Here is a 1,153,433-nt window from a genome sequence, read left to right on the forward strand (position 1 = left end):
GCGTCTCCTTAGTTTCAACCTGGTGGTTTTTCTAACTCGAGTTGCATCATTAAAACTCGATAAATACATTTTATTGTAAGGAGTTTAGAAAAGTGTTAATCGGTTGTTATAGAAAATGTCATCACACTGGGATAGGCTTGTTCAGTATACCTGTACTAAACTGGTACCAGGGTACTGAGGCATTTTTTTTTTTAATTACAACTGGTCAAAATAACAAAAAAGATGCAGTGTTTTCAGACCTCAAAGAGCAACAATGCAAAGAAAACAAGTTGATATTCATTTTTAAACAAGAGAACACTAATGTTTTAACTTAGGAAGAGTTCAGAAATTAATATCGATGGGAATTTCAGTTTTAAACCTGCAGCAGCAGTGATTGTTTACTGATTTACAGATTATTTATGGATGTATATCTTATAGTTCTAAGATTTTCCATTAAAATAAAGTCAATAATGACATTTTTTGGTTCTCTTTTTATTTGGAAAAGTATCGAAAAGTATCAAAATACTTGTTGGTACCAGTATCGATACCAAACTGTTGGTATCGTGACAACACTACACTGGGACCAGCTCTCCCTAATTGTCTTAAATAGAAGTGTAAAAACCATCTACCATCTATCTGTGTTTTTTAGTGTTTTCCCACTCTTTACTTATTATAATTTTACTTCTACGTGCTTTACAGATAAATATCCCCAAACAGTCCGTGTCATAAGTCTGTAAACGTAATCTGAAGAAGCATAACAGGTATTATATATATATATATATTTAACTGTTTACGTTCTTTGGTCATTCAATGTCAGGGCCAAACTATTTTGTAATGAGAGATTTGTCAGCATCAAGTGTCAGATCTTATGTTAGCCAACTAATGTTAGTTTTACCTGTTGGTTCAGTTGGTTGTAAGTTAAATCTACACTGGTTACAGTTTGAACCTCAGAGAGTTTATAAATAACCAGTTATTTTAGTGCTAATTAGTCTGTAAGACAAACTGTGCAGGGACATGAAGACAGAGAATCATGAAAGGAGATTTCCCTGTGTGTGTGTTTTTTTTTCTTTAGGGCCTTTGCTCTGCAGACTTTGCAGCTGGATTTGACCTGGATGGAGGTTTGACCCCGGCCTCCAGACGTGATCAGGTCACTTCCCACCGTGGTGATGAGTCCAGACTTCACCGTGAGATAAATCTGACCCCAGCGCCTGGAGGTGAGTGAGTGTGGTGATTTGAGAAGGAAAAAAAAACACCCAGAGGCATCATCAGCTCAGTAAACCCTCTGAAATAACAAACCAGTCACACAATATTGTTGGTTTTTTAATTTATCATGAAATAACATCCATTGTATTTATAATCAGAAAAACTCAAAATCTTTCCAAGAGTATTTGTCGTATTTCTTGTCAAAATGTCTTATTTCTAGTCAGAACTAATCCCTTTCCACTTAAAATAAGACTCATCGCCTAAAAATGAACTTGTTTTTAGATAATTTCACTTGTTTCAAACTAATTTTCACTTGAAATAAGAAAAAAAAATCTGCCAGTGAAAGCAAGTTTTTTGTGGTTGTAATAAGAAAGAAAAACTTGACCCACTATCAGATTTTTCTACTTATTCCAAGTAAAAATATGCTTGAAAGAAGTAAAAAGTGTCTAAAAACAAGCTACTTTTTATGTGATGAGTCTTATTTTAAGTATAATGAGATTTGTTTTGACTAGAAATGACATTTTTTACTAGAGTTAAAACAAATATTCTTGGTAAGATATTTGAGTTTTTGCAGTGTGGATTTAATGCACAACAAACACTAATATTCTCCCATTTCATGCACACACACACACGCACACACACACACACACACACACATACACACACACACACAGTAGCAGTAGCGATGGTCGTATCCGACGCTACTTCAGTCAGCGCAGATAAGACAAGTTGTGAAATGAACTATGCAAATCTTTCCACTTCAGCTCAAACTCAGTCTCATATCAAAGCTGTGCAGCGATAACAGCTCTGCCGCTCACACACACGGTTTGAGATAGACCTGGTAACTATGTTGGTGGTCCCATCCCCCCCTCTACCCCCTCCACCGTCTGCCTTTCTCTTAGATTAGCCTACTGACTGACTGGTATGTACAACTTAATTCCCAGACATTAAAGTCAGACGACGAGGAGCTGAAACAACAGATGCCACTGTTTTTGGACAAATCCCTGTTTTGTTTTGTGTAATTTAGTTTTTCTTTTCGCTGATTGTGTTCATAAACATCTTCCATGGTGAATTAAACACACGCACACGCACTTACATCTAGATTTATACATTAAATCAATTTGATTATGGCATGTACTTATAAATTAAAAGATAATTTTGATTTTAAAAAAGTGTTCATGTCACATTTTAACAACTTTTGATACAAAATACTTTCAGTCTTACACTGTTTAAAGTATTTAAAAGTATATTAAATGTGCTTTTATTGAACAGTAATGCAGATAAATCACTGCGTGCTGCTGCAGCTGAGCCACGTTCAAGATCACAATCACCGCCTCTGATGATAAAATAACTACTTCTGCACAAACAGGATGTATTAAATACTTCTACTTTTCCATGCACCAACCAACCAACCAACCAACCCCCTTTGGGTTCTGTATGTGTGTGTGTGTGTGTGTTAGGCTGCAGGTGTGCCGTAAGTGTGTGTGTGGGACATTCTCTTCTGGTGCTGGAGCAGAACAAACATGGATTAGAGCCACACCACCATGCAGGTATCAACAACTCCCTCTTCATCCACACACACACACACACACTCACACTCACACTCACACACCCAAACAGCCAGCTGCTACGGCTTACATGATGTCAGGGCCATTAAAGTCGTGTAGCTGGAGAGGGCCGACAGACAGATGAAAGGCCTGTCATTTAAACAGAGTGAACTATTAGACGGCTTAAAGTCGCTGATGGACAGACGGGTTCTCTGCCTCGGGCTCCGGCGCTGTAAAGGCCACGGAGGATGTCGGAGATACGAGTCTACGCACGGTCGTACTGTAGTACTGTGGGTTTACCGTGTAACAAAACAAAACAAAACACTGTTTTTCCATGCACTGTTCAATTTTGAGATTTTGGGCTAGTTTTCTTCCTTAAAGCAGAAGTAAGCGATCCGGTGGTTTTGGCTAACTTCTTGTCAGCAGATGGAGTTAGCAGTCCCCGCCCTCGTCCCTACGTCACCACAATCACGCACATCCCTTGGCTGCACACACAGAGAGGACCGCCCCCTTTATGCCGTTCTCTCTCCTCATTGGATAAAGGTTGTAGGATACGAGGAAAGTTTTCTCCTCGGCTCAGAGCAGAGTGACTGACAGACCCGTGTTTCAGACCAAACACTCTATATAAGTGATTGCTGTCAGAAGATAGAACTATTTAAGACATATATTAACACAAATATTCCGCTTACTTCTGCTTTAACATGTATTCTTTCAGAAAAATCAAAAGAAATGGTAGAAAATCCACATTAAGTTTTTTATTTTACTTCATTTTGTCTCTTTCGTCAGTAGATTTCTCCTAAATTCACCAAAAGTTAGCATGCTACTGTGACATAATGTGCTGTGCCTGTTGTCTGACCAATGTCATGTCAGGTATCATTGTAAAGCTCTCTCTCTCCTGAACAATGATGTAGGCTCCAAAAATGGTAATTTCCTCTGTATCCCCAACCAATCATAAAAGTACGATTTACATTAACATTCTATGGAATTTTACAGTACAAGTCTTTAAAGGCCATTTTCTCAAAATGAGTTTTTCCACAGACTCTGAGCTAGAAATCTCCACTTCAGCAGCACTTACAGACACCAAACCTTCCAGTTTCATTCCTGTCTATATTCTGAAGGTTTTTTAACAGAGGGGATTGTTGATATATCATTCACAGCCTCATTTATACAACATTTTATTCCTAAAAACATGGCAAAATTAAAAAAATTTTAAAAGGCTGGTGACAGTATTTTCTCATTTACAGAGTAATAAAAAGAGATATCTCCTCTGTAAAAACTTCTGACTCTAACATGTCAACAAGATAAAACAAGAAACAAGAAAGGTGCTTTATCCATTGTTCAGATTTTCGGTTCTGGAAATGTATGCAAATTAGTGCATATTTCATCAGATATTGCCTCATTTATGTATTTAAACATACAATTTGACCTAACTTGTAATACAAAAAATATTTGTCTTAATGTAAGTGATAATCTTGGGAAGTTTCATGGTGATATGTGTTAGTTCAAATTTTTACCCTATTCACCTGCAGTGTCTCTCCGGCGCACATGTGGAGAAGACAGAAAAAGCACGACAAGGGTCGCTTAGCAGGTGTTGATTGATGACTCTGGTGTTGGATTATAGGCCGTTACACGCACACACACACATACTGTACACACATGCAGTCACACACTCACGCGCTTGTCTGGTTGGTCTGCATGAGACTGTGCAAGCAATCCATCCAGAGTTCAACCAGAGGTTTTCCTGATAACATTCACACCCCATACGTAACTGTTGCACATGAAACACCTGTGACCTGGCTGCCCACGGCTTCACACACACACACATACACACACCAACACACACCAACACACACACACACACACACACACAGGGAGAAAAATGTTCCAGGACAATACACAAACATATATTAAACATGATTGCATAGATCAACACAGTTTTTAAAGAGGAAGAGACTGCACTTGGAAACAATCTTGAACTATTTTTTTTTACCAATTTCATTGTACTTCATAGTTAATTTCAAAGGAAAATTTGACTTTTTGTTGAATTTTCTACTCTGTTTCATCTGTTTAAGCAACTATAGCAACCTTTTCAGATTAAGATTTTGCATCTAAATACATCTTATATCACAATTCCTTATTTGGTAACACTTTACTTGACGCCTATCTCTATAACGCATTATAGGGTTATATTAATGCTTTAACAATAAGCATAACACATCATAGAGCATTTTATAATGGCTTATACGGTCAAGTATTATAATAGAGTTATAATGCTCTGTTATCTGTTATGCTATGTTATGCTTATTGTTATAAAGCCTTATGATAATTTATGAATGATAGTTATACATGTTTACAAGACAATTATAATACATTATAACTATAGGCCTATTTATAATGTATTATCAATGTGGGCATTGTCAGCGAGTTACAAACAATTATAACGTATTATAATACCTGACCTTATAAGTCATGATAAAATGCTTTATAATGTGTTATGATTATTGTTATAAAGCATTATGATCATTTATGAGTGTTTATAACTATAGTTATACAGTGCTATAACTGCATTATAACTCATTATAAGTATGGTTATAATGTGTTATAGAGATAAGTGTCAAATAAAGTGTTACCCATCATTTTTTAGAACTAATAATACGTCCATTTGGTAAAACCAGGTCCAGATGCAACAGTAAAGTGCTGCTGTCCATCATCAACAACATTTCCTTATCATAACATGTATAATAAACATTTTCCACATTTGAGGTCCCTTTAAAAAAAAAAAAAAAAATTAAAGTTTTTCTTGCTGTGTGTTTTTGCCTCCGTCTCTGGTGAGGGGGAGAATTTTTGCCACCGCAGGATAAGCAGAGACGACTTATCGCTGAGCTCGCCGCCCGCTAAAACAAACTGAGCGTGTCTGAACTCATGTAGACGCACACACACACACACACACACACATATATACACACCAGTCCAAACCAGCTGCCGCTCAGTCACAATCCCACAAGCCGGGGAGCGGAGAGAGGGGATAGGGGCTCCTAAAGGCCAAGGTCAGCAGGGGCCGAGGTTGCTACAGCAACGTCAAACAACCACACACACACACACACATACTGTAGACACACAATAATACATTTACACAGGCAGATGCATGTTGTGAGCTGGGGTTACCACAGCAACTTCCTCCAAAAAACACGCACACACACACACACACGTCATGAAGAAGAGGATGAGTGCACTGCAAAGTCAAAACTAATCTCTTTCCACTTAAAATAAGACTCATCACCTAAAAATTTACTTGTTTTTAGTTCATTATCACTTCTTTCAAACAAATTTTTAATTGAAGTAAGTAGAAAAATCTGCCAGTGAAAGCAAGTTTTTTGTGCTTGTAATAAGCAAATCTATCAGATTTTTCTACTTATTTCAAGTGAAAATATGTTTGAAAGAAGTAAAAAGTGTCTAAAAACAAGCTACTTTTTAATGTGGTAAATCTTATTTTATGTAGCCTATAATTAGATTAGTTTTGACTAGAAATGACATTTTGACTAGAAATAAGACAAATATTCTTGGTAAGATTTTGAACCAGAACCAGAACTGGTACCAGGACCAGAACCAAAACCGGTACCATGGACCAGAGCACCAACTATAAGTGTGAATCAAAGATCCTCCTGATTTGTCTGAAATGTGTCTATTTTCGTGTCAAAATAGATGTGTCTTGTGAGAAATGAGTCCAATATTTACTTCAGTGACTCTGGAGCGAAAGAATCGACCAGAATCTGAGCTCATGTTCACTTCTCCCACTGGAGTCAATAGACTCAAGACCTGCTGCTGCTGCTGCTGCTGCTGCTGCTGCTGCTGCTGCTGCCGCTGCTGTGTGGTCGAGGTTGTGGTCGAGGTTGGAGGCGTCACCACAGTTCATTATAGACACTATATACACGATGCAGGGTCTTCCTCTCCTCACTGTGTCCTGGTTATGCTGTGTTGTCTCTAATTTACATTTTAAATAGAAAATAAAGAGGTCAGAACACACACAGTAGAGTTTGTCCAACCTTTCACATCACATGACAATAACTGAAGCAAAAGTCATTCAAACACTTTAGATAAAAGTTAAAATCTCGCCCTCAAGCCCTGAAATCAATGTTTTCTGTGTTTCATTATACACATTTTTTAACATAAATGTCTGTATTTGTGCAGACAAGGCAGTGAACTAACATCTCAGGCAGGATTTTTTTTTTTTATCAACCACGTCTTTAACCAAACCACTCAGTCTGTTTGTGTGTGTCAGAGTGATGGAGGGGAGAGGGTTTGCATTTTCAAGCAGCTGCTTGTCCTGGTAGAAATGAAGCAGATCAGAAAAGCAGCAAAGCATAGACTTCCCCTTCCCACACACACACACACACACACACACACACACACACACACACACACACACACACACACACACACACACACACACACACACACACACACACACACACACACACACACACACACCATCAGCATCTTACTCAACCTTTTGACAAGAGATTCAGAGGCGGTGCACCGTGGGTGGCTCGGGCTCGGCTGCAGCAGCTGCCACATGGCACCGTATCTGACAAGTGCATCGCCAAAAAAAAAAAAAAAAAACATGAGTCATGTCTGAGATTCAGTTTCTGTTTGGTGAATATAAATGCTGCAACGGAGTAAACCTGAGGATGTGAGCTGAGATATCAGATTATCAGATGTAAACTACTGAATCAAAGGTTGTTTGTGCCAAAAAAAAGAAAAAGAAAAAGAAAAACAGTCACATTCAGAGTTACAAAGTGATTATGACTGACATGAATGACCTCACCCTCAACACACAGGGAGGAGGAGGAGGAGGAGGAGGAAAAATACACATTATTGATAGAACAGATGATGAATTGTTTCCTCTTCATTCCCACACACTTTACACAACAGATCAATATCAATATAACAGGACAAGTAATTCTTTTACAGGAAAAGGACATCTTCATTTATTTTGAAGACAATTTGGACGATTATACAGTTTTTTTTTTGGTACAATTAACCCTGATATGTGTATGTATGCTCTGTAACTGATCAATCTTTTGTTGATGTAATTAAAAGAAGAAAACTACATCGTCCTTATCGCACATTTCTTGATGGTATTACAAAACCGGGGAGGAGGCCAAAACAAAAACCATGGCTACATCCTGCTGGAGTCGCACAAACAGGGAAGCTTTAATTTAATTTAATTTAGCAGACATCCCCTTTAAATGTCACTGTGCATCTGCAAACCAGTGATTTCCTAGATGCTCCACAGGACACAACTTCCCGAAGCCGCTCCTCGATTTAAATAGTTGAGTTGGAAATAAATCTGTTTTTAATTAAAGCAGATATCAGCTTCACGGCCGTTTCGGCTAATGCTGCGTTCAAGGCAGGCTTTTGAAACCGTAAGTTACAGCTTCAAGTCACAACTACGACTTGGTAGCGTTCCAGGTAACCCGTAGCTCGTGTTTTTACCATCCTGTTGTCTGTGAAAGTTCCCTATAACGGCCACTCGTAACTTCCGACCCGTGAACTCGTACCAGATCGAACTGGTATGACTTCACAGGAAGGAAAAACAAAAAGTACGAGTTTCTTTGAACGCACCATGAGTTAGCAGCCCCCGCCCTTGTCAGGCATCAATTGGTCCTCGTGCTACGTCACCACATTCACACGCATCCCTTGGCTGCACACACAGCCCTTCATGCCGTTCTCTCTCCTCATTGGATAACACTTGTATCCCACAAGGAAAATTTTCTCCTCGGGTTACAGCAGAGCAGAGTGACGGAGAGACTCGTGTTTAGGCTGAAATACTTCATGTAAGTGATTGCTGACGGAAAATAGGACTATTTAGGACTTATATTAACAAAAACATTCCACTGATATCTGCTTTAATAACCTTAATCAAGACATTAAAAAAATCCTATTAGAGTTTCATTTGCAAAGACAAACAGTGCAGTGAAAGGAAAAACCTTTCACCAGCGCTGTTTGTGGATTATTTATAAAGATCCAGGTTCATTCAGCAGTGATCCATCAGTCACACACACACACATGCATACGCACACAAAGGTATACACACACAATTTGTCATCCGTGACCAGGTCCAGTGAAGTGGATGAAGAGCTGCCCTCCCTCCGTCTCTCTGGGTCACAGAGTAAGGAGGTCAGGGTGTTAGGTGAAGAATTAGTAGCTCTTTAGGAAACCCAATACCACCCACCTGGCCTCGGGCACACACACACACACACACACACACAGACACACACACATATACACACTAATACACACTCATAGACATATACCTTGACAGTTAGTGTCGTGCACACCCACACACACAGTGGAGCTGCAGTGATTCACCCAGTTGTGACAAACTGCCTTCAGGAATTTAAAGCAGCCGATTAGAAACTAAAGTCTCACACATGTAAACACACACACACAGACACACACACACAGTGGAAAACGTGTATAATAAGAATTAGTGTTTTGCATATGCAGTGTTGTAACTCTTACATTTTACAGTAATAATCTGCGTTGCAGTGAGAAGATTGACCTGCAGGTGTAACACCACAGCGTGTCCACAAGAGGGAGACTCACACCACACATCAGCTCTCAAACATGCAGCTTTCACCTGGTGAGAATTATTAACCCTCGAATTTACTAACACCTTTTATCCTTGGGGTCAATTTGACCCCAGCAATTTAAACCTCCAGAAATGTATTATAATTAAAATTTGTTGTCCATATGTGTCAAGAACCTTATGTTTGTTTGAGCCCTTTAAATACAAATAATGTCCCCCTTTTACATCCAAAACACCTGTTATGTGAGTGACTATGGAGAGATATGCAGATCACAATGAAATCTCATTGATTGACCTAAAACTGAAAAGAGAGAGTTGAGAGACACCGGAGGGCCAACATGGAGAGTCTCATTCTCATCAGAGGAGAATGTCTCATAATCAACCTCTATTTCACTTTCATGGTCAAAAATATGACAACACTTTACACACAGAAATATTGTCGAAGAAGTCGAGACAGAGCACAGAGCACCAAGAGAAATGGTTTAGAAGGCTAAAAAAAAAAACTGTTTCAGTTGAACTGCTTTGGTGCTTTCATCCTCCAAATGCAAAACTGCATTACAAAGCAGAAAGAAAAGAAATAGTAGAAATTTAGACAGTGCCATGGAGGGTACAGCCACGATCTGATCTCTGTCAACATGGGAATTGAACCAACAACCCTCACATAAGGAGTCACACATTGTACAGACAGAGCTAATCCAACAGGAACATGATCATCTCATCTCATCTCTCTCTCTCTGAACACTGACATGTAGGAGCTGTCAACCTGTCTGTGTGCAGGTGTGTGAGTGTGTGTGGACAGTCAGAGGAGTGAGTCCCTAATCAACACATCCAGCTGGACAGCTCAGTGGGTAAAGCCACTGATCATGAGCTTTTTCAGTTTGCTTTTTTATTTCAGTTTAGTTTTAGTTAGTTCAACAAGTGATAAAGCAGTTTTAATTTAGTTTAAAATTTTGAGGAATTGACTAGTTTTTACTTAGTCGTAGTCTTAGTTGTTTCTCAGGTTGTAGGAGAAAGCCTCTGTGAGACCTTTGAAGATGAACTTCCAAATTTGTGGGATTTTTCCCTTTTAGTTGCATCCCATAAATGTTAATTCCCATCAGTCCTCATAATGTTGCGTTCACTCTTATCTACCTGTGGGTCGTACTCGAAGTCGTCCTATATGGAGCTGTGCAGCTTCCTGCAACTTTAGCCATGAAAACTAAAATTAAGCTGATGTTATCTGTAATTCAGCTTAGTTTTAGTTAGTTTTGCATTGTTCATTTTTATTTACCGTAGTTGTGGTTTTTGGAGAAATTGTCATTTTTATTTTAATTTACTAAATTATTTTTTCACTGCTAGTTTTAGTTTTAGTCTTAGTTTTAGTTAACTATAATGATCAGGGTTTGAATCCCAGTCATTGCAGGTACATTGCAAATGTGGCAAGGAATAAGCAGCAGCTTTTCTTTACCGTGACGCGAGGACAAGGGGTTAAAATTGGGACACACCTGGTCACCCTAATTCATAAAGACCAACAAATTTACAATCAACATGACTGCAACATCAAGAATATAGCCCACCCATTATAGCCACTGACTTTCTACTGACGCCTCTTGTTTTTGCCTTTAACACTTGTCCTGGCTTCAAAAAAGCAGCGTATTATTTATAAATTTTTCAAGATTAATTGTCCGTTCTTATTTTATTGATCCAGCCAATCACTTTAAAAGCCAATTCATTTATTCTCTATTTCCGTAAGTGGTGTGTCGACGATTCCAGCCTGGCTCCTGGGAGTCCTGGTCCACCACTGTAAGACAGATATTCATGCTAATGCAACAAGACAGACACTAATATGCCCACATAGTGGAAGCTGGAGTCTGTGTAAGCACCCGTATCACACAGAGAGAGAGGGGGGGGGCTACTCAGGGAGGGAGGGGGGAACTTGTCCTAAGCCTATTAGTACTATTAGGGATACTTGGTGGTAATGATTGAAAGCCACTTAGTGCTGGTGTATTTACCAAGAGGATCAGCCACAGTATGGTTAAACAGGCCTGATGGATTAACTCAGTCCAACACTGACACATGCACACTGACCAGCAGCAGCACGAGAGCAGGCGAGTCACTGGGAGTCTAAATCTATAGAAAAAGAGACAAACTGATGGACAAGAAACACTTTCCTCTACGTGACCCAAGTCCGTGGATACTATCATTTTGAAAGCAGGAGTAATATTGATTTTTTTTCTTCTACATGTATATGGCAGCCATATTTCAAAATTACATCAGGCGCCTCTGTAGTTTCTTCTTTTCACACACCCATGTAAGGCGGCTGACCTATATTCAATAATCCATCAGTAATAATATCTTACCGGTCATCAGTCACTGCTCCTCCACTTTATACAGTGCACACAGTTATGAGTGTTTGGATGCTGATGAGTAAAGTGTTAATTTCCAAAGCATAGACGTCAGTAAGTTGATGCTTAACTGTTATTAATAAGTCAATAAGTCAGATTTAATGCTGCATATGCACAATAAATCAGTGTAATATATACAATATATTAAAATAAATAGCATATGAGCTTGGTTTTTTACAACAGTGATATGTGTTGCATAACTTGCTTCTTTCCTCAAAGAAAACCCCCCCAACATGTTTCTAAATTTGATTGTTAAAGATGAATTAAATTCACGTTAAATGCCTTTGCTTTGATGTATATTTCATTTTATACTACTTTTTTATTTGCAAACCACTACATTTCATACCTACCTGTGTATATGTTCATCTATCAGTAATAATAATGCAGTTATGCAATTAACAGCTCTTAATATATATAATCAAGGCCTATGCATCCTTACTCTTCCTACTTCCCTGTTTTTACTTGTTAAATAAGTGACAAAAAATTGAATTATACTGTTGCATGTTCACAAAACATGAGCCAGAATAATTTGCATTGTACCAAATTATCCTGTAGCCACATCAGTGTACGGACAAATATGATGCCAGATCTTGTTTTGTCAATATGCGACCGCACCCACAATTGAAATTAGGCAAATCTTTACATCCTGCATGAATTATACAAATAATGCTCAACCCTTCAGGCACACACAGACATACAGACACACACACACACAAACTTCTTCTTATAACCAGGCAGCGTGGTAAGTAATTCCACCCTGATTGCCTACAACATGACAAGCACTTGTAAGATTGCAGTATAGCTGAAGCTAAATTCAATAGCAAGCTGGGAAGACAGCCAGACATTATCAATCTATATGGCCATTCACTTCCATGACAGACATCAAGGGCATTATGGATCACTGGGCAGCGCTCCTCTGTCTGAGGCACGCAGCCTTGTATTAAGCATGCAGCATTTCAAGTGGCAGCAACTGTGCGTGGCCACAGCACACGATATGTTCTGACTTATGCTTCATGAAGCCTAAAGTATATGGAATTACTTCAGCTAATATAATGTGTGTGTTACTTGGTTTCAAGACATAAACACAAGGGACGTGTTCTGTGGAGTAAACACAAGAATATGGTCCAAGAGAAACTCTGTCTTAGTATTTAAATTAAATTAATAAGTTATCTTATAATCTTGTAACTGGAAAGTTCTTCTTTGTTGACATTTAGAGATCTGGGGTTTGTACATTAAAGGGATAGTTCAACATTTTGGCAAATTGGCCCATTGCCATAATCCCTATAGTTTTCGGAGTAGGTTCGTTACCTTTAATTGTCGGTGCAAGCTACTTTTAGAACGGCGGAGCAGAGCAGCGAGCTACTCAGAGCTACGCTACGGAGGCTAATGGGATTTCTTGGTTTCCCTCATCAAACTCATCAAATACACAATCCAACAATTCCAAAACGCTCTGGTGGACAAGTTGTGACCTGCACATTCACCACGCTATGAGATAATAACGGAACTTTTCGAGGTAAATGCAGAGACTGCTTGCCGAAAAACTGCTCCCGACGGGAACGCGCATCAGCGGTTTTGCATGAATTTACCTCGAAAACAACTCTGTCTTGTAACGTTCTGTTATTATCTCATAGCGTGGTGAATGTGCAGGTCACAACTTGTCCACCAGAGCGTTTCGGAGTTAGCCTCCATAGCGTAGCTCTGAGCAGCTTGCGGTTCTGCTCCGCCGTTCTAAAAATAGTTTGCACCGACAATTAAAGGTAACGAACCTACTCCTGAAACTATAGCGATCATGGAAATGGGCCAATTCGCCAAAAAGTTGAACTATCCCTTTAACACCAACAGCATGCACTTCCCCGCTGACCTCTCACATAAACTACTAACAAACTGTATCCACTCCAGCTGTGAGGTGGGAGCTCCCAGATGTTGCTGCTGCCGCTGCTGCAGTGGTATTATGTAAGTCAGTGCAACCTAGAGATTATACCCTGACGGTCACATGGGCAGAACCGCTGGGCTCTGGGCTCACATACAAACACAGACAGATAGCGGATTAGACACAGGATTTGCAGAGTAAAGCTGTCTTTCTTTTGACATTTTTGACATTTTCTGCTTTTTACTGGATGCACGGGAGAGAAAACATCACAATGAGGCACGTGACGATGGCTATTGTAAATGATAGATGAGTGGGGCCTTGATCCCAAGATGTTGCAAGCACTGTGGCACAGTCAGAGCCTTAGTCTGCTGACTCACAGAGTGGCCTAAAGCTGTTTTAATCCTGGAGATAAATGCGTGTTGGTGGCGTTTGGCTTAGCTTCACTGTTTTTTCTTCTTCTGATCTTTAAAAGGGCTTTCACGATGGAGAGGCCAGTAGGAGGGGGTTTTGTGCGGCGGGAGGGTTGAGTCACATAAGCACCTTAAGGCACAAACGTGAGGGTATTGAGAACGATGCAAAACCATGCAAATGCATTTATATGTTTTTATTTTTTCATTAAGGAGACCAGAAAGACTGGGAGGAAAAACTGCTGGGCAGCAGCTATTCTGTCTAAATATAGCTCCTGGAACACATTGATTACACAGGATGATTATCGTTTGCCATTTGCTTCTCTGGCCATTGATGGGAACATCACTTTAGTGTCCTCAATCATGTACACCATATTGAATCAATTTGGAAAACGAGCAGTGCAGCCAAACCCTGCAGATATTCTCAAAAAGTATGAGCGTTTCCCATCCTCCCTGTGTGGTATCATTTGTTGTCTATACATTATTGACTGATTATGTGCAGCGGCCAAGTCTCCAAGGAGGGAGTGAGGGAGGTAGAGAGGGAGGGAGGGTAACAGCAGTGGATTCATTACTGGGAGAGAGCCACATATACAAGGATGACCTCACTTTATGTGAGATGCCTCACAAGAGAAATCCTGGGACAAGTGGAGGAGGACTGGAGAACACTACAGAGATGTTTATAGAAGAAAGCAATCAAAGGCAAATGCATGCTGTATTCACCTAACACCTTCCCTTTGTAGGAGTCCCATTTTATATCTCACTCTAAATCAAACCAACCACGGTATCGATCTAAGAAAACTAGAGGACTTGGATGAGAAAGGGCTCATCTGTGAATATGAAAGGAGACACACATCTCAAACTTAATATAAACTTAAGATACCTATAGGCTAAACACACTGTGAATAAGCACACACAGTCTCTCTCTGCTCTCTGCTGGCTCTATATCAAATATTCACCAAGATTAAAAAAAAAAAAAAAAAGTGTCCAGTAAGCAATCCAGATTTGTCTCAAGGCCCTGCATTATTGCAACTTGGTATATTCAGTAATAGCAGTTTGCCATGCAATGAAAACACCACTGCAACATGTCTAACCTATACAGTCAGTGGCATGCAAAAGTTTGGGCACCACTGGTCAAAATTTCTGTTAATGTGAACAGTTATGCAAGTGGAAGATTAAATGATCACCAGAAGGCATAAAGTTAAACATGAAACACTCCTTTGCAATATTTTAAGCAATATCAGTGTATACTTTTTCCCCCTACAATTTTGGAGTGAAAAGGGGAAACAAAGCATCAGCATGCATAAGAGTGGGAAACCCAGGAGACTTGTGCTCTGACATAACTTTGATCATCTATCTATCTATCTATCTATCTATCTATCTATCTATCTATCTATCTATCTATCTATCTATCTATCTATCTATCTATCTATCTATCTATCTATCTATCTATCTATCTATCTATCTATCTATCTATCTATCTATCTATCTATCTATCTATCTATCCGTGGTGAGCAGCAGGCAGGGGGCGTTCCGAGGCCGCTAAAGAGCACTCACGCTGCATTCGAGACAACTCGGAACTCGCAGTTTTCGGACCTCCTGCTTGAAAAAGTGCAATCGAACCACCATCAACGGTAAAACGTCAATTAGGCTACTGTAAAACGTTAAAATGTACTTTAGAAAAAGTTTTTGTGCACTTTGTAATGTTTTAATGCTTTACGTGAAGCACTTTGAATGAAAAGTTTGTCCCGGTCCGTCCGCCATGTTTTTGGTTACTCTGGCGTGAACGCTTTGAAGTCGGAACTCGGAGTTTTCACCTGGGAGACTCCGAGTTGCGAGTTGTCTTGAACGCAGCACCAGTGTCCGCACAGAGCAGTGTGTGCGCCTCCTGGCAGCAGCAGCAGCAGCAGCTCAGCAGTAGGAGCAGGGGGGGGAAGCTGCTGATCGTGGCAGCAGAGCAGAGCAGAGCAGAGTAGAGAGATGGTGCGCAGCAGCAGCAGCTCGCTGGGACTCCGTGGCCAGCCGACTGTCACTTTTACCGGGGCTCGTTTCTCTGACATTACCGCCGCGGAATGGGAAGTCGAAGTGGATCTGTTTTGTTTTGTTGCACGGTTAACGACGCATGAATGTGTCGCGTAATAATGCGACCGAGGAGAGCTGCCTTTATTATTATTAGGGGGAAATATATATGGTCCGGGACGGTTTTGTTGGAGTAGCTAGTTGCTAACGACTGTGCTCGCGACTTGGAACGGTTTTTTCTTTTCTTTTCTTTTTTTTTTTTTTTGCAAGGATGCTTCGCTGGATCCGACAACAGCTGGTAAGTAACTGCCCCCCCCCCCCTCCTAACCCTTTCTCATTACGTTAGCCTCTTCTTTAGCCTACACAGCAACAGTCGTGTAAAACACATAGCACATAACTAAAAAAAAAAAAAGCTGTATGAACTTTATTTGAATCAATTTTTAGCAAGAAAGCTTAGCCTAGCCATTTAGCTTAGCTGTTCTGTTGCCACGGTGTCTGTTCTAAAACACGGTTGTTGTTGTTATGGCAGCCAGGTGTAGCCGTTAAAAAAAAGAACGTTAACGTTAGCCACCTAGCCGTCGTTGTTTAATTAGCCACCAACGGTTATCAGCGGTTACCAACGGTTGGCTCTGCTGAGTTAGTAGTTCACATCGAGGTTTTTTAGACTTTAAATGTAAGTTGAGGTGAAGTTTATCAACAACTGAACCGTTTCCCATTGAAAGAGACCAAGGAGAGCAACTAAGTTCATGTTAGCTAGCAGGCTAACGTTGTATACAATGTAAACATATATAAAAAAGTTAAACGGCTTTTCTTCCTTGATTTCATTTAGCTGGTATTAACCATAGACTGTAAAAAGAAGGTATTAACTCTTAATGTTTGCTATCACACACCGCTCTGAGTTGGGATTTACTTTATTAGAGCCACACGAGTCAATAAACCAACTTTGCTGGTTAGATATTAGCATCAAATCTCGAGTGTAAACAAAGCCCACTATGTTGCATCTAATGGGATTTTATTTTAGCATCACTTAAATGCTGTTTTCTTTTTTTTGCTGTGTAGAGTATTTCTCCTAAATTAGACATTAACAACGGTCCTCGATTGATTACAAGACGTTTCCGGTGCATCCTGTATTTGCAGTGCTCACCTGTTGTTTGCCCACAAACATACGTGGTGACTGACACATCGACAGGCACACTGGCATCAGTAGAGCAGTAAACCAACAATAATGGGCCATGTCAAGTAAATGAGTCCTACCTGACTCTGATAATAACTAATGCTGTCATTGGGAATGGGAATAACTGGGGCGTAGATAAAATTGAGTTATGAGTTATACTTGAGGGATGTGTGTGATTGGTGTTTCAATCATGCTGCAATGTGACACAATGGGTCATATGATGGTGGGTTTATGATAAGATTGTCTGTAAGGCAAAGTACAGTTCAAGTTTGAATAAGATCCTGCATTGATATCATAAAGTATAAATAAGAGCGGTGTGACTAGTGGAGGAGGCTGTGTGAGCACGTGAGATGTTGAGGCCCATGGGAATGTATGAACCATGAACGAAAGAATGAATTGAATGAGGCACACAATGACCAAACTGTTGATGTCACCATCGCCAGCCTGTGAGGTTAATCAGTGTTAACTTCCTGGATTTCTTTGACAGTTTGTTCACTTTTTAAGGAGCACCGTAGGGAGTTTGTGTCCACAGAAAATGTAAATGTAGCGTCCTCTTAATTTGAGATAGCTCCATTCATTTGACCCATCCCATACAGCAACTGACCTGCCCAGCTAATTAGAAATGTGGCTTAATGAAAAAAGTTTGTCAGGGGCATTTGTCTGACCTCGATATCAGCTGGAAGGTAAATGCACAGATGTTTATTCGTTCACATTGTGCTTATCAGCTTCTTTCTGGTGACATTGGTCCAACATGAGGAGGGAGAGGGGAGGTGCTACTGTAACTCACAGTCTGAGAGAGGCTTTAAAGTCAGTTATTATTCTCCATCAGTAAGACTGACATCATGCTGGTAATGCAGCATTTACATCACAAAAGACTTACTATAATTACATTACGTATAACAGTCACAACTGGGAAAACCCTTTGACATCTTGTTCTAGAAACCTTTATGCGTGATTTAAAATGAGAGATTACGTGATTCTGACAATTTTCAAAGCATATCACAAGGTTTTATGTATGGTAGATCATTTCAGCTCTCACAATCAGGATGTCTGAGAAGTGTTGTAAAACAGCAGCTCTTTCAATGTTATGTAAGAATCCACCCCATGCACATGTCCTTTTCATAACTTTAATAATATATTATTACTGTTTGTGTTGTATTGTTTGTGCTTGGAGTTTATTTCCCAAAGGCATACTTCATAGATGTAAAGCTTTTGATATTGCTTCAAATTCATTAAGTCAGAAAGGAAAACTTCAAGACTATCGTCGCCTCCAAGTGATGTAATTTTGTAAGAAAACAAATGCCAAAACAAAAGCATAGGTTAATCATTGCTCACTTTGATTCACTGCTCTTATCTCCAACAAAATCCAGCCCCTGCAGGCAAATTCATATGAGAGAAAAGAAACTTCTAAGAAGTGAAAATTGACATTTGGTATTTATAAAATGATGAATACATACATTATATCCTGCTGAGTGAACAACAGGATGTCGTACGCCTTTTAGAGTCTCGTTCATGATCACTGTTGGACATCATATGATAAAGCAGTAAAACATCTGACAATTAATAAGTCTTTGCCAGTTCCTTATCCTGTGTGGCAGTGCCTCTGGTTATCTATTTCATGCCACATGTTATTAGATATATGTTTGGCATGCCTTTGGTCATGTTAGTATTGTTGATGTCATCTGTAATACCATCAAAAGTACCTCCCACAGCATCTGACCACAGTCTTGTTGCTCTCCGTCTTCCTCTTTGTGTTGCAGGCGTTCTGTCTTTACCATTACCCTCTATATGACTTCATCTCTCTGTCCCCTCTTCCCCTCCCTAGTTAGCTCATCCCATTTGATTAAATGCTCTTAGCCTTTAATGCGACTCGGTGCATTGCCTTGGTTCTGATGCCTTCGGCAGTCTCCGGGCCATTGTTCAGGGGCAGTGATTCCTCCAAGGCAGTGTGGGACTTGTAGGCTTTATGCAGGGGAGTAATTACCTGTCGGTCTCTCCCAAATTGATGGAGGCACGAGAGCCTGCAGGCAAAATAAAAAGTATGATTTCGGTGCGAGTGTTTACAAGAAAGCCCATTGCCATTGTTGCTATACTGACAGCAGTATTTGTTCTTATTGCTGCCAGTAAAAAGCAAGAACAAGGCCTGTTATTTTCTTTGTAATATTCAGCATCATCCGTTTAGATTTTTTCTGACAGGCGAAATAAAAAAAGAAAAACGCCCATAATAGTTAGTTAGTTAGTTCAATTCAAGTTAAAGTCATAATAACCTAGGTGTACCTGTGTCTATGCTTCTACACTAGCTATCTGGTAAGTCACACCCTGCAATGGAGTAATTTAGGGATTAAAATCAGTTAATATTACTACATGTTTGTCACTGTAGAGCAGCAGAGTTAAGAAATCTGGATCAAGTTTCCATTTGAAGTTCTTTATTTTGGTTGTATACATCTTTTCTTCCTCCAATATTGAAGGCTGAAATGGAAGAGCAGTTTGTTTACCTCTTTATGTGAGACTTATCTACTTGACATAACTGAGATATTGAGGACTGTTATTGTCATTTAATATATGATGCCTCAAGATGACAATACAGGTTTTTGTAGTGTCATTGAAGGGATAATCCGTGTGAGCATATTGCATTATTTACTGTGCAATGTAGAAATCAGTTGTTCCTCTCATTGTGACGGAGAATTGCAGCATTGACTGCATTAAAGCTGCATCGTGGTGCTTTTACAGAAACATTGTGAGGTGTTTCCCTTCCCATTTCTCAAGGCCACATCTGTTACAGTTACACTTTGCAGTTAAGCAGTTAAGCCGCCGTGTGGAAAGATATCAATAGTTGAGCAACTGACGTCTTATTGATGCGGTCGTGAGTTAGATCCTCTGACTCCTCAGACTGTCTGAGAAACTGGGTGGAGAAAATGGAATGAGAGATGTTCTCCTCCAACAACAACCACCACCACCACCGAGGTCTCTATTGTAATCATGTAAAAGTGCCTAAAGTAAGATGTTAATAGTCCTAAAGTGTAATGCATTACCATAATCCATCTGCAGCTCATTGCCTAATGTCTCTGACTCAGCAATTACTTTGCTAGAGAGAAGGATTCATGGTTTACAAATATCCCCTCCTGGGTGTGTCAGGAAGTGTCATACTGGTTGAATTAAAACCATCTATTACTTAAAGTTAGGGTTGGCGATCTTATTCTGTGGCATTTTTTTAAACTGAATTGCTTAGAAGTAATTTAATGCTTTTTCACAAAAATGAAACAAGTCAATCACCCGTGGAACGAACAAGCCTGGAAGAACAGCATCCCATCATCTTGAACGCCACGTTCTAATTGCGCACTAATCGCGTGCGTGCTCTTAGTCTCCTACGAGTTACGCCGCAGAAAAGACGACTTCTATGATACAATGTACCACACTGAAATCTGGCAGGTGGCATCGTAGCTCTTAGCTGGATGCTGGATGGTTTATTATTAGCTATTAAGCTGTTTTCTTTCACGTGAATGAGCCGTGAGAAAACGTTGGCGGAAAGTTACTAGCGATGCTGTGCAGTGTCGGGCCGTGAAGGCGATACTACTCCATTGTAATCCCAATGTGAGCTACACGGCTTTCTGCGGTACCGTTGTGTGTAGCGGGGATTCACCTTGATGTGAACCCAGCGCTGAACAAGCGTTGTGCGTGGCTCTGGAGGCGTGGCTTCAGAGAGTCTGAGGAAAGGGGCTCGGACTTTTGTCTGTGTATTTCCAAAATGTGGCCTGCTGGAACCGTTTTTCCAGGATCTTACAACCCTACCTTAAAGCCTGTATTTCATGTTGGTGCATCATGCAGCCAGTGTTAACAAACAGTGGCAGCATTGTGTGTGGGCCTGTTATTCACAGAAGGTGTGGTTATAAAGGGCAACTCTTCACCGCTGCTTATACAGCGTTGTATGTCAGCCCTGATTGAATCTGATGCAGCATGTTGCTTTAAAAGATCTTTCATGCTTTATAGGCTCGGTTGACCTTCCTCCGTAAAATGTTTTAACAAGAAAGGTCAGAGTTGTGTTGGAAGGCTCATAAAAAAAGAAAAAGAAAAGTAAACAGTATTCTGTGAGCTGGTAGAGGCGTTTTTCCAGCTGGTAGTTACCTGTGAGTGTCCAGAACATTTAATTAAATAGCCTAGTGTTTATCACAGCTGAACACAGCAGGGATACACAGAGAGGTTTTTAACTAGGGTTCATTCATGCACTTGAAATGTGTGAGAAGTTCTTTTTGTTGGCTGCGTTTCTCCTGGTCAGGAATTCACATGCAGTTGAGAAACGCTGCTGCTGTTTGCCACGATTGAGTCTGGGTTGGTGCAACAGTGAGAGAGTACTACTGACTGACTGTGGATCCAGTATAGAAACTGGATATTTGACTAGGTAGATTGTGTGCATGCCATTTTTTGTGCCTATAGGGGAACCATGTAATTCAGGACAAACAGGACAGACGCATAGAGTTGAACTTGTTCTGCATATTTTCATTTCTTTTTGCAATGAATTCATGGAGTCAGTGCTCTTATGTCATGCTGCAACCCAGCTAGATTAATTATGCATTACACTCGCAAGATTTTAGAGCCTGGAAGTTGTTATGAATGTACATTCAGCCACTTTTTTTTCTCCTTTTGTGACCTCGGTTCGACCCCTCTCTTCCATTTCCATCTGAAAACTGACCGTCTGACTAAAAACTGAACATAAAGCCAGAGAAAAGTCTTTTACAAGCTTTGACCAAAGTGGAAAATGAACAGAAGAGCAACAGTGGAAAATCCTTCTCATGTTGTTTTCATTCCTAAAAGTGAATCAGTTGATTTTTCTTCCAGGTGATGACAGAAACTGCACTGTTTGGGCAAAGTTTTACAAAGAGCACTCACGGCACCCTGAGGGTTAAAAAGTGATTTATTCATGAGAATTTTTTTTGTAAAAGAGATCGACACTATCATTAAGAGGAAATAATGAGACCTCCGAGCTATAGCTACTTTGCGCTGGTAATAAGATGCTGTTGTTATAACCCAAGTGGTTGATTTCCTCAGAAAAACAGTGAGAAAAGCAGCAGCAGATGTGGAGCACGGAGAGTGAAAGGAACTAATGGCTTACATGTGTCCCTGGAACGAGGTGAATCAGTGCGGGAGTGAGTGACGTGGCCCGGATACATTCCTCTGTGTGTGTGCGTATGGGTGTGTGTGTGTGTGAATGTGAGTGTGTGTTACACCCTACGTCATTTGCACATAATTGTAAACCCTTCCATGAACCGTCTTTATGTAGTTGACTTGAGTGTGATAGAAACGACTACTAGAAAAATTAGAGTTATGCAACAGTAATGTGGATGTAACGTATGTGAAAATTAATTGCATCAGCTGATAACATTAGATATTGACAACTCCACTGTTAAGCTGTGCTTAAGGAGATTGTATCTCCGTTTAAAGGATGTAATGGGAGTTTCAGTGTATAACAGTTACAATCGCCATGGTTGCTCTAAATGCCAAATTAACCACAGCTCACTACAGTTAGCCAGCTACTCTTGGATCTAAATGTCATCTCATTTGGAGCAATAAAGTGTGACATGGCTGTTGCCTAGATGCCTAAAATGTTATTATATTGTGATGTTATTGTACTAACATCATGTACACTTCATCTAATAGTTGAGAAATGCGTTGCGCTCAGAAATTAACCACCATGTTCTGCCACTTGTTGGTTGGTGGTTGGTTTGGTTTAATTCGGTCTTCGGTTTAACACAACACATCATTGTGCAATGAAAACTATAACTCAATATATATACAGTAGTTAGATAAGGTTTAAGAAAACAAGACAAAACAAAACACATCGATACATGAATAACTAACTAAAGAAGGTATAGCCAACCTCTACACTTGTAGTAATAATAATAATTTCATTTGTAGAGCACCTTTCAAAACAAGGTTGCAAGGTGCTTAACAATAAAATGATTAGTGCAAATAAAATACATAACATTAAAATACAGGAGTTATACAGAATAAAAACTAAAAGAGTCACAGCAAAAAAGAAATCAGAATCAGTTTAAGAAGGCCAGACGATAGTGTAGTTTCTGGTATTGTTTTTCTAGGATGCCTGAGCCTCCGCTGCACAAGGCAAAATAATAAACCCACAGAGAAAAGTCTTTACGATACAGAAACTGAAACCCTGTTGAATAGGAGCAGAAAAACGTTGCCCCGAGTGGTTTTAAGTGTGGTGTAGACTTACAGGGATTAGTCGTGCTTTTCTTCAGTACCAACAATATAAAATAACTTGCATTAAAATAAGGTCACAATGGCCCCTGCTCAGACTTGGCATTAACATCTGTTTTGCACACACGACATACGCACACAAACACAAACACACTGACGATGTGGCAGTAGTTTGTCATGAACTGGCTTAAAACAACCACATGTTATTTGCATATAGAGTGGGGGAAGTGAGATCTCATCACAAGTGGTCACTCGATACGCATGTTAATGCCAGGTGGGGGCTCGCTGGGCCCATGATGCATTGTCAGTCAGTCAGTTATCTATAATGCTAATGTCTTTGATTTATTTTAAATCCAGTGAAAATGAACCAGTGTTTACTAGGCAATTATTTGTTGTTGTTGTTTGCATATGTTGGGCAGAGGTATGTGATGACAATCTTGCGTGTTACTGTTTGAAAACTTGATGTAAACAATGAATAGATCATCAAAATAGTTTTTACATTCAGTGCATATGTAAAGAATGAATTGCTGTAGCTACTTCTACCACAAGTGTAAGCCAGAGTTGTGTTTAAAGGAATATTCATAACGAAATAAATAAGTGAGATGTTTTCTGTGAGTAACCTGCTGTCTGCTTCTTTCCTCTGTTTGCACCTTTCCTTCCCCCCTCCTCTCTCCTCCATATTTCCTCCCTTCCCTCAGGGCTTCGACCCCCCTCATCAGAGCGACACCAGGACGGTTTACATAGCGAACCGCTTCCCCCAGCATGGCCACTACGTCCCGCAACGCTTTGCAGACAACAGAATCATCTCATCCAAGGTACCAAATGTTGCGATTTCTCTCTCCCCGTGTTATCACCACAAGATGGTTGTCAGTCAGCAATTACCATACGTAGTATAATTTTATCGTCTCGTATAAGAAAATGTAAAAGTTCTCCTCTGGAAAATGTTTTGACTTTTATCATGAATCTTTAGAGCTGCGCTTCATTTTTCCACATGAGTGCAAGAAGCCCATTTTCAAACCTTGTGTCATCAACCACAAAAATCACACTGTTGTAATTTAAGCATCTTTAGCCACAAATGCAAAACAGACTGAGTGATAGAAGCAGATAGAAGTGTTGGTTTGTTTTATTCATGGGTTTCGCTAGTTTGAGGCAGTTGTTGTTTGTTTCAGTTGAGAGATATGGATCATGACATTTTGCATGAGCTTGAGACGACACCCGTGCCTGAAGAAAACAAAAGAATGTCGCCAACGGAAACACTTGAACTTATTTTTGGCACCAACTTGACCAGTGTTACCAAAAAGAAAAAGAAAACGCTCTAGTACGTTTGGCAGAGAGACAGAGAGATAGGAGGTGAAGCACGATTTGTTGATAACAGGATCAACTTGCACAAAAAAAAAAAAAAGTTTGTGTTGTTGAGAGGATTAAAGGGTCAGCTGGAAGACGACGGAACAAAAGGATAATAATCCAAAGAGGCTGCTGCCGCCTGCCTGCCTCCAGCAGCCATCACTTTGATTGATTAAGCAGTTGATTACGTGATCGACAGTATCTTTAAGTTACCTCAGGATTAAATTGATTTTAAGAAACAGAAACATCCGTGAGACCTCTGTGGATCCGTGGACTTTGACCTTGATGCATGAAACTCCACATTTACTGAAGAGTAAATGCAGCTGCAGTTGTTGTTGTTTTTTTCCTCTTCCATCTGTTATTCTTTTAAGGGCATGCTGCACAGGAAGTGATGAACTGAAACTTAAGAGTAACAAAAGCAGTCGCAATAACTAACACAGTGTGCTTAGTCCAACTGGCTCAAGTATTTCACCACATAGCAGAAGACCAATTCTTATTAATCTACTAATTGTATGAAAAGATTTGAAGGGACATCTGTTATGTTTGGCAGCCCACATATGATACTATGCCAAACACTGGTTTTGTCTCATACTACACAATTAAACCTAATATCATTTAAAAAGTAATAAATTACATTCATTGTTTAAATGCCAGTGTAAAATAGGCTGCTTTTACTTCCTCATGCATTTGTTTAGACTGTATGTAAACACTAATTTCAGTTTTTACTTTACTCTTTCTCTTTCAGTACACAATTTGGAATTTCGTCCCCAAGAATTTGTTTGAGCAGTTCAGAAGAATAGCCAACTTCTACTTTCTCATTATCTTCCTTGTACAGGTAATAACACTCTGCCAACACGCACACAAGTACACACAGACACTCGCTATTCCTTACTGCAGGTGCATGTTCTCCTCCGTTAGACAGTGACAGTTCATATGTGACCCAAATACAAATGTGTGTGTGTGTGTGTGTGTGTTCAGGCGCGAGTGAGTGACTCATTTACTTGTACGGCCCAGCAGAGAGACAGGTCTGCTGCTGTATTAACACGTCCCACCCACACATTAAGGAGGACGTGTGACTTTAAAGCCTGCCCTAAGCATTAGGCCTTCACTTTGCATCACTCAGCCCGTGCTAAAGTCAGATTTGGCTTTCAAATTTTCTGACTTTCTGATTTATTCGGGGCCTGTGTAGTGAAGCCCAAGCAATCGACTTGACTCTAAAAAAGGCTCTCCTTCCACCCACTCAACTTGTCGGTGAAGCTGAAGTCAGCTTCCCCTGATATCACTGAAAGCCCTCACTTTATCTTGACACTATGAGCACGACATTTTCTTGGATGACCCATTTGATCATGTTTTACATGGCCTGAGATGAATTCCTAGATAACTGGTGAGAACCGCTGTGTCCTTTAACATGCTGAGTAAAGAACAGGGATGCAAACAGCGCGCCGAAAAGCGAAACTCGCTTTTTTCATGACCAATTAGGTGACTTGTGTGAATCGTTCAGATCCGAAGAGTTTTTGTTTTTGGGAGGGGGGGGGGGGTCTCAGCTGGGGTCAGTAAAATGTTTTTCTAACAGGCTGACAGTGACAATCACGTGAAACTGAGGCGAACTCATTCATGGTTGTCTCTGGTTATACTGATAACTGCCGACCTCCAATGTTGACGCGCGACGTATCCGCGTGGTATCCGCGTGCATTCGGTCGTTTTTCCCCGTGCATGTCCGTTGCTGTGTCAGGCAGGTGTTTCCCACGGAGCTCTGCCCCGTTTCAGAGGTGAAGGAGAGAAGTCGCCTCCGCGATGTAGAATGTGTTCAATTAAAGTGAAACTAACACATTATATAGGCCTATATGTCCATTACACACTTTTAGGCCTTAAAATGTCTTAAATTTGTTGAATTATTGTGTTCAAGACTTAAATAAGACAGCTCTTAAATTTTCGTATGCCCACCATGGGCGAGCATTTCGCTCGCATTTGCCCCTAAAAAAACAAAAACATGTGTGAACCAGGAAAATCACAAAAAAGAAAGAGCACAACCTGCGATTGGTCAAAAACTACAAATCCCACAATTCTCTGGCCTCAACAATAACAGTAGTTAGTGTAAGTAAGGGAGAGTGGAGCTGTCGGTGAAAAGAGGAAACAACGCCACGTCTGGTCCTGTTCTATGTTGTCCGTTCACACCGTCACCGTTTATTCGTTACGTCCGCGGTGTAAAAGGCCGTGACGCAAAGACGCGATTAGGCGCGAGACGCGGTAGACGCGACTTTTTTTTTTTGCGACGCAATACACCCGATTCTTTTATGGCGACGGGACCCTCGCGTCTTCGTCTATTTCATCGTGTTTGGTGGGAAGACCCAAAGGGGCTTCCCACTCAAACACGAGGAACGCTTTTTTTTCGCGCGAGCTTTTACGCGCAACCAAACGCGAGATACGCGAGATACGCGAATTAGCGCTCGTTTTCACTCGTTTCAAAAAAAAATTTCACTACAACAATTTTTTTTTTTTTTTCTTTTTCAAAGGAGGTTAAATCGAAAGCAACTGGACTTAGTTATTTACTTATTATAACTAAGTCCAGTTGCTTTCGATTTAACCTCCTTTGAAAAAAAAAGTATAGGAAGACGTTTCACCTCTCATCCAAGAGGCTTCATCAGTTCATGTAGCATCTGACCAGGCTGGGACTGGTCCAACTATCTGGTGTGGAGACTCAGTATAAGTCCAGTTGCTTTCGATTTAACCTCCTTTGAAATACTATGACCTGGACAAATGAGAATATGCACCGGCCTACAACAACATTTCTGCTCTCACCAACCATGGTTGAGGCGATAACGTGACGCACAGTATACTGTTATGAGACACATTATGCATCCCAACTGTCTTTTTTTTTAGAGGATTTTTTTTTTTTACCAAGAATGCGCCCAAAAAAAATCATGATCCAGGGGCCAAAATTCGAAACAAATATATATATTTTTTTAATCATAATTCTCATTATTCTCCTGATGTCGGTTTAATGTAAACAGATTGCGCTGATATGCGTCATGTGACAGCGGGGCAGAGCTGCAGCTGCTGTGCTGTGATGGACCTGATCAGACTGGTGGTGGTCCACACAGTCAATCAGTCCCAGAGCCTTCCTATTCACCTCCAATGTAGACGCGACGTGCGCGCTCGTTACCCAAAGCGGCGCGTATCCGCGTGCATTCGGTGCGACGGCGCCGCCGTCCCCCCCCCCCCCCCCCCCCGTGCATGTCCGTTGCTGTGTCAGGCAGGTGTCTCCCACGGAGCTCTGCCCCGTTTCAGAGGTGAAGGAGAGACGTCGCCTCCGCGATGTAGAATGTGTTCAATTAAAGTGAAACTAACACATTATATAGGCCTATATGTCCATTACACACTGAATGGGATGTTAAATCCCATGTCTTTATTTCTTCAGTTCATTTTAATAGTAATAATTATGACTAACATTCAGTGAAGACCTAAAAATCAGTATCTCCAAAATGGAAATATTGCAATGGTTTTTATTTTTTTAAAGCATTTTTAATATAGAAATGTTGGCCTTCTGAAAACTGTCCATCTATATGCACTCAATACTTGGTTGGGGTTGAACTACTGGAAATAGACTTTTCTGTGATATTGTTAATGGTGAGCCCCCCCCCCCACGACAATTCCTCTCTTTTTTGGTCCTGACCCGTTTGCATCCCTGAAAGAAAGAGTACTTGTGGTTTCACTGTAGTAAATTCTCTTTAGATCTTGATGGTTGATTTTCCATGTTCAAATTTGTCTTGGGTGTGTCTTCTTTAAGGTATCCTGAGGGGTTTTCTTGTAAACAAACAAAGTTTCAATTTACAATCAGTCTGTCTGGCCTACCTCCATTGTGTGTATCCTTGAGGGCTAACAGTCATGTAGATTGTGTTTTCTCTATTTCTTTCGCTTTCTTTCTCACAAAACACTTGCACAACAATTTTTTTGTTTATTTGTAACCCACTTTGTTTACATCCACATTTACCTTGTAGCACTCTTCTTCTTTTCTTCCTTTTCTGGACCATTGCTGCTTTTCATGGCTCTTTTTCTCTGCCACCTGTTTAGTAGTCTGGTAGTGTGAAACAGTTGCCTAGAAAAGTGCACCGCATCACCTACAATCAAAGAACTGAAACAGAGACCCATCTCTCCAGTAGTGGTAAATTACACCACAGGGTTAACTTTCACTTCTACCTTCATAACTTGAAGCTGACTTATTTTTGTCAGACTCAAAGTGGACTAACAGGAGGCAGATGACTAGTTTCACTCTTGGTGGATAATCAACCAGATTTTAAAATGTGATCCAGAGGGTAATGATTGAAACACTAAGAGGGCAGTGTGCACCAGTGTTGTTCTCTTCTCTACGCTATTACAGTTCTGGTAAATCTGCACATAAATGTTTTATATCCAGTCCAGTCAGGACTTTAGCTTCATGTCCCCTCTCTCCTCTCATTTCCTGTCTACACACAACTGTTCATTAAAGGCTCATTTGCATAAAATACACATTTATTTAAAAATGTATTTGCAAATCAATGCATGAATAGAAGTAAAATAGTATTTAAGCATGTCTTAAACTTTGTAGAGATTGTTTGTTGATGGATTTAGTTTTTTGTATCAGAACCGTTTTTTGGGGAAAATGTGTTAAACTGTAAGAAATGCTTCATCATTGATTCAAGTGTGTTTATACACTGTTGTGTGTCTTTTGTGTTTGACTGGCCCTGATCTGACAGTTAACCTTTGAGGGAAGTTAAAGGAGTTTCCTGTTTGACACATCAGCCACCACTTCTCTCTGTTGTCTTTTTAGGTTTCTCTTTGACAGGGCACACCCCCTCTTACTCAGTCTCTGGTGTGATTGTTCTTTTTTCACCATTGTTTGTTCAATTTATTAACATCATTGCATCCCCTATTCTTTATTTATCTTTCCAGTTAATGATAGACACTCCAACTTCCCCAGTCACCAGCGGTCTGCCTCTTTTCTTTGTGATCACAGTAACTGCTATAAAACAGGTGAGGACATAAACACATGATGACTTCCTCTTTGTGTTGTGTTGTGTTGTGTTGTGTTGTGTTGTGTTGTGTTGTGTTGTGTTGTGTTGTGTTGTGTTGTGTTGTGTCTGAAAATAGGGAGTAAGGTACTTGCAGTATGATTGTTGTTTGTATAATTGTTGTCAACATCTTAGTTTAGTTGAAATCAAGTTCTTGAAACCTGTTTTAGGTTGTTTATAATGAAATATTCGCTTATGATAATGAACTAGACACTGATACAAGTCTGCATCGTAGTAGCTATGGGTCAGGTCAGTCGATGTGTGACTTGCTGTCCTTTTGTTGTCCCCAGTCATTAGCCGTAATGCTGTATTGTATTGTGAAGCTGTGAACTGAATCTGTTAATTACTGACCGCGTGTTTTCACAGGGCTATGAGGACTGGCTGAGACACAAAGCCGACAACGAGGTGAATGGAGCTCCGGTGTTTGTGGTTCGCAGTGGAAGTCTGGTCCAGACGAGATCTAAGAACATCAGGGTAAGATGTCCGACACCTGCACCTTACATGAACTAAAAATAGTTGCTTTTTTGACACTTCATAGCCAATAGCCACAGCTAACTTTAGCCTTGCTGTCAAATTCCTGTTGGTAGTGGTGTTTCTGTAGAACCAGACTGTATAGAAACGTAATTATTACATGTTGCATGTTGTTTCTCATGTGTCAGGAATGCAAATACTGAGGCATCAACATAAATATCTCAGGAATGCTCTGTAACTGATGCATCTGCTGCAGTAACATGAGTTTCTCGTCATGCACATACTGTATTCCTGATCTGTATTGAATCGGGCTTGTCCATACTGTCCATGAACCAGAGTGACTTATTTTGGAGTAATAAGACCAGTCAGGCTTTTCACGACACCAGAATTTCAGTAGTCGATACCAATACCAGTAAATTTCCACGATTCTTGAAACTTATGCGATAGCACGATTTAAAAAACAAGACGAAACAGAACCCGTTGTATATCCGGTACTCACAATACTGAAAAAAAGCAGGTACCGACGTTTTTTTTGCGTGTTGGCATCAACTTGGTACCAAAGTGTCGGTTTTCGTGACAGTACTAAGTCCTTCTCTCTCTTACCTGGCCATGTCTGTAACTCTGGACACCAGTGCTCACAAATCCTCTGAGGTCCAGCGGCGCCTCAGAGACACTGTAACTAGTGTGTCTGGAGCCAACGCAATGCTGCCTAAGTGGTTTAGTCAAACAGTAAATCAGCCTTGCTTGAAGCCTGAAGCTACTGTTTACCCAGTTGCAGCCAGATGTCTGCCGTCACCTGCAGTCACACAGTTCATTTAACACAAAGAAGACACAAAGGTGTGCAGAGTTACTGGGGGTTTAGAAGTCTGAGAGTTGAATATTGGCGGCTAACTTTTTACTCACAGACAACGATTTCATTAATAACAAATAAAAGTTTTGTTCTGACTCAGGAAGTATTAAGTAGAACACATGGAAAACCTTATAAGCTGCCACATTGTCTAACTGTGCCTATAATTTGAGGTTTCTGTGACTCATGAACTAGTCTGAAGTCATACTGTAATCGGCAAAAAGAGATTATTTCATGCATTTCCTCTTTTACAAAAGGAAATGTACTCAACACAAACAAATAAACAGCTTTTAAAGATACATAACTTGAAACAATCCGCCTGTGTCTGTGTGTCCTGCTGCTCTTGGTTTATATGTGACTGTCTTTGCTTCTCCATCCAGGTAGGGGACATTGTTCGCGTGGCAAAAGATGAAACGTTCCCTGTCGACCTGGTGTTGCTGTCCTCAGATCGGGCAGATGGCACCTGTCACATCACCACAGCCAGCCTCGACGGAGAGACCAACCTTAAGGTCTGTGTGTGTGTGTGAGGGTGGGTGGTGAGAGTGTGTTAGCTTTGGCTTAGCTTTCATCCACGGCGTGGTTTTGGACGAATACTAAAGTAGCCCTGTTTTCCTTCCTTATGCAAAAAGTGTTGGTTTTTGCACAAGCAACCTGTTGATTGAATGAAAAAGATACACATCTACAACCAGTCCCAGGATTCAAACCTGCAAACACCACAAGCCCTGTGGAGTGTAAACAAATAAAGTAAAAGTTCATTCAGAGCTGCTTTGTGCTGTGAATGAAGTGCAGCTACTTTGGTTTCTAATGGACTCTCCAGACTGATGCATGAGAAAAGAGGGTTGACGTGCTGCAGCATAAGGCTGATGGAGCTCACATTGAAGCTCTGTGTCTCTCTAACAGAGAGGGAGAGACTCATTCATGAGCTTTTTAATGAGACGTGTTTGCATATAATGGGAATTAGTCTTTAATTGGTTGGAGTGTAGGGTTTAGTTGGCAGACCTCCTGTGTATCCGTCACATGGCTGATGCCAGCTTGTATGTTTGCCTGCCAGGTGTCTGCATATCATCAAAACGTCTTAAAATGACTTGGATATGATGATATAATTTTACTATCTCTTGTTTTATTTTTAGAAAATCCACCCCTTTCTCCTTTTTTTCCTTTCTCCTCTCCTGCCGTATCCTCTGTCGGTTAATTGTCTCTCTTACAACGCTCTGCTGCGTCTGTTACAGTTCATTTATACAGCATGATGGGTTTTGTGTTGGTCTAGAGAGACATATTGATATATTGAGAAATTGGTGCCAACCGCAGCTGTTTACATATTGTGTCGTACAGCGATACTGCAGAGCTTCACTGTCTTCTTGCTGTTGGGTTTTGTTGTGTATGTCTGGTGAGACAAGTGCACATGACAATATTATTTTGTATTGTGAGCATATTTTTACTATTTTAACATGGATTTCCAGTCTTAAGTGAGAATTAAAATCCATTGTGATGTGACAAGCTGTCTAAGACATGAAAGTGTGACTCCACATGAACTTGGCAGATTATATCTCATTCTATCTCCATGCATTAAACAATGCCCTTCCATCTCCACTATGTTTTACTATCTCATACATAATTGACCTGAGGAAACTCTGAGTGATTATCTACTTTCAGATCTGTCTGAATAGCTGCTCGGAGGATTTCACTTTGGTTCAAATATGATGCAAATAAAATCGTAATTCCTCAAATCTATCAGTCTGTGTCGCAGACGGACCTGACATTCTTCCACCGACACATTGGCCATGTTGACACTTTAGGTGGTTCCTCTCCCGCAGAGCTGCACTAACTGACTAAACCGGTTGTTTCATAAATAGGAACCAGTGTGGTGAAGCAGTCTACCTGTGTGATGTGTGTGTGTTCATGAGTTCTCAGTATCCTTGGTGTAAAAACCTGTCCCTCATAAACTGAAAAAAGTATCTCTGTGTTGTGTTTCGTGTGTGTGTGTGTCTTTAGACGCACTTCTCTGTGGCAGAGACATCAGTGTGTCAGTCGGTGTCCCAGCTGGAAGCTCTGCAGGCCGTGGTGGAGTGTCAACAACCGGAAGCTGACCTTTACAGGTAATCAGCACCTTGGTGAAAACACGCCTTCAGGGCCAGAACATGAAAAGTCCAGTGTGTGAAGTCACTTAAGACAGACAAAAGATCCTCCCATCTGAACCCATATCAGAGCATTAGACATAAAGATTCCTGTATTTTTTATTATTTTTAATCATTGTTTCTGTTTTTGAATATCTGGTGCACTCTAAATACAGTAACAGTATCATTTCATCTGATCCCTGGGAGTCTCTAGACCCCATTTGAAAATCCACCATGATTAATACATGGTAGAAATATCCTGCCTGTGATGTGTTATTAAATGGATGATGGTGTGAGATGACTTCATCACCACGTCAACCACCGGTCTTCCTCTTGTCTGTTTCAGCTGGCTACTTAACGATCGATCAGTGTCTATTTTTAGATCAGGTGGTTTGTTTCGACGGCAGTTTTCTCCCCTCCCCCGCCTCTGAGTTGCTGTGTCTGTTTTTACGCTCGCAGAGTTAAACTAACCCAGCTATTGGCAGCTTTCTGCAGTAATCTGATTTCTTCATAATCGTGTTATCAAGAAACCTAGTTTTGTCAATCAGGTTAAAGTGTTAACAAAAAACCTGGTTATGTTTCCTATGAGGCTTTTACACGTGAGCATGTGCATGAAGAGTAATCCATACAGGGAGAGTATTGCTGTGGCAGCATTACAGCAGGATGAAATGGAAGATCTGTGCTTGTCAAGATGCATCTTTCTTTTCACAATGATTTAATCCAAAATCCAGAAAGCTGAAATTTAATAGGTCTAAATCTGTCAGAGTCTTTTTTGTTACTGTGGAGACACTTTCTCACAGTTTGAAGAAAAGCTGCTCACCATAGAGCTTATTCTCTGAGCTCTGTCAGTGCAGATGCTCAAAGGAAAACTTGTACAGGCTGCAGAGACATCAATCTAATGCACTTAGAATATCAAGAGTATAGAGGAGAGATGTGATTACTGACCAGCTGCGTGTAAGTACAATCTGCACAGTAACCTGGTTATTGGAGTGCATCTAAAAGCCTTTCCAATATTTTCAGGCATTTATGTGATTTCTTGAAGAAGCCCCTTTCACCGTGTGTGTGTGTGTGTTGTATGAATGTTGTTACTGTCTCAATCCATCCACTCAGCTTTAATGGCTTTGCTTTCTTTCCCAGGTATGTTGGTCGGATCACGGTGACTCAGCATGGGGAGGAGATCGTCAGGTGAGATCAGATTTATCCCTCTGGTTTGACTAATAATTATATTTGTGCAAGATGAACTGAACAGGTTTATACAATCGGGACAGAATATTGCTTCATATACTTCCCAGTGGCTGGATAGAGATGTTCAAGAGTGGTGTAAGAGGAAACACTTGCATTGCACCTGCGACCAAATTCAATTTTACAGTCTGTGTGCATTTTCTTACACTTTGTAAGATTTTAAAGATTTCTGCTCAAAATAGATTTAAAGCTATTTAAGATATTTAATCAGCAGTGTGCAGCTACTTCACAAGACAATGTATAGCCACATGGAAATGCAAAATGACATACTCAAAAGATGTGCTAATCCCATTGACTTTAAACAGTTAAATACATTAAAAACAATTTCATAGTGTTTATGTTAATTGTGTTTGTGTTTATGTCAGACCGCTGGGTCCGGAGAATTTGCTGCTACGAGGGGCCAGGCTGAAAAATACCAAAGAGATTTTCGGTGAGTCAATACGACGAGAAACAGCAGACATGGTTCTGGAAACTCAAACACACGCCTGAGAGGGGAGCAGCTAGAGGGGAGAATTATTTCTTGTAATGGAAACTTTCCAGTTGAGATGAGAGAGAGAGAGAGAAAGAAGGAAACAAGTTTCCTCTGAATCGCGTCCAGGGGATATTGGAAGGAAGATAGAGAGGTGACACAGGCACATTGCAGCTGTTGCAGAGAGAAGCTCCCTGGAGCCGCTCCTCATCATATGGCCAGGCTCTGATTAAATTAACTAAATGCTTCAAATCTCCTTTTAATCTGCATGTGTATGCTGTTGTAATTGTTTGGCATGGAGAACTAGAGCCACTGATCTGCCATGGACATATGGATAATTGGCGCTTTATGTTCTTATGATGACTTTATGTACAGTGTGATCAATGGCCTGCTGGCCTCACAAGCCTGATTTAATGCCTTAACCAACTGTGATGTTGCAGGTGTGGCAGTTTACACAGGGATGGAGTCCAAGATGGCCCTGAACTACAAGTGCAAGTCCCAGAAACGCTCTGCAGTGGAGAAGTACGCACTCAAACTTTTGCCTTTCGTTTCTGGTCTCAGATATGCATCATTAAAGATTAAACGTAAAAAATATTTCCCCTTCTCAGGTCCATGAATACCTTCCTAATCATCTACCTGGTCATCCTCCTGTTCGAGGCCATCCTCAGCACCATCCTGAAGTACGCCTGGCAGGCTGAGGAGAAATGGGACGAGCCCTTCTACAACCAAAAGACTGAACAGGAGAGAAACAGCAGTCCGGTTAGTTCGCTTGTATTAGAGCCAAGAGGAATACATTCCTATTGATTTGTCTTTTGTAAGTAGTACACGCTATCGGCCCCTAGAGATAAGATGAGGTGAGATTTTAGTCGACATTCCAGCTCTGTCTCACTCCTGTGAAATCTATGCAACACCGTCTTTCTTCCATTTTCATCTCTCCCCTCTTTTGTGAATAAATAAGTGAAGATTAAGATGAGTTTGAATCCGCACAGACACGTCTCAACCACACAGGATCTTTGAATGGTGCTGGGAGGGGAGTTTAATGTCTCTAGATTTTGTGACAAGGCATTACGGCGGAAGTGCCAGTCACCGGGCCCGCCTGCTGCCAGCCTATCAGCCGACCTGTCAGCACTAATCAGTCAGTTGTAAACTGGCCATCCGGCTCTCTGGAGACAGAGAGGAATACCACAAAACCATGGCTGTGTTAGATGTAGTATAACAGGTGCTCCTGTTACAGTCTCTATACACCTAAACTGTGACAGCATCTCTCGACAACTGAGGAGTTCTCCAGTCCTTTAAAGGGCTGGAAATTGTGTAAGTTTAGAGTTTCACGATTATAATATCCAAGTTTAAAAAGGACAAATTGTAAGAGCACTGTACTGTGACAGGTGCAGTATTTTCTTTGCATATCCTATCAACTTCTAGACCCCCCAATTTATTATTGCTTTATTAAATGTATGGCTTTTAATTCGTGTTACTATTTATTCTTTTTGTATGCAAGTTGGCCAGAGCTCGTTTTCAGGTCTAACATGTTGCAAACATGGCTTTTGCATATCTGCTGAGAGTCTCTCTCTTCACTCTCCTTTCCTGTCACGTAAAGTAATTAACTCCTTTATGGGAATGGATTACACTGCCTACTTTGATTTAAAAGGATCAGTACTGAAGCACCAACCTTCTGTGTGCAGTTTAGATGTGCATGAAGCACATTTGTTTTGCAGTCTTTACCATTACGCCTAACATTTTAAGACAATGCAACCTGTTTACGTCTGTTTTACCTTAGACTAGTTCAAGTTTTCCTGGTTTCTCTTCCTATTTCTCATTGTGTTGCATCCTCATAAAACTGTGCTCTGTCCTGCCCACTTTAGATCTTGAAGTTCATCTCAGACTTCTTGGCATTTCTGGTCCTCTATAACTTCATCATCCCCATCTCGCTGTACGTTACTGTGGAGATGCAGAAATTCCTGGGATCCTTTTTCATTGGCTGGGATTTGGACCTTTACCACGAGGAAAGTGATCAGAAAGCTCAGGTCAACACCTCTGACCTCAACGAGGAGCTGGGGCAGGTATGGATGAGGAGTAGATTCACACACACAAGGGAATACATTAACATGTATTCACTCACACCTACAACATTTACACTCAATATTTACATAAACATCTGTGTATATTCATTTACATATTGTTTTATAGATAAAAGATAGTGGAAATGAATATTGCCTTAAAAATAAATATAAGTATATTTTCACATGGCAAAAGCCTGAAAGTAGATCATTTAAATAAATTGATAAAAAAAGGGGAAACTTCTCCACCTCACTTGTATTAATCCTTGATTTACATCTGCATGTTTGTGTATTTCTGTTTTCTAGGTGGAATATGTTTTTACAGATAAGACGGGTACGCTAACGGAAAACGAGATGCATTTCCGCGAATGTTCAATTAACGGCACCAAGTACCGGGAAGTCAACGGCAAACTGGTACCGGAGGGAATGACGGACGATTCACCAGACGGTTCCATGCCTCACCTGGTAACTCCCACATATATACGTATACACATTACTTCACGCTGTACATCTGCACTGCTTCCACTGCTGCCAGCAAATAAGCAAAGCATTTGTGTTTTGCCTCCGGTCATTCATGTGCTCAACAATTGATCATTTGATTAATATATTTCTGCAGCTAAGACATAGAAATGTGATCACAGTGCTTAAATCAGAGTCCACTACATCATCACACATGTTTATCATCACAAACAGTCACTCTGTAGAAGCTATGGTAATAACTCTTTGAGGTTTCTTTCCTCTCTCATCCGTCTCTGTCGTCTTCCCCTCCAGATTGGTGAGGAGTTGCTTTTTCTCAAGGCGGTGTCATTGTGTCACACGGTTCAGATCAGCTACGACCAGCCAGACTGCCTGGCTGGGGGAGGAGACCCATTCTCCCACGCAAACGGCTTCTCCTCCAATCACATGGAGTACTATGCCTCTTCACCAGACGAGAAAGCTTTAGTAGAGGCAACAAAGAGGTGAGGTCACATCAGAGCTTTCCATTAGCGAGTCGTCTAAATTAAAATAGTGCATGTGTTAGAAGCAGGGATTGATAAAAAAAAAAAAAAAAAGACAAATGACTCCAATATGTTTACTGTGCTGTGATTGTTCCGTAAGAGCTAAGAGCTTCTAGTTTCACCAGATTGCATTGGTGGTGCATTGTGCATATCACAGCCTTTTATTTATTTTATTTTCTGACTGTAAGAGAAGAGTTTGGGCTTTGATGAAATCAAGGTCATAATAAACACACCTTTTCTCATTTGTTTAATAGAAACCCTGGCTGTTGACATGAGGCTAAATTCTACCTGCTGTTCTTATTCTTCTCATTGTCAGCTGCTAAGGAACATTAAGATACTCCTGGAAGTTTTACCGCTGGACAAATAGAAAGTGCCACTTTTTCTCACTCCTGTTCATTTTACTGTCAGAGACGTATAGCACTGGGAAAAATGTATTCTCTATAGAGCGGTTTAAGAAAACCCTCAAGCAGGTCTGTGTGGAAACTGGCTCAAATGGCTCATTATTAAAAAGATGACCACATTCTACTATAGACCCTTTCAGAGAGTATAAACAAATACAGGTGTTACCAAGGATACTAATTAAGGCTCCATTCAATTTAGTGTACCAGAGCGTTTTCTAATGAGCCACACCTGTCTTTGTTTATACTCTCTGAAAGGGTCTATACCAGTTTCGAATAGGGGAAACTAAATGCGCTGAAGCTAGAAAACGTCGTCCAGTTGTACATGAAAACAAGGGAGCATTGACAGTTAAGAGATGTGGCTGTTTAACACAAGTCTAATTTGTCAGACTGTCCTTTTACAGAATCGTTCAGGATTCACGGTGCATGAAGCCAGTGAGTCTAGTCAATGTAGTTTTAGAAACCATCAAGTTAAATTATGCTGAGCAGTGAGCGGCCGCACCCGTGACCCGGAGTCTCCCTGCTCCATTGAGCCGCAAAAACTCAGAATATCTGTGTTGATTTAAACCAAAAGGCGACACAGTTGCACTCTGACCTCGAAAATCACTGGTGGATATAACACTCAGTTAATATTTTAGCACCACTATAGGTAAAACCTTGATCTTAACTGTCAACCAGCACTGTGCATTGAGTCCAAAGGGACACTGGAATTGAAATAAATTGTATTTCTCACTTCTAGTGATTTTCTCGATTTGATTCTGCAGTTCAGTCACTTCACATTAAGAAGGTCCTAGATTTCATCACCTTGTTTAGAGGCTTGGTTTCATTAGGATTTCCCTCGTTTTGCCTGCAGGCATCAACTTTCCTTGACCCCTCCCCAGAAAAATTAATAACTGTGTGAATGAACGCTTGAATGGGTTGAGTTGAGCACGGTGGCTAAAAGTTACCGTTTTTGCGCTCTTAAAAGCCCAATTACCTTCAAAACTTCTAAACTCCAAATTGGATTTCCACCTCATATTTAAAGGTCATAATCCTCATTCTCCCAGGCATTCAGGCTATTAACGTCTGTCTTTATTTCCTCAGAATCGGAGTGGCCTTCACTGGCAGCAACGGAGATACCATGGAAATCAAAACATTTGGCGCGATGGAGAAGTATGTCTCAGCCCATGTGCACCTCTTGCATTACAGATACTATAGAAATGATCAGCCAGTTATTGACTGAGGTTTAAAGCCGTCTAAGTTCAAAGTTCTCGTGTGATGAATGCAACATTGAGCCTGTATTAAAGCAGTTCAGTCCAAAGTGAAGTTAATCCTCTCTTTGCTCACTCAGGTATAAACTGCTCCATGTGTTAGAGTTTGATGCTGACCGAAGGAGGATGAGCGTCATCCTACAGACTCCCTCAGGTAACACAATGTCCTCAGCCTCCTCAGTTTTGGTGAATGGCTAATGGAGTGTATTCATATTTCTCCTTTATCCAAAGCACTTTGCAGTTTCTTGATTATAATACAAAGCATGTAGCAAATGCAATTCAGTGATTCGGTTAGAGAGAATGGATATACCGGTACGTATATTAATGTTTTCCATTACATAAAGATAGAGAATGTAATTATATGGTTTCATAAGCCTCATTTAATGTTCATATGTCTGACTAATAATTTCTCCTTGGTGTTTCTTACTATCTTGACTTTGAAGGAGGCCAGGTTTTGTTCACCAAAGGAGCAGAGTCGGCCATCTTGCCTTTCAGCACCAGTGGCGAGATTGAGAAGACGAGATTGCACGTTGATGAGTTTGCACTGGTGAGGATTTATTTGTTTTACAAAAATGTACATCTTGTGCGTCAAAGTTTTCTACAGACTTATACCATCATTTACACGAACATTCAGCAAAAATGTTAACTTGAACAACATGATGGCATCCACTACAAACACTATGAGGGAGTCCAAAAGCTGTGGCATAGATTGAATTAACTCCATTTAGCCTTTAAGACAAAAAAAAAAAAAATTCAGATATCTGGCTGAGATGCTTCTTGTATGTGTGCGTGTGCTCAGCTGGACGTTTCCCGGTGTAGTCATGATTACTTTTGACTCCCTTGCTTTCTGTTCCCGTTAGACGATAAATTTTTCACCACCACAGCCACATACGCACACACAAGCACAGACACGCATATCTGGCTCCCACATCATGTCATCGGACGCCAGTACCCAGGAGTCAGTGCTGTGGACTGGGTTGATTTGTGGTCGTCTGCCCCTCGGGCTGGTTCCCTGATTTAAAGCCAAGCTTTGATAATTTGTTTTTCTGTCTTTTCTCTCTCTTTTCTTTCATTCGTCTCTCTTTGCGTCTCTTCTCCTCCCCACATAAATCACATTTGTACCCACACAAACTTGTTTTTTTTCATTTGGCTGTTTATTTTTACTGTTATCTAATATCATTATCTTTTTCTTACACGCTCTCTGCTTTTTTCTTGTTTGTCTCTCCCCATTGTAGAAAGGTTTGCGGACCCTGGTGGTAGCATGTCGCCACTTCAGCCCAGAGGAGTACATCGATGTGGACAGGCGTCTGAACAGTGCCCGCACCGCGCTGCAGCAGAGGGAGGAGAGACTGCAGGAGGCCTTCAGCTACATCGAGAGAGACCTGCAGCTCCTGGGAGCGACGGGGGTGGAGGACAAGTATGGACGTTTAAAGAATAAATTGGAATATATTACGTCACCCTGAAAATACAATGAATCAGCTTGTCAGAGCTTTCCAAACAAGCAGCAGTAGTGTAGGACAAACTGGGCAAAAATATGTCAGCATGAGTGTCAGCTAAGCTTACGTTCTCTTCTTGCCTCTAACACAGATGTAGGATTTATTTAAATTGAGGAAGAGGATGATTCTGAATCATGACTTTGGGACTTTTCGAAATGGTTACAGGCCTTAAAATGAAGTTCCACTTTTTGGGAAATAGGCATGAATAGGCATGATTCTCCAGCATGAAGGATGTAGTCAGAGTAAAAGATCTAACTTGGTTCTGTCCAAAGGCAACCATGACTGCTTACCGTACAACGTCAGACATTATGTGTTAGGTAACAAGAAGCTTTTCGTTTAGTGTTTTCTCTTTTCTTATTCCTTTGGACAGAGCCAGGCGTGCTGTTCCTTCTCCTTCAAGTCTTTATGTTAAACTAATCACCTCCTAGCTTTCATTTCTTATTTCGCCTACAGATGTGAGAGTGGCAGCGATCTCATCGTTTAACATAATTTCCTAAAACTACTCCTTTTGAAGTAAATCCATTTAATGAGAGAGGTTATTGGCCTTCATCTGAAAGCTGCTTAAACTGCCCAACATACACTATATATATATACATATACATGTAGTGCTGTGAGTAAATAACATATTGCTACTGACATATGTTTAATTTCCACATGGTTAGTTTTACAGTATGGCACTAAGTTAATGTTTCACTGTTTCATGCTCAATGTGCATTTTTTAATGCTCTGTAGTTGGAGGATCCAGCAGTACAGTCAGTTTTATGATGAGAGTTGAAAGGAGCTGTTCATAGAGAGACCTACAGCTGCTGGGAGCTGATTATAATCTAATAATCACTGTTTTAAATAGAAGAAGCATGGGGTTATAACAGTGTATACTAAATATATATACGTACTAAAAACAGTAGAAAACATATTGGCAAAAAGAGACGGATAAACTCAGCGGGAGGGAGAATCTCAAACCAACAAACAAAATGTATAGTCAGCAGGGAGATGGAGACGTCACCTCACTGAGCCTCTCTGGAAATGAATGTTGATATGTGTTTGCATCCACTCACCATCTGCTCCTCACATAAGCCTCTCGCTTCTCCCACTCTGTTTATCTCTTCACGTTCACTTTATCTCTTCACGTTCACTCTCTCTCTGTTCTCGCCACTGCTCTGTTCCTGTATCTGGAAAGATTTGTCCCTGAGGCACAATCAGAGGGTCTCCTCTATTACTGAAGACAAGACTAAGAAGAATTTCTTCCTTTTTTTCCAGTCCAGTATGAATAAAGTAAATCTGATAGCTGTGGTAATATTACATGTTATTCGTTGTCTCATAACCTCTTTAGAAATATTAACCGTGGCCAGAAATAGGACAAATATCCTTAAAAGTGCTGCAGAGGTTCAGAGGCAGTTTTCACCCTCCTGCTCTCATTAAATATAGATAACATTAAAGCACCATGGAAGTCAGCAGCCTTTAGTTTCATCTTTTCCTGATGAAGAAAAATGTTTAAACTACAACAACTTATTGATCTAACTATATATTTTCTTTTAAATTATTTGTCGCTTCGCTTGTATTCTTTTAAGCATATTTATCCAACTCACAAACTTAACCTGTTTGATAAATGGAGCTTTAGGAAGTGTAAAGAGTTGCACGGTACATTCTTCTAATCTTATTGAACTGTAGGCACTAGTGGTTAAGTAACAAGCCTCCAAGACATGACCACATTAAAAACAGGTTTAAATGCCAGCTAGCTGTAATTATATTGAGGAATCACTGAGAGCTTCACAGTAAATGGGATGTGACCACGGTGTTTATTCTCTCTCTCCTCCTTGTCTCCTCTCAGACTCCAAGACAAAGTCCAGGAGACCATTGAGGCTTTACGGCTGGCAGGAATCAAAGTATGGGTGCTGACGGGGGACAAACATGAAACGGCGGTCAGTGTCAGCTTGTCCTGTGGCCACTTCCACAGAACCATGAACATCCTGGAGCTCCTGCAGCAGCGCTCTGACAACGAGTGTGCCGAGCAGCTCCGCATACTGGCCCGGAGGTGAGTGTCTCATTCTCCCTTAGACACAGACACAGTTTATTATCATTTTTAAAATGCGGCTTGTAGTCTTGAAATGTGTTCTTTTCATTCTTCAAATATTAGATTGTGAGTTTGGTTGAGTTTTCATCATCAACAGTCTAAACCTTGACTTTTTCTTGTGTTTTTAAGGAAGAAAACAGGTTAAATATATATTTTTTATAGAGCAAAATAAGCATCTACAAGAGAATGAAGAAGTTGCCTGGCTGACAGTGCTGCAGCTGATTAGGGTGTGGTTACACTGATAAAAGGAAGAGACACTGTGTGTTTGCTTCCTGTTACGTTCTAGCTCAAAAACTGAACCTGCATATCTAATTTCCACATTTGGTTACTACAACATAATTTGCACCAATAAAATCACATGAGACTGACAACTCAGAAGGGCTGCTAAATAATCATTACAGCATCTAACAGGATGTTAGTTATTAGTTAATATCTCTGTAGCTCTTTCCACTCCTTCTGTCTGTCCCTTCCATCCTGTTTCTGACTTGTTCTCTCCGTCTGTTCCCAGGATAAAGGAGGACCATGTCATACAGCACGGGTTAGTGGTGGATGGGGCCAGCCTGTCTTTAGCGCTGAGGGAACACGAGAAGCTCTTCATGGAAGTGTGTAAAAACTGTTCAGCTGTGCTGTGCTGCCGCATGGCCCCACTGCAGAAGGCCAAGGTACCAGAGCTCTGTACTCACCCCTATACACTGCTCTTTTGGAGACTCATGTAGATTTTTTTACATTAGCTAAATGCTGTGTTATTAGTATTAATGTTATTACAGCCCCATGTTTGTTATCATTTATTAAACTCAACCTACTTGTCTGGGTTTCTGTTTTCTGTCCAGGTGGTTCGTCTTTTGAAAACATCTCCAGAGAAACCCATCACCTTAGCTATTGGGGATGGAGCCAATGATGTCAGTATGATACAGGAAGCCCATGTGGGCATAGGTAAACATTTAGCACGCACACACACACCCAGACACTGGAGCAGTGATGGGAATAACGGCGTTACTAATGGCACTCCTTTTTTCAGTAAAGACTAATCGAAAAAGTTACTGTTTCCCCCATTATAACGCTGTTACCGTTACTGACAATAAAGTGCCGTTACTCGCCATTACTTGACTCAAGAAGTCCCGTCACAAAATAATACACCCATTAACGTGTACATTATATAGCCTACACTTTTTCCTTTTTTTTTCAGTTCATCAACTAGTCGGAAAAAAGCCGTTTTTCTGGAACTAACCAACTCAGTATTCCTCCATACAGGCGTGATGTGCTGCCTGTCTGTGTGGAGGAAAACTTTAGGTCCAGATAAATGGTCGGTTAGGGTTATATTTGAGCATTTTGTGAAAAAAAGTAATGCAGTAGTTACTTTTCCTGGTAATTAGTTACTTTTATAATGTAGTAATTCAGTTACTAACTCAGTTGACGTTTTGGGGAGGGTAACTAGTAGTCTGACCTGACGGAAGTGTGTTGCTGCGATTAGCCTCTGTTTAGCCGGAACGAGCCACCCGGCGGAAGTCCCGCCTCCGTGTTGCAGCTTTCACAGTCCGCCTGGCAAAGCGAAACATCAACAAACTACAACAGGAACCGAACATGAACTGAACAGAAGACGAAATATCCGTCAGCGGTTGCCAACCGCCGTTAAACCGAACAAAAGAATAAAATCCGTCAACGGTTGCCGACCGTCGTTACACCACAGACCCAAATCCAGTTTCCAACCATCAATATTTTGCAAGCGCACTGTCTTCAACGACCTCAACGATTGTGACTGGTTAAAATAATTCCAAACGGCCGGAGCGTTTTTTTCTCCGATTTCTTTTTTTTTTCACCTCTAACGTGCTTTGTGCTTGTGGTTGCAGGTATCATGGGGAAGGAGGGTCGTCAGGCCGTGAGAAACAGTGACTATGCAATTGCCAGGTTTAAGTTCCTGGCTAAACTACTGCTGGTCCACGGTCACTTCTACTACATTCGAATAGCTACCCTTGTACAGTACTTTTTCTACAAGGTAAGACACAGCGGTGGTCAAAGTCCTGATCTGAAAACATACAGAGAGAATAAGATGCTGTGAGCTCTAAATGAGGTTTTCAGTGATACACATTGTTTGTTTTGGAGATTTCTGCTATTGAAGTTTCCCTTTCATACCAAAGAGCTCATTGTAATTTATATAAATGGGCTTTTACCTCAGCTTCTGTCATGTATCCTCGCTCTGCAGTGTTCGTAACCGTTCTCTCCTTCACTGTCTTTTCTAGAATGTGTGTTTTATCACGCCCCAGTTTTTATACCAGTTCTTCTGTTTGTTTTCACAACAAGTAAGTCTCTTTATCTCTCTCATCTCTTTCACTGGTTCTTGTCATTTGTTTAATCCCAGTTTTGATGTTGCACAGTCGTCCATGTTGGCCATTTTACAGCATTATTTGATTGAGAGTGTTTTTGGGGATATGTGTGTTCAATATCAAGATTGATTCCCATTTTTAATTTGATATGTGTGAGGGTCAAAAGAACTTTATTGGGATTCAATCAGTCTTAACAGTATGTGATATTCATCTGTAACTTGGGAAATGCTTCATCAAACATCAAAGTGAATGTGAAAGCTTCAATCTGTTTACAAGGATCAGTCCTGAGAAACAATTTTAAGATATCAGGGATACAGAGGGACTTAATAAACCCTGCAATGTGTCAGTTATACACCACATGCACAGTGCATATGTCCCCACTGTTTTTTACTTGTATATCAGACTCTTTTCAAACTCACTGCTTGTTATGTACGAGTTCGGTGGGATGAGCTGGGATTATCAGTTGTAGCTGATAAATTTTGTGTTGAGTGAATCGTGTTTCTGTCCATCCCAGACTCTGTACGACAGTGTTTATCTGACACTGTACAACATCTGCTTCACCTCGCTTCCCATCCTGGTGTACAGTCTGTTTGAACAGCTGGTCCATCCACACGTCCTGCAGAGTAAACCCGGCCTGTACAGGTGAGGCTTCTGTTTGCTTATGTGTGGGGAACCTGCTTTGGTCGGTTTCCATATCTTTCAAAAGAAGTCTGTCGAACTGCCATAAAATAACACATAGAGAACTAATTTATTGTATGCACCATGTAACCTGCACAATTTTCTTGCTGTTACCTCTGGCAAACATGGCCTCAGTGAGTCTTGATAAAGCAACTTTTTTTTTTCATCCTTCAGGGACATCAGTAAGAACTCTCTGCTGTCTTTCCGGACGTTCCTGTACTGGACTCTGCTGGGCTTCTGTCACGCCTTTGTCTTCTTTTTCGGGTCGTACATCCTGATGGGAGAAGACACCACACTTATGGGCAATGGACAGGTGTGTGTGTGTGTGTATGTGCATAGTGTATTACTTGTTTTACTGTCTAGTAGAGTCCCTGCTGAGAGGATTTGCAAAAACCATTTTAGGAAAGTGTTGCCTCCGGGCGCAAACGTTTGGCCATAAACAAATGCAGGACGACTGACAATGTTATGATGATTTATAGTTATTGATTACACTGGTTGCCTGCTGGTTTTTCTGCAGTCTCCTCTTCCCTCAGTCTGGCTCTTCTCTCCCTCATACTGTCTCTGTTTTAACAGCCTCTCAAAGGCCTGGTTGTCTTTATTACAGTTACAGCATGTTTCTCATTCACTTGTTAATAAGTAATTTCTGGTTATCTTACCTTTTCCTCTTATTATATCTTCTCTCTTCACAAATTCAGTTTCCTTCTCTTTCTCATACTGCTGCATAGTCTTGCTGTCTTTCAGTCTGTCTTGAGTTTGGTATTTCAGAAAACTCTCTCTCTCTTTCGTTCGTGTTTTTCCTCTATCGTTTGTTCATTACTCTTTTTTTTCCTTCTGCCTTCACGCTGTGCATGTCTTCAGATCTTGCGAGCTAACAGGCAGCTGGTAAGAGTCTGCTCCACAGATGAATGCATGTCTCCTTTGGGGGTTAATGAGAGGACTATCAGGACGGTTCTTCCTCATGTTTTTGTGGTTTAAAGGTGGTGATGGACACAGCAGACAGAGTAGAGTTGTAAATTAACTTGTATAACCTTGGTTGGTTTTTTAATCATGATATGATCAAACTAAAATTCAAACAAAAATATATTTTAAGGATCCCAGTGTTGTTGTTTGCTCCCCTGAGTGTCTCTGTGGATGCACCATATGCCACTCACCATTAGTTTTCAGTGCTCAGACTCCAGCAGTCTTGAATTGGTTGGCAACAAAACTGTGTCCCCCCCCACAGCTCTCAAACTCTAAGTAGAGTGATTCTCATAACAAGCGGTGGAGCCACCGAGGCTAGTCACACAGTCGGAGGGCAAGGCCTCATTATCTGCACCTTACAACTTGATAACTCAGGCTGGTGTCTTGTATAACTTCACTGCTCTCTTCACTACACAACTCTAAACGGCCCTGAATCCCAACTTTCATGCAGATTTTGGGTTTGATTTTGTAATAGTTAATAGTTTTAAATGTAATCAGTAAAATATAAAGTATTTCCTTTGTTCATTGTAGTGAAATTCTAACAAAATGTCCTATATTTTAGCACTAATAATACAAACAAAGAAGCAATGGTAGCAAAATATGAAGGTGCCACATTACAGTACCTGTGATACCATATATAATTGTGATCAGTTGGGTCCTTGTATGTACAGTATGTAAACTATTTCCCTGTTTTAACTTGACCGTGTCACTAAATTTTATGTTTGTTTTATAGATGTTTGGAAACTGGACATTTGGCACGTTGGTCTTTACTGTCATGGTCATCACAGTCACTTTAAAGGTAAGTTACACCGATCACAACATGGGAACCTGTGAAAGTGAAACCCAAAGTAATCAAATCAAATACGTAACAAACTGAATAATAATAATAAACTCTGTATTTTCATCTTATTAAGGAGGCCTGTCTTCTTCCACAGTTTAAGCCAATTTAGCCCTAGAGGTTTTTAATATTTCATGAATCTTTAAGATGATGATGGTCAGTGTGTGCTGTAGCTGGAAGCTGGGTAACATGTTCAAGTCCTCAGGGACAAACTGTTCCCACTGTCCCAATATGAAGTGCAGTGTGTGAGGTATTAGGATGATGTCAGTGGTCATTAATAAGAGAGAAGTATTTATCACAGGTTGAGGTCAAGGTCTCTTTTACAGCACTGAGGCAGATGGATGTAGTTTATTGGAGCCTCACCTGCCCCTGTCTCAGTGTTTTACACCTAGTAGCTTTTACTGTCCCTCCCTCTCATGTGTGTCTGTGTGGTTGTGTGTGTGTCTGTGTTTTTGTTGTCTGGGTGTGTGTGTAATTGCAGCTTGCTTTAGAGACTCATTTCTGGACGTGGATGAACCATTTTGTGACGTGGGGTTCGATCGCCTTCTACTTCATCTTCTCTCTCTTCTATGGCGGCATCATCTGGTAAGAACCATACGAACTCTACAGAAGATGTTACAGAGCTGCATAAACACCGGTTGTATATAATAAAACACAATTAGGGCTGTTAAATCATTGTATTTACAGCAGCACAGTCTGCCTTTGATCTGCCAAGCATCTCTGAGCTGATAAGTTGCCTGCAGTATCACATGACTTTAAATTACGATATGGTGAGACAACAGAGAAATTGGAAATCTTTGCATTAAAGGCACCATGAGACTCCCACTGAGTGAATGCCATGCTTTTGTCAACAGTCTTTGGTAAAGACGTTGCTCCTCACTTAAAGAGCAGCATGTTGAAGTGACTTGATTATCCATAATTCACCAATTTTCTACTCACTGTTATGCCAAGGAAGGGTTTGGAGAGTCGAGTCATCAAAACGCTTTTGGAGTTTCAGGGGGGGTCCATTTTCATTGTGTCAAGAGTCACTTTGAAAAATAAATCCTCAACATGTTGCTCACTGAAATTGAGTGGAGTCCATATTTACTTTAGAACAATCATCAATGTTTTGTGAAAGATTGAAAGTGATTGATTTGATTGATCTTGCAGTAAAACAAGTCTGCACAGTGTGCACTGTTTGATCCAAAGATGAGACTTCAGATGAAAAAAAGGCTGATACACACCAGATTCACCAGTCTTGTCACTTGTTTTTTCAAACAAGGAGGTTTTTCAGAAATTATTATGTGATTATCTGAGAGTGCATTGGATTGATCAGATCAATCTTAAGCACTTTACCCAGTGCCGTTAAATCACAGACCGATCGGAGCCACCCTGACAGAACTGGACTATAACTGATATTTGTGATCAGACATCGCCACAGAGTCTTTCGTTCTGTGTTTTCTTTGAATAATAAAATCAGTGAAGGAGCACAGCAGCTCCAACGTCCAGTGACACTTGAATTTACTGTGTGTGTATTTTTTGGCTGCAGCCCCTGTTAAAGTTGTTTTGAAAGGTTGTGGTCAGCTTTGGCACCAACTTGGCCCAAATGTTACCGCCACTTTTCAGACAAACCAACCTGCAGATGCTTGCCAATATTTAAAGTTGACATGAAATATCTCCTCCTTCTGCTGCGTTATGTAACCTCTGTTTACTTCTGCCTCCCTCCAGGCCGTTCCTCCACACCCAGGACATGTACTTTGTCTTCGTCCAGCTGCTGTCCAGCGGCTCAGCATGGTTCGCCATCATCATCATTGTTATCACTTGCCTCTTTCCCGATATGGTGAAGAAGGTTTTCTACCGACATCTGCAGCCCACCAGCACGCAGAAGAGTCAGGTAACAGTGAGTGGGAGAAACCGAAAGTCAAATTAATTTTACAAACGTGCAGGTTGTAGTTTGTATTGGCTGGAGGAGTCTTGTCCAAACAGATGTTTCCATGCTGCTGGTCTGACTCCAGTGCATCGTGTTGTTATTTGTGGTCACAGCAGTTGGTCAGATCACTGTTTTAGTTTCGGTTTTCTGTAGAAAGCTGCACTTTTTTCTAATTAGTCACTCTGCTGTAGCTACTCTGGTATCATCAGATGTTTTGTTTGTCCCATAGCTCTACAGAAAGTCAGAAATAATTCATCTAAATGTTGCTGTGGAATCAGGAAATATCTCTGCAGCAGCATCTTTAGAAATGTTAATTTTATGTCAATTTTGTTAATTATTTACCTTCAAATTAAAAAGGACCAGCTGGACATTAACTAGCCTAACTATCGATATTTAAAAATGCTGAATAGCCATTTCCATGGACTTTGGTTTTCTTTGGTCTGCAGACTGAGCCCCAAAAGTAAAACTCATCAGAAGTAATGAAATGGCACAGCAAGGGAAGGCCAAACACACTGCAGTCGTTAAACTGTCCTCTCTGTATTGTGATAGATTTAATACGTATTCCTGCTTGTACGACAAAAATGGAAATTACACGTCCTGTTTGGTGACGAGAGGCCAGAGGCAGAAAGTAATCTGAACTGTCAATATATCTCAGATGTCGGACAAAGAGAGAGAAAATGTGCCACTTTTGTTGAAATAGTTCATTATTTCCTCAGCATCCGTGGTCAGAAGTAACCCACTTCTTTTCACAAACACAAACAGCATGGTGTTAAGTTGCTCACACAGACACACACACACCGCATGACTCCCCTCTGATCTAGTGTGCACAGCCACATGCGCACGTAGACAAACACACAGTGTGCATGCTCACCTTTCAGCACACCCACACTGTTATTGTACTGATTTGTCCAGATGGAGATTTTGTTTATGTTTTTAGCTTCTCTCCTCTCGTTTCTCAGAAGGGGAAAAAAAAAAGAAGTGAGCTGTCGTTTCCATTCCTCTGTGGTGTTTGTTGTTTCTGCTCTAACCTTTGTCCAGTTTTGTCTTTCTGTGTGTGTGTGTGAGAGAGTGGATTCAGCACGAATGCTGTGTTGGACTCTGTGTGTGTATGTGTGTGTATGAGAGTTTGATTTCTAACCTGACTCTGTCTCTGTGTGTGTTCTTCCCCTCTGTCTTCTCTGTGTGTGCGCTCCGGGTGTAGATGTATTCCAACCGTGTGGCAATAGGTGATGACTTCATCGCTCTGCAGCCTCTGTCCAGAGCCAAGAGCCAGCTGGGCAAAATTAGGTAGAGGAGCTGAGACTGATTCAGCCCTGGGCTTAAAATCCATCCAGAATCAATTAAAATGAAACAAGTATCCCGGGAGTGTTTTCTTCAAGAGCAATTTGTCTATATTAACAGATTTTGGCAGGAAATTGTCGCCAGTTTTCTGAATAGTCAGCTGTCGTCAGCCCTGGACTGGTCTATTTCCCTGCATTGATGATACAGTACCATCTCTAAATTTAGTTTCTCCTCCATTAGTTTGGAAATATTCATTTTATGGCAGTAAGTATATAGTAAAAGCCAATTATCTGAAATCGTTCCCAGGTAATTAAAAATTAAAAAATACTTACTTTTCATCTTTTCATAAAACAGCAATCCAAGTCTTACTCTGCTTTAAAATTCATAAAATCTCTCTCTTTTGATTTTTACTCACCATTGATATGTTTTAATTTTTGGAACTGGCTCTTTACACTTATAATATACACTGCCTGTCCAAAAGGAAAGTCACACACTCTAATATTTCGTTGGACCGCCTTTAGCTTTAATTTTGGAATGGATTTGCTGTGGCATCGTTTCAATAAGCTTCTGCAATGTCACAACATTTATTTCCATCCAAAAGATTTATTTTTTCAAATATTCTCAATGGGTTTAAGGTCTGGACTCTGTGATCACATTGGACCACATTTCTTCCTTGAAGAAGATGGTTCACCACTATCCTTCCAGTTTTTTAAAGTATATTTTTTGGGGGGCAGGAACTGAGGCACTCAGAGCTGAAAAATGATCAAAAAGCCTTTATTTCAGACAAAGAGACTAACTAACAAACAATTATTACCCATGCAGCACTCCAGGCATGTTTGTTGATTGAACAACTTTGTCAACACTCGATTCTTCCTCATAAGCTTATTCCAGATGTGATTGTGTTTGGCCAAACATTCACTTGCTTTTATAGCAGGTCATGAACAGATACCATTTCTAAGAAGTCTGAGGATATCGTAAAGATTTATTTTATTCAGAGGTTAAGTTACCTGTCAAAACAGAACTATTGCTCTATGGAAAAAGCACTCCTGTTTATGATAATTCATACAGCACTGAGATGTTGTTTCCTCCCAGGTCTGGACTTTGATTTAGTTGTGCTCCGGCCTGTTTCGAACACTGGCAACGTGCTCACTGTTTGTGACGCTGCCGGTGTTGGAACTCGGCCGTTTGTTTCATGTCTTCATGTGACTGCATGCCCCCGGACAAGCCAATCTGCATTCTCTGTGATTGGAGGGAGGGGAGGGGGGGTGTTCAACTTAATTTTGTGCCTTTTGTTGTCTGAGACGATGCAGAAGAATGTGACATAAATCATTTCAGCTGCTGCATGTGTTTCATTTAGGCCGATAAAGTGTCCTCTGATCTCCACCTGTCGTGCCTGCTACAGCATGGGCCCACCATTACCCCACATCCCCCCACCCCCCTCTGCATGAACAAACAGATGAATGGATGAGTGAGTGAGTGGATGTCAAATCACCTGGGAATCTTCATTGATTTAATTTTGACAGTTCCCCTCTCACTCATTATGCTGCGATAGCTCTGTTGTCATGCAGGGACCCCGTTTCCTTGTCTTGAGTTGTGATTTTTCAAAAGGACGCTCCCAGACTGCGACGTCCTGCATCTGCATTAGTGGTCAGACCCGTCTCCTGACTATCGGACAGTGGTCTCGTTACACAGCCACAGTCTGGCATGTTCAAGTGACTTATCGATCAGCCGCATGGTGCAGCCCATCACACCTGTAGCATGGCCCATTTTCTTGACTTAACGCCCTCAGACCGGTCTCACCACTCTGGACCACCCTGCTCAGCTGCATGGTTTCAGCAGACACACACAACCAGACTTGACAACACACACAGACACAGCTGCATGACGGACTCTTGGACTGGCCTGACCTGCCTTGCACAGCAGCATGATGCTGTCTCGTTACACGCATGAAGGACAGCTGTGTTATTATCGCAGCTATTTTAGAAGGATGACTTTAAGATCTTGACCCGTCAGAGCAGATATCACTACAAACAGCCTGCAAGGGGAATATGAACAATAGCGTGAGCTCTCTTTGGTTAAGGGGGAAGACCAAAAGCCAAAAATAAATCCTTGGTCTTGGACAACGCTGGGTTAACAAGTGCATATAAGCTAATATGTTTATAGAATAACAAGTAAATTGTATTTTAAGTTAATTTAAAAGCTTTATATATCTCCTTATTATATACCGTATGTGTATATACAGTGTATATATATATATATATATACACAGCAAGCTAGTGTATGGTTATGAAGCACTCACTGGGAAATATTACCACCGTAGTCATAAAAATAACAGGCTGTGTTTACTGTTTGTTGTGGTGTACATTACACTTAGTTGCCAGTTTACACACACCCAACAAAAACCAATACAGCTACTAAATCTGACCTTCAACCCGATGCAACCTCTGTGGTCATGCAGCCTGTAGATGTGTAAACTTTTTATATAAGCTTCAAAATGACCATGAAGTTGAATCAGCATGTTTCAACAAAAAACTAAACATTTTAACGTTGATTAAGGTTAAGGATTTATACAGGGATGCAAACAGCGCGCCGAAAAGCGAAACTCGCTTTTTTCATGACCAATTAGGTGACTTGTGTGAATCGTTCAGATCCGAAGAGTTTTTGTTTTGGGGGGGGGGGGGGGGGGGGTCTCAGCTGGGGTCAGTAAAATGTTTTTCTAACAGGCTGACAGTGACAATCACGTGAAACTGAGGCGAACTCATTCATGGTTGTCTCTGGTTATAGCCTATATGTCCATTACACACTTTTAGGCCTTAAAATGTCTTAAATTTGTTGAATTATTGTGTTCAAGTCTTAAATAATTTTAGACAGCTCTTAAATTTTCGTATGCCCACCATGGGCGAGCATTTCGCTCGCATTTGCCCCTAAAAAAAAAAAAACATGTGTGAACCAGGAAAATCACAAAAAAGAAAGAGCACAACCTGCGATTGGTCAAAAACTACAAATCCCACAATCCTCTGGCCTCAACAATAACAGTAGTTAGTGTAAGTAAGGGAGAGTGGAGCTGTCGGTGAAAAGAGGAAACAACGCCACGTCTGGTCCTGTTCTATGTTGTTGGTTCACACCGTCACCGTTTATTCGTTACGTCCGCGGTGTAAAAGGCCGTGACGCAAAGACGCGATTAGGCGCGAGACGCGGTAGACGCGACTTTTTTTTTTTGCGACGCAATACACCCGATTCTTTTATGGCTACGGGACCTTCGCGTCTTCGTCTATTTCATCGTGTTTGGACCCAAAGGGGCTTCCCACTCAAACACGAGGAACGCTTTTTTTTCGCGCGAGCTTTTACGCGCAACCAAACGCGAGATACGCGAGATAAGCGAATTAGCGCTCGTTTTCACTCGTTTCAAAAAAAATTCACGAGCCCGCCCATTTTCACTACAACATTTTTTTTTCAAAGGAGGTTAAATCGAAAGCAACTGGACTTAGTTATTTACTTATTATAACTAAGTCCAGTTGCTTTCGATTTAACCTCCTTTGAAAAAAAAGTCTAGGAAGACGTTTCACCTCTCATCCAAGAGGCTTCATCAGTTCATGTAGCATCTGACCAGGCTGGGACTGGTCCAACTATCTGGTGTGGAGACTCAGTATAAGTCCAGTTGCTTTCGATTTAACCTCCTTTGAAATACTATGACCTGGACAAATGAGAATATGCACAGGCCTACAACAACATTTCTGCTCTCACCAACCATGGTAACGACGCACAGTATACTGTTATGAGACACATTATGCATCCCAACTGTCTTTTTTTAGAGGATTTTTTTTTTTTTTTACCAAGAATGCGCCCAAAAAAATCATGATCCAGGGGCCAAAATTCGAAACAAATATATATATTTTTTAATCATAATTCTCATTATTCTCCTGATGTCGGTTTAATGTAAACAGATTGCGCTGATATGCGTCATGTGACAGCGGGGCAGAGCTGCAGCTGCTGTGCTGTGATGGACCTGATCAGACTGGTGGTGGTCCACAGTCAATCAGTCCCAGAGCCTTCCTATTCACCTCCAATGTAGACGCGACGTGCGCGCTCGGTACCCAAAGCGGCGCGTATCCGCGTGCATTCGGTGCGACGGCGCCGCCGTTTTCCCCCCCGTGCATGTCCGTTGCTGTGTCAGGCAGGTGTCTCCCACGGAGCTCTGCCCCGTTTCAGAGGTGAAGGAGAGACGTCGCCTCCGCGATGTAGAATGTGTTCAATTAAAGTGAAACTAACACATTATATCGGCCTATATGTCCATTACACACTGAATGGGATGTTAAATCCCATGTCTTTATTTCTTCAGTTTATTTTAATAGTAATAATTATGACTAACATTCAGTGAAGACCTAAAAATCAGTATCTCCAAAATTGAAATATTGCAATGGTTTTTATTTTTTTAAAGCATTTTTAATATAGAAATGTTGGCCTTCTGAAAACTGTCCATCTATATGCACTCAATACTTGGTTGGGGTTGAACTACTGGAAATAGACTTTTCTGTGATATTGTTAATGGTGAGCCCCCCCCCCACGACAATTCCTCTCTTTTTTGGTCCTGCCCCGTTTGCATCCCTGTTTATAGCAGAGCTGGACCTCATAAACTGGAAACTAAGTGTGTTTTCCAAGCCACAGGTGCCATCCCATGAGCAGAAACAAACTGTAGACCTGTAGATGATAAACGCCTTGTGGAGCTCCCCACGACGCTCTTACCAGGTTGTGGTCATGTTAACGTGCTGTATAATGCTATTTATTCAGCTCTGCAGAAGGAATTCCCGTATCTGTCAATCTTTCCTTCATAATTAGATTAGACAAGAGTTAATCACAGAAGAACCCAGCGGGCTCTTCTGGGTTTCCTGTTGTTTGCCTGCACAGTCGCTCTGATAGATTCAGCAGCAGGTTTATTGGTGCGGATGCTAATAGATTTACTCTTATCTGCGCTGGAAGGATCTTTCTCCCTCGAGACATTTGAGAAGCCTGCAGCTTCTTTCTGCTCAGTTGTTGCTCGATTTTACAGCTTTTTCTGACCTCGGGAGCGTATGCCCCCGTGTTACATTGTCTCGGCTTTCTTTTTTGTGAAACTTTACAGCTCTCACCCAGTGACCTCATCAAACCGCTCAAATTTTCTAAGAGACCTCTTTTCAAGCAGCGATTTATGATTATGTCACAGTCCCAATTAAAAACGAGGTTCAGATCTGCAGCACGGGGGAATAAGAAGCCCAGGCTGCTGCACATTGTAGTCTCATTATCAGGAGTCAGCTGCTTGTTTTCAGCTCCTTTGCTGCGTTAAAGATTGTTTGTTTGTGGGGTCACTTGTGAACAGCGTCACTGTAGAGTCAGGGTCGGAAGTAACGGCCTCCCTACAGTGCAGCCTGGACTGACATTGACAGACCGACCACTTGCTTACTAACTGACTACTTAATCTGCTGGTTGGTAAATAAGCAGCACTGGAAAAAAAAAACCCAAAAAAACATATCCACATTTAATATTGGCTGTTTAGTCTTGTGTTGAGTCTTGAATTCACAATTTGCCCAGAAAAGATCATTAGAAATCTGTATCGAATGACAGCTAACTCAAAATCATTTGTTTTCAGTATCTCACTTAAAAGAATAGTTCACCCAAAATTCAAATTGCACTCATTATCTACTCACCCTCATGTCGACTAAGGGCTGGGAGAAGTTTCAGAGTTATCCGTGGCTTCTCTGAGTTACAGGGGGTCTCGGCGTAGCAGTGCATGTCCATATAACGGTTGCAAATGGATACCAACTGTCTTCGTAACAAAAAGACACACCAAAAAACATCCAAATACCTCTATGCTGCAAGACGGACATTACATACGAATACTATAGAGGTATTTGGATGTTTTTTGGTGTGTCTTTTTGTTACGAAGAAAAGTGGTATCCATTTGCAACCGTCATATGGACATGCAGTGCTGCACGGAGCCCTGCTGTAACTCAGAGAAGGCACGGAGGACTCTGAAACTTCTCCCAGCCCTTAGTCGACATGAGAGTGAGTAGATAATGAGTGAAATTTCAATTTTGAGTGAACTATCCCTTTAAATAATTAATTATTTGACCCCATAATCCAAATGAAGACTGAATATGAGACTGAAGTGGATATATTTTTAATTTTTTTTGCAGTGTGGTTGTTGAATTAACAGGCTGGCTTCACTGGTTATGTTGCTTCGTTTTGGTGTCTGACCTACCACACAGTCAGTCAGTCAGTCTACCTACCGACCGACCTACCGACCCGGCCGCCGGCTGACTGATGGTTGAGCAGTGTGACCGGCGGCCTGCGGGGCTCACTCACTCTGAGCATCTTGTGTCCTTCAGATGGAAGAGGGTGAGGGTTCAGTCGGCCCAGAATATGACCCTGTTAAAGCCCAGCGGAGCCCAGGGGAGGACAATTGGCACCTGCTAGCTGCTTATCCTCCCCCTGCTACCCCCCGGCCAAGACCCCTGCTCCCCTAGGTAGTAACCACACATGTATTTCACTCCCATCGCGCCCCCTCTGCTCGCCCTTCCCTCCCTCCTCCTTTGTACATTATATTATGGCCAACCTCCCCCCTCCCCAAACAGCTGCAGTCAAACAACCTGTATGTTTGGTTAAAACAACCTGCAGCTTGGTCATTCTCCCATGGCTGTATGTCGCAACTGCCCCCCCCCCTGCCTTTTTATTTCATATATACAAATACTGCCCCCCTCCTCCCCTGTATGTCTCTCTGTCAGTCTCACTTCCTGTATGAATGACACAACTGTCTCCCCACACACCATCATCCTCATCATCAGCTCCATCCACCCCTGCTGCCCTGGCATGAATGACCTCGTCCCTCTCTATCCAGAAACGATCAAGAGGACCCGTCTGCTGGGAAGACGGTGGACACGAGCGCCACCATAGGTCCAATCCACACCGGAAATCCCAACCGGAAGTTGTTCTCCATACCAGAAATCTGATCTACTAAAGTTTGCAATCCACCATAAAATGATCCTTTTTAAAAAGTAGATACAGGTGCATCTCAATAAATTAGAATATCATGGAAAAGTCAATTTCCAGTAGTTCAAGTCAGACAGCCATAACCAAGTATTGAGTGCATATAGATACATACTTTTCAAAAGGCCATTAGATGTAAGCCATAATCATTACAATTAAAATAAATTAAATTAGAAAAAGACATGAAATGTTTAATTATGTGTGTAATGGATCTATATAATTGATTAGTTTCACTTTTTGAATTGAATTACTGACATAAATAAACTTTTCCATGATATTATAATTCATTGAGATACACCTGTATATTAAACTAAGTGGATCACGGAGATAAAACTGAATAAGTATAAAAGAAGACAGGAGGACGTTTCCACACGACTTTACAGTATGTAAAACTGAGAAGTTATTATTTAGAAGAAAATAATAATAATCACAGACTAGTTACAATGTTAATGTTTCATCGATTTGCAATTAATTTATTATATAATGTAAATAATATGTATGAATAATATAATATAATGAATAAGATGCACGAAAAAACTCCAACTTCCAGTGTGGATTGGACCTATGATGCCACCCGTGTCCGCCATCTTCCCCGCAGGCAGGTCCCTCTCTAACGATCAACCCCCTCCCTCCCTCCTCCACCATGATCGCTCCCATCCATTAAACTATTTTAAATTCAGCCCTCACTGTTACTGGTTAGATCTGGGTTCAGAGCTAATGGAGAGAGAGAGCGAGAATGCTGTTGGCATGCTGCGTTCATCGTCTTTGCTGTGTGTTTACATCCCCCCATGTTCAGTAATGTTACCTCATAGTGATGGCTGAATGATGTTTCATTGTCAGCTTGTAAGTATTTGATTACTCATTATCTCATTCATGTTTCAGTTTCACTGCTTTTCTATAAGTTCTTGTGTCGTTTCCTCTTTAAGTTAAAACTCAGTGTTTTATTTTCTCGAGACACAGAGTGTGCTTTCAGTGCCGTATATATATCATACCGTAAAACCCCTAGACTTATCACAATCTATCATACCACTGCCACTGAGATGATATTGCCAAACTCTTTAGCTGTGTGAAGCAGCATCATGTGTTAAAATAAGACGACAGCGAACATGAACTGCAGCTGAACTCTGAAGCCTCTCGAGTAAATCAGCCTCGGTTTGATGTCATCGTTTCTCAGAAAAACCTCTGTGTGATAAAGAGCTGTTAATCACATGGTTTGGCCTGGTTTTTGCTCTGCAACTGAAAAAAAGTTATAGCTCCATAGAGTTCCTGCAGAAACTGCAGTGGTGTAACTTTTATTTTATCATCATGACTGTTGCTGCTCTCTGTTGTGTGTGTGTGACCGATCGCTGCTTCAGTGGTTGATCCAATGATTTGTTGGTTAGACCAGGGTAAATCAGTCTTCACGGAGTTAATGAAAAACCTAGTGTTCATCGCCCATGTGGTCATACCAACATAAAGAAACACCAAGGACACTTCACCAACAAATAAACAGTAGTCTCTAGGATATATTACACATATGTGGCTGCAGCTGTGTCTGTTGTTGTTGCTGCTTTTTCTCTGTGGTTTGGAATAATCACAACGTGCAACCTCAACTTTTCTCAATGGCAGAGTTTAAGTGGAGTTTTATTGTGTTTCAGTAACAAGGATAAATGTCTATTTCTTTGTTTCTTTTCTTTTTCAAATAGAATAAAACAGTATGTTCTGATAGAGGCACAGCAACAACACCCTGCATTTATACCCCCGGGGACACATGACACTGTCAGCGTAATCCATATTCACTTTTGTCTCCGTCTGTATTTTCTTGTTTTTTGGCACAAGAGGCAGAAGTTTGGTTCGATGCCAACAAAGTCTCCGATTTCTGCTGCAGAGAAACGGCCACATCACAAGCCAGACACCATGTGAGGAGCTGGAGCACACGGGTCACACATTTAGGCACAAAAGATAGTTCAGTCAACAAGCAATAAAATACAAGAGTTTGGAAATTGTTTATAATAGAAGCACATTTTGCTTAAACCTAGATCATGAAGAAGCTTCTTACTTCTGAGAGGAAGTCGGATGGGGAGTTTACTTATCTCCCCAAATGCTGAAAGAAACTGGAGGGTTTAAAAACTAAACATAGTTCAAACTAAATTGTCAGTGGCTCAGAGAAATATTGTGAGAATTATGCCTTACGTTAAAGTTTTGACCTTACCTGTAATTTTTATTAATGTTAAAGATGATTTATGAACAGAAAGAACCTCTGTATATTTACTTTATCCAGGTTAATCTGAAATAACACTGTCCTGGTAAAGCTGCAGACACAAAGGGTTCAGGATGCAAATTACATGGGTGTAACCTTACTCTCTCTCCCTCTCTCTCTCTCTTTGTCTTTCTGGTCTTTACTTTCTCCTTCCTCTCTCCCTCTCTCCCTCGGCTGCTGACTCAGATCAGCTGAGCCACCTGATCCCACAGGTTTCTAGGCAGCGACTTCATTCACATTTGACAAACAGTGTCAGTCTTTTTATTGAAGCAGACTCAGAGAGTTTTCTTTATAAAAGCTCAAACAGCATCTTTTGTTTTATGCACATCAAAGGAAAAAGAAACAGATGATAGAAGATGACAGCTCTGACTTGTTTCTTTGACACACATTCTTATGATCACAAAAATGAAAAGTACAAAACAGAAGAGGCAAAATACACCATGTTTTATTCAAGACATGAAGTTATACAGTTTGTGCAAAGAGTAGATTATTAAACACAACATAAAACCCAACACAACATCATTTTCAGGATGAGAAAGTGAAGCTTGTCTTGTCTTGTATTAGTCTGATGGACCGGCCTCAGATCACATCTAGTTTGTGCTACGGGATGTGGATTGATCCATCACAGATATTACAGTCAGAGGTTTGGAGAAAATTGCAACAGAGAGGCGGCAGGTCGTCCTGCTCCGAAGCAGCGCTGACATTACAACTCAGACTGCGCAGGTTCGTCCTGACCCGTGGCAGAGAAATCACTGCTCCAGCCAGAGGTTTATAGCTCTATATGAGCACAGAGGCAATCGTGTATTCTTGTAGGCAGCGAGATGTCGAAAAGAAAAAGAAAAACTCCCAACTTTCCTTAGAAATTACAAGATGTTTTTTTTCTTTTTCTTCTTTTGGTTATTTCTTTGTTCACTTGTTTTATGATTTATGTATTTATTTGCAACATTTCAGCCCCTCGTGTAGCATGGTTGAAATATTTTCCCTATACATCATTGTTCCTGTGACAGCATGCAATATGTCATCCTCCTCCAGTCGCCCTTATCATCCTGCCAGTGTGACAGTCAAACTATGTTGTGTTGTGTATTAATTTCCTCTATTTTCTCCTCTTTTGTTCCCCTACTTCTCCCCTTTTTTTCCCACTTTTTCCACCTCCAGTCTCTATCAGCCCCCCAGGCGCAGGCCCTCAGCTGTGTGGAGTCCCTGTGCTGCTACCAACATGGGCAGAGCGGCTGTTCCCGCCTGGCCCGCTTCCTGGAGCAAATGACCGGGCAGTGCCAGGCCGACGCCAATTGCAACAGGTGGGGAGGACGACCACGACAGCAAACAATGATTTTGAATCCCGATGAACCGTCGCCGCATCACGGTTTCAAAAATTTGGGCTGCAGTACCGACTGCTATAGCCCATAATGTGGCTACGACTCTACTGTAAGTCTTCTCTTGTTCCGATTCATAACGGGGGATGGTGGTGTTGTGCACATACTGTAGCCGAGGGGGGGGGGGGGCGGGTTTCGGGCGGTGATAGAGACTGGTGTGAGGGTGTGTGGCTCAGCGGGACGTTGGGAGAGCAACTGACGGAGAGGGGATCAAGCCATCGTTGGACTGCACTATGAGTTTCTTATATCCTGTTGGGTTTTTTTTTTTTTTGAGGGGGGGGAGAAGTCTGGACTGACAGATGTAAGATGTGCTTAACCTCATATCCACAGTAGTGTACTGAAAGTATATCGATATCGGTACAACAACCTTGTAACCAAAAACTACAGAGACCAATGCCTGAATAGATTGCGATGGCCGCGCCGTCTACATAGCAGCATGCAGATGTGGATGTTTGGCGTGGCGGCCTGAAGCCTGAGAGCAGCTGGGTCCCAGGTTGGTTGACTTAAGGCTTCGTCCCAGGTTGGTTGACTTAAGGCTTCGTAGAGCAGAGGAGGCCTGCCGTGATATACAGGCCTCAGTATTACACGCAGTATAAGTATGTAACCTGTCTTGTCTGTGTAGCCCCTACATGAGGGTGGGTCTGTGCCCTCATCATCTGTTTCTCTGTCTGTCTCCTCTGTTTCTGTTCAATACTACCTAAAAATCAAAGGGTCGGTGTCCAAATGAGAGTTTGGAGCCAGTTTTCAGCGGAGAACTGTGTAATCTGTAATGCACTTTAACAAAAAGGACACCGATGTCTATATGTGGGTTATTTAGTTGACTCATTTGCTTTTAGTTTGACTTCTGTATGTTGTCGTTCTTTGGAGGGCTTCTCCCTTCAATCCAAAATCACACGTGATCCAAACCCCCACTGTGGGGGTGATCGCAGAGATGTGAGAGGGACAAGGAGTTTGTTGCCACTTCGCTTTGAAGCTGCACTCGGCAGTTATATGCTGCATCTTTGTGGCTCTAAACGGCAGCGAATGAAACACGATGTCCACTTAGTGCACACTGTGAGCTCTCAGTAAGTGCAGATAAAATACCATCTGTGCTGCCGTTCAACTTCATGATAAAAGGAAGATAAAGAATCAACAACTGGATATTTCTCCCCTTCCCCACCGTCATAAAATATTTTGCCGAGTGCAGCTTTAAAGACGAGTGAGCTGAGTTCACAGTTTCCTGCTCTGCTCAGTCTGCAGTTTCAGTCTCAGTGTCTTTGTTTTTTTTTTTTTTGTTTTTTTTACCTGAACCCCAGTGACACTGCGGGGTCATTGATTAATTGACCTGATCGGCTCTTTCTGCTGAGCAATCAATATTCCCCAAAACAGCTTGGGGTCTCTAAGTATTGATCAGATCAGTAATGAAGATGTAGCATTCTTGTTTTCTTTGTGTGTGTGTGTGTGTGTGTGTGTGCTTGTGTGTGAGTGTGGGAGTCGTTGGCTTTGCACAGTGGGTTGGTGTGGCCACGCATGTCGTTTCATTCATGACTTTGTGTGTCTGTGTGTGTGTTTGCAAAGGTAATGACAGCATGCAGGTCAAAGAAGAGATGCACTTACTGTCCCTCCCCCACTCTTTCTCTCTCTCTCTCTAAACGCTGGTTGAGTGGAGGAGGACTGTGTAATCTCAGTCAGTCAGCTCTGAGGGATCTTATTGGAGAGACATAAAATTGTGACTGGCTCTAATTTTATTACTCGGCCGTATCATCTGATGATTTAAGCTCCGGTTCATCCAGTCGAGAGCATAAATTCCTTCCTACAGTTTGATATTCACGCCGTTCAGACGTTGCTGGGTGGTGGGATATAATGCAACAACACAAAAATGATCCATTTCCAAATGTAGGAAACTGTTCCCGTCGCTTCAGGGTCATATTACCACTAAATGCATGATTCAGTTTAGATGAACTTCTTCCTGTGGGAATGACTGATTTGTTTTCTGACCTTGGCGCGAAGCAGCCAATTAGATTCTTCCAGCTGAGCAAACAGAGCTGCTAGAAGGATAAACATAAACAAAGAACATACGGAAACTGCTTTGCTTAGGTGTGCGTTATACTGTGTGTATGCTTTTTTTTTAAACTGAGGTGAAATCTGCAGGTTTAGGTTTTATCCCTCCTCTCCTCAACTCCTGCTTTCCACAAACCTTCGTCCGTTCCCTCCTCTCCCTCTTCTTCATCCTGTGGATTTAAGGAAATGAAGCAGAAAACCACAGAGCCACTGAGCGACTAGTGAGACTCAGCCCACGTTTGGCCTTAATGCTAGGATACTGCCATAGGGATAAGGGAATATAACCACCTGGTCCTATATGCTTAGTGACTGGAAGGGACATTTAGCGAGCGTATTTATTATATAATATAATATACATGAATATACAGTATGATACTCCCAAAGTATTTATCTGATATTTATTGGAAGCCCAACTGTAGCTTGCTGCTTGACTTGACTTAGCCTGTTGACTTGGTGTTGAATGCCACAGTTGAATGATGTCAAAGGGGGGGCGGGCGACGGAGCAGCAACAGACACGGATGTCAGGAGTCAAAGATGTTTTCCTTTAGAAAAAAACAAAACAAGATGGACGCCTGTGTGTACTTGTCACATCCCGGCAGCTCAGTCTCCGTCCAAATGTCAGGCTGATTTTACTCAGACCTTTCGAAATGTGGGAGAGAAACAAAGTTGCAGATTAAAGGTCTTTGCACACCGAGCCCTTTATTTTTTTCGTATGTGTTTTTCTAATCCATCACCCGACAAAAACCGTTACACCCAGACGCCTTACATACTGAGTCCGATGCGTTTTACTACGATGCGTTTTTATTTACTGTTCCAAACTTTGGAAAGGGAGACAGAAGTTGCCTCGCACGCAGTGAGGATTATTTTGTGGTCGTCTCACTTATCGTAAAATAAAAAGAGAAAAAGGGAAATATTGTGTCCATCCAATCTTGCTTGTAAATGAGCTGCGGATTTATCATGATCACTTCAACTGTTTATTTTAGGATGTCAGTGATCCAGTTTGATAGATTATTGATTTTTAGCCCTAGTGGAGCCACACATAAAAAAGAAGACAACCAATTTCCATGATCCTGAACAGCAACAGCACCAGCAGCTGGCAGTATGTCCAGGACACACACACACACACACTGATGTGAGTGGTCAGTAAGGCTTCTTAGAGATGCAAAAAAACGCAGAAAATCAAACCTTTTATGAAAACGGTGCAGCAATTTCAGAAGAAAAAACGTACTTTGTGTGCAGTGACCTTAAAAAAAGACATTAAAACGTTTATGTTAAAGTTTTTTATTTGCACCAATCAGGAGCCACACACACACATGAGAAATGTAAACACCCTAAACCACAAAGCCGAACCAGCCTCCGACATTATTTTGTCATATGCAGCCGCTGTTTCTTGGACGGAGACTCGGCTCCTGTCTGACATCTGCTCCTCCTCCTCCCCCAGAACTTGGGGACCACACCCTAAAAACCAGAGAGGCTGCTGGGAAGTGTAGTCTCAGAGAGTTATTGTTGTATGTTTGTTTGTTTGTTTTTTGTTTGCTTTGTCTTTTCAAACTTCTATTGTATCTATTTGTCTTTTTCTACTGGATCCTGAAGCCTTATATGAGCTTCTGAGAAGAGGCCGACTTTGAGGGCATGCTCGTTTTAACAACCTGGGGTGAACCGGGCGGGTGGAGTCAACTCTTCTCCACCTCGGCCCTGGATCACCCCGGAGCGCCCAGACTCTTGTCTTGTTGCATGGGGGCTGCTGTTGCCTTTGGTATTTTGTACACAATGTAAACCTGTATGTATTAGTGCCCCCCTACCCCCACCCCTCCTCTCACCTCCACCCACTCACTCCTCTTGCACTTTTTCTCTCTCTCTCTCTCTCTCTCTCTCTCTCTCTCTGTCTCTCGTCTCTTTCTGTGTCCTTCTCCTTCTGTGTCTGAAATCTGCATAATGTTGTCTGACCTTCCAGATTAATTATTCCTGTGCCGTTGATGTCCCCTGTGAACTCCGTCTTGTCAGAAATCTGCCTGTTCTGTTCTGTTCTGTTCTGTTCTGTTCTGTTCTGTTCTGTCCTCTTCGTGGGTTCATGTTCCCGCCGGCTTTATCCCCCAAAGTGTTACGGTGCCAACGTCCTCTTTGTTCTGCCGTAACCCGGGGAGCAAAGATGGTTTTTAGCACCAAGATGTGTCCGAGAGACCCTTCAGTCAAACCTCCATTTGAGCCATCGGCCTGTTTAAGGGGATGGTTCAACATATTGGCAAATTCTCCTAATGCCATAATCCCTATAGTCATAGCAGTAGGTTCATTACCGTTAATTATCGGTGCAGGTTGTTTTGAGATTGGCGGGGCAGAGACGTGAGCTGCTCAGTGAACACAGTGGAGGTGAACGGTACAGGACCCCTGTCCCTCATCAAACTCATCAAATACACAATCCAACAACTCCACAACGCTCTGGTGGACAAGTTGTGACCTGCACATTCACCACACTATGAGATAATCATGTAACATTACGAGACAGAGTTGTTTTAGAGGCAAATGCAGCCGGAACTACATTCCAGACACGGCTGCTGGGCGGAGTGATTTAAAAAGCAAAAGTAGTTCAAAGTATTTACTTCATCAGTCATAATGTTACATGATTATTTCATAGCGTGGTGAATGTGCAGGTCACAACTTGTCCACCAGAGCGTTTTGGAGTTGTTGGATTGTGTATTTGATGAGTTTGATGAGGGACAGGGGGACCTGTACCCTTCACCTCCATTGTGTTCACTGAGCAGCTCACGTCTCTGCCCCGCCGATCTCAAAACAACATGCACCGATAATTAAAGGTAATGAACCTACTGCTATGACTATAGGGATTACGGCATTAGGAGAGTTTGCCAAAATGTTGAACTGTCCCTTTAAAAGTCCCTGGGTTTTCCTATTACGCAGGTCTTAAAACGGTTGTCTTCATCTCAGAGAGCTGCGTGGAGCTAAGAAGGTCAAGAGAATTAATAAGAGAAATCTAAAAAAAAAATCCTCTGCAGACATGGTGCAGAAATGAGAAAATCTCCAAGTCTGTGTGTGTGTGTGTGTGTGTGTGTGTGTGTGTGTGTGTGTGTGTGTGTCGGAGCTGCTGCACATACGTCAGAGCTTCACAGGTGGAGATGAGGTGTACAGTAGCAGCAGACAGACAGAGCGGAGGTTCTGTTTGAACGCCGCTCATGTCGATCCACAGTCTCTCTGCTGCAGCTTTGAGGCAGCAGCTCTGATCATCGACTCTGGTTCGACTTTGATGTGAGTCGGTGCCGTTGTGGAGGTTTCGGTTGTAGATGTGACCTTTAACAGTGGCAAGCTGTGGCTTTCATGATGGAGCCATGTTGGATTTATATTTTTCCCCCTTGTAGTTTGAAACGTAATAATACGGAAGAGCCTTAGGGCCAACAATGGAGATTTTTTTTTAAAGATTCTGAGGTAAAAGTCAGAAATCATTTCGGAGATAAAAACTCTCAGGATTTCTGACTTTATCTCAGAATCTTAAAGGAAAGAAAGGATTTCCGCACACTTAAATCTGTGCAGTACTTCACTTTAATGTGAGCGTTCTGTCTACAAGGCCTTCATCAGAGGATACAGGTGAAGGTTTTGTAGACCCAAAGCTCACATTAAAGTGAAGTATCGCACAGAATCAAGTGCGTGGAAATCTTTTTCTCTCCTTTTGGACCCTTATGTTTCCAGCACCTGAACAGAGACTGATCCAGGTTGAGCGATTAGTCCTGCTGCAGTTAACTCAGAATCTTAAAATAAAATAAAAAATCTCCGCTGTTGGCGCTACGCTTCTCGTATGAAAATGTTTTGAGCCGTTTACGGAAAGGAGCGATGTTGTCGACTTACAGTATGTGTGTTTTTGTCAGATATTTCCAAAGGAGACCCAGCGTGCTAAGCTAACAGAGGTGGTTTTATACATAATATAAAGAATATATCATAGATTTTATACTATATAGATATATTTACTGCTGTGGAATGAGATACTAATCCTGTTTATCTTGAGAGTGGATATGAGGCAAGAATGTTGTTGGTGCTTGATGGTCATTGATTTATTTCTCTTTATGGTGATTACGTTTGACTTTAATCCATTATTAAAGAAGCTCATGTCTCCTCTCATCTCCTCCCTCCTCCAAGAACAAACTAGAGACTAAAAACAACACAGGTCATTTATAACTAATCAGCAATAACTTAAGAGTATTGATTATAGAGAAATTGAACTGGATTGATTTGTATTTTTAAAGAGGCACCAACCCACAAACGACCGTCACCATCGTTTGTGACATTACAGCACTGATTATTGATTTATCAGTTCCTAAACCAATTAGCAGCAAAGATTGGCTTCATTTGCATCTTACAAGCCTGAGTCTGAGCGACGCTGCTGCAGCTTGTTCCACTAACGAAGGAAATAATCAGCAGGTAACAGCACTGACATGCTTTAATTCATTCTTTTAATTTAATTTAGAGTCAAATTCGATGTACAGTGTCAAGTCGTCCTTGGGCCTGAGTGATTAAACACAGATAAGCTCATGATCCTCAATTATTCATCTCCTCTCTTTAAAGGGATACTTCACCCAAAATCGATAATTCACCAATTTTCTACTCACCGTCATGCCAAGGAAAGGTTTGGAGAACTTTCAGAGTCATCAAAACGCTTTAGGAGTTCCAGGGGGGGTCCGGCTGGCAACGGATTTTCATATAATGGCGGCGGATAGAGTTCACTTTTGAATCATCCAAAACACACACTATGAAACATCCAGATACCTCCATACTGCTCGTCCGTACTGACCCAAGTGTCCTGAAGCCGCAAAATGAAAAAGTAGTTTGGAAAAAATGAATTTGATCTCTGTTTTTATCCTTGTTGTAGCACTAGCTCCCAGTGGCTCTGTTGATGTTTGTGCGAATGCGCAAGATTTGCTGCGAGATGTTGGTTCGTAGTTGTAAACCATTGGATGTGTGATGTAAACACGGAAGAACATCTCACGCAGCCACTGGGAGCTACTGCTACTGTACAACAAGGCTAAAAACAGAGATCAAATACATTTTTTCCAAACAACTTTTTCATGTGGCGGCTTCAGGACACTTGGGTCAGTACAGACGAGCAGTATGGAGGTATCTGGATGTTTCATAGTGTGCGTTTTGGACGATTCAAAAGTGAACTCGTTCCACCGCCATTATATGAAAACCCGTTGCCAGCCGGACCTCGCCTGGAACTCCTAAAGCGTTTTGATGACTCTGAAAGTTCTCCAAACCCTTCCTTGGCATGACGGTGAGTAGAAAATTTGTGAATTATCAATTTTGGGTGAAGTATCCCTTTAACATAAAAAAAAAACACTATAAATCAAGATATTAAACAACTTTAGCTCTGTGCGCAGTATGTCTCATCTAGAGGTGTTGTAGTTGATGTTAAAATTTAAACCTTCAACTCCAGTGAGATCTCTTGGTGTAAATCATCTTTTTTATCAATGAAACTCAGTTCTCTGGTGCGATGAGACGAGATGAGGGAGAGACTTGATAATCATCCACTAACACCATCAACACCCATTACTAACCCTCACTCCTCTCTGCTGCTTCTTCCTTCACTAGATTCTTATCACACAAACCTGTGTTAGCCAGTGACACACACACACACACTCACACACTCTCATGTATACACACACTCAGTCGGTGCGTCAGCCTCCTAACCCTCGGTCACTGCTGCCTGTTTTCAGGTCTTGGAGTGACACGGACAACTTCTACTCCAACGATCGCAGCATCCTGACGCTGTCGCCCATCGAGGCCACCCACTGCTGACTGACTGACTCCCCGGGCCGCTGACTGTACACAGCACAGAGCTGGGGGGGGAGGAGGGGGGAAGGGTGGGGGAAGAGGGGGGGGGCTACCACTCCGCTATGAGTCATAATTACACCCCCACACTCCTGCCACCATTTTATAAACCTACTCCAGTTTAAACTCGATGCAGCTGGATGCAGTTGGACTCAAACTGCTGCTGCTGCTGCTTCGTGTGAAACCAAAAGGACCGTTGCTCATCATAGCAGCAGCAGCGGCAGCGGCTCTGTCATCTATCAACTCTTGGGAGAAAAGGATGTGAAGCGGATAGAAAAAGATGAAGTCGACATCTCAGCAGCAACAGTTTATATCAGAAACCTGCTGCAAAAAAACACAACACAAAACATATTTAACTTCACTACACAGTGAAACATGTCGAGTCTGACTCGTAGTTGATGGATCAGACCGGTTTAATGATCATGCAACTATTTATTTTTCATTTTCTATACAGTTGCCAAACTTTTTTTTTTCTTCTCTTGCTTGCAACTGTCATTAAAACGACCTTTAAAGTCTTAATAACATAACGTTCATGGATGCAGAGCGGCGAGGACTCAATGATGCTGCTGCTGCCGCTTCTGCTGCTGCAGCTCAACCCACGACGCCGCCTTCAATCATGATGTAGGAACTCATCTCAGAGGTGTTGACTCGCTTCATCATCGTCTTATTTTTTTTAAATTCTCACTCGGACTGGAAAAAGGAAAAAGCTTCGCCGCCACCGCAGCATCGATCCTGTAGCATCCAGAGATTCAGATAAGATCTACGCACGGTGGTTCCCCTCGATCCTTCATCATCATTATCATCATCATTATCATCATCATCTCTACTGTGGTACCAAAGAGCAAAAAAAAAAGAAAAGAAAGAAAGGATTCAGACAGAAAAAAGGAAAAAGTGTTTATTTTTGTGCCTGACTGTACAGAAGCTTCTATTGTTGTTGAGAAGAACTTATTATTGTTCGTTGCTGCTTTCTCTCTCTCTCTCTCGTCGTGACTCTCCGGGCCTCCGTCTTCCTGGTGCGCCGCTCTAGAAATGAAATAAAAAAAGGAGGAGGAGGAGGAGGAGGGGGCCGGATCATGGGGTCCGTTCAGATAATAATAACAATAATAATAAAAAAGCCATACATTTTTCACGAGGTTATAGCTACTATGGGTAGATTATTGTAGACGGTGGTACTGCAGACAGAGAAGCTGCTTGAGCCCGTTGTTACTTTGTACTTGTTCCCCCTTGATGCCTTGTTCTCTCTTCATTCAGCCTTGGTTTAGGAAAAGACGTCTCAGCATCAAACGCCACGATGTCAGGGAAAAAAAAAAAAAAGTTTTTTGAGCTCATGAAAGAATTCGTGGCTGCAGCGTCGATTTTTTTTTTTTTTTTTTACTTTCAGCAGGATGAAAATGTGCTTTAATAGTGAGATGTTTTTTTTGTTTTTGTTTTCTTCCAAATCACGGCTAATGCATGTTGACCCAGACGGCAGAATGTCTCTATCTTCAGAGAGGTAGATTTATCAGATAAATATGACTCAGCTTCAACAGAGATATTACTATACAATAAAAGAAAAAAGATAAAGAAAAGCAGAGCGTTTGCACAAGTCACATATCAAATCCCTTTTTTTTTTCTTTGTTGTTCCTCTGTTTCATCATCGCCCGTCTGTCACCAATCGAAACCATATCTGAATCATGTTTTTTTTTTTTTTGCTGTTACGTTGATCTTGCCATGTGTGTTTCTATCACCTGTCAATGAAGTGTGTGTGTGTGTGTGTGTTGGTGTGTTCCTCTGTGTGGCGGCCATGTTGTATCTGAAGGAAATACAGTACGGTACTTAGCTTTGTTGTTGATGACGACATGTCGCCGCCAGGTTAAAGGTCAAAATGTTTCTCTCTTGTGTTTTCTTCTCTGTAAGATGAAAAAAAGTGAAAGTTAGGACATGTGAGTGTGTGTGTGTGTGTGTGTAAGAGAGTGTGTGTGAAGGCGACAAGACAACCGTTTTAAACTTGACATCAAGAACCACACTGCAAAAACTCAAAATCTTTCCAAGAATATTTGTCTTATTTATTGTCAAAATGTCTCATTTCTAGTCAAAACTAATCTCTTTCCACTTAAAATAAGACTCATCACCTAAAAATGAACTTGTTTTTAGATCATTTTCACTTGTTTCAAACTAATTTTCACTTGAAATAAGTAGAAAAATCTGCCAGTGAAAGCAAGTTTTTTTATGCTTGTAATGAGAAAGAAAAACTATCAGATTTTTCTACTTATTTCAAGTGAAAATCTGCTTGAAAGAAGTAAAAAGTGTCTAAAAACAAGCTACTTTTTAATGTGATGAGTCTTATTTTCAGTAGAATGAGAATTATTTTGACTAGAAATTAAATTTTGACTAGAAGTAAGACAAATATTCTTGGTAAGATTTTGAGTTTTTGCAGTGCACACAGTAGACGCCTCAGCTCACACAGGGAAACGCACTCGCTCTGTCGTAGGATGTTCTGACTTTGACTGTGTGAAGATCAGTGTCTTCTTCTTCCTCTTCTTCTTCCTGTCGACTCATTTGAATATTCGTGATGTTTCATTTCTCCACGGTTACACATTGTTTGTTCGATGCCTGTTGTATCCTCCTCAGCTGACAATGAAAGTGTCTATTTATTCTTGCAAGTTTGTTTTCCTGTGTTTTGTGTCGCACCTTTTTCTTCTTACACATCGATTTTGGTTTTGTTTTTTCCTTCTCCACCTGAGCAGAAATGAGCAGGATGTTGGTACGTCACACGATCTCTCCATCCCACACCACACAGTTCCTCCAATAAGCACCTTAAAGGCCACATTTACACAGGAAGTAGCTTTTTTTTAAAACCATTTGACCTCACATTTTGGATGTACGTCGTGTATCGTGTATCCTGGATTAGGAAACACACACACACACATGCAGCTGTTTAAAAAGGAGCTCTCTCTCCACTTCTCCACTGATTTTACACTGAGGTTGTTTCATTTTTAAACTTAAATGCAACCTCTCTGTAAAGTCTGATGTCAACACAACAGGTTTATTATTATAAACTAGAAGTGTGGAGAGCGTTCAACAGTTTAATGTAACAAGCCAGGAAGAGGCTGCAGTTGCATTATATTATGGGAGATGGAGTCAGTACCAGTGGGAACTAAAAGTCTCATCTGCTTGTTTTTAGTGTTGAAGAAAAATGACTTCTACCAGAGACTATTGGTCAAATGTGATGCAGCAAAGTTCATTATATCCTAAAATCTCTGATATGTTGATCTTCAGATCTTTATTTAAACGCTCCACAGTCCACACTCCTACTGTCAAAGTAAAGACTCACATGTGTTCATTCATTTTTATCTTAAAACAACATCCACATCTCTGTGTGAACTTTTGTACAACAGTTATTGGTCGCTGTGATCGCTCCTCTCTCAACAACCGAGGGACAAACTAACTCCACCGTCCGTGTTGTCTGTGCTGCAGCTGCTCCGTCCAGGCGTCTTCCAGCAGCGTTTTAGTGTGAAAATCCCTCGGTGCTTCCTGCTGAGCCTCAGTCAGGGAGCAGTGATGTAGAGTGTGTTTTTATTTTGTGACTGGACTGATTCACTCACTTCCACTGGAAACGTGTGAGGAAGAGAAAATCTGTTAATAAGGAGGTGGAGGAGTGGTTTTACAGTGACACACAGGAACCTGAATGTTGTTTTAGGATAAAATGTGAACTTTTCACGTGTAAAATCACACATACGACCAATCAAAAAATCTCAAATCAGACCAGTTTAAACTAGTTTAATGTTCATATCGATACAGAAAGTTGATCGTTCGGGACAGAACCAGGAAGAAGGAACCAGAACAGGACGACTACAACTCCTCCTCATCATCATCTTCTTCTTCATCATCATCTCTGTCTCTGCTGCACTGTGTCGGTCGGCCGGCCGGATGCAGGAGGAGGGAGATGAAGCTGAGCTGTGCACAAACACCTGCAGTGTCAAGTCACTTCTGACGCCCCCTGGTGCTCAACTACGGAAGCCCAGAGTGTTCAATAAAACCATTATGACAGAAGTTAAGACTTAATATTCCAATATAATGATGTTGTTTTAAAAAAAAAAATCAATGAAAAGTTGTTAGTTTGGGGGGAAATGGAGTGAAGATTTGAAAATAGTGGGCCTAAAGTAACATTTAATCATTTTAATGTATTAGTTTCAGTTCAGTTTAGTTTATTTACAGAGCAAAATCACCATAGTGTAGTAGCAACATGGTCCCAATACACTTTACAGAATCAAGTGCAATTTTAAAGAAAACACAGTAGATAAGACAGATTAGAAACTCAAATTTCACCAAAACATTGGGTGAATACTGTAGGTGTCTTTTAAAAGTTGCAGTGGAGGTGGATTCTTTAATATTAAAGCTATAGAAATCCTGTTTTGGGGGAAAAGGCAGGAAAAAAAACATTTAAACAGTGATATTATTATGAAAATAAGGCTGCTAGAGTTGTTTTGAACACTTTTGGTTTCGATCAGTCGATCATGTTAATGTTAATTTTTTAACATTTCAAATATAATTGTGTCCCAGGAGGCATTTGTGTGATACTGTATATGTGCCTCTGCTGTTTTATTTTCCTGAGACGAGATGTGAGATTGAAAACAGCACTGACGTCACCAGGACGAGGTTTCTGGGGTATTTCAAGAAGCACGAGATTAACCTACTCAACCACATAATTGGAAAAGAAAAGAAAAAACAAGGATCATTTAATATTTTATCACACTGAGATGATGATCGTTCATCAGCAGCTCACTCCCACTTTAATTGGATCTTTGTATTGAGACACAGGTGCTTCTGTAAAAAAAAAAAAAAAAAAAAAAATTGGCCACATAGTGAAACGGAGCAGTGACGTCATCTTTGTCCTCTGATCGAGACCCGTAAAAATGGAAATGAAGACTTTTATATGTCTACTGTGATATGTGATGGATGTGAGGGTCAAACCGAGCTGCTGCTGCTGCTGCTGCTGCTTCTGGCACCGTTACAGGTGACGTCACGTCGGCGCGCTCACGGTCGTTTGCTCCTGGAGCCACAGTTAAGGAGTTTCGCAGCAGCCAGACTTGAATCAAATTAAGGCTCCTCTGATCAAATCAGCTGAAAAGAAAGAGAAAAAAAAGGAAAAGAAACAGGAATCTAAATTAAAATGTCAAGTGATCGGTTTGTGTAGCAGCTTCAGTGACTCAGCAGCAGCTTCACACAGCCGGGTAGTGGCTGCTGCTGCTGCATCTCCCTCCTCTTCATCACCTCATCACTTCTCATCGGAGGATTAATAAACCACCATCATCATCATCATCATCATCACTCTTCAGTTGACTGACACCTGTCTGTCTGTTCGTCTGTCTGTCTGTCGTCCTCCTGTCAGTAAATCTGTCTTATAGCTCATGTTTATGAAGATGCAGTTCTATTTACTAAATAAAGACATTTTTAAGAAACAAAAGAGTTTCATCTGTGACTTTGTTGAAGTGGAATCAGTGGTGGACAGTAACGGAGTAAATGTACTTGAGTACTGTACTTACTTTACTATTAGATTTCTTTGGTACTTATTGCGCTTTACTTGAATACATTTCCAAGAGAAATATTTTTACTTTTACTCAAGTTAATTTCTAGGAAGGCTGAAAAGTACTCGTTACTTTCAGGTCTGCTCTTTTTTTTTTTCTAAAATCCTATTGGACACAAGCTGTGTTTGTCAAAGAAGGAAACCCTAACCCCTAAAAGCAGCACATCAGTGCAGCTGGTTTCAAAGAGTTAATTCTCAGAAACAGGAGTTAAAAGCTCCTTAAATTAATTTAGAAAAAAAATATAGTAATTCATTGATGTGAAAAATTAGTCATTTACTCCTACTCTTACTTAAAGTACCTTTAAAAGCAAGTACTTTTTTACTCTTACTCGAGTAACATGTCGACTGAGCTACTTTTACTTGTAACAGAGTAAATTTTGAGCAGTAGTATTTGTACTCTTACTGTAGTACTGGGGTTGAGTACTCTGTCTATCTGTGAAATGATCAAAACTAAACAAAACAACAGGAAGAAAAAGAAACAGCTCAGGACTGATAAATAAATAAATGAATGAATGAATGAATCTCCATGTGGTTAATGAGGGAGAGAAAACAATTAGGACTTTATATCAGTGAGAGCAGGAAGTAATCAACTGATCCAATTAACTTGTGTAACGACCATGTTAAATCTGCAGAGTTCATGTGATGGGAACTCAGCTATTTTAAGCTTTGTTCAAACAAAGGGTAAGAAAAATAACTTACACGAGTTAAGTTTGTCTGGACTGTGATAAAAAAGTGGAATAAATTCATTAATTAAACAAACATGAAGTAATCTGATTTATAAAAAGCAGCAAAGTAAGCAGCTTTGTTTGTTTTTTATATACTATTTCATCTTTGAAGGTTTTTTTTATTTTGTTAGAATGAAAAACAACTGTGATGCACATTTTTATGAATGAAACACTGGAAACTATGGAAGTCTGTTTCCACCAGTGGAAGAAAATAAAAATATTGCTAAGGCAAGTCATCAAAAATTAGATAAAAACTCATTATTAGACATAAAAAGTCAAATTCATGAAATAAAGTCCCAATTATGAGGGGTTTTTTTAGTCCGAATTATGATTTAAAAAAAACTCTGTAATAACTATGATATAAAAAGTCATAATTATTTCACACAGCTCTGAATAATTTGATAAAAGACGTTTCTCTGGTCATTTACTTCAGATGAATATGACGACCTCACAGTCTGACCTGCTGTTTACGTCTCTAAAACACACATTGATTTGAACAACTTGTTTCAGTCTGTTTCACCAAAAAAAAAAAGAGAGACGTTCAACAAACACGACATGAGGCTGTTTATACTTTGAACAAAATTTTATTACAGTATCTCCCCGGTCCACTATCATCACCACCATCATCATCATTATCTTTTTTTTTTTTTAATATTTATATATATATAAAAATCATCCGCTACTGTATCTACAAAATAATCCAGGAAATAAACATGAGTTTTAGTCGACAAGGCCTCAGAGCAGCACACGGTTAGTAAAGAACAAGAGGGATCGACAGAAACGGGTCAAGTTCACATGACGGAGGATTTACACACTGACCAACCATCTGTCGGCTGAAAGCTCCCGCTGACCGACTTTTCATCCTCAAAGTGGCGATTTCATTTTGAGCCAAATCTGGTGACTTCAAAAAGTTTTATCATAATAAAGTTGTGGATGAAGTCACATTGGAGTGTTTCTCTAAATAACAACCCTTGTTTTTTTTTTCTTTTACAGAGTCGTGACAGAGTTTTAAACCCAAATACAAAACATTTTCCCCCTGATAAAAATATACCAAATGTACCTTTTTTTTTTCTCTTTCAGCATCACTGCTCAATAAACCCACACAGCTTCAACATGTGTCAGTCTAAACCTTAGTAACGATGCGTGTTTAAATACAAGCAGAGTTTTCCAGTATATACACGTGGTAGGAGAGGGTTCACACCTTCAGCTCATTGGTTAAAGGGATAGTTCAACATTTTGGCAAATTGGCCCATTGCCATAATCCCTATAGTCATAGCAGTAGGTTCGTTACCTTTAATTGACGATGCAAGCTGTTTTTAGAACGGCGGAGCAGAGCCGTGAGCTGCTCAGAGCTACGCTACGGAGGCTCATGGGATTTCTTGGTTTCCCTCATCAAACTCTAACAGAACGTTACCAGACAGAGTTGTTATAGAGGTAAATGCAGAGACTTCTTGCTGAAAAACTGCCCCTGAAGGCAACGCGCATCAGCAGTTTTGCATGAATTTACCTCTAAAACAACTCTGTCTGGTAACGTTCTGTTATTATCTCATAGCGTGGTGAATGTGCAGGTCACAACTTGTCCACCAGAACATTTTGGAGTTGTTGGATTGTGTATTTGATGAGTTTGATGAGGGAAACCAAGAAATCCCATCAACCTCTGTAGTGTAGCTCTGAGCAGCTCACGGCTCTGCTCCGCCTTTCTAAAAATAGCTTGCATCGACAATTAAAGGTAACGAACCTACTGCTATGACTATAGGGATTCTGGCAATGGGCCAATTTGCCAAAATGGTGAACTATCCCTTTAATGCAGGAAATGTAGTGGAAATCTGTTTTGTGTTTTTTTTTTTTCAATGAGCAGTGACAGTGAAGGCAGCACACAGAAATTAATGCAACATGTGAGGAAGAGGATGAACATTTAAAGGTTGTTTAAAGTGAGACATTTATCAGTAACTATTCTTTTATCCACTGACGGTTTAAACTTCTCACCTGCTCGATATCTTGTCTCACGTGTGTTTTTTTTTGACACAGAGACAGTGAAGTTACACACACACACACAGAGTGCAGAGAACAAAACGAAACAAAACATCAGGCAATCGACATCATCCAAGTGCATTTAACTAAACAAACAAAGGGAAAGAAACACGACACCGCGGAGAGAAGAGAAAAGAAAAGTTTGGCGAAAACCCAGAAAAAAAACACAAAAGAAAGAAATAAAAGGTAGATACAGACGTCAACATGAAGGCAACGCTCCGATGTGTGAAAGGCAACAGATACAGTACAGATGTGTGTGACTCAGGTCCGACAGGTCTGACCCCCAGATGCATTCTGGGTAATCAGGTAGAAGGTGTTCGCTCCCAGACACACGATACGATGAGATATCTATCTATCTAATCTGGTTGTCACAGCAACTAGCTCCGCCCCTCTCCGTGTGTGTGTGTGTGTGTGTGTGTGTGTGTGTGTGTGTGTGTGTGTGTGTGTGTGTGTGTGTGTGTGTGGTTGGTGTTGCGTTCACTGGCTGGCGGCGTCCCCGTTCTCCTCTCCGTCCTCCTGCAGCTCCACCAGCGCGGCGTGGCGGTTCGCCTGAGAGCCCTCGCTGAAGAAAACCTTCTTGATGACGCCGGACTTGGGCGCTCGGATCGTGTGCTGCAGGGGAGACGACGGACGGACGAGAGGTCAGAGAGAGAGAGAGAGAGAGTGTGTGTGTGTGTGTGTGTGTGCAGTGGTGGACAGTAATGGAGTAAATGTAATCAAGTACTGTACTTATGAGGATTTGTGCTTTACTTGAGTATTAGATTTCTTTGGTACTTATTATTCTTACTTGAATACATTTCCAAGACAAATATTTTTTACTTTTACTCGAGTTAATTTCTAGGAAGGCTGAAAAGTACTCGTTACTTTCAGGTTTAGGTTTTTTTTCTAAAATCCTATTGGACACAAGCTGTGTTTGTCAAAGAAGGAAACCCTGACCCCTAAAAGCAGCACATCAGTGCAGGTAGTTCCAGGGGTTAAAGCAAAAAAAAAATCTTTTGACTGAGCGTTCCTTCGTCCAGTGTGCATTATTGTCGTCATTTTTGCCTTGTATTTTAAACCTGATGAAGGAACCTTGTTCTAAAAGTGTTGTTTCTTTGATTCTTCAATAAATGATTCTGCATATGCATAAACCTGAAGATGCACACTGCCTGCAAGCTCTGAAGTGGTCAAAAAGGTGAGTCACCAAATCCCTGTAGGGGGGTCTGGGGGCATCCCCCCCCCAGAAAATAAATGAAGCATTCTGGTGTACTCTGTTTCAAAAAAAAACATTGAGTAGGCCTACTGACTAAGGTTCCCCTATCATTGTAAGGCAACAAGGCAAGAATGGCTGGAGTGTATGAAACTTAAACTGACCTCAGAACTGGTCTAGTGGGGAGCAAAAACAAATCTCAAGGCATTAATCTAGGGGTCTGGACCAGCCATTCAAGGGCCCGTTTGCTCTGCTATTTGTCTGTGCAGCGGTGCACCGCGGACATGCACGGTAAAAAAAAAACAAAAAAAACAAAAAGAAACCGAATGCGCGCCGCCACGTCCGCTCGGATTACTTTAACCCCTGTAGTTCCAAAGAGTTCATTCTCAGAAACAAGAGTTAAAAGGTCCTTAAATTCATTTAGAAAAAAATATAGTAATTCATTGATGTGAAAAAAAAATAATTACTCTTACCGTACTCTTATTTTTACTTAAAGTAAATTTAAAAGCATTTACTTTTGGATACTTAAGTACCTTTAAAAGCAAGTACTTTTTTACTCTTACTCGAGTAACATGTTGACTAAGCTACTTTTACTTGTAACGGAGTAAATTTTGACCTGTGTGTGTGTGTGTGTGTGTGTGTGTGTGTGTGTGTGTGTGTGTGTGTGTGTGTGTGTGTGTGTGTGTGTGTGTGTGTGTCTCACCTCCATCTTCATGGCGATCATGACCATCAGTGGATCTCCTGCAGTCACTTTATCTCCGACCTTCACCAGCACCTGAACACAACACACCAGGTTGTTTGTATGTTTGTACTGGAATAAATTCATTAATTAAACAAACATGCAATAATTTTATTTTTTAAACGCTAAAAAGCAGCTGGGTAAAAAAAACAAAAAAAAAAACATTTTGTTTCGATTATTTCAATTTTGAGGGTTTTTTATTATTAATATTATTATTATTTTGTTTGAATGAAAAACAATTGTGGGGAAATTATGGAAGTCCGTTTCCACCAGTGGAAGGAAATAAAAATATCCCAAAAAGGGGCAATGATCATGAACCAAAGTATACGTACATATCATGTTACGCACGTCTCAGCCAATAAGAAGAGTGCAGTTATTATTAAAGGTATAATATGTAGGAATTCCCCCCATCTAGCGGTGCGGTTGCATATCTGAACGTATTCTTGATGTTGCATTCACGTGCAATCGGGCAGACATCAGACAGACAACGGACACTGAACGTAAAAAATGGCGATGCAACATGGCCGCCTCGGTTCGGTGCGCCCCTCCTTGTATATTTGTAACGACTTGTAACAACTCATTCTAAGGTACCAGAAAGCTTTCATTTGTATGCGGGTGTGATTCCACTTCAGTGAAATACGTATTTATGAAAGCAACATTTGATTTTTGCTAATAAAAAGCCAAATAAGTTACATAACGGGGCTTTAACTAATAGGCATATCTTATAACCTCAATATATGAAACCAGGAGAAATACAACAAATCTAAATTATTTATCACCTTATCCGCAACATACGAAATGTCTCTAACATCCAGAAAAAAAACACGTGCGACCACTAATTTGGCAAAAAAACAAAACAGCAGCAGTTCACCTTCTCTATGGTTCCAGTCATGGGGGCCACGGCTCCTCCCTGAGCCCCGGAGCCGCTCACACCGGCCAGGTACTTGGGCACCGGCACCGACACCTCGGCGCTTCCCTCCTGCAGCAGAGGAGGAGAGGAAGAAGGAGAAGAAACAGTTTAATAACTCGTCTCAGTCCTCAGACAGTTTGTGCAGCGACAGGTGGAGACAAACTTCTCTGCAACAACCCGACTGGGAAAAGTGTGAATTTGTAGCTTCCACTTATTCTCTCATTTGGAAAAAAAAAAAAAACAGATTTAAAACCGCTGAGCTTCAAAGACAGAAATAAATATGGACTTTTATCTACAGTCCCATAAATCCAACCAGTTAAGATGTTTAATGTTGAACGTTTGAAATAAATGAATTACTGTAAATCTTTCTAAACTAAAGTGCCAAATATTCTGTGGCTCCAGCCTCTGACGTGTATATTTGCTGTTTTGAGATAATAAAGTGAATATATTTGTGTTTAAGAGGCGATATAAAATAATTTCAGACCTTAAAAATAATGTTTAAAAGCAAAGAACAGATCGTTAGCAGAACATTTACAAAACTTGTTCAAACTGGAGGAAGGGGACAGACAGACTGAAGCTTGATTTTAAACATACATTTGCAAGGCTAAGCTTAAAACAAACGTGTATTTCTGTTGCTGGTGTAAAACTATGGCATTCACAAAGCAAAGAATTGAAAAGTTGTACAAGTATGTCTCAAAATGTTTAAAAAAGAAAAGATAAGCGTCTACAAAAAAAGAAGGAGGAGAAAGAGAAAAAAATAGACGAGTGGTGTCCAATGATATTTTGTTTGTTTTCTTGTCACTACTATGTTTCTTCATCTTTAATATTTTGAAATAGAGTATAATATTGGTGTAAGTAAGCCAATGTAATTATCAGGGATGCAAACGGGTCAGGACCAAAAAAGAGAGGAATTGTCGGGGGGGGGCCTCACCATTAACAATATCACAGAAAAGTCTATTTCCAGTAGTTCAACCCCAACCAAGTATTGAGTGCATATAGATGGACAGTTTTCAGAAGGCCAACATTTCTATATTAAAAATGCTTTAAAAAAAATAAAAAACATTGCAATATTTCAATTTTGGAGATACTGATTTTTAGGTCTTCACTGAATGTTAGTCATAATTATTACTATTAAAATAAACTGAATAAATAAAGACATGGGATTTAACATCCCATTCAGTGTGTAATGGACATATAGGCCTATATAATGTGTTAGTTTCACTTTAATTGAACACATTCTACATCGCGGAGGCGACGTCTCTCCTTCACCTCTGAAACGGGGCAGAGCTCCGTGGGAGACACCTGCCTGACACAGCAACGGACATGCACGGGGGGAAAACGGCGGCACCGTCGCACCGAATGCACGCGGATACGCGCCGCTTTGGGTAACGAGCGCGCACGTCGCGTCTACATTGGAGGTGAATAGGAAGGCTCTGGGACTGATTGACTGTGGACCACCACCAGTCTGATCAGGTCCATCACAGCACAGCAGCTGCAGCTCTGCCCCGCTGTCACATGATGCATATCAGCGCAATCTGTTTACATTAAATTAAATTTATTCTAGGGGTCGGTGGTGTTTTATTCTAGGGGTCGGTGGCGGCTGTGAGACAGCAGCGGCTCCACGGTGAGTCCTCTTTGACTCTAAAGTCTCTGTAGCTCATCAGCCCGGAACTCGCCTCATGGACCAGAAGCGACGGCGGCGTTTGGCCTCAGACGTCTCGGACTTCCAGAGCAGCTACAGCGCAGCGTTGTGACCTCAACCATGGTTGGTGAGAGCAGAAATGTTGTTGTAGGCCTGTGCATATTCTCATTTGTCCAGGTCATAGTATTTCAAAGGAGGTTAAATCGAAAGCAACTGGACTTATACTGAGTCTCCACACCAGATAGTTGGACCAGTCCCAGCCTGGTCAGATGCTACATGAACTGATGAAGCCTCTTGGATGAAGGTGAAACGTCTTCCTAGACTTTTTTTTCAAAGGAGGTTAAATCGAAAGCAACTGGACTTAGTTATAATAAGTAAATAACTAAGTCCAGTTGCTTTCGATTTAACCTCCTTTGAAAAAAAAAAAAAAAAATTGTTGTAGTGAAAATAGGCGGGCTCGTGAATTTTTTTTGAAACGAGTGAAAACGAGCGCTAATTCGCTTATCTCGCGTATCTCGCGTTTGGTTGCGCGTAAAAGCTCGCGCGAAAAAAAAGCGTTCCTCGTGTTTGAGTGGGAAGCCCCTTTGGGTCTTCCCACCAAACACGATGAAATAGACGAAGACGCGAAGGTCCCGTCGCCATAAAACAATCGGGTGTAGCGTCGCAAAAAAAAAAAGTCGCGTCTACCGCGTCTCGCGCCTAATCGCGTCTTTGCGTCACGGCCTTTTACACCGCGGACGTAACGAATAAACGGTGACGGTGTGAACGAACAACATAGAACAGGACCAGACGTGGCATTGTTTCCTCTTTTCACCGACAGCTCCACTCTCCCTTACTTACACTAACTACTGTTATTGTTGAGGCCAGATAATTGTGGGATTTGTAGTTTTTGACCAATCGCAGGTTGTGCTCTTTCTTTTTTGTGATTTTCCTGGTTCACACATGTTGTTGTTTTTTTTTAGGGGCAAATGCGAGCGAAATGCTCGCCCATGGTGGGCATACGAAAATTTAAGAGCTGTCTTATTTAAGTCTTGAACACAATAATTCAACAAATTTAAGACATTTTAAGGCCTAAAAGTGTGTAATGGACATATAGGCTATAACCAGAGACGACCATGAATGAGTTCGCCTCAGTTTCACGTGATTGTCACTGTCAGCCTGTTAGAAAAACATTTTACTGACCCCAGCTGAGACCCCCCCCCCCCCCAGCTGAGACGCTGAGACCCCCCCCCCCCTCCCAAAAACAAAAACTCTTCAGATCTGAACGATTCACACAAGTCACCTAATTGGTCATGAATAAAGCGAGTTTCGCTTTTCGGCGCGCTGTTTGCATCCCTGAATTATAACAACAGAGAGGGGCAGGTACTATAAGTTTTCTTCATCCTGCTCCTTTTCATTCATGGTGACAATGTGTTCATTATGTAAATATGTGCAACCATGTGTAGAATGTATACCATGAATGGAATCAATCAAAATGAATGAATTGATGGAAAAAGAGGAAATTTAAAGTTAATTTCCCACTCACTTAGACACTTAGATGCACATGTTTCTGTATTTAAAGCAGAAGTGAGTGATCCGGTCGTTTTCGCTAATGCTGCGTTCCAGGCAGGCTTTTGAAATCGTAAATTACAGCTTCAAGTCACAACTTACGACTTTGTAGCGTTCCAGGCAACCCACTCGTGTTTTTCCGACCTGTTTTACCGGTGAAAGTCACTATAACGGCCACTCGTAACTTCCGACCGGTGAACTCGTACCAGATCGAACTGGTACCACTTCACGGTCGGAAAAATACGAGTTTCCTTGAACGCACCATAACAGTCCTCGTCGCTACGTCACCACATTCACGGCGTTCCTTGGCTGCACACACAGCCCTGCATGCCGTTCTCTCTCCTCATTGGATAAAAACTGTAGGATACGATAAATGTTTTCTCCTCGGCTCAGAGCAGAGCAGAGGGACTGAGAGACCCGTGTTTCAGTCCAAACACTCTATGTAAGTGATTGCTGTCGGAAGATATAACTATTTAAGACTTATATTAACACAAATATATCACTCACTTCTGCTTTAATGGATCAAACACATCAGTTGCAGCCCAAAGTTCATACTTTAAACAAATCAAATTATTTTTCTTGTTGCTATAAACATTAAACACGGACGTGAGAAGATGATTTCTGCTTCACCGGCTTCATTATCTCTGTGTATATACTGTATATATGTATGTATCAAACCCACCGTGGAGAACAGGTGGACCACGTTGTCCAGGATCACCAGTTTGGGACGAGACTTCACTCCGTTGACCGAACAGTGAAGGAATGAAGCTCCGCCCTCGACCTCCACCTCTCCGGTCACGTGGAACAACTCCTCGCCAACCTGACGGAGAGGAAGCACAGGTTCGCCTGCTCGTTAACTCTTCATTTACACGTTTCAAAGTGATTGGATGGACTTTTGCCTACATATTTGTGTGTACACATGTGCAGAAACCTCAGCCGATATGGCCTGCGTTCTCAGGACATTATACAGATGCAGGTCCCGAGAGTGAGAACGGAACTGGGCAAAAAGGCTTTTACATTTTCAGCCCCGTCGACCTAGAATGATGTGCAGAAGGACTTGAAACTGACACATCTTGTAACTCTGGGTGAATTCAGGTCAATTATAATAGACAGAGAATTGAGCTCAATCGGACTGTGCTATTGCGTTGTTTAATCATGTTTTTCTGAAATGTGTGATTGTATTTTATTTGAGTCTTGTGTGATGTGCAACTGAGCTGTTGTGTGCTGCCGTCTTGGCCAGGTCACTCTTGGAAAAGAGGTTTTAAATCTCAATGAGTTTTTACCTGGTTAAATAAAGGATATTGATTGATTGATATTGATTGATGCAATCAATGTGAAATCAATACTTTGATGCAGTTATCATCATTATCATCATCATCTCGCAGGGGAGACGGGGGACGGTTCTGCTGCTGCTCGTACTGAGACAAACTTGTCTTAGAGGTATGAAAGTTGCTTTTTTTCATGAGCTGTATTTTTGTCATGGCTCAGTGTCATTGGCCCTCATTTATCAAACGTGCGCACACCAAAAAAGATGGGTGTGCGCCAAATCTACCGCAAGAATCTACATTTATCAATATGAACGTGAGCATAGGGTACGCAGCTCTGACCAGGTGTACGCACATTTGAACCAGCGTAGAACATGTGCTGCTGTGTCAGAATGATTATTGAAGCAGAAATAAGTGGAATGTTTGTGTTAATATAAGTCTTAAATAGTTATATCTTCCGACGGAAATCACTTACATAGAATGTTTGGTCTGAAACACGGGTCTGTCAGTCACTCTGCTCTGCTGTAAGCCGAGGAGAAAACTTTCCTTGTATCCTACAACCTTTATCCAATGAGGAGAGAGAACGGCATAAAGGGGAAGTCCTCTCTGTGTGTGCAGCCAAGGGATGCGCGTGAATGTGGTGACGTAGGGACGAGGGCGGGAACTGCTAACTCCATCTGCTGACAGGAAGTTAGCCAAAACCACCGGATCGCTTACTTCTGCTTTAACTCGACACGATTTTGAGCAATGAGGTGAATTAAAAACCACGATGTGACAGATGCTCATGAATCAGCTGTGGAAACAGAAACGGTCACTGACAGATCTGTTACAGTCTTGTTAGATCACAGACAGAAACTTCCGTGATCCTGCAACAGAGTGATGATGAACGGCTGCTCAGCCTCTTTCTCTGCCGGACACCAGAGCCCCGACTGAGGAGGAGACGAGGCGCTCCGGTGTGATAGCTACCGGTCCAGGTTTTTGGGGTTTTTTGTCACCTGTCAGCAGGGATTTGGCCGGTGTTTCACATCCCTCCATCAGCCGAACCGTGTCATCAGTGCTGCTGACGGTTATAGAGTCGCGTTCACGGCAATAATTGTTATTTCTCAAACACTTAGGCTATGTTTAGTAAACTGCAAACACCAGAATCTGCACCAGATTCTACGCAAGTTTGATAAATGAGTTGCCATGTCCAGCTGGCACATGATATCATATTTCGTCACGGCTGGGACGGTTGCAACCATATCAAACCAGACCACGACAGTTTTGTTTCTAAATTTCAAGAATTTATTTTAAATATGCATAATAAGTGCATAAGCAAACATAAATGTATAAAATTAAACATTTTTAGCTCAAAATAGGCACAATTTATTAATGTTATTCAACAGAACAGCCATTTAGACCGTGAGAGAGACTGATGCTAAAGAATCTAGATAAACAAAATGATTCCCAAAAATAACTGAGCAACTATTGTTGTTCTATGGGACAAAAAAAGTTCAATTTATTTCATGTTTAATTAAAATATTTTGTATTGTCTATTGAGTTTTAATATCACCAGGAACATCTGCACATTGACTCAAGACCTATGTACTCCGCTGCAAACCAAACTCCGACTGTTAAATAATACTATTGTATTATTGTAAAACAATGCATATTTTAGCAATAATATGATTATTGAGACAAAAAACTAAAGTTAATGAGTGAAATTTAATGTGTGTTTAATATGTTGCAACATCTGGATTCTTGTGTCACATGTCACCATCTTTAAATGGCTCATTAGCAGACACATGTAAGTTTAATATGTTAAAGTTTGATAGTCCAGATAGTCTCAAGTAAAAAAAAAAACAAAACTGTTGCAACTGTCCCCAGTCTGCCCTGTTTACTTTGCCTTTTAATTGCTACCAAGGAATTACAAAATAAAGTGACGTTGAGCTCATTTTCTTGAACAAACTTGACATAATAAAGTAAATAATGACACAGTACAAAAAGAAAAACCAGCTCACCTGGATACCGTAGCTGCCATCTTTGTTGTACTTGACGACCACGTCGACTTCTACAGACACAAGATGAGAAATGGTTTGCAAACAAGTAAGGAAAGTAAAGAAACACAGATCAGCAGCAGCAGCAGCAGCCATTCGACTTATTTTTGGCCTCTCAGCTACGTTTTTTTAATAGAAACGTTGAATAATGAATACGAGTTCATTAACAAACTGTCGCAGACCCGACCAGCCTCAAACTTAATTATTCAAACTCTCATTAAACGAAACAGATCCACAGTTACGAGCCGAACCCCCGACGCCGCTTCATCTGCTTATTAAAACTAAACTAACTAATGCAACACTAATTAAACGTCGTCGTCCTAGCCCTCACATATACTCAAAACACTCAGAAATCCATGCACATCTGTGTGTGTTACAGATATGTACTGTTTATAAGCCGGTTAGTGCAGCTCTCTGTGTGTGACTGATGTGTTTATATTTTTTATTTTGCATCGTTTTCAAGTTTTAGGGAAGTTTTTTTTCGACAGGACGTCAGACACGCTGAGAGAGACGATGACAAAGCTGCTGAGCTGCAACATGTGTCGTGTGTTCACGTAAAACCAAACACTCGCTGAGGCAGAACAGACTTTCCAGATGATTAATGTCGTTCACCTGTCTGAGTGACGACCACGGAGGAGCGGAGGAGCGGAGTGGCTTCGTCATCATCCTCTCTCAGACACACATTTTTCACTCCTGTCACTTCAATTAGCGCCAAAATGATCACGAGTCAATGATTTGTCTAGTGCATGCAAGATAAATCTGCAACATTTTACTATTTAAATTATTTTATTGTGTAAAAATGTCCAATATTTACTGGTTTGAGTGTTTTAAATGTTTGTTTGTCCAACTGAAAGTCTTTGAAGACGACATTAACAGGGTATATACAGGAATCTTGAAGTTAATTCTAATACCTTTTTAAGACTTTTTCAAGACCTTCTCAATATTTTTCAATACCTCACCGCCACTTCAAGCTGTAACCATTTACATCAGTGACACTTTAAACTTAACAGTTTTAGATTGTGATAAAGACTATATAGACCACTATGATACAACAGAATTCAAAATAGGCTAGGATAATAAATCAAAGGCAAAGTTGATCAAAAAAAAAAAAAAAACATTGCTCCACTCAAAAACAAAACTTCTTTTTCATGTACCGGTTCATCTTTGTTTTTTAATAAAATGAATAAATTCGCACACTTTTACAATGTTTTTTAGGACTCAAACTCTTGGACAGCGAATTCAGGAAAAATACCTTCAAAATTTAAGACTTTAAGACCAAAATTGATTTATCACCTTTTAATACTTTTCAAGACCCCGCGGATACCCTGATTAACATTTTTAAAATTTTATTTATGTATTTTTACAGGGATGGTGCACATTAATCGACACCATTATAAATGTGCCAGGGTTAGCTAAGTGGCTAATTCTCAACTGCGGTCCCTGAGCAAGATGTTAATTGCCAGCCTATGAAACAACAGAGCAGTATTACATTATAAACAATTTACTCGATACTACCTAAAACACATGTGTCTGAAATGGTGCAGCATATATACACTACTCACAAAAAGTTAGGGATATTTGACAAGAATATCCCTATAAAAAGTTAATGCTACAGTGATTCTCTATCATGAAAGCCTTTTAAGGAGAAGGATGCAATGGTAATTTCATCATGAAACAGCCTACTAATACAGGCTTTTTTTTTTTAAAAATTTGTAGAAGAGTGCCTTGGCTTTTTTGTTTAGTTGTCACATTAGGATTTGAAAACCCACCCTGGGCATTTTTCACTTTGTTTCTATCATTTTATGAAAAAAATGCATTTGTTTAGAGCCCTATGACGACGCAACGATGCACCTGTGAGATGTTTTTTTTTTTTTTTAAACTCCCTTTGAGCTGTGAAACCTTGTTTTTTTTTTGTCTCTCCGTCCTCCTTCTCTTCCTGAGCAGCAGGGGGCAGCAGAGGCAAAACACAACAGTGCGACTGGTTCTTACTTTTGTCTCCGAGCTGAAGCGTCAGGTTTCTGTTGAACTCGATGTTGCTCCTCCAGCCGCTGCTCGAGCCAAATGGGGAGAACGGGTCTGAGAAACACACACACACACACACAATATAAGAGACAACTTCAAAATGATCATTCATAGGTTTGTATTTGAGTAAAACGAACACTTTTGTTTCATTCTATAACCTACTGACAAAATTTCTCCCAAATTGGAAATAAAAATATTGTCATTTGGAGCATTTATTTGCAGAAAATGGCAACAGGTCAAAATAACAAAAAGGTTCTGGTGTTTTCAGACCTTGTATAATGCAAAGAAAACAAGTTCATATTCATTTTAAAACAACACAACACTAACTACTTTAAATTTAGGAAGAGTTTAGAAATCAAAATTGGTGGAATAATCCCAATTTTTAATCGCAGCAGTGTTTTTTTTTTATTTCTTTATTTATAATCTTTCTTCCTCATTAAATCTGATTTGGTTCAGGGGATCAGCAAAGTAGAGTGAGGTGTGCTTGTGTTGGAGTCGATGGCTGCCATACATGTAGAGAAGCTGATTTATTAAAAGGGATAGTTCAACATTTTGGCAAATTGGCCCATTGCCATAATCCCTATATATACCATAGCAGTAGGCTCGTTACCTTTAATTGTCGGTGCAAGCTATTTTTAGAACGGCGGAGCAGAGCCGCGAGCTGCTCAGAGCTACGCTACGGAGGCTCATGGGATTTCTTGGTTTCCCTCATCAAACTCATCAAATACACAATCCAACAACTCCACAACGCTCTGGTGGACAAGTTGTGACCTGCACATTCACCACACTATGAGATAATAACACAACGTTACCAGACAGAGTTGTTTTAGAGGCAAATTCATGCAAAACCGCTGATGCACGTTGCCTTCAGGGACAGTTTTTCAGCAAGCAGTCTCTGCATTTACCTCGTAACTCTGTCTCGTTATGTTCTGTTATTATCTCATAGCGTGGTGAATGTGCAGGTCACAACTTGTCCACGACAGCGTTGTGGAGTTGTTGGATTGTGTATTTGATGACTTTGATGAGGGAAACCAAGAAATTCCTTTAGCCTCCATAGTTAAGCTCTGAGCACCTCGCAGCTCTGCCGTTCTAAAAATAGCTTGCACCTACAATTAAAGCAATACTTACCTGTCTGGCATTTGACTCAGCACAGCACAAACATTTGAAAATCAACAGCTCCACCTCCCTCACAAGTCCCACCCACCTCTCCCTCCTCCTGCACCTCCACGAGCCCCCTCCCTCCCTGCTGCATGCGTTGGCATGGCAACGGTAAACAGAACATGAACGCGAGTGAAACGGGAACAACACAAACAAACACAACACCGGAGTTTTAAACCATATAAACGGACTCAGTGATGATGACTGATGAGTTTTATAATAAACTGTTGTTAGCCTACTGCTACTGGAGACGCAGGGGAAGTGATTGTTACAGATTACAGTTCTCAACGAGCCGGGCTGGCGGCCCGGACCAGCGCCACCTGGTTCAGGGCCAAAATAAATCCAGACCGAGCCGAGTCGAGCCGCGCCGGTCCGGAGTTCAACCGGGTCCGGACCGCTGAGAACTCACAGAGCTAACAGTAGCCTAGCCGTTAGCACTGGATGCTTTTGACTTCCTGTGTTTACGTATCACTCTGGGCTGATCACTATCAACGTTACAATATCAGACATGAAACTCCACGACCAGCTGCGGCTGCAGTTATTGGTCTTTTAAAAAACTATTTATTTCCAAAAACCTTCTTTCTAGTGTGTGTTGTGACTCTAGTCTCCTCTGCTCTCTGTGTCCTGCTACTGCTCTGTCAATAAGCGTTCTTCCTGGTCGGGAGGGGGGAGAGGAGGAGAGCGGTGCACAAAGTGATTACATATTAAGTAGGTTCGGTCGCTCGTCAAATCTTATTAATCGGACCGAATAATATTATTGGTCAGACTTTTCTCAGAATTATATGAGAATGAAAACATGATGAGTTTTTAACCCTGTTGGGTTTCTCTTACATTTTAATGTATCATCAGATTATTAATAGCATTTTAACTTAGACAAAGAAATGTGCAAAAGTTCCAGAAAGGTAAGTATTGCTTTAAAGGTAACGAACCTACTGCTATGACTATAGCGATGGCAATGGGCCAATTGCCAAAATGTTGAACTATCCCTTTAAGAACATTTTGGAGTGGTCTCTTCATTATTTCCAGAGCTGTATATACACTCAGTATTGATTATTCTCCAGGTAAAGAAGCTGTAAACTTCCCTAGGGATCAATAAAAGTATCTCTAAGTCTCAATAACTTCCTCTCCTCACCGGTGGAGGCCCGTGTGAACTCCTGCGTGTGCTTCTTCTCCTGCAGCACCAGCCCCAGCGCCGCCTGGCAGACCGTGGCGCCGGACGGGGCGGCGGCGGCCGGGAAGAGGTCGGCGTAGTGCTGCGGGATGAAGCTGGTCGTCACGTTTCCAGCCTCGAACTCCGGGTGGCCGGACAGACTCAGCAGGAAGTCGATGTTGGTGTTGAGTCCCACGATCTGAGGACAGAGAGAGAGAGACAAACTCAGTTCACTTTATAGTTTTTTTCGATTGCTAAGACACATTTCTCGAAAAAGCTGCTCTCCTTTTCTCTAAACTGTGAAAACAAACCCCAATTTTCAAGCTACATTCACAAAACCTCAGACTCTTCTTGCAAAACCAAACTTTCACCTCAAAACAGTTCAATCTGTGCCCAAAACTGAACTACGTATGTTGTCAAAGCCCCGAGTCAATCAAAATTAAATACACTAGTGAGCAGTCACTAAACACTACATAGACAAATAGAAAACACAATGCTCAGGACATGAAGCTGTAGAAATAAATGTTTATCATTCACTGTAGGCTAAATGCATGTTGCAAAACAAAAAACCTGTGCATTAACTGTAGCACTTCTCTCCTTCCCTTTCTTTCACCATCCTCCTTCCCTCCTCACATCCATTCCATCCCCTTTTTCTTCCTTCTTTTTTCTTCCCAGTTCATCCCTGCCTCCCTCCCTCATCCTCTCTTCCTTCACCCTGTCGTCTCTCATCTTCTCCTCTTGCAACAACAAAAAACCTGTGCATTTAGCACTTGTACAAAAAACAGAAATCCTGTGCATTTTACACGTAGCACTTGTACAGTATAAAAACAAACAGAAATCTTGTGCATTTAGCACTTGTATGCAGTAAGCCTACGTAAAAATAAAGTACAAAAATATAGAAATGAGAAGTGCGTAACTCAGCCACAGCATAATTTCTCCGTACTGGGTCAGGCCACAGGACTTCATCCTGAACTGGCTTATATATGTTCCCTCACATCATTGGACACAAGTGTGATCCATTTTGAGTTGTTGTGTTCAACCGGTGAAACCTGTGCTTTAATTGTGTTTGACTTTTGCCACCTGTGCTCAGCATTATGCAACACAGGTGCGTCACAATGAATGAGTGTGTGTGTGTGTGTGTGTGTGTGTGTGTGTGTGTGTGTGTGTGTGTGTGTGTGTGTGCGCCTCTTACATTATACTGTCGTAAGCAGTAGCGCAGTTTCTTCAAGGCAGCTGATCGGTCCTCTCCCCACACCACCAGTTTGGCGATCATTGGGTCGTAATGAGCCGACACCTCGTCCCCTGAAAACACATAAACACACATTATTATTAAAAGGGACAATTCACCCAAAATCGATAATTCACCAGTGTTTTTGCATTGTGGTAACTAACTGACCGTTTGTGGTTTTTTCGGGTGCATCTCAATAAATTAGAAAATCATGGAAAATGTATTTATGTCAGTAATTCAATTCAAAAAGTGAAACTAATACAATATATAGATTCATTTATTTAATTTATTTTAATTGTAACGGCTTCACATTTAATGAAGACACAAAATTCAAACTAAAAAAATTTGAATATTACAAAAGACCAATTTTTTTTTTAAGCATTTTTAATATGGAAATGTTGGCCTTCTGAAAAGTATGTCCATCTATAAGCACTCAATACTTGCTTAGGGCTAGAACTACTGGAAATTGACTTTTCCATGTTATTCTAATTCATTGGGATGCACCTGTGTAGTGGATGCACGTGAATGGGTCAATGACGTGATGCAATCCAATGTCAAGTGGTGTAACTAGTATTTTTCATACAAATCTGACTTTATACAGGAAAATAATTCTGGACTCATAAAATGTGGAATAAATGTAATTCACTTTTGCAATGCAGCACTGTGTTTCTTGAAATTTCACATTATTTAGAAAAAAAAGGGGTGGTTTTAGGATATGTCCTGCTCAGTGTTGCTAAAATGTATTATAGAAACAGCAAAAAAATCTCTTTCAATTGATTTTTTTCCAGAAGAAAGTATACTTTTTATAAGTACACTTAAATCCAGCGTAGGTGGATCAAACATTTATTATATATCATTATTTTGTGGTTACACCATTTGACATTTTCAGAGCATTCAGTCTGACTTTTGTTAAAAAATGGTTCAAATGGATGGGGACTGTGGTGTGCGAGAAGATGTTGGGAAGATTAAATTGTGAAAACGATATGATAAAAGAAAAATGGGATAGTTTTGGTAGACAGATGTGTTTTTTTGCCTGCCTTTGCCTACTTACTTACCTGCCTGTCTTATTTTTAGTTAATTTATTTTCAGATTTTTCATGTTATTTATTTTATTTTTTACTATTATTACTATTTTTGACCTCCATTTTGTCTGTTATGTTTGATGTTCGTTTTGTCTGTTGCAATAATGAAAAAGTAATAAAAACTTTGAATTGTATAAAACATTTTTTTTTTAAATGGTTCAAATGTAGTTTTAAATTACATAAAACCAACACGAATACAAAATGTACATTTTAACAAATCTGATCCATGCTTTTAAAACAACTATAATTTGTTTATTTTCATTTATATAAAAAAAACTGACCCAAATACAAAAACAGAAACAGAAACAGCAGCGAGAACTCACTGTGATTCTGCGCTATATTTGTTTTGTGTGTGATCTGGACTCCTCACCTTCTCTGACTCCCGTCTCTATGCGAGTGTGTTGGTCCGGCGGGGGGGTGGAGAGGTGCAGCAGAGGCCCCGCCCCCGGGAGGAAGTCGTTGTTCGGGTCCTCGGCGTAGATCCGAGCCTCGAACGAGTGGCCCCCTAGGATGATGTCATCCTGGAGGAGAGGCAGCCGCTCCCCTGCTGCCACCTGCAGGACGTTTCACAGAGCAGAATTAAAGTTCCTGGAGAAAAAAAACAGTTTAATCTCGTATGAGTTTCCTTCTTTTCCTCCTCCGCCCCTCCGTCCCGTCTCACCCGGAGCTGCCACTCCACTAGGTCGGTCCCAGTGATCATCTCTGACACGGGATGCTCCACCTGCAGCCGGGTGTTCATCTCCATGAAGTAGAAGTTGTGTTGGGCGTCCATTATGAACTCAACCGTACCTACACAGAGACACAAACAGTGTGTTCATAATCAGGTGTGGAAGGACATGGAGGTGTGGAAGGAGAGGAGAGGAGGTGTGGAAGGAAAGGAGGTGTGGAAGGAGAGGAGGTGTGGAAGGAGAGGAGAGGAGGTGTGGAAGGAGAGGAGAGGAGGTGTGGAAGGAAAGAAGGTGTGGAAGGAGAGGAGAGGAGGTGTGGAAGGAAAGCAGGAGTGGAAGGAGAGGAGGTGTTCATATACTGTGTGTTTTAGATCTGAGGACCAGGGTTATTATAGTTAACTAAAACTAAAACCAGCTGTGATTAAAATAATTTAGTAAACTGAAATAAAAATTAATGAATGAATTATTTGAATTTAAAAATCGATTCAGAATCGTTGCATCAAGAATCTCGATGCATCTTTGAAACAATTATTTTCTGATTTTATGAGCACTGATGGGAACATTTATTGACTTATGCAACTAAAAAGGGAAAAATCCATCAAATCTGGACGTTCATCTTCAGAGGTCTCACAGAGGCTTTCTCCTAAAACTTGAAAAATTAAAACTAAGACTGAATAAAAACTAGTCAATTCCTCAAAAATAAAAACTAAACTAAAACAGCTTATTGTTGAATTAACTAAAACTAAACTGAAATTAAAAAACAGCAAACTGAAAAACTAAATAAAAATAAAAACTAATGAAAATTTTAAATGTGAGTCGTACCTGCTCCGACGTAGTTGACAGCTTTGGCTGCTTTGACCGCCGCTTCTCCCAGTTTCCTGCGAACCTCAGCACTGATGCCAGGCTGGAAAATACAGAGTGAAAACACAGTGTTAACAAGTGATCACAGCTCTAATAGCTACTAGATCTTCTTCAATTAACACAAGTACAATATTAAATTCCACCAACAGAGCTGAACCTTTCCATTTTTAGTCACCTAAGTTTTCACCGACAGCTGAAATAAGAGCTTTAATTTAATGTGCATCATGTCCAATCACCTACAGATTAGTACAGTTCAGGAATATTTGTCCTATACTGTAACTGCCAACACTAAATTATCCCAAATGAGTTTCCGGTTTCCTACATGTGTTTTTGTTTGCAAGAGAAACTAGACTACTTTAAGATAAGATAATAAAAGATAAGGCTATTCCTTTATTCAATTAAGGGTATTACATCAGCCAAAGGACAAATTATAATAAATACAGCAATAAAGTTTATAATATTGGTTTTATACATGTGCAGTTGTCAGACTGTGCAGGTTATGTTATTATGTTGTAAGACTGTGCAACACATGGGAAAAAATAATAACAAACAGTTCTTTGCACAACTACATTTGCACAGTTCTTTCTTCCTTTGCACAGTTTTATAGTTTTATACATTATGCATATTTAAGTTTCCTATCTATTTATTCTATTCTAATATATTTTTCATAACATATGTATACACATAGTTTCATAAGGATGTATATAGTGTATATTTTTTCTTACTTTTATGTGTTATGCATATACTATATTGCTCTTCTATGCCCTTATATATGTATGTCTGCGCTACTGAATACTTGAATTTCCTCTGGGATCAATAAAAGTTGTGGACTGTGGACTTAAAGCTTTGACATCATTGACAACTTTTAAAATAAATTCCTCCTAAGCCAGTTTTAATTCAGCGATGCGTCGTGGTGCTCTCACCCCCGGCGCCTCCTCGATGATCTTCTGGTGTCTCCGCTGGACGCTGCAGTCTCTCTCAAACAGGTAGACGGCGTTACCGTGCATGTCTCCAAACACCTGCACCTCCACGTGTCTGCAGGAGACACACAACAAGAGAGAGAAAGACACACTGGGTGAAAAATAACGAATAAAGAAAAGCAATTACAAAGAAATGGCTTAAAGGGATAGTTCAACATTTTGTTGAAATTGGCCCATTGCCATATTCCCTATAGTTTTGGCAGTAGGTTTGTTACCGGAGTTGTTTTTGAGGTAAACACAGAGACTGCTTTCTGAAAAACTGCCCCCGACAGGAACGCGCATCAGCGGTTTTGCATGAATTTACCTCTAAAATAACTCTGTTCTGTTATTATCTCATAGTGTGGTGAATGTGCAGGTCACAACTTGTCCACCAGAGAGTTTTGGAGTTGTTGGATTGTGTATTTGATGAGTTTGATGAGGGAAACCAAGAAATCCCATTAGCCTCCGTAGCGTAGCTCTGAGCAGCTCGCCGCTCTGCTCCGCCGTTCTAAAAATAGCTTGCACCGACAATTAAAGGTAACGAACCTACTGCTATGACTATAGTGATTATGGCAATGGGCCAATTTGCCAAAATGTTGAACTATCCCTTTAAGCCAGACCTATAGATGAATGGTATGATATCATTTACAATGTATTTGTAATTGATATAATCACTTTTTCAATGAGGCTTCAGCAATCTAAATTCAAAGACATCTGGAAACAATGCGAAAGGTATATTTCTCTGAAACGCACTTCTTTTGATTAAGTTTTTTTTCTTTCTATATCAAGATGTACTTATTTACTTAGCCTATTTACTTTATTGTATTATTATGACAGAAAACACCCCATGTTCACGTGTTATTTTATAAAATGCATTGTAAAAGGAAAAAATAACAGCGACAACATATAAACCAGTGAGTGAGTGTGTGACTGTTACCTGGGATCCTCTACAAACTTCTCAACCAGCATGACGTCGTCGTTGAAGGATTTTCTTGCCTCTCGTCTCGCTGACTCCAACTGCTCCAAGAAGTCTGAGTCTGAGCGTGCGATACGCATCCCCTAAACACACAAACACACACACACACACACACACAAATGCCAACAAACAAGGTCATAATTTGTTTCCTCGAGTTATTAAGTTAAAGGTTGTGTCCGAAATCACTCACTCATTCCCTCCTCCCTACTCACTATATAGTGAATTCAATATAGTGGACTATATAGTGGACTCACTGGTCAAATAAAAAAACACTTTCGGACACTACTCCGCCGCACAGTTAATGACGTATTACGTCGCGTAATTAAAACGTTCCGACCGCGATTGTAACAGCTGGTGCAGGTACCATGGATACAACCATGGCAACGGCCGGTGTAGAGGAGTAAAGCAATATATTAAGCTGTAATATATATATATATATTTAAGCATCAAAGATGTTCAATCAAACCCACATAATTTGAAACAACATTCAAAACACACACAGCCAGTGTCACAACTAAGCATAACGTCCACTAGCTTAATGCTAACGTTAACTCTTTGACTGCCAGCCATTCTCACAGCAGCTTCCTCCAGCTTGCCAGGCATTTTCCAGCTTTTTGACTGATTTCCGTAGACCCACCATATATTATGTACTGTTACTACATACACATTCAACCCATCAAAGGAAAGATGAGGGTCTCTACTTTCCAGCAAAAAAACCTGTTTGTTTCTATCTTGTTCCAGTCTTGTGAAATTGGTGGTTGAATATAAGTTACTTTAGCCCAAAATGCCATTCTGGCACCAAAATCTTGAGAAAAAGAGGTTTTTGTGTCGGGTGTCATTTTCAGGTGGACCAGTACAATTGGCTCCTTTATATTTTGCTTTAGTGATGCCTCAACATCTGTACAGTTGTTCTCTTGTAAACAACAACTAAATCAACACTGACAAATGACTTTTGATGACAAAAAACAAAACATTTAGCTACTGACACACACTACTGCAGCCTCTTTTCTTTCTTTTCTTTGAGTTACAACTTTTTCTTTCCTTTTTTTAGTGTATGTGCGTACGTGACGTGTGTGTGTGTGTGTGTGTGTGTGTGCGTGCGTGTGTGTCTGTCTGTGTGTGTGTGTGCGCGTGTGCGCGGATCAGTTAGACACAGGGATGCAAACGGGTCAGGACCAAAAAAGAGAGGAATTGTCGTGGGGGGGGGGGGGGCTCACCATTAACAATATCACAGAAAAGTCTATTTCCAGTAGTTCAACCCCAACCAAGTATTGAGTGCATATAGATGGACAGTTTTCAGAAGGCCAACATTTCTATATTAAAAATGCTTTAAAAAAATAAAAACCATTGCAATATTTCCATTTTGGAGATACTGATTTTTAGGTCTTCACTGAATGTTAGTCATAATTATTACTATTAAAATGAACTGAAGAAATAAAGACATGGGATTTAACATCCCATTCAGTGTGTAATGGACATATAGGCCGATATAATGTGTTAGTTTCACTTTAATTGAACACATTCTACATCGCGGAGGCGACGTCTCTCCTTCACCTCTGAAACGGGGCAGAGCTCCGTGGGAGACACCTGCCTGACACAGCAACGGACATGCACGGGGGGGGGGGGGGGGGAACGGCGGCGCCGTCGCACCGAATGCACGCGGATACGCGCCGCTTTGGGTAACGAGCGCGCACGTCGCGTCTACATTGGAGGTGAATAGGAAGGCTCTGGGACTGATTGACTGTGGACCACCACCAGTCTGATCAGGTCCATCACAGCACAGCAGCTGCAGCTCTGCCCCGCTGTCACATGACGCATATCAGCGCAATCTGTTTACATTAAACCGACATCAGGAGAATAATGAGAATTATGATTAAAAAAATATATATATTTGTTTCGAATTTTGGCCCCTGGATCATGATTTTTTTTGGGCGCATTCTTGGTAAAAAAAAAAATCCTCTAAAAAAAAAAGACAGTTGGGATGCATAATGTGTCTCATAACAGTATACTGTGCGTCACGTTATCGCCTCAACCATGGTTGGTGAGAGCAGAAATGTTGTTGTAGGCCTGTGCATATTCTCATTTGTCCAGGTCATAGTATTTCAAAGGAGGTTAAATCGAAAGCAACTGGACTTATACTGAGTCTCCACACCAGATAGTTGGACCAGTCCCAGCCTGGTCAGATGCTACATGAACTGATGAAGCCTCTTGGATGAAGGTGAAACGTCTTCCTATACTTTTTTTTTTCAAAGGAGGTTAAATCGAAAGCAACTGGACTTAGTTATAATAAGTAAATAACTAAGTCCAGTTGCTTTCGATTTAACCTCCTTTGAAAAAGAAAAAAAAAAAAAAAAATTGTTGTAGTGAAATTTTTTTTTGAAACGAGTGAAAACGAGCGCTAAATCGCGTATCTCGCGTATCTCGCGTTTGGTTGCGCGTAAAAGCTCGCGCGAAAAAAAAGCGTTCCTCGTGTTTGAGTGGGAAGCCCCTTTGGGTCTTCCCACCAAACACGATGAAATAGACGAAGACGCGAGGGTCCCGTCGCCATAAAAGAATCGGGTGTATTGCGTCGCAAAAAAAAAAAGTCGCGTCTACCGCGTCTCGCGCCTAATCGCGTCTTTGCGTCACGGCCTTTTACACCGCGGACGTAACGAATAAACGGTGACGGTGTGAACGGACAACATAGAACAGGACCAGACGTGGCGTTGTTTCCTCTTTTCACCTACAGCTCCACTCTCCCTTACTTACACTAACTACTGTTATTGTTGAGGCCAGAGGATTGTGGGATTTGTAGTTTTTGACCAATCGCAGGTTGTGCTCTTTCTTTTTTGTGATTTTCCTGGTTAACACATGTTTTTTTTTTTTTAGGGGCAAATGCGAGCGAAATGCTCGCCCATGGTGGGCATACGAAAATTTAAGAGCTGTCTTATTTAAGTCTTGAACACAATAATTCAACAAATTTAAGACATTTTAAGGCCTAAAAGTGTGTAATGGACATATAGGCCTATATAATGTGTTAGTTTCACTTTAATTGAACACATTCTACATCGCGGAGGCGACTTCTCTCCTTCACCTCTGAAACGGGGCAGAGCTCCGTGGGAAACACCTGCCTGACACAGCAACGGACATGCACGGGGAAAAACGACCGAATGCACGCGGATACCACGCGGATACGTCGCGCGTCAACATTGGAGGTCGGCAGTTATCAGTATAACCAGAGACAACCATGAATGAGTTCGCCTCAGTTTCACGTGATTGTCACTGTCAGCCTGTTAGAAAAACATTTTACTGACCCCAGCTGAGACCCCCCCCCCCCTCCCAAAAACAAAAACTCTTCGGATCTGAACGATTCACACAAGTCACCTAATTGGTCATGAAAAAAGCGAGTTTCGCTTTTCGGCGCGCTGTTTGCATCCCTGTAGACAGGTTTTTGTAGCCGAAAACACGGCGCATTAGATCAGATCCAGCTTCCTCTGGTCAGCAGGCAGCGGTCTCTCTCACTCTCTCTGTCTCACACACACATCTACACACACACAGCCTACAGCTCTGACTGACGTCACGTGCCCCCTGAACTCAGCCACAGACAGTACGCTGACGCTCACAACAGACAGACACCATCTTTAGCTCTCCTCCTCGTCTCGTTCGCCGGCGCCGTCCGCTCCGCTCCTCATCCACACTAGATCGCGGGATTTTCAAGCTGCTATCCGAGTGATTTCTCGCAAAATCTGGCGACTTTCCAAACGCCCTTGACGACTAACGACGAGCGATCAACGGGGTTGTTGTTACTAACGTGTGTGCGTTGTATCACGGAGCTGCACGGAGCTTCAACGAGCTGCCGAGCCGCCATGAGCCCCGCCGCCGCCCCCGAAGCTCTCACCGGCGGCCAGAGTGTCGGAGCGGCGCCGCTGCAGGCAGACACCCGCTCCGCTCCGTGAGGTGGGAGAAACACGCTATATTTTTTATATCTCTCAATCCAAATGTGTTTTTCTGCACTTTATTTTGATGATACAAGTCTGATCTTCACAGAGGAGTAGGGCAAGACATTCAACATGGCGTTGCCATTAAAAAAACGCTAAGACGAGTTATCTCGTCTTTGGCAGACTACGCTTGGATCAAGGGGGCAGTTGTGGATCTGAGAAGTGAAGCTCACTTCCGCGTTCAAAAAACTGCAATCCCCCCGGCTTCCTCTGGGGGCTGGTGTCAGAAGGGAGCATTCCCCATAGACCCCCATGTTAAAATCGCCGATTTTACATCCTCAATAAACATGTTAAAAGCCTGGTGTCAGAACGTTTTTTTTTCTCAATCGATAGTTTCTACCCCCGCACACACTCTGAGGGGGGTGAATTTTTTTTAAACTCTACCGTTTTACTGTTATTAGGTTAAAACTCTGGCCAATTAGGGCGCGGAAATGTTGAGTGACAGGCCCGAGCAGCTCCGTGGACAGCTGCTTCGAGGCCAGTGGGCGGGTTCTCGGCGGTTCTCGGCCGGCCAATCCAACATGGCGCTGTCCAGGCCGCCATATTTGAGTCACAAAAACGACTCCCCAAAACCAATGGGTGACGTCACGGACGCTACGTCCATTCTTTTTACAGTCTATGGCTTGGATTCGCTAAGACGAGATAACTCGTCTTTGGCAGTGAAAGAGTTAATGTAAAACACCATAGACGGGCTAACAGAAATTAGCCTCGCTATCCAGTCTGTGTTCAGCTTATAACGCTTGTTAGGAAATTTGCTCCGACGTTTGTTTTGGGAGTCTGTGGAAGCCGCGACCGGTCAACTCTGGCAGCTGGACACATTTATTGAGGCTGCTGCACTACTGCATTTATTTGGTAGCTACACCGGTCGTTCTGGGCCGGTGTGTTAACGGCGTCGATCCGTGACCGCAATGCATGATGGGATATCTTGCTCCGGTTAGTGACCATCGGATGCTCACTACATTTCGCGGTGAATTGTGGGATAGATTCAGTGCACTATGTAGTGAACATTAATAATCACTAAACATTCGGACACCACTACAAAATGGCCTGGTGGTCACTATATAGTGCACTATATAGTGAGTAGGGGGTGATTTCGGACACAGCCAAAGTTATTTAGACTTTTTCCACGTCCTCTCACCTTTCCTCCTCCTCCGCGGACCGCTTTAATCATCACAGGGTATCCGATGCGGGCAGCCTCCGATTGCAGCCTCTCATTTGATTGGTCGTCTCCATGGTAACCTCCAATGATTGGCACGCCAGCAGCTGACATGATGTGTTTGGATGTGCTGAAGATGGACACAAAGCAATGAATGTTTAGTCACCATGCACACTCTTTTATTGAAGTTTCTATACAGCTGTTGGCACAAAGTCCTGACCAGATGTTATAAATATTTTTTAATGTGTGTGTGTGTGTGTGTGTGTGTGTGTGTGTGTGTGTGTGTGTGTGTGTGTGTGTGTGTGTGTGTGTGTGTGTGTGTGTGTGTGTGTGTGTGTGTGTCACCTCTTAATGCCCATGTCGCGAATGGCGGACGACGGAGGCCCAATGAAGATGATGCCTTCCTGTTTACACGCTTCTGCAAACTCTGTGTTCTCAGACAGAAAGCCGTAGCCGGGGTGGACGGCCTTCGCACACAAACACACAGGAAAGCAGGTGTAACAATGATTTTAAAATGTGAATTATTTATGTTAGTGAAGAAATCTGAACATTTAGGGATGTCACGATTACTTGTTTTCGCAATTAATCACAGTATTAAACACCACAATTATTTAATCGTAAAGGTTTTTTAACCTCTATGATTAAATAATTGTCTATTAAACGTCACAGAGACTGCGAGTGGTTAAGTTTGGCAGAGGAAACTTATTCCCTCCAAACAAACATATTAAGTCGATGACGGCTCGCAAAATAGTGGCCATAAGAGGAAATACATCTGATATGAATCACCACCTGCGGGATACCTACTCGGCTTTGAATGGAAAAGTAAAGGTAAATACACAGTAACTGGGTTAATGTTGTTAATGTCAATTACATTAACATAACACTGAATTGGTGGGAATTTAAGCATTAGCGCGGCATTTGTAAGGAAAAAAAATATTTAAAAAAAACTTCAAATTGAATACTTCGAACATTTCCTCTGACGGATTCATAATTGGTCCTATATTGATATACTTTACATATTTTGTTTATATAATTAGTAATGCAACTACATTTCAACTATATTTGATTTTACACATTCATTGTGTTGTAAAATGATTTAATATAATAATCATGATTATTTCTCTGACAATAATCGTACCAAGAAAAACTATAACCGTGACATCCCATTCCCTACTGAACATTATGAAGTATGTACACATTAATCTCCTTTTAGCAGGATAACTCACATGTGATCCAGATTTCTTGGCCACTTCCAACACTTTCTCCATAGAGAGGTAACTCTGCTGGGATGGCGGAGGCCCGATGTGGTACGCTTCATCTGCCTGCGAAACGACACAAAGCAAAAACAGACTGGGTCCTAATGCAAGCTTCAGGAACAAACAATGAACAATAATAATTATGTGTCGATGATTAAACTAAAGCGTAACAACTGCTGCAGAGTGACGATGGAAACAAACAGTGACGACTCTTCTCACCATGGCCACGTGCATCGAGTGTCTGTCTGCGTCGCTGTACACCGCCACGGAGCGGACGCCCATCTTCTTGGCCGTGCGCATCACGCGACACGCAATCTCTCCTCGATTGGCGATCAACACTTTCTCTATCCGTCCCACGCCTGGACAAGAAGACACAGTGTTAACAGCTGTCAGAAATAATGCTCTTTCAATGTTAAACTTTACTACAGACTCAGCTCCATACACAAGACACACGACAATACAGAAACAGACAACACAATACGTATAATAAAAGATGATGAAAGCTAAAAGTTCATATAATAACAATCAAAAATAGAAATTTCTTAAAAGGATTTTTAAAAAAGAGGCATCTGTACTAATGTTGTTCTTTGAGGTGTCAAGTCTAGTCTACACATAAATCTATAACACAGCTTTAAGAGAATTGCGTTTACACTAAACTAAGTCTCTTCAATAATATTCTTAAAGGGATAGTTCAACATTTTGGCAAATTAGCCCATTGCTATAATCCCTATAGTCATAGCAGTAGGTTCGTTACCTTTAATTGTCGGTGCAAGATATTTTTAGAACGGCGGAGCAGAGCCGCGAGCTGCTCAGAGCTACGCTACGGAGGCTAATGGGATTTCTTGGATTCCCTCATCAAACTCATCAAATACACAATCCAACAACTGCAAAACGCTCTGGTGGACAAGTTGTGACCTGCACATTCACCACGCTACGAGATAATAACAGAACGTTACGAGACAGAGTTGTTTTAGAGGTAAAATGCTTGATGAAAAACTGCCCCTGACGGGACCGCGCATCAGTGGTTTTGCATGTGAACTATCCCTTTAATCTTCTGGGTCTCTGCTCTGGTGATATGATTGCTGCTGCTGCTGCTGCTGCTGCTGCTGCTGCTGATGATAGGAGGAATGTCCCCAACTCACCTCCTCCTGACACGAGCCTCACGCCTCTTTTGGTCCATGACAGTTTTCTGGACAGAAGCAGAGGAGAGAGAGAAAGGAGTCAACAACCTCAGCAGCAGACAACTGTGACGTGCAGAACAAACCGTAAATGAACGGAACTGAATTGAAATTAAATGATGAATAAATAATAATAATAACTTTATTCATAGAGCACCTTTAAAAACACAAGTTTATAAAACATATAAGAGACATGTCACAAATTGGATGAACCGCCCAAGCAATACAGCAACACAAGCAATAAGAAAAACCAACAACAAAATGAGACCAGGAGGAGTCAAATTAAAATGCAGGATGCAGTTAGTTAGATAAAATAAATAACAAGGGGGATATACATGATTTTAAAATAAGGAGAGATAAGATGAGATGCAATAAGAAAAGATGGGATAAAAGAATTAAAATAAAAGAAGGTGCAAAGCAACACTAATATAAGAGCATCTGAGTAAAACTGTGGGATAAAAATAGATGATAAAAAGAAGAGGATGACATCACATAAAAGCAAGTCTGTAAAAGTGGGTTTTAAGAAGTAGTTTTGGTAGAAACAGTCACTGTAGATCTAGAATAGATAACTGAGCTGACTGATACTGTAAGTGTCTGCTGCTACAGACTGTGTGCATGTTGTTGCAGCAACATTAGCCACGCTGCTACCTTTATTTAACCTTGTCCTGGTCTGAACCCTCTCTTCTCTGGTGTGTAAAATAAAAAAATCATTCACAAACACATCGACATAGAGTTCAAACATACCGTGTTTTATCCATAATTAGTAATCATGGCCACCGGTGGATAATTTACAATATTATAGCTATGATAGTGCATCTTATCCTGTTAGCTCAGCCGTGGGACAACACCGGTCCGGTTGGGAAAACTTTTAACAACAAGGTAAATATCTCAGCTGTGGAAGATTTTTTTTTTTTAATATATAAAGTGAGAGTTTGTTATGAAAATAACCGAGCAGACATGTCGCTATTGGATGTACTCACTGTGTAAATATCCTCAGACCCTGCAGAGTGGGGAAACTCAGGATGACTGCAGCCATCGCTACCAGCTGCTGCTAACTGAGCTCAGTCACTGACGAGGAAAAGGCGAAGTGGAGAATTTATTTAAGAACTTATTAAATTGTCTGGTTTTACGTTAACTACGGATAACTAATCAACGTCAATTGGAGAACAATATTTGCTGCTTTCAAATATCACACACGCACGATTAAACGCCGAAAAACACGCATTTTAGCGTCTGTATTACTCATTTTGACCCTTCTAAGGACTCGTAGCGGCGACAGCCAATGAGAAAGCGGGATTTATGGAGGCGGGGATGGAGCTGCAGTGACGTCAGACATCCACCAGAGGGAGACATTTAACAGGCGGTGGAGCTGTTTACTATTTTTTATTCTATTCTATTCTATTTTTTTGCTTGCTTTAATATTATGTATTATATATTATGTATTATAATATATACATACAGTACAGGTCAAAAGTTTGGACACACTCAATGCATTTCCTTTATTTTCATGACTATTTACATTGTAGATTCTCACTGAAATTCCACTAATGAACCCTGACAAGACACACCTGTGAAGTGAAAACCATTTTCAGGTCAGGTTAAAGGTTCACCTCTTGAAGCTCATCAAGAGAATGCCCAGTGTGCAAAGCAGTAATCAGAGCAAAGGGTGGCTACTTTGAAGAAACTAGAATTGGTGGGGGCAGAGATAGAGGAGGAGGAAGAAGAAAAGAAGACAACGAAGAAAAGACGTGTTTTCAGTTATTTCACACTTTTTTGTTAATTCCAGTTCATTCATAGTTTTGGTGCCTTCAGTGAGAATTTAATATTATGTATTATATATTATGTATTATAATATATACATACAGTACAGGTCAAAAGTTTGGACACACTCAATGCATTTCCTTTATTTTCATGACTATTTACATTGTAGATTCTCACTGAAATTCCACTAATGAACCCTGACAAGACACACCTGTGAAGTGAAAACCATTTTCAGGTCAGGTTGAAGGTTCACCTCTTGAAGCTCATCAAGAGAATGCCCAGTGTGCAAAGCAGTAATCAGAGCAAAGGGTGGCTACTTTGAAGAAACTAGAATTGGTGGGGGCAGAGATAGAGGAGGAGGAAGAAGAAAAGAAGACAACGAAGAAAAGACGTGTTTTCAGTTATTTCACACTTTTTTGTTAATTCCAGTTCATTCATAGTTTTGGTGCCTTCAGTGAGAATAAAGGAAACACATTGAATGAGAAGGTGTGTCCAAACTTTTGGCCTGTACTGTATATTATGTATAATTTATTATACCATTATATATATATTATACCATTATATCATAATATAATGTATAATAATATATATTATGTATAATATTATGTATTATTATGTATAGTATTATGTATTATGTCTATTTCAAGACATTATGGAAAATATGATGATCTATATTACTAGATAAAATGTTTCTACAGATTTTTTTTTTCTTTTCTCCATTTTAGCACATCTATCTATTTATTTATTTATTGTTTCTTAATTGATCAAATGTATCTTTATGCATCCTGATACATTGTATTTCTTTATTATTTTTGTCAAGCTCTGCTTTTTGTGATTTTTATTATGCACTCCCTGTATGTCACTGCTGTTTCATTAATGTTTGTATAATGTCATGTTTGTTTGTTTAATGTCTTTAATATGATAATAAAGTATATATATATACAGTATATCGACTCTGACATGATTTATTCTAATTTTTATTTGATTATTTAGAAAAATTTAAACAAATAACACAAGAACATTGAAATATATAATAAAAAGTCATCACTGAAAGCAGAATGAAGGACAAATAGTGAAATAAATACATGTATTTTACATAATGCTTTTTTCATTTACTGTTTGGATGTCAGATATTAGGTGTCTATATGTTATAATGGGAGATATGAAATCAATTTATATATAGATATGGAAATATATAGACAGGAAATGGGGAGGCAGAGAAAGAGATGGGCAATGACACGTAGCAAGCGGCCACCAAACTCAGGATTCGATCCAGGGCCGGCTGCAGCAAGGACTATATAGCCTCTGCATCTGGGGCATCTGCTTTACCCACTAGACGTCTAAACGGCACCCCATTACTTTTTTTTTTTTTTTAATCAAGTACCGGTAGGGTAGAGGAAGTTTGAGAAACTCTTTGTAAGTTAACGTCCATTCATTATGAGAGCGAGCTCAGGTCAGATTCTGCTGTAGCCTTGTCTGCGTCGGTCTTTGATGAACAGGTGGATGAGCAGAGCGGTCAGGACGAGACCCACCACGACGGCTCCGATGATGATGGGAACAACTTCTTTGATGAAGTCAGCCCAGCACTCCTCCTCTGAAACATGAGAGAGAGGGAGAGAGAGAGGGAGAGAGAGAGAGAGAGAGAGAGAGAGAGAGAGAGAGAGAGAGAGAGAGAGAGGTGGATGAGTAAAGATCCTTCTCAAATCTGGGGAGATAAATCCAGAAAGACCCGCATTTTATCTTTTCACTCATTACACAGTGACAAATCAGGATTTCCGTCTACTTGGTTTTTATTGCTTATCTATAAATTTAATCTTGTACAGCTTCCTGCTTCTGGCCTGGATGTCTGACATTTCTTTAAGACAATAAAAATAAATAAATAAATAGGTTTTAGAAATTAAAATTCATCAAGCCTTTTGACAGCCTAACTGAGCTGAGGCCAAACGGGACAATAAACAGCAATAACTAAAGCTGTCAGTGAGTTTTTAGGTTTTCTAACAGCAACAACGTAACCTGGTCCAACTGCAGACAACACGGCCCAAACAAACGGAGGTTAAAGGGATAGTTCACCCAAAATTCAAATTTCACTCATTATCTACTCACCCACATGTCAACTAAGAGCTGTGAGAGTCCTCCGTGCCTTCTCTGAGTTACGGGGGGTCCGTGCAGCAGTATTTGTCCATATAATGGTTGTGAATGGATACCAACTTTCTTCGTCCAAAAAGACACACCAAAAAACATCAAAATACCTCCATGCTGCTCGTCTGTAATGTCCCTCTTGTATTGAAGCCCCGACATGAGAAATTGTTCCGCCGTTTGCACTGACACAGGAAGAGCAGTGAACCGAGACACTGGGAGCTTCCGCTACAAACAAGCTTAAAACTTATACTTATTTAATTTTTTTCGGAACAATTTCTCATGTTGGGGCTTCATTACAAGACGGACATTACAGACGAGCAGTATGGAGGTATATGGATGTTTTTTGGTGTGTCTTTTTGGACGAAGAAAAGTGGTATCCATTCACAACCATTATATGGACAAATACTGCTGCGCGGACCCCCCCGTAACTCAGAGAAATTTGAATTTTGGATCCCTTTAAGACAATAAAAAAATAAAAAAAACTAATCCATCTTTTCATAGGTTTTAGAAATTAAAATGCATCAAACCTTTTGACAGCCTAACTGAGCTGAGGCCAAACGGGACAATAAACAGCAATAACTAAAGCTCTCAGTGAGTTTTTAGGTTTTCTAACAGCAACAACGTAACCTGGTCCAACTGCAGACAACACAGCCCAAACAAACGGAGGTTAACAAATATGAAAATGTTTGTTTTTATACATTAAAAAAAGGTAAAAGTGGTGTTCGCATTTGTTCACTTGATGACGCAAACCATTGGAAAAGAGAGTCACATTAGTTATGAATGAATCAGTGGTTTGTGAGTTGATTAACTTGTACCTGAGCAGTGTAAATCTTGTACTTAGAGTCAAAAAACAACAAAATCTGTAGAAGGTAGTTTAACATGACCACTCAGGTTTTTCTTTAAGCATCTTGGTTCTGATCCAGTTGTGAAACCCAAACCAATCGGCTTCACTCACCTTCTCCATAGAGTCCGTTGAGCAGAGTGAACGCCTGGACCTGCAGAGGCACCAGCTTCACCTGCAGCTCGGACGACAGCAGCAGCAGATTCTCGGATTTGCATTTGAAGCTGTGGCCGTCGGTCGCTGTGAACAACTTTTCGTGGTCCAACACACCGGAGTACGTCTTATCTGGAGGGAACAGGATGTAAAAACAGAGTTTACAGTTTGTTCCTGAGAATTTAGAAATGAAAAAGGAGATATTTTCTTTTCTTTTACCGGCGCATCTCTGGCAGACCGGCTGAGGAGACACATGAGCAGTCACCGTGGAGACGTAGAAAACCTCCTTCTCCTGGAGACAGAGACAGAGACATGTACTGTAAATAAAACATTGTTTCATGAATTACTGTGAACAGTTTGATCTAGAAGTAATGCATTATATTCATACAGTAGGCTACATTAGTTTAACTGAAATTAACATGTATGCTTAAAGGGAGTTCAACATTTTGGCAAATAATCCCTATATAGTTTTAGGAGTATTAGGTTCATTACCTTTAATTGTCGGTGCAAGCTATTTTTAGATCGGCGGAGCAGAGCCGCGAGCTGCTCAGAGCTACGCTACGGAGGCTCATGGGATTTTGGTTTCCCTCATCAAATACACAATCCAACAACTCCAAAACGCACTGGTGGACAAGTTGTGACCTGCACATTCACCACGCTATGAGATAATAACAGAACGGAGTTGTTTTCGAGGCAAAGGCAGAGACTGCTTGCCGATATTGCATGAATTTACCTCTAAAACAACTCCGTCTCGTAACGTTCTGTTATTATCTCATAGCGTGGTGAAGGTGCAGGTCACAACTTGTCCACCATAGCGTTTTGGAGTTGTTGGATTGTGTATTTGATGAGGGAAACCAAAATCCCATGAGCCTCCGTAGCGTAGCTGAGCAGCTCACGGCTCTGCTCAGCCGTTCTAAAAATAGCTTGCACCGACAATTAAAGGTAACGAACCTACTGCTATGACTATAGGGATTATGGCAATGGGCCAATTTGCCAAAAATGTTAAACTATATATATATATACCTTTCTGAAGGTGAAGTGCAGACTGGTTGTGTTGCCCTGCAGCATCAGAGACAGACCAGCAGCGTCTCTGCCACAGTAACCACTGGTCTGGACCATGGAGGGGTCCAGGTTGAAATACCAGGTCTTCTGAGGGAATAAAGGACAAAAGTATTGTGTAACATCACTGGACGGTGAAATACTACACACACACACACACACACACACACACACACACACACACACACACACACACACACACACACACACACACACACACACACACACACACACACACACACACACACACACACACACACACACACACACACACACACACACACACACACACACACACACACACATACCTTCTTTTCAGTGATGATGAACTCTGCTCCCATCGTGGCTTTGATGCAGGGTTTCCCAGTGCTGTTAGTCACCATGTAGATCCCTGTGCACAAAACACACACAAACATTAACAAATACATCCATAGATACAGTTACATAATATCGTCTAAAACTTCAAAATGTTTTATCATGTAAATTTCATTGTTCATTATCAACTAGACTTAAAGTTGTTGAGAATATTAGAGAAAATTAATATGTGCTTCATATGCACAGATTTTCTTATTGCCACCCAATGGTGCAGATACTTAATACAACAAGCTCTCTGACAAATCTCTCTGATCTCAAACAAAGCAAAAACAGTTTAAAAAGAAATGAAAATATATAATGATAGAAAACTATAAACAAGATTGATCATTTAGGATTTGACTGAAACTTTATTTTGGCTTCCTCTGTTGATTATAAGATTTATTTATACTTACTTTATGTTACACTGAAACCATAAAAAGCTCCAAAGGTTTAACTGAAATGAAGAATTAAAGGGTCGGCACTTGTTGATTGATGCCTGACTATAACGATTTGTGCACAAGATCGAATAAACTACAACTACACACATCTGTCAGGGCTCATAATCCAGTGATGCCAGCAATAGTAACTTGCATTAGATGCATAAAAAAGATTAATGTTTCATTATACCTGCCAGTACAACTCTGTTTAACTCAATATCATTGTGTTATTTGATTTATAACATACAGTAATTAAAGCTACAAAGGAAATCATTTTATTCATGCTTTATATTAAAATTCATACAGCATTTGAACTCAGCTCTTGTTAAGAATTCAGGATCATCTCAGATTTCGCTGCTCTCACTGCTCAAACCTGCCTCAGCCTCCAATAACAGCTTTCACAGCCCTTTTAAGTTTTAAAGCACATGAATGAGCCTCACAAAACCATTCACAGACTTTTAAATTTCATCTGTTACATCTCACTTTTACTGCAGCAGCTTGCCCTGGTAGTGGTTCCTTCTGCAAGTGGCTGCAGAAAGTGGTGATAAATCTCGTCCTGCGTTTGTGTTTGTACCTATTTTAGGAGCGGCTTCAGAGGGCTGCAGGACCGGTTGGTCGATTCGAACCTCGGGGTCATTTCTCAGAAGGTGGACACCTAGTGGAGGAATCCATAAGGTTACGGTTACCCACAAAAACGTGAACACAGTTTTCATCTGTCAAAACATTTCAAACAAGGAGAAATAAATCACATTGAACACATTTTTGTTGTATACACAATAGTATACAACAAAAAGCTGCTGAAGAAGGTTTCCACCTTTTTATCTTAATCAGCCTGGGACTCAAAAATGAAAGCAATGCCATGTCATATGGAAACTGTAGCTATGTGATCTTCATTTTATCATCAAGTGGATGGTTAAACCACAGAGTGAGGAAGACAAGTGTGGGACCACTGAGACCACACGGCAAACGATGACAGGAAACCAGACCTTTTCAGTTGAAGAGCAGTGAACAATAAAGGTTAAAAACAGCATTATGAAATGTAGCCTACGTCCCAACATTATTCACTTCAATGCATGATGACTACAGAATGGGATGAGTGATAAAGCAGTGGTTCATGCTCATTTATTCATTGATATATTGTGTAAAAGACTCGGTTTAGAGGTCAATAAATGAAAAAAACAAAACTGTGCATGGGTGAAGGTCTGAGGTTGAAATGGCATATAAATATAATCAAACTTACCTGGAGTAACAGCAGCCAGGAGGAAAAGACACCATGATGCACCTGTGTGGCTTCTTAACATTATTGTCAGAAAAAAAAGGAGAGAATAGAAAAGTGTAGAATAATTATGAGTAGCTATTTGGGTCAGAGGTGCAGCCGCCTCGGTCTGGCTGCTGAGTGTGTGAAAGCTGCTGAACACCTACACACCAACATAAGACGACTCCTGCAGAGGAAGTGAACGAAGGGCCACGGGAGGAGGGGCAGACCTCACACCCCTGATGATGGTGAATTCGTGTCAGTTAAACAAGTGTGAGAAACACAGCTGAATCATATGGCAAGCCATTTTAACAGTTTTGCCGAGTCAAAAAGATCTGCAACTGCATTCTTCCTATCCACAATTGTCATTTCAGATATCCACAACTACGTTCTTCCTAGGACAAATGACGTCACTTTTGCCATTCATGTGTATGGGGTTTGTCAATACAGATAACTACAATTCAGTTGCAGATATCCGCTTTGTGAATTACAGATATCTGTTACTGAATAACGACTAGTAGTAATTCCAGTTTGAGATATCTACAATTTGATTCTTACTAGTCATAATTCCAGTTCAAGATATCTTTAATTCACCTCAATTAAAAATATCTACATGTCCCTTTTCAGATATCTTAAATAAAAGTTTTAAAGTTTTGACTAGGCAAAATGACGTTGTAGATATCTGTAAATGGAATTATGACTAGTCAAAATGACGTTGTAGATATCTGTAAATGGAATTATGACTAGTCAAAATGACGTTGAAGATATCTCAAACTGGAATTAGGAATAGTAGTAATTCAGTTGCAGATATCTGTAATTCACAAAGCGGATATCTGCAACTGAATTGTAGATATCTGTAATGACAAACTCCATACACATGAATGGCAAAAGTGACGTCACTTGTCCTAGGAAGAACGTTGTTGCAGATATCTGAAATGTTCTTTTTGACTCGGCAAAACTGAATTACAGATATCTTGAATCAAAAATCCAACTAGGCTACTCCATATGTAATTACGACTAGTCAGAAAGACGTTGTTGATATCTACAATGTTAATTCCGGATAGTCAAACTTAGCTTTTAAATGTTAAATCCGCTTGTCATAGAATCACATAACTCTACCTTTATGTGTGATCTGTATGTGAAACACACAGCAACAATAGCACAGAAGTCACGTTTCTTTATGTTGTGAGTGATAGTGAAAGGCAAACTGGGATGTTTTAAACAGTTCCTCTTTGGGCTATGAATTGTTGTTTTTCTTTTTTATATATATATATTCTAAGGCCTTAAGAACATAAATATAAACCCCATTTTGCATTTACTAGGAGAAAGAAAATTAGGCTTGTACAATAAAATACCTCCTAGACAATAAAACTGTCATATCAGTGATGAGGTTCCTGTCACACTAAAGCCGTGTCCCAGTTCTCATACATACTGTACCTACAGTACCCCACCTCTTACCCTCTTACCCCCCCTCACTCAGAGTCACATGACTGGGCCGGTCCTGGGTCCAGGGAGAGGAGTCGGGGTCTCTCAGCCAATCAGAGCGGAGGACCACCCACCTCCTCTCTGACCTCTGGAGTTTCTGACCGCGTGTCCTCCTGCACGTTGGGACGTTGTCATGGTGACGGCAGCATCTGGTCCACACACAGCAGCAGCCCTAAAGAACAAGGATGGGATGTAGGAGCTCAGTGCATCATGGGAGTTTGGTGAAAGAAGCTAAAATGAGTCGTAGCAACAAGTAATAAATATTTGACACATGAAGTAAATAAATTGGCCTTTGGTCAGCCCTATATATTATGGTATTAAACTACATCTTTTTATTTAACTAGGCTAGTTAAGTCACAGTAGCATATACTGATTTGTTGAACTTACAGGCTTGTTACTAAGTATGTATTACAGTTTTTCTCAGTCGCTTTGGTGCTTTTCTCACATCACTCTTAACATTTGCACAACAGTTAGTGCATTTCTCAGAACAATTATTGCAAACTGCAAAACCTAGTGGATGACCTGCAAAAGCGCGTCACTTGCTCAAAATGGATTGTCCATCCCTCAAAAGCAAGTACTCATGTCAATGAAACTGTCAGTGTCGTCAAAATGAGAAGTCCTGACACCATCGTTTATGAACAAGATGGTCAAATGGCTTTGTCATGTTTTCATTAGGACACTTTATTCTCTAAGCGTTTTCCAATGCAAAAAGTGATGATACTACCTGAAAATGCTCAAGACAGCACTATACACTACTTGTACAGCCATGTGAAAACTACAGTAAAGTTACACATTACTGTATTTAGTGGAGATACTGAATATGTATGTTTCACATTTCTACTGCATATGCTCTTTGCAATTCTGATTTGTTCACAGCGTTGTGCAAAGGAAAAATACACTACAGTCATCTACAACAAACATAAGAAACACTCTTTGGGTACAACTTTACATAAACAATGTTGCAGTACATATAGTAACTGAACCTACAGAGTACTGTAAATCATTCCTGCACATCCAGACGTTCCAGTCACATTTTCATCTACATCACTGTAGCGATTGAAACAGATTCAATATTCCCAAAGATACAGTAATGTCATCCTTACATTGTATCTCTTTCAACCTTATGTCATTGTTTGTAATGGGCTCAGTCTCTTCCACCTCTGTGAGGTTGTCTTGTAATCCTATGTGATGCAGAGTAAAATTACAGTAATGTATAGTACATGCACTGCATCAACCATTATTACTGTAGTGTACAATACTGTCAAAGTGCTTCCTACTTATAAAATGCTGTAGTGCAGTACCGTGTAAGTCTAAATGTAAATGTAAAAAGTTCTTGTCCCACTGTATCTTACAGTAAGGCCTGACACAATGACAGCAGTGCAGATTGTTTAGTGCTGAATTACTGTCCAATACCATACATACCTGTTGTTCCTTACTGTAAATGTTTGAATAATTGAATTCACAGTGCTTCTCCCAACATTTAAAATTAGTTTGACAGATTTTGAAAACTAGTTCAACAATTTTGTATGTAATGACTCAAGCAATGAAATGAGGACTATTAGTTTTATAGGGAAAGACTATTCAGCGTTCAAAAGTATAGTTCATTTTGACTGACATGACATAAACAAATGATAATGTTGTAAAACAGCAGAGAATTGTATGAGAGCAACTGATACATGTCCAAAAGCATTTGCAATTTGTTCAGAGGAAGGAGAAACTGCTACTATGATGTGGACAAATGACTACATGTTGTGGAGGTTGAATTAATAGTTATGAGAACTTTCATTCTGATCTGAGAATAGCACCAAAGCGATTGAGAAAAACTGTAATTATCATGATAAATAAAACTCAACCTGCGTGGGTTTCCTCCGGGTGCTCCGGTTTCCCCCACCACTAAAAACATGTCGGCTAGGTTAATCCTCCAGTCAGCGCCACTGACCAAAGGCACTGGCTCATGATCTGGAGTTGGTCCCCGGGCGCTGCACCGTGGCTGCCCACTGCTCCTCAGGGATGGGTTAAATGCAGAGAAAGAATTTCACTGTACTAGCTGTATATGTGACAAATAAAGTACCTTTACCTTTACCTGTCACACAGCTCCATGTTGTCTCTGTGTCTGTGCCGCTACAGCAGCGGTTCCACGGTGGGGTGCAGCTTCTTAAATCCAAACAGTCCGACACAGCGACGCACTGCTCCTCTTTGGCCTCAGTGTCTCGGACTTCCAGAGCAGCTACAGCAGCGTTGTGACCTCAACCATGGTTGGTGAGAGCAGAAATGTTGTTGTAGGCCTGTGCATATTCTCATTTGTCCAGGTCACAGTATTTCAAAGGAGGTTAAATCGAAAGCAACTGGACTTATACTGAGTCTCCACACCAGTTAGTTGGACCAGTCCCAGCCTGGTCAGATGCTACATGAACTGATGAAGCCTCATGGATGAGAGGTGAAACGTCTTCCTAGACAAATAACTAAGTCCAGTTGCTTCCGATTTAACCTCCTTTAAAAAAAAAAAAAAAAAAAATTGTTGTAGTGAAAATGGGCGGGCTCGTGAATTTTTTTTGAAACGAGTGAAAACGAGCGTTAACTCGCGTATCTCGCGTTTGGTTGCGCGTAAAAGCTCGCGCGAAAAAAAATCGTTCCTCGTGTTTGGCGGGAAGCCCCTTGTGGGTCTTCCCGCCAAACACGATGAAATAGACGAAGACGCGAGGGTCCCGTCGCCATAAAAGAATCGCGTGTAGCGTCGCAAAAAAAAAAAAGTCGCGTATACCGCGTCTCGCGCCTAATCGCGTCTTTGCGTCACGGCCTTTTACACCGCGGACGTAACGAATAAACGGTGACGGTGTGAACGAACAACATAGAACAGGACCAGACGTGGTGTTGTTTCCTCTTTTCACCTACAGCTCCACTCTCCCTTACTTACACTAACTACTGATATTGTTGAGGCAGAGAATTGTGGGATTTGTAGTTTTTGACCAATCGCAGGTTGTGATCTTTCTGTTTTTGTGATTTTCCCGGTTCACACTCGCCCATGGAGGGCATAAGAACATTTAAGACCTGTCTAAAATGATTTAAGACTTGAACACAATAATTCAACAAATTTAAGACATTTTAAGGCCTAAAATTTAGATTTTCACATTTTTGACTTTTTAAGACCCCACGGATACCCTGTAACTATTACCCCTGGAGGACAGTCTGAAGATGCTCTGTAGCAAGTTTGGTGACAATTGAGCAAAAATTGTGGGAGGAGATAGTTTTTTAGTTTTTGAAAAAAACTGAGTGATGGACTTAAAATAATTTGTAACGAGTTTAAGTGGACAAAAGTTTCAGCAGTATTGGGGCTACAGTTTGATGAAAGTTTCAAAACTGTAGCATGTACTGTTGATTTTGTAGGTATTTTTTAAAGTTTTTAAATTTAAATGCTTATTGTAATGTCCCCTCAGTTGCCGCCATGTCAGTAAGATGAAATAATATGACTGTGCTCCATAATGTTATATATTGTGTAGCTACTTCTTGTCTCATTTGTGATGCAATAAACAGTAAACTGATCAAACTCGGTGTCCTCTATTGCTATTTTCCAACTGTAGCTGTTTATTTCTCTAACCTAGTGAACAGGAAGCAACCGTTAATGTTAATGTTAGCTATGCAGCACTATCAGATACTTTCATACATCTCCTTTGACAGAAAAAAAAACAAAAAATAACCGACGTTAAAGCTTGTAGCAACTGATCTGACACCAAGTGCCAACTAATCAGTCAAAAAAAATTACACTGCTCATTTAATCTTGGTGAAAGATGTTAGATCTGTCGTCGTTGATACTGTTCTTTTGTAATTAGCAGAAATGAATGACACTAATATGATGCTGTCACATTATTTGGGATCGTTCATCCACAGTTTATTATCTATAGTTTCAGTCCATTCAGATGAATATTTGATCACATCTTGACTAAAGGCCTAAAATCTACCATCAAGAATGAAACATTTCAAAATAAAATGACTCAGTTTCTGCAACACAGGCAGGGACAATAACAAAAAAAAGGAAAAAACATCTTGGGACATTAAATCCTCGGCACATTTGAGAGCGATATAAAATGGTACAATCATCCATTTCAAAGTCTCTGTGTATCTGGCAAATTCTGGGCTTTTATTGTGAAGTCATTTTTTTGGCCTGCCGCCGCCGCCGCCCTTCTCCTTCTCAAACTGAGAGATCTGATTGAAAATATTTAGCAGATTAGCAGGAAGATCTTTTTGCGGCGTTGCCGAGGTCACGCCACGAGGGTTTCCACCAGCTGTTTCCGATCTCTCTCTGATCTCGTCCTCCTCTCTCCTCTTTCTAGTTTCCTTCTCTCTTTTCTCTCCTCCTCCAACCTCAGACAGTTCCTCCCTCCCTCTGCTCTCATACCTACCGCCGTCAAAGGAGTTCCTCTTTGAGCGTTTGGACACAGAAGCAGAGTCGGCTGACGAGCAGGACACTCTGCGCCTCCTGTTCTCGTCTACTGAGCTCCTTCTCCTCTTAGAGTCACTGTGACTCCTCTTCTCTTCCTTCCCTCTCTCCCTGTTTTTCTCCCTCCTCTCCTCTCGGTCTGGACTCACGGACAGAGAGTAAAGCTGACAGATCCTCCTCTCCTCCTCCGCGTCCTCCTCCTCATCCCTCTCTCCGAGCCCCGGGCCTCCCTTCTGGTTCAGGAAGGTGGCAGAGGTGTTGGGAGGCGCTGGGTACCACTCCACCTCCTCCCCCTCCTCCTCGTCCTCCTTCTCCTTCCTGTCTCTCTCGCTCTTACCCTCCTCGCTCCTCCTGCGCTGGTGTTTACCTCCACGCTCGGACCTCCGACGCTGCTTCTTCTGCTTCTTCTTCTTCTTGGACCTCCTGCGAGAGGAAGATGAAGATGAGGAAGCAGAGGAGCTGCTGGTGGAAGTGGAGGAGGACGAGGAGGAGGAGGAGGATGCTGATCTCTTTCGTTTTTTCTTCATCCTGAGGAGAAGAGAGATTCACTGATGATGTCAATCTCGATCCAAACAGCTGCTTTTCCTTATTATAATTAATTATTATTATTATTAATATGATTATGTGAGACTGGTGCCCCATATACAGTCTATGGTAGTGCCACATTATATAATAATGTAAGAAAGTTTCACCTCATGATGTAATAACGCCGCATTTTGTATCTGTATTCTCATTCAAAATATAGAAAAAGCACGCACATCCCAAAATCTGAACGCTGGGACACAAAAAGTCAATGATGAAAAAGAAAAAATCCGCACACCAGCAAAAGCTCCAGAGCAATAATTTATTATCACCCAAGGGGGGAGTGTAACGTTTCGGGCCCAAGGACCCTTCCTCAGTCTGAAGAAGGGTCCTTGAGCCCGAAACGTTACACATGGGGCGGCCGCTTTACCCACTGCGCCACGCACCGCCCCGTTTTTTACAATGTACATTGCCCCTTTTCAAATAAACTAAACTGAAACTGAATGTGATAAAATTCTTGAACGCAATATGTAATAAACTTAACCGCATTTTGTAATAAGTTGTTACATAATGCTACAAATTATTATATTTTCTTCAGAAAAAAAGTGCAACACTCACATTTTGTAAATACTGATGCAATATGTAATTATTATAAAATGCGGCAAAGTTTATTACATACTGCGTTCAAGAATTTTGTTACAAAATGCGGCGTTATTACATAATGTGGTGCTACAAGATGCTTTACATGCCTTTTCCCAGCAGTAGACTATATTTACCTGCCGTACCTTTAAGCCATCACAGCCAACTCACCTCTTCTCCGCTTTTAAGATCTTACGCAATTTCTGGGCGCTGCTCTGGCTGCTGTTTGCTGTCACCTGCTGCTCCTTCGCCAGCGCTTCTTCTCGCAGGCGAATCGATTTCTTCACAGTCGCCGAACGAGGCAACGTAAAAGGCGTCACAAAGTCCACAGAGACAAAAATCCAAAAACACATACCACACACACCACCACGATCCGAGAGCATAAAACAAAGATTCATCCATTTATTCGTCATTTGTTGGAGAAGAGTTGAAAGAAAAAGGTCACAGTCGACAACAACCACAGGAATAAACAGAGTCACATATTTACCAGAGAAAAAGAGTCGTGGTCCGAGAGCAGAAGGATGGACGGAGGTGCAGAGAGAGATGTGCAGATAAAAACAAACAGCATTTGTTCCAGATTGAGACAGAGAAGGTTTCAACGTTACCGTGTTGGACCAGAGACGCAGCGTCACACCCACAGTCCACAGGAAACAGCGTCGTTGTTTGTTTTGTTGTTTTTTTCATCCCCAGAAAGGCAGGCGTCAAGGCCGTGACAGTCGGAGGGTCAAAGGTTAAGAGTCCCAGGGTTGGAGACACACACACACACACACCAAAACACTTGATCAGTATTACAAACCACAGCATCAGGAGTGTGTCTGTCCTAAGACGCATGAGATAAACGCCGATCTCAACTGTTTTTTTATAAACCTGGCAACAAAAACACTCAGTGATGTTCATTTGTTTACATCGCCTGCTTTTATTTGTATATATGTATGTGTGTATCTATGTGTGTGTGTGTGTGTGTGTGTGTGTGTGTGTGTGTGTGTGTGTGTGTGTGTTGCCCACTCACCTGTATAGCGTCTGTGATCTTGTGCAGCGCCGCCTGTGCCTCAGGGTTGGAGTCGTCTAGAGACAAAGCTCTCCTGTACATTCCCTCTGCTGTGACTAGTTTCTCTTGTTCTTGAAGCCTACACACACACACACACACACACACACACAAAGGCCTATGAGTTAATGAGGCTTGTACCGCGAAGCAAGTTTAGTGGGTTAGCGAGGTATGTTGAGTCTAAAGGTGGCTCTCGCCTACAGATGTTCAGATGAGGGAAAACGCTCCTCACCTGTTGAGCCGACTCGCATCAGGAGCTCATTATATATTTGCCTTTATATATTTTACTTGTATATAGCTTACAGTCAATGGAGGCCACTGAAAAAAGTTGTGCGCTCCAGCAGCAAGACAGATAATCAGATGGATAATTGGTAAAGTTAATACAGCAATTTCATTTTGATGTGGCCAAGAATAAACTATTTTCAATGTTTCACCTGTTATATGTGTTGCCCAAACGCAAATCTTGAATAGGTCTACTTTAAAAATGTCTTTGTACAGAGAGAATATGGGATTTGCTTGTACAGCAGCTAAAAAAAAACACTGAGTTTCATATGCGCACACAGCCTGCTTTCAATAAAACACACTTGCAAATGACGGTTGTTTATTTTGTTTAAATGGATAAAGTTTCATAATTAAAAGCAGTGCAATGTTCAGCTGTCAGAAATTAAGAGCAGCCTCCTCTCGTCATATTTGCAGCAACACTGAGGCTTCAGGCTGCGATGCGACGCTATCTTGTAACGCTCATACTCTCTCCATTAAAACAACCTGCTGCTCTTGGCTGAAATCAGCCCGTTGTCGCTCCATTTTGTGTAGAAGTAGAATCATATGATGCCAAACGCCTCCTTAGTCCTGAACGTGCACAGAGTATAAAGCTGAGAGCCGGACTTAACCGTGTTAACTCTGAGGTTTTGTTGAGCTGCATCATGAACACAAAGCCTGGCTACGTTGAGCCTCCTTCGCAGTATCCTTTTAATCAGTAACAATAAAGTGTTTCCTGTCGCTCTTCTCTGCTTTTCATTCTGCAAACAAACCACCTGTCTCCTCTGAACTTGACCTGCTGTGAACTCAACGTGAAGCTGAGCTCCGGTCACGAGTCATTTAACTCTTCAGCTGAACCGTTAACGGGTGAAGGTGCTTACTGTCGTCCTCTCTCCACCAGCGTCTGGCAGAGGTACTTCTTGGCGTTGCGGTGATCTGGACAGCTCTCCAGAGCCACTTCAAAGTCTGTTATGGCCTTTACGATGCTGCCTTTGTTGGCGTACCTGAGCCGGGGTGGAAACAAAAAGGGAGAACTACATCAGTGACAATGAGACTAATTTATGTAAAACTGCTTAAACTGACAAGATATTCAACATATTATTAATGTACACGGAGGGAATACAAAGTCTAAGCTGCAGTTTAAAGGAGTAAAACAGGCAATTATGATGAATGTGTTTACAAATATGCACCATTATGCATTATTCATTTATTATGTTACTAAAAATGAGTTTCCTTTCTCTTCTCTTAGACATTGAGCTCTGATAATAACACATGTGACTGTTCTATATATAGGAGAGCGTTTTGGAGTTGTTGGATTGCCCCGCCGATCTAAAAACAGCTTGCACCGACAATTAAAGGTAACGAACTTACTGCTATGGGGATTATGGCAATCGGAGAATTTGCCAAAATGTTGAAATATCCCTTTAAGATACACCAGACATTACAATGTAGGTTGGATGTTTGAAGCTAAGACTGGACTCACAGAGCTCCTCGTGCCACCAGAGCTTCTACGTTGTTGGTGTCAATCTCCAGGGCCTTGTTGTACTCGTTCATGGCGTCCACGTGGCGGCCATGTTTGAAGTGGCCCACACCTGCACGGACACTGGAGAGACACAAACACAAAGAAAACAAAAACATGGAGGACTGAAATTAAATATTACATTTAAATCAACTAAAAAATCAAGTGACAGGACAAAGGAGAGAGAGTGAATTAAAAAAATGTAGTTCATCAGTGTCACAGTTAGCGGCGCCACTCCGTCTATTCACTGTGGTCAGAATGAAAACGTTGAGCGTTACCACTTCAAGGCCCAGGAGGCCGACTGCTTCTTCCGGATCGCAGAAGCAAAATCCTCCTGGTGGAAAAGTTTACTGCAGAGAAAAGAGGCACAGGTTCAAGACTCTTAAAAGGAAAAACTATCTACTTCCTACAAGGTGAATATTTCTCATGTCGACACGTCAACACTTAGAGGTTTTTGGTTTCTCATCATAACGCAACAGGAAGTACAGACACCAGAATCATCTGTGTATCACTCACATGATAGATAATATCCAGTTAAATATCCAAGTTTAATGGTATGTAACTGACATTACGTGGTTTTCACATAAGAATGATTCAAATATGAATTAAAAACGTGTTTGACAAACAGTGAAACACATTCGATTTGAACTTGTATCTGTCTTGTGGTTATTAGTCTGATCATTAGCCAGGTTTACATGGACACAATCGGAATAAAATAGGAATAAATGCCGATCTGAATAAAACTGTGTCTTGTCAACACGTCGACTGAAAACATTTAGGGAAGAAATTTCTTTCCGATCAGGATGGGTGGTTTATGCCGGTCGATTTTCACATCAAGATCCATGTAAACAGCATAAAATGAACCGTTGCTGTTATGTGAGAGTCCTGCTGTAGCCAACCCCCTCGCATCTACCGTAGGAGAAGTAGAAACTGCTGTGCTTGCAGCTTAATTAAAGAGACAACCAGAAACAAAAGTAACGTTTGCACACTGTGTATTGTAGATTATTGACCCCCTTGGTTCAGGCTACAAACTTGTTCAATGTTCATATGTTTATTTGTTATGTCTATATCTATCTATCTATCTATCTATCTATCTATCTATCTATCTATCTATCTATCTATCTATCTATCTATCTATCTATCTATCTATCTATCCATCCATCCATCTATCTATCCATCTATCCATCCACAATCTATGTCTCTGCTCCCCGGTGGAGAAATATAGGAATGTTTTATACTGTTGAAAAACTGTATATGTAAAATGTTGATATGTGGAATCAATATAAAAAAATGTTAATTAGAAAAAAAAAGAAGTAATGTTTGCAGCACACGATATAGATCCATTTTGATCGGAGAAGGCAACAGGCACATACTATGAGAGAGTTTCAACAGTTATGACCGGAAAAACTTCACTACACATGTCACTGTGAATTTATTCAGATTGAAAAAAAACACAACGTTTCGAAACGTTGTCCTAATACATTTTTGGGAGCTTGATTATAGCAGTGTGTGGACATTCTGTTTTGTTTTTCCTTCTTGTTGTTTTTTGTCCTGCACCTGCTCACTGTCTTGGATGTGCATGCACTGTCCTCCCTTGCTAATTTATTCAGATTAACTGCTTGATGCATGTACACGCACGTTTCAATCAGATCAATTTATTTCATGTCCATGTAAACACTGAAGTGCACATGTAATCGAGGCTTCTGATGTTGCTACGACTTTCTTCTTTGTTCTGTTCTGGGTTTATTTTTGTGTTGATGTTTAAAATGAGGAGCTGTTTACCTCTGCAGTCCTCTCATCATCGAGGGCGGGTGGGTGTCGCTGATCCCCACCTTCTCCAGCAGATGCTCCACCACAGAGGGGTTGTGGTAGCCGTGGCAACTCTTCAGTATACACTCGTACGTCTCGCTGGAGTCGCTGACGGCACGGAGGCTACGGCTGAGAGGAGAGAACGGTGACGGTCAGAGTTTGGTTTTGTCCAGAGCGCTCCAGTGTTTTTTCTTATGTGTGTGGTGTGGTGTTACCTGTAGTGCACGGGCAGCTGCTCCCTGGTGACGACTCCCAGTTTGATGTGCTGTAAGCTGGGGGAGAGAGAGGCCGGGTGCAGGGACACGGTGATCTTCTCCTCGTAGCGGTCGATGTCTTTGACTCCAGCTGCAAAAAAATAAACCACACAGAGGAAATCAACTTTTTTTGCAGCTCTTTTCAGTCATAGTATGTTCAGTGTGTCTGAATGAAACATGGAGCATTTCAAAATAAAGTACAAACACATAACTCTGAAGTACCTCATGCATTTTTCATTTTCTCTTGGAATGAAGGGCAATGAAGGAAGTTGGACAAGTGATCGATTTATTTATGATTTGGGGAAAAGGAGTGGGATTCAATAAGCACGGCTTTTTCTCTCACTCCTTTTCGAAAATGTGTGATTATGTTTTTTTCCCCAAAATTTTGGGATACTTCACCCAAAATTGACAATTCACCAATTTCCTACTCACCGTCATGCCAAGGAAGGGTTTGGAGAACTTTCTGAGTCATCAAAACGCTTTAGGAGTTCCAGGGGGGTCCGGCTGGCAATGGATTTTCATATAATGGCGGCTGATAGAGTTCACTTTTGAATTGTCCAAAACACACACTATGAAACATCCAGATACCTCCATACTGCTCGTCTGTACTGACCCAAGTGTCCTGAAGCCGCCACATGAAAAAGTTGTTCGGAAAAAATTAATGTGATCTCTGTTTTTATCCTTGTTGTAGCAGTAGCTCCCAGTGGCTCTGTTGATGTTTGTGCGCATGCGTGAGATTTGCTGCGAGATGTTCGTTCGTCGTTGAAAACCATTGGATGTGTGATGTAAACACAGAAGAACATCTCGCGCATCTCACAAGCTACTACTACAACAAGGCTAAAAACAGAGATCAAATTACTTTTTCCAAACAACTTTTTCATGTGGAGGCTTCAGGACACTTGGGTCAGTACAGACGAGCAGTACGGAGGTATCTGGATGTTTCATAGTGTGTGTTTTGGACGATTCAAAAGTGAACTCTATCCACCGCCATTATATGAAAATCCGCTGCCAGCCGGACCCCCCCTGGAACTCCTAAAGCGTTTTGATGACTCTGAAAGTTCTCCAAACCCTTCCTTGGCATGACGGTGAGTAGAAAATTGGTTAATTATCCCTTTAACTTGTTTATGTTATTTACATACGAAGGAACAAACTGAAATTGTGCCTTATTTTAAGAAAAAAAATAAATGAATGAATGAGGGAGCTGCATTTTCCAGCATTGTGCTCTTATGTACAGAGCTGTTACTAACCTCTGATGAAGTCCCCAGTCTGGTAGTAGGACAGAGGATCGTCATGGTTCCCAGTGGAGGGGATTTCTTTGATGTGACATAAAGCCTGAAAGTAAAGAAGAAAACATATTTTGTTAAAGAAGAAATTTGGGGAGAGATTAAACTATAATAGCACAGAGTCTGTAAATGTCTTGGGAGCAGAAGGAGGAGGATATCAGCTGTTGGACACGATGAGAAGAGGAAACAAGACGATTATGTTGTGCATTCACTGTTTTTTTTAGCTTGTTAACCCACAGAAAGCTCCAGGTCTTCTATGTCCCTCTTCAGGCCTCCTGCCATGCAGAGCAGCGTGAGGAAGAAGCCGTATTCTCTGATGTTGTTGATCCTCCCCACCACGATGTCGCCTCGCTCCAAGTCCCTGTACAACGTGGATCTCCTCTCCTCGTACGACACGTCCATGAACAACTCCGCCGGTGGCATGATGGCATACGGCTCTGGGGAGACAAGACACAGACAGACAACTGACTCACTCAGTACGTTTACATGCAGAGCTTAATCGAGCTATGCTCAAAATTCGATTTTGGCATCTAATCTGACTTCTGTCCTTGTCTCAATATACATGCAACTGAGAAAATCGAATAACTGACGGGGTCCGCCCCCTCATGCGGCGTCACCCGTCGTTTCAGTGGGTTAATACGCCCCCTGTCCTGTTGATTTTTCTGTCACCTCGTAAAAACTATAATATAATAAGAATATAAACAACTTATAAGCTTAATAATAAATTCTCAACTGCAGTTCCTGACCAGACGCGCCAGTCTGGGCTGGATACGCGCTGAGAATAGGATACGGGCTTCCTCTCTCTCTCTCTCTCTCTCTCTCTCTCTCTCTCTCTCTCTCTCTCTCTCTCTCTTTTTTTTTTAATAAAACACTGGTTGCGCTGTGTGAAATGCATTGAATCGGCGCTGTTGTTGGGTTTTTTTCTTTACTTTGCGGGATTCAGGCGGCTTCTCTGCTCCACTTTGTGCCGTCTCTACTGTTGTGGAGCATGCGCACACGCATTGTCCAGTTATACTCCGACTAAGGTGTATACATGACGGAGAAAATCGAATTCCAATCGCATTATCTGGGTGTCTTAATCGGAGTTCTCAACTCCGATTTCAGTCGGACTAAGGTGTTTACATGCACTTCAGTTGTCCAGTTATAGTCGGATTAAGGCAATAATTCGGTTTTTTCAAGTGTCATGTAAACGTACTGACTCACCAGGGATGCAAACGGGTCAGGACCAAAAAAGAGAGGAATTGTCGTGGGGGGGGGGGGGGGGGGGGGGGGGGGGGGGGGGGGGGGGGGGGGGGCTCACCATTAACAATATCACAGAAAAGTCTATTTCCAGTAGTTCAACCCCAACCAAGTATTGAGTGCATATAGATGGACAGTTTTCAGAAGGCCAACATTTCTATATTAAAAATGCTTTAAAAAAATAAAAACCATTGCAATATTTCAATTTTGGAGATACTGATTTTTAGGTCTTCACTGAATGTTAGTCATAATTATTACTATTAAAATAAACTGAAGAAATAAAGACATGGGATTTAACATCCCATTCAGTGTGTAATGGACATATAGGCCGATATAATGTGTTAGTTTCACTTTAATTGAACACATTCTACATCGCGGAGGCGACGTCTCTCCTTCACCTCTGAAACGGGGCAGAGCTCCGTGGGAGACACCTGCCTGACACAGCAACGGACATGCACGGGGGGGGAAACGGCGGCGCCGTCGCACCGAATGCACGCGGATACGCGCCGCTTTGGGTAACGAGCGCGCACGTCGCGTCTACATTGGAGGTGAATAGGAAGGCTCTGGGACTGATTGACTGTGGACCACCACCAGTCTGATCAGGTCCATCACAGCACAGCAGCTGCAGCTCTGCCCCGCTGTCACATGACGCATATCAGCGCAATCTGTTTACATTAAACCGACATCAGGAGAATAATGAGAATTATGATTAAAAAAAATATATATTTGTTTCGAATTTTGGCCCCTGGATCATGATTTTTTTGGGCGCATTCTTGGTAAAAAAAAAAAAAAATCCTCTAAAAAAAAAGACAGTTGGGATGCATAATGTGTCTCATAACAGTATATGAGACATGTCTCATATACCCCCCCCCTCTGTACTGAGCTGGCCGGTACTGGGTAGGCTGCGTCCTGCTGATCACCGCGCTGAGGCACCGGCCGGTCTGAGCTGCGTTCATGTGCCGACTTTAAAACTCTCCAGTCAGTGACCTGGTGGCGGCTGTTTTGGTCGTCAGCATTTTATCCACACAGCGACCGTCCACGGCTTAGTGGTGTTTTATTCTAGGGGTCGGTGGTGTTTTATTCTAGGGGTCGGTGGCGGCTGTGAGACAGCAGCGGCTCCACGGTGTGTGTGTGGGGGGGGGGGGGGGGGGGGGGGCAGCTTCTGCTCACCTGACTCTGTGCAGCTTCTTCATTAAATCCAAACAGTCCGACACAGCGACGCACTGCTCCTCTTTGACTCTAAAGTCTCTGTAGCTCATCAGCCCGGAACTCGCCTCATGGACCAGAAGCGACGGCGGCGTTTGGCCTCAGTGTCTCGGACTTCCAGAGCAGCTACAGCAGCGTTGTGACCTCAACCATGGTTGGTGAGAGCAGAAATGTTGTTGTAGGCCTGTGCATATTCTCATTTGTCCAGGTCATAGTATTTCAAAGGAGGTTAAATCGAAAGCAACTGGACTTATACTGAGTCTCCACACCAGATAGTTGGACCAGTCCCAGCCTGGTCAGATGCTACATGAACTGATGAAGCCTCTTGGATGAGAGGTGAAACGTCTTCCTAGACTTTTTTTTCAAAGGAGGTTAAATCGAAAGCAACTGGACTTAGTTATAATAAGTAAATAACTAAGTCCAGTTGCTTTCGATTTAACCTCCTTTGAAAAAAAAAAAAAAAAAAATTGTTGTAGTGAAAATAGGCGGGCTCGTGAATTTTTTTTGAAACGAGTGAAAACGAGCGCTAATTCGCTTATCTCGCGTATCTCGCGTTTGGTTGCGCGTAAAAGCTCGCGCGAAAAAAAAGCGTTCCTCGTGTTTGAGTGGGAAGCCCCTTTGGGTCTTCCCACCAAACACGATGAAAAGGACGAAGACGCGAAGGTCCCGTCGCCATAAAACAATCGGGTGTAGCGTCGCAAAAAAAAAAAGTCGCGTCTACCGCGTCTCGCGCCTAATCGCGTCTTTGCGTCACGGCCTTTTACACCGCGGACGTAACGAATAAACGGTGACGGTGTGAACGAACAACATAGAACAGGACCAGACGTGGCGTTGTTTCCTCTTTTCACCGACAGCTCCACTCTCCCTTACTTACACTAACTACTGTTATTGTTGAGGCCAGATAATTGTGGGATTTGTAGTTTTTGACCAATCGCAGGTTGTGCTCTTTCTTTTTTGTGATTTTCCTGGTTCACACATGTTGTTGTTTTTTTTTAGGGGCAAATGCGAGCGAAATGCTCGCCCATGGTGGGCATACGAAAATTTAAGAGCTGTCTTATTTAAGTCTTGAACACAATAATTCAACAAATTTAAGACATTTTAAGGCCTAAAAGTGTGTAATGGACATATAGGCCTATATAATGTGCTATAACCAGAGACAACCATGAATGAGTTCGCCTCAGTTTCACGTGATTGTCACTGTCAGCCTGTTAGAAAAACATTTTACTGACCCCAGCTGAGACCCCCCCCCCCCCCAGCTGAGACGCTGAGACCCCCCCCCCTCCCAAAAACAAAAACTCTTCAGATCTGAACGATTCACACAAGTCACCTAATTGGTCATGAATAAAGCGAGTTTCGCTTTTCGGCGCGCTGTTTGCATCCCTGAATTATAACAACAGAGAGGGGCAGGTACTATAAGTTTTCTTCATCCTGCTCCTTTTCATTCATGGTGACAATGTGTTCATTATGTAAATATGTGCAACCATGTGTAGAATGTATACCATGAATGGAATCAATCAAAATGAATGAATTGATGGAAAAAGAGGAAATTTAAAGTTAATTTCCCACTCACTTAGACACTTAGATGCACATTTTTCTGTATTTAAAGCAGAAGTGAGTGATCCGGTCGTTTTCGCTAATGCTGCGTTCCAGGCAGGCTTTTGAAATCGTAAATTACAGCTTCAAGTCACAACTTACGACTTTGTAGCGTTCCAGGCAACCCACTCGTGTTTTTCCGACCTGTTTTACCGGTGAAAGTCACTATAACGGCCACTCGTAACTTCCGACCGGTGAACTCGTACCAGATCGAACTGGTACGACTTCACGGTCGGAAAAATACGAGTTTCCTTGAACGCACCATAACAGTCCTCGTCGCTACGTCACCACATTCACGGCGTTCCTTGGCTGCACACACAGCCCTGCATGCCGTTCTCTCTCCTCATTGGATAAAAACTGTAGGATACGATAAATGTTTTCTCTTCGGCTCAGAGCAGAGCAGAGGGACTGAGAGACCCGTGTTTCAGTCCAAACACTCTATGTAAGTGATTGCTGTCGGAAGATATAACTATTTAAGACTTATATTAACACAAATATATCACTCACTTCTGCTTTAATGGATCAAACACATCAGTTGCAGCCCAAAGTTCATACTTTAAACAAATCAAATTATTTTTCTTGTTGCTATAAACATTAAACACGGACGTGAGAAGATGATTTCTGCTTCACCGGCTTCATTATCTCTGTGTATATACTGTATATATGTATGTATCAAACCCACCGTGGAGAACAGGTGGACCACGTTGTCCAGGATCACCAGTTTGGGACGAGACTTCACTCCGTTGACCGAACAGTGAAGGAACGAAGCTCCGCCCTCCACCTCCACCTCTCCGGTCACGTGGAACAACTCCTCTGCAACCTGACGGAGAGGAAGCACAGGTTCGCCTGCTCGTTAACTCTTCATTTACACGTTTCAAAGTGATTGGATGGACTTTTGCCTACATATTTGTGTGTACACATGAGTAGAAACCTCAGCCGATATGGCCTCAGCGTTCTCAGGACATTATACAGATGCAGGTCCCGAGAGTCAGAACGGAACTGGGCAAAAAGGCTTTTACATTTTCAGCCCCGTCGACCTGGAATGATGTGCAGAAGGACTTGAAACTGACACATCTTGTAACTCTGGGTGAATTCAGGTCAATTATAAAAGACAGAGAATTGAGCTCAATCGGACTGTGCGATTGCGTTGTTTAATCATGTTTTTCTGAAATGTGTGATTGTATTTTATTTGAGTCTTGTGTGATGTGCAACTGAGCTGTTGTGTGCTGCCGTCTTGGCCAGGTCACTCTTGGAAAAGAGGTTTTAAATCTCAATGAGTTTTTACCTGGTTAAATAAAGGATATTGATTGATTGATTGATATTGATTGATGCAATCAATGTGAAATCAATACTTTGATGCAGTTATCATCATCATCATCATCATCATCTCGCAGGGGAGACGGGGGACGGTTCTGCTGCTGCTCGTACTGAGACAAACTTGTCTTAGAGGTATGAAAGTAGCTTTTTTCATGAGCTGTATTTTTGTCATGGCTCAGTGTCATTGGCTCTCATTTATCAAACATGCGTAGCCAAATCTACCGCAAGAATCGACATTTATCAATATGAACGTGAGCGTAGGGTACGCAGCTCTGACCAGGTGTACGCACATTTGAACCAGCGTAGAACATGCAGGAACGAGTGCTGCTGTGTCAGAATGATTATTAAACCATAGCATTAAAGGGATAGTTCACCCAAAATTGAAATTTCACTCATTATCTACTCACTGTCATGTCGACTAAGGGCTGGGAGAAGTTTCAGAGTCCTCTGTGGCTTCCCTGAGTTACAGGGGGTCTCGGCGTAGCAGTGCATGTCCATATGACGGTTGCAAATGGATACCAACTGTCTTCGTAACAAAAAGACACACCAAAAAACATCCAAATACCTCCATGCTGCTCGTATGTAATGTGTGTCTTGTATTGAAGCCCCGAAATGCGAAATTGTCCCGAAAAAAATTAAATAAGTCTATATTTCAAGCTTGTTTGTAGCAGAAGCTCCTCTTCCCAGTTCGTCCAAATTTGACGAACCGGGAAGAGGAGCTTCGCGAAGCTTCCACTACAAAACAAGCTTGAAATATAGACTTATTTAATTAATTTTTTTCGGGACGATTTTGCATTTCGGGGATTCAATACAAGACGGACATTACATACGAGCAGCATAGAGGTATTTGGATGTTCTTTGGTGTGTCTTTTTGTTACGAAGACAGTTGGTATCCATTTGCAACCGTCATATGGACATGCACTGCTACGCCGAGACCCCCTGTAACTCAGAGAAGCCACGGAGGACTCTGAAACTTCTCCCAGCCCTTAGTCGACATGAGGGTGAGTAGATAATGAGTGAAATTTCAATTTTGGGTGAACTATCCCTTTAATGCAGCGATGCGGACTTAATGTTGTTGTGGTTTTTATTGGTGAAATAAAAAAATGATATCAAGTCCGTGTCGAAAACTTAACTCGACACGATTTTGAGCAATGAGGTGAATTAAAAACCACGATGTGACAGATGCTCCTGAATCAGCTGTGTAAACAGAAACAGTGAATGACAGATCTGTTACAGTGTTGTTAGATCACAGACAGAAACTTATGTGATCCTGCAACAGAGTGATGATGAACGGCTGCTCAGCCTCTTTCTCTGCCGGACACCAGAGCCCCGACTGAGGAGGGAGACGAGCCGCTCCGGTGTGATAGCTACCGGTCCAGGTGCAGCTCATCTCCACAGCGACAGAGGTTTTTTTTTTGTTTTTTTTGTCACCTGTCAGCAGGGATTTGGCCAGTGTTTCACATCCCTCCATCAGCCGAACCGTGTCATCAGTGCTGACGGTTATAAAGTCGCGTTCACGGCAATAATTGTTATTTCTCAAACACTTAGGCTATGTTTAGTAAACTGCAAACACCAGAATCTGCTCCAGATTCTACGCAAGTTTGATAAATGAGTTGCCATGTCCAGCTGGCACATGATATCATATTCTGTCATGGCTGGGACGGTTGCAACCATATCAAACCAGACCGCGACAGTTTTGTTTCTGAATTTCAAGAATTTATTTTAAATATGCAAGTGCATAAGCAAACATAAATGTATAAAATTAAACATTATTAGCTCAAAATAGGCACAATTTATTAATATTATTCAACAGAACAGCCAATTAGACCGTGAGAGATGATTCCCAAAAATAACTGAGCAACTATTGTTGTTCTATGGGACAAAAAAAGTTCAATTTATTTCATGTCATATAGTGAATAACTCATCTAATAGTAGAATACCTGTTTAATTAAAATATTTTGTATTGCAAAATTGTTCCATTTGTCTCACACTGAGCTATTGAGTTTTAATACCACCAGTAACATCTGCACATTGATTCAAGACCTATGTTCTACGCTGCAAACCAAACTCCGACCAAACTTGTATTATTGTAAAACAATGCATATTTTAGCAATAATATGATTATTGAGACAAAAAACAAAAGTTAATGAGTGAAATTTTATGTGTTTAATATGTTAGATAGATATACTTTATTGATCCCAATCTGGGAAATTACAGAACTGTTGCAACTGTCCCTGATCTGTGTTGCAACTGTCTCCAGGTTTGGGGTCAGTTGCAACGTCTGGATTCTTCCGTCCAAATGAATATTGTGATTGATGTGTCACATGTAACCATCTTTAAATGGCTCATTAGCAGACACGTGTAAGTTTAATATGTTTAAGTTTGATAGTCCAAATAGTCTCAAGTAAAAAAAAAAAACTGTTGCAACTGTCCCCAGTCTGCCCTGTTTACTTTGCCTTTTAATTGCTACCAAGGAATTACAAAATAAAGTGACGTTGAGCTCATTTTCTTGAACAAACTTGACATAATAAAGTAAATAATGACACAGTACAAAAAGAAAAACCAGCTCACCTGGATACCGTAGCTGCCATCTTTGTTGTACTTGACGACCACGTCGACTTCTACAGACACAAGATGAGAAACGGTTTGCAAACAAGGGAAGTAAAGTAAAGAAACACAGATCAGCAGCAGCAGCAGCAGCAGCCACTCGACTTATTTTTGGCCTCTCAGCTGCGTTTTTTTAATAGAAACGTTGAATAATGAATACGAGTTCATTAACAAACTGTCGCAGACCCGACCAGCCTCAAACTTAATTATTCAAACTCTCATTAAACGAAACAGATCCACAGTTACGAGCCGAACCCCCGACGCCGCTTCATCTGCTTATTAAAACTAAACTAACTAATGCAACACTAATTAAACGTCGTCGTCCTAGCCCTCACATACACTCAAAACACTCAGAAATCCATGTACATCTGTGTGTGTTACAGATATGTACTGTTTATAAGCCGGTTAGTGCAGCTCTCTAGGTGTGTGACTGATGTGTTTATATTTTTTATTTTGCATCGTTTTCAGGTTTTAGGGAAGTTTTTTTTCGACAGGAAGTCAGACACGCTGAGAGAGACGATGACAAAGCTGCTGAGCTGCAACATGTGTCGTCTGTTCACGTAAAACCAAACACTCGCTGAGGCAGAACAGACTTTCCAGATGATTAATGTTGTTCACCTGTCTGAGTGACGACCACGGAGGAGCGGAGGAGCGGAGGGGCTTCGTCATCATCCTCTCTCAGACACACATTTTTCACTCCTGTCACTTCAATTAGCGCCAAAATGATCACGAGTCAATGATTTGTCTAGTGCATGCAAGATCAATCAGCCACATTTTACTGATTAGTTAACTATTTAAATTATTTTATTGTGTAAAAATGTCCAATATTTACTGGTTTGAGTGTTTTCAATGTTTGTTTGTCCAACTGAAAGTCTTTGAAGACGACATTAACAGGGTATATACAGGAATCTTGAAGTTAATTCTAATACCTTTTTAAGACCTTCTCAATATTTTTCAATACCTCACCGCCACTTCAAGCTGTTACCATTTACATCAGTGACACTTTAAACTTAACAGTTTTAGTTTGTGATAAAGACTATAGACCACTATGATACAACAGAATTCAAAATAGGCTAGGATAATAAATCAAAAGCAAAGTTTATCAAAAACAAAAAACATTGCTCCACTCAAAAACAAAAACGATAATCTTCTTTTCTAAAAAAATAAAATAAATTCACATACTTTTACAATGTTTTTTAGGACTCAAACTCTTGGACAGCGAATTAAAAAAAAATACCTTCAAAATTTAAGACTTTAAAAAGTCATGAAAAGACTTTTCAATACTTTTTAAGGGACTTAATTTTCCCAAAATTGATTTATCACCTTTTAATACTTTTTTTACAGGGACGGTGCACATTAAATCGACACCATTATAAATGTGCCAGTGTTAGCCAAGTGGCTAATTCTCAACTGCGGTCCCTGAGCAAGATGTTAATTGCCAGCCTATAAAACAACACAGCAGTATTACATTATAAACAATTTACTCGATACTACCTAAAACACATGTGTCTGAAATGGTGCAGCATATACTGTATACACTACTCACAAAAAGTTAGGGATATTTGACAAGAATATCCCTATAAAAGGTTCATGCTACAGTGATTCTCTATCATGAAAGCCTTTTAAGGAGAAGGATGCAATGGTAATTTCATCATGAAACAGCCTACTAATACAGGCTTTTTTTATTTTATTTTGTAGAAGAGTGCCTTGGCTTTTTTGTTTAGTTGTCACATTAGGATTTGAAAACCCACCCTGGGCATTTTTCACTTTGTTTCTATCATTTTATGAAAAAAATGCATTTGTTTAGAGCCCTACTACGACGCAACGATGCACCTGTGAGATGTTTTTTTCTTTTTTTTTTAACTCCCTTTGAGCTGTGAAACCTTGTTTTTTTTTTTTTGTCTCTCCGTCCTCCTTCTCTTCCTGAGCAGCAGGGGGCAGCAGAGACAAAACACAACAGTGCGACTGGTTCTTACTTTTGTCTCCGAGCTGAAGCGTCAGGTTTCTGTTGAACTCGATGTTGCTCCTCCATCCGCTGCTCGAGCCAAATGGGGAGAACGGGTCTGAAACACACACACACACACAATATAAGAGACAACTTCAAAATGATCATTCATAGGTTTGTGTTTGAGTAAAACGAACACTTTTGTTTCATTCTATAACCTACTGACAAAATTTCTCCCAAATTGGAAATAAAAATATTGTCATTTAGAGCATTTATTTGCAGAAAATGGCAACAAGGCAAAATAACAAAAAGGTTCTGGTGTTTTCAGACCTTGTATAATGCAAAGAAAACAAGTTCATATTCGTTTTAAAACAACACTAACTACTTTAAACTTAGGAAGAGTTTAGAAATCAAAATTGGTGGAATAATTCAAATTTTTAATCGCAGTTTTTTTTTTATTTATAATCTATCTTCCTCATTAAATATGATTTGGTTCAGGTGATCAGCTAAGTAGAGTGTTGTAGTTCAATAGACACTGGAATCGATGGCTGCCATACATGTAGAGATAAGGCTGATTTATTAAAGGGATAGTTCAACATTTTGGCAAATTGGCCCATTGCCATAATCCCTATAGTCATAGCAGTAGGTTCGTTACCTTTAATTGTCGGTGCAGGCTATTTTTAGAACGGCGGAGCAGAGCCGCGAGCTGCTCAGAGCTACGCTACGGAGGCTCATGGGATTTCTTGGTTTCCCTCATCAAACTCATCAAATACACAATCCAACAACTCCACAACGCTCTGGTGGACAAGTTGTGACCTGCACATTCACCACGCTATGAGATAATAACAGAACGTTACCAGACAGAGTTGTTTTAGAGGCAAATTCATGCAAAACCGCTGATGCGCGTTGCCTTCAGGGACAGTTTTTCAGCAAGCAGTCTCTGCATTTACCTCGTAACTCTGTCTCGTAACGTTCTGTTATTATCTCATAGCGTGGTGAATGTGCAGGTCACAACTTGTCCACGACAGCGTTGTGGAGTTGTTGGATTGTGTATTTGATGAGTTTGATGAGGGAAACCAAGAAATTCCTTTAGCCTCCATAGTTTAGCTCTGAGCACCTCGCAGCTCTGCCGTTCTAAAAATAGCTTGCACCTACAATTAAAGGTAACGAACCTACTCCTAAAACTATAGCGATGGCAATGGGCCAATTGCCAAAATGTTGAACTATCCCTTTAAGAACATTTTGGAGTGGTCTCTTCATTATTTCCAGAGCTGTATATACACTCAGTATTGATTATTCTCCAGGTAAAGAAGCTGTAAACTTCCCTAGGGATCAATAAAGTATCTCTAAGTCTTTCCTCTCCTCACCGGTGGAGGCCCGTGTGAACTCCTGCGTGTGCTTCTTCTCCTGCAGCACCAGCCCCAGCGCCGCCTGGCAGACCGTGGCGCCGGACGGGGCGGCGGCGGCCGGGAAGAGGTCGGCGTAGTGCTGCGGGATGAAGCTGGTCGTCACGTTTCCAGCCTCGAACTCCGGGTGGCCGGACAGACTCAGCAGGAAGTCGATGTTGGTGTTGAGTCCCACGATCTGAGGACAGAGAGAGAGAGAGACAAACTCAGTTCACTTTACAGTTTTTCTCGATTGCTAAGACACATTTCTCGAAAAAGCTGCTCTCCTTTTCTCTAAACTGTGAAAACAAACCCCAATTTTCAAGCTACATTCACAAAACCTCAGACTCTTCTTGCAAAACCAAACTTTCACCTCAAAACAGTTCAATCTGTGCCCAAAACTGAACTACGTATGTTGTCAAAGCCCCGAGTCAATCAAAATTAAATACACTACTGAGCAGCCACTAAACACTACATAGACAAATAGAAAACACAAAGCTCAGGACATGAAGCTGTAGAAATAAATGTTTATCGTTCACTGTAGGCAAAATGCATGTTGCAAAACAAAAAACCTGTGCATTAACTGTAGCACTTCTCTCCTTCCCTTTCTTTCACCCTCCTCCTTCCCTCTCCACATCCATTCCATCCCCTTTTTCTTCCTTCTTTTTTCTTCCCAGTTCATCCCTTCCTCCCTCCCTCATCCTCTCTTCCTTCACCCTGTCGTCTCTCATCTTCTCCTCTTGCAACAACAAAAAACCTGTGCATTTAGCACTTGTACAAAAAACAGAAATCCTGTGCATTTTACACGTAGCACTTGTACAGTATAAAAACAAACAGAAATCTTGTGCATTTAGCACTTGTATGCAGTAAGCCTACGTAAAAATTAAGTACAAAAATATACAAATGAGAAGTGCGTAACTCAGCCACAGCATAATTTCTCCGTACAGGACTTCATCCTGAACTGGCTTATATATGTTCCCTCACATCATTGGACACAAGTGTGATCCATTTTGAGTTGTTGTGTTCAACCGGTGAAACCTGTGCTTTAATTGTGTTTGACTTTTGCCACCTGTGCTCAGCATTATGCAACACAGGTGCGTCACAATGAATGAGAGTGTACGTGTGTGTGTGTGTGTGTGTGTGTGTGTGTGTGTGTGTGTGTGTGTGTGTGTGTGTGTGTGTGTGTGTGTGTGTGTGTGTGTGTGTGTGTGTGTGTGTGTGTGCGTCTTACATTATACTGTCTTAAGCAGTAGCGCAGTTTCTTCAAGGCAGCTGATCGGTCCTCTCCCCACACCACCAGTTTGGCGATCATTGGGTCGTAATGAGCCGACACCTCGTCCCCTGAAAACACATAAACACACATTATTATTAAAAGGGACAATTCACCAGTGTTTTTGCATTGTGGTAACTAACTGACCGTTTGTGGTTTTTACAGATGCGTCTCAATAAATTAGAAAATCATGTAAAAGTTTATTTATGTCAGTAATTCAATCCAAAAAGTGAAACTAATACAATATATAGATTCATTACATTTCATTTATTTAATTTATTTTAATTGTAATGATTATGGCTTCACATTTAATGAAGACACAAAATTCAAACAAAAAAAATTTGAATATATTTATATATATTATATATAATATATTTTTTAAGCATTTTTAATATGGAAATGTTGGCCTTCTGAAAAGTATGTCCATCTATAAGCACTCAATACTTGCTTAGGGCTGTTTGGCTAGAACTACTGGAAACTGACTTTTCCATGTTATTCTAATTTATTGGGATGCACCTGTATAGTGGATGGGGGTCATAAATAGATAGCACGTGAATGGGTCAATGACGTGATGCAATCCAGTGTCAAGTGGTGTAACTAGTATTTTTTCATACAAATCTGACTTTATACAGGACAATAATTCTGGACTCATAAAATGTGGAATAAATGTAATTCCCTTTTGAAATGCAGCACTGTGTTTCTTGACAAATTTCACATAAACTGTCACATTATTTAGAAAAAAAGGGGGGTTAAAGGGTAAAAGGGTTTTAGGGTTTTGTCCTGCTCAGTGTTGCTAAAATGTATTAAAATTCAAATATAGAAACAGCAAAAAAAAATCTCTTTCAATTGATTTTTTTCCAGAAGAAAGTATAGTTTTTATAAGTACACTTAAATCCAGCGTAGGTGGATCAAACATTTATTATTTCTCATTCTTTTGTGGTTACACCATTTGACATTTTCAGAGCATTCAGTCTGACTTTTGTTAAAAAAAATGGTTCAAATGTAGTTTTAAAGCAGAAGTAAGTGATCCGGTGGTTTTGGCTAACTTTCTGTCAGCAGATGGAGTTAGCAGTCCCCGCCCTCGTCCCTACGTCACCACATTCACGCGCATCCCTTGGCTGCACACACAGAGAGGACCGCCCCTTTATGCCGTTCTCTCTCCTCATTGGATAAAGGTTGTAGGATACAAGGAAAGTTTTCTCCTCGGCTTACAGCAGAGCAGAGTGACTGACAGACCCGTGTTTCGGACCAAACACTCTGTCAGAGAAAACTGCTGTCAGAAGATATAACTATTTAAGACTTATATTAACACAAACATTCCGCTTACTTCTGCTTTAAATTAGATAAAACCAACATGAATCTGATCCATGCTTTTAAAACAATTATAATTAGTTTATTTTCATTTACAAAAAAAAAAAAGTATTTGTCACTCTGACCCAAATACAAAAACAGACAGTGTTTATTTTGTGTGTGATCTGGACTCCTCACCTTCTCTGACTCCCGTCTCTATGCGAGTGTGTTGGTCCGGTGGGGGGGTGGAGAGGTGCAGCAGAGGCCCCGCCCCCGGGAGGAAGTCGTTGTTCGGGTCCTCGGCGTAGATCCGAGCCTCGAACGAGTGGCCCCCGAGGATGATGTCATCCTGGAGGAGAGGCAGCCGCTCCCCTGCTGCCACCTGCAGGACGTTTCACAGAGCAGAATTAAGTTCCTGGAGAAAAAAAACTGTTTAATCTCGTATGAGTTTCCTTCTTTTCCTCCTCCGCCCGCTCTCTCCCGTCTCACCCGGAGCTGCCACTCCACCAGGTCGGTCCCAGTGATCATCTCTGACACGGGATGCTCCACCTGCAGCCGGGTGTTCATCTCCATGAAGTAGAAGTTGTGTTGGGCGTCCATTATAAACTCAACCGTACCTACACAGAGACACAAACAGTGTGTTCATAATCAGGTGTGGAAGGACATGGAGGTGTGGAAGGAGAGGAGAGGAGGTGTGGAAGGAAAGGAGGTGTGGAAGGAGAGGAGAGGAGGTGTGGAAGGAGAGGAGGTGTGGAAGGAGAGGAGAGGAGAGGAGGTGTGGAAGGAAAGCAGGAGTGGAAGGAGAGGAGGTGTTCATATACTGTGTGTTTTAGATCTGAGGACCAGGGTTATTATAGTTAACTAAAACTAAAACCAGCTGTGATTAAAATAATTTAGTAAACTGAAATAAAAATTAATGAATGAATTATTTGAATTTAAAAATCGATTCAGAATCGTTGCATCAAGAATCTCGATGCATCTTTGAAACAATTATTTTCTGATTTTATGAGCACTGATGGGAACATTTATTGACTTATGCAACTAAAAAGGGAAAAATCCATCAAATCTGGAAGTTCATCTTCAGAGGTCTCAAAGAGGCTTTCTCCTAAAACTTGAAAAATTAAAACTAAGACTGAATAAAAACTAGTCAATTCCTCAAAAATAAAAACTAAACTAAAACAGCTTATTGTTGAATTAACTAAAACTAAACTGAAATTTAAAAAAAAGCAAACTGAAAAACTGAATAAAAATAAAACTAATGAAAATTTTAAAACTATAACATGAGGCTGATGCTGAGGACAGCGAGTCGGATCGGATGCGAGTCGTACCTGCTCCGACGTAGTTGACAGCTTTGGCTGCTTTCACCGCCGCTTCTCCCAGTTTCCTGCGAACCTCAGCACTGATGCCAGGCTGGAAAACACAGAGTGAAAACACAGTGTTAACACTATTAACAAGTGATCACAGCTCTAATAGATACTAGATCTTCTTCAATTAACACAAGTGCAGTATTAAATTCCACCAACAGAGCTGAACCTTTCCATTTGTAGTCACCTAAGTTTTCACCGACAGCTGAACTAAGAGCTTTAATTTAATGTGCATCAAGTCCAATCACCTACAGATTAGTACAGTTCAGGAATATTTGTCCTACACTGTAACTGCCAAAGCTAAATTATCCCAAACTTAAACTCTGAGTGTTTTTGTTTGCAAGAGAAACTAGACTACTTTAAGATAAGATAATAAAAGATAAGGCTATTCCTTTATTCAATTAAGGGTATTACATCAGCCAAAGGAATTTAGAGCACAAATTATAATAAATACAGCAATAAAGTTTATAATATTGGTTTTATACACGTGCAGTTGTCAGACTGTGCAGGTTATGTTATTATGTTGTAAGACTGTGCAACACATGGGAAAAAATAATAACAAACAATTCTTTGCACAGCTACATTGGCACAATTCTTTCCTCCTTTGCACAGTTTTATACATGATGCATATTTAAGTTTCCTCTCTATTTATTCTATTTTAATATATTTTTCATAACATATGTATACACATAGTTTCATAAGGATGTATATAGTGTATATTTTTTCTTACTTTTATGTGTTATGCATATACTATATTGCTTATATGTAAGCAAATATGTCTGCGCTACTGAATACTTAGATTTCCTCTGGGATCAATAAAAGTTGTGGACTGTGGACTTAAAGCAGATATCAGCTTCACGGCCGTTTCGGCTAATGCTGCGTTCAAGGCAGGCTTTTGAAACCGTAAGTTACAGCTTCAAGTCACAACTACGACTTGGTAGCGTTCCAGGTAACCCGTAGCTCGTGTTTTTACCATCCTGTTGTCTGTGAAAGTTCCCTATAACGGCCACTCGTAACTTCCGACCCGTGAACTCGTACCAGATCGAACTGGTATGACTTCACAGGAAGGAAAAACACAAAGTACGAGTTTCTTTGAACGCACCATGAGTTAGCAGCCCCCGCCCTTGTCAGGCATCAATTGGTCCTCGTGCTACGTCACCACATTCACGTGCATCCCTTGGCTGCACACACAGCCCTTCATGCCGTTCTCTCTCCTCATTGGATAACACTTGTATCCCACAAGGAAAATTTTCTCCTCGGGTTACAGCAGAGCAGAGTGACGGAGAGACTCGTGTTTAGGCTGAAACACTTCATGTAAGTGATTGCTGACGGAAAATAGGACTATTTAGGACTTATATTAACAAAAACATTCCACTGATATCTGCTTTAAAGCTTTGACATCATTGACAACTTTTAAAATAAATTCCTCCTAAGCCAGTTTTAATTCAGCGATGCGTCTCTGTGGCGGTCGTCGTGGTGCTCTCACCCCCGGCGCCTCCTCGATGATCTTCTGGTGTCTCCGCTGGACGCTGCAGTCTCTCTCAAACAGGTAGACGGCGTTACCGTGCATGTCCCCAAACACCTGCACCTCCACGTGTCTGCAGCAGACGCACAACAAGAGAGAGAAAGACACACTGGGTGAAAAATAACGAATAAAGAAAAGCAATTACAAAGAAATGGCTTAAAGGGATAGTTCAACATTTTGGCAAATTGGCCCATTGCCATATTCCCTATAGTTTTGGCAGTAGGTTTGTTACCGGAGTTGTTTTTGAGGTAAACACAGAGACTGCTTTCTGAAAAACTGCCCCCGACAGGAACGCGCATCAGCGGTTTTGCATGAATTTACCTCTAAAACAACTCTGTCTGGTAACGTTCTGTTATTATCTCATAGCGTGGTGAATGTGCAGGTCACAACTTGTCCACCAGAGCGTTTTGGAGTTGTTGGATTGTGTATTTGATGAGTTTGATGAGGGAAACCAAGAAATCCCATTAGCCTCCGTAGCGTAGCTCTGAGCAGCTCGCCGCTCTGCTCCGCCGTTCTAAAAATAGCTTGCACCGACAATTAAAGGTAATGAACCTACTGCTATGACTATAGGGATTATGGCAATGGGCCAATTTGCCAAAATGTTGAACTATCCCTTTAAGCCAGACCTATAGATGAATGGTATGATATAATGTACAATGTATTTGTAATTAATATAATCACTTTTTCAATGAGGCTTCAGCAATCTAAATTCAAAGACATCTGGAAACAATGCAAAAGGTATATTTCTCTGAAACGCACTTCTTTTGATTAAGTTTTTTTTCTTTCTATATCAAGATGTACTTATTTACTTACCGTATTTACTTTATTGTATTATTATGACAGAAAACACCCCATGTTCACGTGTTATTTTATAAAATGCATTGTAAAAGGAAAAAATAACAGCGACAACATATAAACCAGTGAGTGAGTGTGTGACTGTTACCTGGGATCCTCTACAAACTTCTCAACCAGCATGACGTCGTCGTTGAAGGATTTTCTTGCCTCTCGTCTCGCTGACTCCAACTGCTCCAAGAAGTCTGAGTCTGAGCGTGCGATACGCATCCCCTAAACACACAAACACACACACACACACACACAAATGCCAACAAACAAGGTCATAATTTGTTTCCTCGAGTTATTAAGTTAAAGGTTGTGTCCGAAATCACTCACTCATTCCCTCCTCCCTACTCACTATATAGTGAATTCAATATAGTGGACTATATAGTGGACTCACTGGTCAAATAAAAAAACACTTTCGGACACTACTCCGCCGCACAGTTAATGACGTATTACGTCGCGTAATTAAAACGTTCCGACCGCGATTGTAACAGCTGGTGCAGGTACCATGGATACAACCATGGCAACGGCCGGTGTAGAGGAGTAAAGCAATATATTAAGCTGTAATATATATATATATATTTAAGCATCAAAGATGTTCAATCAAACCCACATAATTTGAAACAACATTCAAAACACACACACAGCCAGTGTCACAACTAAGCATAACGTCCACTAGCTTAATGCTAACGTTAACTCTTTGACTGCCAGCCATTCTCACAGCAGCTTCCTCCAGCTTGCCAGGCATTTTCCAGCTTTTTGACTGATTTCCGTAGACCCACCATATATTATGTACTGTTACTACATACACATTCAACCGATCAAAGGAAAGATGAGGGTCTCTACTTTCCAGCAAAAAAACCTGTTTGTTTCTATCTTGTTCCAGTCTTGTGAAATTGGTGGTTGAATATAAGTTACTTTAGCCCAAAATGCCATTCTGGCACCAAAATCTTGAGAAAAAGAGGTTTTTGTGTCGGCTGTCATTTTCAGGTGGACCAGTACAATTGGCTCCTTTATATTTTGCTTTAGTGATGCCTCAACATCTGTACAGTTGTTCTCTTGTAAACAACAACTAAATCAACACTGACAAATGACTTTTGATGACAAAAAACAAAACATTTAGCTACTGACACACACTACTGCAGCCTCTTTTCTTTCTTTTCTTTGAGTTACAACTTTTTCTTTCCTTTTTTTAGTGTATGTGCGTACGTGACGTGTGTGTGTGTGTGTGTGTGTGTGTGTGTGTGTGTGCGTGCGTGTGTGTCTGTCTGTGTGTGTGTGTGCGCGTGTGCGCGGATCAGTTAGACACAGGGATGCAAACGGGTCAGGACCAAAAAAGAGAGGAATTGTCGTGGGGGGGGGGGGGGGGGGGGGGGGCTCACCATTAACAATATCACAGAAAAGTCTATTTCCAGTAGTTCAACCCCAACCAAGTATTGAGTGCATATAGATGGACAGTTTTCAGAAGGCCAACATTTCTATATTAAAAATGCTTTAAAAAAATAAAAACCATTGCAATATTTCCATTTTGGAGATACTGATTTTTAGGTCTTCACTGAATGTTAAGCACAATTATTACTATTAAAATGAACTGAAGAAATAAAGACATGGGATTTAACATCCCATTCAGTGTGTAATGGACATATAGGCCTATATAATGTGTTAGTTTCACTTTAATTGAACACATTCTACATCGCGGAGGCGACGTCTCTCCTTCACCTCTGAAACGGGGCAGAGCTCCGTGGGAGACACCTGCCTGACACAGCAACGGACATGCACGGGGGGGGAAACGGCGGCGCCGTCGCACCGAATGCACGCGGATACGCGCCGCTTTGGGTAACGAGCGCGCACGTCGCGTCTACATTGGAGGTGAATAGGAAGGCTCTGGGACTGATTGACTGTGTGGACCACCACCAGTCTGATCAGGTCCATCACAGCACAGCAGCTGCAGCTCTGCCCCGCTGTCACATGACGCATATCAGCGCAATCTGTTTACATTAAACCGACATCAGGAGAATAATGAGAATTATGATTAAAAAAATATATATATTTGTTTCGAATTTTGGCCCCTGGATCATGATTTTTTTTGGGCGCATTCTTGGTAAAAAAAAAAAAATCCTCTAAAAAAAAAGACAGTTGGGATGCATAATGTGTCTCATAACAGTATACTGTGCGTCACGTTATCGCCTCAACCATGGTTGGTGAGAGCAGAAATGTTGTTGTAGGCCTGTGCATATTCTCATTTGTCCAGGTCATAGTATTTCAAAGGAGGTTAAATCGAAAGCAACTGGACTTATACTGAGTCTCCACACCAGATAGTTGGACCAGTCCCAGCCTGGTCAGATGCTACATGAACTGATGAAGCCTCTTGGATGAGAGGTGAAACGTCTTCCTATACTTTTTTTTTTCAAAGGAGGTTAAATCGAAAGCAACTGGACTTAGTTATAATAAGTAAATAACTAAGTCCAGTTGCTTTCGATTTAACCTCCTTTGAAAAAGAAAAAAAAAAAAAAATTGTTGTAGTGAAATTTTTTTTTGAAACGAGTGAAAACGAGCGCTAATTCGCGTATCTCGCGTATCTCGCGTTTGGTTGCGCGTAAAAGCTCGCGCGAAAAAAAAGCGTTCCTCGTGTTTGAGACACGATGAAATAGACGAAGACGCGAGGGTCCCGTCGCCATAAAAGAATCGGGTGTATTGCGTCGCAAAAAAAAAAAGTCGCGTCTACCGCGTCTCGCGCCTAATCGCGTCTTTGCGTCACGGCCTTTTACACCGCGGACGTAACGAATAAACGGTGACGGTGTGAACGGACAACATAGAACAGGACCAGACGTGGCGTTGTTTCCTCTTTTCACCGACAGCTCCACTCTCCCTTACTTACACTAACTACTGTTATTGTTGAGGCCAGAGAATTGTGGGATTTGTAGTTTTTGACCAATCGCAGGTTGTGCTCTTTCTTTTTTGTGATTTTCCTGGTTAACACATGTTTTTTTTTTTTTTAGGGGCAAATGCGAGCGAAATGCTCGCCCATGGTGGGCATACGAAAATTTAAGAGCTGTCTTATTTAAGTCTTGAACACAATAATTCAACAAATTTAAGACATTTTAAGGCCTAAAAGTGTGTAATGGACATATAGGCCTATATAATGTGTTAGTTTCACTTTAATTGAACACATTCTACATCGCGGAGGCGACTTCTCTCCTTCACCTCTGAAACGGGGCAGAGCTCCGTGGGAAACACCTGCCTGACACAGCAACGGACATGCACGGGGAAAAACGACCGAATGCACGCGGATACCACGCGGATACGTCGCGCGTCAACATTGGAGGTCGGCAGTTATCAGTATAACCCAGTGGTTCTCAAACTTTTTTCGTCATTCCCCACTTTTAACAAGTGGGGATTTTCAAGCCCCACTTCCCCCCGTCGCCCCAACAAAAATGACTTAAAATTTATTGAACTTACTAGCACCAAGTATATCAGTCATATTTCATGTCAAAATCAAAAACATGAAATAACACAAAGTTCAAAAAGAGAAAATAAAAGTGCAGATCAAAAACGAAAAGTAAAAGTAGGCTACAGTAGTCAAATAATGAAACACTGTTTCATTTGCAATCTGTGCAAAAAACAAAAACATGAACAAGTGAACTTTCCCTGCATTAGTGGCTGCAATGTGCCTGTGTTGCACTGCACATCCTCGGGGTTGCAGGCTTGAAACTGCCTCAAGTCATGCTCAGTGTTGAGCTGAGATGTGTGTGTGTGTGCGTGCGTGCGTGCGTGTTTTCATCTCTCTCGAGTCTGACATAAGAGCTATAAAACGCACACAATGATCGCATTTGTCAAACGCTGTGTTTTATTTTGAAAAGTGCTTTATTTTGACAATTGACCGGATTCTCTCGTTGTTTCATGTGTGACTTCCTGCCAAGATTGACGCGTTCGCTCGCGGCTCTGAACTACACAACCGGTACTTGAGCACTGAAGGGAAGCGGTCTCTGCTCCGCGCTATTCGCGGTGCTTCGGCGTCCGGTGTGAACCCAGCAGCCTGCTACCAGAGCCAGTCTCTATTAGAAATTCTCTGCTGCTGCTGCTGCTGCTGCTGCCTTGTTGTCCCACTGCAAATGTTAGCCCGCTGCAATTAACATCCCGATGTCAATCATTGTTTTTGCACTTTAGTTCCAGGTTACATTTTTTCTCCCGGTCTCCTAATGCTTTTTAATAATTTTAGCTATTCATTATTACTTTGTTTGTGTGTGGCTGTTTTGTTTAGAGTGAATTATCTTTGTTGTCAATAGCATTTACAGTAAGATAGGCATGAAATTGAAAATTTCCTCCCGTTTGTCGCGCCCCACCTGTCATGTCTCCGTTCCCCACCAGTGGGGCGCGCCCCACACTTTGAGAAGCACTGGTATAACCAGAGACAACCATGAATGAGTTCGCCTCAGTTTCACGTGATTGTCACTGTCAGCCTGTTAGAAAAACATTTTACTGACCCCAGCTGAGACGCTGAGACCCCCCCCCCCCCCCCCCCCCCCCTCCCAAAAACAAAAACTCTTCGGATCTGAACGATTCACACAAGTCACCTAATTGGTCATGAAAAAAGCGAGTTTCGCTTTTCGGCGCGCTGTTTGCATCCCTGTAGACAGGTTTTTGTAGCCGAAAACACGGCGCATTAGATCAGATCCAGCTTCCTCTGGTCAGCAGGCAGCGGTCTCTCTCACTCTCTCTGTCTCACACACACATCTACACACAGCCTACAGCTCTGACTGACGTCACGTGCCCCCTGAACTCAGCCACAGACAGTCTGCTCACAACAGACACTCCCACCATCTTTAGCTCTCCTCCTCGTCTCGTTCGCCGGTGTTGTGGCCCTACTGGTTTCAAGTTAACTGGTTACAGCTGCAGATGTTTTGCGCTCCCTGAGCAGATTCGTCACAAATTCACAAACATACACAACATATTACCAGCGAGTTTCAAGCCACAATTCACATCTACCGCGGCGAATATGCTGCTGTGAGTGAGCACTAACAGTTACGTACCAGCCACATGGGAAAAAAAATAAAGTGGAGAAAAAATAATCTTCACACATTTGCGTGGGTCGGGACTCGATCTCGCTTCAGCAAAACCAATTACACCACTAATCACCTGTCTAGCTCTGTGAGCCACTCAAGCTCACAGGTGCCAGCCGCTTCACTGGATATCAGTCAATTACGTCACTACAGGTAACGTTTTGACTCGAGCTGACCTGAAACAACTGGTTACCATCGGTTTGCCTTTGAAATACACGGACAATGCCTCGGTGTATTGTTCTTTTTCCTCCAGTCTAATCAACACATTCAGCGCTACACTTCTCTCCGCACAACGCTACGCACCACAACAAAGCCTGTCGTGTTGAGAAAGTGATGAACTAGCTCGGAAATACTGTCAAAATACGCTCAACAATATGTAAACAAAAGCGAAACACTTGAGCCACTGCATGTGTACATGGTTGAAAAGTACTACTTGCATTTAATCACATTACTGTATTGCGAATGTTTTGTGTACTTACATTTCTTTACACTTCTCTACAGATCTTATAAAACGCCCAACGTATTTATTGGCGTGCATTAAAATAAATGTTCACTTCAAGTCGCCGTGGTCGAGGAGGAGGTGAAGTTAGCTCTGAGTCTACCTGTTTCTGCCTGATGCGTTCAAGGGAACAGGGCAGCGTCGGACGTGAGTCGATTGTTTGAAATTTAGATTTCGTGTGTCGACATATTTTATCATTGCCCTTTGTAAAGGTATACTTTTCATTAAAACTAGTTTGACATTCACAAAAAAAACTGACATATCTATGACAGAAAATCATTCTGGACTAATGTTCAAATAGAGATTGATAATTTTCTTGCCATTTAGATCGCCATCGACCCAAAACTGTTTAGTTTGTCAGTTTTTTCTGTGAATCCGTCCGACGCTGCCCTGTTCCCTTGAACGCATCATAGCCACAAGGCAGAAACAGCAGAGGTTAACATCACCTCTTCCGCGAACCACGGCGACTTCAAGTGAACATTTCTTTTAATGCACGCCAATAAATACGTTGTGCGTTTTATAAGATCTGTAGAGAAGTGTAAAGAAATGTAAGTACACAAAACATTCGCAATACAGTAATGTGATTAAATGCAAGTCGTACGTTTTTCACCCATGTACACATGCAGTGGCTCAAGTGTTTCGCTTTTGTTTACATATTGTTGAGCGTATTTTGACAGTATTTCCGAGCTAGTTCATCACTTTCTCAACACGACAGGCTTTGTTGTGGTGCGTTGTGCGGAGAGAAGTGTAGCGCTGAATATGTTGATTAGACTGGAGGAAAGAGAACAATAAACACCGAGGCATTGTCTGTGTATTTTCAATGGTAACCAGTTGTCTCAGATCAGCTCGAGTCAAAACGTTACCTGTAGTGACGTAATTGACTGATATGCAGTGAAGCGGCTGTCACCTGTGAGCTTGAGTGGCTCACAGAGCTAGACAGGTGATTAGTGGTGTAATTGGTTTTGCTGAAGCGAGATCGAGTCCCGACCCACGCAAATATGTGAAGATTATTTTTTCTCCACTTTATTTTTTTTCCCATGTGGCTGGTACGTAACTGTTAGTGCTCACTCACAGCAGCATATTCGCCGCGGTAGATGTGAATTGTGGCTTGAAACTCGCTGGTAATATGTTGTGTATGTTTGTGAATTTGTGACGAATCTGCTCAGGGAGCGCAAAACATCTGCAGCTGTAACCAGTTAACTTGAAACCAGTAGGGCCACAACACCGGCGCCGTCCGTTCCTCATCCACACTAGATCGCGGGATTTTCAAGCTGCTATCCGAGTGATTTCTCGCAAAATCTGGCGACTTTCCAAACGCCCTTGACGACTAACGACGAGCGATCAACGGGGTTGTTGTTACTAACGTTTGTGCTTTGTATCACGGAGCTGCACGGAGCTTCGCCGAGCTGCCGAGCCGCCATGAGCCCCGCCGCCGCCCCCGAAGCTCTCACCGGCGGCCACAGTGTCACGGAGCGGCGCCGCTGCAGTCAGACACCCGCTCCGCTCCGTGAGGGGGGAGAAACACGCTATATTTTTTATATCTCTCAATCCAAATGTGTTTTTCTGCACTTTATTTTGATGATACAAGTCTGATCTTCACAGAGGAGTAGGGCAAGACATTCAACATGGCGTTGCCATTAAAAAAACGCTAAGACGAGTTATCTCGTCTTTGGCAGACTACGCTTGGATCAAGGGGGCAGTTGTGGATCTGAGAAGTGAAGCTCACTTCCGCGTTCAAAAAACTGCAATCCCCCCGGCTTCCTCTGGGGGCTGGTGTCAGAAGGGAGCATTCCCCATAGACCCCCATGTTAAAATCGCCGATTTTACATCCTCAGTAAACATGTTAAAAGCCTGGTGTCAGAACGTTTTTTTTTCTCAATCGATAGTTTCTACCCCCGCACACACTCTGAGGGGGGTGAATTTTTTTTAAACTCTACCGTTTTACTGTTATTAGGTTAAAACTCTGGCCAATTAGGGCGCGGAAATGTTGAGTGACAGGCCCGAGCAGCTCCGTGGACAGCTGCTTCGAGGCCAGTGGGCGGGTTCTCGGCGGTTCTCGGCCGGCCAATCCAACATGGCGCTGTCCAGGCCGCCATATTTGAGTCACAAAAACGACTCCCCAAAACCAATGGGTGACGTCACGGACGCTACGTCCATTCTTTTTACAGTCTATGGCTGTGTTCGAAACCGCATACTTCTCCTACTACTCGTACTACTCATACTAACGATTTGAGTATGCAGTATGTTCACACTGCGCAGTATGCGATTTGCAGTAGGCGAGAAGTTCCCGGATGCATACTAGATTCGGCCGAAATGTTGAGTATACATCATGAGGTCACTACTCATACTCAAACTACCCAAGATGCAACGCAACGTGACGTCAAGGACCGCCTCTTCCTTGCTGCGAAAAAAAAAAAAAAAAAAAAAGAACGGAGAAGGAGGAGCCGAGCGGACGAGAGGAAAAATGGAGGGGCAGCAATACAAATGTGAGCAAGCTAGCCACAGTGGGGACAGGTTCACTTCCTGTTTATAAAGTAAGAGCACTGACGTCATTGTAACGGCTTTCTTTATGGTCAATTGCAACGGGTGCTTTATTTTGACACAGAAACCGGAAGTACAGTGCTCACTACGGCTGGTTTTACTAACGCCAGAGAAGTCCGACTTCGTCCGACTAAAATTGTAAATAGGTGTTATTTTGTCATTTTTTCAACACCATGGGGATACGAAGTAGTACTTTCTCGCCTGAAAATGTTTCAAATGTTGCTGAAGTTATATATTTACACAGTTTAGAGCTTAAGTGAAATCAGCTTCAGGGCGGCTGATTTCGGCTCGGGCAGGAGCGAAATGCATTGTGGGTTATCATAGTACGCAGCAGTGTGAACGCTCTGCATACTGTATGATCGATTAGTATGTAGTATGGAGTATGGAAGTATGCAGTATGGAAGTATGTAGTATGGAGTATGTGGTTTCGAACACAGCCTATGGCTTGGATTCGCTAAGACGAGATAACTCGTCTTTGGCAGTGAAAGAGTTAATGTAAAACACCATAGACGGGCTAACAGAAATTAGCCTCGCTATCCAGTCTGTGTTCAGCTTATAACGCTTGTTAGGAAATTTGCTCCGACGTTTGTTTTGGGAGTCTGTGGAAGCCGCGACCGGTCAACTCTGGCAGCTGGACACATTTATTGAGGCTGCTGCACTACTGCATTTATTTGGTAGCTACACCGGTCGTTCTGGGCCGGTGTGTTAACGGCGTCGATCCGTGACCGCAATGCATGATGGGATATCTTGCTCCGGTTAGTGACCATCGGATGCTCACTACATTTCGCGGTGAATTGTGGGATAGATTCAGTGCACTATGTAGTGAACATTAATAATCACTAAACATTCGGACACCACTACAAAATGGCGTGGTCACTATATAGTGCACTATATAGTGAGTAGGGGGTGATTTCGGACACAGCCAAAGTTATTTAGACTTTTTCCACGTCCTCTCACCTTTCCTCCTCCTCCGCGGACCGCTTTAATCATCACAGGGTATCCGATGCGGGCAGCCTCCGATTGCAGCCTCTCATTTGATTGGTCGTCTCCATGGTAACCTCCAATGATTGGCACGCCAGCAGCTGACATGATGTGTTTGGATGTGCTGAAGATGGACACAAAGCAATGAATGTTTAGTCACCATGCACACTCTTTTATTGAAGTTTCTATACAGCTGTTGGCACAAAGTCTTGACCAGATGTTATAAATATTTTTTTAATGTGTGTGTGTGTGTGTCACCTCTTAATGCCCATGTCGCGAATGGCGGACGACGGAGGCCCAATGAAGATGATGCCTTCCTGTTTACACGCTTCTGCAAACTCTGTGTTCTCAGACAGAAAGCCGTAGCCGGGGTGGACGGCCTTCACACACAAACACACAGGAAACCAGGTGTAATAATGATTTTAAAATGTGAATTATTTATGTTAGTGAAGAAATCTGAACATTTAGGGATGTCACGATTACTTGTTTTCGCAATTAATCACAGTATTAAACACCACAATTATTTAATCGTAAAGGTTTTTTAACCTCTATGATTAAATAATTGTCTATTAAACGTCACAGAGACGTGTGCGAGTGGTTAAGTTTGGCAGAGGAAACTTATTCCCTCCAAACAAACATATTAAGTCGATGACGGCTCGCAAAATAGTGGCCATAAGAGGAAATACATCTGATATGAATCACCACCTGCGGGATACCTACTCGGCTTTGAATGGAAAAGTAAAGGTAAATACAAAGTAACTGGGTTAATGTTGTTAATGTCAATAAGTCAACGTAACACTGAAGTAGGAAAAGAGCGTAAGGAAATTTTTTTTTTTTTTTTTAACTTCAAATTTAATACTTCAAACATTTCCTCTGACGGATTCATAATTGGTCCTATATTAATATACTTTACATATTTTGCTTATATAATTAGTAATGCAACTATATTTCAACTATATTTGATTTTACACATTCATTGTGTTGTAAAATGATTTAATATAATAATCATAATTATTTCTCTGACAATAATCGTACCAAGAAAAACTATAACCGTGACATCCCATTCCCTAATGAACATTATTAAGTATGTACACATTAATCTCCTTTTAGCAGGATAACTCACATGTGATCCAGATTTCTTGGCCACTTCCAACACTTTCTCCATAGAGAGGTAACTCTGCTGGGATGGCGGAGGCCCGATGTGGTACGCTTCATCTGCCTGCAAAACGACACAAAACAAAAACAGACTGGGTCCTAATGCAAGCTCCAGGAACAAACAGTGAAGAATAATAATAATTATGTGTCGATAATTAAAATAAGCGTAACAACTGCTGCAGAGTGACGATGGAAACAAACAGTGACGACTCTTCTCACCATGGCCACGTGCATCGAGTGTCTGTCTGCGTCGCTGTACACCGCCACGGAGCGGACGCCCATCTTCTTGGCCGTGCGCATCACGCGGCACGCGATCTCTCCTCGATTGGCGATCAACACTTTCTCTATCCGTCCCACGCCTGGACAAGAAGACACAGTGTTAACAGCTGTCAGAAATAATGCTCTTTCAATGTTAAACTTTACTACAGACTCAGCTCCATACACAAGACACACGACAATACAGAAACAGACAACACAATACGTATAATAAAAGATGATGAAAGCTAAAAGTTCATATAATAACAATCAAAAATAGAAATTTCTAAAAAGGATAAAAAAGAGGCATCTGTACTAATGTTGTTCTTTGAGGTGTCAAGTCTACACATAAATCTATAACACAGCTTCAAGAGAATTACGTTTGCACTAAACTATCTAAGTCTCTTCAGTAATATTCTTAAAGGGATAGTTCAACATTTTGGCAAATTGGCCCATTGCCATAATCCCTATAGTTTTAGGAGTAGGTTCGTTACCTTTAATTGTCAGTGCAAGATATTTTTAGAACGGCGGAGCAGAGCCGTGAGCTGCTCAGAGCTACGCTACAGAGGCTCATGGGATTTCTTGGTTTCCCTCATCAAACTCATCAAATACACAATCCAACAACTGCAAAACGCTCTGGTGGACGAGTTGTGACCTGCACATTCACCACGCTACGAGATAATAACAGAACGTTACGAGACAGAGTTGTTTTAGAGGTAAAATGCTTGATGAAAAACTGCCCCTGACGGGACCGCGCATCAGTGGTTTTGCATGTGAACTATCCCTTTAATCTTCTGGGTCTCTGCTCTGGTGATATGATTGCTGCTGCTGCTGCTGCTGCTGCTGCTGCTGCTGATGATGATGATAGGAGGAATGTCCCCAACTCACCTCCTCCTGACACGAGCCTCACGCCTCTTTTGGTCCATGACAGTTTTCTGGACAGAAGCAGAGGAGAGAGAGAAGAGTCAACAATCTCAGCAGCACACAACTGTGACGTGCAGAACAAACAGTAAATAAACAGAATTGAATTGAAATGAAATGATGAATAAATAATAATAACAACTTTATTTATAGAGCACCTTTAAAAATGCAAGTTTATAAAATATATAAGAGACATGTCACAAATTGGATGAACCGCCCAAGCAATACAGCAACAAAATGAGACCAGGAGGAGTCAAATTAAAATGCAGGATGCAGTTAATTAGATAAAATAAATAACAAGGGGGATATACATGATTTAAAAAAGAGAGATAAGATGAGATGCAATAAGAAAAGATGGGATAAAAGAATTAAAATAAAAGAAGGTGCAAAGAGCATCTGAGTAAAACTGTGGGATAAAAATAGATGATAAAAAGAAGAGGATGACATCACATAAAAGCAAGTCTGTAAAAGTGGGTTTTAAGAAGTAGTTTTGGTAGAAACAGTCACTGTAGATCTAGAATAGATAACTGAGCTGACTGATACTGTAAGTGTCTGCTGCTACTGTAAGTGTCTGCTGCTACAGACTGTGTGCATGTTGTTGCAGCAACATTAGCCACGCTGCTACCTTTATTTAACCTTGTCCTGGTCTGAACCCTCTCTTCTCTGGTGTGTAAAATAAAAAAATCATTCACAAACACATCGACATAGAGTTCAAACATACCGTGTTTTATCCATAGTTAGTAATCATGGCCACCGGTGGATAATTTACAATATTATAGCTATGATAGTGCATCTTATGCTGTTAGCTCAGCCGTGGGACAACACCGGTCCGGCTGGGAAAACTTTTAAAAACAAGGTAAATATCTCAGTGGTGGAAGATTTCTTTTTAATATATGAAGTGAGAGTTTGTTATGAAAATAACCGAGCAGACATGTTGCTATTTGGTATACTCACTGTGTAAATATCCTCAGACCCTGCAGAGTGGGGAAACTCAGGATGACTGCAGCCATCGCTACCAGCTGCTGCTAACTGAGCTCAGTCACTGACGAGGAAAAGGCGAAGTGGAGAATTTATTTAAGAACTTATTAAATGGTTTGGTTTTACTTTAACTACGGATAACTAACCAACGTCAATTGGAGAACAATATTTGCTGCTTTCAAATATCACACACGTACGATTAAACGCCGAAAAACACGCATTTTAACGTCTGTATTACTAATTTTGACCCTTCCAAGGACTCGTAGCGGCGACAGCCAATGAGAAAGCGGGATTTATGGAGGCGGGGATGGGGCTGCAGTGACGTCAGACATCCACCAGAGGGCGACATTTAACAGGCGGTGGAGCTGTTTACTATTTTTTGCTTGCTTTACAGTTGCTTGAACCCACTGTTTGAACCAGTCACTCTTTTGACAAAACCATCAGCACTTTTCACCTGTTTAGACACAACTTACCAACACATTTTCATTGTGATGCACCTGTGTTGCATAATGCTGAGCACAGGTGGCAAAAGTCAAACACAACTAAAGCACAGGTTTCACCGGTTGAACACAACAACTCAAAATTGATCACACTTGTGTCCAATGATGTGAGGGCACATATACTGTAAGCTAGTTCAGGATGAAGTCCTGTGGCCTGACCCAGTAGCTACAGAGAAATGATGCTGTAGCTGAGTTGTGCACTTCTCATTTCTATATTTTTGTACTTTATTTTTACATATACTTACTGCATACAAGTGCTAAATGCACAAGATTTCTGTTTGCTTTTTGTACTGTACAAGTGCTAAATGCACAGGTTTTTTGTTTTGCAACATGCATTTAGCCTACAGTGAACAATAAACATTTATTTCTACAGCTTCATGTGCTGAGCATTGTGTTTTCTATTTTTCTATGTAGTGTTTAGTGACTGCTCACTAGTGTTTTTAATTTTGATTGACTCGGGGCACGATTTGACAACAGAGTTCAGTTCTGAGCACAGATTGAACTGTTTTGAGGTGAAAGTTTGGTTTTGCAAGAAGAGTCTGAGGTTTTGTGAATGTAGCTTGAAAATTGGGGGTTGTGTTCACAGTTTAGAGAAAAGGAGAGCAGCTTTCAAGAAATGTGTCTTAGCAATCGAGAAAAACTGTAATATTATGTATTATAACTTATGTATAATAATATATATTATAACATACAGTACAGGTCAAAAGTTTGGACACACTCAATGCATTTCCTTTATTTTCATGACTATTTACATTGTAGATTCTCACTGAAATTCCACTAATGAACCCTGACAAGGCACACCACCTGTGAAGTGAAAACCATTTTCAGGTCAGGTTCACCTCTTGAAGCTCATCAAGAGAATGCCAAGAGTGTGCAAAGCTCAGAGCAAAGGGTGGCTACTTTGAAGAAACTAGAATTGGTGGGGGCAGAGATAGAGGAGGAGGAAGAAGAAAAGAAGACAACGAAGAAAAGACGTGTTTTCAGTTATTTCACACTTTTTTGTTAATTCCAGTTCATTCATAGTTTTGGTGCCTTCAGTGAGAATAAAGGAAACACATTGAATGAGAAGGTGTGTCCAAACTTTTGGCCTGTACTGTATATTATGTATAATTTATTATACCATTATATATATATTATACCATTATATCATAACATAATGTATAATAATAATATAAAAATAATATATTATGTATAATATTATGTATTATTATGTATAGTATTATGTATTATGTATTATGTCTATTTCAAGACATTATGGAAAATATGATGATCTATACTAGATAAAATGTTTCTACAGATTTTTCTTTTCTTTTCTCCATTTTAGCACATCTATTTTTTTATTTATTGTTTCTTAATTGATCAAATGTATCTTTATGCATCCTGATACATTGTATTTCTTTATTATTTTTGTCAAGCTCTGCTTTTTGTGATATTTATTATGCACTCCCTGTATGTCACTGCTGTTTCATTAATGTTTGTATAATGTCATGTTTGTTTGTTTGTCTGTTTAATGTGTATGGGTGGGTAATGTAATGTATGTATTTATGTATCTTGAGGTTGTGTGTGGCGTACGGGGTGAAAATAAGATTCCTTGCAAAGGACAAATAAAGCTGAATCTGAATCTGAATGTCTTTAATATGATAATAAAGTATATATATATACAGTATATCGACTCTGACACGATTTATTCTATTTTTTATTTCATTATTTAAAAAATTTAAACAAATAACACAAGAACATTAAAATATTAAAGCAGATATCAGCTTCACGGCCGTTTCGGCTAATGCTGCGTTCAAGGCAGGCTTTTGAAACCGTAAGTTACAGCTTCAAGTCACAACTACGACTTGGTAGCGTTCCAGGTAACCCGTAGCTCGTGTTTTTACCATCCTGTTGTCTGTGAAAGTTCCCTATAACGGCCACCCGTAACTTCCGACCCGTGAACTCGTACCAGATCGAACTGGTATGACTTCACAGGAAGGAAAAACACAAAGTACGAGTTTCTTTGAACGCACCATGAGTTAGCAGCCCCCGCCCTTGTCAGGCATCAATTGGTCCTCGTGCTACGTCACCACATTCACGCGCATCCCTTGGCTGCACACACAGCCCTTCATGCCGTTCTCTCTCCTCATTGGATAACACTTGTATCCCACAAGGAAAATTTTCTCCTCGGGTTACAGCAGAGCAGAGTGACGGAGAGACTCGTGTTTAGGCTGAAATACTTCATGTAAGTGATTGCTGACGGAAAATAGGACTATTTAGGACTTATATTAACAAAAACATTCCACTGATATCTGCTTTAAAACAAACAACAGTGAATAAAAAGTCATCACTGAAAGCAGAATGAAGGACAAATAGTGAAATAAATACATTTATTTTACATAATGCTTTTTTCATTTACTGTTTGCGTGTCAGATATTAGGCTTCTATATGTTATAATGGGAGATATGAAATAAATGTATATATTTTTGGGGGGGTTTTGCATTTAATTGATAGTGGAGAGAGACAGGAAATGGGGAGGCAGAGAAAGAGATGGGCAATGACACATAGAAAGCGGCCACCAAACTCAGGATTCGATCCAGGGCCGGCTGCAGCAAAGACTATATAGCCTCTGCATCTGGGGCATCTGCCTTACCCACTAACTAGACATCTAAACGGCACCCCATGACTTTTCTTTTTCTTTTCTTTTGTTTTTTAAATCAAGTACAGGTAGGGTAGAGGAAGTTTGAGAAACTCTTTGTAAGTTAACGTCCATTCATTATGAGAGCGAGCTCAGGTCAGATTCTGCTGTAGCCTTGTCTGCGTCGGTCTTTGATGAACAGGTGGATGAGCAGAGCGGTCAGGACGAGACCCACCACGACGGCTCCGATGATGATGGGAACAACTTCTTTGATGAAGTCAGCCCAGCACTCCTCCTCTGAAACATGAGAGAGAGGGAGAGAGAGACAGAGAGAGAGAGAGAGAGAGAGAGAGAGAGAGAGAGAGACAGAGAGAGAGAGAGAGAGAGGTGGATGAGTAAAGATCCTTCTCAAATCTGGGGAGATAAATCCAGAAAGACCCGCATTTTATCTTTTCACTCATTACACAGTGACAAATCAGGATTTCCGTCTACTTGGTTTTTATTGCTTATCTATAAATTTAATCTTGTACAGCTTCCTGCTTCTGGCCTGGATGTCTGGCATTTCTTTAAGACAATAAAAATAAATAAATAAATAAATAGGTTTTAGAAATTAAAATTCATCAAGCCTTTTGAAAGCCTAACTGAGGCCAAACGGGACAATAAACAGCAATAACTAAAGCTGTCAGTGAGTTTTTAGGTTTTCTAACAGCAACAACGTAACCTGGTCCAACTGCAGACAACACGGCCCAAACAAACGGAGGTTAAAGGGATAGTTCACCCAAAATTCAAATTTCACTCATTATCTACTCACCCACATGTCAACTAAGAGCTGTGAGAGTCCTCCGTGCCTTCTCTGAGTTACGGGGGGTCCGTGCAGCAGTATTTGTCCATATAATGGTTGTGAATGGATACCAACTTTCTTCGTAACAAAAAGACACACCAAAAAACATCAAAATACCTCCATGCTGCTCGTCTGTAATGTCCCTCTTGTATTGAAGCCCCGACATGAGAAATTGCTCCGCCGGTCAGTGCACTGACACAGGAAGAGCAGTGAACTGAGACACTGGGAGCTTCCGCTACAAACAAGCTTAAAACTTATACTTATTTAATTTTTTTCGGAACAATTTCTCATGTCGGGGCTTCAATACAAGAGGGACATTACAGACAAGCAGCATGGAGGTATTTGGATGTTTTTTGGTGTGTCTTTTTGGACGAAGGAAAGTGGTATCCATTCACAACCATTATATGGACAAATACTGCTGCGCGGACCCCCAACCCGTAACTCAGAGAAATTTGAATTTTGGGTCCCTTTAAGACAATTAAAAAAAAAAAAAAACGAATCCATCTTTTCATAGGTTTTAGAAATTAAAATGCATCAAACCTTTTGACAGCCTAACTGAGCAATAACTAAAGCTGTCAGTGAGTTTTTAGGTTTTCTAACAGCAACAACATAACCTGGTCCAACTGCAGACAACACAGCCCAAACAAACAGAGGTGTTAACAAATATGAAAATGTTTGTTTTTATGCATTAAAAAAAGGTAAAAGTGGTGTTCACATTTGTTCACTTGATGACGCAAACCATTGGAAAAGAGAGTCACATTAGTTATGAATGAATCAGTGGTTTGGGAGTTGATTAACTTGTACCTGAGCAGTGTAAATCTTGTACTTAGAGTCAAAAAACAACAAAATCTGTAGAAGAGACTCAGTAAGTTTAAGTTTAACATGACCACTCAGGTTTTTCTTTAAGCATCTTGGTTCTGATCCAGTTGTGAAACCCAAACCAATCGGCTTCACTCACCTTCTCCATAGAGTCCGTTGAGCAGAGTGAAGGCCTGGACCTGCAGAGGCACCAGCTTCACCCGCAGCTCGGACGACAGCTGCAGCAGATTCTCAGATTTGCATTTGAAGCTGTGGCCGTCGGTCGTTGTGAACAACTTTTCGTGGTCCAACACACCGGAGTACGTCGTATCTGGAGGGAACAGGATGTAAAAACAGAGTTTGCAGTTAGTTCCTGAGCATTTAGAAATGAAAAAGGAGATATTTTCTTTTCTTTTACCGGCGCATCTCTGGCAGACCGGCCGAGGAGACACATGAGCAGTCACCGTGGAGACGTAGAAAACCTCCTTCTCCTGGAGACAGAGACAGAGACATGTACTGTAAATAAAACATTGTTTCATGAATTACTGTGAACAGTTTGATCTAGAAGTAATGCATTATATTCATACAGTACATTAGTTTAACTGAAATTAACATGTATGCTTAAAGCAGAAGTGAGTGATATATTTGTGTTAATATAAGTCTTAAATAGTTATATCTTCCGACAGCAATCACTTACATAGAGTGTTTGGACTGAAACACGGGTCTGTCAGTCACTCTGCTCTGCTCTGAGCCGAAGAGAAAACATTTATCGTATCCTACAGTTTTTATCCAATGAGGAGAGAGAACGGCATGCAGGGCTGTGTGTGCAGCCAAGGAACGCCGTGAATGTGGTGACGTAGGGACGAGGACTGTTATGGTGCGTTCAAGGAAACTCGTATTTTTCCGACCGTGAAGTGGTACCAGTTCGATCTGGTACGAGTTCACCGGTCGGAAGTTACGAGTGGCCGTTATAGTGACTTTCACCGGTAAAACAGGTCGGAAAAACACGAGTGGGTTGCCTGAAACGCTACAAAGTCGTAAGTTGTGACTTGAAGCTGTAATTTACGATTTCAAAAGCCTGCCTGGAACGCAGCATTAGCCAAAACGACCGGACCACTTACTTCTGCTTTAAAGGGAGTTCAACATTTTGGCAAATAATCCCTATAGTTTTAGGAGTATTAGGTTCATTACCTTTAATTGTCGGTGCAAGCTATTTTTAGATCGGCGGAGCAGAGCTGTGAGCTGCTCAGAGCTAAGCTATGGAGGCTAATGGGATTTCTTGGTTTCCCTCATCAAACTCATCAAATACACAATCCAACAACTCCACAACGCTCTGGTGTGAGCTGCGCATTCACCATGTATGAGATAATAAAGAAACGTTATGCGACGGAGTTGTTTTCGAGACAAATGCAGAGACTGCTTGCCGGTTTTGCATGAATTTACCTCTAAAACAACTCCGTCTCGTAGCGTAGCTCTGAGCAGCTCACGGCTCTGCTCCGCCGTTCTAAAAATAGCTTGCACCAACATTTAAAGGTAACGAACCTACTGCTAAAACTATAGGGATTATGGCAATGGGCCAGTTTGCCAAAAATGTTGAACTACTGTATATACCTTTCTGAAGGTGAAGTGCAGACTGGTTGTGTTGCCCTGCAGCATCAGAGACAGACCAGCAGCGTCTCTGCCACAGTAACCACTGGTCTGGACCATGGAGGGGTCCAGGTTGAAATACCAGGTCTTCTGAGGGAATAAAGGACAAAAGTATTGTGTAACATCACTGGACGGTGAAATACTACACACACACACACACACACACACACACACACACACACACACACACACACACACACACACACACACACACACACACACACACACACACACACACACACACACACACACACACACACACACACACACACACACACACATACCTTCTTTTCAGTGATGATGAACTCTGCTCCCATCGTGGCTTTGATGCAGGGTTTCCCAGTGCTGTTAGTCACCATGTAGATCCCTGTGCACAAAACACACACAAACATTAACAAATACATCCATAGATACAGTTACATAATATCGTCTAAAACTTCAAAATGTTTTATCATGTAAATTTCATTGTTCATTATCAACTAGACTTAAAGTTGTTGAGAATATTAGAGAAAATTGATATGTGCTTTATATGCACTGATTTTCTACCTAATGGTGCAGATACTTAAAGGATACAACAAGCTCTCTGACAAATCTTTCTGATCTCAAACAAAGCAAAAACAGTTTAAAAAGAAATGAAAATATATAATGATAGAAAACTATAAACAAGATTGATCATTTAGGATTTGACTGAAACTTTATTTTGGCTTCCTCTGTTGATTATAAGATTTATTTATACTTACTTTATGTTACACTGAAACCATAAAAAGCTCCAAAGGGTTAACTGAAATGAAGAATTAAAGGGTCGGCACTTGTTGATTGATGCCTGACTATAACGATTTGTGCACAAGATCGAATAAACTACAACTACACACATCTGTCAGGGCTCATAATCCAGTGATGCCGGCATTCTTAACACAATAGTATCCATCCATCCATCCATCCATTGTCCGCCGCTTATCCGGAATCGGGTCGCGGGGGCAGCAGTCGGAGCAGGGATGCCCAGACTTCCCTCTCCCCGGACACTTCCTCCAGCTCTTCCGGGGGGACCCCAAGGCGTTCCCAGGCCAGCCGAGTGACGTAGTCACTCCAGCGTGTCCTGGGTCTTCCTCGGGGCCTCCTCCCGGTGGGACATGCCCGGAACACCTCACGAGGGAGGCGTCCAGGGGGCATCCTATACAGGTGCCCGAGCCACCTCAGCTGACTCCTCTCGATGTGGAGGAGCAGCGGCTCTACTCCGAGCTCCTCCCGGGTGACAGAGCTCCTCACCCTATCTCTAAGGGAGCGCCCCGCCACCCTGCGGAGGAAACTCATTTCGGCCGCTTGTATCCGGGACCCCGTTCTTTCGGTCATGACCCAGAGTTCATGACCATAGGTGAGGGTGGGAACGTAGATCGACCGGTAAATTGAGAGCTTTGCCTTTCGGCTCAGCTCCTTCTTCACCACGACGGACCGATACAAAGACCGCATTACTGCGGCCGCCGCACCGATCCGCCTGTCGATCTCGCGCTCCATTCTCCCCTCACTCGTGAACAAGACCCCAAGATACTTAAACTCCTCCACCTGAGGCAGGAACTCTCCCCCGGCCTGGAGGGTGCAAGCCACCTTTTTCCGGTCGAGAACCATGGCCTCGGACTTAGAGGTGCTGATTCTCATCCCAGCTGCTTCACACTCGGCTGCAAACCGCCCCAGTGCATGCTGAAGGTCCTGGCTCGAGGGAGCCAACAAGACCACATCATCCGCAAAAAGCAGAGATGAAATCAAGTGGCTCCCGAACCGTACCCCCTCCGGCCCTTGGCTGCACCTAGAAATTCTGTCCATAAAAATAATGAACAGAACCGGTGACAAAGGGCAGCCCTGCCGGAGTCCAACACGCACCGGGAACAGGTCTGACTTACTGCCGGCAATGCGAACCAAGCTCCTGCTCCGGTCATACAGGGACCGTACAGCCCTCAGCAGAGGGCCTCCGACCCCATACTCTCGGAGCACCTCCCACAGGATGCCACGTGGGACACGGTCGAAAGCCTTCTCCAAGTCCACAAAACACATGTGGACTGGTTGGGCAAACTCCCATGCGCCCTCGAGCACCCTGCGGAGGGTGTAGAGCTGGTCCAGCGTTCCACGGCCAGGACGAAAACCGCATTGTTCCTCCTGGATCCGAGGTTCGACTATCGGCCGAATTCTCCTCTCCAGCACCCTGGAATAGACTTTCCCCGGGAGGCTGAGGAGTGTGATCCCCCGGTAGTTGGGACACACCCTCCGGTCCCCCTTTTTGAAGAGAGGGACCACCACCCCGGTCTGCCAGTCCAGAGGCACTGTCCCCGACTGCCACGCGATGCTGCAGAGGCGTGTCAGCCACGACAGCCCCGCAACATCCAGAGACTTGAGGTACTCAGGGCGGATTTCATCCACCCCCGGCGACTTGCCACTGAGGAGCTTCCGGACTACCTCAGTGACTTCAGCTTGGGTGATGAATGAATCAACCTCTGAGTCCTCAGACTCTGTTTCCTCGACGGAAGGCGTGTCAGTGGGATACACCCCGGACAACGACTCTGGCTTTAGGGACACAATAGTAACTTGCATTAAATGCATAAAAAAGATTCATGTTTCATTATACCTGCCAGTACAACTCTGTTTAACTCAATATCATTGTGTTATTTGATTTATAACATCATTAAAGCTACAAAGGAATCATTTTATTCATGCTTTATATTAAAATTCATACAGCATTTGAACTCAGCACTTGTTAAGAATTCAGGATCATCTCAGATTTCGCTGCTCTCACTGCTAAACCTGCCTCAGCCTCCAATAACAGCTTTCACAGCCCTTTTAAGTTTTAAAGCACATGAATGAGCCTCACAAAACCATTCACAGACTTTTAAATTTCATCTGTTACATCTCACTTTTACTGCAGCAGCTTGCCCCGATAGTGGTTCCTTCTGCAAGTGGCTGCAGAAAGTGGTGATAAATCTCGTCCTGCGTTTGTGTTTTTACCTATTTTAGGAGCGGCTTCAGAGGGCTGCAGGACCGGTTGGTCGATCCGAACCTCGGGGTCATTTCTCAGAAGGTGGACACCTAGTGGAGGAATCCATAAGGTTACGGTTACCCACAAAAACGTGAACACAGTTTTCATCTGTCAAAACATTTCAAACAAGGAGAAATAAATCACATCGAACACATTTTTGTTGTATACACAGTAGTATACAACAAAAAGCTGCTGAAGAAGGTTTCCACCTTTTTATCTTAATCAGCCTGGGACTCAAAAATGAAAGCAATGCCATGTCATATGGAAACTGTAGCTATGTGATCTTCATTTTATCATCAAGTGGATGGTTAAACCACAGAGTGAGGAAGACAAGTGTGGGACCACTGAGACCACACGGCAAACGATGACAGGAAACCAGACCTTTTCAGTTGAAGAGCAGTGAACAATAAAGGTTAAAAACAGCATTATGAAATGTAGCCTACGGTAAAAAATAGTTAGAAATCGCTCCCAACATTATTCACTTCAGTGCATGATGACTACAGAATGGGATGAGTGATAAAACAGTGGTTCCTGCTCATTTATTCATTGATATATTGTGTAAAAGACTCGGTTTAGAGCTCAATAAATGAAAAAACAAAACTGTGGGTGAAGGTCTGAGGTTGAAATGGCATATAAATATCATCAAACTTACCTGGAGTAACAGCAGCCAGGAGGAAAAGACACCATGATGCACCTGTGTGGCTTCTTAACATTATTGTCAGAAAAAAAGAGGAGAGAATAGAAAAGTGTAGAATAAGTATGAGTAGCTATTTGGGTCAGAGGTGCAGCCGCCTCGGTCTGGCTGCTGAGTGTGTGAAAGCTGCTGAACACCTACACACCAACATAAAGACGACTCCTGCAGAGGAAGTGAACGAAGGGCCACGGGAGGAGGGGCAGACCTCACACCCCTGATGATGGTGAATTCGTGTCAGTTAAACAAGTGTGAGAAACACAGCTGAATCATATGGCAAGCCATTTTAACAGTTTTGCCGAGTCAAAAAGATCTGCAACTGCATTCTTCCTATCCACAATTGTCATTTCAGATATCCACAACTACGTTCTTCCTAGGACAAATGACGTCACTTTTGCCATTCATGTGTATGGGGTTTGTCAATACAGATAACTACAATTCAGTTGCAGATATCCGCTTTGTGAATTACAGATATCTGTTACTGAATAACGACTAGTAGTAATTCCAGTTTGAGATATCTACAATTTGATTCTTACTAGTCATAATTCCAGTTCAAGATATCTTTAATTCACCTCAATTAAAAATATCTACATGTCCCTTTTCAGATATCTTAAATAAAAGTTTTAAAGTTTTGACTAGGCAAAATGACGTTGTAGATATCTGTAAATGGAATTATGACTAGTCAAAATGACGTTGAAGATATCTCAAACTGGAATTAGGAATAGTAGTAATTCAGTTGCAGATATCTGTAATTCACAAAGCGGATATCTGCAACTGAATTGTAGATATCTGTAATGACAAACTCCATACACATGAATGGCAAAAGTGACGTCACTTGTCCTAGGAAGAACGTAGTTGTGGATATCTGAAATGACAATTGTGGATAGGAAGAATGTTGTTGCAGATATCTGAAATGTTCTTTTTGACTCGGCAAAACTGAATTACAGATATCTTGAATCAAAAATCCAACTAGGCTACTCCATTACGACTAGTCAGAAAGACGTTGTTGATATCTACAATGTTAATTCCGGATAGTCAAACTTAGCTTTTAAATGTTAAATCCGCTTGTCATAGAATCACATAACTCTACCTTTATGTGTGATCTGTATGTGAAACACACAGCAACAATAGCACAGAAGTCACGTTTCTTTATGTTGTGAGTGATAGTGAAAGGCAAACTGGGATGTTTTAAACAGTTCCTCTTTGGGCTATGAATTGTTGTTTTTCTTTTTTATATATATATATTCTAAGGCCTTAAAGCAGATATCAGCTTCGCGGCCGTTTCGGCTAATGCTGCGTTCAAGGCAGGCTTTTGAAACCGTAAGTTACAGCTTCAAGTCACAACTACGACTTGGTAGCGTTCCAGGTAACCCGTAGCTCGTGTTTTTACCATCCTGTTGTCTGTGAAAGTTCCCTATAACGGCCACTCGTAACTTCCGACCCGTGAACTCGTACCAGATCGAACTGGTATGACTTCACAGGAAGGAAAAACACAAAGTACGAGTTTCTTTGAACGCACCATGAGTTAGCAGCCCCCGCCCTTGTCAGGCATCAATTGGTCCTCGTGCTACGTCACCACATTCACGCGCATCCCTTGGCTGCACACACAGCCCTTCATGCCGTTCTCTCTCCTCATTGGATAACACTTGTATCCCAGAAGAAATGTTTTCTCCTCGGGTTACAGCAGAGCAGAGTGACGGAGAGACTCGTGTTCCGGTCGAAACACTCTATGTAAGTGATTGCTGACGGAAAATATGACTAATTAGGACTTATATTAACAAAAACATTTCACTGATATCTCCTTTAAGAACATAAATTTAAACCCCATTTTGCATTTACTAGGAGAAAGAAAATTAGGCTTGTACAATAAAAGACCTCCTAGACAATAAAACTGTCATATCAGTGATGAGGTTCCTGTCACACTAAAGCCGTGTCCCAGTTCTCATACTGTACATACTGTACCTATATATTCATTTACTGTCATGAAATACAAATTCAACAGATTAACCTTGCTTAAAAATAAAACTGTTGACACTCAGCCAGTGTGATGTGACCACAGCCATAGCGGGCGAGCTTTATCTGGTCGCGTGCTTCCTTCACCATTTGTTCTGGGTCCTGTGGAGCCACGTGGTTTCTGTCAGACAGACAGTGAAACTATTGAACATCTTTTTTTTTACCATTGGTCCAGTAGTCACACAATTTTGGAAGACTTTGTTCGATTGGTTAAAAAAAATCAAATATAAAATGTCACACCCTTTAACAAAGAACAAAGTCTTTTATTCAAAGATGCCTCCCAAAAAATGTCAAATATGATAATTTAAAAAAAAGTAGAGCTGAGGCTGCAGGAAACCTCATTGGTTTTGCAGATCAATTAATTTGATTATTAGAAAGTTTGACCCAAAGACGGTGTTGCATAAAAAGTTCAGAGGGTCAAACAAAGGTATCATCCTCATTAGTTGTTACCTTGGCAACAGTAATATGAATTTTATGAATTTGAAGGCTACAGTGTTCCAAAGTGTGATGATGACACAAAAAACTATTTTTGTCTGTTTTTCATGACAGCAACAGGAGCAACTTTAAAAATCGACATCTGTTCTGGTGAGTGGCCCTGCTTTTCTCATGTTTTTCAATTATCCAGGTGAAACAGAGAAAATATAAATGTCATTTTACCCCAAAATGTCACTTACGCCCCTTGTGCTCCAAACCCTCGAAATGTACCATGATGTTCAGTTAAAGCAGAAGTGAGTGATCCGGTCGTTTTCACTAATGCTGCGTTCCAGGCAGGCTTTTGAAATCGTAAATTACAGCTTCAAGTCACAACTTACGACTTTGTAGCGTTCCAGGCAACCCACTCGTGTTTTTCCGACCTGTTTTACCGGTGAAAGTCACTATAACGGCCACTCGTAACTTCCGACCGGTGAACTCGTACCAGATCGAACTGGTACCACTCTACGGTCGGAAAAATACGAGTTTCCTTGAACGCACCATAACAGTCCTCGTCCCTACGTCACCACATTCACGGCGTCCCTTGGCTGCACACACAGCCCTGCATGCCGTTCTCTCTCCTCATTGGATAAAAACTGTAGGATACGATAAATGTTTTCTCCTCGGCTCAGAGCAGAGCAGAGTGACTGAGAGACCCGTGTTTCAGTCCAAACACTCTATGTAAGTGATTGCTGTCGGAAGATATAACTATTTAAGACTTATATTAACACAAATATATCACTCACTTCTGCTTTAACTAATGTGACTTCTATCGGCGCTACTTTTTTCAGCAGTGAGTAGGCTACGGTATGTTATGAAAAAAAAGTCCAGGGATAAGAATTTAACAGTAGGCTACTACTTTTTTTAATGCAGTTAAAGATATTTTTCATAATAATTTAGAGACAGCAACATCCCAGTGACACTGGTGATCCACCAACTGTCTGTCTCATGTCCTCTCACGTCCTCCCTCCAGATGGAAGAAGGAGGAAAGGAGGGGAAAGAGCAGAAGGGAGAGCGGCTGCTCTACCCGGACGTGGTCCCGGTGGTCTGGGGTCTTAAACAGACCACAGAACCCCGGAGGTTGTGCCTGAGACTGACGTGTGGCCCATATCCTTACACTTGTCTAATTCAAGGTTCAGTGTTTATCTGTTGTCATTCTAGACATGCTCTCACATGTAGAGAATATAATGTGTGTTATACAGATGATGATTGTTATTATGCTATTGATTATTGCTCCATCTCCTCATAAACCATATGATGGAATTAATATGTGACCTTTGACCTTAACCTCTTCTTAATCCACGTGGCTGAGGAGCTCGTCGGTGCTGGTCATTGTGCTCCATGCTGTGCTGATGTACATGTACCCACCACATCTGCACATGCCCGCCCACTTACAGGTCAAAAACTTGCATTAATTGTTGGAACAACACTTTCACTTCTGCCACTTAAACACCATTAAACACAGTTCACACCAGTGTCTGTTCGCCAGACGCCTGATGTGAGTCTGTCAAAGTCTCCATCTGTATTGTTGCATTTTGCCATTAAAAAGCATGTCATGATTTTATATTTTTGTTTCCAGCTTATGCAGCAATTGAGCCGAATCAGTTTGGCCTTCTTCCTGCTGGAGATGACCATCAAGCTGCTGGCCCTGGGACTCTCCGGCCCCAACAGTTTCAGCAGCAACGACTGGAACTTGATGGACGTCGTGATATACTGTTTAGAGTCAGTACCACACTGCTGTTGTCTGCTAATGGACAACAGCAGTACATTGTATCTATTCCTCATATATTTATTTATTAACTTTGCCTTCTACTATTTCACTATACAGGTGCATCTCAATAAATTAGAATATCATGGAAAAGTTAAATTTCCAGTAGTTCTAGTCAGACAGCCTTAACCAAGTATTGAGTGCATATGGACATACTTTTCAGAAGGCTACATTTCCGTGTTAAAAATGCTTTTTTTAATTCGTCTTTTGTAATATTTAAATTTTTTGAGACACTGAATTTTAGGTCACGAAATGTTTCATTCCGTGTGTAATGGATCTATATAATGTATTAGTTTCACTTTTTGAATTGAATTACTGATATGAACTTTTCCATGATATTCTAATCTAATTTATTGAGATGCACCTGTATTTAGCGTTTTTAGGACTTCGTACTCACTCTGAAAACTGCGTATTCACATATTTTGGTGATGTCTTCCCTCTTTCCTGGCTGCAACTGTCCCTGCAGGTTCATCAGTTACCTTACAACTGACGTTCTTCCTGGTGTCAACACTCCTCTCTATTGGATGTTCTGGACGTTTCGACTGTTGGCGAGAATACCAAGTATCGGTAAGTGAACTCAATAACTTGCATTTTACTTCTCTTCCTCTTAAGATGAAGATTGTACAACTATTTGAAACAACTGCTTAGAAGTTGATCTGTATTTTCGGGTCCAGGCTATTTTTTTTTGGCAAATTTAGGCAAATTCTGAGCAACAAACAGGAGAATAGGAAGACAAGATAGTTGACCTTATAATGTTTATTTTGCACCAGTTGAGGCTTCAACCCACAATTTCTGGAACCAAAGACCGTTGTCTATCGCACTGAGCTAATTGGCAAGTGGCAGTTCAGCAGTGGCTTCACAAATTGAGTCGCGCAGGCAGATTTGAAACTGTAAAAAAAAAAAAAAAAAAAAAAATCAGTTTTTGAGGTAAAATTCTGATATGTATTTGTCAAACATCATCTGAGTTTTCGCCCATGGGAAGTATGATTTCCTCGGAAGAAGAAAGAAGAAGATGAGACTGGACCTTTGTGCAAAATTTCGTAAGCTTTCGCCCATGGTCCCGTCCAAGCTATTTGTTTTATTTTGTTTTTATTTAGATGATTGCTGTGATGCCACCATCAGGATGATTGTCTTGTATTTCATGTTGAGGACATCTGACATTTTGATCTGTCATCATCATCATCACCCTGGCTGGGTCTTATTCCCAGAACCTCTGACACCAAGATCCATTGAGCTAATTGGCTGGTAGTGAGACCTGCTGTGTAGCTTCATTTATCGACTCAGGGAGTCACTGTCCGGGCAGCTGTTGTCAAGGCAGATTTCAAAAATGGTCAAAATGTCGGAAATTCTGTTATCTAAACAAAAATCTGATAATACAAAAATTGCATCTGGACAGCATGGACACGTTGGTGATTTGTTTTTAATGATAAGTGTTTTGCTTCATAAGAGAAAATCTGATGTTTAAAAATGCCACTCTCACATTGACTCCAGTTGTTCTCATGAGAGCAGAATTCAAAATGTTCTAGAAAATTCAGTTTTTGAGATAAAATTCTGATATTTGCCAAACTTCATCAACCATGACTCCAAAATATTCTCAATTATTTTCAGGGAAATTGAAAATGTATTTAGCAAGAACTTAATAGTATATGTTTACAGTACTGTTTACAGTCATACATTTTGATGCACTGTAGGCTCATTTTTTTGATAAATCAAAAATCAGAGAAACAGGTTTTGTGGAGGACAGTCTGAAGATGCTCTGTAGCAAGTTTGGTGACAATTGAGCAAAAATTGTGGGAGGAGATAGGTTTTATAAGTTTTACAGTTTTTGAAAAAAAACTGAGTGATGGACTTAAAATAATTTGTAATGAGTTCAAGTGGACAAAAGTTTCAGCAGTATTGGGGCACCAGTTTGATGAAAGTTTCAAAACTTCAGCATGTACTGTTGATTTTGTAGGTATTTTTAAAGTTTTAAAATTTAAATGCTTAATGTCCCCTCAGTTGCCGTCATGTCAATAAGTTAATGAATAATATACCCGACTGCGCTCCATAATGTTATATATTGTGTAGCTACTTCTTGTCTCATTTGTGATGCAATAAACAGTAAACTGATCAAACTCGGTGTCCTCTATCGCTATTTTCCAACTGTAGCTGTTTATTTCTCTAACCTAGTGAACAGTAAGCAACCGTTAATGTTAATGTTAGCTATGCAGCACTAGCAGATACTTTCATACATCTCCTTTGACAGAAAAACAAAACAAAAAATAACCGACGTTAAAGCTTGTAGCAACTGATCTGACACCAAAGTGCCAACTAATCAGTCAAAAAAATTACACTGCTCATTTAATCTTGGTGAAAGATGTTAGATCCGTAGTCGTTGATACTGTTCTTTTGTAATTAGCAGAAATGAATGACACTAATATGATGCCGTCACATTATTTGGGATCGTTCATCCACAGTTTATTATCATTTATTGTTTATTATCTATAGTTTCAGTCCATTCAGATGAATATTTTATCACATCTTGACTAAAGGCCTAAAATCTACCATCAAGAATGAAACATTTCAAAATAAAATGACTCAGTTTCTGCAACACAGGCAGGGACAATAACAAAAAAAAGGAAAAAACATCTTGGGACATTAAATCCTCGGCACATTTGAGAGTGATATAAAATGGTACAATCATCCATTTCAAAGTCTCTGTGTATCTGGCAAATTCTGGGCTTTTATTGTGAAGTCATTTTTTTGGCCTGCCGCCGCCGCCGCCCTTCTCCTTCTCAAACTGAGAGATCTGATTGAAAATATTTAGCAGATTAGCAGGAAGATCTTTTTGAGGCGTTGCCGAGGTCACGCCACGAGGGTTTCCACCAGCTGTTTCCGATCTCTCTCTGATCTGGTCCTCCTCTCTCCTCTTTCTACCTTCCTTCTCTCTTTTCTCTCCTCCTCCAACCTCAGACAGTTCCTCCCTCCCTCTGCTCTCATACCTACCGCCGTCAAAGGAGTTCCTCTTTGAGCGTTTGGACACAGAAGCAGAGTCGGCTGACGAGCAGGACACTCTACGCCTCCTGTTCTCGTCTACTGAGCTCCTTCTCCTCTTAGAGTCACTGTGACTCCTCTTATCTTCCTTCCCTCTCTCCCTGTTTTTCTCCCTCCTCTCCTCTCGGTCTGGACTCACGGACAGAGAGTAAAGCTGACAGATCCTCCTCTCCTCCTCCTCATCCCTCTCTCCGAACCCCGGGCCTCCCTTCTGGTTCAGGAAGGTGGCAGAGGTGTTGGGAGGCGCGGGGTACCACTCCACCTCCTCCCCCTCCTCCTCGTCCTCCTTCTCCTTCCTGTCTCTCTCGCTCTTACCCTCCTCGCTCCTCCTGCGCTGGTGTTTACCTCCACGCTCGGACCTCCGACGCTGCTTCTTCTGCTTCTTCTTCTTCTTGGACCTCCTGCGAGAGGAAGATGAAGATGAGGAAGCAGAGGAGCTGCTGGTGGAAGTGGAGGATGACGAGGAGGAGGAGGAGGATGCTGATCTCTTTCGTTTTTTCTTCATCCTGAGGAGAAGAGAGATTCACTGATGATGTCAATCTCGATCCAAACATCCTTATTATAATTAATTATTATTATTAATATGATTATGTGAGACTGGTGCCCCATATACAGTCTATGGTAGTGCCACATTATATAATAATGTAAGAAAGTTTCACCTCATGATGTAATAACGCCGCATTTTGTATCTGTATTCTCATTCAAAATATAGAAAAAGCACGCACATCCCAAAATCTGAACGCTGGGTGCCGGACACAAAAAGTCAATGATGAAAAAGAAAAAATCCGCACACCAGCAAAAGCTCCAGAGCAATAATTTATTATCACCCAAGGGGGGAGTGTAACGTTTCGGGCCCAAGGACCCTTCCTCAGTCTGAAGAAGGGTCCTTGAGCCCGAAACGTTACACATGGGGCGCGCCGCTTTACCCACTGCGCCACGCACCGCCCCGTTTTTTTTACAATGTTTATTAATGTACATTGCCCCTTTTCAAATAAACTAAACTGAAACTTAATGTGATAAAATTCTTGAACGCAATATGTAATAAACTTAACCGCATTTTGTAATAAGTTGTTACATAATGCTACAAATTATTATATTTTCTTCAGAAAAAAAGTGCAACACTCGCAATTTGTAATAAATGATGCAATATGTAATTATTATAAAATGCAGCAAAGTTTATTACATACTGGGTTCAAGAATTTTGTTACAAAATGTGGCGTTATTACATAATGTGGTGCTACAAGATGCTTTACATGCCTTTTCCCAGCAGTAGACTATATTTACCTGCCGTAGCTTTAAGCCATCACAGCCAACTCACCTCTTTTCCGCTTTTAAGATCTTACGCAATTTCTGGGCGCTGCTCTGGCTGCTGTTTGCCGTCACCTGCTGCTCCTTCGCCAGCGCTTCTTCTCGCAGGCGAATCGATTTCTTCACAGTCGCCGAACGAGGCAACGTAAAAGGCGTCACAAAGCCCACAGAGACAAAAATCCAAAAACACATACCACACACCACACACCACGATCCGAGAGCATAAAACAAAGATTCATCCATTTATTCGTCATTTGTTGGAGAAGTGTTTAAAGAAAAAGGTCACAGTCGACAACAACCACAGGCGACAGGATGACGGAGGAATAAACAGAGTCACATATTTACCAGAGAAAAAGAGTCATGGTCCAAGAGCAGGAGGATGGACGGAGGTGCAGAGAGAGATGTGCAGATAAAAACAATCAGCATTTGTTCAACGTTACCGTGTTGGACCAGAGACGCAGCGTCACACCCACAGTCCACAGGAAACAGCGTCGTTGTTTGTTTTGTTGTTTTTTTCATCCCCAGAAAGGCAGGCGTCAAGGCCGTGAGAGTCGGAGGGTCAAAGGTTAAGAGTCCCAGGGTTGGAGACACACACACACACACACCAAAACACTTGATCAGTATTACACACTACAGCATCAGGAGTGTGTCTGTCCTAAGAAGCATGAGATAAACGCCGATCTCAACTGTTTTTTTTATAAACCTGGCAACAAAAACACTCAGTGATGTTCATGTGTTTGCATTGCCTGCTTTTATTTGTATATATGTATGTGTATCTATGTATGTGTGTGTGTGAGAATGTGTGTGTGTTGCCCACTCACCTGTATAGCGTCTGTGATCTTGTGCAGCGCCGCCTGTGCCTCAGGGTTGGAGTCGTCTAGAGACAAAGCTCTCCTGTACATTCCCTCTGCTGTGACTAGTTTCTCTTGTTCTTGAAGCCTACAAACACAAACACAAACACACAAAGGCCTCTGAGTTAATGAGGCCTGTACCGCGAAGCAAGTTTAGTGGGTTTGTGAGGTATGTTGAGTCTGTTGAATCTCCTGTACTACAAAGGTGGGGGGAATACGCTCCGCAGCTGTTGAGCCGACTCGCGTCAGGAGCTCTTTATATATTAGGCTATATATATTTTACTTTTCTATACAGTCTATGGAGGCCACTGAAAAAAGTTGTGCGCTCCAGCAGCAAGACAGATAATCAGATGGATAATCGGTAAAGTTAATACAGCAATTTCACTTTGATGTGGCCAAGAATAAACTATTTCCAATGTTTCACCTGTTATATGTGTTGCCCAAACGCAAATCTTGAATAGGTCTACTTTAAAAATGTCTTTGTACAGAGAGAATATGAGATTTGCTTGTACAGCAGCTAAAAAAACCCACTGAGTTTCATATGCGCACACAGCCTGCTTTCAATAAAACACACTTGCAAATCAATATAAAACACAATTTAAAAATGACTGTTGTTTATTTTGTTTAAATGGTTAAAGTTTCATATTTAAAAGCAGTGCAATGTTCAGCTGTCAGAAATTAAGAGCAGCCTCCTCTTGTCATATTTGCAGCAATATTGTTGCTTCAGGCTGCGATCGCGTATCTTGTATCGCTTGTACTCTCTCCATTAAAACAACCTGCTGCTCTTGGCTGAAATCAGCCCGTTGTCGCTCCATTTTGTGTAGAAGTAGAATCATATGATGCCAAACGCCTCCTTAGTCGTGAACGTACACAGAGCACAAAGCTGAGAGACGGATTTAACAAACCAAGTTGATAACCAGCGTCGTAGTACTGTGTAAACTCATCATGAACACAAAGCCTGGCTATGTTGAGCCTCCTTCGCAGTATCCTTTTAACCAGTAACAATAAAGTGATTCCTGTCGCTCTTCTCTGCTTTTCATTCTGCAAACAAACCACCTGTCTCCTCTGAACTTGACCTGCTGTGAACTCGACGTGAAGCTGAGCTCCAGTCAAGACTCATTTAACTCTTCAGCTGAACCGTTAACGGTGTCGAACACACAGAGTGAACAACGCGCTTACTGTCGTCCTCTCTCCACCAGCGTCTGGCAGAGGTACTTCTTGGCGTTGCGGTGATCTGGACAACTCTCCAGAGCCACTTCAAAGTCTGTTATGGCCTTTACGATGCTGCCTTTGTTGGCGTACCTGAGCCGGGGTGGAAACAAAAAGGAAGAACTACATCAGTGACAATGAGACTAATTTATGTAAAACTGAGTAAACTGACAAGATATTCAACATATTATTAATGTACACAGAGGGAATACAAAGTCTAAGCTGCAGTTTAAAGGAGTAAAACAGGCAATTATGATGAATGTGTTTACAAATATGCACCATTATGCATTATTCATTTATTATGTTACTAAAAATGAGTTTCCTTTCTCTTCTCTTAGACATTGAGCTCTGATATCAACACGCATGACTGTTAGACTATATATTCTAACTGATCTGTGTGTGGAAATCAATATAAAGTACAAAATAAGTTTCAAACCAAGTTTCAACCTGACAGGAACTGTTCAGATTATTGTTCCTCATATTTTCTTTCCATATGATGAACCCACACTCTGTATCGAGGGCGTTCTCTCTCTCAGTTTTATAAATGAGGTAGAAGATCTTGTGCGTATACAATGAATGTTTAATAATTAAAATAACATAGATGATAGTTATATATAATGAATTAAAGAGATATTTCATCAATTTGCCTATTGCCATAATCCCTATAGTCATAGCAGTAGGTTCATTACCTTTAATTGTCGGTGCATGTTGTTTTGAGATTGGTGGGGGAAAGACAGTGGCGTGCGGTATTTCCACGTTTCCCTCATTAAACTCATCAAATACACAATCCAACAACTCCAAAACGCTCTGGTGGACAAGTTGTGACGTGCACATTCACCACACTATGAGATAATAACAAAACGTTACGAGACAGAGTTGTTTTTGAGGCAAATGTGTAACCAGAACTACATTCCAGAAGCGGCTGCTGGGCGGAGTGACTTCAAAAGTGCAAGTAGTCCTGAGTATTTGCTTCATGTGTCGTAATGTTACATAATTAGCCCAGCTATTATTTCATAGCGTGGTCAATGTGCAGGTCACAACTTGTCCACCAGAGCATTTTAGAGTTGAACCTACTGCTATGACTATAGGGATTATGGCAATAGGCGAATTTGCCAAAATGTTGAAATATCCCTTTAAAATACATCAGAAAATGTAGGTTGGATGTTTTAAGCTAAGACTGGACTCACAGAGCTCCTCGTGCCACCAGAGCTTCTACGTTGTTGGTGTCGATCTCCAGGGCCTTGTTGTACTCGTTCATGGCGTCCACGTGGCGGCCATGTTTGAAGTGGCCTACACCTGCACGGACACTGGAGAGACACAAACACAAAGAAACAAAAACATGGAGGACTGAAATTAAATATTACATTTAAATCAACTAAAAAATCAAGTGACAGGACGAGGGAGAGAGAGTGAATTAAAAAATGTAGTTCATCAGTGGCACAGTTAGCGGCACCACTCTAATGAAAACGTTGAGCGTTACCACTTCAAGGCCCAGGAGGCCGACTGCTTCTTCCGAATCGCAGACGCAAAATCCTCCGCGTGGAACAGTTTACTGCAGAGAAAAGAAGCACAGGTTCAAGACTCTTAAAAAGAAAAACTATCTACTTCCTACAAGGTGAATATTTCTCATGTCGACACGTAAACACTTAGAGGTTTTTGGTTTCTCATCATAACGCAACAGGAAGTACAGACACCAGAATCATCTGTGTATCTCACATGATAGATAATATCCAGTTAAATATCCAAGTTTAATGGTATGTAACTGACATTATGTGGAGAAAACTTGTTGTTTTCACATAAAAATGATTCAAATATGAATTAAAAACGTGTTTGACAAACAGTGAAACACATTCGATTTGAACTTGTATCTGTCTTGTGGTGATTAGTTTGATCACTCACTAGGTTTACATGGACACAATCGGAATAAGTAATAGGAATAAATGCCGATCTGAATAAAACTGCGTCATGTTAGCACGTCGAGTAGTAGTTAAAAATTTAGGGAAGAAATTTCTTTCCAATCAGGATGGGTGGTTTATGCCGGTCGATTTTCACATCAAGATCCATGTAAACAGCATAAAATGTTGCTGTTATGTGAGAGTCCTGCTGTAGCCGACCCCCTCGCATCTACCGTAGGAGAAGTAGAAACTGCTGTGCTTGCAGCTTAATTAAAGAGACAACCAGAAACAAAAGTAATGTTTGCACACTGTGTATTGTAGATTATTGACCGCGTTGGTTCAGGCTACAAACTTGTTCATTGTTCATATGTTTATTTGTTATGTTTACCCTCCAACAGGGGAAAGGGGACAATGCAAGAGAGGTGTGAAGATAAGGACAGGAGTGTGTTTCATTTTACTTGACATCTATCTATCTATCTATCTATCTATCTATCTATCTATCTATCTATCTATCTATCTATCTATCTATCTATCTATCTATCTATCTATCTATCTATCTATCTATCTATCTATCTATCTATCCATCTATCCATCTATCCCCTGGTGGAGAAGTATAGGAATGTAATTAGAAAAAAAAAAGTAATGTTTGCAGCACACGATATAGATCCATTTCGATCGGAGAAGGCAACAGGCACGTACTAATGAGAGAGAAGGTAAACGTAGGGAGAGCTGCGAGCAAAGGAGCAATTTGACAGCGTTTGTTTACAGAAGGAAAAGCTTCTTCTACTGTTTTCAACAGTTATGACCGGAAAAACTTCACTACACATGTCACTGTGAATTTATTCAGATTGAAAAAAACCACAACGTTTCGAAACGTTGTCCTAATACATTTTTGGGAGCTTGATTATAGCAGTGTGTGGACATTCTGTTTGTTTTTCCTTCTTGTTGTTTTTCGTCCTGCACCTGCTCACTGTCTTGGATGTGCATGCACTGTCCTCCCTTGCTAATTTATTCTGATTAATTGCTTGATGCATGTACACGCACGTTTCAATCAGATCAATTTATTTCATGTCCATGTAAACACTGAAGTGCACATGTAAACGAGGCTTCTGATGTTGCTACGACTTTCTTCTTTGTTCTGTTCTGGGTTTATTTTTGTGTTGATGTTTAAAATGAGGAGCTGTTTACCTCTGCAGTCCTCTCATCATCGAGGGCGGGTGGGTGTCGCTGATCCCCACCTTCTCCAGCAGGTGCTCCACCACAGAGGGGTTGTGGTAGCCGTGGCAACTCTTCAGTATACACTCGTACGTCTCGCTGGAGTCGCTGACGGCACGGAGGCTACGGCTGACAGGAGAGAACGGTGACGGTCAGAGTTTGGTTTTGTCCAGAGCGCTCCAGTGTTTTTTCTTATGTGTGTGGTGTGGTGTTACCTGTAGTGCACGGGCAGCTGCTCCCTGGTGACGACTCCCAGTTTGATGTGCTGTAAGCTGGGGGAGAGAGAGGCCGGGTGCAGGGACACGGTGATCTTCTCCTCGTAGCGGTCGATGTCTTTGACTCCAGCTGCAAAAAAATAAACCACACAGAGGAAATCAACTTTTTTTGCAGCTCTTTTCAGTCATAGTATGTCCAGTGTGTCTGAATGAAACATGGAGCATTTCAAAATAAAGTACAAACACATAACTCTGAAGTACCTCATGCATTTTTCATTTTCTCTTGGAATGAAGGGCAATGAAGGAAGTTGGACAAGTGATCGATTTATTTATGATTTGGGGAAAAGGAGTGGGATTCAATAAGCACGGCTTTTTCTCTCACTCCTTTTCGAAAATGTGTGATTATGTTTTTTTCCCCAAAATTTTGGGATACTTCACCCAAAATTGACAATTCACCAATTTCCTACTCACCGTCATGCCAAGGAAGGGTTTGGAGAACTTTCAGAGTCATCAAAACGCTTTAGGAGTTCCAGGGGGGTCCGGCTGGCAATGGATTTTCATATAATGGCGGCTGATAGAGTTCACTTTTGAATCGTCCAAAACACACACTATGAAACATCCAGATACCTCCATACTGCTCGTCTGTACTGACCCAAGTGTCCTGAAGCCGCCACATGAAAAAGTTGTATGGAAAAAAATAATCTCTCTGTTTTTAGTCTTGTTGTAGCAGTAGCTCCCAGTGGCTCTGTTGATGTTTGTGCGCATGCGCAAGATTTGCTGCGAGATATTGGTTCGTCATTGTAAACCATTGGATGTATGATGTAAACACGGAAGAACATCTCACGCATCTCACACAGCCATTGGGAGCTACTGCTACAGCAAGACTAAAAACCAGTGGGAGCTGCTGCTACAACAAGGCTAAAAACAGAGAGCAAATTAGTTTTTTCCAAACAACTTTTTCATGTGGCGGCTTCAGGACACTTGGGTCAGTACAGACGAGCAGTATGGAGGTATCTGGATGTTTCATAGTGTGTGTTTTGGACGATTCAAAAGTGAACTCTATCCACCGCCATTATATGAAAATCCGCTGCCAGCCGGACCCCCCCCTGGAACTCCAAAAGCGTTTTGATGACTCTGAAAGTTCTCCAAACCCTTCCTTGGCATGACGGTGAGTAGAAAATTGGTGAATTATCCCTTTAACTTGTTTATGTTATTTACATACGAAGGAACAAACTGAAATTGTGCCTTATTTTAAGAAAAAAAATAAATGAATGAATGAGGGAGCTGCATTTTCTAGCATTGTGCTCTTATGTACAGAGCTGTTACTAACCTCTGATGAAGTCCCCAGTCTGGTAGTAGGACAGAGGATCGTCATGGTTCCCAGTGGAGGGGATTTCTTTGATGTGACATAAAGCCTGAAAGTAAAGAAGAAAACATATTTTGTTAAAGAAGAAATTTGGGGAGAGATTAAACTATAATAGAACAGAGTCTGTAAATGTCTGGGGAGCAGGAGGAGGATATCAGCTGTTGGTCACGGTGAGAAGAGGAAACAAGACGATTATGTTGTGCATTCACTGTTTTTTTAGTTTGTTAACCTACAGACAGCTCCAGGTCCTCTATGTCCCTCTTCAGGCCTCCTGCCATGCAGAGCAGCGTGAGGAAGAAGCCGTATTCTCTGATGTTGTTGATCCTCCCCACCACGATGTCGCCTCGCTCCAAGTCCCTGTACAACGTGGATCTCCTCTCCTCGTACGACACGTCCATGAACAACTCCGCCGGTGGCATGATGGCATAGGGCTCTGGGGAGACAAGACACAGACAGACAACTGACTCACTCAGTACGTTTACATGCAGAGCTTAATCGAGCTATGCTCAAAATTCGATTTTGGCATCTAATCTGACTTCTGTCCTTGTCTCAATATACATGCAACTGAGAAAATCGAATAACTGACGGGGTCCGCCCCCTCATGCGGCGTCACCCGTCGTTTCAGTGGGTTAATACGCCCCCTGTCCTGTTGATTTTTCTGTCACCTCGTAAAAACTATAATATAATAAGAATATAAACAACTTATAAGCTTAATAATAAATTCTCAACTGCAGTTCCTGACCAGACGCGCCAGTCTGGGCTGGATACGCGCTGAGAATAGGATACGGGCTTCCTCTCTCTCTCTCTCTCTCTCTCTCTCTCTCTCTCTCTCTCTCTCTCTCTCTCTCTCTCTCTCTCTCTCTCTCTCTCTCTTTTTAATAAAACACTGGTTGCGCTGTGTGAAATGCATTGAATCGGCGCTGTTGTTGGTTTTTTTTCTTTACTTTGCGGGATTCAGGCGGCTTCTCTGCTCCACTTTGTGCCGTCTCTACTGTTGTGGAGCATGCGCACACGCATTGTCCAGTTATACTCCGACTAAGGTGTATACATGACGGAGAAAATCGAATTCCAATCGCATTATCTGGGTGTCTTAATCGGAGTTCTCAACTCCGATTTCAGTCGGACTAAGGTGTTTACATGCACTTCAGTTGTCCAGTTATAGTCGGATTAAGGCAATAATTCGGTTTTTTCAAGTGTCATGTAAACGTACTGACTCACCAGGGATGCAAACGGGTCAGGACCAAAAAAGAGAGGAATTGTCGTGGGGGGGGGGGGGGGGGCTCACCATTAACAATATCACAGAAAAGTCTATTTCCAGTAGTTCAACCCCAACCAAGTATTGAGTGCATATAGATGGACAGTTTTCAGAAGGCCAACATTTCTATATTAAAAATGCTTTAAAAAAATAAAAACCATTGCAATATTTCAATTTTGGAGATACTGATTTTTAGGTCTTCACTGAATGTTAGTCATAATTATTACTATTAAAATAAACTGAAGAAATAAAGACATGGGATTTAACATCCCATTCAGTGTGTAATGGACATATAGGCCGATATAATGTGTTAGTTTCACTTTAATTGAACACATTCTACATCGCGGAGGCGACGTCTCTCCTTCACCTCTGAAACGGGGCAGAGCTCCGTGGGAGACACCTGCCTGACACAGCAACGGACATGCACGGGGGGGAAAACGGCGGCGCCGTCGCACCGAATGCACGCGGATACGCGCCGCTTTGGGTAACGAGCGCGCACGTCGCGTCTACATTGGAGGTGAATAGGAAGGCTCTGGGACTGATTGACTGTGGACCACCACCAGTCTGATCAGGTCCATCACAGCACAGCAGCTGCAGCTCTGCCCCGCTGTCACATGACGCATATCAGCGCAATCTGTTTACATTAAACCGACATCAGGAGAATAATGAGAATTATGATTAAAAAAAATATATATTTGTTTCGAATTTTGGCCCCTGGATCATGATTTTTTTGGGCGCATTCTTGGTAAAAAAAAAAAAAAAAAATCCTCTAAAAAAAAAAGACAGTTGGGATGCATAATGTGTCTCATAACAGTATATGAGACATGTCTCATATACCCCCCCCCCCCCCCCCCCTCTGTACTGAGCTGGCCGGTACTAGGTAGGCTATAGCGTCCTGCTGATCACCGCGCTGAGGCACCGGCCGGTCTGAGCTGCGTTCATGTGCCTACTTTAAAACTCTCCAGTCAGTGACCTGGTGGCGGCTGTTTTGGTCGTCAGCATTTTATCCACGCAGCGACCGTCCACGGCTTAGTGGTGTTTTATTCTAGGGGTCGGTGGCGGCTGTGAGACAGCAGCGGCTCCACGGTGTGTGTGTGGGGGGGGGGGGGGGCAGCTTCTGCTCACCTGACTCTGTGCAGCTTCTTCATTAAATCCAAACAGTCCGACACAGCGACGCACTGCTCCTCTTTGACTCTAAAGTCTCTGTAGCTCATCAGCCCGGAACTCGCCTCATGGATCAGAAGCGACGGCGGCGTTTGGCCTCAGACGTCTCGGACTTCCAGAGCAGCTACAGCAGCGTTGTGACCTCAACCATGGTTGGTGAGAGCAGAAATGTTGTTGTAGGCCTGTGCATATTCTCATTTGTCCAGGTCATAGTATTTCAAAGGAGGTTAAATCGAAAGCAACTGGACTTATACTGAGTCTCCACACCAGATAGTTGGACCAGTCCCAGCCTGGTCAGATGCTACATGAACTGATGAAGCCTCTTGGATGAGAGGTGAAACGTCTTCCTAGACTTTTTTTTCAAAGGAGGTTAAATCGAAAGCAACTGGACTTAGTTATAATAAGTAAATAACTAAGTCCAGTTGCTTTCGATTTAACCTCCTTTGAAAAAAAAAAAAAAAAAATTGTTGTAGTGAAAATAGGCGGGCTCGTGAATTTTTTTTGAAACGAGTGAAAACGAGCGCTAATTCGCTTATCTCGCGTATCTCGCGTTTGGTTGCGCGTAAAAGCTCGCGCGAAAAAAAAGCGTTCCTCGTGTTTGAGTGGGAAGCCCCTTTGGGTCTTCCCACCAAACACGATGAAAAGGACGAAGACGCGAAGGTCCCGTCGCCATAAAACAATCGGGTGTAGCGTCGCAAAAAAAAAAAAGTCGCGTCTACCGCGTCTCGCGCCTAATCGCGTCTTTGCGTCACGGCCTTTTACACCGCGGACGTAACGAATAAACGGTGACGGTGTGAACGAACAACATAGAACAGGACCAGACGTGGTGTTGTTTCCTCTTTTCACCTACAGCTCCACTCTCCCTTACTTACACTAACTACTGTTATTGTTGAGGCCAGAGGATTGTGGGATTTGTAGTTTTTGACCAATCGCAGGTTGTGCTCTTTCTTTTTTGTGATTTTCCTGGTTCACACATGTTTTTTTTTTTTTAGGGGCAAATGCGAGCGAAATGCTCGCCCATGGTGGGCATACGAAAATTTAAGAGCTGTCTTATTTAAGTCTTGAACACAATAATTCAACAAATTTAAGACATTTTAAGGCCTAAAAGTGTGTAATGGACATATAGGCCTATATAATGTGCTATAACCAGAGACGACCATGAATGAGTTCGCCTCAGTTTCACGTGATTGTCACTGTCAGCCTGTTAGAAAAACATTTTACTGACCCCAGCTGAGACCCCCCCCCCCCCCCCCTCCCAAAAACAAAAACTCTTCGGATCTGAACGATTCACACAAGTCACCTAATTGGTCATGAAAAAAGCGAGTTTCGCTTTTCGGCGCGCTGTTTGCATCCCTGCTCACACACACAGTCTCTACGTCTTCTGAGAGTTTGTCCACATGAAAAGGCCTGAATTTAAAGGGATAGTCCAACATTTTGGCAAATTGGCCCATTGCCATAATCCCTATAGTTTTAGGAGTTGATTTGTTACCTTTAATTGTCGGTGCAAGCTATTTTAAGAACAGAGGAGCAGAGCAAATGGGATTTCTTGTTTTCTCTCATCAACTACACAATCCAACAACTCCAAAACACTCTCGTGGACAAGTTGTGACCTGCACATTCACCACGCTATGAGATAATAACAGAAAATCACGAGACAGAGTTGTTTTCGAGGTAAATACATGCAAAACCGCTGATGCGCGTTCCCGTCAGGGGCAGTTTTTCAGCAAGTAGTCTCTGCATTTGTCTTGAAAACAACTCTGTCTCATAACGTTTAGTTATTGAAGTGTTTTGGAGTTGTTGGATTGTGTATTTGATGAGTTTGATGAGGGAAACCAAGAAATCCCATGAGCCTCCGTAGCGTAGCTCTGAGCAGCTCGCGGCTCTGCTCTGCCGTTCTAAAAATAGCTTGCACCGACAATTAAAGGTAACGAACCTACTGCTATGACTATAGGGATTATGGCAACAGGCCAATTTGCCAAAATGTTGAACTATCCCTTTAAAAGCTCATGCTAGGTTTACTAAAAGTGGATGAGAGTGGATACACATTATCATCTTCAGTCACAGATCATATTCTGAACATTTGACAGTTAAACATGGATGGGGTTTCAGACTTGTGGTGGTCAAACTCTCACTGACCTGCAGCGTCCTCCTCCTGCTCGTGCTCCTCGTCTTGAAGAGTGGCCGTCCTCCATGCTGGACAGAACAGGATGTCAGCTTTCCTGGCGATGAACTGCTCCACAAGGGGGTTGCTCTGCTCTTCGCCCTTGCTGCACGGAAAAGAAAAATCTATATTCAACAACAGCTTTAAAGAAAAAACTTTTTGGCAAAGTTTTAGCGGACGAATTCAAAACTGCTTCAACCTAGTTTAAGCAGAAGCAATCGGATAAGAAACATTAATGATTATAGTAGGGAAAACTAAGACTTTAAAACTGAATTCACTGAGAGTTGTTTGTTAAAACTGAATTTACTAAGAGACTTTTCAAAACCCACAGAGAGATACCACTGAAATACTACAGCTGCAGCCTGCAGCCTCTCTATGTGAGGGAGCTTACATAAACCTATAAATACAAACCAAACAAAAGCTCTGAGGGGTGATGCACGATATTTTTAATCTACAAAAGACCTTAAAATAGAAGCACTTCATACAATAATAAGAATCAGATTTATTGGCCAGATATATTTGTGCATATGAGGACTTCAGTGGCTCACCACATAATAACAATGTCAGGGTTGACAAGTTTATTCAGTTGTAAACAAAACAAGTGGTGCAAGTGTGTAGGAGTAGCTGCTAAAAGGAAACACAGGGACACTGCAATGCAAGCTACATTATATACATACAAACCATAGGTTGGTATGTTACATTTCGATTTAGTATCATTCCCACTATTTTCTTGAAATCATTTTCCAGAACTTTTCCAGGACATTTTTAGCTGCTACAGACAGTCTGACAGACATGTTTTTACACCACACACTACTACTAATACATCCCCCGTCTCATTCATGCTTTGGAGAAATGTTTTTGACAGTTGTACCTTATTTAGTACACTGAACCAGTCTGTTTCTATGTTTATTCCTCTCTCATCCCCAGAAGTCTGATTTAAAGATGTGCAGTCTATGGCTCTAACTTATCTACTGTATGAAACCATATCTTATATAGGCTATGCTTAGAAATTATGACAAACAAATGAGAACAAAGCAAACATTAAACCACACTGCAGGAGAGAAAACCATCAAATACTAGAAACACTCATCAACTCAAACAAGTCTCTAGTTTTCTCACTAGTCACTTCTTTGGAGAAAAAAAAAATCCTTGGTGGGGTCTGAAAAACTCAAATAGAGCTCTGGTAGCTGACGTCACGATGTGATAAATAATTTTCCAGGACATTAGTCTAGTTTTTTTTTTCTCCTCTCATTTTCCTGGACTGGAAAAATTGTCAACCATTTTCCAGGAACCGTGAGTATGTTTGTATGTATTTTGCATGAGTTTTTAGGCTGATATGATATGTGATTGGTAGGAACAGTGAATGTTTTTGCACAGGGTTATAACCATAACACAGCAGATTGTAAATATCTTCTTCATGAAACAGCTGTGGGAGCTTCAGTGGATCTCTATAAGATCTATAAAAGCCACACGTGGAGCTAAAGAAGGGTGGAGAGGGTGTAACTGCGTGTCTCACCTTTCTCCCGTGGCCTTGCACAGGTCGGACACCACAGCCTGGAAGTCTGGGTTCTCCGTCTGTTCACATTTCAGCTTGTTGAACAACGACTCTCCGTGATACGTGAGACACTGTCTCAACAAGTCTCTGTCCATCCTGACTGAGCTGAGTGAGCTCCTTCCTGCTGCTGCAGCGCCGCGGTCACATTATCAAACAGGTAGTAGTGGATGTTTTGTTTTTCTTTTCTTTTCTATTCTTATCGTCATAAAATGTCTAAGTGTTTCGATAGTTTCACATCTCATAAAGCCCCACCCGGTCCCAGTGAGACAACACACAGAAACTGGTTCATATTTACTCAGTTTAGCCTGAGTTTAGCCCAAACAGCGTCGCTAGCAGCCACGGAGCAGAGATAGTGTGTTGCACTGAAACTGTCCGGAGAAAACAAGCTCCACGCCCGGAACCATTGATTCTCATGTGCACGGGTGAAATAAATATAAGAAAGGTAGACCAGCTCACAAATATTAAGTGTAATATAATATAAAGATTTGTATTTATTTGTGGGATTTGTAATGTATCTGTGGGAGATCCCTCTTCTTTTTTTCCTTTTCTTTTAGTTAGTTTAGTTTAGTTTAGTTTTTACGTTTTTACAGATTTATGTTCAGTTCAGTTCAGAGCTTATTCTCTCTACGGAAAATTTGATTTGCAGTGACAGACAGTAGGCTACAACTAACACCACAACATAATAATGAATACATAAATAAACACTGTCGTCAATTTAAAAGGCCAACATTTGAATTAAAAAATAAATAAATTTCGTGTATTTCTGTAGCTATAGCCTAAAGTGTTTTGTCACAAATACACAAATAATAGTGGGACAGATCTAATCTCCATTCACCTCCGTTTTGAAAAGTAAAATAAGAGCTCGAGCTGATGTTCTGTCCATATGGTCCATGCGATCGTGACAATCAGTCGCACGTGCGTCACCAGGCCGAGGCATAGCTCGCCGTGATCGTATAGTGGTTAGTACTCTGCGTTGTGGCCGCAGCAACCCCGGTTCGAATCCGGGTCACGGCAGATTTTTGAGGAACATCTGGCAAAATCATTACAAAAAAAAAAAGGACAGGACAGACAATAATGAACAACATACGACATATTAAATTCTCTGCTCAACAAGAATACACTAACTGTAAAACAAGCATATAGGCTATTGAAATCTCTTTAATGAAGTTGATGCCATACTTTTTGGATTTCCATATGAATAGGCTATAAATACAGGAAATCCCAAAGTATGCCATTTCCTGTATTTATATGAATATAAATACAGGAACTCCAAAAAGTATGGCATTAACTTTATTGTGTATTATGAAAAAATATAATTGGAATTCCAATTATAATTTTTTTCCCCCAATGATAGACAGCAAAAAAACATTCAACTTCCCAAAATATGGCATGTTAGCTTGACCCTTTTACAAGTAGCCTAATTTTATTTAGGCTATATGTATGGTTTGCGATGGTAACTTATAGTTAAAGACTGTAACGTACTTCCTCCAATTATTTTTAATTTCCTTGATTGTCATATGGACTATATGTCTGAAGTAAAGAATTATATGATACTGAGGCTATAGGACGGTGGTTATGTAACAGAGTCCAAAGGTTTCCAATGAATCAGACATTTTTATCTTGTGTTGAACAGTTGCCAGGCTACACTTCTACCGTCTGTCAGGTGGAGACAAGGCGTAATCTCAGCTTTGTAAATTATAGCAACAGGACGGACACACCTGTTCCACTGAGTAACCATTTATCAGCTCTTATACCCACAAGCCCACAGTGTCTGAGTCTCTGTGCTAAGGTTCATTCACCGTCTCAAAGTGAGCAGTCTAAAGGGGTCACAGGAAACATCTGCAACTCTGAAAAATACTGAAATAATGAGACAAAAATATAGTTTTGATTAAAAATGGAAAATGATCTAGTCTATCTATCTATCTATCTTTGAGTTTTTCTAATATAGAGACACCCGGTGGTTCTTTTCCACTTGACTCAGAAGTGAAGGCTCCCGTTTAGAGCAAAATCTTTTGTTTATAAGGGGGAAAAAAGCACAAAGTAAACATGACATTCCTCAGCACTTCAAAACCAAATACTCCTTTTCTTTTTTTTTCTTCAGTGAAATAGTCATAATAACAGCAGCATTTCCACGGCTGCTATCAACTCCTCCACGTTAACTACACTGACGAGATATTTGAAGTGACATTATTCTCAAACAGACACAGTGATTCACATCTGGATTTTTTTTTTTTTTTAATGATTTAATTTACCAGTGCACCTGTCTGCCTGGTACTTAGTTAGCTAGTTTATTAATGCTAATTTCATAAACCTATGGTGAAAATGATTTCTCTCTTTATCAGAAATCATTGTAGGGGAGGAAATATCTAGAGACATTAAACAATATCTCCCCAATACGTGTCTTGTCTTTCCGGTGTTAAAATGACGTTTTCAAAATAAAGTAAAGTAAATACTCGTTTATTGACTCTGACTCCATTTAAAAATAACTTTACTCTTAAATATTGGTGGAATTAAAAGTGAATCACTCATTTACAATATAAACACTTTAAGAATTAATTCTATTGTTAAGAAATCTGGAATCAGTCTTAGTTCAGTGATGGTATAGATTATTAAAACCACTCAGTGACCTTCTTAACGCTAGAATAGCCCTGATGCCTGGGTTGAAGTATTCAGAGGTATAAGAACATGATACTCAATCTTATCTGTCCAACTCAGAGGTTAAGGGTATGAATAGCGTCCAGTGAAACTAACCATATAACTAAGATCTTTTAGGCTAACTTAGTTCAGGGATGGCAGATATAGACTTAAACTATTCAGTGACCTTCTTAACATAGAAGAATAGCCCTGACACCGAGGTTGAGATATTCAGAGGTCATACAATATAACTCAATGGTTAAAGGACATGATACTCAATCTTTTCTATTCAACTCACAGGTTAAGGGTATGAATGTTACCAAATGAAACTTAACATATAACTAAAGATAAAATAAATATCCAATAACAGATTCTTAACTATTTAGAACAAAATCTCAATAAGGCAATATTAGAAATGAAGGGTTGACATTCCAGTTTATTGTGATGTACAAAATGAACAAACTATAGTAACAATACTTAAGAAACAGATAATGCAACACACTCGATGTGTGGGAGCTCTGCTAAGCAGATCAACTCAAAGTGAGGTTCTTGCTCTTTCCCTTAAGTATCCAACCAGAACAGAGACACTTCTAATAACTTATATAATAATAATTATACACATAACAATCAGGACTTTGCATGGAGACACTATTCGCATCTGGAGACCTTTGATCATCAGGGGGACTTTTCATATGACAATTAATCACCTACACCTTTATGCTTTTTGCACTGAGACACTTCAGAGTGATTAGAGACAGTCATCAAATGGTAAAAACTCTAACAAAGATAATTGATTAAATCACTAATAACCAAAGGGTGTAAAGACACAAAGTGGTTAAATCCAGTCTGGGGTAAAACTTCCATTGTTTCAGAGACAACATTTCATTTCAGGGTGGGGGTCTGACTGACTGTCTGACTACATCATCAACGCCGCTGATCTACGCTATTATTTCTATAAATCAGATTTTTGTTGCACGGTGTACTTTTACTATTTTCTCACCCTCATTTATGTAGTAGCCTACCTATCACACAATGTTAAACCATAACCACAGTCTGTCCTTATAACCTTAATTTTTAACCATTGGCATTTCATAAAATAAATTAAATGTATTTCTCCTGCACCTGGTTATGTAGAGAGACAATTTACCATGTGCACAACATTTTTAGGGAAATAAGAAGGCATGAATAAGCAGGGCCGTTGCTAGGAATTCTGGGCCCCCTTAAAGAATACTAAAGTGGGCCCATCCCCCTAACTTTTCCTTTTTTTTTCTTAGACTACGTATGTATTATCGTTTTTTATTTAGCCTTCTTTGTTTTGATGCTAATGCAGCATTACACTGCAAAAACTCAAGTATCTTAGCAAGAATATTTGTCTTATTTCTAGTCAAAATGTAATTTCTAGTCAAAACAAATCTCATTATACTTAAAATAAGACACATCATATTTAAAGTACCTTGTTTTTAGACACTTTTTACTTGTTTCAAGCATATTTTCACTTGGAATAAGTAGAAAAAATCTGATAGTGGAGCAAGTTTTTCTTCCTTATTACAAGCTCAAAAAACTTACTTTCACTGGCAGATTTTTCTATTTATTGTGAATTTAAGTGAAAATGATCTAAAAACAAGTTAATTTTTAGGTAATGCGTCTTATTTTAAGTGGAAAGAGATTAGTTTTGACTAGAAATGAGACATTTGGACAAGAAATAAGACAAATATTCTTGGAAAGATGTTGAGTTTTTACAGTGTACTATGAGTATTAGTCAAGGTCTGTGCTGCTGATGGGACATGGGTGGGGTCCTGCAGGACAGGAGGAGGAGGGATGTGGACAAGCTCAGAAATAATCTCATCATTGCATTTGCATGATGATGAAGTCATCATGTCACCGGCCTGTGTTAAACAATGTGTAAACGCATGTTTTTTAAAGGCCTCAGTATAATGGGAGGTTTTTTTCTCTGTTGTCGTTGAGTTATCGCGCAGTCACGCGTCCCCACCCACCAACACACACACACTCTGTGCTCAGTATAAACGAGGTAAATCACTACCGAAGCGCAGTCTCTCTCTCACACACACACACACCGAGAGGTCCCACTTTGTCGGGTGTTTTAGGGATTTTTTTATTTTATTCTTTACTTTCACTTATCAGCCTCTGCCTGTTTTCTAACTTTCAGTTTCAGCAGTGCAGTTGAGCCGCAGCAGCAGGACGAACACCAGGTAAACAAATCATTTATTCTGATATAATATGGGCTACGATGTTATTTCTCACCAGCGTGTGTGTTATGTAAGGTTTAAAGGCGTGTACAGGTTTGTAGTGGATGTTTATATTTCCGGGTGTCGACCACCGCCTGGACGCTGTTTTTGCACAAAACGACGCTCGGTGCTTTAAAAAAAAAACGCGTTAAATGAAAGTGTTTACAAACCAACGTGATCTGCTAACACCGTGCAGTGTTAGGCTGTAGCCTCCCTTCACTGAAATGAATGGATTTAACGAAACCAGCTGGTGAACTGGTACTGGTGGTAGGCTACTGACCTGTGTGGAGACCCCTCACTGCCGAGTCATGGCATGTTCACGCAAACCGGATGCAAACTCAAATTTACCTTTTTTTCCTCTACATGTTACGCACATTAGGTTTTTGCAGGTAGTGAATGATTGTGTTGTATGTGTCAAAGCTTTTTATCCCAATGTTTGTTTGTGTTTGCATTTTTGATACTCAACAGCTGATAAATTGTGTGAAGACAGCTACAGAGATGAAACTCAACTACAGTTAGTTAAAGGGATAGTTCACCCAAAATTCAAATTTCACTCATTATCTGCTCACCCTCACACTAAGGGCTGGGAGAAGTTTCAGAGTCCTCCGTGCCTTCTCTGAGTTACAGCGGGGGTCCGTGCAGCACTGCGTGTCCATATGACGGTTGCGAACGGAGCTCACTTTTCTTTGTCCAAAAAGACATACCAAAAAACATCCAAATAGTGCTCGTCTGTAATGTCCCTCTTGTAATGAAGCCCCAACATGAGAAATTGTTCCGAAAAAAATTAAATGAGTATATATTTTAAGCTTGTTTGTAGCGGAAGCTCCTCTTCCTGGTCCGTCCAAATCTCGTGAGATTTGCGCCGGCGTCAGTAATCGCACTGACAAGACCCAAAGAGATGCGTTTAATGTGACATTTTCTTTCATATAAACACCATTACATGGGCTCATTTGTGTTTAGATTGAAGTCTGTTTTGACATGCATGGGATTTCAAATGTTTTGCTTTTTTTGTTTTTATTAATCTCAGGACAACCAAGCAGTAACCACACCACGTAGTCAGCCATGGCCGCCATCAGCAGCTCAAACACAAGTTTTGCCTTGGACCTTTTCCGGACTCTGAGCCAAGCAAACCCCAAGGGGAATCTGTTCATCTCCCCGTTCAGCATCAGCTCAGCTCTGGCCATGGTTTACCTGGGAGCCAAAGGAGACACGGCTGCTCAGATGGCACAGGTGAGTCATCGGCGTCGCACACGCACGCAGCACCTCCTCCATTCATGACACCGTGTCATTTTAGTGTGATTTGTAGCCCAGTTGTAAAGAATGAAGTCTAGTCATCCGGGCTTCCGTAGCCATAAAACAAGTTCAACGCTTCAAGTTCAGGTGTGTCTCTACAATAGGCACAGACCTAAAGGTGTGGCACAGCTGCACTTTGGCCTCAATAAACTCCTCTGGAACAACGTACTGTATGCCCTGTTCTCTGAAAACCAGAGGGCTGTAGTTCCACATTCAGGTCAAGTTTCTGCGGTTTCATGACATCTGTTTGGGGAAATCCCTACTTCTATATTATAAATGTGCCATATTTATACAAATGGTGCGGATAGAGTTCACACACTATGAAACATCCAGATACCTCCATACTGCTCGTCTGTACTGACCCAAGTGTCCTGAAGCCGCCACATGAAAAAGTTGTTAAAATATCAATTTGATGTTTGTTCGTTGTAAACCATTGGATGTATGATGTAAACATGGAAGAACATCTCACAGCAAATCTTGCGCAGCCACTGGAAGCTACTGGGTACTAACTATGCCCCCTGCATATAGTACCTAGTCCCCCCTTCGGAAACAATCACAGCGTGTAAATATCTTGTCTGACACCTTGGTCAAAGTTATCTGAGAGCTCGAGTCTCCTGGGTTTCCCATTCTTTTGCAGGCTGCTACTTTGTTTCCCTTTTTCACTCTAAAGTTGTTGAAAACAAAAATAATACACTAATATTACTTAAAATATTGTAAAAGAGTGTTTCATGTTTAACTTTATGCTTTTTGGAGATCGTTTCAACTTCCACATTAACAGAAATTTTGACCAGAGGTGCCCAAACTTTTGAATGACCCTGTATAGTATATAGAGAGCACGTACAGGCACATATGAAAAATTAAATACATTAAAACTACAAACTAATCATTACAACTACAGTAAACATAATGGAGTCAGATGTAAACCTCCAGCATAACGAGGGAAAGAATCACACCGGACTGACGTAGTAATGTAATATGATAATTAGTGTATTTATTGTAATTTCTTCTTCCTCTAACGTCGTGTGTTACTCCATCCTCCGACAACAGGCGCTGTCCTTCGGCTCGGGTGAGGGCGTCCACGCAGACTTTGAGACCCTGAACGCCGACGTCAACTCACCGTCTGCGTCGTACATCCTGAAAACAGCCAACCGTCTCTACGGAGATAAGACGGCCAACTTCCTCACGGTGAGTTTTCACAGAAGGCGTAATAGGTGAACATGAGCGAGTCAATGACCCGAACTGACGAGACGTCGCGCCTCCTCTGCCTCCTCTCCTCTCCTCTCCACTTCTCTCCTCGCAGAAATTCCTCGACGCCACACAGAAGCACTACCAGGCAGACCTGAGGGCGGTGGATTTCATCGGGGCTGCAGAGGCGTGCCGAGGGGAGATCAACAGCTGGGTCGAGGAGCAGACAGAGAGTGAGCATTTACATCTTAACTGAACCATGAAATTCACTCGTTCAGCTCGTGCAGCGATAAACCATTACAACTGTCTTCTGTGAGTCTGTGTTCAGTGGTTGCATTGTCTTTACTTCTTTTCCAGATAAGATTAAAGATCTCCTGAAGCCAGGAACAGTCAACTCGATGACGAGACTGGCTCTGGTCAACGCCATCTACTTCAAGGGAAGCTGGAAGCATCGCTTTGATGAAGCAAACACCAAGGAGATGGACTTTAAAGTCACCAAGGTGAAAACAAATGCTCACATTTAAAGGGATGGTTCAACATTTTGGTAAATTGGCCCATTGCCATAATCCCTATAGTTTTAGGAGTAGGTTTGTTACCTTTATTTAAAGGTGCAAGCTATTTGTAGAACGGCGGAGCAGAGCCGCGAGCTGCTCAGAGCTACGCTACGTTTCCCTCATCAAGCTCATCAAATGTACAATCCAACAACTCCAAAACGCTGTTGTGGACAAGTTGTGACCTGCACATTCACCACGCTATGAGATAATAACAGAACGTTACGAGACAGAGTTGTTTTAGAGGGAAATTCATGTAAAACTGCTGATGCGCGTTGCCTTCAGGGACAGTTTTTCATCAAGCAGTCTCTGAATTTACCTCTAAAACGACTCTGTCCCGTAACGTTCTGTTATTATCTCATAGCGTGGTGAATGTGCAGGTCACAACTTGTCCACCAGAGCGTTTTGGAGTTGTTGGATTGTGTATTTGATGAGTTTGATGAGGGAAACCAAGAAATCCCATGAGCCTCCGTAGCGTAGCTCTGAGCAGCTCACGGCTCTGCTCCGCCGTTCTAAAAATAGCTTGCACCGACAATTAAAGGTAACGAACCTACTGCTATGAATATAGAGATTATGGCAATGGGCCAATTTAAACACAGAAAACATAATTTTACTTGAAAACAGACATCCTGATAACTTGTCTGTGTGTCCTGTGTGTGTTAGCTCGAGACCAAGCCGGTCCAGATGATGCACCAGATGAGGAAGCTGCCGTACAACTACATTCCCGAACATGATCTCCAGATCCTGGAGCTGCCGTATGTGAAGGAGGAGCTCAGCATGTTCATCCTGTTGCCTGGAGACAAGTCACTCTCTAAGGTTGTTGAGATGATGATAACGTTTTATATCCAAATGTGACATCGCAATGTTTTTATGTTGTTGTTTTTTTTCCCCGTTCCCAATTCTTACTGTTAAAGGGACAACGAGGAGTTTTGGAAAAGTGAAGCGTTTTCACACTACATTTATGAGCCTCCGCGCACCGTGAAATTCTTTGAGCGGCGCAAGACAGACTCATGTTTTCATTCATCAATAATTAAAGTCAGAGGTTGGAAGACGATCACATACCGTCGTAGTTCCGACCATAAACGGCGATTCGGCGGCGTTGTTCTCATGACTCGCCACGAAACCGAAAGTAAAGAAACGCAGGTCAGCTCGACCAGCATTTTCGCCACCACTAATAATAACAAAATAACGATAGAGACAAAACGATATATTTATCGAAAATGGGCCCAATAACAAGTGTGGGTAGCGTAGATTCATCCACATTAACGTGAGACTTTTTTATAACCAAATAGAAACTCCTCGTTGTCCCTTTAAATGTTTTTATGTAAAGCACATTGAGTTGCCCCTTGGTAAGAAATCCACTATATAAATAAAGCTGCCTTGCCTAATAAACATGGGTTTGAGATAGTCAATAACATGTATGTGTCGTGTTGCAGGTGGAGAAAGCGCTAACCCTAGAGAGGCTGGATGAATGGACCAACAGGGAGATGATGGACGTCCACTCAGAGGTCATCGTTCACCTGCCGAAGTTCAAGCTGGAGGAAGACTACGAGCTGAACGAGCCTCTGGCCAAACTGGGCATGACGGACGTGTTCTGCTCGGCAAAGGCTGACCTGTCCGACATGAACGGGGAAGGAGGACTCTTCCTGTCCACGGTGGCCCACAAAACCTTCGTGGAGGTGAACGAGGAGGGCACGGAGGCGGCCGCGGCCACCGCCGGCATGGTGTCGTTCTGTATGTTGAGGGAGGAGCACTTCATGGCGGACCACCCCTTCCTCTTCTTCATCAGGCACAACAAGACCAAGTCCATCCTCTTCTTCGGCAGGTTCTCGTCTCCTCAGTAGACAGAACCAGAGGATGTCGGGCCACCACAAATTAAAGAAAATATAATTGTGATTATGATGTTTTTGCTAATGAAAGTATTTATATCTTCTTTTGCACATTGTAGATTTAGCTTATAATTACTGAAGAGGTTTGATTACTTTTGATTAATTAATGGATTGTAATATTGGTTTTGATATTGGGATCTCTGTAGTCTAAAGGATGAGCCACTTACAGTATATCATAGATATAAAACATATAGATAATGTAAAGTGGCGCACTCCAATGAAATGTGTTCAGTTGCTTTAGACTTTTTCACCTGCTGTTTTCAGTGTGTAAAATGAAATAAAATCCTATTCACCTGTTATGTTTGAGTGTCAGCAAGAATCTCAGAAGACAAAATAACATTTGATGAGAGTCAAGATTTCACATAGTTTGTCAAATCAGTTATCTCAAAGCCTCTTGAAATGGAATATAGAAAACTTAATTTGCTAAATTGATCCTAAAAAGTTGTTCCCCCCCCCCCCCCCCCCCCCCACAAACAAGCTTTGATTCATTCAATCAACCAAAAGGCCACTGGTGTAGCATGCACATGTGGCACACAGGCAAAAAAATAAATAAATGTCCAAACAATGCCATTGCACTTTCTCTGATTTATATATCCACGAAAAAAGAAAGAAAATCATGCTCCCTGCTAAAACAACAATGTGCCCACATAAGTGCATACTGGTCCTAAATCAATACCTTTATTAAACAAAATACTAGTTTAACAAACTAACTTTGCTAGACATGCCAACACTATAAAGAGACTATAGACTAACAAAAGAGGGTATTAAAAAAAGACAAATAAATTAATCCAAACTCAAACAGACGAGTAAATAGCTCCTAGAAAGGTAAAATGTTCACTTTTATAATATTTCATGCTTTGTGTTTTGACCCACAGTGGCTTTTTAGTTTTTAATTTGTGTTTTAAATGTGCCAACTCTCCTTCTCTCCACTAAGGGGCAGTGTCAGTTAAAAAATAATACACAACAGTAGGCCTATGTGGGCGATTCCACCAAAAGAGTGCCATTTCTGTCCCCAGCATATTAAATGTATAAAAACATGTAATATTATAATATAAATTGCATTTGATTAATAAACAAAGCACCATACACATGAATCACTGTAGAAATTAAAGATATACAATTTTTAATTACTATAAAAAGGCTTTCAAAACACTGAAACATAGCTTTTGTTGCATGTCCCCAGAGCCAAACGCTATAGTTTACCACAATGCATAATGAATAAAATCCTTCTAAAATCTAATTTTTTTTTGCATATTAGTGTGACTTTATATTATATCTACACTTATATAACATTTTTTAAATTAAAACTCACATTTCTTTCCACCAGTGACATGTTCTGCTGGAAGTGACATCATTTGGGTCTTTTGAAAGTCATGGGAAGACCAAAATTAAATTTTGTAATTTATTTTTCCTGAAATTGAATGATATATGACCCTGACATATAGCTATGTCAGGGTCGGTCACTCTTAAAACTCATTCCTGTTACCTAAATTATCTCTAGACAGTGTTTGTTGATATCAAAAGTAAAATATTCAGTTAAATCCTAAGAATGTGCTCTGTGTGCTCAAGCTATTAGTATAGATGCTATTTGGCTGGATTTCACACAATTGCTGATTTTATGCTAAAAACTCATTGCTGTTACCCTCATTGCTGTTACTCATTCTTCAAAAATGCAATGATAAAAGCAGCAATAAATTAAATAAAGTAGCCTGGGATTGACCAGTACTCATTTTGAATGAGTAATGTGTATATTAAAAAATTCTATACTGAAATGAAATGAAAAATGAAGTTTAATTTTTAAGAGTTACAATGAGCAAATGGCACTCTTTTGGCGGAATGACCCATGTTACAATCTCTTTAGATTCTGTTATAAACCCATAAAATCTAATGAAAAACATGTCAACATTTCCTCAAGCGCAAAATAAACAAAAATAATCTAAATCTGTAACATTTTTTTTAAAATCACTAAAATCATCTATAAATATAAATTAAATTAATATTTAGTTTCATTCATGTGCAAAGAAATATTCGTTAATAGACCTTTATTTTGAAGGTTGAAGACCGGATGTGGAGTATTTACATTGACAACGCTTTCCTCTCGTGCATGTGTGAGAGAGTGAGGGTGTGTGTGCGCGTGCAGTCTACAGCTAACTGGTGAGTAACAGTTACTTTACATATGTTATTTACGTTACTCTTTGCACCGGCGCGAGGTAGTACTATACATTCTGTCTGAAATTATGAATGAACGTGACCGTTGCCTAACAACAACTTTGGCTAATGGCGTTAGCTTGTGTGGCTAACAGCTAAGTACATGACAGCATCTAGTGTCTGTGCAGAGGAGCTACTTAGTTAGTTAGTTAGTTACCCACGGAGACAAGCAGGTAACAAGTTACAGGTGGACTTGGGGGTATCGTATCAATTTAAACTGTGTCTAAAAACAGAGCAGCTAGTTGGCAAAAATAAGCTACAGCTAGTTAGCTGCTTCAGGTTGGACTCAGGTATGATACCGTTAGCTGTCCAACTTCCTTTGTGGTTGCCCTCACATGCACATCTAACACATATGTACATGCAAAAAAATTCATTATGTACGTGAGGTTTACCTGAGCTTTCAGGCAAATGACGTGGCATTTAAATATTAGGACCATTCCCAGTAAAAAAGCATTTAAGAAACATGTAAAGTCACTTTTTAGACTTAAGAGTTAATCTTTCATGTTATCATTTTGAGAACTTTCTCTTTCTTTCCCTTTTTCTTTCTTTTTATTGTAACTGGATCTGTGTATTGTTATTTTATTTTATTATTTTGAGAACTATCTTTTTCTTTTCCTTTATCCTTTCTTTTATTGTAACTGGATCTGTGTATGTTTTGTAACTGGATCTGTGTATTATTATTTTATTTTGTACTTTTGAAAAGGACCCCAGGAAGACTAGCCTGGCGTTTGTTCGTCTGCTAATGGGGATCCTCAATAAACATAAACATAAACATAAACATTCAGCTCTGCAAACAGCTGAGTGGTTACTTTACAGCTTTATGATACACACCTGTCCTGTACACACAACAGCTGCACTGTTAACTATGAGTATCCGGGGCGAGGAAGACATGAATAAAGCATGTTTATAAAGCTAAATTCAGATTCAGGATTACTTTATTTATTCCCTTCTTCAACTTCAACTTCAAACTTCAAACAACTTTATTAATCCCACCAGGGGCAATTGATTTCAGCAGCTTGCACAGTCCAAAAAGAAACACAGTACACACAATAAATACATATAAAAGATAAGGTAAATAAATAGAATAGGATGCCAAGGAAACATTGTTGTCAAAGATCAGTTGAATAAGAGAATAATACATAAGTTGCTCTGAATTTATTGTATGTAAAGTGTCTTTGAGCTTCTGGAAAAGCGCTTATAAATAAAATGTATTATTATTATTATTATGTTTGACCAATAAAATGTGCATGGTAAGAGGAATAAAATCATTATAAAGAATTTAAGAGGCGAATAGCAGAGGGGATAAAGGATTTTAAAAAACAGTTTGTCTTGCAGACAGGTGAGACATAGCGATGACCTGAGGGCAACAGAGATAATTCACTTGACAGCACGTGACCAGGAGAAGCCAAAATATTATTTACTTTCCTCAAAGTTTGTCGGTCACAAAAACTGTTCAGGTCCCTGAGTTTCACTCCGGTGATCTTGGAACAGGTTTTTATAATGCTGTACAAGCTGTTTTTATCTTTCACTCTGAGGCTGGGAAACCAGCAGATACAAACTTCTTTGTTACAAACTCCGGAATAGTTGGATAAATCAACACAAAGTGAGATAGTTGAATGAAATATTTTAAGATTAAGATATAATAATAAGATAAAATAGAGTAAGAATAAATAAAAAATCACATAGCCTATGTAGGCTACATGTACAATGGTGTTTAGTCTACTCAGACTGTTAGAGTTCAGAGTTAAGACATTATATCACTTGGCTCATAATGGACAACTTTTGAGTGTATCAGAAAACTTCAATTCACATTTTATCAATACATTTGTTTTTTTTGTTTTTATCAGTTTATCAGTTCTAATCTGGGTCCAGGCATAGACAGATTAATAAAAAAACTGAGCACAGATAAGTAAAAATCCCCCTCACCTCCTATACCGGACCGGTCTCCCAGGCCAAAAGAGAGACATTTTTACTACAGTCATGGCTATGGTTGTGTAGGTAGCAACTAAAACCTGTACTTTAGCACTACTGGCTGCGAACTGTTGGTATGTACTAATTGTTTTGACGTGTACATTTACTTATCACAAAATTTAACTTATTATAACCGAGCACGGTCGAAAACTGTTTGTCTCTTTCTCTCACAATCAGCAGCACCTGAGCAAACTGACAACAATCACCTCAGATAACCTGACACCGTGACCGCAGGCCGGGCCAGCCTCAGCCTCAGGTCTTATCAATTAAAAAAAACAAGAACGAAATACAGCACCCTCGCTGTTTTGAAAAATGAAATCTGGCTCCTCCAGGTTTCGATGTCAGTTATTGTCTTGTTTGTGCTTGTTTTGCATCTTTTCATTGTTAGTATTTTGTTTCTCTCCCCGCTTTTGTGGTCTTCTAATGGGACTCTGTGACTGTCATACAAAAAATATTAGATTACTTTGCAACCCAAGGAATCAGGCGGTCCCTGGATCTTTTAGGTCGTTCCAATACAACCCAATTTGAAACAGTTTCTTCTATTTATTCTAATTTTAGTAGTTTATCTCAATAACATATGGACATACCTAATTTATATGAATGTATATGTATTTTTCTTACTGGATACTTGAATTTCCTCTGGGATCAATAAAGTATCTCTAAGTCTATGTCTATGTGTGTTTCTGGGTTATATTTACTGATTAATCACGTAGCTAAGAATTATTAGGGAATCACTGTCACAGCTCCGATATAAATTAATTAATTGTTTGGATGAATTAGGCTGATCATTTGTTGTCCAACATTCAAGTTATCACATTGCACGTGGTATTGAAAAGGTATTACATTTGATTCGGTCCATCCTGTAATTGTTCCTGTGTAATGAAAGCTTCTTCAAGGTCTTTACTTATTGTTCTAAATTACAGATCAATAACAGAACCTTTGTGTGCCTGTTTTTTTTTTGTAGATGAACGGTCAGGATAATAATCACACCAGCCCAATGAGGGTGTTGGTGACAGGAGGCTCTGGCTTGGTGGGCAGGGCCATACAGCACGTGGTCAAGGAGGAGGGGGGGGCCAAGGAGGGGGAAGAGTGGATATTCCTCTCCTCCAAAGATGCCGACCTCATGTGAGAGCCGCCTACACCTGTTTTTAATTATTGAGGTGTTGGTTATGTACAAACTCACCATGACTCAGAGAGACTGTTTTCATGTTGTGTCTGACCTCGCTGCAGGAAAATGGAGGAGACACGAGCGGTGTTCGAGAAACATCGGCCGACCCACGTCATCCACCTGGCGGCGATGGTTGGAGGGCTTTTCAAGAACATGAAGTACAACCTGGACTTCTGGGTACGGGGAAGTTGTTCTTCTGCTATCACACACTGCTTATAACTTTGAACAGTTGTATTGACGGTAAAAAAAAATCGAATTGAAAGACCTTTTGCAGATTATTCCATGTACGGTATGTTGCATTATAAAAGAAAGGTTTTTAATTTTCTATTTCCTCCAGAGGAACAACATCTACATAAATGACAACGTGCTGCAGGCGGCACATGAGATGAACGTCGTCAGGGTGGTGTCATGCTTATCCACCTGCATCTTTCCAGATAAGACCACCTATCCTATCGATGAGACCATGGTGAGTGTCTCTTAAAGGGATAGTTCAACATTTTGGCAAATTGGCCCATTGCCATAATCCATGTAGTTTTAGGAGTAGGTTCGTTACCCTTAATTGTCGGTGCAAGCTATTTTTAGAACGGTGGAGCAGAGCCGCGAGATGCTCAGAGCTACGCTACGGAGGCTAATGGGATTTCTTGGTTTCCCTCATCAAACTCATCAAATACACAATCCAACAGCTCCAAAGAGTGGTTTTCGAGGCAAATGCAGACAAACAGCCTCCGACGGGAACGCACATAAGGGGTTTTGCATGAATTTACCTCAAAAACAACTCTGTCTCCGTTATTATCTCATAGCGTGGTGAATGTGCAGGTCACAACTTGTCCACCAGAGCGTTTTGGAGTTGTTGGATTGTGTATTTGATGAGTTTGATGAGGGAAACCAAGGAATCCCATGAGCCTCCATAGCGTAGCTCTGAGCAGCTCTCGGCTCTGCTCCGCCGTTCTAAAAACAGCTTGGGCCAATTTGCCAAAATGTTGAACTATCCCTTTAAATTCACACCTTTGCAGCTTTGATGTGTCTTTTTTTTTTTTTTTTTTTTTTCGTAAATGCCCACTAACTTCCCTTTATCAACTTTGCACCAGATCCACAACGGTCCGCCTCATAAGTCAAACTTTGGCTATGCCTATGCAAAGAGAATGATTGATGTTTACAACAGGTATGTCAACTGAATCTGCTGTTTTTATAATCTGTCCAGTTGAATTTATCCAAATCTAGTCGCATGAATTAGAGGTGTGGGTTTGTTTGTGTTTGTTCCACAGGGGGTATCAGGAGCAGTACGGGAGGTGCTACACAGCCGTGATTCCCACCAATGTGTTCGGTCCTCATGACAACTTCAGCATCGAGGACGGTCACGTGCTGCCCGGCCTCATCCACAAAGCCTACATCGCTCACAGTGAGGCTCATTCTTTCTCATACATGGTGCCGATACTCAGTAGAAAGTGAATTTATTTTCTTGGCGTGAATTGAATTATAATGAGTGTTTGAATTATAGCGACTTCAACCAAGATGAGTCGCTGAGAGGCTAAGACTGGACCTGGATATGCGAAGAATAATAATGTACTTTCTGTGTGTTGTTAGAGGAGGAGAAGTCCTTGGTGGTGTGGGGCTCCGGCACTCCCAGAAGACAGTTCATCTACTCTTTGGACTTGGCTCGACTCTTCCTGTGGGTGCTGAGGGAGTATCCGGAGGTTGATCCGATCATTCTCTCTGGTGAGTCATCAAACACTTTACTTTGCTTTTTTAAAATGTTTTCATTAACCTTTGTGTATTGTTGGAGCTATTTATTTATTGTTAGTATTTAGTGCTGTTTAGTTTAGTATTTTGTTTAGTGAGTATTTCGTTTTGATTATTCTGAATCAATTTATTTCACCAACACTTGTGGGTGAAAACAACAGAAGCACACAGCAGACAGAGACACAACACAAGGGTGTGGCACGCAAGAGCAAACATTTAAGCAGCAAATATTGGCACACACAGCAGGAAATCAGGTACTGAAGCTGAATTTTAACCGTGGTGTAATAATTACTGTGTTTTGTCTGTTGGTTGCAGTTGGAGAGGAGGATGAAGTGTCCATCAAAGAAGCAGCAGAATCTGTCGTCACGGCGATAGGCTTCAAAGGAGAAGTTATTGTATCCTTTCAATCATGGAAACTATCAGTAACTGATGAAGTGTTATGAGCTGTTGAAGCCGTATCAGTGATTTATAGTTGTAGTCGTTGTTCTGCTCAGCAAAGGTTTTCCAAATCATTCACTTAAAGCAGAAGTAAGCGATCCGGTCGTTTTGGCTAACTTCCTGTCAGCCGATGGAGTTAGCAGTCCCCGCCCTCGTCCCTACGTCACCACATTCACGCGCATCCCTTGGCTGCACACACAGAGAGGACTGCCCCTTTATGCCGTTCTCTCTCCTCATTGGATAAAGGTTGTAGGATACAAGGAAAGTTTTCTCCTCGGCTTACAGCAGAGCAGAGTGACTGACAGACCCGTGTTTCAGACCAAACACTCTATATAAGTGATTGCTGTCGGAAGATATAACTATTTAAAGGGACAACGAGGAGTTTTGGGAAAGTGAAGCGTTTATGAGCCTCCGCGCGCACCGTAAAATTCTTCGACCGGCCCAAGACAGACTCATGTTTTCATTCATCAAGAATTAAAGTCAGAGGTTCAAAGAGGTTCAGTTACCGCCGTAGTTCCGACCATAAACAGCGATTCGGCGGCGTTATTCTCATAACTCGCTGTGAAAGGAAATGCTGGTCGGCTCGCCCAGCATTTCCGCCACCACTAATAATAACAAAATAACGATAGAGACAGAACGATATATTTATCGAAAATGGGCCCATTAACAAGTGTGGGTAGCGTAGATTCATCCACATTAACGTGAGACTTTTTTATAACCAAATAGAAACTCCTCGTTGTCCCTTTAAGACTTATATTAACACTAACATTCCGCTTACTTCTGCTTTAACTTTGAAAAAATTGGCCGATGCACTCTTCTTTTTTTTTAAAGAAGGATTTATAACCCTACAGGCAGCCAGTGCGTTCAGCCAGCTTCAGTCTACTTACAAAACTCAATCTGCTGAGACTTTAAAATTATCCACGGGTGATAAAAGTGCCAAATGTGTGATATTAAATTACGTTACTCACATAAAATGCATAAATTGCGGAACAAAATCTTGTTCACTGTGATTGATCACCCTCTCAACCAAGATACAAATCTGAAATTGAATATCAGACGCTACTGAACTGAATCATAAGTAACAGCTGTTTTCCTGACAGGTATGAAGTCACATGACTACATATGTAAAATATGCAAAATGTATTACTCTTGTTGTGTGTTTCATGTGGTTTTCCTTGACCTCAGACCTGTAGTATGACACAAGTAAAGCAGACGGTCAGTTCAAAAAGACGGCGAGCAATGCAAAGCTGCGGCGCTACCGTCCAGACTTCACCTTCACGCCCTTCAACCAAGGTGAGGATTGTCTTAAAATTAAATTCCTGCATGAGTGTGTGCAAGCAAACGACTATTTGGATGATTCATGAGTTATGCAAAGTACAGCTGGCACAGTGGTTACATCTTCTGTTTGTCCTTACTGGCTCTTCTTGTTTTACCACTTGCAGCCTTAAAGGAAACCTGTGACTGGTTTGTTGCCCATTATGATGAAGCCCGCAAATGAAAACCCCCCCAAAAAAACTCAGCTTCACAAAGTCGGCACAAAATCTCTGTGGATCTGTGACCTGTTCTGAAGGAAGAGAAGATGAATGAAGGAGACGGAGGGAACGACCTGCTTCTGTTACTTCCCATCTTTGCACTCTTGACTGAAGGGACTGAATGTCTCTCACCTTAAACCCACATTTCAGCACCATAGTGAATTATGTTTGCTGAAGACTTGTTTCTCTTTCTATATAATAACCAATCTCTTGTACTTGTAGTCACCATATTCCACTTCTACCGGTTTGTAGTATTTCCAGGGTCTTATTCACTGTTATCATTTTGTTAATCTTTGGAATCCAGGTGCTGGCACAATATTTCATTTCAGCAAGTCTTATTCCGTAAAAATCAGTAATACAGAAAAACACGATTACTTTTACTGTAGGAGAGTTTGGGGATTTTATATTTTATTTTATAGAAGAGCGTTTGGGATGTTAAATAACTCTGCCTTGACCAGAATGGAGGTTAATGGTGTGCTGCTGTTAGACTGGTGACTAGGATTTATTTTCTCCTCCTCCGTATACTGGCATTGAGCAAATAAATATTTTATACCAATTTCACTTTCACTGGCTCAGTTTTCTTATGTGATTTAGATTTTTGGACGAGTCATTAAAACATTTCTCTAGACAGAATCACAGATATACACAGATAATTTATTCACTTTAAAATGGTCATTTAAAAGACAACAACAACATTGAAATAAAAATATAAAAGTGTATTTAAAAATATCTGAACGCCACAGTATCTGTTAAGCAAAGCAGGCAGAATTTAACAACAAAGACACAGTAACAGTTTGTATTTGCATAAAAGTCTCTCTAATAAAGAAAACACAGTTTAAAAAAAAAAAGAGGTAAAGAAGTGAAGTTGTTTCAGGAGTGGATGTAGGAGGTGTGACCCCCCTCATGCACTCTGCAGTACTCCTGTCCCAGCACGGCTCTCTTCTTACAGGCCTTCCCCGTTTTTGTGGTTCCATTGCACAGCTGGCGACCAGACAGGGAGCTGCCGCAGTAAAACGGGAGCAGATAAAAAGGAGACATTCAGTTTATTGGGGACAAATTCAAATTTGGAGAAAGAATAAAAAGTGTTGTAAGTAACCATCAGAAGAGTGAACACCGACCTGTTGCTAACCACCGAAGCGGTCGGACTCGCACTTCGTGAGTCATTCACAAAATCACGCGAGTCGTTCACTGCATCAAAAACTCCTCCGAGGTTTCTGGGGGGTATGTCGTCAATCAGAGCCTGGGGAAAAAAAACAAAAAAAACACAGGACTTATGATGATGTGAATGGATGATTCATTAAGAGTTATGTTTCCTGTGACACTGATGGATTTGCTCACCGCTGGCAGACTTGGCTGTGGTACGAGCCTCGGAGTGGAGTGACCGGGTGTGCCGCAGATTATTGGTAAAAACCTGGACTCAAGCTTCGGCTTCCTCGGAGGGGGAGACACGGCTGATATGCCGAGGTCGCCTACACACACACACACACACACACAGAGACATAAATGTGAGCAAACTTTTAGTCTAACTTTAATGGAATCATCATGTCATTTTTCTATAAACAACAATTTATAATTCACACCTGATATGAAGCTGTCCTGATTCAACAGGTCCTCATGCTCAACGAAGCCGTCAATTTCGTCCCTGAGGGTGAAAAAATAACAGACTGCATCAAATAAACTAAGTACAAAGCAATAGAGTTTCTCTCCCGCACCATGATGCATTATCAGGGGACTCATGTAAACTAATTGTCGGCCTCTGCCACTCAGACTAGCTGCAGGTTAAATCCTTGTTTCTCCAGAATCATAAAACATCAACTATGTGTGAAGTTTTGTCATAAATTACTGTGTGAAGTTAGGTTATTGCTTTGACTGACTCCCAAAATCTAATCAGTTGATTTTTGGTTCCAAGTAAATATTTTGGCCAAGTATGAAGAAGCTCCATCAAGACATTACTGATTATATGGTGTTCACCATGATGGGATGGATTAAAAAAACAACAACTGAAAACAATCCATCTCTGGCTCTGATTGTCATCAGCACAGAGACATACAAATGTTTAAAAATATTTTAAAAAGGGAAAATATTAAAACTTTCTAATCTTTTGTTCACTTAATGTTAACATTAAACTTTGATTAATAGCCTGAGTCTATACAAGTGTTATTGCCAGTGTCTTAAATGTACATTTCTATTTATATCACTTTTCTAGATCAGGCAGATTAAAGACAGATGGGGAAAATTATTGTTAGGTTTATTATTAAAGGGGATACTTCATCCATAATTAAACTCCAAAAGCGTTTTGATAACACCCGAAAGTTCTCCAAACTCTTCCTTGGCATGACAGTGATTAGAAAATTGGTGAATTGATTAATCGATTTTGGGTGAAGTATCCCTTTAAAACCAGTCCTGAGCTGCAGCCTTGTCTGTGGACTCACTTCTGAGGTGTAGAGGACGGAGGATATGAGTGACAGGACGAAACGTGCTGCTTCTGCGGCTTCACGATGTCACATGGAGGCAGCGGCGCCGGGGCGGCCGGCTTTCCTCTCATCTGGAAGCACGACACCAGCTGACTGAGAAACCAGTGAGCTGCACACAGGGAAGAAAAACACTGTGAGCAATGCATGTAAATTAACAGTGGCGTCTCATTTGCCTCGTTGTGAGAGCAGCAGTTTCAGGTCGGTACCCAGAGACAGAGCGAGCAGCAGCAGGCTGAGGCTGCAGAGGTCCAGCGCCGGCTGCTGGTTGACCTCGGCCACTGCGTTCAGAGGGACGGTGAGCAGCAGCATCGCCCGGGAGAAACCGGGACAGCGCAGGAAGGTGAGCAGGACGGCACACAGCACGAAGTAGCCGCTGTGTGAAACGCACGTCCACATGGCCGACAGACTCAAACCTGTGAGCACGACAAGCACGAGGGAAACGGTCAGTGACCCATGATGAGGATGATGAGTTCATGACTGGAGATACAGAACATACACTTCTTAGTTTATTCTTGTGAAAGAATAAAGTTTATTCTTGTGAAACAAATTCATCATGTCCGATACAGTGTACTCTTTGAGTGCTGTGACCCATTTATTCACACAAATGCTCACTTTATGCACAGGTTGGAAAAAAACAAAACAGGTAAGATTTCATACATGATAATAGTTTCTGTTCATGGGAAAAACGCTTCAACATTCAAAACACTCACACGGTCAGAAAACTATTTGCTTCTCCACATCTATACACCTGTAGCTATTCACATGCTAGCGTTCATACTGCCCCACCTAGTGGCTAAACTGACAATTACATAATGGCTCTAAGAATACTACTACATATCGTTTTGTTGGTAACAATTTTATGAATCACCCTAAAACTTCTTCTCCTTCTCCTAAAAAGATCTTGCATTTCTAAAAAGAACCAAGATAACAGACAATGTGACTTGTCTTGTGTCACGTAAATGTTTTTATTCAAATTTGTTTAATAACTGCGGAAGCATATTGCATAAAAATTTTTTTTTTTTAAAAAGCCTGTTTTTCTGAGATTCTGAGATTTTTTTTTCAGTTTTTTGGAGTTATTTTTTTGGTTTCTCTATTTCTTTTGGTAGCAGAAAAATCAAAACAAAGCCATGAAAAGTGTGGGCCTACAGTCAGTCGGTGTGTGTGGCCTCACCTGCCCAGCCCAGGTATCCCTGGATCATGCGAAGCCGCTCCTCCATGCGGCTCTGCATGTTGTCGATGTAGTGCAGCATCACTCCCAGCGTGCTGTTCATGCGCTCCAGCTTGTTCATCAGGTCGGTGTAGTACTGGGAGGTCTGGTCCTGGTACTGCAGAAACTCCATCATGCTGTGATCTGAGCAGAGGGAAGGAGACGACACCGACGTCAGCTATAAATTCAGAAAACGTGCGACGACGATGACGACTTCATTCTGTGATGCTCTGGTCTGGTTTTCTTACCAATTTTCTGGTAGATGTCTTGGGCTTGGTGTCTGACGTCCGAGAGGTCTTTCACAATGGCCTTGTGGTTGTCCTGCACCTCCGAGCCTTGAATCTGCAGATTCTCGCTCACGTTCTCTAGGAGGAGGACAGAAGACAAATGCGATTTCAGATTAAAGGAATAGTTCAACATTAATAATCCCTATAGTCATAGCAGTAGGTTCGTTACCTTTTAATTGTCGAAGCAAGCTATTTTTAGAACGGCGTAGCAGAGCCGCAAGCTGCTCAGAGCTACGCTACGGAGGCTCATGGGATTTCTTGGTTTCCCTCATAATACTCATCAAATACACAATCAAACAACTCCAAAACTCTCTGGTGGACAAGTTGTGACCTGCACATTCACCACGCTATGAGATAATAACACAACGTTATGAGTTGTTTTAGAGGTAAATTCATGCAAAACCGCTGATGCGCATTCCCGTCAGGGGCAGTTTTTTGGCAAACAACTCTGTCTGGTAACGTTCTGTTATTATCTCATAGCGTGGTGAATGTGCAGGTCACAACTTGTTCACCAGAGCGTTTTTGAGTTGTTGGATTGTGTATTTGATGAGTTTGATGAGGAAAACCAAGAAATCCCATGAGCCTCCGTAGTGTAGCTCTGAGGAGCTCACGGCTCTGCTCCGCCGTTCTAAAAATAGCTTGCACCGACCATTAAAAGGTAAGGAACCTAAATGCCAAAACGTCGAACCATCTCTTTAAGTGACTGAGACATCATGGAGCGTTTCTAGTCCAACAGTGTGAATTCACTCACCCATTTTCTTAGTGATGCCCTGGATGAGCTGAGCTACGAGCTCCTGTCCCGAGGCAATGAGCGCCTTCTCCTGACCCAGACGCTCCAGGTTGTCCGTCAGTGAAATCTCCATTTGGCCCTGGCCTTCAGACAGTTTACCCTGCTGGGCCTGCAGAGCACTGTGGCCCTCCAGCAGCTTGTCCAGGGAGGCTGCAGTCAGCTCCCTCAGCTCCAGCTGGCCCTCCTGTGTTTGGAACAAACAAACATCCCCTATTGGTGATGGGCCCATTTCAGCTCTGCAGAAGACATCGGAAAGGGATCTGGGCTTGACTTTCAGTGATGAGGATTGGAATAGAATTTGTAAAAAGTTGCATCAAGGGGTGCGAGAGTACGCCTCATTCAATTCAATTCAAATTATACATCGTTTTTTACTGAACTCCTTCCAGATTATTTAGACTACAATTATTGCCCACATCAAATTGTTAGCAATGCAAATCTGACGTAAGTAATTTAGTTCATTTTATATGGTCCTGTGACAAAGTGCAACAATTCTGGACCAATATTTATATTAATCCGTGTGAGATGACAGAGATGCAAATCCCATTTAGCCTTAGATTATTCGTTTTGGGTGATGATTCAGTTCTGACAGGACAGGGTTAAAACATTAAAAGCTATGTCCAAACCAGTATTATGATTGGTGGACAAATACTTGTCAGGGAGTGGAAGACGAAGGGGCTGCCCTCTCTGAAAGAGGCGGCACGAGTGGCAGCATTCGAAAAAATGTCATATAAACAACTGGGTAGACTGGCTCTATAAGAAGCAAAGTGGGGCAAATACTTACATTTCTTCAAGGGCTCCTGAAAGGGGTTATATAGTGCTTTTGGTTATTGTGGTCATTATTGTTACCATTGAAGTAATGAAAAAAAAAAAAACAATCACAAAAACAAACATCCAGATCAGAAGGCGAATACTCAGACGACAAACTGTGCATGTGAAGTAGGAGGAGCAAAAAGGAGGAGGAGCCGACTCTACCTTCAGGTCCTTCATGGCGTCCAGCTGGCTGGTGGCTGTGGAGATGAGGGCGTTGACCGTGTGCTCCGCTCTGCGCCGAAAGAGCTGCTGACGAGTTGCGTAGCAGACGGAGCGAGCTCGGTTGCTCACTATGTGGTAGGCGTTCCACGTGTCCGAGTCCATGTCTGCTGTGCACTCTTTAATAGACTGAAACATCACATCAACACATCATTATTCATATGACCTTTTGTTTTAATTGTCTTTATAGTACAGTTTCTTCTGTGTGGGTTTACCATCTCGTCTGTACACGTGTAGGTCTGCCGCCCCTCGCTCTCCGACTGGCAGTTGAACAGAACCACTCCGAGCTTCGCCAGCTGCTCCTCCGAGAGGCTTTCACAGCTCGCCTTCAGCCGGGCAACAACCTATCACAGGACATAACGTCGCTGTTTTTCAAAAAGGTGTAATCTGGATCAAAATTATCCGAAGGTAGAGCAGCAGCATGGGGCCACTCAAGGTGTATTTATTTGAAAATGGGATGTATGTATTGTTTTCTGTGCTGTTTTTTGTTTCTTCAATGTCTTTTAAACTGCCAGACCTTATCTGACCCACAACAAACAAATAAAAAACCCAAATTTTACAGTACATTAGTATGTGCATACATACATACAGTATGTGTTTCAAATTCGAACTTCAAATTTCATTTAAATATCCAGTAGTTGGGGGAAAGTTCTTTATTTGTGGAATAATCAAAAGTTTACTTTATCACCATAATGGTTTATAAACAGTGATGGGAATAACGGCGTTAAAATAAACGGCGTTACTAACGGCGTTATCTTTTTCAGTAACGAGTAATCTAACTAATTACTATTTCCACCGTTACAACGCCGTTACCGTTACCGACAATTAAATGAGGCGCGTTACAAACTACTTTGAAGCCGTTGTCCTCCGACTTGGCTCATCTCATCTCAGACACAGAAGCTGCTAAACTGTTGTTGTTTTTTCCTCCTCTCCTTTGGTGAGGGGAGGGGGGAGGAGGGAGGGACGAGACAACCGCATAAGTGATGATGATTGGTTGAGGCAGAGTAAGGTTTCATGCTAAGCCAATCAGAGGCAGTGTTCAGTTTGTACACAAACCACACACGCACGCAGTTTAGCCTCACACACACAGACTAGCAGAGGGAAGCTGCCGAGATCGGAGGGAAAGTGGAAACAGACACTACTTTAATCTCCCTGAGGTAAAAGACAAGAACATGTGAGGTGTAGCTACATTATGTCCCGGAGCGAAGTGTTTGTCCTGAGCTTCTGCTCACCTGACTCTGTGCAGCTTCTTCATTAAATCCAAACAGTCCGACACAGCGACGCACTGCTCCTTTAGACTCTAAAGTCTCTGTAGCTCATCAGCTGGAACTCTTCCAGAGCAGCTACAGCAGCGTTGTGACCTCAACCATGGTTGGTGAGAGCAGAAATGTTGTTGTTGTAGTGAAAATGGGCGGGCTCGTGAAGACGCGAATTTACACAAAGTCAAAACGAGCGATAAATCGCATATCTCGCGTATCTCGCGTTTGGTCGCGCGTATAAACTCGAGCGAAAAAAAAGCGTTCCTCGTGTTTGGCGGGAAGCCCCTTGCGGGTCTTCCCGCCAAACACGATGAAAAGGACGAAGACGCGAAGGTCCCGTCGCCATAAAACAATCGGGTGTAGCGTCGCAAAAAAAAAAAAGTCGCGTCTACCGCGTCTCGCGCCTAATCGCGTCTTTGCGTCACGGCCTTTTACACCGCGGACGTAACGAATAAACGGTGACGGTGTGAACGAACAACATAGAACAGGACGAGACGTGGTGTTGTTTCCTCTTTTCACCTACAGCTCCACTCTCCCTTACTTACACTAACTACTGTTATTGTTGAGGCCAGATAATTGTGGGATTTGTAGTTTTTGACCAATCGTGTGCTCTTTCTTTTTGTGATTTTTCCGGTTCACACATGTTTGTTTTTTTTAGGGGCAAATGCGAGTGAAATGCTCGCCCATGGTGGGCATAAGAAAATGTAAGACCTGTCTAAAATTATTTAAGACTTGAACACAATAATTCAACAAATTTAAGACATTTTAAGACCTAAAATTTAGATTTTCACATTTTAGACTTTTTAAGACCCCGCGCGCATACCCTGTTATTTCATATAAAAGTTTAAGTGCATACATATTTTATGATGCTGTGTATTATATATTTAAGACCATCTTAGAATTTTCTAATAAATTTAATACTTTTTAAGGCCTTAATTTTAGATTCATGAATTTAAGACTTTTTAAGGATCCGCAGATACCCTGTTGTGCGCTCGCAGCAGGACAGATAATCAGATGGATAATCGGTAAAGTTAATAATTTCACTTAATGTGGCCATGAATAAATTAATTTCGATGTTTCGCCTGTTATTAAACGCAAATCTTGAATAGGTCTCCGCTGTTTTCACATTTAAAAAGGTCTTTGTTGTCTTTGTACAGAGACAATATGAGATTTGCTTGTAGCCACAGCACTTAAAAAACCCACTGTAACCTATTTTCATAGGCACACCAGCCTCGCTTTCAATAAAACACACACTCGCATTCCATAATTGCGATCAGTGAAATATATGAAAACAATAAAATACAATTTAAAAATGAGAGAAAAAAAATCCAAATTCTTCGACATATTTAAACTTAAAAAAAAAGAAAGAAAAAGTAACGCAATAGTTACTTTCCCTGGTAACTAGTTACTATTATAGTGAAGTAGTGGAGTTACTAACTCAGTTACTTTTTGGGAGAAGTAATTAGTAACTATAACTAATTACTTTTTAAAAGTAACGTTCCCAACACTGTTTATAAATCAGGTGCAAAATATAAATGTATATATACTAGATTATAAATGATGTTTATTTGACCAGTTTGAATTTAATTTAAATAACATTTTGTCTCTTTGGATCAAAGTTATCCCAATCCTACTACGGATTACGTGATCTAATCCGATCTCGAAATCCGTTTTTAGTTTTGAACAACTCATTTTCAAGATTTGATCCAATCCATTATCCAAAATCCGATCAGATTACTTTTGAACAACTGGGCCCAGATGTGACAAGAAGAAAATGGGACTGTACTGACACTATTCTGACCCTCTGAATGAATGAACAAATTTCTGGCCTCTTCCATTTCTAGTTTGCTCTCAAAAGACACTGAAAATGCATTTGGTCAGTAAATTAATTCATCAGGATATTTATTTGTTAAGTTTTACTTTCTGATTCTTGCCAAATGAACAAATATTGACCAGATTAATCAGTAATAAAAAAGACCCGAGTGTCGTGTGAGGGACATGTTTACCCTGTGATGACAGCTGTCCAGTGGGCTGAGCTCCATGTGCTTCGCCTCAGCCAGAAACTTCTCATCTACAGTAGCCATCTCAAACTTAGCATCCTTTGCTAGAACAGATGGAGGTACAGTTGCTGCTGGTGGTGCTGGTGGTGGTAGAGCTGGAGGAGCCTCGGCCTGCCTCAGCCATTCAAACAGCCCAGTGACTGGAGGATGCTGACAGGCCAGAGTGATGAGCAGCAGGAGAAACTGGTGACGGCGGATCAAGAGACGACTCATGTCTGGGAGAGGACGATCAATTCAAGATTAATGATAGGGATACATTTTCCTTAAAGCAAACTTTTTCCTTACATGTAATGATCAACACTCTTAATACCATCTTCCCCGAATAATATAAATTGCTCATCTACTATCACGTTAACAAAATGTCGAAAGTGCTTTGTAAGCAAAAAGCAAGACGACTTCTCTGTATCTAAATTCTTAATGTTTGGAAAAAATACTATGCATGTTTTTCTTATAAGTAAACCCACTTATCTGTAACTGTAAAAAAGAATAATATATATTTTTTGTATGTTTACCTGCTACACACCAGATTTCTCTTATATTTCAAATTTAATTGGTCACTAGATGGCGACATCAACCCGATTCAATGCGTTTGGATGATTATTTCAAAATGTGTGATGCATTTTTTAAATCACGTAGATTATTTTTTTTGGTGTTTTATAAACTCAGGAGAGTTGGGCATTGATTATCTTCATGTATTCATTCATTCATTCATGTCTGACTGACTGGGTATCCCATTTGCAGACTTGCCCAGGCATGTCTGCTGCTGCAGCTCCAGCCTGCAGACAATGCATCCATAGAAAAGCATGGAAAGCAATACAATTTAGATTTAACCAAACCAAACGCACAGAAACGTCGCCTCTGGAAAGTGATAAACATGAAAAAAAAACAAAAAAAAACACCTCATGTTTCCAACTTTACATTTCACCACAATCAGCACCCACTTTCTTTTTTTATACAGAAACCTGTGAGTAAAACACCTGAAAACAAGTGAACGTATCTTTTGCAAAAGGCTGGATTAAATGCACAAAATTAAAATATTCTATTCTCCTACCTGTTGTTGAAGTTGCAGGATGGTCGTTTGCAGAGCAGAAGGAGCTGATCCCGAGTTTCCCTCACACAGCTGATTGGAATGACAGCTAATTTTTTCTCCACCCACCATCTCTCCGCCCTAAACGAGGAGCAAGCAGCCAATGGGATCGCTTGTAGGCATCGGTGCATTCGATTTATATCGCGGCGTAGCGCTGAAGGGGCGGTGTCTACGTAAAAACCATAGATGTGAACAGCGTGACTGCTCCGCCCACCCGGCGCAGCGGGCACGGCAGTAAAATCAAAACAAACACCCATATACTCCACTTCTGACAGTCAGCCGGTTGGTCTTTTTTTCTGGATGTTGCAACTGAATCTCTCACAGTTAGTATTAAAACTGCACTTTGAGCTTTTACAAATCGACGGGCATCTGCAAATCTGAAAAAGAAAACACCCAGGTGATTAAAATATTAGCCGGTTTTTATTCACGGCGTCCTCGTCCCGGGGCACCGTGTTTATTATATGTCACTCCGTGTTAGTTTATGGTTGTCCAGTCAACAAGAAACACGTGCATTGTATTTCTAATCTAATCTGCTCTGGATTATTTTCCTCGCTGTCCGATACCAACAACAATAGCAGGGCTAGTTTTTTTGGTGCTAACGAGGGGACTTTAACGTTTTTATCGGCACGGTTTGCACGGGCCACGTCGGTTAAAAAACACGGCAACGGTTGCTAGGTAGCTACCTAGCAGCGGCCACTGCCACATCAGGCATGCTAATTAGAATTAGCCGCCTAGCCGTTTGAGGATTCTATATTCTACCGTTGGATTTAAACGGGCTCGTAGCCGTTGGTACAACCACAACAACAATGGACGACTCAGGTATCAAGAAGCAGAACTGGGACGTGAAGGAGACTGAGTTGTTTCTGGAAATCCTCAAGGAGCTGGATATGAAGAAATGCTTAGACGGGAGGAAAGTGAGGAATAACAAACTCTTCAAGGTGGCGCACCGGAGGATGACGGCGGCCGGGTACCACCGGTCCGTGGACCAGCTCAAGTTTCGCTGGAAACTTCTCAAAAGCGCGTATTACAAGTGCAAGAGGGAGCCGCACTCCCCGGCCCCGACCAAGATACAGGGCTGGTGGCGGTACGAGAAGACTATGGTGGCTATCATGGAGTCCAGACACCCGCTGGTCGGGGCCGTCGTGAACTCTGACAGGAACGATGAAGTGACTGAAGACTCGGAGGGAGAAGAAGCGTCGATGATGCTGCACTGGCCGCAGCAGCAGCAACAGCAGCAGCAGCAACAAGAGCAGCAGCCGCAGCCCTGCCCGGACAATACCACTCAGAACCTGGATTTAATTGTAGGGGATGATGCGGTGTCGTCTGTCATTAGATTATATAGTTGTGATTTTATTTATTTATTTATTTATTGTTGTCTAGATGCATGCATTCGTGCGCCAGCTGCAATGTGTCGTATTGTGCAGTCTAATAATGCAACAGGCACTACACTTCTGTAGAGTTGATTGATTCAACTCTGTCTACACACCTTGCAGGCTGCAGGCTGTGCTGCTGGATGAGCTGCCTCTGTCAGCTAACAGAGTAGTAGTGAATAGTGTTAGCAATGCGAGACCAGTACCAGTGCTCCTGATTGATATTAACCTTATTCCTCAGCTAAAAAGAAAAGATAATTCTATGTAAAATATATATCATATTTAATAGAAACAACATTTGGATTGAACAGAATAACACTCCCACTTTTGACCGATCGTGAGAATAAGACCAGTCTCACTCTCTAGTACCACAACACTAGTAGTGAACAATGTCCATCACAGCTTCATAGCTTCATGTTGATCTACAAAAAATCTTTCTCTATTTTGCACCTCAAACTTGAACATATTTGTGCTTTTGCATTTGAAAAAAGACTGAAATAATAAATCAATCATCCCTCAGAAGCTGATAATCCAATTAAGTGTCGCAACTCTGCATCATAGACAAAAACTAGCTCTTAATCAGATTTAAGAAGCTGAAACCTGTCAACACAAAACAAATCTAATTAGATGGTGATTAATTTCCCAGACTTAATAGTTGTGATTTAATTTCTGTTCCTTTTATACAGTACAGTTCAAACTGCATCACAAGCTGCAGCCTTGGGAATATGAGCCTGTCTATGAAACATATACAAACCTTATATAAAGAGGACAGGCTTTAATAGACTGTAATAAACTGTATTAGTTTGACCAAGCTGTTCAAAAATGCAGCTTAATGTAAAAAACTAATTGCTACAGCAGCGTATAACCACATAATCTAATAGTACTAATATCTAAATACATTTGATTACCATATCTTTAGGTGTGTAGCCTCGGAGGTGTATGTGTTTTCTGTTGTTCACTGCCAATTAGGAAGGTTTGAGAAAGATGCCGGTGTTGTCAGGTTTCTGTGACAACCAGCAGCTGAAAACCCAAAGGCTCTGCTCAGACCTGGTATTAACATGCACGTCTATACCTCCAAGGATGTCGGTCCTCACCTGGCATTAAAATGCATCTCGAGTGACCACTTGTGATTAGATCTCACTTCCCCGCTCTGTATGCAGAATTGCATATACACACGCGTTCGTATTGGTTCTTAGCCAGTCAGTAACAGATGGGTCTGTTGAGTTTGTGTGTGGAGGAAGGAGGGCTGGGCACGACAATGATTTATGAAGTTAAACCATTTGAGATTCACAGTGAATCTGCGAGTGCTGAGTCCTCTTGAGTTCGCCCTGAGGACCGGTTCAGACCTGACGTTAACATGCAGTGATCAGCTCTCAGCACATCAGTCCACACCTGCCATCAAACCACTTGTGATCAGATCCCACTTCCTCACTCGACATTCAAATGAACTCTTGGGTGTTGTTGTTTCCTGCCAGTCAGTGACAGACGGGTCAGTCATCAGTGTGTTGGGAGAAAGTGACAGACGGAGAGAGGGAGGTGTACCTCAGGTTGTATTTGTGTTCACACTGTGGCCACCTGTGGTCAGAACAGAGGTGTGTTCACACCTGTCCACTTACATGTGGATCTCCCGAGACTCCAGGTCTGAACAAGATGTTGAATATGTGCTCATGTGAAATGAAGAAAAGCTGTAAATCCACGTGTTAGAGATAAGTAATTTACTTATCAGAATAGATCTTGATACGTTTTTGGTGTATGATTATGATGATTTGTTCCGTTCAGTGGACTGGATGCATTTCACAAGTCTGACTACCACCAGCTTTTTTACTGGTGCCCTGCTTTCTGAAACGCCACCGGGCTGTGAGAGCGAGGGAGAGAGATGTGATCTACAGTCAGACTGACCGGCCTTTGTGCTGGTTTCTTGGCCCTGTGAACTCGTAACTGGGTTAAAGATGCAGTTGCATGACAAAATAAAAAATAAAAAAGACCCAAGCACAGGGAGACGGCTCGGCTGTGGCAACATTCGGAAGGGGGAGGAGAGAAAATCTGATTACTGACAAACTGTCAAGCCGGATTTATCCATGTTATCAGATTTTTTGCCTTATCCCGATTTCTCACATGATCGGGTTTCGCGCGTGCATGTAAACAACCACAATGCATCTCTCTGTTGCCATACAGTGTTGGTGCATTGGCACCAGTTGTGTCTGGGCACGTGGGCTCCCACACTGTAACTTTTTGTCACAATACTTTATGAAAGTGTTGTGATACCTACTGTAGCACTGTGAAAATATGGATTTACCTCAGTGGAGTTTCGTCATTTGGAGATGCCTTGGTCATGATTAATTGATCGTCTGGACGGTTATCAGTTATCATTTAGTCTATAATATGTCAATAAAAATAGTGAAAATGTTCAATACCTAAATATATCCTGTTCATTATTGTGTATGATAAGGTCAAAGATCAAATCCTTAGGTTTGATGCTTTTCCTTTTTAGCATCCTTGCTTAAAACATAATTAAAAATGACTATAAATTAACTAATCAACTAATTGTTGCAGCTTTAACAGTTAATGGAGAGATTTATTGTTGCCGTGGGAAATGTATGGTGTTGTGGGTTCAGACACTTTATTATTATGGAATTGAGAAACTCTGTCATAATCTATTGATCTAACCTCTCCTCTGGCTTTTTCTCCTCCAGATCAAAATGGACCCTGAGATGGACACACAGCTGAAGCTCGGTTTCATCGGTGCTGGGAACATGGCCTTTGGCATCACAAAGGGCATCTTAGCCGGTGAGTCAAAAAGAAAAAAAAATGTCAGTAATGCAAACGGGTATTTCAAAAGAAGGGGTTCAGGATCTAACTGTGTGTTTCCTCTGCAGGAAATGTTCTTCCTGTAAATATCAAAGTGAGTGCACCGTCCTCCAGGAACCTGGGGCGCTTCCAGGTAAATTTCCCTCTTTTTCTGCTTTTCTGGTCAGTTTGGAGGCAAGTGAGCAGTTGTGGCTACGATCATGGTTCCTGTGTGTACGATCAGATGTAATATACAGGGATGCAAACAGCGCGCCGAAAAGCGAAACTCGCTTTTTTCATGACCAATTAGGTGACTTGTGTGAATCGTTCAGATCCGAAGAGTTTTTGTTTTTGGGAGGGGGGGGGGTCTCAGCTGGGGTCAGTAAAATGTTTTTCTAACAGGCTGACAGTGACAATCACGTGAAACTGAGGCGAACTCATTCATGGTTGTCTCTGGTTATAGCCTATATGTCCATTACACACTTTTAGGCCTTAAAATGTCTTAAATTTGTTGAATTATTGTGTTCAAGACTTAAATAAGACAGCTCTTAAATTTTCGTATGCCCACCATGGGCGAGCATTTCGCTCGCATTTGCCCCTAAAAAAAAAAAAACATGTGTGAACCAGGAAAATCACAAAAAAGAAAGAGCACAACCTGCGATTGGTCAAAAACTACAAATCCCACAATCCTCTGGCCTCAACAATAACAGTTAGTGTAAGTAAGGGAGAGTGGAGCTGTCGGTGAAAAGAGGAAACAACGCCACGTCTGGTCCTGTTCTATGTTGTTGGTTCACACCGTCACCGTTTATTCGTTACGTCCGCGGTGTAAAAGGCCGTGACGCAAAGACGCGATTAGGCGCGAGACGCGGTAGACGCGACTTTTTTTTTTTGCGACGCAATACACCCGATTCTTTTATGGCGACGGGACCTTCGCGTCTTCGTCTATTTCATCGTGTTTGGTGGGAAGACCCAAAGGGGCTTCCCACTCAAACACGAGGAACGCTTTTTTTTCGCGCGAGCTTTTACGCGCAACCAAACGCGAGATACGCGAGATAAGCGAATTAGCGCTCGTTTTCACTCGTTTCAAAAAAAATTCACGAGCCCGCCCATTTTCACTACAACATTTTTTTTTTTTTTTTTTTCAAAGGAGGTTAAATCGAAAGCAACTGGACTTAGTTATTTACTTATTATAACTAAGTCCAGTTGCTTTCGATTTAACCTCCTTTGAAAAAAAAGTCTAGGAAGACGTTTCACCTCTCATCCAAGAGGCTTCATCAGTTCATGTAGCATCTGACCAGGCTGGGACTGGTCCAACTATCTGGTGTGGAGACTCAGTATAAGTCCAGTTGCTTTCGATTTAACCTCCTTTGAAATACTATGACCTGGACAAATGAGAATATGCACAGGCCTACAACAACATTTCTGCTCTCACCAACCATGGTAACGACGCACAGTATACTGTTATGAGACACATTATGCATCCCAACTGTCTTTTTTTAGAGGATTTTTTTTTTTTTTTTTACCAAGAATGCGCCCAAAAAAATCATGATCCAGGGGCCAAAATTCGAAACAAATATATATATTTTTTAATCATAATTCTCATTATTCTCCTGATGTCGGTTTAATGTAAACAGATTGCGCTGATATGCGTCATGTGACAGCGGGGCAGAGCTGCAGCTGCTGTGCTGTGATGGACCTGATCAGACTGGTGGTGGTCCACAGTCAATCAGTCCCAGAGCCTTCCTATTCACCTCCAATGTAGACGCGACGTGCGCGCTCGGTACCCAAAGCGGCGCGTATCCGCGTGCATTCGGTGCGACGGCGCCGCCGTTTTCCCCCCGTGCATGTCCGTTGCTGTGTCAGGCAGGTGTCTCCCACGGAGCTCTGCCCCGTTTCTACGGTGAAGGAGAGACGTCGCCTCCGCGATGTAGAATGTGTTCAATTAAAGTGAAACTAACACATTATATCGGCCTATATGTCCATTACACACTGAATGGGATGTTAAATCCCATGTCTTTATTTCTTCAGTTTATTTTAATAGTAATAATTATGACTAACATTCAGTGAAGACCTAAAAATCAGTATCTCCAAAATTGAAATATTGCAATGGTTTTTATTTTTTTAAAGCATTTTTAATATAGAAATGTTGGCCTTCTGAAAACTGTCCATCTATATGCACTCAATACTTGGTTGGGGTTGAACTACTGGAAATAGACTTTTCTGTGATATTGTTAATGGTGAGCCCCCCCCCACGACAATTCCTCTCTTTTTTGGTCCTGCCCCGTTTGCATCCCTGAATATAAAACAGCCTCTTTGGTGTTTACATAGAGGGTCAGGCCTGGTATTAACATCTGTCTCTGGTGATCTGAACACAAGTGGAACAGCTCTAAATAGGTGTGAGCGCACCCAAGATGCTGTTAGGATGCATTTGAGATCCGGTCACTCAGACCACACGTGTCCTCATTCCTTTAGCAGCATGAACACAAATGCATCCTGTCCACATTTAAGGACCAACAACTCTACTGGCACGGTTTCATTTGTCCCAATGTTTTGTGACGAACCACAGATATTCTTTCAAATGGATAAATCTTTATGTCATTATAAGAGCTGTTGACAGTACTATATTCATTTGTACAACTTCTCTCACTCTCTTTCACCCTCTCACTATAAACAAACACATTGACAACAAAATGTCTTGAAAACCTTTTGTGCTAAAAACAATAACACATGAAACCAGGTTGCAGCTGGAGTCCTGCAAGTGTAATTTTTTTTATCCGTTATTTAAATGTGTGCATGTAATATATTCTAAGTATTGAAATAATGCACAGAGTGAATCATGTTTTAATACCGTACACTCATCACCCCTAGTCGAAGATTCAAACAATTAAGACTTCACACAGTTTTACAAAGTATCTGTAAATTGAGCCACAACAGCATCAGAGCTCCATGGTTGTCACATAGTTGGGTGCAGTGATTTATCTTGTGTGTGTGTGTGTGTGTGTGTGTATTTGGGTCATTTTGCATGAGACTGTTTCTACACATGAGTCAGTAACATCTCCTCCTTTTGCCTTCAGGAGCTGGGGGTTGCTGTCACTCACTCCAACGTGGAGGTGGTGTGTGGCTCAGATGTCGTCTTCGTGGCGGTCAAACCTCACCTGATGCCAGTTGTCCTCAATGAGATCTCACAGCACGTCACCGACAGACACACGATTGTGTCTGTTGCAGCAGGAATAACGCTGGCGACGTTGGAGGAGGTGAGGGCCACAGTGTTTAAAACAGACGTCAGCTCTGTGGCTGTGAGTCGCCCTCTCAACTCTTTCTCTCTTTTCTCAATGTGAAGCTGCTTCCAGAGAGTTCAGCCGTCATCCGGCTGATGCCAAATCTGCCGTGCATGGTTCAGGAAGGAGCTCTTCTGTTCGCACGAGGAACACATGCAAAGTCGGAGGACGGAGCTCTGCTTCGCTCCTTGTTGCATCGCTGTGGTTTGGTGGAGGAGGGACCTGAGACCTGGATCGACATCCATACGGGACTGAGCGGGAGCGGAGTCGCTTTTGTGAGTGAGCTGGGATTAAACGTTTTTTTGTATCACAATAGGACATCAGAACTGATTATAATTCAGGGCAGGATCTTATTCAATACATCATTTATACACACCGCCGCAAATCTCAGATCATTTACGTTCAAACCGTTTTTTAAAGCAAACTTGTTTGAACTCATTTCACTGTTCACTGGGAATCATCTTGCAGAGACTTGAATGCTGATTGTGTTATAGAATTTCATTGATCCCAGATCTGCTGTTTGGTGTCCGTGCTCTGTTGAGCACATCAATATGAAAAACCTAAATCACATTAGGATACAAATAAGTATGAATGGAGCTTTGATAAGAACATGTTGATGTGTATGTGGTTTTTCAACAACAGTTGGCATTGACCCATTCACAGTAACTGCTCCATGTTGTGTATTTTTATGAAACGTTCTTTCTGATGCATGTGTCTCTTCTCTGCAGGTTTATCTTTTTGCCGAGGCGCTGGCAGAAGGAGCTGTTAAAATGGGCATGCCAAGCGCTCTGGCCCAAAGCATCGCGTCTCAGACGGTTCTAGTGAGTTTTATAGTCTTACTATTAATATTATGGTTTTCAAGTATGATAACAGATGTATTAGTGGAAGAGGAAACATTACCTGGAAAAGTAAACTTGGCTGCCATGTGTTGCAGGGTGCTGGGAGATTGTTACGCGACTCGGGGAAGCATCCTGCCCAGCTCCGCTCTGAGGTCTGCACCCCGGGTGGAACGACCATTTACGGGCTTCACACCCTGGAGCAGGGCGGCCTGAGGGCGACGACCATGAGCGCCGTGGAGTCGGCCACGGAGCGGGCCAGGGAGCTCGGCCGAAAGTCGGCAGCTGGAAGCAGAAAGTGAAGACTGCTGGTTGCCTTTTAGATGCTGCTCATCGGACTGAAGTGAAGCCGAACAACAAACAGTTTTTTTTTTTTTTTTGGGACCTCATCATGGATCAAAGAAACAAACCAGGACTTCTTGTTTGTTTCTCCATCATCATTTCTCTTAAACAAGTGCATTTCATACCTCTCTCCGAAGGATTTGTTACGAACAAAAAATGAATAATGGCTTCATCTTAACATTGACACTGACAAGTAAATTGTTTACTCATGACCCTGTGATCTTCTTTTTTTTTTCTTTTTTTGGGGGGGAGAGGGGCAGCCAACATTTCCATGCACAGTAATAATTCAGTTATCGAATTATGGCAGTAATTAAATTCCCAAACCTGAATTTGATTATTTCCATAGCTGTGGATTTATATCATCACAATTAAATTCAGTTTTAGTCAAATTTTACTGAACACTGGCCTGTGTGTTTGAGCACAGAAGGAATCTAATATCACATGAGCAGTAGCATCAATGAGTACAACAAAACAACGATGTACACTTTAAAGGCCTTACGAGCCTTGACTGCATTATTCTGTGTATGTAATAAGGTCTATTGCAGAACAGAAGCGAAATGTATGGATGTATTTGATTATATATATATAAAAAAAGAAATTAGTGTTTAATACTTGGCCAAGTGGAGCATACTTTTTTTTTTTAATCTCTGGGATCATGTTGAGAGTGGTCGTGGTTGTACAGTTCAGGTGCGTTCCAGTGATAGTTTCTGTCCCAAGCGTTGCTTCCATCTAGTTTCTGGGTTTCCGTGGCACAATGTGTAGAAAAATATTCATGATCTACAATTCCACGTGTATAGAAAATCGACTTTCATAAAGTGTACTGTGAACTGGATCACTGTGCATTGCCTTATTCATTTATTTATTTTTGGTGCTCTTGAAAGATACAATAATATAATAATAAATACAACACAATACTTGGATAAAATTGTAAAATTCATAAAGGTCGGGCAACAGTAGATACAACAGTAGAAGCTGTAAAACAGTTTGAACATCTCTTTATATTTAAGGCTGATTCTTGACCTATGAAACAGCAGAGAAATCAAATTATTCCACCTTAAGCACTTAGATTTAGAGTTATCGTCAATCAACTGAGTATTTTTTTAAGCAAAGGGGCATTTTAAATTTAATATTTCTGGGTTGCTGATTGGACATTGATGTGTATTTTACTTTTTTTCATTTTTTGTTTAGTTTTTTTGGACAGATGGTTAATTGATTTATCCAGAAATAATCAGATCAATTTATGATGAATCCCCTGCATGGTGCATTCAGTAGCCGCTGTTGAGCTTTTAATCATATCACATGATTTCGACCCATGGTATATGGGCCCAGCTGTCAATCATGAACTTTTGCAGATGAATATCATCATCAAAGTTATGATGGAGATTTCACTTTCACTTCTTCTATTTCAGCTTTGGTCAGTGGGTCAGATTTTATGTGTAGGCCTACGGTAGTTTATTAGGTAGTTTATGTGAGATAAAGACAAATGCTTTTAAGGTTTAAGGATACAATTTCTAAGAAAAACAAAACATATTTCCATTTCTATTTTAAAAGAATAAATGACATGCATTTTAAGTCTCTAGCCTATTACTTCACCTAGTCTGTCACTTCATTACCAGGTTTATGATGTGCAGGAAATGATTATACAGCAATAGACTAGTAAAAAAAAAAAAGGACAAAGGTTGAAAATGCAGGAATAGTTAAATTAAAATGTGATTTGATTTGTAAATACATTCCAGTTTATCCACATTTCCCCACCTCAGCGGGTGTCCGTCAACAATACCGGAGCTCCAACATGAAGCATGTGGAAATATTAATGATTCATGCTGCCTCCTCCTCCCTCCCCCACCCACCACATCCTCCTCCACCTCCATCTCCCCCTCCTCCCTCCCCCCTCCAGGATCACACAGTCACCGCTGCTCTTTGCTTCCTCCTCCTTCTCTTCCTCCTTCCCGTTGTCACTCACCCACGGCTGGAGAAACACGCGTTTCATCCACCACCACCACCACCGGCCTGGTCTCTCTCACTCACTCCGACAAGACAAAACCAAAACAGTAAGTAACAGCGGGATTAGTGTTGACAGACATTTTAGGGGAAATTAATGAACAGACACTCGGTAGTTTTTATTTTTTATTTTTTAGACGCAGCGGGTACTCGGCTTGTGTGTTAGCCGGGGCTAGCGAGCAAGGAAGCGGCTAGTTGAATGGGGCAGCTCGCTAGCGCTAACGGTGCTAACGCCGCTGCCGCTGCTATCGCCGCTGACGTTCTTGACGCTGCTAACAGTGCTAACGCTCCTAACGTTGCTACGCTACTGCCGCTGCTACGCTACCGCTGCTAACGCTTCGAGCGCTCCTAACGTTGCTACGCTACCGCTGCCGCTGCTAACGGTGCTAGGTGCTAACTGCTGCCCCGGAGAAGCGGTAGGCAGCCAGTCAGTCAGTCACGCCGCCGCCAGGCAGGGCAGACACCGGCAGCTCCAGCAGGCAGCCGCGGGTGTGTGTGACATTTTACATTAATGTTTAAATTGAAAACGAACAATTTAGTGTCGTATTTTAAGAAGCCGTAGTCATTTTAGGTGTCGTGTTAAAGGTTCGCCACCAACTCATGAGGGCATCTCACGTTAGCTAACGTTAGGTCCCCCACTTGGAGATGATGAAAGACTGCTAACGTTAAAGGTTAGCCGGGTAGGTGATGGGTGACAGCTCCGTGGAGGCAATTAACTGACTCTTCCTGTTCAACATCTCACTCTACAAGCTTTTTCCTAATGTTATCACAAGTTTATGACCTAAAATATCTTGATTTGTAGCCTAATGGCCTCTATACATCACCTATTTTATCTCACTAACTCATCTTCATCCACTGTGTCTGCATGCTTTGAGAGGTCTTGATAAAAATATTGGTTTGATATAAAGTTTACAAATATCTGGTACTCTTGTATCCTGGGTTGGGGTTTGAAAACTGGTTGGAAAACCTCCAGATTATTTTGCACTAGGCCTCTCATTCATGACACATGTCTTTTTTTTTATTACTTAATAAATCCATCCGTCCATTAGTCAATTCATGATCTGCTGCTTCAGTGATGCTTGTATTTCCAGCTAGTATTATTATGTACAGGTAGGGAGGAGGGACATAGTAAATATCAGCATATTCATTCACTCCAAGCCAATGCATTGCTGCATGTATGATTGTGTGCAGTTGAACTTGGTGAATTCCTGCAGAGACCTTTTTCACATTTGGGTAGTATAATTTCTTATTGCTGTGAAACAATGTAGTGTATTTATATAAACAACATAAAAGATGAAATATTGAAAGTATCAGATTAAATACTGATCATATTATGTATTTTCCATAAATTACATCACAAAAACCAGATCCAACATTGAATTGATCTCGATAAGTCCTGTGAGTGTATCCATCCACAGCCCAATATAGCTCCTGTTTCTGCAACACAGAGCTCTGTTGTGGCCCATTGATTATTAAAAACACATCAATGAGTCTTTCTGTTGCACTGGATCACATGTTAGTTTATTAGCAAACACACACACAAGTTTATTTTGGGTCGATCACTGTCCTGCTGCCAGAGAAACTCAGTCTGCAACTTTGTGGCTAAAAATAGTACCCAACAAATACACTATCAACAACATATGTTTAAGGAGTGATTGCTAAAAACTGACTGCAGTGACCAGCTGCTCCAGGGAATTGATCCATGTTCTTTTAAAGTCAAATGACTATTGATATCCTTAAAATGTCAATAGAAAGTGGCATGTGATGTCATGGCGTATGCAGTTGCCAGCATGGCTTAAAATCTGCACAGTTGTAACATCTAATTAAACTACTAGATCTGCTACTAATTTACTTTATTGCGTCATTGGACTGAGGAGATTTGATCAGACTGCTTTTACAGCAGAAGTCAGTTTTGTTGGAGAGAAATTAACCGTCCCCTGAGCTTTCAGGAGGAAAATGGATGAAGGGAGAAGAAGGGGGGGGGGGCTTTGGCTTTGTCCAAATTTAGTTTGTTAGATTTTTAGAAAATGACACTGAAAGCTTTTCTCACATTCATCATCACGTACGACTAAAAAGAGGGATGTTAAATCCTGTGTAACAAGGCTGACTCTCATGTTGTGGTTTTGTTTTAGAGAAATCTTTAACATGTCACTTCTTTCCTCTCATGTTGCATTCAGAATTTGACAAGTGAGTATTCCTTAAAAACTTGTTGTTTCTGTCTTGTCTTGCTGTTTTTTGTACATATGTATCCCCCTGTATATTAGTGTCATTGTATTGCAAGGTGGTGATTGTTAAATTTCTTTTCCCAATGGCTTGCGGTAAACTGGATGAAAAGAACGTGTTGAGCATTTGACTTTGATACTAGTTTGAGCTCAGCAGCTTGACAACAGAAGGTGAGCTAAGAGCTTGAAAAAAATATTTTATTTTTTTAAATAAATAAACATTAAGTAGGAAATGACTTCCCAAAACGGTGTTCAAATGAATTTCAGTGGTAAATGAGTGGAAATCGGATTAAAAAAAAAAAAAGAACTAATGTTCATATGATGAAACGTTAAGGGAATACATTTCCTGTTTTGCAACTCAATACTTCAAGCTCATTAAAACTGCATGGCCTGCTCTTTGTGATTTGTTAACAGAGAAGCCCAGTGCCTCGTGAAATAGTTGGTTTGCATGCTGGAGCATATCAGTCTGCAGTTATTGTGATTTATTTTATTTCATTATCTTTATTTTGCCTGTAGACTCATCACACCCTTTGCTTTTATTGGCATGCGTTCATGCTATTGTGTCAAGATCGGTCTTGTCTTGTGGCTCAGTTTTTGATATTCAAAATGAGTCTGTTTTTACTGTGGATAATTTATTGTACACTTTGTTATAGTTGTAGGTTGGGCAAGCCAATTTTTTTAGAGACGTTTTCAAGCCCTTTATGATGCAATCAAAGGTTCAGACCTGGAGTTAAAGTGGCTCTTGGATGGTCCAGTCCTCAATAGACACATGCGTGTCTAGTTATCGAATTGAACATCAGCACTTTTTATGCATATAAACTACAACTAACGATTATTTTCATTATCGATTAAGCGATTAGTTGTTTGGTCAATAAAATGTTCAAAAATGTCAATCAGTGTTTCCCAAACCACAAGATGACGTCCTTAAATGTCTTGTTTTGTCCACAAACCAAAGAGATGCTCAGTATATTGTCATAAAGGAACAAAGAAACCAGAAATATTCACATTTAAGGAGCTTAAATCAGAGAATTTTGGGTTTTTTTCTTTAAAAAAACTACTCAAACCGATTATTCGATTGTCAAAATAGTTGACGATTAATTTAAAAATCGATTAGGCCTATTGTTTGATTAATCGATTATTTGTTGCAGCTCTAATATAAACATGTATGTGTTGTTTCGATAATGGGTCAAAGAGGAGTTTAATCAGTGCAAGAAGTTTAAATAACACTCGAAATTCTCAACGAAAACGAAACACCAATACAGACCATACTCATATTGTAGTGGGTCACTAGTACAAACTAATCATTGCATGAGAGACGGTGTAGAAATACTTTTGGCCCCAATTTGATCAAACTGGGACAGGACTGATGAGACGGTGGTGGAGGATGTCCTTACTCGTGGCTCAGGTTGCCTCACATCCTGGTCGTCTTTGATACGTCTGTATTTCGAGCTGAGCTGTGATCGGATCACATTAGATGCATGTTAATGTCGGGTCGGAGACCTGGTGAGGCCTGGTTACCATGACGCTAAAGATCTTCTCTGTAGGGGATCACAGTGCTACTGTATCCACTAAATTGATTCTTGGCATTTAGCTCCCTAAGCGCTCCTAAAAAAGGTTTTTCAGTAGATTGTTGTTGTGGAAACTGATTGTGTTGCAGGAAAAGCTGCGCCTTTGCACCTTTTTTTTTTTTGCTGTTCTAGTCTCCGGATGTCATTTTGGCTACAGCAAGAGTTTTCCCATAGTGCCCTTAAAGGGATAGTTCAGCATTTTGGCAAATTGGCCCATTGTTGGATTGTGTATTTGATGAGTTTGATGAGGGAAACCAAGAAATCCCATGAGCCTCCGTAGCGTAGCTCTGAGCAGCTCGCGGCTCTGCTCCGCCGCTCTAAAAACAGCTTGCACCGACAATTAAAGGTAATGAACCTATACTCCTAAAACTATAGGGATTATGGCAATGGGCCAATTTGCCAAAATGTTGAACTATCCCTTTGAGAGTGAACCACCTAGGCTGTTTTGCTGTAACATTGGAACGACTAATTCTGCTGTGTACGACTGTCTGGATGAGACTGACTCTTGACAATAAGTTTATTCCATCATGCAGTTAACGTTTTAATTCATCTGCACGGTTTTACTTTTATTTCCCTGCATGCCGTTTGTGTTTGTCTGGGACTGGTTTGTGTTGTACATGCAGCTCTCTAAAAAAGCAAACGTTGGTGTCTGTAGTGATGAGTCTCGATAGATCAATCCCTCTGTGTCTGTAAACCTCCCTGCGACTCTCTAAATAATCCAAAAGCCTTGTACTTGTTGTTCTCTTTTTGCTTTCTTCTTCTTTTTTTTCTTTTTTTTTTCTCCCTGCAACGGATCAAAAGATGATGTCTAAGAAGACCTCCCAGTGCTCTGCGGCGGATCAGTCGGAGCACGATCAGCCTCCCAGCCACTGTCAGGTGGACCGGTCCGCGAACGCAGCATCGGGCTGCACTAGGAACAAGTCCGAGTCGGGTCAGAGAAACGGAGAGACGGCGTCCTCCTCCCCGGAGAGCGGCAGCCTGAACGGAGATAACGGGAAACGCAGCGGGAAAAGCCGCCGCCGCAAGAAACGCTCATCCAATCCCGAGAGCCGCCCCGAAGAGAAGGCGGACGCCGGTAAACCCAAGACGGAGGAGAAGCCGGGGAAGAAGGCGGCGGCAGTGGCGGCGGCGGCGTCCAACCGGCCGTCCGACCCCGGCGCCGGTCTGGCGGGGCTGCAGTCCGAGTGCGCCAACGTGTGGTTTGAACGCAGCAGCTACGAGCGAGCCGAGAGCCTCTACCAGTGCTGGTTGGCGAGCTCTTCCAACGGGACCACGCAGCCCAAACGCTCTCCTCCGGCCCGAGGGAAACACTCAAACTCTCAAACATCCACCACAGCCACAGCAGCCGCCACAGCCGCCGCCGCTCCATCGTCCTCCTCGGGGCCGGCCTGCAGCCATGGCGACCAGGTGGCCTGTCACCACGTCGTCCAGTCGGTGTGGGTGAACAAGACGACCTTCGACCAAGCAGAGCGCCGCTTTGTGGAAGCGTCCATGATGCAGCCGCCGTCCATTCCCAACTCTCTGAACCTCCCGGCGCCGTCGAACCGCCGCTCCCTCCCACCCAGAACGCCCGATGAAGGATATCAGTCTCTCGCTCCGACCCCTGCGACCCCTGTGATCCAGCAGGCCGCCACCACGCCCACCACACCCACCACACCCACCGCCACACCCACCGCCGCCAATCGACAGTCGATAAACGGATTGCCTCGCGTCCCGGTGGAGCTGCTCAGGGACGTGTGGCTGGAGAAACCACAGTACGACCGCGCCGAAGCAGCTTTTTATCAGAAACTCTACGGTGGCGGTGGTGGCAACTCGACGTCCAAGCGCCCGACCTGCACCGGCGGCGCCTCCACATCATCGAGAAGCAGCGACCACCACCCTCAAAGCCTCGTAGAGGAAGAAGAAGAGGAGGAGGAGGAAGAGGCGGTGGCACTGGCAGCGGCGGCGGAGGAGAAGCGCGTCGCCCAGCAGGGTAAAGCCGACGTCTTTCACGCTCTGCACCCGATCCAAGAGGAGGAGGAGGAGCCGGCGGCGGCGGTGGCGGTGGAAGTCCTCGCCAAGAAGGAGAAGAAGGAGGAGGAATCGGGAGTGTGTTACTTCCTCCACCCGGACAGCGAGCGGGTGTGGCTGGACAAGTGGCGGTACGACGCTGCGGAGAGCCGTTTCCATGGACACAGTGGTGGGAATAAAGCCGCCGCCGCCACGCTGGTGGTGGCGGCGGCGGTGAAGAAAGGTGGTGGGAGGCCTGAAGCCGAAGCCGAGGCCTCGCCAGCCGTCGCCTCCGCCGCCCCGACCGCCCCGCTGAGGGACAAGTATGAGCAAACTACTGGGAGAGTGGAGCCGCTCCAGATTTTTCAGTTCATCTTTCATTGTTTTTCTCTTTATGCCATCATGTGTTTCCCTTTTTACTGAATGCGTGAGGAGTTGTTTATTTTATTTTGTTTTCATTCCCCGCCTTGTTCATCTTTTTTTTCCTTCTTTCTCCTTTTTTTTCTTTCATTTGTCTTTGTTCATTTGATCTTTGTATGTTTATGGTTTTGTCTGTATGAACCATTGTTGTGTTTTGCCAGCTTTGCTTCATTTAAAGCTTCTTTGGGTTTTTCTTTTGTATAGTTGTGTTGGGACTGTTGTCTGTTTGTGCAGATAAAAGAATACAACAAGCATTTATTTCACATCTAATAAGTGTGATTATTCTATTTTTTTTTTGTTATTATTAGTTGCAGTAACATAGATTTTTCTTTTCTCTTTCCCTGACCTGCTGTGTCCTGTTCATACATCCCTCTCTTGTCCTCCCTCGCTCTCTTCTCCATAGAAAGATGAGTACAGTCGACTTTCTCGCCCAGGAGAAGATCTGGTTCGACAAACCTCGCTACGACGAGGCAGAGAGACGCTTCTATGAGCAAATGAACGGCTCATCGCAACCAACGCAGGTACCAGTTTACCTTCTGCAATGAGGTTGCTCTATTGACTATTATGTTAATGTTCACTATTTTGTGAATGAAGCAGCTGCGTTCTCTTTCTTTCTAACTTTGTGACATCATTAATAATACACATTATAACAATTGATAATGTTAGACCTACATCTTGTTTTTGCACCACATTACATTACCTAACAGTATTTGGGGACAGAAGAAAATTGATATTGAACTTCACTTGAAGTTTTAATGCAGTTAATAAACACACAAAAGCCATGTGATCAAATGAAGGGGATGGGATTAGAAAGATAAAACACTGAAATGATAAACACAACTAATCAAAAGCTGTAGAACTGCACTATTTCCCACTTTTTAATTAATTATAAACAGTTCAAGTTCAGTAAATAACCGTGAATGTTGTGTATCTAGCTGTTAAGCTTTAGATAAATAAAGTAAAACATTTAATGATTCTTTGTCTTCTCTCCAATTCTTTGTTTTATTTTCAGTGTATTGAGACATTAAACGTAATTTCCATAGAAACATAAATATCATAGAAACAACCTTTTGACTTGGTAGTGAAGCTTTAAATTTTCATTGCACATTGACTCTCTTTTATATTGAAACTCAAAATGTGAAGATAAGGACAGATGTTTGTTTTTCTTTCAGGATGTTGGAGCGAACACTATTCTGCAAGACATTGCACGGGCCCGTGAAAACATCCAGAAATCTCTTGCAGGAGTGAGTATGATCACTTTGTCTTGTATCTGAGCTGCAGTTATGAGAAATATCTCATGTTTTCCACCTGGACTGAGCCGTTCGCTGTTGGAAAACATTTAATCCACCGCGCTAAAAAAGTCCTAAATCATGTGAAGCTGCAGAAATGTGGATTACACTTTGAATAGAGAGAGATTAGAGATGCCCTGTAACCAGGGAAACGTCTGTCAGCACCTGTACGCTTCTGCTGTGATACTTATTTATTATTAATAGAATATATCCAGCTGTTAAACCCCCCTCATGGTCATGTGGAAATATTAATGATTACACACTAGAAACACTCCTGTTGCAGCGGTTACCGGCCCTGTCGGTGGTGCTACGTGTCATTTTGACACACTTCAGTCAAACCACTTTTAACTACTTTGACCTTTTGAAGTCAGATAAAGAGCAGATAAGCAGCATTTTTGTGCAGTTGTAGATGTTAACACTCAGAAAACCTTCGTTGCATTCAACACGTAAGCTCAGATAAGCTTCAGAGAATTCATCTTGTTTTACTTTAATAATCCTGTGTCATTCTCTTGTTGCCGATTAAGTGTTTGTTGATTTTCTGATTTAAAGTATAAGCCGTGTGTTCGGCTCAAACCGTACAAACCTGTTCCGCCTGGCGACACATTGAGTGCAATGGATGTTTTCACACAACCTCCCAGTTCGACACTTCCTCTCCTTCAGCTCGTCGAACCTTATTCAGTTCTTGTCCCTTGTCCTGTCACACCTGAGATCCCTTCTTCCTCCTCCTCCTCCTCTTCCTCCCCTCCTCCCCCCAGCTGAAGACAACACTGTCTAAGAGAGGGTCTGATCTACCTCCCATGAGCCAACTCTCCCAGTTTGTAAGTGCCTCCGAAGGCTTGTCGTGTGTGTCACTGGACGCTCCGCTCCGTCAGTGAGGCCTCGCTGACGTCCACGCTCCAGTTTGAGTTGATTAGAGTTCAGCCTGTAGTCGACTCGGCTGTTAGATGATGATGACGATGATGATTATATTTTTGTGTGCAGTAGGGATGTCACGATTATAGATTTTCTTGGTACAATAATTGTCAGAGAAATAATCGCGGTATTGCGATTATCACGATTATTATGCATTACCGAGGAACTAAGTAAGTCCAGTCGCTTTTCCTCTGTTTTGCTAACCCTCCTCCTGGCCATGTGCGTTTGTTTTCAACGAAGCCGTCGCGAAATCAATCCATGGAGCTATGGATAACATACGGGTTACGGGGCGCCATCACAATTACTCTGAAGCTGTTTAATTAAGGTAAAAATGTAGCATAGTTGAGCTACAAATCCTGCATAGTTCCTCTTTAATTAATTTTTACAACACTATGAATGTGTAAAATCAAATATAGTCAAAATATAAAACATTACTAAGTATATACACAAAATATTTAAAGTATCTATTAATACAGGGTGTCCGCGGGGTTTTAAAAAGTATTAAAAAGTGATAAATCAAAAAAGCAAAATTTAATGGCCTTAAAAAGTGATAAATTTGGTCCAAAGGTATTAATTTTAAAGAATAGGTATTATTATTTTTTTTCTTTTGGACAATGACTGGTTTTATTTTGATGAAATAGGCGTAATAAAATAAATAAAGCATTACTTGCTTGCGCCGCTACTTCAAAAAAAAAAGGAATGATATTGACGTCATATCAATTCATTGTATTCATTGGCCGCTAGAAATCTAAAATCGTCTTCGCGCGCATAGTTGTCAGGCGGATAGAAGTGCTAGTGAATCTCTTCGGATTTTAGCGTGTGGCAAAACGTTTCGAATATGGGAAAATGCAAGTTTGCAGAAGACTTAAATTGAGATGACAGGCGCCTTGATGTAGCCTATATGTGTGTCAATGTAGATGCACGTCACGCGCCGCACATCCGATGTGCTCTTTTTTCATGCATTCGCGGCTCACAGCTCCATGAACCTTCTACCGCCAGCCCGGTGTTTAGTCGGACCGGGTCCGGGTCTGCTCCGTTTGAAAGGGCAGGAAGCCCCGAAGCGCTACAGATACAGACACCTGCAGCAGCTGCAGCTTCTACTGAGAGCTGAGGTCAGATGGAACGCACGTGAGACACAGACCGACGGTGCAGATGTGCGGACATTGTTGAAACTTTTCACACTGATGTAAAAAAAAACATATATATGGCCTACCACTGTGTTCTGTGACGGTAGAGACAGAACCAGGTATTTATTTAAAGAGTTAGTGAGGTGAGTTGGGTGAGGGAGGGAGGTGAGGAAGGAAGACGGAGCGAGGCAAACTGGGTGAGGGAGGGAGGGAGGGAGGTGGAGTGAGGTGAGTGAGTGAGGGGGGGGGGGGGGGGGGGGGGGGGCAGGTGAGGGTGGGATCAGGGGAGAGAGGCTGGTGATTGAGAAAGGCATGATAAGATATTTTATTTTTGATCAAATGTTCCTGATGACTTATGGATGATGCCCTGTTGTGCAACCGAGTCTCCTGGGTAATGGTAATGATGTAAGTAAGTGTTGGATGATAAAATCTATGTACATGTCATAAAATCTTTCTGATTGATACTTGGTGCAACTCGATGTCGTGGTGGTATTAAAAAAAATCTGAAGGTAGTGAAAAAAGGTATTAAATGGTAGTAAATTGACTCAAAGATTTGTGTATATACCCTGTAATAGAGGACCAATTAATCCTCCAGGGGAAATCTAATATTCAAGTCAAAAATTGTCATCAAATGTTTAAAGCAGAAGTAAGTGATATATTTGTGTTAATATAAGTCTTAAATAGTTATATCTTCCGACAGCAATCACTTACATAGAGTGTTTGGACTGAAACACGGGTCTGTCAGTCCCTCTGCTCTGCTCTGAGCCGAGGAGAAAACATTTATCGTATCCTACAGTTTTTATCCAATGAGGAGAGAGAACGGCATGCAGGGCTGTGTGTGCAGCCAAGGAACGCCGTGAATGTGGCGACGTAGGGACGAGGACTGTTATGGTGCGTTCAAGGAAACTCGTATTTTTCCGACCGTGAAGTGGTACCAGTTCGATCTGGTACGAGTTCACCGGTCGGAAGTTACGAGTGGCCGTTATAGTGACTTTCACCGGTAAAACAGGTCGGAAAAACACGAGTGGGTTGCCTGAAACGCTACAAAGTCGTAAGTTGTGACTTGAAGCTGTAATTTACGATTTCAAAAGCCTGCCTGGAACGCAGCATTAGCGAAAACGACCGGACCACTTACTTCTGCTTTAAGTTTATTTGAATCGTTTTTGTTTTCTTTCTTACAAATAACACGCACAAATATTTAAATTCCTACCAATTCAATTTCATTTCGAAACGAGTAATCGTGACATCCCCGGTGTGCGGTGTTGCAGAGCCAGACCAAGTAGCTGCTTCTCACCCTCATATTTCTCTCAGGGTTTAATCTCCAGCTGCTGTGTTTGTGCTGCGGGCGTCAGGGTGTAGATGCTGCTGAGATGGGACACTGGCTGTGTGTTGTGTGCTGTGGTCACATACGTATGAGCTCCTGGGTTTGTCCATTTTAGACGTTAACTCTCACTAAACTTCAGTAATCCCTCTCTTTGTGTCTTCGTCGTGCAGAGCACCAGCAGCAGCGGCGCAGGTGACCAAGGAGAGATCGTCTCTCGCATCAAGAGCCTGGAGCTGGAGAACAACAGTTTACACAAAGGTCCGTTTGTTTGTCAATGCTGATCCACGTATTGGTGCATTTTTTACTTTTTCTTCATCTGCATGGAGGGTATTTTAGTGTGCACTGACTCTGTGTGTGTGTGTGTGTAGCTATTATTAGATCTGCTGCTAGCAAATACATCGATGACACGATGATAGTTATAAATAACTGCAAACATTTGTCGACTCCAGCTTCTCTATTTTTGAGGCTTGGCCGCTTTTATCTGTCAGATCAAGACACATAACACATTTTCAAACAGTCCAAGTAGTGCAGGGGTGTCCAAAATGTATTGCAAAGAGGGCCAGATTTGGTGAGGGGGCCGACCATTCAGCCTGGCATCCTTTGAACCATTAACATTAAATGCAAATTAACTATTTAATACTTTATTTTAATTATTGCAAATGGCATTCTTTTCATTTTTTCACATAGAATACAAATAAATCTAAACAAGTTTTTACCAAATTCACTCTGCTTTTCATATTTGAAGACCACATAAAAGTTTGTCTGGAAAAAAAAACTTTCAGGAAGCTTAAACATGTCTAGGTTCATTTGAAACATTGCATATTATATATTTTAGAAATGGGCTGAAAAGGGTCAAGGGTCGCGCAGCTAGAGTGCAGCTAGAGTGCAGCCACAGGTCTGCTGCCATCTTTTGGTGAAATATAAAATAGCGCTTTTTTTGTACGTGCTGGCGGCCGCATATTATTGATTTTATGACAGAGGCTGCAGACCGGTGGGAATTTGATCACGGGCCACAATTGGCCCCCGGGCTGGACTTTGGACATGCCCTGAAGTAGTGGATTTGCTGAAAAAGGCAAATTAATGAAAATATTTGTTGTATAAATGCATGAGGACTCGGTTATTAATGTTTGGTGTGTATGTGGTTCTGTCTATGAAACGTATGGCAAAAGGCTCAAACTGCAGCTTCAAGCGATTTAGCTTAAACTAGGAGATGTTTTGGTTTATGTCACTTAACGATGACTCAACAGGATAATTAATTGATCAGAATTATATCGTCAAAACTTCAGTAATTCACTTGGCGAATCAAATAAGAGCTAACGAATAGGGGTGTGCCAAAAAATCGATTCACATAAGAATCGCAATTCTCATTTAATACGATTCAAAATCGATATAAAATGTCCCAAAATCAATTAAAAAAAATAAAAAACTGAAACAAATCTGCTGGCTGTCGGCCTCCATTTCCTTAGAATTTAAAAGGCAGCATGGTTAACTGCACTATTTCTTTTAATAAAGAGGCACTCATTTTCTTACTTAAGCAATATGTGATATTGCAATATGTGATATTGCTTTTATGCAACAGTTTCAACAATTCCATCTAAGCATGGATGAATGTTTAAAACTCAATAAATGTGAAAAAGACACTTTAGTCATTCTGTCTTGCAAAGCAGACGTGGAGTAGATGATGAGGATCCTTTGTACATCGATAGACCGAGGCAGAAATCATTATGAATCAAATCGTTTTGAATCGAATCGTAGCCCCAAAAATCTGAATCGAATCGAATCATGAGATAAGATTCCCACCCCTACTAACGAGTGTTTATGATGTGACTCTGCTGCTGTTTGTTTAGTGGTGGACGACTTAAGAGCAGCACTTTCCAAACTGGAGTGTCGAGTAGCGGTCCTAGAGAAAACTCCTGCAGCTGTGACCCCGGCGCCGACTCCATCAGTTCCCTACACAAATGTAAGTCTGTGCAGAAAGTTTCCATCGGTTTATTTTGTTTTATAGCAGGAGAAAAACCACTGTAGAGGTTTTATATAAGTGAACAGCAGGATGTTTTCTTCTTCTCCACAGGGCACTACCGTCCAGAAGAAGACCGGCGCCCCGGTTAAAGAGGAGGAGGAGGACGACGAAGACGACGACGATGATATCGACCTGTTCGGCAGCGATGAAGACGACGAAGAGGCAGAAAAACTGAAAGAGCAGCGATTGAAGGAGTACGCAGAGAAGAAGGCCAAGAAGCCCGCGCTCATCGCCAAGTCCTCCATCTTATTGGACGTTAAACCTGTAAGTGTTCTTATCCAGATGTTTAAACTCTGAAGAGACAAAAAAAACGCGAAATCTCTTCATCTCAATGCTCTTTTATCATCATCTCATGTGTGTTTTTTGTTTTTTCTCTCAGTGGGACGACGAGACGGACATGGCGAAGCTGGAGGAGTGCGTGCGCTCGGTTCAGGCCGACGGCCTCTTATGGGGAATGTCGAAGCTGGTTCCCGTGGGTTACGGCATCAAGAAGCTCCAGATCGCGTGCGTGGTGGAGGACGACAAGGTGGGAACAGACCTGCTGGAGGAGGAGATCACCAAGTTTGAAGACTTCGTAAGTGTTGCTCGCTGTTTGTTGAGTTGAGTTTGGTGTAAATCACAGGCAGCTGTTAAGGTGGTTACAGTTAAAGCAGATATCAGCTTCACGGCCGTTTCGGCTAATGCTGCGTTCAAGGCAGGCTTTTGAAACCGTAAGTTACAGCTTCAAGTCACAACTACGACTTGGTAGCGTTCCAGGTAACCCGTAGCTCGTGTTTTTACCATCCTGTTGTCTGTGAAAGTTCCCTATAACGGCCACTCGTAACTTCCGACCCATGAACTCGTACCAGATCGAACTGGTATGACTTCACAGGAAGGAAAAACACAAAGTACGAGTTTCTTTGAACGCACCATGAGTTAGCAGCCCCCGCCCTTGTCAGGCATCAATTGGTCCTCGTGCTACGTCACCACATTCACGCGCATCCCTTGGCTGCACACACAGCCCTTCATGCCGTTCTCTCTCCTCATTGGATAACACTTGTATCCCACAAGGAAAATTTTCTCCTCGGGTTACAGCAGAGCAGAGTGACGGAGAGACTCGTGTTTAGGCTGAAATACTTCATGTAAGTGATTGCTGACGGAAAATAGGACTATTTAGGACTTATATTAACAAAAACATTCCACTGATATCTGCTTTAATTATAGGCTGCAACACAACACAAAATCTAATCTTTAAAGGGATAGTTGAGGTTACAATCAGTTTAGATGCAGGAAAATGACCCACAGAAACAATCCAGTATCTTTTAAAATATTAGCTTTTTGCAGAATATTTTCGGCACATTATGTTCCCATCAAAACAAGGTGAAGTTCAGCTCTTTCTGATTCGAATCGTGCTGTAGATGCAGTTAGAAAAAAATGCAGAACCAAAGGAAAAAGGCTCTAAATGTTGTGAAATAAATGCTGTCATTCTGTTGAACACTTGTTCTTAGTGTGACAGCTTGACTTGAAATAAAATCCCAAACTCAAATGGTCTTTAACCTTTTTATTTAGTGTTTCATTATTTGGTTAGTGTCTTTAAATATCCATCATAGGCACACACAAAAAAGTTAGTCAGTTGCCAGTTTCAGTTACACCCAGCTTTATGGAGTTGAATCATCCTGGTCTTTTATTATGAGGATGTTGCTGAATTGCGTTACAGCCTCCAAAGTAACAAACTGCTGCAGTGGGAGCAGCCGTCTGTGAAATAATGTTTTAGCCACTTTTATGTCCCTGAGAAAAGTTCAAGTTGATTTTGTCACCTTGTACGCTTTTTAAAGCTCAACTTTCTCAAGTGTTGAACTCCAGTGTTCATGCTACTCAGCTCTGACAGCTGAGCTAAAGTGTTTGTGCACTTGTGCGTAGGATTGTACGATACAGCTGAGAGAATGTAGTTGGGTTGATGTTTAAGATAAAAGGTGAAAATATTCAAAACAAAGATTGTTCATGTACTTCACACAACGAGGTGTACCTATTAAACTGGCAGCTGTTATATTACAGTGAATCAGCATTACAGGCACAAAGAGGCATAAAAGAAAAGTTGAAATGTTGCACTACAATACAGAAAAAACAGATTTCACTATAAATACTGTTAATATTTGAAATCTGGTGAACTAATGTAAACGTTTTGATCTGTTTCAGGTCCAGAGCGTCGATGTAGCAGCGTTCAACAAGATCTGATCCCAGTCCCTCTGTCTTTCTGTGTCTTTTCGTCACGCCTTGTTTCTCTGCTGATTGTGTCAACGGTTAATAACAATAAAATCCAACTCTAGCACTGAAGCTAATGCATCTCTCTTTTGTTCTTTAACACAGTGACGTCTCGGCATGCAGATAGTCTGAGTGAAAGGAATTAGGAGTAAATGTTTCAGTTTCTGTTACCTGAGGAAAAAACAACTCTGCTGCATAGATTAAGGTATTTACAGTACAATCGCTAAATGCAGTGATCAGTTAACTTAGACTGACCAACTGAATTGTTCACCACATGCAGAGATACCGAGTAATTAAACAGGCGTGTCGTGAATTTTTATATAGTGTTTGAGAATAAATGTGGTTATACTAGTTTAGGGCCCGAGTCAGTGAAGCCTCATGAATCATTGACAACAGATGTTTGTTTTGTGTCTATTAATAACCACACACTACACATAACAGGAAACTCCTGGTAACAGGCGCAGCAGTGAACGAGGTATCGAGTGTTTTCAGCCTGCACTGAAAATAAAGGCTGATAAGGAAGCCTGTTTCTGCTAGTGAAGGAAAATAGATATCCTTAAGGTGAATCATAATTATGAGATACAGAGTTGAAATGATGAGATAAAAAGTCAAAATTATGAGATCTAAAATCATAATTGTGAGATAAAAAAGTCAAAATTGTGAGACAAAAAGTTGAAATTATTAGATATAAAGTCAAAATTATGAGATCTAAAATCATAATTGTGAGATAAAAATTCAAAATTGTGAGACAAAAAGTTGAAATTATTAGATATAAAGTCAAAATTATGAGGAAAAAGTCCAAACCATGAGATAAAAAATCATCTAAAATCATAATTGTGAGATAAAAAGTGATAATTATGAGATAAAAAGTTGAAATTAGATTTTTTTTAAGTCATAATTGCATTTGTAAATAAGAAATTGTTCTTAATAAAGGTTAAATAAATAAAATCAAATAATGAGATGAAAAGTCATTGTGAGACAAGAAGTCGAAATTATGAGTGTCATGGTTACAGGTGGATGGACCAAAAATGTTGGTTATGAATTCACAAACCATCTCTGTGTCAAATACCAAAGAGCTGCTGGACCCATTGTGCTCCAGTATCTCATAAGTATGACTATTGTATCCCATAATTTCAACTTTTTATCTCATAATTATGACTTACATTGAGGATATTTATTTTCCTTAACTGGTGGAAACAGACTTCCATACAGTAGGCTGAAATCAATATAAAACAAAGCAAGTGAAAGAAATTAGTATAAAGTTGAAAAAACTAGAAAACGTTTCAGCAATATAAAAAGTCAGAGCTACAATAAACTTAAATTTCATCTTCATGCATCACTTTACTGTTTTGCCTCTTGACTCTAACGATGCAGTCTACAGGATTAATACAGCTACAGTTTCATTTGGTCGTCATTTTATCAGTAATAATGTGTTTATTATAGATAACTGATGTATACGTTGTGGTCCAGAGTCAGTTTTTTATAAATAACATCAACATCTGGACAAAGACTTAACTGACCAAACAGCGTCCAGATGTTTCTCCCATCATTCCACGGTGCAGAAGGCGATGGACGACTGCACTCCGAGCCAGGCCGCCGGGTACAGCGGCTGCGTGAAGCTGCTCTCCACGCGGTGCAGCAGGTGGACCCCCGAGGGCGTCACCGTGTAGAAGCAGAGCAGCCCGGCCTCCTGGTCCAGAAACACCCCGATCCTGCGGGACGCCGCGGCCGGGGGGATCACCAGGGCCTGCTCCTCGTTGCCATGGCAGTACACCAGGGAGGAGGCGGAGCTGCAGCGCACGCTCCACGACACGGGGTTGTGCCCCAGCCGGGACTGATTGGACGACCCCTGAGGAGATGGACGCACAAATCAATCACATGGTGGTCACAGATTTAAAAACAAGATCTTATGTAGACTTGATCACACTTACACATTGGCGTGCACGTTCATGCGCTTAGTGTAAGTGCGGCAAGTGTGTCCCATTACTCCAATGACCAAAAGTGCAGTGCGTTTGATTTGCACTTTACATACATTTTGTAGTATAAATCCCACAATGCACCAGCTGGTGAAGTCTGCCATCACTGGGAGCCACAAGCCACATTTGGGAAATAAATTTCAATAAAATAAATGGGATCTATCTCATAACTATGACTTTTTATTCCCATTTTTTAAATATTCTTTTATCTCATATTCTTCTATTTCAATTGTGTTGTTTTATTTAGGTTTAGGTTATTTAAGTTTAGTTTGCAATTCTTTATTGATGTTTTATCAATAGTTTAGATGATGACAGTGTTTTGCACAAAAAATAGTGTTGTTGGACTTACAGCAACCATGCATTATATTATATTAATGATAAACTTAATTAGTTCTTAATTTCTTATCTGATTGTTCCTTTTGAGTCTTTTTTCTTTTTACAGATTGTAGCTGATGTTAATTCCTCTATGCAATTTCTAGGAGCTGCAAATATAAATGTAGGTGTCCAACTGTTTAGCCTGAATGGATAAAATAATGTAAATAAATGAACTGCATTTGTTTGTGCACACAACATTATGAGTCTTTAATGAAATAATTTCCTTTTTCAGAAGTGAAAAACATCAACAGTCCCTCTTCATTATTGACTTCATGATTGTGTGTGTGTTGTTGTTGGCCTGTAAATTAAAGGGTTGCCCAATTTTGTCATCTTTATTTAGGCTGAGTTTAGTTTTTCAGCTCATAATTTTGACCTTTTATCACATAATTATGGCCTTTTATCTACTGATTATAACTAGTTATGTGAATATTTTTCATCACGCTCTGTTTAACCCTGTGCTTTTCTTTTACTTGCGGAGTTGGACTTCCACATTTATGATCTGAATCTTGCACATAGCGACACTTTTGGTTCATTAAAACAGTTTCTTCTGTCATGATTTTGCAAGCATTGAACATTACATTTACTCATAACTCTCTCAGGCGCAGACAGCAGCACCCAATTTCCCAGCATACCTTTCTCCCGATGCCCTCGTAGGCGAGCCCCAGCGCTGCCTGCTGTCCGTCCCACTCGGCCTCCCAGTAGCAGCGGCCCTGGAGCCCCTCGCGACACAACACCTGGCCCCAGCTGTCGAAGCGGTCCGGGTGGTCCGGGTAGTCCTGACACTCTCCGGTTCGACTGACCATGCGGTTCCCCTGAGTCAGAGTCAGCTCCCTGTGCGCCGTGAACGGGTCCAAGGACAGCCAACTGAAGTCTGAGCAGAGGGAAAAGACCATGTGACATGAGGACGAGCCAACTGGGAGCTCTGGTTCAGACTGGTTTGGTTTTACTCACAGTGAAGGAGATCGTATCGCTTGTCTGGAGCAGGGACGGGTCCAGAAGCATAAGACGCCATCGCTGCAGTTAAAAAAAGAGAAATAATGAGTGAGTTAATAAACTACATCATCAGCTATGAATAAAAATGAATCATGGATGAATAAACATGTGAATGTGACTGAAAAGTCAAAATAATAAGGACAGAAAATGTCATAAGGTCACAGATGGATGTAAAGGAGAATTCATATAGACTCAAACAAAACCACAACTCATGTATTTACTCACAAATATAACATGATAGTGCATTTTTTTATTCATTCACATATTGTATTTTTCATATATAGTATATATATATATATATATATATATATATATATATAATATAGTATATGTATATATAGTATAATATAATGATCTTTTTTTTTGCATATTTATCCTGTATTCTTCTACCAATGTGCAATATTCTGAAATTAAAAATGATATGCATAATTCTGTATATAATGTATACATTGTTTATTATCAACATTTCCCCTAGAGGAAATTAGGTTATGTTACAGTTGCTCTGAGATTACACAATATAAAGGTAATACAAATATATATACAGACACATATATTTATTGAACATTAGAAAACTATGTCCTTTATACTATGATATGTATGAGAAAAATAGAGCTTTAAGAGATTGAATTGTCATGTTATTTGTATGAGTACATATCAAATAAACTAATGATCAAATTAATAAATATCTAAAATGTGCTAATGTGTTGCTATAGTGACACAGCAGGTGATGCATTGATGACACACTCACGTTTGTTGGGCTTCTCCATCTGCAGGACGTTCACGTTCTTCACTGTGGAAATAGGACAAAAACAACAACATTCTGATATAAAAAGTCCACATGAAACTAAAGGCAGAGTGAGATGTTACAGCAGCAGACGGACAGAGACACACACACACACACACACACAGTTAGACAGACAGACGGACCTGCGGAGGCGACGCTGGTGAACTGGCTGTGAAACAGAGTCTGCAGCTGCTCCTTCAGCTCTAACACGGCCGTCCTCACCGGCCCAAAGGAGACATGTGGACTGACGGTCAAACAGCTGGATCCAGCTGCAGGGACGGGGCTGCTGTAGGACTGACACACCTGCACAGGAGACACAGGAGACACAGGGGACAGAACCAGAAATCAGCACTGGACTCATATTAACAAGAGCTGTGAGCTGCTCAGAGCTACGCTACGGAGGCTCATGGGATTTCTTGGATTCCCTCATCAAACTCATCAAATACACAATCCAACAACTCCAAAACGCTCTGGTGGACAAGTTGTGACCTGCACATTCAGAGATTCAGAGATAATAACAGAACGTTTTACAGGTAAATTCATGCAAAACTGCTGATGTGTGTTGCAATGGGCCAATTTACCAAAATGTTGAACTATCCCTTTAAATATGAAAGGAGCCCCCCCACATGTTTGAGTTGTATAACATCCATCAGGATATGCTCCCTCTGCTGGACAGGGCAAATATAATCCTACAAGGCTGAAAATGTCAATAGTTTACATGGTGATTTTTGTTGTATTTGAGCCTCTAACTGTAATTTGTGCGCAAAAAAATATTGTTGCTGGACTTGCAGAGACAATATTAATGACAAATTTAATTTCTTAATGTTTATCTGATCCTTATCTGATTGTAGCAGATGTTAATTCCTTTGTGCAACTTATAGGAGCTGCAAAATATAAATGTAGGTCCAACTATACAGTCTGAATGTATAAAACAATGTAAAACAGAACAAACTGTATTTGATTCATGGTTGTGTGTGTGTTGCTCACCTGTGTGATGCGTTGTTGGTCCCGGCTGTGTGTCAGCTTCTCCAGCTCGGCCTCCCTCCTCCTCAGCTCCGAGATCTGCTGCTCCAGACGATGCAGCTGGTTCTCGGCTCTCGTCACCTCGGCCTTCTCCTGAGCTCGGATCAGCTCCTTCATCTCAACGCGGCGCCGCTCCAGGAAGTCCTGCAGCTCGGAGAAGAGCCGGCTGTTGTCCTTCACCGCCGCTTTGGCCAGACGCTGAGGACAGGAACCAGATCAGAGAGTCTGAGTCATCTGTTAATGATGCAACAGTCTTACCCTGATTAATACGACGGAGTATTAGGGCCACATTGAGATTTTTTTTTGTTCACACACTTCAAGAATAAATTCATCATTTTATGAGAATGTAATATTTTAACCTGTTGCTTTAGAGGAGGAAAGTTGTACTGTTAAGTTGTACTTCAGTGTAGGTTTCACAAACAAGGAGATACTTCATCTTTTGGCACATCAGCACCACACTGTCATCAGTATCAGGACTTTGAAAAGAATATGCAAGAAAATGCATCTATTCTGCAGAAAGAACCAGGTGGACTTGGAGGAAAAAACTGCTTTTTACTCATAAAATTGCCACTTTTTTGTAAAATTACGACTTTATACTCATAAAATGCTGCCTTTTTCCTGTAATATGATGACTTTACTCTCATAAAACTATGACTTCATTCTCAAAGTCTGTGAAAAAAAAATTTTTTCTCAGTGTGGCCCTTATACTTTCTTTGTAAACCTATAAGATGCACAGACAAGTTTATGCATTTCTCTGCATGAATCTGTTTTTCAAATATAAACTGAATCTGAAATCTATTAACTGTGATTTGTCAGTTTGTGTCATCTGAGGTCTGTTGAGGTTGAACATGTAAAGTTAGATGCACTGTGACCTGCAGCGTCTCCTCTACTCACAGAGAAGGAGTGAAGAGTTTGTTTGAGCTGCTGATGCTCCTGCTCCCTGTCTTTGATCTGCTGTGAGATGTTCCTCCGCGTGTCCCCCAGAAACCTCTGAAACAGCAGCGTGAACACGACACACACACACGTTGTTAGGATTAAAACAACAGTGAACAATCAGCTCTGAGACAGTGTCAGTATCTCCCCTCCCTCACCTCTGCTCCAGGCCTCTCAGGACGAACCGAGGACACGTCAAAGGTGGCGTGTGCAAAGCCGTGGTCCGTGTCGAGAGGAGGGGCCGAGGGGCCGTCGTCCTGGTCCAGCCGCACGGCGCCGAGGCTCTGCATCATCTCCACCAGCAGGTTGTTCCTGCCGAGCCGCGGCCGGGGGCTGAAGGTGGCTCTGCACTGAGGACAGCTGCAGACCAGCTGCCGGTCCCAGTGGGCCGTCAGGCAGCTCATGCAGTAGCTGTGGCCGCACGGCACCGTGACGGGGTCTCTGAGCAGCTCCAGGCAGATGGAGCAGCTGAACTGGGCCGCGTTCAGACCGGGGGGAGACTGAGCCATCGCAGCTGGAGGAGGCTGAAGAAAGAGACAATGATGAAGAGTCATGATGCTGCCTGAGCTCAGTGTATTACAATACTGTAGATAGATAGATAGATAGATAGATAGATAGATAGATAGATAGATAGATAGATAGATAGATAGATAGATAGATAGATAGATAGATAGATAGATAGATAGATAGATAGAATTGGGGAGGATAAATGAAAGAGAGAGATATACAGAGAGCGGTAGAAAGAAAGAAAGAAATGGGGTAGAAACAAAGAAAGAGAAAAGGAGTAGAAAGAAAGACAGAAAGAAACAAAGAAGTAAAAAGAAATGGGGTAGAAGAAAGAAAGAAAGAAAGAAGAAAAAGAGAGAGGGGGATGATAGATAGATAGAACGAAGTAGATGGATGGATGGATGGATGGATAGAGGGAAAGATAGAAAGAAGTTATGTAAAATACAAATGAAGGAGTAAAAGAAAGAAAGAAAGAAAGAAAAAGAGAAAAAAGAAACAAAGGGTTTGAAAAAAGAAAAAGATAGATAGATAGATAGATAGATAGATAGATAGATAGATAGATAGATAGATAGATAGATAGATAGATAGATAGATAGATAGATAGATAGATAGATAGACAGACTTTAATGATCCCAAGCTGGGAAATTACAGTGCAGCAGCAGCATTACACAGACACACAGTGATGATAACAACATATAGTATAAGAATATAAAGAAGAACAAACTACATAATAAAATAGCAATAGCAAATAAAATAAAATGTACAAAAGTATATACAACATAATTGGCAAGAAGTGTTGATTTTAGTGCAAAGTAAAAGATGTGCGATGTGTGTAACTGTGTGTAGAAAAATAAAGTGCGCAGAGACTGTAAGTTATGACCAGAGTTTTTCAGCTGTTATTAAAAGCTGTGTAATAACATTAGTGATTAGTAGTAGTTTATTTAGGTCATATCAATAGTCAAACAATCATCATCAATCTTCCTTCCAGACTATATTCAATCAAACTTATGAGTTTATAATTATGGCATATGATGAAAAGGAGTAGGCTGAAGCTATCGAGCTGCCTACACTTTAATCCTATTCATGTTTTAAGCCTTAAGCTTTATTTGTAATTCAATAGTGCAAAAAAACAAGAAAGATGCCAAACTGCTTATCAAAGTCAAAACATAGATATATCACAATAAATCCATAATCCATCAACCTTTTGATGGATTGTCGTCAGAGAAGACGAGAGAATGAGAAGATTTGCATTTAAACTAAATATTTTTTCACATAAAAATCTTGAATTATTATTCTTTTAAAACCTACATGAATCTGTTGCACAAACACTCAACACACTTGTTCACACAAATAACCTGGTAAATCATCATGTGCAATAATTTCAAAAATATTTTACAAATACAACTCTACAACTAGCCTACATTGTCTTATTTAGTTTGTATAATTGTACATGTTACATTAATATATAGATCTCTCTGAAGGAACAGATATTGTCATTTCACAGTTTTTTGTCTCGTACTGTCACTGTGCTGCTATAACACTCCTAAAGTTTCCACTGTGGGATTTACAAATTAATATTCTTTTTCCTATTTTAATTTTCATTCATACATTTTTTTTTTCTTCACCACATCTGCACACTGCTATTTTATGAACAGTGGCTAAGACAGTTAATAGACAGAGATGAGGACTTACATATAAGAGTAGCTTCTTATTTACCAGTGATCACAACTAATAGCCTAACAATACTGAGTTTATGCTCAACATGGAGGAAAAGTTTATAGCCTATAATTTAAATTAAACATCTTTAAATCACTTCATCTGCATCATGAAGTGATGAGTGTTTATCAGTAAAAATCTGACATTTCACTTCAGAGCAAAGTCACGTTAAAACCTATAACATAAGAAAACACCGTGTTGCGTTCTGCAAACTTCATTTAACTATCTCTGTTTTAAAAAGAAGATGTGATGGTGTTTACTAACCTGCAGCTGTGTGTCTTGTGCAGGAGCAGCTGGAGGAACAGGAAACAACGACAGAACCGGACGAGAGAGAAAAGAGTGAAAAATAAAGGAGGAAAGTCAGAGTTGAGTTTGTTTGACCGCCCCCTGCCGGTCACACACCGGAACTGCAGCGTGAGTTTGTTAGATTTCACACAGTAAGTTCACACAATAACTGTAAGCTACTCATCTGTGAATTACATTAAATTTGGATCAAATATATCTATTATATATATAAAACATATAAAATACATCATAATGTCAAATATGTAACAAGTTCAAAGTCATACAATTGTTTCATTTAAATCAAAAAGACACCTGTCTCTTATCCTCTATACTTTTGAAAAAAAATGAATAATTAACTAAACTTACTGATACTTTACCATTATGGTGTAAATTACTGTTAATTCACCAACTAAAACGTGTGTTTCTGGGTCATTGGGTCAGTTTGTTTTCTGAGGATGTAACGACTCCATGTGTCCTCTAGATAGAGCTGTTTATCCTGCTACAATCCACCGGGTTCAGATCATACACACAGGCTGCCTGCTGAGACATGGTAGGATATGATATGATATGATATGATATGATATGATATGACACTGAACACTGAACACACACTGAACACTGAACACACTGAACACAAAGAAACTGCAAATGAAAATGCAAACGGGGCTGAGGGCATGCCCATGGCAGTGTGCTTACGTGCTTATAATGACAGTTTTTGCAGGTGTATTACAATGTTCATAGCCTTTTTTCATCATAAACCATGAGTTGGGAAACTAAAAATTGTAATTTGATGATGGAAGGAAAAGATAGAGGATCGTTCAAGTTTCTGCACTTCATCATTAAGTAACTTTCAAAGGCAAAGAGTCTTAAAGTGCAAATCTGAGGACTTCAGAGACCTGCTGGTGACGCAGGCTGCAGAAGAGCTGATGTTCAGTGACGAAGATCTTTAAAAGTGATCACAAGAGTTTCTAAATTTGACTTTCAGGCGTCCTCCTGCAGCTGCATTTTGAACAACTTGTTCAGTTATGTTTTATGTAGGTAAAGGAAACGGAGTTGGTTGAGCTGAGCTGAAATTCACATTTTTTATTTTCTTTGGTTTTTAAAGAAAATAAGTGAGTTATAACATGATTTAACAAACTAACACGCAAAAATAAAATACATTTATCTGACCTTTCTGAAACTTTCTGAGAGAAAGAGCAAAGTTGTTCAAAGATTGAGTTAAAGTGAAACTATTAACAGCTGCACTTAAAGATGAGGGTCAAGAGCCAGTTGTGCAGCATGATTCACTGAGTCTATATCTGTGTTTATGTGTTAGTTTGTGCAGATGATGCATCATGTGTGTGCAACAACAACATCATCTCCTCTTTATCCTGCAACATTGAACATTTGAAATGAAAAGGAAACAGAATCCACTCAGCCAGAGGTGTGTGTGTGCATTTATCTGCTTTTATTTATTTATTTAAGAGGCGCTTGTTTATTTTTAATCTAATCCTGAGGGGAATGCTTATAATGGAAAAAAAAGAAAAAAAGTATTCTCATTCAGGCTTCGTATAAACTTATTTTTCTTTTTAAACAAGCGGAAACTAAACAAGATGCTGATTTGCATCGGAAACAAATGAAACAATTATATCACAGCGACAGTTTTTCCTTTCTCCTTCCCGGCAGAGAAAAATAAGTTTTAAAGACTGGTCTCTTGCGTTTTTAGTGGCTTGTTAAAATAACAGTTTTGCAGTAAAAGTCCCAGAGGCCTGTTTGACTGCTCGGCCACAGCTGCTGTTGCTACAGTTTAACGGGCTGTGTGTCTGATTGTCTATCTGTCTGTCTGTGCATCCCACCACCACTCCCATCCGGTTTTTTAGAGGGCAACCCTTTGACAGCCCCCACCACCCATAAAGGAGGCTCTGTCTGGGCTGTGAGAGGCTGCAGTGGTCCCCATGGATGACAGATGGACGGATGGATGGATGGACAGATGAGGTAAAGACGGAGGAAGCTGTAAAAATCGACTCATTCTCCGTCTTTTTAAGTCAGTCATGGGTGAACAAAGAACAAAAAGTCAAAGTCAAGCCGGAACCAGACACTCGGGCCGCGAGACGGAGGCAATTACTGTCTGAGACGTCATTGGCCCCGAGAGAGGGAGGGAGGGAGGAGGAGGAGGAGGAGGAGGAGGAGGAGGAGGAGGAAGGAGGAGGGAGGACAGGAAGACGAAGAAGAAGAATAAAGGAAAGGAAGTAAAACCACAAGGGACTGGATGTCCTCTGGATCTGAGCAAAGAGAAGGAAGTGAACAAAAACAAAAAACAACACAGAAATAAAAAATATTAACAACAAACTTTCTCTTTTAAATCATGTAACTAACAGGAAGGTCAGTGGCGGCCTCTACGGCCTCAGTCTCAACCATGGATCGATCGATCGATCTATCTATCTATCTATCTATCTATCTATCTATCTATCTATCTATCTATCTATCGGTCTCAACGCACTTCAGCTGAAGAAAACACATGCAAAGACATAAACATGCTACGAATTCAGAAAACAACTTCATCAATTTTGAAAACACACACACACACACACACACACACTCCCAGCACAACAGGAAGCGTTTCTGGGGACACAAAAGAGAGACGGACATTTGTGTAAAGATAAAGTCCGTTTGTTTGGTTCATTATGACGTAATGTAGCGTTCATTAGCCCCAGAATCACTTCCCATCATGTGTTGTCACATTGTTGCAGTTGTTTTCTGAATTCACAGCATGTTTGTGTCTTTGCATGCGTTTTCTTCAGCTCCAGTGTGTTGAGCCTTGCAGGCCACCGTACTTTAAAGAGGACATATTATGGAAATATCACTTTTTGAAGGCTCTTTAACATATTTGGGTGTTTGTCTTGCCTTCCGGACCCCAAAATGTGAGAATTGACAAAAAAAATCTATAATGTTGGTTCCCTAGGTTGAAATCCACGTGGTTTTACGAGCTGTTCCCTCGGTTGTCTTCCAGTGATGTAATAGGTTTTAAATTTGCATAACCCCACCCCTACTGTACCTGGGACCGGTAGGGCGGGACAAGCAGTGGTTCATTTGCATTTAAAGGGACAGACGCTGAAACCAGCCGTTCTGAACAGGGCTGTTTTGAAAGGATGAAAAGAGCTGTGATGTTTGATCCTTGGAGTATTTTGACCAAAGCATGTCACAGACATGTCTTTAAGACACCTGGGAACTATTTTAATATGTGGGAAAGGAGGCAAAATATGTCTCCTTTAAACTGCAGCAGGTGCTTTGTCCCATTGAGTCATAGGTGCAAAGAGCATTTCTCTCTGTTCCCAACCAAAATCTGATAAAGTCTCAGTCTTAGATTTTTTTTCTTCTTCCAGACTTTTCTCGGATTTTTATTTTTTCTTTGAGAGAGTTTCACTTCTCTGAGTCTTGAAACAACTTTGGACTTGTTCTAGTTCTATATTTAAGAAGATGAACTGAAGATTTTTTGTTGGAGATCTCCTCCTGGTGTCTTCTTCATCCTCACAGACACAAACCAGTTAGCAGTGACTGGTCTGACTGGTGCCCTCTGTTCCTCTGGGAGGTTTTTAAGCCTTGAAAAAAAAGAAAGTAGGAATTGAAGCTGAAATAGTTCAAGAGTCACTGATTTACAGCTTGTAGTCACTTGTACTGTTCCTGCTCCACTGACTTACGACACAGTTTAATGAACTAAAGTCGCTGCTTTTAAGTATAAAGTATAAATCTGCCTCGGGTTTGATTTGTGGACAAGATATTCTTCCATCGGTCTCTCCATCCGTTCATCCATCCATAATGTGTGATCAACAGGAAACTCCTGAAAGCTGTGTATAGGATCTCACTGTTGTGTTCAGTGTCTCCCAGCAGCTCAGGTGATTATAGTTTCCTCTCAGGTCGACTCCCTCATGAGCACAAGGAACTGTAAACACCCCCAACACCCCCCACCACCACCATGCCGATCAATAAACCTGATAAGAACTCCATCCTTTCAGCTCCAGCCTGAGCCGGCAAAGACCGAATGCAGCAGCTCTACCTGAGACAGAGAGAGAGGTATGTGGTGTTATTTGATGTTATTTTAAATCTTTACTATTATAACTTTAATTCACATCGACAAAAATCAAACAAACAAACAACAAAAAAGTGAGACTAATAATGAAATCATTAAAGTTTTCTGCGACCTTCAGGTTTTAACAGGATATAAACAAAAGGTAACTTTAATAAAAAAACAAAGAGAAATCCAATCGAATCCAATCCATTTTTATTTATAAGGCACAATTTTTAATAAACACAAAGGTTCCCAAAGTGCTGGATAGTAAAATACAAACAATAAAACATAATAAAAAGACAAAAATACTAAAGATAAATAAAAGACACAATAAAACATAATAAATAGACTGTCCACCGCAGATAAAATATCTGTGTGCACATAAAATCAACAACCTACGTGGTGTGAAAAGCCAAAGAAAAGAGGGAATCTAAATAGAAATGCAGTAGGAACTAATTTAAAGGTGTAGAGAAATGGCTGTTTGTCCTGTTTGTCGCGCCGAGTTCCCACGAGTTGCAGCACTTGTTTACCCGAGTAAGGAAAACTAATTTGATTGGTCGTTATCGAGCGGGCGGGATATTCAAAACTTGGGGCGAGACCGAGCTCGGTGTGTGTGTCTCAGACGTTTGACTGACGGATGACTGATCCAATATCAGTGGCTAATGAATTGTGAGCGTGACGTATAATCTGTGCACCTGCATTACCCAATGTGAAAAAAATAGCACATTTTCATCCCGGATTTACTCGAAAATAGAATTTTGCACCAAGTTTGGGCTACATCGTCTGATAGATGAGTTATTACACTAATGTTAAGACCCACAGTGGGCTCAAATTCAATTTTCTTTTCTGTACAGCTTTAAGAAACTAACACTGAGAAGCCCTTTCAAAATAAAACAGGAAGCGTGACACTTCAGTTTAAGTTTTAATGATGCAGCCTGATCTAGTGTCAAACTCACTTGTAGGTAACTTCCTTCACAAACAACAAACCCAGACTTTTTTTTAAAATCTCTTTCAGTGTTTATCTGCTTCTTACATCCTCACCCGTCCTGTGTGTGTGTGTGTGTGTGTGTGTGTGTGTGTGTGTGTGTGTGTGTGTGTGTGTGCACAGCTCTCGTCTCAACACGTGGCTGTAATCAGCGACACTGCAGCTCTTATCGTTTCCATCACACTTTTGACATTCAGTTCCTCTGGATCTGGTGATTCACGTTGTTCCACCTCTGTGAGCCGAAGCTACTGAAACTCTGGTGGGAGGAGGAGGAAGAGGAGGAGGAGGAGGATGAGGAGGAGGAGGAGGGTGGTAATGATGACGGTGTTTCTCCGTTGGCTGCTATGTCAAACAATAGACCAGATTAAATATACATAGAACTGATATTACAGCCTCTCTCTCAGTGGGGTGTCTACTTTTATTTACAACTGCAGAGCTCATTTGCAGCGACTCTGGAGGCGTTCGCTCTCATTACTCTGTTAATTCTCCTTTCAGATCTCTGAGCTCGAGGCAAACAACAGTCTGACGTAAATGACAACAACACACTGAGAAGATGAAAGAAATGTGAGGGACGACAAAAGGCCGAGTGCTTTTAGGGACGTTTGCTGCGCTGTCCTCTGTGAACCAGGTGGGCGGGGCTTGAGTCTGTATTATCTGCTTTGTTGTGACATCATAAAGTTCAGGAAGTGCTGGCAGCTCGTTTTAAGACTCACTTTCTTAATACAGACTGTGTGCATTTCTCTGTGGACTGAGGATTTGATACTTTAAGGGATAGTTCAACATTTTGGCAAATTGGCCCATTGCCATAATCCCTATATTTTTAGGAGTAGGTTCGTTACCTTTAATTGTCGGTGCAAGCTATTTTTTAGAACGGTGGAGCAGAGTTGCGAGCTGCTGAGAGCTACACTACGGAGGCTCTTGGGATTTCTTGGTTTCCCTCATCAAACTCATCAAATACACAATCCAACAACTCCAAAACGCTCTGGTGGACAAGTTGTGACCTGCACATTCACTACGCTATGAGATAATAACAGAGTGTTACAAGACAGAGTTGTTTTTTAGAGGTAAATTCATGCAAAACCGCTGATGCGTGTTCCCGTCGGGGTCAGTTTTTCGGCAAGCAGTCTCTGCATTTGTCTTGAAAACAACTCTGTCTCGTAATGTTACGTTAAAATAGCTTGCACCGACAATTAAAGATAACGAACCTACTCCTAAATCTGTAGGGATTATGGCAATGGGCCAATTTGCCAAAATCTTGAACTATCCCTTTAACAGTGTTAATCCCAAATCATATTTATATATAAAGCCAATTTAAAACAGCAACCATCAGGAAAACACAATAAAAAAAATATCACAGACAATAAAACTACAGCAGCAGCTGATCGGAGCTAAAACACTAATGAGTATTAAGGCGGAGGCTGCACACCTGGTCACACCTGCACTGATACAAAACTTTAACCTGCTTCATAGCCAGAAAACACATTTTATAAAATGCGAGACCTTGAAAAAAACAACAATATTAAAACTGGGATGAGAACTCGTTAAGATAAACTTTGTCTGCGCTCACAGATGAATCATGCTTTAATCTCTTCGCTCGCTAACCTGTGACGTTCGACGCCTCTCTTTTTCAAAACATGAAACCAGAAGAGATTTTCTAATCCTCCCGGGACCCACGGTGGCTGAGGGGCCGCTTATCTTGTTTAAAGACATACTCCGTTGATTTTACACAAGAAGCTCAGCTCGGTGGAAACTGTTGAGTAATTGCTTCTGGGTTTCAGAGAGAGGAGGAGGGAGGAATTAGTTTAAGTTTGGAAATTGGGGTTAAAATCTGCAAAGGCTGAAAGATGTTTATGAGCATTTACTGATCGATGAGACTGAGAGGAAACGTGTTGTTGAGGTGCAGAGCGATGAATGCAGGGTCCACTGCTTCACTTTTGTGTTTTTTATTTTGTCTCTTAATGTACAAACCTGTAAACTCAGTAGAAACCTCACAGTGATTCTCTGGAGTCTCCTTTTAGGCCTCTGACCTGCTAGAAACCTGTCGAGCACAAAGTTCAGATGAGTCCTGTTGAATCTAAACTGGTTTTAAAAACGTCAGAGAAGCGATAAAAGGATAGATTGAACTGATTTTTAACATGATAATCCTCCAAACACACACACACACACACACACACACACACACACACACACACAGCCGCGACACGAAATCTCACACAAACTCATGTGATCAAACGTGACTTCAGAGGAAAAACAAATATGGAGGATGATTCACAGACATAACAGCAGCTGGCTGTCCTTACTAGAGACATATACACCCTGAGATATTGATATTTAAAATATATAAAGCCATTATGTTGTCTTATATTTTCTTGTTTTTCCTGTACTTTATATTTCAAAGTTCATTTATTATTGTTCTAAACATGCTTTCACATGTAGATATTTTATTTTTTTACTGAAATACAAAGTAAATCTATTGAAATCAGTTTATAAATGTAAATGTTATAGTGCTGCAACACCAACATTTATCCCAGACCAATATGATGGATGTGGAGATGCATCACAGCGACCAATGTGTATACTGTATGGAAATGTCTATGGTGTGTTATGCAGCAAAAAAGAAAAAAGAGAAGAATAAAGGTGACATGGAGGCTGAGGAGACGATGTGCGCGTAGTTTTTACATGTGCTTGCAAGCTGCAGGTGAGTACACAACGTGACACTTCCTGTTTGGCTCGCTCGTGGATCCGGAGCTGTAAAATAATTGTATTGACTCAACACACTTGACTTATTTGCAACACGTCAGTCTTGTATCGAGTCATTAAACTGGGCCAAATATGATCTGGTGTGTGTGTTTGCTCTGAAGTTCAGTTGAGTTTGGTTGAAGTTGATTTTTGCTTCTTCTGCTCAGTTCATGACGTGCAGTAAAGAGAAGTGTTGAAACAGGACGTTTAAGTGTCCCACACACTCAGTGATTCATTATTCATGGGGGCCTAGATTCCTTTGTAAAGAATGAATAAATGCATCACGTTTGAATTATTGATCAAGTGACAAGACCTGAGTGTCTGAGCTGATCGGCTGTTTACTCCACCGATGTGGGAGTTAGGTAAATAAAGTTCGTCTCCATCTCTGGATCTTCCTCCTCCTCCTCGTCCTCGGACGTATTCCTTCAGGGCTTCTTCGACTCGTCTCGACAGAACGAACAAAACAAACACGAGGCCATGCAGTGACACATGGAGACGCCACGAGCAGGACCAGGACTTCCCAGAACTGGGACAGACACGGATGAATTAAACATCAGAGTGACTTCAGCTCCTGAATTTCCTCCATGTTTGACACTCTATCGAACAGACGGAGGACGACGGCGACGCACAAGCAGGGTTCCTACAGCTTAAGCCAAGTTAAATTTAAGACTTTTTAAGACTTTTTTAAAGCCACTTGAAATGAAATTTAAGACCGACTTCATGATAAACACAAATGCAGAAAAAAAAAAAAAAAACACCACATCAATTACATAGGGTTAGGGACAATTTTACCCACTTTCCTATGTGATCCGAGGTAAAGTGACTGCTACATGAACATTGGATTGTGTCTCTTTCCAGCTGTCCTTTCAAAATAAATGCATAAAAAGTCCGGGAAAAAAAAAAAACCGGTGAGAGATGTAGCGTTGATGGCCGCCACTAACTTCTCTATGTCGGAATGTTAATATTTTGAGATTTGAGACTAATTACAACCATAAAATACCACTTATCATGTGTTAACATTTTTAAGACTTTTGAAAAATTGATTTAAGACATTTTAATGCCAATTAAGGCCTTATTTTTAGATTAATGAATTCAATGCCTTTTAAGACTTTTTAAGGATCCGTAAGAACCCTGACAAGGGTCGGTCTGTGCCGAGGAGGACAGACGGACGGACGGACACTGGACAGGGAAACCTCGCCTCCGTCTAAACAGGAAGTGAGAGGCTGGAATGAGACGACGGAAAGTCATAAAGACATAAAAGAGCGGAAATGCCCAGAAAACATGAGAAAATAGTTTTTTTCTACAGGGAGAGAGAGAAAAAAAGTCACACAAGACAAAGGTCAAAGTCACGATCAGGTCTATTTCCAGTTTTTTGTTTACAAGATTACAGGAGTTGTTACATCCCCACTTTATAAAAGATACAATATAGGAAAATAAAAGATAAAAAAAAAAAAAAATCATTGATGCATTTTGATTTTTGTAGCATATTTTCATTACATAAAAAAAAAAAATTAGAGAATTCACTATAATGTGCAGCAGAGTGAAGATATGAGGGATAAAAAGTCCCAGAAATCTTCATGTGCAGCATTTAGCTTCCTTCATCATCATCATCATAATCATCATCATCGCTGATATCGTAAAAAAACATAAAAAAATGTTCTATAGTCTGATTCAGAGGCGGCTACACAACAACAGATCGCCACGACTACTAGATTCTACGGCCAAGTATTAAAATAAATCACTTTCCTTCATTTGTTAGAGCGAGGACCAAATTTGCATATTCACAGATATCGTATAAAAAAGAAAGGGCGACAGAATATTTCCATAAAATATACACAGCTGTTCCTTCATTAGACGATACAACAGAAATCTAGTTTAGTGGTTTTATATAAAGTCAAATTATAACTTTTCTAAAGCTGCTTCAAAAAAGAACAACAACAAAAAAACATTCAACTTTTTTCCATACAATCTGAATCTTAATCAATTAATCAATCAATCAATCAATCAATCAATACGAGCAGCTGTTGCGGGTCTGATAGTGTGTGTGTTTGGTTTATCAGGTTGAAACGTCCTCCCTTCACCCACGTGTGACTGGGTGACATTCTGGCTGAACAGGTTTGATTCGTCTCTGAAAACAAAACAACTTTATCTACATGAGGCAAAATGTAATAAGAGTTAGTGGCTTGTTCGCTAACGTTGCTAAGCTACTGTCAATCAAATGTGATCAAGCCACACCCACAAAGTCCTGATGAAACTCACTGTTTGATTGTTGCACATTTAGCTACAAATATTTAATGCTATAGAGATTTAAAAAAGACTTGATTAAAAAAAAAACACAACTGAGGCGTCAGAAGAAAAAAGTTTTTAAAATTACGTCTCATTTTCAGTTTTCAAACTATAAAAGTCAAAGTGTTGATGTTACTCTGTGTGATCTGTCAGGACAACTCAATCATATTCAATTTTTTTTTTGGTTTATTTTCATAACATTAAATCCATATGTTTTGTGAATTTGCCCTAAAACTGTTGTTTTGATATCCTCAAAAACTGCATTTGAAAAAGCCAAAAGCAGTAGGTGCTTCAACTTTTTTTTTGTAATTTGTCAAGATGATTTAATGCTTTGACTTGTGGGCAACATCAGACGTTAGTGACAGCTTTAAAATAAATCACTCAGTCAGTGAGACAGAGGACGGAGACGAGGAGTCTTTTCTCTACCAAAGTCCAGCTCCACATTCCTGTCATTCTGCTGCCGGCTGACCTACAAGCAGTTACAGTTACAGCTGCAACCACATCTACAACTATAACCACAGCTGCAACCATAGCTACAGCAGCTGCAACCACAGCTACAGCTACAGCTGCAACCACAACTACAGATGCAACCACAGCTACAGCTGCAACCATAGCTACAGCTGCAACCACAACTACAGCTGCAACCACAGCTATAGGTACAGCTGCAACCACAACTACAGCTGCAACCACAGCTATAGGTACAGCTGCAACCACAACTACAGCTGCAACCACAGCTACAGCTACAGCTGCAACCACAACTACAGCTGCAACCATAGCTACAGCAGCTGCAACCACAGCTACAGCTACAGCTGCAACCATAGCTACAGCTGCAACCACATCTACAGCTGCAGCCACAGCTACAGTCACAATTGCAACCACAGCTACAGCTGCAACCACATCTACAGCTGCAACCACAGCTACAGTCACAGTTGCAACCGCAGCTACAGCTACAGCTGCAACCACAGCTACAGTCACAGTTGCAACCACAGCTACAGCTACAACCACATCTACAGTTGCAACCACAGCTACAGCTACAGCTGCAACCACAGCTACAGTCACAGTTGCAACCACAGCTACAGCTGCAACCACAGCTACAGTCACAGTTGCAACCACAGCTACAGCTACAGCTGCAACCACATCTACAGTTGCAACCACAGCTACAGCTACAGTTGCAACCACAGCTACAGTCACAGTTGCAACCACAGCTACAGCTACAGCTACAGCCACAGCCACAGTTACGGCTTCAACCACAGATGCAACCATAGCTACAGCTGCAACCACAGCTACAGTCACAGTTACAGCTGCAACCCCAGCTGCAACTACAGCCACAGCTACAACCACAGATGCAACCATAGCTACAGCTACAGCCACAGCTACAGCTGCAACCACAGCTACAACTACAGCAGCAACCACAGTTACAGCTACAGCTACAGCTTAAGTCACAGCTAAAGCTAAACTTTATTTATTTTATTTTTTTGCTATTTTCTGAGGTCAGGAAATCCCTGCTGGTCACTTATGAAGTCCCACCGTCTGTTTTCAGTTCTGAGACTGGGATCTTAATCCGGTCCCACAGATCAGATCAATGGATAACAGTGTTAGAAAAAACTTCTTTTCGCACTTTGATTGTTCCTCTTTGATCGACCCCTGCAGCTCGATCCTTCTCCTCATGGTGAGCGAGAAGATTTTAAAACTTACAAAAAAAATAAAAAATACGCACAGATATTAAAATGTTAAAAAACACTTTGACTTTGGTTTTGACGCTTTCGTTCACAGATGAAGTGAAGATTAAGGAGAAAATGTCTCTTCTGGGTGAATTATTGCTTCTCCTCTCACTCAGACAGCTCTGTAAAAAATACAATATGACAGAATTTACCTGTCTGACTGAGCCACTAATTTGTGTCTTTGGTCTGTCACTTCACGATCTGCTTCAATAAAACACACCTCTTTCATCTCTCTCTGATGACAACTAATTATCTTTTGCTCCACAACAACTTTCCACCAGCCCGCCCTCCACATGCCGCCTCTCCATCCACTCATCAAGACGCTCTGTCGGGTTTTTTTTTCTTCTTCTTAAATTCACTTTCAGCTCAGCCAGTTCAGAAAAAAATGACTTTTATCAGCAGCCGACAGCTGGACGTCTGCAGCAGCTCAGCTCTGGGATTCATTACGAAATTTTCTGTCTGTACTTGGTGATTGAGGGAAAACTAAATCTTACCAGGTGCACAGGGCAGAAAAAAATCATATTATTAATCAATTAATATATTATTTATATGATCTAGAGTTGATAATAAGTGACTTATGGCAACATATTCCACAATTTCTGGAATAAAAAGAGACAACTGAGCTTGAAAGTTGCTGTTATTTCTGTTTCAGCTCTAGAAAAATACAAAAATATCATTACAATGTTGTTCACAAATGAATTTATCCTTCTAATTGTAATGCTTAAATTACTGAAAATTCATAACTATGATTTGGAAGTTTCCTTAAATCTAAAATAAAACATTACTGATTGATATTTTAATTGCTGATGCTTCAGACCTGCAGCTTTAAAAGGTCGTTCTGCTGGTGCACAAACTTCTTTTGGACCGAAAAAAAAGAAAAAAAAGTGAGAAGATTTAATATGAATGAAGCCAGAAGTAAAAAAGCCTCCAGTTGTGATCGGCCTCTGGCACAAACGGCTTCTTCACATCCTGAACCGACCGACATGAAAGTGAACTTCACCCAAAACTCTTCCCCTCCCTCACTTCCACTCTCGTTCGCGCTCTCCCACTCATTTCCTTCTTCCCCTTCTCCTTCTCCTCCTCTACTCTTCACTCCGTTTGTCATATTAGTTGCAGTTTTAAATGATCTCATTATAGCAGCTTATGGTATTATATGAATTTATGACTAACATGTAATGAAATGTCCCTTTTATATGGATTTAAAACGGGATGATCTTATAATTTATTGCTCAATAACCCTCAAAGAGACACTTCACTAATTACATTCATTATTACCTGATCTCCCTTTAGCAGGTTTGTGTCGTGTTATTACTAAACTGCACTGAAATGAATCCGCATCTTCTCTCCTGCTTCTTTTCCATCATCCAGTGCTGGTCAGTCTTATTGTTATTCATTAAGAAGAAGCTCGTAGTGTCTGATTGACCCCAGATCAGCCAGGCTGGATAGATATAGATATATATACTTTATTATCTGAAGGGCCATGTTTTTTTTTAAATTTCCATGACCTGTGAACCTGTACAAACTTGTAAAAAGCCGCTGAGAAATTAAAAAAGCAACAGATTCGGCCCCTGAAACCACACGTTTCCTTTACCCTACAGCACAGCCTGGAGCAGGGCGAGTTATATATTCAAAAAGTGGCAGTGAATATTTGATCCAAATGACTTATAGCAGTCTGTTTGAGTTTCTGCCGCAGACATCTGAAGCCTCTCGAGTAAAAAAAATGAAGAGAAGAAGTTCCAAACTTTTTCTGAATCATACTGAAATGGCATCTGGACCTCGGCTCGGCTCGTTACTCGAAGGACAGCAGGTCGGGGTGCGGCTCGGGGTCATCGGCGCTGCCTCTAGTGCACGGGGCGCCGTTACCCAGCAGCACCTCCTCGCCCAGGCTGATGCGACAGGGCGTCTTCCCCGAGCGGGGCGTGGAGGCGAGCCGCGAGTCCGGCCCCGGCGCCTTCTCCCAGATGTCGCAGGGTTTGGCGCGGGGCTCCAGCAGAGGAGGAGGAGGATCTTTGTTGATGAGGTCTGGGACAGAGAGCTGGAGCTGAGGCTGACGCTCCTCCACCTCCACCTCCACCTCCTCCTCCTCCTCTTCTCCACCTTTCCCTCCTTCCACCTTACTCTCCGTTGACTCTGGATGAGCTGCGTCTGTGACTTCCTCCTTCTCCCCCGGCTGCTGCTGCTGCTGCTGCTGTGGCTCCTCCTCCTTGGCGATGAGGGGCCTCTTTTCCGGGGAGGAGAGGACTGAGGAGGAGTCTGCAGCGTCCGGAGAGGAGACGACCGGGTCGGAGGAGATCATCATGTCCTGGGTCGTCTTCAGCGCTCGAGGGAGGCGCTTCTTCCCGGACGGCGGAGGCGGGTCGAGCCGAGGGAAGGAGGCGAAGGAGTTGATGTGACTGGAGGAGAGGAGAGGAGAGGAGAGGAGAGGATGTGAGGACGATACAAAGGAATTGATCCATCTCCCAGTCATGTAAAATATGAACCATTATGTGAAATTTTGTCGTAATTGCTCTGTGAACCTGTGAAGGTACAAGTGAATGTTTGTGAGATGTTGCATCGTGAGACTGAGATGAGACAAAAATACAAAAGCAACATCTCTGACATGGCTCTGACTGTCAGTGATGCAGAGGGATGAAAACAGGAAGTAAAGGTGAACTGATGGGGGAACCAAAACAGTAACGTAAAGACCTTTGGTGTGAACATACAACACCAGGTTTGATGCTTTATTAAAGGACAATTCCAGGCAAATTCAACCTGGGGCTCTAGTTTCCTGATATTTTAGGTCTAAAAGAATGAACCTGAAGATTTTCTTTTCATTGTCTCCTGTTTTGCAGTAGTTCTGTCTGTCCCCGCATTGAACGTACACCAAGGGGTTTGCTTACTTCAAGAAAGACGACATGTTTGAAAAATGGAGTTGTAATACAAAGTCTCGCGAAGTCTTGTGCGGCTCACTATGTTTACAGGTCGTCTGAAGCTCCTGTTTGTTTTATCAACACAGGAATATCAACTCAGAGGCACCATGTTTTCGTAGCAGTGAGAGTAAATCTGGCTGTTGTTCTTTCTGCCCGTACTTTGTATTACAGCTCTGTTTACAAACATGTCGGCTTTCTTGAAGTAAATAAACCCCCCGGTGTGTGTTTGAAGCCATTTGACGTTGTCTGTGGTTTTGTGGGATGTAAACAGCCTAAACAGCCTAAGATCTGTCCGCTCCCATTATACGCTAAACATTAAAAAGAAAATCTTCAGATTCATTCTTTTAGACCTAAAATATTAGGAAACTAGAACCACAGGTTGAATTTGCCTGGAATTGTCCTTTAAGAGCAGCAGCAGCAGCAGCAGCTCCTGCAGGCAGTTAAACTTTTGAAACATTTAGTTGCACAAATTCTGCAATTTGTGTTTCAGCCTGCTCTGAACACATGATCTGAGGTGATGGCAAAAAGAAATGAGGGAAAAAGACAAGACACACACAGACACACACACAAAAAAAATATGATGCAACTTCAGTGAGTTGTTGTGAGTGAGCTTGTGTGTTATTACTGCTCTTGTCAAACTGATTCGACTAAACCGGGGCTTTCCACTCTGGTATCATGCTGGGCTGGAAAATGAAAATGAAAACCTACCAGAGATGATTTGTTAACGTCAGTACATTTCTTTTCTTTTTTAAAAGTTACTTTTTCTGACATTTTTTTCTCTCTCCCTTTTATTAAAGCCGCAGTGAGAGAATGAGAGCGGATGGGATGGCTGGACTCAGACCGGTGCTGCTGCATCTCCAGCTTCATCCGTGCAGAACAGACAAGCATGAATAAAAATTCAAAAAGAAAGAAAACAAAAGTAATATTTACAAGCTGCAGGTGAGAAGTGAGTTTCTTTCAGTCTGCAACAACAAACTGGAGCGCGTGCTGCTGCAGGTTTCCATGGTGAACATTACTAAACATCTGGTTCTGCAGCTTCACCTCACTGAACACGTCTCATTTTGCCAAGAATTAATTGGGTGATGGCCGCCGTGATTTTTGGAGAAATACTGTAACTATAATAACCTGTCAGGAGTCGTTGGAGCTTAAAACACAATGAACTGTGTCAAAAAATCAATTTAATTTTTGAGTTTTTAAAAAAAGTTTTTCTGCTGATTCAGGGGGGAGTTGCTCACACTGATGTGACATCCCAGCGATTAAAAAAACAAGGAGACATAAAAATAACTGTGTTGACTTTTCTCCACATAATTCAACTTCATTAAACTCTGATGTGATGAGCGAGAATATAAAGATCATAGAAACCTTTATTTTTAGAACTAGAAATAATTAACTATGTTTGTAGCTTCATTGTAAACAGGAGATATCAATTATGATGTAAATACTATACAAGAAATAAAACCTCATGATAAATAGCACTTTTTATTTCCCTAGCAACAACTGAAGAAAACACTGAACCTCTTGGGCTTCAGTCTCTCCATCCCATCTCATCTCATCCCATCCCATCTCATCTCATCTCATCTCATCTCATCTCATCTCATCTCATCTCATCTCATCTCATCTCATCTCATCTCATGCATCCACGATTCAAACTCCAACCCGTCTGAACCGGTTGGTGGTCGAGTGAAATCTCTGCAGATCATCGCTGGTAAATTAAACCAAATATATTCACAGTCGACTAAACGGACACAAATGTGAGCAGAGCGGCTGAAAAATGACGTTTGCCTGAGTGATCATCAGATGATCAATGCTTCTGGAACGAATCCCCAACCAAACACAACCTGAGTGTGTGTGAGAGGAAATAAGAAATGAGAAATGCAGTACTAGTTAGAAATGCAGCGCAGTTAACTCAGTACCCGAGGATGAAAGACTATGCACATTATGTAATTTAAATGTAATTGAGGATGAACTGCATTTTGTGTTTCATTATATATATATTATATGACGAAGCCAGGCAGTTTTTGTTTCAGAAAATGCAAAATGTGAAACCGGAGTTGTTTTGGGTTGATGATGAGGTAAAGTTGGAATGATTCTTCAGAAAAGAAGTCTTTACTATAGCTACTTTTATAAAAAGTGCCTGGTTGTTACATTGTCCCCCTCTGCTGGCCTGGTCGTAATCTCTCCTGTGCTCTTTTTCCATCCAGGTGTGTGATTGCTGCGGGGCGTATTTAAAGGCAGAGGTTCTGCGCGCTCTCTCTCTCTCTCCTCCCTCTCCGGTCCTGCGCTCAACCCTCGGCCACGCTTCCTCTCGTGGGTCCGGGAGCGTGGTGCTCGCGGCTGGCTGGCAGATCTTTTGATTCGGTTTTGTTTCTGTTACAGGTTTAGGTTCCAGTTCTGTTGGGGGGATAGGGAAGAAGGTCGGTGCCCGGTCTGACGGCCCTGTGTGGGTTGGCTGTGGTGGCCGCCCTTTCCTTTGTTCTTTTTGTTTCAGTTTGCCTGCCAGCCCAGCCGCCTCCGTTGCTCTATTTATTTGATCCATCCTTGTTGTAACAATAAACCTTTTTATGTGCATTTGTAACTCCCGTCTCCACACTTATGTTGCCTCCCGTGAATATACCTAGTGGTCGTTTAGGGTCGTAACATAAATTGGGGGCTCGTCGCTTTGATCTTTCGGGATTGGTTTAGTGAAGTGCTGTGATTGCACTAGGAAGTGTGTGGAGAAGTATCAGCTGTGGCTGTAGGGATGGAGTTTAACTTACGGGAGTTTGTGGCCGATCCGTCATGGGAGGCGGTCTGGCGTTGCACAAAGGATAATTTGTTTTGGATTGCTGACCACTATGGTGTGGAAGTGAACAAACAGGCTAAGAAGGCCGCGCTGTTGCAGGAGGTGAGTGCAGCGCTGATTGGCGGAAGGGTTCTGCCTGCTGTGCAAAGGGCTCCTGGGCAGGCGCATCAGTCTGGTGCCGAGTCGGTGAGACTTAAGGAGCTGGATGTTGAGTTGCAGCGTTTAGCCAGCAGGGAGAGGGAGTTGCAGCTCATGAACGAGCTCGAGATGAGGAAACTCGAGGTTCGTATGAAGGAGTTGGAGGTGGGGTCAATTGTGAGACCAGCAGAGTTTGATGTCGCAAAATACATTCGTTTGGTGCCTCCGTTTAATGAGGATGATGTGGACAAATACTTTGTGCTGTTTGAACGAGTCGCTACAACGTTAAAGTGGCCGAGAAATGTGTGGACATTGATGTTACAGTGCGTCTTGGTGGGGAAAGCGCAGCAGGTGTGCTCGTTGCTTCCCCCGGAGGATAGTGTGGACTTTGACAAAGTGAAAGTGGCGGTGCTTCGGGCTTATGAGCTGGTTCCGGAGGCGTACCGGCAGAGGTTCAGGAGGCTGAGGAAGCAAGGTGGCCAGACTTTCGTTGAGTTTGTCCGGGAAAAAGAAGCCCTGTTTGACCGTTGGTGTTCTTCCAGCGAGGTGACTGAATTCAATGAGTTGAAGCAGTTAGTGCTGATGGAGGATTTTAAAAACTGCCTCCCTGAAGTAGTGGCCACATATTTAAATGAGCACAAAGCTAACGATGTGTTTAAAGCGGCAGTGTTGGTGGAAGAGTATACATTGACTCATAAACCTGTGTTTGTGGATCGTCCCTTTAATAAACCTGTTGGGGGTTTGAACCGTGGGAGTTTTGAGGGCGGTCGGGCCTCAGTGGGGGTCTCGGAAAGTGAGAGGAAACCTGCCTCGTTTAATAGGCCTGCCTTTAAACCTGATAGAGGTGGCCCGTTTGTTAAAGAGGGTGTGAAATGTTTCTACTGTAAAGAAAGGGGGCATATTGTGGCTGATTGCCCCGTGTTGGGAAGAGGAAATGTGAAGCCTGTGTCTTTGGTCAACTCGTTGGAGAAGCCTTTGGACGTGCCGGTGGTGTCTGCTGGCCTCGCTGATTTTGCTCCGTTCATTATGGATGGCTGGGTTTCGTTGTCTGGTGGCGGCCGTGAGGTCCCGGTTAAAATACTGCGTGACACTGCTGCCTCTCAGTCGTTTATTCTGGAGGGAGTGTTGCCGCTGGGTCAGCTGTCAGCGCTGGGCTCAGATGTGCCAGTGGTGGGTTTTGGCATGGAGGACTTAGATGTGCCTTTGCACAGGGTTCATCTAAGTCCTCCATGTGTTGCCGCTGGGTCAGCTGTCAGCGCTGGGCTCAGATGTGCCAGTGGTGGGTTTTGGCATGGAGGACTTAGATGTGCCTTTGCACAGGGTTCATCTCCGGTCAGACCTGCTGTCAGGCGAGGTAACTGTGGGGGTGCGCCCTGCGTTTCCAGTGCAGGGGGTGGCGTTCTTGATGGGGAACGATCTGGCCGGGGGTAAAGTGCTGGTTACCCCGGAGGTGACGCCAGTCCCTGTTAGTCAGTCCCCAGACGAGTTGGCGCGCAAGTTTCCCACTGTGTTTGCTGCCTGTGCTGTCACCCGGTCCAGGTACAAGAGAAGTGAGGAGGAGGTTGATCTGAGTGACAGTTTCCTCTGTGGTAATGATGACCTGCCTCCGTCTGAGGGGGGCACCGAGGCCGGTGTCTCTCCGGAGCTGAAGGACTTGACTTTGTCTCGAGAACAGTTGGGCCGGAGGCAGAAGGCGGACGTGTCACTGTCCTCGCTGTTTGAAGCCGCCGTGGCAGCGGAGTCGGTGGACTCTCTGTCCACGGGTTTCTTTGTGAAGGATGGTGTGTTGATGCGTAAGTTTACGCCGCCGAAAGTGTCTCCGGCCGATGACTGGTGTGTTTCTACTCAGGTTGTTGTGCCCCGCCCGTACCGGTCTGAGATTCTGAGTCTGGCTCATGAGAATCCTCTTTCTGGTCATTTAGGAGTGAGAAAGACCTACGACCGCATTCTGCGTAATTTCTTTTGGCCTGGGTTGAAGGGTGATGTGGCGCGTTTTTGTAAGTCCTGTCATACGTGTCAGGTGGCTGGGAAGCCGAACCAAGTCATTCCGCCGGCTCCCCTGTACCCGATACCTGTGATTTGTGAACCATTTGAAAGAGTGTTGGTGGACTGTGTGGGTCCGCTGCCCCGTACGAAATCCGGCAACAAGTTTCTGCTGACAGTGATGTGTGCGTCAACTCGTTTTCCCGAGGTGTTCCCTCTGCGGAAAATTACTGCTCCTGTGGTTGTGAGAGCGTTGACCAAGTTTTTTTCACTGTTTGGGTTGCCTAAAGTGGTGCAGACGGACCAGGGCTCTAACTTCATGTCTCGTCTGTTCGCGCAGGTCCTGAAGCAGCTCCAGATTAAACACTCGTGTTCCAGTGCGTATCACCCTGAGAGTCAAGGTGCTCTTGAACGCTTTCACCAGACGCTGAAAAGCATGCTGCGCACTTACTGTCTGGATTTTCAGAAAGAGTGGGACGAGGGGGTGCATTTGCAGCTGTTTGCGATCAGGGAGGTGGTGCAGGAGTCCCTGGGGTTTAGTCCGGCTGAGCTGGTGTTTGGTCACGCGGTGCGTGGGCCGTTGAAGCTGTTACGAGAAAAGTGGCTGGATGAGAACACCGAGAAAAATCTGCTTGACTATGTGTGTGACTTTCGGACGAGACTGCGCCGGGCTTGTGAGATTGCCAGGGGGAACTTGGAGTCTGCTCAAGTTAAAATGAAGTGTTGGTTTGATAAAAATGCTAAAAACAGAGTGTTTCGTCCTGGTGACAGGGTCCTGGTGTTGTTGCCGCTTCCTGGATGTAGCCTGCAGGCTCGGTACAGTGGTCCCTACCTGATCAAAGAAAAGGTGGGTGACAGAGATTACATTGTTGCTACTCCAGATCGGCGGCGCAAGCACCGCTTGTGTCACGTTAACATGCTGAAGCTTTATTGTGAGAGAGAAGAGGTGCAGGTACCTGAGACTGACAGGTCTCCCGAGTCGCTGTCCGGTGCTGAAGCTGTGTCGCCGCGCGTCAGCCTGGTGACAGGCGCGACGGGTGGGGAGCTCTCCAGTGCTGAAACTGACAGCTCGCTGTCAGTGGCGTTGACGGAGGGGAAGCTGTCAAACTCTGCGGTGCTGGCAGAGCTGCCTGCCCGGTTGTCTCACCTCACAGAGACGCAGTGTGCTGATGTGGTTGCTTTGATAGGTTCGTATAGTGAGTTGTTCACTGATGTTCCTTCTCAGACTCACCTGATAGCTCACGACATTGATGTGGAGGGTTCCGGTCCTATTAAACAGCATCCGTACCGGGCCAGTCCTGAGAAGCGTGCGCGTCTGAAAAATCAGGTGAGCTATATGTTGCAGCACGGTATTGCTGAGCCTAGTTGTAGTGCGTGGAGCTCTCCGTGTTTGCTTGTTGTTAAGGCAAATGGTGATGATCGGTTCTGCACAGATTTCAGGAAAGTAAACAGTGTGACGAAGCCTGACTGTTACCCGCTTCCACGCATGGAGGATTGCGTTGATCGTGTGGGGGGGGCCCGGTTCGTGACCAAGCTGGACCTGCTGAAGGGGTATTGGCAGGTGCCGCTAACTGAGCGTGCTAAAGAGATCTCTGCCTTTGTGACCCCTGATGACTTTCTCCAATACAGGGTCATGGCGTTTGGGATGCGGAACGCGCCCTCCACGTTCCAGCGCTTGATGAACGTCACTTTGTCTGGTCTGTCGTGTTGTGAAGCGTATCTTGATGATCTGGTTGTGTGCTCGGAGTCGTGGGCTGAACATGTGGAACATTTGGAGAGTGTGTTTTCTCGTCTGAAGGGGGCTGGGTTGACTGTCAACCTGACGAAATGTGAGTTCGCGCAGGCGAAGGTCACATACTTGGGAAAAGTGGTGGGGGGAGGACAGGTCCGTCCTGTCCATGCTAAGGTGGAGAGTATTTTGAACTTTCCGGCTCCAACTAACCGCACTGAGCTGCGCCGTTACCTGGCGATGGTGGGTTATTACCGGGGGTTCTGTAAGAATTTTTCATCTGTTGCCTCTCCCCTAACTGATTTGTTGAGTCCCAAGGTCAGCTTTACGTGGACCGAGGCCTGCCAGACGGCGTTTCAACACACTAAAAGTTTGCTTTCTAATGCTCCTGTCCTTTCAGCACCGCGCTTCGACTGTCCTTTTAAGCTGGCTGTGGATGCCAGTGACACTGGGGTGGGCGGCGTGCTATTGCAGGAGGGTCCTGATGGCGTGGACCATCCCGTGTCGTTTTTTTCGAAGAAGCTGGACTGTCATCAAAAGTGGTATTCAACCATCGAAAAAGAGACCTTGGCTCTCGTGTTGGCGCTCGAGCATTTCGAGGTCTATGTCAGTTCGACGTGCTGGCCACTTACTGTGTTCACGGATCACAATCCGCTTGTTTTTTTGGGTAGGATGCGCAACAAGAATCGCCGCTTAATGTGCTGGAGTTTGCGCCTCCAAGCTTTCAATATCGACATCAAACATGTGCGGGGTCGCGACAATGTGTTGGCCGACGCGTTGTCACGCCAATGATGTTGATCTACTGAACCATGTTAGCTATTGTGTTATTATTATTGCTAATGTTGTGTCTTGGCCCTGGTTCAGTGACTTATGGTGGGGGTGTTACATTGTCCCCCTCTGCTGGCCTGGTCGTAATCTCTCCTGTGCTCTTTTTCCATCCAGGTGTGTGATTGCTGCGGGGCGTATTTAAAGGCAGAGGTTCTGCGCGCTCTCTCTCTCTCTCCTCCCTCTCCGGTCCTGCGCTCAACCCTCGGCCACGCTTCCTCTCGTGGGTCCGGGAGCGTGGTGCTCGCGGCTGGCTGGCAGATCTTTTGATTCGGTTTTGTTTCTGTTACAGGGTTTAGGTTCCAGTTCTGTTGGGGGGATAGGGAAGAAGGTCGGTGCCCGGTCTGACGGCCCTGTGTGGGTTGGCTGTGGTGGCCGCCCTTTCCTTTGTTCTTTTTGTTTCAGTTTGCCTGCCAGCCCAGCCGCCTCCGTTGCTCTATTTATTTGATCCATCCTTGTTGTAACAATAAACCTTTTTATGTGCATTTGTAACTCCCGTCTCCACACTTATGTTGCCTCCCGTGAATATACCTAGTGGTCGTTTAGGGTCGTAACACTGGTCAAAAAGAAAAAGTGAATTATTTATTGTCTAAATATGATGATAATGTGTCTTGTAAGCCCTTATAGGCTGGGCGCCTTAATTGGTGCACGACACGTAAATAAATATAAATTCATTCATTCAATTCATGCAGAATAAAAAAAAAAAGCTCATTTCCATTTTTGGAGGTTACAAAAATCAGTCTTATTCAATTGCAGACCTCTCTCTGGAGCCTTTGATGTATCATCACTAATTCAAATCCACATTTCACAGGAAAAATCTTAAATTATTCACCTTTTCTGACCCGATGCCTAATTTACACTGACAGACACTTCTTTCAGGAGAGCTTATTTAATATTTGGGCCTACAATGAGATAATGTCTTTCAGGGGTTTTTATCATTAAAATGAATGTGAAGCCTTGGAAAGATGATTTTCAGATATTCGTCCTGAAAGCACAAAGGCACTAAAAAAGATAATGAATGTTTAATTAATGAAGATCTTATGCTCAGGATTAGGGTTTAAATTAAGGTGAAGATGAAGTTTGGATGAGGCTCTGTTTGAACTCAGCTTGTATAAGTGCTTTTTCATAGTTCACAGTTGTGTTAATATGACCGAAGTAGCAGCATCTGTCACAAAAACTCACACAACAAAGACACGGCATCACATTGCTTTCCTCTTACCTGTTAGTCTGGTTCAGTTGGTCCATGCAGCTCCACACGGCACCCACGTTTTTGTTGACCTCAGTGACCCCGATGTCTCCGAGGTGACTGGGCTCCTTTCGCCTTAACAAATCATTGACCTAAAGAAGAAAGGAAGAAAGGAAAATTATGTTTAATGGCCTCATATTAAAGAGATAGTTCAACATTTTGGCAAATTCTCCTATTGCCATAATCCCTATAGTCATAGCAGAAGGTTCATTACCTCTAATTATCGGTGCATGTTGTTTTGAGATCAGTGGGGCAGAGACGTGAGCTGCTCAGTGAACACAATGGAGGTGAACGGTACAGGTCCTTTGTCCCTCATCAAACTCATCAAATACACAATCCAACAACTCCAAAACGCTCTGGTGGACAAGTTGTGACCTGCACATTCACCACGCTAGGAAATAATCATGTAACATTACGAGACAAAATTGTTTTCGAGGCAAATGCGTAGCCAGCTACATTCCAGACGCGGCTTCTGGGCGGAGCGATTTCAAAAGCACAAGTAGTTCCTAGTATTTGCTTCATGTGTCGTAATGTTACATAATTGTACATGATTATTTCATAGCGTGGTGAATGTGGAGGTCACAACTTGTCCACCAGAGCGTTTTGGAGTTGTTGGATTGTGTATTTGATGAGGGAAAGGGACATTCTGTACCGTTCACCTCTGAGCAGCTCACATCTCTGCCCTGCAGATCTTAAAACAACATGCATCGATATTTAAAGGTAATGAACCTACTGCTATGGCTATAGGGATTATGGTGAATTTGCCAAAAATGTTGAACTATCCCTTTAAAGTTCAAAGGGATAAATAATAATTATCAGCGTTGTCATGTTCAGGATTTGAGTCTCACAAACCTTGGCTCCGACAGCCTTCCCCAGGTTGATGGCGTTCTTCAGCCTCTGCTGGCCTCCGGAGGATGGAGAGTCCACGGCGCCGGAGCCCAGGTTGGGGTTAGCCGAAGCCGGGGAGCGTCGGGCCGACGGCGGGCCCTGCCTGGAGATCTGGGGACTCTGCTGCTGGGCAACGGAGTTCTCAAACATACTTTGATCAACTGGGGATAAAAGTAAAAGAGAGGGAGAGGAGACAAAGACAGAGAGGTAAACACACAGAAGATGAGGAGGACGTTTCTGTGGTTACAAAGCTGCAGACCCTTTAAGAATTAGACCGAATTGCTGGGATGTTTGCTGCTAGAATGAGATGCAGACTTTCAGTTCTTGAAGGGAAATGAAAGGGATATTTCACTGCAGTGCAACAAAGCTGGATGTTCAACATGTTCAGCTTTTCTAGTACGGCTTTGCCAAATGCACTACTCCTGTTTTATCAGCTGCCATGTCTCTGAAACTAACTCGGCTGGAAACCGCATATTTAGCCACTTTGGGACCGGATTACATAACATACTGAACATATGGAACAATAGCTGGGAGATGCACCGCAATGAAATGTTTCTTGTGTCTCAATTTGCTGTGAACCAAAACTGCCGTCCATGAAGAACTACAAACTAGTCTGAGCCGAATAGTGGAAAGTGTTTGATACTCAAAATACAGTAATCATGCCATGTTCCTTCTGGCACAACTCAGGTTTAGAGGGGACAGGTAGAAAAACATTTCTTCTTGTTCAAGGCCCAGCAGGCAAACAGTGGGCGAGGCGAGGGAGTGCAGCAGCGGGTAGGAACGACAGGAAAAGCAGCCAAATTACAACAGAAAAAAGCAGAAAACAACGAGCGGGAACACACAACAGATGATAAAACAAGGGAAAAATACAGTCTGGGAGTCTGTGAAAAATACAGAGAGGAGATGAGGAAACCGAGAACAGCTGAGAAAGTCAACGAGGATGAATCAAAGGATGAATGAGGGCAGTGAGCAAAATGGAAAAGGCAGGCGGTGAATGAATAAAAGAATTTATGAATGAACTGTGACATTTCCTGTGTTATTCTGCAGATTTATACACTAACACCATCAGAGGAGGATTCAAAGAGGATAAAACAGCCGACATATGGGCTCCACATGGCAGAGCAGTAAGTCACAGGGTAATAAGTAAACCAAAACAGTAAAACAACTCCAACGACACATGCACACAAACAGTAAAAAAGGACCAATGAATCAATGAAAATGAAGCAGGAACAGAGAGACCAGAACTTAAATAAAAGGAGCTCAGATGGTTGTGAATCCACTGAAGACAGATGTTCTTACCTCTTGGAGAGAAACGTCTCTCAGAAGGCATTTAACAAGACATAGAAGAACCAGATTTCAGATTATTTTACGTCTAAAGAAGCAGATTATTGAGCTGTTTTTGCTTTAACACAAAGGGGACGAAGTCAGAGAAGGTAATGGGTTAAAACTGTAAATACTTCTGAAACAGGCCTTGTCAGATGAAGCATCAAAGCAGACAACCTTGAATTCACTTTGCACACGCACTCACACTCGCTTAATGTCCCCAATCATGAGATAGCGATACAGTAGGAGCCAGAAACGGGAGGAAATGTGATCCAATATTATGAATCAGCTCGATACAGAGGACACACACACAGTAGCCTACTGTAAGTTCACGATGGCAGGCAGAGATATGAGAGGAACAGAGGGAGAGAGACACATTTACTTTACAGCAAGTCATCAAATCGCAAATCAATTACCACAGCAGAGTGAAACTGCACCAAGACTCGCTATAAATGTAATTACATAACAGAGATCCGTTAGCCTATGTGTGTGTGTGTGTAGATGTAGATGTAGAAGCTGCATTCAAGGCTGTTCTACGTTGTGTTTGAGTGCATTCAAAATTACTGTGGATAATTATTTTATCGAAATCTGGCCTCTGGTTGTGGTGAATCAATTTGGATAAAGTTAATTGTTTTGGCTTTTTTTTACTTAGTAGCCTAGTCTAACTTCAATTAGGCTAATGAGCATTATAGCACCACAAAAGACTGCACATGTTTTGGGGGTAAAAGATGAAATGTGATGCAGAAATCTATTTACACATAAATACACTGAAGGATAATCAGATTCCACAACAACAACACAAGAAAAAAACTGGAATGAGACATCTGAATGTTTCCCTGCTGCCTTGTTATCTTCTCCTGCCTGAAACAACTTCTTATTAAATAAAAGAGGCCAACTGAACAAGCCTGAGAACAAAATGCCAGAGCAACATAAATGACCCACAACAGAGAAAAAATGTGCGAGAAAAACATGTTGCAGTATTATTGTATACAATGTGTTAGCTGTTAGCTCACTAGATAAACAGCTAATAGCCTAGTTGCCATTGTCGGCAATTCTAAGACTACATATTTTGTAAAAAATTTGTGTGATGAAACATGATATAAAACAAATATTAGGTGCTGTAAAGCAACATAATTACTGTGTTTTTATTTTATTGCAAATTAAATCTCTTAGCCAAGCCTTCCCTGCTGTTAGCCAGCTAGCAACTTTATAGCAAAATGACTCAGCAGCCTAGTTGCCACTGTCGCCACTTCTAAGACCATATATTTTGTGGAAAATGTGTGATGAAACATGATATAAAACAAATATTAGGTGCTGGAAAACAACTTAATTACTGTGTTTTTATTTTATTGCAAATTAAAGCCTAGCTTCCACTGCTGTTAGCCAATTAGCAGCTTTGTTAGCAACATGACTCAGCAGCAGTTTATCGGCACATGTAGCCTATGTTTTGGTCTTTTATGTGCTTTAACCGTCTCCTATAAAGCCTGTGTCCGTTTACCCTTGTCCATTCATAGCTGCGACAGAAAAAGACACATAATTTACATGCATTAAGTCTTTGTTCGATATGCTGCCTGTCTGCCAAGGTCATCCGTGTAGGCTACTGACTGTACATCAAGGTCATCAAGTGATCTCGGGATCGATAGTGTCACATTGCATCGGCTATAAAAACATTCTTATTGATCCCGCCAGACAATGAGGCCACATATTCCTCCCACTTTAACTCCTAATGGAGAAGTAATGGATGGACTTGTAATGTAGTACGCCCTGTGGAGGGCTTCGGTGAAGGGCACTGGAAAGAGAAGCTGTTTGTGCGACCAGACTTACAATGTGCTCTGTGAAAATGTATTTATAAGTCAGCGTTTCATGTTTTTTTCACAGATTTTCTTTCAAAACTATGATGCTGAGGTGAAACCTGCCGTTTTGAAACCAACCCCAAGTGCCTCAGTTTGGGCTCATTTGCACACAGATGTGATTTATCTTCACTGTTTATGAGCATTTCTCGGTCAAACTGTCCCAGTGTCAGCTCTGAACCTCTTTGCCCTCGGGGGCTCCTCTACTCTCTACACAAAGACATTTTGTTAAAGCAGATATCAGCTTCACGGCCGTTTCGGCTAATGCTGCGTTCAAGGCAGGCTTTTGAAACCGTAAGTTACAGCTTCAAGTCACAACTACGACTTGGTAGCGTTCCAGGTAACCCGTAGCTCGTGTTTTTACCATCCTGTTGTCTGTGAAAGTTCCCTATAACGGCCACTCGTAACTTCCGACCCGTGAACTCGTACCAGATCGAACTGGTATGACTTCACAGGAAGGAAAAACACAAAGTACGAGTTTCTTTGAACGCACCATGAGTTAGCAGCCCCCGCCCTTGTCAGGCATCAATTGGTCCTCGTGCTACGTCACCACATTCACGCGCATCCCTTGGCTGCACACACAGCCCTTCATGCCGTTCTCTCTCCTCATTGGATAACACTTGTATCCCACAAGGAAAATTTTCTCCTCGGGTTACAGCAGAGCAGAGTGACGGAGAGACTCGTGTTTAGGCTGAAATACTTCATGTAAGTGATTGCTGACGGAAAATAGGACTATTTAGGACTTATATTAACAAAAACATTCCACTGATATCTGCTTTAAAGGTTGGTGGATAAAGTACACGGTGACGGTGAGAAAAGCAATTGTTGTCCACCGAGACAGAGGTCAATCTGTCCTGACTGAGGAGAGTTACAGTGAAACGAGTCGAGGCCAGAAACAAAACACGTGAGAGAGGCTGGAGCTAAAACTCAGTATCAGATATGACTTTACTGTTTTTATAGCAACAAAACAACAAAATGGATGTGTCAGGTTTTTCTGATTGCCTTCTAAAACAAGACGTCTCCTCCATTACCTAACTACAAATCTTCTTCCTGTGCATGTTCAGAAAGCAACTCATCACCCCGAAGCAATACAAACTTTGTTATTTATTTCATTTCAAGTTAAATTAATTCCAAAAAGCTCAATTTCTTCTTGGTGCGTTGCATGCTTCTGTCTGGATGTTAAGATTGCTGCTGAGTGTAAGAACTGTGGTGCATTCGGGAGCTGTTGCAAAATCCGTCTGCACATTATCAGCCGTGGTCACTGCCAAGTCGAGGTGCGGTGTGTGTGTGTGTGTGTGTGTGTGTGTGTGTGTGTGTTTATGGCACAAGGCCAGGGTGCGTTGTAAGATAAGTTGTCATCATCATGCAGGAGAGTGTCGAGAAATTTGTTACAGAAAAACAATGTGTGGGAGCGTGAACGTGAGACGTGGGCGGTGACAGCGACCTGCAGAAGACGTGCTGTCGTAACAGAAAAACAAGGTCACGTTTGACGTTTTGTGTGTGTGTGTGATGTAACGCTAACGACTATATTTAGTGGCTAATAAATAACAGAGTGATTTATTTGAAGACAGATTCTTCTTCTCTAAGGAGTTCGAACTGGAGCCGAGGCCACAAACGATCCGTCTCTATACTGTATCTGACAGGTGCGTGGCTCTTCCCTCCATCATTACACCAGGTGAAGACCCTCCTCTGTCTCTCTCAGCGGGTCGAATCATAAATAAACGCCGCTGCCGACGCTCTCTGGAGGTTTCAATACCCTCAAATTGAAAGATCTAACGTTAGTGAGAGTTGTTTCCTCCCGACAGGATGCTCGTTCTCCGCTGTTTAAGAGACGCTTTCTTCAATTTGTCACCTCCTGAGCTGAGATTTCCCACGAGCGTCTGTAGCTCACAAGAAACCAATTCAGTTTAGGCCCAAACACTAAATCTATGTCCTTCCAATTAGCGGAGATGGGACAGCCCTCTGCGCTGTGAGTTCTGCCCACTGAGGCGTCACAGGCTGAGAAGTAATTGTTAAATAAGAACAAGAGAGTCGAACTTCGTCAGAGCTCGTGTTTCTGTGAAGACTGGAGCTGTGCGTGTTTCACATTCACTCTCAGACTAAGTCATTATTGTGAATGAAATAAACGTTAAACCCTCAGACAGCACTGTGACCCAGATTCATACTGTACACTGACAGATACAAGTAAAAAGGCAAAACTATAGACTCTGCTACAACAGCTCCACTGGCAGCTCTGAATGTGGAAATAAAATCATGTCAAATATAGAAATGAAAAAACTGAATACAGTATTTTAAAGTTTGATTTGGCTGATGTTGAGGAGGAGTCTGTACGCAGTGTTTGATGTATCGGCAGCTCGTGTTTCTGAATGTCTACTCTTTGTTCATGGCTGAAGCAGAAGAAACTCCCTTCACTTCACTTCACTTCACTTGGAGCACAAGATGTATTGATTAGATATTGGTAGCAAACATCAAAAAGGTCAAGGTCACTACTGTATGACCTCACAAAAACATATTTCTTGCCTCCTGAATGAGATTTCTCAAGAGCACCTGAATGGGATTTATTTATATTTTGCATAAATGTTCATTTAGACTCAGAGATGAACTGCAGCGATGAAAAGCCAGACGATATTTTCAAGAAACAGTGACCATGAAAGTGGGTTTCTGTTTCCATAGAGTGAAGATAAAAGCTTTTACATGTAATCCAAGTTTAATGTGAGATTTCAAGCAGTCTGTCTGAAATACCATGTCAAACCACGTTGTGTACACACTTTTTTGCAAACATTTTCACTGCAAACATTACTCATTTTGCAAGTTTGCATGTTCAAATTGCACACTGAGCAGGTTAAACTCAAGGTCAGGGTCAGGGTGACCTCTTGTTCTGGTTATGTAATAGATTCAGGGTCACAGTGACCTTTGGCCTTTTACCAGCACAGTCAAGTGAGTTCAACCTCGAGTTCAACCCTTGACTGTTTGAACCAAATTTAAAGAAGTTCCCGACAAACGAGATGAAAACATTAAGCCTCCGGCCAAAACCATCGCCAGCTCAGAGGCAAAGAAACACTAGAAGAAGCTTTAATCAAAGTGAACATAAAAGCTGAAGAGACGTTCACAGACTGTTTGTTTCTTACAGCAGGACTGAGCACCAGTGGCAGATTAGTGGGCGAGTGTGGTTTATATTGTCTTTTAATTACAAAACAAGCCTGAAGGAATCCATCTGTAATAATTATCGTTCATTAACAGTGAAATGAGGATTTCCTCTCTTTCTTTCTCCAGGAGCTGCTGTGGATTAACGGCATTAGTCGAACAACAGCCAGATTAGAAACGGAAACAGATCGAGAGTTGGGACGGCTATTTCCAGGGTGTAATTCAACGTGTAATCCCCCTCCTACGCCCCCCTGTGATTTGCTGCTAAATTAAAAATTCCAGCACATGTAATCAGACATTTCTCAAGCGTGTGGAATAAACTGGATTCAGAGCAGGAAGCGAAACAGACACAGTTTATTGCGCACAACAAGACGACACGGTCAAGGAAACCCTGAGCAGAGTGCTGTGACTCCCACTCCTGCAGCAGCAGCAGCAGCAGCAGCAGCAGTGGGCAGCGCCGCTGAATCGACTGAGGCCATAACGCAATCTCCTGCAACACTAACAAAAATTGGAAAATCTACCTCAACCCCAAAGGAAAATTCATGTTAATCTCACAGAGTAATTATAGTTTCATTTAGCACAGTGCGTTTGAACAAGTGACGTCTCAGGAGAACGAGAGTCCAGACAAACTCCAGTGACAGGAAATAAAAGGAGGAAAGGAGAGAAAGAGAGAGAATTTCAAAAGACTTTTAGAGTAAGAGATAAAAACAATAACATGGAGGAGTTTGTGGTTGATTTACAACAGGTTTGATTTCACACATGTGAAAACTATCATGTGTCTGAGTGAGCGGATGTTACGACCGCCACATTAACAACAAAGACGAAGCTACGTTTTAATAACAGATCAATCAATGATTTTTGAATGATCAGTCATTTATTATGTAAAAATATTACTGAAGACCATCTCTCCTTTTTTTTTAAATTTCACATCAAAGCTAACAAACTCTTGTTTTTTTGGGGGACATTTTGAAAACTAATAGATTACTTTCTTGATCCATCTAAAGTGAATGTGGTCATGTGACTCCCTCAGTAATATTTTATACCCTTTAGTTGTTTAGCTTACAGTTTCTTTTGATTGAAATATTACTTCTCCTTCTCATAATGATGCTGCTGCTATTCGCCTGAGTTAAAGGGGAACTATGCAAGTCTGGTCGCTCATCTGCTTGTTTTGCTAACCCTCCTCTCGGCCATGTGCATTTGTTTACAATGAAGCCTGTGAGAAATCAATCAATAGAGCGGTACATGATGTTATACGATGTTACGATGTGTATATTTGTGTAGTCTTATCTGTCATAAACAAGAGATTACAGGTTGCGGGGCATGTTTGTGTCGCGGCGCCGCAGAGACACCGGGTTGGAGGCTCTTACAAGGTTGGTTTTCAGCCAAGAGACGCTAGGTGGAAGACAGAGAGCCTCCATTCTCCCTGGAACAAGTTACAAGTCATTTATTTAACCATCAAAATTACTCTGAAGCTGTTTAATTAAGGTAAAAATGTAGCATAGTTAAGGTAAAAATCCTGCATAGTTCCTCTTTAACAGCACAGCTAGCAGGTGAGCTAACACCTGGGCTTTACTGTGTCTTATCCACTTCAAAACAAACACACACAGTCGCATCTTGTCTGTCTATGGCACCATGATGAATCACACAGTGGTGTAGCAGTCACATATGCACTCAATCAGATGTTGACACACTGTGGATCAACACCTCACCCCTCCCTCCTCCTCCTCCTCCTCCTCCTCCTCCTCCTCCTCCTCCTCCTCCTCCTCCTCTGTGACAACATTTGGTTTTACTCCAGCATGTTTTCCACCACAGGCTCGTTTGTCACGCTCATCCTCTGTTGTAAAAAGGGAATAATTATGAATCATGATGTAATTATGATTAGAATATTTAATTTTTCACGTGGAACTGGTAATTGGTGAAATCAGCTCCCGCCGCCCTCCCAGGCAGCGTGTGTGTGTCCGTGTGTGTGTGTGTGTGTGTGTGTGTGTGTGTGTGTGACTGAGCATCGCCTCTGCCAGACAACCAGCGTGAGGTTGTAATTAGCTTTGCTCGCTTTGCCATCACTGATCAAAGTGCCAAACTCTCCGCTTTGTTCTTAGCTGAGGGTAACCCACTTCTGTCACAGAGCATGAACACACACATACTTAGACACACACACACGCACACACACACTCTTCTCTTAGCAGCATATAGATAAGTCTCTCTCTCATTTTAAAGACTTAATTTAATCTCACTTTGACGTGGATTTAAGTTTTGACTGGAAAAAGTTTCTGTATCTCTACACAGAAGTTTGAAAATTGTTTATTCTTAATCCCTAATGTAAAATAAAAAAGTTGATTATTTCACATATTTACAATGCAAGTCAAGTGGACCATGACTTAAGTTTCAAAACTGATGTTTCCAAGGCCAAAAATCAAATGTTTTATCTTGAATCTTTGATCTAAGGTCAAATCAAACTCAAATGACTTATAAACGATGAGAAACAAGAGGAATCAAAGGTCATTGTCTTGGTGCAGGTGTTTCTGTCTCTGTCTTTTCTGCCAGCACTGACTTAACATTTAAAGGACACATTAAGAAACTAAAACTACAATTATTCCTCGGGTGCACTGAATCCTAACGGAGAAGTTTGCGTGTACAGTAAGAGAAACAGCCACGTAACATCTGCACACATCTGTCTATGTGAGGCACAGAAAAACGCCTCAGGGCTTCAGAGTTGTGTTAGGACAGAAGATCCTGCTTCTGATCTGCCAAAGTGATAATTTATCATCATAATACAGAGTATTTGAGCTATGAATGGTGTTTCACAATTTAATCATCGTGATAATAAATCAAATTTAGCAGTTTTGTGTTTATCTACTAATATTTCACAGTTAAAAACATTGACTTTTGACCACCTTGCAACATCAGTACAGTACCTGGCCGCCGCTCTGCACACCGCGACACAAACGCAATCCGTAACGCGTAATCTTTTGTTTTAGACGGTGAAGACTACACAAACACACACGCCTTAACATCGTATATGTTATGTAACGTTATCCACCACTCCATTTATTGATTTTTCGCCGGCTTTGTTGTAAACAAATGCACATGGGCGAGAGGAGCGTTAGCAAAACAGCGGAAAAGCGAGCGGACTTGCACAGTTCCCCTTTAAGGTTTGTGCCAAATCTAAGAACAGTCCCTCGAGGCGTTCGTGAGAATCAAACAAACACGAAAACAAAACCTAGAGCAGCGGCAGCTCGGGGGCGAAGCTGCATGACTGTGAGAGACGGGTGAGGGGATGAGTGACCTGAAACACACTCGCTCCAACACACAAACACACTAATCCTCAGGCCAGACCGGGTCATTATCACTGATGTATTAAATTAGAGCTCCACACTTGGCTGTGTGCTTCTTGGTGTGTGTGAGAGAGAGTGACACACACACAGAGAAAAGGTAGCGCCACTCATCAATCTTTAACCTGGGTTCATTAAAGCATGAATGATTAAAGTGGGTGGGCTGTGGTGGGGGTCTATCTGAGGCTGACGAGGGAGTTTCTCACTTATCTGACGGTCACATCGTCTCTTTTCCTCTGCTTCAGCCCTTTTCTACTGGATTTTTACTGACAAACTGTAAAACTGCTTAAATTCATTACCACTTTGCAAACATTCAAGCATTTTATCCTAATCTCCATGTTTTAATCCTTAAAGATTTGAACTAAACCAAACTGCACAGATATCAGAACAGGAATAACAACTCTCATATTTCATTTTACACGACTTTGTTTTGTCATGCAGCTAAACCAGTGTTCAAGTTCAGGTTGTAAAGATGTGCAGCTTTTCTCTCTTTAAGACTGATTAAATAGTTTTGGGTTCCACTCCCGTATTTGCAGCTGTAATCGAGTCAGTCCAGTTCAGTTCAGGCAACTAAAACTCTAGTTTAATTGGGGGATGATCATAGTTTTGATAATTGGACGGAGGAGAGATGGAGACCAGAGTGGGGATGAGTCACTCTTCTTTACTCCTCGAGATGTTTTGCTGCAATAACAAAGACCGTTCACCTTCAGGGGACAGACATCATTAGTTTCTTCCACTTCAACATGCTACTCCTGCATTAGTTTGTGTTTTTCTTTCAGTAAAAACTCGTTTCAACAGAAATAAAAAAAGAGAATTAAATAAACCTTGAATAAAAACATCAATTTTTGATCTATTTATTTGCCGTTTCTTGTATCATCTTCAATTTAAGGTTGTTTAAGGTTTTTGCTCTCATCTAATTATCCATGTTTTCTCTCGGTGAAGCATCAGAGGGAGCAGGAAGCCCTGATGACTGAGGCTCCGTACACTCAGCTGACCTCTCTTCCTCCTCTCGTTTTCAGAGCTGACCTTCTCCCTCCTCCTCTCAAACACATCCTCGCTGATTGTGAACACAGCATGGGCAGCAAACTCAGTCAGCATCTGTCTCAGAGCGGTGACGGAGCATCCCGGTCTGACCCGAGCCTCGGGGGGAAAACACAGGCCCCATTAACAAAGCCGACCTGTCTTCCTCCTCCTTTCTCCTCTTTCTCCTCTTTCTCTTCCTCTCCTCTACCTGATGTAACCTCTTCACATAATCTGTCCCCGCCTCTCCCTGTCTGTTTTATTGGCAGGTCCTGTCAGACCATATTAATACTAATGAGACTCAGGAACGAGCCTCTGACGGTGCAGAGCTGAAACTCCCATCATTAACCCTCACGCTCATCATAAACTTTAAAAAAAGAAAATCTGCACCGCTGCAGAATTTAAATCATAATCCTGCAACTAGAATCCACAACAGATTTCTGTAATTAACCGGGTCACGTACGGCACCGGTGTCTGTTTCCTCATCCGACTGAAACACCTGCAGGTTAAACTGGCTCTTAGCTGATCCACATGCAGCGTTTATCCTGCTGACTTGAAAAGAAATACACCTCTTTATCCTGTCACGACCTTATGAACCCGTCAGACTCTCCAGTTGCTCTGCTGCTTTAAATAAAAACGAGACTCAACCACCAAGTTTTAGTCATAAAACTCTTAGAGAGCAGCCTGAATTATTTCCTCATTCCACACTACCAGTGCTCTTCTACTTGACCGAAGTGTCTGTCGATGACACACACCATTTCATTTCACACACTCTCACTCTCTCGCTCTCTTCCCTCTGGGTTGACAAATGGATGACAGGTCGGTGACACTGGTCAGATAAGGACAGAGCAGAAATGTGGGAAAGTAAAAAGTCAAAACACAGCAGCACAGTGGATTTGTGCTGAAAAGTTTTACATTTGCCCATTGAGGAGAGTTTTCTACCAGGTCAGCAGGACGGAGCCGAGACAAATGTTCCTCCGACTATTCAAACACCGTCCTACAGTATGGACTCATTGTCACAAGTGAGGAAACTCTAAAACATGCAGACAGGACGTATTCATCACAGAGAGAGAGAGAGAGAGAGTCGCTCTGCATTGTCTTACTGTAGATTAGTGTGTTTGCATGCAAACGAGCTTATTAGCACCAGAGACAAAGTAGAGCTGAGGCTGATGGGAATAGTAGATTACTTAGCCACAAAATACATAATGTAAAGTTTAATTAAAACCTGATGCTGGTGATCTAACATTCATGTAACAATCAAAAATAACTGTCATGGCAAATTTCATGAGGATCCCTTCAATAGTTAATGAGACAAGTCATTTAAAGGGGAACTATGTGAGATTTGCACTTTAATTAAACAGCTTTGGAGTAATTGTATCATGTTAAAGAGGAAGGATTTTTAGCTTAACTATGCTACATTTTTACCTTAATTAAACAGCTTCAGAGTAATTGTGATGGTTAAATCAATGACTTGTAACTTGTTCCAGGGAGAATGGAGGCTCTCTGTCTTCCACCTAGCGTCTCTTGGCTGAAAACCAACCTTGTAAGATCAGAGCCGCCGACCCGGTGTCCCAGCTCTCGTCTTTGCGGCACCGCAACACAAACGCGCCCCGTAACCCGTAATCTCTTGTTTATGACAGATAAGACTACACAAATATACAAATCGTAACCTGTACATGATAAATAACGTTATCTACCGCTCTACTGATTGATTTCTTGCCGGCTTCGTTGTAAACAAATGCACATGGCCGAGAGGAGGGTTAGCAAAACAGAGGGAAAGTGACCGGACTGACGTAGTTCTTCTTTAAATGACTTGTCTCACTGAAAACCAAAAAGTGAGTTTTTACAAGAGTGAAAATATGCACCGGGAAACTGTAGAGGGAGCTACGTAGAGGAAAAAAGCGACCAAAACAGCTAAAAAAGCAACCAGACTTGCATAGTTCCCCTTTAAAACCACACATGGTGTCACAAAATTAATTATGGGTTCAATAAAGTCATTAGAATTGATCCTCTATAGATACCTGCACTGAATTTGATGGTAAACCAAACAGTAGCTGTTGACCAGTGTGAACTAATGAGCTCGAGCTGCCGACTGACCAAAACCTGGAGCAACGGCTTCGCTAGGAGAAAAACCAAAATGAAGAATGAAATATTTCATATTTGTGAGTCGGACTTTTCTGCAGTGTTTGCGTTTTCCTGACCTGCACTGTGACATCCTGTCTACACGCACTCTTCCACAGCAGCGAGCGAGGCAGCTATAATCAGAACAACGTCGGTGCAACAGCGTCAGACAACAGCAGATGCCAGATTTTTTGACGTTCGTTTCAGATTCACTGTGTTCCGCTGTCTCTCCAAAATAATGACGTACGGGAAGAAACTCGCCCATAAAAAGACGCCGAGATACAACAACCGGGTTTCTCTTCCTCGCTGCAAACCACCACCCTGCAGAGCACACACACACACACACACACACACATACACAGCATGTTTTGTCCTAATTAAAGGGGGAACATGTTTCTGCGCTGGGAAGAGCTCACTCCTCCTGTCAACACTGTCTTGCAGTAATATCATGTTTACACTCTCCTCCGTCCACATGCACGATGCTGAAAGAAAACCACGGCCACACTGGAGGGAGTTCACTCCAACTTACTGGCACTTGTTCCATAAGCATTCTGGGAAATTACTGACCAGATAGGACGCAGCCAAGTGCCGTATATCATGTAAATAAAGTTGAAACACGCAGCTCTACGTAGCTCTGTGGTGGTGGTGTTGAGGAGAGCAGGTTGTTGTTTCTTCCAGACATGTTTGGGTGAACCTCAGTCTCCTCAGTATCAAAGTCATAAAGATCAATAATTCATTCAGCCATTTGCCACATCACTGCCTGTCTGTCTGTCTGACCAGCAGCGAGGGAAACGAGGCTGTAGCACAACAACGTATCTGTCATTCCTGACGTCGACTCTCTCTCTCTCTGATTCTCTTTGTGTCTGTCTGTCTCTGTGCTCTTTCTCTCTCTCTCTCTCTCGGCCTTGGGCTTCCAGCCTTGTGAGGATATCAGTGAGAAGTGAAATCATGTTGCCAGCCCCGGCTTTTCAAAGGAATGAATTAAAGATTTTTAGGATAAGAAGTTGGATTTGGGATGGAATCTGAAATACGTCTACGATGAAGTTTCAGTTAAAGAGGAACTATACAAGATTTTACCTTCATTATTTATTTATTTATCTTTATTTAACCAAGAAGTCCCATTGAGATCAGGAATCTCTTTTACAAAGGAGACCTGACCAAAAATCAGCACAAACAAGATATACAATAAGCAATAAAACAAAATGTCAGCCACTCAGACACAGTGGCCAGTCCAAAAGAACAATGACATCCCTCCTTCTCCCTCACTGCATTCTTTATGATAAACTTAAAATCATTAATAGATATAAATGCTTTTAGTTTAAAGAGACCCCGAGGAGTTTGCTTTTGGTTATAAAAGTCTCATATTAATGTGGATGAATCTATGTTACAGTACACACACTTGTTAATGGGTCCATTTTCGATAAATATATAGTTTTGTCTTTATCGTTATTTTGATATTATTATTTAGTGGTCGACTCGCCCAGCATTTCCTAGTTTCGGTTTCCCGGATGCTGCCCAGTGGGTCATGGGAATGAAGCCGCCGGATCGCTAGTTGGCATCGTTTATGGTCGAAACTACGATGGTATCTGATCGTCTTCGAACCTCCAACTTTCATTCTTGATTAATGAAGCATTCTTGGCAAGTGTTTTCGCTTTCGTCCGTCTTGTGCCGGTCCAAGAATTTCATCGTGCACGTAAGGACTCATGGGAAATGTAGTGTGAAAACACTTTGCTTTCTGAAACTCCTCGTAGTCCCTTTAATTACCTCACTATTTGTCTCTCTAAGAACCTTTTAAAAAATCAAACAGCTTTGTGATAGTTAAATGACTTGTTTCAGGGAGAAATGGAGGCTCTCTGCCTTCCACCCAGCATCTCCTGGCCTGAAAACCAACCTCGCAAGATCTCCGACCCGGTGTCCCAGATCTCATCTAGCAAGACATAATCTCTTGTTAACTTTACCTGCCTTAGACATCGCTTCATGGATTGCCTTCTCACTGGCTTGGTTGAAAACAAATGCACATGGCACGACAAAAAATTGCATTTCAAAACTGTGACCGAAACGGAGAAAAAGCGACCAGATTTGCGTAGTTCCCCTTTAAATGTTATGTAAAGGATTATCTCTTAAGTTTGCTTCGCCACCTGAACATCACACCTACAGTTTATGCGATGAACAGTAGTGAATAGCTCCTGATGAGCTGTACACAGCGAGATCCCTCCACATGCTGCAGCATTAAAATTCCCCTTCAGTGGGAAACAAAGGGTCTAAACAAACAAAAACAAACATCAGACGCGTTCACAAAAACATGCAGTCGGTCGGTGTGTGTGTGTGTGTGTGTGTGTGTCTGTGCCCACACGCTGCAGCAATGAGGCGAGTTGAGACAAACGCTGTTGTCTTTATGCGTTCAACACAATTTGTTAATCTGAGTTTTTCTCCTTAACGAGACGACGCGAACACAGCGGGGATTCTTCATCTCTAAATGTGTCTATTTCAAGTCTTAATATGACACATCAAACACTGTAAAAAAAAAAAAAAAAAAAAAAAAAAGTTTAAAAATTACTGACTGAAAGCTTCACACTATCAAAAGGTGTCTCTTGTCTTTCCCCCTCAGCTGCGTCGGGCCTCAGCGGGAGCCGCTCGCTTTGAGCTCGACGCTGACTTTCACCTCTGGTTTAAATTCAGCGTGTGTGTGTGTGTGTTACATTTGTCAGCTTTCTTTTGTGAGCCAGTATCTGAGAAGAGACACAAAGGAAGGAAGTTATAAGGGGGAAGAAACGGGACAAGACAGATGTGGCTTGACGGACAGATGTGACGGAGACAGCAGCGACTACACTGATTCCTGATCAGTTTTGCTCTTTTTTTCTCCCTTTTTAAATTTTTTTTAGTTCTTTTCACATCTGGAGCCTCCACATGTTCCAGATTACGGGGCCACGCCAAGCTGCTGCCTCTAGCTCTGCATCAACGGGAACATCAAAGCAGATTGCCACCGCATCCAGATGTTGGCGCGCTAGCAGCAGCAACAGCAGCAGCAGCAGCAGCAGCAACATCGAGTTGCTGACATCGAGTCAGAACATGAACACGGCTTTGCCTCCAAAATGTCTATGGTGGTGGATTTTTTTGTGCGACAGCCTGGTGAAGAAAAACGCCTCCACATGGACGGCTAATCTGACTCCGCAGCCGCCGCCAAGAGGCTGTGGAAGGTCGCCAGTTCAAATCCAAGCGACCCGGCGGGAAAATACAACCATGACACTGAGTGAATCTAAAGCTGTGGAGAGAAGCAGCACCCAGTCACAAACTCTGGTCTGCTACTACGATCCCAGTTATTTGTAATTAATCTATTAATTACAAATAATTATTAGATTATTCATAATTAGATTAGATTAGAAATAATTATTAGATTATTATCCCAACATCTTGGGAGTTCAGAGTAATTTACAATCAATCCAGACAATCACTTTTGAGAAGTTGCAACCAGAACCAGCTCGTTTGGCATCATTGATGAATCTATTAAAGGGATAGTTCAACATTTTTGGCAAAAGGTCTTAGGAGTAGGTTCGTTACCTTTAATTGTTGGTGCAAGCTATTTTTAGAACGGCGGAGCAGAGCCACGAGCTGCTCAGAGCTATGCTACGGAGGCTAATGGGATTTCTTGGTTTCCCTCATCTAACTCATCAAATACATAATCCAACAACTCCAAAACGCTCTGGTGGACAAGTTGTGACCTGCACATTCACCACGCTATGAGATAATAACAGAACGTTACCAGACAGAGTTGTTTTAGAGGTAAATGCAGAGACTGCTTGCTGAAAAACTGTCCCTGAAGGCAATGCGCATCAGCGTTTTTGCATGAATTTACATAGAAAACAACTCCGTCTCGTAACTTTCCGTTATTATCTCATAGCGTGGTGAATGTGCAGGTCACAACTTGTCCACCAGAGCGTTTTGGAGTTGTTGAATTGTGTATTTGATGAGTTTGATGAGGGAAACCAAGAAATCCCATTAGCCTCCGTAGCGTAGCTCTGACCAGCTCGCGGCTCTGCTCCACCGCTCTAAAAATAGCTTGCACCGACAATTAAAGGTAACGAACCTACTGCTATGATTATAAGGATTATGGCAATGGGCCAATTTGCCAAAAATGTTGAACTATCCCTTCAATTGTGTCTGGACTAAAAAAGAGCAGCAAAAAGCTCATGAATTAAAGATAATAATAATAACGCACAAGGACAAAACGAGTACACAGATTTAACCCAGCAGCAGCAGGGGTTAGTCTATAAAGAGCAGATAAGTTTGTTATAATCTTAGTGTGAATCTTGTCTGTCTGGCAGAGTCCGTCTTGGCTCTCTGATCATTAACGTTGAGGTCAGGAGGATTAATTGCTCGGCTTTTAAAGTTCTTTATTCCCTCTGCTCTTCTGGTGCAGACACGGTCATTAATTTCGGCACAGTGATGGCTCTGCTGCGAGTGTTTGTTTATACGTGACCCACTAACTCACACGTCTCTGTCAGCGCCGCTCGCACATTAACAAAACACCCTCAGCCTCGGCTACTCACAAGCACAGGGGGCACTTAGTAAATGCTCTGCAGCTCTTTGCCTCTTTGTGTGCGTGAGTGGTGTTTACACAAAGTCAATGAACGTATGTGTGTATGTGTGTGTATGTTTGAGAGTATCTGGAGCTGAAACACATTTATTATGTTCAGGGTTTTATTTATTTTATTTTTTATTTTTTGATGCACCCACATATTTTTTTTTATCTTCTGTCTGATGTTGTTCAGCTCTCACAGTCTGTTCCTGAAGAAACTCGCTGTTATTTGATCTGTTGGATTAAAAAATAAAACGTGTGCTCCAAACACTGACTAGTGACACCGACAGGAAAACCTAAAATAACCTTAGGTATACGTATAGTGTATTATATTTACAATATACTGTAACCTAACCTAACAAATGAAATGAGCACCTGCACGTTAAAGCGATACAGTGGTGGCCAAAATTATTAAAACAGCTGACAGATCTGAAGATACCTGACCTTTATTTGCCTCCAAAACATGATTTCATTTCATAATGTTCCTGAAATATGCAGATGGTTGCTATGAGCACGAGACAACATGCACTTCTTTCCACTTTCTTTCAGAAAAGTGGAAAGAAATGGTAGAAAATCCACATTAAGGAGGTTATTTTCCTTCATTTTGTCTCTTTCGTCAGTAGATTTCTCCTAAATTCACCAAAAGTTAGTCTGACCCATGTCATGTCAGGCATCATTGTGAAGCTCTCTCTCTCTCCTGAACAATGACGAAGACTCCAAATTGTCATTTCCTCCGTATCTGCAACCAATTGTAAAAGTACGATTTACATTAACAATCAATGGAATTTACAGTACAAGTCTTTTTCCTCAGACTCTGAGCTAGAAATCTCCACTTCAGCAGCACTTACTGACACCAAACCTTCCGGTTTTATTCATGTTTATATTCTGAAGGTTTTTACTGAGCGGATCATTCAAAGCCTGATTTATACGACGTTTTATTCCTAAAAACATGGCGAAATTAGATTTTTTTCAGGGCTGGTGACAGTATTTTCTCATTTACAGAGTGATAAAAAGAGATATCCAAAATCCCCTCTGTAAAAACTCCTGACTCTAATATGTCAACAAAATAAAACAAGAATTTTGACTCTATTCTATGGTTTATAGACGAATAATGGCCAGTTCAACAAAGACATCTGAAACCTCTTACTGTAAATATGCCAAGTGTTAAATGCTAATAATTTTGGACACCACTGAATGTAATTATTGAACGGCACAAGTAAACCCATTCAGCCACAAAAGCTTTAAAGGAGCTGTGGGTTATTTTGTTTTTGCTGTTGCTGCAGCGACTCGGTATCAGAAGTTGACAGTGAACTTGTATTGTTTTGGGAAGTAAACAGCTATTAATGCTATCGTTTACGTGTGGCAAAAGAAAAACGACAACGAGCGAAAGGGATGCACTAACTTTTGTTGAAAAAGTTTTGTTCTCCTTTGATGATGCTTTGAGGCCGGCTTGGTTTTATACGTCCCTTTGTGTCAGACCTGCGCTGCCTTTACTTTCTGCTTTGCTGTGATGCTTTTTGCTTCCACACTGAGCTTCACAAGTAAAAAACACAAATGACTGAATTGACCTTAGAAAATCCTCAGCTGCTTTGTCCGTATGTTTAAGATCATTGTTTTGTTTTTTCTCTATGATGTCCAGTCATTACTGGTCCCATCAAACATGGACGTGTACATCAAACAGTTAAAAAAAAAAAAAAAAAAAAAAATATATATATATATATATATATATATAAAGTCAGCACTTTAATCTCATTGTAAAGTTCAAATCCAATTTGTTGGGGAACAGAACTAAAGTAATGAAAAAGTGTCACTGTTCGACTCCCAAAACACTGAACAGCTCGTGTCACAGTGTGTGTGTGTGTGTGTGTGTGTGTCTCGACTTGCTCTGGTGCCGGGATGCGTGTGTGTCGGAGTGTGTCGGAGTGTGTCGCTGCAGGTGACGGACCGAGCTCGTCGTACAGACGCGTATTGATCGGCGCCGCCCCAGCGGTTAACCCCAGTTTCACACAACATGACGGGAGGGAAATTGACACAGGTCACTAAATACTGCTCAGCTTGTTTGGGGCCCGGCTGCCAACACGGACCTCAGATCAGATGGCAACAACAAGCCCCACCGGGTAATTAATTAATGATGAGGAGAGGAGGGGAAACCACAAGAGAGACAGAGGGAGAGAAACTGGGACAGAGATCAGACCAGACTCAGCGACTCAGCACTTTAAAACACAGAGTGTGTGATACCGGCAAATATGAAGATAAATACAGGAACAAAGGCGTTTATTGATCCTTGTTAAATGATTTCAATTTTCTGTTTATGATCTCAAGAGCCTCGTTTAAAAAAAAAGATATTAGAGGAGTCAATATTGAGACTTTAAAAAAACGCAAGAATGGATTTTTTTTTTTTTAAGTCTCCTGCAGGTTAATATAAACGTCGCACTGATTTACAATAAAGATGTAAAAGCTTCAACAGTTTCAAACAATGAAATGACTCCTGAGCCTCATATTGAGTTTGGGATATTGGAACGAATTCAAAAGCTATTTAACTAAATCCATCTGCTGTCAAAGAAACAATTACAATTGATATGTATTCACAGCAGCACATGTGTTTTATAATAGTAACATGTCTGATCAGTTAACTCTGCCCTCTGCTCTGTGCAGCTTGGCAGTGATCAGCACGTGCTCCGGTAACATTACAGTTCCGTTATGTTTGTCATTATTCATGAGGCCGAGGCGACGACCAGCGATGCTCAAACAGACAAACACACCTGGTTCCAGACCAAATGAACGGAGCTGCAGCTGCGTAAACAAATAACTACGTAGGTGTCACCGGGAGCGGGGATATTAGAGGTTTCATGGTCACACAACTTGAAAAATGTTCCAAGTTTTCTTAAAGCAGAAGTAAGCGGAATATTTGTGTTAATATAAGTCTTAAATAGTTATATCTTCCGACAGCAATCACTTATATAGAGTGTTTGGTCTGAAACACGGGTCTGTCAGTCACTCTGCTCTGCTCTGAGCCGAGGAGAAAACTTTCCTTGTATCCTACAACCTTTATCCAATGAGGAGAGAGAACGGCATAAAGGGGCGGTCCTCTCTGTGTGTGCAGCCAAGGGATGCGCGTGAATGTGGTGACGTAGGGACGAGGGCGGGGACTGCTAACTCCATCTGCTGACAGGAAGTTAGCCAAAACGACCGGATCGCTTACTTCTGCTTTAATCTAGTACAGGAGAAATTGTTTATTTTACAATATGAACAGAAAAGACGGATGAAAAGACAAATTATGATATGAGAAAAGCCACAGAGCTGCCTACAGGACTACAGGACTACAGGACTACAAATATGGCCTCCAGACGACATGATGGAGACTCTAATGGCTCATTATTGCGGCTGTCTGCTGACACGGTGGCGTGGTATGATGGATGACCACGACTGACTTCACCCACACACACACATACACACAGAGCAACGAACACACACACACACACACACCGTGTTCTTGCCAGATTTCGACTGTAGCCCATAAATTCATTAGAGGCCGAATCAATAACTATTTGCAAATGTGGGAATTAGTTCAAACTCTCAAACTTTTCTGAACCTCACACACAAATACACACTAACTTCTCTCCTCCAGCTCCCGTGTATATGTGTGTGTATATGTGTGTGATCTCTCCACGAACCCCCCCGAACAGACGGTTAATATTAGTCAAAACGCTGAGAGAAGCTGCTCCTCGTGTCTCCTCCTCCACCGCAGGCCGCTCACGGAGGGATTACTGACCTCCAGCAGTCCTCTCAAGGTAAAAGGCCACGGGCTGTTGTTATTTTCTTACAAGCACTCGACATGAATAACTAATAGAAAAATCAGCGGCGAGAGACCGTTTTTAGAAACACAAGTGCACTTGACGTTCAGGAGAGAAGGTCGGAGGACGGGCGGCGTTCATTCAACGAGCTTACGGCTGAGAACATGTGAGAGAAATAAAGACGACTTCTCCCAGAGGCTAGAATAAAGAAAAGCGTCGAGGTTCCAGCTGGGAACATAAGAGAGGAAAGAAGGTTAAAAAATTAAGGAATGTAAGAAAAGAAAAGATGAGAAAATATTATAAAGCAAAGGAAATGTGACAGGTCCTGACGTCTTTAAATCCATAAGATAAATTACCATTTGACTGATTAAAATTAATCAATTTCAAGAATGGAGTTTTAAATTATTTTCATGATCCATTAATTTTTGGATCAATCGATCTGTCTATTCAAAATAAAAGAAAGTACTGCAAAAAGCTTGTCAAAAGAGTCGTGAGGTGACGTCTCCAAATGTCTTATCGGACCAGCAGTGCAAAACTCGAAGATCCTCAACTCATCAAAAGTAAAAGTAAAAGTAAGAAAACCTGAAAAATATTCAATATTAAGATGCAAGACCGAGGGGATTTATGCATTAAAATCAATCGATTATGAACCTCACAGATGATAAAACCTGCTGTGTTTTCATTTCACACAACTGGTCCACACTCGTCTCTGAAGCAGCAGCAGCAGCAGCAGCAGCAGCAGCAGCAGCAGCAGCAGCACTGAGGATATTTCACTTTTTCACGCCTGTTAATAAAAGAAAAAGAAAGTTTTTTTCTCTCTTGAGGCTACGAGACGACGAGCCGCGTGTCTGAGGTGGAGATAACAGCCGTGGTGTTTGTGTACAAAGGCAAGAAATCTCTGCTTTACACTAAGTGAAAAAGAAAACTCCTGCCTGTTGCTTGTTGTCCTTCACCTCACACAGCAGCTGTCATGAGTGCAGGCGTACTCAGTATTTACAGCAACTCGTACTCGTTCCCTCGATCATATAGAGAAATACACATTTCTCTCTGAATGCATAATGACACGTTTTGTACAGCAGACACAATGTGGCGAGCCACTCAACATAACTGGGAGCCAATTACACAGGTGTTTGTCACAGTTTTAAATGAATGTGTTCGGTATTAAAAGCACAGTGAGTCAGGTCTTAACTACAAACAGCCACATTGTCGTAGCCACTTACTAACTTGTAAAGGTATTTATCATCCTTCCTACAGGAGCTGCTTCGTTCTTATGTGGAAACGGTTTTAGAGTTTATATATTAAAGGGATAGTTCCACATTTTGGCAAATTGGCCCATTGCCATAATCGCTATAGTCATAGCAGTAGGTTCATTACCTTTAATTGACCCTTCGCCAACTCCTCCCACAAACGGCTATTGTCCAATCCTACGTTAGCAACCGTAACTATAGGCCTGGCAAGCTTTCCGCAGTGAGTCATTACGTTTGCTTTTGTGGACACATTTTGAGACTAGGACGAAAAACATTTGTTTGTAGAGAAGGATGTTGTTGTTGCTGCTGCTACTACGGCGGCGGCGGCGGCGGCAGCAGCAATATAGAGATGTTCAGATACGAGCGGACTTTTTTTTCGACTTGAGCAAGTGTAAATGTGGGGATAACCATATGTTCACCTCCGAAATGACAGCTGTACTTTTACCGCGTTTACCTGGGCTTTCAGGCGAGGGATCCTCCAGGCAGGGACTGCTTTCACTGACTGATACAGCGGTGGGAGAAAACAAAACAGCAGCGAAAGCTGTATGTGGTTCACAATCGCCCAAAAACTTGCAGTTTGACAACGTTTCATGACCAGTGAGATGACGTAAGTCTTGGTGGGTTGATAGACGGTAAAATGACCGGTCCTTACTGCTGCTCTGTACATTGTCCAGTCGTGTCGTTGAACAGATGTTTTATCCTCCTGCGCGAGTCACACGTCACTGAAAACTATGAATGATCTTTGTGACTTCTTCTCTCTATTATCTCAGAACAGTTTATCCAGAAATTTGCTGATATTTCCTTTGAAATCGATACCAAATACTGCCAGGAGCATGGCTGGGAGTGAAAGCTTGCCCGCCGTAGCAACAGTAACCAAGGGGGCGGGGCTTACGCGAAGGGTCAATTGTCGGTGCAAGCTATTTTTAGAACGGCGGAGAAGAGCCGTGAGCTGCTCAGAGCTACGCTACGGAGGCTAATGGGATTTCTTGGTTTCCCTCATCAAACTCATCAAATACACAATCCAACAACTCCAAAACGCTCTGGTGGACAAGTTGTGACCTTCACATTCACGACGCTATGAGATAATAACAGAACGTTACCAGTCAGAGTTGTTTTAGAGGTAAATACAAAGACTGCTTGCCGGAAAACTGCCCCCAATGGGAACGCGCATCAACGGTTTTGCATGAATTTACCTCTAAAACAACTCTGTCTTGTAACGTTCTGTTATTATCTCATAGTGTGGTGAATGTGCAGGTCACAACTTGTCCACTAGAGCGTTTTGAAGTTGTTGGATTGTGTATTTGATGAGTTTGATGAGGGAAACCAAGAAATATCTGAATAAAGAGGCGCCTCTGCTACTCTAAAAAGTAATGACATAGAGGATAAAAAATATTGATGATATTCACATTAAACATTCAGGAGCATACTCTAGTGTGCGGACTCTATTTTTCTTTGCGGTCCAGCACCTAGATTTAATTGTTTGGAGGATGTGTGTCGTGTCTTAGGTCTCTAGGTCAGAAGTTACAACAACGTACCGACAGTCTCATAATGCCTGTTCTCCAGGCACGCCCTTGTCTCCAGGCTCCACTCTATGCACATACAAGTCAAAAATGTGATTGAGCTCGATACTGAAGTCATCTCTTATGTGATGCGTTCTCTGATTAAAATCGATCACTGGATCATGAGATGGGGGAGAGGTGGGTGTGACCTCATATCAGTGGTTAACAGGCCTTCTGCTGCAACAGGTCTGGATATAGTATCTCTCTGTCGGTCGATGTCTGTTTTACTCCAGTATAACTCGTCATCACATTATCTGAGGTTGTTGCATCAGCTGCTGAAACATGGTCCTTTTTTTTTTCTTCAGGAAGAGGCGACACTCCTCTCTCTCTCTGTCTGTCTTATCTCTCTCTGTGCCCCGGTGCTGAGCCGTTTCACACATCAGAGCGAGAGCAGAAATCTGACTTTTTAACGCCGTTATTGTCACAGCTGAGATCTATTGAAATAAACATCAGAAGAAAAGAAACCACAGAGAAGAAGAAGAAGAGAGGAGAAGAGATCAGAGGAGAAGACGAGAGGATGTGGAGGAGAGAGGACATCCTTCACACTGTCGCCGCCTCGACTCGTACGTCTGATCCGTCTGTTTCCTGTCGTCTTGGTTAAACACTTTTAGAAGAAATGGAAATAGAGAGAAATGAAGCTATGACACAGAGCGGCAGTTTGGAGATTTTTTCCATATGTGTGTGTGTGTGTTTGAGGTAATGTCTTGTTGTTGTTGTTTTGTTTGCTCTGATGGTTTACAAAATAAAATATTTCCCCCCTTTAGTAGCAGAGCAATGCACATGTAAATATTCACTCTGTTCAGCTTGAGGACTCAGTCTGAATGAAACCACACGAGGACCAGACACTGAGAATGAGCGCACACATTCAGCTTTAAAGGGATAGTTCACCTAAAATTCAAATTCCACTCATTATCTACTCACTCTCATGTCGACTAAGGGCTGGGAGAAGTTTCAGAGTCCTCCGTGCCTTCTCTGAGTTACAGCGGGGCTCCGTGCAGCACTGCATGTCCATATGACGGTAGCGAACGGGGCTCACTTTTCTTCGTCCAAAAAGACACACCAAAAAAACATCCAAATACCTCCATGCTGCTCGTATGTAATGTCCCTCTTGTATTGAAGCCCCGACATGAGAAATTGTTCAGAAAAAAATAAAATAAGTCTATGTTTTAAGCTTATTTGTAGCGGAAGCTCCCAGCACTGCTCTTCCTGGTCCGTCCAAATCTCGCGCGATTTGCACTGACACCCAGTTCACGGCTCCGCAAATCGCACGAGATTCAGGCAGAGCAACACTGGGAGCTTCCACTACAAACAAGCTTAAAACATATACTTATTTAATTTTTTTTCTGAACAATTTCTTATGTTGGGGCTTCAATACAAGAGGGACATTACAGACATTACAGACGAGCAGTATGGAGGTATTTGGATGTTTTTTGGTGTGTCTTTTTGGACGAAGAAAAGTGAGCTCTGGACTCTGAAACTTCTCCCAGCCCTTAGACGACATGAGGGTGAGTAGATAATGAGTGATGAGAAATTTGAATTTTGGGTGAACTATCCCTTTAAAACAACAACAGGTAAATCACCACTTTCAGATTCAGGGCCTGAGTCCAGCTACGTGAGAAAATTATATGATATTATTTGATGTGTGTGTGGGTTTTCCTCTGTTATCGCTGCAGGTCTCAGATCACACGGTGCTTCATCATCGCCAACAGCAGGAAAAGTATCGCTGCTCTCGTTCTTACTCACGGCTGCTCGTTAATTGGTGGCTCAGTGTCTGGACTCAGTCAGCTGAGCCTCTTCACACGTTTGTTTTGGATCGAGAACAAAATTTTGCACCTGTGAAAACCTTCAATTGGAACTGAAAATTGGTCCTTGTCTGAATAGTTTGGAGCTGAACACACAAACGCAGAGAGTAACACACACTCCAGTTCGCTCTGTTTGGCACAAATCTCCACACACAAACTGGCAGCGAAATAACACGTCAGATAGGATCTCTGTTATCCTTTAATACAAACGCTCTCAGAAAGCGAGCGGCTAACTGGGAGTTAGTTGACTGGACTCTCACTGGCTTTGCCTCCATCAGATCAGGCTGCAGCTGTTTGCAAAAGCACATTGAAAATTGGCCTTATTCCCCTTTAAATCTCTGCAGCATCTACCCCCTTTTTTCTTTTCTTTTTTGCCAAAACACTGGATTGCCTGCATTGATTTGACAGGATTTGCTGATCTGATAAGCTGCAGGGCCGTGCACGTTGAAATGAAACTCTGTGGCTCTTTTTTTTTTCCTGGTGAAACAAAATGAAGACTTTAATACTGCATTGTGCCTGGACGGCGCCATACACAGAGCTGGGTTCAAAAACAAAAACAAAAAAAACGAGACCACTCTTGGCTGTCATCTGTGAGCCGCTGCTCTGGCACAACGACGACGACGGGGAGAGAGAGAGAGTTTTTGTTTATGGGGCTGAATAAAAGAAACAAACAGCGTTCCTTGAGGTCCAACTAATCCCAGCTTTACATAAATTAAAAAGGCAGGGGGAAATGTGTGGACTCGTGAAAAGAGTGCAAACATGCTCTGACTACCAAGTCAACAAATTGTGAAGAGACAAAAAAAAGAGAGGGGTTGCCTGCAGAAGTCAAGGACGGGACGGCTCGACAGTTAGGTGTGACGACGACGACGTACTAGAAAACAAAGCTCCGACACAAACAACACATACAGGTTTTTTTTCGTCTAAAAATAGTCTTTTGATCGATTATGAACAGAACGAGAGAGAGAGGACTTCCCTCTGTGACAAAGTTCCTCTCCAGATTTGGCCCGAGTGTCCGTCTCTCCTCGTCAGAAGAAGAGTCACTTCTCACTCCGTTTCAAGGTCACAAGCTCATCAGTCTCTCCGCTGTCCGACCCCGCTCGTCTTGTTTTCCTGCTCAGCGTGACCGACAGCGAACTGACAAATTGAACGCTTGCCCCTGAACTAACCTACGGGAGATGTGTGTGTGTGTGTGTGTGTGTGTGTGTGTGTGTGTGTGTGTGTACATTTAAGGTTTTGGTTTGATTTTCTGTCATACATGCTGACATTGACGAGCAGCACACGCGCGCACAGACTGACGTTTTTACTGGATTTCAATCTGTGCTGAAACTGTTTAGGGTAAATACCTGATTTTATTTATAGAGCTCCTGAATCACAATTTCGATTTTTAGCAGTGAGCCGATGTTGGGAGTGTGTGTGTGTCTGTCTGTGTGTGTGTGTGTGTGTGTGGGTGTGGGGATAGAGGAAAAACAGAGGCAAAAAGGAGGAAAGGAAAGAAAAGCAGGAGACTTTAAGGAGGCGGGGTGTATGCACCGTGATGCATAGAGATAAGAGATTAGCTTCACACTGTTTCACAGCTGTGGTCGTCACAGGATCCTTCAGGTGATGCTAATATCAAAGTGTGATCAGCCTGAACATGAAGCAAATCACCGTCTTGTCTTTATCCACTGAAATCCGACTCATTATAGATAATAACGTTTTTCTGTGCTGCTCAAACACTCGTGTTTCCTCAGGCGTCTCTGCAGATTCACTCCTGTACAGATCCAGGTGAGTCCGGAGAGATTTTTGTGGTAGAATAACATAATAATAAACTATATAATAATTCATAAATAGTAACAAGGAATGTTGATGAAGGATGAATCTCCTTTCTCTCTAAGACCCATGTGTTTTTTGTTGATAATACAACACAAGTTTCTCCTGACAACACATCTACACGTCATCTTCACGTGTCAAACGATCAAGGACGGTAACGTCAGGCGACTCAAACTGATGCGTCTTTCTTCTGCCTTTATTTATTTTGCTACTTATTCATTTCTGTGTCTTTCTGTTCCTCAAACTGAAAACAACACAGGAGGCTCCTGTGTTGTTGCTTAAATGATTTGTGGCGACTGATTTAATTTGCTTCATGTTAAAAACTGGAGCCACTTTAATACTGACGTCACAAATATCTGATATTATTTAGTGTTAAAGGGATACTTCACTCAAATAATTCACGAATTTTCTACTCCCCAACATGCCAAGGAAGGGTTTGGAGAACTTTCTGAGTCATCAAAACGCTTTAGGAGTTCCAGGGGGGGTCCGGCTGGTGAGGGATTTTCATATAATGGCGGTGGAACGAGTTCACTTTTGAATCGTCCAAAACACACACTATGAAACATCCAGATACCTCCATACTGCTCGTCTGTACTGACCCAAGTGTCCTGAAGCCGCCACATGAAAAAGTTGTTTGGAAAAAATGTATGTGATCTCTGTTTTTAGTCTTGTTGTAGCAGTAGCTCCCAGTGGCTGCACGAGATTTGCTGTGAGATGTTCTTCCGTGTTTACATCAGACATCCAATGGTTTACAACGACGAACCAACATCTCGCAGCAAATCTCGCACATGCACACAAACATCAACAGAGGCACTGGGAGCAACTACTACTACTACAAGGATAAAAACAGAGATCAAATACATTTTTTCCCAACAACTTTTCCATGTGGCGGCTTCAGGACACTTGGGTCAGTACAGACGAGCAGTATGGAGGTATCTGGATGTTTCATAGTGTGTGTTTTGGACCATTCAAAAGTGAACTCTATCCGCCGCCATTATATGAAAATGCGTTGCCAGCCGGACCCCCCCTGGAACTCCTAAAGCGTTTTGATGACTCTGAAAGTTCTCCAAACCCTTTCTTGGCATGACGGTGAGTAGAAAATTGGTGAATTACTGATTTTGGGTGAAGTATCCCTTTAATAATCAAACTAAAATGAAAATAAAAATCCGAGGGAGGGGAGGAGGGGGGATTGGCCTGACTATCTGATAATATTCTGGTTTTATCTGTTTGTCTGCTACATGTTGTTTGAAGTGAATGGACAAACACAGGATTCTCCAGGGTGTGTTTGTGTGTGTGTGTGTGTGTGTGTGTGTGTGTGTGTGTTTTGGGGGGGGGCATGTTAGTGTGTTACACCGCTATTTCATCCCCCAGGCAGTCGGGAGTGGCCTGTCTGTTCAGGACATTGAGCAGCCTCAGCGTCTCCTCGTCCGTCCCCCAGCCAAAAATCTCCATCTCCTCCTCCTCCTCCTCCTCGTCTTCCCCCTCGTCCTCGTCGCTGTCGTCCGTGTTCGACTCGTACTCCGAGGCGATACCCGACTCGCGAAACCTGGCGAAGTCCAGGCAGCCCAGAGCTTTGACGTCGCGGGACAGCAGCTCCGCCGAGCCCTCGGACGCCTCGCTGGGGCTTTTGGCCTCTACTAGCCTGTTGGCCTTGAGCGGCGGCGGAGGGGAGGGGAGTCGGGGAGGAGGCCGAGGCCCCGGCGGTCCCGGGAGGAAACGGAAACACTCCAGTTTGAGAAGACACTGGTCCCTACCTAGGGGGCTTCCCAGGGTCCCGTTGGACGACGAGAAGGCGTTGCTGCTCCCGTCGCCGTTGCCGTTGCTGCCCAGCGCGGGGAAGTTGAGCGCCGACACCTCGGGCTTCGGGGTGGTGGGGTCGCAGATCACCGGAGGGACCGTGGACCGGAACGTGATCTCCAACAAACTGTCCTGGGAGCCCACTGGACAGGAGAGAGAGAGAGAGAGAGGAGGATAAAAAGGAGGGAAGTGATGAATAAGCAGATCGGACGGATCAAATATTTATACCACATTCATTCAACTTCCTCTGGGCCTTGATCTGAATTCCTCCTCTATCGCACCTGCTGCCGGATCACAGCAGAATAATGAATGAGATGTGAAGCCGAATCTTCACAGAATCGATCACTCGGCTTCCAATAAATCAATGCATGTGTTTCTACCGGGGCGAGGAAAAGAGAAGAAGAAGAGGAAGAGGAAGAAGAAGAAGAAGAAAAATAAGAAGATGAAGAAGAAGGAAACATGTTTCAAAGCGTTTCATCATCGTCATCACCACCACCACCGGGGCTGCACAGCCAAACACGCTTTGCATTCTTTATAGGAAGTGGGTGCAGACAGATACATTAAAGGAAAAGTCCGTGTGCTCAGGATCAAACACTCACCTCTACTGAGTTACAGTGTTGTCAAAGAAATCAACAAATACATCGGGAAAAACTTCCTGCAACAAAAATCTGTTTCCTCTCTCAGCTGCTCGACTGTCTGACAAAAGCTGGTGTAAAAAGAAAATCTGCAGTGCAGTTTGATGTGGTACAAAGAGCTGGTGAAAGACTATATAGTCAGGTGGAAAACAGTGGAAACCAGATTAAAAGATGTGTAACAAAGTTACAGACGATCAAACACAAAAACAGCCCCGTGTTAGAAGATTAGAGGGAGCTGTGTTGTTGGAGTCGCCGCTGAGACGTGAAACATGATCCACGAGGCTCAGCCGGAGGAACAGATTAAAACATTTAAAGGCTCAAATCAGAAACCAGCAAAGTGCGAGGTTTTACCATAAACCTCCCGCTTTTATTTTGGCGAGTCACTCTGATCTCCGGCAGCAGGAAACACTTTTCTTCTACGCTCAGTTACTGTTCAGACGCGTGCAACCAAAAACCAAACCAGCGTGACATCATCTTATCTCACTGAGAGGAAACTTGTGTGAATCACACTCATTCACATCTTGAGTCTCAGCAAATACGCTGTTAGATGAAACTTTATGATGTGGTTAAAGGCGAAACAGAAAATAGTACTGCACTGAACCTCCCATGCACTTTAAAGGGATAGTTCAACATTTTGTCAAATTCTCCTATCACCATCATCCCTATAGTCATAGCAGTAGGTTCATCACCTTTAATTATCGCTGCATGTTGTTTTGAGATCGGCGGGGCAGAGACGTGAGCTGCTCAGTGAACACAATGAAACGCTCTGGTGGACAAGTTGTTATTTCATAGCGTGGTGAATGTGCAGGTCACAACTTGTCCACCAGAGCGTTGCGGAGTTGTTGGATTGTGTATTTGATGAGTTTGATGAGGGACAGGGGACCTGTACGGTTCACCTCCATTGTGTTCACTGAGCAGCTCACGTCTCTGCCCCGCGGATCTCAAAACAACATGCACCGATAATTAAAGGTAATGAACCTACTGCTATGACTATAGGGGTTATGGCAATAGGAGAATTTGCCAAAATGTTGAACTATCCCTTTAAAGTGGATGGGGGGGTTCAGTACAGTACAAACAATTTTCTCTTTCGCCTTTAACCACATCACAAAGTTTCATCTGTCTAACACTGTACCCCTCCAAAATGTTGAACTATCCCTTTAACCGAGTGCAGCTGCTGCAGGTAACTGACTTTTTAAAACCTGCTGGACTCAGTAGCTGCAGCCTTTCTAATGCTAATGCAGTGAACTGGGTCTAATAAAACCTCCTGTCCACAGACAAACCACCACGCTAACCACCGTGTCACACGCCGTGAAATCTACTTCTCTCACGGTGGACACTCAGGTGGAGCTAATGACATTAAAAAGGAGTGTGTCCGCGCGGTCGATCCCAGGCGACACATCACATTACAGATGAAATGCGGTGGTAATTGATGTTAATTGATTGGCTACGCTCGTGTTTGACAAGTGGAAGTGCGCCTTGAAGAAAGTCTACTGATGTGAATGTGTTTTAGTCATAACGACATGTTTATTGTGCTGTAAAATAAACAAACACTTTCATTATTATATGACATTATTACATTCTCATTGTTATATAAGTTGCTGTGCAGCGACTACGCTGAAGCTTCGGTGCAGCGTGAGACCTTGAGATAAACACTAGGTATTGAATCCGTTCAACAATGTGAGGTAAAAGGAGGTAAATGCACGGTAAAGATGTTATTACATTATACTTAAAATATTATTTGGACTCCATGAGTGTTCACCGAGCAGCTTCTCTGACTCTGACCTTGTGTGAAATGAAGTGTAGGTTTGATTTTCTTTTTTCTTTTTTTTCTTTCACACTGATCTTTTTGAAAACGTTGGCTGATAAAACAAAACGATTGACTCTCACAGGGTGATAATTGCAGGGCAGCGGCACCCAGAAGACTGTCGCTTTCTGACAGTCGATGAACAGAGTTAAAAATGTGCCAACGTGTGAGGATGAGGAGGAGGGAGGTGTTGTGGATGAAAGAGCAGCGGGGGGATAATGTGAAGACTGACAAAGCAGAGCGCTGTGGTCCACTCTCGTACTGATGCTGCTTGGGAATTTCCATTTAGAGGCCTGACGAGGCGTTCAGGGCCCTCGCCCTCTCTCTGCTGTCTGTCTGAGTGTGTCTGCTCCGTCACGGCTCTGAGTGTGTGGCTTCAGTGTTTGAACTGTCACATGCAGCGACAGTGGACCTGGATCCTGAAAACGCTGCATCAAGTGTTTCTGTCCCTTTTTATCCGCTGAACAGATCTGTGTTTTATTAAGTATAAAACCTCTTCACATGCATAGAAACTTAATGCCTGTTTGACTGACAGATTTCAGTGAAGTGTTAAACCGTGGGAGAATAATGAAGGGACAGATTTCTCATGCAGACTCAGGACGACTTCAGTTCAGTTCAGTTCAGTTCAGTTTATTTCATGTCCCCAGAGGGCAATTTGGGTTGCACCTCATAGAATCACATAAAGGTAAAAACATACAACGCAGAGACATATTCAGCGTTGTCTCTAAAGGACTTTTGAACATTTTGACATTATTCCGATGAACTTGAGCCAAAAAAAACTTCTGATCTGCTTGGAAAACATGAAGGTCATGTCCTGTTATCAACTGGAGCCGACTTCCTGATGATGTTCAAGGCTGAAACACCTCCACATTCAAATCTTCATCTAAAAGTGCAGTAGAGGAAACTTTGGAGTGTTTGCACTCTTCATTAGAGCATTTTGGTAACACTTTACTTAAATACGTGTTCACTTTTAATGCAAAGTTGACATTGTTTGAGATGTCCTTGTTATGACACCTTGACATAAAGACAACATAACCTGTCATAGCAGACCTAATTGCCTAATCTTTAAAAATTATGTCAAGTTGTCATAACAAGGACATCTCAAACAATGTCAACTCGTAACTTACCGAATGACAGGTGTCATGTCATGGCTATGGCAGTGTTATCTCAGTCTTATGAACACGTATTCAAGTAAAGTGTTACCGGATGTATTTCTGTATAGTAGTATTGATGCATTTCTTTAACTCTATCTGATATATTTTTTTCTTATTTTTTATTGGTGGAGCTTTTTACATAAAGGAACTGCTTGTGTGTTTGAAACATGCAATATAATAACGCCGCCTTGACTGATGAACTTCTTCTTTATTCCACATAATGACTTTCTGTGTGTGTTTTTGATGCACATGTTGATTCCTGTAGAAAACTGTTCAAACAACACATTCCAAAGACTGAACTGTCTGAGCAGAGCATTTCAGAGCAATTTCCACCTGTACAACATGAACAAAAACGATATTTGTTGTGGGGACTGATGTGTTCATGTAACACCTGCTTAACATGACGACAGTATTGAATTTGCTCTGCTGTAGCTGACCTGTCATTTCTTTATGTTGTGGGAGGGATGAGCTGGAGCTTCGCCACACAGCAGCTGCTGCTGTTTTATTTCCTCCTACCTGCCAGTAGGAGCTGATGGAGTTCACAAATGACAAAATCCCCGTGTCTCCTCTTGGCAAAAGCATCCCCCCACATGTACATCTGTTTCTCTGTAGATGCCTGTGCATATATATATATATATTTTCCCCCATGTGCATAGGCATTCAGCACATAAGCCATGCACACAATCCACTTACTTGAGTTTGGTCCAGACATCTTGGTCTCCAGCTCCTGGATCTGTTTAACCAGCAGGGAGATGTGCTGCAGCAGGTCTTTGTTCTGCAGCAGCAGCTGATGGACTCGAGCCTGGGCCTCCAGCCGAGCCGTGGCCTCCGCGCTCAGCTGGTCCTTCAACAGGTGGACCTGACGAGAGGCAGAGAAACAGATGGTCGGCGCCGTGCACAGTGTACAGTAAAAAAACACCTTTTTTTTTTCAATTCACTTGTGAAAACACACAGATACAACGACGCAGCGCTCCACCTGAAGGCCGGGATCAAACTGCGCCGGCCTCTCTGACATAATTTGCTTTATCAGGGAAATCGGAGCTGACTGCTGTTCGCTACTAATGTATGAATTAAAATAAAAACAGTGGAGCACAGTCAGGTGTTTGAGTCCTGTCTCATATTTCAGACACATAATCATAGTTTTTATGTCTGCAATTGTAGGATAAATGATGAAGCATTAAAAGTTGGTTTACATGCTTGAGGCGGTGCAATGATTGTAGGATCATTCATCATTCTGTAGGAACCACATCAGGTGTTTTATATCTTAAAGGGGACATATTAGGGAAATATCACATTTTGAAGGCTCTTTAACATATATCTGGGTGTTTGTCTTGCCTTCTGGTCCCCAAAATGTGAGAATTTAAAAATTTTCAGGCTCCCTAGGTCGAAATCCATGTGGTTTTACGAGCTGTTCCCTCAGTTTTCTTCCAGTGATGTAACTAGGTTTCAAATTTGCATAATCCCACCCCTACCTGGGACTGGTAGAAGGGGGTGGGGCAAGCAGTGGTTCATTTGCATTTAAAGGGACAGGCACTGAAACCAGCCGTTCTGAAGAGGGCTGTTTTGAGAGGATGAAAAGAGCTGTGATGTTTGATCCTTGGGGTATTTTGACCAAAGCATGTCACAGACACAGACATGTCTTTAAAACACCTGGGAACTATTTTAAATTGTGGAAAGGGGGCATCATATGGCTCCTTTAAACATGGACTGACTCCTCCTGATACAACTCATAATATGTACATTGTATTATCAATAAGTAAAGATCTGGTTCCTCATGACTCTGGGAACAACATTAACACCGAAGGACTGAAAGATGTGATTACATCACAGCACAAATGAAAAAACCCTGTGGCTTCAACTGACATTTATCAGATGAGAAAAACAAAAACAAAACAGCAGGGAAAATGGCCCAAAGTGGCTCAGCACACATCAGAGGCCACACGGTTAATGAGAGCAGCTATTGTTCAGCCCTTCACCTGGAGCCTGAATTGATCAGCAGATGAGAGGCTTCAGGGTGTCGCTGAGTCAGCAGGAGGCGGCCATTGATCAACACATCACACTGAATTTTAGACTGAGAGTTAATTAATCAAAGAAAAGGAATTCCCTCTGAGTGTTTTTCCATCTGAAGGTAAAATGGATCAATCAGCGACAACACGGCGTCGGAGAAAAACTCAACACAACAAACAGCAGCAGCAGCAGCAGCAACGGCTTCATGTGGGACTGAGTTTTGATAAGTCGTGAAGAGCTACGACTCATTAATCTACAAAAACACAAACGTTCTGGGAAATTGTTCAATTAATCAAGATGTAAACCAACTGACTAATCAGTAATTAAAACTAATGATTGGTTTTAACTGAACTTCCTCACACTTCTTGTCTCGCCGTTACGCACATGTGCAAAATATACAGAGTCGGAGTCGGAGAGCAGCGCGGTGCAGAGGAAACATCAGTGACAGATGCCATGTCTTTGTTATCACCACAGCTCTATGATCTTCTATTACACTTTTATTGCGCAGCTCCAGTGGCGGCTCTGATCCTCATGTAACCTTAATGCCACAGCCTGCTGTGGTCTGCAAGATTAAAGCTCCGACTCCATTTCAATTTAAGACAGAAAGGCTAAGACTTCTATTACACTTTGAATCATTTATATATATATAAAAAAAGAGGCAGCGTTCACTCATACGTGGCCAGACACACACACACACACACACACATATCACAAAAGGTTTAGGAGTGACGACTCCCCACTTTTACTTCAAAGTACTCTCCAAATCAAATGTCAGCGGCCCCACCTCCCGCCCTATTTAGCCTCCTCCTATCATGAGCACATAATTGCTTTCAACTATTTCAAAAGAGAAATTCTCAAGGTTTCAAAATCACAAGACCGGGTTCAGAGTGTTGGAGGAAAGCACTCGCTAATGATTTTCTGACAGCAGCAGAGGCGACGAGGCCTTCGGCGGTATGATGAAGCTTAACCCTCGAGTCCAGCACGACTTTAAATATCAGTTATGGAGCTCGCAAAAAGAGGCTGCTGCACTGTGACTTTAACACGTGTGGTGGGACACCGCCGCCAAGACTCAAGCCTGCAAAACTATGCTACAGACAGTATGCACAGTACAAAAAAAAGCAATGAGAATAGTTAATAATGTTGGTTTTTATGATCATACCAATTCATTATTCATAAGGTCAAAAGCACTTAAATTCATGGACTTGGTAGAGCAGAAAACAGCGTTAGTCATGTACAAATCCAGAAATAACCTGCTTCCTTCCAACATACAACCCATGTTCAGAGAACACATAACATATTTTCTTACTTTTATGTAGTTCTTAGTTTTTATATTAGAAATATAACAGATGTTAATGTTAGTATATATATATAAACAAACTCAACATGCAGATCAATAAGTTCAATGCTGTGCTATTGTATATTAGGAAAGGTGATAGCTGAAACAGCAGCAGTGGCAACAGTGTCGTAAACATGTGGCGTTGACTTCATTTAAATGATTTTCAGACTAAATAAAGCAGCGGAGGACTCTCTGGAGATCGTCTCCTCGCCTCGGCGTCTCAGGATGCTGAAGTGTCCTTTGTGTTTCGGTTCCAACGGCAATTACAGTTTCGTTTTTGCCGACTTTTTTTTCCCCTTTGATATTTGTCACCGTCCTCGACGTCTGGAGAGCCGAGAGCCTCCCTGTCACCTCGGTAACGAGTTCTGTATTACCACATCAACCTGGAACGAGGAACCGGGGAGTCATTATGAGTGTCAGCGACTCGCACCTCGTACCTGCGGCTCGGTAATTCACAGCTCTCTGGAAATACGCTGCTGCTGCTGCTCTCTCTTTTCTTTTACAGGCACCTGTTCAGACCCACTCTATTATTGATTAAGCTGTTTATACGAACAGAAACAGACATTATTATACTCAGTGCTTTCCATTGTTTGGTTACCCAGGAGCAAGTCTGTATTTATCTATCATCATGTCTTTGTACCTGTTTTTTAATTTCAATATTAGCACATTCTTACTGTATTTTAATGCATTCCATAACTTCACGCCACAAACAGAATTGCACCTGCTTTTCATAACTGTATTGTACAGTATAAATAAAATGTGATTGATTGATAATATTGCTCTTTGTGCTTTTATTTTGAAGGGTTTTCAGGGTGACTGTGTAAACATCTGTCCAGGTAAAACAGATGACAGCAGTTTTTATTATCATGCACCATCTCTGATAAATAAACCTGTTGTTAAAGGGACAACAAGGAGTTTTAGAAAGCGAAGTGTTTTCATACTACATTTACACATGACGCACGGTGAAATTCTTGGACCGGTGCAAGACGGACGTATTGCCAAGAATGTTTTCATTCATCAAGAATTAAAGTCAGAGGTTCGAAGACGATCAGATACCACCGTAGTTCCGACCATAAACGGCGATTCGGCGGCGTTATTCTCATGACTCGCCACGAAACCGAAAATAAAGAAACGCTGGTCGGCTCGACCAGCATTTCCACCACCACTAATAATAACAAAATAACGATAGAGACAAAACAATATATTTATCGAAAATGGGCCCATTAACAAGTGTGGGTAGCGTAGATTCATCCACATTAACGTGAGACTTTTTTATAACCAAATAGAAACTCCTCATTGTCCCTTTAAAGAGTGAAATCAGGTCCATAAACTTTGATATTGACGTAAATGTCATTCTGATAAAACAACAGCAACAACGTCACTCTGAGCTACGACCTCCTGATGAACCTCTGGAGCAGTTTCTAATTGAGAGATTTAATTTATCGGTCATTTATCGACCTGTAGTCTGTGTGTTTATCGCCTCCTTCCTTTTCCTCTCTCCATCTTTTCAGTGATGAAACCTCATCAGTCAAACAAGACGCCAGTGAAGCCGACGAGACTCAAGATGGAGCCAGAATTCACAGCCTCTGTCCCAAGGCCTCCATCCTCCTCCACCCACTCCTCCTCCTCCTCCTCCGCTCTCACACACCCACTCGTCACCAGAGAGAGAGAGAGAGACAAGACGGGTTTCGAGGAAGGCAGTCATCTTCGTCCATTATCGTCTGCACTTAGCAACAAATAGAGGTGATTCCAGATCGTGTTGAGGGGCCAGGCCGCCGCCGCAGACCTCGTTTGTAAAGACTGACACCGCGATGATGACTTTGGCGGTGTAATTTACGGCCGACAGGACCTCATCTTGATCTATGGACGAGTGGAGCTCGACTCCCAACGCGCGCACCGGCCCTGCTGACAACTCTAATAGCGCATCAGCCCCTCCTCCGTGGTTTATACCGAGGCCTTGGGAGCAAGTGTCACATTCATCCTGATGCCGTCCATATTAAATGTCTCACTGAGCTGAGATGCACCGGCTGGGGAAAAAAAAAGGACACGGGATAATTTCATGCAGAAACAGCAAGAGAGCAAAGTCAAATAAACTTAGAATCTGAGTTTTTCTTCTGGATATGTGATTTAAAAAAGGGACAAAGTTGTTTTTTTTACTCTGCAGCAGCTGCACAAGGTTAAATCAGAGCTGGTACCTATAGAAACAAAACCCCGGCTCTGAAGATAAAACAAAACTATGGAAGGAGAAACAGATAAGATGAGAAATGTTACGCCCTGAATTATAACAGCTGGAACCCTCCATGGAGATTTCCATTTATCCGATCGTGTGTCTGTTTGTCTGGTGACCTGCGAGTCGCCTCGTTTTCTCTCCTTTGTCCCACACGAGCTACAATCTCTCCAACGTTTCATTCACAGAGAAACACAGCACTTAAAGGTCACATCTCTTAGGGCTGAACGGTGATTGTTCTGTAATGTGCTGTCAAACTGATGTGACTCCACTTCAACATCCTTGATCCAAGATAGTTTATTATTGTCATTATGTTGCTTTCACTTCTTCTTAAGGTCGATGTAAAAGACATTGACTTTCACAAAAAATGATCATTTTCTCTTCTTCTCTTGAATGTTTTATTCAGATGAATCAATTTTTCTGAAATAGAATGCATGACATTATGCAACAGGAGCTATTTAAGTTTTGCTCTTGCTACAAAGCCAGCATTAAAGGGATAGTTCAACATTTTTGCAAATTGGGCCATTGCCATAATCCCTATAGTCATAGCAGTAGGTTCGTTACCTTTAATTGTCGGTGCAAGCTATTTTTAGAACGGCGGAGCAGAGCGGCAAGCTGCTCAGAGCTATGCTACGGAGGCTCATGGGATTTCTTGGTTTCCCTCATCAAACTCATCAAATACACAATCCAACAACTCCAAATGTGGACAAGTTGTGACCTGCACATTCACCACGCTATGAGATAATAATGGGACGTTACGAGACAGAGTTGTTTTAGAGGTAAATTCATGCAAAACCACTGATGCGCTGTCGGGGGCAGTTTTTCAGCAAGCAGTCTCTGAATTTACCTCTAAAACAACTCTCAAGTTCCGTTATTATCTCATAGTGTGGTGAATGTGTAGGTCACAACTTGTCCACAAGAGCGTTTAACTCACTAAGAATTGTCTCCAGATGAATGATTTTCTTGATTTGCTTCAATTTCCATAACTTGAAGTTAGGATGCTACTGTAACCGGTTCGACCTCGCTCAATCGTTTTCCGATACCGAGTCACTGTAGCTGCCAGTCATTGTCAGAAGACGCATTTTAACTTCTTGGACAGTCGACTCATTGATTCCTGAAGCTCTTGGCAGCACTGATGAGTCATCAGGCCACGCTAACATTCAATAATGGACACGTGGGTCCCTAATAGGAAGCAGAGTAAATGTTTGCAGGCTAAATAAATACAACACTACAGTATGTTGACACACTGATGTTATCACAATCCAGGAAACTCTGTGCCACTTCTTGTAAGACCATCATCCATATTCTGAAACTAAATATGAGAATATACCAAAGGGAAAATAATAACTTTTTAAAATATTATATATATATATATTTGTATAAACAATTTAAGCTGAAAACAGTCCAGTCTCAAAGTAAAACTGTGTGCCTGACATCGTTGCCATGGTGGCAGTGTATTATATCATAATTTGAGAGGGAGGACATACTGCACGACACATTACTCTATTCTCTAGACTATTATTTCTCTCATTTCCATGGTGATTTTGATTTGCATGTTGAAATTGCTGTTTGGCTCCATTCTCTACATTATGTTTTTCATTACCTATAGCCTACTGTATGTGTACGTCAGTGATGCAGCGGACTGGTATTAGAGCAAATGAAATTTCCGTTTCCTACACGTGTTCAGAGCTAACCCACAGCCTCGTCGTTCGTCTTATTACAGCGTAATCAGGTGCCGAAAAATACCGGATGGATTGGAAATTGGTTTAATCACGGTCAAAACACAAACACAGCAAGAAAAAGAGAGATAAGGCCGACTCTTCTCTTCCCGTCCGTCTGAACTGAAATAAAGCACATTAGAGGATTACAGTATAACTGCACAGAAGGCAGAAAGGACACGACTGTCGCAGCACGACAACCCACTCGTTTAGAGCAGTAATGTCTGTGTTTCTTTTAAAACTTAGACAAGAGAGGAAGAGCTGAACAACTCCGACTAAAAGTAGAACTCAGACAAAGACCCAATTAAAAGGTGCTCCCCTTGTGTTTCTCTGTGGTGGTCCCTTGGTGGTAAACCTGCTGCTACCCCGACGTTTTTTTCCTGCCTCTTATCTGAGCGTCGTGAAATTGAAGGAGCTTCAAGCGACTGAAATGGCTCCTTAAAGCTCTAATTAGGCGGCGGCATCTCTCCGCCTTTTTATTGCTTTCTTTGTTCAAAACTGTTCCCCAGAACAGAGCGGAGCCCAAGGACAATTTTCATCTTTCCAGCTCCCTCTCTCACAACGATTTGACATTTCCCTACCTCCTCTCCTTCCATATTTCATTTCTATGCAATGCAAAACCAGCTCTAAATAATATATATACGTATATAAAAATAACATATAGATTTTTATAATGAATGCCAGGTCTCATCTTTGCCATTATCTTATATGAATCACATGAGCTGAGCTGCTCATCAACGTGATAGTAAAGTTTTCATGGAAATGCCTCAGTTTTATGTCGATTAACATACAAAAATTTTACAGACATCCACTTAAAATAAGCACTATCTTACTCTTAAACTCATTTTATGAACAACATCCACCATAATAGCATCACATATCATTAGTACTTTATTGTTGCCTCTTATAATCTTCTTCTGTAATAATCCTCTATTGAAATATGCATGCGTGGTCCACTGGCTATGAATGTGTCTTAATCATGTGTGCATACAGCTGAAGGCTGGCGTGATGCATTGATTCAGTGCAGAGAGAACATTTAATTTAGCTCAATTTACAACACCTGAGAGTCACTGCAGTGATTTTTAAACATCTATATATAAAGCTTCAAAATCCTACTTTTTAACTAGAAAAGTTTGACTTTGAGTTTATGGTTGGTCTTGAATCTTAATTTCTTAAATAAGTTTTATTCACACTGCCTCTGGGTTGTCATATATCTTGTTTTATATGTTTTTAATTTGTTTGAAGAACCAGGGCTGATTGAATGAAAAGTGAAAACCAACCAAGCTCAACAGGACAAAAAAAAATCAATTTCAGCAAACTTCACTAAATAGAAAGATGAAACATTGATGGTGCGTTATCACTGGAAAGTGCTCTGAAAAAAAACATTTCAGTAAAGAGCACTTGATTTGACAAACAGAGACGAGATCAGAACAAAGGAAAAAAGGAACTGTTCTGTTTGGGGCTGTGGGGGATCCATCGGCCCACTGATGTGCGGCAAAACCACAGTCTTTTCCCCGGAAGACCAAATTAGTCAAAACAACTGTGATGATATGAAAACAAAACAAGACAAACAACTTGATCTTGGTGGTGCTTTATCAAAGTATTACCTTGTCCTGTTTTACTGCCACAAGGGTTTTTATTGACAAAGTCTAAAGTATAGAGTTCCTATTGGGTGTTTCTATTCATATATTCATTGCCACACAGTTAAACATATGCAAGAATGTTTTCCATACACATATAATTACCTATTTTTGGATCTAAAACACCTCTGCAGGGTTTATACACATTTTAACCAACAGATTTCCATGACTTGGCAGCAAGTTTCCGTATAGGTATGCATAACCTCTAAACCATCAATGTATGCATGAAATATAGGAATAATAAGAAAAAAATCATTATCTTGACAGCTATACTTTCAGATATTATCCTACCCTCTATTAAATATAAAAGGAGGCCCCCACAATGAGCTTTACATTGCTGACTTGTATCATCAGAACAGACATGTCCTGTGATTTTCAGCCTTCATCTATTATATTTAGCCTACCCTTTACAGCGAGAGGTGTGCGTGTATACTATTGTCCCCGGATATTTTTATTTTGAGACACAAATTTCATGACTTTTCCAAAATTTGAGCTTTATAATTCACTCGGTGTGAGGATGTGACTGCATAATCGATACCTTTCTCTTTCAGAGACTCAAGACGGTCAAGACTGACAACCTGTGATTCGGTCATGTAAAGCGGATTAGTAATGTTGCTCGTGTGCTGTGACTCCACAGGGTTGAGGATGTACTCTTCACACACGATTATCATCACTGCACTGCCCACGCCAGGTCCCTTTGATGTGGGGGAGTTTCAATCTCCCCTCCAACACTGGTTTGTCTCCCGTTTTAATCTCAGTTTCGGGGTTAAAAGACCGAAGGGGAGAAAAAATATCATTTTGCTGGTGCAACGATAAGGAAACCATTAGAAATGCACTCACACACACACTCCTCGTGACACGTGCCGTGCGAGACGTCGAGCGAGTGCTTGATGAAGTGAGAGAAAACCAAGAAACGTCCGAGCGAGAGGGCGAGGGAGGGAGAAAAGATGGAGGGAGGAAAGAAAAGTGAGCGAATACTGATGAAAATCAGAAAGAAAAGAAAAAACATCAGGAGGAAATGACTGAACGAGGAACAAAGGGATGATGAAAGGAAGGGAAAGAGAGGGAAGTATGGAACAAACAAAACAAGACAGGGAATGCAGTAAGAGAGAGATAGAGATAAGATTTCATTAAGCAGTGCAGAGTCAGTTCCATCGATACACTCCCTCTCCTCCCTGACTTAATTAAACATCTCCACTTCCACTCATCCCTAAGTGAGGGGTGATTAGCGCCGGCCGGTTCGTTAATTTACCTCCATCTACTGTGACCTGCGCTTCAGCTCTGCAGTGGGGTCGACACCGAGAACATCCTCACACTTGTCTGGTGGGGACGTGAACTTGGCAGCAACGATAATGGTAATCGATACCTCAACACATTCCTCTGATAATTAGATGGGATGATAATTTAAATAAAAAAACACACATGACAGATTGCTTTCATGCACCAAAGTAACATGACTTTGAAATGCAGCTGTTGGGACGACTGAAGTGAGATTAGCTAAATACAGGCAGGTGACAAATTACAGCACGATAATGATGCGAGTGATGATTAATAACTTCAGTATTGATTAATCTGCTCATTACCGTGACTATTCGTCTTTTCATATTCATTTGGTCTTTTTACATTTCAGACGCGAGCTTGTGCCGCAGGAGATTTGTCAGAGATACAACGAGAGGGGAAACTGGTGGATGTGTTTGTGCTCGACGTGCAGCCGAAAAAAAAACTTCATGATTCAGTGGCAAGAAAAAAGTATGTGAACCCTTTGGGATTTGCCAGATTTATTTGTTAATTGCTTTCCAAAAAAGTTTGCCAAAGAGCACCTTGTTACTCCACAACGCTATAGTGAAAATGTTTTGTGGACTGATGAAAAAAAGACTTATTTTTTTGGAAAGAACACACAGTGCTACATATGCCTGTAAAAAGACTAGAGCACTGCATGTAAACATCATCCCAACGGTGAAGCCCGGTGGAGGGAGCATCATGGTTTCAGGGCTGATTTGCTGCCTCAGGGCCTGGACAGTTTGCCGTCATCGAGGGCAAAATGAATTCCCAAGTTTATCAAGGCTTCCTTCCTACAGGATAATGTCAGGGTGGTTGTCCGCCAGCTGAAGCTCGGTGGAAGGTGGGTGATGCAGCAACGACAACGACCCTGAAACATCGAAGTAAATCTACAACAGAGGGGCTTCGTAAAAAGAAAATCCGCCTTTTGGCTTTTTGCTGAAGTAGTTCTGTATAACTCGTCTTGAGCGTTGTGCAGGTCTGATCAGCAGCTATCAGAGGAGCTTGGTTCAGGTTATTGCTGCCAAAGGAGCTGCAACCAGATATTAAATCCAAGGATTCACTTCCTTTTTTTCACCAGCACTGTGAATGTTTAATGGATATGTTCAATAAAGACGTGAAATATTGTAACTGTTTGTGTGGTATTACATTAAGCACATTACTTGTCTGTAGATGTAGATCGGATGAGATTTTATGACCAATTAAAGGTCCAGTGTGTAAAATGAGGGGAAAACCGTGACATCCAGCGTTCGGATTCTAGGTCGCAGCGCTCACTAACGGAGGTCCACGGGTATAGTCACAGTCACGAGGTACCAGTAAGGAGAAGTGACAGTGTGTGGTGGTTAGCGGTACTGAAGTTAAACTCTCTCACCCATAAAAGTCGTGCTAATCCACTTGCCAAGTGGCCATTGACCTCTTGGCGAAACGATTAGCATCATCGCCCGCGGTGCAGGAGACTTAGGGCAGGCCAGAACAACATCGGTCACATATGTATATTATATAAAAGAAGAATTGTAAGGCTACAAAAACCAAACAAATTTTATTTTATAGCGATTATACAAATATATTAATGGGTAGTATGTTCAGATTTTGCCAATAAACCATGACAAATATTACACACTGGACCTTTAATGCAGAAAAATAGGTAATTTCAAAAGGTTCACATGCTTTTAATTGTCACTGTAATCATTTTATTTTTCCATCTCTCCATGTCCAACCTGTTAGTGGACAGACTCAGGTGTTGACGGACTGAGGAGGAGGAGGAGGAGGCATCAACTGGTCGCCTGTGGCTCTGCATGTAACAGTTTACTCTCTGGATCTATCACTCATTACTCTGTTTTTAAACCGATCGAAGATTGTCGTTGTTGTTGGTGACAAGATACAGTACGTTTTGCTGCGAAGCCTCAATGTTTCACCAGCTGGAGGCTTTTAAGTGGCAGTAACATGACGCAGGAGATACTGTAGAGCTGGAAACTCTATCAACTAGATGATAAACAGAGACGCTGGATTACATATGGTGTTGTTTCCCACTTGGAAGCAGCTGCTGTGCAGGTAAATTCTGCAGTTCATCACAACAACTGTCTGTTCGCTGTTTATACTGTTTCTGCATCTTCCCCGTCTGCAGAGTAAATTCATGCACTTGTTCAAATGATGTTTGTCTTAAAATGAAGCAGGACTAGTGTTGTGCTAGAAATCTGTGCTCCTTCCTGGTCGTACGTCTTTGTTTATCACTGTTGGCATTGTACAACATTTCTGTGAGGAAGGTGCCCTCGAGCCTCACGACGCTGCCGTTTCAGATAATCAAATCATACGCAACAAGAAAACGTCTACGCTGGGTCACTTAGTGTCGGAAAAAAGAGAAAAATTAACTCTCAGTTTTCTTTTCTGGTGTTACACTGAGACTCCAGGGAAATTTGCTCTACTGGTGTCGGCCATACTGTATGATACGTCTCTTCCTCTGTCCATCATGTGCAGTATCAGTGCAAAACTAATCAGCTTATTATTTCCTATTATTTGACCTTGAGTGGTGGAGTTAGCTGCTCTCCTCATTAGAGCTGGTTAGACGCATGCAGCCTCGGGCCAGTTACGTAACTCTCACCTGAGAGACAGAGACCAGAGATACTGTGATATATTCACACAACACAGATGGAAGAAAGTTTTTCCTTCTCTCTTCTCTGCTCGTAAACACTCAGCGATGGCCGACCCTCCTGAGATTCCCTTCAGCTCATTCCCTCCACACTCATAGACTCGCTCGCTTCTCTGTGCGTGATTGTGCATCTTTTAAAATCACCCACCAGTCAATCATGGTGGGAAAAAAAGAAAAAAAGAAAGAAAAATCCTGTATGTCTTTATGCTTCAGAGTGTGTTTGTGTATGTGGACACACACACACACACTGTTGTGGTGAAAGCCACCATGGAGAAGTGATGTCCATGTGTGTGCAGCCTGAGCAGTGGGGAGAAGTCTCAGTCTAAACTGCAGCTGCTGTAATTTGCATTCATTAAAATAAAGTGGTTTTAATTAATTCTGGTTTGATTAAATTCCAATTTGAGTTGATTATGGAAATATTAAATAATAATAAAAAAAACCTGAGCACATTAAAACAAGAATGCACGATGTGGATGTGAAGCCGAAGTCAAAAAGTTATTTCAACAAACCAATTTCCCGTTACAAATCTGTTCTTAATTAATGTTGATTCTCTTTTATGAATGGGTTCATAATTCAGTCAAGAAGATTTCAACTGAATACAACGAGAATTACTGCCTCACAGTCACCTGTCTAGTTTCAGGTCGCATCTCTGTTTATCCAGAGTTTATTAACCAGATTTTTAATAACTACTTGCTGTGTGAAGTTTTGAGTATTGACTGAAAAGTGTCTTGTCGACCAAAATCTAATTAATTTGTCTTTGTGTTATTGTGTTCCCAAGGCCAAATCATGTTTTGTGAGTGGCCTTGACCTTTGATTAAAATCTAATAAATTCATCCTCGAATCCATGTGAATGTTTGTGCCAAATCTGAAGAAGCTCCACTGAGGCGTTACTGAGATATTGTGTCCACAGGAACGGGACGGACAGACATAAATATATCTACACGTCTGTTTATCTCAGATTGTCTAATTTAAATTTTAAATTTTAAAGTGTGTGAGTCTTAAAAGCCTGAGGAATTTGAACAATCCTGCACTTTTCCTCTTCTTCTTTCCCATCACGTTATTATTCTTCAGATGTGTCCTGTGTGAACACTGCAGGGTCGTTTGTTTCTGTTTTGATTGAGACCCCCAGAGGCAGAAGTTACACACTGTGTGTTTAAGGAGAGAAATAAACAAAAACATCGGGAGCAGACACAGTCAGACTCAAGATGATAAAGAAGTCTTGGAGGAAAACCAGAGGACGAGTCGGTGGAGGCTCATTTAGATGCTGCGTGGGAGCCAAGTTGGGAGCACTGGGGAAACCTCGCTAAATGGCAAAAGAGCCGAAGGTCAGAGAGAAGCTCCTCTGGATGTTGCATGTACTCGTTTGAAATATCCCACATTAGGTACGAAAAAAAAAAATCCTTTCATGTGCAAAAAGCAGTTTAGGCTCATTAAAAAAAAAAAAAAAAAAACATGTACAGCAGCGGACAGTGACCTCTGGCTTTATCGAGGTATAATTGATGGCATTTATGTCTGGGCACGCTCCACCTGAGAGTGTGAGCTGTCAGCTGGAGCAGCAGCCGGCCTGAACGTCGCTCCGGTCGGGACTGGGGGAACAGCTCGGCTCGCTGTGATCTGGCAGTTTAATCAGGACCTCTGCATCTGAGTGTGGAGGCCCAGAGACTTCAGAGTTTAACTGTCCAGGACACTTCTGGGTCAGGAGCCGGTGTGTGTGTGGGAGTGTGTGTGCGTGTGCTGAGCTTCCAAATTCCAAGTTTCAAGTCTTGAGGCCTTTTTGAAAACAGGCTGACACACTGCATGTCTGTGTGTGTGTGTGTGTGTGTGTGTGTGTGTGTGTGTGTGTGTGTGTGTGTGTGTGTGTGTGTGTGTGTGTGTGTTGATCTGGGTCACAAGCCTGAAGCTGCTGCTGGTGACAGTCACTTCCTCACTGCAGCTTCTGATCGGTGACTGATGTCTGGTGCTGGGTGGGCGTCGTAAAGCAGCTAGTAGAAGTGGCACCCATGGGATATTAAGGTCCGACCAAGGGTGTCATGTTCTGATGAAGACTATCTGTATTAATCGTACATTTTGGCAAATTGGCCCATTGCCATAATTTCTATAGTCATAGGAGTAGATTCATTATCTTTAATAATCTGTGCATGTTGTTTTTAGATCAGCGGGGCAGAGACGCAAGCTCTGCACGGCGTGCTGTACTTTCGCCTTTCCCTCATCAAACTCATCAAATACACAATCCAACAACTCCAAAACACTCTGGTGGACAAGTTGTGACCTGCACATTCACCACGCTATGAAATAATCATCATGTAACATTATGAGACAAAGTTGTTTTCAAGGCAAATGCGTAGCCGGAACTACATTCCAGACACGGCTGCTGGGCGGAGGGATTTCAAAAGTGAAAGTAGTTCCGAGTATTTGCTTCATGTGTCGTAATGTTACATAATTATACGTTATTATTTCATAGCGTGGTTAATGTCCAGGTCACAACTTGTCCAAGAGAGTGTTTTGGAGTTGTTGGATTGTGTATTGGATGAGTTTGATGAGGGAAAAGTGAAAGTACTGCGTGCCTCCGTCTCTGCCCCGTGGATCTAAAAATATCTTGCACCGACAATTAAAGGTAATGAACCTACTTCTAAAACTATAGGGATTATGGCAATAGATGAATTTGCCAAAATGTTGAACTATCCCTTTAATATCTGTATATATTATAATTTAATATAGATATATGTGAATGTGACGTCTAATGTTTATTTACAGTCTATATACACAGTGCACATGGGTCTGGACGTGTGTGTGTATCAGCTGTTTATTAATGCACACGTCCTAGAAACTCATTTCTACCTTGAGAACCATAAAAGTCTATTTATCTAATGCAACCAGTGTTCACATTATTCAACAAATGTAAATGAGACGAGGGCGCCGCGCTCTGGCTCTGGAAGATGAGCAGCAGCCGGTGTAGTTCCCACGGCAACAAATACTCAAGGTTAAAGTTCCACTTGTTATGGTAATGACAGTCGCCGCGCTGCGTGTGCAGGTGCTGGTAAAACTGTAAAAAGCTCTCACTGAGACAGAAAAATCAATTAGCAAGTGATGAGGTACAGCTCTTACAAGGCCATACAGGAGGATGTATAGTCGCAGTGAGTTTATTCACGAGCATGAAAACAATCCGTATGAAACACAATAGTCAGAGTTCAATTACAGATCGTCAGCGCTGCCTCGGAGCTGTGTGATGTTTCAATTACTGCACGGTTTAAAAGTTGAGATTGGCCAAATAAAGCTGAGTATTCCTCATGGCCAGGGTCGACCTCATTACTTTATACTCACAAGTGAAGCCTTGAACCCTTTATTTAAAGGAAGAGTTCACCAAAAAATGAAATTCAGTCATTATTGACATCTGGACATCTGGAGACCCGGGAGGCCGGTTCGTAGTCCAATGAAATCCTTATATGAGAGTCAATAGGGTCACTGACACAAAAAGCTCCATAAAACTACACAAAAACCTTGTAATCTGTTCGTCCGCTGCAATCCAAGTGTCCTGAATGGATATAGTCCAGAGTTTACTCGAAACGATGTCATTTAGGACATTTTTACAGCCTCAACAGTCCAGTATTGAATTTGCCTGGGGCGCGCGTGAACGTCAGAGTGCAATACAGGACTGTTTAGGTTGTAAAAATGTCCTAAATGATATAGTTTTGAGTAAACTCTGGACCATATCCCTTCAGGACACTTGGATTGCAGTGGACCAGCAGTATGGAGGAAGATTACAAGGTTTTTCTGTAGTTTTATGGACCTTTTTGTGTTGGGCGCTATTATCTCCAGATGCACATTGAGGAATAAAAAACTACTCCGGAGTATTCATCAGCATGAGGGTGAGTCAATAATGACTGAATTTCATTTTTTGGTGAACTATTCCTTTAAAAATGCACAACACTGTTTGTGTATGAGTGAGAGACATGTACCTGTGCTACGGCCACTTGCGTCTGCTGCTGCTGCTGCTGGAGCTGTTGCTGGAGCAGCTGGATCTGGTGGTGGACAGACAGGGGGGCGCCGGGTGGCAGCGCACCCGATGCCGGGAGCAGCATCCTGGGGCTGGACATCAGCAGAGAGGCCTCATCTGGAGCCTGAGAGCAGGAGGAGAGAGACACGATGTTCATATTTAATGGGCTAGAAAAGACTCGTACGTGACAAATGTTCAAACAAGGCGGAGAAATTAGACACATTTTAAACTTTTAATCCTCAATTATCAAAGTTAGCATTCACACTTGAGCGGTCTTGATACTTAATCCAGGGGGCAAATGAGCAAGAGGGTTATTCAAAGATCAGTCACTACTATTCAGATCAATTTTATCAGTTTTCAAAAGTTTGAGTTCAGAAATAAAAAAGTTGTGAGATTGAGGATGCAAATACACAGAGACTATAAAAAAAAAACTGAAAAGAAATCACTAATGAATATATAATCAGGACAAGCAATAGCATCAATAAAATGCCCTAGAGAACAAGACATCATCAAAACAAGAATCTGAATGTGAAATGTAGAATCGCTGATTAGTTGCACCCGTGTGGAATGAGCGGCGCTGAGAATGCAGATCAGCAGCAGAGAAGCTCCTCGCTCCAACAATAATGAGCTCTGAGACTCAGCTCTCCTTCATCCGACGCCATCGAGCATCCTAATTGGTTCAAGGCTCTGGTAACCAATGACACATTGTTTTCTCTCCATCACTCTACCAGTCAAAAATACATTTTTTTTCGTTGTTTGTTTTGTTTTTTTATCTATTTTTTTGTTATGCAGATACGGTGCATTGATCACTCTGTGGGTAAAATATAGAATCAGCACTGTTTGGTGTTTGGAGGAGGATGATGAGAAATCTGGGAGAACGAGGCTGAAAACCAAACACGAGCAAATGAGGCAGGTGCTGCGGTGTGGACAATTTTTTTTTGTTTGTTTGTTTTTTTACTTCTACTTCCTCTGCCATTCGACTTTCATCCTAAAGGGATAGTTCAACATTTTGGCAAACTAGCCCATTGCCATAATCCCTATAGTTTTAGGAGTAGGTATGCTATTGAGGCTCATGGGATTTCTTGGTTTCCCTCATCAAACTCATCAAATACACAATCCAACAACTCCAAAACGCTCTGGTGGACAAGTTGTGGCACATTCACCACGCTATGAGATAATAACAGAGCGTGATGAGACAGAGTTGTTTTAGAGGTAAATTCATGTACTGTAAAACCGCTGATGTGCGTTCCGGGAAGTTTTTCATCAAGCAGTCTCTGAATTTACCTCTAAAACAACTCTGTCTCGTAACGTTCCGTTATTATCTCATAGCGTGGTGAATGTGCAGGTCACAACTTGTCCACGAGAGCGTTTTGGAGTTGTTGGATTTTTTTATTTGATGAATTTGATGAGGGAAACCAAGAAATCCCATGAGCCTCCGTAGCGTAGCTCTGAGCAGCTTGCGGCTCTGCTCCGCCGTTCTAAAAATAGCTTGCACCGACAATTAAAGTTAACAAACCTACTCCTAAAACTATAGGGATTATGGCAATGAGCCAATTTGCCAAAAATGTTGAACCATCCCTTTAATATTTCCAACTGATTTATGCAACTCTGGTCGCTGTTTCGCTGTTTTGCTAACCCACCTCCGGCCATGTGCATTTGTTTTCAATGACACTGACAAGAAGACAATCCATGGAGCGGGAGGTTATGTTATATATCATGTACTGTATGTGTTATAACTTATAACGTGTGTATGTGTAGTTTTATTTGTCATAAACAAGAGTATAATTTAAATAAAATGAAATCTTGCATAGTTCCTCTTTAAAACAAGTGCACAGAGAAAGAATAAACAAGATTCGAGACCCCTTCCAGCGATGCATCCCTTCTGACCGGTGTCTAATCAAATGCAACAGGTGGTGCAGGACGCAGGACGGGACCTCGTGGGCGAGCATGACCCTCCAGGTTAATGTGAGAAAATACCACCATATGTTTGGGAGGTGAGATGATCGCTTCATTTACACCTTCTCAACATTTGGCTTCAACGAGCTGCAGATTTCTGCCCATTTCTGATTCATTTACACACAGAAAAACACGATATTCAACACATTAAGTAGAAAAAAATCAAGTTTTGCCTGAGTGTGAGTTGGTTTAACTTCTCAGTTCATTGAAATGTTAAATCATGATGCTGTGTGTTTGTATCAGGCACAATGAAAACGAAGCCTTTAATATTAAATGAGATTGTTTCAATTCTCCTTTATAAGTGTTTTCTGACACTTGCCAAACCATCATTGTAAACAAGAGTTTATAGCTTTTTCTCATTATAGTGCTAATGTTGCTAGCTGGTAATTTTCTGCTCTGCTGGAAGTTTATAAGAAAACAATCAAACAGACAAAACATTGGATTGAAGGTGTTTACTGGTCTCTGATGGTGTCACCTCACTGCAAAAACTCAAAACCTTTCTAAGAATATTTGTCTTATTTCTTGTCAGATGTCTCATATCTAGTCAAAACTAATCTCTTTCCACTTAAAATAAGACTCATCACCTAAAAATTAACTTGTTTTTAGATCATTTTCACTTGTTTCAAACAAATTTCTTTTGTGCTTGTAATAAGAAAGAAAAACTTGCTCCATTATCAGATTTTTCTACTTATTTCAAGTGAAGATAGCTTGAAAGAAGTAAAAAAGTGTCTAAAAACAAGCTACTTTTTAAAATGTGATGAGTCTTATTTTAAGTATAATTAGATTTGTTTTGACTAGAAATAAGACAAATATTCTTGGTAAGATTTTGAGTTTTTGCAGTGCTCCACCTCCACAGTAACTTGGTAGTTGGACCTCACACAGATGTGCTGCTGACTGAACTACATCCCATGACTTAACAGGAGGACACACAAGACGGACACTTCAAAGTGACTGCAGGGTGAAGGTGGTGTGTGTGTGTGTGTGTGTGTGTGTGTGTGTGTGGAGGGTGGCAAACAAAGTCGACACCTGATTAAATTGAACCTGAACCTGCCTTAAGGAATCCACGCCAAAACACTTCCCCATCTGTCTCGGCTTAAACACCTTCTGGTGACACACAGACAATGGTTTGTGCACACACACACACACACACACACACACACACACACACACACACACACACACACACACACACACACACACTGAATGACACACACTCTCTATGCGAGGGATGTGTGACTGATGGTCTGTCTGAGGTGGATCTTTTAGGTTAATGACAGGAAATTGTCCAAGTAGACAGGTTGTTTGGTGCCGTAGCATAATAAATGGCAGTGTGTGTGTGTGTGTGTGTGTGTGTATATGTGTGTGTGTGTGTGTGTGTGTATGTGTGTGTGTGTGTGTCATAGAAAAAAGGAGCAAGAGAAAAAATTGTCTCCTCAGAATGAAACAATACAGACCATGTACAGTAAAACAGGCTCCCTCCTGAAACGACTGCGAACTGAAGGGATGTTCGAGCAAACAGTGAAAGTTCAGGGAGTGGAAGAGTGAATACGATGATTCAGCACTCAGACTGACTAACAGAGAGCAGAGACTGTGACATGTTTGGATTTCAAGCACTGTGGACACAGGAGCAATTTTCAATTATACAGAAACTGAGCGGGAGGACGGATGTAAACAGACCGTCAGTGGCAGGAGAGTGAGACAGAGCAGGAGGAGGCCCGGTTGTCTCCAGCAGCATCCTATAAAACTACATCTACTTTACCATTACTGTCCCATCGGTTCTTATAACAATGATAGATTAACCTGTTAGCACAGAAAGGACTTTGGCAGAAGCCTCCACAGTTGAGAGTTGGATATTTGTGGGCAGTTCCTGCAGCACCGTGTATAAAAAAAAGCTGTATTTTTTTTACATTAAGCTCTGAATCAAATGAGTGCTTTTAATGTGAAGGTCTTAATGGAGGACAAGTGGTTGTTATGACATGTTATCACACTGCGCTGGAAAATGAAAGGTGTTTATAGCTCCTCAGAACGGCTGCACTTTGAGGGCGAGGATGAAAAACAGAGCGACACAAAGAGGAGAGAGGTGTGATATTGTTTGTTTGAATCCGTGCTGGTGAATCCTTCTGTGGTAAAACAGGCAGATGAATAGAGAAAGAGAGGGAGAAGTTTAAAGCCTGGGTGCTTTCTCACCTCAGAGCAGCTGACCAGTCACTGCACGAAGAGGGTGTGAATGTCGGATCGTCCGTTTTGATGTTACAAGTTTCATTTTTGACCACAAAGAACCATGAATTTATCTACACCCAATTAAGTCCATGGTCTGGGGCAGTACTTGGGGTGTGTGGTCTGCTGTGCTGGACGTTTCTGATTGGTCGAGTGCTCGCTACGTTTTATTTAAGCTGCCATGTTTAAGACGCTACGGCTGCAGCGGACTGTTTTGTTTTTTTCGTTATGGTTCACGATGACATCAACGTTGCTGTACAACCTTCGTCTTCTTCTTACAGCCACCTGCTGGACTGGAGGTGTATTGCATCACCCTCGATTGCTTTTTCATAAAGAAATGCTTGATGCTATTATACTAGTTCTGAAAATACATTCGAGGTTAGCAACTCTGCAGCTTTTAGCCTGCTGTGGCTCTTTGTTTTGAAGCAAACTTTGCATTTAATTTAGTGGCTTTCATTAAAGGGATATTCTGGTGTAAATGTAACCCATGCTTTAACGCACCGTGCAGCCGAGTAGACTAATAATGCAGAAGCCCTGACAAGTCGATTACCGAGTGCAGTAGAAAAGTGGCGTTCAGTTCCAAAAATGCAGCACGCTTTGTCGACTGTGGTAGTTTGAGTAACTCAACTCAATGTTCATTTCCCTGTCAACTATCACTAGTTATTGTTAGAAACAGAGAGGGAAGACGGAGAGGAACACTGATGCATCCGGTAATCGACTTGTCAGGGCTTTTCCACAACTAGCGAGCGGCTGGAGGAGAGTGGGTGAGTTGTAATTTTGTCTCTTTTAGGTAGACACCAGGCAAAGCTAGCAGGTGTTTGATGCCTCGTATTATGGGCTGGGACCCTGTTTGTACTGTTGATGAGGTTTGGTGCTGTTCTGAGTATTATTTGTGGCTATGAGCGGCTTTTTTGATCACGGATGGCTCCTGGCTCCATAGACAGCAGTGTTTTGCTATCTGGCTGTCTGTGCTGAAGTCGCTACTAGAGAAGTTTGTGATCGGCAAACTTGATCTCTGGAGGGGTGGTTATACTCGGTCTCGCGGTGCGATAAAGCTCGGTTTACATTTACACCGGAATATCCCTTTAACTCTCTTGTGTTACACTGTCAAAACTAAACCTAACATTTTGTTTCATGTTATTAAAATGTTCTGTTGGAGAAGTCTGCAGCACCTAACGCTAACAGGATGCTAACGTAGCTCCGCGCCTGCTGGATGTGGAGGTTGACGACTCGCTACTAACACGTTAGCCGTGAGATCCTAGTGAGCTCAGTCACTTCAAGTGTATCAAGACTTCATTGCTGTGGAATATTTCTGCCCCCTGGTGATCACAAATCCCATCATGCAGCTTTAACAGCACATTAACGAAGCAGCCAAAACATATAAAGAGGCAGTGAAACAGCTAAAAATCAAGCTGTGGATGTTTAATGCTTCCGGGCAAAACAGATTTCTTTTTTTTTTGCTGAGAAATGTCACCTTGCTTTGACCTGTAATTACAGCGTACCCTTTGGCCAATTACTGTAATTTTCAAAAATGCCACGGCGGCGCACCGGGGCCCAAACAGCTATGAAGATTGGGGCGGCAAATTATTCTTGGGAGTCGATGCCTGGAGTGCCTCTTCAAAAATGGCTGCGCGAGTTAGGAGGGGTTTTGGCAGAGTAAAAAAAAAAAAAAAAAAGCCATGAAAGATGATTAACGGGGCATTTGAGGCCTTCAGTGGATGACGACTATTGAGGAAAACACAAATTTGTAATATTATCACAAGGAGGCGGTGAGAAATAAAAAAACGAATTCATCAAAATGCTAAAAAATAAAAGATTAATCATCTTTTCAAAGGCGGTGGAGGCGTCAAGCTACGATGATGGAGGGATGGATGACAATGATGTACAGTGACAAAAACTGTGACAAGCTCTGAATCTATTATGAAGGTTTTATGAACAGATCCCACACACACACACACACACACGGTCTTAGTTGACTGAGTGAAACGCCTGCGTGTTCAAACATTGTTTTTAGCCGCTGTGCACTGTGTTTACTGTACAGAATGAGAAACAACAACCCACCTCTGTACACTGAATCCTGTTGAGCTGTTTAACACATTTAAAGCCAATTACAGACGACGGTGGAGGAGAATATCCAAACAGATCTGGTGGGGGGGGGGGGGGGGTTTAAGAAAAACAGTCTTCATGATAACTGCTCAAATGTGGCCCGCCTGAGGGAAAAACTCGGCTATTACCATCTAATTCCCACCCATATACATGCTAATACAGGTTGTTAGCAGGCAGCGGGAGTCTGCCTTTATCTTTTAGCCTCGTTAAATAAAGAACGTTTAGAAAAAAAAGGGAAAAAAGAGAGAGAGAGAGAGACAGAACTGAAACTAAAGATAGACGACATGGGATAAAGGAAGTCTTTATTTCTACTTCCCCTGGCTGTGATTACACTGGCTGCTCTCTGTCTGTCAAACAGCCCGTCCCCTCCCACACACACACACACACACACAGACACAGACAGGCAATAAAACACTAAAAGGTTAGACAGGGTCTGGCTTCCTTCACTGCAGACACATTTCCAACTTTATCTGGGGCTCTTGTGAAAGAAAGATGGATCTGTAATATCAGATCATGTCGTTATATGGTTGTAGTTTGAGACTACACATCCTCTCGCCAACATACCATCTGTCATTTGATGCAGTTGATTAATTGGGACTGTCCACGCACAATAAACTAATAAACTAAACTAAACACTGAGCATGTGCATAATGCATAATGCAAATCATAATCACAGTCATTTGGTAAAAATGAGACATGCAACAGGTGGTACCAAAAATAATATCCATTAAACTTTACTGTAGAGTTTTAAAACCCACTTCACTTATTGAACTCTTCCACTTTTCCACATTTTGCTCCTGACAAACTCCGGTCAACAGGTCGAAAAGCTTCGTCAGAGCCACAATGAGAAGTTCAGCTGAAGTAAAAAAGTGAAGAGCTGTGCCCTTTAAAAAACACTAAATGTCCTGTGGCTGCTGCCGCTGCTGCTGCTGCAGTTCACTCTGGTCTCTTGAGGATATTATTAAAAGGTAACCTGGGCAGCAGGTTAGAGCAGTTTCTGAGGTGAAATATTGCCGTCTCGCATTGGAAAATCATGTCTCAGTATGAATTGTAAAGTGTAATTCGCTTTTTAAACAATGTGGCACGAAGTGGGAAATCCATCTGAGAGGAGCAAAGACATTTACTAAATGCAAATACAATGTGAAGATGTCATAAATATGCCAATTATCGAAAAAAGATCCTCTGAAAAAAGTTGTTTACAGCTTTTTTCAGCAGTTTTTCCTCATTGATCATACTCATTTTGACGTAGTCCTGTTAGTTTGTCACTTCTTATTTCCCTGGGAGTTGAATCGTCTTATTTCTTGGACATGAGTGACACGATTGTCTAAAATCTTCTGCACTGAAAACTCGGTTCCTGGCGTGAACGTGGCCTAGTTTGGAAAGATAGATATAGATTGAATAGCGGCGCAAAAAAGAAAGCTAATAGAGCAGAAAGTCAAGTGACAGAGACAGAGACAGAGCGCGACAGAGGGAGGAAACAAAGCCTGAGTGGGAGTGTGTGTGTGTGGGCGTGAAAGTGTGTGTGTGATTGTTTGAGACAGTGGAAACTCGAAAAGTAATCCTGATCAATCCCAGACTGACTCCGCTCGGACGAGGATTGATCAGGTCAGTGCTGTTCACCTGTCATCGGGTTTTTCTTGTGGTTTGTCATCAGCTGAAAACTCAAGAGGAAAACATTCCCTGAGAAATCAAATCATCACCGAGTGCGAGGCGATTGAGAAAGAGAAAACAGCAGTGAAAAAAAAAGAAAGAAGAGATTGTGGTCTCTGTTATAAATGGGTCGGCGTATGGGCTGTATTTTTATTGCCTGCTTGTGCGTGAAGTGTATTGAAAAGATAAATCTCTGTCGTGTGAGGATGCTGTGGTTGAGGATGCAACCGGGGGAGAGAAGCCAAGTGTGAGTGTGTGCGGCTGCAACACGGAGGTCAAGAGTTAGTCAAGAGTTTAAGGATGAGGAGAAGTGGCGACTGTTGCCAACAGGATGTAGGGCAGAAGGAGCCTGTGGACAAAGGCCGACACATGAGGAATGAGTATTTTCATTATGGTTCGTAAGATAATAGCCCATGTTTTAGCATTAAAGGAGACATATTATGCTCCTTTTCCACATATTAAAATAGTTCCTAGCTGTCTTAAAGGATCAAACATCACGGCTCTATTCATCCGGTCAAAACAACCCTGTTCAGAATGGCTGGTTTCAGTGCCTGTCCCTTTAAATGCAAATTAACCACTGCTTGCCCCGCCCCCTTTACCAGTATTCACAGGTAAGGGTGGTATTATGCAAATTCAAAAACTAATGATATTATTGCATGTCAACTGAGGGAACCGCTCATAAAACCACATGGATTTCAACCTCAGGAGCCTGAAAATTACTGTTTTTTTGTCAACTCTCACATTTTGGGGGCCGGAAGGCAAGACAAACACCCAAATATGTTAAAGAGCCTTCAAAAAGTGATATTTCCATTATATGTCCCCTTTAAAAGTTGAAATGACTTCCTGTTCAGTTCACTTCTTCTGCAGAGTTAGATTCTACTTGTAAAAACAGGATGTATACGATGCTGCACTGAAAATACTTTGTGACACATAAATAACTGCACAGCTCTATCTGTGTCTGTGTCCTAGCTGGCTCTTTAAAAACAGCACGTCTTCCTCCTCCTCCCTCTTTCCTACATCCCTCTCTTTATTAGTTCCAGCTCTCACTTCCTGACCCTCATTCTTTCTTTCTTTCTGGCTGCTTCAGCTGCCACAGCAGCACTGCAAATATTGGAAACAAATTAATTGGATGTTTAATCACACTGGTCGGACTGTTGAGCTCTCCCACGTCTAGCTTCTAGGTGCAATGTCCTGCCAACAGCTCCGGTCCAGACCGGCTTTAAAGGGCGAGAGAGAGAGAGAGAGAGAGAGAGAGAGAAGGAAAGGAAAGAGAGAGAGAGATGTTGTGTCTTATCTTCTCTTTTAGCTCCGAGTACTGAACCTTCTTGTTTTCTTTATCAGATGAAGTCCACATGCAGAGTGTGACTGGAAATGATTGTGGAGTTACACCATCGTATGCAGATGATAGTTTACTTTAACTATGTGATGTATAGATGGTGTTTATTTACATTTATAACGTTGGTTGATTTATGGCCTTTTATTGATGAAAGAAGTTATAATGTTCTTTGACAAATCTGATAATGAAAAAAACAAAAACAGGATTGATATACGCTACTGTTGATTTTCTGCCAGAGGAACTATTTAACGAGGAACTATGCAGGATTTATATCTTAACTATGCTACATTTTTACCTTAATAAAACAGCTTTGGAGTAATTGTGATGGTTAAATTAATGAATTGTAACTAGTTCCAGGGAGAATGGAGGCTCTCTACCTTCCACCTAGCGTCTCTTGGCTGAAAACCAACCTTGTAAGATCAGAACCTCCAACCCAGTGTCCCAGCTCTCGTCTCTGCGGCACCGCCACACAAACTCGCCCCGTAACCCGTAATCTCTTGTTTATGACAGATTAAACTACACAAATATACACATGGTAACATCGTATAACGTTATGTGCCGCTCTATTGATTGATTTCTCAAAAGCTTCATTGTAAACAAATAGACATGGCCAGAAGGAGGGTTAGCAAAACAGTGGAAGAGCGACCGGACTTGCATAGATCCTCCTAATTGATGGGTCTTCATCACAATAAGTCAAATGCATTTTTGCATCATCATTTATTTAAAAATCAGATCCAGAGCTAGATGCAATAGGGAGTATTTTCTTTTTATGCAACCTTATTATTGTGTTTTAGTTGTGCTAATCTTTTAGTTTATCCCTCTGCATAAAGTCAGTGTAAACCTGAATTTTGCTTTTAGGCACAATTAGTCTCTAATGTTTTCCTTCTACACTCCACATTTACATTCAGCTTAGAATCCTATTGACTGCATTTTAGGAAGTTGTCCCGTCTCTAAGTCGTTGTTAATCCCGGCGGCTCTGCAGCTGCTCTGCTCCAGATCGATGGCTGCATGATGTGCATAGACATATTTCCTTTCCAAGTCACACTGACAGGAAAACTGTGATTTCTACACCTCCTACACACTTCCTACACAAGTCTCCATGTCATCATCACACCACTGTCCCGAGGTCAGGAAAATAATCTTAAGTGTGAAAACACAAAAATTCACGGTGTTTGCAGTCTCACTCGATAAAAGCTTTAAGAGCGAAAAGCAGACATTCCTGCTTCAGAGTTAAACCACATACTGCACTGTGTGTGTGGGTGTTTTATAGTAAAGCTGTACATCCCCAGAGCTGTATAGGGAAATAATGCCAGTTCTCTGCTTTAACACCAACTGTTACAATACTCGCATCATTCATAATAACTAAATTAAAACAATTATTCATAGGAAACTTGAGACATGCAATCACACAAATGTGCTGCAAACTCACACTGATGAAGATGTTTCCTGAATTTATATTTGCATATCTTTTCTTAAATTGCAGTGCGGTCGAAGTGAAAAGGGACTTAAAAGTTCAGCAAAACAAAACAACTCACAAAAATAAAGGGAATAAAAATCATTTACAGCCGCACTTTGCAAATTATGGTGAAAAGCAATTTAGATAAGACAAGTTAATATATGGGACCATCAACATGTCAAGGTTCTGACAGTAAATTACTTCTTCACTGATAATTTCACATCAAAACAAGCCGGGAACGGGCACTCTCATCATGATTAATGTGGAGATATGAGTTAGAAAAACATTCTGTACGTCTGAGATTACATTAGTGACCTGGAGGCGCTGCAGCGGTTGTTGTCCCATTAAACACAAACTTTTGGATAGAACAAACAACTCATTAATAATTTCAAAGCGTTATTTCTAGCAGGGTCAAAGTGTAGGAGACAGACGACATTAGATTAACCTGAACTTTTCAAGTTTAACCCGCAAATAAGGGGAAGCTTCCTGTTATTTACTCTATTTACTGGATTTTCTCATTATTTTCCAACAGGTTTCCTGGAAAGAAACTATGTCATTTAGCACCATGTAATTAAAATAAATGTTAATTTGTTATTTGCTTATGAGTGGAAATTTTCATTCCGCATGTTTGTTTGTAATTCAAATTTCACATTTCTACATGCTCAGCTGTCCTGCTGTGAACTGACTGAATTGCTCCGTACTTCATTTAAATGAATCAATTAGAAATGTGCCGATTTATCACAGCTCCTTTGAAATGTCTTTTACAGTAGTTATTCGTTTGGAAATGATGAAATCTGTGAGTTAAATTAGGGATCGACCGATATGGTTTTTTTCAGGGCTGATACCGATTATTAGTAATCAAGGAAACCGATATCTGACATTTCGAACGATATTCATTTGGTGTCAGAATTTAGAATAACACACCCGGGATTAGACTGAATACAGTAATTTTTGTAGAATAATACTTAAACTCCAACACAGATCTTGGTTCAGTGGGTGGGACGTTGTTGTACAGCTAAGAGCGGTGACTTCAGGTGGATAGACGGCTACATTTGAGCCAAAGGAGTGCGTTTAAATAATACATTTATTATATTGGTTATCGGTGAAAAAACGGCTGATACCGATTATCGAAAAAATGACAAATATCGGCAAATATTATGTCAATAATCGGTCTATCCCTAATTTAAAGCCCCAGTATGTAACTTATTTGGCTTTTTATTAGCAAAAATCAAATATTGCTTTCATAAATACGTATTTCACTGAAGTCGAATCACACCCGCATACAAATGAAAGCTTTCTGGTACCTTAGAATGAGTTGTTACAAGTCGTTACAAATACATAAGTGGGCGACGCACCGAACCGAGGCTGTGACCGTAGGTAACCATGGAAACTCAGCGGAGCTGTCGGCTCGGCCTGTTAAAACTGTCACCACTGTGTAGTGTGAGGAAGGACGGAGGCACTGGTGTTGCCTTCAGGTGCAGTCAGGCAGACGGCCGTCGGCAAACCAACCGGATGTAATTTTACTCCACGAGAGAAAGACGATAAAACGTGGGTCAGGTAAACAATACCACATCACCATGACAACATATTGTCACGCCTGTATTGTTTTGCCTCGTGCTGGCGGACCACTTGTTTATCCCGTTACATGCAGCGTCTGTTGTCTGTCTGACGTCTGCCCGATTTCACGTGAATGCAACATCTAGAATACGTTCAGATATGCAACCGCACCGCTAGATGGGGGGAATTCCTACATAATTATACCTTTAAATGTCAAAAATGAACACTGTGTTGAACAGAGTAGACATTGAACGCATCAGGAGAACTGAGCTCTGTGACTTTACTGCCACTGTCACTTCAAACAGAGGCTCCGGACCAGGGCCCCCTCCCTCCCCCCCTCCCCTCCCTGACCCTTTGGGCCCCTCAGCCTGTTCCCATTAGATACCATCCAATAATAATCCATCCATGTGAGGAAAGTGTTTGTAATTTCAGGTCTGAACCAAGTGAGGCAGACTAATGACGGGATGAGAGAGCAGGAGAGCAGCAGAGAGAGCGGGAGTGTGTCGGAGCGGCGCTGCCTGTAGCGCTACACTCAGAGATCAGAGTGTTTACACCTGCCTGACAGCGTCTGAGAGCAGGCCAGAGGCAAAAACCTCTATCAAAGCATTTGTTGTACAGCCTCACTTTAAAGCACACACACATATACACACACACACTCACTCTCTAATTCACACACAAAAGGAAACAGCAGCTCCGACTTTAACCGCTGCACTGATCTGAAGTTTTTGAACAGCAGCTCATAAACACAGGATCAATGGAAGAGAAAGGAAATCTGGTGGTTGGAGGCTTTGAGATCATGTTGACATTTTGTTTCAGGCACGAAGCGTTTTTTTTTTGTTTTTTTTCCCTCTCCTTTATTCCTTTGTTATGCACAACACTCACACACACACACACACACACACTCACACACACTCCACAGGCTTTGTACTGAAGCATCGATGACCACCTGCTTCCACAACGCAGCCTCTTGAAAAGTGTAGAAACGTATTTATCTCCAGACTGTGACTTCAGTCGTTCCCCTTTTGTCTCGTGTTTAATTCAAGCCCTTTAAAAGTCAACGTCCTGACTCGACCCCCCACCCCTTCGCACGGACGACGACGCACCGAGCCCAAGGTAGGATTGAATTGATGCTCTCTCCCTCTCTTTCTCTCTCTCTCTCGTCCTCGGGGAGCGTTTGAACGCAGAGATTTGTCAGTCTAACGGGAGCTGACAGGGAGAGAATGAACTTTAACACTCGCAGGCTGCTTTCCCTTTCATGAGCTTCCAGAGAAACCCCCGTAGTGCATCAAATCCCCGCGCTGAGCGAACATACGCATGCACACACACACACACACACACATTGACACACACATCTTATTCCGTGGTACCTCTCCTCCTCCTGCTTGTCCCTGCACATTCCCATTTAATCTGTCAAACTGTTAGGAGTGACAAATCTGTCAAAGGGGGAAAAAATTGAAGAGAGCACATACAGCGGAGTGTATATGCGGCTACAAGACTGTCTCACACACTCACACACACACACACACACATGTACACACACACACACACTCCCTCAAATGACCTGAGAATAGAGGTCATTGCTGGGAGCTCGTTGTTTCAGTGATTTCACGCCATGTTGCTTTCAATCAGGGGCTGTAATGAAAGGTTTCATAACTTCACGTTAATGGGACCCAGAGACTGTTAAACAGCTGAACAGCTCTGGGCTTCTTCTTTCTTTTTTCTTCATTTTTCCCGGTAACTCCGTGTCGGGACCCAGAATGAGTCCTAGAGAGACCTGCTCCGCCGAGATCTCGCAGGTTTCTGTGTTTTCGGCGCCTCGGGTGATGATCGCTCTCACCGGGGTCTTGATGAAAAGTTTAAGAAACTGTGTCTGGAGGTGTTGCCTCACAGCTCGTCTGCTTAATTATTCAGCGTTAATGGAGGCTGCCTGAGGAACCACATAATTACCCAGAGTTAACTACTGATCAGGGTTTTTTTTTTTTCCTGCAAACCTTTAATGGCAAAGGTGAAGAACAACATAGAGAAGTGGAAAAACAAAAAACTTTTTTGCTGCAATAAGCTTCAATAATTCATCTCCGGGAACAGAAACAGGACGCGTGTGTTTTCATAGTCGTGTTGGCAGATTTGCCTTTGGATAATTTTGACAAATGCTGCAACGTTCTACCACGAAATTGCTGCTTTTCAGGCCGCAGCTTCTGTATCAAAAGCGCTCGGTGATGAATAGGAACAATCTTTTTTTTGTCCTGGTAAGAAAGCTGCTGCAGCCTTGTTCTTGAATCTATCTTAAGTGGCTGATTTCTATATATTCTTTTTATTCTGTTGATTTAGAAACTTACTTTAGAAACTTTTCTAAAAGCTCGACCGCGCCGCTACACAGCTGGACAGTTGCTGTGTGAAATGTTTTTTTTTTTTTATTGTTGTCAGAACAGTCCAGAAATAGTTGGACGCAGCCCCCGGTTCCCCTACAATGCTCTTCACAAACTGTTAGCTCTCTGATTGAAGCACGGCAAGACCTTTAGGGCACTAAAACGCTTTACTGAGGTTGAGGAGGGGAAAAAAAAAAGTGGATGCGGTTAAATCGGCTTGAAGAAGAAGTCGGTGTCACGACCTCCAGTTCTGTTCGGGATTTTTCCAGCTCTGAAAGTGGAACAGACAAAAAAGAAAAACTCCAGGAAGTGGCTGCGAGCCTCACTTTTACAGGGGTGGGCTGGTTAACCAGACACACATTTACAAAACCAACCAGTTAGTCCTTTTAGTCCGCTCGGTGCACCACAGAGAGGAGGAGGAGGAGGAGTTCTAGTGCATGTGCTGGGACTGGACTCACTGGTCTGCACCATTTTAACAGAAATACACCTGAGTCTGGCTTTCAATGGGAATGGGAGGTGAAGCCCAAAACACTTCTATGAATAATCAGGAGATGAAGTATACAACTATTCTGACCCACGAGCCTGGTGCTGTTAAAATAGCACAATAAATAACACACGGACACGCCCTGAACGCCCTGACGCCTCCGGTCATGTGCTTTGGATCGTTAAAATAGAGCCCTCAGTATTTATTCTATATTTAAGAAGAGAAAATAAGAAAAAAAAAAAATCTTTCTCAGCAGAAAAAGTTAACATGTTAAACAGCTGGAGGTTTATGTGCGTACAACAACGTTTCAGACTCAGACTCAGGGGATGAAATGAAAGTGTTTTTGGAGACAAGGTTGCATCTTTAAAGGGACAACGAGGGGTTTTGGAAAGTGAAGTGTTTTAACTTTTCCCATGAGCCTCCGTGCACACGGTGAAATTCTTGGACCGGTGCAAGACGGATGAAAGCCAAAACATTTGCCAAGAATGTTTTCATTAATCAAGAACGAAAGTCGGAGGTTCGAAGACGATCAGATACCGTCGTAGTTCCGACCATAAATAGCGATTCAGTGGCGTTATTCCCATGACCGAAACTAGGAAATGCTGGGCGAGTCGACCACTAAATAATAATATCAAAATAACTATGAAGACAAAACCATATATTTATCGAAAATGGATCCATTAACAAGTGTGGGTAACAGATTCATCCACATTGATATGAGATTCTTTTATAACCAAAAGCTAACTCCTCGTTGTCTCTTTAAAAAAACTACGAAAAGCATCGATTCTACCAAATTGTTTGAGACAATAAACAATATTTTCCTGTTAACGGCGCGGTGAGGATGGAGCACATGGAGCCGGTCCAGGTGCTCCGAGGCCTGGACCGGTGGGGAAGTGGTGAAAAAAATAAAAATAAAAACATAATAAAATGATTATGATGCAACATCGCTGCCAACTGCACGCAGAGCCGAAGGGCCGGAGCCAAAGAGTAATGTAATAACCCCCCATACCCCCACCACGCCCCCTTCCCCTATCCTCTCTCTGTGCCATCACCCTGCAGTGTCTTCTTCTCCCCACTGCTGCCTCCATCAAAAACACAATTACACCCCTGCATACTGCTGGAAATCCCAGCGACGGCAGCGGAGCCACACGGCCACCGGCCTGCAGCCACACACACACACACACAGCCGGGCCACAGAGCATTTCTCTGGTTATAGATAGACGACTACGCTGCTGCTGCTGCTGCTGCTGGTGGCGGTGGTGGTTTTTTAGTTTAGTTTTATTATGGATCCCCATTAGTCCTCACCTTGGTAAGGACTATTCTTCCTGGGGTCCAGACACTCATATGTGACAATCAAAACATAATACAATAACTAACAGAATTAGATAAATGACAAACAACAAAATAATAAGAATAAAAAATATTTTACAAATACAAACCAACTTTGACTTTTCAAACCTTAAAAGAATATAAGTTCTTTACTAATAATGGCCTCTTTTATTTTCTTTTTGAATCTCCATTCATTTTCAATGTTGGTCATATATGGTGGGAGCCTATTCCAATACGTCACTGTGTTCTGCACATTACAGTTCTCCTAAGTGCCTCAGTTCTTGGTAGAGGCAGGGTAAATGAGCACTCAATGCATGCCTTGTTGCATAGCCATGCCTTTCGTTAGTAGTTTGTAGCTGCAACACCAAATTATTAGGTTTTCCCACATGATAAATATTAAACAAAAATGTGACCAAACTATAAGCAAATCTTTGTTCTACTGTCATCCAAGACAGTGTTTGATGCATCCCCTCTACCCTACTCCTCCCCGAGCAACGGAGAGCGAGTCGTGCTGCTGCTGCTGGTGCTGCTGCTGCTGCTGGTGGTGGTGGTGGTGGTGAGTCTCCACGGGCCAGAGAGCAGGCGCCCGGACCGAGCCGTATCATATCTCTAACACTATGAGGCCGCGCAAACACAAACACGTGAGCTGGATGACTGGCGCTGCGGTCTGAGCGCTCAGCTGCCAACACCCGGCCGGCGGCAGACAGAGAGAGATCATTCCAAGTCTAATAAGAAGTTTCTCGTCCGAGGCCTATAGGAAAGACATAAAACTAAAGAAAAGCTTCTGTAAAGTTTGGATTTCCAGCGTCCAGCCTGGCAGGAGGTGAATGAACAGATTTCTGATTTCCTGCCAAGTTTCCAAACATTAACCTGAGCTGACTCCAGATTCTTTGGTGCATTTTTAAAGCTTTTACCCTGAAACCAAACTCTAACACTGACACACAAACTTTTATTTGCTTTAACTGCATCAACAACTCAACAGCATTTATTATTCAGGTGTTTTTTGTTTTATACTCCTTTAAATTGTGTTTTTTTTTTTTTTGACGATGTATCACTTTATCACAGCTCTGACAGTGAGAGGAGAGAGTTTCTCTGCTGGATGTTTAACAGGTGTGTCAGGGTTCATGGTGAGAAACTCAACCACTTTCAAAAGCCGTCAATCCCCCATAAGCACCTGCAGCAAATCTTCTTTTCACAAAATAGCAGCTTGAGCCTGTTGGAGCATCCTGCCGCTCGCTGAGCTTCTGCCTTTTAGCAACATGTTAGATTTAAAGCACACGAGAGCTATGTAGTGGTTGTGACTAAAACTGTGTATTGACACATGCAGCTACAGAAGAAGTATTTCTATTTATGTTCTGCTGCTTTTACAACTGGGTCTGGATGTAACTCTGCTTTAAAGTTATGGTTGGTAATCATGATCAGAAACACTTTTTGTTGTACTGGGTGAAATGGTCCTTTAATCCTGAGAGTAGTCAATAGTAGTCAATTATGTATTCAGAAAGTCTAAGTGACTAAGAGCAGGAGTGTCCCGATTACTCCCGGATCGGATAGGGCCCTGATCTAGGGCTTTTAAGGTGGATCGGAATCGGCCGATCATACTTAATTTCAAGGCCGATCCATTTAATTTTTTTCCTTCAAAATAAAAGCCTAAATAAAACTAATTAACATAAAATATTAATATTGCACAAATTAAAATAAATATTTTAACCACTTACATTGAATAACCCGCACTAAAATGCTGTGCTTCCCACAAGTTTGTCGTTGTTGTCAGCCGCCATTAGCGAGCTTGGAAAAGTGGAACACGCAAAAATGTCTGCAATGTGGCAACATTTTAAAAATACCGAAAGCCGAGTCTCCAACTGCTACAGTACCTGTAATGTGTGTAGGAGTGAAATTTCACGAGGTGGCAGTAACAGGGCTGGTTTCAACACCACGAATCTCATCAGACACCTTAAAAAACACCACCCTCAAGAACACGCCGCCGCCTTCTGTCAAGCGACATCAACTGCGTCGGATGGGAAAGTCTGAGGGAAGGGGGCTGGGACTTTTGACTTGTGTATTTTCAAAATGTGGCCTGGTAAAACCGTTTTTCCAGGATCTCCAACCCGACCTTTAAGTCACCACAGCTAAACTTGGAAGAAGAACTACAGTAGCTGAAACTAGTAGAAAAAGCCATAATAATAATAATAAAAAAAAAACAGCATATAAACTATATAAAACACGGATTATGTAATATGCAATATTTAATTCAAGTGCAGAGACTGAGATGAAGTAAAATAAGAGCAGAATAGAGACTTTTTAAAGTGCAGTTATGGGTTGGACAGATCTGAGTTTCTAGATGCCACCAGCTGAGCAGCACCAACGTTTCCTGTGAGAAGCCACAGTTTGAATACTGTCGGTGCTTTGGGAAAGGGATGCTTTGAAATCTTTCCTCCTTTCTGAATAAAGTAATGTTAGTAAAGTCGGGGGCCGGTGATACCAGCCCGGGGCGACTGCCGGACCTTCACCTGAGGAGAAGCCAGATTACAAAAGCCAAAGCCAAACATTTTCTCTTTGTCCCTGCTGAGATCGGTTCTCACCTCCGGGTTGTGTTTCCTCCCCAAAAGTCTGAGCAAAGCAAATCCTCAACTCTGCCTGAAGGTTTGAGAGCTCACTAGGGATGTCACGATTATAGATTTTCTTGGTACGATTATTGTCAGAGAAATAATCACGGTGTTACGATTATGATATTACTATGCAATAATCAATTTATTTTAAACACTATGAATGTGTAAAATCAAATATAGCCAAAATATACTTACATAACTTATTGTTTACGCAAAATATTTAAAATATGTATTAATATAGGACCAATTATTAATCCCCCATGGGAAATGTTTCAAATCTATACCAAATGTTTAAGTTTATTATTTTTTTTAAATTACAAATGACACGCTTACATTTAAATTCCTACCAATTCAGTGTTACGTACAGTACATAGGTACATACATGCATGTAAATTCACCAGTATCTGTGCATTTACCTTTACTTTGTCGACATGGTTCTGACATATCATCTTTTTTGGAAAGTGACGGTATTTAGGAATCTTTACGATCAATTAATTGTGGCGTCTAATACCACGATTAATTGTGAAAACAAGTAATCGTGACATCCCTAGAGCTCACTATTACTTTAGACCTCCTATTTCCTTGTGTTTATCGCTGTCAAGACATTTGCTGTCGTCCGTGTTGTCGTTTTACCTTGTTCTCTGTGTGATTCACATCAGTCGTCTTCACCGTGGCGTCCAGGTCCGTCACTCCTCTGTTGATGCTCAACTCCTCCTCCTCCACCTCCGTCGTCGCCACCGTCGCCACCTGGCCAACGTCCTCGGCGTCGATGTCCGTCTCCTCGGCGACGACGATCGGCGTCTTCTCTGCGCCTGTAAGCTCCCGAGCTGAGCCGAGGAAAGTGCACACACATACGGGTGGATGAGCACGCACGCCTGCATACACACATGTGGGCATGAGCATGTACACACGCACACATGGGGCGGACACACACGAACACACTCAGGTGAGAAACATCATCATCATCACACAGTTTCATACACATTATATCACTGAATAAGACTGAAAACTGTTTGTTAAGCTGCTGATAAACAGGAAAAGTTAGTTCACACATCAACGCACAAAGAGCCACAACACAATGCAGATAAATAATAATAACGTATATACATCTCTCTCCTGGAGTTTCCATTTTCAATTATAGTTAATGCATTTTTAATGGGACATATTGGTCGGAACGGGAAACAGTGTGCGGTTTCACCCAAGGAGGCGTAATTAACAATGGAGATCCACAACATTAACAGTATTAAATCAACACACTGGAAAACACTTGAATAATCATAATAAACTTTTTTTTTTAACCCATAAAATCAACACAGAAGTTTAATTTGTTGAGAAACATGTTGATTTTATTATAAACCCGTCTTTTCTTTCAGCATTTTATTATTTGGAGGGTATTTGATTTGCCTCAGCAGAATAAAAACCCTGTAACACTCTTTGTCACAGTTTTCCTTCCCCCTCGACTAAAGTGCCTGAAGTTTCTGGCTGTGCATCACAACTTCTTCACACAAGTATAAACTGACTATACGACGCCACAGCTCTGCTACAATTTCAATTTTAATTTTTCTAGTTTAAAGCAAAGTGATCAACAACTGCCTACCAGACAGAACCGCATTCGGTTTCTGCCAACTAAAAATAACCAGGCGCTGCAGGGACTGTGGTCACTTAAGTGGTGAAACTATTTTCTACACAAAACAGATGGCAGGTACTAATACGTCCTCAACGCTGCTTCCAACAGGCTCCGGTGAACATAAACCAGCTCTCTGCAGGCGAACTGGGACATCTAAAAGGTGAAATGTGTAAGATCTGACCACCTGTTGGATTTCATTCACTCTGAGCAAACAGGAGGAAGAATATTAACTCCATCGATCTACAATCACATCCACAATTTCAACCCACTCACACACAATGTTGCACCTGGTGTTTTCCAGGTAAATTCATGCAAAACCGCTGATGAGCGTTCTTGTCGGGGGCAGTTTTTCAGCAACCAGTCTCTGCATTTACCTCTAAAACAACTCTGTCTGGTAACGTTCTGTTATTATCTCATAGCGTGGTGAATGTGCAGGTCACAACTTGTCCACCAGAGCGTTTTGGAGTTGTTGGATTGTGTATTTGATGAGTTTGATGAGGGAAGCCAAGAAATCCCATGAGCCTCCGTAGCGTAGCTCTGAGCAGCTCACGGATCTGCTCCGCCGTTCTAAAAATAGCTTGCACCGACAATTAAAGGTAACGAACCAACTCCTAAAACTATAGGGATTATGGCAATGGGCCAATTTGTTGAACTATCCCTTTAGGTTAAGAAGTCTAATTAGGATTACAAATGTGAAACTAGTCAGTGAGTTTGATAACATGTTGTTTAAACAGATAATAAATATATATTGGGGAGCAGATGGTGAAAGGTAGAGGGTGATTGGTGTGTGTTAGCCTGGCTCTTAAAAAAAAGATGGAGGTGCTTTGAACAGGAAGTGACATCATTTCCTGATCGCCACAGTGCTCTTCCTCTGTTACACATCTCATATTCTCCTTTTAGCTTCCAGGTCAATACCGACAATCTGATCCTTTTCCTTTATTCCCCCCAAAGAAACTCCACTCTGCTGGAAATGGACAATTAGATTTGATGTTTAACTTCTTACACTTATTTGATTTCAATCAAACTTCATTTCTTATAACTCACACTTCTTTAAAATTGTTCACTTTTTCTTTCCGTGCCCATATTTTGCAGCCGTTTCCCTCACGCTTCGCCTCCTCCTTCCTTCTGGCCTTTCATCATCATCACGGCTTCTCCTTCACCCTCTTGCCGTCCATCCCACATGCTCCTTCAACCTCTTCTTCCATCTCTGCCTGACTTCTTCCTACCCGTCTATTAGCGCCATCCTGCCCCTACACTTAAACCTCATCTCTGACAATCTGGCACCAGCACACACACCACCATCCTCTTCTCCCTCCTCAAAAATCCTCAACAACCTGCTCTGAGCTCCCTCCTCTGCCTCCTACTTTCTCTCCAGATCGGCGCTGTACCGCTCGTCCTCCTGCTTTGTGCTGCTGTCATGTCTTCCCCCTCTCTCCCACTTCCCAGTCAGATTCAACACTGTCAATTAAAGTGACAGAAGAAAAGGATCTTTGTGCAGAGACGGTGTTTTTTCCTCTGCATTACAACATGCAAATAGAGAAACGGTGCAGAAATGAGCTGAGCGCTGTATGAGCTAAATATAAAAGGCTCAAACAGACCAGCATGGAAGCTGAGAGGAGACTGTGAATGTGAATTGAGCGAGATATGGTTTACAAAAAAAGAAAAGAGAAAAAAAAGTGAAACATCAGAGGCGGTTCAATGCCTACCGAACCGAATCAGTTCTCCAGTTTAATGCAAAATGTACCAAACTGAAGGCGTCACGGTGGTGCAGTGGTTCGGACTGATGCCTCACAGCGAGACGGCTCTGTGTGGAGTTTCCTTTCCTGCACTGAGGTACTCCAGGTACCTCAGCTTCCTCCTCTTCAGGCCAAACACATGCGTGAGTTTCTTTATAGTGAATCAATACCAAACTAAAGGAGCTATTTCATGAATTTATCATTGTTTCGGTCATGAATATATTTATTTCTGTTTATTCTTCAACCTCTTGACCTAAATGTGATGTGTCTGACAGCAGGTTTGTTTCAGGAACATTATCTGTGATTGGCTTTTCATTAGTGGATTGTTTTTAAAGGGGAACTATGCAAGTCTGGTCACTTTTTTGCTGTTTTGGTCGTTATTTTCTCTCCACGGAGCTCCCCCTTCAGTTTCGGAGTGCATATTTTCACTGCGGTAAAAACACACAGCTCACGGGCGGTGCGTGGCGCAGTGGTTAAGGCGGCTGTCCCATGTAGAGGCTACAGTCCTCTACGCAGGCGTCCCCGGTTCGAATCCCGTATCGGGCAGACCTTTCCTGCAGGTCATTCCCCCTCTCTCTGCCTTCCCCTTCCTGTCTATCTCACAATGTGCTGTCAAATAAAGGCAATAAACCCCCCAAAAAACATTATAAAAAAATAAAACACACAGCTCACTGCTAACTCTACCTTCCTCCTGCTCTGGCCATGTGCATTTGTTTTCAACGAAGCCGGCGAGAAGGAAATCCATGGAGTGATGTCTACAGAGGTGGATAAAGTTAACAACAGATTACGGTTTGCCGGGTGTGTTTGTGTCGTTGTGCCATAAAGCCGTCCACGTTTCTCGTGAGACGAGATCTGGGACACCGGGTCGGAGGCTCTGATCTTACAAGGAACACTTAGGTGGAAGACAGAGAGCCTCCATTCTCCCTGTAATAAGTAATTTAACCATCACAATTAACTGTTTAATTAAGGTAAAAAATCTTGCATAGTTCCTCTTGAAGTCTTGACTTTGGTATTTTGCTTTAATGTGAAAGGTGGTGAGAAAGAGACGGGGGCAACAGATACAGAAAAATAAAATCTAATTGCTCTTATGTGGTCTATGCATATTACCATGACTACATTGTTTGAAACTTAATGAACTCCTGAGCAACAATACTACAGTACACTGCTGTTTGTGTTTGTATATTACAATGTCTCTAAAGCTTATGTGCAGTACAGAGCAGTTTATCTTATCTATGGTGCGTTGCAAAACTGTGTGATTGGAAAATGATTCGCCTTGTTTGAAAGTGGAACTGCGTCGGAAACACGTCTCAAAAGGCCTCAACGACTTGTTCCGATAAACGTTTTTTTGTTCTGTAGATTTATTCCAGGCGACATTAAACATGAGTGAATATCGCTGACGAGCCGATAAGAAGCTCCTTCGTGTGTCCTGCAGGCTTTAACTCAGTGTTCGGCGCTTAGCGCGCACCGAGCTGCTGAATGGAAGTGCCTGCGGCGCGGTTATGTCTTATGCTAATGTGAACTGTAATGATGGTTTTCCACTGACTGGGCATTATTAGTTCCAGAGATCTAAGCCTTTCTATACATGCTTGTTTGTTTGCTAATGGGATTATATTGTTTATGTTATGTTGCAGAACTTTGTGCGATTGTTGAAGCTGCAGAAACTTTTTTTTTTTCATGAACAAAACATCACTTTCTCCACACTTTTCTTGTCTTTTTGTCATCTTTTCTTGGGACTCCCTGCTGCTCAGCCTCGTCCTCCCTCCTCTAATCCACTTCTACATTTCATCTTTTCTTGCTCCTCCGTTCTTTTTCCTCTAATGTGCCTTTTCTCCACCCCCCTCCCCTCTCCTCTCTCCATGCTATCCAGATTTGCGTTTCTCTAATCCACCATCTCCCACTCTCCTCTCCCTTCTCTCCTTTCATTGCCATGATAATTAGTTCTCCAGATAAGCTCATTGGTTGTGCATGGCAGCTCTTGTGTTGCCAAACACACCATGACAGCGAGTGTGTGTCTGTGTGTGTGTGTGCACATTTGTATGCATGTGCGGTTGTTTCTCTATGTGTGTGTGTGTGGATGTACAGTTATAGCGCGTGGGTGATCTCTGGGCTCATCAGCATGTGAAAGCCAGCTCGTCTCTGGAGGGCTGCAGGGGGCTGTGGAGATAACGCACCCGGCCTGACGCCTGCCTTCACATCAGGGAGGAGGAGGAGGAGGAGGAGGAAGAGGAGGAGGGGGAGGAGGAGGAGGAGGAGGAGGAGGGTGAGCTGACCACTGCCCGGCTGCTGTAATAATGACTGGAGCGGTGCAGTGAAAGAAGACGACTTTTATGGACGCCGACTCTCTCTGTCTGTCATCTCAGACCCCCCTCGGAGCCACGTTTCACCGCTGTCGCTGTCGCCGCCGCACTGAGACCCGTCCCCCCGTCCCCCCGTCCCCCCGTCCGGGCACGAGGCCGCGGATAAAAGTAGCTCATCCCATCAGTGTTGTTGTGCAGCCTTTCTCTGGGTTGACTCATCCGTGACATTCAACCCAAGCATTGCACTCTCCTGCTTGCCAACTTGGGCACAATGCAGGCGGGAATTAGCACGCCCATGTGTGTGTGTGTGTGTGTGCCCATGTGTGTGTGTGTGTGTGTGTGTGTGTGTGTGATACATGTACAGCACAATCTGTTTGTGCAATCTGACGAGACTCGACTGTGAGAATTGTGTAGGTGTTGGTGCGCAACGGGTTGACGAGGCTTCACATTTTGCATTATTTTTGGATTGTATATCCAATTGCCACCGTCTCCAGCGTGTCCTCCATGATGCAGGTTTCACACTTTTTTTTACTTCTATTCGATGACCTAAAAATAAAAATCCACCCAGGTTTGTTTATCTTGTTTTAACCAAACGGGGGGTGAGAGCAGAGCGGCTCCTCTGCTGAGCTGAAACCTCGCGGACGGATCCAGGAACTCCGTCTTCCTTCCTGACCCACTTCCCCTCAGCGCCGCTTCGAGCCTCATACAGAAATAAAAACTGCAGCTTGTTTTGGTTGTGTTGTCGCAGCCCCGATCATCAGCTCTGTCAGGAAATGCAACACGACTCGGGCCGTTTCTCTTGGGCCTCTTAAACCTTTGTGATTATCAAACATGGGCCTTCAGGGAGGGAGGCCATACGTTTAATGAGACAGCTGTTAATGCTGTCACCTGGCAACTAAACAGATTATGACTCAGGCTGCGATATGATCTGTCCCATTAAGCTCGGCAGGCGACAGCATCTGACGGATCTCATTATTACTGAGCTTCACGACAAAAAGGTAAGTTGCACATAAAATGATAATAAATGGTTATTTTTCCACTTAATGTTTATATAGGAGGCTTTATATGCTTTTATTTTGAAGAAAGAAGTAGTGAGATGACAGGAAGTAAGAGAAATGCTGTGCAGAGGAAGGTGGGATAAACGTTGGGATTTTATCAAACATGAACCGTATAACTATTTTAAATGTTCCGTACTGGATAAAGGTGGATGCCCATGTGTAGTTTGATTATAGATCAGGTCTAGATTTCATATCAATACTGTGAATGTATCAAAAACTGAGTCATAAAAACCAGCTGTCAGGACTTCTGTTATTTTGTGATGTCACAGAAATGCTGCCTCCAGCCGTGCCCACCTGGACACAGTGTCCAATTTTGCAGGATTTTAATGTTTCTTTTTATCTGAAATCTGCTTTATTTATTTATTTTATCTAAGGATGCACCGACACCGGTATCGGGTATCGGTCTGATCGTTGTAAACAAATGCACATGGCCAGGCGGACAGCTATAGCAAAACAGCGGAAAAGCGACTGGACTTGCATAGTTCCTCTTTGAGTAAACATTTGAAATCTCAGCACGACGCAGAATATAAGGAGTTCACTTTTGTTTTGTTCAATTTCAGACAGTATGTGTGGCAGTGCCATGTTTATAAAAGCACTAATGTTGAATGTCAGTAGGATTAGGATATATGACAATTTTGTTAAAGTCATGTTTGTACTGCAGTGAAACTTGTGACAGTCACCCATGTACAAGAAAAACATACTGAGGAATGTTGTTCAAATAACAGACTCGGTATCAGTGAGTACTCAAATGCAAGTACTCGTACACAACTCGTTTTGAAAAAAAAAGTGGTATTGTGCACCCCTAATTTTTATAAACAGCCAATCGCAGGCTCTGAGCTGAGAGAGGTGGCAGACACCTGTTGATCACATGATGATCTTTGTTCTGCTGCCTCCTCTCAGACACTTTATGTTTTGTTTTCAATTTTTGGACACATTCTTCATCGTCTGCCTCCTCCTCCATCAGTGAACCCCCGACCCGTTACATCAGCTCCACCCACAGCGTCTGAGTGCCTCTGCATTTTCTCCATTGTTGTGTTGAGAAAACACTCTGGCTGTGTTGAGTTGACTTCTGTTGAATCACCTGCTGTGTTTCATGTAGCAGAACTATGGCACAGAGTCTCTACAGTGTGAAACAATGCCTCTGTCCTCTCTCACAGATTTAGTCCTTGAACGTCTGCAATTTGTTGCTTAATGACACAGTCAAGGAGGCTCCAGAACGGCTACTGATGAAAAGAGAGGCGATGAACAAAGAAAAAGAGAGGGTTGAACAAGATATTCATACGTTTGTTTTTCCTTTCAACACCTCAGATCACAATGCAAACATTCACCCTGACTAATGTCACTTTTGGATTCCTCAGAGCTACTGTATCATTTAGAAACCGGCGGCAGAGCTAAACGTTTACACTAGGGATGCACATTTTGAATTTTTTTTCTGACCGATAACCGACGCTCGTTAACCGATTATTAACCGTTAACCGATAAGATTAAGAATCTTGCGGCGCACGGCCAAAAAAAAAAAAATTTTTTTGGTTTCAATTTTTTTGTTGCCGTTAAATACCCACGTGCGCCGCGACAGCTGATCAGTGCGCTCTGTCTCAGCTGATCGCGCTCTGGAGGTTAGATCGTCCAATGTAGAACTGTTTTTATACAAAGTGCAGCCAAACACCAGGCTGAAGGAGCAGCAGAGCTCCTCTGACAGCTCCTCTGTGGAGCTGCAGGAGAGCTGCAGGTGAACAGGCTGGAGAGCAGCGACGTCCTCTTTTTTTTTTTTTTTTTTTTTTCCAGCGCCGTAGTTACAGGTGATGCACATCTATGTCCGTGTAGGTTACATTTATTGTCTGATCTTCCTTCATGGGGGCTGCTGCACATACTGTCAGTCCTCCTGTGTAACTTTTTGCTGTGAAATATGACTGAAGGCACGTGAACTCTGCACGTGTCGACACGCCCCCATGAGCTGACGACATAAGGAGCTAATAAAAAAAAAAAATAACCGATAGTATTAATCGGTCAAAGTTCTTGTTATCGGTTAAACGGTTAATCATGTGCATCCCTAGTTTACACACAATGCAAAGGCAGAACAAACGTGATACCGACTGTGTTGCAGGTGTTTGTGTGTTTGTGTACCTGAGATGGAGTCGTTGCCGTTCTTCTCGCTGTGGCAGTCCTCCTGTCCGTCTGCGTTCTGCTGCGTGTGCTGCAGACTCAGCTTGTGACAAACCTCGAAGGCCTGGCCGACCGTCCGCACGATGCGCATGGCCTGACTCTGGACGGACGGAGACACAGAAAACACTGTTTTAATTATCAGAAAACACCAATCAGTAACACATTTATGTCGTCATTAGGATGAAAACACTCATCATTAAACCATCTGAGTCTTGTGTTATTGCTTTTTGTCCCTGCAGAGAGGTGAAAACAAAACACATCCCTCCTCATGTAGCTGGGGATTTTTCCAGGAGTCTCCAGCTTTTTTCCCTCCGGTGTCAGGTGCAGACTGGACCCACATGTGTTATTTTATATCAAACACACACAATAGGTACTTCTTATATGTAGGTCACAGAATCAATTACAAATTCAGTGTTATGTGAGCAAATATCCACTGTGCGATTTCTATGGATTTGTGTTTTATACCCCGGGGAGCATCGACTCGGATGCGGCTGCTTATCTCCTCTGCGTCCCCCTCTTCCCGCCACCCCGCTCCGCTCCGAGAAGAGAAGAAGGCAGGTCGAGTGAAAACAGCTTAGGTGACTTCTATCTTGCCATCTGCCCTCTCTTGTCTGGCATGTCAGACGGCAGGGGAGGCGCAGAGGCAGAAAAGATTTCATTTTAAAGCGCTGAGGCCTGGCCTCCAAACACCACTCCTCCACAGCTGAATGAGCAGAACAGATGCACCGCGGCCCGAGAGCCAGAACACAACCAGGACTCTGCCAAAGGACAAAAACCCTCTCTCTGTCTCTCTCTCTCTGTCTCGTCCCCATGGTCAACTCACTCTACAGCACTCTCAAGCCTTGTCCCACATGTGCTCACAAGCTCAATACAATCGAAAAAAAAAAAAAAAAAAGATGCTTTACATTTATTGGTCGCCTCTGGGAGTTTTTAGCTTCTTTGTACTGGGCCCTTGTTACAGATACACATTCTGATCCCATCTGATCCACATCCACTGAGACAACAAATAAGAAACACAGTGAAAGCCTGAAACTTTACACACACTGGCCCTCATTTATCAAACTTGCGCAGGATCTGGTGTAGATTCTGGTGTAAATATCAGTGTAAGGCAAGTGTCACGTGTGATTTACTAAAAGTGTGTACGCTGCTGATTTCGGCGTAGAACCGGCGTGGTGGTGATAAATCCGGCGACTGAAAACGAACGTAATTTAAATGTCACGCCCCGATATATTCCTGCTTTAGAGGCGTCGCCCTGCCCCTTTTACGACATGGAGACACGGAAGACGGCCAAGAAGAGGGACTTTACTGGCGTTACCGCGTTGAACAGGGAGAGGGCGGCCGCGGCAACATTAAATATCTGGACATTGATAGATTTATAGATTTTGTGATTGATAAGCGTCATCCCGGTGGATGGAGGCTGCAGACGCACGTGTCACCGACCACGTCAGGAAACCCAGCGACCTCATGAAATGCTCCTGCAGTTTACTAAACACAAGTGACTGAGGAGAAATCATAGGCATATTACTGCTGCGAACGCGACCTTATGACCATCAGCACCGATGATATGGTTCGGCTGATGGAGGGATGTGAAACACCGGCCCGATCTCCCGCTGACAGGTCCCGGTGACGGAAAAAAAAGAAAAGAAAAACACTCCGCCGAGATCAGCTGCACCTGGACAGGTAGCGGAGCCCCCCCCACCCCGCCGGCTCCGGTGTCCGGCAGAGAGAGAGACTGAGGAGCCGTCCGGTCATGCTCTGGTGCTGCAGATGTTGGAAGTTTGTGTGTGTGATCTACAATAACAGGTCTGTCTGTCATTGACTGTTTCTGTTTACACAGCTGATTAGGCTGGGCCAGATTCACAAAACGTTCTTAAGAAAAAAAATCTTCTTAAGTGTCATTTTTTTCTTAACTTCTGTCTTAAGAAGAAAAAAGAGAAGAAGTCATATTCTCCAAAAAAGTTCTTAAGTATTTTCTCAACTTTGTTCTTAAGTTTCTTCTTAAGAAAAAACTTAAGAACAAATTGTATTCTTGAAATCAAAGTTCTCAAATTTGTTCTTTACTTTTTTCTTAACTTTAAGACAACCTTGACCTGTCTTAAATTCCTACGGTGTATAGGTAAACCTCTAAAATCACCATTTTCAACAAATTTTAGACAAGTTTAGACTAGTAGCTAGGTCATATTTGTGCCCAAAAATAAATGTTAGACTTATACATATGATTGAAATCCGTTTTAATCATCACCTATGGGCTTCTAGTCCTGTGTGGTGTTTTGTTTTGTTGTGCACGGGTCGGGGTCGTTTCTGGGTGGAGAGCGAGAGTTGATGACAGAGCTCAGGTGAAGCTACAGTATGTGGAGCAGAGTAGGAGGCTGAGGGCTGCTAGCTGCACTAACTTAGCTGTCTCTGATGCTGCTGAGTGCTAGCACGTCTCTCTCCCTCAGCAGCAGCAGTCAGGACTGCAAAGAAAAAAAAAGAAATAACAGTTACAGTCTGAGTGAAGCGCTAGAGCCGCGGACCGATTCCCGACCGACACCGACAATTAAAGCCTCGACTGGTAGGGTACTTGTAGTGAGTTAGCTCGATGCTAACTAGCGGTTAGCATCCGCCGCTAACGCCGGAGGCTCCTGTGACGGCCGGTTATCGGCTCACGGCTCCAGAGCTTCACGCAGACTGTATTTCCTTCCCTTTGCAGTCCAGGCAACTGCTGCTGTCAGGGGCAGGAGGCTACACAGCTTAGCCCCAGAGGAAGGACCCAGTTTCAATGTTTTGTTTACAAACTGCAACGAACAAAACTCCAGACTCTACCTGCATGCAATGCAATGACGTATTTTAAGAAGTTCTTAAGTAGGAAAAATAAGAAATTCGTAAGAAATGACTGTTCTTAAGACAGTTCTTAAGAAAATATTGAGGAATTGCACTTAAGAACTTTCTTATGAACTTCTTAATTTTCTTCTTAAGACATTTCTTAAGATCTTTCTTAAGAACATATTGGTGAATCCGGCCCCAGGTCTGTCTGTCATTGACTGTTTCTGTTTACACAGCTGATTAACGAGCATCTGTCACGTCGTGGTTTTTAATTCATCTCAGTTGCTTAAAATAAAACTCGAGTTATATTTTCAACACGGACTTGGTTTTATCGTTTCTTTTTTTTTTTTGGCTACTTTTTTAAAATCTTTTTATCAATATAAACAACAACAACATGTGGTCCACATCGCTGCGTTATTAGACTATGGTTTAATAATCATTCTGACACAGCAGCACTCGTTCCTGCATGTTCTACGCTGGTTCCAAATGTGCGTACACCTGGTCAGAGCTGGCGTGAGATCTGTGCGTACCGTACGCTCACACTCAGATTAATAAATGCCGATCCTTGCGGTGAATTTGGTGTACACCCATTTTTTTGGTGTACGCAAGTTTAATAAATGAGGGCCACTCAAACTGAAGCAAACTAGCTACAAAGCATCTTGTGGAGTTGTGACCTCTGCATAAGGAGCTGCTCACCTGATCTCACCTATATTTGTCTGTGTGTGTGTGTGTTTGTTTGTCGGCAAGATTAGACAAGATACACAAAACCAATTTGCACCAAACTTGGTGGCACCATGTGTCCCGACCCTGGGAGGAATCCATTTAATTTTGGTGTCGGTCCAGTTCAGTTTTACCTCAGTACCTCAGGAAATTAATCATGTTTGCATCTCAGGGATGGATGGATGGATGGATGGATGGATGGATGGATGGATAGATGGATAGATGGATAGATAGATAGATAGAGACAGAGAGAGAGAAAGTGAGAGATACAGTAGAGATAGATAGATAAAGAGATATATAGAGAGAGAAAGAGATAGAGAGAGAAAGAGATGGATGGATGGATGGATGGATGGATGGATGGATGGATGGATGGATGGATGGATGGATGGATGGATGGATGGATGGATGGATGGATAGATAGATAGATAGATAGATAGATAGATAGATAGATAGATAGATAGATAGATAGATAGATAGATTTTTTTTTTAGCCTAAACAACCTTTAGCTCGTTCCTTATTTGTCGACCTGACACCTGTCTTCTTCTTCTCTTTTCCAATTTCTCTGGCTACAAACTTGTATTAATATCCTGGAGCAGATGAGACAGATGGTTCTGACGGCATCGAGGAAAACAAAGATAAACGGTTTGTCAGTTGAAGAGAAAATTGGTTTCCGAGCCAGACAAGACGTCAAGTCAAAAACTAACAGAGTCATATACGAAACAACACAGTGTCACTGTCGGGAGAGTCGTCGTCGTCGTCGTTGTGTCGTTGTTTTGTGTTTTGAGAGTTCTGTAGGAAGCTGCTGCTGATGCATTTGCACTTGTCACATGACGAGATGGGAAATATCCTGTGAGCTTCACTTCAGGAAGCCTCCACCCTTCACTCTCCTCCACAGACCCACTGTGCTGTTCCCTTCTTTTTCATCATCTCCACTCCCCTGCCTCCTCCTCCTCCTCCTCCTCCTCCTTTTCCTTCTCTTCCTCCTCTGTGGACCCTCCATTCATGTCTTTCCACCCCACGCCGGCCCTCAGCTTGACAGTAAACACATGTGTTTTTCCTTTGAAGACGTTTCCAGAGGCGGCTGTACGGGGGACGAGAGCAGACACACAGCGAACACACCAAAGGCTAAAGCTCCCCGACTGTCTGGAAAACACACAAACACAACTCTGTGCACACACACTTTTTTTTTTTTAAGTTTATGTGTACCTTCCTCTCAACTGTAACTTTTCAATGACCTCTTAAAAAAAAAGGAAATGCACCGATAAATTGCATCCAACTTATGTCAATGTCAACATTTTCGTGGCCATGTTTCTGGTCGATGGCGACAAACCCCCTATTTTTAATATTTTAAAACCTGAACTCAGGTCTGCAGGGATGCCGTGTGGCGGTAATAACAGCCTTTGGGGTAAAAGGTGAATCCTGAGCAGGCACTTTGGACCCAAAACAGCAGCATCCGGTCTTTAATCTTCTGCAGGGTGAGCACAGCAGCGGAGAGTCGGAGCATGCGAGGGCGCTGCGGAGGTCATGGACGAATCTTCACAGCATATCAACTACACAGCGCCAGTGTTGTGTGCTACTGTGAGAATGTATGTATATTAAAATACCTCGGAGCCAGTGTAGGAAACTTGGGGAGAGCCGAGATGTGAGCTGTGTTCTTTGCTCCACTTAAACTCTGCCAGCGGCTTTTTATAAGCTGCAATTGTTTTATGGAGTTTTTTTTTTTTTTTTTTTGGGAGGGGGCGAACTAAAGTATTGGGAGTATTTTTTTGCCAAAAATGTAATAAAAATACGCCAACAAGCTTCTGTGTGTCCGACTTAGAAAGGAGGTCGACCAGCGCTGAGTCTGTTGAGGTGATTTATCAGCTTCTTCCACGTGGGACGAGTTTAATACCGTGAGCGTTAAGTACAAATTGTTACATAATTGTTTTAAGCTGCCGGCGTTTTGCTCCTCTCGCTCTCTCCTCTGTGGATGTTTCCCTCTCACAGACCAGACTCCTCCCCCCCATGGGTGCGATGCAGGTGATGCGGAGGCAAATTAAAGTTTGTTATTGGCGCTTTTTCCCGTTGTTGTTGCTTTGTTGAACTCTGTTTTTGTGCAGAGTCAAATCAAACTTGATAATGACTTTCTTCTTTTACATGCAAATTTAAAATAGCTCCAATAGAAAAAGCTAATTAGACCAAGACAATACCGACACTAGGATAACACTGCAGGTTAAATCACACATTTATCAACCGTTTTAGAGGAGTTTTTAAGTAAACGTGTTATATTGTGATTGTTTTCCAGTATTTATAGGCCAAATCATTTGGTCCTAATTAAGGACATTTAATTGGATTCTTTATTAATTAACTTTAACCACAACTATGATCTCTCATTATATAATAACAGAAGCATTTCCATTGGTTTAACTTAATCTCATCTTAAAAAGTTTTAGTTTGAAAAAGTGAGTCAACAAGTTTCTTGTGCAGCAGGTTGTTATGATCTATAGTTACATTTTGTTGCTAGGTGACATCTAGTGGGTGAAGTAATTACAAAGACGTCTGGTTCTTCACACACGAGGTGTTCGACATGGCCGACCACGATGTTATCTCTTGTAACCATGACAACACAGATCATTTAATGTTGATGAACTATAGTACTTATTAGATCAAAGACGGCTCCTGCACACTGTCTTAACTTGCATAGTCGTTTTAATGAAAGCACAAGCACTTGGACCTTCGTCAGGTTATATTATGGTGTGAGAAGAGGAGGAAGTTTAAATACCCTCCAAAGACCATGTGGGCCAATCAGAGCCTGCACCTGCTGTGACATCATAACACAACAATAGTTCATACAGCACAAGCAAATACATATATATCAATGGACAATAGAATAAACAGAGTCCATCAGCACAATACAAAACAGTAATGTGGACTCTATTTATTATATTGTACTGTTTTGTAAGTTTTTAGTGATGAAGTAGCTAGTTATTGAAACAATCTCATCCTCAATCTAAGCTATGGCTGTTGTTGTAACCATGGAAACACTCCCTCCCATCGGTCGTATCCGAGGTAGATAAAAAAAAAAAGACGACATGTATGATTGTTGAAGTTTTCTTTGTGTCATTTCCACCTTTGTTAAATGGACTGTCGTCTTCTCACACACTTATCTTCAAATATTCAACTTTTCTCTCTCTTTTTGACAGGATGGTGTTGCACTAGGCCCCCCCCCTCTCTTTCTCTATTCTTTCTCTTTTTCTTTTCGCCCTGAGCCATCAATATCACTCCAGTGGATCTCCATTCCTGGAGGCTGACAGGACATCCGGGAGATTTGTCACTCAAACGTACTAAAAGACTGTACATCCTGCTGTAAAGATACAGAGTAGCTCTTAAGTTGGACATCTGTCACTATCTCTGTCCCCCCTCCTCCTCCTCCTCCTCCTCCTCCTCTTCTCCCCCATCACTTTCCCTCTCTGAATAAATGCAGCTCTCTCTCTGCATCTCTCTCTCCCTCTCTCTCTCTCCCTCTCTCTCTATACATCAAACTGCCAGGGAGCTGGATCTCAGTAGCTGATAGGACCAACAGCCAGAAAGCCTGATGCATTATTTATCCCAGATTACCCACAGAGCTTCAGCTGTGCTTTCTGTTGCCCTCTCGGTGCTTTTGGCACAAGCAAAAGAGGCAGACGGGGGAATATAACGCAACCCAGGAAAAAGCCGGGTAAACAATGAGAGTTACGACTGATTAAAGCCTTTTCTCTCCGACTCTGTCTCTGTGTCTCTCTCTCCTCTGGTGACGAGCGCATTCATTCGTCTTTTCTCGTGTTTACATATTCACCCCACATCTCCACAACTTACACATCCATCACTCTGCACACAGACAAAAGAGAGATTACAGCATGCAGCGGCCTGGATACCTCGATTTGATTTATTCTGCGCCCTCTGACCCCATCAGGACGCACACTGGACCTGATGCTCACACACACACACACACACACACACACACACACACACACACACACACGGACACACACTTTAGCTTCAAGTGCAGAAGGAAGGAGGAATAATACTGAGCGTGAGTGTGTGAGAGGATGTAATCAGGGTTAAAATTTGTACTAATCAATAGACAGGTTTGTGTGGGAGAAACTGGCGGAGGAGAAATTAGTTTGTGATGCCCCAGTGGCTCAAGACAGCATCATACACACACACACACACACACACACAGACACACATACACAGTCAAACACACTCACGTAGCTCAGACTAGACCTGGTTATGGAGCCGTAAACACAGAAATGAGTTCTGAGCATCAACAACCGTCTCGTCGCTCTCATAGAAAAACCAAGACACGATGACTCCAGCCGAGCAGCAGCAGCAGCAGCAGATGACGCAGGTCTCCTGAACACACGCTGGGCCCATATTTCATACGTAACAGCTGTCACAGGTTAATCTATCGTTGCCACGGCAGCAGAGGCTCATCCAGTCTGCAGCATCACTGCTGAAAAATTACAAAATAAAAGTTTTTGTCTTCTTCTTCTTTTTCTTCTGTCTCCTTTCACCAGAGTTGTTAATGTAGTAGCAGAAGTTTTATCAAAATGTGGTGCGTTCAGAAAACACTTGAATGTTTTACATTTTAGGCGTTATTGAATGTGACGGCCAGGGTTATTATAGTTTTCATTTTCATTAGTTTTTATTTTTATTTAGTTTTTCAGTTTGCTTTTTTATTTCAGTTTAGTTAGTTCAACAAGTGATTAAAGGCCCCATGGCATGAAAAATGTGATTTTGGTTATTTTTTCGTGCTTGGGGAGGTCTCTGGGCCTCGTATATACTGCCCCATGCATCAAACTGGTCATAAACGGAGAGACACACAACCCCCCATTTGTAGGAACATTCTCTTTAAGACAAGCAGATAGCACTTCCTCCTTTCTGTGATGTCACACACAAGGTGACTCCGCCCACCGTGACCAGTTGTTTTTTTTTTCAATTTTTATGAATGCAGCTTAGGTTCCAGTTACTTGCCTGTGATTGGCCCGACCACATGCCATTCTAAAACAGTGAGCCAATCAGAGGAGAGGTTCTCATTCTCTCTTCTGATTGGCCAAATGACCTGTGCCTGCTAGAGCTCCAGAAAGAGGCAACAGAAAGGGGCAGTATAAATGATATTGAGCAAATCACAGGTACTCAAAACCAATGATACATCTTGTTAGGGATATCTGCAGGTAAATAAACCCAGAGAAAAGTGCACAGCATGGGGCCTTTAAGTAGTTTTAGTTTAGTTTTTATTTTTGAGGAATTGACTAGTTAGGGCCCGAGCGACGACAAGCTTCCGGTCATGTAACCTATTGACGCCAAACCACTGCAGGACCATCGTGCTACACATGCTCTGTGACTTGCCTCTTTTTTTTTAATTTTAACGGCCCTCATATTTTAAATTCTTGAGACATTTCATAATGTAAATAATGTAAAAATTAGCGTTTTTGCTCAACAGTGTCCACGTCATGTTGCCCATTGACACCAAACCAGTGCAGGACCATTAGTGCTACAGTACACATGCTCTGTCTGTTCATTGCAGAGATCATTTCATGCCGACTTTGCCAACATAACCAGAAATATTTATATATTTTGGACCTAATGTATAAAACAATTATTTATATACTTAAAAAAAAATCTGTAAAATGAATGCTTTTATTCTGCACCCCTCTGGACGTTCTGTGGCTGTATTATTTTGGAAAAATTAATCGTTTTGATGAAAACGTTGTATAAGCTTTAACTATAATAACCGTGCTGGTGTCCTGTCCAAACTGAGCCCTGCGCAGGAAAAACAGGTAGAGAAGATGAAGAAGATGAAGAAGAAGATGGTGGTTGTGGTGGTTATGATGTATTTTTTATCACGGACACGGTTCAGGTGTAGCTTCAAAGACGACGGAGCAGACAGCGGCGCACTTCAGAGGCTGCGGAATCAATTTGGGCCGATCAATAATATTGAATTATTGAATATAATCTGCTTTTTTTTTCTAGTTTTGCACAGTTTCACAGCTTTATGAAATGTACAGTGACAAATAAAGATAAAATAATAATATCCTACACTGTAATCTCAGTCCTGCAGTTTATCTCTGTCTCAGACTGGACCTGCTGGACGGTTTTGGACTCACACAGAGAGCGTGAGGTGTAAACAATGAAACAGCCAGAGTCTGAGCCGCTGGAGAATAAGTCAGGAAGGTGGTGTACTTTCTGGAAACTTAACTTTATCCTGCCTCATAAAAAAAAGGGGGGAAAAAGTGCACATATGGGGAGATGTATTGATTTCTGCCTGTTTACACCTCAGCACTGACAACTCATGAGCAACACTGTTTCTGGAAAAGTCGTGGTATGACGCAAACACACAGACCAGACCCTGTGTTCACATTGACTTATGATTGAATTCAGACTCTGCTGCTGTAAAATCGAGACAAAGAGGTAAAAAATAAATGAAGTAGAGAAAGTAAGAAAAGGCAGAGAGCTGAAGACGGAGGGATCGTTTCACTGATATATGGATATTCAATAAAAAGTGCTGAAAGGCTATTAAATCCAATTATCTTATACCAAGCTGGTTTGAGTTAAGTAAAAAAAAAAAAAAAAAAAACCTGAGTCTTCACCATCAATTTGTCCAGAAGGAGCCTGATGTCATTTTATATCTGTGCTCTTCACTGACAATGATGAACCCACTGACCCTCGGCTCGAATGTTTACACTTATACTCTGCCCATGTGAACTTACAAATACACTTCAGTTTTATATTTTATATCTTCACATTGAACTTTAACTGCTTTTATTTATCCTGTAGCTCAGATGGAAATAGCCTTGAGCAATTTTTCAAAATAAATGCATCTAAAGCATCTCTTTTCTTACTTTGTAATCATCTTCCAAGGCAAAAGATTCAGTTTGTCGTCATCAAACCATTAGATGACACTGTGGTTGGAGGGCAGAGAGGGAGTTCAATCAGCATTTGATATGATAACTATAATTAGCAAAGGACAAGAGACGAGTCAGACTCGTTATCCAACATAACTGCTGGATGAGTAAATAAATTAAGTTCTAAAAAATGCTCCATTACTTGATGTTTTTATGTTTTTAATCCAGTGGGTGTTAAGTGCTTTTGCAGAACTCCCCCTGTTAAAAAAAACAAAACAGAAAGAATTGTGTGCCTTGTCAGTATAATTTTAACAATAACGGCATAAAACAGTGCAGCTGGCAGCTATACTCTCCACTCAGCGGCGGTGATGGGATGTTTAGTGTTGCAGTCTATTATCAGGTTTAAAGGACCATAACTGGGTTTTTACACCTCGTTGTCTTTAATCACTGTGCACAGCGAAGGCATCAAGCTGAGGATCTGACCGGTGGACGAAGGATCGCACAGAGAGAGAGAGGCTTCGCCCTCTGGCCGTCACGGAGGTGCTGAGTGGATTTTATAGCTCTTTCGATTTCTGTATAAATGTAAAACACTGAGGTGCAGGTGGAGCTGAAGGAAACACAGGATTAATCCCGTGAGCTCCGTGACTGCGGGTAAAGCCAACGGGGTGGAAGGTGGGACTCGGTAGAAGGTCACATTTGTTCAGTGTGCCGCAGCCTTGACCTGGAAATGTGATATTTATTGACCAGTCAGCTGAAATCAGCTCACAAGCTTTAGGGTTTCTGCAGCGTTTTATGAGCAGGGATCCAGTCGCAGGCTCACAAACCAAATCCACCCCCTGGAGCACAAATCTGTAATTAGCACCTCTGTAAAAAATCGTTGTGCGTTGTCCAGATATCACACTCCCAAGGCCAAACACAGTGCTAAAACCACCAGGTCAAAAGGTCAAAAAGTCACTGTGACCTTTTGACCAACAAACAACAAAACTGAATCGATTTGTCCAAGTGAATGTTTGCACCAGATTCAGGGGATTCCCTTCAGATTTCATGAGGTGAACTTTTACCCTTTAACCATCAAAATCAATTCATCCTTGAGTCCAATTGAACCTCTTGAAAACTGTTGCAGGAGCGAGGGCATAAAAAATTCACAGCCTGAAAACTTTGGGGAGAGAAACTATCGAGTCTGGTTGCTTTTCTGCTGTTTTGCTAACCCTCCTCGCTGCCATGTGCATTTGTTTACAACGAAGCTGGTGAGAAATCAATTAATAAAGCCGTAGATAACGTTATATATCATATACGATGTTACGATGTGTATATTTGTGTTGTCTTATCTGCCATAAACAAGAGATTACGGGTGTTTGTGGAGGTTGGTTTTCGGCCAAGAGACGCTACAGTAGGTGGAAGGCAGAGAGCCTCCATTCCCCCTCTTAACAAGTTACAAGTCATTTATTTAAACAGCACTATTATTTTGAAGCTGTTTAATTAAAGTCAAAATGTAGCATAGTTGAGGTAACAATCTTGCATAGCTCCTCTTGAAACTCACACTTTAAGGTTAAAGACATTTCTCTTTTCATGTGCTTATAGCTAAGCTCTTTCAAACAATTTTAAACATTATCTATTTTCTTTTATTCTACTCTGTTGTTTGAAAAAAAAAAAACGTTTGTTTTTATGCTGTTCTTTTCAAATGTTTTGTCTTTATGTAAAGCACATTGAGTTGCCTTGGTATGAAATGCGCTATACAGTATAAATAAAGATGCCTTGCCTAAATACAGTCGTTTGAGTATTGGAGGCGTCTCTCAGCCTGTGAGCTGGTTCATCTCCTGCCTACACACAAACCTCTGGTTCAACAACAAACTCATTTCTGTGTCCGCACTGGGACGTCGTCTGAGAGAGGAGGAGGAGGAGGAGGAGGAGGAGGAGGAGGAGGAGGAGGAAGAGGAGGAGGAGGAGGAAGAGGAAGAGGAAGAGGAGGAGGAGAACTGTGACTATGTGACCTTGTGTTACGTGAGGGGGGCGGTGATGATTCTCCAACAACAAACCAGGAGATCAAACCTGAACTGAGGGACCAGCAGGGTCAACGAGGAGAGAGGAGACGGGGAGGAGCTACGTCAGGTCCGGAGAGAGACTAATGAGGCCGAGGAGCAGGACGGAGGAGGACGGAGGAGGACGGAGGAGGACGGAGGAGGACAGAGGAGGAGGACAGAGGAGGACGGAGGAGGACAGAGGAGGACAGAGGAGGACGGAGGAGGACAGAGGAGGACGGAGGAGGACGGAGGAGGACAGAGGAGGACAGAGGAGGACGGAGGAGGACAGAGGAGGAGGGAGGAGGACGGAGGAGGAGGACGGAGGAGGACGGAGGAGGACAGAGGAGGAGGACGGAGGAGGACGGAGGAGGACGGAGGAGGACGGAGGAGGACAGAGGAGGACGGAGGAGGAGGAGGAGGACGGAGGAGGACGGAGGAGGACAGAGGAGGAGGACGGAGGAGGACGGAGGAGGACGGAGGACGGAGGAGGACGGATGAGGACGGAGGAGGACGGAGGAGGACGGAGGAGGACGGAGGAGGACGGAGGAGCACGGAGGAGGACGGAGGAGGACGGAGGAGCACGGAGGAGGACGGAGGAGGACGGAGGAGGACGGAGGAGGACGGAGGAGGACGGATGAGGACGGATGAGGACGGAGGAGGACGGAGGAGGACGGAGGAGGACGGAGGAGGACGGAGGAGCACGGAGGAGCACGGAGGAGGACGGAGGAGGACGGAGGAGGACGGAGGAGGACGGAGGAGGACGGAGGAGGACAGAGGAGGACGGAGGAGGACGGAGGAGGACGGAGGAGGACGGAGGAGTTCCCACTGACTCAGCCACCGTTATTACCGTTGTTTGAGCTGCAGTGGCTGATTAAAAAACCGATCAGCAGCAGCAGCAGCAGCAGTTTTTCCCCCTGGACTGTGGAGGTGGCGAGTGGGAGGAAGGTGACGCCAGACTTCATGACATCTCCAGCTTCACCCCGCCCCCCCCCTCCTCCTCCCCCTGCAGCAGCTCCACTGAGCCGCCTGTCGCTGAAGGAGCTGCTCCTCCCACGCTGCTCCTCTGTCTGCCCCTGCAGCGGTCGGACTCTCCGACAGCTGCCAGCACAGCCCACATCTGGCTGTCACACTCACATCTGGACTACGATCACCCTGTCATTACTGCGACTACAGTAATTACTATTCTCTGCTATACGTCGTACTGGTGTTTACGCATTCATGCACTTGTCACTTTGTCTTTTGTTCTGCATACAGCACATATAATGTGTGCATCTATATAATTATTCATATCCTTATTGTGTTCATTTTGCTCTTATGTTGTTGTGTACTGTCTGAACTTTTGGGTAACCCCTTTAATTTACAGGGCACCAATTACGTGATAATGTCAAGAAATAGCCTAGAAATAATGGTCAATTTCGTAGTAATATCATGTTTTTCATAAAGGCAAAAGATTAGACATGCTTTTCATGCTTTGAATTTTTTTGTGAAAGGTCAGAATTTTTCTCCACCAAGTCTTGCAATTGATTGTTACTTCTGGGCTATTTCTGCGCAATCAATCGTTATTTCTTGGCTTCATTTAGACAGATTATAGATAGATAGATAGATAGATAGATAGATAGATAGATAGATAGATAGATAGATAGATAGATAGATAGATAGATAGATAGATAGATAGATAGATAGATAGATAGATAGATAGATAGATAGATAGATAGATAGATAGATAGATAGATAGATAGATAACATCCTCTGTACACATAGGCAATTTCATAGTAATGTCGAGAAATTGAAAGGAAACTTAATGTTATTTCCAGGCTATGACGCAATTACTTGTTATTTCTTGGCTAGTTCTTGACATTATCGCATAATAAGTGGCCTGTAAATTAAAGAGTTACCAAATTTTTTGTTTATTTTTGCAGATATCGATCCCCTCCATGGGATCAATAAAGTGTCATCCCATCTCATTCGGTATTCTGATGCACACTCGCTGGTCGGTGCTCACGCCCTCTTCACTTCTACATCACAGAGGGCAGGTCGTTCATTAGCCTCCTTAAAATGTCGATGCGAGGGAGGAAAGGACACACACACACACACACACACACACACACACACACACACACACACACACACACACTACCTGTCCGAGTGCGAGGAGCGAGCCGCCGCCGCCGCTGCTAAGGTCCTTTTTATGCGGCTGTGATTTAAAGCGCGGCCATTCTTTCACTGCTGGTAGTTAAGAGGGAAATAAAGTCGGCTTAATCTTCTACTCAATCTTACACTCGCAACCTTCCACACGTCAAAACACACTCGCACAAAACCACACACTGCCCCCGGATGACACTTTTACTGCACGTTTGATATGTATATCCCCTTTTTCATTACGGCAGAGTGTTTCATTCTCTTTTTGTCTCGCTCAATCAATCTTATGAAACTTTCCCCTCCGTCACTGACTGTGTCACTTTTTTTTTTTTTTTTGGAACTGTCTCTTTACTCTCCTCTTCATCTCCATTCATCCTTTTCTTTCTGATTCACTCTTGAGTGACAACCCCGTTTTGTGACTATGACAGTGGCTGTAACATGTGATGTGATCTATGGGCCGCTGATAATTCAAAACCAAGTGAAAACATTTATCTCCAACATGTCCTAAGATGTTTAAAGACACATTTTTCATTGTATATTTATCAATACTTCTTGGATTTAATGTTTTTTTAATCATCATACAGTGATTCTACTGTAATGTATCTTTGTTTTGTTATATTTAAAGCTTATTTTGGTCTAATATCTGCAGCCTGTTGCAGCTTTTTCACCCCTTTAAAAGACAAATAAATATAAATACGTCAATAAAGATAATATATCATATAATAAATGAATAAATTCAGTTTAAATCTATACAAGTGACAGATGTTTGGAGCTATAAGCAAGCAGGTAAACACTGAGGGGTCAATACTTTGACTTTGTAAACTATATTATAATGTGTTTCTTTCACAGTTGAACCAAATTAACTTTTCTTTACTTTGTTAACTTTGGTGTCGCTGCACCAGTGCAAGTGTTTTCCGCAGCACACGGCGTCCTCCTTCTGTCAATCACCACACAGACACGACAAAAACACTTCACCACCTACAAACAAAAACACTTCTGAACATCACAGTGTCTCATAAAGCTGATTAGAACTGTCTGAGGCGATGACGGCTGAAGTTTGACCACGACACGCGATGATGAGGCTTTTAGTATTAAATCAAAATATTTCCCACAGTGTCTCCATCACCAGAGCACAACACACACACACACACTTTCCAGCCTAATGGCTTAAGGGCCACTGCTGCCCCTGAGAACCTTGGTATGTGTCACTTTCCATTTTGTCTTCCCAGCAGTGTGTGTGTGTGTGTGTGTGTGTGTGTGTGTGTGTGTGTGTGTGTGAGCTCATTTTTCACTGTCGCTCTGTCTCTCACGGATAATGAGGCGGTGGCGTGCTTCACCCAGCTGACCCCTGGACTTAAGCATCAACTTCTAGGAACTGGCAGCAGAAGAGGAAAAAAAAAAATCTGTCTGTGTATCGTTGGTTCTTTCTATTTTCAATTGGCAAAAAAGAATCAAAAAATGAAAAAGTGACGATTATTTGTTTTTTTGTTTTTAAAACTTAAAACTACTAACTAAACTAAAACTATAGGGATTATGCCAAAATGGTCAACTATCCCTTTAACAAACATAGCAACAGTAACCAGGGGGGGGCACACGTAAACCCGACCAATTAAATATCCAAATCAAATTCAATCCTGTGGCCTGTTTTTCCATTTTGTATTTTTGATCCGAGCCTAAAATTGAAATATGAAAAACCAGACTTTTTGTTAATTTTTTGTGACAAAATAATCCGTCACATTTTCATTTTTTGAGTTTTGATTGCCAATTGAAAATAGAAAGAACGAAGATACACGGATTAGGAAAAACAAAAGTCGATTTTCTAACTGACGGCGTCTCACAACTGGACTCTGTTTCCCCAGAAACACAAACTCCAGCAGAAAAAAAAAAGAAAAAACTTGTTCGTCAGACCCTCGGCGCTGACGAGGCCGGAGGTATCGCTGCTGCTCGGTGTCTCCAAACCTACTGTAAGGACGTCAGGATGTGACTCAGACGGGGACATGATTCACGAGAGGAGGAGGAGGAAACGCTTTAAACACAACACGACTGAAAACACACTGAGAGTGACACACACACACACACACACTCTCTGGCTTCTCCCCTGTCGCCACAACACAGGCACAAAGTTTGATGAGTTGGGTTTTTTTGCTACTTGGGCAAAAACACAAGTTCTGTCACTTACACAACAAGAAATAAAAATTATGAGTCCTGTGCTTTCTGAATTAATTTAGTCACATCATGATCTGATCTTTGCTCGTCTCTCTCCTCCTCTGTCACAAATAACAAATAATCAATCCTTCTCTTTTACAACCATAAGAAGCTACAGGAAAGAAACTCAACCGAACAACTCTTTCAACTCTTTCTGTCGATCTCTGCTCTTGAATTAAAGAGCTGCACCCAAACACAACAAGCAGCTCCTGCCATTGACTCTTTAGCGTAGCTCTGAGCAGCTCACGGCTCTGCTCCGCCGTTCTAAAAAATAGCTTGCACCGACAATTAAAGGTAACAAACCTACTCCTATAAAACTATAGGGATTATGGCAATGGGCCAATTTGCCAAAATGTAGAACTATCCCTTTAATAATCAAAGACATCGATTGATCCTGGAGTCACTCTGAGAGTTTCCAGAGTTCGGTCTGTGTGCGTGTCGATCTGTGGCCGTGCGTCCGACCCTCATGCACTCATGTCATGTCAACGTGTAAACCGTCGTACCTTCTTCTTGGACTTGAAGACGTTGCAGCGGAAGACGTTGCTCTGTCCGTCTCTGGCGATGTAGCTGAAGATCTTCAGATCCTGGGAGTCGTGAGACACGTAGAATATCCTGAAACAGAGAATAAAATAAAATAGGTCAGACATTTAAAAAATAAATAAATAAATAAATAAATAAAGATTATGATGCAAAACAGAATCAGAGGCTGGCAACGTTTCTAAATGTATTTTAAGACACAGAATCGGCAGCGAGCCCGTTTCTCCAGGGTTTCAATACGACTTAAATAAATAAAGGCTGAGAAAGTTGTGATTTGACAATGAGGGGAATCAGCTATCAGCTATTTAAACAAGCTGGCGAAGAGCAGGCCTCCTCATAGACTCCATTATTTATCAGGGAATATGGGACAAGAGGCTCAGCGACACACATTGAAAGCCAGGTTAACTTCAATCCCCAGTAAAAAATAATACTACTTCAAATGAAAACAGTGCACAGAGGAGACAGAGGAGGTGATGATACTATTATAACAACAAACATCTTCCTGTGTGAAAGGAGAGAGATGCAGGGGTGGGAACTAAGTTGGAGACAGAAATAGAAGCTCTGCTGGTGAGGAGGGATCGGATGCCACTGACAGTGAAAGGATTTACAACATCCCACAGAGCAGGTAAATGCAAAGAAAGAAGTTTGGGAGCAGAGGAGAGAATCACAATAACCTGCAGGAGGGAGGAGGGAGGGGGAAGAGGGGGAGCGCCGGGCGACTTAAGCTCTGCACATGATCTCATTTATGACGACAAAAGGGACACGGCGGTGCAGATTTATCACGCAAGGCGGTGGAAACTGTCCTGTGTGATACACGTAAACAAACCGTGTTGTGATTTCGATTTCAAGAACTTATACCAAACAAACATCTGGAGAATACAGGATGTATTTGCAGGCTGCTGCTGCGGCGTCTCTCTGCCACGGCAACGCTCCTGCAGTTTGATTGCTTCAACCCTTAGGGGTCTGAGCCTATTTTGTTTTTGAATACTTTTGATTTTGGCTTTTTATACCACATAAAAAAAATGCTTGGTATCTTTTTTTTCAGCACAACTTCATCTACAGTATGTGATCTATTATCTATCTATCTTTTAGTTGCATGCAAAAGTTTGGGCATCCTTGGTAAAAAGGCAAAAAGGCATAAAGTTACAGATGATTCTCTTATATATATTTTTACACTATACTTTTAAATTTCTTTTCAAATGACAGAAAAGGAAAAGGGCCCACAGCATAGTACCTAGTTGTCCCGCCTTTGGAAACTATCACAGTGTGTAAACAGTAAATATCTTGTCTGATACCTTGGTCAAAGTTTTCTGAGAGCTCAAGTCTCCTGGTTTCCTGTTCTTTTGTTTCCCTTTTTCACGCTAAACTTGTAGAAAACAAGAATAATACACTGATATTGCTTAAAATATTGCAAAAGAGATGTTTCATGTTTAACTTTATGTCTTTTGGAGATCGTTTCATCTTCCACTTGCTGAACTGTTCACATTAACAGACATTTTGATCAGGGGTGCCCAAACTTTTGCACGCCACTGTATTATTTTTTCACTTTAACCTACTTTATTAACACATTGAGCCCAAAAATACACAGAAATCATCATGTCAGCGTGATAATAGACGCCTGAGGGTTAATAGTGCAGCTCCAACATACTCAGAGCCATGTAAGCCGTTCCTTCCATCATTTCCACATGAATCCTGGATTACATATTTGGTGAGTCTGTGATGTCATGAAACCAGCAGCGTGTCTGCGTGACTCTTGTAACCCTGTGTTTTACCAATTAGAGCAAAAAGCAGCGTGACATTGCTGCATAAAGCAAATTGCTTGCAGGCCTGAGACCAGAGCTTTGAGCCGGACATGTTGTCCACTGTAGTTAGAGCTGACAGCGCTTTAACAATAATAAAACCTCTGTACAGTCAGACCACATCGCGGTGGAACATGGAAACGAGAGGCAAGCGATTTGCTTCACGACACGAACTGTCGGAAACAACAGCATCATCCATGTTTACATATTGTGACTGTGACCTGAAACCTTCATCGGATGAGGATGTGTGAGCTCATCAACATCAAGACTTTGTCACTATTTTACTTTTTCCAGTCTATGATTATGAAACTGGACAAGAAATTCAAAATAATCTTGAAAAAAAGGCGGCAATCTGTTGCATAATCTTTCTTAAATCGTACTTGTAAAGATCAAAAATGAGAAACTAGTGTCTCCCTCAACAACATGTTTTGCCTGTTCCCTAAAATCCTTCATCAGACTCTTTAACTGTGCCACTTTTTTTTTTTTTTTTACTTTTCAACGATGGTTCAAAAAATCAAATACGATGTTTGACTGTGTATTTGTGAAGGTTAATGAAGGAATCGACGCTCAGTGTTGCTTAATGCTGCGAGCTTGAAAATGTCAAGTGGCGACAGGAAGAAGCAGAAACCTCGGGCAGAGCTGCTTCCTAATGAGAGGACGGAAAGTTGGAGTTAATTCATCACAAAGAGACGACAGACAACAAGAGACAGAGACAAGAAATGACCCGGTCGTCTCCGTCCAGATGTGTGTGTGTCTGTTTTGTGTTCCTGTGCATGCTCCCTTTTCATCAGTGTGCATCTTTCTGTGTGTGTGTGTGTGTGTGTGTGTGTGTGTGTGAAAGTGTGTGTCCTGGTACTAGAAAGCCGGGGTCTCGTTTATACGCTCGATGACATTTCTGTGGTATTTGATTTGGCCTCTTCTCTGGGAGCCAGACTAGCTGAGGTCTTGTGGTATGGATGGTGTCTTTGTCAATCCTGCTTAGCAGACTGTCAAAATACCAGACACAGCTATCTGCAGTGACTCATACAATCTCTCTCACACACAAACACACACACACACACACACACTGAGCTGGATATCTGATCCTGGTGCTGCTGCAAAGATCTACGGTCCATGTGGTCAGCTTATTAAATCTGGATTCATTTTCCCAGAGATGCTTAAGTGTTATTACAGCGTCTCTCAGCGCATTAGCAGCGATTCCTCTTACTCCCAATTACTTAAAAAATATTCACTACACTTAGTTAGTAAAGGCCAGATGTCGGAGCGTGTGGGATCTCAGGATGCTGCTGATAACGGACTTAAAACAACGAGGCGTTCGGTCCTGATTCTCTGAGACGAAATGACACAACAGCCGCCGCTGCTGCAACAAGTACAGGGTGAAAACGTTGCTGTAGTCACTCAGATCTCAGAGCACCGTGTCGTCCCCGAAAAACAGGTCCAAACGAGGACAGTGGGATAATCGGTCGGCTGTAAACAAGTGTTCAGATAGATTACAGCAGGTCCCACTTTGTTTGGAGGCAAAACTAAAAAAAATTGGTGCACATAAAGTGTACGTCGTCCATAATAATCCTTAAATACACAGGAAAAACTGCAGCGCCTGCAACACTGATAAGCTCGTACATAAATCGTGTGCATAACCTGTGACAGGTGTTTACATGGGCGGTTTGAGAGTAATTTCCCTGCGTGTCTTAAACTTTCTTTTGAAATAAGTTTGACTATAAAGCAGTTGTTTGTTTTTACATCCCGTGATTGGCTGACCCACTTTTTTTCTGCTGCTCTATCTCAAGAAATTACCCTGCGAGAGCAAATGTTATTGTAACTGATGACAGAAGCTATGAATGTTAAACCACAGTTGCAGTTTTCCTTTAAGGGGTTTTTTACATAATTTATTCCAACTATAGTGCGTTTCTAAATCTCTGTTATAGTTACACAACCTGACAGTGTTTTTCTCCAGAGGAGGCCGACCACACAGTCAGGAGGATTTACCGCTGATCACAGGCCTCATAAGCTGTGTACGCACCAAAAGCAACTCTTAATTTGTGGCACATTGGAATGACATGCAAAGTCATTGGAGCGATGCCACATTATGTCTGAGGCTGCGACACACCTGTAGTGTGACTTGTCGCTGCAGGAGGCGACTAGGTTGTCGTGTAAGTTTGCATTTCCCACCATCAACAATCGCCGTCTTGGCTACCTAGCACAATATGATAGATAGATAGATAGATAGATAGATAGATAGATAGATAGATAGATAGATAGATAGATAGATAGATAGATAGATAGATAGATAGATAGATAGATAGATAGATAGATAGATAGATAGATAGATAGATAGATAGATAGATAGATAGATAGATAGATAGATAGATAGATAGATAGATAGATGAGTTTATTTGTCCTTTCCAAGGAAAATTGTTTTCACCATTTCGTACAGAACGGCCTCGAGAAGTGCAACTTACATACATTCCCACATTTCATACACCTCAATTACATAGAGACATAAGAACATAAAAAACATGAGACATAGGACCCCGCACCCGCAATATGTAAATCAACATGTTGGTAGGCCAATGTTTTCTGGCAGTAAGAGGAGTCGGCTGACACGGTGGTGGGAGCGCAACAGGTGGCGCACACAAGCAAAATAAATAAATAATGCATTCATGATCACTAATTGAATTTACAAATGAAACGAGCCGGTAGATGTGTGGCCAAAAAAAAAAAAAAAAAAGAAGACGCTGGCAACCGCGATCGTTAGTTCTGGTAAGTGACCAACGACATTTGAGACAACACTCACTACCTGTCCAAATTCTCCACACTACAGAAGTAAGAACATAGTGTAGATAGTGTACTATGTGTTTGAAGCTCAGAGTGAGCTGCTCCACCATCGCCGACTTGGCAGTGAAAACAATGTGCAGTATTGAACAAAACTGACATGCAATATTTTTTTTCTTCTATTGCGATATTAAAAGTTACAGGAAGTTTCACCCGTTGACTTGAATAGCTCTATTTGGAAAGAACTGTTTTCATATAATCCCCTTCTATGGGCTCTATGCACAGCTCCACTACTTCCTGAACTTAATGCTGCTCCTTTATTTCCTGTCTTACATTATTGTGTGTCTGACCATTGTGACTACTCGGACACACCTGGATTAATCAGTTTGTCCAATAATGTAAGACAGGAAATAAAGGAGCAGCATTAAGTTCAGGAAGTAGTGGAGCTGTGCAAAGAGCCCATTGGCCCAGGCTAAGGTCAATGATCTAACATGAGGGGGCTCATCTGAGAATGAAGAAGTCACTCATTTTCAGAGAGTTCAGGCTGAAAATATATACAAACAACTCGGGTCGGGCCTCGGCTTCCTCTTTTTGGGTTAGGGTTAACTAATGTTAGTGAGTCGGGCTGTTTCAGGTCCAGGCATCAACACCCCCGGGTTGGGTTTTAATTTTCAGACCAGTTGAGAACTCTACAGAGGAGCAAGGTGTTGGTTCAGAGATGCTTTTCTGAAGCAAAACAAAGTTAAAATGTTCTAAAAAAAAAACAACCTTGCATGTCCTGCGATGTGACTACTGCACACACCACACACTGTGATGCTGAAACGACAGATCCTGCAGCCAAGCAGCGCAGAGCAGAGCGAGGCGGGCTGGGCAGCCTCAGCTAAATGAGGCCAGAGGAAACATTTCAGTCTCTTTTATCAGTGGGAGTCATCTAGCGGGAGAAAACCGGCCGCTCCCAACTTGACTGATCTTTGCAGGGAAACCCTCACAGCTTTCAACTCCTTCATGGACCCCGAGCCTCCAGCCACCCAGATACAAATCAGTCCCCTAACAGATCTCTTAACTTCAACGTCTTAAGGAGGGGAAGAAGGTCTTGTGCTCTGCCAAACTGTCGCCGGCAGAGAGCTGAATCTTATTTTATAAAAAAAAGCAAAAAAACAGTAGGCCGTGTTAAAAAGAAACATTATGTGCTGCCAGACAAGCGGAGCTCAGCTGAGAGTGAGTGAGAGTGAGCCGAGCTGACTTGGCTTTAGCTGACAAATCCCCACGCAGCTCCGAAATGACAGCTCAGATACACCTCTATCAAGCGCTTCCAACGGCAGCGGCTGCCTCAGATAGATCAGATCTCCGAATGAGAGCGGCAGCCTCGACACGAGAGCAGTCGGAGATGGTTTAGGGGCAAAATGCATCTGACTACAAACACTGCCAACACACAAAAAAAAGCCTCTCATCTTGTGTTTTAAAGCAGAAGGAGGAGGTGGAGAAGAGGTGGTTGCTGCCTCTTCTGTTTAAAGTGACAATCCACAACATTTTACGACCGAGCGGTGGGTCTGTGACAACAGCCGTGATGCAGCTGAACAAGAGAAATGTGTTTCATTTTGTTCAGAGCAGTTTATATTAAAGGCTTTTTATCTTTTTTTTTCAAACCCTCACAGCCGCTGAAATTCAGATGAATCTGTTTGAATCTGCTGGGAGACACGAACCCGTCGGGAGTCCGTGTGTTCGTCAGGGGATTTTAATGTTTGTTTACATGAATATTCATATGATCATGTAGATAAAACCAGATGAAAATGATTTAAAATACACATCAATCCTTAAAAGATAAGTGAATTTATAATAATTATTATTTTCAGTGAGATTTCTGGTGAAAATGTGAAAGAAGGAACAATTATCTGTAACTTTACAGCTTTATTTCTTCTATTTCCTGAGTTTTTTTTGTATACACATGAAAAGAATTGAATTTATAAACAGTTTTGCCTCCTGTCTTATTCTTCTGACAACATAAACGGAGGATTCAGGCAGAAACCACTGACAATCGAGGAGTCACAACTTTTCTGCCCAATAGAAAGTCACTCATTCTGTTTGTGGGTCGACATTAATCAATGTTTTGGAGGACATATCTATAAATGAGATAAGAATCAAATTAAAATCTGCCCTCGCGTCTCTTTGAGGAGTCAACGGTGAATGATTTTACATCAGTAGCAGCACCTGTGGATCCAAAATGAGAAAATCTCTGTGGCTTTTCACTCGGCAGTTGCTTTTTTTTTTTCTTTTAAAATAATTGCACAAGAAGGACAGTGATGAAAATAAAGGTCAAGAGGTCAAGATCTCTTCAACTGGCGGCAGCAGCCAATTGTCTGATGTCTGTGAAGGTGCTGGTGTCACACTCTGTTCATGTTTCTGTTCAGCTTTTCATAAATCAGTTCACTGAGGACACCGAGTTTATTTTTTAGAAATATGATAGAGCGTTAAAACTAACACTCAGTGGAAAACTAATTCCATTCATTTTAAATTTGGCTTCATTTACGCCAATAAAACAAGACTAGGTCATAACTCAGCATGTGTCTGGGCCATCTGCTCCTCTCGTATACTGTGTTTTAATGCAGCCTGTTCGTCTGTTTCTGGTTCAGACGACCGGACGGGTTTGAAACAGTCAGTAGGTTTATAGGCACAGTTCAGTCCAGCTACAGTTACAGCTCCATGAAGAAATGTAATTAGACGACTGTCCTTTTCCTGCTAAAAAAGCACGAAAGGAGTTTAATTGATTTACTGACTGAAGCATGTTCGACTCTACTACAGTAGGTTGCAGTGATTGTGTAGCTACATGCAGGAGAAATCCAGCTTTAACTGGGAGCGTTGTGAATTTGATTTAGTGAGATTTCATTTTAAAAGTCCGGTTTAGTTTGGTTTTAACACAACGTCATGAGTGAATGAAACACGGCCCATAGAGACGACATGTTAACCTGCAGTTGTTACTGTCTGACAAATTTAAGTTTCAAGTTAAAGCACCAACACTTTTGGGTAGCTTTTCCTTGTTAGCCCTGTTTTATTTTATTACAATTGTTGTTTGTATTGCATTTGTATGTAATATTGTACTGTTGGCATGTCTGTAACATTGGTTTTATGTTTTCTTTTATGTCTTGGGACGACTGGGTTGTGCTAATTATGACAATCCTGTATTGTACGTCTATTAATATGCAAAGTCAAATCAAAATAAACAAATAAATGAGATCCCTTGGTGTTTGATAGTCCAAATTGGATCCTAAACTTTGTTCAAGGGTTTAACAAACACATCGCTGGATTGTTAAGCTCTTAAAAGCAGATCTGCAGATTGACTTTATTGTTAACGGCAGAAAATAGTATGGAGGAGAAAAAAAAAAAGGGCTGAAGAGTTTGATGCATGAGTCAGAGACAGAAAGAACAAAAGACTGTGATTGAAAAGTCAGAGTGAGTGAAAGAGAGAGATGGACACTCCAGAGGAAAATGAGAAGATGGAGTGATGCAGAAAATGAGTGTGTGAGGGATTACAAGTGAATGGGTAGATGGAGAGAGAGATGTGGTGGCGGTGGCGGTGGGCGAGGGAGGCTGAGCATGAATAAGAAGCTGAAGAGAGAGAGAGAGAGAAAGACAGCGGCGCAAAGTAGATGATTCATGACTCATCTGGAGAGTTGAGGTTCAGCGGCGCATTAAGAGTTTGACAAAAACACTCATTCATATAGAAACCTGCTGCAGCCACGTCTCCATCACACACACACACACACACACACACACTCAGGTTTTGACTGGCAGAGTAATGCTGCGATAACACGGCTCTCAATGACCACACACACACACACACACACGCTCACTCTCAGCTAACCCTGTTAATAAGCCCTCGTTGTTAACAGGCCGACTCCATCACGCAGGAGGCCGCGATGTGATGTCTGAGTAATGAAGTGGGCTTGTTTTCCACGGCCTCGCTCATTTTTTTCTTCTTGATAAATCGCTGCCTGTGAAACGCAGCTGCTATAAATCAAAAGCTAAGAGGCAAAGCGCCACACACACACACACGTACACACACACACACAGCTTGTCGACAATTGCACACTTTACTGAGAATCAATACCATAACGCACCTGTGCCAGATCAGGCTGTAGATGTACACCAGTGTGTGTGTGTGTGTGTGTGTGTGTGTGTGTGTGTGTGTGTGTGTGTGTGTGTGTGTGTGTGTGTGTGTGTGGGCTCGTTTTAGCATCATGTTGAGCAGTGGAAGCTAAATACATCTGGATTAATATCATCTCTCAGCATTTAACATCCTGTTATTGGAAATCTATGGCGGCTCCGGTATCGGCTCCGGTATCATGAAACATGGAGCAGAGTGAGGCCGCCGCCGCCGACTGTGTGCATCACTGAGCAGATCCATTATCACCCCGCTGCCTCGGCAACGACGCCACCGCCGCCTTTAATCTCAGTTTGGTTCTGGGGCTAAAAAACATTTACAGCGAGTGACAGAATGAAGCCTGAAACTCTGCCCCCCCAGGTAATTATGTTTACAAAACCGATGCATAATTAAAAACTTCGATCAACTCTGCAGCTCTGACGAAGTTTCAGATAAAAACTCCTTGTTAAAGGGATAGTTCAACATTTTGGCAAATTGGCCCATTGCCATAATCCCTATAGATAGCAGTAGGTTCGTTACTTTTAATTGTCGGCGCAAGCTATTTTTAGAACGGCGGAGCAGAGCTGCAGATTTCTTGGTTTCCCTCATCAAACTCATCAAATACACAATCCAACAACTCCAAAACGCTCTGGTGGACAAGTTGTGACCTGCACATTCAACACGCTATGAGATAATAACAGAACGTTACGAGACAGAGTTGTTTTAGAGGGAAATTCATGCAAAACCACTGATGCGCGTTACTGTCAGGGGCAGTTTTTCAGCAAGCAGTCTCTGCATTTGCCTCTAAAACAACTCTGTCTGGTAACGTTCTGTTATTATCTCATAGCGTGGTGAATGTGCAGGTCACAACTGGTCCACCAGAGCGTTTTGGAGTTGTTGGATTGTGTATTTGATGAGTTTGATGAGGGAAACCAAGAAATCCCATCAGCCTCCGTAGCGTAGCTCTGAGCAGCTCGCGGCTCTGCTCCACCGTTCTAAAAATAGCTTACACCGACAATTAAAAGTAACGAACCTACTGCTATGACTATAGGGACTACAGCAATGGGCCAGTTGGAGCTGATAACAGGTGAGTTCAGATTGATGGCATTTCAATGAGTCTGATCTCTGATTAGAGCGACCTAATGAGCGTAATTAGACCTGTTGGTGGAGAGCAGCAGGATTTGACGGACAGGTTTAGTGTCATTTAGCATCACGGGGTAAAGATTTATAGCGTTTAAAAACAAAAAAAACTGTAATTACAGCTTATTCTCCCCATTAGACTAATTAGTGTTACACCGCCGGCGCCGGAGGACGAGGTCAGGACGGGACGTCACTGCAGATTTAGTTAAAATTTCAGATGTGACACTGAGATCATTTAATCAAGTTCCTCCGCCCCCCTCCCCCACCAAAAAACTTTTTTAATATTAAAGGTCAAATTTGTCTCAACTTTTTAATAGAGGTCTGAAATGGTTTCAACATGGAGAAGGAAAACTCATTGCCTCGACTGTGGAAGCTGCAAAAAAAGTGAATTTGATTGATTTTTTGCTGTTTATATGATCCAGTTGTTCAGGTTTTAGTGGAGCTGGAGTTCACATGTTCACCTGGAGTCGTCCTCGTCGCTCCAGTCAACATCTCATCCACACTCCTTCCTCATTTTATTTCCAAGACCCGAGCTCTCACAGATGTCTGATGCTAATCAAACACATGTGCAAACATGTAAAACACACACTTTATAACCTGTTCTTCCTGTATTTACTCTGTGGCTGTATAGTGACACTATGAAGTCGAGTTTCTCTGGTAGCTCAACACTCCCCTCGCCCTTCGCTGCATGTCATCCCCTCTCTCACTGCCCCTGTCACGATGAAGCCAAAAATGACTAAAATAAAAACCAAGTAGTTAAAAATTAACATTAGCTGGAAATGACACATCAAAAAAGTGGCCTAAACCTCAGTTTCAAGTCTAATTGGAGCTGAAACAAGCTTATACAGTAGAAGATATGACATCACTGACAGGTGATCAAATGTTAATCATGATTAAAATCACATACTGATGATGTAAAGATACAACTTATTAAAACAAGTTCCATACAATAGCTCTAAAAGCAGAACATCTCTTGAATGAGCTGCGTAACATTTTCTAATCCTGATTCTTTCTTCCCTGTTTCCATTTTGAGAAACTTTCTCACTGTTTCATTGTATGAATGTTTTTTTTTTTTACAGTGAACACTGAGCCTCCACAGTTGTGTTCAGGACGGCTCCTCGGGTCAATGTGTGAAGCCTCGCAGGTGAGAGTTGCGTTCAAAGGTGTGTGTTGCTTGGAGCAGAGGATCATTTCAAAGGTTTTATACCAGTGGAAGAATAAACTCACAGCAACAAGCCCCAGTTATTTCCCCTCCATGTTTAATCACAGACGAGGCCCTGACCTGAAACTTTCAGCGCAGATCCTGCAGCTCGGAGATAAAAACCAGACGTAATCACAGAGCGTTGGGATCGGGCATTATGCTGATTAAAAATGACGTGAAAAGGTGGAGGTTTGTTATCAGAGAAGCTGCGAGAAGCTCAACCTTCATGCAGCCACATAAAGACAGGCCTCCAGTTTTATAGCACAGACTTGGCAATTCTGAGTAACACAACAAAACAGACTTAATCATCCGGCAGACAGGCAATTTCCTACGGCACTTGTTAAAGTCAAGGTGAGAAGTTCGCAGCTCTCCGGCTCATTTTTATTCCACAATGCATTATTTACTATAAAAAGAAAAGATAAAAACACTGTTCTTCACACATATATGAGAATATTTGAAGAGTTTTTTGGTCGATTGCAAGAAATGAGATCACTTAATCATTACCTAAACAGACGAACCAAATTAAACCTCCCATCACATAAACTCAAACCTCAAAACAAAACAAGACTGAGGTCATGTTCAAATCTGCATGTATCTCCTGGTGGAAAACATCTAAACCTTATTAAAACAAAATAATTTGCATAATCTGTGTGTAAAGTAACTTGACATGAGTTTTTACAAAGTGACTCAGCAGTTTGGATCCAAAACTATGACTCATGAAAACCAACCATCTTGAAGAAGAGAAGCTCTTAGTTTGTGTGTTTGCATCCCACACCGATTTGATGCAAAGCTGACAGCAGAAAAACGCTCTCCCCAAAAAAATTCTTAAGCTGCAATAAAAAAGTAACAAAACATATGAATTTTAAAAAGGTGATACTGTTGTGAAATTGCATCAGTGTGATTTCCTCAGAGGCGGCGGCAGCAGCAGCGATGAAGCCTTTTCAACCACCAGAATATATTCATGGGAGGAACTTTAGTGGCCTGATTGAGCCTCCTCAGGCAGCGAGCCGTGACCTTATTGGAGGAGGGAGGAGGTTGGTTTTCAGCCCGACGAGAACTTTTTAAATTGTTTATTAAAAACTTTTTTTGCTGCACTTCCGGCTCTGAAATCTAAATTTCCTACCAAACAGCTCTGCGCCTCTCTCTCACTCTCTTCATTTGAAGTGATTCTCACTCAGAACCGGTTTCATTTTGACGAGTCTCTGTTTAAACTCCGCGAGCCATTTACTGTCCTCGTTACAGAAACTTTACTTTTACTTCTACTTAAAACAATAGAGGCGTCTCAGAAGGTCGGTGACTGGATCAAGTGCTTTATGACAGTTTTATTAACACAACAATAGATGAACCTCTTTTTTTTTTTACTGGGTCTCCTGAGAACTGCAGAGAGAAGAGAGGGATGAGAGCAGGGCTGGTAAATCATTTCAAGTGCTGAGGAAGAAAATGAAAAGAAAACGAACCAAGTGAAGAAGAAGATGAAGAAGCATCAATATGCACACACACACACACACATACACACATACGAGATTAGAGAGAAGGAGAGACGTTAAATCCGTTGACACTCCCGTTCAAAGTGTTGTGACGTTTCCACCACCGACTGTACAGTTTGACTCATATGATCTCATGTGTAAAAGGGAAAAATCAGCATCTCTGCTCCATTAAATGCAGCATCCAGGGCAAAGTACATCAGGACCAGGTGACCTATACACCGTTTACTGTGTGTTAAAGGGGACATATTATTGAAATATCACTTTTTGAAGGCTCTTTAACATATATTTGGGTGTTTGTCTTGCCTTCCGGCCGCCAAAATGTGAGAATTGACAAAAAAATCTGTAATGTTCAGGCTCCCTAGGTTGAAATCCATGTGGTTTTACGAGCTTTTTCCCTAAATTGTCTTCCAATGATGTAACTAGGATTCGAATTTGCATAATACCATCTACCTGTACCGGTAGACGGGGTGGGGCAAGCAGTGGTTAATTTGCATTTAAAGGGACAGGCACTGAAACCAGCCATTCTGAACAGGGCTGTTTTGAGAGGATGAAAAGAGCTGTGATGTTTGATTCTTGGGGTATTTTGACCAAAGCATGTCACAGACATGTCTTTAAGACACCTGGGAACTATTTTAATATGTGCAAAGGGGGCAGAATATGTCTCCTTTAAACAAAACTCCTGTGCACTGATTAGCCATGGCAGCATTACAGCAGTTGACTGGTTAGGGAATTAATTTTAATTTGGATCCAACACTTTTCTTACTGGGTGTATGACAGTGAAGATCTGACAAATGAAACCACAGCCTGAGGCAATGGACAGAAAGGGTTAAAAAACAAAAAGTTTAAATCAACATTAAAGCTGAGAAAAGACAAGCTCCAATCACCTATTTGTTTTCCCCACCTTTAATTTTTGATTTCCCATGTTTGGTTTAAAGTTATCACAAAGGTTTATTCTCCTCTGTTAGTTTGACAAATCTGTGACTGACAGTGATCGGAGTGTAATAGTGGTATTATCCTTATTGTAATGTATAAGGAATTATGGTATGAATTATGGGGGGATAAGCACAACTCGGATGTAACAACATTAATCAAAACAAGTGGAAGAACTCTACAGAAGTTTCTCCTCTAAGATGCCTGTGTTATACATTCAGTTGCGACTGGCCAGTGTTTTTATGGCCTGTTTTAAAAGTTCATTATGAATCATTGGTCATTTTATTTGAAACTTAATTTATAGTTTCAATTATTTCCCACTGCCTCTATCAAAATAATAACAATAAAACCAGTGGCCTGTTTTAATGCACTGGCTCAAGTTACAGCTGCTGCCTGATAAAGTTTCCTTAACTGTCTTTGCCGCCTTCTCCTCCTTTCCTCACCTTCCTATTTAACTAATAACACTTCAGGAGTTTATGTCCTCCACCTCCACCTGCACCGCCCTAAACCTCAGAGCTCACAGCACAACAGTTATAAACCGAGAAACTCTGCTGTTTGTTTTGAGAACAAACAGGAATCTCTCTTCACTGAGCTAAAATGGTCACATCAGTTTGAAGGATTAACATGACTCAGCAGAAGTCGAGGGAAATGTGTGTGTACCAAATATTAATCCCGTCTGTCCACATGTGCTGCGACGCGTTGCAGGGAAAGTGTAAACTCTGAAAAGTCAGAGAATCACTAAACTCTCTATAATTAATCCACAAAGGATGACTGGTGTTTGGACAGAGGGTCGTCCGTGCGAGATTTGCTGCAAGATGTTCGTTCGTTGTTGTAATCCATTGGATGTTTGACGGAAGAACATCTCGCAGCAAATCTCGCAAATAACTCTGAAAGTTCTCCAAACCCTTCCTTGACATGACGGTGAGTAGATGATTGCTGAATTATCGATTTTGGGTGAATTATCCCTTTAATGTTCCAATTTCTTTTTCTAACGCCCAAACTGCAGCTCCTATCGATCCCCACCCTCTGCTCCTGCAGACTCAGACATTGTTGATATTTTGATCTATTTTAACCTTGCATTACTCAGACATAAGAAACAAAATAAAACAAAACCACTAAACACTATAATCTTACAACCGACTCTGTGATATCCGTCTAAACACCAACCACCTGACAAAGCCACGTCAACTCGGCGCTTCAAGTGAACGCTCACGTATGAATATGCAGAACCAATTAAACGCATTACATCCGCAATCTAACAACAATACACCACAGACGTAACGCGCTCTCTGGTCTAATGTGAATAAACCCCGAGGGGAGCGACGCGCTGCATGCGTCAAGTCAGATTCCAACTTAAGTTTAATGTCTATTCCACTGGGTGTGAATGAATATGAATGAGTGTGTGTGTGAGTTTGTGTGCGTGTGTGTGCGTAGTACTTAAGTGTTGTCATGACTGTTTATGAAAATTAATCACTTGACTGAGTGGGAGGGTAATTCCTCTACAACCTCAGTCAGGTCTGAGCTGAGGCAGCACACACACACACACACACATGACTTATGTAAGCATGCAGTAAAAACGTGCCAAAACACACACACACACATATGACTGCAGCAAGCACCATGGAAACAATACTGCAGTAGGTGCTTGGTGAGAAATGTTGGTGTGCATGTATATTATATTATACATCATACAGTACTGTGCAAAGGTTTTAAGCAGGTGTGGAAAAAAAAGCTGAATGCTTTCAAAGATGGAAGTGTTATTTTTTTTTTTTCATCAATTAACAAAATGCAGTGAATTAAGAGACGAGAATCCTAAATCTAATCAATATTTGGTGTGACCACCCTTTACCTTCAAAACAGCATCAATTCTTCTAGGTAGGTAGGTACACCTGCACACAGCTTTTGAAGGACCTGGGCCGGTGGTTTTTTGCAATGTTTGGGGTTGTTGTGAATAAATTTGGGTCCAATCAGACACCTCACTTATGGTAATGCACGATGGGTAAGCATTCTGACTTAACATTTTTTCACACCTGTCTAAAACTTTTGCACAGTACTAAATATATATATAATGTAGGTAGGTGAACACACACACACAATGAGGACAATAGATGGTTGGCGAAAGTGAAACTGGATGAATGAAATCAATATATAAGTGCTAATAAATCTTGCAATGGGCAACAAGAAACTTCTGCAGCCGTGGGAAAATAAAGTGTGAGAAATCAGATTAAAATGAACGAATACTTTTTAAAATTCTGTAAGTTTTAAAGTGGGGAAAAAAGAAAGAAAAAAAGAAGAAAAGAGGTGAGAAATGAAAACAGCTGTATCTGTACGGTGCAGGGTAGTTGTGTAAAGATCTGACAGCCACAGACAAATCACCCGCTGCTGTTCTGTGTGCTGATCAGCGTCGCTGTGTTCGTGCATGTGTGTGTGTGTGTGTGTGTGTGTGTGTGTGTGTGTGTGTGTGTCATATTCAGTCACCACACCCTCATCCACCCTGGAGAATGTGTTCTGTCATCTAATACAGTCACACCAGCCAAGGTCATGCTCGCATACCTAAACAGTCAACACACACAAACTGAGACAGACACAGCGGCCACAGGCGGTGGAGAGCCAACGTGTGGGCAGAGAGGAGCAGAACAAGAACTGAACCGTCCTCGTCTTCATTTACATTCAATTGAGAGAGGTTTACAGCAGCAGGAGGAGGAAGAGGAGGAGGAGGAGGAAGAGGAGGAGGAGGAACGCCGGAGCCTCTGGAAGAAATAAATAAATGCAGACACACAAACCGAGGCAGTTGCGTTCCCAGAAAATGCAATCTCTTTAAGTGTTAGCAACGGTAATAACACGGTGCTATACCCCCTGAACCCTTTTAATCTAGATGAGGGCTCAGATGATCAATTTACTCAATGAGTGAAAAAAAATAAATAAAAAAATAAATGCCGGACTGCTGCTTTGCATAGCTTTAACACCGCCTGAACAATAAAAGAAAGTCCAATTAAAACGCCAGGCTGTGTTTCTAATGGGAGCAGAGGAAGCGATTAAAAAAGAGTTGCAACACATTTCCAGATATTTGTCTTTTATTTTGAAAGAGAGGGAGAGAGAGCAGCTGCACCGCCGATTCTTTTTCCCCAGTTAGTGTTATTTTGTGTGCAGGAGCGCCGGCGCAGCCACAGTTAAACAGTTAAAGGTCATTTCATACACAATTACAGGCCTGTAGAGCTAATGTGGTGTCATTCTGCTGCTGCTGCTGCTGCTGCTGCTTTTCCCCTCAGCAGCTAATTCAGAGAGTCAGAGGTGATCAATGTTACAGCAGCAACAAAACAAAAGGTAAAACTGTTTAAAAGATGTTGTGGCTCTCAGGGATTCAGGGAGGGAGGGAGGGAGGGAGGGAGGGACGGCTCTGTGACAGAAGAGCAGAGCTAATGAAGGTTGTGTAGCTGTGATGTAGAAAAAAAAAGAAGAGCTAATCATATCTGGATGCAGCATGTGTCCCTACGCGAACTGTGGGATTCAAGACACACAGTTTGAATTAAGAAGGTGCAAATCACACTTTGCAGGAGCGTCATTATCATGGAAATGAAAGCAACAGGTCTGCAGTCGTTTAAGGAGCTGACGTCTGTTCCCTCGAGGGCACAGATGATAAAACTTTCACCACTTTTTCTCCTTTTTTAAGTTAATAATTTGGTGCAGATGTTTCACTGAGGTGCTGCTACCTCCTTTAACTTCTGCATTAGGAGGAGACGAGAGAGAAGCTGAACTGTTAATGTGCTCAGACTGTTAATGATGAAGTCTCACCCATCTTGTTTTTCTCAGATTTGGACGTTGCCCAGAGAACCACAAGTCTATCTGAATGAATCCAGTCTGAGGATCAGTCAGAGATTAAAGGGAAATAATGACCTAATAACATCCTGGTTTCAGTGGGTGCACAAGACCAGATGATGATGAGTTCAATGACACGTTAAAAATGTCACTTTTTGGTATTTTTTTATGAAGAATTAGTTGAAGAATTTGTCTTTTTTTCACCAAACATTGTCCGGTTTCACCCAAAGCTACAAACACAGATACACACACGCACTGACATAATGTATTCAATAACTGATACATCAGTATGGCTGACTCGGTGACCAAAAAAAAAAAAGTAATGAAATATTCTCCCTTTTCAAAATGAAATGTTTCATTCATAAGCAATAAAAAAGAGTTTTACCACTACAGCCTTAATCGGTCTGTTCTGACCCCTCAGCTCCTTATTGTCGGCATGGTTTTTTTGTTTTTTTACCCAACGTAATTTGCACTGTGTTTTAGTATCTTATGTAATTCTTTACTGTCATTTGAGGCCACAGCGTCCCCTCACTTTAAAAAACTACTCTAAAAAATCCACCTCTGGACATTTCTCATGTTTTATTCTCTCCTGCTTTGAAACACACAATCGACGGACCAGGACATTAATGAAAGGACGTTTTATTAAAGCCACATCTGTCTGTGTTTCTACATACAAGATGGTAGCAGTTATAAAATGAAAATCAGTTTAAACTTTAAACTAAACTAGATTGTATATATACTACAAAACAATTCATTCAGATTTTACTGTTTGTGATTTAAAAAAAAGAAATAGCCTAGTCGATTAAAATGTTTAAATAAAACTTAAATTTCATAATCATTCATGTAAGTGAAGCATAAATGGTTGAAATTCGCTGATTGGATCCTTAAATGTGAATATTTCCTTTATTTAATGACACTTTTCATGGCATTTTATATCAAATCATTGATCCTGAGGATATCTTACAACTCCTGGGCTTTCTGATACGTTTAACTACAATAGAAACCATAGCTGCTGATCAGGACTGTGTTGGTCTCAGTCTGGATGTTGCAGCATACAAATGACCAAACAGAAAATCTCTCTCTCTTTCTCTTTCCCCAAGTGGCATCTGGTCATTTAGAGAGTTTCGATTTTATCTGCTAAAGTTTTAAAGCATCCGTGTGTGAGTTTCTACTTCTGCTGCTGCAAAGCCTCAACACAACAGAGCTGAGTGTCATTTAGTTTGTTGTGCTTCCAATCCTTTTAAAAAGAAGAGGCGACGAAGAGGAAAAACACCACCTGTGTTTTCACCGGTTTTCACCAGAAACACTCCTAACTAACCATTAAGGTTTGTGTGTGTGTTTTTTTTATATACTGTAATTTTGAGGGAGATAAAGAAGATTTCATTTCCCTCCATTACTCTGCAGCTGCAGCATACATTTCAGATGAGGATATCTCAACATCTCAGCACAGAAACCCCCTGAATGAGCTCGTCTTTTGTCGTTTCGGTGTACTAACCCTTTACTGTAAATGTTGCCTGGTTACATCTTTGAGAGTGTTTTTGTCAAAGGGAGACGCTACTTTCCATCTCTTCTCCTCTCCATTAGTTGTTTCTCCCTTTGGCAAAGTAAGCTATCAAATTTGACTGGACAGTCCATTAGCTCAGAGCACAGGATGCTGCTGAGACAGAGATTGTATAGGAGGGAATGAGGCTGTGAGAAACTTTATGGACTTGTGTGGATGTGTGTGTGTGTGTGTTTCTGTGTTCGTGGTTTTGTGTGTAATGGGAGTGCTGAAAAATCAAAGCGCGACGTGTCGAGTACGCCTGATATCGCAGGTTGTTTTTTTCCGTATCTGGTAATCAGGGTGTTTCTAGACAAACACACACACACATCAGATTGACTGTAATTGGGTGGGTGTGAACTTCTCACCAGAGGGTTTTTAACTCTGTGCTACTGTGGGAGGTTGGAGGTGGGAGTCAGCGGGGGCAGGCTGCTCCTCGCACAAAGTGACAGCAATTACCACAGCTGAAGGCCGGAGAAGTTATGACCCTAGACCGATCCTGTACAGTATGTGTACACACACACACTAAACAAAGTTTTACCCCCGACGAGGAAAGAGACACAGTTTGAGTTCTTTTTAGACCTGACACCATAACGAAAACAGACGTTTATGTTTTTCTTAACACTTTATCGGGCAAATGACCACATTCAGGCACTTATTTGTGACAAATTAAACAAGTTAAAGGTAGAGTCTGGAGTTTTGTTCGTTGAGTTTTGTAAACAAAACATTCTGGGCCCCTCCTCTCGGGCTCAACTGTGTAGCCTCCTGCCCCAGACAGCAACAGTTGTCAGGACCGCAAAGGAAAAGAAATACAGTCCCAGTGAAGCGCTGCAGCCGTGGGCCGATAGCCGACCGTCACCAACAACGGGAGCCTCCAGTGTTATGTTGTAACGAGCAGGAGCACCGTTGTGGTGAGCTGGGAAGAGGGTGTTAGCGGCGGATGCTAACTGCTACTGCTAGCTGAAGTTAGCATTGAGCTAGCTCACCACAACGGCCCGCATACTTGTTACCAGTCGAGGCTTTAGTTGTCGGTGACTGCATTTCTTTTTCTTTGCGGGCCTGACTGCTGCTGCTGAGAGAGAGACACATGCTAGCACTCGCTAACATCCGGGACAGCTAGTGGGGCTAGCAGCCCTCCTACTTCTAATATACTCCAATCATGGTCGAGAATTGAACATGGTTTTTGGCAACAGTACGATACAACAGATACAGCATCCTATGATACAATACAATTACAGGCTACACAATTTGTCAAATCAACTGAATTCATCTGAACACACCAAACTCTCGCCATAGTGACAGTCTCAGAAGTGTAGATGTGTAGTAATTTGTAATTTCCACAGATGCGCTTTTTTGTGTTAACTTGCCACTCGCTTTATCAGCCTCCTGTTAACAACATACAGTACAGCGGCTAACCATTAGCGGAAATGATTCCACCCGTGAACGCTGTTGCTAGCCAACTCGCCAGGCCGACTGTCCCCAACTGGTGCGGACTAGACCTGACTGTGAATCGCGGGTAAAATTGGGCAAGAAACCGTGTAGTGTGTCCCCAGCTTTGGATGACTTGATACAGTATGATGACTTTTCACTCAGACGTAACACCACTACCACATAAGTAGTCTTAAAATGTTCTTTTGGATCATTGCAGTATTGATATAACATGGATTACTCATGTATTTTGAAGCTTGATTGTCTGTTTGCTCATTCAGTCGCCAATTCACCAACTTGTTGATATCAACTTTCCAACTGGATGATTATGTTTACGGAGAATTTCAAAGCAAATATCTACTGAACTGGTTTTAATGACTCGGATCAAATCACCAACTGACATAATGAGATGGTTATGACTGCACATAGATCAATAATGTGATACGATAAAGACAATGGTGTATGACTAGGAGAAGGAACTGTGGGCGACAGGTTTTTCAGAAAAGGAAAAAGACGATTTAATAGTGTAACAGTTTTTCCACATGTGTGTCGTCAGGTGTAACATGATGATGAAACAGGTGCATCAGCAGCGGAGGTGCATCCTGACTCTCTGAAAAATCTTTTCCGTTATTTATTTATCTGCTGCGATGATCACTGCAGCATCTGTGCCATCTGTTCACCGTGGAACTAAGTGAGTTATAAAAACACCAGGGGAGGAGGGGAATAAAGCCAGTTTTTCTTTCTTTTTTTTTTTTTATAAAAGTTTAGCGAGTGAAACCAACCAACCCCCAGAATAACATCCCAGTGATTTAGAGAAGTTTTATTGACGGTTTAAAGTCGAATTAATTTCAGGGATCGAAGCGAGTGCGTTTACTTCTCCTCTGGCGAGCCTGCCAACACTCAGGCAGGTGATGGGGATACTAACTATGTCTGTCTATAAAGAAATATTTCAGCCTCAGCGTACAGTAAAAATGTCTTTTCAAATTATTGATCAGACCATTTGTAAGGAATAACAACATGTGCATTCCTGAATTTATTTATAACCACCACATCTGGCAAATCTGGAGTGTGTTTTTGACAGAGCAGAGATCAGACACGAGCAGAGATACGAGCACATTTGCTTTCCACATGTAGACGGAGGCTGAGTGGACACACCCCTCCTCCCTCCCTCCCTCCCCCCCCCTCGCCCCCTTTCTTCACAGAGAATAAGAAAAAAGTCAGAGCTTCGGCTGCCAGTCATTCTTTGTGCATGAAATAACTCCAGCCTGAGGTTGTGTTCTGCTCCAAATCGTTGATCTGATCTGCATCGTTTTCTGTTTTTGTTTTTTCTCCACGTAAGCAAACGGGGACACGGCAGAAAGGAGAGGAAACCCACCACACAGCAGTCATCATCATCATCATCATCATCATCATCATCATCATCATCACTACTCTCTCCTTCGTTTCTGCTGTGGAACAAATGTTTGGGAATGGGATGGGAAGTTAAATTTACGTCCGGCCACATTGCGTCGACTTTTTCAACATTAAGTGAAAGACAACTACCTCCATCTTTCTTGGTTTTAGTGAACTAAAAAGGTCATTTTAAAGGGGAATTTCCATTTTTTTTTACAACCTGGACCTTATTTCTAGCATAAAATACAATCATTTACTCACCCAGATAACTTTGCTGTCATTACGAGTCCTTCTGACGAAATTAGATCCCAGATGTTGATAACAGCTAACCCCAGACTCGGAGGGGAATAGCACTAGCGTATCATAACAGAATATTGGTGAAATGAACGAGTTTCACTGCAGATAATGTGTTTTTTAGATGCTGCATTGCGCTGCCCCGTGTTCTCGCATTATATTGATATACGCAGCTCTCGGCTGGATCCAATTTCGTCAGAACGACTTGTAATGACACCAAAGTTATCTGGGTGAGTAAATGATTGTATTTTATGTTAGAAATAAGTTCCAGATTGTACAAAAACGGCAATTCCCCTTTAAGACTCTTGAGTCGTGAGTAGAACAGATTTTATAAATTATTTCAGATAAAGGTATTTAGTACTCTGGACATGGCGTCAGTGTTGTTTTATCCCTCCAAGGTTTTTTGCTCCCAGACCCCTGCAGCTCTGAATTGGTGGGTGGCCTCCAGTCATTGAAGAGAGAGAGAGAGAGAGAGAGAGAGAGAGAGAGAGAGAGAGAGAGAGAGAGAGAGAGAGAGAGAGAGAGAGAGAGTGTGTGTGTGTGTACTATGTGTGTGTATGTGTGTGTGTGCGTATGTGGTTCAGAGAAAAGTCAAGATTGAGTGCGTGCGTGTGTTTTAAATTGGCGATTCCTCATGTGTATATGGACGTTTGTGTCAGCAGTTGACTTTGTGAGCGTGGCTAAAAACTGAAAAAAATGTTCGGGCTGCCAGCTTGGTGTGTGTGTGTGTGTATTATGTGTGTGTGTGTGTGTGTGTGTTCCTCATCCAGGGGATTCTGATACACTCCTGACTGAGTTGGTCTGCTGGTTTTGCCCCGAGGCTGTGGCTCCTCTCTGGCAGGCAGAATGTAAAACGCACGTCCACAAACACAACCACAAACTGTTTGTGTGTAAATGTGTATCTGTGTGTGTGCATGTGTGTGTGTGTGTTAGGAGGCAGAGCAGAGAGACTGACACCTGTAAAATGTCAAGTGACAACAACAGCAGCAGCAAAGTGACTAAGTTTTCCTCCCTGCGGGCGTCGTCCCACCCTCCGTCACCGTCTGCTGCTGCTGTGAAAGGCTGAGACCTGTGTTTACACCGACGCCTCCTGCAGCAGCAGCAGCAGCGTTTAGTTCACACTCTGTTTTCTCACTGTTTGTTCATTTTTTATGTGCAAAATATGGTCAACATGGTTAAAGATAGCTGCTCTCACATTACTTTGTATTGAACTGGTGCTGCCTCAACAAATAGGCCTACTGTTTATTATATCAGACATGCATGTGACAGACATCATGACTGTACGATGATTCAACCAACACCGCCACCCAGGGATATTTTTATTCAAGGAGTATAATTAGCCATATTATTCCCATCAATCATTTTGTTTGTACTATTACTGTAAAAAGGCTTAATTTACCCTCCATTTGAGCTGCAATATTAACCTCCTTTATGCTAATGAGATACGACATCTGAGATATTTTTTTGCTCAAATCCGTCTCTCAGTAATTTGGATTATGCACTGATCTCAGCAAACACCTTCTGAGTGAACTCAGTGCTGCCCACACATCTGCAAAGTTGTAAATGTTCTCACTGACAGTAGCTACAGTTTTTCTTATATGAAGTAAAGTATGATTTACACAATTTATTGGTATGGTTAAAGGGACTATTTATATTTTGCTGTTACTACAGGAGCATTACCATTAAACCAGTGTTGTCAATGTAATGACGTCTGCTGCATTACCTCAGGATGGATGCTACAGTGACTCGGTATCGGAAAAAGTGCACCTAAAGTGTGGGGCTAACTGGTTAGCATCCTAGCTTCAGTAGCAAAACTTAACCCTTGAGCCTATTTTGTTTTTGAATACTTTTGATTTTGTCTTTATATACAAAATCGTAATGATCTTAACATTGTATATTATATATAACATTATCCACCGCTCTATTTATTGATTGTGTTGTTGTACACAAATGCACATAGGAGGATTAACAAAACAAAGGAAAAGCGACCAGACTTGACAGACGCAAAAGGAAGCAAAGGGTTTGTTAGGTTTGGATTTGTAGGAATACCAAAACGGACCAAAACTATAAGCTCCTTTAAGGCAAAAAAAAAAAAAAAAAAAAAAAAAAAAACACCACTGTCTGAATATGAACTGTTCAGTTAATAAAGGTTAAAGAGACAAGCTGTTCTGTTGTTCCCCTTCACACTGATACAACACAGCCCGACGCTGCTCTCCTCCCTCGACAGTACACCAAGGTCCTGTCGGACAAGGACACTTTGAACACTCTGGTGATGATCCAGCGCGGGGCATTGTAATCAGATGGCATCAGATGGGGCCCAATTAACCGAATGTGCAGCTCAATGAGCACAACAGGCCGGCGCTCTGCGGATCCTTCCAGGTCCGACTCGCTCCAACCGAAACACCTGCTGGCTCAGGGGGCTTCGAGAGCAGCCGCACCTGTTCGCTTCATATTGAACTTTCATTTCACGCAGCAACAACAAAAACAAAAAAATGATTTGACGTTTCACAAATGAAGCAGGTTTTAAAGTATGTTTCCCCGCTAACTGCCCAAATGACCAATTACAGTCCAATATTCAATGTGTGTAATGAGAGGAAAACAAACAGATGTCAACACTGGATTGAAACATTAATTTCATAAATTGGTGAATTAGACCATTAGTACAGTATGTGACGGCTTGTGCACATCCGGTGTTTGTGTGAATGCAAAAATAAATAAATAAAAAAAATAAAAAACGAACTGTACCAAACAGATGGTGTTTGCATCCGAGGAGTGGAGAAGGTATTTCCTCTGACACGACTGCATCTCATCCCTCATGCAAATTAAGGCAACATAAACCTCCTGTATGGCCCGATATGCTTTTTAATTGTTGGAGATCGTTTCCCTCGGCCCCTCAGGGGAAAATTACTCACAACAGCACAAAGAGAACAGAGCTCAGCCTTGTGCTTCATCATCTGGGCCGGCATGACGCTCACTAAGTGTGAGTCAGAGCTCCAACTCCATTCAAGAAAATATTTTCCCATTGACGCAAATTCAACCTGGGGCTGTAGTTTCCTAATATTTTAGGTCTAAAAGAATGAATCTGAAGATTTTCTTTTTATTGTCTCCTGTTACGCAGTAGTTCTGTCTGTCCCCGCTACTTACATCCCACAAAACCACAATTTTTTTTACAGACAAGGTCAGATGGCTTCAAACCGAGGGGTTTGTTGACTTCAAGAAAGACGACATGTTTGTAAATGCAGCTGTAATACAAAGTCTCGCAAGAGTCGAGTTGATGGCTCACTATGTTTACAGGTCGTCGGAAGCTCCTGTTTGTTTTATCAGCAAAGGAATATCAACTCAGAGGCACAATGTTTTCGTAGCAGTGAGAGTAAATATTAGGGGTGGGAGAAAAAATCGATTCACATAAATATTGCGATGTCTTTTCTGACGATTTTTTTTAAATATTGTGCAATGTGCATTTGTTAGCCTTTTTTACATACAGAGAGTACAGGTTTTGAAAAGGGTTTAAGTTCACTTTATAATGGAGTATGTTAATTTATAGGCTCCTATAGTATTTGTGTGCAGATAAATGTTAAAAATGCAGACTAAAAATCGAGAGAATCGGTAATATCGTAGAATCGCAATTTAAATCGAATCGCCATCCAAAAAATCGTAGAAGAATCGAATCGGGAGAATCAGAATCAGAATCAGAATGCCTTTATTGTCATTATACCACTGTATAACGAAATTTTAAGCCCTCCCCCCCTTCAGTGCAAACAAGCATACTATAAAAATACAACATAAAAACACTTTCAATAATATAAAAATAAATAGATAAGAATAAATTATATGCACAGTATATAGCACAGCAAATTTGTGTATATTGCACAGTATGTGAGGTAGTTTGGTGTATTGCAATATGTATTGAGGTAGTCCAGGGGGTGTCTGTGTGCGTCAGTGCATGTGTGAGTTCAGCATATCAAAAGCATATCAGCCCTAGTAAATATGGCTGTTGTTTATTCTACCTGAGAGTGTCAACTTGACTCTCGTGCGAGACTTTGTATTACAGCTCCCTTTACAGACATGTCGGCTTTCTTGAAGTAAACAAACCCCTCGGCGTGTGTTTGAAGCCATCCGACGTTGACTGTCAAAAAAAAATGGCAGTTTTATGGCATGTAAACAGCCTAAATTGCGAAAGATCGGTCCGCTCCCATTCATCGCTGCTGTGGCGATGCAGGGGACAGACAGAACTACTGCATGCAAGAAAATCTTCAGATTCATTCTTTTAGACCTGAAATATTAGGAAACGAGAGGTTGAATTTGCCTGGAATGGTCCTTTAAACATGTTCGGTCTGAACATGCACAGGGTTACATCTGTCCTGTTGCTGTGCATCATTAAGTTGATATAAGTGATGGGATCCTGACATGACGTGACAGTTGTAGTCACTGTAAACTTCTGATCTGATGAGATATGATCAATTTAATTGGCCTTTTGCAAACACCCCAGAATTAACACATGAACTCAGTTACAACAACACAAACACCTACAATGGGTCCTCTCTTTAGGAATGACATAATCTGAACACTACAGCTGATTAACCACTCATATGATGCCAGCAATGGATGAAAAGCAGCTGTGAATCAAGCTCTCGTGTGCACAGTGTGGGCACAAAGTCGACAATGCAGCGACACAATGACAAGGATCCTGAATTCAGTCCATATTCAGCGGTGAATAGTCGAGTCAGAAATGAGTGTGAGTGTTTGTCACTTCTGGGAGAGGAACACACAGGTTTCCAATGTGACATCAGTGTCTTCTTTGAAACATCTCTTTTTTCAGTTTTTGCTTTTTTTCCTACCAAGTGGTTTCCTTGCACTTGAGCTTGTTTTGTGAGTTTGTTTCTTTTATTATCGGACGAGTGTTTTTAATAGAACATGTTGCAGCCAACTTGAAGAACGTGCTGTGAAAGTACCGAGTACAAAAACATAATCTAACACTGCCTTTCTGCCTCAGCTTCCTTGTTTGAATAAAGCAGCATCTACTCATCACAGTATAAAAAAAAATCAATCCAACCAACCCAATCAATCGCCAAACGCCGAGCTCAGATTACAACGGTTTCAAGATCCTAATTGCTCTCAGAAATTGAAATGCATGAGGAGAAACCTCACAGATGTTCTCTCTAATCTCAAACACACGCACACACACACACACACACATTACAAGATATGAAAATAATGATGCATCACACACAGGAAAGCAGAGCTAAACACAAAGGAGTCTGTGGTGAGTCTTTCGATGTAACATTAAGAAAACAAAAAGGCCAAATGAAGGTCAAATGCTGCTTAACGTTCGCCTCAATAGCTAGAATATTTACCATTATCTGGGAACCACTGTCATCTGCTCTGCAACTGAGGAAATACCCACACTCATCTTGGTTATTAAGAGGAACAATGTAGGATTTTTAGCTTAACTAGGCTACATATTATTTACCTTAAATAAACAGCTTCAGAGTACTAGTGCTGCTTAAATATGTGACTTGTAGCTTGTTCCAGGGAGAATGGAGGCTCTCTGCCTTCCACCTAGCATCTCTTGGCTGAAAACCAACCTTGTAAGATGATGATCAGAGCCTCCGACCCGGTGTCCCAGCTCTCATCTCAGCGGCACCGTGACACAAACGCACCCCGTAACCCGTAATCTCTTGTTTATGACAGATAAGACTACACAAATATACACGTCTTAACATAGTATATGATATATAACGTTATCCACCGCTGCATGGATTGATTTCTCGCCGGCTTCATTGAAAACAAATGCACATGGCCCAGAGGAGGGTTAGCAAAACAGCGGACTTGCATAGTTCCCCTTTAACTCCTTGTTATCTGTCACTGAACTGAAGTTGTTTGAGCAACTACTTTTCACACTGGTGCATCATGGGACTGTAAGCGGTGTCCAAAAGTTGTCAACTGTCTTCTTGCTTGGCTGCCTGCGTCTCTGTAGTTTGTTCCATAGGACTGTGTATGAATCATTCAAGTGTGTGTGTGTGTGCGCACTTCTGATATATGAGTGTGACTGTGACTGTGTGATAGGGAAAATTTCCAAAGACCCTCGTTTTTCCCCATGTGTCAGTTTTAATACGAGAAACACTCTGCCACTCTGCCATATTTCGTTAAGATTTGGGAAATAAACATCATTGTAATGTGACCTCAGGTGTCTTTAGACATGCTGAAGGTGTAAATGTGCCGGTGCCAGCGCTGATGCGAGGTGGTGGACGGCTTCAGTGGCAGCTGGCCAGCAGAACAGCTCCGCAGCAGCTGTAGATGAAAAGGAAACGCAGAGAAAAACCCAAAGCTCTCAGCTTAAATCCTCCCAAATGATTTAGACACACGCCATTCGGCCTGTGTGCAGCTGTAAAAAATCACATAGGAGCATTTAAAAACAGTCCGGTGCCTTTGATGTGCATTTTTCCTCTGTGTTAAAAAAAGAAAAAAAAGGCGAGATGTGAATATGGATCACATTAGCAGCAACTCAGACAAGCTCAGACCAAAAGGTTTCACTCACACCATGTGTTCTCACAGGAGGATTTCCACCAGCCGAGGAAGGAAAAGTCTTCTAATTTACACTCAGGCGATAGGAGGCTGATGCAAATGTAAAATCCTTCAAACATTTACATTACAGTCTAATCCCTCTTCTACAGCACACTGCATGGGGTCACTTCAAATTAAAATCCTGATATATGATATTCATGCAGAAAGATATGTACAGTATATATACATATATGCTGCACTTTGCATATTGATTACAAATTAATGTCAAAGGAGCAAATTCAAGGACTAAGACGTCACAGCACTGTCTCAACTACATGGCTAGGAATGAACTGTTGATGAGAACTGGACTATTATTAATTCTTCTTGCCATTTAATTTGATTTCATTACTTGAAGCCACCTGGGGCGCCGAAAAGGGGAGAATAAGGAGAAGGATTCGAGGGGCCGATGACTGACAGAGAGATCCCTAATAAATTCCATTACTAATACCAAAAACAATTACACTAAATTATTTATTTATAATCACAAATATATTTTATTTACAATGTAATGGGAACACTAACTTTAGGTTTTTTGGAAACATTGAGTCCTCCTACTAACCACTAAATTTATCAATTTAAACCACAAGAATAACCTACATTATTAATCCCCCAAGGGAAATTCATTTGAGTATGAGTAAGACAGAAAAAAGTTTCCCGCACACTGCCCTTTGACTTGCAAAAAACTTTAATATGGAACAAAGAAACAACATTTCGGTTCTCAGACTTTTGTCAAGCAGAGATTTTAGGACAGTGTGCAGGCAACTTTTTTCTTCCTTACATGGACTCTATGCTCCCACACACCTGTCACAAAGGCTTTTTAAAGTTTGCATCAGTCTCCACATGTTTTTATAGATGATGAAATGCATTGTATTCAGTGCTTCCCCCTACCAAGAACCTGTCATGTTGTTCTTTTCACAAATATGGGAATGATAGTCAAAAATACCATTAAAATGTACAGTTCTATGTAAAACAGAATCAAAACCTTTCACCAGCCTCGCAGCCGGCTCTAAGTGGGCCCACTAACATCCGTTTTCATGGGGCCCAAAATCCCTGCAGGCCTCCAGAGAATCCACCGCCTATATCATCTGGTATGACTCTGCGTTTTTCCCACATGTGTTCGCAGCGGGAGCGGGAAAGCACTACTCAAATAATTCAGTGTCGGTGCTCTGATGTGTGGACAGACAGACGAGGCCGACCCCGGAGGATGACCTCGTCCATCTCCTGGGGTCACAGACGCCTCCGCTGAGCCACAGTGGAGGGAAACATCCTGACAGTCACACTCAGATCCAACACCGTCAATAAGCTCACATGTGAACATCTGGAGGAGGAGAAAACCACTGGATTTGACAAACTGACTGACTGAGAGTCGCAGGTTAGTGACGGCTGAACTCGGGAAACCTGCCATTAATCACGATATTAAACGCCGCAATAAATTTATCGTGAAGATTCCTAAATACTGTCACTTTCCAAAGAAGATTATGTTGGCAGATGTGCGTCAAAGTAAAGATAATGGTCCATTTACCCAACATGACATTGAATTGGTAGGAATTTAAATGTCAGTGTGTCATTTGTAATTAAAAAAAAAAACGATTAAAATAAACATATGCTAGATGATAATTATTGACTTGAATATTTCAAACACTTCCCCTGGGTGATTAATAATTGGTCCTATATGAATATATACTTAAAATATTTTGTGTAAATAATTAGTAATGTAACTATATATTGAGTGTATTTGATTTTACACATTCATAGTGTAAATTAATCAATCGTGATAATCGCAATACCGTGACAATAATCGTACCAGGAAAATCTATAATCATGACATCTCAAGTTGAAATAAGCAGCAGCTCAGTGTGAGTTTCCTCTGACAGCGTGGGATGGTATTGTTCTATAGTTGCGTTTTTGTGTTTAACACCTGCTCATACACATTATTAGTACATAAAGGCCCCACGAGCGGTACATGAGGATATTTAAACCCTCGGATCAATAAAGTATCTAACTCTCAATCCATCTCTCTGTTGGTGAAAAAGATTGAAAAAAAATCCTCTTGAAATAAGTTTCCACTCAATAACTTCATTTTAAAACTTCTCTCTCCGTGGCTTCAGAGCAGTGGGAGCTTTCACCTGCTCAGCGCATTAAGTATCTCTGGCTCATGATGATAATTGAGTTTGGCGGGCTGGCAGCCTTCGCCACAAGTTCGTTAATAGAAAGCAGGTCTCGGCCCGGTCTGAGTCAACGAGTGACTTCCCCATTAAAGACATTAAAGACTCCAGGATGGTTTGGTGCGCTGACGATAATAATAATGCCTGAGTTGATTGAAGAAAACACAGCAACAGCAACATCTCAGAAACTTTAAACAAAGTCTTGATCTACTGCAGTTTTTGATTCTGAACAAAACTTACTATATATCGTTATTTCTTCTTGCTGCAGGGAAACAGAGGTGTGTGCACCCTCATGAAAAAAAGAAAGCGACTCACATCCAGCGAAAACCAAATATTTAAACACTCGGCTTCTGTCTGGATCCGGTTGTTGGAGGGAGAAGATGAGGAGCTGTCAGACTCCACTCAGCCGCTGATGGATGGAGCGGCTCTTACCCATCATACACTGCTCTACTACGCCCCTCCCTCTGCCTGCCACTCTCCCTCCTCCTGTGGGGGAAACTTTGCAACTGTAATATTAAAAAAAAAAAAAAAGAAAAGTGCACGGCGCAGGGCTCAAATGTGCAGGACAAGATAAGGCATCTCCAAGCAAACTAAATCTTTATAAATTCCCATGCTCAGAGACGCTTACACAAACAGCCGGCCAGAATCCATCTTCCTGACAGAATCATTTCCAAAGCCAGAACCCCCAACTGGTTCTCCTGGATGCACTTCTGAGCCGCACACGCCTGGGAGCCAGCGAGCGAGCGTGTGTGTGTGTGTGAAAGTGTGTGAAAGTGTGTTTGTGTGTGCAAAGAGAGGGAGAATGGATAAAGTGTGAGTCATTCAGGAGGGAATATGACCTGTATGTGTGTGTGTCTGCAGTGAAATCAGAAGCACACCCTCGATTGGTGACCAAACTTCTGTCTGTGTGACCGTGTGTGTGGGTGTGTGTGTGTGTGTGTGTGTGTGTGTGTGTGTGTGTGTGTGTGTGTGTGTCGATGAGAGAGAGATTAATGGTGCAGACATCTGAAGGTATTTCTCTCATTTCTCACTGAATCTCTCTGAGCCACCAAATTCACACCGGCTGCCTCTCAGCAGCACTGTGAAGATCTGTGAGTGAGTGTGTGTGTGTGTGTGTGTGTGTGTGTGTGTGTGTGTGTGTGTGTGTGTGTGTGTGTGTGTGTGTGTGTGTGTGTGTGTGTGCAGTGTCTGTTCTGATGACAACAGACTGTGTTACAAGTTCAAATCAAAGAGTTTCAGCCCAGCAGCCGAAGGAGTGGATGAACTGGACCTAAAGGTCACAGTCCACTCTCATCACTCTCATCAGTCGCTCTCTCTCTCTCTCACACACACACACACACACACACACACACACACACACACACACACACACACACACACACACACACACACACACACACACACACACACACACACACACACACACACAAACATCAACACACGGACACACACACATTGTAATTCTGATCTCATGACTGACCCATTCAGTTTTCCTTAAGTCACAAACTGTGACCTCCATTTGATCTACCAATACTTTGCTGTTTAAATAACAAATGAGACGTCCTGTTAATACAGGAACAGATGAATGCAGCTGAAATGAAAAGTTTCAGGAAACAGAAAGACAAAACAACGTAGGGAGGAACCAACCTAATGATTCGTTTGATGAAAAACAAAAATATGAAGCAGTGAAAACTGCCTTCATCTGTCTGTGTCCAGTTACCCATGACAACACTCTCAGCTCTCTCTCAGTGCAGCAAGAAGATGAGGAGATTGATGCACACAGCTGGACTGTGTGATGTGGCTAACGTAGCTTAGCATGAAGACAGGAAGCAGAGAGACAACACATGTGTAGCTTTGTCTCAAATAATGTCATAAAAAGCCTTTTAAAGGGATAGTTCAACATCTTGGCAAATTGGCCCATTGCCATAATCCCTATAGTCATACAGATGTAGCCACCTAGAAGTTCCCCCTGGTCCCTGTCGGGACCTCTGCGGGACCGTGATGGGTCCGTGGCGGGTCCGTGACGGGCTCCCGCTTGGCCCGTGGTGATAATTTAATCCCCCGCGATGACGTAGCGAACGCAGCCACGACTGTTAACGCCCCTCTGCAGCCCGTGTGAAAATCAGCTGCAGTACTCATTTGTCCACGGGGAGGAGCAGTGATTTTGACCCGAGTTAATCTGTCAATCACTTTTCCTCCTCCTTTCTTTTTTCCCTCAGATGAATTGCTATAATTGCCTCCAAAACAGGCGATCTATAAGTAGCTTCAAAGATAAATAAACACCGACAGAGCACAAATAAAAATGTATATCACTCGCAGTTTACCTGTCAGAATTTGCATTCTAGTATATGTTTGCCTTGTGGTGGTTTTAATGTTAACACTGAAGCATAGGCTACGGTGCGCAAATAAACCCTAACCAATAAATAAACAACATGCCAACGTGTCCGTGAATATACACGCATGAGACTGTACGTGTAAAATGAAAGTATGGTCCTAAGTGACCGCCCTTATATTCAAACAAGAGGAAAGAGAAATAATTATGAGGTTCATAAATTAAAACACCATGATTGTGCGTCGTGCGCCCTCGCCATGGCACAGCTGAGACTTAACATAGGCTACTGGATGTGTTTTGTTTGTTTGTGTGAAACCTGTAATATAAACAGTTATTTACAAGCCCCTCTTTCAGTTTTTGCCAGTCGGCAACCATGAAATCTGCTGTGCATCTCTGGCTTGCTCATTCACTCCCGATCCGCAAATACATAAATACATTTCTAGTGACCACAGCGCGTCACGTCTCAGAACCACGGGCTTCATTTGTGTATTTATTAGGGCTGTGCAAGTTGCGTTATGGCAACTCATTAAACTATTAACGCCGGACACCGTAAACATGCGCTGTGCACCTCTGTAAAATTCTCAATAAAATTTCATGAATGAGTGTATTTTTCACCACAGAATAGTAATATCCCTCCCCCTGCGCTATGCTGATCTGACGCGTCTAGAGTGGTTGACAGCTCTCTCTCTTTTTTCTTTTTTCACTTTTAATGATAAAGGCACGTCAAACCAGCCATTCCCATTAGGAGAGCCAAATGCCTGACGCGCGATCTACTGGCACTGACGCACCTGTCTTAATATGGAACTCAACATGAGAGCGAAGGTGCGCTCTGCTCTTATTTCCATCTCACCCCACACACGTCGACCTGTGTCTTGTGAAGACATACAGCGCGATGGAGAGAGGGCGAGAGAGGGAGAGGGAGAGAGAGACCATACAGTAGGCTATACAGCGCGCACTGCACACCAGCGGTTTCGCCGGTCCACTGAGTGAAATAAGCAAGATAATCAGGGCCGTTGCTAGGAATTCTGGGGCCCCTGAAAGAATACTAAAGTGGGCCCCTGACTTTTCCACTTTTTTTCTTAGACTACGTAAATGATAATTTTTTATTTAGCCTACGTTGTTTTGATGCTAATGCAGCATTACTATGAGTATTAGTCAGGGTCTTATGCAGAATAATTCAGTCATACAAAGATTAGACTAGGTGCAGCAGGTGTCTTCAACTTTGTGAAGTTGTGATATCAAATCGGAATGGGGTTTATAGGGGGATTGACAGTATAGGCTTGTGCTATAACTAGTAAATTATAGTGAAAAATCAATACATTTAATTAATAAATTTAATCCAGAGGAAGTACAGAGTTAAATGAAATTCCAGCACTGACTCCATATGCAAAATTACAACATTTTTTGTAAGATAGATAATAATGTAAGATAATCATGAAAATAAAAATGTTTAAAGCAGGACCTTGAGGAAATACCTGCTCATTTTCTAATCAATTCATAGTCAAAGCGGTGGGGGATGCTTGGAGATGGTAATGCTCTGGAGCAGGTGTGAATGTTTGGAGTGTGTTGTTGCTCAGGAGAGAGTCTGGTCCAGCTAGCCTTCCAACATAACATCCCCTCCCCCGGTCCTCCTTCAAAGTTGAACAGCCAGCTCCATCGCAGGCTCTGTGCGATTTGTGTGACAATGGGTGACCAATAGGTGGCCCATTAGGGCAAACAAAAGATTGAGCAATGATAATGCTAATTCCCTGGTCGAAGGCATGCACTGAATACCTGCAACTGCAAACATCTTAAAAAGGCTTTCATCACTCCCTTAGTTTTTTCCTATTTAAATGTAGATTCACAGTAAATAAATTGTGATAAAAAAAATTGACAGTAGGTATTATTAGCTACAACAATTTATTTCCAGATAAAACAGTGGCCAGCGCATCTCCAGTAGCTAGGTCTGTTATAATTTCACTTCTTAAATCAAACATGTACTCGTGGTTCTATGAATTATGTGAATTTCCACTCACCACCAGCGGCGGCACTTTAAATGCCGCCTCTGGCGATATGTACTGTTCTGTGAGAGAAGCGCCATCTCCTGGTCATGTCATGTATTTCATTGAATGGGTGGAGTTCCAGTAAAAACTAGTCACACCCAGGAAAAGGAGGGGGTCACTCCAGCTGCTGGGACTTTGCTGGAGCTCTGCTGGAACTCTCATGGGAACAGCATGGGAACAGCATGGCAGCAGCATGGCAGGGGAATTTCTATGTGGCTCCCACTGTAGCAGTAGGTTCGTTACCTTTAATTGTCGGTGCAAGCTATTTTTAGAACAGCGGAGCAGAGCTGTGAGCTGCTCAGAGCTATGGTACGGAGGCTAATGGGATTTCTTGGTTTCCCTCATCAAACTCATCAAATACACAATCCAACAACTCCAAAACGCTCTGGTGGACAAGTTGTGACCTGCACATTCACCAAGCTACGAGATAATAACAGAACGTTATGAGACGGAGTCGTTTTAGAGGCAAATACAGAGACTGCTTACTGTAGAACTGTCCCTGAACGTGCATCAGCAGTTTTGCATGAATTTACCTCTAAAACGACTACGTCTCGTAAAGTTCTGTTATTATCTCTGCAAAAATCTAAAGCCGACTTTCTGTTGTGACCTTGTCAGAGCAGAAATCTGAGCTCCTTCACAGAAGTGTCCATGAACCACAACCATTGGCCTTGAACCTTTAGAGTGTGAAACTTAAAAGTCAAAAAGTTGATATAAATTCATTATTTATGTCCAGAGTTCATCTAAAAAGAGACAGGAGACCTGTCAGTTACCTCGAGCTGCTTCATAGGAGGAAAAACTTACTTTCCCTTCTGAGATCTCCTGAGGAAAAAGCCTGTAACTCAAGCAGTAACTAACTCTCTCTGTGGACGCAGCTGATGCGAGTGTAAACAGAAGCTACTGCCCCGTCACAAACAACAACGCCCTGGAAAAGTCAGAGACCCGAACCAGCTCTCGCCACCGCCACAGATGATGAGGAAGGGTGGGCTCGCCGCCGTACTTTGATCCAAAAACCATCTGGAGTAAATGAGGCGGCTCGGCTCAAGCTGCCGCTACGAAAACACTCGAGCTGTTGTAAAAATGTGCATAAAACACTGGCACTGTGGTTTGATGGATCTGTTGCTGCCGTAGACTAAATGTATAGACGACTACTGCAGGAGACAGCGACACACCGGCTCATTAAAAAGTACTTTGAAGAACAGAGTTGAGGTGATACTATTACAAAAACGCTGCAATATTAAAATTAAAAAAAAAGAAAGCCTGTTAATTTAATGTTGCTGACAATAACAGTTTCATATTTCAGGGCTTGTTTTCATGGCCTCCTCTTCTCTCATTTATTACATGGATTATTAAAATGAATTTTTCAAAATGCTTTCTTCTAAATTGCATTTTCTCAAAAGGCAATATTAAAAAAGAACTGAATGCAATGTTCAAAAAGCCTTGTTCTCCATGGCCACAAATTTCCGACACATTTGTTTATTCCCCCTGTTATCAACCTCCCTCCACTCTCTCTATGTTTATTAACCAACACTTCAACTTCAGTACCAAATAACTCATCTCTTTTCTCTGTGTGTCGCTCTGCGCTGCAGTCAGTAAAACTTATCAACGCGCCACAATATCTTTCTTTCTTCTAAATGTCAGCGCTCGTGGTGACAGTGACAAAAGAGTCTCATTTCCTCAGCCAACAACAGCGCATGTAATCAGGTTTGGATTAAAATTTTTGTTTGGGGGCCCAAATAAGCTCCGAGTCATTACAATGAGAGTTAGAAACAATTAATTTGCATTTTCAGCCCGAGCTGAAGAAATTCAATGTCGCGACAGGCAGGCAACTCACCTGTAAATTGGATCCTGCATCACCATCATCTTGCTCTCATCCCATGTCCACTCCTTCTTCTGTGGAAACAAAAAAACAAGAAGTGTCAATTCATGAGAAAATATATTTGTTATTTGTGGAAAAAAAAGAAAAGATTTTGGGTAAAACGCTCAGAGAAACCAAATCCTGGAAGTGTTGAATTGTGCATCCAGGTGGGCGGGGCTTAGTTACTGCTTTGTTGTGACATCACAAAGTCACAGGAAGTCCTGACGGCTGGTTTTAAGGCTCAGTTTTTTTTTTTAATACAGGCTGTGTGTGTTTCTCTGTGGACTGAGGCTTTAATACTTTTACAGTGTTACTGTAGGACCTGGAGCTGATTTATAACATAAAGAAGAACTAACTTTATACTATATGAGACCTTTAAATACTCGACATTTAACTTGACAGGTAAAACCAGTGAAGCCTGAAGTTCATCCCTTTGTTAAAGTACGTTCAGTGCTGTGAAACGACACTCGGCTCGTTCTATCAGGAGACCTTAAGATGAACTCTCTGCTGGATGGATGACGACTTAGATTAAAAAGAAAACTTTCACAGTGTTAATATAGAACCTAGAGCTGCTTTATAACCAAACAAAACACAGAATCTACCTTTATAAATAACACATTTGGGCAATATTTATAGTAACATTTCATATCTTGATACAGAGCAGGTGAAATATGATATAGGATGTTATTGCACAGGGGTTAAATTTCACATATGGCAGGAAATATGATCAAATTTCAGCCTGGGCCGAGTGAAAATACAACGTTATGAACAAAGAAAATACATTGCACACAAAAATAATAAAAAATTCTACAAGAAACAAACATTTATGTCGCTTAAATCATCCTCATCTGAAATTACTCTAACGTCTCTATGCTCTCTACGTTTCTTTTTGAATCTTCCTTTTGTGCCTCTGTCTCTCATTTGTATAAATCTAACGTCCAGTTTAATGTCACAATCAAAATGTCAAGACGCGAGCGCGCAGGAATTATTCCTATTGATCTCTATCTCTCCACAGAGCGAGGCTGAGTCAATCATTCGGTCTCTCCTCGTCTGCGGTCTTTCAGCGCCTTCGCCGGGCACTCAGAGATGTAAATAGATCTCCGGCCGTCACACTTGACATTTTACAGCTTTCTGGCCGGGGAGTTAAAGAAGGCAAAGAAAACAGGTGGAGGCGAAACATCCTTCTATCGACTGGCCTTTCAGCGCAGGCCGCCAATTACTTTGACACTGAGCCTTCGATGATGGCTTTAATGTTGTATCGAATCAGAGGCGTTCAGTCGGTCGTATCTCTTCGCCACGTCCTCTCTCTCTGACCCGAGCACAGCAACATAATCCTAATGAACTCCTATTTAATTACATCTGAACTCCACTTTCAAGGTCTCTTCTTTTCACCAATTAACACACAGCTGCACACACGGTGACAACACACGTCCTTTTCACAGTTTAAACGCTCCATTTCACCTCCATCAACACATTTCTTTCCTCTCCTGTGATGATTATGGGATAGTAGACGACATGATCAGAGGTAATGGCAGTCAGCTGATGTCAACACTTCCTGACTGTGACTAAACAAAAAGCTCAAATTACCTGTGACCAATCTCATCTTTCTGTCACAACTCTGCACTATGAGCTTAAAGGGATAGTTCACCCAAAATTCAAATTTCACTCATTATCTACTCACCCTCATGTCGACGAAGAGCTGTGAGAATTTTCAGAGTCCTCCGTGGCTTCTCTGAGTTACGGGGGGGTAAAAAAACAACAACATCCAAATACCTCCATAGTGCTCGTCTGTAATGTCCCTCTTGTATTGAAGACCCGACATGAGAAATTGTTCCGCCGGTGACACAGGAAGAGCAGTGAACTGAGACACTGGGAGCTTCCGCTACAAACAAGCTTAAAGCAGAAGTAAGCGATCCGGTCGTTTCGGCTAATGCTGCGTTCCAGGCAGGCTTTTGAAACCGTAAATTACAGCTTCAAGTCACAACTTACGACTTTGTAGCGTTTCAGGCAACCCACTTGTGTTTTTCCGACTTGTTTTACCTGTGAAAGTCACTATAACGGCCACTCGTAACTTCTGACCCGTGAACTCGTACCAGATCGAACTGGTACCACTTCACAGGTCGGAAAAACACGAGTTACGGGCTGCCTTGAACGCACCATAACAGTCCTCGTCCCTACGTCACCACATTCACGGCGTCCCTTGGCTGCACACACAGCCCTGCATGCCGTTCTCTCTCCTCATTGGATAAAAACTGTAGGATACGATAAATGTTTTCTCTTCGGCTCAGAGCAGAGCAGAGTGACTGAGAGACCCGTGTTTCAGTCCAAACACTCTATGTAAGTGATTGCTGTCGGAAGATATAACTATTTAAGACTTATATTAACACAAATATATCACTTACTTCTGCTTTAAAATATAGACTTATTTAATTTTTTTCGGAACAATTTCTCATATCGGGGCTTCAATACAAGAGGGACATTACAGACGAGCAGTATGGAGGTATTTGGATGTTTTTTGGTGTGTCTTTTTGGACGAAGAAAAGTGGTATCCATTCACAACCCCCCACCCCCCCGTAACTCTGAGAAGGCACGGAGGACTCTGAAACTTCTCCCAGCCCTTAGTCGACATGAGGGGTGAGTAGAAAATGAGTGAAATTTGAATTTTGGGTGAACTATCCCTTTAAAAATAAAAACAAAACAGTCCAGGCCTTTAAATCAGCCAATAAGAGCCTTGACTCTAGACGTCGCTGGCAAAGACTGTGAATGAGAATCGATCACAACCACACAGGGAGACGCAGCACTAATGTGCAACACAAACAGCACAACGACCACTGATCTTTCCTAACTTTTTAACATCAGTGTTATCGATCTCAGGGAAACAACAGGGGCTCGTTAGAAAACACAGATCGTCTAGTTCAAGGAGGAAAGAAGCAGCACGTCTCCAGCTCACAGGGTCACGGTGTAACGATGCTCTAAACGTATTGAGTTATATGTTGTGTTTGACTATTACTTACTATGTAATCCTTGCGGTATCTCCACTGTTCACACACAAAAGAACGTGGACAAGCTCTCAGGTCCACATGCAATTACACGACTCATCATTTATTTTTGCTGCAATGAATTCCTTTGAGGACCATTTACACAACTCAATTAAGCCTCCTTTTCATCAGACATTCATGCACATGTGAATTGTACATCTGGGCTGGAAGAACGACTCAAGGTCAATGCCGCATGCAGTAACTAACTACCGTCTCGCCAGTGGTGTCGCTTTCAGGCCGGGGAGCTGGATACAAAGATTCAATAGTTGTTTGTTCAGGTTTTAATCGATTTTAAATAAGTAAGTGTAACACTTCACAGCTGAATCTATGGGCAGCCTTCGTGCTCTGGTTCCACTTTGTATTCAGTCGATTCAAATCCAAACTTCACACTTTTTATGCGAAAAATGATCTAAAAGTCAATTTCTTTACAAAGCAACCAGAGAAATTTGCCTTTGAGTGAACACACTGACCTTTTCAGATAGCGGCCAATCAGATTTTGTGAAGTTAACAGTAAAACAACTCAATGTGAACCTGTGGATCTGTGCACAACGGAGCAACAGTTCCAACACCAAATGACGACTGGGCTGACAGTCACTAGTAAGTTTCATTAAATATTGAAGGCATTTCAGAGGAGCCGGAGCCCTGAAGTCCGGTTTAATGAATGAAGAGCTAAACGCTGCATGGGAAAAGGCCACTGGACGAAGCCACTGAGTGAGCTTCACTCTGGTTTCCAGCCAGTGGTTTTCCACCTGTCAGACTCCCTGTGATTCTGGGCAGGTGAAGCCGACTGTGCTCCGTCTCTGTGGATTACAGCTGTCAGGCTCACCGCGCCCAGAAACACATCCAGCCCTGCACCTTCTGCAGCCTTTCTCTCTCCATGCTTTTTTTTTTGTTTTTGATCTTATAACTCCCTCCTTTTTTTTATTGCTTCTTGAATCTGTCGCCCTTTTTCGTCATCCATCATACATTCGATCCCTCTCAGGCTCTTTGTCGTCCCTGAGCTGACACCCTCTTTCTTCACTCTCACCTCAGTCTGTCGTCTTATTAAGACCAGGATCGATCATCTCCTTCTGCCACAGACTGTAAACAGGAAATGGATCTTTCTTGGTTCCTTAACACAATGAAAAGTGTCTTGATTACATCTGTTACTCTTATAGGTGTTAGATCAGCTGATAATATGCACCAGTACACTCAGTTTGCTCCTCATTAGGATCAATGCTTAACTAAATCAGGACTTTATCGAACCTTTTTAGGACTTCAATACATCAAAACTAAGACTGTCCAATATCAAACTGGCCTTTTTTTTCATATACATATACATTTATATAACCTATTATAATTGTTTTGAGTAGAAATAGGAGTCAAGCTCAACAGCATAGTCAACAAAAATAGAAACAGAGCAATAAAAGATCTCAACATGTGCAGCAGCAGCAGCAGAACTGAAGAACCACACCATTAATTCTGCATGTTGATAGACAGATCTGGTACTTCCTGTTACTGCTGCACATTTTCTCAACCTTACAACAGAATTTCGTGTTAATTTCGACATAATCAGAGGGAAAATAGCATTTTAATATTTTGTAGTGCCGACTCTTTGGCCCTCATCACTTTGCACAATGGCTTTTTCTTCACTCACTTAAATTACTTAAATTACTGGGGGAAAAGCCAAGAGGCGAGTTCTGCTGCAGAAAAATACACTCAAAAGACTCGACAGAGAAACGTGCTCGGTGGGGGTCGGAGCGCCAACGTCGACTTAAACACATCCTCCTCCGACCTTCTCACTGGATCTGCACTTTGACAAGAAACCAAGACTGATGCAGAGACGTGACAACTGCCCATTAACACCAACATCTACATCATATGTGCTCAGTAATAGACACTAAGGGGAAGATATTGGAACAATATGTCAAGTGAATTTCATTTATGCCAAACTATTGTGTATGTATGTATGTCGGCATAACCGCTTCTTGTAAATACATTTATGTCAGCAACGTAGATCAAACCACATAAAAAACTATAACACACAACATTAAAACTGATTTGCAATGTTAATCTTTTGGATATATATTTTTTTCTACCAGTTTTAAAAACATGTTTTCGAACTTATGGTAAATATCAGACATTGTAAGTGCTCATATTCCAAGCTACCGGCTATATTAAGTGTCAGGCTGAAGGAACAAGACTAATGTTTCACAATATTGACATTTAACATCATATCAAAGAGGTGTAAAGATTTTGATTATATTTAATTAACCTCATTATAACAAAATGTCATCTTATTGATTCAAAAGAAGTTTGTGTAAAAGAGGAAACTGTCATTTGCAGTTATAATGAATGAAAGATCCGATCTGCAGCTTTTATCCCTTGATGCATTGAAATATTCAGATTTTTCTTTATCGCATCAGCAAGAAAAAAAAATTTAACTTTTATTTTGAAATGACACAAACAGACGTAGGCAGATAGACACGAGTTCAAACAAAACGATATAAGGTCACTCACTTTTTTCTTTTTCCTCAGGTTGACCTTGACGCCGTCCACTGACACCACGATGTTGACCTTCTTCTTCTTGATGTTCTTCACCTTGAACTCATACTGCAGAGAGAGAGAGGGAGGAAGGGACAGAGACGTATTAAAATAAAGATATGCTAAAGGAAGACAGTGACATTGTAACATCCTCTCAAATATTTGTCAGGGGAGGTCAAGTCTGATGACTCATGTCTGGAGGCAGACTGAATAGAAAAGGCTCAGAATGAGAATGTGAAGAAAAATAATCCACATTTTTTTATTCTTTAAAATAGTTCAACATTTTCTTTTTAAAAGTAAAAAAAAGATCTCATTAAAGGCAGACTAAGCAACATCCAAGTTGTTTCTTTCTCCTGGCCGAGCTGAGGTAAAGTCAGAGTAGAGTCCCAGCTGCTGAAGCCTGAGATTAGAAAACATGGCCGACCTTCAGCATCACCTGTATGACAACGTGCTGGTGTCCTTCTGCCCATGTCTCCGTAATGAAATACCATCCTAACGTCCCTCCGTGTGTCATCTACTCTATAAATTCTCATTTTCTACACAGTGCTCCCATACAAAGCCACAACAATTTTAATAACACTACATATTTTCCCTCCTATTGACGAGGAGATTAGGTCTGGCCGTCATTCAGGAAGCCTCAATGACAACGGAGCCTTGACGTTCAATTCTTAATGCTCCTTTTTCAATATGAACTTTATGAAAAATATTTTAATGAAAAGAAAATACTGACGCTTCGTTCCAGACTCCATCTCCTCACACAGTCAAGTATGTCTGTGTAAACTCACTGAAGTAAGTAACTCATTTAGTCCTTAGCTATCGAGATCTGATTTTGTATAAAGAGGTATTTATAGATTCTCGATGGAATCAAACCAATCTGGTCAGAAGTTTGACACCCAGTCCAAACTTACTCACACAGTTTAGACCAGTTTGTATTCATGTGCCACAAACAGCTGCAAGTAACAATGTACGAAACGGCCTTGAACTGACACCACGTCCACGAAAAAACTGATACTTTTCTATGCGTTTGGGCCTATCATCCACGATTAAGCAGCGTTTTTGGTCCCTGAAAATGAACATTAGAAAGTGGAATGAACTAGAAAATACATATGCATACTGTATGCACATATATAAGTAGTAATAATAAACATAAGAAGATAAAAACTCAAAAGATCCATATGGACTATACTGTATGCATAATGCAGAGATCACCATTAGAGTTTTAACAAATGGTCGATGCATTTTTAAAAGTTAAAATCAAGTATGCATGCTGGTGTGGCATTCAATGCACAGCGTTTTTATTGGGTATTTGTCTTTACATGTGGACAGATATCTTTTTAAATGTGCTGGTGGTGTGGATGTGGATTTTTCTTGGACTAGGCTTGGTTCATATAAAGCTTTGAGAGATGTGACTTGTATTTTTACTGAATATCAAAAGCTTTGAGGGGGGAAAAAAAAGAAGACATTTCAACATTATTGTCTCAGTTCACCCACTCACATCTCCACATCTCCACATCTGCTTCTGTGCTTTTTGTTGCCGGCTTGTGATTCAGTTTGATTATCAGCTCTGTGACACGACTCGCTCGGTATCTAAAAACAGCTGCTGTTCACTCACTCTCTAGCTGCAGCGCCGAGAGAGAGAGAGAGATTATCAAAGCTTTGTGTGAACGCTGAACGGCCGTGAAGCTCTTTTGTGAAAGGCGACTGGCTCCTGACCCTTGAAGTGAAGCAGCCTCTAACTAAGACTGAGTTGCTGCCGCGTTATGAACAAATCAGCTCCAACAACACTCACATGTAAATAAAAATCCACCTGTTTGTTGTTATTGTGTTGTCAGCTCAACGTTTCACACTTAACCATGAACACGTTTGTCACGGAAGATGACGAACAGCCTGGGTGAATGGATGCAGCGCGGTCTGCAGACCTCTGTCACAGTCTGTTCACACGCCATAGATCAGACCGAGACCGGCGCTCCATCACCTCCACCGCCGCTAATGGAGCGATGAGCGCTGTCAAACAACAGCACAGTCAATACCGGCAGAAAAACACCGTTTGCATATCAAACGCTGCAAAAAAACATAGTGGATCAAGTGGATTTTATGTTGTTGTAGGAATCCTCTCCCACAATCCTCTGCATGCTGATGGTGTTTTAAAAGAGTGGGATGTGATTGAGTTGTAACCCTGAAGCCTGGAGAAGACAGCGGGGCCTCCTAAACTCATTAATACTGCAGCAGGTAGTGATCTGAAGTGCATCATGAGCCCAGAGCCTCCCATCCCAAGACGCTGCAGCAGAACTCAGCCTGTTTGCTCAAATTAAACCCTGAGATGCTCGTGGGAGAAAAAAAAAAAAAACTGCTCAGTGCGAGGAAGTGCGAAATCGAAAGTTAAGCAGTGAGACAGCAGTGACAGAAATACCAAATCCAGATAAAGCCGAGCCGGGCGGACGAGGCTCGACTCACTCCGGCGCCTCCAGCGGACACACCCAAATGATGATTTAGTCGACCGCTGTCACCTGGTGTGTTTTCACTTTTAATGAAATCCTCCGGCGTCTCAAGACGAAACCCGGCCGGCGCTGTCACTCACTTAAAAAAAAAGGAGAAATCTCCACAAAACGCAATCACATCTAAAAGAAACATCTTTGATTGTAAACGTCTGATCCAATCACCTGCTGTGTTTGCTTCCCGTCACCTCCGCATCAAATCTGAGAGGAGTCACTCTGTTGAACCTCTCCGCTCTTCCTGCCAATCAATCTGTCAATATTCCAGCTGCTGCAGCCGTCAGTCTGCTCTGTGTGCTGTCACTCTTCACTGACTGCTGACTGGTGACTTGATTCACTCGACTTTAATTGCATTTCAGCTGAACGGAGGGAAAAAACTAGACTCCAGTCTGAATGAAAACAGGTAAAGTGACACTCAACTGAAGTGTAAAGCAGCATTTTACTAACATCATCCTTCATTTCATCTGGCTTCACTCTACATTCACATCTGGATTTGTGTTATTCTTCCAAAATCTGGAGAAAATGATCCATGTGTTTGTTTCTTCTAGCTTTAGTTATTTTATCCCGTTACTGGCTCATCTACACCGGCTACTCTACAGTACATAGGATTAATTAAATCACCACATGGGTTGGCCCTTCATTTTAATTCTGAATTGTGTCCCTTGCCTTAAGGGAGATCTTTGCAGTCTACTGACAAACGTCCTCTGGCAAAATCTCAAAATCCAGATTAAAAATGTAAGGTGACCAGCGTCTGACCGTCTGCAACAGGACTTTTTTTAATCAATAAAAAAACACAGTCACCTGTTCCTTCAGCAGTTAAATCAACTCTAGTTCTTATGGTCCCAATGCTGGTTTGTCCTTGGTTTAGTTTTTATTCTTTTATTGGTTGTGTTTCAATTGTTTTTTTTACAAAAAGTTTCCTTACTTACTATGAGGCGTTAAAACGATGCATTTGAGACTCGACCAAGGACCGAAGCATGTCACAGACATGTCTTTAAGACACATGAGAACTACTTCAATTTGTGTAAAAGAGGCATGACATGTCTCCTTGAAAACAAAATTTTCCCCTGAATACACACAAGCACGAAAGCAGAGTTTTGCCAAATCTCCACTTTGGCCGGAGTTATAATGGATTTCAGCGGCCGAAAACTGAGTTTTTGTGTGACTGAAAGGCGAAAAAGCGTTAAAAGGGTTATACAGTCCACGGTCTACAAGCTGCACTCACCCGTTCACTCAAAACACACATTTGGCCTCCATTTAAGATGAATACATATTGTGGAGGTGACAAATAAATCTGACCATGGCTCTGACTCCGACACGTGGACTGAAGGAGTCGGAGGTGGAACCAACAACCTCGCAATTAGCGGCCACAATCTGCTCCACCTCGTCCAGAACCAACATAAATTCAACACTTAACAATAGTTCACTTTTTTTTTCTTTTTTTTTCGCAGCCTTCAACATTTACAGTAATTGTGCCCTTGGCTTGTACCAGGCAGCATAAAATAAGTGGAACATTTGAAATGTGTGTGTGGCTGCCTGCTGACAAAGTGTGGATGAAAGGCTGCAGCGTAATGGAAGGTGACAGAACGCACAAGTCAGAGCCTCGTCAGCACAGGAACTCGATCAGCTCCTGAAGCCTGGGTTAACAACTCTGCTGACTATAACACACACAAACACACACTATATGATACCGTATACAACAAGGTGCTTTACTGCTTTAATGTTTCTTCCCTTTTTTATTCCCACCGTATCAACCCCCCCCCTCACCACCACCTCCGGGTCTGTGAAGGTGGATCGTCGTTGGCTGACAGGCGCAGCAGCAGCGAGCGCCGCTTAACACACTGACAGGGACGGTGAAAAAACTTTTTACGGACTCCTCAACGCTCCGGCAGATCGCTCCCGGCGCTGCTGACGGCCAGGCCAACCATGGCCGTGTTTCCAAATAACTGTCAAGACGATTTTGAAGCAAAACTTTGAAAAGTTTGCAAGGAAGAAACGGAAACTAAAGGGCGAGGATAAACTGGGATAAACCGGGCCGTGTGGGGGTGTCGTGTCGCATACTAAGCCAATGGTTCTCAAAGTGGGGTCCGGGGACCCCCAGGGGTCCTTGAGAGGGTTGAAATTTGACCACTTTATTCTTTTTTTTAGATTTTTTATTTGTTTTTTTATTTTTATTTTTATTTTTTTGAGAAATTTTACCACCTTTTTTCTAGGTTTTTCTTTTTTTTTTTTTTTTTTTTAGAAATGTTACCCCTTTTTCTAGAATTTGTCCCACTTTTTTTTCTAGAAATGTTTAATTGGTTTTGGAGAAATTGTACCACGTCTTCCAAGAAATTTCTCTACAATATTTCATGCCAAAAAATGCATGCCATTGGCCCTAATATGAATGTACGTTGACTAAAAAAGAAATATTTGTATATGTCTGGTGTTTGCTTCAAAATTTTGTCCAATTGGGGTCCGTGGTCTAATTTGTGTCAATGTATCTGTCCTTGATATAAAAAAGTTTGAGAACCACTGTACTAAGCTACGTATGGTGGTAAATTAACAGCAGAAGACAGGCGGAAATTAGCAATTGTTGCTATAACCTGGCTCAAAGCATCTCTTCTTGTTTTACAAGATTAATGTTTTTTGTGCATTGTCCCTGTTTTATAATAAATATATAATAAATTCATTCATTCATTCAAGAAGCAGCTCAGGACACAGCAGCACATTTTGTTTACTGAGGAGGAGGAGAAGAGATTCCTCTCCGGTCATAATGATGGTCAGGTTTTCTGTAGGCGTGTGGGTGTGTTTTCTTATTTGTGACAGCTGCCACAGCATCAACAGTGACCAACACATATTGATTTTCTACAGTTTTACTATTTCAGACCCTATTCATTAAAATCTTATTTCACTGTAGAGCAGCACATTGATTCTCTCTGTCTCTGTCATGCCTGGTCGGTCTGGCCGTTGGGAGCAACAGTGAGGAATCACAACAACGCATCGTTGGACCATAAAAAGCCATAAAGTTTTTACCGTCCCTGCTCGTCTCTTTCACAGTTTTGGATTCTCTCTGTTTGTGTGTTTCCAGGTTTATCACATCCCATCTGACACATACACAGACATTTTGGCAAAACAAAACTTTACTGACTTCAAGGTGCCTCCAAGTTTCACACCAGAAGTGAAACCAGAGAATTGAGGCACTGAGCTGGAGTCAGTTTGAACAACACAGGTTTCCAAATCAAATTAAAGGAGAATTCTGGTAATTTTTGACCCCTAAATCGTTTTCTTGATGGTCACCCAGTGTTGGGAGGAGCAAAAAACGCGACTAAAATTGATGCAGGCAAACCGGAGTTACACCATGGCTACCCGGCGCTCGGGATAGCGACAACGCTAACCTATGGAGGCAATTCTTTCAACCACAACAAACACTCAAAAAACAATCAAATATCTATGGTACATTTTTTGCTCCCCCCAACACTGGGTGACCATGAGGAAAACGATTTAGGGACCGGAATTTTCCTTTAAGGCGCTGAGCTGGAGCCGATTTGAACAACACAGGTTTCCAAAGCTTTGCAAATTAATTGAGAATGGATTCAAGCAAAGAAGGTAATTTGCCAAAACAATATAACTCCCCCACCCCCTCCTCCTCCCCTCCCATTCTCTCTGGCCACAATATAAGGCTCAACAGATGAAGTGAAACAAAACTCTCACAGCCGTTGGAAATGTAAAACCATGAATAAAAAGCCAACTCCGTCTCCTTTAATCTGCAGAAATGAGAACATGGCTGTTTTTCCTGCTACAGAACAACAAGGCAGAGAAAAAGCCAACATGTAATTACAACTCCTGAGCTAAAACCACCTGTTGATACCTGCAATAACACACAGGAACTCAAACATACACACACTGCAACACTCAGAATATATTTCCATAGATTAAAACAGAAAGCCTGGAGCCACTTTGACCATTATTTTCAAGTCTCTTAAGTGTGTGAATGTTTCTGTGCGAGGCTTTTTTACGAGTGCTTTTTACTGCTGTGTTGTAATCTGCTGTAACGTCGACTGCTGCACACGCAAGATTTAAACGTTGCCGCTCGCTGATGGATTGCATGATCGACCTCCACGGAGATGATTACAGCAGCAATTTAGCAAATTTCACGCAGGGTTTGACTGGCTAAGTGTATGCAGCATAATATGGCAGAAAGCACTTATCTCTAATAAGCCCTGTCTATTCCTGTCTGATACGGCCGCCGTCATCCAATCCACATCCAGTGCCGCGCCGGCCCCCGCGCCGCGTTTTTAGAGTTTCCGTTCCAAGATACAGCAGCAGTGAGATTTATCATATCACCGCCGCATCTATCTGGATGTGGGGAAATGAATTTGGGTAATTAAAACACTTGTACGGCAGAAGCTGCTCCACTTGAGGAATGAGTGTACAAAAGCTTTCATTTAGCACAACTGGCAATTCATTCGTTCCCTGAATGTAGCACCTCTGCTCCGACGCGATGTGGTGGGAGCGTTTTAATGAGCACAGATAACGGCTCACAACACACTTCAGGTCATCTGGTTTAATCCCTAACGTCTCTGCAGGACGAGGATGAGCTGCCTGGACGCGACGAAGCAGCAGGGAAATAAAAAAATAACAACAAAATTAGTGGAATTTTGATTAACGCAGCACCGAAGGCCTCTGCACTCCGAGTCCATTAATGTCAGGCATGTGGAAATAAATTACAGGAAATTAACACTCGCACACAAACCCAGAGCATGAAAAGCCTGAATTTCCTGGATTTATGAAGGAGCTGTAAGTCAACACGTACTGTAGCTGATTCAGGATCAGCTCGATTTTGTTTAGAATGAGTCCAGATCGTCCACCATGTTTCCTCACAACCTCATGATGCCGTTTTACATTTTTTTAGGGTGTTTTTTCAGACTGGTGGATCGTTTGCTTAGTTCCCATTCTTTTGGGTCGTTTATGTTCACATGGTAACAGTCTCAAGTGGTCTTAAAGGGGACATATTATGGAAATATCACTTTTTAAAGGCTCTTTTCCGGCCCCCAAAAATGTGAGAATTGACAAAAAAATCTGTAATTTCAGGCTCCTTAGATTGAAATCCATGTGGTTTTATGAGCTGTTCCCTCAGTTGTCTTCCAATGATGTAACTAGTTTTCGAATTTGCATAATACCACCCCAACCTGGTACCAGTAGAAGGGGCGGGGCAAGCAGTGGCTCATTTGCATTTAAAGGGACAGGCACTGAAACCAGCCGTTCTGTTTTGAGAGGATGAAAAGATGTTTGATCATTGGGGTATTTTGACGAAAGCTTGTCACAGACATATCTTTAAGACACCTGGGAACTATTTTAATTTGTGGAAAAGGGGCAGAATATGTCTCATTTAAGTTGTTTAATTAATGTAAAAATGTAGCATAGTTTAGCTAAAAAGCCTGCATGGTTCCTCTTTAAAGGCTTTTACTTAACAATCCTTTGCTCGAGCGAGTGAGTGCCTGAAGCAGGCCTAGTGCTTTTTTGTTCTTCTACTTTGTTCACATATTCCTAAAAGAACCGATCTTTGGGGTTAAACGCTCCCTGTTTCAGAGCAACTGCTCCAAACGAGCCAGAATCTGTGATCCGTTGAAATATTCCCATTTAGCATCACACTGGGTTTGGCTCCGACATCACAGAGTAGAAACTGTCTGGATGCCTGAACCTCTCCCTCGCTCTTCACATTTTCTTTGTCATCACACCGAACCAGCCGACTTGTTGAACACGAGCCGACGTCCCAGGTGAACCTGCGCTCGTGCAAACAGCCTCTTTATCCTTGTACCTGGCAGCGCTGGGCTGCGGTGGTAAACAGGATTTGCCTACGTGCAGCGGTTTGGAGTCGGGCCCGTTTCGGTGACCGTGACAGGATATTGGCGTTCACGTCAACCAACGTGAAATGAAATGAATACTTGAGTTTTAAGAATGGGCTCATCCATCATGCAAATAAGTCAGTCTTAACATTTGCAGCCACTACTTCCTGATAAACAGGTCATTATTTCCTAAAGGTCCCTTCCTCCGGTTTCCAGTATAATCCATCATTTTGGCAACAAAGACGCCAACACACACACACACACAATAGTGCCTCAGCCAGCGCTCTTGTTTTCACTCGCTGAAATATCAGCGGGAAGCCAGGAGAGCACAACAAAAGCTGAACGTACAGAGGAAGTGAAATAAAGGATTCAAATGAATATGCAGACACACGCCGACACACACACACACTCACAGATACAGTACACACAGTCTCCACACCGGGTCAAATAACGGCAACCAAGAGTGTGTGTGTGTGTGTCGACGTGTGATCTCAGCAGCTCAGCAGACAGAGGAGGAGGAGGAGGAGGTGAAGCTCTGCTGTTACGCAAACTCTTTATTTAGCTCATTGACCGAGGCCTCTTCCACTGCGCCGCAAGTTTCCCCATCACGAGCACAAGTCAACGACACGACGGATAAAGAATAAAAAGCGCTGTACAGAACAATAGCGGGGGGAAAAGAGAGGAGAGAGAGGTTCAATTAACAGCTCAGTTCATTAAGCTCCTAATTACACAAACCGAGAAGTCAAGGTTTCTTAGACGTGCAGACTGTCGCGCTGTCATTAGGCGCTCGATGAGCTGAGAGCCGTGTGGTTTTATCCCCCCTGCCCCCCCCACAGAGGCACCTGGATGTGCAGCTTAACACTTTCACACTGCAGATGCACTGGGAGATGTTTTTCTGTTTAATCCGAGTCGTCACCCGCTGAGCCGAGAGTTCATCTTAAGGTCCATGATGGAAGGAGCCGTGTCGTTTCACAGCGCTAAGGGATGAACTTCAGGCTTCACTGGTTTTAACTGGGAAGTTAAATGCCTGGAATTTAAAGGTCTCATCGTATAAAGTTAGTTCTTTGAGGTTATAAATGAACTCTAGCTTCTACAATAACACTGTGAAAGTATCAAAGCCTCAGCACACAGAGGACTGCACACAGCCCGTTTTCAGAAACTGAGCCTTTAAATGAGCCGTCAGTACTTCCTGTGACATTGTGATGTCACAACAGAGCAGTTATCGCTCTCAGCTCAGAGCCCAGAGAGATGGTTTTTGATTTTTAGGGTAAAAAAAAAAGTGACCTTTAAATATTTCCTATAATTGGGCAGCTGTGAGATGTAGCGGGTTGTCCACTAACTGGAAGGTCGGTGGTTCGATCCCCGGCTCCTTCTGTCTACTGTACATCTACTGTCGAAGTGATACTGAATTCAATATGCTGCCTGAGTGGCATACAGTGGGTACGGAAAGTATTCAGACCCCCTTCAATTTGTCACCGTTTGTTATCAATCAATCAATCAGACTTTATTTATAGAGCACTTTTCATACAAAAGATATGTAGCACAAAGTGCTTTACACGATAAAAGCAGACAAAACAAAGCAGAGATAAAAACCCAAAGTAACGCAGATACACGCGTGCGCACACACACACACACACACACACACACACACACATGTTAAAGCTTTATGTTAAAATGGGAAAAAAATCATATTTTTCCTCATTTTTCTACACTCACCACCCCATCATGAAAGCACAAACCAAGAATTTTAGGACATTTTGCAAATCAATTACATGACATAAACATAAGTTTTACGACCCTTTGCTGTGACACTCATGTAGGTCATTCAGGTTCAGGTTACTTTTTTTTCATGACCACCTACACTTAAGCAATATCTCCGACCAAACAAAATGTATATCTTTTTTTTTTCTCTATTTAAATAATATTTTGTACATAACAGTCGGCTACATATCTTTGTTTTTATATATATTTTTGTACATAGTAAGTTCTCTTTATTTTTATTCCCTACTACTTTATGTATCCTGTACTCTTTGCTACTGGTAAAGTGGAATTCCCACACATGGGATCAATAAAAAGTCTTATGCCAAATGCTGAGAAATTGAAGGGGGTCTAAATACTTTCACTGTAGGTGGTGATGGAGACACTGGGCTCTTGGACCGCGTGAACGTTCACCTGAGGGCCGTGAACCAATCAGAGAGCAGAGAAAGAAAGCAGACAGGATCTGTGCTGCTGTCCGGGCAGAGGAAGTGCCAGATGAAGAGAGAGAAAACCGACAATCAGAGCTGTTAGAGGACGAGCCGGTCCTCCGTTGGCTCCAGCTCTTTGTTCTCCAGCACTGGAGGAAACTAGAGCACTCCTGCAGCGAGAGGCAGAGGCTCCTCTACTTCACTGAAAACTGTCGACAAGACACATCCTGGGTTTTTTTTGTCAACTACCTCAGTGTGTCTTATTTTTATTCTTTTTTTTTCTTCATTTCAAAACAGGTCCCCTGAGCTGTCGCAGTAAACACAGCAGAGTCACAACTTTTTCTTTTTTTTTAGCCAATTTATCGCTGTATGTTCTTCTATTTTTCCTCCTGCATCCCTTTGTTCAAATCATCTTGAATGGTTGACATCACATCAAGTTGAAAAGATGATGAATGAACATGATAAAGTCAGAGTTTTACCTGTGGAGCGCATCATGTGGAAAACACCATTTCTGAGTTTGCAGCTGTGATGGTCGAGAAAGTGTTTCCAAAAACTGCCGTAGGAAGGAAACAGCTGCATTTTCTATAAATGAAAGCATCTGGTTTCACATCATTTTAACATCACTTTATAGAAATCTAAGCTATTCTGAACTACAAATCCTCTGACAACCCAACATTTGTAGGCTACATTTCAGATATCATTAGTTTAAAACAATAATTTGTCCTTGTTGTAAAATCATTATGATTATTTTGGATGAAAAACATGACTACAGGAAATAAAAGAGAAGATTTTCTCACCGAGCCAAATACCAAGTGGTAATTTGTATTTAATTCAGTCGTTATAATGTCAAAATATATAAGATGACAACTCCTACACTGTTATGGTTTACTATTGTCCTTGAAAATACTTCCTCAAATGTGTTGCCTGTGCAAAATGAGCCAGTTCATATGAGGGCAGCACATAACATCATGGTGTGCTGTAGAAAGCGACCTCCCATGTTTCTTGTCGTATCTATATATGGGAAATTAGATTGCACAAAGTCAGGAAATGAGGACGATGATACGTTCTCATGGCGTTTTCGATTGCTTCTCGGGTGCTTTGCTGTTCCCGTTAGCTGCTGCTGCTCGCTGCTCGCCACGGCTCACCGGTTTGTTCCTCCATTTACCAGTTGTCACAAAGAATAACATTTACTGACAGGGCCAATATGACACTCGACAGCGCCGGCGATGGTTTAGAAGGTGGTGACGGGAGCGAATGAACGCCACCTGCTCCGGGTGGCAAAGCAAAACTAATTCAAACAGATTGTTCGAATAAAGAGGCTGTGAATCATACACTTCTAATGCTTCTTATTTCCACCGTGTTTGAATGACGGTCATTTCAGAAAGTTTTCATGATGCAAAAACACATAAGGAGTTTTTCTACTGCACATAAAGACTGAAAAACACCAGACCCACTGTTGTGTTTCCACTCGAGTGTGAAGAGCTGAACTGCTGCATCTTCTGATTAGACCACTACACAGCTTTCACGTCGACTCCCCAGAGTCTCTCAGCTTCTTCTTCTTCTTCTTCTACCTCCACATACTTGTGTCTTTCGGACCGACCACAAAGCTTTCATCGATTTCTCTCCGCTATACATCAACCCAGCTGGATTCTGCTTTTTTTTCCTTCTCCACTTTCAAGCATCCATCTTAATCTTATTCCTTTACTGCTGGTCGTTCGAGTGTGTCTGTGTACGTTCATTTTCCATCTCTAACCACTCTGTCATTTTTTTTTTTTTACACCCGTTCCCACGGCCATATTCATGGAGCATCAGGCTGCTTCTGTGCCTCTCTCTCTCTCTCGCTGCATCATTTTCTCTCTCTTTTATACTCATGCTCATCTCACTCTCTCCCCCTCTCTTTATATTTTCTTCCACACATAGCCCCCCCCCCCAGCCCCCTCCACCCCCATTTTTCTCCACAGACCGGTGGCTGATTCAATCTCGAGCAATGTTGTTTATGAAAAGGCATTTCATTTTCCAAAACCATTTGTGTTCAAGATGCTACAGGGTCCATCACGTTTCATCAATCTCAGCAACGCTGCAGTGTTTTTTGAATCAAAGCCAAAAATTTGCAATTGAATGTATGTTGGTATGCGCAGAAATGACACACACACACACACACACACACACACACACACACACACACACACACACACACACACACACACACACACACACACACACACACACACACACACACACACACACACACACACACACAAAGGGCTCATGCATTCAGTGTCTACCAAGAAAAAAACTAAATATATTGGGTAACTTAAAGAAAAGTCCATTTAAAGTCACATCAAACTGATTGAAAAAAAAGTTTGTGACTTCATACAACGAGGCGATAAAATAAAAATTGATGAGAAAGTAAAGTGGGAAAAAGCTGAAACAGTATTTTATGCGTCGCTGCTGAAATGAAGAAACGGCTAAAACGATTTCACCACAGGTTCTGCTACCGTGGAAACATCTGGAGCTTTTGATTCTGATTATCTTTTTCAGCAGCTGTTTCATTGTTGACGATGCGTTCCCTGCATGAAAACCTGCAACTTTAACCTCATCCTGCACCTTCAGGACGAACTGGAACACCGACTGTGAGCCAGGTCCCATTAACCGCCAGGAGGTTCACATGCACAGTTAAGTAAAGCTCAACTAGGCCATTCATCAATTGGACCACTGTCCTTGTCTCTGTATGAAAACACAGGACAGGAATCGATCTATTGACCCAAGCACTCTGCTACGTCGGGTGGATTTCAGCTCGTTAGTATTGAACCTTTTCCCAGTAGCAAACTGGTAACACAACGAAGGGGTGAAAACAAGGATGATTTTACAGCTCTGTAAATTTCATAGGAGCTGTAAACTGTATAATCGCTCCTCTTCCTGTTACACGTTTGGTTTGACTTCCTTCCATCCAGCTGAGGTGAACATGCAGGAGTAATTTGAGTCCTGGCATTAGTCGGACTCTGACAAATTCAATTTAGCACAATTTCAGTTGGACGAACATGTAATTTAATTGTCCAGTTTAGGTCGGGCTGACACGATGTCATGTAAATTTAACTGAATGCTGTAGCTTACGGTGAATGTTTACAACCAGGCTCCTAAATCTTGAGGCTTTCTCTTATTAGTTACAGAAAAAAAACATTCAAATAGCACAAATGATTTAATTTTATGTCTTTGTCAATGTGATGCTAACAGTTGATTAAGTGTCTAAAGACCTCGGGGAGCTGTTGCTGCCGGCTCCTCTGAGCCAACTCAATCAGTTATGAGTCTTTTGACTTATGAGTCATTTAGAGCAGCGAGTCGCCGTCCGCTGCTGCATCCTGCACCAACACCTGTTCACCACATTCATGTGCATATTTTGCAGCAGCAGAGTGGGGAAAACAATTATCCATAAAAACAATTGGCAGCCAGTTTTTTTTCTCTTTGACGCTGGTTTGTTCCCACGTGCATTACTAAAACATAAAAAAAGAAATCATCTGCAACCATATCCAATTAACGGGACGTTTCAACATCTGGACCGTCTCCAGTGTGAGAAATTCTACATCTGAGGAGAAGTTAAGTCATCAGGCCTGATGGATGACACTTTCCACGACTGCTGGCAGAGTTTCCCCCGTCGTGTCCTATAGGAAACAAGAAAAGATCTATTTTTCTGTCGACTGTCACGGCGTTAATGCATAGTTAAAGACTTTCTCCTCTGTCACTTTGTCTCTGTCTCATAGATCCAAGCCTCTGGTTTCCAAGTCTTCTGCCTCCCTTCTAACCAATGTCTCTTCTCCTTCTTCTCCTCTCCTACCATCCGTTTCCTCCGAGGTCATACGTCTGTGACTGAAGCTTATCTGTCCGTCTGTACAAATCCATCTAGCACAGAGACAACAGGCGCTTATCACGACACCTACAACATCAGACATATCACTCCACGAGAGGCTGATCGATTCCCTTTAAGACGACGATGTATCTGATTCTTCCATTCGAAGCCTCCACAGCTGCTTAGCTGTTGGATTTAATGTGACACTGATCAATACGTTGCGTGTTTGTGGGAAGTCGGACTGAAGATGAACATATAATATGATGATGAATTACACCAGACTTGTTTTATGATCAAAGATGGAGGAAAACCTCTGAGATCATTTACGAAATTTAATTAATTTGAGTCTTTTCCGACCCCGTTTTCCCTTTGGTTGTTCCTCCACCTGCAGCTTTAAGAGCCGCAGGACAGAGGAGATGAGTTACGGAGGCTTTTCGTTGTTCTTATTGAACCGTGTCAGAAGAGAAATCTCTCTCTTCCCCAAAAGGATAGAGAGAGACAAACTCAATTTAGAGGCAGTTGGTGTATCGACAAGTCATTGCAGCGCACTTTCATTTTCGGGAGGCCTCGCTGTATAAAAAGCTGAAGCGGCTAATGGCCCGTGTTTGGTTGGAGAGATTACAGCTTTCTTTCATTCGTAATAGATTTTATCTGATGATGAACATGTCGAAGGAAAGTGGAGCCGCTGATTATGTCAAAATGAAACCACAGCTTTGATTGTACTCCTCTTATTTAGCGGGGGCACAGAGGGCTGAGAACACTGTGTTTGTTTTAGTGGAATACAATTGGTTGAGTTTAACTACAACTGGACTGTAATCAGAGCCAGTTGAGCCTCTGGTGAGTACCACCAAGCTCTCTGCTCAATGGAAGACTGGAGAAATGAAACAATGGAGGATGGATCTTTTTTTGGTCCCATTCAACTCCTTGAAAGCCGTTCTATTGTGGACTGGATTTCTAATCTACTTCTTATATTTACTTATTACCCCCATATGAAGGGGTGAGATTCACCAGAGGCCCTGTGATATATTATCACAGTACATTGGGAATTTATTTAATCCCTGCTAAAAAAAAAACCACCCCTTTTCCTTGGCTTTTAACACTCCAAGTTGACTGTTTTTATCATGACGGTTCTTATTGTTTCTTATAGATTTTATGTCTATTTTATTGTGCCTTTATTTAAAGGGACAACGAGGAGTTTCTATTCGGTTATAAAAAAGTCTCACGTTAATGTGGATGAATCTCCGCTACCCACACTTGTTAATGGGCCCATTTTCGATAAATATATCGTTCTGTCTCTATCGTTATTTTGTTATTATTAGTGGTGGCGGAAATGCTGGTCGAGCCGACCAGCGTTTTTTACTTTCGGTTTCGCAACGAGTCATGAGAATAACGCAGCTGAATCGCCGTTTATGGTCGGAACTACGACAGTATGTGAACCTCTTTGAACCTCTGACTTTATTTCTTGATGAATGAAAACATGAGTCTGTCTTGCGCCGGTCAAAAGAATTTTACGGTGCGCGCGGAGGCTCATAAATGTAGTGTGAAAATGCTTCGCTTTTCCAAAACTCCTCGTTGTCCCTTTAATGTATTTATTTGCAATTGTGGTTGTTTGTAATTGTAAAGCACCTTGGTTAAAGGTGTATATAAATAAAGCTTGACTTGACTTGACTTGACTATTAAAAAATATTGCAATAGGCCTCAATATGTATTTTGGTTAATTTGCTTTTTTCAACTGCTAAATTATGTTTCCAAATGAAAACTTGAACATCTCTGTTTTTTCTAATAAGATAAACTTCTTAGTCTGTTTATATTGATACTTGGCAAATATTAGGCAAAATATTGCGATACCACTACCCAAATGTGATCTATTTCTTCTCATTTCATAATTTTCTATTTTGCATTTTGCAACCTTGGGTTTTTTGAAAGGCGCTATATAAATTAGAGTTATTATTGTTATGATGATGATGACATGTCACAGGATGTTAGAACCAGAACATGTGGAGACAGCAGGTTTTCCATATCTGCTGCTGTTTCAGACAGGAACAGATGAAATTGACGTAAACTATGAAATGGATAAAAAAAAAAAAAAAAACTACGTCTGCAAATGAAAGATTTGCAGAACAACCCAGTAAAAGCGTCTTAAATGTGGCGTCTGTCTGTGTCCTAATTTATGTTCTTTACCTTTTCAGACAAAGACAAAACAAAAGTTTTATCTCTGCCACACTCAGACAACTGTGACTTAGAGAATTGGAAACCAAATCAGTGCTGCAGCGAAATAAAACAATGTTATTGTCAAACATCGCTGTCACATCAGCACCAGGGAGGTTTTAATTGGATGATGAGACGCTCTTGAATCGGTATCAATGCAACCTGTTGAGTATAAAAAAGCCTGAAGGGCCTGGAAGTAGGTTATGGAAACTTTTCTTTTCTTTTCTTCGGCTCGTTCGACTCTCGCACACAGCGTATTGTCAAGAGATTTACATTTCTTTTATTATCTGCGTCTTATTTATCGCCTGTAAATATGCCAGATCTCAAATCAACAGGGTCGTCTTTTTATCTCTTTGTGCCTTTGAGACAGACTCGTCCCAACAAAAACAACAGTTTGATACCGACTGTTTTAGAAAGTTTTCAAGTTTGCTTCGGAGACCGGGGATTACGCTGAACTGAAACAACTTCAGAAAGTTATTAAAGGTTCAGACGCTTTATTTCTCATGACGACGAAGGTGGTTTGTTATTTCTAAATACCAAAAGAACCAACTTATGAAACCGGAGAGCCGCTCCAACTCTGATATAATAACATGAATGCGGCCATGTTCGGTGAGATGACTGACAGCAGACTCCACTCCTGACCAGCGCTGAGCCAACTGTGTGTGAACATGAGCTGCAATTAAGTCTGATGGGAATGATTGAAATAGTCCACACCGGAGAGACCGAGCAGCGGTGTGCGCCTGGACCGACCGGAGACACGCACTCACTCATTACCATGTCAAAGGCTGCCAGTCAAACCCTAAACTCCTAAGTGACACATGCCAAAAGACACTCGGTGTGTGTTCAGACTACAGTAGCTTTTAATGTGGGTGGCTGCTCCCGAGTCCCGACATACACATCCATTTTTATTTATGTCTGCAGTACGGCAGGGAGGATTGAAGCTTTCACCATGCAGCTAATAAAAGCCTTTTATTCCAGCATCGGGCCCATTTATTACTCAAACTGTGATGGACTCAAGGCACCGTCTGCAGTCTGAATGAATGTGGGAAAGACAGACAATGTGAGGAGGGGAGGGGGGGGCACGACGGTAGCAGGGGGAAATGGAAAAAAGAAATGGGTGCAGACAAAGTACAAGTCTAAAAAAAAAAAAAAAAAAAAAAAAAACACTTTCTTTTATCGTTTGTTGTGTTTCTGCCAAAAAAGTTGAACCTGAAAAAAGAGGACACGCAAAAGGCTGCGACGTTCCTATTTCAGACACCATTGATATTTCACTTTAACTTAATGATAAAGGGAAAAAGTAATACAACAGAAAAGTGCTTATAGCTTCACGGTGTGCTGGGGAATACGGCAGCAGAGATGGAAGAAAACTGTGCAAGTGTAGGACAATGTCCCAAAATGGTACTTGAGGCAACATTATGTTTTGTCTTTTTGCTAGAAACAACCAGACATGAAACGTCCTGCAGCTCCTCTTAAATGAAAAATGACTTGATATGATTCATTTCCAATCAACTTATCCTTATCTGGGGACATTATGGACATGAGCGCAGGACGACTTCAGCTGCAAACGGCCGATTCATATCGGTGTGTTTTATGATCGGCCTTCATGTGTAACATTTGATTAGGAAAATATTGATGTCACAGTTAAACAAGATTCAAGCAGAGAATAGACGGCTCTTTCTGAACCATTTATTATCTGGTGCTTTTTGAACTTTTAACCCTTAGGGGTCTGAGCCGATTTTTTGTTTTTGAATACTTTTGATTTTGCCTTCACGCCACATAAAAATATGTTCAACATGCCCATGCATCTTTTTTTTTTTCAGCAGAACTTCATCTATATGATCTGATAATTATAAAAAATACACAGAAATAATCAAATCTGAATTTAAAAAATTCATCTCTGGTATATTCATCAGCTGATTCAACCACTTTTTCCCGAATATATGGAAAAAAATGCAACACCTGCCCCTCCCATCCCATCCCATCCCCTGGATACATTGTTTTTGTACTATCAAATTAAAACAACAAATCACATCTGCGGTTTTACAGGATCTAGAGAGTTTCAAAACGGCACTTACGACTGACGGCAGAGCTCCAGGTGCTCTAGTTTTGTTTTTTGTTTTGTTTGAAGACGTCATGTGAGCCAATCACAGATCCCAGAGGGTTGAAAATATTCCTGAATGACCTCAGCAGCGGGAAGTGTCACAAAAAAACAATACATACAGCTATTTCAATGCCATTTACATAAAAAGGTTGTTGATGGATTTAAAAAATTTTGTTCTGCAGCTTTGTTTTACAGAACAACCACCACATTTCCACCGTACAACGTTGTGTGTGTGTTGTATTTGAACAAATGGCCGATCCTGTCGTCCTTCTGCTCAGCATCCGGGAGAACAAATGGTGCAGAAGTTGAGAAAAATCCACTGGCACACGGTTTTGCTGCCTCATGGTGTCGTGTGACGGAGCCAAAGCTGTCAGACCGCACCAGCACCACCACCACACACTGGACTGAAAACCTCCACAAAGAGACACAACACAGGCTGAGTCTCACACATGCACACACATTCACGACGAGGCAACCAATCACAGGCAGGGACCCGCTGCTGCCGACAGCCTGGTCCACGGCTGCAATTAAATTACAGCACGGGCCGACTGTCGTGATGAAGCCGCCTTCAGAAGACTACAAGTTAACGATTATCAGCTCTCACAGCTTTAATTGGCAGGTTAATGAAGTCGGCCGACGGCGTCTCTGTCGGGCATTAAAGGCCCACTTCCTGTTTGTTCACATCAATTACAGCTCGGGGTGAAACATTTAGCGCGGGAGAGGAGGATCATTAGCGGGATTCATGTTCGGCACATCAGTCAAAAGCGGATCGTATGAAACATGTAACTTCACTGCAGTATCATCAACAGTGCTTAGCTGTGTTGTACGAGGGTAATTAGCGCTGGATTAGAGGGATGTCTCTGCTTTTTGAGGAGGGAACAACGCAACGATATGTGGTGCAACAAAGAATTAGCCGGGGATTATCAGCAGCGGCACCTGCCAACGAGAGAGGCCCGAGGAGGAGGAGGAGGGGCGGCATTATGAGGAGGTCACGCACTTTAAAGAGGTCCATCAGCTCTTAAGTAAATGCAGCTTTAGAGCCTGAGAGAGGATTTCAATCACATTTATATAAAACACAATTCTCTATTTAAAAGATGTAATGCCTGAAGGTAATGAAACATCTTTTCAGCGCAGCGCGATGCCGCCGCCTGAATTCGAATTCATCTTTTAAAAGGGGCTGAGATGAAGATGAAGTATCTGTTTTAATGCGTATTTAATCTGACGAGTCGGAGCAGCGAGGTGGGATGTTATCCACAGCCTGCAGCTCCAGGTCGGAGCCGCCTGCTTCCAGCTCGCCACATCTGGATTTGGTGGATTTTCGCGCCTTCCTACTTGCGGATTTTCTCAAGTTGTGAGTGTGAGTGTGTGTGTGTGTGTGTGTGTGTGTGTGTGTGTGTGTGTGTGTGTGTGTGTGTGTGTGTGTGTGTGTGTGTGTGTGTGTGTGTGTGTGTGTGTGTGTGTGTGTGTGTGTGTGTGTGTGTGTGTGTGTGTGTGTGTGTGTGTGTGTGTGAGAGGTGATATCTTCTAGTTATTTCACACATTTTCAGGGGGATTGAAGCTACTTACAGAGCAACACAGTCTTTGTGGGTGTCTAGTGTTGATGTGTGGTTCAGGGGCAGACTGAATTTCTGTTCCACTTAAAGGGATAGTTCAACATTTTGGCACATTTGCCTCGAAAACAACTCTGTCTCGTAACATTCTGTTATTATCTCATAGCGTGGTGAATGTGCAGGTCACAACTTGTCCACCAGAGCGTTTTGGAGTTGTTGGATTGTGTATTTGATGAGTTTGATGAGGGAAACCAAGAAATCCCATTAGCCTCCGTAGTGTAGCTCTGAGCAGCTAGCGGCTCTGCTCCGCCGTTCTAAAAATAGCTTGCACCGACAATTAAAGGTAACGAACCTACTGCTATGACTATAGGGATTATGGCAATGAACCAATTTGCCAAAATGTTGAACTATCCCTTTAAAGATCATTTGCATTTTGGAGGAGGTCTGATCAGGAAAAAACAACTTTAATTGCAACTTAATCAAACAAACACATTGTTGTCTTTTCAAACAGGGTAAAATCATGTGAAATTCTACATCTAGTGTTGTATAAAGATGTTTCATATTTATTTATTGTTAATGGTGTTGGTGCAGGATAGTGAAGGACACTCACATTCACACCTACAGGCAATTTTGAGTTGTCAATCAACCTATTGTGCATGTTTTAGGACTGTGGGAGGAGGTTGGAGAACCCAGAGAGATCCAACACAGACACATGGAGAACAGCCAGAAGCCAGACAGTTTATTTATCAGTTTAAATATGAAAGAAAAGAAAAGTAGGACCTCATTGTGTGGGATTTTTGGGGCCAATATTAGGAATAAAGACATAAACACTGATTTTTACAATGATTCCAGTCCAAATATGCAAATAGGAGGCAAAACATATTATTGTTTAGGACATAAATAACTTTTATTATTCAAACTGGCCTCAGTGGAGCACTGCAGCAACAAATAAGTCGGTCCTGCTGTGACATAACCCAAAAAACTGAATCAACACAGCACAATCCTTATTTAGAGGACAACCACTGCAGAGTTTGAAAGTCTGGAGGCACCAAAACATTGTGAACATATTTTTCACATCAGTTCTTCACACTGGCGTTCCTGAGAAATGCTCAAATCGGCCCCGAAGAAAAGCAACAAGGCAAATACATCACCAACCACAGTGAGGTCATGCTCCGGTTGCTGCTGACTAACAACACACAGACCAACAACCAGAGGTCAGAGAGCAGCGAGGGTCAGAACGAGCCACCGCTTCGCCTGTAATCAGGTGTAAAACTCTGCATCACGGTGCCAACACACACACAGATGCTCCAACCATCTTCATGTTCTCTGGTATATTCAGCAAAAACAACCTGAACTTCTTCCTCCAGAACAAACACAAAGTTCTGTTGTGCTTGTTTCACTCCTCGCTGAAGCTGCTGAGAAGAGACAGACAGACAGGCAGAGAAAATAGAGCAGAATCCTCCATTGTTTGCGCTGGCAGAGAACCAGCTGCTCATTATTTGCCATTAGGGTTGTTTGGATGTGACACCGGCTATTATTTACCTCCAGACCACAAGTCTAAAAATGTGAAAATGCCTGTTATGTAACCGGCCATCGCTGCTCCTCCACCGCTGGTTGTGTCTTACAGCTTTTTGCGGTATCATCATCATCATCATCGGACACAGAGTTTCACTCCCACTGGAGCCATTTTTACTGCAAATGTTATTCAGCCAGGCTAATGTGAAGCACTCTGGATGAGAGCCTCCAGGATTAGCGACCGAAGGCGTCTACCTCCAGACATTCCTGTCTCCGTGCAGCTCTTTCCTTTATTTCCCATGATTCCCTGCTACCAGCGGCGGACCACAGAGGTCAGTATTTCTTGCTCCGGCTATAAAAAGGGTCTCGTGCAGTAATGTGGGCATCAGACTGATGACCGCAGCATTCCTGCTCCACACAGAGGAGAGGAAATGGACTTTTTATTGTCTTGGACTGACACTGCTGCCACAAACCTACTTATCACACACAGACACACACCCGCGGTTAAAAAAAAGAAAGAGAAAACTGACTACACAACAACGGATGCTTGCAGGCATGTATATGACACACACACACACACACACACAGGCAGACAAATGCAAACACCCACACAGACCTGGGAAGGACAAGGATTTTCACAGACAAATGTCGGTGACCAGAGGAAACAACAGAAAAACACACACACACACATATAAAGAGGCAGGACGCTCCAGGACACTCTTTTCCCAGCAGCTGCTCTTCTTCCATTGAGATAATTCCTCCCGAATCCAAACAAAGCCTGAAACAACCTGACAAGGAAGGAAGCTCACAGTCCGGGGGAGCTGTGGTATCTGTCACACACACACACACACACAAGAAAACACACACACACACAGAGCAGCGAGCGCACACAACATGCAGAGTGTGTTTTATGTAGCGTTACAGCTCTGTCCACTCTGTTCGGTTCCTGATACTCAGAGCACTCGAGGCCAGAGTGTCCCTCTGTCCTCCGCTGTTATCTTATCTCATGGTGTAGTTGTTACAAGGAGCATAAACAGCCTGTTGTTGCCTCCGTCTGCGCTGCGACTGACTGAGTGAGTGAGTGAGTGAGGAGGAACCTGTGTGATTATCAAACGCGGTGGCGAGCTGCTCTACGGCCGGAGGCTCCATGTTCAACAACCTTATCAGCTCAGACGCCACTTCCCAGCAGGGGAGGAGAGGACGAGCATTCCTCACCTCTGACTTCTTTAACATTTTGAACAATAAAAATTATCCACAGAGAGTGACCAGTGATTATTCTAAACAACTTTTTTCTAACTTTTTTTAATTGTGTTGTCAATTTTCAGTTTAATTTTCCAAAACAACTATTCAACTTATTATTATGTGAGCACTAATCATATAGAAGATCTTTGTACCTACAGCCATCAGGCTTTTTAATTCTTCTGGAAATGGTACAGATGAGCTGACAGGGGATTAACCCTCCCGTTGTCCTCCTGGGTCAAGGAAGAAAGGAAGGACAAAGGGAAAGATGGGAGGAAAGAAGGAAGGGGAAAAGGGAAGGAAAGATAGAAGGAGGGAGGGAACAGATTGGGTCAATTGGGTCAAAAAGGAAGGAAGAAGTAAGGATGAAGGGAAGGAAGGAAAGGAGGGGAAAAGGATTGTGGAAAGAAGGAAGGGAAACAGGAAGGAAAGAAACATGGAGGGAGGGAACAGATTTGTTCAAGGAAGGAAGAAGGGAAAAAAGGAAGGGAAAAGGGAAAGAAAGAAAGATGGAGGGACAGGGAACAGATCAGGTCAATTGGATCAAAAGAGGAAGGAAGAATAAGTAAGGACGAAGGGAAGGAAGGAAGGAAAGAAGGGAAGGGAGAAAGGAAGGAAAGAATAGAGAATAGATTGGGTTAATTTGACCCAGAAGGACAACAGGGGGGGTTTTAATAAAGTATTTCATATTCGTATTCGTAACAACACATAGGTTTTTTTTTTTATCGTATTTATTCTATATTTATTGTGAATGTTGCACACAGGACCATTGATATGTTACCTTCTTTGTGTGTCTTGATAAAGATAAAGAAGAGCAAATATTGAATATGGATACTAATAATGCGCAGAAGCTCTATGAAACACTCACCAAAATAATTAACTACAAGTTGATGTGCATACAGTTTGATATCATTCTCTCCTAGATCTACTTTATTTTCAGGTTTCAAGGCTTTTTGAGTGAAGTTTTGAAGAATGGGTTTGTAAAAAAATAAAATAAAATTGGAAAATGTTTTGCCTCAGTATTTGTCTGCCAGACATGTAACCACCCAAATGGTCTGCACCGGTTTGCCCAATTATGTGATTTCTTCTTCTTTTTGTAAAAATAAAGAATAATCTAACATCATTTTTGGTCAATTTTGAGAGCGGCAACGTGAGCCATTTAAAGTGCTGTTATTTTCTAACTTCTCCGAGTCTGGAGCATTTCCTCTCTCTAACCTCCTGCCACACCTTTTCACTTACAAGCCCATCTCATTCCCAGGGAGCAGCGTTTACGGCCCCGATAGCGTCTTTAAAAACTAACGAGAACCTTTTTGCTTATGTAATATCACTCCTATAAACTGTACCACACCTCCGTTGCCTTCTAATTATTTTGTCCTTTCTCGCTTCTCGTTGGTTTTATTTGGCCAATTTCTCCCTTTAATGGCAATTTCCTGTGTGTCCGCTTCATCCACATTCCTCCGCTGCATCTATTCAATATCCACATCAGAGAAGTCATCAGGGGAATCCGCAGTCTCATCTCCTACATAACTCCCTATTTCCCCTGTGCTCCATGCAAATCTCCTCTCCTCTCCTTTGTTCTTCCACTCCATCACTTGGAGGCCCAACAGTGGATTTCCCTTAAAGCACTTTGCTGGTGAATTTAAATGGATTTTGAGGAGGAGAGGAAAGTCTTTGTCTGAACCAAATGACGAGCCTCGCCAGAGAGTCGGAGCCCGACAGGTACGGCAAGACAGGACTGTGAGAGGTCCGACGCTCATCAGCGAGAGTCTTGAATAATATGTGACGGTTGACAGTAGAGACGTGTAGCGAGAAATTCAGCTGCTGGAGTCGGTAATTGACGGGAGAAGTCGAGAGAGACGGGAGCGGTAAAACCTGAACTCATAACGCCGCTTTTTTTTTCTGTCTGCAAAGTAAAGAGCAGTTTAGGTTTGATGTGGCAGGAAAATGAGAGGAGCATGAGCAGCAGAGAGAAAGAGAGATGGCTGTCCCTCTCCTCCACAGACAGATAATATTAGATATGGAACAGAGAATATTGCATTAGCGATATAGTGATCCCCCCGTGATCCCCTCCATTAGAGCAGAAGCCAGCGCCAGATAAGGCCTGCCCAACATAAGTCATACAAATAGAGGAAAAATGAAAGCTAAACTCTCAGCGTGGCGTTGCCTATCTTGAAAGCTAATTCTGATGTAATTCAGTCAGGCTTCCTTCAGAATATCCCCCCCAATAACACAATCTGGTTATCATTTTCCTCACAAGCACACATCAAACTTTTCCATACAGGCATTTTCCATTAGTAAAGGGCATCGTAAATTTCCCCCATCGATGTTTCTCCTGATAAAACAGCCCCCATGATTAAGGGAGCGATGTCAAAGCGCCTTTTTGCAAATTAAAAATTCCTTTAATGCTGCAACATTATTATTCAACTGCTCCACAGAGAGCGCAGTAATCTAATTTTCTGTTATTCCAAAGGGTTTCGGGGGTTTTTTTAAAACCGTTGCTTGCTCCACATCTCCGGGGTTTCATCACGGGGGGATTCGCGATCGATTCCCTCACATCTGGTGACGCCCAGTGAGCAAACGGAAAGACTCTGGTGCCCGCTGATGATACGAGGAGGTGGTGGTGAGTCAGTCTGCACCGGAGCTGCTGGATGAAAGTTTGCAGAGGCTTTAATCGACACTATCTTGTTTGCCTGATGGTGAAGTTAAGTGGTCGACTGCCCTCAAACACAAAACACCTTTATCTGCATGATGTTCTGCAGCTTCCCTCTCAGGCATCTGCATTGTCATCAGATTAGTGCATATACAGTACGTTTCTTATCTTACTCAGGCTTTTGTTTGACTTTTTATTAGTGTAATTACTGTATTGTGCAAGTTCAGGAACATAAAGTGTGTGTTACTTACATTTTTTACTGTTGAACTGGACAGATTGTTATTTGTGGACAGCTTATTATATCTATCTATATTTACTGTAGCTGAATAGGATTAATATGTTGTTGTTATATAGGTTACATTGCTATTTATATCCACTGTTTTTGAAGGGATTGGATTGGATTTGTGGCTCTAGTGCTTGGTGTTGTGTATTTTCAATGTTTTTGTTCTGTTTTAATTGTTCTGTATTTGCCTGCTCAGGGACGACAGATGCAAATGAGCCGTCAGCTAACTCTGCTGCAGTTGTCAGTTGTGCGATGTCCCTGACACATAAACAATAAACTAAACTAGACTTAAACTAAATGACTCTTTGTGCAAGAATCTCACAACATCCAACAGCAGTGAATGCCTCTACAGGCTCACACTTTGATTTGGGACCTTGGAAAAGAGCTGAAGGCGGAACAGACCGGCTGCCTGCTTTGGCCCTGATATTTGTTTCAGCTTCAGGGAAACTGAAACAACCCAGAGGCTGCAGCGAGGAGGAGGAGGAGGAGGAGGAGGAGGAGGAGGAAGAGGAAGAGGAGGAAGAAAAGGAGAACAATATGCCGCCCAGGTGGGCTCAGCAGCACACCTACACATGACTTACTGACACTGTGGACCGTTGAGTCGTGTCAGTAATCAGAGCATCACGCAGCCGCCCACTGTAAACCTGAAAGGTATGTGTGAGAAAGGTTTAATCCCTCAGAGCGCAGCCACCGTCGTCACCTTGGTTTCCTGTTATTTTCAGCAGCTTTTATCTGAATCCTCAAGCACCAACCTGCAGCTTGTCAGCAAAGATGTGCACATTAAGTCACCGACGGCGACTGTGACTGAGACAAACGTCCAACACAGACGTCTCCCACCGCTTACGAGATATGACTTTCTCCACATTTTTTTTTTACATGTTTGTGATTGGCTCTCGTTCAAACTGCCTGATATAAACAGGCAGCTATTCGACACATCCCCTCGCAGGCTCAGCACTCCCATCTCTGTGTGCGAGCGCTCTGACACGCAGCCAGAGTTAGACGGGGGAGGCCTCGCTCGCGTTTTCTGACACACGTTTTCATTTATGCATGCACTCGCGCAGGTAGAGCCGAGCTCAGACAGCTCTCTTGAACTTATACGGTGCAGGAAAAAAAATAACAGGCCGGGCTGGCAGGGCCTGCGTGGTGATATGGGCTTTGCTTTGCGAGGCGAAGGAGCTGTAATTGGAGTGTCTTTCAAAGCCTCAGCTTCTCCAGAAGAATGGTATCAAAGCTGACAGCGTTTGCTGGATTTCTCTTCGCCGAGCTCACGGGCCGTTGCGCCGCTCTAAGCTACGCAACCGCCGACTCCGGCTTCGGCGCCGCTCTGAACGTTTTCTTTCTCTACCTCCAGCATCACTTGAAGTTATAGAGAAACAGTTTCATGAATGGGGAAGTGGTCTCAGACTCTTGGTGGTGCTAAAAAACGAGTATGGAAGATACTGGTTCAGTGTGATCATCCTCTGTGGCAGTTTATTCTTCCGAAGTCCTTTCAAAATAAAACTTCTATTTCTTACCCATTATAGATAAAGATGTTAGATCAGTGTGTTCAGGTAAAAAGCGGGAAACTAAAACTCAATGTGGTGGAATAAAGGCATTATGTGCTCATTCATCACACCTATGGAATAACCTGCTCAATTTTCATAAAAAGAACTTTGATTCACAACAATGATGACAGCTCTCCGTCACCGACAAACAACGCTGTTCCTCATTATCTGAACCTGTGCTACCGAGTCTTTGAGGCCGAGCCCGAACCGGGGCAGGGGCCAAACCTCTGCTGGGTCACACATGACAGGACTGCTAATATGTCCTAATGAGCTCTGGTCTCAGGATGTGACTTTCTCTCCGTGGACTCAGAGCTGTTGAGGAATTTGCTGGACGCACAAAAATAGGCATGCACGACCGGCTTCGCTCTCTTCTCACTTCTTTTTACGCTTCTTAGACAGACTCTTTTGTTGCGTCGAGCTTTAATGGGAGGAAGGTGACATTCTCTCGCCGTAAAAAGGCGAATGTAGTGACTCTGGAATACCAAGTAAAATCATCTATAATAGAAATTATAAATCAGTGTCAAAAGCACAATAGCAGCTCTGTGCCACAGCTGGGGCTCTCGGCTCTCGCTGCTTGCAACGTGACGCCATCAGGCATCATAATCAAATCCATGCAAGTTGGTACTGTTCACACTGACCTCTCAACTGTCCTGATGGAGAGAGAGAAAACTCCTGGTGGTCGGACTTCAAGCCCATGATTGCACGTGTTTTGGGTCAGAACATCTGTTTACAGACGCCTGGACTGCATGGATCATACATGTACATGTGCATGATTAGAGTCTGAGATTGCTTGTTAGAAACTGAACCATCTTAAAGGGATAGTTCAACATTTTTGGCAAATTGGCCAAAAATGGTGTAATCCTTATAGTAGTAGGTTCGTTACCTTAAATTGTCGGTGCAAGCTATTTTTAGAACGGCGGAGCAGAGCTGCGAGCTGTTCAGAGGCAAATACAGAGACTGCTTGCCGAAAGACTGCCCCCGACGGGAACGCACATCAGAGGTTTTGCATGAATTTACCTCTAAAACAACTCTGTCTCGTAACGTTCTGTTATTATCTCATAGCGTGGTGAATGTGCAGGTCACAACTTGTCCACCAGAGCGTTTTGGAGTTGTTGGATTGTGTATTTGATGAGTTTGATGAGGGAAACCAAGAAATCCCATTAGCCTCCGTAGCGTAGCTCAGAGCAGCTCGTGGCTCTGCTTCGCTGTTCTAAAAATAGCTTGCACCGACCTACCCCTAAAACTATAGGGATTATGGTAATGGGTCAATTTGCCAAAAATGTTGAACCCCCTGAATCCCTTTCATAATAAAAGTTGTCTTGTGTGACAGATGCAGCAGAACTATTTTTTGTCTACCTGCCTTTCATTATCTCTTTCAATCTCCACCTCAGCACCTCGTTTCAATCCCATTCCCCTCAAGCTCCAGATGTTGCCCTTCATGGCCCTTTAGCAAGGTAACCATGGTAACACCGATAATCACCATCGCACTGGATTTTTGCCGTTGCCAACCTCATTATTAACGTGTCCCACCATTGTGGATTGTAGACTGCGGGACCTCTACCAAATCTTCAGATCAGATCCTGATTTGCATAATTGGGAGAATGATTTCCTTAGAAATTGAAAATAGAAAAAGGTGAGAACATGTGTGTGTATGTGTGTGTGTGTGTCTGTGTGTGTGAAAATGTCTCTCTGCACTTCAGTGTGTCTTGTTTACTCCCAGGGCATTCTCATCTCCCCTCTCGACGACCCGCTCCGACAGAGCGCCTGCCTGTGTGCGTCTGCCCTGCATGACCCACAGAAATGTTCCCTCTGCACTTCCTGCTTCATGCTCCACCGTCTCCCAGGGCGACGTTGTTGGCAACAAGAACCAAAAGGGAACAGTTGGTCTTGTAGGAAATAATGCACACCAACTCCTAGGTCTCCAACCTTGAAAGCTAAGACTGAAGAGATCCATACAGCTCAAGATGCATGTATTCTCTTTCTGTTCACATTTCACTCTGTTGCTTCTCTGCTGAGAGATTTCCCAAGGAGAAGAAGCAGCTCAGAGCAAAATTGTCTCAAGTTTCTGCTCTGGACCAACGAGTCATCAGGTGTGATCGATTGAAGAAGACTGGGATTACAAGTGGAAATGCTTGACATGCTGGTCTATACACAGCACACAGTATGCATGCCTCAATCTGATCCTACACATACTGTAAATAGCCTTTACTCCAATGCTAGAGTAATAAACTCAACACTGCCGGCTCCTATTTATAACCGTTTACCTTGGTAGCAGCAAGTCTACATTTTAATAGAGTCACACAAGTCAAGGTGGTTAACAGTGACCCGAGCGAACTGAAACACAAACCATAATATGTGTTTGCTTCACTGCTTATCTGAAGATGGGTGGGTGTAATATGAATCTGAGGAAGTTCACCTTGCTTTTTCAATTTTCCTCTTGTACTCAGCCCATCGCACTGCTAGCATGAGGTCACCCAATGCCCAGCAGGTGTTACCGTATATTATTGGGTATTTTGCTGGCTGAACACTCAGCAGCACACTCCACTCCGCTACAAACTGTGCTGCTGTAGTGGTTTTCTGCAGGTACCAGACGGCAAAATAACAACCCGGTCGGTACAACTTAAAACTGACTTTACGACGCCAATAAAAACCAAAGCTGACAACGCTTCCCTGCAACCGAGAGCAGGAAAAAGTTTTGAAACATAAAATGGGACAGTGTGATAAGAAAAAAATTGGAAAAAAAAGCATAAAACTTTTAAACAAGAAAGCACTGAAAAAGATTGCAGAGCAGTCCAGTTAGATATTGCTTTTTTGTTGCTCTATCAGTCACTGGTTAGACAAGAGAGTAGTCGGCCAGAAATGCGACCCAACTTTGGGAAAAGGTCATTGGTTGATGAAATTGAAAGGTTTGTTCCTGTTGGGAGCAAATGAGGAGTACTGCAACTTCCTGATATAAAGCTCACACTTTTCTTTCTTCATTTTCTTCAAGAATCAACAAAGGCCCACCTTTTGATACAAAGAGTGAAGAGTCCCAATGTATTCCCCACTTGAAATACACTCCACTGGTTTTTCCTAATGAGATTTGCTCATCTCAAAGGACCTGGCCTGATTGTGGCACTGCAGGAAAAAAGGGGGTTGTCAGGGGATCCACAAGTTGCTTTCTCTTGGGAGCATGAAAGTTTTTGTCCAAATGAGTAATGTGCCAAGAGAAAATTAAAGTGTGGACCGATGGTGGTGCTGGATGGGTCTACAGCCACCAAAATCAATACATTTCTTCATTTTGGTGGTGGGGGTAAACGTGCATTTCATGGCAATGGGGTTAAGAAGGGCATGTGGCTTAAAACAGTCTCCTGCCAAATGTTCATTATTTAAGTACATTCAGTCTGAGAAGGCAAAGTCGATACTAGTGGAAAAGGATCTTCTCCAACTGTCTCTGTGTCCGTGACATGGATATATTTCGAGAGCTACTATCTGCTTGGTGTATTGCACAATCACTGAGGACACAGAGCTCTTTATTTCTGTGTCCTTTCAGCCGGCTTTGTGCTACAGGGGCAGCAGCCGCCGTCTTCGTTTATGCCACAGTGCAGCTTTCCTTTTAGCTCAGCCATGTGGAAAAAGTGCGTAGTGCTTTCTTGAGATACAGGATATCTTGTTTTTGGGGGGATGAAGCTCCTCAAATGTTGTTTTAGAGGCCTTTCCAGCTCAGCGAGGAGGGGATCTTGCAGCAGGGGATCTGTTTCCTCGATCCAGTTTGACAGTGAACGCTCATATCCACTCTTTTCCCTTTTTTTCCCTGACATTTAACCTCATTTACTCGGCACTAAACCTCTTTCCCACTCCATCTTCCTCCAACTTCTTCACTTGTCCCTCATGTATTTAAACATGCTATACATTTTAAGTATCTACAAGACAAACTTTGAAATAACCTGACCTTTAATTAACACCCAAGAGGAAAACCCTGCTCACTCATCTTACTTTTCCCATTAGTTTTGCTGCAGCTATCTTGATCATTAGCTGCCTATGGTATGCAGAGTAACCCCCTCCATCGTCCCAGAGGTGCTCCTCTGTCAAAATGGCCTTCGGTTCCTGCAGTGTAAGTGATGTATGAAGTCAGTTAATACCCCAACCTGCGAGGAACATCGCGGCCATCCTATTATAAAGCGCACATCATTTCTGGTACGACTGGCCTGGCTTGCCCTGATGACGCTTCTTCTGATGGATGGACTCTGGCCTACCCAAAGTTTTGGCAATGGGACAGGGGGCGGGGAAACGCATTAGATGTGGACATTGTCATTAGGCAACAGTTAAAAGTACGGTTCAAATCAAACGAGCGCTGAGCGGTGTGGCAGTTAGGGACCCCGTTAGTCATAAATGGGTGTTAATAACAGTCCGAGTGGTTTTCAATCTGGCTTCAGGGCAGTAATTCCTCCGCTGTTTGAGGAAAGGTGCCATCTGCCAGGTTGGACTCTCACAGGACTCGTAAGTCACACAGCTTCAAGACCAACAAACATTGCACCAACATGTTCAGATTAAACATTAGAGGTAAAGCCAGCTCTTAATGTATGATTTTACTCATGCTGTGTCTCAATTCAAATACTTCCATGAGTGCACTATCATGTAGTATACTATGTACTTACTTCTGTAGTGCGCACATTTCAACAGTTAGTGTTGTCTCAAATCAAATACTGTCGTTGTGCACTTACCAGAACTAATCACCGCAATGGTTGCCAACGTCTTCTTTTTTTTAATCACTATTGTCGCCTATCAATAGCCTGGGTATACACATGCTGCCTTGCGCGCAATTTTATTAGCTCTGCAGTCAGCCTGGAAACCATGGACCCAATTTTCCCCTCAACTAGGGAGCCAATCACAGAACGGGGGAGGGGGCAGCAAGATGATGACGACACACCGAAGCGACTTTGTTGATAGCTTGTCGATCCAACATGGCGGCAGACGCTTTACCTTTGAGTGCAGCGTTAGAAAGTGTTTTGAGTAGTTTAGATCGCAAGTTTATTTTGAAAAAAGAGTAACGTTTAGCATTTTTTTCCTCATCTGATTTCTGTCGCTCTACATACGTCATCGGGTATGATTGCTACGATTGGCTATAAGCTACATACAGACGCATTTGATAGACAGTTCAATAAACACCTCTGGGTTTTCGCAAATCACGCCTCAAATACGATAAAATGAACAGGTGGTTCCCAGACCGAATCTCAATCTACATTGAGATGAGGTCTTGTGTTAGCCAGGCTAGCCTATCAACACATCTATGGCCTGTTTTGTGTGTATTTTTTTTTTTTAAATGTTTTGTCTTTATGTAAAGCACATTGAGTTGCCTTGATATAAAATGCACTATATAAATAAAGATGCCTTGCCTTGCCTTGACTAGCCTAATTTCAATTAGCGATCATAAGTGTCCATTGTTCCACACTCAACTTTTTGGCCGTTATGAGTGCACCATCCCGGTAATTACAGTACTCTGCATTTTTACATACTTGTCATTTGAGACACACTTATGGCGCGTTTCCACTACATGGTACCGGCTCGACTCGACTCGACTCGACTCGGCCTTTTTGCGTTTCCACTACGTAAAAGTACCTGGAATCTGGTACCCGGTACTATTTTTTTAGTACCTGCTCAGCCGCGGTTCCAAAACAGCTGAAGCGGTACTAAAATGTGACGTGTAAACATTGCGGACTGCTGATTGGTCAGAGAGTGGTCAGAAAGTCGTCACCGGTGGCCGCGGGTCATCAGATATCACCACATTTCAATAAATAAATGTTTTAAAATGAACAAACTATGCAAGTCTGGTCGCTTTTCCGCTGTCGCTGCCCCCCCCGCCCCTCCCCTCCTCTCCCCGTCTGGCCATGTGGGTTTGTTGACAACGAAGCCGGCGAAAAATCAATACGGAGCGGTGGATAACTTTATATAACACATAGGATGTTACGATGTGTATATGAAGTCTTAACTGTCAAAAACAAAGGCTTACAGTTACGGAGCGTGTTTGTGTGGCGGTGCAGCAGAGAGGAGAGGAGAGCTGGGACACCGGGGGGCTGCGGCCAGGTAACGGATGTTACAAGGTTGGTTTTCAGCCGTGAGAGGCCAGGTGAAGGCAGAGAGCCTCCGCTCTCACTCGTAACAAGTCACAAGTCATGTAGTTAACTATCAAATTACTCCGGAGCTTTTTAATTAAGGTAAAAATGTGGCATAACCACGGGGAAAATCCTGTTTATAGTTTCGTTTTATTTTGTTAAGCGCCGCCGGTCGCTATGACGACCGGCTACTCTAAAGCCGGTACTATCCTGTAATGGAAACGCTCTCTAGAATAGTATCTGGTACCCGAGCCGAGCCGAGTCGAGTCGAGTCGAGCCGGTACCATGTAGTGGAAACGCGCCATTACATACTCAAAATAATTTGTGTACGTATGGAAGTATTCGAATTGAGACACAGCATGAGTGTACATCAATATCTATCACTTCTAGCTGGATCAGACCTGTGGCCATGGCTCCAAGTGAATGTTTTGTGACAAATCTGAAGTACCATTAAGGCCTTAATGGAACAGAAGGACAACACGAAACATTATGGCTCCTCTGGCAGTCGCCAGCACAGAGGGATAAAAACGAGTTGCTGCTGTTTCTGTTCCACAGAGACTTCTGTTCAGCAACAAACCATTACCAAACCAGTATCAAACTTCCACTTCCCTTCTAGTTGGCCTGAGCCCATGGGCACAGTTAACATTTTATTCTAATTTAATTAACTATGCAAATAAAGCCAGATTTTCTAACTATTACTGTGGTGTGATAAACACAAGGGATGAAACAGATTGAAAAACCAAAAAAAAAAAAAAAAAAAGTTCAATTTCAAAACCTCTTTATTCTTTCAGCATCACTGGTGATATCTACTTTAATTAGCATGATCAGAAGCTGTATCAAGAAATCAGTGTCGAGTTGGGGGGGGGTTGCAAATGAAGTGCCTCGCGCCAAAGATTGAGACAAATTTTCTAATTTCTCCTGCTTCATTAGTGTACGCGACGCATGCTTTCATGATTTATAAAATAACAGCAGATAAGAAGAGTCGAGGGGAGAGAGCAACCAATGTTTGAGAGAATCAAAGAAAAGGAGAAGATTATAGATTGGAGTGAGAGTTTCAAGTTAGATTGGAGTGAGGTGGAGGGATACAGCTGCCAAATAATTATATATCACAAAGCACTTACAAGCCTCTTAACTGAGTTGGGCCCTTTTCAATTTCTCTCCAAAATGAGAAAGCCTGTATGGAGGGGTAGGTGTTACAGTCAGAGCCCGGAGGCTCAGACGAGTAGACTGTGTGGTTGCCGTCAGTACATGAGGCCGTCTGGACAGATCCGTCCTAATAAAGTGTTCAAATGTTCAAGAGGCTGCGAGCATCCTGCTGTTGATAAGCTCCACATGGCACTCGCCTGGAGAAGCAGACAACCCGGGCGGGACACTTAGTTTCATTTCTCCAATTGGATTTCATTTAGTCTCCTGTTGAGATAGCGTGGAGCTGAACGAGCTCTGGCAGACATAAAAAATCAAATCATGAGCAACCCCCTGTTCTCAAAAAACCTGTCTGACTTTGCAGTTTATTTCACATCATGTACAATATCTTTCCTCACATCTCTCACAGAGGAGTTGCCAAGCCTCAAGCCAAATACCATTTAACAGAGACTATGGCTTTCAGGCATGCAGAAACACCAGGTATAGGTATAAACACAACAGACAGTGGCTTCAGACTTTTTGGGCACCATTGTATTCAATTTCAGAGTTGATATCTTGTCAGATTTTCTATATTTATGACGGCATTTCTGTAAAGGAGTGTCAGTTTGGTAAAGTGAGAAACGGCTCAGTCCTCAGCTGGTATAATTTAATTGTGTTTCTCAGTATGACAGCAGGACGTGCGCAGCCGACGACAATTGAAGAAGAAAACACCCAAACTTCCCTTTTCTGGCGAGAGGAGTTAATCAATATTACTTCTCTTGTTAGTTCGGGGGGAAGAGGAACGCAACGGTGACAGATTGTTTTTCTGAAAAACACAACAACTTGAGTTTCACACCAGACGAGATGGAAACACGCTGTCGTGGCCTGAACGGCTACAATTCCGACATTTAATTTGAGAAAAATATGACACCAAATCTCATGGAAACATGTCCACAGCCGAGGCCAGACATTTCATACAGTTGTAGATGTGTGACTAGTTGCATATTTAAAGCAGTTAGTGACATATTTCATGGCTTTAATGACATCTGGGTTTCATTTTCACAGCTCGTTGGTATTTGAGGACGAGGGAGGGGGCTGAAAATAGTTGGTGTGGCAGCAGAGGCCATTTCTGAAACTGAAATAAAAAATAAAAAAAGTATCAGAAGAACTTGAATCAAAATGATTTGGAGCAACGTCAGCCGAGGGATGAAAAGAATCCAAGGAAGCATCCAAAGGAACAAGGTTTAAGTGGTCTTAGTTGTCAAGAAACTGCTGCCACTAATAATGTTTCCGATGCTCTGATGTTGACGCCGACTCACCTGCTCGTGTGCAGAAAGGCTGAACCAAACCAAACCAAACTAAACCGAACTCAACTGGAGCGAGAATAAGAGCAGCCAATTGGGTGGGTGAGACCTCTGACACCGCAGGAACGTTCAGACCTGTAATTATTCCTGTGTTCTTCGTTGTTGTTTGCTCTCCTGTGCTGATCCTCACCCGATTATCCATTCATTACAAGGGTTTGTAATTATTTTGATCATTCTAATGGAAACACTTTGCAGGTTATTATCGTGAGTGAACACATTAGAAATGGGCAGCTCTTGCATGAGAATCATCCTAATTAGGCTACTTCGTGCATGCAGGGCACAGATATTACAGCACACCTTCGTTTTACACCGTGTGAATTATAATAACAACAGCAATCTGAAATGTGATTCATATTCATTTTTACAGTTTTACGGCATTGTGTTTTAAATTATGGAAAAGATCTCGTCAATGTGAAAGCTCTGAGGCTTAGCGTAGGAGATGTGAACATGATCCAGCTCATCAGGAGAAAGGTTAATCACAGGGTCATTCAAAATCAGCACAACACTAAATCACAGCAGAAGCCCCATTCAGGCAAATCTGCAACATCAACAAAGGCTGTGATTACAAACACTTATGAAGGCTGTCATGCCATGTAATTAATGGAATGGAATTTTCTTTGATTATATATCAAGTCTACAGGATCTATAGAAATACTGTGGAAGTATCAAAACGCAGTGTAGAGCCTGTAAACTAGCCGTTAGGACTTCTGTAACTTTGTGATGTCACAACAAAGGAGACTCTCAGCCGTATCCCAAGCCCCGCCCACTTGGACCCACCATTCAACAACTTGGATTGGGTTTCGGATTGTTTTATCTAAAATCTATTTTATTTTAACTCTCAGCCAATCAGAGGTGAAGCTAAGAGCCTCCTCTCTTCTGATTGGAGAGGGGAGATGTAAAACGACAACAGCTAAACTAACTCTATGATTCTCAAAGCCGCAAATAAATCATGTTGTGGATTAACACTTCAAATAAAAACACAATAGAAGTGTCAAATATGGGACCTTTAATTATTTTCATTAAGACTTGTGATGACACAAGGCATTTTTTCATTGTTTCCACTTGATGTTTTGTTCAAGTGGATAAATAAAAAGAGGAAAAAGGAAAAATCAAAGAGAAATCCCAGTCAAAGAAAACACTGTATGAACTCCCAACGTCGTCGTCCTCATAATTAATGCAGTGAGCACATCCAACCTGCAGCTCTGATCGTGTTGCCGTCTCCTCTTATATCACAGCAGACTTCATCAGTCATTTCAAAGAGAACAAGCCGATGACAATCTTGGATTTATTTCATGTTGTTTATCAGCGCGGCGCAGCTCCGACAGGCTGGAGAGACGCGCTTTTCTTAATAAAGTAAAATTGAAGGAAGTCAACAGCCACTCCAGCTGCATCGGCTGCACGGCGTGAAGCGCAAATGGAAACCGTTGGTTGATCCTAATTTATGCTTTCGCTCTTTGGTCGTCATTAATGACCACAAGGATACAGGTGTGGCGCGGTGAATAATTATGCCATCACGGCTCACTGCGTCGGGCAATTTATCATCAGTGAGCGGTAGTGGAGGAGGGGAGCCAGTCGTCCGTATCCAATCGCACCCCATATTAGCACACGATCGATGTTTAATAGCACGGGTAAAGAAGAGCTGTATAGTGTTCCAGAGCAGAAAGGCCTTCGCCATGAGCACAGGCCTCCTGCTTCTTTAGCTAACGCCATAATTCATGCTCTGATAAAGAGGGGCAGGTACGACCCGTTACCCAACCGTGCATGAACAAAGGATGGCTGGAGAGGGATTTAAAACTGCTGTTGTGTTTTCTGAGGGTGTGTTCAGACTTCAGAGTCACACCATTGTTTCCAAGGACTCTGAGTCAGACTCGTTTTCCTGTTGAGCAGAGGGGAAGACTGTGCTGCCTGCCGACTGAACAAACTCTGCAAAGACTGAGACAGGGGCTCCAGACTGCCCCGAAAATTTGTAAATTTTTTCATCTACAAGCACATGTACAACCAGTAAGCTGTTTTGATGTTTTTTTTTAACATTCAAAGAATCAGGAAGCTGTCATTATAGGCGATAGGCCAAGGTGTATGAGGATCATGAATGAATGAACATGGAACAAGGAAATTTGAATATTTGCTCTGTAAGTCAATTTACAGTGTGCAAAAGGGGACATAATATGGAAATATCACTTTTTGAAGGCTCTTTAACATATATTTGGGTGTTTGTCTTGCCTTCCAGACCCCAAAATACAAGAATTGACAAAGAAAATCTGTAATTTTCAGGCTCCCTAGGTTGAAATCCATGTGGTTTACAAGCTGTTCCCTCAGTTGCCATGCAATAATGTCACTAGTTTTTGAATTTGCATAATACCACCCTTACCTGTGAGTACCAGTACCGGTAAAGGGGGCGGGGCAAGCAGTGGCTCATTTGCATTTAAAGGGACAGGCGCTGAAACCAGCCGTTCTGAACAGGGCTGTTTTGAGAGGATGAAAAGATGTTTGATCATTGGGGTATTTTGACCAAAGCATGTCACAGAAATGTCTTTAAGACACCTGGGAACTATTTTAAGTTGTGGAAAATGGGCAGAATATGTCTCCTTTAAGTTAGGGGCCACTGTGCTCTTAGTAAAAATGGTTTGTCTGGAGCCCAGGCAAAAAGCTACACAATCATTAAAGCAGAAGTGAGTGATCCGGTCGTTTTCGCTAATGCTGCGTTCCAGGCAGGCTTTTGAAATCGTAAATTACAGCTTCAAGTCACAACTTACGACTTTGTAGCGTTCCAGGCAACCCACTCGTGTTTTTCCGACCTGTTTTACCGGTGAAAGTCACTATAACGGCCACTCGTAACTTCCGACCTGTGAACTCGTACCAGATCGAACTGGTACCACTTCACGGTCGGAAAAATACGAGTTTCCTTGAACGCACCATAACAGTCCTCGTCGCTACGTCACCACATTCACGGCGTCCCTTGGCTGCACACACAGCCCTGCATGCCGTTCTCTCTCCTCATTGGATAAAAACTGTAGGATACGATAAATGTTTTCTCTTCGGCTCAGAGCAGAGCAGAGGGACTGACAGACCCGTGTTTCAGTCCAAACACTCTATGTAAGTGATTACTGTCGGAAGATATAACTATTTAAGACTTATATTAACACAAATATATCACTCACTTCTGCTTTAACCATCCTCTTGTGTTTTTTTCTGCCACATAATGAAACTTGTCCCTTGAGAGCGCTGTGACATCAGCCAGGGACAACACTCATCCACCCCCACGATATGTTTTCAGGAAGACTGGAAATGCCACTGTTGGGGTTTCAAACGGGGGCAGGATATGCGGCGCGCTGTAAGCAGCAGCCCTTTCTTCATAGGAAATTCTGTCACAGGTGCGAGCGCACATCAAAGCTCCGTGATAGAAGGCCTTATGAATATTTTAATAACAGGTTACAATGTTCACTTCTGAGGATGTGCTATCAAAACTTCAAAACTGTACAAGCCCCGGGAGCTCCTGATAATTCCACTGCAGCCAAATTAACGGCGACAACGTGACGCAAGTCGAGCAATTAAACGTGACTGAACTCCGGCGCTCGAACGGTGAGATAGCACGGCTTTTCACTTTGGATAATTTACATAACATCATAGCCTTATTTGGTATCGGGAGCCTTTTCGTAAATTGAATTTTTCTTCTCCTTGACCTCTTGTTTCAAACAGTGTCGACAACACACAGACATTTGAATTGTCACCGTCTCATCATTTATACTGCCGGTCATGAGTTCATCTGTTTTTTGTTGGAGTTTCACAAAGGTGGCCAAGGTAAAAGAGAGAGATCACATACACCTGAATAATAGTAATAGAAAACTGTCCTTTTTCATAAATGACGATACCAATTTCCGGCTTCCTGCAGTACTGGGACTAAGTTAAGCCTTCAAACCTAATGCAAATGATTCCTCCAGGTTGACGACCTCCAAAATCATCCGTCTGTACAACAGCAGCGTTACAACAAACTGTGTTACTAACCCTTCTGATACATTATTAGGACAACAATGTGCTACAGGAAGTGCAGCTCTGACTTCGTTGCTGTCTGAATGATGAGGGAAAAGGCAGTAACCATGGGAGACAGCCTGTTGGTCGGAGCTTCATCCTACAGACAAGACAAGGAGCCAAAACCCCTTGGAGCAACAGAACCAGACGGATGAAGACCAGCACGGTCTCCAGACTTTTCCACGACAGGGAGCCGATGTGGGACGAACTGGACAGACGGTGAACATTTAGTTTCTGCTGTAGAAAGAGTGTGTTCAGCTTTAGGCTCAATATAATTCAATGAGATCGCCGTCTTAATGTGTTCTAGTTTCAGAAACATATTTAATGATTATTTGAAAAAAAAAACAGCTTTAAAGTTGTACTGTATCCTCCATTACATTACTGTGTACAACTGCTGTGCTGCACAGTCACGATTGGGGTTTGTTATGGTTGTAAATACCAGCACTTATGATCCTCTAATGAGCAAAAGATCAATCACTGATCCATCCATCTGTTCTTTAATCTACAGCTGAATTCATTAATGGACTCTAAAACTGTCAGTCCAATATTAATGTAAGTGTCCACACCAGAGGTTAGAGAGACAAGACAAGGACAAATGTCACACTCATAGAGACGCTGGTGCCAGTAAATCATATTATTCAGCGGATTCATCACACTTTTCTGTTGTTTACTGTCACTTTGCCTGTGTAAGCTGTACTGAATTAGATTTAACTTGGAGTATTTATACAGTTTGAATCACACAAACAGTCAAAACTAAACCCTGCTCACATTGACGTTGTGTGAGGAAGCCAGTGTGTCTGCAGGGAACTTGCATCGAGACGAGGAAAAACTGCAGAAAAGCAGCTGAGATTTAAACTCCTGTGGGAGTCAACAGTGATGAATATTCCCATAAAAATTATTAACAAAACACATATATTATTAGCAAAATGTGACTTGGTGTTTTATGCTGAAGCGCATAAATCTCAATTCTCGATCTGATGTGTTATTATTATTCAGAGTTATTTGTCACGCTCGCGGTTATTAATGGTTTCCAGCACTAAATGTTCTGATTAAAAAAGGGGAAGCTGCGGTTCGAATCTTCCAAATGAGTCCATTTTTCTTGTCACAGGTTTTTTGCTGATGTTGTTAGTGCAGCACCTGAGGAAAAAAAAAAAAGTGCTGTCGGCGTAAAACAGAACCGCAAGCCATCACTCGCCTTCCTTAGCATATCGATTTCATTTTTAAGATAAGTCCATGCAAAGGAATATAAATATGTCAATAACCCGGCCGTGGCAGCTGTTTGTGGAGAATATCTCATTAGCTGCTAATTTCCACTTTGGAAATGTGTGCGTGTTCTGTATCCGAGCACAATCAGGCTTCAAGTGTTTACATGCATCTATTGAATTAAAGAGTGTATGCTGAGATATTGAGGCCTCCGAGCTCTGCCTGCAGAACCACTAAGAAACTTCAACTCCAGTGACATATAACCAATAACTCAGCCGGGCCGGCCCATCTTACATAATTAGCTTGTTTAACATTGAACAATTGGCTTCCTGTGTCAGTTACGGCCCAAATACCGAGACATTTTAGATACGAGACAATTAGGATCCTGCAGAGTGTGAGGGAGCTCCACGAGGAAGCTGATAAGACAATCAGTGCAGCTCCGACCCACAGGAAGAAGACGAAGAGCAAGCAAATCAATATACAAATCAACTTTAACGTAAAGTGATCGGCCTGCACTCGCAGATCTGTGGTATTTGGGGTTACGTTGGAGGGGCGGGGAGGGGAGGGGGGTAATTTTGTGTCTGGTTGATCTGTAATGTGCAGTGGCCGGAAGGTAATCCTTCACAGGGACTAAGTATCCTGAGTCTCTGGGGAGAGACAGCGAATTAGTCCAGAGCCGTGGAGCAGCGAGGATCAGACCGGAGTCGCTAACCACATTCCAGCGGCTCATTTCAACGACAGCTCGGCACCATGGGAAGTTTAAAGAGGCGCTTTTTACGTACAGAAGGCATCCAAGAGGAAGCCTGAAATACAGAATCGCTGGAAGAAAAAAAAAAAGTTGCACGTTCAAGAGGTGGACATGACTTAATTCAGAGTTCAAAGAGGTTGTGTGTGTCTCTGTCAGTGTCGGAGCTAAGTTTGGCCTCACAGCTCCTCATCCACTTCCTCCGCTGCTTCCTTTCTCTCTCCCTTCAAGGCCCATCAGTCTTTGTGTGGCGTCTCTTAAATTAGAGCAACCAGGCTTGAAGCACTGCAAAAAAAACAAAAAAAAACAAGGTCTGCCAGGAAGTTAACCCTCTACTGTTACTTTCCAGATGCCAAACCTCAGTCTCAGACGGTGGTGGTGGATAACCTGAGGTCAGGACTTACACTCGTTGTGGGAGGAAACCGTGGGAACATCAGCGAGCTGCTCTCTGTCATGGAAGTTATCGGCTCGACTTGTTTTTGTTTCTGTAACTCCAATACATGTTTTATGTTCTTCTGTGAACTTGTGCTGAATTTTATGCAGATGGAGTCGGATCGAACCAACTATACTCTGTTCTTGTGGAGTTGTAGTAAAAAGCAACTGGACTTCTTTTCTTTCCAGTTGCTTTTTACTACAACTCCACAAGAATAAGATGACCTGGATGACTGAGAACCTTCACGGACGTACATACTCTGTTGTTTAATTTGACTGACGCATCTATTTCCTCAAAGAGTTTCATAGTATGAAATCATATTTTTCTTTTTTAATCTTTGTGCATTAGTCTCCACGTCGTTCTTCTTGTTTCACTTCTTATACTTTTTCAATCAAAATGTGAAGCACTTTGAACGGCATTTATTTGCTTTGAAAGATGCTATAAGATTTGATTGATTGATGAACATTGAACATGTGCACGAATCACATCACAGATTAAAACGTGGTTTTTAAGGTGCAACACATGAACTGGAAAAAAAAACTATGCTGAATGTTTTCCACCATAAGACAGATGGTAGAGCAACTCTATAAACATTATTGTTGCTGGTCCAGAGACTGACTTTGGTTTTTTTTTCTAATACTGTGCTGGATAATTGATGGGATGGGATAAATATATCATTATGTAGCTTCACTGGATGAGAGAACACCCACTGAAACTTTTCATCTACTTGCGCATGTGCAACCAGTTAATTTGCCGGAGCCTTTTTCAGCACTGGTGAAATGTAAAAGGGATGACTCAAATAATCTACAGATGTCAGGCCAATGTGTGTTTGAGGATCGTGAATGAAAAGGAAATGTGAATATATTCTTTGCAAGTCAATTTAAGGTGTGCGCCCCTAAATTTTCTGCTTGCGCTCCTAAGATTTTAAGTTAGGGGGCCACTGGAAGATACGAGTACACCCACCTCTATATTTCATGTATTATAAATCATACAGTCGTTGTAAATACTGAGCTGTGTTATCACAGATTTTCCTCATATCTCACTGGCCTGATTTCTGAGGCTGGACAACAACACGCTGCAGCCTTTGGCGGCTTTCAGTTCCAGGTCTTGTGGCACTGAAATCTTCACAGATTGCAGTGTTACAGTTCGACTCCCTCCCGCCGGGTGAGTCTGGGTTTTTTTGCAGTGCAGTTTGCCAGCTCACAGCCCCACTGACCAGACCGTGCTACTCTGAGGTCAGAGGTATTGTTCTCCCATTTCCTCTCCAGAAAAAAACCTCCTTCCTGAAACCTACATATACTTCCACTACACACACACACACACACACACTGAGTAACTATCTGGTAAACTACTGTATATTAAAGCTATCCCAGAATGCAGCAGGGAAGGGAGGGTGAATGGAAATGTTGACATTACACACATCCTGACTGTGATAAAAACAAGTCTACCTGGCTGCACTACTGTACACATACAACAGCCACCAAAAACCACCCCCAACACACACACACACACACACATATGCACACAATGGGTGCATTCCCACGGGATCTTGTTATGTGTACACTACAGTATGCCCTGCCCATGTGTGTACAGCTTTCCAACATCTTGTTTTATTCATGCTGCACAAATACCACATAACATGGGCCTATTGATCTCTGTTGATTTATGGTAATATTCTGACAAGTTGTTGTTGTGCTGGCTCACTTTCTGCATGTTTTGTTTTCCATCTGTTAATATGGGATGTGCCAAAACAGAGCAGAGCACATTTAGTTTAGTTCAGACTGTTGTTGTTGTTGTTACTCTGCAGCGAGGGCGTTAAGAGAGGCAGCAGTGTGTGTAAAACAGACCAACAGTAAACATAAAAACATCAAACCTCCCTGTGACTTGAATCTCCAGCTGCTTTGAGCTTTACAAAGGAGCAAAGGTCTGAGCTTGGAGACTTTGTGGAGGACGACTGGATAAATGTCGATTTTTTATTTCATTTTAAATGGTAACAAAACACTTCAGATTTTAATTAGAGAATCAAAATCTCTTCAGTATGGTTGGGTTTGTGGTTTCGTGTCTAAAGCGTGATTGGATGTGGCTCGTCTCTTTATATTCTACATTAAAAGAGGTTATATTCTATATTTATATATTATATAACATATTCTGTGGTCTGATAAAAAAAAATAAAACAGAACGTCTGGGCAGAGCTCCAAACACCTACAGTATGTGTCTGCCAAGCAGCGGGCAGCGCTCATCACCTGGATAACACGGTGGTGGCCGCAGCATCACTGGGGAGTCCTGGGACATTTTATAGACAAGGCAATTAGACAACTAATGGATCAAAGCTAAGAAAACAACACTGTCGGCTGGAGCTCAGATGTGATAATCTCTCAGAAAAGTACACAAAGTTGGATTTCTATGTGGACTGGGGCGACTCACAGCTTCTTGAAGCAGGAGATCAAAATCAGTAAAAACGGAGAGCTGCTTTCTGCTGCTGGTAATTGCGAGATATCATTACTCTGCAAGACTCCTCTTTAGTCTCGCCACAATTATTTTTAATAACTGGCCTTCGATCGGTCAACCTCTGACTTCCAGTCAAAATATTCTCTGCTTTACATCCTCACTTATTCACAGGTTCTCCTCCCCTCGTTACTTTCTCTCTCCTGCTGCTTGTTTCTGTTTGTTTTCTTCCCTTTCTCTTTAAGCTTATTCTGCCCCTTGGATTTATTTTATTTGACTTTTTCTGTGACGGCTGTGTAGTCGTGTTCGGCCCTCTACCCCGCTCCGTTTTTCACAACAAGCTAATGAGATAAAAAGAAAAAAAAAGTCCACATGATTGAAACAAGCAGCCTTGATCAGACACACAAACGCAGCAGTCGTGTCTGCTGAATGATTGATCATGCGTGTTGCGTGCACGGGCAACTGCCACGTCTGCTCTCTGATGCTGCCTTATCTGCTCAGCAGCCGGCCTCCGACGACTCAAAACCCAGAGCACAACTTGATTCATTAGATGCAGTTTTGTAAACTTTGCAGAGGTTTAACCGAGTGCAGCCGGGGGTCTGCAGCTGTCCCCCGGAGTTTATTCTGATTCAGCGACAGAACGCGGGCGGGAGAAAGAAATCCTGATGAAATTTCATCACGCTGCTTTTGCGAGGGGTAATTTGTGTGACAAGTCTGAGCTGGAAGAAGTCGCAGCACACCCACCAGAAATGATTTCCACGCAGAGTAGACGGAGTTTGTCTTTCCAAAAAACCTGTGGGATGTTGAGTGCAGCTGGATTTGTGTTTAAAACTTTCCTAACAATGTAGACGGCTAAGAGTCTTTAAGTTAAACCAAACATAAAAGTGTGTTTACTTTGACTTTACATCAGGTCCCGTGACGCATCCGCCTGGAGAACGAAGCTGTATGAAATACTTAGGAGACAATTTCTTCCATTTATTGAGCTTTTATATAACCGGTGAATCATTATCTCTTCTGTATGCTCACCAGTTGGAGTTGAAGACAGTGGGCCGTTGTATGGATGTGAGTGAAAAGTACGATTCATGAAATATTTCTCTCTGCAAATGAAAAACAAATGTGCAGAATGAGGTTTGTTATTATTGATCTGAACGACTCCGATGAATTTCAACTCAACTGCAGGAGCTTGTTAACATGAAATCATCCTGACATCCTGAACTCAGGTAGGAGGAAATACTGCAGAGCAGAAAGATGATAGAGATATTAAAAAATAAAACACAGGGACAGGATATCAATTGCAAATGAATGAGTTGTTGTGAAAAATTACAACTCTGCCTAATCACCTAGGCGGGCTGAGATTCAATGGAGATACAGCAGTGGGAATGAGAGTATATGCTTTTATGATATTTCCACTGAAGAGGTCAGCGCCAGCCAATGAGTTATAAAAGTAATAAACAAGATTTTTTCTCCAAGTTTCAATTAAATTATTGCAATGGAATCTGCAAAGCTGTGTTTCCTCTCCAAATGCATTAGGCCAGAGCTTTACTATCACAGAAACATCCCATCATGCAGCTCAAAAACACAACTTTGCCAACCGTTTCGTGCATTAATGTGAGATAATAACTCCTGGCAGCCGACCAAGGAAGACTGTAGGTTTTAAAAAATCCTGACCGCCGTGAACTTCACTGAAAATGCCAAATCAACCCTTTTAGAGTAAAACAGCATTCAGCAAAGTGTGAAAAGTCCAGTTGATGAAACTCGTCGTCTCTCACGCGCTGAGTTGGGACTGAATGTTACTGGATGAGGGTTTGTGGCTCGCGGCGTTTTCAGCTCAGAGTCTGTGACGTAGAAACGCTCGAGAAAAACTCTGCAGTTGGAAAAAGGTCAAATACCGTTCAGGGATATTTAAAAAACTAGAATGACTGCTTCACACTTCACCTCCAGTTTCAGGTCACATCCCTGTTGATCCACAATCAGATACAGCAGCAACTATTTGTAGTATAATTTTGTAGCCTTATAATTATTCTTTTATATATTAGGGGTTGCACGACTTCAGATTTTTAAAAGTCGACTCTAATGTTATGAAAGTCGAGTCGACGTCGACTAGTCGCTGATGACGTCATTCATATTTTTCCCATCATAAATCACAGGAGGAGGGAAATGCTTGGCAACAATCTGTAGATTATTCACTGACAGACGCTCATGCACAGAAATTAGTCCACAGAACAGCAGCTTTAGCCTATAAACAACAAGCTGTAAATCAGTTTGTTTTTCTGTAACATGCAGCTGCTGTAAGTGCAAAAGATAATACTGTAGCTACTGTCCGTTAAACAATTAGGGAGGAAAACGACACACAGGCCTCGTCACCGTCAGTCCTGCTCAGTCACAGTTTCACTCACAGTTTTTTTCTGGTTGGTTGTTGCTGTTGTTGGTTTTCATTGTGCGCGACGTACAGCTGTCGATATGAGCGGAGTTTTTTTTTTTTTTTAATTGCCGACAGCCCGACACACTGGCCGCGGCAGCGCAGCGCCTCACAGGCGCTTGGCTGGTGTCAGGCAGCAGCTTCTCCTGCTCTCTCCGCTCCGGTCAAACATCGACCCGTCTGTAGGCTACAGGTCTGTCTCTAGCGCTGTGTGTATGGATGTGTGTCTTGTGTGCAGACGCAACTGACAAATATCTAGGCGGACAAGCAAACTTAATCATCATTTATTTTATTTTGAAAATCGACCGGATTCTCTCGCCTTTTCTGTGCCTGACTTCCTGTCTGGTACGCGCTCGTTCCATCCAGCTTGACGGCGCTCGTATTTTTTTCATTCAGCGCACTCAGCTGTTGTTTCAAGCCGCTACTCTTGTAGCCTACTGTTACATGATCAGCGACTAGTCGACGTCAAGCTGAAAACGTCATTGTGGAGCAGTAAAGTCGACTAGTCGATTAGTCGACTAGTCTGTGCAACCCCTATTATATATACATATAGCAAGGGTCTTGCTTTAAAGAGTGTTGCCATCTTGCGCCGCCATGTTTGTACGGCAGTAGTTAGTTAGGTAGGGAATAGTGACAAGATTTTGAGTTATAAACCTGGAAGTCTGTGAATGGATCATCAACGCACACATTTTTTTGTCCTCGGAGGCCACTGTCACTTTGCCTACGGGAGAGGTGAGCGCTGCAATCTAGAATCTGAACGCTGGATGTCACGGTTTTCCCAACATTTCACACACTGGAGGACCTTTAACTATGAAATGTATTAAGTTTGTCCTTGATTCAAGGTCAAAATCTGAACCAAAGCTGAAGAAATTCTCTTACGATGTTACGAGACATTGACGCTCTGTGAGGTCACCATGTCCTTGACCTTAAACCCCCAAAATCTAATCGGGTCATCCTTGAGTCCAGGTCAAAATTTGTGCTAAAGCTGAAGAAGTTCCTCCAAGGTGTTACGGACAAAGAGAGATCCCGAAGCAATATGTCTCCAACTATCCATCCATCTATCTGCTTTCTATCTGCATCAAGAGTCACTGTCACACACTCACATAATTAGTGATGATAGTTAAGCCACTAATGAATCTAATTCACGCTTCACTGCGCTCTAATTTCTTTGTCAACATGCACATGCTTTTGCACAGGGGTGGTGATGTTGATCTCACATCCAAAGGATAAAGACCTGATCCTTGTTTGCAAAAAAAAAAAAAAATGTTTTTATGCAAAGTTAAGCTGCAAATGCTTCTCCATGTAAATTTCTCAAGCTTTACATTTGCTGAGTTTGTCACAGGGTTTGCCACCACATTGGATTTATCCAAGCACCGCAGCACAAGCAACAACAGTTTCTCACCATCCAAAAGCAGGTACTATGTCCACTGTTGTTTTATTATTTTTACCTTTCAGAACTACACATGTGGGCAGAGCTACACATGTAGTAAATTCATTGAGCAGCACCTCGAGTCTCTGTTGTTCAACAATGAGTGATTCAGTGTAAGTGCCATCATTTCAGGCTGGTATGAGTCTGCAGCCGCTGCCCTGCATGTGTTGCATGTGCCACTTTTAATCATTAAGCTAAAACTGTGAGTCATCCTCCACGAGACCGAGTGAATCAGCAGGCGTAAAAAAAAATCAAAGACAATTTCAGCACAAGACTGATGATGTGTTAGAAGGAGGTAAAACGGTGGCTGGGCTGGAGGGAGAGAGGTCGGGCTGAACCACCGTGGTGAGGACAACGTTATAATGGGACCGTTGGGATCCTTCAGATTGAACTGCATGATGTGTGCAAACTAAGATGTTCACAGGAATCAAATATGAGCTGCTGGGCTCGTCTCCAAAAGTCTTCACTCCAAATCTGCTGCACAAACCAGGTAACAGCGAAGTGAATTTATCACTTTGTACTTGTTGCGTCATTGTAAAACAGCAGACGGACGGTCAGAGTGTCAGTGTCTGTAGATTTCAGATGATTAAGTTCAATAAAATTAAATTCAAGATAAATAAAAAAGTAGAGAAATCCAGGAAGCTAACGTAAGCTGGTTGTAGGAATAATAAGGATGAGTGAACATCTACAGAACCTCAGGATGAGAGGAGAGGAGATAAAACACAGTCAAGGATGAGATGGAAAAAAAGTGACACATCTGAGGTGAGACGCTGAGTTTCTCACCTCCTCGCTCTGAGCGTGTACTTGTGTTTTTCAACCTTTCCACCTCCTGCTCTAGAGGGGGGGGTGTGATGGATGATGATGACAGTGATGGATGGCCTCCATGCTGCTTCACCCCCTGAAGACTGAACCAGAATCAATTAAGCACTGCGAGCTGTAAATGAGACAATCAGCGAGATATACATCATCTTCTCCTCGCTCAACGCCTGACATGTATGCAGTGATTTAAAAAATATAAAAATATATAAATGAATGGATAAAAAAATGGCGGGTGCGTTGGGGTGGGTGGAGAAGCACAGCGAAGAGGCGAGAACGGCGACAAAACGGCGTCACAGAGATAAGTGAGCGAGGGCTGATACCAAGACTGACATCAAACCATTCAGTCACCGTCATCACTCTCTGCTGTGGAGATAGAGCTGCACTGATTACTTTTTATTATCTGATAATCTCTTTTTTCATGAATGAATTGATAAAATGGCAGGAAAAAAAAAAAAAAACTTTCCCCAGCAACCAAAGGTCCAGTGAGTGAAAAGGAAAATCTCCTTCTTAAATCTTCATATTCCAGAAGCTTTAATAATTGACTTAAACGATTAATAAATTATGAAAATGCTCGTCAGTGAGCTGGGAAGCTGTTTTGGTGCAGTTACATAAGAGGAAATATTTGTGGTTTTAAGTATCCAAAAGACATCTCAGTGTTGTTTCTCATCTCCTCCCTCTGGCTGGGAAACACTGAGAGAAAACAAAAACCTGTAGGGTGGGTGGGGCCTCACATGGCTTTGTTGTGACATCACAGAGCACAGGAAGTCCTGACGGCTGGTTTTAAGGCTCAGTTTCTGAATACAGGCTGAGTGCATCTCTCTGTGGACTGAGGCTTTGATACTTTCACAGTATTGATACAGAACCTTGAGCTGATCGATAATCACACTACACATGTGGATCTACAGTACCTTTATATAGTGCTGGACCTTTAAAGAAGTGATTACTGACACAAATGGGAAAAATTATTATCATTACTCTTGTATTCATTTTAAATTACTGGTTATAACTTATCAGGCCATTCATGGACTAGCCCCCACTTACATGGCTGAACTTTTTTTTAACTGTTTTTATTGCTGGTTGATTTGTGTCTGTCAATGTGTCGATTCAACTTTGGCTATTCTTGCACTTTACTCTGTAAAGCAGCTTGTGACTGTTGTCTGTGAAAGGTGCTGCTGTATAAATAGACTTTCTTCCTCTTCTTCTACCAGTATTGGTGGCTGTAGTATGTAACATTTAAAATGCTAAAGCAGCTGACTGTATAATTATTTCTAAATGCTGCTATTTATCATGACAAATTCCATTTGATAACAAATTTAATCCTACATTTTTAAAAGAATATTTGGCATGGGTGTATGTTAGATGTTTTCAAAAACACAAAATGAGCTCAATATGTGAGAAGTAAAACTGCAGATTTTTGTTTGTATTGTTGCCAATTAAATAGTTGAAAGAGACAAAATAAGAAGTTAGTGTTAGCGGGGGGTCACCGAGGGAATGGAGACATAAAGGGAGATGGAAATGAGCAACAGAGAGCCACGAAGAAAAAAAAACAAAGAAAGACAATAGACAGGCAAAAATAATAATGGGACGAGGAGTGTTTGCGGGTGTGGGTGTGGGTGGGTGGGTGTATGGGTGGTGGTGGTGGTGGTGTGGGGAGTTTATCCATATGGTGGCTGGCTGTGGGGAAAGCAGGGCTGACAGCAGCAGCCTGCAGCTTTAATGAAAATGTCTGTGGAGGAGAAAAGGTTTCATTAAAACCATATTGGAGGCCAGCATCTTTTCATCCTTGCAGCCCACACACACACACACACACACACACACACACACACACACACACACACACACACACACACACACACACACACACACACACACACACACACACACACACACACACACACACACACACACACACACACACACACACACACACACACACACACACACACACACACACACACACACACACACACACACTCTCACTCTGGACAGCTAACAATCTCTGTAACCTCCCCATCATCCCATTTCCCTCACTCCCTTTCATCTGTGCTGATCTAAAAGGCAGGGGAATCATCTGAAGCAATAGGCGGATGTGCTCCGATACTCCGCTCGGCTTGTCCAATTTTTTTCTCCTTCTTTTCTCTTGTGCATGAGAAGTATTACAGCCCGTCATGTGGCAGCGCCGCAGTTACAGCCCGAGGAGGAAAACCCTCACCGGAGCAGAGCGAGTAAAGAATTCAAGACAGCTGTACGGCGTTTAATATTATTATTGCGCCACAGATGTGAGTAAGGCGATGATGGATCCAATCGCTGTTATTAAAATGGTTGTCAAACAATAACAAAGTTATTCCCAAATCAAAGAAAAGACATCCGGCTCAGAAAAGGAGGTTAATGGACGTGGGATCACTATTTGGCAGACGTGAATTTGACTAGAGGAATGACAGAGGGTCGGAGCAGAGGGGGGTGAGAAGAACTGGGAGCACCTGAACACAACCGAGGTTAGGAGGAGAGGTATGTGGATAGGCAAGCGGCAGCGTTACGATACGGCAGAAGGGAAGCAGATAAGGGCAGGAGGGGGGGGTCGACTCGAGCGCAGGATTGAGACGCAGCCGCAGAAGAGAGGAGATTGGAAGAGGGATGGTTGCGGCGGCCAGATAACGCCGGCGAGGCCCCGGGGCGCTGATAGATGAGGGCAGCTCCAAGGTCAGGCCGGGGAGCAGCAGATGACTGAATAGCATTATGATTCAGCGATGTGTGTGCGTGTTTGTGTGTGTGTGTTTGTGTTTTCATTCACTTCCCCACTGAGATTTTACAGGATGAGCAGGTATAAATCTAAGAGTGGTGCACGTGAACTATGTTGTGTATGAGTGTGTGTGTGGTTTTCAGGGGTTTTTCCACCAAAGACTCAACATAACAAACTAGAAGACAGGAAACTTCCCCTGCCAGGTGAGACTCATCAGTAAGAACAACAACAAACCGCTGGAAACGTCCACGGCCCCGACTACGAAATAACGAAACTACGAAAACATCAGCCGGGATAATCCAAGGACCAAAAAACAAGTGCACTGTGAATAAAAAGTCCCAGTTTGTCCTCCTTTCTGATCAGCCTTCAGTGATTCACTCTGAGTGATAGTCGCCTCTATCTGCTCTTTATAAGCTTCTGCTTCTGGAAACATCTCAGAGATACCGACGTACGCGTTGTTTTGAGAGCCATGCACATGCAGAATGGTATAATAATAATAATTATGTTATATTATGTCATGTTGTGTTGGAATAGAAAGGCTCTGTGCAGCTGCATCAGCTCTGCCTGCCATTTATCATATAGGCGGGTTGACACGGTGGAGGAGTATCACCTCAAATGGGAGCAGCACCACTCTTGTATATTACATTTAATGACATTTCCAGCTCATAAAACTAACGGTTAACTATGACATGATGTGCATATGAATGAGCGACACATCTGCCGGGCAACTCTTTGCATCACTGTCATGTTTTCTTTTCTTTTTTTTCACGTCTCAGTATGTTTTTATCTTAATTTGAAATAATCAAAGTATTAAAAGAACTATCCACTGGTGCGTTTGCGCCAATCGTTGCTTTAAAGTGCCAATTAACTAATTGGTTGCACCTTAGGTTAATATGGAAATTAGCACATGCTCTGTGTGTGTGTGTGTGTCTGTGTGTGTGTGTCTGTGTGTTTGTGTGAAGGGGAAGAGTCACGCTGAGCTATGAAAACCATGCTAAGTATGCAGGAGGTATGCAGGGCCGGCCTGCTCTCCAACAAATGACTGAAACTACACTGAGGAGGGGGAGGAAGGAGAGGGGGAGGAGGCCAGAGGAGCATAATGAAGAGGGAGGAAGGAGGGGAGGCATGAGGAGGGAGGAAGGACAGAAGAAGAATGAAGAGGAGAAGAGATAAATAGAAAAGGGGGAGGAGTAGAGGGGGGAAGGGGAACTGAGGGAATGAAGAGAAAGATGAAATACAAGAGGAGTGGGGAGGGAGGAGGGATTAGGGTTAAAAAAAAAGAGGAGGTAGAAAAGATGAAGAACAAGGAGGAGTTGAGAGAGAATGAGAAAAGATGAGGTGAGGATAAGAAGGAGGCGACGGCGACAGATCCAGGAGGAAAAACCCAGAGCGCTGAGTGAGTAAAGGAAGGAATAAAAAAATAAAAAGGAAGGATGAGAAGACGCTTAAGAGGAGGTAAAGCAGAAAAAGCAGCCGGGGGGAGTGAGAGGTTCCTCCTGCTCATCGCTGCCGTCTCAGTTCTCCACCTGCAGCTGAGGGCCATCATAAATAGTCCACTTTCAAGTGTAAAGTGGATGCTGTGCAGATAATAAAGAGGGCAGGGGAGGTGTAGGGGTGCAGGCCTTAAAGAAGAGAGGAGGGGGGGGGGGGCACTGAGGCTGAGAAAGACACCGATTATGTGTGTGTGTGTGTGTGGTCTGTCGGTGAGCGGTGTGTGTAATCCTGTTGCTGCAGTTGCCAAAACCTCATTTTAATCTGGGTCCGACCGCTTGTTCTGCCTCCACCTCGGCCTCTCAGCCTGGATCGACGTGCAGAAGAAGAACCAGAGTCTGCAGCTTGTAAGTGTGTGTGTAGGTGTGTGTGTAGGTGTGTGTGTGTGTGTAGGTGGGGGTGAAAACATGAAGTAGCAGACAACCGTAAAGACATCCAGACAGCAGCAGCAGCAGCAGCAGCAACAACAAACACAAACACCACCAACTGAACATCTGCACTCTACCACCACCTCAGCAGGGAAAACGATTACTCGAGTAATTCAAGTACAAACAATGATCGAGGCAATTTTTCCTGAATCGAGGCTTCGTTTCATTAATTACACTCGCAATATACAGCTTGTGTTTCATGTGGACTTTCATTGTGACTAGAGTTGCACGATACCCACGGTAGCCACGGTACCCCGCGGTGCCAAAACGTAACGGTTCCTACTATACTAGAAATTCTACACGACGGTACTACCGTGGATTACTACTACCGGTGCCAGTTTCCGCTACATAGCGGCCGCCTCTCCTCTCCTCCCGGCTTCTCCCTGCATGCTACTCCCTTGTAAACAAAACCCACATGCACCCACTGCAACCTAACTACACAGCTGCTGAATGATTGGCTGTTTGCCTGTTACTGGTGATGTCCGGGGATATGATAGGCTGTTTCCGCTCACTGGGTCCGCCCGTCTGTTATCTGATTGGCTGTTCGTGGTTCATGCCGGCAAGAACGGACTCTATGAAGACAGCTGAGACAGCTGAGACAGCTCCGCTTCGATAGAAACTCACTTCAAAACAAACAACGAGCTAAAGTTCTGTCTCGCCCAGACGCGCACATGGCTTACAGTCACAAACATGAGACAACACAGTCACCACGGCTGAAGCATCGGGCGCGAGCAGCGAATCTGCCGCGGCGTCGTCGTCAGTGGCACTTAATTAATTTAGCTCTGTTTATTTTCTCATTGGCTAATATCAGGCTATATGCTCCGTGTACAGGCTGAGGAATAAAGAAAATGCATAAAAATATAGTTTTCACAGGGAATCAGTTCCTGTTCATTGTATTCTGTCCTCTATGATTTATTATGTTGGAGAAGAAGCATTATTGTCAAATAGATTTTTTTTAAGCAGTGGATTTGTTTTTATCCTAAGTTGATTATTTATATTTGTTAAACATAAATTAATGTGCAAGAGACTGAATGGTTATTTATTTTCAACCATATAAATTCTAACTTCATTTATTTGTTTTTTATTGCTTATTTAAAAATATTTGTTTCAGTCTAATTCCTACTTCACCAGTATTATGTTTATCATGCACCAAACAACATTATAAGTAGCCTAATTAATAAGTATTTATAACTTGTACAAATACATTGCAGTTCATAAAAATAATAATAATAAAAAAAGGTTGCAGTATCGTGATATTACCCGGAACCGTGATACTTTGTCTGGTATAGTACCGTGGTTACTCATTTTGGTATCGTGACAACTCTAATTGTGACACACGGCATCGTCGGAGTTCTGTGAAGCGATCTGAGAAAACACTGACTCCAAGTTGCATTCACTGTAGCTCAAGTTTCAGACCGTAACAGAGCGTCCTCGGTGATGCAGCAGTGAAACTGAAAGCGTCCAAAGTCCACTGAGCGGTTCCGACACAATGTAAGGCAACGTAACGTAACGTATTGTTAACATATGCATTTAATGTGTTTGCTCATCAAAATGCATGAACACTGGTGAGAACGTACAGTGTTCAATTATTTGTAACAACTGGTGAAGAACTGATATTGACGGCTGGTTATGAAAAAAGAAAAGATGTTGCTAACATTAGCTCAAGGAAACGAAATAAAACGCTGCTGTGTTCATTTAATTAGTCTTCTGTTTGAGTGATTTGGCCTAAAACACACAAGAGCAAACTCTACTGTACTGTAGATACAAAAATATCAGGTGGTTAATAAGAGTAGATATTGGAGTTTAAGATGCATAAATATTACACAGATATTATATTTAGTAGCTTATCAGTACATCACAATTCATTCTTCATTTGCAAACACGTCCTTTTAATATAGCAATTTAATACGGCAAAATAAACACTGTATTAGATTGCTTGATTAATCGATAAAATAGGTAGAATAATCGATTATAAAAATAATCGATAGCTGCAGCCCTACCACAAACACACACACACACACTCAGACCACCATGGTTACGGACCGACAAGCTGGAACTTGAACCAGTTTTGATAAAGTACAGCTTATATAATTACCCACTTAACATTTGTTGCCAAATCATTTTCCATCGCTCATCTAATCGATTAACTTCACCAATCATCTCAATGGAGGACGTAAAGACACACACACACACACACACACACTTGTTGAAACTGGGATTTCAGTGCATCTCCAACTGTTAACGCCTCAACATGAGCAGTGAGTTCAGAGAGCGAACTGTTAACTGACACAGAGCTAATAAATGATCGTTTTATTTTAGGACTCAGCTCACTGACTGGCTCATTGATCACCGCTCTGTCTGTTCTGCAGGAGAAGCAATAACGTTTGGCCGCCGTCGGCAACCAGACTCTTCATTTCTTCAACTGAACCGTTCACAAACAAAGCTTATATCATATTACATACAAACGCTTGTCACACACACAGACACAATATAACATGAAACTCTAGATAACACACTGACTCAGATCTGAAGGAGCATGGAGATCAACTTTGACCAACACAACTCTCCAGCGTCATGAATGATCTCACCAGCTGAGCAAAGTATCAGGAAGATAATATGACATGAAAAACTACAATGAGGAATAAACACACATTATATCATCATTATCATGTAGAAGTGCACGGCGCAGATGCAAAATAAAATCAAAAAGCAGCTGCTGCATTAATCCACTGCACCACAAATATCCGTTCTTTCTGCAGGCGATGAGGATTGGAGGTTTAACTAGTATTAAAATTATATTACGGTATTTTATGTTGCAGGTGTAAGTGATTCTAACACTAAACAGCAGTTTGATTTGTCACATGCTGAGGTGCAATAAACAACAGGAAAAGAAGTGAAATGAGTGAGGGGCTTGACATGAAGCCAGTCTTTTTAGTGGCATTATAAACACTTGCATACTATGTCAAACGTCATCATGTTTTATATTCTCGACGACCGGCCTGAGCCTGGTTCAGACTGTGAATCACACACACACACATGGGGGGATAAGGACTTTCTAGTCGTCACACAACGAGTGAAACAAAGGCCACTGTTACACAGGTGTGTTCAACTCTTTTCATGTCGCACTTTTCAGTCAAAAATGAAACCCACAGCACCGGGACTCTCACTCTGTCACGTAGTCATCAAGTATTTTCTCTTTATTTTCTCTCTCGGAGAAAATTCTGCCCTCCCCGGGACAAAAAAAAAAAAAAAGTCAGTGAGGATATAACAACTTTTAGCAAATGAAAGCAGCCGCGCTCAGCAGACTGACGTTGGAAGCAGGTAGAGACAGCTGACGGACAGCACAGCGACGTTCCCTCCGAGGCAGATCTCTCCTCCACCTCTGAAAGCTCTCCCCCCTCTGACGGCACAACGACACCTTCCTGTGTTGATGCTGCGGGGCGCTCCGTGTCAAAAGTGGCGCTCTAACATCCCCTCCACCTCACAGCTCTCCTCCATCGCCACCGTCTCGCCTCCTCCTGGCTCAGGGCACAAGCTCCACTCATTCCCCCAATTTATTGCTGACATTTACAGGAGAGAGGTTGAAGGAGGAGGAGGAGGAGGAGGAGAGTCAGGTGATGCTGTGTCGGGGTGGGACAAAGACACTAAGTGAGACACTGGGAGGGACTCCTGCAGCATCTGTGCTCCATTACATTACATTATGTTGTCAGAGAGAGGAGATGAGCAACGGGTCGTGAACGGCATCCGAGGACCGCGAGCAAGAGGACGGAGGGAGGGATCAAAGGAGGTTAAGATGTAATTGGAGTGCAGTTAATACTGCTGACAACTCGGTTTGAGGCCGATTGCCTAGTTTGTCATTTCCAGCTCGTAGGCTGAGGAGGGAGTTTTGTGTGTGTCTGTGTGTGTGCACTCCTCAAACAGGAGGTGTCTTCATCATGCATAAACACTCAAAGTCACTGGATCAGGATTAATACCCGACTAAACCAGCAGCAAATATACAGTGAATCCTCTGTAAACTGGTGTTTTAAGATCTAAGACACCCTCAAGGTTTATGAGATCTAGGGTTTGTCACGAGAACCAAGACTTCGGTAGTCGATGCCGACGAGAAATACGTCAGTACCTATTTTTTTTCCATACCGTGAGTACTGGATATACAACTCTGCCCTTTGCCGTGTCGATTCCTGTCGGGACTGACGCGGATAGTATGTATACGCGCGCAAGTCTTGGTGCGGCTCCAGTCGAGCTCGCGTTCAATTTATGTGAATTTATGCCAAACCTCGAGCCGCTCCAACTGCCCGATTCACGCCACAAGTTTGAGCTCATCCTGTTTAAGCCACACGTTTTTTCCCGGTCATTTGTCATGGAAACATGACGCTCTGACAGTGGAGCGGCGTTTGGACCATAATACATCCCCATGGTTTGGACCAGAGAAAGAACAAATGTGTGTAAACGCAAAACGTACGAGCTGAAAAATTTTTGTGAAAAAAAAAAGTGAATGAATGAGAACAACAGTTCTCTGGTTGAACTACTTGAAGGATTAAAGTAACGTCTACATGACTTTCTGTTTGTGTTGAGCCATATTTATAATTTTGCCATTGTTGAAGCACAGTGGAGATTAAATACAACAAAGTTTGATCTCAAACTGTTTTTTTTTCTAATGAATTTAGAAGCACATTTTCTTTCTTTCTTTTTAATCATGGTATGGAATAAGATCACATTTTATCCCATTACACTTATCTATTTTATCTAATTTTATCTAGTGTTTTCCCCATTGCAAACGATTGAATGTAAGATAGCGTTTCCTCGATGCCTCTAGTGTTTTAAAATTCCTGTGTGAATGCGTATGTGAATGTGAATGTATATGTGTCCCCTATATTCCTTGTTTTTATCATGTAAAGCCCTTTGAGTTGCCGCGGGCATGAAAAGTGCTATACAAATACAGCCTGATTGATTGACTGAAGGTATCGACTACTGAAATTCTGGTATGGTGACAAGCCTAATGAGATCTACTCTCGTTTATCAGTTACATATCCTCAGATGGTTGAAATGAATAAAAAATAAAAACATCTACCCCCTTTTTTTTTTAAATATATTGCTGTGACTTCCTGCCTGCAGCGACATAATCAGAAACCTAATCCTTCCTCCTACGACCAGGAGTGAAGAGGGAGAGAGGGACGAGTCTAGTTCTTGGATATTTATCTCCGGGTTATTCAACGTCCCCGGAATTAAAATGTTAATAAAAAATTCTGCAGGATGAGATATTTTCAGTGGCGTGGCAGACATTAATTATTAGAAGGGAGGGATCAAATTAAGTCGGTGTCTCCATTAGTTAGAGCAGGAGCTCACAAAGGCCCCCGCCGATTCTGAGAAAAGAACCCGTGAATCAGCCAAAGTTTCACTCGGCCTCTGATGAAGGGCAGGACAATGTGACAGGCTTACAGAGATAACTCAGGGGGAAAGGGACAGAGAGAGAGAGAGAGGGAGAGAGGGAGAGAGGGAGGCCAGACACAGAGGATGATACCAAGAGCGAGGGGGTAAAATGAAAAAAGGGGGTATGAGGTGGGGAGGGGGATTGAAGGAAGAGAGAAATATGAGGAAGAGGAAAAAGTTAAAGCGGTGGGAGGCAGAGAGGCAGACGGGTCAGGAGGAAAACTTCTCCATGGTCGATTTACAGCCCTGAGCTTTAGTGGGGAAACCAGCCCGGAGGTGTGTGTGTGTACAGTGCATGTGTGTGTGTGTACAGTACTGAACGTAAGAGAGAGGGAATGGGCTGTCGAGACAGAACACACACAGAGAAGGATTACTGTATATTTAGTTTTTCCAGCCAGGAGCAAACAGTCTGGACTGGTTTTCATTAAGGATACAAGACTGGGAGGTGCTCGCTGGTCGAGTAGGGCCCGATGATTTATACCATCATGGAATCGGGGATGGAATCGCAGACTTGGCCCATAGAGGGTATGCACGTGACGTCACCGTACTCGGAAGTCGCTGTGAAACGCTCACCGAGTGGCAAAAAGACGAGTGGCAGAGCCGCCAAAGTTTAAAATCGACAAAAGTAATTAGTTCTGGTTGGACCTACGACCCCCGGTGAAGACAGAGAGCAGTTCTGACATCACGTTTATCCAATTTGGTCCTGGAAGACCTCAGGATCCTCCGGGTGAAGGCGGAACATGTGGATTTATGAGCGTCCTTGCTCACAACTAGATTTACTGAATTGATTCGATTCTGATTCACAAGGTCCCGATTCAATTCGATATCGATTCATTTAGAGACATTTCAGTTTTGAAAACCAATTTGCTTGGTTATGAAATAGATTTTCACAAAACTAATGTTGCAAATTGCACAAAGATGGAATTCTCTAACCTGGTGCATTAATAAAAATATTCATGTTATTATTAAATTGACCGAAAAGCAGTTATTTAGATTTATTTAACATGACCCACTCCAGAAGTAAACAGTGCAACAGTGCAATGGCATACATTAAAATATTTTTGGATTGGATTGTAAGGATTTTATGATTTCAGATCTTTCAAATGAAGATCGACATCAATCGGAAAATCTATTTTTTAAACCCAGCTCTACTCACGACTACATCTTGCAGCTACTATGCGTTGCTGTATGCTTTATCTTGTTTATGAACCGTTTCCTGGTTAAAAATGTACAACCATGACAGATGACAGCTAGAGAGAACAACATGCAACACTGGTCCCCGGCCGTCCCCCAACGCCTGATGCAAGATTCATTAAATGCTTGATGAATAATGTATGTCAAACATTATATTGCGTGTGCGTGACATTGAAGTATTGCATCTGATTTCCCTATGTTGTGTGTGTTTTTTACTGTGGCTGTATTTTTACTTCCTTTCACCCCGGCTCACTTCCCGCCGTACCTCAACAGTCTTTCAGATGTGCTGGCATGCAAGGTTGCCTCCTGCATGAATCATATTTAATTCACAATTGCGTTACTTAACACTTTTAATTAAGCCTTTGCATACTTGTGCCTTCGGCTATGAGCAATTTCAATTTGCATCTCGTAGCAGGCAGCCGCGGTCTTAAGAAGCGACAACAGACAAGTTTTCAGGGTCTTACAGTTTCCACTTTGACTCACCCTCTATCAGGCTGTGCACATGTCATCTCCCAACAATCGGCAGCTCACCAGCCCATTCACTATCTGGTGCACAATAAAGCTAGTTAAGCATTAACTGCTTTTCAAATGCACCCAGCTTATATAGGATTTAGAGCCTGCCTCCTAAGCACTTTGCTAACAGCCGGCGAGCGCGGGAGAAAGTGACAACAGCGTAGATAAACATGGCAATGCAGCGGCGTGACGAGCAACACATTAATGTGACTCGCACAAATACCCATCATGCACGTCGTCACTTCCAGGACAGGACGAGCCGCAAGCTGCAGAGTAGAGCGGAGTTAGCAGCACCCTCTAATCGGCCTGTGATTAGAGGGTAATCAAGCATGCACGGGGCATTATTAGCTCACTTTTTCACCTTTCAACTGTGACCTTGAGTTGATAATAAAACAGCCCGTGAACAATGTGTTGGAGGTCGGGGCCTGACGGACACAAAGAGATGGGTCGAAAGCTATTAGAAAAGGTTTAGTGAGAATATAGAGACACATAGAGAGAGGAGAAAAAGCATACATTTGTCGTCATAAATCATCATTCCTTAAGACGAAACCTCTCTATCACTGTGTTCTTCAATGCAAGGTTGGATTTGTTTCATTGTACTGAAAAAAAAAATGCACACTTTAAATAACTTTTCTCTGCACAGGTGCAGTTCCTAGAGACTGCAGGTTTTCTGACAGGCCCACGGTGAGTGTGTGTGTCTGTAAAGTGTGTTAATAATGACTCTCTGGCTCTCTGGTTTCTACCGTGAGGCGAATGTGCACGACTGACATCCATGTTTTAATTTCCCTGAGAAGTTAAATGTCTGAATGACTCTCAAATCAGATCAGAGAGGAGAAACCACAACAACAAACAACCTTGTTAGGAGAGAATCGGTTTCAACAGTGTGGTAAACAACAGGCCTAGAAAACAAGAACTAGACCTTTTTAAAAAATTCATCTTTTTTTTTTTTTTTTTTACTCAGTTTCATTTCTTTGGTTTTTCCAGTAAAAGTCACACATGGCTGAAACGATGCCCTTTTTATCTATTTTCTTTCTCTCAAAACCTATAAATGCTCAATGAGCCTGGATTTAAGGCTCCCTCAAAACAAACCACCCCCAGACAAGAAGACCCCACTTTTTTTTTTTTTCCCCACCACTGTCTGTTTCTACATCCACAGCGTTTGGCTCACGGGCTCTGTCACAATGCAGCATGATGCCAAGCTGTAAAACTCCTATTGTTTTAATTAATGAGTACTTTGCTGATTGTTTTCTTTATTCATCCATCAGCTGTTTGGTTTATAGAGGTGACATCTTCAAATGGCTCCGACCAGCTGCACACAACCCCAGATATTCAGTCTGAGTTGATTGATCAGCTGAATAATGGTTTCAGCTTCTCAGTTGTTGTTGTGTTGAGAGTTTCATTGCAAAGTGAGGGAGGGATCACAGTTGAATATAAGTGGATGCCATATTATAGCAGTGGTACAGAAGTAGAGCAAGCCTTCTGCTATAACACCAGAAAGATATGAAATTAAATCTTAAGCCTTGGGAAAAACAAGCAGCAGCTCTGACTGAGTTAACAGTGACATATTTGTTTACACTGTTTTCAAGTGACTCGGCTGATAATGAGACAAGAATCTCTCTAATCTCTAAACTGGGATTGACTGCAGAGCCGAAACATTTAGTCCAATCTCTTTTAATTGATTAACTGTGTAAATTCCTCTTTTTTTTTTTTTTCTTCAATATTTGATGTTGCAGCTTCTGAAATGTGAGGATTTGCGGCTTTTCCTTATCTAACATTTTGCAGTCGATCACATTTATCAGAGCGAGAAGAGAAACTGTTTCATTAAACCAGTCAAACTCTTTTCTGTGTCAGAGTTTTTTCTTCTGTTTCATCCAAACGATGCTGCAACTTGTTTCAGCTCAAACTCACAATGAGAGCCACTTTACTCAGAGCAATTTTAGGCTCCTGATGACTAATGACACCCGGTGCCAGCTCGAGATGGGGTCAGTGAGCAGGATTTAATTCGGGGAAAGAATAACCTCCCCGGTGGTAAGTGAAGGGCACCTCCATTTAAAGCCCCACAGTTAAAGCTACAGAAAGGCAAAAATTACATCAAATACGTGATTTAAAAAAAAACTCAGACACCTCATCTCGTGGTTTGCAGCGATTGGTTGAAACAGGGAGTGCATGTGAGGCAGCTGACAGGTAGAGATAGACGCAAAGTAAGAGGCTCATGAGTGTGTTTCCTGTGTTTAGACAGTGACGGTGTGTGTGTTATGTCTGCTGCTCGGCTCCTCAGAGACCGACTGGGAGCCGCTTGTTGCTCTGATGCGTTCAAACACTCCTCCACTGTTGCTGTGGTGAGAGGGGACAGTACACAAGCATGTACGGAGAATGGCAGCCAAGTTTGCCAAGCTCTTGATAAACTGTGGTTGGCTCGGGTCCCGTTTGGTTTTCGGCCACATGGAAAACATTTCACAGAGAACTCTCCGGTTCGATAAGAGACGGCTTCACACCAGCATCTTATCTCATGGATTACTCCAGGATTGGAGATTTTATGATGATAATATCAAATATCACTACATTTTCCTCAATATAATCCAATATTTTTCATTAATTTATCTATTTATTAAGCTTTTTCTGTGCAGCTAAATCCAGCCGTCATGTCACTGCTTTACTTACTCTACACAGTTCCTCTACAAGAAACATTATATTAGTATCCCTTCTTTTTTTTCTTCCTTTTTTTTAAATTTATTTACATGAAAACTACAAACAAAGAACATGAGATCATCATGGGCGTTAAAATCAAAATATTCTTTTACACATATCATGGTATAATGTCATACTATTCAATACACTATCCACTTTTTTTCTCCAACTCAAGTCTTAAAACAAAACTAAGTTGCTCCATACAGTAAATGTCTTTAATGATCCGGCGCGACTGGTCCAATGTTGGAGGATCTAGTTGCAACTTTTTTCAGGTTATAGCTTTGCTACTACTTGCCAAAAGTATCTTCAATAAGAATTTATCCTTCTGTAGGACTGTTTCTGGTATTCTACCTAGATATAAAGTAACAAAAGAGAAATCTAAATCCCTCCCTATGGCCGCCTCCCTTCAGTACTCGTTCTTCTGAAGTTAGCTAACCAGCTAGCCCCAGCCTGATTTACCGTGGCTGAAGGTCACCAGCTCCCTACAAGAAACCATGAAAACAGGTGCACATGTCTCCTTTTGAAAAATAAAAACCCTATCGCACTTCTCACTATCTGAATGAATTCAAGTCGTTTTCAGTATCCTCAATGTGGTGAATAATTACACACCAACTGAAGCTGCAGAGTGTGACACCGCTGTGTGATGATGAAATGAATTTGAACCGTGGAGTAAAGGCAAATCGGCAGCACAGATAACTGATGGAGGAGAGTGTTTGATGTCTCTTTTTTAATGGCAGACACCTCTGCTGAAGCACTTTTATTAATCCCTGCGGATTAATTGAACAGATGCCGAGCTCCTGAGTCGTGATAACGTCAATCAAAGTCAATCAGCTGCCACTCATTAAAAGTATAGAACATAGACTCCACTCTGCTCCTCTTTTCTTCCATTGTGTCTCCTCTTTAATGTCTCTCTATCCCAGGTTAATGCAGCCGCTGCTCCATAATGAGTGTAAATTCTGAATGAGTGTATTTTCCTGTGTACACGGCAGATTGATGATAATAAGCAAAGTGTAAGTCAAGGGCCCGAACGACCATATAATTACTTCACTGAGTCATTCAGCTTAGCGAGGTAATGGCACTGCCTCACCACAATGACTATAGCTTGTTCGTGCCAATGTGATACTGTATTGATCCCTGTCGGGGCATTAAGCTCCATAATTCCTAAAAGTTTTAAAGTGTTTAAACAAAAAAAAAAAGCTCATATTGGCAGATCCTCTCATTTGTCACATCTTTAACTAATTGGTTATAAATCTGAGGCTTAAGTTTATGGGTTTATGTTCATCCTCCAGTACCACTTATAACTATACCACGATTAGATGAAAACAAGTAAACAATGGAGAAAGTATTTGGCAGATTAATCAAAAACAGCCCTGATCATGATATAAAATTACACTGACATTGATGTTTCCACAACACTGTAGAGGATGTGTAGCGTGCGGCCCTGGGGGCAGATCAGTGTACATCACTGGAGCCATTATGTTAAGTGTTAGATGTCAGTCCCAGGGGCACAACCCGCCGGTCAACACCGCAGAGACCCCGGCTGCTACCACCCACCAAGACACAAACCGTCTTCAAAGACGCTGCTCATGTTATCGCTCTCCAATGATGCATCATTAAAGTGATGTACGGCGTGATCAGACTACCTACTGGACGTCTCCGCGCCCCATGCAGAGCTCAAAAGAGGAGCGTGGGACATTAAAGTGTACAGTGAAATCCTAACTAACTATGTTGATGTTAAATAAGATGCTCGTTAGCCGCCCCGCGGACAGACAGACCGTCCTGGACCACCTCGTCCACGCCGGCAGCTCCAGGGGACGGACAAAGCGTTTCAGTCTCTCTCTTCTTCTTTCCCCCACTCCAGCGCCACCGCTGTGCTGCTTCAGTCCCGCAGACGTCTCCTCAGACACATCTAATCTTCTCATCCCATGCTGTTCAATCTTCCTACAGTCAGTTAACCCAGCAAAGGAAGATTAATGAGAAATTAATCCCTTTAATTCACTGCAAAGGTCTCCCTCCTTTTAACCAGATAAGCTGCGGCCAGACGATGAGAATAATAAATTTAATTTGCAAAGACCTTTATGTTATACTGTACAGCGCGTTCACCTTTGTGTGGACTCCGGCTGACAGCGTGACAAAGGCAGAGACGAGGCAGAAGTCGTCCGTCCTCTCCAAAGCTCCTTTAGCTCCTATCAGATCACTTACAACATTCGTCTGCTTATCTTTTGTAGCTAAAGCCTGGAGAACGACCCAACGAGCTCCGCAGTGATTAGCCCATCCATCGTCAGGCTGTGGACGGAGAATTAATTAACAAATAGTTCATCAGTTCACCTCGAACTCGGGTTTTTATCAAGAAAAAACGTTGCAAATTGCAGATTCTGAGCTAAATTATTCTTCCAAAAACAACACAAATCAATTCCTTTTATACAATTTTCTGAAATGTTGTTGACTAAACCATTAACTGATTCATTTAGAAACAAGCAGGCCGATCAATAATCAAAGTTACAATGAGTTGCAGCGCTGAACACAATGCAGACACACCTGATGCAGGGAAGTTTAAAAACTGTATTTCCATCTTACGTTTCCTCTTTCTTTCCTGGGAACAGTAATAAATCATTCAAGAACAACGTGCACAACAAAAGGTGTGTGTATGTGTGTGTGCGTCAGTGTGTGACTGACATGCGAGAGCAACAACACCACCACCGCAGCGGATCCTGCAGCGCGGCACACATTGCTTCACTGTAGGTGGCTATTTCCTGCTTTGCCATGTCATTAGGTTGTTATCAGCGACCGGCTTTTACAGGTGACTCATGCACACGACGAACAATGACACCATACATCAACCGGGTTGCCTGGCAACCAGCGCAGCTCCGACTGACTTTGCACAATGAGGGAGCCGATAGAAATCTTGGAAAAGACCAGACACTTCGGGGGGAAAGCGTCGTCTTCCCAAACTTTTCTCTCAGAAACTCCACCAGGCATCAAAAGTTACATGAAAGCAGCAGACGCCTCTGCCCCGCGCCGCTCCGTCCCCGAGGTAGAAAACGGTACAAACACTTTTCTTGATGCAAACTAACAGCGTTGTCAGCTTAACTTTGTTTGAAGGGAAGAAGTTTCTTTGGTGACATTAAGCTTCTGCCAGACTACAAGCTTAAATGAATTAACGTCTTCTCTTCCTGCAGTGACAGAACAGGTGTTGTGAGGCGTGGAAAAGCTTTCCAGTCTTAACTCTGACCATCACGGACTGAACACAGTCATGTTTTTGTGCGCTCATTGTTTTGATGTACCTGTATATTCCTGTTCATTCAGCGGATAGAAGTCGAAGCCACTGATTTGTGCCTTTGTCAGCAAACACTACAGCACTTTCTAGCTGCTCCGCGGTGCAAACGTCCAGCAGCTTAGGGGATAAAAACAACCATTTCTGTAGAAGTCAAGAAGACCATGGTATTGATCCACATTATTCCATTAAACGTCAAACTCAAATAGGAACAAACCAAATGTTATTAACAGTATAAAACATGGGAGCACCACAGTGTAGAGTGGGAATGGAGCTGCGTTGATGTCTCTGGGTGACGAGATGCTTCACAAAAACCTAATTTCACAAAACCAATGAGCTACAACACTGTGCACGATAAGATTGTTTTACCTTTAATAGGCACAAACGCTTCAGCATGGATAATGTTTCTCAGTTTAACTCAGAAGGAAATAGAGGTGGTATGTGCTTACAACCCTTCTCTTTCTCCACACTCTTTCTCCAGAAGATGTAAACAATCCATAAGCAGAGCCAGATTCTCTGTGCGTGTCACGACATGAAACTCATATTTCATCACATCAGCACGTTTGGTCATATAATAAAGGTTTTACTTCCTCTTATTCAACATTCAGTTCAGTTTCTCGCAACCCAAGTAAAACAAATGGCTTCGGGGCTCCTCCAGTGGTCCCATGCTTTCCAACGTGACCTCCCTTCCAAGTCGGATACCTGTGGTTTCCCTCGATTGTGTTGTCAGGCCAGTGTCAAACCATTTTCACACTGGAGGAGCCAAACCAAAGCCCAATTCCCTGCCAACGACAACAGCTGCCATGGCAGCACGCTGGGAGGTCCACTTTACAGGAGCAGGTTACGTCTCTGGAAAGGCCAATAAGAACAATTCGCACCTTTGGAGAAACTGTAAGCGTCATGTAGGAATGATCTGCAGCACTTTAACAACTGGCTTTGCTCAAACTACAGTCAGTCAGAAAAGAAATGGCTGCTATTTGAAGGAAAATGTCAGAAAATAGACTATAGTGAGTATCTGTTATTTAAAAGCTGTATTTTTACTCCTTTTCAGTTATTAGATGATAAAATACGTATAGATGGTGTACCAGTCTTGCCCATGTAGCCATATGTGTGTTCTTGCCTGCGTGGTCTGAAGGGGATCAATGATTTAATACAGCACACCTACCACTTCACATCACCATAATCCCCAAATACCCCTACACCACTGGCACAACTTATATTAGGCTGCTAAACCAACTGCTGTCAAACTGGCAGACACACTGATTAAGATTAAGTCTACTCTCAGGAGCAGAAAAAGAGCTGCACATCTTAGGTTTACATAGCAGAAGAGAGGGAGCGAGAGGGAGAGAGCAAGAGAGAGAGAGCGATCATCACACTCCAGTGCATCGCTTCAAAGGGAAACTTCAAAACAGTGACGGAGCACATGGGAAACCAAAAACCTCCCGCCAGGCAGCAGCCCGAGTCTGAGACAGTACAAACTGAGTCTGCTGCACATTCTAACTCCAAGGTGCTTTCGTAACCGGCGCTCACACCATCGGTATGTCTGAAACCATGAGACTGTCCTTTATGCATCCAATCAAAAACAAGCTTATGACTCATTTTGATGATTTGTAATGCAATTCCCAAGGGGGCTTCTATGGGAAAGGTCACTAAGCAGTCCAACCTTTATTCTAATTACCAATTCATGCCTTTCAACACAACAATCAGACCTTTGGACCTCACCTTATATTTCACAATTGAACTGATTAACTGTATCTGACAGGGCCAATTTTCCAACAGAAACGTCTAATTTAAAAGTTAAGGACTTTCTTTTAAGAAAAGTTCAGAATTAGCTAGAAAGAGGGGTTTCACACCGGCAGGGCTCTGTGCCAGTTCCAGTTCCCGGACTCAATTTTTAACTAACCGGCGTGCTCAGACCGAAAACATAACAGGGTCGGAAACTTGTTGGTTGGTTCCCAAGGGAACCAAGAAATAGATGGGTTTTCCTGCAAATCATGACATCATCAGTGGGCATGTGGGATTCAATAGAATTTCATGAAAAGCTAGAAAGCAGTATACAAGAAAGAACAAGTATGAATTTCCCTTCAGGGCTTTATAAAGTAGCCAAATGAAATTCTTATCTCTGAACTTGGGGAAGAGATGGCCAAGGCTGGGTTCACTCCAACGCCAGACAAAATAATATAAACTTTAAAAAAAAACTGAAGAAGGATTACAGAGAATGCAAAAAAGCAAAACATGTTGCCACTGTTGCGTTTACTTTCTCTATATGCAGAATAACATACGCCCACTTTGGTTCCACATAAACTGGTATGAATGGGGGCTGGTTCACCAGAAAGCACCATGGTTCTTCGGAGACTCCAGAACAGACCCAGAACCAGAACCACTGTCTGAAAGCATCCACACTTCACTAACGTTTCAGTCCACACATTCCCTCATTCAGCTCATACTCCCATACAGCCTACCTTCACCTATGGACACAGCTCAGAAAGTTGCCTCTCTCCTCATACAAGTCGATGTTTATTCAATCACACATAAGCCCAATACAGCAGTGGGACACACTGACTTCAACTCCACCTCAGCTCGTACTCTAACCTCTTGTACTTATTGGTTATTAAACGTGTATTTGCCAAAATGCGTGGTGTTTTTTGAATGGCATTGCTTCATGGAGCTTCCACTCACCCGTATTCTCCTCATCGCAGCCACGATCTCCACTCGGCTGCTCGGCCGCGCCACATCCAGGCTGCCGATGTACTGTTGTTGTCAGGAAGCAAATGAAAGAAAAGAAGGGGAAAACATGGCAGGTACGACACATTAATTAACCCATAACACTATTTAGTTTTGACCTAGTTTTAATTCACAGAATCAGTTCAGCTGTCGTCGACCTGAAGTGAATGATTAACTCAATATCTCTCTGGTTGTGTTCACTTAACTTTACGTGCTAGCTAAATCTGGAAGAAGCTTTCAGATAAAGTCGTTACTTCGGTTATTATTTTTAATTTGAACACACTAGCTGAACATATAAGTGTGTTGACGTTGCATGTTTGACATAAAACATACGTTAGCCTACTAATACATTCGAATGAAGACAGTAACGTCTGAGATTTAAAAATTAGACGTTAAAACATGGGGCTTTCAAAAAAAATTAGCCGTTAACGTGTGGAGATTTAAATTTGAACGTTGAATGACATGTTTCATTTGAATGAATGAGACGTTAACGGCTTTTTAGAGACGTTAAGTTAAAAGTTGGTGCCTGTGTGAACTCACCTTTGCCTCGAAGTTGATCCCATGCTGAAACGCTTCCTCGTTGTGCAGTGGGATCCTCAGATCATGTCCATCATCCACCAGGTTATACTTGGTTTTTCCAGGCATTTTTGTCCAAAATAAGTATGTCCTACTAGTACTTCCACACAGCCGGAGAAGGAGGAGGGAGGGGGGGAAACGGAGGAATGTCGAGTCGGTTTAACGGCGGAGGTGTGTAGTAGGTAAATCCAAAAGAATACAATTCCAAAATCCCGTCAGTGCGTGTGCTCCATCGCAGCAGCTCCGCGGGCTTCTTCTCACTACACCGCCTCCCTTGTTATATCAAAAAAACAGCGGCCAAGTGTCGGCAACAACAACTAACTCCTCCAGCGAAGCGCTCCGGCGGGCGCTGCCGTTAACGTTTACCGGGCGGGACAGCTTTTAAAAGCCCGTGCAGACCCGCAGAAACAGCGACATGCTGAGAGCGAAGGGGACCGAGAGAGAGTGAGTGTGGGAGAGGGAGGGAGGGGGGCAGATGTGTTTTCCCGACTTTTCCTGTGGGGAGTGAGTGAGTGTGGAAGTTGGTTGGGTCCTGCCTCCTCCTGCCTCCTCCTGCCCCTGGACTCCCCGCCCCCTCTGCCTCTCGCCGGCCGCCTCTCCGCTCCTCCCGCCCCGCCGCGGCTCTCTGCGCAGGCCGGGTGTGATTGGAGGAGCCCGGGGATCCCACCTGTTTCCATTGGACCACGGGCTCACCGTGGCTCCGTGGGGGAGGGGGCACAAAGTCTGGTACCTGCCCCCTCTCTACCCCCCCTCCTCCTACCCCTACCACCACCACTACTCACACACACATAACCTGAATGTCAGCCATGCAAACTAAGGAGTGGTGCAGGATACTGTATAGGCTACTACTCACATTTCTATTCTGTAAACTTTGGCTTTGTCATTAACAAAAGTGACACATTGACAAACAATGTTTTTTTGTTTTTTATGCACTTGGCTAATGCAAAAAAGTCTTATTACAGTATTATTTTATTTGTTTTATTCAAGCTAGTTGCACCCTGGGCATTACATGAAAAAAAAGAAGAAGAAATGCTTCTATGTCTTTTATAGGTGGGATGGATGTGCTGTATATTAAATCACAAATCTCTGCTTGTGAGTTAAATACAAGGAGCAAGGCTACCAACTAGTGGCCACATCTGCTCACACCTGCCTGGGTGAGTATTAACTCACAGACATCTCTGAGTTAATACTAAAAAGATGAGACTGAAAAGAGTGAGAAATGATACGATCTATCTGTCCCAGTTTCTCTTTCTCTGACAGATACATATAAAATAGACTTTTAAACTTTTAGGTATTAAAGACTTTTATTTTAACTCACTTAATTTGAATGTGAAAAGCTGAAGGGGCATTTAGGTAGAGATAAAGGACAGTGAAAATGACCTGAGACCATATGTTGAAGCATGTATACACATAATCACATAGATTAATAGAAAAGGCAAATAATAAACAAAATACTGATTCAGACTCACAGCACTGATAAAAAGAAAAGAAAAGAAAAGCTACTGGTCAATGCTCATCTGAAATATTAAAACTATACTGACCTAAATACATTCACACTATTCAAACAAAGAGTCTTGACACTGAGCATCCTCCACACATCTTGTTCAAGCATCTGGAATAAAAGCCCCTCAATCTGGAGAGTGCCCTTCATAAAACCGCAGCGATATGTGGTCAGTGGACACGGCAGAGCCCCTGTTTTCATGTTTAATGCAGTTGTCATGTTGTATAATGCACACACAGACCATCTGCGTCACCCTGGGAGTAAAGATGCAGCGCTCTCCCCCCTCAAGGTGGTCCCAGGCGAGAAGGGAAGGGGTAAGTGGGGCAGCAGTAATTCACATTCTCACCCTCTCTTTGGAAATATATAAAGCGCTGCTGCTAATGGTTACCTGAGGGCTTTATAGCAGGATGATGCTGCATATGATTTACTCTCCGTGGGCTCAGAACTGGCATCTGGATACCACGTCTTGTCATGTACCATTCATGTTGCTCAGATTCACTGTGTACAGCCAAATCAAAACAAAAATATAAATTCTATTTGTCTGTCTCCATGCTTTTAATGACTAATGCTCAGTAACAATGAGGCACATCTTTGATGCCACGGTTTATTCTATTGATAGCATATCTCTGTATAACTGCTGTGATGAACGACAGACAGCGAGGCAACGATATGGCAGACGAGAACAGCTGCTGTCTCTGCACAAGGAATTATTGCTGAATACAACCAGTCCCCCTCTCCGGGACCCCTAGTGCTCCTAAGGCTCTTAAAAGGGATAGAGACCCACATAATCCCTGCCTGGTCTTTTAAATACATGTGATCTTTTGATTAAGGGGTTTGGATTTTAAAGCGATAGTTCAACATTTTAGCAAATTGGCCCATTGCCATAATCCCTATAGTCTTAGCAGTAGGTTCGTTACCTTTAATTGTCGGTGCAAGCTATTTTTAGAACGGCAGAGCAGAGCCGTGAGCTGCTCAGAGCTACGCTACGGAGGCTAATGGGATTTCTTGGTTTCCCTCATCAAACTCATCAAATACACAATCCAACAACTCCAAAACGCTGTCGTGGACAAGTTGTGACCTGTACATTCACCACGCTATGAGATAATAACAGAAGGTTATGAGATGGACTTGTTTTAGAGGCAAATACAGAGACTGCTTGCTGAAAAACAGCCCCTGACAGCAACGTGCATCAGCAGTTTTGCATGAATTTACCTCTAAAACAACTCTGTTAATATCTCATAGCGTGGTGAATGTGCAGGTCACAACTTGTCCACCAGAGCATTTTGGAGTTGTTGGATTGTGCATTTGATGAGTTTGATGAGGGAAACCAAGAAATCCCATTAGCCTCCATAACGTAGCTCTGAGCAGCTCGCGGCTCTGCTCTGCCGTTCTAAAAATAGTTTGCACTGACAAATAAAGGTAACGAACCTACTGCTGTGACTATAACAATTATGACAGACAATTTGCCAAAATGTTGAACTAAAGTATCCCTTTAATGTTGTGGATCGAAAACAGGTACAAATAGCACGCACATCCCAAAAAATGTAATACTGGGTGCTGGACCAAAGGGATAATCAGGGTATCCGCGGGGTCTTGAAAAGTATTAAATGGTTATAAATCAATTTTGGGAAAATTAAGACCCTTAAAAAGTATTAAAAAGTCTTTTCACAACATTATAAAGTCTTAAATTTTGACGGTATTTTTTCTGAATTAGCTGTCTAAGAGTTTGAGTCCTAAAAAACATTGTAAAAGTGTGTGAATTTATTCATTTTATTAAAAAACAAAGATGAACCGGTACATAAAAAAGAAAAGAAGATTGTTGTTTTTGTTTTTTGAGAGGGGAGCAATGTTGCTTTTTTTTTCATAAACTTTGCGTTTGATTTAACTGTTAAGTTAAAGTGTCACTAGTGTAAATGGTTACAGTTTGAAGTGGCGGTGAGGTATTGAAAAATATTGAGAAGGTCTTGAAAAAGTCTTAAAAAGGTATTAGAATGAACTTCAAGATTCCTGTATATACCCTGATAATATGAGGTGAAGAATAGTGGCCGCACACCAGAAGCCGCTCCTTTTAATCAAATAAATGTGACGTTAATGTTGTGGATCGACCGTGGTTTAGTTTGGTTTAAAGGGGACATATTATGCTCATCTCTGCTTCTTGACATGGAGTCAAAGTACTTCCTTAAGGTTAGAGGATACGCTGAACTTGTCCCTGTTTGAGATGTAGTGCACACAGCACCTCGTGTCTGGTGCATGCTGGGATAGACTTCAACCTCTGAACAGGAGAAAGGATGGATGGCAGCTGCAGTTTTAAAGCTGTTATTATTGTGTGTGGTTTTCTGAGTTAGCCCGAAATGAGCACCTGCAAATCCTCAGGTTTTGTTTTGTAGTAGTAAATACATCTCTGCCACTTAGAGACGATTTTTAAAGCATTGTTTCAAGTTTTCTGATGAGATACAGTATGTTTCTGTGGGGGGACAAATCTAGCAATTAGATATTACAGAGTATCTAGATACAGTCCATATAGTCTGTCTGCCACAGTGTGTGTTTCACATGGTTCTGCTTACTGATTATTGATGGTAGTAACATGCTGAGGATCAGAGCGATGCATGAATGCGAATTATAGAGCAAACATGTATGTAAACTATGCAGTCTGGAAAGTCAGCTGAATAGGCCTGGAAGAAAAACAGCAAAATGATTAGGAAATAAAATGAAATGAATGTAAATATGATGTTTGCTTACAAGAGAGTTACACAGGGAGATGTTTCAGAGTGAAACTCAGCTGAGATTTCCTCCTGGTGCTAAATCCCCTCAGCGTGAGGTCAGTGTGGCAGCAGGGGCCCTGAACCTCTGGTGCCCTCCCTATGGCATCTATCTCATAAGCACCAGCAAACACACACCACCAACTGTCTGTGCACACACACATACATAGACATACACGCATACACATCTTGAGGGCTTCTTAAACTGAATTAGTAATGGCGATTTGCAAAGAATGTGGGACACACAACACGAGGACTGGATCGAGTTCTCCTCGGAGAGCTGCAGAGACGGAGACAGACGACAAACAACAACCTGAACAATGATTTGTAGAGAACATACACTACAGTAGGTTTGTGTACAAGCCAGTGTTAATCAAGTAATGCACTTTTTGACTTTGTTTTTCTGATGCATGAAGTGTAAAACTATGGCTGCTGTCAAAGTATATAGTGTTTGGATGAGTTATCTTTGTAAAGAGACGATTCATTCATGACGAGATGTTTGATTTAGTTTGACTAAAAACAACTCCAGACTCCTGAAAAGAGAAAGAAAAGATGCAAAAATGCATCATCTATCAAAGGTTCAAGAAATGTGTAACAGAAGAACTAGTATATACTTTGTTATCACTCTCCATACAGTGATAAACACAGTTATAAATGTTTAACTCTGGATTTATAAGCTCGTCTATAATGTGTTTAATAATTGCATTTTCACACTTGACGGACTCAGTATTTATAAATCAAGTATTGTATCAGTTACACACCAGTTTAGGAGACGTCAGTGGGTCACCAGAGTTACTGCAGTTCCTCCTGAGAGGGACATGAATGTCACAACTCTCATTGGCAGAAGGAAAATTACAGGTTTGAAATGGATTTTTTCAACCGTTCACAACAATAAAAACGACCACAGGTCTCCAGCCTCTTTGACTTATGATGCTCTCGTCTTTGTATGGACACGAGCCGTAACTTTCCTACTACAGAGACTTCGCTTAAACAATTTCCAGAAGCCTTGAGCTGGGAAAGTCTCCAGTATTTCTCAAGGAAAATTAAAAGAGCAAAATCTAAAATTATCATCATCATTTAGCATCTGATCAGTATGTTTCTGTTTCAGCTTTGTTTCCTTCTGTTCTCCATATAAGAACACTTCCGAGGTCATGGCAGCCGCGGCTCTAGAGGATACAGCCTTTATTTGTTTAGTAACTTGTGCTGTGGGAGAAGCAGATCGTTTAAGCCGCGGTCCCAGAGAGTTTTTAACTATTTAACTGTGGGTCCAGGGCTTTAGAGTGTGATCCATGTGCCCACTCAAGGACAAAAGGGACAAAGGTAAAGTAAGTTAAACAATGTGAAATAAATACCCCCCTCCCACTCCCACTCACAAAGACTTTCATCTGCCACTTAATACGTCAGAATAACAATGATGTGATTTATTGAAGGACAGGTTTTCTCTTCCTGTCTTCCTGTTGAGTGGAGCACATTCAACATGTCGAACAGAGAAATGTGCCACCATCAAATCCTGGGTCGGTTTAAAGGTCCCGTCAACGATGCAAAAGAAAACCGAAGCCGAACCGCACCAGCAGGACTCGAAATGTGAGACTAGAAAAACTGACACAAGGTGTGTTGTTGAGTAAAAAAACTGTCATTTTCATTGACTGAGAAATGCACAAAATGCTGCACACTACACACTAGACGTGTGAAAACAATCTCTCTCTGTGGCTCTTTGTTAAGGAGCTTTGATAAGTCAAGCAGACAAGCTCGGGACTGTTTCCATATCAACAAAGACAAAAATGCGAGAAAACATGGATTTAGGAGGAAAAAAAAGATTTTGGATGGAGGAAAAAAGCATCAATATGAATATAACTGCTTTTTTCCCATCCAAAATCTTTTTTCTCCTCCTAAATCCTCGCGTTTCTGTCTTTGTTGATATGGAAACAGTTGACTAATAAGGTCTAGTAAACAGAGGTATGTGATAAAAACACACATTAGCACTGCTCTCTCTCTTTTTTTGTGTGCTGTGCTCTTAAAATAAACATAAATATATAAGGAATGTTCAGCTTAAATTTTCCCCTTAAATTTAGGTTCTCAGAAAAATCACCGCTTATCAATCGATCATTGATCGATAAGGTCTATCAACTATCGATTAATGAATTACTCGATAATTTGCATCCCTATTCCAGACAATCCAGAGAGGTTTGAACATTTTTACTCTGTCCTGGGCTCTGAGGGTTTTAACTCAGGGACTCACAGCTGGGATGTCGAGGAGGGGGACGGTACATGGTGGATACTGGGTGTGTTACCAGAGTCTGTGCAGAGGACGAGAGGCAGCAAATGGTTCAATAAAGGCCAATACTTTGCAGTTTCACCATCAGCTTCACTCACTCGTCTCCCAGAAGAGGAGAAGTTCCAGAGGATCAGAGTGAATCTGGACTTGAACGGAGGAAACTGTCGTTCTCTGATCCTGATACTAACACACACATACACACCTTCGCACACACTTTAATTGAGGAGATGTTTCCATTCTTTAGCAGCAGTGTTGGTGGCCTCCCATTGAAACTGTTACCAGTGATGGTGGAGCAGAGCAGATAGAAATAAAGAGGACAATCATGTTTGTAAAACTGTACCTGTCATCCTCCTGCCTCGTTATTCTCTCTTTACTTTTCTCTTCTATTGGACTGGACCAGTGGAGGGGTTTTTTTCTCACCTCTTGCAGCTTTTTCCATAAGCTCCTACAGTCCTCTCCTGCAGTTCAGGCCGACAAACACCAGGTGGCGACGTTTCCTCAGTCAGTCAGAGCTGCTGGCCAGTGGAGCTGAAACACACCAGACTGGAGGAGGGTTAAAACAAGTTGGGTGTCTTATTTGTATTTTTTTTATTTTGTTTGGAAAAGGCATTTTCCATCAGAACCAACAGTAAAAAAATACAAAATTGGTATTTTCCATAGCCCTTTTCCAGTTTCTTTTTTTCCCTCCTATATATACAGGTGAGCAACAAGAGTCTACAAAGGTCACAGTTTGTGTGGTGAAGGACAGTCCTCCTGGTCTTCCATGAGCATCCATCCATCCAGAAAAAAGTCAGGGTTAGGGTTAGGGTGATGAAGTCGTCGTCATCATCATCAATTGTACAGGGGGTGCATCTGAAATGGGACTGAGCCTTTTTTAATATTCAACCTTCTTTTAAAGTCCTAGTTATTTACTGGAGTCACTTATTTTCATTCATCTTTTTGGAAGTGTTTTGCATTAAAAAGTGAACCTGTGCTCATGTGTCTTTTGACTACCAGGTCCCTGGTGGAGAGTAAAAGAGTCGTTATGTATCTGCAGCTCTCCTTTAGTTTGATGAAGCTTTACAGTGAGTCGCAGCTTATTCTTTATTCATTTTTCTGTTCCAGGCACCACTTTACTGGTTTTCTCCACCCTCACTGCTTGTGTAATCGTACCGAGGACCAAATGTAGCACGGGAATGGAGAGACGCACTCTAAAATATCATCTAAATGTATAAGCAATATCTGTTGGCAATGGTGTGGTTTGGTAGCAACTGGCTGTAGAAAACCGACAGCACTCTCGATAAGTGTGCCACTTTCTTTTAATATAAAGCACACAGCAGCAGTCACAAACAAACGGACGCGTTTCGACTTACAACCGTCATCAGCGTGGTTTGGTAGCAATCCAGCAGTTTATATGCAGTATAAAACCTGATCAGAGCAGCAGACTGTTAGTAACAAGTTGATGAATATAGCAGCTGAAGATCCGTGTTTACATCAGGTAAAAGAGGCTGAATCTCTGCGTAGATCTGCAGAACTGTGAGATGTAATTTTGTCCCATGGCTCTTTGGCTGAAATCTTTGTGAACAAGGTTAATGAGTTCAGCTCTGTGTCTGCTTGTACAGGATAAATACTGGTGCCTCTATCTCTGACTAAGTACATGCTGAACACACGCGATTCCACGGTGAACAGATCATGACATATCTCTGACACCATCTTCCACCACATGTCCACAATACTGACCTCCTTTTAACGCGTGACTCCAGACTTCATACTCCACTTTAGTTGCAATTAAATAAGGTGTTAGTACTTGATACTGATTCTGGAGCGATTCAGCTGCCCACTTTGAACCAGCAGAGTTTGGACACCGTGTACCAGCTCTTTCTGGGTTTGCTCAGATTTCCCCGTCTGTTTAGCTAAGCACTTACAAAGAGCCTGTTTGTAATTTCACTCTCTACTCTGCTACATACATTTAACGGTGCAGCTACAGAATATATACCTTAGATGGTAACTTCTGCCATCGGCAGTGGGTGCCAACATGTTAAGAGTTGTGTAATATCTTCACAGGATCGCATAGCAAAGCCTCATTAGCCTCATTAGTTAAAGGAAGTAAAAAATACACTGTGCATCCAAAAAGGGTGAGGCAGAGCAACTCAACATGAGGCCGCATTCAAACACACCATAAAAACCTCACACTTGTAATCCACTGGTAAATTAATAGTAATTTAAAGTAAAAAGAATCTATGTGGTAGCTGTGGTTATACCTATATTTTTCATGGCAACTTGCCAGAAGATCAGAACTGTGTGTTTTGCCTTCGTTATATTGTTAAATCAAGAGCATCAGAAGGAGTTTCTAAATCGTTTAGAAGAACCAATGATACAAAAATATTTGATTGTGAAATACATACATATGAATTGCAAATATTAATATCAATCTGTTGTGTCACTGTGTAGAATTATTTTCTTTTACTATCTGCTGATGTTAATATTCATTAGGCCCTGTACAGAATCTGTAACATCTGGTTATACTGTAAATGTCAGCTGCTGAATTTCTTTACAGTGTAAAATTAGATAAAGCCCAGAAGTTAATTATAGTACTCTTCAGATTGCTTACACAGCATACACACATTTACACAGGGGTAAACGCACAATCAAAACTGAAGTTGTGCACACAGAGGTAAATGCACAATTAAAATTTAAGTTGTACCTGTGTAAGAAAAAACAAAAAACAAAAAAAAACTTATTGCAAATATGCACATCTGCTTGATTATACCCAAAACTAATAGACCTACTCTTTATTTGATCGTGCAAGTTGACCCTTAAGCATGAATATTGTTTTTAAAATAACAATTGTAATACACACGCGCTCTTCAAAGGGCAAGTTCACGACAAAGCTCAGTAACCCGTACAGAGAAACCAGCAGGCGCTGTGTTGTTCTAGCTCTAGGGTTTGATCTCCAACTGGAGTTCCTCCATCATTACTGAGCTTTGATTGGGCAGCAGGATCATAAAAGCGCTGCAGATTTCTGGACATGAGATCATGTTAGCGCATTGCACTGCACTGACCATCCTCCATGAATGCATGTGAGGTCAAGGCAAAACACCCGGTGCCCTCAGAGAAGGAAGAAGCCCACTCACTGTGGTCGGCCCGCTGTGTTGGGCCCGGCGGCATGCCAGTGTCATTGTGTGCCCACGCAGCTGTGACCTTCTCAGGGATCATCAAGGCATCTGCCCCCCTGATTGAGATTCCAGGTAAGATTAAGCGTGGCCCCTGGAAATCTGTGTCAAGTGTACAGAGTGTGTCGGCCGTCGGCGGCCCCTCGTAAAAAAGTTGTGTGTCCCCGTGTGGCTCGCGTGCACTAAGGACCTGAAAGATTTACACTTCTTCTGTGCGATGCTAATGGACCCTTAAAGAAAAAATGTGATACAATATCTCTTTAAATAAAAAAAAATAAAAAAAACTCTTACCGCAACCATACCAGACGCTTTACTCAGCATATTAGTCTGAGAATACCTCACAGTAAACTCAGCTCTTAATTCTGACCCGACTGTGCACACATGTCACTCACCGAGTCAGTTTCATGGCTTCCTGTCTGGGAAACTTACATGACGCCGCCATGACTCAGCTGTGTATGAATGCAGTGTTCTTAATCTGCTTTTTATTCACAGTTTTATCTAAATGTGTGATTGTGAATTATAATAGATGCATACTTTTCACATATATGGATCTTTTGTTGTCTTTTGGATAAATAAAATGAATGAAAAATATTCTTTAAGATCAAGTCAATGAACAGTTAACAACAACTATCATCTGGCAACTTAATTAGAGGAATATTTGCCCTTCACGAGTGTTCTTGTCTGATTCATTTCATTGCTTTCTTACTAAAATGGTATGTGACAAAGGTTTTTTCATAGCTGTACGTGTGAATATTTAACAGGTTTTTATGGTTGTGTGAAGAGGGCTGACGTGCTGGTTCTTGAACGACTCAGTTTAATGCAGAGACAGGTGCTGGTGGTCAGGTCAAGCGGCAGCTGTCCATGTAACTAGGTTATATATTTTTTCTGTGTCATTATTATTAGTCCAATCGAGGTCACAAACTTTAGTTCTGCTCCGTTCATTACTCTCAGGTCTGAATAATTGTGTCTGGAACATTTTTTATCTTATCTCACAGTTAGTTACAGGGCTGTGGATGGAAACGTTCAATGTTTCTCCAGCTGAAACTCATCTTGTTGTTGGTGGTGGTGTTTTTTTTTATTATTACAAACAAAAGGGTCATGATCTGTCAAATACACCACACAGGATGTAACCTCGGGCCGCTCTGTGTTGTGATATTTCCTGTGACAAACACAACTATTGTCCCAAGATAATCCAATAAAGTGCGAACTAAATATAGCAGCAGTGGAAGACAAAACGTTTGGCCCGGGGCGACACTCTAGCACCTACGCAAAGCGCTGTTAAGCCCGACAGCAGCAGACACCAGCCCTGCCAATTAGCACAGACGGAGGAAGGTAGAGGGACAGGAGGGCGACAGAGGAGCGAGGGAGGATTCAATGTCAAGACCGAAGACTAAAAGACTGAGCTCACTAATGGGAAGGTCGGGAGAATAACGCACGGCCGTGATAAATACAACAGACGATAACGAGACAATCCGCCGAAAGCCTGATACACAGCAGAAACCTGAGAGCTGAGACGTCTTGCTCCAAAGTGTTGACGACACAAAGTCTGTTTGGTTTTTGAGGCAGAAACAAAGTTCTTAGTGTAAAAAGATGAATCTTGTCTGTGTCAAACAAGACCTAAAATTACTCAACCAAAGATGTTCTCTGTCCTAACCTGTGTCCTCCACAGCGGTGTATCAGCTGTTGACCTACTGAACAGAACTGATCTTTTATGAACATGAATGTGTTTTATGATAAAAAACAGTTTAGAAGAATTTGGTTCAGGAAATTATAATGGTTTTGATTAAAAGCCAAATCTTTACAATGGGAGCCTCACTAAGAAATGCAGAGAGTCCTTAGTGAGGAGCCTCCTCGAGTTGCTAAATTACGATAAGCTAGCAAGAGCTAACGTTAGGCTACAGGACATGAAACAGCCAGCTGAATAAATACAGTTCATTAAATGGATTCCCAGTGAGGCTACTTAAAAATTGTCAAATCAATACTCGAAATGTAAGCATTAAGGATAAAATTTAAGTTTAGTTTTGCATTTTCCATAGTTTTTTTTAGCTAGGGCGCAGCCATCTTTGTTGGTCGCCAGTGTGTGACATCACTGGATCCGTTGCCTCCGCTGGCAGACAGTGAAAGTGAATGATAGCTACAGACAGACAGTAAAAAATTAAACTGTCAAGGGCACAGAATTAGGGATGACACAGGGGAGACCACAGCTGTATTGCTCCTTCATATAATAATGAGTTACTGTAGAAAAAAACAGTCTGTTTTCATTAACTACCGCTAACGGCTGCGGCTAACAACAGAGACTCCTCTGCTGATCTCGGCTCCAGGGTCTGTGTGATCATTTCTTACAGCATGTTTACATCCAGAAGAAAACTAAGGAAAGTTGATCGTAACGTAGCATTAAGTGACGGACAGTGAAGCTGTTTGACCACTCGGACTCAACTGGAAGGATTTAAAACGTGGCGTTGTTTAACCCTCAGTGTTGCCAGCGGTAGAATATTGCTGTACTTAATATGAAAGGGGGCTCCCGCATGCTTGAGTTTTACACTGCTGACAACACAGTTGTTGCAATGCAACAAAGCACTGCATATTTTTCATGTAATTTCTTTGATTTGTGTCCATTTAAATTTTATGGCCAAATAGCTATAAAAACTGAAAAAACATTTCAGTTTACTCAGACTCAACTAAAGTCAACTCTTGTTTATGTCATTTATCCAGTAAATCGTGTGTTTAAGAAAGCGGAGAGACCGGCAGAGGTCTGCATTCTTCTAGTTGTCCTCATTTGTTGCTTTTTTTGTGGGTGCAGGATATGCAGGCTGAAGAACTGGAGCAGGCAACCATTGCGATCTTTGTCATGGAAAGAGGATCCTTTCCTCCCACCCGAAGGCGTCATTAATGGGACACAGGTCCTGGACAAGGTGCCTTCAGCTGCAACAGCTGTTGCCATGTTCTTCAGACTTGCATATGACACGTGGTTGAGAATTATCAAAGGACTGTTTATCTGTATAGGCCGAAGTACTTTTTAAAAAAATGTACAATGTTAGCTGTTTGGCTAAAAATGTTCATTGAACAATAGTAAGAATGTGATACAAAGGAATGTGTGTTGATGAGTCTTCATCAAAATGTATTTAAAGCCTCAGTATGTAGTATTGGGGTTAAACCGTAACATCCAGTGTTCAGATTCTAGATTGCAGCGCTCACTCACTCACCCCTCCTGTCGGCAAAGTGACAGTGGCCACCGAGGACAAACACATTCGCAAATTAACCGCTAACTGCTAACAATATCTTTGACCAATTACTATCGTTTTTTTTTTTTTTAACACACATGCAATCTTCCACTCGTGCCTGCCTTCAGTCATATATATTACACAGGAAGACTTACAGTATGTGCCAGTTAGGCAGTGCGGCCCCATGAGGGAAGATCAGAGGACAAACATAATTGGACATATATATTTACATTGAGTCAGAGCTAAATGTTCGTTCGTCGTTGTAAGCCATTGGATGCACGATGTAAACACGGAAGAACATCTCACAGCAAATCTCACGCATGCACACAAACATCAACAGAGCCACTAGGAGCTACTGCTACAACAAATTTATTTTTGTTTTCATGTGGCGGCTTCAGGACACTTGGGTCAGTACGGACGAGCAGTATGGAGGTATTTGGATGTTTCATAGTGTGTGTTTTGGACGATTCAATAATGAACTCTATCCGCCGCCATTATATGAAAATCTGTTGCCAGCCGGACCCCCCCTGGAACTCCAAAAGCCTTTTGATGACTCTGAAAGTTCCCCAAACCCTTCCTTGGCATGACGGTGAGTAGAAAATTGGTGAATTATCGATTTTGGGTGAAGTATCCCTTTAAAGGAGTCAAAGTTATTTTGTTTGTAGGTGATGATCTAAAAACCTCCTCAAAGATTCTTAATGTGAAAGTAAAATTTCAACAAACAAACTTTTTCACTCTGTGTGTTCTCACCAGGTGACACCAGACCATCCAGAAGAAGAGCATGAAGGGAGATGATGCAATTTAAACTAATGTAAAAATAAATAAATAAACAAGGCAGACATTTTTAAAACCCCTAATCTGTGTCTTTTTTCCTTGTCCCCTCTTTCCTCTCCCTGCTATCTCTCTCTCTCTCTCTGTCTATCATCCCTCCTCTTGCAGAGACACATGGCACTCAGGCATTCCTGTCGTTCCATTATAACAAGCCACATTCCCTGGAACACTTCCTCCGCTCTGTTCCTGCTTGTGGTCCCTGGGTCCCAGAGCAGACAACCCCCCCCCCCCCCCCCCCCCTTCCTACCACCACCACCAAACCAACCACCCACTCTCCTCCTCCTCCTCTGCACCCCCCACTCCCCACCTCCGTCCCCCCCACTCTAGTGCTGCTTATCCCTGGACATCTGTGGTTCCCACTGCAGAATAGCCACCAGCAGCAGCCACCAACCAGAGCCTCTTCCCCTCTACAGCTTTCTTTCTGTTTCTGCTGACCCCGTCACACTGGATCCACCGCCGGTACCGGGAGGAGACGAGCATCCGAGCGCCGGCACCAGGACCTGAAGACGCCGACCGGAGCACACGGGGGGGCAGGAGGAGGAGGACACCTGGGGAGACGAGCCCCATCACACCTATGAGAGACAACATGGGGGGAAAGGAGAAGAAGATTTTGGTGATTGCAAATGTGCCCAACTACCAGGGGTGAGTTTTTATTATTATTTTTTTTTATCATGCAAACAGTTAAAAAACAGTGTGTGTTGCACCTCTGGCATTAAAGCCGGTTTGACCTGAGTGTTTGTGCGCCTCTTCACAAATGCAAAGCGATCATAAACCTGCATAATTGGGATTTTAACACCTCCTTTCCTCTGGTATCAGTTTCACTCAGGGTGAGGTGCCATTAGTTCAGTTTACCCGGTGCACTGATTCATTTATTTCTGATTTACTGTTGCTGGCCGACTTTGGCTTCAATAATATTTGACAACAAAAACAACAACGGAAAACGTTTTAAAATGTCTTGAATTTTAAATTTTGAACATACCGATACTTGTAAAGATTGAAAAATATACCATGCTGTAATTTTCTCCTACATCACACTCACTGGTTGTGTTCGGCTTCAATAATTTATCAATTTCCCACGTTAATTATAACAATAAGCGGGACAAATCAAGCTGATTTAACGATATTGAGTTAACTGTTGACTCAGACACAATTTTTTGTGCAAAACAAAGTGCAACTCAATCTGCTGGGGGACTAAAATAAGGACTCTGCTTTGTTCTTGGGCGAAATGGAAAAGTACATTGGGTTGAACGTTCTACAGTTACACTCTTCTGCCGAGGCTGCTGAGTTGTTGTCAGTGTGAAGGATTGGAGGGGCTGCGGCCACCGAATATGTCTGGTTGGGGGCACAAATCGGTGTGTATAAGTGTGTGCGTGCTCCCCAACATGTGAGTTACAGCAGCAACAGTGTGTGTGTGTGTGTGGAGGGGGGGCGTAGCAGCGTGATGACTGTGCAGTGTTGGTTCAGTTTCTGGGAACCCACTGGGGAGCTGCTGCTGTTGCTGCTGCTCATGTGCACGCTGCATGTGTGTTTCATGTGTGTGCATTGTATATGGCACTTAAAGCAGGAGGCTCAGGGTCGCCCCCGGCTTTAGTAACAATTTGGCCCCGTCCTAAGAGAGCGGTCCCCCCACTCCCGGTCCAAGTATTTGCACTGGACACTCCAGAGAGCGTAGGTGATGATACGTTGATCAGGACTTGGCTGCAGCGAGCTGGCGGAGCGAGGGAGGGGAGGGAGGGCAGGGAATGTGGAGTTTGACACAGAAAAAAAAAAGAAACCTGTCGAACACTTGATATTAAAACCGCCGCATCGTCGACGTCTTTAATTTGATGCCTATTAATTTGAAAAGTGCCTGCGGTCACGTCAGTATCGTCGCTAATGAAGGAGTGTGGGCAGGGAGTTATGTTCGGCGTGTGAGTTGATGAGTGTGCAGTTGGACCGTCCGGCCTTCAGTAGAGGCTGCTTTATATTTAGTCAGTATTTTCATTGATGTGAAACAAAAGACAGGTTCAGGTGCAGTCCGGTGATAACATTATGTACTTTTCTATTCTCCTCTCTCTCCACACACACACATACACACTACAGACACCTCCCCCACATGCCTATGGTTTATAGGCTTTGTTGGCTGTTTCCATGCGACTACTAAAACCAGGACAGCGGTGGCCCCTCGCAGAGAGATAGCACCCCGTGGTGAAGACTGTCCATTTGAGACCAGATCCTCTGTCCAGGCCTGATCCTTAAAAAAAGGTCCCTTAATCTGCCCTGCTGCTGTTTTTGGACGATGCTCACATGTAACAAGCAAAACCCTAGTAAAGTTAGGCCTGGGATCAGATACGCACCTTTACATAAGTAGCTACGCACCATATACGTAGACGAACGCACACGTGCACGCGTCGGGAACACAGCAGACTCTGTGACTCCCCCTTGCCACTTAATGTTATCTCAGCTGAGAGCGACTACAATGTGTGTTTACCCAGCAGCCGATACACAGAGCAGAAGCTCAGATGCTTCATAGAGGTTCAGCTCAGAAATGAGTATGTAAAGAAATACCCAAAGTAGAATGTGTATGTGAACATATACTTAATCTATATGATGAATTTTTGGATGGTAATATCACTGTCTATCTTATTAACAGGCTTTGGGATTGATGTATACAATATAAGATATACTATTATATATAATGTTTACAGACATATGACAGATATGCCAATAGATGTCATTCTTATCATATACATACACATGAATTTCATATATGGAAATTGAAGATACCGGTATGTGCATATGCGTATGAAAAACTTATTTTACAAAAATTGTCTGAGTTACGTTCGACTCGGAAAACAAGAAATTGAAGAAAGACAAAATCCTCTGACAAAAATAAAAAACAAAAACAAACTCATTTACGTATAAACACGACAGAGATAGTTCGATAGTAACCAACACAAACAAGAGTCATCTGTTTGTTTCCGACTTAGGAAAAATAACACACTCGCTGCAACCAGCTGTTGATAATCAGTTGCGTAAGCTAACGTCTTGCTAAACCACATTTTCTATTTCTACATGTGTTAAATACACAAGAGACAGTGTAAATACACAAGCTTAGGAGCTGTTTGAAGTCACAAGTCGCTTTCTCATGCGTCCAGTTTTTGAGCCAAGCTAGTGCTATACGTCATAAAACACCAATCTCTGTACGAGCTGCACAGATTAAACTGTGTTTCCGTGTGTTAGTTTGAACAAAACTGTCTCATCCTGGTTGAGATTTATACAAAACTTTCAAAACTTTACTACCAGCACCATTTTGTGTCCCTATAAACCACCTGATAGAGATGAGTGACACACAGGAGTGTCGTGTTGTCACCTGCTGCTACCGTCTTTCACCGTGTCTCTGTTTTTAACGCTCCCCATTTGTCCCCCTGCTTGTACCTTGTACAATTAGCCTGCCACAATAAACCCACAGCTATGTATAGACTTTGATTCAGCATTCGATCACAATCCTGAACACAGAGAAATAATTTCACAACAACCCAACTCCCCCTATTAGCATTATTTTCATAATCCTGTTCATGTCTTTATTCCTCTAACCTCTACGGACCGTATGAATAGAGTCTGGCTGATTGAATGCTTGTGGGCAGGTTTGCAGCGGCTGGTTTCGACAGTGATGTTTCCTTTCATCACTGTGCTCTCATGGCACATTTGGCATTTCACAGGGTAGGAGTAGGGTGGGGGGTAGGGGGTGGGGTCTAAATGCTGCCATCCCTCCCTCCTTTTTCCCTCTTGCTCTTTATTCATCTAAACATACATCCATGGACTCACACAGTCCTCCAAGTCTCCATGATTCATTGCTACTTTAAGAGTTATGAGACACATGCGGCTCTTCCTATCGGTTACACGGAAGGATTATGATGGAGAAGACAGATAAGGACCCCCCCTGCCGTTTTATAGAAGGGGATTACCGCGGGCCGCCAAGCAAAGTAAACATACACAAACTACAGCATTGCTTGGACAGTGACCGACTCACTTCTTGCTCGCATACCACACGCAAAACACACTTACATAACAAGCAGTTAAAGTAACAACTGCGAAGACTCAAAGACGACCACAGTGGAAAGTCATTTATTCAGCTTTCATCCCCTGTCTGCTTGGCAACAAGATCTGTGGCACCTCCTGTTTCTTAATGGTTTTTAACCAATGGAGCTTTTCCATTTCTGGTGATAGAGTGACCATTGACCCCCCGGCCCTGTAATACAGCGCACCCAAAATAAAGTCCTTTAAAGTGAGTGCCCCAGAGGTCAGTCGGGTCTCCCAGGAGCATTGGGGTTGTGTAGGTGGGGGTGTGGGGGGTGAGACACCGTCAAAACAGGCATAGGGTTCTTGAAAGGCCATCGGCTGCAAAACACCTAATTTAAAGGAACAGGCCGCAGGTGGTGCTCAGGTCAGACAACTGCTGTGTGACGCAAGTAGCGCTCAGCTTGTTTATGACAGTGAGGGCACATAAAAATAAAAAGATATGTACTCAAGATAACATGTGACCAGAAAAAATATCTTATTGTTGGATAAGTGAGTTTACTGTAAAATGTAAAAGAAATCCTCAGATATAAAATAACTGTGACTTTTATCTCTGTTACACTTGACAACAACTCACTACACTGCACTTCATGCCATGCCGGGTTGGCAAGGGTATTGGCAATATATCCAAATGATAAACTATACCGTAGTAGAGCCTTTTTTGGCTCGTGACCCCATTTTGACATCACAAATTTCTGGCGACCCCGTGTCCGTCAATCAAAATACGCCAACTCAGATGTTTTTATATGCTGCATTTCATTTGAACTCGATTTATATTCAAGAAAGTGAAAGTATAGAATACAGTTGTTTAAGATTGTGTGTGGTGTTTTTAGTCATCATTTTAAAAGAATAATAAGAATATATCATTAGTTTTGTGCAATCTCTCCAGAGGAATAGTCTACCATAATACACAGCTAGACGTCGACCACAGATTCACAGTGGTGGAGAAACTTTTGCTCAGGCCCAATGTTGGAGACAATGGCAGACCATACTCACATTTTTTGGTCCTGCACCGCCTTACAATCTTTCTGGACTCAAGTACAAGCTGCAACAGGGAGGATTCTGGGATACAAACATATCAAAGGATTTACATAACAGGGACATTTTTATATATATATATATATATATATATATATATATATATATATATAGCAAGTAAAAAAAGCAACAACCAGATGCTGGCTTATTAGAGAACCTCCCACCCTGAACCAGTGGATAAGTATAATAAATGACATAATGTACACATCTTTCCCTACTCGCTCTCTTAACTATATTTTCTCTGTCGGTATTCTGCTTTTGTCACATATATTTTGCTGTTAGTTGCTTCAAGTACCTTAACTCCTGCTGCTATTGATTTCTTGTATTTTTCTTTTGTTTAGCTCATGTATGTTGTCTGCTTGTCTTTTGGGGTGGAACTTTGTACAAGTTCATTAGGACTTCATTCCCTCCTTGCGCAGCATTTTACGCATTTTTTGCTAAACTAATAAACCTAAACCTAAAGTATGGAACGTATAACTTTCATTTTGAGATTACAGAAGGAAAAGAGGAAAGATTACTGGGCTAAATGGGTCACATATTTAGCCAATGCAGAGTGTGACGTCTGAAATTGTTGTAAACACAGCTGTGAACGAAAGTGGATCATCCTGTGGCTACTGGCTAGTATTTAAGTGTATCATTCAATGTGACTGAATGTACTGTATGTACCGGAATATGACCTCATGTTTGTGTTATGAAAAGAAAAAAATAAAGTAAAAAAAAAACAAACAATATCATTAGTTTTATCAATGGATGCAGTTGGTGCATCTGCAAACTAATCCCCCAGTTCTTCCACATACTGAGAAGATAAATAAAAGTAAAACCCAATAATAGCAGCGGAGGCTGTGCCAACTGTAAATAAATCACTGAATGTAAAAAGGCCAACGTAAGAAGCAGTGACAGGTGCTCTTCTCTGGCCCACTCTCTTGGTTTCAGCACCGGAGTTGAAATCCAACCCTGAGAACTGAGCCTGTGATGCTGAAGAACGGCCCTGGCTGCTACACACAGCCTGCGTCAAGCTCAAACTACAGCCATTCTCTGACCTCTGTAATTGTCAAGCAAAGGCAGGACATTTACACTGAGGGGGTATAAATATCCCCCCGGTGATCTTCCATGACTCCCCCAGAGGCTCAACAGGTAGAGCGCAGCAGAAAGCCAGCTGTCGCCTGCGGGCGTCAGTCCGGATTTCTCCACCACATCATCAGTCATCCCATTTGGATCTGACACACTGCTGCTCACCGAGGGACCCGGATCAAAGCGTATGGAGCGCGCAGCTATGCCAGCAACGTAGTTAGAGATGGGCAGCAGATTAGACGAGAGATTTCTCCATACTGTTTATAACGAGGGGAGTCATTCCTTTAATTTCACCCGTTGCATCAGGCGAGCGAAAGCAATGGTGCAAATCAGTGAACAGGAATGTTTCATTTCATTATCAGATTTACACGATTTTTCCATCAACTCCATGCACTATACCTTGACTTTTAAGGTGGTAATAATCTATTTATAGACTACTGCATTTTCTCAATTAGAATTGGATTTAGACGTATAATAATCACCTAATTTGTATTACACTGACAGGCTGCAACTACAGATTGTTTTCCAAACCAATTAAAGGTCTTAAAATAGGGAAAAAAGTTTAAGATGATGTCTTTAAATTGCATTAATTCGTCGATAACACACCTTATTAACTTTACAACCATAAAAAGCCAGATGATGTTTGGTACTTATATGCCTCAACATGAGCTTAGATCACACAAATCACTTATTGAGAAATGAATCAGTTAATAGTTTAGTCTATAAAATGCCACATTAACATCAAATTACTTGTTTTATCTGCCTGTTTGAGAGACTTACATCAGAAAAAGCAGCATATTCTGATAATTAAGAGGTCATGAGCTGCTGCTGTTTGGAAAATTTGACTAAGTGTTATTTCCTACCGATTGATTTTTGAAGAATCATCTCAGCAGTAGATTATCCATGGTGACTATGACGGCAAGTTGTTAAGGGGTTAATAAAAAAATACCTGTTGTGATTTCAGGTCAGACAAAAAGACTCTGTGTAACGAGTCTGTTTCTAAGAAGAATGGAAAGCTCTTCACGTCGGCCATGCCACCGCCCATACCCATGTCCCCCATCGTGGAGAAGATGGAGGGGCTGAAGGATATCCGTAACCGCAGCAACAGCCTCCGCCTGGGTCGACTGGCCTTCTACCGCCACCTGGAGAAGGTGGAGACCATGCGCTGTTTCTGGGAGCTCAAGCACGTGGAGCTGGAGGGAGGCAACAACCAGGTACCGTGTCGTGCACCGCTGGTTTCGCATCATCCACACAAAACCATCACACTCACTCCCTGAGAATTAGACCAGATGAAATCACTGATTCCTGGAAACAGAAAACACTTTTAAAACTTGACTTGGGTCCTTGGGGGTCCTTGCCTCTCTGCTGTTGTTTTCAATCTACAAAATCAGATCTGGACTTTCCTATTTATTAAATTACATTAAACGAGGACTTTTAGGAGTTTTAGCCACTTTACAAACACCAGCGGCTGCCTGAAAGGTGGAAAACACAACATACCGGTAAATCAACTCTTTTACAAAAATGGCAAGAAAATAATGACTGTATGTTGTGCCCCTTGATGGAAACACAACCATATACAGTACACAACCTAAACTACACTCAGCAGTATGCAGAGAAGTGGTCAACATACAGTGGTACGACGTGTCCTCAAGTCAACAAGTCAACGAGCTCACTAGAGGGAGCTGCAGATCTTTTAATGTTTTTTTATTGCTTGTTTGAACCTCCTCAACTCAGAGCCCGTCTCACATATAAAAGCTCAGACTGAAATGAATGTTTGGCACTCGGTCAAGGACACAGATACAGTACACAGACACACACACACAAACTCAAATCGATCTCAGACTAGCCACAAGATGGCGCCCTTTGTCAGTCTGCTCAGATGCGTGAGGGTAAACACACAGCAGGGCTGTTGCTGACAGTCAATACCAATATTCATTTAAACTTTCTCAATTCCAATACATAGAAACTGTAAATAACTTTAAAACCACTCAGCTCGGTCTCCAGGTTTAGAATATTATATTATATATAGTATGTATTAGATATATCATTAAAATTGCTTGTACAGTCGGCCTGACACCTGAGCTTTAAGGAACCAGTTATGACACTTCGAGCAGCTACTCATGAGTAAATAGTGGTTTGAAGGAAATATGTACTATACTAAACTATAAAACATGGGCTCTGTATCACCTGCTGTTGTTGTAGCATTGAAGAATGAGTAGTTTTTTAATTTGGTTGCATTTGACTGGCCAGAGATGTGGAGTGGGAGCACTGTGTCCACATAAACAGGTTAATGTTTATGTAAGATGCTAATGAGACATACATCAAAACTTAAGCCTGCATCACTTTCATTTTTTATAGTTCAATTACACTGAGCTTTTTATTTTTGCTTTTCCAACAGCCTGAATTTCAAGTTACTATTACACTGTATATTATTTTAGAATATGAAATGTACAGTTTTAGCAGCACCGACGCTACTCGCCAGATGTTTGACCTCTGAAAAGCTAGACTAAGTGTTTGCATTGTGAGCATTTTTTTTACTTTATGTCGTGTGTGTCTTATTTATTGTTTCTCTTGCCCAACTGTAAATCAGCGACGCCGCACCGTGGCCACCAGGCCGCGCTCAGAGAAATGTTACAGTGATAAACATAGAGGCACCGTATGTAATTCAATCCCCTCGGCCTCTCATAGAGCCCAGTGAAAACTCTATCGCCTCCCTCCATCTCTGAACCCCCCCCACCCGACCTCAGCTGCACCTTCACTCCCCCACCTCTCCTTCTTCTACTCTCTCCTCTTTTTTTGTCTTTCCTCTCTCCATCCTTCATCCAAAACCCTGTTGCACCTGGTTTATCATGAGCACATGATGAGCCCAGCAGGACGTCCGACAGCTTCATTACAAACTTTCCCACTCCGGCTCGGTGCAGAGGTGCTGCTCAGGTTGCCACTAGGGGAATACTTTCCCTCCCACGGGTCCTGCTGCTCCGTGACCCCTGTGACCCTTGCACCCAACCCCAGCTGTTGTCGCTTGTTAAATAAAACTAGCTTTAACCTGTTTAACCCGCTTTGAAGAAGTCATGTTGCAACAACCTGCTAAATCCAGCCACCTGTAAAGATGTTGTTGAAAATGTTCACCTTTGTGTTCATTTTACTTATTTTTGCAGTGCATAAAAAATAAAAAAAAATGTTTCCCTGAAGTTGTGAAAGGGCAGAAATGTCCAAAAAGAAGGACACAATAACGTTTCATTATCTCTTAAAGGAACATCATGTAAAGGCACCAAGGTTAGAAGTCCTTGGGGCTGCAAAGCAACAAGTTTAGCAGGGCACCAGGAAGGGACCTGATCTGCCTGAGCACAGTGGCCACATTCCACTATCCTGTATAAATCATCAGCTGCATCCAGACAGATAGTTGTCGCTCACACAGAGACACTCACAGTCCAAAAAGGAAAGTCTACAGTCCTCTGCTGACACTAATGGAGCAGATCTGTCTCTCTCTCCCTTTACATATATACAGAGCCTATATACAGTATATAGTTTATAGTACAGAGGAGAAACAGATTTTTGTTTTTACTTTCTTTTCTTCCACCTCGTTATTGCTTGGTACAATGAACGGGCTATAAAACTTTACAGTTGCACACAGAGCCGGTCACTTCAGCACCTGTTTTGCATCTGTCCCGTGCAGAGACGAACTTGGCTTCAGCCGCACAGATGCAGGTGTTTGTTTACATGTGTGCGTGCTGGTCCGACCATTTGCCATTGTGTGCATCTGCGCGCAAATGTGGCTGTTTAAGTGACTGCCTGACTGACACATATACTTAGTGCTGTGTCTGAAGTTAAAGGATACTGCAGGGGTCTCGCTGACACGCCGGCGGCCGCAGCACAAGGCATCTGATTCTGCGTATTGCAACGACACCCTGAACCCTACACCACCTGTCCAGCTCTCGTCTCCGAGACGGCATGTTCTCTCCTTTTTGGTCGCGGGGTGGGAGGCACGGAGGAAGCCGGGTGGTGGGTGAATGGGTGGGAGGCCCGGGTGGGCGGGGGTCTTGACGGCACAGGACTCCTGTTCCTGTTTTGAGTCCGTATAGTGAGCGAGAGATTGAGGATTCGGTCCAGAGCTGCGGGAGGCCGACTATTCGATAATCGATGTCGCCACATGTCAACAACTTGCTGCTCGCCGCATGAGACTCCATCGCCGCAGGAGGCAGAGAGGCTGAGATAAGACAGGCACAGTCTGCACAGGTGGACAGGAAGAGGAAGACTTTCATCATGGAGAACTTCCTCAGGGACAAAGACATTTGGATATTAGGGAGCGTGTGTCTGGTGGCCACTTTCCTGTGGCGACGGCTGTGGAAATTATTTTCAGTCAAGAGGAGGGGAGGGACCACGCCGTCAGACGTACAGGTAACACTGTGAGGAAGGAGCTGGTGTTTAATGTGAACAAGTGAATCTGGAGGTGGAACTACAGTATGGATATAAAGAATCAACATATTGTTGTTTATTGTTGTTTATTGTATTCAGCTTCAGATGGATTGATCTGAATAAATAAGTGGTGATGCTTCCACACAGGTTCACTGCAGGTTAATATGTAAGTTAGCATCCAATCAATGCTCTGAAGCTGCAGCCGGTTCTGAGAGTGAGTCAAGATGACAAGAGGAGAAGTGGGTTCATAATTGTTCAACTCAACTTATCAATGTAAGGCTACACTGCCCCTGAATGGAAACATTTTGTCCCTAAAATTTGAGACAGAATCCAGTAAATTTGCTTCTTTTTTTCTTTAACACTGGTGAAACATGGAAGAGGCGACTCAAAGAATCTGTAACATGTCATTACAGGTGTCAGACCAGTGTGTGTGAGGATCACAAATAAAAAGAAAATGTGAATATTTGCTTTGCAAGTCGATTTAGAGTGTGCAACGGTACATTTTCTGCTCGTGCACCTAAAATTTTTAAGTTAGGGGGCCACTGTGCTCCGAGTAAAAACAGTGCAAACAGTGACTTAAGTGGTGTATGCATTGAGATCCATGTGAACGGGTGCAGACATTTTGGCCTGTGGCGCCCAAACATTGGTTTGAGTGCCTCCTCCTCCTCAGGTGCGAGTGTGAACGCAGGACGTGATCATCCAGTGTGACACACAGACGATATATTATAGTAAAAAACCATCAATACGAAAGACGTGGTCAGATGACTCATGAATCTCCAGGCTGTGTGTGACGTGCACCGACCAGGCCTGCGTGTTTGACCCCCCGTATTGAGGGGATCCGGTGGCTCTGGTTCTGCTGTGTGGGGCGTTTCGCTGACACAGTTTGGTTCCACCTGCCCCTGCCCCCTCCATTGGAGAGAGGGTTTGAATTGTAAATCAATACAATGTTGTTTCAAGTGATCACATTAATCCAGTGATGAAACACATCTATGCTGATGAGAGCGGCCTCTTCCAGGGATGACCACGCTCATCGAGCATGAAAGCGATGTGAGTCACATGCTGTGTGGCCTTTTGCAGTCACCAGGTCCAACACCTGTGGAAAAGGTTTTGGGGTGAAGTGTTTGACGGCACCTTTTTGAAGGATGTCGTTCATCCTCCACTAAGTTTTAGAGTCACAGAAGCTGTGTTTGTAGTTGGCGGTTTCTGTCACTTATGTGAATATATATGATGGGGCAAAAAAGCTGCAGGCCTGCATCATTAGCTGTCTGAGTGTAAGAAAGTGAGGAAACTAACCATATGGAGAACAAATACTATGTTCTCAGAGCACTTTCTATTTAATGAGAATGATTGAACATTTAGGATCGAACTGAAAGTGGAGGAAGTTGCGTTTTTATTGAAGGGATTGAGCCGTTAAATGACCATCTGTCTTGCAATTATTCATGTTTCTAACTAGCTATCTATTTAAATTCTCCAGTTTTTGCACTACATGTGATCTTTTAACAAACAATCAGACTGAAAGCAAACAAGTATACGGTATTATGATAAGTTGTACATTTTGCAAAGATCCTTTCATTTTGAAACATTAAAATATCATTAAGATTTTTACGTTTTATTGTTCGATCTGTCAACTTTATACTCTAAAAGACAAATTTTCTGGACTTTTGTTTTTAATTGTTATATCATATACTATAATTGTAATGTTATAAATACATTTTATCATTGCATTTAGGTAAAGCTTTAACTCATGGAGCAGAGTCAAAGCTGGTGTCACTGCATGTAAGCAGATTAATCATCATATCGTAGTTAGGACAGAGGAATGTTGGAGCTCAGTGGTGGATGTTTTTATCTGTGGGACAGCTTTTATTCTGAGGTTTCTGATAATATTGTCCAGAACAGACGCCCTCTGTATGACGGAAAGGTTTATTTTTTGTGTGTGTGTACACGGTGCAGCTGTTTCGCAGAAGTGCACATGACATGTTGCTTTTACAAAACCAGTTACAAAACCAGCACACCGACAATAGTCTTTGGCGAGTGGAGCCGTATTTCATCCATTGCTGTCATGTGTGGTGTGGTCAGTGGAAAAGATAACGTCATCTAATATGCGTCACGCACTTGTCACCAGCAGTGACATCTAAATTCTATCCAACACTACACTACTTAACTCCTCCACCCGATCCAGACGGGCCGGTGCTCTCTACGCTACGCATACCGTGTCCAGTATAAACCAGTTTACTATGTTAACATAATCCATCTGTAGGAAAATGTAATTGACTCCTCATAAAGTGTGAGAGCTGAGGTGCTTTTCAGCACTTAAAGCCTGTCACTGTCAGCTCAATGGTTTCATTACTCTTCTCGTTGTCTCTGCTGGGAGTCGGCTGATTACAACTAGATTCACAGCTACATCTGTTCATCATTTCTACTACCTGAACTGCCATCCGAGGCTCAGGTGGTAGAGCAATGTGTTGATTCCTGGCTCCCCCCAAAACCCAGACTGTGTCAGGAAGGGCGTCGGGTGTAAGATGCATCTGTGGCAGCTGAAAGACAACAACAACAGCAAAAACAATGTCATTTCCATGACCTTTAGTCTAAAACTATCAACATGTCATCAGCTCAGATTTTAAACCTGTGATGAAAATAATACATCAGAACCAATCTGAAGAGATTCAAACATCTGAACTTTGAATGAGTTGAAACTTTTTGAGCAGGTTAATCTGGTTTAAGTGAGATCTGTCCAAGGTGCTGAAACAGTCCTGTCCCTCAGTCGACTGCATTTCCTCACATTAAACTCGATTTTGCTGTGCAGCATGTTCAGCTGAACTGGGAGCATCCTCTCACCTTAGTTTGAGTTGTGCATAAAAACACCAGCTTGCAGCATCCTGTTAATAATATAATGTATCACAAGAAAACAGTAAATGACAGTGCTGTCAGTAAAATGTAACCCTTCAATGTTTGAGAATTTGTGAGCCTAAGATCAGACTAAGATGCTCTTGTTTTTGATTGAATGAAAAGAAATGAAATTATTTTACTGCTGCTACTCTTGTCCTTTCAAAAGCAATCTCCTAATTATTAATATATATCTTAAATATATATGTGTATAATATATATTAGAAGTATATAAAGTATTTTAATACAACTAAATATAGGCAGAGAACTTGTGTAATTGCATCCATTTCAACTAACTAATTAGTAAATCAAGTAAAAACAACCACTAAGTGATGGTCAAGGCGAGTTTAACTTACAAGTTAATGAAGGGAGATACTGTAATCAAACAAATGGTTTTGTATGAGGCTTGAGGAGAGTAAACTGTAGCCTGTGCTAATGCGCGTGAGCATGACTAATGTGAGAAGGGCTTCTCCTGCCTCACATTCTCACACTCACAGAGCTCAGACGAAATTAGCACACAAACAAATGGAGGAGGGGGGGAGAAGAACAAGAGCCAGTGCTGTTCCACGTGACGGTTCAATCATTGAGAAACACAGAGTGGGACACCGGCCAGGTTTTTGTTTTGTTTAATGTCCACTTAAGGCAGAGTTTCTGCAGGTTTCACTGGGTGCAGTTGAGGACTTTTGAATGACATTTCATTTCCTGATTCACAGTCAACTTTAAAAATGTCAACAGAGATCATATTGCTTTCATTCATTACTGTACCAAGTACTTTAATTTACTGACTCAATGGGTCTTGTAAACGATATAACATTTTATTTTGAAACTAAGCTGCATCATTAATTTTTAGTGCATTATTTAGCTAACCGATGATAACTCACCATGTCACAAGGCGAAAGGCGTCTCAGTCTCAAACTGGTCTCGTGAACATGACAGTGAGTTCGGTGAACTTCAGTGGCCTCCTCCTCCCTCTCCAGATGTGGATCCAGTGTAAAACCTCTGGGATGTGGTGGAACGGGAGATTGGCAACTTGAATGTGCAGCTGACAAATCTGCAGAAATGGTGTGATACAACCATATCAACATGGAGCAAAGAGCAGAGGTATTTTTTGAACATTTTGTGGAGTTCAAAACACAAAGACCTGAATGTAGGTTGAGAGCAAACCGATGAAATATCCGGTGTTCAGGGCTGTGTTCCTAATAAAGTGCTTGGAGAGTGTAAGTTTACAGTTGATAGTGGAACCACCATGTTGACCTTCTGCACTTGCACATAATAATAACTGCCTCTACGGACACCATGGAATAAAGTTGTATTGAATTTCAATACAACTGAATTGTCACTATTTTTGCTCACTGCATAGAGTCTGGATGGAAAACTGCCCTACTAATAAAAGTGTAAACTTGTGGCCTATGATAGATATTTTCATTATTCAAATATATCAAATAGCAAAGTGAAATGACGAGTGAAAGGCGTCTCTCATAGTGATGAACTTGCAGAGCATTATCACTTGATCCTGCAGCTCCACCTTGGCTTTACAGAGCTTTAAAGTGGGTTTCACCTCTGCTCCGATCCATTCAGCCTCTCTGACCACTGTCTTACTGCTGTTTTCAGATAAAAGGACCTGAACAACAAGGTATTTATCACAGGTTGCCAGTGCAAATAGTTTGAAAACTGGTTTGACATACTACCAGAATGAAAAAAGGTCATGATTTCACAGTCTCACTTTATCTCCACTGCCCCCAAATGGCCAAATCCATGTACAGTTGAACATCTGCAAGTCTCACTATGTGATCAGACCTTATTACACTGTAAATCTAAATGCTGGAGTGAAACTAAAACAAACCCACTTTGTTGAGTGGTGCCTTGGCCTGAATTCTGGATGGAAAACAGAGGCCTGTATGATTAAAAAACACGAGTTGAAATGTAAGCTTACATGTCACATTCATAAACTTTAATCCTCTGCCATCCTGGCTCCCTGTTTTCTCCCTCTGTCTCGCTCTGGTATGAGGACTCCAGAGGAATGTGCTGTTTTCGCCCGGACTCCTCTGGCCTCCTGGCTGGTGTCCACTTTCAGTACATTTGCATAACTCATTACCAGCACAGTGCTAATACAGAGCGGCGGGGGCCGGCACGGGTGCAAACACACAAGCAAACACGACTCATACGCTCGTACAAGTACAAGTCTTTCTTAACTGGATGTGGTGAGCTGCAGATGTGCATGTACGAGGCGTGATTTATCACTTGTGGTGGAGGCTAAGGCCACTGAAATGCCTCCCTTGGTCCTCCCTCAATCCAGAACTTGTCAGCAGGATGCCGACAGGTAGGGACAGACAGTTAAGTTTAGACTGGTACGTTAAATTTATCGTCTGAGCATGGGTTGGACACCTGCCTCCGTGTGGCTGATTGCCAGTAAAGCGGCGATTACTGTCACCTGCAACTGTAACGATGTTCACGATCATCAAACCCATCAATGCACCTGCCACCTGGCAAACGGCGTCGATGTCATATCACAGCTCATGACTGTGGCTGTGCTGCAGGTGCAGTGTAAGAAGAGCTCAGGTGTTTCAATGTCATTAGATGCGTTGTTGAAATACCTGGAAATATGAATGTGCTGTGAGAGGAGCCAGGCGCTGACGTCTTTAACACAATGAAAAACATGTGAGCAGAAAGAGTTACAGTCGTCTACTAGAGAATAGGTTGACTTCGTTGACTGATCTATTTTTATTGTGACCTGCCAAAGGATGCAAATGAGCTTGTAGCTATAATCTGGTACGGTGCATCAAATGGTGACTTTTATGTTTGAGCTGTAGCCTACACTGTCCCTTTTAAATAAAATAAAACTGAAATTAGGCTATTTATCATTTGATCTATATTTTATATCAGAAATGAATGAAAAATCACACCACACAGTGTCAGAGGCCTAAGAAGAAAGCCTTAGCCTACTTGAATCAATATTCTGTCAGTCAACAAATTAGGCCTAGGCTACTCAAGTTATTGAAGAACAATTAGTCTAAGTGAACTAATTACAGCCAGCAATTCAGTGGCAGGTAAAAAATAATAATGATGAGGGTCTAAATTTTAATGACTGTAAGTTATAGTAAACTACTGTTGTTGTGTATCGGCTACTGTAGTAAAATTAACACGTTGACAAGAGGCTGAATTTTTTTTTTGCAATAACCATAACAATGTATAATATATATATATGATTCGATGTAGGTCATGTATTGATAGATCCTAATAAAATCGTCAATTCATCAGAACCACTTGACAAAACAAAACAAAAAAAATACACAAAATAAACACCTAGGCTAATAAGTAGCTAACAGTAGGGTACTGTGGAGCCGGAAGTAGCTACTCAGAAGCACCACAGCGTAACTTAGTTTGTGACGTCGGAAGAAAATAAAACTGGAGCAAAGACATTCAGTCAAATAAACACGTCGGCACCGGGAACAACACTAACCTTGGTGACGTGAAGCAGTTTTCCCTTGGTGAGTAAATTTCCAGTGAAAAGTTAACTTGTGCTACTGCTAGTAGCTAACCAGCAAGCACGAGAGAAGCTAGGTGAGTTCCGCCATTATCTCTGTCGTCAAGGTAACTGCGTGTTCACTTGTGTTGGTTCCTCGGTCTGTCTGTCTGTCTGTCTGTCTGTCTGTCAACAGGATTACATAAAAACCACTCAGCCGATTTGCACCGAATTTGTTGAAAGGAGGAGAATAAAACAGATTTAAAAAATAAATAAATAATACTACATTTTGAGGCAGATCCATAACGGTAGGCTACCTTTTTTCTTATGAAATCTGGTGTATGTGATCACTGACAACAACACCTGGGATAATGAAATGCAGTTCAGCAGCAGCAATCTCTACATCATACGTTAATATGTTTTAAGTTTAATTAGTGCCTTTCTGGCTGAACATTAGCCTATAAACTGCATAAAATATTTTAATTTGATTTATTTGTTTGTTTTTGCAGTAGGCCTAGCTAGGCTAGGCCTATTAGTCTGCAATAGGCTACCGTAGTTTTAGTTTGGTGAATATGACAGTATAGTAATAATAATATGTGTTGTATGTATAAAAGTGCACACATGTGATACACCTACATCTGCATTTTTAATCCAGATGAGACACAATCGGTATGGGCAAGTGAGGCTGGATAGCTACACCTCCCCATTGGTGCAATAGGTATAGCCTGTATAAAAAATATTTTGTATGTTGCTGTATTGTAGTTTAAGTATGTCATGTGTGGACGTACCTGTGGTTGACAAAGAGGTCGCACAACCACATCTGTTTTCTATCTGATATATCTAAATAATAATAATTGCATGAAACATGGTTTTATGCTGTAAAGGTGTAATACACTGTGATACACCCTACTGAGCATTAAAAACCTCTAACCAGTGACAGGGAGTGTCATTTTTTAGAAAATTAAATGACGCAGGTTTTAAAAAAAAAATCTATATGATATTTAAGGTTTACAGCCTTGTTACGTTGAAAGCGCAGAGATAATGGATGGAAATAGACTGAAAAGACGTTGAACTGAACCCAAGGCCAACATGGAGTCAAAGATATTTGACTGCAGCCTGTGTTTATGATCTGTCATCATGTAGACACAGTAGATCAGACATGGCAAACATTGATGAGTTGGAGTTGTGTGATTATGTGCAACAGTGGAGGGAGGGAGGATGGGAGGTGAGGTGAGGTGGGCAGTAGGTCGTAGTTGAAGGTAACCAGAGAGCAGCTGAGTGTGCTACTCCTGCAAACTGCTGACAAAGGGTGTTCTCCTGTTACCTCCACATTCCCAGGTGGTCATCAGCTGGTTGTGTACAACAGCCCAACAGTCTGTGGTCCTCTACTCACATCTAGTGGCAGCAGGACAGAAGTGCACTGTCCTTAGGGAACAACATGGGCATTGTTTGGCTTCATTAATGCTATTTAAATAGACAATTACAACTTCACTGTGGATTTATTACAAAAAGCACTCAGATCTTTTACTGAAGTAAAAGTAGCAATGCCACAGGACAGAAATACTCTGTTGTGTTGATCAAAATATACTTCCAGGAGGATCTCAATAAATTAGAATATCATGGAAAATTTATTTATGTCAGTAATTCAATTCAAAAAGTGAAACTAATACATTATATAGATCCATTACACACATTTATTTATTTTATTTATTTTAATTAGAATGATTATGGCTTCACATTTAATGAAGACGTAAAATTAAGTATCTCAAAAAACACTGAACATTGCAAAGACCAATTTAAAAAAGCATCTTTAATATAGAAATGTTGGCCTTCTGAAAAGTATGTCCATCTGCACTCAATACTTGGTTGGGGCTATTTCAATCAAACTACTAGAAATTGACTTTTCTAAAATATTCAAATTTATTGAGATGCACCTGTATATTGAAGCACCAAAGGTAAATGTAAACCAAATGATTAAATCATGTCAAAAACATTCATATTTTCAATCCATCTGCCTTATTAAACATTTTTATTTATCAGGCTGCTACACTGTGCTGCTGACACTAAGAAACTGTGAAAAATGAGACTCCCCCTCCCCTCCCCTGTTTAAATTCTCATCTAAGCTCTGCTGGGGGTTTAGTTTATGTGGATGTGTTTTGGTCAGTGTGCTTTGGGGCGCTGGGATTGACAGTCATTTCCTGGGGGTCAGAGGTCGCCCATTTATCCTGAATCCTCTTTCAAACGGCCGCGGTCCCGTCACGCCCAGTTGTCTGCATGTTACATCACAAGCAGCAAACTTATAGTAACCTAGGGAAGCTTGGTTTGCTTCTATTTAGGAGCGCGCACTTGTGTGTGTAGCTTATGTAACATATTTACAGGCCTTATTGCGCTCCCTGGCACGCACACACACACATATATGTAAGCGCACATTTTGCTGACGTCATTCGGCCACTTCTATTCCATGAAAGGAATTTTTTTTAGTGTCTATCCGAGCTCATAACAGAAGGAGCTGGACGAACGTTATCGCTGCAGCTGAACTGTGAAAGAACAGACTGTCATCAGCCGCTGGTGACACAAGTAGGTTTGTCAGATAGAAACGCAGCAGGTGGACCCACAGAGATAATGTGCGGCCTTCTTTCCACTGTCATGTACTCACCATGCAGACACACAGACATTCTCCACCAGCAATAGAAACAGCACCTTGGAATAACAATTGGATCCATCAGTAACAAAGCACCACATTACATTGTTTTGGCTTCTAGTAAGGGTGTTTCCAAAGATTGTGCAGGTTGAAAGTTTCTGTATTTTAAAGTGTGTCCAAGCAAATTTCCGTCGGTAGAAATTGATAGAAGAATACATAATATTATTGAATGGCCTCCTCACTAAACTTATGTACTGGGTCATGGGTAGGCTGTACAGTGTGGGAATAAAGGTTGAATTTAATACAAACTGTCTCAACATTACTCTATATCGTTCTGATTGAAATTTGCTTGGACACACTTTACATAATTCAGCAGCTATTTAAAAAAAACAAAAGAAAAACGTCACTTGTGTAGTGAGAGCATGATTTAAATTATATTTAGGGGTAAATTAGGGTTGAAAAACTTAAGAACCAGAATATACTTCATTGTCCTGGCAGATAAACTAGTTTTGAGGTCAGCTGCAGCACATCACTGCATAAGACAGTATAATAGCAATGTTAAAATCAGGGCATCAAGGCACCTATGGCACACTTATATAACATTAAAAGACCAAAGACCTGCTAAAAAATACACTTAATGACAAAAAAAGCTGTCATGTTTCACATATTTCACCAATTCCACACGTGAATCAGAATAAGAATCAGAAAAGTTTTTATTGCCAAGAGCAGTAAAGGTCACTCAACAGCACACGGACTTGATGTGGTGTCACAAAAGGTACAAAAAATAGTAAAAAGTTGCGATTAAAAAATAAAATACAATAGAATAATTGGAGCAATAGCAGAAAAGTTTTTTTTGCCTTATTTACTGTCAAAGGTCATGTACAATTCATTCATTAATTTGAGAAAAAAGCATTTAAAGGCCTGTTACCTATGAATAAAAGTCTCCATGTGTCTGGTCAGTTGTCTCCAGTTGATACTGTGCAACACATCAATGACAAGTCAGTGTAGGAGGAAAACAGTGAGAGTTGTGTGTAAACTCATTCATGCTTTGAGGTGTTAGTAGCTTGTGTTACTAGCTGCACATTCACAGACACGGTCATTTACAGTGTATTTATAGTGTTTTTAGTGTTCAGTGTTTTGTTATGAAAGTGAAACCTGCTGCTGGAGGTTGTCCGACTTTAGACCTAATGAATACAGTAATTTGAATGAATTTATTTTTGGTGTGTGGGGCAGAGTGGAGAGTCTGTCATGATGATGGTATGGAGAATCCTTTGTGGGCAGGGATGCCAATAGAGAGGGAAACCCTGGATGATTCGGGGGCCCTGCAGAGCTGGACCGGGGCCCCTGGAAGATGCCAGAGATCAGAGAGCTGCCTGCCACAGAGCTGTTGTCAGGTCAGCCAAAAGTTCTGGTCTATTACTGGGCCGCCCCCCCTCTACCCAAACCCCCCTCCCCATGCACCCCCTCCTTATTATATAGTCTGTCTGGTTTGAGAAGCAGGCACAGGTTCAGCTCGTGAGTCTTGAGTTCTCCCAAATCCTCCAGATGAATCAGATTTAGGTCAGAGGATCAGGTTCTGGATGGACTGAATGCCCTTAATATTTCAATATTATATTTTCATATCATATTATGGGATTAAGGGATAGTTCAACATTTTGTCAAATTGGCCCATTGCCACAATCCCTATAGTTTTAGGAGTAGGTTCATTACCTTTAATTGTCGGTGCAAGCTATTTTTAGAACAGAGGAGCTACGGCATCAAACTCATCAAATTCACAATCCAACAACTCCAAAATGCTCTCATGGACAAGTTGTGACCTGCACATTCACCACGCTGTGAGATAATAACAGAACGTTACCAGACAGAGTTGTTTTCTAGGTAAATTTATGCAAAACCACTGATGCGCGTTCCCGTTGGGGGAAGTTTTTCGGCAAGCAGTCTCTGCATTTACCTCAAAAACAACTCGTAACGTTCTGTTATTATCTCATAGCGTGGTGAATGTGCAGGTCACAACTTGTCCACCAGAGCGTTTTGGAGTTGTTGGATTGTGTATGTGATGAGTTTGATGAGGGAAAACAAGAAATACCATTAGCTTCAGTAGCGTAGCTCTGAGCAGCTCGCGGCTCTGCTCCGCCGTTCTAAAAATTGCTTGCACCGATAATTAAAGGTAACGAACTTACTCCTAAAACTATAGGGATTATGACAATGGGCCAATTTGCCAAAATGTTGAACTATCCCTCTAAGATTGTTATAGGTAAATTAATTGCAGTAACTAGTTGGGAATCAGTGGATAAACTCTCAGCTTCCGCCTTCGTTTGATCTTTTTCTTGCCAAGTTACAGTAGTTAAAAGTGGACTCTGTTTCATCACAACAGCAGCCACATGTTTGCTGCATGTCACGCAGTCTATTATTGTGGCTCGGCGGAATAAAGCTTGATGTTTAACCCCGTGATGTCAGATTAATGGAGCGTCTCTGGCGTTTGAATGAGCATTATGCATTGTCTGCATCTTCCTGCTGAGTAACTCTATCCCTGGTGGTGGTGAGAGTGAGGGCGGCTGCATGCATCAGCCTCATTCCTGGGCGCTGCTCCTATACCACACTGGCTCTCATTTTACCATCTAACCTTTTCTGACAGGGAGGGGGGGATTTTAGAGACTGTCCACCGGGGTACAGTTAAACCTCCCTCTGCCCTCCACCCAGCACCCTGCTAAACTGTCAGTCACCTAATCTAGTGGTTATAGTAAACGCTCTAATGCTCATGAATGAGTCCTGATATAAGAAAATAACAACAGTACATGAAGTAGATGATGAGTCCATAATTATCTCTGCCTCACCACCAGCTGTACGACTTTTTTTTATACCTTCACATCAAGCGATGAAGAAGCTGGAGATAAAAATATTTTGGTTTTTGTGAGAATCTGGATCATATCTGTGTGATATAGTTTTTTAATTTTGATCAGAGCATGTCCACAATGTCCACAAATCCTATCATGGTCACACGTCTGCATGTTGTAATATCTGTGCAACATCTACATCTCCAAACTCTCAGGGTTAAAAAGAGATAAATATCCATATTCATATACTGTATGTGTGTGAATGTGACACATCTGTTTGTGATGTTTTAGCAGGACTTTGCATAAGGCTTCAAAACTGTGCACAAACATTTGTGTGGGTATAAAGTGCTCAAAGGACCTTTAACATATTGATCTTTCTTATCAATATTTGTACGACATAAGTGGATCTATGTTTGATCTAAAAGGAGGGCACTTACAGAGATAAGCCCACCCAGATGTGGACAAGGTTTGGTTTGGTGTAGTTTCATCGGTGCTGTGGCATGACTCGGCAGTATTGCTGCTCTAATATTTATTGATAGTCATTTAGAGTAGTTTGAGTCAATCAGAGAGAAATACTTTCCATAGTCATGTGTAATGTTTTGTGTGCAACTGTGCACATAAAAGTGATAAAAAAGGACAGTTCCCTCAAAACACAACGAAAGTCTTATTCATCTTGATCCTATTCTAAGTCTTTCTCTCCAAGTAGAGCATTTGATTTATAACCCACCAATACGTATTTAAATAACATTATATTCTATATAAATAGAATAATATTTTTATTTGAAGTAATCCACAGGGGGAGATGATTGGTTGGCCAATAATAGCTTTCAATCTGTTCTATTTATATTATAGGTTGGCCTATATACATTTATAGATACAGTATATACTTTATTTATCCTCCAGGGGAAATTCATGAACTATATCCTATATACTAAATAACTATTTCCTTTCATTTGCAAGGAATTGTTTCTATGTTGAATGTCTTGTTTTGGGCCACTTTTAGGTGACGTGGCCCTTTAAATCCCTAGAGAGCTGCTGCTGCTGCTGTTATTGCTGCTGCTGTTGTTGCTGTGTCGTGCTGTTTGACGAGCAGTGGAAATCAAAGGCCGTGTAATAATGTTGTTGACCAACCAGGTCAGTGTGGACAGTGATTTCCTGACCAGCGATCTCCTTTGTCCGTTGGCTGAGGAAACATGCGTTTCTATAGTACGTGCTGTTCTCTGTCTGCACTTGCCCAGTGTCCTCTTTCATTCTCACCTTAGCTGGTAAATAGCCACCGGAGAGACGAGTGTTAAACCTGACAGCTGACGAGCTGTCTGTGCTGGGAACAGTGCGAGGCACAAACAGAGTATAGGTCAGGTTTTTCCGGTGCTGACAGATGGGAGCCAGTATATAGACGCTGGCGCTTTGTCGCCCTGCCCACTCCAGATACTGTTGTCCTGAGACATGGGAAAGTTTGGGGTCAGCGTGCACAGCCGGACACGTCCCAATAAGTGTTAATTGTGTGTGTGTGTGTGTGTCACTCTGTTCATGTATATCAATGTTTGTGTCGTGGGAATATCTGTGTCAGAGTCTGTCCTCTTTAATTCTTTGCCACAACACATGTTGTACAGTAAGTTTCCTCTCCCACAATCCCCCTCTCCTCTTGTATCAACAGATCGGAGGTGTCAGTGGTGTCACCTGTTTCCTGTTTTCCTCTGTTGTCTTCTTCTCGCTCGTGTTGCACGGACACACAGAGCCCGTATTAAGAAACGCACCGGATCTTTCCAAACAGTCGAGTCAATTAATATTTATACAGTGCCAACTCAGAGCAGAGGTTATACAGTATGAACGCACTTGTCAAACAGAACAGGGCCAGACTCAGGATGAACAGACAGTCTGCCTTGACCAGTTGGGATGGGATGGATAGAGAGAAAGAGAGAGACAGAGAGCAATAGAGAGCAAAGTGATAGTAGCAGCAGTAACAACAATAATAACGTTAATGGTCACGCTAAGGTTCCTGCCGAATAATTAAAGCTAAATAATACTTTATTATTATTACTGGCTGATTCCCAATTAAACCAAACCGTTGACATTCCAGATAAAAACCAAAGTAAAGCCTCTTGCAACAAAGAAAAAGTTTTAAAGTTATAATCTTTTACTTCGGAATCAATGATCCATGGCTTCTTTTAACAAAAACTTCATTCATTCATTCATTCATTCATTCATTCATTCATTCATTCATTCATTCAAATATATGAGGAAGCTCCCTATAGATACCCTATATGTAATACACTTAAATATAGATATATAAATATAATGTGTATATATAAAGGACAGTGAGCCTACATGAGAAAATGTAGATATGCACAACACAGATAATAATGTTTTCAAACTATAAATGTATTAAATATTCTGCAGAGGGAGCCATTTGGTAGTTTTACACTTAGCTACATAAATTCATCATCAGATATAAAAGATAGTATAGTAAGTCTGCAGTTTCCCTTTATTATGCAACGCTGTGCTGCTGACGCATCTGTTGTGTAAAAACAAGTGAGATATGAGAACAGAGCGGCATTTTACGATGTTCAGAAATACCCACAATGCTTGTGTCTTTAACCGAGGTCCCGCTGGTTAATGGAGCTTCTATGTGGCCTTGCACACACTCGCACCTGTCACCCAACTTCCTATTGTGGGGCAATGTGAAACCCATATAATTACATATAGAAGATGTGTTTTAGAAAAGAAAAAAAACAAAGTACAGTTTAGTTGTTGTAGCTGTTTATATTTTGACAAGCTCTTCATCGTCAGACTTGTGGTTGGATCCTCTGTTCTTGTTTATTGGCCCAGACGTTTTATTTGTCTTACTTCTTGCGGCGTCATGTTTCAGCCCCAGATTCCTGGGATTCTGACACCTGACTGAAGGGGCTTTTGAAGTGTCTCAAATGTCACATAGCGACCCTCCCCAGCATCTCCCTCCCTTCCCTAACCCCCCATCAATCCCCCGGCTGCACACCCGAGCCCTCAGCTCTTATCACTGGCCACTCAGGGCCTGACGTCCAAAGGGGGCTGGGGTTTTAATTTGCAGTATTGCTATTCTTAAAACTCAACTGTATGGTGCTGCACTGAGGGAGACATCTCTGTTCTCCCTCCTCTTCTCTTCTCTTCTTCTTCTTCTTCTTCTGCCGGTGGCTTTTGTTTTTATGATATGATTTTTGTTGTAGTTTCCATCAAACCTGCTTGAACTTAAAGTGACTAGTTGAGGATTTAAAAAAAATTTTTTTTGCTGCTGTTTGTCTGTAAATCAGCCATGAGCTCCAGCTTGGTCAACTCTTTAGCCAAGGTTTATGACCCAAACCCTCTTCACGGTCAGAAACCCGGTGGAAGGAAGTTGTCTCTCAATGGATCGGACAAGTCCCAAGCCTCGCCGCCGCCGTCGTCCCCTTCCTCGGCCCACGACGCCGCCGCGCTGCGCTGCGTCGAGAGCCGCATGGACTCGCTGAGCTCCCAGATGGAGCGCCTGCTCAGCATGCAGCAGGTCGTCCTCACCCGGCTGGACGGCCTGTCCCTGGACGTCAGGGGCATGGGCCGGGACCTGGCCTCCATGCGCGAGGAGGGGGGGGGCAACCACCAAAACCACCACCAGGGAGGGGGGCGACGGGGGTCCGCGGTGGAGGCGGCTTGCAGGGAGCTGCGTGGCGCGGTGGAGAAGGCCGGCGAGCGGCTGGAGAGTCAGGGCCGGCGGCTGGAGGGGGTGGAGAGGCTGGTGGAGGGCACGCAGCAGGTGATCAGCTTCATCGGGGAGGTGGTGAAGAGCTCCAGGCTGGTGGAGCTGCTCTTCAAACCGCCGGGACACAAGGCCAACAAGAAGGTGAGGAGGAGGGCTTTAAAGGGATAGTTCACCCCCAAAATTCAAATTTCACTTATTATTATCTACTCACCCTCATGTCGACTAAGAGCTGTGAGAATTTTCAGAGTCCTCCGTGCCTTCTCTGAGTTACGGGGGGGTCCGCGCAGCAGTATTTGTCCATATAATGGTTGTCAATGGATACCAACTTTCTTCGTCCAAAAAGAGACACAAAAAAACATCCAAATACCTCCATAGTGCTCGTCTGTAATGTCCCTCTTGTATTGAAGCCCCGACATGAGAAATTTTTCCGCCAGTCAGTGCAAATCACGCGAGATTTGCACTGACACAGGAAGAGCAGTGAACTGAGACACTGGGAGCTTCCGCTACAAACAAGCTTAAAATATAGACTTATTTAATTATTTTCGGAACAATTTCTCATGTCGGGGCTTCAATACAAGAGGGACATTACAGACGAGCAGTATGGAGGTATTTGGATGTATTTTGGTGTGTCATTTTGGACGAAGAAAGTTGGTATCCATTGACAACCATTATATGGACAAATACTACTGCGTGGACCCCCCGTAACTCAGAGAAGGGACGGAGAACTCTGAAAATTCTCACAGCTCTTAGTCGACATGAGGGTGAGTAGATAATGAGTGAAATTTGAATTTTGGGTGAACTATCCCTTTAACAAAAAAAAAAAAGAAGAAAGAAGGAAAGAAAAGAAGAGGGGTGCCCCAGAATCAACACTTTTTTTTCTTCCTTCACATAGATGTTTCCATGTGCAGCATGTGAGGAAGCTGTAATGCAATATTTCCATAGCGGTTCTATTACTGTGCGCTGCTATGTGTTGTTAATGGACACATAGGCTACTAGTGAGGGCTCTGATTGCATCGTGATCATTTGCAGCAGTTGTGTTAAGTGCTTTTTGTAAGGAATCCTCCTGGTGGAATAAAATCTGAGCCGTTTGCTATGATGATGACATTATTCAAAAGTTTATAAAATACATTTCAGGTCTTTTTACATGTGCGTAAAAGCTGCTCCTCGCTCCTCTTACTTCTGATACGGCTCCATGTGAAGCTATTATTAGTTCTTCTGCTGCACTGCAACAAGTGCTGTTCTGTTATGTTAAGTAGTTTTCCCTCGTGCTGTGATTGTCTTTTTTGCCTCGGAGGTGTCAGACCGAGTTATCTTATCCAAACCCAAGTCTGTATCAGCTGTGGGCTGGTCTGCAGCTGCACACGGGCTGATTAGTGCATAGCTCAGCCCTGTTCTGAGTAGGTGACATGACTGCAGTGATTGATTGAGACGGGCTGCTGTCCTTGTATGTAACCACCACACATAGTCTGCATCACATTGTGCATGCATGTTATTCTTGATGAGTGGAAAAGTATGGAGAATGTTTTGTAGGTTTTACTGCTGTGTGTGTGTGTGTGTGTGGTTTCTGCTGATTCAGACACTGGGATTGTGGTTCCGTAAACAGATTTATTACATCAGACTGTTTCTGTCAGACATGTTTAAATGGCAGAGAAAGAACCCGTGACAGGGATCATCTGAATCTGTTCTTCATTATTGTATAAAAACACCAAATGTCCACCCCCTCCTCCACTCCCGTGTGTATTATGTCCCTTTAATCACTACAGTATATTATGTGGGAAAGTGTGAATGACACTTCTTCCTGTGCCGGGTGGCGTGTCATCTGCCACAGATGATATGTGACCTTTTCCTCGTTTGCGTGGAGGAGGCATCCGTCCCGTCGACAACATCAGACTTGAGTTACGGGGGCAACCACAGCAACAACACCAAAACATTTTGGCTTGCTGTCTGACTATTGTGTGTGTGCAAATGGAAATAATCAGTGTGTGCAACTCTGCTGCTGTTGCCATCAGAAATCAGACGCCTGGCTCCGTAACCATAGAACTGACTCTGACAAGTGAGACTGAATTGCTCTAAATATGAAACTTTGTTTTTTTTGCCTCCGAGTCACTTGGTGCATCCAACCCGCTTTGTATTTGGATGTAACATATAAATTATATTATGTCTAAAGCTTGATCTCTGTTTGTTCTTCTCTTTCACAAAAAGGCAAAGGATGACAAGGACAAAGCCAAGTTGAGCCTGAAGGGTTTGAAGGCCCAGAAGAAGAGGAAGCCCCAGGACACAGCAGGTTAGTTATGCAACACCTTTCTCTCTGTTAAAGGGATAGTTCAACATTTTGGCAAATTGGCTTATTACCATAATCCCTATAGTCATAGCAGTAGGTTCGTTACCTTTAATTGTCAGTGCAAGCTGTTTTTAGAACGGTGGAGCAGAGCCGCGAGCTACACTACTCCAAAACGCTCTGGTGGACAAGTTGTGACCTGCACATTCACCACGCTATGAGATAATAACAGAACGTTACGAGACAGAGTTGTTTTAGAGGCAAATTCATGCAAAACCACTGATGCACGTTACCTTCAGGGACAGTTTTTCGGCAAGCAGTCTCTGTATTTTTCTCTAAAACAACTCTGTCTCATAATGTTCCAATATTATCTCACAGCGTGGTGAATGTGCAGGTCACAACTCGTCCACGAGAGCGTTTTGGAGTTGTTGGATTGTGTATTTGATGGGTCAAAACATCCATTGTAAAGATGAGAGACTATAGACCATACTGAAGACTAGATGGTGTCCAGCTCATTACACACTCAGACATTTAGACGGTAGCAGCATTCACCACTCCAAACACTCATGCAATGCATTGGGTACATAAACACGGTGGCAGCACTCACATATAAATAGTCCTCTTGTTTATTGTGGAGCATAAATAAACACATTCATCTGGTGTCCCTGAGAGCTCAGTATTGCTGCAGCTGTAAAAAAAAAAAAATAATAATAATAATAATATAATACACACATAAAATTACTTATCATTAGTTTGACAGCACATTTGCTTCAAATAATGTAGGAAAGGAAAAGTTTAATGAATTAATTAAAACGTTTTTAGAAAGTGATGACCCTTGGTAATCAATGCCCAGTTGTTATTTTTGAAGTTAAATAACAACAGTGCTTTAGTTCACTTTTAATGTCCAATAGTTTTGTTGCTATTTATTGCTAATTTTAGCATCCTCACTTTTGCTAAATTGCATGACTTCATGATAGCATGCTAAAATTAGCATAGTAGATCTAAAACTCCAGCTGGTACTGAATCCGAGGGTCATCAAATCATCAGATTACATTCAAATTCACCATTTTCTTTTTACATTTTATATCAGGGAGGAGCATACGAAATTCTAAAATATAAGACAAAATAAGAACATCTGCACAATGGATGTCACACTTCCTAATTTTTCCATGAAGATCTTCTCACAGCAATTTTCATTCCAAATTTCATGTGACGGACTGTGATGTTTTTTGTTTCCCGACTCTAGATTCGTCCTCCCTGAACGAGCCCGTGCTGCAGGAACAAGTGGAAAAGCTCAACAGGCAGAACGCTGAGTATTCCCACGTTAACTCGGAGGCAGAGGCCCAGAGGGGGGAGGACAGAGGACGACAGGAGCCGGCGGAGCTGATCCTAGAAGGTCCGGACGTCTCAGCCACCAAGACCGAGGAGAGGAAGAAGAAAGAGAAAGAGGAGGACGGGGAGGAGGGGGATATCTTCCAGGACTCAGAGCCCGAGGGAGACGAGGAGAAGGGAGAAGATGTCAGCGCAGAAAAAGTGGAGGATGATGGGAAGAAAAGGCATAAAGGAGAGACGTCGGAGTCGGAGAAGTCCCAGAGCGTCATCACAGATATCAACACGACCTCGCTTCTTCCAAAGGAGAGGTAGTTTCTCTACACAATCACTGTCAGACACTGGATTATATTTAACGGTTTTAAGTTCAACCTTTATGAATGTGTGTGCAGCTCCGAGGAGGCCGGTGACGTGGCCACCTGCAGCAAACGTCACGTCACAGAGGAAGAAAGACTAGTGAAGGACGACCTCAAGAAAAGTCGACTGGACAGTAAAGTGGAAACGGCTGACGGGCGGGTGGTGGAGGGGGGCGAGACCACGGCCTTAACGTCTGAAGAAACTCAGAAGACCGAAGCAGAAGAGGAGGAGGGAGAGTCGGCAGTGAAAGAGTTTATCATTGGTAAGACGCTTTTATCACGAGTTGGGCTCAAGTTTGTCAAATCTTGATCTTAAAGGAGAGCTGCCAGCTGCTCAGAGCTACGCTACGGAGGCCCATGGGATTTCTTGGTTTCCCTCATCAAACTCATCAAATACACAATCCAACAACTCCAAAACACTCTGGTGGACAAGTTGTGACCTGCACATTCACCACGCTATGAGATAATAACAGAACGTTACCAGACAGAGTTGTTTTCGAGGCAAATGCAGAGACTGCTTGCTGAAAAACTGCCCCCGATGGGAACGCGCATCAGCGTTTTTACATGAATTTACCTCTACAACAACTCTGTATCATAACGTTCTGTTATTATCTCATAGCGTGGTGAATGTGCAGGTCACAACTTGTCCACCAGAGCATTTTGGAGTTGGTGGATTGTGTATTTGATGAGTTTGATGAGGGAAACCAAGAAATTCCATGAGCCTCCGTAGCGTAGCTCTGAGCAGCTTGCGGCTCTGCTCCGCCGTTCTGAAAATAGCTTGCACCGATAAATAAAGGTAACGAACCTACTCCTAAAACTATAGGGATTATGACAATGGGCCAATTTGCCAAAATGTGGAACTATCCCTTTAACCATTAAAAACCTTTATTTTTGTGGTGCCAGATGACACATTTCTTGTGAAAGACAAAAACAAATCTCCACTAAAACATATTTTTCTCATAAAAGTTGGATGTGAGGGCTTTTGACAGCTGTGGTTGTGTTTGCCATGAGTTCGTGGTGAAGTTCTGTGGTTCTGTGTTTAGACTCAACTTAGTTGTTAGTTGTTGACATTTGACTTTTTGTCCCTTCACAGCAGATCCAATGTCATAACACCAGGCCCTGCTCGAGCGTCACTAACATGACGCTCGGCACAGCTGGCAGAGCAGATAATGAGACGCTGGCATGCTGCTATTTTGATCCTCTTTGTTTCTGGGGCGGGGGTCCGAGGTCCCTGTTTCACTTTCTACATGCATGCAGCAATCCGCCTGTTCTCTCTTACTCATTTTTGCTATGATTTGTTTTCTCATTTCAGACTCCAGCCCTCCTCCGTTAGCGCCGTTCGACCACCGCATCGTGACGCCCAAACCCCATCAGATTGCCACCTACTACACCATCAACAGGGATGAAGTCCTGGGAGGGTGAGTGACAAGGAAACCCAGCTCTCCTCCCGACAGCTCGCAGGAGTTTTATTTCCAACGCAGTTACAGCCACAGACACTTCAACACATCGGCCGTCTCTAATAAAATAACAGAGGATCTCACACCCGGTGAAGTGACGCCTAATAGTTTTTTTTTCCAAGACCTTTTTATTGCCCCCCTGAAGGGCAGATGATTGGGAGCCTCCAGAGGCCCTTGGGAAAGAGCGGGCTTCTCTGATGTAATAGGCCGCTGCTAAATCCTGCCTCTCGAACTGGAGATTACCCCTCAGCACGCAAGTGCATTTCTAAAATTGCTGGCATAATGGCACAGTACAGAGCCCTAATTACTGTGTGACTGCAGGATACCATTATAATGATCTGTGCATGTGTGTGTAAGGACTAACGATTATTCTCAATATCAATGACAGAGTTATTTTTTTTAACGATTTATCGATTGTTTTATGGTTAGTAAAAAATGTCCAAACTGACATAATAAAGCTGGTTTTCTCTTCAGACTAAAAGCCACAATTCAAATATACTTAATTTATAGCGCTATAAAACAGAGAAAAGCAGTCTGAGAGGTTGGAAACAGTTGGAGTTTGATTGATAACGACTTGAAATCTTAATGGTTGTTGATAATTATCTGTTGAATCCTTTCAGCGTTACATAAGTGTCATTTCACTCATTTAAAATACAATTTCAAAGATGTCTCTTCCTCTATTCTGCCACTTGCATCTATGTGTGTCTGTGTGTGTCTGTGTGTGTGACTCATGACTGTGTTTGCTTTTCTTTCATTAGGGGACGTTTTGGTCAAGTCCACAAGTGCATCGAGAACTCATCTGGTCTGACGTTGGCTGCCAAGATCATCAAAGCCAGGAGCCAGAAAGAGAAGGTGCGGTAACGATCGGCCGGTGGATGCTGCTGAATATGAAACAGAATCCACGGCGCTGCGATGCCGGCTTCTCCAGACGCTCTAATGGATGTTTACTTTTATCATTGCTAAGCACCATAACGGATTAGATTTTCTTAAAAATAGCCGCCGGCTCAGCAGCCTCAGAGTGGGTTGGGGGGATGGGGGTGGGCGTGCATGCGGTAATTTGTCTGCCTCATTGTGTGTTTCTTACTGTGGGTCATCATCAGAAAGTGATGGAGAGGGAGAGGTCAGATGTCCGTGCATAGCTCTGTGGTTACATTATCATCTGAGATATCCACAAAGCTCAGAGCCGACAGAAAGCCCACCAAACACACGGCCAAATCCTCGCGGCCGGCTCATGTTGCCGTCACTGATCGACTGTGCGTGTGCGTGTGTGTGTGACAAAACTTCCAGCCAGTCTGTCTACTATTACGTGGGATCGGAAACTATTGTTGCTTATATTTAAATAAGCACCATGTTGTACCTGTACCTCTTTGTTTAGCCCTCCGTCCCCAGCAACAACTGCAAATCTAATCTAATCTTATCTAATGGAGTCATAGGGAGGAGTGGAAACAGAAACCACAGGGATCTGTATGTTTGCGACATGTTGAGCTCATTTTAAGGTGGATCTGAGCTCGTCACAGGGGCGGAGCTATGGGTGGGCCTACCCAGACACAGGCCCACCCAGATTGATAGATGAGAAAATTAAATTTTTATTAAAAATAGCCTATATTTTTTTATATATAATTTAAATATTTTTTTTTTTAACAAAGCATCAACACAGTAGCATACGTCTATGGTTTTGTGTTTATCTATTTTCTGTTATTGCCTGTTTGTCTCAGGACGTTGTGAGGAACGAGATCCAGGTGATGAACCAGCTGAACCACGCCAACCTCATCCAGCTGTACGCCGCCTTCGAGTCCCGCCACGACATCATCCTGGTCATGGAATAGTAAGTCCACCTTAAAGGGATAGTTCAACATTTTGGCAAATTGGCCCATTGCCATAATCCCTATAGTCATAGCAGTAGGTTTGTTACCTTTAATTGTCGGTGCAAGCTATTTTCAGAACGGTGGAGCAGAGCTGAGAGCTGCTCAGAGCTACGCTATGGAGGCTCATGGGATTTCTTGGCTTCCCTCATCAAACTCATCAAATACACAATCCAACAACTCCAAAACGCTCTGGTGGACAAGTTGACTTGCACATTCATCACGCTATAAAATAATAATGTAACGTTACGAGACAGAGTTGTTTTAGAGGTAAATGCAGAGACTGCTTGCCGAAAAAAAAATGCCCCCGACGGGAACGCGCATCAGTGGTTTTGCATGAATTTCCATCGAAAACCATGAGGGAAACCAAGAAATCCCATTAGCCTCCACAGCGTAGCTCTGAGCAGCTCGCGGCTCTGCTCCGCTGTTCTAAAAGTAGCTTGCACTCAACAATTAAAGGTAACGAACCTACTGCAATGATTATAGGGATTATAGCAATAGGCCAATTTTCCAAAATGTTGAACTATCCCTTTAACATCATCACCTGTATATAGTATGTGTGAGTCCCCAGCTCTTCCTTGCCTGGTTAACATGTGTTTTCTCTGCTCTCTGTGACCTCAGTGTGGAGGGAGGGGAGCTGTTTGACCGCATCATCGATGAGAACTACAACCTGACGGAGCTGGACACGGTGCTGTTTATACGGCAGATCTGTGAAGGGCTGCAGTACATGCACAAGATGTACATCCTGCACCTCGACCTCAAGGTAACCCCGAGCGCTCGCTTTCCTTCTTTCAGCACCAAGTTGATGGATCGGACTCTTTATCTGAGATTGTAAATTGTTTCTCTTTTGTTCTGTTTCAGCCTGAGAACATCCTTTGTGTCAGCAGAGCTACTAACAAGATTAAAATCATCGACTTTGGCCTGGCCAGGAGGTAAAAAATCTCTCTGTGAGACTTTCACATGAGGACTCTCTCAGTCCCAGATTTCGTCTCTCATGGCTCTGGTGTCTCTGACAGGTATAAACCCCGGGAGAAGCTGAGGGTCAACTTTGGGACGCCTGAATTTTTAGCTCCTGAGGTCATCAACTATGAGTTTGTTTCATTCCCCACGGACATGTGGAGTCTTGGTGTCATCACTTACATGCTGTACGTTCACAAACACACAAATTCACACATTATAAAGACACAATCAGTCAGTTTTTTTCCTCCTGACCTTTGTTGTTTCTTTCTTTCTTCCTCTTCAGGCTCAGCGGTTTGTCTCCGTTCCTGGGCGACGATGACAACGAGACGCTGAACAACATCCTGGCCTGTCAGTGGAACTTCGAGGAGGAGGAGTTTACGGACATCTCCGACGAGGCCAAAGACTTCATCACTCGTCTGCTGGTGAAGAGCAAAAGCTGGAGGATGAGCGCCGCAGAGTCCCTCAGGCATCCCTGGCTGTCAGACCGGAGTCTGCACTACCAGCTAAACCTGAAGGTAAAACACAGATTCACTTGAAAACAGAGTCACAATTAACAGAGTGAAATGAAGCACTGATTGGTCTGATTCTTTCTCTTTGCTGCAGAAAAACAAGTGCCACTCCACACATGCTCCCTCTCCAGAGAGCTAAACAGGTGAGATCAGTTTTTAAAAAGGATAGTTCAACATTTTTGGAAAATTGGCCCATTGCCATAATCCCTATAGTTTTAGCAGTAGGTTCGTTACCTTTAATTGTCGGTGCAAACTGTTTTTAGAACGGCGGAGCAGAGCCGTGAGCTGCTCAGAGCTACACTACGGAGGCTCATGGGATTTCTTGGTTTCCCTCATGAAACTCATCAAATACACAATCCAACAACTCCAAAACGCTCTAGTGGACAAGTTGTGACCTGCACATTCACCACGCTATGAGATAATAACAGAACGTTATGAGACCGAGTTGTTTTAGAGGCAAATGCAGAGACTGCTTGCTGAAAAACTGCCCCCGACGGGAACCTGCATCAGCGGTTTTGTATGAATTTCCCTGAATTTCTACTCTGTCTCGTAACGTTCTGTTATTATCTCATAGCGTGGTGAATGTGCAGGTCACAACTTGTCCACCAGAGCGTTTCCGGAGTTTTTGGATTGTGTATTTGATGAGTTTGATGAGGGAAACCAAGAAATCCCATTAGCCTCCGTAGCGTAGCTCTGAGCAGCTCACGGCACTGCTCCACCATTCTAAAAACAGCTTGCACCGGCAATTAAAGGTAACGAACCTACTCCTGAAACTATAGGGATTATGGCAATGGGCCAATTTTCCAAAATGTTGAACTATCCCTTTAACCTGTTGATCAATCAATCAGTCAAGCTGAAGCATCTCTCTGCGTCTGTTCCTCGTGCCACCGAGCGACTGACTAATTCCTCTTGTCTGCTTCCCTCCCAGAAACACTGTGAGGCCCCCAGCATGCCTTCTGACAATGTGGGGCCCCGGAGCCCAACACTGGACCAATGCTGCTGTACCTGTATCTGCTACTGGATAACTACTCTCTGCCTCGCAACCTCATGTTAGCTCAGCAACGCAGCTCGTACTGTAGCTCCGATCTGAACAGTGTGTTTGGCACACTGGGGGAAAAACAAAACAAAAACTGACTTTTTTTTTTTTTTTTTTTTTATCGCTGCCATCGATCGAGGCCCAGTTTGGTTTCTGTACCGACCCGGGAGGAGCACCAACCTTCAGACTGAACCAGACTGGACTCAAGGTTTAAAAAAGATAAACTAAAAAAAAAACCCAACTTGTATCAACAATGGTGAATCCAGAATAACAGAGACTAAAAAGACCTGCATCACTTGTCACTTCTACAACCTCTTCTACATGTTGTAACACTGCTGTTCTGTGATCAGTTTGTCATGTCGCCCTGGTTTGTTGCATGCTTTTGCACTTTTTTTTTTTTTTTTTTTTGGCTTATTTCTCCAAGATTCAGCAAACAACTCCACAAAATAACAACATATTTTTAATGGATACATCATTTTTTCTTTCTTGAAATTTACAAGTCTTATAGAAATACACTCAAACATGTAGAACTGAAGTGGATGTCACACCCCATTCATTAATTTATTTTGTATATAAATAGTATATATATATATAACGCATCACTGCTGCACGCCCCCCTCTCCTGTTTCCCTGAAGTGTGAGAATATCTCAATGATCCTTCCTAGTTTGTGCCACGTTCAGTTCAGTTCAGTTCAGCCCCATGTCGTCACCGTAGACCCGGACCGCCTTCTTGTTTGCATTCATGCCGCTTTTTTGCTTCGGCAGTTTGGAGTAGCCCCGTCACCTTCCATGAAGGCACAACGAACAACAGAATACTACCTATGAATGGTTCATGTTTATGACTGAAGTGGATTCTTATTGTTCATTTATTTACTGGTTCAGCACCAGACTGTACTTGAAGTGCAAAGCTTTTATTCAAGATGAGATGTTGTTGTTTCTTTCTTTCTTTCTTTTTTCGTTTTTGTTTCGGGGGTTGGGAGATAAACAGGATTTCACTTAGTTTAAATTAATGCACATTTGTTATGTGTAAATTCACAGTGATGGAGAGCAGCCAGAGTATCAGTCGGTACTTTATTGTCCCAGAGATGGGAAGTTGGATGAATACTCGCATCACTCAGTTGTTGGCTGCTCCATTTTGAAAAAAAAAAAAAAAAAAAAGCTTTTGAAGCATTTTGAATATTTGTTTATTTGAATTTATGATATTTTTTTTTCAAGTTTTCTTGTGTAATGAGACATGAATAAATGTAGGATATAAATATGGAAATAAATAAATAAAGCACTCTATGAAATAATAAGTGTTTCCTGAACATGAATCGTCTTTTTCACGGTTAAGTACAAACTGGACAGTTGCTCCGTCAGGCCACTAGAGAGCAGCATGTCTTTCTTATATCTGAGAGGAGAGTTGACAGACAGGATCGAATTACATTTAATGATTCGCTTTCACTCATGAGAAGTTGTGTTTGTGTCTCTGTGTTAGTGGGTCGACCGTCCGGTGATTAATGCAGCGGCGCCCCGCTGGGTTCGTCATCAGCTGCTGAGAATCCAAACTTCATTTAGCTCCAGCTACATTCCCGTCAGTATCCTTCACCTGAAACAATAAACACCTCTGTGTGCAACGCTGAGGGATTCTTGGCTGCTGGGAAAAAAGACAAGGAGAGAAGATAACTGATCCTGTGGGTTATAAGTGAAAAGAGACGAAGGAAAAAAAAAAAGAGGGTGTTTCTCTCATCACTCCCTCGATGTGCTGAGGCAGCAGAGAGTTTGACTTTGAGTTTCCCAGCTGAAGAGTACAAAATCTTTCCCATAGCACACACACAGAGAGAGAAGACGGACTGTAGTCCTGGGTTTACACTGTCACATGAAACCTCTTTATGACTTTTGAAATTTCTCACAGGGAGCTTTTCACAGCCATCAAAACATTCAGATCCTCATTGGCCTCGTTTATCAGTGGAAATCAAAACTCAGAGGGAAAAGAGAGAGGGAGAGAGAGAGAGAAAATTCATTTAGTTAACATAAATAATTTCACATCCTCATCTCAATTAAAATCTGCGAGGTGTGTTTATTTCTGTCTGAAGCTCCAGTAAAATACACAGACACCAGCTTTACGTTCAGCAGACGAAGGAGGAGGATTATGGGTGAATTTGAGCACATACAGTATACTTAAACATACATGTGACTGATTGAAGGCAGATCTCCCCGTGTCACTCATGTTTTGAAATGCTGTCAGTCTCTCCAGTAAAGAAAATACCAGTTTATAGATGTTGGGATATGGTGAATACGAAGGCCACGTGATTTTCATTTCATACTTATCAAACCCATTCAATGAGCCCTTGTATTGCATCCTGATGAAAGACACCATTCACATATATATCTATCAGTTACTGTACCTATTATATACACTGTTGCCTATTAAGTTGAAATAATGTTGTTTTCAGACCCATTCCTCTTTTTAATCCTATTATTAAGGATAATTGTGATTTAATTTTCACATTGATATGTTTGGAAAAGATTGATCAATAAGATTTTGAGAAGATATTCACTTTATCTATCAAGAATAAATCAGAATTTCATGCGAAGAGGTAAAAAAAAACATATTGTCTTCCAACTTTATGGGCATAATATTCACATTTTAGAACAGAAACTGAAAAAAACAAAACAAAAGACAAAATACCAAACAAATAAAACTAATTAAGGTCAAGGGGTGATGTGTAAGTCTATCAGACAAAATGCCATACACAATACATACAATAAACAAAAACTGTCTCTCACTGGCTAAATAAACGCGTCATTTTTGCCATTGTTTTTCACACTGATCTTTTTGGAGCCTTATTGAACAAATCATTTTCTTTAGGACATGTAGTTGTTTTACAATATTGACATTTTGATGTGGTTTAAAGAGATACATGTAGGCCTACAGAGAGGGAGAAAGGGTACAGTGTGTAGGGAGGTGGTGGGCTGGGCTGGGAGATCATGCATCATGTGTGAAGTGGTTGTGATACAGGTCGACCCTGTTACTGGGGTTTGGTCCACAATAAAGGTCTAACTCTAAGCTGCATCACAAAGAGACCATGTGGACCTGCCAAAAGGAGCTGAAGTACATACTTGTTGAACTTGTCACACTGCTTCTCCACCGCCAGGCCACAGTCCACCACCAAGGATTATCTGGAAGAACTCCCAGTGTCCAAGAGACGGTTAGGCCTAAATCAGGCTAAGCAGGAAAAGCAGGAAACGATGACAATGAAGATAAAGATCTGTTGACACATTGGGATGATTTATAAAAATATTTGGTAATCCTTTAGTTTACAGGCCGTTGATTGCGTGATAATGCCAAGAAACGACAGTTAATTGAGTCATATGTCTAGAAATAGCCCAGAAATAACGAAAAATTCTGGCCTTTCCCAAAAAATTCAAAGCATGAAAAGCATGTGTGATCTTTTGCCTTAATGAAAAATACTATTAAATTACTATGAAAAACATGACATTACTATGAAATTGACCGTTATTTCTAAGCTATTCTTGACATTATCACTTAACAGCCTGTAAATTAAAGGGTTACCAAATATTTTTTACATACAGTATACTGCATAGTCTCTGTTGGAATAAGATTAAAAGACACGTTACCAGTATTTGTTAAATCATAAGGCCAGACATCACCACCTCACTGGTCTGACACAGATTTGAACGATAGACACTGTCTTCATCCAAAATCTTGATCCAAAATCAATATGATCAAGACTCTGCTCTGCTTTGTAAAGGCCTGTTGGCATCTGCATTTGTTGATTCTTCGTTCTTTTATTGAAGTTCTTCTCCTGTGACTAATCTTTCATCTGTTTATTATTTGTATAAAATAAACAGACATTTACAGCACTGTCATCAGGATTTTATCACGACCAGCAGGTTTTTCTCAGGTTGGCCAACAGGCCTGCAGCAGGTGACTTTCTCAGGGTGTGACACTGTTACATCTGTGGAGTTCGGAGCTAAAAGAAGGAGAGGAGACATTTTTCTTTTTGCTCCTCCTGACCTGTTTCTGTTTGGCTCACAGACACTTCACACAAAGTGTAACTACTGAGTGAACTCTGCAAAAAAGAAAAACGAATGAGAGAGAGTGAGACCATCCATCCATCCATCTATCCATCCATCTCTCCTTTCCCTCGGGTTGAACTTAAACCCCCGCGCTCCTCCTTCCTGTTCCCACACACACAAACACGTGTGAAGCTTTCTGCCCAGCAGTCGACACAGTCGGAGGTGAATACCTCGAAACACGCAGCGAGACACCTGCTGCCCAAACAAGAGAAGAGAGGAGAGGAAGAGCCCCGAGCTGTAACAGAGCTGTGTGTTGTTCTCTTTTGATCAGGCAGGGTGGATGAACACACTTGCTGTGCTTCTCAGGACCCCAGGCACTTGTTTTCTTTTCTTTTCTTTTCTTTCTTTCTTTTTTTTTTGGATTCTTTTTATATTATGATGTTTATTTTAAACTGTAATGAAATCGCACCTCTCATCATGCTGGGCTCTCTGGGCAGTCGAGCGGTGAGAGAGAGCTTTCACAAGGGCTACTGACACTCTCAGCTGGAGCAGATGTTGTCATACATGGTCAAATGTACAAGAATAATAAGAGAGTGGGAGCTGCTCGCAGTGTTTGATCGCTCCTGTTAAGATAGTATCTCAAGTGACGTGGGTTCTTCTTCTGAAATGAATCCCTCGGCCGGGGTCAATAGATCCAGTTCTGCTCCTAAAGTTGTGTTGTTGTTGGCCTATGTACCCACAAGCCAGTTCTATGAAAACACAACTTTTTCCACACTTATCTTGTAAAATATATTCTTGTTTGGTTCTTCCCATGTTTTACTGAGGCACCTGGACTTAGATGAGACTTTCTTTTGTGCCGCTACAGTTTTGCAGCAGCAAAAAGAGTCCAAACATCTTTTCTTTCACTACACAAACATTTTCTCTGGTTCAGACTGTTACATTTGGGAGTTTTTTTTGTGTGTGGAAATTTTTAGGATCTTTACTAAAATTAGAAACAAGTCTTTATTGGTTTGAACCGACCATGGATCTTCAAAGGAGATGTCTGGATGGATCTGGTTTGAAACAAAGTGCTGATGCAGTAGCTTAGAGATGAATCGACGACACGTCCATGTCTGCGTTGTTTGATCAGCATGTTTATGGTGTGGTACTGTGGTTATTGGTTATTGGTCCTTTAGTGCACACACACCCACCCACACGCAGGCGTCTTCTTTGTCAAGTGAGACCGATCCCACTGCTCATATTTGCTTTTGTGTTTGCTCCTCATTGTCGCCCAGAATATAACAATAAAAATGGCGTCGAGTTACAGTGTGCTCTTTCATGCACTTGTTAATGATTCTCAGGAAAGTCCGCCTGTGATCCTGTTCCCAAAACTCAGATCCATTTTCCTTGGTGCTAAAAAACGAAAGCTGAAACGTGGCACACATTTTTATTTCTTCATTCGAAGCCCAGAAACAAAGTGGGGAATCTTGGTTATTATTGATCTCTGGTTTCTAATTTGAACTCCCATGTCAACATTTGCCATTTACCTATATATATACATGTCTAAACGAGATCTAGAAATGAACAATTCAGGCTTTCATTTCCAGGATGTTAGACTACAGTAGTCTTTTCTCAGATCTCCCTAAAAAAAAGCAGCTACAGCTCATTCAGAACAACACAGTGCTGTTCTGGCTGGTCAGCTCCAGAGAAGACATGGAGCCCCATCTGCTTGCAGCCAGCCGGCCCCTTACAAAGAGCATGAACTACTAGTTCCCATGAGATTATCTGTTTCTTGTTCCCCACACCAGTGATGAAGTAAGTGTCCTTGCATAACTGATGGTACCGTTAGATTGCAAGAACAAACTCATCTGTGTCGGGGGACTCAGTGCAGAGTTTTGTTTCCCCTGCAGGACTATTTGGGTGTCAGCCTCCTCTTGTGAGCTGTGTTGATGTCGTACTATATACATCCCATGGTTATTATAGTTTAAAAAAGAAAAAAGTTTTTCAGTTTAGTTTTAGTTAGTTCAATAGGTAATTAAGCAGTTTTAGTTTAATTTCTATTTTAGTTTTTTGTTTATTTTTAGTTTTTCAGCCAGGTATTTGGAGAAAGCCTCTGTGAGACCTCTGAAGATGAACTTCCAAATTTATGGGATTTTCCCTTTTAGTTGCATCCCATAAATGTTCCCATCAGTCCTCACTCTTACCTTACCTTACATCTTACATCTTACATCCCATATTGGGCTGTGGCCTTTTCTTCCCGCAACTGTAGCCATCCGCTTTTCAGTTTAGTTTTAGTTAGTTTTGCATTGTTCATTGACCTTTTTGAAAAATGTTTTAAACGTTTTAGTCTCAGTTTTAGTTGACTATCCACAACCGTTTGAGAGGTAATCCTGCTTTGAAGTGACTATGAAAACCTTAGGCCTTCCCTGAAAGTGCTGTAGGGATTTCTCTGCGAGGTAGACGGACCATCGGCTCATGAAGGGGATCTCTTGTCTCCTTCTGACCAAAAAAGCACTGATCTGCCCTGATAACAGCTGCTGCAGAATAGGCGTACCAGGTTTCGCTGGAGGAGCTCGATGGACTTGATTCAGCTGCAGGTTGCAGAAGATGGTCACCCAACACCCACGCTTTTCCTGAAGAACCTGCCTTCTTCACACGCTTTAGGTGCTCAGGGCCATGATGCTTTCTTGTGTTGCAGATCATTTGTAGGGTTTATGTCTATTGCTGATTTGTGGGTGATGGCAATCTCAATAAATTTCACTAAATCCAACAGAAAACCACTAATAGTGCTGTTGGGCCTGAGTGCATCTCCAACTTTCTTCTACACTATGAATTGTCTTCACCCCTCAGGTCATCAAGGGACCAGATCACTCCCGCCTCCTTAACCATCACTCTTATCTTCTTTTTTTTTTCAATTAAGACACAAAACCACAATATCCAGACTGGGAGAGATATTCAAAACACTATATTACATTTGCAAAACCTTTATTCTACTTATTAAAACTCAAAAAGGGGCTTCTTTTTCCATCCAGACCAAATTTCACCAAATGAAAAACCAATAACAGTAATAGTTATAATAGTAATAGTATAGCCATACATATAGGCCTGGTCTTCTTGGGGAAAAGGCAATGGACTCAGCTAATCATCAATTGGAATCTACTTTTTAAAAAAAAGAAAAAGTTTGACATGTTTGCAGGAAATGTTTGGATTTTTCAGATCTTTGCTTTCATAAACAAAATCAAGATTTCGTTCATCTTGAAGTGAGTAATAAACAATCTTTTACTTCTCAGAGTTGATATAGTCCAGATTTTTAAAGTCAATTGTCTTTTGATCTATAGCTGCATCCTTGATGGGGGTTGTCTTTTTATTGTTATTATGTCATTTCATTTATTTGATCATATGTGCAAAATAATACAAGCAGACATATTCTCTACATTCATACTCTGGATTTTCTGTTCGGGCTGCGGCGCAAGATGGTGACATTCTCTAAAGCAAGACCCTTGCTACATATAAAAGAATAATTATAAGGATACAAATACCTTCAGATTTTTATTTTATAGCAATTGCAGGAACACCAAGACTTACGCTGGCATAACTGTGGCACCCGAGGCACATTGCTTCATCTACTGTGGGACTGTCCATCAGTTAAATCTCTCTGTCATCACTTTTCAAGGTCAAGTTCCCCATTTGTCCAACAATCTGCCTACTTGGTATGAGACCAGTCAACACTGCGGGAGCCACAGTAGACCAGCGGACTCTGGGCTGTCTTACCATCAAAAGACTTATTCTTATGAACTGGAAAGTTCGCAAACCGGGATGTTTCACCAGAGAGTCATGGTTGGGAGAATTCTTAGATCTCCTGAATATGGAAAGGGCAGCATGCCTGCTAAAAGACTTTGACAAAAAACTGGATGACCACTGGGACATTATTTATAACAGCCTCATGAATTGATTTGCATATCCTTCTTTATTTCTTTTTCATTTTCTTCTTTATGAACATTGAATGACACTCTTGCAACCCCCCCTTTTTTTTGAGTCTCAGTCTGTCCTGTATGTGTGTGGGATTTGTTTGTTTGTTGTTTTAAGTTGTAAATACTCATAATAAAAACTCTTAGTAGCAAAAAATATTTTATAGCAATTATACACTTATAAAAATATATTCATGGGTAGTAGGCTATATTCAGATTTGCCAAAAAACCTTGACAAATATTACACACTGGACGTTTAACATTAAAACAAAGGGAAGAATTTGGAGTTCTTCTTTATATAGGTTATTATGTTATTATTTTACTGGTCTGGCCCACTTGAGACCAAATGGGCTCTATGCACAGCTCCACTACTTCCTGAATTTAATGCAGCTCCTTTATTTCCTGTTTTACATTATTGGACAAACTGATTAATCCAGGTGTGTCTGAGTAGTCACAATGGTCAGACACACCTGGATTAATCAGTTTGTCCAATAATGTAAGACAGGAAATGAAGGAGCTGCCTTAAATTCAGGAAATGGTGGAGCTGTGCATAGAGCCCATTGCTATGTATGTGGGCCCTTAACTAAAATACGGTAAATTTGACACTTCACTTTCCACATTAAAACCATAGATTAAAACCAATAGAGGCTGCAGTTCTCCCTCCAGCCTGCGGGGGCCGCTGTTCTCAGACACGCCGCCCCTCTCCCCCTCTCGGAGCCCCTCTGCTCTCCTCGGTCAAATCTCCTCCGCCGTCTCCGACTTGCTCTCTTCTCATTGGCTGATGCCGCCGCGCGCTTCCTACTACGTCACCCGCTTTGCTTTGGTGCTGCAGTTTGGATGCTGAGGAAGCTGAAACTCGTCTCTCCTCTCTGTCTCTCCGCCGTAAACACACTCGCACGCCCGGTTTGTGTCGCTTCTTGTGTCGGTTTCTGTTTCTTGTGGCAGCGGACTTCCCCAGACATCCAGCCCCGCAGACATGGCTCAGTGCTCCGGACTAGATACCGCCGGCTCCTCGGTGAAGGGGGAGGAGAGGAAGGTGGCTGTGATCACCGGCATCACTGGACAGGTAAGGTCCCTCAGCCGGTGTGAGTGTGTGTGTGCAACTTGCAACACATGAGCAGCCATGTGGAATCACTTTTTATTTATATTCTTTCCTATTTTTAGTGCTGTTCTGTGAGATATTAGCCTCTCCTGGTTTTGGTTTAACTAGATCCGTTAGTTTACTACAGCTTGTTTGCCTGTGTCAGGTGCAGATATCAGCTGTGTTAAATCTGCAACACTGAAGTGAAATTCCCGATTGTGCATTGAAGAATAAAGTTAGATTCTTTCAAACGAGGTGAAGATTTGGGAAATTTAGACTTGGCCTATAGCAGAGCTGCAGATGTGTGACACCAGACCAAAAATAGGGAACAAGAAGCACTACACACTAAAAAGCTATGGTTTGTCAGATCTGGAGGAGATAAACCCAGTTTCAACCGCAGTGTCAGACACATGTAGGCTTAATACTACTTGTAGAAACACAAAAAAGTGCAGTGTCACTTCCTTTCTCCTCACAACAGACCAGGCCAAGATCATAAAACCATCCCCATCCCCCCATATCTAGATCTAGCATGGATTTGCAAAACCTTTATTCAAAGTCCAACCCAAATGGAGGTGGGGCCGGGGCCAGTTTCCTGGGTTAAAGGTCACACATACTGTCTGTCTTAATGCTCCTTTTAGTAAGAGAATGCAATTTGTCCATACACCATTATTAGGGATGCACACACTCAGTCCCAGTACTGATACCGATACTGAAACCGATACCTGGGCTTAGTGTATTGCCCGATATACCCGATACCGGTCTGAATGTATTTTGCAATCACTGCCCCTTGCAGCATTTGCATTGCAGATATTGCAGGTATAGCCGTCAAACTTGTTAGCGTAGTAAGTGTGAAATACTTCAATCAGTTGACTCTTTGGCGCGCTCCATGTTGTCGCATCCTTCGCGAGTTGTGCAGAACGCCGCGTCATAAACACAGATCAGTGTCTTATCATGGATCAGCCCCATTATCTGACACCTGATTTAGTCAAAATCTGCGCCGATATCTTAATATGAGATCGGTGCATCGGTCCTTTAAGTGAAACCTGGAGCAGGCCGGGTCTCGACCGCCCTGAGCAACGTCCTCTAAACCTTCAGCTTTTTGATATTATTTATGATCAAGTGTTATCTTTGAGTATTTCACTTTTTAAATACGTCAGCATACTTCCATCTACAGACTTTATTCAACCCTTCTCCAATACTTTGTACTCCTGTGCCACATGAACACTGAGCCAAATTTGCCACGCCAACCGCTGAGGGCAACCTGAAGCACTAGTGTTTTAGACAGATGACAGACGTAGCTAGAGGCAAAATTTTGATACATTTGGTGGCATGTGTGGTATGTGAGCTGTGACGAACTAACCTGCTGAACTGGTGGACAGTGCCTTTGTTCCACTTAATAATAGGTAGGCTATTAGACACACCTATGCTCAGCTACAGTTAAGAAATATATGCAACAGATTCCTCCTGTTCTGTCTGTCTATATTATAATTACAAATAGGCCTAGAGGCTACGTTCTTATTTCAATATTGATTTATTATTCAGTTATTTCTGTATTTCCACATTTCTGCCTATGAATGTGTGTCCTGCATCTCTGACACATTAAAATCTGAAAGGTAAAGATACTAAATAGATGCTAAATACATAATATATAGGCTAGGACCTGGCGATAAAACGATCTTCAATCGGGCTATAATTTCCTGGATATCACACCGCAGAATTATTTTTATTCATTTTTTCATGTTATCTTATATCTTGTGCTTTTACATGACATTGTAATATTATTAGGCCTATAAGGTGGAGGCTTAAAATAAGCCCACCATGGTTTTTTTTTTGCCTCTCCCTGCACTGTTTCATTATTATCTATCATTTTTTATGTGTATTCTTTCAAAATTGTGCAAAAAATAAAGAACTAAATAAATATGACAGCAGCCTGTCACTCTGTCATCTGTGGCTGCACGTGTGATGTTGTGAGCGTGTGTAGTTTGAGCTGCAGGAGGAAGAGGAAGGAAATGAGTGAATGTGAAGCTAATGGCAACTAAAGTGAGCGTGGTCCGTGCATGTGTGGAGCGGTTCATGAAATAAGTCCTCGTACGTTGGCTCATCTACGGCGTGAAGAACATGCACTAAGGCTCCTGTAGATGCACCAGTACAGCGTATGTATGTGTCAAAGCGCCTCGTCAAAGTGGTGAAGTGAAACAAAAGCCTGCAGCTGACGACGTGGACTGTGAGTCTGAACAATAAAACTTTAACAGTAAAAAGAGATAATTATTCACCAAGAACCATAAAAGGTGGTATTTAACTATGTAGATGCCTACAGCTGTTTCATCCCTCTCACTGCAGGTATAGACACTAATGCAGTCTAATATTTTACACAGATATGACCATCTTTATTTTTATAATAAAATGTAATAAACAGATTGGTGTTTCTAGAGAGAGAAAGCAACAACAATGGGAATCAAACCATACTGTGGATTAGTGAACTGTCCCAAACTCAGTGAACATGAAAGTGAATCATCCTCCAAACTGAAGCCATGAACTGGTTTCTTCAGGATTCATTCAGGATGCTCCATGAACTGGCAGCATCAGCGTGCCGTGTTAGTGACTGTGGAGCTTCCTGCTACTTTCAGTTCAGTCCTGAATGTTTTAAGAAAACGTATTATTTGGCCTCTGTATTGTTAATGAGGGCGGAGGTGGGCCGCAAACATTTTTGAGATTTTCAAGTTTGCCCTGAGTTGGACACGTTTGTAAACAATTGCTCTAGCAAGTTCTCTTACAAGTTTCACTGTTACTTTTCAGAGTAACGTGCTCTTCAGGAGCGTCTCCTCAGGTGGACACAGCAGTGACTCAGGTGTTGTTGCTGATTGTAGCTGATTTGTCTGATAATTCATCTAGATCAGGGGTCTTCAATGTTTTTCAGGCCAGTACCCCCAAACTGATGGAAAGATGGAGCAGGGACTTCCAACTATAACATTGAGTTTTATATTAAATTGGGCCTAGTTCTATGTATAAATGTAGCTTGATATTGTGCATTAAACACTTGGCTATAATACACAGCTTCATATGTTAATGCTTTTATTTTAAACATTTGCAAAGTACAGTGAGTATAATAATTAAGCAATATCACACAAGAGGGAGTGCTGTTGTACTGTATATCAGCACGGCTGTGATTCGGTCGTAGGCACGAGGCCGCAGGCCGAGTGCCGCAGATAATCACACCGTGCTGATATACAGTACAACAGCACTCCCTCTCGTGTGATATTGCTTTTATACAACAGTGCTACCAGCGCATTTTTAGAACAGTAATAAACTACAAGAGATTATGATTTGTTTGTTTATTTAATCATTTCTTTGGCTCCGCCAACAGAAATAGTTCTGCAACTGGAAGGGAGACAAGGCTGTTGCCAGGCAACACAAACATTTCATACTAGCTTGCTACTAGCTACTAGGTTTTCCACCGAGCTGCTTCTAGTGCTGGTTCTGGTTCTGAGCCCGTGTCTGATCAGCACCGGAGCAACAGGACCAGCGTGAAGACATACAGAGACGTTATCGATACCGTATTACATTTGTTTATCATCTATGTAATCAATATAAACACAGTTGAAGCTAAGTAGCTGAGCTACGTGGCTAACAACAGCTAAAGCTAATATCAAAACACATCACCGTCAAAACGTAGTTGCCCCCGCGGCGATTTTTTCCCCAGCCGGGTTTAGTAGAGATTTATCGCCAATTAGACTGACCAGGTCAGGTCCAGGTTTTAATGTTCAGGTCCGTTTATAACTGTAGCAGCAGCAGCAGCAGCAGCAGCAGCAGTAGCAGCAGAGAGATGGGGCAGCTCCTGTATGGGGAGCGTGGCTCTGACTTAGCTCATATAATACATCCATGCTTAGCTCCTGTCCAGCTGAACAGCGGAGTGATTATGTCTGTGAAAAGTCTGGAATGTGTCGTTGTCCAATCAAATTGCTCGGTTGGGACCGGTCGGAACTAACTGTTGTATAATATAATAATAAACGGACCTCATTAACTGATACCAATGCCAATATCAATCAATTGCATGATAATCATGCATACAAGATATTCAAATTGACATTTTTATTTAAACATAAATGTTGAAATTAATAAAAATATAAAAAAAATTGTCTAATCAACCAAAAGCTTTGCCAGCCTTAGTTAGCATGAAGGTTTTTGAGTGATGGGAGAATGTGTAGGTTTGCTAAATCACAGTACAACTGTGGATGTGCAGCAGCAGCACACTGTGTGATGAATGTGGTGTTCGCAGCTTGAACCAAACTTGAATGAAGAGGGAGTGTGTGTGTGTGTGTGTGGTGGAACGAGCTGTACAGGTGTGTGTTTGTAGGCTGGCTGACACCAGCATGAGTCAGTGGAGTGAAAATAGTTTTTAGACAATGACAGGTAGGATAATGAATGTATCAGGTATGTTTTTCTGTGTAATGACTCGCTCTGTTTAACTTTTGATTAGGGCAGGGAAAAAAAGGGTGAGGGCTTAGACTGAAACCTGCAAGTGAACTGTGACAGACTGAGGATGAACATCGATGTTATCAGCTCTCCACCACCAAACTCACTTTGCAACACATTAAAGCTTTATAGGTTGGATTTCTCTTTGCATATACTGAAATGGCCCAATTGTTTATTCCCTTGTCTTTGTTCGATTACATTTGAATGACTGCGTTTACATGGACTTCATTATCCCGGTTTTGACGGTTATCCCAATTTTGATCAAATTGAGGATATGGTGTTTACATGAACTTAGAGAATCCTGGTTATTCAGTATTTGCCCCTTATACCATATAAAATATGGACCGGCTTCACAAAGTCAAATTCATTCGAATAGTAATATAAAAGGTCAGCATAACTTCTGCAAAAGGAGTGTTTTAAAGGGATACTTCACCCAAAATCAATAACTCACCAATTGTCTACTCATGCCAAGGAAGGGTTTGAAGAACTTTCAGAGTCATCAAAACGCTTTAGGAGTTCCGGGGGGGGGGGGGTCCGGCTGGCAACGTGTTTTCATATAATGGTGGCGGATAGAGTTCACTTTTGAATCGTCCAAAACACACACTATGAAACATCCAGATACCTCCATACTGCTCGTCTGTACTGACCCAAGTGTCCTGAAGCCGCCACATGGAAAAGTTGTAAGGAGAGAATGAATTTGATCTCTGTTTTTAGCCTTGCTGTAGCAGTAGCTCCCAGTGGCTCTGTTGATGTTTGTGCGCATGCGTGAGATTTGCTGTGAGATGTTCGTTTGTCGCTGTTAACCATTGGATGTGTGATGTAAACAGAAGAACATCTCACGCATCTCACACAGCCACTGGGAGCTACTGCTACAACAAGGCTAAAAACAGAGATCAAATTCATTCTCTCCTTACAACTTTTCTATGTGGCGGCTTCAGGACACTTGGGTCAGTACAGACGAGCAGTATGGAGGTATCTGGATGTTTCATAGTGTGTGTTTTGGACGATTCAAAAGTGAACTCTATCCGCCACCATTATATGGTGGGGGGGGGGGGGGGGGGGGGGGCTCAGGTGGTAGAGCGGGTCGTCCAATGATCAGCAAGACACCTTACCCACCTTGCTCCTGATGGGTCGTGGTTTGCGCCTTGCATGGCAGCTTCCGCCATCAGTGTGTGAATGTGTGTGTGAATGGGTGAATGTGATGTACTGTAAAGCGCTTTGGGTATCGTTCAGGTATAGTAAAGCGCTATATAAATACAGACCATTTACCAAATTACCATATGAAAATCCGTTGCCAGCCGGACCCCCCCTGGAACTCCTAAAGTGTTTTGATGACTCTGAAAGTTCTCCAAACCCTTCCTTGGTATTGAAAATTGGTGCATTGTCGATTTTGGGTGATAATTGGGAGTAACAACTGTCTATGTCTGTCTATCTATGTGCACATGATCAACTAAACCAGTGGTTCTCAACTGGTGGGTCGCGGACCCGTTCTGGATGGGTCGCGGACAGCTGGTCAAAAAAGTAAATAATATTTAATGCACATCTGATGTAAGACATGTCTTTTATTTGGAAAAATAACTTATTTTGAAAGGCACACGAGACTCCTGAACACATGCAGTTGTAATGCTCCTCCTCAGCTTCTTATTATTTGCTCCATTTGCTCTGAATGCAAAGATATCAGTTTCTTATTAATGTGGCCTGAATGCAGTGAATCTTGTTTTGTTTTGTGGGTCTTTATTTTGTGCAATTTGATATTTATTAACTTTTGTGAATATGCTCTGAATGCAGAGATGCATTAGAAGTCAAAAATATCGTTTTGTTGGTCTCCATTTTGTGCAGTTTGATATATTTGTATTCACTTCCGTACATGCAGTTGTCATGGTCCTCCTCAGTTTCATTCATGTGCCCTAAATGCACTTTGCTCAATAAAGAGCAAAATAGTTTTGAAGTTTTTAAAGGCTTTAAAAATAATTTCTTGGTTTGAATTCTATAAAATGGGGTTGCGACGTAATGACCATGGGAAAATGTGGGTCCCAGAGTGAGACTAGTTGAGAACCCCTGAACTAAACTATACCTGAGACATAACTGGCTGTGTGTGTGCATGGAAATACAAGTTTGTGTGTGCACGTGTGTGTTTTGTGTGTGTTCCTCTGTGGTATGCAGTAGTATGCGCCCATGCAGACGAACAATATTGTCAGTTTATGATTTGCATCAGAGCAAATAAGCAGCAGGGTTGTAAGCACAGACCTGGGGGAAGGCTTCATGGTCTGAGCCAAGGTGAGAGTTGTCGGCTGACCGTTCCCAGGCTGCAGCTCTGGAGAGACAACCGGCAGCAGCAGCAGCAGGTCTTGGAAAGTCATTTTCAGCATTTCACATTCCTCTGCCAAGCAGCGCTCTGACTCTGAAGCTCCGTCTCTGTACCTTCCCTGCAGCAGAAAAAAAAGAAGAATAACAGTATTAATTCATTTTTATTCCGCCGGTCGTGGCGTTACTGTTGAACACTGAAGAAGACAGGCAGGGCGATCAGGCAGGCGGGCGGTTGGTGGTTTGCGGGCATCTGGATAGACCATCACAGAAGTCAGTCACTATCCGGGGCCGCGGGGTCACAGTGATGCCGTAAATCGCCCGGCTAACTACTGTTCATAAATTTCAGGGCAACACGCTGGTTGCTCGGTCTGAATATCTTTGACTGCTGCCTCAGTGTGAAGTATCGGGGTGAGAGGGTGTGAGTTATGGGAGACCACCTGAGTGCCAAGGCAGAGCTGCACAGAGCCGGGCAGGGGGCTCTGGCTGATACCGCTGTTTTCTTTCTTTCTTTTTTTTTTTTTTTACGACCCGGGGTTATGTAGAGGACAGGTTCAACCACCAAGTGTTCGACAGTGAAGCTTTACTTTGGCTTTGAGCTTCACACTTCTCTCCTCAGCCCCTCTGCTTGGGAAAACAATGCCGCACAGCGATACGACCCTGCAAGTCGTTTGATGTTGGTCCTACAGTACAAGCCTCCTCTTCTTCTTCTTCTTCATCTCCTTCATCTTTTGCTGGCGTTTGATTCACTTCTCTCCTTCTTCTCTCCTCGCCTCGTTCCTCCGGCTCCACTGTGCGAAACAGCGCAGGACAGAGTCTGAGCCAGAGCCAACAATAATAATCATAAAGCTAAGAATGCGTACGCACGTCTCCTCTGTCGCTCATAACGACGGCTGCTGATGGCTCCTCTAAGGCCGATTCCTCCTCTGGATGAAGTCTGGCAGCTCAGAGACAGACAGACAGACAGGAACAGATGGACGCTCAGCTCAGCTGCAGACGAGACAGTTCACAAGTGAAGTGCTGCACATGTTTGGATGTTGGGATGATGCCGTTAATTCAGTAATAAGCCTATTGTCATGTTAGGTACAGCAAGATCTTAACTAACGTGTACCATGTAGGGATGTCACGATTATACATTTTCTTGGTACGATTATTGTCAGAGAAATAATCACGGTACTACGATTACCACGATTATTATACATTAATTAATTTCAAAACACTATGAATGTGTAAAATCAAATATAATCGAAATATAATTATATTACTCATTGTTTACACAAAATATTTCAAGTATCTATTAATATATGACCAATTATTAATCCCCCAGGGGAAATGTTTGAAATATTCAGGTCATAAATTGTCATCTATACCAAATGTTTACGTTTATTTTAATCGTTTTTTGTTTTGTTTTGCTTTTTTGTAAGTTAAAAATGACACGTTAACATTTAAATTCCTACCAATTCAGTGTTACATTAGTTAAATGGACCAGTATCTGTGCATTTACCTTTATTTTTGCGCACATCTGCCAATAAGGTTCCAACATCATCTTTTTGTGAAAGTGACGGTATTTAGGAATCTTTACGATCAATTAATTGTGGCGTTTATTACCACGATTAATTGTGAAAACAAGTAATCGTGACATCCCTAGTACCATGGCATGAAATGTATGTGGTATGTAGATAAAATGTATTATTATTATTTATATGATTTATGATCTCTGTGTAGCTGAGGAGACATATTGCATTTAAACTGATGTAATTTCTGATCCCTGGAGGAACTGTTAGTAGATAGATAGATAGATAGATAGATAGATAGATAGATTATTATATATATTATATATTATTATATATATTGATTATTGTGCACTAAGTAAACTCAACCCACCGTTTACTGTAATTTAACGATAATGTGCGATGACGATGACAGTGTTCAATATTGCGATGACGATATGAGTTGTGATGGACCATACAGAGTCTTTCTGCTTTAATAGATATAAAAGGATAATAGAATAAAATATTTTGAACATTTCTATTCAACAAATTTCACATGAATAACCATTCGATTAGCCAAGGCGTTCATTTAAAGGGATAGTTCAATATTTTGGCAAATTAGCGGAGTTGTTTTCGAGGTAAATGCAGAGACTGCTTGTTGAAAAACTGTCCCCGACAGCAACGCGCATCAGCAGTTTTGCATGAATTTACCTCTAAAACAACTCTGTCTCATAACGTTCTGTTATTATCTCATAGCGTGGTGAATGTGCAGGTCACAACTTGTCCACCAGAGCGTTTTGGAGTTGTTGGATTGTGTATTTGATGAGTTTGATGAGGGAAACCAAGAAATCCCATGAGCCTCCGTAGCGTAGCTCTGAGCAGCTCGTGGCTCTGCTCCGCCGTTCTAAAAATAGCTTGCACCAACAATTAAAGGTAACGAACCTACTCCTATAGGGATATGGCAATGGGCCAATTTGCCGAAATGTTGAACTATCCCTTTAACTCCTCTCCTCACCAACCTCACCTTCTGTGACGTGTTTATTGCGCACGTTCATATCGCGATGACGATGAAAATACGATTAATCGGTCAGCCCTAATTTAAATTGTAAATATAGTTCAGAAGAGAAAAAAGCGAGTCAGCTAATAGGTAAATAATGAGAGATTCTTTAGACGGTTAATGAACATGTGATGTGTGAGTGAAGGTCTTGTGATTAGTTTGTCCTCACTTAATTTTCCACTTAATTAAATGTGTGAGAGATGATTTCATGTCGGTGTGTGTTGTGATCCCTGTCGGTCATATAAGCTGGATCATCGCTGTAACAGAGAGGAGGGGGGAGCCCTAATGCTGTGTGTGTGTGTGTGTGTGTTGTGGTCTGTGATTACAGCTTCATTAAACCATCTCAGGCCTAATTGCAGAGCGCGCGGTGGCGTGCTTGGCAGCTCCCGCCTGCGGTCTAAAGAAAGCACATTAACGTGATTCATTTGTAGCTTATACACAATGACAAATAAACACACGTGTACGAGCATGAACTCCACATTATAAATACATCCCATAATGAACGCCCCGCAGGCGCACACCGGCCCGAGCTCTTTAAATGTTGGACCGGGGTCTTTTTTTCCTCCTCAAACCACCTAATTACAGATCAGAGGTCGCACACAGAGCCGGCCCTGTGATGATGCGTTTAAGGCCCCGGTGCAGGTCAGTTGTCCACTGCTCCGCCAGCAGGGGGTACCAAACCCATGGTGCTGGGGCTTGTCCAACAAATACATCACATCTTCTCACCTCTTCTCTCTCTGGATGAAGGGTTATTTGAGAAAGTTATAAAATTCACTCCTCAAGAATAACTCATCCAGCGCTCTGGGAATCTATGATGGACTTTTTTTTTTTTTGAGCAAATTTATAATCCAGAAAATTATCATCACATCAACCAACAATGGCAGTAATTTCTAATTGCATATTGAGATACAATTAGAAGGTAAAGTAAGGAAGAGAGTAAAAAAAAAAAGGGCATAAATGTGTTAAGGAGGTTGTGCAAAACGGCCTTTTACAATTTAAATGCATCTTAGAGACACAAGTACAAGATCTGATAGCGATGCACAGTGATGCTTGACAATAGACGCAAGGCATCTTTATTTATGTAGCACATTTCATACCAAGGCAACTCAATCTGCTTTACATACAGACAAAACATTTAAAAAGAACAGCATAAATTAAAAAAAAATTGTAAACATTAAACATAAAGTTAAAAGCAGGAGTAAAGAAGAATAAAAAGTAGAAGAAATGAAAATAGATAAAGTTTAAATTTCTTAAAAAGAGATGAAAAGAGAAATGTTTTTAACCTGGATTTAAAAGTACTTCTGCTGGTAGTTTGTTCCAGTTGTGTGCAGCATAGCAGCTACAGTAAATGCTGCTTCACCATGTCTGGTTTGAACTCTGTGCTCCACTATCTGACCTGAGTCAGTAGATCTCAGAGCTCTACTGGGTTTATACTCTACTAACATGTCATTCATGTATTCTGCACCTAAACCATTCAGTGATTTGTAAACCAGTAGCAGAACTTTAAAATCTATTCTGGTAGCTGACTGGGAGCCAATGGAGAGGAGTGTTGTCATACAACAATAAGTTATAAACATGAATAGGAACCAGCTGCCTTTAACTTCCTATGATAGCTTGTTTTTAAAGTGATAGTTTGGATCATTCCACATGGGATTGTGTGACGTATTTATCTACAAGTCAGTGTTTTATGTTGAGTAGATTCAGATCAGTGCTCCTGGTTTAGAGGAGCAGCAGGAGCACCGGCACTGTAGCCTAGTGGATGGACGCCTTCTGAAAAAATGAGCTTTTAGCACGATTTGGTTTGAATATTCATACCACTTTATCTTGTCATCAAACAGCACTTTCCTATGCACAGGTGTTTCCACACTGATCAAAAAGCTGAGTTGTGTGGTTGTAGATAATCTTTTTTATTTTCTGAGCAATGTTACCAACACTTTTTTTTTTAAATTCTACTAAATAAAAAGATATCATCAAAAGATGCTCCTCGCTGGACGCAGCTGAAGCGACTGTAGCGATGAGGTTAAGGGAGTCGAAGTGAGAAGTGACCGCATGCATATGATACAGAAACGTATATGCCGTCTTAATGACACCACACCATGATGATGTGATAATGATGATGACGACGGTAATGTTGATTGGAGCTAATGACGGCGCTCCAGGGGCAGTTCCTCTGACGAGCCACATTATTAACATTTCTTAAGACACATGGACCGATTTAATCCAACATCAACATTATTTAAGCGATGTTCAGTTTTTTCCTGCTTCTTTTCACCTCGTCCTCGTCTCATCTCCTTCAATGACGATGTATTTCTTTTACATTTATTTTCTGTGTAGTTTTGTAAAGTTTCTCACAGGGATTTTAAAGGGATAGTTCAACATTTTGGCAATATGGCCCATTGCCATAATCCTATAGTCATAGCAGTAGGTTTGTTACCTTTAATTGTTGGTGCAAGCTATTTTTAGAACGGCGGAGCAGAGCCGCAAGCTGCTCAGAGGTACGTTGAGGAGGCTCATGGGATTTCTTGGTTTCCCTCATCAAACTCATCAAATACACAATCCAACAACTCCAAAACGCTCTGGTGGACAAGTTGTGACCTGCACATTCACCACGCTATGAGATAATAACAGAACGTTACCAGACAGAGTTGTTTTGGAGGCAAATACAGAGACTGCTTGCCGAAAAACTGCCCCCGACGGGAACGCGCATCAGTGGTTTTGCATGAATTTACCTCTAAAACAACTCTGTCTCTTAACGCTCCATTATTATCTCATAGCGTGGTGAATGTGCAGGTCACAACTTGTCCACCAGAGCGTTGTGGAGTTGTTGGATTGTGTATTTGATGAGTCTGATGAGGGAAACCAAGAAATTCTATTAGCCTCCGTAGCGTAGCTCTGAGCAGCTCGCGGCTCTGCTCCGCCGTTCTAGAAATAGCTTGCACCGACAATTAACCTGCTCCTAAAACTATAGGGTTTATGGCAATGGGCCAATTTGCCAAAATGTTGAACTGTCCCTTTAAATAGTTCCTCCAATAAAAATATAACCTATACACATGAATGTGAATGTGCAGGTTTTGCCCAGTTTAATTCTATTACACAATGTTTCAAGGTTTAGTTCAGTAGGAGATTTAAGTCCCTGTCCCTGTCCTGCTGTGCTCCCCCTGCAGACGATCCTGGCTGCTACAATATCAGAAGAGTTATTCAGGCGTAACAGCAGTATGCAAATATGAAACAATCATTGTCCTGTACTTCAATTAACTTTCACCCTCCTGTTACTGGAGCAGCCTTTTGGCTCTCATTCAGTGCAGCTACAGAGTAGAGAGATCATATTGTGCCAAAGGCCAGAATGAGTCTTCAGGGATTTTGTGGTATGGCATTGACCTGGCAGGTGAACATGTAGGTGTGTGTGTGTGTGTGTGTGTGTGTGTGTGTGTGTGTGTGTCCTTTGCTCCCAGCAAGCGCCCAACTCCCCATAACAGGAAACAGCGAGGTGAGGCCAGGGTTTATGGGCTAACATGCCCTCAAAGGAGCCTCTTGTTTTGAAACAGAGCTGCAGCTCTTCAGGCTTGTTTTCCATATTGGTCTGGCGTGGAACGATTTGACCCTGGCACACGGGCAGGAAAACATGACACCGGCTGGAGCTTTGAACGCCGTGGGGACGGGCGAGGGGCTGCCAGTGCCCCCCCCCACCAACCCCCCACCCCCAATCCAATCCAACACAACCCCCCTCCTTTTTTTTGGGTCAGGCAGAAACAGGTTGGGCATCTAATGCCAACTGACCGCCAGAGAGCTCAACCTGCAGAAGCTGCAAATGATCTCAGCTGTAGATCCAGGGCATAACTATAACTCTGAGTGGGGCATTTGAGTTGTTTAGCATTTTTAAGGCTCATCCAGCTTTGTTTCAGTGCATAAGATAAGATAGCCTTTATTATCCTTGCACAAGGTACAACGAAATTGAGGGTGCTCCCACAGAGCCACCATGCACCACAAGATAAGGTCAGTGATGGAAGTGGTACTTAGAAATATATATGATGAGTTTGATTTAAAAAAGGGTTACAGGGTCTCTGCTAACGTGGGAATCAAACCCACGACCTTAAGGTCAAGAGTCACTCATTGTAAAGACAGAACACATGATCATCTCAATCTGAACACTGGCATAAAGGAGCTGAGACTGATGTATGACACGATGACTGGAAGAATTAATCAGTTAATTAAGAATTAACTGATTAGAGTTAGTGTTTGTGTGTCGTTGTGTGTTGGTGCTGCATTGTGCTGCCAGGTGTGCGAGTTTTACTGCGTTGTTCCAGATTTTAAGATACAGAGATGCAGGATATGCATTTATTTCCACATCCTGAACCATAAATGTGCGTAAATAAATAAATGAATAAATAAATATTAAATTAAAGAAATAAATGTATTTATGTAGCCTAGGTATTTCACAGTGGCGATTTGACATAAATATCTTAATATATCCAGAGGATGTACAACTGTGTCTATATGTGATATTAATATATCTTAACATATATATCTTCATTATGTAGGAGAGTAGGTGTGTCTGGTGTGACCTGCTTCACTACTTGAGCACGTTTACGTTAGTCATCGGTCACATGATGCCATACACATACTGGTTATGCCTGTCAATCAATCTGTCTGTCGTGTGTCAGCCTGCCTTCAGAGGTTGCAGTGGTGATTATACCTGCTTAGTTATCATGTGGCACACAGGGTTACATAGAAATGTATGGGAGAAAGGGTTTTGTAGTTTAAAAACAGAGGACACGTCTGCTTTTCTTAGGAAATCAGCTCCTTATTTTGTATTGGAGTAAATGGGCAGCGGATTGAGAGACTGGCATCACTCTGAGGCTCACAGTTCAGATTCTCTAAGCCTGTCAGCTTTGAGGGCGGAGTATAAGAACTACAACAAGTTTGTCTACAACTGTGGAAAAAAATACGCATGTAGGATTTAATTTGTGGCCAGGAGGACGAACTAAAGAGAAACATTTCTGACAATCTTTAGACCCTCTGTCACTCTAGCGATGATGTCATCTTCTCTAGCCCTGTACATTCTGTGCAATACACACCCATTATAAACTGGAAACTGCCAAAACTGTGAATGAATAACTGTCACTAATCAATAATTGTTGGAGATATCAATAAGTTGAATCTTGCTTGAATAGCTGAAAGTTTTGTGAACAGTTTAAAGGTTTGAGGCAAGTCTGTAAAAGAAAGTGTTCTGATATATTGTACCAGTCGTTGTGTGCAAAGAGTCTCAGGTTTTGAAGAGTTTAAAGGTCGTCTCCATTCATTATAAAGGGAAAAATGCAGGAAAAGTTAAATATAAAGTAATAATAATTTGTATATTGAATCAAATTAAATAGAAAATAGTAATAACTTAACATTGCTCACTGAGATATTTCATTTTTTCTAACAGTTGTGCTTTTCTTACTATGACTAGTGACGAGTAAATAACTGCACCAAATGTCTGTGGTGAAAAAAAGCTTGTTCAACAAATGACTAAATCCACATGACAGGCATGACTTGACAACTGGTCATCGTCTCCAGGAAAACTGAGCAAACTTCATGAGCTGAGACAGGAAAAAAAATTGTTAAAATAATTTGGTTAAATCGCTGTACATGGCTATAGAGTAGATGACACATTTAACAATCCAAGCCAAATGTTTCCTTCAACTATGCTCCCATTGTTTTCTATTCATTTTATTTCAGTATGGTAATCAACTCATGCACAGTTGACATTTCCTCTAATCCATACTTATATATCAAAACATAAAATACCCCGATCATCATCAAAAATCATTAAAAACAAACAAATGCTCATCCTTATATAACACTGATTTGTAGTTCAGTTTCAGTTTCTTAAACAGTAGCCAAACTACAAACATGGCTTCTTGATACCAGCTGCAAGACTTTATAAATAACTGCAAAAAAGTATACCATCACAATTACAGGCCGTGATAGAGCTGCAATAATTAATCGATTATTCGAACAATAATCGATTATTAAATTAACTGTCCACTATTTTGATAATCGAATAATCGGTTTGGGTCGTTTTTTAAGAAAAAAAGTCAAAATTCTCTGATTTCAGCTTCGTGCATATTTATAGTTTCTTTGTTCCTTTATGATAATAAACCGAGTCTCTCTTTGGTTTGTGGACAAAACAAGACACTTGAGGACGTCATCTTGTGGTTTGGGAAACACTGATTGACATTTGTCAACATTTTTTTTTTTTAACATTTTATTGACCAAACAACTAATCGATGAATCGTTTAATGAAAATAATACAGTTGTGATCATACTGTAAACCCACTGTGCACTATACTGTAATGTACCTGCAGAGCTCAGTGTGTGTCTGCTTATTTTCTTCTGCCCCCCTGTGGCCAAACATCAGTATATATGTGTCGTCCTCAGTAGAGAGATGCAGAGTGATGTTTTTCACACTTTATACTTGTAGTTAATCTTGTGTGCAGGCTGTATGTACCTGTACGGTGTCTCTCGTGTCGAGGCCTAGAACATGACCGTCCCCTGCAGCTTCCTGGGTTTCCTCCAACCTGTAGCTCCTCCTCAACCCTCTCTCTCTTCCCCTTCACCTCCACTGTTACCCCCCAGACCTGGAGAGGAAGCATGGGGGGCTGGCTATAGCTGGCAGTGTGAGTGAGCGTACAAGTGTGTGTGTGTGTGTGTGTGTGTGTGCACATGTGAGGGGGATTGAACGATGAATGTCATGACTGGTTCGGAATTTTCCAGAGTGCCCCAGAATGTGCGGTTGGAAAGTCTGAGCAGGGAAAAAAGACGAGGAGTAACATGGGTGAGGGGAACAAGACCTTATTGACAGGGCTCGCTCTCACACACACACACACACACACACACACACACACACACACACACACACACACACACACACACACACACACACACACACACACACACACACACACACACACACACACACACACACACACACACAGCACACACACACACTTTGGCCCCATGTCTGGCAAAAGCTCCTGATTCATGTGGATGTTACACCTAATGATCCCAGGCCGCAGCGTGCAGGTTTTTCAGGAAGGTTGTGTTCCAGCTCCGTGAAAGACTTTTTTTTTTAAAGTTTTTTTTTCATGTCCATTAATGTGTCACGGACTGAACAATATACAGGTTTACTTTCCAGCTAATCACTGCGCCAGCCAGTTTCACACAAGATTTCCCATTTCCCTCTTAAAACAGCTGGTGATATATGACTCTGCAGAGGGTTTAGAAATGAAATGTAAAGCGAGACTGCGCTCAAAAATCCACGTTTTTATTTATTTATTACAAACAAATCAGGTAGTCGGTGTTGTTTTGTGGTGACACATCTGGGTCATATTGAACCTTCTCCTATACTGTTCACATCTGCTTCCACTGCTGCACGGTAACCTGTAAGTGCACGCACACAGCTGTGGCCTGCATGTTCGCTATTCCTGACGTTGCTGTTCCCGTGTTCGTGCCGGAGTCTAATATTGGCCATTTCTTTTAAAGATAATGTGAACAGACACTTGAAAAAAATAAAAGAATAAATCAGATCTAAAATGAAATCTGAAAGGAGCACGAATTAAGGCTGCAGTGTGGATGTTGTCATTCTGTGATATCTTGATGTCTTGCATTAACTTAAATGTGAAATAGTTTGTTTTGGTTGTGTTGCAGCGTTTCGTTTGACATGTCACAATCATAAAAAATTTGACCATTAATTGTGGTAGAAATAATTTATTAATAATTAAATTGTCTTTTTCTAAACATTATATACCAATATTATAGTATAAGCCTGAACATAATAATACATACAACCTATGAAGGACAAGAAGAGTTGTTAAAGTCCCTGAAAGATACAGATATTAGTCCGCGGAGTTTGTCTGTCAGCTCTAATAGAGGAGAAGAGGAAGCTGCTCCAAAAAAGCTTCACTGTAAAACACACAAGAAGCTGAATGAATCAATTCAAACTGGAATAATAAATAATCAATAACATGCTGATTGGATTATTGACATTTAACATTGAAACAGATGAATAAAAATTACATTTCTGTTTGCAACTAAATCTACTGTATGATGCTCATGTCAATAGATGTTCATGCAAAGCGGTCATTGAATATTAGAAATTAAGCTCCTCGAGATAAACGACTCGTGACGATGTCATTTAAAAGAGGACAAAGAGGAAACAGAGATGGAAATATCAGATTTCTGTTTTTATACAGATGATAGAAAACGATGCTATGTGAAATGAATTAAGTTAGAAGAACCTCATACTTGTGAATGTTAAAATACCATGTTACAGGTTTTTCAAGTTTTTTTTTCTCTCTTGTCTCTTTTCAGGACGGCTCCTACCTGGCTGAGTTCCTGATAGCTAAAGGCTACAAGGTGAGAAAAGCCCCGAGCACACACACACACACACACGCACGCACGCACGCACGCACGCACGCACGCACACACACACACACACACACACACACACACACACACACACACACACACACACACACACACACACACACACACACACACACAGAGATCAGTGTCCAGAGTCTGTTCTTAGGAAACACAGACATAAACACCAGTGAATCCAGACACTTGAACATGCCAACACACACATACACACACACATACACACACACACACACACACACACACACACACACACACACACACACACACACACACACACACACACACACACACACACACATAGAGGGACATTCCCCTGATAAGCGGCGTCCAGTCACAGCAGAGTGAGTGGGAGCTGCTTAGGAATCGTGACGTAACGTGACAGTCAGCTCGCTCCATGCGTGGTCCGACCGGCTCACATCACATCTCACCCCGATAAGACCCTTTGTGCCGGTTGGAGCCTGTTAACCCCCTCAACTTTTACCCCCGAGGTCGCGCCATTAACGGGGGAAGGGGTTGTTATTATTATATGGCCGTACATGTGAGGTCGGCAACTTTCAACCTGCAGCTGCGGCGTGTGATGTGATGTCAGAGCGCAGGAAAGTCAACACGCCGGTGGATGGACGCAGAGGTTAACAAGCTGTTTCTGACTGACTGACGACTGCGTTCACGCCACACGCTCACCAACACATGTTACATAAACACACACACGCACACGTTGCACCAGAGCTCATTGTTGTTGTCCTGACAGTAGCTGCATGACTTCATTTCCCCTTTCACACACACACACACACACACACACACACACACACACACACACACACACACACACACACACACACACACACACACACACACACACACACACACACACACACACACACACACATGTTTGTATGGCTATCTTTGTGAGGACATTCATTGACATAATGTATTCCCTAGCTAGCCCCTTACCCTATAACCTTAAAGGTACATTGTGTAGGAATTACTCCCATCTAGCGTTGCGGTTGTATATCACAAGCACCTCAGTAGTAATTTTCATGCTGCATTCACGTGAAATTGGGCAGACGGCAGACGGACGACAGCCGCTGCAGGTAACGGCATAAACAGGCCTCTATGTAAACAAGTGGTCCGTCAGCACGAGGCAAAACAATACACGTGACAATATGTTGTCATGGCGATGTCGTATTGTTTACCAGACCCACGTTTTACCGGCTTTCTCTGGACTTCTGTGACTGAAATGACATCTGGTTTGTTAGCGACGGCCGTCCGCCCGACTGCAGGTGAATGCAGCATCAGTGTAACGCTCCATTCCTCCTCACTGCGTTACCGCGGTGACTTTTCACAGACGCCACCTCGACCTGAGCCGACAGCTCCGGTGTCTCCGCTGAGTTTCCGTGGTTTCCTACCGTCACGCTGCCACTGAACGTTAAAAACATGGCGACACCACATGGCAGCAGCACCGAGCTTACCCGCTCCATGGAGATATGAATGATATGAACGGCTCATTCAGAGCTGAAAGGAACACTTCAGTTTGTTGATGGGGGGGATTACTGATTAATGAAAAACAGACTTTTGAACGAAATAACCAATTTTCGTGATTAGATAACAGGAGAAGTTACACAATGTCACTTTAACCATCCAAAACAAATGCCTATAACCTTAACCATTACTCTTAAGGCCCCAGTATGTAACTTATTTGGCTTTTTATTAGCAAAAATCAAATATTGCTTTCATAAATACGTATTTCACTGAAGTCGAATCACACCCGCATACAAATGAAAGCTTTCTCGTACCTTAGAATGAGTTGTTACAAGTCGTTACAAATATACAAGGGGGGGCGCACCGAACCGAGGCGGCCATGTTGCATCGCCATTTTTTACGTTCAGTGGCAGCGTGACTGTAGGTAACCATAGAAACTCACCGGAGCTGTCGGCTCGGCCTGTTAAAACTGTCACCACTGTGTAGTGTGAGGAAGGACGGAGGCACTGGTGTTGCATTCAGGTGCAGTCAGGCAGACGGCCGTCGGCAAACCAACCGGATGTCATTTTACTCCACGAGAGAAAGACGGTAAAACAATACCACATCACCATGACAACATATTGTCACGCCTGTATTGTTTTGCCTCGTGCTGGCGGACCACTTGTTTACATAGACGCTTGTTTATCCCGTTACATGCAGCGTCTGTTGTCTGTCTGACGTCTGCCCGATTTCACGTGAATGCAACATCAAGAATACGTTCAGATATGCAACCGCACCGCTAGATGGGGGGAATTCCTACATACTGGGGCTTTAACCTAACTTAAACCTAATTATAATAACCTCGTTATTATAAAGTCTTAACCCTCTTGGAAGGGGTCTGAGAAAGTGAGAACTGGCCAAAATGTCCTCACACACACACACACACACACACACACACACACATACACACACATACACAGCTCCATTGCAGCCTGGTCAGAGTCACAGACGGCAGAGAGGAAGTGGACTGGATCCAGGTTGGAGATGCTGATGTGATGTGATGGGGATGAGGAGGGGGGTGGGGGGAGGAGGGGTTGGGGGGGGCATTAAAGAGGAGCGCACATGCAGGCAGGAAGTGCACAGTGAATAAAGGAAGTCAGGTCAGGGCACAGCGTCCTCCCACTAATGGACTCTCCTCGGATCAGGTCCTGTTATCTTCCCTCAGCAGAGCTTCCTCACACACACGCACACACACACACACACACACACACACACACACACACACACACACACCCTCCTCAGAACATGGAGTACAGATCACAAATCACAGATCACACAGGCTGCATTAAAAACACAGCGAGCCGGGGCTGTGACACAGTGTTGTTGTATCAACTTTTTTTTTACAACACAAAACAGACACATTAAAGAAAAACGACAAATAAACGAATGGAGAAACGTCCACACTTTTGCAACTGAGCAAAACCGTACAATTTTTGATAAGCGAAAGAAGAAAAAGGAAAAATAATACTTTATTTAGCACTTCTCTTAACAAGGTTGTAAAGCATTTGCTATGTTATTTTAAAAGAAATAATACAATAAAAACTTGAAAAATGTCAAATTCTAATCTGTTTCCTGTCTTGCTCTGATTTTAACGCTGAAGGTTCGATTGTTACCATTAAACTAAAAAATGCTCTGAGAAGGTTTTATTTGGCCGCTTATATGTGTTTTCAAGATTTTTAAGTTACCATAACAAGTGATATTAAGTAATACTGATCGGCCTTTAGGAACTCGGTATTACAGTTGTTAGTGCATCTGTGTCACTTCTGCTCTGACTGGAGGGTCCCAGTCACCAGGCAGTGACACTGTTGTTGTTGATCTTCTATTTGCATACTCAAACATTTGCATTTGAACAGGTGTTTGTGTGCTCAGCTGTGAATCTGTGTACAAAGTCAGTGGAGAGATTGATTTAAAGTCTGTAGGAAGGGTTTAAGGATCTTTTTAAGATAACAAAACACAAAACAAAACAAAAACATGATCCATAAATCAGAATTAGGTCACTATGTTGATGATATCTATAATCTAACTCTTTGTATAAATCTCCTTTTTCTCTCAGGTTCATGGTATCCTGCGTCGCTCCAGCTCCTTCAACACCGGTCGTATTGAGCATCTGTATTCGAACCCCCAGACTCACAGTGGAGGCAGTAAGTGTCCCGTTTACTCCATCACAGATAGAGGTTTAGATATTCACCAGGCATCAGAGGTCACAGGAAATGAGTTGGTAACAGATGATGACAACTACACATCTATAATCTACTGTAGAACTCCATGATTGATGATGATTAATAACCTCTTGTACAAAAATTGCCGCGTCAGTTCTCAGTTACGCCAAGAAGCTGTTTTATCGTGTTTCTTCTTCTATTTTTTTCCTCCAACTAAGAACACAAGAGCAGCTTATTCTCCAAATATGGCAGCTGCCAATAGTTTCACATGCTGATCTTTTCTTTTTCTTTGTTATCCCTCCCTCTGCAAACCCCTAATCACCAGCCTACAGACCTCAGACACCCTTGACCAAAGTCGCCTCTATTCATGTCCAAAATGTGGGACAACACACTTTATATTGAAAACTTAAGAGTGGAGAATAGATGATAGTGAAGCTTTAGTTACACCAGAGCCCTTTTGACCTATAGTTTCAATCTGTTGTATGTGATATTCTGTCAATGAAATGTCAGTTTTTCAGAGTCTGTGTCTGTTTACACGTTCCTACTCTGATGTTAGACAAAAACAAAACAAAACTTCTCAAAGCATTTGAACATGTGAAGGATCAGGAAGCTTGAATTACTCTAAGGACCTGACTGATATGGGATTTATGTGGCTGATAATAGTATTAGGGAGAAAATAATTCAGACTTGTGACAAATACGTGTTGGAGACTCGACATTTTACTAGATGAATGATTTAGATAGAGATATATAGATAGACAGATAGATAGATATGCATGTATTTGCATGTATTTAGATATAGTAGATAGATAGATAGATAGATAGATAGATAGTGTGCATGTACAGTATTTATTTTATATCCAGCAGCTCATATACATATAACAACATAAAAACGTCATCACAAAAAGGCAGCTTAAAAATAAAGTAGCAATACATTTAAAGTGAAATATAAACTCATTAACTCAGAATTTTTTTAAATGGCTTCAATACAGCACTGCAGTAAACCCTTCGAAATTGTAACTGCAAAGACTTTCAAATGAATAATTACACTTTTTATCGTAACAAGCCCCAGTCAGTCCGATATAAAGGAGAGTATCAAAAACTGAGTGAACATAACACCAACATTATTTTTGCTCTAGTGCAGGGGTGTCAATCTCATTTTAGTTCAGCGCAGTTTGATCTCAAGTGGACCAGACCGGTAAAATAAGAGCATACTGTAAAAACCTATAAATAACAAGAACTCTAAACTTTTCTTTTTGTTTTAGTGCAAACAAGTACATTTTTAAGATATTTACAGTTAAGTATTTATCCTTTGACAAAAAATATTATGAACAAGCACATTTTCTGAGAAAAACATGCAGAGTTTCGACGATATTATGCCCTTTCTGTCTTTTTTTTTTAGTGGATCAAGCAATGCAAGAACATTTTATCTGTTTATTGGTTGTCTATTGTCCTATTGTCTTAAGTGTTCCTGTTTGAGCTCTCGCAAACCCTTTTCCAATGTGGTTTCCTTCCACAAATGGCAAATAAACTGACTCTGTCTCTGACTCCGATTTGAGTGAGGTCTGTGAATTAATGAGTGTGTGTGTGTGTGTTTGCTTTCTGTCAGACATGAAGCTGCATTACGGCGACCTGACTGACAGCACCTGTCTGGTGAAGATCATCAACGAGGTGAAGCCGACTGAGATCTACAACCTCGGCGCCCAGAGTCACGTCAAGGTAGGAAAGAGCGATGTCGTTCAGTCAGGTTCTGTTCCTCTGAACTAAAAACCCAGTTACAACTAAATTTCTATTGAATTTAGTCAAACATTCCTGGGAATTACTTACTGCACCTGTGTTTGTTTAGAAAAGCGAGACAAAGGCCTAAGAGCTGATATACTTCCTGATAACGGTGAACATGCCTTCCTAAAAACATGATGTAATCGTAGTCAATCTGAAACCAAACCAAGGAGACAGTGATAAAGTGTGTGTGTGTGTGTGTCAGCTGCAAAAGGAAAACTGGTTTTTAGACTTACGCCCCAATAAACTTCTAGTTAAATGTGATCTGATGATAGAGAAGAGGAAATAAAATACTGGCAGGTTGCAAACCGTTTTTGTACATCATCACACCACTTCACATTACAATAGATAATTCATTTCCGTTGTTACATGGAAACGCGCTGCCACCGCCTGATGATAATGACGGTTTACTGGTGTTTTCAGGGAGATTTCACATTTTCAAAGTGGGAAATGGCTGATGCTTTTCCATAACAACACACGCTACTGAACAAAATGCATTCATTTTATTCTCCTTTTGGCTCTGTGATCTAAAGATTCACCATCTCACCTAATTTCCACTGAGTGATGCGAGTGCCTTCCAACTACTATTTTGTATATAAATATATTATTCTCTCTTTAAATAATAAAAAAAAAGTGTCAACCACTGGAGCAATTAAAAGTTGATTTTTCATAGTTTAGCTTATAAAAAATTTGCAGCCAGCAGCTTCCTGGAAAGAGAAAAGTTATAAAAATTGACTCATGCTTTTGGAAAGTGATCAGCAGCAGTAATTAGAGGTTTTTAGTGCTTCACAGTTAATGGTCTTACACATGCATGGATGCAACTTGAAGCACCATGAGCAGCAGACTACCTGTTAAATGTAATATTACTCGAGTTTTTTCACCGCTGCTGCATCCAGACATCCAGGAAATGAGCAAAGACTCATCATCTTCTGCAAATCCACCCTGATTTACATCTGTCTTCATGAAGTCATTATGAAACTCTTCAGTCAGACGTTGTGTGTGACATCTGTGCGTGAGTGAGTCTGCTCTACATATGGTCGGTTCGGCGCTGCTGACTTGCTGCTGTTAAACGGTTAACAGGCAGATGATGTTAGAAAAAAGGGGGGACTTTTCAGTTCTGGGAAGTGAGCAGCTTCATGTGCGGAGGATGCTGGAGCTGATGGGACAGGAAGTAATGTTTTCTTGGATGGGTCAGTCTGTGCCACAATGTCCCTTTTGTCTCGGAGCTCCGCGGTGATCCCAGGAGATCCCTCGGCGCCGCCACCACCACCACCACCACCACCACCACCACCCCCTCCTCCGAACCTCCCCGCCCCCTCCAAAAAACTGGGATCTGACACAGAGTCTCCAGGCAGCGCTGATCCTCCTTCGCCATGGTGGTTTGGGTGGGACACGGAGCCAAGAGCTTAGTCAGATCATAGATAATGAGCCTATTTGTAATGCGAACATGAGACAACTGCCTTTCAATGGTAGCACTTTCTTAACAAGCCCCCGTCCATTTTTGGATGCGATTAGCGTGATTATAGCCTATCACTGAGTTTAACTCGGTCTAGACGCCCTGAGTAAAACAGGCAGCTCGTCTCACACATCACTTGGTGATGCTATGGTATCGGATTATACTGCAATTATAAATGAATAGATTACTAAACTAACAAGAAGGTAATCGGTTTATCCTTCATACCAAACAGATGCTGGTCCAGGAAATGTACAGTAAAACCAAAACAATGAGCTAAGAGTCTTAATTGGTTTTCTGTAACCTTTTATATCGTAGTGTTTTAATTTAAGTTTAGTTTTGAAACTTCTGGGTTTGTGAATGTGAGACGGACAGATGCTGTTGTTCCTATAGCTGGAGTATGAATTGCTGAAAAGAAATAGACATAACTTTGCTTATAAGCAACTGTTCGTTAAACGGGTAGTTCAACATTTTGGCAAATTAGCCCATTGCCATAATCCCAGTAGGTTTCTTACCTTTAATTGTCGGTGCAAGCTATTTTTAGAACGGCGGAGCAGAGCCGCGAGCTGCTCAGAGCTACGCTACGGAGGCTAATGGGATTTCTTGGTTTCCCTCATCAAACTCATCAAATACACAATCCAACAACTCCAAAACGCTCTCATGGACAAGTTGTGACCTGCACATTCACCACGTTATGAGATAATAACAGAACGTTATGAGACAGAGTTGTTTTTAGAGGTAAATTCATGCGAAACCGCTGATGCACGTTGCATTTACCTCTAAAACAACTCCATCTTGTAACGTTCTGTTATTATCTCATAGCGTGGTGAATGTGCAGGTCACAACTTGTCCCCCAGAGCGTTTTGGAGTTGTTGGATTGTGTATTTGATGAGTTTGATGAGGGAAACCAAGAAATCCCATTAGCCTCTATAGTGTAGCTCTGAGCAGCTCGCCGCTCTGCTCCGCCGTTCTAAAAATAGCTTGCACCAACAACTAAAGATAACGAACCTACTGCTATGACTATAAGGATTATGGCAATGGGCCAATTTGCCAAAATGTTGAACTATCCCTTTAATGCTAAAGCTAATGTGGGATATGCTTCAAGGAAAATTATAACATCATCAGCTGTAACTAAGAAGATGAAAGTTCAGCGGGTCATCGGTGTTATGACAGAGGAACTTGAATATCTCTATTAATATATCTAATGGTGGTGTTAGAGGGAAAAGTCAGCGGATCAGTTCAGTTTAATGATGAGATGAGATGAGATACACATCGGCGTGGTCGTGCTGCTGCTGGCGTGGCCGAACAGAGCGACTAATAATAATGAAGAGAGGAAGAAAGACAGACGGTGAGAAAAAAAGAAGAGAGTGGGAGAATGAGTGAGAAGAATGATGACTCCTCTCTCTCCACATCCTTTGTGGTCAGAGGCCGTGACTCTGCTCCCACCTCCCATATGGAGGATCATCCACAGGCCACACACACACATACACACACACACTCTCATACTCCAGAGTGACAGAAATTCCCAGTACCTGTACAAGGCTGTCCTGTGTTTATTTGTTTCCACACCAGTAAAACTGACTCTGGCAGCTTCTTCCTCGCCACATGCTGCCCTGCTCCGAACAGCTGAGCCTGCTGGATTTACTGGCAGCGGCGGTGTGGAGCAATTTCCAGTCTGTCCCACCACAGAGGGAAAAGATCACTCACACCGGCTACTCCGCTTTCTCTCGTCTTCTCCTCCTCCTCCTCCTCCTCCTCCTCCTCCTCTGCTCTTGCTGCTGCTGTTGTCGTCGTCTTACAGGGAATCCCATCTGAGTGCAGCGTGTTCACCAGGGGAGCTTGAGTCGTAGTATTGGTTTGAGATGGGGGTCTGTGTGTCTGTGTATGCGTGGGTGTTGGTTTCCGCTTCATCACTACGAACAGAGTAGAGGTTATTTTCTGATTCTGCAGGGGCGGAGGTGGACAGGGAATAGTGGATGGACGCTGGAGGAGCGGGGGATCCAGCTGCAGTATCAAACACAAACAAAACAAAAAGAGACTTTATGTAGGAACGAACGAACAGCCGATCAGTTCTTCAGGTCTTTGTGCTGTGAGGCGTCTTTTCCCCCTAAAGTAAATATTCCAAATACATTATCATAACCCACAGGAAAGACGACCAAAGACTTTATGAATGAGGTTGTAAAAACTTTATTAGTCTGCGGTGGATTGTTTGATATAGTGCTGCTGCTGCTTGCTGCATGCTAACTCATATAGGGCTGTGATTCGATTCGTAGCCAAGCTGCAGCACCTGAAAAGCTTTATTCTGACTTTACCGTTGTTGTTGTTGTTGGAAACTGAAACTGGTGGCAGAGGCTGTAAATTGTTGTGATCAGAAGAACCTGAAGAAGTCATAGAAATTCAAGGCGAAGTATTTGGTTTTGGTTTGCTGGGAAAACACGACGGCATGGACTGAAGATTATGTTAAAATGGAAAAGTTGGCATGTTTGGTCACTCAGAGAATTGTTTAAAAGGTTTAAAGGACACATATGAAGGTGGATAACGATGTCTTTTCTCATTTATAAAGCAGCTCTACGTTTTATATTGATACTATAAAGTATCAAAGCCTCAGTCCACAGAGAAATGCACACAGCCTGTATTCAGAAACCGAGCCTCAAAGATGGCGATGCAACATGACAGCCTCTGGTGGGTACACCGGCCACCAATGTATTTGTAAATAACTTATTCTAAGCTACGAGGCAGCTGTCATTTGTATGCGGTTGTGATTAGACTTCGGTAAATACGTACTATTTATGAAAGCAATATTTGATTTTTGCTAATAAAAAGACAAATAAGCTACATATGGTCCCTTTAAAACCAGCCGTCAAGACTTCCTGTGACTTTATGATGTCACAAGAAAGAAGTCGCCACCCTTGCCCCGCCCACTCTTCAACCGTGCAGGATTTGCAGCCAATCCGATGAGAGACCTTTTTTTTGGTTCTTCAAATAGGAAATGGTATAAAATATGGGACCTTTAATAGTTGTAAAGATTTCATTTGACATTTCTTATTTAGAAGATGCTTTATTTTAATTAAAAGTAGGTGTCATGGTTTGTTTTAAAGCCAAGCAAGGTCTCAGTTTTCAGCAGTGCAAGTTTAAGTTTCACTTTCAGGTTTATTACCACCTGTTATTGTTATTAGAGTTAGTGTTTCTTGTGACCTACAGAAAATAAAGGCCTAATTTTATATATTTAAAGTGGAAAACTGACTGTTTCTGTTACTTTACATAGTGTGTCTTTGTTGTAGCTGCTAAAAATATCAAACGCATAAAAGCACCAGGAGGATTTTAACGTCTTTGTTCTCATTAAACAAAAACCCGAACAAATAGAGAATACACCGACGCTCTGAAAAAAAGGTAGTTATAATTATTCATGAATTATTTATCTTATCAGAATAAGAAGAACTGAATATTATGGAAACTGCGGTCGCAATAAGTTTTTTGTGAACAATGGGCCCAAATGGGGAAGCGCTTTCCAGCCTGCTCACGGTAATCTGCTCCGACACGATCCCATTGTGTTCTCCAACTGAAGTGCTTCACAGGAAAAACCATGAACAAAACCCCTCAGTGTCGCTCTGCGTGTGTGTAAGAGTGTGAATGTGTGTGTGTGTTCGAGTTCTCCCACCTGCAGCTGTCACAGGAGAGACACAGGAGGACCGGCTGAATTATTTACTCACTTCACTGGTGACATGACGAGGAGAGAGAGAGAGAGGGAGGTGGAGGAGGAGGAGACAGAGAAGGTGGAAAGAGTTTGGCGAGTAGTGCGGTGGCATTAGCAGTCGGGCTTCACTTCAACTTCATTGTGTTTAATGGCTTTTGAAGACAAAAGTGCAGATTGCGCTCAGGAGACAGACTTCCCCTTCAACTATATCCTGCGTTATCCGTATCCGAATTCCTCCAGCAAGAAGACATCATCACACCCATTATCTTCTTACAGCTCTCTCTCTCTCTCTCTCTCTCTCTCTCTCTCTCTTGCACTCTTCTTTCTCCCTTTGGTCTCTACCCCATCCGGGTTTGCAGAAGCTCCCACGCCGGAGACACACAAACACACACACACACACACACACACAGGATTTAACACGCCTGTTTCCCCACAAAGCTGCACGCTGTTTGCTCGGTGCGTTGATGCGTTTATGGGCTTAAAGCATCGATTGTGCAGCCTGCCAGCAGTTTACTCTCATACACCCGGCGGTAATACCACTGCTTACTTTACTTACTACAGTTTGTGGGCACGTTATGCAATCAGTGTGTTTTTGGCTTGTTATTAGTAATGTGATTCAGTTGTTTTGCCCCCCCCCCCCCGTGTGTGTGTCATCCACTTGCATGTCAAGTGTGTGGGTAGCTGATAGTGCAGTTTGTGTTTTGGACCCACGACTTCCGGCGTATAATAGATCAACTTAATAGTCCAAGGATCCAATTTTTCTCAGCTCTTTGCCAGCTCTGCTCCAAAAAAAGGCTTCATGCTGCTTTCCAGTGAAACCTCACACACACACATAACCAAGTTTGGGGATTTTTTTATTGTCAGATAAACTAAAAGTATTGAATGCCCCCTTTGGAGTTTATTCTGATTATTCATCTGAGGCTGATAACATTGTTTAACATTTCTTTTGGATTATGTCAAATTGTATCGTCACAAGGCTTAAACTTCATGAGAAACATGTTTTTCACTGGAAAGGCAACGATAAACCTGAAGGCTTCCCCGCTTCTTAGGCCAGTTACACTGTAAAAAAAAACTCACTGGGGTATGTTAAAAAGAAATGCACATCTTAAATTAAGACTGGGTCATGGAAATGTAACATTTGAAAATGCCAAAACTGCTGCTGCACAGGCTAATAACAGCTTTAAAAACATTTAGAAGATGCACAATAAGTCTTTTTTTTCCATAGATACCGATAACATTTTTAATAGTTTATATCCACACCTGAGGTGAAGAAAGGCTAAGATGCAGTGAGTAAAGATGAATTTTTCATTATCGCTCTGCCTCTAACTTAACCATAACCAACAAGAACAGTTATGACTCTTCAAAATTAACATCTATTATTGTTTCAAACCAACTTAGGGTGGAAAAGGGACTGAAAATGTCCAAAATCGAGGCAGCATTGGCCCATTATAACTGACTCTATAATAATCGGCCTTACCTGTGTATTTTGGCCGATAATTATTGGCCAATAATGGGCCGATAATTATCAGTAGTGATAGTTATTGTGCATCCCTATATAACATGTATTGTCACTTAAGTGTTTTTGAACATTTTTCCATTTTAAAGAAACTCTTTAAGGCCTTTTAAGCCCTTAACTAATAGCCCTTAACCAGTTAGATCAGCTCCAATATAAACAAGACTGCTTCTCTTTGTTATGAACAGCTTTAATTTTTGAGTAAAGTTTCTTCTTGTGCATGAAAGTTCATTTTAGACCAAATTTGACATAGTTTTGATGATTTTCAAAAGGCCACATCTTGCAATTTTAAAGCTCAGAAACCTTTAAAACCTCCTTTGCTGATATTAAAATGCACGGCTGCTTGAAACAAGACTTCTCCTTTTATTTTGAAGTGATGAAATGTTGGAGAAATGAAACATTTTGCAAAAAAAATTGCTTCTGTGTGTAAAAAAAAGAAAGAAATTAAAACCCATCATCACAAATCAGTTTTTCCTTCCTTCATGAAAAGTTGAAATATTAGAGGAGACGGCGATAATTCTAGGAAAAAGTCAACTCCTCACGAAGTTCATTAATAAAAACAGGGATTTTTTCCCCCCTCGGTTCGTGAAAAGTGTTGGAGAAAGTGTGCGCTGCGGCGGCTGAATAGCGGTGATGGTTGTGTAAACCCCCGTGTGAGTGATGAGCGGTCTCGTCTCTGTAACAGCCCACTGGCCCGGTTTACTCACTCTCTGATTGGTGTTTACATTACACGCCGTCCAATCAGCCGCCAGTGGCACGCTCGCCTCGCAGCGAGAGTGTGTTTCTCTCGCCGGCGTAAAGTCTTCGGCTGGATCCAAATTAGCACATTCCCCCACTGAAGCGTGTGTTTTCTGTCTCGGAGGACTCATTAGCTGCATGAGTGCGGTTTGTGTGTATTTAAGGTGCCATGTTTTTCCATTGTTTTAAACGACCGTGCTCCTCCAGAACCAGAACCCCGGTTGGTTGGTTGGTTTTGGAGCCGGAGAGATGCGGTATAATCTCTCCCGCCTTATTGAATGAGCAGAAACAGGCCTTGTGCGTTGAGTTGTGTTGTATTGTGCTGTGTTGTGTTGTGCTGTGCCGGTGGTGGCCTGGTATAGTCAGCGGTCACAATAGCTCCCTGACCAGGCCGATCCCTGTTTTTATGAAAAGGTTAGGCCTCCATGCATGGGTCGAAAGTGAACTTTAGCTTAAGAATAGACTTTTCTGTGCCAAGAGAAACAAGTCTGCACTTTTCCTCGTTCGGAGTCAGGGAATGTTTTGCGGTTGTGCTTTTGTGGGTCAGATTTGTTGCTCCACTCATGAGTCAGTTCTTTTTCTGTTTTCCAGCAAGGTTGTAACACATGGAAACATGCAGTTTGGGGAAAAGGAGAAGCAGAGGATGAGAGGGAGAGAGAGTAGAGTAGAGTGGAGTGGAAGGGGGGATGGGGGGACTTCTTGAGGTTTGTTAAGTAAATACTCAGAGCCAATAAATAGTATCAGAAAGCTAAATATGATTGTCTGTAAGTCTGCATCTTAAATCAAACCCCGCAGATATTCCACATCGACTGTCTTTTCTTCTTGTTCTTGTGTGACTCTCAGGAGCCAAAACACAGGGAGCTGGTGCAGTTTCAGCTGCGGTTTGTAGATGGCAGCAGTGAGCCACTGTGGACGGCAGCAGCAGTGAGTCAGGTTTAAACAGCAGAGACACACCTGAGGAAAGAAACCAGCTGAGAGGGATCAGATGTGACCGTTTCTTTAACACATCGTTCATGGTTTTAAAAATCCAAACTAAAACAGACAGTAATATAATCATAAAAAACATTTAAAACAAAGGTGAACTTATAATTAGATAAACTGATTAGTCTATTAATACAACATGACTCAACAGGACACTGATCCAAATATTCAGCGTCTACAGTTTCTTTAAATGTCGATTTGCTTCTTTTTTTCTGTTTTATATGTTGTAAATTTAATATTAAACTAATATTAGCTTGTATTTATTTAATTATAAAGACAACAAAAGAAACAAAAACATGAAAAACTGTTTGTATGATCTTCAGAAAATCATTTACTAAGCATATTCATAGATTAAATATATTTAAAATGTATTTATGACATGTACTGTTGTGAGTCAGATATCTTAAAACCAAAGCTATTCCAGTTCATTAACTATTTTGATCATCTATTACTATTATTAGACCTTTTATTTACACTTTTTTGTCAGAAATGTTTTTATTTCTAGTCTCAGATAAAATAAATGAATAAATAAATAAAAGTAGGCCGTTGATAATGTCACCTCAGGCTCTGTACCAGTTTAAGTCACATCTCTCATAATCCATTTTGACGCTGTTGTAGACAAAATGATAAACTGATGAGTCAAGAAATGAATCATTAATTGTAAACAACAGTAGCAGGCTGAGTGCAGTGCAGAGGGAGGGAGGCCTCAGCAGCGTTCAGCATCTATTATGGTTTATTTAGACTCTTATGGTTTTGAAGGCGGGGGCTCAGGACGGGGCCCCCTGCAGGTCGGAGCGTCACACTGCAGCAGCAGGTGAAGAGGTGAAGAGCTGAGAGGGCGACGGGCCTCCGAGGCCTCCGAGGCCTCCGGTCCCGTCCATCAGCTGATCCGATCTCTGCTGCAGCTTCTCCAGACGAGTCAGAGGAACGTTTACCTCTCGGGAAAGTATTTAAAGAAACCGTTGCATTTCTACTGCATCATCATCATCGCCCTCCCCCCCTTCACCTCCACCTCCTCCCCTGCTAACTGCCTCCAACCCTCCCTCTTGCTTCATGTCATTTATTCCACGTTCACCTCAGCGATGAGTGATTGACAGTAGCCTGTAGCGTGTTTGTTGTAATCACAATAAACACACAAAAGCTGGGATCGCGACTTAATTAGTTTGGTGTAGTTGGTGAGCAAGGGGGAGAGCCGAGGTGAGGAGACGGTAACCAGGGATTACGCTAAATATTTATCAAACTCATCAATCTCCCTGTTGCTATGTCCTCCAGGGAGGCGTTTGGCAATAATAATAATAATCAGCTTTATAGCTCCAGAACTGGCTGCTCTGTAATGATTTATCTGCAGCTCGGCTGGTTTTGTGATCAGCGAACAAGGCCTGTCGTGTCTCAGAGATACTTCTCCAGCCAGTTCCAGGTAATCTGACTTTATGTGAATGTACATGGAAAAGTTTTTTTTATTTATTTTTATCCTCCTGATAATTACACCAAACCGGCAGATAAAGTCGTAACTTTTTATGCCGTTCATCTCATCGTTAAATCTGTAAATATCTGTTACTACACCTGAATAAAAACACTGCAGCGAGGTTTCAACCTCAAACAGCAAATAAAAGCTTTTTTATTTAATTGGAAAACTTGTAAATTGACCAATTAGTTGAAAAACAGTAAAGAAAACCTCGTTTATTTTTTATTTTTATCACCAACTCTATATAATGATCTCCTCATCACATGCACAACATTTCAGACTTTATGATAATGAGTTCCAGTCTTGACAAGAAGAATCATGACTCTTGGATCATTAGTTGTAAAGATGACACAATTATTTTGTTGAATTACACAGAAATAATCATCATTTAAATTAATGGCTGATTTAATTGCAACATAAATTACATTTTTTTTTTTGAAAAAAGTCGAACCTCCTCTTGTCCCACATCTTGTCCCACACATATATGTCTATGGTCCCACATGCATTAAAGCCCACCTGTGTGTAGTCACATGATCTTCTCTTACATTAGATTTATTATTATTATTACGAACCTCTGAGTGTGGGTTAACTGTTGCTGCTGCCAGTGAGGCCATGAGTCATAAGCATAAGCTACTTGTCAAATGATCTCAGATCACTTTGTTAAATTACTTCTGATTCATCATTACAATCAATAAACATCTTCTTACTGTGTTACTTTATATTTGGATTCTTTGGGATATTTCTTCTTCTTCGTTTTTGCCTTGCAGTCTGCTTTCCATTCGTGCATACCGTAATATACGAAGATGAATTGCTTCATGAGTGCAAAATAAATATATAAAATATAATATTCAGTTGCAAGAGTTGTGTTTTGGGGCTTGTGGTAACTTTTTTTTGGCGACCGTTGTTACTGAAGTTGGATTTTTTGAATAAAGAAAATCCATTGATTTTAACAGAGCAGCCGTGAGAGACGTTTCCCCGCACCTTCAGGATGCATACATATAAAAAATGAGCACATTTGTCATAGTTAGACAGAGCAGTTTTTCATGATTTAAATATTCTCTCTGCTGTGCTGTTTTTTTTTTTTCATTCACTGCAGGGTTTGGTTTTGGTTTACTGACATTGTGGCTTCACTGATCTTCTCATGCCTAAGCTGCAGCTGCAACATCCAGCCAACTGCACCCAGAAGTCACATATCTGCAGTTTATGTTGCATTAAAAGGCTGAATGCACATGCAGCTGTGTGCTCTACACACACAGACACGCAGACACACACAGACACAGTCCTGTATCCAGTGCAGTGGCGTCTTCATGTCAAACCTGTAACAAAAAAACAAGCTGAGAAGTTCAATCAAAACAACTTTGCGTAAGAAAAACTCAGCGACACGGAGCTTGACTGACACAGATCTGACTGTGTTTTTCTCCAGCGAGCTGTTGACACAGACATTATATCATGTGTACAAAGGGATTCGTACCTGCAGACTCACTGAATATACATACCCACAAGCAGAAAAAGGGCTTAGCGAAGCTGTATGAAAAGATCTGTGGGTTTATTTGCTCTGTTTTCACTTGTTTGTTTCCAACCTGCACAGAGACTTTGTTATTATTACTATTTCTTATTATTGCACCAATGCAGGCAGGAAATCAGCCGTAGTATCTGCGTCTATTCATCGGCGCGGCCTCTTGATTGCACCGTATCCTTAAAAAACGCCCACAGCGGCGGGCGGGCGGGCGGGCGGGCGGGCGGCTGTGACACGGTGAAAAGACGCAGCCTCGTTCAGACCCTCCATAAAGTGACATAAGCTCATTACTCATAGTAAACACTGCTGCTGCTGCTAATCTGTGAACACAAGTCCTGACTGCTGCTGCTGCCCACTCTGTGCATGTTGTGGTCACACCCTCCTCATGGATACAACACACACACACACACGCACACACACATGCACATGCACACACCCCAACGCTTCCATCTGGTAATGGCGTGTTTGTGAAATTTCTGTTGTTCCCTTTTTTTTTTCCCCCGCCTGCAGTCTGATCTCAGGCGAACATGTTTTCTTTTGTTTCGAACTGTTCCAAAAAGAAAAAGAATGATGTTCAACAATTCATCCCCCCGGCCCCCACCTGGAAATTAAAAGGCAGCTTGATTGTTTTCTGTATTTCACAATCTGTAAATTCCCTTTTTAAGAGTGTCACAACTTGTAATTGTTTCAATAGGTGCTGTTGTCTTCTATTATTTTGGCTCAGACTGCTTGTGGGTGTACGCCGTGTTCTCCGCGTACGAACCTGTGTCTGTTGGGTAATTTGAGGATTGCAATCTATTTACAAAATCCCGCTGTAACGAGCTATGATGATCTCATTTGTTTGGATCCCATCGCGGCAGGCAGTGATGATTTGGGGAAATAAAAACAAGGAGGCGACGAGGCAGAGGTAGAGTTGGAATCAGGCTCACGGACGAGATAAGAGTCTTTAATTGACTTAATGAAATTGTTTTGTTTTTACGTGCAACTGCTTCATATGTGTTGGCTTGGCCTGGGAGTTTTAATTTAAGCTTTAAATCTGGCTGTCATACCTGTGTGGAGGGTTGGGTTATCTCCTGTCAGCCAAACAAGCAGGCCTTTATTCTCAGACACAAGAGCGGGATATTGATGAACAATAACCAATGAGCACAGCTGCTCAGTGACCGTATTCATCAGCAGTGAGCAACGTAAGATCTATTTTTTTCCCCTTAAAGGTACACGTGGACGTTTTTGCATGTCAGATTTCATAGTGAGCACCTACTCGAAAATGAACAGTCATCACAGATGTTTCCTGCTGAGTCAGGGTGGATGGTTCGATGTCTGATCATTGCAAAAACTTCCAAAACAGTTTTTAATCAAATTCTCCCATGAATCACCGACAGCGCTCCACAGACGCTGGCAGTCACGTTCGCACAAGAATATTTTGAAGCTTAGTTGATGCAAATGATAGAAACCAATAGAAAGTGAGGGTGCTAAAGAGCTAATGCTAATTAGCAACTAATCAAACTTGCTTATACTGTCACATTTTTAGAGCTTTGACATCCTTTGAGTTACAAGACAAAGTTACATTACACCCTCTGAACAGCTCTACTTCTTCTGGGCAGTCTGGGAAATACAGTGACTCGGTATCGGAAAATGACGATAGAAATGCTAATAAACTGCTAAACTTGCAATGTTTCTAATATTTTGTTAGCTATGTAGCATTAGCAAAACTTACAAAAAGCTCCTTTTAACCAAATTGAATGACTGCAACTCAACAATCATAAGATACACTGTATTTAACTTTTTATTTTGCTCCTCTCACTAGTAAGGACAATGTAATAATGGTGCACTCATGAAACAGGTACTTTTTCTGGTTTAATTGCATTGGCTGGCAGTGATTGGCTGATATGAGGCGTCCATGTTTGCTTGGTTTTCTTCAGACATATCGAAAGTGACTTTTCCTGTCGTAATTATGACTTTGAATGTGACATGAACTCTATTTACAAGTTCGAAACCCCTCAATTACAATAACCTTTGTTTTGAGACCCTGTTCATCCCGATGGTGTGGGGTTGGACGGGGTTGAGGTCGGAGCTCGGTGCAGGGCCAGCCACCAGACTCTTCTGTGGCCATTGTCATGTTGAAACAGTCGAGGAATTTCTCCCCAACTGATGCCACAGAGTTGGATGCAACGCTATTGTCTGAAATATCACTTCGTGCCGTAGCATTAAGGTTTTCTTTACTTGGAAACCGATGGTCTTCGGCCAAACCCATGCAAAAACAGACCCAAAACCAAAAGTGCACACAAATATGTGGCCGAGGATGTGTCCGCGTACTTCTGGCCACTTCTGGGTTATCACAAGGAAGAGGATAAATAGTGATTTACGGTGTTTATTAAGGTCACATACATGGCTGCCTGCTGTTTGACTGACAAATACAAAAAATGATCATCAATCAAACTATCAGCGCTTTATTCCATTGTTTTCTTCGTTGCCTTCCTGCCTCGTTGTTTTGCTTTTCACTTTTTCCATCCGACCCACGCTGGAAATTTTGGATATACTTCGTTCAAACTAACTCTTTTTTTTGTGAGTGTTTTAGCTTCGTTTCAAAGGTCTTTACGCCTTGATGTGTGTATCATGAGTTGTTTTTTTGGCAAAGAGCTTTAAAAAATGTTGTTTTTTGAGGTTCAAAAGGTGCCTGTACACGCTTCAGCCTCTCTCTCTCTGAAGCTATTATGCAAGTTGAATCCCGGTCACACACTCTTGAGTGCCTGTTGAGAGAGTAACTCTTATGAGAAATTAGTTTTTATCACCACCTCCTTTGTCACACTATATGCCTTAAATACCTGATTCCCTCCGCCACTCCTCGCCCTCGGGGCTGCTGTAGGATCGTAGTTAAGGTCATGATTACTCCACCTCATTATCATCATTAGCGGGGGCATCAACAGCAGCAGCAGCAGCAGCGGCGGTGGTGAGAAACGTCTGCGGCAGTGTGAGAAGCAGCTAGTAAAAGTGTGATAAATGGGCCCTGCGCTCTGCTGTTTGTGAACGTTGATCCTGACAATGGGAAGAATGGTTTTCAGGTTTCCACGGCACCATAAATCATCGGGCGCTGGCGTCGGGTGGTGGCAGTGGCAGGCGGGGTGAAGATGATGGACATGTGAGGCGGATGCGAGCAAAAAAAAAACTGTCAGGACAACGTGGATTTCCAGCTGTTGACTCAAAGCACAAACCCCCCCCTCACCCCCTACCCACCCACCACCACCTCTCTGAGCTCATCCTACAGACACATTTCTATATTTGTTTTTGTTCGAATCCAACGTGGCCTCATCATCATTATCACATTCATCAGCCAAAGGTGGCGTAATTGTTTAACAAAAAGAGAAACTACACCGAGGTTATCTGTGGGGCTGCAGCTAATAATTATTCTTTTTTAGATTTATTTATTCAAATAATTGCAACAGATTCTGCCTGGTACTGGGTTTGTTGAAGCCAACATTGGCTGCAAAGTGGCCAATACTCACTTTTTGAATATAGATTAAATCCCTTGGATTGGAGGGAAAAATTATTGATGACGCAAAATATCATGATATGTCATATTATATATTGTATTGGTAAATGGAGGCCAAGTATTGATCCTTTTTTTTATGAATTGCAAATGCAATTTCAAGTTTTTCTGTGCTTTTTATGATATAATAAAAAATAAGTATAGTTAAGCATTAATAAATACTGAATTCTTCATTTATAACGCATGAACACTCATTAGTATGTAGTTTATAAATACAGTTAGTGCTTATCAATGATGAGTAAAACATTTTTAACTGTGTTTATAAACTACATACTAATGAGTATTCACGTGTTATAAATGATGAATTCAGTGTTTATTAATGCTTAACTAATGCTTAATAGTGTGTACTTATTATAAAGTGTTACCCTTTGTCTTATTGGAGAGCAATAAGACAAAGTTTGCCTTTCAGAACAGAATTAGAAGTTGCATAAATGTCATTAATGCGAATATGTCTGTGTAGTCTAACATTTAGGATATTTCTAAATGTTTAAAATCGCAAAGATATTGTGCAAGTATCATGATAATATCATATTGAGAGGCCTAACACAATTCAAAACGATTGCATTCCCAGTGACATGAATGGGCAGCTGTGGTTCAGGTCGCAGCGTGATCGGAACCAAACAATTGGAGAAATTTTCCTGCGTGATAAATCACCATCAGTTAATTATTTCACCCGTCGTTTCATCTCTGAATATCTGCGTTGTCCATGAACCAGGATGATGCTGCTGAGTCAGGGAGGAGCAGAAAACCATTCTGATAGTTGTTTTCTTTAGGATGAGACCGTGGCGAGCTCTTCCTCGTCGTCGTGGACACGCTCAAGCTGCAGCAAGTGGCCCTGACGTATGACCGATATTTGTGTGTGTGTGTGTATGTGTGTGCTAATGCAACGTGCATCCGTTTGCATCCCTACGTGTGTGTGAGAGATGCTGATGATGAGGATGAAGAGGAGGAGGAGGAAGAGGAGGGGGGTTACCATGGGGTGAGTGGGTGATGATAAGCGACTTCTTAGTGAGAGCAGAACACGATTAGTCACAAGACAATCTCTGTGTGTCTCTGTGTGTCTCTCTGTGTGTGTGTGTGTGTGTCTGAGCAATGTGGGCAAACTCCAAAGAAAACACTCTACTGTTTTCTTTGCCGTTCTCTGCTCTCCACACACAGTTACACACTCGCACACAAAACGATTACTGAGAATTAGGCAAGAAATGACACAGGGAAGAGTGGGTGTTTTTTCTTTTTCTTTTTTTTCTTTCTTCTTTTTTCTTTTCTTTCCTTCCTTGTGCACCACATGTGTGTCTGCGCACAAGTACATCTCTCTCCCCCTCTGTGTGTGTGTCTGTGTGTGTGTCTCTCTGCTGTAGGTGAACTCCTCACATTCGGGGTGTCAGGGTGTAGCCGCGGCTCGAGGGTCGTCTGACGTCCCCCCATGCATTCCTTCCCCACAATTATCAACATAATGACGGAGGGGGGGAAAAAAAAGCAATAAGACACACAAACAGCGGCCAGAGCAGCGTTCACACTTTCCCCTGACCGGCCAGTCAATCTGACAGTGATGACCGTTAAACACGGAGAGAGACAGCCACCTGGGATTCTGATCTTCCCATGCTTAAATCTTTCCTACGCCCGTGTGCCACTGGTATGGTAATATCAGCCCTGGCATGGTGCATGCTGGGTAACCTGAGCTGGGAGTGTTTACACATGTGTGGCCGCCCGGTGCAGGCCACCGCCACAGCTAAAACGTTTACAATAATAAGTCTCCAAGTGATGCCTGTTGTAATAAAAGTCAAGCGACTCGGCCCCGGCTGCAGTGAAACCAATCTGTCGTGCTGATCTTATTATAGTCAAATTAAACTGTCGTGCCTCGGGCGGCCGGGCCGTAAACTGTGGAACTGGAATAATAACACGCTGCCGCCGCCGCCGCTGATGCTGCTGCTCGCCACAACCTCCCGTACCGCCGCCCTGTAGCTGGTACACAGGTGTGTGTCCGGTACACACAGTTACACTGCTGCTGCTTCAACAGCTGCGCGTGCATGTGTGTGTTAATAATCTCTTTGTCAGTTTGCATCAGTTCGGCGTGGTGACGCACAAACAAAGCGCCAGTGTGAGGAGGGAGATTGGCCTGAATTAAAGTTAAACTTACTGTAACTTAAAATTTGTCCTGAGCTGATTTGAGCAGGTTTCTGGTGTTTGATAGTTTCTGAAACAGGATGTTTTATTTTGAAGGAACAGGTTTTGATTCAGGACTAAAAAAGTGTTGAGCCTAAGAAATTGGTCATCTCTGCACAAGTCAGTCTCCATAGAGTTCCATGTTAATTAAAATATCCGTAAACTTTACAGTAGAAATGTACTTGCATAGTTTAATATTACAATAACTTCATGAAGGACATTATTATGAACTTTATTAAATAACATTATACATATTCTAATATAACATTGTTTTAAACAGTTTTTAGAGGAGTGAAAAAGTAATACACTTTTTCTGATACTTCCTTCAGTTTCTGCTACTGGAACTGTTTAAACCTGAGAGATAATTATATTATTCATTAAATGATGATTTAATATAGTATAAATTATTCTTAAAATCACTTTTTTTTGTCTTACAGCCCCAAAAACTTTAAGATATTTATTTTTTCAAATGGAAAAACTTTCTAAGTGTTTATTATCTTTAAACGATTTCTCCCGTCTCTTCTATAACAAATTAGTTGCTTCAATTAATTTGAGGCCCAATTTGGATTTTAAAGTTCGCAGAGTTCAACAAAGTTTATTCTCTAATTCTGACAGTAGCATCATGAATCTGAATATCTAACCCTCCCTCTGTTTGTCTTCTTGTTTGGTACAATATGATAATGAGATTCAGCTTCCAATGAACAAGTCACCTGGTAGCACGATGTATTATTATTTTATTAGTCGACTATAAAAGTTGTCGTGAGCCTCCACAGCTGGTTGATGCCTGATGTTGTGTTGGAGTCTGTTGCCGCGTCTCTTTGTTGCTCTGGAGTTTGTCTTAACTTGTATCGTTTTGGCAGCCGAGGCCTGGGAGAGCGAGGGAGCGAGGGAGCGTCACAGAGCCAGATGTCTCTTTCTCTCTCTCTCCCTCTCTCCCTCTCTCTGTCTCTCTCTATCTCTGACATGTCTTCATTCAATGTGTCTGGACCCTGATCAGGTTGAGGAGATACATCGGCATTACCACAGTGTCAGTCAGCACCTCCCTGCTACACACACACAGAGACACACACGGAGCGTTAGCTGTATTGTTGCAGGCCTGTTTTACGGTTGCACTTGGTTCTTTTCTCATTTATTGACTCTGACTTGTGGGTTAAGTAAGAAAACACGACACATCATAACCACATGTGAAGTCTCAACGCTACTGTTCCTTATTCCTGCAGATTTATGGATCCAGCTCTGGATGTTTGCTTTAATGTAGTTGCTGTAATTTTAAAAGTGCGCTCTAGTCTACAGTTTAGTCGAAGCCCTGCTACAGTATAATACTCAACGTAATTAGCACAGTGACACACACACACACACACGCTCTCTCTCTCTCGACAACACGCAGGAACATCATCATGACCACAGTTTAAAAAGCATGAATGAGGATGTCAGGATTTTGAAACTGTGTTGTTAGTGTGGGCAGGAGTTTCTGGGAAGAGTTTTTTTTTTTACTCCGTGTGCAACGTCAACACAATGGAAGAAAGTGCGTACAATGATTTCATTTTAAAGAGAAGGCGGTGCATATTTAAGAAATTAAAGTTGCAATTCTGTTGTTTTGGGGGGTAAAATTAAACCAAACAAAGGAGCAAACGTAATGACAGAGTCACAGTGTCTTTAAAATATTTCCGTAGTTGCTCCAGCTCCTTTGTTCACTGTGCTGGGTTTTTTTTTAATCTCAAGTGAGGCGTTTCCTTGTTCAATAAAGTTTAAATGACAGATTTAATCAGAATCAAAACCAGGTTTATTCACATATAAGGAAATTAATGTTCCTGCATTACAATGTACAATGGACAGTGCAGCTCAGTCATCCTTCCTTTAGATGTCAGGCTTTATATCTGTCAAATCTAATTGCGTTTTAGTTCACATCATCGTTCCACACAAGCAGCATTTGTATTTTACTCCACCTCTCCTCTCCTGCCACCTGGCGAGTAATTGTTTTTATCTGCCCCAAAACATTTAAGGAATCCAAATTCGTTTTGCGTATACCCAAGGTGGTGAGTGTCATGACATCTCAGGTGAGAGAGGCCGCAGTCCCCGAGAACAAACACGTTGATTCGTATTTTGACGTTTTTCCACGGCAGCAGCAGCGGTTGTTGTTGTGGTAATAGTGGAAAAAAGAAAATGCTGCAACAACCCTCAGCTTCAATGAGCCGGTGATTAACCCGGCGAGGAGCAGCAGCAGCAGCAGCAAGGGCCCGACTTGGCAGAGCACCAGGGAGTGTCATTGTGGTATGTTGTTGTTTGCTTACGAGTGTAACCGCACTGGCAGATTGTCACAGACACAATAGCAGCTCTCATTTCTTCATGTGTGTTGTGTGCCTCTTGTTGACACTTGCTGTCAGATTGAGGTGATCCGTGATGAAGAAGACGTGATGGGCAGGTCTCGGCAGAAATTCCTCGAGTGGCAGTTACAGTTGCAAATTGAACGTTTTCTTTCCACCACAACAACTATTGAATCATGAAACGTGAATCATCATCATCATGGCCTCACGTCCCCGGCTTTAGAAATACCTTATTGTTGTCATTGATCCCTGTATTGAAGTTTACTAAATCCTTACAAGATGGGATAGTTCAACATTTTGGCAAATTGGCCCATTGCCATAATCGCTTTAGTCATAGCAGTAGGTTCATTACCTTACATTGTCGGTGCAAGCTGTTTTTAGAACAGCGGAGCAGAGCCGTGAGCTGCTCAGAGCTACGCTACAGAGGCTAATGGGATTTCTTGGTTTCCCTCATCAAACTCATCAAATACACAATCCAACAACTCCAAAACGCTCTGGTGGACAAGTTGTGACCTGCACATTCACCACGCTATGAGATAATAACAGAACGTTACCAGACAGAGTTGTTTTAGAGGCAAATGCAGAGACTACTTGCTGAAAAACTGCTCCTGAAAGCAACGCACATCAGCGGTTTTGCATGAATTTGCCTCTAAAATGACTCACGTTCCATTATTATCTCATAGCGTGGTGAATGTGCAGGTCACAACTTGTCCACCAGAGCATTTTGGAGTTGTTGGATTGTGTATTTGAAATCCCATTAGCCTCCGTAGCGTAGCTCTGAGCAGCTCACGGCTCTGCTCTGCTGTTCTAAAAACAGCTTGCACCGACAATTAAAGGTAACGAACCTACTGCTATGACTATAGGGATTACGGCAATGGGCCAATTTGCCAAAATGTTGAACTATCCTTTTTAGCCTCAGTGTGACAGACGTCCAGTGCAAATAACTCGACAAAACCCTTTTGAAAATGAATGAAAACACAGCAGCTTCGTCTGTGCCCAGTCGCCCCTCCACCCACCTACCCGTCCCCCTACAATATCTGGCCCAGACAGGAAGTCAACACCGGGTTCTGAATATGTGAATATGCAGATGAAGTGTAAGGTATCACTGCAGAGGAAGGAGATTTCATATGCGAGCCTTTGAATGGGTCTCTGTGAGCCGGCGTCGGTATCCGCTCCCACGCGGTAAACGGGTAAGGCGACCCCGGGGCCTGGACGGGCTGTGGTCAGCACACACAGCGATCGCCGGGGAAGGCGGAGGTCCGGGAGGAGGAGGAGGAGGAGGAGGAGGAGAAGGGTTTTTGTTGGTCTGGCTGCTGCGGTTGGAAGGAGTGGAGTAGAGGTGAGGACAGAGGACTCTGTGAGTAGATAAACAAGGAGGGAGGGGAGAGCACGGGACACCAGATATGAGCGTGGACTCGTGCCTGCATGAACCGGTAGTCGTGCACTCAGGGACCCGGTCTGGGCTGTGAATGTCAGGTATTAGCGATGCCACGCTGTGATGACGACCTTCAACCTTGTGCATGACGTCAAGCCGTTCATTCGTTTGTTAATAAAAGACTTCACGCAGCATCTATGTATATGTCAGTGTGACATTTAGATCTGTCACGTCAGAGTTTCCAGCAGGAAACTGATGAAAGGAATTTGCTCTTGTCAACTCTTCAGGATAATTACCACGGAGCGAACGTGCACCGTGCACCGTCAACCAGTGTCATTTCCTAATCTGGATCAGACAGTTCCTGAATCATGACCCCCATCTCGATCTCATCACTGGGCCTGAAACCATCCACTCACTACTTAAGGGGAGACACTGCAGGTGAATAGGATAACAATTTGAACTAACAGATATCACCATGAAACTTCCCAAGTTCATCACTTAACATTAAGACAAATATTTTTTGTATTACAAGTTGTCAAAGTTCATGTAAATGAGGCAACATCTGATGAAATATGCGCTAATTTGCATACATTTCCAGAACCAAAATCTGAACAATGGATAAAGCCCCTTTCAAAATTCTTGTTTTGTTTTGTTGAAATATTAGAGTCAGACGTTTTTACAGAGGGGATTTTGGATATCTCTTTTTATCACTCTGTAAATGAGAAAATACTGTCATCAGCCCTAAAAAGAGGGGGAAAAGTTGTATAAATCAGGCTGTGAATCCCCTCTGTAAAAACCTTCAGAATATAGACAGTAATAAAACTGGAAGCTCTGAGGAAAAACTAATTTTGAGAAAACAGCCTTTAAAGACTTGTAAATTCCATAGATTGTTAATGTAAATCGTAGTTTTGCGATTGATTGTGGATACGGAGGAAATTATCATTTTTTGGAGCCTACATTATTGTTCAGGGAAGAGAAAGCGCTTTACAATGATACCTGACATGACATGGGTCAGACAACAGGCACAGCACAGTATGTCACAGTAGCTGCTAACTTTTGGCGGATTTAAACATGTGGCTTTATAAAAATGGTGATCATTTCTTTAGATGGTCGTGGAGACACTTTCTCTTTCTGGTGATGTTAGAAGTCCAAACTGTTACTGTATAATAGTTAGATGTGGAGTCTAAAGCTGAGTCTAAAGTCATTATAGCTGATGATGATGTCTGTACAACAACTGGGGGATGATTTCTCAGACCTGGTCGAAGGATAAACGCTCTGAAAGTCACTTAATTTACAACGGACACACACCAGGAGCTGTAGTTTCACATGGTGGACAGACGAGGCAGCGTTGGAGGACATTTCTGCCTTTCGAGTAGTTCCTGCCAAAGTGTGTGTGTGTGTGAATATGGTGATGTTTTCTGCATGCAGCAAACATCTGGATAGCCAGAGGTTGCACTTGTGGTTTAGCCAGGTTGCTGCTGGACCGTGGGATAGTTCGGGTCAGCGTACTTTGTTCCTACATGTTCTCCTGAGGTCTGATCAAGATCTGTCCGTCAGCCGGCGCCTTATCTGATTTTTAGTCACACAACTTTTATTTCACTGTTTCAAGCTTGAATATATTCCACCAGCGCCGTCTTCTCCTCCTTCTCCTCCTTCTCCTTCTTCTCCTTCAGGGATCTGATTGCAGTTGCTCAGGCCCCCGTCCCTCCCTGGAAATATTCCTGCTACGTGTTTCTTTGACATTGTCTTTCCGCTGTGGTGGGATAAGTAGTGGACGATAAAGGAAAGGCTTTCTCTGCTCGCCCTGCGTGGCAGAGACGCAGCCTTTTCCATTGATATTTCAAACTTCCAGCAGAGCATTTCCCCTTCCCGAAAACCCTTCCCCGCCACAGGCCTCCTTCAAAGACCGGCCACTCCGCAACGCTCCGACCCGGCATGCCGACCCCTGCTCCGATGTTCCCTCCCCGGTGAGAGAGGCGGGTGGAGCCGGGCTGGACTTGAACTCAGGCAATTGTCTTCAGCTAACCCCTGTGTGTCTCTCTCTGTGTGTGTGTATTTGTGTTTGTGTGTGTGTGTCCGAGTGTGAATCATGAGTTTCTGCTGATGATACGTTGATGGTATTTGAGGTCATGTGACACGACAGTCGGAGCTCAGCGCTGATGATCTAAACGCCGAGGGCCACACAGTGTGACACGCTCATTGTTAAACTAATGATACATGACTAACATTTAAGGCAGCAGCTTCGGAAAAATTTATGTCCAGCGCAGATGAGTGTCGACATAGAGGTCAAGACACAAGCGTAGGTAGGTAACGGTTGGTGTTGGAGATAAATATTAAGTGTTTTCATTCATTATGAAAGAAAAAAAATCCCAAACAGCAACGACAAAAACAGGAATTTAACCCCGGAAACGCAGCAGATTCTTAGTCCTGTTGATTGTATCTGTGTTGTTGTGTGAGTTTCTGTGTGTTCTTAAAGGGATAGTTCACCCAAAATTCAAATTTAACTCATTATCTACTCGCCCTCATGTCGACTAAGGGCTGGGAGAAGTTTCAGAGTCCTCCGTTCCTTCTCTGAGTTACAGTGGGGCTCCGTGCAGCACTGCATGTCCATATGACGGTTGCGAACGGAGCTCACTTTTCTGCGTCCAAAAAGAGACACCAAAAAACATCCAAATACCTCCATACTGCTCGTCTGTAATATCCCTCTTGTATTGAAGCCCCGACATGAGAAATTGTTCCGAAAAAAATTTAATAAGTATATGTTTTAAGCTTATTTGTAGCGGAAACTCCCGGCACTGCTCTTCCTGGTCCATCCAAATCTTGCGCGATTTGCATTGACACCCAGTTCACGGCTCTGCAAATCGCGCGAGATTCCGGCAGAGCAACACTGGGAGTCGACATGAGGGTGAGTAGATAATGAGTGAAATTTGAATTTTGGGTGAACTATCCCTTTAATTGTTGCAATTTATATGCTGTTGTCTTGGCCATAGGCTTCCCATGGAAAAGAGGTCATTGCATCTCAACAGGACCGACCTGGTTGAATAAAGGCAACAGATTCCAATAAAAAACACAACAAGCTGCACTAGAATTGATAGATTTAACTTTGAAGTATTGTATAAACTTTATATAAGAAGAGAAAGGAATGAAATCAGAAGAAAGAAACTGAGATGCACCAAAGAATGAGGAAATGGCCGTGCCCTGTTCATGTTAGTCTGAGGTGGCAAATAGGAAGTGCATGAGAATCACACATAGAACATTAAATCTAACTTCTGTGTTGATGTATTTATCTTTTGTTTACTTCTTGATTTTTATAGCTGTTGGGAAACAACAATCCATAGGAGTTAGTTGGGTTGGGTTGGTTAGATCACGCAGCTGTCACTCAAAGCCTCCACGCCTTGAATCGAACTTTAACGTTAATCCTTAATAAGACTTAATAACAGGTGATTTATGTACAAATTACATATAAATCCTCTTTTATAAAGGGGAAATTAGCCACAGAAATCTAAACCACCTGTTTTGTACCAGGCTGTAAACATGTTGCCGCCGTAAAGTCGGTCTTCTGGAGTTCAGTGTTTTATTCTAACAGTGTTGGCTTCATTTTGCAGCCTTGGAGGTTGCTGCTCGGTCTTGTCCCTTTTGTCACCGTTGTCCTTTGTCACTTGTGAGTTGTTTGTCCTATCAGGGGAGCTGAGCGATTCCTGATTAGCCCAGATCAGACCGTTGACATATTTTCTCTTGCCTCATCTTCGCCTCGAGGAAGAAGTTGTAAAAGCTGAAGGTTTTTCTGAGGAATTAGGAGTGTGTTGGAATGAAGTCATCATCATCCAGCAGGGCGGTCCACTGTCTTACATGCATTTGTCTCTCCGGTTCGGTTGACTTGACTTTGTCCGCGTACAGTACATTGTGTGGCGCTGTGGCCTCGTCAGACCGGTGTCAAACCCATCTGCTATGTGGAGCCATTTTAATAGAGATAGATGACAGAGATTAAATTCCCATCAGGACTCCGACTCTGCAACACGTACTCCCATTAGGCACGCAGTGATATCTCTTCCCAATAAGGACAGCCTAACATGCCATCATCTCAAGATTGATAGCTGGTATTAATGTGGATTACGCCGGCTGTGTGTGTGCATGCATGTGTGTTTGTTTATAAGTGCGAGGTTAATTTTAGCCTAGTGCTCCTGTAATATGTGTGGGCCTGTTGCACACACACACATGCACACACACAGCTCGGGTTAGATACTGTACTGGGGTCACATATGACTACAATGCACATTTCGTGCTTGTGTGTGTGTATGTGTGTGTTTGTGTGTGTGTACATGCTGTCTCAGGAGTGTGATTGATCAACCCTCTTCCCTGAACTGAGCTGCATACTTTGTGTGTTCTAACAGAGCAGAGTGGACTTGGCTGGTGCTCATATGAAAATATGAGCTTGTGTGCTGATTTATGAGCTTGAACCGGCGCCAGATATTTCTTAATACACATATAATAGTTTAACAGCCGACTCTAATAACAATGCAATACTCCAGGTTGTTCACTCCTTCTTTGTCAACCTCTTAAATTAGCAAAAGTAATTTCTTTTTTTCTCCCTCTTCTTCCCCCCCCCCTGAGCACCTTTTAACAGGGTTTCAAGCATGCACAGGGTTAGGACAGACATGGAGGTATTAAAGGTGGGGGGTGAAAGAGACAGGAACTGGGGGCGGAGAGGGGGCCGATGGTGAAAGACGTGTAGGAAGGCGTAGAGATAAGAAAGTGTTAATGTCTCTAATCCGCTCCAGATGAAAGCTGTTGGGGGGGGCGAGGGGGCGGAGGAGGGGAGGTTGGGAAGGGATGGAAAAAGGTTGGCCGCTCCCTCATCATCATCATCACACCTTTTCTTTTCTCTGTCGTGATGCTGCCTGTCGGACGAGCCCATCGCCATAGAGAAATGAAGACATGCACATACAGTACTACACCTATCTGACTGTGGCAAAGGTGTTGTGACAGTTTCGTCGCGCCCTGCAGCCCACGTCGTGTTGTTCCGCCGAGTGCCAGCGCAGGGAGGCTCCCTGGGTTTCCATGTCATCACCAGACTCAACCTCCATCGCAAAAAAAAAAACGGATTTATGAAGATGTTTGTGTCAGAGGACATGAGCAGGTTTTGTAGTACAGAGTGCAGAGTTTACTGTTTAGCCATGAAAACTGATTTAGAGTCAGAGAAATAGCTACTGAGCCCTTTTGCTGTAGCAGACGGCAGAGGAGGCCAAACCTACAAATTTCCCTTGTATGCAGATGATTTAATTCTGCATCTTTCCCAAGATGACATTTCTATCCCTAAAGCTTGAGACATAATCACTAGTTTTGAGGAAAAAAAAACAACAAAAAGTCAGGTTATAAAATCAAGCTGTCAAAGAGCCCCAGAATTTCCAGTTGCAAGTGGAGCAACGCAATCCTGCATGGGCCTTGACCGGTCTGGTATTTAGAATAGCTTGAAACGCCTTCCCACCTACCTGTGACTCTCAATTCAAAGATTTATATCAATACAATCTGAAACCGAGGTTGAAGAAGGCCAAACAAGATCTAAATCACTTCAACTGTTTGTTTTTATTACAAGATCTTTTCTTTTTAGGAACCGGATAAAAGCATCTCATCTTCTATCTGTAATAAATCCATCCCAAAGATTAGGAAATCATATCTGGAGGAGCTGAGAGTAGATGGAGGCTTGGCATTGCCAAACTTTTTTTTTTTTTTTTTTTTTGCACTGTTATTGCACTTCTCATATTCCCAAGGTGCTTTATTGGGTGTCACAATTTCACCACAATAGTGGACCAGTATGGGCTGAGATCAGGAGCAGGCTTTGTGTAATCCGGTGTCTTTAACAATTACGATCTCCGTGCACCACTACCTCTCAGCAGGAAAAACCAGACAAACCCCATTGTAACACATTGGTCTCAGTTTAGGTCTCACTTCAAGCATAAACAGGCGCTGCCTCTGCCGCCTATTACTGCCAAGCCCCCGTTCCCACGATCTCTCCCAGACTCGGCCCTCCAATTGTGGTTCAGGAAGGGATTAAGATGTGTAAGGGATCTCTATCAAGACGATAATTTCATCCCCACAACAGTATGACATTCCTCGCTCCCATTTCTAAAGCTATTTCCAGGTATGTAATTTTGTTAAGAATATCATTGTTCCCTTTCCATCTCCACCAATATGAGGTTGAATGGAGGGATTTCTTGACAGGGACCCACGGAGAAGTGGGTATAAGACTTCTACACTGCAGAATAACACCAGATTGTCTTTTAATTTAGCAGCGTGGATACCAGTTCCTTTAGTTTAGTTTTGATTTGAAGGTTCAAATTCAACACTTACTGTTGGTCCATAAGAGGATATATCTATCTTCGAGACATATGGATATATGAAGTTTTACATCTTCTCTCTCTCTGAGCCAAGCAGAAGAAAGACTCTTAAACTTCCTCTATTTTGATTTGCTGGTTATTCTCTGAATGATCCAATAGAAAACGAGCAGTGACATCACAAAGTGACAGGAAGTCCTAACGGCCGGTTTTAAGGCTCAGTTTCTGAATACAGGCTCTGTGCATTTCTCTGTGGACTGAGGCTTTGATACTTTCACAGTATTAATATAGAACCTAGATCTGCTTTATAATCACACTACACATGGACATCTACCTTTATACTGTATGGAGCTTTAATACAAACATCTACCTTTATACTGTATGGAGCTTTAACACAAACATCTACCTTTATACTGTATGGAGCTTTAACACAAACATCTACCTTTATACTGTATGGAGCTTTAATACAAACATCTACCTTTATACTGTATGGAGCTTTAACACAAACATCTACCTTTATACTGTATGGAGCTTTAACACAAACATCTACCTTTATACTGTATGGAGCTTTAACACAAACATCTATCTTTATACTGTATGGAGCTTTAACACAAACATCTACCTTTATACTGTATGGAGCTTTAACACAAACATCTACCTTTATAATGTATGGAGCTTTAACACAAACATCTACCTTTATACAACATCACACCTTAAAATCTACCCTGTATATCGTCAATATATCATGTTGCCCCACGCTGCCTCATCTCAACTCTTTAACTTTTTAAAGTAAAAGACGTGAGGACTTGTAATGATGCTGTCACAGTGGAGTCATCTGAAGTCTTTGTCAAGCAGATGCACATGTGTTACAGACGGTGTAGACGATAAAATAAAATAATCCCACATGGACGACTGTGGGATGTGGTTTATAGTTCCAGAAAAAGGCAATAAATTGACATTGAGGTACAGTAAGAAAAGAGCAAGTAGATATCTGGTTATGCGTTTAATCTCCAGGAGAAAATCGAGAAATCATTTTTTTCTAATCCCCTAAAGCCCACTCACCGAAACAGGTTTGTTTTTATATGACACTGAATAAATCACATCACTGAGGTGCATGTAAATACGGTTTATTTCCAGTCGTCATTCTCCTGCTTCACCTCATATTTAGATCCTTCCTGTTTTGTTTTTTTGTTTTTTTTGTCTTTGCTTTTTCTTTTTCTTTTTTTTACCCTGTCATTGAAATAACCTCATGGGCTCCAAACCAAGACAACACGGCCCATAAACAGCGCTAAAGAGACACTTTCAGTGACTCAGCAGGACAGACGAGAAGGTATTTATAACCACACAGGCACCATGTAACTGCTCGGCCGTAACCTGGATCCTGCTCCCGCTCCTCTTGCCACATGTACGACACACACACACACACACACACACACACACACACACACACACACACACACACACACACACACACACACACACACACACACACACACACAGACGGACACACACACAGCTGTGGTGCTGCCACTGTCCAGGCTGGGTGGGGGACAGGCCGACTGAGGTTTGAGGTTTGAGGTGGGGCAGGAGCACAGGGGAAGAGAGAGAGAGAGGGGGGGGGATTGTATAAGCAATATGTATGATGATATATATATTGCTGATATATTGCTTTTATAAAACAGTTACCAATAATGACAATATGAAAGAGGAATACGCAATCAATTTCATGTAGTTTTATTCAACCAGAAATACATATTAGCCAATAAAATAGCCCTACTGTGAAAAAAAATAGTCCCACCTCTCCGGACGTTAGCTCCTAGTTAGCTCTGCATCTCGTCTTTTTTTTTCAGGTGAAAGTCACAGCTCAATCCACTCTACCATTGTTAACCCTCCCCGGAGGTGAAAGTTAACCTTAAACATGTGAATTCAACTACTTTAGTCCATTTTTTAACATTGTAAAAACACCGACTGTCTTTGGCTACCAACTGCAACAGTCCATTGTCATGGATACATGACAACAACTTCCATTCATACTAGTCATACGTGCCTGACGCTGAGTGATAGCCTATGCTGTGATAAGGCTTTGGAATAAATCTGAATAATCGGAATAATCTGTTGCTCACCCTGAGGTTTCTCCGATTTTTCCCTGTTAAAAGGGTTTTCTATGGAGTTTCTCCTCAGTCAATGTGAAGGTCTAAGGACAGAGGATGTTGTTGTGATGCCATGTAAAGCCCTTTGAGACAAACTGTTTGTAAAAACGGGCTATTGCCTTGCCTTGCCTTGGAATAGTAGCGGTATGAGCATATACCACGGTTAACAACCAATCAGATTGCCAGATTTCACCTTTCCGTTTTATAAATTGGGCACAGGCTAATGTTAGATCGTTCTGGTCACATGGCTCCGTGACGGCTCCCAGCGCAGCAGCCAGAGTGTGTGTTGGTGTGCGTTATTGTGGTCGACTGTGGTCTGTGTGTGTATTTATGGAAGTGTGTTTGAACCCATATGTGTGTGTGTGTGTGTGTGTGTGTGTGTGTGTGTGTGTGTGTGTGTTACTGAGGAGAGGTATAGCACCTGCAGGGGCGGTGGTCCCCAAACTTCATTTTCTATTTACAGCTCATGCAAGAAACCCCAAGGCCGGGCTCTGTGTGTGTGTGTGTGTGTGTGTGTGTGTGTGTGTGTGTGTGTGTGTGTGTGTGCGGGTCGGGGTAGAGGGGGTGGGGGTGGTGGTGGTGTGTCGGTGGCTTCCTCCCCCTCACAAGGACAGCATTCATCTAGTGAGTGGTGCAGGGTGGCGTTGGGTGGGGTTCGGGGGGTCGACAGGGGTGCTGCCAGATTTAAGTGGGGTCTGTGGTGGGCGAGTGTGTGTGTGTGTCTGAGAGAGAGGGAGAGAGGGGTGGGGGGGTAAGGGATGGGAAAGAGGGGGAATGGGTGGAAAAGAATGTGCCAATTTGTCAAGTCTTACCTCCCACCCCCCACCCCCACCCCCCCACCACCTTCTCTAATCACAGATGAAGCTGATTGCAGCCAAATGGAGCAGCAACAGCAGCAGGAGCAGCAGCTGGAGCTTGAGGAGGGGGGAGATGGGAGGGGAGGTGGGGGTGTAGGGGAAGTGGTGGGAGAGGATGGAAGTTAGAAGTGTAAAGAGAGAGGGGTGTGGGGGGGATATGAGGGGGTGCTGGCAGGGGGTCTCAAATGCAGGAGGTCCTTCCTCACCTCTCGTCTTCACTTTGAAGTGATGTGGAGCTGGACAGCTGATAGAGAGTGTGAGGAGAGACACCCAGAGGGAGGGGGAGGAGGGGGGAGAGATGTTTATCTCTTGTTTAGGATGCTGCTGTAGGTTCAGTTGTCTCAGCAACAAGAGTTTAATGTTTATTTGATTGGACGACAGAAAGTTTTCTACTATAGTTTCAAGTACAGTTGGGGGGAAAAAAGTAAATTGATCTCCTGCTCCCCCACAAAGAAATGAACGGTCTTTAGTTTTTGTGGTACTGTAAGTTTAACAGAAAGAGACAGAGTATAACGATATATATATTGAAACATCACATATAATATCATCATATACTGTAAAGGTTATAAAATAATTCACATTTGATTAAGTTGATCGAGGAGCAAATACTTATTTTCCCCACTGTGAGGGATTTCGAGTTTCCTGAGATGTGAGATGTTTGGAGTCTTTAACAAGTGAAATGAATCCTTGATAGAAAAGAGATAATACATTATTTATCACAATTCACCACCTGTGTTATAATCAGTGTAGACCATTTAATATAGTAGAAGTCCGTCCGTATGTCAGAACGTATAGAAACGAAGTGTTGATGTTCTGTTGCTACCAAATGATGAATCATCAACAGTGTGATTAGTCAGTCTTCACTATTTCACCTTCTATTGCTTCATTTGCTCTTCTCTCGCTTTTTTTGGATGGCTTGTAAACTTCATTTGCTTTACATTACTGTTGTACACAAACAAATATCATCAAAAAACACGAAAACCAAAAAATGAACCACAGTCAGTTTAGAAACATTTCCATGTCTGTTTGATTCATCAGTAGAAAAGGTGTTGGAGTGGATTCACTGCAGAACGGTTGGTTGCTCTTTGTTGTTTGTTCAGGAATTACTGCAACAGCGATGTTGTGTTCACACGGTCGCTTTGCGGTTCTGTAATGAAGCCAGTTTTCATCTCTCGTTTTCTACCGTGTGTGTGTGTGTCAGCGGAGATCATCAGAGGATCTGACTGGGGCGTCGTTTTCAGGAGCAGAGGGATTTTTACTGTTTGCCTTGGTACGATCAGATCAAATTAGATCAGCTATTTTAGGCCTCCACACGGAAACTGAGCTTTTAGAAATGTCAATGTCAAAAATTTTGAAATGTCTGCGTCCACATGGATCCACTGAAAACGACTCACAGCGCTGTAGTACACATGCCAGGCCTGTGTGGCACTGTAACGCTGTAAATGGGGAAGAAGACCTAAAAAGGATATACAGAGCGGAAGCGGAAGCAGAAGTAACACTCACCATGGGTCCTCAATTTGGAAAAAATCTCCATGTAAGTGAATGGGAGTCAAAATTTTATGTCGTGATCCAATTGAATTGTGTCATGAGAAAAATATATGACCTCTACCTGTTTAAAACATCATGTTTCATGCCAAAAAATCAGCAGTTTGTCGTAAAACGGCAAAGGAAGAATGAATTTTGTGTGACGACCGCTCTATGGACTACAGATCTGGGGTCCCACAAAAATACGTCATCAACTGACACGGGAAAGGGCGGCATGTGCTGTGTAGTCTTTCTGGTTACGGATTTTTCAGAATTCTATTTTATAATAGTTTTACAACAAACTGCTGATTTCTCGGCATGAAACGCAATATTTTAAGTGGGTTAAGGTCAGATATTTTTCTCATGACACAATTCAATTGGATCACGAAATAAAATTTTGACTCCCGTTCACTTACATGGAGATTTTTTCCGAATCGAGGTCTCATGGGGAGCGTTACTTCCTGCTTCTGCTTAGGCTCTCTATACGCGCTGTATTCAAACTCCAAACAAGTCGACTAGTAAATGTTGACTGGGAGTCGCGCCAGTCTTAATATGCCGATCGATGCCAATTTAACGGGCGTGTTTAAGGCGTAGTATCTGTTTTCGTCGGCCGTTGTTGTTGTTAATGTTGTTAGGTCTAGTGGTAGTTACAAGTTGGGTTTCACAACAGATCTGTTTGGGGTGTCTACAGGAAAACGCTGGGGTGGCCTTTTTGAGATTTACCCACTCTGGGACCCTGTTTTGTGGACTTTTGCGACTTCTCCTGAACCCGTATCCATGTTCGCGGCCCCAGTCGACCTCCTCCATCAGTCGGCTCGCTGCAGCTGGTTGCAGTGAGTTGAAGCTCCACTCCTGCATGGTGAAGAGACTCGCTGAAGTGTTTCTACCTGCGTGTTCCTGTGTGTCAGTGTAGGTTTTGGAGGAGTTGATTGCTCTCCCACCGCCACGGGCCATGACCGCAGCCGGCTGCATCAAGACCTGTTGCCATGTTTACACGTGTGTTTATGTGTGTGAGGCAGGAGTGATTGATTGGTGGTGAATGTCTGCAGGGTAGATCAGGCGATCGAGGGAAGGGAGGAATGAAGGGTTTCTTCTTTTCTTGATTGACTTTTCCAAGCAGGCTCTCTTCCAGATGCAGCTCTTATCCAATGCTAAAGGAATGGGGTGTACGGCTGCACCTCCGCCGTCTGCTCTCATAGAAACTCATAGAAACTCCTGCTCTTTTGTGTCTCCTCTCAGGCCTATTGAGTTTTTCCTTCTCTTTTAATGCTTGTTGATTGTAGATAGCAAAAAGCTGACCTAATCTTTTCTGAAATAATGAAGTCGTCCTCCTTTTTATTTATTTTGTGTATCATGTATAATGTCAATTGTCAATCTTTGTGCTTCTGGCGTCTCTTAAGCAATTTTAAAACATCACTTTGGGCCTCGGGGAAGCACGAGGAGCTTTTCTTTGCTATTTTTCAATAGATGAAAAAATGAAAACAATGATTAATTTCAGCGTTTTCAGCACTTCAAGTCGGCTAAGCGGTCAAAACAGAATGAGAAAGTTAGCAGAAACCACGCAGTCAGCTTTTTCACCGCCTCACCATATGATCATTATATCCCAAGTATTTCAGCTTCATGCCAGAGGAGAGTCAGAAGATGCAGCGTACGGCTAAAAAACAGGACGATGTTGGAAGACAGAAGCTGTTTTTTTGTCTCCTGTTTTGGTCAAACTGCTACAGTCTGCAGTGTTTGGGAGGTTTCTGTGGATACATTACTATAATAAAGTTATATCTTCTGTTGAGGCGCATTGCAACGTGATTGATACGTAAGGATGTGAGGCTGGCTGGCGCTGCTGCTCGGAAAAACTATCAGAATGAAATGATGGACTTTTGGACCGCAGACTTGACTGCACATTTTTGGTGTCCAGAGATGGAGGAGATGGACACCACCTGTTCACATCCATGCCTTCTTTGATGCAACAACAAAAAAAGACAGAAGAATAAGAAGACGAAGAAGAGGAAGAAGAAGAAAGAGAGGTAGAGTGGAGAGTGCCAGGAGGCAGACAGGGACTTTCCAGACTCTGTTGCATAATTTCACAGGTTGACAGCCAATCTCCAGCTCTCCGTCTACCTGTCCCGACATACGCCGCTGCAGCACGCATCTCTCCACACATGGCGCTGCCCACTCCTCCTCCTCCCACGTCTCCATCGGTCTCTCTCAGATCCACCTGATCTGTTTGACTTGTATTTGTCCATTGCCATAGCTGCAGCAGCCTCCGCACAAAAACCTGAGCACAACTAAGACGCCTGTAATTAGACAGATCCCAGATTTGAGAAATGCATGTCGTCGACCTTGAAGTTGCTGCTTAAAACGTATGTCTGTTTAGTTTATTAATCTCATCCCTTAAGCCCCTCCTTAGGTTGATCAACATGTCGGTGTTTAGTCTCATCTTCTATGTGTCTGAGCTGCCACAATAAAGGAAACACATGAGGAAACTAAGGGAGAAAATCTTCTCACTGGTGCATTTCAGCTTCTTACTCATGGGGCAAGTTCGTGTGCGTTTTGACTTTTCCTGCTCCCATAACGCCGCTGTTCTTCTCTTATGGCCTTTTCCTGCGTTATGCATGTAAAGAGTGCGGCTACTGCACGCCGTCCCTGCTTGTTTTCTTGCACAAACACGTGACAGTTGGCATTGTCACTGACCAGAGCTTCAGCCGTTGAGCCGACCACGTGTGTTGTCTAGTTTGTTTATGTAGTAAAAAGGTCCCAAGGCACGTAGCATGCGCTTGAAAAGGAAGCTGCAAAGTCTTTCAGGCCTTTGTATCAAAATATGTTTTCGTTAAACCCATATGCAGCGATCCAGCGTGAACCATGTGAACTATGCTGTTGTTGGACAGAGGCACTATTAATAAACTGTTTGGATTTCCTTCAGGTACACTCTGTAATTAAAGCTGTTCAGAGCACCGGTGTTTCAGCCTGTCACTGTCTTTATTTTTAGTCTTCAGGTAACACCTGCTGAACAAAACGCTTTGTTCCCAGGGAATTCCTGGTACGATGAGTAGCGTATGTTATGTATGTGTGGACGTGTGCACTTACTTAATTACTGACATACTTGAGATGTAATGTATCATCATGTTTATGTTCTGTCATAATCGACCTTTGTCTGCCTGCCCACAGACTACAGATGCAACTATCAATTGTGTGACGTCCCTGAGAAATAAACACTAAACTAAACTAAACTAAACTAAACTAAACTAAACACAACTAAACTAAACTAAACTAAACTAAACTGATGAGCTGTTGAAGTAGTGGAGCACAGTACTATACGATGCTTCATAGTCATGATACAACATCATGCATCAACATCTGTTCATCTAATAAGATAAAGTTCTCAGTCTGTTCACACTGCAAAAACCCAAAATCTTACCAAGAATATTTGTCTCATTTCAAGTCAAAAATGTCATTTCTAGTCAAAACAAATCTCATTCTACTTAAAATAAGACTCATCACATAAAAAGCAGCTTGTTTTTAGACACTTTTTACTTCTTTCAAGCATATTTTCACTTGAAATAAGTAGAAACATCTGATAGTGGAGCAAGTTTTTCTTCCTTATTACAAGCATAAAAAAAACCTGCTTTCACTGGCAGATTTTTCTACTTATTTCAAGTGAAAATTAGTTTGAAACAAGTGAAAATTATCTCAAAACAAGTTAATTTTTAGGTGATGAGTCTTAGTTTAAGTGAAAAGAGATAGTTTTGACTAGAAATGAGACATTTTGACAAGAAATAAGACAAATATTCTTAGAAAGATTTTGAGTTTTTGCAGTGCATGTCACTTCAATCATTTTTATTCCTGCAAAATAGGATTGTCAAGCAGACCGACCGACCAACACAGTGATCAAAAGTATTTGTAACTGCCCTTTACATCATAAATATTGATACTTGACTACAAATGCCTCACCAAATCTTGCAATACTATATGCTGTATCTCTTTTCCCCCCGCAGCCCCATAATGTGTTGTGTAGGCCAGGTGATGTTGTGATGATGTAACGTCCACGTCTCTCTCTCCCTGTCACAGCCTCTCACTGTCACACTCGTCGTGTTGTGTCTGCATCTCAGGGAAAATCCTCTTTGACTCGGGAGCGAGGGGGGGAAAAAACACACACACACTTGTTTTTCTAACAGGTGTGTGTGTGTGAACAGATGAGCTCGAGTGACACAACTCCCAACAAGACAGAACTGGAGGTGGAGAGATCCCCCCCCCCTTGAGTTTCATCACAACGCAGCAACACCCGATGATGATGATGATTATGATGGTGATGGTGATGGAGATACAGTTGTGTTTTGAGAGTGGGCTGTTGGTGTCGGCCCACATACGGTACATACGGCAACAGTAGCTTAGGCAGCTTGTGAGAACATGGAAAATTATGGAGCAATTCAAAATCCAGTTCCTGCTACTGAGTTTTCATGTTCACAGAGACTTATGATATATGTTTTCAGAAGCAGAAACATGGTTTGTGTGGTTTTAAAATTGGCGATTGTGTGTTTTTAAAACTTATTTCAAGGCTGCAGCTCACTCTTTTGATTTGATGTTTCTGGTTTAAAGGGATAGTTCAACATTTTTGCAAAATGGCCCATTGCCATAATCGCTATAGTCATAGCAGTAGATTTATTACCTTTAATTGTCGGTACAAGCTATTTTTAGAACGGCGGAGCAGAGCCGCGAGCGGCTCAGAGCTACGCTATGGAGGCTAATGGGATTTCTTGGTTTCCCTCATCAAACTCATCAAAAACACAATCCAACAACTCCACAACGCTCTGGTGGACAAGTTGTGACCTGCACATTCACCACGCTATGAGATAATAACAGAACGTTACCAGACAGAGTTGTTTTAGAGGTAAATTCATGAAAAACAGCTGATGCGCGTTCCCATCGGGGGCAGTTTTTTGGCAAGCAGTCTCTGCATTTGCCTCGGAAACAACTCCGTTTGGTTTCCCTCTGTTTGATGAGGGAAACTAAGAAATCCCATGAGCCTCCGTAGCGTAGCTCTGAGCAGCTCGCGGCTCTGCTCCGCCGTTCTAGAAATAGCTTGCACCGACAATTAAAGGTAACGAACCTACTGCTAAAACTATAGCGATTATTGCAATGGGCCAATTTGCCAAAATGTTGAACTATCCCTTTAACAGGAGCCAGTAAATACCCATGTCTACTAGGGACGGCCCAATTGATCAGCAAGTGATCTTTGCAATGATCAGAATGATGCATAGAGATGACTTATGACTTTAAAACCGATCATCTCTGGTTGAGCTGTGTTGTGCTCACTGCACCTTACCTCATGTAAACTGGGCTTGTGTAGCAGCCAGACTGAGGCAAAAAAAACAAAACAGCTCTATACAATAAATCAAGGAGCAGTCAGGCTTTTCCAGCTGCAGCTGTCGTAGTCTGAATCAGACGGAAAAGGATTATTATCACACAAATTAAGTGCTCGAAACTTGCTTCGCCCACCTCAGTGATGTAAAGAAAGAAAGAAAGAGAGAAAAAAGTGGGGGATAATAATCCAAACACCAAGAGGAGCTGCGTCGTGCAGAGGTTTCGTCTCTGCAGGGGAAAGTGGGGGTCTGTGTGTGTGTGTACAGTATTGACTTCATCACGCAGATGAGTGACACCGTAGTTGAGCTGATGAAAGCAGAGTAATTGATCTGTCTGGCGGTGCGTGGGTTGCCAGGTCGGGTCTGAACCTCTCTCTCTCCTGGAGGGAATTCAGTCTGTTTGTCTTTGCCCTGTTAACACACGACTGCTCTAATTTCAGTTGGCCTGTAATGTGATGAGTAAAGGTGTAATTGACTGTGGTTTCTCTCCACAAACCCCCACCCATGCTCATGCACACGCACTCGCACACACACACACACACACACACACACACACTTTCTGTCTGTTTCTGCTTTTCTTCTTCTCCATACCAACCTCTCTCTCTCTCCCTCTCTCAATCGTCTTCACCTTCAGGGCGTTCTTCTTTATTTGGGTGTTTGTGGTTTTTAGGAATGTGCCGGAGTTTCGATGTTTAAAAAAAAACGAGGCGCACTCTAACAAGAAAGAGAGGGAGAGAGACACTCAGCTCAGAGAGGGGGGCGCCTCGGCTGCTTTCACTTGTTTCCCCTCTAATTTCTCTGGAATCTGCGGCATGATGACACTTTACCTCTGAGGTCATTAATCTGCTGCATCACCGTGTTTTTACGCTGTGGTGACTCCTCTGAACCAACAGCAGCAGGTTGGCGCTCTGCATAACTCACTGTTCTGGCTCATATTATAGGCTAATATATATATATATATATAAAATACAATATTAATCTTAATTATAGTTTGAGCATGAGAAACAGGTGAATTTAGGATTATTATAAATTTATTTACCAATACATTTGCTGAGTAGACGTATGGGACCTAAAAGTTATTGTAGAGAACATCAGTTTACACATATTAAGCCTGTGTAGATTTCATTAACAAATGCACATTAATTAAAAATCTCTAAGCTTTACCTTGGCTGCACAATTTTCAGTAATTATTCATTATCTAAAGTCTATAATTCGATACAGGGACTACGGATAGAAAGTAGCTAGTAAGCTAAATCCGGTACAAAGCATCTTCTCTCATCTCGAGACTAATGTTATTTTGTACATTGTCCCTGATACAAATAAACTTATTAAATTAAGACACAATATAACAAGATGCAATTTTGTGATGGATGGAGATTATTATTAGAATTTAATATAACATGTCCTTGTTATGCAAATTTAAAAAAAAGAAAAAAAGAATAAGCACTTTCTCAAATGAGAATACACAACATTACATTTAAACACACCGTTTACATCTAAATATTTACCTGTAAATGCATCATCAATTAGGATTAGTGACAGATTAGCCAACTAGAATAATTAGATATTGAGTGAGCGACAGGCAATATAAGATGTAGCTATCTTCTCCCTGCTCCCTTCCAACCAAGGAATAAGAAAATGTTGTGATTTGCTATGATATTGTCAAATTGTGAAATTGCCTTGGCTGGAATAAGAAAGAAAGAAAGAAAGAAAGAAAGAAAGAAAGAAAGAAAGAAAGAAAGAAAGAGGACTAAAAAAACTATTAATATTTTCTGCCATTGTGTCCCATATTAACTGTAGACTAGCTATACTATATTTTGTGTGGCCCCATGTAACTGGAAGCTAAACTGAAATGAACCAGTCTGGTCTTAGCTTAGCTTAGCGTGGCTTGTGCCAAGTTTTAAGAGAAACTTTACAATTTCATGTTATTTGAATTAATTTGGCCAATTTTAATATTTATTATTGAATAACTGAGTCATATTTGGTGTGGCCCCATGTAGCTGGAAGCCTTACCGTTATGTTATGTGCTGCTCCTGTCGCCTAGCAACCTTGACAACACTTGGCCCGACTTCTTCTTGAGGTTTTTAGGGCCCTTGCTTTTCGTGTTCGCTGTTGAACCGAGATGAAATCTGATACATGTGCGTCAAAGTGTCACCCTCAGGCCTCTCTGTGGGTGTTTGTCAGCTGCCATTTTATTTCTGGTATGCTATGAATCATGGGATAGGTTGGGCCTCGAAGGAACCATTAGAAGTTTGGCCGGTAAAAATCAATAAGCGGATGATTTGATATTAAAGAAAACATATAGGCCTATTGTAAACATAATAAAGCTGCATTTTCTGTTATTCAATAAAAAATATTGAAATTGGTCAAATTAATTCAAATAACATGCAGTTGTAAAGTTTCTCTTAAAACTTTGCAGAGTCGTCTTTTTTCCTTTAATTTATTTCTTTATTCTTCAATCTTTTTTTCTCGTAACGCACAAAAAAACTTGACGTTCCTCTTCCAGTGTTTATATACAAGTTGATGCCTCCATATTATTCCATAATGGAGGCCATGCGGGTCTGCAGAGAGAGGCCACGGCTGAATAAATGTAGATCATATTTATACATCTGTCAAGACACACACACACACACACACACACATACACACTGACATTCACACACTCCCACACACACACACACATACCCATGCAGAGGGTCACATTCCCCAGTTTCAGGCATGCATTTCAACAGGCCGTGTGTGAGCAGGAAAGAAACGAAACCGCCAAATGCAGCACGTATATCCTGCACATTTAGAACCTTTTTTAAACCAATCGCTTTTTTCGGGGTCGGGATATTTGCTCCACGGCGGCGGAGGAGGAGGAGGAGGAGGAGGAGGTGGTGGTGGTGGTGGACCCCCAATGCTGACAGAGCCTGGCCGGCTTCCCAGAACAGAACAATATCTGCCAGGTCGACCGAGGGGCCCCAGCAGCCAACCCTCGAGACACACACACACATACACACACATACACTGCATATATACAGACAGACACACACACATAGCTGGTGAACACAAACGTCTGGCCTTTAAAACGTCAGCGCTCAGGCCCCGGCCTTACATAATGACAGAGAATGGAGGCATTAAGGCAATTTGTTTGATTTAAGTTGTCAAGGCGTCCTGGAACCTGCCCCTCTCAGCTGGTTTTGATACCCGGAGTCTGTGTCTCTCTGCGTGCCTCGGTGTGTGTGCATGTGTGTGTGTTGTAGACCTTGTTGGTGGAGGAAAAACAAGAGGAATGGGCAGACTCACACACACCAGGAAGAGGAGAAGGTGGGATGGGAGGGAAGGGGAGTGGGTGAGCAGTGACAGAGCAGGCGAAGGTGGACCTGAGGATTACAAGACAGTGGTGTTCGAACTTTCTTTATTTGTGCATAAAAATGACATAAAACACAGTCAGATAAGACACAGATATGATACCCAGGCATTTGTCTACTGGCAAACCTCCAGGATAAACGGTTAATTTGGAGGTTGTGGTAGAGTCAGGTGTTTTTGACCACACTTTTTTGACCACACAGGTGTAGATGCTCATCGGTCTGGGATTATATTTGGATCCTTCTTCAACTAACAAAGATCCTGCCAAGAGCAAGGTGTTCATGGAACACAAACCAACTCGGTGTCACCACAGGCTTCTCTCACAGTGACTGATTATATATAGTCAATGGTTTGCATGTCAGAGTTGTGAGGAGACTCGCCACAGAGAACATTGTTGCTCGTCACGTGAACAAAGCCAGAGGGCCGTTGGAGGAAGAAACGAGAAAAAAAAAAGAAAAGAAAAAGTTTTTTTTGTGGACGCATGAGACCAAAATAGAAGTTTTTCTGGTTTAAATGAGCAGCATTATGTTCGGAAGAGAGGAAAACACTGCATTCCTGCAGGAGAACCTGATCCATCTGGGAGACATGTTGGTGGTCGTGTCGTGGCGTCGGGCCCGTTTTTTTTGCTGCTGCATCTGGGCCCGGACGACTTCCTGACCCCAGAGCTCATTGATGCAACAGGGAAGTCTGAACTGCACAAGTGAAGTCTTAACGGATGAGTGAATAAAATAACTGGTGAAGAGCTCATGATATTAGTTTTTATTTGAAATCCAGATGTTTACTCTCAGCTGCTCTGTGATCAATACTCAGCTCCAGTTGTTGGACCGCGTCCTGTTTTTTTGTGCAGCTGCCGGTGTTGCTGTAACTGTTGTTGTTGTGTCGGACGCGTCATGATGTAACAGTACGGTATCATGGTCGATACGTGTCGGTTTATAAAGCGTCGCTGCACTTTTCTCTTGTAAACGATGTGAATGTAAATGAAAATGCCAGAATGCAAAGTAAAAGCCTGAGTGGAGCGTCACAGGTAATTACACTGAGCTGTGGAGTGTAATCGACCCTGATCAAACCTGCTCCCTGTGTGTGTGTGTGTCGTTGCATACTGTATGTGTGTGTGTGTGTGTATGCACCGTGAGTGGAATAGAGGCCCAGTGTTCTTGGGTCCCAGCCTTAAATAAGGGGTCTTTATCTGGCCGTGCGCTCTGCTCTGGTGTGGAAGCACTAAAGGGCCAAAACGTTTCCTCTGCACAGACGTGGCTCACGCTGCTTGCTCCAGGTGTGGTGACCACTAACCAGCACGGCTTTTAACCGTCACGCCTGATTGGGAGCCCGAGGCCAAGCTGGCGCTCGCACAAGCACACACAGTCCAAGTACACATAGCGCCTCACACGCACACACGCACATCCATTTCTAATTTAAATTGAATTCCCTCCCTACCTCCTTCCCTCCCTTCCTCCTCCTCAAGTGTTCATTAACGTTCCCTCCCCTCTTGGCTCGCAGCAGTGGAAACCGGCATTCTGGGAGTTGGAGTGTTAAAGTTTGAGTTATGGGCTTTGTGATTGGCTCTGATGGACTCCAGAAACAAACCCCCCCCTCCCCTGCCATGCCCCCCCCTCAGGTCAAGTTTGTTGCCTCCCACCTTCTGCCGGAGGAGAGATAGTTTTCCTGTGACCCTGTGACCTCTGTGGAGGAAACAATCCACATCATTCACATGCCGATGATTCAAAAGAGCATCTATGGATTTAGTATGAAAGCTGTTAGCTGATTGACCGATCATGAAAATGTGATCTTGTGTTTCTGTTTTCCGTTATAGATTATGGATTTTACTTATTTTTTTATTGAATAAAGTCATTGCATTTTATAGGAAAACAGAAAAATGATCAAAAGATGATAACTTTAATTACAGCAGACAAAACATTTCGAAAGGTAGACTGTGATTGGCTGATTGTACCCGAACCTGCGCATTTAAGAGGTGAACATGAAGATTGAGGAAACTTGAGGAGCTGATTTTGTTAGTTAAGTCACTATGTGTTAAATAAAATGACAGAACTGGCCTGAGGCAATAAATAAAGTTAGCAATAAGATCAACCATTGAGATCCATGTAAAATTGAACGTAAAAGATCCTCAACATGCAGTTCGCCTGATGCTGATCAATTGGTTTGTTTCTGTTCACCTGCTCAATGTGCGAAATGAACCAGAAAACTGAATGGAAACTGGTGAAATGGAAAAAACAAACTCTCAAATACTGCAAAAATACCCCAGATTGAGGTGGTTTTACAGACATTCAACAAAGCAAAGCTTAACAAAATTAAACCTGAAACACTTTTTCCACATTCAGGTCATTGTGAGACAGGTGATAAAAATCCATCATGACATTTAATTGGACCGATTTAGTTTCAACTTTTCAAAAAAAAAGAAAAGAACGTATATTTTCTGAAAAGAAAAAATAGAAATTAACTTTTTTTTCTGACTAACTTTCTCTGTGGTCTCACCTGATATAAACTTGAGTCTCATTTTTACAGTGCACATTGAATATTATGACTCCTTCCTAGAATCTCTCTTAAAAATTTCTCCATTTTCTTCTCCTCCTCCAACCACAGGTCTCCTTTGATCTGGCCGAGTACACCGCCAACGTGGACGGCGTGGGCACGCTCCGTCTGCTGGACGCCATCAAGACGTGCGGTCTGACCAACTCCGTCAAGTTCTACCAGGCCTCCACCAGCGAGCTGTACGGCAAAGTCCAGGAGATCCCTCAGAAGGAAACCACTCCCTTCTACCCTCGCTCACCTTACGGTAACTAACGACACGCGACCGCCACCACGTCATGGTGACGTAGCAACCGCCGCCGCCGTGGCTGTGGCTCCACATGGAAACGCACTCACAGATTACCTAAGCTTTTCTACCTTGCACCATTTGTCAGGCGAATGTAGGATGGCCTTGTAAGGGTATACAGATTGTTGGATACCTCTGCAGCACTTTTTCTCTGTGTGTGTGTGTGTGTGTGTGTGTGTGTGTGTGTGTGTGTGTGTGTGTGTGTGTGTGTGTGCATTTGCGAATATATGTGTGTGTGTGTGTGTGTGTGAATAGAGGGGGGCTTCAGTACTCAGGCAGCGTTTGAGCTCTCCACACACCCCGAGGCCAAACGTCTGACTGAGGACTGGAGTGGCTCTCGTTTTAACAAAGACACCTTTATATCCACAGCACTCAGCACTCACTTTCAACACACACTTGCACACACACACTCAACTCACACACACACACACACACGTAGGCGATACACGTGTGGGAGCGATCAGGTTTCATGTTCTCTGTTGTCTAAATGCTCTCCTCACTGACACTTTCCCCATCTGTCAGCACTCAATCTGAGGCTGCATGGGAGGCGCACATACCATCATGAGGAGGGCGGCTGCTGCTTCATTAATTAGACTCGGTGAGAAGGAGGTGGAGGAGGAGGTGGAGGTGGAGGCGGCGGCGGCGGCGGCACAGCTCACCCCCTCACCTCCACCGTGTACATCCTGACCTCACAGCTCCATCAATGGGCGCCTCCTCTTTTTGCACGCTCTGGTATTCCCCTCTTCATGGGTGAAGGGAGGAAGATGGTGAAAGGCGAGAGAAAAAAAACTTAGAGCATTTTATAACGGCTTATAAGGTCAAGTATTATTATAGAGTTATAATTGCTCTATGATGTGTTATTCTTATTGTTATAAAGCCTTATGGTAATTTATGAGTGTTTATAATGATAGTTATACACGTCTATAAACCAAGACAATGCTGTGACATATTTTACACCTGTAAGAAAAAGAAAACGCAGCTCCTGAGACTACAATATTTATTTGACGCCTATCTCTATAACGCATTATAACCAAACTTATAATGAGTTATAATGCGGTTATAGCACTGTACAGTATAACTACAGTTATAAACACTCATAAAAGATCACAAGACTTTATAACAATAAGCATAACACACCATAGAGCATTTTATAACATTTATAAGCCAATTATAACACATTATAACTGTATTTATAATGTATTATCGATGTGGGCATTGTCAGGGAGTTACTAACAATTAAGATGTATTATAATACCTGACCTTATAAGTCATGATAAAATGCTTTATAGTGTGTTATGATTATTGATGATAATTTATGAGTGTTTATAACTACAGTTATACAGTGCTATAAGGCAAGGCAATTCTATTTGTATAGCCCGTTTTTACAAACAGTTTGTCTCAAAGGGCTTTACATGGCATCATAACAACATCCTCTGCCCTTAGAGCCTTACATTGACTGAGGAAAAACTCCATAGAAAACCCTTTTAACAGGGAAAAATTTGAGAAACCCCAGGGTGAGCAACAGAGGAGGGATCCCTCACCCAGGACGGGCATATAACTGCATCATAGAGATAGGAGTCAAGTCAAGTGTTACCAAACTTTTTTGTACAAGCCTGCTTATGGTCAATCAGCAGGAGTCTGAGGCTCTCGTTACTGATGGTGAAATATGATCTGTGGTACCACGGTGTGCAGCCGTGACATGGAAAGAGAGGAGCAGTGTGTTTCTGTCTCTGCACCAAACACGGAGAAAGTTGAATGAGTGAAGAATAAAAATCATCATTCTCAGTGAGAAAACTCTTCTTCGATCTTCCCCGTCATGGCCGACACAAGAGCAGGTTTCTGTGTTAAAACAACACAACACAAATACAAACGTTACCAAGATGTTTCCTCCTCTGTCCTCTCTCCTCCCAGGTGCTGCCAAGCTTTACGCCTACTGGATCGTGGTGAACTTTCGAGAGGCCTACAACATGTTCGCCGTCAACGGGATCCTCTTTAACCACGAGAGCCCGAGGAGAGGTGAGCGCACAGCACGACACACACTCTGCCTTTGTTTCTGCTTCGCGCTTTGATCCCATTGTTGTTGTCGCTGCTGCCGCTGTTGTTGTTTTGTCGCAACATCTGACACTAATAGAGGAGAGGAGGAGAGCACGCACCGCTGCATTGTTTCGATTAAATAGATTAGAAAAGGGAATTTTAAATGAACTTCTGATCCAGAAGGAGTCACTCAGATCACTTTACTTTACATGTCATTTAAAGAGGAATTGTGCAGGATTTTGTAGCTAAACTATGCTACATTTTTACCTTAATTAAACAGCTTTGGAGTAATTGTGATGGTTTGATAAATGGCTTAACTTGTTACAAGGGAGAATGGAGGCTCTCTGCCTTCCACCTTGCATCTTTTGGCTGAAAAACAACTTTGCAAAATCCATGCCACCCATCCCAGCTCTCATCTCTGCAGCACCACAACCCAAACGTGCCCCGTAACCTGTAATCTCAGTCTATGACAGATTAAACTACACAAATATACACATCATAACATCCTATATGATATATAATGCCATCTACCGCTCTATTCATTGATTTCTTGCCAGCTTCGTTGTAAACAAATGCACATGGCCAGGATGAGGGTTAGCGAAACAGCGGAAAAGCGACTGGACTTTCATAGTTCTTCTTTAAACAGAACTAATAAAAGTTTAGATTTTTACCAAATACGGCAGATGATTCATCTTCTTCAGGCGTGGAGGCGAAATACTCACCTATGATGACTAGTTCTTTAAAATACACACCTTACTGTATGTGGAACGAATACAAAGCACTTCTGTCAAGAAATCAATATCACTGAGCGTTTTTCAGTTCACAAAGCTCAATTGTGGCCACATAACCTAAACCCAGTTTAAATTACCCAAACACAGGGGAGGAAGGGGGTGGGGGGGGTGAAGGTATGAGACTGAATTTGTCTTGATTTAACATTGTGTCATGTGTCAACAGGCCAAACCCACAATAAAGCACTCGAACAGAAGGTAAACCATTGTTGGGTTGTGTAAAAGTATTCAATTACATGCTCTATATAAAGTCATATTCACTCACCAGCCGGTGCCAGGTTTCTCATAACTACCTGACACACACACACACATACACACACACACATACATAGTCACACGCATTATGACACATAGTGAGAGGGTTGTGGTCACATTTTTAATATGTGCTCTGAGCCCCGAGGGTCGCGGGCGCTGGTTTAACCCGATTTACACGCCACCGCGATCCAAAATGAATACCACATGACTGCAGCCCCGGCGCTTGCACCCAGGTCAGCCGCTCAGGTGTTTATGATTTATCCCCTAATGAAGGAACCCGGCCACGACCCCGGCCAAGGCCAGGGGTCAGCCAGTAAACCCTAATGGGTTACCACAGATAGATAGGTGTGGGAACGGGGAGGGCGCTATAGTCTACAGGCCGTGTGGTCGCCATCGAGACCGAGAGACGACGACGAAGACGTGGGAACGAAGCGTGATGCAGATAAGTGCTGGAGGAGGAGAGATGGAGGAGAGATGGAGGAGAGATGGAGATAAGTGGAGCTGGTAAATTAATCAACAACAGACAAAAATGCCAAACGCGCTCTCCGGCGTCTCCAGCCGCGCAAATATGAAGCCTCGCTGCCTCTGTCAACAGGATATCTTCAAGTTTTATAGGTTTTTACAGACGTTGTAATTGATCAATTAATCAAAAAATAATATTTCTCGTGGGGGCTGATTGTGAGTGTCCCTGTGAAACTGTGAAGCCAGAATGAAGCTTGTGTCCTTTTTTCCCCCAACACGTCGTCCACACAGATGACCGTATAAGGGCAAAGCTCGCTGCCCTACCCGATAACACGTCCGCAGCCCTCTGGTCCTCGGTCAGCTCTTTCTCATCTCTCCCTCTCTCTGACTCGGCTTCTATCTTTCCCTCCTTACCACACACACGCATTCTTTCTCCTCTTTCTTCCTCTTTCTTGCTTCATTTCATGTCTTCCTCCTCCTCCTCCTCCTCCTCCTCCTTCTCCTCCGTTTCTTACTCAGTCAGCGTTTTTCCCGCAGCGGGCCATCGGGTTTACTCCCGCCACTTCTATTCTCAGAGTTACGGCTGTTGTTGCTCATAAAGCAGGAACACTGCGCTGTGATGTGGCCAGATGTCCCACGGCTGCCTTGCACAACCTCAGTGTGGCGCTTGCGTTGGCTGGATTTGGCCAGTTGTTTACCCAGGCCCCCGGGGGCCCCGGCCGTGACCCCGCCGCTGCCACACTGTCAGGGCGTTTTGGCCGCGCACTCCCGTCACCCACAGGAGGGATTTAAAAGGAGGGGAGGAGGTGCTTTGTGCCGCAAAACACTCCCCATGGCACATTTTTTCATTCCTGCAGTGTAAAGGTTGTACAGTAAATCACAGTGTGTGCATTACATAACCGCTGATACGTGTTACTGTACACAGAGAAGGCAACACGGAGCTTTAAAATGTTTTCACATACTCAGTGTCACCCCTGGTGTTGTTAACATGTAGTGTGGGGCTGTTAGAGGCCGGCGGCCGGAGACCAACTCCAGCCACGGAGCACGTTTTGCCGTCACATCATAAAAAAGTACAAAATGATGAATACTTAACCTGCCAGCACGCACACTAAATGTTATTCATTTTCTGGAGCTGGAGTCAGGTTGTAAGCTGCTCTGTGGAGGCTGAGAGGAGGAACACAATAGACTGTGGTGGAAAGTTACAAAACTGGATTTTAAAAGAATCATTGTGAGTTTTTTGTTGTGTCGTTTTATTCCAGGAAACTTCATAAGCGCAACTATTTAAGGTAATAAACACAGATGGATTAACTTTAACCTTCATTCACACTAACTTCCAAACATTCTTCAGTGCAAAACACAATAGAAACAGGGCCACTTATATTCAGTCCTTTATGTAGCCGCCCAGGTTTAAATCCATCCCAGGCCCTTTGCTGCAAATCCTCTTCCTCCTCCAACTTTCCCGTCTCTCTCTCTCGCACTACTGCAAAAAAGAACTTGAATGAATATAATTGAAATGTCAATACGGCCTGGTGTAATATCCAAATTGTATGAGCTGGGACCATTAAATAAAGTTTTGTGGTGCTACAGAGATGCAGCATCCAACAAATCATCATTATTGGAAAGTTACATTTAAAAGTGATGAATCAAATTGAAATTGTGACTCAAACTGCAAAATTACATGATGTTATAATGATAATGAACACATTATACATGCATGTGTTAAAAGCATCAGCTGAATCACAGTTAGTGAATTAATATAATCAGATATATTGTATAAAAACTTGTACCGGCAGAGTTTCAGTAAAAACTACTCAGAGACGCCGCATCCAACAAATCATATTCTCCAGACATAAAGAAACTTGCTTGTTTGTTACAAAACCCAACAAAAGTCACATTATTATTATTTCTTAAGTTTACTCATTTGAAAGTTACATTTAAAAGTAATGAATCAAATTGAAATTGTGACTCAAACTGCAAAATTTGATAGTGTGAAATGATAACACATAATAGATCTATGTGTTAAAAGCATCAACTGAATCACAAATATAATCAGATATATTGTAAGATAAGATAAGATAAGATATACTTTATTGTCCCAGAGGGAAATTCATTGTGGGCGGAAGTGCATGTAGACTGTATCGCCAAACAGGACAAGACCACATCACAAAACAACACATGGTAACACACAACAACCACATGACAACATCACAGTACAAGCACATAACAACGACAGAACACCAATCGTACGATGATGACATACAGTAGCAGCGAAAAGCAAGAAGGATGGACAGCGCCAAATAGGCAATAATCAAACTATTGCACAACCCCGATCCTACTAAAAATATGCAAGAACAACACAGAATACAGGAGTAGGAGCAGATAATTTGATAAACAGTGCTATAATACAGTAAGTATATGTATAAAAACTTGTACCAGCAGAGTTTCAGTAAAAACTACTCACTGGAAAAACCAATAAACCCCCTCTCTCTTTGTAATTACCAAGAGATTTTAGTCAAATTCAAGCACCAACACAGTGACATCATCATATTTCACACATCACCAGAGGCAGATTGAAGTTGTCATCACTCGTCTGCTCTCGGCCACACCCTGAACATCTCTGTGGCGTGTTGTTGGACACTGTCCCTTCCCTACAGTACAGTGTGTGTGTGTGTGAACGAATGAACGCACTCGCGGTCTGGAGAGATAAAGACTCATTCATTACCTGAGCAGCCGCCCTCTTCCTCCTCGGTCCCGTCCGCAGCGCACTTCCGCCCGGGTTATTAGTCACTAATGAGGGAGGAAGTCAGATGATGTCAGTTTCAGTGGCCATGACATCACCACAACTGCCTCCCTCTTTCCCACACACACACACAGGAAAAGCTGTGATGTCATTCTCCCAGGGTGCCTCTGGATGTGTGTGTGTCTGTGTTTGAGAAACAAATAGATGTTTGCTTTTTTATGAGGAAACTTTTCCCCTTAAATAACAAGCCCGCTTTGACTCGCTTGCTCCCTTGCTTTCTCACTCATGGCGTCTGCTGCTGAAGTGACCGGCAGTGGAGCGGTGGTGACCAATCATCTCCGCGGGCGCAGCGTGGCGTGTTGATGGTGTGTCACATAGGACGGTCTGGTGGCAGCGGGGAATGGCTGGAGAGGGAATAGAGGAGCTTGAGCGTCAAGGCTCCGGCCCAGACTCACTGTCCCTCTGTGGGATCATTCAACAAGGAGCTCTGTCTCCTCCAGCGCCCTGGGGATGACTTCATCCCAGCAGGAATGCAGCTTCTGGTTTCTCTTACCGTTCTCGTAAACACCTGACCGGTTCGACCAATAAACAGCCCCTCTCTCCGATCCCCATTGTTCTGCAGCGAAGGGGGTCAGAATCGGACAGTTCGTTGGAGGAAAAATAACCCCGGTTGGAAATCCAGCGTGAAGCAAAAGCAAACAGAAGCTCTGCATCTGCCGGCTGGTTCACACCGCGGCTAGCTGCTTTCCGGTTAGCTTAGTCGTTAGCCATAACAAACAGCCCTCACACTGACTCCGAAGAGGGGGATTAGCGTTAGCAGGGGTGCTAAATAGACTCCATATTGCTGTGACACATGAGACAGTGCAGCGCTGCACAGTATTCTTGGCGGGAGAGAGAAAGAAAGAGAGAAAGAGAGAGCGATCAGCAGTGAAATCTGTGCAAATAACCGGCAAGACGGCGTGTTTATTTGGTCGTCAACGTTCAACAAACACACGGCACCTCGAAAGAAAAAATCTCATTTGGACAACAAAAGACGAAAACCCAGAGTTTAATTTATAAGTTATTAACAGTGTGTTGATCCAAGGCGAGGCGGTAGATCAGTGCCGTAATATGTTTTGTATGTGTGTATCCAGCGTTGCTACTATAACTGACCAGCTCCAGTTGTAGCCTAATCCCCCGGTTTATTTGGGGAAGTCCCATCCATCTCTCCACCCTGAGAGCTCTGTGGTTCACGCTTGGCAGTATAGAATAATATACTGTTATGTTAGGAGAGAAGACCAGTTAGCATTGGGGAAGTTAGAATAGCACTGCCAAAGTCAATGCTGCCCCGTAACACACACACACACACACACTAACACACATGCGGCCTCGGCTTCATCTTTCTGCTTTTGTTGAGGTTGGGCTCCAAAAGGTCAGATCACATGATAGATCTGTAAGAGGAGATGTTATCCATTTATTTGAGAGAGGTTCATTTCAAAGGGAAATCTTCAGATGGGAACGACTCGGTCTCAAGGGGTGAGGGGGGTTGGGGAAGGGGCGCAGATATCTTTTTTTTTTTTTTTTTTTTTTTTAATTTAGGCTACTTTTTATTAGTTTCTTTTAGTAATATACACATGTGCCAACTGGGCACAAAACATACAACATAACAAACATAACATGACAAGCAGAGATGGACAGAGTACTCAAAGTAAAAGTAGCTCAGTCGACATGTTACTCGAGTAAGAGTAAAGAAGTACTTCATTTTAAAGGTACTTAAGTATCCAAAAGTACATGCTTTTAAATTTACTTTAAAGGGATAGTTCACCCTAGAATGATATTTCGCTCATTATCTACTCACCCTCATGTTGACTAAGGGCTGGAAGAATTATCAGAGACCACCGTCCCTTCTCTGAGTTACAGGGGGTCTCGGCGTAGCAGTGCATTTCAATGCAACGGTTGCAAAGGGACACCAGAGCTCTTCGTAAAAAAAACACACACAAAAAAACATCCAAATACCTCCATGATGCTCGTATGTAATGTCCGTCTTGTGCTGAAGCCCCAAATTGCGTAATTGTCCCGAAAAAAAAATAATAAGTCTATATTTTAAGCTTGTTTGTAGCGGAAGCTTCTCGTCGTCTTCTTCTTCTCCTCTTCTCTGGTCCGTCCAAATATCGCGTGATTTGCGCCGGCGTCATTGCGGTTACTGCGAATCACGCGATATTTGGACGGACCAGAGAAGAGGAGAAGAAGAAGAAGACGAGAAGCTTCCGCTACAAACAAGCTTAAAATATAGACTTATTTAATTTTTTTCGGGACAATTAGCAATTTGGGGCTTCAGCACAAGACGGACATTACATACGAGCATCATGGAGGTATTTGGATGTTTTTTTGTGTGTGTTTTTTTTACGAAGAGCTCCGGTGTCCCTTTGCAACCGTTGCATTGAAATGCACTGCTACGCCGAGACCCCCTGTAACTCAGAGAAGGGACGGTGGTCTCTGATAATTCTTCCAGCCCTTAGTCAACATGAGGGTGAGTAGATAATGAGCGAAATATCATTCTAGGGTGAACTATCCCTTTAAGTAAAAGTAAGAGTAAATTTCTTATTTTTCACATCAATGAATTACTATAATTTTTTCTAAATGAATTTAAGGACCTTTTAACTCTTGTTTCTGAGAATTAACTCTTTGAAACCAGCTGCACTGATGTGCTGCTTTTAGGGGTCAGGGTTTCCTTCTTTGACAAACACAGCTTGTGTCCAATAGGATTTTAGAAAAAAAAAGAGCAGACCTGAAAGTAACGAGTACTTTTCAGCCTTCCTAGAAATTAACTTGAGTAAAAGTTGGATATGTACTTAAGTACAGTACTCAAGTAAATTTACTCCGTTACTGTCCACCACTGATGACAAGGGGAGGATTAGTTCATTAAGTGAAACAGTGAAGTCAAACATAAGCACATCATAGGCTACATAAAAAGGATGCTTCTTGAGACTATGCAACAAAACATTTCTTAATAAATGATTTGGCCTTATCTTTGTGATCTATATGAAATCAGGTCTTACAGTTGACACATAGCTGAGCGGGAGGCAGAATAGATATCTCATATGACAGAAATCTGCCTTTTTTTGTTTTCTGGTTCTCCCCCCCCCCCCTGCACCTTGTGTCTCGTGGCCGCAAAAGGTGCTTAACTCGGCCTCCGCCTCAGACGTGTTCACGTGACGCACCGTTCTTCTAACCTTCACTCATCCCCAATCTCCCGCCCCCTCACATCTCTTATTTGTTGTCCCGGATCGTCATGGTAACCAAGAATCCTGTTGACGGAGAGCTCTTCTTGAGTGGCGCTAATTGTTCCTCAAGTGGAGGGCACCTTTCCCCCCCCCGAGCCGTGCCCGAGCCCAGCAAGCGGAGAAGAAAACCCCCACAAAGGTGTCGCTCTGTGGTATTTTGGTTTAATCGAAGCGCGGGGATCCCGTCACGTCTTTTTGTTTTCGAGTACTGGAGCGAAACGCTTTGTGTGTGTGTGTGATTGGCTCTGGGGTTCTGCAGCGTGTGGAGGTGGTGCTGCTGTCAGCGTTCAAGTTCAAGAAAAACATGTATCACCTACTCCCCTCTGTCTGTCTCTCTCTGTCTTTCTCCACTCCCTCCCTTTTTCTTTCCCCACACCTTTTGCACACCCTGCACATGCCGCGTATCCATTTTGTTGCATCACACCCAATTTAAAAAACTCTTCTCTCAGTCTCGGTCTGTGCAAAAAAAAAAAAAAGAAGAAAAAAGAAAACCTTCAGCTCCAACATTCCCTCCTCGTATTCGCATTTCTTTCAGTCTTCTTGGTTCAGTCGGCCCACAGCGAGGACATGCAGCTGTCTGTCAGGTGTGAATGGATGCCGCGTTGGCGGAGCAGAGCGCGTGACCCATCTTGGATATAACGCAAATATTCTTCGCTCCTCGTCAAAGCTCAATCAGAATGTGAATTGTGCAATAACGGCGATGGCAGAAACACTGACAGGTCTTTGGCCTGGGTGGAATTTGGCCAACACCCCCCCCATCCCTCCCCCCGACTCGACCAGGGGAAGATTCCTCCTGCAAAAAAAATGTCCTCCTCTCTCGTTGCTCCTTGTAGGTCAGGTATTTTGTTCATAACTCAAGCTCAGATAAAAGAAAAAGAAGAAAAAAAACAGGGCATGAGATGAGAATGTTTTCCATTTTTTGATGTAAACACTGCCGCGCCGCCACCGCCGCCGTCTAAAAATCTAAATCCTTAAAACGTGTGGGAGTGCAGATGGAAATTAAGGGTTGCATTTTTTTTTTTTTTTTACTTCAAATCCGCCACAAAGCCTTTCACTCCTCAAGGCCATTGCTCAAAAGACAGAGTGGGATTATGGGATTTGCAGTTCTGGTAGGCTTCCAAAACAGGTGTGTAAACTCTTCGTCCAAGGTATAACCTGAGGGTTTCTATGACAACCCCGCCAGCCGTGGCAATCCAAATTATGTCTCGGCGATTTCTTTTTTTCTTCTTCTTTTAACCACCTTCAGAGCGTTGCCAGTCCAGACAGGCTCACAACAAACGTGACTCAACTGCCAGACATTTGGAAAATACTTGGAATGAATCTTTTTGTTGAGCTTTTTTTTTTAAAGAAGAATAAGCAATAACAGTCCTGTTTTGGGAATATGGTTCGTTAGTGACCGAGTCTTTCCACATTTTTTAAACATTTTTTTATTAAGTAAAGACAAAACTTAGTAACATCCCGGAAACCTCTGGACGCAGTGATGAAAAACACGCATCGGATGACGACACTTGGCTCAGGAAGGAAGTCGATGTTCAACTCTTTTTGTAAATGTAACATTAAAGACGGACTTGATAAATGTTCAACATGATTCAGGACTTTTTAACTCAGCTTTTTCAAGTTTTTTTTTTTTTTTTTTCTTTTCCAGAGCTAATGTGCCATTCAGCTGAGCCTTGACCACACAGTATGTCTTCAAAATAAATGTCACAGAAGAGTGATGCAAATAAATCACGCTGCGGTTGACTCTCAATCGGTTAAATGCCCATAAATGCGCTCACAGACGGTCATATAAATGAGCCTGAGTCAGACATCTTGAGGTCTGAGTGTGTCAGGGCTGGGCCGTCACACGGTTTGAAGACAGACTCCATAAGTCACCTTTCTTTAGCTGCGTGCTTCTATCAACAGAGCCTGTTCAGTAACCCGGGCCAGTCCGGCCAAAATCCCCTCAAAAGCCACAGTCCCCCCCTCCCCGACTCCCCCAGACCAGAGCCCCCAGCCGACAGCTCCTGTCCCCGTCCTGTCTGGGCCCACATGGCCTGGCTCTGGCTCTGGATGGATGGGAGGCATCTCTGCACATGTCTCCTCACCCCCTTCCTCCTCCTCCTCCTCCTCCTCCTTTTGCTCCCCGTAACTCCGGCCCAGCTGTGCCAACGAAGCCCGTGTGTGTGTTACGTCTTTCCTGCCTCTTCTCCGGCCAAATACTGGAAAAGGAATGATGGAAAAAAAAAGAAAGAAAAAGGGACGGTTAAGTGCGAATGAGAAAGAGAGAGAGAGAGAGAGAGAGAGAGAGAAAGAGAGTGAGTGTCAGTTTCTGGCACGGGTTTTGCTGCCTGCTCAGTTTTCACGGCCCATGGTTTTATTAGACTTTCCGCCGGGCTGCGGGCAAGGTTAAACGTCCACCGCTGGCCCGCTCGGGTTCGAAACCTCCTGTTAGCCCCCCTGGCTCCTCTCCTCCCTCCTCCCCCCAGCCTCCCTCCCTCCCTCCCTCCTCCTCCTGGTTGTCCTGCGGTGCCGCTGCCAGTAAAGGAAACACATTAACACCCGGGCCAGTAACAGTGTAGGCTTTGTCCACGGCCAGGCCGGGCCGGTCCATTAGGCCCACGCTCTGGTCCACACCGCACCAATTAGAGGAGGCAGGGAGCAGAGCCACTCCAAACAGAGGTGTGAGCTTTACAAGGAGACTACAGGTGTGCTCGGGGGGGAAATAATGGACTTTATTACTGATTTGGGGGGGCGCTGTATCCCTCTGCCACCTTTTTAAGAGCCAAGTCGACTCTGCAGAGTTTTGACAACCTGCGTTTAACCTGCAAACTTAGAGTTTCCCTTGGATGTTGGATCATATCACACCCCGGCCCGTCTAATTTACTGTAGTTACCAATCTGAGCTCTGGTTACAGCTCAGGCCTACTCCCCCTCACCTGGTCCTTATGCACCATATATGAACAAATGATCATCTATTGATTATTTTTCTGACCGATAATTAAATCTGAACATTAGATTAATAGTGTAGATTGTTCCTTTAAGTTTAAAGAGTGAGCCATTTGGCAGCAAAAGTACCTGACTCCGAGATATTTAATAAAAATTGATGTAAAACAGAAAATTAGAGGAGAAGGGAAAATGTTCAGTGCAAAATGTCACTTCCTTCATTTCAAAAAGACTAAACTAGGCAAAAAAAAATAATCTGTTACTTGTTTTAATGTTTGGAAAACAAAAATGAAGAAAGTACACTTCTTTACTTAATAAATGACACAAAATAATTAATAAAGTTGTTAGATGTAAGAATATAATTAAGATTTATTTCCTTGAGGTCAGCAATGTGCCCCCTCCTTTCTGTCTTTATTCAATAAAACAGTCATCAAGTGTTTTCCTAATAATTTACAGAACATTTACCTTTCAAAATAAAAGCAGCTGCCAACAGCCCATGTAGGTGGTATGTGCTAATTGCAGCGGCCTGGGTTTAAATCCAACTCATGGCCCTTTGCTCCATGTCACCCCCATGTCTCTCTCCCCTGATTTTCCATCTCTCACACTGTCCTATCATATTAAAAGCGTTAAAAGCCCAAAAATACAACTTTAAAAAATAAATAAAAGTGTTAAAATCCAGAAGTTTCTGGTCTCAAACTTCACTTTTCATCTTTTCAGTTCCCCACGACTCAATTCAAACTATAGAAACTCCATAGAGAGCTTCCCTCAGAGCTACATACAGAATACCTTACACAGCTGTTTCTGGATGAGTACCACTCCTCACGTCAACCTAAATGATCCTCATGTGTAAAATCGTTGGAATTCCCCTTTAAAATTATTTTCAATTACCTTTCTCTCCATTGATTAATTGCTTAATTGTCCCATCTCTATATGTAGCATGAGTGCGCTGGTGCGTCCATATGTGTGTGTGTGTGTGTGTGCAGCTGTGAGGTGTTGGTAAACCTGCGCGGAGATAAGAGCCCCGATGTGCACGAGAACAAAGCCGACAGTCATGGATGCATCAGTGGCAGATAAATAATTGCTGGTTAACATTTGACTACAGTTGAGGAGGAGCGGTGGTGCCTGTCAGAACAGATGACCTGCCAGGTTAGAGCGAGGGGCCCCCGGGGCCAGATGAGGCGATCATGCAAAGACAGGACAGGTCTGACTTCAGAGGGGGGTTTCCATCCACACTTTATCTCCGCTCTGTAGGCAGACGCTATTTCCTAATAAAACGTGTCAATAATTTTGATTTAAAGAGCTGAGAACAATGGACTCCGACTCCGAGGATTGAACTTTTTTTGTTTTGTTTTCAATCCACACAGAGGAAAAAAAGTCTGAAGGCTGCACAGAGCCTCATTTTTAAAGCTGCAGCAGCTCAACATGGCGACAAAAGCAGCGTTGACGCGAAGGGGGCTCCACGTGACCGACCGCTACCAAACACACACAACATGCTGTATTTTCTCAAATAAGCGTGTCTAACCTCCTCTGGTCTGTTTTCACTCAGCCGGCCCCGGCGCTGTCGCTTTTCTATGAAATAATTACTACAAATTTGGTGCGTTCGCATGATTGGGTTCATGGGATTTTCCTGTGTCTAAATGGAGGCTCTGGTCCATGTCAGGGCAACAGTGATACAGTGTCAAGACAGAACCGCGGTGGCTGGTATACGGTCCCCGGGATGGGCCGCAGCAGCAGCAGCAGCTAAAAGGCAACATTCATCTCAAGCATGATGAGTTTCAAAAGCAGCATGTAGGAGCTCTTAAGAGGTTCCTGAAGAGGTTCACGCAAGGTTGTGGGAGATTTATGCACAGTGGAGATGTTGTGTCAGCTAAAAATAGCAAAACTCTTTGATGCGAGCTTCAAGCTTTCCTTTGAAATTATATTTTTCACATATCCCCGCATATCTTGCCATTTGGCTTTTGAACACAAAGCCCTGCAGCCAGAGTAAAAAAAAAAAAAAACCCTCTCAAGCTCTAATGGGCTGTTTAAAAAAACCAAGATGGTGGCATTATTAGTCACGACACTCGAATATTTAGTGTTGATTTCCATCGGTATAATGCCGTGTTTGGGTTGGAGTGGTCGCCGCGGCATCTTTGCCACCGCTCGCTCTGCAGGAACGGAGAACACGACACCGGGCCTCAGCGCCAGCGCCAAAACACCCAGAGAGGAGAAGAGAGGAGAGGAGAGAGAAGAGAGAGAAAGACTCCTCCAACCAACCAACCAACCAACCAACCGACTGATGCTTAAGTGGCACAGAAACAGTCATTAGGAGCTCATTTGTTTCCCCCGCAGATAAAATCGCCATATGCGTCTCCTCAGGATGAAGAGCTGGCAGATGCACACGCCGCCGCCGCCGCCGCCGCTGCTGCTGCTGTCGGTGCGGTGATCCTGGACTGGACACCGCACCAGCACAGTCAGGGTGGTCCTGTTCGGTTGTCATTTTCGTGTGGAACTTCCCTGTTCCTTTTTTTTTTTTTTTTGGTGTTGACAGACTGATGCTCTGAGATTTGCGTTGGCGTCCGGCCCAGATTTGACACCGAAACATTGAATTAAAGGGGAAAATGAGAGAGAGGGAGAATCTAAAAGGATCCACAGGCTGTAATGTGAGGTGGAAAGGAATTGATTTTACTCAGGGTGGCTTTTTTTTTTTTTTTGCTTTGGCGAAAGAGGACTTGGAGCAGTGGTGGAGGTTTTGGAAGGCCGAGCATGTGTGTGTGTGTGATGGAGCAGTTTGGTAGAGATCTCTAAACTCCCCATTTTCAACAGAGAGGCCTCGATTTCACTTATCTCCTCCATGTTTCTCCGTGTTTCTGCGTTTGTGTGTTGGACCACAGCTGGAAAAACTTGTTGATAAACTCTTAATTGAATTCAGACGACGCCAACGAATCATTTTCTTCTTGTTTTTGTGTTTTAGGTTCGAACTTCGTGACGCGTAAGATCACCCGCTCCGTGGCAAAGATCCACCTGGGCCAACAGGAGATCTTCAGCCTGGGCAACCTGGACTCCAAGAGGGACTGGGGCCACGCCAGAGACTATGTGGAGGTAAAACACACACACACTGCAAACTACACACAAGAAACACTGAGAAACACACACTCATACACACAGTTCGTGCACCGCTTCAGAGTTGAACAGGGTTCAGATGTGCACATAGCATTAACGGCGTGTTTTCCCAGATCATTTGAGGCCGTAATATGCGATCTGCATGAAGCCTCCTATGATTCGCTGCCAAAAGAGAAACAGAGATAGAGAAGGAGAGCGGGGGGAGAGAGAGAGAGAGAAGGCCGCATGCTGTGAGGCCACAGACTGCACTCTGGTTTCCCATAACTCACCCATGTCCCAGATCCCTCCAGGCCCCCAGCGCCATTCCCTGAACGCCGAGCGAGCTCAAGAAGAAAGAAAGAAAGAGAGATATTAAAGGAACGCTGCGTTCTGGGGACGATGACAGAAATACGGTGTTTGTGTTAACGTAGCGGTGCCAGCAGCAAGCAGAGAGAGAGAGAGAGGGAGGGAGGGGGTGAGGAGATACCCCCCCCCCCCCAGGTCAATGGCGTATGTATGTGTGTGTGTGTTTAAGGAAACGCACATTCCTACCCGTGCGTCAAAGTGTGCGATAGGTTAAGGTTGGAACATGTGCGTCCGAGATGAAAGACTCGACGGGGTTGCCATGTCTGACGGCAGAACCCTCACAGCGGACGGTGTTGTTATTAGGAGGTGATGGTGGCGAGTCGAAGTCGAGGGGGTCGTGCTCTCTGAGACGGGAGAGTCGGGGTGAGGAGGTTACAGTCGGGGAAGCACCGTTTGATTTTGATTCCCGATCACAGTCGGTCGGGGGGTATGGGTGGGGCGCGGTGGCGTCAGCGGATCGTCATCTCTTACTTGGAATACGTTTGGAGGAAGGAGCTCAGCCTTTTAGTCAGAACAAGATAACAACGGACGCACAAACGCTCTTTGTTTCTGCAAAAGGATCCGATGTGTTTTTTTTTTTTTTTATTATTATCTCCCACACCCATGAAAACAAGATTCACATCTGACTAAATAAAACACAGAATCATCGTTGTGACGACAATTTAAAGTCGTGAAAGTCTGACTCAGTTTTTCTCAGGGCAGGTGTGACGCTGCTGCTGCTGCACTTTCTAATGAAGCAGTGAAAAAAAAAGGGGGCAGATTCCCATGTGAGTGTGTGTTTCAGCTGCTGTGTCTCTATTTCATGGACTCACAGTCAGAAGAAGATGAAGATGAGAAACTAAAGGGAACAGACAGAATTCCCTTTAGTTCCCTGTGCCAGCGTGATTCTCATCCTCGACAAAAATGCTGCTTGTTGGGCGGCATCCAGCAGGTTTCTTCATTTTCATCCTGCTATGTTCGTTCCGTCTCGCTGACCAGTTGTGTACTCGTGTGTATATGTGTGTGTATGTGTGTGTGTGTGTGTGTGTGTGTACTGGTCTGTCCTGGGCACCCGGGCTTTGAGACGCTCCAGGTTTCCTGTGGGAACCGCCGACATTCCAGTTCTGGTGAATCAGGCACCTCCTCGCTCATGCAGCGCGTCTCCAGTTTCTTTCGGAAAAGGCAGGCAGGCAGTGGATTTCGGGAAGCCAAACAGAAGCTGGAGGTGCTGAGGGGAACTGAGGTGGAGGATGAGGAAGGAGGAAGGAGGAGGAGGAGGAGGAGGAGGGAAACAGACGTGTGTTTGTGTTTGTACATTTTGCATAAATGAGCCATCTCCCCGCCCTGCACTGCAGACCATCAAACGCTGCCGGCCACTGTCACCACCACCACCCTCCTCCTCCCCCCTCCTCCCTCCTCCTCAGCTTCCCTCTGTCTCCCCCTTTGAAACATCCATCCATCCGTCCCGACAGCGTCAGCGTCAGCTCCTGCGTTGCCATGGCAAAGCCAAACAACCGGCCCAAAATGTGTAAACAGAACCATGTGTGTCTGCTTTTTAGGCTGACAACTGCTTCTCCTCCCCCTCTCCCCTCCTCCTCCTCCCCCTCCTCCTCCTCTCCCCCGCCTCACCCACCCCACCTATAGCAGGACAGGGAAATTGCTGGTAATTGGCTGTGGATGGATTGCGGGTGGCAGGAGCGGCGTGCTGTGTGTCTGCTCTAACGACGTCTGAAGGCGTGCGGCTGGCTGGCTGGCTGGCGGTGCTGGGCATCGTCTCGGCCCCCGGTATCGGGTATCGGGTGTCCGTCCCCACCCGCGGGCAGACAACAGGCCTGCCTTCCTCTCAATGGAGCCATTTATTATCATCATCATCATCATTATTATTGTTATTATTATGGCATTAAAGGAATACGAGCCAATTGCTTTGTGATAAAATATAGTAGATTTTAAATGATTTATTTAAACGCTTCTGATCTCATTTTCCTCCAAGTCCAAAGTCCAAAGTGGAGCTTGTTTGGACTTTTTGGTAGTTTTGTGACTTTCGCCGCTGTGATCTGATGACACAGAACACGTTTCTGGATCTGAGCTCGCCGAAGGAGAGAAGGGAACGGCTCCTGTCTGTACTGAGCAGATGAAGACGTACGAGTCGGCTATCTTCTCTCCTCCTCCTTCTTCCTCTCCTCTCTCCTCTCCTTTTCTCCTTTCCTTCTTCTTCCTCTCCTCTCCTCTCCTCTCCTCTCCTCTCCTCTCCTCTCCTCTCCTCCTCTCCACCTTCTTCCTCTCCTCTTCTCTCCTTTCTTCCTCTCCTCCCCTTCTTCCTCTCCTTTCCTCCTTCTTCTCCTCTCCTTTCGTCCTTCTTCCTCCCCTCTCCTCTCCTCCTCTCCTTTCCTCTTCTCCTCTCCTATCCCCCTTCTTCCTCTTTTCTCCTCTTTTCTCCTCTCGTCTCGTCTCCTCCTCTCGTCTCCTCTCGTCTCCCCCCCTCCTTCTTCCTCTCCTCTCCTCTTTTCTCCTCTCCTCTCTTCCTTCTTCCTCTCCTCTCCTCTCCTCTCCTCTCCTCTCCTCTCCTCTCCTCTCCTCTCCTCTCCTCTCCTCTCCTCTCCTCTCCTCTCCTCTCCTCTCCTCTCCTCTCCTCTCTCAGCCTGTGCCCCCACCCTGAGTTGGCCCAGGATGGGTACAGCTGTTTGGAGCTCCCCCTCCTCCCCCCTCCTCCTCCTCCTCTGGCTGCAGAGCGCCATTTCCTGTGTAGAGAAGACGAAGGCTGGCTGGGACGGAGCAGGAGCAGTCGGCCTCGTGGTTTTTGGCCTTTTCTCTCTCCCTCTCTCTCTCTCTCTCCCTCTCTCTCTCTGTTTCTCTCTCTCTTCCCTCGGGCTCCATCCTGCTTCACTTTCTCTCTGTCTTTTTTGTCGGTTTCCTCTCCCGCCTCGCCTCGTGCTCTTTATTCTTTCACATCCCTCTCCCTCCTCTTTAACCTTTTCTCTATTAAGCGACCTGCACCGCCCCGACGACGAGCCAGCTGCGTCACCACCATCAGCACAACTATCGCTTCCCTCTCGTCCGGCGTGCGTTCATCTGTCTGTCTGTCTGGCGAGCAGCAGTTACCACCCAGTTACCAGATATTTCCCTCTGACATCTAATAACCTGGCTTTTATTTTTCCCCTGGCGTTGCTGTTCCTGCAGCAGCAGCAGCAGCAGCCGAACGCCAAACTGTTGCCAGATGAGATGTGGCTGACCCGCTGACACGCAGCACCTCCTCCCTCCCCGCTCTTGTCTTGTCCGTCTATTTATTTTCAAAATATAATTACCTGTGAAATTCAGACCTGTGGAGGTGTCACCTCGCCACTTTCAGGTGTGTGTGTGTGTGTGTGTGTGTGTGTGTGTGTGTCTGTGTGTGTGTGGCTGCCCCTGTGTGTGGCGAAGGCTGTCTGATTCCTGGCATTGTGTGTGGAGGCAGCGAGGTGACAGGACAGCCCAGATGGTGTCATTTTTCACCTCCTTTATTTTTCTTATCCTTTTTTTTCTGTGTGTGTGTGTGTGTCGCAGCTGCCTCTCTGTGCAGTAATGGTTACAGATGAGGCTAATTAGCCAATCACAGCGCAGATCAGGGCCAATCACAGATGATTGATGAGAGCGGAGGGCCATTCATCACATGGTTTTGGCCTGGGAGGTGACAGCAGGGGCAGGCTCATGAACTTGGTACAGTACGTTACCACCACCACCACCACACTGCACAGACAGGAGTTTATTCAAGCGCAGCTCGCTACGTTCAAGGAGCTCATTATCTTTCAGGACGTCAGACTTGACGGACGCAGAGATCAGACACGAGACGTCTCAGTTTTGGGCACGTGTTGTGTTGAAGTCTGACTGCCTTGATGTTTTATGTAGAACAAGACGAGGTATTTCTACCAGATCATGCAGTTTAGATCCAGATTAGTTCAGTTTTCAGTTTGAACATGCAGATTTTTTATAGGGGGGAATATCGTTTCCCTCAGTTGGTTAATGATTAGGCCCAGAAAGTGTCAGGAAAAAAAACTATGTATAAAAAGTCTTTCCTTTAGTGATGACATTCACATAACTCCAAGAAATATTCACTTTATACCTCTGGAGGATTAAAAAGAGAGAGGAAATCAGATCCGTAGATCATTCATCATATTCATACTCAACTCAAACTTTATTTATAGAGCACTTTGAAAACAACTGAACTTGACCAAAGTGCTGTACAGATCAATAAAAACATTATTACAGTATAATACCATAAAATACATAGGCTAAGTAAAGTGCAATAGAAAACAAATGAGCTATAAATGAACAAAGTCAGTGTGTCACAAAGCAAGGAACTGAAAAGTTGTACAAGTATATCTCAGTTTAAGAAAATGTTTAAAAAAGAAAAAATATGCGCCTACAAAAAGAAGAAGGAGTAAGAGAAAAAGAAGGGCAAAAAAGAAAAGATAGATAGATAAGTAAGTTTTTCTTCATCCTGCTCCTTTTCATTTATGGTGATTACATCATGTAAATATGTGCAACCGTGTGAAGTATGTAAACCATGAATGGAATAAATCGAAATGAAAATGAAAAACTCTATATTCATAGAGCAGATATAATATATCAACCGTAAACAGCTGCAGAAGCTGATTTAAAGTGTTTTTCCTGATAAAATCCTCCTCCAGATCAGGATGTTGAGATATTTTCATTTCAGTATTTTGATCAGAGTGATTGATCTTTAGGGATTTGTCTGTTCACTGACATACTGACGGTGTAATTGCTGCATAAAGTGCTTTAAGTTGGTCAGAACTTTGTTATTATCAGTCCAGGACCAGCTGGACCGGTGTCACACCGTGCACTGAAACTGAAGCTCACTAGTTTAACTTTGTTGTGTCATGGAGGGCGCTGTCCCCCCACTACAGTCAGTGGGGGAGATAACTGTCTGTGTGTGTGTCTGTGTGAGTGTGTGTGTGGGAGTGTGTGTGTTGTGTGCGTGTCCAGGTCTTTACAGCAGTGATTCAGGGAGCTGATAAATACCTGAGCCTGCTCTGTAAGGTTTTAATAAACACAGCTGGAGTGGTAAAGAGCTAAAATGGGAACTAATAGGGCAGAGGAGAGGGAGCGTTAGGTTTCATCACCAGACTCTCCCGACTAGATCCAAACCCCCTGACCCCTCAACCCCCGACGGCCCAGCACACACACAGTCATAATGTCATCCTTTGAGAGTTGTATATGTGTGTGTGTTTGTGTGTGTGTGTGTGTGTGTGTGTTCACTCTGCAGGGGGTTAGGCCAAGTGTTGATCATTTAGTGAGAGGGACTGTGACAGAAGCTACTGTCATGTTGACCTGGCATCCCACACACGCTGGATGAGTAAACGACAACAGCTGTGCTCGTGCACCGATTTAAGTGTGTGTGGTTGTGTGTGTGTGTGTGTGTGTGTGTGTGCGTGCATGTTTCGAGCATTAATTGCAGGTGAAATACGACCCGTGGCCTTAACAGCAGCTCAATAAACTGGGGTTTGCCCCCTCCTGTGGCTCAGAGTAATAAAACCTCACTGAACCTCTACCAACCTTATACTACATGAACACACACACACTGGGCTCATTTCACCAACATGTACATTTATAGAGCATGATGACCGAACAAAACAAAAACATTTTCTGCCTTTTTAAGGTCTGATAAGGAAATCTGATCTCAGGTCTGAGCAGTTTAATTGGTTCGTAGGGCCTTTAAAATCTGTCGCCGGGAATCTGGCGAGCGCAGACTTTACTTACAGGTTCTCAAGGGTCAGTGTTTATATGTTGGGGACTCGTAATTAAAATGAATTACAGGCGTATAATGGATCCCAGTGATTATGCTTATCTGTGACTTTTTAGCATGTTCTGCTGAAGAACCTAAACAAGAAATACCTGGATTTTAACTGATCAGTTTGAACCAACTTCTGCACACACAGTAGCCTACTTCACCATGAGTCCAAAGGTTGATGTGTTAATTTCTTGTACAGGAAGTGAAGTGAAAGTGCAGAAAACACTTATGGTGATGAAACAAATCACAAAAAAGCTTATTTTGTTCTTCTTCCATATCTTTGATTTTTTTTAAGTAAGAGTCATAATATTAGCCTCGTAAACCAGCCTCTCGCGGAAATGCATTTCATTTCATTTCTGAGGAAGAGTCTGGCCTCATTCCCGCTGTAAGCGTTTGGCCTGAAACCCTCAGAAGGCCGAGCCAATCAGCGTCGCTGCTGTGATTGACACAGCACGTTGGCCAATCAGGGACCGACTGGTGCAAAGCCCCGTCACGACACCAACTTGCTGATTGGCTGAATGGGGTTGTCTGTCAACGCTACTACTCCCGCCCACCCCAAACGCTTACAGGGGGAATGAGGCCAGACCCTCCGTCGAAATGAAATGAAATGCATTTCCGCGAGAGGCTGGTTTACGAGGCTATCATAATGTGGGATATATTAGCAACTTCATCTCTCTCTTCCGTTGCTTATTCAGAGTATTTAAGGTCAAATTGAGGACTCTCAAGCATTTCGTTTAGTGCTTTTCTCACATGTTTGTGAAGCTGGATCGACTCACGGTGAAAACTCTGCCACGTTTGTGTTGAACTACTGTTTGTGGAGTTCACAGTTTTGTTAAGTGGATGATTCATTTGTGTATTTTTGGCTGGACTGCCACGGCAGAGCCAGACATATTAAAGTGAAAGTTTCTGACTGTCTCAGTGACTGACTGAGTGATCAAGTTACACCGATTGGTCGGCCGGGCCCAGCGCTGGAGTTTCCCCATTGGCTGTTGTTGCTCTCCCAAAAAGGTTCTTTCCTGAAGTGAGTAATGTAGCAACTTTTGGACAAACCTCAGCTGAGACAGACTCACATCCCTGCTCACTGGACGACAGCTAACTTCTTCTTTTGTCTCTAATGAACAAATAAGTCGTTTAAATGCAGCTGTCTGTAACTCAGGTGTTGTGATTCTGTCAGGTGACGTCATGATTATAAAATGCAGCAGCGCAACAAATGGGTTTGAACTTTTATGGGCCACACCTCAAACAAATTGTTATTATAATTATTTATTAGTATATTATTATTATTTATTGTGACTTCAGTTGCATTAAACCATCTGTAGTCATGGTTGATTTTCTCACCTGCTCTTAAATGCCACATGGCATCGTCTCCCTTTTTTCTGCAGAAACTCTGAATCTTCCTTTTGTGCTAACATGAACATAACACAGGAAGCAACAAAAGTTTACAAATCCTTAGTTTTAATCATTGAGAATATGATCAAAGACAAGTTTAAGGTTGTTAAACTTTCGTGTTTATACAAAGAAATACAATAGAAAATGGAAGGAATAAACCTCAAAAGTTATAGTATATTTGACCTTCTTCAACTTTTTAACAAGAAATCTAACTGAAAATATCTATTGATGTTATAAATGTACTATTTTAGCTCATTCTTATAGGAAATAATGAGCATTAGATCCTGTTTTTTTCAGCTTGTCTCTAAATGACCATATATATGAAATAATATCCATGTAAATAAAACATGTCCAGTGAATAGATGGACTCCAGAGGGGTTAAAATAAGTGAAGAGATGGACTGACACCAGCCTACGATCTGGTGTTGACCTCAAGGCCTCATTGTGTGTATTGAAAATTTTGAAAGCAACTGAAACACACACATCGGCTTTGTTGCGCAGCAGGTCCAGGTAGACAGAAGAGCTCTGCACTTGGATAAACACTTGTAGGAGGTGAGATGTGTTGATAAGAGTGTAATGAATTGGGTGAGAGACTTAAAAATAGATTTCCAGGGAGGCACTCTTGCCCCATCTTGCCCCCCATGCGTCCAAATCCTAAATCATCACAAAACATGGGGCGAGTGTTTACTGTGGCATCGTACCAGAGGGACAGAGGAGGATGAGGATGAAGAGGAGGCTCAGAGGGGGAGTCACAGAGCAGAGAAGCGCTGAATATTTTCTCAGTGAACATAAATTAGACCTGAAGGAAGATAAATAGAAGAAGATTGTGTAAAGCCAACTCCCTCTTGCTGCTCTAACAATGGAGGAACAGATAACAGGCACATCCATGATAGGAGAGACTCTGGGGCCACTACAGGGTTACACTGTGTGTGAGTGCGTGAGTGTGGGGTTGTATGTGTGTGTTTTTCAGCATGCATGTGTGTGTATGGGGCCGTGATGTTCCTGCAGTAAACCTCTGCAGCTCTGCAGATAGAAACCTGACCCAGGAGATGTCCTCATCTCTGGGGGTGAGATTCAGGGAACGTCTCATTTCTGTCTCACCCCTCTGTGTCTCTCTCTCTCTCTCTGCCGGTTTGTCTTTGGCAGCGCGACTCCATCTGATTGGCTGAAAAGAGCTGGATCAAAGCTGCAAAACTGGCTTGGAGCGCAGCTGGGAGAGTGGAGAGGCTGGAAGTCCCTCTGTGTTAAATGAGGAGGTTTCTACTACTAAAGTCAGAGCTGCAGCGTTCCTACTGGCACATCCAGCACAGTTGTAACTCCAGAACTGGCTTTGAACCCCGGCACCGCGCACACAGTCCATGATGCAGCTGCAGCTAAAACCTTTTATATAACGATCTCTTTCACTACTCCTTATTGTGCCGTCTTCTCTAATCGGCAAACAGCGTCGTGTGACTAGCTGTGGTTTGTGTGTCTGTGTGTTTTTGCTTCACGATCGCACTGATCGAATTTGAGAGTTCAGCATCTTTTAAGTCGTTTTTTAGCCAGAGAGATGAGAAATGACTGAAAAACAACTTTGACGTGGACGGACCTAACCCTCCTGTTGTACTTCTGGGTCAAAGTGACCCAATCTGTTCCCTTCCTCCATCCTTCCTTCCTTCCTTTCTCTCTTCCTTCTTTCCACAATCATTTTTCCCTTCCTTCCTTCCTTTCTTACTTTCTTCCTTCCCTTCGTCATTACTTCTTCTTCCTTCCTCTTTTGATCCAATTGACCCTCCATTTTTCTTCCTTCCCTTTTCCCTTCCTTATTTCCTCCCTTCTTCCTTTCTTCTTCCTTCCTTGAACAAATCTGTTCCCTCCCTCCATCTATCTTTTCTTCCTTTTTCCCTTCCTTATTTCCTTCCATCTTTCCCTTTGTCCTTCCTTCTTTCCCTTTGTTCTTCCTGCCTTCCTTCCTTCCCTTCCCTTCCCTCCTTCCTTTCTTCTTTCCTTCTTTCTTTTTGTCCTTCCTTCCTTCCTTCCTTCCTTCCTTCTTTCCCTTCGTCCTTCCTCCTTCCTTGACTCAGGTGGACAACAGGAGGGTTAAATCAGACACTCAGACAATTTTGTGACTTATTTATTCTATAATGAAAACTTTTCTCTTTGAACATTGGAAGAGGGATGTTTTTGCTATTTCCAACAACATAATGTCAAATCATGTTATCAATACTGTTCATATATGGCCATTATTCATTTTTAAATCATCTTCCAGCTTCATTATTAGCTTTAATATCATCTTTACTCCCCTTAAGGGTGGTTTTTGCTTTTCCTGCTTTGTTCTCGTTGCTTCTTTGTTGAGGGTTGATGATCTGTTTTGGCCCAGCTCTTACTTTATTTCATCCTCTCCTGACGCCTCCAACACCCCAACATGCACTTATTTTACCTGATCTCTGTGCACTGTTTTGCACTAACAGAATAGATTTAGTTCTTATTTCTTATACTTCAAGGTCTCAAACTGCAGTGAAGCTTGTAAGTCGCCTTGGACGAGCACGTCTTCCAGGGGAGTGAGTGGACTGTAATGTGTTATCCTCCGGTGCAGCGGTCGGCGTTGAGACTGATTCACTTTGACACGTTAACAACTTCTTTTTCTTGTTTCAAGGTTGTTTCATTCAATAAAACGCTGGAAGTCAAGAAACCCAGCAGAAACAAGTTGCACCAAAAACCACCTTCCTCCTCCAGGTTATAGAGACCGCGTTTTGGAAGTTGTAACGCGCTTTTACGTCAAATTTTATAGAGTTTTATTGCAGCATTGATCCCGAGTGCTAATTATTTCTAAATCATTGGAGCTAAAGATTAATAATAAATTTACAGTTGGCATGCCCGTGACTTTTACTGCCTGAAGGAGTCAAAAACGGTGGTGGTTGTCTTTGCCTTTGAGAGTAAATTAGAGCAGCGTGTCCAGCTGGACGCCTGTGACGGCTCTGGTATGAAGATTGTCTTTCTGGAGGTCTTTTTTTTTTTTAAAGGAGAGAAGAAAAGTTGAAAGACCTTCATTTTGGAAAAGTTTTTGGATGCATTACGTTAAAATCTTCACTTTGCTGTATGAGCATTTTCCAGTTATAGCTTAAATATTAAGAATATAACTTTATAATGGTGAGAATAAGAGAAATAATCCCACCAGTGAGCTTTAATGGTACTCTATTTTTCTCCAGTTTATATGAGTGTGTGTGTAGCACCACAGCAGCAGCAGCAGCAGCAGCAGCAGCAGCTGGCCGTCTCTCTCAGACTGACAGGCCTAAGCTCTCCCCTGCTGGGTTGAGGATGAAAGCAGATGCTCTCCTCCTTCTCCTCCCGCTCTGTTTTTCTCTCCTCTCCTCTCTCCTCGCCGCCTTGTGTAACCAGAGTCCTCAGCTTTCATATGGAGCCTGCAGGATAGTTTGCACCCTGGAGTCCTGCAGAAAGCAGAGAGTGACAGGCGTTTCCACAAACACCCGTTGCACAGATGCAGACCTATTTGGACGGAAGTTTTCTTTTTCTTTTTATTTCTTTTTGATCTATTATATTTTTTAATTTATATCACAAATCCATCCATAAAATAACATAGATGTCTCATGATTTGTGTGCCCTTACTTTGAAAATCAAGAAGAGCAGTAGAAGCCAATCACAGTCCATGGTTAAGTTAATCAAAAGTTCCTTAAATGAAAAAATATTTCTGCTTCATGCTGGAAAGTCAAGATTCAATTTGGCAATTTCTACCAAAAAAAAAAATCTTAACCGGTGTGTGGGTGGGGTGAAATCCCACACACACTCGCTCAGGGCAGCACAGAGTCAAACCTCCCACCTGGACAGAGCGAGCAGGGCAGGAGAGGGTGAAGGAGCAGAGGAAAATGGATGAGATGACGTCTCCAGAGGGGGGTGAGGGGTGGGAAGAAGTCTCTGTACCCTGTGGGGGGCGGAGGAGGGGTGAGACAGATGCACTTTTTTTCTAACAGCCTCAAAGTCTTTGTAAACCAATGAAAAGCAGCAGCAGAAAGTGTTTTTAGTTTTGGACCAGTTTGACTTTCAGTTCAGTTCAGTTTTTTGTTTTTTTGCACCGAGTGTGGAGGTGGTTGTCTTGTCGTAGGTGTGTGTGTGGGGGTGGGGAGTGGGGGGAGTCCACAGCTGAGACACTCCCTGATTGGGAAGCACAAGTGTGAGAGGAGCTCCTTAATGCAATAATCCCTCCCAGGCGTTTGTGTGTCTGGTGGTGGTGTGTGTTACTGTAGTTGTGTGTTTTTTGAGTGTTGTTGTCGCACAAAAAAAAAGCCCAGAGTCTCATGTCAAGACATTTTTTGTTAGGGAGTATGAGTGAGTGAGAGTCGGGGAGGGAAGTGGAGCGAAGCCTTCACTGCTCCAGCAGACAGCACTGATGGAGTGGAGTGGATGTTTCAGGGGGTGAGGGAGCAGGGTCATCTTGTTTTAATTGTCTAGAGGAGTCTGGCCCGACTCTTTGGGACTGGAATGTGTGTGTGTGTGTGTGTGTGTGTGTGACCTCCTCTCTCTTGCGTCTTCACACTCCCTCCACTCACCCCAGTGTGTGTGTGTGTGTGTGTCTCTCGCTTCGTCAGACGACCGAGCGGCTCGTGGGAAGATTCTCCGTCCAGACTGCAGAGTGTCGAAACCGAGCCAAATATCACAAGAGCTCAGTCACAGTCTCAGCTCCTCTCACTCTCTCTCTCTCTCTCTCTCTCTCTCCCTATTACATTTCTGCCCGACCGACTGACCCCTTTGATTCTCAGCCCTCTGCTCCTATCTCTTGCTCTGAGAATATAAATAGCTCCTTTGTGCACACAGGGATGGTGATGATATTAGTTTGCATGTGTTTGTATATGTTGTTTTGCTGCTGCCTCCCTCTGTGCATATTAAAACTCCACCTTATATTAGTTTATTAAGTCAGACTAAATGCTGCACAAGTTTAGTTTAATCCCAGAAGTTTTAGCAATGTAATATTTGCACCAGTGAAGTCAGATTAAGACTATAATAAATAAACATGATGTAAGTAAGGGAGGCACATTTTTCTATACGGTTATGACGGAGCAGAGGCTTGAAGATAGCTAGGTTAGCATAAACACTGGAAACAGTGTAAAAACAATTAAGTTATAAGATAAAACATCATCAACAGGACACATAAACAGCCTGAACTGTAGAGGATTTTTTTCAAGTTTTCCTCTTCCTCCCCAGACAGACAGACAGACAGACAGCTCCTGAGCTCCGGCTCCTTTAACCTTTTATAGTTTTTAATTTTCTCCCCCGGCGTACAGTAGGGATCTCAGAGGGATCGTGTGTCAGTGTAAAAGTCTCCTGAGCCGTCAGCTCTTTAAACCACGTGTCGCTTTGGGAGAGGTGATAGATTTTAGTCACCTGAAGACAGAGCTTTCAAAGACACTCTAGCTTTGTTTTTTTTGTTTTTTATATATTTGCATAATGAATAATTGATTTATATAATTTTTTTCATTTTTAAATTCTCCTTTTAGTCACCTTTTGCTGTTGTGGATGCACTCATGCCTAAGTTTCTTGTTAGTGTTACAGTAAGTATTTAGAGGTGCTGTGTTAGAATTTATTTTATGTTTTGTCTTTTTATTTGTTTCTTATATGACAGGGAGAAAGCACATTAATAACATTTGTTGTGCAGTGAGGTTCATTTAAATCAGCAGTTTCTGGGCGAGCAATGGTTAAAAACTAGGCACAAACATTAAAGATACAACCAACAACAACAGAAGTGGGAATATATCCAAAAAAAACAAAGAACCCAGCTGCACTAGATAAAAACAGAAAGGCGAGTTTGCAAGATGGAGAAAATCCATCCATCCATTTTACATCCATCCCATGAACGCTGTCTTTGTCTCCGTTAACAACCTGCCCCTTGTTGCTCTGTGAGTTCAGACATGGCTCCAGGTACAGGCCGAGGACGAGGGGAGCGCTGCGTTTCCAGGCAGCAGCGTTGTTTCCCCGCCAGGCCCCGGCTGAGCGCTGCAGCCCACGTCGTCTATTGAGCGTGGCGGAGGCAGCATCCCAAGCCGGTCCACTTCAAACAGGCCTCATGGCTCTAATGGAATGGAAACATTTGTTGGGTCACAGCACTGAAAGCCCGTCTTCCCTCATCGCATAACAGTCAAATGGCTTCCTCATGTTGTCTGTTTTTTATTAGACTTATAGTGGATCCGCGCTCGCACAGGCTTACAATATTAAACCGGGCGCACGTCCCTGCTCTCGCTCCCACACACAGAGACACTTTACACTTGCTAACATGTTGGCAGGCACAAACACACACACACACACACTTGCAGGCAAATTGGACGGGGTCGGGGGGTCATAATAAACGAGACATTGTCCCTGTGTTAATATTGTTTTACACGTATTGGCGCTCGTGCACAAGCGTGGACAACGGCCGATACCGACTGTGTTCCGAAAAACCTCGGTGCGTAATTGGTGAGGAAACGGCGTGCCGAGGTGTCGGCCTGATGGATGAGGAGAGAAGTGACGGCCGCGTTCGGAGCCTCTCTCTGAACCACAATGAGGCTTTCACTCAGCGTTGCGGCGCGCATTGAACTCTATCCTTATTAAAACAGCCCCGATGGAGAGCTGGGTATTTGCTTTTAGAAGGTGGGACTTTCTTAGGGAGTGCCAGGGATCTCTTTTTTAATTAAGTGGCCTCTGCAATAAGAGTTTGTGTGTGGAAATGTGTGTGTGTGTGTGTGTGTAACCTGAGGGGAGGCCCTGTCTGTGACCTGCAGTGATAGTGGCGGTTTGTTTTCATTCTAAACTTGCCCCACAGTTACTGGTTTTGCACCTTATTCGACCTCGGTGTGACCCCGGCCGTCACCTCTGCCTGACCCCTCTCTCTCTCACTCTCCCTCTCTCTCAACTCAGCTTTTTCTTTTCTTCCCTTTTCTTTTTGTTTTTTTCTTACAGTGACACCTCCATGTTTTCTTTTTTTTCCCCTTTAGTCACATCCTCTCCTTTCATTTTCCTCCTCCTTCTTCTACTTCTATCCCTCACTTTTCTACGCCTCGTGTTCAACAACCATCCCACAAACACAATCCCCCTTAGTCAGCTTCCCGGCAACACTGTGAGCTCGCTGTTGCACGCGCACATGCACGTGCACGCACTCACTCAATCAAAGTGAATGATTGCACATTTGTCTTGACAGTTGCTATAAAAAGAGCCGCCCACTAAACACTGCAGTCCTCTCATTATATCATTACCGACCCACAGCAGGCAGGCAGCTCTCTGACTTCTGTCTCCCTCCTTCCTCCTCTGCTTTCAGATTCTCTCTCTCTCTCTCTTGCTGTTTTCATTTGTGTCTTCTGCAGCACAGCGAAAGAGCAGAATAATAAAAGTGAGAGGGGAAGGAGAAAGACGTGTGGCGCTGTGGTGTGAGCGAGCGGCGGGGACATGCTCCACGGCGAAGGGGGGAATCCCTACTGTAGCTCCTCCATTGTGGAGCAGAGGCTCCGTGGCTCCAGGGGGCAGGCCAGCTGAAGTGTTTGTTTATGTCTGTGGGCCAGAGGGGAGAGACGGTGGCCATGTTCAGCAGCGACATGAAAGGCAGCGAGCGCTCTAATGAGGCGTAATTACCGTGCGCGTGTGTTTACGAGATTGCGAGGGAGCGAGGAGGAAAGAGAAGGAATAAGCACGTTTCAGCCCCGCTGTGTTTACTCCCTCATCTTTACAAATCTTTGCGTTTTTTTCTTTTCTTCACGGCGCAATAGCTTGCCTCGTTGCTCTCCAAACCAGCGCAACCTCTAAGTATAGAGCTCGCCGATTGGTGACTGTCACAGCCTGTCATGCTTGTTTTATTCCCTGAGATGTTGAGCAGCAGGGCCGGTGTGACATGCTGCGAGGTGGGTGAACGTTCGTCTCTGGGGCCACGTGGACGCCGGGGATTCAAAAATACACCAGGGACAAATTTAGAAGAGAATAGATGCGGAGAAAGGTGTGTGATTATGTCCGGAAAAGGCTGGCGAAAGACAATTCACCAGGCCAAGACCGGAGCTCGTTCAGCCCCGAGACAACTTTATTTATCTCTGCCTCCGCTCCGGCGACAGGCCGAGCTGGAGGCATGTCGCCTCCGGGGTTGTTTGTCCATCCGTCTCGTTCCTGTGGAGTCAATATCTCGCTAACTTCTTCAAAGCTGGCACAAATGTCGACTTTGGACTGAAAAGGTTGAAGTGATTAAAGTTAGGGCGTCAAAGGTCAAGATCACAGTGACCTCACAAAACAGGGTTTTATCCAAAACAGGGTTTTTGGATAAAGGTCAAAGCTCACGGGTTGGGGTCTCTGTGACCTCACTGGCATCTCGAGATCTTCTCAAAGGAACTCCTTCAAATTAGGCACATACGTCCACTTTGACTCAAAGATGACGTGGTTAGGTTTTGGAAAGGTCAAAGGTCAAGGTCAGTGAAATGTCAAAAGACACTTTTTAGCACTTTTTTAATTTCCTGTTGACACAGGGATTTCTCTCTGTTCACCAGCGATGGGAATAACAGCGTTATAGAATAACGGCGTTACTAATGCAATCAAAAAAGTTACTGTTTCCCCCGTTACAACGCTGTTACCGTTACTGACAATAAAATGTGCTGTTACACTGCTTCTTGACTCAAGAAGTCCCATCAGAAAATAATACACCCGTTTAAGTGTAGGACGGACAGACAGGCTCTATGACGCCCTGTATCACTCCACCTATTGGCGTATGGAAGAGGCGGAGTGATACAGCGCGTCGCAGAGCCTGTCTGTGTGGAGGGACACTGAGTGAGTTGGTTAGTGCAGTAGTTAGATAAACGGGGGTTAGGGAGGGAAGTCATTTGACGTATTTGAGCATATTATAAATAAGTATCGCAATAGTTACTGTCCTTGTAATTAAATACCTTTATCATATAGTAACTCATTTACTTTTTGGGGAAACTAACAAGTAACTATAACTAATTACTTTTTCCAAAGTGACCTACCCAACACTGCTGTTCACCTGTTGAACCTAAGTCAAGTCTTTTCTCTCCTTTACTCTCTGGTTTGGTCTCCACCAACTGCTTCCTCAGCAGCGAGATGTTCCACTTTCTTCTCCGGCTCATGACTTTATGACTTTATCTGCTGTTTGAATCTGGGCGCACGGCCCACGGAGGGTTTATCTGAGCTGTTAGAAACAATGTTGACAGTGAAACTCAACAGTTTCTGTGGTATTCAACCAAAACAATGACCTAAATTGGAATGTGGGGAGTAAATTAATGAGGTTTGTCTCTGTGAAATACGGAATCAAAGCAGCTTAGTGGGATTTAGACATCAATGCGGTGTCATAGTTTTTATACGATAACAGTTCAAACAAATATATAAACCCGGCGTTAAACCTGAGAAACGAGGGGCTGTAAAGTTTTTGATGTTGCATCTTAGCTGAGCTCATCCCCTCAGGGTGTGCTGTCTGTCATGTCCTGTGCGTGGGCAGAACATGATGAGCTCTTTAATGGCCTGGAACTGGAAATATGACTGTTTGTATTTACAGGCCATTAAGAGCTTTCCACTGGCATTCACACTCTCTAACCAGAGAAAACACAAGCTGCTGCACAGCAAACACACAGCCTACGTGTACTGTACGCCTCCGCCGCTCTGAGCTCCCTCTGTGTTGCCTCAGAGCATGTGTGTGTATGTGTGTGTGTGAGCGCGCGGATGCTGCTCGCCGCCCCAAAATAGCATGCGCCCCTAATTACGGCTGCAAACACAGGTGTGGAAAGCCAGGCCTCCCCTCCGCCCAAAATCCCAGACCCACTGTCCAGCACACAGCACCCTGTGTGTTCCTGTTTGGGAGCACAGGAAGTCCACACTGGGTTTGCGTGCGTGCGTGCGTGCGTGCGTGTGTGCGTGTTCGTGCGTGCATAAATGCAAGTGTGTACAGTTGTGTGGAAAGAGAGCGTGCAAATGTGTTTCTTCATCTCTGCAAGTTGCTGAGACTGAGCCTGTGTGTGTGTGTAGAAGCAGAGTGGCTGAATGTGTGTGTGTGTGGAGGAGAGAGAGAGAGATTTTGTGTTTGCATATGAGCGAGTCCAGACCACACCCTTTGAAGTCGGCAGCGCAGTGTGTTGGGGTTTGGGCACGGACACACAGCCCCTGCACTGCCTGGCTGGAAACCCTACACCCCACATCAATCAGAGCTGCCACTCATGCATTATTCATATCCCAGACACACACACTTAAACATACACTTTCTCATCCTCTGACTCTGTAGTTTTCGCCCCCCCCCCCCCCCCTTATATCTCCAGCTGGCAGCAGAAGTAAAATAGGGTGGGTGGCGCTGCTGTTGGGGGGTCCGCCTCAATCAGGACGGTTAGAAACAAAGGTGAAGTTGTGAAGTCGGGACACGTCGTGAACGAGCCACGTAATAAAATGGATTATTGATAAGATGTATTCATTTTTTTTAAATTATATTTTCGGTTTACTTTACTTGAGACTGAATTTTTAAGAATTAAATTAAGAATATAGTTTATCCAGAGCTCTCAGCCATGTCACACAGCCTTCATCAGTGACTCTGCTCCTCTTTCAACTTCGACCTCCTGCTCTCACTGTGCACTGTGAGTGAAAGATCATAATCTTCACTCTGGATGTGCTCACTTGAAAAGAAAAAAAAAAGTTTGTCAGCGGTTTACATCATCTGATTGAACCAAGCTGCGACGCTTCAGGGATGAATAATAAAACCAGCACAGAAACTGCAGTTCCTCTAATGACCAGTGGAGTGTTGCACCAACACTGAGTCAATCCCCATAGACCCCCATGTTAAAGGTATTCAGAAAAGAAAATTGATTTTGACTCCACTGTGGGTCTTAACATTAGTGTAATAACTCATCTATCAGAGAATGGAGCCCAAACTTTGTGCAAAAATCAATTTTCGAGTAAATCCGGGATGAAAGTGGGGTAGTTGTTTTTCGCATTGGATAATGCAGGCGCACGAATTATGCATCACGTTGCTCACGATTCATCAGCCAATGATATCAGGATCCGTCATCTGTCAATCAAACGTCTGAGAATAGTGAGGAGACTCGTCCACCACCACCGACACAAACTCTCCTCCTCCAGATCCCTGCGGTCCTTCACTTAGCCTAGCTAGCGAAGTTAGCAAGCTATAACGTAGCAAGCCCGGTAGCTAACAGTTAGCTACGTTAGCTAAATACACTCGCACACATACACACACACACCGAGCTCGGTCCCGCCCCAAACATTGAATATAACTCGATAACGACCAATCAAATTCGTTTACCTGTCTCGTGGAAACTCGTAGAAGGAGGCGCAACAAACAGGACAAACGGCCATTTCTTTAAAGTATATTTTTTGGCATTTTTGCCTTTAAATGGTAGCACATAGTGAGATAGACAGGAAAGGGGGAGGCAGAGAGGGGGAATGACATGCAGGAAAGGTCTGCCCGATGCGGGATTCGAACCGGGGATGCCTGCGTTGAGGACAGTAGCCTCTACATGGGGCGGCCGCCTTAACCACTGCGCCACACACCGCCCCACAAATGGCCATTTCCGAACTCTTTTAAACTTCTACAGTAGAAGTGATCAGATTTGGTCTAGACAACTGTTTTCCTCCCTCATAACACATCTTTATGTTTTATTAAGTTGCAAAGTTCTTGTAAAGATGATGAAGCCAGACCTGTTTATACCGTTTTGCATTAGTAGGGGATCAGGGGCGGAGTCAGGTAGAGCCAAGATGGCGATGGCTACGTGCATGTGTACACGCAGTCAGTCGGTACTGCCTGTTGGATCATCCGACAGCTCATTGGTTAAACAAATCAAAACAAATCATTAAAATGAGCTTTAGGTTGTAACAGTAAGATAACTTTACTGTGTGACGCTGTAAGTTTCGTCGCCATGCCTGTTTATAGCCTCTGGAAAATGGACGTCCCCTGTATGGAAAGCGATCCATCATTCGTCTCTCTGTCTCTCTGTCTGTGTATACGTCTCTATTTCTACAGCTTCAGCTGGTATTGTCTCACTCACTCTCCTCGAAAACCCCGAAATGAGCAGTTTCCAGGCCACCGTTTTCTTCTGACGTCCTCGTAGCGTGTCCTCACATTCTCAGACCACAGCCCAATTTTTTTTTGAACTCCTTTTTTTTTTTCATCCTCTTCAGACGTCAGTCCCATGCTCAGGCGGGATCGAAACCAGGCCTCAGAGGACAAGTTGTTATTGACCTCCTGCTGCGCTCCGAGCTGCTTTCTCGCTGCCAGCGGGAGACAGATGTAGACGGAGGCAGAAAGCGACAGAGAGAGAAGTGTTAGCTCTGAGTCTTCCAGGCCAGACGAGCAGACAGGAGCTGTGAGAAAGAGCTCAGTTTGACATGAGAATTAGCTTTTGTAAACACAGAGAACAGTCAGTGTCAGGCTACTGACACCGCGGGGTGTTACGTTCCCACATCTCCACAGACATAAAGCCCGGCGTTAACGCCACAAGATGTTTAATAGGATCTGAACAAACTGCAGACACATGACATCTGTTTGGCCGCGCCGGACAAAGTTGCGCTTATTAAATTTTCAAAGCTTGTTTATATTCATATGAGGTCACTTTTGAATTATTGATTAGGGGAAAAGTGTGAGGTGGGCGTGTTGGTCTATTTGTCACCATGGAAGGGTGTTTTCCTGCTTAAACAGCAGCAGATGCCTGTTCGCCTGCTTTCTTTCTTTCTTTCTGTCTGCGTCCTCTCACTCCGTCTCTCCACGTCTTTCTCGGTTTGAGTCTCGGTGCGCCGAAAGCCAAATGGAAAGTGACCCCTGGCAGGCAGCGGCACATTAAACACAGTGGGTCACTGTCGAAGAAACATGCTGGCAAGCCGCTGGCCCAGACGGAGCTGGCCCGGTATTCAGACGGCGTTTTGAGCTATTTTACCGAGCAGTAGTACAAGCTTTGGCGAGGTCTCAGTTCAAAAGCAGGCCAGGAGTCGTAGCGAGCAGAGGAGGGGTGGGGGGGGAGAAATAGCTTCAGAGCGACGAAAATATAGATTTTGACAAACGAGGCCAGTCGCCATTTTTAAAAATATATCCTGGCTGCAGAAACAAAGGGCATTGTTAGAGGGATTTGACTGGCTCTCACGACTTCTACAGGAATAGTTCAACACTGTTACAGTAGCCGTGGGGGCCCATTTTGGGGTGGGGAATAGTGTGTATATGTGTGTGTGTGTGTGTGTGTGTGTGTGTGTGTGTGTGTGTGTGTGGGCTAGGGCAGGATATGAGGAAACCTCTGAGCAGCTCAGTGGATATTTGTTCGCATTAACTTGGAACGTTTAGTTTAAACAGACACTGATCTGGGTTCAGGTCCAGTTCGCACAGTACGCGCATGCGGTGCACCTTGTTGACACAAACTTTGGGACATTTTTTTTTCTTTTATTATTATTTAATTTTATCTTAAACCGATTGATGAATAGTTATTAAGAAGCAGTAAGCGCATCTAATCTTGTATAATAGAGCGTGTTGTCGGACCACCGCTGCGTTTCAGGCAGGTCTGGATCCTCTTTATGCAGCTGAATCCCCCCCCCCCCCCCCCCACCACCACCACCTTCTCTTCTCCTCTGGGCAGGGCATGGCTCTCACACACACACACACACTCTCACTCTCACAGGAAGCCAATAAGGCATCGATGTCCTTCCAGGGATCCACAGATGGTCCTGTGTTTCGACTGTTAGTGTGTTCAGATGGGTCAGATATGAAAGCCGCGGCTCCCAGGTTGTTGTATATTTACTCACGGAGCAGAGACTCCAAGACTTCATATTACTGGGCATTACTCCGAGTTACAAAGAGATTATGGCCGATTGAGCGCAGATTATGGGCGAAAAAACCCGGCCCTATTGTGTTTCATACATACTCGGTGTGAGCAGACCAGAACTTATTAACATGTTATCCGTGTCTTGTTCTTGTCTATTTTCACAACCGCCGCTTATGAGATCCTTTTTCCAAGCATGAGGGGGATTCTGCCGCTGTTTGTGCAGCTTGACCTGCAGTTCGCCACAAGCACTGGTGTCAGTTTTTAGGTAGTACAACATCCTTACTGCCCGTAAAGTGGCTTGATGATATTAGTTGGGCAAAAATAACAACCTTGAGAGGTCATCGGAGTCGACGGTGATCCTTACGATGCACGGACAGTCGGTCTGTAGATACTGATCCCTAGAGCTGTGTGAACCTCCATAATCTTTAAAGGGATAGTTCAACATTTTGGCAAATTGGCCCACACTCATCAAATACACAATCCAATAACTGGTGGACAAGTTGTGACCTGCACATTCACCACGCTATGAGATAATAACAGAACGTTATGAGACAGAGTTGTTTTCGAGGTAAATTCATGCAAAAACGTTGATGCATGTTGCCTTCAGGGACAGTTTTTCGGCAAGTAGTCTCTGTATTTGCCTCAAAAAAAACTCTGTCTCGTAACGTTCTGTTATTATCTCATAGCGTGGTGAATGTGCAGGTCACAACTTGTCCATGAGAGCGTTTTGGAGTTGTTGGATTGTGTATTTGATGAGTTTGATGAGGGAAACCAAGAAATCTCATGAGCCTCCGTAGCGTAGCTCTGAGCAGCTCGCGGCTCTGCTCCGCTGTTCTAAAAACAGCTTGCACCGACAATTAAAGGTAAGATACCTACTGCTATGACTATAGGGATTATGGCAATGGGCCAATTTGCCAAAATGTTGAACTATCCCTTTAAGTGTGAGTGAAGGATGCTCTGGATCCAGCTACTGAATCATAATCAAAATTATAATCTACCTTAATATAAAATAGACGCTTGTATGTCGTCTACAACTAAATCCAGTTTGTTTGACTCCTCTGTTATCAGCTGAACTCTGAAACCTCTTCTCTCTAAAGTTATTACCGTACGTCAACGTCATGAAAACATCCTGTTGGGCAGAAAAATACACACCGCAAAAAGGTTACGTCTGTTTTCCTGCCACAAAGACGACAATTATGTTTTTAAATGATAATCACGGCCTGGCTGTTGGTTGATTTATTATCATAAATAGTGTTTATTCACCACAAAGTAAATGGACCGCACATATAAAACGCCTGCCGCACCCACACGCTCACACATTCATACATCACGGCGATGAAACGGTCCAATCAGGGGGTCAAGACGAGGGTTCAGTATTTTTCCCCACGTCGACACACACAGAGGCTGGAGAGGCCGGGGGATCAAACCATCGATCTTCTGGTTTGTGGATTAGAAGAACAAAGCACTTATATTTTTGATTCTGTACAAGTCAAGACAAGGAGTCGGTGTCATATCTGTTTATAGACAGAATAAAATCACGTTTTCACATAGTAATGGAGATGAACTCATGGATCAGCAGGTGGATTCATCTGTGGGAGGGACTGGATGTTTCCAAAAATTCCCTTAGGTTTGATTTTTTCACCTGAAAACGTACTGCACGTCAGCACAAGGGCTGCAATCATCTTTCCTTGTGTGTCTTTTTACTATTTCAGTCAAGTTTTTTTCTTCTTCCGTGAATAAAAAGCTACCGATTGTTTGTGTGTTTACCTTCCCTGGGCGGGGTGGCTGGGCGTCCTCCGTTTAGCCCCGTTCACCTGCTTGTATCCTGGCTATTAGCTCGCTGCAGCTCTGAAATACACGCCGCGAATTAGCCCCGGCGATGCGACCCCGCCGCATTTGCCGTTGACCCCATCCATCTTCATTACGCTTCAATTATTGGCTATAATTGTAATTGCCATGCCTCTCAGTCTGCATGAGAAATCCTGGCACGTTGACCGCGTCCCTGCTCGCCTCATAACTCACCACCGCCGGCCGCGGCCTCCTCACCCGGCCCCGGCCCGGCCCGGCCGCCATGCCGGCCCCACCGAGGGCCAGAGAGGAGAGGTCAAAGGGGTCGGGGGCGGCGAGGGGAGGAGGGAGAGGAGGTCACAGCTCCGTCCGGTGAGAAGCAACGCCAGAGTCCACTCCCAGAATGCCGAGCATGGAGTCGGTCTCTGCCGTTCCTTCGCTGAGAATCATGGGAAAAAACACTGTAGACAATTAATCACGGCCAATGAGGTGGAACCAGCGCGGCTGAGACGGGGCTGACAGTGATTATTGATGTGTTGTGTGCGGACGCTTGTGGTGAAACTGTGTGTGATTCTCTCTCTCTAACTCTAACTCTGACTGTAACTCTCTCTCTCTGTGCATGTGAAGCTGTTTGACCGCTGACGTCATGGTGACCGAAGTGTGATTCGCTCTCGTCAGCTCCTTAGTTACAACACACACTGAGGCTGCAAAAACAAAAAAACAACATCTATTAGGCTCAGGGCTGATTATTTTTTTCGCCTGACGTCGAGCATCTCGTTTCTCTCTCTGTGTGTGTGTGTGTGTGTGTGTGTGACCCCGGTGACATCATCCCCCCGTCCCACTGTCTGTTATCATTCCTCCACTCGGCTCCTTTTACAGCAAGAGAGTGGGAACGGAGCAACAGGCCAACACAATATAATACAATACAGTGCACTGCTTATCACTGTGGGGGGTGAGGGGTGGGGTGAAATCTATATATATATATATACATATTTCTGTATGTATGTGTGTGTGTGTGTGTGTGTGTGTGTGTGTGTGTGTGTGTGTGTATACGTTTATAATTCTTGTTTATAAAAGAGAAATTACTGCAGTGATGCTGTGACATTAGATTTGGATTTTAACTGAAGTCTAAAAGTCAAACAGAAATGATCTGTTTAGCTTGAAATGTTTTTTTTTTATTATTATTTTATTTTCTGCCCTGGATTATCTGAGCATCTCGACTTGCCGGGGCCGTTTCCCAGACAGAGGTTAAATCGGGGCCGTGAGCGAGCGAGCAGACCCTAATCTGGAATAGTTAATTACAGTTTGATAATAAATAGCTCTGTGAAACACAGGCGGCTAATTAGAGATTACTAACACCTGTGGACTGTGGAGGCCTGAACTGAAGCGGTGCCGTTCATTGACCTTCATTGACACACTCCATGTAATCCATATGTCTTGTTCAGCAGATGACATTAATCTGAAGTCTGCGTTCAGTCCTGGAGTAGCTCAAATGTTCCTTTCAGGGGAATCAGACCAGTTTATTCAGTGAGTCTGTGTTAAAAAGCTGTTTAAGTGTTGGACTTGCTTGTTCTGTAATGATGTCATTTGTCTCTGCTGCTGCATAATATGAATAATACAAGTTTCTAACGCTGTTTTTTCTCTCTTTCTCTCTCTCCTTCCTCTCTCCGGTTTCCTGCGTGCTTCGCCCCGTCTCTCTTCCATCATCAGGTAAGATGTGGCTCTGCTTTATTCACCTGGAGGCTGCTGTCAGCTTCGTGTTGACTGTGTGTGTGTGTGTGTGATGAATATCAAAGTTCCTCCATTTTTTTTCTCCTCCTTTAAGAACCCTGAGCTTTCTACAGTAGGCTTTTATCATCAGCGTGCATGCTGGTTAAGTGAATACAGGTGTATGTATGCGCCTGCAAAGCAGAGAGACAGAGGGAGCCACTGTCTCCAGCTTTGTGCACAGAAGGACACTCCACACCGTGTGAGTGTGTCTATGTGTATATGTGTGTGTCTATGTGTGTGTGTGTGTGTTGCGTTGTGCTGCAGTGTTGAGTGGCATGTAGAAGCCTCCAGCAGAATCCAGAGTGCTGAAAGCAGAGCAGTGAATTGTGACGGGTTTGCAGCTCATCTCTGACTGAGAGCCTTGTGTCTGTCTGTCTGAGCATTAGCACCTCTCTGTCTGCTCGGCTGCTCTCCACTTTGCCACAGACAGAACCGATGACAAGTCGCCTGCAGCAAAGCGTGTCGACGCACATTCAACAATTACCTGCGAGCGAACGAGCGAGCGCACAAACGAACGTCTCTCCGGCTGTCCTTTTGTATCGCAGCGTCAAATACCCACAAGACACTGCAGTGCACACTGTTGTTTTTTTGTATATATTTCACAGTTTATGAATTGTGAGACAAAAAACCCCCTGATATGAACAAACCGTAGATTATAAATTCCCTCAAAGGTAATAAAGTGCAAGACGTGCACAAGCTCCTCTTTAATCAGAAATAGATCAGTATCAGTATCAGTATCACACCCACGGACTTGGATCAGTTCTTTAGTAGCTGACTCGCTGTTCAAACATTCAACGATCCATCACTTTGACAGGTGATTTGACAACATTCAAGTCTCTTCTCACGAGCCGTATCTGTCAGATTCTTGATTCTCACTCCTGCCTGTCGGGCGCTGACGTACACTACACTCTGCTCCTGAACTATTTTTTATTAATGTAGTTATTTTTCTTTACCTCTTTCTTAGAGGTCGACTTCAGACAACAGACCAACCCTGTCCCTGAAAATATGTTCATACTCGGCCTAAACATGGCAGCTCAAACAAGATATGGTTAGCATTCGTTGCATTGCTGCAGACAGTTCACGAGCAATTACAGGAGAATTTCAGGGCTTTATAGCATGGATGGCTGATTAGATTTCTTATTTTTCATTGTGGAAATCCTGTGTGGACATAAGAAAACAGTGGAGGCGAGCACTTCAGAGGAGATCCTGTATTTGTTTACAGTGAATAAACACATAGTTAATCCAGGGCTGGTTCACCGAGCAGGGTGTGAATCCCTCCTCCCTCCCTCTCTCCCTCCCTCCTTCCTTCTCTCTCTGTCTCTCTCTGAGGATTGACTGTATGGACATTAGGATTTACGTTGAAGATGGCACGAACAACAGGATCGTTGTGGTTACAGGCCTGAGGCGTGACACACGTATGAAGTGCGTCCAGTGTGTTTATTGCTCCCCTGCGGCTCCACAGATTATGAATCATGGATTTGGACCGTGTGTGTGTGTGTGTGTGTGTGTGTGTGCCTTGAGAATGTGTGTTATAGCATGTGTGTGTAACACAAACCACCATCTGTCATCTCTCTTGTTTCTCTCTCTCTGTGCGAGGGGAGGTTGCTCCATACGTGACCCCCTGACCCCTCCTGTCTCCGTCTCTTTACGGACTCACTCCTCCGTCTGTCCGTCGGTCCGAGGTGAAGACGAGCAGGAGACGCCGGTGTCACAGGCCAACATGGCTGACGGCGGCTGCCATTTGTTGTAGCATGTGCTGCCGTGAAATCCTGGCTGCTGGCAGGAGCGTTAGGGTTACGGTGACACCCCACCCCGGTCTGACTCCAAGGTCAAAAGTCACACATATAGCCTATATATTTTTTTAAAGGGACAGTAGTTTGGTCTCGGTGACTCTCTCCTCTCACATGTCAAACAGACAGGTGGTTTCACTTAGATAACAGTTCACACTACTTGTATCACTATTAATGACAGAAATCATCAATAATTGGTTTGTTTGTAAGTTAAATCTCCTTCAAAATAAAAGTAGGAATCGTACAACATGAAAAATGTGTGATTTTTATGCTTGTGTTAACTTAAAGAGACCCAGAGCAGTTTGCTTTTGGTTATAAAAGAGTCTCGTATTAATGTGGATGAATCTACGTTACCCACACTTGTTAATGGGTCCATTTTCCATAAATGTATTGTTTTGTATTTGGAGTTATTTTGATATTATTATTTAGTGGTCGACTCGCCCACCATTTCCTACTTTCGGTTTCCTGGACGCTGATCGCTAGTTGGCATCGTTCATGGTCGGAACTACGACGGTATCTGATCGAACCTCCTACTTTTGTTCTTGATTAATGAAAACATTCTTGGCAAATGCTTTCGCTTTCGTCCATCTTGCACTGGTCCAAGAATTTCACTGTGTGTGAAATTCTCTTTCTTTTAAATGTGCAATATAAATAAAGTTGATTGATTGATTGATACAAAGATACATAGTGTAGGATGGTGCATTTGTTTCTGTCATTTATAGAGGGTCTTGCTTCGTTTATAGTGCAGTTGCGGCACATTTTAAGTTATTGAAATAATGACAGATCCTGTGTATTTGGATATTTCACTGTGGTTGTATTGCAGAGTCAGTTGTCCAGCATCCTTATCTACTTAATAAGAGGTCAGATCGTTTCACAATTAGGCCAAATAAATCTCATTTTATGTGAAATAAATGAGACATTTATTTCCTCAACAACATGATATCTAATCTCATACATAAATAATAATAGCCTTAGCATTTGTGCAATCTTTTTTTTCTTACTGTAGCTCTATTTCTATTTTTTTTTTAAACTACTTTTAATGGAGAGTGAGTCAGTCGCTCGTTTCAGGTATCGTAGCTCAGTTTTGTTTATTCAACACATTTTACTGAAGGTCTTTATGTTCATAACGTATCGACTGGTTGCCCCTGGCACCTGGTTTTAACAGGAGTCATTCATTCTCCATGCAGAGATCAAGAGCAAAAACCCAAAAACCCTCTCACTGAGAGAAATCAGCTGCCAGAATAAATTCCCCCGGTCACTTTCCCATATCAAATGGTTTGACTCATTTCCATTAACTTTACATGAGCAGCGCTGTTTGGCAACTTGTTGCACCGGGTCCAGGCTGAAAGAGGAGTTTGGAAAAGTGGCCAAACACGTCCAGGCAGAGAGAAGGAGAGAGATTCATTATATTATTATATTATATCATTATTGCTATGATATAATATTGTTGTTGTTTTTTTATTTCTTTATTTTATGTATTATTATTATCATCATCATTTAATGTGAACTATGTGTATATATTTTTCATTATATGAATGAATGAATTTTTATTTTCGTGTCATGCCACCACTGTGGCCCATCCCATATGGGATTACAAGACACATTTAATGACAAATACAAAAACAAAGACTAGACCGTCCTTCCTTTTGGTATTACCTGCCACACAGGTGTGACACATAAATAAACAATTTAAGATTACTCTCAGTACTCATCTGTATATCGCTCTTCGTCTCATTGCCCAAGTCTTTTCAAGAAATAAAGAAAATGCAAATATATTCAACTGAAAAAGATGTTTTAGCTTCTCAGCATCGTCTAACCACACAAATTTGTTATTTGGATCTACCTTAATAAACAATTTTTCTCTTATATGGAGTCATAGAAAGGACAGTAGAACACAAAATGAATTTAATTCTCCACCTCTAGGATGTAACATAAATTACAAATTCTATCGTCTTCTACTGTGCCAACATATCAGCCTGTCTCAATATGAAGACCAAGTATACCAACTCTCAATTGTGTTGTTATATATAACAACTTGCAACTGCCTAATGACACCCAAACCGTATATAAGAGAGAGAGAGACAGCCCTTCATCAGCACACACACATGCATAGGATATACAGTACTGTATCAATGTATATATACTTTTTTTTTTTAATTTTATATTATTTTATTCTGTGAGTTGTATTTGTTTTGTTTGAGAGAGAGAGAGAGAGAAAGAGAGCGAGACACCATTTGTAAAGAGGTTTTTCACAGTTGGTCAGGGACAGGTGTGTGTGTGTGTGTGTGTGTGTATGTATGTGTGTGGTGGTGGTGTGTGTGTGTGTCTGTCAGTGTGTGTGAGTGATGTTACCAGCAGGATCTCCTGACCGGGGGTCGAGGTCATAAATCAGGGTCAGTAATCTCCATGGCGATGAAGCTGGTGCCAGGGTCGTGAGGCTGGTATCAACTTTGAAGAGTAATGTTTCTTTTGCTCGGGGGCCAATAGCTCACCTACCCCACCCTACACACACACACACACACACACACACACACACACACACACACACACACACACACACACACACACACACACACACACACACAGACAGCAGGGGATGCAGGAACATGGAATTTAATGCGACATGTTATATGAGATAGGGGTGAGGAGGGAATTCCTCACACAGGTGGGAGAGGAAACAGATAGCGGCCGTCCTCTTCTCGGACCCACTCCTTTTTAACAAGTCGGAGGATTAATAGGAGGAGGGTCCAGCAGCAGCAGCAGCAGAGATGAAGCACATAGCGGCGGACTGGTAATATGTAACGTGAGTGGTCTTTTTGAAGTATCATCCTCAGCAACATGCCACGAGGCTGGAAAAAAGAAAAAAGGGGGAGGGAGGGAGGGCGAGTTCACGGCGGCGATGGCAGCGGTGATTTGTGCCCCGTGTGTCTGGTCCGATTGTGTGTGAAGGGATTCACACAGCTCGTGTAAATCATCTCCCGCTCTCCTCCTCCTTAGGATGAAACAACATACCATTCTCTCCTCTGTCGATTTGTCTTCCGCTTTCTCTCTGAACCCTCCCTTTCTTCTTCTTCTTCTTCTTCACCCCTCTCCTTTTTTTCTTTTATTGTCCCTCCTATAACGATTTCATCTCGGTGATACTCTTATTATAGGTGCCGCTGGTTTCTTTTGCCGTCTGTCCCGTCTGTCAGTGCGCCCTCGTCCCCCTCCCCGAGACGTCTTGTCTGCCGACGAGGCCCCCGCACTCACTGACAGACAGAGAGCACCATGACAGGCTCTGTCACAGGGCCCAGTGGCTCTCAGTGGCCCCGGTTCCCACACTGATGAAGTGATAAATGACTTAATGAGCCCTTTTTTTTTTTTTTTTTTTTTTACACATGAACCAACTGAGAGCTGAGGCGTGGGCCAGTTTCCTGCAGCTGAAGACTTTAACACACAACTTAACAGCTCGTAGCGCTCGGGCTGGGTGTCCAACCTCGACGCTTTCATGCCAAACAAGTTGTTTTTATATCATGGAGGATCAACAGTTATACTGTAGTTGAGCTTAAGCTTAAAGGTCCCACGTAGAATAAAGAGTTATATTTGAGTGTGTGAAGAGCTTAAACTTAAGCTTGTACATTCACCACGCTATGAGATAATAATGTAACGTTACGAGACGGAGTTGTTTTAACGTTCTGTTATTATCTCATAGCGTGGTGAATGTGCAGGTCACAACTTGTCCACCAGAGCGTTTTGGAGTTGTTGGATTGTGTATTTGATGAGTTTGATGAGGGAAACCAAGAAATCACATTTGCCTCCGTAGCGTAGCTCTGAGCAGCTCATGGCTCTGCTCCGCCGTTCTAAAAATATCTTGCACCGACAATTAAAGATATCAAACCTACTGCTAAAACTATAGGGATTATGGCAATAGGCCAATTTGCCAAAATGTTGAACTATTCCTTTAAAGGTCCCATGTTGAATAAGGTGTGCATGTGTTGTTTGATTATAGACCAGGTCTGTGCTCAAGTATCAATGTCTCAGTCCACAGAGAAATGCACACAGCCTGTATTAAAACCTGCCATCAGGACTTCCTGTAACTTTGTGATGTCACAACAAAGCAGTCGCTGCCCCGCCCACATGGACCCACCGTCCAGCGACTGTATTTGCTATATATTTTTTAAAGGCATCACTCAAAATACTATTAGCCAATCAGAAGAGAGGCTGTATTGTCAAGACGTACAACCTCTACTGTATATTTGAATTCTTGAAGAGATTTGCTTAACAGTTTTCTTAATTAATCTGTTGCTTTCGGCTTCTTATATTACTTATATTGATTGTTCGGCACTGAGATGCTGCATTAAAGAAATGCAAAAGCTTTGGTTTAGAAAATGAAACAGGATCAAGTCCAGTTGGAGTTCACTTCACCCTGGAGCTTTTTAAAACTCAGTTGTTAGAATTTAAAAACTTTTGATCTCCATCCCAGTGACTCTATTTACCAGGAGTGCTGTTGCAAAAAAAAAAATTCAACTTATTTAGCAGAAAGTATTTTAGATGAGCCACCTGCATCTTCCTCGTCTTTGAAACAAATGAGGTTGCTGCATTTTTCCATTCGGTGTGAACGCTCTCTCCGTCCCAACACCATTACATGTTGTTTTCCTCTTTCCACCACCTCCCTCTGTCTTCTTCAAACTATATTTATGTGCATCCCCCCCCCTCTGCTCTGTGATGGATTTAGTGTTGCCATGCTCAATTGCACAGCCCGGTCCATCCCCGCAGCTCAGACCCCCTTCTCTCTTCTCTCTGGCTTTATGGCCCGGCCCCTGCCTCACCGGTGTGGCGCGCTGGCGAACCGGCTCCTCCTGAAGCCCAGGCCTATAGGAGCAGAAGAAAGGGCCTGCTGTGTGAGCAGGAAGCTCAGAGGAGGTGGAGCAGAGGGAAGGGGAGGGAAGAAGAGCACGACCTGGGTGTTCCATGAGAGAGGACCTCTCGGCTGTTATGCTTTCTAATTCCCCTCAGCTCAGAGCAGCAGGGGGGAAGAGAGAAGAGAGAAGAGAGGGAGCAGAAGAAGGGGGAGGGAAGGGGGGAGGAGGGGCGGAGGAGGAGGACGAGGGTGAAAGAATCATGTTTTCACACTGAAGGGAAGCAGGCAGGTGGGCCGAGGGAGAGCTGAAGGTTTTTACCTCTGCTCTAAGCCTGTGGAGGAGCCTGAGGTAAACGGCCCCTAAAGAGAAGATGGGGATCCAGTTATATGGGAACAGACTTTAAAGGATAGTTCTGATTTATTTCTAATAACAAAACTTTTACTCATTGTGTTTGGTGTTGAGTTACATTGGAAAAACTTATTTTGAAGGGAAAACAAGAGTTTACTCTCCTCCTATAGTTTGCAACAGCTACATATCGTCTTGTGCACTGATGGATTGTTTCACATATAATGAGTGAATCACCAACTTAAATGATGCTTAACGATGTGCAGCAGTTACTATATAGGGAACAGACTTTAAAGGATAGTTATGATTTATTTCTAATAACAAAACTTTTACTCATTGGTGTTGAGTTACATTGGAAAAACTTATTTTGAAGGGAAAACAAAAGTTTACTCACCTCCTATAGTTTGCACCAGCTACATATTGTCTTGTGCACTTGCACGTATTTATGATGCTTTAAGATGTGCAGCAGTTGTTTCAGTCTTAATAGTTTCCTCTAGAGTTATGGAGCGAATGCAGAAAACAACTTCTGGCGGGAACACAAACTCCTTTGTTAGTGTGCAAAAATCCGCCAAACAACGCGCTGTGTGTGTGATTTTTATCTCCAGACTGTCAACATCAATGGGCCCAGGCTTGTGCAGATCAGTCGTGACGCCCAAATGAGTCACTTAATGTGATATATTCACACAGACTCACACATATCACATATAGATAGATGCACACACACAACCACAGACAGATAGACACACAGACACACACTCTCCTCCTCCTCCTTCTCGTGTCTGGATCCAATATACTGTCATTTAGCCGTGGGTCTGGAACAGATTCACATGAAGGGCCGGGGTCCTTTTCTCCTCTTGCCTCCTTCTCTGCCTCCTCTTGTCCTACCGGCTGTGCCCCCCCTCAACCCCTCCTCACCCTGACCTTTACCTCCTGACACCACCACCTCCCTGACGGCCACTACTACACCCCGTGTTCCCTCCCTGCCCCTGCGGCCTGAGCTCAACCTCCGAACACCCCATCATCATCTGGTTCTGCTTGCCCATCCTGCGCCCGGCCCTCCCCAAGGCCACAGGAAATAGCTGGAGAGTTTGTGGGCCCGCTTCCCTTGGGGGGGAGGAATTAACAGGTGCACCAGTGTTTGTTTCAACTTTTCCCCATTACCACTGGATAATGGTAATAATAAACATGGGGAGGCCAGGTGGGGTGGGTCCGGGTGGGGTGGAGGCTGCAGCTCTTTTGTTTCTACTCAGGTTCTTCTTCTTTCTCATCTTTGATCCCTCACAAACATCATTCCCTCAGTATTTCCCCACCAATTTAATTAAAAATGTTGCTAAAGCTCATCGTTCTTTTTTTTTCTTCCTAGGTTTCTATTTAGATAAATTTGTGGTTTGGATTCAGACTCGTATCCAATCACCTGTACAAACAACTGGGCTCCTTCTAATGGTTTTTACTGAGTCTCTGAGAACAAGAGGCAAAGCGATCTTGTTTCAAAGCGCTTTACAGAGGCACGGAAATACAGTTAGAATAAAAAATAGCCTTAAAAAAACTATGGAAACAAATTTGAAAAGATGAAGAATATATAGATAAGTCATATAAAATGAGGTAGGAACATCAGGACACCTTGGGACAGAAGTTCTGCGAGATAAAAGACACTGAAAACAAGATTAAAAGATGTTAAATATGTGATTTATTGATAAGCAGCAGCAGGTAGAGATGTTTATATCCCTAAGGTGACAGAAGGTGAGCTCTTGCTCCAGATGACTTGAGGGGAGTCGATGTTTCAAATCATATCAAGAAATCTGAGATGTTCTTTGTCCAGAGACCACTCGGTGCTTTATGCACAAAGTAGTAGGGTTTTAAGAACTATAATTTGACACCACACCATAAAAACTAAGGAGAGACCAGAATCCCACACACAGTCGATCACTCATCCTCCCTATACTTAAGTATAAAGACGTCTTTCTCAATATTCCAGTTTAAAATTACCCATTTTTTCATTTGATTTCCCCTCCCCACACATATACACACAGACACACACACAAACTCCCAAAAGTTTTGTACTTTCTGCTGCAAGAATGCCCTGAATGCATCCTACAGTAGATAAGATCCCGATGCTATGGTGGTAGCTCAAACAAAGCGTCCATTCAACAAGTTGTGTGTGTGAGTGTTTGTGCTGCATGTGGCATTGTTAAAAGTGGATTCTTCAGATTTTACATAAACCTGCTGCAGATGTTTTAGCATGCGAGGTGCCACCGGGCGGCGGCGGCGGCGGCGACCCACCCGGGGGGTTGAAAAGCGATAGTTCTGTTTGTTGGCATCCAAGAAAGAGCTCTCCAACTCCGACCGCTCCTCCTGTAATTGGCAGCCATTTTCCCCGGCTGCCATTATAGCAGGTAGATCTTGTAGCCATCTTGTTCTCATGTTACCTGGGGGATCCCCCTTAAGTGAGTCATCAGGTTTGGGTAATAGCGGAGGAGCGGCAGTTTAATGGCGCTCAGGGTCGTCCTGGAGGGTCGGAGGTGGGAGGTCAAATGTTGCCATAATCCCAGGCTCCAGGTTCAGCTCATAAATAAGAGCTGAGCAGCTGGGTGGCTGGGTGGGTGGGAGCAGGGAGGGGAGGGGTAATTGATTTTAGAAGGAGGGAGGAGGGGGGGGTATATTTCACCGTAAGAGGAAACAGAGTTGACAACCATCCCACCGGTTTATAACCATCGGTGGATTAGCACCTCTGGTGTGGGAGTTGGTGGGACGAGGTAATATGGCAGAGTTTAAGGTATTGATGACGTCGGGGAGAAGAAGACGATTCCCACAGGAGATGATTCTGTCCGTCCGTCTTAAACCTGTGATTTCTCTTTTATAAAGACGCACACATACAGTATACGCTCAGGCACCAGGCGCTGATTGCTTGCAGACGCCGGTAGTGGAGTGGAGTTTATCGTTTCATTTTTACGTCGCCTAATGTGTTTGTTACAACAGGTAACTTGAGACTGAGCTTTGGTGGGAAAAATGCACAGATGAAGTTGACTGATTGTGTAAAAAAAAAGAAAGAAAGAAAAGAACAGAAACAATAGAAAAAGAAACTTTAGATCTACGATGTGGAAAAAGCTGCAGAAAAAAAAGGAAGGAAGGAAAGCTGTAAAGAGACTGTGTGAAACTGAGAGTGTGTATGTGTGTGTGTGTGGTGGGAGGGAGGGAGGGAGGGGGGTTAAGATGTCTGATTTGAACTTTGTGTACAAAGTTCAACCTTTTGATGAAGCCACACGCGCTCCCCCAACAACGACTGACAGGTCTGCGGTGGGACAGTTTACGTCTCAGCGGCTCTTGCGCCACATTCATCACACACCAAACATGAGTCAATCTCAGCCGCGCTCGCTCTCCGACAACAAATGACGTAGCGATAAGGTCGCATTCTTGCGCTTGTTTTCATTGATAAACATGTTTTGATTGGCAGAACAATCTCACAGACAGACCCCGAGACCTGCAGGATATCAGGAGCGAGCGAGTGACTGACTGTTTCCTGTATAGACAGGAAGTGAGGGCTTTTATGAGGGCAGTGCATTGATTTCCTAGCATGCCAGGTCTGGGAGTGCAGAGAAAAGAGCTGCTTCCTGCTGAGAAGAATGCCATGCCAGGCTAATCTGACCACTCAGCAAGCTCCCCAACTGTTTAGTGGGAGAGGTTGTGAGAGTGACCTTGGACCGCTGCCCCACGGAGGTAGAAGAGAGAGAGAGGGCATTTGTTCGATTCGGGGCGGCAGAAAGCGTGTGTTGTTGTTTGTTTTTGCAACGTCACCGGTTAAGTAGGAGCTCGAGTAACAAGAGAAATTTGTAAAATAACTGATGAGCTCAGAGCGCTCGGCTCGGCTCGGCTCCGAGACGACAGGGAGGAGCGTAGCAGCCTTTATAAAGTGAGCACAGAGACGTAGGTGGCCTCTCTTTGAGGGATGCTGCACTTCCAGCACAGACATTTCAAAATAAGACTCACATCAGATCACAAAATCTACAAATATACTTAGTTGTGCACTTTGCTATGAATGCAGCTAAACTTATTAGTGCTAAAATCCTTGTTGCATGCTCCAGTGAGTCCTTTTTTCTTATGTCGTTTTATTAGCTTTAAATTCTTCCTTTTCTGTTTCACTGGGGCCTCATGTCATGTCCACTCTGTATTGTATTTGACATACAGACTATAGCTTTTCCTTTAGCTCCTTCCTCTTCGTTAGTTAGGTGGCTGATAATTAACAGTGCGCAAAGGATCTTGGGATAAAGGAGGCCATGAAGGATAGGTGCGGTGTGTCCTTCTAGAACCGGCCTTGTCGCCACTCTGTGACGAAATCGGCCTTCAAATGTGTCCTCTGAAAGATGCAACACACCTCCGCTGTTACCATGGATATGGACAATACCAAGTTTCAACAGTTTTTTTTAATACTTATTGTCTGTGTGCTCTGCAAAGACACTGGGATAGACGCCAGACTGCAATGTAATGGGATGTAATGAGGAGCAGGCTGTGACGGTATACTCTATCTTCATTAGACTGATCCCTCTGCAGATTCATTAGACCCGTGTTTTTCAACCTTGGGGTTGGGACCCCACGTGGGGTCGCCTGAAATTCAAGTGGGGTCGCCTGAAATGTCTAGTAATTGATTAAAAAAAAATATTCATAAAAATATTTCTTAACTAATTATTATTCATCTTAAAATTATGATTAAAAACACAACTGTATTCTATACTTTCACTTTCTTGAATATAAATCGAGTTCAAATAAAATGCAGCATATAAAAATAGTGGTCGTGGGGTCGCCAAATATTTGTGATGTCAAAATGGGCTCACGAGTCAAAAAAGGTTGGGAACCACTGCATTAGATGGACAATGATTTGTGTCACCAACATGGATGTGACAGTTATCAGGATGATACCTTCGACCTGCGCTGAAACATGGCGACTGAAAGGAAAGATAAATGAAGACTCTTCCAGTAACTCGGTCAGTTTCTCACTGAGTTGCGTCTCAGGCAGAGATGAGGAAAAGTAAAGTAGCATTCCACCACATTAGGACGTCCTGTACTAAGTTTGCTCCCTCGAGACTTCCTCCATCCTTCCTTCCCTCCTCCGTCCTTCCTTCCCTCCTCCCTTCTCCTTTTACCTCCGACTCCTCTCTCAACTCTTGTATCCTCCTTTATTTCCTAACACCTCTTGCTTCCATCCCACCCTCCCTTACTTTCTTATCTGCCTGCATCTCTCCCTCCCTCTCTCTCTTTGTTTCTCCACCCATGGTTCAGGGCTCGAACCCATGTCCTCCTCCTCCTCCTCCTCCTCCTCCTCCTCCTCCTCTCCGACAGCTCCTCCATGTTAGCCGGTGGTCTCTCGCAAGGTCCCGGAAGGATTGATGGTATTCTCCTCCTCATCGTCCAGCGGGCTGGAATAGATGGCTGACGCAATTCTTTCAATTACCTCAGGGAGAGAGTGAGGCCAAAATAAAAAAGATAGGAGAGAGAGGAGAGAGAGGAGCAGGCATAGCAGGCAGCCCCTGCAGCGCGTTCACACTGGATATTTATGTATTATGAGCAGATAAAGTGAACGGACACTCGCTGCATCATCTGTTGGGCTTCACTCCAGCACTTAGAAAAAAAACAAAAAAACATTATTACTGTAGAAAGTCACTCTGTATGTGGCTGTTTACATTCTCTGAGCTCTATGCAGCCTCCCTCCTCCTCCTCCTCCTCCTCCTCCTCTTCCTCCCTCCCCATGCCTCCCCATCCCTCAGGTCAGGGCTGAGGGGGCAGAGGTTAAAGGCGAGGTTGCGGGCTGCTTCTCCTGGAGGAGAGGAGCTGGTGTTGGAGGTCCCTCCGCCCAGCCAGCCCCTCAGTTTAGTCTGAGAGGAGAGCAGCCTCCTCCTCCTCCTCCTCCTCCTCCTCCTCCCCTCCTGCACATCTGGCTGCCCCCTGAACGCTCATTTGGAGGGAAAACAAGAATGTTTTTATTTCCCAGGAGAGAAGAAGAACTCCAGAGTGAAACCACAGAGTTAAAACACAGAGAGGCATCCTGGGCCCTCACACAGTCCGTTGCTGCTGCCGCTGCCGCCGCTGCTGCTGCTGCTGAGGCTGTGATGGCGATGGAGTCTCTTCACTCACTCTCATGCATGCTCTCCTTCTCTTTCCTCCACTCCTCTCCTTTGTTTTCCTCCTTTATACATACATCTATCTATCTTTTTTTCCCCTTCTAATTCTTATATCCATAACCAAAGCTGTGACTGAGAGAATAAAGCTCTGTGTAACAAACCTCAGGGCTTTTATTATTACGAGTGAATAAAACCTCTCCGTGACACAGAGCGTTGAGAAGTGTCCAGGTCTGACAGCTGGTATTGCGCAGGTTCATGCATTTATTGTATAGTCACAAATGAACTTTTGCAATAATAATACATTTGTTTGTCTTCATGATTTTTGGCATCAATGACCAAAATCCATGGAACAATATTGTTGCCGTGTCGACGGCTCTCACCTGATACCTGGTTTTATAAACAGTCTCAGTTCGCGTGATTCTGTTTTGTAAAAGACTGAAGTCATGGTGAAATATTTCAAAAGGTCAGTGCTGACGTTCATTATTATTTCTTTTTTTTTCTCCTTTTTTTTCTTTCAGCGCAGAAAGTCGTATTTCCTCCTCAGGAAAGATCATTGCCAGTGACTCTTCCAGAAATTTTTGTGTTTTCTCTAAACTTAATAATAATTTCGCAAAAGAACATTTAATGATGTTTTATAGTCGCAGGTAGAGAAGTGGCTGTTTGGACAGATCGAGAGAGGGGTCGACTGCTTTATGTGTTATGACAGAACAGACAGGCAGATAGTAAGACATCTTGTTTTTCCCCCTCTTTTTTTTTCTTTTTTCTTTTTTTTGGTTCCCATCAAACGGTGATTTGCTTTGTTTCAGCTGCGGCCAAACGCAATCAAAAGCCAATTTCTTAAATTTACAAGCAGCTCGCCAACCTTCTCCCTCCCTCATCTGTTGAACCTCTCTGATGGTCTTAACACACGTGCATACAACACACACACACACACACACACACACACACACACACACACACACACACACACACACACACACACACACACAGTCGCTCATGCACACACAGCTGTGCTCTATTACAGCAATGTACAGTAGCCATCTCTCCACCCCTCGCCTGCAGCCCTCTCTGTGACTGTTATTGGAAATGTAGCGCTGCTACGGGAGCAGGCTCATGGCGGATTTATATGACACAGGTGCACGCTCTGGAAAGCACTCGTGTATGTGCGCGCGTGCACGAGCACACCCACACTCATATCAGGAGGCACGCGAGTGGACCAGCCCGCAAAGACTGGATCTAATGTCAGCCACTTAATGTCTACACCACTCACAAGTCACAACACACTTCAAACCTCCACACACATGCACACACACACACACATGCACATATGTGTCTGAACCGCTTAGAGCTGTATCCAAACCAGGCTGAAAGTATCACCCAGCTCCTCTTGTTTCTGCCGCCTGGATAACCTCATCTGATTCTGATTTTGGACTTTGCGGATTGAATATGACAAAAATGTCTTTAATTTTAACTTAATATATTTTTCCTCTTTGCCCCCGATGTCTAGATCGCCCCTTTTGTTCTGGGAATATGCCAGGCATTTCCTCCGCCGCGCTATCCCAGTTTTCCAATAAGAGGGAGGCCGGAGGTATGTGCCGGCCGGCCGGGCAGGCAGGCTGGGCCGAGTCGGGCTGGGCTGGGCTTTGCTTTCTTTCTCTCTCTCTGGCGTTTCTGCGACGGCCCTAACGGAGGCAGGAATACCGGGGATACGGTTTCCCTCTGGAAAACAGACAAAGACATTCCAAGGAGGAACGGCTCGAGTGCCTACACAGCAATAATGTCTGCTTAAGATTCTAGCCACGTAGACTAAACTGCAGTACCTGGATCTCCGTGGATTTAGAGGCTTTAGAGCAGCAAATGTATATCGGTTAAGATTGCCTAGATGTTAAATGCAGAAACTGCTATAGTACAGTATATATTCTCAGAGCCCCGGCATGTCAGCACTTGATGGAAGAAATGCACGCTTTAATAAATCTCGCTCCCATGGTATCGCTGTTTAGACATAATTTGGATCTCAGGCTGAAAAATTTGAGATCCCTGACCTAAAGAGATTGCTGCTGTACACCCACATGTGGTAATGTAGCGTTAGACATATGTATCTCGTCAGCCCATCCTTTCTGATGTTCATCCCACTATATTGAAGAGCAGAGGGCAGGGAGGCTCCCTTGTGCGCCACATGGTACTGATTTAGCCTGTTAGAGTGTCGATCCCTTATTTAATGAACATGCAGGTCGCTGCGTTTAACACTCGTGCAAGTCTTCTTTTTTTTCTGTGTGGCACAAGGGGTGGGGTTGTGTTGCTCGAGGTTGTTTTCGGGGGTCTACATCTGGATTTATGGGCAGGAATGTGTTGTTTGGACACCTCAGTGTTATATCATATACCATAGATCAGTGGTGAGATGAGATATAGAGGGGATGTGTCTATTTGGAATACATACTGGAAGATTATGCAGTAAATATATTGATCCCTGACAGGAGGAACCAGAAATTATTGTTCAACTTTAAGCTTTAAAACATCAACTTATTATAAGATTTATTCAAAGAATAACCAGATGGAAGTCTAGCTGGAGCAGGGAGGCTTTTACTTTAAAGGAGCTGCAGCCATGTGATACAGAGGTTCACTGCAAAGTTAGCCAATAGCTACTGAGGGCTAATCCCTCAGTAGAGGTTAGTATGAAATAATTGCTTTTTTTTTAGCCTGAAACAGATTTAACAACAGCTCAGAAAGAGAAAAAAAACGGAAAATACAACAAACTAGAACCTGGGAAATGAGAAAAACTTTAGGATAGATATTACAAATGAAGAGATTGTGGTCAGAACACTATGACTCAGGTGATTTGAATTGAATACCAACATGTTGACAAAAAGAGCAGTGGCTATTTCTAGATTATACGGCTCACCCTGTAACAGCCCAGAGTCTGACATATACTTTGACAAATGACCCGCGTCTCCTTCTGAATGAAGAGGTATTTGGAGGTTGCACAAGTTTTGCAAAGACCTGCCCTGGAAACACTTGTTTGTCTCGTTATCAGCTTTGACATTGTGCAGCTGACATTGTTTCCACTTTAAGAATCGTTGTGTGTGTCATTATGACAGAGGGTGTTCCTGTAGACACCTACTACGCTGGGAACAACCGCAGAGGAGGTTGTTTGAGGACTCTGGCAGGTGCTTATGTGTCATGTGTTAATGTACGCGTGATCGTGTCACAACTACGCAAGATGCATTTACAAAAGATTACAGGCGTGTTGCTGATGGTGTCAGACCCAAATAGTCATGGGTTGGGACATCAATAGATTAAAGTAGGCTTTATTTACATTACATTAAAGCTCCATACAGTATAAAGGTAGACGTTTGTGTTAAAGCTCCATACAGTATAAAGGTAGATGTTTGTGTTAAAGCTTCATACGGTATAAAGGTAGATGTTTGTATTAAAGCTCCATACAATATAAAGGTAGATGTTTGTGTTAAAGCTTCATACAGTATAAAGGTAGATGTTTGTGTTAAAGCTTCATACAGTATAAAGGTAGATGTTTGTATTAAAGCTCCATACAATATAAAGGTAGATGTTTGTGTTAAAGCTTCATACAGTATAAAGGTAGATGTTTGTATTAAAGCTCCATACAGTATAAAGGTAGATGTTTGTATTAAAGCTCCATACAGTATAAAGGTAGATGTCCATGTGTAGTGTGATTATAAAGCAGCTCTAGGTTCTATATTAATACTGTGAAAGTATCAAAGCTTCATTTCACAGAGAAATGCACACAGCCTGTATTCAGAAACTGAGCCTTAAAACCGGCCGTCAGGACTTCCTGTCACTTTGTGATGTCACAACAATGCTGTTCATGTCACCAAGCCCCGCCCACCTGTATCCACCATCCACCACTTGTAGGATTTGGTTTCTCTTGAGTATTTTACCTGCAATCTGATACATTTTAATAGGATCAGTCAGACAAATAGTTGTCCAATCAGAGGATGGACTCAGAGCCTCTTCTCTTCTGATTGGCTGAGACTGACCCGCTGTTACTAGAACTCCAGAAAAAAGCTCTGAGATGGTTTTTTTTGTGGTTGTTCTTAAAATCACAAATACATTTTTTGTGGCTCAACACTTCAAATAAAACACGGTAAAAGACAAACATACGTGACCTTTAAGTCACGCTGCTCTTATCCCAAATCAACTGCTCAGTCGTCATCTACAGTACCAACAGAGTTATTGTTTAATGATTTGTTGCTGACATTGTCAGTCATGCTCAGTAATTGTTCATGCTATGAGGCCTCTGTATGGCTGTGTGCACCTTGGGGAACCATCAGTGTTGATACAGGAACAGAAAGTTGTTTATCGAAGCCTTTTAGCATGAAGACAACCTCGCATTTAGCTGTTAGCTCTTACCACACCTGCATGATGTCATGACCACAGGTGTTCCTCAGCTCTTTTTGGTTGTGTGTGTTTATCAGATGCTTATCTGTCCAGGTCTGTTTTGCATCTTTCTCTTTCTTTTCACATAGCTTTGTGGGTGTGCATTTTAGCAAGAGAAAGACAGAGGAACATACTGTAGATGCTTATCGGCGTGGCCTAATCACTACCATGTGCTTTTATGGCCACTTGCTTTTATTCGTTGAGGCTGTTGGAATTCCAACAATTAGCCTCCCTTAAATTTTCAAACATGGCCCCTAGTGTTCGTCACATAAACTGTCCCACTGAAAGAGGACCTGGTCCAGTTCTTGTCTTCTTTGACAGCGCCTGGGGCTTTTACTGCCTCGGAGCTCGACCCGCTCACTCCGGTGGTCCACGAGCCTGGGAACCAGCCTCGCTGCTCAGACACACAGACACATAGACACATGCGCTCTAAAGGAGGAGGGAGGAGGAAAAAAAAAATGTTACTTGAGATCATATTTCCTTTGTTCAAAATGATCTGCTTTCATTTTTATTTTGGTAGAAGTCAGAGCTGCAGATTGTGAGTTTCTGTTTAATTTGGCGTGGATTATTATTTTGCCTAATTGGCTTTTAACGAGGTTTTAACTCAAGTATGTAAAAGAAGCTGCTCTGGTTCTATACCACCCACCCACAAGGTCCACTCAAGGTTAACCCCGTCCAGATCTGTATCTTTGCTCCTCTGTTCTTCATCCGTCTGACCCCCAACAATATATTAACAAAGCAGGTTGCACTTTCATTATGTCCTACTTTTTCTTTCACTTTCTCCTATTTGATATTCACTACCAAACCTTTACATGAAAATACAGTCAACAAACAACATGTAATACAAGATTAATGAACCTAACTGTATAAAAGTTATGTATGTTTCAACATTAAATAGCTGCTTATGTATATTCATCATTAGAGCTACATTTTTCTGATGCTAAACCTACATTATTAGATTTATTTTTACCACTTGGGGGCAGTGGAACCAGCTGTAACCACATCACTGACATATTACCACTCGATAAAGTTGGCATAACGGACGTAGTCATGGAGCACCACCACCACTACCACCTCCACCAGTATTCGCTCAAAATTGTGTGTGTTTTTTTTTGCCAGGCAACGTGACCAGGATTTTCAGTTACATTTTCCTTTTTCAGCTTGAATTTTTTTAATGTCCTGAAATATATAGTTCAACCAACGAATCACTAACTGGCCTGTTTGCAGTCTGGTGCCAGGCCAGCAGCACACAAGTGGGTTTATCTGAGCTCTTCCACTGAAAACGTCTGCCCACTGTGTCCAGGAAGTGGGTTCATGAGAGTCAGTGAATGACTAAAAACCAAAACAATCAACTGATAGACACTAAAACACTCCACAGAACTGAGGAGATAACAGATTCATTAGAAATTGAAGGCTTATCTTGTGGTTACAGTCAGGTATTGGATCTCTCTCCTCTGACCGCAACCACACAACACAAAATGTAATCAAACAAATACTCAAAAGACTCTTTCTTTTTAAAAAGAAATGTCTTAATGTCACCGGTCTAATCTTAAGTTAATGAATTTTCCTCCGTCTCTCCTCCCTTGAGAAGATCCAACAAGCGCAGCCTCCGCGTCGTCTGTTTGGGTCTTTGGCATTTGCATAAATCCCGACCAAACAAAGTCGACAACAGCTGCCACTCGTGGCTCCGTGAAGCAAAACCACATTTTTTTTGTATTTGTCGTCCTCAATAAGAGCAGCAGTTTTGTTTTCTCACAACACTGTCACAAACGGAGCCTGTTTTGACTTGAGCTTTGCTATTGAAATGACAAATTGAGCTCCACTTCCTCCACTTGTACGAGGATTAGAAGAAACATTTGTTGCTTTTGTTGTGGAGTCGTGCCAGTCTGGGGTTCGGATGAAGTTGTCTTTACCATCGCAATGTAAAACGTTAAAGGAGAAACAAAACGTATTGGAGTGTCTGCACGCCTTTGTGTATAATAAACTCAGTGCAACACATGCATACGATGAGAGAGGCTTTTATCACAGTTTACTGATACATAAAGAGCCATTGTTGTTGTTGCATTAGTGCCTCACTCAAGCCGCTGCCTCCCTCCGAGCCTAAACTGTTATCTTATCAAAACAAAGGATTCTTTGAATATTTAGATTCAGGGGAAACACCCTCAGGCAATTGTGTGTGTGATAGGAAGGAAAATATTTCCCACTAAGTCTCTCAGTGAGTGTGCCTGAGGGAAATTCAAAAACACTCCTGTCGTTTGTTCTGCATCGCGCTCGCTGCCAACTGTCGCTCGCTCGCGTACAGAAAGTGCTTTTTGTTTCTTGTGAGTTTTTTTTTTGGAGCTTGTGCGCAGCCACAGTGAGGAGTGTTCCACGTTGAGTTGTATTCTGTGTTGTGAAGCTTTTTTTTTTGGGTACAATAACGTGTGGTGCAGAGACAGAGGAGAGTGTGTGTGTGTTTGTGTGTGTGTATGTTTCATGTTTGGGGAAGAGAAAGTGAATGAGAGTGACAGAATTTTTTTTTTCAGAGTACATACCTCAGATCACACTGGCTCTATTGTTCTGAGACCGGGTGCACAGATGAATTATTTAACCCTGTGTTACTACACTGCTGGAATGGCTTTATAGTGTTGCTCTACGGTGCTTTTTGTGCACGTGTTGATGATGTGCAGTGTGTGTGTGCAGGTGCACGTTTTCATTACTCTGAATGTTTATGCATGCTCATACAGCTGAAATGCTGGAAACTGGCGGCTGTAGATGCCAAGGCCTTCGGCCAGCAGCGGCAGCGGCAGATGAAGTATTAAGTGGTTCCACTGATTTATGCAGCATTACAGAGAGTTTGACAGAAGTTGTACTCGACCATGATGAGGAAACAAAGAGGTCTCTGGATAAAAAAATGTATTAGTACACACATACCCGCATGCATCAAGCACATGACCACCCACCTGTGTGCGTTCACCTTTCTTTTTTAAAGTCATCCACTGAATTTTAAAATCCCGGCTCAATAAGGCGTTTGAGCCTGTTCCCTGTTCCGTATCCATTCCCCCCCTCTTTAACGGAGATTACCCGTTGGTTCGATCCTCCCGGTGTCGCCGTGAGTTACGATCATGTTGAAAGATTCAGCACCACGTGACCGGCCGTCCAGCGCCAACGTTTTGGTGCCAGTGCAGGAAATGTCAGGTTTTTCTTGGGAAACATGTGTGATGGATTTCATGCAAACGATCAAATTTCATGTCCTGTCACACTCCGGTAATTAATGTGCTTTTTCTTATATTCATTTCTTTCTTCTTCTTTTTTTTTTTTTTTTAAAGCCTTTACCACAATTTTTACTAAAAGCGGTTTTGTTGCAGAACTCAAACCAAACCTAAACCGCATCGTATTTGCCAGCTGGGCCTTTGTTCTCCTCAAGCCTGCATGGGGTTTCCCCCAGGTACTCCAGTTTCCTCCCACAGTCCAAAGACAAACAGCCTCTGATTTGTCCTATATAGTTGTGAATCTGAGCTTTAGTGGTTGTTTGTGTCTGTGGTGATTGTTGATTGAAAGATGATAGATAAAGGATGATATTGTATTATAGTTATAGCATCTGAGGTTTAGTATTGCAACAAAGGGCTCACTTAATGTCAAATGTTTGTTATCTAGAATGTATAAAGACATGAAAAACCCCATAAAGTCAGTAACCAAGGCTTCACAAAACTCAACACTTCACAAAAAGATAAACATCCACTTGTGTGATCATCATGCAGTGTTTTGGAGCTACATCAGCAACCAGCTGTTGGTGTTGGTGTCCACCAGTCCAACACTGTGATTTCTTTCACTCTGGCTCCTCGACACCATCCCTCTCTCCCTCTCTCTTTCTCTCTCTGTGTCTCAGAAGGAAGAGGGGCCGTCCTCTGAGATGAAGACTTCCTGTAGCGACTCCCACTGCAGCTCCACAGGAAGGACTGCAGCAGGAGTGTGAGGGCAGAGTTAGTGCACCCTCAGGCACCATCACTGGGATGGATCCGTTTAGGAGCAATGGTAGAAAACTAGAGGAGGGCTGAGTGGAGGAAAAAGTGAGGGGGGAGGTGGTGGGGGTTGACAGACAGAGGAAGAGGAGGAGGAGGAGAGGAAGAGGGAAAAGACAGAGGGATGTGTTTTTATGTACATTTGTAATAGTTAGAAAGAAAGACACTCCCGGTCTGTGCTGTGCTAAGCTTCCCCAGAGTCATGTGACTCTCATTAATTGTAATTTCATGAAATTTTTCATTTTGATTTATTCCATTCATGGTTTACATACTTCACATGGTTGCATATATTTACATAATGTACACATATAGTCACCATAAATGAAAAGGAGCAGGATGAAGACAAACTTATAGTACCTGCCCCTTTCTATTGTTATAATTACATTGGCTTAGTATCAACTCCAATTTTATACATTATTCTGTTTATAATCAATTATAAACACACAGTTTATGCAAAATGATCTATATATTTTATTCACTTCTTACTTTTCTGCAGCCTCACTGTGATCATGACCAGTGGAGGAAAAGTCACAGTTATAACAGAGTTTGGACCTGATGATGATGATGATGAGCTCCTGTCAATCAAAGTGAGTTAGAGCTGCTGCACCAGTCCAGCTGTCCCTCTGTGTGTGTGTGTAAGTGTGTGAGTGGGTAAAAGTTCAGACTGTGAGAACCTTTGACGCCCAGATTGTCGCTGCCATGAGAAGAATTTGCAAAGGTCAGCACGAACTAAGCACTGAAAATGGCCGTCGCTCTTGTGTATGTGTGTGTGTGTGTGTGTGTGTGTGTGTGTGTGTGTGTGTATGTGCGCCCTTCTTGGTGTCTACGCCGTGGAACAATGTGGAGCAACAGCCACAAAACTGCACAAGTCGAGTCGCTCCTGAACAGCTCCAGTACAAACACACAACCCTCTCATAGCCAGGGGTGAGGCATCTGTTTCCTATGCTCAACATGTGGAGGCACTACATTCAATACACACTGTTTACACTACTCCTGTCTTATCTTACACACTGGACACATTACAGGAACTTCTCAAAAACACACACCTCTGATGAGCCGAGAGAACGTATGTGTGTGCGTGTGTGTGTGTGCGTGTGTGTGTGTATGCAGGGCGACCATGTGAAATGTTTTGATGACACATTGGTAATCGCTTGTCCCCTTTCAGTGTCATTTGGCTCTGAGTTTGTGTGTTAATGTCCCGATGCTATCGGCTCAGTATCAACAGCGGACTCCGCTTTCATCTGATCTGGCCTCCCCACTGATAACACAAGTGTGTGTGTGTGTGTGTGTGTAGAGGAGATACTGTATGAGGTAGTGGAGTTTTGTTTATTAAGCTCTAAGCTCGAGTCACTGCCACGAGGCATGAGGCCTCAGCGTTTTAAAGTGGAAATGAGTGTGTGTGTTTATTTTAGTTGACAAACATTATTTAAGGGATAGTTCAACATTTTGGCAAACTGGCCCATTGCCATAATCCCTATAGTCATTGCAGTAGGTTCGTATACCTTTAATTGTCGGTGCAAGCTATTTTTAGATCGGCGGAGCAGAGCCATGAGCTGCTCAGAGCTACGCTACGGAGGCTCATGGGATTTCTTGGTTTCCCTCATCAAACTCATCAAATACACAATCTAACAACTCCAAAACGCTCTGGTGGACAAGTTGTGACCTGCACATTCACCACGCTATGAGATAATGACAGAACGTTACCAGACGGAGTTGTTTTAGAGGTAAATTCATGCAAAACCGCTGATGTGCGTTCCTGTCTGGGGCAGTTTTTCAGCAAGCAGTCTCTGCATTTACCACTAAAACAACTCTGTCTGGTAACATTACGTTATTATCTCATAGCGTGGTGAATGTGCAGGTCACAACTTATCCACCAGAGCGTTTTGGAGTTGTTAGATTGTGTATTTGATGAGTTTGATGAGGGAAACCAAGAAATCCCATGAGCCTCCGTAGCGTAGCTCTGAGCAGCTCACGGCTCTGCTCCGCCGTTCTAAAAACAGCTTGCACCGACAATTAAAGGTAACGAACCTACTGCTATGACTATAGGGATTATGGCAATGGGCCAGTTTGCCAAAATGTTGAACTATCCCTTTAATTTGATGGTTTCTAAGGAGATATAAAGATCCAATATTTATTCTACCAAAAACCAACCTGACTAAGTAATGAAATAAAAAACCCAAATGGAAAATTAAGTGATTATTCAAATGAGGAAAAGAAAACAACAAAAACTCTGGATTAAATTAAAACCATAACGTTGTTAAACTCGTAGTCGTTCGTAGTCCAGTGTTTGTGCGCTTTGCTTGCTTGTCAGTCAACGTTAAGCTCCTCTCACTTTGCAGCTCAGCGTGAAATTTAACTTGAACACAAATATCCTCGTTGGGTTTGGCAGAAGTCGTGGGTTTCCAGCCGCAGCAGCAGCAGCAGCAGCAGCAGCAGCAGTCGTTGGAGAAGAGCAGAAACAATACGTGGACACACACTCGTCAGAGCGGAGCCCGTCGGTGTCACCGTGCAGACTAAATACTGTCGGGATTACAGTTTCTCAACGTTAAAGACATATGTAGTTAGAAATTCAGGCAAAATGATACGATAAATATGACAAAGTAACAAAATTTAGATTCTAAAACCATTTCAGGCCTGAAATATGAACAGAAAATCAAGTTTTTGACGTGACACCAGTTGATAAAAGTTTGTTTAAAGCAGATATCAGTGGAATGTTTTTGTTAATATAAGTCCTAAATAGTCCTATTTTCCGTCAGCAATCACTTACATGAAGTATTTCAGCCTAAACACGAGTCTCTCCGTCACTCTGCTCTGCTGTAACCCGAGGAGAAAATTTTCCTTGTGGGATACAAGTGTTATCCAATGAGGAGAGAGAACGGCATGAAGGGCTGTGTGTGCAGCCAAGGGATGCGCGTGAATGTGGTGACGTAGCACGAGGACCAATTGATGCCTGACAAGGGCGGGGGCTGCTAACTCATGGTGCGTTCAAAGAAACTCGTGCTTTGTGTTTTTCCTTCCTGTGAAGTCATACCAGTTCGATCTGGTACGAGTTCACGGGTCGGAAGTTACGAGTGGCCGTTATAGGGAACTTTCACAGACAACAGGATGGTAAAAACACGAGCTACGGGTTACCTGGAACGCTACCAAGTCGTAGTTGTGACTTGAAGCTGTAACTTACGGTTTCAAAAGCCTGCCTTGAACGCAGCATTAGCCGAAACGGCCGTGAAGCTGATATCTGCTTTAAAGCTGTAACGGTCGTCATGTCAGGCAATAACTGAACCGCTCTCAGGTGTGTGTCAGTTTTCATTACTTCCTCATATCAAATGTTGCTTAATCCCTCTCTCCATAACTGCCTCTACAATCTGTGTGACTCACTCTCTGGTGCGAGAGAAGCTGATGTGTTGATGACGCGGTGAGGCCGGTGGTGGCAGCAGGTGAGAGCAGATAGCTGATGTGAAACTAAATTCCCACAGGAAACTTTAGTGTGTGCCCATGTGTTTCAGGAAACGCTGAGTGTGTGTGTGTGTGTGTGTGTGTGTGTGTGTGTGTGTGTGTGTGTGTGTGTGTGTGTGTGTGTGTGTGTGTGTGTGTGTGTGTGTGTGTGTGTGTGTGTGTGTGTGTGTGTGTGTGTGTGTGTGTGTGTGTGTGTGTGTGTGTGTGTGTTTGGGATTTGTTTGGGATTGTGTGTGTGTGTTTCATGGCTCCCCTCGCTCCTGCTGCAGTGGTCAGATAACGTTAATGAATCAACAGCCACTCTGAGGAGAGATAAAGGGGACGGAGGTTGGAAGGGGAGGGGGTTTTTATCTGTTTTTCAAATATTATGTTGTGCCTGTTTCATGTTTTGCAAAAATGATGAGCGCGCAGTTTCCCAGCTGTCCCCGAAGGCCTCGGACATCTCTCCTGCACAACCTGCACCTCTGTGTGTCCCTTTGCGTGTTTGTGTATGCGTCACCTTGTCCTTTATCAGTGTTGTCTCAGTTTGTGAAGATAACCTGAACTGATTTTTTGAAAATTACACTTATCGTCTTTTTAAACATCCCTCACTCCATCAACATCGACTATCGACTGTTAACTTTATTGAACTAAAACTACCTGGTAATGGTTAAAAAACATATTAATTGTTGCATCTTCAACCCAAACACCCAATGAACAAGAGCCGACGATGCCTGTGGCCTGCGTCCTGCAATGTCTTGTGTTGTGCATGCTGTCGTGCAGTTGTGCTGCAGATGTTTTGACACAGCAGCAAAAGCAATTGCATTAACGATGGCTCAGTTCCACCGAGAGTCCCAGGAAGCCACGATGGTGAGGCGAGCTCACCTCCCTGGAATGCAGTCATATATAATGTTATTTACGGCTCTGGTGTCGTCGTTCCTGCTGTGAGATGAGGCTGAGGCTCGTTGTTGTTGTTGTTGTTGCTGCTGCTGCTGCTGCTGCTGCTGCTGCTGCTGCTGCTGGTGGGTGTGTTTCTGCAGGTGAAACGTGAATGAACAGACATCAAACAGGAAGTAGTGATACTCTGAAACAGGACTGTGCAGATCACTGGTGCAAAGTCAGGACCAGTTATTAACATTACACAATGTCCCACCTGATATAGAACAGTTTTAGATTAACCTGCATTTAAGGGATAGTTCAACATTTTGGCAAATTGGCCCATTGCCATAATCCCTATAGTTTTAGGAGTAGGTTTGTTACCTTTAATTGTCGGTGCAAGCTATTTGTAGAATTGTGGAGCAGAGCCGCGCTACGGAGGCTAATGAGATTTCTTGGTTTCTGTCATCAAACTCATCAAATTCACAATCCAACACCCCCAAACGCTCTGGTGAACAAGTTGTGACCTGCACATTCACCACGCTATGAGATAATAACGGCACGTTACCAGACAGAGTTGTTTTAGAGGCAAATGCAGAGGCTGCTTCCTGAAAAACTGCTCCCAACGGGAACGCGCCTCAGCGGTTTTGCATGAATTTCCCTCTAAAACAACTCTGTCTCGTAACATTACGTTATTATCTCATAGCGTGGTGAATGTGCAGGTCACAATTTGTCCACCAGAGCGTTTTGGAGTGTGTGTGAACCAAGAAATCCCGTTAGCCTCCGTAGCTTGCACTGACAATTAAAGGTAACGAACCTACTGCTATGACTATAGGGATTATGGCAATGGGCCAATTTGCCAAAATGTTGAACTATCCCTTTAACATGGAGGCATCATTTCCTCCTTTAGTGCCTACTGTACCGTTTCTGTTGATTACTGACCTGCAGCCCCTCCCAGTTTTAACCTAATCAGTCCAACATGGCCCTCGTTTCGACGGCAGCTCACGGTGGCCCCCCCCCCCCCCCCACCCTGTGGCCCCCCCACGGCCCCTGCTCTTCCATAAATACACTAACAGCTTTCTTAAATACGTGACAAAATACGTTAAAGTTTACAGGACGGGCATGTGTGTGTGCACGCTGCTTTTCACCAGGGGGAGGGGGTCACTGTTCCACCTGCAGACGAGAGGATGCAGACACACACACACACAGACACTTAAACACACTCACACACATTTGTATTTCATACACACACCTGCTCCTGATTGTCCAATTTGTAAGCACTGTAGTGGCCGCGGGGGGAAAAAGAGAAACGATAAACAGACTGATAGCATCTCACATGAGGTCACTGCGGCTGGAAACATATTCTACGCACAGAGACCGAGCGTAGAAACACACTCTCTTACACACACATACTGTAGTAGCTGTCGGACTGTGAAGAGGAAAGCAGGCATTGTTGCGAGTGACAGACAAAGGGCAGCGGAGCGTTTATGAGCGTGATCCGCGTTCAGGCCAGTTGAGCGTGTAAACGGAGTCTCCGACTAACAGAGCTGCTGCTCCATCCAGGTCAGGGGTCGTTGGTGTCGGGGGTCGGAGTTCAAGCTCAACCTGTGAGGAAGTCTGGAGATTCAATTCACAGAGACAGTTTGAGAGTGACACCCGTACAGTTTACTGTCCACCCCCCTCTCCCTCCCTCGCTCCCCTCCCTCCCTGCCTCTGCTTTCTCACTTAAAGCCTCCAGGAAGTCGGGGTGGGCGATACGGGCAAAGAAAAAAAACATCTCTTTTTTTTCTGATAATGATAATCTGTTGATATCCTTTAAAATAAAAACAATAAATGTAAGCATTCAAGAGACTTCCAATTAAACTCCAGTGTGGAGACATTAAATGAGTAAACATACAGGTCTCAGTTCTGAGTAAATGTAATGTAAATTGTGCAGCATACACGCATGAGCAAATAGATGACACATTACCATTTCTTAATATTATTAAGTGCTTCATACATGTACACAGTAGTGCAGGGTTTTCCCAAGGTGGCACATCCTGACAGCTGAGAATATTAAATATGACAGGAGGCTGCAAATCACAGGACATGTCTGTTCTGATGACACACGTCAGCACTCCTGAAATCCTTGAGTCTATTGACTCCAATGGGAGAAGTGAACATGATCAGATTGTGGTCGATTCTTTCGCCCCATAGTCACTGAAGTAAATATTGGGCTCATTTTTCACAAGCCACACATCTCTTCTGAACATTTTGACACTAAAATGGCAAATTTTAGACGGACAAATCAGAAAAAATGAACTTTGTTAAAGCAGATATCAGTGGAATGTTTTTGTTAATATAAGTCCTAAATAGTCCTATTTTCCGTCAGCAATCACTTACATGAAGTATTTCAGCCTAAACACGAGTCTCTCCGTCACTCTGCTCTGCTGTAACCCGAGGAGAAAATTTTCCTTGTGGGATACAAGTGTTATCCAATGAGGAGAGAGAACGGCATGAAGGGCTGTGTGTGCAGCCAAGGGATGCGCGTGAATGTGGTGACGTAGCACGAGGACCAATTGATGCCTGACAAGGGCGGGGGCTGCTAACTCATGGTGCGTTCAAAGAAACTCGTACTTTGTGTTTTTCCTTCCTGTGAAGTCATACCAGTTTGATCTGGTACGAGTTCACGGGTCGGAAGTTACGAGTGGCCGTTATAGGGAACTTTCACAGACAACAGGATGGTAAAAACACGAGCTACGGGTTACCTGGAACGCTACCAAGTCGTAGTTGTGACTTGAAGCTGTAACTTACGGTTTCAAAAGCCTGCCTTGAACGCAGCATTAGCCGAAACGGCCGTGAAGCTGATATCTGCTTTAAGTACTGCAAGTAGTTAGTATCTTTGAGGATGTTGTGTTACAGTTGCTGGCGAGACTGCTAGTGGGCGATCACGTTATCACTACGTGTCTGAATCCTGCCCGCTGATTAGCTTCTGAGGCATGAATTTGACGAATGACGACTTTCATGCACCTCTCCTTTACCGTCCATGCACCTTCGTCTGTTTTCTTTTTGAGATAGTCTAAGTCCTCGCTTATATGCAAAATTGCACATCGTCAAAACAACATTTACGATACTATCGTAGGCGAGATATATCGCGCACCTCGAGTTAAAAACTATGACTTCTACTGAATTTCACTGCTCATTCTTTCATGTCTCTTTGTTCTACAAACAAACCCTTGTTTATCTCTTCAGCTGCTCAGTCTGATTCTTCGTAAGCATGCCATTATCAGTCTTCAGATTACATGGAAGGACTAACCCACACACTCACAGTAGTCACAGTACTGTGATTGGCTTGATTGGTAACTGATAACAAAACAAAAAGTCAAACTTGCTGTCCGCATCATGTGCCAGTATCTTCTTCTGTGTCCTTCACACATGAGTGGAGATTTTGTTTTGTCTTCCTGCTGAGAAAAACGGGAAATTCTTATAACGTATGAAACAGTAACATATGAAACAGTAAAACTCAGCTTCTAATTTGAAAAGGAAATACTGATCAAAAAACAAAGAAATGACACATGAGAAAAATAAAATCTAACTTCTGGTCTCGTCTGACCAGTTGTGGATTTAAGAAGCTTGAACCAGCGAATGTTTTAACTTTTTCTGTGATAAATGACTTTAGCAGTTGCAATTAATGTTGATGAATTGATTCTTTAATTAGCAGCAATTAAGGGACTGATTACAAATAGATTTTTTTTCCCTCCGTCCCGCCTCACATCACCGGATATTTTCCTCCGGCCCCCTGGACTCGGTCCCTCTGCAGACGTTTCCCTCTATAGGAAGTCGGCGCTCTGATATTACACTCTGCAGGCGAGTTTGTGGTGCATGTTGAAAGAAATATAAGTAAATCTAAACAGTCAGTTGGTCGGTGAAGCCGGGAGGCAGCGTTTGCGTCGCTCTCCTCCTCCTCCTCCTCCTCAGCTGATGTTTGTTTTTCTTCCTGCCTCTTCAAAGAGGGCAAAATAAATAAAGTGCTTTTCTGGCCCAGCATCACTCGTCCCCTCTGCTATCGATACCCCTCTCTCTCTGACAGCCCAGTGTGTGTGTGTCTGTGTGTGTGACTGGGATACAGTGTGTTAAATAAAGCTCCGAAAATCTAAAGAGACTATTTTAAAACACCTTTCACATCCTCTTTAGCCCCCATCACTGTCTATTCATAACCCAGCTATGACAGATTAGCATGTAGCTGCTATATTTAATGTGACTTAAATGGTGTCTGTGGGTATTTGTGTGTGTCCATGTGTGTATGTGTGTGTTCCTGCCCCCACCCCCACCAAAAATGGTAACACACCCACACCAAATGAGAGGGCTCCTTTGAGAAATGTGTTTCACATGTTCTCACGGTGTAAAAATGACGCTATCGCCCCAGCTCCAAGAATCAGCTGCTCTGTCCACATTATATGGAGCCGGGCCCAACCTGTGTGTGTGTGTGTGTGTGTGTGTATGTGTGTGTGTGTGTGCGCTCACATGGACGATGTCGTTTTTCAGTGCGTTTTAGGCTTAAATAGTGAATGACAGTCTTTATGGGACCCCTTCCCTCCCCCTGGTGAAAACATGGAAAGATTGTTTACTGAGGACTAACTGTTCATACAGCCAGAGGTTACGGCCAAGTTCAAGTGTGTGTGTATGTGTATGTGTGTATGTGTGTGTGTGTGTGTGGACTTCCCCGTGTACGTTGCTATGTTCAAACACACTCATCATTTCAAAGGAATGGGTGCAGGCCTGATTGATGGAGATAAATCAGTTGAGCTGGGTCAAGAGATCTCATCTTCCTTCAGTATTACACTACAGTACTTCTGTCTTTTCTTGCTTTATCTGTTTATGTCTGTATCTTCCATCTTCCATATGACACTGTGGCTCGGTGTGGTCCGTCACTAAAGCAGGGTGTAGTTGTAAAGTCTCAGAGCAGAGCTGTGTCATTTTCAGCAGCAGCAGCAGCAGTGGTTTGTTGTGAGAGCAGCAGAGGAGCTTGTGTTCAAAGTCAGCGAGAGGACGGGATGAAATTTAAAACCCAGTCCACAGACAGGACATTTTAGTTGTGTGTCCAGATCCTGGGGCTCCTTCATCCCTCACAGGACTTGTTTTATGAAGGAGTGGCTCTTCATAGCCGTTGTGGACCGTGAAGGCCGAACTGAAACGATACGGAGGATTTCTGCTCTGCTCCCCCAGCTGTGCTCAGCTCACCATTATATCGTCTATATAGCAACATTAACAAATCTTTCTTTGTGTGTAAAGGTTTTAAAGCCTGTTGTTTTAGACGTTGTTTCTGTTGAACTGAAGAAGCTCATTACATGTGTTGCTGTTCAATGAGCCATGTAGGATTCAGCCTCTAAATCAGGACACAGCTTATTAGTCAAAGATATAGTTAAAGGGGACATATTATGGTAATATCACTTTTTGAAGGATCTTTAACATATATTTGGGTGTTTGTCTTGACTTCCGGCCCCCAAAATGTGAGAATTGACTCTGTAATGTTCAGGCTCCCTAGGTTGAAATTGCAGTGGTTCATTTGTATTTAAAGGGACAGGCACTGAAACCAGCCGTTCTGAACAGGGCTGTTTTGAGCGGATGAAAAGAGCTGTGATGTTTGATCCTTGGGGGATTTTGACCAAAGCATGTCACAGACATGTCTTTAAGACACCTGGGAACTATTTGAATGTGTGGAAAGGGGGCAGAATATGTCTCCTTTAATATATTGCAGTAAGTACATGACCATTCATACATGTTGCATTCACTGGTACTTGGTAACTGAGAGGGTCAAAGTAAAACAGCTCTGGAGTTTTCAAAATAAAACAAGGCCACTTTAGATTTTGGTGTGTTTTTGAACCTGTGAGATCTCTGGACTAGCTGCTTCTCCCTGCTCCTACAGTCTTGATGCTAAGCTAAGCTAAGCTAACGGCCTCCGAGCTCTGTGCTTATCAGTCAGAAATATGGTGTCAATTTTATTTTTTCCCTGAATGGTAAACTCCTCAGTCAAACTCCTTGATTTAAACTTGATTAAACACATTTAGCATGAGAAAAGTAATTGAACATTTCTGAGCTGGTCCCGCAAAAGGAGCTTCTTTACTGTAAAACTTAAAAGCAGCATGAACATTTTAATATATCTGCTCCTTCAAAAGAAAGTTGGTATTTCTATAGTGATGACATAAAAACACGAAAGCCTTAAATACTCTCCCTATATCCTATACGCTAAGTGAAAGTGATTTAGTCGTCTAGTGAGAAAAATCCCCTTAAAAAAAACTTGATGTATGCCTTAAGTTCGTCTTTCCCTCGGACAAAGTTGTGATTTAAAACCCACCAGGGGCATTAATTACTGTGCGAGTGAGATGTTTTGGACTCGGTGTGATGGACTGTCAGACTGTGTGACCTCTGCAGGGTAACAGGCTGCTGTCTGTGAAAGAGCATCCTCTGAGGTTAACCACGGCCGAGTGGCCCCGGCCAGCTGAACATGGTCAGAGTGAAACAGACAACGGCGAGGTGTGGTCATCTCTGCGTCATCATCCCCGACCATGCTACAGTACAGCAGGCAGCCCGTGTGTGTGTGTCTATGTGTGTGTGTGTGTGCGTTGAGAGTGAAGTCAGACTGTAAATATAGCCCTGTCTGTCTTCGAGCTCGACGTTCAGACAGTCTGTGTCTGACAAGGAAAAACGCTGCAGTCTCAGACTTTTTTGGTCAAAGCACAACAGGAGAAAGGAGAGAGGGAAAGAGGGTCAGTGGGGGTGAGGAGCAGGAGGGGGGAGGAGGGTGAAGGAGAATGAACTGTGTGTGTATGTGTGTGTGTGTGTGTGTGTGTGGATGTGTGGGGGTAGGAGGAAAGGAGGGAGAGAGGGAGGGAGGGAGGGGGGGTTAATAATTTCAGCCATCTCTAAAAATAGGGGGCTCAGTAAAAGAAAAAGAAAAAAGAGAAAACTGTTCTGCTAAAAATCACAGCTCCATAGCAGCCATTTGGATGATGTGTGCTCCCTGAGGTGGAGCCTGGGAAAGTTAGCTGTGCGCATTAGCATGTGTGTGTGTCACTGCGTGTGTGTGTGTCACTGTGTGTGTTTTATCGTGTGTAGGTTGATCGAAGCTTTTACACAGAAAAGAGCTGGAAACGTCGTGTTTGAACTATAAACTGGCGTGTTTCCCCGTCCTGGTTTTACCTATAAGTTTGGTTTGGCTCGTGTTTGGGGTTTTTTTGGGTTTTGGTTTGATTCGGTTTGGACTTGTTAGGTCTGGTCTAGTTCGCGGTTCAGCCGAATCCACCCCTGCCCTTTTACTGACTCACTACAAGACCATCAGGGATCGTTGGGACGGAGGCAGACAGCTGAGATAAAAAAGAAAAAAAAGAAAAGAGGCCCAGTCCTTATACGAGCAGAGAGGAGCTGGTGGTCAAACATAACAACTGAGTAAAGTCACATAAAATATGTTGGAAAGGAAAACTCATTTGTTGAAAACTTCTCCTCTCAGGAACTCGGGGAATGTTAGCCCACCAGTCTCCATTTCAGCGGTTTTCCAACTCGATATCTCGGTCCCTATGTGGCTGCCTGTGAAGAGGCTGCAGAGCTTCATTGTGCTGCGCTCAGATCTGTTTAAATGTTATTTTTACCAGCTGGTTTATCTGTACTGGTGTATAATGGGTGGCAGGACTTAGTCACTGAGCCTCAGACTGGATGTCTCTGCAGGCCCATTTTGAGAAACATATTTTTCGTGTGTGTGTTTGTGCCTGTGCCTGTGCGTGTGTGTGTGTTGCTGCGTTGTTAAGGGCGATCACCAGAGACCAGTGTGTGCAAACTGATGTCACGGGGAAATATTGTTTCATGCAACAAAATGGCACAAAACACTGTGAACAGTCAGGACTTAATAAACATGATGCATTAGCTTCTTAGCTAACACACTGATCAATGTAAAGTTTAGCCTCATATACTGTATTTATATATAATCTCTTATCAATAATGTACATTATTATATGACATAGTTGGCCTCAGTTATGTTCTTCATTTGACAAGAATCAAATCAATACATTATTGATTAAGACAAAAAAGTACTTTTAGAGTTTGTATTTGTACTCAAACACATTCATTATCACTTATTGGAGAGTATAAAACAGGGCTGCTGTTTGAAATCAGTAAATATCATTATAATGCCTGTAGTGTGTGGGACTGAAACCAAATCAATGTTTCACTGTTTAATCAAGAACAATCAATAATCTATTCATTGATCTGACCTGATCATGATGCAGCTCTCCTACACTAACTTACATGGTGTAGCTGTAGTTTCCCTGTAGATGCCTGTGAAGTGTAGAGATGAGTTTCCTTCCTTGATTTTAAAAAATCAAACAAAAGTTTTTTCTAATACATTTTTGCAAACCTCTTTCTTGAATATCAAAGTTTTTTCTTGTAAATTTGCAAATTTAAAATGTACCCTCCACCCCTGGAAGTTGTAGATACCACTAATCCATATTGCAGTTTTTTCAATTGACAAAATATGACAAATCTATCAATGCATCGTCCTTAAAGCTGTACAGAAAAGAAAATTGAATTTGAGCCCACTGTGGGTCATAAAATTAGTGTAATAACTCATCTATCAGATGATGTAGCGCAAACTTTGTGCAAAATTCTATTTTTGATTAAATCTGGGATGAAAGTGTGGTATTTTTTTCCCGCATTGGATAATGCAGGCGCACGGATTATACGTCAGCCTGTACACGATTCATCAGCCACTGATACTGGATCCGTCATCTGTCAATCAAACGTCTGAGACACACACACACACACGGAGCTCGGGCTCGCCCCAAGCTTTGAATATCCCACCTGCTCGATAACGACCAATCAAATTCGTTTTCCTTACTCAGGTAAACTCGTGCGGCAACTCGTGACAACTCGGCGCGACAAACAGGACAAACGGCCATTTCTGTACACCTTTAAATAAGGAATAAAGAGACACTGAAATATAGAAACACAAAGTTTCAATTGTCAGTTCTAATAAAACCTCCAGACTTGTGTTACCTGGCCCCTCCCCCCTGCACCTCCCACTCCACTGTGTCAAACTGTTTGCACTGAGGCTGATTGTGTGTCTGTGTGTGTGTGTGTGTGATGTGTGTTTTCCTCTGGAGCTGTTATGTGATACGTTGTTTAGAGAAGCAGCAGGGACGCAAATCATCTGCTGTATGAGATGCCACTGTGCAGATTGATAGAGTTACACGCGCCCTGTCAGAGTTTCAGGATGTGTGTATATGTGAAAAGGATGTGCGTGTGTGTGTGTGTGTATTACGTGTGTATATGTGTGTGTTAGAGCGCAGGCAGTTAAAGAACAAAAGGATCCTTTGAGTGCAGAGTTTCAGAGGAAGCTGTCAGACGTGTCTGTTCTTCTCTAATCCGGTGTTTGGGATTATCCTGCACTGTTATGGAATGCTGGTTAACACACACACACACACACACACACACACACACACACACACACACACACACACACACATGCACACACACGTAATTTCATACACTCTCTGTTCTCCCAGGTGACAAACACCCGCTTGTCAATTGCCTGTGAGTGTAAAGTGTCTACGTGATGAAGACGGTATTGGTCCCGCTCCTCGTACATTACATTACATATTGACCCGTAATGACGACGTTACAGACATGAATGACGAACACGTAGCAGCAGCTGTGTGTGTGTGTGTGTGTGTGTCCTCCTCAAAGACATAAGAGCCACATTTAAGAATGAATGGACTGTTTGTTTGTCGCTGTGGAGTTGCAACACATTCATCTCCTGATGATCGAGTCATCGGCACAAACATGTGGATGATGGTGAAACACTCACACTTGCAACAGAGTGAGAATTTCATACAGGACATTTATGCATCACTGTGCACAAGCCTTTTGTTTGTATTTAGTGAAGCCAAACAGTCCTGGTGATGGTTCTCGATTTGACTCATTAGTAAATTCAGTAGTGTTATACTGTGTTTTTCTATTTATAGAGCACTTATCAAACAAATGTACACTTTTATTTCACATTTTAAGCACTTTTACTTCGATGGCCATCATAGTAAAGCTTATATGTTATAACTTTAGAGTTTCCTCATCTAAATAACAACCTTTTGTTGATCATTTGTTCTATATAGTTCTATATTTTACAGCAATGCACAGTCATATAATGTTAATTGGATAAACGGCTGTTTCACAACATTATTAATATTCATACAAAACAATCAGTCTTCTGTATAAGTTTTGACAGTATCCAGAAATTGAAAATTGAATATGTTGACAGACCAGGCCAGATATTATACTCTATCAAGTTAACCCTACAGTAACATAATGTCTTTAATGTATTTTATATTTCTTGTTGTTTTAATGATACATAATTAACATAACACTTTGTCAAACTGCTTGTTTTATTAAAAATAGTCGGTATGTCAGGAAATATCACAATATTTGATATGCAGGCTTACCAGACTGGTGTTGATTTTTCTTCTTCAGAGATTTGTTTTATATTTCAGTACAATATGTATTTTAGGAAACCATGTTCAGCTCAACCACACTGCCTAACAGTAGATGATTAGATTTAGGAAAGAAAATGTTGTGATCTGAATAAAAGTGTAGAGATCTGGTAACATAACCAGCTCAATGTTTGTTGGATCAGATTGGCGTTCGACCACTGGCCTGTTTTTTTTTTTTTTTTAAACTGAAAAGGGGGAGTGTGGAGATTGAGATCTGTGTAGGAGAACGTACTGTAGAGGAAGTTCCCCGTGGTTCTTGTTTTTACTCCGAGTTGTTTCGATGCAAATGCAAAGTCGTATGTAATTAGAAATAAGATTAATTTGCAGTTAAATATAGCCGTATGTAAACATCTGCAGTAGTGAGAGGTTATCTGCCCTCTGGTATCAGCTCCGGGGGCCCTAGGTCATTCTGGAGTATAGTAATTTCAATAGCATTTGCCTAATCTCAGAACAAGATGGCTGCAGATGATTGCCGGCGTATCCGGGAAGTAGCGGCCCTTGATGGATGTGGGTCCCAAAAAGAGCAGCTGATAACGCCGACTTGTGACGTCCATGAGCGAAAGACCCCGTTCGAGCTGAGATGTGACGTCGTTGTCGTTGCGCGGGGCGCCGGGCCCCCCCAGCCCCCTCCCTAACGCACGTGTCCGTGTGCGTCCACGTGAATGTCTTGTATCATAGCTGTAAGTGCAGGTCATTAATCTCAGTATCAGTGGTATGAGGCAGGCGGGCAGGCAGGCAGGCTGGAGCAGCGTCTGCTCCGATTCAGGCCTTTCCCCACTGGCCCACGCCAAAATAAGAACACTTTTCTTCTTATTTTTCAGGCTTTAACATTCTTGTCTGGCAGCTGTGCATGCATGTTGTGGAACAGAGCTGAGAACCTCTTAAGCTACAAATGATCTGGAAAAGCCGACACTGGTCGAGCTCTGCAAGCGACGGGAACCTGCAGCAGCTCCCTTTTCAAATCTCTGCAGCTTCTCTATCAGGGGTCTGGTGTTAAATCTGACGCCAGACCCAATCAGACTAGGTTTAGGGATGAGAAATTAAAGGCAGCGGATTCACATGTGCTATATAATCTATAAAACCCCCTTTGTTTTGAAATATGATATTTATTTAACATGCAGATCTGCTTTTATTTGTGCAGGAATTTGAACAAATCCTCCGCGTATGAGTGCGTTTGCGGTTTCATGTGAAAGTGGCTTTGTCATTTGTTTGCATGTGTTGATGAGGCAGAAAGTTTCTGTGTGTGTTTCTGTGTGTGTATGTGTGTGTGCTTTGTGTATTCACCCACATCTGGTATACCTGTGTGCGCTCGGATTTGTGTGTGAAACCTCGGGGTTAATGGCATTAGCAGGCCGTGATTGGGGCTGATGGCTTTCTGCGGCCGTAATAGCAGCTCCATTAAGTGTTTACTGTGAGCCATTCCACATGTCAGCTGTAGTCAAGCAGCCGGAGACGGAGGACCGCGGGGGCCGCAACAAGGCTGGGGGATACTGGGGAGGGGAGGTGAGACGCAGAGGGGGGAGAGAGAGAGGGAGAAAGAGGGGAGGATGGAGAGGTCAGAGGAGGGAGGTCTTAGATAAGTCATCACTGACTGACATCACGTGCTCTGGAAGTTTGGTTTCTTGTTTTTTATCTCAAACTTTTTTCACGTTTTTGATGAACAGAGAATCAGGATGGCCGTCAGGAAACATCCACCTTGTTCCAAGTGTTCGTTTTTAGAGCAGGGCCGACGACCGCGACCTTTAATCTAGACTCAACTGCACTGCACACAGTCTAACCATGTACTCTACTTTGTTTCAGTTCAGTAGGTGTTGGCGGTGCAGAGGTTAGGACCTGAGCCGTTTGTCTTGTGCGGCGGTGAGAGTGAACCTCCTGACCTCTCCTGTAATATTCGCAGTCAGCAGGCTGCCTTTTGGTTTCTACCAGGGATTTTCCCGCAGCGTAGCTTTGGTTGAAGGTCTGCTGTATCTGTGCTTTATCTGACAGGGGCATATGGAAAGGATTAAATATAAATAACTTTGTGGAAAGAAAAAAAAAAAAAAAGGCAGCCATCATCATACTGTTCTGTAGAAATTACCGCTGAATCATCATTAGTTAATTCATCAGCCATGTGGAAATTTGTTTGTTAGAAGCTTTTGTATAAAGGTGTATTGTTTTTTTTTGTATGATGAATATTTAACAGCCGTGACGGAAACTGTACAGGTCTGTAGTCTGGATCAAAGTGAGGGGTGTGGTCCGACCCAGGACTAATGAGTCATGTAGTAATAATCAGTGTTGGACGTGGGAGCGCGCTGCTGCCAGCACCTCAACCTAAAACTTCACACGCTGTGTCTGGTCCCATCACAAGATAAATTAACTCCAGCTTTTGTTCCTGTCCAGTTGTCCTTCAAGCAAATATAAAATATTATACATAATGATGTTGCTGTGTGTGTCCTCAGCTGACGGCTATGTGAAGGTTTGAGTCTGTCGTTTCCTTCCAGATCTCACCTGAAGCTGTTTAGGTTTTAGTTCTGGTTGTTGAGTCGTATTGTTGTGGTCGGCCGTTACGTGTTTTATGTTGTCGTTCATCATTTTATCCCTTTTGGATTTGTTTCTTTTAGGGCTGAATAGACTGAGGTCATGTAGTAAAATCATATTCTTCTTATTTTTTGACAGATTCTGTGGTTGTGAGTCACAGTAATCAGGACTAATGAGTCATGGTCATTTGTTTTTGCATTTCCCTGGAAAAAAACGGATCTGGAGAATATATCCCACATGCTTCATTTGCAGTTGTTCAGTTGTTTTATATGTCACATATTTTGACCTCACCTGTATATTGAATGAATTGAATTGAATTTATTTGTCATGCACCCATTAAGGCGCCCAGCCTATAAGGGCTTACAAGACACATTTCACATTTAGACAACAAACAAAATCATCAGAGTACAGACAAAACAAAAACCACATGGAATTCACATAAATAATTCACTTTTTCTTAGTGTCCAGGCACTTTTTTTTTTATGAAAGTAGCTATAAAGACTTCTTTTCTGAAGAACCATTCCAACTTTACCTCCTCATCAGCCCAAAACAACTTCGGCTTCACATTTTGCATTTTCTGAAACAAAAACTGCCTGGCTTCGTCATATAACGGACAATGAAACACAAAATGCAGTTCATCATCAATTACATTTAGATTACATAATGTGCATAGTCTTCCCTCCTCAGGTACCGAGTTAAACCACCTAATTCTATGCCTATTGCCCTCAACTGGGCACATAAAGATCTCTTGGATCTAATCTGTATTTCGACAACACAAGTTTCTGTCACAAACCACAAGTAAGACTGAAAAAAATGATAATATCTAAAAAAAGTTTGACTAAAAGAAGAACATTTCGAGGCCTAAAGCCAAATGTATATTTCAACTGTATCTCCTGTCACTATACAGGACATTTTCTATCATGCAAAGTTTAATTGAGAAACAGTTTATAGGTAGAATTTGCCCACATAACAACAGATTGTATCAGATCATCCAACTAACTTCATAAGAAGCAATTTGTTAATGTGTTTACTGACTTGTAACCAGATTTTTTTTTTAAAACGGAACCGACCCAATATTCAAGATAACAGCAGGAACCAAAACACTGATTTCCAAACACTCCCAAAGTGTGTGTGTGTGCGTGTGTGTCTGACGTCACAGTCGCCACACATCCATCCATGTTTTTTCTTTTCTTCACTCTCTGAACAAAAAACCTCAGCATCTGAACTTTAGACACCATGTTCTCCTGTCCCCTTGTGTGCGATGGTGTCAGGATATAATTCAGGTAAAAGGGGTTCGGGGTGGTTGCAGGGGTCGGTGTGTGTGTGTGTGTGTGTGTGTGTGTGTGTGTGTGTGTGTGTGTGTCTCTGAGCCCCGAAGTCGAGTGCAGAGTGTGTGTTAGTGTGTGTGTGATGGGGGTCATCCTGTGGCCATGTGAACAGGAAGGTGCGGGTTCAGTGTGAAGGGCTGAACCTCTGAGCTGTTTATCAGATAGCTAATGAAGCAGAGCAGTCCTCAGAGAGAAAGCGAGGGAGGGAGGGAGAGTGGGGAGGAGGGGTTGGAAGAGCAGAGGAGAGAGAAGGAGAAGGAGAGAGAAGGGGAAAGGGGGCAAAAGGTAAAAGGAGGGAGAGGGAGAGAGAGGAGGAGTTAGAGAAAAAAAAGATGAAGCTGTAAAACATGGGAGTCGTCACACGTCGCCGTTATCGCTGAATCGAACCACAGTCTCCGCCCGGTTTCATTCCCACTGAGGAGAAAATACAAAAATTTAGGTTATTTATTAGGTTTCCTGGTTAAAAATCAGCGGCGGCCGCGTCACTCAGCTCCTGCTGTAAACATTTTCTCTGGCTGCAAAGAGAAGCCGAGCTACACTCCCAAATCCCATCATCACGGCCGCCCAGTTTACTACCGGCTGCACATTCATCAGCAGAGAGAGAGAGAGAGAGAAGGAGAGAGGGAGAGAAGGAGAGAGGGAGCGCTTCATTACAAGTTTAAACAATCAGCCAGTCAGACGATCTAAACAGAGTTACAGTGTTCACCATCATTTCACTCTCTCTCCAGTGACAATAAGGAGTCGAATTGTTTTTTAAATGGAAAAACATTCATTTATTCCCTGTTGGTCTTTCAAGCCAGTGTTTTCAATTTTATTTGTTTCTTTTATTTTTATTTCAATCATTTTTGACAGATTTTATAATATACCGGCTTTGACTAATGATCATATTATGACATGTATTGATTGTTCAATTAAGAAAATGACCGAAATAGCAAAACAAAGACTCTTAAAACCTCATTTTGTAATGATAAATCATACAGGAAAACATCAAGTCATTACATTTTAGTAGCTGGAACCTAAATATTATTGAGTATTTTGCTTTAAAAACTGATACAATCACATATCCAAAGTTGTTGTTTTGCTCTTAGCTTCATGTTTTTTTGTTTTTTTTAGCACTGTCAATGTTGTCATAAGATAAATAGGTGATATGAAACTATATATAATAATATTATAGAAAGCAGTTTATTTTGAAAGAGTGCACTATTAATGTAATACGTTTGAATGTATTCAATTTCAGGCGTGAAATCAAATGTAACTTAAAGCGTCTTTCAGTTGAGTTTCTGTTTTAATATGCTCTTTTACATTTGCTGTGATGTTGATTCTTTGCTCATTTAAAGAAACACAATCACTTCCCTGCGTCTTCATCAGTGTGAGATAAACTGACAGTCGGACAAACGTCGGTCCTGTGAGATAATGAAGTTTGTCTTCTTGTCACAAAACGCAAAATAGCAGAGAGACACATGATTCCAGTGGAGAACGAGGAGGAGAAACGCGGAGCCCCGCTCCGGTCGGGTCCGTCCCACCGTCGGTCATACGTGGAGGTGCCAATATTGGCTCGTGTAGCAGCGTGAGAGTCTGGTTTGTTCATCAGGGGCCAGAGGGTGAGAGGTCAGAGGTCAGGCTCAGGGGAGCCATCAGCCTTGAGCGGTCAGGTGACCCTGAACGATCCTGAGATAGGACGGCCTCGCCTCCCCAAGGAGGAGCATTCCTTCACCACTGGTGTGCGCTGGAGACAGAAAACGACTCGTAGAAAACTTTTTTACACCGGCGCTGACGACACCGACACGAGTGAGAGATGAAATCTGATCTCATTATCCATGCTCCCCAAAAGTGAATTTGTTGACCCCTCCTGACCTTTACTCTGTCTCCATCATCACACATCAGAAAGTTGAGCTTATACACACTAATGAGAGGAATAAATATACTCCTGATGATCCTATTTTCCCCTTTCTGGACACGTATCTCAGCCAATATTTCTATGAAAACATGATTTAGATAAATATTGAAGGTCCCCAGAAGATCATCTCACATGATTTCTGACCGACTGGTTAAAGTTTCCACCTAAAGTTGTGAAAAAAACATCTCAAAAACACATTGGCAGCTGAATACAGTATTCAGCTTCCAGGGCTCTGATATTGTTTATCTTAATATTTTTGGTGACACCCTGACATTTCCTGTAGCGCCACACTATAAAGAATGTAATGGTTTTTTTTTGTTTAGTTTTTTTCCATTGTGTGCTTTTATTTAATTTTGAGTGTAATGATGAACTTTGCTGTTGGGACTTCAGTTTTTTTTTTTTTTCAGTTATTTTTCCTGTGTGCGTGTGCAGAAGACACACCTATATGAGTACTATTGCAGAGGGAACACAGGATCTGCTAAATGTGCAGACTGAGACAGCCAGCTTCTGCTCACCACATAAAACATACTGATGTGGCTGGCTGGAACATACAGACACACACACACACGCACACACAGAGAAAGTTACACTCCATTCAACACAAATCCAAGTAGAGCAAATAAACGGTGCTGATGTGCTCCTCGGAGAGCCAGGCAGAGCGAGTGTTTAAGTCACCTGAGTGCAGGCGGAGGAAGCCAGCTCTGCTCCTTCCTGCTGTCCTGCCTGAATTACAGCTCTGCTCCGCTGGAGACCAGTCGCAGCTTTTTTAATCTGTGTGTGTGTGTGTGTGTGTGTGTGTGTGTGCTGCTGCTGCTGCACGTCCAGGATGTGTGTGGGATAACACACTTGTGTCACACCACCACTACCTGTGTGTAGAGTTATTTTCACCGTGTCCAACACCAACGTAACTTTTTGACTTCTGTGAGCACCTTCAGCGCTTCATCTAATCAGCTCACTTAGGCCGTTTCCTCCTCTGGCATGTTTCCCCGTTGTATTTTAAACAATGGAGGATCAGTCTGTGAAAGGCTTTTATTGTGATGCATTGACAGGAAGTGTTACGCTTTGCAACGAGAGGCTCAGCTTAGAAGAATGGACAAGGAAACAGTGAATTTTCAGTTTCATGCTTATTAATGTTAAAACCATGAGTCTCAGAGTATGTTGACATTCCTGTGGGTTTATGGCAATTTAAAGGGATAGTTCAACATGTTGGCGAATTGGCCCATTGCCATAATCCCTATAGTCATAGCAGTAGGTTTGTTACCTTTAATTGTCGGTGCAAGCTATTTTTAGAACGGCGGAGCAGAGCTGCAACAACTGTGTCTCGTAATTTTATTTTACCTTTATTTAACCAGGAATAATCCGATTGAGATTCAGAATCTCTTTTGCAAGGGGGTCCTGGCCGTAATGTTCCGTTTTTATCTCATTGCGTGGTGAATGCGCAGGTCACAACTTGTCCACCAGAGCGTTTTGGAGTTGTTTGATTGTGTATTTGATTAGTTTAATGAGGGAAACCAAGAAATCCCATTAGCCTCCGTAGCGTAGCTCTGAGCAGCTCACGGCTCTGCTCCACCGTTCTAAAAACAGCTTGCACCAACAATTAAAGGTAACGAACCTACTGCTATGACTATAGGGATTATGGCAATGGGCCAATTCACCACTATCCCTTTAACACTGCTGAGTATAAAGGTGTTCCAGAAAATTTCTTATTAATGTACTGTACCAAGAATGTGAAGAATTTAAGTCAATTATCTCAATCAAATAAACCCAACATTATATAACACTTAAACTTTAAACATCTGTAAAGGTCAGAAATTTAACGTTGATCTTCTCAGACATTCTCAGTCACTTATTTTCTCGTCTGTCCTTCCGTCTCTCTCTCTGTCTGTCCCCTGACGAGTCTCTTCTAATCAGGCTGGACGTGCCAGGGGTCAGCATCTCTGACCCGCTGGCTCTGGCTCACCATAAATATTATGGGACCACGCACAGACGCCCTCGCTGGCTGTTTAATATAGAGCCGGGTCCATTAAGGGACCCAGACTATCGGCTTTCACTGGGATACACAGGCTAATAATAAAGCTGCCTCCACAGTGTGCAGCTAGAAATACTGAAGCCAGGAAGTTAAAACATGTCACGGTTTTATTTCTTCAACTTTATCTTCTCCTTAATTTTACCATGAAGCTGTTGGACCGTGTTAGTGCGCTGCAAATCTACGTGCGTGTACATGTTCATGTGCATTCATGGCCACGTGTGCCAGCAGCTCATTGGGCCTGTGGGAGTGCTCTGTCCTCCTTTCCCACAGTATGCATCCCATGAGCCCCGGCGGTGACGTCAGGACAGAGGTACGGGCGAATGCCCCCCTCAGAGGTCACAGGTTCACTTCCTGTCTATCAGGAGCGAGTTGGGCAGCGTCCAGTGTGAAGCGCCAAACTGTCTTTATGATCTCTCAGTTGTTTAACCTCTGTGTGTGTGTGTGTGTTTGTGTGTGTTTGTGTGTGTCTTTTTCAGGCGATGTGGCTGATGCTGCAGAAGGAGGAGCCAGAGGATTTCGTCATAGCGACAGGGGAGGTGCACAGTGTGAGGGAGTTTGTAGAGAAGGCCTTCAAGCATGTGGGGAAGACTATTGTGTGAGTATACACACGTACACTTGACAGCAAAGTGGCATTGCTTTATCACTGAATCAAATCTGAATGTCATCACATTCATGTAAAGGTTACGACATTAATGAGTTTAGATAAATGTGCAACTTCTTCTACCCTGTGATGAATGTTTCCTTCAATTATAATCAATAAAAAACAGTTATTAAAACAAAAATGATGCAGTTAAGCTCATTTAAAGTTGTGGATGTGTTATATTTTATTATCAGAGCCAAACACAGTTATTCCCCTGCAGAAGTGAAGAGCATTAAAAACCCAAATTTCACCTTAGATCCTTTTTAAACTGTTGAAATGAAATGAACATATCAATTTCTTAATATGTTTCAAGTCAAAACCAAACGTTTCATCATTTTCTAAACTGTTCTGTGTCACTGTAATGTATTTGGGGATCTCCTAATCGGTGTGGACTTTGGTGTTGCACATGCATTGAAAACTCAAACATATTTTGGAAACTCGTGTGAAAGCTTCTGTCACTCACTGGGTCTCACCCCTCGTTCACCTCGCTCTTGTGTCCTGGAAGACACCGCCATATAGGTGAAGGTGTGTGTCAGTGTTCCTGATGCCTGTTGTGTTGAATTATGAAAAAAAAAAAAAGGGGGTTGGGGGGCAGGTGACATGTTTTGTCTGCACGAGACGTTAAAGAAACAAACTGCACAAGGAAAGGAGCAGGGAGACGGAGCGACAGGCAGCTGACTCTTTGAACAGCTGTGGGAAAAAACTGTGTTGTCTGTTTCCAGGTGGGAGGGAAAGGATGAGCAGGAGGTCGGCCGCTGCCAGGAGACGGGGCTGGTGCATGTGAAGGTGGACCCCAAATACTTCCGCCCCACTGAAGTGGTAAGTCAGTGTGTTGTCTACTTTTACCTATACTGGACTTTTAGATCATAGAGATTGATAAGAAGCAAATGTCTCTTTTTTTCTCCACTCCGTATTTGAAGTGTTGGTACATGTGTGATTTTGAGCATTGATAACCGATACAGCGAGAACAGCTTGGTTTCCTCTGATTGGCTGAGTGTTTCCTGGGTGATTTATTAACAATTAGAGCAGATTTTGACTGGAAACACCAAGTCCAGGTGGGCGGGGCTTGGTCACTGCTTGGTGTGACATCATAAAGTCACAGGAAGTCCTGACGGCTGGTTTTAAGGCTCAGTTTCTGAATACAGGCTGTGTGCATTTCTCTGTGGGCTGAGGCTTTTATACTTTCACAGTCTTAATAAAGAACCTAGAGCTGTTTTACAACCACGCTACACATGGACATCCAGTTTTATACAATATGACACTTTAAACTTAAAGGACATGGGTAGTTTTACATTGGTTATACATCATTATTATTATTCCATTGTCCTTGTTTCAGTTTACTTCAGATTTCCGGCAGGACTGTAGACGACATAAATAAATTACAGTTGCTGCCTCAGAAATGAAGCTGGTCGACTATAATGTGTAATTCATATAGTTCCATACAATTCATGACACAGCATGGCATATTTCCTGTTCCATATACCTGACCTTAACATGAATATAACATGCTTTTTGTGCATGTATCTGATTGCCGGTCATTGTGTTTTAGACCATAGACTTATCAGCCTTAACGGGTCCAGTTGACAGCCCCAGGCTGCGTATTGTATGCTTTTAAACAGCTGGACACAGGCCAGTTAGCCTCTTTAAGAGTAATGTAGACTGCATCCTGCCAGTTGGTGCTGAATGGGTGCTCATATTCAGGCAACTGACCTTGAAAAGTTCTCTGTTATCGTGAGGGTACGAGTTGGATCGACTGACTCAGAGCGTTTCGGAGTGAAAAGCTGCACGGGAGACGACCATCTGTGTCGGTTTTCATCGGCTTCTACAGGGACAAGAGTGGACAAGAACAAATCAAAAAATGAGCCGGTGTATTATCCCTCCATCTCTCTTGAGGTGTGAAGTGTCTTTGACATTTGGGAGGTCTTTCTCTCATCGCTCTGCCCCAGGGATATTGTGGCTGCTCCCCGCGGAGGGTGTAGGGTTACCCCGGGATGTTGTGTCCGAGATTAGCTGTCAGTGTTCTCAGTTTAAAGCCAGGAGCAGCCCCTCTGCTGAGCTTTGGCCTGGCACGATTATAGAGCTGAGATCCAGTTGAGTGACGGCGGAGGATTAGCAAGGAGGCCCCGCTGACTGACTGCTGAGGCAATGGAAGCACCCGTCACACACCTGGGCCACTATTCTTTGTGTGTGTCAGCTCATTCATTCAAGGTCCTAACCCTGAATCCCATGTGCTGGAAACTCATCCAGAGAGTTGTCCTGTCAGCCAGCAGAGAAACAATAAAGCTTCTTTTGCACAAAATAAAAATTCCTGTGCAGTTTATCACAGCGATACACACGCAACGTCTTGCGATTGTGATTATGTGAAGTGGCTGCTTATTGTGCCGTGGAGGTGTTTCTGTTTTCCTGGTCACTCAGTGAAGTTCGCCCGTGATGCAGGATACTTGACCTTTTTTTCATTAATTGCAGGGAGGTTACGACAGCGCAGGCGGCTCTAATGAAGTGTTACTCACCAAAACTCATTGTGTGTGTCCTTGAACAAATGTGTTGAATGTATTTCCTTCCTCATAAAAGCCGATTTTTGGCCGCGTCGCAACAGCGGTGCCAGCTCCATAAACAAGTCTGTCACTGACCGACTGAGTGATAAGGTTATACCATTAGTCCCTTGGCCAAGTGTTGCATTTTTACCCTCTGGTCCCCGGCTCCTCCTGGTCCTGACCATTTGTGGCTCCAACAGGTTTCGCACCTTTGTTGCCAAATCACCCGACTTGACAGACCCTGTTAGTGACTGTCACAAACGCAGTGACTTTTAAACTTGGCTTCTTTCTTTAAAGACAATTACAAGTGTTTCCCTGTGAGGTCAGGTTTTCCATCTGTGAACACAGAGTGATAACTACTAGGTTGAAATCAGTTAGTCTCTGACTTAAGTGTTTGGAGATTTTGTCGGACGACTTTGCAGATTTTTTAGCAGCGGTGCCACGGCAGCTCGGAGGTGACGTGCTAATTGACACGCTGTCTTTATGGGCTGCAACCCAGACACTGTTTCATACTTGCACTATGGTCTGAAACTGAAACAGAAAGACATAATAATGAGAACAGCTTTATTGTGAATTAAGCTTTATTAAAAAAGAAGAAAGAAAAGCAGTCCGGCCATATTATAGGTTTTGAACTGGTCTAGTTCTAGTCTTATTCTCTGGCTTTGCTGGTTGTTGCATATCTCTGCATAAGCTATTGGTAGGAATGTGTAACAACTAGTCATGCATGTGTATGCACAACGCTGGTATGAAACAGTACTATACCTGAGTGCGTATGTCAGGCCACATAAGCATCAGGTGTCATTGTGAGATCTACAGTATGATCCTAGAGGGAGTGACTGAGAGTCATTCAGAGTGACAGATGTGGTTTATACACTCATTTGTCTCTGTTTACACCTGCTTCATTCTCTGTGTCTGAGCTAATTCTCCTGTTCACATGTGGCACAGATCTAAACATGTTTACACAAAGACGTAAACTGAAAAGCAGGATCTGATTTCAGATGTGTTTACGTGTAGAAAATGAATCACTGCCACAACTTGAATATCCAGACCGGGCCGACTCTGCCTCACATGACCTCCTCTAATGTAAAGATGTGAATAGATCTGTGCTTCTTGTAGATCAGGAGGCCTCAGAGAAAAGCTTTTACTCTCTTGTGTGTTTCTGCACCCGTTAATAGATTTGCTTTTAATAATTATTTGCAGAGTGTGTTTGTTTTCTCTAATCACGTCAAATTATAGTACAAAGTTACAAGCTCCAGAAGCCTGTGGCGACGACGTCAAGTGTTTCCAAAAAATCCAAGAATATCCCATTGACATTAATACAAAACAGAGAAAATCCTCCATTAAAAGAATCTTGAATTGTGCCCTCAGTTGAAAAAAATTGGTGTTTGTCCCATTTAATGACTTGCAGCTTCTGGTAATGGAGCATGTGGTTTCTACTCTGCTCCGTCTCACTACCTCTTTATTTCTATGGCCGGGCTTAAAGAGACTGAAGAGTGTTTAACCTCTGACCCCTTCAGACAGGAAGTGACTGACACCCAGCTCACAGCTCAGCATTGTGCTTCTCCTCAAGTGGAAATACCTGTCATCAAGTGTGTGTGTGTGTGTGTGTGTGTGTGTGTGTGTGTGTGTGTGTGTGTGTGTGTGTGTGTGTGTGTGTGTGTGTGTGTGTGTGTGTGTGTGTGTGTGTGTGTGTGTGTGTGTGTGTGTGTGCGCATTAAGAATTCAGCTGACTCGGATTCTTTCAGTGTCATATTTTGCTATTTAGCTGCAAGAAGGTTTTGGATCCGTGTGCGGCCTGTTGTGCAAAGTGCATGTGTGTGTGTGTGTGTGTGTGTGTGTGGCAATACGTGAGAGGAGTGTGTCCTCGGGCTGTGTGCTAATATATATGTAATTCATCATTATCCCTGTCAGTGTGTGTGTCTGACATGAGCTCATTTATCTCACCAACCCCGTGGGACAGGAGAGTGCAACCGGGGGAGGAGGGAGGTTAAAGATGCAGGTGTGCTCCACATGTGGTGCAAGTCACTGTGTGTGTATGTGTGTGTCTTTGTGTGTCGACTTGTGCACTTGTGTGTGTTTATCCGTGATCCGACCGCCGGGGCCCCGAGGGCTGCAGGCCGGCTGCAGAGCCGACAGCCACTTTGTGTGTTTTCGCGGACGCTGTTTACTGTGCTGTGAAACATGTTGGTTAAAACAAACATGAAAATAAATGTTGATTGTCGCAGGTGAAAGCGAAAGGTGTGTGGGTCTCGAAGCTGTCAAGTTTGTTTTGAGAAAAAAAAGAAAAAAAAAAGCTGCAGGTAAGTTTCAAACTGCACCAGCTGTCATGGCTGCTGTTTGTTTCCATTGTATGGGCCTCTGCTGGGCTGTCAATCACCTGTCAGCCTGTGGGTTCTTGCCAGCGCTGAGGTTTGGCTCAGGTGAGCGTCCTCTTGCCTGAGCCTTCACAAAGGTGTGTTTGTCTGCATTATGCTCTAATAGTTATGATTAGCGGTGGTGCAACCTGAAATGAGACCTCGGTTCCCTTCAGATTCACCTTAAAACACCACAGACATCCCTCTCTCCTTGGAAACACCTACTTTCATTAGCGGACAACTTCTTTCCAAATGAAACACAGAGGCCGTGCTGAGTCACTTGAGCCAGTCCAATTAAACACGATGTGCTGTTCATCATGTTTCTTTTTGGTTTAGATCCTGCAGCTTCAAGCTTTAAAAGCTTAAAAGTAAAAAAAAAAAACCTCAGTTTGCGACTTTGAGCTTCCTAATTGCCTCATTGAGCCGCTGCTGCTGCTATCGTTGATAAGTCTGTAGCTTTAGAAACCGCCGCTATAAATTAAACGTATGAAATATAATGTTGGAAAAACGTCCTGCCTGGTAAACATCCATCTCTTTGATACTCCATACCTAGAGTTTTCAGCTTTTTTGACATATGTTATAATTCAAAAAGGTTGGATGCTAGTTACTTTGATTTTGAAATTAGAAAAACACCCAGTGTTCGAGTTTGATTTGGCCCAAGATTTATAAAAATAATGGGAAAGTGCAAGTTCGGTGCACGGGAGAGTTACAACTTGTCATGTGAGTGATAATTGATGCAGGGGGTTTTTAACGCACTTTCTCACCTTCGCCTCATTTAAAATTCAACATGAAAAATTTATTGAAGATCCCAGTTTGTCTCAGTTAGCATTGGAAGCTCTGACTGTTGATGCAGACCTAGTTTTGGACGGTGGCCAGTGTGTGTGTGTGTGCGTGTGTGTTTGTGCGGATACGTGCATGCGCAGCGAGTCAGTGTGTGTGTCTGCGTGCATGTACACACTTGTGCGTGTCCGTGCTAATGCAGCCCGGCTGTCATACTTCCAAGTTCATGTGTCGCTGGAGGGTTCAAACTGATGCGAGTTGAGAGACAGCTCTGTGGGTTTTTTTGTCCCACCTCTCCTGCGGAGGAGGAGGAGGAGGAGGAGGAGGAGGAAGAAGAAGAGCAGTGATAAATGGGAAGTTGTCTCTCAATCTGTCTTTATCCTTCTCTATCCTGTCGTCGTTCGCATAACTCTTACTCTGTCATTTTCTCAGCACGCCCTCTTTGCGTCCATGTCTCTGTCTCAATCCCAGTGAAACAACAAGGTTTCTCTGGCAGCTGGGGGGATGCCCCGCCACATGACATTTTGAAAGGTCCTGTGGAGTTTAAAGTTAGATTTCCCTGTCTTTGATTTATTATAGATCAGGTCTAAGGCCCTATATTAAGTACCGTAAAAGTGTCTGTCAAAGCATCAGTACGAAGAGAAATTCACACAACCTGCATTCATAAACTGAGCCTCAAAATAAGCCGTTATGACTTATTGAACTTTGTGATGTCACAACAGAGCAGTCAGCGATCTCGGCCCTGCCCACCTGGATCCACCACCCAACATTGCAGGATTTTATTTCTTTGAGTTTTTACCTGAAATCTACTCTCTTTTTTTTTTTCCTTTATTTTTTTTTTTTTTAATTGATGGCTCACAAAACAACCAGCCAATCAGAAAAGAATCTCAGAGCTTCCTCTCTTCTGATTGGATCACTGACCTATTGTTGCCCCAGAAGCTGAGAGAGGAGACTTACACTGAAAATACACTGAATTGGTTTTTGATTCTTAAAACCATAAAGTCGAAACATTCATTTCATGTCATTTATTGGTTTATTTGAAATGGGACTCTGCATATTCATGAACATACAAAAACAATTATTTGATGTAAATATTCCAGATTTAGCTAGAGAGCTCATTTCCATCTGTAGACAAAGACAAAACAAATGGTAAACATAGTACAGTACATCACATAATGGTTGCATTAATCAGGAGGATGGTCAAAAATGAAATTGAAAAAAAGTGCATTTATCCTACCATAGTTGTCGTAAAGTAAACAAACACAGGAAAAGTGTAAAATATGGGACCCTTTAATTGATAATTAGGTAATCACACAATTATAGAGTTAAAATTAAGGTCTAAAAATAGAAAGAAATGCACATCATAAATTCTCAGAGCCCTAAGTCCCAACTTGAATTTCCAGCCCAGATAAGACGCCGTGATAAGAATCCATGACAGCTTGACAATCGACAGTTTGACTTGATTTATAATTTCAGATTTATCGATTTGTCAAACGTATTGTTGTTGGACTTTCCCCCGGTTAATTAATCTGCTAATACTTCGAGCACAACACAATTGGGCGATCACGGCGCTGACATCACTGCGGTCGACACCAGTGGCATGAGAGGGAGGCTGTTTATCTCTGTGGTGAGTTTTGATTGACAGAAAGGGATCACCATCCGAGGTTCCCATGTGTCAAGATGTACAGATGCAAATTAGGCTTTGTTAGAGTCACGTACCAGCATTCCCTGCAGTTTAGTCATGTACTGTTGCTACATGACCCATTACCTTTTCCTTTTTTTTTCTTTCTTTTTTTTGGTTTTAAAATGTGCAAGTTTATTCTTGCGCCGCACTAACAAGCGCCGAGGAGCAGTAGTGTGCTACATACCTCCGCTGCTGCACGGGCCTGCTGCGCCAGTGTGTTGTCTGTTGGGTGTGTGTGTGCTGCATGCATGTAAACAGACGCACAAACACACACACACACACACACACACACACACACACACACATGATTTGTCATTCCACACTGACATTTATCTTTGTGTTCATGCAAAGAGAGGAAAGACACTGATCAAATAAATCCTGCTCTTATCTTTGCTCTGACCCTGCAACATCCTGCCGCCGCATCAGATCTCCCTCTGACTGGTCGGTCAGTGCCGCCATTGTTTCTTTTATTTATTTGCAACAACAACAGCAGCCCGGACGCAAATGTAAAAATGAAAGAGTTCGTGCTGCATGCCTGAAACTGGTATGAAATGATTCGTGGCATAAAATGAGGGTTGTACTGTGCTCTGAGGATTGACAGAGCAGTTGTTCTGCATGTTTTCTTCTTTTTTTTTTGTATCCAGACTGCAGGTATGAAATGAAAGCTCCCACATCAAGCCCTAAAAATAGCGCTGTCAGCACGCCACGCCTCAGTATCTGTCAACCGCCCGTCTTGTATTGCGTGTGCATGTGCGACTGTCTCAATCAGAAGCTTCTTTCCAGGCTGCAGGTGGCTGCTGTCATTCCACCATATGCGTCACGAATTCAGCAGAACTTCACTCGGCTGCATTTTCTCCCACGTCACCGCCGCCGCTCCTCTCGCCATTGGACGAGCGGCTCAGACAATGGCTCCAGTGATCCGCGGTAACAAAGATGGCGGGTGTTGTGGTAACCTTTTATTACCGTTGGCAAGCAGCGTCAAGCCGCATGTTGAGCTCATCAACGTGACAGAGACACACCTGACTGATGCAGTTACTAAATTATGTCTCGCTATTGTCGAGCTTTATTCAACGTAAAAAAGGAGGTTCCTTCTCTGGGACACTCTGACACAATTAGGAAACTTCACGACGTGATATTGAATGCATTCCTCGCGCCTTTGTGATGAATTGTTGCGACCTGCCTCCACTTCTTCAGTTAGTGATCTCATGAGTCTCACAGAGCGGCTTTTCACTGCTCCCACAAAACACTTGAGCTAAACAAAGAGGCAGCAATGGGAACATCACCTGTTAGATATTAATGAATAGCAGCTATACGAATATACAGCACACGCCTAATACAGAAATATGTGCAGGTCAAAAAGCTCGATGAATGCAGCATTATGCCCATTGTCTCATCATCTCATCACTTGCTGCTATTTATACCAAAGAGGAAAACAACTTTTATTCCAACCGGGTGTCTGCGTTCTTGGTGTGGCTGCAGGAAGGGAAGAAATCTCTTCAAAACTATGCTTGCAATTATACATGTGTATACAGTTGTGCTCAAAAGTTTACATACCCTGGAAGATTTTGTAACTGTGTATCACTCATTACGGAAAACATGAGTGATCAGACAAAACAGATTTCTCTTATTTTTAATGGGATTCAAATTAAACTGTTGAGACATCCAGAAATAACACAATCTTAAAAAAAAAAAAAAGAAGATCATCAGAGAGTCTGACCAACAAATTTTTGATGGTACCTGATATCAACAGAACCCCTCAATTTCCACTTTTATGAGAGTTTGAACACTGCCGATTGGCATTCTCAAGTCTTTGGAAATCTTTTTATATCCTTTTTTATGTTTTATAAAGTTGAACAACCTCCTCCTTCAGGAGTTTTGACAATTCTTTTACTTTCCCCACGGCTCAGAATCCAGCAAAGTGCAGCAATGGATGAAATGTGCAGGTCTTTGTCAAGAGCCCAGAATCTTATTGACTTTTTATACACAGATACTAATTACAAGCTATCAAGTTACAGGCGTGGACAGTTCCCCTGAGTGGTCATTTAAACCTGTCTGTTTATCAGGGTAAAACTTTGAGGGTGTGTAAACTTTTGATCAGGGCCGTTTTGGTGTTTTAACTTATCATTAGGATTTAAAAAGATCAAACAAAATTGTGTGATAATTAATGGCTTTGCCCAGCCACTAACTCTGAATTTAAAAAATGTTTTGTTGCATTATCAATTATATTTTCTGAAATGTAGCCAGTATTTCACAAATTCTGCCAGTAAACTTTTGAGCACAACTGTATAATATTATCATGCTTTTTGTCCCAATTACAATTTTAAATTCTGCATTGTGTGTTTTTATAAGTAGAGGGACCCCTCCTCTTTTGCTCCTGCAGGGGTATCTAACATTATTTTTAAACGCATGTCACTGTGCAGACCTATACAGTGACATGGGTTTAAAAACGCTTTGACCTGAATTTTCTATAAAATATAAACAAATAGAAATATCTTGACTTTTTGGTGTCTTTAAAAGTAATAGATGTGGAACAGCAGCATATTTTAGATCAAACTCTAATCGTTGCAGTGCATGAGATATACTGTATTTCTCCAGGTATTTAGAACACCAAGGAAGAAAAAAACACAATTGAATAACAAAACAGTGTCTCTTTGCTTCACCCTCATAGTTACAAACTCATGTTGTGTCAGCCCAGCTTCGTTCGGACCCACCCAGCTTCATTCTAACTTGTAGCCGAGGTCTTGAGGACTCCTGAGATACGAGAGACGTCAGAGTGAAACTGTGGGAAAAATGTGCGGGAAAAGTGACGAGTGTGTTTAAAATCAACCCCCAACAGTTTCATGTGATGTTATGGTGCGGCCGTGAAAACATGGCGGCTTGAATAATTCACTCAGGGTAAGCATCATATAGTTTAAATGAAGGGTTGGAACAACAAGCAGAGACGTAATATATATACATGCATGGGATGTTGTCATACAATGTGGAAAATAACATTTCTTTCTGGGGGGAAAGTCTTGAGTTCAAGAGTTTAACACTAGGTGATATATTTAGTCGGCGGTGCCAGGTTGAATAAATGGGCAGCGCGGTGGAACCACCATCATTCAGCTCAGTGCATACGTACGTTATATGTAGAGCTTAACTCTCCGAAAAAATAAACCATCACATATTTCAGGGAGCCATTTGGACGCAGAGCCTGCAATGACAATAAAGACTTTCTAATTTATTCTGTCTTAGCTGCTTTATTTAAAGGAATAAGCTGTGTGATTATGCAATATATTCCATAGTAAGGTCTAGAGGAGCAATGTGCACTTGAAATTTGACTTTTTATCATTGAAATAAATGACAAAGAAGGAGAACAGTGATATGTATGTGGCGGTTTTATTAGAGTGACACAGTCCTGCAAGTCCCAGCGCTGACAGAGTATTTAGAAGAAGAGCTGTCAGGTGCTTGTTGGGCCATGCATGAAGCAGACTGACACCTTTAGAGTCGGTGTGCTGAGGTCTTTAGCAGGAGACGGGAGGCAGTTGCTTCTCAGGCGTCGCTGAGGAAGCAGAGCTGGTGTTGGGTTTTTATTTCCCCCCATGCAGCCGGGCCAGACTTCATAAATCCACTCCCAGGGTCCTTGTATCACTGTCTCCACACACACACACATACACACACACAGAATGAGTATTACAGTGTCTGTCGACTTATTGCATAACCCCTCCTCCTCTTTTTGACTCCACCTTAAATCAACTCCAATTTCTATCTGAGGAGTCTATTTCTAATAAACAATAACAGGAGTGATGGACAACTGGCTCTCAGAGACGCAGTGAGGCTGCAGAAAACCACAGTGTCAGGTCGCGCTATGGAGCAAATTCTTCATCCCCTAACAATGAGAAAAACAGGTATGGCCCCACAGACATGTGTGCTGCTGACATAACGGCTGCTGGCAGGCAGTAACTCATACATTTCTGTCCCTGTGCCCCAGAGAAGATTTTTTAACAGCATAACTGCGTAATATCTGCTACTTAATGAAGCCTGAAATATGGTGGCTATTTCAGAGTTTCCCAGTATTAAGTTGGAATTCTCTTTAAGGCATCAAAGCACCAGAGGCTCCTCAACCCATCAGATATTTTATATTCTACTACTTAAAGGAAAATTCAGTCCTTTTTACAATGTGGCTCTTGTTTTCATTCTTGCGCTGATCACTCCTCTGGGTTATTTTGACAGTTTAACCAGCAGGTTGAGCGCAGAGATACGGTGACACGGCCCGAGACGGACGGCGAGCGCTCGGGGTCGAATCATTAGCTGATGAGCCTCCGGTTTCGAATCTGTCAACAGAACAACACAGCCGATAAACTTTTACAGATCTGTCTTGTTTCAAAATAACATATTTCTTAACCTGGCTGTAATAAAAAACAGGGAGATGAGTGATGAGAAACCCTGTAGAAAAGAAGTGTAATGATGCGGAGCTCCCTCTCCTCCTTTTTATTCCAGCTCACTGTGCTGCTCTCTCAGGGGAGTCGCCTATATGAGGCCAAGACCGGGCCAGACTCTGGTACCGTGTCCTGTAGTGGGATTAGCACCTGATCTGCCAAGAACCATGAGGAAGAACCACTGTGTTATTGATCTGTGGTCTGTGAGCATCAGTCAAAACCGCTAAAAAAGATTTAAGATTTTAGTTTCCAAGAAGTTCACTTCAACCCAGCTAGTTTTTTACCAGATGTAAAAAGTAAAGGTGATCCGTCATCGATCATGGATCAGCTTTGCCCTTTTTCGTGCAGCAGAAACATCTGGGCAAACGTTCGTCCATAGGAGCGATTCACCCTGCAGTAATATGTCGTTTCATTGGAGGAGTTATTGATTCCTAGGTTACTGATTCTAAACCCACCTGACAGCTCATGCCGTTCAGCCTCTTGCAACTCGTTTTGCAAAACAACAGACGATTGAAATCGACATTTTTGTGATGCTTTTACTCAAGTTGAATCCTGAAGCTGTTCATATAAATAAAGTGATGAAGTAGCAGTATTATCAAACCAAGAAAGACAAGCGGATACACGCCATTCATGGTCAGGAATAAAGCAGGATTTTTTCCTTTTAAGGGGACTCTTTCATGTTAATGTCACAAAATTCATCAATGACCTGCCAAGATAGCGAGCCACTAAGTGTGTTGAACTGGATTCACAGATCCACAGGCCGAGGTATTCACCTTCATTTGTCAGTTATCATTCAGTTAAATATGGTTTTGGATAACGCGGGCCGGTCTGGTCGGTAGGGACAGGGAGGAATGAGCAGCTATTATTATCCTGCTTTATGTCTCTGGCAGTGCAAGCGGTGTCAGTCAGAGGCCGGCGGTGGAAGCCAGGGGGGCCGGTTAGGACTGCTTGGCTCTCCGAGGTGCTTCATCTCGGGGCCGAGGCAGCGAGACCTCTAACTGAACCGCAGCTGTTTGGATGGAGAAGTGCTGAGGCAGCAGACTCAGCCCGTTTTCACTGGGTGGAGTTCCCCATACTGTACTATAGGTCTTAAAAAGGAGAAGCGGTGGCGGTCGGCGGCGGTCCAGCTCATGTCTTTATTATCATCCCAAACATCATCCCTAAGCTCAGATTCACACATCATTGTCGGCTATTGTGTTTTATTCCACATTTGTTTCCTCAGCGGCAGTAGTTAGCGCCGGCATCTGTGGTCAATTTGCGATTTATGTGTCAGGAATTAGTCTTGTGTTTTAAAAAGCAGCGTGTGTCTGTGTTTTCGCCGTGTTGCGTTTGGGTGTTGGCGAACAGACCGAGAGCTCCAGGATTCCTCAGATTCCTCTAAGTGGAAGCCAGCGATAAGGGGAAACGCGAGGTAAGGAGAGACCTCAGCGCTCTGACAGCAGTTTGCCTCGATGATGGATTGAGGTGAATGTTTGAACACCAGACAGACATAAAGAAGCAAATGGCTTTTATGAGCAGCGTGATTTATCCATCGAACAAGCTTTGTCGAGCTGCGCCGGCTGGATTTATGGCACTTGACACACGAAACGGGCTATCAGCGCGGAGTTTGGATGTTTGGCAGAGGCCCACGGTACTTTCACACAAAGGAAGCATGAAATATTAGCATTATTTTAAAAGGTTTCCGTATATTAGGGAGGAATTGGGTGTCCGTTTCCAAGATGGTTCACAGTAAAGCCATTCACTTTTCCCCCCCGTTACCTGGAATTCTGCTGTCTGGAAACATCGCTGACAGCCAGTTCGCTCTGCTATAGCTCTGGATGGAAAATGATAGAGAGCGATAAAAGACAAGGTTGCAGAAAGTGGTCGCAGTTTAAATTCGTCTGTCGTCCAATGCAACTTATCAGACGGTTTCCATGGAGGCGGATGGCTTTGTCATGAATCCTGACTCAGATACTCAGAAACTTTCTTTTCCTTTTGTCACCACTTCTTTAAAGGTCCCATAATTTACCCATTTCCTGTGTTTTATTTTGAAGTGCTGAACCATTCAAAGATATTTCTGTGGTTTTGAAAACGAAAATCCATCTCAGTGTCTTTTTACATCTCTCTTATTCTTCTCTCTGAGCCTATTTTTGGTTGTTTTCAAAATAATCAAATTAAAATGAAGCAAATTTTGGGTAAAACCAAAAGTGGGCGGGGCTTGGGTGCATGGCTTAGAGTGGTGAGTGCTTAATTGTGACATCACAAAGTCACAAATGTCCTTACGACTAATTTTTAGGCTCAAATTTCTGAATATGACTCAGACTTTTATACTTTTACAGTGTTAAAATAAAACCTAGACCTTCTTCATCATCATACTACACATGCATACTGTATTAAACCACCTTTAATGTTGAGTATCTGCGTATATACTATCTCCAGTCCTGTGATATTTAACATGAATGAATATGATGTTCTTCTTTATAAGTCCCATATTTTATCCATTTCCTGTGTTTTAATTTGAAGTGTTGATCCGTTCAAAGATATGTTTGTGGTTTATAAAACCAAAATCCATCTTAGTATCATTTTACATCTCCTCTCTTATTCTTCTCTTTTTTTGCCTATTTTTGGTTGTTTTCAAAATATTCAAATTAAAATGAAGCTAATTTTAGGTAAAACCAAAAGTGGGCGGGGCTTGGGGGCATGGCTCAGAGTGGTGAGTGCTTAATTGTGACATCACAAAGGCACAAACGTCCTTACGACTCATTTTTAGGCTCAGGTTTCTGAATATGACTGAGACTTTTATACTCTTACAGTGTTAAAATAAAACTTAGACCTTCATCATCATCACACTTGTATGAAACCAGCTTTAATGTTGAGTATCTGCGTATATACTATCTCCAGTCCTGTGATATTTAACGTGAATGAATATGATGTCAGCGGCCCTCAGGCGGTATGTCACCCCTGCAAATGCAGGCTTATCTGCTGATGGCTAATCAGGCCCTTCACTTCCTCTGTGTTCATGTACTACAACTGTGACAGTGTTGATGAAGCCTTTATCTCTCTTTGTATTCATTTAAGTGAGTTTAGCGACATGCTGTTTATATTTCAAAAGTAGAAGAAGAGGAAGAAGAATCGATGCCAACAGTTGTAGTCCATAAATAGAATAAAGTAAGCAATGCCTTACACACAATAAGAGTTTAGAAATCAGTGATGACAAAGAGAGGAGACACTCACACACCCACAGGACGACTGTGTGTGTGTGAGTTGTAAATCCAACAGGGACTAGATTTCAATAAACATCTAAACTTCAAGGGCTTAAATGTTTATATGTGAGAAAATGATCACCTGTCAGTCCCAGTGACATTAAGCTGTTGCTCCCATGTTTGATTGAGACTCATACCATAATTAAAAAGGATTATGTGCTTGAGGAACTAAAAGCATGATCAAAAGCAGATTTGTGCAGAGGGAGAGCACACTTAACCCACACGCACATGTTAGGTTTGGGTGCGGTTTTCTTCACTACGGAGGCTGTGATTTAAGACGCGGCTCCGCTGTCAGCCCTGAGTATATCATACAAAGTGGCTTGTTTGACTCTTATTCGTTTTGCTTGAGCAGCCACATGTAGTTAAGAGTTGGGTTAGGAGTCGTTTGGTTAAAGAGCTGCTGCTTGTTGTGAGTGAGTGTGTGTGTGTGTGTTTTTCTTTTTCTTTTTCTTTTTTCCTACTGTTCGTTCCGTATTCATCAGATCCTCAACGTTTACGTTACGGCCGTGAGTTTAAATCCTTTGAGCGCAAGTTTGAGGAATGAATAAATACTTCAATACCCATGAGTCTTAGCCATCAATGCTGCAGAGTGGAAGCCAATCAGAGACTTGGATCAGAGCTGTGGAAAATCACAACACTTTGTTGTTGCAACTTTAAACAAAAAAAATGACTGAACAGAATTGAAATATAATTTGATTAACTTTCTTTTACTTTTTGCATCTTGAGCTTCTCATCATCACTACTTCTACTAACAGTATTTTAAGGTTTAACTTAGACTTTTGAGCAGACGTAGACTCTCTTTTTTATATGCTCAGGTTTTCACCTTTTACATTTTTTACATTCTAACTTGATTGTTCATCTTTTGCACAAATGATGATTCATTCATAAAGCATCATGTCCTTACTCCGCTGCAGTGTTCAGTAGCTGATACTAAATGCAGCCAGCATGTGTTGCTGGTAGCTGGTAGTCCGACAGAATTTGAATAAAACATGCAGTCAAGCAAGTATTGTCCGTTTGTCCCCGTACCTACAGCACATACAAAATGTAATGTCAGTTCTCCTTTTTGTCTTTTGAATAAAAAGATTTTTATGAAATGTTGAAATGTAAGTACTAAAGGATCTTAAATCTTAGTTCAGATCATGAGAATCCCCAGGTTCCTGCAGCAGAATATATAAGGATTTATACTCCCTCAGAGTCCCAGAATAACTTCTCCTACTTTACAATATCATTGTAAAATGTTTGCTTTTCCTCAGCAGGAGGTCATCACAGCGTTACCTCCCAGTAACCCGACCCGCCGCAGCACTAAAATAAAGCCTTAATCCAGGGTGTAACAGAGACACACCAACACAATGACGTGAAGAGGCCAGCAGTTCTTTAAACATGTTTTTAACCATGTCCAACTCTTTGTGCGAGTGGTCCCTGAGATCAGAGAGCTGCCTGTCAAGGGGACACTAAAACGAGTGCGTGGATGAGGGAGGAGAGGGGGAGAGAGTGTGGGAGAGAAGACGGAGGGTTTCCGACGGATACCACTCCCTCGCCACGCGTGAACTGATGTGAATTTAGATGACAGGAGGCTGTAACCCCTGGGAAAGCATCTGTACGGGCGAGTGGGGGGAAGGAGGGGGGGAGAAAGGGACAGAGAGGGCTGAAAAATGGGATTGACCTTTAACCCTCGGAGTTGGTAACGCGATACTGGTATCTCTATTGTGGAGGGAGAAGAAGGGGTGGGGAGGAGGTCACCAGGGGAAAGGGAAGGTAGCAGCCACGCCACGCTGCTGATTAGAACTTCCTGTGGTCAGCCACAGTGCTGCAGCTCCAACATTACAAACATTAAGCGCACATGCACACACACCCAGGGGCACATTTCAGACAAACAGAACATTGAGACGTGTAAAACAAGAACAAACAGTGCAGTTTTAAAAAACCATAACACACTGCAGTCATCGCACATCACCAACTACTTTGTGATCTCCCCATTAGCACCCGCGGCAGCATCGGCTATTCTTCCTGTGGTCCGACATGCACACAACATACACATAAACATTCACACTTACACAAGAAACATACATTTATACATGACACAACAAGAATAAACAACGACAGCTCCCTAATAATGAACAAACCACAGAACAGAAGAAATCTGACAGACATTTGACAGACACCACAGACACCACCATTTCTCTACACTCAGATTTCATTCTATACTTCAATACCTTAAATAATCTTGTATAATGCACACACAAAAGTAAATTAAAGAATAAAAATAAATAAAAAGCAATCACATTAATAAACATTAACTGTCTGAAGTGACTGCAACCATGCACTTCAACTACCCATACACATAGGGTGCAACCACAACTCCATTCAAACCGTGAACCAGTCCTTATAGACTAAATAGGTTAAATCATAATTCATTAAATTCTAAGAGATACTATTTTAACAGCGTTTTAAACCAATCTTTGTTACTTTCATGAGCAATATGAACTGGTAGAGAGTTCCAGGCAGCCATAGCTCTGTACAGAACTGTTCTTTGTATTATACCTGTTCTCACTCACAGCAGTATGAACCTAAACCTCCTTTCTTCTTGTTCCATAACTATGTTGGCCAAAATGGACACACATTTGCAAATACTGAAACAAAAAAGCCAAGCAAAGGTTAAAAAAAGGCTGAAACAGGCACAAAAGTCCGACCACCTCAACCAACACTGACCTTAAAACTCTAAGTAAGAGGTGCATCATCACTTATTTTTAGAAATAGCTAGAAAAAGAGAGAAGTTCATCAAACTAGACCTAAACTAAACTTCTTTTGCTTCAGCAACTCGTGCAGCAGTGAAATTAACTTCTCTCTCAGTATGTGTTTAGGATATGAGTTTGACATTTGTGCGCTTCACTTTTTTTTTTTGGCAGCTTCAGCAGAAAACCGGGTAAAAGCTCATCAAACAACCTCAGGAAAATGTGGAGCAGCTCCCCTGAAACAATCGTCCAATTCAAACAGAGCTTGACACAGTTATCGACCTTTTTTAATAAGGGAAAATAAAGTATCACAACTCTCCTTTCACACTGCAGCCTCACTGTGTCGACGCGTTGTATCACTCCATCTGAGTTTTGCCGATCACATCAGAGAGATACGTCAAAATCTGGAAGATACGGCGATGGAAATCACTGCCACTTTGTTCTCTTAACCATGTCGCCCCTTCGCTTGGCTGCATCTGCATATAAATCGTTTATTTTGTCTCTTGACCTTTATTGTTTTAGCCCATTAACATTTCAAGAAAATATGAAAACGAGAGGGATCTTATCTACAGAGCGCTCATTGTAAAGAGGAGCCGAGCGTCACAGATATCAACGGTCAAAAAGCATGCAAAACAGCCCAGGTTTGTTGCGTCATCGCTAACCTACAAGGATTTGAATAATGGCAGGGGAGGAAGGAATGATTTATTTTTTTGGAAGCCTTCCGTCTTTCCCAACTCTGCAAAATGTCCTTAGTCCTACTGAAATCCCTTCTTTCTGTCATTAATAGCTATGAGAAAATGAGCTGGGTTTGCAGCTTCCCATGCATTGTGGATTGTCTTAAAATAATAAATCCTGAAATGTGACAGATCATCCAAATAGTGAGAGGCAAAATCTGTCTAGAATTGCATGATTGACAACCTGCTCTGAGGGGAAAAAAGATGTTTACGCTCCTCTAATTATGAGAAGCTGACTGCAGTCCAGCAGCTTTTCTTAATCATCAATTAATAAACCTCACTTTGTCACTCCTCAGGTAGGAAACAACTCAATCAACTTTTACAAGTCTGGGTGGAGAGGTTGGGCTCTCGGGGGCAGAAACTTGACTCCACAGTGATTTATTGTTTAACTGAGCTGACTCGTTAAAGTTACCTCTAACTGATGCCATAAAAAGCCTTTGGCCACCAGCCAAACGCTGGGTTGTGTAACACCTCGGGTTTAGCGTGCAAACTGCCATACCTGAGAGAAGCTAGAAAAGACTAACAGCAAACAGAGCTATATATTTGCTATATTGTTTTCCCCTTGCATGTAGGCATATTTACTGATTCTTAATTGTATTGTAGGCTACAAGTGGTGTATTATGTCTTGTGTTATACGTATGTCTGCATCTACTGTATGATCGTATCTAGCTGTTTTTGTTTTGTTTCTCCCTTGATGGACTTGGAAGAATATAATAGAACGAATCTTGTTGTTTACAACTACTTTGGGTAGAAAACCAGCATGAGAACAATAGTAACAGGCGAGAGTTTGCTATATTTATCAAATTTTTCACATCACTATATCACCGTTTAGACTAATCTGATGTTTGTAAAGTCTATAAACCAAAGATTGGACAAACATTACTATTTCTGTGTGCACGTTTTTGTAATTAGTCATGGTTATCGTAAATTGGCGGGGCTAACCATTACCTGTTTAACATTGTAATAACTCAGTGACTCAATAAATGGTCCATGAAAAAATATTTTTTCCAGCGGACATCTTAGTTACAACATGACTGAGCTAACTGGAGTAGTTTCATGTCGTGTCCGACAACGGGAGGGGTTTTAACAGCTGACGTCCTGATGTTAGCTCAGCTACTGTTGTTAGCTTAGCTACAGTACCGCCGTTAGCTGTCCCTGTCAGCTGCAGCCACTGATGCTTTCTAGACACTGTGATTCCCCCAAACTGAATAAATACCACACGTAGCAACACAAAACACACACACAGAAATATTAATGTTTCTTCAATCATTTCAGATTTGTCTAAATGGTGATAGTGGCGTGAAAAACAGTATCTATATAGCTAAACTCTCGTTCGTTACTACTGTTCTCATTCAAATTACGTGTTGGTTTTCTACCTGGAAGTAGTTGTAAACAACAAGGCGATTCATTCTATAGACAATTTTGACTTTGGACTCCAGGAAGATATGCTAATGTACTGGTGCTAATGGAGATCCAATAAATGAAATAAAATGAAATGAAGAGCCCCTGTTCTCTGATGGGTTTCTCTCCGCTCGGCGCTGAGACGGACTGAACGAGGTCGGCTGGACGTCCAGGCTCCGAGCGGTTTGTGCAGGAGCTTTATTCTGCTTGTAGCAGAAAGAGAAAGGGAGATTGTGGATTGTGAGTGTGTGTGAGAGTGAGTGTGTATGTGTGTGTGCGTCTGGCAGTTTGGTATTTCCTGAAGGAGTTTCCTCCTACCGTCAGAGCGGAACCACCCTGGGCCCCTCAGCAGTCCAACCCACAGACTGACCCGGTACTGCTCCCAGAGAGAAGCAGAAAGCCACGGCAGTAGCTGGGAGCAAAACGCTGGATCCTGAAAGGTGCACAAATATAAAAGAAGCATTGATAAAGATGGTGAGAAACAGCGGCGGAGATTATTATTAACGCAGGAACGCGTGGTCCCGTCAAAGCCAAGCCAATGTCTCCAGTTGTGCTGCTGCAGGCGTGCAGGCAGCCGTCCAGCGGTCTGAGAGTCTGCTTGTTTCTTGTTTTTTTGCCCATATTAGCACACCGCTCTGATATTTAGTGTGTTTGACGGATAGGTGTATCTCCACACCTCGCTGTAATTCACCGGGCACGGTCGGCTCCAGGAGATAGCGTTGGGGTTGTGGGCCAGGATTCCTGTGCTATCAGCCGGCCTCGCTGCTTGTGTGCAGCTAGGGCCTGACGAGAGAAACCTGCCAGACGAGGAGGAAAGAGAAGGAGGGAGAGGGAGAAGGAGAGGGAGAGCCTTGTTGACAGGGCAAGGGAGAGAAGGGTGAGTTATGTCAGCCTGTGTCTTTGCCCCCTGGTCCCAGCTGGGCCTGATTAACCAGACTTTGGGGGGAAACATGGCCGCCGGACCCGACAGATGCTCAGAACCTCCACAGGAGATTGTGGGCAGGTTTTCAGGCCTCGGCGGTCAGGGTCGAACTTGAACTCGCGCTCCCTTCCAACCCGCCGCCGAGACGAGAAAGAGGCCAAAACAAAGCTCCCAACGTTCCTCTTAGCTTGTTTCAACTTTGGACTACATTACCCATAAGCCCTGCAGCTCCTTACCTCTGTCAGAGTCTAATAACGTTCTTGTCCCTCAGATATTACTCTCATATCTCGCCGCTTCCTCCCCCGGTAGCTTTCATAGTTACAGTCAGAGCAGCTGTGCTTTTGTTACAGAGATGGGACAGACTCCATCATCATGTCATGTGTCATATATAAACATATTTAGTTTTATAGATTTGGACGCGGTCCAAGATGTCGTCGTCTGAAGAGGAGCCAGATATTGTTGACACAGAGGAAGTCTCAGTCACATCCCAGACAGACACAGCTGAGGTAAAGATAATAGGAGTCAGGTGGAGGAGATTCACCCTGTGATGCTGAACGCTCTGGATATTATATGGCTGTTTTCTTTGATGACATGTGTCTTGGAGGTCTGTGGAGGAGGAGTGGCTCCTATATTTACTGAGGTCCAGTGGTTGTGTTACTCCCACGGGAAGCTTGTGCCTCCTGAACAACCGTTTGTGACCTTGGTGTGGAGAAGTCGATCAAGTCTTTATAGAAACTTTGGTTCACGCTTTAATTTCCTCCCGATTTAGACTATTGTAATTCTCTCTACTCTGGAATCACCCAATCAGCCATATCCCGTTTACAGTTAATCCAAAATGCAGCAGCAAGACATATTACTGGTACCAGATCAAATCATTCATATATCTCCTGTACTGGTCACTCTTCACTGGTTACCTGCTAAATATAGGATTAATTTAAAGATACTTTTATTAAATATATAAAAAGCACTGCATGGATTAGCACCATATCTCCACCTCTCGTCTGCTCAGATCCACCAACAAGTCATTGCTGTTCATCCCACCAACAAAACTAAAAACAAGAGGTGACAGAGTGTTTACATTCTCTTTGGCTTTTAATTCAGTTTCATGAACTTCCCATCCCATCATCCCCATCACTTGTTGTTTTTAATGTCTCTTTGTGTCTTTCCTGTCTATGTTTGAATTAATCTTGTATGTGAAGCACTTTGGTCAACACTTGTTGCTTTTAAATGTGCAAATTGACTGGACTTTATTCTTTGAGGGTTTGTTTGGAAGTTTGCGGATGTCTTTGAGTGGGAACTGAAGTCTTCCTTCAGATTGGACTGAGTTGGTTTCTCAAGTGAAGATGTTTAATCGTCCAGGAGTCCTGTCCACCGGTCTTGTGAGGATAAAACTGGACAATTGCTTGATTGATGGTCCAGCACTCAGATGTGTTTGCTGAACATCTTCCTGTGGAGGTTTTGGTTGGAGCCAGAACACACCAGAGAGATTAAATATATCTGCTTATCCTGCTGTTATTATGACCCAACTGTGGATAAGTGGCAGAAAATGCACAGATGGAGAGTCTCTTTGTTTTTCTGTGAATGTTTGCAGCTTAAAATGAGCAGTTTTCAAACAGTCAACCTTTCTGAACAAGCTTTTTTTAACCTCGCTGTAAGGTTGGTGTGTGAGAGTGAACACCAACACATCAATAGGTTTTATAATATCAACCCTTTTTTTTTTTTTTTTTTACAGCAGATGACTGAGATGGTATCAGGCTCTGCACAAACACCTCTGTGGTGTCTCTTTATTGTTTCTGCGTCTTTGTTGTGCGACTGACGGAGAAAACAGGAGCGCAGCTTTAAGAGTGGAGAGTCTGAGAATGGCAGGAAAGGCAGGAAGGAAGGAAAAGAAAGGAGGACAGTGAGTGAAGGATGGAGGTGTAGTACTGGCTCAGAGCGAGTTGGTCAGATTTTTAATGTGTGTGTGTGTGTGTCTGTGTCTGTGTCTGTGTGTGTCTGTGTGTGTGTGTGTGTCCCATAGAGCAGTATGTTTATAAATCAGAGAGTCAGGCAGTGTGTCTCTTGCAGGGCCGGTGTTTCCTGCAGTGTAATCTGAGTCTCTGGTGGAATGTGTGAACCACATCCGACTCCACTCCACTCGAGCCCCCGACTCACTCAATATCCCACTGTAAACAACCCGCCTCTGCCAGGCTTTCTGGAACGGGACAGGTAGAGAGTCACAACACCACTACCTACCCCCCACCCCTCCCCTCCACACCCCCTCTAAAAGAAAAAATAACAGAATACAGGAAATGCTTCAAAATAAAAGCACAACGGGACTTAGAGTCAGCAAAAAAAAAAAGAAATCAGTCCAGTCCAGGAAGGCGATACTCAACTGTGACTTTCATTTAGTGTGTTCTGCACACAGAACCTCCACCCTGTGACTTTTCCATCGTGTGTGTGTGTATATGTGTGTGTGTGTGTGTGTGTGAGAGAGAGAGAGAGGCTGTGGGGTTTAGACCGAGAGGTTAATTGTAGTGTGACCTCTCTAATGTCTTTCCCTGGCTTGTTATCTTGATTGGGTAATTAATTCTGGGGTTGCTCCTTTCAGTCGCCCTAGTATTTTTCACACACTCATATGTCTCTCTTTCACACACACACACACACACACACACACACACACACACACACACACACACTTTCGAACCCTTCTTAACTCAAGAGCCCCCACATTCCTGTAACCCTAAGGCTGCTCTGTCGCATTACTTTTCCCCTCTCTCTCTTTCTCTCTCCTCTTGTCTCCCTCCCTTTCTCTCGCTCTTGCTCAATTTATTTCTCCTTCTCACTCAATCATTCTCTGAACTTGCTCATCTGTCATCTACTACTCCCTCCTCCCTCTTCCCTCCTTCTCCTTCCTCCCCCCTCCCTGCTTTGCTCAACCTGAGTTGTTGAAGAAAATGTTCAGATCTAAAAAAAAAAAAAAAGAAAAACTAAAACAATTTCCCATAACACATTAGTTAAAGAAACAAAACTTGGGTTTTTATTGATGTAGTTCACACCACTCTCTTGTAGAGTCGTGCGTATGAAACCAAAGCGATTTGCCGAAGACTTGAAATGCACCGGCCTCGATTTAAAAAAAAAAAAAAAAAAAAAAACTTTGTTGGGCCAATAAACACATGCATTCAGATTGTCAGACCGGTTGTAAACAAGATGAGCAGATAATTATCTGAGCGACTTCATTTGAAGATAAAACCAAAAGCGACACACCTGTGATGTTGCCAATGAAACTTTACGATGATGCGGGCGTTTGTTGCTGAACCAGTGGCAACAGCAGCAGCAGGAACACAAATGTGGTTTTTTTTTTTATTGCTCTGCTTCAGGTATAAAAATGATCAACAAAATGCTGCATAACCAGATCAAATGTATCAGCTTTGTGAAGTATCATGTTATTGTGTAACTTCACTTCATCTAATAACGAGCTGCAGCTCCTTGAGAGTCACGTTATGGACTCAACACGTCTTCAGACTGATCTTTGCCTCACTGATCAAACACACTACGTTACTGTACACACACCTAGAGTGTGATGCAGAGCGTTAATTACACAATTACCGATGCAGAATCACATAAAATTAGAGACTTGTGCCCACAGGTCTGTTGCCACGGCGCGTTGCAGCACACCTTGGGGCTTTTAGTGATGCATAATCATAAAAGCAGCGTTTTTAATGAAGTAAATTCCTGCATATTTTATTGTCTAAGAAAAGTTGGTGCGGCAGCAAATGCTCTCTGCAAAGTAAATGTTAATACAATTATAAAGAACATTTTGCAGTGAGTGAAAGGACCATGAACTGGAAACGCTAGAGTGACAAATAAGCAAGTATAGCAAAGTGTTGTTTCCACCACTCCTCCTCCTCCTCCTCCTCCTCCTCCTCCTCCTCCTCCTCCTCCTGCAACTCTTTGGATTGTGTAGCAGCTCGGGATGGAGCGACCACTTCCTCTGAGCGGCAGACAGCTCTCTGTTTTTCTCCCCGGCCTTATCACTCTATCACCAGCCAACAGACAGAGAAAGAGAGAGTTAGTGTGAGAGAGAAAGAGAGAGAGAGCGAGTGAAGAGGTGTATTCTCTCTCTCTCCCTCTCTCTCACAGGTTCTGACTCTCCCTGTTTGGGCACGATGAGAACAGCAGATTATTGGGGCTGATAAGATGAGGAATGCCGCTCGGAGAGGAAGCGGCGTTCAGGAGGAGATGCAGCCTATAGAGGACTGTTCCCTCGTCCTCCCCGTATGTCATCCAACACCAACACCGGCCTTTTCCTCCTCCTCTGTCTCGCTCCACGCTGGAGTGGCAGGGCAGAGACGAGGAAGGGAGAGGGGGGGGGAGGAGGAGGGGAGCGGGGGATTGAAATCCGTTGACCCAGGACCGATGGGCATGCCCATTCAAGCCTCCCTCCTTTCTCCTGCTGTCACTCCTTTCATCACTCTGTATATTCCTGCTGTTCTGACTTCAGATCTGTTCTCTAATGAGACACTGGATTTATGACTGTGGAGCAATATCTCTGCAAAGCGGAAACAAAATCTCAACATGCTTTCACCGAAACTGCTCAGAGGTGTGTGTGTGTGTGTGTGTGTGTGTGTGTGTGTGTGTGTGTGTGTGTGTGTGTGTGTGTGTGTGTGTGTGTGTGTGTGTGTGTGTGTGTGTGTGTGTGTGTGTGTGTGTGTGTGTGTGTGTGTGTGTGTGTGTGTGTGTGTGTGTGTGTGTGTGTGGGTGGATCGTCCAGAGCTGCTGCTGCTTCTTAAAAGGAATATGTTACCATTGAGTTTGATTGAAAATCCCGTAGACACATATCTCAAAACTCGAGCAATGAAATTCAAAACGTTCCTGCGGCCGTGTACCGTCAGAGGAAAAAATGGGGGAAAATGGTATTTCTATTACTTTGGATAAAGTTACTATTAAAAACATGTGATTCATTATTGGGCCTTGAGTTTTTCCTAACACATTTTGGCAATAAACGTCCTCCCAACACGTGTTATAACAGATTTAAATGATTTAGTTCAAACTGTATATTCGACTACTGTAAAAATGTGTTATAATAAAACTTCTTTATATTTGTAAAACCTTATTTAACTTACGTTTTTTTTAAAAGAAAGGTCGTATCGAAATGTATCCAACTAATTTAACTAAAAAACCCCAAAAGTGCCTTAATTAAAGAATTAAATTCTAGTTCTCATTGCTCACTGCTGCTCACATCTCATATCTCATATGCACAGAGTGTTTTTTATTTCTCCCATTGTTTAGGAAAGGTCACCAGCAGAAATGAAGAAATATGTTTAATCTTCTTTTCTTTCTCTTAAATAATCATCAGATTTTATTACAACCCCTCACAGAGCCCAGAGCTCCAAGTTTGGAAGCGGTTGTGGTGAATACCTGAAGGTTTTTATTTCACTTCAGATTGAGATCTTAACAATCCCAGATATTCAAAAAAAAAAAAAAAAAAAATCTTGGAGCCAGATCTAGTTATAAGAACTCGACCAACCCTGCACAAGAAGAAATGATGAAATATGAACTATTTTAACGGACTAAATTCACATAGTTCAGCCACATCACACCCCGCTCCTCTGCAGTGTGAGCGTTTGTTTATGAGCCACAGAGAGAGGAGCTCCTCCAGCTTCCTCTTATCCTGGAGCGAACCTGACAAGATGCAAGAGAGTGAGCGATGATGAGATTTAGAGAGGAGGGAGGGAGGGAGGAGGGAGGCTGCACGAGCGTTCAGAGAGCAGCTGAGGTGAAGAACGGAGAGCCGCAGAAACAAAGAGCAGGAGACTAATAAATAGTGTGATGGAGGCTGAGAGCTTCAGACGGAGGAGTCTGTGTGGAACCACCTCGTTTAACCCCGACACTGCTGAGAGCTCAGCCAGGGCCCGAAGCAGACCTCACATACCTCACATCCCACAGTGTGTGTCTGTGTGTGTGTGTGTGTGCTGCCTTTCACCTTGATTTCAAGATGCAAGATTTCTTTATTGTCGTTTCTTGTGCACGAAATATCGTTTCCCCCCAGCCTGTATGCAGTACCACAGAAGACACAATCAAAAATGGGGTAAAATGTTAATAAAAGAATAAGAACAGATAACATTAAAAACATATCTGACGTATCTGTAGAGCTCCAGCCTGAGCAAGTGCTTTACGGAAAGTGCAAAAAGTCAATTCATAGCAGCACAGTGTGTACAAGTGCTAGTGCAGGTCTGGTTGCAGCACAGTAATAATAACAAAGTGCAATTAAAGTGCACATCATCTTTGTATGCGGGTCAGTGACAAATAAGGGTTTGCAAGATGAGCAATTCAGAAATATCTTTAAACATTGTTGTTTTTTTTGTATTCATGCTGGTTTTATGACATCTGAAACGACATTTGATCCATTTTTGTTTAAACAAAAGTAAGACTGAATGCCCCTGAAAATGTCCAATGGTGAAACCACAAAGGAATGATATTTTATCCTAAGTGTACTTCTGAAAAAAATGTATTCTTTATTTAGATTTTAATCCATTTTGGTGATACTGGGCAGGACATATCCTAAAAACACAGCTTTTTTTTATAAATTATGGGACAAATTATGAACAATCTTATCAAGAAACATAGTGTTGCATTGCAAAAGGGAATTACATATATTCCACACTTGAGTCCAGATTTATTTTCCTGTATAAAGTCAGATTTTTCTGAAAAAATACCAGTTAGCTACACCACTGGGTTGCACCACGTCATTGACCCATGCACTGTGTGTTTAGATGTTTTGATGTTTCGATCATCAGTTCTGTTGATAATAAGAAAAAAAAATACAATCTAGTTCCTGCTGGGATGTAAAAAGGGATCAAACAGGGGGCAAAGAAACCACCATCAGCTTGTAATGATGTGTTATGAGTTGGTCACCTTAGTAATCTCTGTTACCTGTTTGTCCTGTGTTTCTTGCTCTGTTGTGCTTTGTTCGAGCGATGCTGGCGTGCGCTCCGCGATTACTTTGATTGACAAAATGTTGTTGGGCAACAGACAGAATTGCAAACAACCCTGCCAAAAGTAAAGTTGTAATTCAGTTTGTCAGATTGATGAGATGACAGATGACGGGTTGATGGTTGTTAGGCGATGTACTGTAAACAAGTCATCAGCTCATATATCCCATCATAGAAACAACCCCGAGTGCTACAGGACAAAGGTTTCACATTATTTGATGTAAGATTGGACCCGTTCCTACGGTGGCCCTGAGGGATCAATACACTTTCAGACACATGAACCATGAACCTGCTGTGAATTCAGAAAAACAGTCGCCCAGAAATGTACGGCGAGTAGTCCCAACACAGCAGACGACCTGAGGTTCACTTCTCTTTAAAGCTTCTTGACTTCAGAGACGACAGCAGCTTGTTGAGCTCTCAGGGCCACCGTAGTTTTCTGATCTCAGTAGCAGTGACTCAGCTCCACCTTCATCCCATTATATTTTAATCATAATAATACAGCTGTGTGAATCATGAATGGCCTTGGTGAACCATATTTTTTCCAAGTTATTACCAGAAGTGAAGTCTCAGCTGCAGCTGTTCCATCAGAACACAGAGGTTGGTTTCATTTTGCACAATGACGACAAACAACATAAAAACAACAGTGAACACAACCCTGTTTGTTGTGTTTACATTTTCCAAAGTCACGTTCAGCTGCGTTATCTGCAGAGAACATGAAACTGCATCATCATCATCATCGGTGTCAGAGCCCAGACAGACCTCCCCGCTGCTTTACTGAGATTACACAACAATTAAGATAAGACTGGATGACATTTTCCTCTCCCTCGGTGTCTCTCTCTCTCTCTCTCTCTCTCTCTCCATCTCTCCATCTCTCTCCCTCTGTGTGTGTCTCTCTCTCTTTCCTTCTTTTTGTGGTGCGATTGTGAAGAATGTTGTTTAAAGAAGGGAAATTGTCTTCGCCTTTGATCTCTCCTGAAATGTGAAACACCCAGAGGCTGATAGAAAAGGCTGAACACCCAGTGCACACACACACACACACACACACACACACACACATACACATACCCCACACACACAGAGTCTGTGTTGCACAAAGCGCTGCTTCACCCAAACTTTATTATACAAACGCGCAAACAGACTAAACACACATTTCACTTTTCACTGGAAATGACTTAACTGCTCAGTTTCTGTTTGACCTCAGTGGAAGTGAACAGTCACCTGAGCCGCTCCCCCCACCCACCCACCCACTCCCCTCCCTCTCTCCCTCTCCCACCCTCTCTCCCCCTACTCTCTATCTCCCTCCGTCTCTCCCTCTCTCAGTCTGCAGCTTTCTGCTGACTCCAGGAATTATGATCTGTTTCCCGTCCGCAGGAATAATAGAATACAGGAGGAGGAGGAGGGGAAGGGGAGGGGGGTGGAGGGGGTGGGGGTGGGGGGGTCGGCAACAGCTCTGTGGAACAGTAGTGAGGAGTCCAGCTCCACTGTGGTTACACTCTGTGTGTGTGTGTACGTGTGTGTGTGTGTGTGTGTGTGTGTACGTGTGTGTTCGTCTGCAAATGCATTTATATCCAGATGTGCGAATGTGCGATATTTTCCTCTTCATTTCCATAAACTTCACACATTAGAGGATTATCTTTGGACGTGGACACACACACACACACACACACAGAAACACAAATTTAATCTCAATTAATGGCCATAAATTGACGCCCCCACCCCACACACACACACACACACCCCTCCTGTTATCTCGACAGTTAACGCCTCACGTATACAACCAGGCATCGGCCTGCGGAGCTCCCTCTCTCTCTCTCTCTCTCTGCGCTGCCAGAGCCTCTGGGCACTTAACACTATCGGCAGTCAGATCCAGCCGCTCGAGTGTGTTTGGAGTGTGTGTGGAGTGTGTCCTCAGCCGCGTAAATATTTATCACATGGCTCCCCCAGGAATTTTAATGAGCACTGATGGAGAGCAATCAACACAGCCGAGCCCAGCGGAGAGAGAGGAGAGGAGGAGATGATGAGATGTGACAAGACAGTTTGTGATGTTTTGGTTTTTTAAATGTCACAAAGTGGCTTTTATTGTTTTCCTGAGTGTGTCCTCTCTTTCCTGCTTATTGTTTCCTGTTGTTTATATTCCTGTGTGTGTCTGTGTGTGTGTGAGTGTGTCAGAGAAAGAGAGAGAGCATGTGTGTTTTCCTCCTTTGGACCGTTCTGCAAATGGAGATCTTCCAAGATTTTGGCTGGCGTGCATGTTTGTGTTTCCCTACATGTGTGTGTCTGTGGTGAGTGTGTCTGTGTGGTGTGTGCATGTGTGAGTGTGTGTGTGTGTGTGTGTAGTATAGTGCACACACTCATCAGGGTGACAGGGCCACCCCTTAGAGGTCACTTAACACATTGTGTGCTCACCAAGCTGCGTGGGGAGTCAGGGAAGGAAACCTGAGCTATAACTCACACAGCGCTCTCTCTCACTCTCTCCCTCTCTCTCTCACTCTCTCTCTATTGCACACACACACACACATGCACACACTGCACCTGACCTTTGACCCCTGGCTGGGGAGTGGTTAATAACTGTCTTTGATTCATACAGACATAGCAGCTCGCAATTCATTCAAATTTACTCCACGAACCAAAATCAAACCCACACAAGTTGATTTAAGGTTCAGCTTCAGAGTTAAGTTTCCACATTATAACAAATTATATGTCAATAAAGCTTTGGAATAAATAATGCATAATTTGCTGCATGTTATTAGAATTAGATTAAAGATCTTTATTACCAGTGTCTTGATTATATACATGGTGTTCACACAGTGAAAAGGCACTGATTTAAACAGTGACACAACTGAAATATGATGGATACTAAGACTCTTTGTCGCTGGCATCTGACAAATGAACTCCTATAATACGATACAATATACAGATGTATTACCATTATGTATTATTAAAGCCATATTCAGTAATAATAATGTAGAGGACAACAATATGATGATTCATTATCCTTCCCCCTGCAAAATGACTACAGTGTGATCTGTATTGACATTTCACTCCCTTAATTAAATCAACCAGTTTCTCAGTTTAAATCACTCTGGTTGACCTTTCTTTTCTCTTGCAGACTTTGTTCATTTTATTAATAAAAAAAAAAAGTGTAAAATCCATCTGGGTTTCCAGAGGAGATAAATAACAATACATTTACTATAAAAAAAACAAAGCAAGTGTTGCTGTTCTGTCTGCAAGGAAAGAACAACAATAGAAATCACTACTCTTTTATTATGATGATAAAATGTTTCACTTTACAAATGCATTCATTCAGATTCAAATCTGCTGAATTATGATCATGACCTGAGTAAAACGCTTCTACGAGGCTGGAAATGTAATAATTCAGAATATTTATTTTTAAAAAAGACGACCTGAACGTCATCACATGCGTCTCTCGTTTCATGCCTCCCTCCCTCCCCCCCTCTCTCCCTCCCAGCTCAGACTAGGGGCCTTTTGTGCTTTAAAGGAAGTGATAAGTCGAGGCGATGCTGGTGGAGGTGTGTTAGAAATTGACCAGTGACAGATTTGTGACTCTGGGCCTGAACAACTAGAAATGATGAAGCTCTCTCTCTTTTCTTTTTTTCTTTTTTTTTTACTACTGCAAGTTTGTCCCCACCTGTACTTACACACACACACACACACCTGGTTTCACAGTGAAGGCAGCAGCAGCAGCAGCAGCGTCAGAGCTTTGGAGCGCATTGTGTCATTTTTTTCCGTTCCTTTTCGTCCTCCCAATCGTTTTCGTCAGAGCGTTTCATCCTGGTGGTGTATAAAAAGCCCCTGGGTGGAGTTCTTCCATCGAGAGAAAAAGTCCAGGTCAGGAGGTCAAAGGTCAGAACATGTGGGTCTGGGTGGAACATCTGGGCCTGCTGGGGGACAGGGGGATGACCGTGGTCTCCAGGCTCTCACAGCGTCCTCGGGGCGCTTTATCTGATTCTCTTTGAAGTCTGTGTAGTCGCAGCCTCATGTCCACTACTGTACAAATACCAGAGACGCTACTGGACTTCCAAAACCACATCATAGTCTCCCAGCATGCAACCCTGAGAGAGGGAGAGAGAGAGGGAGAGGGGAGAAGAGAGGAGAGTTGTTTTCATGAGAACGTTTGATCTGTCTCTTGTAAGTGGGTGGGTTTCCAGTAGAAAGAAAAATAAATGCAGTTTAGGGACATTTAGCTTTTTTTTCTTTCTTTCTCTCTCTACCTATCCTTATATTGTAGGTGTTTGTACGCGTGTTTACATGCTGCTACATGTTTGTGTGTGTGTGTGTGCCCTTATGTGTTTGGGGGTCAACCTCGGTGTGGCGTGTGATTTATTGAACGGCCTTGCAGTGATACTAGAATTCCTTTGCGTTAAATGCCTGCTCTGAGTGCCTTTTACTGCCTGTGCGCTTTATGGACCATGATCACACTCTATTTGTCTCTCACTTGTACATTGCCAGGGATTTATTTTTTCTTTATCGCTTCTCGTCTTTATTGGAGTGAATAGTGTCAAAAAGGGAGATTCGGGGGTGTGGGGGGAGGAGGGATATTCCATGAACTTGGCAAAAAAAAAAAACCTCTTGGAAACACGGTGGATATTGATTATATAGTCAAGGATGTGGCAGTTTATAGTCGTATGTAGAGCAGAGGAGCCCCAGCGCCGCTGTCTTTGGAACAAGCAAAAGGAAAAATTCTCACATTTCTCCGTCCAACACAGAAGTAGATTCCTGATACACAGATGTGTCAATCATGAGGCGGTGGCAAAATAGTGGAAGACGGTGAGGTGGCGCTCTAACATTGGCGACGCTAATGGTGGGATAGACCGAGAGGTTGAGCTCTGTATTAAAGCTCCATACAGTATAAAGGTAGATGTTTGTGTTAAAGCTCCATACAGTATAAAGGTAGATGTTTGTGTTAAAGCTCCATACAGTATAAAGGTAGATGTTTGTGTTAAAGCTCCATACAGTATAAAGGTAGATGTCCATGTGTAGTGTGATTATAGGTTCTACATTAATACTGTGAAAGTATAAAAGCCTCAGTCCACAGAGAAACGCACACAGCCTGTATTCAGAAACTGAGCCCTAAAACCAGCCGTCAGGACTTCCTGTGACTTTGTGATGTCACAACAAAGCATTCATCAAGCCCCGCCCCCTCACCTGGACCTACCATCCATCACTTGCAGGATTTGGTTTCTCTGGTATCATTTATATTTTTATACCCCAGAAACTCATTTTCATCACTCAGAAAACATTCAGCCAATCAGAAGAAAGAGTCAGAGTCTCGTCTCTTCTGATTGGCTGATACCTACCTGTTATTACCAGAGCTACAGAGCAAATTCTGAGAGAGGAGACAAATATACTGTATCTTCTCATGGATCAACACTGAAGAAAAAATCGAATATGGGACCTTTAATTTGTTTCAGTTAATTGTGGATCAATGGATTATTGATCAGTTTACTGATGAGGAAAACACTGAGACGGATTTTGAGGCTCTACATCACATCGACATCTCCTGAGGCCAGTGGCTGCCACAGTGTTTAGTGCTATTCAACATACACAACACTAATCTAACACAACAACACTGAACTGTGACAGTGGCGCACACACGCACCAACAGCTGGACTCCTTCTGTATCCGTGCTCTCCTTGATTTACCCAGCTTTGATTGGCTGTTTATGCCTAAATTCCTCCTGATACATAACTGTGGTCAGAGATGCCTGATGCCTGTAACATTTTCTCACATCTTCATCATATAATCTGTAAAATATGTCTGAAGACGAGTGGACGGACGTTTTGTCACAGCTCATTTTCAGCTTTTCGTCCGCCACTTGTTATTATCAGCGCTGCATATTTTTCAGACACGGGCAGAGCGCGGCTTTAAACAGGATGTACCAAAATGTTTGGTTTGGTTCTAAATCGGATCCATATGAAGATTATATTGTGCCCCCATCTGTTAGTAGTTCATGTTGAATTATTCGCTACATGCTCTGTTTGGGGTGAGTTCAGTTGGCCGCAGAACGCTCTTGTTAGCAGTTTGGAAGCAGCTTTTTTTCCTCCCGGCGAGCTGCATGCGCTGCAGACGGGATCTGCGAGGGCGAGATCGTCTGTCACCTGCAGAAATCCTGCCTGAGAAAGACCAGGCGCAGGATTAGCTTCCTGGATGCTGAACCGTGTGGTTTGTGCTAAGACGGCAGACTTAGTAGACAAGGGTCCGATTTCAACAGATGTCGTCCCGGCTGGAGCTCAGAGGGCCGGCGCGACGACGAGGACGAGGATGATGATGATGATGATGATGATGATACAAGGAAGGATCCATCTTAGTTCCTGTTGGTGCTCGGTGTCATTGAGAATTGGTTAATACTGATTTTCAACATGAAGCCAGTGCAGATGGTAAAACTGAACTGATGTGTAGATCATCGTTCATCAAGTTTTATAGTTTAATTCCTATTGAATGATGATTTCATGTCTTTTTTATCAACCCCCTAATTGATAATTAAACAAATTCATGTGCAGGCATCCAATGTAGCGTAACCAAAGTTTGGAATTCCTTAAACTTGGATTAACACACTCAGATAATTCAGCCGGGAGTCGAATTTCTCCTGCATGTTTACCTCGGTCCAAAGCAAAACAGCCGAGGTGCTCTGCACATGCTCCACAGCTCCTGACACGGGCTTCGACTCGGACGTTAAAAAAAAAAGAAGAAAAGTGTAACAGAAGAAGAAGCTGGTAAAGAAAAGTTAAGCGTTTCACAGAATGTACAAAATGTACAGTGCTGTAATATGTTGCCCCAAGAAAAAAGCTCATTACTAACGAGCTCAGTCCAGCTAAATGGCCTACCACTGTAGCTCCACTTCACTGTGCAAGTCAGTTTGCTCTGACATCTCTTTTTCCAGACACAATGTCGTTTATCTTGGTTGTGATCATGTGAGTGGCGTTTAACAGAGCCTGTTTAAGGAGGGAAAGTTGTGCCTCTGCAGTTCTGCATAAATGGTAAGAACACAGAATGGGTGGTGGTGTCTGTCAAAGAGAGAGAGCAGGTTTGGTAGGATGTTGTGATCATGAATCTTAACTCAGACACTAAAGGGATAGTTCAACATTTTGGCAAAGTGGCCCATTGCCCTAATCCCTATAGTCTTAGCAGTAGGTTCATTACCTTTAATTGTCGGTGCAAGCTATTTTTAGAACGGCGGAGCAGAGCCGCGAGCTGTTCAGAGCTACGCTACAGTATGGAGGCTCATGGGATTTCTTGGTTTCCCTCATCAAACTCATCAAATACACAATCCAACAACTCCAAAACGCTCTGGTGGACAAGTTGTGACCTGCACATTCACCACGCTATGAGATAATAACAGAACGTTACGAGACAGAGTTGTTTTCGAGGTAAATTCATGCAAAACCGCTGATGCACGTTCCTGTCAGGGGCAGTTTTCCGGCAAGCAGTCTCTGCATTTGCCTCGAAAACAACTCCAAGCCTATGCAGTGTCTCAGAAGGGATGACATCTAGACCAGAGCCTTCGTTGCCACTGACAGACACAGAGAGGTCAGTCCAGGGTCTGACCTGAGTCTCAGTAACGTTGCTGTGTCTTCCTTTCCATCAGTAACTGCAGCTCAGAGCTTATGCAGTTCGTTCAATTTACATACACACGCAGACAGAAACCTACTCTGCAGCTCGCCAACTTTCATGGTGCTTTTTGTTTTCTTTCCCTTATTTGGCATCTGCCTCTGACAGGCTCACATCAGGTAAACCTCCCTCACCCCCTCATCAATAAGACACACAGAAACCGCCACAGTGTCACACAAAGACCTCGCAGCAGGATTCGCCACTGCTGGAATAATCCTTTGCGTAACCCTCCACCGACCAGCCTGTGTGTTCGTGACAAGACCAGTTGATGTTTCTTTTATGCCAGCTAGGAAATTGTTCTCCATTACGAACCCTAATCAATATAATTATGAAGCAAGTGGATTATTTAATGTAATTGTGGAGTAAGTCACCCTATAATAATTACATTCAGCCCCATGATAAATTATGTCTCATTGCTGTAGGTAATTAGTCTGAAAATGTTTCCAGTTATGGCTTCAGAGCCAAAAATGGATATGAGGAACGTACAGAGCTGCTCACATGAGAAAGAGCTGTTTGTCCTGCTGCAGCTTTCATCTGCTGCTCTGGATGTGGACGCCATGTGGAGTTAAAAATAATAAAAAAAGATGAAGAAGGAGGCTGTTGCTCACCAGGAATTGAAGCTCCGGCGCTGCAGTATCAAACCAAACAGCGTCTGAGCTTGAATCGGCCTGTACTTGTTCACGATGTGTGTGTTCAGTGTTTCGGCCTTTGTGTGTGTGTGTGTAATCAGAAGAGTGTGATTAAGCGCCGTGGAGCCTCTCTGAGATGTGGGTCCCTGTTCTCTCTAAAAGGCTGAACTATGCCAGTGCTGCTGTGAGCGTTCCTCTGTAATAAGATCACCCACAAAAGACATTTTCAAGAGGTCCAGTGTCAGATAAAAAACACTGTTCTCTTTATACGCTTCACGTCCCCCTGTGTATTCTCCTCGGAGCTGTTATTTATAGCTCGACCAAGGCGTCTTAGCTGTAATTAATGAAGCTCTTACATGTTTTCAGTTCCCCCTTCCCTGTTTTAACGTGACAGTTAAAAACACAGGTCCATAAAAAAAGAGGGTTTTTCCCAGTTTGGTGTGGAAGAACTGGACTGGCCCTCACAGATCCCTGACATCAGGCCCATTCGGCGCCTTTGGGATGAACTGGAACGCAGACTGTGAGCCAGGGCTTATCAAGCAGCATCAGTGTTGGAGCTCTCTAATGTCCTGTAGCTGAGCTGGAGCCGGTCCCTGTAGCAAAGTCCCTCAATCTGACAGAAAAATCTAAAATGAAGAAGAGAGGAGGTTGTTAACGGCCAAACATGAACACAAGATTTAAGATCTCATTGGTTTATTTGGTAAAATATATCAATATGAATACCAATAAGTGCAGCTTTCATTAAAAACTTAGAAACAACAACAAAAAAGTTGTTTCGAAGCTCCGCGTGCACCAGCTTGTACCCAATATGTTTCGATTGAAAATGCCCAAGGACCGGCTCTTCTGCTCTTCAGTGTTACATCATCATCATCATAGTGTCACACGCACATGTGCATAAATTATACACAACATGCACATGCACTGAAATGTGCACATGCAATAAATCCTGACTTTAAAAAAACAAACGTCAAGAATATGCACGTGTTGTTGTTGATGATGTTGTTTAGCTTGAATTCCCTGTGCACGTGTCCATCAATTCATCACAGGTTTATTTATCCATGTAATATAAACACATGATACAGTAGATTAGAAAAAGAACAACAACACTGCTGTGCAATGAGAATAATATAATGTAATTAACGCACATGGACGAAGTAAATCTTTTATAATTTGCTATAAATCTATTTTTAAAAATATAAAACGATTAACATTATGTAAACCAGTGCAGACTAATGAGTGTATATACATGTAATAATGCAGCAGAATGAATTGGAGACATAAAAAGCACCACAGATTAGATTTATTATGATAAATCTTAATTATTAAGATAAAATCCCCTGTTGTTTTACAGTGACAAAATACTGAGGTTTCCATATACTCACTGGAGGTGTCCACATACTTTTGGCCACGTCTACTCTGCACTGAGAGAGACAGAAAGACAGAGAGCAGCACAGGACTTCCTGAGGCAGCAGCAGCAGCAGCAGGTCGACTGTTGTGTTAAAGATAAATACAAGTGGTTGTTTACCTTCCATCAGAGGATTTCCCTCAACTTTGGAATTAGCTCGGGGCTTAAGGAGTGTACAGTATCAGTGAGCGGAGAGGAGATTCTTCAGTATCATGTTTCACCACAGTGTTTTATTAGACCTCTGGAGGCCGACGTGTGTGTCTCCGCCACAAACTGACGCCTGAGAGGTGGAAAAGAGAAAAAAAAAAAAAAATCACCCCAGAAATAAAGAGATGGAAATAGAAGTGAAGGAAAGAGAGAGGGAGAGTGAAAAAGAGAGAGAAAGAAGACGAACGTGGAGAGAGATTTTTCTTTTTTCTCTCTCTCTTCTCCTGTCTCTTTGGTGGTCCGAAGCGGGGTCTCGCTGGATCCTGAACCCGGTGCAAAACACAACAGGGGGGTGGAAATGAGTAAGGGAGTCGGAGGGGGGTGGGGTGAGGTCCTGGGCCACGGGAGGGAAGGAGAGGAGGGAGAGGAGGGAGAGGAGGGAGGGGAGGAGAGGGTTACACCACCAGAGTCCCACAATTCATCATACTCTGGCACCGACGGGGGCTGTCTGGACAGATCGGTGGTGGGGAGCCGGGGGTGGAGGGGGTAAGGGGGGGGATTGATGGCCAGTGAGACTCTGTGACCTCCCCCTTTTTTCCTCCGAAAGGGGAAATACCATGTCTGTATGTGTGTCTGTGTGTGTGTGTGTGTGTGTGTGTGTGAGAGAGAGAGACAGAGAGAGAGTGTGAGAGTAATCATCACCCCTCATCCTCTGCATCCTGTTGAAGACATTGAGATGAATCCAGTCCGTGTTTCTATCAGGACGACACATCAGCTGTCTGCAGGAGAACTCCTCCTCTGAGCCACCATCACATCTGACACATGATTTGTTTGTCTTTCTCTCCCTCTCTACCCCTCTCCCTCCCTCTGTCTCTCCTAACAGGACTACCTCCAAGGTGACAGCACCAAAGCGTATCAGCAGCTGGGTTGGAAGCCAAAGGTGACATTCGAGGTGCGTGTCATGTTGGGTTTTTTGCTTCTTTTTTTTTTCATGCACACCTGGTGAGGCCGAGCTCGGTTGATAGGCTACTACCACTATCGTAAATGTAATGGGAGTCGTTTTTTTCCAAACGCACAAGTACAGACATGGAGCGAAGTGACGAAACGTTTAACGTAGACAGTATAGAGACCAAAAATGTCCGATGTAGGAAACCAAACCAGAGCAGCTCAGTGACTAATGGAGGAGTAAGTGTTAAGGCTTAGAAGAAATTAGAAACAGAGGCTCAGCTCTCTGTGTTTGTGTGTGTGTGTGTGTGTGTAGAGGCTGAGGACTGAGGAGTATGTGCGTGTGTGTGTGGGATAATAACATGAGTGAGTGCACCAACGTTTTTTTTTTAATATGGGATTTATAAAAACAGACAGTGACTGTGGAGGCCGACGTCATTCACACAAACAGCAGCAGATTAATAACAACTTCAAATGCAGAGTTTAGGGAGTCTAATCATGTTGATACCAGTCTGTGTTTTTAATAGAAATGAGTTTCCTTTGATTAATAAGAGAATGTCAGCAAAGCCCTGATATGTAGCTAATTGAACAAGAGAATACTTCTCTATAAATGATGATTAATTCATTCAAAATCACCGTGCTCCACTCTAGACAGCAGCACTAATATCTCTCTTCTTGTTTTTAATCACATTGTAATTACAGTAATTACTATTGATGTGTAACAATAACTTGACTGGATGATGTCGTCACTGCATGTCAACATCATCCCTGCTGAGTCAACACGCCAGCTTCTCTCCCAAGTCCTTATCTAACTTTTATAAAACCTGTTTTATTCTTATTATAAGAATCCAAAATTCCTCAATGTTCAAGGCTTAAAAACACAAGTTTGAAACAGTGTTGAAATGTGTGTCTGTTTTTTTAATGAGGGAAAATATTAAATTAAATCAGGGATTTTCTGACTGTAGAATAAGTGAAGATCAAGACATGTCCAAGACATCCTGCTGTTAGTTGCTGACACATCACAGTCAATAAATAATAATAATATTGAGGTTCAGAATGTGTTTAACAGAGTCTATAGGTGATTATTATTATACATTTCAGTCACACAATAATACTGTAGTGAGCTGTGTGTGTGTTTATGGGATAAATACTAAAATACAGGGCTATCTGTCAGTGTTTTATATCCTTATTACTATCACACGTCTAAACAAAGTATTTTAATTCTAACCAGTGATTGATTGATTTGTTGCCATGTCTCCGTCCTGTCACTGAAAACTGACTTGTGCGTGTGTGTGTGTGTGTGTGCAGGCGCTGGTGAAGGAGATGCTTGACGCAGACATACAGCTGATGAAGAACAACCCAAACGCCTGAGGCCCAGCCTGTAGCTCCAGCAGCAGCAGCAGCAGCAACACTCCACCGGTGGAGGGAACATGTCATATTTTTTTTTACCTTTAAGACTTTTTTCCAAATGAAATAACGGTGTCCTTCTCCTCCCCGATGAAACCATCCATTGCCTTTGTCCGTTTTTATTTCCAAATTTGTCATTGATCCAGTTTTATGATTGTCTCATAGCAAAGATGCCTTTTATATTTAATCACTGATCATGTTCTTGTTTGTTGTTGTTTTTAAACGGTTTATTTATATGACTTTGTTTCTTTTGGTTCGGATTGTGAACTTTGTTGATTTACATTTTTATCTGTTCTATTTTAAGGGTGAAATTGAAGAATATATGAATGAAGGTTTTATCTTTATTTTAGAAAAATCTATGAGTTTATTAATGGTCAATAATGGTAATAATGAATCATTTGGTGCAATAAAGATTCATCTTTTTACATGTTGCTTTTCCCAGTGATTTTGATTTGTTTCCTGATGAAAAAAAAAACAGTGGTTAAAGAAAGTTATTCAAATTTTTGTTGTGTTTCTTTTTGTTTGTATGTTTTTGTTTTGTCCCTTCAGGGCAGCAAATTTAAGTGAGGCATGAAAGCTGCAAGTAAAATCTCCCTCCAGGTTGTAAATGCAGGTATGCTACAGGTGTGTGTGTGTGTGTGAGTGTGTATGTGTCACGGGTGCCCATCTTGTGTGTGTGTGTGTGGTTGTCGCTTGGCTCAGCCTCTGTCGGGTTGTTTTTTCATCACCGAGCACACTGGGTTTCTTTTATGCGGCAGGAAGTGCACTTTTCTCGGGGCGCGCGCTCCCACAGTCCCGCTCTGCCGCGCGCTGCTCGTGATGTGAACCTGGATGCGGCTCCGGTCCTGATGAGAGCTGCTGCTGCTGGGTTTTTTTTGTTGTTGTTTTTTTTTCCATCACTGAAGCCACTTAAACACACTCAGATGTTTCTTATCAATTAAACAAGCATCATAACCTCCTTCACATATTTGCATTTGATTGAGCGATTCGGTTTAAACAGCTTATTTATTTAAAACCTGGCATTATATCACATCAATCAAACGAGTTTCTCACTTGTTTCTACGAAAATATTTTTTGACTTTTTGTAGAATTCTGCCTAAAATTAATATTCAACTCTCTATTATGTTAAACGGACTCATCCTAATATTCCCACATCCTCCTTTGATGATTATAAACTTCACATTATTATCATTATGTTTAATCACGTTTCTGCGGCCTGTGACGTTGTTGCAGTGAATTTCCAGTGAACGATATAGACCAAAGCCATACACGTACTGACTACAAACAGCAAAATAAACCAAAAGGGTCAAAAGTAAAATAATTAATTATGCAGCAGCAGGTTTGTTCTCTTATAAATAGAGTTCATAGAGTTAATCACTGGATTATTTAAACTGAAGCCGTGTTTTAATGCTGCAGGCAGCTGCTATATATGAAGATAATTTCGCCTTTATTATTGAGAAGTGTTTATAAGCCGTTCTTATATTTTACAGCCCATGATATGAATACTATTTAATCTATAATAAACACTGACAGAGGCTGGTGACTAAATAAAACTACAGTAGAGAAAGAGACATTTGAATATGTTTAAAAACAGTATAGGCTACAGTACTTGTTATCCACTCAGTTACTTTGCGCCACTGCTGTAATGTATTAAAGTTTCAGTCTGTACGGAGGCCCGGAGGTGTCAGTGAGGGCGGGAGCTCCTGTGTGTCTGTGTGTGTATTTGCGCGGACAACAATACAAAGACATTTGGGCTAAGTGTGTGTGTGTGTGTGTGTCTACGTGTGTGTGTTTGTGTGTGATGATCCTGGACAGCGCCGCGTCTGTGCGCGCGGACTCCAGATTAGAACCAGATGTGGCTCTGAGGTTGTTTGGGCCCCTGAAACCGCGCTGAGAGCAGAAAACACACACTGTGAGTCTGCAGCCACACACACACACACACACACACAGACACACACAGGTGCACCGCGTATATAGCCCTCAACAACAATTAGGCCCGGCTTGTGATCAGGTTTACTGTTGGCACACGAAGAAAGTCAAAGTCGCTGTGGATGTTGGAGCGGCGGAGAGAAATAAAAAGCGGCTCTTGCAGCTAAATAAACATTTTAAGGGGATTAAACGGCTCTGACGGTCCATTTCAAACTCATGAGGTGGCCGCGGATTGTTTAAGTCCCTGAAAGATACAGATATTAGTCCGCAGAGTTTGTCTGTCAGCTCTAATAGAGGAGAACAGGAAGCTGCTCCAACAAAGCTTCACTGTGAAACACACAAGAAGCAGAAAAGAAACTCACAGGAAGCTGAACGAATCCATTCAAACTGGAATAATAAATAATCAATAACATGTTGATTGGATTAGATTCGTCATATTATGTTAGGCTGCGTTAGTCTCTTTGGCCACCAATCACTGATTATAGTTTATTGAAATAAGTGATTAATTATTTTGCATGCATGCATTTAGTGGTAATTTAACATTATGAACGATACGAGATGCTAAATTTCAAAATAAAACCTAGCTAAATATCAATAAAAATTATATGACGTAGGAAGACAATATTAATAATAATCATAATAATTCAGGCCCTGTTTTTTTAATTTGATGAAAGTATAATGAGGGAAATTTTGAGATACAAAAAAAAAAAAAAGAAATCTTTAAAAAAAAATAATAATCTGGGGGAGTTGATTGAGATTTGTCTTCCAGCCTCGTGCAGCTCAGTGACTGGCTCTGCTGCTCCTCTGGGGGCTGCACGTGGCCCGGTGGTTGATGTGTGTGTGTATGTGTGTGTGGACTAGATCCAGGTTCAGGACCTGGTCCTGGACGTGTCCACCGGTCCTCAAACACACCAACATGACTGAGACGTCTGTTGGTGTCAGGATTAAAGACGAGACGGTGCGAGCTCAGTCATCGCCTCCCTGCAGCCCCTCGAGACTCAAGACACACACACACACACACAGAGGAGCGGTGTGTGTGTGTGTGTGGTGAAGGTGACACTCGCACAATCTGGTGTTTGTTATAAACAGCCACAGATTTTAACGCCTTCAGTGTGATATGTGATGTAATATTGTCTTACAGCTGAGGTGGTTATATAAAATACATATTTATTTTGGATTCAGTAATATAGGGTTTGAGAAAAGAGGTAACTGATTTAGATTTTCGTCCATTTATATAGATGCAATAATTTACCTGATCACTCTGTAACGTGTATAATAGTTTTATAATTTAACACTAGAAAAATCAAATTAATCCAGTTGTATATCTGTGTCTCCATTACTAACTCATAAAGCATTTAAATCGCGTCTGCGTAACAAAATAGACCCTCCCCGTGCACTGAACGTTCTCAGGTGCACGCGCCAACATCTGCAAACACCTGGCGTCGTGTAGCTACAGGGCCTGAACCGACACACACACACTGTTGTTAATTATTGATACTGAACTGAACTGAACAAAACGACAAAAAAGAAGAAGCTAATAATCATTTAATGAGGCCTCGCGCGTAAAGCTTCCCTCCCCTCGTGTATAGGGGCACAGGCCTGCACGCGCCGCTGCAGTGCCAGCTATGGGCCTCCCTCCCTGCTCGCCGCCCTGTTCCTAAAGTGCATTGTTGACATCCTCTCCATTGACCTCCACCACCTCCTCCTGTCTTGTCCTTATGATGAAAAATGAGTCGCAGAGAATTCTCCTTCCTGACTCTCGAGAGCGACATCGATCACACAGACGTTTGTTTATAAACCGCAATAATCCTGTTTCTTCATAAATACATAATCATAATAATAATATAATAATTCTGCTCTGTTGTAAAGGCGCTTTGCAGCTGAACCTGGAGGTAAACCTGCGCAGTAAGAGCAGCCATGCAGCAGCAGCAGCAGCAGCATTGTTTACGTTTTCTCCATAATGGGCCTGTGAGTCCTGACTGGCGGCGCTGCGCAGTCTGCGAGCTGGAATTTGTAGTTTTCACTGACTCATTAAAATCTCATCCACACACACACAGGCCCCGAGACTGACAGACACGTCTAAGCCACCTATTCACTGGCGAGCGATCACACACACCTGCACACACACTCTCTCACACACACACACAGACACACACACACAGCTCCATGTCCAGAGGTGTTACACTGTCTGTTGGAGGCTGAATGTGTCTCTGAGCGCAGCAGGTCAGAGGCCAAGGTCCTTCACGAGCTCAATAAAATTTTATTTTACTGTCCTATTACTATTATTATTATAATTCTTATTATTATTATTATCATTATTATTATTATTATTATGTAGGTTAATTATTTTACGCACAGCCTCTATGGGCAGTTTACGTGTAGATGTTATTGTATGATTTATGTTCATACTTTTTCCTGATAAAAATATTTATATTGATTAATATTAGCCTATAATTTAAATAATATTATCTGGTTAAAGAGCTGGACACGCGCGCTGTCGTGTGGATGCAAATGTTCACATTAAACAACAAATATATTATTGTTAAGTCTTGTTTTTGATCTTCCTGAGGACCTGAGCCTTTCAGTGGGGGGAGGGGGGTGACGGTAGTGGTGGTGGGATTACCTCACGTCATCAGGGAAGTAGTGAAATAAATAAACATGTGACAGCAGCAATATTTCATTCAGCCGGAGCAGGTCCGTGCTGCCTGCAGCAGGACACCATGCAAAGCAGCTGCTGCATCATGTGAGTCCCGTGCACGTCCATCACAGCGTCCTGACCGTGCAGCTCCAGGCCCGAGCAGCCGGAGCAGCCGGAGCTCTCTGAGGACTCAGAGCTTCACTACACACAGCTGCAGCTTCACTTTCTTTCTTTCTTTCTTTTTTTCTTTCTCTCTTTTACTTTTTGCATCCAAAAACCTCCCATCATTCACAAACAGCAGTCAGACGGAAGCCTGCTCGGGTTGTAATGACTGATTTGTTTTGCTGACAAGGGCCTTCAGTGAGTTCAAACCGCACCACTGCTGCTGCTGTTGCTGCTGCTGCCACACGTGCATTTATTTATTTGCTGCCTGCATTTACACCCCAACACTGAAAATATACAAGCAGCGGCTCAGCCTGGAGCTGACGTGTAAAATGAAAATAAAAAACCGCATTAATCTGTTTTCACCTCTCACACCTTCGGCTGCATGCTCGGTCTCTCTGGGCCTCTGCAGCACAGCAGGGCGCAAACTCCCCTGATCGCTTTAGATCAATTATTCCTTATTGATCCAGATCGACCTGTGAGCTTTTATTTGTGTGTTACACACAGATTTACTTTGTTGAAATGTTGAAAACCCCAAATAATGTGGATTGATATAAGCCTGTGTATGGCGCCATTAGGACTACACACACTGTATGTGTATGTGTGTATTTCTTTTTTACTTTTTTTAAATGATATTTTTGAATGGGCCATTATTTTCAGGCCATTTAATTATTATATATGTTTTAAATCTGAATATAAAACACATTTTGACCTCTACCCTTCCATTTAAAAACACCCCCCTCCCTCCTTCTCTTATAGCTTTACCTGTGCTAATAAATCACTCCAATTAAAATCAAATAGACGGCACTTTATTAAACAAACAAAATGTAATGCCTTCAAAATATTTTTTTAAACAAATAAGACAAAATGAATAAAATAAGTCAGTATAGGCTACAAAAGGTTCCCCCTCTATTTCTATACAAGAACTGGGACAAATAAAGGCAGCAATAAGAAAACTGGAAAAAACGTTTAAGTGTTTGGTCCTCGACATCCAACCACTCCCCTTTTCCTAAAAAATAAATTACTATATTAGGCTATAATTTACAGTCTGTAGTCATAAAAGCTGGTATTTTATATAAACAATTCTCAAAGTGAGAGGGAAGAAAACTTACGTGTTTTTTTGGTGTTACACACGCGCCTCGACAACAACTCTCTGAATCTCTCATGTCCATTCGGTGAGAATAAAAGACCAAAGGTACAAAAAAATATAGAAAATATATATTAGAGTTATTAATTTAAAAAGGCACACGTGGGCTCTCAGAACTTGCTGCAGTCATAAACAAAAGCTCCTGAGGTGCGGTAGATGGACTGGCCGGACGGGAAGGCCATCTGACAGCTATTATTCCCGTTGACCGGGGAGCCGTTCAGCCCAATCCGCTGGGACTCGAACATCTCCCGCACAGAGTGGAAGTTCTGCTGCTGCGCTGGGTAACCGGGACTCAGGTGGCTCAGGTCCCCGTACCAGGACGCGAGCCGGCCCTGGTGCGCGTGGTGGCCGTCCTGCCCCCCCGCCTGGCCCAGGTTGCTGTGCCCCAGCGGCGACGCGGTGGTCGTGGTGATGCAGTAGTCGGGCAGCGCCTCGTCCACCGTGGTGGCGGGGGGCGCCAGGTGGCCGCCGGACGACCGCTCCCCCGCGTACAGGCTCATGGCTTGCATGTTGCAGTGATAGGTCGCGTTGGAGTTTGTGGAGATGACGTTCTGGTTGCAGGGCGTCGAGCCGTAGGCGGAGGAGGTCTGGTTGGGGGAGTAGTTGAGCGACAGCGACGGGGTGATACCTGTCCGCGAGGAGGCGATGAGCGGCGGGGAGAGCTCGGCCTGCGGAGAGCCGCGCAGCGAGGTCATGATGTTGTCCACGCTGAAGCCCTGCGCCGGGGCCTGGCCGTGGTGCTGCTGGTGCTGCTGCTGCTGCTCCGCTCCGTCCATGCTGAGGGAGCGGGTGGAGGGCACGCTGTGCGGGCTGCCGGTCGACATGCTGCTGCTGCTGTCCGGGCTCTCGATCTTGGGCACGGCGCTCAGGGTCGGGGACTCGGCCTGCGGCGGCGTGGAGCTCCCGTTCTCGGTCTTTATATCCTGGATCCGCACCGGCTGAGCGCCCTGGCCCGGCGGGTCCTGGTCCCGGCCCGGGGTGCGGGAGGAGGGGTCCTTGCCCTGCCGGTCGTCCTTGTCCCTCTGCACGTCCTTCTTCTTGAACCTCCGCCGGCGCCGCAGGAAGCTGCCGTTCTCAAACATGTTGTATGAGTCCGGGTCCAGGGTCCAGTAGCTGCCCTTCCCGGGCTTCTTATCGTCCCGCGGCACTTTGACAAAGCACTCGTTGAGGGACAGATTGTGCCGTATGCTGTTCTGCCAGCCCTGCTTGTTGTCCCGGTAGAACGGGAACCGCTCCATGATAAACTGATAAATCCCGTTCAGGGTGATCTTCTTCTCCGGTGAGTTCTGGATCGCCATGGTGATGAGGGCGATGTAGCTGTACGGGGGTTTGACCATGTCCTTCGGCTGGTGCTGCGGGGTGTACGGTCCGTACGCCCGGGCCATGCTGGCCGGGTACTGGTCGTGGGCCGCATGGGAGTACATGCTCATGGGCGCAGGCATCCCGGTGTATCCGCCGCCGGCCCGGTAGTAGCTCTGGTCGCTGCTGATGTACGGGACAACTCCTAAAGAGTTGGGGCTGGAGACGGAGTAGCGCGCCTGCATCCTGCGCAATGCGTAAAACCTCCCCAAACTGCTTCCTCCACCACGAGAAACTTCACGGTTCTGGTGAAGTTCTCTGCGTCTCTGGGTCTCGTGTCGCTCCGGTGTGGAAGTCCTCCTTCAATAAGCCACTGGTCGCCACGGTGAACCGGAGAGAGCACGCGCTGCCGCAGTGAACATTTGGGAAACTGAGAAGGCTAAAAGTGAAGCTGGAGGAGCGTGAGTCTACACAAGCAAGGAACTATTTTTTACCCTTCACATTTTTTCCTCCCTTTTGGCTGCTCGCGCTGCTCCTCCCCGAATGTGTGCTCCATCATCCAATTGGAGGACGAAATGAACCTGTGGAAAAGCTGCATGGCGATAAAAGTTACTACCCCACCACCACCACCACCCTCCTCCCCCTCCTCCTCCTCCTCCTCCTCCTCCTCCCCAGCTCAAACATGGAGTTATTAAAATGCTGTTAAGGGTGTGCCCATATTGCAGAAATATTCACTTAATGACCCAAATTGCGAGACATTGAGCTTTTATGAAATGATTTCTAATTCATCACACTGAGGGCTACGAAATGGCTAAAATTAATCTATGTTTTTTTGTTTTGTTTTTTTTTAAAAAGAAGGAGAAAAGTGAGTTTATTGTTGGGCTGTGGCCCTCCTCTCCATCTCTGAATTATCAAAACTGTGCGTAAAAGTGTAATTTACCCAAAAATAAAAGCACCAAGAGTCCAGTCTCATAGCCTATCAACCACGGGCCTGAAATGAAAAGGTTTCACATTTACATTATTAAAATCATGTTACATAACTCAACCTCTAATTAGAGCCATAGTATTAAGGATTAGGGATGTAGATTGAGCTGAAACACTGTCTGTGAGAATCAGCTGCGAGGTTTTTTAAGTCTCTGAATAAACACAAGGACATGAAAGAGTGTGTGGATGCCTCCTGGGTGGGTGGTGTGTGTGTGGAAACTAATTAAAGGTTAAATGAAGAGTCATTTGGTCGAGCTGGGTGAGAGAAAAAAAACCTTCCCGGGTGCGAGCGCACGGCTGCTGCTGCCGAGACCGAGGAGGTGGCATTTTTAATTTGAAGACCTCCAAATGCCTTTCACACACTCACACACACACACACACTCACTCTCTCTCTCTCTCACACACACACACTGGCCGGGGTGTTAACAGAGCCATCAAAATTCCCCACAGTCCTCCACGACCGTCATGTTTCGTTGTTGTTGATTGCCAAGTATCACGAGCAGCAGCAGCAACACACCGGTGTGTTTTCATCCTGATGACATAATCATCTGGAAACACCAGAGAGATATAGTGTCAGAATAAAACAACTGATCACTTCATTATCTTATAAAACTGATCAAATCGAATTTAAAACTTTAAAAAAAGAACAATATTCACTATTTGTCTATAATGACAGTTTGTTAACAGGAGCTCATTCACAGATGTTTGTAAAAAAAAAAAAAAAAAAACATTCCTAAAAATATTCTACATTTTATTATGTATGAAGTTATTCAGTTATTATTGTTTATTAATTAAAACTCATCCTTACATTTGCTTTAAATACACAGGACAAAACCTAACTGTTCATAGTAGGAGGCCCCAGGCGCGTGACACAAAGAGGATAAAATCATCCATACAGTTGAACATGCATTGTTATTTCTTAAAAGTCTGCAATGTGTAACTAATTAATTAAGAATTTATTTTTTTTACATAAAGTTTAACAACAGCCATGAAAGATTTATAGTCTTTACAAATCTATACCTGAGTCTCTGATGTGAGTTTAAAGATGTAAACAAGTTCAACGAGTTCTTCAAAAATATTATTTAAATTCCACAAAGACAAACACAACGAAAATATTTCTTATACTTCCAAATTTTTTTATATATATACTTCAGAAGTGAAGGTTGTTACAGTTCAAATCATGGAAAGCGGAATAGTTCTTTGTTTTAGTGCAAACAACATCCCATCTAGAATAAACATTATTGTGTATTCAAGGCTAATTGTGTTAATACAAACATATAAGTTAATACCAGATGCAGATTCCATCTTCTTTAACTTCTTATTCTTTCTCTCCTGAGTGACACATTTCAATGAAACAGCTTCAGGATTTCCATTAAAGCTGCAGCAGCAGAGGGATTAAACGGCCCCAGCAGCCTGGGATGACGCAGAGCTGAGATGATCTGTGAGAGCAGTTCACGTCTCACCGGTGTGTTTTCATTTGGCTCTTTGTTCTGTGATTTGCATGTGTTGCCACTGCAGCGCGGCGCGCGGAGCGAGGAGGAGACTGTCACCTGTGTGAGGTCCGGCTGGCCGCTGGGTCCTCTCTGCTCCGGCCGTGACTGACCAGTGACCCCTGCTGACAGCTGGACACACCGGGGGCTCCGCTGCTGCTGCTGCCGCTGGGCCTGGGCCTGCAGGTCTGGGTCTGGGCCTGGGTCTGACCTGCAGGCAGCTTCTCCCGCACAGCTGTGCAGAAACGGGTGATTAAATATTTGTTTGACATTTTTAAATCAGCTTTAGACGTTTTGTTCAGGGGTTCAGGGGATTGTTATAAACAGGATAAAGCCGGTCATGTCTGCAGACCGTGTCCCTCTGTCCGTGTCCGCTGACGGTCCAGTGTAAACCCACCACATCCTGTGATAAAATGTTGGACCTAACACAAACAGATCCCTGAATCTAAACCCCCTCATATGTAAATATTATAGAAACATTACAGTGAGGTTTGATTGTTCTTCATTAACGATGAAAGAGATTTAATTGTATTTTTATTGGACTCGTTTTAAAGAGAAATTGTTGCTGAAAGACATAAAAGGCCCGGAGAGAAGCTGTTACTCCTAATGCACAACACGCTCTTGCCCCCTAGTGGTCACAAGGTAAAAGTGCACGATGGTTGCGCGTCATTGAAGGGGTCCGATAACGTCACAGAGGGGAAGCACTGATTTAATGTTTCATCCCCAAATCATGTCAGTGTCTTTACAGATTGGTCTTTGTTCTCGCACGTGGATGAGGGAATAATTTAAATATGAAAAGACTATTTTGAATTCATTTGGGCTTAATTTTAACTCAGGCCCATAAACCAGAGTTGTTTCACCTCTCCATGCCCCCATGTTCCTGACACGTCACGTGATTAATCAACCCTCAAACATTAAGCTTTTGATTTGATACATTTGTGTGCTGCTGTTTTGTTGGTTATTTGAACATATTGATGCATTTTAAAGCTCTGTGACTGAGTTACACCCCCATCACTGTTATTGGTTTGCTCTGGTTCATTGATCACATATTATAGAATAGACCAACACTGAAGCCGTGGGCTTATTCCCATTGTGGTTCCTGGTGTTTACACCAACAAGAACAAGTCCACCAACTTTATTTAAAATGAACAGAGAAGGAAAATATCAAGATGGACATATAATAAATCCCCATGTATAATCAATCCATAACATTGAGACATAGTTCAAGATGCAGGTATCAGTTCATTTAGACATTGAACACAAAACATTGATATAGGCCTATATAAATGAAGATCTTTAGTTTTTCTGGGTAAATCCCACCTCATCTCTCACCTTATACCAGTCACAGATCCAGTTACTGTCCTATAATTACAGCACATAGGTAACAAATTGTTATTTCTTTTAATCAGTAACAATATTGTATTTTATAAAAAAAATTATATAAATGCATGTTAGTAATAGGTTCAATTACATAAGAATGAAACAGTCACTGTGGGTCTGTGATGTTAAACTCACGTCTATCTCTGGTTTTTATTTCTAGATCATCATCATCATCATAATCATCATCATCATCTTCATCATCATCATCATCACTGAACCTCTCCTTCAAACTTGTAAGTCTTTTTTGAATTACACACCAACTCGCAGTAAGTAGTATCATAGCGCCCTCTGTTGCCATAGTGACGCACATGCAGCATCCTCAGTACCAGGAGGAGAGTAGCTAAAGGAGTGAAACCTGGAGAGAGTGAACCTCCACAAAAGGAAGGAACCAAATAATATCAAACAAACAAAAAAACATTTAATATATAAATTAATGAGAATAAATCAGATTCTGTATTTTTACGACGAGTGACTGTACGTTTGAAGTCTCACTGCTGTGGGACTGAGATTCTTTGTGCAGGCACTTCACTGTGTCATCGACAGTGTTTATATTAAGTGCCTAATTAAACACAGACAGATTTCCAAAATATCCCAGGACCTCAAAGCCGTGCACCCAAAGACCACATTGGAATTGGTTTTCAAATAAATAGCTGTCAATCATCCATGTGCAAAACATTAATCTTGTGTTTGGTGCTCGGGCTGTGACGGGTTTTTGAAGAGGGTGAAGCTGTTCTCAAGGCCACAGGGCGCCTCCCAGTATGGCAACACCCCCACCCCTCACAGCACTGGACATGTAAAGACCAGACAGACAGCCCAATGATAAAACTTGTCTTTTGAAGGCCATGGGAAATGCCTGCAGAAAACATTTCCTTCACATTGAGCTGGTTCTGATTTAGCTCGCCGTGATAAATGGAGTGATTTCCTCCTTGCGCAATGACACACGAGGAGTCTCGTCCATCCTCGTTTCAGCAGACAAACTGAGCAGGAGAAATATTTACATCTGTTTGCCTTGGTTGATGTTCAATAAACTGCTTCAAAACCTCAGACTATATTTGTTCACGCAACAACAGACAAGAGGCCTGACTGGATGACGTTTTTTGTTCAGTCAGTTTAATAACCTGTATCAAAAATTAAGTCAAGCAAACTAAACTAGAGCAACTTTGTAACATAGAGAAGATGCAAAATCATAAAAATCCTCCAGACACTAAACAACAAACATAATTTCCAAGATGTTCATAACATTTACAAACTGAGTGCAGAAGTTAAATGACCCAGATTTTGGTTTTATTTATCTGGGCCTTTCTTCATGTGGCCATTTTACCACATTAAACACATCTAGTGATGAAAATATATCAACACAATTAAAAGCCAATTCATTTGCAAGTCCATAATATGTTTTGGGAATTTCTTGGATCATTAGTTTACAGCTGATCAAACAAACTCTGGCAGGTTATTAGTCAAATCAATAGAAGCAGTCAGCTGCTGCTCAATGCGCCCCCTAGTGGAAAAACTGCACCAACACAACTATGACTTCAGTCCTGTTGCTCCTTCTTTCTTTCACTCTTATTGTTCTGATTACACTTCCGCCACCAAAACACACATTATCACCAGTCAACCTCCCAGTTTATATGAAGCAAATGAACACTGAACACTGGATCCACTATATTGCTCATGTTTTACTGCATCGCCAGCATTTAGGCTATAGGCTACACAATCCACAGCCTGTTTTCTATATTTTTAAACACTGGACCAGAGGTCGACTGATAGTGGATTTTTATAGGCTTGTCTAATATTGATAGTTTGAAGCAGAAAAAAAGCTGAAACTGATTACAGTAATTGATTGATAAGGTCTAGTCAGTTCGGTCAGAGGCAGAGCAGTCATTCAGAGGGATACAACTTATCTTACCCACAGTAACATCTTTAGTTCCCAGCTGCCTCATGTTGAATTACTAAAGCTCTACATCTGTGATGCAGCAGGCAGTTTGTTTTGTATCTACAGTGGAGCCCTGTTTGAATATGAATCATCTAAGGTAGCCTACATAATGCTGCTACTTTATGTTCTGTGTGGAGTTTTGGCTCAAGATGCTGTAGTCCAGTAGCCAGGCTAGCGCCGCCTACTGGTTCCGGCAAATTTCATTTGCCTCAACAATGTAGTCAGGACACTAGCAATGCGTTTCGGTTTGCTCCGTCCGCCAGAGCGGACGGACCAATCAGCGAACAGACGGGTAAGTGAAGGCGATGACGTTGAACTCAAGCGCTCAAGATTAACCTATGAGCTTAACCGGTGTATAGCACACGTGACCACCAAGCAGCAGCGATTAGTTGAAGCAAATGTAAGCAACCGCCTCCCGGAAGCAAACGAATCCCTATGGCTCGTGTTCAGACGCTATATGAAATGTAATGAAGTAAGCGGCTGATGCATCAGGCTAGTAGTCCAGTGGTTCCCAACTTTTTTGGGTCGTGACCCCTCACAAATTTCTGGCGACCTCACGTTCGTCAATCAAGATGCGCCAGCTCAGATATTTTTATATGCTGCATTTTATTTTAACTCAATTTATATTCAAGAAAGTGAAAGTATAGAATACAGTTGTTTAAGATTGTGTGTGGTGTTGTTAACCCTAATTTAAAAAGAATAATAATTAGTTACAAAAATATATCAGTATTTTTTTATTTTTTTTTATTTTATCAATTACTAGACATTTCAGGCGACCCCATGTGGGGTCCCGACCCCAAGGTTGAAAAACACTGCTGTAGTCTGTGTGAGTGGTGCAGGATGCACAGCCATTGGCCCATAAACTCAGCCGTGTTGTCCTTTCTGTGATGTCTGCTTATTGCCATGGTTACACAGGTAGTCCGCTGGAGCGGAGTGAAGTAGAGTGAGTCCCGCAGCTCAAGAATGAAAATGTGTGTGTATTACTCCATATAATGCAGCCAAAGTGCCTATATATCTGGTCTATCAGTTTATAAAAGTTATTATCGAGTGTTCACAGGGAAATGAACGGAATTGGGCATTTCTAACTTTATATATTTGCGGGAGAGAATCACGTAAACAAGCGCGAGATTAGACGTGACGTCACACGCGAGATCAGGACGACGTTTGTTACCGGAAGAACTGACTGTAGTGGAGCAGAGAAGGGACAACACGGCTGAGTTCATGCAGTTTGAGAACAACTACGACTGGTTTCATTTCGATGGGCGCCACTATCAGTTTGAGACCGAGTTTGCCCAAGACGAGCTGAAGGAAACGGAGGAGAAAAGTGAAAGAGGGAGAGCTGCGGTGGAGTCTCGGTGCTGGACCTGGGGGATCAAGTGGTCGGTGTGGTGGTCACTGCCTGTCCATGGCCGCTGAGACTGAATTCGTGCTGCCAATCGGACTCGGATGACTTTTGTCAGTGCCTGGATTTATGCTGGACGCGGAAAGTTGCTGCATAACGTATAACTGGAGGAGAGTGGGTGAGTTGTGTTTTCGTCTCTTTTCAATAGAAACCAGGCTAAGCTAACAGATGTTTGTTTGATGCCTCGTATTATGTGCTGGGACCCTGTTTGTAGCTACTGTTGATGACGTTTGGTGCTGTTCTGAGCATTATTTGTGGCTATATAAGTGGCTTTTTGATCGGTTGCGTGGATCAATAGACTGGCTGTTTGTTATGCACGGTCATTGCTAAAGAAGCTAGCGGTCGCAGACTTCATCTCTCGAGGGGGGGGGTCTAACTCGGTGTCACGGTGCGTTGGACCATGGATTAAATTTACGACGGAATATCCCTTTACATTCTGCAATTTGCAAAATCAATTCAATCTTTAATTGTGCACCATGCAGCTGTAGCATACTTTCTATCTCAGTGTCAATGCTGTGCCTGTAGTTTACACACGGTAAAAGGCTACACAAAAATCAACAGAATATAGCCTATATACCAATATACCAATCTGCTGAGAGAATATAATGTTTTCCGAAGACTGACTCAAGATTACTTATTAGAGATTAACTGGGCACTATGGGCTGTTCAGCCTGAGAGAGAACAGCTGGAAGAGAAGGAAGCCATGTTGGATCTGGAGCAGTGGAAAAGTGTCTGCACAAGTCCCTCAGAGACAGTTGTACTGAAGGAGGAGTCGGAGAGAAGATCAGGATCATGGCTGCTCTGGGTCGGACTCTGCAGCACTTTGAAGAGTGACAACACAGAGATGTCCAAGCTGTCAGAGCCGAGCTGAGCTGAGACGATGCTGAAGAATACAAACAGCTTCATATCCTGCTCTGGAGGAGAAAGTCTTCAAGGCTCTCTGGCCCACCACAGAGGACAGGGAACAGACGGGGAGCAGATGGAGCTCGATCACTTCCAGCAGCTCTTCAAACGAAGTAGAGGAGAATAGCTACACCTGCAGGTTCACATCACACAACATTGACATATCCTGGTTGTTTCCTCAGACAGCTTCTAACTCGATTAACACCTGCCTGTAAACACGCTTACTTTACCTGCTATAGGAGCAGCGTGATTGGAGGATGCATGTTAAATCTGTAAGCACGTTAGCACAACAATACATACATGTTAATAGAGTATGTTGACTGGGACTAACCGTGAGCGTATTATAACATGTTATCTTTGACATGCTAACATGCTTAATGTCATAAACTCTGCCAACATCTTGAAGCACAACAGAGCTTTGATAACAGACTGTGCAAACCACAATAGATGCTCACGATGAAACTTTAGTTTTTTCCTTTTCTTTCCTTTTCCCCTTTTTTCTTTGCACTTATAAATTGATTTGAGTTGATGTGTTTCCATCACTGAAACACACAGGGCCACTTGAGATAGTTTGGATTTGTTACTAACCAGAAGTTTGATCTGTTGAAATAACTGATGGGACATTATAGACAAAAGCAGTGAGTCATGTGGACTGAAACCTCTTTATCCACTGTATCTTGTGAATTGTTTAGTTTAGTTTATTTAATTCACCGGGGGGACAATGTGCAATAACATTAATCATTTACAACAAATGAAAAGATGGTTGCACCAGATTTAGCTAATTTTCATCCGTAGTCCCCGACATATAGGCTAACAGACACAGCCCACAAGAGTAGAAACCTGAGACATAAAATGATACAGATAAACAGAGAGACAATACTGACATACAATTTCCACATTTAAAACGACCAGATTGTTACAGTGCAGGGAGGAACAACACACAAAGCACAAAACACTAAAACACTAAAAGGCAGTCCAAGTAGCAGCTCCTATAAAGTGTGAGGCAGGAATGTGCATAGAATAAAGAGCTGGTTTGCTTGTTGGTGGTCGACAAAGTGCAAAGTGCCGGTAGCAGCAGATGGAAAGAAAAAACAGTGATAATCTACCATGGTGACGGTCTTATACTTAGTATTTCCAAAAATAATCAATGAATTAGTGCAAAGTGCAACTGAGGTTGATTTGTTTTAGTCAAGGACGCAGCAAACTCAAACTTGGACCTGACATTGGTGCTGGATAAAAAGCCAACACATCTCTGAGGTGTTTATATTTCATCCTCTGAGCAACATGGATGTCTGGACCAGATCTCATGACAGCCAATCAGAAGTTGAAATGGAAGTTTTAACCCTGTGGTGGCAGCAGAGGGAGGAAAAGTCATGAAAATGCTTCATCTGGGAACCATGAATCCATCCAATGATTATTTGTAGTTTTCAGTCTGGACAAAAAAAGCCAAATTAGTTGATTAGTTGCTTTCCCTCTATAACAGTGAAAACCTGGTATGACTTTATTTTACTCATTCTTTCCTTTATTCACATGTGTTAGAAAGTCAAGGCAAGTTTATTTGTATGGGCAATTTTTATTTTCAAACAGTTTATCTCAAGGGGCTTTGCGCAGCATCATAACAACATCCTGTGTCCTAAGACCCTCACATGGACTGATGAGAAGCCTTGACAGGGGAAAAAAAACAAAAACAGGAGAAACCTCAAGGTGAGCAACAGAGGAGGGACTGTCACCCAGGATGGGCAGACGTGCAGTAAATGTTGTGAAAAACAGGTTACAACATGGAATATGAAGGCAGCCTCTGGTGGGCAGGCTGGGGCATACAGGGAAAGCAGGGAGAGCAGGCCAGCTCAATGGGATTACTGGAAAGGAGGTGATGCAGGCGGCGGTTGGTGCAGAGGGGAGGGAGCTCTGGAGAGATCTGTAGAAACTGAGAGGAGAGGAGAGGAGAGGAGAGGAGAGGAGGCTCCATGTAACCTGATGTGTCCCTCAGCAGTCTAAGCCTATAGCCTATAGCAGAATTCACAACCTCATACAAACCTGAGTAAAATATTAATGTAAATATCTAATGTTTATAACTTCAGCAATTTTTAATAAGGCAATTATAAATTAATAATTGAGTTAAAGGGATAGTTCAACATTTTGGGAAATTCGCCTGTATTGCCATAATCCCTATAGTCATAGGAGTAGGTTCATTACATGCATCTGAAAACTACATTTCAGACATGGCTGCTGGGCGGAGTGATTTCAAAAACGCAAATAGTTCCGTGTATTTGCTTCATATATACGTTATTTCATAGCGTGGCGAATGTGCAGATCATAACGTTTCGTGAGCAGCTTGCGACTCCGCCACGCCGATCTAAAAACAGCTTGCACCGACAATTATAGGTAATAAGCCTACCCCTAAAACTACAGGGATTATGGCAATAGGGGAATTTGCCAAAATGTCGAACTATCCCTTTAAGTTGATTAACTAATTATGATGTAAACGCAACATTTTTACAACCCAGTCCATTTATCAATCCATCTATTTGTGTTAAAGTCAAAGAAAAATGTAAAAGACGTGTTAAAGCAAAGATCTAGTGTCACATGGTTCTGCATGGACCGACAGTGAAGGTATAGGAAAGTCCATCATTTCAGTTTTTGTTCTTAGGTGAGTGTGAACACAGCTCTGCCTGCCACTAGATGGCGCTGTCCTCCACTGTATTGAGAGGTTTCATCTCCCTCTCTCTCCTTCTCTCTTGAAGCTCTGTCATGGAAAATCCAGCTGCTCCAGGGTCAGTTTGTGTGACTTCTCATCACAGAAGGAAATTAAAAAGCGCTTTGTTGTCCAGTCAGAGATATTCTTCTGTTTGTCATGTGACCGCCGATGCACTCCCCCCACCCCTCCTCCCCCCTCACTCTCCATTCCCCCACTGTCTCCCATATGATATTTGTTGTGTCCCCCAAAGTGTTCAAAGCAGCAGAGGGAGGCCACTTCAGTCAGACCAGCATGACTCAGCCTGTCCCTCCTCGCCCACTGTGTTGTCCTGATCTGCTGATCCTGGATCTGAGACTTGCTTACAAGCAGTGTACAACAAATGCAAATCTGTGGTTCGATTGTCTGTCTGTCTGTCTTTCTGTCTGATCTTTTCTTTTTTTGTTTTTTCTCTGCATCACATCGTGCAAAACATGAAAATTCATCACGTGTGAAGCTGCAGTTTCACATGTGGCTTTTTGGATGGTTCACACGTTTCACCACTAAACTCTTACCTGTTAAACTCAAACACAGGCTCCACAAAAAGCTTTGAAATCGACTGCGTGTTGTTTAAAGTACAAATAAACACTGACGTAACACACATTCAACATGTCAGAGAACATTTTAGTGTCTCCGTGGAGCATTCAATGAAACTTTGAGGATGTAAGTGGTTTTAATAAGAAGATGCTGCTGCTGTCAGTCATTGATGCTGCGTTTGATTCACAACCAAAGGCCATGTAGAGCAGCAGCACAAGTGCAGCCGCCCCAAGCCTGTTTTCTGTTTGTGTGAGGATGAGGCAGCTCTCTCCGAGTCTGATCTGTTTACCGCATTCTAAAAATACCTCGTTGTTGCATTTCCAGAGACTCAGGGCCCTGTCGTTTCATTTGTTTACACGACGCCGTCTTCAAATGCAACAACAGCAGTGTTGCTGGACGTCCACATGGAAAAGCAGCGAGCCTCGGGATGTAAAAGACTTTCAGCTGTGTTAGACAGGGGCCCTGAAGTGGCTGCTGTAGAACAAGCAAAAACGTGGAAATGTTCAAGCTGAGAAACATCTGATATATTTATAACGGCCTCCTTATTACAGAATCATTTTACACTGTCATCAAACCCTCAAAGGACGTTCAAAAGGAAACGTGTCTAGTGATCGGCCTGTGTGGCTCTGAGCTGCTTTGTTTGTGCCACTGACAAAAAAACATATGCAGCGGTACTCATGTTCCTTCATGGCCCTTAAACATCGACACAAGTGGCCTGAATGTTTCCCTCCACTGCAGCACAGCTCAGAGGGAGATAACTGCACATTAAACTCCACTACATCTATTGGCTGCTCTGCACATTCAGATTTCACGTGAAACACATAAGCATTTTTTTTACATTTTTTTTTTACAGTACGTATAGTAGGTACAAATCATAATCCTTGGCTCAAATGTCACTTTAACCATATAAAACATTAAAATACTGTTAATATGGTGCTGTTTATATCATAATAAACACTGATGGGAGCCACTCTTCTGCAAAAAAGCACATTTTACTCTTGATTCTTTAAGTCCAATTTCCTGATGATAATTTTGTATCTTTATATACAGTAGATTTCAAATCTAGTTATACTTCTGCTTTTACATCTGTCTTACACCAGTGCGGCACCCTCATTATAATCAATCACAACTGCACACTAAAACTGAAATTATACAAATTTTACTCTCAAAATGATAGACATAAAAAAAAAGTTTCCACTAGCAAAAAAAAAAGAAAAATTCAGAGCAACCGTTTTGCAAGTATACAGCTGTATGTTTCACACTATAGGTTGTCATCATATATAATGTTTAATTACTTTTAAAGAATATTATTAATGCAAAACCAGAATTCATTATTCAGATCCATTGCTCATTCTGAAGCAATACTGCAATTTACATGTAAATAAAAAGCAAGTAAACGTCTCACTTTAGGAAAAGTATAGAGATGTTTTAACAGCAACATACTTCAAGTGAAATAAGTCATTATGCAGCAGGACTTAAATCTTTTATATTATTTCATTATAATTGCAAGAAGTATTTTAACAGTGTAGCTATTTGCAATGTTTTAAATCAACACAATACTAATCATACGTTTTTTGTTGAATCCAATTGCAAAGAAGCTCTATTTAAAAGAAATTAAAAACTCAGAAATTTAACAAGTTTCTCCAAATTAGTAAATGTGTAGTTGTTTTATAAATATAAAAATAATAAAATGTATATGTTGTATGTTTTTCTGCAGGTTTCAGTCTCCTTTGAACCTCTCACAGTAACAGACATGAATGAAGTCGCATGAAAGCACAGAAGTCTGAGTGTGTAGCCTAAAATATATATCAGCTTTATTGAAACCTTTTACAAGACAAAAAAAACAAACAAAAAAAGTAGAGGATTATACAATAAGTGCAAGGTTTTGTCGGCAGTTCATGTTCGTGCCTAAAGCGTCGTGTGTGTAGTTTACTCTAATAGGATAGAACATAGTTACATAGAATACAATTCGTTTGCACGTGTTACAAGAGCAAACACATTACAAGTCGTGTTTTTCTGACACTTATTCTGAAGGAGGTTGAAGCGCTTGTCGGTTTCATACAGGCAAAGTGGTTTCTTTAAAAGGCCTCTGGGTGGAGGGGGTGGGGGGGAGAGGAGTTCTTCATTCATTTCCTTCAATGCATAGTTTTCAAAAAATAAAAATAAAAAAGTCCATAAAAATCAATAATAATAACAACAATTTAAAAAAAGAAGAAGCTTCGGCTGCATGGAGGAGGCAAACATGAGCGCGAACACAAATACATCCTGGTTTGAATCCTTCAGATTTTTTTTTCTTTTTTTTAAAGCAAAAACAAAAAGTCAAACTGTCCCACGTGCCTCTGTGCTGTGATGTGACGGACCTGCAGTCTGACTGTGATCACACACACACACACACACACACACACACACACACATACACACTTACACACACATACACACACACACACACACACACAGAGAGAGCTCACATCACGCAGGGTTTGATGTCCTGACACACGCTCTGCGGGTGGGGGTGGTGGTGGTGGTGGTGATAGTAGGATCCTCCGGCCGAGGGGTGGAAGGACGAGATGCCGTTAAAGTTCAACACAAAATCTTTCCTGTCGCACACAGACGAGTGGCTCTGATAACGAGGGATCCCCACTGCACGAGAGAAAGACAGAGACAGCTGTTAGTATATCACTCTGAGCATAAAACACATGTTTAATCAAATTATTTTACGCAGAAAGTTTGATTTGACTAGAAATAGGTGATTTTACATGCAAAAATATCTTAAAAATAAAACATTACAGATTCGATAGATAGATAAATCGTTGTCTCAGTCGCATAGGCCTGAAATAATAGGCCTTGTTTTGCTAAATGCATTATTATTAATAATAAAACTATTTAAGTCCAGGCTGCCTCGGACATTTTCAGTTGTTATTGGATATTTATTTACATAGGAGCAGAGATAAATTATTTTTTCTTAATGGTAGTTGTTGGATATTTACGTCCATAATATATAAACCTCCCAGTAGGTGTGACAGCGCAGCAGCTGCACCGTTTTAAAAGGCATAGAACATCTTCCCTTTTTCTTGTTTTTATGAAAGGCTTTTTTATTTTTACAGGTTTATTCTCAGCATCTGTAATGTGTGCATATGAGGTATTTTTCCCTCTCTCTCTGTGTGTGTGTGTGTGAGGGTTAATCAGACTGAGAGTGTGTGTCTGTGTGTCTGTGTCTGTGTCTGTGTGAGTGAGTGAGCCTCTCTTTCCAGAAACAGAAAAATAAATGTGGAGGCTGCTGCGGCTTCAAGGTCATAAGGACTCCAGATGTGCCCAGAGTGTTTTTCAGGGGGAAGACAGCAGGCTTTATCCTCCTCCGGGCCACAGCAGCTCGCAGCCCTGTGCCCGTTCACACACACTGACTGACTGACTGACTGACTGACTGACAGTCCTGTTCCCGCACCGACCCTGCTGCTGCTGCTGCTGTTAACAGTCCTGCAGCCCGTTTATCCTCCGTCCTGGCTCAATTAAGACGCTGCGTAAAGTTTAACAAGGCCTTCCGTCTCTTGTGGATAATACGCGGTGGTTGAGGTTGAAATCCTCCGCCGGTGTGGTCCGACGAACGACCTGCGCAGTCTTTGTTTAGTTAACCCCTGGGACCCCCTTTCCTTTTTCCTTTCGGGGCTCCACAGCGTTGGGGTTTGGGTTTGCGTTTGCTCGCCTCGGTGAAATCCCCCAGACTTTAGTTAAAGCCTCCGTGTGTTGTGAGAAAGTAAATGAGCGTGAACCGGGGAGGTGGATTAAGAGCGCGATCACAGAATAGCTGTTTTCCTTCATCTGTTCATTTGGCCGAGAGAGAGAGAGAGAGAGAGAAAAAACTTTCCGTGAAGACACTAGTGTCAGTTTTGTGCAAACCTGCAAACTGTGCTGTGCACCACAGGGACTCGTGTTGTATCACTACACACAGACCCAGCAGCTCCTGGATCATTTCTGTGTATTGGTTTAAAAATCATTTAGGAAAACTGAAGCTATTTCACTAAATCAACAGGCCCCGACAGTGCATGCTCCTGTGTGGCCTTTATAATCCAATTAACATTCAATGCAACTTTATTATTCAATAGAATGAATCAAATAGACGTTTAATTATATTGTAACCCACAAATGTCCAGGTTAGTTCATATTAGGGAGGAAAAATAAAAATTAGATTAGATAGAGAATAGAACTGAAATTAATCATGTTTGATTTTTATTTTGTAAGTGTGCAGGAATTTATATAAAGTAGGTTAAAAAGTATTGCATTTCTGTTTTTAAATGTTGGTTATATAAGTCAAATATGAGATAAATAATAGAGTTTTCATTCTTTGAAAACATCTTTAAATTGTCACAGGCCTGCTGCTGCAGATAGAGATCAATGGTTTACATCTGGTGCTTCAAGGCCTGTGTGGATGTTATAACCTGATTTAATGTCGTGCTTTTTTTTATTTAACTCTCAGAGCTACAGGCCTTGAAGCTGTGGCTCGTCGGTCGGTGGATGGGTCTGTGGTACCTGATAGGTCGGTGGAGTGGCTGTCCCTGCCGTTCTGGTGGAGGTAACTCTGCTCCAGGGAGTAAGGCGACATGCCGGAGTGTAAACCGGAGGATGCGGGGCTGCTGGAGGCGAGAGGCTGCTGCTTGATGTACGGAGAGCCGCCGGAGGACGCCCAGTGTGCGGATGTGCTGGCGTACGGGGAGTGGCCGTCCAGCGCGCTGGCCATGGCCGGAGAGGACGGTACGGGGCTGCTGCTGCTGTCCGGCCCGTACTCCCCGTTAGACGGCACGGGGCAGCTCGCCATGTACGTGGAGCCGGGGCTGGGGGACATGTGGGGGACGTGGTGGCCGCCGCTCAGTCCGTCGTAGCCCCCGGCCATTGAATTGCTCATCATGTCCAAGTTGTAGCTGTTGCTGTGACAGGCGAGGGTCGCGGATGGAGCCTGGAAGTCAAAGCTCTGTGGGAGAATGGAGGTGCCGAAGCCGATCCCGTTCATCATCCGGTACATGGGCTTCAGAGCTTGACATTTTCTTCTGAAGCCTCTGGGTCTGCGACGAAACGAGCCCTCCTCGAACATGAACTCGCTGCCCGGGTCGATGGTCCAGTAGTGGCCTTTCCCCGGCCTGCCCAGCCCTTTGGGCAGCTTGATGAAGCACTCGTTGAGCGAAAGATTATGCCTCACCGAGTTCTTCCAGCCCTGATACGAGCCCCTGAAGAATGGGAAGCGAGCCTGGAGAAACTGGTAGATCTCACTGAGTGTCAGCCGCTTGGTGGGGGAGCTCTGGATGGCCATGACGATGAGAGCGATGTAGGAGTACGGAGGCTTTTCCGGTCGCCTCAAACCAGAGGTGGTCTTCTTCCCTTTGGCCGCGGTGGACGAACTTTCTGTGGCGGCTTGAGAGCTCAGCATGGCGGGGTGCAGGACGCCGGACGCCGGGCTGGATCTCAGAGGAGGCGGAGGGTCCAGCTGCTGCTGAGGGGTCTCGGTCGTCATGTCTGACGTACGACTGGCGTAGAGAGGAGAGGAGAGGAGAGGAGGGAGGGAGAAAAGACGAACTGCACTGCGAGATGTTTCAGAGGAGAAATATGTCGACCCAGCCGGATCAGTGTCCTTGCAAGTGAGCGTTACACCGCCAGTGGTCCTCAGAGCCCCAGCGCAAAATGGAGTGAAATCTGTCTCCAGTTACGCACGACTCTCCCGTTACGCACGGTGCTCCCTTGACGCATGAAGAACGCACGGCGGGTACGCACTGACAGAGAGAGGAAGAGGAAGAGAGAGTGGTGGTGGTGGTGGTGGCGGTGGGGGGAGCTGGTTATCCACCGGAGACTGAGTGTCCAGGGCTTCGGTCGGCTCGTCGCACGGGCTCCGCCGGGTATCACAGCGGCAGGACGTGGTGCAGTGTGGCGCGCCGGGTGGCCATCGACCGCCTTAACAATGTCTCAAGTGGAGGAAACGCGAAAAGCCCTCGACTTATTGCGCGCAACAGTCCAGCCAAACAAAGCGCGACCACCTATCATTTCACAAATCTTTCTTCCCTCTGCGAGAGCCCCCACCACCCTTTCTCCTCATCCGCACTCTGCAAATCTCACTGAAATCAGTGACGAACGGAGCCACCCCCCTCCCTCCAGCCCTCTCGTCAAATCTGGCCCAAGTCCACTTGCCGTTCTCGGCAGCGTTAAAGCCCCACTGCTCTCCCCTCTCCTCGTTCTTCCCCTCCCACTCCCAGCTCTCTCCAAGTTGGGACGACACGCAATTAAGCCATCTATCAAACCTCCCCCAGACATCCCAATCAACAGCGCCACACGCCACAAGAATAAAAAACGACCCCCCCTCCCCTCCTCTATATGTACGAAGCTGTGATTTCAGCCCGACGTGCCACAGATCATACATTTTCTTGACACGAATAAACCACCACAATGTGTGCAAGAGGTCCAGCGTGCAATCGAAACCATGATGCTCAAAACATTCACACGGGCCTGCATGATATCTGCAGATATTACCCAAACGCATCGTGGTTTAGGCAATGAAAAACGCATCATCTTGTATTATTTGTATTATTTTGCTCATAATTTCCTCCCCAAACTGCTCCAGAGGATAACAAAAACAAACTGTCCGCGGTGCCGGGGCTGGGGCTGGGGCTGGGGCTGGGGCTGGGGCTGGGGCCGAGGATTGTGAGAGAGATGGAGAGGTGGTGGTGGTCTTTACCGTGCGTGTGTAAGTAAGCGGGGGGTTGCGCTGAGTAAATGACTTTGACATGAGTGGAAGCAGGCTTTTTCCATCAAGCCCGGCCCTGGATACCACACACAGCGCGCCAGTGTCAGCTTACCGCCCCGGGCCAGAGCCGGTCCCATGGGCCCCACGTTCATTAGAGAGAGAAAAGCGAAATTAGCCGAGCGGGCGTCGACAGTTTCCTCCCCTATGGAGACATCACACACAGATTTGTCCAACATGATGGAGTTATATATCCCATAGAGATAATATCAACATCCGTGCTGCGATGGAGCGGAGATCTTTGGGATTTGAAGAACAAAAAAAGGGCAAAGGAGTTTTTTTTTTTTTTTTTTTGCTTGTGCCATGAATGCATCTTTTTTTTTTTTTTTAATTCCTATGCATCTTTAATTTTTTCAGTGTCACTCTCGGTTGATGTCGCTGTGTCCCCTCCTCAGGCCTTGTACTGAAAATATAAACCACAAAACACAGTTAGAAGTCTGCAGATTAAAAATTATTTTTTTTTTACATTTAAATTTTCAATTCACACACTTAAATCTGTGTTTCCGTGCACGTGCTTGTCGTCACTGCTCTTTTTTTTAAGTCTACATATGTCCTGGACAATAACAGGCAACAATAACCTTTGCACTTTTTTTGCACAACAAAGGATGCATGTGCGGATAAAATCATTTTTCCACCATGACACACACACACACACACACACACACACACACACACACACACACACACACACACACACACACACACATACAGGAGCAGTGTTTTTTTTTTTTGGAAGGAGCTGAACGGGGCCCAGAAATTTCCTGCGACATCAAAACTCGTGACCCCCCGTGGAGATTCAGGATGCCCCGGCCGCAGAGGGGAATCTTTGTTCTGCGAGGCTTTGAAGACGGCATGCACGCCGGCCGGCGGCTGCTGCGTTTACGCACCGAGATTATACGAGCTCCTAATTTAGCTCCTTTTGGAAAATATCAAGCGATCTGCGCGGCCACCACCGCTACATCCAGCTCTATTCAGAGGTGTTTTTGATAGAGGAGTTTGTCTTTGGAGCCGAGTCACGGCTGGAGGCCCCTATGAGCCTATCGCCGACATAATAAGGCCTCGTGTTTGTTTTCATGTTTAGGCTGAGATTATTGTTTATCCCCATAAAATATTAGATAGATTACATTTTGAGAAAATTTGCTTGTGGGCCTGCCTGACCTCAGGTAACCTGTTTCAAAACCCTTTAGAAATAAAATGCTCGTGGCTATTTAATAGGCTATATCAATATGGTAGATTAGATTATTAAAACCATGTATTTCCATTGTTATTTATTCTAAGGATATTATATTAGTTCGTTTCAAAATAATGTTTATAAAAACACTTACGCTGTTCCATATTTTTTCAATCGTCCTTTTATATAAAAATGTGCCTGGAATAAACAAAATACAACAACTACAACATGAACAAACACTGACTTCAGGTCTGTGTGACGGTAATCTAATCCTCTCCTGGCTGCTCCCTCCGGGTCTCCTCCGGCCTGAGCTTCCTGTGGCGGTGCCGGCAGCTTTGGAGCTTTGGAGCTGCCTCTCCGGGACTCTTGGGAAGGTCAGGCGCGGTTCAGTCTGCCGGAGTGTGTGACAGACTGTTTGGACTTCCTAACATTGTGCCTGCCTTCAAGTTTGGTTTCATAACACTGCGGGCCTTGTTCGTGTATAGACAGAAGCAGCAGCAGCAGCGGGCCCGAGTTCCTCACTGACTGCACTGCAGGCTGCTGCTGCGGTGGGGGTCGAGGCCCGGGTGGAAGAAATGCAGAGACAGTTTATAAAGATGGAGGAACAGCGAGGAGGAGGAGGATGCAGAGAGGAGAGTGCATGCAGGGACGCTGAGAGGAGAGGACTGGGCACGTGACAGCCACACACACACTCATACACACACAGATACACAGGTGTGCTGTTCTGGCGTTTCACCTGCAGGTCGCAGCATTGTTCCTGCAAACAGGAGCGAGTCTCACCTGTCACCTGTCTCACCGTCCGGGCGCAGCCAGGTTCAACACAGAGGCAGAGAGGCGCGAGCTCACAGCACGAGGCCTGTTACATACAGACACAGCAGATGTCCAGGGATGATGCTAGCCTACAGGAGTTGATCTAATAAACTAAAACTAACTTTTAAGTTTCTGCATTACACTCATAAATCTGAGGTGGAAAAAATAAATAATAATTAAAAAAAATCTCCCTCCACTCATCAGTGAAGAGTAAAAGCTCATCCTCTCTCCTCCTCCACAACATTTACTTCTACTCTATTTAAAATAATCTTCACTAATTTATTATCATCAGTGATTCTGTCCGAGCAACTTTCACCTCTTCATTTCGTTTTTATCTCAAATGAAACATTTTCTCTTGTGATAATAATTCATAAAAAAAACAATATCCATCTATTTAACAGAGCTGATTCTGAACGAAAACTCAGCAGCACTGTGTGTAAACACTGCAGAAATAACCAGGACTAAAAGGAGCTGGATACATCTGAAATCCGAGTCATTAAAGACCATTAATAAAAATAAATACTCACATTTTTATTTCTAGTTACATTTATTATTAGAAAAATAATACAGGTCCAGACCAAACTGTGATGTTCTGCTCGTTGCACCGTTTCATTATAGCAGCTCTGGTGTTTTACAGTTTTACATGACGAGCATCAGTGGACTGGACGTGCGTGCTGTTGAGTCTGGGGTCGATCTGTTTCAGGACCGCGGAGAGCAACTAAAAGCCCCCCCACCCACTCCCACAGTCCCCCCGACACACACATTGACCGTGGACACTCTGCAGGACGGTGCGTGTGGACATAGAGATCATATAGTGCTTGCATTTTAATCTGTAAATATCCATATGACTGATGTTAATGAGCAGAAATTACGACACCAAATCTGACATGTAGTTTATTATTGTTATTAACAATATTATTATTAGTAGTATTAGTATTATTATTACCATATACTGTTGCTCATAAAGTTGGAATATATATATTTGACCCTTTCTAATGAAATTATTCTGATTATGTGATTTATTCTAATAGATAAAGTGTATATCTTCTTAAAACCGGTAACTGGGGCTCAGTATGTAATCACTGCACCCCGTTAAAGGTGATAACTGATGTGTATAAATAGAAATAAAAGAGGAATGTGTCTGAAAACAAAACTATTATAACAGTGTACTGATGATCAGACATGGGACAAACTGCATCGGCATCATTTAAAGGATTAATATCAACGATTATTCTCATAAAATAAAGATAATTTTATTAAACGTCATTTATTTCTATTCTAGATGGATGGTTATAAAATCTTTAGAATTCGTGTTTATTGTGAGACAGATTTCATTGTTGCGGCTGAAATGTAATAGGAGGAATATAAAAAGTCTCGTGTTACCACCGAAACTGTGGTTGTGTTGTTTTATAAATCCATTTCGTGTTTGGCACGTGCAGTGTGTCACGGTGACAAATGAACAAAGCAAAACAACATAATGATAATAACAACAAGAAAATGATAGTAATATTGTTGTTTTTTAATCTTTTTTCTTCTTCAATATAGTCAATCACTGGTTTTTCTTTTTTTAAATTATCATTATGATTATATAGCTTTTTTTTCCTTTTTTTTTTTAGTTCAAACACCAGTCACACCTTTCACTTCGTTTTTTCTTGTCTGCAGTCAAATCGACCTTTTGTCAATGTTTGATGTTGAACAGGTGTAAAGGCCTTTTCAACCCGCCCCCCTCCTCTTCTGCCCCCCCTCCCCACACATCTGTACACCTGCTCCTCTCCTCTGACACCCCTTCCGCCCCTTTATGAAGAACTCATTGAACACCAGGGTCCCATTGTTTCACGTTTTTTTATTCTTATTCTTATTATTATCATCATCATCATCATTCATAAAAAATACCAGACATGCATGAATCAATCTCAGAAGGGGAAACAGGACATTTTTCCATGCGTTTCTATATAGTGCAGCCACGTGACTCTCACCGCAGCTCAGTCAATATTATTACTCTTATTATTTATATTTATATATATTTACAGAACAATATTTTATACAGCAGGTCATACAAAACAAAACATGAAAATATAAATAGATGAATAGTTTTAAGTTTCAACATGGCGCATGCAGTAGAAATGACCAATGAACCATGGATACACACACACACACACACACTCTCTAAACACCTCTAACACACACTCACTCACACACTCACACATACACACTCACACACACACAGTGGAATGTCCTGGGATGACAGCAGCTCCTCGCTCAGTCACCACACACACACACAGTTGTATTTATATTAACAAGACGCCACGTTTGTTTGTTTTTAATGACTTACAGTAGTCATGATGAGACAAGAGTCCCACACAGTTTTAAACAGCTATAAAGCACTGAAAGCTAAGAGCGCCCCCATAAAAGTGCACATCATCATCATGGGTCAAAAAAAACAAAACAAAACAACAAAACATTACAAGTCTGACGTCAGTCCAGGTGTTTTTCATTCATGACAGCAGGGAGTCTATATGGAAGCCTCGCGCCTTGCTGGGCATCTTGAAGGCGGCCTCGGCCCCGCTGTGCTGCTGCTGCAGGTATGTCAGTGCGTCTCTGCTCGCGTGCTCCGATCCGCCGCTGTACGTCGCTTCTGACAGGTACACGTGCTGCTGAGCCGGATAGTTCAGAGGGTACGGCAGCACGTGATGCGCCCCTGCTGCTGCTGCTGCATGGGACCAGTAGAGCCGGGGGTGGTGGGGGACACTGTGGTGGAGGTCAGCAGCGTCATTGTGGCTCTCCTCTCTGCGTTTGAACGGCGTGCTGAGGATGCTGTCAATGGCGAAGGAGCTGGAGAACTTGGAGGCCCCCCCCACCCTCTCCTCCGGGGCGGGGAGGAGGCGCGTGTCCTCGCCGCTGCTGCAGCTGAGGATGTCCTGGCTCTCCCTCTCCCTCTCCCTGTCCCTCTCTCTGTCCTGCTCCTTGGAGGGCCTCTTGGCGATGCGCTTCCTCCTGCGGCGGAACACCCCGTCGGCGAAGGTGTACTCGCTGTGCGGGTTGAGCATCCAGTAGTTGTCCTTGCCCCACGGCCTGGAGGGGTCCCGCAGCACTTTAAGGAAGCAGTCGTTGAGCGACAGGTTGTGGCGCACCGAGTTCCTCCAGCCGGTGTAGCTGCCGCGGAAGAACGGGAACTTCTTCATCAGGAAGTCGTTGATCTCCGCCAGAGTCAGGCGGCCGCTGCTGGACTCCCGGATGGCCATGGCGATGAGGGCGATGTAGGAGTACGGGGGTTTGGGTCTGCGGGTGTAGGGCTTCCCCTTGCTGCTGCTGCTGCCGTCGCCGCCCTGCATGGTGACAGGTGCCGGGCTGTTGGCCACGCAGTCCCCGTCCGACCCCAGCTCGTCTCCGGACAGAGGAGACGGGACTCCCCCCTCCGCGTCCATACACAACTCCAGCGGCTTCTGCACAAAGTGGTGCGCGGAGAAAACTTCAAGTTTCATTTTTCCTCCTCAGATGATGATGATGATCTTCTTGCCTTGAACGTGTCTCCTCAGTCGGAGTCTTGTCTCAGCTGAGCAGGTGTTGTAAGCAAGTCCTGACAGACAGCAGTAGGAAAAGTCTCTCAGTTGAGTGTTTGTGTTGTAGAGGCTCGTGTGCAGCGCTGGAGGCACCCTGTGAGCCTCAGTCTGGAGCAGCAGAATACAGATCTGTCTCCGGAGACAGGCTTGTCTTGCTATAATATAACGCCTCGGCGAGGGACGGCCCACAGGCGGAGTTACACCATGCAGCCCAAATCCATTGAAGCGATTGAGTGATTTATGCATGTTTACAATTGACACTAAAACAGTGTGCGGAGAGAGGACAACTGTAAAAAACTATCTATCTATGATTAATTAACAAAACAGATTAGCCTATTAATTTGTTTGTCTGGGATGAAAATAACTCCAAGAATCATCATCATCAATAATTCTTGCTCTTTTTTTTATTTATTTTTTATTTTTTATAGTTTCCTCTCCTTTTAATCGCCACTCTTATAAAACAACTGCGGTGAAAGATGAAAGGTGAAAGATTCAATGAGACTTTTAAGCTTTTTCGTTGGGGAAATCATGGCACATTTTTACGCACAACAACAAAAACAAATCCTCCCTGAAGCGTTATAAAGCTCTGGGTGTCCCTGGGTGAATAAGTCGTAAACACACGCAGAGAGATGCCACTGGAATAGACATCGGAAAAACAAAAAAAACAACAGACATGGGTGTTGCTGCTTTCAACTTTCAACCTGTCCTCTCCCTCCACCGGCGCTCCGGTGGAACGGGGAAGTAAACGCGCGCGAACTACTGAAGTAAAAGAGATGGGCTTGGAGGAGTTCCACGTACAATGAATGATATGCAAGCTCTCAGGTTAAGCAAGAGGGTTGGGAGAATAAAAAAAAGAGTGAGAGAGAGAGAGAGAGAGAAAAAGAAAGAGAAAAGAAAACACAGATCGCCTGAGAGGTCATGAGGAGTTCAGAGGAGAGGCAGAGGACCATTGCACCTGCATGCAAAGGGAAGACCGGAGAGGCTGAAGCCTGGCTGGGTAGAAAACAGGAATTTCACCCGGTGACTAAAGCTGTGATGCAAATGAGTGGAGAGGAGAAGAGAAGGGAGGCTGTCTCTGTGTCCTGGTCTGTCTGTCAAAGTATATTTGCATGTTTTACTGTTGTTGGGTGTCAAAGGAGACCCCAGAATAACAATAATTATCATCATTATCGGTTTAAAGTGAGATTGTACACAGGTTTTTATTTCAATGTTTCACTGATTTTAAACCTTTAATATGAGGAGACAGTAGCAGTGGTTGCTCATTAAAGCCAGACTAAAAACTGATGCAATCAAATCTTTTCATGTGAAATAAGCCTAAGCTAATTACAATAGGATCATTTTCAACATTGGTGCCCCCTGTTGACAGAAGTGAATGATATCACATGATGGTTGAGTATGAAATTGAACTTTTTTTCTAGAAACAAAAGTTTATGCAATAGAAAAAATGGGGTTAACTGTTTCAAAATAAGGTTACAAAACCACAACAAAAACATGGAGTGGTAGCTGCAGCAGTTTATTGTGACCCAAAGTTGCATTTTGTAGCTAGGTGACATCTAGTGGCCTTAGTAATTATGACAGTAGCGAAGGAAACGGTGCAGCGATGTGATAAAAAAGAACGACAAAAGATGAACGTGACAACAAAACACGAGAAGAAGGTGACACAGGAGAGCCGTGTTCGTTTCCCTGTGTGAGAATATATAGCAGCAGTTCATGTTGTGACCGTTCAACAATGTTAAACATAAACACGACAACAAGAGATCGTCTAACGTTGAGGAAACTACTTCCACATCTATTGTAACAATTTGCCAGCTGCTGTTGGTGTATAGTCATGTTCTAGTCCAGTACAGTGCACATACAGACAGGTGGAGACGTCCCGTGCTCCGCGGGTCGTGTGATAGGGTCGGACAAGTGCATCTCCAAGAAGAAGAGACCTGTAGCTACACCAACAGGTTTTAAATAAACTGACACCTGTAAACCAAATATCTGTTTGTCCCACAGACGCTCCACCTGTCAGCACCTCCTCAGAGAGATGAAGACTCAGAGAGACACTAGAGGGTTAACATGAGTTATGAGTTTGGCCCGAGGCCAGTAATAATCATTAAGCTGTCTTCTCTGGCACTCCTCCTCCACCTTCTCCTCCTCCTCCTCCTCGGACCCCTGTGTAACAACCCGCTGCTCCCTCACACTCGTACATGTAAACCTTCGTGCTTATATAAAGATTTATTAGTGATCCTGTGATAATTTTGGGGATGACGCTGACTGAAAGCACATGAAAGGCCCCTGTAGGAACAGAGGCATCTCATAACGAAACTATAGGATAGGAGATAAGGTCACTATAAACTAAACTGCTGCTCCTGATAGCGCTTCAGTTCAGATATGAGTCTGTACTTGGCATCCTGAGCCGTTTCATCTATGTACTGTAGGCTACATGTTTAAAATTTATCATGTAATCACCACCTTGCATAGACATGACAGGCATGATTGAAGATCTGGTTGTACTCTGAGCTGTGTATGTGTGTGTGTGTGTGTGTGTGAACAGACTGAATTCAGAGGGTATGTGGGGTAATTGCGTGTACATGGACTTGAAGTCTGTGACAGTTTTTTTTCCAGTCGTTGGTAATGAAAGACCTGGTGACAGCCCCGTCTTTTAAACAACATTAACTGTCAAGGTTTGTCATGGAAAACAATGGAGCCAGATCGTGTGGCGTGATTGTTGTGAGTTATGTTGTTTCAATCAGTCAGTTCGTGTTAACGCTGATGATGAGTCACTGAGTACAATTAGTGACGTGTCCCTCTGAGAGTATATTCACCTGCAGTTCATGTGTCAAGGATTTGATCTGAGTAATAAGATATATGAACAAAAATCAACGCCGACTTATTAATTTTTCTCGGGCCTTTCGAGCATGTCACACTGTCTTCAGTTTCCTCTGCTACATGGGTGTGGTCGAAAGCTCTGAAAGCTTCATATAGGTGCACAAATTGGGACTGTGCTGAATAACAGAAGTGACATCATAGGGCCCATATAAGGAAAAGGCCCCTGGTTTTAATCTGCTGTTGTCAGGGGCCCCAATGGAGTTGTTTTCTTGGTAAATTCATGCAAAACCACTGATGCGCGTTCCAGGCAGGGGCAGTTTTTCGGCAAGCAGTCTCTGCATTTACCTCTAAAACAACTCTGTCTCGTAACGTTCTGTTATTATCTCACAGCGTGGTGAATGTGCAGGTCACAACTTGTCCACCAGAGCGTTTTGGAGTTGTTGGATTGTGTATTTGATGAGTTTGATGAGGGAAACCAAGAAATCCCATTAGCCTCCGTAGCGTAGCTTTGAGCGGCCCTTTAATTTGTCGGTGCAAAATAGCTTGCACCGACAATTAAAGGTAACGAACCCACTCCTAAGACTATAGGCAGTCAATTTGTTGAACTATCCCTTTAAACACTTTCCGTAACTCACTCTAAGTACAATGCAGTCTCTATTTATTACAACAACTGCGTATGTGAGGTGCTTCAACTAATGCAGTCCATGTGTAAACAACAGTGCAGAACAATCCATTGTTACACCCGTAGGAACAGAGGCACCTCATAATGAAACTATGGGATAGGATAAGGTCACTATAAACTAAACTGCTGTTCTTGATAACGCTTGAGATAGGATATGATATCACCACCTTGCATATACATGATAGGCATGATTTGAAGATCTGGTTGGACTCTGAGCTCCATGTCTCTTGGTCCAGAGTCGGTGCTGATGTCAGAAACTCTGTAGTATCAGCTGTGATGGGGAAAAAACGATGTCGGAGAAACCAGAGGTCGTCAGACGGGCGACCTCGAATCGAATTTAGATCCTGGAAACTGCTTCCTTCTCTCACCAGGATGTTGCTGCAGCAGCTGGAGAGTCGAAACCAAAATGTTTTCGTTGAAAACTCAGGAGGCCGACTGCTGTGAGCCTAAAACCAGAGCTGAGGGGAGAAGCAGCGGCATGTGTGCTATCATTATCATCACCGCCGCCGCCGCCGCCGCTGTACGACACTCTGACAAGACACAAAGAGAGAGCCCTGCACCGCTTGGCTGATGGTATAGTTGTGCCTGTGTGTGTGTGATGAGGTTGTATTTGATTTCAGGTACTCTGCCAAGAAAGCTGCACACACACACCTGTGCGTAAGTGATTCAGTGTGAAAGGCAAGAACACCTGTTTTTTATCTTACACATGGCAATTTGAAATCACAAGTGGAAAGACAGTTTTTCCCCACAGGCGTCGGTGGCAGAGTTGTCTTATCATTTCTCTCCGGATCTTTGTATTTCGGCTCATTTCAGCTTCTGAGCGACATCCCATCAACATCCGAGAAGGTCAGCATCATCTTTCACCTTTGGGTCCAAGTGAAAGATGATATATGTAATGAGATCGCTTTTAATTGGAGAGGTCATCGAGGTCAGAAACGTCAAGTTGACTCTACGCTAAGACTCGAAGAAGCCCAGGAATCACATCGGGCTTATATAACCTGCTAACGTGTCTAAAATTGGCACACTGTTGTCTTAGCGCACCTTTTCAGATTTCAAGTGTCTCCTCTGAGCAAAAGGAGAAATCTCTTTTAAGTGCTGACATGAATGGAATCCCAGTAATGTAAATTCACTGGGTGAATCCTTCGCTGCTCCAAAAATAGCCCCACCTCTGTGTGGCGGTCTGCGCTCACACGCTAACCCTTGTCTGCATGTCTCTGGATGACTTCTTACCTGTATCTCATCTTTGTTTTCTTTCTTCTCTGTGAGTGAAGGGTGTCCAGCCCCCATGTCTTTTTGTATAAACAAAGTACAGGCTGTGTGTGACAGGGAGGAACAGCAACAAGAGGCGCTGCGTTGCTGAGATTCCCGAGATTCCCTGCAGCAGATTTAAGTCTCTGACAGAGGCCGGGCCGCCTGATAGTAGACATGCTTCAGTGGGGCGCACAAGTAGGCACTGCGGTGCGTCTACATCCGCGAAAAAACTCAGACATTCCACATCAATTCCTCTCATTCCTGCACTCGGCACAGTAGGCACCGGTATAGGGGTTTGTGTATGGGGAGTGTTAGTATGGTTGTCTGCAGCTGTGCGTCTGCTCAGGTGTGGGTGTGAAAGTGTGTGTGCGATCGCTCATGTGTTCCGACGAAATGGAAGAGTAAGACGCGCGCATTCCATCTAGTTTATTCTTCAACCTGATTACTGTAATTACCCAACAATGCGGCCCTCTAAATGTTCCCCGCCGCCTGCTTTGTTACGCTCCTGTAGAATCATACCTTTGTGTTTTCTTTTTTTTTTGGTGGATAAATGGCGGGGGGTCACGCAGTCCATATAATCAGAGGCACACCTGAACACTTACCGGCGACGAGCGCTAAGTTCCCACGAAGCTGCCGGGATACATAACGAGAACTTATATCGATGAATGCATTTCCGAGGTTGCATGTACAGTGAGATACCTGATACGCCACACACACATAGATGCAAATAAGGCACATGTAGTGACTCATACCGGTGGTTTTGAAGAGTGTAAATCTTGGCTGCTTCTGTGTCAGCGATTAATAAATGAAATCTGATTTAAAAAGAAAAAAGAAAAAAAAAACGAACAGTATATCCTGCAGTCAGTTGGCAACCGCGCGATGCTATTTTGGGTTCTCCTGCATTCTTACCTGAGGTGCTCACACCCTGCCAGACCAACAGAGAAAAAAAATAGATACATATAAATAAACGGAGCCAACAAGGGTGTAATTAAAGTAATTAAGGAAAGAGGTGAGGTACAGGTGAAGCACAGGTGAAAGGCAACCTGGCACTACCAGCACCATGTGACTGCATGCATAGGCAGTGATGTAATTCTGGGTCCCACCACCACCACCACCACCACCACTGTATCTTTTTTTCCTATGAAATTCATTGCAATCTAATTTTTTTTTACAACTCTAACCTATGGCGTGCGAAGAACAGAGGTGACCGCATTGGGCGTACTTGCTTTGCTCTCTTTTAAAAGTTTGTCTGTGCGCCAGTGGGAACTTCCATTTAATTTTTTTTTTTGCATCATACCAGTGGAGCTGTTAACAGTGTGGTCTTGTTAAAAGTACAAATGCAGCATATTTTCCTAAGTGCACCTGTCGAATCCTTCTTCTTGTCTGCAGAGGAGCTCCTCTGATTCCCCAGTGACCCCGTTCTGATTTATCTAAAAGACTCGAGCCCACAGGTCCTTGTGTTCAACTTTATACCTCCTCAGGTTATCTGAAGTGTAGCTCTGATTAACCCAAGTGGCCTTTTGGTCTTATCCCATAAAAAAAACCTAATTGGTTAAAAAGTGACCCTCTTGACCCCAAGTTTCATCTGGTTGCTGCAGGTTCTCCAGTGTCCCCTTGATGAGCCTGAGTGCTGCTCAAGTTGGTCATGTTGATACCCCTCTGGTTGGGCAACATGTACCTTAAATGCCCAGTTGGTTCTCCCAAATGCAACCAATTCCCTGGCCCTGCAGTCTTCAAGCGATCTCCTATCAACCAAAACAGGTAACCCTGGACACTCATCTCGGACTTTGATGCACAGTTTATTGTGATTGTACATGAGCAGATGTCTAATGTTAAAGGGATAGTTCAACATTTTGGCAAATTGGCCCATTGCCATAATCGCTATAGTCATAGCAGTAGGTTCGTTACCTTTATTTGTCGGTGTAAGCTATTTTTAGAACGGAGGAGCGGAGCGGCAGGCTGTTCAGAGCTACACTATGGAGGCTAATGGAATTTCTTGGTTTCCCTCATCAAACTCATCAAATACAAAATCCCAAAACTCCAAAACGCTTTCGTGGACAAGTTGTGAGCTGCACAATCACCACGCTATGAGATAATAATGGAACGTTACAAAACAGAGCCGTTTTCGAGGTAAATACAGAGTCTGCTTGCTGAAAAACTGTCCCTGAACGCAACGCGCATCAGCGGTTTTGCATGAATTTACCTCTAAAACAACTCTGTCTCGTAACGTTCTATTATTATCTCATAGCGTGGTGATTGTGCAGCTCACAACTTGTCCACGAAAGCGTTTTGGAGTTTTGGGATTTTGTATTTGATGAGTTTGATGAGGGAAACCAAGAAATTCCATTAGCCTCCATAGTGTAGCTCTGAACAGCCTGCCGCTCCGCTCCTCCGTTCTAAAAATAGCTTGCACCAACAATTAAAGGTAATGAACCTACTGCTATGACTATAGGGATTATGGCAATGGGACAATTTGCCAGAATGTTGAACTATCCCTTTAAAGGGATAGTTCAATTGTTGGTGCAAGCTATTTTTAGAACGGTGGAGCAGAGCCGCAAGCTGCTCAGAGCTAAGCTACGGAGGCTCATGGGATTTCTAGGTTTCCCTCATCAAACTCATCAAATACACAATCCAACAACTCTCGCTCTGGTGGACAAGTTGTGACCTTTGTTTTAGAGGTAAATTCATGCAAAACTGCTGATGTGTGTTACCGTCGGGGGCTGTTTTTCGGCAAGCAGTCTCTGCATTTTCACAACTTGTCCACCAGAGCGAGAGTTGTTGGATTGTGTATTTGATGAGTTTGATGAGGGAAACCTAGAAATCCCATGAGCCTCCGTAGCATAGCTCTGAGCAGCTCGCGGCTCTGCTCTGCCGATCTAAAAATATCTTGCACCAACAATTAAAGGTAACAAACCTACGGCTAAAACTATAGAGATTATGGCAATGGGCCAATTTGCCAAAATGTTGAACTATCCCTTTAAATCTCTAGGTACAAATATATATGTCTACTTTTGTGGCCAAAATCTGCACCGTCACCTTTACACCTCTCATGCCTTTTAGCATCATCATCCAAATCATGAGATCTGCGGTCTACAGGAAACTCAAACCCCACCGAGGGGCGGAAGCAGTCCTCACTGCACCCTGTAATCCTGCCTCTAAAATGTTACTGTCAGTGCATGTCTGACTGACGGTAAAACCTCCGTCATGCAGGCAGCCCGGGCCCGATTCCTGCCGCTATCTGCCGCTATCGTCCATTTCAACTCTTCACACGCTAGAGTCCCCCCCTTCGCATGCCGAGCTGGGAGGCGTTGAGGGAGTGTGGGTGGGGAGGAGGGGGAGAAGGGGGGATAAAGAAGAAAAAGGGAGCAATGATTGATCTCAGCCATAGACACCTCGCTTTATCGCTGCAGCTGATAGGACCTACCTCCATTCAGCAGCGCTGTAGGCTGTTTTTGTGTAAGCATAAACACAGGGCCAAATCAGTACCTGCGCTGCACTGTTTACCTGGCAGCCGTTCAGCCCTTTTCTGTCTAAACTTGAAATAGGATCCAAACACTCTACTCACGCATAGTGGTTTGCACGAGATGCTTCGCCTGCCTCTCAACCTACCGCGGGGCTTCGGAGCACTATTTTTGCACCGTCTGAACCTTAAACGCCTCTCTTATTTCTTTGATTGAGAGGTGGAACATCTAGCTCGGGGGCTTCAACTGCAAACATAGCATCAAATTTGAGCCGTTACCAAGGAATCATCCTACAGACAACCTCAACAAACACATTTGCTGATTGATAGCATTACGGTCGGCTGTGGGTTATATTTAGATCCCCGTTTTTTTTTTTAACTGTACCACAATTAACAGCTTAAGAAGAACAACTGCAGCTCCACATGCACATTCTTTTACATTTTCCTGCCATTGGCCAATAACTCACATTTAAGTCTAATTTTCTAAAAGTCTAAAAGAAATAACAACAGACTAAATTGAGTGTAATGCAGATGGAGCAGATATTAGCTAAAACACTCAGAAACCAAATCTTCGAAGTGTTAGATGGTGGGTGCAGGTGGGCAGGGCTCGGTGTGACTGTTTTGTTGTGACATCACAAAGTGACAGGAAGTCCTGACGGCTGGTTTTAAGGCTCAGTTTCTGAATACAGGCTGTGTGCGTTTCTCTGTGGACTGAGGCTTTGATACTTTCATAGTATTATTATAGAACCTAGAGCTGCTTTATAATCACACTACACATGGACATCTACCTTTATACTGTATGGAGCTTTAACACAAACATCTACCTTTATACTGTATGGAGCTTTAATACAAACATCTACCTTTATACTGTATGGAGCTTTACCTTTATACTGTATGGAGCTTCAATAGAAACATCTACCTTTAGACTGTATGGAGCTTTAATACAAACATCTACCTTTATACTGTATGGAGCTTTACCTTTATACTGTATGGAGCTTCAATAGAAACATCTACCTTTAGACTGTATGGAGCTTTAATACAAACATCTACCTTTATACTGTATGGAGCTTTAATACAAACATCTACCTTTATACTGTATGGAGCTTTACCTTTATACTGTATGGAGCTTTAATACAAACATCTACCTTTATACTGTATGGAGCTTTAATACAAACATCTACCTTTATACTGTATGGAGCTTTAATACAAACATCTACCTTTATACTGTATGGTTTGGTCTCTGCTGTCTCACACAAGTCTGCCAGCTTTATGGGAGAACAGGAGATCGGTCAAAGCCAGTAATTTATAAAGCAGACACATCCGTCATTTCAACACCTCAGTCACTGGTGCTCTCCCTGAGTATTTGCTTATGCTGCAAATATAGTTGCACGTGTGAGTGTGTATCTTCCTCTTCCTTAAACTTTCTACAACTTCATGTTTGAGCCAAGGACAGGTCAACAACATGTCATACCATCAGCCAGTTAGACAGTCGTCAAGATGTCACATGAACTTAATGAAGGGGGATGCTCCAAATGGATCATAGAGAAAAACAGACCATAAACTAACGACTACAGACATATAAAGCACATCTCTGTTTGCACATCAATCGACCTGTGACTGGTCCTGACGCCACAGTGGAGAAACTCTAGACTAACTCTTTTATCCCAACTCAAATATCAAATGTAGAATCTCTTGTAGACTTTACATGGCTCACTGCAAGGACAATTAGAAACAGGGGCTCCTGGGCAGATGTTACTGTTTGTAGTAAGTGCTATTAGATATTGATTTGGTCATAATTCGTAAATGAATATCATTAAGGATCGGAAGTTTGATTGGGGGTGGAAAAAAAAAATCCTAATCTCCTCCAGCTGGTCTGTGGGGTTGTAATGGTGTCCTGCCTCCGCTCCGGCATTGATCCGCCGGAGCAAACAGCAGCTGCCTGGCTGCACGACACACCACAGCACCCAGCTGGTGTAAAACCTATTAGCCAGTAAAAGATGTTAGACAGCAGAAGTCAGAGTTTAATGCATCTAATAATAATCAAGGCAAACTGGCTGCTGAGATAATACCAATGATCTTTAAAGGGTTAAATTCTAGGAGGATGCTGCAGGATCATGTTTCTGTTATATCTGATAATACAAATACCACAAAAAAGCCAAAAAGCAATAATAACTGTTGTGCTAACAAACATTGTCATGAAGCCACAGTCATACAGGAACAATTAAAACTTTATCGTGTTGCGGTTGGGTGACATATTACAATGAAGACGAGCCATTGTAGCTTATTCCTCTGATCTTGTCATAACCAAGCAAAGCTGTGTCAATATTGAAAGACATTGTGGAGCATGCTCAGTGCTCAGTGGCTGCAGGAGGAGCGGACGTCACACAGCTGCTCTTTACTCAAGTCTCAGGTTGACGTAGACAGATCTATCGTTTTATTGTTGGTTCCTCAGAGAAAAGATGAAATGACCTCAGCCCCATCAGCTCTGTAAGAGAAGTTCATTTTATTAAGTAAATTAAAGTAAAGTATGTTATTATTTCATCTTGTAAGTGTATTAATATCAATGTACTGGTAGTGTACTTGTAAGTGAACTATTTCAACACTTCTTGGGACTAAACTGGTCCACTTTTAGTTTTCAAAACTACACTTATAAGGAGTATAGTGTGAACACAACAAGTTCAGATCTAAGTTTTATTTTTTACTGAAATACTGTGAACTATAAGTAAACTGTTTATACTGTATATGCACTGTTTAGTACATTTCCTAGTTTTATATTTCTAGTTAACTTTTGAGTTTTTGAAAGTACTAACTTAAAGAGGAACTATGCAAGATTTTTACTTTAAAGGGACAACGAGGAGTTTTGGAAAAGCGAAGCGTTTTCACACTACATTTATGAGCCTCCGCGCACCGTGAAATTCTTTGACAGGCGCAAGACGGACTCATGTTTTCATTCATCAAGAATTAAAGTCAGAGGTTCGAAGACGATCACATACCGTCGTAGTTCCGACCATAAACGGCGATTCGGCGGCGTTATTCTCATGACTCGCCGGGCAGCGTCCGCGAAACCGAAAGTAAGGAAGCGCTGGTCGGCTCAACCTGCATTTCAGCCACCACTAATAATAACAAAATAACGATAGAGACAAAACGATATATTTATCGAAAATGGGCCCATTAACAAGTGTAGATTCATCCACATTAATATGAGACTTTTTTGTTGTCGCAGAATTTTTCGTTCTGCCGCTGGAGAAACTCCTGGTTGTCCCTTTAATTAAACAGCTTCAGAGTAATTGTGATGGTTAAATGACTTGTTCCAGGGAGAATGGAGGCTCTCTGCCTTCCACCTAGCGTCTCTTGGCTGAAAACCAACATTGCAAGATCAGAGCTTCCGACCCGGTGTCCCAGCTCTCGTCTCAGCGGCACCGCGACACAAACGTAACGCACCCCGTAACCCCGTAACAAATGCACATGGCCAGGAGGAGGAGGGAGGAGGGTTAGCAAAACTTTAATATAACTTTATTAGCACTTTAAGAATATCTTTTGCTTCTCTAATTTTCCTAAGTATATCTTCAATTAGCATGAAATTCAAAGAATACTCTCTTATTTCTCCTTTCTAAAGGGTTGTGTCAGATGCCACCCATGTGGCAGGCGCTGATGTTTAGCTGTTGGTACTTAAGTGTTCGATGTGATTTTTGGCACGATCCCCGACTCTTCTGTTGAATTTGGAAATGGATCCGACCTCTGATTGTACGCACTCGAGGATATGATAACTCCCCTTGCATGCCAGAGGAACAGGTTTGTCCATTGGGGCCGTGCAGCCAGCCAGGTGGATGGATGGACGAGGGGGGGGGGGGGGGGTGGGGGGGGTTAGAAAAGTTTACAGGCAAAACAACACCTGCTTTTTTGTCGGTTTACATGGGACATCCATCCGGTCATCGTGGGGTATCGGCTTTACAGGGGGATGATGGGAAATGTAGGATTAAGCTGCGTGGATGTACCCCAAAAAGCTGCTTTTCTGTGTGAAATGACCCTCAGTTGTTGTTGTGTCTCTGGAAGAACATGTCAGCTCCAGTTTTAGTGCTGAGGTGAGAGCAACAGTTCACCGAGGGGTTAGAAGAAGTATAAATAGAACAATGTGTCACTGAACTGCGCGTGTGTGCCAAGAATCCGCCGATCTTCAATTATGCCAAAACAGATAAAAAACCATAATTGCCTCAGTGAGAAGCTGGTTCATGTCGGGAGATGTGTTGCTGCCACACCACTCTAATTGAACTTTCTCTGTAAGGCGTTGTGAGAAAAACAGGCGGTAACTATTTATACAGCTACACACCTGACCAGGCATCTATCCAAACAAAAGGTCTTGAACCCAGCCCTTGCGTGCCTATCCAACCCAGACATCTGATTAATTATAGTGTGGCCGTTAAAGGCAAAGAAAAACTAGCTGATGAAAAGTCAGTGAGTCTGCAGGCTCAACCTGTCCAAACAGCATCATGCGTGTTAGCTTGTAAAAAAAATCCTCCGCCCCTGCCCCCTCTCTCTGTGTCTTTCCTCCCCCCCACCCCACTCCCTTAACCCCCCAAACACCCCCTCCCCCTCCCCTTCCTTCTCTGCTCCGGGCCCATTCGTGCAGACAAGGTAAAACATCTCCCTCGCTGTGTCAGAGCCCCGCAGGTGGGCCCCGCGTGTTCAGGTAGATAATATCACTGTTACTATAGACTGTGTTTGGGTTAGCTTGAAAACACTTTTCACGGCAGCAGCAAAACAAAGTGCTTTGCAGTGCGTGATAACAGCGGGAGCTGCTCCCTACAAATTAACCTGTGGAAACACTTTGGCCTCGCACGACACACACACACGTAATACCTGCTCCTCCTCCTCCTCCTCCCTTTTTCTTTTTTTTTTAAATCAAAGTTTACATCATGTTCCTCTGGGAGCAGGGAACAATTTTATGAGCCTTAGAGATTTAGGACATTTCTCTTCTATGTGATCCACCAAAGGAGCCATGTTAATCCGAAACAGTGTAATAAGCCTTTAATGTCCTGGCGGTTATGTCAGAGAAGCGAGCTGTCTTATGTCCAGATTGAAAGCATTGGCCTGATTGGACAAGTCACTCTGGTTCTAATCTGCATACTGCTTGTGCAGTAGACTTTATAAATGGACTTTCTTTAAACAAAAAGAGGCATGAATAGCTCGAATGTGCTCAGGGCCAGAAGCTGGGATGGCTTCCATAAACAGATCACCCAGGTGGTCCATGTGTGAGCGGGGGAACGGAGAGACGGCTGCTGCTGCTGCTGTTACAGTCACAACCCTGGGTCTCTTTATGTCAGGAGCTTCCTTTGTGTCCAAGCTGAAGTCTGAACTTTTAGGATGAGGCGGTTATTGTCACCAAATGAGTTGAAATGCTCAAAGACATGATAGAAGACGGATTTTGTGACTGAATTTACTTGATAATAAACGAAATGTCAGTTTCAAGTGACTTTAGTGATGACTTTGTTGCCTTTGTGAACTTTTTTCTTTTACAAATCACGTCTGTGCTACTGTCAAAGCTCATTGTCGTTGATCGAATCAAGATATTTGACTACAGATTCCACCTCTTGGCCAGGAGCAGGAGCAGGGAGTCTGAAGTCAATGCACTTGAAGTCAATGCACATGTCTTGCTCCGTTGTTTTAGGTATATTTTGATTGAGAAAGGAATTCTTACACCAATTAAAAAAAATAATCAATCACAGGGCCATGGCTCGATTGGTCACCATGGAGGAGAAGGAGACAGTAACGTGTCGTCTGCAAACTTCAAGATGTCTGTTTGTGTTTGACATGAACAGATTCACAGTGATCTCTTGGTGTCCAGCCGCCACAGTTTTTCATCCTCACTTTCTTAAATGTATTTATCATAATATTATAAATTACTACAACGTTTCAATTGTTTAACATAAGCCGAGGCGCATTAACTGAAAAAAAGTGAGAGTCAGGTGAATGAATAAAGATAAAAAAAAGACCTAAATCATAATTTTAAAGATGTGCACTTGAGTCTGAAACCTTCAAGTCTGAACTTCGTCACCTGTGAGAGACTGTGAGGAAGGCATATTACAGTTTACAAATAAAACATATGATGAACTTCTACAGATTAAACTCCACAACATCATGTAATATAGTTCATATTGGCTCCACCACAGTCAAATACACCAGTGAAACCCTTCAGACAAGTACTGTATCGGATGATATTCGTGTGTCAACTGACTTGGTGACTAACTTAAAGGAACCAAATCACATCATTTTATGTTTACTTTTTAATTCTTCTTTCACTTAATGTATGATTTTCAATGCAGGACGTTTATTGTGCTCATGAATTACTATTTTACTCACTTAATGATTTTATACTTCCTGTTTCACTGACTTTAATTCAATCCAATCGCCCATTGTTTCTCACACATTTCTTTTTTTAAAACATGCACATGAATAAACTATAAATGAACTTGGTCTGATTTGGAAATCAACAGAAGTGTCAGTGCCAAAAAAACGCCCACAACACGGGTCCCTCTTGTTCCATGCACACCCTTTTTTTTGTGTGTCACGGCACACGCAAAAAAAAAAAAAAAAAGGAAGGTCATAGGTCTAAAAGTTTTTCGGTCTTAAGCGGCAGGTTTGTCAAACGAGAGATTATCTAGCTCCTCTTAAAAACTAATTCTTCAGGTCCGGCACCGAGACGACTGCGACCGTAGTAAAAGACTGTGCTTGTTTATACTCAGTAGTAGTTTATATTGTGAGCTGCCTCACACACACACACAGACACACACAGAGACGCTCAGCCGGCCACGCCACAACGGCTCGAGGTCGACTCGATGGAAAAATAAATTCCTCACACCTACACACGCACGTCATTTGACGAGCACATCCCTCATCTTTGAGACAGGTGAGGGATCACGCTAACAATACCAGACGCCTCTGTGCTTTATGCAATGTTTAGATAGCATTTTGCATGACTAGCATGTTTTCTTGACCTCTCTTATCGAAGGTTGAGCGTGTTTTGCGAATGACATTGACCCCCGTGATCCACTGTCCCATCACCCGGTGTAAAGCAGCCCCCTATCTAGCCTCTTATCACACTGACCTGCGTTCTTATGAGGCGGTGGGTGGGTTTGTGTGCTCACTGATGGTTTATGTACAGTGAGCGTGACAGATCACCTGTCACATGCTGCTGCTGCTGCCCGGTCATTCCCTCATTGCATTGTCCAAACACACTTTGTGCGACCATTATGCTCCTTTGGCCGTGTTTGTCTGAGAAAAGGATTAGCGTCCAAAATATGAGGAAACAAACGGTGACAGTATGGGCAACCCGGCTATTGTTTCACAATGTTTGATAGCGTCAGGTAACAGCAGCGAGTGAGTCAGAGCTTTTGGTTGTGTGCCATCGCGTGTGTGTCGAGCAGTTTAGGGCCGGTGAGTGTGTGAGTGTGTGAGCGTGTAGGCACAATTGAAAATAAAACCGGTTTTCTTGTGAAATGTTGTTTTGACAGATATCAATAGCGCAGGGATCACCGTGTACTGGGGGTTCCCTCCACGGTCACAAACAGAGCTAATTTTGATTTACTGGCTTTAATTGAGTCTCAGGTTTGGTATTCGGGCTTAGGCTGTACCTACTAATACCAAGCCGATGAATCAGGTCTGACATTACTCACATGGGTTTTGGACTACGATGGGAAGGAGTGCGTGTTTGTCTGTGGCTTAAGCGCTGCAGAAGTTTCTGTTATTGTTTTTGTTCGACATGTTAGCTCTCTGACTGCAGCTCTAAAAATAACACCAAGCCCATAATTATGGTTTTAACCTAAAGCCCCCCTCTCCTTCACTCCCCTTCCCATTCTCCTGCTCAGCACCTGCGCTGATTTATGGAGTGTGTGTGTGTGTGTGTGTGTTTTCCAGGTGATTTACTACACGGCTGCTGTCAGTCTCGTCAGACATAATGCAGCCCATAATGTCTGTGGAAACTATGGCTCATAGCATCAGGCGCTAGCTAGCCCTCGACAATAATAATAATGAGTTTATTTACGGTGGCACCACTGTGCTGGCATGTGAAGGTGTGGTGCTGTGGATAAATTGTCACCTCTCGGAGTTTCTCTGCTGCTGCTGCTGGTGATGATGATGATGAAGATGAGCGCCTCGGGCCGTGTTGACAGTGAATTAGACAACAGGACTCGGCCTCAGAGTGTTTACACATGTACGACAGAGGAAGAGTCTGCACTCAGTCATGTGAGCAGCAGCTGGGCCGGGCCACGGAGCATGACATGCTCATAGTGACATGGCAAACATGAAGATGCTGAACAGAACAGGTAATATTTACATAGGGTTACAGTGTATGAAGCCTGGTGCAGTATATATACAGTATATATACATAGTGGAGCTGTTAAAGTTAATGGCATAATTATATGTTCATGCAAATTCCTTTTAACGTGGCCTACATTTCTGGTGATGGGCGTGTGAGGCAGTGATGATATAAAGAGAAAAATAGAGAAAAATAACAATATATTTTTCATTCATATAATAATCAATAATAGATAAAGATTTATTAATAAAAATATTAACTTGGACAGCTCTGTCTCACACTGGCCACTTCCATCAGTTATACCCCGGCTTCTGATTGGGTATTGGGCATGGGTGAGCCAGATTACCTGCTAGAGAGAGACAGAGAGAGGGGAACAGAACGAACAGGGTGCACCAACACACCCACACAAAAACAGAAGAAAACAAATCATCTAACAATGCCACTTTTCTTTTTTAATGCATGATTAAAGCATGTTCTGTTGAATTGACCTTTTATGACCTTGAGTCAGAGCTGTCTGGAGAACAACGTTAGCAGGTTGTAGGCGTTCAGTCTTTACGTCCACCGGCTCACTGTCGACCAAACAAATGCTGAAAATGTGCAGCAGCGACAAAGAGTTTTCAGTTCAACTCTGGAAATGAATCAACTCATACTGTAGTTGCAGGCTGTAGCCAGATTATCATGCATGTGACAATAACGTAACAGCGTACGTGGGCGACAAACGTTTTTCGTGCAACTCAGGAAATGAAATGAACAGTCTTTGCTAACTCAGATCGATAGTGAAAAATGTGAATAGCATGTTCAGCTGCACGGCCCTGCGGGATCGGCTTAGTGGCAAAACCAAGGTTATTTACAGTTACTGTCGATGTGAAATAAGTTACCACAAAAGTACATTTAGCCTTTATTAAAGGTAGGGTTGGAGATCCTGGAGAAACGGTTCCAGCAGGCCACATTTTGAAAATACACAAGTCAAAAGTCCAAGCCCCAATGTAATCCCAATGTGAGCGATGCAGCTTTCCGCGATACTATCGCATGTCACTGCGCAGCATCACTAACTGTCCTCATTGGCTCATTCACGTGAAAGAAAACACTACACATAATAAACCATCCAGCATCAAGCTTAGAGCTACATCACCACCTACCAGACTTCAGTGTGGTACATTGCATCACTGGCGTTGTCTTTTCCGCGGTCGTAACTCGTTGAAGACTCTGATCGCGCATGCAATTAGTGCGGTGAGCGGTACGCGCAGAGGTGGGAGGGATGGAGAGACACGGCAGCTTGAATGACACATCACGATCCAATTGACTTTAATGTCCCATTCCCAATGATTGGATGCTGTTTTTACAGGATTGTCCGTCCCACCGGTGACTGACTTTTTTCATTTTTGTGAAAAAGCATTTAATTAATTTGTTGCAATAGGAGTGTGAAGAAGATTTCAAGCTATTTTGTAAAAGATGCTCCAAAGTAGGATCTCCATTAACCCTACCTTTAACAGGTTAAATCATTCAGAGACGTTACAGTGTCAGGGAAGGGAAACCCAGTGCATGCAGCCATTATGTCATAGCCATAATGGGGGATCTAATAAACAAACAAACAAACTGTGAGTTGTCCTACAACAAAGTTGAGTAACTTAAGGGAAATCTCCACCTGTTTAATGTCTCTATCTACAGTACATCAGTTGTGCCGTGGCTGGAATGAGGTTTGTACTCAAATTGCACAAATACATTGTTCTGCTCTGGAACGGATGGAAGCCTCAGAGGTACAAAAAAATTTGTTTTAAGATTTATGGCTGGTATCGTGCTTGTGTTTTCCCAGACTCCCACGCGATTTACAGTCAGTCTTCCTTTGAAATGAGATGTTGAATGTGATAAAACCCTCCCTCAAAAAAAAAAAGTTGTGGTTAGCTTGAAAAGAAAACAGAACAGTTTGTAAATAGGTACGGTGGCCCAGATGTGTTCCTCAGAGGCAGCCATGTGCTTTACCAGCAGTCAGGACCAGAGATGTAACAACAATCTTATCACACTTCTCCTCCTCTGCACACTCAGTAGAGCAGCTCCACCAGCGCCGCTATCAGTCCGCTCATCGCCGCTCTGTTTCTGCTGTAGCCAGATTATCACGCATGCGACAATAACGTGCCAGCGTATGCGGGCTTTTTCTGTCAGTTCAGAGCGCTGGCACGCTCAGCGTGGTGTGTGACATCACAGAGGCGGGGCCACAGATCTGATCTGACTGCATGGAGCAGCCACACAACGCACTTGCAAAGCGTAGCATGACAACACAGTCCACGAACCAATCAATCAGATACTGTCACTAAGCTTTAAAGAGCTGTTTTTTTGTTTTTTTGTTTGTTTGTTGTCTTTTTTCTTTTTTTTTTAACCTCGCTGAAAGATGTGTTTGTGTTTTTAAGAGCACATCAGACTCCCCGAGAGGTCTTAACACTTCAAAGCAAACACAAAACTAGATTTTTGTTCTTTTGATCTTCAAATGAAGTTTTGAACGAGGAAAACATCAAGTGAAGATTCTGCTCTTTGTTTCGCCTTTTCATGTTTTACCTTTTGAACTGGGGATAACAAGTGAAGCGGCAGAGTTACCACTTTTTAGCTGCTAGCGTGGCGAGCATTTTTTACAATGAACAAATACTACACAGACACACACACACACACACACACACACACACACACACACACACACTCAACACACAGTTTATCTTAACATCATCATCAACTTTTCTAGTCCGATCGTAGTCATCATGAAGTGAGAGCAGGAGAGTAGAGATATCTATTGATATACAGTATGTTATGCTTAGACATCCATATTACACGCATCAATCCTCACTGACTTAACATAAACCTTTTGCTAAATACCACAAATAGCCTACTATGATATGGACTAGACTAATGTATGGTGGCCAGTAAGGGTCAAGGCTAAAAAGGAGTCACGGAAAGGCGGAGAAGTAGTTAACACAATTTTTTTAAATGTAAAAAATCTGAAGCAGGCGTATCCATATATTACTACTTTAGAAACAGCTTCACAAACAGGAGACTCTGACTTGTAGTTACTGATCCAGGAAATAAAAGCACCAGATGATCTGACTGGTGCAACAGGATGGGCTGGGACCTCAAGTCTTGCCCCTATTCTTATCAGCGTTTGCCACTGTAAACCATCTTTGCTTTGTTTTTTTTTATTGTGTGTGTGTGTGTTACTTTGTCTTTGTCTGTTACTGTTTGTATTAGTGTACTTGGCACAGACCAACACGTCAGAGCTGATGGTGAGGTGGTGTGAGGGACAAAAAAAAAAAAAAAGAAAGAAAGAAAAGAGAAACACTCAGGTGAAGGAATGTGGCGTAGAAAGTGCATTAAAAAAGAGACCTGCGACGTCATTTTGGAAAACAAAAGACACAAATATGTTAACAGTCATGTTCTGGATCCAGTAAAAGCAACAAACAGTCTCCACACAGGTGCGTGAGAATTTCTTACACTTCATTTAATGAGCTGAGCTCTCGGATCAGATAAGCCTTATCAGATCTGCGCGCGAGTCATTCTGTATAAACATCCAAGATAATCTGTGTGTGTGTGTGTGTGTGTGTGCCAGTCAGTGTGTTTGTCTGCGCACACACACACACACAGTCGTACAAGTGTGTAGAATATGTGGTTGCATGTTTATATAGGACAGATCTCAGAACAGGAGCTCAGGTTCAAACCCAAGCAGGCAGGGCAGTAAATCTGAACTGGCAGACTGCCGCGGGGCGAGCAGGACGGCTGTGACTGACAGGATCTCTCTCTCCGTATACTCTCTACACCTGAGCAGATCCACGCCGTCTCGGGCCAGGTGCATACCCCACATAGCTGTACCCTGTCTCTGTGTCTGTGCATCGGAGCTTTCACAGAGAGCGTGTGCTAATCCTGCAGGTATTTGCTCTGAATTTTACCTCCGGGGTAAATATCATCGAGCTTTTCACTCAAAATCTCAGCTGAGAACTGGTCCCTGAAAGCTTATTAACATTTGACCTTTCTAGTATTTCAGCAAAAAAATCTGCCAAATCCTCTCACTGATCTAGATTTTTAGAACGTCTTGACAAAAATTGAACTTTAATATGAACTTTTATTAAGCTCAAATAACTTAATTCGACAGTCAAACTCTATCAAACACAAAGAACAATGATTTTATTGATCTTGATTGATCTAAGCTCTTGTACCGGTTTTAGCACTAATGATCCAACCTTTAACCGTGTTAATCTCTGACATTTTTAAGGTGTGTCTGATCATAACTGCAGCATTAATGCATCAACCCTGGTTAATAAACCATATGAAGGTTTCCCACAGGGTTTTTTACACTTCAGCTGCTGCTGCTAACAGATGGAATATAATATTTAGGCTTACAAAGCTGTGAATAGGCCTAAACATCACATTGCACTAGCCGAATACGACCTGTTTTGTTGCTAGTGGTTGAAGTGATTACGAGCAAATGTAAAAACCCAGTGATGTAATTCCTTTCTTTCTTTTCTTTCTTTTTATTTATTCCAGCCAAGGCAATTTCACAATTTCCCAATAATGTATCAAATCACAAAATTTTCTTATTCCTTGGTTGGAAGGGAGCAGAGAGAAGATACATCGAAGTCGTGGTGGATCAACAGGTGAAAAAAAAACACACAAACCAGTAATTTATGTTTTTTTATCTTTTAACATTCATGAGTGTTGAACCGAGATAAATATGTTGTTATCAGTGTGTAACCATGACAACAAAGATTGTACAAATGTCAAAGGAAGTAGTAGGCCTAGGCTACTTATTTCAAATCCTCAAATAGCAATCTTTTCCTTAACCTGAACAAGCTGTGATTATTATCGTGTAGTAACCACGGCGACGATCACTTTAGGCCTACGCTGGTCTTGGTACAGTGGTGTGTAGCTATGTTTATAATGGTAACCATGAAAACGCAGCTCCCTATACTATACTGTAGGCATGTCTGCAGGAGGTATATCCAAAGAGGTATAGGTATAGGTTGTATCAGAGTCGGAAAAGACTTATTTGGTTGTAATGTGTAGATTGGGTTCTCAAAGCACACACACACACACACACACACACATACATGCATCCCTTTCAGCATATGGAGCTCCTGCTGATGTGCGTAGGCTGAGGTTGGTATGCAGAACCAGACATTCCTCCCACCTGTCGCCTGACGCCACTCGTCTGACGCTGCAGCTCTGAAGCAGAGTGACGCATTAGGCAGGGACTCACCTGGGCCACAGGCGCATCACTGTTATTGTTTTCTTTCAGCCCAGAGGATGTTTTACAGCCAATTACTGAGCGTTGGACACACCTCTGCTAGAATCTATTGTTTCAGATAGTGTAAACAAGGCCTGTTCAGTGGTATGTTAGTGTGTTGGTAACTTGTAAACAGGATGGGTCTAACGACTCCGTTGCACAGCTCTTAGATCAGTTTAAACTTCAGTTGTCGGATTTATGCAGTGAAAAGGAAGTTGTTTTAGTTTTTAAATGGAGTTAATGTATTTGGTTTTGTTTGCTTTCTCTGTGTGTGTGTGATGCGTGTGCGTGAGCCAGGTTTATCGTATCCTGATAAAGGAAACTGTGGAACACCTGCCAAAATACTGGTTACTTTGGTACACACCAAAAAATCAGTGTGTGTGTGTGTGTGTGTGTGTGTGTGTGTGTGCGCACATGTGTGTATGTGTGTGTGTTTTGTTGTCTGCCAGGCCGATAAGCAGATAAGATAAGTAACATGTAAGCAGAGTCATGGCGGTAGCAGGCGAGTCGCACGCCATGAGCTCCTCAAACATCTCCTGTTCCTTCGCCCGTTTCTCCTCATGCATCCGCACACTGCAGCAGAGATGTGGCTGCATGTATGCATCCTTCACATGAGTGTGTATATGTGTGTGTGTGTGTGTGTGTGTGTGTAGGCATGTGGTGTCTAGCATGAGAAACGCAGCAGGGGTTTTGCTCCGTCGCTCTGCAGAGTGAGGGAGGGGGGAGCGAGGGGGGCCAAGCTGTGATAACAAACTCCATTCACTTCAGAAATAACAACACAGCACTTAGTGAACCGCGGGCGCTTTTCCTCTGGGAGCCACTGATCTGTCCGAGCAGAGAGCTCCCCTCATTTACTGTCATTAACTGTTACATCACAGGATGGAGCCCCCGCTCGGCCACGGCTGGATCGCTTATCTGCTCCTTTTTGCACTTTGCACACACGGACACACCTGCTCGTGCACATGAACACATACCCAGAGAAAGGCACAGTTACATATAAATGTTTTAGACCATACAAAAGAATAGGACAACACAATCTGTCTTTTTGTGTCCATTTTTTGCTGCACTTGTATGTTTTTTATTATATTTCCCAATTTACACTGCAGCATTTAATACAGTTCCATTTCCAGTTTTAATGTAGGGATTAAAACATTTGGAAAACAATTACATATTCAGTCTTAATCCACTTTAAATGGAGCAAAAAGTCTCTGTTGTTCTTGTCTTGCACTGCAGCAGGGAGCGTTTATACAAATGCACTGTGATCATATCATTTTGGGCTCCACAAAAATTATGTGTAAAGTTCAGACTGTAAACTTTGCTAAGCGACGACAACATGCGGGGAGCCAGAGTTGTGAGCCGGTGAGGCAGGCAGCACATGTGGTTTAGGATTTACACTACAAACTGGAGAGTGTTTTTCTCTCTGACTCATCCAGTTTCCTATTTTATAGCCCTGTATTTTTAGGTCATGCACAAAAAAACATTGTTTCTCTGGTCTAGGACAGAACCTGTGAATATGTATTTAAGAGCGAATGTGTTTGTTGAAAACAGAGCCACAAGGTCAAACCACTCAGTTTGTGTCAAGCTCAAACAGTGGAGGACACACTAACTGGACTTTAAAGCATTGCAAAGCCAAAGTCATTATATGAGAAGAAGTTGTTTGAGACTTATTTCATTAATTATATGATACAGCATTGTGCATTTAAAAGAAATCATAAAAAAAATGAGAGAGCCCGACATTCTGATGCAGCATTATAATTTTAATCTCTGTGTGAATCGGCACTTTGCAGCCTCGGCGAGTTCTTTAGGGTCTGATGAGCCTATAAAACCTTGAGTTAGATCTCCTGTGGGACCGTCATTTTTATTTAGTTTTACTGAAATGTTTTATGGTCCATGAGAGATGTGAAAACACTCAGTGCGAGCTATAAATACGAGTAAAAACAACAACAAAGACATCAAGTGTCTTGACGTTTTTGCAGGCTAGCTGGTTAGCTCTAACATCTGTTCAGATTCCTGCTGTTGACTTCATTCTTTCTCTTCATTCGAACGTATAAGTGTCACAAAAAGCATACTTCATTCTTCACTCCAGGCCTAAACAAACATGCTGTGAGCTATTTTCTCATCTTAAAATTGTCTGTCCTTCTGTCTCTTCTCAGCTCTTGCCCTTCTTCCAGCTTGGCCAGAGGTCATCGGTCCGTCTGAGAAGCTGCCAGAGGAGCAGTGTTACTGTCACGGTAATAATGACAGAAGATTAGCATCTGTGTGACCTTTGAACCTCACTGTGACGGTGAGGTCAGCGGTGGTGGTTGAGCTGCAAGCTAACCGCTCCGTGCCCTTTAACCCAAAAACGTCTCAGCAAACAACATCATTTGTCCATTTGGAGTTAAAGGAGCATCTGTAACCTACATGTTTGAACCTCATACATCAGAGTTTTTTAGTGAATGTTGGAAAATTGTCATTTTTTTTATTCTCATGTCTTATCAGCTTAAATTAACTGCCTGTTTTACAGATAAAAACAAACCTTTATCAGCGTAAGTCTACATTGCTACAGTGATGTTTGTCCTCAATCTTGGAATGAGTGTGAACTAAAATCTTGTTTTTATCTGTTCATCTGGATTTTTGAATCAATTGTAAACATAAAAAAGTATGTTCTTGTAGCAAATAAGATTTTGTCAAGCAAAGTTCAATGTGAGGTTTAAATTGGGTTTTGGTTACAATTTTCAGGAGATGTGTTTCAGGTATTCATGGTCCTCAGAGGACACATCAAATTCATGTCATGGTTTGTGTCTTTTGTCCCCTGTTTAGTTCCTGTTTTATTTTGAAGTTCTGAAGTTCATCCTGTGTTCTCCCTCTTGTGATTACCTGATGTGTCTCACCTGTGTCTGATTGCACCACCTGTGTCCTGTTCCCGGTTGTTGTCGGTTTGTCTGTTGTGTACCTGCGCTGTGTTTGTACCGTGTTCGTCCTATGTTTTGGGTTTTGCGCTTCATCTTCTTTGAGTTTCTGCGTCGTTTTCTTTTTGTTTCTCCCCTGTAAGTAATAAGTCTTGTTTTTGTCCACCGTACCTGTTTCTTGAGTTCTGTCACATTTGGGTCCCTTGAGAATCCCCAAGCTGCACTATTTTCTATCATTCATATTTAATAATATCGCATATACAATACAATACAATGTCGGAGCTGACAAACCCAGAATAAATTTGGTTTGGTTCCCATCAGCTCTAACTCTGGAGCATTTTAGCATCTTTCAGCTCATTGTTTTGGTTTCGTGGCTATCACCATAACAACCTTATCGGTAACCCTTTAATTTACAGGCTGCTAATTACGTGATAATGTCAAGAAATAGCCAAGAAATAACAATTAATTGCGTCATCATGTTTAGAAATAGCCTAGAAATAACAGTCAATTTCATAGTAATGTCAAGAAATATAGCTAAGAAATAATGATTGATTGCAAAGACTTGGTGGAGAAAAATTCTTGCCTTTCCCAAAAAAAATCATGAAAATCTTTTGCCTTTATGAAAAACATGACTTTTCTATTAAATTGACCGTTATTTCTTGGCTATTTATGACATTATCACGTAATTAGCGGCCTGTAAATTAAGTAAAGGGTTACCACCTTAATCTTATAGCTCTAAGATGTCATGGTCCTGTTTTTGTTTAGCAGCCCAAAAACGAACTACTCCTGCTTTAACTAACTCTCATGATCTACTTGTATGAGGTAACTATACAGAATGCTAATATGATAACATGGGCAGGTGCATGGAAACCGTGTGATAAATACATCTTCATGTGATCTATTCTGTAGCTGCAGATGTTTGTGTCTCTGCAGCAGGAGGACTGAAGTTTCCAACCTGCCTGTTTAATTCACACAGTCTGTCACATCCCGAGACACAGAGACCGTGTGAAACGTCGATCGCCGCCGCACATTCTTTCCAAAAGAGCCTCTGGTGGGAGTGGAGGTTAATGGCCCAGGTGAGAATGGCTGAGGTATGTGTATGTGTGTCTCCGTCCATATGCAAGTTGTGAAAAACACAAACATTCATGCACGCACATAGGTTGCATATTACTCAATCAGCTGCTCTCAAGTACACACAGACACACACACACACACCTGGTTACACAACACACTCCCATCACCTGTCTGTTTTCATAATGATTTTCATACCGATGCAGATGCCTCATGCCTTTTGGGAACTAGTTTGAGTATGTGAGAGCACGTGTCAATGAAAACACGGTGTTCTCATCAGAGGCTGAGACCAGCACCTGGAGCAGGTAAATATTGACTCAACTGTCAGAACAATATTTTTGATATTCAATAAACTTTATTGACTGTTATTCACTCATTAAATTAGATGGAAGTATGTGAAATTGGTGCTGAAACGCGAGACACTAGGTGGAAGGCAGAGAGCCTACATTTTCCTCAAAACAAATCACTTAACCATCACAATTACTCCGAAGCTAAGCTTAAGTAAGGTACAAATCTTGCATAGTTCCTCTTTAAAGGGATAGTTCAACATTTTGGCAAATTGGCCTATTGCCATAATCCCTATAGTTTTAGGAGTAGGTTCGTTACCTTTAATTGCCGGTGCAAGCTATTTTTCGATCCGCGGGGCAGAGACGTGAGGTCTGCGCGGCGTGCAGTACTTTCGCCTTTCCCTCGTCAAACTCATCAAATACACAATCCAACAACTCCAAAACGCTCTCGTGGGCAAGTTGTGACCTGCACATTCACCACGCTATGAGATAATAACCTAACATTACGAGACTGAGTTGTTTTCGAGGTAAATGCAGCCGGAACCACATTCCAGACACGGCTGCTGGGCGGAGGGATTTCAAAAGCAAAAGTAGTTCTGAATGTTTGCTAAATGTGTCGTAATGTTATACGTTATTATTCTATAGCGTGGCGAATGTGCAGGTCACAACTTGTCCACGAGAGCGTTTTGGAGTTGTTGAATTGTGTATTTAGTTTGATGAGGGAAACGCAAAAGTACTGTGCGCCTCCGTTGCGTTAGCTGAGCAGCTCACGTCTCTGCACCGCTGATCTAAAAACAGCTTGCACTGACAATTAAAGGTAATAAACCTACTCCTAAAACTATAGGGATTATGGCAATGGGCCAATTTGCCAAAATGTTGAACTATCCCTTCTTGCTCTGCTTTGGTCTCCACCACCTCTTTGGGAAAATATCTTTGTCTTTAGCTGCTGAATGTTTCACTGTCTTCACCAGCTCGTCTCTAATTGTCCGTCTGTTGTCTAATGTGTGAACAGAGAGGACGTCAGAAACCTGCCGACTGCAAAACCACAACAGAGAACTACCACCAGGCCCCTCAGATTCCTCCCAGGCTACGTTCGTGTCTTCTGGCAGGGTCAGCAACGATGTGGCAAGCGTCAAGGTCAAAGGTCAGTGATGGTCATCGGCCCCCGGCTGGCCACCAGCACAGGTTGGTTTCCTCAGGCGACCACAGTGACCCAGTTGAACCTTTGACTGCTCACTGGATGAACGATACCAGTGTTAGGCAACGTTGAAACACTCAAACCACCAAAACAAGCCCTCAGATACATGCCCTTAAAAGTACACACTCATACACACACATACACACACACACAAAAGCATGACAGGTCTGCATCAGCTCCTCAGAGGTTGTTTGGCTTTAACCTGTGTGTGTCTCAGTAAACAGTGTTTTGAACTCGGGGTTTGAAAGAAGAAGTTTATGCTCCTGTCGCCTGCTCTTTTAAAGCCTGACACTCTCAATGCATATTTATCTAACAGCAAAAGACACAAAAACAGTCATATGCATGCACACACACACACACACACACACACACACATACACAATCTGTATAGGCTCGAAATGGCTCAACCTTGCACAGATTACCTCTCATCTCTGTCAATGGAAGGTTTTCCCCTCTGATTTCAGGACCTTTTTTTGGGTCTTTTAAGTAAACTAATCTTTGAGCAAATACCACAGGCTGTTTCTGAAGTCTGCACATAATGGAAAGTCTTAATATATCCGAATAAGAGCAAACAGACTCAACAACAGGGATCACTGGAAGTTTGGGATCAAAGCTTCGGGGGCACAAAGGCAGAGATTTAGCATGTTAGAGTGATCGTCACTCTTTCACAGCCAAGTATTGTCTCTGTGTTTCTCTCCTCAAGTTCTTTGAATTCCTGCTCAGTGTAAAACGCTTATTGTTATCCGTGGGGTTTTTACTGCCACAAACCATGTTCTTAAACATCTCTACTCTGCCTTTTCAGTCTCCCCTCTATTGAAGGAAAGATTAAAAAAAAAAAAAGGGAAGGGAAGGAGGGTGAAAAGAGCCGGAGAACATCAAACAGAATAACACGGCGGGTTCATGTTTTTTGCTGTCGGGTTATTGTCGGCAGACTTGACCGGGGTGTAGTGAATCCCAGCGGCTTGCAAACACCTCTTTTCTGTGGTTGTGTTTTAAGTGGTTGTTGTGGTGGTGGCCCAGTTGCCATGTGTACTAGGCGTGTTCCAGGTGTATTTGTACAAGATGCAGAGTTTCTGTGTGCATAAGAAGACTCTCTCCTCATCCCTGCTCCGTTTTTCCTTTTTTTTTTAGTCATAAAAACCGTTTGATGATTTTGGCATCGCTGATCCCGCGGGGGTTTGTCATCATCAGATCCCGATGCAGAAGTGGAGGCATTCATTGCACAACGCAGAGTTTAAATTATTTTGTTTCCAAGGTAGCAGGCCCGGAGTTATCGCCTCCCACATTACACTTAAACAAACAGGTTTCATTGTTGTGAGGGCTGATCTGTACGAGCCCTGCGGTTGATTTGATTTAGTTTGATTCATTAGAGACTATTACACACTGCTTCCATCTGATTGTATCTGTTGATAAGCGCCTCCGCTGCAGATTGTCCCTTCATTTATCTTCTGAAATCTCTCCCTCCACCTCGCCGTCACAGCCGCGTGGGAGGATTTAAAACCGCTGCTGGTGTTTGTACAGCACACCTGTGCAAAGCAGCTCAACACATTAACCAGTGTTGAGGTTGTTGTGTTGAGTCATGGACTTAATTGTCCATACTTACACATCACATCCACATGTTGTTCTGTGGCAGCATGTTACACAGAAAATCACGACTTGAATTCAGAAGAAAGTGAAGAAACACACAGACACACACGCCCAGTGTTTTTTTCTTATTTTTTCCAAAGTATCCGATTACACCAGGAAATTACACAGCAAAACTAATTTGTGCATCCTGAGAAAAATGGGCAAGGCAAGTTTATTTACATAGTGGCATTCAGACACAAGGCGATTGCTCCAGAGGCATGGACGTGTATTGAAAATAATTCATTACAATGACATGAAAATATAGTTAAAAGACAATACACTGAAGTAAGAATATAAATAGTTGAAATAATTACAGTGTTCTATGTAACTTCTTGATAAGACAATCATGTTTTAAGCCTTTATCAGACAGTTTAAGCAGGAAATTTAGCTCTTTAGCATCAGGCTGCAACATAAAACACAAAGTGGAGGTGTCCAGAAACTTTCTCCAAAGCATCCAGACCCCTCATGTGGTCATATGGGACAAGTTTACTCGCTTTAAGTTCCTGTGTGGGCGAAGAGTCCTTATAAACACCATTGAAACTGGACCATATCACTACACTGGCTTCCTGTGAGCCAAAGGATAGACTTTAAACTCTTACTGTTGGTCTTCAAAGCCCTGAATGGTCTCGAACCAAACTACATGCTAGATTTCTTACTGTAGGTCCATTTAAGCATCCAGACCCCTCAGGTCGTCTGGGGACAGGTCCACTACTGTGAGTGCCTAAAACTATTTACACTCATTTGTGAGAAATGAGATTCTCTGGATTGATGAAATGAGAAGTATTGACTTGTTCGGAGCTTTGGGGAATTTGTTGAGAAGAAAATCCTTAAATCCAGGAACATAAAGCTTCAGTCATGTTGGACCCAAGAAGAAAAAGCTTAAATTGAGCACTTCGAGGGTGTAGATTGATATTATATTGATTGATTTTTACTTATAGCTGCATGTGAATAAAGTGAAGGGGTCTGAATATTTCCTGAACAGAGTCTGTTATATACTGGGATTGAAAAATCTGTAGAAATATGCATGTTTATGTGTGACCCAGGCATCTGAAACGTGTTGAAAAGTGAAATTGTCACTTGGAAACTCTTCCTGTGTGTCTCTTTAGAAGTTGTCTCCCTCTTTGTTAATATCCCCTCTTTTTTAATTGACTTGGCACTGCTTCATACACTAATCAACCTTTTGGTAAACAAGGCCGTAGATCGCATATTTAAAGATTACACCAGAAAGCTTTTGTTTGCTCTTTTGATGGGATTAGCGGAAGAGTTAAACGAACGAGTGAGAGTGGCAAACTTTTCACTTGCCACTCCTTCCTCCTGCATCTCCACACTTAGCGGTTTTTTTATTTTATAAAACATCTTTTTGTGCCACCACCTGCATCTCTTTATATTCACAACTTTCAGCAGAGCTTGGCAGAGCTGCTGGTGCTTCAAGGCACAGGATAGCTTGTTGTTTTTCAGAGGTCAGGCTAAAGGATGCAAGGTAAAAGCATGATGAGGCTGTGATTGTTGCAGCATGCCAGCGGAGGTCATGAACCACATTTGGAATATTTTAGTCTGTTTCACCTGTCTGTTGTTATGTCAGCGTTACTGTGTTATTGCTGCTTGTCAAACATCAGACTGTCAGAGTGCAACAGAAACTAAACGACCTTTTGAACTTTCCCAAAAGGAAAAAGAAAAAAAAACAGTTTGACACATTCAGGTGCATCACCTGCATTTTAAAACAAAGGGAACCCGGGTCAAATGTGTCTGTGCTTGATAGTATCTCAAATGAAAAAAAAAGGAAAAGCCGTTTAATGGATTCAACAATAAGCTCAGTGAACTTCAGTGGCCTCCTCAGTCAGCAGATCTGGATCCAGTAGAAAAGGTGTGAACGTTAAGTGCTGACAGATTAAATCAGGATCAGGATCTGGAACATGCACCCGAATCTCAACAACATGTTTCTAACAACTTTCCTGTTTTCAAAATGACACATTATTACTGCACTGAAAAGCCAAACGTCTGAGTTTTCCACCAGCACTTGAACATAGCATACCATAAAAATCACTTTGCTTTTGGTTATAAAAGAATCTCATATTAATGTGGATGAATACGTTACCCATAATTGTTAATGGGTCCATTTTCAATAAATATATCATTTTGTCCTTATAGTTATTTTGATATTATTATTTAGTGGTTGGCTCGCCCAGCACTTCCTACTTTCGGTTTCGTGGACGCTGCCCGGCGGGTCATGGGAATAACGCTAGTTGGCATCGTTTATGGTCGGAACTAAGACAGTATCTGATCGTCTTCCAACCTCCGACTTTCATTCTTGATTAATGAAAACATTCTTAGCAAATGTTTTCACTTTCGTCCGTCTTGCAGCGGTCCAAGAATTTCACCGTGCGCACGGAGGCTCATGGGAAATGTAGTGTGAAAACACTTCTGCTTTCCAAAACTCCTCGTGGTCCCTTTAAGCATTTTAAACACTTTAATATGTACTCTTGTTTTGAAATTAGTTTTCAATGTATAGGCTACATTTATTTGCAGATTGGACAATGAGTTTATGATCACTCAAATCCATTTACAAATCAGATCTTAATTTGTAGGTCACCTGACTCGCCACTCACCATTAAAACCTGTATTAAAACTTTTCCTTTTTAGCCCAGACTGACCTGGTCCTTCTGGGGGAAAGCCATTAATGGGCACTAATACACTGGAAGGTCAGATTAATTGAAGATGCCTCACACACGGAAATTAAACAGGAGCTTCCTGCCTTATGAAACCAAGGTGTTTATGTTTTTCTTCTATTGAAATAGCTGCTGATTAATTTCCCCGAACGTTAATTTCCTTGTTTCCCTGTGGCTGCAGGTTGCCACCACTAAACAGTGTGTTGCCCTCTGTTTGCACCTAAACCACCGGGTTACATCAGACAGTCAGACACACACACACACACACAAACACACACACACACACACAAACACACACACACACACACACTGGCAAGAATGCATCTCGGCTGGCATTCGGCGATGGGTTAAGGCATGCCTGTGTTTTATTGATGCGTTTATTTGCCACGGAAGACTCAGAGTTTCACCCTGATGCAGAGCAAGAACTCTCCCAAGGGTTCACAAAGGGTTCGCTGGCCTACGACTATGTGTGTGTAAGCGTGTGTGTGTATATGTGTGTATGTGTGTGTGTGTGTGTGTGTGTGTGTGTGTGTGTGTGTGTGAGTGTGTGTGTACACGTATAAACAGGTGAGCCACAGGGTGATTATGCTGTCAACTGCTGCTGAGTCATACACATCTCCACCAAGTTAATTAGAGGTGGCAGAGCATACCTGGGTTTTCACACACACGCACACACACATACATACACACACACGCATTTCCACAACTGGCTTCGACACACACACACACACACATAAAAAAAAATTACAGAGGTAGACAAATGGTATATATAAATAAACTTGCGTGCCATCCTTCAGCGTGCACTCAACACCTTGATGAGGTTTGATAGTGTCATCCAAGGTGCATGTGTGTGCGTGTGTGTGTGTGTGTGCACAGCTGCAGTGATGCATGCTGGTCTATCGCTGTTTGTTTCTCAGGAAAGTCCAACGATTTCTCATCGTCGGCTCAAAACCGATCTCTCATATCAGCGTTTCTCGGAAATACAACAGCTGTTTATTGTGCCGTCATGTGACGCGCTGCTGCTGTGTATTAAATAGAACCAACTGTAAAGTTTTCTTTATTTAGCAAACACTGCTGTGTTAACACACGGTCTCTATGGTGAATTCGCATTAACGCCGACTTCAATTCAAAGTTGTTGTAGCAGGACAAAACATTGGAAAATGTGAGCAAGGAGGTGCTCATCCATGTCAGGGAGGGAAGATGTACCATTCAGAATAAAGCCCTAATATATAATCTATTCTTTTCAACATGGCAAAGACAGAAACTATATATTTCAAAATATGTAGCTGCATTTTTATAAACAGTAATTACAATTGTGTGGATTTTTAAGTTATAGCCAAAAATTAGTTTTTATGAACAGTCTTTGAAATCTAATTTCTAATCCTAAATGAGACAATATGACAATCAAAAGTTCAACGAGTTCAGGCTTTGTGAGGTCACAGTGACTTTGGCTAATTTCCAACCAGTTCAGTCCTATAGTGAATATTTGAGCCGGGGTTAAGTTGTGTCATTGTGTTCCTGACATATCGTGTTCATCAGAATAGGACGTACTGTAGCCTATACAGTACATGATGCCTCGGGTCACGGCTGTCGCTGGCGTGGAGCCATTAAAAGACTCCACTTCCTAATACTGCTGGTCAGGGAAGTTTTATAACAAACTTTATTTAAGCGCTAGTATTGTACATAATGCTAAACCCTAACCTTTATAATGTATAATGTCATGCTCTGCACACACTATTAATCAGACCTTCTTGATGACATAATGTTTCTTTCGCCACGAACTGACTTGAAACTATAAAAGAAAATGAAAGTTAATGTGTCGCTGTCTCACAGGACTTGAACTTGTTATTTCAGTTCACTTGTTATTTGTGTTGACGCCTCTTTACTGTAAACCATGTATCCTGCAGTTAAACATCCTGCACTGCTGATAACTTTCTTATTCAGCTTCCACACAAGTTCCTTGATTGAGGAGTGAGGAGGTTGATCCATCGACCCTCTTGACTCTCTGTTAAAGCTCCGTACAGTATAAAGGTAGATGTCCATGTGTAGTTTGATTATTGATCAACTCTAGGTTCTATACTAATACTGTGAAAGTATCAAAGCCTCAGTCCAGAGAGAAATGCACACAGCCTGTATTAATCAACTGAGCCCATTTGACTGTCAGGACTTCCTGTGACTTTGTGATGTCACACTCCCTTAAGCCCCGCCCACCTGGACCACCACCATCCCGACTGTGCAGGATTTGATTTCTCTCTCTGAGTGTTTTACCTGAAATCTGATATATTGTCATTGGATCACTCAGAAAACATCGAACCAATGAGAAGAGAGGATCTTAACACCACAGATACAGTATAGTATCTCCTTACACATATCAAAACTTTCTACTTTCTCCTCTGTTGTCACCCACCTTTTGTGATGAGAAACAAGCTGCGTGCCCCCCACCCCCCACCCCACCCCTCAGATTTCTCTCGACCTGGTTTTCCCTTTGACTGACAGTAAAATCCTCGGGGGACAGTTTCACCAGCAGACTGAGTGGTATAGAAAACGTACACAGCAGCAGATTACATGAGTCCAGTCACTCGTCTTTGTCCTTGTTCCTGTTGCTGGCGATTAGATGACAGGGTTTACGGTTTCCAGCAGGGGAGTTCTGAGTCTTGCCCCCTCCACCCGCCCTCCATTGGGTCGCCATGTCATTGCATAATAATCCCCCTTTGAGAGGGCGCAACGCCCTGCGGTCATTTTGTCACAGACACCGAGTCACACCTATCACTGCCAGAACAATGGACATTTATGTCTCCGTTTCATGTGGGCTCTGTGTGAATATACAGTGTCGAGTCTTTACTTAGACAACGCTCAGGGTGATCATTAAAACTGAGACAGTTTCCAAAAATAAACTCTGGCTCAGACAAACTCTCACATCACCGCTCAACAACGGACTGATTTGGTTGTTTACAGGTTAAAAGACTTTGAGGAGTTGAGATTAAAATCCAACACAATCTGATTTCAAAAGGGAGAGTTTCTGAGACACATTATCGTTGCAGGAGAATCTAAATGCTATTTGTTATCGTTGTTGTTACGAAAAAGAAAAATTTCTTAACTTAACTTTTCTTAACTTTATTAGTGGAAGTTTGTTTTAGGCTTCACCCACATTAAATTACATGACAAACAAAAAGAAGAATCACATGACACTTCCCACCATACCGCACTGAAAAATTATGTAAGAAATAACAGCAGCAGTACAGTACGTTAGAAGAAAAAGAAAACCTTTAGAGCAGGGGCGTCAAACTCATTTTAGTTCAGGGGCCACATACAGCACAATTTGATCTCAAGTTGCACCGTGCTAGTAAAATAATAGCATGATAACCTATGAATAAAAAGACTTGTTTTAGTACATTTTGAAGATGTTTACAGTTAATGACCTATCCTTTTACAAAACATATTATGAACAACCTAAACTTTCTTGATAAATAATATGTGCAATTCCAACAATATTATGCCTCCTCTGTCTCAATGTGATTTTCACACTTGGCAAATTCATCCTGAGGGCCGGATTGGATCCTCTGACGGGCCGGTTTTGGCCCATGGGCCGCATGTTTGACACCCCTGCTTTAGAGCATATACTTAGAATCAGGTGTAGTAATTTGCATTAAGTGCTTGTATAGCACATGGAATAAAGGTTTTCTTATGTATATATATTCCTGCTTGCCCTTGGGACCCTGAATCAGTGGGCAGATGGGAGTTTTAAGGATGTGAGGTATCACAGATATTTGTCTGGCCTCCCTGACTTCTGCCTTGTTGAACGTCTCCCAGAGATGTTGCTGTGGCTCACCCATCACCAGCCACTTTCCCTGCAACATGAATGACTGCTGAGAGCTTGTTTTTGTTCTTCACACTGAAGCTGCCATACCAGGCAGCTATGTTAAACTGTAAAACAAATACATATATTCATATCTACAAATGATCAAATCTATATTTATTGGATTAGTTTACTACTACAGATGTATAGATTAAAGATCACACTGAGACTTATTTAAATGATAATGGTGGCAAATTAGGAAACTGTACTCCGTACAGTATGAAACCATGTAATCTATAATAGTAACATCAAATCTGTGTTATGTTGTTATAAGAAGCAGTGGTGGAGATTTTTTTTTTTTTTATATATATATATATAATTTTTTACCACATACAACTTTGATCCAAAATGAGCCACATTACGACAGTGAAGGTTTATTGGAGTCATGACCTCAGTGTTTATCACTCTTTAGCCCTGATGGAAGGAAGCACAATGATTTAAAAAATGTAAAACCGTACATTTCATGACTTGCAGATATGGAATTTATTTCCATATTATTATAACATTACATACATAAAAAAATACTTAAATGGAAAAAAACGTACATTTCTTGACTTGCAGATATGGAATTTATTTCTATATCTGCAAGTCATGAAATGTACATTTTTTTTTCCATTTAAGTATTTTTTTATGTATGTAATGTTATAATAATAACAATATTCACTGTTGAACAAAGACATGCTCTGCAACTACCACTACATTATGGCTCAATGCTGTATTTATCCCCATTCACTGTACATGTATATGTTGAGTAGCAGCAAACCTTTTAGAGAGTCCACATGTGCCGACAACTAAATGGCATAAGAACCCTGAGCAGATCTATAATGCCTGCATTTTAAATTGTAAACTAAAGCGATTCGAAGCTCTGTTTCACATTTCACATGTTCACTCACAAGATGCATTTTTCATAACTCCTTGACTTAGGTTTTTTTTCCCTGGGTGTGGATGGAAATACAGAGAACAGTCCACTTTAAATGTAAACAGCAGTTTCTCATTTCTCTGCCTTAATTTCAATGTAAACCAAACCAATCGCTCCCCCCCCCCTCCTTGCTCACGCTCAAACCACCAAACTTGATGGTTTCTTGGTGTTCCTTGCCCCCGGGCCACCCATTTGGCACATCGTCCCACACTGTGTGGCTCATTACTGGAGGTCCCACAGGAAAAGAAGAGACACACAAAAGCACTGAAACGCGGGCCGGGCTCCCTCTGGAAAAGCAGAAACCTCCTCGGTGAGCGGAGCAGTTCGTCTGCGTCTGTCTGAGGCCAAACACGAGGTGTGGATTGACGCTCTCTCTGCCACAGTCAATGGCAGCGGCTCTTTTGTAAGTTCAGACCGAGCCGACGCTTTAAAAAGAAAAGGAAAAAAAAAACTGTGTTTACTCAGGGAAGATTTATGCATCGAAATTCAAATGGCTTGTACCACATGCAGCAGCCAATTCTTATGAAGTGAGCAGCTGTAACTCAATATTGATGCTTGTCAGACGAACAAAACTAATGTTAGCCTGTTAATAAACACTGCCATCCATTCAGACTGAAGGGTAAAAAGATGTTATATGGAATAATGTCAACATATTTGACTTGACACGAGATCAAAAAGACATTTGACAACAATAGCACACGTCCTAATTTATCAAAACTGCCTGTGCAGATTGTTGCTTTTACTCGGACGGGAGAGGCCACGAACTGGAGCGATGATATTCTGCAGTGGAGAGGTCAGAGTTTGGCAAAGTTAAAGTCAGTGTGGGGCATTTGGATCAGTGGATCTGTAACTATGCACACATTTGTCATGTGTATATATATATATAAATATATATAATAGGACAAAGTGATCCCAGCATTTAAGGGGGGGCAAAAAATAGTGGATCATTTTACCCTCTAAACCATTACTTTTGGACTCATATGATACACCCTGTGAGTTGTAATGGGACCTTAATGGGGGTCTTATAGTTGTTGTAAAATGTTTCAATATGAGTGGTGGGTGGGTGTCGTTTGCCTCTGCAGCTCTGATGCTGCAGCACCGATTTCCTGTTTGCACAGTTTACTACGATGTTTCTTATTCTGTGCGGCCTGACAGTAAATCATTAGTAACTTATAAAACACACAGAAACTTCATGATGGATTTATGAGTAGTTGGTGCAACTCAGTCTAGTAGATCAGATCAGAGGGGGGTTGAAGGGGGGGCTGGGTTTACTATTCACTGTTCTCTCAACTCTCGACTTTTGACCTCCGCTTTGATTTCTCCCCTCGGCTGCAGATAATAGCACCTTAAAGCTCTCAGGAGGCAACATTTTACTGCGTATATGACACATCCATAGACATGACCCACTTCACACAGCAGCAACAATACAATCAAACCCAGGATGTGAGCTATTACATAAACCGCCATATCATCATCATCCCAGTAATGCAGCAGCAGCATCCTCCCTATAGAGCAGCAGATCCAGGACGTGTCTTTTTCTTTTTCTTTGTGACGCTGCGACTGTGTTTGTTGTTTCCGTTTAAAACCAGCACGCAGCTCAGTTGTGCAGATGTCATTTCAGGAGCAGATACAGTGATAAATCTTTAACAATCTTTCCCATTCATTAAACCGCTCCCAGTCATTCCTGTTTGCACAGATAACAGGATCAATACTTAATGACAATTCACGCTCCTGGGAGGTATTATGAAATGAGCGGTGACATTCGACCACAGCTGATCACCTACCTGTACGCTCTTAAAACAAACTGTCCCCGGATTACACAGCTATAAAACAATCAGCCCGGTGATACCACGAGCTGCATTATCAGACAATTGAGCAACTCCCCCCCCCCCCCCCCCCCCCCCCCCCCCCAACGTAACCCCCACCCCCACTTTACTGTGTGTGTGTTGCCACTGTATTGGCCAGAGGATGATCTGCAGGTCGTCTGTCCCTGTGTCAACGCTGATAGAGGCTTTCATAAGACCCTAAAGCTGCCCCCTGCTTGTTCACCATGGGGTTGGCTGTGTGTGTGTGTGTGAGGGAGGGGGCGTGGGGGGCAGGTGGTAGAGTACTGAAACTGTAAGACCATGACACACACACACACACACACACACACACACACACACACACACACACACACACACACACACACACACACACAGAGCTCACTCAGCTACCAGGCCTGATAAGCCGACAGTGAAGCTGGCACACTGACTGATTTACTGGTGATGTCGTAATAACATAAAATACAGTGGAAATCATTGTACTATTGTTTCCTAATGACATTTTATTACAAAATAAACCAGACATAAAATAAAACATTCCCATGTTTCTTCATCTCACAGTATTGTTTCAGTTTAAAGACGGTCATCCGGATCAGACACGTATGTATTCCTATAAATAGAAGCTTTACTTTCACAGTAAAACAATCACACATACTGTAGTCTATGGTCACGAAATGTGTCAACATTATCAATTACGGATGATAAATGGTTTTAATGACTCTCCGTAAACAAATTAGCTCATGACAAAGTTCACAACTTTATCATAATATGTGATAAGACCTTACGACAGCTAGTTCTCACCCTAGTGAAGCCAAAAGTTCAACGAAAATGAAAAAAAATAGTCAAGTCAGGTTTAATGATTTCAAATGTTATATAATTTTTTTTATTTTTAAATGTAATTATATAGTTTGATTTAACCTTAATTATCTTTCCCATCCCATTGTGATCCTGAAGGGCCCAGAGTAACGAGCCAATTTATTGTTTAATAATGTATAAAACTTTCTTTTCTTTTTTTTTTTACCAAGATTTAATTTGCACAAAAAAACATTTGGAAAAAAAATTGGAAATATTAATAGAAATGAAACAGGAAAACCTGTGAAATCTGTTTGGTGGATGAACATTTGTTCCTCAAATCTAAAACCAGTAGATGTGACAGAAACAGGGAGAAATGGACTTGACATCTTGACCTGCTCTGTAATATTGAAGTGATAGGTTAAGTTGCTTCATTGCAGTCATTAGTGAGATCATCAAGGTGTGGTTCAGCTATAATACAAATTGTACTCAGTTAATCAACTGAGGCCTGATGACCAAAGTGTGATTCACTGCTGTGCTGTAGGCCTATATTGTAGAATTAATCAAATTATTAACATTTATTAATAACTGAATGATAATCTTCTCTCCTGATGTAGGCTACTGTATGGGATGTAAACAGCCAGGCAGACATGACCCCGGCCCTGTGTGTAACGGTTGCAACACTGGCATACTTAGAGTGCGTGCCGTCCTCGCAAATCTCTGCAAAATAGAGTGCGGAAAAATGTAAACAAAACGACTTTAAGCAACAGAGCGAGGTTGCGAAAACTCATTCACAACCTCCTCACTCTCCAGTGATCAGCAACAGCAACAAACATTCAGAGGAGGGTGATGATGATTCAAGCACCTTGAGCTCTGTGGCGTAACATCAGCACCTGCCGCAGCACCTCAGGTGTGACGTTTAAAGCTGGCTACAGTTTTTTTGTATGCACTGTTGAAATACCAAATCATGCATTTCAAATGTGTGGCGTTTTATTCCATTAGATACATTTTTGCTGTACCAGCAGAGACCTGGATCCAGATGTGGCTGCATGCAGGAGCTTTTCCCGTCAAACTACAGTACGTACGTGGTTTACGGTTAGAAAACATTTGTTAAAAAAAACAAATCTGACCATTTCACTTTTTTTTTTTTAACCATTTTTCATGAATCATAGTCTCTCCCTGGGTTGTTTTTGTGCCCAAACTTCACTGCACTGTGGCTACTTATTGCGGTTGAAAATAGTGCAAGAGTCATTTGTAGTGTTTTGTTTTTTAGAGGGCACAAAAATGTCACTGTCCTGCTGAGTGAAGCATCAGATAATGTGGAGAGCTTGTAGATCTAAACTAAAAGAGGCATTTTAATAATGTAAAATATGTCATTAAACAGTAATAGTTAGTTGGAATCGATCAGCTCAATATTTAAACAATACATTGGAAAATATGAATCATCCTTCAGTCGATTGTTTTAATTACTTTTTCAGGTTCTGTGGCGTTGAGCTGCTGCGATGGCTCACGAGGGGTCTGGAGCTTTTCTCTAACCTCTTGTCAAGCTGTTACGATCAAAACCGTTCAAAACAATGAGTCATTCAGGTACTTTAGTCATTTAGTTGACTAACACTAAAGTGTTTGGAGCGTTTGTCTCTCTACACTCTTGTCTGAGAGGTGGATTAATGAAGCGGGGATACTCCCAGGTTTCACAATGCCTGGCTAAGATAACGAACATGGAAATCTCAGCAGCAGAAGAAGAAAAACATTGTTGCCATCCAGCCACGGCCAGGACTTCGTGAGTCACCAGATTCACTGGAAGTTTTCGGAGCCTCAGGAGCTCAACGCAAACACGGGTGGTTGATTAATTGCTATGAGGTCAAACGCATTTATAATGTACACTCCATCTGCCGGCTTGGCTCCGACTGGACCGGACTCACGGAGAAGGAAGCTACTGTGAGGTCTGCGGTCAGTCACAGGGAAAGGTGAAGCACACTCAAATCATAGAAGCAACACATATCCATGCTGCTTCTCCAGTAGCACAGTGATACGGTGTGTTAGAGGGACCAGGGATCAGTTCATGCATGTTGTAAACAGAGCAAGCGCTGTGGTTTTATTTTGCATTTCTGTGAGCATGATGGCTGCCTGTGTCTCCTTGGAGCAATATGAACATGAATGAGCATGGGGATGCCTTAAAGGATTAGTTCAATAGTTCAACATTTTGGCAAATTGGCCCATTGTCATAATCCCTACAGTTTTAGGAGTAGGTTTGTTACCTTTAATTGTCAGTGCAAGCTATTTTTAGAACGGCAGAGCAGAGCTGCTCAGAGCTACGCTACGGGGGCTAATGGGATTTCTTGGTTTCCCTCGTCAAACTCATCAAATACACAATCCAACAACTCCAAAACGCTCTGGTGGACAAGTTGTGACCTGCACATTCACCACGCTAATGCAGAGACTGCTTGCCAAAAAAACTGCCCCCGACGGGAACGCGCATCAGCAGTTTTGCATGAATTTACCTCTAAAACAACTCTGTCTCGTAATGTTCCGTTATTATCTCATAGCGTGGTGAATGTGCAGGTGACAACTTGTCCACCAGAGCATTTGGAGTTGTTGGATTTGATGAGTTTGATGAGGGAAACCAATAAATCCCATTAGCCTCCATAGCGTAGCTCTGAGCAGCTCGCGGCTCTGCTCCGCCATTCTGTCACAGTTATGCAAGTGTAGATGATAACTGCAAATGGTATTTCTAAATCCTATTTACATCCATGCTTGCTGATTTACAGTCTTTTTTTTCTTTGCATCTGTCGGTGCATTTGCTGCACATCTGTATGTTTCCATCATGAAACTGGACTGCGTATTGCTTCACTCTTCAAGCGTGTTTTCATGGTGCATCGTGCAAAGAAAGCAGAGACCCAACTGCAAAAACATTGTTCAACCTTCTGCCTAACCCACACTAGAGGGATGTACTGTAATGGGGCCCTTCTGTGTGGAGTTTGCATGTTCTCCCCCATGCATGCATCGGTTCTCTCCGTGTACTCCAGCTTCCTCCCACAGACCAAACACATGCAGGTTAGGTTCATTGGCAACTCTAAATTGTCTGTAGGTGTGAATGGTTGTCTATCTGTATATGTTAGCCCTGTGGTTGACTGGCGACCTGTCTAGGGTGTGTGTTCTCTGCCTCTTGCCCTATAAATCTGCTGAGATAGGCTCAAGCTCAATGAATACATTATAAACTTATATTTCATAGAATACACTGGTACAATGCAGTTGAAGGTATAACCATACAAGTTCATTAAATAAATGAACTGCAGACAATGTAAATAAGAGCTTAAACTAATATTCCCAGAATGTGGTGAATGCACCTTTAAGGTCCAGTTTGTGCTCATTGATCACCACTTATAGTTTGACAAGTGATTTGAGAAACCTGTGCCTGCATCACAAGGCTCCACCGCATCCAAGGTCGTTGCACTCTCTCTTACTGAAACACACCGAGAGATAAAATCCTTTCTAAGTGGGAACATTTGTGTTTTCGTAACGTGTGGGTAAAGTTTTTGAAATTTTATTGATTTCCAGGCACCAACAAGGATTTAAATACAAGCAGACGACAAGTTTTTTTAAGCTTTGAAACATGATATTCGGGACCATAGAAAAGATGCTGCAACTTAGAAAACGACAAGAAGCTTCTGGTATTTTTGTGTACGTGCAGTGAGTGTACACAACTGCAAATAGTTGTTTTTGTTGTCGGGGGCATCACAATGCACTCACAGTCACAAGAAAAGATGAGCGATTAATGATCCCCGTGGGGAAATTGGGAGGAATCATATTGTAAATTTGAAAAGGTGTTTTTCAGAGTTTATGAGGGTGCACGACGACGGCAACAGCAACAAAGAGCAAGTTTCTGGGCTTTGTCATTTTAATATGGCTCGGCGGCGCGTAAAGGGGTTTTGGAGTTTGAGAGCAAATTTCACTCCTTGTCACTCCTGTTGTCTGTTTCCCCTCTCGCTTGCTCCTTCGCCGCTGACTTCTGTTTACGCAGAAGCGCCGGCTCGGCTTCATCTGCCCCCTTCACAATGGGGAGCAGCTCGTGTCGTTCTCTATGTTAATGGCGCTCCCTTTGTGCGTGTGCTGCACATGTCGATAACTCCCAGCTTTAATCCAAGCCTGTGTCTTGGGAGTGGAACATTCCTGGTGGCGTGCGTGCAAGGATTAGCTGCAAGGGTCGCTGTAACAGTGTCTAATCTACAGCAGGCCTGTTCTTCAGCGACTCTCTGCTTTGAATGCATCTGAATGCGAACACAATAGGGGCGCTAGACACCCCTGCTCTGCATATGCACGACATTATTAGCTCTAACAATGAGAGGCAGGTTTGTGAGTGGCATGTAGCTTGTCGTGCATTCCCCAAAAAAACAGCAGGTATTTTGTGTGTGTATATCGCACTCAGCTAGCTGCATGTGTTCAGCTGCTTTCTGGACCGCAGAGAGTGAGATATCAAACAAGAAGGCTGTTTATCTGTGCAAACAATCCTTTCGTGACTGGATTCTGTGATATAATGCACGAGCACATGCACGTTCTCCCACTAACAACAGCTCAGGTCAACCCCGTTGTGTTAGCAGCAGCTGATAGGCCTGAGTAATGACTGCAGATACACTTCATATAAGCTGTGTGGGTGTTACCTGCAGCTTTTGTTTGCTCAGTCACTCAAACACTTGCAGGTTAAGTGGAACGTGTTGGTTTTAGTGCCGGGATCGACCCACCACGGTCGGACCAGAAGTTCACAGCTCCCCTGTCTGTCCTGCAGGTGAACCATGAGAGCTGCTCTCGTCTCCTATGAGGGTGTTTTACAGTGTTGAGATACTAGGTGTGTCTGAGGGCATCTGGAGTGTGAAAACCTCAGACTGACAGACGGAGAAAGACGGTATGAGAGAACACGTCGTCCCAGCCCTTATTTAACTCAGTGGTTCAGCAGGTTCACCCTTTGCCCTCGGGCCCAGAGTTCGAAGCGGAGGTCAAGAGAGCAGCAGGTTGGGAACGAAAGAGAACACACATAAACACTCTGTGTGTGTGTGTTGATCTCTGCCAGGATGTGAATCCAATCAGTGGTAGAGAGAAAGGAGTGTCTATGTGCTTTTCTTATGTAAAAGAAGCAGAATCACAGCATAAACATGGAGTACGTTGTGTCCAAACTTACATTTCACTTTAGTATTAAAACTGTGCTAAATACCAATGTTAAGCAACATATCTGATGGTTCAAAATGTAGAAAATGTGATCTGGTTATAAAATCATCTCTTTGTATAGATTCAGCAATAGCAGCACACCAATAACCCCAATAAGCAAAAAATAAACCTCTATTTCTCTGTTAATGCATCATCAGTGTGTTTCACTAATATTTCCTAAAGACCATTTGGATTTTGGGAATCCTGAAGTTAAAATTGAACTATTTACACATTTTTATCAGTAAAGTGCACCAGCCTATAGTATTTAAATTAAAGCATTCATTGAAAAAGAAAAGTTCATATCTTCAACTTTGTTTTGTTTTTTCTCTCAGATCAGGTGATAAGATAAAGGAATTTAAAAATCCAACATATGATAAATCAATGTGAACTCAATCAGTATTTATCATATTATGATAAATCAATGTGAACTCAACAGAAGTCAACAGACAAATCTAAAGGAGCAAAAAATAAGATATTGCACTCAATGGCAGGAAGTTGCTCCAAACGGAAATATTCAAGTACGTACATGCACCTTGAATTCAACTGTACTCGGTTAGAACAGACTTGTAATGTAGTGGTGAGGTCTCTCTCTCTCTCTCTCTCTGATGCAGACTGAAAGTTGAACCACTGAGGTAAACAGAGAGGCAGAAAAGCTGGAGGGCAGGGACGGAGTAAAAACGAGCAGAGAGGTTTTCGACACCTCGACAGCAGCTGGCTCTGCCAGTCACGCCATTCTGCGTGGGTTCACTGACAAGCATTACGTGGCCTGCCCTGTGGTTACGCAGCCACAGACCAAAAACACACACACAGCCTCAGTCTTCACCATGGGATGTCGTCACATGTACAGTCACAGTCTGCTGATTAGAAGTCCAGATTCACTCAGATCCAAAAGTTTATTTTGATAATGTGTCATATATCAAATGTGAAGGATTCTCAAATGCATGTGCACGAAGCAAAACTTTACAAAAACCGCCCCCACCAATACACTGGTTTAATATTTTACTTTGTATGTGACTTCAGTACAGATTTCCTTTTATATCTAAGTGCGGAGAGGTAAAATAGATTTCTTACTTAATACTTTAAGTTATTTCCCAAATTTCAGTTTAAGAGGGAAAAAAAATTATATTCTTCTATATTTTAAAATATTCAAATCCAAAAAACTTTTAATTCAAGTTTTTGGTACCTTGTTGTGGCTGTGCCTCCCATAATTACACATTCACATTAACATGAAAACAAATAGATTAACTAGCTGATTCATATATTTACCTATAGATAATTCTAGTCTAGCTTCAGTAAGTCTTTCAAAAATAAATGTTTGATTCGCATCAAATAAGGTAAAAATATAACTGTAACCAGTTAAATCTTTATCCATAAAACTTGAAAACACTCCTCTAATGTTTATTTTTTAAACTTTATAGTCATGATCTAATGTACAACTACAACATTAAACTGTCTGTTCAGTTCATGAAGGTTAAGGGCTTATGGGAAATGATGTTTGTAAAACTATAAATGTGTCATAAACATAGGCTAAATATAAGGTTGTGATTGTGATCTACACATTATCCTGTCTGATTGTTGGCTATGGGGTTGATTTGATCTATTATTAACTCCTGGGTATTCTATACATTCAAACACATAATCATCTTCACATTGTGGAGAAAGTGGTAAAAATAGAAATGGTTGTTTCACAGAGAGAGAGAGATCGAGGCCTCGGGACATATGACACTTAAATAATATACACAGACTCTTACACGCCATCATCACTAACAAAGGCAGCTCCTGACAAAATGCCAGTTACACAATCCTGCTGCTACTGAGTGACTCCTGAGGTGTTTGTTGCGTGTTACATTGTGACACATGGTTACATAAGTTATTCTCATTACATTAAAAAAAGAAAGCCCAACAACACATCTGAGACGAGGCCATGTCATCTATATTCCTGTATCATTAACGTGTTGACTTACATAAATGAGAATCAACTCCAATGCCCTCCCAGGGGGAATTACTGAGGCGTCATAAACCTCGTCAGTTGGTATCATGTTCGTCCTGTTCACATTACCATATCCACAGTGTACTGTATGTACTGTATGTATTGTATTGTATGGATTGCGTGTCAGTCGTAAAGATCTGATGCTGTTCTGGCTAATACCAGCACTAATGGTGATGTAACTGAGCTGTAATGTATAGACTGTAGATGATCCCTGTTTTCACACCTCCACGTCAAAACTCTTACCTGTGATACCTCCGTTACAAACCCGGAGGTGTCAAAAGCAGATGAAAGAACTGAGCAGTAGAGATCTAATGTTTTAGCTTCAGCATCAGATGTTTTGACAACTTAAATGCAGCAGGAGCCAATACACATTTAGCTATTGTTACATAGCTAATGTTCACATAAAAAGCTTTATAAAGCTTTATAAAACAAGTCGTCATAATACATTTGTGAGCATCACTGCACCACAGACAGCACTCTGACTTTTTGGAAAGTGACTACTAGACAGTTGATTAGCATGTTTAGCATGCTACAGTAATAACATGTGAATGCTGGGGAGGGAGGGAATTAAAAACGAGTGGTCAAAGGTTGAGCTCTCAACGTTTCTTTATGACTGGTGAGTAAACAGCTGTTAATGCTAACGTTAGCCACGTAGCCTAGAACTAGAATTTTAGGTTGAAAATCTTTTTGTATGTCTAAGAATAGAAATAGGCTACGATTAATTGCGCAAATTTTCTATAGAAAAGTATACAAAAAGTAAAAGTTGGGCTATGTGTTCACTCACTTGGACTGTGGGAATATGTCATTAATACTAACCTACTTACCTTGAGCTCAATTCAGCATCTAATGGGGCAACTGTTAAAAAACTATCCAAGTCCAGTCTCTTTTCCTCTGTTTTGCTAACCCTCCTCCTGGCCATGTGCATTTGTTTTCAATGAAGCCGTTGAGAAAGCAATCCATGGAGCAGTGGATAACTTGTTTATCATATATGCGTTACAATGTGTATATTTGTGTAGTCTTATCAGTCATAAACAAAAGATTACGGGCTATTGGACACGTTTGTGTCGCTGGGACACCGGGTCGGAGGCTCTGAGGTTGGTTTTCAGTCAAGAGATGCTAGGCCTCCATTCTCCCTGGAACAAGTTACAAGTCATTTAGTTAACCACCATAATTACTCTGAAGCTGTTTAGTTAAGGTAAAAATGTAGCATAGTTAAGGTAAATATCTTGCATAGTTCTCTTTAAGGGCCTTGTAAAACCGTAACAGTGTGAAGGGACACATCCTTTGTAGGCCACGTCCACCAGAAGGATACAGTATGTCCTCTGAATTGGGACACAGATAAAAAGATCCTCATCCTCTGAAAACATCGTGATCATCATCTGTGACCTTTGTTGAAGTCTTACAGCTTCAGTCAGTTCACGTTTGGATTCTGGATCAGTTTCTACCAAGTCAAGTCCCTCATTCCTTATTTAACTGATAAAGCATTATGCCAAAGGTATCATCTCAAGATGAGCATCTGATACTGCTTCCATAAAAATGAAGAAATCTGTAGTCACACAACACGACCCTGTTGAACCCATTTAAACATCTATCAAGTCTACAGTAGAAATCACTTGACTTGATTTTTCTTGTTATAAAGTGAAAAAATAGCACAATCAGATGAAATGAGATCTTCTTATGTTTTGCCCTACAGGATAACATTATTGTGATGCAGCCTGGATTGTATATGTATTTGCATTATATGTATAGGCTGAGGTGTCCTTAACTGCTCTCCTGAGTATATAAATCACTGCCACCAGGTGCTAAATGGGACACGGCTTCAAAAGTAGCAGTAATATATCATAAAGGGTGTGTGCGTGCATGTGCATGTGCATGAGTGTGCGTGTGTGGCCTTAGGGTTTGCCTGTGAACCTAAATCATAATGTCTATACAATGTCAGTGTGACTATCTGATAAGTACCAGGGTATGCAAACCTATCTGGTGGTTGATGGAGATATAATGATTCAGTTTTGTACATAATGTAGGGAGTGACCTCTCACCCACAACAAGCGCAAATAAGATCTTTGTGATTAATGCAGTGCAGTTTGTTCTGATTTCACAAGAGGTGTATTTTTTTTTACCATGATAAAAGTTACAATATTGAATGTGGGTCTATAGAAAACTTTTTTTTTTTAAAACCCAATATGATTTATAGCTGCGCTGCTTTCTAGTATTGTATTTTAAACTGCTTTTATGCATTTTTGTTAATGTTCTTTGACTTGATAAGCTCTCACACAGAAAATAATTAGTGTATAGAGTTCAGAAGAGGTGGTACAATCCAAATCCTCTGCTGTGTGTGTTCAAAATATCAAAAAAGGGAGTTTTTTTAGACAGATATGATGGCTAAGATGTAAAATATGAACAAAAAAAGTTTATGTACAGCCCTCATCAGTCCATGTAAAAAAAAACACACACACTATGTACACGAATACATCAATACAGTATTACAACTATACAAATGCATTTTGTGTATACTCACCTTTTGCTTTTAAAACACACTTTTCACCATCATCCTTAATAAAGCACAGCACTGTCATTGTGTTGTTAAGGAATAACTTAAAAACAGACTAAGTATTAATATTCAGTGTGTAACATATAATTTTAAAAGTGCATAAAAGGTGCATTTCTTTGGAACCACTAATTACACTTTCATAAGTTTCACTTCAGCTTGGTTTTTTTATGGCAACATTACAGTGTTATAGAGAGTCATTACAGTAATCATGTTATTAGAAGCTAATAAAACATCCCGGCTGTAATTCATTATTCCTGCCGTTTTATCGTCTGTCAACATCTGATCATTAGAGCCTCTTTGAAATAATGATGCATCGACTTGTTGTTTTTTTAATTGTTTCTTTTTCTTTTTCTTTTTCTTCTTTTTTGAGCTCACAAAGCAAACTGAAATGAAAATGAAAGGGCAGCAGTTACTGGAAGGATCTTTATTCAACGTTTTTTTTTTCTCGATAGCGTGACTGAGGTCGTCCTCTGCGTTCGAGTACAGTACGCAATCTGTCACCACGCGGTCGGGAATTCAGGAATCTCCTTGGCCTCCAATGGCACTGTGAGCCATTTGGCGCAGGGTGTGTCTGCATACGGTCCAATTATCTGCTGTGTATGAATGACTAAGCGCTCAAATCAACCCAAATGAGTTGATAGCTTTATGGCTGATGAATTGTGATTAATATTAAACCAATGCGGCTGAAAGCTCTGACTGACGCCTGTGATCTCATTCTCAACATCACTATTTTTTCACGGATAAACCTGAACAAAGTTAGAAATACCGTACTACAAACACTAATATTATGTAACACCCTGATACAGACTCTGTATACTCTGCTCTATATATATTTTAGTAAGGATTTGGTGCGAGATTACTCATGTGTCCAACAATCTCTCGTGACACAATGCAGAAAATAGTTTATATGTGTGCAGTTTGAGTGAACAAAAGCTGATAAGCTTCGGAGCAATATTGTTTCGTGTTTCTAGGTGTGAACTCGGCCGCCTATCGACAATCAGAACTGTTTAAACGAGATAAAGCCGGTCCATTACCTGCTCAGGTGTGTAGCCTTTCAAAAAGAAAAAAGAAAAAAAAATCGAAGCCTCCAGTCAACACTTCTCAACACCTGTACCGATAAGTCGCCCCAGAGTTTACCAGCTTAAAATCTTCCAGACAAAGACACCGAGATGAAAATGGTGTTCTTATCAGCATGTGAAATGATAGCCATTTTTGCCCCAGAGGCGGTTGATACAGGCTTTTCAATACAGCCGGCATTCTTGAAGTGATCTTTGACCCTGACTAATTACTGCAGTATACAGTTGTGTTATTATTGCTTTGTTCCTATGGCTGCACATTTAAAAGCTATTTACAACTTGACAGAGCAGGTGCACAGCCACTACACAATCTCTTTATATGTGATGTCTACACATTTGTCTGCCCCCCTATCCGCTTCGCTCCCCTCCTCTCCACCACCCCCAAAACGGTTTTAAGAAGCTGTCAGTCTTTTGCGACATGTCATCAATCACCTGCTCATTTCGTTAACGGTGCAAGATGATATATAATGAAGTGAACGTTTACACGGCAGTTGGCCGCAGCGAAGCAGTGAGTGCTCATTTGTGTACGATGCTCACAGGCCCATTTTTAATGTCAGGTTCACTCTATCAGCGTGAGACATCTCACCTGTGCATTCAAATACATGTGCAACGGCTCATCGCACTTCTCACCCAGGTTGCCTGTTTATGAGTGGCAACTTCAAGAGATGGTGGCGTGGATTATATTCAAAGTGAGATGAAAAATGAAATGTTGATAAATAACAATAAACGCTACAGCTGAAGAGGAACTGTGATGCACGAATGGGAAAGGGAGGGAGGGGTCGGGACGGATTCTTGCAGAAGAGAAACCGAAAAAAGGCGGCTTTGCATACGCGTATTGTACTGAGAGACAACAGCGGTGCAGAGTGTGCCTGTGCATGCTTGTATGAGCCACTGTGTTGGAATGCTGGCCCCGGGCACTCAGCAGCTCACAGCTTTAACTTCTGTAAACAAACTAATAGCAGGAGACTGCAGGACCACACAGCCTTTCTGGTGAAACACTAACTGCAGCCTGCTGTCCCACACTGCTGCTGCTGCTGCTGCTGCTGCTGCTGTGGACAACACAGAGGCCAAGACAAAGCCCAGAGATGGCTATTTTAATTGATTTACATTAGTGAAAGACTTTGTGAGTACTGGCTTTAAATCGTATCTATACCTCAGTTTACCATTTATTATAAAAGTGCAATATAATTCCCGTGTATCATAAAGAAAATATGGAATCCAAACATCATTTTTAATGGTCCGTTATTATACGTTTCACCCTGTATCCATCCTTAAAGCCTCTACAGACAGTGCATTCAGATGTACTTTTGGAGGTGATGATGATGATAAAAGTAAAGATGAAGCTCACGGGGTCATTTCTTTTAGAGAAAACCGCAGCTTTTGCGTGTCCATCTAAGCTGGTGCGAGTGAAAAATAAACTAAAACCGAGCATGTATTTTGAGATAAATACAGTTTTCCAAGACTGCATATCAGTCATTCCAGTGAAAGTGGCTCATCTCTCTCAAACGCCAGAAAAAAAAAAGGTTGTCAGGCCTTTTTGGCTCTTTGAGCAAGATGAGCATCAGTGTCATTCCCTGGCGGAGCTGCTTGATTCTCTCACACAGATAAACAACACAAAAACAAATTACATACACTTTACTTTTCTTTCTTTTTTCTTTTCTTTTTTTGCTATAATGGCTCAAATTATGATATGGGGGGGGATGAATTCTTTTGTAATGATTTGCCTTTTGGAGAAAACTTTTGTCTGACTGTGGCCGCTCATATTGTTTCAGAAGACTCACTGTATACAGCCCTATCTTCAATATTAAGACTGTAAGTATCTCATCAACTGGTGGTTATCTCTTGTCTTCAGCCTGAGGAAACCACCGGTTCTTGACGATGGAAAAGCATTGCAGCTAATGCACAGACAACAGAGTAATATCAAAGTGTCCTTGTGTAATATCCATCATAAGGAATAAAAAAACCCATAGAAAAAAGTGAAATTAAATAAAAAAATAAAAAAAATAAAAAATTTAAACCAGTTGTAAATGCAGTGCTGTACAGGAGAGACATTCAAGAAAAAATACATAGTTAAATAAACACTGTGATTTTGAGATAGACAGTGTAACAGTCAAGTGGATGTATATTCAAAATGACAATATTGACCACATCCTGCTCAACTGGACAAAGCAACACACAGGTATTAAATAATTAATCATGTGAGTATGGGAGATGTGACACCACAGAAAGTGAAAGAGAGAAAACTGTTTTGGGGAATTTCCTAAATGTGTTGATATTTCAGGGCGGTACTGTATTTCAGAAGAATTGAAAACGTTGTTACTAACATGAGGCAATAAAACAAACTCAGCAGCGACACATGAGTCACGTGACAAAATGTTCTCTGTCATTAAACTTTATTTCAATACGGATTCTAGTGAGTTATCTCATTCCAGCCACGATATCGCAGTAATTTTGGAGATAAGATTATCACACGATGAAAGGGGACGTATTGGCTCGTGCCTATCAGCAGCAGCGCTCAGACATTTACTGCATCTGTGTTATGGCTTTATTTTGAATATAAAGGTGTGTTGTGTGCTCGGATCACTTTGCAGACAGTTTGGAGGTTTTTTTGATGTGGCTTTTTTTTTTTTTTTTTTTTTTTTGACAATGTGCCTTAAAGCGGCGTTGATCCCGGGTCAGCGAGCGGGCCCACTGAGGTGTCAGTCTGTCTCGATGCTGCCTTTGTTTAGCTGCCTGATAACAATCCAACTGTCACCTCATTATGAACTGGAACTGGTTGGATGACATGTTAAACATCCAAGAAACCTCCCTGTGCACTCGCCTACTACACAGCAGTCACACGCGATGGGCAACCTTTGGGTGTTGAAAGAGCACAACACAGCTTCGTCACCCTCTGTGTGTGTGTGTGTGTATGTGTCTAAGTGTGTGTGTGCAATTAAACCAAACGCATACAGTTACACAAATCTCTGAATTCTCTTTGCCAGTTTCAACACGCTAACATAACTTATTGGATAATGTGTGTGAGGCTGTATGTGTGTGTGTGTGTGTGTGTGTGTGTGTGTGTGTGCAAATTTGCCTGTGCATGTGTGCTTGTTCTGTGTGTATGTGTGTGTATACAGCAGCAGTATTGTCTCCTGGCGGCAGACCCATGATGGATGTGCGTTGAGGAAATCATTAATCTATAATGATACTCTGATAGTTGCGCTTATAAAATATATTAACCGGCACAAAATGTCACACGCTCCATTTCCTGGCGGTGGGCTGGTGTGGGAGCGGAGGGTAATTAAATGTGGGAGTGAGTGGGACATTGATTGTGGAGTTTCCTACAGCGCATTTTCCTATACGGACACAGATTCTCCAAGTTCCCTCCGGGCAGAGAGGAGAGGAGAGGAGAGGAGAGGAGAGGAGAAGTGACTAAACATTTAAATTCCTGTGTGTACGTACTGTTTTTTTTTTTTTTACTACATTTCAGAGGGAAACATGACAGCTAACATCCTGTAGCTCTTCTAAAATGACTGTAGACCGCAGCCTCTTGCTGTTAAAATAGTCACTGTTATTATTATTATAACCTTTATTTAACCAGGTTTGTCCCATTAAGATCCAAGATCTCTTTTGCAAGAGAGACCTGGCCAAGAATGGCAGCACATATAGTTTCAAATGTCACATTAATCATAGACAAAAAAGAAACAAACAAATAGAATTCAAATAACAATTGATTTTCAAAATTAGTTAAAAGAATTAGATCAAGATTAGTCAAACATTTGCACTCAAATAAAACATTTGCACTCCTGAAGCCTGGATGTAATGGAATTTATCATGGACTTGAATACATTAAGAGATACCAACCAGACTTTGGAGTTTGAGCTCTGACTGCAAAATGTTCCATGTGCTCGGAGCAGAAAATCTAAAAACTTTCTTCCCCAGTTCTGTTCTGACCTTAGGAACAATAAAATGACAAAAGTCCTGAGAGCGGAGACTGTGTAGGCCCTATTAGTCAAGATTAAAAGGGATGATAAATAAGATGGAATCATCTCAAGAATAGCCTTGTAAATCAGCACATACCAATGACTACCAGTCAAATGTAACCATTGTGTTGTTATTTTAAGGCCGCTGCTCTCATTGGGCATAACATTTCTAAATAAAGGCACAGGCTGTATCTTAAAACAACAAAATCAAACAAGGAGAAAGAGTCATGTTAAATAATGAGCCGGAAAGTTGCAATGGTGACTGACTGGACTGAAATGACACATGTTCCAGTTCATGTAGGAGCCTGAATGTACAGTCGCTTCAGTTTTATCAGCAAATTCTTAAGACTCATATATGGAGTAAATGAGGGGAAGGTGGGAGTGGGTCATTTTCACTTGTCATAAAGGACAGGTGTTAGTAATAACATTTACGATGGCTCCGTCTCATTTGAGTGGCCTCTTCACCCTGACAATGCAGCCGGGGGGGTCCCGGTTCAGGGGCCACATCCTCCACCAGAGGATGTGGTTTTTTTTTTGCCTTTGTAGCTGTTGTGCACCGTGAAGGCTGAACCACTCAGGATCTCATACTGGAAGATTCGGCCCCTTGAATTGGGCCACAGCTTCGTGGGTGTGAGCCAACATGCACAAGAGACAGAAGCCTGAAACTAAAGAAGCTCAATGAAAATCACCACTTACTGTAGTATTTTTATGGTGATTTTTCAGGCCTGTACATGTGATGCATTTAGTTTCCTTTTACTAGCAGCAAAGCCTGACATCCACATTTAAAGGACCTGAGATTTTCAATCATCTGAATGACAGAGATATACAAACACAGACTATTTTACTGAGAGTTGCTGCTTTTGTTTATTTTATTTGGAGATAAGTATTTTATTATTTATATTATGTCATAAATGTGTTGCATAACGGTTTATACACACCGATGGCTGATTGAAATCTTTTTCTCCACTGAAGATTCTTGTTGTTTATATGATAAAGAATATGAAGTTGTTCCCTGGAGGAGCATTTTCACATGTGTACTTAAAGTAAATACATAGCAATACAGTAATACATACTTTATATATTTGTTTTGACATTTTCTTCTTTTATACAGGACCTTAATACTTAGCACGCTGACTGACAGCTCGTGACCTGTTTGCTGTTAATTTCAGACTCAACTGAGCATTAATCCATTATATATGGAGGAGTGTTTCTCAGTTGACTGGATAAGGTGTTTGCCAGGCTGCGGAGAAGTTGTCAGGGCAGATTAGTTTAGAGAGCCAGAGAGAGATCCCCGGCTGTTGGGACTTGTTGTCTCATTATGCAACATAGCTGGTGATTCCATCTCCGCTGTTCGAAGGCAAAAGATGGCTGAACGGAAAAAAGAAAAAAAGAAAGAAAAAAAAAAGGTCATTCGTCAGTTGATGTTGTGTTTCCCCGTGGGGCATATTAGCATTTGGGTGTGAGACATCAACCTGACAGTCAATCAAAAGCCGAACTCTAAATTAGGTAGTTGCTAAACAGCTCAGCACTATAAATCATATTTGCTTTTGTTTGTGATAATTGTTTATGCTAAAGTTCAAAAGGTTCATGACATGAGTGTGATGCTGCGTTGTCACGATACCACGATTTTTCACCGTATGATTATCGTCCTCTTTGTGTTTATGTTTCCACGCTGCATGTGACTCATCATCATCATCATCACGCCTGTATTCTACACACTTGGTATGTGGAACAGTTAGCATGCAACCTCTTCTCTCTGTTTACTGATGTGACGATGCTCAGAGCAGAACTTGAGACTGGTTTTGGTCTTTTTTCTCAAGATCTCAGCTACAGTGACATCTTTTTTTAAATAAATAACCACAAATGTCTCTCTCTGTCACTCACTCACTTTGGTTTATGTGATGTAATTCAATAAAATTGTTCTATAAAATATATGCTTGTATAACCACCTAAAAAAACTTGGTTGCACCAGTGTCAAAAGTGTGAGTGTTTTTCTGTTCAATCCAAGTTTTGCTTCAATTAAACATAGATTTTATATAAAATTATCTTTTCTTTTTAACTGAGGAATAATGTAAATATCAAGCCACATGATTATTATAAGCCCTGGTACTGAATACAGTAATGGTCTTGAAAATGGTCTCGCATTGGTTTGGTCTCGGTCTTAGACTTGGTCTCGGGTTAGGTGGTCTTTTTTCTTTCTTTCTGTCTTTTTTCTTTTTGGCTTTTATGCCTTTACATTGATAGGAAATTCAGAGAGAGACAGGAAATGGGGAGATGGAAAGGGGGATTCGAACTGGGGCCAGCTGCAGTGAGGACTGTAGCCTCTGTGTATGGGGCGCCTGCTCAACCCAGTGAGCTATACCAGTGGTTCTCAGGTCCCCCAGGGGTCCTTGAGAAGGTTCAAGGGGGTCCCCAACTTTTTCTTGAAATTGTACCACTTTTTCCAGAAATATTACATTTTTTTTCCTGAAAGTTCTTTAAATGTTTCCAAATATTCATGCCATTTGAACATACATTGACTAAAAAAGTAACGTTATTCAGTGTCAGAACAAATATTTGTGTATTTCTGGTGTTTGTTTAAAAAAAAAAAATGTCCAATGGGGGGGTCTAATTTGTGTCAGTTTAGGAGTCCTTGTTGTAAAAAAGTTTGAGAACCACTGAGCTATTGTACAAAGCCCCTGGTTTAGGTGGTCTTGACCACAACACTACCCACACACGCTGTGGAGTGAGCGGATTCAGATTGAACGCAGCCACCTCAGCGCTGTGATTCCCATCTCGACATATCAGGGCAGATTATCTGTGAAGATTTGTTTGGAGCTCCATTTTACTTCACAGACGTCATTTGCATCCTCCCACTTCTTTAATAGACCTCTTAGCATGCACGCACACCTCCAACACAACTCTGTCCGCTGCCCTGTTCTCATAGGTCTTAAATGTATTCTGCCTGTGATGAATTGACTGTAACCATTCAAACTTTCTTTCCACAGGACGGTTCCTCTTTGTTTCCACATTTACAAACCTCAAAGAAAATAAATGGAGAACACAGAGGACAGTTCGGGGGACCAGCGGTCCACTGTCAAACGCAGGAAAGTGGCCTCTATTAATCCTCTTTGTTCCCGACTTCTATTGTATTTGAATGTATAGTCCCATCCTGTCATTTATGTTTCATATGTGTCTGTTTTTTTTTCCAGTGCGAAGAAACACTTTGAAGTCGTCCAGCTCGGAGCACAGAGGTGAAGACAAAGAGACACTTCAAGAAGAGAAATGACAAACTCAAAATGAACCACATGCAGTGTTTCTATTTATAATCGTTATAATAACACTTTATCTACTGACCCAAAGACAACAAGCGGTATTTTTGATCACTACAGTGCAAATGATTTTATGTAATCACTGCTCCACCAACCTGAAAAAGGTTGTTTTTTTCTGGCATGTCGGACTTCTGGACTGTCATGGTTAAACACAGGAGCTATACCGAGCACAACCTGTGTCGCCATGGCCACTGTAATAACACCAACTGTGGCACTAAAGTACTGGTTTGGTGTAAGAAAAGAACCTGATTTGGGTTCGAGTAAGATCTTCCCCGACATTTCGCAATCTTTGCTGTCATTGCAATAACAACAACCTGGTCAACTTTGATGATTGGTCTTCATCACGGGAATCAAATACCTCTTTCCTTTGTCATATTCCTTCGTGTCGTCAACTCATCCTTCCACTACAACCTCCTCCTGACTATGTTACGTCGTACTATTTGCTCCTGTCATAATTACTGTGGCAGCTGTCACCTTGTATTGTGCATATACAAAACACATTCTTTAGGGGTGTGTAAGAGCTACTGCAAAATCTGGAATCGATCTAATACCAAGTAAATACAGGGCCACTATCCCGATAGCGATAGCAATACTATTTTCTTTTCAAAGCAGGTTAGTGGAAGACTGGTGTGTCATGATTTGAGGTGAATGAAGCATCAATAGTCTAAATCTGAATATATTTTCATCACCACTGAATTTTAATGGCTTTTTCTTCTTTTTTTTGCTGGACACTTAGAGGAACAATGCAAGTTTGGTTGCTTTTCCGCCGTTTTGCTAACCCTCCTCCAGGCCATGTGCATCTTCTTTACATCGAAGCCGGCGAGAAAACAGTCAATAGAGCAGTATGTGACGTTATATATCATATACAATGTTACAATGTGTATATTTGTGTATTTAATCTGTCATAAACAACAGATTATGGGTTACAGGGCGCATCTGTGTCGCAGTGCCGCAGAGACGAGAGCTGGGACACCGGGTTGGAGGCTCTGAGAAGGCAGAGAGCCTCCATTCTCCCTGTAACAAGTTAAGTTATTTATTACTCAATCACCACAATTAGGCTACTCCAAAACTGTTTAATTAAGGTAATAATGTAGCATAGTAAAGCTAAAAATCGTTGCTAAAACACAGTTGGAAACAACTTTCTTGCATAGTATTTTCACTGACATTTGTAAAATAGGTCCATACGGCATTTGTCCTTCTCTCTGTCGGGTGTTGTTCTGTCTTTCTGATTGATTGATTGATTGATTGATTGACGCCTGTCAGGGTTCATGGGTCAGCAGCAGCAGTGAGGAGAGAAGTAACATGCAGATTTATAACAACAGCACTTTTTTTGTTTTAGTGGGTAACTTACAACAGAGAAACGGAAACTGAAACTACCATCAATCCTACAGCGCTAGAATTGATCTGGTTTCCATACCCATGTGGTACTGTATGTGGTTTTCGATAATATCAATATTTAGATTGGTCCGTCCACATTCACAACATTCATGCAGGCAGCACAATCTACACGCGGACATTTTATTCTGCACAGCAGTCTGGAGCTAAAATGAGCCAAAAAAGCCAAGTAATGAAGTCTCTGAGCGAGCAACCGCATGAATGTTGCTAATGCATGATTCAAAATACTGGCTTTATAGGAGAGAAATACTCTCAAGACATTGTATTAAACTTCAAGAATAAGCACAGTGCAGATTTCTTTAACTAATAATCTAATAATTTTTGTGTTGTCACTGGAAAACTCCACCTTTAATCCCTGGATAAACAGGAACGATGGCTACAGGGAACGTTGGAAGTTCAACGTGTCAAGAACCAACCATCAGTCAGGCTGGAAACGCACTCACATTTTTTTTTTTAATTCGGACTTAAAATTTGAAGGTTTAAATGACGCTTTTCTCACAGGTTCAAGCAGAAAGACAAATATTGTTTTATTTCATCACGGCTCTCCGGTGCTTTCACTCAGATCTGTTGGCTGCCTCTCCGATCATCCGATGATCATAGGAGCTGAAGGGAATTTAAACAACGTCATCTGTTTCTTCGCTTCCACTTTGCAGCTTCACCTCGGCACCACCCACTGTCCTGAATGTGACTATTCTGTCTTACATTTATAGGATTATATAAATATACCATATTTAATAATGGCAGAGTCAAGATTAAAACTTTCAGCATGTAACGCTTTTACTTAATTCTCTTTGCTTTGTTGCCTCCCCTGGTCGATCTGCGGTATGTAGGATGGGTCTTATCGGAACCAGGACATGATAGATGTTTAAAAATTGAGCGTTTGTGGGGATTTTTTCCTTTTCTTTTTGCCTTTGTTGTCTTCTCCAAATAAGTTTGGCTGACCTGGTGTTAACCTGTTTAATCACGCTGCTGCTCCTTGCCCTATCGCACCTTCCCAGAAATCACTATGGTGAACAAAACTGTTGTCGAAACAGAAATAAAGATGAAGAGATGAAAACATAACACTGACAAGTTGTAGTAACTTTAACTTTTCCTGTAATTGACATATCAATCAACCTGAATCTTTCACCTTAACACTGAAAAAATCCACTCATATTTCCCGTCAGTGTGTTAGTTACAATATGAAGACACACTGGTGTGGTGACGCAGTGAGTCAAGTTCAAACATAATCCCATTAATTATTATTTGATCACGGGCATGCTGATTGACATGAACTTGTAACCTTTTGCACCAGGTTGCACATGCACAATACACAAGGAGGCCACACACACACACACACACACACACACATTGCACACTGTACCAGCTCTACCAGATCGCTCCAGGCTTCTGGTCCCGGTGTGTGTGACAGGTCGTGGGAGGATCAAAGTTCAGATTTTGAATGCACCGTAACGGAAAACAACAGGATAGAGGGAGTCAGGGAAGAGCAGATAGAGAGACAAAGCATTGATAAAGCTCATCAGGATTTATATTAGCAGGAAAGAAAAGGAGGGGGGGGTGAGAGAGGGAGGGAGGGAGAGGGTGACGGTTTAGAGAGCGGCGTGGGCGAGGTTGTGGCCAGAGGAGAAGCGAGACAGATGAAAATCAGAGATTATCGGTGTAATAGAGGAAACAGTTTGTGCCGTATCAAACCATATTTGTCAGGTAGAACCCTGAACCCCCCCCTCATCCCAACATACCCCCCCACCTCCTCCCATCCTCCCACCTCCTCCTCCCACCTCCTCAGTGAGGGAAGCAGGATGTCTTTCATCCAGTTCAGCTGAGGGATCAAAGCTAAAAGGCTACTCGGCTGAAACTGACCTCAATTTGCACCGCTGCGCTCTCCGCACCTCTCCAACATACACAATCCTATAGTTTTCCTTACAACCCCCCCCCCCCCCCCCCCCACCCATAACCCCCCAACACCACCACCTCCACCACCACCCACTGAACCCACACACATGCTATTCCCCTTCCTGTATGCCACGCTACCTCATCCCACTTAACACGGGAAATCTCTCAGCGCCTTCACCCCATTAATGGCACAATTTATATATTACCCCCCCCCCCCCCCCCTCAAAAAACACACAACCCCCAGCCCCACATTACTTTTGCTCTGCTTTATTTATGCAGTACTTGAGCATAGATCACACACTATCAGACGTGATTATCAGATATGTGCTGTGCTAACACGGGGCCGGTGTTTGTGCTGGTTAAGTAACCTGTTCACAATAGCTTCACCCTGCTCTGCACTTCAAAGAGCAGCCTGTGTTTAGCTTCCTCTCTGTGTCTTCTTTCTTACTGTTTTCACTACAAACAGCCTCTCTGCTTCAACTCCCCACCCACACACACACACACACACACACACTGTAATGTATACACACATGTTGTATTTGTGTACACATATACACACACGCTCTTAACAGTATATTTGTGTGGCTCCTAAATTAAGTCAGATGTCTCTTCTTTTTCTTTTTTAAGTGGTCGGTTGTGAAACCAAATATGAAATCAAAACAACTATTTCTGACAAATTACATTTTAAATTATTAACGCTGAGGATGGACAAAGAAGTTTTGTCATAAATACGACCTCTTTAAATCTTACAGTAAGATTAAATCTGAATCAGCTGTTTACTTTAGTTTTTTTTAAATATATTTTACTGATCTCATTAATCATTTTTATTTCTCTGTGTCTAATTTTATTGTTTTGTCTGTTTTCTTTTTCAATTTCAGACTTTCAGTTTTTCTATAGTTTATTATAGATATCTATTATCCACTGTATTATATCTTTGCAACTGGCCTTCATTGGACTTTTATTGGACATTATTTTCCCTTCTGTTGGAGTTTATTCTCCTGTAGCTAAAGTCCTTCACAAATCAAACTGTGATGATCTGTATCATTACTGTGGCTCAATATATTTACATTCGGCCTACATTAACTCATGCGACAGTAGATATTATATACAGAATCTATTAAATAAGTGCATCTATCAAAACTGTGCCTGGCTTCCCAAAGCTGTTGTTGTACGCATGTTTTGTCATAATTTAGCTAATCTATTTTTTCATAAAACATTTCCCAATTTTAATCTTTTTTTCTCCTCAACTTCCAATTATTTTATTTAGTTTTTGGACAGGTTATTGTATTACGAAAATATATAACAGACATAATTAGATCTATGGTGTAGCGTTATCACATATCTGTAAAAAAAAAAAAAAAAAAAAAGTGAATATTTATAACAATGTACATTTCTCTTTTTATCAATTTATACCTACTTATTGATAATTTTCTGATCCAGTTGTTATGCCTTGCATCCAGTCCTCTAACATGGAAAAAGAGGATACTCTGGGATACCAGTATACGTCTGCAGTCACTGAACCTCTCACTACTATTTTCCCACCTTTAAACTTCTGTACAAAGGTTTCACCTCTCCCTCCCTGAACATCTCTTCCTCTCCTCCTCCTCCTCCTCTGCAAACCAGCCCTCAGTGGAGAGGCCAAGTTCAGAAATGACATTCTTGGGCGCCCCCTTCTGGGCTGCAGCCACATCAGACTTTTCCGGAGGTCTTTGGACTTCAGCAGAGAGAGAGGAGAGAGAAATCCTGCTGAGGACAGAGTGAGGGCCGCCTGCCAGCCAAGGCCTGGACCCTCACTGTCATTGATTTAACAAAGGAAATGAAGACATATTATGAAATCATAGTTGAGAGCGACTCTGCTGCACATTAAGTCCAGTTAATATTCACTGAGGCCGATTGAGTGTGTCAAATCCTTACAGGCAAATCCATGGGATAGAAATCCCATGTCTTGCATTGGAGGGCTCGTACAAGTTAAGACCCTCTCTTCCTTTCACACAGTGGAAAGTAACATTTTGATTTGATTTTCTGTTTGCGTGATTTGGTATTTTTTTAATCCTTTAATCCCTTAATTTCTTTAATACCTTTAAATAGGCCCCCTGTTGTTCCAATTACTGTGTGGCATTACGTCTCCTGCCTTTAAAAAAAAAAAAAAAGTTATTAAAATATAAACCACTTACATTCAGTTCAAATAAAACAAGTTTTTTTTAAGTATTTGCAGAAAATTTTAGCAAAAAAACAAACATTTGTTTTGTTTATTTGTTGGTTTTGTATAATAAGCTATTACTTTGCAGTTAAATTAAATTAAGTGATGTATCTACAGTAGGAATGTCTCAGAGAAGGATATAATCTTCCCAATAAAAATATGGCAGCATTATGCCAATGAAAAAACTGAAAACATCTGATCAATGACGACAGACAACAGAGCCTGAGTGGAGTGTATAACATCAGCCGGCCGAGTGTATGATTTTATTATGCTCTCCTCACTGATTGCAATTGGCCCAGGCCCACTGCAGAGTACAAATAACCCCCAGCTGTAACCAAGTCCACCTGTTTATAAACACAAACAGTTATGAACACAGTTATGAACACACTCCGACCTGTCACATCTCATCAAAGACAGAACACACACCGCAGCACGCATCGATGGCTTCAGCTGGCCCCTGTGGATGAAAGCTGTTTCCTCTCAAAAGTCGTGTTACTCATTCAAGGAGGGATGAAGGTATCACAGTAAAAAAAAAAAATGTCAGGAGGTATTATTACACAACAAAGCTTTTTGGAAGACAATGTGTGTCATGAGGAACTTGTCCCGGCTCTATTTTAACCTCCTCAGCACCATCTTTTTTTCCTTTTTTTTCATTATTATTTCACTTTCTAGACTTTTTCCCAGAGTGTGTTTCAGTCTCCACAGTGCTCAGGGTCGATCCTGATCCTGACTGTGCCTCCTGAGACACAGTAGCCTGTTGTCTAGCCTGGGGGGTCGAGGGGTGGGGGGCCGGAGGAATGGTGTTATGAGAAGGCAAAAGAACATGTTATGTTAACCTGGGTGGTAAAAGCCTGAACATATTTGGGAAAATGCTCCTTTATACCCTCTCACACCCACTCCTTTTCTTCAGATTCTTCCTGCTAAACTGCTGTAATTCTCCCATCTTCCCTATGGTTTCATACTTAAAGGGCTGTTTCACTCAAATTACCTCGAGTGGAAGCTATACCCACCCCCACAGAAAGTCTTTTGTTTAACTGGTCCAGCTTGGAGGATGTAATGCAATTTCTCTCATGGAGCTTAAAGCATTTCAAAATGTTTAGTGTCTGAGTTACTCTAGATGCAGCAGGTCTAGCCTACAATTTTAGAAACTCTGTGTCATGCTTCCTTCATTACAACCTCACTGCATATCATTTTCCTAATGTATATATATATTTCCTTCCATTCTATATATTAATTTAACTCATAGATTATCCTGTCCTCTAAATTCATCCCTGATGCACAACAGTGTAATGCTGGTTTCAAGGTCTGCAACATATTGGTATAATTTAACTGGGTGGAGAAAAACAAAATATCTTTCATCTTTATTAATTTTGTTGTCAAAGTTGATTAAGCTGATTTGGCAAATATGTGAACAATTAATGACTTTACACAGTGAGCAGAGCAGTGTTTTATTGTTTGTCTGTCTGCTGTTTGATGCTGGGCTGCAGATTTTGCACACATTGTTTTTGGAGGAGCTAAAACTTTGGCCTTTGAGTCATATTACTTCTGCAGGGCATATTGGAGGAGGCTAAAGTAAGTTGCTAACAGAAAGTAACAGGGCTTTGTGGTTAGCATGCTAACTTCCATAGAAGAGAAGACTGCAGGTGAGTAAGGGAATGAAATCTGATGCTCAAGTTGTCGCATTTTGTCTCAACTGGTAGCTTAAGTAAACAGCTGTTAATGCTACCACTGGCTGGAGCAATAGCAAAGCTTGTAAAGTCATGGAAACCAGCCACCTGCCTACATTTAATGAGAGTGGTAAGATGTTCACAGACCATGAAACCAAAACAACAAGTTAAAAGTTGTTTTAAAAAAAACATTTAAAAAAATAAAGCAGTCCACAGAACTGACGGTAACTGCCTGGTGGTAATTCTCTGAGGGACTTCTCACAGTGTACATAGTAAGTTTGATCCATTGTTAATATAGCAGTTTAAACAATGGGTAGTTTATGTGTAAAGGGAGAATATAAACTTCTCTGCACGTCATCAAAGCCCTCAAAGCCCTAGTGACAATACAGAGCGTGTGTCCGTGGTGACGAATAGAGGTGGCAGTAGCTGAGGTGGTAGCGGGTCATCCATTAACCAGAGGATCTGCAGCCTGGTACTCAGCTCCTGGCTTTGTTTAGAGGTGTCAGTGGGGAACATAGATAATAAATAATAATAAATTAAATTGCTTCCTCTGTGTGTGGCAGTGTAAGTAAGAAATAAAAAGACTCAAATGTAGTTGATAAGACCAGAAAAATGTAAGTGCAGTTGTTTTACTGCCTTTATCAACAGATCTTGTTCCTGTGAAGTCTGTCTGTGTGACTTTCCTATGGAAAAAGATTCTGCTGTTAATATTTCAGTGTCTTACGTCAACTCTGTGTGCAGCACATGAAATTTTATTAATCTCTGTTGTATTGCCATGTCAGCAATATATCTTGAAACCTGAGCCTGTTAAAACCTAAACTACCTGTAAAGCCAGATATGTCCGGGTGTAACAAAACAAGATCATAAAGGAGATATTATTATTACAGGTGCATTTCTTTTTCTTTTTCTGCCACCTTGTTGTAAAATCATTCCTGTGCCTTTCATCTGTTACAGTATGTTATCCAGCCACTGTGTCGAGTAATGTGTCAGCACTCAGACTGAAAGGCTCACTGTTCCCCTTAACTCTCCCGCTTCCATTGTGTTCATCTGGATGCTTTTCCAAGCTAAGCCTGGCACAGGCCTGGATTTCCGGAGCCCAAAATGTGAGCCCAGGGAACCGGACTCCTCCGGGAAAGTGGGAGCAGCGGGAGACGGAGCGCCACTCAGAAGCAAAACAAACCCAAATATCAGGGGGTTTATTTAAAATCTCCTTGTCTTATATTAACAGCAGCGCTACAGGCTAGTGATTAGCCACTCATGGGTCAGGGGTTCCTAAGCCTCACTTAATTTCCCCTGGAATCCATATTTTGTGTGTTTTATGAGACACTAAATAAAGGCAGGGTCTGAAATTCATGCCGAGTCATTAAAAACACATCATTGCTTATGGAAACTGACCAATCAGGTGTGAGATAGGTAAAGCAACTGAGGGAAAAAAAACAGCGTGTGAAGATAAATTGCAGCTTTTTATTGACACATGAAGCCACATATATAGATATTACACTATCTGATGTTGCTTCACAAAGAGCAGAGAGACCTGCCCAGGTTATCGTAATGTCAACACCGTCCACATGATCTCACTGCAGCGATCTTTTGACATTGAGGGATTCATACTTGTTTGATGTCTTACAGTTGAAATGCCCTGCGCAGGAAGGAAGTGCTCACCCACTGGTCGCCTGTTCCATCTTCAGGAGCTCTATGGGAGGGAGGGAGGATTTCAGTGCAATATTTACAGTGACCTTTTCCTCTCACTGGCCAGGGGCCCATGGGAAAAAACTGGAGAAGACAAACAATGAACAATAGGGTTCAGGGGATGAGCAATGGTGCCAGCGCAGCATGTGCCATTACGGGATGTGGATTACATAGGCCTGGGGGTTGTGGGGGGTCACAGTAAGGATCAAGGCACCAGCACTGTCGCTCAGGAGCACACCTGGGACACCTGCTCAGAAATCCTGTTCTATTTAAAAACACAACTTGTTCTTTGAGAAATGAAAATACCGTTTGTAGACAATGCGGTGGTGGAAAAGCGGGGTGCAACAATTTGGTTAATGTGCATTTTTTTGAGCCAAGCTAGATGAGGAGATTGATACCATCCCCACGTTTAGGCTACCTCCAGAAAACAGTTATCTCAGCTCGGCCAAAAAAGACTGGAAACAGCAACAGCCACAACTGCACTCCACTCTGCTGCCAAGGAAATTGTGCAGAACAAGATCCCCCATAAAGCCACAGCTTTTTTTTTTATGTATCAGTTTTTGGTAGAGATTAAGCAAATGAGACATAATGCATTAATTAGTGAGCTTTAGTGTGGGTTACCCCTGGACAAAACCAGGCTGAGTGTTTCCCCCCCTCCGTTTCCGGTCTTTAAGCTAAGCTAAGCTAAACAGCTCCTGGCATCACCTTCACACTCAATAGCCAAATATGAGAGTGGTATTGATCTTCTCATGTAAATCTTTGGCAACAAAGCATAAAAGCGTTTCCAAAGTGTTGAAATAGCCCATTAACAAAAGGCTCCCATATGTGGCTCTTGTTGTTCTGCACTGTAAAATGTCAAAAAGCCGAATAAATTTCATATGAATGTGCACAAATAAATAAATAACAAATGATTCCCATAAATTACATCATATTATCTCAAAACATGACACGTATAATGAACCAAATTGCTTGCTGATTTGCAGATTCCACAGTTGGTGTGATATGCCACTGATGTTCTCATTCATTGGCAGAAAGGCTGGACCGAAGAGACCAAGACCCAGATTGAAATCTTCCAGCGTCATTGCTTTAAGTTGATGTTTACATAGACAAACAGCCCCTGTGTTGCATCAGCATCTGTGCAAACTCCCAAGTCACAGTTTGATCCCTCAATTATCAGATTACCCTCGTCTAATTGGACAATATGGTTTCCCCGGGGATTGGGCCTTGCCTTATCACAGAAATTCTTTCTGCCCTGCACAATTTGGTGAGATAAATGTAATGGTATCGGCGTTCTAGTGTGTGCCTGGGTGGTCTCTGTTGCATTTCTAATGATGCTGCGCCTTTCCCAGAACAAGTGGAAATACCTCAGTGATGCACCGTGAAAAGAGAAACGAAGAAAGAAGCGGAGCTCCCACTGGGCTTCACAATTCTCACATAAGGACATCCAATACTTCAGAGGGCCATGCATGCATTCTGATCATGCTGCTCTGCTGCATTTAGTCTTAAGATCTAAGCACGAACAAATGACAAATGCATAGAAGAAACTGCTCTTTTGATGAATCTCAGAAGTGATCCTCATGTGCAGAACCAACAACCTGCAAAATCAAAAGAGGGAAATTCGAATAGAGGGAAAATCAGATAAATCTGTCCAGATCACAGGTCTCTCTGTTCAAGCAGATACTGTTATGTAAGAGCAGGATGTTAGCAGTGCTGCAGTCGAAATATTCAGATCCTGTAAATAAGCAAAACTAGAAGTAAAAATACTTGTGCTGCATTTAATGTGACACTTAAGTAGCTACAAAGTGGAACACATAAATTAGTTCTGTAGACTTTGATGCATTAACATGTAATATATTATTAAAAATGTGTAAATGTGATATGTAGTCACAATGAAAATATTCAAATATAGCCTACTGTTCCACTAAACTGTAATTAAGTACATATAAGTAAATATATTTGGTTACCTCCACTGACCGACCACCAGCAGCTACTATCCTCAACAAAGTAAAAGCAGAAAAATTTGGAAGTTTAAAATTCTATATGACACTCTTTTATAAATAGATATTGCTATGATAACAAGTAGCCTATTTCATTAGTAAAAAAAATGTGACACACACCACATGCAAAAATTGTTTTTCATCATTATCAAGTAAATAGGCTACTGTCTAAATTATATTGCATAATAATAAACTATCAATTTAATGAATATTGTTAAAAGATACTCACTTTATGAGTGTAGGTGTTTTTATATTATTATTATTCTAATTTTCAATCAAATTTTATTTTTATAGGATAACATGTCGTCTTATTTTGAAGGGGCGGCTGCGGGCGGAGAACCGGAAGTCAGAGGATACAGGAAACGGTCGCTGCAGACAAGCTGCTACAAACAGTAAGTGACCCCCTTTTTATTAGATATCTTGCTCTTAAGACACTCGGTTTAGAGTCGAAGTGATAACAGCACATTTGGTTGATATTTAAGCCACTTGTATGTTGACAATAAACGCAGTGTTAGTGACCGTGAACCCGTCCGGCGCATGACAAATGAGCTTGCTAGCGAGCGGAGGCTAACCGAAGCTAATGTCAAATTTTGTCAACAAAGCAGATATCGCTTCCTCTATGATCACTTATAGATGGATCGATACGTTCAACCGGGTGTCTTTGACGTGTCCGTAGTAGTTAATGTCAGCAGAAACGACTGTCAGCCCCGCCTAGTCACTGTCTAACCGACTGAATCAGCAGACGAAGCAACATTTTAGTGTAGTTTTTAACTAACCATCATCGTCTCTATAGTAACGCGTTTGCACATTAGTAACGTACTTATTAATGCAACCTACTGTTTTATACAGCTGCCACTGTGTTATTTACTGATGCATTGTAGGAGGTGTCCCTCAGTCTCTCAATCTTTTTTCTACTTCCCTCTTTATTTTGCTTTTGTCCGATTTGAATCATATGGATGCAAGAAAGTAATGTCATTAAGATCCATTGCATCATTGTTTTATGTTTATTTTGGATCCCCATTAGTCTTCATTGAGACGAAGACCATTCTTCCTGGGGTGGTGCACATTAAATCCAACAGAGACAATGAAAAGCATTACAGCATACAGTATTTACCAAAATAAAATACATGAATTCATTCATTTTTTTCATTTTTACAAGTCACAGAAGAAAATCCATAAATTCATTCATTTTCAAAGTCCCAGAATGAATAAAAAAAAGAAGAAAATACACACCTAAATAACTTAGAAACGGTATTTTTTCTACTACAACTAGATCTGCATCCTTTTAAGATATAAACAAAAACAAATTGCAGATCATTGTTTAGTTATAGATTAAAATTACTTCTCACTCACCATCAAATTGTATTTCTCAAAGTCTCATTAATCAGGAGGATAATCCACTGATAGTTTTTGTATTGGCATGTGGTATGTAAACAATAACATCTCCTTTTTTTCCACCCTCACAAATCCTCTTTTACCCCTCCAACTCATTCTGCAGCTTGTGCGCTTAGATCTTCTTTTGTGTGACACATCTAAATACTGTAATGATTAACCACAACGCTTGCAGGTAGAGTAGAGTGTGTTTTGTTAATGTTAAAGTTACTCAGGTGACATGGTTTCTCTCCTGACCTCTTTGAACACGGTGCACTGCATGTTTGCGTGACTGTAACAATATTACGAAACCTCAGTTTAACATAGAAATAATGAAGTATCGAGCGCCTTGTTTATACTTGAAACAACCCGTAATGTGTTCGTAATGGGACCGAGCTAAACAAAAATAAAACGATCACGCTACATCACAACTCTGCTGTTTGTCGATCACAATTGTATGAATTTAAAATCCTACCACCCATTAGGCAGCTCTATTGTAAATAAAACAGTTTCCAGCATCTTGGTATGACATTATTAGATTACAGCAGCAGAGCAGCAGCTTGGAAAATAACTGAGAAGAAGTCAACATGTTGTCTGAATTGACTGTGGCTCAGTCATCGTTACAGATTTGTTCCATTGTTTGGGAACAGAAACAGAAAAATATCTCAACAAGTTATTTGGGAACACGGCTCTGCTAAAACACCATATACATAATCCAAGAGAGCAGCGAGGAGAGGAGCAAACAGATTAAAGTCTGACGCTATAGGCAGAGCACAAATGTGAAGTGATAACGTCATAAACATACTAATTAGCCTTGTCTTGTTATTTTTTCCAACACTTTTCAACTACGCCCTCAATTTTGCACATTTGACCCTCCGGTTCAGCCATATTCAGGGTTTTCACTGTGAAATTCTCACAACTTGGACCCGAGTGTTGTGTGTTTTTGCTTTAACTCTCACTTAGAAATTGCAACAACTTGATCTCTGACTAGAGAGCGCAACATGTTGTCATTAAGTTTCATAACTTGAGAGATGAAAACTGCACATAAGGTTTAGATAGAATAACTGTAGTTTTTATTTCCTTCTGATATGAAATATGTTTTATACCTGAGTGTTTGTGATGTGTGAGCGGGTGTACTATATATGCACTTGTGTGTGGATGTTTGGTCTGTTATGTAAGTTGACAGTTTTTATCTCTTTATTGTTCTTACTCACCTCCCTAGGGACTATACAGATGTAAAGTAACTAGTAAGATAAAACCGGTACAAAGCATCTTCTCTCATTTCGAGACTAAAATTTGGTGCACTGTCCCTGATACAAATAAACATATTAAACTAAACTAAACTATGAATTAAATGATGAACCTAAAGAGCTCTTGTTGTGGTGTAAACGCCTCCTAAAAGCCTGCTTTTATCAAATGTTTCAACAAACTTTATTTAAATAGGCCTCTTCCAGGGAAACTAGACCTTTATTATGTGTGTAATGTGTGTCCAGGTAATGAGGCACTGAATGAGACCAATAGATTGACAGGTAGATACAGCGGCCGGGCGGCCGGGCGGCCGGGCATGCAGGCGCCACATCCCAGGGATCAGTTGTCATGGAGCTCCTCCATCATTTGACTTGACAACCGTGTTAACAAGTCCTCGGCCTCTCAGTCAGAGTCTCCACAGCTCCGTGTCTCACCTCTCCTTCCTTCTGCTCCCCAAAGTCAGCACAGCTTGGCCGAGGGGAAAGTGGTGGTGGTGGTGGGAGGGGGGGGCAAGGCTACACTGATCCATTTCCTGCCCCCTCCATCCCTCTCCCCCTCTCTCCCTCCCTCCCAGGGCTCTAATTGAAAAATTTGGGTGGCCTTGCTTGTTTGTTTTGGTGGAATGTGGTGGGTAGTGTTTTTTTGAGGCTTTTCCTCGACTGCCGTTGCAGCGCGGACCTTTGGGGTGAATCGAGCAACGGGGGTCAGGCCGAGCCTTGTTTACGAAGCGCCGCGTTTCTCTCACCCCTGTCTGCTCTCCACAGTCGGCCCCACCTGGTAGCCCCCACCCCTTTACCCCTTTACCCCCGCCACCACCTCCTCCCGCTGACAGGCTCGCTGGGGCCACTGGTTTTCACAGTATGGTTTCTGTGACCCAGTCAGACCTGGACTAGACAGACAAGAGGAGCTCTGGGTTGGGAAACAGACCACAAGAGTCAGACTGAGTACTAGTGGAGCCTGCTTATGTAATGTAGACCATAACAAGATTCTGATTTATTGTCATTTACTCATAATTCATTTCATTTTTTTAAAGGTATTTCTTGGTTCTAGTCTTTAAATTGCATATTTTGAGATTTTTGTAATATTTGACTTGTTTATTTATTAGTTAATGTCAGTTTTGGTGAATGTTGAGTTGAGTTGAGTTGAGATGAGATTACTTTATTTATCCCATAGGCCAATTCTGTTTCTACAGTTGACCATTGCACCACATTCATTTACACGAGCATACAAGTGAGGAGGAAAGTACGATACAGTGCAAATTAAGATCGGGTAAGATAAAAAGTACAATAAGTAGGACAATAAATACATAAATAGGGCAATATTCATATATGTTTCCTGACTCAGGTCACCATTTGTGGCATTTTTCTGCGGTAACGTTGTAATTTCCTGCAAAAGTATCTTTAACTTAACTCTAACTTGTAGCTTAAACGATTAATCAGAAAATAATCAACGGGTAGATCGACAAATTTGATAGTTTTTCAGTTCCCAATCAACAATCGCTGTAATAAATAGTTTGAAACGGTTTGAAAATGTCACTTTGGTCCCTGGGAACTCACGGTTTGTTATTTTTTCTTATTTTTTATATTTCAGAGAGAATGAAGACCTGATTATTAAAAAATAATTGATGTAATACTCTTAAGTTGCGACCCCTGAATGGAAGCTGGGATGTTTTTATAATTTATATTTGTATGTCACTGTGGAAGGTTCTCACGCTGCTGGCGAAGTGTTTTTCCTTTATGTAAAGCAGCCGGGGCAGCAGAGTTAACAGCCTCCCTCCCTCATGAAGGTTCAAATCTCTCCGTTTTCACCATGTCATCGGGCAGAGCTGCCTGTCTCCAGCCTCTTAATCCTCTGAAAACATCTTCTTGCATTTGCAGACCCATACTTTATATTTCTGTTTATTGTTGCAGGGTTTTTATATGGGAAATTGGGGACTCCGCTTGGTTATAGGCCCGACTCTGAAAAAGCACTGGAGAGTCTGACAAACAAACAAACAGAAAAGCCCTAAAGATAACAAACCTCCGTGGGCAGAGCGTCGCGATGGCAGGATAGCGAGCCAGAGGCGTACACATCTGATCACTCGCTCCGTCTCTCCTCTCTGTCACGAAAAGACTCTCCGTCTCCGTGAGTCCTGCATGGTGGGACTAAACTGTTTGCAGAGGAGGAGAGAGAGATGCTGACTCATTGTGGAAGAACTCAGCGACTGGCCAAGTGGCCGCAGCATCTGTTTCCAAACACACAACCTGCACAGTGCATGTTGATATCATGATTCGCTGCTTATTTCGAAATATGATACGACTGACACACATTATTATACGGTCAGTTTTTGGCTGATCGGCGGCATCTTAGAGGCATGTGGTGCCCAGGGTGTGTGTGTGTGTGTCTGTGTGTGTCTGTGTGTGTGTGTGAACACTGAGGAGGATTGTTTGAGGCTCCACCCAGCCTGTGTGATCAGGCCAGTCATCTCAGGCTGGGTCATGTTTGGCCGGCTCTGTGCATTCAGCGGAGATCTTTGATGGAATTTGGTGTTTGTGTAATGTTGGGGAGCACGGACTGAAATGGTGTTAGTGGTGGTGTCGGGAGGAGGGGAGTGAGGGGGGTTATAGCCTCTCTGATGGGCGACGGAGGGGGGGGGGGGGTTGTGGGTGATGAGCTGTCTAAATGGGTCCCTTTGTGCCCCCCTAAACCCATCATCTCTTCTACACACACACACACACACACACTTGCCAATCACTGCCATATGTGAGTCACCTTTGAGCTCAGAGCAGCGGTATATATGAACGCCTTATTCATGAGATCGTCATGCAGCAGCAGCAGAAGTGGCGGCGGCAGCGTGTGCGTGTGTTGATGTGGCGGGCAGGTTAAATAGATTACCATGTCTTGTCTGTTGTGATGCAGAGAGTTTGTCATGTTTTGAAGTTGTTGGAGTAAAAAAAGCTGGAGGTGTGTTGAATCCTCACTTTGACCCAGAGAGAGACAGACAGGGATGACGTGACACAAATGTCCTTGATTTGAAACAGGAGCAGTGCAATAATGTGACTTGCATCTTGTATGACGTACAATTATCAATTAACAATGATTTTTTATTTATTTATCTTTTTAAGTTATACATTTTATTTACAAAATGTTACAAAGTTTTTCAGAACTGAAAGTGATGAGCTCAGATTTTTGTCTGAAACCCCCCCCAAATCCTCAATTTACAATGGTAATGACTTTTTTTTTTGTAATTTTGCCCCATTTTTTATTGATTTTATTTTCTATTTAACCTTTATTTAACCATGTAAGTCAATGAGGAACCAGTTCTCATTTGCAATGAGAGGCAATAATAATAACATACAAAAATACATGGACACATAAAAAGCATGAGCAAAATTAATGAATGTATCTGGCAAATAATAACAATAATAGATTTATTTAGAAAGTTGTTTCAGCTTTGGGTAAATCAATATTATTCTTAATAGACTTGTAGTGTAATCATGTCTTGCTGATAAGTTTGTTGTTTTTGCAATGAAAGATTCCAAGCAAATTATAATTAAACCCTGAAAAATTATTTTAGAGCTTTATTTTGTTGACAACCGTGAGACACAATAGGTTGCTATAAAGTAATAATAAATGTTATATATATATAGCACAGCTCCATAAGAGTTGAATATATCGTTGCATGGAAAAATCAGACATTCTTACTGTCTAAATAATGGTTATCCAGTATTGTGTGTGTGTGTGTGTGTGTGTGCGTTGTGATTTGTTTTAAAAGCGTCTTTTATCCAAAGTCAGTCAGTCTTCTGTTTTGCATGAAAAAAACAAATCTATCGCTTCCATCTTAGCCCCAAAACCCCCGTGTAATGCAGCAGTTCTTGGAGCGTGGTATGTGAAAATGAAACGGTTTCGTGTGGCAAAAAAGATTTGTTTAGAGCTTTTAATGAAAAGTCTTCTCTTTTTTTTTTTGCTTTTCTGTCTGGATCCTGGAGGAAGAGAGCTGAGGAAGAGGGCTGTCCCGTCGCGTTAGCAGCGCTGCAAGAGGATCCCAAGCCTCAGACCTCCACAGCTACCACACCGATTAGAGCCAGCCCTGCTGTTTGTTAGTCAGCCTCCAAGGAAAACAAACGTGCCTTTTTAGCCCTGTTACTAGAGGGAGAGAGAAGGAGAGGGAGAGAGGGAGAGAGGTTGGGGTTGGGGGGGCTCTAGCAGCATCATAGAGCGAAGAGAAAAGGAGGCTCAGTCTGCTTCTGTGTTGTCAGTGATTTAATTTAACCTGCGCGCTACAACACGGCTTAACACATGATGGAGGAGAATCTGGGAATCCTCTGATGCCCCCTAGAGGTTAATACCTTTATCCCACCACCCCCCACCCACCCTATTTGTGGAAAACGCTACCTACCTCATAAGTTTCCAGCTCTTTTTTTTTTTTTTTTTTAGTGTGTTTTCCTCTTCATGCTACTTTAAGGAAAAACCCATTCACAGTGTAAAGCTGTAGTTTCTATTACCTAGTTTGCAGGGTATTTGTGATTGTGCGTGACATGAGACTTGTGTCTCCGTCGTTTTTCTGTGTGACTTTCTGTGAGTTTCCGTGCACTTGTGTGTATGTGTGTGTTTGTGCACGTGTGTGTGCGTGCACGCTGGTGTTATAGAGAGGGGTCTGGGCAGTGTTCCCGTGTCCATGCACAGCCCCCAGAGTAAAGTAAACACAGCGGCTCTTTTCTCATCCCAGCCGTCAGCAGGCTCTCCCCAGGCCCGCGCCAGAGACCACACACCCAGACCACACACGCACATATACACACACACTAACACACACACACACACACATATACACACATACACACTGCCCAGACCTCTCCGCAGATCCTTCCACATACTCGCATACACACAGACCACACAACACCAGCTCGGGCCCCTCGCACGCAACGTAGCTGAGCTGTCATTCTGCCCAGCGTGTATGTGTGTGTGTGTATGAGTGTGAGTGTGTGTATGTGTGTGCGGGATATCTGTGTGTTTGTGCACGTGTATTTCCAAGATGAGGAAAGGGGGGCAGGGGGCGGCGGCGGAGGCAGAGGGGAGGGGAGGGGGGGGTTAGGATAGAAACACTCCTGGAAGCAGAATCAGAATTATACAAAATAAAGAGGCCAGTCCTCTTGGCCCTCAGCGCTCCCACTCTAAACATGTGGGATTGATGAAGGGATACACCGAGCTCTTGTTTTAGGCCTGTTAACCTCTTATCTTCTTCATGTCAGATCCATAGCCCCCTCCATTTCCTCTGACAAGCGCAGGGGCAGCAGCAACAACACGGGGGTAAATCCCGCCGGAGTTTTCTCGTTAACTCTTGGGATGTCAGGGCAGTGGAGGTTTGGGATGGGGTAGAAAGGTTTCCGAGAAAGGTTGGCGGTGGAGCTTTTTTATAGGTGGGTTGATGCGTGAGCCGTAGTCCCATTGCTGCTAATTTGTTGTGCCATGCGTCAAAGTTTTCCCTCCATAAAATTCCCACATTTTCAAAACTGTTAATGGGCACTGGGGTGAAAATCCCAATCCTGTCATGTTGACTTAGTGCCACAGGCCAAATCCTGCAGCAGTTGATGAGATGTGGACTGGTGCAACTTCAGTGTTAATCTGTCAGTCAGTCCAATATATTGACAGATTAATTGATTTTTTTTTTTAGCTTTCTCCAACCGAGATGTGTTTTGATATGTTTTTTGATTTTGGAGGGAAACACTTGACATTATGCTGCTCCAGTGTCCTGAAGCAACGAGATGTTGACACTGCTGTTTATTTGAACTCAGCGTGTCTAACCAATGTCTAATGAGATGGGACAGAGCCGGGCTTCACAAAATGTAGACAACTGTGCTGAGTGACAGGTTGCACTGACTGTTGTCCTGGGAAAGTTTTAGATTGATTAATCTGCTGATTGTTTTCTCAGATTAAATTTGATGTTGTTTTAAACCATAAAGTATAAGATCGTATAATAGACGATAAAAGATTTCTGTCACGTTTTCAAAACTTAAATATAACGTACCAAGACAGGAAATGACTTACTTAAAGAATTATTCAATTAACCGACTGTCAGAATAGTTTCTGATAAATTTTGTGGAGGCCAATCATTTCAGGATAAAGGGCCATGCAACATTTTTTTAAAACTGATAATAAAAAAAGACTTGACACTTTTCAAAAACACTTTTTTTCAGTGTGATCTTTTCTCAGACAAACCCATTGCATCCTGACAGGATTGGAAATGGTTTGCTCCATTTGTTGAGCTTGTTGTTTGTTTTTCTGCATTTTTATGTTGATTTGAAATCTCTTGGCTTCGGACAGTTGGCTGAACTCAGACACATCCCCCTTGGCCTCTTGGAAATTGTAATTGGCATTTTTTTTCCACCAGTGCCTTTGCATATTCCATAGACTAAACAATTCATTGATTAATCAAAATGAGATTCTCAGATTCATCAATGATGGACAATAATCTGAAGTTTCCTCCCTGATCATGTTTTTTTTTTTTATTGAGCTCTTGAAGGACGTGTTGCCTCCTGAAGGGGTTCAATCTCGTGACTTCCTCATCACAGGAAAGTCTCTTTAACAAGTAGACGAATCCGTGTTGCGCTCCGTCAGTTTAGATTTCCTTTGATAGTGGAGCTCCCGTTGGCTCTTGGAAGTGTTATTACACCCCAGTCGTGCACCTACACCTAATTAGTGAGCATATAACTGTGTAAAGGGTTACCGCCGCGAGCTTCGGCGCAGGTCCGGTCCGTGTGAACTCCGCTGCATTGTTTGTGGAGAACGTGTTTTGGCTGCAGAGCAAAAGGGCGGAAGCCTCCTTCAAGCTGCGTTCAGAGAGTCCAGATCGGTCAGCCAGCCTCCTTGAGACCTGGCAGTAATTTATTAGCAAACATCTGTGCTGCTGAAATACATCCTTTCAATTTCTCCTCATTTTGGACTCTTTCCCTCTCTTCCTTTTTACACATGCAGCCTGAACATGAACTGATTTCCATGGGTGCTCCTTTTTGCTCTGGTACCATAATCTGTACTGTATTGTGTGGGCTTATGTGGAATGATTGGGGAGGCCAGGTTTATTTATCCTTCGCTGTGAGGTTTACATTCTTCCTTTCCTCCCTGCTCTCTGTCTGCTCCTTCATTCTTGGCTCCCTTCTCTATTTTTCCTATTATCTGAGAGATAACTGCTGCAATGCATACGTTGTTTGGAGACCTACAGGGTGGGAAATTAACACGGACTGCCATCCAAATTCTCATCGTACTTTTGCTGTCCCCGGTCCGTTCAAAAAAACAAAACAAAACAAAACAGAAAAACAGCAGAAAAGCATGTGGCTGCCTGGTGATTCAGTCAAAGCGGCTGGCGGAAAGAAGAAGAAAAAGAAGAAGGAATTCACTGCATTTATGATTATTTATATATAGAGGGATGTACTGTAGGATCACCAGCTTTGGTTCCATGTTCACTCAACGTTGTTTTTTTTTTTATTACTATTACAACAAACAGGTATTGTTTATCGCATGCACTTTTGTTAGGCGGCTTGTAGTTACAGATAGGAGGAGCGTTTTTGTGTCTAACGTGCAGGAAATTATAGCTTTATGAGTTATGTCATGTAATGATTATTTTACAATGAATTTTTTTCTATTAAACAATTAGTAAATATTTTTCTTTAAAAGGCCAAAATTATTTTAAATACATAATTAAAGGTAGTAGTTTTACAATGATAAAGCAAAGTCATGCAGGCAAATATACAAATCTGACAATCTGTGTGATTTTACTTTACTTTATCAACTCTACTTTTATTATGTGCACAATTATGACCAAAACTCTCATTTTATTTTTTCCCTCAGTAGACCAATGTATTGATTACCTGATCACTTTGTCTCTGGTGGCTTCATGTCTGAAGGTTTCATGTCTGTGTTAATTGAATTGTCAATGCTCGGGAGGTTTGTTGAGTTCTGTTACCCACCATGTCCTCTTCTTCCTCTCTCTCTCTCTCTCTCCGCCTGCTCTCCTCCAGGTGCTGATCGATTCCTCGCGTTCCCGTCCGCCCGCCTCAGGCCACCGCCATGTCTCGCGCCCGCCAGCCCCCGCTCGTCACGGGCATCTCACCCAAAGAGGGAGCGGCCTGGACCAAAGTCACCATCCGTGGAGAGAACCTGGGCACGGGCCCAGCTGACCTCATAGGTAATGCATTTTTTTAAAAACCACATAGTTAACGACACACGCGGCGCAGGGCCAAGCGTTGTAGTTTCTATGTTTGTTTAATTTTTGAAAATAAATTTCCCCTCAGAAATATTTGGGGAATAAAAGCATTCATATCATTCTGGTAGTGTTTTACATACTTTGCATTAATATTTTTCTTCCTTGTTAAAATATGTATATATTCACGTGCATGAATATGTGAAGATAAATATACAGTGTTTGGATTATTACACAGATGTGTTGAAAAACGTCAACACATTATGTAATAAACATTTATTTGTTTTACCATAAATAATAATTCCTAGGTGATGATTTTGATGGTTTATTTCTCTGTTGGTTTTGCTGAAGGAGGGAGACACTGATGCTCACTAAATGTAGCTGATTTATTTTTTTGTCATTTAATTTCTGCTCCGGTATGTCGAGTATTTTGTAACTGAAGTTGTATTAACTTGATTTTATTAACCTATACATCAACAAACCACAGCGGCCTCTTTTTTAAACAGGCGGGTTTAAAGTTTGGTTTTGTTTATATGATCTGTAAGTGGACAGGACAATTTGTTCTTTGTTCCCCTGTGAATAAGGATTTCATCACTTTTTCATTATTTAGGTTTTATTTTTCCAGGCAAGTTAAATAAGGTAATAAGTCATAATGAGCAGGTTAAGTTCTAATCATACATTAATATGTTGAAAATACATTTTTAATTGTTTTGTTTTCGACAATTCAGCAGAGAGGAACTATTAATTTTAACAGGTTTAATGCATGAATTTTAAATTGGTGTTGAATTGAAACAGATGTTTTCAGATGAAGGAAATTTGGTTTCAAAAAGCAAAATGAAATATTATTAAGTTACCATTTAATTCTATTATTATAAATTCACACATATTCTTTGTATGTATCAAATATTTAACGTTGGAAGTGGTCTTGAAAGTTCTCACACCAGCTTATGAGTTTAAGAAAAAAAAAAACACATTAACAAAAAGAAAAATGGCAGCCCAGACTAACCAAACCAAATACTCATATTTTTGTTTTTGTATAATTCAACCTCATCTGCAACACACGAAAAGCATTTTTTTGTTTTGTGTAAATATTTAGATTACCGTATGCCTTGTTGGAGAAACTCTAGAGCTTATCAACATGAATTAATGTGCAAATATATTATTTTTTTTCCATTTACCACACAGATGGACTAGCCTCCTCCATCTTGTTCCCATTATGAGCTGGTCACACTTTTTCTATGCTGATATTTTTTCCCTCTTGTTCTCGAATTCCCCGTCTAACCCGGCTTCTTTCAGGTTTTATTGGAGGTGGGACACAGGACTCACACACACTCACACAACCACACAACCACACACACACACTGCTCCATTTGCTTGGCAAGCTGTGCTTTGGCCAGTGATACAGGTCTATTTCTGACCATGAATGTCCCTGGGGCCTGGAATTAGATAATTAGATATGCACAAATGTGTGTGAGTGCTTGTGTATTCAAACAAAGTGGCCAGCGAAAGAACAGAGGCAGGAAATTTGACTCTAATGGGCATATTATTCACGGTTTTATGGGCTATTTGTTGATCAGCTTTTATAATGTTTGATTATACACATGTGAAGCTTTTCGGACTCCCCTCAGCTGTAATCCCTGCGTCTGTCTTCTAGTGTCCAAATAGTTTTCAAGAGGGTCTTTAAAAAAAGAGGCGACAGATGCAGCGGCCAAGTGCACACACACATATATACACACATTGTGCCAGTAATGAGCCACTTAGCACTGAAGTGACACACGTTAGTTTAAAGGAGCTGAGTGAGAGGAAGGAAGGTCACGGCCACCCACGCCCACCGCGACCCCAACTTCAACTTTGACCCCTGGTGACAGTTTTCACTAAACTCGCTGAGAGATGCCAATTTCTGCCTGAGTGCTGCACCTCTCGTTGTAGATCATCCATGTGTGTGTGTGTATGTGTGTGTGTGTCGGTGCTTCAGTTTGTTTATTTTTGCTGTCACTGTGTGTCTGTATCTCTCACCCTTCTCACCCTCTTTCTTTCTCTCTCTCTCCCTCTCTCTTCCGCCTCACAGGTCTGTCGATCTGCGGCCATAACTGCCTGCTGACAGCCGAGTGGATGTCGGCCAGTAAGATAGTGTGCCGCGTCGGTCCCGCCAAAGACGACAAGGGAGAGATCATCGTCACCACCAAGTCTGGAGGCCTCGGGACCTCCACCGTCTCCTTCAAGCTGCTCAGACCCGAGAGGATCGGTGAGACTCAGAGGGCAGAATAAGAGAGAGACATTACATTAGCAGTTCATTTCTTTATTGAAGAATCAGTTTATTATTGAGCTGATGAAATGTCGGAAAATAGTGAAAAAGTGGCCGTCACATCTTCAAAGTAAAAACATCACTTCATCTTCTCCCTTTAATTTGTATAATATAGTTAATTCCCCCCTCATTCACAAGACTCTTTGACTCTGTGCCGACCTTCGTATTCGACATGCATCATTTTTTTTCAGAAAAGCCAATTTTATCAGGATGAAAACATGGGAGGACCCTCTCCTCTCCCCTCCACCCATCCCCGCGGTCGGCGAGGGAGCTCCACGCTCTGCAACTTTTAAATACACAAAACATAAACAAAAAAAATGTGTTTATCACTTTGACAAATTGCAAACTCCAAATAAATAAAACACGACAAGGAAAAAAAAAAAAAAATCACAATAACTAGAGCACATGGACTGTAGATGTCTGGAAGCTTGACCACACGGACAATCAGCCGACAGTGTTTATTTTTGTTTTAACAATACACTGTATGATTCAAGTATCACTAGAGATATTGACTACCGGCGTGTTTATAAAGAAACGTCTGCCGCTATATACAACTTCATGCTGCATGTATGTTTTCAGCATTTTATTTGCATTGCATAATTAAATGCAACATCAGGATAATGAATGACGATGTTTTCTGCATTAGCTTATGTCTTGTTCACTCACATCTATAAAGTTGAGTTGTGTCTCTTCTTGGACGTTACAGACAAACATAATTACAATATCAAGGATTTAAAAAAAAAAAAAAAAAAAAAGGTACAGATAATGTATAAAAATGTAACAAGTTAAAGCGTGTAAGGCCACAAGTGCTTCCTACATTTTATTGCGTATATTGAACGTTCATGTTTGCATGCGGGTGGTTAGAGAGAAACTCTGTGTGTGTGTGTGTGTGCAAGCGAACATCTGGGTTGTGTTGCAGAGCTGCAGTGACGTGTGTCTCCTCTGTCCTGCCCTGTCCTGCAGGTATCCTGGACCAGTCTGCCGTGTGGGTGGATGAGATGAACTACTACGACATGAGGACCGACCGCAACAAAGGCATCTCCCCCCTCTCGCTGCGCCCCAGCAATCCACTGGGCATCGACATAGACAAGTACAGAACCTACCAACACACACACACACACACACACACACACACAGAGAAAAAAAGAAAATCGCGCAGCACAATCACGCCGCCATAAACACACACGCTCTAGTCATTGAGTCATGGTTTACATCCCTAAGCAGAAACAAACTCTCCCCATATGCAGGCGTTTGAAATATTATGCCAACGCAGCAATGGCTGAACAGCCTCTAACCACTGCACGGAGGGATTGGAAACAGAATCATTGTGCACACACAAAAAAAAAAAAAAAAAAGCAGAGCGGACAACGACAGAAAGGGATTTGGAAAAGAGCTAAAGCAGTGACCCATTACAAGATGTACGTAGACCGCCTCGGAGGCAGCGTGGCGCGGTGCTCGCCTCCCACGCGCCTGGCAGGGAGCGCGGGAGTTGTAATGTATAGTTTGTGTTGTCAGATTCTGGCATTTCTGGGTTAGTGTTTGTTTGGTTTAGAGGGGCCGGGGGCAAGTGACCGCTCGTGACCAGAGACGAGACCCCCTCATAAACAGGCTGTACCATTCACTCACCTCCCGAAAAGAAGGGGTTGCGTAAAACATCCCAGCAGCAGCAGCAGCAGCAGCAGCAGAGTCTGCACGATTCCCCTCTGACACCAACACATGGAATCAGCAGCAGTCGATCCGTTACATGAGGACGTTCAACAACACAAGAGGAGTGTTGTTTGTTTGTCTGCTCTATCTACGTGGTTGTGTACATCTTTGTGTAGTGATGTAACTGGAGGGTTATTTAGCTGTAGCTGTTTGCGCCAGCTGTCCGGTCCGTAGCGTCATACTTGGCCCAGTTCTAAAACAAGTGTGTAACAAGTGGAGACCGATCAATTACTAGATTAAAATGGGGGTGAACTACACAAAGTAGCGTTTAGTTGACACCAACTTGTAACAGAAAACACAATATGTATATAATAGGAGTCCCAGTAAGTCACACAATATATTTGACCAGTCACTCAGATGGAAATAATGTTTTTAATGGTGTAAACTAGAGATAAAATGAACAGGCTCCTCTCAACAAACTAGTGTCAATGAGAAAACTATTAGTTATTATCCATGTGCACATAATATAAACAGTATAACCAGGTAATAATAATAATCTCTGCAGGTAGGTCACATGGTGCTTGTTATAAACTAAGCTGCGGTGTCTTTCAAATTTACTTTACTGTTTGCTGCACTACAGATGTTTCCTGCAACCGATTTCCACATGACGAAGAGCTTCTCTTCTTAAGACTTTCTCTATGTTTGAACAGTCCAATACACTTAAGTGAAACAACAGTTTGAAACGCGTTTGAAGGTCGTAGTTCAGGACTTTGACAAAGTTGAAGATATATACATTATACATATACGATAGACAGGACGCCAGCAGCTCGTTGTCGGGCTTTGCTATAATTTGTGTAATGCTGAAACTATAATATAGCACAATAACTATCATCTACTGAACATGCAGAACCTGTAGTGATGAACCTGTTTGTGCACTGTGCACCTTCTGCAAGCAGAATGTAGATGATTGATAGAGATTGACTGATGTTGTGTCAGTTATTAAAACTTAATTATTTAGAAGAACATGCTGCTAAGGACCCCAGTTGTTATTATTGAATGTAAAATTATCGAGTGGGGTTTGTAAAATTTCCTGTTGTTTTGTTTGGTGTCTTTTGGGTTAAATTGAAAACAACAAGCGCCACAGAGGGAATTAGACCGGCTACATTTTGTGTTTACTTCAAATACATTCACACTTGTAAGACTTGTAAGATTTTTTCTTAAACATAAATTTCACCACACTGAAAAAAAAAGTTTAAAAATTAAGTTAATTTCAGTGTTTTTTATACATCCCAAAATATAACATATTGTGATGATTAAGATATTTGAAACTTGCACTTTCGTGTCTTTAACATTGCAATTGTTTCTACCTTTTTAAATAATATTTCATGTCCCAAATATTTGTAGATGTAATATCTTTATTTTTGTCCATATGCATCAGTCAGTGTGTGTGTGTATGTATGTGTGTGTGCGTGTGTGTTTGACCTCACAGCTACAACATGTTCCCTGTGTGCAGTGTGTGTATTCCTATGTATGGATATTCAGTTTGACCGACTTGAACACTGTACAGTCGGGGTGTGTTGGTTTTTCTACATATGTGTGGGTGTGTGTGTGTAGCTGCAGAGTGGGTGGTGATGGTGGTGTGGGGGGTTTGGTTTGTGTAGACCACGGGTCATTAGTAGAGATCAAGACTCCCTAATGAGTACTGGGTCCTCCAGGGGCACCCAGGCGTCACACACTGCACTTCCCACGCCAAGCTCTCCCAGCCTGGGTAGTTCCTGGCTGCACACTGCCCCCTGCTGGAAACGCATTCACCAGCATCACATGAAACAAATAACCTCACTATATTGACACAGTTCTTTTGCCATATTCAGTCACAGCTTGTCATTAATGTATAAATTATATCAATTATACTACTTTCCTACATGTAACTACTGTGCATCTTTTCATCTTTGTTTATTTGTCTTCTGCCAGAGGCAAAATCCCCCAGAGTGACATGGAGATGACGTTTCCAGGAATGAGTGGAGACTTCACCAGTGAGAACTTCTCTGCCACCTGGTACCTCATAGAAAACCATGCAGGGTCCAGGTACGCACTTTGTAACCACTCGTCTTCTTAAGTCACCATCCTTCACAACTAATAACAAACTAAGGCAAAGGGGAAAGGACAACATCTGTCTCTTTGCCTGAAGCTGCCTGGAAAGAACCTGTGAACCTATGAACCTTACTTTCCTAGAAGTGTCCGTTTTTTTTGTTCTCAACTGAGATCAACTAAACAAGAGAGATAGAAGAGACAGGAAACTACCAATGGATGTAAAGGCAAAACCTGAGGTTCAATTCCCTCTGGCCTGATCAGTTAATCAACAAAAAATGAATAAACTGATGATTTTTCAAGCCTCAAGTTTCTCATATTTGAATAGGTTCATTTTTCTTCCATGATAGTAAAGCAAATATATTATAGTTCTGTACTGGTGTTCAAGCGAAACAGGTAAATTGAATCAAGGTTTGATCAAAGGATTAACGGGTTAACTAATTAATCTAACAAAAGATTGATAGAATAATTGCTGTTTTCATCAATCAATCAATCAATCAATCAATCAATGAAATTGTATTTATATAGCACCTTTCAAAGCAAATAAATGCCGTTCAAAGTGCTTTACATTTTGATTGAAAAAGTATATATACATATATAAGAAGTGAAACAAGAAGAATGACATGGAGACTAACGCGTGGAGGTGAATGAATTGAAAAGAGAACGAGAGAACTCTCTGACTTTAATTTTGATTTATCCACACACTTGTCAGCTGGTCACTGTCAGAGCAGCGAGGTATGTAGACGAGGCCGCCTGCTGACCCAGGAGCCCTGACTCCAGTCGACTGTCATGTCGGGGCAGAGGAGAGTTATTTTGGACTCTCCTGGCTTCCTCTCCCCCTGCTTAGCCTCCCGGTAACCCAGACCCCAGGATCCAGCATGACCAGGGGCCTCTGTTTGGACCTCGCTGGGTGACTGTTTCTTCCTGCGGAGGAAACCTCACTCAAGACTCTTGACACAGACACACACACATGCACTTACACTTGGCTACAGATGTGTGTGTCCAGCAATCATGTGTCTCCGCACAGACACACAGCGCACACAAGAGTTGTGTAGTTAATCATTCTCAGACAACAAAATTGTAGAATAATATTAGGGTGTCATACAGCTGAGATATGTAGTTCTCTGGTTTTTGAATCATTTGTAAGATCCAGCGTGTTTGGGTTTTGGACGGTGCACAAAATAAGCTCTCTGAAATACTCACCTCGGCTCTTGGGGGAAAAAAAAACAAAAAACGGAGTGTGCTGAAAAAGCAAAACTAATCATTAACGACTTGGAAACATTGTTTTTGTTGTTTCCTCAGTTTCGAGAATCTGAAGGCTGCAGCCACGAACCTGAAGAAACAGGCCACGAAGAAGAACGAGGGGAGTCTGGCCTACGTGAAAGGAGGCCTCAGCACGTTCTTTGAGGCCCAGGACGCTCTAGCAGGTGAGAGGGATTAACACATTTTTGTCTGCTGTGGAACCGCACCAAATGGTCTGCAATGAATACACAAACTTGCAAATCATCACTCTTCATCTCTGCTCAGAAAGGAACTCTTGATTTTTTTTTTTTTTTTTTTTTGAGAGGAGAAAAGTAGGCATGTGTCTCGGGAATTTTTTTTTTCTCTCTCTCCCCTCACTTGCGGTTTAGCAGCGGTTGATTAAAGAGGCTCATTTGGACGCCGTGTGAACACCCTCCACTTTGTACAACTGTTACACCAGCCAACCACAACACGGCTAATTCACCTTCATCAAAATGAGATCAGCTCTCACCTGTCACACACAGTTTCGCTTGAGTCTCCCTAGAGCCAGGAAGTGGACACACACATATATACACACACACATACTCACACACTAAGCCTTTGCTGCCAGAAAGATTTCAAGGTAGCAGAGACTGACTGCTGTCGCTCTGCCAGGTACCTCAAATCAATTGTTCGCCTCATCATTCATACTTTTGTCTGTTTACTCTCTGCTCCCGCCGTAGCCGCTCAGTTACTTCCGCTTACTATTTATACGTACACTTTTTCTGCCTCCATCATTATTATTATTGCTTTCCGTATGTTTGTGCCCCGATTGGGACAGAGGCAATGTTTTCATTGTTAGTGGCTGAATCTAAATAAACGGAGCAGCCCAACACAATGCAGGCCAGAGTATTAGGACTGATAGTGCTGATAACAGACCCAATATGACCAATGGGAACAATGCACAGTCATTCTCACGTTCAGACTGAGCGTGCCTACTGTGTGCCCACTGCCCCAATGGGAAATGTACAGTCTCCACACACACGGAGGAAGCAGCGCACACCATGGGTGGACTCGAGTGACCTGTGAACCGAGAGCTGGTGGTGATGCTTTATGACCTGTGTGACAGGATGGAAGTAACTGCACACAGACCCACCCTGATGATGAGACTCTCTACTTTATGAATTAGACTTTGGGGAATATTATGGTCATTTTAGATGGATGTGGAGCAGTTCAACATTTTGGCAAATTCGCCTATTGCCATACGGTAATCCCTATAGTCATAGCAGTAGGTTCATTACCTTTAATTATCGGTGCATGTTGTTTTGAGATCGCAAGCTGTTTAGAAAAAACAATGGAGGTGAACGTTACAGCTCCCCTGTCCCTCATCAAACTTGCGTCTCTGCCCCGCAGATCTCAAAACTCCTTTGACTATAAGGATTATGGCAATAGGCGAATTTGCCAAAATGTTGAACTTTCCCTTTAAATAACCAACGGACATACCGGTAGTCTTTTTAATTTATGTGGTATCATTTCAAGGAGAATCAACTTTAACCAGTGAATGAAGACTCTAGTGCAGTGTTTTTCAACCTTAGGGGCGAGACCCCATGTGAGGTCACCTGGAATTCAAATGGGGTCGCCTGAAATGGCTAGTAATTGATTAAAAAAAAATGACTGATAAAAATATTTTTTCAACTAATTATTATTCTTTTATTGTTTTATTCTTCAACTGTATTCTATACTTTCACTTTCTCAAATATAAATTGAGCATCTTGATTGACGGGGTCACCAGAAATTTGTGATGTAAAAATGGGGTCACAAGCCAAAAAAGGTTAGGAACCACTGCTCTAGTGATTCTCAAAGATTTTCCTTTAGTCATAGCTCTGATGTTTTTCAGTGTTGGTTAAAGTGGCCAGAGACATTAATGTCAACAGTGCTGTGTGTCTGTCTGCTCGATGTGTAAACAGGCAAATATTTGCTGTAACAACTTTATGAAAGCTACAAACGGTCACAAAATGTGACACTGCTTTATAAAAATTGCATGACATCAGAGCAACAACTCATTTTGCCAGAGTTACTGTATGAATACATAAATGTCTATTCCCCCGATATCGTACACCTCCAGCTCATCAAATGCCAGTCCCCCCCCGCCACCCAAAAAAAACACAGTCTTCTCATTACGGCACTGCTACATCCTCTCTTCACCAATTCTTGGCTCTTTGTCATAAAAAAATGAAGTGGTGGCCCCAGGGTGGATAGCTCAAGTGGAGAGATATTCTGTATACTAGGTACAGCTCAGCCAAACCGACATACCAGCCGGCACGCTGCTAACAGCCAGCCAGCTCCGCGGCTCTGCTGTAGCTCACTCTGCCAGCTCCAGTAAGCACAGCTGTTTGAGCAACTGTGAATCCTTTCTTTGTCTCCTGGCAGCGTTTGGCACCTCGCTGTTGTTCCGAGTCAGTCCAAATGAACCACACCTGAGATGGAGCTGTGAAAATTTAAAAAGAAATTAACAGTGAGAGAAAGAGAGAGAGAAAAAAAAGAGAAGACGAAGAAATTAACAGGGAGCGCTGTGTGTTTTCCTTGCTCTCAGTGTGCTGTGTTTGAGGTTGCTGTAGTGCTGCTCACAGACCTCTCAGTTCACCGGCAAGACGTTTTCGCCTCCTCTCTTGTTTATTTTCAGTTCTGCTCGCATGTGAGATTTTTACTGATGACTTTAATAGAAGTCTGGAGTTATTTTTTAATACAAGTGCACTGCTGCTGGCAAGGTGGAAACAAGGAGGAGAAGCCAAATCTGGAAAGAGAAATGAGGCGGATAGAAAATATTTAGAGCAAACAGCCGGACTCTGACTTTAATATCCGCGGGGTTTCTCTCCCTCCCTCTCTTTTTTCTTCTCCCCACTAATTGCCTCTTAATTGCTCTGTAGTAAAACTAACCATCCTCTTACAGAAATAGCAAAACAAAATCCCATGTCTTTCTTTTTAATGAACTATGAACTCTATGCCTAAGCACACAGTTTGGACTTTTACTTCCACAAATCACAAATCTTGTTAATTACAAGGCTGTTTGGGTTAGTTAGCTAATGTAGGCTTATGACAAATGGAGAAATGAGAGTGGAAGCTGCAGCTGGCAGCAGCATCCATACGTTTACATTTGTAATTTCAGTTTTCCCAACACGTTTATCAAAATAACACTGTAAACGTGTTTATAAAATAGAGTCAAAGGAGCTGATCCTGACGCCTGGATCAGGTGATAATGACCTTTTTTAGCAGACATGTTATCGAACACATTGGCCAAACCACATGTAGTACAATTTCCATCAAATTAAGTTTTTTAATTTATAATACTTAAAGAGGAACTATGCAAGTCCGGTTGCTTTTCCTCTGTGTTGCTAACCCTCCACTTGGCCATGTGCATTTGTTTACAACGAAGCCAGCGAAAAATCAGTACATGGAGCGGTGGATAACTTTATATAAAACATACGATGTTACGACGTGTGTATTTGTGTAGTCTTAACTGTCATAAGCAAGAGATTACTGGTTTTCCGAGCGCGTTTGTGTCGCGGTGAACAGAGATGAGAGCTGGGACACCGGGGCGGCGGCCAAGTACTACACTGATGTTGCAAGGTTGGTTTTCTGCCGTGAGACGCCAGATTGACGGCAGAGAGCCTCCGTTCTCACTCGTAACAAGTCACAAGTCATGTAGTTAATGATCACAATTACTCCTGAGCTTTTTAATTAAGGTAAAAATGTAGCATAGCCACTGGAAAATCCTGGTTACTGTAGTTCCTGTTGAAGTATCACAGTTACATCTGGACACATGTTAGGATGATGCTGGGAAAACAGACCTTTCCTATTGGAAAGATAAATTGTGTTGACTAATATCTATAGCTTGGGTGCTGGGATTAATAGCAGGAGCTTTGCTACATGTGCAGACAAGAAAAAAAAGTCTATATATGCAAAAAAAAGAGAGAAAACTTGCACGTATAGAGGAGAGAGGACAGCCTGAGACATGAATAACAACTCTGACCGACACAGAAGTTTGTCAGTGTCACTCACACACGATCTCAGGGTCAAAACAAGTCACAGGTTAGATCCTGCAGGTGTTCAATGTTTTTTTTTTTTTTTTTTTACCTTTGTCAGTTGGCCTAGTTTCTGGGTGGGAGCAATAATGTGAAGCTAAATGTGCATTCAATCAGATAATATAGTAAGCACCCCCGTGTGTTCTGGAGTATTTTTGTTTTTTTTGCTGGTTTAAAAAAATGTCTTCATCATCTTCCGCCTCCCTCATGGGCAGAGGCATTTTGTTTGATACAGTGTTTTATGTTTGAATGTTTTTTTTTCCTCAGTGGTTGTGTAAACACTCTGTGTGAACCACCACAGACTGGTGAAAGATATGGAAGGTTTCTGGGCCATGGCGACTGTTTTAGTTGTTCAGCCCCTCTCTCTCAGTGACATATTTGAGGAGACGGGAGACGCTCCAGCTGATTGACGGACTGACGGATCTGTCGGGGAGTCCAGTCCAGTCCAGGGTTGTTTGCTGCTAAAATGTTGAAAATTCAGAGGTTTTTTCATTGTTGTGTGAAAAGGAAGTCTCCCAGTGACGCAGGAAACGGAACGGCTACCGTGGTCCAAAAATGCCAGATTCCCAGGGCCTATTCCCCGAGCCCCCCAGCCCCCAGCAGGAGTCAAAACATCTCCAGCTTTAGAATCCAGGGACACTGTATTTTTATTCTTATTCATTTTTTTTCTCCTCCTCAATGGTTCCAGGAAGTGAAGCGGGAGCTGCGGCTCTTCCTCAGGTCCCGTCGTGTGTGCGTGTGTTATCCGGACCCTGACCTGATGTTTAGGTTAGCTGTGACGTCATCGGCCCTTCACTGTGTGACAGACGCAGAGGACATACAGCTGGTTACAGGGCAAAAAGGGGGGAGGAGGGGTGGAGATGTGAAGCAGACCTGTAGTGTGTGTGTGTGTGTGTGTGTGTACTCTCTTGTATACACTCCCACGTCTACGTGCTTTTGTCCCAACCTGCATCTGGCTCTATTTTCTGCCGGCGGAGCGAGAGGTCCGCGAAAGGGCGAGCGACGTCTGCACTGATTAGGCAATGGCATGTTTGAACAGCGTGTTTTAGGAATACCTCGGTCTCTGCCTTGAGGCTTCTGTCTGTCAGAATGGACCCACATATTTATTTACAGAACTCTCTCCCCCGCTTCACTTGTGCCTCCCGCTCCCTCTGCTGTGTCCAAAAGCTCTGCTAACAGCCTGTATTTGTAGTGGAGCAACCGTGGAAGAAGAAGAAGAATAAAGGAAGGAAGGCAAGTGGAGAGAGGAGGAATGAGAGGAGGGGATCGCTATCCCTTCTTTTTTTTATATTTCTGCCTCTTTGCTTCATTCTTGAGATGTCTGCCTGTTGCATATTTGAATCTCCCCACAAGTATGTACGAGAAGGCCTCCTAAACCTTCTCCACCTCTCCTCCACTTTGTCAATAAACCCACACTGCAGCTCTCACCACCCAGCTGCCCGCTGCTGCACACCATTTATTTATTCACCAGGGTAGCCGCCGCACCACTCGCTCTCTCTCTCTCTCTCTCTCTGTTTTCTCCCCCCGTCGCTTTCCCCTCTTTTTTTGAAAATTCCCTCTCCCGCGTAAAAGCTCTTCATGCTAAGTGATGGATACAAGCCATAGGAGAGTCCCCCTCCTCCTCCTCCTCCTCCTCCTCCTCCTCCTCTGCAGGAGTCGTTTTTGGCGTACAGACCTCCAGCTCTGCGTTTCCCAAATGTTATTTTTCAGATGGTTGAAACATTTTAGATTCACATTACCTCCAAGGTCAAAGGGTTCCAAATGTCCCAAGACCACAAAACTGTGCTATTAACTGCTCTGGTTAGGTGAATTGATCCGGTACAGTCACCGCTGAGACACGTCGGACAGGTCCCACTCCCTTCTGTTGCGTGGGAACAGGCACGAAGCAGGAGCGGGTTCAACAGCAGCATCTGTGGGCGGAGGGCCGGCCGGCCGGGGTTATCTCCCGTCTATCACCGGGGCTGGAGCCTGTTTATTGTTTTACCTTCGGTTCCTGAAATTGAAAATGTTCCTGTCTCCAGAGAGTTACATGTTGGTTTCACTGCAGCACAGGGAACCTACAATTATTTTCAGTTTTTTTTTTCTTTTTCTTTTTTTTTCTTGTTCCCACATTTCTTACCAAGCGCTTCATTCATGCAAACACTTGCTGTCCCTCTGATTTCATTTAATTGATTTTGTTTCTTTCTCATATGAATTAATTACTGACTGTGTGTTGCAGCGATCCACCAGAGACTGGAGTCTGATGGGACAGAGAGAGTGGAGGGATCAATGACCCAGCGACTAGAGAACATCCTCAACAGTAAGCACCTTATTTTGTAATCCAACTTCAGAAGACACGGCGATCAAATTCTGTTCAAATTTCCCCCACATTTATGTTTAACATATAAAAGTTCATTTAAATGTGTCATTTCACACATGGTCTGTGAATTCTGTCTCAAGCTGGTTGGAGAAGTCAAATAGTTTTTCAGTCTTTTCCAGCAGAGACAATCAACATCATTCAATATAGAAAAGATAATATTTATCTAAACTAATGGTATAATTAGCAAAGTAAGTATTTGTATAGCACATTGTCAAACACAGAGGCCATTCAGTGGGCTTCATGGAAATAAAAGAAGAATAAAATAGAAGTAAAAAGCACAAGAGGAAAACATGTATACTAACTAATTAGAGTTTAAAGGCAGAGTTTATCACAAGTAAATTGGTTTGGTGCTGAAATACAGAATGGGCTGATACGTTTTCATGAAGGTTTACATTGTTTTTTTAAATGTTATTTTTACAGCTCTGAATCTTTCAATTCATAAATTCAAACCCCACAGATCCATTCACTTCACATCATCTGATCTGTATTTTCTTAATTATCTTCTTGGCATATGTCAATTTTCCACAAGATTTTTTCTTATTAATCTTAGTTCCATATCTTTTAAAAATATATTCTAATGTGTACTTTTTCCACATTGGGGATATTGCTTTGTGTGATTTAGATGTGATGACTCATCCCTTTTTGTGCTTTTTCTACCCCCTGTACTTCACTGTATATTGTTATTTGTATGTAACCTGTTTTTGATTTGAACCAGGTTTAGATAAAAGTCGAACTCTGAGAGCAAATGAAGTCAAAGGGAAGAATAAAGGGGAAAATATAACTTCATTGCATTCAGCACTCGTCACACGCTGATATTTTCCATGCAGACCAAACACATGTAACTGTGTGTACACTGAGTCACCTTTGTGGGTCTCCGTCTCTGCAGCGAGCAGATCCCTCAGCAGATCCCACGTTCCCACCCTCTCATCTCCTACTTGATAATGTGACTGCGCTAATGGAGGGTCAATAAGCAGGTCCTTTTCCCGGGGTCTAGAGTAAATATGCCTCCCAGCCGGACGTAGCTTTCATCCTCACAACCTCAAACTCAAGGTCCCACAGCCTCAACGGGGCCGGGGCCGGGGCCACTGTTCACTCCCCTACTACACCCCCCAACCCAACGCGTCAAACACACCGCACCAATCACCAAATCACAAAACAGGAATGTCAGCTTCATGGCAACTCAGATTGGTGAGTGAAGAATGTGAAATATTCCTCTGCTGTTTCCCCTTCAGGGATTTTGTTTTTTAGCAGAGGGGGGGGGTGGGGTTTTGTTTTGATTAGACGAACTTGGGCTTTTCTATGTGACGGCACATCTGAGGCCACCCACGAAGCCAAGCTAGTTGTGCAAAGGTTCCACTGAGCCGTCTGATGAAGAGATAGCTGTCACTTTCTCCTTAGCCTCCTCGGCCTCCGCTCCGGGCTCGCCTCTCCGTCGGATCATACCCGGAGCAGGAGGAAAACCAGAGGTCGACAAAAGGAGGGAAATGTGGTGTCTGCATTTATTTTTGTAGTATCCCAGTTTCTCGTTTTTTTTTTGTGCCCCGGTTCTTTCTTTCGCTCTCACTCACTCTTCCTCTCTCCGTCTCTCTCTCTCTCTCTCTCTCTCTCTCGTAGGAGCGAGCGATACCGCAGACACTCTTTTCCAGGAGGTCTTGGGGCGGAAAGACAAAGCCGACTCCACACGCAACGCGCTCAACGTGCTGCAGCGCTTCAAGTTCCTCTTCAACCTGCCACTCAACATTGAACGCAATATCCAAAAGGTAGAATAACACAAACCAAGTCCGTATATGAGATTTGGTATTAAAAAAAAACGACACAAAGCTCATTTAATATGTAAATGTCAACCACCTGCTTCACACAGAATGAATTCAACTCCATGTTTTCATTCAGAGCAGCTTCAGTCCAACTGTGTGTAACGAGATATTAGATCTTTCATCCAGAGAGGAAAGCTCCCATCGCTCTGAGTGATGGAGGTTGTAAAAATCTTTTCTACAGTCCGCACTCGAGGGACTTCCCTGATCACAACTGTGTTTAGATCAGGTTATTTGCGATGCCATTGTGTTCACCCTGGTGTTAATGAGACGACTCCTGAGTTCATTTACTTGTCATAACAGGACATTGTTGTCTAAAAAATATGACAACAGAGAAATAATGCGTTCACTGTACAGACCACCAAGTCCTTGGCCTTAATATTCCTTGGTTATTGTAAAAACAAGCAATCATGAAACCTAATGGCTCCCAGGAGAAGCTTCCCATGCAATTACAAACCCAGCCCCCATGCGTAACCTCACCTCACTCCACTTAACTTAATTTTATTGTCATTTTGTGGTAAACTGCTCTTTTAGCAGCCATTAAAAACACAACAGAAGATACACGGTGCATAAATACATGAACACATACAGTATACATGTAAACACAACCCAAACCATTAAAAAATAAATAAACCAATGACCTGGCTACCACCGCTCAACAAATACAGAAACCCAATACATTGAGTTTAATAGTTTTTATGTCCGATGCTGGTTACTCAGACTTTAAAAGGTGGCAACGCTGCACCAGTTTTCCAAACCTCTTGTTATGTAGATGTTTTTGTTTAAACAGAGGTGTTGATTAAAGCCTGTGCTGATCGTTGAGGCGGTAGATTTTCATATTATGTTCATATCTGTCAATGGAAGTAAACTTAAACTTATAAATATTTTCCTGACCAGTTTTTACATGTTGACAGTTATTGTCATGGTTTTGAGGCAATGTGCACATTCAATATTTCTATTTTTTGGAACATGTAGTTTCCTAATGGTCCTGTATTTTACACCTGTCCTGTGTTTGATTTAATTTAAATGTTGAGCTTTAAGAGGATATATTTAAAGAACCAACAACTATCTCAGTGTAGTTTAACATCTCCTCCCTCAGTTTTCTTTCTAAAGCTGTTTTCTAGGTGATTATGTAAAATATACCAGCTTTCAGGAAAACATTCAAAGAAAATGGGACATGGCTGAGAGCGCTGACTGCTTTGTTGTGACATCACAAAGTTACAGAAGTCCTGACGGCTTGTATTAATGCTCAGTTTCTGAATCCAGCCTGTGTGCTTTTCTCTGTGGACTGAGGCTTTGATACTTTCTCAATATTAATATAGAACCTAGAGCTGATTTATAATAAACAACACACATATCTACCTTCATACAATATGGAGCTTTAAGCTGCTTTGGCCTTACAAGATAAAGCACAGTGAGCGCAGTCCTTTACACTCATTAATTCTTACTTAAAAGTTAACGTGCTGTTTCGTTCCTGTTTCTCCAGTGTGCACTGTGTATTTGTTTTGGCTGCGATCCAGAGGGTGGAGCCAGAGAGGCTTAAATACACAGTGCGGGTCATGATTGATAAATTCAACTGCACTGATTTGTCTTTCCAGGGGGATTATGATGTGGTGATCAATGACTATGAGAAAGCCAAATCTCTTTTTGACACTACCGAGGTCCCCGTTTTCAAAAAAGGTAAACAGATTTTTTTTTCTTCCCTTAAACAAATGAATGAAATGAGTTCCTTAGCCTTGTTAAATATGACTGTTGTCGTTATTCTGACGTTATTCTCCTCCTGCGTAGTGTACGCTGAGGTTGAGACGAGGATCGCAGCCCTGAGGATTCTCCTGTTGGAGAAACTACTGCAGACGCCGTCGACGCTGCACGACCAGAAGCGATACATCAGGTCTCTTTATATATTTCTCTATTCCTGTGACAGCTCTTTCAAATCATCGGTCTGTATTATTCTCTGATCTTCATACACTGATTTGTTTCTACGCAACAGTAATGACTTAATTTTCTACACTGTCTTCATCTTTGACGTGTTTTACAGACTGTATGTTGCATACAGTCTGTAAACAACAAAGAGAGAGTCATAACATATCTCTTGTACCCTATCATTTGGTTTGGTTTGGTTTCTTTGATGTCTTTCTGTCATGTCTGTGTCATCGTTTACCAGAACTTCATCCTACATCTACTTTCTTCTGTCTGCCTCTCACTTTTCCTCGAACGCTCTTAACCTTCTCGTCTTTCTGTTGTCCCCCCCTCTCTCTTTCTCTCTCGTTTCTGTTTCTCTTTTTCTCTCCCCCTCGCCCTTTATTTCCTTCTTTTTTCTACCCCCTCCTTCATCCGTGTGTCCATTCATACTTGTGGTCTCTCCCGATTTATTATTGTTAAGACCGACCTGTCAGGATCACAGAGACCAGTTCTCAACCACACGGCAACATCTTTCATCCTGCTGCATTAGGCACAGCTCTGAACGCCCACTCAGCTCCTGTTTACTCTTGCTGTGGATGGTGGGAGTCCTCTGTGTGTGTGTGTGTGTGTGTGTGTGTGTGTGTGTGTGTGTGTGTATGTGTGTGTGTGTGTGTGTCATGCTCAAACTTTTGAAAGATGCCACCTAATGAGAAACAAACGAGTGGCTGGCTCAGAGGTTGACAGTGGAGGCAGCCAGGCCACAGCCCAGAGTGACTCATCTGAGAACCCACAGGTCACTGAGTGATGTCCTGGACATAAACATCTGGGAGACGGATCATGACGGATGGGGTGGGGGGGTGGGGGGGTGGATGAGAGGACGAAGTGTTAATAGATTTCACGGGCATTGAAAATTCATTTCTTTTACTTCCTCCTCTACAATACCAAATATTTTAGTTCTTTGCAGATGAATTTGTATATTTTCATGTTATTTTCACAACCATTTTGTTCTGTCTTTCTATCTTTTTTCATTCATAATTACACATTAACTTAAAGCCACTATGTGCAGATTTTTCTCTCATCTTCCAAATTATCCCGATTGAAGCCCTGGCAGCGCTGTATATTTAAAGCTGGTGCCAAAAACAGCAGATACTGACATATTAACCAGCATCTTACAGTAGCTTCCACTGGAGGGTGCCAAATTTGGACATTTTCAAACTCTACACAGTGACTTCAGAGTGTATTTATGAGTAATATTTGCTCAATAATATGAAATAATGTAATATCTTGTCTATAGTTTTATTGTTTCATTTAGTAGTAAGCATCCTCCTGTTTTTATACTGTACTTCCCTATTCTGTCTTTCATTGTACGCAGAATGTGGCCATATGGATTCTGGCTTGATTCACTTTTTCTTCTATTAACTTTTCGTATCAAAGTAGCTGAGTGTATCAGAAAATCGTCCATAAAAAAGCAGAGAAACATGAATAATATGTTGTAGCCTCGTCACTAGATCTTAACTCAGTTGGACACCTATGGGAGATTTTGCTCTCTTCACGTAACTTATCCGTATCAACCAACCAGATGTGTTGTGTTCAGAGTGTGTAGCTCCCTCCTCCATCTTGCAAGAGCCGGCAGCACGTCATGAGAACAGATGTGTTGTTTGCTTTTCCGTGGACGGGCAATTTTTCACACCTGTATGTTTTTTTTTTTTTAATAATCAGTTTTTATTTTATCAAGTTCAAGTTTAAATGTATTATCCTCAATGAGGAAATTCATGTGGTCATTGCACATCCCATGTCAGGTAGATAAAAAAGAAATAGGGATAAAGTAAAGTAAGTAAGTCAAATGTTATTTATATAGGACTTCTCACAGAGAAGACTCACAAAGTGCTTCACAGAATACATGAAAAATACAAACATCATACCATTATTATACAAAGTAGATAACAACAAAGCAGCAGCACAATTGAAAGAGACGTACACAATACAATACCCCCAGGCTTATTGAAATGCATGCCTGAACAGATACGTCTTTAACTGTCTTTAACATACATACAAGCATTAAAAAGGTAGGATACATACAAACAGGCATACTTAAGGATATCAGCAGGTCAGTTCAACATTATCTGCTGTTAAGTTATTTTCTGAATTTACATATCAACAATGCTAACAATGCTCAACTAAGCATACATCATTAAGTAGTGGTCTGAGCTAGGGGAGAAAATGGTTGGTTGGTTTACTTTATTAATCCCTGTGAAGGGAAATTAATCGTCACCCTGTACGTACAAACATCCAACACACAATACTACAACATGACAAGCATTGACAACTCAGGCAATACAATAAGTGCAATGCAATGCATTACTTAGCATATCACACAACAGAAATCAACAACAATGTTCATTAAATGAATAATAAATGAATAATCAAAATTCAAATTAAGTAGAATATGAAAAAAAAGAAGAACCAAGATAAAAAAAAGACAAAAGAAAAGGGGGGGGACAACAACCAACAACAAACTATGAACGAACTATGTGTCCTTGTATCTATTAGGAAATATTTCTTATCACCGGTCGGTCAGCTCAGTCTGGTACCTTCTAAGCCAGTGTTTCCCCTCTAGATAGTTTCACTTACTGTAGATCCATAGGCAGGTAATACATTAGAGGCCGCCATATGTCATAATTTCCTTTTAATTTGGCACTTTCACACAAATTTCTTTGTCCAACTGAGTTACAGTGGCCAGTTTCTCACTGTATGTTTAATGTGCACGTTGTGCTGTAGGTACCTGTCGGACCTGCATGCTCCAGGAGACCCGGCGTGGCAGTGCATCTACGCTCAGCACAAGTGGATCCTGCAGCTGATGCAGAACTGCAGAGATGAGTTCATCAGTGGCCAGAGAGGTGACTAACACACACACACTCACTCACACTCACACACACACCTGAGCTGACTCGCTTTACACACGAGGTGAAAAGCCCCTATTTAGCATTTCCAATAGAGAGAGGTGGGGAGTGGGGGGTGGGAGTGGGAAATGAATGTGAAGGTAGCTGAGGAAAGAGAAAGCCAGCTGCCTCTCTGTAGTACCAGCTCTCTGCCTGTATCCCCCCCCCCTCTCCGTCATCACCCCCCACCTCCCCACTCCACCTCCCCCCGCCTCCCGCCTATCGGACTCGAGGCCCGCGTGTTTATTTTTTCATGAATATATGAATAAGATGAAAGCGAGGGTGCGCTGGCTCTGGATTTGGGTTTCAGGGCTTTGACATGTTACTGTGCACACAAACTCACACACAGCGTCACAGATGGATTGGAACAATTAACCCCAATTAAGCTGTTCCTCTGTTAAATCAGCCGGCAGAAAAATGTGGATGTGAAACCGTCCGCTCAGGAAAGAACAGCGATTCGCCAACCACACTCAGACACACACACACACACACACTCCACCCACTACACCCATACTTACACAAAAACACCCACACAAATACATTGCAAGTGGGTGGCTGCCTCACATAGCACAGCTGGAAGATAAACATGTCTAATGCTAAGTGTAACAGTGGTTTCCGGGGCTCAGGCTTGATGGATCTGGGGGTTGGTTTGCTCCCTGCCTCCCCACAGTTAAATATCAAGTTGATTATCATGTCAGGGATGGCCCCTTTTCACTCCACACATACATTCCTTCAGCAGAGAGAAGCATGTGGCGGGAGTGAATCTGAAATCACATGCAAATCACAGGCAGCCCAGCCACTCAAATTGCTGGTTTTGCCAAAAAAAAAGAAAAAAACACTTTTGCTCATCAGAGCAAAACCTTCATATCTAAAACACACACAAAAAAGGAAATTTGTCAAAAGCATTTCAAAGTTAATGTTACAAACCTTATTGACCATGTTTGTAGTAGCGGTCCAGTTGAAATGACTTGTTTAAAGATATATAGACAATAATTTGAATGCAGACTGGACTGGTTCCAGAAGGCAGGACCTGAGCTACAGTTTCCATCGATGCTGCGATGAATAACGTCTCCATCTACCTCCACCATCGTCATCGAGACAGGGCAGCCATTATTCACAACAACCACATGAGACGTTGTTTTAAAGGAGTCGTCTCATAAATAAACACGACTCTGTTTACACTCAGCGTCTCTAAAAGCTGAATTTTTGAATAATGTCAAACCTGGTGCTGGTGATGTCCGTGCCAGTCGTACTCTTCACTCTTCCCACTTTTGCCTGTTGTTGGTATCTTGTTGAGTTTTGTGGTTTATTGCTGCCAAACAGCCACATGAAACATTTTTGTGTGTGCTCATAAACATCTTCGTTTTCAGACAAGTAACGCACTTGCATTGCTTCAATTTCTATTTCTCTCTTCTTCTGCAAAGGGTTAGCATGGTTAGCCTGCTAGTACCAGCCTGATCGGCTTGTCCCGTCACTTTCTGATGTAGCGTTGAGTCTTGGCCCGTTGCCATAATCCCTATAGTCTTAGGATTAGGTTCGTTACCTTTATTTGTCGGTGCAAGCTATTTTTAGAACGGCGGAGCAGAGCCGTGAGCTGCTCAGAGCTACGCTACGGAGGCTCATGGGATTTCTTGGTTTCCCTCATCAAACTCATCAAATACACAATCCAACAACTCCAAAATGCTCTCGTCAACAAGTTGTGACCTGCACATTCACCACGCTGTGACAAAATAACAGAATGTTACAAGACGGAGTTGTTTCGAGGTAAATTCATGCAAAACCGCTGATGCGTGTTCCTGTCGGGGGCAGTTTTTCAGCCAGCAGTCTCTGAATTTACCTCTAAAACAACTCTGTCTCTTAACGTTCTGTTATTATCTCATAGCGTGGTGAATGTGCAGGTCACAACTTGTCCACCTGAGCGTTTTGGAGTTGTTGAATTGTGTATTTGATGAGTTTGATGAGGGAAACCAAGAAATCCCATGAGCCTCTGTAGCGTAGCTTTGAGCAGCTCGCGGCTCTGCTCCGCCGTTCTAAAAATATCTTGCACCGACAATTAAAGTTACCGAACCTACTGCTATGACTATAGGGATTATGGCAATGGGCCAATTTGCCAATATCTTGAACTATCCCTTTAAGTCAGTGGTTTGTTACTGGATTTTTGGCTCAGGTGCTACTAAGAATACAAACAAAACACCACCACACTACACTACATGTGTTGAGTAGCACTATAATTTTTTATCTAGACACTTACAGACGGGTGCACACAGTCCCTCTGTCATCTGCTGTAGTAGTTGGTTACAGACAGCTGTCTCCTGTACCCTCTGCTGCCGTCACACCCTGCACATCTTCCCCTCACACACACTCACACACACACACCTGGTAGCTATTTACCATCCCCAGTCTTCGCCGCTCACCTCTCGCGAAACCCGCGAAAAGTACGAAACCCGTGCCTCCTGAAACATCCCTCCACCCCGGGCAGCCTTCATGCAGCCATGATCACAAAACCACATCCACTCCATTGCCCCAACCCCGCTCTTCCTCCCCCTTTCCCCTTCCCTCCTCTCCCCTCCCACCCTCACCCCTCCTCTCATATAACCAGGATCCCCCCCTTACTGGTACCTCACAGCCAGCTCCTCCACCGGCGGCCTCTTCTTCCTCCTCGTATCACATATACCAGCTCTGTGTATTCATACGCTGCCTTTTATGCCATTGTCAGCATCACACGTTGCAGGAATTACTCCTCTCTGTGATGGATCGGCCGTGTCCGCGGTAACTGATGTCATTTTCTCTGTCTCCTGTGTTTCCCGGCCAGGAATATGAGGCCAAAGGCCGTTCTGGTGTCGATATGATTCTATTAATTACCCCATAAATTGCCTCAAACCTGAAATAAACCCATCCATCTTTGTTGGAACAAAAGGCCCCGAAAAACCAGAGTTTTCTTGTGAAGGAAGCGTAGCGGCGCAAGTTGCTTCCGTATGTCTAAACATACTCATCGTGCCTCGGTGCCGCAATTTGACTCTGCTCATTTCAATTATAAACTGCAGTCCTCTTACTTCCTGAACAGCGCTTCTTCTGCCAACGTCAATACAATTAGCAGGAAATTTTGTTCGTAGGAAAATAGATTTGTCAGTGAATAATTGGAGGGATTCTGGTGTTCACGCGTTGGACTGGGAAAACATGCGGTTGTGATTTGAGTCCGGCAGAAATGTGTTAATTATTACACTTCAATTAGCACGTTAATCAAATAGCTGTTTACACGTGTGTCATTGCCGGGCTGCGTAGTCTTAAGAGTCGTTGTTGAAATCCCCCTGAAATGATCTGTTTATTTGTATCGTTGTCCTTTGTTTATTCCGGAGAAAGCGTTGAAAATTCAGATTTACTGTTACAGTACGTGCTTTAATGACTCAGCTGAAAATCCAACTTTAAAGATGAGTTTGTAGGTCAAATGCGTGTGTGTTTACGCGGAGAGCAGGCGTATGTGTGTGTGTGGTCAGGGTCAGAGACCTCTTGGGGGGGAACAGGAACTCATCGGAGCTGCAGAGAAGCCTCAGACCTGATGAGGAAGTGATCGGCGGCGACACGCCTCGTCTCCGTGTCCTCAACCAGGCAAACACACACACACACACACACACACACACACACACACACACACACACACACCAGGTTCCCACATTTTCAACCTTCAAACTCTCTGCAAGTCGCAGAATGAATAAGTTCGAACACGTAACACAGCCTGGCTGCACACACCTCAACTGTCAGACACACACACACACACACACAGACACACACAGACTTGTGCATTCTGAGGACTCCGGGGGTTCAGCCGACACCTGGATCAACAGCAGCTCTCATCCCTGTAAAAAGAGAGGAAAACATCACAGGGAAAGACCGCACAGCTCCATATGGGCTGTTTGTGTGTGTGTGTGTGTGTGTGCGTGTGTGTGTGTGCGTGCATGAGAGAGAGATGTGACTGCTTACAGATAATCTGACTCAATTGAGAATTTCCTTACATTTTCTAGACTGGATGGCTGCTCTCTCTGTGTGTGTGTGTGTGTGCATGACCACTTCAACCACATTTGCTCCTCTGCTTGGGGATTTCTCAATACTTGCTTACACTCCACATTCAGCCTGTGACTCACCAGAACACTTTTCTCTGTGTGTGTCAGACACATGTTTTGGAAATGTGACCATCCGTCTCTCTTTCTTTCTTTCTTTTCTCTCCGTTCAGACATATACTACATGTAGGCGTACTGCAGCGTTGCACAAGCCTGTTTCATTTTCATTGTAGTAAGTTCGATCCCCTCTCAGCACTTGCGGTGTTTCACTTTCGTTCTTGTTTGTTAACTTTCACCCCCTTTCTTCTCTTATCCTTAAAGTAAATCTCACAGATTCATTGCACTAAAAACTTATCTCACGGGGCCCGAGATAGCAGAGCCGAGATAGTGTAGGTGGTTGCAGGGAGGGAGGGAGGGAGGGAGGGACCTTCTCACTCACTCGTCGCTGCAGCGCGGCTCCCTGCTGCCATCTAGGGGGGGAGCTCGGCCCCCAAACCGAGCCCAGTGTGGCCCGACGACGTAAACCCACTTCACCCCGGCGCTCACAAAGCCCACAGCTCTGTTTCCTCATCCTGGAAACAACAGGACATTCTCTCAGCTGTGGGCCGGGGCAGAGATGGATCAGAACACAAATAAAGAAAGGCCGAGAGGGCCCGGGGAGGATTGTTTGGTGTGAAAGCCTGCTGAGCTTATTGAGGAATGTGGAATTATGAAAATGGCTTATTTGATTATTTGATATGGTATGTGTTTCTTTTTCCCCCCTGAGTTCAGTTCTCATCTCTTGCCTCCCCCCTTTTCCTCTCTCCTCTCTCCTCTCTCCTTCTCCTTTCTCCGTTTCGTTGTGTCTGCCAGTGGGTGTCGGAGCTCTGGAGCCGGAGGGGGAAACGCGCCCATTAGCCCTGGGCAGACTCGGCCACACCGCGTCTCTGAAGAGAGGGGGCAGCCTGCGAACGCCCCGACCCAGCAGTGAGTGCTTCACAAAATCACCCACTCACTCAACTCACTCCCTCACTGGGTGCTCAGGAGGGGCTTCCCTCTAAAGAGTTCATGAGTGTACATTTGTTTGTTTGTGTGTATGTGTACGTATGCACACAATGCTTTAGGGGAATCACAGTATAAGAGTGAAAGGAAATCGCTGTGACTCTACGGACATCGGGCCGTACAGTAACCGCACAAACAGAAAAACTAACCGCTTGGAGCCCACTGTGCCAGGAAGTTTTTTTAAAGCAGCACAGTTTGGCCAAAGAAGCACCAGCTAAAACCCCTGCCAGTGGGGTTTTGTGTACAGTAATGCATCATGTGTGTCTTTTTTATTCCAGCCTGGCGCTTTGAAACCCCACAGCAGGTGCAGTTTGTGGAGAAGCTGTCAGACGTGGTCATCGGTCAGCTGCCCAACTTCTGGAAGCTGTGGATATCTTATGTTAATGGAAGTCTGTTTAGCGAGGTAAACACCTACAGTAAGAAGTCAAGAAACACAAAAAACACTTGAAGGAAAACACTGCATACAAAATGATTAAATGATTAGATCATCTATAAAAAGAAAGATCCTGCTCTCAAGTGTGTACCTTGTAGGCTTAGTCCTACAGTAACTGCAGTATGTCAGGTTTGAATCATCATCATCTTTTGTCTCTCTCATACTTTCTATATCGCAACATGAAAAGCTCTAAAAATATCTTTTAAAAAAAGAATAACCCTCTCCCACGTTCCTCAAACAGTATAGAAAAGGTGCTTTTTTTTTTTGGCCCAACTTTTGAGAAACCTGTCTGAGGTTTCTTCCTCTGTTCCAAAACAGTGGAAGTAAATGGAGTTTCATTTGTGGTTCTCAGAGCGTTTAAAAGTAGCAGTTCTTTAAAAGATCTGCAACAACAACACATCCTTCCAGAAACAATTAATACCTGTGTCTGTGACCCACAAAACAAACAGTGGGCAGTTTTCACAGAAAGAAATCAAACAGGTGGTGACAGAAAACATGTTTAATGGTAATTTTCGCTAACCTTTTTAAGTTTGAATTAAAAAAACAAACTATATTGACTTCATTACAATGAGATGCTTACGTTACATCATTCCAAGTGTTTTTTAGTTGAATTAACTTTTTATATCCTTGTAGTTGAAGTCAATACAAATGTTTTGCTCTATATACAGTATATATTTCTCAATTGTGTATTCTAGTTTCTAGGAATTGATTACTTAATTGTAACAAAGACACTATAATATCAAGGACACTATGGTTCAATGTGACATTTGTTTGTCATTTTATTTTTGTAAGTAAAGCTATGAAAAAAATGTTGCACCACACACTGCTCTCATGTTTAAAAAAAACCTCACTGATCTAATTAAAAACAAAAACCTTGCAAAGATGATGCACCTACACATACCTGTGTATGTGCAGGATGAGTCATATTTCTGCTCTTCACATGATATCAAACTCTGTTTCTTGTTTTTCTCTCCACAGACTGGAGAGAAATCTGGGCAGGTGGAAAAATCCAAGAAGAACGCCAGACAGAGGCAGAACGACTTTAAAGTAAGTGGCTTTGTGACTCTTATTGACACTAAACCTGTTATTCTTTGACTCTGATTCACTCATTCATTGGTTTCCCCTTTTTATATAGATGTTACCTAACCCCAGCTGTTTGTATTTTCGCTGCATGTTTTATAGAAAATGATTGAGGAGCTTACCAATCGGCTGGTGAAGCTGATTCGAGGGGCTCTGCTCCCCACCACGCTGCCGAAGGGGGAGCTGAATCTTTACGGAGGCTGGGAGAACAAGACGGAGCTCACCGGAGCCTGGCTCACACAAATCATACACACAGTCAGGTGTCTGAACTCTTGTTGTGCGACATTGATCGTGTGCACGTCTGACCTGGTTATCTTATCGCCATAGCTGCAGTACAGCTTCATGACCTGCTACCGCTCTTTGTCTCCCACCCACCAGGGGTTGTCACGACGCTCTCAATGCTATGGAGATCCCAAATGATTTGCTGCAGGTGATCCAGGATCTGCTGCTGGAGATGAGAGTTCACTGTCTCATGGTGACTTTGCTGCACACTTCAGAAGGTGAGGGAGGACGCTGTGAGCTGGAGTCAGTAATGGTCACATTATATTTTTAAAAGTTTCACTTTAAGCAGAGATTTCATTTCCTAAGATGTGTAGTGTTGCGTTTCATTGGAGTCAAATTTTGATTGCAAGGGTGCATATATGGCATGATACCACTTTACCATGGGAAACTATAGGTGTTTGTAATTTTTTTCTTTGTTTTCACACCTATGTTTTTCTAAATGAGCAAAGAGTTTTGCTGCAGTTTCCTAACACATACCAGGTCCAAGCAGGTTTTGAACATGCAGAGGCACCGCCAACAAGAATTTATGCTCAAACAAAAGTATGCACACAAGTTGTGATTGACATTGTTAAACTAGTTATACGATAATGTCGAGCTCTGCAGCAACTTAACATCTGCACAAAGCTGCACAGAATGTATATGGGGATGGAGGTGAAACAACACCAGGAATATTTTTGCAGCACATTACTACAGGTATCAAAGCACTGTCATTCTGAAATCACAGTTTGATTGGCGTCCGTTGGTGCATCAGTTTTATCATTTCCTGTGAGTTAAAAATGGTAAAGTCCAATTTTTTTTATTCAAACTGTAAAAAAAAAAAAACATATGAATGTTTATAGCAAAATATTACATGCACTTAGTATCTACCATGGAAATGCACCAAAGCAAATGATAGACTTGTTTTGTAAATAACTGAATAACAGGATGCTGGAAAACACCTAAGGACACTGGAGTTATAAATATGTCATAACCTTGATCACACCCGGGGCACACACAGTAAATACACATATCGGTTCTCTCATTGAATATTTGGTGGTCAATGTCCTCAACTGTCACCTTAACCTCATATAACTTCTAAGGTAGTAATGGAGAAAGTGTTATGAGAGTAAAACCAGACAGGCTCGGTTTCGTTTGTGGTTATTCATGGTCATTTTGAGAAGAGTGACTGGTTTTCACTGAACTTTCTCCCACACACAATAAATTGTGGTCTGGGCAGAAAAAGGGTTAGATTTTATTTCATGTTGTGGTTTTTTAAAATTTCTTCTGTAATCACCCTGTATGAAAGTGATAACACTCCATATATAGAAAGTTTTTTTTTTTGTCTTTGGGTTTGATAGAAAGGTTTCAAGGAATCGCCCTTTCAATTCATATTTGTGCGTTATTCTTAACCCTTTAGATGTGAAGAGGCTTGCTGAGAAGGAGGACTGGGTTGTTGATAATGAGGGCATCACCAGCCTGGTAAGGATGTTAATGCATAAAGCGCAACGTCATCATGAAAAATGACACATGAGAAAAACTTGCACTGAAATCAGTTTTGCGTGTTTCACCTTTTAAACCTTTTAGCTGTGCTGGCCTTTCTCCTTCTCATTGAAATGTTTATAGTTTTGTATGTATTTTGTGCAGATTGGCCTGTAAATATAGCAGGTAGCATTTACTTTGGTATTAAGTATGTCACTGTGGGGTGAACATTATAGGAGGATATTTTGTGCAACCTTTGTTTGGAATCTGTGTCAGTGTTTCTGACGTTGGTCTTTTTTTTTTTCTTTCTTTTTTTGCAGCCGTCACAGTTTGAACAGTGCATGTTGCAGATGCTGCATTCGCTCAGAGAGCCTCTGGAAATCAAAGCTGGAGAGATCAATGTAAGAGAATCACATGCAAATACAGTAAATGGAGTTAATGAAGAGTTTTTCGACAATATTCTGTTTACTTTAGTTAACTTGATTGGGTGTCTTATTGAGAATTTAAGTTTTGAGTGCCATCTGTACAACAAGTGCTTCATATTTATTGGTTTATACAGTTTTCCTACAATATAATATGCAAATTCTAGGTATTTGTTGTAAATATCTTATTCTTAAACTGCAGGAAAAACTAATGAAAAACGAATTGAGAAAGCTAAAGCAGATAATAGCATCTGCTGCTTCCCAAACAGTTGTAATTAAGAAGTGGGTTTTTTTTCTGAGATGCTGTTAACTCATTGTAAAGTTACAGTAATAGTATCAAAGAGGACTGTACAACATACAGGTCTCCTCCTATTAGGATGAATTTAACACCATGTTTCAGTCAAATTAATACCCATTAAAACCTTGTTCTTCCTAAACTGAAGCTCGGTATAATGGAGCACTGACTGATGATAGCCTCTAACTTTAAATAACTTTATTATAATAAATATTTAGGGGAACATTTCTTTCTGATGCATGACATTGTGTCCCTCTGTCTTGTCCTCAGGTGCTGCAGTTGGACCAGGTCCAGGATCAGGCAGCAGAGCTCAGTGTGAGCATCATGAAGGTACGAACGATCTCCCACACCTACAGACTCGACAGTCGTCAAAGATACAGTCGACACATAGTTTAAACTTTTATTTCTCTGCTCGTTCACACCGTTCCACATTTCTCTCATGACTGTCACGTTCAGTGTCGACCACTGACTGCGTAATTAAGACCACTGGAGGCTGCCTGACTCTGTGGGGTCGCCTCAAGTACAGTACAAACATATCAATCAAAAGTGACATGAACTGAAACAGAATACACCGCACAGTGCACAGCTAGCGTAATGCTACTGCTAAAAATACCAATCAATTTACTGAGTCTGCAACCTGGGTTCAAATCAGGTTGAGGAGTTGAGAACAAGTCTCTGCTGCATTAGGTTTCCCTGCAGATTTTATATTATATATTTTATATTAAATAATACAGTCTCTTTGCACCGCTGTGGCACCTTATGGCTCTTTCCCGTTAGCACTACACGACTTGACTCTGCTCAGTTGTTTTTGATTTTCCATTGGTATCAGCTCTGGTGAGGTCTCAGGCGACCTGAGCTGATAATAAAATGTGACGTCAACCGACTGCCGGCCACTGAAAAGCCATGATCGCGACAAGAATCAAACCTGTCATTTTTAAAAAACACACCGGCAGCGACAACAGCGACTCTCTTCTCTTGATTTGTGTGTGACAAGAAGCCACAGGCCGAGCAGCGAGTACGCCATCGCCCAGATGTCCTCCATTGTCTTCGCGTAGCCGTGTAACGACGACTCCACCCACACTGAGGAGGGACTATGACGTAGGGTCCAACTGTAATAGAAAATGACCAAAACCTTCTGTAGTGATAGAAAAGCGCCATTAGAGTGAAGCACAGACTCGTCCCGTGTCACGGCGCCTAAGATCTGAATCTGTTGTGAGCTGATTGTGAGTTGTGTGAGTGTGTTTTTGAAAACAACATGTCTGATAATAACTAACTGTGTCCACGTGTTCATCACAGGTTTTCATCAACTGCCTGGAGCAGCTGAGCACAAAGACAGATGGAGAACTCGAAACATCTCAGTGAGTTTTTGTTTGACTTTTCACGCACTCGTGTCTTTGATTGAGGAACGTTTGATCTCACATGTTTGTCACGTTGTCACAACCCCCCCCTCACCCCCACCCTTGTGTATGTACAGCAACATTGCAGTGGACTTGTCATCTCCTGATCGGTTTGCCGCTGTTCAAGAGGGCTTCAACCCAACATCTGTAAGCAAGCATGATTTATTATTTCCTCGAAACTGTTAGGGGTTAATACACCTGAAATCCCACATGTGGCGCCTGGCAACGTCAACAAAGCATGGTCGCTCTGTCTCTCTGTCACACACAACAAGACAAACGCGTCTCACTCACTCAAACCACAAAATGTTATCAGGCTGTTTCCTGGTTGTGGACAAGAAGCAGATACGTCCTCATTTCCTGTAACATGTTTGACATGATGTTGGTGAAGGGGGTTAAGTGGAGCGGAGGGGTGGTGGTGGTGGTGGAGGAGGAGGAGGAGGAGGAGGAGGAGGAGGAGGACGTCGACGACGACGAAGAGGAGGAGGAAGAGCAGGGCGTAGAGTGCTTCTGGTAAAGGGAAATGGAGCAAGGTGCAGATGGGGGTTTCCCCAGCCCCGTATATGTGAAGCAGGGGCGCGGCAAGCAAACCCAACTGAGTCTATAGCTGACCAGAGTTAGAACTGGTGTCACTCATGTTATGAAGTTGTGTTTTGTGAGTTCATTAACTATAAACCACCACTGACTTGAGTTTTCATCAGCCCAATGGAGCCTCGCTGGGCTGCAGTCTTTGTGAAAAACTAATTGATGCCAACAGTGACATAATATGTTGACGAGAAGTTTGGAAAGAAGATACACAAACATTTTGGGAGTTCAGGAAATATCGTGAAGCACAGTTTAAAAAAGGGAAGGAATGTGGGGAGATGTTTGCTAAGAAGAGACACGACTTCATCTCTTCATCTAACACTTGGTCTTTGAGTGAAATTAGATATAAGGTCATTGAATATCTGAGAGATCTCACATATATCACACTCTAAATGTGTGTGTATGTGTCTGTGTTTGTGTGTGTGTGTGTGTGTGTGTGTGTGTGTGTGTGTTGTAGGAGCAGCGCCTGCTGATCATCCTCAGTAACTGCCAGTACCTGGAGAGACGCACCTTCCTGAACCTGGCCGATCACTTTGAGAAACACGGTCTCACGGGGACAGAGAAGATCACACGGGTCAGTGTCACACACACACACACACACACACAGAGCTTTTTTCTTTGTTTGTTTGTTTTAAATCATTTCATATCCTCAGATAAGCTTTTTGAACATCTGTAAGAAGAAGTTTATCTGAAGGAGACCATCACCAGCTCCGTATCACACTTCTGATGAAAAACATCTTGTCATTAACAACAAAGCCTGATCAGAGATGCTGACTGTCCCTCACTCTCTTCTGAGCAGAGATATGAGTGTTTTGTGACCGTATGTCTTAAAAAAAAAAAAAAAAAAAAGTTCCACATTTCAGCTCTTTTCTTCACACATACACACTGACACTCAGACAACATCACACAATGACTAATGGCTGAATCACAAAGCAAAGAAGTGTTCAGTTGGTTTCCCAGTAAAAATGGGCTGTATTCTTTGAAAGATGGTTTTGTGAAATTAATATTTCGGCAAACAGATACAGGCGACAGTTTGTCTAGACTTTAATACTCAAATATTAAGAAAATGTAAAAATAGTTTAAGAATTCCCCCATCATACACCTGCAATACAACCGTCCCACTGCAGGGTGCAGCTTCTGTTACACATCAGCACCGCAGGTTAAACAATACTAAAAAATTAAACTGTTAAATAATAATATCAACAATTTTACTTATGAGGAAGCACATTAGAAGATCCAGTGAAAGGTTAAAACATCTGGAATGGAATGAGTGCACCTTAAGTTGGGCAATAGTTTGATATTATCATTTAATTATGCATAGTGGAGTCATATTGTGATGTAACAGTCATATGTTGGTATTAAACAGATACAGGTGAAGTGTATAAACAATGAAAACAACACACAGTGGTTTTTTTCCCCCTCATTTGTGATTTTGCAGATAAATGGTCAATCAGCAAGTTATCAAAAACTGAACTTCTAGTTTAAGTCATTTGCATTTGATGCCTTTTATTTGCCTGCACTGACAGCTGTAGCCAGAGGCATCTTGTTTTCAATCTGTGTGTATTCAATGCTGAACTGATTAGATTCCTGGTGGTTAAAGCTGAAGGTCACTGTGACTTGACAAAACCAATTTTGGCCCAAATTAACCTGCTGATTAACTGTAACTGAAGTGATTGTCAGATGCATGAAAAACGCCTTATTTGGAGCTTTTGTTTTGTTTTGGATTTTGTCGCTGTTAATTAAATACAGCAGGGAAAATGAGTAATAAGTATTGAACACGTCAACAGTCTTGCATGGTGAGTGTGCATAGAGGCCATGGTGATTGAGTGTATTACTCGTTTTGCTTTTTTTAAACAGCTGTACCTGCCAATCCCAGGTCTTTTTACAGCTCTCGTAGACAACTCTTCTCCTCAATTTTCTTTTGCCTCTTTCAGGAGCAGCTGGTTTGTGAAGAAATTATTTTCTTTTCACTTCACGGTGTATTCAGAAGTTTAAAAACACGTCTGTAACCAACGACGTCAGTTTGTTTTCCATCATAAGGTTGTGAAGGTCTTGAGAGAGCTCTTTGCTTTTACCCATCATGAGCTGCTTGTTGTGTGACACCTTGGTGATGTGAAACCTTTTTATAGGCAAGGCAATTTTATTTGTATAGCCCGTTTTTACAAACAGAAAGATCGGCCATTATTTGACAGTCTGATCCTCCATCAGTTAGGACTGAAGCAGCTGAGCAACAGATTTCAGCTGCTTCTTGTCTTGCCATTCCTTTCTGCACCTCCTCCTTTTCCTCATGTGTGCAATACGTATTCCCTGTGTCATTTCACTTCAATACACATAACTTAATTTATGCACATATAGTGGCATCAGGCAAAAGTTTGGGCACCCCTGGTCAAAATGTCTGTTAATGTGATCAGTTCAGCAAGTGGAAGATGAAATGATCTCCAAAAGGCATAAAGATAGAGATGACACATTCCCTTCACATTTTAAACAATATATATTTTATTTTAATATTTTACATTTTCTAAATGGCAGAAAAGGAAAAGGGTTTGGACACCCTGCATACAGTAGCTTGTCTGACACCTTGTTATCTGAGAGCTCAAATCTCCTGGGTTTCCTTTTCTTTTGCAGGCTGCTGCTTTGTTTCCCTTTTTCACTCTAAACAAAAATAATACACTGATATTGCTTAAAATATTGCAAAAAAAGGAGTGTTTCATGTTTAACTTCATGTGTTTTGGAGATCATTTCATCTTCCACTGTTTAACTGTTCACATTAACAGAAATTTTGATTTCTTTGTAAGTGTGGATTACCTGCATTGTTACTGACATCTGGTGAAAATGTCATGTCATCAGCCCGATTAGAAATATATTTACTGAGAAAAACATTAAGCGTTCAATATACTGTACTTATTTTCCCTGTTGAACTTCAGGATTTTTGCAAACAAGAAACTTGCAGACATCGTCCAGGGAAGTTGTTTCTAAGACCGTAACAGTGTCAACAATGCTACATAAATGTTGTCTGTTTTTTTTAACAAATGATAACGATAAGAGCACGTTTGATATTTATTAACATGGTTTTGCCTTCGACGTGGCAGGTGAGTGTGGACGCAGTGCGGCAGCTGGACAGGAACCTGTTTGAAGCCTACATCGAGAGACGAGCCGACCCGATCGCCGGCTCCCTGGAGCCCGGCATCTACGCCGGATACTTCGACTGGAGAGACTGCCAAACACCCACAGGTAGTGAACAGCACAGTGTACAAAGTGCTGCGTGAGAAAAGAGAGAAAAAAGGTCTGCACTGTCTCTTCAGTGATAAAGGTCCGGGATGTCAGTTCTGAGGGAAATCACCCATGGTAACCACCAACTGACCCCGATATCATCACAAAATGAGCCCCTACCAGTCCTGTGGGACGACAGCTTGACGTGGCTGGTCTGATCTGGGTTGTCGCGTTTCGCATGTGTCATGTGTAAAAGTACGTCTTTTTGATGGTTTACTGTAAACAGCGCTGAGATCATTGTTTTGGTCTCATGGCCTTTGTGTGTAGCTGTGGGTGTGCAGCTCCAAAGTGTGCGTGTTTTAAAGTTTAGTCTGACATATTGCTCACCAGATGCAGCCCAGACCCCAGGTGAAACTTAAATTCATGTGTGTGGTTTACCTTAGCACAGGATGTGAAGCAACGTGCCACAGTGTGAGAGCCCTGAGTGACGTTTCAGATGGGCAGCAGGTTATTACCAAAGGGGCTGCCTTGATCGAAAGTTAGCCCGAGCTCTGGTTTGTTCCTGCCGGTGTGAGTATGTGTGTGAAAGAGGAACGTTTTGGACACCAAACCACAGTTCTAGGATATGATACTTTCACTTGTTGCACTTGTTGTGTGGGACCCATGTCAGTGTGTGGGTGCTGCAGAGCATTACAAATCCAGTTTCAGAACTTTCAACTTGTGTTGTTGACTAAACGTTAGATTTTTAACCTCAAGAACAGAGCACTGATTGTTGTTCCACGACCCGTTGCCTCCTCGCCTTGTGATGTATTGTTTACAATGGAAAAACAATTCCACCTAAGACTTTCACCCTTTATTATTTGCCATTAAGATAAGAGACTTTTATGTATCCCACTTATGGGAAATCCACTTGTTACAGCAGCAGTAGACAACAGGTAAGATTAGAGAATAAAAGATAATAAGAGACACGCTATACAGGTCTGTACAAAATATATATAGAAAGCTAATATGCTCTTAATTATTTAGAAGAAAAAAAACATATATACAGTGTTAAAAAGAAAGAAATTACGCACCAGCTGTATAGATACAACCAGATGAGGTGGTGTGGAGTGAGCAGGAAAATAGCGACTTGTGCAAAAGTGGCAGATCAGTAGTGCAGTATCAGTACCACTCTTGGAGTCAAATGTCAGATTCGATGGTGATTAAACAACATGAAAAGATGAAAGAACCACTGGATGTTTCATTTTGGACAGTTGTGTGCCTCCGTGTAGCTACAGAAAGCTCTGATACCCACAACACTACACTAGTATCCTGAAATGTTTCTGCACGAGCTCTGAAATCTGTACCAAAATTATATGTTCTGCATATGTTGCTGTCATTTAAAGAGGAACTAAGCAGGATTTCTCCCGTGGCTATTTTTACCTTAATTAAAAAGCTCCGGAGTAATTGTGATAGATAGTTAACTTGTGACTTATTACAAGTGAGAACGGAGGCTCTCTGCCTTCACCTGGCGTCTCACGGCTGAAAACCAACCTTGCAACATCAGTGTAGTTACTCGGTCGCTGCCCCGGCGTCCCAGCTATCGTCTCTGCAGCACCGCGACACAAACGCACTCCGTAACCCGTAATGTTTTGTTTATGACGGTTAAGACTACACAAACACACACGTCGTAACATTGTATATGTTATGTAACGTTATCCACCGCTCCATTTATTGTTTTTTTTTTGCCGGCTTCGTTGTAAACAAATGCACATGGGCGAGAGGAGCGTAACCAAAACAGCAGAAAAGCCACCGGACTTGCATAGTTCCCCTTTAATGCTCGTAAAGAAGTCTACAGAATACTTTTTCATGTAACTAAAGAAGCAAAACTCGAAGTGAAGCACAATGACAGCTTCAAAACAAGAATTGTTTTCCATGAAATCTCACAAACCAGCGGCTCAGGATTCCTCCCTGTCCTGTTTTATTACATTCACTCTGTAGATTTGCACATCCAGGCTGTTTGGCTCTTTATTCTGCTCTTATTAAGCTTCTAGTTTGTGATGCAACTTCACCAGGGTTTTGATCAGTGGGTTTTTCTTCTCTTAGGTGTGAGGAACTACCTGAAGGAAGCTCTGGTCAGCATCATCACAGTGCACGCTGAGGTACAGTACACACACCCACACACCCTTTCTGCCTGTGTGCCTTTCTCCTCCTTCACCTCTCTCTTTATGACCAATCCTGACTTGTCTGCCTCAGGTCTTCACCGTCTCCAAAGATCTGGTTCCTCGGGTTTTATCTAAGATCGTTGAGTCAGTTGCGGATGAGATGTGTCGTCTCATGCAATGTGTGTCCTCCTTCAGCAAAAATGGAGCCCTGCAGGTACTGACACACACACACTGACATTCACACACATACACACACACATGATTGGAGAGCATTGTACCACTCATAGTAAGACCCTGACTCATAAGTCGACCCCCCACACTCGTTGGGGGATTTACCAACCATTTCTGATAATGCCATATTTCATTTCAAGTTACCAACTGCCGACAGTTGACAGAGTTCATTTGAGCTAATCAACTCTTCTGTTGTTGTTTTTTTTTATTAACCTCTCTGTCTGCACCCCACCCCCTCTCCCCCACCCTGTATCATCCTCAGGCCCGTCTTGAACTCTGTGCCCTGAGAGACGCCATAGCCACATATCTAAGCTCCGAAAGCAAGTAAGTGCACAACAGACACACGCACACACACACATTTGCACGCTGGCACAGACGGGAACTCACATATGTGCCCAGTGATTTATGGTAGTGAATGTCACAGACATAAATCTTAGCAGTCGCACATCCCTCACTACAATCCCTATTTATGTTACTTGGTGGGTTATGGAAAGGAAGTGAAAGTAATCTGGTTCTGCTGTGTGCACGCACCACTGTGTGTGTGTGTGTGGGTAGGTCAGTGTGCATGCCTTGACACACACACACACACACAGATACACACACCAAACCATATTTCCCGGGGTTTTTTCAATTGTCAATAAATGTGTTTGAACAAAGTTGTAACTGAGCATCTTTCATGTAGCGCCAGCTTCAAACTGGCTTTGGACCACCTGCCTCAGTTACACAGCGGCGCTGACAAGAAGTAAGTCTCACGTTGCTCTGTGTTACTGATAAAAGACTTTTTGGTATTTGCTTCATGATTTAAAGATTAGTTTCTAAATACTCGTATGTGTGTGTGTGTGTGTGTGTGTGTGTGTGTGTGTGTGTGTGTGTGTGTGTGTGTGTGTGTGTTTTTTTAATCTCCAGGTTACTGGAAGAGCTGCTCAACAAGTTTAAGAGCAGCATGCTACTGCAGCTGACCTGCTTCCAGCCCTCCTCCGTCCAGCCTGTGAAGAGATAAACTTCAGTCCATTCAGTCTAATACAGTACTGCGCTGCTCCGTCTTTGTTTCCTATCTATGTGGAATCATCTAATGAACTTTAACGGTATCTCTTTGTTTATTCATCACTTTTCAGTGTCGCTTTCAATTTCTGCTTCACCAGATAAGATATAAATGTCTGTTCATCTAATCTCGAAGACACTAAATGACTTGATTTCATTGTTACTGTGCAGGACAGTCCCTGTTATGTTGGTTATGCTAATGATGTATGGACACTCACGGAACCTAACAGGCACCATGTAATTGACTAACCTGCTTGTTTCAGCAGTGGGATCTGTGTGGTATTTAAAGTGGGGTCTTCACTGCTCTGAGCTCTGAGTGAAACACCTGTCCTAGTCACCTGGAGAATGTGCCTGAAGATTTAAAGTTGCTGTTGGTGCTTTGTACCGTGCCATTTCAGTTGCCCAATAAAGTGATGCAACCAGTTGAAATATGATACCTGGGTTGTTTTTGTCCACTCAGATTTGGCCTCTTGTTTCTGAGCCATTCTGTCAACAGACAAGGATTATTATTAAAAGTGTTTTTATATATATTTTTAACCTGCATTTTTGCCTTTTGTTCAGACAGGACAGTGAGGGATAGACAGGGAAGTCAGGGAAAGAGAGGCGATAAAACGCAGCGAGTTGGATTCACACCCATGGGCTCTGCAGTTAGGACAACACCCACATGGTACAGGTGACCAGGTGAGCCTCCAGGGCACTGTGAGTATTTATACTTAACGTTATTCTGAGGTATTTTGATGCATCCTTCTGTCTATGTTGGCTTAAATATAGACAAGATACAATATAGACAGAGTTAATTTGTTCCAAATTTGGCAAAATGGACTTTGAGGTTTCTCCAGATGGCTGCTTCCCTCACAGCAGCACCTCCGATACAATAATTCAACTGTTTCTTTTAGTCAAATATCATAGCAATCACAAAACAAAACATCTCCTATGATATTTCTCTTGATAACAAAAAAAACAACCTAAATGAACCTACTGTTCTTCAGCTGCACAACAGTGTGCTCCAGGTTTACCTTCCCTCTGCCAAGGCTACACATCTGTTTCCACATCTTGACTGAATCTGACGCTGGACTCCACGACTGAAGTGTTTGCTACACCAAGAAGTAATCGCTGCCCTTATGTTCTACCAAATTTCACTGAAATTCTTTTTTTTTTTTCCCAAGTTCCTGTGAACTACCAAAAAGAGGTCATGGTTCCGCTTGGTTCAGGAGTACAGGCATGCAAGTTTATCACTGAATGACTGGATGTGATCAAAATAGCAGATCATTATCAGTGTATCTTGTCTCGTCTTGGTGTCTTTTTTTAACCTAAAATTCAGCAAATCCAACAAGTTGTTAGTACCTAAATGTGTGGTGTTTTTCCACATGTGACTGTATTCACCGATCAGCCAAAACATTACAACAGGAGACAGGTTGGATGTTGTGGCTGATTGAGCTGAATTTAATTGAATATTGATAGCTCATCATTTTCTTATAAGGACCTATAAAGAAAACTACACAATGGTGCAGTTTAAATTTATTGTCGTTCATTCATATAATAACGGATTTAGGTAAAAATTTGGTGGTAAAAGAAGGCTAAACCTGAGAACTGCATGCTATTTAGACACAGATATTCTTTAAAAAAAAAAAATTAACATGAAATCTCTGTGCAGAGCTGCTGGACTGGACTGTTAGGTTTTAGTTTAAATATGTCCCAGTCCCACCCTTGTGAGGCATCTGCATATGTTCCTATCAAGTCTTTAAACTTCTCTGCAGATCCCTGCTACTATGTCTCACCCAAGTCAACCACTTTGCATCGGTGCACATTTGCATACAGTTGGTTTGGTTTGCACCATGGTTTTCAACCAGCGGGTTTACCCATTCATCTCTGGAGCTCCAGCTCACCGGCTGACTCGCTCTGTCTGGCATGTCAGCGTCTAGCTCTCTGGGAGGAGAGCGCAGGGCGTGTGCAGGGTGTGGACGCCCAAGGCCGTTAGTCGGGGCAGCTAACAGAAGGTTTAGTCCAAGATGACAACGTGACAAGAAGAAAAACGTGTCATTTTGGTTGTGGGTGTAGGGACTTGCACAGTGAGCAGTTTGGTTATGGTAGATCTAGTCAGTCAGGGAGAAGACACAGACAGCGACACGCCCACAAGCTCACATGAGAAAGTTTAACAAGACCTGAGGGGTTATTTGAGGACAGCGTGGACGTGCTCTTGTATTGTAGCGGGAGTTAACACACACACAGCCTTCATTGAATCATCATTGAACTTCTAGCTACAACTTTCTGTTTTTGTCTAATCTCATGCACATTTTCTTCATCTTGGTTTCCCATCTACACGTAGGGGAAAGCCATACAGGGCTTGCAGGAGTTGTTTTGATTCTCTGTGTTTCTAAACTTAGCTCTCAGCCCTCCCACGGATTCATTCACAAAATGAGCCCCAAACCTTATCCGTTCTCCGCTAGCTCTCTGTTTACAGTAACAGAGGTGAGAAGGGGGGGTTTTTTATTTTTATTTTTATTCACCCGTACTCTGTTCCATTCAGGAGACGAGATGACGACACACAAACATAACAACTTTTGATCTTTTGATTTCTTCTTCTCGTGAGTGGAGACATCTAACGCATCAGAGGAACTTGTGATTGTAGAGCAGAATGAGCTCTGCTTTTTTTCAGACAGTTGTTGTTGTGCAGCTGGATTTTGTAAAAAGCAAAGATTAGTCAGAAATGTACACAGATTTCACATGGGAAATATGTGGCATTTGGCCAGGCTGCCCTACTTATGAGTCACTTTTTGATGGCAGGTTAACCCAAAATATTTAGCATTTGTAAGCACAATTAGTTGTGAAATCAACTCACCTATAACTCACTATTACGAAGTAGTAAGCAGTATACTGTACATCAACATTTGTAATGATCTATTGTGATACAGTTATAGTTTATTATAGTTGTCAGTGGGTTCATATCTGATCTGCTACTGAGGAAGAGTCCTACCTGACCTTCTGCAGCAATGACTCATGGGATGCAGTTTCCCTCCTTTTGAAACGGACATAATGTTTCAAGGTGTTTGATAATGTGCTGATACATATTGTGACATGTTTCACACGTTTGAGCTCACTCATCTTGGTGCTCAGCACAAGCTCAATGTAGTGTTCACACTATCTATACATCGCAGTAGCTTGTATTGGCAGAAATATCATTATCTTGAAAAGTATAAGAAAAAAACAGATGATATTTTCAATTAACAAATTCCACAAAAAGGCCAGAAAATTCACATCTTAATTCTTAAATTCACTTAAAGGGATAGTTCAACATTTTGGCAAATTGGCTCATTACCCTAATCCCTATAGTTTTAGGAGTAGGTTCGTTAATTGTCGGTGCAAGCTATTTTTAGAATGGCAGAGCAGAGCCGCGAGCAGCTCAGAGCTACGCTATGGAGGCTAATGGGATTTCTTGGTTTTCCTCATCAAATACACAATCCAACAACTCCAAAACGCTCTGGTGGACAAGTTGTGACCTGCACATTCACCACGCTATGAGATAATAACACAACGTTACGAGACAGAATTGTTTTAGAGGTAAATTCATGCAAAACCGCTGATGCGCGTTGCCTTCAGGGGCAGTTTTTCAGCAAGCAGTCTCTGTATTTACCTCGAAAACAACTCTGTTGCGTAACGGTCTGTTATTATCTCATAGCGTGGTGAATGTGCAGGTCACAACTTGTCCACCAGAGCGTTTTGGAGTTGTTGGATCGTGTATTTGATGAGTTTGATGAGGGAAACCAAGAAATCCCATGAGCCTCCGTAGCGTAGCTCTGAGCAGCTTGCGGCTCTGCTCCTCTGTTCTAAAAAATAGCTTGCACCAACAATTAAAGGTAACAAACCTACTGCTATGACTATAGGGATTATGGCAATGGGCCAATGTGCCAAAATGTTGAACTATCCCTTTAAGAAGTTAATGTTTGGGAACAGCGTTCAGATGTGTAACTTTGTTTTATGAGGGTGGGATAATTTACTTTTTTATATATCTGCTTTTGTAGTTTTCCCACAAACGTTACACCAACTGGGACAAACTGTGCATTTGTTGGGGACGATTTACAGCCGTGGATCAATCAGCTTAATGTTGGAGTCGATATTTCAGTTTACGGGACTCGAGTCCAAAATAAACAACAGTGTGTGATGAAGGATCAGCAGTGTGACTACTGATTAGTTCATGCTTTCAATCTTATTTGTTGACAATAACAACATAGAATCAGACATTTGCACTGTGGTTTTTCTGTCTTTTTTATCATTGAATTGAATCTTTGTGGTTTTCTGACGTCACCTTGGGAAGTTGTCACATTTTCTACTTTATTACATTTCATAGGTTTTATGGAAATCTATAGTCAACATATTCTGTCAGCTCATTTGCCAGGGTTCATGTCAAACTCTGAAGTCCTCTCCCAGCTCAAATGGCAGGAAGCAGCCTTATCGAGTGATGACATCGTCCTCTCCTCTTCTTGTAAATTATTTCGTGACAAATATATTTGTGGGTTATTTCTGATTGTTTTCCATGGAAGTGGAAACGAGACTGTAATCTGTGAGCAGAAGCCAGGAAGGCTTCTCTGTTGAGCGCAGCGCGGAAAGCGTGGCGGCCAACCTCTTCCTCTCTCTCCTCCCCTCGTGATGTCATCACATTGTTTGTGATAACGAAGTGTTTGATTAACCAACCTCATCCTGCATCCGAACCGCACTTCCTGTTCAGACGCACACACACACACAGCACTGACGTTACCTTGTGTAGCTCACACACGACATGAACAGAGGTTGTCACTCTTTGTTTTTTTTTTACACTTGAAATTTATTATTTTTTCATAACAGAAATGTGTTTTTTCAAGGTGAAAAAAAGCTGATAAACGTTCAGCTCAGCTCTGTCTCAGGTCTTATGTATGACACTTTACATTTGGCACTGAATCCTGAAACAGAATTGAACTGATAGAAAATTGAGTTGAAAAAGCTTATCTGCCATCATCTCCCTGAGAGGCTCGCTAATAAACACGGCCAGGCACAAGACTTCATTCATAATTTACAAAAAAGTCTGGTCATAGTGTCTCCTGGCAAGAGGAAATTTTAAAAAATATGTACAAAGTAAAATGTTTTAAAAGAAACATTACTCTTAAAGAGATAATCCAGCATTTTAGAAAACATGCTAGGCTCTCTTGGGAGTGTTTGATTTAGGAGTTTGATAACACTCATGTTTAAATTTGATGCTACAGCTAGCCGCTTGTTAGCTTAGCATAAGAACAGGAAACTGGTTTACCAGTGGGTTGTCTCTGTCCACAGGTAAAGAAAAATAATCCGCCACCCAGCATTTTGAAAGTTCAGTCATTAAGACAATATCTCACAGATTAAACAAAATAAAAAATATCTGAAAGGCACTTCATGCAGTTTCCCCCCCCGTTACCTGTACTCATGCTAAGCTAAGCTAAACTGAACAGCAGCTGACTGCTGCCTTATATTTCAAGGATGGTTGTCAGATATTAAGTCTAATTCTATACCTCTAAGGCATGGTCGGGTCGGACCACTGACCAAATGATACAAATAGATACATTACGCTGCTAAAAAAAAAAAAAAAAAAGCAGCAAGTCCCGTCTTCTTTCCGATGTTTCCAAAACAAGTCAACACACACCGGCCAGACAAACGTCTTCACGACAGTGGGAAATGTGGGTCTTCATTCCGGCAAAAAACACCACCGCTTTCGTCCACAGGGACCGCCAAAATCAACACTAAATGAAAAGTCTGTACAGGGGCTTTAAGGCACAAAAACTTAACTTACGTTTTTCTATAGTACCTAGCTACAATCACCTGAGCTGTCAGTTTTGTTTGCATAGAAAGTATGGAAATTATACATGATCCCCTGAATATACAAAGAGCGGGGAAAAGGTAACACTGTTTTCATTTCAGCCACACATGTGTACGTACACACACACACACACACACACACACACACACACACACACACACACACACACACACACACACACGCACACAAACACACATACACTCCCAGAACTGTACTGGGTAAACTGTCCATTGGCTTCATGTATAACACTGTCCAAGATTGTCCTCTCATCTCGGAGTTTCCTTGTGGCCTCTTGTGTGAATCTCAAAGTGTTAAACAGTCACTTGATCCTGCACAGTGACAGTTCACTCCTGCAGGCTGCTGCTGTGGTGGTGTGTGATGGCCCTCTGGTAGTCCTCCGGGGGACTTATGTGATCCGGGTGCTCGTAGTTCCTGTAGTAGGGGCTGCCGGCCTGCTGGGCGTAGTACAGGAACTGCCTGGCGAACAGCGGCTCCACCTGCGGCAGAGCATAGTCAGACAGGTGAGTGGAAAAAAAGGCTCTAAATCGGACACACGTCGACATCATCACAACGCTTCAGGCCATAAAGAAAGTTTAACATATAACACATGGTTTGGGTGAAGTGAAAAATGGGATTTGAAAGTGTAAAAAGCATCTGAAAGTCTGAGGGAGCGGCGTTTCATAACTTTATATTCACTGTAAGTTCCATTTACTGACTTTCTCAGAAAACCTTTCACCTGTAACTCATGGTCTTCTTCCTGGGTGGAGTTTGCTCTGTTATTATGTTACCTAGTCTTTGTTTTCTTGATTAATCTATAATTTTAAGGATATTAAATAATAGCTATTGATGACATCGGCTGGCTTGTTATGAAGTTATAAAGTTTACTATCTAATAAGTCAAAGAAAAGCAGTTTGTTTGGCCTGTTGGGTATTTTCAATCAAGATCAAATTCAGCCTCAAGTTCCTTTTACGTCGATTGAAGTTGATGAAAGTTGGATGAATTTGTGAACTGACTATAATCGGTTAAAACTCCTATTTTTTTTGTGTTTGTTAGATTGTTTGTTTGATTAATTTTCCTGACTGTCTCATTCTGGCAGGCTGTCACACGGTAGGCTACGCACAGAAATCCCATCATCTGAATGTGAAATAGCAGATCTGGTTCTTTCGGGGGGGATGTGTTAAATAAGCCTGACAATCAGACAAAACTGACTTCCTCCTTCATTTTCACTCTAAATCACTGGAAAAAAAAAAAGTTGCGTGCAGTGATTCAGCGCTAACAGACTTTCAAATCTTTGGTTTTAACTTTCAAATCCCACTTCCCACTCTTTTAGACTCTTAAACTCTTTTAAACTCTGCGTACAGTCATTTGACCTTACATCCTCGCAGCGAATATTACGTAAATGTCAGTGAGTTGATGTCATAATGCGCTGTGGGGTCAGTTTAACGGTATATCAATGCTTCTGTTACCTGGACAGTGAGGGTCCGTCTTTGTCTCTGAGGGTCCAGACACTCGTCCCCGAAATTCAGCAGGACCTGGAAACGAGGCAGTGGCCGACCGTGGAGCCCGTAGCTCTGGATCTCTGATGGTCGAAAGAGAGAGAGACAAAGACAACAGGCCACTGTTAGTTTTGATTTCTAAAGTGGAGGTGAAGTGGCAGATTCAAATGATTACAGAAGAATTTCACTTGAAGCAGTGTGACCTTTCTGCGGTGATTCGAACGGAAAGTCCTATTCACACCAAGTATGCAAATACCATTAGCTGTCAAGACTCACACAGCTGGTGCTCTGTTAGCTAGTATGTGGGTGGGATGTGTAGGTAGTCACGTGATTTGATCCTCATGATGGATTTCTACTTAAAAAGTTAGGTTTTTTTTTTCTTTTTTTGTCACAGCTGTTCAGTGATTGTGTCTTTAAGGGGGGTTTGTTTCTGTGTAGTTCTGTTTTTAGACGCCATTCAATCGAAATGACTTCAATCGAAATGACTTCCAGTAAAAGAGCTGGACTTTTTCAGACTTTTTGAGATTAACACAAATCTGAGTCTTTAAATCTTCACTGATTATTTACTGTTCGCTGTTATCAGTAGTTTGTGCCTCTCATGTACGGCCGCTGTGTTCAAGTGACCAAGCTAAGCATCTGTAGACAGACCGTTAATAACATTTTCCACCGGTTCAAAGCTTTTTCCAGATTCATCATCATCATCATCAGACTGATGTTTACCTGTTTTTCTAGTGACTACCTACTAACTAAGGCAGTAACTAAGGCCGAAATATGGAAAATGTAATAAACAATTTGTCATTTCCAGTCATAGCCGCAACTGGAAACAGGTTTTGAATGTTGTTTACGGATTATTTTCACATCCGGATAGTTCAGATGAGTCTTCGGCCTTCAGATACGTTAGGTGTCATCAAATGACTGTGTGTCTTCAAACCGGTCCGACTCTGAGCTCTGTAACTTGGATGCGGTGATGACACATGAGAGGCACAAACCACAGCCAGCGTAGACCAGGGCACAACTTCTCAGCGTGTTCATACGTTTTATTGCTTGATTGATCAACTGTAGGGAAGTTGAGCCTTTTTTTGCTACTGTCCGCCATGTGTCCATAAACAGTTACAGCTAAATTTTGCATAGACAACGATCATCATTTCAGAAGTTTGGCCTGTTGTTGTTCACTAGTGAAACTCGGGTCGGGTGTCATATCGATTTGAAAATAAGAAATTACTCTTGATTAAAAGAAAAATACAGCGATTTCTATATTTTGTGTCCGCCAAAATGAAATTGTTACACAACTCCCTGCATTTTTAAAATGTAAATTGTTTGGTTCCAGCTTCTCGGATGCAAATATTTGGTGTTAAATGTGTTTGTTCAGTTCAATATCTTTGCATCTCTTCGATCAGAATATTTCGAGACTTTTTACTGCCGCTCTCCTCCTGCTGTCTCACCTGTGATGAAGTCCTGGGTTTGCAGGAGTTTGCAGTTGACCTCTCTCTCCAGCTTGTTGAGCTTGTCTCCGTACTGGGACGGCCCCCCCTGCCAGTACACCCTGCTCTGACACATCCGCCGAGCGTAGAGTCCGTCCGCTCCCATCCACAGGTACACCCCCCTCTCCAGGGCGGACGGGGGACTCGGGGGACAATCCTCCGACCTCCTCTGGGCTGAGAGACTGTCCACGGGCAGGGGGATCACGTCGGGACCTCCCGGCTGCAGGTAGTGCTTCTCTGGGGGACACGGAGTGATGTAGCACCCCTCTGGACTGGAAGTGGTCACCTCCTTCACCAGACTGTCCCGGAAAAATACAGAAACGTGCAGGCGGAAATCTGGACAGAGGAGCAGGAGGAGACACAGGTCAGGAGACATTTTGGTGGATGCATCTTTGCACAGTGAAACATCTTTGTCAGTTTATCCACAGTATGACAATCGTGTTTATGATGTTAGATTGAGTCACACACATAAACACTCTTTGTTTTGTTTCAGCTTTTAAGCTCCATGTTTTCCACTTCTGTGTTTAATGTGAAATGTCAACCCATTAGAAGACATATTTGTAGTTTTAAGAACCAAAAATCATTGTATTGTAGTTTTACATCTCCTCTCTCAGCTTCTCTCTGAAACTCTGGTAACAACAGGTCGGTGTCAGCCAATAAGAAGAGAGGAGGCTTTGTTTTCTGAGTGATCCAATGAAAAAATATCAAATTTTAAGTAAAACACTCGGAGAAACTAAATCCTGCAAGTGTTGGTAGTGGGTCCAGGTGGGCGGGGCTTGGTGTCTGCTTTGTTGTGACATCACAAAGTGACAGGAAGTCCTGACAGCCTGTTTCAAGGCTCAGTTTCTGAATACAGGCTGTGTGCATTTCTCTGTGGACTGAGGCTTTGATACTTTCACAGTATTAATATAGAACCTAGAGCTGCTTTATAATCACACTACACATGGACATCTACCTTTTATATTATGTGAGACCTTTAAAAGTACGTGTATCAATTGCTCCACTTAGTCCTTGAACTATAGCAGCTGCAATTGTGATGCATCTAAGCTGATAGTGGCAAACCTGATTCACTGACTAGTACATTATTTTATTGGCCTATTCTTTGGTACATACCAGTAGATATATAGCAGCACAAATCATTCATTTCTGGCCAATAACGGGGAATTAATAAACAAATCCAGTTTACAAAACTGTAGACTTTAACTTTCAGCAGACACAAAGCAGCAGTAGGATCCACTTTTTGTGTTTATGTTTTTCTGTCTGCCTACTGTAATAAGTTGACAAGTGAGCTGGTAGAAGAACAGTGGGCGTAATGAAACGTGGGCCTATGGTGTGTTATTGTATGTGGGAATCAATAATATTCTAAACTAAATTGTGTAATTTCTTTTTTACATAGAACAGTAGCACCTGCCTCTGCATTTTCCTAATATCAGAAATGATCAGACTTTGTAAAGATGTCTACATGATATGAACTAGAGTTAGGCTGTATACCATTTCAGGTCTATAAAACTATCTTTTACATGGGGACTTGAATGAAACATATTATAATATTTACATTGTGTAAAACTGTTTTCGCTGCTTTTTCTTCATCTGTGACATTGTGTAAAAGTCGCATTGAAATCACATCTAAACCTCCCTCCTTCTGATTTCTGCATGTCCAGAGACAAACGGTGAATTCAAAGTGTTGTTTCATACCCGTCAGAGGCTCTGCTGATCTGATTCCAGCGTCCAGTGTGAAAGGCGAGGAGGGCTGGCTGTCAGGACCGTACGAGTAAATGGAAGCTCTGAGCTGGTATCCTATCAAAAGCAGCGGAAAGAAAAGAAGAAAAAAAAGTATTTGTACAACACTGAAAACTGACAGGGATGCCGATGTCTGTTTGCCGTGTGCGTATTGAGCAGCACCGTACCGTTCTCCATGGACGCGCCCTGCCAGGGCAGGCTGCGGGGCGGACAGGGGCACTGGGCGAAGGGCAGCTCCTGCAGAGAGGCCGGCTCCTGACAGTAATCCCTCCAGCCGCATTCTGGTGAGGCCATGTACTGTGGCATCTACACACACACACACACACACACACACAAACCATCAGCTCAGCATGAGAAGTTAACTGTACAAACCTCTAAATACTCAATATGAGTGTAATGTGCATGATAAAATCTATTAGAGAGGAAGTTATGACCTCATCAGTTCATATAATGACCAACTTTGCTCTTAGTTAAACTGTGTTATGTTTGAGAATGTGGGAATTTAGAGATATTAAAGACTATTCTTTTAAAAACAATTTTACAAACTGTTTTAGCGACTTGTTAAGTTTGTCTTCAGTTTTCATGGTGTGAAATCCTGATGCAAACATTCAACATAATTTTCACTGAAATATTGTTTTTTTTGTGTCAAATGGAGTAAAAAGCACTTTTTTACACATCAAAGATAAGTAGAAACTCTCTTAATGTTGTTTCTGAAATTTCAGCTTGTATCAGCATCAGCATTTATGCACAGTATCATTCTCTCTCTCTCTCTCTCTCTCTCTCTCTCTCTCTCCGCCCCTCCCCTCATTTCCATGTGTATGAAAAGCACCTGAGTCTGCAGTGGAGGGTAGGAGTGCACCTGGTAGCCAATCGGACTCACAAGACTGTCCTCCTGCCGGGGTCCTGAAGGATGTAAGAGATGACAGAAAAGTTCTTAACACACTTGTTATCATAACACACACACACATACACACACACACACATCTGTTGAACCCTGACCTTAAGTGGTGGTTCAGATGTTAAACTCTCTGCTGCAGTGAGAAGTCAGTGACCTTTACCCCTCATGCACACACACTGACGCATTTCTAACCTTCTCTGATAAAAGCACTTCATCATAAATAATATTATCATAAATGCACTCAGGCGTCAAACCACTTCTATTTAACTCTGTGTTGTTTGGTGTGTAGGCTATGTGTGTGTGTGTGTGGTGCGTTTAGGGGATGTACTGACTTTTCTTGGCGCCCTCGGGGATGATGCGGTAGACTTTGTACGGGTCTGAGATGTCCAGCTGGCTCCGGTCCACCAGCTCCTCGAAGTCGTTGCTCTTGTTGAGGGCGCAGCGGAGCCGCGTCTTCCAGGTCGGCGGGTCCGGTTTGTCGATCCCCTCCCGAAACTTTCCCTTGAACAGCGCCCAGGCCTGCACACAGCACATATACGTATATATAAAAATAAAAAAAATACGCCTTACAAATAGACCACTGCTCCACATCTTATTGCACAGAATGTGGATGTGCGTCTTTACGCACGTTAATATAGTCTAGAAAAGTGATCACGAATCGATCAATTTATGAGCAGAACATTTACCAGATGGTTATCTTGAGTATGTTAATGGTAAGATATGACTTTTTTTTGCATATTTGCAGGCTCCAACCTCTCACGTGAGGATTTCCTGTCTTTCCTTTATCCGATTTTATTTGGCTCTAAAATCATCTATAATGAAGCTGAGTTTGGTTTCCCGAATTTAAAATTATCCTATTATCTGGCATTTCCTAAACGATGATGAATCGATAAAGTTCTCTGTTGCATCCCACTTCGTTTCATAGCCTACACCAGAGCCACGCGGAGTAGATAAAAACACGAGTTAAGACAATAAAAGTCGAACTTGGCTGATTTAATCTTTAATATCCTGATTAAGAATCGTTGTTAGCTTCTTTTATTTTCTCTTCCATCACTTTTAACATTTTTAAAACTTTAGAAACTTCTTTATTTTCACTTTGTAGCCTCCGGTACTTTTATTCTGAAGCCGTCCGTCCTATCAGTAGGAGGATGCAGCCAGGTCTCTTACCTTGAAAAGCGCGGCATCCTCATCCCGGTTGTAGTCCTGTTTCCCGGCGTGTTTCCACGGTATCCTGAAGATGGTCTTCTCGTCGTTCTCCCACACCAGCCCGGGATACTTCCCGCAGTCCACCTGCTCGATCAGCCACTGGCGCAGCTTCCCGTTGCCGCTGCTCACCGAGCCTCCGTAATCCACGTCGGGGTTCATGACAGATGATGATGATTGTTCTGTCCAAACACACACACTCTCCATCGATCAGGTCCTGCAATGCGTTATCACGAGCTGACAAAGCCCCTATACGTGTGTGTTTGTGTTGTGTGTGTGTGTAGGCTATATGTGTGAGAGTTTATCAGTGAATGATGATGATGATGCGCCTTCAGTAAAAGTTCAGTAAACCTCTCTAAAGGGTTCACCCTCCCCGGTCTCCCACGCACGCAGACCGAAGCCCCGCGCGGTGGACGTGGACTTCTTACCTGTGAAACTCGAAACTGGTCAAGTTTTGAAATCAATCAGTCTCAGAAAGCCCTCATCAATACGACGGGCGCGCTTAAATCCTCCTGCAGCCTATAGCGAGCAGCGGGGGGGCGGAGACAAGAGCCGGGGATGCTGATGGAGGGAGGAGGAGGAGGGCGCACCTGCTCTCTCTCTCTCTCTCTCTCTCTCTCTCTCTCTCTCTCTCTCTCTCTCTCTCTCTCTCTCTCTCTCTCTCTCTCTCCTGCGAAGCTTATCAGCGCGCGCGCAGAACACGATCTCCAGTAAGAGACAGCGGTGTGTGTGTATATGTGTGTGTGTGTATGTGTGTGTGCTGCGGGGGGGAAACCCTGCCGGCCTAAGTCAGAAGAGTCGTGTATGTGTTTGTCAGTCACACACCCGCACACGTGGAAAATGGTTTTGGGACGGAGACAAAAACAATTCTTTGAAATGATAAAAGCTTTACGAAAAGTAAAAAGAGAGGTCGAGCTGCACGCGCGCTGTTAGTTAGTGGAGACGATGCAAAAACTACAAGTTTGTTCCCAGTGGAAGATTAAATAGAACAAGTGAATGATGATTGATGATGGTGGTGGGGTTAGTGGTGGAGATGGTGATGATGATACCGCAGACAGACAGGAACAGCCGCGAGATTAGTTTATTATAAAGTATGTCATGTGACCAATTATAGGAATGATACATAGGCTAAATTCAAGGAGCCAGAGATACAGGCTTTTCAAAATAAAAACGTGGGCTTGTGTGAGCAAAATTGAATAACAAGGTAAAAGTGTCACTGTGCCATTATCATGGTCTTATAGTACTGAACTGTGTTGGGTCTTTAAATTTGTATGAGTTCAAGGATCTTGAAAGTTTTTTTTAAAGCACAAAAACCTTGAATTATTTGTGTAGAAGTACAGTATGAGATAAAGTAGCTACCTGAGTGAAACTGCACTACAGTGTAATAATAAGTAGACTATACCTGAGTCATCTCCTGGCTCCTGTCAGTCTATTATCATATGAATGGATCCAACTACTGAAGCATCAACATCTGAGCAGAACCTCAGGTAGAGTTCATTTCAATATTTTCATAGACATTAGTGTCATATTGATTGGAAAGGTCCTGACCGCTTCTGAACTGAACTCTCTTTATATATTATATTTATATATATATATATGTGTGTGTGTGTGTGTGTGTGTTTTTACAACTGCCTCCGCAAACAGGCGTCGTCCATCAGCGTCAACAGTCTAATAATATCTGATGTAATATTGTGTCAGTCAGAGGGGAAGTGCTTCTTGTTTGCATCAGTAACTCTGTGTCTCAGTATAAATTTTGCCGATGTTATTTACATAAATAACTGAATTAAGTATTTGAAGTATTTCTACACTCTGGTTGTGTGAACTTTTATTTTTTTATTATAGTGAATACTCTGATTAATTCGGGTACCAACAGCTTGTGACCAGATCAACCGACGTCTTAAAGGCTTTTCCCCCTTTTTTCTTTGAATCATTTTCAGACGATGTGAATCCCCTAAAGTATCCAGTAAAAGATAAGAGGAAACTCTGAGATACTTCTGCTCTTCGCAAAAATGTTTTTTTTTTTTAAATAAACTGTTAACCCCTCAGTTTTACATTGCACTAAAAAGAAATAAAATATTCAATTGATTAATCAAATTCAGTGATGATTCATATTAAATCGAACAAAATTAAATATTTACATGTGTAAAAAACTTATACTGGCTTTTATTGTGAAGCTTGGTTATTGTTGTTGCTTTAATTAAGTCTATTTTTGGACTTTAAACAACACAATCAAGAACCAAATACTGAACCTTGCGATAGTGTTTAGTGTTTTACTGGAAGGTACAGTATTCATCAGCTTTCACACAGTCTATAGAAAGTAATACTCATATTTCAAGTACAAGACACAGCATAACGTAACTGACAGGGGGAGTGTACACTGTGTGTTCACACTGTGGACAGTATGTACATGTTTCCTTGGTGTCATGCTTGACTGCCCTTGCATGTTGTTTTGACAGTTAGAGGCGAGGACATGACATGATCAATGACAAATAAAAAAAAATCCCCCCCATCACATGACGACTGCAAAAAGAAAAGAAAAAAAAAAAGATTCAACACATATCGATACAGATATTTTTTTCTAAAAAACAAATGTTTCTCTCTGCAGGATCAATCCTGAAATGCCAGAAATCCTCCAAAGCTGGTCTGGTCTTAGTGGGATCAGTGGCCCGAGCAGAAGTCCCACGGTCCTCGGCTGCTTCAGCGGAGGTAAGACGAGACTGGCAGCAGACGCCTTTTTTCCTTTTCAGGTGCCTCTGGTGGCCAGTGCAGGAGTGATGCTGGTTGATATGGTGCTGCTGCTGCTGCTGTTGCACTTGGATTTCTGACTTAAAAGAGCTTGAACCTCCTCCTGATCGTTCAGCGAGCTGTTCCCGTACCGGTCCTTCCACCAGGCTCGATACTGGAGGAGGAGAAATGGGACACAAGTGTCAATAAGTGTAATTTTAATTATTTTTATTTATTTTAATGTTTATTTAACAGGGACGATACATACAACATTGCCACAAAGAATGAAAAATGCGATGCATACAAGACGTCTAGCTTCAGCTAATTTGCAGTCTTTGTCCCTGGTCAGGCTAAAGAAGGATAAAAGATACTGAATACAATAAATGCAATAATCTCAGAAAAGAAACAAAGAGACAGAACAATCCTCCAGATATGCTAAAGTAAAAATGTTGTCCTTATAAATCTGGTTTTCAGTGCTGGTCATTTTGGTTCAAAGCAGCTGTTTGTCAGATCTGAAACCTTCCCACACTGCAACCACAGGACATCTGCATTCAGCAGTTTCTGTAACTCTACAGACAAAAGAAAAAAGAAGCAACAACCAGACCAGAATGCAGTTTAGGTTCAACTTCAAGATGGCATCGTCCATAAGTGTGGGACATTTTTCCCCATCTGAACTGTGACATAACCTTAACGCTCTCTATTGCTGCGTTTCCGTCCAAGTGTGGCACAATCAGAACAAAGTAGGCAAATAAAAATGTTAATCGATGCATGCTTCCTTCCAGGGATGTCGATCAGCTGACATTAAAATCATTGCAGAAGAAAAAGAAGAAGGTGCAACAAGATGAGGCTGTTAAATACAAATACAAACATACAAAGTTGTAATGGAAATGTGACACAGTTGTTTTCTATTGTAGCCTACTTTGTTGCATTCTGCATTCAGAGCAGTAAAAACATTTTAGTTCATATTCGAGTGGATCCCCAGGATTCAGATCTAAATTACACATTTATCAACGGAGGAAGAAATACAACAGAACGACATAAGCCTCAACTCAGCCTGAAGAGCACCTTGTCCCTTACATCATCAACATTTAATCTATTACATCTATTTTTACTGGACACCACATTTAAAGATGGAGTCTCATACATTCCAGTGAATTTTGTTCACTAAATTTTTGCATTTTTCCGTGCCTGTAGCGCAGGCGTGAGTTGAGCCGAGCTGATGGAAAGATGTGTGTTCAAGACTTCTTCTCGCTGAGACATGTGACTTCTCATTGGCTGCCTGCATATGTAAATGGAAAAGACTCCACATGGATCAAACTGTGAACAAAATGAGTCATTAGATTAAACAGCAGCTGTTGCTGGTCGGTCACTGCAGTAGATTAAAAAAAAAAGAAGAAAAGTCTCAAAGAGCTTTCTAACTTCCCTCTAATGTGGACAGAAAAACACCAGTTGAAGTTGGCTTTCTGCACCTGCTGAGTAACAGGACTGTCACCTCCAGTTCGTTATGTTTCTGCAGAACTGACACATAAACTGTCATCTGAGAGGATTCATCACATCGCACATTGATTAACGAAAGACAAGTCAACAGTGTCGTTTAACACTTCATGCATCACATGTAACGTTTTCCTGTGGACAGAGACAGCTACAGACTGAAAACGCACTGCAAAAAGCTGCTGTTGGAAATAAATGGCATCATTAATGTGTTGAAAACCATGACTAAGCGAAAACAGCGAGGTGTCACTCACTTCTGCCAGGTCTGTGTTTTCAAACTCCTCCAGCTGCCGCAGGAAGCCCAGGTTGGGCCCCGCACACGGCCGCGCCGCCCTCACCGCCGCCAGAGCCTCCACCCATCCGCAGCCCGTCACGGTCATGATGTAGGCCACCACCAGGGTCACGCTGCGGGACACTCCTGCCACGCTGAGAGCACAGATTTCAAAACTGGAGGCTTTTATTTGCAGCAAAACATTGTGTATTGAGAGTCTCTTCTTTAGTGTACAAAGAAGTGAAACCCCTTTTTTCCTAAAGCTGTGGTTTAATGCCTGATTTTGCACGTTTGATACGAGAGAAAGATGAAAGATGATGAGATTTACCATGAAAGCACGAACCAAACTGATTGTTTGGCTCGATGGCAGTGATGTGGTTGAAAATGAAAACAGGGTTCATGAAATCTGAGGACCTCCGGCCCTTCGTGCCAAAAAGCACTCATCATTACAAACCAAAAAATCAGCTGCATTTGAATATCTGCGCTTCTTCCTTTCAGCATCCTCGCATGCAAATGACATGACAGTTTCGTTATCGAATACTTTAATTTACGACCCGATGCCGTTTATCTTTCGATTAAATAATTGGAAGGACGGAGTTGTGCAGAAAAAAGGATTATTTCATCTTTAAAAGCAAAAAAAAACCCACTTCCCCTTCAAGGTAGGATTCGTTTTCACTCACCAGTGAACGAGGCAGCCTTCTCCTTTCAGTCGGGACTCGTGGATAAACATGATGCTGTCTCTGAAGTACTGAGTCCTGTTTGTGTCACACACAGGAAATTAAAACAATTATACACTTCAAATAACGGCAAGATACACTTCTCTGTATATTTGGTATATTTTAATGACAGTAACTTCTGTTGGACTCTTACATTTGATTTGTCTAGTTTAATATTTTCATGAAGTTGATGAGGTGTTCAGTTTTATTTCGATGCTTTATTGTCATTGCACATTTCTATAAAACAAGACTTTCTTTGAGAGCAAAACTTATCACAACAGCATGAATAATTAAAGGAGTAAACATAAGTTAAAGGAATAAGCATGAATAAAAGAACAAGGAATCCTTTAAACAGATTTATGATTTATTTATAGGCTGAACTTCAGGCTTCAGGATTAATCATTCTGTTATATATAAAATCAAATAAATATTTATTTTATACTGATATTGACTGTGAATATCATAATTAGATCATTGCTGGAGCTCTGTGTGTTTTTATGTATTAACAGTTTCCACAGATCATCAGATGGTCGACACATTAGAGACAAGATGCTTAAACCACTCGTGCGCCTCATGCATCGTATTTAACGTACTCACAGGTTTTGTCTCGATTGGTCAGCAGCAGATATACAGAGATACGTCATGTCCTATGGAGGGTGAGAACAGAACAATATGTTACACTCCAACAGTTCAATGAGGGTCTTTTGTTTGAATACTGGGTCTAACACACTTCCTGTTTCTCTGTGTTTGGGGCGTCCCCCTGAAACTTTGCCCCGCTGACCCTGCTGCTGAAGGGCTGCTGTATAGGTCATGACATAACGATATTCGCCCCTTTTTTGTGTGTGTGTGTGTGTGTGTGTGTGTTTTAGTGCTGTGCACCTGGCAGCTGATGGTACACACAGTGGACAGAAACTACCTCGTCCCGTTATGACTGCGTTGCTGCAAAAACCCCTGAGCCCTCTGGGACACACCGAGTTCTGGAAGTCATCCAGACAGGTCAGGCTGCACCCACACAAACCCCAGACTTAAGTACAGTACATATGCAAACACAAACACACACTTTAACGCTAATAAACACGTACATAGCCTATTGAAGAATGACGATGCATGTGTGCACGGTGGTGAAGTCGTGATTATGCAAACAAATACTGAGAAAGCTGTTAAATCTTTGCACAGTCATCCTGGAACTCGTGATCCCAAACGAAGTACATGCAAGGTATTGTGGACGTTTGCAGAGATTTAAGTCCACATTGAAGGCTCAGATCACTCCTCCATTAAACCCTGGACCCTGTGGTTTTATTTTGCAGTATGCTAATCAGAACCACACACTGTTCAGCTGATGGTGCGTTCGACCTCAGAGATTTGGTGGTTGCAAATTTCTTTTTTCTACCTTCCTCTCTCAGGAACCATCAAGCCGTCTTCCAAGAAATCATTCAGTCAGCACTCTGACTGTTAGCTATGCAAATAAACCATCCCATCTGGCCATTTGGGCCAAACTGGTAAAACAGACCTGAGTCATCATTATGCCACAGATGTAAAGAAAAAGGACAGAAAAAAAAGATGCATTTAAATGCGAGAACAAGAGATTAAAATGTGTGCAGCGGGCAGGGATAGACGAACACAGCGAGCGCCTGAAGGCCCAGGGCACAAAACCTTTTTAAAAGTTTTGGTGGTTGACCAGTTTGGGTAGTGATACTGTATTACAAGTTGCTGTTTCTCTCCAGTGTTGAATGAAACACACAAAGCATGGACGGAGAAAGTGCACAGAAATCTCTGAAAAGTTTTCATGTTCGCTTTCAACAAGAAAAGATGAAAGTTGTGAAAGCGCAAATTGAGGCGTTCGGATGATGGATGTGGAAGGACGAAAGATTCACGATGAGACGCTTTTAATTTATCCAAATAAAATTAACACAATTAATCAGATCCAAAGCCACATTAATTGTTGCATTAATAATTATGATTTCATACATCAGAAGTGTGTTTACCTGTTAAATTTAACTAAATTTAAATCGAGCAGGTAAGACCACAGAGTTCAGCTTTATTTCTCCAGTGATATTTGTTTATAATGTACAATCATAAAAGCAAACTTCGGAGATGAGTATATTCTTACATCTGTTACCAAATGTAAATCAATGGGAGTTAATTGCTACTTTCAGTCTCCCAGGTTCTCACAGTAGCATCATCTCTTTTTCTCCTCGCGCTCATACACACACACACACAAAGAAAAAAACAGCTTTCCTGCTCTTTCATGCACAAATTGATGATTCTAAAAGCAGCTTTGAAAAGCCAGAAACCTTTTTTTTTTTCTTTTCTTCTTTTTGTAAATGCAGTTCCACTTTCAAGACCTTATGGACTTCAAGCTGCTGTGCTAAAAGTATCACGAGTGAAAAATATTCCACAGTGTACAGGCTTACATCTGCATCACAGCTGCATCCCATAGCCTACACACACACATATACTGTACTGTGAGTGAAAGCTGCATAGAAATCAGAAATCAGATATTCACCAGCATCGCCGTGATTCAGAAAACTGCTGATTTTGGTGAAACTCTGTGAATTCCAGGTCTCATGAACTTTCTGTGCAATATTGAAAATAAGAGCATGTGACTTTCACACCTATTGAAGTGGTCTCTTGCAAAAGTCTTTGATAGAAATCTGACCCTGTAGTGTAAATTAAATGACATTTTGTCCCCCTCATCTTGATTCCCTCATAACTAGAATGACCTGTTATATAATAATTGCAGCGCTGAGGAGGAAACCCCAGGAGATATTAAGGTGTTATTTTCTTCCCATATAATTTATAGATAGATATCCATCCTTGTGTTATCTGGTTTTAAAACATAGGTTCTATATTAATACTGTGAAAAGCCTCAGTCATCAGGATTTCTGTAACTTTGTGATGTCACAACAGCTGTTACAAGCCCCGCCCAGTTGGATCCAGCTCTTGCACAAGTGTTTTACCTGAATCGGCTCTATTTTTATATGATCAGAAAACTGTAATGTACACTAGTAGTGAATCAGATGAGAGGCTCAGAGCCTCCTCTTATAGATCAACACTTCAATTTTCAATTTAATTTATTTATTGAACAGGGACAGCGCACATGAATTAACATGTCAGTTTTACCATCAATGTAAATGTGCCAGAGTTAGCCACAGTGGCTAATTTTCATCTGTTGTCCCTGTGGCACTGTGGCAGGTTGGTAAAAAATAACATCATATACTCACTTAAAATTAAACATGGTAAAGGTGTAAAAATATGAGACTTTTAAGTTAATCAATTCACAAGTAAATTCCTCTGTATATGAATTTATGCACATCTTGACTGTTAGTTGCAGCCCCAAGAAGATGTTAAGTCAGGAAGAGGCAGCATGACACCTCAGACCTGATGCCAGAATTTCACACTTTCAGTATGAGTCTGAAGCAGCAGGGAAAAACAGCACCGGTGAGTTCAGAGAAGGGCGAGTGGTTGCACTTAAATTAGAGGTCACAGGGTCGCACAGGCCAAAGTCACACACACAGAAAGAGAAAGAGAGGCCGGCCCACCTCCAGGACGGGTGCAGCTGTATCATGGATGGACAGGATGTGGGTGATGCTGTGTTGAGCCAGCAGCTCCGGGTCTCGTGCATCTGTGGATTGCAATGAAAATCAAGAAATTGCAAATATTCCCACCATCCAATCACAACTCACATCTTATGCATTCTCACCTAAATAAGGCATTGTCTACACAACAACACACCCCTTTCTGCAGCCCCCCACCTCAAATGTCTCCCAAGCAAATGTGACTTCTAAACTCTTGTTTTGAACTGAAAGAAAAACCGGAAAACCAGTGTTTCTAAAACAGTCCAACAGCTTGTCCCAAAAGCAAGAAACAGTATTAGTTTAATCAAATTTTGTTCTTTGAAAGGAAGCCAAATGTTTTCTACCTAGGACAGATGTGCCTTCAACACTTTTTTCTCATGCTTTGCAAGTTTTGCAGGATGATTCCACCTACAAGATCAAAACTGAGTGTGTGCTGAGGCCTCATGCAACCTAAATACATGCAAGTGAACAAGTGTTTCACCTGCCGTTTGTATATAAACTGTGAGACAGAAATAACCAGCTATCAGCATGAAAAGAAAAATAAGACACCTGAGTAGGCTGCCCGAGTATAAAAGCTCAACACCCTGACAGAGGAAACACAATCTTAAGTCATTGCAAGCCGGTGACTCCAAGGTGACGCAATGACACAAGTTCTTAAGTGTGCTGCTCATGTAATAAATATATTTATTGGCTGTCAGGCTGCTGATACCACTCTGAAGTCTTCAACAGAGACCGGTGGCTCTGACCACAAGGTCAAAATCCAGTCACAACATACTCAACAGCAACAAGACAGCTTTATTTTTAAAACATAACACAACAGCAATGCAACAATACTGTAAAACTAGTATTAACAATAAAAAGTGGATAAAACTGTGGAACTAAAACTACATTATTAAATTATATTTCTCCAAATTAATAGACTGATTTCAGATAACAAAATAAGGCAATTTCTTTAATCCGGCTATTAGAAGCAGAATAAACACTACTTTTAAGATAAAATAACTTGAAATTATTGAAGTTGTTGCAGTAAGTATTATTAAAACACGTGTTAAGGTACATTATTATTGAATATTGTATTGATTTCAATTTATAGTAATAGTAAAAGGGTAGATACCCATTTAGCATGAACTACCAGAGTTTATTTTGTCAAAGGTTTCATGCTATATTATTCCAAAAAATCTAGTCAATTGATAAATTAAAAGACCTAAAAATGTTTACTTCTGCTGTGCTTTATTTCTCTCCTCTCCTAGTCTCTCCTCTCTGATTGGCTAAGCCCTGGCCTCTGATTGGCTGATGTCTGTGTGATGTAATCACATTTTTTTTTTTTTAAAAGAAAAAGAAAAAAGCAATTTTCATAACCTGTAAAGTTGGATTGTGGGTCGATATGGGTGATGGCTGCTTTGTTGTGACATCACAAAGTTACAGAAGTCCTGACGGCTGTTTTTTTTAAGGTCCAGTTTCTAAATACAGGCTGTGTGCATTTCTCTGTGGACTGAGGCTTTAATACTGTCACAGTATTAATATAGAGAGCCTATACCTGATCTATAATCAAACTACAGTACACATGGACATGTACCTTTATACTGTATGGGACCTTTAAGCAAAATCAACACGAAAGCTAAAGTAACACATTTTGTTCACATGCTGCCTGTTCACTTTCACATTTGCATTAGTTACACTGGTGATATGGAAATATTTGTACGATGTGAAAGTGGCCTCAGAACTATTTCTCTTTATCCATAAAACAGTTGGCCAGAGTTTAAACTTCTGCTAAAAATATGTTAGAGACCGATATCAGTATTAAAGTCAATCAGAAACCTGGTTTGATAAAGAAGACGTCACATTTCCTGTTATTGATTCCTCAGCATGTTTACATCTTATTTTTTCCATATTTACAAAAACTGGTCCATATTTTTACCTATTTCCTGTGTTGTCACCTTTACGCATTAAGAAAAAAAAAAGCAACCTAATGATTACATTCACTGCTGTATGGAAATGTGTGGAGCGTAGTTGATGCTGGGGACACCCCCACACCCCGGGGCATCCCCTCCCACACCAACCCTCACGTACTCACAGCAGCCTCAGAAATAATTAGTTTCCTCCAGCTGCTGAAAAAGCTACACACACCAACTCCCCCCAACCCCATGCAACACACACACATACACACACAGCAGCAGCAGCAAAAAACACAGTGTAATGATTTTTTCACATCAAAATGCTTCAATCATGCTGCTTTTACGCTGTGACCTCTCCACTCTATAGAAACTGAGCTCAGTGTAGCATCTCACCACATGCCCCTTCATATGAGGAACTGAAACACACTCTACGACTTTATCCTGAAGATAAATCAATTCTTTATGAAGTGACGGCAGCCCTACCTTTAATATTCCCCAGATAAAGCTGAGGAAGGACCTGAAGAAAGAAAGTTTTAAGACAAGAGTTAAAGAGAGAGCAGAAAAAAGCAGGAAACAGGTATAAACAGGTCTGAATGTATTTTGTAGAGTTCAACTACACAACGTGATACAGTACCTTGTTTATTCCATTACCCATGTCTGATAAAGGTCTCAGGACAACGACAACATCGACTTTAGGTGCAAATTTACTCCAACTGCATCATCCAACAGCTCCCGAGATAATCTGTCACACACTCCGGCTGCTTCACATCATTTTCAAAACCGCCCCTGTTGATTTCCTAGTGTCAGCCAGGATATCATAAAGCCTTCAACGCGTCCTTCTGCTCATACCCCCCCTGTGCAACGTCCACTTCATTGAGAATATGCTGCTTGTTGGGATGACGTAATGTGACCTTAGTGGTGGATCGCCCTGCTTGGATTTATATTTAGACCATGAGGAGGGTCATGGGACTGAGGATAGGCACATACCAACCAGACAAAGATGGTTGGCGGGCCAGAGGGCAGCGGAGAACAGGCCATGGCTATCACTATCTGCTGAGGTGTTAAACCCTACAAGGAGCACTCCTGGATGAGGCTCTAAATACCCGCCACCCGCAGTAAATCTGAATGTAATGAACAGTCTGGAGGTGTGTGACATGTGTCGGAGCAGCCGGCTTAACAGAGTCAGGGTTTTCACTCAGTTCAATCAGAATCAGAAACTTTATTGAGAGAAGGAAATGATGTTACAGTACGTTCGTCGCCCTGAAGAACAGGGAATATGAAGAGGATAAAGATAAGATGGAAATAATGATTCATCAACAATATGCAAAATAATTACATACAAAAATACATCCTCATATGCATATATAGTATATAAAAAATTTGAATATGTAAAAATCTAAATCTGAGTTTCAAGGATGAATGAACCAAAGAACCAAATGATGTGGCAATCATACCAATATTTGTCAAGGCATTTCAGTTCACAAGAAAAAATGGTGGAAAGGAGAAGTCTGGGCGTCATCCAGAAAACCAAATCATATTCAATTTTCTTTCATATAAATCAAGAAAATGCAAACCCTCTGCGTATGTTGTGAGTCTGTGCTAAGATTACACCAGTTAATCCTAAATTATGAGTTCATTCTCCATCAGGGTTAGGGATACGTTCACTTGGATCTATATCCGCGTCTGGATTTCAAGTAGATTCATTGAAAAATATTCACTAATGTAGTTTTAACTCTGTGCCAAATTTGTGTCTGTTCATGCAGCAGATGTTAAGATATTTTAGTAAGTGACTGTTTGTACCAAAAAGCTTCGGCAATCATTCCGACGGCTGAAGGTACGTCAATCGCTGGGGATCATCAGACCACACTCATCTAAAGGTCATTGAATGCTGCAAAGGTGCCAGCCACAAACTCCCACAATATTAAATACAGCACGATATTTATTTACCATGACTGCATTTTCAACTCGATGCATCATGCCTTCCTCTAATTTTATGAGCCTTGCTTATAAATTTGATTGAGTTTTTAGATTTAAGAATTCCCCCGTCTGCTTGAAACTGTGTGCGTGTGTTGATTGTCGGTGGACGTCCACTGGAATCTGCATCAGTCACTGCATTTCCAGTAAATTCTACTGCACCTTCGACACATCGCTCTCAGACGATCGAGGTATTTTTAGCCTGGCTGTCTTTGTCACTTTGTTTTGTGTGTTCCTGTGCGTGTATGTGTGTGTGTGTGGTTCAGTGTGTGGCACAGCTCAGACGCTCTGACAGGCAGAGGGGAGTGGAGGCGTTTACAAAAAGCTGCCTGCCCGTCTAAAAGAACTAGGTCTGAACAGCTCATTGTGAACCCATTGATAAACACACACAGTTTCAAACTAGAGTTGGTCTTTCGTAAGAAGATCGCTTTTTGTGTAGGTGTGTGTCCGTGTGTGTGTGTGTGTGTGTGTGTGTGTGCGTGCGTGGGTGGAGGAGGTGGGGGATTGTTGTATAGAAACTAAAAGGATGTGAGGTGCTGCTGATGATTAATTTTTGTCATGGAGTAGAAAAACAACAGAGTTAGAACATCGGGTTGATGCCAGTTTGTTTGTTAGATGGTCCTAGATGGCTCTATTATAATAATCTGATAATCATAGTATTGATTAATCAGTTTGTTGAACATCCGGGGGGGGGGGGGATTGAAAACAACCTAAACAGCCATACAGCTAATTTTTCAACCCTCGGATACGACCAATAGGAGCGTCTCCTGAGATACTGTACCTACATAACAACCCAAAGTTGTCATGGTTACAGTCATAGCTTCATTGCAGGCACTAATATTACTTCTTTAGGTTTAGTAAGCAATCTTGATTTCAGTTTAAATCAGTAGCCTGGTACTTCCTCAACATTTGTTCAAAGTTTGTTGTCATGGTTGCTACAATAATAATGACATTTCTTTCCCCCGCAGTTAAAAAGAACAGGAACTTAAAGAGGAACTATGCAGGATTTGTAGCTCTCGTTTCTGTGCACCGCCGCGACACAAACGCGCCCCGTAAACCGTAATTTCTTGTTGATGACAGATTAAACTACACAAATATACACGTTATAACATCGTATATGATAAATAACATTATTTACCGCTCTATTGATTGATTTCTCGCTGGCTTTGTTGTAAACAAATGCACATGGCCAGGAGGAGGGTTAGAGACACAGCAGTAAAGTGACCAGACTTGCATAGTTCCTTTAGCGCTAGTTTAAAGGGATAGTTAAACAGTTTGGCAAATTCGCTTATTGCAATAATCCCTATAGTCATAGGAGTAGGTTCATTACCTTTAATTGTTCGTGCGTGTTGTTTTGAGATCCGCGGGGCAGAGACGCGAGCTGCTCAGCTAACCCAGCATGATCCCCTGTCCCTCAAAACTCATCAAATACACAATCCAACAACTCCGAAACGCTCTGGTGGCAAATTCTCTGAACTACTTGCACTTTTGAAGTCACTCCGCCCAGCAGCCATGTTAGGAATGTAGTTCCGGCTTCATTTGCCTCGAAAACAACTCTGTCTCATAATATTACATGATTATTTCACAATGTGGTGAATGTCCACAACTTCTCCACGTGAGCGTTTTGGAGTTGTTGGATTGGGTATTGGATGAGTTTTGAGGGACAGGGGACTATGCACCGTTACTTCAATTGTGTTAGCTGAGCAGCTCGAGTCTCTGCCCCGCGGCTCTCAACAACATGCACCGACAATTAAAGGTAATGAACCTACTCCTATGACTATAGGGATTAGCCTATGGCAATAGACAAATTTGCCAAAATGTTGAATTATCCCTTTTGTTTTAATTGGAGGACAAGAGCGCTTTATCCAACATTGGTCCTAATACAAAATCATATCATTTTTTATCTGAGAAGCTGGAACCAGAATATGCAGTATAGCTATTTTTCGGGCAGTGTGGTGCCACCCACCATGAGGTCAATAGCCTACTTCTGGTGGGTAGTATTTCATAAACTTTGCTTCAACTATAAAGGATATTTTATGCCTTTTTTTTTTTTGTTGACAAATGCAGTGTTAGTTCCGGATGAGCTCTGAAATTATTAATGTCACCAATCTACGACACACTTTGTCAATAATCTGTTTGACAAATCAAGCTGATGCTTTTCTTCTGTCTATATTTCTTTCTCTGCACTGTTCACTGCTGCTGCGGTGCTGAGAATTTACCCACCCGTTGGATTAATGATCTTATCTTATCTTAACCAAAAGAACTGCAGCTACACCTCTGCATAACCCCATAGAGAAGATGGCATGTATTTCCTTATTTGGTGCAGCATCACTGTTTCACTGTAATTTCCATGTTTTGCCACCTTCATCAAATGTGTGAGCACTGGGTGGAAAACAGTAGCCCATAAGTAGGCTAGCCCACAAAATAATTCTGAGGAAATCAGAGAAACGTTTCTGACGTGGAATTAATAATAAATCTTTTTGTGTGTGTCCTTTCAAGGAAATGTTTTTGGAAATCAATCATTGCTTAGGCTATTGGGACAAGACTTGTCTTTAGGTGAATTTGGCTGTATATAGGCTACTTTCGCTTTAAAAATTTTTGTCAACAAAGAGGAGGGAAAGTGCCAAAGTAAACTCCTGAGAAAAAAAAACTGCAGAGAACCTGCAGAGCAACGTCACAGTCACACGGACTTTGTTCACTCTTTAACCCGCACAGGAGGAGCCCTGCAGCGGGCACCTGTCTGTCCTGCAGCTCGGAGCAATGGCGTCGCTGCTGCTGCTGCCGCTCGGAGGTCGTTGTTTGCTGCGACGGAGCCACATGAGCAGCAGAGCCGTGTCACACATCATCAGCCCTCCTCAGGCCTCTGTGCCCTGGTAACAACCTCCACTGTGGTCACCGCCACAGCTGCACATTCACACGCACGTTTGTACACACATGGACTTCAACCGCGGAGAGCTGCGGTAACGAAGCAGGAAATGTCTGCTCACTGCTCAGCTTCGAACAACATGCTCGTCCTTCTGCTACAGCAGTAGGCCAACATACATGCACCCCTGAAACCACTAGATGGCGACATTTCTCCACTCACTGCACTGATGCTCAGTAAAATCTTATGATAAAAACCATGGATCTATTATAAGATAGCCTAATATAAAACATCCATGATAAAAACCTACAAGCCTACAAAGCTGTGGTAATTGAATATCTATTATGGTATCCCATTTATCAATATTATTGTTGTTGCTACTAGTAGAATTATTTTATTTAGGATGAAATTGTATATTTTTTTCAGCATCCCTTTATTGTCAAATATCACATTTAAAATGTAGGGGAGAGTGGGGTAAAGTGAGACACTTTTTACATTTGCTCCCCTCTAAGCGAGCTAAAATGATTTATCAGTAAAATTTACACATTTCCCATTAATTCGGGATGTTTCCTATAGCAATGGAAATTATCAGAATGTATTCAGGACGAAGGACAGTGAAAATATGATTGTTTTAAAAAAAGTGGTCTCGTGTCTCACTTTACCCCAGCTCAGGGGTAAACTGAGACAAACCAGAGAAATCAATGGGGTAAACTGATCCACTTACTTTTTCCACTCTGAAACTACCATAACAACACATGTTGTAACAGTTAGAATCCTGACAGCTAGCTTGACAACCACACTTTCCAGAACTAATGTCGGACTAGTAGCAGAATCATGGGGATTGTGACTAAAATTGAATGTAACCAATAAAGAAGTGAGCTGACTGAAGAGCACATAGCATAACAAAGCAGTGTGGCTACAGATCCTGTTTGATTTCTGGCTTGGGGGACGAGATTCTAGTGTAAATCTTTGTGTGTGGTGTGCTCACAGTCTCACTCTTGGATTTATTATAATACATCCATGGTCTCACTTTACCCCGCAGCATTTGTCTCACTTTACCCCAACACCCCCATTTTAGAAAAAAACGACCTCTCTTAGAAATTTAGGCTAATTTTCAGCTATCATCATCACATGGTTTTATGTGTTGGTAGTTCATCATCATGTATCATATAAGTTTTTCTACCTGAATCAATTCACTTTGGCACAACAGTTGATTAAGTTGACAGCAAGAAAATTTACTTTTACGTGCAAAAATCATATTTTTGTGAAAAAAAAACATGCTTTCCACAGCATCATGAGGTCCTCTCCTTCATGGCCATGAGGAAATGGAAGGGGCTTGAAAACATAATGGTCAGATGACCAAAAATGTGTTCCGTTTTCTAGATATAGGGGGTGTCTCACATTTCCCCACTCTCCCCTACCATAAATCATATAATTGAGATGTTAAGTAGTCATTCAAATGATGATCCTTATGAAATAGAAATCATGCATCATACAGTTTGCTAAATCTGTTCACCATTTTGCCAAATAAAACAATAATTTTCTACAAATCTTCAAATACAAACAACAAAAAACACCACCATTATGATTTTCGAGGTTTAATCTTTTGCACAGAGAGAATTGCAGCATTTGTCTTCCATTAGGTTGAACCTGCTTTCTCCTTTTAGATAATGCGTCTCAATAAATCAGGGATGCAAACAGCGCGCCGAAAAGCGAAACTCGCTTTTTTCATGACCAATTAGGTGACTTGTGTGAATCATTCAGATCCGAAGAGTTTTTGTTTTGAGGGGGGGGTCTCAGCGTCTCAGCTGGGGTCAGTAAAATGTTTTTCTAACAGGCTGACAGTGACAATCACGTGAAACTGAGGCGAACTCATTCATGGTTTCTGATCATACTAATAACTGCCTACCTCCAATGTTGACGCGCGACGTGCGCGCTCGTTACCCAAAGCGGCGCGTATCCGCGTGCAGTCGGTACGTACATTACTGTGTCAGGCAGGTGTCTCCCACGGAGCTCTGCCCCGTTTCAGAGGTGAAGGAGAGACGTCGCCTCCGCGATGTAGAATGTGTTCAATTAAAGTGAAACTAACACATTATATAGGCTTTGTCCATTACACACGTTTAGGCCTTAAAATGTCTTAAATTTGTTGAATTATTGTGTTCAAGTCTTAAATAATTTTAGACAGGTCTTAAATTTTCTTATGCCCACCATGGGCGAGCATTTCACTCGCATTTGCCCCTAAAAAAAAAAAGACATGTGTGAACCGGGAAAATCACAAAAAAGAAAGAGCACAACCTGCGATTGGTCCAAAACTACAAATCCCACAATTATCTGGCCTCAACAATAACAGTAGTTAGTGTAAGTAAGGGAGAGTGGAGCTGTGGGTGAAAAGAGGAAACAACGCACGTCTGGTCCTGTTCTATGTTGTTCGTTCACACCGTCACCGTTTATTCGTTACGTCCGCGGTGTAAAAGGCCGTGACGCAAAGACGCGATTAGGCGCGAGACGCGGTATACGCGACTTTTTTTTTTTGCGACGCAATACACGCGATTCTTTTTGTGCGACGGGACCTTCGCGTCTTCGTCTATTTCGTCTATTTCATCAAACACGAGGAACGCTTTTTTTTCGCTCGAGTTGTGACGCGCGACCAAACGCGAGAAATGCGATTTATCGCTCGTTGACTCGTGTCAAAAAAAAAATTCACGAGCCCGCCAACAACTTTTTTTTTTTTTTCAAAGGAGGTTCAACTGGACTTAGTTATTTGTCTAGGAAGACGTTTCACCTCTCATCCATGAGGCTTCATCAGTTCATGTAGCATCTGACCAGGCTGGGACTGGTCCAACTATCTGGTGTGGAGACTCAGTATAAGTCCAGTTGCTTTCGATTTAACCTCCTTTGAAATACTATGACCTGGACAAATGAGAATATGCACAGGCCTACAACAACATTGCTGCTCTCACCAACCATGGTTGAGGTCACAACGCTGCTGTAGCTGCTCTGGAAGTCCGAGACACTGAGGCCAAACGCCGCCGTCGCTTCTGATCCATGACGGCGAGTTCCGGGCTGATGAGCTACAGAGACTTTAGAGTCAAAGAGGAGCAGTGCGTCGCTGTGTCGGACTGTTTGTTTGGATTTAATGAAGAAGCTGCACAGAGTCAGGTGAGCAGAAGCTGCCCCCCCCCCCCTCTCACCGTGGAGCCGCTGCTGTCTCACAGCCACCACCGACCCCTAGAATAAAACACCACCGACCCATAGAATAAAACACCACTAAGCCGTGGACGGTCGCTGTGTGGATAAAATGCTGACGACCAAAACAGCCGCCACCAGGTCACTGACTGGAGAGTTTTAAAGTAGGCACATGAACGCAGCTCAGACCGGCCGGTGCCTCAGCGCGGTGATCAGCAGGACGCTATACCCAGTACCGGCCAGCTCAGTACAGAAGGGGGGGGGCGATAACGTGACGCACTGTTATGAGACACATTATGCATCCCAACTGTCTTTTTTTTAGAGGATTTTTTTTTACCAAGAATGCGCCCAAAAAAATCATGATCCAGGGGCCAAAATTCGAAACAAATATATATTTTTCATATCATAATTCTCATTATTCTCCTGATGTCGGTTTAATGTAAACAGATTGCGCTGATATGCGTCATGTGACAGCGGGGCAGAGCTGCAGCTGCTGTGCTGTGATGGACCTGATCAGACTGGTGGTGGTCCACAGTCAATCAGTCCCAGATCCTCCACCGTCACCAGATCCCCCGAAAGCCCCCGCAAATAATACATCGACAAGAAGTTAAGTGGCAAGTTGCACCTTTTCGGCGGATTATTTTTTTTATAGCCTATATAACGTCACTGCAACATGCGGCTCTCAGTGCTTGTAGGTGTTGTGTCTATAAATTGTGAAATAACTTTTCCTCGATAGAAATATGAGACGTGGTCGATAGGTTTCATTCATCCATGTTTTGGCAGACAATACAAATAACCAATGATAATGAGATTTCCACCGCGCCGAACCAATCATGTGGCTGGAATAGAGCCAGTCAACAGTAACATGTGCATTTGTTTGGGTTGCTGCAGATGTGCACATCAGCTGACACCGCCGGTAAAAGAGACAGAGAGAATGAGTGTTGTCTCGGGAAAAAAAAAGTAAAGGAGAACTTGGACAAGTGACTGAAAAGACGCGTGGTGCGTAATGGGGACACCAGGCAGCTGGAGCGGACCGCGGTCACGGTGCGGCCGCTCTGCTGCTGCTCACCTCAGTGTGTGCGACAACTCATTCATGGTTGTCTCTGATTACACTGGTAACAGCCTTCCTATTCACCTCCAATGTAGACGCGACGTGCGCGCTCGTTACCCAAAGCGGCGCGTATCCGCGTGCATTCGGTGCGACGGCGCCGCCGTTTCCCCCCCGTGCATGTCCGTTGCTGTGTCAGGCAGGTGTCTCCCACGGAGCTCTGCCCCGTTTCTACGGTGAAGGAGAGACGTCGCCTCCGCGATGTAGAATGTGTTCAATTAAAGTGAAACTAACACATTATATAGGCCTATATGTCCATTACACACTGAATGGGATGTTAAATCCCATGTCTTTATTTCTTCTGTTTATTTTAATAGTAATAATTATGACTAACATTCAGTGAAGACCTAAAAATCAGTATCTCCAAAATTGAAATATTGCAATGGTTTTTATTTTTTTTAAACATTTTTAATCTAGAAATGTTGGCCTTCTGAAAACTGTCCATCTATATGCACTCAATACTTGGTTGGGGTTGAACTACTGGAAATTGACTTTTCTGTGATATTGTCAATGGTGAGCCCCCCCCCGCCAGACAATTCCTCTCTTTTTTGGTCCTGACCCGTTTGCATCCCTGATAAATGACATGTCTTAATAAGGTAAAAGATCATAAGAAGTGTTTTGCATTTTCTTGACCATGGACATTTTCAGTTTTATTGCACATTTATTCAACCTTTATTCATACAGAACAGTTGAAATGCAGGATGCACGGAAACATTTGAGACATAATGATTCAAGAAAATAAAACATTGATTCCTGTGTTTATTTTCATTATCACCCCAAAAACAACATCTGTTACGATGCCTCCACAAAAAAACTGACATTACATGTAAGGAGAGACACAACAAGGCTCTGAACTTAATTTCTCTGAAACAAACTAAAGCTGCGGGGTGTGAACGGTGCAGTGGGATATTTTCTGCACAACAGCTGCAAAAAGTCCTCGAGACATCTGAGTGAACTGAAGACGTTTCCTGCTGTCACTGTCGGTGCAGCAGATGATGCGCCGCACGAGGTCACGGTGACCTGGAGGCACAAACTGTAAAACTGTCACAACCAAATAACAAACAACACTAGAAGTCTCAGTTTGCATTTACAAGGAGGTTTTAAACCGCAGCTGTTGTTTCTGTAGTTTTTAAAGCAAAGAACCACTGAATGTTTTTTTATGTCAATGTTATTTTGTCACATATGTTTGTGCTGTGACTGTAGCTGCTCTCCTTTGTTGCCCTGCAGCTCCTCACTGGCCTCGGGCAGGCAGCAGGTCAACGGGGTGGATCTGTACTACGAGCAGACGGGCAGAGGGAAACACGCTGTGCTGCTGTTTCCTGGCGCTCTGGGTAAATACGACATGCAACTATTTTTTTCCTTTTCTGGCCGATAGTAGTGTGTGTGGTGGTGGCGTTCCTCTTGTGAAAACCACTCTGCTGTTTTTCTGCCACAGGAAGCACGCGGACGGATTTCGGTCCTCAGCTCAAGTCTCTCAACAAGGAGCGTTTCACCGTCGTCGGCTGGGATCCCCGTGGTTACGGACAGTCCCGCCCACCAGATAGAGACTTTCCCTCTGACTTCTTTGAGCGGGATGCAAAGGATGGAGTGGATCTGATGAAGGTGTTGTCATTTGACTTAAATGACTACTTAAAGGGATAGTTCAGCATTTTTTTTTTTTTTAAACATATCTTTATTAGTTTTTATATGCATACAACAACATATAACACTTTAAACATATGGCAGTAATACAAATAATAATGAAAATACAGAAAAAGTAAATAAATAAATTGTCATAATAAAATAAATAATTAAAAAGGGATAAATTAAATAAAAATTGGTCAGAAAAAATTACTGAGCAATAAATAATAATAATAAAAAAAAAAATCATATAAAATAGTAATAATAATAATATTCTTAATATAGGTTACATTGTATACTCCTATCAACACATTCAATATTTTTATTATCTCATTCTCCCATTGCCTCCTCTAAATCTCCATCTTTCAACAGTTCCAAAAACATCTTCCAAATGTCATAGAATTCAGAAGCCCTCTTTCTAACAATATAGGTCAGCTTCTCAAGAGCCAAACTTGATGTTAAGTTATTCAACCATTGGGTAAAAGAGGGGCCATTAACATTCTTCCAACATAATGCAATACAGCGTTTAGCCTGTAGTAAACAAAGATCAATCATTTTTCTTTCTTTGCCAGATAAATTACAGTCCTCTGGATAAATGCCTAAAATACATAACTTAGGGCATAGGGGTACAGGGGAAGTAGTGATTTGTGAGATATACTTTAACACTGAGCTCCAAAACTTTTGAATCTCTTCACATTTCCATAAACAATGAAATAATGTGCCCTGGTGGTTTTTACACTTATAACAAAGATCAGGTATATTAGAATCAAATTTGTTTAATTGTACAGGGGAAATATATATTCGCATTATCCAATTAAATTGTATCATTCTCAATCGAGTATTGATGGTTTGAGTATGTGTTTTCAAACATATTTTACCCCATTCACTGAGTGAAATGTCTTCTTGTAAGTCACGTATCCACTCCCGCCTCTTACTATCAGAGTTTTCCTTATGGTTTTCAACCAGCATATTATAAAACCGGGAGACCAGCCTTTTCCCAAAACAACTTTTTGTGATATGTGTTTCTAAGGTGGATAATGGAGGTTGTTGCACCGAGTTGTTTAAATGTGCCAGAATAAAACTTCGAAGTTGTAAATACTTAAAGAAGTGTTTCTGTGGTATATCAAACTTTGCTTTTAACTCATTGAATGACATTAGAGTAAAATCCTCATATACATCCTGCAATTCTACTATTCCCTTGTTCATCCATGTTTTAAAACCCATGTCATTCTTTGCCGGGGCGAAGTTAGCATTCCCCCAGATCGGGGCGAAACAGGATAATCTTGGAGAGTCACCCAGCAATTTTTGTACCACATGCCAAACTATAATGGTGTTTTTTACAAAAGGATTAGTAGTATCTTTCTTTAAAGTTTTAAAAGAAGCTGAATATAGATAGCTATTCAATGACAAACCTTTTGAGGACCGTTTTTCAATTTCTAACCAGGGCATGAAAACATCTTTAGAGAACCAAAACATTGTGGCCCTCAACTGAGCAGCCCAATAGTACCATTCTAAATTTGGCAGCTGTAGCCCCCCTCTATCATAAGGTAGATATAGAAGGGAGAGTCTGAGTCTTGGCTTCCTATTGTTCCAGATGAAATTGGAAAGAAGCTTTCTGGTCTTGAGGAAAAAAGAAGGAGGAGGGGCTAGTGGAATTGATTGAAAGATAAATAAAAATTTAGGTAGTATAGTCATCTTTACTATGTTTATTCTTCCCAACATAGAAAGAGGTAATGTTGTCCATCTCGTGATCTCTTCTGTCACACCATGTAACATGGGCTCATAGTTGGCTGAACTAAGATTACTTATTTTAGGGGTTATTTTGATGCCCAAGTACTTAAATCCCTCTGTGGCATTTACAAATGGGTGTGACACTAAAGGTTTCTTCCTCTCATTTCCATTTAAAAACATAATAGATGACTTTTCTTTGTTCACTTTAAACCCAGAGATACTCCCAAATTGACTAAATAACTCTAAGAGAGATGGTATTGATTCTGCAAGTTGAGATAAGAATATAATAGTATCATCAGCGTACATTGCTGTATTGTGTTCTAAGTCCCCAATCTTAATACCATGAATTAAGGGGTGTGATCTGATCGCTATTGCTAATGGTTCCATGGCTATTACAAAAAGAAGAGGTGAAATTGGTGACCCTTGCCTTGTACCTCGAAATAACTCAAAAGGCTGAGAGATGAGAAAGTTAGTAGATACCATCGCAGAGGAATCAACAAATAAAATTTCGACCCATCTACAAAAGTAATCACCAAATCCAAACCGCCCAAGCAACTCGAGTAGATAGGGCCATTCGACTCGGTCGAACGCCTTTTCGGCGTCGACTGATAATATTGCAGTGTCAGGGGACTCTTCACACTCGTGAATTATGTTAAGAACTCTCCTCACATTGTGGAACCCCTGCCGCTTTTGCACAAAACCATTCTGGTCTCCATGTATAATGGCTGGTAGAACCCTCTCGAGTCTCATGGCTAAAACCTTAGCAATAATCTTTGCATCTGAATTTAAAAGTGATATGGGTCTATAAGAACCGCGTTCGGTTGGCACTTTGCCTGGTTTTAGAATAAGAGTGATCAGAGCACTACGTAACGAAACGGGGAGGGAACCTGTTTTAAAGGATTCCAAATAAACATCTAATAACGGGGCTATTAATTTTGTTTTAAATAATTTGTAAATATCTATCGGAAGCCCATCTGGACCCGAAGCTTTACCTCCTCTCATGTTTGTAATGGCGTTAGAAATGTCATTCAAATTTAATTCCCTCTCCAGTTCAGTTTTTGTACTCTCAGAAATGCAGGGAATGACCAATCCATCAAGGAAATTGTTTTGGTTTACCAGGTCTCGAGGGTTGTCAGAATTATAAAGGGTTTTATAATATGAGACGAAGGTGTTATTAATTTCTGTGGGATCTGTAGTTAATTCTCCTTGTTCGTTCTTAATTGTATTGATGGCTCTGTCAGATTCAATTTTCTTAATCTGCCAGGCTAGCAGTTTACCCGGCTTTTCGCCCTGATCATAAAAAGTTTGTTTCAGTCTTATTATACCATCCTCAGCCTTAAGCATGGAGAGCTCCTCATATTTTGCTTTAAGGGTCAGTAATTCTTGTTTTTTTTGTGTCGAATTATCTATGCTAACCTCTCTCTCTAATTCTCTAATTTTAGAGTCTAATTCATTCATAGTCTGTTTGAATTTGTTAAATTTAGAGCTGGTGAAGCTTATCATTTGTCCTCTAATATATGCTTTAAAAGCTTCCCATCTAATGGTTGCAGATGTTTGATTTGTATTTATAGAGAAGTAGAGATCAATATGTTCTCCTACAAATTTTATAAAGTCAGAATTTTGTAACCATTTAGGGTGTAATCGCCACTTGGTTGGATGTCTATACACTTGTTCGACGTTGCAAATTAGTGAGGTTGGGGCATGATCAGATAAAACAATACTATCATATACACAATTTGTTATACTAGGTAGCAGAGATGAGGAAATTAAAAAATAATCTATTCGGGAGTGGGTTTTAAATACTGCCGAGTAGCATGAGAATTCTCTTTTGTTGGGGTTTTGATTTCTCCAAGGATCACAAAGGTTCAGGTCTTTCATATATTGTTGAATTTTCTTTCTTGTTTGGGAATGGGATGTATCTATCCCTGCAGAGCGATCCAGTTTCGGGTCTAAAGCACAATTTAAGTCACCTGCCAATATTATCTTACCAGGGAGGGTGGCCAAAAGCAAAAATAAATTCTCAAAAAATGATGGGTTATCATCGTTTGGGCCATATATATTAACCAAATTAATACTTTCTCTCAAGAGAGTCCCTTGAACCACCAAATATCTACCAGTTTTATCATAAATAGTGTTATTTATTTGAAAAGGCACCGAATTATGAATTAACACCATAACCCCTCTCGAATGAGAAGGGAAACAGGATGCTACTACTTTGCCTGGCCATCTCCTATGTACTTTCACTAAGTCCTCTCTGAGTAAATGAGTTTCCTGGATAAACACTATTGATGACTTAAGTTGTTTAAGCCTGGTAATCACCTGTTTTAATTTAGTCAACTTCACCATCCCTCTAACATTCCATGAAGTGAATTTAAAATTCTTATTTGCAGTCATCTAATCTTACTAATATACCAGATTGTACAGCATAGAATCATCTTTTAGTTGTTGGTAAACCTGATGAGTATCCCTATGTGACATTTTGGGAGTGTACCAGTAGAATACCACATGATGTGAAAGAGAAAAAAAAAGAAAAAAGAAAAAAGAAAAAACTTAAACCCTGCCATGAACAATACCCCTTAGCTGTCACCCTGAACAAGACAGCCCTTTCCCCACCCTCCCCCTGACCTTGGGGTGCAGTTAAGTGCACACACTGATCCAGTGTAAACAAGGGAGCAGTTAGACCAAACCAAGCAGTCCTAATAACAAACCAAACAACATCAACAGGACAATTGTGTCCCCTGGCAAAAAATAAAATCTACACAAACAAGTATGTTCATCTAGTCTTTCTTGCAGCTTAACTTTCATCCTGGAAGGCCGACAGTATACTGAATAGCCACTTTTCAAAAAACAAAACAAAACGAATGACAGCCCACTTAAAAAGGGCGCGTGGTAGTCTCTGTATAAATAGTAAATAAAACGTGCATTTACATATGAGGAGACTGAAGGAATAATAAAATTATGTAGCCTATACAAAACAGAAAGGTCTCCAGAGAAAAAAGAAAATAAAAAGCATTCACGTGTGTGTGTTACTGGCCCATAAAGCCATCAATAACAAGCTATAGCTGTTATAGGTGAATAATAAAGGATTCAGCAGTTCATTTTAGTTAACCTGTGAGTCCTCCGTGGTCTGTAACCCTTTGATGAATTTTTCAGCATCTGCTGGGGTTTCAAACTCACGTGTTTGTCCATCAGACGACACTCGTAGCTTGGCTGGGTAAATTATTCCGTACCGCATGTTCATCGACCTCAGCTGTTGTTTCACCTGGTCGAAACCCCTCCTGCGACGGTGGAGCTCCGCCGAAAGATCCGGGAAGAACATGATCTCTTGACCGGCGTAGATAACTTTGCCTTTGGCCCTGGAAGCTCGCATCACACGGACTTTATCCTGGAAGTTTAAAAACTTCACGATGATGACCCTCGGTGTGGTTGATCGATTAGGTTGCGTCCGGCCGGGCAACCTGTGTGCTCTTTCAATGAGAGGTGGACTCGGGAATGTTGCTGGTCCCAGCACTTCGGGGAGCCACTTCTCCAGGAAAGCTACCGCGTCGTTTCCTTCCATCTTCTCCGGCACGTTAAAGCAATACTTACCGATCTGGCATTTCACTCAGCACAGCACAAACATTTGAAAATCAACAGCTCCACCTCCCTCACAAGTCCCACCCACCTCTCACTCCTGCCGCATCTCCACGAGCCCCCTCCCTCCCTGCTGCATGCGTTGGCATGGCAACGGTAAACAGAACAGGAACGCGAGTGAAACGGGAACAACACAAACAAACACAACACCGGAGTTTTAAACCGTATAAACGGACTCAGTGATGATGACTGATGAGTTTTATAATAAACTGTTGTTAGCCTACTGCTACTGGAGACGCAGGGGAAGTGATTGTTACAGATTAACGTTACAGTTCTCAACAAGCCAGGCTGGCGGCCGGACCAGCGCCACCTGATGCGCTGGTTCAGGCCGAAAATAAATCCAGACCGAGCCGAGTCGAGCCGCGCCGGTCCGGAGTTCAACCGGGTCCGGACCGCTGAGAACTCACAGAGCTAACAGTAGCCTAGCCGTTAGCACAGAGCTAACAGTAGCCTAGCCGTTGGCACTGGATGCTTTATACACATGTGACTTCCTGTGTTTACGTATCACTCGGGGCTGATCACTATCAACGTTACAATATCAGACATGAAACTCCGCAAACAGCTGCGGCTGCAGTTATTGGTCTTTTAAAAAACTATTTATTTCCAAAAACCTTCTTTCTAGTGTGTTGTGACTCTAGTCTCCTCTGCTCTCTGTGTCCTGCTACTCTGCTCTGTCAATAAGCGTTCTTCCTGGTCGGGAGGGGGGAGAGGAGGAGAGGGGTGCACAAAGTGATTACATATTAAGTAGGTTCGGTCGCTCGTCAAATATTATTAATCGGACCGAATAATATTATTGGTCAGACTTTTCTCAGAATTATATGAGAATGAAAAAATTATGAGTTTTTAACCCTGTTGGGTTTCTCTTACATTTTAATGTATCATCAGATTATTAATAGCATTTTAACTTAGACAAAGAAATGTGCAAAAGTTCCAGAAAGGTAAGTATTGCTTTAACTATCCGTAGGTTTGAACGACGCGAGCGGTTTTCGAGCTCGTCAAGTTTGTTTGTGAGGAGAGACACCTGTTTAGTTAGCGCGTCAGCCTTGCCTTTCTCTGAGTTGACTGTGTCTTCTACGGTGCTAATGCGCACTTCTGCTTCATCCATGCGCGTCGAGAAGTCCTGCACGTCTCTCTTAACGTCTTGAATGGCTTTCAGGACCATATCAATCTTTGTGGAAAAGTCATTTCTGATCCCATCGAGTATCTGAATGACGTCCATGTTTTGGGCCGATCCAGTGTCCACGTAGTCCTCACGAGGCAGTGGCACGAGGCTAGCATCACACTCTGAGTTAGCTAAGCTAATAGCATCTGAGACGTCGTCTTCTTCACACTGAGAAAGGTGTGCTTTAGGTTTGTTTTTTTTCGGCATATTGTCGCGGGTATGTAGTATCAAGTCGCCACGAATGAAAGTTATCACTGTTTGTGCAGTTAAAGGAAAGTTTACAGGATTTTTCAAGAATATCGCCAGGAGCTCACAAAAAGACGTGTGCTCAGTTCAGCGCCATAACCACGCCCCTATATAGTTCAGCATTTTGGTAAATTGGCCCATTGCCATAATCCCTATAGTCATAGCAGTAGGTTCGTTACCTTTAATTGTCGGTGCAAGCTGTTTTTAGAACGGCGGAACAGAGCTGCTCAGAGCTGCGCTACGGAGGCTAATGGGATTTCTTGGTTTCCCTCATCAAACTCATCAAATACACAATCCAACAACTCCAAAACGCTCTGGTGGACAAGTTGTGACCTGCACATTCACCACGCTATGAGATAATAACAGAACGTTATGAGACAGAGTTGTTTTAGAGGTAAATGCAGAGACTGCTTGATGAAAAACTGTCCCTGAAGGCAACGCGCATCAGCAGTTTTGCATGAATTTACCTTAAAAAAACAACTCTGTCTGGTAACGTTCTGTTATTATCTCATAGCGTGGTGAATGTGCAGGTCACAACTTGTCCATGAGAGTGTTTTGGAGTTGTTGGATTGTGTATTTAATGAGTTTGATGAGGGAAACCAAGAAATCCCATTAGCCTCCGTAGCGTAGCTCTGAGCAGCTTGCGGCTCTGCTCGGCGGTTCTAAAAACAGCTTGCACCGACAAATAAAGGTTACGAACCTACTGCTATGACTATAGGGATTATGGCAATGGGCCAATTTGCCAAAATGTTGAACTATCCCTTTGAATACAGTAGTTTGTTAGTGATACGTTGTGTTTGTCTATTCTTTCTCAGGCGCTGGGCTTTGGCAAGTTCTCCCTGCTGGGCTGGAGTGATGGAGGCATCACTGCTCTGATAGCAGCTGCCAGGAACCCCGACCTGATCAACAGGATGGTTGTTTGGGGATCCAACGCCTTCGTCTCCCAGCAGGACCTCAAGCTTTACGAAGGTGCTGCTCCTCCTCTGATAACAGCTAGAGCTAAACTTCCTTTGATGATGATGATGATATCATCTTTGTTATCTGTGTTTTCTTCTTCTTTCATGGGACCATCCAGCCGTCCGTGACGTCTCCAGGTGGAGTGCGAGGATGAGGAAGCCCATGGAGGAGGTGTACGGAGCGGAGGTGTTCGCTACAACCTGGGAGGGCTGGGTGGACGGGATCGCACAGTTTGCAAAAAGACCAGAAGGTACAGAATGAATGCTGCTTTTTAGACTAATTAAGGAGACTGAAAACCAGCAGAGCCAATAAAAAGACAAGAGATGAGGGGAAACTGTTTTGCAGTAATAATTAAAAATTTCTCTAATTAACATTTTAAAATACCCCACCCCACTCTTGGGACGCTTTGGCCTTGGCAGAGCTGCTTTAGATGTGTTTGGGTCTGAACTGGATTAAATGTTCATGCAGCCTTGACGAATTATTAATCACTTGAAAATCTCTAAAAGTCTCTTGATTCAAAGCATCTCAGGATCTGCACGTAGAGCTGTGGCCATGACTTCGAAATGAGGCTTTTCTACATTTCTGTGTCTGCTCTGGTTGAGTTTGTTTTTAAAGCAGACCAGAGTTAATGCCTGAAATCAAAACAGCTGAAGGAATGTTACCTTTTTATTAGTTCAATAATGTTTTCAGGCTTAAAGACGATTATCAAGAGATATGAACTAGCTTTTTTTACATAAGGAATTTATTGGAAGTAATGATTTTCAGGTTTTTTCAAAATAAATGTCAGCTGAATCGAGCAAAGTCTTCATTTTAAATGTCCTCTGGTTAGGGAGTATCTGCATGGAGCTTCTGCCTCTCATCACCTGTCCAACCCTCATCGTTCACGGGGAGAAAGACCCCATGGTGCCGAGCGTCCACCCACAGTACCTCCTCAAACACATCAAGGGATCACGGTGAGGGTGCTCACACAAACACACATTTAAACAACAAGCACACTGCAACGATCTCAGATTCAAACATGTGTGACGTGTGTGTGTGTGTGTACTCTTCTGTATCGTCCCAAATCTAGACTGCACCTGATGCCGGAGGGTAAACACAACCTCCACCTGAGGTACGCTGACGAGTTCAACAAACTGGTTGAAGACTTTCTGGAAGGTTGACTGGACTGATGCAGGGAAACAAACCATAATTTCATTCATCAGCACGTTCACAATTAGTTCATCGCAAATATTTACAACAGAGAACTTAATTTTGTTGATCATTTCACCCTCTTCTTTTGAGGTTCACATGGTGCATTAATTGTTACATTAAAATTAAATGTTAAAATGTGTATTTTCAGATATTTTTCTATTTCAGTGTCAATTTCTTCTCTGATTAAAACTTTCTCAAAGAGAATGAGTGACTTCTTTCTCATGTGATGAAACGGTAAAATATATTTTTGTTGTGGCAATTGAAAGTAGAGAGTAAATGTTAATTATCAACAAAAAATGTCAAATGATTGTTAGTTTGTTTTCTGAACATAATCTTGTTCAAGCTCTTTAAAACTCAGAATTAGTGCGTTTCCCTCCTCCAAGTGACACTAATCTTTTATTGTGTTACTCGAATAACAACAGGGACTGGGATAATTTTTATTTTTATTATTAGTTGTAGTAGTAACCTATTTTATAAATTAAACCCTAAACCAAATAATCCAAATAAATGAGTAGATTAAAACCAAAATAAATCACTAATTGTAGCTGTAAAATTGAAATTACTTTTTTTTTTTTTTTTAAGTAACAGATTTTTCATTATTTTATTTTACATGTCGATAATATAACTTCTTAATTTGAAAAAAAATAAGAGTTAAAAGTAATATAAATAGTTTATTTTGTTCTATTTTGCGTAAAACAAATCCAATCAGTTGTGCTGCTGGTGCCGCGCTCTGTTTGATTGCTCTGGCTTGCCGTACTCGTACTTTCGAACAACCCGGAAGTCACCATCACTGACTGCGCCACTGTTTACAGTCAGCACGTTTCTGTCGGCCAGCAGCAGCTTGAGCTCAAAACAAACACAAACCCACACACACACACAAAATGACGGCGGCCACGCAGAACGGAGCGGAGTTTGACGGCATCTCGGTGCACAACTTCTCGGAGAAGATCCTGGAGCAGACGGTGCACTTCCACGTGATGAAGATGAGCGGCGGCTTCTTCCTCTGGGTCGGTTCAACACCGGTGCTGAACAACCTGGCCGTGTCGATTAGCAGCAAATATGTGAGTAAAACACACTTATGGAGAAAAAACAAACATGTATAGGCCTACACATCGATAATATTTAAAAACACATGTATCAAGACTTTTATTTTGTAGTAAACTTGAGCTTTTAAAGGTTTCTGTTTAAACTAGATGCTGTAAGATGACGTCAAATGTTTCCTATTTCTTAGGCTACTTATGAAGAAATGTAGATTATTTTACAATATTAACCATGAGATTATCTAAATAAAGGTTTTTATACTCGTATTTACCCCCTGTGATGTATCTAGGAGTGTAAATAATGAGTAATGGCACCAGGCACTCATGTTTGATTAGTTTCACTATCGATAGTTGCTGCTATAATAGACCCAGGCTGCCCCTAAAATTGGAGACAGTGTAAGTAAAATGTTCATCTACTTGTGTGCAACCAATAAGTTTGCTGTTTTGTTTTTTTACGCTCAAAGAATCTGGAGGTCTCTCATCACAGGTGTCAGGCCAAGGTGTTTGAGGATCATGAATGAAAAGGAAATGTGAATATTTGCTTTGCCTGTCGATTTGAGACCCTAAATGTTCTGTGTGCGCTCCTAAAATTTTAAGTTAGGGGCCACTTTGCTACTCGTGAAAAAAGTAGATCTGGAGTCCTGAGATCAATCCTGTGATATAAAGTCATATTTCCAGTGATTGAGCATTTTAGCTGCAGTTTTATCTCACTGTCTCTGTTGTGTAGTAAACCTAATGATCTATGATGGAGAGCTCCTCCAGCAGCACAGGGCCACTTGTTGGTCAATGGGTCCTTAGAAAGCAAAATCTAATAAATCTATTGAGCTGTATTTCTCCTTCACATCCTCAAACTGTGCCCCCAAACCATAGACAACCATGATGTCATCAGTCTGGGATCTATGACCTTCAGTTTGTGTAAATCTGGACGACGTGATTCATTTCTGTTTTTAAATGCTCCTAACAACTGATGTGCTTTGTTTTCTGTCTGCAGGATTCAATGCCATTATCCTCATTATTGATGGGGGACCCGTCTAATACTGCTCCAAATTCCCTGTCACAGAGATTAGGTAAGGATGAATGACTTTGTATTTGAGTTGATTTGTCTAATTACTGTGTTTTCCAATGCAGAAACTAGTTACACTTTTCCAATCTCTTATTTATATTTTGCGGATATGTAAATAACATTATCACTATTATTACTTCTTCAAATCCCATATGAAGTATTTACATGTGTGTTTTTCCTGCTCTCCAGGCAACAAACAGCCTCCATTCACTTCAGTGCAATGTGAAAGTCGACACGCAGAGACTTGAAACTTGTTTGAGTTTCATTATCATTCACAGCTAACATCACTTCTGCTTTTAGTGCTGCCAGAGAGAGAGAGAGTGGGTTTTAATTCAGCTGCAGCAGCAGATTGATTTCAAAAGTGTTGTTGCCATGAACCGATAACACCAGTCTGACAAAAATAAAAGTGACAATGATGTTGATTAGATTCACACGGATCTCAGGTCTCCACAAGTCGACAGTGATGCCACAGCAGATTAATATTGAACCAGTTGCTGCTTGTTTGGTGTGAAAAACTCAGCATAAAAATTACATGGTGAATTAATGAAAGGCAGTTTTGTTCATAATGCACTATGTGACGAAATGAGTCAAAATATTGTGTATTTGACCCTGAAATGGTGAAAAATAGATGAATTATTTTGAGTTTTCACAGCTTCCATGACTTTGGTTTGATTTATATTTAGGAAATAAAACAATCATATAAGAATTCAACAGCAAAAAAAATGCATTTATTCAAATTAGAAGTAAATTAAATGTCTATTTTCTGTGTGTTTTGCAGCAAAGAGGACCAAAAAACAAGTATTTGTGAGCTACAGCCTCCCGATGACGGACTCAAACCTCGGCCTGTTGATCGAGAACAGGATCAAAAAGGAGCTGGAGCTTCACCCTGAACACTTCTGAGCGTTCAGTTGCCCTTTTTTTTTTCTACTGAACCAAGGACAATTAGGACAAGGCAGGTTGTCTTTCTGTTTGGACTTATCCACTTCACATACTGTACCCACACTCCCCCCGACACAAAAACCACAAGCAGCCACATCAAGTGTTCTTTTATTGACATAATAAATTAAGTGGTTTATTATCAAAACATGTAGGCCTATGGCTTTTTGTACAAATGCATCATATTAAAAAAATAACACTTAGAAAACAGCATTAGTGGTTTGACTTCTTTTTCTTTTTTCTTGTATCTTTTCTTCTCCGAGTGTTGAAAACTGTTGAAAACATATTACAAACTACCAAACCATACGTTGTGTTCAAAATACGTGCTGTGTCATTATTATTACTAAACATGGTTTTAAAAACGGAGGATGAACCTGTTCGATCTGTGGATTCAGGTATATTTGGACAAAAATGTTCGATGGCATGGTTTTAACTATTCAATGTGCTTATATCCTATAAAAGTAAGGTCGATGGCCCATACATTATGAACGGATGGCACATGTACAGAATACATACCTTATATTTTTATCCAGTCCTAAAGGATACTTACATAGTAAAGTGTATAAATGTACACTAATCACAACTAGGCCAGGATCTACGCAGGCTACGCTGCTCTAGTCTAATCTCCACAAACGTTTATGTCAAAAAACTGTAAAATATTGTGCTTTCTGGCTAGAGTTACACATCCTAGGAGCAGGATTACGACATTATAGAATCACAGTACAGAGAACAAGGAGTGAGAGTCGGAGTGGAAATATTGGCTAATTATAAGGAGGTATTTCAAGCGACAGAATTGCCCTTGGCAGCATGACAAAATAAATACTGGTTTTCTTAAATTACATTCTCTGTTTTTTTTGTGTTAAAAAGAAACAGAGCCATCGCGATAAAGCCATTTAAAATGCTGAGATGCATCATAAGACATACAGTAGTACGCTGACTGGCCACTCTCATGTCCGCTCAACTCTCAGATTTGTTTTAGCGTTCAGCCACAGTCTCTATATAGGCTACACTTACAGTCTGCCAAGGTCTCCGGCTGTTCGTCAGCATCCGACAACCATCATACACCCACAACAACAGCAGTAATGCTTCTTTAAAAAAACTAAAACATCAGTGTCTACACTGACCTCACCTCTGAGGATAAAGTGCCACTTCAGACTTCTTGTAGAGGGACCACAAATAAAGATAGCGAGAGAGAGAGAGAACGTGTAAAATCATTTGTGCCCTTTCATGCAAAAAGGAGTGGTAGTGGTTTAGCCAATCCCTGGGTCTCCAACGCGTTGGCTGAAAATCACAAACACTTGATTGTGTCTCTGACATTTAGTGCAAAAGAACTTATAAAGAATTATAAGATGCGGTGAAATCCTCTTTCAACGAGTCAAAACTACAAACAGGAAACTCACAGAGCACACTCTGCACGTCGGTCTGCTCTTCTCTGTCTCTCCTCTCTAGACCTTATTATTATTATTCAACACACTGACGTCAGATAAACTTTTCTCCTGGACAATTTTTTTTTGGCAACTCCTGAATGAATCATAATCACTACAAACTACACAAAATAACTATCGCCACCGTCTCAAACCAACAAGAGTCCGTCTGGTTCAATTTTTTTTTTTTTTTAATTTCCCTTAAAAGTCAGTTTTGTTTATTTCAAGTGACCATTGAGTCGTGTTAATGCTCGAGCAATTAATAGCACAGTAGTGGACTATTGCTACGATGCTCACACCCCATTGGCTATGGCACGGTTTCCAATCACCTCCCCGCCGGTGGCCAGGGCGTACGAGGCGGGCACCGCTGCCAGGGCGGTGGCCGCTGCCACCGTGGCGCTGCCGGTGGTGGAGAGGTGCAGAGGCGTGTCGTGGACTCGGGAGTAGTCCCTGTCGGTCTTGGCGAGCAGGAGGTGCTGCTCCCCCGGGTGGAGCAGGGTCTGGCGGGTGAAGGTCTCTCCGTCGGCCAGGCTCTCGGGCAGCGGCTGCCCCCGCGGCTCGGGCAGCAGCAGCAGGCAGATGATGCACAGCAGCGTGCAGCAGGCGAAGATCACGTGGTGCAGGAAGTAGCCCTTCTGGTTGTGGAGCTCCATGATGGGAGCGGTGAGCATCCCGAAGCCGGCGCTCGCCAGGACCAGACCCAGACCTCCACCCCTGCACAGGGACACACAACACAAACAGTCTGTCCAGGCTGCAGCTCACAAACTTTGCAACTTCTGAACGTCAACAAAGCGACTGTTTTTTTTATTTTTTTACTGTCTTTGTCCCACCTCTTTTTTCCCCTTTATTATTGTTATTATTATTATTATTTAAAGCAGAAGTAAGCGATCCGGTGGTTTTGGCTAACTTCCTGTCAGCCGATGGAGTTAGCAGTTCCCGCCCTCGTCCCTACGTCACCACATTCACGCGCATCCCTTGGCTGCACACACAGAGAGGACCGCCCCTTTATGCCGTTCTCTCTCCTCATTGGATAAAGGTTGTAGGATACAAGGAAAGTTTTCTCCTCGGCTTACAGCAGAGCAGAGTGACTGACAGACCCGTGTTTCACACCAAACACTCTATGTAAGTGATTGCTGTCAGAAGATATAACAATTTAAGACTTATATTAACACAAAAATTCTGCTTACTTCTGCTTTAAATGTATTTATTTATTTCGTTTTTTTCTGATTTTTTCTGAACTTTTTCATTTCTTTGATGTTTCTCACTACAAATTGTAGGAACGCTCCAATGGCTAAATAGATGTGTATTGGAACATGAACTAACAACTTGTGCAATCCTGCAATAAAGTGTAAAAAAAACAAGAGCAAAGCGACTGTTCAAGGTGTGTGGATGTGTGACAACAGGAAACAGAGTGAGTGTTACTTCACACAGCAAGCTCTGACCCCGCTGTGCTTCAACAGCTACTGGACAGTGTGTGTAATTAAAAATCAGGCAGGACAGGACGCTCCTCTACGTGTTATTGTTGCTCTCTTTTTTCAGTGTCTATGCTCACCTGATGACAGTGGGAGTGATTTCAGCACAGAAGAAGATGCTGAGGATGCTGACGGCATGTGAGGAGAACATCCCGATGATGGAGAAGGCCACCGAGAATTTCCTGTTCAGGGTGTCGCGCAGAACTGTCCAGGAGAGGGCGACAAAATGTAAGTATTCAAACTCCCAACTACAGGCCAGGGGCACAAATTAGAGCGCTTATATATGAACACGTGGAGTGACCTTGAAGTGAAACGTGAATAGACATTACAGCTCAGTGATTTACTGTTTCAAGGAATCATTATATGATGTAAATTAACTGCAGTGTAAACGTACCTATGTCATGGCGAAGGCTGTACTTCCCAATCACTGGAGTCCGTCAGCGAGCATTGGAAAATAAAGGAGAGGAGAACATGTCATTAGTAAGCACAAAGGGCAGCAGAGTCAGTGCTGACTCAAAACAAGCAAAAACAAAAAGCCTTCAGGATGATTTCTGAACAGTTTTACCACTGGAGCTTGAAATAATGACTCCATACTGCAGATGTAGGTCAAAAAAAGGAGGGAATCAGCAGAGGCTCCCATTAGACTCCGACTTAAACTGTGGGCTTTAGTGATTTAATGACAAAAGGAAGTGAAGCGTTGAGTACAAATCAGGCTGAACCTCGATTTAAAATCTTTGCCTAAACTTTTTCCCCTGTGCAGCGTTTGCCCAATCACAGCAGCAGGTCAGTCAGTGTTTGGAATATCCCATCATTAGCTGGGTACTTGAAGTGCACAGGGGCAGCAGTAAGAATAAAACCCTATAATATCCACGTCCAACTTGGAAAAAGACAAGAAATGTAAAAATCTAAAGAATGAAGAGTTTTCTTTTTAGCTACGAGCCAAGATGCCTGGCTAACTAGCAACTAGCTACTATTTACATTTGTACCCTATATCTAAATAGAGTTACATAAACTCAGTGATTATTTTGTGCAGTTGCGTGACTGACAAACCCACTGGGAGCCTGTGCTGGATTGTGCTAACGTTACACAAGAGTTTAGGGTTGGGCTGCACAATAAATCCAAATATATAACCACAAGTTTGACATGCAAATCACATAAAATCATAGTAAAAATGTTTTACAACGTTGTTGTGCAGTTGCAGCACCATAGGTGTTTGAGGAAGGATATAATCTCCTCACAGGTTTGATGTTTGTTTTTTTTGTCTGTCTGTCTCTTTCATCTCATCACTTTCAGCTTCAATGGACATTTAAGTCAAGAGTCATGATTTATTCACCATGGGTCTGTTTCCATTGCACTTTCGCTTTTATCAATACACCAATCCATTCAGCCCAGACGAGCATTTCAAAAACTCTGATGTCGTATCTCAAGAGCGTTTTGACATTTTTGGTGTCAATCTGTTATTTTTTATGTGCCAGGATAAAATCCAAAGTTTAAAGGGATAGTTCAACATTTTGACAACTCCGTCTCGTAACGTTCTGTTATCTCATAGTGTGGTGAATGTGCAGGTCACAACTTGTCCATGAGAGCGTTTTGGAGTTGTTGGATTGTGTATTTGATGAGTTTGATGAGGGAAACCAAGAAATCCCATGAGCCTCCATAGCGTAGCTCTGAGCAGCTTGCGGCTCTGCTCCACCGTTCTAAAAACAGCTTGCACCGACAATTAAAGATAACGAATCTACTGCTAAAACTATAGGGATTATGGCAATGGGCCAATTTGCCAAAATGTTGAACTATCCCTTTAAGAGTCTTAGCAACAGGAACGGGTGAGAACTAGTTGGTTTAACAGCCTGTGTGTGTGTGTGTGTGTGTGTGTTGTTACTCACAGTTGAGTAAACCCAGCTGCAGCAGCGATGCCAGAGCCGTTATGATCATGAAGGTGAGCAGCCCTCCCCGACGTCCCATCAGCCCCACCGCGGGACACAGCGCCAGGCAGGTTGCCATGGCGATGCCAGCCATGGTGTAATAGTCTGCGTGGCACAGCGCCGTGGGCTGGGCCTCGGGGTCCATCATGCTGCGGGCGAAGCAGTGGTGGATGCCGTAACCTGTCAGGCTGCACAAAGACACACACAAAGACAAGAAGAGGATGAGACGAGCGCGAGGTGTTACCTGAGACATGCGCCGACCGCCACGGGGCGAGTGAGGGTTTAAAGGGATAGTTCAACATTTTGGCAAATTGGCCCATTGCCATAATCCCTATAGTCATAGCAGTAGGTTCGTTACCTTTATTTGTCGGTGTAAGCTATTTTTAGAACGGAGGAGCGGAGCAGCAGGCTGTTCAGAGCTACACTATGGAGGCTAATGGAATTTCTTGGTTTCCCTCATCAAACTCATCAAATACAAAATCCCAAAACTCCAAAACGCTTTCGTGGACAAGTTGTGAGCTGCACAATCACCACGCTATGAGATAATAATAGAACGTTACGAGACAGAGTTGTTTTAGAGGTAAATTCATGCAAAACCGCTGATGCGCGTTGCGTTCAGGGACAGTTTTTCAGCAAGCAGACTCTGTATTTACCTCGAAAACGGCTCCGTTTAGTAACGTTCCATTATTATCTCATAGCATGGTGATTGTGCAGGTCACAACTTGTCCACGAAAGCGTTTTGGAGTTTTGGGATTTTGTATTTGATGAGTTTGATGAGGGAAACCAAGAAATTCCATTAGCCTCCATAGTGTAGCTCTGAACAGCCTGCCGCTCCGCTCCTCCGTTCTAAAAATAGCTTACACCGACAAATAAAGGTAACGAACCTACTGCTATGACTATAGGGATTATGGCAATGGGCCAATTTGCCAAAATGTTGAACTATCCCTTTAACGCTCACACACATGTCTTCGTTTCATCTCATGTTGGAGTGGGGTGGTGGGAAGGTGGGTTGGGTGGGGGGTGGGAAGGGACGAGCTCATGTGTAAATTCATGCTCTTTCTCGACACAACGGATGTAGGCTTTGATTAGCAAAGGAACTTGTACACAGCCCAGCCACAGACGCAGCGACACACTTACGAGTTGACACACAGCACCACAATGTTTTTCCACAGGTTCCTGGTGCTCATCATCTTGACAATGCAGCTCCTCTGGGGTTTCTTGTGCAGCTCCTGCTCCAGCTCTGGTAGGAAACATGAAACGCACACCTTGTGAGACCTTTTTCTTTCAGAAGGTAATGAGAGACCGGCCGCTAAGGGACCTTTAGCACGGTGAAGCTAATGTGCTGTGGGGCTCTTAAGACTGATACAGGACTTCCCTCTGCCCCCTCTCATCAGCAGCTATCTGTCTGCTCGGCCACAGGAGAGGCAGGAACAATGAATCACACGCCGAGGCAGGGGAGGAGGAAGTGTTGGTGGCGCGGAGAGGAAGGATGTGTCTTTGCTACACAACCGCTCATTAATAACTTGAAGGCCAACTGCCATGATAGTCCTAGGAGTAGGTTCGTTACCTTTAATTGTCGGTGCAAGCTATTTTTAGAACGGTGGAGCAGAGCCGCGAGCTGCTCAGAGCTACGCTACGGAGGCTATAGGATTTCTTGGTTTTCCTCATCAAACTCATCAAATACACAATCCAACAACTCCAAAACGCTCTGGTGGACAAGTTGTGACCTGCACATTCACCACGCTATGAGACAATAACAGAACATTACCAGACAGAGTTGTTTTTGAGGAAAATGCAGAGACTGCTTGCTGAAAAACTGTCCCTGACGGGAACACACATCAGTGATTTTGCATGAATTTACCTCTAAAACAACACTGTCTGGTAACGTTCTGTTATTATCTCATAGCGTGGTGAATGTGCAGATCAGTTTTGGAGTTGTTGGATTGTGCATTTGATGAGGGAAACAAAAAATCCCATGCACCTCCGTAGTGTATCTCTGAGCAGCTCGTGGCTCTGCTCTGCCGTTCTAAAAATAGCTTGCACCAACAATTAAAGGTAACAAACCTACAGTATACTGCTATGACTATAGGGATTATGGCAATGGGCCAATTTGCCAAAATGTTGAACTATCCCTTTAAAGCATCTCAATGTGCTGCTAAGTGTCATTATATATTGAACATTTGTTTGGGTTTCTGTTTAAATTTGAAGCGGCCACCTGGATCTGAATTGTAAAAGTATTTGGCACATTAATTCCCAATGAAAACAGCCGTTAGCATCAGCGGCTACATACTGAAGTCCCACTTTATGGACCTGCCAGTGAGACTTTGCTCCTGGAGGTTTCTGAAGGGGAAGATGTGCTTCTGATTGCTGTTGCATTTCATCATGTGGACGGTGGGAAACGCTTGTGAACACATCACATGAACAGAAGCATCTTTTGTAGTCTTTTTTTGCATGTGAGTCGGTTGTGTTTGTGTTTGTTGCATGTTCGTTTCATCACACACCAAGAAGCAGCTGCAGCAGCACAGCACAGACGATGAATTCAAAATAATGTTGCATAATGAAGCGAATAAAGCGACAGAAAGTAGAAAAATTTGCAGCGAAATGGACTTTTCTCTCTCCTTTTTTTTTTTTCGTCCTCACCTGCGAGAACTCCACTGGGCTCGGTTGTCATGTCAACCTGATTCTTCTTGGAGATGTGCAGCATCATGGCTTTGGACCGCCTGTAGTGCTGGGTGGCCAGCAACCAGCGCAAAGACTCGGGAAAAATCCTGCAGAGAGAGAGAAAGAGGAATGATAAAAATGTACAGAGAGAGCGGACAAAGAAGGATGAGAACAGAATGTGTTGCAAGAGCAAGAAGAAGGAGAAACGGAGGGAAGAAGAAAAACAAGAGGAGAAAGAGAGTATTGTTTGTCCGCTGAAGAGGAGTGTGTTCAGTACTGTGCGGAGCAGTGTGTACTGTACAAGCCGTCGCCTGGTTCAGTGCGTGGAGAATCTGCCCCCTCCCTCCTCCTCCTCCTCCTCCTCCTCCTCCTCCTCCTCCCTCTCCCTCCTCCTCCTCTTCTCCTTCTCCTCATTGCTATGGATTTCCTCCGAGGGCGGGACTCACCAGACGTAGGGCAGCATCAGAACGAACGGGCTGATTATGACGATCTGCAGGACCTGCCAGTCATCGCGGTCCGGCCAATTACGGCACAGCGCGGCCACCCCTGGCATCAGGAGCTGCCCGCCCACCATCAGAAAACTGGCCACCATGGTCATGGAGAAGCGCCAGCCTGGCAAACAAAGCTCGATCCCTAAAATAAGAAGAGATAGAGAGAAAAGGAGATGGAGAGAGAAGGGAGAGGAAGATTCAGTTTCACACAGATATATGGTAGATTTGTGCGGTGTTGATGCACGCAGATAAATAATGTATGAGCTGTTGTTTGTGTCCGTGGATGTGATTACCATCATAAACCAAACAGCAGCTTTAACGGCCTTGGACGAGTGTGATGTGATGTGATGTGTGTGTTTGTTTAATGGTGAAGCCGGTATTGAATTTCTTCTCTGAATTATTGAGCACTCCTATTACTGATCCCCCCCCTGAGAGAGAGAAAGAGAGAGAAAGAGAGCACCAGTTTAACACCACACCACCTCTTTATGAACTTAGGATGGACTACAAGGCGAGCCGTGAGTGAGAGAGGGTTTCTTAATGCCTCACCCGTCCCTGACCGGGCTCCCCCTCCTCTCCCCTCCTCTCCCCTCCTCTCCCCTCCCCTCCCCTCCCCTACTGCGTGTAACATGGTACAGTCCAGATGGTCTGGTCCATATGGCAAGGTCTTTTTGAAGGTGACCATTGTCGGTGGGTGAGGAAGGCGGCGGTAGCGGCGGGGGTGTCGGGGGGGTGTGTGTGTGTGTCTGCTAACCTGGCTTCATGTACTGTCACTTCTTATTGTGGAGAAGAAGAGAAAGAGGAGGGGAGGAAATAGGGGAATGGGGGAGAAAAAGGGGGAGTAAGAGGGGGGCAAAGTGGGAAGAGTATAGGGGTAGAATACAAATTACTTTTCCCTCCGAAGGACATGGAGAAGTCCCTCCATTCATCGGTGGAGTCACCGCAGGAATGATAATAAAGACGGGAGAGAGAAGAAAGGTGGAGGGAGAGAACAACAAAGACAAACTGAAAAAAGACTTTCAGATAAGAGGACGATGAGAAAACGATTCAGTCAGTCAGAGGGAGGCCGGGAAGAAGGAGAAAAAATGTTGGTATTAATATAAATCCCCTCATCTCTCTCCTCTTCTGTCGCAGACTTAGAGTTTTCAGAGTTAGTCTCCTAAAGCCTCACTGCCCCCCCCCTCGCAGGAACCAAAACACATGGAGGAAATTACATTGACCCATAATCCTGAACTCTCTCTTCTTCCCTTCCTCTCTTTAGGCGTCGCAGCAAAAAACTGTCGATCTTTTTACATGTGAGTGACAAAACACGACATCTGGTGCGGTTTGAATACTTTTTGTGAAGTTGTTTATGAATTAACATGATAAAAGCCGTCTTGTGTTAACATTTCTGCACCATTTTGGTTCTTAATTAGTCTGATTTTATTTATTTTTCTTTTAAATTAACATTTTATTCTCTCTCTGTGCCAGTGTGGGTTCTCTCTCCAGGTCCCCCCCCCCCCCCCCCCCCCCCCCCCCCCCCCCCCCCGGCTTCACAGTCCGTCGGCTGAATGGTGACTCTTAACTGTCTGAATGTGAATGTTGGCTGGGACTGGCATGGATAAGCAGCTTGGCCAACGGACGGATATAGTCCTTAAAGTTGTAGGTGAGATCTCAGAACACAGCAACATTGGCTTATTTACCGGTTGTAAACATCTTACATGTCAAACTTTGGGACAAAAGTATATTGTCACATTTGTCAAGTGTGATTGACATTAAGCAACTATTTTACTCTTCAGCTTCATTTTCAAGTTGTAATAAAGTAAATGTATCATTTAAGGCAGCACGTATCACTTTTTTTTAATGTAACAGCTGAGTCTGAGCATTTTACCGTCTTTCAGCTCAGTGTTTTGGTTTTGCAGCACAGACAGATGTTTTTCTAGCAGCTGAAGAGCCAGATGTTTGTCTCACAAGCTAAAAACAGAGTGAATACTGAACTTACATTCACTGTTGTGTAAATAGGCAACAGTGTGCTATCACATTACACAACTTTCTGAGGTCATAACATGTTAGTGTTGGATGCAGTGAAGTACTATTATGTTATTATATGTTCTCTATTGTTGCATCTAAATGATGACAATGAGCTGGTTTCTGTAGTTTCATGTTTTCTATGATCCTGTCAGACAGTTTGATACGTAACGATCCAACGTTCATGTTTTATAAAGTGGATTAAAAGGGACTACGAGTTTTGGAAATCAAAGTGTTTTCACACTACATTTCCCATGAGCCTCCGCGTGCACGGTGAAATTCTTGGACCGGTGCAAGACGGACGAAAGCGAAAACATTTGCCAAGAATGTTTTCACTCATCAAGAACGAAAGTCGGAGGTTTGAAGACGATCAGATACCGTCGTAGTTCCGACCATAAACGATGCCAACTAGCGAATATGGACCCATTAACAAGTGTGGGTAATGTAGATTCATCCACATTTATATGAGTATCTTTAATAACCAAATACAAACTCCTCAGGGTCTCTTTAAGTAACTAGGTAAGGCAAGGCCATTTTATTTGTATAGCCCATTTTTAAAGACAGTTTGTCTCAAAGGGCTTTACATGGCATCATAACAACATCCTCTGCCCTTAGACCCTCACATCGACTGAGGAGAAACTCCATAGAAAACCCTTTTAACAGGGAAACATTGGAGAAACCTCAGGGTGAGAAACAGAGGAGGGATCCTTCACCCAGGACGGACAGACGTGCAATAGATGCTGTTACAGACCAGAAAACAGTTTAATGTGGAAAACATAATGTTAACAAGAGCTGAACTAGGTGGTAGAAGAAGAAGAGGAGGAGGAGGGAGATCTGAGTGTAAAGTAGCATAAAACTAAAGTGCAGTCAGACAATGTCAGGGTCAAATCGATACCTAAGTGCAGAGCTTGTTTACACGTCGTCCTGTGTTTAGTTACTTTCCACCACTGCTGTCACCCCGTCTGTCTGTTCTGGCAAACAACAACAACACAGCGCCGCCACGTCTCTGTCTCTGTGGTACTTCAGTCCACACCGGTCAATAGGAATGGATCACACACACACACACACAGACACACACACACACAAACTAAAGAAATCAACTGTACCTTGGCAAACCCTCTGCCTCCCTAAACCAACCTCACAAAACAAAAAGCACTCCCCAACTCTCTGGGGAGGTGTCTGATCCCACTGACTCTACTGGGATATAAAAAACACACACTCTCTCTCTCTCACACACACACACACACACACACACACACACACACACACACACACACACACACACACACACACATACACTCTCACTCACAAACACTCACACTGGCAGGGACCTTTTGTTCCAGCCGAGTGGAGAATGGTTCTCCTTGTGCTGATTATCTCACTGCTCCCCCTGTGGGCTGATCCTCCCTCACCCTCACCCTCACCCCCTCCCTCCTCCCTCCCTCTGCCCACTCTTGCTCATCTGGGCTGAAGTGGCTCTCTCACCCTCTGTGAAGCCACCATCCCCCCACCTCAACTTACCCTCCTTACCCCCCCTCTTCCTCCCTCCTCTCACCAAGCAGCTTCTCCTCAGTCTTTACATCTCAAAGTGAGTGAACAGTTGCAAAACAAAACAGAAAAAAAGCCCAGACTGGCATAAAGGGAACGCAACAAATAAAACAAAAGAGGTGGCAACACAAAAAAAAGCAGCCAATCTGGTAGCCAAACAAAACTCAAATGACAAATGGCTGACAGCACCGTCACTCACACACACACACACACACACACACACACACACACACACACACACACACACACACACACACACACACACTGTGTTGTCTGCTGCTCCCTCGCTAACCTTGCCTGGGGCATGAGAACGGAGTGTAGAGACAATTGGCTTCCTAACAGCATGAGTTCACACTGAGAGCTACAGTATGCCTGTGTGTGTGTGTGTGTGTGTGTGTGTGTGTGTGTGTGTGTGTGTGTGTGTGTGTGTGTGTGTGTGTGTGTGTGTGTGTGTGTGTGTGTGTGTGTGTGTAATGGAAATGTATAGGGAGGTGGCAGCTACTGTATGGGGTTAGATTGATGGGATGCAGTCGATCGGTTCCAGTGATGGGAATAACGGCGTTAAAATAAACGGCGTTACTAACGGCGTTATCTTTTTCAGTAACGAGTAATCTAACTAATTACTATTTCCACCGTTACAACGCCGTTACCGTTTCCGACAATTAAATGAGGCGCGTTACAAACTACTCAGTGAAGCCGATGTCCTCCGACTTGGCTCATCTCATCTCAGACACAGAAGCTGCTAAACTGTTGTTGTTTTTTCCCTCCTCTCCTTTGGTGAGGGGAGGGGGGAGGAGGGAGGGACGAGACAACCGCATAAGTGATGATGATTGGTTGAGGCAGAGTAAGGTTTCATGCTAAGCCAATCAGAGGCAGTGTTCAGTTTGTACACAAACCACACACGCACGCAGTTTAGCCTCACACACACAAACTAGCAGAGGGAAGCTGCCGAGATCGGAGGGAAAGTGGAAACAGACACTACTTTAATCTCCCTGAGGTAAAAGACAAGAACATGTGAGGTGTAGCTACATTATGTCCCGGAGCGAAGTGTTTGTCCTGAGCTTCTGCTCACCTGACTCTGTGCAGCTTCTTCATTAAATCCAAACAGTCCGACACAGCGACGCACTGCTCCTTTAGACTCTAAAGTCTCTGTAGCTCATCAGCTGGAACTCTTCCAGAGCAGCTACAGCAGCATTGTGACCTCAACCATGGTTGGTGAGAGCAGAAATGTTGTTGTTGTAGTGAAAATGGGCGGGCTCGTGAAGACGCGAATTTACACAAAGTCAAAACGAGCGATAAATCGCATTTCTCGCGTATCTCGCGTTTGGTTGCGCGTAAAAGCTCGCGCGAAAAAAAAGCGTTCCTCGTGTTTGTCGATGAAATAGACGAAGACGCGAAGGTCCCGTCGCCATAAAAGAATCGCGTGTAGCGTCGCAAAAAAAAAAAAGTCGCGTATACCGCGTCTCGCGCCTAATCGCGTCTCGCGCCTAATCGCGTCTTTGCGTCACGGCCTTTTACACCGCGGACGTAACGAATAAACGGTGACGGTGTGAAAGAACAACATAGAACAGGACCAGACGTGGCGTTGTTTCCTCTTTTCACCTACAGCTCCACTCTCCCTTACTTACACTAACTACTGTTATTGTTGAGAGCAGAGAATTGTGGGATTTGTAGTTTTTGACCAATCGTGTGCTCTTTCTTTTTGTGATTTTCCCGGTTCACACATGTATTTTTTTTTTTTAGGGGCAAATGCGAGTGAAATGCTCGCCCATGGTGGGCATAAGAAAATGTAAGACCCATCTAAAATTATTTAAGACTTGAACACAATAATTCAACAAATTTAAGACATTTTAAGACCTTAAATTTAGATTTTCACATTTTAGACTTTTTAAGACCCTGCACGCATACCCTGTTATTTCATATAAAAGTTTAAGTGCATATTTTATGATGCTATGTATTATATATTTAAGACCATCTTAGAATTTTCTAATAAATTTAATACTTTTTAAGGCCTTAATTTTAGATACATGAATTTAAGACTTTTTAAGGATCCGCAGATACCCTGTTGTGCGCTCGCAGCAGGACAGATAATCAGATGGATAATCGGTAAAGTTAATAATTTCACTTAATGTGGCCATGAATAAATTAATTTCGATGTTTCGCCTGTTATTAAACGCAAATCTTGAATAGGTCTCCGCTCCGCTGCTCCTTTAGACTCTAAAGTCTCTGTAGCTCATCAGCTGGAACTCTTCCAGAGCAGCTACAGCAGCATTGTGACCTCAACCATGGTTGGTGAGAGCAGAAATGTTGTTGTTGTAGTGAAAATGGGCGGGCTCGTGAAGACGCGAATTTACACAAAGTCAAAACGAGCGATAAATCGCATTTCTCGCGTATCTCGCGTTTGGTTGCGCGTAAAAGCTCGCGCGAAAAAAAAGCGTTCCTCGTGTTTGACACGATGAAATAGACGAAGACGCGAAGGTCCCGTCGCCATAAAAGAATCGCGTGTAGCGTCGCAAAAAAAAAAAGTTGCGTATACCGCGTCTCGCGCCTAATCGCGTCTTTGCGTCACGGCCTTTTACACCGCGGACGTAACGAATAAACGGTGACGGTGTGAAAGAACAACATAGAACAGGACCAGACGTGGCGTTGTTTCCTCTTTTCACCGACAGCTCCACTCTCCCTTACTTACACTAACTACTGGTATTGTTGAGAGCAGAGAATTGTGGGATTTGTAGTTTTTGACCAATCGTGTGCTCTTTCTTTTTGTGATTTTCCCGGTTCACACATGTATTTTTTTTTTTTAGGGGCAAATGCGAGTGAAATGCTCGCCCATGGTGGGCATAAGAAAATGTAAGACCCATCTAAAATTATTTAAGACTTGAGCACAATAATTCAACAAATTTAAGACATTTTAAGACCTTAAAGCAGATATCAGTGGAATGTTTTTGTTAATATAAGTCCTAAATAGTCCTATTTTCCGTCAGCAATCACTTACATGAAGTATTTCAGCCTAAACACGAGTCTCTCCGTCACTCTGCTCTGCTGTAACCCGAGGAGAAAATTTTCCTTGTGGGATACAAGTGTTATCCAATGAGGAGAGAGAACGGCATGAAGGGCTGTGTGTGCAGCCAAGGGATGCGTGTGAATGTGGTGACGTAGCACGAGGACCAATTGATGCCTGACAAGGGCGGGGGCTGCTAACTCATGGTGCGTTCAAAGAAACTCGTACTTTGTGTTTTTCCTCCCTGTGAAGTCATACCAGTTCGATCTGGTACGAGTTCACGGGTCGGAAGTTACGAGTGGCCGTTATAGGGAACTTTCACAGACAACAGGATGGTAAAAACACGAGCTACGGGTTACCTGGAACGCTACCAAGTCGTAGTTGTGACTTGAAGCTGTAACTTACGGTTTCAAAAGCCTGCCTTGAACGCAGCATTAGCCGAAACGGCCGTGAAGCTGATATCTGCTTTAAATTTAGATTTTCACATTTTAGACTTTTTAAGACCCTGCACGCATACCCTGTTATTTCATATAAAAGTTTAAGTGCATACATATTTTATGATGCTATGTATTATATATTTAAGACCATCTTAGAATTTTCTAATAAATTTAATACTTTTTAAGGCCTTAATTTTAGATACATGAATTTAAGACTTTTTAAGGATCCGCAGATACCCTGTTGTGCGCTCGCAGCAGGACAGATAATCAGATGGATAATCGGTAAAGTTAATAATTTCACTTAATGTGGCCATGAATAAATTAATTTCGATGTTTCGCCTGTTATTAAACGCAAATCTTGAATAGGTCTCCGCTGTTTTCACATTTAAAAAGGTCTTTGTTGTCTTTGTACAGAGACAATATGAGATTTGCTTGTAGCCACAGCACTTAAAAAACCCACTGTAACCTATTTTCATAGGCACACCAGCCTCGCTTTCAATAAAACACACACTCGCATTCCATAATTGCGATCAGTGAAATATATGAAAACAATAAAATACAATTTAAAAATGAGAGAAAAAAAATCCAAATTCTTCGACATATTTAAACAAAAAAAAGAAAGAAAAACTAACGCAATAGTTACTTTCCCTGGTAACTAGTTACTGTTATAGTGAAGTAGTGGAGTTACTAACTCAGTTACTTTTTGGGAGAAGTAATTAGTAATAACTAGGGATGGGACGAAATATCGTTTGGCGAAATTTCGCGATACAGAATGTGACGAAATGCATCGTGCTGCAAAAAAACGTATCGCGAAATAAACACAGGCAGGCCGCGGCATAATAATTGGCACGCTGGCACCTCCACCGCTAAATTTCTCACTGCCACCAGCTCACGAGTCACTGTTTTGTTTTCCGGGCTTTCTGCGCTCTTATTTTGAAAGGACAGCTGGAGAGAAGGAGGAGGGAGAGAGAGAGAGAGATAGAGATATGATTTGATTTGACACGCAGCAAAGGCGGAACCCAGGGTCGCTGGCGCTGCACACCCCGACACTCGCGGCTCAGCGTATTTAATTCTGAGATCAAGTGACGGTGAGCGGCCTGACGCTGCGTCATTATTACCGCCGTGGCCGAGTCAGGGCAGACGAACGGTCACCGGGGATCTCCGCGGGTCCGTCAGCGCAGCCGAACGGCCGTGCCGTGGTTTAGCTCCGTCCGCTGCCCGGCGTCGACAACGTCGAGCTAACGTGTCCTTTTTCACTCTCCACTCCTTCAGCCTCACGTTCTCACGTCCTCACAGCAGCTTCTGTTATTATGAATTAACCTGGCGATGATGTTGTAACCCACCTACACAGCTGTTAAATGATTGGCTGTTTGTCTGGCTGTTTGTCTGTCGGGTCTTTGAGATGTTGTGACTGTTACATTCTGATATGATTTTTTTTCTGGATGCACTGCAGTCTGTTTTGGCATTTTCCTCCCAGTGCAATATGTTTTACATGTAGGCTAAGTTTCTGATAGGATCCAGGTCCCTGTTGTGAAAAATGGGGAAATATCTTCAAAACTGGATGTGGCTATATGGATAGATTAAAATCCCTGTTGTTTGTATATGTCACATTGCTTTATTGTAGTAGCACCCTCAATGACAAGAACATTTCAAACTGGCACTTGCACTGCTATTTTTTATTTTTAAGAAAAACTCCTAGGCCAGGCTAACCTAGAGAGGGAGGCTGATATAGAAATAGGAAAGCAGTGTGTGTGTAAAATAATTATTGATTATTTTAGAGAAATTAACAACCTAGAGACTAAACACAGAGAAAAGGTCTGAAATAGAAACAGAAAGCAGTTTCCCTGTTTGTGTGCAACTGGAGCAAAATAAATATGTTATAATTTATTATATTTTTCATCCTTTTTTTTGATATCGTATCGTGGCATATCGTATCGTGACCCTGGCATATCGAAGTGCATCGTTTCGTGAGTTTAGGTGTATCGTCCCATCCCTAGTAATAACTAATTACTTTTTAAAAGTAACGTTCCCAACACTGATCGGTTCACACAGAGACACAGTGTCCTCCGCCACGAAAGTGATTCATGCTCAGGAAAACATAAATATTTAAATGTAATTTCAGGGGAATAAATTGCAGAAATTGTTGAATGACCAATGTGATCGTCCCTTTATCGTTTTAGTATTACAGTAAAGATATTTGGGTTTTAGGTTAAAGGTACATTGTGTAGGAGGAATTACTCCCATCTAGCGTTGCGGTTGTATATCGCAAGCAACTCAATCGTATTTTTCATGCTGCATTCACGTGAAATTGGGCAGACGGACGATGCACGTAACAGCATAAACAAGCCTCTATGTAAACAAGTGGTCCGTCAGCACGAGGCAAATAAACAACACACGTGACAATATGTTGTCATGGCGATGTCGTATTGTTTACCTGACCCACGTTCTACCGGCTTTCTCTCGTCTTCTGTGACTAAAATGACATCTGGTTTGTTAGCGACGGCCGTCTGTCCGACTGCAGGTGAATGCAGCATCAGTGTAACGCTCCATTCCTCCTCACTGCGTTACCGCGGTGACTTTTCACAGACGCCACCTCGACCTGAGCTGAGTTTCCGTGGTTTCCTACCGTCACGCTGTGCGCTGTCACGTAAAAACATGGCGACACGACATGGCAGCAGCACCGAGCTTACCCGCTCCATGGAGATATGAACGATATGAACGGCTCATTCAGAGCTGAAAGGAACACTTCAGTTTGTTGATGGGGGGGATTACTGAGTAATGAAAAACAGACTTTTGAACCAAATAATCGATTTTCGTGAATAGATAACACGAGAAGTTACACAATGTCCCTTTAATGGTGAAACAAAACAAGCTGTTTAGTGAGAGATATCTTTTCTTCTTGCAGCCTAAGGCCAATGACTTCATAGAGAGGCAGCGATAGGAAACAGACAGCAGGCTTGACAAGGGCACGACATGACAGTAGTTTTCCCCAGCTGAGTCAGCAGTAGTCATCCTCCCAGCTCATGAGAGCACACACACACACACACACGCAGGCATATACTGTGTCTCTGACTGTCATTACTTAAAAGTCTCTAAGGATCAGTGAACAACGATATTAACCTTGACTCACTGGTGTAAAAGTAACTGCAACCTAATTCCTCTGCGTGCATGCACAAGAAGTAGCCTAATAATTAAAAAAAAACAATCACTGAACGTTTCTCCTTTGAGCAGCGAAACAGCTGTAGTCAGCTCGGATTCACAGCGAGTACCGAGGATTCAAACGCTGACCCAGTTTTCACGAAGGAGAGAAACGCACCTCATCAAACGAGTCCTGCAGCACAACCCACTCCTCTGTCACCGAACCATCCAAACTGTCCGCTGCTGCTTTCTGAGACGAGACAAATATTTTACCAGGTGTGACTGATATATATATATTTTTTTTCTCTTTTCTCTCACAAAATCAAATATTGAAAATGTAAAGTCTCATGCAGCTTTTTGAGAATCACCAAACTAATCAGGCTCAAAGTCAAGTCTCAGAACAAGGAGCTCTTGACACTGACGTTTTATCACCTTTTATGTTGTTGTGATGAACAAGTGCCTGATGAGTCACATGTGTGAACATATGGAGATTATGCATCAATAATCCAGGAGTTGTTTGATCTGTAACTATGGACATTTATCTGTGTGTTTTCACAGGCAAACTGTGTCTCTATTGGAGAAAACCCAAGCCGACAGAGGATGAGGACCACTTATCCTTCGAAAGACAGATTTCCAGCATCTCACAGCAGGTGCATCTTACAAAAAAGAAACACGAGAGTATTTTTGAGAGGAGTGTGCATACATAAATCCATAATTACACATTTTTCTGTACTAAAATTAAAAGAAAAGGCAGGAGCAGGAAGAAGCTCTTTCTCCAACGGCTCCCAGAGGAAGGTGCTAAATTACAAACTAATAAACCCACGTAGAATTGCTGCAACAACCAAAAATACTCACAAAACACACACAGAGAGACACACACTCACACACATCAACACTTTTACATTGGCAGAGCCAGGGAAAGCTCCAATAAGGTTTATTATGCGCTGCGTGTTGCAGCGAGATAACCGGACGATGAGAGATTTCAAATGAGCCTCAAGAAAATGAGCAAGCGAGGGCGTGTGACCGCTGGTGGTAATGAAATGGTAGTAAGGAAAAGAGAGAGAGGGAGAGAGAGAGAAAAGAGGAGCAGGATGGGATGAATGGAGCAGAGGAGAGTCGAGGAGTGGAAATTGAAAAGACCGGAGAGCTGCTGGGTTCAGAAATAGAAAAATCAGCTTCGCATTTACAGTGACAGAGGGAGAGAGAAAGAAAAGAGAAAAGGGGAGGGGGGTAGAAATATGGATAATATGGATGCAGCAGCTCACACACATGCATATGTACTGTACAATCATCCATAATACAGTGTTTGCATGTTGCATATGTTGTAGAGCTTCTCTCTCTCTCTCTGCTGCAACATATTTAGCACACAGCAGTGGAGCTGAGCACTGTATCTCTACATGTTGTGACTCTGATGTTAAATTGCTGGTTTTCAGCTTTTTTTTACGTCCATAATGGGTGTAAACATCTGCCCCCCCTTTTTAAGCTGCACACTGCTGCAGGATGGATAATGATCCCTAAACATAGAGACAGAGCAGCCAATCGGTGTTTTTGCGACTGGGAGGGAATGATCCTGATTCGCCAGGGTTAGTCACATGACCAGCTGAGCATGTGTTTCACCTGCAGAAGATTCAGGGGGATCTCTACTGTAGCTAGAAAAAAAAACATCACCAGGGATGATCAAGTCAAGAGTCTGTCAGTCAAAGCTTTCATAAAGTCAGAGAGCAAAGACTTGAACTCCAGTTTATAACAGCTTAAGACATATTTTTGGCAGTTTTTTTAAACCTAAAAAACACAAATCCCCACTTTATCTGCAGGAAAAACTGAAAGTGGGCAGTGCATGCTACAATATGTCAGTTAATATCACAGGAAAACTTTAAAACAGACAGTTGTGGGTTGATGTTTTAATGTTAGCTCTGGTTTCTTCTCCTCCAGATCCAGCTGGTCAAACATCTGGCCGGTCTGACTTCCTGTCTGTTTGTCTTTCTCACCTTCCTACTCCCAGATCTCAGCCTCGATTTTACAACCGCACCACGCTGAGCTCACCTGACCTTGCTGCGAGCTTTGGTGAGTAGTGTCTTATTTATTATTCATCATTATTAGAAAGGAATGAGACCAGAACTAGGATCTATGATAATTTTATTTAAATTGATCCCACATGTCCAATTACCTTTGTCACATTAAACTAAAGAGAATGAAAGAACAAACCCCCCACACTGTTCATCTGATATGGATGTAAACACCTTGGTGTGATTACAGCTGTGTTACATCACTCTCCTCTACATGGTTGAAAACTTAGAGAGCTACCGATCCTCCGCTGTGGATGTAAACACCAAAGCAGAGTAAAGCTGAAGGTCAGAACTTCAACCTCACGGCCGTTTTTTTGTTTTTTTTCCCCACTTCTAATCCAAAGTAATGGAGAATCAGAGCCAACACAACAAAACAAAACAATGTGTTCCTGCCAAAAAACACTCATCGACTGCAGTGCTTCTAGTCCTGCAGGACGGACGGAGAAGAGACACTACAGTTCCTCTCCTGGCAAACAAGGGGAAGGAGGAACTGACGAGGTAATGAGGATTTTCATATCTGTCTGTTTTAGCGGTGTAATGAAAATGTGTAGCCTGACTCTCGCCAGACCCTTGTAGTTCCGCAAAGCTACGCTGAGCTCCACACAAGGGTCTGGGACTGCTCCATAGGCGATTCATTTCAGAAGGCGGGGCCTTGTAAAAAAAATCTTGTATGTGATTGGATAAACCACTTGTCCGTTATCTTGAATGACGTGCTACTTCAGCCACTCACTGCGAGCCGCCATTGTTGTTTGACTCAAACAGTCGCTTCAGCGCTACGTCACACCTCAGAAAGTCCCGCCCGGCGATCCTGATTGGTTCATTATTTTTTGCTCCGGGGAAGAAGTTTGCATTGGCCTCGAGTCCAGACCCTTGTGTGAAGCTGAGCGTAGCGCCTCTGGTGGAGCTTTGCGGAACTACAAGGGTCTGGAGAGAGCCAGGCTAGAAAATGTGCTCGTTGGGTTTCATTGCCTCGCAGCTCCTGTGTCGGTGCAGTTGGGTTTATTTGAAGCTTCATATGTCATCATGATTTTTCCAGCACGCTGTTACTCTACATGTGCTTTACTGTTAATGGGATGGCCGGGTCTGTTATCAGCTGTCAGAGAGTGAGCTCACTTTAAAGCTCAGATCAGTGTGTGGCAGGCAGCGGGCCGACTGTTCCTCCTACTGTATGCACCGCCTCACACTACCAGCAAACACCTCATGCAAACACCTTTTTTCTTTGTTGCACTTCAAAGTGCATGCCTGCAATCTGTTCTCTCACACCAAACACACACACACATAGAGACACACACGGTTACTAATCCATCATTGTCCACACTGAGCGCAACAATAGGTGAATAGAAAATAGAAAAATTGCCTCCCATTACAGGTATTTGTGTTTGGCAAACCGACTGTAATAACAGGAGACAAATTACTAAATTGTGTGTGCACTGTGTGTGTCTGTGATGAACGAACAATCTGCAGTACAGAGGGAGAGGAGGAGACGTGCACTGGGTGTGTAATAATGTTCAGAACCAATGAGAAAAAGATAAATTGGCCAAACACTCTCTTTTAGAGAGTAATTGACTTTTCTCTGATTAGATCGTTTCTCAAGTTCGTGCATGATTTGATCTGAATCAATAAACGCAGAAGCTTGTTCCAAGTGCATCTCACATACTAGGCCGCCTGGGATTATACACTAGGACCAGTTTAAATTACAATCATAGTAATAATAAATCAGTTATTTATGGCATTTATAGCATTCAAGCGTTAACTTTTTTCAGCCATTTGTTTTTATCCAGACAAATGAAATGTCTCAACAGCTCTGGACATTCATGACCCACAGAGGTTGAACCGCAGCAGCCAAATTACTGATAAGCAAATGCAAGCACTAACATGTGTTTAGCCAAGCCTGTTAAACATGAGCATGTAAAGCATATAACTTAGTCTAAATTAAGAATTTCTTGCTTTATCTTTGTGTTATTTTTTTTACTATTTTTCAAGGCTGTCAATTGATTAAAATATTTAGTCTCAATTAATTAGGGGTCCATAGTTAATCCCCATTCATTTCTTATTAATGGCACATTTTTTTACTTTTTAAAAATGTAACTAGGAGCAATGCTTTTTCGGTGTTTAATAATGGACAAATGTTGCTTTATACAAATGTACCCTTATTAAACATTAATGAAGAAGCGCTCAAAGGCCTCACTCCATTTGGCATAAAAAATATGCTTGAATAAAAACATGACGGCTCCATTCGAGCGGTGACTGTTATAGCAGAAATGGTCTAGCTTGTGATTCATTTCCAGAACTAAGTGTCAGGTCAAAGGCCAAAAAGACATAACGTGTTAAAAAATAGTGCCATTGAAAGGAATTTGCATTTATACATTTGCATTGACAGCCCTAAATTTGCCTTTTCACTCAGTGAATGCACAGCAGTAAACCTCATCTTGATCTCAACCCTAACTCCCCCATCACTTTCCATTGTCTTCATCTTCCTCAAAACAAACTTAGAGACTGAAAGCATCGAAAGGAAATGCAAACTACAACATTATTTGTGTGTTGTCTGCCTTTGTCTACATCACAGATTAAATTCAACTCTCAGGAGCCGCTCGGCAGCAGACGGCTCCGAGGCGTACATTTTGTTTGTTTGTTTTTAGAAAAGCAGTTCAGCAGAGATTTATCTGGAGCCCCCGCTGAGGGGGGAACAAACCCGCCCCACTGCTGGAGCTCAAAGTCTGCCCTCGCTCCACGCATAACGTATGACTAATCTCTGACCGGCCTGAAAGAGACAGGGGGCGAGAGGGGGCGAGAGGGGGGGGGGGGGGCAGTGGGGGATACAGCGGCAGTGGGTGAGGGTTGACGGCTCTTCAGGGGAATGAAAACACTATCAGCCAGTGGTGTCATTTTGATCACCTTGGCTGCTACGGAGGCCCAGAGGGGACATGGAGGGAAACATTTCACATGTGGAGGAGGGAATCTACTTCTGTGGTCTGTCACAAAATATCTCAGCTTCAATTTACCGCACAGATCTTAAAGGGATAGTTCAACATTTTGCCTTAATCCCTATAGTTTTAGGAGTAGGTTTGTTAACTTTAATTGTCGGTGCAAGCTGTTTTTAGCTGAGCGAGCTGCTCAGAGCTACGCTACGGAGGCTAATGGGATTTCTTGGTTTCCCTCATCAAACTCATCAAATACACAATCCAACAACTCCAAAACGCTCTGGTGGACAAGTTGTGACCTTCACCACGTTATGAGATAATAACAGAACGTTACGAGACAGAGTTGTTTTAGAGGTAAATTCATGCAAAACCACTGATGCGCGTTCCCGTTGGGAGCAGTTTTTCAGCAAGCAGTCTCTGTATTTGCCTCGAAAACAACTCTGTCTCGTAACGTTCTGTTATTATCTCATAGCGTGGTGAATGCGCAGGTCACAACTTGTCCACCAGAGCGTTTTGGAGTTGTTGGATTGTGTATTTGATGAGTTTGATGAGGGAAACCAAGAAATCCCATCAACCTCTATAGCGTAGCTCTGAGCAGCTCGCAGCTCTGCTCCGCTGTTCTAAAAACAGCTTGCACCAACAATTTAAGGTAACGAACCTACTGCTAAAACTATAGGGATTATGGCAATGGGCCAGTTTGCCAAAATTTTGAACTATCCCTTTAAGTATACAGTATAACGTTATATAGTTGTTCTTGCTTACTATGAGCAATGATTAGGCTACAACAAAGGAAACCAACAGTTACGTAGCTTGTTAACACAGAGAAATCTACAGCTCCCGTTCAGTTCAAGCACATACGTCTTTATAACTGCTGGTTTGCTCTTTTCAAAAACCAAATATTCAACTTCTGAGCTGCTGAAAAAATGTAAATACCACACTCCCCCCGCCCCCCTTCCCTTCCCTTCCCTCCCTTCCTCGCTCCTGCTTTGCTTACAGCTAACTCAGATTTAGCTCCTCTAATCGAGCTGCTGACATTTAACCAACAAAGGTCGTGGCCTTCAGGGGAATGGTGTTTGCTAAAAACAGACATATTAGGCAATAATATTATTTTCTTTTTCTCTAACAGAGCATCCCTGTCTATCTACTTGGAGTGCACTGCATGACTTTACTGTTGTTGATGATCATATTACAAGCTTAGATGATGTCTAAACTGGCATGAGGATAATAATATGTGTCATTTTGAACCGCTCTGACATCCACATGACGAAGCACATCATTAGAGCATCGTTTTCTGGCTTGTTTTTTGTACACTGGCCACTTTCTTTCTATTATATAGGATATTATAGTGTTCTATTATGTTCATTTAAGGGGTCAGTGCCCAACACATTTACTGCACCAACTAAAAAGTAATAGTAGTGAACTCTAGTGCCTGAGTCTTTATCATGTTGAAGACAGACATTACACGCCCAAACAAACAAATATTGATAACCAATAATAACTAAAAAAAACTGCAAAAGTGAATCAGAAAAAGCTATAATAAAACCTAGAAGCAGAAGGAGGTGGGCATAGAAACTTCAGGGGGCAACAGTAGTAGTCAGGTCTATGTTTTCCTCTACATCACCTCCAAGGCTCAATGCTGCTCAGGCGTTAGTGGTTTGAGATTAAACACAACAAAGAGCAGAGCAGGAATGGGGAAATACAGGTGCAGGTACAGAGAGAGAAAGCACAGAGAATAAAAAAAGGAGCCGACAGGTACGAGGAGGAGGAGAAAGCACTGCAGTTATACTTACTGAGCACGTAGAGGGAGAGAGCGAGGCCCGCCAAGCAGAAACCCTCAAAGAAGCGCAAGGTGCTGAACATGGTGACGTTTACAGAGAAGGCAACACTCAGACCAAACACCAGCATGAAGAGCACCGAGAGGATCAACACCGGGTGTCGACCAAACCTTGGAAACAAGAACAAGAGGGGAGGAGGGGGGGGGAGAAGACAGATGGAGAAAGAAAAAGAAAGAAAGATGCAGCAGAGTGTTTAGAAACTGTCACAAACTATAGAGAAGAAGCAGCTTTTGATGTGCAGTCGGGTGAAAGGGGATCATGCCACTCATTGTTTCCTCTCAGAGTCTCTGGACTTCCTGTATGGGAGGAGGTTTGGGGGTGGGAGGGTATTGGGGGGGCATTGAGGGGGCATTGGGGGGGTCAGTAGATCAGTGGGTCAGGTCAGAGCGGAGGCCTCAGTGCCCCTGCGCATTTCTTTACATTGTTTCCATGGTCACTGATCCCAGACACAATGCTGGGACTTTTTTTCCCACGATGCAGCTCAGGTGGTTCCACAATGAACTCAACGGACAACAAGCCGAGATTTAAAGGGTCATTCCACCACGTTACATAAAGACAGTCGTATAGTTTGAGGTTTTTAATTGTTCATTTTGGACTACACAGCCACTGAATAGATAAAGTTTTCTTTCTGGTTGCTTTAGTAAAAACTTTATGAAAAGAATCAATCTCCTGCAGACTGAAGACCTTCTCTGAACTAAAACTGCTGACAGTGAGGTGGAGTGACAGGGACTTTTTGTCTTGTAATGGATCTTATTGTTGAATTTTTAAGCCACGCTAGCTCTATAGACTCAATTATTTCAGAGTACAATATCACCTGGATTGCCTTGGATTCATCACTCCTACAAGATGAATTTTATAGATTTTGGCGATACCCTGACATTTATTCTAGCAGCACCAGCCGGTCAAAGCTCTACCTTATTTTGTGAAATACCAACATGTATTGGATGGATTAGCACTAACTCTGGGTGGTTTTCAATGACATTTGGTTCAGATATTTGTTTATTAAAGTGAATGTGCCCTCAAATGACAGTGGTAATGTCCTACTGGGCAAAGCTGAAGCAAGATGTTTTCGATGGACAGTTTGGATAATACTGCACATTTACTTTTCTTTCAGATGTGTATCCTGACACACAGGACGTCTTTGTAGCAGTGTTGCAAGATCGAGGCTGTTGTTATGGTGAGTACAATGTTATCTTTTAAAGGTCTCATACAGTATAAAGAAAAGATTTACATTCAATCTTTTTTGATTATAAAGCAGCTCGAGGTTCTTCTATCAATACTGTGACAGTATCAAAGCCTCAGTCCACAGAGAAATGCACACAGCCTGTATTCAGAAACTGAAACCTTAAAACCAGTCGTTAGGACTTTCTGTGACTTTGTGATGTCACAATAAAACAGTCCTCAATCCCCGCCCACTTAGACCCACTGTCTAACACTTGCAGGATTTGGTTTCTCTGAGTGTTTGGTCTGAAATCTGCTTTACTTTTATTTGATTACTTAGAAAACCTTCAGCGAATCAGAGGCGGGTTTCAGAGCCTCCTCTCTCTTGTGATTGGCTGCGACTGACCTGTTGTTACTAGAGCTCCGGAGAGAAGCTAAGAGAGAGGAGATGTAAAACTATATTTAGATGATCTTTGCTGCTCTAGCTCTTATGGATCAACACTTCAAATAAAGAACATGAGAACTGTGAAATAAGGGACCTTTAAAGCCGACTAAAACACACACACAGACACACACACAGTAGAAAGGCAAAAAAAAAAAACAGAAGTGAAGGAGGCAACGTACCAGTCGGCCATGACACCCATCACTAGATAGCCAAATATGGAGCCCACCAGCAAAGAGAACTTGGCAATGTGCACCTTCCAGGCAGAGTCGCACACCAGGTTCCACTGAAACGGAGACAAAGAGAAACAGAGGAACATTAGCCAACTTCTCTCTGAGAACCACCCACAACAAGATAAAAGGGAATTAAACATCAGCAGCCAAGCATTTTCTTTTTTAATCTGAAAGCTGCACAGAAACAAAAAAAAAAGAGGGAAATGTGGGCTTCTCTCATCACAAGTCTGTCAAAGTCTTTTCGCTCTCTGACTCACTGTTTTGATAATTCATGAAGGCTGATGAGTGTGCAAACATGGTGCGGAGTCGGACGCTTCTGAAATATTCAAATGTACGTCTTGAAAGGAAAAGAAAACACACAAGAATATATGTGTATATATATGTTTGTGTGTGTGCAAATGTGGGCGCGTGTCTATAATAACAGAAATCAATAGTTTTCCACTCTTTCCTCCAAACCCATGGGTCAGTGAACACAACACTGCAGCTCTCAGCATCTGAAACTCAGCCAAGGACACATGTGGGAGCGCGATGTGCTGCCTGCCTGCGTGCGGTACGTGTGTGTGTGTGCACTGCACTCTATATTTGTGCACTAACCCTGAAAAAGTATCTGCAAGAGCTCATCGGACCCGACTCAGCAGTGTGTGAAAGTAGTTTCTGGTATTTAACAATGATTTACAGAAGTCCCCTCCTGCTGCTGAGCCTCTGACTGTGCAGAGGAGCGGGCATGAAGGAGATGATCACTGCACTGGTTATGACTGATGATTCTGGTTGTAAAAAAAAAATGGAAGGTGAAGACACACAAGACAGTGTGCGTTCATTATGCACGGGCTATTTAGCAGCAGTGCTACCTAGGGAAAATACATGCAGGGTTCGATGATATTAATTAGGGCGAAACAATTAGATCGTGTCATTGTTTTGTAAAGTTTTGCATCCAAACTGGATCCCAGAGAAATTGCAATGAAAAAACTGAGTTATTAACTATTAGCTGGACCTTTAAGTATCTTCTGCACCAACAGTGATCAGATTGGATACAGGCCAACGTGACTAATCCACATTGAAAACAGTTTATTTGTGTAAATTAAGATTATGCTGTGTCAGATTAAGGGGGTCGCTGAATCAGATACCAGCATCACTGTGTCACAATCTGTGTGTGCACATGTATTGATCTCCACACACTGAGTGTTTTTCTTTTTTTTTGTGGATTGGTTAATGGGAAGTCAGCATAAATCAGATATCAGAGTCAATACCAGGAGGGAAACAGTGCATCCACAGTTCATGCCCACTTTTCCTCCCCAGATGGGAATCCAACCATGTAATTAAGTGTTTTTTTCGTGTTGCATTTGTGTGTGTGTGTGTGTGTGTGTGTGTGTGTGTGTGTGTGTGTGTGTGTGTGTGTGTGTGTGTGTGTGTGTGTGTGTGTGTGTGTGTGTGTGTGTGTGTGTGTGTGTGTGTTGTGGCCTATAATGCATCGACATTGAGGAGCAGTGGTGGTGATATAAAGACTGTAAATGGAGAGACGTCTTATTAATATTGCAGCACTGATCCTACACACACACACAGCCTACTGTACATGCTATACAGTAGTAGCTATGTAACACTCAGCTATGTCAGCTGCTGTCTTATCTGAACTGCACACACACACACACACACACACACAGACACACACACAGACACACACACACACACACACACACACACACACACACACACACACACACACTCTGTCATATTGAGGTCAGTGGGTAACTTGTTAGTCAGCTGTGTCGGATCATCTTTACACTGCGACTGGCGCTGGTGATGAAGACACACGGTGGTGAGGATGAGGATGATGGAGAACAGAGTGTTTTTTTTTTTTCTTCTATCAGAGAGAGATATCACTGTGGGTCTATGTGCTCAGTCGTTACCTTGGTAACCACATTCTGACTAAGTCCTGTCTGCAGCTCCAGCCTCCACTCCTTGCAGGCGCACAGTTGCACACCGTCGCTGCCGTAGCCGAAGCCGTATCCGTACCCCTCCCCGGTGCCGGTGCCGGTGCCGTTGAGCTGCAGCCCCGGCGCCCCCCCGGTGACGGAGACCGGCGGGGATGCCACGGTCCAGTTACTCCCGTTATTGAGGGGCTGCACGCACGTGCCATTGGGTTGCGCCAGGAGGAAATAATCCGAAAACTGGCTAAAGCCGATGAACAATGCCGGTATCCAGGTCAGGACCACGAGCTGCTTCTGGTGTTTCCCGAAGCCCCCCAGAGACGGCAGAACCGAGCCGTCGATGTGCGGTAGCAGCCGGGGCGCCGGGTGCTCCAGCGGGGTGAAGCCGTTCTCGGGCGGGTGGTCCTGCGCCTCCGGCCGGCCGGCTGCCATCACGGCGCGGCCACAAAGACAGAGAGCAGCTGGGCGCAACAGCGGGTGAAGCGAAGCCCCCGCTCTGCTGCCACTCGCGCACTCTGCGTTAAGCCCTTTGACACAAAGAAAGCCCCACAGCGCAGATAAATCCTGTGTGTAGCCAGCAAAAGCAAAAGCGCGATCCAAAAAAAGATAAAGACAAAAAAAAGAAAAGAAAGAAAAAAAAAAGAGCTGATGTCCAGTCCGCTCAGGCGCGAATCACCGTGCGGTCGTCCTCATGGCGAGGGGGGCTGGAAGCGACCAGGGGATGTCCGAGTGGAGAGGCAGTGTCAGGGGGAGAAGCTCCCGGAGCGGAGTGCACTCGGACAGGCGGCGGGCATGCTCGTACGCGCGGGCGTCACATCCCATAAGCACCGCTGCTGCTGCGGGATCCATCCATGTGGGGGCTGAACCGGACCAGGCCTGCTGCTGAAACAGTGAAACATGGAGCTACATCCAGAACTGGGATCCACTTAAACATTCGCTGCTCCTTCTTCATCCACGAGCGCCACAGGTCTCATACCTGCCCGGACCGGGACCTCCTGGAGGTGCGCATCACTTATAGCTATAGGTCCTCACGTGCACATCAGCCGCGCGCCCACTCCATCATCACCACCGGTCCACTTTGACGGTGTAGAGTTCAGGGACGCGGTGGAGGAGGAATATGCTCCCCGGTTTGTCGCTGTCTAGTCAATGGGACGCGGTGCCAACGCTGGAGCTTGGAGCAGGAGATTGGGGAGAGGAGGGGGTGGGAGGAGGAGGAGGAGGAGGAGGAGGAGGGGGAGGAAAACCCCGCCCTCAGTCGGTGGCGCTATGAGCTGCGATTGGAGATCCTTCAAAGGGCGACTGCACCACTGACGGGCATCTGCAGGCAACAATGATCCTCTTTGTGCAGCCTCTCCACCTTCTCCACTCAATATAAAGCTTGTTAGAATCACTAATCAGTCACGTTTCATCGATGCAGGATGATTTATGATGTGAGGATCAAGTGTAGATTATTATTATTATTTTCTTCTTTCAATGTGGGTGGTTTGTAGCCTATTGATGCGTTCACTGAACATCCTACGGGGGCTGTTTTGCGTCATATGATTTTTTTTCTTTTTTTCCATAACCGTCATATAAATAGACAGTATTAGTTCAGCTACTGGTTTAGGGAGAGAGAGGGAGAGCGAGAGAGAGACAATGGGGAGGACAGCAGGGTTTTTGGATGATGTGCTGCCTGTTGACCGCAAGGGGGCGTCAAACGATCACAGTCCTCTAGCATCAGTTTTTCTTTTTTTTTTCTGCTTAAATGTGACTCTCAGCAAAAAAAGAAAAAGGAAAACAAGACAGAAAATAAACCATATGTCACACTGCAGGGTTATCAGAGGTGCACTAAAGCAGGAAGAAGTGAAATTTAAATGCCCTTAAACGGAAATAAACGCTGTGGGTGTTTTATGAAGCTGCAGCTGCTCCTCCCTAATGACTGATGAGACATAACAGTGACCTTGAGATTTAAGTGAGTGGCAGATTTTTCTCTCCGTAGTGAAGGAGCCTGCAGGAGATAGAGAGCGAGAGAGCGTGTGCATGTGTGTGCGCGTGCATGTGTATGTGTCTGTGTGTATGAGTGTGACAGGAGCTGTGGGGCTTTGGGTTGTATGTGTGTGGCAAACATCTCATTCCTGATGTGTCTGAGTGAGTGACATGGAGCTGGTATTCAGGGCGCGGCTGACAGTGCAGCAGGGAGGTGACAACTTGTGCTCAGCTCTCACTCATCTCTCACCTCCACCCACCTTCCTCCTCCTCCTCAGAGACTTATTAAGGTTTGAGATAGAGGAGGAGAATAAAATGAGGAGGTATGAATGTGTGTCTGTGTGTGATTGATTGAATGTGTGTGTCTGAGTGAGTGCCATCTGTTACGGTTTGACTGCCACACCCATTTCATGCCACATACCAGAGCTGGCTCACTCATTCTCGGGGCCCTAACTAGAGTGCGGCGGCCCTGTCCACATACCACATACCAGTTAAAGAGACTAACATGAATTGCTGTTGGCAATTATTTAAATAATTTATGATCATTTTTTTATTAAACATATCCAAATGAACACGGTAATGATGATTTATTGATGTTTAACTATGACACAGAGCTCGTTCCATTCGGATCCATTCAGCGTTTTAGGAGATAGGCTTATAAGAGATGAGAGCCTAGCTTAGCATAGCTTTGCACAAAGGCTGGAAAAACATACGCGTAAGATTTTAAACCACATCAATTAAAAGGTTATGTCTCATTTGTTTAATCTGAACGCAAAATGAAATATAGAAATGAGATATTATGGGTTTTTTTTAATGCGCTTTAGCCCACATGTTGCTAACATAGAGGTGTCGGAGCTTCAGCACCACCTGTTGGACATTTGTAACAGGCAGAGCTGCTGCACATGATCCATTCAGTTAAAAGGGGAGAATAAAAAGAGGACACCTTTTAATTTATCCATTGGCTATATGTTTCCAGTCTTTATGCTGCTAAGCTATCGGCTAAACGACCTCAAGCTCCAGCGATAAAAACCTCCTAGAGCTGTTCAGCTGTGGTGAGATCTGACAGTGATTTGAGTGTTTTGTTTTTTTTCAGACCATTTTCATGCCGTTTTACTTTGCTCCATGTTTTGACCAAGGCCACTCAGACTGCAGACAGAGGATCTCGTTTTGTTATGACTCACGCTGCTGTGAATTTATCCAACCTGACTGAAAACCCCGAAGCGCTCACACAAAATATGAACAAGGGTTTATTTCCATAAGTGTCGCAGCAGTTGCAGTTCCCCTATATCGATGCATGTGATGTCATCCTGTCATCCTTACAGATATTAACCACAGTGACTTTCATATCTGCCTTTACATCTCTTTAAATTATTTTATTTTCCTGCACAGCTCCAACTGCTTTTCTGATTGCAATGACATTATGAATTTGAGGAAACCAAAACCTAACTAGAAGTCTCTAATGTAATTGTCCACCACATATAATTAACGCTGCCATGGCCCTTTAAGTTCCCTAAATGAAGTTACAGTTCCTCCGTCAGGCCCGGGGTGAAAGACTTCCTCTGTGTACGAGGAGGTGGAGCTGCATCATTTGTCTCCAGGAGACCATTGACCCAGATTGGTTCAGGTGTAACATGACAGTTCTCCAATGGCCCCTCCCTCCCTCCCATCCACCCCCCACCCCCTACCCCCTTCCCCTACTCCCTGGCTCTGTCTCCAAACCCCCAAGGGACGTATCCATGTCAGCCTGCTGCACAGGTAAACCACTATCTGTGGATCAGTGAGCCACAGCAGCCTGCAGCCTGCTCCCCTGTCTCACGCCGACTTCACCCTGACAGCCAGATGCACCGTTTGCACAATATTCACATTTATTAGATACATCACCTGTGGCTTTACAGTATATATATTTACAAACACTTCACATGTGCAGCTTCATGCTAATATCACACAAACCTGAACAGAAACAGTGGAGACAGAGAGAGGAGGCAGCCATGTTTGAACTCAGCACAGCACAGGTCGTCTCTCTCTCTCTCTCTCTCTTTCTCACCGTTTCCCTGCACAATCATCTCTTTTTTCATCTCTGATGCAAACGGCCCGAGGCGGTGAATGAATCTTGTCTTTGTCTTACATCCCCTCTTACACGCTCACCTGCACAGGTGCAAAGTCATGACAGGAATAAAAGCCTCTCTTTCTTTCTTTCTTTCTTTTCTTCCTTCCTTTCTCTTTCTCTATCCTCGATTCAGCTCTGAATTAATAATTCACAGCCGTCAAAGCCTCCAGAATAAATGTCCCTACTCTTCCCTTTTATATGACTGTGTGTGTGTGTGTGTGTGTGTGTGTGTGTGTGTGCATGTGTGTGTGCATGTGTGTGTCTTCTTTTGGTATCTAGTTGCTACGTACCCAGCTCCACCCACTCCTCCACCACAGCGTCAGTATCAGTACATTTAAAGTGTGTGCAAATAGTGTATACAAAACAAATATAGATGACACATGGAGGACGGAGGATGGAGGATATTTACAGGCCCATAAAAAAAGAAAAAACATACATGAAAAACAAACAAAAAAACTCATTTTAGCTTTTTTCTTTTAATCATTTTTATGGCATTAATTTTGTTGATATTCATTGAACTCAAACTGAAACACATCTATTATTACGGGTAATACTTACTTTCTTTCATTAAGATTAAGATGCTTTATTGTCATTGTATATCATACAACGAAATTTCCATTTGAGGGCATTCCCAGATACCCATAGCAGTATTTAAAATAATGGGGATAAGACACACAGGCAGAGAGATGAGTTGTAATGAAGGTCAAAAACAAACGAGTTTCACATAAATTATTATAAAAACAGTAAAAATAGGTAAGTCAAAGGTCAGTCACTTTGATTTAATCATCTCACACAGAGAGGCAGTTCAAAGGGTTGTACATGACATTTGACTGACATTAAAAATTGTAAATAATGTAATAAAATATTATAAGAATTCAATAATATGACACAAAACACATGTGAAAGTTAAACCTGATAAGAGATCAGAAAAAATGTAGATTAAATAAAGAGATTCAACACTGTTGCATCAATCACCTTGTGTGTTGTCGTCTGTCTGAGCTACCGAATCTCAGTTGTGAACCGACTTGAGACTTATATTATATTTGTTTAAGAGCTGAATCACCTGTCACTCACCAAATCCACGCTTAACCAGGATCTGTACAGGTGAGGTGTGTCATGGGCGTGAGAACAGTAGAGAGCAGCAAGTGCAAAACGCTCCTCAGCCTGCACAGATTGTTTAAATCAATACAAAAGCATTTTAAAGAAATAGTAATTAGGATTTTTTGGGGATACAGTTGTCAAGAGTTTAGATAAGAAGACTGATACCACACCATGCTCATGTGCCACAACATAAAGTATAAAGCTACAGACAGTAGTCAATTAGCTTTCCAAAATGTACTGTATACGCCCCGTTTTCATTTACAGTTCTTCGTGCTTGGCATAAATAAAAACTAACATTTTTATTTATGACAATTAGTCTGTGCTAAACATCTAAACATTTCTTAGGTAAACTAAAGAATCTTCTTTATTCACAAATGTAGGAGGATATTCACAGGCCCATTAAAAAAATAGAAATTAAAAGAAAAAACATAAATGAAACACAAATAAAACACTTGTTTTTTCCTCTTTACTACTTACACTAAAGGAAAGGAAAGAAACTTCTTAACTTTACTTCCTTATAAATGGAAATCTTTATCCTTGCACCACCTACATATGCTGGTGCACACATGGATGATAACCATGACCTGTCATTAGTCCTGGGCAGACAGGAGACACCCAGGGGCCCCACCCAGTGCACCAGTACAAGTACATAACCTGTTCTGTCCTTTCATCTGCATGTGAACTTATATTAACCACACAGTAATTAACCTGGCAGATATTAGTTGTTGTTTTTTGCCTATGTGTATGTGTGTGTGAACCACAACAACCAAGTCTTAATTTATCTGATTCATTAAGTCGTGATCAAGCCAAGATTACGCAGCACACATAAGTTTAATGATCAACAGATAAAAATGTCTTCAATTTAATTATATCATATCTCAGTGAGCTGCTAGTTGTAAATAAAATAAAACAATAAAAAAAAGTGTTTTATGGACATGTTCTACATTTCCAGTCATATAGTGCTGAGAACAATGACAGATGAGCCGCCACACCCTGAGCACCAAGACGTATCTTCGTTCCTACTCATCAAGACTTTAATCCTTGTGCAGAGCGGCTGAAAACTTTCCCTTGACGCACACACACACATGCAGACTGACAATGCCAAGTACCTGACAAGACGAGACAGCCCCTCAGACGGTAGAAAAAAACAAAACAAAACAATTAAAACGCTCCTCCTCCTCCTACAGGCCTGTCGGAGTGAAAGGTGATGAGCTGTCTGTACTTGCAGCGAGGCCGCCTGAGTCAGCACAACACCGCTAACATCAGCAGATATTCCAGATGTGCTTTTGTCTATGTGTGTGTTTGTGTCTAGGTGTGTGTATATTGGGGGGAGGGGAGGGGGGGGGGGGTCATTTGATAGTGGCATTAATTCCCGGCACTCCTCCCTTGATTCCTTCAGTCCTTGGGTGTGTCTGTGGGTGTGGACCTGTCTTCTTCCCCTTTAGCTCACAGGTGGAATGAGGCCAAACTCAAGATGATCACAGGGCGTTGAAAATGATCAACGCTGACTTGAATTGGTCTGACGACTCCACCAGAACAAATCCAGGTGTTTCGGTCTTTGTAATTTGAGAATTTTTAAATCATGCACAGACACAGACTGAAGCAGATGTTAATTCACAGGAGTGGTGACAGTTGACATGTTTTAGCCTATAGCGAAACCTCCTCGGGGCTTTTAGCTTGTGACCCTTCAAAATGAAGAAACACCCATTTATAACCCTATAGTACCTGTGATTCAAAATCAATTCATTTATCAACATAAGCAGTTTTGGAGGTAAATTATCAAGTATTTCAGCAAAAATACTGGATGTTAGAACTTGCTTCTGTCCTGGTTTGGTCTCCACTATTTAAAGAGGAACTATTCTATAGATAAGGTAGAGTCTGGAGTTTTGTTCATTGCAATTTGTAAACAAAACATTCAAACTGGGCCCCTCCTCTCGGGCTCAACTGTGTAGCCTCCTGCCCCTGACAGCAACAGTTGTCAGGACCGTAAGGGCCGAGATAAACTTGCTGTTAAGCTTATGCAAGCGCATCATGGCTGCCACGCGTATCCTGCGTCGCGTCACCTCGCGTCGATATGTGCGTTCAGTCGCAGCCGACGCATCAAACGGACGCAGATTACGTGTGGCAGCCATGATGCGCTCGCGTATGCGTAGTTTACAGCAAGTATAACGAGGGCTTAAAGGAAAGGAAATACAGTCTGAGTGAAGCGCTGGAGCCGTGGGCCGATAGCTGCCCATCACCAACAACGGAAGCCTCCGTGTTATGTTGTTATGCCGTTGTGGTGAGCTGGGAAGACGGTGTTAGCGGCGGATGCTAACTGCTACCGCTAGCCGAAGTTAATATCGAGCTAGCTCCCCACAACTGTCCTCATACTTGTTACCAGTCGAGGCTTTAGTTGTCGGTGACGGTCAGGAATCGGTCCGTGGCTCCAGTGCTTCACTCAGACTGTATTTCTTTTTCTTTACGGTCCTGACTGCTGCTGCTGAGAGACAGACATGTGCTAGCACTGGCTAACATCCGGGACAGCTAGCGGGGCTAGCAGCCCTGAGCCCTCCTACTCTGCTGCATGTAGCTTCACCTGAGCTCCGTCATTGGCTGGAGAGAAAACACAGACTCTCTCACTCTCCACCCAGAAACGACCCTGTGCACAACAAAACAAAGCAAAAGACCAAAATACAGGCAGGGGGAGGGGGCGCTGCAGACACAGCCACCACCACACAGGACTAGAAGCCCAAAGGTGATGATTAAGACGGATTTCATTTGTATAAGTCTAGCGTTTATTTTTGGTTACAAAACTCCAGACTCAACCTTTAAGCAGTTTCAGAGTAATTGTGATGGTTAAATGACTTATTACAGGGAGAATAGAGGCTCTCTGTCTTCCACCTATAGCATCTCTTGGCCCGAAAACCAACCTTGCAAGATCAGTGCATCCCTCGGCGCCACCGCAACATAAACATGCCCCGTAACCCATAATCTCTTACGATAAGACTACACAAATACACACATTGTAATATATAGCGTTATCCACCACTCCATGGATTGTCTTCTCGCCAGCTCCATTGAAAACAAACAGCCAAAAGGCGACCGGACTGGCATAGCTGTCCTTTTAGCAGTTAGTGCACAGATCTGATCAACTCTTTGAAGAGATTATAACCTGATATCCAGCTCCTTATAGCTGGTGCAGAAAGATTTGAGATTACACAGACCAGTGAGTCTTGTTGTATTGGTCTCCCTGAGTGATAAAACACCCAAAAAGCAGCCGAGACATTAAGATATTAAAGAATAAATGACTTTCTTAGATATGAGACTTGAAGTAAAGGGCCTGATGTTGGAATTGATCCAGATTTAAAGCACTTTATTTGCTTATTTCAATTAGATTTTAGCCCTGGATCAGATTCTACGTCAAGATTTTTAATGCTAATGCTCCACCATATTTTCATTTCCTGCCTCTGAGCCTGACAAATAAGAGAGAGCTACTGCGCACACACACTGTGTAAAATATCTCAGGCAGCCTTTGAAACTCATTAAAATGTGCAAGCCTTATCCTGTCTCCCAAAATCAGGAATGAAAGGAGTTGAGAGAGGGTGGGAACAGATGGGACTACGCCTCAGATACACACCCTGAAAAAATTATTTAACTCATTCAACGAGAGGGAGGATTAAAAAAAGAGAGACTCATACAAACTCAGCTCATGTGGTGAATTCAGTGGTTTATCAGGAGTTATGTAAGGCCTCCATGCAGCAGGTTATACCCATAACAACCCTCACACCCTGAGTTCAAGTTCAATGCTTCATCATAGTAGGTGACACCCTAATCTTCAGAGCGAGTACTTCAAAAAATGCTTTTGGCATTAGTGTGTAGCTGTGTGGGTAAACGCACAAGCAAAGGCGTGTTCTTGAATGTCATCGCCACAGGGAAAAACACAAAGGTGAGGTGGGACTTTTTTCTTCTCTCTCTCTCTTTCTCTGAGAAAAATGTTGGAGCAGTTTATTACCAACCTGAGTGCATGACTCATATAAAGGCGAGCATTCAGGAGCTCCGATACTAAAGTCAGTACTAATAAAAGAGTATCAGTGAGCAGAGCGCCTGGATTCACCACTGTATCCCATAATATGAGCGTTCCCCTGCACCCAGTCACACCGCACCACCAGATCTGCAATTATACTGACTGATGGAAAACAACTGTTGGCAGTAAATCACATAGAAAACACTCCATAATAAGTCCGTTCCCTGCTATTTTTTGTAGCTGCACTCGTGCATGCTCGTACAAATAACTCACAATTGCACACACACATGCTACATTCCTCAATATCTGCAGAGTTTATTAGGTGGCACGGTGGTGCAGGGAGACCATCCGTGAATTGTCTGCATGCAGGGTCTGCGCTCAAGCTCTTGGCAAACACAGTTATTGTTTTTTTGGTTTTTTTAAATACTGTCACTCTTTAAGCCTGTGGTGTCGTGTTGCATCAAAGTCAATAGTACAAACTGCACAACCGGTGAGCTGTGCAAAGGCATGTTCCTTATGTAAGACAAGATCAGTCTTGATACATAAACAGCCAAAAACACCAACAGGATGTGTTGCTGCTGGGATTTCATCTTTGTCCTCTGACTTCTTCTCGTCTTGCTTTGAGATTTTTTTTTTTTTTTTTTTTTTTAATCACGTTGCTGTTCTGGCCACAGAAAAAAAAAAAATTAGATAAAAAAAAATTCCCATGACAGCATCTTGATCAAATGTAGGTCATGCCAAATGACATTATGCAAATTTTGTACGAGGTCACCCAAGAACACTGACACTTTGAGCCAAGTGCATTGGGAATGTTTACAAGCTCATTTAATATTTACCATGCATATTAGCATGCTGCTAACATTTGCTAATCATCAGTTAACACAAGGGGTAACTAAAGATCACAATGAGTTTTTACAGGTATCAAAAATAGAAGAATGCCCGTGCACAGCAGAAGTCAATGTGCTGTGGCAAAAGTATATCCATGTAAAGAAAAACTACACACAAGACAGGATTTTGAAAGAGGATCAAGATTTAAATGAGCAATGCGTTTCACTTACAGCTTCAGGCTCATACTGAGCACAGGAAGGCAGTGGCTTAAACAGGAAACAGCACATATATAATTGAACAAACAAAGAAAATGCATACAATATTTGTTTCAATGGAAAAATTAGTAGTGAATAGTTATTACAGGTATTTGATCATAAACCAAAATATTATTTTGACATAGCTTCACTGTCTCATGTTGTCTAATGCTATAACATGGATAAAGACAAGGATAGTGCATGTATTGTGATGCTGCTCACTTCTTTACTCGGCAGATACAAGATACAAAACTTTGCATTTGCTGCAAAGACCATGAAAACAGGAGCTTGTGAATTTGCATACGAATCGTCCTACAAGCTCCTGAAGTCTGTGGTGGTTTCATATTTGACATCTCATCAATTCTCAGCACTGGATATTAAGTGAAAGTTTCCTCAGTGCCAGTTTATTTCTGTCTGTGCAACAAGGTCACGGAGGTTGCAGAAAGACAAACAATGATCCCTGTTGAAAGTGGTCAAGGACACTGCATGTTGTTGTGTGTGCATGCTCAAAGTCAGAAAAAAAGAGACTTTACACATATGAAACATGCTGCAATGAACCAACTCATAACCCATAACAATGAACGTGATTGATTTATATAAAACAAAATTACCTCAAGGCACTTTTCATGGAAAGCAGGTCCAGGCAGTAGCTACTACTGCTACTACTACTACTACTCTTTAGTACCATTGAGGTAAATGTGCCACAAAATGAATATAAGGTAAAACAAATGATTTAAATGAGTCAAACAGTCTGAATGAAGCATAATCAGGGCTGTTTGCATAAGTTTATCTTGGTCCATTGACGGCGTGTGAACAGGGAAATTGTGGTTTTCAATCATCTCAGAAAAGTGATTAAAAATGCAACCATAGCTGCTGCCGTTCAAACGCGACTGTCAAACTAGTTTTTCCTGTATGTTCCACCCATTGGCTGCAGGCAAGCATTCAAATTGTGTGAATGTGCATGTGTGTGTGTGTGTGTGTGTGTGTGTGTGTGTGTGTAGCCTGCATGTAGAAGAGACAGAAAGGTCAGAGGGTGTGTAAGGAGAAAATTAAAGATTTGAAAAATGCTTATGAAGGAGAGACTGAGATGCAGCTCGGTGGCTGTTTCCAAATAAAACGAAACCTAACTGCAGGTGGATGTTTCACCTCTGTCCAGCTGTTTTCCTCGAAGCTACTTCACAACTGTCAGCTGCAATTCTGCCTAACACTGCAGGAGTTAATTTGTGTTTCAAGCAAAAGCAAGTAATAAGAAAAAGCAATATACCCTATCTTAAGGCATGTTACATTAAAAAAGCAACTTATTTCCAAAAATGTATTTAAAATAGTTTTAGTTAGATATTTTCAAATTATAAGACATTTGATGCATTAACTATATGTTGTGTATTTCTGTTCTGCTATCAGTTAATATTTATATTTTTCCTATCTGCAAATATATGTTGTGCACTCCAGCTCTTGACCCAGTCTAGTTTCTTATGGTTCAAAAACGTCCTCGGTTTTAAAAATTATTTGCTTTTTTAAAATGTCCAGAAAAAGTTTTCACTTCTAAAGAATATCCCACATCTGCTTTACATTTCCAAAATAACACCTCACTGTCCTGCAACATACAAGTCCCCAAAAATGTAGAGAAAGTTACATCAGTCCCCACAAAGATAGAAACACAAGGTGACACACACACACTGGGTCTGGACCGTGGGGAGTGGTTTGTGTTTGTAGGCGCAGCAGGTTTGGGAGAGACGCGGAGGTGTGGTCTCCACGCTCCAAAAACGATCCTCCTCCCGCGGCTCGGTGCAGTCTGCAGCGGAGAGGCCGAGGGACCGGGGGTGGACAGGTGCAAACTGAGTCGCCCGGTGACTTCTTCTTCCATCCACACTGTCGCTTTAAGCTGCTGCCGCCGCTCGAGGAGCCAGGATGAGTTACTTCGGGTCGCAGCAGGGCCTGAACATGGCGCGCAGGGTCGGGTCCAGGACCGACCTGACCGGCGGCGGCTCTCAGTACGCACGGAGCGAGGTGTTTCAAGGAGGCGGTAACGGATACGAGCCCTTTATGGACGGATACAGAACCGTGTCCTACTCCACTAAGTCCGCCAAAGGCGGAATGTCAGGAGGAATGGGAGGAGGAATGAGGTAGGGGTCTGTTCTCTGGGGTTAGTTTTGTTTTGAGTTAGTTTTGTTGCTTCCACCTGTTGAGTCTGAACCAGGACGCGTTGTGTTGATGTTGCCTCGGACTCTCCTCGGTCTCAACAACTGCTCCGTATAAAATATTCATCACGAGACGTCTGTTTTATCCCGGTATTCATTTTGGCCGTGCAAACCCTGAGTGGACACATTTGCCCCTGAGCCAAAAACAAAACAAGCTCTTGCACTTTCAGCTTAACGCTTAATTTACCAAGTTAATGCACGTCAGTGTTTGCAGGGGAATGTTTCTGTCTCTGCATTAACTAGATATTCACAGCGGTCTGTCAGTGTCATTTATGATTTGTTTGATGAAGGAGTTCCCACATTACTTTCCCTCAAATTACACAAATGATAAAAAACAATGACATAGTGACTGTGAAACAAAACTGCACTGTAATTAATGTCTTTATCATGACTCATATATGTGGCACTTTGTAGATTAAAGAAAGCCCAGCAGCAGCTTCTCTCCCTGCAGAGAAAACACTCAAGACTGTGATTTATAACTCTCACTCAGATGTGAAGTTCCCACTGCTGCAGCGGCTTAACACTCAGCCTCTACACAGAGACCTTCACACAGATGAATTATGTCACTGTGCCAGTTAAAGACAGAGCAGAGAGCATCTGGTCCACAAGATTATAGAGACAGTAAAGACAGAGAAGAGGTAACAGAAATGTTACAGGTCCAGTGAAAAACCATAAAAGGGTAAAAAAAAAAAGTGAAGTTGTTGTTGTTGAGTTTTAAAATGAGCAGCCTGTTATAGATCAATAACTGCACTGGGCCAATCAGCTGATATGAGAGAGATGCAGACATCATCATCCTCAAAAGTGTTTTTATCTTTGGAAATAAAAACATGTATGCATCTTTATCACTTTCTATGAACCCTCTTCCCCGTTTACAGATATAATCTTATATAAACACAGTCACGGTCAGAATAAATTTCATACATTGTATAATTTACAAAAATGCTAATTATCTAAAACTTATTCCAAATCTACTAATAAGGCATGTGCTCATCAATCCTGTTGTACAGAGCGTAAACAGTCCACCATATCTTCCTTATATTTGATTTTATGGCTGGAGGAGGCACTCAACAGGTGTTGCCAGGTGTGTTTTTATCCACCCTACAGCATTATTAATGCATAGCTACATGTTGATCTAATGCAAACAGCCAGTAAGCTACATGTACACATATATCTCGGATTAACCGGAGTGTCTTTTAGGCAGCGATCCTCACCTCAGGATTTTAACCTGAATCAAAAATGTCCCACGATGATTAAAATTAGATGAAAAAAAAGAAACATACACATGATATGTGAAATTGAGTTTAGCTTTTCAGACCAAACACATTCAAATTAAACCGTTTAGTAAACTGGCCACAGTCGAGGCAAGGGTGGAGCCACAGGTCTGAAGTGTGTGATACTGTGTTGGTGGTGGTGATGTCTGTGATGCCAATACAATTAATGAGGTGAAGATTTGTAACAGTGATGATCTCATTGGTGATGCGTTCCCTCTGCTGCCCCCTGCAGTAGCTCCGGTCTCGGTGCCATCCACCAGAGGGCCATGGCTCTGCAGGGCCAGTGCCAGGAGTACCTGAAGAAAGCCGAATACGCCCTCCAGACCGTGAGTCATGATTTATCCCCCTGCTGTTCCACACTTGACTCCTTTCCCTCTGCGGTGCAAGTTAAAGCCTGTCAGGGTCAGAGCTTTTAGAGCTTTTATTATTTCACAAGAGGGAGAAGAGTCGAGTCGCAGTGCAGTTTCTCTTCTGTTAGAAAAGAGAAAACAGAAAGAACGAGAGAAATGTTGCTCTGGTATAAATTGAGTTTGTGAACACAGAGCAGCAAACAGAAACCAGGCTCTGTTCCAATTGCCTTTGGGACCAACTCTAGTATTTCAACTGTCAATCAATGCACTGATGACACACACACACACACATCACACATGCATCACAACGTGGCTTCGTGTTGAGAAACTTTGTTTTCTTGCGAAGTTGCAAAACTCATCTTCATACTGTTGGAAGACGTGGGTGTGTGATTTATTAGCCTGGTGTGTGTCTGTGTGTGTGTGTGTGTGTGTGAGTGTTGTTGACTCGTGTCGTCATCTTCGACCAAACATAACAACTGTGTGTGGATGAAATGTGTGAAACGCTGAACGTCACTTTAGCTTCATCGTTTACAAAGTCATGAAATCATCCAGTTTCACGTTCTTTCCTCTGGGTAAAATGGACTAATTGAGCGTGAAGTGAAAGTGCTACACCTGCTAAATGAAGCAAAGATAAGTGACCTCGCTCGCTGGGCTCAGCAGGTAAAAATAAAAAACCGCCAACAGCGTTTTTTTCCACATAAAAGAAAAGATAATAATTCATTAATAACAAAAGTGAAACCAGCAACGAACCAGAAAAGCTTCATACCGCAGTGATAATCATCTCCAAACCAAACAAACAAGCAAACCAGGACGGTGTGAAGGACACATAAACAGCACCTGTATAAATTATGCACATTTAAAGGGATAGTTCAACGTTTTGGCAAATTGGTCCATTGCCATAATCCCTATAGTTTTAGGAGTAGGTTTTGTTGGTGCAAGCTATTTTTAGAACAGTGGAGCAGAGCGGCGAGCTGCTCAGAGCTACGCTATGGAGGCTAATGGGATTTCTTGGTTTCCCTCATCAAACTCATCAAATACACAATCCAACAACTCCAAAACACTCTGGTGGACAAGTTGTGACCTGCACATTCACCACGCTATGAGAGACGGAGTTGTTTTCGAGGTAAATACAGAGACTGCTTGCCCAAAAACTGCCCCCGACGGGAACACACATCAGCGGTTTTGCATGAATTTACAACTCTGTCTCGTAACTCGTAACTTGTGTATTTGAGTTTGATGAGGGAAACCAAGAAATCCCATGAGCCTCTGTAGCGTAGCTCTGAGCAGCTCGCGGCTCTGCTCTGCCGTTCTAAAAACAGCTTGCACCGACAATCAAAGGTAACAAACCTACTAACGATAGGGATTATTATGGCAATAGGCCAATTTGCCAAAATGTTGAACTATCCCTTAACTTAGACATATATCAGACGCATGTTTTACTTTTCTCCACAGAGCAGTTTGTGTGCAGCTCTGGAGCTTCAATATTTGTATTGAGGCTCTGGTTGTTTGAAATTAGTGTGTGTTTAGTCAGTCCGAATATTTCCTCTTAACAAACTTTAAAAAATCAACCTAAAGTTCATGTGTAGGTTAATATCTGCAAACACCTGCTCCTGTTAACCTTCTCCCTGTGCCGCTCCTCACATGCTGTGTTTGTGTTCGCAGGGCGGAGCTCCAGGTGATGCAGAGCGCTACATGGCGATGGCCAAAGAGACGATCGAGCACCTGAAAGGCTGCGCCATCGACCTGAAGCAGATGGGACAGCCCAACGACAACGTGGTCAGGACGTAAGGAAACCGCCACTCGTCCCCTTTTCTCCTCTAGTGTTCGATTCCTCTCTGTGATACAAACTCCATACATGTCCTGTCTGTCCTCTGGACCTGCAGGTTGGAGATGTGCAGGGACCAGCTGAAGGGCGTCCACATGGCCATGTCAGGCAGCATGCAGAGGAGAAGGAGCACCAGAGGGGGGAGCACCGGAGGAGGATGGGAGGAGGCTGGAAGGAGCTTCCAAGACGCCATCGGCTGGATCGCTCAACAGAAGGTCTGTGGATTAGTTTAGTTTAGTTTAGTGGAGTTTATTTTATCTTTTGCACAAATTATTTACAGTCAAGCATCAATCACAATCAATCGACCTTCAATAATCCATTCCTTAGTTCAAACTTAGTTCATAAATATTACATTGATCGAAAAGGTGTAGGCTGAAGCTATCCAGCTTATGAGTGCCTAGCCTTTAATTCATCATTTCAGTTAAACCATTACAGCTCTTCATGGTTTCAGTGTAACAGAAAGAAGCAGATACGTATCTTATAATTAACAAATGAAGCCAAAATAAATAAACAGTATTACAGTTGGAGTCAAAACCCAATTGATCGACCCTGTTTATAGCTTTATATCATACTATACATTTAATTTCTTTTTAAATTGTGTTAGGTTTTTGCTTTGTTTGAGATCCTCTGGCAAACACAATGAAGTGATGAAGTAATGTTGTGGTTTGTTCAGCCTCCTGGTTGCCTGTTAATGTGACATTTTGTGATATTTTTGATAGATTAAATTGTTTTTTTTGTTTTTTTTTATTGCACCAAAGAGCAAAAACGTGCTTGTGACAAGAAGAAGATGTGTAGTAGCTTAATTCAGAGCCAACAACTGGATTTTCCCTGGTGTGTGTGGGTGTTAGTGAACTGCCAGATCTCATTAACGCAGAATACTGTGTAGACACGAGGACATTCCTCTGCTCTGTGTCGGTGCAGACACTGGACTGAGCTGGCAACGCTGGCAGCAGCCGAGTTTCACACTGGCAACAACACATTTATTAGGAACTGACTAAAAGGAGAAACACAGTGAAACACACTGCTGCACTGCAGAGATTTAAAAGAAGCTCTCGGTTTGTTTCAGGTCATAAAATCCGACTTTCCTCTGGTTCACTCAGTTGTTTGTCCTGAAGATTCAGAGAGAGACGACTTGTTGTTTCTCTGCCTCCACCTGCTGGTGTTGTTACGTGCACATCAGACACAGGCACATCAGAGTGAATCCCAGTGTGCTGAACATTTTGTGTTTTAGCGTCTGGTTGAAACTGCTCCCTGGGCGGACGACACCGAAGCCATCGAGCAGCAGCTCATCAACCACCAGAGGTTTCACAGCTCCATCCAGAGGAGCACGGAGGTGGACCGGGCCAAGGACGACCTGGTGGGTTCAGGCTGCACTTTTCTCCCATATGAGATGAAAGATCTTTGCTGCTCAGTGGTTTTAACAATTTAACAAGGCTGTAGAAAATGGTATTATAGTGTGAATCTGCACAAAGATGCAGCAGTTTATAAGGAAATAACAACTGCGCATCTGCACAGTTTCTTCCAAATTTAAGTGTATGTGGAAAAACTAAATATAATTATAATTACCCTGGTGAAAGAGAATTACTTCAAGGTTTCATAAAATATACTCATTATGAAAAGCAACAAAATTAGACAGGAGCCTGAAACCAGTATTTGATATTTTACCTCATTTTAGTGATGTTAAAGGGACAGTATGTGAGATTTACCCCCATCTAGCGGTGCGGTTGCATGTCGGCACGTATTCTTGCTGTTGCGTTTACGTAAACTCGGGCAGAAGTCAGAAAAACAACACACGCTGCATGTATCAGGATAAACAAGCCTCTATGTAAACAAACGGTCCGCCAGCACGAGGCAAAACAATACAGGCGTGACAATATGTTGTCATGGTGATGTCGTATTGTTTACCTGACCCACGTTTTACCGGCTTTCTCTCGTCGAGTAAAATAACATCCAGTTGGTTTGCCGACGGCGTCACTCACGGCGTCATTCAGGTGTCTGACTGAACCTGAAGGCAACACCAGTGCCTCCGTCCTTCCTCACACTAGCTACACGGTGGTGACAGTTTTAACAGGCGCTGTCTGGAAAACTTTCTCCCCGAGCCGAGAAGCTCCGGCGGCCCGAGTTTGAGGTTACTTACAGCCACGGTGACACTGAACGTAAAACATGGCGATTCAACATGGCAGAGAAGGTTCGGTGAACCCCCCCCTGTATGTTTGTAACCACTTGTAACATCTCATTCTAAGGTACGAGAAAGCGCTCGTTTGTATGCGGGCGCGATTCCACTTCAGTGAAATACGTATTTATGAAAGCGATATTTGATTTTTGTCAATAAAAAGCCAATAAAGTCCCATACTGTCCCTTTAATCTAATACATCTGCAGCCAGAGGCTACTATGGAAATGTATTAAAGGCTTTTGAAATGGAGGGTTTAGTTTTGATGTTTTTATTAGTTATATTGAGTCATTTGTGTGTCAAAAATATTTTGATTGAAAAAGGAAAGTAATGGATTCTGTAAATTCAACTTTTTGGAGCACAAATCTTTGCTCGTTGTACAAATCCACCCTAATTTAGATCGTAATAGTTATAATAATAAGCTATTATAAGGAATAGCAGATTGCATTTGAAGAGGTTTATGTTTCATAGTGTTTCTTATGGCTTTGTATTTTTAAGATGAGACCAAATCAGTTTGATTCTCCTCCCACAGATTAAAAAAGGAGACAAAGCAAACCTCCACGCTCTGGACCAGGAGTGGGACAGTCTGCAGGTGAGCGGAGCTGAACTCCTCATCACTCATCTGCTCTTGTGTTTTCAGGTGAACTGTCGACTTTGTGTATGAACTCAGTTTTTCTTTTTCTTTTCCAGCAATTGTCGTTTAGTCGGACGCAGCAGCTCAACGAGCTGAAGCAGATCATTCAGCAAATCTCCAAGGAGATCATGTGGGTGAACGACAGAGAGGAGGAAGAGCTGGTGTTCGACTGGGGAGACAAGAACATCGACCAGTACATCCCCAAGAAGCAGGAGAGCTACTCGGTTAGTAACACACACACACACACACACACACACACACACACACACACACACACACACACACACACACACACACACACACACACACACACACACACACACACACACACACACACACACACAAGATGAGGGAGAATTAGGCTCATGTGATGCTACAGAAATCCATGTTGTAATTTGAATATTTTTTAAAGCTTCATTCAAGTCGATTAACATTCTTGGAAAAAATCCCATGAGCCTAAATGGCACTAATTCCTTTTTATGACAATAATCTGCATCTCATAAGGAAGCAATCATCTGTGCTAGATTAGATTTTGGCAGCTGCAGTCAGAGCAAAGCGCCGCTCCAGCTGCATCCCTGTCATTACCAAACCTCTTCTCCTCCAACAGAGGCTGATGAGCGCCCTGGAGGAGAAAGAGAAGGACCTGAACAAACTGAAGAACAAAGTGGATGCTCTCCTGAAGAACAACCACCCGGCCTCAGACAAGATCGAGGTTCGTGTTGAACTGTGTGAAAGAAAAACAATGTGCAGTGATTACATTCATTTATGAATGTTAAGTCAGAGAAAGCAGGAGCCTGGCTCTTTTCCATCATTTCACTTTTTTTTCCCTCCCTCGTGTTTTCCAGGCCTATCAGGACACCCTGCAGACTCAGTGGAGCTGGCTGCTGCAGATAACGAAATGCATCGATGTTCATCTGAAGGAAAACGCAGCTTATAGCCAGGTGACATCACAAAACACACAACTGGGAAGCTTTACAACTTTTTTTTTTTTTTTTTTTTTGGCCCATAACCTCACTCACTGGGTTTCTCTTCGCTGTTAAACTCCATGATGCAGGCTACATCCACACTGCAGCATTTTAGTTATTGAACGACTCGTTTGCCAGATGTGTGACTACTATCTGCACTATTCAAGCTCCTGAAAAAGAGACTTTTGAAAACACAGCTGACTCTATTTTACTTTGCAGCTGCATGAATCAAATTTTGCATTTTGGCGCTACAACTACAGTAATAGATTTTTTGTGCAACTCATCACCTGCAGAGTTGACAGTCTTCTTCCTGTTAATGTCCACTGGTCATTTCCAGTTGTGATAGTATGAAAAGAGCTCATGAGCTACATTTAAGAGACTTATTCAGTGTATGATGTGTAGCTGCTGCAGCGTCTTTGAGGGAGGAACAGACGGAGGCTGTGGCTCTGTCAGTGATGCAGACGAGACAACATGCTGACATTTTAAATGGCTCCAGCTGGTCAATAATATCTAACTTTAAACCATCATCATATTAACACTCCTGCATGTTTTTTGTTATAGTTCTTCAAAGAGGCCAATGACACGTACAGCGCTCTGCAGAAGGAACACGAGGGCGTCCGTAAGAAGTTCACCTGTGACAAGAACACGTCCCTGGATAATCTCCTGGACCTGCTCAAGGGCCTGGAGGTAAGTGTGATGACTCGTGACCTTCTGCCCCTTAGCGCTGTAAAACTAAATGACTGCTCCGCCAATGGATTAGTCAGCTCATGTTACTGCTAATGATAATTGGCCTGCGGATAATTGATCACTTCACTTCATGCAGAATGAGCTGTGATAATGTCACCAGAGAGTTCACACACAGCTCGATATGTAACAAGCAGGAACAGAGCATTTATTTGAATTCACGCAGATACTTGATACTACTGGAATTTTTTGTATTATCATTACGTTAAATATCCAACCTTGGAGACTAAAGTCAGCTCTTACGTTTTGCTCAGTTGTATTTTTTCATTATTTTCTAGTATCTTCTGCCTTTTTCATTCATATTGTTTTAATGTTTATTGGATTATTCCACATATTCCTTCTTTTTTTCTATTTAAAGAGCCACAGAACGGCTACAGTTTGATAATATGTTTTGGCCCTTTTGCATTTTGCATTAGTATTATATCATTTTTAAATGATGTATTGCACTCAAATTATGTAGCACAGTATTGAACCTATGTCTAGGTTGCTTCCTTTGCACTTGTAGCGTATATTCTATTGTTTTAGACCTATCTATCTATCTATCTATCTATCTATCTATCTATCTATCTATCTATCTATCTATCTATCTATCTATCTATCTATCTATCTATCTATCTATCTATCTATCTATCTAATGTTATTTTGTCTTTATGCATCTCCAGAGGGAGAAGGAGAAGATTATGGAACACAAGAGGCAGGTTCAGCATCTGGTCAACAAGTCAAGGAGCATCGTGAGACTGAAACCCAGAAACCCGGAGGAGAAGAGCAGCAGCAGCCCCGTCATCGTCAAGGCTCTGTGTGACTTCAAACAGGACCAGGTGAGTTGTTTTATACTAATGCTCACGAGTTCACAAGGGATTTATCTGCAGGAAGTTATTGTCCCGTCTCAAACTCAAACATTTTTTTTGTGCGCTACAGAAAGTGATCTGTAAGGGCAACGAGGCCATCCTGAAGGACAACGGCCAGCGCAGTAAGTGGGAGGTGACTGGCCCCGGAGGACTTGATATGCTGGTGCCATCTGTGTGTCTGATCATACCGCCACCCAACCCGCTCAGCATCAGCCTCGCCAACAAGTAAGAGCTGTTTGTTCAGGAGGAAGAAGGAGATAAAACTCCGGGAACAGTCAGTTCTTGGCTGAAAAAAAAGAAAATATCTGTGCCGTGATTAAAGGTTTTTTAATTGTGTCCGAAGGAACGAGCAGTACTACGAGGCCATCCTGACCATCTGGAACCAGCTCTACATCAACGTGAAGAGCCTCATCGCCTGGCAGTACTGTCTCCTGGACATCAACCACATCAACTCCCTCACCGTCTCTATGGTGAGTAATCAGCTACCTGACTATCTGAAAAAAAAAATTATTTAACATCATTTAGAACGGCTCTTAAAACAGGGTATCCGCGGGGTAAGTATTAAAAGGTGATAAATCAATTTTGGGAAAATTAAGACCCTTAAAAAGTATTAAAAAGTCTTTTCATGACTTTATAAAGTCTTAAATTTTGAAGGTATTTTTTTCCTGAATTAGCTGTCCAGACGTTTGAGTCCTAAAAAACACTGTGAAAGTGTGTGAATTTATTTGTTGTATTAATAAACAAAGATGAACCGTAAAACTGTTACCTTAAAAGTGTCACTGATGTAAATGGTTACAGCTTGAAGTGGCGGTGAGGTATTGAAAAATATTGAGAAGGTCTTGAAAAAGTCTTCAAAAGGTATTAAAATTAACTTAAAGATTCCTGTATATACCCTGTAAAAAGTACCTCGTCAGTCAAACCATGTACCATGTTTATTTATTGTCATGTTTTTTTTTTCTTCTCATTATTACATTTATCATTATTGTTTTGCATTATTCATTCTTGTATTTTTTTTCCTTTTTTCCCTATATTCACTGTATAATCACTAACTTTTTTCTACTTATTTTTCGTTATCATCTTATCAATTAATTATTCCTTATTTTCTTGTCTTTACTTGTAACAAATTTGGTTTTTGAATAGATGATATGATATGAAAAAAAACAAATCTCTGTTGTCTAAGAGATGAGTCCATTCATGCAATATGTGAATCTGCCAAATCGATAAAAGCAGACCGTGGAAGCAGTGAAGCAGTCGCACATCTCAGAAGGTCTGAGGTCATCATGCCCCATGGACATAAACAGAGTCCCGTCTGAATTAGCAGTGCAACATTCAAGACAAATAATGTCAACTTCTATATACTATGTTACATAAAAGGCAGAATCAAAAGTTCACTGGAAAATAAATCCCATACAGATACATAAATATTATGTTCAAATAGATGCTGTTTTACTTCCTGCATGTAGCAGTTAGATTCTTATGTTGTTTTCACCTCAGTCTAACATGATCTGTGTGTGTGTGTGTTCAGCTGTCCAACATGCGTCCTGAAGAGTATCGCCAGCTCATCAAGAACATGGAGGCTCACTACGACGAGTTCAAGATGGTCTCCCACGGCTCCCAGATGTTTGCTGACGAGGACAAGAGGAGCATCGAGAACCAGTTCAGCGGGGCGCAGAACCACTATGAAGAGCTGGTGGTGCAGCTGCCTGCTTACAGTCAGTATTACACTAAACAACGTTGAATTACATCAGAAATATTTGTTTAGAATTTCCTTTTGACGATTTCTAACATATTCTTGCGTCTCTCCCTCAGTTGGTCAGATGAGACAAATGGAACAGCAGCAGATCCTTTTGGTTCAGCAGCAGGAACAGCAAGAGGCGGAGGTCAGGAGGCGCGAGGAAGAGCTACGGCAAACTATCGAGGTGAAGAAACAGACGGTGAAGAAAGTGCAGGCGGCCAAGAAGGAAGTAGTGGTGAAGAAGAAGGTGACGACGTCTCGCAGCCTGTTGGAGCTGCACGCGCTCAGACTCAGGCTGGAGACGGCTGAGAGTCTGCTGAGTCAGCACATCTGCCTCATCTGCCTCGGAGAAGACGGGGTGCACGAGTGTGGCGTCAGGATCATGCAGTTGGAGGTATAGTCACACACAAACACGGAAATAAAAGACAAACAGACAAGCACGTAGCGTTAAAAACAGACCTTATACCAACTACCTGCTCCCCACATTCATTCATTACTGTGTTTGTGTGCATGTTTTCTTGTAGTCCGTGCAGCATGACATAGACTCTGTGCGCCAGGACTACCTGCGTCTGAATGAGGTTATCAAGAAGGAGCTGGAGGGCATGACTGATGCAGATAAAGCCCAGTTCCTCCGCAGCGAGAGTGAAATCATCAGCCAAAGACTGAGCAGTCTGGACAGCAGCTCCTCGTCTTACCTACAGAGGTACAGCACACACACACGCACACACACACACACACACACACACACACACACACACACACACACACACACACACACACACACACACACACACACACACACACACACACACACACACACACACACACACACACACACACACACACACACACAAATCACAGCAAAGCCTCATAAATAAAACAGATTATGATTTATGGGATGTATGGGAGAGACATTGTGAGCCCTCTTTTGATTTTGGAACAACTTTCAACTTATAATAGAGTTTCAGATGTACGACGTAGTATCATCAGAGTAGGAATACACACAATGTATACAGTAACTAAAGCAAAGCAGGGGACCCAGTATTGATCCCTGTGGGACACCTCTGGCAACATTTTAATTGGATGGAGCTGAAACTACTGGAAGAAAGATATTGAATTCTTCAAAGATTTGAGTTAAAACAGCTGTGATTAAAGAAAATCAGTTGATTGAAATAGTAATTGTATTTATGTATTGTTTTAATGCATTTACAGACAGGACATAATGAACCTCCAGAGGGGGTTATAGTTGTGTTTAATAATGAGTTTACTGTAGATACATTTTGAAAGTGATTTAAGGTCAATCAAAATACTGTATATAAAGGTGATATTCTAACTGTAAGCTTAGATTTTAAAATGTTTAAGTTTTGTTTTGTGAGTTTAAGTATCCCTCATTTCACAAAACAACAAACATTTAGCTGAGCCATGTCATCTTGAAAAATAAATGTACCTCATCTCTCTCGTAATGACTTTCTCCACCTCTTTGTCTTTGTCAGGCTGCAGGCTCTAAAGGACATGCTGGAGAGTCTGGCGCGAGCAGAGGATATAGTGAAAGTTCATGAAGCGAGACTCACGGAGAAAGAGACCACTTCTCTGTCACCCAGTAAAGTGGAGGATTATATATCGACCTTGGAGGTTATTTGATTTTTTTTAACACATTTTGCATTTTCATGCACGTCTATCAAAACTAAATCAATGTGCAGTGAAGATATCAGAGTTATCACCTAATGTAGAAACTGTCCTGCTCTGATGTCTGACTGTTGTTTCCTGTGTTGTTGATGTGTAGAGTATTAAAGCAGAGCTGGAGCAGAAGGACGCTCTGGCCTCCATGGAGACAGAGCTGACCAGAGCGTGCGAGTGCAGCAGCCACGTGGGCGGGGCTTTCCACAGCTGTCACACTATGCTGTCAAAATACACAGAGCAGGTGGGAGTGCTGTCAGACCGCTGGAGACGGATCCTGGGACAGATTGACACCAGGTATGTCTCTCTGTCTCTCCCTCAGCCTGTTTATACCAAGAGCTGTGCACGTTTCACCAACACAAAGATCGGCTGCAACACCTCCTGGTGAAGAAGGTGCAGGCATGGATCTGTTATTCTGTTAATCACCCGTCCAATGTTATAAATATTTACTATTAGACTGTTGTTACACATATGCATCAGATGCAGATTGTGTCACATTTCATAAATTACTGAGTCTTGCATCACTGGCTCGTTTTCATGTATTGATCAGATTGATCTCATGTTGCAGGTTGTAACAAGCTCCAAACACTGACATTGTATTTTGGACTCAAGCAAAAAACAAATATTATTTGTAGATGGCTCTTGGATCTTGAGATGGACTTTTTATGGATTCTTGACATTTCAAAGATTCAACATTTTATTGATTGATTCAAAGAACAATGAGGAGATTTATCTGTAGTGCAGATTACTAATTTCCACTTTTTGTATCAACCCTCATCAGTTTAGAGTTATCAAAGTGTCTCTTGAAGAAATGCTGACGCTATGTTGTTCTCTTTATCTGTTGCTCAGGGTCCAGGATCTGAGGCTGTATCAGCCTCAGCTGCAGCACTACAAGATAACCAGCTCCTCCCTTTCTGATTGGATCGATGCCACGCGCAAAAAACAGGACGTCCTGCAGGCCACCAAGATCGACAGCGTCCAAGCGCTGAAGGACCATATCCTAACCCAGAAGGTCTTCTTCTTCTTAATTCACTTGCTGGCTGTGTTTAGGGTCTGTATGCATGTCTGTTAAGCAAACTGACTTTACTTTATACTGTTGTTTTTTTCAAGGCCTTGAACACAGAAATCAAAGGAAAGAGGGATGTACTGGAGAGCGTGCTGAGGGACAATGAGGCCTGTGTGATCTCCATCAAGGTAAGGAGGTCTATATGCACCACACAGATCATTTCAGTGTAATTTCCTGCTTTTACGACTGTGCATCTTTACAGGACTATGAAACGGACCTCGCCGCTTACACATCTGGATTAGAGACTTTGCTCAACATCCCCATCAAGAGGACAATGCTGAGGTCCCCCTCGATGGATCTAAACCAGGAGGTAGCTGCATTCCAGTTGAAGGAGGAGTAGGAGGGTTTGGAGGAAAACTCAGCGCCTTTTATTAATATATATCCATGATATTCACATGAGATGATTCATGAATTAATCCTTGAGTTTGCTCTATCTTTGCTTCAGGCTATTGATCTACAGACCCGCTACATGGAGCTGTTAACCATGTCTGGAGACTACTACAAATTCCTGGGAGATTTGCTCATAAGAATGGAGGAGCTCAAGGTACGCTTCTTCTTCTTTTTTATGTTGAATGACAAATGAGTTTGCACTTTTATTATTAATTGTAATGACTATTCTACTTTATTAGGATGATTTCATGAAGAGGTCAAACCCAGTTAATTATGGATTAATGTACAATTTGGTGAAGTGATGTGTTTTAATGACATGTCAAGATGTACTTGATTCCTGAAACTACCTCTTGGTTTGTCCCGCTCCCAGATTTGTAAGACCAGGATCGACCTGTTGGAGGAGGAACTTCGCCAGCTAAGAGAAGAAAACGGAGACCATAGCGCAAAGAACAAAGCTCTGGAAGATGCTCTGGCCCGCTTACGGCTGGAGCTGTCCCAGGCCAACGAACAGCTGGTGTTAACAGAGGAGGTGAAGTGCAACACGGCGATCCAGTGCAACACCACCCAGGCAAGCCTGGACAGTACTCAGGGCCAGCTGTCAGACCTCAACGACCAAGTGGCACGACTCACCTACCTGCTTGAGGAGGAAAAGAGGAAGAAGAGGCTGGCGGAGGAGCGCTACACTCAGCAGCAGGAGGAGTATGAATCTGTGCTGGGTAGGAGGCAGAAGGAGCTGGAGACGGTCAGCTGGGCCAAGGTGGAGGTGGAGAAGACTCTGGCCACTAAGGAACACGAGCTGGAGATGCTGCGGCGGCAGCTGGATGACGCATCGGCGAGAATTAAGGAGCTGCAGAGGGAGATTTCAAAGGTAAGGAGCCAATGCAGTACGGAGATCAATGAAATAAAGCTGAGCTACGAATCCCAGATCCACGTGAGTCGCACAGACGCCCAGAGACTGGCGGCCCAGAGGGAGGACGATATGGCTGAGCTCCAGCTGCAGTTTGACAGGATGGAGTCAGAGAGGAGGGATTTGGAGGAGGAGCTGAGGAGGCTCAGGTTGTCTATCAGCCAGGTTGAGGAGCAAAAACAGAGGGCAGAGGAGGAAGCTCACAGTCAGCGTGCTGTCATCACAGAGGAAGGGCGCAGGAGGAGAGAGCTGGAGAGTCAGGTGGAGGTGCTGATCAGGCAGAGAGACCAGGGAGACCAGGAGAGCAGCAGGTATAGAGAGGAATTGTCTGAGGCCTTGAAGGAGCTGCAGGAGAAGAACGAACGGCTGGTCTACTTCACGCACAGTCTGGAGGAGGAAACCCGCAGGAGGAAAACCACAGAGGAAGGACAGGCTGTGTTGGAGCAGACTGTGGCTAAGCTGAAGGTGAAGCTGACTAATTCGTCCATGGCTGCGACCCAGCTGAGGGACTGTGAGGAGGAGCTTGAGAAGACACGTTTAGACTTGGAGAGGCAGACCAAGGAGCGAAGCAGATTAGAGCAAAACGTTAGCAGGTTACAGGGACGCATCAAAGACATCCAGGCTGTGAGAGACGAGAGGGAGGGCCAGGTGGAGAGGCTGAGGCAGGCTAACCAAGAGGAGGTGGCCAGAAGAAGGAAGTTAGAGATGGAGCTGGAGAAGTCTACCAAGACCATCACAGAGTACAAGAGCACCATCTCTACACTTCATCAGAGCTTGGAGCAAACCAGCATGTCAGGAAAGAGAGATGAAGGGGAGCGCCTTAAGTTGCAGGAGGAGCTGGAGAGAAGTTTGAGACTAAACAAAACCTCTGCAGAAAACACAACGAAGCTAAGCGCAGAGCTAAAGGCTCTGCAGAAGCTACTGCTGGAGGAGCAGGCCCGGGTCAAAGAGGCCAACCTCAGGAATGAGAGTCTTCAAAAAACTATGGAGGAGAAGAGTAAAGTACTGAATGAGAACGCCACTGAGCTTGACAGACTGAAGGTGTTGACAGAAACCCAGACCAGAGAGAGGCTTAAGCTGGAGGAGGTGTTGAGAATGTCAAAGCAACAACACGAGGAACTGTTGAAGTCCAAGCAGGAAGCCGATGATGAGCTCTCCTCCCAGATAACGGCCCTGCAGCTGCAGCTAGAGACCACTGAGCGCAGCAATGTAGAGTACCACGACCTGGTGTCAGAGCTCTCCTATGAGAGGGAAAAACTCAAGCGGGAGGCTGAAAGAATACAAAAGCAGGCCACCGAGGTACATGGAAGTTTGCCACTGGACTGTTCTCCGTCTTTCAAATCAGAGTCCTATCCAGTCCAGTCTCTGTCTGTAGCCAAACTTTTGCTTGCATGTTGTAGATGTCCTGTAGATGCATCACTTTGTAGCTCTGATTCAAACACATACAGCTGCAGTATGTGTTTGAAAAAAGTTGCATGGAAGCATGCAATCATCTGTGCCCCTCCAGCTTCCCTCAAATCCTCAACCCTCTGTCTCCCTTTATGCCCATGTTGAGCAAAGATGTGTGCATGCTTTCGCCTTTGCTTGTTTTTCCTCCCAGAATAATCAACATCGTCAACGATCCGGTCTTCTACTGTTTGAATGTTGCTACATCTCAATGGAAACATTCTGCAAATTAGTAAAAGCACTAATTTGAAGTACCACCTTTTGTCATTTGACTCCTGTCTTATCTCTTTGTGCCGGATGTAACTATTCCAAGATTATGACTATTTTTTTCCTTTAACAATCAACCACTAATAGAGTTTGTGATAAGTGTGCTTTCCATCTCTGGTGATTATATGAATGTGTGCTGTGATGTGAAATGCAAAAACATTTTACAGTTTGTGGTACAAGATAGATAGATAGATAGATAGATAGATAGATAGATAGATAGATAGATAGATAGATAGATAGATAGATGGGAGGGGGGGCAAGAGGAGGGGGGAGGAGAAAAAAAACATATATATATATCATAAGTGTGTATTTCCATGAAAACTGACCTTTTTTTTCTCTGCTTTTCCCCCTTCTCTTTTCCTGCAGATAACATCCACGCTGCAGTCCACTCAGTCCCAGTACAATGAGATTGTAGAGGAGAGAGATACTCTGTTGCTGAAATTGAAATTGTCAGCAAAGGATAAAGATCGCCTCCAAACATTGGAGGACGAACTCAGTCGCATTAAACTGTCCCTGGATACAGAGCTTCGCAACAAACTACGTCTGCAGGAGGAGATTGACAGGATAAAGAAGGATGTGAATTACTGGAAGGACCAGTATGAAAGTCAGCAGAGCCTGATTAAGGAAGGTGACGCAGACAAGGAGCGTCTGGAGAGGGAAAGGAACACGTTGAAGAGTGAGATAGAGAGACTGACGAGGCAACTCAAGGAGCTCGATGAGACATATAAAGTCAGGCTGGCGACCGTCCAGAAAGAGCTGCAGGATATGACCAGTGTCAGAAAAACCGTGGAGTCTGAGCTGAAAAGTCTTCGAGAGCCCCCACCTTTGGATGCATCCAATGTCATTTTTGATGGAGTTCGCAAACCAGTCTCAGCAGATCAGTTGCTTGAGTGTGACGTATTGGACAAACCAACATTCGCCCAGCTTGCAAAGGGACAAAGAAGTGTCCCTGAAGTGTCTGCTGACAAAAAAGTCAATCTAAAAGGAACAGGCCCAATTGCTGGTGTGGTAGTTGAAAGTCCAAGAGGCCCAGGGTCAACATCTGAATTCTTGTGCAAATTGTCTTTAACTGAAGCCAAGAAGGAGAAGCTCCTGCCACAAGACTGCGCTGACCTGCTACTGGATGCTCAGGCTGCCACAGGCCACATCATTGATCCCAGAACCAATCAGAAGTTGACAGTTCCAGAGGCATATGGTCAAGGTGTAATTAATTTGCAGGACAAAGAGAGGTTGCTGGCGGCAGAGGCTGCAGCTGTAGGATATACGAGTCGTAGCTCAACCAAACCCCTGTCAGCGTTCCAGGCCATGAAGAAGGGACTGATTGACAAGAACACAACACTGCGTCTGCTACAAGCCCAGGAGTCTGTTGGAGGTATTCTGGATCCTGCATTCAGTGTGTTCCTTCCCAAAGACACCGCCATTGAGCGTGATCTAATCGATGATGACATATATCGTGCTCTGAACAAGAAGCCTGAGCTCTACATGGACCCAGAAAGTGAGCAGGGTGCAACTTATATGTCACTGAAGAGGAGATGTAAGGTTGAGCTAAACACAGGCCTTCTGCTTCTTCCGGTCTCTAAGAAGATGGACCCATCCCAACTCGTCTTTGAAGGTGTTCGCAAGCCTGTCACAGCACAGCAGCTGCTTGATTGTGGGGTTCTGGACAAAGCAACATTCGACGACCTAATAAGTGGTGAGAAGACAGTCCCAGACGTGTCTGTTGACAAGAAGGTCTTTCTTAAGGGGACTGGGTCAATTGCTGGTGTTGCACCTGGAGCTTCAACTAAAATGTCCTTCACAGAGGCAAAGAAACAAAAGATCATACCTTCTGACGCAGCTGACCTGCTACTGGATGCTCAGGCTGCCACAGGACACATCATTGACCCCAGAACCAATCAGAAGTTGACAGTTGAAGAGGCGTGTGGTCAAGGTGTAATTAGTTTGCAGGACAAAGATAGGTTGCTGGCGGCAGAGGCTGCAGCTGTAGGATATACGAGTCGTAGCTCAACCAAACCCCTGTCAGCGTTCCAGGCCATGAAGAAGGGACTGATTGACAAGAACACAGCACTGCGTCTTCTACAAGCCCAGGAGTCTGCTGGGGGTATTTTAGATCCCATACTCAGTGTGTTCCTTCCCAAAGACACCGCCATTGAGCGTGATCTAATTGATGATAACATGTATCGTACGCTGAACAAGAAGCCAGAGCTCTACAAGGACCCAGAAAATGGGAAGGATGCAACTTATATGTCACTGAAGACGAGAAGTGAGGTTGAGATAAACACAGGCCTTCTGCTTCTTCCGGTCTCTGAGAAGATGGACCCATCCCAACTTGTCTTTGATGGTGTTCGCAAGCCTGTCACAGCACAGCAGCTGCTTGATTGCGGGGTCCTGGACAAAGCAACGTTTGACGACCTAGTAAGTGGTGCGAAAACTGTCCCAGACGTGTCTGTTGACAAGAAGGTCTTTCTTAAGGGGACTGGGTCAATTGCTGGTGTTGCACCTGGAGCTTCAACTAAAATGTCCTTCACAGAGGCAAAGAAACAAAAGATCATACCTTCTGATGCAGCTGACCTGCTACTGGATGCTCAGGCTGCCACAGGACACATCATTGACCCCAGAACCAATCAGAAGTTGACAGTTGAAGAGGCGTGTGGTCAAGGTGTAATTAATTTGCAGGACAAAGAGAGGTTGCTGGCGGCAGAGGCTGCAGCTGTAGGATATACGAGTCGTAGCTCAACCAAACCCCTGTCAGCGTTCCAGGCCATGAAGAAGGGACTGATTGACAAGAACACAGCACTGCGTCTTCTACAAGCCCAGGAGTCTGCTGGGGGTATTTTAGATCCCACACTCAGTGTGTTCCTTCCCAAAGACACCGCCATTGAGCGTGATCTAATTGATGATGACATGTATCGTACACTGAGCAAGAAGCCTGAGCTCTACAAGGACCCAGAAAATGGGAAGGATGCAACTTATATGTCACTTAAGACGAGAAGTGAGGTTGAGCTAAACACAGGCCTTCTGCTTCTTCCGGTCTCTGAGAAGATGGACCCATCCCAACTTGTCTTTGATGGTGTTCGCAAGCCTGTCACAGCACAGCAGCTGCTTGATTGTGGGGTCCTGGACAAAGCAACGTTTGACGACCTCAGAAGTGGTGAGAAGACGGTCCCAGACGTGTCTGTTGACAAGAAGGTCTTTCTTAAGGGGACTGGGTCAATTGCTGGTGTTGCACCTGGAGCTTCAACTAAAATGTCCTTCACAGAGGCAAAGAAACAAAAGATCATACTTTCTGATGCAGCTGATTTGCTACTGGATGCTCAGGCTGCCACAGGACACATCATTGACCCCAGAACCAATCAGAAGTTGACAGTTGAAGAGGCGTGTGGTCAAGGTGTAATTAGTTTGCAGGACAAAGATAGGTTGCTGGCGGCAGAGGCTGCAGCTGTAGGATATACGAGTCGTAGCTCAACCAAACCCCTGTCAGCGTTCCAGGCCATGAAGAAGGGACTGATTGACAAGAACACAGCACTGCGTCTTCTACAAGCCCAGGAGTCTGCTGGGGGTATTTTAGATCCCATACTCAGTGTGTTCCTTCCCAAAGACACCGCGATTGAGCGTGATCTAATTGATGATGACATGTATCGTACACTGAGCAAGAAGCCTGAGCTCTACAAGGACCCAAAAAATGGGAAGGATGCAACTTATATGTCACTGAAGACAAGAAGTGAGGTTGAGCTAAACACAGGCCTTCTGCTTCTTCCGGTCTCTGAGAAGATGGACCCATCCCAACTTGTCTTTGATGGTGTTCGCAAGCCTGTCACAGCACAGCAGCTGCTTGATTGTGGGGTCCTGGACAAAGCAACGTTTGACGACCTCAGAAGTGGTGAGAAAACCGTCCCAGAAGTGTCTGTTGACAAGAAGGTCTTTCTTAAGGGGACTGGGTCAATTGCTGGTGTTGCACCTGGAGCTTCAACTAAAATGTCCTTCACAGAGGCAAAGAAACAAAAGATCATACTTTCTGATGCAGCTGACCTGCTACTGGATGCTCAGGCTGCCACAGGACACATCATTGACCCCAGAACCAATCAGAAGTTGACAGTTGAAGAGGCGTGTGGTCAAGGTGTAATTAGTTTGCAGGACAAAGATAGGTTGCTGGCGGCAGAGGCTGCAGCTGTAGGATATACGAGTCGTAGCTCAACCAAACCCCTGTCAGCGTTCCAGGCCATGAAGAAGGGACTGATTGACAAGAACACAGCACTGCGTCTTCTACAAGCCCAGGAGTCTGCTGGGGGTATTTTAGATCCCATACTCAGTGTGTTCCTTCCCAAAGACACCGCGATTGAGCGTGATCTAATTGATGATGACATGTATCGTACACTGAGCAAGAAGCCTGAGCTCTACAAGGACCCAAAAAATGGGAAGGATGCAACTTATATGTCACTGAAGACAAGAAGTGAGGTTGAGCTAAACACAGGCCTTCTGCTTCTTCCGGTCTCTGAGAAGATGGACCCATCCCAACTTGTCTTTGATGGTGTTCGCAAGCCTGTCACAGCACAGCAGCTGCTTGATTGTGGGGTCCTGGACAAAGCAACGTTTGACGACCTCAGAAGTGGTGAGAAGACCGTCCCAGAAGTGTCTGTTGACAAGAAGGTCTTTCTTAAGGGGACTGGGTCAATTGCTGGTGTTGCACCTGGAGCGTCAACTAAAATGTCCTTCACAGAGGCAAAGAAACAAAAGATCATACTTTCTGATGCAGCTGACCTGCTACTGGATGCTCAGGCTGCCACAGGACACATCATTGACCCCAGAACCAATCAGAAGTTGACAGTTGAAGAGGCATATGGTCAAGGTGTAATTAGTTTGCAGGACAAAGAGAGGTTGTTGGCAGCAGAGGCTGCAGCTGTAGGATATACGAGTCGTAGCTCATCCAAACCCCTGTCAGCGTTCCAGGCCATGAAGAAGGGACTGATTGACAAGAACACAGCACTGCGTCTTCTACAAGCCCAGGAGTCTGCTGGGGGTATTTTAGATCCCACACTCAGTGTGTTCCTTCCCAAAGACACCGCCATTGAGCGTGATCTAATTGATGATGACATGTATCGTACACTGAGCAAGAAGCCTGAGCTCTACAAGGACCCAGAAAATGGGAAGGGTGCAACTTATATGTCACTGAAGACGAGATGTGCGGTTGAGCTAAACACAGGCCTTCTGCTTCTTCCGGTCTCTGAGAAGATGGACCCATCCCAACTCATCTTTGATGGTGTTCGCAAGCCTGTCACAGCACAGCAGCTGCTTGATTGTGGGGTCCTGGACAAAGCAACGTTTGACGACCTCAGAAGTGGTGAGAAAACGGTCCCAGACGTGTCTGTTGACAAGAAGGTCTTTCTTAAGGGGACTGGGTCAGTTGCTGGTGTTGCAGCTGGAGCTTCAACTAAAATGTCCTTCACAGAGGCAAAGAAACAGAAGATCATACCTTCTGATGCAGCTGACCTGCTACTGGATGCTCAGGCTGCCACAGGACACATCATTGACCCCAGAACCAATCAGAAGTTGACAGTTGTAGAGGCATACGGTCAAGGTGTAATTAATTTGCAGGACAAAGATAGGTTGCTGGCGGCAGAGGCTGCAGCTGTAGGATATACGAGTCGTAGCTCAACCAAACCCCTGTCAGCGTTCCAGGCCATGAAGAAGGGACTGATTGACAAGAACACAGCACTGCGTCTTCTACAAGCCCAGGAGTCTGCTGGGGGTATTTTAGATCCCACACTCAGTGTGTTCCTTCCCAAAGACACCGCCATTGAGCGTGATCTAATTGATGATGACATGTATCGTACACTGAGCAAGAAGCCTGAGCTCTACAAGGACCCAGAAAATGGGAAGGGTGCAACTTATATGTCACTGAAGACGAGATGTGCGGTTGAGCTAAACACAGGCCTTCTGCTTCTTCCGGTCTCTGAGAAGATGGACCCATCCCAACTTGTCTTTGATGGTGTTCGCAAGCCTGTCACAGCACAGCAGCTGCTTGATTGCGGGGTCCTGGACAAAGCAACGTTTGACGACCTAGTAAGTGGTGCGAAAACTGTCCCAGACGTGTCTGTTGACAAGAAGGTCTTCCTTAAGGGGACTGGGTCAGTTGCTGGTGTTGCAGCTGGAGCTTCAACTAAAATGTCCTTCACAGAGGCAAAGAAACAGAAGATCATACCTTCTGATGCAGCTGACATGCTACTGGATGCTCAGGCTGCCACAGGACACATCATTGACCCCAGAACCAATCAGAAGCTGACAGTTGTAGAGGCATATGGTCAAGGTGTAATTAATTTGCAGGACAAAGATAGGTTGCTGGCGGCAGAGGCTGCAGCTGTAGGATATACGAGTCGTAGCTCAACCAAACCCCTGTCAGCGTTCCAGGCCATGAAGAAGGGACTGATTGACAAGAACACAGCACTGCGTCTTCTACAAGCCCAGGAGTCTGCTGGGGGTATTTTAGATCCCACACTCAGTGTGTTCCTTCCCAAAGACACCGCCATTGAGCGTGATCTAATTGATGATGACATGTATCGTACACTGAGCAAGAAGCCTGAGCTCTACAAGGACCCAGAAAATGGGAAGGGTGCAACTTATATGTCACTGAAGACGAGATGTGAGGTTGAGCTAAACACAGGCCTTCTGCTTCTTCCGGTCTCTGAGAAGATGGACCCATCCCAACTTATCTTTGATGGTGTTCGCAAGCCTGTCACAGCACAGCAGCTGCTTGATTGCGGGGTCCTGGACAAAGCAACGTTTGACGACCTAGTAAGTGGTGCGAAAACTGTCCCAGACGTGTATGTTGACAAGAAGGTCTTCCTTAAGGGGACCGGGTCAGTTGCTGGTGTTGCAGCTGGACCTTCAGGCAAAATGTCCTTTACAGAGGCAAAGAAACAGAAGATCATGCCTTCTGACGCAGCTGACCTGCTACTGGATGCTCAGGCAGCTACAGGCCACATCATTGACCCCAGAACCAATCAGAAACTGACAGTACAAGAAGCATTTGACAGAGGAGTAGTGGATCAACAGGATGTATCAAAGTTGGTTGCAGCTGAGGCCGCCGCTGTAGGTTACAGAGATCCTAGTACTGGCAAGCTCCTATCAGCAAGCCAGGCCATGAGGAAGGGTATAATTGACAGGGACACAGCTCTACGTTTACTTCAGGCTCAAGAGTCTGCAGGGGGAATTTTGGACCCTATCCTTAGTGTATTTCTACCCAAAGATGTTGCTATGGATAGGGGTCTCATCGACAATGACCTGTACCGAGCCCTGAATCAGTCTCCTGAGTGCTATGAAGACCCAGACACCCAACTACCAACTACCTACGTGTCCCTGAAGAAAAAATGTAAAGTTGATCCAAGCACAGGTGTTTTGCTCCTCCCTGAACCTAAAAAGCCAGTAACTGTTCAGGGAATCAGGGACGAGGTGTCAGTCATAGATCTGATGGATGCAGACCTGCTGCAACGGTGCGATGTTGACCAACTAAGCAAGGGTAGATTGACAAAACATGACATTGAGGACAGACTGCGTCCCTATCTCAGAGATTCCACCTGTATAGCAGGAGTTTATGACGAGGCCAACGAGAAGGTGATAACCATCTACCAGGCCATGAAAGATAGTCTGTTGCGTCAAGGGACAACTCTGGAACTGCTTGAGGCCCAGGCTGCCTCAGGTTTTATAGTCGATCCCATCAACAAACTGTACCTGACTGTTAGTGATGCCTATAATAGACGACTGTTTGGGCCAGAGTTGAAAGACAACCTGCTAGCAGCAGAGAGGGCTGTGACTGGTTACAAACTGCCTGGCACAGACAAGACAGTCTCCCTCTTTCAGGCCATAGAGAGAGGTCTCGTGGAGAGGGGCCATGGTATCCGTCTACTTGAGGCCCAGATTGCCAGCGGTGGCATCATTGATCCTGAGCACAGCCACCGTATTGACGTCAATGTTGCCTACAAGAAGGGTTACCTAGATGAAAAGATGAACAGGATCTTGAACAGTCAAGGTGCTGAAACTAAGGGCTTCTTCGACCCCAACACAGAGGAAAACCTAACATATATGGAGCTCAAGAAACGTTGCATCACAGATAAAAAGACTGGCCTAATTCTTTTGTCCATTGCGGACAAGACAAAGTTAGCGTCGACTTCGAGAAAGAGGCGAGTGGTAATTGTCGACCCAGAAACTAACAAAGAGATGACAGTGCGTGAAGCATATGACAAAGGGTATATTGACTATGACACCTTTGTGGAGCTGTCCCAGCAGGAGTGTGAGTGGGAGGAGATCACTATCACGCATCCAGATGGCTCTGTGCAGTTTATTATCAACGATAAGAAGACAGGAAGAGAGTATGACATCACTGACCTCCTTGCAAAGAGATTAATTAATCAGTCGGATCTAGATCGGTACCGTTCACGTGCTATCACGCTGAATGACTTTGCAGATCTCATCACTAAAAAGACCCGGCATCTTGGAGCATTATCAATGTCATCAACCCCAAAGCCATCGGCAGCCTCAGCTGCATCCTCAGTGACATCAACATTGTCGTCATCATCAGTCTCAAGTCAGTCACAAAGATCCTCGTCACCCACTCTAACCAAGATGACAACAACAAGAACCACCTTCACAGAGCGAAGCAGCACATTCAGCAGTAGTAGTTCTCAAGACTCCACTGACGCCTTTAAGCACGCATCCAGCCTGTCTGTCTCGCTAGCCTCCCCTATTGAGGCTGTGGGTGAACAGGAACCCGTGGGTGCCATCTTTGACACAGAGACTTTGGAGAAGATAACCGTCACAGAGGCTCTGAATTGTGGTCTGCTGGACTCCATCACTGCCCAGAGACTTCTGGAGGCCCAAGCCTCAACAGGAGGAATCGTCAATCCCGCTAATGGCCGTAGGCTCGGCATCAAAGAGGCCTCCCGCCTGGGCATAATAACTGATGACATGTCCTCCAAGCTGAAGTCTGCACAGAAAGCCTTTATGGGCTTTGAGGATGTAAAACTCAGGAGGAAGATGTCTCTTGCTGAGGCCATGAAGGAGATGTGGGTGCCATATGAGGCAGGGCACAGGTTCATGGAGTTTCAGTACGTAACAGGGGGGCTTCATGACCCAGCAGTGGGCTGTAGAAGATCAATTGAAGATGCTTTGAAACTGGGCTGGCTGGATGGGAGAACAGCCCAGAAGCTCCAGGACGTAAGAAACCACACAAAGAATCTGACCTGTCCCAAGACCAAGCTCAAGATCTCTTACAAGGAGGCTCTGGATAATTCCATGGTGGAGGAAAGCACTGGGGTGAGGATGCTCCAGGCATCGTCTATGTCTTCCAGAGGGATCAGCAGTCCATACAATATCGCCTCTGCTCCAGGATCCACCACAGGCTCCAGGAGTGGCTCCCGAAGAAGCTCCCGTAGGGGCAGTCTGGACCTAGGCTCCCCTATGTCACGCTATGGTCATACTATCTTCAACTAGCTTCACACTACTGTAGCTTGTCTCATGCACAAATCAGGTCCTGTACATGCATTCTTGCAAATGGGTCTGATATTTCTTTGAGTATTTCCACTATAAAACAAATGTGTGCCTTGTTTATGAGAAGAAAATGCAAAAATTCAAGGTTTACCATTTTAAATCTCAAGGTTTTTTTGCAAAATTTTAGGTTTTAGGTTTGGTGTTTTTATGCTTTTAAAATGCTTGTTGAATTGATCATGAGAATGAACACTACCAAGATACAGTATGCTTTGTTAATGGATTTAAGTATTAATGGATGTCATCTGAAGGTATTTGGATTGAAAATGAAACATATGTTAATACAATGGTTGATGACCCTAAAATCAGTGGGGGGGAAAAAAGATGGCCAAATTATTGCATAGATATATTTTAAATACATATTTTTAATATCTTCAAAGAATGTATTTTCTTTTTACATTTTGCATTGGTAAATGCAGGGGTGGTATACAAAACAAAAACCTGTCTCAATCAAATGAGCACCTGTTGGATCAGCAGGAGCCATGCACTGCTTCCCTACATCTTTGTGGACTGTAAGGGTGGTATGTTTACATGTATTTAACACCAGAATATCCTATGTGCCTATTATGTGCAGGGAGGGATGCATGGGTGGGTTGCATATATTTGCTTAACCACAATATTTTTATGGAATCAGTTGTTAATCATTTGCAATTTAGTGCTTCCACTTTTGTAACTGTTTCTTAGTATCTCACAATAAAAACTAACCTTTTGCTCATGTGGATTTATGACTCGTCTTATTCATGGTCAGTTTCATGCAGATTAAAAACACAGTAAGACATAATATCCTGAGTTTAGGAACACAAGATTTATTCTAGTAGTGCAACACTCATTCATGATACAGCACACTATATTAAAGTATTTCAGAAAACCACCTTTTTAAATGTCTATGACCATTTTACAACGTAATTGTTATTTATCAATATAGACATATTAATGCTACTATATAGAAAATATGGCTGCTAAAATACATTTTGATGTGCCTTGGTATGACAATAAATTGGGTTATGTAAGTTTTGTAAATAATAAATTTTGGATATATGTAGCACATGTCTCTATTTAAATGAAATTATCTAATGAATAGAGACTCTGATAACTGTTACCTGAGATTTAGTGTCTGTATTATAAACAACGCTAAAGTTATTACTAAGGTCTAGGGTGGTTGGACATGGCACCGGAAAACATCCTTCAAAATAAAAGCATATGCATGCATGCGCAATTGTACAGAGCAGATTCTCTTCCATAGAGGAAAAAAAATACTTGTTCTTCTCTAATGATAATAATAATAATAATAACTACACAGCCTTCAAAATTAGTGTAGATAAATAAAACAATTTACCATCATTATCTCCTATTTTTTATGACCCATTAAGATTTTTTTTTTTTAATTAAATAAATGATGAACGAAATCAATCAATAGAATGCTTAATTTCAGTAGGCTACTAGGGGAGCATATCCATAGATATTTATCTATTTTGTGTGAGTAGGCCTACGTATTCCTATTTTTTGATTATTTTAAAGAGACTATTTACAGATTATCATATGAGTATCAAGAGGCACCTGGGAACTGTATGACTTTACTCTGCTATGCGGCTAGTTTGATGTCGGCAGTTATCAGGTAAACATCAAATAAAAATAATAATCATTTAGACATTTTGTCTACATTTATGTCTGTAACTGTTTTCAACAACTCTTGAGGGCGAAACATTTTTGTCAATCCGCTGTATGAGTTTTTTCCTCCGGGATTTTATTTTGACACGCCGTGCACCCGGAAGTGTTTGATAATAACAACAGCTAACTGTAGCTCGCATGTAACTTAGCAATCAGCACCACCGATTTGTTTTTGGAAATGTAGCACCAGCACCTCTTCAATGGCGTCTGGCTGAACGTCAAGTCGTAGTTTTAATAGAGAAAGTCAAAGTTACAACACAGAAAGTTGCGGAAGTTTTTGTTTTTGCGTGTTTAAAATTAACTTGACGTTGTCTTGTAGGAAGCTAATCGTTAGCACCAGCTGACGAGAGGCTGGAGGAGAGGAGAGAGGCAAACACCAAGGTACTGTCAGTCCAATTCTGCTAGGACATATGTTTTATAATATAAATATGAATGCATATTGTAAGTTCTGCTTCTTACGGGGGTTTTGGAAATGATGAAACGTGCAGGTGTCGCTGTCCAGGTGTCACGATGGCTGACGACCCTCAGAGAAACTTCCGCTCTGCGTATTATGAGAAGGTGGGCTTCAGGGGAGTGGAGGAGAAGAAATCACTGGAAATACTGCTCAAGGATCATCCTCTGGGTGGGTAACAGACAGTTCATACACAATAACAGTCTGGTGTTACTGAGGTGACACTGGTGGTTACTGAAGAATATTTACAGTCATTTTCATGCAGTGACAGCATCATATTTGGTATTTGAGCTGGTTTGAAGATGACACATTGAGCTTTAAGAGAACTGGGATGGACATTATTACATTTTTCTGACATATAAATTGTCAAAATGAATGAAAAAGTAACGGATGATAAAGAGGAAATCATAAGCTGCAGCCTTAAATCGCATTAAACTTCCCATTACAGTTTTACACATTACAGTTCATATATTTTCAGTTTCTTTCTTCTTAAAATGCAGACATACAGATGCTCAGGAGGACTTTCTTGAGGATTTAGATAGATGGATAGATAGATAGATAGATAGATAGATAGATAGATAGATAGATAGATAGATAGATAGATAGATATACTTTATTGATCCCAAGCTGGGAAATTATAGTGCAGCAGCAGCATTACACAAACACACAGACACACAGTGACGATAACAACATATAGTATAAGAGACTATAAAGAATAAGAATATAAACTATACATAATAAAATAGTAAAATATAAAGAACAAACTATACATAATAAAATAGCAATAGCAAATAAAATAAAATGTGATGTACAAAAGTATATACAACAACAAATTGGCAGCGTTGATTTTAGTGCAAGAAGAAAATGTGCAATGTGTGTAACTGTGTAGATAAATAAGGTGCGTAGTGACTGTAAGTTATGACCAGAGTTTTTCAGCTGTTATTATACAGTGTGATGGCATGTGGCAGGAAAGATTTCCTGTATCTGTCCCTTCGACAGCGGAGCTGAAGCAGCCTGTGTGAGAAGGTGCTCCGCTGTCTGACCACTGTGTGATGGAGAGGGTGATGGTCATTGTCCATGATGGAGAACAGTTTATTCAGTGTCCTCTGTTGTTATCTTATTCTATTTACATAGACATTTAGACACAGTATCACTGCCTCATGTGTGGCACAGGAATGGAGAAGACTAACATCTCTTACAGCATTGTTTTAGCATTAAAAATGACTATTTTTTGTAGTTTTCCCAGGGTTTATCCTTTTAGAAAAACTAATTTATACATTATTGCCTCATGCTTCAGCACATGTAATTAACTTACATTGTCCTCCGATGTGATTTTTCTTCACTGACTTGTGGTTGAGTTTTGGTGAATTGAACAGACGTGTTTCTACTCTCTTACAGATCTAGAGAAGCTGAGCACCTTCAGTCAGAGGTTCCCCCTCCCCTCCATGTACAGGATCCATGTGTGGAAGGTGCTGTTAGGTAAGAAACAAGTGCAGTCTTAAGGTGCAGGAACTGCGCATATTAGGAGGACAAGATGGTTTGGGATAAATCTGCAGTAGATCATGTACAACAGTGTTTTCCTTAAAGGGATAGTTCAACATTTTGGTAAACTGGCCCATTGCCATAATCCCTATAGTCATAGCAGTAGGTTCGTTACCTTTAATTGTCGGTGCAAGCTGTTTTTAGAACGGGGGAGCAGAGCTGTGAGCTGCTCAGAGCTACGCTACAGGGGCTCATGGGATTTCTTGGTTTCCCTCATCAAACTCATCAAATACACAAACCAACAACTCCAAAATGCTCTGGTGGACAAGTTGTGACCTGCACATTCACCACGCTATGAGATAATAACAGAACGTTACCAGACAGAGTTGTTTTAGAGGTAAATTCATGCGAAACCGCTGATGCACGTTCTCATTGTGGGGCAGTTTATCAGTAAGCAGTCTCTGCATTTGCCTCGAAAACAACTCCATCTGTGCAGGTCACAACTTTCACAAACAAACCAAGAAATCCCATGAGTCTCCGTAGCGTAGCTCTGAGCAGCTCGCGGCTCTGCTCCGCCGTTCTAAAAATAGCTTGCACCGACATTTAAAGGTAACAAACCTACTGCTATGACTATAGGGATTATGGCAATGGGCCAATTTGCCAAAATGTTGAACTATCCCTTTACAATGTTATGTGCAGAGTTTAAAAATATGCAGCTATTTTGAGTGCACATGGCTACGGGGCCTTATTCTCCACAGTAATATCTGTAAAACATTTAAATGCAGAAAAAAACGCTATTTAGTGAAACCTTCCGTCTCCACAGGCATCCTGCCGCCGCACAGTGACTCTCACGCCCTGGTTGGAGGCTACAGGAAGGAGCAGTACCAGGACATCCTGGAGGCTCTGGAGGTCATGAGATACATCAACTCCTCCACACCCTCCACCCACGTCTACCTACGCATGTTCCAGCTGGAGAGCCAGGTGCTCCCACGCTGCTCCGAGACAGCAGCCCCGGTAAGAGGAACAAGTTCAGGACCGTTTTTTTTATTTTTTTTTTATAGAAAGTGGGAGCATAACATTGTGGCCTGGCTGCAGCAGTAATTTTAATTTGTCAAAGAATCGATTGTCAGATGTGGTGCTTCTTAATAACCCGTTATTGTTTCTGTGTCCCTTGGAGTGTTTTTACTTATAATGAGAGCAGAGACTGAAACCATCGCCTGAGAACAGTTGTTGTTGTAGTTTGTGTGTCTTGTGGCTGCATTTAGTCAAATCTGTATCTGTAACATCTCCCTGGTTTCAACCTCTTTGAATGCATCTATGAGCATTTTTGCTGCACATTACATAATAACTGTGTGTTTGTGTGTGTGAGAGAGATTGCAGATGTGTTTTGTTTTTAGGAGCTGGTAACAATTTGAGCTCAGTCCTCTGGTCGATGGTTATTGGTTTGGCTGCTTCTGTGGCTCGTTACTGTAATTAACGAAAGCCTCACTGTTGAAGCAGCCGCAGATATTTAACGTTCGCTCCGAGCTTTTCATTATGAGTTATTAATCATAACTGGAGCCATAAGTGGAAAATGATTGGTTACTGCTTTTAAGATTTATGTTCAAACATCACTCATTGTTATTACCACAAAAACAACTCTTTGTATTTTCACTGAAACAGAAGAAAACAGTTTATTCCATTTATTTAGCTCCAGGGAAACTACAGAGTTACAGGTAGTGGGAATGTATCAAATCAGCTTAAATATGTCTATTTATAATAACAGATAGGTGAGATTTCTGAAATGTTTCAAGTCAGAATTTGTTTTGATATCTGTCAGTCACAATCATTATTATTTTCTGCATATAAATAATAAAATAGCCGTATTTTTCTCTATTTTTATCTCTGAGTGCCACAGTTTTTATTGTGTGGATACTTAGATGGATCTCAGGGTATAACACAAATCTGTTAAGATGGTTAAATCTCAAAAATAAGTCAAAATGTGATCCGTTTGATAAATGTGATCACATTAACTCAATACGACAAGATGTTTTTTAGCTTTTGCAGGTCAGTGCTGAACATGAACTCTGTCATTTTCTTTTACAGGCTTCAGATACTTCAACACTTCCTTTACTCTCTGCTGCTATAACATGTTATGTTGTGTTTTTTTCCCCCAGGATGAAGAAAACGAGGACTTCCTGTCCATCAGCAGAGCCATGGAGGAGATCGTAGACGATCCCATCGACTGCTACTGGCTGATCAAGTGTTTCGTCAATCAGTTCCACACAAAGTTCGGAGACTCGATCCCTCATCTGGTAAAGACGTCTATTAACAACAGCGGAGAATTGAAACCTTGTGTTAAATTGTTGCTGCTTCCTATAAAAGGTTGTGTTGTTGTTTTCTGAGGCAACGGCTGCAAAACTGAGCGTTGACGTGTTTTTAATACTCACAACAGTCGCGTTATTGTTCACTGGTTCTATATTTATAAGGCCAAATGAATCCAAGTCCTTGTCCTTGGTTTTTCAGGAGTTTTACTCTACGTTAAAGTATTTCCTTTATAGCCCTGGTGTAGTTTTTTTTTTTAGTTTTGAACATGCGTCATTACGAAGAGATCATGGTGTAAATTTAGTAAATGAAATGCCAGAAGTGATGTGACAAAGTTCTCATGACTCAGGACGTTTTTTTTTGAATGTGCGTCACCATGAATAAGAACTTTGTTGTCGTCGTTGTGTGTGCAGCCGAAGAGCCTGGAACATTATCTGAGTCAGGAGGAGCCGCGGCTGCTGAACCACCTGAAGAGCACCGGGGCGCTGGCTCAGCTGCCCCACGGCCTCTGGTTCAGACGCTGCTTCGCCGGCTGCCTGCCCGAGTCCAGCCTGCAGAGGTCCGTTTACTCTCCACTGTCCTGGGAATGTGTTTTTTTGTTTTGTTTTGTAGCAGCCCAGAGATGTTATTTAACAAACTCTTTCACACTGATTCTCTCCTGGATCTGTGCTGCAGGCCAAAAAACAAAGAGTTTAGTGTTGACCCTGTAATTTATATACTTGGCTCTGACTGGGCTGTGGGTGTCATTATGTGGCCACCACACCACTGCACCACTGAGTGATAGTTTATTTCCAGATGAGTTCTGTTTGACAGCTCGTTTAGTTTAATCACACGGTTTTCACCAATGTTGTTTAAAATCCTTTTATCCAGATTCATTCATACATTTTATTGCCTCTGTTTTCCTGAGATAACTTCTGAGATCTCTGGAAAACAAATCAACAGTCTGTCTCTGCCAAACATCCTTCAGTGTAGCGATGTCAGACCAGCAGGAAAATACTCAGCAGATCTTATATCTCTTCAATCAAAGCTTGAAACAGGCTGAAACAGCTTCAGGTTTTGCTATAGACGATAAAAATTACTGTAATGAGACCTACTGTGGTGTGGTGTGATGGTAACTCAGATAGATCTCTAATCAATTATGTCATCTCTGGAAAAAAAGTTTTGTTTTCTTAAGAAAATTATCCTGTTATCTCGGGAAAGCAGACGTAATGAAATGTATCCATGTTTGTCCTCCAAGGGCTTCCATAGAAAATTACTCTTCTTACTTCTGAAGAATCAAAACAAGAACCAGCCTGTGCATATTCTCATTCATCCAGGTCATAGTATCTCAAAGGAGGTTAAATCGAAAGCAACTGGACTTAGTTATTTGTCTGGGAAGACGTTTCACCTCTCATCCAAGAGGCTTCATCAGTTCATGTAGGATCTGACCAGGCTGGGACTGGTCCAACTATCTGGTGTGGAGACTCACTATTTAACCTCTTGTGTGGGCGTTCACAAGGCTGATGATGTCACTGGTTCCCTTTTGTGCTCCAAGTGCCAACGACAGTCGATTTAACCTCCTTTGAGACAAAACAAGAACGAACGGTTGTCTCAGAGACATAGAAACCTGCAGCAGCTCTCTGCACGTTGTGCTTCACTGAGTCATGGCGGTGCCAGGAGTCAGGATGTTCTCTGGAAGCTCAGTTTACAGCGAACGGCACAACTACAGGTCTCTGCCTGAGTCCTGATGTGAGAGAGAGGGGTCAGTGAAACAGTTGATGAACCAGGAACAACTCACGACATGAAGTCCAAAGCTGCCGAGACTTAAAGGAGTGGTGTGACGGCATCTCAGTGTTGATTTCCACAGAAAAGAAAGAAACACAAAGAGCTGAATATGCAAATCAGTGTAAACACGACTCAAAGCTGGAGACTCAATCTGGCTTCTCAGTTGACCTCCACTTTGTCTCTCTCTCATGGTCCTGTTACATCATTTAGAGAAACTCTTTCTGTTTTTTTCCTTCTTTTTCAGGGTTTGGGACAAAGTGATCAGCGGCTCCTGTAAGATCCTGGTGTTTGTTGCCTTGGAGATCCTGCTGAGCTACAAGATCATATTGATGGGCATCGCTAGGTCCGAGGGCATCGTCAGGTTCTTGCGCAATGTGAGTAAATCAGAGCAAAGAACAACAGAACAACAGAGCAGCAGCAGAAATGCAGCGTGTGTGTGTGTTTATAAAAACTTCTCTGTGACCTGTTCCCTTCAGATTCCTCAGGAAAACACGGACGCCATCGTGACTAAAGCCATCGACCTGTGGCACAAGTACTGCGGCACACCGATGCACGCCGTGTAGACGCTGGAGGGGAGGTGAGAAGTTTTCCCAGAATCCCCCAGGACTTCTTATAGCTCCACCGAGACTAACAGACTGTGGCGTTCACCGTCTGTGGGGCTTTGTCTCTGCATGACTGAACTGAAAACTCATCACAGGCTTCTTTTGATTAAGCTGAAGGAACTTTGGAAGCACTTTCTGACTTTGAGCTTTCCCCCAAAGACTGAGGCAAACTGCAGAGACGGACACAAAGGAGTGAGACTGCAAGAAGACAAAGAAGCGTAAACTTATTATTTTTTTAATAAGTTTCTTTCTTTAAGAAACTGCATACATCATAGAAGACTCACAATAAATTAATACCCACATGCAGTTTTTCTGCTTTACAAAAAGAAACATTTGAAAAGTCTTGTTTACTTTCTTTGCTATGTACACGTCTTAGATTTCTGAGAATAGTTTCCTCTCAAAACATTTTAATGTACAAGCCATAGGAATATTACTGACTCTTGTACACACACACATACACACACACACTCAGTCATAACACACACACACACACACACACACACACATAACAGAGCAACAAGTTCTCCCATTAAAATGGTCAAATCTGCAAATTCATGGACCGAGTACAGACTGTAAACAATAAAAACAACTAAACGTAAGGTGGCAGGGTTTCTGTAGTTTGTACCGCACAATGAATAAAAATAATAATTAAAAAAAACAAACTTTATTTCTCAGCAGAGAGTTCGGCAACATTTTACTGTGTCTACAGATAATAATAATAATCTGTATTAAATGAAACTAGTGAATTTGGCAACTTTTTAAAAATCCCTGTAAACAAAACTGTAGGCACAGCGAGACAGTGGGTTACTGAACTCTCGACAGAAGTCGCTCTGGGATGCATTCAAGGTCACAACTTCCACAGCAATTCAAGTTGCTTTGGTTTAAATTGGAGGGGGGTGGGATTTGACGTTTGAAATCCAGGAGCTCTTGAATGCAGCCCGATCAACAGCTCATGCACCGATACGGAGAGAGAATCTGAAAATTATTGCTCAGTTGCTCAGATTGATGTGAATTGTGAACGATTTTTTGGAGATTATCATTTTCTAGTGTTACCGCCGGCTTTTAAGAAGCGTTTTGGGATGTCGATCAGGATTTCAGGACATTTTGGCTTCAGGTTGGAGCTGCCGACAACAGCACACGCTGCGGTGAATATTTTCATTCCCGTGGCTAAATGTGATGAACGGCCGTTGGGATGCCGTCGTCCGTGGAATAAAACTGTGCCAACAACACAAGTAAGGACAGAGTGAGTCCGGTTGAGAGAGAGAGAGAGAGAGAGGAGAGTGAGAACATGGTTAAAGGCAGAAAACATCCCTGTGTTTAAAAATGAAACAACAAAAAGAAAGAGAACAGTCCCGTCTTCACCTCCTGCCGTTCCCTCTCCTGGTTTAATTGGCACAGATTCTGTGTTTTGACGTCCAGAAGCTTTGTTAAAAAAAAAAAAAAGTGCTGCAAAGGAAACGTATCGCTGCCTCTTCATCATAAAAAAATGACAATTAAAAGCTTTTGAATATCAAGAAGCCTCTAAAATCTCCACCGAGGGGGGGGGGGCAGGGAGACGACAGCCCAGAGTTTAATCCATCCAACAGTTCCTGTGATGGCTCCAACTCACGTCGTGTCGAGTCCGGTCCGTCAGGCTGAGGTCGACACGAGGAGGGGAAGGGAGGGGTGGGAGTCAGGATCAGGAGGAGGGGGGGCAGGTAGCAGTCTGAACTCTTGAGTAGGAGTACAAAAAGCATGGCTGAGGTCTGACTGAGTCTTTATGGCCGATGGAACCTGCAGGAGAAAAGAGAAGAGGTGAGAAGCTGCTCAACATGCAAAAAACATCATATTGAGATTCTATGTGCTAATGTAGTGATTCCAGTGTGAGTGATTATTTCCATTTTACTTTTTCACCTCAAAAATCTCTGGGTCATGTACCAAACAAACACGTGCCTTAATGTTTTGAGGATTTGATTGATCTGCTACAAATGCGAAGAATGTTTTTACCTACACTATGGAGGCTAATGGGATTTCTTGGTTTCCCTCATCAAACTCATCAAATACACAATCCAACAACTCCAAAACACTCTGGTGGACAAGTTGTGACCTGCACATTCACCACGCTATGAGATAATAACAGAATGTTACCAGACAGAGTTGTTTTGGAGGTAAATTCAGAGACTGCTTGCCGAAAAACTGCCCCCGACGGAGAGGCGCATCAGCGGTTCTGCATGAATTTACCTCAAAAACAACTCTGTCTGGTAACGTTCTGTTATTATCTCATAGCGTGGTGAATGTGCAGGTCACAACTTGTCCACCAGAGTGTTTTGGAGTTGTTGGACTGTGTATTGATGAGGAAAACTAGGAAATCCCATGAGCCTCCGTAGCGTAGCTCTGAGCAGCTCATGGCTCTGCTCCGCCGTTCTAAAAATAGCTTGCACTGAGAATTAAAGGTACCTACTCTTAAAACTATAGGGATTACGGCAATGGGGCCAATTTGCCAAAATGTTGAACTATCCCTTTAACTGAGTTTTCAGACGAGTGGACATCAGTAATAACAGTAGTTAAAAGCAGCTGTGGCTGTGGCCCATGGATCATTAAGGTGGTGATCAGGTCGTCTCACCTGGTCAGATGGCGGCTCGACTCGTGCACTTCCATCTCTGTGCTTTTGAACTCGTTCAACTCCTTTCTGATGGCAGCCTGAGCGACACACACACACACACACACACACACACACACACACACACATTATTAACACAGAGCTCAGGGGCCTCATTTATCATTGTGGATACACCTTTTTTTACGCCATTTTCCCCTCGTTTTGTGCGTACACACTTTTCTCCGTCAAATTTGGGATCTATCAAGCCAAAACCTGACGGGGAGAAGTGCGGACATTTACACCTATTTTGACCCTGGTGTACGCCTTTTTTGAGGAACAGGAGGAATTGGCGACACCGTTGCTGAGTCAGAGAACTGCAGTGTGAGAGGGAGAGAGGAGCGGAGCGGAGTAGGCTACATTTAGAAGAGCACAGTAGGATTTTTTGAAGTAATTGTGGTAGTGGTGGGCCGTTGATGCTGGCAATCCAACCCGCTCTATAATAACACTAGGCTTTATGTTAATTGATAAACAGAGCGGATTGTGGATTTTGCTTTTTTGATTAGGCTATGTGTGACGTCCGACAAGGATCAAACCATCCAAGTTCAAAAACACATCGGCAGCAGCGCACACTGATCTGCAGCCTAGACTGTTATTATTCTGTCACCTGAGTTAACGAGGTGCACGTGTGTTTGGAGCTGACGAGAGGAGAGACAGAGTGAGACAACGCGGCCTGAGGAGGAACTGTGAAGGACTCAGCTGTAGCCTAATGGAAAATGACCTAAACCAAGTCCAGTAGAGCTGTAACTGTGTAGTGGAACGGCGTGAAAAGTAATGGTAACTATCGTCCTGCTTCCTACATTGTTTTAACATCTAGGTAAAAAAAAAAAAAAAAAAAGATTTTCTGGGATAAACGGGCAGATTACATAAGATTCTTATTCTTTCTGCTCCCTTTTGTTGAGATTTGGGAGGTTTTTGTTTTTATTGTAGCTTATTAAAATGCAAGATCATTTTTCTGACTGATTTATTGCCCGTGTATCTGCTTTCGGAGAAGCGGAGAAGTTCCGCTTCTTTCCCCCGTCCTCCGCCCGTTGTCTCCGTTGTCACTTTGTTGTCACAAAAGTTGCTGCGCCACAGAGAGCACATGGCTAATTAAATATGCACGTGCTGACCATATATAGTTGTATACAGGCGTTCCGGGGGCGGAGTAAGAGGTGTGTTCACGTGTGCACCATTCTTGAGTCCTGTGTGATTTATTGCGGAGAGTTGTGCGTACGCACAGTTTGATTGATCTGAAAAAGGTGTAAATATTTAGGGTGTACGCCATTTTCATCTTTTGGCCGTACGCAAATATTTAGTAGCAGTTTTACACCCTCTTTGATAAATGAGGCCCCAGGTCGTGTGCACAGATGCTTTAAACCCAGAGCGATGTTCAGTGGTTTATCAACCTTATCAACAGCTGTGAGCCGAGTCCACGGCTTGTCTGCCCTCCTGTCGTAGTCCTGAGCCTCGGCCACCTCCACGTAGTCGTTGAAGCGGATCAGGATCTTGGCCTCTCGCAGCTCCTCCACCGTCGGCCTCTGGCTGAGCTGCAGGAGGCAGGAGAAGAGGAGGAGGTTAAACACTGAGTCATGATTAACAAGCTGAGGGAGATCAGTCTGTGCAAATAAGATGACTAATGTCACTGCAGAAGGTCGAGTTTGTTTAGGATCCTCATCAGAGCTGGTTTATGACTCCAAAGTGTTTAGAGAAGAAAAAAAACAACCTTTCATTTCCACTTTTTATTGGATCACTGACTTTCTGGTTATAAAACTTAATGTTTCCTTCCCAGACAAGACTAGTTACACTATTCATGATTCATAATATATTGTTATTTTTTGCACAAAAAACATAATCAATCAATCAATCAATCAATCAATCAATCAATCAATCAATCAATCAATCAATCAATCAATCAATCAATCAATCAGTCAATCAGTCAAATTGTATTTATATAGCACCTTTCAAAGCAAATAAATGCCGTTCAAAGTGCTTTACATTTTAATGGTCTTACCTTGTGGAAAAATGTGACATAATGCTTTTCTTCTATGTGCAATAATTAAAAAATCTAAATACTAATGAAATACATTTTAATGACAAAATCTTTGTTTTTGAAAGACATACATTTACTGTATATGATCATTTATGTCTGAAAAAGTATTAAATCACAACATGTACTGTAGTTGTTTTTTAACACAAACACAATATGTATTTTTGATTTTAACTCATTTATCTTTTATTTACGTTTTCAGACAGAACTAGGAAACATTAGAAACCCTACAGTAATAGAGACTCTATTAAAATGTAAAAAGGACAAAATCTTCCTGAATAAAAAAGACACAGAGCAGTAGACGCTGCAGTGGTTTTAGCTTCGCTCTGTATCAATACACATAATCAAATATCATCCATTATTACTGTGGCAGCTGTTGTTTGCCAAGAACAGACGTTCCCTCAGGTCACACACACACACACACACACACACACACACACACACACACACACACACACACACACACACACACAGAGTCTTGTTTTACTATATTCATCAGGAAAAATCATTCATCATGTGATCTCAACAACACCGTCATCGTCACCTCAACCACCACAGCCGGACCCCGACGCTGACCCCGAGACCCCACGACCCCGAGACCCACAAAACTGTCGGACCCCACAAGTATAGCAGGCTACACACTCAGACACTCACACACACACACACATACACACATACAAGGAATAAGAGGATGATGTAACGGATAATACCATCATCTTTTCTAAAAGGGGGGGCTGTAATATGAGGAATGGTAGTTCGGTCACCGTGGCAACCGTGCTGCTCATATCTCCATCTCTGCTCTGATCAAAGGCCTCCTGTCCCGTCTTACCTTTTTGGACAAATGTCTCTTGATCTCCCTCTTCTCCTCCTGCTCCTCCAGATCGTTCCGAGCTGCAGGGAGAAAAAAGAAAAAAAAAGAAAAAAAAAGAAACATGATCACACACACTGAAGATTAATGTCTCTCTCTCTCTTTCTTTCTCTCCATGCAAAGAGACTTACGTTTGAGGATGTTCCTCTGCTCCAGCTCCTCCGCCGTCGGCCTTTGACTCAACCGCCTGAGAACAAAAAAAAAAAAAAACACACACACACATCTATTTCAGGAAAACTATTTTTATGATGATTTTAACATTTGTGCGTTTTCACATTGACACTCGAATCCTCTGCAGAGGTTTTACAGCTGTGGTCGACACACAAACACACACGCAGAGCTGACTGTGCACCTCATGTCGTATTTTACGAGGCTGTAATGTTGTGATTTACATCGGTGTCTGTGGAGGGTCACAGTGATTCACACGGTGATGGATGGTCGAGGGAGAGACCGAGGACCGAGCCGCTCAGAGACGACGACGACGGTTAAACATTTTGCTTTTCACAGTGACAGAGATTTACATTTCACTGGGAGAGGTATAAAAATAAAAATCAACATATTTCTAGGAGATAAAACACAATGTGATAAAGAAATAATAGATGGCGCAGAGAGAGGAAAGAGTTGTTTTTATGTGTCACTTAATGTTTGATGTATATACAGTGTGCAGCATCAAGTGGTGACAGAAAGTCAAATATTAATTACATTTTAATCAATTTTCTGCTTCAGTGTCGAGGCATTATGTTGTCCAGGTTCAAACATGGTAAAGTGAGATTGTTTTGTTCGTTAAATCTCCTCCTTCAGGGTGAGGATTTGTTGATTTTCTGTCTCCATTATCATTGAAATCTTTATCTTTTTATCTGCTGGGAAACAAAAACAAAAAATCTGACGAGTTGCACCAGGTCGTCTCTACTGTTTTATAATCTGAATTATATCAGAAAGTAAAAAGCATATTTAGAAATGTGCAACTAAGTGGGTTTTTATTTTAAGATCTTAATAGGATCAATACAGAAATAAAACATCAGGGCCTGTAAAGTCAAGTGAAACTAAAAATGATTGTACGAACGAAGCACGGTGATTAATCTGTGGAGAAAACGACTGTAATTAAAAATCATTGGCTGTGATATGAACAGTTAAGTAGAATTAGCAGCTTGTGGTTTAATGGCCCCGTCGTCCAGAGTTATAGTTACAGTGTTGAGTGATGGCCAGAAGTGTTTGGCAGAACATTATGATGTCACAGTGAAGCTGACCTTCGACCATCTGGATATAAAACATCATCGCTTCATTTTATCTTTACAAATGAAAGAGAGAGAGATGTTTTATCTAATTGATTCATTTTTTAAAGTAGTTTAAGTTTTAATTATTCTACATTGGGGGGGGATGAGACATAATGTTTGTGTATCTGCTTCCTTCACTGTCCTGCTCCTTCATCTTTAATCCCCTTCCCCTTCCCTCCTCCTCCTCCTCCATCTCCCTCCATTATGACTCATCGTCCATCATCTGCTCCTTCACAGCTCACGTGGGTTAGAGCACTGTGCAGGTGACTGGGTCTGCAGGTGGAGGAGGTGTGTGTGTGTGTGTGTGTGTGTGTGTGTGTGTGTGTGTGTGTGTGTGTGTGTGTGTGTGTGTGTGTGTGTGTGTGTGTGTGTGTGTGTGTGTGTGTGTGTGTGTGTGTATCTCACCTGGTCAGTTTGGTGGCCGTCTGTTGTCGTGACTCCAGTCTCTCCTGGTCCGACTGCAGCGGCAGGATGTTCTTCTCCTCCAGCTCCCTCTTCGATGGACGGTTACTCAGCTTGATGGCCAGAGAGTCTTTCCTTAACACCTTCATGGCCAGTGAGCCTGCAGACACACACACACACACACACACACACACACACACACACACACACACACACACACACACACACACACACACACACACACACACACACACACACACACACACACAAACACACAGATGTGTCAGTATCAAGTGTCATTTTAGATGTGCTAAGAGTTTTGTTGGGTTATTTCTGACCATTATATCTGATTCTGTTCTTTTTTGTAGTTTTTATTTCAGGTTTTAGATCCAGATTCATCTTGTCTGAAGTAACGCATCTCCACTGTCTTAAAGGGATAGTTCAACATTTCATTTTCGAGGCAAATACAGAGACTGCTTGCCGAAAAACTGCCCTCCACAGGAACACACATCAGCGGTTTTGCATGAATTTATCTCTAAAACAACTCTGTCTGGTAACGTTCTGTTATTATCTCATAGCGTGGTGAATGTGCAGGTCACAACTTGTCCACCAGAGCGTTGTGGAGTTGTTGGATTGTGTATTTGATGAGTTTGATGAGGGAAACCAAGAAATCCCATCAGCCTCCGTAGCGTAGCTCTGAGCAGCTCGCGGCTCTGCTCCACCGTTCTTAAAATAGCTTGCACCAACAATTAAAGGTAACGAACCTACTCCTAAGACTATAGCGATTATGGCAATGGGCCAGTTTGCCAAAATGTTGAACTATCCCTTCAATGTTTCAGCTGACTGTATTTGACAGGGTTGGGGGTTAGACAGACTTTCACACAGAACCAGGGTTTCTCCTCTTTAGAGAATCAGGAAGCAGAAGCCTCCTTCACCTCCCGAAAAACAAACTCAAACATCATCATTTCCTGACCAGCACTGAACTCTGAGGATTTAACGTTTATACTGTTAATAGTAGTGCTCTGTTGTGATTTGTGCATGTTCATCTGTCATCCTGCAACACCTCAAAGGAGGCGATTATTATCTTTTTTTACTGTCAAACACACTAAGCTTCTTGAAAAGTTTCACCATGTACAGTATGGTTTTTTTGTTTGCAGACATGTCACATGAAATCACAGATTATTTTTAAGGCGGAGAAATGCGAGAACAGGTGAAACAGATGCAGAAAAAAAAGGGAAAAAAATGTTAATTCATGTCACTGATGAGAGGAAGTTAATTCGTCAGGACGTTGAGTTCACCGGTGCTGATGGAGGAGAGGATCAGAGCTGAGAGAGAGATGGAAAAACACTCACATGGTTCATTTGTATTTGACTGTTTTGACTGATCTAATATAAAACTAGTCCCAGTGGTGGAGGGATATGACCTTGTAGCGGTGAATCTAGTTTTTCTTTTGCTGATTGTCTGACTTTTTCTTTTTTTTTAAACACACATTAACCCATCTGCATTTAGAAGACGTCTCTTTCCTCATACATTATTCATAATGTGTACGTTTCTGCTGCAGAGTTAAATAAATAAATACATTATATACATAATGTTTCTGAGATGAATTATTCACATCTCTCAATGCGACCTGCAGCTCTGAGCGCCACACTACACACACACACACACACACACACGAACGCACACGTGTTCATACATGTAATAGAAATGACACGTATGTATAATTTATGCATGTGTGTTATGTTACGATTAACAGCTACAGTTGGGTAAACACCTACTTGTAAACAGTGCTTCATCTTCTTCCTCGTCGTCTTCCTCTTCCTCCTCGTCCTCGTCGTCCTCTTCTTCATCTTCCTCGTCCTCGTCGTCGTCCTCCTCCTCCTCCTCTTCCTCCTGGTCCTTGTACATCCCCGGCAGGTCCTCGTAGTCCGCCTCGTTGGGGAGGTTCTCCTTGTCGTCGTCGCACTCGATCATCACCGTGGGAACGCCGTGCATCATGGAGCTGCAGGTCGGTGGGAAAGGTCAAGAGGTCAGAGGCGTGTGGTGCGTGCGCTCGCTGTAGTGTAGCGTGAGCCGAGGGTTTAGGTTGTGAAATAACAAAGAGGAGCAAAGTTTCTGTACAGAGGTTTGTAAAAAAAAAAAAAAAAAAAAAAAAACATGAAGAGAAACAAAAATCACATCAGAGAGTTTTTCAGCTGCAGGAAACGATTCCTCCACCAGCAGCCAATCACAGTGATGGATGAGGAGGCGGGACCTCGTGGAAAAGACGGGGTAGAACCCATTTACCTTCATTAGCAGGACAGATGAAAACACTTTTTCTTCCATGTGGTGTATTTCTGTCACTAACAATACTTATCTCCCATCATGCATTTCTGCAGAGGATTTACAAACAGGCAGGGGGACGATAAACGGAACAAACAGTGACTTCAAGACGCACAAAAACAAGTTTAAAGTAGAGAGAGAAGATGTGTAACAGGATGAATGCTACACACTGTTTACTTCATTGATCGATTTTAATATTAAAATTTAAATGGCAAACAAATATAAGAGTTTGCTACCGTTCTGAGTTTTATATATTTTATATTATTCTTTGTACATATTGCCACTACACACCTCTGGAATGTGCATATTATTCTTACAGATATTGTTTTCTATTGCTTTATATTTATCACCTGTGCTTTTTATTCCTCTCACTTCTGCAACACTGTAAATGTCCCCATCATGGGATGAATAAAGGCATATCTTATCTTGTCTTATATAAGTAAGAGGATCTCTTTTACTAAGTAAAATGTTGAGTTGTGCAGAAATTTACATAAATCACTGAGGTTAAATGATCAACTGCAAAAATAATGTATCACTGGTGAGCTGCTGCTTTTGAATCCTACAGGATGACAGTGTGAAGACTTCCATCAGTCACATCTCGCAGTGGTGCCACTGAACATTACAGATGTCATTACAGATGAGAAGTAAAGGTAAAACTGGTCGTGTTCTCCTGTGAGTCACAAATCAGTCAGATCAGGCCATTTAAGTTTAATATCTCACAGTCTGATCCTGTCATCACAATGATCTAGATATGAAAACAACACCCTGGTTAGAAGAAAAAAACATTTAAAGGCTGAAACAAGTGATTCATCAGATTTTCCTACATTGAAAACCATTAAAATCCATTAAAATTCAACACACTGTGAGCCTCTCACCTCTCAAACCTCTGCATGGTGAGGGCCAGGGTCTTGTTGAGCTCCTCGATGATGCGGCTGGGCGGGTGCATGGCGACGGGCAGCGTCCCGTACTGCAGCGAGTGCCCGCCCATCGAAACGTGGCCGGGGGGGGCGGGGCACTTCTGGAAGGCGAGCGAAGACGGCTCCATGCTCCCCGCAGGGACGGAGATCATGAGCTTCTTTGGAGGTAGAGGTGGAGACAACTTCCCCGACATGCACGGCAGCTTCACCGGGGCTCCGTCTGCACACAGAGGGAGGAGGACGAAACGTGAGCGTGCATAGATTTGTAAAAACACGCCTTATGTGTGTGAGAGAAAACGCACCTGTAATGTGATTGGGCAGCCTGGTGAAGGGTTTGGGCGGCAGCGCAGGAGGTTGTTTGTGTAGCGTTGGAGGTCTGGAGAGTGTCGACTCAGCGCCGTCAGACGGATACACAGTGGACTTCTTCGTGGGCGGAGCCAGGATGGATTTCTGGGCGTGGTCCTGACATGTTCCATCGGTCGGCATCTGAAACTGCAGAGAACCTGAGAAAGAAAGGGAAACAAATGAAACGGTCAGAGGCGACAGTAGCTGCGTTTACATGCAGCGTTTTCCTCAACCTGTCTGAATAGAGACGTCCTTCGGCTCCCTTCTTCTTCTTTTTTGCCGTCAATGACCAGCGTGATCGAACTCGAACGTCAGTCATGTGACCAAAGCAGCTAAACATATTTGCCTCTTTGGAAGCTGTCTTGTCAAAGCGCATCCTCGCTTTTGGTGTGAACACAGTTATGGCAGCACTTGCTGGTCCTTGAAGACAGCAGTGATACGTGTCTTTAACAACACCGGGGAAAGTCGCTAGATTGTCGCTAGTTGCTTTTGACAAAAAAAAGTCACCAGATTTAGCGAGAAAGTCGTCAAGTTGGCAACACTGCTTTGACTTTCCTATTTCCTGTTTCCTATTTCCCGTGAACGTCAATATGTGATTCCTACATATAATAACCCACTCTACCAACCAAATCCACTCTATTATATGCAGCATCAAGCTGATTATCAATCGGCGTAGACTACCTCTTTCAATCCAATCGGAAATGTAATCAGATCCGGGTGAATCAGATCAGCTAAGGTGTTTACATGAGACATTTGGAATCTGATTGACCCATTAATCTGATTATAAATAGCCAATAATTTTGGACCCATGTAAAAGCAGCTAGTCTGAGGTGAGAGGATGAGAGGGCGGCGGCGCTGCGGCTCTGGTTCCTACCTACACCCGCTGCTGCTGCTCCCTCCATCAGCTCTGCACCGTCAGACTCTGACAGGCCGGAGCCGAGCACCGGGGAGCGCCCGTTCTCCATCTTCACCTCCTCCCGCACAGCTGGAGACGAGCCGTCTGCACAGGAAGGAGAAGAAGGTGGAAAAGAGAGTTTATACTTAAGACCTGTCAAATATCGACGAGCCGGTTTGACATCTCAGATTTTATTGATCGCCTGTTTCCTGATCGCTCACCTTTCTCGTACACCTCCTTCAGGACTCCCTTCTTGATGAGCTCCTCTCGGCTCTGCCGTGTGGACATCTTCCTCTCCAGCACTGAGGGACACAGAGGACACGTCACAGTGAGGACATGGTGTGAGGACGCCTGTGTTAGTGTGAGACGCAGCGAGGACACGTCTGGCACCGAGGAACGTGTGAGGAGCAGCCGACGCTCGTTTGGACATCGACACTGTCGTTTGGGGTGTTGAACTCTGCTGCTGATGGTGGCTGCCCTTTCAAAATAAAAGCTCACTAAAGCCACATTTCAGTCGTGTATAAAAATGCCGCAATGATTTTGTATAATAGTGAGATTTGAGCTGTAACAAGATGTTTCATTTTAATTTTAAACCAATTTTAAATCAGCTCAGTGGGGCCTTTAACAGACGCAGCTGACAGGTCAACATGAAGCAAAAAAACATTGCTTTGAAATAAACAAACAAAACCTGCTCATATAAAAAACAAAACAAAGTAAAAGACGTTATAATTTAATCTAATCAATGAAATGTTTGTGTTTCATCTGCTCAGTCAAATATTTCACCAATGAAGCTCTGAATCAAACCACAACAATGATAACACACACCCTGCCTGAACGATGGCAACGGCCCAGTAACGACACATGGTGAACACAACATGAGCGCCCTGTGTGGTAAACAGTGCACAGTCAGATGTACAGTATCTGTGTGTATCTGTGTGTGTGTGTGTGTGTGTGTGTGTGTGTGTGTGTGTGTGTGTGTGTGTGTGTGTGTGTGTGTGTGTGTGTGTGTGTGTGTGTGTGTGTGTGTGGATGCAGGTTTGAGCAGAAAACGCGGGTCGTGCTGCGACAGCTGGGAGAACAGCTTGGCTGCAGGAAGCCTCTCGTCACCTCGGCTCCGTGTTCGCGTCTCTCAGCGCGAAACAGGAAGTGGAACGACTGAGCCAGCGGAGAAACAACGACAACAACAACAACAATAACAGCAACAATAAAAACAACGACAACATCTTCCCTCTCTCCGTCCGGGTCCAGCTCTGTCCTCTGACTCGCTGGTCCAGAGGCGGCGCAGTGCAACGCTGACAAATCTCCATTTAGAGCTAATTTGTTGCCGTGGTGAGCGTTAATTATCGACTCCTCCTCTGCCGTTGTTGTGTTTGTGTCTCTGATGAAGACTGTAATTAACTGCTCTTCGCCTTAATGTTCGAACAGAGTCAAATAAATCTGCCTCGTTTTCACACAGCATCTCTCTGCTCAGACTATTTCTTATTAGTTCCTTCTCTTTTTTTATGTGGCTTCAAAAATCTTTACAAACCCACAAGAATAGAAGTTTTGTGAAATGTATGATGAGCTCATAAAATCCAAAGCTGACAGGATCATTAAAGGGGACATATTATGGAAATGTCACTTTTTGAAGGCTCTTTAACATATATTTGGGTGTTTGTCTTGACTTCCGGCCCCCAAAATGTGAGAATTGACAAGAAAAATCTGTAATGTTCAGGCTCCCTATAGATGGAAATTCATGTGGTTTTACGAGCTGTTCCCTCAGTGTAACTAGATTTAGAATTTGCATAATACCACCTCTACCTAGGACCGGTAGAAGGGCGGGACAAGCAGTAGTTCATTTGCATTTAAAGGGGCAGGAACTGAAACCAGCCGTTCTGAACAGGGCTGTTTTGAGAGTATGAAAAGAGCTGTGATGTTTGATCCTTGGGGTATTTTGACCAAAGCATATTACAGACATGTCTTTAAGACACCGGGGAACTATTTTAATTTGTGGAAAAGGGGCAGAATATGCCTCGTTTAATGACCTGTCCCACACACTACAGAGAATTTCAACAGCATAGACTAAAAAAAGGCGAATAAATATATTTATAAGAATCTTTTACAGCTTTAAATGAGTTCAGGTACTGTGATATTAGAGTCATAGACTTTGTTGTGTGCGTTGTATTTTTATTGCATAATGTATGTGTTGTGTTGTGGTGGAGCTTTCTATTCTATTCTCCTTTTTGTAAGTGTTTTTTGGGGCTTTTATGCTTTTAACTGATAGGACATAGCCTCTGCATATGCGGCGCCTGCTCTACCCACTGAGCTAAACGACGCCTCTCTACTCTGTTTTATTCTATTAAATTATCTCAGTGATATTTTCTTTTATTCTTCTGATTTTATTTGTCACGTCTCTGGTCAGAAACACGTGCGGCGCGGTGGCCCAGTGGTTCGCCTTGTCACCTCGCATCATGCCTGGAGTCTATCTCTGGCTGCTTCGTCCTCCCTGACTGATGTGGTGGTTTGACAGCAGCTGACCTGAGGTCTGCCGGTGCTTTACCAGCCTTACATAACCACAATTACACACTTTGCTCCTGTATCCCCTCGTCCTCCTCCCTCCTCCTCCTCCTCCTTGCTCTCATTCATCATCGTTACTGTTGCTAGGTGTCGCGGGGAGATGTGTATCAAGCTGTGGGTGAGGTAGATTACTACAGGCGCAGGTGTTAATAGTGTTTCTGTTCCCACCTGCAGATGTCTGCTTGAACTTCTCGCTCTTCTTCTTCCTCCATTTCCAGGGTTTGAACAGGCGTCCCAAGGTGGCGAATTTGCTGCGGCGGCGGATGGGAGGCGTGTGCGTGCCGGGAACCAGCGAATCCGAGCGCATGGCTGCCAACCTCTCCACCTCCTCAGCTGGAACGACAACAGAAAACAACAACAACAGGGTCATTACTGTAACAAATGTGCAACTGCCGTTTTCTTCTTTTCCCATCCCATCATAACAGAGCGATTTAAACATCAGAGAGGAAATATCAAAGAGTCAGAGTTTAACCCTGCTCCTCGACATATAAATTACACCATATTAATGAAAGGCCTCGAAATTCACTCTGATTTAAGTTGATTTCATCTTTTTTTTATATAATTAATAATTTCTCCAGATGTTTTTCTAAGTTCAAATGTTATATAGTTACATGTGTGGCTTATATAACACAGCACTGACATAAATATGAGTTACTCAAGGAAGAAAAGCTCAAGATTTATTACATTTATTATTTATTGCCTTTGCAGTTGCTGCTCAAATTATGGAAGCAGTTTCCATTTGAAGTCGGATGCGTCTCCTCAGTCGCCATTATTTTCCATCCAAGCTAACGACACACTTACCCTATACATTCGTTTTACTTCCTTTTATTTATTTCTATTCCCATTTAATCGACTCAAGCTGAGATATCATGTTATCATCATGAGCAGGATCTGAAGGTTTATTAAATCCACAGTTAAGGAAAACAGACGACTGTCTGTGATTTAAATGTCAGGGAACAAGATCTCCCAGGGGGCTTCGCGTAATCGAGTCAGGTAGAGCTCATTTGGATTGTTCTTCACCACAGAGAGAGAGATTCAGGTGGCTCCAACAGAAGAACAGAAGAGGGAGGACGTGCACACATGCAACAACCGAGCGTAAACATGAAGTGTTTACTATTACTACGACTTTCTCGCCTCCAGTTTTTCCGTTCTGCATCTGACTGAGTCGTTCCCACAGGGAGGGAGGAGAGTGGAGGTGCTGCTGCTGCTGGGGGCCGCGCTCTGCAGCAGCATGCTTTTTAATTTACACTCTTCCCATCACACACACAGTAACACACAGACACGCAACACACACACACAACAACAACAACATCCTGCTGTAGGAGGAAGAGTCAACAACCAGAGCATGGAGCAGCAGCAGCAGCCGGCGGCCATGGACGAGGGAGAAACACAGGAAGCAGCAGTGTCAGCAACAAACACACACACACACACACACACACACACACACACACACACACACACACACACACACACACACACACACACACACACACACACACACACACACACACACACACACACACACACACACACACACACACAGAGGAAAAGCAGACACAACTGGACAGATCAGACCTGCTCACTTTCATGTGACAGAAACGCTGAAGGTTCAACTCCCTCAGTAACAGTGACCAGTCACACAAACCAACATGGAGACGCTGCAGGTCTGGTACAATATTTACTGTAATGTGTGTTTCTGTTTCAGATGAGTGAAATAAATGATAACAGGGTCACATCTGTTATTTTATATGTTGTTTTGTTGGCTAAGATCACTATAGCCTGGTAAATCTATTAAATTAACCCTCCTGTCATCCTCTTGGGTCAAGGAAGGAAGGAAGGATGAAAGGATAGAAGGGAGGACAAAGGGAAAGATGGGAGGAAAGAATGTAGGGAAAAAGGAAGGAAAGATAGAAGGAGGGAGGGAACAGATTGGGTCAAAAAGGAAGGAAGGAAGGGAGGGAAAAAGGATTGTGGAAAGAAGGAATGGAAAAAGGAAGGAAAGAAAGATGTAGGAAGGGAACAGATTCGTTCAAGGGAGGAAGAAGGAGGAAGGAACAAGGGAAAAGGGAAGGAAAGAAAGATGGAGTGAGGGAACAAATCAGGTCAATTGGATCAAAAGAGGAAGGAAGAAGAAGTGAGGATGAAGGGAAGGAAGGAAGGAAGCAAAGAAGGAAAGGAAAAAGGATTGTGGAAAGAAGGAAGTGAGAAAGGAAGGAAAGAAGGAAGGATGGAGGAAGGGAACAGATTGGGTCAATTTGACCCAGAAGGACAACAGGAGGGTTAAATCTCTATCTGCCAGCTTTCTTTGTCTTTTTTCTTTGAAGCTCATCAGTCGACTGGGAGCTGAACTGACCTGTGTGGAAAAATGATAAATAAAATATAAAACAGAGTTGGACTGAGTGGTGAAAATGCAGCAAAAGACAGATTTTTGATCTTCTGAAAAAGCCTTGTGTTACTGATGTTAACACACGTTCAGTCAGAGCTGAGAGACGATACGTTTGAAGTCATCCTGATCTCTAGAAAACTCTGGCAGTTGTATGAAACTTTATAAAAAATGAACGGCTTTTGGTCTCATACAGATAAAAAACATATTTTTGTTAAACCAAGGATGATGAAAGACATGAGCCAAAAAGAAAAGAGTCTTATAAAAAGGCCACACAGCTGCACTACAGGCCTACTAGACCTCACTTAAACCTGATCCAAACTTCCATCAGCACTCAGTGAAATCTGTAAAGCTTCTTTTTGAACATCCTGCAAACTGAAAGACCAATAAACACACGGCAACAACAGCAATTCGACCAAAACCTGACTGCAGACTGACGCCCAACAAGCAGCAGGTACTGAAATCTGACCTTGAATCGCCCGTCCAGTTTCTGATCTTGACCTCCATATTAAAATCCATCTAATTTTAGACTCTTTCATTTGGACCAGAACCAACAGACCAGAACTAAACCTGTGAAGGTCGACGGCAGAAAAAATGAACTAACAGTGAGACGGGAACCAGTGAAACCAGCAGCAGCAGCAGGAGGAGGAGGAGGAGGAGGAGGAGGAGGAGAGCTGGTTACAGGAGGGTTATCAGTTCAGATCTGTCACAGCTCAGCAGAGAAACCTTTCAACAACAACTTTTAACAACGGCCCAGTGGCCCTGAACGCACCCCAAACCCCCACCCCCGTCCCCACCGGCCCTGTGGCCAACAGTCGGACCGAGACGATGTCGAGTGTAACACTCAGGTGTGAAGGTCAGAGCTCAGGGAAAAACATCTGTGCAAAGGAGAAAGAAAAGTTTCTCTGAGCAGAAACACTTCAGTACAAATACGACTGAACTGACCCTGAAAAGATGTTATACTTTTACTCCTCAACCAGTCAGAGGGAAAGTTACTGAGTCCAGCTCGGATTCCATTAACTGATCAGTTTTGATTGATTTTGAATCATTTTCATGCAAAAATAAAAAACAAAAAAACATTCAATTGATCCAGCTGCTTTTGCCTCCAGTCACTTACATCTGATTGATTTTAAATCACTTTCCAGTTGGCACAACTTGGACATTTCTCTGATTTCTAGGAACGAATCAATCACTGAATTCTGTTAATTGGGGAAATGATCAGCAGATTAATCAATAATTAAACAGAACTTGCTCCACTTCTGCCAGCTACAATGAAAAACTATGTCATTATCTAATGAGAGAGACTGATATAAGAGCGAAGCGGTCACAAACGCCACCTTCCTGATTTTATCTTAAAGGGATAGTTCAACATTTTGGCAAATTGGTCAATTGCCATAATCCCTATAGTAAGTTCGTTACCTTTAATTGTCGGTGCAAGCTATTTTTAGAACGGCGGAGCAGAGCCACAAGCTGCTCAGAGTTACGCGGAGGCTCATGGGATTTCTTGGTTTCCCTCATCAAACTCATCAAATACACAATCCAACAACTCCAAAACGCTCTGGTGGACAAGTTGTGACCTGCACATTCACCACACTATGAGATAATAACAGAACGTTACAAGACAGAGTTGTTTTAGAGGTGAATTCATGCAAAACCGCTGATGCACGTTCCCGTCAGGAACAGTTTTTCGGCAAGCAGTCTCTGCATTTACCTTGTTCCGTTATTATCTCATAGTGTGGTGAATGTGCAGTTTTGGAGTTGTTGGATTGTGTATTTGATGAGTTTGATGAGGGAAACCAAGAAATCCCATTAGCCTCCGTAGCGTAGCTCTGGGCAGCTCGCGGCTCTGCTCCGCCGTTCTAAAAACAGCTTGCACCGACAATTAAAGGTAACAAACCTACTGCTATGACTATAGGGATTATGGCAATGGGCCAATTTGCCAAAATGTTGAACTATCACTTTAATATTTTCACTGAAATTTTACTTCAACTTTTCTTCTTCTTCACTGCTTCCTGTCACACATGCATCTGACTGTAAACACTTTAATCATGCAGCCTGAGCGGATCTGGACCCGGAGAGGAGGAGGACTCTTCTCTTCCCTCTCGGTTCATCTGTGTCTCTGTCAAAACAACATGTAAAGAGTCTTGCCCCTGATGGTGTTGACGGACCCCCCCCCACCCCCCCACCCCAGCAGTGCAGTGTGAGTCAGAGGGCTCAGTCTCACACTGGAGGGCCACATTCCTTCAGCCTGACCCCAGGTCTGTTATCTGACTACAGCCTCAAAACAGTGACTCACTCCACAGCAGCAGAGCAACAACAGCAGCAGTGATATGAAGCATCTGGCTCTGAGAAGCCACTGGTCCAGGTTCTTGGACTTGGATCAGTTGTTTTTAATTGTTTTATCAACTTTAAAAGGATAGTTCACCCAAAATTCAAATTGCACTCATTATCTACTCACCCTCATGTGGACTAAGGGCTGGGAGAAGTTTCAGAGTCCTCCGTGGCTTCTCTGAGTTACAGGGGGTCTCGGCGTAGCAGTGCATGTCCATATAATGGTTGCAAATGGATACCAACTGTCTTCGTAACAAAAAGACACACCAAAAAACATCCAAATACCTCCATGCTGCTCGTATGTAATGTCCGTCTTGTATTGAAGCCCCGAAATGCGAAATTGTTCCGAAAAAAATTAAATAAGTCTATATTTCAAGCTTGTTTTGTAGCGGAAGGTGGACGGACCAGGAAGAGGACCAGGAATTTTGCATTTCAGGGCTTCAATACAAGAGGGACATTACATACGAGCAGCATGGAGGTATTTGGATGTTTTTTGGTGTGTCTTTTTGTTACGAAGAAAGGTGGTATCCATTTGCAACCATTATGGACATGCACTGCTACGCCGAGACCCCCTGTAACTCAGAGAAGCCACGGATAACTCTGAAACTTCTCCCAGCCCTTAGTCGACATGAGGGTGAGTAGATAATGAGTGCAATTTGAATTTTTGGTGAACTATCCCTTTAACTGATCAATAGAGTCCAGTTCACAGATATGCTCTGGGTTTTTTCCTGAGCCGTGACACTAGAGAGACGGTGTTTACAGTCAGCAGCAGCAGATTACTGAGTGAATCACAACATGAGCGGCTGAAGATTAACGGCCGACAGGAAATTAATGGAAAAACTCTTCTGAGTATTGATTTGTTTTAGATTGTTTATCGAGTGAAAACGTCAAACATCATCTGGTTTCAGCTTCTTGAACGTGAACATCGTAGCTCAGTAAACTGATCATCTCTGGAGACTGGTCAGAGAAAACAAACAGTGTCACATCACATTATCTGCTCTTTCATTCAACAAAATCAATAAAAGAATCATAACTAGGAATGAAAACTAGTGATTACCTTCCAAATTGATCAATCTGCCAATTAATGTCTTGATTAACCGTCAACAAAATGACCTAAAGTGCAACTTTTCCCCCATTTTCTTGGGGGAAAAAATGAAGAAAAAATATATTTAATTAAACTATCTATCTGTCAATCAATTAATCAATTATTTGACTTATCACTGCAGCTCTGAACAAGACATTTTGTTACACTTTATAATAAGTACACACTATTAAGCATTAGTTAAGCATGAATAAACACTGAATTCTTCATTTATAACGCATGAATACTCATTAGTATGTAGTTTATAAATACAGTTAGTGCTTATCAATGATGAGTACAACATTTTAAACTGTTTTCAACTAAATACTAATGAGTATTCATGCGTTATAAATGATGAATTCAGTATTTATTATAAAGTGTTACCAGACATTTATATCAGGTGGTTGAATGAATTTACGCTAAATGAGTTTATGAATATATGACTATAAGAATCAAATCTCCCACTCTGAGACTTATGGAAGCAGTGTGTTATATAATCATTATAATCAATCAATCCTCTCCGTGTCAGTATTGATCTGTGGACAGGAAAGAAACCTGGAGAGAGAGATTTTCAAATTAAACCAGCAGGTTGATAAATAACTGGCTCTCGGTCTGATGTTACTTAAGTCAAGGTGCTGAGATGAGCGTGATGACTGCAACACTCAGTCAGTCAATACAATGATCAGCCAGTTGATAGATCAGCATCAATATTAATATACTGTGTTTTTAGTCATTTTTCATGTACTAAATCCTCCACATGCTCCGTCACAGCTTCTTCCTCTGTGACTCTCAGGGGGAAACTAACCAGATAGTGATTGATTTTTAAAACGGCAGAGAGACGAATAAAGAGTTAGTCATCACTGTCTTTAGCTGCAACTCTGATTGAGATCTTGGTTGATAATAAAGTTATTCAAAGCGATGAGTTATTAAATAGTTTAAGTCTTGCAGTCAAACATTTACGTAACTGAAAGGGCCAAAACTGAAAAGTCCTCATCCTGCAGATTTCGCCCATTTCAACATCATTTACATCTGGGTGCATTTATGTGTGAGCAATGAGCATCCATTTATTGCTGCTGCTGGTGAAACATGGTGGTCAGTCTGTGTTGATTATTAATGCAGCTGGGTCAGATTATCTTTAGTGTTGGACAGATTTTTGCACTAATAATTGGAATTAGTGAAGAAACCATGTAGCAAAACGTGGAGAATTTGAAGTGTAGCTATAAAGCTGCATGAAATGGAAATAATAATTAATAAGTGATTTTCCACATGGTCTGTGGGACTGGAGACTAGGGAACTGTTTTAGGAATTAAATAAACCAGATCATTAAATAAAATAAAAAAAACTGTGACCTGCTTTTTTTATATGAAAAGGGAAACACAGTGAAAAGAAAAGCACCGCTCAGTGTTTCCAGAAGCAAAACCGAGGAACCAGTCAAGTCAAAACAGGGAGGGGGGGGGGGTAAAAGAAAACTGACCCACTTAGCTGCAAACTGGATGTGAAAATCACGCAACTCCACTTACATCACACACACAGAGACACCACAGGATGGACACGTTACACCAGCAGCTGCTTTAAAGCCTCTAAATGTATGACAGGGATGCAAACGGGTCAGGACCAGTAGATGGACATAGTTTTCAGAAGGCCAACATTTCTATATTAAAAATGCTTTAAAAAAATAAAAACCATTGCAATATTTCAATTTTGGAGATACTGATTTTTAGGTCTTCGCTGAATGTTAGTCATAATTATTACTATTAAAATAAACTGAATAGATAAAGACATGGGATTTAACATCCCATTCAGTGTGTAATGGACATATAGGCCGATATAATGTGTTAGTTTCACTTTAATTGAACACATTCTACATCGCGGAGGCGACGTCTCTCCTTCACCTCTGAAACGGGGCAGAGCTCCGTGGAGACACCTGCCTGACACAGCAACGGACATGCACGGGGGGAAAACGGCGGCGCCGTCGCACCGACTGCACGCGGATACGCGCCGCTTTGGGTAACGAGCGCGCACGTCGCGTCTACATTGGAGGTGAATAGGAAGGCTGTTACCAGTATAATCAGAGACCATGAATGAGTTGTCGCACACACTGAGGTGACCAGCAGAGCGGCCGCACCGTGACCACGGTCCGCTCCAGCTGCCTGGTGTCCCCATTGCGCACCACGCGTCTTTTCAGTCACTTGTCCAAGTTCTCCTTTACTTTTTTTTTTACGAGACAACACTCATTCTCTCTGTCTCTTTTACCGGCGGTGTCAGCTGATGTGCACATCTGCAGCAACCCAAACAAATGCACATGTTACTGTTGACTGGCTCTATTCCAGCCACATGATTGGTTCGGCGCGGTGGAAATCTCATTATCATTGGTTATTTGTATTGTCTGCCAAAACATGGATGAATGAAACCTGTCGACCACGTCTCATATTTCTATCGAGGAAAAGTTATTTCACAATTTAGACACAACACCGACAAGCACTGAGAGCCGCGTGTTGCAGTGACGTTATATAGGCTATTAAAAAAAAAAAATCCGCAAATAATAAACCGACGAAAAGGTGCAACTTGCCACTTAACTTCTTGTCGATGTATTATTTGCGGGGGCTTTCGGGGGATCTGGTGACGGTGGAGGATCTGGGACTGATTGACTGTGGACCACCACCAGTCTGATCAGGTCCATCACAGCACAGCAGCTGCAGCACTGCCCCGCTGTCACATGACGCATATCAGCGCAATCTGTTTACATTAAACCGACATCAGGAGAATAATGAGAATTATGATTAAAAATATATATATATTTGTTTCGAATTTTGGCCCCTGGATCATGATTTTTTTGGGCGCATTCTTGGTAAAAAAAAAAAAAAAAATCCTCTAAAAAAAAGACAGTTGGGATGCATAATGTGTCTCATAACAGTATACTGTGCGTCACGTTATCGTTATTGGCCTCAGACGTGTCTCGGACTTCCAGAGCAGCTACAGCAGCGTTGTGACCTCAACCATGGTTGGTGAGAGCAGAAATGTTGTTGTAGGCCGGTGCATATTCTCATTTGTCCAGGTCATAGTATTTCAAAGGAGGTTAAATCGTAAGCAACTGGACTTATACTGAGTCTCCACACCAGTTAGTTGGACCAGTCCCAGCCTGGTCAGATGCTACATGAACTGATGAAGCCTCTTGGATGAGAGGTGAAACGTCTTCCTAGACAAATAACTAAGTCCAGTTGAACCTCCTTTGAAAAAAAAAAAAAGTTGTTGGCGGGCTCGTGAATTTTTTTTTTGACACGTGTCAAAAGGAGCGATAAATCGCGTATCTCGCGTTTGGTCGCGCGTCACAACTCGAGCGAAAAAAAAGCGTTCCTCGTGTTTGGTGGGAAGCCCCTTGTGGGCGAAAAAGTCGCGTATACCGCGTCTCGCGCCTAATTGCGTCTCGCGCCTAATCGCGTCTTTGCGTCACGGCCTTTTACACCGCGGACGTAACGAATACATGTTGTGAAAACCCAAACAAACATGTTTATACTATAAACATGTTTGTTTGGGGGTTTTTTTATTTTTTTTATTAGGAGCATAAAGGAGGGGGGATGTGCGCGCTGCTCCCGGCGCAGGAGCGCACATCCCCCGGCAGCCAGGGAGCGGCCACCGCCGGCTGACAGAAACCATTTACTACTACAGCCAGAGGAGTAAAACCTCCTCCTCTTCATCCTCCTCCTCCTCCTCATCTGGCTGCTGCTCTAGTGAAGTGAAGTGAACCGTGCATGTCTTCTCACCGTCCAGCGGCTCCGCTCCTCGGCAGTTGCTGCAGATGTGTTTGATCTCCTTGCCGATCTGGCAGTGGATCATGAACGGCATGTTGTTGTTGTTGGCGGCCGGTTGATGCTGCTGCTGCTGCTGCGGCCGCCGCTGCTGCTGCTGCTGCTGATCCCCGGAGCTCGAGCCGCTGCGGGACTTGATCCTGGACAGGCAGAAGGCTCTCCTCCTCTTCCTCGGTTTGCGCTCCTCGGACGCGGCCACCACTAGACATTTGGGGTCGGCTGCAGCAGACACAGACCCAGACCCAGACCCGGTCCAAGACCCGGACCCGAACCCCGGCTCGTACCATGAACACATCACCTCTCCTCCTCCTCCTCCTCCTCCTCCGCGACCCGCCATGTTAGAGCTGGTCTGCAGGGCTGGACCCTCTCCTCTCCTCGCACTCTGCTCCGGTCGGTAGAGGGGGTTTTCAAACGGTTTGCAGCCTCGGACCACTACTGATGAAGCTGCCATAATAAAAGCGCGTATTTCCGGTCACAACTTACAAAATAAAAGCTGACTGAACTTGAAGCATGCGGAAAAACAAACTGTGGTGTCCTGCTCACAACAATAGGCCTACTAGACTTGATATATCAATGCAAGTTGTGAATCCATAGCAAAGTATGAATCCAAGATAGCAAAATAAATCTGCCCCACACAGGAATGTTTTCTGGCCTATAGCCTAGCTACATTACACACCAGATGCTGCTTCCACATCTGGATCAACTCTGCTGCACATACCTACTTGAAGCTGTCCAACAGTACCTACAGGGAGATGACAGCTGTAGAGGTAGGCTATAGGCTATGTCATTTAAAATTTGTCCATCCTGAGATATAAATAGAATATAAAAGAAGAGAAATTTACTTTTCCTCAACTTAAATTATACTGTGTTCTCACTGGCAAAGATAATTTTAAGAACTGTATACAGTAGGATAATAAATTTGAGCAAGAAACAACCCAAAAGCTCACATTAAATAGGCTACAATAAACACAAAGTGTTGGGTTGGAAACCACAAAAATGTATCAGTTGAATAATAATTAACTATATTTATACGATGTATTCTAATAATATTTTTTATTTATTTATTTCACGTCAATGGTTTTTAGTTTGAAGGGGAATTCAACTTCCGGTCATCGTCTCGCTGTTTCACGGTACCTTGACACCTCGCGGCTCCTCCTCACATTCAGCCAATCACGGCTCTCCGCTGCGTGTTGGGCTCTCGGCTTCAGCCAATCAGATCGAAGCACCGCGAGATTTAGAATTGAGAAAATATTTAAATGTCAGAGGGACACGAGATTTAAACATCCACGGTTTAAAACAGAAGATGAGGGATTTAACACAGAAATAAATCCCTAGCTGCTCTAATTGTTTCTCTGTCTGACCTAATAATGACTGATTATAACCACAATTTATTTTAACGTTTTATATAGCTAACTGTTCTGTATTAGTTTCAACTGTTATGTTATCTTATAGCTATGTTTATGTGCTATGCAAATAGCATACACTGCCTATTTTTAATTTCTATTGCCTACATTTTTCGTCCTTCTTATGAAAAGCACATTTAATGAATAATAATGAATCACAACAACATTCATTATTATTCTCAACAACAAAACAGCATGGAACATTTTTACTACATTCTGCTTTCTGGTTCTAAAAAATCCCTACATTTATTTTCAAAATAAAGTTAGAACAATGACACAGATAAGATTTTACAAAGGAAGTGAGTTAAAAATAACTCCCTTTGATATTTAGGCTAATGCAACCTTCACCTCTTGGTGGATGTGATGAGGATTGTAGTCAGACTTAATGTGAGGTTAGAAGTGATAGAACAAAGTGGTAAGGCTATAAGGATCTTAAAATCAATGGTGAGTCTGACAGCCGCGTGGCATCCTCACTGACATGTGGAACCAAGAAGATAAGAGACGACAAGAAAAAAGAAACTACGAGATTCAAAAGATAAAAACTGGGCTAAATATGGAAAGAGTCTGAAGCTGGAAAAGGCAAGAGAGAGACAGAGGGATGGATGGTTATGTTGTGCTGTGTATATCACAACATGCAGTTACACACCTCCGCCAGCAGGTGGAGCTCCCTCACAAGAGATGTGCGTGTGTGTGTGTGTGTGTGTGTGTGAGCTGAATTAATCTGTGTCAGACTCAGAACAGTGACAGACTCTGAGCTGCAGGGTGCAGACTATAATCACAGCCACCCCTCACTGTTATCTGCCTCTTGTTACAGCCCTGGGCCCGAGCTGCGAGGCCAAACAACGACTCAGAGGGAGTGTGTTTCAGGCGACTGGCCGTGTGCTGCGGGTTATTTTTCCTTCGTCCTATACACGTTGTCTTGTCTCACAGCACCATATTTGTTGTGTGTTGTTGACGACGTTGATGCATCTTATTTAACGCCGAGATCAAAAGCACCCGGCTGCATTTTCCCTTTTCCCTCCTGCACACTGATGATGACTCATGGAGGCTTTTCAAATTCAAACTACAAGGTGGTGTGTGACAGGATGAAAGGGGAACAGTTTAGAGAACAAGGCTTCGTCTGGAACGAGGCGTCGAGTATCAGGCCTCCAGGTCTCCAGATCTCAGTTGCAAGCAAAGACGTCTTCATAAACTCAGAGATGTGACACAACGACGATGGTTAAACTAACTCTCAGCTGAACAAGGTAAAGCAAACCAGGACGGATCTGTCTCTTCTCCTTTATCTTATCTGATCTCATTGTGATGACTCACCGTGACCACTGCTACCTCTAACGAGAAGCAGATCAGAGCAGCGCTGATCAATAAATCCATGCTCTCACTCTCTCTCACACATAAGCCCAGACTTACAATAAGTCTCATGTGACTGGAGGACAAGATGGAGGGACTGGCACGTAGAGGAGGAGACCAGCACAGACTGGTCTTCTCATGTAGTTAACCACAAGATGATCTACTAACTGGGATGAGATGTGGTGAATATATTCATGGTTCTACAAGGATGATTAATGAAAACACTGGTGAACCTCTGACTTTCACTAGTATGGCGCCAACATTTTACTTTGTTTAAGGACAAAAACCTATTACAAAGACTTGTCCCCCTTTAGCAGACGTTAGCACTCTATACTAAGAGAGTGGGCAGAGAAATATTATCTATCCTAAACATCAGCGTGTCAGCAGTAGCAGTAGAGGCCCAGGCTCCATACTTTTATTTTAAGATGAAAAAAACCCAACAAAAAAACAAAACAAAAGTGCTGAATCCTACATTTACACTCCTGCAGCATCTATTTGCATCAGACTTCCTGAGTCTGGTGAACCACCCACACACACTTTGTGTTTGTAACACTGCTGTTCTGTTGTAAATATATCCGGCTTCCAAACTTCAACATTTCGACAAAGGCGTTTTTTTCAGAGCCTGTGTGTCGTCGTCTTCATGAGATTTCAATCCTCAATGTGACGGCAAACTGAAACTATAAAAAAATGAATGATATGTAGTGTATATATACTGTGTATATACATATATAAAAAACTACAATTTGTTGTTAAAGGGTTAGTTCAGGTGTGTGAGGTGTGTCACATGCAGTAGATTAGGATAGGTTAGGAGAGGACGGGGGTGATGTGCTGCTGCTAGTCATAGCAGTAGGTTCGTTACCTTTAATTGTTGGTGCAAGCTATTTTTAGATCAGCGGAGCAGAGCCGCGAGCTGCTCAGAGCTACGCTACGGAGGCTAATGGGATTTCTTGGTTTCCCTCATCAAAGTTGTGACCTGCACATTGACCACGCTATGAGATAATAACAGAACGTTATGAGACAGAGTTGTTTTAGAGGCAAATTCATGCAAAACCGCTGATGCGCGTTCCCGTCTGAGGCAGTTTTCCGGCAAGCAGTCTCTGCATTTGCCTCGAAAACAACTCCATCTGGTAATGTTCTGTTATTATCTCATATAGCGTGGTGAATGTGCAGGTCACAACTTGTCCACCAGAGCGTTTTGGAGTTGTTGGATTGCTTATTTGATGAGTGTGATGAAATGTTGATCTATCCCTTTAACAAGAGATTATGGATTACAGGGCGTGTTCGTGTCGTAGTGCCGTAAAACAGTCCATGTTTCTCGCCAGATGAGATCTGGGACACCGGGTCGGAGGCGCTGATCGTCCAAGGTAAAAATCTTGCATAGTTTTATCCTTTAAAAGACGTCACTGAAACAATTAAATATCCATTTAAATGTAGAATATTTTCACCTCATTATCAGCTCTTTTCTCCATTCTCCATTCTCTTCATGCCCAAACTTAAAAAAGGCATTGATTGCCCTAAGGATAACTCCCTTTTCTTTCTTCTCTTCTGTATTTATTCGTTTTCAGTTCTCTGAAGTTTATAACCTTCAACAAAGACCACAAAGAAGAACTATACACAAGATTACTAAATTACTAAGTATGTTAATTAAATCACAATCTCAACTAATAATCAAATAAATGTATTTAATGATTAATACAAATTCTCAAATGAAGTCTAACCACACCACTCAAGGCTTACAGAATCATAGTAATCACAATAAACTATAGTTAACTGTCACACACTATGTCCCTTATCAATTTTCCACATGATCAAACAACCATTCATTGATTATCGTACCGAAGTGTCTTTGACAAACAATCGACAAGCGCCTCCCCCTCCCTCTCAGCTCAGTGCTGCCCTCCTCAGACCTGCACTGACTGGACAGTGGACACACTTTTGTCTCAACAACCTGGGAAAGGTCAGCCATCTATCACACGGAGCCGAGCAACACCTACACGCTCGTATTCACACATTTAGAGTCGCCAGTTAACCAACTGTGAGAGTTTTAGTCACTGGACTGCAGGGAAGAAGCCGGAGAACCCGGCGGAGAGAACTGAACCGGCGCAGGAACCGGGAGAACACGCAAACTAAGAACTGATAAGGTGGAAATGCATAACAAAAAATGCGGAAAAAGTTACGTTTGAGTAAATGTATTACTGTAAGTAGTTACTGTTAATTTAATTTTTGTAGTTTTGTCTTTCTTTTAGTAGTTTTGTCTTTCTGTTTTTACTTTTCTGTCCTGTTTTGGTTTGTTCTGTCTGTTTTCTGTGTGTCAGTGTATTGTCAGTTTATACATTGTGTATGTTATTGCCTGTTTCCATTAAAGAAAAAACAGAAAAAAAAGTGAGAAAGAGCTTCCTACTGTGAGCTGACAGAGCTGAGTGAATCAGAAAGAGCTTAAAACAAAGAGAGGGAGAAGGAAAGGGACGACGTGTAACTCTTTTAAAACACACTGATCTGGAATCTGCTGCAGGTAGTAACAACACACCGACTGTACATGACGACCTCACATGATGTAACCTGAAGTAACCTGAAGTGAAGCCTTTAAACAAAGGAGCTGATGACTATGGAGACGGCCTCTCCTGAACACACAGATGGTAGGTTACTGTTACTGCAGTGCCACCTACCAAACCAAACCACAGTGGGTTTATTCTCCATCCATTAACACGCAGCTCACAATATGGTTCAACACACCAGAGCGATTTCCTCTCGCGCCTCATGAAGCAGCAACGTGTCACATACTCACAGTCTATGGAAGATTTACTTCAGAGAGCTCAGAGCTCGTTTAAAAAATAAAGTGGTGCAAGATCCAGTTTTATTTAACTGCTGCTGTTCTCCTGGGTCAAGGAGGGAAGGATGAAAGGGAAGTTAGGAAGGCAGGAAGGAAGGAAGGAAGGAAGGAAGGAAGGAAGGAAGGAAGGAAGGAAGGAAGGAAGGAAGGAAGGAAGGAGGGAAGTTAGGAAGGAAAGAAGGAAGGACAAAGGGAAAGAAGGAAGGAAGGAAGGAAGGATAAAGGGATAGACGGAAGGAAGGCAAGAAGGACGAAGGGAAAGAAGGAAGGAAGGACGAAAGGAAGGAAGGAAGTTAGGAAGGAAGGAAGGACAAAGGGAAGGAAGTTAGAAAGGAAGTTAGGAAGGACAAAAGGAAAGAAGGAAGGAAGGAAGGAAGGATAAAGGGATAGATGGAAGGAAGGCAAGAAGGACGAAGGGAAAGAAGGAAGGAAGGAAGGAAGGAAGGAAGGAAGGAAGGAAGGAAGGAAGGAAGGAAGGAAGGAAGGAAGGAAGGAAGGATAAAGGGACAGACGGAAGGAAGGCAAGAAGGACGAAGGGAAAGAAGGAAGGAAGTTAGGAAGGAAGGAAGGACAAAGGGAAGGAAGGAAGGATAAAGAGAGACGGAAGGAAGGATGAAGGGAAAGAAGGAAGGAAGGAAGGAAGGAAGGAAGGAAGGAAGGAAGGAAGGAAGGACTAAGGGAACAATGGGAGGAAAGAAGGAAGGGAAAAGGGAAGGAAAGAGAGAAGGAGGGAGGGAACAGATTGGGTCAAAAAAGAAGGAAGAAATGAGGACGTAGGGAAGGAAGGGAGGGAGGCAAAAAGGATTGTGGAAAGAAGGAAGGGGAAATGGAAGGAAAGAAAGATGGAGGTATGTGGTCAACTGGATCAAAAGAGGAAGGAAGAAGAAGTAAGGACGAAGTAAGGAAGGAAGGAAGGAAGGAAGGAAGGAAGGAAGGAAGGAAGGGAAAAAGGATTGTGGAAAGAAGGAAGGGAGAAAGGAAGGAAAGAAGGAAGGATGGAAGAAGTGAACAGAAGGACAACAGGAGGGGTAAATGCTGCAGCCTTCACCGAGGTAACATCCTGCTTTGTTTACCTGCAACCTGACAAAAAAAAAAAAATCAAAAATCAATACACCAGTGTTTTCAGCTATTTTAAATAAAGACGACCTCTGAACCGGTCTTTTATTACGGCGATGCCTCATCACCGTCCACAGTCTGCTCTCTGTGTGGATCCAGATAAAAAAAGAAAATGAATCAGAGGAAGCAGAAGCACAACGAGGGGCTGGTGGGTGGGTGGGCGAGTGGGAGTTTTGGTCCAGGCCTCACACACACACACACACACACACACACACACACACACACACACACACACACACACACACACACACACACACACACACACACACACACACACACACACACACACACACACACACAGACACACACACACGAGCCTCCTTCACCCTGCACAGATGAGGGACTCAGTGGGGCACAAAGGCTTTGGCAGGTTACAGCTCAATGTGCTGCTGACAGTAATGGACTTCATGCCTCAGTGTGTCTGACAAGGCGGAGGAGCGGCTCTCGGCCTCTGACTGCAACATGCCAGCACACACTCGCTCGCTCCAAACACACACACAAGTAGCTACAGCTGGAAACAGACAGACATGTTATGTGGATGCGGATGCGGATGTGCACACACAGGAGCAGCAGCACAGGTGTTCTTGTCACATCAGAGACAGAGACAGCGTGTCCCTGCTGTGGACCGTACAGCTGTCAGATTATTTTCTATCTTGCGAGACACTGAGCTCCGTAGTACATCTGTCTCGCCGTAAAAACCGCCCTGTCCAATGGCGTCTATTTTACTGTGTCCATGCAATGTGTTTTTTTTTTTGATCATGAACCGCTTATACTCCGCCCCCCTCCAGCTGTCAGTCACCGCCACATCTGCAGAAAGCCTCCTCCTCCTCCTTCTCCTCCGCCAGGCTCCATATATACAGCTTCATATCTCTGTCTGTTCCTTTGTGCTGCGATGGAGATCCACACACACACACGTGCCGCCGCTGAATCGATCTCACCTTGACCTGCCTGAGCGGTGATTCACATCTCCATGGTGCAGAGTCTGCCTGACGACTCTAATGAGACTTCAGCCTGCAGCCGACACACACTCACACACACGCACACAGTCACTCACAGACCGACTTGGAGAGCTTGTTAACCAACTCCCCGAGCATTAGAGGGATGTTAAAATCAAACTCAGAGTTGTTGAACTTCAGTGTTTACAGTAAATGTTACTGCAGCTCAGGTTTCTGACCTTTGTTTTGAATGTTTCTCTCGTGAATTTATGTATTTATGAGACATTTAGCCGGATTATCCACAGAGGTGTCCTCCTCCCAACTACAAATGGACGAGGCTAGGGATTGAAATAGGTAAAAACACACACTTTAAAAATCTGTGATGGACACAGGACGTCATGAAGCAGCCAGGTTTAGTCAGCTCTTTTCTCTGAGAACTTAAAATCCTGACATCCAGTGACTAAAATCTTTCATCACACATTCAATTATATATAGTATATTCAAGGTGTTGATGGACTAAAACTAGATTATGAGCTTCTGACAGAAACCACAACACTAACATAAGGTAATAGAGTATACAACGTCATTCACAGGCGACCAAATAAAGGCAACCATGGATTTAAAGGGAAATATTATAACATTTATGTGAAAATTAAAGGTTCTTATTAACTCAAACAGCCTGTAAAGTCTCAGAGACCAAACTTTGCACGTCAACACCTTTAAAGGGATAGTTCAACATTTTGGCAAATTGGCCCATTGCCATAATCCCTATAGTCATAGCAGTAGGTTCGTTACCTTTAACTGTCGGTGCAAGCTATTTTTAGAATGGCAGAGCAGAGCCGCGAGCTGCTCAGAGGCTACGCTACAGAGGCTAATGGGATTTCTTGGTTTCCCTCATCAAACTCATCAAATACACAATCCAACAACTCCAAAACGCTCTGGTGGACAAGTTGTGACCTGCACATTCACCACGCTATGAGATAATAATGTAACGTTACCAGACAGAGTTGTTTTCAAGGCAAATGCAGAGACTGCTTGCAGAAAAACTGCCCCCAACAGGAACGTGCATCAGCGGTTTTGCATGAATTTACCTCTAAAACAAATCTGTCTTGTAACGTTACATTATTATCTCATAGCGTGATGAATGTGCAGGTCACAGCTTGTCCACCAGAGCATATTAGAGTTTTTTCTACATAGCATGACAATTTTAACAGTGTTATCATTGATTGTTGCCTATTGATCAGTATTCTTTTCATTTTCCTCACAGTTTTTTGTTTTGTTTCATTTTAGGGAGCCTTGGTAAAAGCCTGTCAGATTTAATTTAAAAACAAAAAAGGAAAGATAAACCACCTGATGTCACACATTTAATCATGTGGGTTTCTAATCTCTCTTCCTCTTCCTGGTTTGTTTTTTCTAGTCTGAAAAAATCAGTAAAAACTAAATAAACTGCTCATCGATCGGGGTGACAAGGTCATGTGTCTGGGTCTCCACAGCTCTGCACTAACTGCCAAATGAAAACAGCATGATCAATAGCAGCACTGTGGCTGCTGCCCAGACTGACGCTGACCCACCGTTAACAGGTCAAACTTGCTTTTAAACCGTGGCTTCGGGCTAAAAACGCTGCTGACTTTAACTGACAGACCGAGCTGTTGTCACACCACCGCCGCTGCTGCTGCTCCACTTGTACGAAGTGTTCGGAAACAGGAGAACAATCACTAAGCTGCACTTATCACCAGCGCCGCACTGGGTTAATGTGCTGAAGCTCTGAGGGAAAACCTGTTTAAAACTTTAAAACTTACATAAAGTTCACAAAAAACCTACAGACTCTGCAGCAGATTCACTGAATGTGACTGTCATTACTGTTATTGATTAATCTGTTCATCATTTATTCAGTATTAATTGTTATCACTTGTTCTAATCTTTTAATCTATACACGTAAAAGTTATAAAATGCGCAAAAAATGTGTCTTTAATTTGTAATTGATCTGTTTATTTATGGCACATTTGTATTTTATTGCACTTTACTTCTGCATTTTATTGTATTTTAATGATGGTATGTTTTTACTGACTTGCACAGGATTTGGCCAACTTTGTATTTGGTGCTCTGTGTATAAGGTTTGAGTTCAATTGAGCTGAAGAAAGTATCTAAAAACAATTTTCAAAGTTAAAATATTGAAAACATTGGTCTTGTTTTTTATGAGTTCTTGTTTTTCCATTTTTTGCTAATTTTGCTTTGTATTTTACCTGTTTATTTATGACACATTTGTATTTTATTGCACCTGCATTTTATTCTATTTTAATGATGGTATGTTTTTACTGACTTGTATACAGGACTTTGGTCAACTTTGCTTTTTGGTCTTTTAAGTTTTTAAATGCTATGTGTAAAGTTTGAGTTGAATTGAGTTGAAAAAAGTCTAAAAAAAATCTAAAAAACAACTTTCAAAGTTAAAATATTGAAAACATTGGTCTAAATATATATCTAAAATTGATTCTTTTTGTTTTTTATGAGTTCTTGTTTCTCCGTTTTTTTGCTCATCCAGGCCAAAAGGTCAAAAAGGAAAAGCTGCAGATTGTAAAACAAACTTATGACAAATGATAAAACATGTTTCTGTATCATGTGGGTGAACGGACTCTTTAACTGAGCTCATTATACTGTCTCGTCATGATCTCTCTCTGTCTGGAGAAACAAACACCCTCCTCCTCCTCCTCCTCCTCCTCCTCCTCCTCCTCCTCCTCCTCCTCCTCCTCTCTCCACTGACCTCTTGTCTATTTCTGAATGACGATCCATTACCACCACACATCACCTTCTCTTCCCATCTGGCCTTCTGTCTCCGTCAGGGCTGAAAAATATTAATCATCCTCCGGCCTTTGATGATGATGATGCTGCTGCTGCTGCTAATTTGGGCCCCGGACTGAGCCGCGATCCTGACAGAGATTTAGTTCACAGAAATTAATGTGGCACTGAGACAGTGAGGTGGAGACCTAGGGAGTCTAAAAACTGACCCTGTATCCATGCAGCTCCCCACCACCTCCTCTGCTGCTGCTGCTGCTCTGATCAAGATGCTGACTGGGTGGCAGAAGTTAATTGTTTTGATTTGGGGGGAGCTTCCTAAACATGCAGTGTTTTGCAGGTAATTAGCTGCACAGCGGGAACTTTCCCCCGGTTCACGACTCCGCTCGACTTCCCAGCACCGCTCTGCAGGACACACACACAGACAAGTCGGTTTGTCCTCCTGTGGATAAATCATCACACACACCTGCTGCACGCTGGGACGGGTCACAGAGACATCAACAACACAACACACACTGAAAGTCTGAGGGGTGACGACAACAAGCTGTCACACTGAGATACAGTATGACGGGTCGCAGGTTTCACGCCTGACTGATGATGGGATGTTAGTTTTTAACAGGAGAAGACTGTGCATTCGTCTGGGACTATTTTAAGTGGCGTAGTAATCTACATTTGGTGCTCTACTGAGTATTTGGGGCAGCAGGATGGTGTGTGTGTGTGGGACTGAGTCAAATTAAACTACAGTGTGTGTGTGTGTGTGTGTTCGTAGTGATGAAGGAACATGTCGCCCAATGAAACACTGTGTTTTTTTCATAGATAGCGGAGGCAGTGCAGCTCTGGGCTCAGACGTTAAAGCTGATCAAGCCTCTTCTACACAGATAATAACTTTTAGTGAGAGACTTTCTGCTTATTTTGTGTTTCTCAGTGTGTTTTCTCACAAAAGAAGATGCGACGACAGTCTGTCCGGCTTCTCTTAAAGTCTCCAAACAGCAGGAGGCGGCGCAGCGTGAGCTACACTAAATTAATCTAGTCACACTTTTTTTTTTTTTTTTTGTTACAATATCCCTTTAATCTGTTCCCCAGAAATTTTTGGCTGCTCTGTCCCCATCTGAAGTGTTTATTGATAATTTATACTGAATATAGACAGTATAGATAAAGATTTCTGATGCAAAGTCTCATGACTGGGGTTAGATATTAGATTAGATTAGATAAAACTTTATTCATCCCGAAGGAAATTATTCTATATGAAGTGCATGTGGGAAATATAGATTTGTATATCAATAAAAAAGGACTATATATTAAATCAAAAACTATATATTCAAGGTTTTCTTTTTTTTTGGTTTGTTCTATTTTTTCTTTCTCTGTGTCTGAATGTGTTTTGCATCAACACGGCAGCAACCGTGTGCGATGTCGTGGCGACAAAAGGAAGTGTTACGAGTTCAGAGGCGACAACCAAGTTCAGTGTTTTGTCGTCTTTGTACAGTTTCTTCTTTATCTCCTTCTCTCTCACTGCCACTCACTGTTCAAAAACCTCAACAACACCCCCCATCCCTCCCCCCCTCCGTCTCTCCCTCTCTCCCACCCTCCATCCATCCCACCCTCCCTCACTTCTGGCTGGATCCACTGTGCATTGAATTAATACAAAGTGACAGTACAGCAGAGTCTGTGGGAGAGTGTTTGTGTGTCTGTATATGTGTGTGTGTGTGTACTTCCCTGTGGATGTGTGAATGTGAGACTTCACATCACAGGGGTATGAGTCACCCCCCCCCTCCCTCTCTCTGTCTCCTGTGCGCGGCTCATCTGTTTTGATAGGTGGCCTTCACCAGTACAGGCAGCATATTCAGACAAACACTCAGGCCCCAGTTAAAGAAGCAGCCTGTGCGCGATGATGTGTCTGCTGCATTTTGAGGCTTGGTTGTGTAATTTTTCTTTGCCTGAGGATGAGAACTCGAGCAGCACCCCCCCCCCCCCCCCCCCCCCCCCCCCCCACCCCCGGCTCAACCATCAGGGGCCACACTTAAAACAACCACAGGGGGTGACGAGTATCAAAGAGAGGCTCAGAGACGGGCTACGAGTACAAGGAGGAGTACGACACAGCACGCAGCCAACAATAAGAGCCACGGGTGATATAACACACCTAACACACCTGCACAGCAAGAAATAGATCCACACAACACACCACTGGATTTGTCAGGCTGCTACAGCTATTCATATATATTCAAGTATGTAATATAAAAAAAAGGTATCAAGACAAACAGTTGCATTTGTTTTGTTCATAAATACATAACAACTATTTCTATGGCTGCAACTAACTTTTTATTACTGTTTATTGGCTCCCTTAAAGGGATAGTTTTTCATTTTGGCAAATTGGCCTATTGCCATAACCCTTATACCGTAGTTTTAGGAGTAGGTACATTACCTTTAATTTTCTGTGCAAGCTATTTTTAGAACGGCCGAGCAGAGACGCAAGCTGCTCAGCTAACGCAACGGAAGCAAATGGTACTTTCACCTTTCCCTCATCAAACTCATCAAATACACAATCCAACAACTCCAAAACGCTCTGGTGGACAAGTTGTGACCTGCACATTCACCACGCTATGAGATAATAATAGAACATTACGATACAGAGTTGTTTTTGAGGCAAATACATAGCCGCAACCACATTCCAGACACGGCTGCTGGGCGTAGTGATTTCAAAGTTTCGAGTATTTGCTTCATGTGTCGTAATGTTACATAATAATACATGATTATTAGCGTTGTGAATGTGCAGGTCACAACTTGTCCATGAGAGCCTTTCGGAGTTGTTGGATTGTGTATTTGATGAGTTTGATGAGGAAAAGGCGAAAGTACCATTTACCTCCGTTGTGTTAGCTGAGCAGCTCACGTCTCTGCCCCGCCGATCTAAAAACAGCTTGCACTGACAATTATAGGTAATGAACCTACTGCTATGACTATAGCGATTATGGCAATAGGCCATTTTGCCAAAATGTTGAACTATTCCTTTAATCAAAATGCCCATGGCGGTGCGTTCAAGTGTCTAGTTTTACTCCTAACAGAAGTGAAAACTCTCCATGCATTTAGTTTGACAGTGATGTAAATAGAGAAAAAGCAGGAAACTCTTATATATGAGAAACTGGAGCCAGTGAAGGTTTTTCTGTTTTCTGCTGAGTCAGGATGATTTACTGCTGCTCGATGCACTTCACAATCGAAGACGACAGAACTATACAACAGCAAACATGAGACAAAAGTAAGTTTGGAAGAGAAATACGAGGGTCAAAGACACATTTGCAATCTGTCAGCATATACGCTGATGTGATATCAGCTGTTATTACGACCTCATACATCCGCTGGTCAGGACATTTCCTCAAAGTCTCTCAGGGAAAACAAACCTATAGGAGACATTAGGGTTAACCAGTGTCTCCATGGACGTGACGCTTCAGTCTATAAACACTCTGCTGTGGTTCCTGCCAGACTAAACAGACCTTAATGAGACTCTGTGGCAGATACAACACTGTTACAATGCAGAGCAGCAGCAAACACACACACACACACAATCCCATCAACACCTCATGCAGACCTCTGACAGCCGCCCCGGGAGCGAGACATCTGCATTCGCAAATCCTCCAGTGACAGTTAAACTCCAAAGCCCATGATGCAATGCAGCCACACACACACATACACACAAACTAACACACATGCTGTAGTTTGGTAACTCTCTGCTTAATCTCCACTGGACATTTGCCCTTTCTTTTGCCTCCGTGACATATGGGCGCTGAAATCAACACGTTCAGACGCGCTGTCAGAAGAAACGAAAATCACTGAGATTGTGTCCCACACACTGTTCTTAGAAACTGATCCAGGGCAAGTTCTTAAAGGGATACTTCACCCAAAATCGATAATTCACCAATTTTCTACTCACCGTCATGCCAAGGAAGGGTTCAGAGAACTTTCAGAGTCATCAAAACGCTTTTGGAGTTCCGGGGGGGGGGGGGGGGGGGGGGGGTCCGGCTGGCAACGGATTTTCATACAGTACAATGGCGGTGGATAGAGTTCACTTTTGAATCGTCCAAAACACACACTATGAAACATCCAGATACCTCCATACTGCTCGTCCGTACTGACCCAAGTGTCCTGAAGCCGCAACATGAAAAAGTTGTTCGGAAAAAAATAATTTGATGAGATCTCTGTTTTTATCCTTGTTGTAGCAGTAGCTCCCAGTGGCTGCGCAAGATGTCTGAGATTGCTGCAAGATGTTCTTCCGTGTTTACATCAAACATCCAATGGTTTACAACGACAAACGAATGTGCACAAACATCAACAGAGCCACTAGGAGCTACTGCTACAACAAGGCTAAAAACAGAGATCAAATTCAATTTTTTTCCGAACAACTTTTTCATGTGGCGGCTTCAGGACACTTGGGTCAGTACAGACGAGCAGTATGGAGGTATCTGGATGTTTGATAGTGTGTGTTTTGGACGATTCAAAAGTGAGCTCTATCTGCCGCCATTATATGAAAACCCGTTGCCAGCTGGACCCCCCCCCCCCCCGGAACTCAAAAAGCGTTTTGATGACTCTGAAAGTTCTCCAAACCCTTCCTTGGCATGACGTTGAGTAGAAAATTGGTGAATTATTGATTTTGGGTGAAGTATCTCTTTAATATGCAGCATGTTCCAATAAAAAAGTAAAATAAACAGTGTTCATGTATGATTTTTAACATTATGAGTGAATTCCTAAACCACTGTTAAAGCCAAGGATATCAACTTATACAGCAAATAGTTTTGGTGGAAAAAGTCAGGAGGATACATTGAAGTATGCATCAGCTGTTTGACACAACATTTAACTCCATAGAGGTTAAGTAGCAATACAGCGATAGTAAATAACCATTCAGTGCTGTGCAGTGGCGTCTCGTGACCCAGCTGCTGAACAGGACATCGTGTCTGTACAGAGGCCTCCACACTGTCATCACATCCTTTATTCATCCATCGGCTTTTTATCCATCAGCTAAATACTGATGACTCCTCCTATTATGTCTCAGCACAAACCAGACAGTTATGTTTAAAGCACAGCCCCCCCCCCCTCATCCTCCCTCCCTCAGAGGCCCATTAACTAATGGTCATATACAGTAAGTATACGTATATATGGACCGTTGTTTGACTTGGCTATTGACATATGTAAAAGAGAGAGAGCTGATGATACAACCAAAGGATAAATGACAACACTTCCTCACAACATAATCATACGACTGCACTGAACCAAGATCATCAAATTACACTTCACTAACTCTTATTGTTATTTTCAGTAAACACATAGTTTTGAATCCCATAAAAAATGAACTAAATTTGTCAACCAACCAATAGGAACAAGATCCAGTCTGGAGACTATTTTTTGGATGCATTTTTTTCCCCCCCAGTTATATATTTGCTCCATAAATTGACAAAAAAATCTGAAAATGTCCACTATTATTTGTTAAACTGCGGTGTTATGTCCACCTGTTCACCTGAAACTGAAGGACGATGAAACAAATCTTCATAAATGAGAAGCTGCAACAAGGGGGGTGTTAGATTTTGACTTGAACAATGATTAAAATAAATTGGTTTGCAATTATCTTTCAGTCAACTGGACTAATCAATTTATCATCCAGTCAGATTTCAGCTCTTTATCGAATGATACTGTAACCGTTGGTGGTCCAGATAAAAAAAAAAAAAACATAACACTCCCATGACATGACAGTGTACAAACTTCCCTGGGTGAGGTCATCCCAGCAGCTGAGGAGGGACCTTCCCACTGTCTTGATTGTCATCTTCAGTCTGAGTCATGGGCCTTCCTCCTCGCCTCAGCTCTTCTCTCTCCTTCCCTGCACAATGGCGAGCTTGTCCGGGGCTGAAAGGAACGGATCCCACGTGCCATAGCGGGTGAAGAAGTGAGGGGCTTTTTGTGTGTGTTCGGTGGAAGTATACTTCTCTTGCATCATAAAGCCTTCACCCTTCCTCCCCTGTGCTTTTTGTATTCTGCCCAGGTGATAGTGTCACTCTGCTGTTTTCGACGGGCCTGGCTTATGTACAGATGGCGGCGCTGCTGACGTCTGAGCAAACCAGAGAGAGACTAAAAAGAGTCTTACTCAGATAGTGGGAGGTAGTTTCTATGTGTGTGTGCAACCGTTTCCCACCATATTCTGTGGACGGCGGCCAGCACTGTTTCTTTTTCACTGTGCCAGTCTTCACGGTGCTACAATTTAAAAAGCCTCCATCCTGTCCTCCTCCTCCTCCTCCTCCTCCTCCTCCTTGGACTCTTCCTGCTCCTCCACCTCCTCTCATTTAAGCCTTCTCTGTCTCTGTCTTTCATTCAGGTCCGTATTAGTGCTCTCGCTCTTTGAATGAGAGCGTGGTAATGCCCTGCGTATTGGTCTTTGTGCGAGGGGGCTAAGCTCTAACCAAGCTGACCTGGATTTACATTTCTGGAGCAGAGCTTGCGCTGCCTGGGATCTGGACTGGCTCGAGACGATCGAGCGCAACAAGCGATGCCAAAATACAGGCTTTGAAACCAATCCAGTCTAATAAATAGGAATATAAATAAACCACGTATGCTCTGCAGTTTGTTGGGTTATTCTCGTCGACTTCCCTAAACGAGCCAGACCCACTGGTACTGCGGTGCGACCATCAATACAAATCTATTATTGCTCAAGTCCACAGAAATGTACTTTAAAGCAACATTAATCAGCAGTTACATTAATTGTCTAGTATTACTGTTGTCGTGCATGGCTTTTAATGTGTTTAGTGTCTATGTTCTGTTTGTGTGTGACCTGCTAGTTTGTTATTGTGTCTTGTGTAATTCATTTTTGTGTTGCTGCATAACGTTGCTTCTGTTTTGTCTGTAGCAATCGGCTGTTGTTTGAGCTGAGTTTATGTTAGCTTATGTGTGTATGTATGCACTTTTGCATAGTTTTCTGCCTTTTAATCTTTATTTAGATTTAGCCTTCTAATCCTTTAATGTATTATTTGTATGTCTATAACTAAATCATTTTATTCTCTTTTAGTGTGACTACTTAACATCAGTCCAGGGACAGCAGATGTAAAATGGCCTTTTGGCTAATTCTGGCATGTTTACTTTGTTAAAATGTTTTATTAATGTGCATTGTCCCTGATTATTAAACCTTTAAATAAATAAATAAATACATACATTTAGTCAGTTTAATGGCAGAAAGTGTTTTTACTGATTATATAACGCCCTGCACTGATGAGCCCACAGGGAACTAACACAGACGCTGCAGTTATAAAGAGCTTTTCAGCCGCTTGTAGCTCATTGTTTTGGTTTTTACAGCACAGACACTGTTTGGTTCAGTCCCATCAACAGCGTTTCTAACAACTTGTGTCCACAAACAAGCTCTGATAAGACCGCTGTCCACTACCAGGCTGCCACTAAACACAGGACACACAATGTTAGTTAACAGGAGGCGTCAGATATTTCTTCAGGAGAGAAGCTTGAGTCAAAAGTAGAGCCTTTCTTTGATTTAAAAGTCGTCCGGTGGACACGTAGAGACGACTGAGGATCGATACTCGTGTTGCTGAGTTTCTGCTGGAAGCGTATAGGGCAAATGTTTATCCACTGCAGCACCCAAAGGCCGCGATGCATCAGAGCTCTGTGTGTTTGTTGAATTGTTCTGGAGTTCATCTGCCTCCCAGTGTAAACAAGCAAGCAGCTTTTTAATTCTCCTCCAGACTGAATGATGACTGAGCGTGTGATTTGTCGTCGCCTCCTCCAACAACAACAACAACAAACAGTGTTTTCTGATCTGACTGATCTGCCGTCTCCCAAAGCCGTTTACTGTTCGCTGTTTCAGACACCGAGATGTGATGTGACTGGCTCAGTTTTGGTAATAGCTCCGGCACAACAGCAACAACGATGATGTTAAAGTTCAGGAAGGTTCAATATAAAGCACAGAAACATCCAGATTAAACTGAAAACACTGAGCGTGGTCTGTCTGCCATGACTTAATCAAACTCTTTGTTGACCCGCGATCTCATATCCATATAGGTGTACTAAACTTCTAGTTACTTTGCTCACAGGCTCTTCCTTAATGTTGTATCTTGGTATTTTATCACGTACCTCTGTTTACTTTAGCTTCTTGGGTAGACCTTACTAGTCGACTGTCGAGCTTGGGGCTGTTTCCATCAACAAAGACTAAAACGTGAGGAAAACATGGATTTAGGAGGAAAAAAAACATCAATATGAATATAACAGCTTTTTTCCACATCCAAAATCTTTTTTTTCCCTCCTAAATCCATGTTTTCCTCGCATTTTTGTCTTTGTTGATATGGAAAAAGACCAGAGCTCGACAGTCGACTAGTAAGGTCTACCCAGGAAGCTAGAATAAACAGAGGTGCATGATAAAAACACACGTTAGCACTGCTCTCTCATATTAACAGAGTTATACACACTCAGTGTTGTGTGGTAAGGAACTGGTGGATGTTGCAAAGCATGTGTAGTGATATTTCTGAGCATTATATAGAGGCTAAAGTCGTGGTTAGAAGAACTGCCCCCATTACTTCGCTGTTCAACTGCAGTGTAGCGCGGCTAGCAGGAGGAGATCTAGGTCCTGGCTGCACATATTTTCTCAGATTTTTTTCCTATGGTCGCACTCAGGGACCCAGAGCTGTAGAGCGTTACTTGGAAAATGACCGGATTCTCCTTTAATGTTCATACCTCTGATGTGTGGAGGGATTTGTTTGCTCAGATCTCTGAATCAGACAGGACAGTGTCGACCCAACTACACACCTGAATCTGCTGCTGCCATATGCCGTGGTGCTACAGCTACAGTGATGGCAAATCTCTCTTCTAGCTATTGCTGTAATCTTAAAAGCGGCTATTTATAAGTTTCTCCGCAGCAGAACGTGACTTCTTGTGGCCGTTGTTGTCTTTCAAGGTTATAATACGTCCCCTGAGCAGTGCTGCGTCTTCAGGGCAGTTTCAAGGCTATTGGAAAGTGATGTGATGAGCTCAACTTACAGCGCCTCTTCTACACGAGTGAGTAAACCGCTAGTGATGCTAACACAACTGTAAAACAACAAATCTTGAGAAGCTCCTTCATATCACTCCAGTGAAGGAGAAAGTGTACGTTTCTAACAATAAAAAGCTTCTTATGAGGAAATCTAAAGAACAAATCTGGATTCAAGAAGTAAATAATGGCAGCTATTAGCAGTTTACCCAGGACAAAGACATCCAATAATGATAAAGAGGTGGTTTTATCTTGATAGCGCTGGCAGACAGCAGAGCAGCATGCATCTCTACAGTGTGATAATGTGAGTGTAGTTCAGCGGTGAACGTGGCTGGAGGAGGCCACAGCCAGACGTCTGGCAAAAGCCTCCGTGATAAACTCTTGTTTACTAAACTCCAAAACTCATGTGGACCCGGCGGCCTCCCACACACACATGTACCGGGCAGGCATGCACATGCAAACACACACACACACATATATGCAAACATACACAGATGCACACTGAGAAAGGCATGGATATTTGTCACATGTGAATGGTGACACACATTAAAGACAAGAGTGGGCTGGATTTATGCAAAACAGCAGCGGATAAACACACAAACATGAAATGTAAAAGGGAATTTGGGGAGTGGGTGGCTTCAGTGGTGACAGGAAAAATGAGATTATACCAAAACAAATTTAAGGTGAAGGGGGGGAGGGTTGGAGAGAAAAAGGAAGGAGGGGAAACAGGAATGCTTCATGGATGGGGAAGAGAGGGAGGGGGGGGGGAGTGTGATGGAAAATAAAAAATAAAACATCTTCCTCCTGATAGAGCTGGCAGTGCCCGCTGGATTGTGTATGATGCCACGCCAGCCTCATGCAGCTGCAGCGTGCCCGCTCTGTTTGCAGCTAATAGCCAGCAGCAGCAGCAGCAGCAGCAGCAGCAGCAAGACACAGCAGCCTTCCTTCAACAGCCTCCTTCAGATTCAAGCCATGTCTGATGGAGAGCCTGTCACAAAGCTCCAAGAAAGAAAGAAAGAAAGAAAGAAAGAAAGAAAGAAAGAGGAGTGCTGCTCATGCTGAGTGAGGAGGCTCGGCTAATCTGTCTGAGAGGAGGAGGAGGAGGAGGAGGAGGAGGAGGCGCTGCGTTTTGAATAGGAAACAAAATGGAGAGGAAGATTGTTGAGGGCCAGGGAGAGGGCAGCTGAGAGAAATTATGAGTAGGTGGGTCTGAACACCATGAGTCATAAAGGTCTAAGCAGGCTAAAAAGGAGGAGGGGGGGGTATTACAAAGCGAGCATGTGAGTAATTCCTGATCTCATTAAGATTTATGTAAGGCCGGTTTGTCACATACATTTGTCAACTTAGCTCGAGGCAAATAAAGAGGATAGCTGCACAGTAAAAAACAGATTGTAATAGATCTATGGCTATAGCTTTTATATCCTGGGTGGTTTTTGTTTTTTTTGGGTTGACAGTGTCTGTGCAACAACATGATTACTCATCACAGGCTGCATGTCAGAGCAGAGCAGCAGCAGCAGCAGCAGCAGCGGTGATGGTGGTGGTGGTGGAAAATTAAGACAAAGCAGAACAATAGGCAGGCAGGGGAATTTTCTAGAGTTGGCATCTGTCCGAAATGGAAAAATATAGGCTGGAGTGGAGTGGAGAGTGTAGCCGGGGCTGTAGCCTACACACACACACACACACACATACACACGTGACAGTGGGATTTTGTCACCTCAGTGCTGTTGTGTGAGGAGGGTCGACACAGCACGAGCTCTTCGGATGCAGCAGCTCATTTTTTATAAAAACACAACAACCAGAGCCGCCCCCCCTCCCCTCCCCCCTCATCCCCCCTTTCTCACGATTCCCTTGTCAGACAGCCCCCCCCCCCCCCCCCCCCCGGCCGGGGGCTGTGATTTCGCCTGCTCTCTGCTCGGTGGTGGCATTTTCAGCACCGAGGGGCAGTGGACAGCTCCGCAGCTCTGATGTGATATTAAAGCATCCTCCTCCTCCTCCTCCGAGTGGGGGGGTGGGAGTGGGGGGTGAGGAGAAAGTGGCTCTTCTTCTCAGGTCTAACAAATGCATTGAAAAATAAATGAGCACAGATCTGTCTGTAACCACCACCGACCCCCCCTCCCTTCCTCTCCTCTCCTCTCCTCAAATCAAGATGCTCATGATCCAGGCTTGTTGACAGCAGTATAGGCTGCTACATCCATCGTGGCCATGGCAACAAAGGAAACAATAACTTATCTCCCTGCAGACAAACCAGGCTTTAAGACCCCCAACCCCACCCCCCACCTCTCCCTTACACATTTGGCCAGGATGTGGCATGCCACAGCATCCATCCAGTCCTCAGCAGCCCGAGTCTGCAAATGCGATATAATAATAACAAGTGCATTTTAAATGAGCCGAGCCCGAGGCGGCCAAGTTCACACCAACATCTCACTGCAGCCGACAGTCAAGGCGGAGTCTGGTCGGAGAAATAGCACTCAATCCGTCTTATATAGGGGGGGTAATTAGGTCCCCCTCCCCTCCACATACCTAGCTAGCCGTGCCCTGGCTGCACACACACACACACACACACCGCATATCACATGGATAGCTGGAATTAAAAAAAAAATAAAAAAGAGGCAGACTACAGCCTGTGTGAGAATCGCTTCCCCGGGCATGAGTCACTGTGAGCGACCACCGAGCTGCAGCTGAGCACCGTGGGCTCCGTCAGACCTGCACAATGAAAGCCCAGAGTCATGCTGCTGCGTGGGAACTGTCACTGGACGATGAAGCAATTTTCTCCTTTCTCAGCGAGAACCGATTCACTACAATATCCCCTCACCCACCCACCAACCAACACCACCACCAACCAACCCACCCAGCCCCGTGGAGAGCTGCTAATGTGCGCCCAGACACGGAGCATCATCCGCGTCGTCGCACCGGCCGGTCGGTCGGTCGGCTGAGCCTACCTGTCTCCAGGTGCAGAGAGATCCTCGCCTCGTTGATGTAAGGCGTGTCGCTCTTGGACCGGACCCTCCGGATCGGTCTGCGGTCTACCTCCTCCTCCGGGGCCGCCGCCATGTTCGGCCAGCCGGGCAGCGTCCACTGGCGACCGGCGCGACTGGAGAGACTCGGCGCCGCAGCAGCAGCAGCAGCAGCAGCAGCCACTCGTGCACCCGCCCGGGCAGACGGTGTGGGAGGGGGGCGGGCTATTGTAGTGGTGGTTGTGGTGATGGAGGAGGGTGGGAGAGGAGAAGAGGAGAGAGAGAGGGAGACGGAGAGAGAGACAGAGGGGGGGAGAGAGGGGGGAGGTTTGATGAGCCACTGATCCTTTCTTTTCCTGCAAGTCAGCTCCACCTGCTCAGGTTCCAGCTCCAAGATAAGAAGCAGGAGCCAATGGGAAACAACACAGCACTGTCATATAGCTACAGGCCTACATGCATACAGCAGAGCTGAATGGATTATTAGCTTTTGACATATAATATTAATCAACAACAAATCTGTAGATTGATTAAAATGCAAACACAGATAAATATTCTCAAAATGTAGAGGCCTATTTGTTATTTTTCTTTTGGTCTAATTGGATTAAAGCAGAAGTAAGCAGAATATTTGTGTTAATAAGTCTTAAATAGTTAGCCTATATCTTCCAACAGCAATCACTTGTATAGTGTTTGGTCCGAAACATGGGTTTGTCAGTCACTCTGCTCTGCTGTAAGCCGAGGAGAAAACTTTCCTTGTATCCTACAACCTTTATCCAATGAGGAGAGAGAACGGCATAAAGGGGCGGTCCTCTCTGTGTGTGCAGCCAAGGGACACGCGTGAATGTGGTGACGTAGGGACGAGGGCGGGGACTGCTAACTCCATCGGCTGACAAGAAGTTAGCCAAAAAGACCGGATCGCTTACTTCTGCTTTAATTGGAGTATGATTAAAAAGATTAAACAAACATGTAGAGTTCAAATGATAGGCTACAGTCGATAGGCAAAGAGTTGATCCAAAGCTACAGTATTCTGGTAATCATAAACCAAAACAGTGGCTTCAGGCTCTCAGATATGTAAATGGTGTATATTTATAGTCTTTTATGACTGGAAATGTTTATGATTGTAAACTGTTCTGATGAAACAGGTGTCGCCTTCAGTTCTGGGAAACTGTTTTCTTTTTTCCTTCTTTTTGTGACTGTGACATTTCTGAGACCAATTGATTTTAAATTGATAAATCAGGCAAAAAACCGCCCACAGTGATGAGAATAATCAATAACTGCTGCTACAGTTTATAGGTTCACCACTCAATTGCATCACTAGGCCTTGAGAGCTGTCAGCCACCTCTGATTCTTGGAAATACAAAGATGATAATGAAAATACATTAATGATGTGATGTTGTAGATCATATTCCAGCTCTCAGGAGTCCAGTCTTTGTGGATGCAGTTAGCTCCTCATGATGAAACACTGATGAAGCCCTTTATGATACGTTTTCTGATGACTAATGTTTTGACAACACGTAGCAGACTGGCCAATAGAAACACAGTCAGAGTGGAATAAAGTGGAAGCAACATCAGAGGTGACTGTGCTCATGCTGCAGAAACAATCACCAAAAGTTCTCTAATAATTCATGATGAAAAATATTGGCCAAAATAAATGTATGTCCTGGAGAAGTCCTTTGCATTTTGACCACTGAACTGTCAATATCACATAGAGCCTGCACTGTGTTGTTTGTATTTTATTTTTTACAACAATCACACCTTTTCTTACAAAGAGAAAGACATATACTATATAGAAAACCCTAAAGCTAATATGGTTTCAGCACATAAAGACATTAGCTTAATCACATCATATGAAGTCATTTTATGTAATGGAGAACAAAATGCTGAGGCAATGCACAGTCAACTAACACATCAATATCAGTATGTATTTTTTTTATTTTTTTTACAGTGGTACTAACAAGTAGGCCTAACTATACTATTTACAAACCACACAATCAATTGACCTACTAATAGATCTCTAAATCAATAGTAGAGGTTGTATTTACCCTTCTTTTTACTTAAAAAATCTACAAAATGTGTATAAACTTTATTTAACTGTGCCACAAACAGAATGTAGTGCGTGGTACCAAAGCGCCCTCTGCTGGTGCTCCTCCGTGTTTTGAACGTGTTTGTTGGTTTGTTTTTACCTCGCTGTTCCCGTTGACAGGCTCATCGCCTCACCGCCGCTCACTGTGATTGGCTCATCGCCTCACCGCTCCTCACTGTGATTGGCTCATCTCCTAGCCGCTGCAATGCGCTGCTCCGCTGTGGTCAATAACAAACACTCTTCCTGGTTGCGAACAGCTGATGGTCCTGCTGCTGGCTTCTGTCTGACAGGTAGTTAAAGTTAATAAACTACATATTAATAACATAAGGCATCTCTCTCTCTTCCTTTCGGAGATACACAGCCTCTGGGGACCGTGGGGTTACGGACTCTTCACGCCGTGACGTGACGCAGCTGTGGCCGTTTCCTTCGGGTACCTGCGCCTGTTCGCATGTTAGCATGTAGCTAGCTGAACGACTAAGTTAACGACAGGCTTTGTGGGCGTGTGTCGAGGAAATTCCACACTTAACTTGTTAATGTGAAAGTGACATGAATGTTTTAGTACATAAATCACACTTAACCCCCTGGTTCATGTTATAACAAGTGAATACAGTGATGTTAGCAGGCTAACTTTGCGCTAACTGACCTCTTGACCGCTTGGCTTTATATTAGCACAGTGAGTGACCTCAATCATGGCTGTCTCATTGTGTGACTGTGGCAAACCAAACTCTTCTTAAAAGCTTCAACAAACAACAACAGTTTTCACCACGTGATTTTCCATCCATTTTAGGAACTTTATAAGTTTACACTCTTGCAAACTACCTGGCAAACACCTGAGCAGGTGAACTGAGGAATGAGGAAACAAAACAAAAAAAGGATTGTACTTCCTCCTGCATGTTTAGTATTACTAACTTACTATTCTAAACCATCTTCATAATTATTAGTGTGCAAAATTATAAAATAAATAGTGTTGTCAGCTCTGTTTTCATTGCAAGGTGTATTTTTCTTTCTCAGTTGCTATAACTAGATGATTGTGCGGCAGCTCACCTGTAGAGCCGTAGCAAACACTCATCTATATGCCCACCTGAGAAAACCCTGGGGCTGCCAAGGCATGGCCAGACCCAGTTCAGGTAGACACTTCCTTTTTCCGCATTCATATCCTCTTTCTGAAAGAGAACAGAAATCAATAGGGATCATATCAACAAGTGTTTTTATGTATTTGTGTTTGCTTTCAGATTTGGCAGCGTTCAGGGAGATTTTCTCCAGAGCCAAGAGCATAGCCATCATCACTGGAGCAGGGGTGAGTGCGGAGAGTGGAGTCCCCACCTTCAGAGGAGCAGGAGGCTTCTGGAGGAAATGGCAAGCACAGGTAGGAACATACCTGTCTGTGATTTTAGTGCAGAGCCATAATGTCATCCATTTATATACAGTAAGAGAGCTTAGTAACTTTTAAAGTCACATGCTGTGAAGATGGAAGCATAAGTTTCTTTTTCTTTAAAAAAAAATCACTTTAACTTAACTATGTAAGTATTGTAGCTGTGCAGAAAAGATGAACCACTGAATAAAATCTGCAAGACAGCGTATTAAAAAATTAATTGCATCGTTCTGAAAGTTATAAAACAGCAATAATCTTTTATAAAGGAGAAGTTTTTACTAAGATATGAGTCTGTAGTCATCAAGACACTTAATAAATCACGGGAAGTGCACAGAAAGTTTGAATAAGAGAGGAAACCATATGCATGTGCTCTGCAGACAACTTGAGAAACATTTTCTGTCGTCTTGTCTGCTTAGCTTATGTTTCCACTGAGCATAACTATCATGAAAAAGCCGCATATACATTGGATTTGACATCTGACCACCTTGTTCTGCTGCTGCTGTTGTGTGTTAGGAACTTGCCACCCCGGAGGCCTTCTCCAGAAACCCGTCCCGTGTCTGGGAGTTTTATCACTACCGCCGCGAGGTCATGCTCACAAAAAACCCCAACCCCGCCCACCTGGCCATCGCTGAGTGCGAGGAGCGGCTCGCCAAACAAGGGCGCGAGGTCACTGTCGTCACCCAGAACATCGACGAGCTCCATCGCCGCGCCGGATCCGAAAACATCCTGGAGATCCACGGTGAGCAGGAAACTATGAGATATCACTGGAATAATTACTATGGACTATTTGTGAAACCAATCATTATCAGGTTCCAGCTTCTGCACTTTGAAGATGAATGTTTATTGAATGTTTATTTTCCACTATATTCTGATCATTTAAAGTCAATCAAAATGAAAATGATCATTAGTTGGAGCTATAATCTGAATATACCTGTTATCTCTTTTAATCTTAATACTTAAATTTCTCCCCATGTCTCTGATTACTTTCAATAGATTATTTATAATGAATGATAATCTGTCTATTCTGGATCAGTGGTTTATTCCATAACATGTCATTAAGTCATGAATTTTGTAAACTTAATTAAAAGGTTTTGACGATAAAAAGATGCAAATCCTCAAAGTGCAGAAGCTGGAATAAACTCAGTGATTGTTGATTCATTTTCCTTATTTCAGTGCTCACTAATCTTTTCTTCATGTCAGGGAGTCTGTTTAGAACTCGCTGCATGAGCTGTGGTCATGAAGCGTCCAATTACAACAGCCCCATCTGTGCCGCTCTGGAGGGTAAAGGGTAAGAGATTCGTGGCGTTTGCTGGTTTGCCGACTTTCCCTCAATAATATGAAAAATGTGTCATGATACTGATACCGATCGTATTCATCTGAGCACAAAATGCCAACAGAGACTCAGTTTGTCAGGGAGCTGAATGACACGTGGACGAAACCGTGACTCACATGAATGAAATGTCAGTTTAAAAGCCACTTTGTCATTTATCTGACATTTAGATTTGATGTTTTTGATAAGTGACAAATGTTTCAACCATCTCACCTGCAAGAATAAAAATGAAAGAAATCATGATCTGGATTTAAAAATGAACATCACAGAGTTAAAGAATGTGATCAAAGGAGGAAGAAATATATATATAAAAAATACATGTAGAAATTAATAAATAAGTGAAACTACTCTAGTGGTGAGACGGCCTGTAATAAATGAGTTAGGTGACCTCTAATGGTCGTATTAATAATGACAGGATCCATCAGTTAAATCAAATACTTCAAAGTGTTGAAGCTGTTGGAGATAGAAACTTATCAGACAGTAACATCTGTATTAAATCAAATCCCTGCTGTTTCCTTTGTTAAAGGGATAGTTCAACATTTTGGCAAACTGGCCCATTGCCATATAGTTTTAGCAGTAGGTTTGTTATCTTTAATTGTCGGTGCAAGCTATTTTTAGCACTGCTCAGAGCTACGCTACGGAGGCTCATGGGATTTCTTGGTTTCCCTCATCAAACTCATCAAATACACAATCCAACAACTCCAAAACGCTCTGGTGGACAAGTTGTGACCTGCACATTCACCACGCTATGAGATAATAACAGAACGTTACCAGACAGAGGTGTTTTAGAGGCAAATACAGAGACTGCTTGATGAAAAACTGCTCCTGAAGGCAACGCTCACCATCGGTTTTGCATGAATTTACCTCGAAAACAACTCTGTCTGGTAACGTTCGGTTATTATCTCATAGTGTGGTGAATGTGCAGGTCACAACTTGTCCACCAGAGCGTTTTGGAGTTTGGATTGTGTATTTGATGAGTTTGATGAGGGAAGCAGGCTGGTGAATCTACTTTGAGACCTCTGGAGTCTTTATACAAACAAACTTTAAAAACACTGGACAAAAAGCCAATTCGTTATCATCATTGTAGGATACTTGAGAAACATGAGTTATTCAGCTTTGAGAATTTTAGGTTATTCGCCAATTTGTGTATGGTCTATAAAATTTTAAATGGTTTGGCCCCACAGCCATTATGTGCTTTTGTCCACGCTCGCTCGTCAAATTCCATCAGATCCACTAGAATATCCTCCATACGAGATTGTACCATACCATTTCGCCGCACTGTAGCTGGGCAATCTGCTTTTTCTGTAAGAGCCACAAACCAGTGGAATACCTTACCTGAAGCTGTCAGGAGCAGTAGCTCTCTCAGAGTCTTCAAATCTAACCTAAAAAATCTGTTAAAAGCTGCTCAGCTCTGCAACCACTAAGTTGGTCCTTAGACTTCTTTTTCTGTGTGTGTGGGTATGGGTGTGGGCGTGGGTGGGATGAGAGGGGGGGGTGGGGGGGGGTTGCACGCAGACGTGTGTAGCCATGTTGTTGTGGTGTTTTATCCCTGTATACTGTTTAATTTGTCTTGTACTGTGATGTATTTTTGTGACCTGCCAAGGGACTGCAGATGCAAATTAGCTTAAAGCTATAATCTGGTATAGTGCATCAAATGGCAACATTTATGTTTTAACTGTACATTGTCCCTTTTAAATAAATTAAATTGAATTGAATTGAAACCAAGAAATCCCATGAGCCTCCGTAGCGTAGCTCTGAGCAGCTCACGGCTCTGCCCCGCCGTTCTAAAAATAGCTTGCACCGCCAAATAAAGGTAATGAACCTACTCCTAAAACTATAGGGATTATGGCAATGGGCCAATTTGCCAAATGTTGAACTATCCCTTTAACATGGTTTGAGCAGGTTGGGCGTATTTCTGTAATTAATTGCCTCTTCCCCCCCCCCATCTCCTCTTCATCAACCTGCCTCCTCAGAGCTCCAGACCCAGACACACATGACGCCCAGATCTCAGCCCAGCAGCTGCCCAGGTACAAAACACCTGTGCTCTCTTTTAGTGCTCTGCTCTTTTCAAATTAGCTTATTTGTTTTGACATAGTGTGTGTGTGTGTGTGTGTGTGTGTGTGTGTGTGCATGTGTGTTTGTGTGTTTCAGGTGTGAGCAGACAGGCTGTCACGGTCTCCTGAGACCAGCTGTGGTTTGGTTTGGAGAGACTCTGGACTCCAACATCCTCAAACAGGCAGAGAAAGCGTTGGACAACTGTGACCTCTGCCTCGTGGTGTGTGTCTGTGTGTCTGTGTTTGTGTTAATCAGGGATAACTGTGACAATTTTCTTTTCTGTCAAAATTTTTCTTATATTAGATTATTGATATTAAAGGAATCTTTCAACTTTCCATCTGGCCTTCAAATGTCTTGTTTTGTCTGAACAACGAGACTGTTTATGACGATTAAAACATTTCAGATGCTGCAATCTGACAGTTTTTTTTTCCGTAGCAAATCACCCAAATATACTGATTAGTTTCAAATATTGAACTCTTGTTCATGAGTTTTCAATAGTATGATAGATGTGTAATCTCTCGCAAAACTCGGAATTAAAATCGTTGTCAGTGTTACTTCTTGAAAACAGAAATGAACTTTCTTTGCTCTCTCACTATAGTTTGTCATGATTTGGAACAATTTACTGAATAACTCTGATGTCTGCAGGTCGGTACGTCATCAGTCGTGTATCCAGCGGCCATGTTTGCTCCTGAGGTTGCAGCCAGAGGCGTCCCCGTGGCCGAATTCAACATGGAGGACACGCCGGCCACCATGCGCTTCAAGTACGTTACATTCTCTGTCACGTGCAGGAAACATTTTCATACACACACTCAGGCCACATTACTGCAGCATTACCGGCAGAGATGGTATTTATTTTCGTGTTTGTGTTTTCAGGTTCCACTTTCACGGCCCCTGTGGGGCGACGCTACCCGCCGCCCTGGCTCGCCACGAGACGGAAGAAAACTGATGATGAGCTAAACTAAACTCAGAGCAGAGAGTGTAACACTGGAGGACTACAAATACCAAGAATAATGGGTTTAATGTGCAATGTGGAAAATGTGGAAATGGACGAAGAGTTCATGAAAAATAAGAAGAGGTCAAAAAGTTACAACCTAAGAGGTACAATGAAGGATCAATATGACGTATCATAGCTACACATACAGAATTTTACAGATTAAAATTGGTGTTGTAGCTTTAGATGTCCATAGTTTCTTTTCTCTTTGGGGTATGATAAGAAAAAACTGATTTAATAATGCAATTCAAAGGTTTTACATGCAAACTACATGCAGCAAATACAGTTTTTCTGTGGTGCCAAATCACACTAATCATCTGTGCTTTCTTATAACAAAACTGTGCAACTGAATCAGCAGAAAACCTTAAAAAAAATCACTCCCACAGGCTCGAGACAAGTAAAGTTGTATCACTTCTTTTTGCACTAAATGAAAAGCGACTGTGAGACAGTAGGGGGCAGTGTTGAGCTGCTGCTGTTGTTGGAGCTGCAGCTAAAAACAAAGATCCCTTCTGGAGGATCTGTGGCCTCTGTTGAGGATGTGTGTGTGTGTGGTGTGTTTGTGTCAACTCAGTGTCGTCTGACTTTATGGGCCGTGATGATGAACACACTGAGGTTCATGATGCCGGGTCTCAAACCAGAGACACCAGTGACTGTGCATGCTCCAGTTACATGTATGTTAAAAAGGTGTGGACGCGATTGGAACGGTTTATAACAAGAAATAAATGAAAACCGATTTAAACCGAGGGGTGTTGTGTATTTGTATATCTAAAATATACAACATAAGATGCAACACACTGCTATGTGTGTGTGTAGCTTCTCTGTTACAATGTTCTGCTTTAGCTGGAGAAAAGATCGTGTCTGACACTTCCCTGCTTGGCCACAACCAACCAACCCCCCCTTCACCCCGCCAACTCCCATCACCTCAGTATAAACACACACAGCGTGCAAAGGTTCAGTCCAGAGCTGTTTGATGCACAAAGACTTGAGCTTCACATTAGAAAATAAACAAATAAGCCAGTTATTGGAGAGATGAGAGAAAGGATCTTCATCAGGATTAGAAGACGATACATGAACCTGTGATGTTGGAACTTTTGTATTTAAAACAATCATGTGACAGCGAGTAAACTGAGGAAGTTATTGGTCGATGTGAGCTTGGCTGTGGAGAAAATCCCATGTGAATGATGTGGGAAAATAGTTTATTTAAATAGTACTTTAACTACTGTTGATACAGGAAAATTGTATCTATGTGCACTGACTCTTTGGAAATTTGTGGTGACATTCATGTTGTGTTTTCTTGCCAAATTGTATAATCACTTTGTGAGTAAAGTAGGAGGCCACCGTCACTTTGCCGACGAGAGGACTGAGCGCTGCAAACTAGAATCTGAACGCTAGATATCACGGTTTTACCTCCATATTACACACTGGACCTTTAAAATGCTACCACACATACCCTAATAACAAATGAGCCAAAGACCGTAAAATGAGCATAAAGTAGAATATGCACTGGCACCTAGAATCCTATTTATTGTAGGTGGTAGTTAACTTCATGTGCTGATAACTGTCACAAAGCTACCACTCAGGACGGGTTATTATAGTGGTTGAGTGGTGCCTTATTCTGGTCTGGCCCATGTGAAATGCTGCTCTGCAGACGATGTTCTGCTTTAGCTGAAGACAGGATTGGGCCTGACACTTCCCTGCTTGGCCACAACCAGCCCAACCCCCCCTTCACCTAACTTCCATCATCTCAGCACAAACACACACTGCACACCGGCCAAGTCCAGATCTGTTGACGCTCATTTGCACGAGTGGAGGATGACAACAGAGGTTATTCATATTTCGGTGGATATGATAGCGATATTCATATAATCATATCGGCTTTAAGAAGATGCACCGTCTCCTTCCCTCTTTTCTCCCTCTCAGCTCTCATCTGTACATCTGCCATGTGTGTGGCGTTTGAGACGCCATGCATCCCTCCCTCCCCGGCTACGCCTCCATCACCTGCTCATTAGAGAGAGGATGATGGTCCGACGGTCCCCCATGACTCTGCTCCAAAAATAACAGAGCCAATTTCCCGCCTGTTAGGCGGCGATTTCACACCAATCTGAGTTGTACTGCCCAGCTAGGCCCGTCAGAGAGACGGAGAGAGAGAGAGGCAGGAATAAGGTGGAATAAAGAGCAAAAGAAAAAAGAGAGAGGAAAATGTAGGTCAGAGTGTAATGTGTCTGAAAATACAAGTTCTTTATCCTGTAAACACCCTGCCCTCATCAGTCAGCAGATACAGAGAGCAACTCAGGAAATTCAACATCTGTGCACAGATACTATTCTGAGCTGAGCTGACAGAGATAGTTTTGCATTTTAAAGAAATAGTTTGACATAAAATAAAAATACTTTCAAGGAAAAATCTGGATTTTAGAACATTGATGGCACTCTCATATAGTGTATAAAGCGACAGCCACTAGATAGTTAGCTTAGCTTAGTTTAGCACAATCTGGACAGAGCCACTACCAGTCACTACCAGTCACCTTAAAATCTCATTGATCAATTCTTTGTTTGAATAAAAATGAGACACTATGACTGTAAATAAAGATGGAGGTAACCTCTGTGACACCATCCACAGATTTCTGAAGCTCAGAGTGGGCTGCTCCACTGCTGCCATCTTGGCAGTGCCTGACTCCGCCCCCCAACTCCATACACACCCATAAAAAGTCAAAGAGGTGGAGCTTTGTGAACATAATGCTCACCTACTGTACCTGTAAGTGTCATAATGTAAATGTGGAGTATATAATACTTGAACACCCGTACAGTCGTCATGAAGGAGTAAATTATCTGTAGCAACCAAAACCGTTTTTCCTACCAGGCAGGTGTAAAGCTAAACATTTTAACATGGGAGTCTATGGGGACTGACTCACTGTTGGGGTAAAACTCCAGCAGCCATTTGAGGAACTACAACACTTGTGTAAAAATGACAATTTAGATGTTTTTTGTTCCCTTCATATGGAGCTAGCCTAACTATGCTAATGCTATGCTAAGCTCCTGGCTGCAGCTAGCTAAATGTACAGGTGGTATCTTCTCATCGGACCGAACGTGTAACTGTTCCTTTGAAGCTAATTTATGCAGCTGAACCAAGTCTAAACTGCCAAAGCAGGCAACAGCTCCAGAGCCCCGAGGAATCCCAGCACTCCAGATTCACTTGAAATCGCTTTAATCGAATCAATTATTTTAATTTACTTTAATTAATTCGAGTGATTATAAATTTGTTAGGGCATTTAATTAAGGTTGCACGGTGCTCACTCGGTGGATACTCTTAAGGTAAGTTTTGTCCAGAGACTCTCTGCTCTTTCACAGGTCAAACCCGGCCGCATAACTTCACCACATATTAGACAATTACATTTCATTGGCAGCTCGTTATCATGCAGATTAAGATTTTACTCAAGAAACATATTAGTCGCTTTTAAACTTTGATATTTTGTTGCAGATTTAACCATACCAGCCACATTAAACCACCATACAGTATGTGTCCATGTATCTCTGTCACTCTGCCTTCATTCACAGATTATGTAAAGATAATACTGTATCTGTGTACAACTGTCATCCAGTTCACTGAAGAGCCACTCACAATTAAATCATCATATTTAATTTCTTCACATCAGAAAGTTGGCAAAGCAGTGAGAGGTGCTCAACGGCACTTTAATGACATTTTTACTGTGCATAATCAATATCATTTTTTTTAGCTCATAACACATTACAGTCCATTTAATTTACAGGGACCATTATAGTAGTGTGATGCTATTTATTTGCTGGAAAAACAGTGTGTAAACCAGTGTGAGATTAAAAATGAAGCACAAAATGATGATTTTCTTGGCTGCAGTCTTAAAAACACTAAGGTCAGGGGTCCTTGTCCCCAACACAAGCCCCCGCCCATCCCCACCCTCAGACCTCAATAATAAAATCTCGCAATGTTCTCAGTTGATCAGTAATGGAGACATACTGAATTATCTCTATCTTTACCTACAAGGAGTCACAATTAAATTCATGAAATCAAAATACAGTAGGGTCAGCTACTCACACCTCCTCATATGGTGTTATTTAAGTTTAATGAAGTCAAATTTCCAGAGACCCTCGGAGTGGTCAGTGATTGCCGCAGCCCCCTGATTGGTTGGACTCGGTTACACCTTTCAGTGCAGCACAAGGTCACTAATGAAGGTTACAAAGTACTAAATGCCAACCCCGTCCCTTAGAAATGAGCTTTATATACAGCTAATTCACTTTAAAAAAAAAAAAAAAAAATTGCAACCAGATCATGTGCTTTATTAATTAAATGTTATTATTAATTTACATATTCACGAGTTGCAAATGGGTTGATACTAGCAAAGGAAAGTGTTCACAGATCAATATCAGTGTGTGAATGTGTGTGTATGGCAGAAAAAAGCTCTATACTGTATGTAGGGAAAAGCTGTGTGTGAATGTGGTCGTTGAGGTTCATTAAATGCATTTATTACCACATAATTGGAAAACGATTTAGTATGTGAGGATAATTTCGAGGAGACAGGGTTTTAAATGCAGAACGTTTACTAAACGTGTGACTAAAAAACATTTTTACGTCGTGGTTTTCAGACATTTTCCCTGTCGGGGGGGCCTTTAGGGTTCAGGATTTAAAGATGTCTGACAGTGAAAGGGATTCAACAGTTATCACCAGGATTATTTAACTTTTCTGCAAACACAAGCTTCTGACATCAACACGCCTTTAAAGATGCTAATCACATATAAATGTTTCTCATAGGATTTTATAAGCAGAGCATCTATATACCCTCAACCTACAACCTACAACCCCCCATCCCCCTGTCAGTCAGACAGTCAGTGATGGAAACCAGAGTGACTTCCTTTATAACATGATGGCGGGTGGTCGCTCAGACTAGAACAAGTGTTGCAATGAAGAGAAGAATTACAGCCCCCCCCACACACACCATCCAACCCCCGTTCAGCCAAGGCCGGAGCGAGGTTACGGTAAATATCTCCGTCAATGTCAGTGTGTCACCGACACCCACGTCAGTACGGTTACACCCCCCCCGCGTCCACCTCTCGCCACCACTTTTATGAGCTGTGCGCCCACATGTGACCTCTAATGGACGGGGAGGGGGCTTGTTGTTTGTCTGTGTGTGTCTGCCAGCGGCTGCGTGACTTGGGGGGGGAGCAGTGTAGGCGATTTCCCAGAAGTTTGTCGGCTTTATTTTATACAAACATTTTAAAATATTTAATGAATATTTGTTCAGAATTATCGCCTCGGGCCACATGTTTGACTTTCTGTATTTCTGTAGCCGTTAGCGTCGTTAAAAGGAGAGAAAATAAGATGCAAAGTAACAGTGGATAAATGAATAAAGTTGTGGAAATTAGTATATTTATAGAGTAATATTTTAAAAAGCAAATGGCTGCACAGGAGCATTTTTGTCCTAATTTCATGAGTGTAGTTGTTCACGTTCCCACATCCCCGAGGATGCAGCCGCATGCCAACACCTCGGGTTACCTGATGGACCGACTGATTAAACGCACAGTATGAGTGTGTGTGTGTGTGTGTGCATGAATAAGTTGTCTCCCCCACAACTTCTCATTCAGACGACAGAAGCTCCAATTAGAGAATACAACCCCACCCCCCCCTCATCCTCCTCACCCACTTTTCCCTTTGCAAACTGGAGCATCATATTTAATTCATTCGTTCGTTTGGAAAAATGTGGAAGTGAATTAACTTCGTCGTCCACCGATGTACCTGCATCGTTTTTTTCGTTTAAATTCTTCCTGAGGACGAAAAGAAAAACTTTGCTCAGTGGATCCTCGGTACAAGTGTGTGTGGGATGTTCAGGATGTGTGTGTACGAACGGTTTTGCAGATTTCTCTTCTTGTGAGGACCTCGTGTCCACTCTCTCTCTTTGGAAACTTTTATACAGTATATATTGTAAAAATGATTTGGCTCCAGGATCAGTGCATGTCCATGTCACTGTGTGAACCTTCACCGACCTAATGAACCTGAAGTCTAATCTAACACACTGTGTGATCCTCACATCTTCTCTTCCTCATAAATGTCCTCACTATTTAAAATCTGACATATCAAATAGTAACACTTTATAATAAGTACACACTATTAAGCATTAGCTAAGCATGAATAAATACTGATTTCTTCATTTATAAAACATGAATACTCATTAGTGTGTAGTTTCTAAATCAAGTTAGTGCTTATCAATGATGAGTAAAACATTTTATATGTGTTTATAAACTGCATACTAATGAGTATTCATGTGCTATAAATGATTAATTAATGCTTAACTAATGCTTAATAGTGTGTACTTACGATAAATTGTAGATTGTCAATCCAGATTTTAACCTTTATAACTGAAATGTATACATTACAGACAATCTAGTATCAGAAACTGTATTGCTTTAATGAATGAATTATGTATAGTATTAGTAATGATCAACTAATGCTTCATAGTGTGTGGTTATTATAAAAGTGTTACCTCACTAATGAAACGTCACAACTTTAGTTCAGAAACTTAAAATTTGTGTTTCCAAAAATGTCGTTGATACACACTTCAAACTGTCCCCAGTTCCCACACTGTCCTCACTTTCAACGTCTGATAATTAAATTGGGTCCCCATGAAGGTAGGAGTTCAGGACTACGTGTGCACACACACACACACACACACTTTGTTTACTGGCTCCACCATGGTAGAGTTGAGTGCTAATGTGTTGCTGTGGGAACTAAGATGTGTGCAGCGCCTCAGCAGAGGGAAGCCTGCAGCCACGCTACTGTACTGTACTGTACTATACTGTATATACACTCACACACAGAGCAGTAAAGGGGCATGTGCACTGCAAAAACTCAAAATCTTTCCAAGAATATTTGTCTTATTTCTTGTCAAAATGTCTCATTTCCAGTCAAAACTAATCTCATTCACTTAAAATAAGACTCATCACCTAAAAATTTACTTGTTTTTAGATCATTTTCACTTGTTTCAAACAAATTTTTACAATACACAAATAAGTAGAAAAATCTGCCAGTGAAAGCAAGTTTTTGTGCTTGTAATAAGAAATAAAAACTTGCTCCACTATCAGATTTTTCTACTTATTTCAAGTGAAAATAGGCTTGAAAGAAGTAAAAAAAAAAAAAAAAAAAAGTCTAAAAACGACTAGAAATGACATTTTGACTAGAAATAAGACGAATATTCTTGGTAAGATTTTGAGTTTTTGCAGTGTGGGGCCTCTGCATGTACACTCGAATACATTGACATTTATTTTGAAAATGTAAACTTTTTGTCGACATAGACACAAGACTGGTTTCAGCTGGTTTCATCAGCAGGTTTAAGAACGGAGCTTTTTTTTTAGCCCTGTTTAGTTTATTGTTTTGGCTCTATGGGATTTTTTATTGTTTGGTTCGGCTGTTTCCACCTGCTCAGCATCAAACACAACACAACTTCAACTTGGATTACAATACTGCTCTGTCTGTTGAATGTGAATATAAATAACTGTCCAGTAGCAGGTTAGCTGTAGCTGTTTGTACTTTCAAGTCAGGTCATGTGAAGTTTTACTGCCCTCGAGTGGCAGCTTAATCCTAATAACTGTCTCTGTCTGATCTGCTAACAAGTCATTATTCACCACTGTGCTGCACAAAAGGATCAGACAGTGCGCTGTTATTATTTCCTTTTGGTAAAGGCAGAGATGAAGCACTCCCATTATCACTGGCAACACGGCTGATTAGAAAGTAGCCTCAAACTCCCACCTTCACTTTTCCACTGAACAGAATCAACAAGAAGTTACGGCGGGTAATAAGTGAGTTTAAAGAGGAACTATGCAAGATTTTTAGCTCAACTATGCTACATTTCTACCTTAATTAAATAGCGTTGGAGTTATTGTGATGGTTAAATCAATGACTTCTAACTTGTTCCAGGGAGAATGGAGGCTCTCTACCTTCCACCTAGCGTCTCTTGCCCCATAACCCGTAATCTCTTGTTTATGACAGATAAGACTACACAGATATACACATCGTAACACGTATATGATACGCCGGCTTTGTTGAAAACAAATGCACATGGCTGAGATGAGGGTTAGCAAAACAGTGGAAAAGCGACCGGAGTTGCATAGTTCCCCTTTAACATTTCAGTGTTTTTATGTTGTGTTACGGCTCAATGTTTTAGTTTCTTTCATTTTGTGTTTCTGTATGTTTGAGTTTCATGACTGAATCTGTGTCTCTCTGCAGGGTCGTCTGCTTGGTGAGAATTTGAACTCGTGTGTTATGTGTAAGTTTTAAGTTTAATACAAGATTCATACCCACCAAGGTAAATACTAATACTACTAGTAATACCTCTTGTGATGCATTGCGAATTGTTGCACATTTTCTTCCACTTGAAACCAGAAGTGTTCTCATGTGTGTTCGCCGGGCCTCTCGGCTGTTGGTTCAGGTCATTGGGTTGATCCAGGCAGCGGTCATCATAACCGTGTCGGTCCAAGACATGATGGTGTATGTGTAGATTTGTCTCGAGGCATCTCTGCTCCCTAGTGTCCAAAAAACTGTGAACACAGCTTGAAACTTTTTTTTTTTTTACATTCAGATAGTTTTTTGTTTTTTTTCCATTGGAGGAAGATACCTAAATTGTTTTGTTTTGTTTGACAGTTATTCTTAGCACCTCACTCTGAGCGTGTGTGTGTGTGTGTGTGTGCTGCCGAACAGTGATGTTTAACAAGCTTAGCAGGATCAGGTGCTGAGTAATCTGCTGGTAATGATGCTCACAGAGATGTGTGTGTGGAGAGAGCGTGTGTGTGTGTGTGAGCACATCTGAGTCTACATCTTTCAATAATGACCAGGAACAGAAACACTCGGCTGCTTTTCATATAAACTCTCTCCGACACCTCGGCTCCTCCTGCTTCACCTTCTGTGTTCCTGTTTACCGTCTTTCTCTGAACGTGTTTGCGCGTTCGACACGTTTGCATCTATGTTTTCTATCCGTGTTGGGAAGGGTTTAACTGAATTAAGACGACTGAGGCTGGTGCTCTTCCCAATCGCCCCAGATTGGGCTTTTGGAGTGAAAATCCTCCAGGGAAGCACTAATCCCTGACTGTCGGGAGCAATTTTTATTCCGTAAGCAAAGCTTTCTCTCTCTATCTCTCTCCTGCTTGCTCCCTCTCTTGCTCTATCGCTCTATTTATAGCCCTCTTAAGCTGCTCTGTGTGCCACTGTTTACATTTAGAGCCCCCACTCTTTAGATTTAGAGGCCCCCCCTCTCCTCCTCTCGCTCCCGGTCGTCCCTTGGTTCCCAGGCAGGAGAATTAAATGCAGGAAATCTCTATTGACTAGCGTGCTCACATGAAGGGAGATGGGGACGAGATGGACGGATAGAGAGATTATGAGGAGGAGAGCTAGATGCAGAGAGGTGGAGAGGAGGAGAGGAGGAGAGGAGGAGAGGAGGAAAGACAAAGACGAGGGAGATGTGAAGTGACAAGCAGATCCGAATGTGTATTCCAGGCGGTCAGGCAAGCTGTCTGTGTTTGAGAAGACAGATTGTGATAGGGAGGAGGAGGAGGATGAGGAAGAAGAGGCAGTGTTTTCAGAGGAAAGACAGTCAGAGCATTTGTGTCTTGTTTAGAGGAACAGAGATATGGAGAGGGAGGAGAGATGATGCAGATATGAAAGCTCAAAGCAGAGTTCAACGTTTGAGAAAAACACACTTACATCATCTGAAGATGGATGGATACCACTTTGGTGTCTGCAGGGCAATCAGCTCGGCTCGGATCTAATTTGTTTCTGTTTAAGCACAAACACTGAAGCGTGAACACAACAGTCTGAGGTTCGTGAATGGTCGTCGTGTGTGAGGCTGTTTCTCAGCCTGGCATCAGGACCTAAACGTAGGATGAACTTGTCGAACAGCAGATCAAACATCAGTGAGGTTTTGAGGTGCTGGTTCACTAGGACGGGTCTTATTGAGGAAGTTACAGGATGCCAATTTCCCAAAAATCTCACAAAAATATCCAAAACCATCCCATCTGTTTCACCTGAGGATGTAAAACTTTAAAAGACCTCCACATACTGTATATGTGTACACAAAGTGTCGGTGCAAGCTATTTTTAGAACGGCGGAGCAGAGCCGCGAGCTGCTCAGAGCTACGCTATGGAGGCTCATGGGATTTCTTGGCTTCCCTCATCAAACTCATCAAATACACAATCCAACAACTCCAAAACGCTCTCATGGGCATTTACCTCTAAAACAACTCTGTCTCGTAACGTTCTGTTATTATCTCATAGCGTGGTGAATGTGCAGGTCACAACTTGTCCACCAGAGCGTTTTGGAGTTGTTGGATTGTGTATTTGATGAGTTTGATGAGGGAAACCAAGAAATCCCATTAGCCTCCATAGTGTAGCTCTGAGCAGCTCGCTGCTCTGCTCTGCCGTTCTAAAAATAGCTTGCACCGACAATTAAAGGTAACGAACCTACTGCTAAAACTATAGGGATTATGGCAATGGGCCAGTTTGCCAATTTTTTTTAACTATCCCTTTAAAATACAAACATTATGTGAACCTGTGTATTATCTGAATTGCTTAGTACTGAATGCACAATAACAGGGTACGTAACACTAGACCCAGTTTAATATAAAACTGTTTTGTACAACCTGTGTAGTGGGGGGTCCCTGCTCCATCTCTCCATCAGTTGAAGACCGATGCTCCACTGAGTATTTGGGGCAGCAGGACAGTGTCTGATAGTAAAAGATAAGCTTACAGTGTGTGTGTTGATGGTGATGCAGGGATGTGTCGTCCCCTAATGGAGCTCAATGGCCCAGAGAAATAAGATATGAGTTTATATGATGGTGGGATTTATTATCGTTAGTCTGGGTCTCCTCATGGGATTTGTCGACGAGAAGAAAAACACTGAATATCAAACGACTTAACCTTCTTCTAAAAATAGAATATACTCCAGTTTTGAACCTTGAAATTGTTCCACCTCCTCTCTCTCTGCTTGTGTCTGTGGAGGTCAGCTCGCCCCCTACAGCTGCGAAGTAGCAGTTTAAGGCGGCAGCTAACATTTAGCTCATTATGTAAATGCTAATCATCAGTTGTAGTAGCACAGACCCTGGGGGGTTTCACAGAGGCTCAGACACAACTAAAGGCTGGCAAACCGGCACACGCGGCTCGCATTAACAATTCTACTACATAAACAAACCGATTTATGGATCGCGAGGCTCCGCTGTGCTAATCTGTCAGTTTTGCTCCTTGCACGCAGTAAAGCAGCATCGATGTAAACTAGTTATGTAATTTAATGTGATGGAGCAGCGTCGTCCCTCTGTGTATTTTACACTCAGATGAGGCACGCTGCCACTTGTATTTCCTGCCCAGTGTCAATAACGTAATCAGATGTGGGGCTCACAGCTGCTCTACCTGTGTGTGTGTGTATATATGTGTGTGTGTGTTTAGGAAACAGAGGAATACAGTGCAGTGTGTGGACGGTGTGTGATACAGTCTGGTTGTGCCGGCTCATTGGGGTTTGAAATGAAACGGTGACTTAGAGGTGAAGCTGCTGACGTTGGGGGATTTTTTGGAGACTTGTTCTGATCACACCGAGTAAACAGCGGAGAAACTCCAGACCTGACTGCACTATTAAAATTTAATGAGGCTACAATGAGGGATACAAACCCCTTACAACATTACACCATTTGCATTTTTCAGCCTTTGCATCACAGCTCTAAACACAAAACACGAGGTCAAAGATTTGTTCGGCGATCAAACAAGACATTTAGTGCATAAATATGTTAATGGACGTTAATGTACTGTAGATTATTGCTTCTGCAGTAAACATTGCAGGAAGTTTATAGTGTGTTTTGTCTTTTATTGGGTCTGTAAGTTAATGTTATTATCACAGATCTGCTGTGTAGTTTTTCAAACAAGCTCAATAGACCAAAGAGTTTGTTTCTAGTGTTAACTTAGAGACATTCCAGCTTCGGAAACTGAAATTTCACTGAAATTCTGTGGTGAAGAAGGGATATTATATATGGGATATAATCTTTTTATGTGGACAGAATTTATTTATTTATTTTATTTTATAAATCATTGATCTACTCTATATGATTGTCTGGTTCAATAACCTGAGCATGACGGATAAAAACACATTGTGAAAGCATCTGCAGAGGAGGTAGGAACCAATAATCCTGGTCTTGGGGTTTCTATTGCATATTGTTGCAACTTCTACGTATATTTCCCACTTAGGACACAACAAATCTGATTCTAAATAATCCGACAAGCTTGTAAGCGACACACATACTGTACTGTACTGGGCACAATCATTGTTTGAGAGGAAATCGTCAGGGAAAAGGTCCAAAAGTGTAGCTACAACTGAGCTGTGTGTAGAGATCGATGCAGGATTGAAGAGACTAGAGAGCTTGGCTCAGATGAAACAGAGTGGTTAGTGGTGAAACTGGCTTATTTCTTACAGTTTGAACATTTCTTGGATCTAAAAAAAAAAAAAAGCATGAAAGCTCTTACAAATTGGATGGAAAGAAAAAAAAAGGCAGAGGAGGGCTGGCTGATTTTTACTTTAATTCTAAAAAATCAAGAAGAAAGAGACTAATACGCGCTGTGTGGAGTAAATCCGACCGACGCTCCTCATCATCTTGTGAAATATGAGCTGTCTTCATGAACGTCTGGGTTAAAGGTGTTTTTGTGACTCTGTGGCTCGACAGTGCTGCTCATCTATCCATTTAGCCCCCACTCATTAGCTCCCCCCTCTGCCAGCTGAGAGCTCTGATCTGCAAACATTGATTGAGATCAATAATTCACACCACGGCTTTAATATTTGATGTGTGGAGCTATAATCTGTTGGGGATAAGTGCCAGTGTTAAGTGTGAAGCACACGCACACACACACACACACACAGAGCTCATGGTGATAATGAGTATTTGTGATTATGTCCCTGCTCTGTGTCTGCGGTCGAGCCGTTTCAGAGTCACAGAGCCGCTGCTGAATATTTGATGCGTCAGGCTGATTGTGGAGTCGACCCCGGACCGCGGCCACCGAGGGTTTCTCTGTCTCCTGCATTGATCAGACCGGCCACCTGCTACTCCCCTCATATGAAAATAATGAAACTATCGAACCTGAAACTCGCAGAACAGGTAGTAGTACAAGAGAAAATATGCTCCACTCGTGTTCATGGCAGGACTGTGAGAGCTCTGAGACAACGTCATGTCTGCATCCGGCTGTTGTTGAGCTTGAGATCTGCTATGACAACATTTCGGCCACATTTGATAATCATAATTCCCAATCACTCAATTCTCGTTGCCTGTAAGTTGTTTGACTGGTTAAACTTTGACATTACAGTAGCTGATAATTGATCTACTTCCTGGTAATATCTGCCCTAGTTGCTCTGAAACATCTGATCAGTTGGACTGAGGTCATGTGACAAACGTGGCCACTGGCTACACTTTACTTTACTTGTACTGCTGTGCTGTAATTACAGTTGTCAGTAACAGGTAAAGTTGTCTATGTGAAAAAAGAAAAACAACTAACTACCTCAGTGTAAAGCAACAGCTCTAATATGTTTGATCTTATACTGTAGTCACCATGATGGAGTGAGTGTTTACCCATTCTGTTTAAACCTTGTTAACGTCCATGTAGAGTTTTAATATGATACAAGACACACCATGAGGGATAGTTATCTGTCAACACTATGATTGCATCTTTCAATCTTGGAGCTGCAGTGAACTAGTGATGTCACATTCACAAACCTAAGAAACCAAACTTGCTCATTTGTGGGGACAAGGTGTGGGCCTAAATAAACCTTGAAGCTTGTCAGTACTTAAAGGTAGGGTTGGAGATCTTATTCTGGAGCGTTCTTTGCTGAATTACTTGAAATCCTCTTCATACCCTGACTGCAACCAATTAATTAAATGCTTTTTCACAAAAAAAAAAAAAAATGATTTGCTGCATTTTGAAGTATTTTTAAAATGCAGCCTGCTCGAACCGTTTTTCCAGGATTTCCTACCCTACATTTAAAGAAGAACTATGCAAGTCCGCTCGCTTTTCCGCTGTTTTGGTTACGCTCCTCTCAGTTTGTTTTGTATCTATACTTTTATACTTTGTCTATTGTACTTGTTTTTAAAAGATCGAAATAAACCCACTAAATAAAAATAATAAAGAAAACATAAATATGGATTTTTTTAATTTTACAAAATGACAAACGTTGTTTTTTGCTGTTGAGGAAAATCTTTCAATGAATGTGAAGCTGACTGTTTTATCTCAGTCACTGTGTTGACGTTCATACTTAGAAAATGAGGTGTAGTTTATATGATGATCCGCATGAGCAGCCTCCAGATCTAGATTTAGCTTCTTCTTTTTTTTTTCTTCTTTTCTTTTTTTTTATCAACAGGCGACACTTTGAGATTTGCACAGAATCATTTGAGGAACCGTTTTTAATCTTCTCTCTGTGACTCACCTTTGGGATCCATCCCAAAAGTATAACAGCCTCGGAGGTGTGCTGGTGATACGTTGTGTGGCGCATCCAGAGAGAGGCTGGGAACCATATGTCTCAGCCTGAAGATGTCAAACACAAACAGAGATATTAAGATATTAAGAACCCAGAGTGAATCCACTTCACGTCCCAGCTGCACCATGATTGAAACAATTGTGTGTGTGTGTGTGTGTGTGTTTTTTCCCACAAGCTGCACTGAGAATAAGAGTGTGAGCAAAAATTCATTTACCTTTTACTTGAGAGAAATCCTGCGCCGTATTCCACCAGGATGACCCTAATCCCACTTTGCGGTCCACAGTGACTTTGCGTGCTCCTCCTAAAAGCAGTGGCATGGAAGAAAGTCATTAGGTCGGCGACAGCTGCTCTACAGGGAATTATTATTGTCATCATCTGCTGTGTGGTGAAGTATTATTGAGTCGCTGCGGCTCAGGAGGTGTCAGCAGAATTAAACGCTTCCCATTTTTCAATTCAAGTTGTTGATTCTATTTTTTTTTTTTTTTTTTGAGTGGCGAAGAGAAGTTAGTCTGTTTAATTTTTTATCACCTTCAGGTGTTTTTTTTTTAAATGTGTGTGTGGTGGTTTGACAGGCAGATTGTTATCTCTCATTTATCTTCATCTAGAATTGTTTCCAATCAGGATCACGTTCATATTTTAAAGGGATAGTTCAACATTTTGGCAAATTGGCCCATTGGCATAATCGCTATAGTCATAGCAGTAGGTTCGTTACCTTTAATTGTCGGTGCAAGCTATTTTTAGAACGGCGGAGCAGAGCCATGAGCTGCTCAGAGCTACGCTACGGAGGCTCATGGGATTTCTTGGTTTCCCTCAACAAATTCACCAAATACACAATCCAACAACTCCAAAACGCTCTGGTGGACAAGTTGTGACCTGCACATTCACCACGCTATGAGATAATAACAGAACGTTACCAGACAGAGTTGTTTTAGAGGTAAATACAGAGACTGCTTGATGAAAAACTGTCCCTGAAGGCAACGTGCATCAGCAGTTTTGCATGAATTTTCCTCGAAAACAACTCCGTCTCGTAACGGAGCTCGCGGCTCTGCTCCGCCGTTCTAAAAGTAGCTTGCACCGACAAATAAAGGTAACGAACCTACTGCTATGACTATAGGGATCATGGCAATGGGCCAATTTGCCAAAACGCTGAACTATCCCTTTAATCGTGTTCATGTTAAATTCCCTCACAAGCAACTCTGAGGGAAATTCATGAAAAAAAAGACACAGACAATCTGCTGCGCTTTTTTTATCTTTCAAAGACCCAACTGGTGTCATGTGAAAGAGTCCTGAAACTGTACATGTATGTGTGTGTGTGTGTGTGTGTGTGTGTGTGTGTGTGTGTGTGTGTGTGTGTGTGTGTGTGTGTGCATGCATGCAAGTGGGCACTGTGTGTACGAGTGTGTGTGTGTTTAAATGGTCGTTGCATTGGAAATGTTTTTCAGCTTTCCTCCGTCGTCTCTTGCTGAGGGAGATGAGGGGAGCTGACACACAGAATTAAAAATATCTCTCAATAACACTCCCACACACACACACACCACAACCCAAGAGGGGCCACACACACACACTTACACACACATACACACACAACCTACTGCTGAACACTCTTTTTCTGTGTCTCATCTTTTTCATTTCCCCTCATGCGCATATGGATGCATACATACATAAACCCTGCTGCTTGTTGTTGAGCCTTAAAAAGACATTAAAGCGGCGGCGCAGACGTGACGCTCGGAGCTGCTGGTGGTGGGTTCATTAGAACAATTTCAGCCTGTAAAGATTTGCAGACCGATAGGCCTGGGACGATAACAAATTTTGCTGGACGATATATTGTCCCACAAATTATTGACGATAAACGATATTATTGACACATTTTTTGAGAACAAATTAATAACCACTAATATAATAATAATAGCCTATGTCATAATAATGCAAGTAGACCCTTTTAAATGTGATAAACTTTTATTTATCTGAGTATTGTTTTTAAACATTGTAATTGGAATGACAAGAACTTATATAGCTACTATCCTAAATAAATAAAATAAACAAAAAATAAAAAAACAGTGCAGTGCAGCTCTTCTGTCATAACTTTACGTGAAGCTCCACTTTTCATTTCAACAAACTAATGTGACTTCCACACATGACATGTAAGATTTAATCAATGAGACTAGCATTTATCTCCTATAAAGTATTAAACCAGCCGGCGGTAAACCTCTAAAAACCTGCTGATAAGTTTTCTTAGTCGTTTTCTCCCCCAATGACGGAGGTTGACCGGCCCGTGAGCTGCTGCTGCAGACGGCTGCAGACTGTGGGAAGCCCCGCTCCTCCTGCTCGCTGCTACCACATTAGCTCCAAAAACGTCGGAGGAAAACTCCCAACAGGCGATATGTGGATAAACTGACCACAGACTGGGGCCTAAACTGTGACTTTCTCGCATGAAAAAATATTAAAACTGTAAAAAAGTGACGTGTTAACAGCCTGGCCGCAAGACGGTAAAATAATTAGCTGCTTAGCTTTACAGCTAGCGCTGCCGGTTGCTGCCATAGACTGTAAGGTTGCTGCCAAATGCATTCTGGGAAACAAAGATCCTGGATGACTGAAAAGAGGGTTCACTCCTTTCATTCTGCAAAACAAACGGCCCAGGTGCTGAGACCGATGCACAGAGTGAAGCCTCTTGTCCTCCAGCTGGTTGGAGGCCAGAGACCAGGAAAACAAATACGTGCATGCACATGGCGATTTATCGAGGCCGGAAAAACTATCGAGTTCATTTTCATTTATCGTGCGATTAATTGATTTATTGATTATCGTCCCAGGCCTACAGACCGATTATGTGGACAATGCGGTTCACGAGGTCATTACTTCCAGTGGTCGGATTCATTTCGGCGTTTGTGTGAGAGCTGGATCTATTCTGAGTGTTGCGCATGCAGGAGAAGCTACGGAGCTAATTGTGTTTGTGTGAATGGCAGCGAGCAGGTTTATTTATGAATGTAAACAACGCTGCAACAGAAGCGGCGGCAGCTTCCTCAGCCCCGGTGGAGGGCTTTTCTATTCATGAATGTGCTGAAGAGCCCAGTCTGCTGCTGCTCAGTTCCCATTTATCTGTCTCTGTGTCTCCGTGCCAGCTGGCTCCCATCACACACACACACACTCTGACACACACACACAGCTACACACACTGTGGGTCCATGACCAGGAAATCACCTGGCTGTGACGACAGGATCACAAATCAAAGCTGTAATCTCGGGGTCACCTGGTTTGAGGTGGCGCTAGACCTGCTCTGACATTTTCAAAGTTTATTATAAATGTATGACTTTACTCGCTGGACACATATGCACACACACCAACACACACACACACACACACACACTCTACTCCACCCACCCTGTGTTTGTTTTCGCCGTGGTCGCTCCGGTGGGAAGGGAAGGGTTTTTTCTTTTCTTTTTTTTTGTTGTGCGGTTCGGTCACCTCTGACGCTTTCATCTGCGCCGCCCCTGTCCTTCATGTCAGAGCCTCAATTTGGAGAAATGTCAGTGAGCACAATGAGCTGGCAGGGCAGGGCGCCGTGTCACCGCCGCCGCCACCACCGCCGCGCAGACGGATACAAACACATCAGCGGCACTCATCATCTCAAACCACCTGAAAGAGAGTCAGAGAGAGAAAGAGAGAGAGCAACAATTGAGAGACAAAAGGATGGAGGGGGGCGGGGAGGGGGGGGTGTCAGATTGGGAAACACCTCAGCAGCATATCAGTCACAACTGCTAGCCTTACTGCCTCTGTTGCCATGGCAACGGGATGGGGGGTGGGTGGGAGGGAGGGTGAGTGTAGTGGTGGTGGTAGTGGGGTGTGGGGGGGAGAAGGGGAGAAGGGGGAGGAGGGGGCTGTCAGGCATCCTGGAGGGAGGGATGGTCCAAAAAATCTGCAGCTGTCACTTACTTCAGGAGAGAGGGAAATGGATCCAGTGTGTGTGTGTGTGTGTGTGTGTGTGTGTGTGTGTGTGTGTGTGTGTGTGTGTGTGTGTGTGGCCCGGCTGCTGCTGCTGCTGCTGCTACTCTATCACTTCACTTCATGTGTAAGATGCTGAACAGGAGAGATGAGCCGGTGGGGATGCGGAGAGATGGAAAATAATGCAGCGTGTTGCATTCCAGGCCTGAAACTGAGAGCAGCTAAAGTGGACGGACGGATGTTTTCACAGAGAGACGGACGTCAGCTCGGTGTTTTACACACACAGGAGACAAATAACTCCACAGAGGAAGTAGACAAGTGATATGACTCAGTCAAAAAAAAAAAAAAAAATTAAATTTAAAGGACAATTCAATGAAGTAAATTCAACTCTGGGCTGTATGTTCCTAACATTTTAGGTCTAAAAGAAGGAATCTGAAGATTTTCTGTTTAATTGCTCCAGTTTTGCGGTAGTTGTGTCTGTCCCCGCATCACCAAGGCAGCGATGAATGGGAGTGGATGTAAGTTCCGCTGCTTAGGCTGTTTACATCCCTCAAAGACGTATTTTTTTCCAGAGACAGCTTCAGATGGCGACTCAAACATGCACCGAGAAGTTTGTTTACTTCAAGTAAGTCAAGAGTTGATATTCCTGTGTTAATGACACAAACGGGAGCTTCCGACTGCATGTGAACACACCGAGCGTCAACTTGGGTCTCGTGCGAGACTTTGAATTAGATCTAGTTTTTTTTATAAACTTCTCGGTGCATGTTTGAGGAGCCATCTGACGCTGTCTGTGGGAAAAAATTGCGGCTTTGAGGGAAGTAAACAGCCTAAGCAGCGGAACTTCAATCCGCTCCCATTCATCGCTGCCGTGGCGATGCAGGGCCAGACACAACTACCGCAAAACAGGAGCAATTAAACAGAAAATCTTCAGATTCCTTCTTTTAGATCTAAAATGTTAAGAAAATACAGCCCCGAGTTGAATTTACCCAGAATTGTCCTTTAAGTCCAAACATTTAAAAGGGACTACGAGGAGTTTCAGAAAGCGAAAGTGTTCTCACACTACATGAGAAAGTCGGAGGTTGGAAGACGGTCAGATACCGTCGTAGTTCCGACCATAAACGATACCAACTAGCGATCCGGCGGCGTTATTCCCATGACCCGCTGGGCAGCGTCAGGGAAACCGAAACTAGGAAATGCTGGGCGAGTCGACCACTAATTAATAATAACAAAATAACTATAAAGACAAAAGGATATATTTATGGAAAATGGACCCATTAACAAGTGGGTAACGTAGATTCATCCACATTAATATGAGACTCTTTTATAACCAAAAGCAAACTCCTCTGGGTCTCTTTAAGTGAAATTTAAAAGAGGAGGAAAAATCGACCTTAAACCTTTATTTAACAGTCAGTGGAACTCAGATCTTACTGTCCGTCACTTGACAAATTAGTTTTTTTTCTTTGATGCCCACAGGGAGATTTTTTTTCTTTTTTTTAATCTTTTAATCTTGTGTTACCAATTGGTGCTAATGAATGTTTCCTCTCCCCGTCCTCTGGGTGTGACGGGCAGCGGGGAGCGAGCGTCTCTATCTGGGACACATCTCTGCAGCACGTCAGCCATGAAAAGGTTTATAGACGAGTCTGGAGCTTAAAATCTTTAGAGGAACTGTACGACAGTGTGAGGCTCTTTCTGCCCTGTTAGCAGGAGCACTCCACAAAAGTCTTATTAGTGTCCCTTCAGATGGAGGGAGGATGGGAGGGGGGGTTAGATTGGTCTCTCTTCTTACTGTTGTGATCTCGATTCTGCAGCCTATTGATTTAAAGCACGCTGGACGATAGTGGCTATTGACCACACAGTAATTGAGTGTGTACATGTAGAGATGTTTTTTTTTGTTGGCAGGGCCCAAAGTGCTTCGCATTGACCTCTTCATTGATGAGCCAGTCCATTGACTTTCACGCAACATCTTAGCGATCTGAGAGGCAAATGAGCAAGGTCAGTGGTCAGTCAACACCTGCTTTTGTCCTCTGAAGACGCTTGTATTGTTGTGTGCTCTGACGAGGAGCCGGTTCAGACTCTGAAAGCCTGTTATTTTTGGCTTCCTGACTGATTGGACCCCCCACACAACACCAGCATCCCACTGGTAAAAACAGGATTTTATTAACACATTTCAGTTTAACTAACAGGTCTTTGTGTCCCTTGATTTGAACTGTTTCTGGATGACACATTGGGTGAAATCAGACCAGGTGAACTTTTATGTGGTTTGGAAACATCACTTGTTTCCAATACTAGGGAGTAAAACATCCCAATAACTAACTAATTCAACCTGTGTGTGTGTTTTTCAACCTTGGGGTCGGGACCCCACGTGGGGTCGCATGGAATTCAAATGGGGTCGCCTGATATGTTTTTTAAACTTCTTATTATTTTTTTTAAAATTATGATTAAAAACACTACACACAATCTTAAACAACTGTATTCTATACTTTCATTTTCTTGAACATAAATCGAGTTCAAATAAAATGCAGCATATAAAAATATCTGAGCTGGCGCATCTTGATTGACGGTTGCAGGGTCGCCAGAAAAATGTGATGTCAAAATGGGGTCAGGAGCCAAAAAAGGTTGGGAACCACTGAACTGATCGATATTCCCGCATGTATGGTTCAAACACTTGTGACAAATACGTATTGGAACTAAAATATTTAACTGTTTAATGACTAATCACTTATATTAGGCTACTCAAAATGGCCCCAGTGCAGCACTGCAGTAGAAAAAAAAAAAGTTGATTGGTCCTCAAGCCTCCATCAGTAGCAAACCTCCTCACAAACTGAATGAACACAACACTAAGCTTTATTTTTCTCCAATGGATCAACCAATGCAACAACATTATTTCTAAATCAAGCCCAAACTGTTTGCACAGTTCAAAGACATAAAAAAAGTCTCCACATCGGTTCTTATCAGACAACATGAACTCTGAGACCTATATGACTATATCATTTGGTCGAGTCATTTGTTTATTTCTCAGTTTTGCCTCTTGGCTTCAGCCGTAGCAGTTGCTAATCCTCCGGGGGTCGACACATTACAATTGCCCAAACACAACGTCAACACAGTGATGAAAGCAAAGACGGGTGGTTCTAGTTTTTACTTGACGAATGAAGATTCTGCTGCCTACATTAATGTATTTAAATCAGATTACCACACAGCTGAGGTCGTCTAATCCAGAAGAGGAACAAACACTGCAGTTCAATCTGGAGATTCAAGTTTCTGTCACATAGATAAAGATAATATTATTGTTATTACAGACACACAAAACAAAACCTCGGTGTTCAGCCTACACATGTTATAACTGTGACGGTGACACTGAGAGGAGTAAATGATGCACATGAACCACGGTGTTACTGTGGTAACGGTGCATCTATGTTAAATGTGGAGTTCTATGAAAAGACGAATAAACATAAAGCTCAGATACGTAAATGTCATTAATATGCATGTAAACGTGTCCTACAAACCTCAGTCCTGAGCTAAACTTGCACATTTTTATATAACGGACATGATTTTTCCTCCCTCTTAATCTTTAATTTCACTTCATGACACATTTTTACTTTAATATTATCTGTTCTTATTGCATTTTTGCTTCCATAAGTTATAATATTTTATATCCCCAAGTCCTTATTATAGTTTCTCAGATATATTGTTCTGCAATAACCAAATAATCTAATGTTAAATATTAGCTGAATCATAAAGGTGCAGGTTAACACATTTAAATTCCAGTACATTTTGATGGATATTGCCATGAGTGTCATGTTATAATCAGGTTTCCTCAGTTATTGTGACTGCATCTCTACAGTTGCAGCTGCTGCTGTTTTGCACCTTTCTCTTATTATCCCATATCTCACTTCACACTTCTAACCAACGACTCCTCTCAGGTGAAACTGAGACTTTTTTTCCTTTTTTCACTTTGATCTATAACGAGTTTATCCTGGTGGGTGTTTTAAGTTTGAATGTAATGCAAATGAAAAGAACTGAGATATAACTCACATTAAACGACCCCCTGTGTAATGAATGTAAATATATAGCCTATGCATGCATGCACAAAATAATATGCTAAATGTGCACACTGGGCGCATTAACCACAACAATGGTGCATCACATTTTAAGATGCGCGACATCATTCTCACGTTTTCACTGTTAATTCAGGGGGAGCGCGCGCTATTTTTATCTCCCTGCAGGACCATTCCTCTCTCTCTCTCCCTCCTTTATCTCTCCCTCTTTTTAACATTTCCTCTGTTAATTGTCAGTGTGAAACGAGCACTTGATTCTGCCATTATGTAAAAAAAAAAAAAAAGAGAGAAAAAAAGAAAAAAGAAATCTATGAGGGGAAGAGACGCGGGAAAAACCAAATTGTTGCTATATTGGAGCATCCACCGGTGCAGCTGCTCTATTTTTAGCCGGGAACTACATCAGCTCTGACTGCAGACACAGTGAGGGGAAATCACCAGCGCTGTTTTGCTGCTGTCTTCTTCACCCCGACCGCTGACATTTCACTGGAGCGAATTAAAGCAGGGAGAAGGACACGGAGCAGCACAATATGAGATCTACTGCGTGTGTGTGTGTGAGACTGAGAGATGTGTGTGTGCATGAGGGGAGATAGAGAGAGAGTGAGGGTGAGATAGTAGAAATATTTTGGTGGGTGATGATGAGCGCTGTTCACTGAGCCTCGTTGTGACTTGTTTTGATTATCAACATCACACACGAGCGAGAGGCTTCTGCACCGTGTGAGTCCTGCAGGAGCGCATGCAGGATCCCCGGTAACCCGGTCTGAGGCACCGCAGGTGGTCCGAGAGAGAGAGAGGGAGAGGGAGGGAGGGAGGGGGAGAGCGAGTTTCCTGACGACAGACCAACAATCGTCAACCTGTGGATAGAGCCGGCGTGCGCTCCACTGCTGCCACCCTCTCCCTTCATACGCCGAGTCTCCCCCCTCCTCCTGCCCGCCCGACCGACCCCCCTCTCTCGCCGACAGCCGGGAGGAGGAGGACGCATGTGCTGGGAGAGGGTGCCGAGGGTTCGACTCCCGAAAGGCGGCGGCGGAGGACAGGAGGAGGAAAAAAAAAAGTTGAGGGGTTTGTGCGCCATCCCCGCTTCATGAATGGCCGGAACATGGAGGAGCTGCCCTGCGAAGACAGAGTCAAGAAGACCCGGCGGAGGAGGAGGAAGGGTCACTGCCCGGCCATCAGCGGCGGCGGCGGAGGAGCGATCGCCTGCGAGGACGAGTTCAGCAGCCGGGAGCTGGAGTCGCTGTTCCAGAACTACAACCTGAAGCTGGAGCAGACCGCCACGCTCAAGGCGCTGGCGGTGCTGATCGTGGCCGCGTCGTCGCTGTCGCTGATGGAGCTGCTGTCCGGCCCGCGGCTCACCTTGTCCAAGGGCTCCTACCCGGTGCACTGCGTGGTCTTCCTGTCGCTCTTCATCGTCACCAACGTCAAGTACCTGCAGGTGACGCAGCTGCAGCAGATCGCCAAGCTGGCCCTGCTCTTCAGCTTCACCTTTGCGCTGCTCTGCTGCCCGTTCCCGCTGGCGCTGGGCGGCGCGGCGGCGTCCGAGGCGTCGGTGAGCGCCGCGGCCCCTGAGCAAGGCGTGTGGCAGCTCATGCTGGTCACCCTCGTGGCTTACGTGCTGCTGCCGGTGCGGACGCTGATGGCCGTGGTGTTCGGGGTGATGCTGGCCGCGTCGCACTTCATTGTCTTAGCGACGTCGATCACGGGGAGGAAACAGAAGCTGTGGAGACCGGTAAGTGCTGCACCTGCACCTGCACCCCCAGCACTTTAACGCATCGCGGCATCGAACAGGTATATAGCGGGGCTGCGGCGCCCTCTCACTCGGCCACTTTCGGTCCAGGTGCCCGCTGAGCTGAACTTGTGCCGTGGGTGTGTGTGTGGAGGGAAGCGACTTGTATGAATGTAAAGTGGTGTGTGTAGAGGCAGCGCTCTTACTCATGATCCCACTTCCCCTGGAGAAGCTTCAAACACCCTCGCTGATCGATTCCAGCCGCAGGAAACAACAACAACAGCAGCAGCAGCAGCAGAAAACTGGAGACGAGCTGCACAAAGTTTCACTTTAGCGCAGCGGAGTGATGAAGCAGAGGAGGAGCTGTCCAGCTGCCGGTGCTGAAACCGGAGCTCTGCAGAGCCTCAGTGCTGATCCCGGCCTGCTCCCTGAGCCCAGACTGAGAAAGGAGCTGTCACTTATTTTAGTTTTTCCCCCCCAAATGCATCCAAATATTTTAGTTAATCTTGTCCTCTGAGTTTTTACAACATCTTAATCTTTATAATAAGGTGGCTGCAAAACGTTTTGGCCTCTGAAAATGAAGCTGTGTCAAGTTGTGACTCCTCCACAGAGGTCACAAATCATCAGTTCTTCAAATGCTCTATTTGTTGTTGTTGTTTTTTTTTTAGGAGCCTTAAGATGAATCTGAAATAATCCCCAAGCAGAGGGAATTAGAAACAAAAAGTCTGCTGCTTCTCTGCTCTGTTCACTCTCAGCCTCTCTGATTTATCCCTTTTCAAGTTTGAAAGCACAGCTGTAGTCCAACAGCCACTGCAGCCCCACACAACAATGTAATGTCCATTTGTGAGCCTCAGTGAACGAGTGATCTTTTTCTTTGTTGTATTTTTTAGGGTAAAATGGACAAATGCAAATAATTAACCAAAAAGTCAAAGGTCAATCTGAGGGTAAAGTCTGAAAAAATGCACTGAATTATGTCTGTTTTCTTTTGTTTATTAGCTACAGTTTGAGTGTTGTTCTTTTATACTGGTGACATCCATTCATCCATCCATCCATGCTGGATTAGAGTGTTTTTCTGACCTCTCACCTCTGACCTTTCCTGGTTTGACCACACAGAGGGTCGTCCTCCAGATGAAGTGTCCGGCAGGATCGATAGTCTCTGATCACTGATCAGTAATGCGCTTTGTCTGTCGGCCGCCGCTCCGCTGCTGTATCGCTCCTCCTCACACCTCCAATCCATGTTGTAATCCACATGTTGACCTTGATGCCTGTCACTCAGTCCATCCTATGGATTAATCAAGGATTGCAAAGTCTAATCTAGCCAGTGGCCATGCAGGATGTATGATTGCACTTATACATGCACAGTGTGGACAAAGTGTGTGTGTGTGTGTGTGCTCCTTCAGTCCCATATGTACATACATGTGTGTAGACATCACCAGCCAGCTGTGTTTGACTTGACATGTCTGTTCTTGTTTGCGTGCAGCTGGTGGCCAACGCCGTGCTGTTCACCAGCGTCAACTTGTCGGGGGTGTTTGTGCGGATTCTCACCGAGCGCACCCAGAGGAAAGTCTTCCTGCAGGCCCGCAACTGCATCGAGGAGCGGCTGAGACTGGAGGACGAGAATGAGAAACAGGTGAGGTGTGAAAAAACACACACAAACAGTAACAGGTAAACACACAGGCTGATAGAAAACAGCAGTGTAAGACGCCACCGCCGCCGTCATGCATCCACATCATGTTGGTTTTTTTTTCCTCTTCATGAAAGCTTCACAGTCTCCTGAGAAGTTTTCCATTTTTTTTTTTTTTTTTTTTTTTTAAAGGTTTCAGGTGCCAATGTATTCTAACAACCTGCCCACAGGCACGCAGTAACTATGACAGCAGCTATTTAAGGAAAGAACAATTACTGTGGCACATGCACCAGCAGCGCCACACATTCCTCCCCCTCCGCACACACACACACACACACACACCTACATGCAGCGATTTAACTAAGCAACAATCAGCCAACTTCAACACACAGAAACACTTTGTTATGCGCCACACCCTCCTGCCTGCACACAAAAAAAGACGGCCACCTACACCGGTTGTTTAACAGAGAATTAATTATCCCATGTATGTAACGTAACGTGTGCTTCCTTCGTTCATACATGTGTCACCTTCATGCGCGGCACACGAGACCGAGGCGGGCGAGCGAGCGAGCGCACATGCACCTGTGCTTTGTAGATTAGATGATGATATGCTGTGTTTTCCCCGGCAGTAACAGGCTCCCTTCTGACAGGTAATTACACAAGCAGATTGCTTTCATGGCCTCCCTACTCCAGTAAAGGTCACAGTTTATCTGGGTGAGGGAAACACACACAGACCCCTGATTTGGATCTATCATCATCAGCAGCAGTCAGCCAGCATGATGTATCCACGAATCAAAAGTCTCAGATTTGAAATTCAGCAATCAAACACTAGTTACTAGTTAGTTACTGCTCTGTTGTTATTGTTATTTTCTCCGTTGAGCTGGATCCACTGGTTGTGTATTGATTGCCGAACATGTGTGCCGTATACTGTACGTCTGGGTGGGAAATTGACTTCTCAGTTCAATAGCAATCTCACAACCCAGAGGCAACGTGGCGTTTCCTCTTCGCTCGCGTGGAGTAGGAACAGTAATCAAAGACGGAAGGAAAAAACAAAAACTAAAAAATCTATTATGACATCTCTAAAAAAAAAGAAGAAAAAAAGAAAAGTCAGCAGATCTACAAAGACAAAACAGGAAGCCAGGATACCTGCAACAAAAATCGGAATTCAAGGTCGACCTTTAAACACTGTCACAGGGTCTTCATGGGCACAAAGATGCCACTAGTCTTTTGCACTTCCAGGACTTCTCCTCCATATTTTGCCTCATCAACATCTCCATGACAACTGAGCAAACTCCCACCTGTGTTGATGAAGACTGTGTCATATGGATAAAAAGCTGTGTTAATGGAGCTTAGGTCCAGAGTCAGTTGTCTCCATGAGCGCTCTCTGATCTGACATCTCTGTGGTTAAGAATGAGTTCTGGACAGAGATGAATGGAAGGTCAAAAGGTCACGCCACCCCTTCCCCTCCCCTATAGGTCTCTGTGGTGCTGTAACAATGTCATTACTGCATCTTTGGTTAAGGCATATGTTAAACATAGCTAATTTGCTGAAAAGGTTGACGACTTGCTTTCTTTTTTCCCCAGAGCTTTCAGCTGCATCTCACAGTTTCTGTTCTGCTCAGTTGTTATGATTCGATTTGGTTGAACTCGTCACAGCTTCTGTCCTTCAACTCCTATAATCAAATATACGAGTCCAATAACTGAACATGTGATGAAGACTATGAAGATGCAGTTGAAAGCTTTGTGGAAAACCACTGTAGTAAATGTATTTAAAGAATCAACTGTTGGTGACGTTTAGACAAAACCAACTTTCCTTCCAAAATGGTGAAACAAGGGTAAAATTATCAATATGATGAAGTTCTTTGAATACATTTAAGTTAAAGTGATGCTTCACCCAAAATCGTTAATTAACCAAGGAAGGGTTCGGAGAACTTTCAGAGTCATCAAAATGTTTTAGGAGTTCCAGGGGGGGTCCGGCTGGCAACAGATTTTCATATAATGGCGGTGGATAGAGTTCACTTTTGAATCGTCCAAAACACACACTATGAAACATCCAGATACCTCCATACTGCTCGTCTGTACTGACCCAAGTGTCCTGAAGCCGCCACATGAAAAAGTTGTTGGGAAAAAATGTGTGTGATCTCTGTTTTTAGCCTTGTTGTAGCAGTAGCTCCCAGTGGCTGCGTAAGATTTGCTGCGAGATGTTCTTCTGTGTTTACATCAAACATCCAATGGTTTACAAAGACGAACGAACAATCTCGCAGCATATCTCCCACATGCGCACAAACATCAACAGAGCCACTGGGAGCTACTGCTACAACAAGGATAAAAACTCAAACACATCAAATTCATTTTTTCCCCAACAACTTTTCCATGTGGCGGCTTCAGGACACTTGGGTCAGTACAGACGAGCAGTATGGAGGTATCTGGATGTTTCATAGTGTGTGTTTTGGACGATTCAAAAGTGAACTCTATCCGCCGCCATTATATGAAAATCCGTTGCCAGCCGGACCCCCCCTGGAACTCCTAAAGCGTTTTGATGACTCTGAAAGTTCTCCAAACCCTTCCTTGGCATGACGGTGAGTAGAAAATTGGTGAATTATCGATTTTGGGTGAAGTATCCCTTTAAGTTAATTAACTGGATTTTCTGAAAGCAGACTTCTTCTTCTACTAGTAGTAACATATCACACTACAGGTGTTTATGCCGAGCTCATCTCTTTTCGGTTTGGATTTCATGAACTAGTGTTAGATAAGATTAAATTGTCTGTTATTGTTGTCTCCTCATGATCGGAAACAGGTTCAAAGAAAAACAAACAGTTTCCTCCTTTTAAATGGCCGAGTGTCGGTTTCTCTGCAAAAAAGAAAAGTTGCTGAGTTCCTTCAGTTTCAAATTGTTAATGTTAAAGATGCAAAGTTTTAATGGGAATTTCGGCTTCTTGTTAAAAAAAACTGCAGGATGGAGGATCAGTGTGTTCATGTGAGGGAGGGGGGGGGGGGGGGATGAGCCAACGCTTCATTAATAAACCACCGCGGTTCAGACAAAAGCTCACAACTGAGCCCGGGACAGATCAGAGAAATAAGAACCATTTATGTGCGACGGCAACACGTTCATAGGTGAGATGAAGAACACGAATGCATGAATTATGTTACTGACACAAACACACCTTCACACTTTGGTTATCATGCTTTCCACACCCAGACACACACAGGTGTACGCATGCAAAATGTGCGACACAAGCACATATGGACACACACAAACACACACACACACACATACACACGTCCTCCGTCAGTAGGTGTGATGGCTCTTTCTGAAAGCTGCTCCGCACTTCAGCTTTTTTTCTGTGCAGGTGAGGCGCGGTTGTGTGAATGGATGTAGGAAGTGAAACCAGTGTTGAGGGAGACACAAGCAGGAGAAGCCCCGGCTGCCTCTCAGCAGCTGTTCAGCAGAGACGCCTGATGATTCATTGTGCATTCACAGCCATTTGACATCCTGCTGGAGTTTCATGCTCAATGTGCTGCTGCTGCTGCAACACACACACATACACACACACACACACCCACACACACTGATCAAAGTGGATACAACTTTAGACTCAAGCTGAAAAGGATTCACGTTTAAATGTTCGACTGAGAATTAATTGACAGCAATTCTGTTGAGTGATGAACTCATTTTCAGGCTTGTAATGATCCAGTCTGACGATTCTGCACCTAAAGCCAAAGAGAGTAACTTTATCCTTAACATACCATAATAGCATCATTTATTTTACACAACTGCAATCAGCTGACTTTAATGATCTTGGCTGCCATGAACATAGTCAGAATTTTATTAACAGTCACACTAGGAAAATTAATCTGGAGTTAGATTTTTCTCTGTTATATAATGTGATTCATTCAAGTTTTAGACTCACATTGTGATTCACAATTCAATATAGATAACACATATATATAATGATGTAGTATATTGATATGTTTATTTATGTAGTAGATAGATATACTGTATAAACCATGATGAGTAGAAAGGGGTGGGAATTAAACTTGTGCATATTATGATTTGATGATGCTTATATTATACAAATTTTTGTTTCTATATATATATATATATATATATATATATATATATATATATACACACACTTTAGAGAAGAAAAAGTGTGCATATATATATATTTCTTTATCTTCTTTTCTTTAGAGAAGAAAAAGTGTGCATATATATATATATATCTGATATACTGTATATGCACACTTTTTCTTCTCTATTTTAGACACGTTCATTTCAAATAAATTCATTCATTCATTCATTCATATATACAGTATATACAGTATGTACATATGTATGTAAGCTGAGGTCTTAATTCTTGGTGGTCTAAATATTAACAGGATCCAATACATAAGATTTCTCCAGCTTTAATTAAGGCTGCGAATAATGATTTTTCTCTTCATTGATCCGATTCTTTTAATTGATCAGTCACAGCAGATAATCAATAGCCAACCCTGTCCAAGCATTTAAGGTGACAACAGCATAATTCAGCAGCTAACAGTTATTTGTCCAGATTCCTAGAAGCATTTTCTTTATGGTTTGTTATAAAATGTGAAAAAAACTACAACTGTAAAAACAAAAAAAAGTGATGGAATCCAAAGTGACGTCAGGTTAGTGTCACAAAAGACAATCGTTAATTTTCTGCTGATAAATTAATCACTTATATTATTTATCTTCTTTTCCGTTCAGATTTAAAGCAGATATCAGTGGAATGTTTTTGTTAATATAAGTCCTAAATAGTCCTATTTTCCGTCAGCAATCACTTACATGAAGTATTTCAGCCTAAACACGAGTCTCTCCGTCACTCTGCTCTGCTGTAACCCGAGGAGAAAATTTTCCTTGTGGGATACAAGTGTTATCCAATGAGGAGAGAGAACGGCATGAAGGGCTGTGTGTGCAGCCAAGGGATGCGCGTGAATGTGGTGACGTAGCACGAGGACCAATTGATGCCTGACAAGGGCGGGGGCTGCTAACTCATGGTGCGTTCAAAGAAACTCGTACTTTGTGTTTTTCCTTCCTGTGAAGTCATACCAGTTCGATCTGGTACGAGTTCACGGGTCGGAAGTTACGAGTGGCCGTTATAGGGAACTTTCACAGACAACAGGATGGTAAAAACACGAGCTACGGGTTACCTGGAACGCTACCAAGTCGTAGTTGTGACTTGAAGCTGTAACTTACGGTTTCAAAAGCCTGCCTTGAACGCAGCATTAGCCGAAACGGCCGTGAAGCTGATATCTGCTTTAAATAAGCGCAACATTAAAAATTTTGTTTAAAAAAAATGTATTCCTTTCCAGCTTAGAGGCTTTAATCAGTTAATCTTTGACATGTGTGTTTAAAAATAAACTTCAATAATCCATGAAAATTGATTTTGACAGTGAAATTGATTTTAAAAGGTTCTGACCCGTTTGATTGATTGTTGTTTAAATTGAAGCATAGAGCAGTTTGGTTACATGTGCATGAAAACAAACTCACCGTTTGTCCACACATCTGTCCACATGTGTCCACGTCCTCCTGGCACAAACTTCTAACACCGTCCTTTAACCCTTTAACCCCTCCCTCCTCAGGAGCGTCTGCTAATGAGTCTGCTGCCCAGGAATGTTGCCATGGAGATGAAGGAGGACTTCCTGAAGCCGCCTGAGAGGATATTTCACAAGATCTACATCCAACGTCATGACAATGTCAGGTACGGTGGGGGTGGGGGGTGGGGAGTGGGGTGTCATGACAACTGTGGCGGGCAGACGTATGCGGAGGGGCTGGAGTGTTTTGATCCAGGTGTCACCTGCTGTGACGTCAAGGTCAGGAATAGAAGGAGAACAATTAAGATCGGCCATTAACGCCGATGCAATCAAACTATGTAAAGGTTAGAAGGAGAGCAGGGACGGAGCGGAGCGCCGTTACCAACCACCAACCATCGTCTCCTCTGGCTCGGCTCTCGATTGTTTTTGTTGTTTTGAAAAAGGATCTTTACCTCAAAGCAGAGAGGATGCAATAATATTCAATCATCAAAGATTTGATTATCAATATTAAACCTCTGAGGATGTTATTTTATTACAGCAGCCGTGAGGAGCTGTTCTGGAGAGATCGACTGTATGCCTGTAAAGCACATTGGTCATACTGGTGACACTGGTTTGTCGGCGCTTTTAAGTTTATCACAACACTGATGTGATTGGCTGTTTATATTTTTGTCCCTTCCATCTTTTCATCATGATTTCATCACATCCTTGAATTTGAGCGGAAGCAGCTTCGGGGTTTAAAAAAACCCCAAAAAACACACATTTAAGGACAACACGATCAGATAATTCTTGTTTTCCTGGACTGAGATGGAGAATGACAATCTGCAGCTTTTGTAACTTCTGCAGGGTTGTTATTATCATGACAGCAGATTTTACGTATTCATATTAAAGAGGACAGATCAAAAACCCCAAAGACCGCAATGAAAATAACACATAACACTTATTTATCAAATGAATAGTGTCAAGCTGGTGTGAGGCGTGTGAAAGAAAGTTGAAAACCTGACAACCTGAGTCAATTGATCATAAAAGTGTTTCACAGCTTCTGAACAGCTGAAGTTGAATATTAATTCACAAACAAAGCAATTTGAAGGAGGTTTAACCATTATGACCAGCTCTTTGACCTTTTTCTTTTTTTTTTAATAGTAAATGATTCTTTAATTAAGTGAATAAATGATCAGCGACGACGAGTAATGTCATTATTTGCGGCCTTGTCCTTGTTGAGTTTTTCAGCCTATTCAGCAGCGCCCCTCACTATTGCACTCGTAATGAGGAGAATATTAGCGAGCGTGAGAACAGGCCCTGACTCGGAGCTGATTGCATTCCAACGAGGCAGGAAGGAGAAAGTGAGAGCTGTGTCAGAGCTGCTGAGTGTGGGAGTGGAGGGCTCGGTAGCATGTCAACAGCACTCCTGTCAAGAGACGATCCTCTCCTCTCCGCTCTCTGTCTGCCTCCCCCCCCCTCTCTCCGTGTCTCTCTGTCTGTCTGTCTCGGCTCCCACACTCACCCACAGCTCGGGAACATCGCCGCCCGTTTGCCAGCCTCGCTGCTGCTGCTTCTGCACTGGCACTGGGCCAAAACATCACGCTGCTGCACCCAGCGAGCCAGCTCCAGCTCATCTCCAGGGAGCTGCTGCTGCTACAAACACACACATGCACAAAACACATGGTGGTAAAAGAAAAAAAACACCACACACACACAAAAAAACACAAACATGAGCTTTATGTTGCCGAGCAGGGCCGTGACATCTCCCTGATCTGGCCCCTCTTTGATGTGGCCCCCGAGAACGTTTGATCGCACGCCTATTTATCTCTGCCACTGCTCTGCTCTCCTCCCTCCCCCCCCTTGCCCTCCTCTTGCCTTCTCCTCCTCACCCGCCGCACATCAGCACGACCTGCAGCACAGCGCCATTCAAAGACAAATCACACAACAGAGCTCTTCTGTCGAGCAGCAGTCGTGATCCCGGCTTTGCATACATCAGGCTCCTGAGCAACTATACCGTGCTGCCAAAAAGAAGAGCAGCAGCGTCACAGTCACGAAGCAGAGGAAGGGCCTCTCCACGCAGCTGGGGGACAAACCTCAATACATGCTGGGAGGGACTGAAATGTTTTCTTAGCGCTGAGCATTCAAATCTAACGAGTGCTGAGAGCTGGTGCTGGAAGTCTGGTCAGAGTTTCCTTGTTTACTTCATCTCTCGTCTCTGGGTTTGGGATTTAAGGCACAATTTTGTCCAATTTCAGACAATTTCTTTGAGGCAAAGGAACAAAAACAGCAAAACAAAACCCCACATGGTTGAAAGGGTTATGAATGTGTGGTTCACTTTTTTCTTTTTACAATAACCTTCGCTCTAAACGTGACGGCCAGCTGGGGCTGATGTAAATTTGTCATCAGGTATTTATAAACCTGATGATGGCACTGTGTGAAATGTAAAGGGGTCACGCTTAACAATCTGAACCTAACTCCATGGCATCCCATCCCATACCTTCAAAGGTAACTGGATCAATTAGAAACCATCAATAGATCAAATATTAAAGGGATAATTCAACATTTGGCTGATTGCCATAATTCCTATAGTCTTAGGAGTAGGTTCATTGCTGGTGCAAGCTGTTTTTAAAAACGGCCGAGCAGAGCCGCAAGCTGCTCACAGCTACGCTACGTTGGCTAATGGGATTTCTTGGTTTCCCTCATCAACTCATCAAATACACAATCCAACAACTCCAAAACGCTCTGGTGGACAAGTTGTGACCTGCACATTGACCACGCTATGAGATAATAACGGAACAAGGCAAATGCAGAGACTGCTTGCAGGCGGTTTTGCACAAATTTACCTCTAAAACAACTCTGTCTCGTAACGTTCTGTTATTATCTCATAGCGTGGTGAATGTGCAGGTCACAACTTGTCCACCAGAGTGTTTTGGAGTTGTTGGATTGTGTATTTGATGAGGGAAACCAAGAAATCCCATTAGCCTCTGTAGTGTAGCTCTGAGCAACTTGCGACTCTGCTCCGCCGATCTAAAAGTAGCTTGCACCAACCATTAAAAGGTAACAAACCTACTACTAAAACTATAGGGATTATGGCAATGGGCCAATTTGCCAAAAATGTTGAATTGAATTGTTTCATCCATCCACCCATCCATCCATCCATCTTCAAAAGGATCGGGTCGCGGGGCAGCCTCAGACTTCCCTTTCCCCAGCAACATCGTCCAGCTCTGACTGGGGGATCCCGAGGCGTTCCCATATACCAGGTTGGAGATATAATCTCTCCACCTAGTCCTTGGTCTTTCCCCCGTGGCCTCCTACCAGCTGGAGCCCCCCTCCCTAGGGAGGTGCCCTGGATGCATCCTCACCAGATGCCCGAACCACCTCAACTGGCTCCTTTCCATGCAAACGGAGCAGCAGGTTTACTCTGAGTCTCTCAGGGGTGATTGAACTTCTCACCTCATCTCTAAGGGAGACCCCAGCCACCCTTCTGAGAAAACTAATTTCAGCCGCTTGTATCCGCAACCTCGCTATTTCGGTCATGACCCATCGCTCTTGACCATAGGTGAGGGTAGGAATGAAGACTGACTGGTAGATCGAGAGCTTTGCCTTTTGGCTCAGCTCTCTTTTCGTGACACTGCTGCTGCTGCACCGATCTAATGATCCAGCGTCCTCTCACCCCTGAACAAGGCCCCTGAGATACTTGAACTCTTTCACTTGGGGCAATGGATGAGATATATCAGTCAGGACCGAAGACAGAATAAAAACAGTCATATGAATCGAGCATGAATAAAGTAGCTTTGATTTTGACATCTTGTTGTCATGGAAATAGCTCATATATACTGTACCACCTCCAAGGCGAGAAGAGAGTTAATTCCATCTTCTCGGATTAGAAATGGCACAAATGTGCTTTAAGAGATGATGATGACAAAAGGTATTTGTAGCTTAGACTTGTCTGGGCTTTTTGTGTGGAATGCAATTAGCATTTTTACAGTAAAATGTAAAAGTACTGAAAAAAAGCCTTGTTTGGATAAGAGAATTCAAACTGATGTATCATATCAGCGCTGACATTAAGGCATTTCATTCCCCAGCTCTTCAGATGCCTCTACTCCAGAGTAGATGCAGTGTTTTTGTTTTTTCTTTGGGACCAGGAGTCAATAAGATCCATAACACCTTGTTCTGGTGCCATCTGCTCGGCCTCGGAGCGAATGAATGAGGGGCTAAGTAGCTTTCAACACCTTCCTCAGCCTCACTACAGCAGCTAGCCAGCAGCAGGCAATTTAGCTGTAATTGATTTAGTGGTTGGCCTAAAAGACACTTTCACTTATCAGGGATTGGATTATGGTACTTGCCGCTTGCTTCACTTTTGATCTCCATTAGCCAATTTACCCGTGGGTGTTTTGTGCCAGGGGAAGGGGGGGAGGGAAAAAAATACAGTTTGATGGTGTAATAGTCAACATACCCTGTCAGTTTTTGTAGCTTTTGTTTTTCACTGTGTCGGGAACTGCGGAGTGTTTACTTCCTGGAGAACAGAGCAGAACGGAGAGAACACAAATCAGCTGTCATGATGAGCTGAGCTCTTCACTTTAGATTAAGATCTCTTTTCCTCTCTCCTTTCGACAGCATCCTGTTTGCAGACATCGTGGGATTCACCAGCTTGGCCTCTCAGTGCACCGCTCAGGAACTGGTCAAACTGCTCAACGAACTCTTTGGGAAGTTTGACGAACTGGCAACAGTAAGTGCTGTAACGTTCCCTCTGGGTTTTTACTCCGACTGTGCCCACAGCCGCTGCGTGACGAAAACGAACGAATAACACAACGATCATTGTTAAATGTCTTCATGAAAGCCAGGAGTACAATTATAATGTCTTATCTGTACAATACACAACATATATCCATAGATGGCCACCGCAGATATATAAAACATTCACACATCATCACCTTATGGAGTTTGTGTGGTGAACGTGTCGGCAAACAATTGCTTACAGCTGTGTGTTTGGTCTCCATCGGTTCCTGAGGGAAATATCTGGCTCTTTATTTGCTAAACGCTCCACCAGTGAGTCTCTAACTGTGTCAGTCTGCTGCTTAGATAGTGTACAGTGTTTTTTTTTTTTTACAAACTTTTCTCTGAAATCAGCTGTAGAAACAACACTATGACAGAGGTGAAGAGTAAAAAGCTGTGGATTCAGGGTTTCTGCATTAGACACCAAGTTAAATTTATGGCTCTAAAAGACGTTTTTTAATACCAAGTACAATGCAATTTAATAGCCGTTTCACAGCCATACCAAATTATAGAAACCCAGTAGGAATGAAAAGGTCCTCAATTATTTATGTACATGAATTTGTGAGCGCTCGTATCTCACTCACTCACATTCACTGCAAGGCACAAGCTACTGTTTCCAAAACACCAGTTTTCATTTGCATGTGTGTGTTACAGCTGAGCTGCCAAAAGCAAATCAGATAAAAAAACAAAACAATGTAATACTACTGTACTGTCACCATCTATCTATGGCAGACAACATCATTTATTTCTGATTTTTAGTACCTTTTAAGACATTTTCTGATGTTTTGTTTTGTAAGACCTGAGGTCACAGAAAAACAATGAGCTGTAAGTGTTGTAAGATTATTCTCTGTAGGTTCATCACTATGAGGGATCGCTTTCACATTATTTATGAGTTATTTTATGATTAGAATAACATTAATTACAGCTGCTTTAACAGCTCTCGTTTAAATAGACTTACGTCAGCAGGGAAAATATAAATAAAAACATTAAACATTACGGCATATTATCATCAGTCAATATGGTTATCATGTTACTAAATTATATCTTTCACATTACCAACTGTATGTCTGGCTCCTTGGCTTCCATCTTGGAGATATACTGCATGAGATTAAGTGTAGTAGGTGGTGCAACTAACAGAGTAAAGTGAGACCATTGAGATCACAGCTTCTGCTCTCACATCCTGTCAGTGAGCCGTCAGTGAGCCGTCAGTGAGCTCCCTGTTTCAGCCTGTTGTTCCCCTGCAACACACACAAAAAAAAGCCTCCCAGAAAAAACCCCGAAATGTATTATTTAGTCCTGGAGCTCATTTGTTATGCCGAGCCATATATTGATCCAAGAGCGAAAAGTAAAGCTGTGGAGAGGCTGACACAGAGGAAGAGGAGGAGGGGATGAAGGTCAAGAAGGAGAGGGAAGTGGAAGGGTGAGAAAGGAAGAGAGATGAGTGAACCGATGTTTTAGACAGAGGTGAGATAAGGGCTGAGGAAGTGGAGATTTTGTGTGTGTAAGTGTGTGTGTGTAAGTGTGTGTACTGTAAATGTGTGCTATTGGGACTCTGAGTTGATAAAGAGTGTGTGTAATGTAGCATACACTGTTCGTCAGTAAGCCTGTGTAGCGTTGTTCTCTGGGAAAGAAGATTAGGTGAGTGATAGGTTATCTGCCGCCAGACTACTGTAATCATATTAATACTGAACGAGCTGAGCGCACACACACGCACACACACACACACGTTCACTCATCATCTTTATTGCCATAGTTTTATCCCTGCTGTCAGTAAACATACAGCACAGTCACCTAACGCCACCTCAGCACATCAACATCACACACACAGGTCAAAGACAGGATGGAGTTAAAGGACCATTCTGGGCAAATTCAACTCTGGGCTGCATTTTCCTAACATTTTAGGTCTAAAAGAAGGAATCTGAAGATTTTCTGTTTAACTGCTCCTGTTTTGCGGTAGTTGTCTGTCCCCGCATCGCCACGGCAGCAATGAATGGGAGCGGATTGAAGTTCCGCTGCTTAGGCTGTTTACATCCCTCAAAGCTGAATAGAAAAAACAAGAGTACTCGCAACTCTGCAGGACTCAGCGTGTCAATTTATTGTAGTGACGTACGTTTCGAGAAGTGTAGGTGTGCTCTTCGTCAGAGAGATCCCTCAAAGCTGCAATTTTTTTCCACAGACAGCGTCAGATGGCTACTCAAACATGCACCGAGAAGTTTGTTTACTTGAAGCAAGTCAAGAGTTGATATTCCTGTGTTAATGACACAAACGGGAGCTTCCGACTGCACCTGAACACACCGAGCGTCAACTTGGGTCTCGCGTGACACTCCGCGAGACTTTGAATTAGATCTAGTTTTACAAACATGTCGACTTGCCTGAAGTAAATAAACTTCTCGGTGCATGTTTGAGTAGCCATCAAAATTGCAGCTTTGAGGGATGTAAACAGCCTAAGCAGCGGAACTTCCATCCACTCCCATTCATCGCTGCCGTGGAGCTGCAGGGACAGACACACAACTACCGCAAAACAGGAGCAGTTAAACTGAAAATCTTCAGATTCCTTCTTTTAGACCTAAAATGTTAGGAAAATACAGCCCCGAGTTGAATTTGCCCGGAAATGACCTTTAATACTACACATCAGACAATATGCACTAAAAAAAAACATTATAGTAAATTATCTCGATAATACCACACAATTTAAAACAAGGAAGGTCTAAACGGGATAAAATCAAGTGATGGCTTTTTATATCCAAAAAGGTCAAAAGGTCAACTTCACTCTGACATAATTTTGTTCTGCAAAAACACTTTGTGATTCTGGTTTCACTCTGAAGTTACCTCACATTTTCACTTGGCTTTCAGGTCAGAGTTCACACGGAGGCTTTCCAATAAGAAATAAAACTCAACTCGTGTCCAAAATGTCAGTTACACCACATTCACACTCGGCCCTCGGTCTGCCACCTGCCTGACCTCGTCTTCCACCGGGCCGAGTTATCTCTTCAGACAGTTTACTCTCGCTTTCTACATGCACACACACACGCACACATATATAAACACGCGTACACACACACAAAAGATCACATGATCAGCAGGATTATCCCTCTTGAGTTCATTCTGCGTCTTAGCAATCAGTCATGGCTTAACGCGAGAGAGGGAGAGAGACAGAGGGAGAGGAAGAGCGAGATACAAGGTGATATGTGGCTTGCTATCAGTGCAGTAAGCCATTATATGGAAATCTTGTGATGAGGATGTATTGTGTGCGTGCGTGTGTGTGTGTGTGTGTGTGTGCTGCAGCTGCATCCTAATTGAGATTTATACCCTGTCGTGTTTAGCGAGGGAGAGATTCACTTTCAAACTGGCTCTGTCACAGCTGCTGCATGCTACACACACATCTACTCGCCTAAACTTTAAAGGAGAATTCCGGTCATTTTTGACCCCCTAAATCGTTGTCCTGATGGTCACCCAGTGTTGGGGGGGAGCAAAAAACGCGACTAAAATGGATGGAGGCAAACCGGAGTTACACCATGGCTACCCGGCGCTAGGGATAGCGACAACGCTAAAGTATGGGGGCAATTCTTTCAACCACAACACTCAAAAAACAATCAAATATCTATGGTACATGACTCGAATCCTTATGACACACCACTGAACTCATAAACTGTACAGTATAATCAGTATTTGTGTTTTTGCATGTAATGACTCAGCTCAGATAGCCGAACTCTGAAACATCCTGGAAAGACATTACTATCCAATCACAGAGCGCCTGCTCTCTCCACCACAGAAACAAACACTTTTTCCTTGTTGTGATGATTTCTTTACAAAAATAAACGGTCAGAGATATTATGGACACTGCACTGCTCGACCATTTATTTTTGTACAGAAATCATCACAACAAGGAAAAAGTGTTTGTTTCTGTGGCGGGGAGAGCAGGCGCTCTGTGATCGGATAGTAATGTCTTTCCAGGATGTTTCAGAGTTCGGCTATCTGAGGAGAGTGACTACATGCAAAAACACAACGTTTATACTGTTTATACTGTACAGTTTATGAGTTCAGTGGTGTCTCGTAAGGATTCGAGTCATGTTCCATTGATATTTGATTGTTTGTTGTGGTTGAAAGAATTGCCCCGTAGCGTTGTGGCTATCCCTAGCGCCGGGTGGCCATGGTGTAACTCCGGTTTGCCTGCATCAATTTTAGTCGCGTTTTTTGCTCCCCCCAACCCTGGGTGACCATCAAGAAAACGATTTAGGGGTCAAAAATGACCGGAATTCTCCTTTAACCACAACAGAACACACACACATGTCATCTGAATGAACCCTCCTCGTAACGGAGACGAAAAATATAATTCGAGTCACGTTGGAGGAGGGGGACACAGGTTGGTTTCGGCCCCACCCTCCCCTGAATTAGACAACCCTGTCTCTAGTCAGCGGGTTTCAAATCTCAAATTTGTCTCCTAAAGCAAACACTGGTACCTTTCTCTTGAGACATGGCTTGCTGTCAGCTGATAATTTCTCTCTCATTTCTGTTCTCACACACACGCACACACACACACATACAGAGGATTCATGACAACTGCAGGGTAAGAGGCGGAGATGAGAGGAGAGTAGACGGGGTGCTCTGGTTTTCTGCTCACGGGAGCAGAAAGATTCTGGCGTGGGAGGATATGAGAATTCAGAACGTGGATGATTATCCCAGCGCTAGGAACAGAAATGGAGAGCGTGTGTGTGAGTGAGAGCGTGTGTGTGTGTTTGTCACTCAGAGGCTGCCTGCGGGCTAAGCTTTGTAGGGTCTACCATTACGATTTTCTGATGACTGTGTGTGATGCAGGGCCAAATGGAAACCCTGTGTGTGTGTGTTGAAGTACCTGTACAGTATGTTTGCATGTAACCGTGCAGCCGTTTTTGTTTTTCTCCAGGTATGCGAGTGTGTGCATCGCTGTGTCGGCAAGGTGTGTGCATGTGTGTATTGGTGTTTGTGCGTGTGTGTTATCATTGCTGAGTTTGTGCACAATGTGCACTGTGACAAATAGCTGATATGTCTGGGAATGTGTGGGCGGGATTCTACTTCAAGAGCATGTCGGAGCAATTAGAGTTGGCCTCAACTACAAACACACTCATGGTTGCACACGCACACAACACACACATCTGATTTACATGAGCAGAGATGCAGCTGCAGAATCAATGCAGTTTTTCTGTACATTCATCTAACGATTGGTTATAATGTAAAAATGTGAATAACTCCCGGCTGATAAATATAGAGACGGACCACGGATGAACGTCATGATTTAGTTCCCACAGTGTTTCCAGTGAGACTCTGCTGAACTTTTGCTCCTTTCCCAAGAGAAACTATTTATCAGTCATCAAGTTTTGCTTTTTTATCAGCCGAGGAAGTTTATAGAAATATAATTGGTGCAGTAATAAGGAGTAAATTGAGAGGCATTAAAACTTGAAGAACTTACAATCTGATCCGTGATAAAGTATGGAGGAATTTGTTAATTAAAAAACATGATAAGGAAAAACCTATAACGTTGATTCAATTTCAATTATCTTTTTTTCCCCCCATCAGTAGCTGTAACACAACCTACCACACCCAGAATAGATTGTCATTTACTACACATGCTAAAGGAAATCAGCACTATGCAATGCAGGGCAACCAGCCCAAACTACATGTCTTTATCACCTGGACTGATAAAGACATGAGGAACAAGGAGTCCTGAAGCAGGTGGTCAAGCCGACAGAGTCCTGATCTCAACATAAGGACAATGAGGTTTCCAGCAGATACTATCTTATGCTGCGTAGTAAGTTTTTTTGTTCTCCATTCTTGTCTGACATCACACACAACATCTGCATCCGAAGCAAAAATCTGGTATCTGTCATCATTACAAGTGTCAGGCCAATGTGTGTGAGAATCATGAATAAAAAGCAAATACTGTATGAATATTTTGCTCTGCAAGTTGATTTACAGTGTGCACCGGTGCGCCCCTAAATTTTCTAGGGGCACACACTGTAAAAGTTTAAGTTACTCCCACTGAGTAGTACTATCATTTTGAATGTGAAGTGTAAATCAACCCCAGGCTGCACTTTTAGCAGAATATGTTACCATTTCAGATTAAAAATCATAGAGGGGTAAAAAAAAAAAAAAAAAAAAAAATCATGCCAGGCTAGGTCTAGGATGATGTTTCGTAATGAATGACAGATTAGGAAAAAATGAAATAAGTTTGTAGTCGATGTGTAAAGATCAATATTGGCAGTAATAGAGTGCCCCATATAAAAAATATTGTTTTGGACCCCATGGAGACTTGAGCCCTGATCACCACCACCACTAGCTGTCGCACTAGGCCGCCATCTCCGCCCAGAAACAAATCACTTCGTCAGACTCGTCTACTAGGTGAAAACGGCCCTGGTAACCAATGCTGGTAACAACAACCTCTTTTATATACAGCCTATGGTAACAAGACACTAGAAGCCCCAAATGAACACGGTTATCCTGTGTTCAAGAGAACCAACACAAGCAATAAACCGGTTAGCGTTGCTGCTGTGATACGCTCCATAGCGACGCTAACAGCTAGCCAGCTAATGGTAGCAGCTGTTGTCGTAGTAACGGCAGGACGTTACCTAACGTTAGCAAACATTAGCATCTGTAGCGGCTCAAAAAACAGAAACAGACGTCGAGTTACTTACACATTGGAAGAAGAAATATCCGTTTCTGAATCAGGCTGCAGCTACTGGGTTCTCCTCCCTGTGTTGGCTTCCTCCCTGGGGGTCGGACTGGGAGATAAATGCGGCCTTGGACTTCTCAGCTGAGACCGTGTAGTGGGGCGGATGAACCAATGACTCGGGACCTTATTTTTACAGTCTATGCTCGGGACCGAACTGGTAAAACACAAACACTTGATGGATGTTTCGGGCGGTCAACCACCACCCAGTCATTCAGAGTTTGAAGTAGCAGTCGTCATGTCATGGTCAAGTCCTCTCCTCTCTCTGTCTGTCTCTCTTCCCTTGTTCTTTCTTCAACACAAACATTGTGGAAAGAAATGTGGTTTTTCTTGAGTTGTGGAAATTCCCGGATGGTCACTGTCACCTGAACGCTGCACTAACGTTACACCCATAGTTACACCTGCGCCATTTTTCACTTGTGTGTTGATTTAACAGGTTTACCAATGCCATTTAAAGAAATAGTTCCATATTTTAAGAAACATTTGGAAACTTTCTCTTTAGGATGTGTACAATTTTACACTAAAAACCTTTAGTTCTGGGAATGACTCGGAGTTCCTGACCAGGTGCAGTGAAGTGACTCACCTGGGTCCGTGTACCTTTTAGCCTACCTATAGAAATTTTAGTTAGGGCTGCAACTAACGATTATTGTCATTATTGATTAATCTGTCGATTATTTGAACGATTAATCGATTAGTCGTTTGGTCAGTAAAATGTTAAAAAATGTTGATAATTGTCAATCTGTTTTCCAAACCACAAGATGATGTCCTCAAATCTCTTGAGATATTCAGTTCATTATCCTAAAGGAACAAACCAGAAATATTCACATTTTAGAAGGTGAAATAAAAAAAAAAATGTCTCACCTTTTTCTTAAAAAACTACCCAAACCAATTATTCACTTATCATAATAGTTGACGATTAATTTAATAATCGATTATTGTGCAATCAATCGATTAATTGTTGCAGCTCTAATTTTAATGCATGTAACCCAGTGTAAACCTGTAACTGTGTAAAATAATACACAAGGTCATTGCTTTGTAGAATTGCATTTACACAGCTGAATGTGTTAATATTTCTATCAGGAAACCATGTTGGTTTCTCCCTCTGGTCACTAGAAGTTTGATTTACCCACATTTGATCACAGCATGAATTTAGAAATGGCCATTACTTATAAGCTCGTTTATCATCATGGTAACCAGTTGCACACAAATTAATTTTGTTTGGTCAAAGTGTAACTGAACCTGTGTGTGTTTCTGCAGGAGAACCACTGCAGGAGAATAAAGATCCTGGGGGACTGTTACTACTGCGTGTCAGGACTGACCCAACCCAAGGCAGACCACGCCCACTGCTGCGTGGAAATGGGCCTGGACATGATTGACACCATTGCGTGAGTCACACACACACACACACACACACACACACACACACACACACAACCATACACATACAGTGCAATAATTCCACTAAACTCACCTGCTGCTTTTGAGTTTTATTTTTTCATGCACAATTTATTTCACCGCTTCTACTTTGCTGGGTTTCGCTGTGAAGCTGCTGACACTGAAACACCTCCTTTAGATTTTTCACATTACAATTAAGAAGAGGACAGATTGAGCCTAATGACCTGCTGTAGGAGTTTAAAACACACAAGAAAATGTGAGATCCATTAACAGTGGATTAGCCCAGACTGGCAAAACAATTAGAGAGAGAGAGAGAGAGAATTAGTGAGTTAATGTTAAAAGGAAAGAGTGATTTGAAGTAGAGTGTGATTATACTGTATTTATCAAGGTAACAGATAAACATTGTGGGGTTTTTTCAGTAAGCTTTTAACACAATTATCTCTATAAACCATATAACATTTCTTACTGAAACTGAGGTAAATAAGAGTCATTCCTTCTGAATTTACTATCATAAATTTAAGATATTTAGATGTTCCTTTTCAAATCTTTTCATGCTTTCTAGTTGCAAATATGTAAATAAACTTATCCATTGATGCACATGTAATAATACACTTTATATATTTGTTCTTTTGTTCAAGCTGTGTTGGAAATATCCAGCTAAGTCTGAATACTGACGATAGATTCTGAGACAAATCCAATTTGTGACGTATTTACAATATAAAGGACACACGCGGACCCCCACCCCCGCCCCCCACTAGCATGTTGACACATACACATACACAGAGCGCAGCCTTTACCTCATTTCCTTGTGTGAGCATTCGTCAGTCGTGTTCTCTCCCTGCTGCTCTGTCTGAGTGGATGGATGCCGCTGTAGGAGTCCTTTATCTCAGAGGACAGGTGCTGCCATACACACTCATCCCTCCATGTGTCTGTGTGTGTCTATGTGTGTGTGTGTGCATGCAACATCACTCCCTCAGCCTGATAGACGGACCACATTTTCTTTTCCGCCACCCTGTAAACACAAACACACACTTTGTCAGCCCTGCACCACTCTCCATTTCCTTCCCCTGCTCCTTTCTGCGACTCTGGCTCCTCTGAAGTGAGCTGACCTCCCGCTGGCGACGAGGAGCTCTGCTGGAGTGATTTACTGAGAGGAGAGAGGCCTTGGGAAAAGTCCCGCTTCATCTCCTGTGCACCACAGCATAAACAGTGTGAAAGCGACCCGCATCTGTACACGTGTAAATGTGCAATCTCAGATAGACTAGACACAGAGGTGCACACTCACAGGATGCACAACAACAGAGGTGTTTTTTTTCTCTCCATTGGTTCTGATGTTTCTGTTCATCACTATATAGACAAGTCAGCACTTCTGCAAACTATTGTGTTTTTTTTGTTTTGGTCAATTTGAAGAGCCGCTCTCCCAGAAGGTTTCAGAGAGGCAGAAAATGGAATTGGAAAACTACTTAGAGAGCACATCTCCACGGAGACGCTGTTTGGGAACACATAGTGATAGATGGTTGTTTGGAGAACAGAGCCAAAAGGACAACACTAGACTCTGTAGCTCTGTTGGTGACTCTGTGAGGCTGCACTCGGGTACAGTCATGATTTGGCTAAATACTAACATCTGCATGCTAACTGACACACACACAGCTACAATGTTAAAGGGATAGTTCAACATTTTGGCAAATTGGCCCATTGCCATAATCTCTATAGTCATAGCAGTAGGTTTGTTACCTTTATTTGTCGGTGCAAGCTATTTTTAGAACGACGAAGCAGAGCCGTGAGCTGCTGAGAGCTACGCTACAGAGGCTCATGGGATTTCTTGGTTTCCCTCATCAAACTCAAATACATGTAAAACCGCTGATGCGCATTCCTGTCGGGGGCAGTTTTTCAGCAAGCAGTCTCCTACTGTATTTGCCTCTAAAAAAAACTCTGTCTCGTAACGTTCTGTTATTATCTCATAGTGTGGTGAATGTGCAGGTCACAACTTGTCCACCAGAGCGTTTTGGAGTTGTTGGATTGTGTATTTGATGAGTTTGATGAGGGAAACCAAGAAATCCCCTTAGCCTCCGTAGCGTAGCTCTGAACAGATAAAGGTAACAAACCTACTGCTATGACTATAGGGATTATGGCAATGGGCCAATTTGCCAAAATGTTGTACTATCCCTTTAACACACTTGTTAGTTTGCTCATTTTGCAGGTATTTAGTCATAAAGCAGTGGTTCTCCACTGTGGCACAAATAAGAGCAAAGATGATTTATGTATTTGAAACCCATGACCAAACTAGGGTCCCCTAGGAACCTTCAGGGACCCCTAGGGTCCTCACTTTGAGAACCACTTAGGTAATCTATGTGCTCTTGGTTTTCTCTGAGCAGTTATGTACAGATGAATCTTGACCGCTTCTCTCCTCCCTGCAGGTCAGTGGTGGAGGCGACGGAGGTGGATCTGAACATGCGCGTTGGTCTACACACAGGACGGGTGCTGTGCGGCGTGCTGGGCCTCAGGAAGTGGCAGTATGACGTCTGGTCAAACGATGTCACACTGGCAAATGTGATGGAAGCCGGGGGGCTGCCCGGGTCAGTGCTGACTGTCATACACACAACCACACACACACACACACACACACACACACACACACACACACACACACACACACACACACACACACACACACACACACACACACACACACACACACACACACACACACACACAGTGAACTCTGAGCAGTCACAGTAGAAATACAACACACAGTATCCCAGCAACAGCGACAGATGAAGCTTGATGATGATACGAATCATGGCGTTAACCGATGGGAAAATCCACTTTCTGCATGTTCAATCAGCACAATACCTGTATTTTTACAGACTTGTCAAATGTCCAACATAAAGGATAATTATAACATTATTTTATATTTGATGCTGTTGTGTAAAAGACAACAACTCAACTCAATCCAAATAAAACATTTTAGGTTAGAAGTGGGAGAAGTCGTAGCAAGTCATTCAGTTTATCTGAAAAAGTACAAACACAACAAATCCACTGAAAAGACAAAAACAACAACTTCATTAATATCATCTCATTAGCCACAAAAGTGATTAAAAACCACAGAAGATCCCCTGTAATTATCAGATCTTTTTTTTCAATGTGCATCTCAGGATTATAAATGTAGTTTTTGTTGAGCTTGTCTTCTCCAAAAGTCACACTCCCCTGTGGTCTCAGACAATTTTTTTGGGACCTCACTGTGTATGAGCGACAGAGTTAAATTTGATTTTTTATCATTTTATTTGTACAGTTCATTATCATAAATCAAGAAAAAAACACCTCCCTCTGTCCTTGGAATCTTAAATCAGATGAGAAATAAAACAGACGTGTTTACAAACCTGTCAGGCTAATCTGATGCAAGATTTTTTCGTTATGCATGTCAAAATATCAAAATATAAGCATCCCCAAACCCCCCCAAGATGTCACACGGTGAGGTAAAATGGGTCTTTTGGCATCAGGCTTTACTTATAATTTATTCATAGTAAAAAAGAAAAACTTGTGATGTCCTTTATGAAGAAGTCACCTTAGCTCATATTTGGTTTTAAAAAGTTGAAATGATTTGGCTTTGATGCAGTTTCACGAACGTCTTGAAGAGGACGGTGAAAGCAGCTTAAAATAAGGCCGACCGCTGATATTAAATTAATGTCACATCGCTTCAGAAAGCTCATCTACAGTAACAAGCTGGTTTGCATTTAAAAAGCAGTGGAATGAGGTCACCTCATTGGCTCAATTTGGTCTTGTTTCAAGTGAAGTAATAAGATTTTAAGACTCGTTACCAGATTAAATGAGTCGTTAGGATGGAAATTTCTTTGCTGTGAAGAATTTTGAGCAAGCTGAGGGGCTGTTAGGCCGATAAAAAATAATGAGGTTGATAATGATTTGAGACGTGGGCGCCTGACTTTTATCACTAAGTGCTTTTTGTCCTCTGCTCTCAGCAAGGTGCACATCACACGGACCACCCTGGAGTGTCTGAACGGAGACTACGAGGTGGAGCCGGGCTTCGGACACGAGAGACACGCCTTCCTCCAGAAGCATCACATAGAGACGTTCTTCATTGTGCCATCACACAGACGCAAAGTACGCCGAGCGATTTCTGTCTTTCTGTCTTTCTTTCTTTCTTTTTTTCATTTTCTCTCTCTTCCCCTCGTCATCAGTGTAGCTACAACTCGAGAAGTGACACATCTGTCAGTGTTGTAACAGTTAATCCTCTGATGCAGGCAGGGAGGTAGGCCATGTGTTAAGCTGGCATACACATGGCTAGTATCACTATCTCACACCAACTGTACATGTGCACCGAAACCGAGTGAGTGAGTGAGCGTGTGTGTGTCCATTTTAAATCCACAGATAAATGCACTTGCACAAACACACACACACAACCACACAAACACTTGATACATCCAGGTTTTCTAACGTCGCACACTCACAGTTCACTGTAAAAATCCCACTCGAGCCGACTTTATTTCCATGAATGAGATGATTCACCAAAGCACATTAATATTCATGTTTTAAAGAATGTCATTTATCTTTCCTGTCATGCTTTTTTCTCTCTCTCTCTTCCATCCATCCCTGAATAATCCAACTGCTCCTCTGAGAGTAAATAAACAGGAGGCAAAGGGAGGTCAGATGAGTTTTAAAGTTTTAAAGTTTTAATTTTCCTTAGAAAGGAAGTGGATATACTGAATATGAATATATACACTGAATATACTGAAATCAGCCAGACAAAAGAGAGTGGAAATATATGTGAAAACAAATCTGTTTCTTAAAAAGTTGAAGCTAATGTTTCAGCTTAGCCAGTTAAATAAGACCTACACATGCTACAGTAATGTGTCAATATGAGTTAATTTGTCTTTTGCACATTTTTTTCTTTTATTCTGACAATTTTTATTTAATTTATAGCATGTAGGATATAAGCATCTTTGTGTTTGGTATATATTATAAAAGGAAAAAGAAGAAATATACAATATGTAAAATAACATGTGACATTAAATCAAGTTAGAGAATATTTTAAATGTCCCATATTTTCCTCTTCTCCTGTGTTTTATATATTATAAAATATTTGTGTTTTTAAGATTCAAAAACCACCTCAGTGTAGTTTCGCAGCTCCTCTCTCAACTTCTCTCTGGAGCTCTAGCAGCAATAGATCAATGAGCCAATGAGAGGAGAGGAGGCTCTGATCCTCTCCTCTGATTGGCTGACCGTTCCAATAAAAATATAGCAGGTCTCAGGTAAAGCCGAAGATATTTTTTATTTGCTAGAAAACAAACACTGCAACGTTAGCTTGTCTTCTGTACCTCTCGGTCACCTCTAGATGCTCCTCTCTTTCTTCTTCTTCATCTCAATATCTTTCTCGTCTTTTCCAGATCTTTCCAGGTCTGATTCTGTCCGACATCAAACCGGCCAAGAGGATGAAGTTCAAGACGGTGTGCTACCTGCTGGTGCAGCTCATGCACTGTAGGAAGATGTTCAAGGCCGAGATTCCCTTCTCCAACGTCATGACCTGCGAGGACGACGACAAGGTGTGTATATACTGTATGTGTGTGTATGTATGTATAAGTGACATTCGTAGGTTCTTCACACAGAAATAGGTCACTTGACTTGCATGCATGCGTGCACCACTACTGTACAGAGTAGATATGGATATTTCTGGGTTACAGAGTAAAAAAAAAATCCCTTTAATGGGTTTGTATGTCCATTTGTGATGGAGCAAAATCCAGCTTGGATTCATAATCTGCTACACACACACACACAAACACACTCCCAGTAATCTGGATTTCTAGATTTTCAGCATCGTAAGCGCTACAGTATGCCTGCATTACAACTACTTGTTGAGAAGTAAGCCAGTGGAATAGATATTATGAGAAACTTTTCATCTAAAGTCGTTGCTCTTAATCTCTCAGAGTGTGTGTTTCGGTGTGTGTTGCGATGTATCGGTGCTTATGCATCTGCCAAATGATGTTTACATGTGGACAGGAGGATTGATTTGTTCTTGTTGTATGTTTACGTTGTTTTTTTTTAAACCACTGTGACGCAGCAGTGAGTCAGTCCTCAGAGCTGCGGCTCGCGCGGTCGGTGTTGGGAGATGGTTGTGTTGTTGTGGCATCACAGGGTCTAGCTGTCAGAAATAGCCTGCTAGCTGTAATCCGCCCGACTGCGTGAGCTCGGCCAGGCATTAGTACTTCATGATTCTGATGAGGTTGCATTATGACTGCTGGTAATCACCCACAGCCTGGTATCATCTCCTCTAATAGCATTAGCCACATTGTTACATGATTATCCAAGTAGCCAAAATCCCAGCATTGTGACACAGGAATTTCATAATAGAATTATGACACCGCAAATTGTTTGGGTCAAGAACGTTAAAATCGTCTGATGGACGGCGGGTTGAAAAATGTTTTATTTTGATGACGTAGAGCAGCTGCTTCTGTCTGGATTCATGTCCAACCAGCTACTCAGCGCTGCCTCTTTCTAAATCGGTGCAGCTGTACTGTCGTTATTCAGTTTGTTGACAGCAGGAAAACAGCTTAGTATATTTGCTCGCTTGTTTCAATAAATTATCTGTACATGGTGGAAATTTTTCGCACATGAATTACCAAACAAATATTACAAGACAATCATTCTGACTCACACATTTATAAATCTTGTTACACAACCTGTGTCCTAAACAGTGTGAATCCCAAATGCTGATTGGTTCATATTAAAAATGTATTAAACAATGAAAACAAAAAGTCTTCATTGAGTGAGAGACAAATGGGCGACAAGGAACTGAAAGTCCATAAACACAGCACACAGAAACATGATGAATCACAAGGGAGATTCAGACAGACAGGTGAGGGGAAAAGAGACACTTAAATACACTCAGGGGGGGGCAGGTAAGGAGACACAGGTGCAACTAATTGGGGCGGGGCAGACAATCGCAAAAGGTGGGAAACACACTGGGGCAAGAAGTAAAATACTAAAAAACATTAATGTGAACTGTAATATATCAGATAACTATATTATATTAGATATTATTTGCTTAAATTGGTTTTAAATCACAGAAAAGGCAATGTAGTGCAATTATTTATCGTATACTGTCTATTATACATCCAGACATGTCTGAAATTTAATTTTCTCTGCTGCAATCTACTTTATTCTGTTTCCCCCCGATACAAACTCTGTACATGAAGAATGAGCCAAACCCACTGGCATGTTTATGAGAAACACATTAGGACACGAGGGACGTAAATAAGAGTAAATGACTTGTTAATATGGATGTAGAAGCTGTAGGAACAGAGCAGCGTAGGAACAGAATCATATTATGGTCTTTTGTATCAGCTCCTGTGAGACTTGAATGACTGAGTTAGAGAAACACTGTGTGTTTAATTTACTTTCATAGACGCAGGTGTAAATTTAAAGAATATTACACGATGTATTTTTAGCACAGTTGCTGCCAACTACTTTAAATTGAGAACTGTCATATTTTATTACATTGACAGTCCTTTATATCCACAAATAGGATAGGAAATGTAGCCTTCTGCAGTTGTTTGGATCATCTAAATTAAAGCCCATTTAAATATTTAACCAGCAGTCCAGACAAAGTGTTCAGTTTACTATTATGTTCACAAAAGTCTGAACCAACAAAGGCAAAGGCATTTTTTAATTTTCTCTGCTTGCACAATTAAAGGTAATGAACCTATACCCCAATGACTATAGCGATTATGGCAATAGGCAAATTTGCCAAAATGTTGAACTATGTCTTTAAGCAAATTAACATAACATATAGTCAGAATGAACACGGTAAAATCTATGTTAATCACATGCTGAGAATTATAATATAATATAAATAAATATTATAGATATAATATTATATAGTTGTTATAGTTGCTCTGAGTGTTAGAAGTAGTCACACAAGTTTCATAGGGGGACTCACTGAGCTCCCTCAGGCCTGTTTCAGGACAAATAGCCAGCCAGCAGCACACAGGAGTAATTAATTACATCAAGGCTGCACCACGTTTATCCTGACCGGTCTCCAGGCCCTGGTCATGTGAATGGTCATTGTCTTACTTGAATGGAACAGAGCCATCATATAAGTATTAATTACATCTGTGGTTTATTTGCTAAGACAAATGTGAGCTGTGAATAAAGATGTAAAGTAGAGTAATACAGCTGAGTCAAGTCTGATGATAAGGAGCTGAATGTCTCACATTGACCCTGAAATTAGACACTTGTTATCCCCAAATAAGCAATTTACAGTACTACACTGGTATGTTTCCTCTCAGTCTTACATATTTTCCACCTTCAGTTTGTTAATATGCTGCTGTTGCTGCTTCACATCTGTCCAGCAGCTAGAAAACACTCCCACATTTTTGCCTTCTTGCACCGGCACTTTGTGGCGGTATCAAAAATCAAACTCAAAATTCTTGTTATTTGTTACGGCTCGTTAACACTTTCCACCAGAGCTTTTTTTTTGGCCCAGAGCGCCTTTTTAGCTGCAGCATCCACCCAGGCTGTGCTACAGTTCACATGAAAACATGAGATTGGTTGAGTCTGAGTCATTTAAAACATATTTTTAGCCCCTTTTTCTTACAGTTGTTGTTTTTTTTATGCTTTTTAGGTTTCCTTGTTCAGTTCACATACTGTAACTGCAGGCTTAATCCAGTGTAGTTAATACAGTCTGACAGGGCTGCTGGTGTTGCTGTGGTCTTGTTTATATGAGTTACAGATACATTTTGTGTTGTATAAGTGTTGTATGGATTTACATAACTAGTGGTAAAAATATGATATAAAAGAAATAGATCAATTTGGCCCATGCTTGATTTCCTCTGGCCCAGTTCTGTGGCCCAGATCTGGCCCGTGCACAGCTTGTCTGTCAGATGCTACAGTACTTCCACATCTGGACTGATTTAAGTGCACACACCAGAAGATCTTGGACTCTGCAGCTGCAGTCGGCGCATATGTTGAACCAGATGTTTCACGGGTCATGGACTCTTCACCTTGTTCCCGCTGATGCTTATAAAGTAAAAGTTTTCATCTAAAAGAACTACTTTCATGATCACATGTGTTAAGAAAAACACGGCTTCAACACATCCCACTATAGCTGACCTGTGCAGGGACTCGTTGTGTGTTTTTTGGTGTCTCGAACAGCGGAGAGCCCTGCGCACCGCGTCGGAGAAGCTGAGGAACCGGACGTCCTTCTCGGCCACGGCGGTGCAGCACTCGCCGGGAACGCGAGTCAACCGCTACATCGGGCGGCTCATCGAGGCGCGGCAGACCGAGTCCGAGACGTCAGACCTCAACTACATCACCCTGTTCTACAAGAGCAGAGACAGGGAGCGGAGGGTGAGGACACACACACATTTACAAAGGAGAAACACAACAGAACAAATAGAGTATATACTTTCCTCATTACACATAAGGTAACGTGTCGTGACTGCGGCCCCCCTCCCCCCTGTGTCTTACTCTCTCACATAAACACACCCTACACAGTCTCTAATTCTCTTTCTCCCCTTTCTCCCTCTCTCCCACGTCTGTTGTCTGTGATGTGTGAGAGAGAGAGAGCGTGTGTGTGTGTGTGTGTGTGTGTGTGTGTGTGTGTGTGTGTGTGTGTGTGTGTATGTGTGTGTGTGAGGAATCCACCCACCCTCGCAGGAGGGGGTGCAGATAATGATTTGGGAACGTCTGAGCGGCACACGTGATATCTTTCTCCTATGTGTGCGTGGGCTGAGCCATAAAGGAGACACAGAACAGAGATGGGTTTGTGTGTGTGTGCATGTGTGTGTGCATGTGTGTGTGTGTCAGTATCTGTGAGCAATCTAGACATCCAAACCGGCAGCAGAAGATTTAAAAAGCCCGTACAAAGTAAAAGCTAGTTAACATATTTTCGACGTGTGATTGTTCAGGAAAATGCCTCCAGCTGAAAAAGAAATAAAAAAAGATACAAATTAGAATAAAGAATTTATTTACTCCCACACAACTACAGTTAAAAAAGGAAAGATTTTTTTCTTTTATAGGTTGTTTGTAGAGTTCAGGACACCGAACACCAGAAGAACGTTAGAAGTTAATACACAGTAATTATTTATCAAGGCAGGAGAAAGAGGGTATCAATCCTGCGAATGAGCAAAAGTGAAAAAGTACAGAAGCAGAGCATGTCATTTGCTCTGGAAAACTCTGATCTCTTATCTAACTTTGAGTGCTGTGATTTAAGATGGATTATAACACCCGGGGGCCAAGGTTCAGTGTGTGTTGGTTGCTGTTTTTGCATTTTGATTACTTACAATACTGTGCTCACATGGTGCATTTATATTTTACTGAATTAAATTGTACTTCTGCTGGTTTGGACAAAGCTGAAGTGGACGTTGAATTCTGCACTGTAAATGTGGAAGTGAACAGTGTGGTGAGATCTGTTCTGAAACAACATAAAAGACATAAACTTAAAGGGATAGTTCAACATTTTTGACAAATTGGCCCATTACCATAATCACTATAGTCATAGCAGTAGGTTTGTTACCTTTAATTGTCGGTGCAAGCTATTTTTAGAACGGCGGAGCAGAGCCGTGAGCTACTCAGAGCTATGCTACGGAGGCTCACCACGCTATGAGATAATAACAGAACGTTACCAGACAGAGTTGTTTAGAGGTAAATGCAGAGACTGCTTGCTGAAAAACTGCCCCCGACGGGAACGCGCATCAGCGGTTTTGCATGAATTTACCTCGAAAACAACTCCGTCTCATAACGTTCTGTTATTATCTCATAGCGTGGTGAATGTGCAGGTGACAACTTATCCACCAGAGCGTTTTGGAGTTGTTGGATTGTGTATTTGATGAGTTTGAAAATCTCATTAGCCTCCGTAGCGTAGCTCTGAGCTGCTCCGCCTTTCTAAAAATAGCTTGCACCGACAAATATAGGTAACAAACCTACTGCTATGACTATAGCGATTATAGTAATGGGTCAATTTGCCAAAATGTTGAACTATCCCTTTAAAATAAAATAGACTGTAAAAAGAGACCATGGTTGAGTATTACTCATTTTCCCTGAGAGCGGCTCACTTCTTTGGTTCATTAACGCTCTTTGGTTGTGACAATGAATGTGTGAAATAACTGCAATTAGATTTAATACAAACATTTATAGATGATGTTCACTTTTTTAATCTAAAGTTTTACCTACTTTATTAACAACAGGGCCCAGCGCTCGAGTTAATGACAGGATACTGTACTGTCTTGTGAGATTAATCTGCAGCTGGAGATTGAAGCTAACACACACATCACGTTACCACGCTCCAACTAACTGTTAGACGTCAGCAAAAAAGAAAAGAAGATTACCAGCAGATACTGTGTGTTTTAAAAAAAGCTGAAGAGAAATTTTGCTGCAGCAGCTTTTTTTTTTAACCTCAAGACCAACGGGGCCTCGACAGCTGATTTTGAGTTTGTGATAATTTGTGGTTTCTCATCCATCTGTCCTTTTTTTTCTCTTTATATCACTGGGTCTTATTCATGAGGGTAAGACAGAGCGTGAGAACAGCAGGTGGAATTAGATGCTGTGTTTGAGGCTGAGTGTAAAGGTGAAGCTCCTTTTGACACCACCAACCACAGGGATAAGGTCATGGGATGTGTCTCTGGGCTCTGGGGATAGTTTTCTTCTTATTCTTCTTTGCATTCCAAGCTGCATACGATCACAATGCCTCATCAGAGCTGGTTTTTGGAGATGTCCTGCAAACCCAAAACCTCTTTGTCTTGGGTAGTTTTTTCAGTGCAGAACATAAAAAAGATCATTGCATACATCCCTCAATAGAATCAGACAGAGGAGTTACTGCACATAAAACCAGAAAGGCTTCCCCCTTACATTTTTATTTATAATGCATTGCCATTATACCGTTATGTTATCTTTGTCCACGCTGAAATGCCATAATATGATGCATTTAGAGACTTGACATGGTTGGGACACTCTGCAGGTCTGCCAAGAAAAGGTGCAGTAATAGGCAGCAGAGCCTGGGTGTCAAAAAAGCTGATAGTTTGATCCAACCTTATACTGTAATATAATAATAAACTGAAAGAAAAACAACAAAAACGTGAAAACAATTCACATAAAACTGATTCCCAGAGACTTGTGTGCATATTAGCTGCAGCCTGCAGAAGCATTTTCCAGCAAGGGAGGGAACAGTCACTCTCTACATTTAAATTAACAGATGGACGCTTGGATGCTTCTTATAATGACATATTCTCTCTGTTTTGTCCTCTCTCAGTATCACCAGGTGTACGACGACCATTTCATCAGCGCGGTGGTTCTCTCTCTGATCCTCGCTGCTCTGTTTGGCCTTATCTATCTGCTAATGATCCCACAGTAAGTACACACATACACACACCTACCCACACACACACTCACACTCACTTACCCACATTTGCAGTTTGCCCGTTCGTGTAGCATAATTGGATCGATCCTGCCAAGCTGCAGTGAGACAATTAGACAGGAAGGTGTTTTCACTGCGGTCAGTGGAAAAGTGGGAAAGCCCTCCTCACTCTGGTCTCTCCTCTCGGCTCTCAGGGGGATGCTGGTGCTGCTGCTGCTCGTGCTGTGCGTGTGTTTCCACGTGGCCTGTGTCATGTACCTGCATCTCACCAGCGTTCAGGTAAGACTCCCAGGCTTGTGTGTCTCCGATACTGAGGGTACACACCAGTTTGATTTATGGAAGAAGTAAAGAAACAAAGAGTTGGGCAATTACTAGACAGTCAGTGGCTTGTGGATGATGAAATATGACCAGGAACAGATTGTTTTTTTGTCTATAAAACATCAGAGAATTGTGAAAATCCAGCACTGCACATTTTATAAGACAAGCCAACATCTTTTATAGTATTCGACCACCAGTGTAAAACTCAAAGATATTCAGTTTACAACAGTACAAAACAGAGAAAAGCAATAAATCCTCACACATTTTTTGGTAGAACTACTGAATATCGGCCATTTTTGAATGCTAAATTACTTTTATCAGTAGAGTAGTCATTTGTTTTCTGTCACTGAGCTTACAACTTAAAGAGGAACTAACTATGCGGGATTTGTAGCTTAACTATGCTACATTTTTACCTTAATTTAACAGCTTTGGAGTAATTGTGATGGTTTAACAAATGGCTTAACTTGTTACAGGGAGAATGGAGGCTCTTTGCCTTCCATGTAGTGTGTCACTTATTTTGTGTTTATGACAGATAAGACTACACAAATATGTACGTCATAACATCGTATATCATATATAACGTTATGCCTTTTGGATAAAGCCAAGCTCAATAATATTTCCCACTTCTTTCAGTCTTTATGCTAAGCTAAAATAAACTAATGGCCTGCTAGCTCAAGCTTCTTATTTACCACCCAGACAGACATAAAAGTGGTATTAAAGTATATTTCACCTCGAAAATCACGAGAACATTTGTGTAAATATGCTGCAGCCTTTTCTTGTGAATAAATACGTCTCATTCAGAAAACTGAGCGCGTTTGTTTATCAGCCTCCAATGGGCTGTAAGAAAACACAAAAACACTACGCAATACACCATTCGAGTGCAGTTTTACATAACCATTACTACAAGGAAGGCTTTTGCACCGTGGTTTGCTTTTATATCCACTGTGCTGGATCATAAACTCTGATGAGGAGGCTGTATACACGCACCGTATATGGTACCGGTGCTATTTGCTTATATTACTTTTATGTCATGAACGTCTGAGGAATGAAATTTTGCACACAAGTGGACAGTGTGCAGGTTTTTTTTTTTTTTTTGTGCCTTTCACAGATGTTGACTGACTGTGACATACTTACCAGTGAGGTGGGAGTGACCGTGACGACTGCCGTGCGCTGTGACTCATCCCGCTCATACCCTCTTATATGACACTGTGGCATCATGCTACATTGAACTGTCATCATACCCTTTAAGCGTCTCCTCTAATAGGTCCCTGCCCATAATGAGCCACGCCACAAAATGATGCCCATTTCATTTCCACTCCTGGCTAATGATGTGTCCAAAAAACGCTATTGAGGTAGATAAACAGGTGCTTCATTTACTGACTCCATCTACCCCTCCCCTTCCCCGTCTCGTTCCTCTGGTTTTTAGTGCCAACCCGGCTGCCTCACCATCCAGATCCGAACAGTGCTGTGTGTGTTCCTCGTTCTGCTCACCTACTCCGTCACCCAGGCCTGTGTGGTAAGTCTGTGTGTTGAGTATCATTCAAAACTGACTCAAATAGCTTTACAGAGCAATTTAAGAAAAAGAAAAGCTGGGTGTTGCAATTGCAAATCATTATGAACTGCTTAAATACACAAAATAGAAGGAGTTAAATATGTGGTGTTATATAATGGATTATAACCCTGTGTAAAACAGTGATAATAAAAGAATAGAGTGAACAAAACAGCACACAAAAAAAGAAGCTCTTGAGTGAGATGAGTTAGAAACACTGTCATGGTTTCATTGTTCATCCAGCAGACTGTATGGTTTACATGTCTCTGCAGCACATCGGCTGTGCAGATAACACATCACAGCGGAGCAGATGGTGCTGCCGAGTCTCTGAAGAGTACAACACTCATTGTTCAAGTGTAAAATACCCATTAAAATATTTTAAACGCAAATTGGCTGGTGTCAGCGTCGGCCTCAGAACTCAGTCAGGATCCAGGCTCTGTGTATATCTGTGTGTGTGTGTTTGACTACTGTGAATGATGTGTAAAATACAGTGCAGCAGCAGCAGCAGCAGTGACAGGATAACAGTCTTAGCTACAACATTTGATAATGATGGGAAGGCTACAGTCACTTTGAGCTAACATTAGCATGCTAACAAACTTGCTAATACACTCATATTTAGCAGGTTTAATGTTTAAAGTTCACCATATTTATTTAGCTCTTTAGCATGTTAACATTAATCACAATAGGAATGCTAATATGCTCCAGGTACAGTATAATATGTTAGCTCTTGTGAATGCTAAAGAGCATATATGAATGATATTTGAAGCATTCACTTGACAACACTATTGATCTGTTCACAACTAACACCATCATAAGTTAATTTGTCTGATTTCCTGCAAAGAAAAAGATATTAGCTTAGCATACAGATTAGAAACAGTGGGAAGCAGCTCTGATAGTTGCTTTTGTCTTGTTACCTAAATATATTACACAAATAAGATAACTATATGAAATTATCACTGGATAACTAAATTTTACTAACTGCACATTGGTGGGCTGTGGTTTTAAAGGGGACATATTATGGAAATATCACTTTTAGGGTTGCCTTCAGTGAGAATGTGAGAATTGACAAAAAAAAATCCGTAGATTGAAATGTGGTTTTACGAGCTGTTCCCTCAGTTGTCTGACAATGACGTCATTAGTTTTCGAATTTGCATAATGCCACCCCTACCTGTGAGTAGCGGTACCAGTAAAGGGGGCGGGGTGAGCAGTGGCTCATTTTGAGTTTAAAGGGACAGGCACTGAAACCAGCCGTTCTGAACAGGGTTGTTCTGAGCAGATTAAAAGAGCTGTGATGTTGATCTTTGGGATATTTTGCTTGAAGCATGTCACAGACATGAATTTAAGACACTTGGTAACTATTTTAATTTGTGGAAAAGGGGCAGAATACGTCTCCTTTAAGTTTAGGATTAACCATTTCATGCCCTCCCTCAGGTGGGATGTGTGCCTTGGGGTAAAGTTGGGATGAACTCCAGCTCCTTGATGGACGACGTCCCTGCAGACCTGCTCGGCATCGAACCCTCCAACAGCACGGCGGTGGACAGAGCGTGTCCCAACATGGCGTACGCCCTTCTGTCCTGCGTGGCCGGCACCCTCACCATCATCCCCTACCTCAGAGTGTCCTCGCTCCCCAAGATCGTCCTGCTGCTCCTCCTCTCTGTCGCCTACAGCGTCATCATGGAGACCAGCGGCTATCGGCAAGCTGTGGGGTGAGACTGATGTGTTGGTTAATAAGTAAAAGATTGTTTATGAGCACTGCAAGTAGAGGTTTTTTTTTATTATTCTCTGTCTTATTCTGTTGATTATTGGCCCATTATTATTACCCTCATCTCTTAAAATGTGCGGTTTTGTCCAATTTATAGTCCAAGCATTTAAGATAGAAACTAGAACCTGCAGAACAAACTTTTAAATTTATTTTTTCATCATTTGCCTGTTACTGAGCTGCTTTCTCGTCTTTACATCACAATTATTGACCTATAAGTTATCAATAAAAGTCTTGTATGTGTAATTTCCAGTGGTGGTTTTCTCCACACGCGAGGTTACGACCCGGTGCTGGCAGTCCTGTTGTTTTCTGGAGCTCTGGCTCTTCATTCAAGACAACTGGACCTGAAGCTGCGGCTCGACTACCTCTGGGCTACTCAGGTGTGTATTTCCACATCCAGAGTTTTTTATTTGGTTGTTCTTTCTAATTCAGTCATAAAGCATCATTAAGGTTGGAAGAAATGGAAGAGTTCAGACCTTATCTGAGCTTTACGTTTTTAGTCTTTCTCTTTAGCAGACACAGGAACAAACATATTGGTCTATCTGCGTCATTATCAGAGTGAATGTTCTCGTTTTCCTCTGTTGGTTTCAGTCGTAGCATCCAGTTTTAGTTCGACTCCAGTTGTGATAATGAACATCATGATGTGTGCAGTTTGTATTTTTACATCCAATGCTTGTGCAATGCAATGCAATGCAAAAAAAATCTTCTTATCAAGTTATTTTTGTCTTTATTTGAGTTACATAAGGGGCGGCAGCAGCTCAGGTGGTGGAACAGTTTATCATATTCACAGGGTTTGTACTTAAGTCGCTGCTGCCTCATAGTTACATGTCAACGTGTCCTCGCACATTAACCAAAAACTAAATTACTGCCGTTTGGTGCAGGAAGTTATTTTGTATAAAAGCTTCAGCCTGACCAGTGACAATGAGGATGATTGTGTGGACTCATCACAAAATGCACCTTAGTTATTGGAGCAGATCTGCTCATGTCTCTGTAATGTCACTGTGTTCTTAAGAAATACACCGACACCTGAACTCTTCCTGTCGTCTCAGGTAAAAGTAGAAAAATCAGTAGAAATCACTTCAGTGCGACCATGTCTGCTCTAACGCAGGTCGGTCGTTAGCTGTAGAGATGGTGGTTTACTCCCTGACTCCTCCCGTTGAAGTATCTTTAGGCAAAGACGCAGAATCTCTTTGAGTGTGAAGCAGAAAACTCAGCTGCTCTGGATAAAAGTGTCTGTACATAATATATGCCGTTTCATGGCAGTGCAGCAATATTTCAACCTGTTTTTTAAAGTCACGTTTCATGTTTTTTTTAAGGTTCTAGTTTGTGTCTTGTTCATGCAGATATGTTGTTACTGTTTTTTAAATTTAGCTCTTAAACATCAAATTAGTATCAGCCTTATTGTCAGAGCAAGTCTTGATTATTCTGTATAATTTTCCTGCGTTGTTTACAGTGTGTTGATGCATTAGTCTGTATGTTATTGTTGTTAATAGTATGTGTGTGTGTTCATGCTGCAGTAGTGATTATATGAAGTTGACAGTTCCTTCTGCTATGTAAATAGGTTTATTCATTCATTTTTTATATCTCTTTTGTGTGTTAAACTCACTCTGATGTCTTAACATAATGTTATTCACCCCCCAAAAATTAAAACTCAATATTAAATATTCATCAAACAGGTTGCAATATTATTGCACTGGCAGTTAAGTTTCAGTTTTAGGCAGAAATGTGTTTGATATGAGGCGTTCTTCCTGTGTGATTGTGTTGTGTAGTTGTGTGTTTACATGCACAGTCTTGTTGTACAGTCCCAGTGGCTCATGAAAGTGTTTCTATTTTAAGAATGACAGTGAACGTTTGTCTTGTTTGCAAATCATTATCTCCCTCTAGTGATAAGGACGAGTAATTACATCTGAGCTCATTGTGGCTCTGAGCTACAATGAAGAGGGATTGTGTTTCCACCACAGGGCATCAGTTTCATATCTCTCCTCTTCCTCCTTCTCCTCCTTCTCCTTCTTCTTCTCCACCTGTCCATCCCGTCCAGGCGGAGGAGGAGCGAGACGACATGGAGAAGGTGAAGCTGGACAACAAGAGGATCCTGTTCAACCTGCTGCCGGCTCATGTGGCTCAACACTTCCTCATGTCCAACCCCAGGAACATGGTGAGAATCCCACAGTCGTGTCCGGGCTCGTCCAACAGGGATCATCATCGGTCTGACAAGGAGTTTAAAAGCCTGTGAAGTCGGCACAGGCCTCAAAACAGGAGGTGCTGCTCCACCGATTTGTAGGTCAAACGACAGCTGGAAAAAATACACTTTGTAGACGTCTAAGCCAGTGGTTCCCCCTCTCTCCACTCTCTCTTTATGTTTCACCTGTTACCTGTTAGTTAAAAGAGGTTTTATGTCAGAATCTAACTTTTACAACAAAAAGCAAAAAATAGAGAAAAGTCTGAAAACAGTAGCAGCAGAATTTCCCCTTTTTGTGATGCCATATTTCAAATGTTTTAATTATATTCAAAGCATTATTGTTCCATGTTTATTATTATCTCCTAATTATATATACGTATATATATATATAGGAACCTCAATTCCAGACCAGTTCGTGGCTGCTCAGGTTTAATGAGACTCTCGGCTTATTATCTGCTGGTTAGATAGATACTGATTAGATTCACCCTGACCTGAGATTGAATGATGCAACCACTGACATCAACAGGTCTTTAAAGCTCTAAACTAAAGCACTGCATGTTGAAACATCCATAATATTAATATACATCACTGCTCGATTGTCTCCCTTATATGACAGTGAGAGTGCACTGGTATGAAAGTAAAAGACAACACATGGCATAATGTTTTTTGGTAGTCATAAATTAACATGATAAAACATTGCACTAACTACTATAGAAGGATTTTAACGATTTCACTGAAGTTTCACATCTGTATTTTCTGCTGCCGTCACAAAATATATTTGGTGTTAGTATCAATAACAGATTCTTCTTCAACACGTGTTGATGATGTAGATTTGTTTTCTATTCTATTCACCATCATTATAAATAAGATACAGAGTCCGGTGATGATAGAGTGAATGATTCCTGAGCAGGTGGAGGTAACGTTGTGTTTGTCTGGATCTAGTCTAGTGGATGATTAAGCTCCAAAGTTGTGAGATGTGTGATGTCAGTAGCTGAGGTGAGTGTTACAGGAACAGCCATGTGCAGATCGTTAGTTTTTCATTGCACCTTTTCAATCTTCCCGGCTTGTTGCCCCAAAAATCTGTCATTTCTGCACATTTGTTGACCCATAAATCAGAGAATCAGTTGTTATCAGCTGATGTGATGTCTGATCTTACGTCTTAAACGTCACGTCAAGCTGATTAATTTGATTTAGTAGTCGCTGGCATTGTAGTCCTGCCGTATTATGAAAGACACTCTCTCGGTGTCCGTGTGGTGTTCGGCTCTCAATGTGGGAAAATACCCTCTCTTAAGGACAATGGCTCTGCTTCCCTGAACATGTGTTGTGGTGTTAAAATGGAAGTGTGAGCTGTCTGTATCCACTGATTGATGAACATCCCCTCCACTGATCTCGGTTCCTTCCTCGCCCCCCTACCCCCCTACCCCCTCTCCATCCCTTTCACCCCCTGGCTGAGGAAGTGATGAAAACATACATCCTTTGGCCTGCGGACCAGGAAATGCACAGCCCCTCATGAGGACAAGCTTGGTTTGTAAACAGTAGAAGCTGTGTGTCCAGATTCTTTATGCTGCGAAATCAAAGTATGGACATTTTAATATCCATTTAATCTTATGTTAATGTCACCAGCTGTATTTATATTCCTATTTATATTTACACGACACATTCGGAAACGAAACTAAGATGCAAAGCCACACTTAATGTATTTATTTTGTAATTTCATGCAACCATATGCATTCTTTTTGCAGCAAGAAAACGTTTCTTTAATTTTAGTTCTTATTTTTATCTCCTGCTACATATAGGATATACATACAGTTTTGTATGTTATTGCAAGGAAACAAGTCTCTTTTCTTTCTATCATCTCACATAATGAAGACCCATATTCACTGGGACGATGCTGCTATAATTGAAATGTTTATGTGTGAGGAAATAGAACAAAACTATAAAAATGATCAGGACTCAGCTTTGATGTTGCAGAGCCAGAACTGAGCCTATTTAGCATATTAATGTGAAACAATTGTAGCATAATGAGCCCGAGAGCAGGACGATGGTTTACTAAATATACAAATATACAAATTAGCAGATGTAGGATTGTTCCAGATTTCCCTTTCCTACATTTCCCACAATGCAGCTTGACTCTTTACCTCAGGCCCTGTCTTCCAGGTGAATGCCCCCGTTTTTCTAAACTCTGTGTCCCGAGGTTGTGACGTAGATGTCCCGTTAAACATTGACCTCAGGCTCGTATAACCCCCGATGACTCACAACTGACACAGAAAACGTTACACAACTGAGCGTTGTAGAGATCAAACACCCATGTTTATCTTCTGCACATAAAAACATATCTGTAGTTTCCTCTAAAACAGGTTTTTTTTATGTGGAGCAGACGTCACCGAGCATGCTCAGGACTCTTACGCCGAACATGTGGGACACTATGGAGCAATGCATCAGTCACTCAGATGCAGCAGCATGACAGTGGAGGTCCAGGCCAGAGCAGCTATACGTACATTATGACACATCTGCAGGCTGTGGCCGCACAGACGGCGCGGGCTAGTCGGTGAAATTCATTGTTGGTTTTGGTCTTTTCATGGTTTTCGGTAACAATAATAAAAAGATAAAGCTGTTCCTATCCCTCAACAATCAACGGGCTGTGCATCAGACGATGCAGTGATCATCTGAGGCTCAGACTAGTAAACACTGGGGACAGGAAGTATGTTTCCGGCACATTGGTGACCCCACGGAGCGGCAGTGTATAGAAAGGCTTCCTCTCTTTCCTCTGGGCTAAAGTTCACCCATACACTGTATTCATAACACAACGCAGTGGGACTCTGCTGCCTGGAATTCAAAGTTTCACTGCTCCAACACAACATTTACCTGCTATTAGACCGCGCTGTATCTGACCACAGCGCATGAGCAGCTTTTCACAGCAGCGTGCAGAACTTTGTTTGCTCTATTTCTTGTTTTTATTGTTTGCTGAGCATCATTTTATGAACATCAGTTCACCCAACACAAACATACACATACACATATATTTCACACACAGCCCTTCCATAGCTCTGGTTTTATTTGTCCAGATTTTGATAAGTTTCTGCAGTAGCATCAGATCAGTGCTTCAACTGGAGCCAGAAAAGTCCCAGTGCTCTGCTCCGACTGCATCCTGATGTTAAGTTTCTGAATGACCCAGAATTAGAACCAGCAGCATCTTATGTAAAATGCACTTTTATCAAAATTCACACGTGGATACACTTCATGGATTTATCGTCTTTAATGACTTAGAATAGAATAGAATAGAATAGAATAGAATAGAATAGAATAGAATAGAATAGAATAGAAGCTTTATAGTCTTCAGATACAATAAAATTGGAGATGCTACTCCTAATGGTGCATAAACACAATGCATATACATAAATAGAATTAATTAATAATAAAAAAGCAGCAGTCATCTCATCCAAACACACTTGAAGAGAAACTCCATGTGAAACACATTTTCTAAAGGAACTGTAAAAAATATATTGGTTTGACATATTGGTCTAAAGGAAGAAAAACAAGTCCAGCAGAAGTTCACCATATGCAATAAGAGAGTTCACAGATGTCGAAGCAGTGAAACATTAAATCCAACATTAATGCAGCCGACATCAGTTTCCCTGTTAATCCACAGAAGATCATAAAAAAGGGGACTTTTTCCTCCAGTGGAAAGAGAAGTTCAGATGAAAATAGTGTATGTTGAGGTCTGTGGATTCTGGAAAGAGGTGATGACGTTGGGATGAAACGTCTCAGACCAAACAGGAAACCACCGGAGCTTCTTCATTTGTCATCATCATCAACATGATCTGTTAAGCTCGCCGGCTTTTTGTAGCTTTCAACAGCTTCTCACTGTCTTCTTCAGCAGGTGGAGTCGGCTCAGGTGTCTTCATACACATCAACCACAGTAACAGACTCTGTCCGCTGCATCGGCCTCCCTGTTGTTACATTTCCACCAGGATCAAGTTGTAGACAGTACCTGTGAACACTGCAGACTTCTGATTGATGGGAGAGAATCGTAACCACTGCATTGTCTTAATATGAGATCTATAGTGTCATATTTCTATTAGTTGTTGTTTTATACTTTTATAATGCCAGGATAGTGCAGATGCTTCTCTTTTTGGTCCTCGGCTGTTCATGAGGGTATGAAGTCAGAGTTTTGCAATCAATTGAATTTTGATCGTGACTTCAGTTTTGGTTTAAGTAAAACTTATATAATGAGGAAAAAACTATTATTTTTAGACATCTGCCAAAGACACACTGTATAATTCAACTCTTCATTCAACAAATTACTACAATGGAACATAGGTTTTTTTATTTTTATTTTATCTTAAGGAGACCTCAAAACATTTAATGGGAAGGGTACTGGGGGGAAATTTCAAAGTACAAGGAAGTTCTCAGTTACATTGGTGTACAGAAATGGCCGTTTGTCCTGTTTGTCGCACCTCCTTCCACAAGTTTTCACGAGTTGCCGCACGAGTTTACCCGAGTAAGGAAAACTAATTTGATTGGTCGTTTTCAAGCGGGCGGGATATTCAATGTTTGGGGCGAGACCGAGCTCGGTGTGTGTGTGTGTGTGTGTCTCAGACGTTTGATTGATGGATGACGGATCCTGATATCACTGGCTGATGAATCGTGAGCAACATGACGCATAATTTGTGCGCCTACATTATACAATGTGGAAAAAAACTACCCCACTTTCACCCCGGATTTACTCAAAAATAGAATTTTGCACAAAGTTTGGGCTACATCGTCTGATAGAAGAGTGATTACACTAATGTTAAGACCCACAGTGGGCTCAAATTCAATTTTCTTTTCTGAACACCTTTAATGAATGCACCATGGCCAAAGTCAAAGACACAATCAAGTAAATAATTGTGATTTCAATATTGACCAAAGCAATCATTAATTATGATATTTGTTCTATAATGGAGCAGCCCTATGTGAAGTTGAAGGTGACATCATGATATGTTTGAGCTGATGCTGATCTGCTGCCTGGTAAAAGTGAGTAGAGTGGAGTCGGGTCGGGACCATGTGATTGAAAAAGGCTGTGATGAACTTTGGTCACATGGTCCGATCACTTTCTTTCACTCATTCAGATGCGATGAAGCCTCAGCCGACTTTATCCAGTGAAGAAGACAGTGAGATGTGGTTGAAAGTGCTGGGTGCAGTTCTGACATGACATGAGATTATTTAGTTACACACTGTTTCCAGCACTTTCATACTCAAACATTGATTTGCAATTTGGGTGAACTGATTCTTTGAATTTTTTGTCCTTCACAAAACAGCATTTCTTGTTATAGTGCAGCTAAACCAACCACTAACTAAACCAAACCTCATCATCCCCTTCAGGACTTGTACTACCAGTCCTACGCTCAGGTCGGAGTCTTGTTTGCCTCCATCGCCAACTTCAACGACTTCTACATCGAGCTGGACGGGAACAACATGGGAGTCGAGTGTCTGAGGCTGCTCAATGAGATCATCGCCGACTTTGACGAAGTGAGTGACGCTCGCCGCCCGTAAATCTTTTTCCGTTTTTTTATTTTTTTAACGTCTGGCTGTGGGGAGGCCGGAGGTGAAGCTCTGGTGCAACGTGACGTCCTTAGTGTCACTTTCAAAGACTGAGGGTTTAGAAAATACTGTGTTTATTGATGTAGGATAATAAGCATTGGTCACGGTTGGGAAACTTCTTCAAAATAGGGAATAACTCACAGATGACTTTTGGCCTGCGTGAATCTATAATCAGCAACATAAAGCATTAATTTACTCAAACACGCAGTCGGTTTTAAATTGCATTTGGATTCGTTTTCCAACACAGCCTATAAAGTATATGAAGATACACTGAAATATGTCGTAGTGGTGATATTTTCCTCCTGTTTTCATCCCTCCTCTCTTCTCCTTCCTCCTCCAGCTGATGGATAAAGAGTGCTACAGGGACATCGAGAAAATCAAGACCATTGGCAGCACATACATGGCTGCAGTAGGGCTGGTTCCTACAACTGGCTCCAAGGTGCACATGCAGTGGCTATATTTAGACTCCTTTATATGAGTTGTGTGTGTGTGTTTGTTGTGTATTTGCACGTTTTGAAACTGTTCAGAGTGCACACAGCGTTTTCCAGGTATAGTCGTTGTCTGGGTGTTGATATTTTCTAACACCGTCACGTTTTCGCTCCACAAATCCTCTGCGAGGGATTACCGGCCCCCGTGGCGTCAGCATATTCTACATTCATGTTAGTTTCTTTAAATCCTGCAAAGCTGACAAACAAAAGAGCTCTTTCTGCAACTTCTGCAGAACTTTTACGCCAAAAAAAAAAAGAAAACGTCACCTGTCAGTCACAGCGGCAGAGGTTTGACTTTGAGGAAAACCCCTGCTGCGTTCTTTTGTGGCAGCCATAGATAAATAATGGGTTATATAAAGGGATAGTTCACCCAAAATTGAAATTTCACTCATTATCTACTTACCCTCATGTCGACTAAGGGCTGGGAGAAGTTTCAGAGTCCTCCGTGGCTTCTCTGAGTTATAGGGGGTCTCGGCATAGCAGTGCATGTCCATATAACAGTTGCAAATGGATACCAATTGTCAGCCCTTAGTCGACATGAGGGTGAGTAGATAATGAGTGAAATTTCAATTTTGGGTGAACTATCCCTTTAACCATCAATCTCAGGCTAATATCACTCTCTGCTTCAGCTTGTTACATGCATACTCATGTGTGATCTTGATATTTGTGTTTTTTTTGTTGATTTGCAGGCAAAGAAGTCCATCGCCTCACATTTATGCACAGTGTCCGACTTCGCCATCGAGATGTTCGACGTCCTGGACGCCATCAACTACCAGTCTTACAACGACTTTGTCCTGAGAGTGGGTAAGCGAAAAGAAAAAAAAAAAAAAAAAAAAGGACAAACACACATATTGGTTCTATATAAACATCGGCGTCAGAGCTCCTGACCTATTGCACTGGACGCTGTCGATGCTCAGTGCCGGTAAGTGTGGTAAGGAAATGCATCACAGAAAGAGCGCTCCCCTCCAGGAAGCTCGTCACAGCGAGACCTGAAGTTCTGGGTTCCATTGTGTTGGGTATCCTGTGGGGAGCCTTCGACAGGAGCCCTTGTTTAATCCCAGTGTAACCTGGTGTACACAGTGCCATCCTGTCTGCAGACGGCGTGGGGCTCCATGTGTAAAAAACTGCAAATGTTTGTCTGCGCCGCGAAAAAACCCAACTTTGCAGAAAAAAAAATACAACTTTTGGTAATTCGCGTGAGACGATGACATTTCCAGAAAGTGCAGAAAAACAAACCCTGGTCAGGTTTGGCCTTCATGTGCCCAGAGCTGCAGAGCTGTGGCTGAAAAGGCTGCAGCTGTATCTTTGGTTTTCAGTGACTCATCATCACAGTGGTGCAATTAGTGGTATTTTTTTTTATTTTTGCTTCTCTTGCAAATCTAAGTCTTAATTTAGACGTCAATATCAGCATCAATAGGATCGATGCTAAGAAATAAAAAGACAGATCTAGATGAAGGAACGCCACCTTCAGCTACATCATTCATTCATCATGACATCAATATCAAAACAGCCAATCAAAAAACCACAGTGCCATGTTTGATGACCAGCTCTCCTCCTCTCTCCTCTGATGCATCTGTCTTTCTGTCACACTTAGTGAATAGATATAGTGTTAAATATTTACACTCAGGTTTCTACCGCACTGATGCTACTGATGCAAGCTACTGATAAAAGTGTCAAAGTAAAAAGAAATATCATTCTCAGCCTAGATCAAGTTGTGTGTGCAGAAATCCCCTTCTAAATTGAGAGTTTTTACCCACAACACGTTTTAAATTTATCACCAAAATCAGTCCTGTGTTTTAACGTGCAGTAATTCAGTAATAAAAAAGAAAACATAGAAGCCAAATATGGCAAAATATTCAATAATAATGAAAAATAATTAGATAATCACCTCATAAATCATTTCACAAAGCAGTCTGTCAGATATCATAGTCGACTCTCTGGTTGCCTGTACTCCAGGTATCAACGTGGGCCCGGTGGTGGCCGGTGTGATCGGAGCCAGGCGGCCTCAGTACGACATCTGGGGGAACACGGTGAACGTAGCGAGCAGGATGGACAGCACCGGAGTACAAGGAAAGATACAGGTACAGCACAGCACTGCACCCACTCTACATCTGTCTTCGTCTTCTGTTTAATCTCTTCATTTAACCACATAAGTTTCTCTTTGAGAATCTGGTTTTAAAGACAATATAAAACCAGCATTATGACAAGACATGGAACACAGACATAATAATGACATATAAAAGGAAAAACTGCAGTGAAAGTTGAAAAAGAAAATAAGTCTGGCCTTGTTTGCATTGTGTTGCATCTTTTTTTTTTTTTTAGCTTTGTTTTGTTTAGCTTAGCATAAAGAAGCTATAGCAGGAGGTCTGACACTCAGTGGTCTGACAATTCCCCTCAAAACACAACTTGTAAACAACATTTACACTGATGTTTGTGTTTAGATAGTGAGCTTATGAGATATTGGTAGGCAGATGCCAGGGCTCCACCTTACAATGTTTGGTCACTCACTCACGAGAACTTTTCCAGCAACAGGTTTCACAAACCAGTCCTGATAAACTGTGAACTAACCTTTATTATGTTATACTATCTTTGTAATCTTTATCCCTCGTAAAGTGCAGTGTAAATAATCAGTTGCCTTCAGGTTCATCTTAAAACTCGCCCATCGCTGCCTCTTTAAAGGTCCAGTGTGTAATATTTGGCAAAGATTATTGGTAAAATCGGAATATACAACCCATGAATATATTTGTATAAGTGTAGAATCTCTATAAAATAAGATAAAATTTGTTTGGTTTTCGTAGCCTTATAATTATTCTTTTATATACAGTACATATAGCAAGGGTCTTGCTTTAGAGAGCGTTGCCATCTTGCACCGCCATGTTTGCATGGCAGCCCAAATGGAAAATACAGCCAGTCAGAGAGCACGTTTCACGAGCAGACATACTGTATCGTTAAATGGTTTAGATCCTCATCTCATCGCTCCATGCTCCTGAAATACTCCAAACAAGTTTTTTGTCCTCGGAGGCCACCGTCACTTTGCCGACGGGAGGGGTGAGCGCTGCAAACTAGAATCTGAACTCTCGATATCACGGTTTTCCCCCCATTTTACACACTGGACCTTTAATGCTTCAAGCCTCAGAAGTCTTGATGCTAAGATGAGCTAACCCCCCCCTCATATATTAAACATACAGAGTCAATCTTATCATCTAATTAAAAAGATAATTAGCATGTTCCTCAAAAGACCAGATCCTTCTTGTCATGTACAGATGTGGAATTGGTATCAAACTTCTTATTTAACTTGGAAGAGCATCTTATCATCATCATCTCGTGTTTCCAGGTGACGGAGGACGTTTACCGTCTCATCACCGACCACTACAACTTCACCTGCCGAGGCCAGGTCAGCGTGAAGGGCAAAGGTCAGATGCTCACCTACTTCCTGGAGGGGCGCAGACAGGGCGTCAGGCTGTCCCACACCCCCGGCGTCGCCGAGCGCCGGTCCAGCGCCTTCGCCCACGGCAGCGTGTGCACCAGACTGAGCCCGGCTCCCACCGTCGCCACCTACACCACCGCCGTCAGGACGCCGAGCCCCAGCGTGGCCAAGCCCACCGCCTCCACCAGCACCACCAGGTACCTTCCCTCCGCCCCCACGGCGATGGTGTGACGGATGCTGTCTCCGTTGGCAACCGTGGAAAACAATGACAAACGCTGCTGACACGATGGCAGTAGCAGAGAGAGAGATTGTTTTAAAGCAGAAGTAAGCAGAATATTTGTGTTAATCTAAGTCTTAAATAGTTATATCTTCCGACAGCAATCACTTATATAGAGTGTTTGGTCTGAAACACGGGTCTGTCAGTCACTCTGCTCTGCTGTAAGCCGAGGAGAAAACTTTCCTTGTGTCCTACAACCTTTATCCAATGAGGAGAGAGAGAGCGGCATAAAGGGGCGGTCCTCTCTGTGTGTGCAGCCAAGGGATGCGCGTGAATGTGGTGACGTAGGGACGAGGGCGGGGACTGCTAACTCCATCTGCTGACAGGAAGTTAGCCAAAACGACGGGATCGCTTACTTCTGTTTTAAGGAAGAGGAAAGGAAAAGTTGCTCTCCACTCTTCTCCTTCTTTGTCTTCTTCGTCTTCTGCTGCTGTCTGTGCAGCACACGGAGGCTGAGACACTGATCGTCCAATGGGAGGCCGGGACCGAAGGCGGCGGCGGCTTCGATCAGCCTCTCCCTCCCTCCTCTTCGCCCTGTTTGAGCCCCGTTTGTTGTTTCACACCCACTGGGTGTCAAGAACAGGATGCAGCATGGACGCTTCAGCCACGTTACTCTGTAATCAATCACAGGCCAAGTAAAGGACGTCTCCGGGGTTTCAGAGTTGAGTCGACTCCCAAAAAACCACATCAAGGAAAAAAAGAAAATCAGCGACAAAAATGAACACATCACAATGCACAATTGATGAGTGTAGCACGCAAGCCTCAAACACATCTGTAAATCCTCCTTTCAGCAACTTAACGCCGACCCTTTTTCTCTCAGTATGAAAACCAAATCAGTGCTGTTGCCTTAGCGACGACGACCACTTTTCACAATATAAGTTTCTTGCCATTTTGTTTGTTGCCTTTGTTTCTTTTCTTATTAATTTATCGGACACCAATTCAGATGAGTTTTTAAAAGCGAATGAAGCCAAATGTTAAAAAAAAAAAAAAAAGGCAGTTGAAGGTGTAAACTTGCCAAAACACGACACACGACAGGGCTTTCTTTGCCTTCGATCATCATCTCCCCGGGGTCGGTTGATACCTACAGTCCATTTCTGCCCCCACCCCGCCCCTTTTATTTTTTCCCACCTCCTTAACAGCACATGACCCCCCCCCCCCCCCCCCACTCCCCCTGAGCCGATCTGCTCGGCGTCTTTAAGTGCATGATGCCACTGCTGCATTTCAGTCATGTTCGCTGTCTGTTTCCCTGTGATGCTTGACTTCCAGATTCTTCCTTGTCAAAGTGTAGCAATAAAAGCGGTTTGTCTCCTTTCTCAGCCTATTTCACCCCCCCACCCCCCTCCCATACCCCCCCACTCCCCCTCCTTTGCATGCTCTAGCCAGCTGGATCCTATTTTGACCTGATAGTGTATGTAGCCAATAGAGTGTGCATAGCTAGCCACACACCAGTCTGTATCTCTGTGGAATTGAAGCATGCCTTAGGAATCTGACTTTTATTTTTTATTTATTTATTTATTTTATTTTCTTTCTGTATCATGTGAGTGTGATTCCCTTTCTCATGGATGGTTATATTTGAAAAAAAAAGAAAAGAAAAGAAAAGAAAAGAGAAGAGAAAAACCTTTTTTTCTGCGTGCTTGTTTATTAAGAAATATTTTCTATATTTAAAATATTCTGTTCTACTATTTTTATGAACTTTTAAGAAAAAAATAAAATAAAAGCTGCTTTGGAAGAGAAAAGTAAATCTGCTGTTTAACGAGGAGACACCCAAACCTCCGTATCTGGCTTCCTCACACAAAACCCAGATGATTTATCCTATGGTATAGCATGCTAACTCACAGTGCGGCTTGCCACAGCCATTAACTCTCCTCTAATCTGTTCTAGCATGCACTGCCTGCAAGCCTGTGGCTCTTAACATGCATGCTTTGATGATGAAACATTAATAATACAAGGCCGAGCAGCGGACACACAGTGACTCTGTTTTTTTAACCGTAGTCCTCATGCATGCGCTAAAAGGTAGCGGTCCTCTTGAATGTAAGGTGCTTCTTTGACCCGTGTCTTCTTCATGAGCTTGGTGTGCGAACCTTTTTACGAGGACGATATTTTTCAGGATAGTTTGACATCAGGCTGCAGGTGTGGGGGGACTAGAGGAGGGGGTTCCCATCTCCTTCCTCCTCCTTCCTCCTCCTCCTCCTCCTCCTCCTCCTCCCCTGCTCCTGCTGTAGTCAACAGGTAGCTGGTTTTATCAAATGTGCCAACCTATTTTCATAAACATATCAAAAACTTTTGTGGTGTTGAGCTGTAGCACAGCCGAAACTACGTGGCTACAGTTGTTGTGGATTTTTTTGTTTTGTTTTGTTTCTCTTTCTTTTGTTTAAAATGCCTGTATTTTTACTTTTGGAGCTGTTCCTTGACAGTTTTGTAAACTTAAAAATGACGGCAAGTGTTGATTTTTTTTGGAGAGATTTATTTGGACACCATAACCTGAACTGAAATGTTTATTGTACTTCTTATCATATTTGAAATAGATTTAAAGTCTATATAGTAGCTCGAACGCTTAACTTTGAGATTCTGAAAAGGTGAAAAATGAGGATTTTTATACACACTGCTTTCAACAGTTGATGGAAAGTTGACGGACTGGAGTTATGTACAATATTTTTCCTGTAAATTGGATATTTTCATACTGTATGATACGGGTTTGAATTGTTATATGTAGGTATTACTAGCTATTATTGTACATTGTAGAGTCTTTTTCAGAGATATATTATGAATGATCCGATATTTGTCAAGTTTTTTTGGGTTGAAAATGTATTTATTGAGATGTTTTATGTGAATGTAAATTTTGTTAAAGATGATATTTTATACTAAGTGTTTGCACTGCGATGATATTGACGTATTATGATTATAAAAATAAAGCCAGCGGGGACGTGTCTCCAGGAATAAATGCACCCTTCCTGTCCTCATTTTCAACAATGCACACAAACACACACACACACACACACACACACACACACACACACACACACACACACACACACACACACACACACACACACACTGTGCATATGGAGAGGCCATCAAACCCAGTTATAAAGTTACATAACAGTAGAAAAACAGAGTAGCTGATGTAAGAAGTTTGGAGCAACATCGGGGTCAATGTCAGCCCGAGTCCAACGGTGTTGTTTAGAAGGAGCCTCACACTGCTGTTATGAACATGTCTGCCGCCAGAAAAACATGGCAGCAGAGAGTGTGTGTGTGTGTGTACACAGAGAAAACAAATACTGTACAATGTGTTTTAGATTACAAAGTGTGACAACCTGCATGTTTCTGGGATTCAGTGCAAGTTTGTACAGTGAGTGTGATGTGAGGTAGCGAAGCAGAAAGCAGCTGATACTGTGCTGCTACTGAGGCTTGTTCTAATATAATCAATAAGTCTGAAACCTTTCAAATTAATCATTTAGTTTTAATAAAATACAAATTGATTAACCGTTTGTTTTTAAAACAATGTTACAAACTAAAAAAGAAAAAAACAGAACAATGTCATGAGTACAGAAAATAAAAGTAAAAAGTGAGTCTCACCCACAGAAAAGATCAATCAATGCAGATATTATCAATGCAAACCTTGTTGAAGTTGTAAGTTGAAAAAAACTAACACTTTACAATAAGGGTCCCTTAATTAATGTTAGTTAATACATTATTAAGCATTAATTAACTGTTTACAGATATATGATCAATCATTATTAAGTATTGCTGTACTTAGGTTTAGGAAACACATTAATTAATGTGGCCTATTAAGCAGTTAATTAATGTTTACTACTCAAAGTTAGTTAATAAATTATTAAGTAATAATAAAAGTTGAATAATGTAATTAGTTATCATTATGTATGCATTAGGGGAGACCGCGGATGGTTGGACAGAGTTCCCTCATTTGTTCTTTACAAATAGCAGTGCCATAAACTTCTCAAACTATATCACATAATTCACTATTTGATGTCAAATGCAAGGAGTGCCACTGTTACAACCTACCCCACTACCAGGTTGTAACACAACCTGGGGTAAATTGTAACAGTGAGATTAAAAACTAAAAAACTGAGACCAAACCAAAAAAACATGCATCTATGTAAGTTTATTGTGCATGTTCCAACACTAAAGCATCTTCCTATGGTTCAGTATGAACAAAAAGAATTAATCACAGACAGCTAAATGAAAAACAGTGTGTGGTGTGGATCCTAACATTAGAAAGCTGTCTTTAAGAACATATTCTGATAATACCAGTGAATGCTGAACATGTATGAATGGAAACCTTCAGCAGGAGGTCAGAAGCAGCTTCCAGGAGAGATGGTGACACCTAATGACACTTACAATAATAAAACAACAAAAGTAAAAGGTGTAACAACCATCCCCACCCCTGTCAGCCATTGTTTGATAACGTAGCTGTACCAGCATGGTGGTTTGAAATAAATATTGATGAAATGACTCATATTTGACTTAATAACCTGCTCTTTCATCTTATACAAGTTACCTAATTCAAACTTCAACGGTATCGATACTAGTCAAAATTTAGGCTTGGTCCAAAAGATAAAAAAATGTTTTTTGGCTGTAAAACCAACACACTTATTGACACAGCCATGCAAATTCACATGCAATGTCAGGGAGTGAGTGGGTACACATGATATTGATCACATAACTCTAATGTTATCCCTTACTGGTGAAAGTGATGCTGTTACAACCATCCCCGGTCTCCCCTACTCAGCATTAATTAACACATTTGATTATACATTAATGCTTAATAATGTACTAACTAACGTTAATTAAGAGACCTTTATTGTAAAGTGTTACCAAAAAAAACCAAACACAAAGTATTGAACAGTTTGCATAATTTGACACATGCTTCTTATAAAGTATAGCACAACATATAAACAGTATATAAACAGTAAATGTTGGTCTCTATTAAAGTAAACTAAAAGTCTGACCAAACAGCACAAGTCTGAAAGATGAACAGCTTCAACAAAGAAGCCCAGTGTTCAGGTGTTTTACATCATGATCAATGGGTCTTTTCTACTAAAGAAGCTCTGACATGTTGATGCAGGTGTGAGTGTTGAGTAAAATCACAGTGGAACCGTGAGTATTTAGATGAATAGACAACATTTTGTCATCTCTTGGCCCAGATTCAGCCTGTTTGCATGAAGACGTCATCTTCCTCCCGCACTGGAGGTATACAGGTTCAATGACACCTGGGAGTTTACGCCATCAATGATTCTCATTGTTGTACGTTAGATGTCTCACTTCCACGGACGGTGAAAGAAAAACACTGACCGGAGCTGAGTCATTGATTCTTATCATTTTATTTCAGTGACTCAGCACAAATTAGAGACGCCACATAGATTGAACTGAAGTAGGCTATTGTTGCTGAATGAATCTGTGAAAAGTGGCCTTATTTATAACCTGATTCTGATTGGACAATGATATGAAGTGATATATGTTTTGTATATATGTCATAGCAACACTTTAGGTGTATTGATTGACAGCTGGTTCTGTAGATGCTGGAGGCCTCTGAGCTGCACAGCAAATTAAACTGTTGCAGTAATTATCGTAGATGAAAACACACAAACATTCATTTTCATTCATCTCCCGCTCTTGTTGAAACGGTTCGTTAAGTCCGTCTGACATCTGATCATGTCATCACAGTTGACCGATCAAACTATGTGAACAGACGCCGTTACATAACCATCAAAATGGGCTATAGCTACACTCTGGAGGTCCAATCAGGTGGGAGCTGCTTCTTCTGCAGAGGGTCCAGACGGCTGCAGCTGCAATTAAAGCAGAAGTAAGTGGAATATTTGTGTTAATATAAGTCTTAAATAGTTATATTCTTCCGACAGCAATCACTTACATAGAGTGTTTGGTCTGAAACACGGGTCTGTCAGTCACTCTGCTCTGCTGTAAGCCGAGGAGAAAACTTTCCTTGTATCCTACAACCTTTATCCAATGAGGAGAGAGAACGGCATAAAGGGGCGGTCCCCTCTGTGTGTGCAGCCAAGGGATGCGCGTGAATGTGGTGACGTAGGGACGAAGGCGGGGACTGCTAACTCCATCTGCTGACAGGAAGTTAGACAAAACGACCGGATCGCTTACTTTTGCTTTAAGTTTCCTCAAGTAAACAGTCAGTTTTTGCTAAATTACACGCTAAAATAACATGCATAGCACAGATATTACACAATACACAGGGAGCAAAACCTCTTCTCAAGTCTCCAAAACTTTCTGTTTTACACATTTTGCAATTCAAAATGGCACTTTTTAAATGCAGTGAACATGGTTTTCTGCATAAGACACAACAATCTGACATAAAGTCACATGTTTGCCATTTGACACTCAATTGGTCAGAGCTAATTGACCAATATATGTGCCACTAGGCCAAACACCTCAATGGTCACAGTAGCCTAATGTTAACTACATTAGCAATCACACAATTTACAAAGCTTCTTTTAAAATAAATAAATGATTTACATTCACTGCTTGACCGCCTTTTCAGCAAACAAATAGCCTATGTAAACACGGGGTTCAGAGGAAGAACAGAACAAAACTAATGTGGGGACTTCAACATTGTGTGTGTGTGTGTGTGTGTGTGTGTGTTTGTGTACGTGCGTGTGTGTGTTGTGTAGCTGAGTGTGAAGTCCTGTTGCAGGAAGAACCCACTTCCAAACATTCATCAGTGATATGAAAATGTGAGTGTTTGCTGCTGGTTGGTGTCTTTTTCTCTATGTGTGTGTGTGTGTGTGTGTAGTGCAGCAACTGGAAGTGCTAAGGCATGCAGAGCATCCTGAGTGACAGGTTGTCATGGCAACACAACAAGATCATGCCATGACATGAAACCATCAGGGTTGTGTTTTTCAACAAGTGAATGATAACCCCCCCCCCACTCCCCCTCTGCTGTTAGCTTTGTGATTCATGCTGATTGTGTGCAATCACCACAGAGGATGTCAATACTCCACTTTCTGTTGATAACCCAGAAAGTTACAACAAGCGTGTGTGTGTGTGTGTGTGTGTGTCTGTGTGTGTGTGTGTGTGTGTGTGTGTGTGTGTGTGTGTGTGTGTGTGTGTGTGTGTGTGTGTGTGTGTGTGTGTGTGTGTGTGTGTGTGTGTGTGTGTGTGTGTGTGTGTGTGTCTGTGTGTGTGCATGTGTGTTTACCACCTGCTGCACTCACATGATATGATCAAACACACCCGGCTCAGGAGTGCCAACGTAAACACTCACACACTCTGAGATAAGCGAGCGGAAATGGGCCTTTTCAGGCCTCGTTTACAGCTGCAGTGGTGCAGCGGAGCGGCCGTCCATCAGCAGCCGAGGGGAGATCAGGCCGGGACACTCTGCAGCAGCCACAGCAGCAGGGGCAACCATAGTTTTACTGCCCCCCGTTGCCCCCGCCACACCTCCCCTCGCTGCTTTACCCAGTGACCCCGTGTGTCACAACATCCCTTACTGTAAACCCTGCTGGAACCTGCGAGGACAAACACGACCCGCTGCCAAAAGTCTGAAATCTGTGCGTGTGTGTATATCGACCGTGTAGATGCTATCTGTCACTTTTTTTTATATTTATTTGCAGGCAGGGTTTTGTGTATCTGGTGTTTGAGGGAGCACATTTTTGTGTGTGAGTGGAAGTCAAACAGAGTGGTGAACTCGCAGCTCCACATCAAACATGGCTTACGTCTGCAGCACCGACATGAGAACAACCCCACGACTTCCTCGCCGTGAAAAATAAAGAAGTCAATTCCCACAAACCGACGGGTCGCCCACTTCACCTCACAAAGATAAATCATGATTGATTACAGTAAATAGGAAATATAGGATTAGGAAGGGTCCAATTAGGAAGTTGAAACTTAAAGTGAATACATTTCTGATTCCTATTACTCGGTGTGTTGTATCAGTGGCTCCTCTTGAATTTATAGACTTATATATTGGCTGTAGTTTGACTTTGGACAGAGGGTTGTTAACACGGTGCTGTCACAGTCTTTAAACTCCGTCAGAAATGTTCTTTGTGCTTGAACAGCTTCAGAAAACCTCACACATTTCTGATGTCGGAGCAGGGGTTTGGGTGGTGGGGGTCTGTGTCCACTGTCCAACCAACGTCTGTAACTTTCTGTGACGGACAAATCTGACATTCAAACCTAGAAGTTGTATATTTATGTGTCCGAGTTGAGTTGAGCGCGACGCCTTCCTGCAGAGACCGTCTGGCTCCGTGATGCCTGTGTGTCCTCCCTTCTCTAAACGGAGCCAGCCATCTTCACTCCACCTTCCAGTGTTCGGGAAAAACTTTTCCAGCAACACGTCACGTGCTGACGAACTGTAAACTGGCCTTTATTATATCTTACAATGTCTTGTACTGTTTACGTACATTGTAAACAATCACGAAAGGTCAGTTGCCTTCGGGTTCACTTTAAAACCCGTCCATCACTGCCCCTTTAATGCTTCAGGCCTCAGTTATACTCACTTGTTTTGAAAAGTTAGGGATATTTGACAAGAATATCCCTATAAAAAGTTCCTGCAACAGAGAAATCATGAAAGCCTTTTAAGTAGAAGGATGCTATGGTAATTTCTTTATCTCAAACAAAAGCTAACAACAGTGGTGGCTATAGCACGACAAACATCTCAATGTAGAAAGGAAGGAGTTCCACTCCACACATTCAACACTGATTTATTATTGAACCACAATCAGACGGTGCTTGTGATGTTTGTGGTTAATCACCTTGTTAGAGAACAGCATGTTATTCAATAAGGACTGAAACATTGTACAATTCGACATGTGCATTCAAAAGTTTAGAGAAAGTTAAATTAAGTTCACCTGTAAAGGTTATAGTGCATTTTAGGTGCATTCTGAAATTTAATCCAAAAGCCAAACATCCCTACCTTTTTGTGAGTAGTGTATCTTACAATGTCTTGTACTGTTTACACCTTGTAAAACGTGTCCATCACTGCCTCTTTAATGCCTCATGGCCTCAGTTATACTCACTTGTGCAGGCGTTCATGGACGTCACAGAGTTTTCTGTTGTGCTCCTCTTGCACAGTGCGTCATTGTCTATATATTTCCCTCATGCAAAGATGCAAATGAAAATGGCGTCATCCATGCAGGAGGTAGAAGAGCCGCTCTCCAGCTCACCAACAACTGATACCTTTGTGTCATGAATAACTGGTGCGTACATCGGACAGAGGTCAAAGGGAGTGAGTCCACCGGTCCAGGTAAACTCACCTCAAGATGCCTTTCATCCTATTTCTTGAGCTTCAGCGCTCTTGGACCGACTTGGACACCTGTACTAAAGGGATGTTACAGATAAACTATTCTCTCTCAAGAAGGAGTCGTGTTTTTAACGTTTGTGCAGACTAAACTAGCTGTTTCCTCTTGTGTGAATCTAAAAACACTGATTCTCAGTGAGAGACCCGTGGTGATGATGATGATGTTTCACTCTGCAGAGCTGTTTGCTTCGGTCTCAGCCTCCCGGGGGGCTTCACACTGCCAGATGCAAAACACAGTTTAGTGTTAAAGCACGTGATTGTTGTTTGAGAGTTTTTATCAGATCCATATGTAAGGATTCAGCTCCGAGATTCTTTCATTGTGCCAGAAACCAGAAAATGTTCTTCCAAGAACTGTTGTTTCACAACCGCCGGGCTTCTGCAAGGTTGTGAAACACAACATTTCCTCGAGGTCTCCGACGGGGGCCAGAAACACAGATTACTGTTTTTCTGATTAGTGGAGGAAAAACATCCTCCCGCTCGCTTTCTTCTCATCAATGATTTGGATCTGTTATTCTTTTTTTTTGCTTCGTACATTATGTTTTCCTCTTACAAGCTCATCAGCACTGATACACACGGGGGTCGTTGAACTCCACGTTGTGCAAGAACAGCAGTGACCCTTACTAACCCTCTCGTACCACTCCTGCATGTTTGGTCTCTTCTGAGTGTCCACACAGATGGAATGTGACGAGCCGGGAGAAAACACCTTAAAACACGCAGAAAATGTCATAATAACCTCCAAAACGGAGCGGATCACCGTGACCTGTAGTACACTGATAAAAGACCCTGTGAAAAACAGACCTGGAGGACAATACGGCGACCTACAGTCGTCCAGACATGGGACGTCCCATCGCCGAAATTACACAACTAGACATGTTTTTCTGATCATCCAGCCATGCGGATAATTTTGGCTTCATTTGCCAATATTTGGAAATATCTCTCTCTCTCTGAAGCTTCCGCCTCTTCTATACAACGCAGGTCTTTAGAGAAACAAACAGCTTTTAGGTTAATCCAACACTTTTGTGTGTAAACAATTAGTAGGCGTCCACGTGGAGACGCTGAAAGTGTGCACCGTGCTCAGTTCATTCCCCTCCCACCTCCTCCTTTAGTTTATCCACTTAACAGTTTGTTTGTTTGTTTGTGTGTTTGCTCATGCTTCATAACCAAATGACGCCTGAGTATCTAGGTTACAATACTATATGCAGCTGCGCACATTTATTCGCCTCTCCTGGGGACAATAAAGATGAAAGTGGAGCCAAATGGAGGGAGAGAGAGTGGATGATGATCGTAAAGCCTTTATTTACTGGTAAGTCGGTGGATCTGCGTGTTCTGGACACACTGTTCCATTGTGACGGGAGGAAGGATCTACTGACACAGATCTGATCAGAGAGAAAAAAAGAAGGGGGGGGGGGGAGAAATAACAGCGGGATTGGATGGAAAACTCCACTTTCTTGCATGCGGACATAATAATGGTAAATCCCACTGAACACAGCTTCTCTGACCCATTCATGAGACTGTTTCCAGCTCAGTCTGCCAAGTGCAATCCTCTGGCTCGGACTTCCTCCTACCTCTCATTAGAGCCACAACGAAGAGAGGGAAGCACTGCAGCTAAACACACACACACACACACACACACACAACACACAACACACACATACACACATACACATACACAGTCACTCAGAGAGAGAGAGAGAGAGAGAGAGGAGGAAACTAAACACAATAGATGCTGGCGCATGGGAGCCTGGATTTCCTGGGTTTCCCACACACAAGTGTACAATCACAAGCTCACAAACATATACACTCATTCGGAAACACAACAAAACACACAATTACACAGACACAGACACACAGACACACATGAACCATCTTGCAACACGCCAAGACGCTGGAGTCTAACGAATAAATCCATTTCCCCCATTCACAACTTTTAAAACGGTGAGAGTGGCCCGAGACTCTGCTGCCATGAACGACCCCGGCTCTGTTTCAATGTTTTTCTCCCAGACCTCAATCCATGATCTGCGCTGCCTGTTTAATAGGACATGGATTATCCGATTAAGGAAATCTTGTGAGAAGGAGAGGAGAAGAAAAAGAACAACTTTGCTGGGGATTAGCGTCATTGTGCTCGCTCACATCACATTCCTGGCTGCTGATTCTCAGCCCCGGGAGAGGACACTGGTTGGACCAGGCCGTGCCAGCGAAGTGTCCCGGGACCGGAGATAAACACTGGTCCACGCACACACACACACATCAGGGGGCTCCATGTGCTCCAGCTTCATCAGCTTTAAATATCCATCACTAGACGTAAACACAGGCCACTAGATGACACGTGATTCTGTACCTAAGTGTGTGTAAGTGTTTTGGCCTCAAGTGAATCCATATGTTATCTAAGGCATGTCGATCAGTTGATTAGTTTATCAATTGTTCATGTGTGATGAATGATGAATGGGTCAATGATGTTATAACACCTGATGTTGTAACATCTGTTGCATATAGGGGAGAAAGGTGGTGACACTTCTAGACTAATAGCTACTCATACTAATGCTGCATCAGCATCAAAACAAAGCCACAAAATGTGAAATATTTATGAAATAAATTTTATTTTCCAAAGCACTAACCTCCTGCCTTCTCTTAACCCTCCTGTTGTCCTCCTGGGTCAGGAAGAAAGGAAGGGAGGACAAAGGGAAAGATGGGAGGAAGGAAGGACAAGGGAGGAAAGAAGGAAGTGAAAAAGGAAAGAAAGATAGAAGGAGAGGAGAGGAACAGATTGGGTCAATTGGGTCAAAAAGGAAGGAAGAAGTAAGGACGAAGGGAAGGAAGGAAGGAAGGAAGGAAGGAAGGAAGGAAGGAAGGAAGGAAGGAAGGAAAGAAAGATGGAGGGGGGGAACAGATTCGTTCAAGGAAGGAAAAAGAAGGAAGGAAGGGAAGGGAAGGGGGGGGTTGTGGAAAGATGGAGGGAGGGAGGGAACAGATTCTTTCAAGGAAGGAAGAAGGGAAAGAAGGAAGGGAAAAGGGAAGGAAAGAAAGATGGAGGGATAGGGAACAGATCAGATCAATTGGATCAAAAGAGGAAGGAAGAGTAAGGATGAAGGGAAGGAAGGAAGGAAAGAAGGAAGGATGGAGGAAGGAACAGGGTCAATTTGACCCAGAAGGAAAACAGGAGGGTTAAAAAATGATTTAGTCCGTGCTGGAGCAACAGTAGCCTCCACAAACTCTATTAGCTAACGTAGCACAGATGAACGGCGAAGGGCAGTTTTCTTAATGTGACCAACCAGCGGAGGTGACCATGTGGCCTGGGGTGTGATAATAATACTGAATAATCCTGTATAATATGGTCATGTTTGAAGCAAAACTATTAAACATAATTTAGATCCAATTTCTCAAATTGGATTTGCTAGGTAACAAGAGGAAGCAGCTGTTACTGACTGATCATTAAAGAGGAACTACGTAAGTCTTTCCACTGTTTTCCTAACCCTCCTCTCGGCCATGTGCATTTGTTTACAATGAAGCCGGCGAGAAATCAATCAATAGAGCGGTAGATAATGCTATATATCATATACGATGTTACAACCTGTATATTTGTGTAGTTTAATCTGTCATAAATGAGAGATTACGGGTTACGGGGTGCGTTTCTGTCGCGATGCCGCAGAGATTAGAGCTGGGACACCGGGGCGGAATAAGTGACACGCATGTGGAAGATAGAGAGCCTCCATTCTCCCTGTAACAAGTTAAGCCATTAATTAAACCATCACAATTACTCCAAAGCTGTTTGATTAAGGTAAAAAAAATTAGCATAGTTAAGGTACAAATTCTGCATAGTTCCTCTTTAAAGTGTAAACGAATATCATATATTTCCGCCTTACAGAGCAGTAACAAGCTATTCATGAGGAAACTTTTTGTGTTGCCATGTTGCGACACAAAACTCTTTTCCACTCCCACATGATCTGCTATTGCTCCTTAATTAATCGACACAATCAACCAAATATACTTTATATACCCATATATATGAATACATCAATGGGGCTTTAATAACCACTCGGCTTCTATGGGAGTGAGTAATGTCAAACAATTCATCATCTACCTAACATTTACCAACCATACACTCAAAAAAAGAATTCATTGGATGAACATAATTTAATCATGCCACATATATCCCATCTAAACAAATCATGTTTAGTCAGTCTATCTTGATTGTGTTGGTCTGATTTAATTAAATTACGTTAGTACAACACAATTTAATCATGTTGGATGAACTAATACAGGTTTTGTCTGCTATACTAGTATAAATCTTGTTGGATGAACTAAAATAGGTTTTGTCTGTTAAACTAATGTAAATCATGTTGGATGAACTAATATAGGTTTTGTCTGTTATACTAATATAAATCATGTTGGATTAACTAATATAGGTTTTGTCTGTTATCCTAATATCTTGTCTTAGTGTTGTTTTCACTGCTGGTGTAAGCATTATGTTTAACTAACATACATAAACAACAAGCATAAACATTTACAATTTTTATTTAACATTTGGGTGCAACATAGAATTGACACCTTACCATTGTCTTATTGTCTTTGATGCATCTCCACAATATGCCACAGTACAACTTAACTGCAGACTTAACAGTGTCTTAAATCCTTCCAGCACTCAATGAAAAGCACATTTTCTCCAAAACTCACGTTGTTTGTGTCAAATATTAAAGCGATAGTTCACCCAAAATTCAAATTTCACTCATTATCTACTCACCCTCATGTGGACTAAGGGCTGGGAGAAGTTTCAGAGTCCTCTGTGGCTTCTCTGAGTTACAGGGGGTCTCGGCGTAGCAGTGCATGTCCATATGACGGTTGCAAATGGATACCAACTGTCTTCATAACAAAAAGACACACCAAAAAACATCCAAATACCTCCATAGTGCTCGTCTGTAATGTCCATCTTGTATTGAAGCCCCGAAAAGCTCCTCTTCCTGGTCCGTCCAAATTTGACGAACCGGGAAGAGGAGCTTCCGCTACAAACAAGCTTGAAATATAGACTTATTTAATTTTTTTCGGGACAATTTCTCATGTCAGGGCTTCAATACAAGACGGACATTACAGACGAGCAGCATGGAGGTATTTGGATGTTTTTTGGTGTGTCTTTTTGTTACGAAGACAGTTGGTATCCATTTGCAACCGTTATATGGACATGCACTGCTACGCCGAGACCCCCTGTAACTCAGAGAAGCCACGGAGGACTCTGAAACTTCTCCCAGCCCTTAGTCCAGATGAGGGGGAGGAGATCATGAGTGAAATTTCAATTTTGGGTGAAGTCAGGGTTCCTACACATTTGAAATTTCCAAATTCCATACTTTTTCCAGACCCTAATTTCCAGACTTCTTGGTAAAAAAAATTCTAATAATTTGTGATATTTGAGTAAATAGTTGTGCATTATATAAAAGAAAATCATGCATTTAATCATTTGTTTTCATTATTCTGAATGTGTATGCCATTATGTAACCAAATAATTTCCAGAAGATTGTAGCTACAGGTACAATAGCGCATACAAAAATAATTAACCCAGATAACTTCAGATAAGACCAAACCCAGATAAGTATTAAGATAAATATATTTCCATACAAGAATTTCCCTTTTCCATACTTTTCCAGACCTGGAAATGTATAAAATCAAATTCCATACTTTTCCATACTTTCCATACTTGCGTAGGAACCCTGTGAAGTATTCCATTAACCATATGATGCATTTGGGAATGCTGTATTCAGAGTTCAGCATACAGTACACTCTTGCAAAATATGTGCATTTAAAGTTTAACATGCAACATTTTTTCAACCTTTGTCAAACACAAAAACACACACACACGATACTTTTCAACATAGGAGACAACAATCTTAATCTCAGTCCACTGTGCAAACTAAATTGCCTGTTGAAACATTTTTCTTCTAATCTTGAACTTTCAAAAACAAAAATCTGCATTGGCAGAGATGTGGGCAAATGCCATCCTTGAATCAGTCTTCATCAAGCTTATTCAAAAGCTTGTTTTTCAGGAGCTGTGCCTTGGATGACAACCTCCACCCATCCAAAGTGCATTGGAGCGTGGGTAGCTCAGGTTCAGACAGTCCAAATAACAGAGCACAGGCAATCGCAGTGTCCCCCAAACCACTGAGGACCCCCACACCTTCAATCAGGACGCCGATGTCCTCTGGATCATCTCCAGGCTCTGCACCCTCCTTCTGTATGACGTACACTCCCATCACAGATTGCTCCATTGAAGTCTTGGCCTCCGTGTTTGCACTCTATGGAGTAAAATATGACAATAAATTCATTTGATATGAGTCTAAAAGTTAAGAATTGAGCTCTAATTTATGCTTTCAAAGTAACAGTACTTAGCATCAAACAACAGATGTAATTTATGTTTGAGGGATGTAAAATGATAATGTTACACAACAAACAGGCTCAATTCTGGCCAGGATTTGTACTAAATATATTAAAATGGTTAATAATATTGTTTTAGGACATTTAAAACATACATTCAGCCAATTATATCTCTAGTTTTCAACCTTGCAGAAATATGAGAAATAGCAGATGATGAAAAACAAGGGCAAAACAAAATGTACTTTAGTTATACAGGGTTAGTTATACAGGGTATCACGTTTTAATATGCAATATTTACCACCCTTTGCTTCAAATTTAACACATCCAACAAGTAAATATGTGCTTTCTCTGACTGGCTACTTTGTCACACCTCGTGCATGTAACTCACCATATATTCTTTCACGAATTTCTCATGGTCTGTGTTCAGGTAGACGCAAGGACTTGAGGATGCATGCTCGTCTTGTATGTAGTGTCATCCTGAAAAAAAAAGGAACCCATTTTAACAATATTCTGCATTTTAGGCAGCAGTCCCAAAAAGAAACTCCACAGTATTAACAGACTCTCTGAACTTTTGCACAACTTTTGAACAGTTAAATACAAACCTTGGAAATGGCCACCATAGTTCTAATTTTTTCCTGTGCCGCTCCACCTTTCCCTCGAAAGAGCTCCATCATGCGTGGAGAGTGTTGGTTGAGCTCAGCAAAATGTTGATAGCAGAGGTACAGTTGATATGCGTATGAACTCGTTGTCGATCTGAAAAACATCAACAATACACTTGTCATTATTACTACTGTAGCTGTACCGTCATGATATTATGGGTGGAAGGAAAAAAATCGATTCACAATACTATCACAATAGTATCAGCTGTCCGTCTGAGGACAGAGAACAGGTAGGAGGACAGAGACAAGGGAGGAGGAGACAGAATGATAATCATAATGATGATGTAGTTTATAATGTTTAAGTAATTACCTACTACTCTCTCTGGCGACACAAGACTTGCACTGCCACATACACGTCACTGAAAGAAAAGAAAGAAAATCAAAAACATTAACAAATGATAAATGAATACACACAGACAAAAATATTAACAACTTACCATGTATAATTGAGGTGCACAAATCTCAGGGCATGGGGACACTCTGGTAAAAAAGAGAAATTGTTTAAAAAAGGTTAATACAACATAATGTTTCTATAGTGAATAATCTATAGATATAATCTATAGCAAGTATTACAATACTTGCAGTTACATGTACATTGAAGACATGACATGTCTTCATGGAGATGACACATAGCCTAAGTTACTGCACCACAGCTTTCATAGCATCATAGTTTTAAACAGATTTAGACCGTTTGCTACCTTCCCAGAACTGCAGCTCCAACTCATGGTCGTCTATCAGTTATTTGGGCTGCTCTTAGCTGAAAAATGACGAGCCATCACAAACGCCGGTAGTCGAGCAGCGCTCATGGATGTATTATATTAACGGCAGCGCTGTAACTGTGTGTGGCTATGACTACATCCTGGCACGTCACACGCTGTTTAACCAGAGCACACAACCGAGGCGAGCACGAGCACACGCGTACACACGCGCGCACACGCACACACGCACGCACGCACGCACACACACACACACACACACACACACACACACGGACGAACGGACATCAGCTAACATGCTAAACGGACTCAGAAACCATAAACATGATGCGCTTTTTTCCCTCTTCTCCACTCGTTTTTGTTAGCCATAGCAAGTTAGCATTAACTGAGAAAAACGAGTGACTAAAATATGTCTCACAAATGTCTAATGTGTACAATACATCACTCACACTGTTTAATTCAACTCTTGTATATATACATCTAAATTAGCCTACTTACCAATATCACTTGTGGCAAACGTCCATCAAACTTTCCACTCCGACTTTCTTTTCTTCTTTTGAAATTTCTCTGCTTCCGGTGGGTGTGGCGCATGCGCAGTAGCTGTCCCTATCAGAGTCATTGATTTGAAGGACCTCAGTCTCATTGGACTGAAATGAATGAATCTAATTCATCTGACTTTTCCTTGATTCATGTTAAACCAACAAGAACAAATCATTTAATCAACATAAACATGATTCATTCATTTAATGTGAACATATTTCTAGTTTGTTAATCGAACACATGCCCTGGGTCAGTTTTTTGAGTGTAGCTTTGATTAGTTTGTGGTGAAAAATGAAACGCTTTGTGGATGACTCACTGACATTTGCGAACCCGAGGGCTGATTATCAAGTGGGAAACCTGTAACTCTTTAATAACGACTTCCCGGTGAGTCATCAGGTCGGCAGTTAACGGAGCTGGAGAAGTGACTCTTGAACTTGAACTGAGTCAGAGTTTGGAAAAAGGATTAAAGGGAAAGAGAAGAAATAAATAAAAGTAAAATGTTATTACCAACTTTTAGAAAAACATATGTAGAGACTATAGCATTTAAATTAATTTATTGAATAGTTACAGTATATGTGGTTTATATAACTGTTAACATTGAAGAAGATGGTGTGACACTATTCAACAGATAAAGGGGGGATGAATTTGCCAACAATTTAACTCTTTAGTCCCTCAAACATTATATAACATACCGTACATCAGATCCTCCATGTGAGTCAGACTGAGGTATATTCCATAAACATTACATTGTAGGAAACAGCCCATGATAAAAGGAAAAAAAAAGGTCAAGGTCACAGAAAAAGTCAAATCATTAAAGTCAAGGAGGAAGTAATTTGGATAATTTACTGTTTCCAGTTTCCCTGCAGCAGTGAAAACAAGTGAAGCCTTGAAAGTTAATGCAAATATTTCTATCACAGTTGATGACTCACTCACTCACCTTTCAGTCTGTACAAAGGCGGAACAAAAAGGTGGAACAAACCGCGTTACGACACCTTCTGACGCTTCAACGGGACATGACAGCACTTCGGGAAGCACCGTACTGTAAACTGCTGCTGTATTGACTGATGGTTTTGGGGGATGAGCTACAAAAAGAGTCCATAATTTCCTTCTTTAATCTTTATTTTGTATGTTTTGCCCTGACTCTGAAATCCCAGTGAATGTATGTATGTGCAGCACTGAATGGAGGAGGCATCGTCCTGAAACTTTTGGGCCGGTGGTCTCTGTGTGTACACGGTAACTTCAGAGAAGCTCTGGGTGTCGGCCCGTGAAGTATTCACGCAGGTGTGCATTCTTTCTGTGGGTGTGATCTCAAACAACCCTGTTTTTCTGAGCTCATCTGTCGTAGATACCCCCCTTTTGACGCCCTGCAGAGGCCAAGGTTTAAATCACCATAAATGGATCCCGGAGGGTGTGTGTAGCCTATCTGTGTGTGTATGTGTGTGTGTCTGTGTGTGTGTGCACGCTTGCGTTTGTGTGTGAGCGGCTCCTGAGACAACAGGAGTGTTTTTCCGCGGTGCTCTTGTCAAAGGTAAACATTCCAGTCTTGGGACGTTCAATGCCAAGCGCCGTTTGATCTCCGTCATGTGACATCTGAAAGAGATGGGAAACCCCCCCCCCCCCCCCCTCCACCTTATCATCACTCTCCCAAACACCAGCCGTACGGGGGGATTTGTGGGGTTTTTGTGGACAAGCTCAGAAGAGTCCTGCTGTGTACATGTGTATTTTGAAAAAAAAAAAAAAAAAGTAGGTCTGTCCATGACCTGAGATAACTCTGCTCTGTTTGACCACAACTGTCTCTGATCCTTCACACAACCTGTGCAACAACACACACACGCGGCTCTCCTCCATGAGAATACTTCACATGTTTTTAATCCCTCATGTCTCTCCTTCTTTACATCAACCTGCTAATTATATGGACGATCCCATGCTTTGCTTTTTTACCACAGCGGCCACGCGCCCATATAAGGCCGCCGTGGTTCCCAAGAGTGTGACGCAGGCAGGGAAGGCAAGGCAGATGTTTTATAGAGTGAGGAGGCTTAAACAGGCCGGACATGCAAAACATCCAAACAGGTGAACAAAGTACAAACAGCCAGGGTGAAAGATCAATCCTAAAAAAGAAAGAAAGGGAAAAGTAAAAAAACAAAGTTAAAGGGATAGTTCAACATTTTGGCAAATTGGCCCATTGGCATAATTCCTATAGTCATAGCAGTAGGTTCGTTACCTTTAATTGTCGGTGCAAGCTATTTTTAGAACGGCGGAGCAGAGCCGCGAGCTGCTCAGAGCTACGCTACGGAGGCTCATGGGATTTCTTGGTTTCCCTCATCAAACTCATCAAATACACAATCCAACAACTCCAAAACGCTCTGGTGGACAAGTTGTGACCTGCACATTCACCACGCTATGAGATAATAACGGAGCGTTACGAGACAGAGTTGCTTTAAAGGCAAAATGCAGAGACTGCTTGCTGAAAAACTGCCCTCGATGGGAACGTGCATCAAGAGTTTTGCATGAATTTACCTCTAAAACAACTCTGTCTCGTAACGTGTTATTTTCTCATAGCGTGGTGAATGTACAGGTCACAACTTGTCCACCAGAGCGTTGTGGAGCTGTTGGATTGTGTATTTGATGAGTTTGAAGAGGGAAACCAAGAAATCCCATGAGCCTCCATAGCGTAGCTCTGAGCAGCTTGCGGCTCTGCTCCGCTGTTCTAAAAATAGCTTGCACCGACAATTAAAGGTAATGAACCTACTCCTAAAACTATAGGGATTATGGCAGTGGGCCAATTTGCCAAAATGTTGAACTATCCCTTTAAGGATCAAAACAGGTCAAAGACCAACAGAGGACACACAGGTGAGCTAATGAGGTAGCAAGTGAGTGTGTCGGCATATATAGAGAAACTCACAGCTGAATTACAACACGTACGCACAAACAACTTCACTGAACCAGTGACATAAGACATGTGGAGGCCTTTATGAGCTATCTTTATTTTTTATGAGTTGTAGGGTTAGGGAGCACAGTCTATAAAAACACACACACACACACACACTCAGATTAACATTTGTGTGGAATGAGGATAAATGTGCTGTCACGCAGCCGACCGATGCCGCTCAGCTCTCCCAGCTGCCCTGAAGTCCTCGTTCCCCCTCTCAGGGATCCAGACTGCAGGCGTCATCCTCAGATCCTCTCACAGTTCATCCGAGGACAACGCAGAGCCAAACACGTCAGGAAACATGTGACCCGGGTTGTAAAATTTTAAACTTTTAGCACTTTGGTGACAGCGCAATATTTTAGCGGGGCGGTGGAACTCAGTATTCTCAGGCTCAGAAGATGCCTCCTCTCCTCTGATTGGACGGCGCTCCAGAGAGACGCATGAGAAAGAAGATGTTAAACTAAACACACAGAGGATGGATTCATATCTTCTTATGGATCAACACTGGCAAGGCAAGGGGCCTTTAAGCACACATGCTTGATATGTCCTGACTTGAATCACCTTTAAACCAAACAGACGCCTCTTTAAGTAAAAGCCATCTGCTGAAGAAGGCCATGGCATATGAGTTGAAAGGTCTGTTGCATCACTTTGTGCAGCTCTCCTTAAAGAAAAGGCAGTAGTTTCCGTGCATTTTAAGATATTATAGTGAGATGCAAAGACCTCGGAGGTCCTGAGCTTCAGCGTTGGGCCCTTTTCCCCCCTGGTGTTTTCTTTTTTGTTTTGTAATTTATTTTTTATTGACATTCAGAAACAGACATTCGCAGCATATACATCATGTGAGCATACTTCTTGCATCTGTTGTCTGCCCTAAATGCCGAAATAGTCCCCCTGGTGTTTTCATGACGAGAACGAACGGGGGCCGTTCAAGTTGCACACTGAAGGACTTCCTGTTCAGTGAGAGTGAGAAAAAACAAACATTAGGACATCCTGTGCTCTCTATAGGCTGCACACGTCACGATTTATTGATAGAAACGCTGCCTCCTTCCGTCACTGCCCCCCACAGCCACAGCCGTCACAAAACTCGTCATGGTGCAAGTTTAACTTTTTTCAAAAACCATCAGAATATGTGATTATTCATAAAAATCTGTCATAAAAACAAGTCCCATATGTGACATAAACCCTGATAGAAAAGCCGGAGGAAGGTGCCACATAATATACTGTGAGGGATAAGAGGATTTTTACCACCTTAAAGCTACTTGAGGGGGAATAAAAGGGAAATTGATGGCTGAGAGTAAATACACAAGTCTCATTGTCCTTCTCAACACTGAACAACCCTAATCTAACTTAACTTAAGTTTTCTTAACATTTGATTTGGGTCAGTTTTTTTCTCCCCCTCAAAGTCCAACTCTTAAAGACAGATTATCCCTTTAAGCATTTACTCACACTCCATGACATTTTAAAGAAAAGCCCCACGTTTAGGTTTTATTGCAGTTAAAGCACACAGTCGCATCAGCAGTGTGTGTCTAAGGATTAAAATGAGAGGTACTCAGTCAGTGTGCAGGACTCAAGTACAACTTTAAGGTAGTTTTACGTCACTTATATTTACATTACATGTCTGTATACATCTACTTCACAACTGTGTTCACTATTGTACTTTCTACTGTTTATCCAAGAGCTATAGTCACTGATTATTTGCAAAAGTAAAAGTATATAGGGACAGAAATAAATAATAGCTATAGATTTATAATGTAGGCTAATGCTGTATATGACTACAATTTTAACAGGTTTAACTTGTTCTGTTGATATTTTAGGTCTAAAAAGAGAAAATCTGTAAAGAACCTGTTACAGTTTTCCATCATAAAACATATTAGATTAATTAATTATTGTATTTAACACCTTGCAGGGTATCCAGACAGGATGGAGCCATTCAACTACTTATTACATGAAGTTAAGTGTCATTCATTAAGGAAATCATTAACGAAAGTCATAATCTGCAAGTAGCCTGCAGGCTAATTGCACTTAAACACAGCACTTGAGTAAATGCACTACTACACTAATTCTCCACCACTGTTACCTGCACCATAGGTGTTTAATTGAACTGTATTGTGACTAGTGCAGGTCCTGGAGGGTGTGAGGTAGTAGGGAAAACGCTCTCACGCCACATCAGATTACACTAAAAGCTTTATTTAGCCCGGGGCTCTGAGAAATACAAATCTGTGCGTCACGTGAGTGCGACTGTTAAAACGCCATGCAGTTAACAGATGATGCAATCCTATGAAGCAGTTGCATGGAGCCGATCACACTGATGCGGCCCGTTGCATCAGAGAAAGTCAAAGTGTGGGGGGTAATTAAGGGAAATCAGGGGGTGGAGATGTGAGAATAAAGAGTGGTGGAGGAGGAGGAGGAGGAGGAGGGAGGAAGGGTGGTGTGGGGGGTGCCGTGAGTTTGCAAAGTCTCTTTTTTTGGGGGGGTCCTTTTGCAAATGGAGGGAACATTATCACAGGCCGTTCCGGGGTCAGCGGCGACACTAGGACACCATATTATGCCTTAGCTGCAGCAGCAGGCCGCCGTGGAAACGTGCAGCACATTGTCCACCGTGGGAGCATCAAAGCCTCCAGAGAGCAGGCGATGCTTGGGACGTGTCTGTGGTCATGTCAGCGCTGCTCCCATTCAAAGCTGCGCGCTATTATTATCCCAGGAAACGGGGTAATTACAACGGGACATCTCCTGGACTCAGCCCAAAGCCGCGCGGCTTCACAGTCACAGTCAGTCACAGCGGAATCACATGCCGCAGAGTCCAGAGCCAGAGTGACTCACTGGCGTAAACGGTGACCCTCATTTTGCGCAAAGCTATTTCTGAAAGTTGGGGAGATTTATTATCCCCCCCTGTGCTGTGCTGTGCAGCGCGCGCGGATGCTTTCTCATGACAAATTAAGAGCCGCGCTGGCTCTGTGCGCGCAGCGTGGGCGGTGCGTAATGTGCGCTCATTATTACTTTTCTCTCTCTCTCGCAAAGTTGTGTAAGAAGTTGGGGGACAGGACAATTAATGGAAAACACTGATGAATAGACAACGTTGTTTCAAAAGAGATGGTGGAGGTGGGGAGGGGGGAGCGAGAAAACAAGGAGCTGCTCCCCCCCCCCCTTGATATCGATGAAATGAAAGTGGCTCCCGAGCGACACCGCGCGAACTTCTTCTGATTTTAACTCGTGGAAACAAAAGCGGAGAGGAATCCGAGCGGCGCCGTGTGCCTTTGGTGCCGCTTTCTACAAACGTGGGGTACAGTTTGGTGTTGCACTCGGGTGAGAAAAGAGTAGAGGGGAGGAGGGGGAGAGGGGAGGAGGAGAGGGGGGGTCCTTGATTGCTACATCAAACAGTTGGTGTCGTCACTGGTCGTCGATACGTGCGGGCACTGCCTGTTCCAAAATAAATATTGACGTTGATTGTTGTATATTCAGATGAGCTGCCTGGCCGGACATCGGCGGGCCAATCAGAGCCCATCGTATCATTACACCTTCTTTTCAGAAATCATTCATAACGCTGATGCGTCAAACACTCAGAGAGGACCCGGCTATAAATACGGCTGCGCGCAAGGCACAGTTAGACATTTTCCCCAAAATCAAACGAAAGACACAACTGAGCAAGAAACCGTGGGAATCCTTTGGCTCTTTTCCTTTGATTCCTTCCTCTCCTCTCTTCCACCACCTTGCTCTACATTTTGTTTTCTATATTTAGTCTCCAGCGCACTATGCCTTTTGCCATGGGTGGATTATTATACGTGCAGCACGTCGTGGTGGCGGCGGCGGCAGCAGCGGTGTGGTGCTCCGCGCTGCTGGCCACAGGCACGCTGGGGTCCCCGGTGGCGATGGGGGGGCCGGGACCGATCCGCTGCGCCGCGTGCACTCCGGAGAAGATGAGCCAGTGTCCAGCGGTGGCGCCCGGATGCGCCGAGGTGCTGCGCGAGCCCGGCTGTGGATGCTGCCTCGCCTGCGCCCTGAAGGCTGGCGAGCTGTGCGGGATCTACACGGCGCCGTGCGGCTCCGGACTGAGGTGCACCCCGAGACCCGGCGACCCCCGCCCGCTGCACTCCCTCACCCAGGGACAAGCCGTGTGCACGCGGAGCCCCTCAGAGCCGGAGGCGACCCCCGAGCCCCAGAGTCAAGGTAAGAAGGCCGATCACCTCCACGTTTAGGCATCTTTTCTTTTTTTTCTCTCTTTCAACCACATCCAGCAGCAAATGCGCTTTAATACGACCCCCTCTCTGACAGCCTATGG

General features: G+C 42.5%; 31 protein-coding genes across 49 annotated transcripts in view; 16 read left to right on the plus strand and 15 right to left on the minus strand.

Annotated features, from left to right (window-relative positions):
• Positions 1-15,923: 15,923 nt before the first annotated feature.
• atp11b (ATPase phospholipid transporting 11B) lies at positions 15,924-69,689 on the plus strand. 2 transcript variants are annotated; one of them, XM_083970709.1, is made up of 30 exons: positions 15,924-16,296; positions 24,084-24,200; positions 25,475-25,564; positions 29,659-29,739; positions 30,144-30,251; positions 31,476-31,604; positions 33,088-33,191; positions 34,347-34,394; positions 34,817-34,881; positions 35,361-35,442; positions 35,529-35,679; positions 36,783-36,980; positions 37,284-37,442; positions 37,749-37,936; positions 39,457-39,525; positions 39,704-39,777; positions 40,067-40,170; positions 40,859-41,040; positions 42,948-43,151; positions 43,699-43,852; positions 44,021-44,123; positions 45,038-45,183; positions 45,428-45,487; positions 46,026-46,153; positions 46,364-46,502; positions 47,883-47,948; positions 48,469-48,572; positions 49,695-49,860; positions 61,592-61,734; positions 69,564-69,689. In XM_083970709.1, the coding sequence occupies exons 1-30, from the start codon at positions 16,270-16,272 to the stop codon at positions 69,643-69,645; spliced, it is 3,471 nt and encodes a 1,156-aa protein (XP_083826835.1). In that variant the 5' UTR covers positions 15,924-16,269; the 3' UTR covers positions 69,646-69,689. The 2 variants fall into 2 exon arrangements, with proteins under 2 accessions (XP_083826835.1, XP_083826834.1); XM_083970708.1 differs by having other exon boundaries at positions 61,592-61,861; positions 69,564-69,678.
• Positions 69,690-77,669: 7,980 nt separating this feature from the next.
• On the minus strand, positions 77,670-106,231 carry mccc1 (methylcrotonyl-CoA carboxylase subunit). The gene is made up of 19 exons (XM_083970720.1): positions 105,980-106,231; positions 104,964-105,010; positions 104,041-104,180; positions 103,792-103,887; positions 102,911-103,032; positions 102,548-102,695; positions 97,394-97,515; positions 96,421-96,532; positions 95,459-95,540; positions 94,630-94,757; positions 94,339-94,522; positions 92,852-92,961; positions 91,642-91,858; positions 89,319-89,405; positions 87,294-87,343; positions 84,711-84,848; positions 80,800-80,907; positions 79,893-79,964; positions 77,670-78,612 (listed from the first exon to the last, which is right to left on the minus strand). Exons 1-19 carry the CDS (start codon positions 106,033-106,035, stop codon positions 78,478-78,480), a joined length of 2,154 nt encoding a protein of 717 aa, XP_083826846.1. The 5' UTR covers positions 106,036-106,231; the 3' UTR covers positions 77,670-78,477.
• Positions 106,232-118,339: 12,108 nt separating this feature from the next.
• On the minus strand, positions 118,340-126,672 carry ttc14 (tetratricopeptide repeat domain 14). The gene is made up of 10 exons (XM_083970722.1): positions 126,485-126,672; positions 126,212-126,296; positions 124,926-125,055; positions 124,684-124,839; positions 123,180-123,251; positions 122,866-122,985; positions 122,264-122,386; positions 121,089-121,206; positions 120,251-120,360; positions 118,340-119,446 (listed from the first exon to the last, which is right to left on the minus strand). The coding sequence occupies exons 1-10, from the start codon at positions 126,668-126,670 to the stop codon at positions 118,630-118,632; spliced, it is 1,917 nt and encodes a 638-aa protein (XP_083826848.1). The 5' UTR covers positions 126,671-126,672; the 3' UTR covers positions 118,340-118,629.
• Positions 126,673-130,855: 4,183 nt separating this feature from the next.
• LOC310985335 (methylcrotonoyl-CoA carboxylase subunit alpha, mitochondrial-like) lies at positions 130,856-156,443 on the minus strand (the record flags this gene model as incomplete). The annotated part of the gene is made up of 17 exons (XM_083970910.1): positions 156,192-156,443; positions 155,205-155,251; positions 154,281-154,420; positions 154,030-154,125; positions 153,165-153,286; positions 152,883-153,030; positions 143,932-144,053; positions 142,950-143,061; positions 141,428-141,509; positions 140,589-140,716; positions 140,298-140,481; positions 138,771-138,880; positions 137,522-137,738; positions 136,186-136,272; positions 134,174-134,223; positions 130,968-131,105; positions 130,856-130,870 (listed from the first exon to the last, which is right to left on the minus strand). The coding sequence occupies exons 1-17, from the start codon at positions 156,245-156,247 to the stop codon at positions 130,856-130,858; spliced, it is 1,854 nt and encodes a 617-aa protein (XP_083827036.1). The 5' UTR covers positions 156,248-156,443.
• A 3,046-nt stretch (positions 156,444-159,489) lies between these two features.
• On the minus strand, positions 159,490-166,429 carry lamp3 (lysosomal associated membrane protein 3; the record flags this gene model as incomplete). Its single annotated transcript, XM_083970912.1, has 7 exons — positions 166,293-166,429; positions 165,610-165,690; positions 162,903-162,985; positions 162,583-162,708; positions 161,390-161,462; positions 161,132-161,302; positions 159,490-159,629 (listed from the first exon to the last, which is right to left on the minus strand). The coding sequence occupies exons 1-7, from the start codon at positions 166,351-166,353 to the stop codon at positions 159,490-159,492; spliced, it is 735 nt and encodes a 244-aa protein (XP_083827038.1). The 5' UTR covers positions 166,354-166,429.
• Positions 166,430-173,102: 6,673 nt separating this feature from the next.
• On the minus strand, positions 173,103-581,850 carry LOC310985199 (tetratricopeptide repeat protein 14-like). 2 transcript variants are annotated; one of them, XM_083970712.1, is made up of 13 exons: positions 581,841-581,850; positions 187,772-188,115; positions 186,231-186,361; positions 181,909-182,108; positions 181,640-181,724; positions 180,310-180,439; positions 180,068-180,223; positions 178,465-178,536; positions 178,172-178,291; positions 176,955-177,077; positions 175,746-175,863; positions 174,935-175,044; positions 173,103-174,122 (listed from the first exon to the last, which is right to left on the minus strand). In XM_083970712.1, the coding sequence occupies exons 2-13, from the start codon at positions 187,903-187,905 to the stop codon at positions 173,318-173,320; spliced, it is 2,184 nt and encodes a 727-aa protein (XP_083826838.1). In that variant the 5' UTR covers positions 187,906-188,115; positions 581,841-581,850; the 3' UTR covers positions 173,103-173,317. The 2 variants fall into 2 exon arrangements, with proteins under 2 accessions (XP_083826838.1, XP_083826837.1); XM_083970711.1 differs by lacking the exon at positions 581,841-581,850 and having other exon boundaries at positions 187,772-188,133.
• On the plus strand, positions 192,441-197,907 carry LOC310985047 (leukocyte elastase inhibitor-like). Its single transcript, XM_083970482.1, has 7 exons — positions 192,441-192,654; positions 193,718-193,920; positions 195,031-195,168; positions 195,284-195,401; positions 195,526-195,668; positions 196,383-196,535; positions 197,156-197,907. The coding sequence occupies exons 2-7, from the start codon at positions 193,753-193,755 to the stop codon at positions 197,561-197,563; spliced, it is 1,128 nt and encodes a 375-aa protein (XP_083826608.1). The 5' UTR covers positions 192,441-192,654; positions 193,718-193,752; the 3' UTR covers positions 197,564-197,907.
• LOC310984547 (GDP-L-fucose synthase-like) lies at positions 199,696-207,163 on the plus strand. The gene is made up of 10 exons (XM_083969783.1): positions 199,696-199,762; positions 202,752-202,912; positions 203,018-203,132; positions 203,293-203,421; positions 204,044-204,117; positions 204,221-204,354; positions 204,540-204,671; positions 205,011-205,090; positions 206,327-206,426; positions 206,576-207,163. The coding sequence occupies exons 2-10, from the start codon at positions 202,752-202,754 to the stop codon at positions 206,629-206,631; spliced, it is 981 nt and encodes a 326-aa protein (XP_083825909.1). The 5' UTR covers positions 199,696-199,762; the 3' UTR covers positions 206,632-207,163.
• On the minus strand, positions 207,433-216,870 carry bmb (brambleberry). Its single transcript, XM_083969782.1, has 13 exons — positions 216,823-216,870; positions 215,718-215,986; positions 212,668-212,796; positions 212,396-212,581; positions 211,385-211,607; positions 210,595-210,711; positions 210,311-210,490; positions 209,346-209,552; positions 209,098-209,248; positions 208,246-208,307; positions 208,004-208,134; positions 207,784-207,905; positions 207,433-207,665 (listed from the first exon to the last, which is right to left on the minus strand). Exons 2-13 carry the CDS (start codon positions 215,982-215,984, stop codon positions 207,536-207,538), a joined length of 1,905 nt encoding a protein of 634 aa, XP_083825908.1. The 5' UTR covers positions 215,985-215,986; positions 216,823-216,870; the 3' UTR covers positions 207,433-207,535.
• On the plus strand, positions 217,148-226,330 carry pycr3 (pyrroline-5-carboxylate reductase 3). The gene is made up of 7 exons (XM_083970727.1): positions 217,148-218,159; positions 220,922-221,015; positions 221,105-221,169; positions 224,090-224,269; positions 224,356-224,568; positions 225,022-225,114; positions 225,228-226,330. The coding sequence occupies exons 1-7, from the start codon at positions 217,665-217,667 to the stop codon at positions 225,429-225,431; spliced, it is 1,344 nt and encodes a 447-aa protein (XP_083826853.1). The 5' UTR covers positions 217,148-217,664; the 3' UTR covers positions 225,432-226,330.
• LOC310985035 (elongation factor 1-delta-like) lies at positions 227,354-243,176 on the plus strand. 6 transcript variants are annotated; one of them, XM_083970460.1, is made up of 10 exons: positions 227,361-227,522; positions 229,808-229,865; positions 234,075-234,192; positions 234,844-234,915; positions 235,716-235,778; positions 238,494-238,581; positions 240,171-240,283; positions 240,395-240,607; positions 240,723-240,917; positions 242,519-243,172. In XM_083970460.1, exons 3-10 carry the CDS (start codon positions 234,079-234,081, stop codon positions 242,555-242,557), a joined length of 897 nt encoding a protein of 298 aa, XP_083826586.1. In that variant the 5' UTR covers positions 227,361-227,522; positions 229,808-229,865; positions 234,075-234,078; the 3' UTR covers positions 242,558-243,172. The 6 variants fall into 6 exon arrangements, with proteins under 6 accessions (XP_083826587.1, XP_083826591.1, XP_083826586.1 ...); XM_083970463.1 differs by having other exon boundaries at positions 227,429-227,522; positions 229,784-229,865; positions 242,519-243,176; XM_083970462.1 differs by having other exon boundaries at positions 227,430-227,522; positions 229,799-229,865; positions 242,519-243,176.
• Positions 227,450-233,674, plus strand: LOC310985338 (uncharacterized protein; the record flags this gene model as incomplete). The annotated part of the gene is made up of 2 exons (XM_083970913.1): positions 227,450-227,541; positions 232,064-233,674. Exon 2 carries the CDS (start codon positions 232,064-232,066, stop codon positions 233,672-233,674), a length of 1,611 nt encoding a protein of 536 aa, XP_083827039.1. The 5' UTR covers positions 227,450-227,541.
• Positions 242,618-249,186, minus strand: LOC310985034 (E3 ubiquitin-protein ligase TRIM65-like). 2 transcript variants are annotated; one of them, XM_083970459.1, is made up of 9 exons: positions 248,827-249,186; positions 248,630-248,725; positions 247,700-247,933; positions 246,856-247,015; positions 246,677-246,718; positions 245,887-245,949; positions 245,568-245,806; positions 244,105-244,433; positions 242,618-242,712 (listed from the first exon to the last, which is right to left on the minus strand). In XM_083970459.1, exons 1-8 carry the CDS (start codon positions 249,175-249,177, stop codon positions 244,131-244,133), a joined length of 1,488 nt encoding a protein of 495 aa, XP_083826585.1. In that variant the 5' UTR covers positions 249,178-249,186; the 3' UTR covers positions 242,618-242,712; positions 244,105-244,130. The 2 variants fall into 2 exon arrangements, with proteins under 2 accessions (XP_083826585.1, XP_083826584.1); XM_083970458.1 differs by lacking the exon at positions 242,618-242,712 and having other exon boundaries at positions 243,319-244,433.
• Positions 262,639-483,968, minus strand: LOC310984902 (carboxyl-terminal PDZ ligand of neuronal nitric oxide synthase protein-like). Of its 2 annotated transcripts, XM_083970275.1 has the most exons (13): positions 483,519-483,968; positions 482,934-483,005; positions 412,936-413,028; positions 407,375-407,433; positions 370,470-370,578; positions 353,172-353,310; positions 344,963-345,156; positions 325,229-325,390; positions 309,113-309,278; positions 304,784-304,969; positions 275,417-275,613; positions 274,538-274,656; positions 262,639-265,345 (listed from the first exon to the last, which is right to left on the minus strand). In XM_083970275.1, the coding sequence occupies exons 1-13, from the start codon at positions 483,621-483,623 to the stop codon at positions 264,742-264,744; spliced, it is 2,205 nt and encodes a 734-aa protein (XP_083826401.1). In that variant the 5' UTR covers positions 483,624-483,968; the 3' UTR covers positions 262,639-264,741. The 2 variants fall into 2 exon arrangements, with proteins under 2 accessions (XP_083826401.1, XP_083826402.1); XM_083970276.1 differs by lacking the exons at positions 370,470-370,578; positions 407,375-407,433; positions 412,936-413,028; positions 482,934-483,005; positions 483,519-483,968 and adding an exon at positions 353,676-353,788.
• mylk4b (myosin light chain kinase family, member 4b) lies at positions 507,533-533,806 on the plus strand (the record flags this gene model as incomplete). Of its 2 annotated transcripts, none has more annotated exons than XM_083970810.1 (13): positions 507,533-507,859; positions 525,610-525,691; positions 526,932-527,325; positions 527,407-527,633; positions 528,683-528,788; positions 529,586-529,679; positions 530,543-530,652; positions 531,311-531,452; positions 531,551-531,621; positions 531,706-531,834; positions 531,933-532,164; positions 532,253-532,301; positions 533,087-533,801. In XM_083970810.1, the coding sequence occupies 12 exons, from the start codon at positions 507,725-507,727 to the stop codon at positions 532,295-532,297; spliced, it is 1,767 nt and encodes a 588-aa protein (XP_083826936.1). In that variant the 3' UTR covers positions 532,298-532,301; positions 533,087-533,801. The 2 variants fall into 2 exon arrangements, with proteins under 2 accessions (XP_083826936.1, XP_083826935.1); XM_083970809.1 differs by lacking the exon at positions 507,533-507,859 and adding an exon at positions 522,988-523,548 and having other exon boundaries at positions 533,087-533,806.
• gmds (GDP-mannose 4,6-dehydratase) lies at positions 541,992-733,940 on the plus strand. Its single transcript, XM_083970734.1, has 11 exons — positions 541,992-542,230; positions 559,922-559,966; positions 563,565-563,652; positions 565,279-565,388; positions 608,381-608,573; positions 610,524-610,628; positions 624,029-624,156; positions 693,553-693,671; positions 694,439-694,535; positions 732,185-732,253; positions 733,555-733,940. The coding sequence occupies exons 1-11, from the start codon at positions 542,141-542,143 to the stop codon at positions 733,615-733,617; spliced, it is 1,107 nt and encodes a 368-aa protein (XP_083826860.1). The 5' UTR covers positions 541,992-542,140; the 3' UTR covers positions 733,618-733,940.
• A 5,699-nt stretch (positions 733,941-739,639) lies between these two features.
• foxc1b (forkhead box C1b) lies at positions 739,640-741,108 on the minus strand (the record flags this gene model as incomplete). The annotated part of the gene is made up of 1 exon (XM_083970818.1): positions 739,640-741,108. The coding sequence occupies exon 1, from the start codon at positions 741,071-741,073 to the stop codon at positions 739,640-739,642; it is 1,434 nt and encodes a 477-aa protein (XP_083826944.1). The 5' UTR covers positions 741,074-741,108.
• Positions 741,109-754,655: 13,547 nt separating this feature from the next.
• On the minus strand, positions 754,656-757,691 carry foxf2b (forkhead box F2b; the record flags this gene model as incomplete). Its single annotated transcript, XM_083969858.1, has 2 exons — positions 754,656-754,831; positions 756,716-757,691. The coding sequence occupies 2 exons, from the start codon at positions 757,689-757,691 to the stop codon at positions 754,656-754,658; spliced, it is 1,152 nt and encodes a 383-aa protein (XP_083825984.1).
• A 5,754-nt stretch (positions 757,692-763,445) lies between these two features.
• LOC310984607 (forkhead box protein Q1-like) lies at positions 763,446-764,432 on the minus strand (the record flags this gene model as incomplete). The annotated part of the gene is made up of 1 exon (XM_083969859.1): positions 763,446-764,432. One exon carries the CDS (start codon positions 764,430-764,432, stop codon positions 763,446-763,448), a length of 987 nt encoding a protein of 328 aa, XP_083825985.1.
• Positions 764,433-832,702: 68,270 nt separating this feature from the next.
• On the plus strand, positions 832,703-881,572 carry exoc2 (exocyst complex component 2). The gene is made up of 28 exons (XM_083970710.1): positions 832,703-832,742; positions 842,961-843,127; positions 845,211-845,387; positions 846,411-846,537; positions 849,066-849,179; positions 850,485-850,609; positions 856,704-856,784; positions 858,459-858,604; positions 860,254-860,335; positions 860,444-860,546; positions 863,336-863,454; positions 868,404-868,517; positions 868,871-868,995; positions 870,004-870,072; positions 870,208-870,365; positions 870,484-870,605; positions 871,784-871,845; positions 872,166-872,246; positions 872,833-872,892; positions 873,859-873,920; positions 874,037-874,106; positions 874,999-875,115; positions 877,631-877,772; positions 879,837-879,892; positions 879,987-880,109; positions 880,389-880,450; positions 880,809-880,868; positions 881,033-881,572. Exons 2-28 carry the CDS (start codon positions 843,010-843,012, stop codon positions 881,124-881,126), a joined length of 2,769 nt encoding a protein of 922 aa, XP_083826836.1. The 5' UTR covers positions 832,703-832,742; positions 842,961-843,009; the 3' UTR covers positions 881,127-881,572.
• Positions 881,573-887,239: 5,667 nt separating this feature from the next.
• LOC310985207 (interferon regulatory factor 4-like) lies at positions 887,240-893,968 on the minus strand (the record flags this gene model as incomplete). Its single annotated transcript, XM_083970728.1, has 8 exons — positions 887,240-887,485; positions 888,455-888,567; positions 889,927-890,301; positions 891,661-891,762; positions 891,873-892,011; positions 892,535-892,608; positions 892,936-893,122; positions 893,771-893,968. The coding sequence occupies 8 exons, from the start codon at positions 893,966-893,968 to the stop codon at positions 887,333-887,335; spliced, it is 1,341 nt and encodes a 446-aa protein (XP_083826854.1). The 3' UTR covers positions 887,240-887,332.
• A 2,280-nt stretch (positions 893,969-896,248) lies between these two features.
• LOC310985215 (dual specificity protein phosphatase 22-B-like) lies at positions 896,249-905,354 on the minus strand. Its single transcript, XM_083970742.1, has 7 exons — positions 905,116-905,354; positions 904,965-904,998; positions 902,551-902,633; positions 899,606-899,655; positions 898,973-899,047; positions 898,276-898,447; positions 896,249-896,705 (listed from the first exon to the last, which is right to left on the minus strand). Exons 1-7 carry the CDS (start codon positions 905,134-905,136, stop codon positions 896,550-896,552), a joined length of 591 nt encoding a protein of 196 aa, XP_083826868.1. The 5' UTR covers positions 905,137-905,354; the 3' UTR covers positions 896,249-896,549.
• A 3,748-nt stretch (positions 905,355-909,102) lies between these two features.
• On the plus strand, positions 909,103-1,015,960 carry bphl (biphenyl hydrolase like). 2 transcript variants are annotated; one of them, XR_014595353.1, is made up of 8 exons: positions 909,103-909,328; positions 914,840-914,943; positions 915,048-915,214; positions 922,820-922,973; positions 923,080-923,211; positions 923,791-923,914; positions 924,031-924,173; positions 1,015,950-1,015,960. XR_014595353.1 is itself a non-coding variant. In XM_083970737.1 (7 exons), exons 1-7 carry the CDS (start codon positions 909,216-909,218, stop codon positions 924,119-924,121), a joined length of 885 nt encoding a protein of 294 aa, XP_083826863.1. In that variant the 5' UTR covers positions 909,103-909,215; the 3' UTR covers positions 924,122-924,350. The 2 variants fall into 2 exon arrangements, 1 of the variants encoding a protein (XP_083826863.1); XM_083970737.1 differs by lacking the exon at positions 1,015,950-1,015,960 and having other exon boundaries at positions 924,031-924,350.
• On the plus strand, positions 924,946-927,280 carry psmg4 (proteasome (prosome, macropain) assembly chaperone 4). Its single transcript, XM_083970743.1, has 3 exons — positions 924,946-925,213; positions 926,184-926,259; positions 927,034-927,280. The coding sequence occupies exons 1-3, from the start codon at positions 925,034-925,036 to the stop codon at positions 927,153-927,155; spliced, it is 378 nt and encodes a 125-aa protein (XP_083826869.1). The 5' UTR covers positions 924,946-925,033; the 3' UTR covers positions 927,156-927,280.
• Positions 928,896-956,998, minus strand: slc22a23 (solute carrier family 22 member 23). Its single transcript, XM_083970721.1, has 10 exons — positions 955,852-956,998; positions 953,897-954,000; positions 952,067-952,221; positions 935,117-935,303; positions 934,650-934,777; positions 933,147-933,249; positions 931,971-932,197; positions 930,482-930,514; positions 930,168-930,291; positions 928,896-929,329 (listed from the first exon to the last, which is right to left on the minus strand). Exons 1-10 carry the CDS (start codon positions 956,302-956,304, stop codon positions 928,909-928,911), a joined length of 1,935 nt encoding a protein of 644 aa, XP_083826847.1. The 5' UTR covers positions 956,305-956,998; the 3' UTR covers positions 928,896-928,908.
• dspb (desmoplakin b) lies at positions 967,946-994,720 on the plus strand. Of its 2 annotated transcripts, none has more exons than XM_083970831.1 (24): positions 967,946-968,256; positions 969,835-969,928; positions 971,615-971,736; positions 971,836-971,992; positions 973,009-973,134; positions 974,481-974,540; positions 974,639-974,806; positions 975,190-975,294; positions 975,428-975,523; positions 976,109-976,234; positions 976,954-977,109; positions 977,210-977,364; positions 977,483-977,609; positions 978,665-978,851; positions 978,949-979,268; positions 979,399-979,577; positions 980,368-980,506; positions 980,658-980,848; positions 981,401-981,563; positions 981,662-981,745; positions 981,820-981,927; positions 982,063-982,161; positions 982,378-984,213; positions 984,994-994,720. In XM_083970831.1, exons 1-24 carry the CDS (start codon positions 968,042-968,044, stop codon positions 994,108-994,110), a joined length of 14,130 nt encoding a protein of 4,709 aa, XP_083826957.1. In that variant the 5' UTR covers positions 967,946-968,041; the 3' UTR covers positions 994,111-994,720. The 2 variants fall into 2 exon arrangements, with proteins under 2 accessions (XP_083826957.1, XP_083826958.1); XM_083970832.1 differs by having other exon boundaries at positions 982,378-982,875.
• tbc1d7 (TBC1 domain family, member 7) lies at positions 995,955-1,003,015 on the plus strand. 3 transcript variants are annotated; one of them, XM_083970740.1, is made up of 8 exons: positions 995,955-996,213; positions 996,335-996,454; positions 997,682-997,762; positions 998,589-998,779; positions 999,922-1,000,059; positions 1,000,483-1,000,628; positions 1,002,078-1,002,207; positions 1,002,310-1,003,015. In XM_083970740.1, exons 2-8 carry the CDS (start codon positions 996,343-996,345, stop codon positions 1,002,394-1,002,396), a joined length of 885 nt encoding a protein of 294 aa, XP_083826866.1. In that variant the 5' UTR covers positions 995,955-996,213; positions 996,335-996,342; the 3' UTR covers positions 1,002,397-1,003,015. The 3 variants fall into 3 exon arrangements, with proteins under 3 accessions (XP_083826866.1, XP_083826865.1, XP_083826864.1); XM_083970739.1 differs by having other exon boundaries at positions 996,315-996,454; positions 1,002,310-1,003,013; XM_083970738.1 differs by having other exon boundaries at positions 996,321-996,454; positions 1,002,310-1,003,013.
• On the minus strand, positions 1,003,183-1,048,762 carry phactr1 (phosphatase and actin regulator 1). 2 transcript variants are annotated; one of them, XM_083970723.1, is made up of 13 exons: positions 1,048,632-1,048,762; positions 1,016,847-1,017,011; positions 1,014,344-1,014,424; positions 1,014,102-1,014,227; positions 1,013,185-1,013,385; positions 1,012,841-1,013,102; positions 1,011,422-1,011,645; positions 1,009,647-1,009,803; positions 1,008,099-1,008,154; positions 1,007,929-1,007,990; positions 1,006,459-1,006,599; positions 1,005,038-1,005,114; positions 1,003,183-1,004,208 (listed from the first exon to the last, which is right to left on the minus strand). In XM_083970723.1, the coding sequence occupies exons 1-13, from the start codon at positions 1,048,741-1,048,743 to the stop codon at positions 1,004,193-1,004,195; spliced, it is 1,680 nt and encodes a 559-aa protein (XP_083826849.1). In that variant the 5' UTR covers positions 1,048,744-1,048,762; the 3' UTR covers positions 1,003,183-1,004,192. The 2 variants fall into 2 exon arrangements, with proteins under 2 accessions (XP_083826849.1, XP_083826850.1); XM_083970724.1 differs by lacking the exon at positions 1,048,632-1,048,762 and adding an exon at positions 1,026,235-1,026,564.
• A 2,184-nt stretch (positions 1,048,763-1,050,946) lies between these two features.
• Positions 1,050,947-1,057,361, plus strand: sirt5 (sirtuin 5). 2 transcript variants are annotated; one of them, XM_083970736.1, is made up of 9 exons: positions 1,050,947-1,051,016; positions 1,051,738-1,051,853; positions 1,051,959-1,052,092; positions 1,052,612-1,052,837; positions 1,053,299-1,053,386; positions 1,055,402-1,055,455; positions 1,055,580-1,055,703; positions 1,056,129-1,056,244; positions 1,056,357-1,057,361. In XM_083970736.1, exons 2-9 carry the CDS (start codon positions 1,051,751-1,051,753, stop codon positions 1,056,427-1,056,429), a joined length of 918 nt encoding a protein of 305 aa, XP_083826862.1. In that variant the 5' UTR covers positions 1,050,947-1,051,016; positions 1,051,738-1,051,750; the 3' UTR covers positions 1,056,430-1,057,361. The 2 variants fall into 2 exon arrangements, with proteins under 2 accessions (XP_083826862.1, XP_083826861.1); XM_083970735.1 differs by having other exon boundaries at positions 1,050,947-1,051,156; positions 1,056,357-1,057,360.
• A 22,694-nt stretch (positions 1,057,362-1,080,055) lies between these two features.
• adcy1a (adenylate cyclase 1a) lies at positions 1,080,056-1,128,627 on the plus strand (the record flags this gene model as incomplete). 2 transcript variants are annotated; one of them, XM_083969789.1, is made up of 20 exons in its annotated part: positions 1,080,056-1,080,700; positions 1,082,178-1,082,327; positions 1,087,925-1,088,043; positions 1,092,473-1,092,584; positions 1,100,592-1,100,719; positions 1,103,147-1,103,309; positions 1,104,711-1,104,848; positions 1,106,132-1,106,287; positions 1,109,895-1,110,089; positions 1,112,989-1,113,086; positions 1,113,288-1,113,372; positions 1,114,838-1,114,927; positions 1,116,392-1,116,666; positions 1,116,973-1,117,099; positions 1,118,758-1,118,874; positions 1,124,263-1,124,409; positions 1,124,822-1,124,920; positions 1,125,659-1,125,773; positions 1,126,926-1,127,050; positions 1,128,304-1,128,627. In XM_083969789.1, 20 exons carry the CDS (start codon positions 1,080,056-1,080,058, stop codon positions 1,128,625-1,128,627), a joined length of 3,408 nt encoding a protein of 1,135 aa, XP_083825915.1. The 2 variants fall into 2 exon arrangements, with proteins under 2 accessions (XP_083825915.1, XP_083825916.1); XM_083969790.1 differs by lacking the exon at positions 1,118,758-1,118,874 and having other exon boundaries at positions 1,080,560-1,080,700.
• A 24,090-nt stretch (positions 1,128,628-1,152,717) lies between these two features.
• The window catches only part of igfbp1a (insulin-like growth factor binding protein 1a), a 3,771-nt gene continuing 3,055 nt past the window's right edge, over positions 1,152,718-1,153,433 (plus strand). For both annotated transcript variants that reach the window (XM_083970209.1, XM_083970210.1), the window contains exon 1: positions 1,152,718-1,153,321. In XM_083970209.1, the coding sequence (XP_083826335.1) occupies positions 1,152,907-1,153,321 (415 nt within the window). In that variant the 5' untranslated portion in view covers positions 1,152,718-1,152,906. The remainder of the gene's footprint in view (positions 1,153,322-1,153,433) is intronic.

Source organism: Trachurus trachurus (assembly GCF_905171665.1).
Source record: "Trachurus trachurus genome assembly, chromosome: 4".
Taxonomy (NCBI): Eukaryota; Metazoa; Chordata; class Actinopteri; order Carangiformes; family Carangidae; genus Trachurus; species Trachurus trachurus.

Excerpts from the sequence above, each read along its gene's own strand:
- atp11b (XM_083970708.1), top strand. The coding sequence starts at position 16,270 with ATGCTTCGCTGGATCCGACAACAGCTG. Across the intron at positions 29,740-30,143 it reads CAGTAACTGCTATAAAACAG|GGCTATGAGGACTGGCTGAG; the intron begins GTGAGGACATAA and ends GTGTTTTCACAG. Across the intron at positions 34,395-34,816 it reads CATGGGGAGGAGATCGTCAG|ACCGCTGGGTCCGGAGAATT; the intron begins GTGAGATCAGAT and ends TGTTTATGTCAG.
- slc22a23 (XM_083970721.1), bottom strand. The coding sequence starts at position 956,304 with ATGGCAGCCGGCCGGCCGGAGGCGCAGGACCACCCGCCCGAGAACGGC. Across the intron at positions 954,001-955,851 it reads GTCAGAATGTGGTTACCAAG|TGGAACCTGGTGTGCGACTC; the intron begins GTAACGACTGAG and ends TCTCCGTTTCAG. Across the intron at positions 934,778-935,116 it reads CTGATGCTGCCCTACGTCTG|GATTTTTCCCGAGTCTTTGC; the intron begins GTGAGTCCCGCC and ends CTCTCTCTGCAG.
- bphl (XM_083970737.1), top strand. The coding sequence starts at position 909,216 with ATGGCGTCGCTGCTGCTGCTGCCGCTCGGAGGTCGTTGTTTGCTGCGA. Across the intron at positions 915,215-922,819 it reads ATGGAGTGGATCTGATGAAG|GCGCTGGGCTTTGGCAAGTT; the intron begins GTGTTGTCATTT and ends ATTCTTTCTCAG. Across the intron at positions 923,915-924,030 it reads AAACACATCAAGGGATCACG|ACTGCACCTGATGCCGGAGG; the intron begins GTGAGGGTGCTC and ends TCCCAAATCTAG.
- LOC310984547 (XM_083969783.1), top strand. The coding sequence starts at position 202,752 with ATGAACGGTCAGGATAATAATCACACCAGCCCAATGAGGGTGTTGGTG. Across the intron at positions 202,913-203,017 it reads TCCAAAGATGCCGACCTCAT|GAAAATGGAGGAGACACGAG; the intron begins GTGAGAGCCGCC and ends ACCTCGCTGCAG. Across the intron at positions 204,118-204,220 it reads ATGATTGATGTTTACAACAG|GGGGTATCAGGAGCAGTACG; the intron begins GTATGTCAACTG and ends TTTGTTCCACAG.
- psmg4 (XM_083970743.1), top strand. The coding sequence starts at position 925,034 with ATGACGGCGGCCACGCAGAACGGAGCGGAGTTTGACGGCATCTCGGTG. Across the intron at positions 925,214-926,183 it reads TGTCGATTAGCAGCAAATAT|GATTCAATGCCATTATCCTC; the intron begins GTGAGTAAAACA and ends TTCTGTCTGCAG. Across the intron at positions 926,260-927,033 it reads TTCCCTGTCACAGAGATTAG|CAAAGAGGACCAAAAAACAA; the intron begins GTAAGGATGAAT and ends TGTGTTTTGCAG.
- LOC310985047 (XM_083970482.1), top strand. The coding sequence starts at position 193,753 with ATGGCCGCCATCAGCAGCTCAAACACAAGTTTTGCCTTGGACCTTTTC. Across the intron at positions 193,921-195,030 it reads CGGCTGCTCAGATGGCACAG|GCGCTGTCCTTCGGCTCGGG; the intron begins GTGAGTCATCGG and ends CTCCGACAACAG. Across the intron at positions 195,402-195,525 it reads GGTCGAGGAGCAGACAGAGA|ATAAGATTAAAGATCTCCTG; the intron begins GTGAGCATTTAC and ends CTTCTTTTCCAG.
- LOC310985034 (XM_083970459.1), bottom strand. The coding sequence starts at position 249,177 with ATGGCTCAGTCTCCCCCCGGTCTGAACGCGGCCCAGTTCAGCTGCTCC. Across the intron at positions 247,934-248,629 it reads AAACTCTTCACTCCTTCTCT|CGTCTGGCCAAAGCGGCGGT; the intron begins GTGAGTAGAGGA and ends TCCTGTCCTCAG. Across the intron at positions 247,016-247,699 it reads ACCAACAACGCATCACACAG|GTGTGTCAGTCCTACAGCAG; the intron begins GTGAGCAACACA and ends TCTCCTGTGCAG.
- sirt5 (XM_083970736.1), top strand. The coding sequence starts at position 1,051,751 with ATGATTGTGCGGCAGCTCACCTGTAGAGCCGTAGCAAACACTCATCTA. Across the intron at positions 1,052,838-1,053,298 it reads AAACATCCTGGAGATCCACG|GGAGTCTGTTTAGAACTCGC; the intron begins GTGAGCAGGAAA and ends TCTTCATGTCAG. Across the intron at positions 1,056,245-1,056,356 it reads CCGGCCACCATGCGCTTCAA|GTTCCACTTTCACGGCCCCT; the intron begins GTACGTTACATT and ends TTGTGTTTTCAG.
- bmb (XM_083969782.1), bottom strand. The coding sequence starts at position 215,984 with ATGAGTCGTCTCTTGATCCGCCGTCACCAGTTTCTCCTGCTGCTCATC. Across the intron at positions 209,249-209,345 it reads GCTGCTCGCTCTGTCTCTGG|CTCACTGGTTTCTCAGTCAG; the intron begins GTACCGACCTGA and ends CCCTGTGTGCAG. Across the intron at positions 207,666-207,783 it reads GCTTCGGTGGTTAGCAACAG|CTCCCTGTCTGGTCGCCAGC; the intron begins GTCGGTGTTCAC and ends TTACTGCGGCAG.
- exoc2 (XM_083970710.1), top strand. The coding sequence starts at position 843,010 with ATGTCTCGCGCCCGCCAGCCCCCGCTCGTCACGGGCATCTCACCCAAA. Across the intron at positions 845,388-846,410 it reads GCTCAGACCCGAGAGGATCG|GTATCCTGGACCAGTCTGCC; the intron begins GTGAGACTCAGA and ends CCTGTCCTGCAG. Across the intron at positions 858,605-860,253 it reads TTGAACGCAATATCCAAAAG|GGGGATTATGATGTGGTGAT; the intron begins GTAGAATAACAC and ends TTGTCTTTCCAG.
- LOC310985035 (XM_083970461.1), top strand. The coding sequence starts at position 234,079 with ATGAGTACAGTCGACTTTCTCGCCCAGGAGAAGATCTGGTTCGACAAA. Across the intron at positions 234,193-234,843 it reads GCTCATCGCAACCAACGCAG|GATGTTGGAGCGAACACTAT; the intron begins GTACCAGTTTAC and ends TTTTTCTTTCAG. Across the intron at positions 240,284-240,394 it reads CATCAGTTCCCTACACAAAT|GGCACTACCGTCCAGAAGAA; the intron begins GTAAGTCTGTGC and ends TCTTCTCCACAG.
- LOC310984902 (XM_083970275.1), bottom strand. The coding sequence starts at position 483,623 with ATGCCTGGAAAAACCAAGTATAACCTGGTGGATGATGGACATGATCTG. Across the intron at positions 353,311-370,469 it reads TCTTCAAGTCCAAGAAGAAG|AGTCAGGCCATGCGCATCGT; the intron begins GTACGACGGTTT and ends CCGTCCGTCCAG. Across the intron at positions 304,970-309,112 it reads GATGTCTGGACCAAACTCAA|TGGGCTCCCAGGACAGTTTG; the intron begins GTAAGTGGATTG and ends TCTCCTGTCCAG.
- dspb (XM_083970831.1), top strand. The coding sequence starts at position 968,042 with ATGAGTTACTTCGGGTCGCAGCAGGGCCTGAACATGGCGCGCAGGGTC. Across the intron at positions 968,257-969,834 it reads GGAATGGGAGGAGGAATGAG|TAGCTCCGGTCTCGGTGCCA; the intron begins GTAGGGGTCTGT and ends TGCCCCCTGCAG. Across the intron at positions 971,737-971,835 it reads AACGACAACGTGGTCAGGAC|GTTGGAGATGTGCAGGGACC; the intron begins GTAAGGAAACCG and ends CTGGACCTGCAG.
- phactr1 (XM_083970723.1), bottom strand. The coding sequence starts at position 1,048,743 with ATGGCGGCGGCCCCGGAGGAGGAGGTAGACCGCAGACCGATCCGGAGG. Across the intron at positions 1,014,228-1,014,343 it reads GAAGGAGGTGTACGAGAAAG|ACGGCTCGTCTCCAGCTGTG; the intron begins GTGAGCGATCAG and ends CTTCCTGTGCAG. Across the intron at positions 1,007,991-1,008,098 it reads GCAGAGGAACATCCTCAAAC|CTCGGAACGATCTGGAGGAG; the intron begins GTAAGTCTCTTT and ends TTCTCCCTGCAG.
- pycr3 (XM_083970727.1), top strand. The coding sequence starts at position 217,665 with ATGGACGACTCAGGTATCAAGAAGCAGAACTGGGACGTGAAGGAGACT. Across the intron at positions 218,160-220,921 it reads CTCAGAACCTGGATTTAATT|ATCAAAATGGACCCTGAGAT; the intron begins GTAGGGGATGAT and ends TTTCTCCTCCAG. Across the intron at positions 224,569-225,021 it reads GCGGGAGCGGAGTCGCTTTT|GTTTATCTTTTTGCCGAGGC; the intron begins GTGAGTGAGCTG and ends TCTTCTCTGCAG.
- LOC310985215 (XM_083970742.1), bottom strand. The coding sequence starts at position 905,136 with ATGGGTAATGGAATAAACAAG. Across the intron at positions 904,999-905,115 it reads TGGGTAATGGAATAAACAAG|GTCCTTCCTCAGCTTTATCT; the intron begins GTACTGTATCAC and ends TTCTTTCTTCAG. Across the intron at positions 896,706-898,275 it reads AAAACACAGACCTGGCAGAA|TATCGAGCCTGGTGGAAGGA; the intron begins GTGAGTGACACC and ends CTCCTCCTCCAG.
- LOC310985199 (XM_083970712.1), bottom strand. The coding sequence starts at position 187,905 with ATGGACAGAGACTTGTTGAGACAGTGTCTCACGTATCACGGAGAGTCG. Across the intron at positions 182,109-186,230 it reads GCAGGAGGAGGACGCTGCAG|AGCCCTATGCCATCATGCCA; the intron begins GTCAGTGAGAGT and ends TTGTCTCCCCAG. Across the intron at positions 175,864-176,954 it reads CTGGTGGAGAGAGGACGACA|GCTTCAAGAACAAGAGAAAC; the intron begins GTAAGCGCGTTG and ends TTGTGTTTGTAG.
- tbc1d7 (XM_083970740.1), top strand. The coding sequence starts at position 996,343 with ATGGCTGACGACCCTCAGAGAAACTTCCGCTCTGCGTATTATGAGAAG. Across the intron at positions 996,455-997,681 it reads GCTCAAGGATCATCCTCTGG|ATCTAGAGAAGCTGAGCACC; the intron begins GTGGGTAACAGA and ends ACTCTCTTACAG. Across the intron at positions 1,000,629-1,002,077 it reads CCCGAGTCCAGCCTGCAGAG|GGTTTGGGACAAAGTGATCA; the intron begins GTCCGTTTACTC and ends CTTCTTTTTCAG.
- mccc1 (XM_083970720.1), bottom strand. The coding sequence starts at position 106,035 with ATGGCTGCAGTCATCCTGAGTTTCCCCACTCTGCAGGGTCTGAGGATA. Across the intron at positions 96,533-97,393 it reads AAGTTTGTAGAGGATCCCAG|ACACGTGGAGGTGCAGGTGT; the intron begins GTAACAGTCACA and ends TGTCTCCTGCAG. Across the intron at positions 84,849-87,293 it reads ATGGCAGCTACGGTATCCAG|GTTGGCGAGGAGTTGTTCCA; the intron begins GTGAGCTGGTTT and ends CCTCTCCGTCAG.
- gmds (XM_083970734.1), top strand. The coding sequence starts at position 542,141 with ATGGCTCAGTGCTCCGGACTAGATACCGCCGGCTCCTCGGTGAAGGGG. Across the intron at positions 610,629-624,028 it reads CCACGAGAGCCCGAGGAGAG|GTTCGAACTTCGTGACGCGT; the intron begins GTGAGCGCACAG and ends TTTGTGTTTTAG. Across the intron at positions 624,157-693,552 it reads ACGCCAGAGACTATGTGGAG|GCGATGTGGCTGATGCTGCA; the intron begins GTAAAACACACA and ends TGTCTTTTTCAG.
- ttc14 (XM_083970722.1), bottom strand. The coding sequence starts at position 126,670 with ATGCCACCGGCGGAGTTGTTCATGGACGTGTCGTACGAGGAGAGGAGA. Across the intron at positions 122,986-123,179 it reads GCCTCCTGGGCCTTGAAGTG|TGTCCGTGCAGGTGTGGGCC; the intron begins GTAACGCTCAAC and ends GTGTCTCTCCAG. Across the intron at positions 121,207-122,263 it reads CTGGTGGAGAGAGGACGACA|GCTTCAAGAACAAGAGAAAC; the intron begins GTAAGCACCTTC and ends GTGTGTGTGTAG.